At 40.0% G+C, this 1,121,311-nt stretch overlaps 12 protein-coding genes, 2 long non-coding RNA genes and 2 other non-coding genes across 38 annotated transcripts; 7 read left to right on the top strand and 9 right to left on the bottom strand.

Moving 5' to 3' along the window:
• Positions 1–6,199: 6,199 nt before the first annotated feature.
• Positions 6,200–12,062, bottom strand: CREG1 (cellular repressor of E1A stimulated genes 1). Of its 2 annotated transcripts, XM_059493460.1 has the most exons (4): positions 11,692–12,056; positions 9,617–9,736; positions 8,131–8,315; positions 6,200–7,743 (listed from the first exon to the last, which is right to left on the bottom strand). In XM_059493460.1, coding segments are annotated over exons 1-4 (603 nt in total). In that variant the 5' UTR covers positions 11,989–12,056; the 3' UTR covers positions 6,200–7,742. The 2 variants fall into 2 exon arrangements, with proteins under 2 accessions (XP_059349443.1, XP_059349444.1); XM_059493461.1 differs by lacking the exon at positions 6,200–7,743 and having other exon boundaries at positions 8,130–8,315; positions 11,692–12,062.
• Positions 12,063–12,084: 22 nt separating this feature from the next.
• Positions 12,085–49,863, top strand: RCSD1 (RCSD domain containing 1). 7 transcript variants are annotated; one of them, XM_059493455.1, is made up of 9 exons: positions 12,085–13,236; positions 16,497–16,678; positions 18,736–19,902; positions 40,573–40,680; positions 43,074–43,163; positions 44,393–44,464; positions 46,041–46,235; positions 46,772–47,486; positions 48,333–49,863. In XM_059493455.1, the coding sequence occupies exons 3-8, from the start codon at positions 19,897–19,899 to the stop codon at positions 47,477–47,479; spliced, it is 1,179 nt and encodes a 392-aa protein (XP_059349438.1). In that variant the 5' UTR covers positions 12,085–13,236; positions 16,497–16,678; positions 18,736–19,896; the 3' UTR covers positions 47,480–47,486; positions 48,333–49,863. The 7 variants fall into 7 exon arrangements, with proteins under 7 accessions (XP_059349438.1, XP_059349442.1, XP_059349439.1 ...); XM_059493453.1 differs by having other exon boundaries at positions 12,133–13,236; positions 46,772–49,863; XM_059493459.1 differs by lacking the exon at positions 46,041–46,235 and having other exon boundaries at positions 46,772–49,863.
• Positions 49,864–50,819: 956 nt separating this feature from the next.
• On the top strand, positions 50,820–50,891 carry TRNAP-CGG (transfer RNA proline (anticodon CGG)). The gene has a single exon. It is a non-coding gene; the product is annotated as a tRNA-Pro (tRNA).
• A 395-nt stretch (positions 50,892–51,286) lies between these two features.
• Positions 51,287–51,358, bottom strand: TRNAP-AGG (transfer RNA proline (anticodon AGG)). The gene has a single exon. It is a non-coding gene; the product is annotated as a tRNA-Pro (tRNA).
• Positions 51,359–55,223: 3,865 nt separating this feature from the next.
• Positions 55,224–90,643, top strand: MPZL1 (myelin protein zero like 1). Of its 5 annotated transcripts, XR_009417971.1 has the most exons (7): positions 55,224–55,363; positions 69,103–69,263; positions 72,344–72,557; positions 76,342–76,474; positions 78,024–78,097; positions 79,741–79,846; positions 85,470–85,526. XR_009417971.1 is itself a non-coding variant. In XM_059467129.1 (6 exons), exons 1-6 carry the CDS (start codon positions 55,249–55,251, stop codon positions 85,569–85,571), a joined length of 831 nt encoding a protein of 276 aa, XP_059323112.1. In that variant the 5' UTR covers positions 55,224–55,248; the 3' UTR covers positions 85,572–90,643. The 5 variants fall into 5 exon arrangements, 4 of the variants coding, with proteins under 4 accessions (XP_059323112.1, XP_059323114.1, XP_059323115.1 ...); XM_059467129.1 differs by lacking the exon at positions 78,024–78,097 and having other exon boundaries at positions 85,470–90,643; XM_059467131.1 differs by lacking the exon at positions 79,741–79,846 and having other exon boundaries at positions 85,470–90,643.
• A 724-nt stretch (positions 90,644–91,367) lies between these two features.
• On the bottom strand, positions 91,368–98,420 carry MPC2 (mitochondrial pyruvate carrier 2). The gene is made up of 5 exons (XM_059467133.1): positions 98,182–98,420; positions 94,838–94,878; positions 93,280–93,364; positions 92,089–92,200; positions 91,368–91,593 (listed from the first exon to the last, which is right to left on the bottom strand). The coding sequence occupies exons 1-5, from the start codon at positions 98,285–98,287 to the stop codon at positions 91,554–91,556; spliced, it is 384 nt and encodes a 127-aa protein (XP_059323116.1). The 5' UTR covers positions 98,288–98,420; the 3' UTR covers positions 91,368–91,553.
• A 484-nt stretch (positions 98,421–98,904) lies between these two features.
• On the top strand, positions 98,905–173,224 carry DCAF6 (DDB1 and CUL4 associated factor 6). Of its 7 annotated transcripts, none has more exons than XM_059493884.1 (22): positions 98,905–99,139; positions 114,898–114,959; positions 121,171–121,263; positions 123,838–124,023; positions 127,356–127,469; positions 128,520–128,655; positions 129,504–129,718; positions 131,500–131,593; positions 132,895–133,014; positions 133,231–133,476; positions 137,253–137,420; positions 144,341–144,400; positions 149,897–150,002; positions 151,910–152,025; positions 152,755–152,838; positions 153,010–153,316; positions 158,021–158,062; positions 163,689–163,827; positions 166,957–167,113; positions 168,574–168,662; positions 171,191–171,296; positions 172,783–173,224. In XM_059493884.1, exons 1-22 carry the CDS (start codon positions 98,968–98,970, stop codon positions 172,845–172,847), a joined length of 2,877 nt encoding a protein of 958 aa, XP_059349867.1. In that variant the 5' UTR covers positions 98,905–98,967; the 3' UTR covers positions 172,848–173,224. The 7 variants fall into 7 exon arrangements, with proteins under 7 accessions (XP_059349867.1, XP_059349866.1, XP_059349869.1 ...); XM_059493883.1 differs by having other exon boundaries at positions 153,007–153,316; XM_059493886.1 differs by lacking the exon at positions 137,253–137,420 and having other exon boundaries at positions 153,007–153,316.
• A 19,802-nt stretch (positions 173,225–193,026) lies between these two features.
• Positions 193,027–224,626, top strand: GABRR3 (gamma-aminobutyric acid type A receptor subunit rho3). The gene is made up of 11 exons (XM_059466185.1): positions 193,027–193,052; positions 196,438–196,543; positions 199,228–199,357; positions 205,746–205,858; positions 213,909–213,976; positions 215,273–215,496; positions 217,566–217,648; positions 218,220–218,360; positions 220,908–221,060; positions 223,139–223,335; positions 224,239–224,626. Exons 1-11 carry the CDS (start codon positions 193,029–193,031, stop codon positions 224,539–224,541), a joined length of 1,542 nt encoding a protein of 513 aa, XP_059322168.1. The 5' UTR covers positions 193,027–193,028; the 3' UTR covers positions 224,542–224,626.
• A 3,432-nt stretch (positions 224,627–228,058) lies between these two features.
• Positions 228,059–238,823, top strand: RIOX2 (ribosomal oxygenase 2). Its single transcript, XM_059466929.1, has 10 exons — positions 228,059–228,189; positions 230,578–231,013; positions 232,086–232,205; positions 232,728–232,856; positions 233,612–233,715; positions 235,467–235,569; positions 235,852–236,017; positions 236,406–236,494; positions 237,583–237,693; positions 238,583–238,823. Exons 2-10 carry the CDS (start codon positions 230,582–230,584, stop codon positions 238,739–238,741), a joined length of 1,413 nt encoding a protein of 470 aa, XP_059322912.1. The 5' UTR covers positions 228,059–228,189; positions 230,578–230,581; the 3' UTR covers positions 238,742–238,823.
• Positions 238,824–260,356: 21,533 nt separating this feature from the next.
• Positions 260,357–260,951, top strand: LOC132087089 (mitochondrial brown fat uncoupling protein 1-like). Its single transcript, XM_059493120.1, is given in 2 exon segments — positions 260,357–260,464; positions 260,556–260,951. Coding segments are annotated over 2 exon segments (504 nt in total).
• A 4,695-nt stretch (positions 260,952–265,646) lies between these two features.
• LOC132070007 (myosin IC heavy chain-like) lies at positions 265,647–272,094 on the bottom strand. Its single transcript, XM_059466562.1, has 5 exons — positions 271,962–272,094; positions 271,500–271,830; positions 271,286–271,405; positions 269,628–269,702; positions 265,647–266,202 (listed from the first exon to the last, which is right to left on the bottom strand). Exons 1-4 carry the CDS (start codon positions 272,081–272,083, stop codon positions 269,700–269,702), a joined length of 576 nt encoding a protein of 191 aa, XP_059322545.1. The 5' UTR covers positions 272,084–272,094; the 3' UTR covers positions 265,647–266,202; positions 269,628–269,699.
• Positions 272,095–276,763: 4,669 nt separating this feature from the next.
• On the bottom strand, positions 276,764–363,797 carry CRYBG3 (crystallin beta-gamma domain containing 3). Of its 4 annotated transcripts, XR_009420522.1 has the most exons (24): positions 363,635–363,797; positions 350,004–350,082; positions 337,503–337,930; positions 321,920–326,423; positions 320,896–320,943; positions 320,437–320,552; positions 319,342–319,489; positions 313,044–313,183; positions 311,648–311,762; positions 310,584–310,619; positions 309,738–309,871; positions 307,902–308,028; positions 303,916–304,058; positions 302,290–302,416; positions 301,265–301,297; positions 297,150–297,259; positions 296,513–296,639; positions 289,857–289,996; positions 286,476–286,599; positions 285,085–285,243; positions 284,665–284,824; positions 283,805–284,156; positions 277,387–277,509; positions 276,764–277,028 (listed from the first exon to the last, which is right to left on the bottom strand). XR_009420522.1 is itself a non-coding variant. In XM_059493739.1 (22 exons), the coding sequence occupies exons 1-22, from the start codon at positions 363,733–363,735 to the stop codon at positions 284,068–284,070; spliced, it is 7,188 nt and encodes a 2,395-aa protein (XP_059349722.1). In that variant the 5' UTR covers positions 363,736–363,797; the 3' UTR covers positions 282,472–284,067. The 4 variants fall into 4 exon arrangements, 2 of the variants coding, with proteins under 2 accessions (XP_059349722.1, XP_059349723.1); XR_009420523.1 differs by lacking the exons at positions 276,764–277,028; positions 277,387–277,509 and adding an exon at positions 282,472–283,455; XM_059493739.1 differs by lacking the exons at positions 276,764–277,028; positions 277,387–277,509 and having other exon boundaries at positions 282,472–284,156.
• A 13,241-nt stretch (positions 363,798–377,038) lies between these two features.
• On the bottom strand, positions 377,039–395,023 carry ARL6 (ADP ribosylation factor like GTPase 6). 2 transcript variants are annotated; one of them, XM_059466745.1, is made up of 8 exons: positions 394,719–395,023; positions 392,344–392,497; positions 390,501–390,562; positions 388,754–388,822; positions 386,336–386,430; positions 382,455–382,584; positions 380,965–381,020; positions 377,039–377,894 (listed from the first exon to the last, which is right to left on the bottom strand). In XM_059466745.1, exons 2-8 carry the CDS (start codon positions 392,464–392,466, stop codon positions 377,869–377,871), a joined length of 561 nt encoding a protein of 186 aa, XP_059322728.1. In that variant the 5' UTR covers positions 392,467–392,497; positions 394,719–395,023; the 3' UTR covers positions 377,039–377,868. The 2 variants fall into 2 exon arrangements, with proteins under 2 accessions (XP_059322728.1, XP_059322727.1); XM_059466744.1 differs by having other exon boundaries at positions 392,344–392,474.
• A 10,173-nt stretch (positions 395,024–405,196) lies between these two features.
• Positions 405,197–1,002,271, bottom strand: EPHA6 (EPH receptor A6). 2 transcript variants are annotated; one of them, XM_059493881.1, is made up of 23 exons: positions 1,002,215–1,002,271; positions 981,256–981,288; positions 834,836–834,955; positions 771,970–772,061; positions 770,979–771,095; positions 743,243–743,308; positions 741,707–741,771; positions 682,501–683,164; positions 592,840–592,995; positions 586,323–586,658; positions 522,328–522,452; positions 503,147–503,309; positions 494,748–494,856; positions 491,971–492,041; positions 489,957–490,082; positions 483,902–484,087; positions 468,840–468,962; positions 455,559–455,620; positions 445,545–445,754; positions 417,021–417,170; positions 411,629–411,822; positions 409,181–409,330; positions 405,197–406,288 (listed from the first exon to the last, which is right to left on the bottom strand). In XM_059493881.1, the coding sequence occupies exons 3-23, from the start codon at positions 834,880–834,882 to the stop codon at positions 406,174–406,176; spliced, it is 3,327 nt and encodes a 1,108-aa protein (XP_059349864.1). In that variant the 5' UTR covers positions 834,883–834,955; positions 981,256–981,288; positions 1,002,215–1,002,271; the 3' UTR covers positions 405,197–406,173. The 2 variants fall into 2 exon arrangements, with proteins under 2 accessions (XP_059349864.1, XP_059349865.1); XM_059493882.1 differs by lacking the exons at positions 743,243–743,308; positions 770,979–771,095; positions 771,970–772,061; ... (1 more) ...; positions 981,256–981,288; positions 1,002,215–1,002,271 and adding an exon at positions 768,505–768,686.
• Positions 1,002,272–1,085,714: 83,443 nt separating this feature from the next.
• LOC132087269 (uncharacterized) lies at positions 1,085,715–1,087,059 on the bottom strand. Its single transcript, XR_009420493.1, has 3 exons — positions 1,086,917–1,087,059; positions 1,086,031–1,086,191; positions 1,085,715–1,085,897 (listed from the first exon to the last, which is right to left on the bottom strand). It is a non-coding gene; the product is annotated as an uncharacterized LOC132087269 (long non-coding RNA).
• Positions 1,087,060–1,097,168: 10,109 nt separating this feature from the next.
• Positions 1,097,169–1,121,033, bottom strand: LOC132069938 (uncharacterized). Its single transcript, XR_009417851.1, has 7 exons — positions 1,120,947–1,121,033; positions 1,118,812–1,118,911; positions 1,103,852–1,103,945; positions 1,102,930–1,103,035; positions 1,100,112–1,100,174; positions 1,098,330–1,098,416; positions 1,097,169–1,097,773 (listed from the first exon to the last, which is right to left on the bottom strand). It is a non-coding gene; the product is annotated as an uncharacterized LOC132069938 (long non-coding RNA).
• Positions 1,121,034–1,121,311: the final 278 nt, after the last annotated feature.

Raw genomic sequence — 1,121,311 nt, 5'->3', positions numbered from 1 at the left:
AATGCACTTCTACCAACGGTTTAAACCATACTGATGTTTCAGTTTACTCACTTCAGTCAGATTGTAAGGACTTGGTTAACCCTGGACTAGAAATGAATGCCAACCCTCGTTCAGCTGAACCAGCAGCAATTTTTCTCAATGCAGACAAGGCCACAGTGGAAATATAAAACCCTTCCTGCTGTGTTAAGAAAAGCTCTCAGCTAAACTTGACTCTTCATCTAAACACATGGGTGGAGGGAAGTACATTCTCAAGAATTACCTGCACTGGGAAGACTGCAATATTTGATCTGTGGTTCCTGAAGCAGAATGGGTCAGGGAACTGAAGTGGTCCCCAAGTACAGCTCAGTGTGTTTAATGCTGGTTAAGGTGCAGCTCATTATCTGTAAGGATAAGATCTTTCATAAAGTAGTCAAGGCATACATTCAACTGGTTCTGTGCATCCATATGCCATCCTTTCTCTGGACACAAAAAATCCTGGAACAGCTCTAATGCAAGGGGTTGATTCATTCCCAGAAGCATTCCCTTTTCACGCTTACTGGTTATGCTTTGACTGTACTATAAAAAAAAAAAGCAGCAGGGTTTGCAGTTTTAACAGGAAATAAATGAAAACTAAAAAAAAACAAACCCACACCACAGTCAAGCTGAGGATTAAAAAAATATATATAACTACACACTGCCCTCTGGCTCCTGCATTGCTACCACAGAGATATGCCTGTAATCATCACTGCAGACTGCTGGGATTGAGAACAGGTCGGTTATCAGGAGCTCTCCTAAGCCTATTTGATACAGTTAACACTTGCAGGCAAAATTAATTCCTACATCACCTGATGGAGGAGCTGGCCGACTTCAGAGATGTGAGAATCCAGACAGACTGCAGAGCCTTGCCCCTGGTCCAGCAGGGAGTGATGCTTGCAGTGCCATAATTAACTCAACAAGTATTAAAAACGTTTCTGAGATGTTCACACAAAGATAATGGGTGTTTAAAAAGCAACAATTTTCACTGGTGAGCAGGCTGTAGCTTCCAGCCAGGCATGCCACTCAGACTAAGACACTGAAAAGAAGTGGTCTGCTGTTTATAGTGTATAAGCCCACAATTTTTATTGATAAAATGTTGGAGACTGACAGTCCTACACTGCTTCACTGCATCTCAATGCACTGTAGTGCCTTACAGTGCAGCTTCGATTTGCCATAATTGGGTTCAACTGTGCTAATCCCCTTGGAATGCAGCAATTAATACTTATTTAGTGGTAATGGCTGCATTCCAAGAGGATTAGTCCCTGCCCTGCACTTTTGCCAGCAAATGGAGAGCTGGAAAGAAGACAGTGTCTAACTACAGGTCTTGCTTTGCAGCTCCCAACAGGGAGACAGAAGGAGTTGCTCTTGCTACAACTGCTCCCCTTTGTGTATGAAAACACTGCTTTTCCAAGGAAAACCCACCTGACTGTCACTACTCCTTGCAGCTGCATCGAGCAAATAGAAACCCTGACACGTGCAGCAAGAAAAAGAGAAAAAAGCCAAACATAAAAAGGGACACCTGTGTAGGACCACAAAGACAAATATGGCCAGGACTGCATGTTTCCTGTGGGAGATTATAAACAGGCCCTGATGCAATGCAAAAACATATTGCTATTTGTTATTTCAGGGATTTTTGTGACTGGCAGTTTCCTTTTTCCTGCTATAGTCTTAAAAATCTTCAGTGCAACAGGGTTTGTGGAAACCTATAAAGGATTTGTTAGGAGAAAGTTAAAATGCACCCTCTTTGAATGCTCAATTTTGAGACTAGTGAATCTGTAATATCCAATTTTTCCCTCCCCAGTGACACCTTTATGATCTGCTCTGGATTTTGTTGTTGTTAATGCACTCAAGAGACCACTGCTTATATCATATTTTAAGGAGGAGGAACAGTGCTTCTTTTCTTTTCAGTTACTCAAGCTACTCTTCCTGGCATCATCAACAACCCTGTTAACTGCAGGTGAGTTTCCCCAATTACTTTGCAGTATATGTAGAAAAATTCTGTGACTTGATCACTACACACATGCTCAAAATGCTCTTTAATTATAGAACACCTTCAGTATTTTCTTGCATGGCTGTACAGAATATGACTTATCAGGTTATGCCTTTTATAAATCTAAAAATATTGAAAAGCCAGATTTTAAGGTCTGTGGCAAGCATCTACTTCTCCTTTATTCTCCTCCCCTCTTTACCCCTAAAATACACCTCTTCTCCATGTTTCAAATGTTTACCTGAGGAAAAACTCAATTAAATTAACTGAAATTCATTTAAGCATTTAAAACAAATAAAAAGTCCAAGTCATACTTGATTAGACAACTGTTTTTTGGCTAAAAGACAACAGGAAATTAGTGTGCAATGTTCCTATAATCATACCATTATAGGAATTGTATGATTTTGCAACTATTTTGCAACTAAGGGTTTGTGCAACTATTTCTCTGTCTTATCTCTAAACAATTGCCATCTTTCAGTCTAGAAACAGTTACTTGTTAACACTGGAAGATGTTTAACAGGTTCCATTGCCATAAAAACATTATAGGAACACAAATGATCTTCAATGTTTTCACATAAATATACATGCTTGGATATGCAATTACACAGTATTTCTTGACACCGTCTCCCCCTTTGCACACACATCCCCTCTGTTCGGTTTTGTCAGCTTACTCTGTGCTTGTAACAATCACAGATTTATTTTAAAAGCTTTAAAATTAATTACTCACAGATTAAAAACAAGCCATCTTATTCTTCAAATAAAGCATTCCTGTCATCTAAGGGTATCAAGATGAGTTACAAGTATTTTACATGAGTGCTACAAACAGGTATCTACATTTTTATAGGTAAGGGGAAGGGAAAAGTAATCATGCAAAGTAAACTTACAATCTGAGTCAGTGACAGTAGCAAAAATAACATGAAGTGGTTCGAGACCTGTGGGGATACACTGACAATACTACTGAGGTCAAGGGAGAGACTCTCCTCTTTCCACAAGACCCACAGCAGCTGTTGGGCCCACCACCAGAAACGTGGCATCTCTTTTGTTTAAATTGGAGAAATTCTATGCAAACCTAAGCCTAGCAGCTGCAAGAATCAGAAGCAAATAGTAATGGGAAATTTCTGAGTCTTTTAAATGTAGGATATTAAGAGCTAGAGGAAGAAAATAACTCAAAATCATCATTACAGCTATCAGGTTCTTTGATTAAACCTAATATCCCCTGAACAATACAGAATTGCACCCTCTCTGGTACTAACTGCATTGAGTCACACTCAACCAGGGCACTACAGCTCTACAATCAGCACAACTAATGAAACTCCAATTTTCAAAATATGACTTTTAAACCTTTAATATATGTGAACTAGGGTTTGTTTCCTCTCCCCAGCTCACAGTTGTCATGACATTTATAGGAGCTTGCCAGCTTTGAGGTCAGACTCCCCATTTCAAATCTGAATCCAACAAAGCAAAACCAAATCTGACAAAGGCAAGTACCCAGAAATGTTACCTAAGCTTTGTTTCCACAGAAAACCAATCTGTGAAGAACAATAATCTCTACACTCAGAATGAATACAGCCTAATCTTTTTACACACCAATTCAACTTAAAATCTCTGAGGAAGCCTCTAGACACAGAAGTTCTTAAGTCAAAGAGCCCTGAGAGGAACTGCAAGAGGCTTGCATGAGAAACTCAAGGGCTGAGCTCCCCAGCAGAGAAAATACAATTATTAAAGAGAACCAAGAAGAGGAGGGCAGGGCAGTGGTCTCAACCCCAAAAGAAGCAGTCCCACGGTACCTGGAGAAGAGCAGAGTTAGGGTGGCAGCAAGCAGGGTCAGCCACACTGAGTCAGGCTCAAGGCCAAGACAGCAGGAGTGAGCAAGCAGCAAGAGCCTGAGCCCGAGCACAGCCCCCATGGAAAAAGGGGGAGCTTCAGGCTTTTCCCAGCTTGGCCTCATCACCCAAACACCTGCACATCATCAGGGCAACCCAAACCACCGGAGAGCAGCCTGGGAGCGCTTGAAAAGCCCGAGATTAATTAGCTGGTGGAAATTACAAATCAGAGTCAAGTGGTTTAATTCAGCTCTTAATAAGCCTAAACCAAAGCATGGTCACCCTCTCTCTGGATTTGACAGAAATAAACACTGTTGGGTCTGGAGCTGGCTGCTCCCAGCCGATGTTCCAAGGCATTCTATACCTGTCTCCATTTCCTTTACTAGAGTTACTTAATTTAAAAACCTTTAAATCATTTTCATGGATATTACTTCTGAGCTCTCCATAGCACAAAATGATTACAAAACAGAAAAAAATGATGAATGCTCCTTTTTTTTTTTTGCAGCCAGCAGGCTGCTGTGTTTATGGAGGGAAGCATTCATAATGTAAAGCACTGTAGAAAAAGAATTTGTTCATATTATGCCCCCGTCGTTTGCTTTTCCAGCATCTTTGAGTTATGATGAATTCAATAACCACTTTTAAGTATTAAACATTTAACACTCCAGCCGAATGTGAGTCTGTGGCACCCTCTTGTGTTCAACAACAATATATCACTACATTGGATTTTCTCTCGATTCAATTTTTTGCTCAGGAAAAGCCTTTGGCAAACAAATTAATCCGTTAAGTTACGAGTAACACTTTTTGTGTTAGTCTGATACTCTGCCTGACCTACCTCTATTTTATTGTGAAGATCACAGGCACAATATTAAACAGCTTAGAAATTAATTCCAGAGAGAATTGAATAAAGGATTAAATGAATACTTGATATATTTAAGATCTATAGTGCAATGGTGTTGCATGTTGCAAGAGCCTACTGGGCACAAGTCCTCCATTTAAAACAGAAGAAGCAAATTGAAAATCAAGAAGTAGGAACACAAACATGTCAATAAGCAAGATCAATAGAAGGAAGAACATGTAGTAGGAAGCAGAACACAACAAGTTGTGATTACCCTTATTAGATTCTCAGCTAACAAACATCCTGTGGCTTAGTGAGGTGCCTGCAGTTATCCTGTGTCAGATTCCCATGAGTGCAGTGACTTCATTGCTGCTGAGAATATGCTCAGGTACTCCAAGCATGCCCTGGCAGAGGATACACACAGAAATCAAAACACTGATTCATTGCTTACAGCTGTATCAATTGATTATACTCAGCCTCTCCTGTTCTAAGTCACAGTATTACCCTGGATGGCAGGAAAAAAGAAAACATGCTCACAAATTCCTGAATGAGCTGAACAGAATGAAGGTGAGCACAGGGAAAAGAGGTAAGGAAAAATAGGACCAGCTAATGTCTTTCTTGGGTTGGTGATATAAACATTTACATACCTATTACTAAGGGAGAAGATTAATAGCCTGAACTGCTTTACATTCCACTTCTACATATAAAACACACACAAAAAATCAGGGAGATGAACAGATACAACTCCAGAGTTCTTCTCTATTGACTCTCAGATCCAGGTCTGTACATGTAGCTCAACCAGTCTGCTGCTCATCATTTTCCCAAAAAAACATCTGGTTGGGGTCTTCCCAGATTTCAAAAGTGAAGATATTTGGATGATTTACAGTTGTTGCAGTAGCATTACAAAACTGTTTTAAGATATTGCTATTAACAAAAAAGGCCCTTCCACTTCCAGAGAGAAAATACTTGGGAACTTATAGTAAAGGGAGAAGAAAACCAGAAACAAAGCCAGCCTTATTCTACACCAAACCCTCAAGTGAAAGCAATACTTTTGAAAGTGGTGTACTGGTTTTGGCTGGGATGGAGATTTGGGTTTTGTGGTTGGGGTTTTTTTGCCTTAGTTTGCTTGGGGCTATGTTTACAATTTGTGCTAAAAACAGCCCTGATAACACACCAATGTTTTATTGTTTATGCACTGCCAAGACCTTTCCTGCTTCTTTTCTTACATGCCATGGAATGTGGGGGTGCAGAAGCAGCTGGTAGAAGAAGGAAGTTGGAGATGTGTGGAATGATGGCATTTGTCTTTGCAATTTTTAATTTCAGAGCATTGGATGCAGGAAAGCATATGAAGTACAAAGACACAGACTTAACCCAAGGAGGGGAAGGCAAGTGTAAGTAGGAACATTTTCTCATTAGTTCTAGCAAGAATGAAAGATATCAAAGAAACAGTAAAACAAGAACACTGAAAAGAGAGTTATGAAAGACAGCAGGAGAGAGAGAATAATTCTTGGACATGCAATAAATAATGCTTGACACCACTTGTCAAAAAAATATTTTAATTTTAACAAAAGCCCAGCAACATCAGTCTCACACATCAGAAATTACAGGGTTACACATAATGCATTTAGATGTCCTCACAGAAAGTATTGAGTCCATGACAGAGATTCAGTTGAGTTTTCACAACTATCATACCCTATATAATTTTTTTTCAATTTCACATTAAAACCAGTGTTACCTATTCAACATAAATGTCTCTATATTCTAAGTTTTTTAAATCCTAAATTAGTTTTAAAATAGTTGAACAGTACCAATAGCTTCCTTCCCCTTATGAAGAAAGAATTCTTAATAAGTTACATAAAAATACTTTCACAAATCACCCCAATATCTGAGAAAAGGAGTGATATAACAACAACATTAAGATATGGGGATCTTACATGACAAATCCCACTGTCCTATATATCAACCTCCTCTAAGGAGTCTAAATTCTTTACTCTAGGTCAACTAGGTAATATTTGCTCACTGTAAAATCAATTTGTTTGTTCATAAATACTTTTTAATGCTGGTGAACTCAGTGCACAACAGATTGGAGAGGATGTTAAAAAGGTTTTTTTTTTGTGGTTGGGTGTAACTTAGTTAACACAGAATTTAAGCACACCTTTCATTAATTTTCATTCTCTAGAAATCATGCATCATTTGTGTCAAACTGTATTGTGTCTTTTTCACTTCTGAGTTACTAATCCAAAATTGCTGTCTAAGGCTTCCAGACCCCAAAATCTGCTCAGTTCTGCTGTGGAGGGGAACAAAAGCTGATGAACTGCCATTTGATCAGATTAACAAAGGTGAGTATTTCAGAAAACATTTATCCTTCACACCATTCTCATTGAATTTACAAGACACTACTCTTCTTGAGTCAGATATTTTAGGTACTACAGATCTGCTATTACAGAGTCAGGGCACATAATCAGCTGAGGAATTACCAAGAACTCATCCTGAGGTATAAGTACAGCTGGCATGAACACAACTGTATTCTACAGCACATTCAATAAAACAGAAAAATGGCTCAAAAAAGTGAGTTTATCAATGTGCAGAGAAAATTCTTAACATGATTTGGAAACTCAGCACATCCTTTGTCACTGTAATACAGACAATGCTTTCTATTCCATCAGCGGAGCCATCCTGTAGAACTTCACCATAAAATTCTAAACTAAACTGCTACTAAAAATAATACTGGAAAGTGCTCAGAAACATTATTTAAATAAGGCACTTTAGAACTGGACTAATCCTTTAGATTCCAGTAAACACAACATTTCTGAATGCACACTGTCAGACACCTTTCCAAATTCACATCCAGTGGGTACAATTTAGTTATTGCTTATGCACAAAGGTTTTTCATTGTGACATGAATCAAGTTAGTGAGAAGTTCAATCTGCTTCATAAGAGTAATATATGCTCATTAACAATGCAAGGTGTTTGATTTATTATATTATTAATTCAGCTCTACACTACATAGAAAAAATAAATCTTCCACGAAACAGCCAAAGCCATTCATTTCCATATCAGCATCACCAAGGATCTTCTTCCACCTACAAGGAGTAAGAATAGGAGTGAAATTAATGCAGAATTCATGTTGACTGTGCTAAAATATATTTGAAAGTTTGGAAGACTTGGTTTTATGTAGACAATAGAAGACAATTTCTCTATACTTCAAAATCATAAGGACAGATTCAACAGCAATTTTGTTTTGGAAGTATCAGCAATATTGCCCCAATTCCATTAATACAGCTTCAGAAATGCTGAAGAGTCTCACTACTATTAATTATTGGACCAAAACATCATCAGTCTTGCAATTAATTCAAACAGAGGACAGTGACTGTGCCAACTCTACAGGAGTCACTCCTCCCTGTTACCAACAAGAAGTTCACAGGTGTGAAACACAATGAGAGTTAGCCATGAAGAACTTGAGTACTTACTAAGGCTTGACACTGTAGTACTCTTCTGGTGTCACAATTTTCAATCCACCAAAGTAGTCCAGGACCCAAATATTGGTGATGTTGAATTTGGCAAAGAACCAATTGTGATCCTTGGGCCAACTTTCCATTTCAGGGTGGCGAGTGAATAATGCTTTTTTGGCTATGTCTGCTTCTGAATCATTCACCTACACAAAAGCCAGGAAAATGTTACAAGAAGATAGTCATGTAAAGATGAGTTTCAGCTAAAAAACCTCTGCTGACTGCAGTGTGTTTTTTGAGTCCAGCCATGTCTTGTCCCAAGGGGCTCATTACTGTGGCTGAGGCTGCTCATCCTCAGTGTGGTGTGCAACTGTGTGAGACAGACAACACTTAAAAAGTAGTGGATTCAACATTAAATCAAAATGCTGCTTTTAGAGTCAGCATGAGCAAGAGTGTTTAATCAACATAAGAATTGATGATTAATTGATTGTTAAACAAACCACAAAACAGAGAAGTATGGATGGTAGGTGAATTATTATAATGTGATGTCTTAGGTGTAATTTCACCTCCTCTGCACCTACTCATTCAAACTGACAGAAACAGATACAACTGTGCTCAGACATCTGCAAACACTCAAACACAAATGGGATGGTATAACAGAATCTACAGAGAAGGGAAGCTGAAAAGTGTGATGGCACTTAATATACAATGTGCAGATGTTTAAAGGGTGAAATCAACCATTTAGAGCTCTGGGTATAGAATAAGAAAATAAATAAAACCCTACCTAAATGAAATCAACTCCATTATTAATGAGAAACTCAGTAAAGTAACTACAAGACTGCTGAGTGCAATGTGCGAATATCAGAGCTGTGAAAACACCAAATAAGAATGAGACTATCAAGTAAGAGAGTAGTGATGAGTAGTTCTCATCCTCAACCATTACCCCAATAACAGGATTAGGATCTTCAATGATTAACACATGCAGTTCTCAATTCCTCCTACAAGACACCAAAGTACTGGTGCACAAAAGAACACTGCCCTGGCAGCAATGCCACCAGATCACACAATGCACACTTTTTGTCTATAATATCTGCAACTTTGTAGCTCAGGTTAGTATTTACTTGAACAGTTTCAGAAGCAGGCATGTCACACTGTTTGAACCAAAGAATTTAACTGAACAAGAGAGATGTGAATGAAATATGAAGGTTTTTCCAAAATAATGGCCTCAGACTTAGTTTTGGAACACATGACAGCAATGAGGGAGATTCCCTGCATTACTGTATACCCAAATTCCTTGCTAAAGGTATGTCAAGAGAGCTCCTGCAAAAATCAAGGGTTAACTTTTTTTTCCTCCCACAAACTGTGAGCTGGCCTTTGGGTATCACAGCACAGAACAGCTCAGCTTATGCTTCTGCACAGAATTTCTCACCTTTCTCCTCTCCCTCCACTAAACAAATCTGTATTTGATGCACACAACCCTGCCCAGTGCCAGCTTTCAGCTGCTCACCTTTACAATGCTCCCAACAAAGATGATGTGGGCACAGAGGGGGTTCTGGGGATCATATTTGTGCTTCCTGCAGTAAGGAGTCTGTGCCAAAGACACAGTCAAGGAGGCATTTGAATTGACCTGAAATGCAAGAAGCAAGATAAGAGGTTTATGCTTACTTTTCTTATGTGAAAAAAATGTCATACCCACCACATTTTCAGCTCTTGGTACTTTATTCAGCTCAATAATACTGGCAGAAAGGAAAAGGTGGTGACAGCTCTGCTCTAGCTACATCTGAAAGGCTCCTTGGGTGAGCTCTGAATCTGAAATAAAGCCCAGTTCAGAGGCATGCTGAAGCTTGTTAACAAAAAATGCAAATCTCACAGAACACGACTCCTTAATGAATTCAGCCCACCTATTTCACTTGCAAATGATGATATATTACAATTTGCAGATACAAAGGACAGTAGACAAGGACATACAGTGAACGTCATCAGGTGAAAGGGCAAAGTGTTACCGAGAAAGCAACCAAGTGGGCTTCACAACTGTTGGTAAAATTACTTAAAACAAAAACAGCTCTTCCTAACAGCCTCCTAGCTCTCCCAAACAGCTCTTTTGCCATTTAAAGTGAACTTTAGAAGTTTTTTTTTTTAAAAATTCAGAGTATTTAAGTGAAACATCTAACTTGAAGGATTACAGAACCCATATCTGATTTTTTGTCTGAAAACTAATTTGGTGACCATGGCTTGAAAAGCACTGGTGCCAAACAGGATTGCAGAATGCCACCTACTAAGGGTCATTATTTCCCAGTAAGAGAAGTTCCCCTGCTTCGAGGGGGTTCATTAGAAGGGCTCATGTCCAAGAGAAACCCTCCACAGTCACTTGAAAACTGCGGAGAGCACAGGTGATCTCGTGAAACAGAAGCAGCCACTTGAGAGAGAGGAAGTTGCTCAACTCCCAAAGAGCTGACTCATGATTACTCGGCACCTTCTCCTTGCCTGTGACTATCACGTGTCAAGAGTTTCCGCCCCGAAGCAGCAAAATAAGGACCTGTTGAGGAGCTTTCTGAAGGAAATATTCATCATTAGTTTATACTAGTGGGTTTTATGTTCTTCTGAAAGCAAACAGCTGTATCTGGGATGGAAAGAAAGGTACTAGGCAAAACAAATTAGACTCTCTACAGTATTTAGACATATAATTCAACTATTTTAAGGTAACAAACTAAAACCTGACATGGAACAAACAAAAAAATGGTAAAACAATGTGAAAAACTACCATTATTTTGTGTTTACTAACATTGTAAGTTACTAAAACAAACAAATCCAATAAAGGAGGCATGACTGCTATTTCATTAAATTTTTAGCGAACTCTTGGCCACAAAACTCTGGGACAAGGCCAATTACACACTCAGAGTCTCTGCATGCCAAAGCTGCCTTTCCATGCGTGCTTCCCTTTACGGTATGCTCCAGAGACTGAATAACTATTCCTTCAGCAGGCTCTGTAAGAATTCTCTTTGCTTAGGTCCCACACTGACAAGTTCCACTCCTTTTGACTTTGTTGTGTGTGAAACTTCCTCTGTTCAGATATTCCATGGTGCCCCATTTCTTTCCTCAGTGCTTCTGGAGGCTGCAGACACTTGCTCTGCCTGGTGCTGCCTTTTCTTTCTCAAGACCACGATCAGCAGGAACTTCTCAGGAGCCTTACCGACTGCCACCACAGACAGCACTGCTCAAGGGCTAGTAATTGTCCCCAGGGCTGACAAACGGGGCGACATCCATGGAAGAGCCATAAACTAAAACACAGATGAGGAAGAATTTTATGCAGAGGGTGGCACGGCTCTGGAGGACCTGCACATGGAGATGGCAGTGTCTCCCTCTCTGAGGGCCCTACCTGGACACGTTCCCGTGTCACCTGCCCGAGGTGACCCTGAAGGATCTCCAGAGGCCCCTCTCAGCCCCAGCGATTCCGCGGCTCTGTGAACCAGCGCCGTCACACCGCCTTGCAATCACCGCCTGCTGCTGAGAGCCAGCCTGACTGACCCGGCTGCTTCCCGAGCGTCCTCCCCGGGGTCACTCCGCACCCCAGGCCCCGCTCACCTCCAGGTCCTGCACGGAGATCTCCATGTCGGTCAGGTACAAGTAGGGCACGCCGCTGCCGCCGCAGGGCCCGGGCGGGCCGTCGCTGAGGGAGAAGATGTTGGCGAAGGGGCGGCCGCGCAGCCCCTCCTGCGCCGACAGCGTGGCCAGCGCGCCCCAATCGCAGCTGTGCAAGACGTAGCGCGCCATGCGCGCCGCCTCCTCGGGCGGCGGGATGGCCGCCACGGCCGCCAGCAGCAGCCCCGATGCGGCGCACAGGAGGAGCGGCAACCGCGCCATGGCTGAGGACACAGACATCGCTCCCCGCACAGCCGCGCACCGGGACACCCCACCCCGCACGGCGCCGGGCACCGACTGCCGGGCCCGCCTTTACCGCCTGCCCACCGGCCGGGAGGGGCGGAGCCTCGCCCTGCCTCACCAATGGGAGCGGCGCCGCCCACCCCCCCAAACCAATGAGCGACGACCTCGGGAATGAAGAGCCACCACCCCCGCTGTCAGCCAATAGACTTGCGAGATCGGCCGTCCTCAGCCAATGAGAGCCGCTGGAGGCGGGGCAATGAGCGCAGACGATGTAAACAACCGCGAGCGCGCGGCCCGGGAGGGGGCGGAGTCACCGGCGGCCCGGCAGCCAATGGGAGCCCAGCTCTGCGTCACCGAACTGATGGAAAAGACCCCAAAATCGCCGAGTCCGAGCTGCGACCCAGCACTGCCGAGTGCCCCGGAGCACGGCACCGAGTGACACCGCCAGCCCTTCCCTGGGCACCTCCAGCGAGCAGCCCATCCCAATGAATAATCACTCTTTCTGTGAAGAAATTCCTCTGAATGTCCAGCCTGAACCTCCTCGGCACAGCTTGAGGCCGTGTGCTCCCATCGTGTCCCTCGTTCCCTGGGAGCAGAGACCAAAGTCCCCCTGGGCACACCGTGCTTTCGGGGGGCTGTAGAGCAGTGAGGTCCCCCCGAGCCTCCTTCTCTCCAGATTCAACACCCCCAGCTCCCTCAGGGCTTTCTCACAGCACTCGCGCTCCAACCCCTCAAGGCCTTTTCCGAAGTGAGAGCCCAGAACTGGACACAGCGTTCGTGTACAGAGGGACAATCCCTGCCCTGCTCCTGCTGCCCACGCTACTCCTGCTCCAGGCAAGGGTGCCACTGTTGGCCTGCTCGGACCTTACCGCGCTGGCCCCGTCCCACAGAATCCCCTCACGATCCCGTTTCCCTGGAGCGCCGGCGCGGGAAGAAGGGAAGGTGGCGGCAGCGCTCCCGCTGGCCTGCGGGGGCCGCTGGCGGGACGCGGCTCCCGGAGATGTCCCGCGATGTCCCTGCTGTGTCCCGAAATGTCACGGACATGTCCCGACGGCTCCCGCCTGTGCCGAGCCAGGCCCCCCGCTCCGACACCTCCCGTTCTGCGTGGTCAGAGTGACACTGAACAGGCCATGGCAGCAGCCGGCCCCCGGCATCGCCCCTGCTTTGTGTGCCTGGGGAAGTCTGTCCCATCCTGCAAGTGTCCAAAACCCGCGCGGAGATGGCGCTTGAGGACACGCTTTAATGGTGAGCACGGGGTGCCGGGTTAACAGGTGGGCTCGGGGATCCTGAAGTTCTTTTCCAGCCATAATAATTCTCTCATTCTACAGTCCTTCAGCCCCACTATCCCTGCCCACTGCTAAATCAGCCTCAAAGGCTGGTTCTGTGCCACCACAGGTGTTTGAGGCCCAGCCTTCCCTTGGGAAAACCTTATCCTTTAATCACAGGGATATATCACAGCAAGGACTATCTGTTTTGGGCCACAAAACCCCAGAATGATTTGCCACTGGGCAGAGCCCAGGTGTTACCTCTTGCACACTGCAGGGTGTATGTCAGAGCCCTTGCCTCTGTAAGGCTTGGGTTTGTCAGTTGAACACCATTCCACCTTCCAATGAAGGCTTTTTCCAATCATTACTTACCCAAATAAACACTTAGCTTATTTTATCACTCACTTTGTGCTCAGTAACCTTATAAAGGTCTGTATTAAGAGATGCTTTAAACTGGGGTAATACTGAGACTTGTTTCAAGTGGTCCTAAAAGATGGTGGGTTTTTGTATTTCCACCTGGATCCAAGTATGTCCACGCTATGTAAACAGCAGTGTAGCACTGAGAAAACCAAATTAACTTGCTCTGTGACCCCCAGGTGCCCCACAGCACCCACAGCTTATAGCAGCCCAGATGGATCATCCTGTTGGGCTGAATTCACCAAGGAAAATACACCACCCATCCATTCCCTGCTGTTTATCTGCTGTCCTGTACAGGCAGAACAAAATAATTTTTCCTCCAGTATACTCCTTGCCTGCAGAGCATGGTTAGAGATCCCTGCTGTCCTCCATGGTTAGAAATCCCTGCCTCCTCTCAAAGATACATGGAGCCTCCTGCTGCTGCCTTCTCCTGGAGATGCTCAGGAGAAACTGAAATTTTCATAGGGCAAAAAAAAAAGAAAAAAATGATGCTCCAAACCCCTGATGTGCAGCCACTAGGCTCTCTCACTTCCTCAGTTAGATCTCAGAGAAAGGAGAAGGATTCTCTCTCTTGTGCTGCAGTATTGTCTAGGGGCTCTCAGCATCCTTGCATAACAGGGTCAAGAAAGTATTGGTAGGCACTACTAGTTCTCCTTTCCAAATCATGTGCCTCACTGCATTTAAAAGCCAGTAAATAGACAGCAATATCTCACCATAAATGGAGATATCCTTCCTCCAAGGTGAGTTCATGGAATGATCTTAATTTCAGTGTGTTTTATATGTGATGGGCTTCAGGCTGTGTCCCTGGAGGAGATGTATTTTAGTCAGAAAGTGGGCAAGGTTTCCATCCTGCCTTGTGTCATGTTTTGTCGGCCCTCTTCAGAGCTGCTTTTCCCCAGCCAGCTCTCTCTGGTTGCTGCACGGGCTGGGCACGGTTTCTGCTCAGACACAGCCTGGCTGTGCTCTGGTCCAGGCTTCCTGTCTCGGTCAGGCAGTCTGTCCGTGCACAGGAACCTTTCTGTGCCCAGATAACCCTTGGGGGCTGTGCAGGCTCGCTGTGTGCAGCGCTCATTCCCCAGCCAGGGCAGCTCTCCCGTCCAAATGCCAGCCAGGGTGATTAAAGTCACTTGCCGGGGTGATTAAAGTCACTCGCCTGTGGCAGAGGAGACTGACCTGTGAGTCAGCTCTGGCAAAAGCTGAAGCACTCAGTGCTTTGAAGTGCCAGTGCTTGGTGCCACATGAGACCCACCATGCAAATTGTTTCTAAAAATGTTGGTTAGATTCTGTCCTGAAGAGGTGTCAGCCCTGCTGCTGCTACAGGTGGCACACAGCACAGACAAATAAGACATTTATTTGTTCTCACCCTCAAACTTCCTGAATTACCTTGCTTGGGAATTCAGCTTGTGACTCCTTCTTTGGTGTATTTTTTAGAAGATAGGTAAAGTTATTACAGCGCTGGCCTGGTGCTCAGCCAAAAGTACTTTTACATTTTTGACAGCCACCACACAGGCAGTGGCAAGGCAAGCTTCCTCTGAGCACGACCTGTTAGGGACAGAAATATTGGTCCATTGTCAGTCAGACAATCCTGTTCAGTCAGAGCTGGGGCTGCAGGCTGAGGAAGCTGCTGGTGATGGCCACTGCTTGGGGTGCTGCTTTCTGGGACACTGAGAGATGGGCAGTAGGACTGGCCTGAGAACATCAAAACCAGCACATACACCCAGAATTGTGTCAGCAGCCATGTTCTGATTGGTTTTGTTGGTTTATATTGAGCCTGGAGTACTAAAACTAGTAACCATAGAGGAATTGCTCAGTCTGGAAGCAAGCTGTCAGTGGCTCATGCTGATAATATTTGTCCCATCACTATATGAGTACAATGGGATGCAGCCATGCCTCTTAACACCCCAGCTCAGTTTGGTCTCTGAAGCCAAGCAGATCAGGAGAAAGAAGAGCTCTCCAAAAACATTCAGGTGCTGCAAGCGATGACACCAATTATCTGAACACCACCCCCCAGCCCCTGGTGGGCCCAGGGTGATCCACCTCGCTGTGATCTCATTATTACAAGGTGAAATTCTCCTTGTGCCATGCACCATTTTTTAACTTTACTCTGCTGAGGGACAGGCTTTTAGGAAGGCTTTTCCAGAACTGGCAATTAGGAAGCCCTAATTAAGAAGCCTGGTTAGTCTGAACCACGATGTTAGCACTTGGGCACCAGCTGACAGTCAGGAACATGTCAAGTTGATCAATTTTTCAGTTTGTCTCTACCGCCTACTTTTTTAGGTGGCCAGCACGAAAAAGACACAAACTCACATTCCAATTCAGCTTAGTGAGAGCCACTTTATAACCACATCCTTCGATTTAACTCCCTTTGGTACCGGGACTTTCCCGCTGACATCAGTTCCCAGGGGTGCAGAGAGCCTGGCACACGTGTGTGTGTGTCCGTGTGTCCGTGCTCTCAGCAGCGCTTCCCTGCAGCTGCAGACCCGAGCACAGCAATGTCAGTGGCACTGAGGAGTTCATTTCATTATCTGCTGATAAGCCCCCGAAGCAGAGGGCGAGGCTCCGCGGCCGCGGCGTTGTTTCAGCGCCGAGCGCCCCGGGCAGGCAGCTCGGGGCGCGCTCAGCAAAGGGGGGGCTCGAAAAGCGAGTTTCCCATAGAAAAACGCTGCTCACGTTCGCTTCCTGTCGGGCTGCCAAGTGACAGACCTGATGTGTAAAGGCAACCCAAAACAGGATGTTGGCTTTTCGAGCTGATTGATCTTTGAAATGCAAATGTTGTTTCTTTGGTGGTTATCTTATCCCTCCCCTTTTTTTTTTATTTTTCAGTTGAGAATTGAGCTGCTTGAGTGGGAACAGAAAGGGTTGAAACCCCATTTTCAGGAGGTCAAAAGCCCAATATAGAAACAGCTGCTGGTTAGTGGTGTGAATTCCAGGAAAGGATGTGGGTAACAGCAGCCAAGGCCAGGCAGAGAGCTGGACAGAACAACCTCAGAAACTGGCACTGACAGGTGAGCTCTACTAAAACTCTCAACAAATGTCTTAACAAAGCACAGAATTGCAATCTGTCCTGCAGGAACCCACAGCTCCCTCCACCCTTTGCTCTCCCACCACCCTGACAAACATACCTTGCCGGATTTGGCAGACACACCCAAATGAGATAACTGCATGGACACCAATGCCAGAGACAAAATTTCAGATGCACTCCAGTGCACTTTTAACTAACTGATTTTTGAATAAAGCATTGCCATGTCTCTGCACATCCTTTTTGTTGCTCCCTCTGAGCACCTTGCAGAGGCTCCATTCTCCATCCTTAATAATGCAAGAAGCCAGCAAATGTTGCCCATGGTGTTTCCAAGCATGGCAGAACCCCTTACACCACCTGTTTTGAAGGAATGCCAGGATGAAGGAGTTCCTTGCACCTCTCCCCCATGTGCTGCCTGTAGCAGGAGTGCCATTCATTTCTTCTGAAGCAAACCTGCTGTGTTGGCCTCACATGTCTTGAAAAGAATCAGACAGGAAGCTGCAAAATCCAGGGGGCCACAACTGCAGCGTTTTCTCAGTCAAATGAAATTTCCCCCCAGAGCCTGTTTTAATGGCACTAGTGATGATTTTTTTTTTTTTTTTTCCTGCAGAGCAGAACAGATGTGGAACTTTTTTTTTTGGATATAAGAACAAGTTAGTCTCATAGACACTGCTACATCCCAGGTTTGTAAGCAGGGATATACAGAAGGATGCAAAGAGTCATACTGGAAGATACCTCCAAATACTTGCAAATGCACATCATGTGCAACACCCAGTTTCTCTGTAGAACCTCCCTTAATAAGATTTTTTTCAGAGGTCTTGCAGCTAAGGCATGTGGGTTGTTTGTTCAAATTTTCTAGTGGTTTTCAGTCCAGAAACAAGAGAGAGGAAAACAAATCCACACCTCATGTCTTCCTGTCTGGAGAAAAACAGACACCATATCTCTGTGCATTCATCCCTTGCTCCTTCAGGAAGGAAGATTTAGCATGGAAAAGTGTCAAAAGTACAGACAAAATTATAAAAACGCTCTGAGTACTGCATGCCATGCCCAGAGCAATGGGAATCCAGCAGGCAGAAAAGGTTTGCTTTGTGGCAAGATACTTAGAGGCAGAAATAAATGGAGTGAAGAATTGTGGTGGGGCAGCTGCAACAGCTTTTGCTTTACTAATATGGGTGAAGTGATACTGCCTCTCCCTAGCAGTTTCCTTTTCTGTACACCTAAGCAAATGGTTTCCTCTGCACAGCAGAGCCCCTGAATGCAGAAAGAAAATACTGAAAGAGCCTCTGAGCAGCAGGAAACAGTTATGGGAGGTGTCACTGATGGTGTGCTACATGGCAGATATCTAGAAAACAACACTTGTGACCCATGTCCAGTGAAATCCCTCAGCTTGAAATCCTCCTGCTGTCCCACAGCAGGCAAAGCATGGGCAGTAGAAGAATCCTGCCCTCCCTGCCTCAACCCTGTTTCTCAGTTCAGTTTCTATTACCTGTCCTAATGTATCATTGTCAGGACTTGAAGAAATCAATAGGATTTCCAAACAAGTGGTAGTTCCATTTTCATATTTATTTAAGATTTTAGTTTCTTATATCTACAGTTGGAGCATCTTGTGGTTGCTTACAGCAGAGGGGTTTCATCTAATCCAGTGTTTCAACAACAGAAGATTAATTAGTCCTCTTGCCCAATCTCCAGATTGTAACAACTCAGCCTATCATTCTTTTGGCCGAGGACAGAGTGACTATTGTATATTGAATCTAGGAGATAATTGGACCACAATTTCAATCTGCAAATTCCACAGGAGTCTTGCAGCATGCAGGACAGCAACAGTTAACTGCACTGGGAGAACCACTCTCAGTAACAGGGAGCTGGGGTATCATGATGCTCACATTTAAATCCTCGCTGGAGCGTTTTCAGCCACAGCCAGCAGGGACTTGTGAAACACTGCAAAGGAGAAGCATGCATCCCTTCTAGAAAACATGCTTTAGCTCTCCTCGGCCCCCGAGGTACCGTGCCAAAATGACGATATGACATTGTGTCACTTTGCAGCTGCACTCAGGGCGAGGAAGCCAGCAGAAGACAAAGGGAGCGTTTCCAAATTCCTCTGCACCGCCCTGCTCTCGAGAGGTGGGGACTGAAATTCTTTGAGAAGGAGCACATGAAAACAGTTGCTAAAAGAGATGTCCGGTTTACAACGCTGTGATCAGCGCGGAAAGGGAAACTGCAGCAAAAACATCCCGGAGCTTTGTTTTTCCCCATCTGAATTTCTCTACCACCACGGGAGCGTCTCACTTCAGTGCACAAGTCTGTCCATCCCTGTGAAGGGAGAGGAGAACAACCCGCACCTTCCGACCTGGTGGTGTGAGAGACAAATTCAAGGCAGAAAGAGCTGGTCCTGCTTTACAGCTGGACAGTGCCAGCCCTGCATGGGCACCCCCTGCCAGTGCCCACGATTCAGCCCTGTCCTCTCCCTGCGGGATCACCCAGCAGATATTTGTCCTTCCTGGGAGTCCCGGCCACACACCAGGACAACGCCTTAAATTCTACCCAAGCCCCATAATCACCCTTGCTCTCCTCCTGTTCTGCCTTTTAAATACAGTTCATTGCCGAGTGAAATTACTGAAAAGGAGGAAGAGAAAGGAAAGCTGCAGTTAGAAGGAAAGGGATTCTCCCCTCACAAACAAACAGGCAAGAGACCCTGGGAGAGGGAAGTGTGGACAGCAGAGATCAAAGCAGAGATAGCAGGGCAGGAACTGCAAGCAGTGAAGAGAAATAGAGACTAAACGGAGGGGTGGGAGGGGAGTAAAGATAAGGTGATAGAAAATAAGAAGGAGGAGACAAAAAAAGGGAGAGAGGAAATGCACACGCGGTGTCCCCCAGCTTGTTGCTTGTTGTCTCCCGAGCCCGGCGCTCCGGGAAGGACAGTATCTGTTTAGATTTGTGTCTAAATTTAAACCCTGATTGCCTTGCCTCCCCCTCCCCTCCCGTCCCTCCCTCCCTTCCTCTCACCCACCCGCCCTTCTTCCTTGTTCGCAGCGCAGGGCCACTGGCCGGGCTCTGTCTGTCCGTCTGTCCGCTCGGGCTGAGCAGCAGCTGGGATCTCCCAGCCCTCCGCGCTCTGCTCTGCCTCTCCTGAACTTTTCCCACAGATAACAGGGAAAGGGGTGGGGAAGAAGGATTGCCCCGAGGACACCTCTCTTCTTGCAGGACATGGAGGTAAAGAAAACTTTTTTTTATTTCCACTAGCTTGTGACTGGCTCCGCGATCTGCTTTAGCTCCACCTTGCAAAGCAATTTCTCCCTGAAGGCAGCTTCAAAATATCTTTTTGCTGGGGTTCAGATAAAGGTCTCTTTCCTCCCACCCCGACTCCTGTCGTGCACCTCAGACTCTTTTGCAGGTTTTAATCCAGATTTGGAAAGCAGGGGCATGGTTTGGGAAGAAATTACCTCTGTGAAAGGGGAACGAGGAAAAGTTGCCATTTACTTATTGGTCTCTAAATGTGTTAGATCTCTAACATTATCTCTAGCTGTGTTAGATTTTAAAAGGTATTATTTTGAAAGGAGGTTTTAAGGAGTTATTAAAAATTGGGGCATAAGAGAACAAACTTTCCAAGCTCCTTGGGGTTGGTTCCTTTCCCACCCGTGCAGCAGCACTTGTGATTCACACCCCCAGCTGTGTGTGGCTCCTGTCCCAGGTGGATTGGGAGGTCTCATTTTGCTTTCAGTAGAACATTTTGGGACAGGGAAGGCGACCCGAGAGCCTGTGCTTGAGCGAGGTAGATGAGTAGCACACCCCCAGAGGGTTTTCTGTCCCTTTTTCTCTGTGTACCCTGGGCTCCAGGAGAGCTGGATCTCATGTCTCAGGGTGGGCACAGGACTGGGGTTTATGTTCAAGCCTTCTCCTGTATTACACCCTCCTGGGCAAGGCAGTTCACCTCCCTCTGCCTCCCCTCCCATTCATTTAAAATGGGAATGGTGGTGTTTGCTTTGCTCATGTCAGGCTGGATTTGTGAGCTTTTCAGTCTTTTAAAGTGGCAAGGGAAAAGGAATATTTGTTTTTAGGAGGGGCACAGGAAATAGAAAGGTGATTACAACATTGGCAAAACCTCAAATTATGAAAGGGGACATTTGGTATTTCTCTCTGCTGAACAGAGACCTTACTAAACACTTTATATTATCTTCCCAGATAAGCCTTTTTCTGCATGGATGCAGCCCCAATAGCAGGGGACACTCAGCAGAGCCAGGGAACAGTGTGCTTCAAGCACCACTTCAGTTTTTCTTTGAAGAATTCCAGTGCATAACTCAGCTGGGCAATTGTGATAACACCCAGGTGCTACCATCACCGTCCTGGTTATCTGTGCTGCCCTGCCCCACAGGCAAGGGTTAAACATTTGGCCTGTTCAGGTGTGTTTGTTACAAAAAATGTCCTCAGCTGAATAATCTAAACAGATTTTGGGGTGTAGAAGGATCAAGCAGTGGTGGAACCAGCTCAGCACAGGCTACTTACGTGACATGACAAATGTTTGGCTTTACAAGGGTTTTCAGGTTTGACAGAGCCTAGGTCAGTCACTGTTAACACTTGTTTTATTCTTTCTCACTGTAGTATCCTTTCATGTTTCAGAGGGGAGGGGGAATTGAGCTCCTAATTTGTTATAATTTAGGGCTGAAACAGGTATTTTGGCAAGCTGAGGACACTCTCCCTCACCCCCTCTTCTCTCTACACACAAAGGATTGCGCCCCTCAAGTATCTTCCGTTGTCTGTTGAGTAGAAAGGAACACACCTGCCATTTCCTTTTTGGTGACACATGTGGAAGGTCAGGTGGCCAGGAAGCTTCTCTGAAGTATTTGACCTAAGAGCTCCCTGCTCTTGATTCTGTCTCTTTACTTCTATTTCCCATCTTTTCCTTGTGTTACCTGGTTTATTTTTATCATCTGTAGATTGCTATTTCCCAACTTTCCTCGTGTTACTTGGGTTTTTTGGTCCTCTGTAGATTGCTGAATCCATTCTTATATTTAAAACATCTCAATGTCCAAGATATTTTATAAGTAGCGTGCTTGGTCTTGCCCCAAGCCTCCAAAAAGGTGTTTAATATCCCAAAGTTAAGAAGATATTAGATTAAAATAGAGCCAAGAGCAAGAGCTTGATTTCTCACCAGCTGATTCTCTTCTCTGCTTCTTCCTGAGGGCTTTTCCCAGGCAGGACACAGAGGCTCACCACAGACTTTTTGCTTTAAAACCAGATTTAATGATCCTGTGCAGCAGGAACAAGAGGGGTCCTGTCATTTCCCTGTTTGCTTCATCAGTGGCAGGCAGAGCTGCTCCCTGCTTTCCTGCTGGCACAACTGGCAAGCTCTTTGCTCTAATGGGACACATGAGGATTACCAGCATTAGGAGGAAAAGGGCAGAGGGCTGACCTAGCCAGCTGATTTCCATCACGTCCCTGGCAGGAAGACCCTAGTTTTGAAAAACCCACAGAAGCAAGATAGCTGGGATCTCTTTCTTAAAGGCAGCAAAACCCTGCCCTTGCAGTTCACGTAATTTTGTGTCTGTTGATCATCAGTGTTTTGTTTTGTTGTTTGGGGTTTTTTTTGGCCCATCTTCTTGATGCAAAATAGATTTGACAATCAATTTTCTTTCCAGTGTTATGGCAGATGAAAAGAAATAATGAAGTTTATACCACAGATTGTTAACATGAGGTCATATCTAAAATGTGTAAAACTGCAGTGGGGAAAGCTAAGCCACTTGTAAAGAAAAGCAGCCATGAAACATTCTTTGCACTTATGATACAGAAAGTATTAGAAATTTTTGTGTTGGTTTGTTAGTTTACATCTTCAGATTTGGCCCAAGCTAATTCCCATGGCTTGTGGGTTCCCAAACCTTGCTGCAGATGTTGTGAGTTGTGAGTTAAGGCATCCACTGAAAGTGCTTGTGGCTTTCTGCAGCCCATATTCCACAGCAGTCATGGCATTCCTCTTCCCAGCCTCTCTGTAGGGGCTTGGGAGCTTAGAGACTCTTGAACTTTGCTTGCACAGCAAAGGGAAACAATCCCAGAGTGAATTTCACTTGAGTGGCTCCCTGTAGTGTAATGGGTTCCTAAGGTGCAGGGGTGCAGCAGCCAGGTGTATTTTGGGAAGGCTCCCCCCTTCTTTATGCCTTCCAACAGATGTCATTTAATTCTGTGACATCTCCATTGTCTCTTTTCAGCACCTACTCCTGCTAGATCTCCATTTTTCCTGTTGGTGCACTGACCCAGCAGAGGGAAAGCTTTTCCAAGGCTGAGGGCAGTTCTCTGCTCACTTCACACTTCTGGGCAGCCTCCTGGGCAGCACTCACCCTGTCCTTAGGAATACTGCACTGAGGAGATGTCACCCAAGGGACTGACCTGGAGGGGATGCAGGAATGGGTACTGTGCAGGTGAGGGGGCTGAAATCTGTGACCCTCCTGGTCCCCAGAGCAGCAGGACAGGAGGGGAGCTGGGCTGAGAGAGGTCTCTGCCCACCCTGCAGCTGTGGAGCTGAGATTATGAACAGGCATTACACCATGGTTAGCTCTGGCAGGAAGCAATATCCCTTTCTCAGGAAGCTCTGATGATTGGCTTTCATTCCAAAAGTTAAAGTGTTCTTTTTCCCATCTTCTATTTTTTTTTCTTTTTGCTTAATAGAATGGTTCAACCTCAAATACAGATTGTTTTCAGTGTTTCTTCCCAAACCCATCAAAATGACACATTTGTGCAGTGTGTCTGTAAAAGTAAAGGGAAGAGTATTTAAGTAAATTCGGAGAGGTATTATATGACCCCATTTTACCCCTCAGGTCTGGGCAGATTTGGGACCTGCTTGACAGTAAATGTCTGCAGCAGAGTCCTGGAAAGGATCTGGTTTGCCAGACTTCCACATCCCTGTGACTGGAGGCCTCCCTCTCAAAGGGCAGGAAACAGCTAAACCAAACCCCATGGGCTGTGCTGCAGCCCTTTCTTCCCCCTAGCAGAGACCCCAGAATAAATGGAATTAAGGCTTTTCCTGGTGTCACCAAGAGGGAGAATTCTTCTGAACCTCTCCCCACTCCCCAGTTTGGTTGCCTGAGTTTCCCAAGCCATGGTGACAGCATTTTGGAAACGCCTTCTGTCCTGTGCTCCACAGTGTAATTGGCAGGATGCTTTGCAGTTGGGCAGCATATCATGCATACCTTCCCATACATTCCCAGGAGCTGCTTATCTGGAGAACAGGGCAAAACATCAGCACTGCTTTATCAATAGATGCTGCTTGGAAACTTGCTGGCTTTTATCATGGAAATGAACCAGCCCTGTTCATTTCCACTTTGGTCGGTTAACAGAGGTGTTTTAGAGAGGTGGAGGCTCCTTTTCCTGAAACAGCAGCTCTACAGCCTGAATTTGGGATCTGAGCTGGCAGCTGAACCCAGCAGCAAGGAAACCTCTTTGGAGGACGTTGTTTGGTGCTTTGCTGACAGGGCAGCAGGCCCTGAATGTGGTCTAGGGACAGCAGAGCTGTTGTGTAAGGAGAAGTTGTTATTACACACTTACTGCAGAGTTGCTTCACACCTCATTGTGACAGAGGCATGGGGCACTCATTCCCACAGTCTCACCTAGGCATGGATTTCAGTTACTTCATGCAGGTCACAATTCATCCAGCTGTGCAATCTCATGCCAGAAATGCCTTTACATCAAATATGAGTTGTATCTTTATATCTTACCACCAGTATCTGGGTCCTGTAAGGCTTATCTGTAAGGATAAGCCTTATCTGCCCCATTAGTGCCACTTTTCTGAAAGACAGGAAAAGAGGCTACACCAAATTCTTGTCAGATTGACGCACATCACTTGCTGAAGGTGTTTTTGGAAGTCTTCTGCAAACAAAGACCCGCTCCTCCCTTGCCAGGTTTACAGCATATTCACACGCATGGCTTTTCCTTCATTATTCATCACCAGATTTTAAAAGAGCTCAAACCCTATACGTAGTAGTTTGCCCTAAGTTCCCTCACCTATAGAAGAGGTAGAAAACTTGTAAGCTGTTATTTTTGCATATGCAAATACACCTGTTTACCCTTTCTGATGAGATGCACGCAGGGTTTTGGTCAGTGTGGATGACTGGTGCCTAATCTACAAAGGATATTGGTTTACTACTGCCAGCTTCAACAAAGCTCCTGTTCATCCCAGGCTTCTCAAATGCACAGAGAATTAATGTGTGTGGTTTGGAAAGCCTGTGGCAATTGTGATAACACCCAGGTGCTATCCAAGTCCAGACCAGTGACTTCTAGTGCATAAAAATGCAAAGGAGAGGGAATTCTGCCTCAGAAGTTTGGAGTTGAACAAGTCAGTGTGGCTTTGCAGGAAGACTGAGGACAATACTGTAACACTGTTAGCACAGAGGAAACAGAATTTGTTAGTGCATGAGAAAAAGCAGTATGCCTGGCAATAATGGGATCCAATTAAAGGAAAGATTTATATCTCACCAAATAGCAGGAAAGATTTCTAACAGTGAGGTCTGGCATGGTTTGGAGTAGCGTAGTGGAAACCAAATGTAGTAGAAAATCTTTTTCCCATGAATGATTCAAAAATAGACTGGACTGAGTGGCAGAAAGATAAGAAGCAATCTTCAGTTGTATTCAGTGGTACTGATAGGGCCACCAGAGGGACAGCACTGTGCTGTTTCTGCAGCACGTGTGGGCTGCTGGGAGAAACCAGTGGCTATTGAGCATCAGGCCCAAAAAGTGTTTATGATCCCTCCCTGCTGCAGTGCACTGTTCAAGCCCAGCAAACTTCTGCCTGTGGGAAGCTCAGGTCAAAATAAATTGGCATCACATCTGCTAGAGTCTAGGAATGGTAATTTTATTGCCTGTGTAAAACACAAAACCAATTTTATTTTTATTCTTTCTTCCTGTTTTTAGAATGGGTTTCTTTATCCTTTAAAACTGCATACTACCGCAGCAGTCATGGCTTACTCAAGTCAATCATCTTGAAATACTTTCTGCTGAAAGTGCCATGTTTCTCCTGATGTAAGTTCAGATGAAACTGTTGTGCCATGTTTCTCCTGATGTAAGTTCAGATGAAAACAGATGCCCTGTTTTCATAGACACACACTCGAGCTGGTGTGCCAGGCTTCCCAGGAATGTCACCCCTTGGGCCTTGCAGTGAGGGCACGTTTAACTTGTGAAATGTGCACAGTCTAATTTGGTTTCCCATTCAGTTTTTACAAGGGGCATGGAGTTGTTGACACTGTCCCTCTGTGAGAAGCCAGGGTTTGCATTCCCAGTTTGAAGGCGTTCATTCCCAGTTTGAAGGCGTTCATTCCCAGTTTGAAGGCGTTCATTCCCAGTTTGAAGGTGTTCATTCCCAGTTAGAGGCAGAGGGGCTCTCTGTGCAAGCAAACGTGATACTCCAGACAGTCTGTGAAGAGCACAGAGTGGAAGGAAAGGGATGGATTCCTGAACACACTGGTTAGTCCTACAAAAGAGAAACAATCCTAGCACTGTGTCTTTCATCTCCCAGCTCAATGCAAAGTTGCCTTTTCCACTCACATCAGGACTTTACTGGATCATTCCAGTGATTCCAGAGATCAAAAATTGAATTTAATTTTTCTTCTCAACACCTGTGAATTCAGGGCCTTGCTGGCCAGAGCTTCCTAGTGCTGATTCACTCACTGAGCAAGAGTTGTGCAGGCACTGAGCCCACACTTCGTGGACACCTGGTTCCAGTGGCCCACCTTGAGCCTGGGGAAATTGTGCCTGAGGTTGAAGGAACTTTAATTTCTCTTCTTGCCAGAGAGAAAGAACATGTAGAGGGTCCAATCAGCCAGCAGGTAAAAGAAATGGAGCACTGATGTAGGGGTAGAGTGTTTCAAATCTCTTATGAACACTGGGTTTCTCTGTTAAAGCATTTTGGGAGAACTTTATGAGCAGTTTTAATCAGAAGCAGAGATCATTATCTTCTTCACATCACCAAAAAATAATCTATGTCAAAGGCCAAGCTGCAGCTCAGGAGTTGCTTGGTGCATTTTCCTTAGGGTATAGATGAGTTGTTGACCTGTGGAAAAGACTAAATTTCCAATGCATCATTATGGCCAATCCAGACTGGGCTGAAAACTCAGGCACGTTCAAACATAACAGCAAATTACAGCTGCCTGGGTTCATTTCCCCAGTGTTTGGGCCAGTTTTCAGGACTCTTGCAGGCTGGAGACTCTGGATGAAGCCAAGGGGTGGGAAAGCAGCCTTGCAGCCCCAGGTCCTCAGTGCCACTGGGGCCACTGAGCCCTCCAGGGTCCAGCTAACAAGGCATCTCTGTGGGTACAGCTCAGCACTCACACCTCAAGCTGGCTGCCAGCAGAGTGCTTGCTATCACTTTCCTCCACTCCATATCTGTGTACCTTTTTAGACTAAATTCCTGGCTTAGATAAATATGAACCTCCTTCTCTGTCCTGCCTGTATCCAGTGTAGACCTAATTTAATAGCAATGTGTTACAAAGATAGCGCAGCCCTAACTGATGAGTCTGGAAGCCTCTGTAGTTGGAAGTTCTGTGTAGGCTCATTTACCCTTCTGATTTTCTGTTCCAAGCCTGATAAATTGAGAGGAGTTTGAATCCCTGTGCTGCTCCAGCTAGGCTGTCTCTAACTGAGTTTAAATGGCAGGTACCACACTCTACTTACAGCATTTATCAGAAGTATTTTGAACTGTCCCTGCATCTTGCATTCTCTGTGCACCTTCTTTGACAGTTCAGTGACTTCAGTTTCTAATTTAACCTTCTGAATAGCTTCGGATTAGATAATTTATGCCTTTTGTATATGCACTTGCTTAAAGTTCATCCTCTTTAACCACTTATTAGGCAAAGAGCAATCCCTCCCCCCATCCCATCTTGAGTCTGAGCCTCCTCGTGTTGAAAGTCATCTTTTTTTTTTTTTTCCTGACCCCTTGTGAGGCAACCAAGGGAGAAGATCCATTGGGTTGAGACCTTTTCTGCTGCAGGGGCTGTTCCATTGGCTCAGCAATGGGACAGAGCAGCTGCCCAAGGGTCTCCCAAGGGTTTGCAGGTGAGAGCAGGGTGTAGCCTTCCCTCATGTCTGAAGCTACAGCAAGGCACTTAAAGGAGCACCATGGCTGAGATGGCATAAAATAATGATTTATTTCAAGGCACAATATGATAAACATGGTCTATGCTTTTCTTTCCCCACTGAAGTAATGCACATGCAAGTCCAGCCTTCCTGGCCATCTCTCCACTCTGTGTCTTAGCCTAGAGTTCCTTGCTCACGTGAGAGCAGAGCACTTGCCCTACAGACCACATTATTTTCTGTCTCCTGCCCTGTGGGCAGCCTGGGAGGTTTTGCTGGTTGCTCCTCCATTAGCTCACCCCTTACTCTCCTAGTGCAGCAAGAGCTCCCCAGAAGAAGGCCTGGAAGCACACACAGAGAGGCACCAATTAATTTGGGGGAGCTTGACAAGCTGTGTACAGTTCCCAGACCATTAAGAAAAACAGATGTCTGGAAGGGAAGCACTGGGAAGCTGAGAAGGATCCTGAGGGAAACCCTGGCCAGGAGCAGAGCTCTGTACAAGCAGCTGGTGAAGGCAGCTCACCAGGAAAGCAGCTACATCTCACAGTGGCCACCACTGCTCTTCATCAGAGCTGCCAGCACGCCCCTCCAGCCATGGAGCCTTTGGAAGCAGCCTTTGGAAGTCTCCAGGACACGTCCCAGAGGCTGCCTGGACAAGCTGCTGAAGACACAGGGGAAGCAATGCTCTCCAGGCCAGCCAGAGCAACATCTTGCTAACAGCTGTTGTCAGCTGTAAATCAGGACATCAGCATCACCCTGCCAGGGTACAGATCAGCCCTTGGCTCCAGCGGAGCAATTCCACATTGGGAGTGTCTGTGGATTCTTAAAACAACACAACCTCATCAACTTATTTATTCAATGAATGATTTCTGAGAAATAACCCATTCCCCCCCTTCAAGCATATTATGTGCAGTTTAGATATCTGCTATAGCTCATGTCTGTTGTATCACCAAGCTTTCAGACAGTATTTATTGCTACAGGGCTCCCATCAGATGGAGAGAAGGAATTCATGACAGGACTTTATATCCATATCCTGCCTGACATACCAGAAAACCCAGATGTCTTCCTGAACTAAGCTGAAAACTGTGTAGGTGTTCACCTAATTTAATTTTGGAGAAATTAAAAGAAGTGCTGCTTGAAGGAGAGGGGGATCTTCCATTACTTAAGGAAGTGGTGCATTAGCTCTCAGATGACACTGAAATCCTGCTGCCAGGTTAATCACAGAATCATCTAGATTGGAAAAGACCTGTAAGTTTATCAAGTCCAACCATTAACCCAGCCCTGCAAAGCCCACCACTAAAACAAATCCCTAAGTGCCACATATCCATGTCCTTAGGGATGGTGGCTCCATCACTTCCCTGGGAGCCTGTTCCAGTGCTTGATCAACCCTTTCAGTGAAGAAATGTTTCCTAACATCCTATCTAAACCTCTCCTGGGGGGCAGCTTGAGGCCATTTCCTCCTTCATTGTGGCCTCCTTTAAGTGAAGAGCTGAGGGCTGTATTTGACAGGGCATTCCAGAGCAAGGGACTTTATTTTCAGCATCCCAATCTGAATTTTCCTAACCTCAAATAATAGGAATGCTCAGTGTATCTGCTGCAAGCTTCTGGCTTACTGATAGCACTCCCATTTAAGCAGCATAAGCTGTTTCCCCCAAGAGACTTAGAGATGTGGTAAGCTTGATGGACAATTGCTTCAAATGTGTCCCTGTTGTTCACTTGAAGCAAGAGAAGAGCTCTGCAGCATCAACACCATTCTTTTACGGCCACATGAGAAAAAAAAAACCTTTTTTTTAGAAACTGTTTGTTCCAGATAAATAAAACCAGTATTTTTAAAACAAGTATATTAACTTGAAGGAAATAGCAAGACACTGAGTTTCCAGGACTTCATAAAGGGAAGAGGTGTATTAATTTAGTCTCCTAGTGTAGTCAGTCAGCTGTGGAGATCTGTGTTCAGCTATTTGTTTTTTGTGTCTCAGTGCTTAAGGTTGCTGATGGCTGAGCTCCAGTTTGCAGTGGTAGAGCTGTAGTCTGATGGTTTGCAATGCATTTTCACCTACAGAAGCCACACAGTAAACTACCAACTTTTCAATAGTTCTGTACTTCTTTTTTATTCCTTGAAGCTGTATCGTCTTAAATAGTTCAGCCTCTGAACAGAGACAGCAGTGCACCCCCAAGAGTCAAAGAGAGAGCCCTGTGTGCTGTGTCTGGGCTCAAAACCCAGCATAGTGCATTTCTGAAGCTGTGCTGCTTCAGGTGGCAGGAGAGCCCCCTTACATGGAGCCTCTCCAGGGAAAGGCTGCCATGCTCCCTGTGTGGGCACAGCCTCACAGATTTTCCCTCTTTTTCCACTTGTGTGGCTGGGTATGACCACATCCAGCCAGATATCAGCTTTATCCAGGATCCTTTTCCTGCTGCCTGGAATGATTTCCATGTTGCTGCTGGGCCTGGCTGTGAGCAGCTGTGCTGGGCTTGTTGTGAGGCAATTGCAGACGCAGGGCCCTGCGACAGGAAAGGCGGAGGCCGTTCCTCCTTGAATGCACTGCACTCCTTAGTGAGGCTTCTGTGTTTTCCCTGCTCTCTTGGACACCCTGGGCACCTTGTCTGTAGGCAGCTGGCCTGGCTGGCAATGTAGATTTTTGCTTCTCTGCTTAGCCCTCCTGTTTTTCCTTGTCACTGTCTGCAGGCAAATGTTGTTATGTATCTTACAAACCAAATAGTCCTGATGATGATGATCTCTTTTTACTGTATGTCCCACAGCCTCTCCCCCTCAGGTCTCACTGGTACTTAACAGCCTTTTATTTCACCTTCCTATCTCCCATCCCAACCTCCTGTCTTCTCCCTGCAATAGGAGTCACCTTGTCCTTTCTTGAGTACCTTTTGTGTCTTTCCTCTTGAGCATTCTGTCCTCTGGGACCCAATTTCATTTTAGCTGTTGCACTAAAATTCTTTCCTGGATTTTTGAGTAGCTGAGGGGAATTCTCAGGTCATAGATCAACTACAGGACAAATGCAGAATGGCAAGGCTGCAATCCATATCTTGCAGTCACTCCCTGGTCCTGTAGGTTCCTCCAGTTCACTGGGCACCTGCTTGCTCTATATTAAAACTTAACCAGTGCCTGGGATGCTGCTTCTGGACAAGCCTGGATTTGCCTTGTTTGACCTGTCCTTGGGTCCCTGTTACATTCCCCCTGTCCCACGTCCTCATCTCTTCCCAGCACTCCTTTTCCCATTAGAATACTCTGAGCATGGCAAACAGGATCAGGCATCTCACAAAAAGCCCTTTTTGCAGAAAAGGAAACAGTGGCACCCGTGTTTTGCTGGAGGTTTCTGTGGTCACCTCAGTCACGGATTCCCAAAGGAACGCGCACAAAATAATTTATTTACATGATTGATTTTAACTGGTTTGCCATCCACTGCACAGAGAGCCATGGCTGAACAGGCAGGTGCCTTTTCCTGCTCAGGGCACAGCAGAGCCAAGAGCTGCCTGTGTCTCTGCAGGGCACAGGCTGAGGTTTCACACATGCTGCCCCTGCACAGGCACCCTGCCCACCAGGGACCAGGTGCTGCAGTTCACTGCCTCTTTTGGTCATGGTGGTGCTGGATCAAACCACTCTTGGCAGCCTTTGCCAGGAGCAATAAGACACTTGCTCAGGAAGCCTGGGCTCTGTGCTGTTCTTTGAGAGTCTGGGCTTCAAACCCTTTGGTCTGCCCAGCAAGGGATGGGTTTTAATCCAGGGTTTAGGGCAAGCACTTGGCAGCCTGCTTGTTTAAGCCATTCCAACATGTAGGAAAGAATTCAAGGTTTGCTGGGGCAGAGGAGACCTCACACACCTGCCTGGTCACCTGAGTGCTCTCCTGACAGGTGAAACCCTGCTTGCCTCAGGACCAGTTCTGGGGGTGTGCAGCAGTAGCTGTGCAGGCATTGAAGTGTACAAGCCATACATTGCCCTCTGAGCACATGCTCCTGACAGTGCTTTGAGGTAATGCTGCTGAGATTAATCAGCCCATGCAGTGTTGGGAACATGCAGGCACCAGGCAATTGCCAAATATTCTCAGTGCCAAAAGGGAGACTCAAGATCTCACTTGTGCCTTTCACAATGACTCTTGTTGCCTTTCCTAATCTCTCCAGACAGAGCTTGGCAAGCACAGGCCAGACACTCCTGAGAGGTACATACCTACCATGGCAAAAGGAAAGAGCAACTTGCTTAAAATAATGATTGTCTCATTTAATTTTCATTGTAGTCCCTCTCTGAAACAGAAGGTAGATTTTATTCACCTCATCAAATTTCCCAATGTCTGCAGATGTTTCCTCTAATTCAGTTGTGAGGGACACAGCTCCTCTCCTGCGTGTCTGGCACTGGCTGCTGTCCTCTGCCTGTGTCCTCCTGCCTGGCACTGCCTGGCTCTGCTGACACCACAGCATCTCACTCCAGCCACCACCCAGTGGTCCCCATGGCCCAGCACACCTGGGCTATTGGTACCACATAGGGACAAATAGACCTGGGTACATCAAACCCCTAAAGGATGGAAAGCCATCAGGAGTTTCCCCTCTCCTTTCAGTAGGCAAGGCTGGGAGTACACAAACCATTTATTTACAGTGTAGTGGATAAGTTCAACACAGTGCTTCATCCTTTGATAAACATTTGTCCCTTTACTAGTTTTGGGCTACTTACCAGCCTCTACCCAATCCCCAAATCTTGCTGTGGTTAGCCTTTAAATATGGCAGATCCAACCCTCTGTAATTTTCAAGTGAGGCATTTGAGAGATTTTCTTGCAGTCTTCTGGATGGAAGCTGCTGAGCTGGAATATCCTCACGTTACCCTTTGGGCAGTGCTTGACCCCGAGTGCCAAGATGGCAGCACTTCACAAGGGAACTCTCAGAATGAGAAAATCAAGACCAGATCACTGCAAGTCTTGAGAAGAATGTTGCCCTAAAGCAAACTCTTTCCAAACTCAGGGAAGTGTTACATATTTTTACATATTTTATGTAAAGTGGACTTTTTCTGCCCTTTCTCTTAAAACACAAACAATCCCTTGTAGTCCACATTCCTCATAGTGTTCTGCCCTGGGTTATGGTCAGAGCTCCTTCCTTGTTATCACCCTCATTATAGCTGTGCAATAGCCTTGCAGTTGAGGCCAGGCACACACTCATCCTATATTCACTTAGCTGTGGTGGGATAAGGTTGACCTGGGTGCCACTCTGAGAAGGAATGTCATACTTCTGTGTTGTTCTTGTGGCTGACTTATTCAATAGACTCTGAGAGAAAGGCCAGCAGTGATTTACCCTCAGGCAAGAAGCTTGCTCTCCACTGAAAATATTTCAAAAAGAAAGAATTCAAGAGAAAACCTGATGTGTTTTCCTGCCATTTGCATTTCAGGAGTTTTAGCTGAATCTTTGTTAGGGCTGCTGTGAGAGGTGCTGTTTTCAGAGGGAACTGAGGAGAGTTGCTAGGGATCTCTGGGTTCTAGCAACACTGACTGCCTTGAAGGACTCCTTACCTTCTCCTGACTGCCTCCAAAACTTCCATGTCCAATATTTCTTTACTTAGTTGACACTTCTCAATTAACGAGCAGTCCCTTGTCTCAGGAAACCACAATCTGCAGCTCTGTAGAGATATGTACAGAAGAGATGTGTGGCTGGGTCAGAGGAATCTAAAACCCAACTTTGGGGCCAGGAGCTCAGACTAATCCCAAACCTAATCTGAGGTCCTGTTGTTTTTTTAGAGTGTTCAGAAATCTGGAGCCCAAACTCCAGCATTCACAATATAATTCACAGATTGCTTTCCCCAAAGCTGCAGGAATGAATCTGTTGCATGTGACAACAACCAGATGTGGAGGCTTCCTCTGCCTTGGCTGAGGCTTCACAATGTAGATGAAGCTTTATCTTGGATGTGCAGTGGTCCTGCACGGTTGTGTACACTCTCATATGAGAAATTAACTCCTTTTGTTGTAAATCAAACTAGAAACCTGTTTGCACAACCTTCAAAATGCCAGTCCTGGCAAACAGCAGCCAAGAATTCTGCAGAGCCTGCTGGGGTCATCATTATACTCCTCAAAAAACCTTTACTCTCTTTCATAACCAGATTTTATGGCCAGGTATCAGTTCCTGAATTATGCTTGTATCTTTGAAGTAGAAATCTTACTTTCTTTGCCCAGTTTTCTATGATGTTTCACTCCTGCATTCTAGCAGTGAGAGGCCCATGGCACACTGAGACCAGTTATTGCTTTTTGCTCAGCCATCTGATGGCAGCTTGGGGGGAAAGGATGAGGACTCTGCATGCTGCCATTCATAAAGCTCACAAAATTCTCATTGGGATTGTGAAATGGAGGTGTTTAGCATCTGGTAAAGGCTGATCAAAGAAAATATTGCAGAAAGATAGAAGTAGAAAAGTATTATTTTTTTGGTAGTGTTTAGGATACATTTGAAAGACCTGCAAGATATTCTTGGAATATCCTGGGAAGTAACTGTGGTAATGCTGTAAATGCTCACTGAGTTCTCAGGGCTAGCCTGGCCCCACCAGAGGAAGGTGCAGAGGTGGCTCACAGGGTACCTTTTGTTCTGGTGGAGCACAGCACAGTAAACATCACCCCTGCTGTACAGTAAATGGTAGGAAAGGCAGGTGGGAGCCTTGGCCTTGCTTCCCAAGGTGCTGCAGGCTGCACTGACACAGTGATGGACAGGGCTGGCTAGGAGGTATCACAGAGCCACAGCTGCAGCCACTTCCAGCTGGGGCTTCTGCCAATAATTAAAATTTACTACAATGAGACAAGGAGCAGCTTCCTTGCCAGATCAGATGCCAAGTGAGTAAATAAATCACACAAATCCCTCCTGAAACAGAGAGCTGGAAGGTCTCCAGTGAGAATGATTTGTGAAGAACAGTAAAGAGAGAGATGCAAAGAAGGATGCTTTGCTGGGCTGAAGAGGGGTCAGAGTAGCAAGAAGAGTTTTGTTTATTCAGGGCTTACAACTTGGGATGTGTTGCTTCTTGAGCCAGGGGCCCAGCGTGGTGCTGAGCTGCAGTCGGAACAAGCATCATGAGATTTCCTTCTAGGGATGTGGAACATGGGCCAAGGGCAGTGAGATCCCACCTACTTCCTGGGCCATCTGTGTTCAGCCTGTGTTTGTGCTTCTGTGGGTCACAGAGAACAGGCAGGCTCGGCCTGTGGGTAGCAGCACCTCCTGCTTTGTGCTGCCTGATTCCTCACGCTGTGATTCAGGTGTTTTCCCACCCTCTTGCCTTTCAGCTTGCTCTTTTGGGGGAGTTTGTGTTTTGAACATACCCTGCTTACTTGCCCCTCCCTTCCCAGTCCAAACAATGTTCCCCTTTCAGTATGATCCTGATGCCACTGATGTTCTCACTTGGGTACAGATAAACAAATGAGTTCAGGTTATGTTGGCAGGAGGGTGCAAGCTGGGATTCGTCTAAATGTCAGAGACAGAGACATTACTTTGAATGAAGCTACAAATTACAGAGGTTTTTCCATTCAGTAGCATGGGTCCTGTCCTAATTAAAAACTCCTCTTGAGCTTTTTTAGTCGATTTAAAGAGGACTTCCTTGTGAGCTGCCCATCTAATCTTATCTGCACTTAAAAAATGTGAGAGCCAAAATAACTGAAATGCATTTGTGGTGCATTTTCCAGAGCATGAGTTCATGTCCTCTGCAGATAAACAGGAAGCGTACCTTAGACAGTGCCTCAGTGACCTTTGCCTCCAGCTTGCCTCTGTGGCTGCATCAAAGATGGGTCAGGGAGAAGAGATTGGCTCTTGGTGATGGAAATGATCACCCCAAATTGGAGCTGTGCTGTCATCACTTCTCCATTGCTTGGTCTGAGATGTGCAGGACATCTCCAGTCCATCACACCCCAGCTCTGCAGGGGAACCTTTCTGGGGAAGAGGCAGCACCTCAGTGCAGGAATAGGAGACATTCACCCGCTCCAGCCCCTGGGGAACCCTGAAAGGAGCAGTATTCCCTGATGCAGCTTATGGTGTCATTCCCAAAATGTTGCTTTCTGTGTCAGAATCAGGCACTGGTGAGCTTGAGAACAGCTCCTTTCAGCCAATTTGCAAATGAGTTCAGTTAGGCAGAAAAGCAGCCCCTCGATCAGATTAAGGCTGTGTTTTGCCCTGCAAGCTGGGAGAGCTGGCTCAGTTTGGTGTAAGCTTTCCTGTGCAGACAAGGGCTGTGGCTGGCTGGCTCCTCGAGTCCTGGAGCTACCTCACTGAAAAATGAGAAGGGTCAGTCCTGGCAAGGCTTTGTGCAGAATGCTTTGCCTTGGGAGAGCTGAGCCAGGCAGGAAAGCAAGGGTCTGCAAGAGGCTCTGTTCCCTCCTGAAATCCAGCCTTGGTCAGGATTGATGCTTTAATCCCAGCAAAACCACAGCACTGCTTCCCAGTTCTGGCCTCCAGGCAGAGTGTGGTGATGGTTGATTTTTGACTTCAGGAGTTTCCTGCCCGCAGATGCATCCCCCTTCCCTTCCTTGGCTGAGCAGGTCCTACAGGTGTAGAGCTTGGCCTCTGCCATGCAGCAGAGAGAACCTGCTTACACTTTGTGGCTGCTGTTATTTGATTTAGAGCTGCTGGGGTTGGCTGACACGGTATTTATGGGTGTTTTGTGGGTGCTCAATGGCAGCTTCTTACCAGTGATGTGCTCCCTGTGGTGGCTCGCAGGTCATGGCCTGGACTTGGCTGCACCTCATGAAACACCAGTGCTACAGACCAGCCCAGCCTCTACCAGCAGGCATGCAAAAATAAGATTTTTCTATCTTGTCAGAACAGGAGGACACACAGGGATGTAATTTCCTCTGGCTCTGGCTGGAGCAGTTAAAGCTCCAGCCCTCTCCTCTGTGCTTTAGGCTGGCCCTGTCACCTCTCCCTCCCTTTCCACTACAGCAGGGCAAGCACGTGGTGGGCCATGCTGTGAGCTCCAAGGCTGAAATGATCCGGGTTAAAAATAACCCTGTAAAGAGTTAAGGGGTGTATTTTAAGCCTGGATCATTTCAGTGCTCCAGTTTACAGCGCAGCCCCACAAACTCACACAGGTGCAGGGGAGGGGGGAAGGGGGCAAAGGAAAGGTCAGGGGAGAATGAGTGGTTGGAAACAGAAGCTGTCTGAAACCCAGGGCTTATGAAACTGTGCCCCAAAAACTGACACCTTCTTGTTTTCCTCTAGCACACTGACAACTCCCTTCTCATGGTGCAGCACTGGGTGCTGAATATCACCCTTTCTGAATCTGAAATCAAGACACTGGCCCTGAGCCTAGGATGCCTTATTGTATCTGCCTCTGAGACACTGTATTTAAAATTATTTTTGCCTTATTTGCTGTTGCTGAGGTAGATTGTGTGTGCAGCAATGAAAAGATCCCTATGAGAGTCACACTGGAGCTTTGTAGCACTTGTGTGAGCACAGGATCTGGCATGATGGGCTGGTGTGAGAACAGGCTGCAGGGAATCATTCCTGTGAAGCTTTTTGGAAAACAGGACGTTTTCAAACCATGGAGATCAGGGACTGGCCTCAAAATCATGTCTAGATGCAGTTGCATGAGAATTGGGCTGATAGTTGCACAGGACCAGTACCAAAATTTGTGTAACCATCACTGATTTCATAGCTGCTGAATACTCCAGCCTTACAAGGTGCTGTGGAGGTTTCTCTGATAAAAGGTGACCCATCTGGCCAAAATGTCCTACCTGCAAAAGCAGATGAGTGAGAGGATTTGTGGGGGAGGGAAGGAGGCTAGGGAAGTATGGATCTCTGCTGGTATTTAGCCAAAACTCTGCACTGAATGACAGCCAGTAGAACTTGCCTCTCTTCAGCAGTCAAACCAGGTACATGGTGGGACATTTCTGTGGGGACCTAGTGGAGCAGGTCATTTCTGTGAGGATCCAGTGGACCCAGGCAGCCTGTGAGAGGAGCAGGATCTGTGCTAAAAACAGTGGCCTCACTTCACACAATCTGCAGAGGCAGGGGTTGGTGGGCAGTTCTGCTCTCTGATGCATAAGGAGAAGTTTGGGAGGCTCAAACTGGCACATTTGTACCTCAGACACAGATAAAGGCAGAATTTTCTTCCCCAGTGCTAACAGGGACTAGGCTCAGTTTTAAAAGATGAAGAAACATGGTTCTGAAAACCATTTTCAAATTTACTCAGTTTTATAAATTTATTTGGAAGAGAAAAGTGAAACAAGTCCCTTACAGAGAACTTGGTAGTTGCACTTCCTTTTTTGCAGACAGTGCCATGCTTACATTGCTGGTATAATTAAATTCCCATTTACAGTTCTGTCTGACATTTCTCAGAACATACGATGCTTATTTTTATGGAACAGCAAAAGATCTCAGAATATCAGTCACCAAATTATTGATGGACTAAGGCTTTAACTTTAGCTCAGTGGTTTTAGCCCATGCAGGCTGACCATGCTTTTCTTGTGAAAAGGAAAAGAATTTTGACTGCAAAAGGACAAAAATAATTTGTGAGTAATTGCACCATTATAGCAAAAAAATGAACAGAGCTACTTCTCATAACCATTTAGAAAAGTAGTGGTGGGTTATTTCACCAAGGTGGGCAGCATGACCAGGAATAGGAAAGATTGCATAATTAATATTGTGGGGCAAGAGAGAGCCAGCACTGAGATCTGGGGTGAGAGAAGCAGATGTCTGAGTCTTAGGTGTGGAAGAGGCTGAGGGCTCTGGGTTGAAAGTGATAAAATGAGGCTTCCCACCTTCCTCACAGTGGTGGGAAGGAGGAGAGGGAGACTGCCAGCCCAGCTCCTGGAAATCAAAGGAATTATGTTCCTTGCAGTGCAAGGAAGGGAATTTTTTGCACACAAATACCCAAATACAACATCTTCCCTTGACCAGAAGACACTGAGCCTGGCACATCACCTGAGGCAGAGAAAAAAGTTGTAAAAAATGCTGGATATAGCACAGCAGTGTAACTGCCAGAAGGGATCTGAGTAAGGATCCTTTCCTGCCTTTATTTTCCATAATGGGAGAGTGTGCAGCTGGCAGTTTGTGGAGGACACAGCCCCTGGGCTACTGGTGCTAATCTTAGAATGGCATGTTCAGAGCTTCCTGCGCCCGCAGGAGCCGCCTGCACAGGACACCCATGGAACCCTCCCAGCTCTGATCAAAGAAAGGCAGCTGTGTTTTCAGGCTGAAGTGAAAAGAAAGAGAAAGAAAGGAAAAATTCACCCCGAAAGCAAGAGGTCAGAGGGGCCAAGAGGAAGTTCAGTGTCTTTTCTGGGAAAAGGCAAAGGGCTGTGAAAGAAGCTCTTGGAGGAAAAATGGACTACGAGGGAGGCAGCCTTTCTGCCACAGACAGAGCACTTAGAGCTGCTCAGTTTCAACTGAGTCCTTACTTCAGGTGTCCATTCTGCCATGCCCAGAAGCTGATATGATGAGCCAAGCCTCCCAGTCCATTCTGTATTCTCCAAGTTCATTCTTTGCTTCTTACTCTTTCCAGCCTGCCCTCCCTTCACAGCAGGGAGACACAGCCTGCATCTTGGAACTGGTGTCCCTCCCCACTTAGCCCAGCCATCATTCTTCATGTGCAGCAGGTTGTCCTGCTGATCTGCTTACCTCACTCTTTCTTCCATTCCATTATCTGCCACTTTCCCTGCCTGTAATTACTCCAGTGAAAGGTGAAAAGATGGGGGGAAGGTGCGTGAAGGTCACTGGGACGAGACAGCTTGATATGATTCCTTGGATTCAGGAAAGCTATTCCAAAGTGTATGGGAAATTTAACAGGGAATGGCAAACACCTACGGGGCCCTGTGGGCCTGGGAAAAAGAAGATAACGTTTATTGGGAGTATTTATTTACAGCTCTCTGAGAAAGGGAAAGGCTTTTCTCCACCATGCAAACAAGAACTGAGAAACAGAAAGGGCTCTGAGGCAGTGGGGTGAGAAGTGTGGTGCTGGTCATGGGTTCATGGTGGTGGTACAGGGAGCTGTGAGGTGTGAGGTTCCTTACTGATGGTTTGTAGCCTGATTTCTTGTTCTGAGCTCTCCACCTCTAACAGAATCGGGGTTGTTATTCCTGGTTGGAAAAACAATTGTTGGTTGGTTATTCTCAGTTCCTCTGGTTTGGTTTCCCTGGCATCAGATACTGGAGATGAAGAACAAAGGTTTCCTTTAACAGCTTTGATTTCAAGGCGTTCTACTCACACTGCTCAATAGACACACAGCAAAGAAAACAAGGTGAATGTGGGATGACACCAGGGCAGTGTGGTGTGGGAAGAGCTGCATCATGCAGACTCCAGCACAAGCCTTCTGCTTCTCAGCCTGCTGCAGACCCAGGGGAGGGGAGGCTTCTCTCAGCCATGGTATTTCCTCCTTCCCCCCACTCCCACCTGAATATTGCACTGAGAAAAAAGCAGAGCAGCAAGGGATACATCTCCAAGCAGATGTTGGCTTGCTGTGAGGATTGGAATCACAGCAGAACCACTGGAAAAGCAAGGCTGATGGTGACCAGGGCAGTAACAAGGGTATGAGAGGGCTGAGGATGTGTGTGGGAATGTACATTACTGCCTGCTCCATCTGCTCACTGCAAGGATAAAAGGAGCAGACACGTGGCCTGAGACACCTGGTTTGCTTCCATTGAGAAGTACTGAGTGTGGGCTCTTCAGCTGGAGCTGAAAGGCTCTGCATGAATTACTGATTTTCTGGGATATTTGAAAATGCTGCTAAATCCTGTCTTCCAAAACCTCTTGCTCTCAGGCTGGCTGATTGATGCCAGATGTGAGAAACTCTGCTTCAAGTCCTTGCTTACTCTTGAACTTTGTAACACATACACAGGCTTGCTTTTTCCAGCCTTCACTCACAACTTGTTGTTCCTGGTTTGTCAGAACAGGCCAGCAGAGACCAACTCAGAGGTGGACAAGTCAGCATCACCCTCGGTGGCTCAGCTAGCAGGGAAGTTCAAAGAGCAAGCAGCCAATATCCCTGGAAAAGAGGTAAGGTGTTCTGCAGCCGCCAGCAGGAAATGAGTGGGAAGTTAATCACTTGTCTCTTCCTGCTTGGAACATCAGTGATCTGAGCATGAATCCACCCTGATTTTGGATCAGCACAAAGGATTCATCTCCTTGTGCAATGCAAGCTGGGGCTGTATCTTCCACGCATTGCTGATTGGTGGGTGAGTGTTTTGTCTTGGGAGAGACACTAATCAGGACATTGCAGAGCTTGGTAAGGTGCACAGATTTGCCCAACAGCAGCAGACAGCAGTGCAAGCATGTCCTGTTTGGGCTCCTTTTGTGGGCAGGCAGCAGCAGTGAATAATGCAATAGCCAATATTGATGGGAAAAGACACAAACAAGAGATGATGCTGTGTAGCAGCCAGTGGCATGTCATCAAAAGGGAATTTCCTCCAGGTTATTACTGCTGTGTAGGTCTGAGAGAAAGCTGCCTCTTTACTCACCTTCATTGCCTCTTCCCAATGATATTTCAGACTCTGTGCCTATCTCTATCATGCTGAACTTTATTTTAATGACATCCCACTATGCCAAGCACTGCCTCACACGCTGACTTTCTCCAGCTAAGCAAAATACTAGAATACCTCTCTTAGGAAGAAAAGAAAAGTCAGGGTTATTTATGAAAGGAGGACATTTTCAGAGAGCCTCCTATATCACTATGCCTTTTTCTTTTAGAAGCATAGATGTTTGCTGATGGCCCTTTTCAGGCACCTTTTGAAACTGAGCTGCTCCCTTCTGCCCCTCAGCTCTGGATCCCAGCCTGGCCTAAGGGCATCCTCCCTGTCACCCTCCTGTCCCTGGCTGGATGCAGTGGTGACCTCTGCCCTGCAGGCTGGCATGCCATCATCTGTCAGAGTTTAGCACTCTCAGGATGGGAATAGCCACTCTTTTCCCAAGCTCTGTTTTTTTCCCTCCTGTTGCCAGCACACACAGTCCGTCCCATTACAGTAACTTCCTCTTATGAAGGTTTGGGATTTACTTGCACTAAGTCCCTCACCCTTCAGAAGGCAGAAAGTTCCCAGACCTCTCCTGTGTTATCTGCAGACCTCTGCTGCTCCCCAGCCAGGGCAGTGTGGAGGGGCCTCACAGTGCAGAGAAACTCATTTTCTCCAGAGACAGGGGAGCACAAAGTTTCCTGTCTTTTCTCTCCAAGCCATCTGTCACTTCCCCACCAGCTTTCTCAAGCTGGCTTCAGATTAATGACCCAAGGGATGGTCTTTAACCCTTGCTTGGCCCATGCCAGCACAGGGGAATCCTGTCAGCCAGGGAACCTCTGACACATCCACTGTGGCACAGTGCAGCATTTCATGGTTGCAGAATGGTGGGGTTTTCACAAGGCATATTTTTGCTTCCTGGCATGACACCAGGATAAGGGCAGGGCTGCCCTGGACTGCTTAGAGATGCAGCAGTGCCATGGCTGGGTGCAGCACCTCCAGAATTTAAGTGACATCAGGTCCACAGCTCCTCCAAGGCAGCCAACTGTAGAGAGGGCAAAGATGCCATAATCCAACTTTTCACATACCATCCTGTGAGAAGGTAACAAAATTATGCAAATATTTAATTGTGGATATTATCCAAGATTACAGATATTAGCCAGTTATTTTGGATTATTTTTTTTAACACATGAAAAGTGTGTTAACAGCTTGGCAGGACACTACAAGCCTGGCATAAAAATAGAGATAGCTTGGCTGCAAGAGCAGAGCAATGGTTATGTGCTATGCATCCCTCCTTCCTAAGGAGCTCTCTCTTAGTTCTGAGAGCCCAAGGATATTCAGAAGGAATCAGTGTCCCTGCCATTAAGTTGCCTTGCTCCTTCTCCTCTGGAGAATTTGTTTCTTAGTCAAATTTAAGGTTGCAGCTGAGGCCTTGTCCCTGTGCACTGCTTTATGTCATTCAAGAGAGATGAATGGGCTATAATTCTGAAAAAGTCAGAATTCTCCTTTTTGCCCCAAAATATATCAGACATAAAGGAGGAAATCTTGAACCAGGCAGCTGAGACTCAGTGAGAGGAGATCCTGGTAATGACAGGAAAGAGAACAGTAACAACCTCTCCAGTGTGAAGGGGTTTCCAGGAGGATGCTTTGCAGGCAAAGTTTCTGGGAAGGCTTCTCCACCCTCCACAGCTTAGAAGAGTGTGTGTTGCACAAAGAAAAAGATACAAACTGCTCTTCCAACACTAGGACTGGGCTCTACATGCCACAAGCACAGCCATGTGCCAATAGCATCTTTTGCTGCCTTTGGATGACTCATTGGGCAGGCTGAGCCAGGTCACTCAGGAGCAGGTCACTCACACAGCATGCCCTTTGGTGCTTGAATTTCACTTCCTTTTTAAGAAACCTGATTTCCCTGCTGCTGAGTTGGTTGTTTTCTTCTCTTAGGTACCACCACATAAGCCAACTCGGAGGAAACCACCATGCTCCCTTCCCCTGTATTCCCACAAAACTGAGACAAGTGACAATGATGAGCAAGTGAGTATCAATTTAAGAGGGGGACAAGGTCTTTCCTCTCTGCAGCCTGTTCCCTCCTGAGACACGAGCTTGGAGGTGGCAGAGAGGTCAGGCTGCAGTCAGAGCCATCAATCAGGCAGCAGCAAACCTGCCCCTGCTCTCACACATGTCCTGACCCAGAGTCAGCCCCATGCTGTTCCCTGCATGGATGCACAGCCCATTCCTAGTGCTTTTGGCTGCTGATGGATCCATCCACTTACCACTGTTGAGGAACCACTGGTATTTATTAGATTTGAACAGGGAGCACCCATGCTGTTTGTTGAGCGTAATGAGGATAATAGTTGTGCTCATGAGATTTTTCCATCTTCAAGGAAAAGGAATAATTAATCCAGAGTGAAGAGAGGGCTTGTTGGCAATACCCACTGAATATTTCTTTAGGACCCTGGAATGAGCAGGTCTCAGTAAGCTGGCTGCTACTTATGAAATTTTACCCTCAGGCCCTCTTTGGTCATTTCTGTCCTTCAGTATTTCAGGGTATGAGGTCTACCCACCAAATTTCACATTGTCACCTGCCCTTAACAAGCAGGTAGTTCTTTGTCCTTCTTATCTGTGAGCTACAGGCTCTTGCTGCCAAAGGAACATTAAGTTTTAAAATGTTAGATTCCTTCCTTTTCTGAAAAAAGTAATATGCCCCTTCTCAAAGCAATGCTCTCTCTTTCTCAAACTGCTTCCAGCCTTTTCATAGCTCTACCTTTCCTGCCATTTAGGCCCTTCCTGCTTATACTAATTGGATATCCTTTAACTTGGTTACTCAAGTGGTGGCAGAAAGTCTTTCCCGTTACAGAAAGTTCACAATATTTGCCAACATTAAGGGTTTAAGAGGTAGAATTTTAATCTGCCTGGTCCTGAAATAATACTAGGAGAAACTGTGCCACAGGCTAGATACTTTAATGAAGGCAGTGTAGGAGCAGAGCCATCCCACATCACCTAACTCAGACACTTCAGACAGCAAGCAGCCCTTTTTGCCCAGAAGAGGGATTCATAAATCTAGCCCTAGGATGACTAGATAGCAAAAGGAGAACAGGGTCAGGAATGAAGAAAAAGAAACTTTAGTGTTGGAGCACTATATAAAGCTTCATTTGCTTCCCTACAAGCAGTTTCTGCTTATCTCTTCCAAGTTTTCTGACTTTATTATATTTCCTCTTTTCCACCTACCACGCTGTGATGTTCTGTTTCATTCTGTTTTGCAGAAGCGGTCGCCAAATGCTTGCCCCATTCCCAAGGTCAAGGTGAAAAGTTCACCCATGATTGAAAAGCTGCAGGTAGGTCCTGGCAGAGCCCACATGGCTTCCCCAGCAGATTAAAACTGATTTACACTGCTGACAGCTCCTTCCCTTGCAGAGGAGAAGGGGATGCAGGAGCCAGGGGTGACAGCCAGGGAAACAGGGCCTCACTGGGGAGGATCCAGCCCCACTACACACAAAGGGGAAGGCAGAGCAGGTCTGGTAATGGTACTGGGCACCAGAAGCAGTCCAGTGATCCCCAGCAGTCCACTGACCCCCATAAGCATGTCAGTGCATGGATCAGGATCATTTGGATTTTGGAGTACATGGCTGGGCATGGGCATGGCGGCAGCTCTGCCTGAGCAGGGGCAGGGCCTCAGTTTAGGTGCAGCTCTTGAGAGAAAGTGAGGGAAGCCCTGGCTGAGACTTCCTCCAGCTCTTTCCTCACAGCAGTGTCACTCACTTGAGTCCCCTGCTCTCCACTGGGGAGCTGGCCTCGAGCACAGGCAGTGACAATCGTGGCAGTGGGGTGTGTGCTCCAGGCAGTGACAATCCTGGCAGTGGGGTGTGTGCTCCAGGCAGTGACAATCGTGGCAGTGGGGTGTGTGCTCCAGGCAGTGACAATCGTGGCAGTGGGGTGTGTGCTCCAGGCAGTGACAATCGTGGCAGTGGGGTGTGTGCTCCAGGCAGTGACAATCGTGGCAGTGGGGTGTGTGCTCCAGGCAGTGACAATCGTGGCAGTGGGGTGTGTGCTCCAGGCAGTGACAATCGTGGCAGTGGGGTGTGTGCTCCAGGCAGTGACAATCGTGGCAGTGGGGTGTGTGCTCCAGGCTCTGGCTGTCCCCTGTGTGTGCCTGGGAGCTCTGCACTGCACTTCCCTCCTCTGGATTCCTGCAGCTACACACAGCACACCCAGCACTTCCTGCCCTTTTTTTGCTTCTCTGGTGCCTGATCTGTGCTGCTGAGGGCAGCTCAGCAGTCGATGGCCTGAAGACAGAGTGCCCTGCCCCTGTCAGCCGTCTGTCCCGGCAGCATGTGTCACTCCAGAGCCTCCTGGCCACCCTGACACAACCTGAGCCTATTCATAGCACTGTCCCTCCTGATGCACCCAAGGACATTTGCCTAGGGGAGCTTCCCAGTGAGAGGCCAGCAGGAAGTGTTTTGCCACAGTTAATCACAAGCTCGCTGCTTTCCATGATCTTCTCACAGCTGCACAGGTCAGTCTGCAAGATCAGGCTGGAAAATGCAAGCTCCTCTTGGGCACATGCAGGAAGGTTTAAATCTTGAACCATTGCTGGCTGCTTGTTCAGATTTTCTGCCAGCTCAGCCACTGCACTGTGGTGTATTGGCTGGGTCACTGGAAAATCCCAAAAGGCCTCAGGATGACAAAAGAACATGTCCTGAGTTCCAGCTGCCAGGGAAAGACAAATGTCCAGTCATAACTTCTCTGCCCAGGCTTGTTTGTTGACAGTGTCACCAGGAGGAACCCAGAGCCAGGAGGTCTGTGGCTTGTGACAGCTGAAAGCTGTGGCAGGGCAGGGGTTCCCCTGTGTGGCTGTCGTGTGTAGCACACGCTGCTGCCCCGCATGCCCCTGATGGGCGTTTTTCATTGCAGGCCAATCTGGCTTTTGCTCCAGCTGCTCTGCTGCCGGGAGTGTCTCCCAAAAGCCCTGGGGTGAAAGTCCTGGTTTCTCCATTCAGCACACCTCCCACAACGCCCACCAGCCCAGGGAGCCAGTGCCAGCCCAGCGAGACGCCAGTGAGCTTTGATCAGCCCCCAGAGAGCACGCAGCTGCAGTTCTACAACAAGGTAGGGGATACGTGCTGGGACTTCTCCATTCCACAAGGCTTGCTTATTGCTTGGGGATGAGGGGGAAGAGGAGGCTGAGCCCTCAGTCCTGCTGTAAGAGTGTGGCCAAGAGAGATTTGTGCAGCAGGTTCCAAAGAGCGTTTCAGCGTAGCTGTGTGGAGGCTCCTCTCTGCCAGTGTGTGGGAAGGAAGGGAAGGAGGGGCAGGACCCAGTCACCTCAGCTGGGCAATAATGGGGTGGCTGGTGCCAGGGGCTGCTGTGAGTAGGTGCCAGCAAATGTCTGAGGTGGCTGAGGCTCAGTTTGGAGAGCCACACAGAGTTTCTCAGTTTCTCAGGTGTCACCAGAGCACTCAGCACTTAAGTGAGGAGCTCTAACCTGCATTGACCATCACCAACTGGAGTACAGACTCCTTCCCCAACCTGCCTCATCTGCCTCATTTCAACTGGTGCATCCAGTGGCATTTTCCTGTGTTGTGCATTCCTGCTTTCCATTCCCCTCTCCTGACTGCTTTGCTGTCTGCTTTCCCTGCCCCCAGGTGCGGACGCGAGGATCCATAAAGCGCCGGCCCCCTTCCCGAAGGTTCCGGAGGTCTCTGTCCGAGTACGGAGATGGGGAAGATCTGGGGGTCAGCTTGTCCTCTCCAGAAAATGGTGCCAGGGAAGATGAGGTCTTTGGGCCCAATGGCAAGACAGAGGAGGTGGAAACGGGGAGCAAAGAGCAAAAGGAACGGGCAGGGTCTGATGAGAAGCCAGCCTCAAGGACGGGATCCAGCAGATCAGAGGAGGAAGAAAAAGGGAGCAAAGAGCAGAAGAAACAGGCAAAGTCTGGTGAGAAGCCCCCATCAAGGAGAGGATCCATTAGATCAGAAGATGGGGAAAAAGGGGAAAAGCAGGCAGAGGAAATTACTCCTTGCAAGAATAACACAGGGAATACAAAGGAGGAGGAAGTGTGTCATGATGGCCCAGGAGAGAACTCTCCTCAGCCTCCCTCTGGAAACAATGAGATGAGTGACAGTCCCCAGGGAGAAGAGCAGCAAAGCACTGCCTGTGAACAAGGAAAGGGAGACAAGGAGGAAGCTGAAGCTGAAACAAAGGAGAGCAGTGAGAGCACAGACACACAGAGAACATCAGACACCGAGGAAACAGCGCTGGCACCTGAACCACTGCAGGATGCAGTGGGATTAGGGACTGCCAGTGAGCCTTCAGTGCCTGTCACACAGGACCAGGGCACAGCGCAGCTGTGACACACAGGTAAGATGGGCCAGCGTGGTGGTGGCTCCTGAGGCACCTGAGGGTTTTGCTGTTAGCAGAAATGGCAACTGTGACAGAACACAACAATGATTTTGCTGCTCCCCACATGTCAAAGCCTCAGATCTCAGGCGTGCAGAGACTGTGAAGCAGGGTTCTCAAAACAAGCAGCTCTCCTGGGTGGTGTTACAGAGAGGATGGGAAAGAAGCAAAGCTGATTGTGCATTCAGTATAATGGAGAGGCTCTGCTCACCAGGCACCCTCCTGCATTGCTGTTTTGAAAGCAATCTGAAAGTACTTGCAGTAAAATGCACATTTCCCCAGCAGTAGCCATGTATACACTATATCAGTATGACTCCTTACATATCAATATTTATATGTGTGCACATGTATGTACACATGTGTACATACATATATATATATATATATATATATATTCCCTATGTGTTTAGCTTGTTAGCTTTGCCAGCAAACCCAGGGCACCCCAGTTTCATGATCAGCTCTGAAAGCATGCAAGCATGGCCCTTTGCCACTGTAATAAAAGAGGATTTCCCCTGGCTGAAGCAGGCCTTGTTCCATGCTCCTCCTTGTGTGTTCTGTAACCACTGATGACATAGCGACAGATGCCTGAGGATGTGTCTTGTCCCATCTCAGCCACCTCCTCTTCAAATGCTTCCTTGGTTTGGCCAGGAGCAGCTGAAGGAAGGATTCCCATGGTCAGGCTGCAGCTCACCTTTGCCTCCTAGCACAGCAACCACCAAAGCACCCCCAGCACTCCCCAGCACTGTTCTTCGCTTCGACCCATGATTATTTTTCATTATTTCCTTACTTATTTTCCCCTCTCAAAAGGACACACCCAATCAGGGCAGAGGAGACTTAACATGTGCATAGGAGCCACCCAACCCAGTCGAGATGGAAGGCACTGGAAAACCTTCAGTGGCAGGAGAGGAGCAGAATGCAGAAGTCCCCTGAGGTCCAGACTCATCACAGAGCTGAGTGGCCACTCTCTGGCTCTCTGCTTGGCACCATCATGTTGTGGGACAGCTGGGACAGGAGGCTGTTTGCAATCTCCTCAGAGTTCAAAACTCAGGTGTTGGCTGGAGTTCCTTGGTGATATTTGGGGACCTGATACCCACTGTCCTGGAGACAACAGCCACCACCACTGACAGTCCTTCTGCTTCTTCATCCTGCTCCAAAATGTCTTTTTCTTCTCCCCTGCAGTGGTCTTGGATGAAGTTCATCAGTTACATACATACATACATGTACAGTGCCTTTTTGGTAGCTTCTTTGGGTTTTAAAACTTCAGTAAATAATGTTTTAACAATAGGAAACATAACTGTTTCTCCATATGTGTTGTATGGCAGACAATGTGAACCCTGATACAAGGAAAACTCCTAGAACATTGATCATAAAAATATATAAATATAAAATATAAAAATAAAATTCCTTTGAAGTGGGCTGATCTGTGAAACAGCCACCTGTGGTAGGCTGGTAGGTCCTGTGTGCTTCAGCTTTGGGGTGCTTTTAGTGTGGTGGAAAATGACAAGCAGCAGATTGTATGCAATGAAAAGACATGCTGAGTAGGTCAATAGGGCAGGTTCTCTTATCTGGCTCTGGGCTCCAGTCCAGATTTAGAAGGGCTGCTTGTCCCTCTGTCTTTCTCACTTCCAAACCCTACCCAGTCTGTTTTGAAACTTCTGGTGTGTGGCCACCAAGAGCCAGTCATTACAGAAAGCATCCCAGCTTCCTGGAACCAGCCAATTCATTGTGTGCAGGTCAAAGAAGAAGTCTTAGCTGGCTGAATTTCCAGTGGCATTGCCTGGCTGAGTTGGTGAAGCTCAGGCAGTCAGTCCCCCCAAAGTATTTATGCGCTGTACTAGATTTGTATTCACTCTTGGGCTACTGAAAGTCATGGGCTGGCAGTCACTGCAGTTTAAATCTGGAGGATATTTGGGGGAAGGTGGATGTCAGAGCCTTGCTTGACCAGTTTCCTGACAGCAGTGCCTGGAGCTGCGTTGGCCACACAGAAAATGTCCATACTGTGACGTGGACTGAGGTCACGCTTACTGGGACATCAATTATCATGGGCTGGTTGGCAGACACGACCTCCACACCCTTTTGAGCCATGCTGTGGAGCCCTGTTGGCTTTGAATCCATTTTAATCTGCTTGCTGTAGCTTGTATTCCAGGCAGGCTGCAATCGCTGGCTGCCCCTGTTCCCTCTGTCAGCACAGTGGATGTGAGTGGTTGTGCCTTACTGCACATAGAGATACATGTGTGCCTGTGCAGAGAACGTGTGTGTGTGTCCCGAGCACGGGAATGGAAATTGAGGGAGAAACGGAATAAATAAATGGTGGAATAAAACCAAAGCAAAACAAAAATCTCTGTGTTTTTTTTCCTCCTGGAAAAATGAAGAAGCCTAAGGAAGAATGGACAGAACTGGTAGCAGCAGGCAAAAAAAGGGGTGAGATTTCCACTGGCATTAGGGCTTCAAAATTTAAATTTAATATGAGAGAGCAACTACTGAAGAACAGGGAGGAGTAGGACTTTTTGAAAAAAGTCTGGAATGCAGAGGCGTGGAAACACGAGGATGTCAGGAAGCATTAGCAGGACAGAGCACATCAGGGACACGCGGGATTCAAGCCAGGAGGGTGCTGTGTGCTCAGAGCCCCCGGGGTGGTGCTTGCGGCTCCCGTGGGCGCCTGTCCCGCCCGTGGGTCAGCCCGGGAGGCTCCGAGGGCACCGGGACACGCGGGGGGACCCACCCGGTGCGACCCCTCCGCGCCGCCAGGGGGCGCAGCGCAGGCGCGGCCCGGCACGAACCAAACCCGCTGGGGGCGGGGGGGATGGGGGGCGTTGGGTTGTCCCATTCCTCCGCCTCCCCTGGGAAGGAACTCGCCCGGCTTCCAGCGCCACCGCGCGTGGAACGGGAGCGGGAATGGGAGTGGAAGTGGGGATGGGAATGGGAAGGCTGCGTTCTTCCTGCGCCCCTCGGATGAGCGCGGAGCGGGGTGTGCGCGGGGGAAAGCGGCGGAGCGCCGCGCGGGCCGCTGCCTCCCCCCGCGGACACGCGGACCCGTCGCTAACGAGCGGAGCCGTAGGGTCGGGGGAGGGCGATGCCAGGGATTACCCTGGGAAAGGTGACGGAGAGGGCGAGCAGGGAGAAATGGCCGCGGCCCCCGCAGTTCGGGAGAGCAGCAGTGTGCTCCGGAGCGCTGGGAAAAGCCGCCGGCGGTGGTCGGCAAGGACCGACCCACACTAACGCTGACGCAGGCAGCCTGGGCGGGAGGAGGTGGAATGACAGTGAAGTGCTGAGCTGGGAAAGTACCGACAGAGCGGCTCGTTGGTCTAGGGGTATGATTCTCGCTTCGGGTGCGAGAGGTCCCGGGTTCAAATCCCGGACGAGCCCGCCGGGAAAGGGATGCGCGAGCCCCCTTCCTATATTTTGCTGGCCCGGGGCCCTCCTGCGCTTTTGCGCCTCGGGGCCGCCACGAGCGGGACCGGGGGCGCGGGGACGGCGCTCGAGCCGCTACGGTGAGTCGAGCCTGAAGGGCGAGGAGCGGCCCCGCAGCGCTGGCTCCATGAGGAGGAATGCGGGGTCTGCCTGGGAAAAACTGGAGTAGCGACGCCCGGTGCCAGACGAGGAGGAGCGGCCTGTCCTTGGTGAGTTCTTTAAAGTTTTTCTTGCACTAGAAAAGAACGAGTGGGTGTCGTTGTCAGTCCCCTCCGTGCCCCTTCGCCGTGTGCGGGAGCCGCCGCTGCTGCGGAGAAGATTAAAAAAAAAAAAAAAAAAAAGAAAAACTCGGGCTCGTCCGGGATTTGAACCCGGGACCTCTCGCACCCTAAGCGAGAATCATACCCCTAGACCAACGAGCCGCCATGAAAAATTGCTTCTCTGCCCTGTAGAGGAACGCTGCGGTGGCGTGGCGCCGCGCAGCCCCTGTCCAGGACAGCTCCGGCCCGTCCCAATTCCCGCGCTGCTCCTGGTTCGTGAGGGGGCACAGCCGCTTCCCTCCGGCTATAGCTCTGGCCTGTCCCAACTCCTGCAGTGCTCCCGGTCCCTGAGGGGGCACAGCCGCTTCCCTCCGGCTATAGCTCTGGCCTGTCCCAACTCCTGCAGTGCTCCCGGTCCCTGAGGGGGCACAGCCGCTTCCCTCCGGCCGCCGGCGCTCCCCGGGCCTCTGAGGGGCAGCCCTTTCTCCCTGTGGCTGTGGAAGCTGCTCGTAGGCGGCGAACCACGGACCGCGGCAGCCAGGCCACAAACTCCAGCGCGGCGAGGGGAAATCCGTGGTTCATTTCCATCATTTCGAACTGCACCACAGCCGGGTAGAGGTAACGTCACTTTCCTAACTTACAGATGATGATTTTATGCGGAGCTGTTTAAACAGAGAGTCTTGGAACGCGGATGTTGGCCAGGGTGGAGGTCACTGTTACCTTGGCCTTTGCCTCTCTACAGTAACAGCCTCTAAACTCATTTTGCCTACAGTCCAATATATTCCAAGAAGCTTGGGAAAAGGTAGGAGGAAGAGACAGGAAGACAAATTGCTTCTATTTTATGTGCTCTCTTACGTATCAAGGTTATCAGGAAAGGTTATCATGACTGAAATTGCTCCTTAGCATCTATTCAGCACTGCAATAGCTCATCAATCCCGTCCTTTTCCATCCTAAGTTTTCCTGAGAACACTTATCCTTGCATAGTGGGTGATTCAAGACATTCTTCCCAATCAAAATATGAAAAAAGTCAACTAGTTGAAGATAAGACTGAGAGGGGATCTTGTCAATATTCATAAATACCTCAAGGGTGAGTGGCAAGAGGATGGTGCCAGGCCCTTTTCTGTGGTGCCAGTGCCAGGATGAGGAGCAGTGGCCACAAATTAAATCACAAAAAGTTCCACTCAACATGAGGTAGAACTTCTTTGTGCTAATGGGCCAGAGCACTGGAACGGCTGCCCAGAGAGGCCATGGATTCTCTTTCTCTGGAGATATTTAAACCCCACCTGGACATTTCCTTGTGCAATCTGCTCAAGGTGACCCTGCCTTGGCAGAGGGTTGGGCTGGGTGATCTCCAGAGGTCCCTTCCAGCCTCAACAACACTGACTCTGTGAAAAATAGTTTCCCAACTCTTCAAAGTCTGTATGCAATAACTGTGCTGCTGCCAGCTCTTGAGTTTTGGAAAAAACCCTGTGTTTCTGTTTAACCAAAGTAAACATGAACGTGGCATTATCTGCTAGTCACAGTTTCTCCCAACTTGCAGAAGAAAAAATATTGCTGTGAGGGACACAAAATGCTTTCTTGTACAAATAGAGCCTGTTTTTTCCCCTTTTTCTCTCATGTTCTTCTATTACTAATTCAAAGTGAGTGTGTTGGGGGGATATTTTTTGCAGGAGTGCATATCTTTGCACACTAAACAGTGTACACTGTACAATTCCTCTAGGACATACAGAGATGCAGGCTAAAGAAAAAACAGTCAAAACCATTAAAAATGTAAAATCAGTCTAAAATTTTCTTTTCCTCCTCCTAGAAATTAATTACCTCCTTTTTTTAAACACCTAAATCCTCTAAGCTACTAGAAACCTCTCCAAAACAAAGGTTAATAAGGCTAACAAAGGTTTGAATTTCTAACACACACAGGAAGAAGAGGCAATATATGTTCCCAGGGACAAATTAAGTTGTCCCAGCACCCTGTTTCCTCTCTGGAAGTAGCAGAAGAGAATGATTTGATAATATCTATCTGGATAAAGAATTTTCTGCTGTAAGTAGACCAGATATTGTCCCAGGTGTTCTGTGTACTGAACACCTGTGTTACTACACAACAAACAGGGAAGTCAGGGCTGCTCCTGCAGCAATGTGATCCCAGCTCTCTCAGGGAAGGGACAGGGTAGGTGAGGGCTGTGTGTGGCCAAATCAGGTTTAGGACACAAAAAGGGAACATGTGAGCTCTGTGAATAAGAAAAATGCAATTTTTTAATTTTTTTTTTTTTTTTTTTTAGGTTTACTATCTTGCAAAATTACCCAGAAGGGTGAAGCTTGGCCTCTTCAGAGGAGTGAACAGTTTTAAAGTGTGCAGTACTGAAGGAGCTGGAGGTGAGCAGGGATCTCTGATACTGAGGTGCTTCCATGCTGGTAAGAGCACTTCCAGCCTCCCAGGAGAGCAGTTAGGTTGGGTGGAGATTCCATGGAAAGGAAGAGCTCAGAGGAAGGATTGAGGAAAAAGGGCTTGGAATGAAAATGTTATCACTGCTTATCAGTTTCTGCCCCATTTGGAAAGCAGGGTATTGATGGATTGGCTGAAGACCCACCCACCAGGGAAGTCAAATGAGGTGCCAGCCAAACAATTTCCCTGTGATATTTCCCTGTAACACAAAGAGTTGCCTGTGCTGTTGATATTTATTCCCAAGAGGTGCCCTGGATTTCTGCTGGGCTGGGTTTCTGGAAAACACGTACAACAGTTAGATGAGGAATGTGCTCCAGAGCTTTCCCTTAGGGTATAAATAATGGATGCACAAGCTGTTACATTTTAAACCCCACGAGAATTTTAAGGTGGTGTCTGGCATCACAGCTGGAAAGAAAATAATCTGCCTGTGTTTTTGCAGGCTTGCTTTGTCACAGCTCAGCATGGCACAGAGTGACTTTTCCTGTGGCCTCTTTCACCTGCAGATGTGATGAGGTGTCCAGGGAGCGGCAGAGAAACTGGTGGCACAGGGATCTGGGTGAGGACCAGCATCCATGGAGCACTGGGATGAGCAGAGCACCCCCCAGGCTTGTGGAGCTCAGGGATGCAGTGAGCAACAGCCCTGAGATATGACTCAGCTTGTGCAACTTCTTTAAAATGCATGGTTGGGAAAGCATGCATGATGAAACCGCTGTGGTCCTTACGGGCCACAGTCACCCCACAGCTCCTGGCTGTTCTTGGCCACGGGAAGCACAGCTCCACTGGAGTGACTGTCACCTTTGTGGCTCTCAGTGATGCTCCAGACAGGTTCAGTGCCAGCTGGAATGGTTGGTACCGTGCCTCCAAAGGCACTTGGACAAGCTTCCTGCACTGCAGGGTGAGTGTTGGGCAGTGCCAGGGCTCGGGGCAGCCCCGTGAGGAGTGGCTGAGGGGATGTTCAGCCTGGAGAAAAGGAGGCTCAGGAATGACCTTATTGCCCTCTACAACCATCTGAAAGGGGCCAGGTGGGGTTTGACCTTTTCAGCCACAGGACAAGGAGGGCAGGGCCTCAAGCTGCACCAGGGGAGGTTCAGGTTGGACATTTGGAGGAATTTCTTCACAGAAAGGGTGATGAGACATTGGAATGGGCCACCCAGGGAGGTGCTGGAGAGGTGCTTAAGGAAAGGCGGGACGTGGCAGTCAGTGCCGTGGTGAAGTTGATATGGTGGCGTTGGGTCCTAGGTTGGGCTGGATGCTCTCACAGGTCTTTCCCAGCCTCGCCGACCCGGCGATCCTGTGATCCAGCGTTTCTGCGTCCCCCGGGATGCGCCGGCGGGAGCGGCCCCGCAGCGCCCGCGCCCTCCGCAGCACCGCCGGCCGGCCGCGGGGGGGCGCCAGCGGCGCGCCCGGCTGGGGGGCGGGACAGCGCGTTCCCTGCGTCCATAGGTCATCTGGGCTTGACTGATGGCTCTCTTGTCCAATCACTTTGGAGCAGCGGGGCAGGGCGCGGGCGGGGCGCGGGCGGCGCGGGGGGTGTGTGTGATTGACGGCATCAGCGGCCAATGGGCGGGCGGGGCAGGGGGCGGGGGGCGGGCCCCAGGGCCGGGGGCGGACAATGAGGGCGCCGCGGGGAGGCGGCGGCGGCTGGAAGATGGCGGCGGGCGGAGGCAGCGCGGGGCGGCCCTGCGCGGCGTGGCTGCTGATCGCCGCCGCCGCCGCCCTCACCGCCGGTGAGTCAGGGACCGAGGGAGGGCCGGCCGCCGGTTCGCCCTTCAGCGCCGCTGCCGGGGCCGAGGGCGGTTCCGCGGGCAGGGCACGGCTCGGCTCTGCCGCTCGCTGCCCGCCCGGTTCGGAGCCGGGCTGGCGGCGGCCGAGGACCCCCGTCCGCACCGGGGGAAGGGTCGGTGTGCCGGGACAAAGCCCCCGGAGCCGGCGTGGGCAGGGCAGGGGTGCCGCGGTGCCGGGGCAGTGGTGCGCGGCGGCCCCGTGTCAGCGCTGGCTCCACAGAATCCGTGAGCTTGGGAAGGATCCCCGAGATGATGGAGCCCAGCCGGGAGCGGGCGCCGCCGTGGGTCCTTCCCCGGGGAAGCCGCGGCGTGACCGAGCCATGGGGACGCTGGCGTTGTGGTGAATGGCTTGGTTCGGTCAGCGGTGAGGAATTTGGGTGGAGGGGAATTGTGTCAGTCGGGTGATGCACTCATGACTCGTAGAGGTGGAAAGTGCAGAATCGCTGAACGGGTCGGGTTGGAAGGGAGCACAGCGGGGTCATCTGGGCCAGCCTCCCTGCTCGGGCAGGGTCATCTCGGAGCACATGGCACAGGATTGGATCCAGATGGTTCTGGAATATTTCCAGTGAGTACAAGGCTGTGGAGCAGTAGGAATTGCAAAAGTGATGCTTCATTCCTCTGGGGCTTATGTTCTCAAAGGGTTCCGTGCATCACTTGGGCTCGACAAGTTACACGCATTTCCCATGCTAGCACGCTGTGTGTGCGTGCTGGGCATGGACAGTGAGGGAATATCCAGTATTATATGCCCCAAATGATGGATATGTATCCAATGATGGATATTTTGGGTTGGCAGCACTTTCTTAGTGGATAAAACTTTGTGAAGTATCTCAGTAGGAGACATTAAGAAACCTGATGCCTCCTCAATTTGTCCAGAAAACTGTGTAAAACCATAAGTCTGTCTGGGAAGAGGTTTATTAAGAAACTGTGCTTAGTAAGGAGCTTAAAATTTATTTCCTAGAATTTTAGAATGGTTTGGGTTGGACCAAATCTTAAAGATAATCTTGTTCCAATCTCATTGCCATGGGCAGGGACATTGTCTACTAGACCAGATTGCTCACAGCCCCATCCAGCCTAACCCTGAACACTTCCAGGGATGGAGTGTCCAGAAGCTCCCTGGTCAACCTGTTCCAGTGTTTCCCTGCCCTTACAGCAAAGAACTTCCTCCTGATATCTAATTCCTATTATTATTCCTCTTCCTAAATATATTCCCAAAGGGCATTGTTTGCATTTGTTTAAGATGAGTGCATTTTGCAATAAAGAGGTAGAGATTGCTAAGGCTTCCTGTGTGTCTTCAGACAGACTTATCATTCAGGATTAAGTAGGTAGATGTGAAATATGCATGTATTACAGTAAAACTGAGATCTTTGGCAATATGTATGGAGGCAAGAGGAGAAGGAAGCATATTTTCCCCTGACCACAACAAAAGGTACAGCTACAGTAATGCTGTGGGTAGATGGGAGTATTAGATCATTGTAGCAGGTCTGAATTTAGTCCTGTGTTGGCTTCTTCCCTCCTTGCACATCCTTACTCCTCCTGTCTGCTGTGTAAAACAAGGTTTACATCTTTACATGGGAATAAGTGATCAGAGTGCAGGCTCTTCACCTGTTTTGCATACCCAGAGGAGTTTGGTGATGGAAGGAAAAGATGACCTTCCCCTGAGTTTGGGGTGCTAAGGAGTCCTGGGTAATCAGTGCTGTGCATTTCTTCTTGCCTGTGTCATTCAGGCCCCTGATGTTTTTTCAAGGGTCCTCTTCCCATTCCCTTTCCTCGTGCTGGGTTTTCCCCTCGTGAGTGGTTCAGAAATCCAGACCTGCCTTTTTGGCAGGGCCAGGAGTGGTGTTTGCAGAGGGCTGTGCTGCTCCCTGGCTCAGGTGTGGTGTGTGATGTGCTGCACACGTGGCTGCTCTGCTCCCTCTTCATCTGCTCCATGGCAGGTCTGCTCCTGTGGCCAGGAGCCTGCGCTGAGACAGGAGTATTGCTCAGGGTGCTCTGCTCTGCAGGCCCCTTTAAACACCACAGCCTGCTCTGCCAAGCCTGGTTGCTTCACAGCTAGGCACAGCTAACACAGTTGTGGGATTATTTTCATGTGTGCCCCTGCATGTGTGGGTTAGGAGTTGATCTTGCTTCTTTATGCTCAGTCATCTGAAAACCCCAATCCTTCAAGAGTGAAGGATCATTGTCAGATGTGCTGTCTGTGATTCTGGGGACATTTTGTAGCATAAATTGTTAATCTAGGTATAATCTCTTCTGTGCATGAGTGAGCCTGGAGCAAACAGCCAAGAGTATCAAGAAAATGGAGTATTTTGCAATTGTGCATTTGTAAGCCGTGTAATTATGACTTAAAGTGGTATCCTGCCTGTGTCTGACTTGAGGGTGGTGCCTCATTACTCCTGATAGTCTCAAAAATGTCTAGATATTACTGGAAAGAATAATTATGATATTTTTATTATTCTTTTTGATACCAACAAAGCTTGATCATTTTTGAAATTAATTTTCTCCTACCACCCCTTTTATACACACGCATACAAGTGCACGTGGGCACATCCACATGGGTCAGTAACAAGCAGAGCATTGAGATGTTAAACAGCTCAAGTGCCTGTTACTGCTTGGAGCTCATTTCAGTTGCTGCTTGAAATGTTTCCTGAAAATAACAGTGTAAGTCAGGGTTGCAGTGCTCACTTGGTGCCTGTGCCAGCTTCAGTCAGAATTCCCGTAGTCACCCCCGTCAGAAGCTGTTAGTCCTTTTAAGCTCAGCCCACTGATGCTGCAGGTGGGAAAAATGCCTTGCCTGCTCTGCTCAGTGGGTTCTGCAAAGGCAAAAGCTGCATAAACTCTCAGCTCACCTTGCTGGCAGCAGCAGCAGCAAAAAGTTCTTGAATATGTTGAAAAGTCTGTACCTTAATGTTTGGGTGATAAAATGAGGTAAGATAGACAGATGCTCCTTGGCCCCAGCTACCCAGCAGACTGTCTCTGACAATTAATTGTGTAACTAATAGCATAGCTGTGTTGCTTGTTTAATGCAATTAATTAGAATGAATTGTATTAAACAGCAATTCCACTGCCTGTCTGTGGACCCATCTTGTCCTGACTAGTGCTGGATATCCTGTGTCCCATACAGACTTGAGATGGAAGACCAAAAAAATGAAACCTGTTATTGTCCTGTGCTGTTTGTCTCGGAAGATTTTAGTCTGAGTAGTTTCTAAAGGCTTACTGTTTTTCTGGAGAAGTGACCTATAGATCATCATCAGGCCATCTATCCAGAACTTATTATTAGCCCCTGTAGTGGGAGTTCTCCAAGTGTGCTGTGATGTGATGTGGTTTCATCATGTATGGCATACATTAATATACCTGCATGTAGATAACAAAATAAACAGCCTGGTATGAAAGAAAATACATTTTTGAACTATTGAATGCTAACTCAGGATATCCTAGGAATACATCAGAAAGCTGGAAGCTCTGTGTGTGAAAACACTAACATCCTTATGGCATCTATCCTTTTGTTTTCTGTTTGGTTTTGGTGTGTGTGGTTTGTTTGTCTGTATTATTTCAGTGGTCTGGGTTAGTGGCACCCCACAATAAGTGATTAGCACCATGGAGAGGATGTGAATGTCTTGTGTGAGAGAAGGCTGTGCCAGGAGAGGACAAGAAGTTTTGAACTGGCTTTATTGCCAGCAAAGGGACTTGGGGAGCTCTAACTGCAGTGATTCACTGTTATCTCCAACAGCAGTCATGTGGAAAAGCAAGTGTTTACTCAGATTAGGGTTTAACAGTAAGCAGTACCCACAGCACAGATGATGTGGCAATGCATCCTAAGGCAGGGTAAACACCAGTACTTTTTGCTGAGCAGGTTGAAAGAAAGTTTTTGCCTCACAATTTCTTTTATCTTTAAAGGGCTATTCTGTTACTTGTCCTGAATAAGCTTTTTTTTTTTAAATGGAAAATGTTTATATCAAATGAATGTATTGGTACTAATCTGGGACAGAATTAATTTTGGATGGTGCTAAGTTTTGGACATCTGGTGAAAAGAGCCTCCATAACAATGTTTTGCATTGGCTTGCACACCCCAAGGCCTCTTTTGTCACCCCTCCCTGCCAGCAGATGGGCTGGGGGGGCACCACAGCAGTCATGGTCAGCAATTAAAGCTGGGAAAAGGAGGAAGGGGCTGTTTGGAATTACAGCATTTGTCTTCCCAGTCACTGTTATGCCTGACAGAGCCCTTCTTTGCTGGAGGTGGTGACCACCTGCCTGCTGATGGAAGCTGATGGGTGATGGCTTGTTCTTTCCCTGTTAGAGTTTTTATCTCAGCCCTCAAGTTTTTCACTTTTACAGTTCCAGTTCCCTCCCTGGTCTCGCTGGGGTGTGAGTGAGGGGCTGTGCAGAGCTGAGCTGCCTGCTGGGGTTAGCCCACAGTCCTTGTACATTGTTCCCTTTGGCTGCTGTGCCTCAGCTCCTGCATTTTTATGGATCTGTTGAGTTGGCACTTTCCACCTGGTGCTGCTGCTGGATTTTGGCTTTAAGTGCATGAGGAGAGCTGGAAAGCTGTGGTTGTTCTTGTGAGCTCCCTTTCCTCCAACCCTGCAGAGAAAGATGCTTTGTGGTACATTTACTGATGCTTTACATACTGGTGTTAAGGGGCATGAAGGGAGCTTGCCTGGAAGCACCGGTTGTACCCTACCTTTTGTGTTTCAAAGCAGATTGAGATTCTGATCCTTAAGGGAGGGTTAAACTCTGGGCAGTGTAGCAGTTGCCAGTGCTTGGTGGTGCTTTCAGTTCATGAGGTGGAGGTAAATCAGGGCAGGTCATCTCCATCCAGGTGGGTGAAATGGCCATTGCTGGAGGCATTTACTGTTGGCTGCAAGCCACCTGTTATTCAGTAACTTGTTTTTGTAATGTGGGGAAGTGAAAGGTGGTGAACAACCCACTTGGCAGTAAATTCCATAAAGCTGCATGTGCAGCAGGAGTTTTGAAATCTGACTGGTTTCTGCGTCTGGAGGTGTTCAGATCAAGGTCTGGCAGGGTGGAAGGCACTGCTCCAATCCAAGGGATGGCTGTAGAAATCACCCCACGTGTAAACTGGGAAAGTGATGTAGTGTGCTATGAGGAAGGCCATAAATTCTTCACAAAGGAAATGTTCCTGGGAAAAACCAGCTGAATAGGCTCCTACTTGGTGCTTCCTAACCCTCCTCAGTTGTACAAAAGAGTGTACAGTGGACTGGGCTAGGGTGTTGGTCTGGTTTGAAAGAAAACAATGGTGAAAGGGCTGTTTTGAACACAGATGAGTTCCTGATCAGATTCATCTCATTCTGACTGTGCATGTGAGCTATTTAAATTGGCACCACCACTGACAAATTCTTGTGGAACAATGCTTTGAAATATTTAGCATGGGCTTTTCCTTCTGGTTTTGTGGTTGTGCTGCTGCAGGTTATAGCTGGTTATGAGTTTGCTCAGCAGTTCAGTAGCAAGTAAGTGTGAGATTGCTGCAAGCTTGGTGCCAGAGCTGGCTGCAGATGTTCAGCAGTCCATGGATCAGTAAGGAATCTGGTCCTCCAAGGGCTTTGGATTGGCTTGAACTGCTGAAGTAAGCTCTAGTCACACCAGAACAGATTGGCTGCATGAATACCCTGTCAGCTGAGGAGGGTGAGCACTTCAGTGATGTAATTTCATTTTTCTTACTGCTCAGTTAAATGGTAGCATTTTATTTAAGAGGTTTTAATTGAGTCTCTCTGTATACAGGGAAAAAAATTTGTGCTCACTTGGCAAGAGATGGGCATGATTCTGGTTCAGGAATGATGGCAGGTGGGAGTGAATGCTCATGGAATGCTAATGATACCTTGGATGGTGCAAAGTGCAGCTTTTGCAGATGTTTCTTGCTGTGTGTATGGGCTGAGCTGGTTGCAGCTTTGTGAATTGGTTACTGTAAAAGGGTCAGGAAAAGGGCAGCTCCCTATGTCTGATATGTTGGCTTTGCACTGTGTGTCCCCATGAACATACAGTGTATCCACATCCCTTGTGTATCCACTGCCTGGTTTGTTTTGGAAATTGGTAGTTCCCATGCTGCTAATGATGGATTTTGTGAAAAAGATGCTGCATGCCATCAGCAGTTGGCAACATGACTGGTGTTTTTAACATAATTTCACTTGAGATGGTATTAATAACCCAAAAAAGAAAAAAGCCTGCAGGGAAGCTTTTGTCCCAGCCAGCAATATGTCAATCTCTACTGTCCACTCCATGGATTTGGGTTTTGCTGTTGTTTGGTTGTGGTTTTTTAGTCTACAACTTCTGATCCTTAATACTCTCATTTTCTTAGTAGTTGTGACAGTTTTAGTGGATTGCTATAGCAATTTTAGGAAATGCTTGTGATGGTGGGATGCTTTTTTTATTCTCTCTGCCGTGTGTTGAGATGTTTACCCAGTTCCTCTCAGTTCTTGAGCTAAGTAAGCTTTATTCCCTATTTGTGGGCAAAAATCTGGTGTATTTCAAGGAGACTTTTCTGTCCTTTCTGGCTTTCTGTAATCTGTGTTCCTATTTTCTGACATCTTTACTTGTGTCCAGAAAATAATGTGCTACGTTTTTAAGTGGCTCTGTTGGTTTTGCAGGCTTAGAGGTAGAAGAGCTGCCATCAGCTGTTCCAGGTACCCTTTGCACTTTGAACAGCTTTACTTAACTTGCCCCCTTTGGGTTCTCCACTCTTTTGGTTTGGCTTTGTCAACAAGAACTGTTTACTTGCATTTGAGGTCTTGTAAACTTACTTGGGCATGGAAGGAAAACCACTTCAGGGCTGTTGAGCAGAAAAGTGCAGTGTGTGGTTTGGAAAGTACCTGAGCTGCTGGTTGGTGTCCCAGCCTGCAGCACAGGCAGGGAAGTGTTGCTGAGTGATCCCCAGGGAAAAGCACTGGAAGTAACCAGAAGTTACTTGCCTGGAGACTGAGTATCTGCCCAAACCTGACGTGTGAGTGGTGCTGTAATAGGAGCATGAAGCTGTGCAGCTACACTGCTTGTTCATGGTTCTGAGCACCTTTACAAGCATCTCTGTTTTATGAGATGAGAGAGTTGAGAGAGTGATGTAGCAGTGAAATTATTTCCTCAGGACGGAACAAGAAATCTGTTGCCTGGCAAGGGAGCTCAGGCAATTTTTGCTGTTTCTCATTGTTCTAATTTCTGGTTAAAGCATGGGCTTTGAAGGTAAATCTCAGCCTAGTTTTTTTTGCCGCTCCCTGGCAGAACAATGAGCAGCTCTGTGTCATATGGAGGAGAACACGCCAAGAGCTGACCTTGAGGTGTGGGAGGAGAAGGAAGTACCAAAGTTTGGTGGCTCTGGAGATTTAAGTCCTGTCAGAGTAGGTGCATGGAGGTATGGAGGGCTGAGATACATAGATGTTATTGTCTGCTTTGACAGCTTAGCCACAGCCTGCTCAAGACTTCTCAGTGAAACTGCTTTCCTTTCACTTGGGGTGACAAGATGCTATTTTTTCCCTCATTGTTGAGTCAGGCAGTGCTTTGCTGCATGTGCAAAGAGGCCAGGAGAAAGTGAATGTTTCTTTAGCAGATGCTTGTCTCTGCTTGGGGGATGAAGGTTTCCAGCAGCATGGTGACAGGAGGTGGTAGGTGTTCATGGGCTGGGTGTCACAGCTGTGCTTTCTGGTTCCTGGAGTTGCAGGAATGTGTTATTGGAGTCAGGAAGCTCTCTTTCCTCCAGCAGCCTGGGTTACTTGAGAAGATTGGCAACCTGGGAAGATGCTGTGGCAGCAGCTAAAAGCCGTTCTGGTGAATTGGCATTTGAGAGTGAAATTTAACTCTTCTGTCCTCCTTCGAGGCAATGGAATTTAGTTTTTGTTGCTTTGAAACTTAGATGTCAGATTTGGTTGGTGTGACTCTGTCTAGTCACGGTTTCTGTAGCTGTTTTCCTTTGTGTCCTGTGTAAATGTAGGGAGTGCAGACATAGAGGTTGTGGTGACAGGGGGCTGCAGGGACAGTCTCTGTGAGGAGGAGCTGGACACATGTGGCCTCTCAGTACCTGTGTGGTGTTGTCCTTGTGAAGTACACCATGGTTTGCTCCTGGGTGGAAGGCATGGGTTCTACTTTTCTGTCAAGGCTAAATGATGTGAAGGAACTCTTTGTGTGGAAATTCTATCCAGCATCTGGGTGCTTTAACAGATCTTGTGCAGTTTCACAGGAACAATTTTGGCATGTCTGCCAAGGCAGGAAAGCCAAGGCTTCTCCACCAGGTGTTTTATCCACAGTGAAGAAATGGTCTGGGGGGACATAAGTGCTGGGGGCTGTAATTTTGTTCTGGCTTTCTGGGGTGTTTTCTAGGGGTCTGGCTGCTGTTGTTTCATGCTGACTGTACAGGGCAGCTGCTTTGTGGGGGAAAGGACTAAATGCCATGCAACCCTAGCTGAGAATGCTGTCAACAGGAGGTGTTTCACAAGACACTTGATATTGAGCAAGAGTATTTGTTAATGAAAGCACCGATTCTCAAGTGTGTATTGTTTTTGTGACTTTAGGCCCTTAGTTATTAGAAAAAACCACATTCTCTTTTCTGATGAAACTTCTGGGCTGCTGGGGAGACCAGAGTGAAGATAATGAAACCCTGAATTTTCTGTCATGTTGTCAAGACCTTGCCTCCATAAGCGACTTCATTTATAAATTGTATACATGGCTGTACTACCAGGTGCCTTTAAGATAAACAAAGCAAGTTGCTTGTATTAATTAATAAACTGATGATTGGCCATTTCAAAAAGAGGGGAGTAACACTCTTGCTGGAGTAGGATGGGAATGGTAGCAGCCATAAGCATCCTGTATTTAGCAGTGTGAGGAGAGTGTCCATGTGGGCTGTGTTTGTGCTGATGGAAATAACATGCCTGTGATTACAGGGTTAGCTGTTTGTGTTCTTGGTTTGTTAGGTCTCTTAGTGATCAAATTGAGTTGAATGCAGGGGAATTGAGTTTATTTTGGTGTGTTCACAGTATTAATTAAAAGAATGTTTTCATTAGATCCACGATCTCAGTAGAAACAGTGGTCTGCAAAGAAGTTTTAATTATCTACCTGTAAATTAGTGTAAAACTTTGATGCACAGAAGAATTTCTTTGTGATATGCTACCAAACCAAATGGTGAACCATATTTCTACATAAAAATGTAGAATAAAAACAATTCTTGCCCAAAATATTTACAAAAAAAAATCACGGGGGCAAGCGCTAGCAACCAGGGAGTACAAGTAAAAGTAGGACAAGATGAGTTCAGTTTTAAAAGGTGTTGATCTCCAAGCACTGGCAGCTTAGGCACTGTTGGATTCATACAGATGGAGTTACCACTTGCTTTGGAGGGCTCAAAGGAAGTGAAAGGATTTTGCAGGTTTTGAGCAGATCCTCCCAAGCCTGAGGGACAGCGTTTAGGAGGAGCTGCCACAGTTTGGTTTTGAAAAGTTTTGGATGAGACCAATAATATAATGTGGTCTGGGACAAGAGTCTGTTCATACTGAAACAGGGATGTGTGCTTGGTGTCATTCCCACTAGCAGTGATCTTGCATATGTGATGTCACCCTTGGAGCAGCTTGGTTACCAGGAACTGCAGCACTTACTGCTCTGTCACTGTCTGTTGGGGCACCCAAGACAGAGTATTTTGCATCTGATTAGCATAAGAGATCTGATAATCAGGATGCCTTGGCAAGAACAGAGCTTTGAAGGCTGAATCAAGACTGGCTGACAGGAAAGAAGATTGAATCAACTTCTGCAAGCAAGAGATGTTGCAAAATGTATAAGTTTGTTTATGTGATGATCAACCCAATCATTGTAGTAAATCATTACTAGCCTTTCTAGCATAGTATATAAGCATATGTAGTCCACAGTAAATTTGGATTTTGATCACCAGTCAGTCTTTCTCATCATGACCAATAACTGTCCATCTGTCCAGAGCAAAAAGGACATCACAATAATGAAGGCCAAGGTACAAACTGGAGGTTTTAGTCTGGTGTCAGCTGAACAGGTGCCTGGAAACTCTGACAGACTCTGCCTTGAGCTGGGAAGAGTTCAAAGTCAGAGGTGCTGCACAGGTGTTGAATTGGAGAGACACATGGCAGGTCTGTTGTGGTAAAAGCAGCTGTGGAGGGCTCTGAGCTCTGCTTTAGTCCCATTTAGTGTGAGCTGACAACTTAGCATTGACAGAGATGTCAGACTGAGGCTGTGCTTAGAGCATAAGGAGACGGATCCTGAGCAGAGACACAGATCTGAGCAGTCAGTGCAGGGATGGGAGCTTGAACTTGTGCAGATGAGATCTCTGAGGCAAGATACTGAGGAAAGAGAGACCTGAGAGTAGAGAGAGCATTGGTGAAGAATGAAGATATGTGACGGAAAAATAAGAAAATATCATTAAGTTAGTAAGAATATGAGTGTCTTATCCTATCATATAGGATATGATAGGAGAGAGCAGGAGGATTGTCTGGAAAGGAAGATGTGGATGGAAAGTTTTAATTGCAGTGTGGGGGTTGAAAAGGGAGCTGGAGGAAGTTATTATACTTGGAGTAAAACTGCTTGAACAACACTAGAGATTTAAAAGAAATGGCTGAAGAGGCACAGGGTGGTTTTTTCCAAATTATTTTGATGATAGGTGAGAAAATGAGAACCATTTTTCTGCTGAAAAGAATAAAAGCAGCTGAAGGCTAAATGAGATGTTCAGAAGGAAATACTGGAGCTATGGGCAGTTGGACAGGGTGATGGGATCAAGGAGGATGCATGGGAGAAGAGCAAATATTTATTTTTGCCCTATGTACCTTGCTGACCTTCCCTTCCTAAAGCACTCTTCTCTCGCAGACAGTTTCCTGTGATCATTTTTTCCTCTTGAGAGGAACTAAGGCTGAGTAAGCTTGAGGAATAGAGCAGTAGCTAGGTGTGACTGAAATATGACTCAAAATTCAACTTTCTCCAACTGGAATATTTATATAGGTGTAGGAGCTGGAAGGTGGATATAATCCTGGTAAATGTGGAAAGAGGAGGAAAAGAGCTAGAGCTGGAGATGATCCATGTGGATTTTATTATGACAGAGGAGGCCAAAGAGTTCAAGGCAGTGGGAACAGCCACCATATCAGTAAAAGTATGTGATCAGAGGGCTGAGGGTGAACAACTGATAAATCTTGTGGTCTCTCTGCCAAATAGTCAGGTTATGATTTAAGGAGCCTCTGTCTCATGCTGTAAGGCAACAGAAGCAGGAAAACAATTTTTGAAGCCGTGAAAGAGGCAGAGGAGAGAAATCAGCAAAGAACATTGAATTGAGCCAGCAGTAGGACAGGTGAAAATTAAACTTGATAACTTGATAGAAATTTCTGCACAGGATTACATAGTTCCTTCCTTCCCAGACTAGGGATGAAGTAGGGAGAAGTAGAGTCCTTTTTTTTTTTTTTTTCTTTTCTTTTTTTTTTTTTTGCTTCACTACAGTTCTAGTGAGAACAGTGACTTCTTTAGATTAGGCAGATCTGTGCTACCCACTGCCTGTGTGTGGCAAGGAGTTCTCTGTACCATGTACAAGCAGACAATGTCTGTGCAGACTCTTTTCTTCCTACACGAATACTGAGGGCATCTTGCTTATTTTATGGTTGAAAGAGAGGTTTGTTCTGTGGTTTGGACTTACTACAATGGATTTTATTTTATTTTTCTTTTCTACACCATTAGCTGGAAAAAATACATAAAGCACAGCAGCTCTCAGTTCATTTGATTTGATTGCTAGAAGTCTTTGTATGTTCCAAATAAATGTTTGGTAGTTGTTTTATAAGAGAATATTTTTTGGCCCATAGTCAGAGTATGTACAAGAGAAAGGAAGCTCTGACAAACCCTCATGATGAAAATTCACCATCCCTACTCCCCACCCCCTTTGGGGCTCTTTTTCTCTTGGAAATGAGAGCAGTGATGAGAGGAGAATCTTGAGGTATCAAGAGATAACCTGATGGGACAGAAGAGTTAGTGAGTTTTGGAAGTGAACGGTGTGGGATCTGAGCAGCAGAATTAATGAATGGTTTCTTCTGGTTTTGGTTGTTGCAATTACTGTGATGTGCTCCTCCCAGCCCTGCTTGCATGCCAATTCTGTCAGGTGTTTGCTGTCCAACTTCTGAGGGATGCAGAGCTGGTTGCTCTCACTGACTGAAAACTCAGACTTCATGATTTGAGGACTAAGGTAGGTGAGTATTGGTGATAATGAGAGACAGGGGACTGAGTGGTGATCAGAATCCAAATTTATTGTGGACTACATATGCTTATATGCTATCTAGGAAGGCTAGTAATTTTTTACTAAAATGATTGGGTTAGTCATCCCATAAATAAACTTATACATCTTGCAACATTTCTTGCTTGCAGAAGTTGATTCAATCTTCCTGCCGGCCAGTCTTGATTCAATCTTCTGGTAGTCTTCAAAGCTCTGTTTGTTCTTGCCAAGGCATCTTGATTATCAAATATTTTATGCTAATCAGGCCCAACGTACAACAGGTGGGATTTTCTTTATTTTTTCTAAACAGTCTTCAACTTGCTTTTTTCTGTTTGGTCTGCCTGCTATGAGCTACTTTATTCAAAACTGAGAAGCAAATCAGCTGAGGTACTGATGGAGCAGGAAGGTTTGTTCTGCTGTTCTGACAAGGGGATTTAAGGTACTGAAGCCCAGAAACATAGACTCCTATGAACAGAAGTAGATTGCTGTTACCATCTCTGTGCTTAAAATCATGGCTTAATAAAAATCAAAACTTATATTTGAGGTACCAGGAACACACATTATATGTGCAGCCACCTGCACTGACCTGACATGATTTTTGCTTTCACGTGGATGTGACATGAGCACTGACATTCTCTTGTGATGTCACAAGACCATGCTTTGCTTTTCTACATAAATCTGAATGAATGTAGAGATGTATCTGCTTAAATCTAGATAGGGATAGTGCATTGGCAGTTCAGAAGGTGCTAGATAAAGCATATCTTCAACATGTTTTCCAAATTATGAATATAACTTATTAGGAAAACTAGCAGTACAAGCACAATATCAACATTGATTACTTTAAATCTGGGGGATGTTTGTGGTCTGCTTGCTGTTTTCACTGTGCAGAAGGTAGAAAAAAATTAAACTACTCTCATGCTTCTGAACTATAACAGAGATTTTTTGTGAGGCCTTGCACACGCAGACCTGGGAGCATGGCAGAGAGCAGGAGTAGAGGCATAGCTGTAAGTGAGAGGAGTTTGCTCCTCAGCTTTCTGGACGTGAGCCTTTGTTTTACCTACTGCTAGGAAAATCTGGAGATGTGAAACAAGATGTGTGCCAGAGAGGAAATTGAGTAATAGCTGGGCCAGGCTGTTAGTTCCTCTGATGAGGCTTAATTATTACAATGCCTGCTGTCAGCTGGTACGAAAAAACATTAAACTCATCCCTTGCACCATAGAATTGACTTCCACAAAGTGTTGTAGAGGAAACATCTGTGAGTGGAAAACATCCCGTCACAGATAATACAAGGAAGGAGAAGTGAATGTGCTTGGCCTGCTCTGTACTTGTTTGATTGCAGGTATAATGCAATGTCTGCGCAGTCACCCGACGCAGGAGTTACTGATGCCTCTTGTCTCCTGCCCCTGTAGGCAGTGTGATGTGAACTTGCTCATTCTCAAAGCAGCACTGATGTGTCTTGTTCTCCTCCTTTCTTCCCTTTGCCTTTGCCATGCAGTGCAAGTGTCAGCAGTAGAGGTGAACACCCCGGAGGAGATGTTTGTGGAGAACGGGACGGACGCGAAGCTCCCGTGCACGTTCACGTCCGTAGAGGTGATCAGCAGTGCAGCATCTGTGTCCTGGAGCTTCCAGCCAGAGGGAGCAGCCACTCGTATCTCAGTAAGCAATGGCTGGAGGGGAGCACACCTGGGAGGGGAGGCTGGCATAGCTGAGCTCTGGTCTTCTGGTTGGTGCTAAGGAGCAAGCAGATATGGATTGGACCCTCCTTCGTGTGCCTTATCTCCATCACTGTGATTTTAGGGGGCTTTTATAGTGCTGTATGAAAATATTGCTAGATCTCTGCCAAGACTGCAGTGGGCAGTGACCACAGAATATACTGGTTACTCTGTTAGTCTTAGAAGAGGGATGTTGGCATGGAAGCTGTATGTATGAGGTAGACGAGCATCTAGGAATCTTGTAAATCCTCCATCCTTTTGCATTTGACTGAACATAGCAGTCAGAGAATTTGAATTACCTCTGTAATTGCATCCTACATTGTGTATTGTTTGTTTTGCTTGTATACTGTATAGCCTCTGTTTGGGAGGGTTTAAAGTAAGACCAGTCTCCCTGGTTTCAGAAAAGAATTGAATAGCTCAAATCAGGAAGCAGTTATATCCTCATATTATAGTTACTTGACAAATGAAAAATCAGACTAGCAAGGAACTTAGGCAAATAATATTTGTCATGGCTCAGTTCCTGTATATTGGGCCCAAGGGGGCTCATATCCTTTGGATGTAAGTCTTCAAAGAAATGGCTTTGGTAGGTTGATAGCTGTCTTCTTCCTCTCCTTCCTCAGACACTTGTGCTTCTTTCTTGTTCCTTGTAGTGAATGAGAATTTAGAGGAAGCAGAACATGGAGCTCTGGGGCACCTTTGAAGATGTGGGGACAGCAGGTTGCTCAGCCTGTTTGTGTTTGTCTCCCTCCCTCTGCTACAGACATGAGCTCATGTAAACTCTAGGAGCTCTTCAATGCTCAGAGATGGTCAAAACCAGTGCGTGAGCATCTTGTGTAGAGTTCTGAAGGACAAGCTTCTGAATTCTCAGTGAAATAAATATTTAGTTTTGAGGAGGGAGCTCTTCCCAACTCCAAAGCAGAAGCTGGGGAGAAGTAAGGGAAGTAGGGCACATTTCCTGCCAGTGCTGAACAGGATGGGTGAAGAGAAGCCATCTGGTGGTGCATTTCCGCTCCCCGTATATCCTGTTCTGCCGTTCCCTTTCTGCATCACTGCTCACTTGTAGGAATACAGCTTCAGCACATAACATTGTTTTTGGAATTGAAGTCAGTTCTGTTCCACCTGGATGTAGCCATCAGCACAACTGAAAGAAAAGCAAATTTTCTTTGAGCTGCAGGGACCCAGCATAATTTGATGTCAATTCCCTGTTTCTTTTGAGGGTCTGGGGAGGTGTGGAGGGGATGTTTGTTTATGAGCCTGAGTGATGGCATTGCATAGCTTGGTAGGTGTGAATTTGAAAGACCAATCTCATGCTCAGCTTATGTCTGAGGTAAGGCCATGCTTCTCTTTACAAGGATGGTCCTGTGTCCCTTTAGAATCACACTGGCAATCTTGTGGCCATGTGGTGAAGCTGACTCAACTGGGAGTTTCTCCTGCTTGTCCCCTTCCCTCACCACATGTTCCAGAGTCTCATCTCACTCCACCACAGGCAAAGGATGGCTTGAGGCACTTAACTTGTGTTTCAGGACATGTTTTACTTTGTGATTTCTCCTTCCCCAGGTCAGGACATCTAGAGAGCTGAGGAATCTGCTTTTGGCATTCTAGATTTCAGTGGGATGGCTTCCCCTGTGCACAGGGGTGTGGTAATGCAGTGCTGCTGTGTTAAAGGTTACAGTCCAGCTGGAAAAGCTGCAGACTGATGCAGGGTCCCTCCAAAATGTTGACAGCTGGCTGTGTGCTTGCCAGCTTTCCACCACATGAAATACTTCATTGAATTTATGGTAATCTGTAGACAACAAATAAGATTGCCTGCAAGTAGGACAGATGGCCATGATGTGCACATACCTGATCTGGACAAGATTTGTGCTGCCAAGTGATAAGGCCTGATATTCAGACTGCAGGTCTGATAGAGAGGGTGTCGGAGTAGCAAACCTGAGATCAAGGGCAGGAAAAAGAATAGGAGGTGACTTGAATGGAAATATGGGGCAGTAGGCAGGCTGTTCTGTGGCAGAGCCACTGCTTTGTAAATAAGGCAGGAGGAAGAGGAAGCTGGAATATTGTCCTGAATTTCTTTCATTATTCTCTGGAGACTGAACTGAAGGGAATTCAGCTTGATTCCTGATTAGATTTATCTTGCTGTGCTGTGGAACACCAATTAAGAAAGAATGTGCTCTTGCAGTTCTCCTGCAGCCTTGATGCCTCTCTTAGGGTATCCCATGTGTTTGAAGGCAGAGTTGTCCTGTAGAAGTCTATGCACTTCTGCTGCTGTAAATTCCAATTTTGGGCAGGTATGGTTAGGAAATACTCAGTTCCTCCTTAGCCTGTACTAAGGAGATTTATTCTTCAAAGGGTTTTGGTCATGTATAGGGAATGCAGAGCCAATGTGCAGCTTAGTCACTTAAAAACTGGGAAACAGTTATATTTAGTTACCTGAAGGTTTCTGGAAAACAGCTAGATATACTCTAAATTGGTCATGGGATTTTCTGAGGGGGTGGAAGGAAGGGAGAGTATTGCATGTTAATTTAGCTGTGCTTTAGTTGCAAGTAACACACAGCAAAACACAAGATGGGAAACTTGGTGTCCTTTTTCTGCTAGGATGCAGGCGGCTTCCTGTGCCTGAAAGACAGATGGCTGTGTTCCAGGAGTGTTCTGTCCTGTAATTATTATCAGGTTACCAGGTTGTTTTCTTTCCCCCACCTCCTTGTCTGCAAAACTCTGTCCTCTGCAAAACAGAAAAAAGCCCCAGCCAATCCAACCACAAAACAAATCAAAACCAGCAGAAAACCAAAACTTGCAGTCTCTTGTTCTGGTGTGGTTGAGGTACAAACATGGTTATGTTATCAAGAGGCAACAAGGCAGACTTGGTAGACCACAGAAGTGGTGAGGCAGGAGGAGAAAAACTTCAGCTACTGGCTGAGGTTTAGTAACACAGCTGGCTCTGGGAGAGTGCTGGAATAGTGGGAGAAGCACAGTGGCTCTGTACTTGCTAATTGGGTTGTTCTTGTATCCTCTTTTCCTTGACTGCAGTTTTTCTATTACTCTAATGGGAAGTCATACCCTGGAAAAGACATACCATTTAAAGACAGGATCACTTGGGCTGGAGATCTTAACAAGAAAGATGCTTCTATCACAATATCAAACATGCAGTTCCGGGACAACGGCACGTACATTTGTGATGTCAAGAACCCACCTGACATTGTTGTCAAACCAGGAGAAATCCGAGTTAGAGTTGTGGAGAAAGGTATTCATTCACCCTATATGATTTTTTTCCTTCTCACTTGTTTTTTTTTCCCCCTCCATTCCTTGTCTAAATCACTTTTATTGGGGGTGGGGGAGTGGCCTGGAGGGAACAATTGGTTTTTAATTCTCTTCTTCCAGGTCCTAATAATGGAGCCAGTATCTGTTAGCTGTTTTAAAATTTTATGTCATACCCTTTTCCTCTATGCCCACTAATTCCTGTGGTTTAAACAATTACTAGGAAAAGCTGATGGAAGGCTTAATGAAAACACATTTCTCATTTTGAAGTCCTGTGAATATATTTCCTGCATTATGCTGCTTCAAGGGTTAGGGTGACTTATGAAGTCTGGTGAGCAAGGAGAAAACCCTTGCTTGCTTGAAACCCTTCTGGTATACTTAATGGAGTGCAAAACTGTACATCTGATCTAAACATACAGAAAGTGAAATGCTACTGTGTTCCATGCAAAGGTGTTTGTGTTGAGTGTGCATTCAGTCTCTTTTACTCAGGTGTTCTTAAAGAATCCATGGTGGTTCTTAAAAACCTCAGAGCCTGGCTACTTGTAGTTACACGAGGCTTCTGGTTAGCATTTGGCAACATTTGTCACAGTTGAAGAGCACAAAGATTCTGTTTGTCAGTTTGGCTCTTTATTTGCCTTTATCATCCAAAACATTTGATTGCTCAACTTGAGGTCAGCCAAAAGGTGATGTTTTGTACAATGAAATGAGTGTTACAGTAATTGCATTTCAAATTTATAATTCAGGAAGGACAAGAATAAATGTTGAATTCATAAATGGCAGTGCTGATGCAGCATTCCATTAGTTTTGATATGTTAGGGAAGATACCTGTCTGTGTGTCCTAATTGGAATGATTCTGCTGCTAGAGCAGGTGTGTACCCCTGCTCAGGAGGTCATTCCATGTCCGTATGTAAGAAAGATCTCTATCTAATTTTTCTCTTCATGGAACAGTTTGGGTTGAGCAGGATCTCTGGAGGTCCAGCTATCACTTAGAACTTTCTGTTTCTTGGAAGTTTGAGGCCTATATAAAATAGGATCTGTTTATTTTCTCATAATGATTGTCACTATGAAGAAGCAGTAAAGCAGCTGCTGGTTTGGCAAAGTCAGGCTGGCTTGGAAAAGCCTTTTCAGATTTTAGTCCAGGTTAAGTAGCTAAAGACTGACCTTAGTACACTAATTCAGCTGATATTTTTCAACACACTTGCATGCTGTCTTCTCCATAGGTGGGGCACCAGGAAGAGAATCTGATTCTGAATGGAGCCCTGTATTTGAAACACTTCTCACCATTGGAGAAAATGCTGCAACAGTTCTCTTCACATTTTTAGGATGACTGAAAATGTGTTTCCAAGCTCTTGCAGTAGGTTGTAACTCATCCTGAACTGAGCTGGAGCAATGTTTTCAATTGGAATAAATGCATGATGACATTTGTGCACATTTTTTTACTGTGTGTGCATCTAATGGTTCTGAATTGTACATCTGGTGGTATAAACTGTTCAAAGCCATATTCATTCTTTGCCCATTTCAATGAGCTGATAGATGATAGGTTAGCTTTAGGTTTTGCATTAAGCATTTAATAAGTTCCATGGTGGCCTCATTTTTAAAAATTGCCAAACTAACTGAGCTGCTTTTCACTGCAGTACCTACATGGTAGGTAGTGTATTGGTTTGGCACTGCCTGCTTGTATATACCAGGGGACCACTAAGATATCTCCTGTGAGAAGCTGCTGGAAGCTTCCCACCGTGTCAGCAGAGCCAGTGGCTGATGGCCCAGAAGATGGACATGCTGCTGGCCAAAATTGCGCCCATGAGAGGCTGGTAATGCCTCTGTGGTGACATATTTAAGAAGAAAATCAAAACAAGGTCGCAGGGTTTTTTTGCTCGTAGACAGAGAAGAGGAGGAGGTGAGATTATATGAGGGGAAACAACATGGAGAGACCAAGGTGAGTGGAGAAGGAGGGGAAGGATGTGCTCAGGTGCCAGAGCCAGGATTCCTCTGCAGGCCTTGGTGAAGCAGCTGTGCCCCTGAAGCCCATGGATATCCAGAGGGGAGGCAGAGATCCACCCACAGCCCCTGTAGGAGGTGCCCATGCCAGAGTGGGTGGATGCCTGGAGGAGGCTGTGATCCAGTGGAAGACCTGGTGCAGAGAAAGGGCCCTGCTTGCAGGCTGGAGCAGCCCATCCTTGGAGGACTGTACCCCAAGGAAAGAGAGATGTCACAGCAGTTTTGGGAGGACAGTCTGCCCGTGGGGGAATTCACATTGCAGCAGGTGTGGTTTGGCTGCTGCTTGTGAGAGTGAGCCACTCTGGAGAAGCTCATGGGATCCCACAGCCTCACAGGAGAAGGACTCTCCCTGAGCAGTGGAAGAAAATCTTGGTGAGGGGCTGACCAAAACCCCCATGCTGTCTCTCTGTGCTGTGAGTGGAAAGGAGGGAGGGGCTGGGGAGGAGAAGGTATTTTGAGGGCTTATTTTACTTCTCATTATCCTTCTCTGAATCTATAACTAATACATTTCACTTTGCAACTAAAGTTGAGCCTGTTTTGCCCTTGAAATGCTTCTCCTGGTCCTTATCTCACTCATGAAACCTTTGTTAACTTTTTTTCCTTTTCCCTCCTTTGCCCAGCTGTGGCAGGGGAGGGTGAGCCTGTGACTCTTGTGGTGCCTGGTGTAGGGCCACTGTCAAGCCATGACAGCTAGGTTGCCTGAAGAGTCTCCTGTCCTTGGAGACAGTCAAATCCAAAGTGGACAGAGCATTGAGCAAACTGTGCTACCTGGCCCTGCTTAATTTAAGCAGGGGATTGGACTAGACAATCTCAAGACTTCCCTTCCATCTCAACAATTCTATGATGATTAGATGGAGGTGTCTGAAACAGATTTTTCTATATAGGTGTAGGTTTTACTTGTTGGAGTTTTTGCTGATTCACTTGGTTTTGGTATAAGTAGCTAGAGCAGCATGGAGTCTTGTAAGAAACCCTCTGGACAGAGATGTTAACATGATGTGGGGGGAAGGAAAGGACTTTCTCATTTGTAATGGTAGTCTGTGTATTCTTTGACTTGTAGGTATTTTGTACTCATTCTCTGATTGGCTTTTGTTTCTGGCTGCTCATTTTTGGCCTACTCTCCCCCAAAATAATATTAGGGAAAACGTGAGTAAAGCAACACTGTGTTCTTCTACATGTTTTCCTGGTATTGTACAATGATCCTGACTTAAGAAGGTTAAAAAATGAGTCTATAAAAATGTACAGGGCTGTGTTTGGAGACACCAGTCATGTATAAACACTGCTAAGGGTGATGCTGGGTGGGAGCTGTGCTGTGTGCTGCATGCTCCCTGGAGAACACCCAGCATTCAGCACTCCTGGTGGGTTAGCCATGTGCTGTGTCCCAATCCGCTTTCAAGCGTGCCTGCCTCTTCCTCTTGACCTCGCTGGGAATTGCCAGATGGCTGTAACCTGGTTTTTTTTTCCCCTTCAGATACAATATGAGACAGGGTTGTCCTCATTGTCACTTGTGTTCCCTGACATGTAAAAATTTTTGGTTGAACGTGAACTCTCTCCTGAAGGATGGTGACACTAAGAACACTCCTGGTGTGTGCTCTGTTGATGTTACTCTGCTGGCTGCCTGCTGCCACTGCCACTCAGGCTGCATGCTGTAATTTCTGGGTATCACATTACTGCCTCCTGCTCTAAATGAACCCAGACTCAGGGGCATTTGTGGTTTGCAGTTGTGTTGAGCAGGGATGCAGAAGAGTTGAATGTTTTCTCCCTTCTCTCCGCAGACAGCCTGCCTGCGTTCCCCATTGCCACCGTGGCGGGGATAGCCATCGGTACGGTTACGGGGCTCTCATCGCTCATCTCTATTGTCGTGTGTCTTGTCATCAGAAAGAACAACTCTAAAAAACGATACTCTGGGTAAGAGATCTCCCTCCTCACCCCTGGCTGATGTGTGGAACAGCAGCAGGCTCAGAGGGAGGGCTTAAAGGGGGGTAGGAGTTATTTCAGCCGAGCCTTGGTAATCACAGCTAGAGATTGCTATGGTCATGTGGAACTGTGATCATCTGCATTTAGTGGTTACCTCTGTACTGAGCTTGAAGAGACCTACTGACCATGAGTTGCACCTGAAAATCACTAGGTGTTGGAGCTGATCCCCAGACACAAGGATACATGCCCTCAGAGCATTTAATCCAAGACACTCTAGCTCTGATCTGTTCCCTCCAGCTCTCCTTACCCCTCCAAAGGAAAAGCACCACACATGCACTTTTAAGGAGTGCTGTGTGTTGAGATTAGGACTGGATTTTTCTGTTACCAATGTCTGCCTCCTAAGCCTGGACCAAAATACGTGCCAAAACCTCCTTCATCACCACACTTGAAAGTAAGGAAGGAGTAGCCACTCTGCATCCATTCTCACTCACTGCTTGTTTTTTGTTAACTGTTCGTATCCCTGCAGGGTTTTTAGTGTTAGGAGAATAACTCCAAAGTGAAGCACAGTTCTTTGAGTGGGCATGTGAAAAAGCAACAAGAACTGACAAAGGCAGATGAGAGTCCTGTGGTGATGAAACTTGCTGCTGGTGGAGGAGGTGCTTCCTTTTTTCTCCTCTCTAATTAGCTGGTAATTTGCTTCTCTAAGAAAGAATGAAAATTATGTATGTAGTCTTAGAAACAACCCTAAAACATACAAGTTTCTTCTGTTCTTTGCCCAACAAATATTCCTGCTTATTGCAGGTTCTTTGGGTTGCCTGTGGGATAAAAGAAAATAACTCCAAAAATAAGCTTGTGGGGATTTCCAAATTAAACTTTGCCCTGTCCTTTTCCCAGTTGGAGAGCTTAGACAAAGTGAGTTGGCTATTGCCCTATGGTAAGGCTAAATACAGCAAGGGTGGCTGTGTGTGCTCAGAGTTGTGTGGAAAGCCTGGTTTTCCCTTTCTGCATGTGTCCTTCCCCTAAGAACTGGACAGAACCCTGCAGTGTCATGCCCCAGCAGTGTGCCTGAGGTGGCCTGCTTGCCCTGCTTCCCACTGACCTGCTCTCCAGTGTCTTCCTGCTGGAGGACACATCTTGGTGCTGAGCCTGGAGCAGTAGTTGATGCACTGTGATTTCTTGTAGCAGATTAAACTACTCTCTTGGGAAAGTAATCTCTGAGGTTTAAATCCTGCTTTCACTGACCATGCCAGCTCTGCATGATGTGTAGAAAGAAACCAAGTGTGCTGTGACCCCCTCCAAACTTACGGACTGTCTTCCACATGATGCTAACCCGGTGTGTGGTGGTGGAGAGAAGCACTTACACCTAGATAACCATTCTGCCTTGAACTGAGGTGGGCTGGGGCCCTGCGTGGCATCTGGAACCCCTGCATGGCCACAGTTTCCATTCATGCTCTGACTTGGGTGTTTTTTTGTTTTGTTTTGTTTTCTTTCTGCCCTGGTGTGCTGGGATCGGATCCTGCTTACCTTCCTCTCCTTACAGAGATCCTGATATAGACGCCAGATTGGGAATGTAACAGGGCTGGGTCTTCTCTTCCAGTCCCACTAGACACCATGGTAACTAATCAAGTTGGTGGTTGCTGTTAATACCTGTGTGTGTGTACACATTTCCCCTTCCTTTGCTGACTAACCAGCTAGCTCTCTACTAACATCACTGTAATTTGTGCTGGAATCTGTTGGCAAAGGGATGCTGCATTTCACTGGGTGCTTGGGTTTCATTGTCTCGTGTCTGACTGGGGTGGAGTTGTTGTTTATCTCAGATGATGTCCCTCCATCTCTTCCAGCAGTGAATTTGCCAGTGCATTCACTAAAACATAGGAAATTCAGAGCTCTTTCTGTGTCAGAATAGAAGTAAAATCCCTGTAAGCATTCCTCTGGCTCATACAGCTTGGATATTGGAAAACTTGCAGGAATCTAAGTAGATTAGTTGCTTAAACCTGAATGATAACATTTAGACAGTGTAGATCTGAGGAGTTTTGTGAATAAAGCAATTATTGATTACATAATTTTGGTAACAGAAGGGATGCATTGTTTCTGAGACAGTCACGACCCCTTGCCAGGATGGCTGGGGTAGTATCTTATTTCTAGCTGCTGTATGTATGAGGAGCTAAATCTGCCATGGTAAGACCTACCAAAGGGTGAAAAATACTTGCCCTGTGAGGAGGTGGTCTGCTTAATGTCACTGTCCTTGTTTGTTTCTGTACTCAATTTATACACTGTCTACAAAGACTGAGAAAAAAGGATGCCCAGTGGTTAGGGGGTTGTAGCAGAGGGCACTCCTGTGATTCTTGCCAAGGAGAAGGCTACTTAACTCTGCTGGGTGCTTTGGTACAGGAAGGCACTGAGAGACCCATCACTGCATTGCCCAGAAGTCACCAACTTTAAGGGCATTTGCTCTGTGGTATTCATTTTTCTATCACACGCTTGTTTTCTTTTCAGTCCTGCTTTAAGCAGATGAAAAGAAGCAATCAGAGGGTGAAAACCAGCAGCCTTCTTTTAGGGGTGTTGGTTCCCACCACAAGACCATTCTTTTGTTTTCAAACCATGATTTGCATGATTAAATACTCAAGTAGCTATATGAGGGCACACAGCATAAATGTCCTGTGTGACTCTTAAAGTAGTTGCTCCACAGACTGGTGTCTGCTGGGAGAATTATTCTGGGCTCACAGACTAACTATGAAAGCAAGGGAACTAATGCAGAGTTGGGCAGGAAGTACCTTGCTTGTGTAGAGAGAGCTGGTGGCTCTTGCAAGTGTTGGCTCTAACTAGCACTGGTACAACACTTGCCTCAGTGACTGGCATTGTTTAGCTTCTAGGTAGAAGATAATTGCTGTTTACCACTGGTAACTGAGAAGAAAACACATGATTTTAGAGAGGCTGAGTTGAATGAGAGTATCTAAGGACCAGGGGTTGTGGAGGAGCTGCTGTCCTATGTTAATAGCTGCTCCTCCCAGTGAAGCTCAGAGGAAGGACAGAGAAATGTCTCGGGAGAGATGGAGAATTGTGTGTGTTTATTTCAGAGTCCATTATGTTCATTTTTTTTTACTTTGGCGTAGCCTGCCACATTTCATCTTGCCATCATTCGTCTTTTGTTTCTTTTTTTCTTTTTTTTTTTTTCTTTTTGTTTTGTTCTTTTTTGTTTTGTTTCTCGTGTGCCTCTTGAACATTGTCGTGCAAACTCTGCTCTGCCACCTCGTCAGCTGCAGTACCTCTGAGAGCTTGATGTCTCCGGTTAAGCAAGCTCCGCAGAAGGCGCCCTCCGACACAGAGGGCCTGGTAAACAGCGTGCCCGCCCGATCACACCAGGTAACTGCTCCTGCTGCTCCCCAGGCAGGATTCCCCCAGCCTGGGCCGGCTGCTGTGGAGAGCATCCAGGCAGGGTGGGATTCGTGCTGTAGGGGCTGTCTGCTGGTGAAAGTGTGTGTGCTGCACAAGGGGCGCGCAGGGAGCTGGGGCTGCTGAGCTCTGCTGTAGAAGGCTTGGTGCACTTCAAAGAGGAGCATCTTTGTATTAGCTGAGATGGAGTTTTAAGCACTTCTCATACTAAATGGTAAAAAACCATGGTTGTGTGTGACAGTGTTCACAGGGGTCTGAGGATGAGGGAAGAGACGAGGATCTGACTCTGTTTCAGAAGGTTTGATTTATTTTATGATATATATGATATTAAAGCGATACTAAAAGAATAGAAGAAAGGATTTCATCAGAAGGTTAGCTAAGAATAGAAAAAGGAATGATAACAAAAGCTGTTGTCTTGGACGGAGAGTCTGAGCCAGCTGACTGTGGTTGGCCATTAACCAATCACAGATCTACCTGTTGCATTCCACAGCAGCAGATAACCATTGTTTACATTTTGGTTTTGAGGCTTCTCAGGAGAAAAAATCCTAAGGAAAAGATTTTTCAGAAAATATCATAGCCACAGTTGTGATCTTGTGCATTAACATGCACAGGTGGTAGTGAAGTGCAAGGATGGGGAGTGGTCAGTGAGTATCTGTTTAACACAGACACAGTCAATGTCTGTCAGGTATGGATCACCCCATAGAGCTGCCAAGTCTGTTCTGGGATGGTAATGGGGAGGAATTGCCTTGCACTCTCATGCTCCATGGCACTTAGTTCCTTCACAAGGGGAGGAGCTAAGTTCTGACCAGTTTGCAGATGATTTGTGCTGCTCAGAGCTCTCTTCTGCTGAGCCTCCCAACTTTTGTGGGCTTGAAAGTGCCAGTCTTTGTGCTTGCTGTGTCTGGCAAAGTTCTGCTGACTTTGAAGGGGAAAAGTGGCTTTTATCCAGACTTAGCATCCCATGGAGGGGACAGAGCATGAGTCAGGCAGGGATTCTATGCAATGGATCATTACCTGTTAGTAGTACAGGATTTCCTTATTTGGAAGCAGTTTCTTCCCTCGATTTGAGTGTTTCTAGCAATTTTCTTGTGTAGATACAGGTCCTGAGAGAGTTTAAGTTCAAAATGGACTTTTTCTTAGTTAACCCCCTTTTAGCAAGTGGCAGCAGTGTAGTGTGTGGAAGCCAATACCTGGTTTGTTAATTTCTCCTGACACAATAATGGAGATGTGTGTTAATGTATTAACAATACAGGAAAAAATAAATGTGCTAACAGTCAGCTCAGTAAAGTCTAAGCTCCTACTCTGCTGGGCTTCTGGTTTGGTTTTGAAATGCATTTTGTTCAGGGCTATGCAGTATTTCCAAAGTTCCAGCACACAGACCCACAAAGCTGCCTTCTGCCTTCAGAGATAAGTTATTCACAGAGGCTATAGAATCAGGGTTTAAAAATAGTCAGATTTTGATTGGACTAGGTCTTGTAACAGCATGCTGCCTATAAGGCCTGGATAAAAGTTGTCTTTTGTAGATCATGGGAGATGCTTCTGGAATGGGTGAGTGAGACAGATGATTCCTACCATCTCCCCTTCAAAAAAATTTTGCAAAACCAGCACACTGAGATTTATGATACAGTAGCTGTTGGAGTCAACATCCATAGGTCAGAAACCCCCAAAGTTTAAGCTAATTATTGTCATGGCATGAAGGAGTACTTGCAAGTGCCCAGAGAGCTACACACAGATGCTGTTCTGTGCTTGCATCCTCACAGCAAAAATACTCCAATGTTTGGTGTGAAAACTTGCAGTGTCCTCACCTTTCCGTGTCCCCAGGGTTCTGAATCTCAGTGTACTGGAAGGAGCAGCAGAGTAAATCTAAACTTTGTATTGTTAACTCAGAGTCAGGGTGCTTTTGCCCTTCTGTACTCACTGCAGTCTGTTTCTTCATTGACAGAGTTCTCCCTGCAGGTAAGTTCCTAAAGGAAAACACAAAGTGTGAGCACTGCTGACCTCAACTGAAAAATACTACAAATGGCTGTTGTTTCATTCAGTTTTAGTTTGGTTCTTAGAATTTTAATCTCTTTTGTCAGGCAAACAGAGTTTCTTTTTGTGGCAGACTTTTGTAGCAGCAAGTAGTTCCTCTACCTCCTTTTGAGCATTTGCCCCATCTTTACAGAACAACTAAACATATTTCCTTTTCTTTAAAAAGATCCACAGTGAAATCAGGGTAGATCAGATTTTGAACAGAATATTTCAACAAGTGAGGAAACTAAATTTCATTTGGTTGGACTTACATTGTTAGCTTCTAGCCATTGTTTGGTTGTTTCTTTAAGGGTCCTATCGGCATGCAAATCAACATATTTGAAATCTTTCATCACATACAAGTGTTTCTTGGTAATCAAGAAATGAGTTGTAGTATTCAAGCTTTTGAGGTGAAAGGCAGATAGTCATTCCTAGCAGTTCCCAGAGCTGTTGCAGGCTGTTTGCTGATTCAGGCACACTCTTGTCTCTTGGAATGCCTGGCAGTTTTAGACCAGTGGCTCCCACAGTCAGTGCTGTGGTCAAGCAGCAGAGGCCTGTGGTCTTCCTTGGAGCTTTTTTACAAGGTAGGGTGTGTAGGAAGTGAATGAATGCTTTGTACTTCACTGGTGAAGAACTGTGAATACAAACAAAACTGCCTCTGCAAGTTAGAAGCAGTAGCAGAGGTGTTCGCTCTTAGAGTGGCATTTAAATGACTTAAATGAAGTTTATTCATTTTTTAATTTATGTATCAGTTCAAGAATCAGTGATTGAGTATTTTTCTGCATTACATCTCTGCTGAAAGTGCACTGAGCCTGCACTTTTTTGTTTTGAGTGCAAGTTACTTAGGTGTGTGCCTTGCTTTCTGGAGTTTGCATATCTGATTCCGTGGGTGTTCAGCTGCTCGAATCAGCTCTGCTTGTTTTCACTGTGCCCTCCTTCTCAGCAGGTTTGTTCTGTCCTGTCAGATTTCTCTGTGGTGGTTCTTGTCCCTGCCATCATTCTCTAGTGAGTGCTGTTCTACCAGAACTGTTATTTGTGTGGGTAAGAAATGATTTACAGTGAAAGCAAGAACTACATGGATTTCCCACATGGATGTCCTTGTTTGGATCCCAGGACCCTGAGAAGGAGCAGTTTGTAATGCCAAGAATCTTGATTGAAATTTCAGCTAACTTTCCCAGAGCCTGAATCTGTAGTAGTTGCAACATCATTCAGAATCTGAGAAATTTGAATGTTCTGTAGATTCCTGTTGGACCATGGTGGTCTGACTTTGTAATTCCTTTTTCTTTTTTGTAACTTACAATTAATGACTGCTGTCAAACCCTTAGCAGGTACACCTGCTGCTTTTTTCCCTTCAATTCTGAATGGAAAAATTGCAAGGCTTCAGGAAATGCTGGTTTTATATAGCAGTGCTGATCTGTCTTCTGGTTCTGAAGAGTCAGGATGAGCTTACTTGGGATTAGATTAAAGTTCTGAATTGTTTAGACAGTTTTTAAAATGGCCCAGGTGATGCTTAGAGTGAGCTAGAGAATCAGTTGGCAGTGAATCAAATAGATGAACCCTGCAATGAATCCTTGGTCTGTCCTTTTCTCTGTATTGGCTATTTACCACTTTTTTTAGTTGACTGACAGTGAGCAAATTGAGACAATGATAGCTGGGTTTGGATCAGCTGATCACAGCAGTTAGTCTCTCCACAGCACTAACATGCTGCTGGCAGCACAGTGACTATATGTAAACTGGCAAAAATCCAGTACAGTGCTAACTGATACTGAGTGAACTCCACTGGTGGACAATTGACCCAGCAGAATTACTTGAACAAAATTTGGAATGTCACAGTGAGTACTTCCTGCAGATAGATTTATTATTTTTATAATTTTTTTAACTGAAAATGCTCTTAAGCTGAATTTATCATCCCCTTGACCTCTGGCCTCAGGCAGATGAGATTTCCAAAACTGCTTGCAATTAAACTTCAGAGTTACTTTGTCTTGAAGTTTATATAGACACTGTGATCTGATTGGAATTATTAATCTCAATACAGTGTTGGAGACCAGACCAACATGAAAGCAAATAGCAGAGGAGTTTTTTTACAAAGTGGCTGTAATGAGATTTGAAATCCAGGGTTTTCTAGGACATCAGTGTCTTTTTTTTTTCATTTTCTCAGTGTGTTGTTTATATTCAGGGTTTTATACCTACTTGCAAGTTTTCACCCTTCAGTCAAATCTTCTTCCTCTATTCTTTACAAGTTTGGAAATACTTTACCCAGAAGGAATAAAATGTGGATTTAAATCACTTCTCAAAGAGAACAAGGTATTTATCAGGAATGAGCCTTGCCACTGTACTGGGGGGAAAACAGCTGTGCAGGAAGGTATCTGTGGTCCTTCAACAGCTTAATTTTCTCTACAGAAGGTCTGTTTTCATCTCTGGCTCATAATTGCTTTGGACAATAGATGGAAAAATTTTTGCGTCAGGTCCATACAAATGTTTCCTAATTTGTCAGGATTCCAAAAGTACTGGCAAGAAGAGGGTAGAGGAGTTACCACTAGGAGTAGTGAAGGCTACTTCTTCCTGGGACATAAGGGACACCAGAACACTTAAATGGATGAAAGGTTTTGAAGGAAAAACTGCTGAAAAAGCCACAACTCAACTAAAAGCTCTGTATTTTCAATTCCCCCCAGTCATCCTGAGATAACACAGTCCCTTTGCCTCCTGCATGGGCTGTGTGGTGGCAGCCCTGTGCTTGTCTCAGCTGGAGGGTTCACCATGGGAGCTGCAGCTCCCTTGCCATCAAGGTCCCACCTGTCTTGCTGGAGCTCTGCTCCATGGAGGTTGCAGTCCTGTCATCAGTAGCTGCAGTTGGCTTTCCCTGGGCTATGTTTTAGAGGATGTGGTGTTTAAGGAAGTGTTCACACGTTCAGCTGAAAGCCAGGGCTGTAATGCACCCCAGCAAATGTCACAGGGTGTGAGGCCATGCCTGCCCAAGGTGTCTGTGAGCTGCTGCTGCCTGGGCTGGCTCGGAGGTCAGGTAAGAATTCTGTACTGCTGCACCATTTTAGCACTTCTGGCTCACTGCTGTGCAAGTCTTGGCCCCGTCACTGGCTTGGGCAGTGACTTGAGTCACAGGGTGGCTGCAGCTTCCTTTTCCAAGTGGCACAGCCATGCTGGGATTTACAGGACCTGAGCAGCAGTTTGGGAAGTACACTCTGCTGTTGACTGGTAACCTCTAGGACAGTTCCTCTAGAACAATATTAAATCTGGCATGCATCTGTCTAAGCCACGTCTTTGCTACATAGCACACGAGAATTGCTGCTTTTCAGAGCAAGGGATCCTGGATTTTGCTTTCTGTGGCAGCAGGCAGGTTTGGAGGGAGGCAAGGGTGCTGTTTGGCATGCTCCTGAGGGGAGAAAGGTGGCAGACTAGAGCTCACGTGCAGCTGAGGGTTCATTCCACCCGCTTCCCAGTGCCGTTCGCAGTCATTGAAGCTCCGTGGTGTTGCTTTAGCATTCATCTGGCTGCAGCCCCCGTGGCAGTGAGGGGCAGTGTGGGCAGCTCTGACAAAGCTGACTGTGCCTGTCGCTTGTGTCCGCAGGGCCCAGTCATTTACGCGCAGTTAGATCACTCCGGGGGACAGCACAGCGACAAGATCAACAAGTCAGAGTCTGTGGTCTACGCCGACATTCGGAAGAACTGAGATCCTCAGCTATCCAAAGGACAACACACATTCAGACTGGAATTGCTTGAGCAAGATTTGACCCAGAGAACTCTCACATGTGGCCTTTGATGCCTAGGCTAGGACCAATGCATGTGCATACAGAGGGAGAGATATATATGTATTGTGTGTAAATAGTCTATTTAATCGTACAGAAGTGAGACCAATGTTGCATGTTGAAATGCGGTAAGAATTTTGCTTATAAATTGCCAATATTCTTTTTTTTTTTTGTATCTTGTGTGACGAGAGAGAAAGTGAAAACTCGCATCACAATTTTAAAATATTTTTATCTTGATTATTAATGGAGAAACTGGAAGATGCCTAGATTGACCTGGAGATTCTTTTTTTCTTTGCTTATAGGGCTTAATTTCTTTTGTTGAGGTGACTATAAAGAAGACATTTTCTTTATATTCAGAATTCTTTATGTATGCAGGGTATTTATCTTTCCTTGGTCAGATTCTCAGTACAGGCTGCCTTCTCGTGTAAACTGGACCCTCTCACTTGGTCATGTAAGCCAAATTGTGACTCCTAGCTATCAGAAATGTATGTCTTAGCAGTGTGAGTGAAGGAAACCTTTAGGCCTACCTGACCTGTGTAACGTGGGTCACAAAACTGTTTACTTCTCAATGAGCCCCAGCTATTCAAGCTTAGTCCTTTAAGGGACAGGGATAGTGTTGATGTAATTTTGTGAAATGGTAGTTTACCTATGAAAGCAAAGGAGAGGGTGAGTTAAAGGCATAGGAGGATGTAGCTGTAGGTGGTTACCTCAGACTCTGTTGAACCTTTCAGTGAAATATTTCTTCCTCAAAGCTCTGTCATTTCATGTGTTAAAAGGGCTCCAAGGGATCTGGAAGCTGTAGTACTCCCATACCGCTCTCCCATGGCTCCATTATGCCACTGTCACCTCCTTGGAAGTGCTTTATCTGTTCTCAAAAGCCTGTAGTGGAGGCTGAACAACTTCTGGAGGAAATCTAGGGCTCTTTGGGTTTTTTGATGTGTGGTTTTTTTTGTGTGACCAATATTTGCACAGAAGATGCGGATGGACAGTTTATTTCCTTAATCTCTGCAAGTCTAGTGGTTGAATACAATTCTCCAGCCTCTTTTTTCTGGGTTAAACTCCTCCTAGATTATTAAAGGTCTCTGCTGATGAGGATTTCTTTTGCTGACCCATTGTATCCTGAAATCTGGTGCTCTAAACTAGAAGTGGCCTTCCAGCAGAGATCTTCTCAAAGCGGCATATAGAAGAAGGATTTCTGTTTTGTATATCCCAATGTGGTGGTTTTGTTTTGTGTTGGGGTTTTTTTTGGCAGCAAGTAGTTTTCAGTTTGGTCTATGGTAACTAACCCCTTTTCTCTGATTCTTGCCCATTTCCTAGTTCAGTCTGTTTCAGAATCCGTCCCAGAATGGTTGAGGTTGGAGGGAGCTCTGGAGATCATCCAGCCTTCCTCCAGCAGGGTCAGCCAGAGGAGGCTGCCCAGCACTGTGCCCAGTTTTGAGCATCTCCACAGGTGGGACCTCCACAGCATCTCTGGGCAACCTGCTCCAAACAAACTCAAGCCCACGTTTGACTCTTTACACTAAGCATATGCAGAATAGTTACAGGCCCATGGCAGACCCTTTCACAACCACATTAGGTAATCCTTTAATTATGACAGTGCAATTTAAATAATTATTTTGTGTTCAGTGGGGGTTTTTTCCCCAAGAAAATTAGGTATGCCAACACTATATTCTTTCATCAGGATCAGACTTCACTGGTTTCCTGACAACAGCTGCCTTTATTAGAAATCAACAGCTTTATTTTTGTACACGTGCATTGCGTAGATCTTAGGACATTGTCCTCAAAGCCAGAATCAGCTTCTTAAAACTGGGGCTCAAAAGGAAATCATAGATTAATTTTTTCTGCCATATGTCAGTTGCTAATCCTGCAATATCTGAATTTGTCTAATTCTTCTTCCAAGACTTGGCTGGTATCAAAAAAAGGGCATGTTTTGAGTTTTAAAGCATCAGTTTTCAGGTATTTGCCAAGTCTTGCAGGGAACTGAGCTGTGGCTAACTAACAACTCTGTAAATATTTTAGCATTTTATTTTTTGGCAATAACACATACAAGATGAAAAATGGAAAAATTTCTTCTTCACAGGAGACCTTTAAATATCTTCTTCTATATCATGGATTAAGCAGGGGTTTTTTAGCAGCATTCCACATCAAGGGCTGTGGTGCTTGTACCCAGTGCTGGCAGCTGACAGAGTGGGACCTGCTCACCCAAGAAATGCTCAGGGGTAGTTTGTCCACTCAAGCTTCCTTCTGTTGATAAGATCCACTGCTGTGGTTGCTGCAGTGCTGATGTTGGTGACTGTAGTGAGGAAATTCTTCACTCAGAAGCTGGTGAGGCCCTGGCACAGGTTACCCAGAGAAGCTGTGGATGCCCCATCCCTGGAGGTGTTCAGGGTCTGGTTGGATGAGAGTCTGAGCAACCTGTTCTGATGAAAGGTTCCCTGCCCATGGTGGGTGGGTTGGAACCAGGTGATCTTTAAGGTCCTTCCCAACCCAGTCCAGTCCAGTGTGTGGTTCTGTAGGATCGAGTTGGACTCAATGACCTGATGGGTCCCTTCCAACCCAGTATAAATTATGGTTAAGATCAGGAGGAGTCCTGCTGCTGCTGCTTTCCTTATCTATCAGGCTGTTACTTCCCAACATTTATTTTACACTTAATAAAACACTAATGCTTTGGATGTGGTTAATGGAGAAACTTGATTTTGATCTGCCTGTGTTCATCCCTGTGCATCACCATCTTGCTCCCCCAACATTTTTGAGTAAGAAGGAGAATTGTGATGAATGTGGCAATCAGAAACTTGCTGCTATGAGAAGATGGGGCTGGCCTTGCCTCTGAAGTCTGCTACTAATGTTTGCTTCTTTTCCTGCTGGAATGTACTGGAAAATCTGAGCACAATTCTGATGTGGTGCTAACTTTAGGAAGCACATGAATCTGGTGCTAACTTTAGGACTGATCTGGTGCTAACTTTAGGAGACACGCTGGTCTGGCTGATTTTAACTGACTTAAGGAGACATCTCCTTGCATGGCTCCTGTCTGGCTACAATATTGTTGATATTGCCTACACTGAGGAGGCTCCCTGCAAGGCTTCTTGGGTCCTCTTTAGGAACTTGGAAGTATTTTTAAAAAACACTAAACATCCTTTTGGAAAGAAACAAAAGTCTTCCCCCCAGAAATGGCAGAAATCTGTGAATCCCATTCCAGTGCCAAGGCTGTTGATTTTTAAAAAAATTTTTTTTTTTTTTTGGTAATGGAAAAGTGAGCAATATAATTATTAAGTAATGTATTCATGCTGAAGTCAGAAGAACTTCAGGCATTGTGAGACATCACTTGTGAACTTTCTGTTCCTCAGGTTATCTGAGCTGGTTTAATGATATGTTAACCTGTGCTGATGAAAGGGACTGATGCTGAGCTGGCTTACTTAGAAAAGCCTCAGGAGACAGAGGACTTCTCTTCCTTGATGGGTAGAGCAAGCAGATTTCAGTCAGACAAGGTTTGGTTCTGCTGTTCTGGTGACCAGCAGTTTAACTCTGATTGCTCTGCTGCTGTTGTTCTCTCAATTTGCTGATGCTGTTCCTTGCAGGAGGAAAAGAACAGCTTGGATTTTGAGGAACATGAAGGGTGGTTGTCCTTGTCCTGTTGTTGCACTGCTGCCAGCTCTTTTTAGGATCATCTATTATTAAAACAAGGGCTGCATGCCAGGCTTGCAGCAGCCCAGAGCAGGAACAGGCACCTCTCTTGAGGCAGTAGCCAGGGACTAAAACAGGGGGGGTCATTGCTCCTGGATAGTGGACATGGGAGGGCCTGTGTGATGAAAGACTTGCAATAAATTCTCTCTTATTCATCGTGCAAACAAAACTGGGATCAGTCTGGAATCTTCCTTATGGTTTTGTTTATCATAAATGAATTTCAAGAGGACTACAAATAGGTATCAAGCTAAGGAAATTGGTAACTGTACTCAGTCCATCAGGTTTCTGTGACCCTTTTTGACTTCAGCAGTTGTTCTGTGAGGAAGATGCTCATCATGTTCACAAAATGTTAGCATTAAGACCCTTTACAGGGGGGCAGATATGCCCCTGCAACTCATTTTCTAATGTGTCATTTATAACTGGAGACCTGTAGGGTTTTGTTTTCTCTCAAAGCTTTAGTGGTATTTCAGTTTGTGACAAGAGCTGTAATTAGGTTTTTAAACTCTTTAAACCTCTGAGAACTGTCTAGGTAACCATCTGTCTTGTAACTGCAGTAGAGGTGTGCATGCAGCTTAAAAGCTGCATCACCTTAGAGTGGATTCACTGAGGTCAGGTATGGAGTTTTTGATTTGTGACCAGAACACCTTCACTCTGTATTGGAATCTTGTCTTGGAATTCTACATCACTAGTGTATCTGCCAAGGACCTCAAATACAAAAAGTTACTGTATCACAGGTGATGGAAATACTTCCTCAATAAAACCACCAAGAGAGAAGGTGGGTGGGACTTCTGGGCTATGGCCACACCTCTGCAGTGTAACATTTTATATGGGAGACTACAAAATCATATTAACAAGGCTCAGCAATTATTCTGTTCTTTAGGTTTCTCTTTCCCTTCTCTTCACTGCCCTAAAGCTAATAAGCCCTTTCATTTACAGGTATTTTTGCACTCTAAAATCTAAGTTCAATGCCTTTGGAGATCAGTGTGCTGTGCAATGTTTTCTGTCTCCCTGCCAATGCCAACTATTCTTATGTGGTAAATGTAACTGAAAACATAGACTGGGTACTTTTCTTTTATAAACCTCTGTCCTGGAGGTGTGCAAGACAACAAACACCTGTAAGACAGGTGTATAATCTGTGTGAGGGAGCTAGATATGCATTGCATGGCCTGATTACATGAAGAGCCAGTGTACCAACTGTTAGTGCTTTTGCAGACTCATCTGGAAACAGTTATCTTGGATATTTTTTCTTGAATGGACTTTAATGTTTTCTATTGTAATCTTGTGAATATTTTAATACACTTTTTTTTTCCCATTACTGGTTTGCTGGATGAGTCTTACCTGGCTGGGGACTGGGAAGGGAGGGGGACTGGAATACACCACCTCTCTTCCTAGCAGTATTCTTCTTCAGTCACTGTGTCCACTTGGTGACCAACACAGCTGCAGAACTTGCCACTGGAGACCCTGTGACCAAGGACCAAGCCACAAGGACCAAGACATGCCAGTGGAACTGTGGCAGAGCAGAGAACTGACTTAATGGTGGCACAGCCTTTGAAAAAGGGGAGCTGACAGACTCATCAGAACCTACCTTGCCTCAGTTATCTTTTCCCCTGCATGTGAATTCCTGACTCTAAGTCTGGTGCTTCAACACCCCCATCTTCTGCCTGGAGTTGTGAAGGAAGCTAAAACACCAGTGGCACATTTGTTTGCTGTTTTTTCTTTTTCAGGGCAGTGGTGGCTGGGAAACAAATGAAGACACGCAGCTGAAGCTGGAACAAATATCCTTATGCTACCAGGGAAGCAACAGCACCAGGAAATGAAATGCAAATACTACTGTTTGCTATTGAAATATGGCAAACCCCCAGCCAGGTGGTTTTCTGACTGTGACAGGAAACATCACTTCAGTCTGAGGCTCTGGCTGTCACCCAGTACTGTGTCACTCCCAGCACTGTTCAGTGGAGTCAGATAAGGTGAGGCTCAGCAATTCTTTCTAGACAAAATCCAGCCAGTTTCTTTAAAGAGACAAGACAAACAATTCTGCCTTCATTTTAAAAGGTTGCCCTTTATTCGTGTGGAGATACTTGGTTATTTGCACTTAGAAAACATTTGCTCTCTTTATTTTCCTCTTTTATTTTCTCAGAGAAAAAAACATTAAAATTAGTGAAGCTAGGTCCCATGGGGATGGGTTTGTGCGTTGCTAGATTTGACCTGTTGGGTTAAGCATCTCTTTATTGCATTTGCTTTTGTGCTTTTAGCTCCTGATTATACCTATAGGAATAAAAAAGAAAGAGCACAGGCTAAGAATAGAATAGAACACCAGTTACAATAACAGTGTTTTCCTGGCAGTCTGTTCACCAGAGGAGGTTTAAAATTACAATGGACTTGAGGGTGGAAACTCAGGATTGGATATCTTAATTCTTGTAGGAAGTCCCAAAGTAGCTAAGTTTGCCACATTTATGGCCAGTACTGAAGCCAGAAAACTCCTAAAATTTCCTTCAAGAAACAATTTTTTTGAAAAATGCTGCTCTGCTTAAAAGCCTTTTTGATCTAGCTGGAACTGACACAGATTCGATGCTGCTCTAGCTGGACTGAAAATATTTACAGCTTCACTCGATTTAACTGTAAAACTAACAATGTAGCAAAAACATTCTGTAACATTTCATGAATGGTTCAGTTCCTCTTGCCTGTTGCACTGACAGGCTGGCAGCATTTATAAATTCCTGGTTAATGCTTAGCTGTACTTGTACCCTTGTTAATGCATACCTCCATATTCGGAAAAGCTGGGAAGCACCAGCACAGCCAACAAAGAAGTTCACAGCAAACAGACTCCAGTTTTTAGGGATAATCACCAGGGAGTACCTTGACCAAATAAGGCCTGTTGAAAAAAATGGTGAATTTAAAGATAATTCAAATTAAATATTCAGCTATTTCCCTAAGTTTGGAGGCAGATTCATAGGCCAGTTGAAGTAAACAAATTTCATAACTTCATGTTAGACAACTGCTTTGCTTATAACTACCTTTTTCTCAGTGAAGAGTGCCAGTGTGACATCTACAGGTATGTACTGCATTGTTCTGAAATAGCTACAGTAAGGTCAGTCATGGTCTGAATATCAAAGATTCTCTGTAGTCTACAGCAGCCTAGACCTTAATTCTCTAGAAGAGTCAGGGTAATGGTATTTTGCTGTATATCTAGCTTGCTGCACTACATTGGAGATTGTGCAAAACTTGTGCAAAATGCACAGGACTGCATCAGATATCAGTCTGGAGAACCCTTTGAGACAGGAAAAGCATTGGAAAAAGCTGCCCAGGGAAGTGGTGCAGAACCATCCCTGGAGGTGTTTCTAAGAAGTCTATTTGGGTTACTTAGAAATGCATTTTAGTGGTGGACTTGGAAGTGCTGGGTTAATGGTTGGACTCTATGATCTTAAAAGCCTTTTCCAACCTAAATGATTCTAGGATTACAGAATATTGTTTCTGCCAGTGTGAGAATTCTTGGCAGACAGCAGTGCAGTAGTCTATGTGCCACTGCTTCCAATTTCTTGGAACACTTGGAAATTCTTTCCATTTATGTTAGTGTAATTACCTTACCATTCTTAAATCCCTTGAAGTCTTGTTCTAAAAAAGTCACCGTATCCTGGACTGATTTCAAAATTACTTGATCTGAAGGAAAAGAGGTCACTTACTGCAATGAATGGTATCATGGTAACTTAAGGGATGACACTCATGCCTAACTCGTAGCAACTTGTGCTGAACAATGCCAAATTAAGACAGGTAGAAAACTGTTACATAATTACAGAATGCTTACTGATTTAATGACAAGTACAGGTCTGGCCTAGAATCAGCATCCAACAGCAACAGTGACAGCTAGCATGTTGAAATTAAGGCTTTCTGTAGAAGTGTATTAGTAGTGATGGAAGATTCTGTGTGAAAACAGAGAGTTAAGTGTGGCTTTACCTGTGGCCATGAGAACTGCAGACTGTGCTGTGCTGAGCTTCTCTGCTGGTCTGGCCATGTCAGCCAGTCCAGCCCCCACCAAGCCCTGCAAAGAGAAATTCAGTGAGCACAGTCTGGGACTCCTGTAACAGATGAAGGCTTTACAAGGGGAAGCTGCTTCACAGCTCCTGCATTATGCAGGACATGGGATGCATTCTGTGAGCAATTAGACTCTGGGAGACGCCATCCATTTCCAGTCCTTTGTGGCAGGAAAAAGAACACACTTATGGCAGCTACAGCTGTGTGGAATAAAATCCCAGGCACTGGCAATTTTGTATTAATTCAAGAACAAGGTTAATTTGAACTTAGCTGCTTGAAAGCAGCTGAAAAAATCCACCCTTGTTTTCATGCAACAAGTAGAGGCTTATTTAAATAAGGGCCTTCTTTCCACAGGTCAGGCTAAGATACTGCTGGTAAACTTCACCCCCTAGAGTCTTCACTCAGCTTTGTCTGAGGGGGTAAAAGTGCTTTTTTTAAAATATAATTTCAGTAGTAGTAGAAAATGTGCAGGCAAATTGAGGAATAGCTTGGCTGATCTAGTTGACATTAGCAGTAAACACTGCTTGCTTTGTTTGTTGTGTTATTGCCCTCTGCTGGAAATAGAATTTCATGTTCCTGTTACAATTTCATGTTCCTGTAACACCAGCTCACAAAAACACCCAAAGAAACCCCTTAGTAAGATAGTCCTGACGCTTTCACCCAGGACTCCTTGGGCACAGAAGAGCTGCCTGTGTGCTCAGGCTCAGGAGGGTGTTTGCAGGGAGAACCTCTGAGGAAGGGAAGGTTAGCCATGGCTCCTGCAGCTCCAGTCCAGACAACTGACAGAGAAACCAAGCTGGAGCTCAGAGCACAATGTTGCCTGTGGCCTGTAAAACCTTGGGGTTCACAATGGCAAAGTTACAAAGCAGCTGGCAGTGGCAAGAGCAGGTTACATCCTTGTTATCAGACAAGATCAAACCCTCGTGGGTTTGGAGAGCTCTTGTTTTATCTGTACCAATGCAACACCTCAGAGAGCACAGTGAATTAGGAGGTGGCATTTGCATCACCTGCAGGCAGTGGGAAGCAGAACCTCACAGGAGGCAGAGAACTGACCACAATGGCAATGTGGCTTTGTCTTTTAGGTCAAGACTACCTTGCACTCTGACATAGCTTCAAGCTACGAGCCTTAGGAATTGGCTTCCTTAAGATACTTCTCAAATTCCTCAATCTTAGAAGAGACACATGCTTTATGAGTTTGCATCATGCCTACCTTGAGCAACAGCTGGTGTTTCACAAGACAAAGCCTTTGTGAAACCCAGTGAAAAGCACAATTCTTCACAAAGCATTTTCCCCACGCTGTATCCCCTTCAGTGTGTGCTGTTATTAAGGCTAATTTCCTTCCTCCCCATATATTAACAATTAGAGCCTCTAATCTTTCTGCAGGCTCAAGTGTCTGCTGGGAAGCTCTTGCTTGCTCAGTGTGTTGCTGCAGATTGCCCTGGGCTTGACACCCAGACACCAGCTGGCATCTTGTACTTACCCATTTCATAATAGGTGCCCAGAAAAACACTGTTTTGGGACCTGAGGGAGGATAGAGAAAAAAGAAGTTAAATTATTTAGTAAATGTGGCTGTTTTTAATACCCACGGTAACTTTAAAATGGTTTATTTTGGTTTCTCTTTTTTTTTAATAATGAATTGTTTATATTTGCATTTTCTACTGCTGTACATTAGCTCTGGCACCTAATACTCATAATTCATCAACCCAATGCATCAGCCTTCAGTTGTGTAATCACTCCATACATTTCTGCAACAGCTGGATAGTATGTCCATGTTTAAGCAATTGAAGACACCAGAGGAGGCACAATGCATTTATAATTGAAGGAGTTAGGAAAAGGTCTAGGAATAGGGAAAACACCCCAAAAATCTACCAGGAGGCAAAGGAGGATTATGGGGAAGAGGATGAAATCTCCAGAAGGAAGGGAGAAAAATCCAGTGGCATGGGACCTGGGGAAAAAACAACTCTTTTATGAATACATATAATTTTCAGTGGTGCTAAAATAGCCAGTGGTTGGTTAAAAGAAAGCCCTGCAAACCCACACCTACAACCATGCTAGAAATCATTAATCTGGGACTTCTGCTCCAAGCCTTAAATGAGAAACCACAATCCAAAGTACCACCCCCCCCCGTGAAACAGTCAGGACACTGTTCTAATTTTATCACAAAAAATTAATGTTTAGGGCACTGCTCAGCACTCTGATAACATGCAAGATGAAGCCAGGTTTTCACTGTAATATATTACACAGGAGTAACCACCAGGACTTTGGTTGCCTGCTGTTTATGAGAGCTATTTCTTCACTAATAATTCAGCCTTTAAAATACTTGCACTAACTACTTGTACTTCCAGTTTTAGCCACCCTCAAGTTTAAAACTACGACTTGGGAAACAAAAACTGGCTTGGCAGCTTTGCATAAAGCCCTTTTTAACCCACCCTGCTTGTGATCAAGTTTCAAACTGCATCTAATAACTACAAGCATATTATCTTTTGTTTAATATTGTTGAATATTAGATAGCAGCAGCTTAATGTTCATCCTTTAAAGATACAAACTTCAGCTGCTGTTCTCTTAGGCACTTATTTGGTGTGTCAGTATCAGGCTGCAAATTCAGCTTGTTATAAATAAATCAGTCTTACAGAGTAACCTTAATTACTAATATTTATCTTATTCTAAAACACAAACTCAGATTTGGAGTACTAGAGGATGTGGGTATAAATTATTAAACTGACATTCCCTAAACATCTAGTAGAGTTTTCAATAAGAGTGACATTGGTTTTTATTAATAATAGAAAAGCCAACCATTTCAAACTGCTGACTGCAGAACTAAGAAACAGCTGGAGACAGGGAAGGTACCAAGTCAAGTCTGTAATTAGGTAAGACTGTCCAACACCTCTCCTTGGAGGCACTGCAGCAAGCACCCAGCCTGGCTGAGTTCTTCCCAGCTCCTGACATCCACAATTTTTTGAGGATGAATAGAACAGCAGCACAAGAGAGCAGGGGAACACCAGAGGCTAATCTGGATATCACATGTGTGACCAGTTCACAGAAGTTATGACTTCTATGAAATATAAGAAGCGTTTGTGCTGAAAACTTGAGTTTAGCCAGGCTAAGTGAACCAGAGAGGCCAAAGGGGAGGGAGCACAAGCTCAGCCCTTGCTTTCCCACGGCAGCCTGGGGAGCTGGTGTGCCAGGCCCTCCACTGTCCTCCAGCATTGCCAGCCAAAGAAACACTTTGTAACAGGCACCAATTATTGTGCTGGAAGCTTTCTTTATGCCAGAAAGTGCTTCATGCCTCACAAGTGACTTACAATGCTGCTTATATTCCTGAATTAGACTAGAGATTTAGATGTCACTGGAGATAATAGAAAGCCTTTCATTTTTAACCCACTTTTTTTTTTCTGCAGAGTGCCATCTATTGCATAACTTTGTCACAAACACACCTTCAAGGCTAAAATAGAAGTTGCAGGGGCTCAGTTTCTATAGTTGCTTGTGCTGTGACTTTTCTCACTTATACCATCAGTAATAGATCATGACTGATATGTGTGTGTATATATAACATACATATATACACAGAATCCCTAAAAATGGATTTATGAATTACAACATGATGGTGATGACTAAAAGCAGCCCACAGGCAGTTTTATGAAGTGAAAAGCACTGCAAGAGAACCTGCAAAACCACCTCCAATTCCCACTACAGCTCTGTTGAAGAAGGAACATGGATGTTCCTAGTACCTGCTGTGCCTTGCATCCACTGAGAGCATCTGGAAGCTGCCACATTTCCCACCATTGGAATGTGTCTCTCAGTGTTGGGCATATTGTCTCTTTGTGTATAAAAACAATACTTTAATGTTAAATACATTGGTCAAGTGAATTCAGTACAAATCAAACAGTTTGAGAACTGCACTTTTCACTCTTTGTGATCTCTTTAGAGCAACGATTTTCCTTCCAAGAAGGGGGCCATTGTAAGAGCATAGAGCAAACGACTGTAAACCAAAGTCCACTTTTACAGGGCATATTCCTGGTAGGTGAAGAGTCAAGGATGCCTGTGCCACTGACACAGCGCAGTGGGGACAGAGCCGATGGAATGCCAGGATTTTATCGGGAGCTCGTTTTAACAACCGACGCAATTTGTTTACATGCCAAACACCACGTAGACGGCTCTGAATGAGATCACTTCAAGGAGGTTTCTCCCTGATAGCACAAACCCCCGCGGAAAGGTAAACTGTGGGTCAGGTGAGGGGAGCTCAGTCTTTACCCACAGGAGTCCTCCAGCAAAGGGCACGAGTTGCTTTGCTAGAAGCTGGGATTCAGCAGAAAGGAAATAAAACCAAAAGCTGCCTGACTTGACTAGGGCACATTTCGTGATAAGAAATCCTGGAAGTGTCGAGGGCCAGGCTGGATGGGCTCGGAGTGCCTGCTCTGGATGAGGTGTGGAAGTGGATGATCTTTAATATCCCTTCCAACCCAAACCATTCCACCACTCTATGATTTTTCCAGCACATCCTTTTGAAAGGATCGGCTGCTGAGGCCTCCAGGTCCCTTTAAACCCACGACATCCCGTGGGCCAGGCTCTGGCATCCCCCGCGATCCCTGGACCCGCGACAGCGGCAGCAGCGCATCCCTCCCGGAGCCGCCCGATGATCCCATTCTCCCTTCGCAGACACAACCGATTCCCCGTTACGGAGCAGGACTGCGCTCCAGGGACGCTTTCCCGCTCCTACCCGCGTTACCGCGGCCCCGATCCCGCCCCGCACCCGTACGGAACGCATCCCCCGCTCCGCCCTTCCCGCCGCTCCAACCGGGAGCCAAGGTGACCCCCGCCCATTACCCGCCGGGTGGTTGTAGAAGGGCCGGAACCGCGGCGGCAGCATGAGCTCGATGCGGTCGAGCATGCGGTGGTAGGAGGCGCGGAGTCCCGCGGCGGCGGCGGCCATGGCGAGGGACGGGGCGAGCGGGCTCGGAGCGGGCAGCGAGGGGCGAGCGGGCACCGAGCGGGGGCCGCGTCCCGTCCGGGCGTCCTTCCTCCGCCCCGGCCCCGCCCCCCCGGCCCTGCCCGCCGCCAGCCCGCGCTCTGATTGGCCACCGCCGCAGGGGGCGGAGAGCCGCGCGCCGCGCTATTGGCTGAGCGCGCTGGCCCGGGCGCCTGGGGAGAGCTGGCGCGCCCGCCCCCTCGCAAGGGCAAGGCGCCCGGCTCGGAGATGGCCGCCCCCGCTTCGCTCTCCCCTCAAGATGGCCGGCACGGGGGAACGCTGCGCCGCGAGTAATGCGCCCAAAGCCAAGATGGCCGCTGTGCGGCGTCACAGCGCTTCACTGCACAGGGCGGGTCTGTTCCCGGCGGAGCCGAGCGCGCTGACGCCATCGCCCACACCCATGACGCGCCCTCCTCTCAGTCGGGGCGGAGCGACGTCACCGGCTCGCGCGAGACGCCCATTAATCTCGGCCCCCCCGTGCCCCCCTCTTGCCCGGTGGGCGTGGTCCCCATCGCGGCCGGGGGTGAGCGTGGCCCCGAGCCCGGTGGGCGTGTCCCGGAGCCGCCGCGCCTGTGGCTCGCGGTCGGTGCCTCGGCGCGAGGCGGGCGCGGGGCGCGCGCGCGGGGGCCCGCTCGGCGGTTCCCATGGTGATCGCGCGCGCCCGGCCGGTCCCGGCGCACCCCCCCCCGCTCGGCGCGCGCCGCTGCCGCCCGCGCGGGGCCATGTCCCGCGGGCGCTGCCCACACCTGCTGTGGGACGTGCGCAAGCGGACCCTGGGGCTGGAGGAGCCCGGATTGCTGCGCAGGCACTACCTCGGTAAGCACGGGCACCGCGGGGGCGGGGGGTGCCCGCGGGCTCCGGCCGTCCTTGGCGCCCACCAAGCCGGGAGGGGGTCCGGAGCCCCTTCCAGGCGCCGCCGCTCCCACGCTCGGCCGCGCTGTCCCGCAGCTCCGAACTTTCCCGTGCCCGGTGTGGGGCGGCGACACCTCCTCCAAACTCGCTCCCGGCCCCCTGCGCCCTCAGGGGTGCTCCGGGACACCCTGGCCCCATCCCTCCGCGCTGCCGGGTGTCCCGGGCCCGCCAGGAGCCCCCGGTGCCTCGGTGCGCGGCTCCGCTCGCCCGCCGCCCTCGCTGCCCAGAAGGAACTGTTGCACGCCGAGATCCAGCCGGGAAGTTGGGCGGCGGCTCCAAATAGCTCCGGTGTCGGCGTTCCGTGCCCGGCGCCGGGCAGGCTCCGGGTTTACCGGCGCTGAGCTGCCCGAGGCTGCGAACAAAGCACGGAGACGCCTCCGGGATCATGGCGCGGCCGCTGTCCCGGAGCCCGGGAGGTGTTCCCGGGGTCGGGGGAAGCCGATCCGCCGCCCTTTGTGTCCCCAAGCGCTCCGCGGGGTCCCCGCAGCCCCGGGCTGCCCTCGCCTCCGTGCCCCAGCCAGGAATTGTCACTTTCCAAGTTAAAGGCAGCGCCACTCTTAGTTCCCGAGGCCGCGGGGAGGTTTCCTTGTCGATATTCTTTGTCGTGGCGTAGATTCTGTAAAAAAACGTTACCAAAAATATTTTTAAACACTGGTAGTTATTCCCGTGTTTTCGGAGGTGGGGAGATCCATGGAGGTAGTGGCACTGTGCATTTGGAGGGTCTCTCCAGGGTAGATGGCTCGGAGGGTCGGGAACGCGTTCTTTGTGCTCGTGTGGCAGAACAATTCCTGCCTTGGAGTGCGAACCTCGAGTACTCGAGATGGAGCTTGATTTACAGCGTTGTAAAACGAGTGTCGATCTGTGCATCCCAGGCTTTCCCGGCTGTGCTCGGTGGTCATGGTCTGTCGTTTGGCTTTTTTCCTGGTGGAATTTAAGGTGGGATATCGCATTACCGAGCCTAACTCAGGAGTTTTCTGTCTCTGGTCCCTGAGCGCTCAGTAATCCACAAAAGGTTAATCGAGGAAATCAAGGTTATTGCTGGTAGGTTTCTACCGGTTACAGAGATGGATGTGTGTGTGTGCAGTGCACAAGTCCCTTGGAAAGAAATTTTGAGTCCTAGAATAAAAAGAAGGTTGAGAATTAACGATCTAGCTGCTTTTGATTTTGGTAATGTCTCAGGCTGTGCTTGGCCATGCCTTAAATGAGGATCGTTCTAAACTTTTAGTGATCAATCCTTCTGACTAGATTTTTTTGTTGTTGTTTTTGTGTGCTCTGGAGCAAAAAAGCTCAGTGTTAAATTTAGGACTGTAGTGTGCAGATTCTGAAGAAGTGCCTTTTTTGAAAAAGAAGACCTTTGTTAGTTTTTTTTTCTGCTTCTATGTGGTTGTGTCTCTGAGGGTCGAAGTACTAAGATTTGAACAGTAGAAATCTTCCCAGCCTTATCAAGATGTCTTTTCTGGATGCTGCTGCAATAAAATGCATGTAACTTTAGTTAAAAACAGAACTCTGGTGCCTTGGCTAAGGTCTCATATTTACTGTTCTTCCTTTCACCTAAACAAGTTCAGTTGCTTGAGAGGCTTGAAAGAGCAGGACCTGGGAGAGGCTTCCCACTGAACTGATGTTGGGATCTGTGTTGGTGGTGGCAGGACGTGCTCAGTCCTTACTGACTCCTGATTTTCACCAGGGGTTGGCACAGGGTGTGCTTGTCTTGAGGAACCACTGCACTTTTACCCCAAATGGCATTTATGGCCTTAATAAACCCACTGATTGGGCTGCTGGTCAGGTGTGCTTGTTCAAGCGCAGATTTCCCAGAGAAGAGGCCTGTTGCTGTGCCTTTTTTTGTGCAGGGCAGTGTAGGTGTGGGTGTTTTCTCTTTCAGACTCCTGTGTAGGAGCTTTGTTCTCTGGCCCACAGGTCCAGACTGCAGTGGGCAGCTGGGTGCCACTGCTTGTTGGTCACTGCTGGTCTGATCTGCGTGGGAAGTGAGGCTTCTTCCTATTTATAATTTATTTTTTTAGTTGAGTTTCAACAATCTGGCAGACAGAACAAATGGAGGACAGGAATTTCATTGTAACTTAGGAGTAGTGGGAGACTCAAAGCATTGTCTATGTGCATCTTTTGGGTTTTGTTTGGGCAAAATTTCTTTGTAAATTTATCTAAACAGTTATGGGTTGAGGTACAAAATGAAGTAGTTTATATATATCTTTGCTTGCTGCACCTTTTCAGTCCCCAAATCAAAGGAAAAGCATTATAGCAAGTCCATGACTAACAACGCAGTTGGGAGGGAGATGTTTCTGTGTGAATGGTGTTTGCTTAATGAGCCCTTCACTGGGATGGTTGTGTTGTGCTACAGTGTAAAATATCAGAAATATCGACAGTGACCATGTTTTGAAGTAAGACATCTGAGAACTAATTGCTGTTTCCTATTTACTCAGTGTTTCAGCTTCATGTGAACTGGCAATCAAGTGGCACTCTATAAATAGCCTCTCTCAGCTTCTGAAAACAGCTGCTCCAGGAAGGATCTGTGTAATGTACCTTTCCATGCAGATAGCTCACCCCTGGAATTTATTTTGGAATTTATTTTGCCTTGTAAAAAAACTGTCTGATTTTGCAAGATCTCTAAGTAATTGCTCTGAAGCCCGGTCAGTTCTGGAGAGAGTTCCAGAGGAGCAGCTCATGGACACGGGGCCGTGGGTGCATCCCTGGGATGTGTCCTTCAGATGTTATCCCTTGGTGAGAGCTCCTGCTGTGCTGTCAGGGGGGAGATGTGGCTCTCAGCAATGTCTCTGTTGGCTCTGTTTCCTTCTGCATTTGTAGGCTAATTAGTCTCAATTTCAGACACTTCTTGTATTTGAGTTCTCCAGAGGAAGGCAGCCCTGGGGGAGGCAGTCAGTAACTCTCTTTAATTCAGTTTAGGCATCCTCTTACTGGTGTGAGGAGCCCTGCTGCTGGATCACAGGGGCTTTTACCCTGAAAAACACTGGTGCAAACTGTAGTATCCAAGTTAAATTCTGCCCTGAAGCTGGCAAGTGTAATTACTGAGGATACTTTCACGGGAATCTCCAAATCTTGCAATTTTGTATCATTGTGGCAATGTTTCGGCCACCAGCGAACAAACCTGTTCTGGTGGCAGTGAAGTGTTCTGGGCCAGCACAATAAAGGCCCCTGTGTGGATTAAATATAGCATATAATGATTTGGCTGGAAAAAAGGCAGCATGGGTTTCTTGCAGAAAGAGGGATCCATAATTCCTCTGAAGTATTTAATGTGATGGGTTTATTTGCTTTTCTGCGAAGGGTCCTGCTGCCAAGAATGGCTGTTTGGACAGCAGGAAGAATGAAGGCTTTTCCTTTTTATTTTTATTTGTTTGTTTTGGGGGTTTTTGTTTCATTGGTTTGTTTTTGCTGTCTGACATAGCAGGTTATCCAGAGAAAATCTCTCAGTTTAAAAGGAGAGGAACTGATGCTGTATTTTAGCTCAGAGTGGTTGTTGGAAGCTGTGGTGCTTGATACAACAGGAGCAAATATCAAAATAATCAGCTCTCCCCAATCTCTGGTATCTTCATGCAGATACTATTTTCTGAAATCTTGGTTCCTTCTTTTTCTTTTAAGCTTAGCATATATCTTAGAGATAACATTGTGATGCTTTCCCATGAGCTCACACTCCCCCTTCTTAAAAGATTGTTTCATATCTTACTAAGTTGTTATCATCCTGGTTTTTGAGATTTGGGAAAAGTTTGAAGTCTGTAAAAGACTCGCTGTAAGGAAACCAGTGATCAAATTTTGTAAAGCTTCAGCAGTTCCTACTAAAAAGAGATCTGTGAATATTTGTATGTAGGGAGAACTCACTGAGCTACTTAGGTGTCAATAGTTCCCTGTTTGTAGGGATGAACCACAGTAACCCCAGAGCTAATTACAGTTTTGAAGTTCGCTGATTGCCCTGCTCGTAAGTAGGGTTGAAAACCAGGCAAGAATTGCTATTATAACTGGTTAGTTTGGATACTGACTGCCTTCCATTCATGTCAGTTTATAAAAGCAGTAGTGGTTGGTTGAATGAACATAGAATTGGGTGTTGCTGTTGAACATTTGGTATTTCCTAAAACACGTTGCCCAGAGTGTGAGAGTGCAATTAACATACTTCCTTAAAATACTGTAAACTTTCATTCTCAGTTTTGCTTTCCTTGGACAAACAAACCAACCAAACCCAGCAGAAGGGAAACTTGAATGCTGGGGACAACAACCAAAAAGAAAGGCATTATTTTCCCCAGTTTTTGCTCCAGCTATATTTTAACATGTGGTATGTTGGTCTTTGAAAATAATGCAGAGTAAGAAGGGTCAGACAGCTTTAACATGATCAGCTTTGTAGTCAGTGCTCTTGCCAACTTGGAGATGGGCAGAGGATTTAATCAGCCTTTCTTCTTCAATTCTTTGCATTATATTTTTGATATTTAGGGTTTTTTTCTGGTACACTGTTATATTTCATGTCCTAAACCTCTGGAATTAATTCTCTTTTCCACCACGAGTTAAAAACACACATCTGTCACGGCTAAACTCCAGATCTGGTAGAGGTGTTTTATGTTGTTTTTTCTTCAAGTCTAACAGATTAACTGCTGCTTGAAAAAGAAGCATTATAAATGTACCTGATGGTCTGATTATGAGAGCACAGTTCTGTAGTGATATATTCTATTACACATCAAATACTTTGTGAAACTTGACTTACTGAAGTGTATAGAAAGATGTAAGTGAACTCCTCAGATTTTTTTCATTAGAAATGATTTCTGAATAATAGAAATAGGCAGAGGCAGAATTGAAGTTCACTGTGTAATGAATGAGCTGGAGGAAAACGCATCTAGAACAATTTTTACACGCTCAATCTAATATTGGAAGGAGGCAGGAAGCATTAGCAAGGCAGGAAATTTGGTGTAGTCATTGGATCTTCACTGGTTGTGTAGAAAAGCTGAAGATGCCTAAGATCATTGCAGAAAAGAGATGTAGCTTTTTAATTGAAAAATCCACAAGACAGGACCACGATCAGGTATTGCCTTAAACTGGATATCTTTGGAGTTTTTCCCCTTGTTAATAAAATCAAGCCTTAGTGACTACAGTCCTTAAAAAATTACAGATGTGCTATTGAAAGAACAATGTGGCATTGAGACTTGTTGGTAACAAATTGAATTTGGAGGAGTTTAATCAAGAGACTGTGTCTGAAATGAATTCCCTGATACTATCTCATTAAATTGGTGCCAAGGAGCAGAAAGGCACTATATGTATGTCTAAATAGCTTGTAGGGAAAGATATGAGGGGTGGTCCTAGCATACAGGATTAATGATTTTTTTTCCTACTTCAAAGTAAATCAGCTCACATAATAAAGACACCAATTTTAAAGCCTTTAATGTTGGTAAAGGATAATAAAAGCACAGTGTAACAGAATCATCTGGACAAAACAACAAATAAAAAAATGCTGCCTGGTAATAATTTAGTACATATCAGAAAACCAGAAAGAGATGTGAGCTGGGAGGAAGGATTAAGGTTAGATGAGTATTTCTGTGGCCTAAGTGCTGAATGCTTAGCTTTAATTTCAGTTTAATCAGCCTTCTGTTATCTTTGGGCTTATTTCAAGCTGTGAGAGTGGAGGACAGGAGCCCCTGGGACCTGCAAGGGGTACAGCCATGTAGCATTAATCTAGGTACATTTGGCAGCTTGTTTTGCTGTTGTCTTAGAAATCTTTGCATGTGGTTGAGATCATTGACCTTTTTTCAGTTTCATCTTCCTGTGTGTTTTGTGGTTTAATTGATATGGTTTGTTACTGCTTCTTTCTCCACAGTGTTGGCTCATTTTGCTTCCATTCAGTGATAACCTGTTGATGATATTTTTTTTTTCTTTTTTTCTTTTTTTCTTTTTTTTTAAAGAAGGAAGAATTTCATGCAGGGTCTGGGATTACTTGGTGCCTTCTGTCACTCTGTCCTGAAATAAGAGAATTATTTCCAATGGCTGTTTTTAGGATGCTGGGGATTCAGAGTAGCACAGCTTCTGTTTGTGTAAAACTGAAGATCCTTATGGATCACGTTATTGTGTTCTTTGGTGGGATTACTTTGCAGAAACCTGCTTTTTGGGTTTTCTTTTTCTTTTTTAAAATTTTTTTATACTACTGCCTAGATCAGAACTTATCAATGAACCTACTTACTGAGTTTTGATGTTTTAATTTTCTAAACCACCAACTGCTTTGCTGCTGTTGCATTTTGACATATGAATTAAAATGGAAGGTGGATTTCTGGCATTATATTTGGCCAGAAAGAAATTATGAAAATAACTGTTTCAGACTGTTGATTTTCTGTCCTTCAGAAATTCAGGAGGCCTTTCTGGTTGTCTGCAGATTTGTCATTATTTCTTCAAATGGAGAGAACTATGCAGATGTACTTTTTGATTTTAAGGGATTAACCTTATGTGTAATATCTGTGATTAACAGAACATTAATCATGTGTGTTAATGGCTGCCAGGTAGTAGGAGTGTGTGTAAGTGGGTTGTAGTCCCAAGGCTTTGCATGTATTATAATATTTGAAATATACCCAGTTCTTAGGATGCAAATGTATTTGCTTTATATCCTTTGGAGCCTCAGTGTTCTTCTGCAGACAGCTGAAGACTGCAGACATTTGTGTGCACTTCTAATACATTTTCATTTTTGATTGCAATATTTCACTGCATTTACATTGTGTGCTGTTAAAGACTGTACAGGAAATGTGTTTGCTTTGTAAATAACTGCCTGCCTTGATGCTGAGTGTTTCAGACAGCCTCGTAGTTAAGTTGTACCTTGATCTTCTAATAATGAGCTTTGATACATGAAAGCTGTCTCTCACTGCAAAAACAAGTGGTGTACAGCATGTGCTGGATTTGTATTTCAGGATGAGGCAGTGATGTGAGAGATCCTTTAGATCTCTCTCCTTTATTTATTTATTTAAATTTTTTTCCTCCCATAGCTTTCTTCCAGTTGGATTGCTTCCATTAACTGCATTAGGGCAGAGCATTAAACCTGCCTGTGTTCAGTCCCTTCCAAGATGTTGCACTGCAGCTCTGTGAGTTCTTGTGACTTTGCATGTGATAGCTGATCTTCTATCCTTGAGTGTCCCCAGAATAGTCTGGTGGGAGATAACTGATCATGTATCAGGAACCTGTTGACACCTGAGACCAGTCCTGTCCTGGCACTAAGGAAAGGGATCAGTTCAGACACAAACTCTGCCAGCCTTTGAGCAAAGCTGCATTTTTCACTGTTTGAGTGCAAGTCTTGGCTTTTCTGTGTCTTTGGAGCTTTGTGAGCTGCTGATTCAGATGTGTCCCAAGTGCTCTAGTGTGTGTGAATCATTAAATATTGAATGTGAATATCGTGAGATGGAATCTGAGTCACATCAGTGAATTTTAATAACCCCTTATTTTCCTCCTCTTGTTCTTCAGGGATCTGCAGGCTTGTCTCTGGGAAGATTGAGCGTGTCATTAATGCTGACTGTTCTCTAGCAGATATCATGGGCAAGATGAGAATCTGTCCCTCTCTTCCCTGTGAACTTCATGTGTTCTGGGCCATCAGTGTTTGTCCAACCCTTTTTGAACTGCTGAAACTTCACCAAAATAAAAAACTGTTAAAATTAAACTGTTAAAATCCACCTCTGTATTTAGGTTGCATTGCTTTGTTACAGTTATTGTAGTCTGTTCCTGTTATTTATCTTTCTAGGAAATGAGGAAAAAATCTGGATCCTTTTTAATTTGGTTTTATTTTAAAAACACTTATGTCCTGAGAGTGCTCTTCAGTAAAAAAAAAGTCTTTGGAGTTAAACAGGTTGGTTTTTGTTGTCTAGGATGAATACATATAGTTTAATGCAACAGGCAATGTAATTTTTAAAGGGTTTTTTTTTCCTCATTTGTTTTTAAACAAAGGGAGTTTAAAAGGGTTTTTTTTCTCCCATTTGTACCCAGCTATAATTTAACCTATGTCAGTACACTGTTAATTTAACAGTCATCTACCATCAAGGCTCAACTTTCTACTTGAGCTCAATTTTTGATGTAATCTGTTTTTAATCCTGGTCAGTTTCCTGTTGTTTGCATTTGTAATCTCATGGGGTTATGACCCATATCTGTTATGGTCTCTATATATTTATTTCCCAAGTTCCCCCAAACAAACCCAGCAGTGTACAATTCCTATACTACCAGGATTAAATGGTGTGTTAAATTAGTCAGGTGTGCAGAATGTTAAATGCCTTAATTGAGTTCCATGCTGTCCAAGTTCTCAGTTTCACTTGAGGGAAAGGCAGGCCCTGGGGTGCTTTTTGCTGGAAGACATGGCTATAGATATGCTGGTAAGCCTCTGTATAATCACTTCTTAATCTGTTTAAAGATGAGTATTGAGTTAGCTTAAACAACTTTAAATAGTAGGCTTTAATTTTGCCCAGAGCCTTTGTCTGGAATTGCTGGGAGAGTGGGAGGAGCAGCAGGCACTGGCAGGTGATGGCAGGACTGGTGACAGTGGGGGCACACACCTCCTCAGCAGGAAAGAGGACATCCCTTAAAAGCAAATTCCACTTTTTCTTTCCTTCTCCTGGCCATTCCACGTGCTCCAGTGTTCATTTTGCCTGAGTGCTTGGAGGTGAGAGACCCTGGTTCTGCTAGGAGCAATTTTAACTCCTGCACTGGGGTGGAGCAGCATTTCAGCTTCCTGGCTATCATCTTTTCCTGCTGGAGATGGAGCTCCTAATGAACCTTGGGTGTCACCGTGGTCAGTAGCACCTGGGAACATAAAGCAGAGTTCCTGATGTGGATTTCTCCAAGTGGTGTTAAGCATTGGCTGGGTTATTACATTGATGGCATTTTTATAAGAAAGTATTCAACATTGCTGCCCACATAGTTTCAGATGAAGACTTGTAAAAGTCAAAGGAAAGCATTTCCAAAGGTGTATTGAAACCTACAGTAATACTTTTTACTCCAACCTGGAACAATCTGCATAATATTTATTTTTCTCTTCTGTTAATAGAAGCCTCCTTTGACTTTTCTTTGGAGAAGAAAGCAGGGCACAAGTGTATTTTTCTTGATCTGGTAACTATTGTTTTTGTGTTGATATCTGTTTTAGAATTTGGAGAAATTTCTTTGGGAGTCCTATTTTAGTGCTGGTGGAGAAAACAGCAAAAGCTTTTTCATGTAGTTAATCCTATGTCCAGTTAGTCACTTAAGCTATGCCAGATAGTTTTCTGTTGAGAGGAGTAAGGTGGTATGTGTTATCTTTTACATAGATAGAGCTTCTCTTAGTTTTGTCATATGAATTTTGTCCTCTGCTCTATAGAAATCAGAAATATTTGTGGCATAATATAAAAATTTCAAATGCCTTTTGTCTCAGTGAGTAGTTTATATTTGATCATCGGACTACTTTAAAGGACTGAATAAATACCAAAGTTGCTGAAAACTGGCATATTTTTCCTCCTGTCACAAAACCTCACTTGCAATCTGTGGCAAGAACAATACAGAAGACAAGTATGGGCAGTGAGGGGAAGTGTAAGGATATCTGTCAGAATGTGGTGTACTTGTGAATGAAATCCACTTAGCACCAGTCAGTGCAGCACAGATAAAGTGCCTTCCCTGAGAAAGGTACTTGTACTTTAACCTTTTTTGTCTATTTTTGTCACTGAGAACACCTTAAATACTTTGTATTAATGCAGCTGAATTTTATGAAGTCTTTCAGGCATAAACCATGGTAAATATCAAACAGAAATCGAAGACATTGGTTTAAAGCCCAAATGCTTGTAACCTTCCCAGTTATGGAGCCCAGTGGAGGCTTATATTTGGGAGCGTATCCTTTCAGGGTCCAAAACTTGTTTCAAAGTGAATTACAGCCATTGGTACTAACCAAACACATCTTACCCGTGCTCTTACCTACAGTAACCTATTTTTGCAGATTCTATAATAGCAAACCTTAACAGAAGTATTTTCCAAAACGCTTATTTATTACCCTAAAATGTATAACATTGCTGAACTGCTTTTTTTTTTTTTTTTGAGAACTTCAGCAGATCTCTTTTTTGGTTGGTTTTTTTTTTTTTTTTTTTTTTTTTTTGTTTGGTTTGGGTTTTGTTTTGTTTTTTCTTTGTTTGTCTTTGTGGTTGTTTGTGGGTTTTTTGAGATCAGGTTTTATATTAATATACTCACTGTAAGATATTACAGGTTGCTGATTTATAATTTAGGGCATAGTGTCCTGTCTTCTGTAGTTTCTGTCTTGGTGTTATAATATCTGAAAGTTTTGTGTTTCTTATTACTAAAGCTCATTACTTGAGCCTATCTTAGGATTTGAGTACAGGCTTGATTAACACAGTGTTGTTTGATGCTGGCTGGTTAGTAGCAAAGCTCTGACATAATAAAATGGCAAAGAAGTCTCTTTGTAGAAAATAAAAAAATTTTGTGTTTTCTTCGTATTGTTCATTCTTTCAGGCTTTGTGATGTATCATTAAGAACAAAGAATAATTTGGGTTATCTGCTTTGAACTTAAGCCATAGTGAAATAGTTGATCATAGTCTCTTGAAAGGTAGTCTTTTAAACATTGACAGAACCAGGAGTTGTATTTTTTGGCGTTTTTGCAGTTGTGCAGAAGAGTGAGGAAATATAACACAAAGCCTTGTTCAAAGGATTGGAGGTCACACCATGGATTTGGTTTCTGGCAGTACTGCTGGTTCACTCTTTTCCTTTGATAAATTGCTTGAGCCTTTGTCACAATGACTATAAAACAGGGCCAGTGTTGGCCTACATAGCTAACAAGTGATTTTTAAGGTTGTAATTAATCTTCACGAATTTAACTTACCTTGATGGAAGTTAATTCAGTGCTTGTTATGTCTAGTCCTGTTTGCTTTATGGTATATGGAGAATTCTGGTTGCTGGAAAAATTGTGTTTTGATGTGGATCAGAAGAGTTTGATGTAGTAATCCAGCAAAATAATCTATATACAAATGGGGTTACTTCAGAAATGCCTAAATGGTACCCTGAAAAACCAAGAGAAGTTTTGAAATGCACTCAGAGTGCAGGATACCATGTGCTGTGCATTGGGAACAGATGCTGGCTCCATTTCAGCTTTAAACTAGGGCATTCCAAATGTCACAGCGAGCCAGCGCTGAGGGACTTGGCCTTGCAAAGAGCCAGCTTGATATAAATGAGTGTTCATTTGATAAATGGGGTCTATTACTGAAAAAGGGTTGTCTTTTAACATCTTATACTGTGCTGGTGCTGCTTTGGATCAAAGTTTAGTTAAATTTCTGTGGAGCACAAGTGTGCTTTAAAGCTAAACTTTCATAATGAAATGATCTGTACTTCTTCAAGGGGAAACTTTGGAGCCCAGTTTTAAATATATGAAGGTTTTGCATGCTCAGAGCATCTAACTTGTCTGCTGTCATTAGTTCTGAAGCAGGTTTGACTTAAGTTACTTACAAAAGAAAGGTATGTGTCTCTCTCTGCCAAAACAGGCACGCAGGAAGCACCTGATGAGCAATTCTTAAACTGAGGACTGTGACCTAAACGTTGTTGTAAGGACTGTGAGTGGGGAGTACAAGGGATGCTGGTTTATTTTGGTATTGCTCCCTGAAGTGAGGTTAGGGCTCTGCCCAGACACGCAGGCTGGGTAATTCTCCAGGTGGGAATTGCAAGGCAGTGTTTGGTTTGACCTTGTGCACAGTGGGTGTTTTGAATACATAAAGTTACAAAGAAACAGTTGCAGCTTCTCTTTCGCCTGCTTTCTCATATTTAAATTTGTATCATGAATGACTCAGGTTGAGGCTTCTTTCATACAAAGAATGATCCCTAAGTCTCCTGCTTAATATAAACTAAAAAATTATTGATCACTGCACTGAGAGTTTCACTGTACCTTGAGGCTTCAGCAGTGCATAATGTTTGGTGAGAACAGGTGGATGGCTAAAAACTGAGAGTGTTATTGGTCATTGTACTGAGAGTAGCACTGAACCCTGAGGCTTCACTTGGTGCATAACTAGTGAAAGGGGGTGGGTGGAGCATTAGTTTGACAGCTTTCCAAATTTCAGCTATGTAAACACAGGGAGGTCATCACAGCCATTTGAAATTTACCAGGGCTTATTTTTTTGTTTTGCTTTATCATGTTCTTGTTAGTAAATTCACCTTCGCAGTTTTGAACAAACCCCATGTGTCCAGTGAGATAATCTTGGTCATGACAGCTTGATCACTTGATCCATGTCCTAGGCCTTATTTGAATATAGGAAACAGTATATTGAAGCACCTTCACAGAATTAAATTATTGCCTTTCTAGGGGTACTACATGGTTAAGGGGAAAAAGTTTCTGGCTTGAGAGCCTGTTCTCAGTATTGGGTTGGGAAAAATCTAAACATGACAGAGGTCTTGATGCTGATATTGTAAGAGGAAAGTACTTTTGGGGTTTTGTTAGAAGGTTGGGTTTGATCCATCATTGTAGCTGAAAGGGGAGCCAGGAGAGCTGCCTTTGTAGGACAGTGGAGGGAGCAGGCAGCTTTTGGATTAGGTGAATGGGAATTAAGGATTGTGAAGATTCTGGTCACTTGGGAGAGCAGAGCCCTTGATGTGGAGCATCTGACTGTTAGGAAGTCCAGCAATTAGAGCTGAGATGCTGAAGAGTAAATACAAAACAAACCAAGAGGTATTGCTTCTTAATTTTTTTCAATGTCATAAAAGTGGATCAGTGACAAAAATATTCAGGTGACAAATTCTAATACTTACTGCTGAGCATTTTTATCCAACCAAGTGAACCTGTGGGAGTCATTGCTGAAGTACAAGGAGCACAGATTCACTGACTTTGCTCAGCTTTTAACAACAGCAAAAGCAGAGGCAGTATTTTCTTCAGATCAGTTTATTCATGTTGTTCAGGTTTTTATTTAAGAGTAAAAGCACCACTTAAGACCTAGTGGTTCTAGTTTTGAATGATCAGATAAACTACAACCAATCCATTCAGTAGTCTTACTGCTTTTAGTACTTAATCAAAAAAGAGGGGGTTTGGAGGCAAAACATTTTAACTGATTTCTTCCTTGCTCCCTTTTTCCTTTAGGGAATATAGAAACTATTTAAGTTGTATTTTTTTTTTGCATTTAATTCCTTTCTTAAATATTTAGATAAAAAAATGATCAAAGGATAAATAACTAAACACATATATAACAAATCATATATGCAATCCTAACAATTTTTAAATAATTTTTTAAATGGCCAAGTGTTGAGTATATGAGACACCTTATGCCTGCATCTCAGGTTTACTGAAACTTGTATGAATACTGTGTTCTTATTAAGATCAAAAAATCCTAATCTAACAGCAACAAATTGTTCATATCTTTTGTCAACAGATTTCTGTAAGGAAATAAAAATTGAAACTGAAAATGTGATTAGAACACAGTTGTTGTTTCTTACTTGCTGGTTTAAGTGATTTGGATTAAAACCAGAGCATGCAGGAAGGAGAAAAATCTGTTGTTCTGTTTGTTTTTAAAAATCAGTTTGAATCATCTTTGGTGTTTGTGTGTACAGAGGATTCTCAGCAAGCACCTGCCTGTTGCTCTGCAGACATCACCTTGTTCCACATGTATTTTATGCATGTGATGCAATGCCCAACAATCATCCACTGCTATCAGATTTTTTCTGTTCTTCAATGAAAGTGTGATGGCTCTGGCAAACACTGTATTTTTGTGTTGGTCTATGGAGTATACAGTTCTTAATGAAGTTATCCTATTGGAGGTCATGTATTACTGCTCTGTATTTTGCATTACAGGAGCACCCCAGAAGCAAATTTTAAAGTTTCTGTTGTGCAAAATGATACCCAAGCATGCAGCAGGTGATATTTCCCACCTTAACACTCACATTTACTTACAAGCAATTGAAGAAATCAAAATAATCTGATAGTAGGAATCTTCATTGAAAGCACAGAAATCATTTGATTTGAAAAAATAATAGGATTTCACAGAAAGGTACAATAAATCAACAATTAAGAATCTACAGCTGGAGTGTGTTCCTGGAGAGTGGAAAAAATGGATCAGGAGAAGTGGTAAAGAAAGCCTAGTGAACTAGGTAGATGTGTATTCCTAATCAAAGAATGCATTCTTGCTAATAGAGCATGGTGCTTAAGATGTCATTATTTTAATTTTTCTCTAATTATGGTTACTCCTGGTTAGCAGAAATTGTAGCACCTGAGATGTCACAAGTTCAGTGTTTATAAAATGGGGCATGAGGGAAGTCTGGCTTTTATATTTTTAAAGCTGGCTCAGACATGCTTTAAGTGCAAGCACTTTATAACCATTTCACCCACTAAGTACCTCCTCTTGAAACAGAAAAAAATATTTTGCCCAAGTATGATCTTCATCTTCAATGTGGTATTTAAGCAGTGTTATGAGCAATTCTGAATTCTGGAGGTGGCTTCTACTTCCAGCCAAACTGAGGTATCTAGCCCAGACCTTCTGATGGGGGAAGGCTGCCTGAGCATTGGATGGGCTGCAGGAGCTGGTGCTGCTGGAAGGGTGTTCTGGCCTGGGAGGAGGGAGAGGGGCAGGGATGCTCAGTGCCTGCTTCCAGACAGGTGTGGATAGCAGGTGTTCTTTTGCAGGGCTGGAGAGTGGATGGGACAAACTAAAAGCATTCAGAAGCAGCAAGAGGAGAGAGGAGAAACTACTTTTCCAAATATGTGCTACACTGCCAGAGACAGGACTGAGCTCTGACATGGCTCTGCCTTGAGCTGAACCAAAGCAAGTTCACAAATGTAGGATTTTTCAGATGTGGAGTCTCTTGCTGTTCTTTTCCTGATTCTAGGTTTTTAAGGTTCATTTTGAGTGCATTTCACAGTTACATATTTGGAAGCAGTGCAACCTGGCAAAAGCCTACAGTCTGATGCTCTTACCTGGAATTTTGTTCTGAGAGATGTGCTAACTCAGAATTAAAAAGGGGAAATGGTCCTTGAGTTTAGAAGCTTTTGGGATTGAAGTTAAAAATATTAGGTTTACCAGTATTTTTCTTTTCTGAGAGTGTTTTCTGGGGAATATTAGATTCAGTATAACCTGAGAGTTGAAGCCATGTGTTGAAACATGTAGTTCAGGAAAAGACCACATTTTTGTCAATGTACTTTTGTTTTCCCTCTTCATGTGTTTAGTACAGTAGTGTTTTTGAGTGCAGTGATAAAATCAGTTTGTACATAGGGTATAAAGACATGAAAGTTCCTGAGGCTTTGTCTTCATATGTGTTGATAGATTTCACCTTTATCCTTCATCTCTTCTTTTCACATACTTGGTATGAAATGGAATGTTACTGGTCTTAAATGTTAATTTCCCAAATGCAAGGGTTGTACTGCTTGAACTATGTTATCATAGCTCCCTCTCAGCCAAGTGAACCAAATAACCACAGGATTAATTTCTGTTTTCTTGCTATTAGTTTTAGAGGGAGCATCAGCCTGTGAATCTGTGAAATGTTAGTTTTGCCATTTCTGCACCCTTCATAAAGGTGGTGGAAGAACCAGCAAATGTCATGTCTTAGGATTTGTAAAATGAGAACCATATGAATTGTTTCAAGATTTAAATCTATATTCTGGTTCTTTACCATTTAGGTTTTTACCTGTGAGTGGTCATTAGCAGGCTCTTAACTACTTCAGTTTTTAGAAGTTATGTAATTGGCATTTTTCTTCACAGGGAGAAGAGAATTCATCCAAAGATTAAAACTTGAAGCAACCTTGAATGTGCATGATGGATGTGTAAGTCACTTGTTGCTTTTTTGTTTGTTAAAAATTATTAAACTGTGATTTTGTTGCCATGGTAATAATCCCTCACCTTAAAAAGGCAAATATCTTCTATTTGTACATTAAAGCTGAGCAGGACCACTCTGCTTGTTGAGATCCACATCTGAATTCTCTTGCTATTTGTTTCTTCTTGAATATCTTGTGTCTGTGGCTGACTGAATTAATCTCTCCTGCCATTTAAACACATTCTTACATTTTCAGTTAGGACCCATCTTAAACCTTGAAATGAAGTTGTTTGTTTTTTTTTTTTTGCTATACTGTATTGAATTAAAAATTTATTAGTGTTTTGAGTGATTTATTTTCCAGTTTCAAAAAGCAAATCATCAGGTGCTATATGCTGACCAATAGGGAATGGAAACAAAATTAAGCCTTCCTGAAAGGCTTATTTGAATATTAATATTAATTTTTGAAAGGGGTCCAGATATTTTAAAACAAATCCTTTTAAAGAAAGCTTTTACCTAAACTAGGTTCAGGACAAAGAGGCTGCCATGTTACATTTGAGCATTAGAGCAGAAATTTATAGTTTTTGTTGTACAAGATATCTGAAAAATGAAATTATTCTATAAAAAAGAAAATGTAAGTCAAGCTTTTGTACTTTAATGTGTATTTCTAAAACTGTAAAAGCATAATGATTTTTTTAGCTTGAGTTGCTTGGACTTTTAATTAATTGAGGAGCAACATAATTTTAAACTAACACAGTCGTAATTTTAAGGAACAAGTGTTGTTAACATCCAACCTTCTCAAGATCAGATGTATGATTTTGATGTGCCTGTGTTTTTGTGAGCCTGGGAAAGGCCAGGATTAGAATTGCTCTGTATAAAATGTGAGCTACTTTTCCTGTGCTGACTACATTATAAGTTTAATGTTCTGGTTCAGATGCTGTTGGTGTAATGAAACAAATATATACATTTCTAGTTTTTTTCAAGAAATGCTACAAGAATGATTATATACAGTCTCTTCCAACCCAAACAATTCTATGATTCTATGTGTATTTATTCATTTTCATATTCAAGATTGTAACAGTGATACTTTGCTTCCAAATTTCTTCTCTTAGTAATTTTTCATCTCCTCAAATACTTAAGATTAAAATTTTCAAGTTTCTTTTCCTGAAGTTGGTTAGGGCATTTTATTTATTTTTTCTTTATTTCCTTGTAAAAAAAGTATTTTTTTCCTATTAAAATAGAATATAGGAAAATATTTCTTCACTACTTGTTAAATGTTAAGCAACTGATCTCTATTCAATTATCTGCCTCTGTGTCATGTAATAGAAATTGCAGATTTAGTGTTGGCTGTTGATGTTGCTTTAATCTACCTGATGGATATTTATTTGAAAACTAACTTTGATGTGCTTATGTTAGCTTTGAAAGTATGCTTTAACATATGGCCTAATTGTTTCAGTAGGTGGAAAATCCTTAAATTATAAACTTACAGCATTGTCTGCAGGTGTTTAAAATACTACAGTATTTAAATACAGTATTAAAATACTACAGTTTGAAAAAATGTCTTCAGAAGTTAAATTTGCTCAGAACTCTCCAGCTTTAAGGAATGGGATATTGGGAGTTACTACCTCATTTACTGTGTGTTTTTTTTTGCAAGGAATTATCTTTTAAGGCTAACAACCACTCAGTATAATTTCTTACTATTTGTTTTTAAAATATCTGTGGCATAGAAATCAATGAAATTACAATGCTTCTACTGATTAAGCTCCTTATTACCATCAATGGTAATTAGGCTTTTTTTTTTTTTTTATTTTTCCCATAACTGTTAACTTAGAGAGCATTTCAAATGTAGGCAATTAATGACATGTTGTCCTATTAAAAGGTGTTTCTGGATTTGGTTTTTGGGTGGTTGGGTTTTTTTAATGAAGATTGGATGGCAGGGGTTTTGGGTTTTGTTTGGTTGCTTGGTATTTTTAAGAACTTTTTCATTGCTCTGTTGAATAAGCTGTGACTTGTATTTTCTGTATAAAGCATGCTGTGTAATTTGATACAGTGGACAACTTACTTAAGGCAAGAAATTTTTTTACTAATTGAGGATAAAAGTAAAGTCCAGGTTCCTACCTGTTAGACAGAAGCGAGATCCTGTGGGAGATAGAACTGTGTGTATAATCATACCCAGGCAGGATATCTGTGAAGAAGGAAATATTCCATGAATTACTTCACTCATCCACACTCTTGTAACAGTAATATTATCTTCTGTTTAAAATCTGAGTATTCTCACCTCAGAGTTCAGGGACAATTCTCTTTGAAACAGTCCCATTTTCCCCTTGGTTTGAAGACACAGTTTCTAGCAGCACCGTGTGAAGTAATTGAATTGGTTCTGCAGAATTATTGATGTCTGCCAGTAGCCTTATCTTCCTTCCAGGGCAGGAATTGCCTCTTTGAACAAGGTTCACATGGTCAAATTCAGTAAGATCATTTGTATGCCAGAACTTGCCATTTTCTGTGGTAGCTGTAAAGGGAGCTTAAGAAGATGAGGAAATGTACAGAGGTGAGCTGTTGTGTATAAAGTGATTAAATCCAAAGGAGAAATGTTGAAAGAGAAGCAATCTGGACCAGCAGCAATGAAGTGTGAGGAAAGTAGAGGATAAAGAAACTCTAAAACACATTGAATTGCAGTAAAAATACTGATTATTTTCTTCCTGGTTTGGTCCTGTGAAAGCTGAGGAAGGCTGAAATGCAGGATGTAGATGAAGCATTTGACATGAGTAAACACTACATTTTGAAATAAAGAATATTACCTGAAGCAGTAACTTCTCATTTCTATGTACAGTCTCATTTTCAGATCAATAACAAACCAGCATTCTTCATGACATTCATCTCCTTCAGGATGGCACTTGGGAACAAGTCCTTTTCAGATGTACTCCTCAAAGCCAGACTTAACCCAGTATAGGGAGTTTGTGTTTTCTTAGAAACAATTTTCACCTTGTACTCCACAGATGAAAAGCACTGCCTTTTTTTACCCCTTCTTTGCCTGGGGGACATTCCTGATATTTTGGATATCTACAGCCATTTAAATTTCTTTTCTTCTATTTTGGTATTCTGTTAAATTCATTTAAATTTCTTCTATTCTGGTATTCTCTTCTGTTCACAAAAGACTTGATTCTGAGGTCACTTTGCATGGAAGTGAGGACTTGGCTTTTTTGTTTTTTAAGGATTGCCTGCACTGCCTCCTGCACTGTCTTTGAGAGATAGTAAATTTATATCTGACTAATTGACTAATGAATCAGAAGTGCCCACTGACTCCTTGCAAGGCTAGATGAGTGACAAATAAAATTAGATACAATTAATAATGTGGAGTACTTAATAGAAGAAACTAATTTCACACCCTTCGGCTTTTCTTAGCTTGTTAGTAATTGTCTGTCATTGGTGTTTGATGTATCCTTTCTTCTGGGTCCAATACCTTTTCCAAGGTTTCCAAACTCAGAATAGTAACTGTTACATTATGCTTTTAGTTGGGTGTTGAGTGGCAGTGCAGGTAGTACAATATTTTTTTCAAAATAAAAAGCAATTTTCTAACCCATTCTCATTTTAAATTATATTTCAGTAGTTTACTACCATGGAATGAGAACTTTTTTAAATTCTGGTTTTTTAGTGATCCATATGCAAATTTATTTGAGTTATTTGAGTTCAATGTTGCTGAGTAGGTTGTACTGAACACTGTGTATATTGACTGGAAAGTCTCTGAAAAACACTCCAAACAAGCTGATTTCACTGAAAAACTTCCTTACTTTTTGAGTTATTTATTGCCAGCAGTGCTGAGAAGGTGATTGGGTACAGAATAAAAAAGCCTGTTTAGTTACAGACCTCAAGTAATTTGGTTATGTCATTCAGGATTATTTTTTGAACCAACTTTGGTCTGGTCAGGCTATATTAAAATTGCTCAACTGAGGCAATAATTGCAATGAAATTGGAATTTTGGAGGAGAATGATTGATGTCTTGTGTAGACTTGTGATGCTGCAGTTTAGACAATCTCATCTCCCCTTTGCATCTTCAATGTTTCTCTGCTTTGCTGTCATTCAGATTTTGGGTTTATACATAAATATACACATCCACCCCCTCAATTTGTTTAATTGTTTGTGCTAACTTTTCTTTCTCATATCATGACTTAAAAATTTTCGGTAGCTTCCTTGTTTTTTCAGTGTTTCATTCTTGTTTCTATTCCTGTGTTCTTACATTAGCATTTTGGTTTCTTTAGGGCAATGATAATAATACTTTTCTGCCTGAGAGGAAATGCAGATGAAAATAAACATTGCTGGGTTGTGTTTGCCCTGGCTGTAGTGCTGTGCAATGTTTGACAACATTTTAGAGTACAGCCATTGTCAGGACAGGTTATTTCAATGATAGATGGTTCTGGGGGCTAGTTGAAATTGTGGTTCTTGGTGATTGACAGCCAGAGTTATAAAATCATAAGAGTAGCCATGCAAGGTCATCCCCAAGCTCAGTGGAGCCTGATAACCTGGCCCTGAAAGTGGCCAGCACATATTTTTGAAGGAAGTTGAGACAGGGCAAGCAGACAGTATTTGATGGATGTTCTGGAGAACACATCATGTTAAATGGGTAGATAGAGGTGGAAGCTGCACCTTTGTTTCTGATCATTTTTCATTTCTCTTTGATGAATATGTATATCCTTCCACTTCTGGTGTTTAGGGTGTTCTATAACAATGATTTCCAGTTTCATTAAAAAGCCACGTTTCATTGGATTGTTTATTTAAGGCCTTCCATTTCTTGTACTGTGAAGATCCACAAAAAATTATTTTTTACTTTTTCCATGTCATTCATGTTCTCATAAGCTTCTATCATTTCCCTTCCCTAGAGTAGTACAAAATATTTGCTTCTTGCCATAAAAAGTGTTAGATATCTGTGAGCACCCCAGTAATTCCTTGTCATGATTTCTCTTTCCAAGTGGGCAGTAATAGAAATGGAGAATGCAGGAGTGGGATGTGAACCAAACTGCATAGTGTGGGACATGTGGGATTGCCATGCATGGATGTATATCCTGCTCTTCTGTGCATTTCCTAATAAATCCTGACAATATCTGATTGTTTCTGAGCACTGAGCTAGCTCTGGCATAGGCATGTTTAACACCAAGATCTCTTCAAGTTCCTGCACCTGAGAATATCAAGGTGCTGTTGTCCCTGTGATCCACCTGAAACTGCTAACTCTGATTTTGCAACTAACCCCCACTCAACTTGTCATTAAAACAGCAACTAGAATGGGTGCATTTATTTTAAACAAAAATTATTTTTATTGAGGGGGGGCCTCAGAGTGAGACATTTGAATTTAAAAAAAAAAAAAGCATAAGAAAATAATTAAGAAGGAAGTGGTTTTTTTACCAATTCTGTAATCCAGTCTGGTACATCACACTAAGGCAGCTGTTCTGCCAACAGAATCTAGCCAGCAGAAAATGGTGATGGCTGCAGTTTGACACTTAAAAGGTATTTTAGAGCCGTACTTGAAATAGTAATGGTCTTGCATGCAGTCTTTGGTGCTTGTGCATGAGCTGCTGCTTGGAGGATACCTCTTGAGCTTCCTGGATTTTGAGTGCTTTCACAGCTTTGTTTCACTGACACATTATTAAGCACAGTCCTGTGACAAGGAGAATTGATAAGGAAATGTGTTGTAAAGCTCTCCCAGTACAATTCTGTACCTCACTGTAGGATTCTTCTTTCCCAGCCTACTCACACTTTTCAAAAGGGATCTGGGATGGATTCTGCAGTGCTTTTCCCTGAGAAGGTGTGGTCACTGAAAATGTGCAAAGCAGTGGATGGTCAGAATTTGGATATGGTGAAGATGCAGTAATGAGAGCACTGTGATGCCCTCCAGTTCAAATTCAGAGAACTCTCTGTGGAATAGATTTGGTTCATTAAAGCACCTGAGTGTGTAAAATTGTGGCTACTGTGGGAAGCTTAATTTACCTGATGAACTCTTGAGGAGCAGAGGGAGTAATTGAGATGCCGTAGGTGAAGCAGGTGATTCCCTTATCAATTTGTTTAAAAACACTTTTTTTTTTTTTTTTTTTTTAATGCTAGCTGCTTAGAAATTACATCATTTCAGTTGAATTTGTTAACTCCTATTTCTGTAGTGTTGGATGAGTTTGATGTTTTAATATGGTGAAAATTGAATTAATATAAGTCTAAACAATATTTTTTTTAAATTCATGCAGGTGAATACAATTTGCTGGAATGATACAGGAGAATATATCTTATCTGGTTCAGATGACACCAACCTGGTCATTACTAATCCCTACAGCAGAAAGGTAGGTTTGTTTCTGGCTGCTTGTTAATTTTCAAATGGGATGCAATTTATTATTTTTCAAGGTATTAAAAGATATTTTTAAATATATCAGTTTTCAGATATAATTATGTGAAAAAGATAATATCATGCACTTCCTAGTGTATATAAATGGGAATAAAACCTCACAGTGCTTTAAAACTTGAGAGTTCTAATCCTTTGTGACATTGGTATTATCCCATTTTACGGTACATGGCCGGGCACAAAGGGAACATGGTCTCACCACAGATTAGTGTCAGGACCAGCAATAGGATTCTGTAATTCTCATGAAATCTTGTAGTCAGATAAACTGTTTTCCTCTCACTTTTAAAATACTGTATTCTCTGCTCTGTGTAATGTACTGTATGTAATGTCTTTCTGTGTAATGTTGTTGGAATGTCAATCTTGATTAAAATAGATCACTCCAATGTAAAATTACATTGCCTTGTGTGTGCCTGCAAGTGGATGGAGAATAACTTGTACTGAAATAAGGTGGAAGACTCCCAGCAGTGCCAGCTGGCATCCATCAGGTAGTGGCACTGTCCCACACCTTTCTCTTGAAGGAACTGCTGGTAGTTTGGTAGAACAGATGCTCTGAGCTGTGTCCTCTCAGAGGCTGACAACTAAACCCCGAGAATATGCTCAAAAATTAAATGTGTGGGAGAAACAGAAGGTATGGTGGAAGAGAGTTTGAGTAGAAAATAATAGTTTGCTTTCCTGAAGGGTTGTGGTGGTTTGGAGTGTTGCCTGGGCCTATAGGTAAGGTCCTTTTGCTCACCTCCCCAAATAAGCCAGAGCTTCCAAACTTCATCTCTTCCTTTCAGTTTTGGTGTCAGCCTGAAAGTTCAGCTCAGTATCACTAGGTAGGGTTTCTCTTGGACTGGGAGTTCTGCTGGAAAAGTGATATCAAAGACAGCTGTGAAGAGGATGATGGATATATTCCAAAGTGAGTGTTGGTGGAGTGACTTGCAGAGTTAGAATTTTTCATGCAGATAAAGGATGTTCAATGTTATCTATTGTGCAGAGTTTATTTTAATATCCTACTAGGGATAGTTGCTCATTATATAGTTTTTACATTAAAATATTTTAATATTTTAAAAGGTGCTGCAATTTAAAGCTTTATGCTTTCATGGGACAGTTTCTCCCCCTGTTGTGTACTACTTCTCTACTTAAACATAATGAGGAATATGGGAGATGTTTTATTTTCTTTTTTTATTTTTCACTCAGTTAGCTGAGTTATTTATTTTTTGTAACAGCAGAAAAGATGATTTTTGAATTACTTTTTTCTCCAGTACATGCAAATGTAATTATAAAACAGCAGGTACCAGCAAGAAGACTCAATAATCAGTGTTATTCCTGAAATGTACTAGAGATGTGATTTTTAATGAGTGTTACAGTTATGTTAGCTTAATTTTTTCTGGCTTGAATAAGAGAATCTATACAGGAAAAGGCAGCAAATTGGTATCATAATTGTGTTGTAATTCTGTCATATTGGCAAATATCCTTATTACCATATTTTCTGTTATTATCTAGGTAGAGTAGCAAAAATAGACTTCAGCCATCAATATTTTGTTCCTTTCAGAATATGCAGATAAACTGTTAAACTTTTTTAGTGGGAATTATTTAAAAGGTGTGAAATAGCACTTCTGAACTGTTAGTCATGAGCTGCTACTGACGGAAAAACTTCATTTGCAAAACACTTCCTTTGATTAAGTTAATTGAGTGGAAATTTGGAAGTAATTTTCATACTGTAAACAACTTGGTGAGTATTTCTTTCCTAATGGGAGTGGTGAAAATGCAGTTTGCTTCAAGTGCTGCAGATGGGAGAAATAAGAATATAATGTTTACTTGTTCACAGGAAAGCATGTGGAGGTTTTTTCAGTTTTGGTAAACTAAATATGTGAGGAAGGATAAAGAGTCACTAAAAAGTGTTTAAAATCAGCTGTGATGGTGAAGTAAATTGTATGTTTCTCTGCTTTAATGTTAATGAATGAGTCTAAGTCAAGTCCTGATTTATTTCCCTGTATAATCAAGTTCTTAAATGTTTATTTATTTTTGGCTAGTTTCAAAACATTCTTGCTTATAAACATCAGTTCTCCTTTTTTAGAGTGAGTTGAAGAGTAACATCAAATTTTAAAGTCTATAAAGTTGGCTTGGATTGCAGTACCTTATTCTTCTTGGCTTACAATGTCCCAGATCTTCTAAGTGTCTCCTCACAGATGTGCTGAGTGGCTGCACCATCACCCTGACTAATGTTTCACTTTGAGAAACCCGATGTGCTCTGGAACCAGCATTGCAAAACCAAAGGTGGCAGCTGCATTCCAGCCCTTGCATTTTGCAGACTGCTTCGTGCAAGTGCCTGAGCAAATCTCTCTTGTAGAACCACTTTGTTCTTAGAAGAAATTTGGTGTAAAGGCAGCTTGTGTGTTGTGTTGTACTGAATTGTAGGTCCCTGGCAGCCTGTGCATAACTGGTATTTCACAGTCTGAGTTTTTTCCATGCTTTATTTGCTTGGAAAACACTGACCTGCTGCAGCCTCCTTTTTGCTTTTGTTCTTCAGGTTCTCACAACGATTCGCTCAGGACACAGAGCCAATATTTTCAGTGCAAAGTTCCTGCCATGCACCAATGACAAACAGATTGTTTCTTGTTCCGGGGACGGAGTAATTTTCTACACGAATGTTGAACAGGATGCAGAGACCAACAGGCAATGCCAGTACACCTGCCACTATGGGACTACCTACGAGGTACCTCCTGAAATAAATCATAAGTTTAAGATCAGTAAAATATGTATTTTATTGTATTGTTGCCCAAGATTTCAACCAGACTGCTGAGAACTTTGTTGCAATACAGCGAGAGTTACAAATTTTCTTCTGTCTTTTTTGAATTGTTTTTTTATCCCATTTAAAAAGTAGACTTGAAGAGAGAAATGTGCTAAATTAAATTGAGAAATTTGCAAAAAGTGGTGCTATTAACATTACTTTGCACATATGAATTCACCTTCACTGAGCTGAGCAGAACAGATTAAAATTGAGCTCTGAATTTCTTCCTGAGGTAGGCTGGGGGGTGGGGGAAGTGACTGTTTTGCATTTTTATTTTTATTCTTCCCCCCTGCCCCTCCCCTCTTCCCTGAACTTTTCAGCAGTTTCATGCCTTTTTCACAATTTAGATTCTTCTAAGAAATGCTTAACTCAGCATGTGTAAATAACTTAATCTGAAAAATGTGTTAAGAATTGTAGATAATTTTTCTATTGTGTATTCTAGTTAACTCTTTAGGTGTAAATTTAGCCACAGTCTTTTCAGTCCTCCCTTGGAAGTTTTGTTCATATAAATTAGGCCAGTGAGGAAGCAAAGTATTACTTAAGTTAGGAAAATAGAAAGATTTGGTGTTCTATCTGCCTCTTTTAAATAACAGCAAAAGATGCTGCTTGCAAAACTTATTATGCTTAAAACAGAAAAAATTGTAAATTTTTTGCTAGGTTATAAATATTCCTGTTACTTTCACTATTTGTTGGGGCTTTTTTAACACTACTGCAGTACACTCACGGGGGAAAAATCCCAAATGCATTGGTTTTTTATTTATCCAGCTCAGATTTCATAGCAAACTTTTAGATCACTTTCTTTGCATATTAAATGAATAAAATCTTTAAAACTTCTCATAAAAAGAATTAAGGTGTGTGAAAAAAGAAAGTGGCTGAAGTACTGCCAGAGTTAATTTTTGTTCCTGTAGTAAAAGTGTCCTTATGGTAGTAATTACACCAATTACATTTCCTTGCTGTATTGCACCATCCAAAATGGTCTTTATTGCTGAATAAAAATCATCCCAAATATGTTAACAAGAGGGCATTATTATTGTTTTGAATGACAGGAGTGTGATACAGTTTTGGTGGGTTTTGCTGCTTTTAAACACTGTTAATGGAAGGAATATCAAAACCTCTATATGACACTGGCTGTTTTAACAACTCTGTCCCTTTATGAGGTTGTTTTTCTTATCCTGTTTTGCACTGAGGCTGGGAGGTTCCTGGAGTGGAGAGATAATTTCTAAATATTGTGATGGTACTGCCCAGCTGTATGTAACCACATCACCATGTTAAATATAGAACTTTGACTCACTGGGTTCTCTAAATAACAAAAAGCTAAAAGCTGCCCCTGAGGTACCAATTCTAAATTTGAATGTGGTTTGTATTTATGCAGCCCTTGGAGTTTGTGGCAGTTCAAGACATTACAAAAACATGAAACAGAGGAGTGTGGAAATTGGTGTAGATTGTTGTAAACTGTGAGATACTTGTACAATTGTTTTCAGTTCTGAGTGAGAATAGATTAAGAGTGGGAGAGGCTCTTGAGACATGCTTCTGAAGAAATTATTGTTTGTACAAGACCTTGACAAGTTTGTTTTTTCTCAGCCAAATCTTTTCTTTATTGCCCTTCATGTGAATTACATTTCAGAAAGGGAATGTACTTTTATGAACACCTCTTACTTTCTTGTTTTAAGTACAGTGAAGTGATCATACAGCTATACACTTTTAAAGTTAAGTAGCAAACAAGTTTTTAGTTAGTAAAAAAACAATTTAATATTTATAATGTACTTGTTGAACTTAAATATAGTAATATTGACTCAATTATTGGGGCTTGCACTTCTCCATTTCTCTGGTTTAGTGCTTATAAAGAACTTAGGATGTTTGTGATCACTGGACATAAAAGTTGCCATGTGCAAGTTATATTACATGGATAGGGTGAAATTGCATCAGTGTGAACAAAAATAAAACACAGCTACTAAAAATAAGAGCTTTTCACGTTCAGCAACATTATTGGAGCAAAATGTTTTCACTGAAAGCTCTGCTAAATGCTTGAAGAATTTAGTGGATTGCTAACTTTTATAGCTATGCAAATGAAGTTAATTTGAATGAAATATGTAGTGAAAACCAGTCTTCAATATGTTACACTGTTACATTGAAGAATTGTGGTCATAGCTCAGCAGTTCTGTTGGTATTCAAACCTTGCCTTTGTTCTGCAAGTTACACTTCTTATTTGGCACAGCAAGCATTGTCTCAGTTACTGTGCTGAGCCTTAGGAGAGAGGCTGAAGCCTTCAGCAGTTACCTTTGTAACCCCTTTTCAGGTAGAGAGATTTGCAGATATCCATAAGTTACTTTTATTAAGAATTTTGGGAGGTGAGCGTGATAAATCATCTCATTTAAAATGTTAAAGAATCACTCATGCTCTATGCTCCATGAATGTATTACACTATTAACCATTGTTGTTGCATTATGAACTTCTACTGATAGTAGCAGGAGTGTAGGAAAATAAAAATAGTGCCACAACATTCTCTGTTTTCTGTTCTAAGAGACAGAGTGTGAGTAAACTGACATTTCCTGTGCATTCCCTGACCTGTGGAATTCAGGTCATATTTAACATTATGATCACTTGCCTTTTAATTTTGTCTTGAGGAGGCTTTGAGTGAAGCCATTCATGTGAGACTCCGTCTGAGTTGTCCCTAGCTGGAGAAGGGCTGAGCTTAGGAAAACGGTTCAGTACAGTGCTCTCTCAAAAAAAAAAAAAAAAAATTAAAATATTGCAGTGAGGAGGTAGCTTGGTAGCAGCCTTTAATGCAGACTTGCTGCAGGGAACTACCTAGGATGTAAAGGAATAACCCAATGGGAATAAAAGCCATTTAGTATTTTCAGGGCATTCAGACTTCTGAGGACTTTGTTTGTAATTGTCTTCTGTTACCTGACGGAGAATAAACAGAGCTTTTGTTGATTGTTGCAGCAAACTGATAAGTTATCTGAAAAGTGATTGCAGTAAATGTATGTTGTGTGTTCAAAGATAATGGAAACAACTGTAAGCCTTAACCTATGGATATTTAATCTTATGTGACATTTAAAAGTTTCCTTTGACTTGAACAGTTCAAACCTTTTCTTGAAAATGAAGAAACATCATCAGTTTTTCAGTTTTTCTCGTTACTTCACTGGAAAGCTTGAGTCCTTGAGCCTTACTGCTGCTGCAAATATTGATCCTTTTATTTTTAATTTAGTATTATTTCTGGAGGCATTAATAATCTTTTTTTTTCTTTTGAGCAGATTATGACAGTACCAAATGATCCCTACACTTTCCTCTCTTGTGGTGAGGATGGCACTGTGAGATGGTTTGATACTCGCATCAAAACAAGTTGCACAAAGGAAGATTGTAAAGATGTAAGAATGAAACCTTTTAATAAAGATTTCAATAATAATAATAAGTAAAATAAAATAGCAATAAAAATCTTTTAATAAAGATTACCTGAATGTAGAGCTGTGCATCATACAAACACATGATATGAATTCTGGTAAAGCTTTTGAAGTAATAGATTTCAGGGTCATTGGTGGAGATGACAGTATGTTTCTCAAGGAACAATAAAATTTTCAGAGGCTTTTTTCATTTTTCTTTTTAAAATTTATTATCTCTTTTGGCATTTTTTTAATTAAAACAAATATAAAAATGTTTGGTGTGAGGCTTCAGATATGGTAGAAAAAAATTGTTGAAATTGAATCTTTTAGTCTGGTTTACACTAAAACTGGAGGCAAAATATGAGCCTTGAGAATCGCCTGCAGCCTTGTATTCTTGAGCACCCTTTGTCCCTCTGTAATAAAAGATTTAGTAATGAATTTTATTAGATTACTGGTATTACCAGTGACCACTGGTTTTGAATTTTAGAAACAATTTTAATATTGAATTGGAACAAAATTATCTAAGTATGTATTGCTAGTCTTGATTAATTTTGCTCAGCCTTGTGCACATTGCACATTTACCAGTTCTAGGGGTTTCCTTCATTTTTTTCCCTTTTATCCAGTTAGTTATCTGCCTGTAGATGGAACCTGCTCTAATCCTTTAATTGATTTAAACTGTTTCTGCATATTTAGTGCTCTTCCACCTCCACAGTTAGTGTGTTTCCATAAGGAAATCCAAGATGCAAGGTAGTTTATAAGTCTGTTTACCTTATCTATTTTTCAATGTTCCTGTGTTTTTGTTTTGATTAGGTTTCTTTTTCAGTTGTTCTGGTAGCAGCTTGCTTTCTCTGATAGTTTTCCTTCTGTGCAGTGGCTTTTCTGATAACACATTTGTGATCTGTCTTCACAGGCCAGACCTATTTTATCAAAATCTCCTTGACTAAGGGAGGGCCCTGTGTAGTGAAACAAAACAAAACAAAGAATTATACTTCAAATGTTCAAGCTATTGTTTCAATGCTGTGTTTTTGTGTGTTCCAGGATATTTTAATAAACTGTCGTCGTGCTGCCACCTCTGTTGCTATCTGTCCACCCATCCCCTACTACCTGGCTGTGGGCTGTTCTGACAGCTCAGTGAGGATCTATGACAGGAGAATGCTTGGCACAAGGGCAACAGGTAGGAGCCACATGGTGCAGACACCATTTCTACCCACTAGCAGTGCCCAGTTCAGGTTATTTTCAAAACAGGTGGTGAATGGCTCAAGTGGAACACTGCAGAAGTGTAGCTTCCTGCTCTGGCAACTGTGCTTTGTAACAGTAGAGTCACTTCACTCTAATATTTGCTAATGTAGAAATCTTCAAAGTAAGTCTAATCTCTTCATGCATCTCAGAATGCATTGTGTACTGAGTGCAGAAAAGGACATTTTGTGATTTCTCTTATTTTGTCTTGAAACATGTGATTCCAGGATTCCAAAAAGCCAGGGATTGCAGCCTCCAGTGGTCCACCTGAAATTTAATTAAGTTCTTGTCTTGTACTCTACCATGGTGGAGCTTGATGCTTCTTATGGGAGATCTCATGAAATCCATAATATCCTGCACTGTGCTTGCCTTTGTAGTGCAAAGGCACTAAATTTCTTTCTAATTTGTGTGTAGATATAGATTTGCATAGTTGTTTTGTGGTTTTTCATTCTAAAAATTCCATTTGTGCCACATTTGACAGATAGCTTCCATACAACATCATGTAGTGGGTATGTGAGACATTTATATAAGCGAATGTGTTTTCATTTTTTATTTTTTGGAATGTATGTAGAATTTTTAAACAAAAATAATAAAGATTGTAAAATCTGATATGTCATTCTCCAGATCAAAATTATTGCAGAAACTACAGGATACATAGCTTTTCCCTGATTCTCTTTTGTTGGATCCCAAATAAGAGGTTTATTGAAGCTGTTGAAAATTTGCAATAGTAGATGTGTAATTCTTTTCTTCCTCGTCTCTTTCCCCTCTTTTATTTTTTTAATAAAGGGAATTATGCTGGCAGGGGCACTGTTGGAATGGTCGCACGTTTTGTCCCTCCTCATCTCAACAACAAATCCTGCAGGGTAACATCCCTGTGTTACAGTGAAGATGGCCAAGAAATCCTTGTGAGCTACTCCTCAGATTACATTTACTTGTTTGATCCCAAGGATGACACAGCACGAGAACTTAAAGTCCCTTCTGCAGAAGAGAGAAGGGAAGAGGCAAGTGGTTAAGATGACCTCCTTTCATCTTTTATGTTTTATAGCTTGCAGCACACAAGAAATACCATCAGTTGTGTTCCCCTTTAATCTGATAATAAAGTTGCTGGTCATAGACTGAGGTGTGACAAGTAGATTGTCACAAAAATTGTGTATTTTTAATACATATTTATTTATGTATTTATTTACCGTATTTTGTCACTCTGGTTTTCCTTCTCATCTGGTTTCCCTCTCTCTCAGAGATGAGAAGGCATCTGCCTGAACCTTGGGGCAAAAGGCCAGCAAGGCTGGCAGGTCACTCTGTGTTCTCTTACTTTTCATGCCGTGAGAAGCATATTCCTTGAAATTAAATATTAATACTCCTTGGTAAAAGCTATCATTTCCTGGCAGATATGAGGGAGTACAGGTTGTTTAGAATAAGGAGGCAAGCCACGGTTACTGAGCAGTATTAAGATTTTCAAAACTCAAGCGCTTGTCAATTATAAGCTCAGTTACAATGATACTGACCCTTCCAATCTAAATTTTCTGATTAATATTAAAAAAATGCCTTTAACTACAGTGAAGTTGTTTCTGTCTCTCCCTGCACTCTCCTAACCATCCCCTGCTTTTTTCACTGGTGTTTTGTTCAGCCTTTCACAAACTCTGTATCCTGAGTTCCTCGTCTTTAGTCTGAGCCCACAAGGGAGTTCTCAATGAGTTGTCAGCATCCTGCTGTCCTCAACTGCAGGATCAGTGTGATGATAATGATGATGATTCCTGTTTCCTTTTTGCTGTGAGAAGCGTGATGTTGACATTTCCTTCCTCCTTTTTCTTAGAATCTGTTTGGAACCATTTTTAAATGTTTTCAAACACATTTTACATTATGTGTTTTCTTAGTCAGGAATAGTCAGGAATTTTGCTTTTAAATGCTTATTCTTTGTCCTTGTTGTCCCTAAAAATGTTATTGCTTGAGTATTTTTATTTCAGCCTGGCTTAAAGTTATATACAGTAGAAGAAATGTAAAGACTTCTGAAATCTGCTAGTGGAGTTATGAAAATTAAAACTTTATGTGCTTACACCACAGGGGATTTAGTTTAAAATTGTCAGCAGTTTCTGGGTTGGCTGGTTGATTTGGTTTGGTTTGGTTTCTTTATTTTTGTTAAGGCCAGAAATATCCAGCCAATACACTTGACTTCAAACTCTGACCTGCCTTTCTAAATGAGCAAAGCACTCCCTGTTTCTCTTGAAGCTGCTGAAAATAACACCACCCATTTAGTGATTGTTTGATACTTCTTGATGTAAAAAAGGCATTATAAAAGCTAAAAGAAATTAGATTGAAAATAAACCAGAGTTTATTTGCATGAAATGTTCTCTTATTTTAATGTCTGATATTTTTCCTTTTACTTAATTACAGATCCACATTTTCTTAAGCTGAAACTCTTATATAATTTTTAATGTGAAGAGATGAATATTTCTGCAGAATTCAGGCTGAATTTAAGAAAACCTTAATTATTACTGGTCACTAAAGAAAGATTCAACATTATGAAGCTAGTTTAAAATAAAAGCTGCATTAGTTCTGAGAGTCATTTATTCAGACTGTTAAAGCTAAAACTCGTGCATTTTGTTGATAAGTGTTGTGCTTATTCATGGATAGCCTGAACATAAGGCTGACGTTCTGTGTTTTGGTGACAGATTTGAATTTAGGTGACTTAAAAAAATAGAGATTTATCTTTAGGCTCAGAATCCTGTACTGTAGAACATAAATAGCTGTGTGATGCTTTTCTCTCCTTTTTTCTCTCCCCCAGTTACGTCAGCCTCCCGTTAAACGTCTGCGGCTCAGAGGGGATTGGTCAGATACTGGGCCAAGAGCAAGGCCTGAGAGTGAGAGGGAGAGAGATGGTAAATGCATTTGCATTTGAAGGGGGTTGTTGTCTTTGCTCCTGTGTTTTGCTAGTTTTTTGTTTCATTTGGGGTTTTTTCTTGCTTTGATTTGGGTTTTATTTTCCAGTTTTTCTGACGTATTCCCAAAATACGTGCTTCAGATTGTCCTTGAGTTAACAATCAGCCAAGCTTTAAGATGGAATTCTTAGAATTTAGCACAGAGCTGCTATTGTACAATGATTTTTAAAATTGAAAATATTGAAAATGTTCTTACCAGGAAAATGATATTGTTTCATTTAGGGTGCTGTAAGTAAAGGAGAGTTTTTGTTTTCATTGTCATTGCTCAGGGACTAACACTAGGGCTTATTTCTTTTTTTCCCAGTCACACCTCATATGCAATCACAATTATAAATTAAATGCTCTTTAATGGTTGCATTAGGGGACTGGAATTCAAAGCAATAGGATTTTTATGTTATACTTTTCATTTTTATAATGTCATTTAGTAACACAGCAAATTTTTATGCTTAAATTTTCATGTTTATAATATATTACTCAATTGCTTGAGAATTTAGTAAATAAAGCATTTTCAAAGAATGCTTGGATATCAAAAATTGGAATACCAAAGCAGGGCAGAGCCTTTTTTGTCACTCATCTTAATTTTCATCTATAATGTGTTCCTGTTTAAATCTGACAAGCTGTGGTGTTCCAAGTATTTGACTCTAGTTCCCTTTAATCTTCTTCCCTTTTCTGCCTACAGTTTCCCTTTCCAGATTATCTGTGTTGTTCTCATTTTCCTGCATCCCCAAACTAGAGTAGAAGTGTCTGGGATTCTGTACCTGACACAGGCAGTAGGAGATGCTGTTTAGGGAGAGAACATAAGCCTGTCCTCTTAGTCTGTCTTTTGCTCCTCCATTATTTGGAATTAGTGGATTAGAAACATTGGGGGATGTGATCCCATCTGCTCCTTTACAATCTGCATGTGGTTCTGTTGCCTATGGGCTTCTGAAACACATTTTTTAATATGTTGATAATATTCCTTATGGCATCTGTAACCACCTTTAGTATGTTTTCTTTGGCTGTTGCAATTCCATTTTTTAAGGTCAGAGCTGTACAGGAGGGGAATGAGGGATCCCAGCAGAGGGTCAGAGACCTGTACTGTGAAAATGAGGTTACACAGGGGCATTGGGAACAGGCTGAAGGGAATTGTTTCCTGTGGGAGAAGGGGGTGAGGGGTGGTCTCCATTCCTGGAAGAAATGTGGGGGGAGAGGCACTTTTTGGTAAACTTGCAGATAAAACTTCAGCACCACTTGTTGTACAGGGGAGCAGAGTCCCAATGTGTCTCTGATGCAGAGGATGTCAGACATGCTGTCAAGGTGGTTTGAAGAAGCCAGTGAAGTTGCACAGAGCAATCGAGGACGGGGAAGATCGCGGTCCAGAGGTGATTTCCTTCTTTTCAACTACAGAAATTGTGTTTATAGTGGCTGTGCAGGCTTGGAATATCAGCCTTTCCTAGGTGTAAGTAAAATTTTAGTGCACTGAAAAACTGAGCACATTTATTTGCTACAGGAATGATAGTGCACAGGGATCTTTAGAGACAGAGTAAGTTTACTTTTGAGCTCTTTTTCTTGCTTTTTTGTTCTGTTTTTAATCAAAGGTGGGACTAATCGGACTGATGCTCCTTCTACTAATAACATGGCACCTAGTAGACAATCAGAAACTGCAATGGAAGTAGATGGTTCTGAACAGCTTCCATCATCCTCCTCTTCTACCATGTCAGCTCAAGCTCCTTCAACATCATCTTCAACAGAAAGTCCCCCTTCAACTTCATTACTGTCCTCTCCTGATAATGAACAAAGGCCTTCTTTTGGGGCCTCAACACAGCCTGTGCTGCATCAGTCTGGTGAGAAGAAATCCATCTTGTCATTGTTTGTGAAAAATAAGAAACAATTCTCTTTTAGGATATTTTGGGTAATAGATCTCCATCTGTTTTCTTCCTTGCACATCCTTAATGAGACTTAAGTGTTTTATAGTTACCTAGTGGTTACAGCGGTGGTTTAAAGAAAGAGTAAAACCATCAACTCTATAGCTTTGTCTGAAAAGGAAATTTGCAAGGGAATCACCAGTATTTTGAGGTAGAAATAAAAACTTTTTGCTTATTTTTCTAAACTTACTGTTGTTTTCTTCATGGAGTAGAGTGACATCTTGCCCTCTTCCACTGGGATTTGGCTGTAGCAGCACCAAATCTTCTGCAATGAATAGCAGAACCTGTGCATGTTAAAATCAGGGGAGGTAGGGGATGTCTCCTTCAGGAGGAACCTCCATCCTCAACATTTCAGAGTCAGAATCTACCATATTAAACACAATTGCTTCAAGCTATGTCATTGAAACTTTGTGAGTTTCAAAACTTTAATGCACCAGAGAGGATTTCTAGAATTGTGAGGCATTTTCTAGCCTGCATTTTAAGAAATCTGTGCTGACCAGAAAAATATTTTTCTCTGAATGTGCTTGAATTTCTATGCAAAAGTTTATTCTGCTAGCATGAAGCTGAAGTTATTTCTTAGTCTAGCTCTTTTCTAAGAGTATTTCTTCTTTTTCAGTGTTACTTTAGATTTCAGAATATATTTAGTTTTGAAAGGGGTAGTGATGTTTGGTTGACAGACAATAGATATTTTTTAATTTGCTATATAATATTTGTTAGATTCTTTGTCTAAATCTAAGCAGGGTGTCAGATTGGCAGCTTAAAATTGTCTACAGGACTCATGCAGGCATAAATGTAGTAGTGCAAGGTGTTTGCACACCTTATAAGCATCCTGTTTCAGAAGCAATGCAAAAGGGATACTAGAATGACTGTAAAACACGTTTTTGGGTAACATGGTGAGTTCAGGATGAGGGGAGGCTCCTGGGCAGAGGGGTAGCACTGGGTCTGTGAATGAGCAGGCTGCATTGGGAATGTCCATTTTGCAATGTTTATGCACCCTGGTATCCTGTGGCTGTGCTCAGATGTGAAATTTTATTTACTGACAGTCTGTGGTTTATAAATCTGCCTTCTGCATCAAGGACAGGATCCCCTGACCTTGTTCACCTGCATTTAAAGCTGAATAAAACCTGCTGCTTTTTTGGGCTGACAGGAGAGGGCAAGTGCTAATAGGAATAGTTTCAATACAGTGGGGCTGAGTAGGAAGGCCAGACAGAGGTGTGTTGTAAGAAGTGGGTGACTGGGGAGGCATTTTGGAAGGTGGAAGAAAGGAAAAAAGGTTTTCAGCCCCTATTTTGTGTAAAGTCATGGCAGATACAAGTTTGACTATTGTAGCAAAGAATCAGCAAATTAAGAACTTGTTTTCAGGAAATTACTTCATTAGAATCAGAGCATGAATTCCTAACCCAGGCCTGTAAACAGCTTTCCAGAAATCATTTCTACACTCAACACAGGCACTCATGGCAATCCTGTGTTTGAAATCCCAGTACCTTTGCATAAGTATACAGTTCCAATTTATTGTTGGTTTGGTGTTCCAGAATATTTGTGATGTGATGAGCGTTTGAGCTTCTATATCTGAATTACTTTTTAAAATATTAAGAGATGAAGTGCCTGTTCAAAATAGAGTTAGTACAGAAATGATTTGGTGCTGGGTCTTGGTGGGATAGATTTCTTTAGCAGAATATGTATTCTAGAAGTTGGAACATTTAAGTTACAATTAAACAACAAAATCAGTGCAAAATCTCAGTAGCTCTTTACTGCCAGAACATTTGAATAATTTTTAATATATGTATCTAATGAGAACAATTGCTGGAGATTGTCATGCTTGTCACGAAGGAAAAATACTACAAATTTATTTTTTTGCCCTGCTTATGCCATTCAGTGGAAACTTAATTTTTGTATATTAGTTTTAAGATGCTGATGTTTTAAACCACTAATAAACACTAGGTACAACAAACAGTAAAATATAATACAGTTTTTGTCATAAATAAAATTCCAGATACACATGGGGAGGCGATGCAGGGGGCCAGTTGGCTAATTAGTACAAAGCTTAACCCTAATATGTGTTCTGATGTAAGGTAACTGCTTTTAAATTTTGAATGGAAATGTGACAATAACTGAGTTTTTTTATTTATTTCTATTTCTTCACTCCATTTGCTGGCAAAATAAACATTTGCTTAGATATTCTGGAATATATTGAAAGGTGTTGTCACTGAGCATATCCAGGATAGCAGCTTTTATAATTTAGTATTGTAGTTCTTGTTACATGTTAAATTGTGGCTGTCTCTCAACTCAGTGGAACTGAATCAGCAGCAAGTACTGAAAACTGCAATTTTAGGCATCACTGAAATTCCCATAAAAGTATTCCCTACGCTATTTGGAGTTTTTCTTTCCATAAATGGTTCTGGGACATGAAAATAATTCAGAGCAAATCTTCCTGATGCCATATTCCTTTTAGGAACTATATCTTTATTTTTCTTACACCTTATCAACCATAAACTGAGAGTATGTTTTTCCCAGAAATGATATTAGACTAAGTACATTAAACCTCATGACCATTCAGTATTAACTGGTGCTTGTCACTGACTTTCCAATTACTAAATTCTGGTTTTGGGTTTGTTTCTCTTTATAAAAGAAAATTTGTTTCACTGTATGGATAAGGGTTACAGAACATTTGTTAAGCTTTTGCCTGGCTGAAAGGCCCCATGCCAGTGTAATGCTCTCTACTATTTTAACATTGTGTGATTCAGGCACTGCTATTAAAGACACAATCTGTGTTATTTAAAGAGGAGCACTTGGCGCACAGCACTTGTGTAAGTGGAGGAAATCTGCAAAGAACATGGAAAGAATAAAAAATTGCTTGGTCACCTCATTTTATAGCAGTTTGCAAAAGTACTGGTCATCAGGCAATGAACTTAACATGCCAAAATAGTTTAACTGGCAAATGAATAAAGACAAAATTATGAAAACAGTGAAGCCTCTAAAGATGGGACTAAAAGAATAATCTATTAAGAGGATGCTACTAAGGATTGCTTCTGATCCTATAAATTACTTTGTCTGTAGGACCACTTAACAGTGATTTCAGACTGCAAATCCTCTACCGCAGGCAATGTCTGACATTAAAAATGAATTCATAGAGAAGTCTATTTTTTGGCTTAGCTGTTGTTTTGCCACCTCTTTCCATAGTTCCAGTTTACTTTTTGCACTGGTTTGATTTGATGAAAATGTACCTGTTTTTTTTTTGAACCATCAGGAAGCTATTACATTCGTTTTGGAACACTGTCTGTAGACCACAGTTGCATAGTTTGACACCAAATATTTTCATTTATTCCGTGTGTTAGGGACATCAAAATGAATACATCTGTTGTGTGCTTTGTTTTGATGTAACCAGGCTGTATCTATTTTCCTTAACTAATTCTTTGTTTAATGGTTTCATTGCTGGAGATGGGGAGGGGGCTGTATTGTATGGCACAAATCCTGGATATTTAAGTCCTGTGATGGATGCCTTTAGGAAGAGAAAACCAATTTCATTATTTCTATTTGATGATTTCTGGCTGCTAGTAATTTTTTTTTTTCACTGTAATGACACTTAGTACCTGTTGCTTGTCTCTTTAGTCAGTCCCTCACCTCTCCTCTATATTCCACATATTGATTGCTCACTGCTTCTCTCTCCCCCGTGTGTCTCCCTCGCTGTGTGTCAGAGCTAATGGGACCCGAGTTAGCAATAATCCGTAGGGGCCTGCAGCGACTGAGGCTTAAGAAGGCAGAGCAGCAGAGACAGCGAGAGCTGGCTGAGGGCTCTGCACCACAGCCCTCCTCTTCTGAGCAGCCCACCCCTAAGGGCTCCCCTCAGGACCCTCAGGCAGCAGGTTGTCACTTGCCAAGGTTTCTCCAGCAGTGATGTAGCTGTAGTTTGTGCTGCTGTTGTTTGCTGAGATGCTTCTCCTCCAGAACAAGGCATTTCCTGCATTCGCTGCTTGTCTTGCCTTGCATGTGGTGGTGTTTATCATCACATGGGCAGGGAAACCTGGATGGACAGGTTTATTGATCTAACATGTTTGGGTTGAGTGACACTATGTGGAAATGGTTTTCTAGATGCATGGTATCAGGCTTGTGCAATGGCTGTTAGAGCAGCTGAGCAAGAAATTGCTGTGTTCTGAGTAGAAGGAGAATTGCACACTGAAATTGCATTTTGGTGCTACGTGTATCCAACATTAACATTTACAACTTGGCTTTGGGGTAGCATGTGTTCTAAATCAGAGGAACAATTCAGTAAAACAGAGTTTTGGCACTCCTCAGTGCTGTGGTTTTACAATAAGTGTAGTGAAAATACCTGTACCTAGCCAAAGTCCCCAGATATGCTCTCATTTTTTGAACAGAGCAACTTTTCATTTCACCATCCTCTTTCTCTCTTGTCTTACTGAAATTAAAAATGATCACAAGAAAGCCTCAAATATGTTTGCAATAACGTATTTGAGAAAGTTAGGGCAGAAGCATGCATATGCATAAAGAGGCAAACCCTAAAGCATAAACTTGAAGCAAACTTTGTTGTGGCACCATGTAAAAATGAGTGAGCTGCATGCAGTGTGAGAATTCAGTGTATTTTGTGTTGCAAAGTCATGTCTAGCAGTGTCTCTTCTGTGGATGAAGCCTGTGACAGTTGAGATGTGGCTAAATTGCTTTTAAAGATTGTGTCACACATTTACAGCTATCTTGCCATGGTTCAGTCTGTTCCTTAATCTGGAGCTCCACAGAACAATTTAATGTAACAGTGGCTGATGTTCCAGTCACAACATGCAGTTACTGAATTTTGAATAACTTTTACACTAGAAAATACTGCAGTGAGGTTTTAGAGGGTTTTGGAAACCAGTCCATCCTGGGAGGGTGTGTGCCTATCTTAGGGATGGCACCCATGGGTGCCTGTTTACCTGTAGGAGAACAGGAAGAGCAGTGGTAGTGGTGGGGTTTTAGGGGGCTGCAGGCTTCTGCCAGGACAAAAAAAAAAACACCCCAAAAATCTACCAATTTTGGTTTTGTCTTTTTTTTTTTTTTCCCAGCAAACTGAATATCAGAATTTATTAACTCAAATTTAAGTATTGATAGAGAAAAATTGTAGCACAGTCAATAAATCTTGATCTCCCATTTCCTTTTCGGAATGGCTTAATTTTAAATTTTTTTTTTTGCTGAATTGCTTCCCACTGAATTGAAGTAAGGAATAAAGTTTGTTTACAGCCATGTCTGGAGGTTTATCTGTGGGGATTTTGCTATTTTGCTACCTCTGAAGGGTGTGCTGGTCTGGGTTTCACTGGGTACATCTCTCCCATCTCTTCCTTAGTGCTCCTTCAAGGATGCCATGTCATTTTTTTACTCCCTGTTGCCTGTGGGGTTCCTACAGCACACTGTGTGATCCATAGTGCCACAAATGGAGAGGCTTAGCTGATGCTTTGACTGGGAGACAGAGGGGTCTTGTACATAATTTGGACCTCCCCAAGACTGCCTCTTGGAGTTTTTTAGTTCCCCCATGGTTAGAACTTTAGGAGAACTATTGGAAACATTCAGTCCTTTTGTTTGGGATCACCAGGAGCCACAGACACAGCCTTGGAGGAAACTAATATTCAAACATTTATCTCTTTCTGCATGTAAATTAATTTACATTTACATTTTACATTGTCATATCATGCATTACATGACAATGAATTTGCAAATTTAACCATTTTACTTACTAAATAATTGCTTTGAAAGACAGATTTACTCAGTGCTGTGGAAATATTTATTTCTGGGGAGACAAAAGAGGAGCCATTTTTCTCCCTGAGCTCCAGCTCATTGGGATGTATCTTCTTGAGGTTTGGTCTGGTGGGTGGAATTGTTGTCTTCAGCAGTATTGGCAGTGGAAGTTATAAAAAGAGAAATTTAAATTTGAAAATATTTAATATGTTTGGCCAATTAGTTCTAGAGAAATTTGATAATAGATTACATTGTCTTTTCCTTTCTATTTGTATGTGTAAAAATAATATATTCCTGTTGTGCTTTGCAGCTTCTTTCATTGCATTCCTCCTTCCTCTGCTCTGGGAGGGAACAAATGAAGCTCATTTCTTTTGACTCTGGATCTCCTTTGCACTTCTTATTTACTTCATAAGATTTCTGCAGTCTGGACATGGAGATATTCTCTGATATTCTCTGTACTTGCTCTTTTCTTTTTTTGAAAGTTTCTTTGTTTTGTTTTCCTTTTCTGACCTCCCAAGATATATTTTTGCAAGTTGCTTATTCACAATCTATTCCTTTGGAAAACCAGTGCTGCACATTTTTGGTCTCTAGCTTCTCCATAGACACAATTGTTTTCTAACCCTGTGCTTAGCTGGTTATTCAGAAATATGGTAGGAGAGAAATAAATGAGTAGTTTTGAATTGTTTGGAGTCTTTTTAAAGTAATAAATTCCTATACAGAGACAATCTCTATTTTTTTCCTGAAAGGTTGTCTTTGCTGCCCTGTCATGAAGCAGATATTCTGTTTTCAGGCACATACTAGATGTAAATTTTCAAACAAAAAAATTACACCACAAAATGTGTCTGCAGGTTCTCAATCCCTGCTCTGATAAAACCTGTATAAATTGCAATTGCAGTTTTGGAGGGAATTCAGCGTGAGACCATGGCCACTTCTTCTGATTTGTGCTTTGTTATTACTCCTTATCTTTGCAGGCACAGAAGCTTGAGTAGGAAGACAAAACTATCCCAGCCATGTAAGAAATTACAAGTAGAAAATGTCAAGAGCTGAAAGCTTTTACAGGTTTAATAGAAAATTAGACTGTGTGGTAGTTATTCTGTCTCCCAGTTACATGAGGATTTGTAAGCTCAATCTGTAGCAGTTAACCTATTTAGAAAAATATGGTCAAAAGTTTATAGTTTTGAATGTGAAAGGGAGATGAGTTTTGACTCTGAGACAAAAGGTCTCAGATGAGAGAGATTTTGTTTTGGTGGATACTAAATTTGGAATTTGGCTGAATTTTAGAAGCAGTGTTTGCTGCATGGATCAGATCTATTTTGTCTTCAAGCCTTTGCTTTAGGTATTGAATGGATTCAGATTTTTTTGGTTGCTACTTTATTTAATTAGGGAAACTATAGTAAATATTTCAGTTTAGTTGGATTTTTATTTATTGAATGATTTCTCCCTCAAAAACCTAGCCTCTCCTTGCATTTTTGTGGCATTTTATAACATTTACATCCTGTGCAGTATTTAAACAACTGCATTTATGTGCTATATGCAAACAACAAAGAAAGTAAACCTTTTTAACCTGTTGTTATTGCTGCTATGCCACATATGCATCACCATTACTACATCACTTATCATTCTGAGAATTTCAGGGAGATGGAATCCAATTTGAAAAGTAACAGAAATGTGAACCAGCTGGTCATGAAGTGAAAAAGAAAAAACATATTATAGATCAAGGTTTCCTGCAGTGGTCATTGTACCTAATCTTACCCACAAAACCATGAATCAATATTAGCCTTTTTTTTCTAGAGGAAAAAAAATTTGATTTATACTGCATTTGCTGTCGAATGCAGATATATACATGTGCATGCTGGCATATTGCAGAACCTGTGCTGCAAATTGACTTTTTTTTTAAGCTTTTGGTTGATCTATACATTGAGTCTCTAAAGCAGAGCAAACTGGACCTTAATTTCTGTGTTAAAGCTTTTGGAGGAGAACAAGGGAATGACAGCAGTTTTGATCATTACATTCTTTGCTAACACTCAAATGTAGGAATTTTATTTGAAGATGTAGAAATAATATTTGAAGTGCAAAATATATAAGTGAGAGCATATTCACTGTGCAAAGCAATTATTTACAGTAATTAAATCAAGTATTTAATTTCTTAGATTCCTCTACATGTATCATGTTTAGGACTTTAAAACAATTCTCACTGCTTTAGACCTCACCTTGAAGCTGGTCATACAAGGAAGATTTTTTTCAACCAAAACTGAGGTGGCATGCTAATATTTTGGTGAAGTCAGGTGCTGATTGCCCAAACTATAGGAAGATCCTTCAGCATATAACTGACCTTAAAATCTTCTATTTTCTGTTTGAGGTTCCCCAAATTTATGAATCTCCAGTTCCCTCTTTAAGTGGTGCTCCAGTTTAGAATGTACTGGTGACATTACAACCAGTGGTGAACTGCATTGGGATGTAGACCCAGCCTGTGAAGGCTCAGGTAAGAGTTTGGATTTTTGTTTGTTTTTTTAACTATATGGCACAGTTTTGGTAATGCTTTTTTTTCAAAAGCTTTATAAGAAATTATGAAAGTATATTTTTCAGATTTTTTTACAAAACAAAGCCATATATTAAAAAAAGAGGCATTTACCTGAACTTCTCTAGGCTGGTTTCATGGTCATGCTGATTCCCCTGCCTGAGGTGGGGGTTCCAGACTGCAGAGCCACTTGAAGGGGTGCTGGTGATCTGTGGCTTCAGGGTGCTTGGAAAAGGAAACAAGGAGGTTTCAAATTGCTACAAACAACTCTATTCTAAACCATGCTAATTCAGGTATTTCAGATGTTTCCTATTGTTGGTTAAATATTCATTTATTAAAGTGAAATGCATTCACAAAGTTGTATGGAGACTTGGGTGTAACAGTGAGATGTGGGAGGTTTAAGCCTCCTTTGGCATGGACTTCTACCTGGAAACCTTTTCATTTTCACTTACTGTGGTTGAATGATGCACATGGCAAAACATACCTACTTTTTAAATTACTGCTGTATAGAGTGAGGTCTTAATAAAATTAGAAATGCTGGAAAGGGTAGTAGAGGTAATTTCTTAATGTTTCTAATTAATATATGTTAATTCAATATTCTGATCATACAAGTCTGAATTACAGAGTTGATGAGATGAGCTTTTCCAGCCAAGTGAAATATTTGGCAGCACAAAATACCTTTTAAATAAGGGCATATGAACTTTTGGAAAGAATTGCAGTTCAGGAACAGAGCGTGGCTGGGATCACTGCATGCATTAGGTTTCTCCGCTTCTAGTCCAGGATCTGCCCTCCCTTTAGCCCTTCTGATACGAGTTAATCCCAGCCATGACCTTTGTGAATCCAAGATCAAAGCCAGCCCTTGAAAGAGGCACAGATTCCTGTACTGAGTCTGCTGGAACACAAGGAGATCATCTCATGACGTGGAGCATCTGTACACCAGCTTTTTGCTCTGGTTTACCTTATGAAAAGTGGCTTATTAGTCCATTGAAAAAACTCCCCTGTAAATCCTTCTCTTCTGATTTAGGTATTATATATAAAGCACACTTCAGTTTTGGAAAGTAAAATATATTAATGCTACAAATCTTCTACTTAATAGCTGCATGCCATAAATCTAGATGATAAATTCTGTGATCTAACTTAGGTGTGCTTGGTGCAAGGCATGGGCATGGTTGAGCAAGGAAGACAAACCAGAACCAATTTAATGTTCCTCAGTTATAGAAATAAGCTGTGCAAGTTCCCAAAGCAAGGTACCCTCCAGAGCACACTGCCTCAGATTTTCCTGGTCTCTCTCCTTTGCTCCTCCTCCCCTTCCCTGCTCTTGGATATCAGTGTGGCAAAGGAGCACACTGCCATGCTTCCACCAATGCCTGGGAGTGAACAACTGCTTGAGAATATGTGTATTTAAAGCAGCTTGGTCAATTCAGCAGGTCTAATGGCTGTACTGCAAAACAAGTCTCACTGGTGAGTCTGGCTCAAAGCTGGAAGGGAGCTTCCTGTAGGAGAGAGTATTATTTCATTGCTTTCCTGATATAGGATGTACATTTATGTTAAAAGTCACTTAGCATGCTGTGATGCTGGCAGACTGTGACTCAGTTTGTAATACAGGATATTAAATCCTTTCAGTTTAGGATGGATTTGTTTATAATAGATGGTTATCAAGTGGAACCAAGATATGATACTCTAGCCAATATCTTTAGAATGCTGCATTAATTTATGTACATCAGCTTATCTTCAAATAATAGAGAAGTAAGATCTGGTCTTCAGAGGTGACAAGGGAAATAGATTCACAGAAGATACTGAATACTGAATATTGCATCTGTTGTGTCTGTGCAGTGAATGAGTGCTGGTGATAGTTATTAACTGGTAGTGTCCAGGGGGAAAAAAGGCACTTATCTGCTGAGGGGGGTGATTATTCTACTTATTTGTTTATGTGATTGATGGGGATGCTTATAAGACTGATGGGTGTGGTACTGCGATAAACTGATCAAGACTTGCTCTCACTCATCAGCGGTGCAGCATCTAAGAATGCAGAACTACCAAAGTGTCATATAATTGGGATGTATTTTGGTGCTTTGATGTTCTAAAACATTATTATTAAAAGAGTGTTTAAGTATTGGAGGTACTGGTATGCCATGGATTATTTTATGCTGAACTATAAATATTCTGAAATTTACATTTTGCACATAGTGTGAAATACTGGTGTCATTTGGTAGCTGGAGCAAAGGCTTTAGGAGTCGTGACTCTTCAGTGTTTTTCCTGATATGTCAGAAGTGTGAAGAACACAGTAAAATATTTGGTAATGGACAGGCATTTTCATTATCAACATGTCAGCAAGCTTCAGGCTGTTCAGTGAATAAATAATGGTTTGAAACCAGTGGCTTTGCTTCTGTCATGCCTAGAAAACGCAATATGGCTGGCTGCTCATTAAACAAACCCAAAGCTTCCTTATGTTGCTGCTTTTTTATTTTAAACTAACATATGATCGTGACATTGCTGTGCAGTTCTCTGCTGCTTATGTTTTAAGTTGAAATCTCGTTTTTGTTTCAGATTCTCCTTCTTCAGTGGTTAACAAACAGCTTGGATCCATGTCACTTGATGAGCCACAGGGTGCGTGTGACAGGAAATGCGCTATACCCAGCCATAGCTGATTGCAATGCTTCTTTTAAAGTTGCTTTTCATGATGAGAAACAGTCTAAAAATGCTGTTCATCCACATATAGTAGAATTCTGTAAGCAGATCTGCTGGAAACTTGTTATTTAATGATCAATATGATTAACTGAGTGAGGTTAATTGTTGTTTTTGAAAACCATCCTAAGCTCAGTTCTTCATGCAATTACTACGGTTCAGTGTAGGTACAGTAAATGTCTCATGTGTTCTACCTACATTTGGAATATTTTTGTAAAATGCAAAGTAAAATTAATTATTTAAACAGGTTGGTTTTGTTTTTCTGAATGGTTATTTTTGGATCAAAGGGCAGATAGCAAGATTGCAATAACCTTTAATTTCATAATGCCATATTATTTCTGTTATCCATGAGTGATATGCAGCTTTGTGATTCCTGCACAGTTTGAGTAACTCCAGAGCACCCATTGCACTGAGGTGCATCTTCCCTCTGTATCCCTTGTCCTTCCCCCCTCCTGCTGAACAGGTACTGGTGTCTCTTGTAGGATCCCTGTGGACTGGGGGTGGACAGAATGCTTGGGAGCTTTCTCTGTGCCCATTATGCATCAGTCTCCAAACTGTGAGCACTGCAGTGGGCCACAGGTGACCCTATCCAGCTGCATCAATGTCAACTGTAGGGAATATTTATGCTGAATAATTAAAGAGTGAGAGATGCTAATTTAAAAATAGATTGCCATACACTCTGCATTATGCTTCCATGTCAAAGTGTCTGTAGAGATTTAATAGCTTAAACCCCACAAAACAGCTTTGTCTTCTTTTGCATTCCAAACTAGAAAGCCATTTTGAAATCCCACTTCCAAAAAACAGTGTTTGGCAACTATTGAGATTATGGTTTACTTTAGGATGCCAGAATGTTGGGGGGAAAATCAAGCTGTACCTTGACAAAATGAATTCTTTTAGTGGAAATACATTTTGTGATGAAATAACCTTCAACCTCCATGTGTAAATTTGTTAATTATTCATGGGTTAATAGTCTACATCATTTCAACAATCAGGTTTAGATGGAATCCTTGCTTATAACAAGTGGCCAAGTTATGATCTCAGTTCTAAACTCAGAATAAAACATTATTTGATCAGAGTAGAATAACTTAGAACTAACATAGAAAGTCTGTAAGTTTCCTAAGATTCTTACAACTAAAAATTTAGGAAAACTGGGTTTTTTTTTCCTCATTAAGTTACTTGAACTAAGAGATTTCCTCTCATAGAAGCACTTCAGGTTTTTTAATATGTAGAAAAAAACCAACCCAAAATACATTTGCTTTTCAGTACACCAATTCTCCAATTGTTTTAAGGCAATGTTTTTCTGCTTTGTTAGCAGACAATGTTACTTCTAATTTGTGAAACTAGGAGTTTGAAAAAGGAGCAAATTTATTAGGAAATCTTTTGTGCAAATGATATCCAAAAAGAATAGTTTGCTGAGATCCAGTTGAATTTCTGAAGTTTAACTGCATTAGTTTCACTTCCATTTGAAGTCTCAAAACAGTGTAAATAGTTAATGAAGGAGGTCTTAACAGTTCTTCTCATACAGAATTACCTTTCCTTCTTATTCCTGCCTTCTCTTAATTTGGAATTGAATCAGCCATCTTCTGTTGGACTTGTTTCTCTTGTTGGCATTCATGTTTTAAGAATGGTTTTGGGTTTAAAGATCTTTTTATTCTTTTGCAATCCCGTCCATTTATAATGCCAACATTCTGATAGCCCAGCAGAACCCAGAAGTCATTGCTGTGTGTACAAAATAGTTTGAAGTGGATCACAGTCATCTACACTTGATTTTTTAACAATGTTTTGGACTGAGATTGTCATAGTGGAGGGTTGGCCTTTAGATCTATTGCAGTGTTAGGATTTTAAGGTACTGCCTTAGTTGGAATGAGTAAAGAGGGAACTTGAGGCCTGATTAAATTTCATGTGTTAAATTCTCACAGAATTCCTGTTTTTATGAAATACACAACTTATTTTCTCCTCTTTGGGTCAATCTTTCTCCCTTCCAGAAGTATCTCTGTTAGGTCTTCACACAGAACATAGTGCTGGATGGGAATTATTTTGTGTTTTTTTTAAATGAGAAGTTATCTATCCTCTTTTCATGAGGTTGCTAATAGATGAGTGAACAGGGCAGCATTTGAGATGTGGCAAACTGGCTTGAAGTTCATTACAATGTTAGTTTAATTAGGAAATGCAATCTGTAAACTTGTCCTTATGCACTTAACTCTTTCTGGTTGAGAGCCCCAGTGTCTGTGAAGTTACACTTGCACAGGTTCATTTTCTAAGGGAAAAAGTGGGTATGAAGGTTGTTGCTGTCAGTTATGTAGTTTGGCTTGTGGATTTGTTTTTCATGTCAGGTTTTGTGAATGATATTTTATCTTCAGTTTTAAGAGTGATAGTTTAAAAGTGTCTCCTTGCTGTGGGCACCTGGAGAATGGACCATTTAATGGGAGTGTGCTTTAGACAGTGTTGTTAGTATCTTCAAAATATCTTGTGTTTGGCTGTAAAATTAAGTAAAGTTTCAAGGTATTTTTGAGGAATTTAGAATGAAATTTAGTAAGGTGTTGACAAGCTACAGCTTTCTCTTGTAGCAGTGATTACTCTGCTAGAGTTGGCAACCAGATTAATAAATTGAACTGCCTATATCGCAGAATTTGGACCATTTTCCTCTTCTTCCCTTCATTATCAGTGTGAAGTAGATCTGCCCTGATGGGATGAATTTAGTAGAAGAGAACAGAGCTTCATTCTAATCTGGGCAGTCTTTAGCCATCACATTTCTCCCAGAAAACAGAGTTCAAGATTTGTAGGGTTTATGTTATTTTTTCATAACTGAAAGAATGTTCAGTTATGTAGGAAGCAAAGCATTTTCTTCACAGATGCTCCAAGTCAACTTTCATTAGCAGTGTAAATTCAATATCAAATATTGAACCACACCACTAATTCTCTGCAGTTTATTATCAGATTCTTCTCTCATCTGTCTTTTAAAAGGTTTCTTGTTGTTATTAACATCTATGTTATGCCCTAAAGCTACTTGAAAGAAGAAACTGACCCCATCCGAATTCTAGTTGGTGTTATTGTAGATTTAGGAAAATGCTATTATCCAGTATGGTTTAACAGTTATCTATTCCCAGAAACTTGTAAAAATAATTTGTCAGTCAATGTCCTCTTTAGTGAAGTCTACAGCAATTCTTCCAAATTTTTGGGTGCGGACAAATACAAGCATTGCTTCCAGAGTAAGTGCAGCCAGTCCTTATGCATCTTGGTTGGATTTTCAGACCCTGAGATTTTAGGAAATGCAATCCTGGTATTCAGTTAGGCTCGTTGTAGATAGCCAGGTTTGGTTACTTTGATTGGCAGCATTAAGTGGTTTTGTGCTGAAGCCAACCTTGCACAGCAGTAGGAAGTCCATGAGTAAAGTCATTATTTGGGGGTTGTCTTGGATTATTCACAGCAGGAAATTGTCTGTCTTTAGCTGGGTTCCCAACTCAAAGATCTCTCTTGTCAGAGGCTGTTAAAAGGAAGCTGAAGAATTCTCCCACTCTCATTTTTGGCCTTCAGTGTCAGTTCCTGGTGACTTGTGCAATATGTGGGATCAATCAATATTTCTACTTGCTGAGGAAAGGATGTTTGAAGTCTGAACAGACATTTTTAAAAAGAGATTTTATAAATCATAGATTGTCAAAAAATAGAGGAAGAACCCATTTAGTTAAGGAAGAATGTCACTTTTGTTCAAACTGTCTACATAGCACTATAAAATATTTCCTTACATTTCATAGGTTTCCAGTTCCTTAAATAAACTTTCTTTTAATCAATTTTATCCTTGCTCCACTCTAACAAGAATGTAACTGGAACTTTTAATTTCAAGGGGCTATAAAATTTTCTTCCCATGGAGTGGGGCCCATACCTTGTGCATTATTGGGGTCATGGTTGTAATTGGTTAATTCTCTTTCATTTAAAAAAAAGTATTCTAATTTGTTCTTTCAGGGGTTTTGTGGTATGTTTTGGGTTTTTAAATTTTTCTTCAGAACATGTAGAAGTGCATATTTAAAGTTTTTTGGCACAGTTGATCAGTGCTCTGATCCTGTGAGTGGGCTTCTGCCTGTCAGCAGTTTAAAAATATGAGCATTGATTGTTAGCTTAAATTCTGATGTGCTATCTCATAGTTGCTATAATTTAATTGTATCTTTAAAATTAAGTATCCTGTGCCAATACTGTAGCCATTACTGTTATGACAACAACCTTTTTAGTTGGGAAATTTGTAGGCTTGTGTTTGAATGCAACATTAGGTTTTAACTGACTTCCAAAGATGATCTGCAGCTTTTCCTTTATTACACTTGTCAGTGTGCTGCCAATACTGCAAGGATATTTATAGTCCCATTTCTGTATTCTAGAAACTTAAAGAAAGGACAGAAGGTTTTGTCCAAATAATCCTGAGATAAAAAGCTCAGTAGTCAGGAAAAGCAAGACTATAGAGACTTTGAGTGGCCATTGGAACACACTAAATAAACCTTCCCTCTGAGAGAATGGCACCTGTCTAGTGAGGCTCCATCTGATGCTGCTTTCCATGAACTTTTTAGTATTGCCCAACTTTAGGACTGATGGCAAACTTGCCATTTGTGGATAGGTGGTGACCATGAACTTTACTCCAAGGGGATGGATGGATGGATGGATGGATGGATGGATGGATGGATGGATGGATGGATGGCACTGAGCAGTTCTCTTCTGAAGGAGCCCATTAACATCCTTAGAACCATCTCTGCAGCAGAGGAGTGACCAGTATGCTGTGGTTTTCAGTTCCATTCACTTCTGTTGCTTTTGGAAATTGTGAATGAGCCCATTTTACAAGTGCTCCCTTCTGCTTGCAGTTATCATAATTTAAAAAAGGGTTTTGAGCACAAAATTCTTGAAACATGAATTTACAGTATTTTTATGACAAGTGACTGACAATTTACAGCAGGCTAAGGGTACTGGTAGTTGTCTGGGTTCTAAGTAGGCAACAAAGTACAGGATGGTGATTTTTCTAGGCTGATTATGTCTAGATCTCATAATCTTTTTTTCATGTGTATTTACTAAGGCAAAAACACTGAATACCACTTAAAAATAATCCTATTAATATAGTTGCTATAAAATGGATCTGCTTATTAATGATTATATTGTGTGTACACATACCTATCTGAAATTTTATTTACTTGCATGTTGAAGGACAGCATCTCCTTTGTTTGCTCTTATAATTACATACAATATTAGGCCATTTTACAAGCATTGCAAATTTGGTGTGTTTACTCTGGAACTTTTTAACTTTGTGCTTGGGCTGTAAGAGATCTTAAACAGACAAGATATATGTTACTGCCACATTTGATAATTAAATTAATCTTCAGAATTCTAGCAACTTTATGTACATTTCTAATGCCTGTTCAAACTTTATCAACCCCATATTTACAGAGAGTGATAAGCCACGAACAGGAACAGGTGAACCAGTTTTAAGTTTGCACTACAGTACAGAAGGAACAACTACAAGCACAATAAAACTGGACTTCACTGATGAGTGGTAAGAACAAGTTAATTTTGGCTTTGACTAGCTCATGATTAGCACATATCAATAACACTTGTCTGGCATAGCTATTAATTATTTTTCCTGTGGTTTATGTCTGTTTTTAGATGTATCTACACAATTTGAAATGTCTGTAGTCTTAATGCATTCAGAACATAAGATAGATGCACTCTAATGTGAAATTTATACAAGAGACTTGTTTTTGTGTATTTACTGTGAATCTCTATAATGCAAACATAATTATTCTGCAAGTGAGTCTTTCTGTGACTCAGATCCTGAGTTGTAAACACTGAAATTGCCACATTTAGCCACTCTTAAGTACTGTGGCTTTAGACGCAACACATGCACCTTGCTCACAGTTTGGAAACTTGAAACATTGATTTTTCCTCCAATATCCAGCAAACTTTGAAAAAAGTAGTTTTGCTGTGATGCTTTTATGTAATTCTGCAGTTAGTCAGCAAATTCCATGGAGTTTGGTGGTGGGTAGTGTGGTGTGGGTAGTGAGAGGAAGAAGCATTTTCTGGTAGGACAAAGTTGCAAGTCATTGTCAGTTCAGAGGCTGACTAAAAACATTGTGCTGAGCTGAAGAGTGGAGCAACAGGAGCAAGATGCAATTCCATCTGACAAAATGATGCAGTTGAGAACAAATAACTCCCTAATCTGAGAATTGGAAGTTGTGAAAATGAAATAGAGGAAGACATGTAAATCCTACAAGTCAAAAAAATATTTTACTGCTTAGGCTGTGGTAAGGTTTATAGAGAGATGAGACATAACATAGCAAAAATCCTCCACCTGGTGTCTAGCAGCATCCTTCTTGTCTGGCCATTCAGAAGCAATGCTGAAAATTCTGGATTTAGAAGAAATACTGAAAGGGTTAACAAAATTTTGCCTACAGCTTCCAAATCCAGTGCAGCAATGAATACACAGAATATTGCTCATCAAAAGGAGTAAAAGCTCTGATTTAACATAAGACATAAAATTCCTGAAGTCTAGACTGAATTCTCAAGAATCTCAACTAAGCATGATCTGTGCTGCTTCTAGCAATGTAGCATATTAAATATTTGCTAATAACATCCACAAGTCAGAAGATATTTGTAAAGAGACACTAAATTATTGAGAATCATGCTTATAATTCTGCTTTAGTGCAAAGATTTGCCTGAGTTTTAGGCCACATCACATTAGAAAGCTCAGCAACAAGACTGCATTTCCTGAAAGTCTTTGATAGAGAGTCTAAAAACATGAATTTCAGTGACATTCAGGACAACATTTTACATATTTCCTGAGGATTTGTTTTCCATATTGTAAAGAGAAAATGGTGTCCCACAATAATTATCTAAACATGAATGGGAGTAAATGTCAAATACCAGCTTATAGTGAATCTTGAGAAATAACAAAACTTTGAGAACTGAAAGTCCATACTTTGAAAGGTACAGGAATGATAATTAGAGTTGAAGGGCCTGGAGACTTTTATCTGAATCAAATTTTTATTTGAATGGGATAACATTTATTAGTGCTCAATTGATAGCTTGTTATACCTCTAATAAGATGATCTCTGATTATTTATACATCTAAAAAGTGTGCAAATAGTGAAATAAACCAAATCCTTACAATATTTGGAAAAGCAATGACAATATTCTTTAAAGGTAAAAAAAAAAAAAAAAAATAGGAAAGAGAGAACCAGGTTCTGTGATGCAGAGGAATTGTGTGGGATGAGTGGCAATGGACACAATAAAAGAGAATTTTGAAATTGCTGAGAATTGGTTGTAGCTGCTGCCAGGAGCTCTCACTTTACTGCAGTGAGATAGACAATGTTGGTCAGGCTGTGCTGTTGAAATGATCTTATTTATTCATTTGTGTATTTACATGATCCTAAATGGTTTTCTTTTTCCATGTTATGTTGCCAGGAGCAGCATAAATTCAAGCTCTAGAGGGAGTGGAAGTCATTGCAAAACTGAAGGCCAAGAAGACTCTGTAAAAACAAAAGCTTTGGATGAATCAGAGCCTGATGGGGAAGAAACAAGTAAGAAACATTGGGATTTCTAACGCTAAGGCAAAAATTCTGCCCTCCTATGTCCCTGACTCCCATTGCCATAATAAAGCATGAATTTTTTAGGAAAGAAGACATTAACCTGAGATAGCTGTAATAAATATAAACATTAGCTTACCTTGTCTTTAGTTGTAAAAACATTATTCTTCTTAGGGGATATTGTGCCTCGATTTGTATAGGAAAATAGAACAACTGCACTTTGCAGTCATAAATGATTACTTGGAATTCTGTTACATTTCCTTCAAGCTTTCACTGTGTTTTATTAAATGTGTTGTCTTGCTCAGTTCATTGCCAAAAGTGCAGTGAAGTCAAATGACTACCTCCAGAAAAATACCAAAAAAAAAAAATCCCTTTTAATAGACTGATAACTTCATTTGTCTTCAGAAATAATAGTTAGTGTCTGTATTAAGAGTACAAATGCTATTTTTGCTGCTTAAATTCTCATAGTATAGGCTGTTAAATACATTAAGGAATAAGAAATGACTACATTTTTCTTAGTGTGTTGACCTGGTCAACTAGATAGGTTTATATATACTGATTTTTATGTGACTGATAGCTGAGATTTCAGTAGAGACATTGACTTAGTGGTGGATTGCTTGGATTGGTTTCTTCTAGGAGTGCTGGTGTCATTTAGACTTGCTTACATTACAAGCGTGCATCTAATTGAAATCATGTGGTTTTCCATTAAATTGCTTAATTTAGGGGGTTCTGATGAATCTCTCAAGGAAGATGCAAGTGCTGAAGAGCTGAAAGATACAGATGAAGCTGCAGAGACAACAGAAGCAAGTAGGTATCTGTACATAGCAAGTATGTATCTGTACTCTTTCAAATAGTTATAAGAAGAAGTAGAGAATGAAATATGAACTCAGTTTGCATAATTTAACTTTGCTGACCATTTCTAAAATAGACTCTAGTTGTTATTGAGACTTGTTTTCCCCAATATTTGCTTTTCAGCAGTATCAGATCAAGCTGCTCCTGAGCACTCTGGAATTCAAGCAGAAAAACCCGACGCCGTCTCTGGGAGCACAGAGGAAGAAGCCTCCGGTGAGCAGGGGGCGCGCCAAGCCCTGTGCAGGCAGAGCAGTGACCCCAGTGCCCGCAGCCCCGTGGCCAGCGAGGAGCCCCAGGCGCAGCCGGAGCCCTCGGGGCCGGCGGCTCCGGACGACGCCTCCACGCGGAGCTCGGCGCTGCAGGAAACCGACGACAGCGACGACGACCCCGTCCTCATCCCCGGGGCCAGGTATCGGGGAGGCCCTGGCCACAGGTGAGGCCAACACCTGCTCCGCTTGGCAAATGCTTCTTGCTTTTTGTTTTCCTTTCTCTTTTCTTGTTTACTGCTTTGAATGAAAGATGGAGAAACTGAGCCCTCATATCCTCAAAGTTGTTCTTTGACAGCTGGCCAAGAGCTTGATGGCTGAGTGTAATTTGCCTATGTGTGAGAGTTGTACAGCTGCATTTGCCCTGCAAGCCAGGAAGGCTCTTGCAGATCTAATACCTGCTTATGCTGATCTCTTGCCTGCTGAATACCTCTGTGCTAAGTATTTGCATATCTAGTCATATGTATAGAAAGTTCGTAGATTTGGGGACAGGGACCATCATCTTCTTCCAGTTGTACTTTAGGTGTTCTTATTCTGGCAAAGCGAGAGCTTTTAACTGCTCTTGTGCATCAATGGTTTGTTTGTAGTACATATATTAAACTGGATGTGTTCAATTTTTCATTCTTCTTTTTCTCTGAAAGAGAAACTGTAATCCTTTTCCTTTTGTTGGTTATTAAATATTACTATGTATGTCAGTTAAAAAAAGGTAGACTAGCTGTTACCATGAATAAAACATGCATTTAGTAAGCTTTGTGCTTTTTTTCTATGAAGAGCTGTACATACTTGCTTGATCATTCAGTAAACTGAACCCTCAATTTGCTATTTTTGGTTTAATACCTTTCTTCACTAATTTCAAAACTATAAAATTATTTAAGCAACATTTCTGCTGTTAGACTTCATACAATACCTCTTTACTAGCTGTAGATGTAATTTAACCTCATGTCACATACCTTTGCTGTACTCCTGTTCAAAGACAGTGCTATTAATTTCTTATGCTAGCAATGAAGATTGAAGATTCTTCACAGGAATTTACAATATATATTCATTAGGAAATCAGGAAGAATTTAATAGCTGTTTCTAGAGAAGGTTTTGAATAATTTGCAATTAAAATAGAAATAGTAAGCCAGCACATTGTCAGTAGTGGCAAAAAGAACAGTCAGTGGTTGTTTATTACAAAGCACAAGTAATTCTGCTCACTAAATGACAGTTTTTGTGAAGAAGCCAATATACACAGATTCTGTCTTAACCCATTAACTTTCCATGCAGTACTAAGTTTTTGTAGGCAGGTATGGAATGGCAGAAATATTTTCCCCTGCAGAGCCAATGTTCATTATGATCCAGTGATTGAAGAGCAAGCTGTGAAAAGCCCTGCAATTTTAATCCCATCTCCATTTTCAAGCAGGATTCATAGCTTCCCTCCATGCACCATGTTGTCTCTACAATGTAATAGTTTCTGTAGCAATGTGAAAAGAATTACACTTGCAGGTATCACACAGCTGTTACAATTTCCTACTAGTGGGGACATCCTAAATGAAGTTACACTTTATCTGACAAGCTTCCTTTCCTCTCTGCGCAGTGAGATCTTTTCCTGTAACAGTTTAAATGTATCTCCTAGGAAAGATCATTCAGCCAAATGAATGATATCATTAAAATCCTTTATGCAGTCCCCTGCTCCCTTATTCTCCCCCCAAATAAAATGTGAAAAAAAGTTGCTTCATAGTCAGTTGGTTTAGGATTTTCTGTAGGCTTTCATTGCTCAGGTTTAATGCCTGACCAGATCATTTTGTTCTGCTTTTGTGTGTGTGTGCAAGCAGTGAAGGTTTCCAGTTTAGCTACTGAGCATTATATTCCCTCCTATTCTTCAGGTTTCAGGAGTTTTCAAATGCACTCTGATACACTAAGGAAAAGTAAGACATCCTGTGTGTGCTCAAAGGAATTTGGATTTTCAGAAGGGAAGCAGACACTGATGGTCCTAAAAGCCATAGCTCTAAGCCCTCTTAGTATTTATATCTCATAGTAGAGTGAAAGGAACTGGAAGTTCTCTCTAGTAGTACCATGGCAGTTGTTATAACCTAAAATACCTTTCACAAATTGATCAAATTTATATAAAATCCCCCATGTCCCTTAATGAGTAGGAAGCTAACTTAAAGCATTGCTGCTACCTTGGGTGTACATGAACTAAAATTGGTAATTTTGTTTTGTGCTAACATTCTGTTTTGATTGAAATAATTTTTTACACCCAGTGCTCATCATTGAATGATGCTCATCCTGTCCATTTTCAGGTTTTGTCTCCTCAGACTGAGTACCAAGTTTTTCTCACTCTTAGCAGTAAAAATTCATGGGTTTCCTGCCATTTTGCTGGTTTCTGTCTCCTCTTCATGTTTCACTTTTTGCCTGAATGTGGCAGCCCAGCCCCCTGCGCTGTTTGGGTTTTGCTGGAGTAATTCTGTGGTTGTTGCTCTTGGTCTAGGGAGGATTCTGTGAGCACAATGAGCTGGGGCTGAGTCCTCCTCCTCTCTTGCCTGTCACTGCTCCAATGGGGGCTCGTGGTCAGGCACACCCTGCACTCTTCCCAACTTTGTCATTCCCAATGAATGAGTGTTCCCTTTCACCAGAAGGAAGCTCAGAGGTGTATAACTCACTTTTATGCTGCTGATTTTCTCAAGGCCCTACAGTCCCCTCTGTTAATAAGTTGCCCACCCTCAATGTGCTGCATGATTCCATTCCTACGCCCTGCTCAAGGACCAGTAGCAATACAGGGCACACAATTGCCTGCAAGTCTGGGGCTCCACTCCTGCAGGATGCTTTCTGTAGGCTTCTTTTCTCTTTCCTCACTCAGTAAATTGTGTTATCTAACAATTCCTTTACTAAATCTCTTTTTTCTTTTTTTTTTTTTGAGTTTATCTAATACTTTACTTTCCAATGTGTCATCTTATAAGATAATTAATGGCATTAATATCTGAGTAATAAAGTAGATTTTTTTTTTTCTCAGTACAATACTTAGGGGGAGCTGCTTTGGTCTTTTTTGTTGTGGGTTTGGTTTGGTTTTGCTGTGTTTTATTTTTTTTTTCCTGAAGAAGAAAGACTAGGCTGCAATAATCTACCTTTTGTGAACATTTTTATGTAATGAAGAAAAATGTTTTCATTTTTCTATAGGACAAAAAATTTTAAAAAGGCTGTTGTAGCCTTCTGAGACAGAATGCAAAAAAATGTTTGACTAATAAGCCTTTTCCAATATGTAGCATTATTGGTTTTGTCTGCAATCAATTTGTTTTTCTTTAGGCTGTGTTTTCTCATAAACCAAATAGCTCTTGCTTACATTGAGCAGAATATTCTACAGGTAGAGAAATTCAGATAAAGGAATCTGTCTGAGTAATTTTCCCACTGTGAAGTACAGTTTTCTCCACTGAAACAGGAGGCTAGATTTCTGATTCTGTACTCTGAAATTATGATCTGTAGCTTCCTCTTAAGGAAAGAAGTGGCAGAATTACCCTTCTGATAGCTCTGTTAAACAGAGCTCTAATTAAATTGAGAAATTCTTGCTGCATCTCACCTTATTTTTACTAAGATGGATGTAGAGTTCAGATTTATTTAAAAATATTGTTTATTTTGCAAATCTAATTGTAGAAGACTTCCATTATTTGAATATTATTTGTAGTTGTAATGTTTTCAAGCTGAGGGTTTGATCTTTTTCTCAAATAATCTCATATTGTGGATACTTATAAATCTCAAACCATAATGAGAATACGTGGTTTCTCACCAAATAACCTGAAACTGAGCTATCAGGAAGGACTGGGCAAAGTCTGCACCTGCTTTAATATTTTGAAATGGACTTTAAGTAGTAGCAGCAAAATGTGGAGAAATACCATGATCCTTAGATTGATTGGCTAAGTCAGCTGCAGGTTTACTAGGAGTCAGCTAGGAAGAGTTTTGACACAGAAGGACATTTCTTTAAAAGAAATAATTGAGAATGTGACATCTTTCTATTTTTCAGCAGCATTTCTGTAACCACTGATATCACTGTAGGAATGGTCTTCACAAGTGACTAGAAGAAGCTAAGCAGTTATTTCATTTTTTCATGTTGTTGGGCCAGTCAATGCATGCTCTTTTTAACAAAATGGATAAGGAAGTGCACAGAGTATTTTAAAATGAAAAAAAATTAAAACTCTTTCTGTACAGCAGAGCAGTTTAGCCAGATACTCACCAGAGTAAATAACCTCCTGTGTATTTTAGGGAATCCCCAGGAAAAGGTGCCTTCTCTGACAAATAAGACAACATGTGCAGGTCTTTCAGTCTGGACATATGCAAGGGCATTTGTCATTTAAAACTTTCTGGATCCACTAAGTTTAGTTCAAACAGAGGGTGGTACCTTGTAATCTGTGGGAGAGGGGAAAAAAAATCTGTGCAAAATGTTCTTCATACACAGAGAGTGCAGTTTTTAATTGATTGATCTTAATTTTTACAAATTAGTCAAAACAGCTCTCTGAGGGCTGATTTCCTACTTAAATGACTGAATTAATTTTGTCTGGACTTTGAAGTTGATCTGGGGGTGGAGGCTAAGCCTGGAAAAAGCTACAACTAGCTTTAACTAAGGTTAAAATTAAAGAAATAGAAATGTAAAATGGAAATGATGATACATCTGCTGTGATCTATGAAGAATTGCTGCATTTTATACCTTTACTTTGTGTACCGTTATATAATCTGAATACTATTTTTGCTGAAATACAAATAGTCTCATGTACTGACTCACACACTGGGAAGGAGCCTTCTCAGTTGGAATTCATAGAGCACATTTTGTAAGAGATGCTAACCTTTGAAAAACATGGTGCCTAGCATTTGTGAATGACTTCAGTTGTTATTCCCTTTACTAGATATAATATCAGAGGAACAGCGATAGGTGATAGAATAATGAGGTAATTAATTATTTTATTCCTCCCCCCCTCCTTTTTCTTGCCATATATTGGATTTATCAGGTTCTGGTTTTTCATATCTAACTGGCATTTTAAGAATTGCTGTACTTCAAATGCTATGAATTACAGAGCATATTGCTTGAGTTATATTTAGCTGCATGTGTTGCATGGAAATTGAAAAGAAATGGCAGTGTATACATTTTACAACCTATTAACATTTTTATCGTGTGCCATAGAAATTAATGGAATTTGAGAAGTGTGTAGTTTGTGAAAAGAAATATTCCTTTTATTTTTTTTTAATTGAGCTGCTGAGGAACGAGTTCTATTTGCATGGGCTACTGCTGACTTGCTTTGTCTGGTAGTAGAGAACATCCAGTTCTGGACAAAAATATAAGACTACATGGATCAAAAACCATTTATATTTTTTGCCTGAACAAGATTATGGAACTAAGCATAATTATTAGAGCTATACTGGGTAATACATATTTAGAAAGAAAGATGCTAAATTTTATACTATATTGCTTTTAATGAAGTTAAATGAAAAAAAAATCACTTGATCTCATATTCTTAATTGAAATACTTGAGGGAAGCAGTTGTAAGAACATATAAGGCAATTTGGGTAATTATGTTTGGCCACATGCTGTAAGAGGGAGAAACTTTCTGCTGTGATTGCAGCCAGAGGCCATCTAGAGGGGAAATGGCCCAAAGTTGTTACAATGATGAAAATTAACATCTTGGCTTTCTGTGGCTGAAAAGGCAAAGGTGCAGGATAAGGCTCCATAAAATACTTAGCCTGAGTTCTCTATTTTAAATGCCTCCAGGAAAATGGTGCAGATCTGTATTTCTTTGTCTTATATTTTCATCTTAGCTGCAATTGGAATACCTGGATTTAACTCGTCAGCTTTCTTAGAGGTTCAGGAATCTTTGCTGTTTGTACTGGCAGTTTTACAATAGGCATTCTTTCTATATTCAGCATGCTTACCAAGGAGTTCTTTAGCTCTTCAGCACAGCCCAGGGGAATTAGTTTCATATTGCTATAAATTTAATTTAAAATAAATGATGCATTCAGCATAGAATGTTTTATCAGTCTTTTTTTCCTCTGCTTTTCATCATCATTCATCAGCATATCAGGTGAAAATTTTTAAATGTGTTGTAACTGAGAATAGTTTAAACATTGATTGTGTTTGAAAGCTGGAGAACTACCTAGGAGGGCATTACAGTAAACATTTGGTTTTGTATGATCAACAGTGAAATAACTTGGGCTTTAGGGGTAGTGTCAGTGTGCTGTTAACAGGATGGTCTTGCCTTTGGTGTTGAGCTGTCTTAATGCTTGCAATTTGACAGCAGCAGTAAATCTCTTCCACAGGTTCAGAGGCTCCTAAAGGAAGTCATCAATATCAAAAATATAATCAAATGTTGGCATTTAGTCAAGGAATCTATTTTAATATGGTGGTTAAGACAAGCCTTTGGAGTTCTTGGGCAGATCAGTGGTAGCTGGCAACTGGATTCCTTTACAGGATCAATGAAGAAATGCCAGACCTGGATCAAGGTTTGCTGCAGTAGTTTAGATACACACACAAATAATATCAGGATCATGGAATGCCCTGAGTTAGAAAGGACCCAGAAGTGAGTCCAACTCAACTGGACACCCCCAGGAATCCCACCGTGTGCCTGACAGCATTGTCCAGATGACCATAAGGCGCTGGAGAAATAAGATCTAAGTTAATGGTTATAAGCCTTAGGTTCTCTGCAATTGTTTTGGGTAGGGAAAACAGTGCAAAGGAGAAGGTGGCAACAAGAGTGGATAAAAAAATAAGATGTTAACATCAGAGAGCTCAAGAGAAGGAATCAGGGTTTGTGGTCCTCAGCACTGGTCCAGTGGAAAATCTCTCTGTCCCTGGCAGGGGCTTGGGGGATGATCTTTAAGGTCCCTTCCAGCCCAAAGCTGTCTACTATGAAAAATAGACCATGTTTGTCTCTGTGTGAGTACATTTGGAAACTTGGGAAATGAAAAAAATCCTCAGTACTGAAGGAATCAATACTGAGCTCAATACTCAGTGCAGAGCTGAGACAAGAGGGATGGAGCAAGGAAGCAGGGAGACGTGAGCTGAGCTCAGGAGACTGACCATTATCAGCCTGGATAATGGTGTTTGGAAGAAGCAGGGTTATCTCAGGTACCAGATGAGTTTTATGGCAGCCACTACATTATTGTCCTTTAACATACAAGCCAGGTATATAATTGTGCAAATTGTACAGATTCTTGTTTTTAAAAAACAGAATTTTTTTTCAGAACTTCTAAATATACAGAAAACACCCTATGTGACAACTTATATATTTTAAGACATAGCTTATGTGTATACATATTTTCCATTTCTCTCCATTTATAATATATAGCTGCGGATCAGTTTGCATCAAAGAATTTTTGTGGGTTTGTTTTTTTGTTTGCCTATCTTGAACCTATGTTTAAGTAAAAAAATATGGCCTCACTTCTGAATCCCTACTCCATTAATCTCGGGCTTAATGTAAATGGACTTTGGATAATTAATTACAACTATTAACTTTGAGGGCTTTAAACCTGGCTGATCATAAGGGGAAAAGCAGTGCTCTGTGAATACTTCCTAGAGCTGTACCCATTGATGGGGTTGCCTGAGGAGAGCCAACTCAGTGTGTTAAATTCCATTGTCTGGCATTTTGTGCTTGGAAGAGCAGTGTGGAAGGGAAGCAGCAGCTCTCAGCCAGGCTCAGCTCAAGCTGACCTCAGAGCAGTTCAAATTGCACAGCACACTTCTGTACCCACTGATGCTCCAAGTGATGAGGCTGCCTCTGTGTTTGTGTTGGCAAAGGCAGGAATTGCTCATCACAAATACAAATGAAAACAGCTATGTCAGATTTTTAAAATTCTTGCACGTGTATTACTTAAAAATAATTCTAGAAAATCTGTAGTTATCTCAGAGAGAGGGTTTTTTCCTGTAATGTTTTTTGCTGTAATGATCTTTCTTCTGAAATGTCACTAAATTGGGCTCATGTTTATGTTTTCTGGAGCAGACTAGCCTCTGCCATGTTCTTGCTTTCTGCAAGGCTCAATCCCAGTATGACAGCTGTGTGTGCTTGGCTGCCTTCTCCCTGGTGAAGGTAATCATTGGCTTCCAAGGAAACTTAATAGAAATCCACTCCTGCCTTTTGAAATGAGGCCCCAGATGAGGAGGTTAAATTCAGAGCTCCATTTAGTTGAAAGACAGATTTAACCAAAAATTGCTTCTGTGCTTCTGCTCTTATTTAAAAATGCATGATTCTGATTGCTGAGTCGTATTGAGTTTTTTTTGTAATGTCTGCATATTTCAGCCTAGGGAAATGGAGAGGAGGAGATCAATTTTCATAGAGATGTTTGGATGAAAAATTGTGCAAGAAACTACTTTGCTTTACCAATTAGCTACTTTAATATCATCTTCTAATCCCAAGACTTGTTACTGCTGTCCAGCAAGTAACCCTTCTGAAACAGCTGGACAAGTCTACTGCTCTCTCAGTCCTAATGATGTTTAACTCCCCAGCCTCTTCACTGCACATCTTTAATTAATTTAGGTAAATAAATGCACCAAAATTACCAAAAGGAATCACAGTAAATGATAGATGCTTTTACTTTCTCACAGAAACCCCATCTTTTTTTAAAAGCAAGTAAAACCCAAATCTGCACAAAGAGTGAAGTTTCTGTAAGTGTTTGATGCAGCCTATCATGTGTCTGTCACCTTTTTTCCTTTATGTAGAAGCAAACTGGTGAGGAGAATAACTCAGTGATCTTTAAAGCACAGTAGATAAAGAACATAGACTTCTTTTTTTACTCCTCCGTTGTATGAACATGTGAAGAACTCTCTTAAATCTGTTGAAGAATAAAGTTGAAAGTTGGCATATTATAAGGAATAACTAAAAAATACAGTGTGTTTATTTACTGTAGTATAAGAAAGATGAACCAGGAAATTGTCTGGGGATTGAAAGGACAGAAAACTCTCACCAAGAAAGTAGTAGTAGTCTACTTTTTCTGGTGCTGTTTGCTAGGCAAACATCTGAGAAGTGTATTATAATCAATAACACACTGTTAAGTGGATCTATTGGCTGGTGCTTTCAAAACTCTTCTGGTTTCTACTAAAAAAGTATTAAAATTTATTTTAAAAGCTTAGCTGTATTAGGTGATCTGTCTTAGTAAAACAGTGTGTGGTTTGTTGGTTTATTTGTTTTTATAGTAAATAAATTCACATGAATAGACTTACATTCCTTCTTCTTTGCTTAGCTGTAGCATAATATTTATTTCACCTTAACTTTTTGGTGCAACTTTCTCCTGTGGCAAAAACTGGACAAAAGTGTAAGCAGATCAGTGGCTGAGAGAAGTAGTTATGGGATAAATCTGGTAGGGCTTTTTTCTGGAGTAGAGGACTTGTTGCTGGATCTCCAGGATCAGTGACTAAAACACTGGAAAACATGACTTAAAAACAAATTCAGGTTACTTTTTGGCAGCAGTGTAGTGAGGTTCCTAGATCAGTTGAATTTTTAGGATCATATAAATTGCTGTAATAGTTTCACTCCTTGCATTCTGCTAAAATCTGTACCTGCTTCTTCTTGAGAGTGGCAGTCCCCTTGGACTTTGTTCAGGACCTTAAAGCTAATAATGACAAGGAATGACAGAAGAAAAAGAACTGAGATGTGACTATCTGGTCATAGCTGGAATTATGGGGATCTGCAAACTGAACAGCTAAACAGGAAAATTTGACACCAAGGTCTGTTCACAGATTAATAAAAAATTAAGTTCCTGGAATTAAACATTCACAAAACAAATTACATAATTTGGCTTTTGTTTTTTCCTCTGTTATTTTAGGAAATATCCAGTTGTAAACCTTACTGCTGCCATATAGGATAGGTGCTCCAATAATTGGTCTCAAATCATCTTTTCCTTAGTAGAAACTTCTTAAAAGCTGTCTAAGTCTTGAATCTTTTCATAGAGGAATACTGACAAGAAATACATTGGACAAAATCTTATGAAAAACCAAATCACACTGAGACACACATTAGGTCCTTAATGGCTTTTTAAAAACTTCTGTTCTGGCATAGATTTTTTTGAAAAAAAGTTTTGATCTTATAAAAAACCAAATCAGACTGAGAGACACGTTAGATCATTAATGGCTTTTTAAAAGCTTTTGTTCTGGCATAGATTTTTTTGAAAAAAAGTTTTGATCTTACGAATAACCAAATCATACTGAAAGACACATTAGATCCTTAATGGCTTTTTAAAATTTAAAAACTTCTGTTCTGTTCTGGCATAGATTTTTTTTTTCCCACTACAGAATTTTGCTACCTCAGTACGGGTGGAGGATGAAAATAAAATAGCATGTGAATTTTGCCAGCAGCTGAAGTTTGTTCTATGGAGGGGGAACAAAACCTGGCATCACTTGCCATTCCACTGTCTTGCATGCTATTCTTGTTGTAAGCCAGGATGGGAAACATTCACGTCTGTAATTTTACAGTTGGGATGATGCTGATGTCTGTGTCAGGCTCATGGAGAATGCGGTGGAGTGCCTAATGCTGGTGTTTGGGAGCCCCTGGCAGTGCCTGGGCTCTCAGTGCTGCTCTCTCTGGCTCACAGACGCTCCGCTGTGGCGCGCATCCAGGAGCTCTTCAGGAGGAGGAAGGAGAGGAAGGAGATGGAGGAGCTGGAGACGCTGAACATCCGGCGGCCGCTGATAAAGATGGTTTACAAAGGGCACCGCAACTCCCGCACCATGGTACGGCCTCGGGGCTGGGGCTTCGTGGGCTCACCCAGGGCACTGCCCCTGCTGGCCCTGCCAACAGGGATCTGGGGGTGCTCTGGAAGCACTGGGCCTTCTGTGTCACTTGGAAGGCACAGAATTGCTCTGTGAAAATTAAAATTAATGTGACGCGTGTCACTGTGAACGGCAGTGAAATACTCCTGAGTTTAAGACTCTCTCCTCTTAACATCCATTAAAATTTAGGGTATTTTTCTTCTTTTTCATTTTTTCTTCTTTTTCATTTTTTCTTCTTTTTCATTTTTTCTTCTTTTTCATTTTTTCTTCTTTTTCATTTTTTCTTCTTTTTCATTTTTTCTTCTTTTTCATTTTTTCTTCTTTTTCATTTTTTCTTCTTTTTCACTTTTTCTTCTTTTTCACTTTTTCTTCTTTGTCATTTTCTCTCTCAGCTTATGTGGCATAAAATGTGCCTACTTACCAAATTATGATTTAATCCTCACTTTCTTTTCCAAGCTGTTCAAAATGATTATTTAATCTTTCAATTTGAAGAGCTTGGAAGGGAAAGTGAGGATCAAATCAGAGTTTTGAAAAACCTTAACATCTCTGAATTACAAAAAGGAAGGAGTGCTAGTTATTAAATTACAATTTAGCTACTAGATGCCTCAACTTCTCACACAAAATCCTGTATTTTAAGAAAAATGCAGTTACTGTGTTTGTAAAGCAATGGTGCATGAAAAACAGATGCTGCTTTCCTTGCTATTTCTTCTTTTTGGTTTTTGCAATATTTTGAAGATGTGAAGTTCTGAGTTCTAGGTGGTATTTTGCAGAAATAGCTGGTGTGTTATTTTGCAGCTGATGAGAGGAGTAGTCCCTTAACCCCCAAAAAACCATTTTCTAGGGTTTGTGTGAATAGCTTTGATTACACTGGGGAAAATGCTTGACTAAATTCATGTTTCAGTCTACATAAGCAACAGGGTTTAGAATACACTTTGATTAATGACAAAGAGTTCTGCACTATATTTCAGAAATGTATTTGAATTGATCAAACCCTGATTAGTTTAAAATTCCTGGCATCAGGCACTTTGTGGTTAAAAGATACTAAAAGTGAGTTCATCTAAAGCTTAATTCAATCTCTGTCTGCATAGCTGTTATTATATAGATTATTTAACAGATTTTGTTGTTTGGTTTCTTGGGGATGTGGGTTGGTCTTTTTTGCCCTTGTTTCACACCAGCACCTATGGCAAGGAATGCACAGAATGAAAGAAAATGTCATTTTGTTTTCCCTGTTGGTCTCTATGGTTGCAAACTTCTTTTTGTTCTGCTGCTTTGAGTAATGCCCTCATTCCTGCAAGGCAAGAGCTAATGATTTTTCCCTTTCAAATTTATGAAGGAGAGAGAGCTTAAAAAAGCTTTGTTTCCTACACACCTGAGCAGCCCAGGGATAAAGTTGTGTTGTCAATTACATGAACCATTTATATATCTATGTATATAATTTCTACATGTACATACACACATATGAGTGTGTGTATATGCATATATAGTGAATTCAAGTTATGCAAGCAAATGGAATAATTCTGGTTCTTCCTTACTTTTAAAAACTTAATTTGGCAATCTTATATTCTTTTTATAGTCCTGCTTTTAAAAAAAAATGACTTTTAGAAATGTTTGAAAACCAAAATTTTTAAATGTGAATTTCTGTTCTGTTCATTTCTGGGGTGCTAAAATTAGGTTTTATGAGTATTGAGAAGTATGAGTAAGAGAATACACATGACACAGGAAGAGGTCATGATTGAAAATTAAAATAGAAAATTAATTTTCTTTTATTATTGGGGATAATCTAGATGTAACAGGATAATGAAAATATGTATTAAAAGGAGCTATAAGACAAAAGCTGCTGAAAGATTAATACATCAGAATTCATTACAGGAATGCAGCTTCTCTGGTTTATTTTTAGACATCAGGAAGACTTTATTGCACTGACTGCAGTCATTGGGACATATTCTATAGACAAAGATCTACCAAGCCTGAAATTTAAACCTGGGCATTATTTATGCTGGAAATAAACCACATATTTCTAACAGCATAAGGGTGCAACTTCCCAAGGAATCTGTACCAAGGTAGCTGAGGCAATGCACAGAGCAAGACAACGTCTCTGCCCTTCTCTTCAGGGCATTTTCTGAGGGATGTCTGCAAAAAGAAAGATAAGGATCCAGGCATGGCCCTCTTTAGAGCCTTAGCTGGAAAACAATTCATAGCAGGATTCTGTGTAAATAGTCTCAAACTCAAAATTCTCTCCCTTCTGCTGGAGTTACTCCTAAATGCCAAACTGAACTTGCAGCATTGCAAAGGCTTTGTGAATCCAAGCTGCTGCCCAGGCAGCTCCTGCTTGCACAGGCACCTCCCTTGCCCCTTGGATGTCGAGGAAAAGAGTTTGTAGGAGGTACTGCTGGCTCTCAAAATAACAGTTCTACACACAAGGCTACACCTCAGCCTTCCAGGCTTGTTCCTGCAGCACAAACACCAGAGTGTTGGGGAGCTCTCAGCTCACTTCTTGTGACTGGATTTTCTGGCTGTTGTTGAATCAATGTCCCTTCTCCCTCTGCCAGCCCATCAAGCCTCTCTCCTGTAGAGGACACAGGATAGCAAATTTATATCATTTCACAATGGTTATTTTGAGGTCCTATGCTGAATAAAATCGGAAGAGATTTCTGAGGAAGGTTTCACAAGTTTCTGTCTTGTCTCCTGTTTCTCTGTAGTGGAAAACCTCCCCCAGGAATTAGCCTTTCACAAACTTTAACTTGGCCAAACTTTTCTTAAAAACTCCTTTGCATACCCCTGTCTCCAGTATAATTTCTGTGACTTCAGAAAGTGGCAGATCTACTGACATTTATTTTTGTACTCTTCAGTCTGCCCCAACTCCTCTCTCTTTTTTTTTTTTTCTTCCTGTTTGCAGCTATTTTGCTCTGGAAATCTAAAACTTTCTGAACTCTCATTTTTAAAATAACTCTTCTTTAAATGTTTCCTTTAAAATTTCTTCAATCTCATTTCTGCATGGGCTGAGCTTTGCTTCAGCAGCACTGTTAGTACAGACACAGGAGTGTGCTCTTTTCACTGGCTGGGTCTTACAAAGTTTTGCTTTTCTTGCAGATAAAGGAAGCCAACTTTTGGGGATCCAACTTTGTCATGAGTGGCTCAGACTGTGGCCACATTTTCATCTGGGACCGCCACACTGCTGAGCACCTGATGCTGCTGGAGGCTGACAACCACGTGGTGAACTGCCTGCAGCCTCACCCCTTTGACCCCAGTAAGGGCAGCATTCTCACTCTCTGCACATCCAGCTTATCTGCACTAGAGCATTTCAGTCCTAAACTCTGTCTCAGCAGAGCAATGCAATGATCAGTGAGATGTTGTTCATATTTCCCTTTATAATATTCAGATAATAGTGCTTTTAATTTTGCCTCTTACTAATGACCTTTGGCCCTTAAATCCCTCCTTACTCAAAAATTTATTGAAATCAAATACTCCTGGCACAGAATTTATAGAAATACTGTCAGATGTAATAAGAAGAATCTCAATTTTTTGCTGCCCTCAACACATAAAATGTTTTCTATAACACTAATGAGAGAAATATGGAATCTGGTCTCTTCTTGGCTCTATTCAAAAAATGCAGTGGAAGTGGGTGTCTCCCTCTCACTGGCATTGTGAGATTAGAGTAATTAATAAAATTCACAGAAATCCTAATAATTTTTGTTTAGAGGAAATCCTTCATAGAAAAGATGGACCAAAGCAGTAGAAGGAATCATATGTAGCTGGGAAATCTGAACCATCCTCCAGCCTCTGACACAGTCAGGGAAAGTATTTGTGAGGTTTGTTTTTTTTCACAGCTTACCTGGCTGTGTAGTAAGAGTCAGCTATTAGTAAATTAGCAAGTAAAGTTGTTATAATAATGCTAAAAAAGGCTGGAGGTTTTTCAAATAGTTTAGGGGAACATAGAATATTGTCCTACAAGCCTTGAACTTGTAACTTTTTTTTTGAAATTGAGTTCTTGTAAATGTCCTGAGTTGGATAGTCCCTTTAGAAGCACCTTTCAAAGTGCCCTGTAGCTTTGCTGATGTCTTGTTGGAGTGTGTCACACTCTGAAGGTGTCACCACTAAGAGAGTTCATCCTTCCTCCTTCCAGGACAGTTACTCTTGTTCAGCTTCCCAGTTACTGAGAGCTTTCCATGGAATTTTAATTCTTACAGTGGCTGTTGTGCAATGATCTAGAGAATGTTCTGCAATTTTTCATATTTTTCATACTTTATTTATAACAACATCCATTGCATATTTATATTTAAATATCAAATAAATTTATATTAAATTCACTGAAATTATCAAAGGTACATTTGAAATTATCTTGGTTCTGCCTTTGTACTGGATCTACAAATTCTAAAGCTTTGTTATTAATGCATATACTTATCAGCAGAAATGGATCTGTAGTGGCTGGGTTTGCTCTTTTTGCTTCTATCTTTTGTATATTTCAGTGATTTTTTTCAAATTTAAAACAAGGAGTCTTGATGTTTGCATTTGTTTTCTTCATATCTATATAGACAGATTCAAAAACAATCTATGGAGCAGACCTCATGTGGAGACTTGGTAATTACAAGCTCTGTTCAGCATGAGATCTGACATTTGCAAATAAATGCTTCAAATGAAATATTTTTAAGAGCAGAAAATACCAATAAACATAACACATTTAATTTAGAATTACTTATTCACTTCCAGTTCTGGCCTCTTCGGGTATTGATTATGATATAAAAATTTGGTCACCACTGGAAGAATCCAAGATTTTTAACAGAAAACTTGCAGATGAGGTAAGAACCTTTCCTCCTTTTTCATGGTAATGTTGTGTCTTTAATTCTATAAAAGCCTTGGGTACAAATTACTGATATTGAATTAGCAGAGTTATTTAATGTTCCACAAATGAGCTACAAATAAAAAGCTGCCCTTCAGAACAGCTGACTTTCATATCCTTGGCACTTTGCATTTCCTCAGCTCTCCTAGAAATTATATAACATGATCTGCTATTATGTACATGAAAGGAGTTGGAAGAAGTGTGAACACTCAGATATAGAAGGAAAACTGGCAGGAATTAATAAATGAACATAGTGCCTGTCTCTAAACTAATAAATGAAGGGAAAATGAGGGAAGTAAACTGAAGGTAATACAAGGATATAAAGAAAAGCACAGAGTACAAAAATCAATGCTATTAAATATTCAGTGGCATAAAATAGACTTAAAGTTTAAGATTGCACATGGGAACCTCATGGAATAAAGCAAACATTGCAAGCCCAATCAGTTATCAAAGTCCAATGTGAAGTTATGTAACTCATTATTTTCATATTGCCCTCAGAGCAATAACTGGATATAGCAACTGGCCTGGGGTGACCATATAGCTGACTGCTGAATAATCATATTTGAGTGATTTATATAACACAATGTATCAAAATGTTATATGGTTTTCTGTAAATAATATTATAGGACAGATTTGGTTATGGGGTGGTCAGGTTGAGGGCTTTTTTGTGAAATCTCTTGGGCACTACAGATAGAGAAGACTGGGCATTTTAAAATTATTTAATTACTCTGTAGTAGTGCTAAATATATTTTAAACAAAGAGAAACACACAACCCTTATTCCTTGAAAAAAACCCCAAACCATCCACTTGTGAGTTTTGAACCTTTCCCATTATTTTAGCACTGAGTGAAGAGACCCTTCCTTGCATATTGTGTGACAGCTTTAGTCGTGACATGTTTTGGAGCCTTTGGGGTTTAGAAGTATTGCTTGTGTGCTAAAATTAATCATTGTACTTTAGTTCCCTTCCTTTATTTCTAATAATTGCAAATTATTTAGACAGTTATGTTTTCTTTAATAAAAATGCAGAACTCTCAGAAGAATTGACTGCAGTGCTGTTTGTAATTTTACATGGGTTTTGTTTTTTAACTTATTCCCTGTATTGACATACCTATGTAGGGGACAGGAGATGTTCATAGCAATAAAGTAATTCTCACCATGTTAAGTTTGGCTGGAACAAGTGTCCAATATACCTGAACTGGATTTTCCAGAGAAGGGGGGAAGTCTGAGAAGAAAACACTGTGTTTGAGGAAAGTTCCATATAGATACAGAAATGTATTTAAAATTGAGAGAGGCCATGACCTCAGTGAATAGGGAAAGACAGTGGGGATGAGGACAAACCTCTGAATGGAGAAAAAGCCTCAGCACCAGGTTGTCAGGGGGGGTTATTGATGATGCACTGCAGAAATATGGGGTGAAATATGGGGTGCCTTCTCAATTTGCTCCTGTTAGGGAGGGATCAGCTGTACCAAGTGCCTGGCAAACAGGTGGGAATGACAGAAAAGAGGTGCTTGGATTGGGAAGGGAGGAGAAACTGCAAACATTTGCAAGAACATGTTCCTCACACGAGGAACAGGCTTGAAGACTCTCAGAGAGAACAAGAATTTCATTATTTTCCTGTCTTAGAGCAGCTGATCTGGGAGCAAAGACTGAAAATGGTCATAACTTATCTCCATCTAAAGAAATTCCTGTGCTTAATGATAATAAAAGAATATAGTCTAAAAGCTGGGACAACCTACAGTGTGGGATTAAAATTTATGGAGGAAGAAAGAAGGATGGCAAGGAAGTACCATGAGGAAGGAATGAGGAAGAGAAATTAAAGTATTCATTAGTGGATTTTTTTTCCCTTGAAAATGAGATGGTAGGAGCTGGCTCTTTCAAGTCATTCAGAGGCAAGCTGTAGCTCTGTTTACAAAGAATTATGGAGCTAAAGAATGTTCCTGAAGTGGGATAGAAATGGCTTGTGTTCCTTGGATTTTCTCCAAAAGTTTGAAGCAGCATGAAGGTAGGAGTTGAGGGTAACCTCATCTCTTTTCCTTCCCACATTCTTGGCCAGCACTGGTGCTAGAACTTTGTTCTCTACAACAGTTGCCATTTGGAAACAGCTCTTTCTATCATCAATCTGCTTTACTTCGTGAAAGATTTCCAAAGTTTTTCTTAGTCACTCATCTCAGTATCTGCCATGCATGTGGACAATGGAACCATGATCTCACTGGAATATTCTTTAGACAGAGAATTGGACACCTGCAAGCAGAGTCCACTGGCTGATTTTTCTTACCAGAGACAACAGCATTCAACAGCAATTATTAAAATATTCCTCCCTTATGGTAATTTTAGGTTCTGTAAAATAGCTTTTGCACAGAAACTTTGTATCTACAAGCCCCTATCAATGCAGTATAATTGTATACTGCTGTATGCAGTATACCCCCATCAATGCAGTATAATTCTGTGTTTATTTCTGATGCTGGTCTTCTCCTTTCCCTGCCTGCAGGTTATAACTCGTAATGAATTAATGCTGGAAGAGACCAGAAACACCATCACTGTTCCAGCTTCCTTCATGCTCCGAATGCTGGCTTCATTGAATCACATAAGAGCAGGTGAGAGACTTCTGAAGAGCTTGTCCACAGCACTGGTCTGTGAAAGAGCAGCTTGGCTGGGAAATCATCAAGACCTTCAGTTGCTGTGGCTGTACTTGGGGTTGGTGAGGAGATTCAAGGGTTGTTCAAGGTTCTCTTAATACTTAGGAATTGCTTCTTTGCTGTGAGACTTGCAACACCTTTGCAGCTGTTTTTTTTCATCTCAAAAAAAGAGCAAAATATATTTTTAGATGTTGAAAAATGCTCTCTTCAGGAGTGATCTTTCCAGTGAGTATGATGGGAAAACTATTGGGGAGGAGTGGAATGAACTGTAAGACAAACTGGCTGTGAGTGTGGGAGTTGTCTAGGGGCGAAGGAAGGTGTGAGGATTCAGGAGTGTGGGAGGCATTGCTGAGGCTGTGGCAGCTGTTCCCAGGGCTGCAGGATGTCCCTCCAGTTCCCATGGGGCTGAAACTGGAGATAAGAGGGTTGCATGGAAGAATCATCACTGGGAACTGGATGTTGGTGCTGGAGAAGCTGAGTGCAGTGGATTGACCCTAAGATGGAGGACAGCGGAGAGACATCACACACTGTGTAGGAAGAAAGGAGATGAAGTTTTGGGAGGCTGGCATGGCATATGGGGTAAAAACCTAACAGACCTGTAGATGAAGGTGAAAGTGATGGGAAGTAGTGAATTTGGGGGCTCTGGCTGAGCAGAGCAGTGGCTGGCAGGGGTGAGGTGTGAAGGAAGCTGTGCCTGGTGGCAGCAGCTGCTCCTCTCACCTCTGGCTGCTCTGTGAGCCTTGGGAGCCAGGAGGGTGCCATGTGTCCAGCCCAGTGCTGCACCTCCATGCCCCTGTATTTCCTTAGTTGTCATTATCTCTTCTGAGTGAAATGCTAAAAGAACTGCCCAACAACACTTCAGCTACAACAATTTCAGCAAAAATCTATTATGGCTGGGTGGAGAGTTTCTAAACCTGACTGGCATGTTGCTTGAGTGATTGCTCTTGAGCCAGCCATGTTCCCTCACACATTTCTGTATTTGCCTTTCTCTAAATATTTACATCCAAAGGCACTTTTTCTGATGTATTGTAGTGACAGGCAGTGATCCCCCAGTTTCTGGACTATCCACATTTCTAACTGTAGCTATTGTAGTTTCAGCTCCCCAGCACAGCATTTCTGTCCTTTGTAGTCACCATCTCATTTTAATGTTATACTTGCATTCATCTTTTCTGTGCTGACAGCCAGTCAGCAGCTACAAGGTTTTTCCTTTTGTACACAGATTTTGCTTTCATGCCTGGAAATCCTTAAGGGCATTTCTCCTTTTCTTCTTTCTTGTGGTAACATTTCTACCCACTCTCTGCTGTAAGTGCATACAGACTTTCTTCTACCCTAAAACCCACAGACATATCCCATTGTGTAATAGTCTAGGGAGACAACAGGTAATAAATATTTACCAGAAAAAGAAAATTTTGCAAGTTCTTTTTACTAAATCTGTGTTTTGCAGACCGATTGGAAGGTGACAGATCAGAAGGATCTGGCCAGGAGAATGAAAATGAAGATGAAGAGTAACGAACACTTGCGTGTGAGCACCTGGAAGTCAATGAAATTTGTATAAGACATTAATTATATTTTTCCTTACAGAGCTTTAGTGCAATTCTGAGGTATTGCTTTTGGATAACCTAACCTTTTGTTTTTTTTGAATGACTGTGTGCATGACTTGGGGAGAGTGTGCAAGTTAAACAAAAATGTTTTTAAAATGTTTTGCCATGTATGAGGGGTGCTAGATGATGCCAAGTGCAATATTTTCCTTAAACAGCAAATGTGAGAGCTTGGATCAATGTTTTAAAGTAACTTTCATTATAGTAAAAACGTTGGTTCAAATAAATTTCTATACCTGCTGTTTGCATGTTTGTTGCTTTCTAATTAAAAGATTTGGTTGTTTTAAATAGTTTTCTGGTTTTTCTTTGTGCAGCAATTGGTTTATCACCTTGTAACTACAACCCCATTGCTGCCTTTGCAGTATTTGCATTCTTTCTTACAGTGTTTGTGAAGTGACAAGCACAATTATTTCTTGCAGTGAGCACTGGGGACTTTTAAGATCCTGTATCTCTTGATTCTTGCATTTCCCACACTTATGTAGGCAAAAATTATCTCTCTGTGCTTGGGTCTGTAAAGCTGTGAAATAGTTGTATTTCACTGATAGATCTGTGAGTCTGCCTTTGCAACAGCAGCAGGCACATCTTCATTTCCACTGGATTTAGGGAATATGAATTCAAAAATTCCTGTGCATTGTTTCCTAGGAGCAATTATTTGGGAAGGCTGTTCAGTCTGTTTCATGGGCTTTACCTGCCTGCACAGATTTCTGGATGGCAATGGGGAAGAGCAAGTGAAGGAAGGAAGGTGGAGCAGTGGAAAGAGCTGTTTGCTCAATGGCAGTTCTTGCCAAGGATGGCAGATGCTGAGAGGCTCCATTGGGGAATACAGAATGCTGGGAAGAATTCTAAATCAGGGGGATTGTGGGTGCTGGAGGCTTCATTACCCTGCTGACATTCAAATGCACATTCATCACACGAGCTGCACAAACTTTGCTGACATCAACAAAAGGAATTCCCCACACTAAATAAAAAAGAACATTAGCACAACATTCTGATGTCCTGATTCACAGCACAGGCAGGCTGAAGGGACATAAAGGGAAAACTAAAACAACTGAAAGAGATAAAGAGAAATTTGTGAGGGAGGAGAAGTGGGAATTATATGGAACTCAGCTGGCAGTAACAGTGAAGACATCCCCTTGGGCAAAGGAAAAATAACATTAGGGGAGAGGAAAAGTGTGAGGAGATGGATAAGGGTGGCTGGGTGGTTTCCTTGTTTGTTTTAAAGGAGCAGTTAAGAAATCATTGAAAGTGATGCAGTGAAGAGAATTTAGCAAAGGAGAAAATAACTGTTGGGGAAAGAGGTTTTTTGAGGCAGAGGATGTGAGAAGAATGGACACCTCAAACCCTGGAAACATCACATCCTGAGGAGGTCAGTGCCACAGAGAGAGAGGATGGAGATCTGCTCAGTGTTTGATGTTTACCTAACGTCAGCAGGAGAGAGGAGATAATGTCAAGGTAAGGTGTTTGTTAAGGAAATGGAGTGGGAGGAACAGCTAATATGGATATCTGTCTTTTCTGGTGGAGTAAGTGGCTCTTCTGTGGGAGAAGGGAGCATAACTGTAGGGGTTTTTTTTCTCATGAGATAACATTTTAATCATGTTTAGATCAGTAAGAAATGAAAGAATGTTTTATGACTTTGTGGTGGATCTGTTTGGAAAGGGAGGAACACAGGGGTTTAGCACTATTCAAACCTTGCTGCTCATAGCACTGCACTGAGCAATGTTTTTCTATCACATGTAAATATGGTTGAATTTTTATAACAGGGGTTCTGCTCTCATTAGATTTAAAAGAGCTATACAGGAAATATCTAAGGTGTTAAGTGTACAGATAAAATCGGATTCTCTGCTTTACTGCTGGGGCTCCTGAGCAATTTTGTGAATCAAATAGAGTAACACACTGTTTGATGCAGTTGGGTTCTCTGTAGTTGATTTTTGAGGTAATTTCTTCCAAAATTAGCCCTGGGGTTTCTACAGAAGCCTGACTCTTCTTATTTAGAAATTATTAGTTTTCTGCCTTGAAAATAAATTCTTCCTCAAGTAAATATATGGAGAGGATAGCTTTTGTCTTCCTCAGAGAGGTTTAATAAATCACTGTGGATGTCTTTCTAAAAATAAAAAAGCTGCTTCTGCCACTTTTGCTTTAGCTATAGCAATTGCCAGCAAAGAGCATACCAACAGCAATAATCTTGTCTTTTTTTCCCCACAGTTCCCCAGTAGGAACATTATTCCCTAAATGTCTCTTATTTATTCAAAGGCTAAATATTAGCTTTAATTCCTGATGCACAGCTGCTGGCTTACTGATTAAAAGGAGGATTTAATCTCAATAAGGGAAAAAATGTAATATGTGGAGGGTTTTTCAAATTTCATTGAAGCTTTTCAGGCAGTTTTTCTAAAACAAACATATCTATAGTGTTTGGGTTGGCTTTTTTTTAATTAACATTTATGTAATGGGCTAAATCTGAGTTCCTAGAACTATACACTAATAGGAGCTGTTGGCAGAAATGGGGAATGCTGGCAATTCCAGAGTTTGCAGCTGCAAAAGAATATTGGAAAATGTTATCCAAATGTGCAGAGAAGTTAATCAAGGCAATAAGCCATCCCAAAGCCTCACACTTGAGAAGGAAATTTCTGCTCGGGGTCTGGTTTCAGGCTGGGGCTCGGAGGTGGGTGGTGCTGCTGGAGCTCCCTCTAGTGCCCCGTTCCTGCTGCTCTTGGACATATCCAAAACGTTTATTCCTAATGGCAGCCCAAATCTGATGGACAGGATGCTGATAAGGATACAGGGGCACCCTCTCCTGCTGTGAGGAGTGCACATCCACTTCAGCACTGTCATTGCTTGTGTGCTGGGAAGAGCAAGGGTTCAGGTGTCACTTCTAGGAAGGATATTCTTACCACCATTGCAAAGATCAAAAGCAACTTCTCTGATATGTTGCTACAATTCCTGGTAAATAATTTGGTGTCCTGAAGCCTGGGCAGATGGTCCCTGTAGGACACAATCTCCTTTAAATGACAAAGATGCTGAGCTTGTATAAACCACTCTGAGTTCTGCTCTTGATGCCTCCCCTGATGGAGGCAGGACAAGGTTTGTTAAAGGCATCCTGCGTCACTTGGATTGTGAATTTTTCTTACCTAAGCAGTAGATAAATATTACAGTAGGCTACTGTGCTCACCTTTAGCTCTTTGAGAATATCCCAGACGATGTTTTTGAGGAAGAAATTCCAAAAGTAAATGTTCAATAAGAGTTTTACTGGCCTTGTACCAACAAAATAACCACTGAGTGTGTGTGGTTGTGTGCAGGGCATGAATATGCTCAGAGGGGCTGCCTGGGAGAGCTGAGCCACTCTTTTATGGAAAGCCAGTTTTTTATGGAAAGATCTCACTGAGCCAGGCTCAGGCCATCACTCACAATCCTTGGGAATAGTCCTGTTCCGTGGGCAGAGCTGGCAGCACTGTTAAGAAATGAGCTGCAATTAGCAGCAGTTGGATCCCAGCCCATATTCCTCCTGATCCAGTCACACACTCGACAAGAGACCACCCCCAAAAGCCTCAGCTGAAGCACAGGGAATGACACAGGAGGCATCTGTGAGGTCACTGCCTGCCTAAGGACAGATTGAACTAGTCTTCGAAATGTGGGGTGAAATCAATTTTAAGCTCTTTCCATGAATTATGAAGTGTAGAAATACCTTTATCTGTGTGAGTATCCAGTTTGTCTTCTCAGTGACATTCTGTACTGCTGAGCCTGAGTTATTTAAGGTAATAGAGATTTATTTTCCACAGGTTTAAATGTTCCTTTTAGTATTTGCATTTGCTTTGTTCTCTTTGATGAAAAGGCACCATCCACCTTCTCAGTGCCTTTTAAGAACTTTCTGTCAATGTTCCCCTCTAGATTAATTTCCCTTTAGTGGCAGAGCAAACTGAAGTTCAAAAAACAACTACTACTACAACCCACAGCAAGGTGTTTTGACAGGAAAAATAGGGATATGCTACTCTTCAAAGCAAGCTCCTTTTTTTCTGATTATTACTCTACCATATTATCATGCTGCCCTTTTTTTTTTTGCAGGAGAATGGCTGTACACTGGCATAGGCCATGGAATTTGGCAGATTCACTATCCAAATAAGAACTGATGGCTACTAATTTAGGAAAATCTCACTTAAATAGAAAACCCTCTAAATAGAGTTTGTTAATGAGCTTTGTAACTAATTGGAGAACAAATCCCAGGGAATCTGCAGCTGTTCACAAACAGCACTGCAGTTCTTCTCCTTCCCCTCTGCAGCATGACTCCATGCTCAGACCCTGTTTCCAAGACTTTCCCCTTCCTCACCTCATTTCTTAAGAATTTTGGTTAAAAACCACATACCTGTAAAACAAACCTGTCACAGTTAAGTCATCTAAAGGAATGATAATTAACACTAGGTACTTTTAATGCTGGGTTGAATGTGACACTGGCCAAGTTGCAAGATGGAGTTTCTGTTCCTCAGAGAGTCATGACCATTCATAGTTGTGCAAGGTGAGTTGGGGGTTCAATTCTTGCTGACTTAATGTTGCCATAGTTGTCAGTAGACAGCTCTGAGGATGCTCATGCAGCACTTTGTTGATGGGAGAATGTTTGGGACTGTTACCTGTCTAATTCCATGAGCATTCAAAGGGGAAATACTGTGCTTTAAAATAATTTCTGGTTATTTTATCCAGGATTAGAAAGAGCAAGGAAGAGTTCTTTAAATGAACATAGCTTTAAAAATAGTGTCAGGCACTGTGACAAAACCTTTTGGCTTGGATGCTGGTTGCACTACAGCATCTTTCCAGGCACAAGGACGTGGAAGAGCTACTTCAAAATTCTTTCCAATTTTTCTCAGGTGTTTTTTTTCTTTCTAGATAAAATTATACCATGCACCTGGTGCCATTGCATGTAAAGGTTGTGCAATGAGCACACTGAAGCTGGGGGTTCTCTCTGTGGCCCAAGAGCAGGGAGACTGGCACACCCCCAGATTTACAGTCAGCCTCTCCATCAGCACCCCCTCCCCGTGGCAGGAGCAATTCCCAGCCCCTCTCTCTTCCCAACCACGCTGTGCCTGCTCTGGGGCCTGGGTGCCACCAAGGGTGACAGTCACACACTCCCCCAGCACACTGAAAATCCATGTGATGGCTCAGAAACTCAGCTTCATTCACAGCACTTGAATGCCACGTCGCTGCGCTGAATGGATTTGATTGCCGTCTGGAGGCTCTAAATTTGGACTGTTACATACTCTTACAGAGGAGAGCTGGGCAAGAGATACAGAAATGAGAAACTAATTTAATTTCTGACACCCTGCTTCTCATGCTGTCTTTCCCCTCTGTTTGCTGGCATTCCATGAAGCAGTTTGGAGAAGTGACTCAAATGTTTAAGAGAGTGAACCCAAGATGCAGTTTTGGTCTGTCAGTGGACAGGCAGAGAGCAGACAGGAGGAGCAGAAGAAGGGTCTCCACTTCCCTCTGCATATTCATTCCCTGGGAAGGAGAAAGCAGCTGAAAGCAAACAGTGTGAGGATAAATGAAAAGGTGAGTTAGACACAAAGAAGGGGGAAATTTTTCAATGCAGCAACGATATTGTGGTTCACTGAAAGACAGTCTAGAAGCAGAGGGATGTTACAGAGATGACTGAAGTGCAGCTGAGCTGCAGGGAAATGCTCCAATGCCACGTGCCTGCAATATGGCAGGGAGTGTTCTGCATTAAAAGCTGTCAGAGGGATGTGACCTCCTGTGTTGCTGGGCAGTGGCCACAGCTCTAACAAAGTGTTTCCAAGTTGCAGATCCATGCAGAAGAGAAATGGGCTTCTCCTTTCCATGAGAGGACAGCTGACATCTCAGTGAAACTACAGATTGAAAAATAAGGGACATCCACCAGGATATATACCTGAAGAAAGAGTAGATGGGAAATTGAGGCTGGGAATCTCTTCTGCCTGGCAGCAGAGCCCCAGATTTGTGCTCACCAAGGTTTTGAGCCATATCACCAAGGCTTCTGGCAGCCAGAGAGCAAACAGGGGATGCTGTAGCATCAAGACATGCGGCTGTGAGTCAAATGTTGCCATCCTCCTCTGACAGTGCTCAGCAATTGCCTCAGTGCTGATGTAAGTGGTGATCATATTTAGCTTTTATACAGCTTAGCTTTGAAATGGTGTTAGAGCCAGTTGACAGAGAGAGACAGCATCAAAAGTCCTCTTCAAAAGACTGAGAAATTGGGCATGAATGAGAAAACAATTTTCCTATCATCCCTTATCAGCCTAATAATAAAAGCAGGGTTTGGAGCCTCAACATTTCTGACGTGAGTCCCCTTGTACCAGCCTTTTAAAAATAGGAGGTGACTCAGTTTCTAACAAGTGCCTCCACACTGGCAGCTTCACATTAACCTCTGGGGGAGAGGGAGCACGTGTGTTTCTTGGTAAACCATTAGTGGCATTGCTGCTGCACTGTTTGGTGAGCTGTGTGAGGGCAAAGCTGAGTGCTTCATGGGCTTTCTCAAAACAGCAAACAGGCTGGTGCAAGAAATGCAATTACTTGTCACTGATAGGGGAATAACAGCTCTGAATGGGGTGGGTTTGTGCAGGTGTGCTCTGAGCTCTTTAACCACCTTAGGTCTTACAATAAAGACCATAAAATGGAGCTCTGGTGGTTGAGCTGTCTCTGACAGAAGCGGAGCTGCAGCAGGATCGGCATCTGCCAGTCGTCCCTCAGTTGCCATGGTAACCCCCTAGGATGGGGTGCACTTCACAAAAATGCAACTTCTGGGCTAAACTGTGGGCTGGAGGGTGCCAGATGGATGGGATTCAGCTGCCTCAGAGGGTGGTACTCCACAGCCAGACATTCAGGTTTAGGAATCTACCCAGGTGGTTCATTTGGCACATCAGAAGCAAAATTCAATTTAAACCATCAATTTGTTCCCAGATTTGTTCACTGAGCCGTGAAACATGCAGAGCTAGCTGAATCCCATGTAATCCAAGCTTCAGGCATTGCCCTGAGCAAGGGACTGGATGAAGCCAGAGCCCTTTCTCACGAGCAGCCAGCAGAGACAGGGAGGGCTCCCCATTGTGCTGGGAAGTTGAGCTGTTTGGCAGCCTGGGACATGCCCAGAGCCAAGGACTGGGATCCAAACGCAGCTGCGAGCTGGAATTGATGTTGTTGGAGCCACTGCACCCCTCGCACAACACAGGCAGCGTGTTTCCTTACAGAAATGTTTGGAAAACTGAATGTCCTTAGAATCTTCAGTTCACAAAACAACATGAAATGAAGGAAGGAGAGAAGAAACATGCTGTTCCAACATGGCACAGGACCATGTTTTAACAAAACATTTCTTGTAAGGGTTTGTCAGCCAGCTGGAGTGCACAGGACCTGAGGATCTCAGAATCTCCTGGATTTAACTGCAGAAATCAAGAGAAACACAAACAAACCAGCCAACCAACCAAAATACCCAGCACCACAGGTGTAGCAAAAGTCAACTTAATTTTTAACAATTACTGCTGTGGGTTGGGGGATTTTGTGAACCACATTTATTGTGCTTCCTTTATCCTGTGTGCAATGCTAAGTCCACTATAACAGATGTGCTGTTATATAAAATTAATTTTCCAAGATTGTTTTCAGAACATGATATGCCTTGGTATCCAAAATCTATGAACAGCTTGTGTGTGCCACTTTTTCCTGCACTTCTCAGCTACCCTGTTACTTTCTACATGCAGCATTTCCTAAACCTTTCCTGATTTGCTGGTATTTCAGGTTAAGTTCATTGGATAACAGATTCATCATCATTCAAAGGTAAAGAATTCATATCTGAATATACTTTTGATGAACTAACTAGATTATGAGCAATGCACTCCACACTGCCAAAAATGTAAATATTTTTTAGGCTGAGCAAACAAATATTTATTGCAGAGAGATATTTCAATTCTCACTCATATTTTCATTTCCTAAGGAAGAAGAGGAAGCGAAAACTTCTCCCACGCTTTTTTATTCTTTTTCGTCCCCAAAGAAATTTGACATTTCTAATTATGACAGAGCAAAGGGAAATGAAAATCTTTTTCAAGAGATGATTCTTCCTGTAAACAGTGCCTGGGCACTTCTGCCTCATCTCATTGCATTTGGGCTGTCAGATGAGCACAATAAATAACGCGTCCTCTAACCTCTGTTTTGTTGTTCTTTTTTCTGTTGAAATAATTGTCAGTTCCAGTCTTTGCCTGCACTGAAAGAGTTCCTAAATGACAAGTATGTGAGAGCCTTTGGTTTAGCTGGAGATAATTTTAGCCTCTCTTCTGACAAAAATTGCATGGGCTAAATTTGGACACTATTTTCTTGCAGAAGTATTATTTTATTTATCTTTGGCTTATTTTTAATTTGTTCAGCAGCCCTAGCTATTTACTTAATAGTATTTATTCATGTGAGACAATCTGTGTGGGGCTTCTTTTTAACCAAAGTCTCTAACTATTCTACCAAGGAACATGATAAATGTTAGCAATTTCTAATACATTTTCCTGGCTTTACAAGAACATTAAAAACCCATCAGATTCAATCCACTTACTGAAAAATTTAGACTATGAAGAAAAATAATTTACTCTTCAGGGAAAAATTACTTTTTTTGTTTACTTGGAAAAAAACATAATGAACTTCAGAAACCTTTGAGTTGATTCCTCTTCCTTATATTCCATATGCAGTAGATGGATGAACACTGGAATTGTTTCAGCAGTGTCCTCTGGATTTGCCAGGTGTTACCTGAAATTCCTCATCTCCAAACTGGGATTTTAAGAATGCCAGCTCCAAAACGGCACAACCAGGAAGGTCCCTTTGCTAATGGACAAAGCAGAGAGAACACAGGAGAGGGCAGAGAAGGGAAGAGTTAAAAGCAGCTCTTCCTCCAGGTGAGTGAACAAAAATGATTCCATAATAGCAGCAGCACAGTAGTAGTTCTCTACTTAATTCACTGTGCATCACTTTGGGCTCTGCCATTGTGAACAACACATGGTCTTGTTATGGCCAAAAAAATGCAGTTGCCAGCTGAGAGATGCACTGCTGTTAAAGGCTGTGGGTTTGAGCTGTAAGGCATGGTGGGTTTTGGATGCTTCCATTTGTTCTGGGCTCCGTTTGATCTGTTTGTGCAGTACAACCTGAGAAGTCCAGGATAAATGTGCCAGGTTTTTTCATTTCTCAACATCCTTGCTTGAGGGATGAGCACAGGGATCTTGTGTAGCTGAATCTGCAGATTCATTAATCTGCACTGAGCGTGCAGTAATCAAATTCCAGGCCATTTTAACAGATTAATCAATAATTCTATAATCAATATACATTGAGGGCAGCTCTTAAAAAAAATAGCAGTTGAAATGAGGAATCAGTATTTCCATGGAAAACACACTTGATTTCTTATTATATAACACAGAGGGGAAAAAAAGAATCCCCAAAAATACACATCTCACTGTTTGCATGAGATAAGGTTTTTTGCTAGTTCCACTTGAGAGATCATCAGCAGTATTTTTCTAGCCAGTGGGAAATTATGCAGCTTGGTGGTTTTGCTAAGCTGCCAGCTTTTAAAGGCACAGGATAGAAATCCCACACCTAATCAAAAAAAGTTTGGATCCCTAATTTTTGGTCATTTTTGTGAGTATGATTTGTTCATCTCTTGGGCCTAGTAAGAGATGTGCTACTCTCTTGCATAAAAGGATCACTTGCCCTTATACTCTGAGCAAGCATTTCACTAAATCACTGAGAAACTGCAGATTTATTTTTATTTTTAATAATCTCTAATTTCTATTTGCTGCGCAATGATTTGCATAATCATAATGATCTATCATCAAGGAAGATAAATTCCTAGACACCATTTTCTCACACACTTCTACATTTATTGAAATTCTTCTACCTCAGCACCAAGCAAACTTGGATTTTAATCCAAAGGGGGGGATTATACTTATCAGTCATATTTTTATTTGTAAAGATGAATAATTATGGCCTTTTTCTACTAGGATATTTAAAATAGCTGAATTCAGAGTTGTTTTTCCTCTTGTTCATGAGATGAGCCTGGCTGGTTCTTTCTGCTGTAAAATGCATGTTTATGGTACTGCATGCCTGTTAAACATTGTCTGCACATAAAATTCACTGTTAAATATCTGTACTGCTGATCTGCACCAAGACATTAATGTGGTACAAGACATTCAGCAGAGATGTTGATGTCAGCTGGGTTCCTAATGCATTTTGGCTGCTGGCCTCTTGCTGTTGTACCATCAGCTTGGGGCCATGGCAGTAGCAGAAGCAGCAGTAAGTGGCAGGTTGGTGTCCAAATTTATTCTCCTAATGATTTCTTCTTGAAGAAAAAAACCAACAAAGCCCCCAACAAAGTCTGTGGAAATAACAATGGATAATTTGAGATACTGTTTCATGTTGTTTTCTTAGGACTTTCTTCATCCACTCCCAGATTTTCTTTCACAGGGTTACATTTCAGTCAGAAAGCGTTTCAGCCCTTATCTTTGCTATCCTCATTCCCCATGGTGAGCAATGTTTCTTCTCACTTTCTTCTCCTGTCTCTGCAGTAGCTGCAAAGCCAAGGCTTGCTGAGTGAAGAGAGTTTCCAGGCCTGCTCTTCGATCAGAGCCTCTGGAGCAACCCCACTGCTGCCATCGGAGGTAACTCCTGTGCCATGAAATGTGGGCAGTGGAGCACCAAAAAATTACAAGTATGCAACCACTTGTGATTTGTTTCCCCTTCTCATTCTAGTTTCCTGTGGCTTGGAAGGAATGCTTGAAGAGATGTTAGTGTTTTCCTAACTTGAGTAGTGGCTCAAAGGATTTTAAAGCTTGAAGGTGCCAGGATAATCCTCCTGCTCCAGGCCACAAGATTTCTCTTCAGTTTTTAGCCACTGGATCTTGCATGCATTTTTCTCTCAGATACAGACCCATGATGAATGAAAATCACATCTGTGCTGGAATGGTCTCACTGCAATATTTGAATAGTTTTTTTTTCTTCCAACACCTTATGAAAGGGAGAAGTTGGTACTCTGAGGCTGGATGTGATACTCAGTGGTGATGATCATGAATTGGCACAGCAATGCAATTACCTTCCTATTTCCAAGGAGTAAAGGATCAACTCTAGATTTTTATATAGACAATTAGCTTTTAGAATTTCTCTTTCATTACTTGGATTGGATAATGCATGTGTTCTTGGGACAGCTGTAATAAGGTTTCAAAGAAAATGGAATGAGACAATGCAATTATCACCCCTGATTACTCCTTTTGTTCTTGTCTTAGCTCTTGGGGGGAGAGAGCTTCTTATTTAGTGTTTCATAAATTACCTCCTGTTGTAGTGGTTTTAATTTATTTTATGAATCAAAGTGGTGGAGATATCAGCCAAAAATAATTGCATTCCTAAAACAATGTATCAAACATAGAGGACAGCTAATATGAAATGTATTGTGAGAGCCAAAGCTGGTACACCCTGATAGGTAAGGAAATGCACACTCAAAAATGATAATTATGTACTGAAGGATGCAGATGAACACCAAGGAGAAAAGCAAGATGAAGCACATGTTGGGTTTATAGATATGTACACATAATGACTTTGCATTTTATACATGGTGCTCTTGGGAGACTCTTCAGTGCCTGTAGCATTTGATTCAAGCTTTCAGCAACTGCACTCTCAGATATCAAGAGTTTTACAGAGGCTGCCAAAAAAATTAGGAAATGGAAATGCTATGGTCATGGCTGGCCAGTGAGAAAAGGTACCAGATCACACCAAGACTTCTCAAGCTACTGACAGAATCAGCTGCATCAAGAGCAGGATTTTCTAAGCCTGTTCAATGATTCTTAGCCAACTGGTCACTCCCCATCTTTGCTTTCAGTAAAATGGGTCCCCAGAGGCAACACACAGCCCTTTCAGTCACAAATGTTTTCTCCAGGAAAAATATTTTCATTCTTAAAAAACCCCAATGGACTTTACTTACAATTTACAGAAATATTTTAACATAAAACTTTTATAATTATTGGTTTCAAAATGCTATCCCTTGTGTGGCTTGTTGTAAACCCTAATATTATTTTCTGGAGAAAATAATATTGTCTTATTATTTGTCTTATATTTGTCTAATATTGTCTTAATATTTGTCTTACTTGTCTTATTTCTCTCCAGATGAGTGAAGCTAGCAAGAGCTCATAAACCACAGGAAAGTAGACCTGAAGAATATTTAATAATATAAATTACCTTCTTCAAGAATAATTAGTGAAGAAAATATATTAGAAGCTTGCAAATATACTGAACAGTTCTGAATGAATTGGCAGCCAATTTTGAGGTTGGCTGTACAATAGAACAAAATAAACAGAATAGAAAGAAAACTTATCCAGTTAAAATTACTTGGATCTATTAATTACTGACAGGGTAAGAGCATTTTAAAAAACCAAACAAACAAACAAACAACACATTAAAACAGCTTTTTCAAATTATATTAGTCTTTCCAAACCAAACACTGGGAAAAGTGAGGTGGTTGTACAGTTTGTTTGGTTTTCTAATTTAAAGGAAAGAACTGATCCCCAGCATCTCTGCCTAGAAGATGTGAAACTTGAAGGAATGTCAAGAAGGTCATGATTATCTAGCCTTTTACTCTTTTTTGTTTGTAAAGAAGTTAGCAAATTCTGTGTTATACTGAGCTTCTGAGACAGTGAATCTGAAAATATTCTCTCCAGATTAAATCTGAGTTAAAGTAATACTTTTGATTAACTTCGTAATAAACAAGGTTTACTTCATGGTATTTAATGTGATTCAACACAGTGTACTTTAGTATTTCATATAATTAAGTACTCCTGAGAAAGAAACCTGTCTTGGTTAAACAAGAATTGCAAAAAAATTGTAAACCTTAGTGCAAATGGAATAAAATTATTTTTGACTTTATTTTAATATAACATCTTACCCACCAATGTACTTTGTATAATACAACCCTCAAATTCTGAAATCTCTGTCTTTGCCTAAACAAGGAGAAATCAGTTGAGTTCTGGATGATTTTGGGGACTTAAATCTAGGAGCAATGTGGGGCTTGAGAGTGGGAGCTGGGAAAGAGGCACACAGGGTTGTGCAAAGACAGTCTGGGCAGGGGAGAAAGGAGTGCACAAGGGCTGTGCCTTTGTGAGAGGGAAGCTGTGTGGTTAAGAATAAGGCAGAAGGAATGCAAATGTATTTTTAGTTGAAATTGGAGCCACCTTTCTAAGTCTATGGCCAAAGAATCCAGGCTCCCCTTGCGTGAGGCACCAGCCATCCTGGGGACTTAACCCCATGGTGACAAACGAGCCCAGCTAAAGATCTCAGTATTGTATTGCAGAATTTCAGTGCTGCACATGCAGGAGTTCTCTCTTGGTTTTACTGAAGAATCTCCAGAAGATTCACCTCAGCTTGCAAGGATAATAGTAAAACAGCGTGTTATTTCTAGATTTCCCAAACTGAGGAGCTGCAGGGGAATACTGAGATCTCTGTGGGCTGGGAATGTCAGCTGGGAGCAGGGAGCTATTTAAAGCATGAAGAAGCTGATAGCTGCACAGTGAGTGGCAGGGAATTCACAGGGTGGCTTGGGTGAGAATTCCCGTGCGTGTGGAGCAGGCAGAATGTTGCTAAGCTGATTGCACACAGAATTTTGAACAAGTTACAGTGTTTTCAGAAGAAAGGACATTCTAAAACCACTGGTAAAGTTGGGTTTTTTTTTAATTCTGTGGGATTAGAGGATTTATCCATAGGGGGTGAGGACACAGAACCTTGCTGGGTATGGCTCCTTTTCTAACTTTAATCAAAAGACTTTTTCAACCTGAATTTGCAGGGGCTGAGCATATCAACTCTGAAAAAACCTGCTTGTTCTCTGGTCTACAAGCAGACAGTACAAACTTTGTTTTCCCTGTCTCCACCAAAGTATCCCTCATTTTAGTCCAAGCTGCTTACTTGACATTAGTACTGGATTCCTGCTGTCTGCAGAAATAGAAACTCTATCCCTGTGGGTCAAAAAGTGACAAGGCAATTAATGAAACAGTTGATTAAGTTTTACAGGCCTCCCAAAGCCAAATGATTTCAGATTGTATTTCATTCATACTGCAGGCAGCTTGGGCTAATTAGCAGGAATTTTGGTAGTCTGCTCACCTTCCTATTTTCTAGATCCTGCTAGGTAAGAGTATCCAGGCTATGATAATAACACTTTTTAAAACCCTCTTAAAATACAGGTTTGGCTGAAGAGCTGAACTTTAGGAATGGCTGCTCTTCTACCCTTACTGCAGATTTGTAGCCAGACACTTGCCTCTGTGAAGGGACAGTTAATGGCTATAAATGGTGAGAAGCAAGTAGGAGCACTGATACTGGCTGAAAAAACAATGAGGAGGTTGCAAAAGTTTAAATTGGTCAAATTATGAAGTGAATAGGATAAAAAGCCATCATTGATAGCCAGGGAAGCAAATGCTCATGAAAGTGGCAGAACAATCAGGTAAAGCAGCACCAGAACTGTCTCCTTTCACTCAGCAGTCACTGTTGGAGGGTTCTGCAGGAAAACCAGGACAGGAGCTGTCAGAGAAGACAAGGTCCCTCAAACCTGCCTGAGACATAAGGAGACAGCTTGAGGAGACATGATCTATTTTGTTGTCATGGAGTTCAGCAGCTAATTTATTGCAAGTCAGAAAGGTAGAGTGTGAGGAAGGGCAAATTTTCCAAGATTAGAGAAGTAGAGCACTTGTAAGCAAAGAAAATGAAGCAATTTAAAATAATGGAGGGCATATTAAGACATGAAAGGTAGAGGTACAGTTTAAGTGCAAAATGGATTACCTTCCCCTAAGCTGCTGAAAAAACCAAACTCTTAGCACAACTGACATCTTTGTAGAAAACTGACTCTCCTGAAAGCTGGGAACAACATACAAACATACAAATCATCCCTTTGTCTTGTGTAAGATCTTTAGAAAGTAGGATATTCCAATGTAATGAAAATGCATTCTTTTCAGCAATGACAAGGCAAATAATCCCACCCCTACCTAATCCTTTCTACACTTGGTAGGTTTGCTGAGAGTTACAGCCTTTACTTGAGTAACTCTGTTCTGGGCAGGAGAAGATGAAAGTGAGAAATTGTCTTGTAAAAACACATGTCCCCAAGAGAAAATTTAAGGCAAAGAGGATTTCCAAAGTGTAAACAGAAGTGTGAATCATTGCCAGAGGATGTTAAGCTTCATGACTGCTTTTTACTTCAATTTGCATAGTTGCACTTTCAGGCTGACTTTAGGTGATGTACAGTCTTTCTAAACCTTTTTTTTCCTCCTATGGATAAGGATTCATGTCAAAGCATAACTGATCTAGAGTTTAGTAAGGAAAAGTATTTAGCAGTAGTGATACAGCTGCCTTCCTCACTCCCTCTGTAGTAGTAATATTTGTGTTAATATATGTCTTTTTCACACTGGTTCTATACAGGCTGGAGTTAAGATCCTACAGGATCAGAGCACTGACAACAGAAGGGCTGGAAATTCTATGAACACCAAGCAGTGAATGTTTGCCAATGCTCTCAACTACAAATACCCTAAAAACACAAATTATGCATTTTCACTTAATGCTGCAGGAGAGAAAGTAGCTTTTCAAACAGCTTTCCTTACCCAGTGCTGAAAGCCCTGCAAGCTGGCCGATTTAATAATTGACCCTGTCTCTCTCTTGCACTGAAATTGTGATGTGCTGGACTCTCTACACTGCCCTTCTCTCAACTCCTGAACACCTTGATCTGCAGCCTGAAAAACAAAGAGGTAGAAGCAGCACTGTGAGAGGCAGAAAAGAGAGATTTTTTTTTTTCCAGTGAGACAATCAGAATCTATTTCTATTTTCCCTGACATTTCACAAATTGCAATCCAGAGCCCTGAGCTTCCTGCCTCCTGCTCAGAGCGGAGACTCAGATGAGATGCAGATGATGCAGATGGGGATGCTCTCATCACGCATTTTCAGTGTGATTTTTTTTGTCCTAAACACATCCATGAATAAATCCCCTCGCTGTCACCACTGAGGGAGGCACCCACACCCGCGGTAATCCATCAGTGCAAGGAGTGTGCTTGTGAGACGCCGGCAGGGCTGGGAGTCACGGGGCGTGGATTGAAGCTGCTGATTTTAACTCGGGGTGTGTTGGAGGCTCTGCCTGCTCTGGGGCTGGGAGATATCTCCTGCTGCCTGGGGCAGAGATATCACTGCTGCCTGGGGCTGATCCAGTGAGGTGCACAGGGTGGGCACTGACAACAGCTGCACGTTGTCCTCCGTGTGCTGAGAGAAGCTCCTCTGTTACAGGAAAAAAAAAATCCACTTCAGAAATACTGTAGAGGTTTCTTAGGTGCTGAATCCCTGAGTCTAATCAGCTCAGTGTTTATTCAAAAAGAGGCATAAAGCCTTTAAAAATTACCTTTATTTGTCACTAGGACTCAAGGTCAAGTCTCCATTAGCTCATACTCCTGGAAATGTCTCAGCCAGAGTTTGCACATGCATTCCTCCATGAGAACAGTATTAATCACACTCCTGCCATCTCAGGGTGCTGGAGTACCTCTGCATTTCCCAAGCATTTATTTTTCTTCTCTTCATATTCTCCAAGTCCACACACTATGGTGACTGCCACAGGAATACCTAGCAAATTTACCACCTTCCTTTCTGAGCTGTGGGTCTAGAACAGGCTATAATGTAATACTTCACAGACCCACTCTCTGTAAAACAAAACTTTGTTTACTCTTTTTTTTTCACTCTTCCTTTTCCACTCTAGTGGAAAATCTTAAACATGACCACTCAGGACTAACAAAGGAGGAGGCAAGCAAAATAGCATTTCTTACCTGAAGAATTTTTGCACTTGACAACTTCTGAAATTTGGGGGCAAAATGCCTACTATGTTTGCCCTCAAATTATTTCCACATCAGCAAATCTGCAGTGTTTATTTCCACCATATATATATATATGTCACTCCTGCTAGTATTGGTGACAGACAAAAGCCATTGCTGAGTTGCTAGGGATGCCTTGTGCTAAAGTGATCAGATTAAAAGTGAAAAAAAAAACCAACTTGTGCTGTAAGGAGCTTCCTCCCCTTCTTAACATGTGCTGCAGAGTGATGCCACCAGCAGCAGGTCACAGATGTCAGTGCAGATGGTGTCACCTTATGTAACCTGGCAGGGGCCTCACAGTACTAGGACACCGTGTCTGGGTCAGGTTATACAATTGTGGAGGATGTGTTTGAGCCTGATGGAACAAGACTCAGAGAAACTGGGACCTCTTGCAGTCAATAATTAAAATATGTAAGGTCTCCAATACAAGCAACCCCAAGTAAATAAGGATGAAAACAAGGCACAAAGAATGCCATAAGAGGAGGTGGAAGCAGTGTGCTCAGGACAAGCACAAGGAGGGAGGTGTTGCTCCCTGCACTGGGTAAGGAGGCTCTGGAGCTCCAGCTGCAGGTTCCTATTATGGATGCTGCTGCTTCAGGCTGCAGCCAGGAGCACCATTCCTGAGCAGACTGCTCCTGCGTACTATGAACTTGTGAAAAATGTGTATTTTTTGCAAATATTAAAATTAATATCATATGTGTCATGTTAGAAACTTATGCTGTATTAGTTTTCTTAAGTAGTGTGTTAAATATAGTTTTAGGTTATAATATAAGGTTATAATAGGAACTATGTATGTGGGATATTTTTTAAAAGAAGGGAATGAGGTACTCGCACCAGATAGCAGCCACAGGACACCTAAATCTTTCAGAGAAAGAGAATTTATTGCTCCATTATCAGAAGAAACTAACTTCTTCCCACCTCACTCAGCCCTAAAGATGCTGTTAGGATTAAGAGGAAGAAGCTGACACTGACCAGACAGAATCCTGTGTTTGAATGGAATTTATGCATCATGTATGAGATGTATCAATATGCAACAGGCTGTTGTTTTTAAGGGTTAATCCTCTGTTTACATGGGTCCTTTTTTGGGCTTATTTCGAGAAAGAGGTACCTAGACCGTCTGTAGCTCTTTGTTTTTATTGTCTCATATTGTCCTAATCCAAATTGTCCAAATTTTTACTACTCTAATTATATTGCTATTTTTATAACCATTTTATTCCTATTAAACTTTTAAAAAAATTAAAAACAAGTGATTAGTGCCTTTCACAAACGGAAACATTCTTAATGTACATGAAGTAAACAGGCTATTCCCAATACTGAATTATCTGGGGAGAGGGTGTGTGTGTGCACTCATTTCTTACTAATGAACGCCTTTACGTTTTTCTAGTGGTCTCATTTCCAATAAATCCAACTAAACTCCAATGGCTTCCCTACCTTCTTCTCATACTTTACGAAGCTGCCAACTTTATTTCAATTTTACATGACTTCCAGTGGTCCCTCACACCATAAAATACAGTGAGGATTACTGAAGGAATTAAGATCACAGCCAGCAGAGCCGGTTTTATTCTTGTGCTGAGGGGCTGGAAGTCGGTCTGTGTAAGGAACAACACTGTGAAGAACAGCAGGCTGCTGGATATGGACTCGTGAAGTGGGAACCTCTTGGGTCATTTTGGATGTTTGGCCAGCCTCACAATCACTTTTCTTTCTCCCCCTTCGCTTTTATCATCTCACACTTGCTGCTCGCTGGCCTTTGCCAACACCGTCCTCCCTCAGGGGCGTGCGGGGCCGCTCTCACCTCCAGCGGCCCCTCCTGCGGTGTCACCAGCGGCGGCCATTTTCTCTCCTTCTCCCCTTCACCAGCCTTTCTCGCCCCTCTCCACCGTCCCCACCGGAGCCCCGGGCGGGTCAGCACCTCCCCTCCGCCCGCATCGTTCCCTCCGGAGGGCGCCCCGGGCCGCGGCTGCCGGCGGCGCTGGGGCTGGGGCGGCGGGCGCTGCCATCTCGCGGCCGCCATGTCGGCTGCCTAAGGGCGCTGCTGGCGGCGTCCGTGTGGAGACGCCCGCAGTTTTAGAGAAAAGTGCTGCAAAATGTGGAACACGTCAAAGTTTTTTTACGGAGGGATGCTCGTTGTTGTTCGATCTTTGCATGCTTTCAAGCCTACTCAACAAGAAATGAGATTTAATCCGTGAAACACAGCAGCCAGCAAGCGCCGAGCGATGCGCAGGTGTTAGTAGGACAAGTGAATTGTCGGTAGAGTTGCCTTGTTTAGCTTTAGGGCTTAGCAGGTTTTAATGCTCTGAGATGTAGGGGGAGGTTAACCAAGCTCGGGAAGAAGGATGTGCCGCTGATAGCGGATATTTTTCTGATAATTTATGAGGATATTATTCTGATAATGCAGAATTTACGGGCCACACGGACACTTGGCAGAACCCACAAGATAAGGAGGAAACCAATAAAGCCAAGTCAGCAATGAGCTCCAGCTGGGTAAAAGGTAATCCCGGCAGGGGCAGACCATGACCACCGACTCTGGGACCACCGACCCAAAGTAAGAGGAAGACTGAGCATATGGACTGATTAGCATTGGAAACGAGGGAATCATGAACCAAGAGATGACAGAATGCTAATTAATAAGAGAACTGTGTAACTTGTAGTCAGTAAACACTAATTCCTTTGTTTGATAATATGCGTAAATATTGAAAAGTTTTGATAGTCTGGGTGCTGGATTTGTGGAATACCTGGGAGCAGCCAGGTTTGTATAGCCCTGAGATGAACACCAATGTCTCTCAGTGTGTAATCACTGGTGTGGTGCACACCGGGTAGTGAATTTGATTTTTGTGGACAACAAAGAGGTTTGTGAACCAGTGAGCAGCCCTGGGGCTTTTCCCCCACAAAAATAAAAGGAGGGCAAAAGGGGAATGAGTCTGTCTTGAGTCCTTTGTTGGCCCCTAAGGGTGAGGGGGCAGAGCTGGAAGACTTTGTTTTTTTCTGGGTGATTTTTTTTTGTCTTACAGAAATCCATGTTGACACATTCCAGAATCATCCTCAGCTCTTCCTGCATCTGAAGGTAATTAGCAGATCAGGATTTCTGCTCTGAAGGCATCACAGCTGGCTGATCTTGCAGCACAGGTGCTCCATTTTGTTGAGGATCTCAGCTGTACTTTATATATCTTTTAAGGATGGAACATGGCATAGCCAGCATGCCTGTATTGTATCTCCCAGCCCAGACATTTGTAGGGCATTATCTTAACAGGGAAATGATGAACAGGAGCACAAGAGTTTGGGTAAGTGCTAGAGCTTCAGGAAGAAATTCTTCCTGTGAGCATGGGGACCACACTAGAAGAGGCTGCTCAGAGAAACTGGGCTGATACCCCATCCCTGGAAGTGCTCAAGGCCAGGTTGGATGGAGTTTTGAAAACTTGTTCTAGTGGGAGGAGTCCCTGCCCATGGCAGGGGGGTTGGAATGAGATTGTCTTTAAGGTCACTTTCAACCCAAACCAGTCAGTGATTCTATGAGGAGATTTCCAACCAACCTTCTCTGCTGCTGTACCATCCCTTAGCTTCTCTCTCCTTCAAGATTTTAATGTGAATTGTTCAGATGTTTATTGATTTAGAACTACATTATCTTGTCAGCCCCTAGGAAAACAGAAGTTGTAAAGCCTTAGAAAACCCAAATGCACTTACCTCCTCTTAAGTCTCAAATATATGTAAACTTAAATATATATTTACTTAGGACTACAATTCACACAGTAAAAATTGGCTTCCACTTTGAAATGAGCACCTGCTCTGTGATGTTAACATATGTTTCTCTGGAAGATATCAATGGGAAAGAAAAGCCTGGAAAACAGCCCCTGAGAGTTGTGCCTGATGGCTTTTGAAGCTGTTCTGTGGCCTGTAGAGATCAGATTTTAATCAATAAATCTGTCTCTATTTTCACTGTAAGGTGAAAAATGTTTGCAGTGCCAAAGCTGAAAGGCACATTTTTTTTTTCCCACTATTCAACAATTTTTTTTCTCCTTATGTTCATTGGTGACAGAAAAGGAGCTTTGTAGAGATGCAGTACATTTCATAAATTAGTTCCCATCAGAGATGTGTTGTTGATTCCTGGACAGCAAACAGAGAATGCTGGAGGAAACACTTAATTCACATCAGCTTGGCATCAAGGAAAGAGTAAACACCCTTGCTGAATTGTTCTGGTTTTGTCTGTGGGGTGAAATGAGCCAAAAGAACTTCAGGTAGCAGTTAGGATCCAGCTGGTAAGCGCTGATGAGAGACTGTGCTGTTGACCAGACTGCCAAGGAAATAAAGGAATAAAAAATAATCCCATGCAGTGTATATTGCTTTTGGGATTGAAGTACAGTGTTGAGGCCATACATATGGCAAAGTAGCCTTCTTCTTGGGGATACAGTGTGCTGCTGCAAACACTTGCTTTCTGAGAATTGCTCAGGCTTAAGGGTCAGTCCCTTCATCCTCTCTGACTTGGTAAAGAGGCTAAAAGATTTTTTTTTCTTTTTAAATCCTACAGAAATAAAGAAACAAACTCTAGAAACTGCTCCTGGGAAAAAATGGGCATACATGCAGGAGTAGGGTAGCTGTGTTCCATGCCTGTGCTCAGCATGAGGTGGCAGAAAGGGAAAATTTCTGCCACTGAGGCTGTGACAAATGTAAATCTGGGGAAAATGTGGCTGCTTGTTTTGTCAGAGATCACCCTCAATATGCAGATGTTCCTTAACCAGAGGCAGCAAAACTGATTGTTCCACTTTCAAGGTTGTTGCTGTAGAAGCTAAGTAAAGGGATTTAGGGATGAAATTAATTCAGTGATTGTTCTGTCCAGGGCAGAATGATGAAAGGGAAAGAATCCCTGATTTAGAGGCTCTGGAAATGGGGAATGCAAAGAGTTAGGGGGAATGTGTGGGTTTTCTTTGGTTTTCTTGTCACTCTTTCAAACCAAATGTCTGATTATACAAAAAAGTGTGTAGCCAACACAGCTCCAGAGCAAACAGAAGCCTGAGTTTTGTAAATTGAAGGAAAATCAGAAAAGACCCTTATGCCAAACAGAGTCACCTGTTCAAGCCTGGAATTTAGAGGCTGTTTTATATGGGAAAATATACACCTGCCTTTGGTGGATTATGGTTTTGTGAGGATCCTGCAGTACAGTTTTAAAACATCCTTTGGATGAATAGGCAGTGGACAGAGACAGTAAGAAACTGGACAAGGCTCAGGAATGGAATTTGGTCTCCAGTCTGTGGCATTTTAGCCCAGCTCTGCTCTCAAAGCTGCAGACTTTGTACAGGTCCCTTGCCTTGTTTGTGACTGGATTCTTGGACACCCAAGGAGACCTCATATCACAGAACAGCTGTGTTCAGGAAAGTGTTTAGCTGACCTTTACTTTTTAATGAGCTGCCCTTTACCTTAGTGAAAAATAACAGCTGGTTGTTCTGTAATGAGCAGAAAAGGCACTTGCTCTGTTCTGAGAGCTGCAAACTGGAATCATAATTCCCAGCCTCTGCTTTCCTCCCACTTCATCCTGTTGGGAAATGTGAATGGATATCTTAATTCCTGAAACATGGTTTGTCATTTGTGTTAATATAAGCAGGACAAACTGTCCTTAGTTGTAACATTAATTTTGTAAGTCACCATGATATAAATGGTGAGTGCTCTGCACTGGGTCTGTTACCACAGAAAAGCAAAATGCTGCCTATTCCTGTGCTGCTGTATTGCATTCACACTCAGAGTCATGGATGTGGTTAATCTGCTTTCTGTGATTTGCTGGTTGGTTGTAAGAAGTGAGTGCCTCTTAGGAGACTTATTAATGTTTTCTTTCTTGTATTTCATTCTCTGATTAGGAGAGGAAAAAAATACTTGCCATGTAAACCTACACTCCCCATTCCACACTGCATCTCTTCTCACTGCAGCTAATTTATTTTTAATAGATGGAAAAGTGCTTGTGTGCTGTGGTCTTTCATCTCCATATGTTTAATATGGCCTTTAGGTGAGATCAGATTTTCTGCAAAATTCGAGCCTCTGAAGCATTTCTTCATCCCTGGTATTCTGTTCTTGTTTTTACAGTAGCTGTTGTCAATCTGCTGTGCTCTGTGATCTGTGGTGGAGAGGGGTCTGTAGCTCCAGATTGCAGTTACCAGAAGGAATGTTTTATTTTGCTGACTAAAAGCAGGCATCTCATTTTCTGAAACCAGGTGGTGTGTTCACCTTTGCTTCTTTTCCTTGCTGGCTTGTTTGCAAACTGTTCAATGAGCTGATGCACTGTTACCATGTGCCAGGTTTAGTCCCAGCAAAATAAGCATGGTAAACTTTTAATAGGCTACAGATCATTTTAAAGGAATAATTTTACTGATAGCAAAGAGACACTGCTCTGTGTCTAAAACATGAACTGATCAGCAACTTGCCCAATACAAGCAAAATGTGTTATCTTGTTTTTATTCTTCTCCAAAGAGAGATCTTTTTGGAATTTATTACTGACAAATGCTTAGGAGATTAACCTATTTTCTTAATGGTAATTTGTAGTGGTGGTATAATCTGCTGTGTGTAATGCTCCCTTCCCCAGAGGAAATGAAATCAGGTCCAGCATTAAGAAACCCTGTTGCTGTGGGTTTGCCCTCACTGATATTTGTGCCCATCAGTGGAAGTGCTTTTGGTTCCCCTCTGCAGGAGAGGCTCCCCTCCATGTGTGTGGGCTGGACTGCTCCTGGAAATGTGCCACAGGACAGAGGGGCAGTGCTTGCATTTTCAGGGTGCTCAGGCAAGGCCTCCCAAGGTATGTTTACGACATTAGATGGGTGAAGGTGGGTGAATATGTCAGTGCATGCAGCCCTTTCTCCTTTTATTTATTTATTTAGTTAGTTTGTTGAATTAAAGCTGATTTTAGCAGGGATAGTCAAAGGAGCATTCAGCATGCTGTGGAAATTCCCCACGGAGCAGTCTTTTCAGCAGCACAGCTTAGTGTAAAGTTGCTGCTACAGCCAGGAGCAATAAAGCAGCAGGGTGCTGATGGCTCGATGAAAACAGCTCTAATTTCCTGTCTCTGTTAAAGACTCCCTCTTCTGGGGGAGGGACATCCCTGTGCAGCCTGGCCAGGGACATGCCAGTCGTTCTGCACAGCCACATCTCTGGAGCAGCAGCACTTCTAGGCACTCCCCTTTCCAGCTGGAAAGTAAATCCACAAAGCCCTTTTGACTTATTTCTTTCTAATGGAGTCCTTTGAGTTCCTTGAGGTCAGCACACAAAATCATCATGTTTCTACATTAGCATGACATGATGTACCCACAGGTACCCTGCAGAGCTGTTGGTGGATAAACCTCAGCACCCAGAACATCCCCTCTCTCCCCATTCCTAAGTGTCTCCTGCTTACTGGGGATAACAGCCACTGCATTCAGCTAAGGATTATATTAACATCCAAAATATGGCTTTGTCCACAGTGTCTGGGAACAATGGGAACTAGAATTAGCAGGGAAGACAGGGTATAAATGTTGAATTCTTTTATAGCTGAGGAAAGTGGTTGGAAGTGAGTTCACTCTGATGGATGTGCAGGTAGCCAGACATGCAGAAATGTGCTAACATATTTACCACACAGCCTGCACTGTCATTTGCTTTTTATTTAATTTGCTGCCACTCTTGGGCCTGTGTTTGCGTGGGGAAAGAAGAGGATCCAAAGCCTCTTGGATCTTTTCTTACATGTAATTTAATTAGTGGGCTAATACTTAGATATGTGTAGGCTGGGTGACACTGGGGAACTTGACCAGACTGGCTCAGGCACTTGTATTTATCTCGACCTGGAATAAATTCTCATTAGAGTTATTGTCTTATTTTCCTTTTCCCGCCCAAATGATAGGAAATTAATGGAACCTGTTACAGGTTTTATTAACTGCAGCTCATGTTTACCATGTCTGGAAATTCCACCCTGGAATAACACCAGAAGCACTCTGTGACTGTCCCTGGGCCAGGCTGAAAATTCTCCTCCCTAAATTTGCTGAACAGGAAAGGATTAAACTATAAAACAGCTGAATGATGTGGATATTAAGGTTGGGAGCCTTTGATCTTAGACCCAGTTTAGGCTAACAGTGGGAATTAGCTGTCCATTAGTAACCTCCACCTGGAAATCACCCATACCTGAGAATTATTTCTTGGCCCAGGTGAAGTTAGTTGGAAATCTCTGGGAGCTTCTGAGGAGCAGCTGCCCACATGGCAGGATTATTGTCCCAGAGTGTGTGGGTGCTCACAGTCTCTGCAGACACAGTACTGGGATTGCTTTTATTCCTGGGTTTGTCTTAGTTAGGAAGAAGCCTCCAGCTAGGAGACCCAAATTACTCCTCCAGCTGCTAGACTGAGGTGGGATATTCCATTTCCTGATCTTTCAGTTTCAAATCTCTGATTTTTAGATAAAGAAAAAGAAATGTATGCTGTCGCTTTTAATAACCACTGAACTTGCTGATGGCTTGAAGAGGATAAATTTGACTGTATCAGCTGTGTCCCCAATATTGTCCAGTTTTATGAAATCTTACTGTCATTTCTAGCTGCCATGTACAAGTTATTGCCTAAGCAACATTTTGTTAATACCATGTTTTGCAATTCAACCTTCTGTTGAGCAGGTAGGGCAGGCTAAATGAAGTAAAGATAAAATTATCCAGGATACTGGATCTTAGACATGCACATACCTTGTAAATGTAGGGTGAATTAAATAGCTGCAGAGCTCAGTAAAAGAAGAAGAAAAGAGAGGGGGGGGAAATTGTGTTTTCTGGCATTGGGGAGTATCAAAACAGGAGTTCATTTTTAGTTTGGGCTTGTTCTGTGATATTGTTCTGTTCAGAAGGAAGTGTGTGTGTGTGTACTGACAAAGTGCTGGCAGTCGACAGAGCCAGAATTGATGCTAATGGCTGGGAAGAGAGGGCAATGTAGCCAGTTAACAAAAGGGCTTGATCTGTGCAGAAGATGATTTTGAGCAGATACACCCATCTATAGAAAGCAAGATTAATTTAGAGACCTTTGTCATTAAAGCAGATTTTTGTATGGTTTTGTGTGGGATTTAAGGGGGATTAAATGTTTGACATCACTTTGCTGCACAGGCTATGTCCAGGAGGTTACTGAGCGGGTGATGGAGAATTTAAACCCGCGCCTTTGCTGAAAGAGAGGCAGCAATGGATCAGAGCAAGGCAGCCTGGCCAGGCAAACTGCCCTACCTTCCACAGTGCTGAAAACAAGGTGCTGCTGGCTGGACAGCAGATGCTGCAGGGATGTAGAGCTGAGGGAATGTTTATGATTTGCCAAAATACGAGGGGAGCTCGGCGAGGACATCAGAACTGGGATGCCCCGGTCTTCTCTCTTCAGAGATGCCTTGCTTCAGGTGCATCTTTTGTCTGCTATGCTGATTCTAAAGGGTAAAAACACTCACAAATAAGAAGTCAGCAAGGTGGATTGGGTGATCAGGCATTTCTCTTTTGGAAGAGATGGTCCTGGTCATGAAACTTCTGTTCCTCACCTGCCTGTGGCCAACAGCAGTGCTACACAGCTCTCACAGTCAGCATCACCGTCTTCATCGCCGGCAACAAATGTCATTCTCAAGGAAACATAACAGGTAAGAAATAAACTTTATCTGTCTCTGTTCAGCTGGTAAACTTCATGCTGTCAGCCACCTTTCAGCACACCCCTTTGGTTCACTGTCCTGTTTTTCCAGTTTCTGGGTTTATAGTATGCATGGTATTGATAGGATGTTCCCAAAGCAGAAATGGTGAAGTATTAATTAATTTTTCATAACCAGACCTTTCACATTGTGATTTTATGAATGTCTCAAAAATATGCAGTTATGTACCCACCCACACCCAGCTCTTTTACGTGGTGTGATGCAAGGCTACCAGATTCTTGCTGTGATGTTCCAAGTATTCTTGCCCTCTAACTCCCATCACAAGAAGCAGAAATGCCTTCCAAAGTCCTGTGCCAGTGTTACAAAGTGCCTTCCATTACCTAAACAGCAGAGTAGCTACACTATAAAGCTACACAAGACTTTTTTATGTCACTAAATGAGGTGAATTGCACTTTATTTGTAGTGATGATGGAGTGTGTTCCCTTTCTGGAATATATTTAGTGCTTTTAGACATTGAAAATTGACTTTGTTCTTGGCCTTTCAGTCGAGTAGCTGGTTGAAAATGAATAATGATTGAGAGGTTTTTACCTGTATATTTCTGGGCAAAGTGTCAGTGCTTTTCCCCAGGAAGGCAGCTCACATCTGCCATGTGAAATCTCTCAACCTGTTTCCAGATTAATCTAATACTGTGTGAACAGACCAGTGGCTGCCAGTGATAATCCAAGAAAAATTCCTCTTTCTTGGGAGCTCATAGTTTATTTGTCCAATATCACATTTTGAAGAAAAGTAACATAATTGCACTCCTCTGATATGTTTAAGCTGCTTTTTCCCCCTCAAGTTTCATGCCTTGCAGCAGGTGTAGAGCTGTTAATATCCTGTATCATTTCTTATGCAATCATCCACTTGGAACCCTCCAATTCTTGATAAAATCCTGTTTAGCAATGCAAGTAAAGAGATGACACAACAGAGGTGCCCAGAGGTGCTGTGTCACTCAGGACTTCTGGGTTTCTGTTCAAAGTTATGGGTCCAAGTTTGGTGCAAGGCAGTTATTTTCTTCATGAAAAGAATCGCTGTTCAGCAGTCTGTTTATAACATTCTGAGTGCTGGTGCACAATTATTTGTAATAACAAAGGAAAATAAGCAGAACTAGCCCCAGTATCAACATAAGATTTCATCTGGTGCTTTGCCAGTCTCAGGAAGCAGTTGAGAATCAAATGGAAACAGAATAAAATACCTTGGTAGTGGCAGTGGCAGGGAGGTCTGTTTTAAGCTCAGCTGCTACACTTTTGTCTCTGGTAAGAGGGGAGCATGTGCTGCTGTTGTTTGCATTTATCCTGTTCTGCCTTAGCTGGGAGCAGTTGCTCCATGTTGGCATAAGAAATCACAAAGCAGGAGGGGACCTGGGGGTAGGAGACAGGAAATTTTGTGGCATCCTGATGGCAATCCTCTTGCAACACCAGAGTTAGCACGGTGTGCTCTGCATGGTCACAGGTCTTTACTGGCACGTGCACATGAATCCACATGACAGTCCTGGGAGACAGGCATGAGTGTGTTATCAGAAAAGGAGAAGAGGAACAAGGAGGAACCCATCTGCTGCTGCCTGGTGGGGCAGTTTTCTGTGTACCAGGCAAGCTTTGGCATCCCACATCCTCCTTTCCAAGGTCCTAGTGATTCTGAGCTGGGGAGAAGACTGGAAAATCTGATCCACAGAGGATCCCAAAGCTTAACAGCAGCAAATCAGCTTTTCTCTGCAAAGGATCCAAACGTGTTTAATTTCTCTTTGTTTCATTCTCTGCTTTTGTTCTAAAGGCTGCATTATCCTCCAGTACATTGCATCAGGGTCTGACTTTCCAGCAGCATCTTTTTCTTTCTGGGAACAATCTTTCAGCCAGTGCTAGAGTTATTAGGGACACAGCTGACAGATGGCCTTGGTTAAATGGGTGGCCTTTTAAAAAGAATCCCATGTGAAAATGTTACTTAACCTACAAGTTCCACTGTTTTAATAGAGTAACCCAATTCTCCCCCCAAAGCTGTTTGTCTGCATTCTCCTGTAAAGAAGATTTTGAAGCATTAACCAAAAGTACATGAGAAAGCGATTATTCCATAGTCCATTTCCTACAGCCAAGAACAAAACATTTGATTGTCAAAATATTGGGGTTTTTCTTAGTATATATTGCTGATGTTACTGAACAATTAGAAATGCATTTTCATGTGTATGAGAGAATGGTGCAATTTTGATTATTTCATTTATCTGGGCTTTGAGGCTTGATGTATTTAAACATTTAAGAGGTCACACTGGATTACCCCATGGACTCCCCTTGGAATAGGATTTCTGTAACTTCTACCTTTTGGATACCTTTGATTTAGGAGTAGCCAGAATATCCTGGGGACACAACAATGGAAAGAAACTTATGGCCATGACATCCAGTGTATTCTTTTCACAAAAGGCACCTTAATAGTATTCTTCTCGTGAACTTACTTAGTTTAATTCTGAATATGAAGGGATGGTAGGGGAAAAAACCCTTTCTCTAGTTTCCTACAAGAACTTTTACCATGTCATTAGCAGAACTCTGAAACAGAACAGCCAAGCAGGATCTTTCCAGGGATCCCTGTACTGTACTGAGTTTATAACAAGGGCTTGCAAGCACAGCCTTGGGTAAATAAGATATTTCTCCCTAATATTCACAGCTGTACCAAGCCACCAAATTTCCTCCAGTACATCCTGTGTTGGGTGTAATTTCTTTAGATTTAGTGATCTTCAGTGGATTTCTTTTCCATGAACTTGTCCTATTTCTCCTTGAACCAGCATAAAATTTTGATAGCCTGGTAAGTTAAAGACAACCAGATGGGACACGAACCACTCATGCCATTGGTTTGTGGAGCTACACTGATGACATTAAGTGATTAAATGCTTTAACCAAACATGATCTTAGTGCCCTTGAGCAGACCTTTAGCCTTTCATTTGCTAATGGTTTTCAAGGCTAGGTAGGAGCAGCTAAATTTGTCTTTAAAAGCCTGACACATCTTTGTCCATTGTTAATTAATTCTGAATTAGCTGCTTTGGTTTTGTAGGCAGTGACTAATTGCTCTTTGAGATCTCTGGCAAATGCCAAGGTCCATGCAATAGTATTCAGCCAGAAAGTTACTGCCCCCAATTATTTAATATAGAAGTACCAGCAAGAGTGAATTCCCTATGTGATCTGAAACAGTTCAAGTGCTTTTTATGACCTCTTTTGGAATGTAATTATAGATTGCCATTTAATTTGCATAATATAAGCCCTTGTCTGAAATACAGCTGTGGGAGGCACAGCTATGAGTGGAAACAGTAGTTTCTTGAGCATGTGCCTCACTGAGACCAATAACTTTTTATCATTGCCCAGATCTACACCAATGCCAGGGTTATCTTTGTTGCTACTGCTGCAGCTAGGTAAAGAGAGATTTCCTGTCCTTAGGTGCATCTCTCTGCTAATGGTTTCACAAAAATTTCTTCCTCAAAAGGGCTGTCAAGTTCTGGGACAGGCTGTCCATGGAAGGGATTGATTCACAAGGCATGAAAAGACATCTTATTATTAGAAATCTACAGTTCTTATAGAAACAATGGTGGATTTAAGACCTGATTGGCCTTCAGGAATCTTCTCTCACAGAGTTGGTGAACTGTGAATGGCACATTCTGGAGAACCATATCTATAAACAACAGTTACAGAAAGAGAGATATTAATTGTTTGAACCCTTCTCTCTAAGTTTCCCACAGCTTCTCACAGCTTCCCAGGAAAATCCTGGGAGAATGTCTCTCTCTGTTCAGAGAATATGTGGTTACCACAAGTCCCAGAATCCTGCTACCTACTGTCACAACAAAATGTGGTCTTTTATCTGGTGACATTTCCAGAGGAACCCCAAACTTTGGAATTAGATGATTGAGCAAAGCTTTCACTACTTCCCTTGCTGTGTTGGTGACTGGGGTGAGCTTCAGGCCATTCACTGAAGGGATTCACCAGTCTCAGTGTAGATTTCCATCCCTCCTTGTGGGGCATCTCAGCAAAATTTATTTGCCAGTAATTTCCTGGGAGAGCTCCTGTCTTCGTTACCCCTAGCACAACTTTGCTTGTGTCAGGGTTATTTTTACAACAGATTTCACACTTGCTTGGTGTAGATTGTACAATATCAATCATTCTTCTCCCTATTATTACTTTCTCCAGATGTTCTAAAGGATTTTCTGCTCCCCAGTGGGTACTCTCATGCTCCTGCTGGGCTGTTTCTCGAAGGAGCAGGGGTGGAACTACAACCTGTCCTGCTGGGCAACAGCCCACCCACTTTCTTTGATCTCAGCCTCAAGAAACTTAATTAATTTGTGATCTCTCTGATCATATTTTGGGGTAAACTCTGACAAATCTGTTTCTGTCTGTGCTACCACTGCAAGAATGGCCTTTCTTGCAACCCCTCTTGCTGCTTTATCAGCAAAGTGATTTCCCAGCTTGGGGGCTGTTTTCCCTTTTTTATAACCTCTGCAATGCATGATAACTACTTCCATAGGCTTCCAAATACTTTGCAGGAGTGTAAGAATCTGTCCAGCATGCTTAAGCTCATTACCTTGAGCAGTTAGCAGGCCATGTTCCTTCCAAATAGCTTTGTAGTTTAAAATCCCAGAAAATCTCTTCCCAGTGGCTTATTAAATAGGAAATTCCTGCCCTGGTAGCTTATGTTTTGCCTCTCTTGTCCAGGGAAAGTCTTCCTCAGTCACAGACTTGCTTCCAGTGAGGAGTTGTAAAAGATGAATCAGTTCCAGCCTGCTTCTTCCAGTGAAATCCTTGGAGCATCAAACAGGCATTTTCCTTGGCACATCCGATGACAAATGACCTCATGCTTCCCAACTGTATTAGCTGTGCCATGGCATTCTGAACATAATTCATCATTTTCTCCTCTCCTGGATCCCAGGCAGCAGAATTTCCTCATGTAGAACATTGCAGCTGTCCAGTTCTGCTGCCCATTGTACCCTGCTGCAGGCTTGATCTGTGGTGATTTTAATTCTCTGAAGCATGGGCTTGCATTTCACCATCCACATGATTTTCATACTCCAGAAACCAAAGTCTGTATTTGAAATGCCTCATGGACCTTCTGATGGCCCTGGTAATTTGATTCAGACAGCACTGCCAGAGACATTCAAGAATACTGAGGTAAATTAATTTGTTCAAGCCCAGCAATTCTGAGTAGCCCAGCAGCCACCTCATCATTCCTGTAATGTAGAAGTAATTTCTTGGGCTTCTTTATCAAGAAAAAAGTGAGAGGGAGGACAAAAATAAGTAAATAGAGGCATACACCTTATCCTAAGGTGTTCCATACCTTGCCTTAAGCAGTGTTTGACTACAAGGCCAATCCTCAGAACACATTTCTATCCTTCAGTCAGAAGTAATAATTGCAGTTGCTTGCAGCAAAGTCCCAGAGAATCACAGAAGCCATGAAAGAAATTGTGTCTAGGGAGAGTCCCTTGCCTGTGGCAAAGCAGCTGTATTCAAGTCATTCCTGCAAATAAATATCTGACCTATTCTAAAATAGCCTGAGTGAAAGGAATCTCAAAACCTGCCAAAGCACTACATTCCCATGAGAACACTTCTGTGAGAAAGGTGTTCCTGATGTGTACAGTAGAATATAAAATCATGAGATCATCTCATTCCAACCCCCCTGCCATGGGCAGGGACACCTTCCACTAGACCAGGTTTCTCAAAACCCATCCAGCCTGGCCTTGAACACTTACAGGGATGGGCATCCACAGCTTCTCTGGGCAGCCTGTGCCTCACCACCCTCGCAGGAAAGAATTTCTTCCTGATATCCCATCTAAACCTACTCTCTTTCCACTTAAAGCCAGTCCCCCTGCAAGTCCCTAGATCCAGGATCACCCTTTCTCAGTCCTTCTAAAAAAATTATTGACTCATTTGAGCTCCTAGGAAAAAACCACATTTATAAAAAAAGGAATTATTGTCTCTGTAATATGGATAATGTATGAAGTGGTTAAATCATGGATATGTGGTGTTAGTTCCAAGTATGATTTGCAAGTGTTTATGTGAATAATAACTTTAAACAGCTCTATTCTCTTGTATAATGGTAGCTGCAATCTCTGAGGAGAACAGCAGAGGATCTAGTGTTCTTCCTGTGACTTCTTATAAACAATTGGTGTTCTTCATGGACCTGGGCACCCTCCTACCTCATTTCCCAACCCTTCCCAATATATCTTTCTCCAGCTTTATTAGCACAGTTCTTACCCTTAACATTCCAGATTCAGCTGCCCAGTATTCCCAGGTCCCTATTTCATTTGACTAGCACTGTCAATGTCAGGGCAGCAGAAATAAATTCAGTTTCTCACTTTGTTTTTGTTTTTCTTTTAACATAGCAAACGAGAAATTAAAATGAGGAAACTTGACAGCACGAAGGTCCGACCACTCAAAACTGAGCAGCTCCTTCACATAGAGGACCATGACTTTGCTCTGAGACCTGGATTTGGAGGTAAGCAGCACCTGCCTGGGCTGGGTAAGAGTTTATCCTCTCTCTGGGAGTTTACTTCAACTTTGTCATTTCAAATGGAATGGCAGACTTAATGGCAGCACAGCTCAGTTGTTGTACTTCAGGAAATAAAGAAATACAGAAATAGTCAAAGACAAGGGGCTTCTCTGTGTTTAGTGTATCAATAGGAGGAACTGCTCAAAATGTCTGCTTTACAGAACTAAGTAAGAATAGTATTAGAATAAGGTTCTTTGAGAACAGTGATTAAGGTATCCCTGGAAATGGCACAGTCTAGTAGCAATTAGCAAATTACTTAGTCATCAGATTTGTTTTGAGAGATTGAAATGATCCATCAGTTCCTAAATCTGTTTGCTGTTTACAAAATTAAGAACAACAACTACCCACAGGCCTGCAGGTTATTATGATATTGTTTCTGTCTTGTTGGGCACTGTGAAGATTATTTGTTCATTTAACTAAATTGCATCTGGATCAAGGGAGTATTCAATGGGATGTTCACAGCTTGGATTCAGTTTTGACTCTCCTTCATGGGAGGGAAAATGAGAAAGCTGCCCCACTAATAAGCTTTGTCTGAGCCTTGGCATCACCACTTCCCTTGTCATGATTCATGAAAATTAGACTGGACTGCTCTGGATTATGAGGCCAAAAGGAAATATCTGAGGACCAATAATCAGTTGTGTAGACAAGCACAGATTTGGGAGGCCAGCTGAGGTCTGGGGAGCTGCTCTTGTTGACACCAGCTGCTGGGATCTGGGGCTGCTCATTGTGCCAGGAGGGAGAATGGGTAAGGAAAACATCTTGGGATGCACTGGGAGAATGGGAAAGGGTTTCTTGTTGCTATAGAAATGATGTCTTGTCAGACAGCAAAAACCTTGCCTGGTTTTGAATAATAGTTGATACAGTCTGTTTCTTGGCAACAGAAATTCAGATTTCCTCTTGCCTAATACCTGTCTTGTCTAATATCTGTTAATCTGGACATCTTCTTGTTACCTCGCAAGGAATTTAAATTTCTGAGAGTGTCACCTCAGAAAGAATGTAGCATTTCCATGTAAGCAGACAGAGGTTTGGGATGTCCTTTATCACTGAATCATGCCAGAAACCAGTATTGATGATGTACATAAAAGCAGCTTTGAGAGCATACCCTGTGACATGGCAGTTGTAATTTTCCAGGGGCAGTGAGGATTTTTCACACCCAGGCTTTTTCTCCTTGTCCTTTTCTTGTAGATGCCTCTTCACAGAGCCCATTCAGTTCCTCTTGAAGCCAGCTGTAGTTTTTCCACTGACTTCACTGCACAGGCCTCTCACTCATCACATTGCCCTGGCTGTGATTTCAGCTCTACTCCTGGCTTTCAGAAATAGCTTTTAGAAGGACAGTGCCTCAGCTCTGCTTCTCCTCTGTCACCCACATGCCACACTGGCATGGGAAGCACCTTTTTCTTCACACACTTCCAAATTTTCAGAACTCCCTTAAGATGTGGAATGTGAAACTCTTAGACTAGAACAGATCCACTGGCATTTTTACAGCACAGAGTGAAAAAAGTCCCAGTGAAATGAGTGTCAATCCCAAATTCATACCCCAGAGTTCCTGTTTTACCATTGATTCCAGTGGTGTTGCAGGAGTAAGGAGTGGTTTGGCATTCATAAGGCAGTAGCAGAGATTTAACACACCATTGTGACCTCCTCAGTGGACAGATTTCTCTACAGAAACATGAATCTGAATAACATCCTTGGGATTATTTTATGACAGCAGACATGGGGTGTAGGTTTCTCTGAAGAACAGTGATGATTAAGTGTGCAGCAGGAGCAGTCTTACCCAGAGGAGAGGGAGAAATTAGAGATATCATTGCTGCAGTCATTGCCACAGCAGTTACAACATAACCCTGAACTGCTCTGAGACTTACAGCACTGTGGCTTTGTGCAGTTACCACAGGTGAAATCCTGGGTTTGTTTTCATCAGATTTAATGAAGCAGCGCTGTACTGTGACTCATGAGGGGCTTGTATCTGTCATGTGTCACATCACATGATTTATTCAGCTCAGCACTGTGTATCAGTTTGCAACAACAACAAAAAAAAAAAAAAAAAAAAAACCAGATCAGGAAAGCTGGATGAAAAACAAGTATTTATTCTTTAAATTTTTTATTAAAAAAAGTATTTATTCTTTACCTTTAGAAGAGGGACCTCTTCCCCCTCTCCTATACCCCATTGTGATTTGCTGGGTTTGTCAGGGAGTTGGAATGACAGATTTTGTTAATCTGGCTCCACTGTGCCCCTTTGCCTGAGAAGGTCAATCACCCTCTGCACCAGTTTAGGAGAAAAGGTAGCAAGAAAATTCATGCTGCTGCAGATTCCTCAGTTCAGGGAAATCTTAAATCTAAACCTGCCTTGCTTTGATTTCACTTAGCACAACACATGCCATGTAAATGAGCAGACCACAGGACCCAGAATTTGTAGTACCTACAGTTAAGTTGTACAAAACAAAAACAGAGGGAGCACATGCTGAGTTTGATTTGTAAACTGAGCAAACATGCACAGAGAAAAACGTGGGGGAAGTAAATGTTGAACTGTTGGGCACTGATGCTACTGGCAGCAGTGTTACTGGAAATAATTGTGGAGGTGAGAGATCAATTTTTTGACCAAATGAACACAACTCTGCTGCCATTTATATGAGTGTATTTTGGCATTCTTCTGTTGCTTGCAGTGCCACTGCAGCTGCACAATCAGAATTTGACACTCTGACTGTAAATTTTTTAATTTAGTCCTGACATTGTCTGTTTATTAGCAGATTAGAGATCAAAGCCAGAGAAACACAGAGCATTGAAATGAAGCAAACTCAGCAACTACTGGCAAGCTGATCCTACTCTTTAAAAATGTTACTTTGCAGTTCATGGTACAGTGAGGATAAGTGAAGCAAACCAACAATTCAGTGCACCCAAACTTTAACAATCTAAACTTGGCATTGTTGCATTGTATTTACTCTCTAAGCCAGGCTCTTGTTGATGGAAGCTGGTGGTGTTTTTTTCTTTCCTGAATTTTTTGTTGGGTTGTTGTTTGATTCTTGCCTTCTGTGTAATGTCATGGTCCTGTTTGGTTTGCAAGTGAGAAGGCAGCTTAAACTGGGAGTGGAGAAAAAGTCAGAAATGAAATTATGCTGCCAGCACTTCTTGGAATGCCCATCCCCAAGTTTTAAATTCAGCAAGAAAGGGTGAGCACAGACAATGAATGAGACTTCTCAGCATATCCTGACTTGTAACAGCTCAGATCTGAGGGCCACAATGCAAATTGCCATAGCAGCCAAAACTCCACGTTGAGAGAGGTCTGAGAGCAAATCCATAGAAATGCTTTAAATCTACTTTTTTTCCTTATTATACATCTATTTATCTGTATATTTTTATTTTCTGAACTATCTTATTTCAAAGTACTGGTGGAAGTAACACATGCATGTGTGTATAAATGTCTTTGTACTGTTTTTTAATATATATATTGTTTTTTCTTCTACCTTGTGTCTTAAGGACCTGTAGTTTCCTACATTACAAGTGTGTTAGTTAAAGTTTTAAAATTGATGATCTCTTCTTTTTTAACCAATATAGAAGATAATAACATAAGTAAGTATTAGAAATTATGAAAATAATTCACAAGCATTTAGTTGGTCAAGAGGTCTTTCCTGAAAATTTGCACCTCAATCTGCAATTAAACATAATCTTCATTCTGAATTTTCAGAGGATCAGAAATCCCATTATATCACCTCCCCCTTTATGCTTCCTCCCTCTTCAAAATATATGTATAATACATAAATATACATAATATATGTTATATAATATATAATAATATATTATATATGAAGGTAAAAGGGGGGAGGGAAGGAAAGAAAATATGGCCCAATGTATCTTCAAAAAGTGCTGCAATTCTAACAGCTCTTTGCCCCCAAGTTCTTTTCTGTTTTGCACCACAGCTCTCCCTGAAAGATGAGAAATGTCTTCTCCCTGTGGTGAAGACTCACATGGGTGAAAATAGAATTTTTGTCACCTCTTACTGGAAGGAATAGCTGGGGATCCAGGACAGGAGAGGAGAGGAAATATATTGATTATTTGCAAGACCTCTAATAGTCTTCCTCTGGATTTTTTTCTTTCACATTGCTAAATCTTCCACTCCAAGGGCTGGTTACTGCTCATACCAGACCACCTTTGTTTCTTACTTAAAAAAGAAAGAAACACAGTAGTAACAAGAAGAAAATACGGTTGCCAGTAATTCTCCTGTTCCTGTCATTGCCAGAAGAAAATTTAAAAATCCACAAAGCTTCACCTCCCTTGAGCTTGTTTACATTTCTATCCAGTTTTCTTCCTCTGTTTTAGAACCAAGTCCACCTACAGATCTTAATTCTGCCTTAGTCTCTATCTCTTGCTGGTAGATTTTTGTAACATATACAAAGCCAGCTGGGTGCAGTTGTTTCTAAATTCAACATTTATCCCATAGATCTTCAGGTGCAATCTGTTGTGTGCCCAAAGGTCTGATTATTATAAAAATATTATAGCATTCACTAAACCAGTCATTATTACTGTAGAAATTGATCCTAAAAATGCTAAAAGGATAGATATCCTTTTTACATAATATCCCTTCTAGAAAGGGTATTACAGAATTAGCCTGATGTACTGTCTATTAATAAAATTCCATGCTCATCAAGGAATTCTTTTGCTATGCTTAAACCTTTAAAATAAAAGACTGGAAATGGCTTGCATAAAGTCAAACCTGTCTGAAAACAATGCTTTTTTTTCTGTTGAGGAGTAATTATCCTGAACATCTGTGGAGCCACCATTGTGAAAATCACTAATCCCTCTAAAATAATGATTTGTAGTGACCCTCCAGAAGCAACTGAAGCTGCTCAATTTAATAACAAAATCCTCTCTGCCATCCCCAGTTTTGTCAAACTGGGAAATAAAAACCACAGCTTTGCTCTGGTTGCTTTTTTTAAAGGGAATTTGATGCTGTTGTCTGATGGTCAGCCAGAGATTGAAATTCTCAATCTAGCAGGGAGAAAGCTTGGTGCAGACACAGAGGTGGGAAAAATTGCTTTCCTATTTTGGCTGGTTTAGGAACCTTTTCAATTCTTACTGTAATTATGTTTTTTTTTAATAAAAACAGCCTCTTGTGACAAAACAAATCCAAGGGATGAAGAAATTACAGTTCCTAGCAGCCTGTTCCCAATAGCTAATTGTCCCTCCTGTTTCTAGTGGAGGTGATTTTTAATCACACAGAGAAATGTTCCCAAAAACCATGATTAGACCAGACTGAGGCCATAGGTATCTTGTTGGGTGTGTTAGTGACAATGATATAGAAGTGCTCCAGATGAGAAAATTGAACAGCACAGTGATCATATCTGTGCAGTCTTTACTGTCTTTATTATCTACTTACATTTGTTGCCAAAGTAGAGTCAGAATGGGAAGGAAATATTTGCAGCTGCTCTGATCTGTTAGTAATGGATCAGGGCTGGGGTAATTCTGCTTTAATAATTCTCTGTGCTGAATGCTTGACTGGACAGTGTTTTCTCACTAAGCATCATGAGTAAGGTTGTTGTCTTTCTTCAGACAGAGAAGAGCAATCTCTTCTCAAGGAGTCTGTTTCACACTTCTCGCATTTCTACCTAATCAGGAATGAATTTAATTGTAACAGTTCCCTTTTTATTCAATTCACTTTGGAATTGTTCACTGTATTTCTCCTGGCCATAGGTTTTGATTTCTTTTATGCTATTCATTGTCACCACCAGCCTATTTTTATAGTAGTTCCCAGTGCAGTACAGGCTGTCCTTTCCAAGAATCAGGTGTCTCTGTGTGTATTTATGGATAAGGGGCACTTTGGTTTGTGTGCATGCAGCCAACATAACCATAAGCTGCACTGATTTCTAGTTCTGTGATCAGATCCTTTGTGTCTGCCCAGAGGAGCTGATGGAAATTTTGCTCACACTGGAATAATATTTGTTTGGGTAAGAAATTGTCTGTGATTTTTGAAATGACAAAAAATACTAGAACTGCTGTCATCACACTTGGAGCAGCAGTCACTAAGAAAAGCCTTTTCCTCACTACACAACACAGGCTTAGAAAGTCAGATGTCTGATTCTGGGATGTGATTTGTGCTGAGCTCCTTGTTTGCCTGAAGAATGCTGATGGGAGACATTTCACTTTATTTGCTTTAGATTTGTCCTTGCCTCAGGAACTGGTAAAAGCTTTCTTGACATTGAGAGCTGTTCCCCCCCCCCTCCTGTTCCACCCACATAATTCAGTATAAATTGTTGTTTGCATTTAAATGATGTGTGAATGCCTTTTGTGAACGATGCTCACATCAGGTATAAATTCCACAATGACTTCTACTTTGGCTGAACCTGTTTTTAATTTACAAGATTTCAGTGGAATACAGCAAAGATGACTCAGATTACAACCAGGCACTTTTGTACCAGCGTTTGCTACAAGCTGGTATTTCGTGTAAATAAACTATTTTGGTGTCGTGATCAAGACAAAGCAAGAAGTGGGCAAAACTAGTTTAGGAGAAGTTGAAAAATTTCTGTTGTTTTGTATGAAGGAGTCTGGCTGAATATATTCATTGATACTTTTGTGCATCAGCCTCTGGAGCAGCTGTCTTTTCCTGTCTCTATTCTCCAGAAGAAGCAGCATTTTTCCAAAGTACTGCTTGGTGTTTTATTAACAAACTTTGCTCTCTAGAGCCCTGAATCTTTGGGCTTTGGCCAAGAGGCTGAGGTAGGCATTCCTCTCAGAGAGGGACACGATTTCTGAGCCAAGGAGCCCAGCTCTTGTCAGTGCCTAAATATTTTCTGGTGTGCCCTGCTAACTCTGAGAACATCTCACTTTATTTCCCATGCACAGTGCATCTTCATCTGTTCTGTGCAGGGACAGACTCCCCATTAAAAAAAGACAAGTAAAATCAAGAGATTACAGAGCCAGATTTAAAAATACCTCTAAAATAGTTCAAGATCTTTACTGGTAAGAACTGGAGGCAGCTGTGTAATCCTCGAAGGCTGCTATTTTAAGGATAATTCCAAAAAGGGACACTGTATTGTGGCTGGTTATCACCAGAGTGATGTTCCTGGACTATTTTGGATTGACAGGGCTAAAAGGAAAAGACAAGAAAAAGATAAGTTAGAAAAGCTGTTGCTGTTCAGACTTCACTGTATTCATGCTTTTAACTGGTTATTTGAAATGTGTACTCAAAAAATATTTTAGCTGGCTATTTTTGAGATAAGTGATTGGAATCCTGTGTACAATAATTACTACTGATTTTCATGCTAAAAGCAGAATCTTCTTGGGGTGGTGGTGTGATATGCATATATACATGCTCCTCTCTTCCTCCCCTGTGGAATTAATCAATCAATTAGTGGAATGACACAGCCCATGAGGAACTACATCCTTCATTCTTGATATTTCACACTGAAAAGAGTGGAAATCATTTCAAATATGGCTGTAATTTTTAATTGGTTTGGGGTAACTTCATCCTAAAAATTCACTCAGTAAATACACAACACAGTGACAGAGCATGATTAGCACATGTACAGCTTTTCCCTTGAGAGGTGGTGAGCAAGCAGTGCTTTTTCATGACCAGCTATACCAAACCTTGAACAGCTCAGTAACTAAAGATAATAAGAGTCAGAATAAGTATGTTTTTTGTGAATGAGCATTGGAAGTGGTGAGAAAGCTTTGCAATCTTTGATGTATTCCATGTATTTACTCAGCGTTTTCCCATGGTGGTTCTGAATTGCACTCCAAGGGGTTCATTAATTTGCTGTGGCATCACAAGGACACTGCCACTGCTGGCCAAACTGCTGTGCCAAAACCAACTGCAAAAACAGCACTGAGCATCTTGTGCTTATTTTCACAACTGTTTTACTTTGTTGCCTTTTTTCATTGTTTTTTTAAGGTGGAGAGCCTGCAGTAAATTCTGGGATACAGTATTCTCTGTGTCCTGCTGGTGTTGCTGTCTCCCCTTTAAAAATATGGATTTTTGCTCCTCGTGCCTCTTTCTGTTCCCATGCAGGGTCACCAATACCTGTGGGCATTGATGTGCAGGTGGAGAGCATTGACAGCATTTCTGAAGTGGACATGGTGAGCAGGACTGGAATAAAGGGTTTCAGTAAAAACACAAGGGGTTCAGAAACATGCAGATGGATGGTACAGAATAATGTAGGTAAAGAAAGCAAACCCTAAAGAGCACATCCTTGCCTTGAAGCATGCATTTACATTAGTAAGTGTTGAATTTCTCCCTGGGCCAGAGGAACAGCTCAGAGTGGGCAGTGCTCTGGTTTGAATGCTCCATTGCATGATGAGGCTTCATGTTCTTTGCTTCTTTTGCCTATGCAAATCTGAGTGTTCCATAATTGTGGCTTGGGTGGAGCTGTGATCATAACAAATGGAAAGAGGAACATGAGTTCCAGAAATGGTCCTGGGGAGGAGACACTGCACTTAGGGCCTGTGGTACTGGAATGCATTGAAGAATGTCCATTCTTCAGCCCAAATTGTCACTAATATTGTCAGTATGAGCTCCTGCACTCCTTTACAAACCTACTCAAATCACAAAATCATATTACAGGGGAAGATCAAACTCTCTTCACAGTATTCTTACCAGAAGCAAATGTTCTACAGAGATAAATGGTGTCTGCTTAATAAGACAAAATTTATATAGGTGAACACAGAGCAGTCAGGCTGTGCAGAAGCTCACACTGGCTTTGCAGCATCCTCTCCATCTCTTCCCACATGTAGATTTGCAGTCATAATGTTTCTCTAAATAGGATCATAAAATATTTGTAATAATGTTTTATAGTAAAAAAATAGTGTAGTTATTTTAATTATTGTAAAATCTAACTCCTTACTCTTATGATATTCATTGAATTGTTTCTTAATGATGCATTTGATTAATAAATGTATTAATTTAGCCCCTGTACAATATTTGTACAAAATGAACAGGCTTGTGGATTTTAAAAATTGACCTAGTGCTCATGAAGAACTCCAGTTAATGCCTTTGTAAAGGAACCTTAAGGGAACCACAGTCTATTCTTGGAGAAGGTTGTGAAGATTTCCAGAGGAAACATTTTTTCCATTTACCCTTGTCTGGTTTTAAAGCTTCTTTATCACTGCACAGCTGGCCCAATCCAGAAGACCACTGAAATATGTAGAAGTTTTATCTAAGGATAAATGAAGTCTTAGCCTCAGACACCAGGGACGAGACAAAATCTCATCAATATTCAAATTCAAACTCATTGAGTGATGCTTGGTTCTTCTTATTAAGGATCTTTCAGATAATGTGCAAAGAAGAAATTGATCCTTTGCATATGTAATTTGTGTGTTTTCTATTGCACATGACTAAACCAAGTATTGTCTCCTTTTATTTTTAATGAAACAAAGGACTTCACCATGACTTTGTATCTCAGACACTACTGGAAGGACGAGAGGCTCTCATTCCGTAGCAACAAAAACAAAAGCATGACTTTTGATGGACGACTGATAAAGAAGATCTGGGTGCCTGATGTGTTTTTTGTGCACTCCAAAAGATCTTTCATCCATGATACAACTGTGGAAAACATCATGCTCCGAGTGTACCCTGATGGCAATGTGCTCTTCAGCCTGAGGTGAGGAAATACCCTTCCCTGAGAACATCCATGGCTGCAGTTGTCATGTAATTAAAATGACTGGAAATGCTTGCAGGTAAGATTCTGGCATTAATCCCCTGGTAGCACATCATGAGAAACTGGTATGCCAGTGGGAAAATTAAATGAGGATTGAAAACATATTTTTTCTATCATTCAGGTATTGTTTCCCATCAGGTGTTAGTTCCTTACCAGTGGCTCCAGCAGTATTGCTACTGAGTACAGTAAAGCAAATAATTATTAACAAATAACCATCATTTTGGTAGTTTTGTTTGTTTTATTCTTTTTCCTGAGTCTTTTGAAACTGTCTCAGCTATTTTCACCCAGTTAACATGCCAGTGATACAAACCAGGGCTCTAGATAGGCACAGATTTTTGGTGCTGATACCACCAGTGTTCTGGGACTAAAAGGAACTGGAAAGTGAAACAGCAATTCCAGAACTGGAACAGCAAGGTCATTAATGTGTCTCCCTTCCCTGTGTATGTTACTGCTTTGCTTTCTGAAGGAGATTTGGATGATGTGGCAGAAATAGTTTCAATGCAGCAATTTTCCCCCTAGGGTAAGGGATCTGAGGCCTGTGCATTGCAGAAATTCAGTTTGGTACTAATTAGCTCTGAGCACAGAAGTGATAGTTCATCCAATCTGGACAGTTTGAAGATTTATGGAAGCATTTGAGGTTGTGGCTGTGTAATTATTGTTGCAGCAATTAATGAATTTATCTCCTCTGTCATGAGGACAGGCAGAAATCCTCACAACAACAGCTGTACACTATTTTTAAGTAGTGTATGTTCAAGTAAGGAACGATGAGGTGAAGTGTGCTTTTTATTGCTGTATTAATTTCCATAATTGTTGAGAAGGAGGGATCAGAGGAACTATACCCCTCCACTAAGGCTTGCATCAGTGATTTTCCAAGTGAGAAGCAGGAATTGTTCCTTAGATGTGCTTTAAAATACCCTTTTTTATTGCTAGTTTTACATGTAGTAAGTAAATTAAATTCCAAATACTTACATGCAATAAATCTGCATATTTCACAGTTTTTCTTCAGTGGCTGGCATCCAGGGTTTCATTGAAGCAAAGTGAACCCAAAATCCAGATCTGTTGCTAAAACAGACTTTCTTTTCCTCTTGTTCCCATGTCCTTTAGCCAATAGCTGAAGGATGGAAACAACATCCATAGTTAGAAGTCCTATGCATGTCTTCACTCTTAGAATCTGATTTCAAGCCAGTAAAGTCTTAGATTTGTAAAACTTCAGCTACAGTGTGGTTACTGAGCCCAGGTTTTCAAAGGGCACTTGTATAACCCTCACTGAAATCCCTGTGGGATTCCATTTGTGCAAAACTGAAAAATTGAACTTAACCATCAAATGACATGCAAGCTGTGACAGGAAAGGGAAATGTGGCAATATTTACCATATTTAATTTGCTGCCCCTAGCAGGTTCATTTTTTTTTTGTTTGTTCTTTATTAAATACAAAGGGGTATTTGTCCTCTAAACATTTGTGGAAAAGCAGGTGGAATGTGAAATAGGCTTTGCCTAGATTTCCTTAAGCTTTTTACAATACAAAGCATTCCATTTAAGAGGAGAGTAAGCTTCCAGAAATTGCAGCTAATCTCTTTTTACAATTAAATATTATAATCATTCTAGCTAGGAAAACATCCCTTGGAATAATATTTGCTCTAATCTGTAATATTATCTACTTCAGTCTATGAGAAATCAAGTGAAGAAATGTGAACTCCCTTTGTTAATCTTTGTAATTGTAAACCTTCAAACCAAAATGTGTGAAAGGCTAATGAAGAATCAGGCCAAATATAGGGTTTAAAAATCAAAGGTAATGTATTTAATAATAAAGACTATTTATGGGGCTTTTAAAAAAAAATAGGATCTCTCACTGATTTAACTTTATTTCACCATCTTGAAGCTATTTTAGAGGCATCTAAAATGTCAGAAAACCTCAATCAATAGGATCCTAAACAGCAGATTGGTACTAAGGTGTGTGCACAGCTAAGTGTGAAATTATTCATTTTATTTCTGTTTTTCTCTTCTTTTCTGCAGAATAACAGTTTCTGCTATGTGCTTCATGGATTTCAGCAGGTTTCCTCTGGACACACAGAACTGTTCTTTGGAACTGGAAAGCTGTAAGTTTAATTCCTAATTTTTCTTCACATGTGCATTCTTACCAGCACTCCCTCTTGTGCATTATACCTCTTTCACTTGCTTTGAGGTGTCACCTGAACCCTTCAGCATGTACATATTGAACTGTAAGCAATTTGGGATCTTTCAGTGAGCTTTGGCAAGGTGGAAAAACAATGATGCACCCTGCTTTATTCCCACTGGTATGTATTTCAAGGCCTAAATCTAAAAATCTCTCAAAAAACATGAGAGTTTTTTTCTCTGAGAAAAAAGATGTACAGATTAAAAGTAAAATAAAATGTCAGTTTTTGACTTGTTGGAAAAATGAAGATGGGTGCTTGTGTTAGTGTGAAACATCTGCTTTTTCACCCCTGCCTCAGCTGGAAGCTGCTGGCAGGGCACAGGGCTGCACTTGGAACAAGATGGAACATGCTCTTTTGCCATGCCAACTGACAAATTGGTGTGAAAAATGTCTCTTTGGGGTTTTCCCAGATTGCTTGAGTGGCCTCCTGTCCCTAAGAAAGGGAAGAGGAAGTGATCAGGAACTCTATAACCTCACTTTCTGCTCTCTCACAGATGCATACAATGAGGATGATCTGATGCTGTACTGGAAACATGGCAACAAGTCCCTGAGCACAGATGAGCACATCTCCCTCTCCCAGTTCTTCATTGAGGAATTCAGTGCTTCCAGTGGACTTGCTTTTTACAGCAGTACTGGTACAGTAAGCCCCTCTCCTCAGCAGAGAGCAGCACAGGATAAATTCATGCAGAATGTCCTTCACATTCAAATCTTTGCTAGTAAATGACAGTGGCTGCTGAGAGATCAGTTCAAATGAGGTCTTGTCAGTCTGGGGCCTTGGTTCTCTTTGCCTTATCAATATAAAACTTTATTTTAGGGAAAAAAGGCCATAATAATACTTGTAAATTCATATCTGGCATTAAGAGCCTGGAAAAAAAAGCACAACCACCAAAAATGTGCTGTTCTGAGCTCTTGCAAAATCATGGTGCCTCTCTGAAAGCCACTGGAATATTGAATTTACAGGAATCTTTATGTCCTGGCTATACAGAAAAGCTTGAAAATGGAAATCCTAAAGGGTCAGATACTAGAAAGCAAACAAGAGGAATTCCAGTGTGTTTTACTGGCTAAAATATCCTCACTTTTGGAGCTGTGTAACATCACTAAAAGTCTGCTAACTTGAGGATTTTCATATGAGATTATTACCTGTTCAGGTCTAATTCATGATTTGCTTAATTTTCCTTGTTTATACATAAAGTTGCAGGAAAAAAAATACTTTATGTCAGTGCAACATAGTTTAAATTCAGGTTGATCTGCCCCAGACAGGTTTTATTTCTCCCTGTAGATCTTGCTATATACTTTCTGGCAAACTGCACAAAGCTTTAGGGGTTCATGGTTTGATTTCATGCAGGGTGAGCATTTGTCTTCCTTGTGTTTTACATGAAATTATAAATTTTGAAACACTTCTCTATGTAAGTAGTCTAACCATAGATATTTAACCAAAGAAAACAGCACTCTTGCTATTGTACTTTGCAGTCTGAGTCAATTTATTTCAGTTTGGTTAATGCCCTTTATATCAAAACAGATGAATAAAAGAGAAATTGCTGCATTTAATACAATGAAGTGCACAAGTCTTTGGAAAAAAGCCTTTAAAGAAAGCAGATATATTTATTTAGTGTATTTTATTTACAGGTTATTTTCTTTTTGTTTTCAAAAGAGGGCCATCCAAAATTGTGGTGGCTACTACTGAATGCAGAAATCCCAGTTTAAATTGTGATGCAGCCTCAGCAGTGAGGAATTCACAGCTTGATAAGGTTCTTCACCCTTATCTCCTGCTCCTGTGTGAGCCAAGAACAGAGCTCCATCTTTCAAGGGCCACTGTCATGTGGATACCCTGCTATGATAACTCTGCCTTGCTGAGAGCTGCATCCAATTTGTCCTTGTTGCCAGAAGGAGACTGGAATATTTTCCACCACACTGGGTCCCAGGACCTCAGCTGGCTTCTTTCTGCCTTGCTATTCTTATCAAAAACCACTCAAGGCAAGCAGAGAGAGCCTTGAGCACAGCAGGGCACCCTCACAAGGGCCCTGCACCCAGGGCTTTGCAGCACCTCACAGCATCTTGGACTTTGCAGAGTGTAACTTTACACTTAACATGCAGAGATTCTGTGGGTGAGCTTATTCAGCAGCATAAAGGTGAAAGCAAAGATTTTTTTAAGTCCCAGGGACCACTGGGATAGTACTTGTAGCATATCTGGTAATCAGAATTTAGACTTACACTTGGCTTTGAGGTTTTGTTTTGTTCAGGAGGTTCCACTTTGTCTTGTTTTTTTTGTTTCTTGTTGGAGGCAAATTTACCCTCCAAGTAAATGATAGTGGAGAACAAACAGCAGCATCTAATGAGAGTCATCATTCCCATAAAGCAGCTTTCTGCATTTCAGGTTCTGCATCTCGTGTCCTGTGAATCTCAGTGAACAGCAGCTGTGGTGTTTAGGCTTTTGGAGTTCCCAGGCCTCCAGAGGAGCAACAATTTAAATCCATTTTAGAGACAATAATCTTTTAAGCAAAAAGCCTTCTCCACAAAACTGAAAACACAATAGAACATTTAATATTATTTGGGGTTCATTTTGATATGTTCTTCTCTACAGAGTCCCTCTTTGTGATGGCAGGAGTGCTCCAGCACAGGCTCACAGATGGCTCTGTCAGTCCTGGACAGGCAGATGCTGTGCAGGCACCCACTTCTGCCTTTTTCCCTCCCTGAAACCTGGTTTCCCTGCCGTGGCAGGAGGTGCAGCAGGGATGCAGTGCTGCTCAGGCAGAGCACTCCCTAAATTCACTAGATGGCACCCTGTCCTCTCAAGTGAGTGCTGGGCCGGCAGGCAGCTTCCACCAAAAACACCCAAAAAAACCTGGAAGGAAGGGCTGCTTCTTGTCAGGTAATTCAGGGAAGGCAGGGTGTTGGCATCTCTGCACAATTGTATCCTGTCTGTATTCTCCTGGCAGTTTCATTTCAAGTCTATTTGATTTTTTTCAATTTCCCAGCCTCAGTTATAACAGAGTGTTTTAGACATGCTCCCATAAATGAGGGAGGATGGACAGTTTGTAAAGCACTGTGTATAGCTCAGGTGCTGGCAAGGTTTCTGAGGCATTTACTGCTCCTGCCAGGAGGGGCCAGCAAACAGAGCTCACAAATAACACAGCTCTCTTCTCTTCTCCCCAACCTGTTCCTCTCCTTTTTTTCCCCAATAGGTTGGTACAACAGACTGTTTATCAACTTTGCACTCCGCAGACACATTTTCTTTTTTGTGCTACAATCCTATTTCCCAGCCATGCTGATGGTGATGCTGTCTTGGGTTTCCTTTTGGATTGACAGAAGAGCTGTTCCTGCCAGGGTGTCACTAGGTAAATCTTTGCTGTATATTCTTTGGGAGGTATAGAATTGAGAGGGGAGGGTTTGGAGTTACCTTATTTACACAGGATGTGAGCAAAAATATCAGATAACTGCCTGAACAACACTGTTATTACCTCTGTTGTCATTACCTGTAGTCAGTCTCTGCATTTGGAAAGGGGATGTTTGTTCAGACTGGCTTTGCTATTTTTGGAAACAGCTCACACAAAAGCAAAAAGGGATGATTCTGCAGATTTCCTGATAGAATTTTACTTAATTGCAAAACCTGGGTTTTCCTTCCCTCTTCCCTGCAAAGTAACAGGTAGGAACAGGCAGTCAGATCCCTCCCCAGATCCATGGATCATTAGGTGTAGCCCAGTCTGTGGAAAAGCTCTGCAGCTCTTCTTTTTCTCAAGAAACATTCACTATCTTCCTACCAACTTGGAAACAGCTGCCTGTGTGGCAAAGCCTTTCATTGTGGGGCACCTTAGGAATGTTTGCTTTGGTGTCTTAGCTGTGCAAGACACACAATCTTTGTGGAAGCCAAAAAGTAGGTTGTGAACTCCTCAGCTCAGGAGAAGAGGACCTATTATGGTTTTTTATAGAAACTTATTTTTTTCTCACTGGTGTATCATTGGATGCCACTTCAAGGCTGTCTTTGTTGGGAATATAATACTGATGGCCCTGGAGTGAGTAGATTTTTTCAAAAATTAGGATCTCTGAAGATCTGATGGAAATTTGTTAAGATATCTAATGCAACCATAATGCACCTGAGTCCTGCAACTGTCAGGTTAAAATAAAGAAGTTCCTGTTCTTTCTTCTCACTGATGCTGGTCCCAGAAGCCAACTGTGTGTTGCCATATTTCTTAGGCAAGAGAAAAAGCCCTCATTTTTCTCTGTAACTATATAAATCTAGAAAAAATAGGACTGTAGCCACTCAGATTCCTTTCTATTAGCAGAGTCTAAAGCTATTAATACATGAGATATAAATCTCTTTGTTAATCTGTAAACAAATTATGGTACCTCCTACCTACTTTTATTCATGCATCTATGAATTCCTTTTATTTAGAAGAAATTTAACTTCATCTTTACAAATAACCTTTTAATTCTCAGTAGGCAGTTTTTAATGTTGTCAAGATGGTTTTTCTGATCATGTTTTTTATGTATGGATTTCTGCAGAAGGTTATGCATCAGGAGTTCCATGAATAAAGCACATTTCATTAGCATAATCATACATAATTTATAGGAAACCTTAACAACAAAGTTTAATAAGCCTAGCTCCTTGGCCTAGAGTATATGTACATTAAATAAATTGATTTCCTCTAACATGGTGTATTTCAAGCTCCATCCCTCCATCCTTCAAACTAAAAAAGCTGCAGAGAGGTAGGGGGAGAGTTCTTGTATGTTCCAGTGGACTTGAACTGGGGTAGAACTGGAGAAGGGCTGCAGAGACTCAGCTGACAGTGCTGTCTGACAGAGTTACACTGATTTCTTTAAAAGCAGAGCCTGAGTTGAGTGTTGTTTTTTTGATTTTTTTTTTTCCCCTGAGCTGGAGCAAACCAAAATGAAGTGAATAGCTGATGTAAGAGCAGAGATTGAAAAGATGAGGGTGAAATTTTGGTCACGCTGAGGCAAATAATTTTTTCTTAGTTTCAGTGGCTGTAGCATTTTTATGCTAGATTGCTTTTAGAGAGCTGTGGAGTTATATTTGTTCTCAAGAAGTACAATTTGAGAAAGGCTTGGGAGGGGAAATGATTCTTTAGTGATTTTCCTGGACAAGAAAATACGCAGCGGCAGCCCTGGCTCTGGGAAGTGAAGAAAGGCCACAGCTTTGCCCTGTGTGTGGCAGGGCCCAGAGCTGCCACAGAAACCTGCTCCTAGTGCTGCCCAGTGACCACTGTGAGCAGAGAGATGGTTCAGTGCTCTCAGCATGGTGTGTGATGGGTCCTTCATGGTGCACTCCACTTGCCAGAGCCTGTGTGAGGGAGTTAAAGGGGGTGTCAGTCACTCTCCCTCACAGAGCTCTGCAGTGGGGATGGGCTAAACAGAACCTGGGCCAGAACTGTGCTAACCTCTCTCTTCTCTCTGGCAGGTATAACTACAGTGCTGACAATGTCCACCATCATGACAGGAGTAAGTGCCTCAATGCCTCAAGTGTCTTACATAAAGGCTGTGGATGTGTATTTATGGATCAGCTTCCTTTTTGTCTTCCTGTCAGTCATCGAGTACGCAGCAGTGAACTATCTCACCACCATTGAAGAGAGAAAACAACTCAAAAAAAGGGGCAAGGTACAACCCTCTGTGTTTTGTTGCCTTCTGAAAGCATCATGCAAGCCACAGAGTAATCATAATACACCCCTGTGATAACAGAACAGTAACAATCTCTGTCTCCACTCTCTATCTCACTTTTTTTTCACTTGGTGAAGGGAGACACAGTGTCCTCCTCTCTGAGATCCTGAAAGGTCTGTGCTTTAACTCCTTTCCCTTGTGGCAGAGGTTAGGGATATTTTTTGCCCCCTTTTTCCCCCCTCAGAGGAATATATCTTTCCTTCTATTTTCAAATACCTATCAATCAAGGTATTTCTCCTGTCTCTCAAATAGACCTCAGCATGCCCTCGTATGATATTCCTCCCTGTTTCCTGGTTTGTTTTTTTTTTTTTGTCCCAAGACCAGATGAATGACAAGGTAATTTTAGAAAAGTGTACCTGAAGCAGAAATAGCCACAAGTTAAACATCTGCTTTCTGTGAAGCTCTCACTTATAAAACCTTTGCTTGAAGAATATCCCCTCTGTGAACTCATTTGCTGGAATATCATGAGGGGAGGAGCACAGAAAGAATGCATATGTTGCTCACATGATTGGATAATCCCATCAAAAACCTACTCCCAGCAATGTTTGAAGTAATTTCCCACAAGACCTACAGGAGAGAGTTAGGTTGCTCTATTTCAGGAGCTGAGGCACGAATTGGCAGCCAGCAGCTGGCAATGATCAGACAGACAAGAGTGGTTTATGACATTTGATGAATCCTTGCTCATGTCCTGCTCAGGAGGGCAGGCCCCACAGAGAGCCATACTGTGGGACAGCCCTGTTCTCCACATGCTCAGCACTGAGGGGAAAGCTTTCTTTATCTTCTGGTTTATTCATTTCTGCTTTGCCACCATGGCTCCTGCTGGTAACTCTCCCTTGTTTCCAGGCCTCAGGGATGTACAGCATGGACGCCGTGCAAGCGATGGCTTTCGACGGCTGCTACCACGACGCAGACGAGGACATGGACCTGAGCCCCTTCCCAGAGCCCTGTGAGGACAGTGAGACCAGGGCAAGTCAAACCAACATCTCCAATGCTGACACACCTCGCCTGAAGAGGAAGAGATCTCTGAAGGGCAACGTGGGCAGGATTATTTTGCAGAACAATCATGTTATTGACACCTATTCCAGGATTATATTTCCCAGTGTATATATTGTTTTCAACTTTTTTTACTGGGGTTTGTACATATGAACAAAAATGCTTATAAGCTAGGCTTTATTTTGTGTATGAGGGTTGCATCATACTTCAAAAATAATGCAACAGCAGTAGAGGAAAAGGTTACAGTTTTCCAAAAGAGACTTCTGCATCAAACCTGGTTTGGTCAGCAGCAAAACTCTTCATGAAAAACTCTCAAATGTCTGGGCTCTTTTTCAGCTGGACTACACAGAGCTTCACTGGGGTGATCCCGTGCACAGGCTCCACTGCAGTAGCACAGGAGCTGTGTGCTCACTAAGGGAGCCCTTTGTCACCCCCTGAACAGACAGCAGCTCCCTCCTGAGCCATTGCCCTGTCTGTGTCTGCACTCCAACTCTTCCTGTCAGATCAGCCTCTCTGTTCCTCATCTATGCTCCGTTTTGTTCAGCAGTCAGCACCAACGGCTTTGGGACAGCTTGGGACAGCTCCTGTCCTTGTTTCACTTCCTGCATTCCAGTTTTCCTGGGCAGCCCCTGTGCACCTCTGCCCTCGGATGGCAACCAGGGGGAAATGATGGCTTAGCAGTGCAGGAAGCCAGGCTGATGGGGCTTTGTAGATTGTGCATCAGCAACACTTGAAGAAAACCCTTCACCCTTGTCAGCTGTCCATGACTCTCCATGGGACCTCTGTTTTGAAGAATCTGGCTCAGCAGTCCCTGAGGCAGCACAGGAATAACAAAGGTATTTATGGACCCTGTGCACTTGCAGCCACTTCCCAGGTGGATGAGCAGCATCCCCAGCAGGAGCTGTGTTCTTCATGAGTCACCCCACCTCTGCCTCACCTCAACCTGCTGTAATCCCCTGCTTCCTGCAGAACCTTTGGCTTAGAAACACAGGCTTGGAGACAGAGATTTTAGACCATTTTCTCAAGAGAACAATCCAACCACGCCTTTGGTTCTTCTGCTTTCTGTTGCACGTGAACTTGGGGTTTTGCCTCCCTCCCTCTCACTCTGGCATTTGAGATTGAATGTTCCAGTGAGGAGAAGCTGCATCTGCCCCTTGCAGCAGTGATGCCCAGCATAGTTCTAGGAAATGAAAGGAAACAGCTGTGCCAAAACAGAGACACATACAGGAAAACTGTCAGTCTCAGATGAATCCTGCATGGAAATATCCTTAGGTTCAGGCTAAGGAGGCTGAATTAAGGATGTTCAGGGATAAACACAGAAAGTTTTTACAGCTCCAGAAAATAATCAAGATTACTTTGGCAACTTTCCCAAATAAGGAGCATTTTCCACTAAATTCCTTGGGTTTGTCTGTCATCTAATGAGCTGAGTTTATATTTACAAAGTCAGATCAAAATTATCATTTTGAAGTTCCAAATGATCATTTGGTGACAAAAAGTGTCACAAGGTAAATTCTTGGTCAAGTTTATTGGTCAAGGAAGTGGGAATAAATTTGGAAGTCTAAACCACTCTCTGATTTGTTTATTTATGTTATTTTATTTACTTACTCTTTTTTTCTTTTTCTTTCAATTTACTTATTTTCTTGCTCCCATCTTGTTTGCTCAGAGCATGGTGACGTCTCTTAACTTTTTCAAAGAGCTGCATTTATCAGGCTCCCAGTTCCAGAGCTGGAGAAGTGGTGACACGGTGCCTGCTGAGTGACTGAGATCTCACCGAATGAGTGGGACAGATTGCTGCCAAACAAATGTATCAGAGCTGAGCCAGCTTTGATACTTTCCAGGAAATCCTGTCATGGAAAGCAGAGCCATACCAGGAATGACAATGCTGGGAATGCAAAGCCAAAGGACACAGAGGCTTTGGCAACAGTGAGAGCACAGCAGAGCTCCAGCTGAGCAGATGTATAGTGTAGCTGTGTATAAAAATACACCATCACAGCCTTGCTCCTGCACTGCCTTTGTGAGGCATCCTCACAGATGTTCCACATTGCCTCAGAAGATCCCATCTAGTTGCTCCAGATGTGTAATGTGTCTTCTAAACTTTTCACAAGAACTAACATCATTGCTGTCATATTTTTTTTATCTGCCCTGCGAGAAGAAGTATTTGTTGTGTAGCCAACAGTGAAGCCTGAGCCTCCAATGGAGAAAAGAGTCCAAATCAGTTCCCTTTTCTAAATTCCTTGTAGGATTTGCAGCAGCAGAAGCCCTGCAGCACAGCATGCCCAAGCCCTGTGTAGGCTGCAGCAACCTGGTCCTCATGTCTGGGTGTGGAGGAAATTCCTGCCTGCTTTTACCTTCCAGGCACATCTGTACAGGTGCCAGAGAGCTGCAGGGTTTGCTTCAGGTGGAGAAAGCTGGTTTTACTTTCAGCTGTGAGTGAAACCATTGGCCAGGGGTTCTCCCCACCCAGAGTACTGGGCAGGGACACCTCATGTTAAACCAGGATGCTCAGACCTGTCCCTGAACACTTCCAGGGATGGGACATCCACAGCTCCTCTGGACAGCCTGTGCCAGGGCCTTGCCAGCCTCACAGTAAAGAATTTTTTTTCTAATGTCCAATCTGATCCCCCTCTCTTTAAGTCTGAAGCCATTCCCCCTTGTCCTGTTCTTGTAAATGATGATGACATTTAACTGCACACTTTTACAGCAAAGCTTATAATATTTATTATATTAATAACAGGGATAATATCAGGATAAATAATGCTTAAAAATTCTATTGCTTGTATAAATAGTAAAAGGTAACAAACAGTATTTCAACAAACTGTTTCTTGTCTCGAGGGTGCTAGAGGGCTGGCTAAGCTCCCATGACCCTGAGAGGTGTGTGTTAACTTGGTGACAGGTATGGTAATAAATACTTTCAATTTGTCTCTGCAGACCAGCACGAAGTCTTTAAGAAGGTGTTCACGAGTATTTCCCGTTCCTGCTGGTGCTGCAGCCAGTCCCATGTGTGGGTTTTAGATCCCACAGTATTTACTGTGAGTTAAAGCACCACAGGCACGATGTAAATACACATTGGTGAGTGTTCATCCCGATGGCACTCAGGCAGTTATGCTGAGGCTACTTTGTGGATTTCTGGAGCAGAAATAACAGCTTGTCACCATTTCTGTCACCAGCTGAGGTGCAGGATGTGGCCTCACTGTTTTTAAACATCTGCAGCTACACCCATCTGTAATAAGAAAACATCCTGTGGGTGTTAGCGTAGGTGATGCAAGCTTTTAAGTCCGGACAACTTCATTCTTAAAGGTTTTATAGTTCTTCAAACTATGAGCACACAAGAATAAAGCTTTAGCAAAGCCTACCTAACATCTTTTCCTGATGTCATTAGGCAATATAAACTAAACCATTAACAGGCCTCTTTAGTAAAGGTAATTAACAACAATTAACAACACTTATGGAACTTTTCATGTGCTCGGTAAGGATCCTGAAGATTTCTTTGAGGGAGCGTCAGAGGGACTCTGGAATTTTGGTCCAGAAAAAGATCGCGCAGCTAAAGCCCAGACACTGTTGTGTGTACGAAGCAAAATTTAATCCTGTGAATAACTCCAGCACAGAGAGCGCTGCGTTCCCGTTGGAATACACCCAGGAATTACACGGGAGCTGCATTTCCTCCCGGCCGCCCGGAAGCGCCTCCTCCCGTGACACCCAGCGCGGCAGCGGCACATCCTGACCGGGGGCAGCCCGGCCCATCCCGGTCCGACCCGATCCGGTCCGGTCCGGTCCGGTCCTTTCCCTCCCTCCGCCCGCAGGGTGAGTGCGGGGCTGCGGGAATGGGGAAGGCAAGGAAGGGCAGCGCAAGGAAGGGGAGGGGTGGCGGCGGGGCTGCGTGTGTCCGGAGCCGCCGCGTGTGCCCGGAGCCGCCGTGCCCGCCTCTATTCCCGCTGCTTCCCACGGAACGAGCCCCTTCTGCTGCTCGGTTCCTGCCCCCGCCCTGCCGAGAGGGACCCGGCGGTGTGGGGAGGTGAAGGACGGGCACGCAGCCGGCCATGCGGAGCCTGCCCTGGGTCGTGTCCCGGGCTGCACCCGAAGCAGCGTGGCCTGAGGGAGGGAAGGAGGGAGGGGATCCTGCCCCGTGAGACCCCAGCCGGAGGCTGCACCCAGCTCCGGGGTCCCCAGCACCGGGAGCTGTTGGAGACAATCCCGAGGGTGCCACCAAAATGATCGGAGAGCTGCAGCTCCTGTGCTGCGAGCACAGGCTGAAAGGGCTGGGCTGCTTCAGCATGGAGAAGGCTCTCTAGGGATATTTTTGCAGCCTTTCAGTACTTCAGTGCTGTAAGAGAGACAGAGACAGGACTTTTTACCGGGGTCTGTAGCAACAGGACAGGAGGGAATGGTTTTACGTTGTAAGGGGGTAGGTTTAGATTAGATATAAGGAAGGATTTTTTCTGGTGAGGGTAGTGAGGCCCTGACACTTGTCCAGAGAAGTTGCGGCTGCCCCGTCCCTGGAGGTGTTCAAGGCCAGGTTGAATAAGGCATTGACCAAACAGATCGAGTGGGAGATGTCCCTGCCCGTGGCAGGGGTTTGTGCCAGGTGATCTCTTCCAACACAAAGCAATCCTGGGTTTGCAGCTGTAATAAATAACAAAGCACTACAGAGAAGCACATGGTGTAAATGAAGCAGAGTTCTGTGAACAGCACCTATGTGAATTTAACTTCATTGGATCAATGTGAGCAAGCTGAGAGGTTGAAATGGTGGCTTTAGGTCTGGAATTCAAACCCATCAATTCAGGGGTGGTTGCATTTTGTGTTCCTGACATTTGGGGAGTACCAGTTTTAGATCCTGGTGCCAGCAGCATCTTCAGATCTTGCTACCAACCAAGGACGAATTTTCAGTCTTTATTTTTTTTAAGCATTCCCTAGCCTCATGTAGAACAGTGGCTTTCTGCAGCTGGGAATGTCCATCCCGCTGGGAAGGTGGTGATGTGAATTCCCTCCTGCAGCACTGAGGAGACCACAGGGACAGGCTGCTCCAGGAGCTGCTGATGGAGCACAGCCCAGGAGCTGGGGCATCTGCAGGGTGTCCTGCTGCACGGGAGAACTTCCTGCTGCTTGGAAATACCACCCACAGCTGGAGTTTGGGTTTCAGGATAAGGCAAAAGCATCTCAGTACATTGATAGCACTTGCTTTTGGGAGGAAAGGTGCCATTGTTACTTGGCAGTGAAAGCATCAGCATGTTCTCACTCCTGGGTTGGCTTCTCAGACTCACCCAGACGTGCCCAGAGTCACTTTGGGTTTGGCTGCCAGGCTCTGCTGCTCCAGGGATGGGGCTGGCTCATCCTCAGGATGCTTAGCTCAGCTCCCCAGGCTGCTGCTGCTGCTGCTCTGGGGGAGGAAATGCAGGAGCAGACTCCAGGCAAGTCTGTGTGCACATGGTTCAGACCTACTGCTAACTCAGTTTGTGCCTTAACTTTCCTGAGAACTTGGCAGCTAAACCATTTGTGAATTGACTTTTTTATTCTTGCATAGTTCTACACAACATACTGTGGAAAAACAAAGTAAATTACTTTCAGCTTTAAAGTTAAATATCTGTGCTTGTATTAAAGAATTATTTTTATTCTACATAATCCACAAAGTTTGACAGCTTGGCAGAAATCAAAGCAGAATCTTGGCATTTTGGTTTTTAAGTGGTACATTTTACAAGTTTTAAGCTTGTAGATTTAGTAAATACATAGCATCAGCAGAAAGGCCTAAATGTTCCCTCTTTTGTAAACTGCTACTGTTGAAGGAAGTGTAATAAGAATACAAGTTTCTGATCCTGCCCCCTCTCTCCACCTTGTTCTTCATATTGCCACTCAATATTTTAAAGCTGAGTTGATTTTATTTTTAATAATTTGCAGCTCTTGCTACATGTCCCCTTGCCCACAGGTTCTTTGTATGGGTGGGTTCCTGCATTGGTAATGATCCACTGGGTTCCATCACACGCTCTTTAGTACAAACCCAGCTGTGGGGTGTGAGCTCCTGTGAGCTCCCAGCAGAGCCCTTTGGAGTTTGCTGGGATTTGGGAGAGGGCTGGGAGCAGTTAGTGAGCTCCTGAACTGGGATATCCCCCTGGATGGGGCAAGGGCTGCTGCCCTGGGCCTGTGACCTCTTGAGGTTGTGTTTTGCTGATTGTTCTGGGTTTCTCTCCCCTTGGACAGGAAGATGCCCAAGAAGGGAGGGAAGATTGCAGACGTGGCAAAGCAAACACAGGCTCAGTGCAAAAAGCCCAGGTTGGACACAGCTGCTTCTCCATCAGTCCTGAGTTTTGAGAGCCCAGAGAGCCTCTTCAGGAGCCTGATCTCTCCCATTGAGGAAGAGGAGTTCTTCAGGGACTACTGGGAGCAGAAGCCACTGCTTGTTGAGAGGAATGATGTGCTGGTGGCTGCTTACTACCAGTCCCTGTTCCAGCTGTGCCAGCTGCAGGAGCTGTGCAGCCAGGGCCTGCACTATGGGCGAGACGTCAATGTCTGCAGGTGTGTCAGTGGGAAAAAGAAGGTTTTGAACAAAGAAGGCAGAGTGAATTACATGCAGCTCAAGAAGGATTTTGAGCAGAAGAAGGCAACAATACAGTTTCATCAACCGCAGAGATTTAAGGTGGGATTGTTTCATTGTAATGAAGGCTTGGTTTGTAATGTGGTGTGGCTTTTGCTGAGTGGCACTAGACATGGCTTCATATCTGCCCCAGGGGAGGTTGGCATCGGTGACCTGCTGGAATCTTTACATGAACTGTATTAGAACACAGCTTATATTTCTGCACTGCCATCATGTTTCAGTGCAGTAACAAAGTCTGATTCATGCTATAATGATTCTCTGTCATATTAGTGTGCTTTTTAAATGCATATATGATGATTAGGCATCTGTGCTTAAATTATCTCTTCTTCCCCACTTTTCCTTGTGCAAACAGGGGTTTTGTACCACTTCCCTTTAATCAAGGATGAGGTGTGAAACCATGTCAGGTATTTCTAGGACACTCCACCGTTCCTGCCAATGGATTAGCATTGAATTGCACCATGGAAGTGACCACCCCATTTTAGCTGAGTGTCCTCAGTCTTTGTGCATGGGAGGAGACAGTGGTGCTGCACTGTTGTAAAGGACTTGGATACTTGTAGGTGCTTTGATTTAGGCAGTCCTTCTTTGTCCCAAGGTGTCAGCACAGTCCAAGGCCCAAATAAGGACCCAAATATCCAGCTGAGTCCCACGTGTGGTGTCACTGACTGATCTCAGTTGTTGGCGTCTCCTGATGCTTCCCTGTCACATCTTGGGTACGAATGAGTAAAGCTTGTGCTTGAGCACAAACAGTTGGAGTCACTTGTAAAATGTGTCTGATTTTTGTGTTATTCTCTGATGCAGATGGGATGAGGGTGGTTTATTCTGTTTATCCTCGTTTTTGACTGGTTTTGCAGCCTGAAGTGGTACAGGGAAGACAGCAAACATCAGTGTTCTGTTGAGGCACCAGAGTTTTTGGCTTACCCATTACTTTCATGGCAGATCTCCTTTGCTAGTGCAGTGCTTGCCTTGAGGAGAAGCTGCTTCCCAGCTGTGTGTTGCTGTGGGGATGTCACCATTCTTCCCCAGTGATGGGCTGGTGGCACACAGGCTTGCCTGAGCTTTTCAGTAGTAACAGCATCTTTTTTTTTCTTTTTTTTTTTTTTTTTTTTTTTAATAGGAGGAGCTGTGGAAGATTCAGGAGAAGCTGGAGTGTTACTTTGGGTCTCTGGTGGGCTCCAATGTTTACATCACTCCCCAGGGCTCTCAGGGCCTTCCCCCTCACTACGATGATGTCGAGGTAGGACAGCACCCCCTTGTCTGTGGGACCCTTTGTGGGCTCCCCTGTGTGTGCTTCCACCTCTCCCCCTCAATAAACATTCCAGGAAGAGTTCTGGTTTTCCACTGAAAACTTGTAAATAACTACAAGTGTTTCCTGATATATTTTTGTACTAATAGTAATGGCTAAGTTTAAGTGACTGGAGAGGAACAGGGATTTTAAAATTCAGGATAAAGCAGATCACACTTCACAACTCTCTGTTGTCTCTAAATAGAGTACAAGAATTAGTTCAAATGCAAATTTGTGCATTTAGATATCGACAAGATGATGTGAAAGGAATTGTATTTGCTGTGCTGTGGAGTAGCTGAGGACAGGGAAGAGAAAATCTGTATTTGTCAGAAAAGCAACCTGTGCCAGTATTTCTGTCCCTGGTGCTGGCTTGGTTCCTCAGAGGATAAATAAAATACCTGGTGAGCTGGGTGTGTGAGGGGCAGCAGGGCTTCCTTAGGCCCCCAGAAAGTTTGGACTCATGGTCTTTTGCAGGTGTTCATCCTCCAGCTGGAAGGAGAGAAGCACTGGAGGCTCTACAAACCAACGGTGCCTTTGGCTCGGGAGTACAACGTGGAGCCAGAGGACAGGATTGGGAGTCCCACACATGAATTCACATTAAAGGTATTGTAATCTAACTGCTTCAGGTGGGCTGGGATGTGGTAGCAAGAAAAGTAATCATGCTTGGTAGGCTCTTAGAAGTAGCTGATGTGACCAAGTTTAAGGACCGTAAGGTTAAAATGGAATCAGATTTCATCACTGTTGCTTTATGACCCTTCTCTTTGTGCTGGTGTTTATAGGAAAAGCCATGAGTAAACTGATTTTTCCTTTGTGGAGGCAATTTCTTGTGCTTTGCAGTTCTTTCTTGTCTCAACTTCCCCAATCTCTACTTTCTCTGTGGAGATATTTAATTTACATAGGTGAGAAGATAGGAGAGGAGGAAGGTTCTATTTGGTTTTTTAAGTGTTTTAACTAAAATTTTCAGACTAGTTGACTTTTCTTGTGAAACACTGGCCTTTTCTTTTTGATATGACCTGACCAAATTCCCAGGGCACTGAATTACCAGCAGATTCATCTCAGCTGATTCTTTGTCCCCTTCCTGCAGCTCAGCAGGACTGTGCATGTTCTAGCATGCTAAAAGCTCGTGTTTGCAGACAGGTGTAGAGCAAATATCGACAGCAGGTTGGAAAATTTGAGGTGTTGGACTTCAGGCTTAGAGTGCTTTATGTTATTAAAGTGTACTTTGGAGAATTGCTCAGTTTTGTGATTTTTAAGGAATATATATTGTCAGTCTGTCTGCTCAGAGTTATTTTCTCTGCACTACAGTAAGGTTTGTCCAAGTGGCCTAAATGTATCAATTCTCTTTGATTTTCCTGCAGCCAGGTGACTTGCTGTACTTCCCAAGAGGGACTATTCACCAGGCTGACACTCCTCAGGGGATCTCCCATTCAACACATGTGACCATCAGCACCTACCAAAACAAGTAATTCCTCTTTATTTCTGCTTTTGTATGGCTTTCCTCTGCCAGGTGATGTCTGTGAGTAGTAGAGACCTAAAGCTGGTATTTCAAAGAAGTGATGTCCTGTTTCTTAAAAAAAATAACCTTGTAATGAGCTCTGCTTGGGTCTTTCCTGTGTTCATCCCATTCAGGCCTTGTGTGGTTTGTTTTCCTGTGGGTACCACAGGGATAGGCTATGCCAGCTTCCCCCCATGGAATATAGGGAGATACTCCACTATTACATAGGAGCCCTGCTGTTAGGGACAGAATCTAAGTGTTGAGGTAGCAGTAATTGAAGTTTTGGGGTTTGGGAGAAGGAGGGGAGTGAGACCATTATTGTTTGAAGTAGCCTCTTTGCCAGGTTTTCATGCAGCAAGCTTGATTGCTTTTTAATTGCTGTATTTATTATTTACCAGCTGGAGACTTTAATGTGGAAGATAATGTTACATCTGCAAACTCACTGCTGTCTTTAAAAAAAAAACCCTCACCAGTGGCTGAAGTTGCTGTTCATTTCATAATCCAGATAAAGAGCCATGGGTTATTTCTTTCAGCAGGTTTCCTCCTGTATTTGATGGTCACCCACACCTCTTCAGACAAATTCTTCCATGCAAATATCCTCTGCTGATCTGTGTTTTTCATTTTCTACCCCATAAATGAGAGTCAGATTTCTTTTGACACAGGTCGGGTCCTTGTCCTTCCAGTGAAACATTGTTATCACACAGGAAAATGCTGTTATTGCCACCTTATCAGCTCTCAGGTGCTGGGCTTGGAGTTATTGGCCTGATTTAGGAATTGGGAAGGATTTCTGTCAGCTGCAGAACAGGGCAGAAAAGTCTGGGCATATTTTAGGTGAGATGAATCTCTAACCACCAGCTGTGCTGCTGTGGAAGCCCAGGGTGTCAGTGCTGCTGCTCATTCTTCCTGTGGCACAGCAGGGTTTGTCCAGCTGGATCTGTAGGAATTTATTGGGTGCTGGGAAGGCAAGGATTCAGCTCCTTGTCATGGGATTGCTGGAGATTTGAGGAGTCAGTGCAGTTTCTCCATGGCTGCACCAGCCCAGGGCCAGTCCAGTGCGTGGCTTGTCAGGAGCACATTCCCTGGGGATGTCTCCAGGGCTGAGCAGAGAGCAGCAAAAGCTTCAAAACTGCTCTTCTTCCCAAGGTAAAAAGTGGAATCATCATGCATTAAGGTTATTTGCAGTGGAGTGTAAGAGCTTTCCTCTGGCCCTGCTGTCAGCAAGTGTAGGTAAAATAAGCAGCAGTCCTGGTGGTTTGATTTGGCTTGTACATGGAAGTACGATGTGGAAACATTTCCTTGGAAAATTGAAGAGAATTTGAAAATAGCTGTGGAGGTGGCACTTGCAGGTATTTTTAGGCACCAAGACAAAAGGGACATCTCTGTGTAAGCAGAGTTTGTCTGGACCAGATCCCAGCAGGCAGAGAGGTGTGCACGTGTGGGATAAGCAGGGCAGTTTGGAAAAGGAGTAGCTGAAGACATTTGGAAATCGGGGGCAAAAGAACCACTAAGAAGTAAATGTCCAATTCCTTTTATTGGCCAGAGCTCTTTCTTCCCACTGGGTGGCAGACAATGAATCATTTGAGTAGACATGATAAAAAAAACCAGGAGACTTTAATGATTGTTCTATATATTAACACTAGTTAGGAACAAAAAGTAGGATGTGTGTTTTGTTTCAGTGAACTATTTCAGTAATGTTTTTTCTTCTTCCTGTCCTTCAGCTCTTGGGGAGATTTCTTACTGGATGCAATTCCTGGCCTGGTGTTTGATACAGCAAAAGAGGACATGGCACTGAGGACAAGCATTCCAAGGCAACTGCTCATGGTTAGTGTAGTGTAGGTGGGACTCAGGGAATAATGGTGCATGCAGATGATCTGTCAGGCAGAAAAAGTTCTGTCAGGCCAAGCTTCTCAATCTTGAAGTCACTGAATTGTTGTGGAACTTGGTGGTCCTGCCCTGCTGCTTCAGCTTTGATGAACAGCTCATGGGGAATGTCTAAAAGCAACAAAACTTGGTTTGGGACTGAGCAAAGATAAGAGAGGAGTGTCCAGATTTTCACTGCTTTAGGCCTGGTGTGTTCAGCTCGAATCCTTTGTGGCTGTTCAGCAGGTGAACACAGCTGAGTGCACCAAAAAGCTGAGCAGCCTCCTGAGAAGGCTTGCAGACAGCCTGGAGAGCTCCAGGGAGCTGAGGTCGTCCGACATGAGGAAGGATTTCATCACGCACCGCCTGCCGCCGTGCCTGGGATGTGACTCTGATCCTTTCACCCCAGGTAGAGTTTGAGCTTCCCAAAGCTGATGTGATGGTGGTGCCTGAGTCTGCCTCTTAAAACTTGGAGCATTTCCTGGCAGGCCAAGATCACAGTCTGGGCCCAGCTTTTTGTGGTGCTTGGCTCTGTGTGTGTTTGCACACCTCTCTTGGTCAATTCCCAGCGTCTGCTAGGACAGATGACCTGTTTCCCTTAGACTGAAATAAAGGTTATCCTAGAATTAAAAAGTCTTTCTCATTTCTCTTTCCAACACAAGTTTGAGAACTTGTGGCTGTGGAAACACAGGTTAACAAAAAAATACAGCTACGAGAGAATGGGTAGTGCACGGGGGGCTCAATTTGTATTATGTCTGGTTTTCTTCCTTTTCTAAGGGAGAATTTATTGTTTTTAGGTGGGAAATTGCCAAAAATAGATAGCAAAATCAGACTGCAGTTTAGAGACCATGCTATCATCACTGTGGAACCAGATCAAGAGAATGCTGTAAGTATGAGGAGCCCCCCTTGTATGCCTGGGGTGGGGAGTGGGGGGCTGTCAATTGTTGCTCTGTTGTGCTAAAAGGGTTGTGCAGTTCTGGATCCTGCATCCCTTTATTGCTGTTAGGAGATCCTGGGGCTGTTTGCTGAGCACATTCCAGCCTCTGGAGGGAGGCACAGAATTATATTGGCTGTGATTCTCAATCACGTGGGCTAGGTCATTACAGCAGCTCAAATGGCCTCTATAGCTCTGGATAATAGATTAAAAAAAAATTTAAAACATGAAAAAGTTATAAAATTACGGTTCCTGAAGAAAGGGAATTCTCTTGGTTACATTTAGTCTTCACTACTGAGTTATGTCTGTACCTAGTGGGTGACAGTGGCACTTATTAAATGTTCCACAACATAGATCCTGGCATTTTGCATCATTCTGTGTTTACTCTGCTGCTTAACTGTGAGGGTTTATTAGTATGAAATTATAGAAGTGCTTTTTTGTCATCTTAATTTAAAAAAAATTGAGAGGGGGAGCACGCACAGGATGAGTTATCTTGTAGAAGTTTTTTTGGGTTTTTTTGTGCTTGCTTTTTTTTGTTTTCTTTATGAGTGGAGTGTGTCCCTTCAAGAAAACACACCAGAACTTTTTCATTTTTCTCTTCCATTTTATTTGTGTCCACATTGCTGTGAGACTGTGTAGGGTTTGGAAACTTTTTTTCCAATTTTATTACACAGCCTTGACCAAGGATTGATAATGTGCATGTGATTTTTAAGAGACAGATCAGCCTCAGACTGGAGATTTATTGATGCATACCTGTTCATGAAGACTTTTCAGGAGAGGTGCCTTGAATGGCATTTTTTCTACACAGCATCAGTCCTGTGACTCCAGCAGGGTCAGTTTTATGGCAGAAGGTTGTAAATAAATTTTCAGAGGTGTTTTGGAGAGTCCCTTCTTGCTGTGGGAGGTGGCTCTTGGGTCATTCACTTAGAAGGTGACTTGCTTTCCTTGCTGTAGCAGTGGCCTCTGGAATGAAGGAGCTGGCATGGAGTGAAGTGAGTGTGAGGAGCACCTGTGACCATTTTCCTCCTGCTGTCTTTTAGGATGAAATTCGGAGGGACATGGTTTATGTGTATCATTCCTTAAAGAACAGGAGAGAAACTCACATGATGGGGACAGAGGATGACACTGCCAGTGAGGATGGCCTGGCACAGGTTTGTTCCTGCAAACACACCCCAAAATGTATCTTGCCACTGTGGGTTTGGCTGTGTTCTTCAGCACCCAGTTTTTCAGCCCATTCCCAGAGTACTGGGATGAGCTGAAACTGCAACCTAGGCAGTGAATAGTAGAACTAAGTAATGTGATCTCATGCTTCGTTAAACATTTGAGATGCTAATGGGATATCTTGTGCATGCCCTGTGGCCCAGTTAGCAAAGCTGCTGGAGCAACTAAAAGCTTCTCTTACTCGTGTGTCCTTCAGCAGGTCCTGTTGGAGGCTGCTGCAGATGTAGCACACATTCCATGGGGATCACTGCACCTCATTTCTGTCATGTTAAACCTGTGTCAGCTCCTGTATCCCCTGGAGCACCCTGTGTAGGGCTACTCATTTCAGCCAGGGGCAGGTCAGCACTGGAGTGAAGAACTCCCTCTTCTAAAATGTAATTCAGGTCTGCAGAGCAGAGCACAGCCTGGCCTTGGCTTGCTGCAAGGCTGTTATTTTCATTTGAGGTAAATCTCACTGCTCCTTTAGAGCTGAGGCTGGACACTGGTACCTGGGCTGCACGTAGATATCCCAGGACCTTCCTTCCTGCCCTTAAAAAAGAGAAGAGGGTAAATTTAATTTTTTTTTCCTTCTGTGTGGAAACCACAGGAAGATATCACATGTGCCATAAACATCCCTACCTTGTAAAATGTGCTAGAGCATGGAAGAGTTACCTCCAAGTAAAATAGCTCTGGATAAAACTCTTTACCTTTTGGGGGCTGCTGCCATGCACAGGAGTGTGCAGTGGGAATTGAGCACATTCCTGCTGCTCCCTCCCTTGGTGTATAACAAAGTCACTGCACTTTGCTGAGGGCTTTTTTCTGTCTCTTTTTCCCCTGCAGACTCACGGGCTGCGGTTCCCTCTGTCACACTTGGAGGCACTGAAGCAGATCTGGAGCAGCAGCACTGTTGCTGTTAAAGAGCTTAACCTTACCTCAGATGCAGAGAAAGAAAACCTTGCCTTGTCACTCTGGACTGAATGTCTGATTGAAGTTCTTTGATGCTTTTGTGAATTAGCTGCTCCTGGCTATTAGGCATCTCTTGAGACCAAGAGATTATTAAATTAGTTTTTTTTTTAATCCACCCAGCCTCTGGTGTGTAGTGCTAACAGAGCATTGCAATATCTTGGCTGCTTTCTGGTGCCAAACGTTACCTGGGAAACTGGGCATGGGGAAAAACAGGTAAGTGAGCCACAGCTCCAGGTGTGTGGCTGGATGAGGTCACTCCTCAGTACCCCCAGTGCTGTGGTGTCCCCTTCCCTCTGGAAAGCTGCTGGGATGTGGAGGACGTCTAAAGCTATACATGGAACAGGCATCAAAACCTCGGCAGCAGGACGGGGGTCCCTGTGCCACCCCACGGGTCCCAGAGAGAAGCTGCTCCTGTGGCCGAGGAACAGCGGGGAAACTGAACAGTCCTGAGGGAAACCGATGGAAAAACAACTTTGGTTTGGTTTTGGACTTGACATTTTCCCCCTGGCCCCCGCCTGATCCGGGTGTTTTGCCTTAGGGAACAGGAGGCAGAAGGGGGAATGGGGAAAGACATAATTTGTTACCCCAAAAGGGACGAGCTTATTTCTGTTAATTCCTGAAACACCTGGAAAGATTTGGGTCTGGGAAGCACCTGGGAGGCTCCCTTTGAATCCTGGGTGGAGCCGTGGTTATAAAAGGAGGAAAGGATGGAGGCAGGGGGGGTTCGGGGGGGGAGAGGAGCAGCGCTGCCTTGGGGATTTGCATCTGGAAGCGGCCACCAGTTTCCTGCTGGGAATCCTGGAAAGAGAACTCGGTGAGAAATGCGAATGCTGCAGCTGGAGCGCTGAGAGGGGAGAGCCTGCAGGGAATGTGTCTGGTGAGTCTCCTCATGCCCCATTTCTGATGCTGGGCTGGCACCAGAGCACCTCATTCCATTGAAACTCTCTTGAAATGCATTTCAATTACAAACTGGACTGCAAAAGGCACGTGGGAAGCTTTGTGTCGCTAAGGGAATGCTCTGGCGCTGTGCAGCCTCTGACCTGCACAAATAACTCCTGCTCCCACAGAAACCTGCTGGCTGCAGGGCAGGAGTGCCAGTAAAGTGGCAGCTCCAGAGCCACCCCAATGAGTGACTGTCCTTGGGGCTCTCGGGGCCGGGAGGGAATGCTGTCCCTGCCCCTCTGGGAAAGCAGGAGCAGGATCAGTGCTGCAGCCGGGTCTGTTCCTGCTCTCTGTCTCCAGGGTGCCCCGGAGGGCTCTGGCTCGGGATAATCTGTGTGTGAGAGCTTCCCGTGCCTGTGCCAAACCCCTCTGGGGACAGAACGTGCCCAAAAGCTCCATTAACCCTTTCCCTTCTGCTGGCAGGGCAGCGTGTGAGCCCAGGCCCTCCTCCCTGGAGCAGGGACAGCTGAGGATGAGCCCCAGGGACTCAGCCATCGGAGCAGGTGAGGATGGATCTCTTTGTGCTTGGCAATTGCTCTGCTGGTTTAATGTCACACTGCAGGGCTCCTCCAGCCCCTGTGCCCTGCAGCAGCACCCACAGCCCCTGGGCTGGGCAGGGAACAGCTCTGGGAGGGAAATGGATGTGCAGCAAATTTCCAGAGTTTGACAGAAGGCTCACATAGCGTGGATCTGTATGGAAATTCTGAGATAAGAAATGCTGACTTAGAAATGCCACGGAATAGGACAGACATTGCTGAGAGAGAACTGGAGCTAGAAACAAGTTTTAAAGGATGACTTTGTAAATAAGACTGGATACCTTAGAGAAACAGAACTATGTAAGATGCATTGTAATAAGATTCACAAGGGGTAATTTTAGATGATTGGCTTTAAGGCATTTACAGCATGGTGTGACAAAAGCTGATAGGCCAAGAAACACTTACAGAGTTAGGAAATAGTTGGCTGCTGATTGTGATGGTGAATTGTAACATCTGTATTGTCTCACCCTTCACATGAGACTGAACATGGAATCCAAGTTTTTAAAATGCCTCTCAGTTGCCCCATGTCTGGGTCAGAAAAGAGCATAATCTGATAAACTGGAGCTTTGTGTGAGGAAGATTTATCAGATTCCTCCCAACCTTCTCTGGGGTGTTTGTGCCAAAGGGGCTCTGACCCCAGAGCCACACAGGGTGTCTGTGCCTGCATAAACGTCAGTGACATTTGCCAAGTCTGGCAGGAAAGCAGAAACATCCTGGGGCTGTTTGGCCAGAGATGGAACATGGAGATGTCTGTGCTGGCAGGGTGTGAGTGCTGCCAGCCTGGGCTCTGTGGTGCCTCTGTCCCTCAGCAGTCAGGGCAAGGGGGGAAGCTGCAGCTGAGGCAATTTTGGCTGTTTCAGACTGCTTGGGCCAGACCTGGCAGCACTGGAAGAACAGCTTTCCTCCTCCTTTCTGTCCATCCCTGAGCAGAACAGTGAGATGGTGCTGCACTGAGCCCTCTCTTTTGTGGCTGTTGTTTGGTTGGTTTGTTTGGGTTTTTTCTGTTCTTAATGTATTTCTAAGAGGTGCAGTGAGGAGCAAGGTGCTGGTGACATGGTTTCTGACTGACGCATGACAGAAATGGGCACAGGTGAGTGCATGTGCTTCCTGGCACATCCAGTGTGCAATCCTGAGTGAGGATTCCCAGCCCCAGCTGCCCGTGGCACAGCTCCTCACTGCTCAGTCACTGTGAACAGCCCCCTCCTTTCCTGGGCACATCCCTGGAGTGGGAGCAGAGTCCCCTGACCCTGCAGGAATTCCCTGCTCCTCTGGAGAGGGGTGAGGCCAGAGCTTGGGGGCAAAGGGCAACAACCAAACCAGGCCATTGTGTCCCTGATGCATCCAGGACAGCGTGTTCTCCTTGTTCCCAGCACTGGTGAATCTAAACAAGATTTATTTTTGACAAGATTGCCTGTTCTTCACTTCTCCAGCTCTCCCCCACACCTGGCCCTGCAGCTGTAGCTCACCCTGCCCTGGCTGTGGCTGATAAAATGTCATTTTTGTAGCAGCAATCCATTCTTTTAAAGAGCACAAAGAGTGTACAATGCAGAAGAGACTTTGGGAAATCCATCCAAGTAAGGGACTCTGCCTTCCTGCTGTTCCTGTAGCTCTCCTTCCTGCTTTCACCTGGGCTGCCAGGATGGGCAGGGCCCATATTTATCACATGAAAGTGCTGTTACTGAATTTGTCCAGAAGCTCTGATTACAAACACTCATTTTCTGACAGAATCCGTTTTCATTTTGCCTTTCCCCTGTTGTTCCCAGGTGCTGCCCAGGCTGTCTCTCTGTTCCCTGGGAGGAAGGGCAGCCCCTGCCTGGCCTGCCCAGCCCAGCTGGATGGGACAGGGTTGTGTGGCCTGGCAGGGCAGGAACAGCTGGCTGTGCTCTGGAGTGCCTTGGAACCTTGCCCTGGCAGCTTTGGAGGGGTTTCTCTTTGGGATTGCTTGTGATGCACCCTCCCTGTGTACAAAGCCCAGTGCTAAAGGACTGACAAGTGAGATAAAAATGGTTCTGTTCAAATGAGGCAAAGAATGCAACAAGAAAAGTGAGCTTGCTTTTAATGTCTGAAATGGTTAGGAATAGAAATGCTGGCAAAGGGCACTTTTATGTTGGAATTGGTGTCACCTCCCATGGATAAAACCCCACAGTGAGCCATCAGAGCACAAGTGTGAAAACTGCATCCTTGGACTTCCACAGTGCAATAATTTTCTTTTCCTCCTCTCTTTCAGGCCAGGACAAATCACCAGACTCCTGCCCCCTTTGCCAAAAGCTTTGGTGTTTGAGCAGCCACAGGCAAGAGGCCCCAGCACAGGCTCTGCCCTGCAGGGCTCAGGCCCTGCCCTGCTGTGGGTGAGTCAGAGGCACACAGGGCTCCTCTTGTCCCCTGTGCTGCATTCCCTGCCTGGGGATGCCACTGCTGCCAGCCCAGCCTGGGGCTGCTCACAGGGGCCAGGGGGAGGGAAGGGACCAGGGTCTGACTCCATGGTTCACAAGGCTGATTTATTATTTTATTGTATATATTACATTAAATCTGTACTGAAAGAACAGAAGAAAGGATTTAATCAGCAGGCCAGCTAAGAATAGAAAAGGAAGGAATGAATAACAAAGGCTTGTGGGTGGCACAGAGAGTGTGAGCCAGCTGGGTGTGATTGGCCATTAATTAGAAACAAGCACATGAGACCAATCCCAGATGCTCCTGTTTTATGTATAATTTCTCTGTTAATGCCTGTGTGTTGTATTTTCACATCAATCCAAGCTTCTTCCCAGGCTGCAGATTAAATCTTTTGGTGTCTCTGGAGGTTTCTGGTTGTCCAGTTACCACATCTCCCCTCTCTCTCTGTATTAAGAGATTTTTATTAATAGATTTATATGGATAATTTGTAATTGGTATATTGATTAGGTTAGTAAAGAATGGATTTTTTTGAGTAGTGACAGATGAATACAAAGTATTTAAACTTGAAAGTTTAGTTGAAGTTATTTAAATGTTTGGTTTAGGTTGGTTCATTGGTAAAGTTGTATAATTAAAAGTAAACAAACTAAATAGAGGCATAATATTTGATTGAATTTTATATTTTTAAGTTATTATTTAATAAGAATTTTATACTATTGCTTTTTATATTTATAAAGACAGTTTTTGGTGGGTGTAATACAAGATGTTAGGTGTAAGCTGGAATTTTTGTGTAATTTCCATTTGTATTTACATTGATTTTTTAGTGCTGGAGTGGTCAGTGTGGTTGTTTGTGTGATGTGGTTTTGTGTTTTTTATTGAAACTTACCTGGGCTTTTGTACCTGCTGAGATGTAAGTAAACTTTATGTTTTCATATGACAAATAAACTATTGATACATCTTGGTTTATAAAAAAGCATGGAGATTTGTGACATACTTATTTCAGATATTATTCTAATTATTTTTGTTATAAGTATGGAGAAATATTAGATTAAAATAATGTATGCAGTAAAGTAAAAAATTAAATTAATTAGAAATTATTTAGATTATATACAATTAGTAACATGTTAAATGATATTTTTATTAAGTATTAAATATTGTATATTATTTTAGAGTTTGGAACAGTTGATAAATTTTAAATTAGTGGAAGGTTCCATAATTGTTAAAAATAAGTTTAGTTGTTATATTGATAAAGTCAGTGTGTTAAGTTAAAACTATTTGAAATTTATTTTTGATATAGTAAATATTTGGGATTGTTGTTAATTATTTTGTTAGGGTTTGATTATACTTTAAATTGTAATCAGTGCAGTGCATGTTACATAATACATTTTTATGTAATGTTTTTAAAAATAGCAGTTATGAGTAAAAATTTTGGGATTAAAGATTAATTAAATTATTTAGTAATTGGTTTTTTTAAAGTATTTTTAGAATAGAGATATTTTGAATAAGTAAACTTATTTTTTAAAGATTTGAAAGTGGTTACAGACAGGATTGTGAATTTGGATTTGGATATTGAGAGTGTGAGGGTGCAGGAAGTGTAGGAGAGACTGAATACTTAGTATGAAACTTAGAAAAATAAATCAATGTTGTAGTTGGATTTTTCATTGAAGTGTTTTTGTAATAATTACTGAGGCAAATTATAGGATTAATAGTTTGGAGGAGGTTTTTAATGAAGTTTTTTTTAACTTTGGAAAATAGGTTAAATGATGAGATAATATTAGGTTAAATTACAGAGGTAGTGTAGAGATTAGTTAGAGTTAACTTGGTTTCAGAGATGTCTAAGTGGTTAGAGAATAAAAAAGTGGGAATTGGAAATTATGTGCTTTTGGTAATAATATAAAGAGAGGGTAAAGTATGTGAAAGTCAGTTGTAACTATTATAATGATGTTTTATAAATAGTGTTTATTATATAATTAATAATTTTCTCTAATTAGTCTGTTAGTAGTAAGTGTTTGGAGAAGTTAAGGTTACTTTTTGAAAATACTTATATATTAGGGAAATAAAGTAAAATTTTTAAAATAGTATGATATTAATAGTAATTGCTGTTTTTTGGGGTTATTTATACAAGATAACTCGAGATGGTAATGAAGAATACATTTTTTAATGAAATGGATGATGTAATAAACTGTATTTTTTTTAGGTGTTTGTTAGAGTTTTATTTTAGTTGTTTTAATTGGAGCTGTTTTACTTTTTTAAGAAAATTAATTTTATACTTTTTAGTTTGGAAAAATGATTTTTAGTAAAATTTATTATAAGTTCTATTAAATAACATTTAAAATTATAAATAATTAATTCTGATAGTAAGCAATAGTAAACCTAATTTTGATAGGTCATTACAGTGATAAAATTAAGGACTATTTAGACTTAAATGTAGTGAAATTTAATTTTGTTGGACTTTATTAATACTCAAGTTATTGAAGGTTGTTATTTATAAATATTGAAGTTTTTAAAGCATTTTGGTTTTGGAGAAACTTTAGTTTGTTGAATTATTATTATTATTACCTATATCTTTACATTGTAGTTTTATTTTTTGGGAGCTATGTGTCCTAGTAAGATATTTTCATTTATGTTATATTTAGAATGGTAATGATTTGAATAATTGTGTTTTCCTGTATTTAGGATATTGATTAGATTGTTTTGTAATTTTTTTTTGGTGGGCTTTGAGTAATATTTACTTACGGGTTCAGATTTTTGATATTAGAAGATTTTTTTAAGGTTTTGTTACTTTTTAAAGAGTTTTTGATTTAGAATTTGAAGAGTAGTTTGTGTTTGGAGGAAATAAATGTGGAGTTACTTATGGATATGGTTGAGTTGTACTTTTGATGTTATTAAGGTCTACTTTTGGTACATTGGTTTGGTTTTTTTATTTGGTTGTGGGGAGGGTCTCTTGTCTAAGCCTGAGACTGGTGTTAGGACTTTTTGTCTAATGTTTGATGACTCTATTAAGGAGGAGGTGTTGTTTTAAGTCTGATAAAATATACTGAGAATCAGTTAAAATCATGGAAGAAACATTATGGTAATTGAAGGGTGTTATGTTAAAAAAGTTATGTCTTTTGTAATAACTTGAAATAAGGTGAGCCCAATCAACTTTTTCTGCCCCCACGAATGGCATGACCTGTGCCCATTGCTCACAATTCACCCAACCAAAATCAAGAGCAAATATTGGCTGGGCTCTAAGAACCTGAAATAACTCAGGAGCAAAATAACTCACATTTTTCTCCTATGTGGATTTTTTTGTTTCAGATGCTGGACTTACCTCTGTGGACGTGCGCTGAGCTCTCACTGCAGGAACCTGTCCGGCCTCGGTGGCTGTGACTTCATGTTCTTCTCACTGGGGAGTTGGAATTAATTAATTAATTAATTAATTGCAGAATTAATTGAATTAATGACCCCTTTCCCCTTTTGTGCCTCGCCGTGTGGGACAGGGGCAGAGAGAGCGAGCAGAGGAGCGGCCGGGGCTGGAGAGGGGCAGCAGAAAGGCAGAGGGACTTCCCTGGTGTCCCCAGGGCACTGTGGGGAACAGAAGGGACACCGTGAGGGCAAGGGCAGGTGAGGAGGGGACAGCTTGGGGCAAAACCCGGGGTCACCTGCAGGGAAATGAGTCAGGGGTGTTTTGGAGGGAAGAGCTGAGGGGATGAGTCCGCCCAGCTCGGCCCAAGGGGGAGCAGAGGTGAAGGCCAATCCAAAGCCAGCCCTGCTCAACCTCAGAGTCCCAGAATAAATTCTATGAGCTGCCCAGTGAGGGACTAAAAATACATAAAAACAGACCCAGGAGCAAACCAGAAGGTTCCTGGGAATCCCATTACAGTGTTGTCACAGCCTTTTTAACAGATTCTTTATTACAACACTGCATTTCTGTGTTGGGATCATTCACTCTGTGGGCTGTGGGGTTTTTGGGTCTGAGCTCCCTCACGGCGGCCCTGACACCCTCAGGAGCGGGGAGGGAAAGCAGAGTCAGGGCTGCTGGCAGGGCAGGGGGCTCTACCCCAGAGCAGACCCAGCAGCTGCCCCCCAGCCTGGCCAGGAGGGATCTGCTCCTGTTCCTGCAGGGAAAGGATGTTCCCAGCCGGCATTCCAGCGGCCTCATCTCCCGGTACTTTCCCCATCCCCACGCCCACCCGTTCTGAGGGGAATTTGTCCCACCAGCAGCAGGGCAAGGACACCAGCTGCCACCGTGGAACTTGGACTGTCCCTCTGGGGAATGCTGGCTGTTGGAATTTAGATTGTTCCATGTATTTGACTGCTGAAATTTCCCAGCCCAGGTGTTTTAGCTGACAGGGCAGCACAGAGACCGTTCTCTATGTGGTACCTGGATTTGGGAATAGGTATTAACCTGGCTATTTCAGATGAGTTACACCCACAGCCCCACATTCCCTGATGAATTCCTGCTGGAATAACCTGAGAGCAACTCATGGAGAGTGAAATTCCCATGCAGAGCTACCACATTTACACCAGTTGTGTCAGGAGCCAGCAGAGGTTCCAGGGAAGCTCAGCGGGATAAAGACAGGTCTATATTCCATAGAACTTGCTATTTAAAACCCTCATTCCCCGGCTCCCCTGACGTCTATGGGGTCGCTGGACAGAGTTCCCTGGAACCTAGCTGATTTCACACCCCACCAGAGCTCAGGCTCCAGTGGGTATTTTAAAGCAGGACAAGGCAGTGGCTGGATGCACTCCCAGCCTGTGCTGAGGCAGCACACCTCTCCCTGAAGAAGCCCAGCTCCTTTCAGAGCTTCAGCAGCAGCCTCTGCACATTTTTTCCCCTCAGGAAAGGGATGCACATCCCTGCCTTCAGCACGCCTCCAGTGGGACCCACCTGCAAAAGTTCTCCTTCACTTCTGCACTTCCAGCTGGCTCCCTGGGAAGTTCCAAACTTCGTCCTGCTCGGCTCTCTGATTTTAAGGCATCTCTGAGGCATATTGCTTGGGATCCAATATCTGTGAGGGAAGATGGCCTTGGCTTTAATGCTGCTGAGAGATGATACCTCAGACAGGAAAGGAGAGAGGAGATTTGGGGTGACTGAGACATACCTGGGAACTGTGTGGGAGCTCTGGGAGGTCAGAAACAGGAACTGCTGTCTGAGCCCCTCTGCAAACGGTCCGTGCCTCCATTCCCGGCAATGCCCGCTACTCCTTGGGGTCCTTCTGGGCTGTCGGTGGTGTCTGTCCGGGCTGAGGTATCTCCGTGTGCCTGCTCAGAGCAGGCCCAGGCTGAGGGGCCACAGGCAGCGCTTTAGCCGTGTCTGTGCCAGCGCTGTCCCGGTACCCCGGTGCCCACACCGGGACGTGTGTTCGTCACGCTGCAGGCACAGCTCCTCCCGCAGATCCCAAGGACGTGAGGGCTGCCAGCCCTTTGGGGGCTTCTGGTCTTCTCCGGGCCCACACCGGGCACAGCCGCAGCGGGAGCAGCGGCCCCAGCCCCGCTCGTTCGGCGGGGATCCCCCCAGGATGCGGACACGGAGTGGGGAGATGTGGACGCTGTGGCTCTCACAGGGGAGCGCGGTGGCCGCGGTGCTGCCGGGCCGTGAGGGGGGCTCGGTGTCCCCGCAGGGCTGAGGAGCGGCGCCGTGTCCGCCAGGGGGCGCCCCGCGGGACGGGCGGCGGCGCTGAGGGAGCGGCGGGGTCCGGGGGGTCCCGGGGCTGCCACAGGCGATTCCCCTACCTTTCCCGTTTCCAGCCGTGAACCAGGGGCTGCTCCAGGGAAGCGCCGTCATCCTGGCGGCCCAGCACCATCATAGCCCCGGCTCCCCACGGCCCGAGAGCCCCGGCGGGACCCCAGCCCCGCACCGGCCGGAGCAGGAGCGGCGGCTCAGTCCCAGCACCCGTCCCGGAGCAGCTCTTCCTACCTGTAACGATGCCGGTCCGGTCCTGGTCCCAGTCCTACCTCGATCATCCGGCCCCGGCGGGACCCCAGTCCCGCACTAGCCGCAGCGGGAGGAGCAGCACCAGGCTCGGTCGCAGCGCCCATGCCGGAGTGGCTCTTCCCACCTGCAACGACACCGGTCCCGATCCTGCCGCAACCATCCAGCCCTAGCAACCATACCCTGCCCGCCTCCCACAGCAGACACCGGCGGGACCAGGACCCGAATCACCGGGTCTAAATCCCGATCTTACCTGAGCACCTCGGGCCCCACGCAGCACCAGCCCCCGATCCGGATCTCCTCGCAGCGCTCCGACCGACACTCCCGCAGCATCCCGAGCCGAGCATCCCCCGAAGAAAGCGGGACGGACGCGGATTGGCCGGCTTTTATGGGCGGGAGGGGGGGCGGAGAGGAGGTGTGTCCCCGGGGGCGGGGCCGGCACAGGTGTGAGGGGCGGGGTCTGCACAGGTGTGAGCGATCCCAGTGCGCCTGCGCGGGGCGGGGCCTTGGGGGATTTAAGGCGCGGGGAGGGCCCGGCGGAGCCATTTGCTCCTCGGAGGTCGGCGGGGTAGGTTGCTGTCGGTCGGGGCTCTATATCTCTGTTCCTCTATATTTTCTTCTGCGTTTCTTTTCGTTTGTGTTTCTGTTTCTCTACACCTCTCCTTTCACCCCTCCCTTCCTCCCCTCCCCCACCCCCCACACCCACCCCCCCCCAAACCCCCCCCCTCCCTCTCCCCCCTAGCCCTCCCCTCCCTCCCCCCCAACGGCCGCCCCCCGCCCCTCCCTCCCATCCCACCTCACTATTCCTTTACTCACCCCTACCCTATTCATCCCTACCTTACCCTACCCTATTCCTCCATCCTCTCCCTTCACTGCCCCCTCTGCCCCGCCCCCTGCCCCGCCCCCTGCCCCGCCCCCTGCCCCGCCCCCTGCCCCGCCCCGCACACCCCGACCGCTCCCCGCCTTCCCCTCACGTACCCCCCCGCTCCCCTATTCTCGTTCTGTGTTCCTCCCTATCCTTCTCTCCTCGCAGCCGCGGGGCGCGGGGTGCCGGGCAATAATAAAGCCCAGAGGGCCGGAGCCCGGCGCCCCCGCCCCGCTGGGGTCCCCACACGGGGCCGGAGCCGCTCTGCGGGTCCCCCCATTGCAGTTCCAAGCACCGCCCCACAGCGCCGGGGTTCCGGCTGTCCCTACATCACACTGGGGGGTCCCGGGGTGGGGGGTTACAGCGGCCCCCTCGTTAGGAGGGGGTCGGGGGGGGTGGTGGGGGGTTAGGAAGGGCCCCCTCATTAGGAGGGGGTCCTTGGGGGGGGGGGTAGGTAGGGCCCCCTCCGGAGGAGGGGGTCCCGGGGGGGGCGGGGCGGGCCCCCTCCGGGGGAGGGGGCCCCGGGGGAGGGGGGCGGGGCGGAGGGGGGGCTTTCCCCCCTCCTGGCCCCGCCTCCCTCCCCCGGGCCCCCTCCTCCGGACGGGGTCCCGGCCCGGCCCCTCCCGGGGACCCCCTCCTCCGGACCGGGGCCCGGGGGGGAGGGAGGGGGGCGGGTGGGGTGGGGGGGCCGGACGGGGAGGGCCGTTCGTGTGTGTTTTTTTTTACACGTGTACACATGTGTTTCACGGCGCGGAGTGACGTGCCCCCCTCTGCTTCCCCCCCACCCCACCCGCCCCCCCTCCCCCCCCGGGCCCCGGTCCGGAGGAGGGGGTCCCCGGGAGGGGGCCGGGCCGGGACCCCGTCCGGAGGAGGGGGCCCGGGGGAGGGGGGCGGGGCGGAGGGGGAAAAGCCCCCCCTCCTGGCCCCGCCCCCCCTCCCCCGGGGCCCCCTCCCCCGGAGGGGGCCCGCCCCGCCCCCCCCGGGACCCCCTCCTCCGGAGGGGGCCCTACCTACCCCCCCCCCCCCCCCCAGGACCCCCTCCTAATGAGGGGGCCCTTCCTAACCCCCCACCACCCCCCAAGGACCCCCTCCTAACGAGGGGGCCCCTTCCTAACCCCCCCTCAGGACCCCCTCCTAATGAGGGTGTCCCCCACCCCGGGACCCCCGCCAAACAAGGGGGTCCCCAAACCCGACCCCCCATCCCGGGACCCCCTCCAAACGAGGGGCCCCCGTGGGATGGGGGAAGCGGAGCCCCGGCGGCGCCCCCTGCGTTCAACCGTGGAATTGCACGGGGACACCAGCGGGGCTCCAGCGGGGCCGGGGGCGCCGGACTCCGGCCCTCTGGGCTTTATTATTGTCCGGCACCCCCAGCCCCGCGGCTGAGGGGAAAGAAGGAACGGAGAGAACGGGAAGAGAGGAGGGATAGCAGGGAGGAAAGGGAAAGGGAAGGGAAAGGAAAGGCGGTGAAGGGACAGAGGGACAGCGGACAGAGAAGGGAGAGAGGGAATAGAAAGGACAAGGGGGAAGAGGAGGGGAAGGTCTGGGGGACAAAGAAGAATACGGGGAGGAGAAGCAAGAGTAGAGGAGGGGACAGGAGGGGAGGCCGAAAGGGGAGGAGAGGAAAGGGGGGAAGAGAGAGGAGAATACAGAGAGGAAAAGGAACGGCAGAGGGGGAGACAGGAGGGGAGGCCGAAGGACGAGGGAAAAGGAGGAGAGAGGAGGAGAGAAAAGGGGGGAGAGAGAAAAGCAGAGAAAGAAGGGGAATACAAGCAGGAGAAAGGAAAGGTAGAGGGGGGGAACAGGAGAGGAGAAAAAGCTGCGGAGGGGGGACAGAAGCCACCCGTCCGCAGCGTGCTCAGAGTGAGCAAATGGCGGTTAACGAGATTTCCGGATCTTAAAAAACCTCGGCCCCGCCCCGCGCAGCCGCGCTGGGGTCCCGCACACCTGAGCCGGTCCCGGGCCCCAACCACGCACACCTGAGCCGGAGGCGGGACCCGCCCCTGAAGCTCCGCCCCGGCCCCGCCTCACGTAGTCCCGGCCCCGCCTTCACGTAGCTCTGGCCCCGCCCCCGAGCCCCGCCTTCACGTAGCTCTGGCCCCGCCCTGGCTCCGCCTCACGCAACTCTGGCCCCGCCCCCGGCCCCGCCTCACGGAGCCCCGGGCCCGCCCCGAGTCCGCCCCGCCCTACCAGGGATGGGGGCGGGGTCATCGCTCGCGGTCCCGCTCGTGTCCCCCACACCGGCCTCGCCCATGTCCCTCACACCGACCTGGCCCGTTTCCCCATACCGGCCCCGCCCGTGTCCCCCATACCGGCCCGGCCCCTGTCCCCCAGACCGGCCCCGCCCATGTCCCTCACACCAGCCCCGCCCGTGTCCCCCACACCGGCCCGGCCCGTCGCACCGGGCCGAACCGGGGCTGCTCCCGGCGCTGCGCGGAGCCCCGAGCGCTGAGGCGGGGCCGGGATGGGCCGGGGTTCTGGCTCGGCTCCTGTCGCTGTCGGCTGCCGGGGGGTCCCGAGCGGTGCCGCCTCTCCCGCGGCGGGCGCGGTGTGGGGCGGGGATCGGGACCGGGACGGCCGCGGGCGGCGGGAGCTCCAGAACGGAGAGGCTCCACACGGACCGAACCGGGAACCGGCCGGGGCAGGGGGAGCCCCGTGCCGTCCCCAGGACCCCCAGACCCCGCCGCTCCCCCGGTGCCACGGAATCATTTCCCAGTGTAGGCCGAGGATTGCTTATGAGAAAACTCAAAACTCAAGGATACGGGATCTGAGGGGAGGGGAGAGATTCTGGTATAAATTCAGAACACATTGTGAAAAATAAATCTGTGGAACAGCCCGTGTCCTCTCCCAGCCTGGTTTCTGTGTGCTCGTCTGTGATTCCAACTGCTCCGATGGGATTTGCAGCCTGCGGGGCTGTAATGCCTTGCCCGGTGCTAAGCACGACAGGAAGCAATGGGAAAACCCTCGGGATCAGGCCGTGGAGCCTCTCAGTCACCGTGTCCCAAAAGGCTGCAGTGCCCAGCGCCTCTGGCTGCAATTTGAGGGGTCCCAGCACAGGCCCCCGGCACAGGGCCCCTTGCTTCCCCAAGTTCCTTTAGCCAGGATGATTTTTGGGCTAGGAGTACCCAAAGCCAGCAGAACTGGCCTTCACCACTTTTTGTGGGACCTCTCCTCTCTCTTCCTCACCAAATTCCCACTGTCAAAAGCCATCCCCTCAATCTCTGCAAGGAATTGGGCTTGGATTTCCCAATCCAGCAGGGCAGAAATGCTGCTGTCCTTATTGTATATCCTAACTGCAGTAATTGCTTAAGAAATTATTGAAAGGACTTAAAGGAATGAAGAGAAAATAAAGAAGAGCTGCCAGCTCCAACTAAGGGATGCTCAAACCCCTTATCAATAACGTGCTTTAATTAACCAACTCAAACAAACTCATTCACACCACATCGATACAGTATGACTCTTTTTAATGCAGTTACAGATTAATATTGCAGAATGTAAAAACCTTTATAAAGCCAGAAACTCTTTTAAGAGATAGACAGTGTACAGCTGCAGAGAGTCTTGGGATTCAGGAGAAAAATCCCCAAGTTTTCAGTCTTTAGCATCTTCCACTCTGTGGTCACTGACAGCAAAAGTGGCTTCAGCCTCAGGAAGGCACGGGGAGTCAGGGATGTCACGGATCCTGGTGTCACCTCAGCCTTTCAGCAGGTACAGTCTGCAGGGAGAGAGAACAAACGAGTCAGAATGGACAGCCTAATTCCAGAAAATCATCCCAGTCCATACAGCACTGGGCAGAGCTGTAAGAACTTCTCAAAGGTTCATTTCCCTGAGGACTGAGGGCTCCGAGCTAAAGGCACAGGCTGGACCTGCCATGGACAGACTACGGGAAGCCCAGAAGGAAAAGCTACTGGGCCAATTCCATCAAACATTCCACAATCAGGCTCCTCACCTGGCGGTGGAAGCACATCTTCCCTCCTGTGGGAAGGAAGGGGAAAAAGGATGGAGGGGCAGCTCTTGGGGTGAATAACTGGGATCCAACCCCTCCAAAGCAATGGAAGCAGAGGCTGTGACAAAGCCCTTGGGCCCAGTTGGCTGGGATTCACAGGAAAACTGCTGGCTTTGACTTTGGCAGCAAAGCCCAGCTGGTTATCACCTCACCACCAGGTACAGCAGCAGCACCCACAGGGACCTGGCCAGGTGTGTGTGCCTGGCACAGGGCTCCCCACTGCCTGGGAACTCTGTGCCACAGGGCACTGGCCATTAAAGCAGTTTCTACAAGGCAGATGGTTTTTCCATACAGCAAATGTTTTTTGAATTAAGAAGATAACACTACACTCAACTGGAGAAGAAAAAGTGAGATCTGTTAAATTTTCCTAAGCCAGGCAAAAAAGAAAATCAAATTAAAAAAAAAAAAACCCACAAAAAAACCACCCCACCAACAACAATAACAATGAAAAAACCCAACATATTAAGCATATTTCAAGAGAGCTTTAATCAGAATGAGGCAACTTGGAAAGCTTGAAAAGCTGCAATGCTGCAAAAATCTAATGCTGCAAAAAAAGCCTTTTCTTACATCACATTTTAGCCCTGTACCTGCACAAAACCCCTGCCAAACTCACAATTCACCACATATAGTTATTGAGCCATTCCTGTCTTTGAGCACGAGTCAAGCTAAAGCTATGGAGACAAGAAAAACTCAGTGCTGTTCCTTTGGAAATCACAGAACCACAGGCAGGTTTTTCATTAGCTTTGGAAAATGCCCACCCAGTTCAGTAGATACTGAATAGCAGGGAAGTTAGGAGATCAATGCTTTGCTTCCAGAGACAAAAATTTAAATAAGTATTTACACGAAACCAGCAGTCTGCAGATTGCCTGATCCAGAAGTGTTTATTAAGCAAAAACCCCTGGGGTTTGCTCCTGAGGGACACAAGAGGAGCTCCTTGGCTGGGACACAGCCTCGGTCAGCCCTGCTCCCCCACCACACAGGGCACCCACGCTCCCAGCTCTTCCACAGCCTGTGCAAAGCTGCCAGGGATCCCAGGGGATGGCAGGGCTCCCCTGTGCCTGCTTCACCTGTGCCCTGCTCCTGCAGCTCAGCAGGCTCCCGTCAGACCTGCCTGTGCAGGGCAGCCACACGCGACTGCAGCGTGCCCAGCCTTGTCTCCAGAGCCTCGAGCAGCATTCCACCTGCAAAAGGACAGCTGTGGGTCACACACACACACAGAGCACGTGTGGGTGTCAGAAAGGGCTCCGGTCTCATCTCACATCACCAATTCTCTTCATTTGACTCTTTCCCTGCTCATTTCATCCTGTGAAAGCTCACCCAGCTCTAACACTCACTGTTCACTTTTTCCAGCCCTGGTGTCAGAGCCACACACTCAGCTTCTGCTGGACACCCTTCAGTTTCCAACTTCCTTACACTATTTGCTCCCAGCTCTTCCTACCTGCAATCACCTGGTATGGCACAGATTTTAGTAGAGCAAAACATCAACCTGATTTATGATGTTATATTTCAATGCAAAGCTACAGCAAAAGCATTCAGTCCATTTGCACAAAAGGCAGAAGAAACATGGCTAAAGGTTAAGTGAAGATCTGGAGAAGTGAATCAGAACTAACTAGAAACAACACATCAAATTACTGAGACATAAATAGGAACCTAATGCTGTGCTTGATAAAGAAAAAATGCTCATTACCATGAAAGTTGAAGGAAAGTTACAGGAAATCTTGCATAACACAAGATTCCAATGACATGAAGCAGACCAGCACATGCTACAATGCACTGAATTACTCTGGGTGAAATAAGCTGTTCTGCAGAAACTATTGGAGCACATTAAGGTTTCACAGAGGTGAATTAAACAAATTATTAATTGTAAGGTTAAATCTCACCCTTTCCAGCACCTCTTCCAAGACAGCTTGACTTTGCAGAGTGAGTGGTTGCTCATGGATGACAGCTTGCTTTCCTGGGGTGCCTAGGATATAGCTGAGATGGCACAGGTCAGATCAGGCACAGATTCCCACCCTGAAGGCAAAATCCAAACCCAGCACTCCTCCAGAGCCCTGAGAGACAGCCATGGATTCTGGGGCTGCAGTGAAAAGTGCACAGACACCGAGAGCAGGGCAGGGCTGGCTGGGAGGCAGAAGCAGCATTACTCTCCAGGAAAAGTGCCATTCCACAGCTAGGTCAGTGCTTCAGGGAATTTTACTGCCAAAAAATAAAGGTATCATAGCTGTGGAATTAAGAAATAAACCAAAACGCACTGTCCAGAGCATGAGGGTGAACATCCACAGCAATACAACAAAATGAATGGGAACTTCAAAAATAAACAGAGACATTGAAACTAGTTCAGGTGAACACTGTCCATCAGAACAATGCTTGCATAAAGGAACTCTGGCACAAAGCCTTGATTCACTCTATGGTTATTGAACAATACCTTAAGACCACTTTTAAGTGCTATAAACCAACTAAGCCCACTTCCTTTTTCTAGACAGATTTTAAACGGCTGAGTGAGAGTCTCAGGCACATCCTCAGCTGTCACATTTGCCTTTGCCCACCCTAGAGACAGAGCAGATGTGGCCAGCACAGGTCAGACCTGCCCTGAGTCCTGCCTGAGCCCCTCTGGCCATGCTGCCTGCTGGCAATGCTGACCCCAAAGGGGCTCCAGACAGGCCTGTCTGGTGCTTGGCTTGTGTACTCCTCAGAGAAAATGAGAAGGAACCCTCCGGTGCCCTGGACCTGCTGGTATCTGCTTGGCAGGAATGCAATTTCTCTACAAAAGGCAGACCTAGCTGGTTTGGGTTTGGTTTTTTCTCCTAGGATTTGCCTTACACAGTGATGTTCCTCACAACTGAGCACTGTGATGCCAACAGCAGCAACACAGAAAACCACTCTGGGGCAGAGCAGCAGAAAAAGCCACCTCTGCACTTCCCAGAGATATAACAGGAGAGCCCTCCGTGCAATCCTGGGGCTGGCACACAAACATTCTGTACTCACCTTTCAATGGAGTCAATAGTGAAACAGAACAAATCTCTCTTGGAGTCCAGGCTCCTTGAGGTGCACCTGTAGATGCTGCCGAGGGTCTTTGAGCAGCCACAGCAGAATAAGGTTTCTACTAAGCTGTGAGAAATAACATTGATTCAGGAGAAAAGGAGGCAGCTCGCCCCATCCCTTTCCTTAAAAAAACCCCAATAAACAAAAACCAAAAAAAACCCCAAACAATCATGCATTATCATTTTTCAGGCATTCATTCTTGCTTTACACGGTGTAAATTATGAGCACTCATCTTTCAGCCTGAATTTGCAGCAGCTCCTCAGGCTGACTGACCTCAGCAAGCCCAGATCAGAATCACTAAAGATCAGAATCACTAAAGATCAGAATCACTAAATTGTGGAAGGGACCTCAAAGCCCATCCCATCCCACCCCTGCCATGGCAGGGACACTGCCACTGTCCCAGCTGCTCCCAGCCCCAGTGCCCAGCCTGGCCTTGGGCACTGCCAGGGATCCAGGGCAGCCACAGCTGTGCCAGGGCCTGCCCACCCTCACAGGGAAAACTTCTTCTGACACTGAATCTAAACCTGCCTTCCTTCATGCTGAGGCCATTCCCCTTGTCCAGCCCTGCCTGTCCCTGGGAGGAATCCCTGTCCCTCAGGCCACACAGCACACCCCACACAAATGAGAGTTCCAGGCCCACACCGGCACTGCGGGCCCTGCACCGGGGCTGTCCCGGGATCCCCGCCCGCCGCGGGGCTGTGTGAGCAGCAAAGGCTGGGTGTGCGGTGTGAGGGACAGGGACAGGCTCTGGTGTGCGTGTGAGGCACAGGACAGGCTCTGGTGTCCGTGTGAGGCACAGGGACACGCTCTGGTGTCTGTGTGGGGCACAGGGACAGGCTCTGGTGGCTATGTGAGGCACAGGGACAGGCTGTGCTGTATGGCACAGGGACTGCTTTTTGTGTACCCTGTAAGAGATAATGTGTCACCAAAGCCTGGCCCAGTGGTGCTGCCCTTCAAAGCACCCCCCAGAACAAATCCTGCTGCTGAGGGAAGTTTTCTGAGGTGCAGTTTTAACCAAACACAGTCTGAGTATCGATGAACACCTCACACAGCTCCCTTCAGCACCCCCTCTCCTTTAAACATCTCTCTTCATTCCAACAACACCCAAACATTAAGGGCTCAATTTCAGTGACAAATCCAACACCTCAGTGCAAAAACACCCTTCAAAAGCAGCAAACTCACGTGTTCCCTGGAGCAGCCACAGCAAGGGCATGAATTCTGTTCCCCATTCCTGCTGAAGGGCCTGAACCCTCTCAGGTGCCCTGAATTGCCAGAGGTGATGAGCCCATCAGCACCAGGGACTGGCAGGGCAATGCTTTTCCAGCCTGAATGGTTCTGGGGTTCCAAGAGGTTCCTGGGGAGCAGAGGCACAGTGCAGGTGCCCAGATGTGAGTGCTGCTGCCCCAGGATGGCTCCAGCGGCTTCCACTGCACTCCCCAGCTTTGTGCACGTCTCTTGAACAGCCAAGGGCAGGGATGGGCCTGCAGCCACCAGGAAATGGAGTTTGTGGGGCAGGGGATGTGTGCAGGGCCATGAAGCGCTGCCTGTGCAGGGATGGGCCTGCACCCATCAGGAGATGGAGTTTGTGGGGCAGGGGATGTGTGCAGGGCCATGAAGCGCTGCCTGTGCAAGGATGGGCCTGCACCCATCAGGAAATGGAGTTTGTGGAACAAGGGATGTGTGCAGGGCCATGAAGCGCTGCCTGTGCAGGGATGGGCCTGCACCCATCAGGAAATGGAGTTTGTGGAACAAGGGATGTGTGCAGGGCCATGAAGCGCTGCCTGTGCAGGGATTGCCTGGCACCCATCAGGAAATGGAGTTTGTGGAACAAGGAATGTGTGCAGGGCCATGAAGCGCTGCCTGCCCAGCCCTGCCTCAGGGATTTCCTCTGCTGGGCTCCCCACAGCCAGCAGGGTTTGTGTGACACCCCAAACCTGTTTGCACGTTTGGAAACCCTCCCCTGGCAGCAGGAAGCACTCAGGGATCCCGTGGCAAACTGGCTGAGCTCTGTGCCCCCCTGCCTTCACGTGGCACTGCAGGCCAGTGCCATTCACACACACAGAGCCCAAACATCCCTGCAGCCCTGGGATGGCACAGAGCCACAGGGATGGCAGGGCTGGCACAGAAATGCTCTGGCTGTTCCCCTACACCCCAAGGAGGGTGAAGGTCAGGGGTTACTGCAGCCCCTGCAAAGGTCCTTGCTGTCACCAGCTGATCTTTAAGGTGACAAGTGTCAGCCCCAGTTGGAGTTACCCTGGGGCAGCTGCCAGGAGCCCTGGGGATGTTGGGCTGCTTGTGAGGGGATGGACAATGCCCTGCAGCCCTGGAGATGTTTGTGAGGGGATGGACAAAGCCCTGCAGCCCTGGAGGTGTTTGGGCACAGACAGAGCAAAAAGGCAACATTGCTTACCATGTGAAATGCCAGCCAGAGGGGCTGAAAATCAGGTATAAATCCAGGGAACCCAGACAGGGAAAGCAGCTTGGCACAGCAGAATTAAGCTTCCCTAACATGTCCTAGACATAAAATCCCTTAGAGGTGGGGGGTGCAGAATGAAGTTTTGTGCCTCTGAAACAACTATTCCTGCTTAGGGTGGATGTTTCCCAGTTAAAACATTGGTGGGTGCAGGTTTTTCCCAGTGAAACCAGTGAACTGGAGGAGCCAGACCTTTTCCAGGGTGGGCAGGGATTAGGTTCAGGTACTCTGTAGCACTCTCCCACAGGTGACTTGCCCAGCCTGTGACAATGACATCAGGTGTAAGGGGATAGGGATGGCAGGGGCCAACTTCACTATGTGGAAAAAACCCGACTTTGATTATGACAATGTGAATTTTGATGCTTTAAAAAGCACCACCCAAAATCAATTGCATCTCCCCCAGTTTTTATGAGTGTAAGTGGAATAAGCCCCTCCTCTTACCTTCCCCAAATACTGTCCTTCTCCATGGTACTCTCCAGTCCCTGAAATGCAGCGTGTCTTGTTCTGCAGAACTGCAAGATTTGGTGCATTTGAAGGTATTTTGAGAATGAAGTTGCTTCTCTCTTTGATGTGATGCTGTTCTGAACCATTCCTGGTGGATTGTCATTGCCAAGTGAGAGATGCTGTTAAACCTCAGCATCTGTTGGTGATCACCTGCATGTTCTGTTTCTATCCTTGGAGATGACTTGATTGAAAGGTTCAGTGCTTGAAAGCTTGGAAGTGATAAAAGCAAACCAACAAAGAGTTGTTTTTACAATTAACTTTCTTTCTTTTTTTTTTTTAACAAGACCCAAATTTCATGCATAATGCACTGACTGTTATTGTCCTGAATATTTGCTACCTTTTTTTTTTTGGAAAAAAAGCAGAGGAAGATACTTTTTAGATGAGACTAGAACTAGATCAAAATAAACTCTGCATTGCTCTGTGAAATAAACTGTCAGTATTCCCCTCCAGTCTGTCATTGTTTTGTGTCATGGCACTACACAGAGGCTCCCACTGCCCAGTCCAGAGAGTTCTCCCATGATTTTCTGTCATGCTCAGCAGCTCATTTTAACCCCAGAGGTTTAAAATCCCTGGGAGCAGTTGGAATCAAGAGCAAATCACACAAAAACCAGGCTGGGAGAGAATATGAAACCTTCCAGGGATTTACTTTTCCTAGTGCTTAATTTAACACAGAACCCCTCTCTTCCCCTTAGACCCCATATCTTTTGATTCGGGTTTTTTTTTTTTCCTCAAAAGGAATTCTCTGCCTAGGCTGGGAAAAAACCCCTCCAAATTATTCAGGGGGTTTGGGATGGGTTCAGTTGGTCAGGAGCAAAAAATTGGCAAGAAATTCCTTATCTCTTGGGTTCAGCGAGAGGCTCAATGTGAACACGAGTGAAAACACATTAAAAATAAAAATAAGAATAAAACAAAAAAAATAAAAGCAATAATAATATAAACAATAATCATATAAAATAAATTTTAAAATAAAAATAAAAATAAATGCTACTTCTGGAAGCCCCAGTCGCGCTGCAGTCCCGCCACCGCCCACCGGAGGGCGCTGCTCTGCACCGCCGCGCTGTGTCCGCCAGGCGGCGCCCGCGGGGCTTGGCGGGTCCCGGGGCCTCGCCCGTTCCCAGCCGCGATCCCGGTCCCGATATCCCGGTTCTGATGCCGGTCCCGGTTCTGATCCCGGTGACAGGTGAGCACGGCACAGGAGGGGACATGGCCGGGCGCCATCCCTGTCCCTGCAGCGTCCAAGCCCCGGCCCTGCCCACCCTCACACAACGTCCCGTGCCACCCCGTGGCCGCCTTCGGCGCCGGGTTCCGAGCCACGGCGGTGGCGTCGCCGGCGGACGTGGTGAAGACGCGGTCCATGAACGGCAGCCCCGGGCAGCCCCGCAATGCCCTGAGCTGCCTGCTGGCCCTGCTCATGCAGGACGGCCCCGCCGGCCTCTACAAGGGGTGAGTTCAGCTCCTGCGGACCGGCTGCCAGGAACAATGTTCCCTCTGCTGTCACTCCATCTTTAGCACCCTCATTTGTCACAGCCACTCAGCTCTATTTCAGGGACTCCCGTCAGACACCTGCTGGCTGTGATCAGAAGCAATTCCCCAGTTGGGTTTTACCCCCGGGAGCAGCAGGAATGACCGAGGACAGCTGCTGTCCCGGGACAAGGCGGCCGGGCTGCGGTTCCGTGCCTAGCCCCGTGCCCGCCCTGCGGAACGCGGGGTCGCTCTCTCCGCCCTGTCCCTGTGCCGGGATCGGGACAATTCCCCTGGCTCGGGCAGGGGACGGTGCCCTCGGGTGCCGCCGGAGGGGACAGGGGCGCGCAGGGGCCACCCGGGCGGGTGGCACCCCCAGGGCCGCGTGTGCTGTGGCGCTGCTGCCGGAGCCGCTGCCGGGCGGGACGGGTCTGTGCCGGCACTCGCGGCTCGCTGCGATCCCGTTCCATGGAGCGAAACCCGCGCCGCGCCCCAGCTGCGGTTTGATGGGATGGGCTCCGCTCTCGGGAGGCAGCGGGACGGGGGTCCTTGTGCCACCCCACGGGTCCCAGAGAGAAGCTGCTCCTGTGGCCGAGGAACAGCGGGGAAACTGAACAGTCCTGAGGGAAACCGATGGAAAAACAACTTTGGTGTGGTTTTGGACTTGACATTTTCCCCCTGGCCCCCGCCTGATCCGGGTGTTTTGCCTTAGGGAACAGGAGGCAGAAGGGGGAATGGGGAAAGACATAATTTGTTACCCCAAAAGGGACGAGCTTATTTCTGTTAATTCCTGAAACACCTGGAAAGATTTGGGTCTGGGAAGCACCTGGGAGCCTCCCTTTGAATCCTGGGTGGAGCCGTGGTTATAAAAGGAGGAAAGGATGGAGGCAGGGGGGGTTCGGGGGGGAGAGGAGCAGCGCTGCCTTGGGGATTTACATCTGGAAGCGGCCACCAGTTTCCTGCTGGGAATCCTGGAAAGAGAACTCGGTGAGAAATGCGAATGCTGCAGCTGGAGCGCTGAGAGGGGAGAGCCTGCAGGGAATGTGTCTGGTGAGTCTCCTCATGCCCCATATCTGATGCTGGGCTGGCACCAGAGCACCTCATTCCCATTGAAACTCTCTTGAAATGCACTTCAATTACAAACTGGACTGCAAAAGGCACGTGGGAAGCTTTGTGTCCCTAAGGGAATGCTCTGGGGCTGTGCAGCCTCTGACCTGCACAAATAACTCCTGCTCCCACAGAAACCTGCTGGCTCTAGGGCAGGAGTGCCAGCAAAGTGGCAGCTCCAGAGCCACCCCAATGAGTGACTGTCCTTGGGGCTCTCGGGGCCGGGAGGAAATGCTGTCCCTGCCCCTCTGGGAAAGCAGGAGCAGGATCAGTGCTGCAGCCGGGTCTGTTCCTGCTCTCTGTCTCCAGGGTGCCCTGGAGGGCTCTGGCTCGGGATAATCTGTGTGTGAGAGCTTCCCGTGCCTGTGCCAAACCCTCTGGGGACAGAACGTGCCCAAAAGCTCCATTAACCCTTTCTCTGTGTGTGAGAGCTTCCCGTGCCCGTGCCAAACCCCTCTGGGGACAGAACGTGCCCAAAAGCTCCATTAACCCTTTCTCTGTGTGTGAGAGCTTCCCGTGCCTGTGCCAAACCCCTCTGGGGACAGAACGTGCCCAAAAGCTCCATTAACCCTTTCTCTCCTGCTGGCAGGGCAGCGTGTGAGCCCAGGCCCTCCTCCCTGGAGCAGGGACAGCTGAGGATGAGCCCCAGGGACTCAGCCATCAGGGCAGGTGAGGATGGGTCTGTTTGTGCTTGGCAATTGCTCTGCTGGTTTAATGTCACACTGCAGGGCTCCTCCAGCCCCTGTGCCCTGCAGCAGCACCCACAGCCCCTGGGCTGGGCAGGGAACAGCTCTGGGAGGGAAATGGATGTGCAGGAAATTTCCAGAGTTTGACAGAAGGCTCACATAGTGTGGATCTGTATGGAAATTCTGAGATAAGAAATGCTGACTTAGAAATGCCACGGAATAGGACAGACATTGCTGAGAGAGAACTGGAGCTAGAAACAAGTTTTAAAGGGTGACTTTGTAAATAAGACTGGATACCTTAGAGAAATAGAACTATGAAAGATGCATTGTAATAAGATTCACAAGGGGTAATTTTAGATGATTTGCTTTAATGCATTTACACAGGGTGTGACAAAAGCTGATAGGCCAAGAAACACAGTGTATTGGAATCTGGAAATGGTTGGCTGCTGATTGTGATGGTGAATTGTAACATCTGTATTGTCTCACCCTTCACATGAGACTGAACATGGAATCCAAGTTTTTAAAATGCCTCTCAGTTGCCCCATGTCTGGGTCAGAAAGGAGCATAATCTGATAAACTGGTGCTTTGTGTGAGGAAGATTTATCAGATTCCTCCCAACCTTCTCTGGGGTGTTTGTGCCAAAGGGGCTCTGACCCCAGAGCCACACAGGGTGTCTGTGCCTGCATAAACGTCAGTGACATTTGCCAAGTCTGGCAGGAAAGCAGAAACATCCTGGGGCTGTTTGGCCAGAGATGGAACATGGAGATGTCTGTGCTGGCAGGCTGTGAGTGCTGCCAGCCTGGGCTCTGTGGTGCCTCTGTCCCTCAGCAGTCAGGGCAAGGGGGGAAGCTGCAGCTGAGGCAGTTTTGGCTGTTTCAGACTGCTTGGGCCAGACCTGGCAGCACTGGAAGAACAGCTTTCCTCCTCCTTTCTGTCCATCCCTGAGCAGAACAGTGAGATGGTGCTGCACTGAGCCCTCTCTTTTGTGGCTGTTGTTTGGTTGGTTTGTTTGGGTTTTTTCTGTTTTTAATGTATTTCTAAGAGGTGCAGTGAGGAGCAAGGTGCTGGTTACATGGTTTCTGACTGACACATGACAGAAATGGGCACAGGTGAGTGCATGTGCTTCCTGGCACATCCAGTGTGCAATCCTGAGTGAGGATTCCCAGCCCCAGCTGCCCGTGGCACAGCTCCTCACTGCTCAGTCACTGTGAACAGCCCCGTCCTTTCCTGGGCACATCCCTGGAGTGGGAGCAGAGTCCCCTGACCCTGCAGGAATTCCCTGCTCCTCTGGAGGGGGTGAGGCCAGAGCTTGGGGGCAAAGGACAACAGCCAAACCAGGCCATTGTGTCCCTATGTGTCCAGGACAGCGTGTTCTCCTTGTTCCCAGCACTGGTGAATCTAAACAAGATTTATTTTTGACAAGATTGCCTGTTCTTCACTTCTCCAGTTCTCCCCCACACCTGGCCCTGCAGCTGTAGCTCACCTTGCCCTGGCTGTGGCTGATAAAATGCCATTTTTGTAGCAGCAATCCATTCTTTTAAAGAGCACAAAGAGTGTACAATGCAGAAGAGACTTTGGGAAATCCATCCAAATAAGGGACTCTGCCTTCCTGCTGTTCCTGTAGCTCTCCTTCCTGCTTTCACCTGGGCTGCCAGGATGGGCAGGGCCCATATTTATCACATGAAAGTGCTGTTACTGAATTTGTCCAGAAGCTCTGATTACAGACACTCATTTTCTGACAGTAAACATTTTCATTTTGCCTTTCCCCTGTTGTTCCCAGGTGCTGCCCAGGCTGTCTCTCTGTTCCCTGGGAGGAAGGGCAGCCCCTGCCTGGCTGCCCAGCCCAGCTGGATGGGACAGGGCTGTGTGGCCTGGCAGGGCAGGAACAGCTGGCTGTGCCCTGGAGTGCCTTGGAACCTTGCCCTGGCAGCTTTGGAGGGGTTTCTCTTTGGGATTGCTTGTGATGCACCCTCCGTTCGTACAAAGCCCAGTGCTGAAGGACTGCCAAGTGAGATGTGAGATAAAAATGGTTCTCTTAAAATGAGGCAAAGAATGCAATATGAAAAATGAGCTTGCTTTTAATGTCTGAAATAGTTAGGAATAGAAATGCTGGCAAAGGGCACTTTTATGTTTGCATTGGTGTCACCTCCCATGGATAAAACCCCACAGTGAGCCATCAGAGCACAAGTGTTTTGGATCCTTTGACTTCCACAGTGGAATTAATTTTCTTTTCCTCTTCTCTTTCAGGCCAGGAAAAATCACCAAACTCCTGCCTCCTTTGCCAAAAGCTTTGGTGTTTGAGCAGCCACAGGCAAGAGGCCCCAGCACAGGCTCTGCCCTGCAGGGCTCAGGCCCTGCCCTGCTGTGGGTGAGTCAGAGGCACACAGGGCTCCTCTTGTCCCCTGTGCTGCATTCCCTGCCTGGGGATGCCACTGCTGCCAGCCCAGCCTGGGGCTGCTCACAGGGGCCAGGGGGAGGGAAGGGACCAGGGTCTGACTCCAAGGGTCACAAGGCTGATTTACTGTTTTATTGTATATATTACATTAAGCTATACTAAAGAATAGAAGAAAGGATCTCATCAGAAAGACAGCTAAGAATAGAATAGCAAAGAATGGTAACAAAGGCTTGTGGGTGGCACAGAGAGTGTGAGCCAGCTGGGTGTGATTGGCCATTAATTAGAAACAAGCACATGAGACCAATCCCAGATGCCCCTGCTGCATCCCACAGCAGCAGATAATCAATGTTTGCATTTTGTCCGTGAGGCCTCTGAGCTTCTCAGGAGGAAAACTCCTAAGGAAAGGATTTTCCATAAAAGATGTCTGTGACACAGCCCCAGCCCTGTGTGCAGGCAGAGACACAGGGACAGCCCTGCCCAGAGCCACCACTGTCAGCAACCAGGGGATGGGGCTGGCTCTGGTGAGAAGGGTTTATTGCTCACACCAACACCAGCCCAGTGCCCTGGCTCTGGTGAGAAGGGTTTATTGCTCACACCAACACCAGCCCCAGTGCCCTGGCTCTGGTGAGAAGGGTTTATTGCTCACACCAACACCAGCCCCAGTGCCCTGGCTCTGGTGAGAAGGGTTTATTGCTCAGGTAAGGATCAGCCTCAGAGGCCAGCAGACTTTACAGAGTAAGTAGTTCCTACAGTTCCAGAGCACTCACAGTTCTTTGTTCCAGGCAATGTAGAACTTTCTAACCCACAGCTGCCACAGGGTTCATTTTGCTTTTCTCACCCATCACCTTTCCTTAACTCTGCTGCACTGTGCTCACTTCTGTCCTGTGGCTCCTCACTTGCACACAGATGCTTCTGTAACAATTCTAAACTCTGACTTTACACAGCCCCACCCTCACATTATCAACCCTGCACCACCTCACCTTTACAGTTCCTCACTCACTCAAGGCATGCTCTTACTCACAGCCACAGAAACATCATTATTTTCTGTATTATTTTTCTGCTAATGCCTGTGTGTTGTATTTTCACATCAATCCAAGCTTCTTCCCAGGCTGCAGATCAAATCTTTTGGTGTCTCTGGAGGATTCTGGTTGTCCAGTCCCCACATCTCCCCTCTCTCTCTGTATTAAGAAATTTTTAATAATAGATTGGTTAAGTATTGGTTGTATATATTAATGTAAATAAGGTGTTATTCTTATTAGTAGTAGTATTATAATAATTAAAATGTATTTAAAATATAAAATTTGGTTATATTTGTTAATTATGGTGTTAAATTTTATTTATTAAATTTTTAGTTAGGTTTTATTATTTATCTTATTTTTGATATTTTTCAAAGCTGTATATTTTTATAAATAGATTTCGAGTTATTAGATAAATTTCTAGAATATATTTCATGAAATTTTTGTGTTTATATTTGTGTCAACAAAAGAAAATTGATTGTTGTTTTGTAAAACTGTGTGTTTAATATTTTTGATATCTGTTTAAAAGCTACTTCATGCAAAGGAAGTAGTGTTGGATTGCTTATTTAGGTAAGATTTTAATTTATTTAATAATTTTAGTGTTGTTGAAGTAATAGGTGGCATAAAAACTGATGTGTTTTTTTAAGTTTCAAGGTTTAAAATTATTTTTATAATTTGATTTGTATTGATGGATAAATGATTTTTTGTTATATATTAGTAATTATCTTTATATTAATGGTTAATAATGTACTTTTTTCATGATATGGATTATTTGTAATTGGTATATGGATTAGGTAAGTAAAGAATATATTTTTTTGAGCAATGATAGATTAATACAAAGTATTTAAACTTGAAACTTTAGTTGAAGTTATGTAAATGTTTGGTTTAGGTTGGTTCATTGGTAAAGTTGTATAACTAAAAGTAAATAAACTAAATAGAGGCATAATATTTGATTGAATTTTATATTTTAAGTTATTATTTAATAAGAAATTGATACTATTGATTTTTATATTTATAAAGAAACTTAAAGTTTATAGTTTTTGGTGAGTATAATACAAGGTGCTAGGTGTAAGTTGGAAATTTTGTGTAATTTGCATTTGTACTTACCTTGTCTAATTTTGTTTTTTTAGTGCTGGAGTGGTCAGTGTGGTTTTTGTGTGATGTGGTTTTACGATTTCATTGAAATTTACCTGGGTTTTTCTACTTGCTGAGATGTAAGTAAACTTTATGTTGTCATATGATCAATAAACTATTGATACATTTTGGTTTATAAAATTGCATACAGATTTGTGACATACTTATTTCAGATATTATTATAATTTTTTTGTTATAAGTATGAAGAAATATTAAAGTAATGTATGCAGTAAAGAAAACACTAAATTAATTAGGAATTATTTAGATTATATACAATTAGTAACATGTGAAATGATATATTTATTAAGTATTAAAATATTGTATATTATTTTAGAGCTTGGAACAGTTGATAAATTTTAAATTAGTGGAAGGTTCCATAATTGTTACAAATAGGTTCAGTTGTGATATTGATAAAGTCAAATGGTTAAGTTAAAATTATTTGAATTTTATTTTTGATGTAGCAAATATTTGGGATTATTAATTATTTTATTTTGGTAGAGCTAGGGTTTGATTATAGTTTAAATTGTAATTGGTGGATGTTACTTAATACATTTTCAGGTAAGGTTTTTAAAAATAGTTATGAGTAACAATTTTAGGATTAAAGATTAATTAAATTATTTAGTAATTGGGCTTTTAAAGTATTTTTAGAATAGAGATGTTTTGAATATAGTAAACTTATTTTTTAAATATTTGAAAGTGGTTACAGACAGGGTTGTGAATTTGGATTTGGATATTGAGAGTGTGAGGGTGCAGGAAATGTAGGAGAGACTGAATACTTAGTATGAAACTTAGAAAAATAAATCAATGTTGTAGTTGGATTTTTTATTAAAGTGTTTTTGTAATAATACCTGAGGAAAGTTATAAGATTAATAGTTTGGAGGAGGTTTTTAATAAAGTCTAATTTTTTTTAACATTGAAAAATATTTAAAATGATGAGATAATATTAGGTTAAATGACAGAGTTAGTGTAGAGATTAGTCAGGGAGTTAACTTGGTTTAAGAGATGTATAAGTAGTTAGAGAATAAAAAAGTGGGATTTGGAAATTATGTGGTTGTGGTGATTATATAAAGAGATGTTAAAGTATGTGAAAGTCAGTTGTAACTATTAAAATAATATTTTATAAATAATGTTTATTATTAAATTAATAATTCTCTATAATTAGTATGTTAGTAGTAAGTGTTTGGAGAAGTTGAGATAGCTTTTTAAAAATATTTATATATTAGGGAAATAAACTAAAAATTTTAAAATAGTATGATATTAATAGTAATTGCTATTTTTTGGTGTTATTTATAAAAGATAAAAACTCGAGATTGTAATGAAGAATAGAATTTTTGATTAAATGGATGATGTAATAAACTGTATTGTTTTACTTATGAAGAGGTGTTGCTTAGTGTTTTATTTTAGTTGCTTTAATTTGACTTGTTTTACTTTTTAAAGACAATTAACTATATACTTTATAGTTTAGATAAATGATTTCTAATACAATCCAGGATAAGTTACATTAAATAAGACTTAGAATTAATTAATTCTGATTGTAAGGAATAACAAAACAAATTTTAATAGATTATTACAGTGATGAAATTGAAGACTATTTAGGCTTAAATGTAGCGAAATTTGATTTTGTTTCATTTTATTAATACTTGAGTTATTGAAGGTTGTTATTTATAAATATTGAAGTTTTGAAAGTGTTGGGGAGAAACTTTAGGTTGTTGGCTTACTATTACTACCTATATCTGTACATGGTGGTTTTATTCATTGGGAGCTATGTTTCTTGGCAAAAGATTTTTATTTATGTTCTATTTAGAATTGTACTAACTTGTATAGTGTTTTTTTTTGTATTTAGGATATTGATTAGATTGTTCTCTATTTTTGGGGGCTTTGAGTAATATTTACATATAGGTTTTTGATACTTGAAGAATTTTTTAATGGTTTTGATTTACAATTTGGAGAGTATTTGGTGTTTGGAGGAAATAAATTTGGAGTTATTTTTGATATGGTTGAGTTGTATTTTTAGTGATAATAAGGTCTACTTTTGGCACATTAGTTTGGTTTTTTTGTTTGGTAGTGGGGAGGGTCTCTTGTCTAAGCCTGAGACTGGTATTAGGATTTTTGTCTAATGTTTTATGAGTCTGCTAAGGAGGAGGTGTTGTTTTAAGTTTTATAAAATCTACTGAGAATCAGTTAAAATCATGGAAGAAACATTATGGTAATTGCAGAGTGTTGTGTTTAAGGAGTTCTAAATCTTTTTTAATAAATTGAAATAAGGTGAGCTCAATCTACTTTTTCTGCCCCCACGAATGGCATGACCTGTGCCCACTGCTCACAATTCACCCAACCAAAATCAAGAGCAAATGTTGGCTGGGCTCTAAGAACCTGAAATAACTTAGAAGCAAAATAAATCACATTTTTCTCCTGCATTTTTTTTTTTTTTTTGTTTCAGATGCTGGACTTACCTCTGTGGACGTGCGCTGAGCTCTCACTGCAGGAACCTGTCAGGCCTCGGTGGCTGTGAGTTCATGTTCTTCTCACTGGGGAGTCGGAATTAATTAATTAATTAATTGCAGAATTAATTGAATTAATGACCCCTTTCCCCTTTTGTGCCCCGCCGTGTGGGACAGGGGCAGAGAGAGCGAGCAGAGGAGCGGCCGGGGCTGGAGAGGGGCAGCAGAAAGGCAGAGGGACCTCCCTGGTGTCCCCAGGGCACTGCGGGGAACAGAAGGGACACCGTGAGGGCAAGGGCAGGTGAGCAGGGGACAGCTTGGGGCAAAACCCGGGGTCACCTGCAGGGAAATGAGTCAGGGGTGTTTTGGAGGGAAGAGCTGAGGGGATGAGTCCGCCCAGCTCGGCCCAAGGGGGAGCAGAGGTGAAGGCCAATCCAAAGCCAGCCCTGCTCAACCCCGGAGTCCCAGAATAAATTCTATGAGCTGCCCAGTGAGGGACTGAAAATACATAAAAACAGACCCAGGAGCAAACCAGAAGGTTCCTGGGAATCCCATTACAGTGTTGTCACAGCCTTTTTAACAGAATTTTTATCTCAACACTGCATTTCTGTGTTGGGATCGTTCATTCTGTGGGCTGTGGGGTTTTTGGGTCTGAGCTCCCTCACGGCAGCCCTGACACCCTCAGGAGCGGGGAGGGAAAGCAGAGTCAGGGCTGCTGGCAGGGCAGGGGGCTCTACCCCAGAGCAGACCCAGCAGCTGCCCCCCAGCCTGGCCAGGAGGGATCTGCTCTGGTTCCTGCAGGGAAGGAATGTTCCCAGCTGAATCAGCCGGCATTGCAGCGGCCTCATGTCCCGATTCAGGTGACATTCCGGCGGCCTCATCTCCCAATCCAGGTGACATTCCAGCGGCCTCATCTCCCAGCACTTCCCCATGCTGCTCCTGCCCCTCCTGCTCCCAGCTCCTGCCCGTTCTGAGGGGAATTTGTCCCACCAGCAGCAGGGGAAGGACACCAGCTGCCACCCTGGAACTTGGATTGTCCCCCTGGGGAATGCTGGCTGCTGGGATTTAGAGCATTCCATGTATTTGGCTGCTAAAATTTCCCAGCCCAGGGGTTTTAGCTGACAGGTCAGCACAGAGACTGTTCTCTATGTGGTGTCTGGATTTGGGGTTTGGTATCAGCTTTGCTAGTTCAGGTGAGTTACACCCACAGCCCCACATTCCCTGATGAGTTCCTGCTGGAATAACATGAGAGCAACTCATGGAGAGTGGAAATTCCCATGCAGAGCTACCACTTTTACACCAGCTGTATTAGGAGCCAGCAGAGGTTCCAGGGAAGCTGAGGATCAGGAGAAGGACAAGTCTATATTCTATAGAACTTGCTGTTTAAAACCCTCATCCCCCAGCTCCACTGATGTCCCTGGGGTCACTTGGCAGAGTTCCCTGGAACCCAGCTGATTTCACCGCCCATCCCTGGAGCTCGGGCTCCAGTGGGTATTTTAAAGCAGGACAAGGCAGTGGCTGGATGCACTCCCAGCCTGTGCTGATGCAGCACACCTCTCCCTGAAGAAGTCCAGCTCCTTTCAGAGCTTCAGCAGCAGCCTCTGCACGTTTTTTCCCCTCAGGAAAGTGATGCACATCCCTGCCTTCAGCACACCTCCAGTGGGACCCACCTGCAAAAGTTCTCCTTCACTTCTGCACTTCAGCTGGCTCCCTGGGAAGTTCCAAACTTCATCCCACTTGAACCTCTGAGTTTGAGGCATCTCCCAGGTATACTGCTTGGGATTCAATATCTGTGAGGAAAGATGGCTTTGGTGTTAGTGCTGCTGAGGAACAATGGCCTCAGGCTGGAAAGGCAAGAGAAGATTTGGGGTGGCTGACACATACCTGGGAGCTGTGTGGGAGTTCTGGGAGGTCAGAAACGGGAACAGCTGTCTGAGCTCCTCTGCAAACGGTCCGTGCCTCCATTCCAGGCAATGCCCGCTGCTCCTTGGGGCCCTTCTGGGCTGTCGGTGGCCGCGGCGCTGCCGGGCCGGGCTCGGTGTCCCCGCGGGGCTGAGGAGCGGCGCCGTGTCCGCCAGGGGGCGCCCCGCGGGACGGGCGGCGGCGCTGAGGGAGCGGCGGGGTCCGGGGGGTCCCGGGGCTGCCACAGGCGATTCCCCTACCTTTCCCGTTTCCAGCCGTGATCCAGGAGCTGCTCCAGGGAAGCGCCGTCATCCTGGCGGCCCAGCACCATCAGAGCCCCGGCTCCCCGCGGCCCGAGAGCCCCGGCGGGACCCCAGCCCCGCACCGGCCGGAGCAGGAGCGGCGGCTCAGTCCCAGCACCCGTCCCGGAGCAGCTCTTCCTACCTGTAGCGATGCCGGTCCGGTCCTGGTCCCGATCCTACCTCGATCATCCGGCCCCGGCGGGATCCCAGTCCCGCACTAGCCGCAGCCGGAGGAGCAGCACCAGGCTCGGTCGCAGCGCCCATACCGGAGCGGCTCTTCCCACCTGCAACGACACCGGTCCCGATCCCAGCCCCAATCCCGCCTCGACCATCCAGCCCCGGCGGGACCCCAGCCTCACACTGGCCGGGACAAGAGCAGCAGCGCCCAGCTCGGTCCCAGCACCCGTCCCGGAGCGGCTCTCCCTACCTGCAGCGATGTTGGTCCGATCCCCGTCTCAGTCGCGCCTCGACCATCCAACACCAGAACCCACACCCTGCCCGCCTCCCACAGCAGACACGGCAGGACCAGGACCCGAGCCCCCAGACCCAGATCCCGATTCCGGTCTCAACCCAGCACCCACACCCTGCCCGCCTCCCACAGCAGACACCGGCAGGACCAGGACCCGAGCCCCCAGACCCAGAGCCCAATCCCGGTCTTACCTGAGCACCTCGGGCCCCACGCAGCACCAGCAGAAACCCCCGATCCGGATCCTCTTGCAGCATCCCGAGCCGAGCATCCCCCGAAGAAAGCGGGACGGACGCGGATTGGCCGGCTTTTATGGGCGGGAGGGGGGGCGGAGAGGAGGTGTGTCCCCGGGGGCGGGGCCGGCACAGGTGGGAGGGGCGGGGTCTGCACAGGTGTGAGCGATCCCAGTGCGCCTGCGCGGGGCGGGGCCTTGGGGGATTTAAGGCGCGGGGAGGGCCCGGCGGAGCCATTTGCTCCTCGGAGGTCGGCGGGGTAGGTTGCTGTCGGTCGGGGCTCTATATCTCTGTTCCTCTATATTTTCTTCTGCATTTCTTTTCGTTTGTGTTTCTGTTTTTCTACACCGCTCCTTTCTCCCCTCCCTTCCTCCCCTCCCCCACCCCCCACACCCACCCCCCCCCCAAACCCCCCCCCTCCCTCTCCCCCCTAGCCCTCCCCTCCCTCCCCCCCCAACGGCCGCCCCCCGCCCCTCCCTCCCATCCCACCTCACTATTCCTTTACTCACCCCTACCCTACTCATCCCTGCCTTACCCTACCCTATTCCTCCATCCTCTCCCTTCACTGCCCACCCTGCCCCGCCCCCTGCCCCGCCCCCTGCCCCGCCCCCTATCCCGCCCCTGCCCCGCCCCCTACCCCCGCCCCCTACCCCGCCCCCTGCCCCGCCCCGCACACCCCGACCGCTCCCCGCCTTCCCCTCACGTACCCCCCCCGCTCCCCTATTCTCGTTCTGTGTTCCTCCCTTTCCTCCTTTCCTCGCAGCCGCGGGGCGCGGGGTGCCGGGCAATAATAAAGCCCAGAGGGCCGGAGCCCGGCGCCCCCGCCCCGCTGGGGTCCCCACACGGGGCCGGAGCCGCTCTGCGGGTCCCCCCATTGCAGTTCCAAGCACCGCCCCACACCGCCGGGGTTCCGGCTGTCCCTACATCACACTGGGGGGGTCCCGGGGTGGGGGGTTACAGCGGCCCCCTCGTTAGGAGGGGGTCGGGGGGGTGGTGGGGGGTTAGGAAGGGCCCCCTCATTAGGAGGGGGTCCTTGGGGGGGGGGGGTAGGTAGGGCCCCCTCCGGAGGAGGGGGGTCCCGGGGGGGGGGGGGCGGGGCGGGCCCCCTCCGGGGGAGGGGGCCCCGGGGGAGGGGGGCGGGGCGGAGGGGGGGCTTTCCCCCCTCCTGGCCCCGCCCCCCTCCCCCGGGCCCCCTCCCCCGGACGGGGTCCCGGCCCGGCCCCCTCCCGGGGACCCCCTCCTCCGGACCGGGGCCCGGGGGGGGAGGGGGGGCGGGGGGGGGAGGGGGGGGCGGGTGGGGTGGGGGGGAAGCAGAGGGGGGCACGTCACTCTGCGCCGTGAAACACATGTGTACACGTGTAAAAAAAAAACACACACGAACGGCCCTCCCCGTCCGGCCCCCCCCCACCCCACCCGCCCCCCTCCCTCCCCCCCGGGCCCCGGTCCGGAGGAGGGGGTCCCCGGGAGGGGGCCGGGCCGGGACCCCCGTCCGGGGGAGGGGGCCCCGGGGGAGGGGGGGCGGGGCCAGGAGGGGGGAAAGCCCCCCCTCCGCCCCGCCCCCCTCCCCCGGGGCCCCCTCCCCCGGAGGGGGCCCGCCCCGCCCCCCCCCCCGGGACCCCCTCCTCCGGAGGGGGCCCTACCTACCCCCCCCCCCCCCCGAAGGACCCCCTCCTAATGAGGGGGCCCTTCCTAACCCCCCACCACCCCCCAAGGACCCCCTCCTAACGAGGGGGCCCTTCCTAACCCCCCCTCAGGACCCCCTCCTAATGAGGGTGTCCCCCACCCCGGGACCCCCGCCAAACAAGGGGGTCCCCAAACCCGACCCCCCCCATCCCGGGACCCCCTCCAAACGAGGGGCCCCCGTGGGATGGGGGAAGCGGAGCCCCGGCGGCGCCCCCTGCGTTCAACCGTGGAACTGCAGGGGGACACCAGCGGGGCTCCAGCGGGGCCGGGGGCGCCGGACTCCGGCCCTCTGGGCTTTATTATTGTCCGGCACCCCCAGCCCCGCGGCTGAGGGGAAAGAAGGAACGGAGAGAACGGGAAGAGAGGAGGGATAGCAGGGAGGAAAGGGAAAGGGAAGGGAAAGGAAAGGCGGTGAAGGGACAGAGGGACAGCGGACAGAGAAGGGAGAGAGGGAATAGAAAGGACAAGGGGGAAGAGGAGGGGAAGGTCTGGGGGACAAAGAAGAATACGGGGAGGAGAAGCAAGAGTAGAGGAGGGGACAGGAGGGGAGGCCGAAAGGGGAGGAGAGGAAAGGGGGAAGAGAGAGGAGAATACAGAGAGGAAAAGGAACGGCAGAGGGGGAGACAGGAGAGCAGGCCGAAAGAGGAGGGAAAAGGAGGAGAGAGGAGGAGAGAAAAGGGGGGAGAGAAAAAAGCAGAGAAAGAAGCGGAATACAAGCAGGAGAAAGGAAAGGTAGAGGGGGGGAACAGGAGAGGAGAAAAAGCTGCGGAGCGGGGACAAGAGCCACCCGTCCGCAGCGTGCTCAGAGTGAGCAAATGGCGGTTAACGAGATTTCCGGATCTTAAAAAACCTCGGCCCCGCCCCGCGCAGCCGCGCTGGGGTCCCGCACACCTGAGCGGGTCCCGCGCCCCAACCACGCACACCTGAGCCGGAGGCGGGACCCGCCCCTGAAGCTCCGCCCCGGCCCCGCCTCACGTAGTCGCGGCCCCGCCTTCACGTAGCTCTGGCCCCGCCCCGGAGCCCCGCCTTCACGTAGCTCTGGCCCCGCCCTGGCTCCGCCTCACGCAACTCTGGCCCCGCCCCCAGCCCCGCCTCACGTAGTCCCGGCCCCGCCTTCACGTAGCTCTGGCCCCGCCCCCGAGCCCCGCCTTCACGTAGCTCTGGCCCCGCCCTGGCTCCGCCTCACGCAACTTTGGCCCCGCCCCCGGCCCCGCCTCACGGAGCCCCGGGCCCGCCCCGAGTCCGCCCCGCCCTACCCGGGATGGGGGCGGGGTCATCGCTCGCGGTCCCGCTCGTGTCCCCCATACCGGCCCGGCCCGTGTCCCCCACACCGGCCTCGCCCATGTCCCTCATACCGACCCGGCCCGTGTCCCCCATACCGGCCCGGCCCGTGTCCCCCACACCGGCCTCGCCCATGTCCCTCATACCGACCCGGCCCGTGTCCCCCAGACCGGCCCCGCCCGTGTCCCCCATACCGGCCCCGCCCGTGTCACCCAGGCCAGTCCCGCCCGTCGCACCGGGCCGAACCGGGGCTGCTCCCGGCGCTGCGCGGAGCCCCGAGCGCTGAGGCGGGGCCGGGATGGGCCGGGGTTCTGGCTCGGCTCCTGTCGCTGTCGGCTGCCGGGGGGTCCCGAGCGGTGCCGCCTCTCCCGCGGCGGGCGCGGTGTGGGGCGGGGATCGGGACCGGGACGGCCGCGGGCGGCGGGAGCTCCAGAACTGAGAGGCTCCACACGGACCGAACCGGGAACCGGCCGGGGCAGGGGGAGCCCCGTGCCGTCCCCAGGACCCCCAGACCCCGCCGCTCCCCCGGTGCCACGGAATCATTTCCCAGTGTAGGCCGAGGATTGCTTATGAGAAAACTCAAAACTCAAGGATACGGGATCTGAGAGGAGGGGAGAGATTCTGGTATAAATTCAGAACACATTGTGAAAAATAAATCTGTGGAACAGCCCGTGTCCTCTCCCAGCCTGGTTTCTGTGTGCTCGTCTGTGATTCCAACTGCTCCGATGGGATTTGCAGCCTGCGGGGCTGTAATGCCTTGCCCGGTGCTAAGCACGACAGGAAACAATGGGAAAACCCTCGGGATCAGGCCGTGGAGCCTCTCAGTCACCGTGTCCCAAAAGGCTGCAGTGCCCAGCGCCTCTGGCTGCAATTTGAGGGGTCCCAGCACAGGCCCCCGGCACAGGGCCCCTTGCTTCCCCAAGTTCCTTTAGCCAGGATGATTTTTGGGCTAGGAGCACCCAAAGCCAGCAGAACTGGCCTTCACCACTTTTTGTGGGACCTCTCCTCTCTCTTCCTCACCAAATTCCCACTGTCAAAAGCCATCCCCTCAGTCTCTGCAAGGAATTGGGCTTGGATTTCCCAATCCAGCAGGGCAGAAATGCTGCTGTCCTTATTGTATATCCTAATTGCAGTAGTTGCTTAAGAAATTATTGAAAGGACTTAAAGGAATGAAGAGAAAATAAAGAAGAGCTACCAGCTCCAACTAAGGGATTCTCAAACCCTTTATCAATAATGTGCTTTAATTAACCAACTCAAACAAACTCATTCACACCACATCGATACAGTATGACTCTTTTTAATGCAGTTACAGATTAATATTGCAGAATGTAAAAACCTTTATAAAGCCAGAAACTCTTTTAAGAGATAGACAGTGCACAGCTGCAGAGAGTCTTGGGATTCAGGAGAGAAATCCCCAAGTTTTCAGTCTTTAGCATCTTCCACTCTGTGGTCACTGACAGCAAAAGTGGCTTCAGCCTCAGGAAGGCACGGGGAGTCAGGGGTTTCACAGATCCTGGTGTCACCTCAGCCTTTCAGCAGGTACAGTCTGTAGGGAGAGAGAACAAACGGGTCAGAATGGACAGCCTAATTCCAGAAAATCATCCCAATCCATACAGCACTGGGCAGAGCTGTAAGAACTTGCCAAAGGTTCATTTCCCTGAGGACTGAGGGCTCCGAGCTAAAGGCACAGGCTGGACCTGCCATGGACAGACTACGGGAAGCCCAGAAGGAAAAGCTACTGGGCCAATTCCATCAAACATTCCAAAATCAGGCTCCTCAGCAGCAATACCAAAAACCACTCTGGGGCAGAGCAGCAGAAAAAGCCACCTCTGCACTTCCCAGAGATATAACAGGAGAGCCCTCCGTGCAATCCTGGGGCTGGCACACAAACATTCTGTACTCACCTTTCAATGGAGTCAATAGTGAAACAGAACAAATCTCTCTTGGAGTCCAGGCTCCTTGAGGTGCACCTGTAGATGCTGCCGAGGGTCTTTGAGCAGCCACAGCAGAATAAGGTTTCTACTAAGCTGTGAGAAATAACATTGATTCAGGAGAAAAGGAGGCAGCTCGCCCCATCCCTTTCCTTAAAAAAACCCCAATAAACAAAAACCAAAAAAAACCCCAAACAATCATGCATTATCATTTTTTCAGGCATTCATTCTTGCTTTACACGGTGTAAATTATGAGCACTCATCTTTCAGCCTGAATTTGCAGCAGCTCCTCAGGCTGACTGACCTCAGCAAGCCCAGATCAGAATCACTAAAGATCAGAATCACTAAAGATCAGAATCATTAAATTGTGGAAGGGACCTCAAAGCCCATCCCATCCCACCCCTGCCATGGCAGGGACACTGCCACTGTCCCAGCTGCTCCCAGCCCCAGTGCCCAGCCTGGCCTTGGGCACTGCCAGGGATCCAGGGCAGCCACAGCTGTGCCAGGGCCTGCCCACCCTCACAGGTAAAACTTATTCTGACACTGAATCTAAACCTGCCCTCCTTCATGCTGAGGCCATTCCCCTTGTCCAGCCCTGCCTGTCCCTGGGAGGAATCCCTGTCCCTCAGGCCACACAGCACACCCCACACAAATGAGAGTTCCAGGCCCACACTGGCACTGCGGGCCCGGCACCGGGGCTGTCCCGGGATCCCCGCCCGCCGCGGGGCTGTGTGAGCAGCAAAGGCTGGGTGTGCGGTGTGAGGGACAGGGACAGGCTCTGGTGTCCGTGTGAGGCACAGGGACAGGCTCTGTGTCCGTGTGAGGCACAGGGACAGGCTCTGGTGTCCGTGTGAGGCACAGGACAGGCTCTGGTGTCTGTGTGAGGCACAGGGACAGGCTCTGGTGTCTGTGTGAGGCACAGGGACAGGCTCTGGTGTCCGTGTGCGGCACAGGACAGGCTCTGGTGTCCATGTGAGGCACAGGACAGGCTGTGGTGTCCGTGTGAGGCACAGGGACAGGCTGTGCTGTATGGCACAGGGACCAGTTTTGTGTACCCTGTAAGAGATAATGTGTCACCGAAGCCTGGCCTGACACACAAAGGGTCTCCAGGCCTGCCTGCAGCTGGAGCTGACAGCTGTGGGCGCAGCTCTGTCACCCACAGCCCTGGGCTGCTGAAACAGCTTGGACACAATACACTGCATTTTGGAGAGCTGCCTGGGGCCCTGCATCCCTTATTGCAGCTCTTGCAGCACTCATCAGTGAGATTTGCCAAAACCCTTCCTGCCTTTCCCTCAGTGCCCGCTCTGGACATGCATGTGCTCCTTTCTGTGCCTGCCCCTGGCCCCCATGTCCCCTCTCCTGTGTCCTGGCAGCCTCAGGTGCCCCGTGCACCTCCAGGTGCCAGCAGCACCCAGGGGAGCTGGGCCCAAACTGGGGGCACCAAACTGGGCCAGGCACCCCCAGCCCCTCCGGCCACGAGCTGGAGCTGGGCAGTGCCAGGGTCCCAGACAATTCCCCACCTGCCAGGAAATGCCACAGCTTTGTCCCAGAAAGGAGAGAGTCCTGCAGCTTTAGCCCAGTAAAGGGAGAGGCACTGGGGAACGTGCCCAAGGGGTTTTTCCTTCTTCTTTTCTTTCTCTCCCTCTCTCTCCTGGTTTTTTCTCTCATTCTCTCTCCCATTTTTTTCTCTTTCTCTCTTTCTCTCCCTCCCTCCCTCTCTGTCCCTTCCTGTCTCCCTCTTCTATTTTTTCTCTCTTTCTGTCTCTCTCTCCCATTTTTTCCTCTCTCTCCCATTTGATTCTCTTTCCCTCTCTCCCTCCATCTCCCTCAGTTTTTTTCTTTTCCCCTCCCTTCTTCTCTCTCCTCTCCTATTTTATTCTTTCTCTTTCTCTTTCTCTCTTCCCCCTCCTGGTTTTTTTTTCTCTCTCTCCCTCCCTTCCTCTCTCCCTCTCCCTTTTTTTTCTCTCTTTCTCTCCCTCCTTCCCTCATTTTTTTCTCTCTTTTTCTCTCTCTCCCTCATTCTCTCCCTCTCTTTCTCTCTCTCTCCCGTTTTTCTTTCTCTCTCTTGTTCTCTCTCTTTTTCTTCCTTCCTTTCTCTTTCTCTCCCTCTCTCCGTTTCTCTCAGGGCTGCAGCCTCGTTTAATCCCAAACTCGCAAACCACCTGCCCCATTTCCCCCCTGACTCCTCTCAGGTGCCCTGAATTGCCAGAGGTGATGAGCCCGGCAGCACCAGGGACAGGCAGGGCAATGCTGCTGCATCTGGACTTTCCAAAGGCTGCTGGGGGCAGGAATCACCTCCAGAGCCCAGCAAACACTGCCTCACACACTGGCACATCCAGTGGGGTCCAGCAAGAGCTGCCAACACAAACTCCATGTGTGGAGGCCAAGGATGCCTGTGACTGAGTGCCTCCTGCAGGGCCAGGCTGCCCTGAGCCTTTTGGGACACCCAAAATCCCCCATGGGGGATCAGGCACAGCCTGCACTCCCTGATCCTCCAGGTCTTTTCCAGCCTGAATGGTTCTGGGGTTCCAAGAGGTTCCTGGGGAGCAGAGGCACGGTGCAGGTGCCCAGATGTGAGTGCTGCTGCCCCAGGATGGCTCCAGCAGCTTTCACTGCACTCCCCAGCTTTGTGCACGTCTCTTGAACAGCCAAGGGCAGGGATGGTCCTGCACCCATCAGGAGATGGAGTTTGTGGGGCAGGGGATGTGTGCAGGGCCATGAAGCGCTGCCTGTGCAGGGATGGTCCTGCACCCATCAGGAAATGGAGTTTGTGGAACAAGGGATGTGTGCAGGGCCATGAAGCGCTGCCTGTGCAGGGATGGGCCTGCACCCATCAGGAAATGGAGTTTGTGGAACAAGGGATGTGTGCAGGGCCATGAAGCGCTGCCTGCCCAGCCCTGCCTCAGGGATTTCCTCTGCTGGGCTCCCCACAGCCAGCAGGGTTTGTGTGACACCCAGAACATGTTTGCGCGTTTGGAAACCCTCCCCTGGCAGCAGGAAGCACTCAGGGATCCCGTGGCAAACTGGCTGAGCTCTGTGCCCCACTGCCTTCACGTGGCACTGCAGGCCAGTGCCATTCACACACACAGGGCCCAAACATCCCTGCAGCCCTGGGATGGCACAGAGCCACAGGGATGGCAGGGCTGGCACAGAAATGCTCTGGCTGTTCCCTACACCCCGAGGAGGATGATGGTCAGGGGTTACTGCAGCCCCTGCAAAGGTCCTTGCTGTCACCAGCTGATCTTTAAGGTGACAAGTGTCAGCCCCAGTTGGAGTTACCCTGGGGCAGCTGCCAGGAGCCCTGGGGATGTTGGGCTGCTTGTGAGGACAGAGCCCTGCAGCCCTGGAGATGTTTGTGAGGGGATGAACACTGCCCTGCAGCCCTGGAGATGTTTGTGAGGGGATGGACACTGCCCTGCAGCCCTGGAGATGTTTGGTTGGGGTAGACCTGGAAATTCAGGGGCATTCCTGATATCCTCATGTTCCTCCCAGAGTTCATTTCTGTTGGAACACATTGGCAATGTGTCCATCACACTCCACCTCTAAGAAAGATAGCAAAACTGTGAGCAAAGATGGAAATGTTTAGCTTTAAAAGGTTAAATGTGGTGCATGAAGCTGGAAAGCTCGCCTTTGAAGGAATGTGAATATAATCCCCCCACCCCCTGAGCTTTGTTATGGGTTTTCTTTTGTTGTATTTAGGGTGTGGAGATGCCCAGCAGGGATCAGGGTTTAGTGCTCTGGGCACAGACAGAGCAAAAAGACAACATTGCTTGCTGTGTGAAATGCCAGCCAGAGGGGCTGAAAATCAGGTATAAATCCAAGGAACCCAGACAGGGAAAGCAGCTTGGCACAGCAGAATTAAGCTTCCCTATCATGTCCTGGACATAAATCCCTTAGAGGTGGGGGGTGCAGAATGAAGTTTTGTGCCTCTGAAACAACTATTCCTGCTTAGGGTGGATGTTTCCCAATTAAAACATTGGTGGGTGCAGGTTTTTCCCAGTGAAACCAGTGACTGGAGGAGCCAGACCTTTTCCAGGGTGGGCAGGGATTAGGTTCAGGTACTTTGTAGCACTCTCCCACAGGTGACTTGCCCAGCCTGTGACAATGACATCAGGTGTAGGGGATGGAGAGGGGATGGCAGGGGACATCCAGCTCTGTTTGGTGGTGGCTGGGTTTTGAAAGGCTGAAATGTAGAGCTGAGCTCCAAACTGGAGGCAGAGCATGTTCAGAACAGGATGTAAATGAGAGCAGCGTCTTTAATTTAATAGGATCAGAGGGATGCCCTGTGCTGGCATTGCTCAGCACCTCAGCAAATTTCCAATGCAAAAGGCTTTAATCCAAAATTTTAGACCAGAAGTTAAAAGTGAAAATAAAAAAAGTAAAAAATGAAAAAAAAAAAATAGAGGAGAATGCAGTCTGGGGAATGCTGATGTACATCACATTCCACACCCAAAGCCACCAGAGAAACAGTCCTGAGCAGTTTCTTCTTGTTTTGGAACTGCTCTGTCCTTTTAAGCTGAAATCCAGTGGCATTTTGAAACCCTGAAGTTTGGGCTTAGTGTCTAAGAGTTGGGGGCAAAAGTGGCCAACTCAACCAAGTGAAAAGAATATGTTGATAATGACAGTGTGAATTTTGGTGCTCTAACTTGTTTTTTTCATTTGTAAAGTTCATCAGCAGGAAAATCTGTCTGATTGCCCTGACAGAACAAAAGCTTCCTGGTAAAAGCTGCATGTGCTGTTCCCACAGGGAACTTTGCCCAAGAAAACCCCTTTTCCCTCAGATGCTGCCATCCCTGGAATAAACAAAGAATAATATTTATCCTCTACCTTCCCCCAGCACCAATTTCAAGTGAAAGTAACCCAAAAGCCTGTAGCTGGAATCTATATCTTCAAGAAAACTGAACAATCTTCAGTATTCTCTTGAGTGAGTTTTGATGAGTGTGGTGCAGTTACTTTAATACTTCATTGATTTTTAATACGCAATCTCACGTAACAGCCACACACTCAATATACTTATCCCCCTTTTTTGGCCATTGGAAAAGAAGTATTTTACAGGAATGTGCTCAACATCTGCTGAAAACTATTATTTATTTTGTTTAAAAAGAATCCAACCAGCAAAATGTTTCTCCTGAAAAGTTTTATACAGTTAAAATATACATGCTTTAGCAATTTACATTCAAGGTCTCTTAAGTACAAAAGCCTGCTTTACTTTGTTATGTAACACTGAGACACCAAGTATGATTAAGTCATTCTTCACTTAAAAAACTACAACTTTTTACACAGGCTTGTAAAATTTCATATGGAAAGTCACATGCAGAACACTTGATGTACTGACTTATATGGAAAAAAGCTTAACAAGTGCTTCAGTTGAAAAAATATATACATACATTTGAGGATCTTACTCAAACAGCAGATTTATGATAATTTTAGAATGTAAAATAGTAAGTGCAAGTAGATTTTTCTTTTTTAAATAGTACTATATAGAACTCCATTTCATACAAAAATAGACATCCATATATTTTATTTCTGTGGCAAACTTCAGAGTTATGTCTTTGTTTGGGGATGATCCTGTTTGAGTGCCCAGCAGGCATAGCTTTTGGAATCTCAAATATCTGTCTTCAGCTAACCTGAACTCTTTAAATAGTCCTAGAAATACATACCCTGAATGTACAAATGCTGGAAAAAAATATATTTTCAATGAAGATTAATTTAGTGCTGCTGCTGAAGCCAGGGAGCTCAGGGACTTCTCTTCCCCATCAGGAGTTCACAGCCTTCCAAGGGGCTGTGGCTGAGCCAGGAAGAAACTTTTCAAGCACCACCTGCAGTCAGTGAGGTCTGGCTCTGCTGGAGCAATGGCTGTGGCTGCACAGTGTGGAAATGGAGGAGAGCCCTGGCACTCCAAGCTCTGCCCATCAGTTGTCCTTGGTGCCACCACGGTGCCCCTGATGTCCCCAAGCCGCTCTGGCACCGTGAAGCCAGCCCTGGAGTGCAGCTGCTGGCACCTTTGGCAACACATGCCAAGGTGAGCTGGTTTTGGTGCTGCTAAAAGCAGAGCAGACAAAGGCTTACCAGTGTCACTTAGGGGGTGAAAGGCCCCTGTATTGCCTCATCTCACATGCTGAGCTGGAATTCCAGCTCAAATGAACTTTTTGAACAAAACTAATTGCATTTTGATGAGAGACGTGATTCAGGATCACTTGGAGCCTGAACAGTTTCACTTGGGACACAAAAGCCCAACTCAAGTTCCTTGAAGCTCACCAGTGCATTCACTGCTCAGTGAGCTTCCAGCAGGGTGAGAGGAAGGCCAAGACAGCATTTCTGAAGAGCCCTTCCCCTCTTATCTCCTGCACTTCCCATGCTGCAGATCCTCTGCCTGCTGTTTTGCATTTACCTTTCATACTTCAGAGGAAGAGGAATGGTGACTTTCACAGGAGCAGCCCCTGCAGAATCAGCTTTCCTGCATTGGATCAACCTCCCATCTTCCAGATTTGTGCAAAATTCAGTTCTTTTAGGAGCCGGTGCTTGGCACGAAGGAAAATAGAGAGGAGTTGCTGCTTATGGTTCCAGTGGTGTGTGACTTCAGTAGTTGGGTTCTTTTTTCCCCTCTACTTGTTGGTAGCCCACCAAAAAGTCCATCTGTGGGGTGGATTTTACTCACAATATTTCAATATCCCATTTCTGTGAAGGTCTGTTTTCTATTGGCTGATTCATAATGATGTGATTCTTGTCATAGTAATTTCCTCCTTAAAAACAAAAGAAAGTCATGAAGGAAAAGCTTTTGAAAGAAATACTCATAAAAATGATACACAAGCTTTGAGAAGTGTGACTAAGTTGGAAAATCAGCTGAAAAATAGGAATTCCATGAGGTAGGGGGCCAGTTTCTGCAACTGAGCAATGACAATTTTAACCAGCCTTCTTTTTTCAACTCCTTTTCCCTTTCTGAGCTGTTTTGTGGTTGATTTTCCTTCACCACTTTGTCTTCTGTAACTTGCACTCCTTGCCATCGGCACTCCTTAACTCCCCAAAGCACAACAATTCATCTGATCAAAATAAACCTCTGGAATCCAAAGAGAAAGTTCCTCCCTGCCCTGCTGTTTCTCGTCCCACTGTCAAGCAACTGGGCAGGAAATGTAGGATTCAGTTTCTGACCTTAAGTACAAAGGGGAAAAAAAAAGCTGGACTATGGAAGTTAACCTTAATCAAAAAACACACTTAAAACCTGTGAGCTTCAGAGTTTTTGTTTTAAAATACCTTTAATATCAAGCACCAGTTGCTCGCTGAGGTATGAACTGATGGTTCCATCCTCATTGAGTCTCCACTTTTGCCTGTCCCTCCCATGTTCTGTCCACAGGGCAACTTTGGCTCCAGGCAGGTCTCTGCCCCCAATGACATCCAGACAGGTATTGTTGGCCTAAGAAACAAGGAGAGCAGTGAGATCCAGGCCACAGAGCCTCACTTTTGTGCCCGACTTCTCTCAGGCACGGAGCATATGGCAGCACATCATGGGAAGCAAGCCAAGCACAGATTATTCAACACCCGACCAGCTGCTCGATCAAAGGTGGTGATCTTTGTCACTTCATTTTGTAATGTTAAACCATCAGCTTTTTAAAAAAAATTAATGACAGACCATGAAGAAGGGCAGCATTAGCAGAGAAGCACTGTGAAGCTCACCTTGGACTTGAGGAGGCCGCGGCAGTAGAGCCAGAGCTGGGCGTCGCTGCGGCCGCGCGGGGCCGCGCACACCGAGGCCGCCCGCACGTCCGCCAGGCTCCCAGCCACGCTCAGGTACTTGCCCTGCGCCCTGTTCCTCACCCGCAGGTACACTGCTGGCTGCAGGGGGTGAGGGAAGACATTTACGCACAGGGATCAAGCAAACTGATGTGAGAGGGCCTCCCCTGCACCATCCTCCCTCCATCTATGTTCAGTCTTTGTTCTCCGTTGAGGACGTTCAGTGATTTTTTGGTTGGAAACAAACGAGCATGTGAAGCACAGTAAGTGGTTTTTCACATGCAGATGGGCAGCTATAAACAGCAATGGCAGATAGGTCTTTTCTCAAAGAATGTAATTATGGCTATAGAACTAATTCCTGTGATCTGCAAATATGCCCAGTTCAGCACATTTCACTCGTTCCAAGGGCAGTAAAGGGGCTGTACTCCACAAGCTTTTAATTCTTGGGACACAAAACTTGCTGAGTTACATATCCAGCAACTTCAGCCCTCACTGACTGGAATAAATGGCAGAGAAATGCACCATTGTTTTTGAACATACATAGAAAACAGGGCACTGACCTGGTATCCCTGTTTATTGGTTTACTCCAAAAATAAAGATGATTTTGCAGGGCTACTGCAGGGTTTGAGCTTTTGCTCTGTTATTCACTGATTTCAGTGCAAATAAAGAGCAGGAAGTTACAAAGAGCAGCTCTGTTGGAACCCTAACTCCAGCACAGGTTTTTTTCCGGGAGCTTTACATCTCCTTTTTTTTTTCCATATTAAAACAAACCCTGAGCTATAGACAATAAAGCCTCTCTCCCACCAAGCAGCCGTAAACAAAACCTGTATCAGTACAATGTTTAGTTACTTTTTGTGGTTTAGAGACCTGAATCTTTGAATGAGAATGAAATTGGAATTACCTGGGGTGAGACACAGAAGGAAAACCTGATGGGAACTGCATGAGCTTTGCCTCTTTTGGAAATCCAGGCTACAGCACAATAAAATTTGCTCTTGTTTCCATTTACGTTAATTATGAAACAAGCCAGTGTGGAATTGATTTCCTCATGATATTGTTATATGGCAAAAATGTAAAAATAGAGCATCCACAGAACATGCAATTCAGAAAAACAACACTTGGCACCAAGAAACTGGAAATTATTTCCCTTTAGGAACCTAACACACATCTCAGTAACTGCTACAAGAGGCATTTTCTGGTTCAGCAATCTTCAGTGGGTCCTTCTGGCTGTCACCATTAGGCCTGATTTAAGGAGTACAACACACCCCAATGTGCTGAGACCTGTGCACAAACCCCTGTCCATAAAAACCCGTTTTCCTCCCTCAGTCTTACAGTACCTGCTTCACAGGACGAAGGGAGCCAATCACTTTCCAGCCACTGTGTTCACTCCAGTTTGAAATCTCCCTGGGCTCCAGCAGAATCTGCTTGCCTAAAAAATTGCATCCCTCGTAGGCAATCCACCTGGATACACAAAACAGAATGTGAAAGGGCACTTGCTATCCACAGCAAAGCTAAGCTGGGCTCTTGGAAGCCCCCAAAGCTCTCCACAGTGAGCCTCTCTTTGTGTGCTGCAAAATGCCATCCATTTCAGTGGGATAACTGCCTTCTGTTGAAATTCAGACCTGTTTTCTGTCTCCCTAAAATTTATAAACTACACTTCCCATCTCCCCTTTCCCCCTCCATTTTTTTCCCCCACAAAAAGGAGAACCTCTGCATGAGTCCAGATGAGAATAATGCTGATTTCAGCACGCCTGTGTTAGGAAACTAGGGAGCCACACTTACAGCTTTGCATTATTTATGAGAGGATCTCATCTCATGTTTTTGTTAGCTTTTCATACAGTTCCACTTGTCTGAAAACACATTACAGGTATTCACTCCAAGCCCCACACCCTGCTGCAGCAGATTTTCCTGTCATGAACACACCATGGATGTGGCTGAGTCCCGTAACACCCAGTTAAAGCAGTGGCTCATACAGACCCCTTGTTATCTGGGCATCTGCTCAGTAAATGCTGCTCACAAAGGCAGCCTCAGGAGCACAGATCCCTTCTGTTTGTACCAACAGCACATTGCTGTGTGGACAGTGACTCCTGAATGCCTGACTCATTAACTGCTCTGAGCACAAAGCAAGTGCTGGTTTCCCAGGTTACCTGCAGTACAGGTCAGCTGCCAGGAGCATGAGGGATGGCTGTGCTCTGAGTCAGTGAGAAACACCCACAGCCTCACAGCACCTGGAACTGCCTGTGCCCAGTGCCCACAGCTCAGGCAAACTGAGAGCCAGCCCTGCTCAGGGCTCCATGGAAGCTCAGCTGTGCCAGCTGTGAGCTGCCTGGCAATGAGGCTGGGCCCCTGTTTCTTCAAAGTCCACCCCTCCTGACTAACAGGTATTCAGAGCAGCCTGAGCACCCCTGTGTCTTCCTTATACTTTGAACACATTCCTGCCTTTTTTCCCCTTGAAATGATTTCTGTCAAGTCACTGAGAATTCACTGTTAACATTACTCTTGGAGCATGAACAGTCTCAGGTGGAATGCAGTTTCAAAGTAGACATTTATAGGGAACAGAGTGGAAAGACTTCCAGAGATGACCATCTGAAGCCAGGCTGGGCTCCTGGCATTCAGTGACACAGACAGAACCCATCTCTGCTCTCACACAGGCTGTGCCACCTCTCCCACACCTCTGAGAACCCCAGCACCCTTTGCCAGGGCAGATTCCAGGTTTGTGCCTTACTGAGGTGGCTAGTTGGTTCAGGAAGGAGCCTTTTTCCTAAGCCTGGCAACAACATACCATAGGAGTATTTACATAAATCTTTGCTATTTGCCCAAAGCTGACAGCAGGCTTTGGGAACAGGAGCCAAAAAAGCCTCTAATTCTGCCTTCCTGAACTCTGAATCCCAGAAAAGGCAAACAAATCCTCCAGAACATCCCACAATCACCTGACACCCTCTGCCTTTAGGCTACCTGAGTGCTTGTGGGATGGGGACAGGCTGTGGAAGTCTCCTGTGAACTGTTAAATACATTGATATACTTTACTTAACAGGTGTGGTGTTCTGTGGCTAACAGAGCACATGGGGCAATGAAAACGACACAGGTAAACCATGGAAAATCAACACTAAAAATCAACACACCAAAAATCTCTTGCACAGTTCAACTCAGCTCAGACTTCCCCCTCAATGATTTTCACTTTGCTTTTAGTGAAGCTGTGCAATACAATTTTTCACAATTCAGAACAGATTTTTATGCTTCACCAATTCAGGAAAAAACCCACAAGACAAGAATGAAGTGTGTGAGCTGAAACAAGGATCAGTGCAAGATGAGCTTCCCCAGTAGTGTACAGAGATAAAGAAGATGACCAGAGGGCACTAGAACTGAAACCCAAGTGCACAGGTGGATTTGCACACAGGCTTAGAGCAAAAAGCATAATTTTAGCTATGGATGATTTTTCCATTATGAAAGTTGTGAGAATTTTTACTAATAAAACCCTTTTGAAAAGGGCCCATCCCAAAACATATTTTCTGTCATACATTTTTTTTCTTCCCAACTTAGGTTTTGCAAACTTTGATGGGAAAGCCTACCAAAGGCAAAGGGAGAAATGCAAAGGGCCAGAGCAAAGGCTGAGTGTAACCCAGCCTGGCAAGGGATGGTGCTGTGCCCATTGGTGCTGAGCTGCTGCTTTGTAAAGAGCACTGACCAGAGTCTGAATTTGGGGAGCCTCCAGAGCTGTGTTACACCATCCTCGGGAAAACCTTTACTCTCTTTCCTAGGAAGCATTGAAAAAATCTCAGAGGAAACCCAGCCTTTCTGCCCTGAACCTATCCCAGAGACAGGGAGGCAGCTAACCTGCTTGGACACCCAAAAATGAGCAGAAAGATGCAGGAGGGGCTGGCCTGTTGCACTCACTCTCCTGAGCTTTCTTGCCACATGGTCACAAAGCCATCACCCTTCCTTCAGCCAACTGCTGGGGCAAAGGGACTGAATTTGCAGACAACACACACTGCTGTATTTTCAGCAAAGGTTCAGGCTGGAAGTGGCACAAATGGTGGGAACTGCTGTGAACTGGCAAAGCTTTGTGGGGAAGCTCATGTTCACTATTCTCTCAAGAAAATTACAGCCTTGCCCATGTGGAAAAGGTGGGGAAAGGTCAAACATAAACATAGGAAATGTGTGTCCCATTAGGAGAACAGCACTTCCCAGCCACTCTCAGCTGCAGGATGAGCCTCTGCAAGTTATTTGTTGCTGCTGAGGGTGTGGAGGCTGAAAACCTGGCTGAAAGCAGAACACTTGGGAGCTCTTCCAAAAGGTGAAAGGGAGAGACATGGAAGAGGTTAGAAGGTCACTGCTGCAGATGTAAAATGTTTTCACAGAAGAACCTGGGTGTACATTCACACTCCTGGAGAAGGGTTAAAACTAATAACAGAAGCAAATAACCGTTCCAGCTGTCAGATCCACCCTGAGCTCCTCTCAGGAGCTGCTGCTTCTCTGGCAGCCAGTCAGCACATCAAGCTTCCCTGAGCCACTGCAGTAGTTTAAATCACTGCAGTTTATAGCTGGCATTTTACAGCCTGTTAATAAAGGCACTCCACGTTTACACTACCTGCCTTGTAAAGTCTGTGCCTCAGAATAGAAGTTAAGAATGTAAACCATGCTATGAACAAGGCAATAACCATGAGACAATGCTAGCTCCTACAGTGCAAAACTGACAGGGGTATTTCTTCCATACTTACAATCCACTTCTCACCCACACAGACTGGGTGTAAAAATGGAGGTCCTCGTTCAGAACAGAGCTGACTGCTTCACTGAAGTGCAGCTCTCTGCCCTTGCAGCATTCCAGGCTGAACAGGCTGATGGAAGGCTCAGCAAAAACCTGAGGAAGGAGGAAAGAAAAGCACAAAGTTTCAGTGGGAATAGTACAATTGCAGTTGTTAGATATAATGCACACATTGGCCCACTTCAGCTGAATTTCCTGCAATGCTTGTGCTCCCTCAGCAAATGGAACAACAAAGGGAAACCCCACAGCACACAGAGCTGAAACAAACTGCATTTATCAGTGGCTTTGTCATCAGTGCAGTGCCCCACTGACACAGGCAGGCACCGAGTCACCAAGTGATGCAGGGGCCTCTGTTTGGAAAAACTCATTTTGATCTGATTTGTATCATCAGGGCCTTGATTCCTTTTCAAAAATCCACCTTATTTACTTATTGATGGAACATGCATCTAAAATAGTGAGTCAAATCAAAGTCTACTGTCCACAGACTTCAATTAGCTGTAGTTCACTGCAAACATTTTAAGTAGCTACAAATTGTAAAAGGTCAGAAATGTCAACTAAAACGTTCTCAATGTTTTTAACAGACATTCCTATTTTTTTCTGTCAATGTTGAAGGAAGAGCATAATAAGTCAATCCTGTAATCTTGTGTAGAATTGAAACATTTTTCACTTAATGCCCTTTTCTACAGCTGACAGATTGCCTGTGAAAGCAAATAAAAAGATCAGTTTGCATAAAAATGTGGTGCAGCTATAAGGCCAGCAAAAAAACAGAGGAAGCAGATTTGAATACACAAATTCTGTGCCCTAGTACAAGAAACACTTGTACAATGCTTCAGCATTTTTAACCTAAAACCAGAAGCAAAAGGACCTGCAGTTTGCACCTGGAAAGGAAGAGGGAACAGGTCTGACTAACTCAGTGAGCTGCCTCTCCAGGAAAGGCACCTTCTTTTAGGAGATGTTACCCTGAGATAGCTGGCACAGGCAAAATCTGGGATTCCTCTTGCAGCAAAGCCATGGCCTCAGGTGAAATAAATGAAACAACATCTTGAATTAAAGTTGACACAGGCACTGAGCAATTAAGGGAAATTAATTTTTATGTTTGAAGAGGCACATGGAGTGTAGGGAAGTGTCTCTGAAAAGCTCAGGGGTGTGTCAGGACACATGAATGTGCTTGACACTGACTCAGTGCAGGGACAGCCCCAGTCATGCAGCACTGCAGGGACAGAGAGATCACTGAGACATTCTGAACCAGAGCTGGGATCATCCACTCAGAGAGATTTTTAAATCCTACTGTGCTCCCAAAATCTAATGCTACACACCAGAAAAGGGATCAAAACCTGTCATGTTTTTATTTTGGAATGTCAGCTCTTCCCAAGTGCCTTCTGCTGGATGGGGTGGATGAGATTTCCAGTGGGTGGCTGAAGGCTCACTTTGAAAGCCAGAGCAGCAGGCCTAGGGCAGGCAGCTACTCCTGGGGCTGCTCTGCTCAGCCAGGCAGAATCACCACACTCCTGTTTGCAAGAGCCCTGGCACTGCCTTTCACCTGAGTGGACACCACAAGCCATGTCCAGGACAGGCCCTGCAATTTTCACAAGTGCATTGCTGGCCATGAGAAACACCATTTGTGGTGTTGGACATTACTGCCCAAACCTAAATATTGATCCTGCTGTTGCAACACTGAGGATGTTAAGAGACAGGGCTGCTGTACCAGATGGACAAGTCACCTGAGCCAGGATATCCATTTATACACCAGGAACCACAACAGCAAACTGCTGGAGTCAACTGAAGCGATTCCAGCTCTGCTGTGCTTGTGGCTGTTTGCACTGAGGGCTCTGAGAACTCCCTGTCCAGCTGCTCAGAGTCCTGACACACACCAGAGATGGCTCTGATCCCTCTGTCCCAGGGGGATCTCAGCAGAGATGAAGTCCAGAGAGAAACCAGGCTGCTGTGCCAAGCCCTGAGCTCTCCTGTTCCACAGCCATATATAGAGCACTGCACTGATTCCCCACCTTCTGTATTCCCTTCTGGGCCAACAGCTGGCAGCAGTGGCTTTGGCCTGGCTTTTTTCTCTGACTTTGTTTTCACAGCTCCATGGAAACTGGGAACAGGGAAAAACAAGGTTTGGGGCTATGCAGTTAGGCTGGGAGGCATCTTGTTCCCAGCCTTTCTGGTAGAATGCTGAAGAACATTTTCACCTGAAAGGTGAGCCAAAAACATCTATATTTACCCATTCCCATGTCTAGGTCAGCATCACTTTAGCTTCTTTTCACAGTTATTTCAAGAAAAATACCTGAAATGCCATGCTTTGGGAAAAGCTTGCCAACTGGGACAATAACAAAGCACTATAGAATTTCTTGACATGACATTTCTTAACAGTTTTTATGTACAAAGGAACTGACTGCCTTTGCTTAAACCAGCACCAATAACATTTTAAGAGGTTTTGCTTGTCCTGTTTTTTCATGTAACTATCCAGAGAGAAACCTGAAGGAGCTTATTATATTCAAGAGGCCAGTGATTAAGGAAAGCTATATTTACATAGCATTTCAAGATATGAGCAGCCTTGTAAACTGTTAAATACACTGATATACTTTACTTAACAGGTGTGGTGTTCTGTGGCTAACAGAGCACATGGGGCAATGAAAATGACACAGGTAAACCATGGAAAATCAACACTAAAAATCAACACACCAGAAACCTCTTGCACAGTTCAACTCAGCTCAGACTTCCCCCTCAATGATTTTCACTTTGCTTTTAGTGAAGCTGTGCAACACAATTTTTCACAATTCAGAACAGAACTTTTCCTTCACTGGTACAGGAAAAATGCCACAAGACAAGCATGAAGTGTGTGAGCTGAAACAAGGATCAGTGCAAGATGAGCTTCCCCAGTAGTGTACAGAGATAAAGAAGATGACCAGAGGGCACTAGAACTGAAACCCAAGTGCACAGGTGGATTTGCACACAGGCTTAGAGCAAAAGCATAATTTTAGCTATGGATGATTTTTCCATTATGAAAGTTATGAGAATTTTTACTAATAAGACCCTTTTGAAAAGGGCCCATCCCTTTTTAAAAAACCATATTTTCCCTTACAGTATTTTTTTTCCCCAACTTAGGTTTTGCAAACTTTGATGGGAAAGCCTACGAAAGGCAAAGGGAGAAATGCAAAGGGCCAGAGCAAAGGCTGAGTGTAACCCAGCCTGGCAAGGGATGGTGCTGTGCCCATTGGTGCTGAGCTGCTGCTTTGTAAAAAGCACTGCCCAGAGTCTGAATTTGGGGAGCCTCCAGAGCTGTGTTACACCATCCTTGGGAAAACCTTTGTTCTCCAGGCTTGGCCAGCTCATCACTCCCAAGTGCCTTTACAGGAGCTGCTCCCTTCAGTGTGGGATGGGTGCCTGGACAGTGCAATGTCCACGGTCCAGTCCCAGCCACACAGGGTGACTCAGTGCCTGGCCCTAGGAAACTGCAGGTAGTTCCTGTATCTGATTGCTTTATTTGCCTCACAGGAATGCTGGAGAGATTAGTTAAACCCTGTATTTAACTTAGAGGAGATAATATAGAAATACAAGGATTATCACGATTGATCAGAGCAAGAATAAAGAAAAAACCCAACCAAAGAAAAAAAGCATTGCACAACCTACAACCTGGATCTCATTTTTGGTTTTAGGAAACTAGGAGACTATTAATTTACAGGTTGAATGTAACACTTCAGAAGGAAAGCTAATTGCCTATTGCAAGCATCCTGGGCATTCTTGTCCATGTAAACCACACCGAATATGACAGGGAATTTGTCAAAACAACACACCTGAGAAAAGGCAGCACCAGAGCTAAACTCCCCATTGCAAATTATCTATCCCAAAAGATGAACCTCCTCAAGCAGCAAACACTGGAGAAATGCCCCAATAAGCAACCACGGCCCTATAAATGGCCCAGCTGCCTTCACCTGCTCTCCTGCAGCTGGGCAAGGCCCACACTGCCTTTCCATGAATCCATGGCAGTGCAAAAGGCAAGTCCTTGCTGGTGCAGGCACAGAAAGCTGCACCTCTGCAGCAGCTCTGAACCTGTGCTAGGCTTTCACCTGCCTGCAGGAGGGCTGTTAACAACAATGCAACAGCACATTTCATCAGCAAGCTTTGCTGCAAGAGTGCTTTGGGATTTTTAGAGGAAAGGAGATGATGAGAGGCAAATGGCATCAGTGTCAGTTGTTCCTTCTTTGTGCCCTCCTGTTACTCCATAGCTTTTCCTGAATGCTCTAAGGATGATGAAACAGTCCAACCTGTACTTGAGCAAAATGGAACAGCAGGAAAAAAGCACAGCTAGGGCCTCCTAAAGACTTGGTTTGAGTATTACACACTTTGGAGAATAAGGTATGATGGGAGAGAGGAAGCTTCATCAGGAACAGAAGAAATTGGTTGCAAAGATGTGCTGAATTCCTCCATGATGCCAGTGCACAATATATGGGGAAATAACCAAGGTGGAACCATATTAACTTGAATTTCTTGTGAAATGGGAGACTGTGTGTGCAGAGGATGTGGGAGCAGCATGCCATACTTAAAAAATGTACTTAAATGCTGACAACTTCACTTTTCACTAGACAACACATAAAACATTCTTCCAAGAGCTAAGAGCTAGAATAAAAATTAGCCAACCTAAAATAGTGTCTCTGCAGTGAAATCATCTAAGTATCGCCAGTGTTAGCCTATTTTCTTATCCAAATAATTTTGTGTAGCTCTGAAAGTTGGGGTTTTGTTTTTGTGTGGTTTTTTTGGTTTTTTTTTTTTTTTTTCTATTTTAGTTGGACTAACGCAGTGATTTAGGAGGAAAATTTTCATTTTGTTATGCAATTAAGGTCTTAGACAAACAAATTACATTGATGGGAGTTTTCAAACTAAAAATCAAAAGTTTTACTTTCTTCAATAGAAAAAAATTTAACTTTTGTTTTCATTTAGTGCAGTTGGTACATCTGTCTCCAAATAGTTTGTTTCCATCAAAGCTGCGTTTCTATAGAACAAATGGAATGTTCCCAGCGTGGGACTCCTCCACAGTTCCACTTGCAGCAATTACATCTCCCTGAAAGGAGAGCAGGAGACAATGCACATCCAGGGCTTGGTGTCAGGGTTAAAAGTTCTCCTTCTCACCCATGAGCTACCAGGGGACACACCTTAGCTCTGAAATGAGGCTGGTATTCAAAGCTCAAGAATGGAAGGGGTTCCCAACACCACAAATGAATTCAATACAGCCACACAACAATTCCACTTGGGAACAGGCTTGCTCCTCTCTGGAATGAGCTAACAGAAATATGCTGTAATACAAGGGGCTCTGTTCCAAGAGCTGCGGACAATGCTGGGAATTAACTGTGGCTGCTCCTGGCTGTGACCTGCTGCGTGCTCTGGGTCACGTCTGTGCCACACCAGGGTCCCCAGCACTGCCCCGGCGGCTCTGGGGACAAACAGGTACAGATCAGTGGCATTTTATGGTATTTAGTGCCCTGTATTTGTGAAATACAAGGGCTACTATTGGCAAGAGAAGAGCCAAACTAAGAGGTGCAAAAGCAGGGGAAGATGTGTGTGAGCTCCCCACACACAGCCTGCCAAGTAAACTTCTTCCAGGGCCTGGCCCTTGGGAAACAGGGGCTGCCAGCAGTCTCCTACCATGCCAAACTTCATATTTCCTTCCCTGTGAGATTACAGGCAGGGGGATTGGGATGAGGCCTACTATTATTTGATGTTAAAACTTCACTTGGATTTGGCACAGCAGAATCCAAAAGCCTAACTTGAAAAGGAGAACTTTAAGCTAAAACCCAGGCTCTCAGCAGGTGGGAAGTCTCTGTATCTGTACAGTCTACAGAAGTCCAGCTCTCAAATTTGGGTTGTACATCCTTCCCACCACACCCATGGGTTTGGTGTTTGCATTTGCTTGGGGTTTGGGGGCTTTTTGAGGGGACTTTTTTTCATTTGGTTGGTTGGGTTTTTTTGCTTTTCTTTTTAAAAGCTGTTCACAAATGGTAAAAAGCTGAGCTGAGTAAGCCCAGAAGTCTAGCTCCATAGGAGCTGCATTGAAGGACACACACCACATGAGCTGAGTTTGTGCCCTGTGATCAGGGAAGGAGGAAGAGTTCTGGAGAAACTGGTGGCCAGTGCCAGAGAAGAGGGGACAGAGAAACCACTTGCTTCTCTTTTACCAAGTGTTTCAAGCTCATCTTGATGCTCCTGCATAAGAGCACACCAAGATGTGGAAGAAAGGCACAGACATCACATCAAGATTGCAGGTTTTTGTGTTCTGTGTGCAGGATTACAATGGGATGTATAAAAGGTTGTATCTGTTGTTCTGGAGGGCAAAATGCATTCCTGTCCAACCCCTGGCCATAGAGGATCTTGTTTCTTACTTGTAAAAAAGGGAACAACTTTAAACCCAGAACACCCAAGAGCAGCTACAAGCGACCTCGTGCAAGAGTGCACACAGCCTGACCTGTTCCCAACCCAAAGAACCCTGTGAGCCAAGAAAACAAACCTCACTCTTTTCCCTGACTGGGAGATTGTTTAGGGCAAGCACTCACTTCAGACATCTGACAGGGAAAAGAGCTCAGAAATGTTATTTTTCTCCCCCCAGTAAAGTCTTACATATTGAATAGGCTTGAGGCATTTGATTGCAGCAGTTGGGCAGCCACAGGAACTGAGGTCAACATAGAGGCCTTCTTCCAGCACACAGTGATTGTCAGTGGTTTCCCCTTTGTAACACAGGAGCCAACTGCAAGAATAATGGAACAAAAAAGATAAACTGCTCTAGCTGCTTATTTACAGCATGCTTTTTTCAAGATTAATACTTGCTGAGGACAAAAGGAATAAAAAATTCTCTTTGTTCTTGAAAAGCTTTAAGTAAGGTGACTTGAAAGGCTATGCAGCAAAATCAAAATTGTGTGGTACAGACACCTCAGTTCCAGAGTCAAACGACGTTGAGTGGAATTCAGGTACTTCCACTGTACCAAAGTTCTCAAAATCTGGAATAAATTCTAACTGGAGTTAAAAAAAAGAGTCATGGTAACTGTGCAAGCCTTCCCCAGGGAGAGCAAAATGCACAGTACCCAAACCAGGGGCAGGATGGGAGTTACTGAGATGCCTTGCAGGACAAAGGGTCTAAGACATGATGGAAGATGATGGGCATGTGTTATGTGCTTTCTGCTGCCTGAAATTTTGTAACATTTGAAAAAAAAAATTCATAATACTGAAAATGATGGCATGTAAAACAACAGACACTTACCATCCCCGGAGAACCTTAAAAGAACATGGTATGAATGATGTAAAATCAGAAACTTCTGCTGTGAAATCTACACATGCTCCTTGGAAATGTGTATTACTGAAAGCTTTGAGCTACAAGAACAAAACAAAACAAAAACAATGACTGGAAGGAAAATGAATGCATTATCATTAATGTCAACAGAGAAAAGCTGTACTCTCAGAGAAGTATCCATTCCATTCACAAAGATACAATTAACTGAATGAATTGTCATTCAAAGGATCTATTTCATTTTATTTACAGCTGCTTTATTTTTAGAAATATATCAAGTATTTTGTCATCTCTGGGCTGGCACAGGAGGCTTCCCAGTGGTGCTAAGGCAGGCAGAGCTAGCAAGTGTAAGTTCAGCTGCAGCAGGAGAGGCACAAATAAGAAGAGCAGGACTCAAGGCTGTTATCATCCACCCAAAGGCCCCCTGAACTGCAGCTTAACTCTCCCTACAGCTCAGCAATCCAGTGCTCAAAGCAGGATGGGGAAATGCTGGTCAAAGACACAGAGCTGCTAATGACAAAGTGCCCTGAAATCTTCTGTGACCACAGTGGCTGCAGGTGGCTTTTCGTTTCAGAACTAGCAGGAGGATTTCTGAGGGAACTGGGGAACCCTGAGGTTCAGCCAAGCTGCTTTTTATGTCATGGTAAAGAACTGCAAGTCACAGTGAACCACAGCCCATCAGTGAGATGTGATCAGTTCATCCCTAAAAAGCAAGAAGGCTCAAAATGTTGCAGCAAAAGTAAAATAGAAAAAGCCGAACAAACAGAAAAAAAAAAACCCCATCAACCTCCCAAAAAACCAACCTCCTCCAAACAAATACACAAAAAGCCCAAATGAACAAACCCATGCCCCCCAAAAAACCCCAAAACAAACCTAAACTAAAAAACCACACACAAAAAACCCCAAAAGCTCCCACCAAAACAAAAAGAAACCCTGGTATGACGTAGGCTATGATCTATAGCAAAGACACCCTGAATTCTGTACCCTTGGGCTGCCACTGTATAACTGAGATGGATTTCACTTGAAAGCCTGAAAGAGAGGCTGGAAAAAAATAAAAAATTGAAGTGTATCAAGAGAACAGCTCATATTCTGTAATGGAAGAAAAACACGATGGCTGTTGCAAGAGCTACTTCCCCCTTCATGCCCCAAATTGGCCAAGCTTCCTGCCAAAGAAAAGAAATCAAGTGCTTTTGCCAGCACAGAGTGAGAAGGCCAAACACAAGTGTCAGCAAATGATTTTATGGAAAAGTTCAGTCTCTGTTTTTAAAAGAAATGAATGTTTCCTGTTAGAAAGAACAAGAAAGGCTTAAGCTGGCCTTGCAGGCTGTGAGCACTAACTGGAGCGCAGGGATCAGCTACAATAAAACAAATAAAGTGTAACTGACTTTTCTGTAAATACAACTGCACTGCTATGTCACAAAGCACCTATTTAAGCTGTAATTACACTGTATTTTCTACCCACTCATCTCCAAGCTCTTAACAAAAGGGAATATATATACATACACACTGCCTTTCTTTCAGAGGCCACGTGCTATGCAAGGCTTTTAAAAAAGATTCACAAACCCATTTTAACACAGAATTTATCTGGTAATGAATGAAGGTCTCAATTTGACAGGAGTAGGGGTGGAGCAGTGATTCCTCAGTGCAAACACTCCAACTGCAGCCATCTCCAGTTTGTCAGGGTCTGACATTAATGTGTGAGGTTTTGCTTCCCAAGAAGCCAAAGGACAGAATATTAAAGTACAAATGCAGGGTTGCACAGCAATTATCTCTGTTTCCTACATCATCTCTGCAAGTCACCTGCTGTTGAAAGAGGCTTTGTTCTTGCTGAGCAAAGCTTTATTTTAATAAATGAAATGAATGGTTTTGCAGAGTTGGTGATTTCTTACACTCTATGTAGTTGGTTTATTAGGAAGCTTGGCAGGCAGAAAAGGTCAGGGGAGTCATTCAGAGATGTAAGAAAATTTTGCTGCTTTTCAATTTCTGATAAGAACACAAATGAAAAAAAGACACACTCTTACAGACAGTGCAAACAGCTCCCTTAGTTCAGACATATGCTTATTAAAGGTGGGAGAATGTATAATGGTTCAAAATACTCAATATATGACTTACTCAAGGGTCAAACATCAGGATGTTTAAGGATTTTCAAGCTCATATGCAACATTCTTATAAGTTCCAAACTAAGAGACTGGTTTTCATGCAGAAAACTTTTATTTTACTCTGAATGTGAAATTCTTGATATTTATCTAAGGGCCTGTCTTTTACTTATCCTAAGTGACTAAATGTTTTCCCATTAAAAATTACTCAAAATATGTCCCCTCCTATAAGAACTGTAGTGATATGAAATATGTTATTTCTTCCCTAGCCCCAAGGCAGAATCCTGTGAAAACCAGGATTGTGGTAAGTCAGGATAGTAATTTTTTTCACAAATGGTGTTAAGATTGTTATTAAAGACCACAAGAGGCAAAATTCAATTCAATACATGTCAATATTTAAAGGTGTCTGTGCATACATACACACACACACACAGAGGTTTTTTCATGTTTCTGGAAATAAAAAAACCTGTAAAGCACAACTTATTGAAACTTCAAAGGTTTGAACTGATCTTAAAGGTCTGCAACACTGGAATAACACTGCAACACTCAATAGATTTTGGGGAATCCTGAAAAAATATAAGAATTTGAGATGAAAGAAAAATTATCTTCAATGGTTTAGACCCCACCAGTTTTATCTGAGTCAGTTATTTTACCTGGTATCATTTACCAAGGCCCTCTGGTGAGCATACTTGGAAGTCTTTGGATTTGGCTGCAAACTGCCATGTGAATAGGCTGGGCAGGAAGTCAGTGTTTAAGGCTAAAATAATACACCAATTATGTCTTCAGACAGGAAACACTTCCTGTAGTGCTGGGTTAATCATAAAATGGTAGAACTGGAGAAAAAGGAGGGTGTGGTCCACCTGCTAAGTAACACAATGCACAACATTTCCCATCCAAGCAAGCAAGAGAGAAATTGTGTCCAGATGACAAAATACTTAAGTGTGCTGAAACAGAACCGCAGAGCTTTGAAATATCTTTTGTCTGAAAATAAGTCATGTTTCTTGAAATAAATGTTCCCAAATTTGCTTAATTAAAAGCATGTCAGAGAGAGCAATAAAATCACTCAGATCACCACCCAAGCTGGCAGGACAGAAAAAGATCAATCAAACAACTCATGCTGGACAAGGGAAGAGCCCTGCAGGGACAGAGCACTGCAGGGAACACAGAGCACACATGGTGATGAACACAGAGCAGGGATGTGTTTCAGAAAGATAATTCAAAGGTCCATTAATGGAATATAACCTTGTAAGGTAAGGACCAGAGTGTAAGACTCTAAACTAACTCATTTTTGAGACTCAGAGTGAATTATAGGGACTGCTTTCTCTTAGTAAGGACAGAACTTTCAGGGAAACTTTCAGAATATATCATAGATTTATCACAGATTTATCATGATCAGGATGTGTCCAATTAAGCTCTGATGTTACTGTTACAAATAGGGAACCTTAAGGAGGAGTTCTACCTGCTTGGAAGACTTTGGAAAGCAGAACTACCAGTATCTAAAATAAAAACCCCAACTTCCAGGTGTTGATACATTTGAAGGTTTGAAATGTGCAGTTCAGTTTTCTGCAGTTCATATTTTCATCTTCACCTCACACATAAACACAGGAGTGATAAACTGGATGCAATGCAAAATAATGGAAAGAAAATCTGCCATAAAGAGAAGGATGAATGGATGGGATGGTGAGTTTCCAGTAACAAGAGGGAAAGAAGAGGAAAATCAATAGCTCTAGAGATCCAAAGCAATATAGGATTGCTTGCATTTTTGGGGCTAGAATACTAAAGGGTATGATCCAGAATAAAGCAAAGAGCAGAACACTTAGCAGACTTTACTTTTATCTATCTACCAGTTTCCTCCATCACTGCTCTGCTGTAGCAAGGTGACAATATTCAAGTATCACCTGAAATTACTGAGATATCACCTGAAGCAAGGCATTCAACATTAATTGTTAAGGGTAGTTTAGTACTAGACACTGTTACGTAATGCCAACTTACCAAATGTGGAGGCTCATTTGTCCCAAGGGGCTCCTGCAACAATAAATATATATACACACATTAGAAAACCCCAACATTAATTACAATTAACTTCCTAGGAGACATGCCAAGTTGCCTGAAATTTGTAAAGTATGAACTCAGGAGCAGAGGTAAAAAAAGGCTTCCCAGGCTCCTGGCACAATTCTGTTCCCCAGTTTCTGCCATGAGCTGCCTCTAAGCTCACAATTACCTGCCTGACTGTTCAATGCCTTTCACACAGAGAACTTGCATCAGCATTAATTACTTCCCATAATGTGCATTACAGTCCATGTAAATGTCTCTGCATTTACTTTTGAGGCTGTTTCTTGAATAAAAGACAGAACTGAAACCAACAGAAGACATCTCTCTCAACATGTGCTCTTGAAAATAAGGTTAAGTATTCCTTTTGCGTTCCTATAATTTATTACTTATTAATAATTTATTACTTATTATCATTTAATACATATGGCTGTAGATTGCCTTTGTTTTGCATTAGGGTTTTGACAGCGCTGGCACTAATCTGCTTGGGTGAGCTGGCACTACCTTGGATTGAATAATGGATTAAAAATATTTCCTGTCTTTATTCACTGTATCTAGTACAAATATTTTAGAAGAAAAGTAAGGAAAAAAAAAACCCAACAGAATTCTGTTATGTAACAATACAGGCCAGATAAATTCTCAAGCATTTTTAAATACATTATCAATTACTATGTTTAAAGGCAAATTAATCTTTCCAGGCCAGGCTATTTTCTCCATGTATACAGTCTGCCAAAGGGAAATTCTTCTTATGAAATTTCCCTGACAATTTTCTCAAAAGACAAGAAAGTTCTGCAGTGTCCAGTCTCCATCCTGAACAGACTCACTATGCCTTCCTTGAGGGGCTTTAAATTGTTTCCAAACAGACAGGTTGTTACAATGTGGGCTCTCCTGTTTAATTATTATGGTAAGCTCTGAACTCCAAAGGTCTCATTTCTTTTAAGGTTTTCCCTTAAATTCTGGTAACTCACCAACTTAACAGGTCGAATTGACATGATGGTTTTACTAGATCCTCCCCAGTCAAGGAAGCATTTATATTTTCCTTTCTCCAGTACATATTGTTCTCCACAGAAATATTTCTGCTGATAAGCCACCCACCTGGAGAATGACACAAAAATTAAACTGAAAAAAAACATGGCATTTTTCTGCGTGGTTTGATGACAATAACAGCAAGTCAGGCACAAAATTGTCACACACTTGATTTTCTGCTTTTCCCTACTTCAACAAACACAAGATTTTGGGTTCCTGCCTTCCCACCAAATTCATTGTGAGATGATGCTCTGCTCAGAAATTCAGAGGAAACAGACTGAACTGATAACTTTTTGAAACTCTCTTAATTGAATCTTTGCCTGTTTGGCATCCCCCACACAGGGCTTTCTTGTAGCTTTTCCAGTTGGATTTAGGAAAATAGTGCAAGAAGAAAGAGAAGTAACTGAGGAAGGCTGGATGAGATCAAGCAAAAGCCTACAACAGCTGGCAGTTCAAGTTTCTCCCAGCCTGCTTTCTGTCTTGCAATTTAAGAAGAAAGAAACCCCCAACTAGAGGGTCCTTCTATCCCTACCCAGTGGCAGAAGCAGATGGGGGCTGGTTAGAAAGACACCTCTAAAGAAAGACACCTCACCCACTTTTGGAGGTGCATTCCTCTCTTACTCACCCAGCACTGGGACTGTTTTACTATGGATGTAACAGGACATGTCTTTACTCATTTTAATTCTGTCATCCACTGACTAATCTGTTTGCTACTAATTTATCTAATGTGGTTTTAACCTCCTGGTGCTACCACAGTCCCTTTAGCACAAGTTCCAGAAACTCACTGCCTCTGGTGTAGGAAAAGCTTTTTTCCTTCCACATCAAAATCTGCTTTAAAGCAATCTCCAGTTCTGTAAAGCATTTCCCCCAACTGTTGTCATGCAAGATTCTGTGAACTGCATTAATCTTGTCTTACCACCTTCAGGATTTTGCAGCTCTCATTTGTATCCCCCCTCCCCAAACAGAGTCTCAGCCTTTCATTCTTGCACCTAATCCTCATGAGACACTAATCACCCATCCCCAGATAAGTAGTTCAGGTCCCTCTTCAGATTTCCTGATCCCCATCACCCTTAGGGTAGTTATGACAATGTTAATACTGCATTTTAAAAACTACTACTAAATGTCTGAAACCGACATGATTTCACAGTGCTCTTTTCTCTTAATGTCTTTTATGTTTTAGTTTTTATAGTTCTATAAAAATTGTTTTAATTTTCAGTCCCAGAGGTCTGACTTTCATACAAATACAGCACATTTCATCCTTTCTGGACAGGCTCTACCTGTCCCAAAAATTATACCAGGTCTTGATATATCTAAAATATCTTTTCATGGAAAAATGTGACTCTGGGGGATCATCACAAGCTTCTTCTATGAACAAGAACACTTAGACCCAAATCAAGGTGCAAGCACGAGAGCCACAGAAAACTAAAATTACTATTTCCCTTCCACTCCCCAAGGAAATGGAAAGAAACACTTTTCTCCTCCAAATATTTACCATGTGGAATATACAAGAGATGCACCCAAAGGTGCACAGAAATGTTTAACAGTTCCATGTATCTGAACAGACTTACACTCCACTTTTCACAAGAATCGACCTCGTCTCGGGGCCAAATCCAGCCTGCTCCAAATCAGGGATTTCTTCATTGATGACGTCAAATGCTTTCCCATCTTCATCATCAGACTGGAAAAGTGCCACTGAAGACTCTATGAAATCCTAAGGGGCAGCATAGGAGTTAGAGGACAGTCACAGCTCAATGACTCTTCACAAGATTAAACATTTTGGGACAGAATTATAGCCAGAAAGGCAGCATTTTACAGAGCTTGAAGGGACCTGGCTCCCTGGTGTGGATCTTTATGGGATATTCTGGCATTGAAGTTCGGGAATAACTGGAAGCCTGGCAATCTGGTATGGCCTTCAGGGGTCTGCACTGAAGAGGGGAAGAGCCTGCTGGCCCTGAGCACCATCCTTTCCTCTTTGAGGATGGCTCAGAGTGCAAAGATGCCAGTGTGGGAAGGAGAAGGGTTAAGAAGAAAAGAGTTTAGCACTGATCTTCCAAAAGCCTCACAAATAACTACTCCAAGCATGACCGTGACTATATTTTTCACTAAACTTCTCCTTCCTCATCCTTTCCAGCAACATGGCAATAATTATGGAGAGGAAAAGCCTGGGCAGCATCACCTCTCCAGCACGAGGGGTTTGTACTTTTTGGATACATCCACTAAAGCTATAAATAAATCCTGCTTAACACTGTCACATTCTCTCTTACATAGCTGTGTGACACTGCTTTGTGCTTTCAGCCAGCTTCGTTTCTTGGCCACATTACTTGAACAGCCTCAGATAATTTGAATTTGGGTTTCAAATCTTCAGCTTTTTAACCACTTAGCAATTTTAAGCTCCCAGTTCAATCGCTGCTTGGGAAAACAGAAAACAACAATGCATTCACTTTACTCCTTTAACTTTGAACAGAAAGCAGGAACTCAATTTCAGTGTTTCTCAATCATTCAGCAGTGTTATAAATTGAAACTGAGTCCTGCAAATAAGAAACAATTGCTGTCAAGCAAATAACGTGGTTGTCAGAGACTCATGAACATATGAGGACTCCACCATGGGTATTATTACATTAAACACGGAGAAAACAAAGATTTAGAAAAGATTTATCAAAAAACACCTAGAAATTAAGGCCAAAGTAAGCATGCAGCCAGATTATTTTGGCCAGGTGAACCTGATCAAACAGGCTCTTTGGAGGACACCATGTCTTTCTACAGGACACAGTCACCATGACTAATGAAAATCAAGTTTAGAATGAACACTTGATGTGGCTCAACTTCTCTGCACTGTTTACAGGACAGTAAAAGGTGATGGAACAAATTCTCGAGTAAAACTGGTTCCCTTACTGCGTTGACCACTTCCTTCCTTCATTTATTTAAACTGTTAAACTGTTGCAACTATTTCAGGTATTCACTAGAAATTAAAGTGCCAGGTCTGGAAGAATCATCATGAACAACTGCAGCTTCAGACTACTTTTTAGGAAAAAAAAAAAGGAGGAAAGAACAACCAACTAATGCAGTATTAGTGCAAATGGAAACCAGCTACTCTTAAAAGTCCTAAAGCAAAAGAGTACCCTAAAAGTCATGTAGATAAAATCTACACGTCATTTCCTTAACTAAGTTTATAATATTGACATATATCCACAGTTGTAATTAAATTTAAAACATCTTTCAAATTCAGCCATCATTCTTTTCTGCCTGAACTTCCACTACAACTTCACTTACAACAAGTAATAGGAAAAATACTTTTTGAGAAAAGACTTTCAGAGCAAGGCAGATCATTTTAAACTTGAAAACATTAGAGGGAAAGCTCTGAAGGCAACATACAAAATTTGCTCTTTCACTGAGCCATGAGGAATACCAAGGGCAAACCCCAGCTTGAAATGCCTTTGCCACTGCAGAACAGAAGAAATGCCACTGTCCCCCCAGGCAGCTGACAGCCCAGACTGCTGCCTGCCCCCAGGAACGGGCTCTGCATTTGACTCAGGTGTGTTCAGCACAGATGCTGACGGGCAGCTGGCAGCAGCTGGATAAAACCATCCCATGAGATCTTTTTATCTCTGCTTCCCAAACACCCCCTGACCCCCCATCAGCCCTTGTGAGTGTTCACTGCAGGGTTATTCAAGCCAGCCAAAAGCTGAGAGCCCGCATTGAGCACACCCTCACCGTGCCTGGGGATGCGGATAACAATATCCCTGTGGATTCTGAGCCCATTGCAGCCTTTACCTTCCCCTGACAGAACTCCTGAGCTCAGGGAGCAGAGCCAAGACATTTGCTGTGCAGTGAGAGGCCTCAAGCACACAGAGTTTGGATTTACACCTGGGTCCCCTTGAAACTGAACGTTTGGTACGAAAATATTTTTAAAATCCTGACCTTAGTATGGTATACAAAGTCACCACGGGAGCATATGGGCAGCCTGGGCACTGCCCTGTGTGCTGCACATTGCCCAGAGGGAGGCAATCTGCTGGTCAAGCCAAACAACACGGTGCCAGGGCCATTACTCATTCCATTGGCAAGCAGCTGGTTCCCTTCAGTTATGCAACAACTTGAGGGGAAATATTCCTTTTCACTTCTATTATCAATAGGTAAATATTTATACATATTGACAGGCCAAGTGGAATGATATATGTTGATATATGACTGTGAGTGATACATATTTTTAAAATGTTTAGGACTTGAGCCTTCTGACTGTTTTAGGTGCAAGTTAAATTAAATACATGACATGGAAGGTCATTCTTGCTACCCACATGCATGATTTTAACTTGTATTTATGTCCTTTGCCAAGAGAAAAATCTAAAAAGATCAACTTAAGTTGCTCAGGTACCCTATATACAGCTGGAAAAGAGAGGAAAACTAAGGATTATTCCATAATTGAACAGGATTCTGCAGATGCAAAATCCTATTGAGGTTTCTCAATCTGAAGGAACTTCTTACCTATTTTTTTCTCAGAAACCTAAAAATAAATTATTTAGAGAAGGATATTTTTCTTTAATTCAATTCATTCTCCTATCTTTATTTTGATAGATTCTGATTATAAATACAGCTTTTGCTAGGTGCCTTTCATGAAAAACAAACCTGCAAATTGTGAATTTAAGTATGGCCTTCTGGGGCTCATATTAACTTCTTATCTTAAAAAAAAAAAAAAAAAAAAAAAAAAAGACTGTTGAGACAGTGAGTTTGCTTTAAATCCCCATATTAAATTTCCACAAAATTCCTGGCTCAGGAATATCACAGCTCCTCAGATGAAGAGATGAATAATCTGACTTTACAAAACTGGGTAATATCAGAGTGAACAATCTTAGTCTCAGAAGAACTTATTCTTTGCAGCTGTATTTAATGTTCACAGAGTTGCCATTATAATAAAAATACCTTCAAACACTTATACAAACAAACAAAAAATCCAACTCAAAACAAAGGAAATTATAAAGAAGTTCTAACCCCATGTTTCCCCATTGCTAAAAAGTCTAACTTTGCCTCCAATAGCAGACTCTTACAAATAGTTTTTACTATTATTTCATCCTTGCCTCCACTAAGCACATTTTAGTAGCAGGGATTTTTTTACCATGATTATTTTTGCTGCCAGAATTTTCTGGCAGAAAAATCACAGACAGAGGGTAATGCTGTTTTAAGGCTTGCAACAGCTGCTGCATTGAAAAGCTATTTTTGTTTTAATCAAGAACTACTCTGTACACTCAGGCACATTATGCTTTTAAGAAAATTCCATTTGAGAGATTCAAATAGCTTGAGGTACGGGAGTGAGGTGCTTGGAAAATCTGGCAGGGTAGACAAGGAATTCTGCATGATACAATTTCTGTATGAGCTTCACAAAGACTCTTTAGAACCTGCTTCCTCCTTAGTGCAGTCTAGCTTTCAGCCAGTAGGAAGGGAATGAGGATGAACACAAAAGATGGAATGCCCAACCCAAGACAGCTGGATCACTACAAAGAATAACCTGGCTCTTTATGGACAGAGCTGGGATAATCTGTGAGAAAGGCATGTGAGTACTTACAGCCTGAAGGAAGCGGAAGGAGAGCAGGGCACTGTCACTTCCCCCCCAGGAGCATCTGTCCTCATACTCCCCCTCCTCCAGCAAGAACTGACGGCCTTTGTAACGTTCCTTGTCATAGGCAACCCATCTGTGGCAGCCCCACAACAAAAGAAAAGCCAAGTCAGTAAAGGCAAAACAACTGCACACATGATTTTCTCTAACAAAAAAAAAAAGGGAGAAGAGAACCCCCCAAAACCACTAAAATGAGTATGACAAACCCAGCCAATTAACAAAGCAATGCTTGTTTGGAGTCACAACAGGCACCCATGAAGTGTTCTTTGTGGATCAAAATCCTGCCATGTGATTCTTTATCCAACAATAGCCGATTTATGTAATGCCTCCTCTCAGCCAGCCACATTCCCAACAGCAGTATTTGGTACCACAGAGCCCAGGATGCAGCTGAATGCCCAAACTTTCAGTGATAAATACAGAAGCAGTGGATCTCTTCAGTGTGATAATAAATGATGAGACCCTACGCCTTTGCTGGAGATGGTGACAAAATTAACAGATTTCAGCAGAACGAGATTTTGCCTGTTTATATTTTTTTTGCTTTAATCTAAAACTGTATACATATAAACGGACAAGCAAATTGAAGATATAAACCATATTGTATATGAAATATGTTTTAGCAGTAAACAAATAGAAATTTTCAAAATATTTTGAATAAATAGATAAGGGTCTGTTAAAAGAAGGTGTTTCCATATCAACTTCAAATCTCTAATGGACATCAACTAAAAAATTTGCTTCCCCCACCTTTTTTCTTGTCAGCATTTCTTTCATAAAGCTCCCTTGTAAATATTAGAATTGCTGTACAAATTCTGTTGGCAGTGAAATTTGGCAGGCAGAGATAGCTTTACTTTTAGGACCATTTGGTTTACATTTATTCAGCTGTTTATGTTACCACAGCACTAAAAATAAAAGCTGCCACAACAGACAGAACAATGATTTTTAATAATCTGAGGCTTCCCAGATAGTGAACACACAATGCACTTCTGAATAGATTATCTGAGTGTGAACAATTAAGTTTGTTTTGAATTTAGTGCTCATAAAATTCTGACAGCAGCCTGAAAGGATCTATGTTATTCCATCCTTATGCTGAAGTGGAAAATCCCTTATGAAACAAAAGCAAGATTTTCTGAAAACTGTTTTATTACTGACATCTTTGGCAAAAGCAACCATCCTGCCTGCTCTCAGGCAGTCCTGTCCTGTTGGGAGAGGGTGAAAGAACAACATGAGGGGTTGGTGGGTGGTGCTGAGTTTACCTCAGAGCATCCACCTGTGACACAGGTGTGACACAGTCCTCTGTGTGAGTGTGACACAGGGAGAGGCAGGACAACACAGAATCCATCCAGTGCCTCAATTAATGGAAATAACAGCACATTCCCAATGCCAGATAACATGCAACAGCTGGCAGAGGAAAACCATTAAGACAATAAAACAGTTTGTAGGTTTCAGAAGTATTAAAATGTCAAACTGAAGACTGATCTACCCAAGGTCATTTCAGCAAATTAAGTAGAGACTATCAGAAATATAAATCAATACAAATTAAAGCTCTGTGTGAACAAAGCAGCCTAATTTATTGGCATCCAAATGGCAAACACTGACTTCACACCTTTCACTCATTTAGCTTTGGAGGCTGGTAACTAAAGAGCTGATAATAAAAGAAATATACACTCCCCTCTTTTCAAAAAGTTCTACCTGTGAAGACTACAATCATCCCTTAGTTAGCACTTTTAAGCATTTAGTTTATGCTTCCCTATTTTAAAATAAATAAATATAAAAGTGAAATATACTCACACTCCACCAATTACACGTAGTGATCCAATTTCCTGAAACTCCTCCTCACTACCAAACAGGGCTGGGACAGAAGAGATGTTTTCTGAAAACTCTTTGGACCATCCTCCAAAGTGGGTTTTCTCATATATTATTATCTAGAAAACATGATGTTGAGCTTAATCTTTCAAAAGCAGACAAGAAGCTTCTCCCTGTACTTTGCTGAAGTTATTTTTCATGACTGCAGTTAACAGCCCCTTCAAGTTCCTTATCTGCTGAATCACACAGATCAGCTATTAACAATATTTGTATCTGTTGCAGCATTTATTAGAAAAACACCCAAGTCATGCATGTATTTGTATAATTAAAAGTTACCTAAAGCAAAAGCTTTTGTAGAAAAAGGAGGAGAAAAAAAAAAAAGCAGCAGTAGTTTTGGATCAGCTTTCAGCTCCTCAAATCACAGAAGGATCATGGTCTCACTCACAACTGTTGTACTGGAATAAGGGCTAGCATGGAAGGGAACTATTCCTGTTCTCTTCCTCCCTTCCTCTCCTTTTCTTTTTAAACTCAGTATGTTAAATGGGAAAATCACCCCCAATCCCTTTATCATTACAGTGACTAATGTGTCAAGTCAGAAAAACTCATTTTATAGCAAATTCACACTTTGCTAGTAAGTGAAAAACAAACTGCTGGTACTTTTACACCTCATCAAACACTAAGTGAACTTGACAGCATTAAGGAATTTTTCTTCACCAGCAAGCACTGAATAGTTATCAAAGATCACACACTAAACAAAAGGAAAGCAGCTTGTATGAAGATTTCATATTCCCAATGTGCTTATATTTCATTCTGAGTGCCCTCTGTGCTTACCTTGACATTCATTGGCATTTGCACCTTTAGTCCACCCTAAAAACAGATGAGAGGAAAATTAGTTATTTATATTAAACCTCAAGTTCCATTCTGACATGTGTTTTACAGTACTATCAGAGCATGAAGTCTTTGCAATTATATTCACCACTTTCAATGCTTACCATAGATTTCAAAAGGCCAGGCACACTATAAACCTGACCTACAAACAAATCAGTGCACTGACAAACCTCAGACTGCCAGCAATTTCAAAGTATCCCTTCATGGCCTAGAATTCTACAGCAAATGTTTTTAAACTAATTGATATTGACCAATTTTTGAAATTAACTTTTAAAGCTTTGTTGTATGCATTACAAATTTCTATAGCACAATGGTGCAACACTAGAAAAAAAGAGGAAACAGCAGGAGAGAGAGAAAATAGAGTCTGACATATTTATGTTTATGGTCAAAGAGCAAATACAACAAATGCATCTTCTGTGGAAATGTGAGTGAATGATGCTCTGTGAGGGAATAAGAGACTGACCTCACTTGAGTGACTAAAGAGAAACCATTAGGTCTTATTCCTTTATGGCTTTTAAACTGTCTCTCTGTAGGCTTGCTATGTACACAGTAAAATTTGTGTTATAACCCTTCCCATCTCTTCACATGCAGATCCAAGTGCTGTCTGTCAACACAAAAACCAGCTGCACCTCTCCAGATTTGTGTGCAGAGAAATACTACTGGGTAATAAAGTCCTTATCTGGTCTTCCATTCCCAGTAGACCCTAACTGAAAAAAATAAAATAAAAAACTTCAGAAGGGCTTTCTTGTTAATTAATTGGCGTTGGGCGCAATAAAATGAAGAGCCTTTCTGTATTATCAGGCCTCCTCCCAACAACAGGAGTTCCCAGGAAGATGCTGAGGGTGCAGAAGCCTGACAAGCCACGGTGACCAAAGCAAGCACACCACGGAGGATTAACCCAGAATGAACATCAGAGCCCAAGCTGTATTTAGGTCAAAACATCTGGGAAGCAACAATAAAAAAAGGAGGGCACACAGGGGATTATCAGGGAATTGTGAAGTCCTCACCATTCTTAAGGGACGCAGAGATTTTACATCTGCTGAAGGAATTTCAGGTGGTGAATCACATTCTTCCAAAATCGTCATCTCTCCCTTGTAACTCAAGTCTGAATAAGCAAGCCATCTACAACAGTAAGGACAAATGACTCAATCAGTTCATCAATTACATTCCAAATACAAAGATCTTATTAAAATTATTTTCCTTTTGTACTCATAAGAGCTAGATAATGTTTGAGATGGCACATCAAAACAAAACTGTATTTAAATATGCTGGCAACATCACTGCTAGGAAGATCTCAAATACTTCTTAGTCCAAGCTAAATATAACTGAAAGAGAAGAAAATTACCAATTTGTTCACTCAAAAAAGCCAGCTTGCTACTCTATGTGTATACAAAAACAGTCAGTACTGAGGATGAGATGTTTCCATTGAATTTTACCTAAGATTACCACCTTATGAATTAAAAGGCTTCTTATATCAGTCCCATATAATTTTTTTCAGTGGAAGTTATTAAAGTATGATTATTTACAATAATCTTTTGGAAAGCTATTGTAATTTTGACATGAGGATTCGAATTGCTGGGAGTCCTTCAGACTGCTCTAAATCAGATAAAAAAAAGTTGAATGTAGAAGCTGGACACAGGTTTAGGAGACCACACAAGGAATGGAGCAAGAGGCATAAAGCCACACAGAAAATTACTTTCTTAAAACACCCAAGTTTTGTCAAAACTAAGACAAGACTCTGTTTATAAGTCCTTCACAACCCCAGGCTTCACAGACTTACTGTGAGATAGTGGGAAGGAAGGCTTGGCTCATGTGGAAAGGCAAGACTTGTAATAGAAGAGCTGCTGTCATCCTGCAATTACTTATGGGAAGAGCCACACAACTCCCAGACTTCAGGAACTGTGATGTTTTGGCCCAGGGAACAACAGCCCATTCTGCTCAATACAGGAAGTTCTGGGCTGCCCAGGGGCCTGTGTCATACTGCATCACCTCCCTCCAGAATGTCAGGATCTGGCTGTAGCTTGAGAAATGCTTGGGCGATGTAACACTCATATTCTGGTGCTCAGCCACAGTATTATGGTTGTAACAGGGTGGGTGACTCAGGAGAAGTATCTGTTCTCCAATGAAATAAAAGCTAATTATAGCTGAGTTGCTTCCTTTATTTATAAAGCTACTCAAATATGGAATTACTGAAGAGGTCTGCCAGCAACTAGGAAAAAATGCCTTCAAACTAGGAGCCCACAGAACACAATGCTGACACATAGGGCTGGGAATATTAAATGTATGTTTACTAATTTCTGGCAAAACCCCCCAAATATTGTTCATGTTACTGACTGATTTTCATCCCCTGATATTACTCTTCTACCTGCTGGCAAAATGCTGCTAAAAAGGTTCAGTACTTACACTCCTGATCTGACTCTTATACAAGGGTTTTTCTCAACATCCAGCTCTTCTAAATTGGCAGCTGCTCCCTGTATGCAGATGGGAAATCCCTCTGTACTACCAGCTGCCAGGCAGAACTCCACCTCTGGAATGCCACAGTCCTGTGGAAACAAACCAAAGGGTAATGTTTATCCACACTTGCAGACTCTGCCTCCAAACATTCCCTTTTTTGCCCCATCTTCTCACCCTTCTCCAGCCTTCATATGATGGAAGGGTTTTATTCTTTTTAAAATGGAGGCTGGAATTTTTAGAAAAGCCAAGGGAGGTAAATTTCCAGCTCCCACTAATTTTCAAAGAAGAAATTTATTGCTGTCAGGCTACTTGCATAAAGGCCAGTTTAAATATTCTCCAACCAAAGGACTGAACAACTTTATAAGATTGACTTCTTTTCTAAAAGGCAAGGCTTCTATCACACACATGATGCTTCCATTACCTAAAACTTTCCAGAAATATCCATTACATTCCCACCTCTGCCCCTCCACAACAATTAAGTTCTGTAATGCAGAATGCAACTACAGTATCAAGCCATACGAGTTCAATGTTTTTGTTGTGCTAAATAAATCTGCAGCATTTTAGACGAAGAAGAAAAAAAAGATCAGTATTAAAAACATCTATTCTGTTAAGTAGGCACTTTAGCAATTTTCCTGTTACCACACAGGTAACAGGAAATTTCATTGCTGGAGGTTTACTACTAAGAGATACTACAGGAGAGCAACCTGTTGACCACATGCTCCACTCTAGAATTTGCAGGGATTTTATTGAGCCACCCTCATTTTGCAGTATTTATATAACAAGCATTGCTAACACTTTGTTCCCCAGCACTCAAGCACACCCTGAACCAACGAGGATCTGCAAATCCCTGTTTCAGCAAGGTGTTCCAGACCAATGGAAGGCAGCTCACGTGCGCAGCTGGAAAACTTCACTTCTCAGCCACAACCTCCCAGAACACTTCCCCTTCTCCTCCTCACCCACAAGCCCATTTGCTTTAAAATAGAGGGCTTGAACAGCATATAAAGATTCCCAAAATCCTAACGTGGCTGGGGAAGATGCCCCTTTCATGTGTGCTAGAGAAGAGGGATGAGTGGTGGTCTCTGAAGGTGTCCCCAGGGAAGCACCCAATTTCTGGATTTGGGGAGGAGCCAGGAGGGGCACACTGTGACACAGATCCTGCAAGGACTGTGGTTTCTGAAAGGAAGAACACAAGAGCTTGCAGGGAAACCCAGCAACAGGGCACAAAAGCCCTGGAAGTTACAGCTCCTCATCTTGTGACAGCACCTGCAGTGCTCTCCTTTTGCACGTGGGTTTTTAGTGGGGTTTTCATGGGGCGACATCCCACTTCTTGTTCACGGCATTTTTCATTAGCTATTGAACTGTCAGCACTAAGTGTGGCAATTAGAATGGATGCACTTGAGGATATTGTTTCACTTTCCTCCCGAGACCTGAGGTAACACAGTAAGACTGCCTTGGCAACTCTCCCTCCTGCACAGTCACGTTTCCTCTGCATTGTACCTTACAAACAATGCTCACTCTTTGTTTTTAGAGCAGAAACTGCAACACCGGAATTTTTGTTTTCAGATTAACAAACCCAGAGAAACCAGGAAAAAAGACTTTTAAGTACAATGCTGCTTTATGGGAACATGCTAAGGAACTCCATTCCTCAATTCTAAGCGCATTGCTAGACAGGATTAAAAAAAAAATAAAATTGCCCCATAGTTCTCACACGTGTATGTATCTTACTAAATCAAAGTTGAGAAATACTTGAAGTTTGTGGGTTTTTTTCTAAAAATATCTGATATGTAAGAAGGCTGAAATTCATAAATTCAGTAATAAAGCTTGATTCAAAAAATTGAAGTTGCACCTAGAAGAATTCCACAAATAATGATGCCAGACTCCTAATGGCTTCAGAGAAATTCTGAAACTAAGTATCTACAAGACTAGACAAGTAGCAAAATAAAAGTATCTGCCTGAGGGCCCAGACAGAAGAGGAGATGGAGTATGCTTAATTTTAATTGTTTTTCATTTAAGATTGGCAAGAGGCAGTCTGTAAGCTCTTTTCAAGTCTGCTCTCCTGACTCTGAAGCTCAAGAGGCAGTCTCCAGCTCAAGAGATGACAAATGTGCCAGGGGAGGTAAAGCACAAACACTCATATTAAAGTCTCTCCTATTTATCACCACCTCTCTCCAGTCAGATTTTGAAAGCAATAAAAAACCTCTACTCATAGTGATTGTATTTTTGTGTGTGTTCTACATTAAGTCCACAAATTTCTTTCATAAAGTGTCACACAATTAACTAAGGTTTTCATCAAAACCAATTCAAATATTTATTTTTAAAGGCGGTAACATGGTCGAGCAAGAAGTATATCATATTTTCTAAGCACATTTTTTTAAAGTCACAAATACACATTTTGACTAAAATAAGGAGTTCAATTTACCTGTACTGATGCACAGACCGCAGAGAATGGTAACATTTATTATTACTGTGCCATGCCATTAATCTATACAATTAAAGCATGCAAATTTAGCTTGGTAAATATTGGCCCCCAGCATGTTCATATTTGCCCGAGCATATTTAACAGCCCTCATAACTTTCAGAGGCTCCTTTAACATTCCCAATGAAGCCACCATCTTTAGAAACAAAACGAAAACCATACAAATATGACAGCAGTCAGGTGGAGACCCTTCAGTCTAAAGCCCTGCCATCTGCAAGGAGTCAAGATTTGGAAATAAGATACACACATGCACAACTATTATCATGCAAAACTGCTACCACAGTATTCCAGCCCAGATCCCAAACTGGAAGGTTTCTCCCTAAAGCCACCCCCCATCACAAGCAGTCCAAACTCACACGCTCATTGTCCTACAGACACATCAGGCAGAACCAGAACCAAAAGCAGGGCAAACACATTAGGCAGCTGTGCTCATTTCCAGTGCTAACACACAACCAGCAAATGCTCAGGTAGATCACAGCCTCCAGGCATCCCTCTCTGCCTGCCTTACTCTGTGGTATCCTCCTGCAGCCTCCACGCAGTCATCCTGGAATGCCTGTGCTTCCCTCGTGGGCTTTAGGGAGCTGGGATGTCTACAAAGCAGTGGAACACCTACAGACACCTCCAGAAGAGTAACATGGCCCTCAGCAGAAAGGGGAAAGCTCCTTCTGAAGAGGATTAACACAACCCTTAAGCCTTTAGCACTACATATTCCTCTTCAGTGGCATCTCTGACATTTTTCTAGCCTGACCAAGAGGTCCAGCAGAAATGACAGACCAAAAAAAGCCTTTGACCCCCTCAAGGTGCTCTTGGTTGATTATCCTTCCTCTGGATCTAGGATTACAGCCCTAACAGCTCCAGCAGGGCTAAATAAACTCAGCACTGTTGAGACTTCTTGGATCTGTCAGCTGAGGTGATCAAATCAGCCTGTTTAACTGGGGTAGATCTGTGTCAACAGCAGGACAAAGAATGACTGAAGTCTGGCTTCTTAAGGGAAATGCCAAAACAAGGATGAGAGAAGAGACTATTGAAAACCAGGCCTAATTAGTTCTGGTATTAACATGATTGCTTTGTAATGTCTAGACACCATTTTACTTTAAATACACATTTTGTCTTTAGGATGCTATCTGCTTCTGGAGGTGGTTTTTTTTGTTGTTGTTTTTTTGACCTGTTGGTCCTTCAGGCTTTTTTACCCATTCATAATTCTTGCTCCCAGTGCTCCAGCACTGTACCACTCTTGCTACCACTCACCACCACCAAACCCTGCTACAGAACTTAGCAGGGGTGGCAAATGAAATCATACAAAGGAAATAAATGATTACTGTCCTGTAAAGAACCAGCCAGCAAGTGAGACTATCTGAAGCTGCTGAGTGTCTTCCTATGGCATCTGACAAAGTCCCTGCTTAAATTATTAGCTTCTTTTCACCAGAAAAACCACACAGCAAAAGAAACACACCCTTCCTGTAATAGTGTGAACAATCCCATTACAAAGAGCTTTGCTTAAGGAGACTCCACAAGGAATCCAGGTAATCCCTGCCTAACCATCTTGCTGACAGTGATTATAAAATGCTGTTTCAGATCCCTTGCCACCTTGCAAAATAATGGTTCACAAGACTATTCCAGAATGGAGGTGACAGGAACTCTTCTTAGCCCTTGTTTTTGGGAACAAAATATGTAGCACTCTGGGTTTCAGAAAGGAAAAAAGCCCAACGTGCAAAAAAGCAAAAATATGTGTTTACAGTAGGCCAGAGAAATGACCTAGCTAAACAGACTGTGCTGCAGGAGCTGCACCAACCTGGGCGTGCAGGCAGACTTTGAGGAGATCAATCTCCACATCATTTCAGACAGGTCTTCATTTTACTGGTTGCACAATCTGTTTCTTTGGAATCTCCTCCCCACAATTTTCTTGAAATTAAATACACATGGATACACCTAATGCACATCCATGGTTAGCCAGGCCACAAGCTAACCAAAAATTTAACAGAATCTCTGCTTTTTGGGGAGGCTTGAAGCCAAATCAAGAGCACAAAGCTACTGGCAGACTGTTCTTCAGACAATATGCTAGTAAAAAAAAAATGTACCTCCTACAGTTTCCTTAGTACAAAACTGTTTCTCCTCTTATTGGCAAGCTGTTTTCTTCTCAAATATTTAGTCCATGTTCAAATCTGTTAACTCACATCAACTGAGCAGCCATTAAACAAAGACCATTGAAAAACTACTTGAAAAATTGGAAGACAAGTCAAACAACCTGGACACAGAGCCAGTATGGCCAAACTACCCTGGAGAAAAGACACTGACAGCCTATGAAAAAGAAAAGGCAGTAAAACACACACACACGAGCTGCCTGAAAAAGAATCCGCTATTTGTCAAATAAAAACAAAGCCTATATTTTCCAGAAAAATAAATAAATTTGGGAAATGACCTTCCAAAAGCAGTTCCACAGCAGCTAAAAAACAACCTAAAAAAGTAGAGATGCCTTCATGAATCAAGGTGTAGAAGACAAAACCTGGCTGGTGAGGGCACTAAACTCACCAACCACACCTGCTAAAGGTTTCATTTACACGAGGAAAGTGTTGATTACTGAACAAGTGTAAAGTAACAAAGCTTTCCATCTGTGTTCTACATAAATGAACCACAGACTGGGAGAACAAAAGTCAAAGCTATTTAGCTGTACTGCAAAGGTTTTTATCAAGCATGATGAAGTTAAACAAGTATCTTTCCTATCCAAGAGTCTTCTTTCATAACCAAGACCCATCCAGCTTCCCTTGGCTGTTACTGTGGAATACTTTCATTTATTTAGTTGTCTTCCATATTATTGATCAACATTCATATTGCGTATTGATCAAAGGTTTTTAATATGTTTAGCTCAAATAATGTTAACTTAATTATTCTTGCCTTCAGTTAGCCTCTTTTGAATTAATTAATTTCTAAGTTTTTTAAGCGAATGAAAAAGCATTTCTAATTGTTATGACAATATGCCCCTGTACTGATGACAAAAAAGTTATCAATTTTAAAATGACCTCTATACCAGCAGAAAACAGAGAAACCACTTTACTGAAAATCTTTCACATTGTGATACAAATGATAATCCAGTCACAGCAAAGGCCACTGCCCTGTGAGCAACTGGAATGTTGCACTGAACAACGAGACCACTAAGTCTTCTTAAATCACAAGATCTGGAAAATATATTCCTCATTCAGTGAATAACAATGGATGCATTATATTTAGTTTTAGATATTTGATTCTTATCTCTTCAACAAAAAGCCTTCTAAACTGATGGCTGTAGGCAGAGCTACATGCTGTAGGTGTACACTGGTCTACGTGCAGATTCTACAGATGGCACAAAAGCTGTAGAGGGAATGGCAGCAGTTTGTGGAGGCTACACTGTACAAACAGGATTGGAAACCCAACTACTACTGAAGCAGATGCCATACAGACACAGCAGACAGCTTAAGATAAAAACTTCTTCCAAAAAATGAATTGATTCAATTTAATTTCAAATAAGTGGATAGGTAAACATCTAAAAGCAGGGGAGCCTGTGTCACATGAGGGTGGTGGCAAAGAAAAATAATCCACCTGCTCAGTAACTCAGGAAGAAAGGGAAATTTAGCAGCAAAAGCCCTGGAATTTATCACCTAGAAAGTGAAAAAACTGAGTCACAGCAAATGTGGATAAAGTCAGGAACATGACACACACACTGTCATTGCTGGTAATACACCAGTGTGACCAACAAATCAATTATGCATGTGAGAATATTGTGGAGAAAGTCTGTACCTTTGTTACGTGTTTGATGGAACCAACTGTGAGGTTTCTTTGATGATGTTTTATGCCTGGGAGATCCCAAAGGTGATCCAGCACAGCTTCTCCTTCTTCTAGTACATGTCTTCGACCTTGGAACTTTGGTTTCTCATAAAAAATCCAACTGCAATTATGATAAAATTAACTGAGTCATTGCTGGTAGAGCATATCTGATGGAAAGCCCAGGAAAAAGCTCTTCTTACCAAAACAAATATCACATCTTTCTTATGCTGTCCCTCAGTATTCACTTTGGTATTGAAAAGTAAAATATACAGTTCTTCTCCAGAATAAAATATAAAATAAAAATGCAGCTAAACTACAATGTGAATGAGCAGCCTTATTTTACCAGGCCAAATATACTAACTGTCACATCAAAATGTGTCCTGTTCAGGCAGACACTATAAAAGGCAGAAAACATACTAATAATGGCATTCAGAATTCCTTAGGATGTGAAAGAAATGTATGCACAACCACACAAGGCTGCCTGAAAACTGCATAAATGTGACATACATGGCTGACAGTCAGAAACATTCCCTGTAAGGCTCACCAATTAAATCTGACACAGACCTGGCCCCAGCTTCCCAAAGCAAACTGAGGAACACTTGCAAACCTAAAGGTCCTTGTATATATCCTTCTGTAGCCACACTCCTTTCAATGCCACATTGAAACCAGCAGCTGAGAATGTTCATTTGATGGTCATTTTACAACACCTACTGTATAATGAAACTGAACTGCAAAAATCCACCTTTTTTTTTTCAATTCACATATTTCTAGTCATGATTATGGCTGCACTGGCTCAGCACTTCAGGCAAGAGCTCTAAACTCACTTGAGGCTCTATTAGAAACGTCCTGTTTGAAGCTAGCTCCCAGGAGAAACAATATTTTTTTTTTTTAGTGCAGCATTTAAAACTTTGTTTTATGATTTTTCACTGGTTTCAGTCTAATTATAAAGCAAGAAAAAGACACTACTGCAGATGGGACATGTGTCATAAATAAAAGAAATAAAAACACAAGAGGAACACACAGGCAGTCTTTTGGAAAGACTATTTAAATATGACCTGGATTTCTTACCATCCTCTAATTATCCTAAGTACTGTTCCAATGGGAAAGATCCATGATGAGGCATCTAGCACATCTGAATGAACTTCTTGTTTACTTTTGTTGCCACAAGTATCATAAATAATCATCTGAAACAATACACAATGCATGCAAATGAGGGCCCATTTCAACACAGAGCACAGTTATTTTTTTGCTTGCAATTTGTGCCCACCCAACTGAGAGGCTGCACAGTTTCTTCCTTTATGAAACACTCTATTCAATGAAAACAATTGCTGAGAAAGACAGTAAAATTACTAGTGGCAGGATTTTAAATAATATATTCTCACTGCTAGCATGGGGAAGTACATGCTATTAATACATAAAAATACATAAAATTAGACTAACAACTTCAGATGCTTTCTTTTCAAAAATTACAGTATGACAAATTGTTCCATGTATCATATTGATTTATGTGGCACAAACTCTGCTTACCTTCCCTGGTCTTGGGTTGTATTTGAGATTTGCTCTGTCAATGATGTTCTGAAATTAAAAGGACATGGCAAACAACTATTAACAGCTACAACAGTGGCACAAAGCACAGGCAGATTATTCTGGGTCCACTATTCCTATACATGTACACAACTGCCTTTAATAGAAAAAAAAACCCAAGATTTCTTTCACTGCCATTCAGAGCTGGTGCAAATTATTTAACAGGGTCAATCAGCAGAAAGCAGCATGTGCTAGAAAGGAAGAGCTGTTATGTAAGTTATAACCTTTACAAATGTATTAACCCCTTCCCAGCAAACAATAGACTGCATTTCTTAACAGAGGAAAGAACAAAAGACACATCTAACACAGGCTGGAGTATTCCCAACATGGTGGAAAGACTTCTTCAGTTACACACTTGGTCTGTGTGGCACTTTCAGATTCTAAACAGGAGAAGAACTCTTTCCATACCCTCATTTGCCATTGCTTTAAGCAAACTAAAAAAAGAAATCCTAATCTATGGAAGCAGCTATGTTACCTACTTGCTAACCGAGCTATAGTTTGTAGAAGACACTGTGATGAAACAATCAAAGAGCACAGTAAGCTGATATTTATACATTTTTTGGACAAGACAACTCTATTAATCTCAGAAGTGAAAGAAGTAAAAGAACAATTTTTATATAAAAGGCAATTCCATCACCTTCAGGTTGAAATGTCCTTAACATGGAGAAGTCTGTCTTGTGCTATTATAGAGACTTTTTATTATGTATATTTCCCTATTTTACCTTCTGTTCACATATTCTGTTTTACAGTTAAATCACTTTCACCTGTGCTGAACCAAGACTGTTATCTTTTAAAATTTATCAGAACACTTTTTTTTAAAACTATGAGAAAAAAGCCTAATAACTTCTGATAAAAACTTTTTATGACAAAAACTTAATTAAAAGGTAGCAAGGAGGATAGGGAGGCAGGAACTTTGAATCTGGGCTAATCACTTTGATTATAAACATCATGTGACATGACATCTTACCGCTGACAGTTCTCCCAGTTTTAGCACGGTGTTGTCTTGAAACCAGTGATTCTTTGGCTGCAGCATATCCTGAAGAAAGCTTCCAAACCTGGTCCCCTTTTCAGAAGAGCCTTTTCTGGCAGATTTCAAGTACTGGTAGTACACACTTGTAGGAGGCTGTGTTACAGCAGCATCAGCTTTCTCTGGAACTGGGTTACAAGGTGTCTGACTGGGAGAAGACACATCTGGAAACTGTTCTGTTTGCTCCTGTGAGTCAAGCTGCTCTTTTGAAAGAAGAAATGATTGTTCAAGAAAAAATCTACTTTGGTCATTTGATTGAGGGGTTGCGTTAAAATTCCCTCTGCACTGACTGGAAAGGCAGTTGTCTTCTCTCTCAACATCAAGAATATCTTCCTCATATGAAGGCTCTTCCTCCTCCTCTTCCTCCACCCCTTCCTCCTCATCCTCCTCCTCCTGGCTGAAGCGGGCAGTGAACTGCAAGCGCTCGGACACCGACTGGAGGAGGGAGAGCACAGAAGTGTGCTCAGAGCTGTCTTTGGAGGCTCCCCCAGCACGGCTCTCTGGGGACACGTCCGTGGACAGCACATCCTCCTGGGAGCTGTCATCCTCATAGATGGGGGACAGAGAGAAAGGATAAACCCTGTAGCGCTTGGCCTCCACGCTCAGGAAGGACTCGGAGCCGCGGCTCTCGGCTGCTGCGCTCACCTTGCTGTCCTGCCCAAACAGACACCCTGACTCCTGCCCGTTCCTTGCTCCAGCACGCCTTAGATCATCTGTGTTATCTGAAGGCAAATCAGAAGGAGAAAGAGAACCAGTTTGCATCTCATCAGTTGAGAGAGATTTGTTGTCAGTTTGAAGAGCACCTTCGTAAATGATGGTAAAAGAACTGTTTTCCCACTGTTCAATTATGGGAGAAGAGCCCAAAAGTTCTGTTGGTTCCTTCATGCCATTGCTGCAGTCCAGGCCATTTTCTTCAAGTTGATCATTTCTCTCCATGTCTTGACCCTTGATTTGTGCCAGCTTCAGAGTCCCATTACTTTGAACAAAGACTGTGTTGAAGCAGTGTTTCCCTTCACTGGCCTCTCCAGGAACAGACGATTCAGGCACCTTGGACTCAAATCTCAGTGTATCTAACTGTGTATCTAACCCAGCATTAACCTCTGCTCCAGTATTTGCCCCTTCTGCTAGTTCCTCTTCACTCTCCACTGCCTCGGAATTTTGTAAGGTTGCTTCTGCTTGTACAGGTACTTCCTCTGCAGCCTCTTTCCCACAGTGTTTGTGCAGACTGTCCTCTGCATTGCTTTCCAGAGACATCTGAGGGCTGCTTTTATCTTTGGAGTCACTCTGCAGGCTGATACATTCTTCACCACACATAAAAGATGACAAATTAACATTTGCAGCTGGCAGCAGTGTGGACTCTGGCATATTTGTATTATTGCTTGAACCTTTTAACTGCAATGGCAAAAGTGTTCCTTCAGCCACAGCAGCATCTCTATCTATAAAATGTAAAGTTCCATCAGATTTTCTACTTACTGCTGATACTTTGCCACACATTTCTGCTGCAGCCAGATGGTCACACACCCTTGCATTGTGCCTCTCTTTTGCTGGTGTCAGAAGATCTGATTCTGGCCTTGCAAAACTGCCAGAGGGAAGAAATCCATTTGTTTGAGGAGTAATTGCATTACTTGCTACATTTTCATCTTTCTGAGGCCAACTGATGCCATTTTCCATACAATGTGGAAGCAAAGGAGGACCTGAGCAATCTGCCTTTTCACAGTTTACAGCTACAGTCTGAGTTTCAACCATCTCTGTTGGTTCCTGAGCGTTGGCAGGAAGCCTCACATCCAGACTTAAAGCCTTTGGTATTTCAGCCTCAGGTTTGGGCTGAACATTTCCAGAAAGCCTTTTCCTCTCAGGGCGTTGCTGCTGACTGGAGGTCAGTTTTTGTATGGCTGAGTTAATGACCCCATCAACTGTTTCTTTTGCTTTTAGTTCTAGTGCCCTATGAAGGTCAATTTTACCAGGAATGGAAGAGAGTATCTTTTTATCTTGATTATTTGTATCCACTCTTTCATTTCCTGTAAATGAACACGAGCCTCCTCCACCGGGCTCATTAAAATCTTTTAATGACTGCACAGCTGACTGGATTTCTCCTGCTGCCAGCTGTACACTCTCAGCCTTCTGATAATTTGTAATATCCATATTTATTAAACCATCCTTGCTGCCACAAAACTGGCAGGCACCAAAGCCTTCTTTTGCTATTATTTCTTCTGTAGCCAAGTGTAAAACCAAGTCCACAATTTCTTCAGCTTTCTTCAGCAAAACAGCAGCATCTGGGAAAGAAGAACATTCTTGTCCTTTCCCAGAACAGAGACCATTTGCCTGGGCAGGTGCAGCAGCTTTTTGGCCAGAAGGGGCTTCCAAAGGAGCAGAAGCACCAAGAATTACCTGTCCCACAGCATCCCTGCAGACAGTCTCAGAATGGGCTGACTCAGATGCAGTTTCCAAAGGTATCAAGGGACAGATGGGTGATGGCACTGCCTCTGCCAGGACACTGCTGTCAGCCTGTTGTGTGCAGAAGGCCTCATCTGTCCCATCACTTGCTCTGTGACTGGAAGAATTACTGTTCCCCTGAGCAGTGCTGGATATCTGCAAGGCAGAAACAGGAAGGTTGGAGGCTTCTCTGGATACCAGAGGAGGAGAAGTGGGCCTGGAGATGCAAACAACCTCTGCACCTACTCCATCAGCACAGCTATCAAGCACAGGAGGAGTAATCTCAGGTTCCAGAGAATTTGCTGGGCACAAAGTTCTCAGGTCTCCTGAGCAAGGTGGCCTCTCTGTCATCCTGTTCACAGGGATTATTCTCCCAGACTCTGCAGCTGGAAAAATAGAGCTGTCTTTTTCAGAAGCAGCAATCTGGCCATTTTCAGAGCTAGTGGCAGAAGGCAGCATTTTTCCTTGTTTGGCAGATGAAGAATCAATTACTGTGGGTGATAGCCCAAGTTTATTGCTGTTTTCCTTCTTGGAAGAAAAATTAATGCACCTGCTTTCAGAAGCAGGTGGAGATTCAGAAATTAGGTCTACATCATCATTTTCACAGGTGAAAGCAGAATGGCTGCTCAAAGGCTTTCCTTCAGATCTCAAGGCAGAATGAAGAGTGATCATAGAGGTAGACTCGTGGGTTGGAAGCACTGTCAGCCCATCAAAATGTGTTTTCACACTTTGACACCCATGTGCACAAGGTGACACACTGGCAAGGTTTTCCACTGCAGCCTCAGACAAAGCCTTCATTGTTTCCTCACTCTCCTTTCCTGGACAAGGAAAACCAGTCTGCTGCGTGGCAGTATCTTTGGAATTCTCCACGTGGATCAGCCCATGACCATTTTGTATGAGCACTGCTTTCCCTGACCCACTCAGTTCTTCACTACAAGTCCCCCTGCCCATGGCTGTGTCTTCATCATGTCCAATAAATGACACTGAGGCAGTTAGATTGCCTGTGGCCAAGCACTTTCCTCCTTTGGATTCCATGCTGAGTGAAGTAGGTACTTGTTCATTAAAAGGGAAAAGAACAATAGCAGGAGAGTTCTGTGGATTTTCCTCTCTGTCCACAGCTGTGACAATTTTCTGTGTATCACCATTTCCTGGATCACCATCCTTATTGTCACTCCTGGTGTGCTGATCTGCTTTCTGCTGAAATGTAGTGGTACTGAAATGAAGCCTCTGGACATCCAATGTTTGCTCTGAGTGATTATTCACTTGATGATTGCAGCAAAATTCTCCCTTCTCCTCCTGCAGTTCTTCATTAACTGTCTTTCTTTTTGACTTGGGTGAATGCAAACAATTATCCTGTATTTCTTTTGGGGACTTTTTATTACCTGCTTTACTACAATAATTTTCTTTATCAAAGTTAGAAGTAGCATTTTTGCCTGTCTGAAATAGAGTTTCTGCTTCTCCTGGCAGTCCATCTTCTTCTCCAAACAAGTCATTTGCAGAACTGACTTGAAGGGAATGAGTACTCTGGGAAGTGGAATTGCTTAGGATCCCACTGTTCCTACCACTAAATGGCAATAATGAATCTAGTGAAAATGTCCTTTTAACTTTTGTTGCAGCTAACGCAGGTGCATTTCTTAAGTGTAACTCATGACATGATTCAGTGGATGAAGCTGTGGCCTTTGCAGTTCTTTCATGTTTACTTCTGCCCAAGCAATGCTGAGCTTTACCAAACTGTTTGCTTCCCACTCTAACTGCAGAAGAATTTAACACTGCATCATCCTGGTGATCGTTACCCTCATCTCTTCCATTTTCTTCTATTAGGCATCCTGATTTCACAGACAGAGTTGTCTGGACCTCTCCATTTCCTTTGACTGTTGAAGCATTTCTGTTCTCAGGACTTTTTTCTCCTTTTCCAGTTCCGGACTGGTTCCTGAGGAGCTGCCTGATCCTTGCAGAACCCCGATATGTTGCATACGTGACTGCGGGCGCCTCTGGCTTCCGTCGTGTCTGCCTGGAACAAGGATCATCAATATCAGCAAGGACACACAATGAACTGCTGGCACAATAATAAAGTTTAGCACTAGCTGTAGATGATGCAAAACACTGCTTTACTCCACAGGTTAGCACAAAGTGTAAATTGCACTCAACACTATTTTCCTCCTGCTTCTGCTAAGCAGAGGTTTGTGTGACAAATGATATGGACACCACCTTGTACCAAAAAAGCCAGCTTAAAGTAAAAAAGTGGATGCTGGCTTAACCAACTTCTATCATTTATTTTGTACCAGGCAAGGGAATTCTGACAAGTGTCACTGCAAGGCAACATTTGCAAAGACAATCAATAATCGTGTTTTGAAGATGTTAGATCCTTCTAAAGCAGGCCTGCACATTAAAACTGAAGAAAATTTACTATACTAACATTCATTAAAATATGAATTGAAATTTAAACTTTTACCCAAGCTCTCAACATACTGTCAAAAAACAGGAGGAAGAGGAGGAGACACAAAACGTGGGGAAAAAAAGGAAGTATATAACAGGGGATGCTTTTTTGAACCACAGGGTAGTAAGGAAAGAGATTGAATGGGGAATGGATAACAATGAAGGCCCTTGGAATGCTGGAGGGAACACCAAAATGGGAAAACTAGAAATGTTACAAGGAATTGATAGATCTAGCTATTCATTAGTCTTAAATTAAGCTGAAAAAACAGTGAATGCAAAAACTAAGAATTGAAAGAAAGACCACAGAGGAACTGTGATCCTGCTCCTTCACTGCCCTTTCTCACAACACTAAAAATAAGTTCAGAGCCTGTCACTTCCAATTTTCTGAAGAAGCAGTTTTTCTCCTTTGTTAAAACTATGAGAAATCACAAATACTCACCTTTCTTTCAAATGCTTTTCTCTTTCCCCCCTATTTTTCCGCCTGTTAAAGAATTCTTACAAAAATCAGTCACTGTCAGCTTTTCCATTCTTCACCTCAAGACAAAGTAGATGCTCAGACAAGACTTGAACTCCCTTCTGCCTCAAGCTCCAGTAAAACTAAGAAGAAACCCTTTCAAAGTCTGCCCTATATCTGCTAACACAGGGAATGCTGGAATCAGCCATTCAGCTGTCTGCAAAATTGTCCTACTCATTTCAGGAGATTCTCTTGGGCAAAAAAAAACAACAACAAAAAGAGGTGTTGGCTAAGATTTTGATTTCTGATATAAAAGCATTGCAATATACAAAGATAGCTTAATAGGTTCTAAAAGATCTTTGCAACTTCCCTCATTTGTTCAATGTGTTTAGAAGTTGTTACAGCTCTAGAGTTGAGAACAAATAATTTAAGTGAGAAATAAAAAATGAATTTAATAAGGAAACTAAAACATCTGAGTATCGCTGAATAACTAACTTCAAATCTCATCTCTATGGATTCTGAGAATATATTCTCTCAAAAGATATATAAGAATATAAAAATGGAATGGATTCGCCAATCTAAAAATAGACTCTATTTTCTGGCAAAATTTTAGAGGCCAAGATTCTTACTTCACTATAAATTTTTTTTTTCTTTTTTTTCTTAATGCTATTTAAAATCACAAGTAAATAATACAAACAGAGTACAAGTGAACTAAATGTGGAATTATTCAAATTCACAAACATTAAAAGAGAGATATAAACAGTCATTTATATGCATGCTTTACATTGTCAAGTACCTTTAGGCTAATGCCAAAATATATTAATATGGGAATTCAGACTTTGTGAGAACTTGATTTGAATTGGGATTAAATTCACTGTAACTTCTGATGGAGCAAAAGCTCAATATAGGGTTTGTTGGTTGGGTACATTAAGTCACAGAGGAAACAAGAAAGTCCAGTATAAATAGCACATCTCCCAGCTTGCCAAGTTAGACGCCTACATTTGGTCTTCTATAGCACCAGTTTGGTTTATAGAGATACCAGCAGTGGTAGCTGCTAAACATCACACACTCCATTTGTAAAAATGGCTGACTTGAGGATTCACAACCCTCCAAAATATAAACATTTCTGAGCCAAAAAACCCCAAAGTACAGTGGAGAAAAAGGGTAGTAAAAAAAAATCATTATTGTTTCCCACAGAAAATTTTATTCTAATATTTTCTAAAACTCCAGAGATCATAAAAATGTGAGGGGAAGAATTGAGTTGAGTTCTGCAGTGCAGTGTATTTACTCAGCATCAATCAGAGTCATACTAAAAATAAGTCTTAAGAATGTAAGACCTGATCATGCTCTTATTTAGAATTAAACCCTACTGAGTAACCTTTCCTGCTTTAAATAATCACGATTAAGCTTTTACAAACTCCAGCAGCTCCTCTATACTTTGGCCAACCTCAAAAATAAAAGTTGGCCAACAAGCGCCCTGAATCCAGATGAAATTTCCTTTAAGAAAACAAGCAGAACACATATTGGTACAATTTCTCCAAAAGAAAAAAATAATTATGGATTCTTGTACAGACCAACTGTAATGACACATGTTTGAAGTGAGCACGTAAATGGTATTGCAAGATGCCAAACACTCGTTTCCACCAAAACCAAGGCATGACTATGAATCAATAGCTTGCCAAGAACTAGCTTTTACTGAATGTCTTTTACTTCACGGTTGGTATTTTTGTATCATATGCAGTGGGGAGAATTCAGATTTATGTACAAATGTGGTGAGAACCAGTATTCCAGAAGAAACCCAGAACCAGTATTCCAGAAGAAACATACCTTGCCATTGTCTCCTGTACCCAACTTTGCCTTTGAATTTTTCATGTGAACTCAGAAATTCAGAAACCCAAAGCATCCAGATATGGGATGAATAGGTAAATTTTTCAGAAGGGATGCCAAGGAGAAGCCAGCATGATTGGGTTCTATATCCACACTGACTGGAGCTACATATCCCCCCAACCCAAAATTTATTGCAGAATGCCAGACAAAAAAAGTACTCAGAAGCTTTTTTTGCCTATGTGGCAACCTTTATAATTTCTCCCAATTCTTTTTGCTCTCCGTTGTCTTCTGAGGGAATTTTATGCTCCAATTGACCAATGTGAAGTCGGAAGACTCCAAGCCTTTTGCCCCTTGGAGAATTGTGCACAAACCCAAATGTGAGGAGCGCTGGCTCCGGCCCCTGTGCAGCTGCAGAGCCCCAGCCTGTGCCAGGGTCTCCCAACACACGGCTCTGCTTTCCTGCAGGCTTCACAAGACTTTTGTCAGTGAGCTTTATTTCAACCAGAACCAATCTATCCTCCACAGGCAAGGCAACTTCAGGGTCCCTGACCTTTGATAAATAATTTGCTCCTCAGCATGTTATAAAAAATTTTACCAGCAGACCTTTTAGTCCTAATGCAATTCCTTGCAGAGCACACAGAAGCATATTCACTCTGAATGCTCCCATGCAACAAGACATTTAAAAAATGAAAACCCATGTTCCTATGCAAGACCAGCAACTCAGCTGTAAGTCTTACGAAACAAATTTAGAAGCAGACTGTGCCACTAAAGAAAATCTTCCGAAAGTGTCACTGGAGACTTGTTTCATTTCTGATCACCAAAAAATGTCAGTTCAGAATTTACCTTAAAAACTCCTTGCAAAAATTTTTTTTGGCTCATGTGAGGATGTAGATGAAAGCCTGATTATACAAAGAACCCAGTGTGAATTTGTCACATATTCCAAATAGTAGGAGATTTCTTCTTTCCTGTCCTCACAGGAAGCTATTCAATTCCCTATAAAGCCTTAAATCAGTTTCACAAAAGACTTTGACAGCAACAAGAGAGGATGTCAACATGAGTTACGTTAGATTTGTCAAAAGTAGGTGCTTGTAGATATTTCTTCTATTGTGAAAAAGATATAAAAAGTTAAACGGGGACTAACTCAAGGAGGAGAGTGGAACATGTTCTGACATCTTATGTGACAGACATCTTGTGTAACTTGCCCAAGTGGCAGTGGTTATAAAACAGTGTTGTTGATTTGGAAGGCCAGAAGCAGGAAGAAACCTGCTACCTTAAATGCCTCATTCCAGTGCACCCATAAAGAACACACAGTTTGCATTTTTTCAAGTGTTTGCCATGGAGATGGCAATCCCTCCAAACCTGTTTGCACCACACAATAACACAGAAAGCAGAGAGCCCTATACATTTTCCAAAACGTGGAGGCAGACCTCACAGGCTGATGGAGCATCTCAGGCCCCAGCAGAACAGCTCATCTGCACAGCAGGGCACTGCTGCCCAGTCTGCCTCTCCCAAAACATGCCATGGTGAATTTTCCCCTCTTACCTCACTCTTCCAGATGTTTACTCTCCTGTGCAGCAGTCTGCTGCTTTAACAAGCATATCCATCCCTGATTCCCCCAATCTCTTCTCATAGATCTCACAGAGGGAGCTACCAGAGGGATCTGCAGGCTACAGGCTGAAAATCACTCATCTAGACTTGGTACTTGTGACTCCTGGCTACCCCTCTCTGACCATCTTAAAATTACACTGTTGTTTATTTTAATTTTATTCCACTTAGCTTTTATTCCACTGTATAGTTAACTGACAGCTTTTAAAAAAATTATGTTAGAGGTACTTCATCTGGAAACAAGTGTCCTAAAGTCACTTTGAAACACCTTCTGCTGGAACCCAGCTTACTCAGCCAGCTGGTTTCTATGCTCATTTAAGGTATTAATAAATGGGAAAAATGAAAGACTTGCTGAAAAAAAGACTCTGTGGGCTAACTGAATAGTTGCCATACACACCCTTAGATGACAGAAAATGTTTTAGCCACAGGGGATAGCTTCACGATATAAATCTGCAGTCTGAAATACTTAGTGTCCTGGCACGTCACAATGTATGTTTGAAAAGGTCAAAAGTTTGATTGAACAATGTGATTTACACGCAGTCGATTCTGCAGGAAATTTCAAAGCTAATGTTCCATAAGGGCAATTAAGAACCAACGACAATTTTAATAAAAGCAAACACAGTCTCTGTGACCTTGCAAGGAATGTTTTTCCTTCCCCTTGCCCTTTAGGGTAGAACTTCTTGATTATCTCCCACATCTGGGAAAACCCATTCTTTGAGTCTGAAGGAAGAGAGCACACATGAAGGCTGACCCAAACACCAGAGGTGTGAGACCGAGACCAGCACAAGGAGATCACTCCTGGCCCGTCCTTGCCCTATTTCCCCAGTACCCGGCAGCAGCCAGCCTCCCTACCCCACACCTGTGGGATCTGTCCTCACCTGCTGCCCCTCCCTTTTCCTCTGTGCCACTCTGGGACTCAGGTGCCAGGACTGGCCCCTCCCAGGGACAAGCAGAGCTGCTGCTGCTGCTTCTCACTGGGGTGCAAGAGCTGGGGACAGCAGTGAGGGCTCCCCCGAGTTTCTCATCTCAAGGCTGAAGAAAGCCACTCCCCTTGGCCTCCTCTGACATGTAATGAGGAATCAAAGCCAGGACATTCCTTTACACTCTTGAAGCAAGAGTGCAGCTTCAGGTGGGGTAGGAAAAGCAAAGGGTTTGACTCAGTTGAATGCATTGCACAGCTGAACAACTCTACCAAAAAAAAAAAAAAAAAAGTCACTGGAGGAAACAATCCAGTGAATTAGTTTTTGACTTAATTTATTCAGCTCAACTTTCCATCACACGTCTGCTAAGAATTACTCTTAAAATACAAAGTTTCCTTCTTCAGAAACACAAAAACCTTTGCTTTGGCACCAACAAGAACCTTTCCTTTGGACCACATCCCACTCTGGTAGGCACCCCTCTCTGGCAGGTAGAGAAATGCTTTGTGGCCTGCATTCCTCCCACAGCACAGCCCTGAGAGTGACCACTCTCCACAGCTCACCCAGGACATCAGGGCCAGGATGATCCTGCTCCTTCCCCAGCACAGCCTTCTAATTTTGGGTGGTATCTGGCTGGCCTAGAAGGGTGGAGCTGCCCAGGTAGTTCATGCCCCTCCCAAAGCGGCAGCAGGTCACTCTCAGCAATGACTCCCCAGCAACTGAACAACACTGCACTTCCACGGCCAGAAAGCCACCAAAACATCAACAAATCAACACCAACAAATGCAGGAGCAGCGGCTTCCCCACTTCTCCTCAGGAATTACCTGATGAGACCACTGCCTGGAACTAAGTGATGAATTTCTGTTCATTCACTCTTGATTTTCTGCCAAAGGCATCTATAGGGAAAGATGAATGTTGCTGCTACTGACTGAAATCAACACCACAATACACAACAATCCATCAGACAAATTAATGCTGTGTTTTGTTATCACCACAAGCCTGCCTCTGACAAGCGACACAAAGGAGAATTACAAGCTCTGAAACAAACCTATTAACCAGAATTATGTAAGCTTGAAGGACTTTATCAGATGTATTTCTATCAAAATAAAAGGGCAGGATTTGCTGACAGTAGCAAGGTGGGAAATACTAATTGCTAATACTAACATACATCAATTAAATGTGTAACAACAGGTTTACTAGACCTAAAAATAAAATAAATAATAATAAAAAATTCCCTCACAGAACCCACTAATGTATAACATAGTAGGACTGTAAACAGACTGATATTTCATTTTCCTTAGGGCTACCTCCCTTCTGAATGAAATTGCTTGCGATGCTCTCACTAAGCTATTCCTAGTACCTAGCTGTTAGTAGGGTGTGAAATTTAAATGCATGTTTTGAGCATCTGCTTTGGAAATCACCCCCACCCCCTTTTCTACCTACAGTAAGAAAATCCTTGCAGTTGTAGGATTCTTAGTTTTTTCTCACATCCATATCTACAAGGTTCATAACAGAAGGAAGAAGATGGGATCTTAAAATACTTTGTTGAATTCAGGTATTACTGTCTTAAGCAGGACTTCTTAATCAAAACATTTAGAGTAAGGAAAATTTTGATTTTTTTCTCTTCAGCCATGTTCAGCAATGCAATAAAGCTCCTCCTTGCTGAAGTCCAGAACAAGCTGTGCAGTTCCACACGCGCCATTGTTCTGCACACCACTATTTGTAACGTCCACTTATTGTTACTGGATATTAAAAAAAACAAAATCTACTGGAAAATACAAATGGCAAGCAGTCAATGGAACAGATGTGGGTCATATATCTTTGGGGCAGGAGGAAAACACCAAAGTTCTGTCCTCAGTGACCTCACAAGGTACCACTCATTACCACCACAGGGATTCTTGAGAAGATGGCAGCTATTCACTGCAGGAACTCCATTCTCAATTTTGAAGAGAAATCACTGCTTTTTAGTGACAGGCAATATATATAAAAGTGCAAGACTTTTACATTATAGGAAAGAAAGATAATAGGGCAAATCTGTGTCTTCTATTTGTCACCTACTTCAGGAAATCATTATCTCTCTCATGTAGACTTTCAGCAATGAGAAATGAGGTGAAGTGCACCCCCACTGTTCCATGGTTTTATTTTTAGGGCTTATTTCATCAGCTAAAGGTTGTCTTTTAACATCATTAAGGAGTGCAGAGGCCAAGAGTAAACACAAAGTTTTCACTTTACACCTACCAGTCTGCCACAGGGAACTGTTCCACCCAGAAGCTGCCATCTTACCTAAGCAAGAGGGTTTTTCTACTCAAAGCAGCAAATATCCTACTTTACCATTGCTTGCTCCCTTTCACTTCAAGGCAAAGAAACCTTCAACCATCCCACAGAAATGGAAGACTGAGGGATGAAATAGCTGGAGACTGAGCCCAACTCTCCTCACCCATCTTCTGTGCTGCAATTACTGTTTGTAGTAATTGTTGTCTAGAGACTTTGCCAAATGTATCATGGTTTTGTCTTCTGTGCTCCTCCTTTGCCACTTGCCACTGTTGGGATTAAAGGAGCAAAGCCCTTTGAGGTACAGATTACCTCTGAGCCAACCAGCCAGGGTGATGGAGGAATAAATAATGTGACCTACACATTTTGTCCCTCAAAAACATGTACTTCCACAGACTGAGCTCATGAATTCCACTTTCCTTGGCCCAAGGCCTGGAAACTCAAGTCTTTACCAAGTGCCAGACCTCCCACTGAGGCCAAAATTAACCTCAGTTTACAGGTCAGAACACTCTGATATCCCTGAACTTCACCAAATATTGCTTTAAGGATATGAGGAGAATGAGGTTGTCTGAGTAGAGGCATCTGAAACCATCTGGTAGGTTTTTGAAATCTGAAAGGTTGTTTGGTTTAGGCTTTCTTTTTTTTATACAACTCTAATGGGGATTATGCAATCTAACAACCATCCCTCTTCCACTTATCATTACAACCTCCTCACTAACCAGAGACAGTCCCTAATGCAGTATTTCACTGCAGTGTGGAATTAACAAATTCATTTACATCTTCCTCAGGACAAAGGAAACTGCTGTCAGATTAATAATGCAGTGGTCACAAGGATTTGTAAAGCTCTCTGCTACATCCTGCCTCTACAGAAAATGCTGAAGCTGCAGTTTAATGCAACTATCAATGGAATCAGTACCTTTGGCTTTAAATGGTTCACTAGCACATCTCACACGACTTTTAGGACTCAACCACTCTTAGGTTCACATCTTGGCTCTTCATGGTTTCCACACCTTCCTGCTGCTTTGTGCTAAGTCTTTACCCCTTCTCCCCATCATTCCTCATGTGCTTGTAGCATCCACTCCCAAGAAAACTCTTCATCCAACTGGCAGCAACCAAGAACATTTTTACAGTTTAGACATGCTATTTACAGGTAGTTAATATTTAGTAAAAAACCCAGCTAGTACTGGAAAGAATAAACTACTCTGCATCCTATAAACTTTTATAAACTAAAAGAGAACAAATCCAGCACAACCACTTCCATAAAAGAAAAAAACAAAAACAGTTATCCTTAGTAAAAAACCAATTATTCAAACTTTTTAGAAAGGTAAACAACGCAAGCCTCTGCTTCCCTGCAGCCATTCCAATTTTTCTTTACTAATTGCTTCAGAAGAGCAGTTCACATTGTGTGGTCAGGCAGAGAAAAACATAATTAAAGTTACACAGAGATTGTCTAACTTGTTAGTATACAAAGCCAAAAAGGGCAGAATGTACACTGTACTTTTGAGAATGAGCTTAAAAGGACACAGACTGTTTTAATGTTTCCCCTAATTTACAACAGCTACAATGAAAAAAAACTACAATTTTTCTTCCGTTAAAAAAGTTATTTTCCATGGAAAAGCTTCCTTCTGTATATAGGTCAACCCTTCCTTACCTCCAAACTAGCAACACATATTCTTTCATGCTTGCCTAGCCATGAGACAAACCTGCACTGAAAAAAACCTACACTGGTTTGCAAAGATTACCTAACAATACAGGACAATGCCAAAGGATGGCCAGTTGAAAAATCCAATTGTAACTTGGACTTCAGGAAAACAAAAATAACTCAAAAATTTCTGTACAGAGCAAAGAGGTCACATCAGCGAGTTAATAACCACACCTTCCAAACTCTTCAAACTTTGATAAATGCCTTATTTTATTAATCTACATTTTTATGAAGAATTCACGAGAAGAAAAAGGGGAATGAGATGCATCTTACCCTGTAAATTGTGCATAGACAGTGAAGGACATACTACAGAAACAGCAAATAGCAGCAAGAGACTGATGCAGCGACCCAGCCTGTCCAGCAGGTTTTAGGGAACACAGTTTGCTCAGGAACCAGACCAAATAACACCACGCTCCTGGGCTCTCCTGGGAACAGCTGAGGGGAGGAGACCTTTTCTCCTGCATTGATCAAAGCAGTGGTGCTGCTGAGCTGCAGCTTGGAAAAAGCACAGTCAGATGGGTGATACCATGATAAGAGGCTGGGATAAAAACCAGTCAACCACGTCACAGACCAAACCAGAGTGCTCATGAGAACACAACCAGTATTACTATTAATTACTGTATTTTGAAGGTGCAAATACAGTTTTAACTTCACTTAAATAAGTATCACATCACCTATTCACATCCTGATCAGCCACTGCATGTATAATATAATGCTTCAAATAATTATTCTGCCAAATAACAGGTAAGGGCAGAGTGCTGGAGACATCCCCAGTATGGAAATGGAATTCAACAAGCAGCTATTTTGGCTGTCTCTGACCTCCTACATGGAGATGAAACATTTCACATGCCAATAAACAAACTGAGCACCACTCAAATTAATTTAAAAAAAAAATTAAAAGAAAAAAAGGTGTTTCTTCTGAGCCCATCCTCCCAATCTGCAATCCAAGCAGGAGCACTCTGAGAGACTTACTGGTTACTCCCAATCACTACCTTCTGCTTAAATTTGAAATAAATATTCTGGGCCATACTGAAAGCCTGAGTCATCATCACTTGCAGATCCACTGCCCACAAACAAGTCCACGTTCCACACACCCATCAAAAACTGGACAGGTACCACAGGCACACATTCACACCTAACTCCAAATCCATGCTCTGTTGACCCACAGGCAGCCAAATTTCCAACATAACAGCTACAAATGATTCTGGAAAACTGGTATCTATGTTTATGACACTCATAAAAGGTTTTGTAATACACAGTGTTGACCACAGCCAGTGTTTTCAGTTTTCTACTCTCAAACACACAACAGCGCCTTTGCCACCACTTTTTTTTTTAATCTTCTTTTAACATTCTATAAAGAATGTTCCATATTTTGGCTAATTGAAATTGAGTGCTTTACATAACCTTCTTTACATCACAGGAAAACCCCAAAGAACTGGGGGGGAATCACACAAGCAAAAGTCACCCAGTCAAACAAACTAGGAAAGATGATTTAAAAGTGAGAAAACCTTATTTGCAGAAGTAAAACTATTGAACTGCTGAGATATAAAAAGAACAAACATTCAAGCTTTTATATAGGCCAAAATATGGATGGAAATAAGTTCTTTACACTTCTTTTCTTAACATATTTGTAAATGCCACATCTATTCAGGAGAAGTCTAAACAACCTTGAAGTTATATTTTGTTGCAGTTGACTTCTCCCCTGCTCATTTATTTAGGGCAGTTGCTACTGGACTTCTGCACAAAGTCAAGTCAGGGCCACTCCAAACACCCTTAGAAATGACAGACATTTCTCATACAGTCAGCTGAACTTGGTCAGCATAGTTCTGTACACACACACAAATATCAACATATTTAATAATAAATTCTAAAACTTACTTTTCTGTATCTGAGGACTGTTTCCAGCTTCCTTGAAGATCCCGTGTGTTATCTTTCCCAATATTATTTAAGATGGCATCATCTTTATTTACAGAATCCTCTTTTTTTCTAGCTGTAGGCTCTTCATTTTTTGGGTGCTTTGGCTGCATGTCCTTTGGAAAGGTGTTTGTGTTCTGTAAATCCTTTTCACATCTGTTGGGTTCATCTTGGAAGGTAGAGGATTTAGATTCTACCAGAGAAGATCTTGTTGCAATATTAAATAAGCTTCCAAGGAAATGAAAAAAGCCTTCTCGGGGTTGCTTGTCTTTATCTGCTGTTTTGCTTCCAGGAGTCAGACTAGGAAGGCTATTAGCCTTTTTCAGCTCCTCCTGGATTTCAGACTTGTTAAGCTCTTCTGTGGAATGGTTCTTCTCTTCATTTTGACAAGCCTAAGATAAATACAAAAAGCACACAAAGATGATGGCTCCTGTCATTTTCACACATTCCCAAATTCCTTGATTTTAATTTGCACCTATGCATTGTATTCCTTTCAGGAGATCTGTCATTTAAAAAGGTTAAAGCCCACTGCTTGTTGTTTTCTCTTTTTGTACCAAAGAGGACCCTATTCCACAAAAAGTAAAAAGGACTAGCACAGGCTAGAATGTTCCCAAAGCAGCTGCAGTGGAACAAAAACACAAGACAGATGGTAACAATTGCTTCAACTGGCATCAAAAACATGGGGAAGAAGCAAGGAACAGTTATTTCACACTTCAGACTAATCCCCTCAGAAAGCACAGCTTCACAAACAAACCTCCATGTGCTTGTGAGAACAGCTTTCAGCTTGCAAATGCAGGCAAGAACACCAGAACCAAAGACAAACACCCCACAGCCTTCTGCACTTCTGAAAAACCGAAGAGAATCACGAACAGAACTGGGATAAAACAAACTCAACTCACACCCCAGAGGTGAATCCTTCCTATTATCCTTAGCAACTTGATGTTGAGCCCTCTGGTTGAGCCCTCTTGATGCTGAGCTCTCCTTCAGCTGCACAGCTGTTTCCAAATGGATCTGTTGCCTCCCACAGTCTCCAGCACTCTTCCCCTGGTCTCACAAGCCAAGGTCCTGCAGAGCAGCAGCCCTGCACCTCTGACCTTCTGAACTGCCTATCAGTGACCTGAAATGAATGAGCACCAAGCAGGGCTTCACCTCATTCAAACCACATGTTCATTTCTTCCCTCAGCCCAGCTGAGCATCTACACCCAGAGGCAAGGCAAGCTCTGCTCCTCACCAACTCGTGCCCTTGAATTTCCCCTGTGTCAGCTCCTCTCAGAGATCCAAGGACTGCTGTCCAAGATCATGTTACTTCTGCCAAGACCATCTGCCCAAAAGGGTGATGCAACTTCACTGGAAGGCTTCACAAACACCACTCATAGCCATATTTTCAGCTTCACAATCTGCAAATGTTTTTTTTTCCCTGGACTAAAGCTTTCTGGGAAGGACCTCCCTCCCCCATCCCCACCCTTTGTAGTGGGTGCCATAGGCTACTGCTGCCTATTTTATCTTTACAGTACAACCCTGTAATTTCAATTCCTGATTCAACCCAGTTTATTAATGCAGATTAAAGTTACCCCAAGCTTTTCTCAGATGAAATCTATCCTGCTCAACAGGAGTAGGAAAGAACATGAACAAAAAGTCCTATGCAAATTTTAGTTGTGTCAACAATACATTTGGATAAGAGTAATTGTTTCAAATTGGGCAACACCTACACAGAAAACTACTATTTCCACTAGGTGACCAATCCTATTTCTACTCGAAGTAATCTTAAATAAACTAGCAGGCTTATTTGGTAATAGGCCACCTGGGATCATGTTAATGATGAAAAAAGTGTTTTAATGAACCCAGCTTCATCCTTGGGGAACAGCAATTTCTTAAGAACTTTCAAGATATATTTAGTGATACTGAAGCAGTGGTCTTTAAACTTCAAGCAATGCTTTTTTACCCTTTAAATACAGAGCAGATGCAATTGCTTAATATTAAAAGATGCATGTGTTGGAAATGGAATTGTTTATTGGAATTGTGAAGATAGAAATTGAACAGCACTAATTTGTCCTTGATAAATCCACACATCGTCCGTTTTCTATGTACAGGCAAGACACTTGCACAACCACACTGAACTTCTCTAAGTCAACTTTTAAAAGTGGGCTAAGTCAAACTCTGGCCTTTTTTCATCCCACCTGTGACAAACCTCACCACTCCCCCCACACTGCTCTGATCAACAGCTGATGCATCACAGAGGGGTGCACTCACCCCTGTGGGATCAGAAATTTACTATTTAGATGTCAACTCTACCCAAACCCAGCTCTGCAAATGAAGATGCCAACAGTGCAGCCTGGAGATGTGCCACAGCTCTTGCTGCTGTCTTCAGTATTAGACAAGTAACACATGAGCCTGGAATGAACCTCTTGAATAATTTACTTTATCTCAGAGGAACTGAGTACTTTGCATAAGGAAATACAAAACAGAAACAAGAAAACAAAATTATTTCCAAAATTCGATGGGTGAATGATTCACCATGTCAGCTTCAAAGTTCTACTGTCATATTTTCTTCCTTCACTTTGCCTAACACCTAAGCATTCTTCAATGCCAGATTTTAATTTAACTTTAAGTGAAGGAGGGCGTTTCTCTGCAGTTTTGTGGTCTGTACCATTCTCACAGATTTGTCTAGTCTAAAAGAGTACCTCAGTGCAGGAAATGCACACAAATCTTATTCTTTGCTCTGCACAGTCCTTTTAAGCCATAAACATTTATATTAACTATTAAAATATCTATGAAGTTAACAACTAAATGCATTAACTATAAAAGAAATAGTTACATTAAAAACTTGACAACAGTTTAGTCTTATTAGTGTTTTTGTTTGATGTTGTTTTGCTTGGTGCGGTTTTGTTCATTTTTTAAAACCATTTCTATTCAGAAACTAGTGGAGGGTTTGTTTTTTTTTTCCCTATTAGGAGCTGAGACATCAAATATAGTTAAATCTCTACATGTGAAAATCCTCTCTGAGCAGCTCTGAGACATAACACTTGTAAAGACTGTGCTGCTTATTTGTGAGCATAATTTATGCCCTGCTTGAAAAGCTGTTTTGTAGTCTCTGCTTCCAGAAACAGAAATCTATTTAGAATTTCCTTCCTCTTTAATTTTCCTTTCTTTACTTAACTTTTGGTTAATCAAAAGAACAGGAAGCTTTAATATGAAAGGGTCCTTCCATACCTTTAACCATAAATAGCGTCTTGCATGAAAAAAAGCCACAGAGAACATTTACACCGTGCTTATTTGAAGATAAATGTGGATATTAAGTCCTAACACAGAAACCATGCAAATCCTTCTTTCTTCCCTTCAAAAGAATCAATCCTACTCTCCATATATTCTCCCTCCTGCTCCACTTTGCCATAACAGACAGCTCAAGCTATTGGTATTTCATCATTTGCACACAAAATCCCAATTCAAAGTCTGAAGCATTATACAACCAGCACTGATTCCTGCTGCAGATTTTGAAGTTGGTATTTTAAGATGGTGCCATATTCAAATGGCTGAGACGAAAGCACATGATTTTACTTTACGAGAGCCAGCAAGCCTCTAGCACAGCAGGAGCCTTCAGGCAGGCACCAGTGCCTGCTGAACATGCAGCACGGTGGCAATTCCATGAGCCAGCACCACAGAAACTTTCACTGAGCATTCCCCATGCCTCTCTCCCAGTCTGTCTCTGACAGAAGCCCCTAGTAAGCACTCAGGAAAAAGAAAAAAAGGTAAGGGTGTAGAGTTTATATAAAGTAATCCTTTCTATGGTACATCCCACCAGTTTTCAACAGTCAGAGCCTCTAGCAAACTTGACAGAGCATTTGATTCCCTGTCACAATTAAGCTTGAGCAGTTTGATATTCACAACATTGCAGGAATATCAGTGACTCTTGTTTTACCTACACTTCATGTCATCATTCAAAGAAAAATGAATTTTAAAAGTCCTCCAACAGTGTCACAGCAGTCCGAATAGTTTCTCCAGTTCACCAAGAAAACAGTGGTTTCTGGATGGAAACCTACCTGCCAGATCCCCTTTGAGATCCTTGCTGATCTCAGCAAGGAAAAGAATTTTCCTGCTATAGCGCTGTCTTTCTGCTCCTCTTGCAATGAACTGTCATCAGTCTTCCCCTTGCCTCCCCTTTCCCACTCTCTGTGAGCTTTCCTGCTTGTGACATGCTTCATGAAGCTTTAATTAGCTTTTAGTCCTTTGGCAACTCGTTCCTCTGAGTTTCACTGAGCAAGCCCTGCGTGACCTGGCCTGACCTTGTAGCTGAACTGAGGCTGGACTGGAGGACACTCTGGGGTCCCTTCAACCTGAATTATCCTATGGGCCTGTGCCCTCACATGCAACCAGGCCGGTGTGGCAGAGTGTGAAACAAGATTATGACTTCGATCAGGTGACAGAGGAGACTGCAGCAATAAGTGACGCTGTGTCTGGGCACTGTGCTCTCACTTTGCTGCACTGAAAACTGCCAGCTGGGGCTCAGGGGACAAGCCCCACGCCATGTCCCAGGCAGGATAGTTATCCCAGCTGAATCACCCTCTCCAGCTGGCAGGATAGTTATCCCAGCTGATTTATCCTTTTTAGGCTGTAATCCACTCCAGGCCGCAGCACAGAAACCCACCCTGGGCCAGCTGCACCTCAGCAGGCAGGCCCAGGTGAACAACCCGAGATGGCACAGCATCACCCTGCGGAGGGTAACCTGCCAGGTTATCTCAGTTTTCCTCACCTCCTGCCCAGCAGGGAACCCTTGTGACTACCAGGATACTTATCCCAGCTGATTTATCCTTTTCAGGCTGTAATCCACTCCAGGCCGCAGCACAGACACCCACCCTGGGCCAGCTGCACCTCAGCAGGCAGGCCCAGGTGAACAACCCCTGAGATGGCACAGCATCACCCTGCGGAGGGTAACCTGCCAGGTTACCTCAGTTTTCCTCACCTCCTGCCCAGCAGGAGGTAGGCACCCTTGTAAAGCATCTTGTGACCACCCTTGTAAAGCATCTTTTCTCAGCAGCTGGGTGGCTGAAGCTGGAACTGCCAGAGGTTCTCAATCAGCAAGGGCTACATCTGTCTGCCAAAAATACAATCTCTTTTATTGCCCTAACGAGGGAAATGAAAGCATTAGCAGCATTAAAACACAGATCTCCGTGAACAAAGCGTTAGCTTGCAGCCACAACTGCCAGACATTTGGGATTTCCCTCCCCATGAATGAATGCTCATTACCAAGCAGAAACGCCAGACAGCCGTGCAGGGATCTCAGGCCGCCTGTCCTGCGGCACTCAGAGCACATCCTGCCTCCTGCACAGACACCTTCTACCACCTCCTATCTCCCCTGCACTTCTGGGAGAAGATGGCCTGCCATCAGAAAGTTAGGATCATCACTAATCCACCCCAGGGACTTCCAACAAGTCATTTAACCTCAACACCCTGATCTGAGAACGGGCCACGGCGCTACTCCTGAGTTTCTGTTTGCTGGCATTTAGAAATTAATTAACAGCTTCAGGCTCAAGTGCTGGGTGCACAAAGTAGCACATGTAGGCATTGCCACATATAGTACAGGAAAATTAATCTTGTTCCTAGCCTTGGCTTTGACCTTTCGACACCACTGAGATGGCTGCATTTCATTTAACTGAATATTCATTTAATTATGAGCATCTCATTCAGTCTGAACACTGACACAGTATATAAATTCTGTGTGCTAAGCAAAATCCACAGTGATAGAGCTAGGGCTGGTGGCAGGCTAGTTCATCCCCACAGTGCAGGTTTTTCAACAGATTTTCTTTCTCTGGGAAGTTAAAGCATCTTTGGTGTCATCTCCCACTCTTTCTCAGTGAGTGGGACACACACTGAAGTGCCTTAAATCCACATGTGAAATAATATTTTGTTTTTTCAAGTACTGTGAGGAAAATCTTTTAGGCTTTTTAGCAACCAACAGGAGGCAATACATATGGAAGCCTAAAGAAAAACTGTTGGACACAGTGAGATACAGATTAAGAACAAAGCTTTTCTATGGAAATTAGAATGGCATTAAGAAAAATTCAGGCTAAAGTACTATCAGATAGTGAAATGCACAATAGGAACCCCTAAAAGTCCACTGTTGCTAATGGTCATGAGCCAAATGGATTGAAAAAACACATGGGTAAAGTGGGTTTTTCCTATTTAAGCCAGTAATTCAAGTGGTGGTGTAGAAGACGTAAAGGAAGTCCACCATTGTAAAAAACTATTTAGTCTTTCCTAAAACCCACCTTTTAACTAATGAGAAAAAGCAAAAACCCCTCAAAAGAAACAAAGAGTGACTTGGGGTTTTGGGGGAATTTAAGTTAAAGTTATGAACTCAGTACCTCTACAAATACCCAATTAACCTGAATATTTTGGCTGTTTAATACTGTGAAGTTTTCCTTCCACATCCTCATTTCTCTGCTTGGTTTGAGATGCAAAAAATCAGGTCATGGCAACCCCAGAAGACAAAAGTAGCTAGAAAACTAATGAAATCATGGCATCACCATAATCAGAAGTAAAAATTAACAACAGGAAGAGACTTTTAGTTAAACTGTATCAGTTTTGCATTTTTAAAAATAAACCTATTTAAAGTCAATGACTATTTAACATTTGGAAAGACAACACCATCTGTTCAAAGTTCAGCACTGGGATTTTGAAAATTTGTTTGTCCATTTGAATTCTTGAAACTGCAAGGGGTCATTAATGCACATTTAATTTGTCAGATGAGGAAAGAAAAGATGAAACAAGCATTCTCTGAAACTCTATAGTATTCTCCTAAAATCTGAGGAAGTATCCAGAGATACATTCCCTGAGGAGAACAACAGATAAAGTGGTCGGGGTGAACATTTCAAATGAAAAGGTAGAAAAAAGGAGGTACAATTTGAAATAAAGTTTCTGCTGGGTCACCTTCACAGAGAATTTTAAACTCAGTGAAAGTCTCTAGAATGACCAAATTAACTTTTTAATTTAAAAGTTTCTCTTCACACCATTTGCAGAGCTGCTCGAAAATTTCCCCTTCTGAATTTTCTCATTAAATGATTTTAAAGCTCTGATTGAGGATTAAGAACTGGTACTCACTTCTGAGTATGCAACCATCACCTCATTACTACAAGGGCTACTGTAGAGCCAGAGAGAACAGAATTAAATTGTCTGTTTTACTTCTGTTCTTTCCCCCAAACTCTTCCAGTACTACAATTCCATTGCCTTTTAATAAATATGTTTTCACAAACATTAAACAATTTTTGCTGTGTTTGACATTTTCTTGAAGCTTTGGTTAAAAAAAAAAAAAAGGTGAAATTTACCTTTTCAAAGGAGAAGGTGACAGTACACTGGGAAAGGGATAAGACAGTGTGACTTCCACCTGCACTTACATTCTATTGGCAGATTATAGCACCTGGCATCACACTTCTGCTTCATCTGTCTGCTGGTTTTCTGAGTTAAACAGACCAAGATTTAGAACTTTTTTTCCCCCACCCATCCTGAAACAAAGTTTCCTCATGATCCCTTCTTTGAAGAACAAAAGTAGTAGAGAGGGAAGCATATTTCAAGATCATTCTTTCTAAAAATCTTCAATATTGCAAGGGAATTTACCAGAACTTTAGATGGGATGATCTTGAAATATCCCCCTCAACACATCCAGCTGTTAACATCAACCATCAATTCAACAAAGTATCCTGGGAAACTAAAAGGTACCACCTATAAAATTCCATTTCAACAAAAGTCTGCATCATGGCTGAGGAAAAAAATGTCTGCTTTCAGCTTTCACAAGAGAAATACTGACGGTACAAACTCCAAAACAATTTGTGTTTTATCTTTCATTTGTTGCTGTAGACAGTGACAGCAGGAGTTTTTAAAAGTAACCCTCAGGTTTTTAAAAATTCATGGTTGGCAGAATAGTCCCTCTCCCTTGACTACCAAAAGAAAAAACATCCCTCTCTCTGATTTCTACTTATTAAGTCAGGAATTTAGCAGGAATTCACAGACAGCCTGAGCAGACATTACTTAGATAATTACTGATGAAATTTAAAATTATGAGATTTTTGAAATAAAATCAATATAAAATAGAACCATGACAACATAAATCCCCACCCCATGCTATATGGAAAACAGTATGCAGTTAACTAAGACTTTAGGTTTATTTTTGATTTCTAACTTTTTTGTAAAACTTAAAACTATATTCAGAATAAGGGACATTCAGTAGGAACAGCAACCTATATCCAGCAAGTTCATGGGACTTCTAAAAAAGTCTCGTGTAAATTGGCACACTGGATGAAAAATTTTGTGACAGAGAATTACAGCACAAATTAGGCTGAAAGGAATGTGGCTGGGGAGGTCATGCAGTCTGTGCTCCTGCACAAAGCAGCTCTGGTTCATCCAGCTTTGTTTTGAGTATTTCCAAGCATAAAGATTCTGCAACTCACTTGGGCAAACTGTTCCAATATGTGACCATTTTTACAGTAAAGGAAAAAAAAAAACAAATAAAAAACCAAAGAAATAAATTCATATAGGTGACTGGAATTTCCCAGGTTCCAACTTGTACCCATTGCAACTCCTAAAAGAAGCTGGCTCCATCTTATCACATAATTGCAGTCCCTGCCATCAAAATTTAATATCATGTCTCCTGCTTAAATACAGCCATCTTTATGTTACCTTGAAATGAAATTCATGTGAGAAAGCAGAGCTACAGAATAATCTCTGTTTTCCATGTTCACAGTGTACAGGAGTACTTGTCAGAGGACAATTAGGTACAGGTTTAATTTGCAGCACAGAAGCTTTAGATGGCATGTTAAGAAAAAGGGTTTTTAATTATAAGGTCTATGAAATTGGTAGAACAGTTGTCTGATGAGGTTGGAGAGATCTTAAGAGATCTCCATCCCTGGAGGTCTTTGAGAACAAGTCAGACAAACTTTTATCAGGTATGACATAGATACAGAGATCTCACCTTGGGGCACAGGAGCAGACTTGATAATCTCTGCTGTACTTTCTGCCCCTGAGTTTTCTGTGAAGGTTGAGACTGTCTCAGGTTAATTCAGTGTGGAGCCTATGGGCCAAATGATGGAATGCTTGATGCTACTGAAATACTGTAACCTAAATTATACATTTGGTGTATCAAATTTGCACTTACTTTTTGGAACTTTTGGGTTTGCCTGACACAGCCCACATGGTGGTTTCTGTGTTGAGATGCTTAAGAATTCCTTCCTAATGGGTTATGGAAGAATGGACTATTTTCTCCATGCACTGCTACAGGAAAGATACCCAGTGACCATTAAACCCTTTTTCAGGGAGCATTGTTACAATATTCCCTCTGAAAACCAAGTCCCTGTAGCACTAAAAGTGAGGTTAATGATACACTAATGTGCACTGGACACTCTGTAGTGCAGACACTTAGCACGCTGAACATGAAGTTCGAGAGCTGTTTACATCCACACAACCATCTGTTCAGCAATCACGCTGCTCAAACGGAGCGTTTACTCAGAAAGGACACCCTTTACAGCCCTAATTGAAAGGAACAGAAGCACAGCAAAATCTGTAAATAAATATTGGGAGGGGGTGGTGTACTTTCTGCCATCAATTAACAGACACAGCAAATACATTTCAGTAATACTTTCTTGAAAGTGATCAAGTGATGACTGATAAAGTCCCCCTTGGCACACAGAAAAATTAGGCTTAATATTTTCAAAAGGAGCATATTAAAATATCTTTTCCTCCTTTACGAGTTAAATATTTCATTGTAGGGAAAAAATAACAGGGGTAAAGTACAGAAGGGGTGTCTAAAGTGCTCAGAAGAGTCAAAGAACCACCAAAGCTCAGCACAATTGCCACCTCCACTCACCCAGTCAGTTATAATTTAGACATTCGACCTTTGCTGCTAAATCAGAGACTTGCAGCTCCTCTGCTATTTCGCCCCTGGCCTCGTGCTGAGATGGCCAATGAATATACAAAATCACAGCATGGAAGTCTATCAGAAATAGGACGGCTCATTAACTTGGTGACAGCTAACACAGACACAACATGGGTTCACTTTTAGTTACCATCCACCTGAAATGCTCAGGTAGAAGCACAGCTCAGAGACGTGGGCATGCTTGGAAACCGGCCCAAAATTGATCCAAGTATAGATTCAGACATTCTTCACAAAAAACAGTTTCCATAACATTTTTTTTTTGTCAGCCTACAGTAACCTTGATGATTGGGTGAAAAAACCTAAAAACCTGTTTAGTAACACAGGTCATACCTTCCATAGAATCATTTAGGCTGGAAAAGACTCTTAAGATTATCCCAACACCACAATTAAGAAAGCATCAGTTCTCTCCAACTGCTCAAGTGCAGTCTGGTGATCTTTGCAGAAGACAGTTTATTTTGGCCAATGCGGTGCTACCAAATTTCAAGGGTACTGGAGACAGCAGTGAGAGGAAAAAACAGAAAAAACATTTTCTGCAGAAAATGTAGCGGGGGGAACATCAGAAAACCAATACTTTCTCTATTTCCTCTGAGTAAGTTTTTACTATCTAGCTGTAATTTCTGTGCACACAAGATAAAAAGTCAGACTGCTCAAAGTACTCACTACTCTGCATATGAAACTGTTCAAGTGTATCACAAGGTTTTTGATCAGCTTAAAAAACAGTAAAGTTAGACAGGAAGCTCTCAGCACAGCTGAAGAGCCAGCACATTCTGCTAGTATGAAAACCACACCTTCTTCCTAAAGCCTATACAAACACCAGGCATTATTTCTAAGATAATGTCACGGTTTTAGGCTTTTTAACATAGGTCTGAAACAATATAATTGAATAAAAGGTTATGGCAAGAAAAAGAGGAGATGAGACATGTTGGAAAAAAACTTTACAGCACTAATTTTGGCACCAGCTTTTAGTACAGTGTTATAAAAACATGAGTTCTGAGTAGAAGACTACTGAAACAGATTCAGCAAGAAAGATTCAGAATGGTGGCTTTTGTAAATTAAAAAAAAAATTAATCAGATTTAGTTTTTGGCAAGAAAGAAATACTCTTAGGTAACTTCAACTTGCTATGCTTGCTTTGCTCCACCTACACATCCTGCTTCTTCCTTGAGACGTAGCCCTGTTCTTACTTCCTTTTAAGCAACTCCTAGTGCTGAATCCTGAATTCTTCCCCTTCCTCAGCCCTGCCCTGGGGTGGACCTGCCTCCAAAGGAAAATCTGATTTGGAATTTTTCACTGATCTGACACAGAAAAATGAGATTTTTTTAAAACTGAAAAAATTTTCTTGTATTATAGTAGATAGAGTCTTCTCTGGTTTATCAGAAATCTTTCTGCCTGCATTCCAAGGCATAACATCAATGATTTATGGTAATAGGAAGCCATGCAGTGGCATTTTCCACGAGCTCTGAACTGACAGAGTTGGCTTGGATCCCCCGGCTTCTGAACAAACATTGTTTCCCACTTTGCTGTAGACAAACCACAATCAAAATGGAATTTTATTGAGCAAATAACCCTGCTGGGGTCCTTACAGAGGCAACTGCAAAGCATCCAACTTTGGTGAAGCCCAAACAAATGGTCCCTAGATACTGAGGGTGCAAATACACAGGGACTGTGGGCCCTACAGAAGGTGAGCACTTCCTTTTCCATGCACCATGAGTGCTCAATAAATGCAACATGGGATAGAAATATCAGATTAAGTGTGCTAAGAAGCCTACAAATAAATCTGGCAGACGAGCCAAGCCCCTTTTGGGAAAGCAGCCATGATATTATCTGCACTGCACTGAGACAAGTCAGAAAAGGAACAAAAATTCAAGCAAAATTGCTTAGTGACTGGATCATTACAACAGCTCAGTGCAGAGCAAGATGTGACAGCAGTTATCACCTGTCCTGTACATAGTTATTTATGGTATTTGGCTGAATCTAAGCACAACTTTAGAGGTGTGTCTAGTGCCACAGGAGAAAGCCTGATCACAGAGGAACATGTCCTTTTCTTGCAGTACAACACTTACAGGACAAGACAAGCATGATTAACACGGGTAACTGGTGAGGAGCACCCGACGTACAGACAAATCTCAGCACAAAGATCTTAGAGTGCTCTGGCTGCCAACCAGCAGGCCTTCAGGCAAGCACAGATTTGCTGGTTAGATATTCATAAATTATACAGAAATGGTACTTTAGAGCAATGCCTGAAAACTTGGTTCGATAAAAATATTAGTTTTCTTCTTCACTGGCAAACTTGCACTGAAGTCCCAGTTCTTTCCTGTACGTAAATACGTGGAATTTGTTTAAGGAATGTGAAGCACAAATAGTTTTTCTGTCTTCAGCATGTCCATTAGAACCCTGGCATAGTGGACCCTAACCCACACTACGGCAATCAGGTGCCACACTGCATCCAACATCCAGGAGTGCATCCGACATCAAAACTCCAACAAATAGTCACAAGCAGAGGGGACAGGTTTTACCTAAAATAAATATTAGTCAATAAAAATCTTACCTTCAAAAGTGCAGGCAGAGTTGTGCTTTCCTTTTGGCTGCTCTTCGAATTTATGGCTGCGCTCCCTTTGTTTTCAGAACTGAAAAACAAAAATATTTTGTAACGCTGAGTACTTGCATTATTCAAATCCTCTCAAGAGCCAAATATTTAATTTAAATACAAGAAAGGACAGAAAAGCATATTTTCCAAAACTGTAGTACATACTCTGCAGATATTGTAACTGAAAAAACCAAGACCCAAAAAGCTGAAGACAGAACCACAATGACTTTTTCACCTCATACAGAGGTTTTTGAGCTCAAGCACTCAGAAACCGCACACAGCATTTCAGCTCTTCCAACTGAAAAATAACAAATTTTCATGCCTGCGTATTATTTTTCAACTGTAATTGAACAATCCTCTACCACAGCAGCATTCATTGCCACAGGACCACCTGGCACAGGTGGCAGCTCCAAGGCACACCCCATTCTGAGGCCTGTGGACAAGAGGAATGCACTGCTGGGAGGCAGAATCAGCCCAAATCACAGCCACCACATCGAACAACTCTCCACTGAACATGCCCAGTGCGCCATGCAAATGCAGAAAGAATTTTAGAAAGGAAACGACAGGTATGTGTTTATTAACAAGGCAATGCCTGCTGTTCCATTTCAAAAGTCAGAAGGCCAAAATCACACGTGTCCTTATGGGAAATTCACTAAATTCATTCAAATTTTATTGAGAGTTCATCTTTGGAACGAAGGGAACCAACTCCCTGCCCTCAGCCCCAGTTCTCAGGACAATCTTTACACACAATCCAGCAGAGAACATTTAAATAAAACCTTTATGCTACAACCAATTTAAAAACTAATACATTATCAAAGAAAACATTAGGTGATGTTAATGATAGACATCAGTTCCTGCACTGTGTGCCATTACATGAAGTAAAATAACTTAATGCTAACATATCATATGAGTAAGTATTTCAGTTAATTAATAATCACTTTGAATATCCTTCTTCATCAGTCTTAAACATTTAACTTTGCTATTGAAAAATGCACAAGTGCTCATTTCTGAACTCATGTAAAGAGATGAATTGAAAGCTCTTTAAATAAAAAAAAAACAATTATTAGCAGTTTGGTGATATTCTGCCAGGATTTGGAGAAGGAATTAAGATGCTGCTGTACTCCTACTGCTCCTGAATGTAAACCACAGGTAAGCACATGTCAGTAAGACTCCCAAAATGAAAGGTTTTCTTCCTATTGCAGATTAGGCACCTACATTCAATATACAGTGATATACCCAGAAAATGCAAAAGTCACTTTGACTAAATGTAAGTTTCCTTCTCAGCTGCTCAGAAACATCATTCCCTGAACAAAAATGACAGTAGAACTCTCCTGCTATTAAGTTTTTCAAGATCTTTCACATCTTTTCAGATGCATCAAAGAAAAACTTCTTCCCATTTAGAGATCATCTCCAAGTCGAAAACCTTGTACTTTCACATCACCTTAGGTAATCTCCCATAATGCACTCATAAACACAAAGATGCTTTTTCAGGGACAGCATCAGACTGAGAGCCTTGGCTGTTCTTTGCCTCCCTGGAAGACAGAGCAGATGAATAAATATTCTGACCTGTTAATTTCTTCTGCTGCTAATGTGTTTCGTGAAGGAGATGTCACAATCACTCTGGGCTCTGGCACACTAATAAAAGTGTTTCTCTGTACACAATTTCTCTCTCCTAGTTTTTGTTTTGTTGTTGGTTTAAAAAAAAAAAAAACAAATTAAAAACCAAAACATCCTTCTCAGGTCTACGTGGCTTTTCCTGATGTTGATACATTTGACATGAACCAAGGTTCCCTGGATTTAAGAGTGGAATAAGGAGGTCGATGTCTACCAGACATTCTTCCTAAGTTCAATGTACCACTCTTTATGGAGCTGGTCTGCAGACCACAAATGAGATCCTTGCTTTCATTAAGTCCTGCCAGCATACTTTACACCAGCGTTGAATTGTTGCATCACTTTGTTTTGCTCATATTCTTCCCTTTATATCATGTGGTTTTTTTCCCCAAAACTTTTTTCATTTTCCTACTTCTTGTTTATATTTCAAATACATGTCTGAATTACTTTCTTCAAGCTAGCCATAGAAATTCCATAGCATACACACCAAAACTGAAAGAATGCAATTCAGCAGATAAGCATTTTAAAATCAACAAGTAAAAAAAAAGTATCAAAACTTTCCTTTCCACTATAAACCCTAACTCTGGAAGCATTTCCCCACACCCTTTCATGGTTTATATTCCAGCGTTTCTACATTCCTTAACCTTTTGCTTTAGGGTGTAGTTCCTCAAACATGCTGACTTTGTCAGCAAACCAGCTTTAGAAATCTCTGCTCCTTCCTCCTCAGCCTCAGTTATCTCTACATCCTTAACTCAGCCAAGAAGGGCTCTCAGTAGGGCGACATTTTCAACAAAATCAAGAGGTGGGCAGAAGTTTGCTAGAGGAGAAATCCAGCCTGTGATCCAGTTTAGAGCGCAGTGGTTTCCAACAGCACAGTGAGGGGCAACAAAAGTCACTCAGCAGGAACAGGAAGGACAAACCACTGCCCCTGACATCCCCACAGAGGCTGCTTGGCGTGAACCTCCTCTCCCCTTAGCCAGGGCTCAGTTCTAAATGGTTTCAGTTTTACAGCACAAAAGCTTCTCTGCTGCCCAAAGGCCTTGTGGGTTGTTGAGGATGAAATGGTTTTGTTTCTCTCCAAGAGGAAAGGTTGCCTTTTACAGTGTGAACACCACAGACACAGGGGCTGGGCCACACTCAGAGCCTGGACTGCAGAACCTGCTGGTTACTGCTCATTTCATTCACACACAATGCAACTTAGCAATCCCCACAACAACTCCCTACAAATTTTAGGGCTTTCCCTCTTCTCAGCATTGCATCCATGGCATCACTGTGACCTAGGGCTACAGCTGTTTGGCTCCACAGAGTTTTAAGCTTTTCCAGAGCAGTGGAAAAGCTGGAGCATGTTTTCCTGGAGCACTTGGCCACGGCAGGTACCACCAATGTTTTCTCCATCTAAAGCTAGGCTTGTGCTCAGCCACCCCCCTCTCAGGAGAGCACTTCACACTGGTCCAGTCAGGAAGACGAATTCATCTTCAACTCTGTGCTTCACAAACTACTGTTGTTACATTATACACCCAGAAATAGGCCTCTGTAACCCAGCAATCGACTCATCTTTGCTTTTAAGAAGTAGAAGAACAAAGTGTGGTCTTGGGAAGAAAGAAAACACCTCTACCAACTTGCTTCCATGGGCTTCTTACCTATCCAGGCAATCACAAATTGTCACAACCACTTGTTAACACATTTACATACACTACTCTAATTGAATAGATTTAAAGGGAGGAAAAAAAAAAAAGGCATGGAAATACTAAATAAAAAGACACTGTCACAATTAATTCTACAAACCCAAGCCTCTCAGACATGTAATCTACTGCCCTTCTGTTGCTATTTCTGCTAGACCTTGCTTTTTCTCTTACAAATTAGTGCATCCAACAGAGATGGATTAATCTTTAGCGAAGGTTTAGAGGAAGGTTAGAGGGATTTCTTCTCCTCAGCTGTCTGGCTGCTCTTTCTACTGTCTTGCCAGCATGCCTAACCTGATTAGCATCACTCTTATTCTCTAAATAATCAAGATTAAATTTAAGTTACAGAATGGTATCTTTTGTATCTCTCTCAACAAACCTTTCTTTGTGCCATTTTCTATTGCTTTTTGTTCCTCTGCTGCTGCCTCTGTTTGACCTTTCTGTATTACTTGGACAGGTGGTGTCTGAACCAGAAGCAGGTTTGTGGTCCAAGTTTTAAATCATTACACTTTGAAAAGAGAGGTAAGAGACTGTTATGAGTAAGACATGTTCAAATTCTGCATTGCTGCTCACACAAAGAGAGATTACATGAGGGATTACAGCCAGCAACAAAAAAAAAAAAAAAAAAAAAAAGGCAATTTAATGGAGCATATTTAAGTACAAGCTTTCAAGGTCTTTTGCAACAGCCTCTAAAAACAGAACAAGACAATTACAAACAATCACATCTTCAAAAGGCCCTCACAGCATCTCTGTGTGGTGTGAGAAGTCTGCTTCCTGCACCCTTGTCCTTCATAACAATCCCTCAGAACTTGCAAATTAAAAGCCCATCCCCTTTTTCCTTTATTAATCCACCCCACCCATGTTATGCACGCAGCAGATTGTGAATGTGCTGTGACAGATAAAAAAAAATAAGCTACAGGAAACATACAAGGAATAAAGCACAAACACACAAGTTTGGATGAGACTGACCACACGCAGAGTTCTTCAAACTGAAAGTAATTACTGAGATATTTTAGGTTCCTTTTATGAGCAGAAGGCAGAGACTGCCTGTTGCTGTTTGGGAAGGGGGAAATCAATGGGCACTCCCTTAAGGAAACGGGGACAGCTGACTAAAGCTGAACCTCAGTTCAGCACCACCACAGCACCTGTGGATGCTGACGTGTGGATTTACTTCTCCCAGGGCTTTGAATCAAATCCCTCCCAATGCAGCAGCTCCAGCACTTATTTTTCGTGCAGCTACATGGAACCAGCCAGGTGAGTGCTCCAGCATTTTGCCATCTCCTCTCTCCTGGGGACAGATGACTCCCTGAGCAGCCAAACCCACCCTGCTACCACATAAGGCTGGCACTGTTTGCTTGTAACCTGTCCTCTCAGATTGACTCAGGAACCATTTAATGTGAGACTCATAATGGCAATAGAATAAGCAAGGCCCAACCTCAAAGACGTCTTTTAGGTTTACTTTCTTTATTTCAGCATTCTGGGGTGTAATTACAGCTCCTGAGCTCTGCCTCTCCTTCTCTGAACAAACCTAACATCTCTCTCTGGGAAATAGACCTCATGGGGTTCTGATCTCATCACTTCTTTCCAATTTTACTTTGTGCCAACAGTTACATGTGCAGTGCTGACCTTCCAGAAAGATATTTCAATGGAGAAACACTGAAACAAGAATTTCATCACCTAGTACTTAAAAATCCATTTGTGCAAGAGCCTCCATGAAGAATGTAAATGAGTGGAAATCCACAAGTCTAATAATAGCATCAAATATAGATGTGCAAGACCTCAATGAGGTTCCAGCACATTACAGGAATTCTCACACCATATCCACAAACCAGTAGTAGTAATGAAATTTTTATTATAAAACTGCAAAGAGCCATAGGTTGCTTAGTATTGGTTAATTCTTTGTCCCAGTTTCTGAGTGGAAATTAAACAGATGACTGCAAAAAATTCTGACTTTTAAATTTATATATATATATATATATATATGCAGCAGTTACCCTGCTTGCCATACAGACCGTTATGATTACTGCAGCTGGCCTCCTGCATAATCTGGATTATGCAATTTCACCAAGGGAGACCTGCATCAAGCCTTTAACACATGACAAGAAGTTATGAGCCTTGGTTGAAAACCAACAAACTTTGGAAAAATTATCACATCTGTAAAAAAGACCTTTCCCATCTAAGCTACTACTAAATTCACTACTTATGAGGCTTAGCTACTCAAGTCTCATCTCTCAATCAATCTGCATCTATGTGGGACAGATTATAAAGGTCTCAGATTCAAATAACCCCTTGAAGCCAGAGGTCTTCTATAACATAAAGCACTTAAATCTGACTTCCCTTCCAGTTACATTCCTTGAGGCAGAGTCATTCCTCAAAGTTTAACATTGTCATTTCTAAACTAAATGCCACTGAGCTACTCCACTTTAGTCTCTGAGGGAGTTTTTCCAGACATCAAATTGTTCTGGAGATCTTTTCAGAGCCCTTTTCAGTGTGCCAGCATCTTTTTCAAGATAAATAATGGACACCAAGACTGGACTTGGTGCTGCAGTAACCAAAGCATCCACAGAGTACACGTGGTTTGTTGTTTATACACCCAACAATCCTATTTTCTTCTCTGAGCCTCCACTTTGGCAGCTCGTGTTTAACTGGCTGCCAACCATGGTAACTTAGTTTGTTTCCAATGTCATCTACATGGTGATTTCCATACTCTTCACTAAAATAATCTGTAAACTTCACATGCTACAGTTTTTCCTCTTTTAAATTATATGTGAAGATATTAAATTGATTCAAAGATACATCCTTTTCATTTTCTTCACACAGATCAAGTACAAAATTATTTATTATGTCTGGTTTTTTTATAATCCTCTGTATGTTGAGCTTTAGCCTGCTGTTATTGCACTTGCAAATATTTTAAGTGGGGCATCAGTGCAAAGTCTTAAGCATCTAGGGATGATATTTCAGCAGCTTGTCAAGGAAGCTGTAATCTCATAAACAAAACTGAGCTTGACAATTCCCATCTTTCAGCGATGTTACAATCAATCCCATGGTTATTAACTTCTCAGGTCTCCTGGCAGACTTTGTAAATCAATTTTTCTATCCTCCTCCTTTAATCCAACTAAATAAAATAGACTTTAAAGGGAAACACCTTCCTCTAGGCACTATCATCACACTTGTGAAACCATTTGTGTGCTGTGCAGCCAGGAGAAATATCAGAACCTAATCTAAAAAGTCCATTTTTTAAGAGTCAAACTTCCAGCATGTACCTTGAGGAATATGAGCAAAGGTACAGTAACCATTTGTTAAATTACCTGAAAGGAAAATATTCCTGTAAAGCTCAGTGGCAACAAGATATGAGAAAATCAACTGGAGGAAAAAAATTGGCTTGTGCATCAAGTGTCAGCTAAAATATATTAGTATTTAACAGAAAATAAAACTGCTAGCATTTTAGAAGAAAAATACCCCAACGAATTAAATGGGTTTAAAGGTCTTTCCTCTGTTTCCCTCCCCCCAAAACCACAATGTTGCCCTTTTTCTGAAAGGCTTTAAAATGAGAAATTTGCAATGAACTTCTCAGCAAGATTCCCAGGCTAACACACTTCTTGGGAGAGCAAACAGCAGCAGCAGTGACAAAATCTGCCTCTAGTCTCTGGCAAGGCTGTTGGGGCTTGTATTAAAGATAGAGGGAGAATTTTGCACAGAAATTTGAATGTGAAGTTTCTGGCTGATGCTTCTGTGCTTAAGCTTAGGCCACACACATAGGGGAGATGAATAAAGACATTAAGACAAATGGTAATTATAAAAACAATTTATTGAGTTTGAAATTAGAGGGTCAAAGGAAAGTAAAGCTGCTATTTCATTAAAAAAATACAGAAGGGAAACAGAGGAAAAGGAAAAGAAAGCAGAGAAAGATAAGGAAGGAGAAAAAAGAGCCAGGAGGAGAAAGCAGGAACTTAGGCAGAAGAAGTGTTACAATTGCTGATTAATGTGTTGAAATACACAAAATGTATTACATTCAATTAAACTACCCTCATTTCAAAACTGGTTTGATTACAGACAGCAATAAGCAATTTAGATTGTTTTAACTGAAACAATTTTCCTCTCAAACCTGTTTCTGCTGCTGATTTACATACTGTTCTTTGCTTGTGCAGCAAAGCTGGGTCAGCTCACATTCTGCAATAGCAGTGCTGCATTGCATGGTTTATATCAGCTACACAAAGTATGCTAGTACTAATGAACACTAAAACAAGCAACCAGAACTATAATGGAAAATAAATACATCAGAAAAATCACAGATAGAGCACATTTTACAATCAAAGTTGACATGAAAAAAATTCAAGAACCAAACCATGTCATGACACTGAACATGTACCTTTAAGTTTAAAGGCTAGAACTAAGAGAAATAAATATGATGACCCTTGCTAAATAACTTAATCTGTTTTTCATGTGAGGGAACTGAACAGCCCTACAAAGGCAGGAGAAAGAAATATAAATGTTTCTGAGCAGAGCTTACTCCACTGTTGGGCAGTGCGATTATACCAGATTACATCAAGGTTTTCCTTCTGGCATCTGTCAGGCATAGAAACCAACACTGCTCTGGGATCTGCTCCCTCTTTGCCAGCCTGACTGGTTAAACAGATCCCAGGATTTTTATGACATAGATATGTTACTGGTCACCAACACAAACACTTGGTACAACATCAGAAACAGATTTACAAACCATTCATTAAGGTTAAATTTAATGGGGAATACAACTGTTTGCAAAGGGCGTGTTTGTGGTGTGGGGGATTGACAGTGGTACTTAAAAATAGCATAAAAATAGGAGATATTAAAAAAAAGTAATCCAGGGTAGCAGCAACTGGTGTTCTGACAAACAGAGCATACCAGAATTTCAAAAAGATTCATTAAGGACAATCACCCCAGAAAAAACAACAAGAGAGACTGGTGTCACCAGTAAAGTGCAGCGAGCTCTTCTAGTCAGGCTGGAGGAAAAAACTTTTGGTAGAGGTACAGGGCTGCTATTTCAAGAAAATACTCTCCAGAACTCAAGAATGCACTCTACAGAACTCCCATCTTTGCCCACAAAACATATACCAGGAAGCATCCTACAGACACCAAAGTTCCCTCTTTCATTTTGAAGGCATACATCTTCCATTCCTGCCAAAATAAGTTCTATGGCCAAATTTGCAGCCTGTAACCGATGATTAAAATAAAAGTATGTTATCAATGCAATTCTTCCTGCCTTTTCTGTTCATGTGCTCACAAGAAATAACTTCTTCCTACACTTCCACACATTTTTCCCAACACAACACTGTAGGTGAAGTGCAGATCCCCAAGGTGTTTACACACTTAGGTCTCAAGACCTCCTTAAGCAGAAGGAAAAATATTTTATCAACTAACAAGCAGTGGAACATTCAGAAAAACAACATTCTATTTCAAAATAAGGCAAGTCATGAAATCACTACAACACTATTGGAGACTATTTCTTGTGTCTGGAAACTGACATGGGAAAGTGAAATGAGTGAGGAAGGCAACATTTCCGACCTTAAGTCTTCAAAAGTGATACTGCAAAGCCAGTTAGAACAGCTAAACATTATATTAGAAATGAAAATTAATATACCAGTAGAACTGAGTTAAAGCCTGAGCAACCCAATAGCAGACTAACTGAACTGTAGAAAATCCAAAAGCCCCTCAGAAATTAAAAGCAGTAGCTGGGTTTCCACCCTTTCAAGAACTTACAATAATTGGAAATACAAACCCCACAGCAACATGTTTCAGAATCTTAATTTTTTTCCACCTGGGAGCCTTTTGTTCACTAGAGGAGAAGTCCAAGGAGTTTTGATCTTTGCAAAACTCTTCCTTAAAACCACAGACCTGTAGCTGTTTTGGAAATATTTCTGCATTAACTCTGGCCCTTGTGCCAATAACTGGAAAAGGAGAGAACGCTGTTAACATTTAAAATAGTGGAGAAAACACTGCTTTGTTTCTTCCAAGGAGCTCTTCTATTATAATTAAGGCTCCAGTAACATTTCCTTCAGGAAATGTCTCTGACACACATGACCAGCTGCTGGCCCTGCTCCTCCTGGTCTCAGTCCCACAGACACCCAAGCACGAGTTCTGATCAAGCAGGCAGTCCCACTGCAGGGCACAGGGCTATTTACCTGCTTTATTACAGGAACCCCTTTGGTACCCTGCTGAACCAGGGCCTTGCACACTATTTGGAATTATCCTGCAATGGAAGCCATAATAGAAAAATCTAGGAGGCAAAAAAGAAGAAAGAAACCCCAAATTAACAAATGTACAGAAAATTTTCATAATGCACCTTACTTAGGCAAGTCTAATTTGAATTCTTCTGTATGGTCGGAGTATTGCCCTTGCTGGTTCCACAAACCACCATCCCTCATGTAGACTCATAAATAAGCTAAATTTTAACAACACAAAGAATCCTGCTCTGGCTTTTGAAAGTAAAAGGTTCTTTACTAGAAAGCAGAGACTGATGTTTCCAGCAGATAATGGATTTCTTCAAAGATGCCAATGGCATCTGAATCAAACCCAGCCAGGAGGCAGCAATTTCAGAAGAACTAGGTTTGAAATTTATTACTCCCTTTTCCATCAATTTCCAGCAGTCCCTCAAATGCAGTTTTTACAGCTACAAAAATACATGTTCTCTGTAAACAGGAACAATGACTGGCAGTCCCAAAGGAAGAAAAAGACTCTCTAATCTCTCCTCAGGCAGAATAAACAAAGTTCTTCATCTCTGAAAGCTCTCAGTAAGATACTAATGGATTAATGGAACAACAACCTCAGCCCCCCAAAAAATCCCAGCAAACAAATCAGCCCCCCAAAATCCTTGTAAACCAGATAAAAGGTTGCTCCTCCCTGTTTGGTGTCTCAGGTATACTCCAGCACTGCAGACAAAATATCCTGACAAACCAAACTCGCACTGATAGCTCTGTGACCAGCCAACAGTGCTTGGAGAGAAACAGAGAAATCTGAAATGAACCTGCTAAACACTACTCAGAATATCTAATAAAATGCAGCTTGTTCAAAGGACATTTTGACGGTACCTCAGTAAAAAGTGTCACACCCCCCTGAGAGGTCACATTTATTTGCAAAATAACAATTGCTCGGCCACAGAAGCCACATATTTCTGAAAGAATCCACAGTGTAGGCTTACAGTGTAAAAGCTGTGTCCTCTTCCAGATGGACTAAAAATACATGCATTAGTAAAAAAAAATTAAAAATTATAAAACTCCTATTACAACAGTGAAAATGCAATTGGGGTTTGTCACCCTGGGGATTTGGATTGCTCCAGGACAAACACTGTGGTAACCAATAACCAAATGTGTATTATTGAAAATAGCAAATAGTCCAGTACAGGATAATGACTGCCTTTGATGGAAGTCAACGATAAAGACCTGGGATGAAGAGCACTGCAGCCATTCAAAGCAGCCCCAACTCTGAAGAACACACTTAAGCAGCAGGCAAGCGCTGGGTGGGAGATGCTTTCCATTTGGCTACATTTTATGTAAAAGCCAAGTGAACTCCTAAGGCATGTGCTGTGCTTTTTGCTGCCACAAAACTTACAACTAACCTGTGCAGCTTAATTTTTCCACAAGCAAGCAAGCAAGCCTCCAGCGAGTCTCGTGTTCATCAGAGCTACAAACTGCTGTAAGGGCAAGTTATTAACATAAGCTTTTTGTCAAATGAGGTTCTCAGAAGAGGCTAAGACACTGATTAACAAACTACGTAACTCCCCCATCCCCTTCCTCCCATTTTAAACCAGGGTCACGGTAGGTTTGGGTTTCGGTTCTTGTCGTTTTTACAGGTAAATCTGAGCAGGGTCTGGAGCAAGAGGGGAGCTCTGCCCATGGGGGAAGGAGATCTGGCAGCTTCCAGCCACCCACCACTGCCTAATTTGCAGGAACAGATAGAGAATGACTTTTGGATGGACAGAGGCTCATTCCTGCATGCTTTTATAACTTAGGAAACCATCACATTCTGCAGAGGCTCCAAGTGTGATGCATGTCTCCAGAGGTCAGTGCGGGCACACAGGGTGTATGTGATGATATACTGCTCCCCCTCTACTTAGGTCTTCTACTTTTTTTGAAATCCATCAGTAAGCAAAACACCTCCACAGAAAAGTTTTATATACATATATAAAACTTGGTCTGGTTCCAACATATATCCTACCGATAACCTGAAGGGGATTCCATGCCGGTGCACACATTTCTCCTAGCCCTTTACAAGAGCTGCATTCCCCAGCTCGCCCACACACTCCACACCTTCACAACAAGCACGCAGGGCAGCCCTGGTGCCCCCTCCCCGCACTCGGGCTTTGTTCCATCCTGCTGCCCGGCCGAGCCCGCTGAATGAACGCGAGGAGGAACCTGCGGCACTCATCCCAGCCCGGCGCTGGCTAATGTATGCAATTACGCTAATCTGCGAACAAGGCTGCCACTGGAAACCAAATACGGGAACGTCAGCATTCCTGACGAACGTGCCACGCTGCAGCCCGGCACAACAAGGAAAAGCTCCTTAACATACCAAATGGGCCTTGGGATGGCGAGGGCTGCGGGAAGGAGTCACGGCCACGGCCCTCGTGAGGAGCTCAACAACCAGGCCGAGGGGCCAGAGCCTTTGCATATCTGCGCGGAATATCCCAGCTTCCGAATACAGAAAAGGCTCCTGGCTGCAGGAAAAGAAACTGCGATTGGGATAGAGATTAGAGTGCAGCCCCGAGTTAAGTGGAGTAGGTCTGCCATGAGTGCTACCTGCGGATCGGCCACGCAGTGCACAAACCGGTCAATGGCATCGCTTTCCTCCTCACCGAGGTGACCGCCAGGCTTTTCTGTTCATCCCACACCACAGCTGGAGGGAGCTGGCAAGGCGTCATCCCATGAAACCTGTGCCATTGCCTCTCCAGATCCAAACCTTCGCCTTGTCCCATATCTTAACCATCCCCACCGGACAAAACAGCCAGGCTATTCCAGCAATTGCAAAGATGGCCTTGATTCAGCAGCCTTGCTCCCAATTTCTTTTTTCCATGAAATAAAAAAGCAACGTTTTCTGCTCATAAAAGACCAGTGGATTCTTGGTGGTGTACTGGCATGTCAAATGCTTACAGTGAAACAAACCCCGCAAAGTTAAAAATCCTCACGGTGCATTTACAAGACTATTGAAGATAGTCAGTGCAAAAGAGCAATAGGCTCTTCTATTTTCCATGATTGCTGAGAATATGCAACTCAATCCTACAGCTTTTCACTGAAAGAACTACTGCGATAGCCACTATCTATCTGATTAAACATCATTTACTCTGTCAGTTTAAACACAAACCTATGCCCTATACCAAGAATGACTCAGATTAAAACCAACATGTTAAAAGCAAAGAATAAATACTACACCTGAGGAAGTAAGGCCCAGGCAGTTAACACCTTTTCACCACAGAAATATGCTCGTTAACTTGGACCAACAATGAGGCTGCCTGAGAAACTGAAGGAAACTTATCTGCGCTTCTTTCCTAGTTACAGACAGAAATCAGCCACCAGAATGAAAAAAAAGAAAAAAAAAAAGGAAGAGGAACACATACACAAGAAGTTTCCAAACCTTTTCATCTTGTAAAGTCTCCCTGCGCTAAAAAAAAATTATTAATAACGAAATTTCCATAAACCACAAATTTTGCATTGAGACTTAAACACATCAGTAATATTTATGTTGCATTAACGCCTGATTTACACCAGTCCCAAAGAAAACTTCCAGCGTGAAAACTGAAAAGGGAAAACAAACAAACAAAGCCCTCAAAGCCCTCAGCGCCCTGCCCTGCTTTCAGTCCCCGAGGAAGGGGCTGCGACCCGGGCCACAGGACGCTGACCGCGGCTGTGCGCGATTCCCAGCAGGTTCCACCGGGGCTCCGCCGAGCCTGGCGGGGCCGGGGGTGCTCGATGCACCTTCCGGGGAGCCCCGGAGTCCCCCTGCCCGGCACCCAGCAGCAGCCGTGCCCGCACGGCAGTGCTGCCCCAGGACAGCCCGCCCTTGCCGGCCGTGGCAGCCGCTGTCAGCCGCGCTCCCAGCCCGCTCCGCAGCTCCCCCGGAGCCGCCACCGCCCCGCCGCCGTCCCAGGAACCGCCCCCGGGACGCGGGACGCGCGGGCTCCCCGCGGGGAACGCTCGCTTCCTCCCGCTGCCCCGCCGCCCAGCAGTGTCGCAACACGGCCCGGGGCCCCGCTCAGCCCCGCGCCCCCCGTGGCCTCCGGTGTCCCCCGGCCGCGCAGGTGGCACCGCGCCGCCCCCGAGCCCCGCGTACCTGTTCGGCGCCCCCTCGCCGGGTGGGCTCCTAGAGAAGAAGCGAGTGAAAGTGCTGTGCCAGGAGGGGCCGGCCCGCCGCCGGCTGCCCCCGCCGGACATCCCCGGGACCGGACCGGACCGGACGGGACGGGAGACGCCGGCAGCAGCCGCCCGGCACCGAGTGCCGGCGGCGGCGGCAGGCGGGAGGCGGCGAGCGCGTCCCTCCGCCCCGGGGAGGAGCCGCCGCTCCGCGCCCCCGCCCCTGCCCTGCTGCCGGCGGGGCGGGCTGGGCCGGGAGAGCCGCGCTCGGAGGCGGGGGGTGGCTGTGGCAGCGGCGGAGGAGATGGGGGAGCCCCGTGCGCGCCCCGGCAGGCGGGAGGGCCCGGCCCCTGCTCTGCCGAGCGCCCAGGGCCGCCGAGGGGGAAGGCCCGCCGCCCCCGCGCCGGGAGGGGGGCGCGTTGTGTTTGGGTTTGTTGCTTCTTTCTTTTTTAAGTTAATGGGTTATAATAGTGTGAACAAAGAGAAAAGATCAGAGGTAAAAAAAAAAAACCCAAAACAAGACAACAACAAACATCTGAAGAAAAAGGTTAGGCAGCCTTGAGAACCTACAGTCCTGAGTGCAAACGCAGCGCCAGCCTGGTGCTTTGTGAGGGGGCCAGCTTGGAGATCCTGCACTCGTGTGTCCGTGCAAAGTCAGGAACCGGCTCGGCGCTGTCCCGGGCACAGCATCTGTCCCACAGCATCTTGCCCGCTGCCCAGCGCTGTGGATATTGGCATCGAGCGAAGGCACACGGCTGCGGCTGCAGCTCTCCTCTCTCTCTGTCACTTGAGGCTAAGATCAGACCACGCTTGCTGACGAAAAGTGGCTTGGAAGAAAGGAGTTCTTCTGTCTTTCAAAAACTTTACTTCCTAGAAAGGAGTTTGGTTTAGTTTCTTGTTTGGTTTTGTGCTTTTTAATACCAAACCCATCATTTTACTCCTTCCAAGAGTTGTGGCCATGCTTGATTTAACATCAAACTATACCTACAGATGACCTTGTCATTGCAACAGCACAGTGACAAATATGATCCTCATTTTATAGATCGAGGTGATGCACAAAACCTTAATGATTCACTGAGTGTGAGCTACTGGTAAAATAGACCAGTCTTGACACAAGGATTTTAAATTCAGAACCACGCTTTCTCATCTTTGTGAGCACCTGTGCTGTTCTTTGTGACTGCCTCCACCTTACACCTATCAGCTCCTTTTTGCTTTGTGCCATCCCACAGAATTGTGGAATGGCTTTTGAATATCTCCAACTCCAAGGTCTCTGTGTAACCCATGCCAGTGATGTCCTCTCTTCTATAAGGTGTTTTCCATTTCTTCACCTTAATCCATACCCAAATCTCTTTATTAACCACAATGGTTAAGAGGCAGATATGAAGTTGGTACTCTAGGCCCATCTGCAGAGCAGCAGAAATAAAACAGCTTGGAAAAAAACTTACTGTCTGCTTTTCTGTCATCTTTTTCCTTCCTCAGCTATGAACAAATCTTTAAGAAATGTGCAAACAGCTCTGCTTTGTGTAGTTCAAGTCTCATATAACTTTGATGTGGAATTTAAAAACACAGACACTGCTGGATATTGGACATGCACTTAATTTTTTAAGTAGTCAGAAGAATTGGGACTAGCTGGTTTTATCACAGGTTACAAAAAGTAGCTTTCTCACAGAATAGAAACCAGTCACAAACCTTATTCAGGGGACCAGCACTCAGAACACAAGGCTCTGTCCAGTTTTCAGTGTCCAGACAAGGAGCAGACAGTTCTTTCTGTGATACAGATGCCCCAAGCTTTGCACACAGCCATGACATGTTTAATTCCAGAACAGTATAGAGGAAAACAAGAGGCCACATTTTTAGAGTACCTACACACAGTCGCCAGTTCTCACAGAAATGGCAATTGGGGTTAAAACTGCAAAATGTAACAGCAGCTCTCAATGAAACATCATAGAGGAGACACTCCTTCTGACATTCAAAATAGAAGTAATTAGGCTCCAAAACCAAATTAGAAAAGTGGCCATTTATTAGGACTGCACAAACAGGCTGCAGGGAGGCTTAGGCTCTCCCTGACTGTTTATTACTTTTAATTCTTCTTTGCCACACACAACTCACAGCTTCCCTACCTATTGCTTAAGCAAGATCTAATCCCTGAATAGCAAGGTAGCAAACCTGAATATAATAATTAGCACTTATAAAGCATCCGGTGTCTTCAAAGGATTGAAGCATTAATTAATCCTCTTAATCACCTCAGGATGTAGTTAAGCATAATATGGTGAGTGGTTTGCACACACAGAGGCAGTCAGAACACCTTGCTGCATCCCAAGGCTGTCCACATGTGCCCAGAGGGGCACCACAGGACAGCACGAAACATTCCCAGGGCTCTGCTTGTCCAAGAACAAAGAGCCAACTTAATCAGAAATGCTAATCCCAGACAGTAACGTTTTGTGCTCAAATCTGTTCCTCGTTTCTTCACTGCATCTAAAATCAGAAAATACAGGAACGTACCAAAGGACAGTTCTATTGCAGGCAAATAACAAAAATATCAAAAACTAATCAACATAGTAAAACAGTATCAATATAAAAGATGTACATGGCACAGGTTAGAGAATCCCCTTCTAGTTTTTTTTTGGTACCCTGGAGTAATTGAGTATCACATGACCTAAGAGTAAATAGCTTTGACACATTTAAAATAATAAAAGGGGAAATTTAGCCACCTACACTTCCAGCAAAGGGGGAAAGGGAAGCTTTTACCCAAAGCTGCAGTATCTGCCATGTGGCAGGTGGCCTCACACATTAGCACAGCTGCCAGCACTAACAGCAGCACCAACACGTGCAAGCCAAGACAGATGGGACAAACAGGTTCCTTTCTGCCTCAGATTAAAGTGCTCACATGTGGCCCACATGAGGCAATAAGGCAACACCAAAGGCAGGCAGAAACCACTAAAACACAGTTGCAGAGGGATAGAATTGCACAGAAGAGGAAAATGTCAAGCAGGGGCTCTCAATACTTTTTTTCAAAATTCATCCTGCCCAGAGTGTCACTTGAATGTCGAGTAAGAGAGGGGAGAGTGCTGTGCCTATTCCACATCCACTTAATTTTTCTGCTGCAATTCTGATTATAATGGCTGTACAGAAGGAAAACCTCCCCCTTCTCCTTGCTGATTTAGAGTGAGCAGATGGTGAAATTTTAATTGTGCTTTTTGTATTTCCTCCTTTTTATGGGTTCTTAAAATCTTGAGTCAAATCTTTTGTTTTGTTTGGATTCCAAAAAGCAAAGCAAATTTCCATCATGCTGTTTTAGGAGGAGCCCTCCTTTCACACCCTTCTTTTAAAACTTTCCTGGTACATTAAAGTAGTAACTAGGGGAGAAATGTAGTCTTAAAACCTCCAAATGAAACATTTTGCCTGCAAGCACATTTCACACAACTATTAAATGAAAACAACATCCTCAGACTGTTTCCATTGCTGGACCACAACAATAATAAGTGCTCTTCTGTTCTGAGATGCAACTCTGCTATGCAAAAACAACTTCAGTTTTCCATTTCATACATGTTAATCCATTTATCTATCAAAATATTTTATAGAGCTGTGCTACTTTTTCTTGTTAATAAACTCTTCCATTTTTCAGGCTCTTACAGAACATGTCTGCAGGTAGATGTGGCATAAATAGCAACAGTATTTTAAAAATGAACAGGCCCTTAGCTATCTTTTTCCTTTTCAGTCTATAATCTATTATGGCAAGAATTTTAATAGGTGCCATGAGACCATGAATTAATAAATACACATAAAGGAGTCATGGTGTGTAATATTTCCTAGCCATTTTTCACAATGTTAGTTGTCCAGATGTTGAAAGAAATAGAGATGACTCAAATCTCTAATCTATACTTTAAAATGAAGGTGACCAACAGAATGGAAGAGTTGGGTGTTGGCTATTTTATTACACAGATGAAGGATGTCAGCAAGGATTTCTAGGATTATTTTCTATCTAGCCATGACCTCCTGCTGTAAAGTATGTGCTGTGCAGCTTCCAGCAATCCTCATCCTTGAACTGTAAACACACAGTTCCTCCATATGATTTACTGAAAATGGTTTAAAAGTCAGCCACGTGGTCAGCTGCTCCTGTTCAAATGCCTTCATGTCTGGAGAAGACAGCTGGAAATGACTCATGGGGTTAAACAGCAGCTTCTGAGACCCATAACTGTGTTCTTTATTTATCTAAATTTTTTTAAGATTTATCTAAATCTTTTGGGTAAGATTTATACACCGTGCTACCTATGATCAAAGTTCAGTCTAGGAATTAAAATCTTTAAATCATCTTTTTGGAAAGCTTCTCTTGTTTGTTTTCCACTCTGTTTTTCACTTGTAAATTTGTGACATCTACACCTATCCAGTAGCAAAAGTGCTAAAAGGGGAAACTAACTGTGAAGTACAAAAAAAGAAACCACCAACCCACCTACAGAATCTTTTTTAAAGCAGACTTTGCTGCACCTGGGCATGGAACAAAAAGCACTCAGAAGGCTCATACTGTGCTGGGATGTATGTACATAATTCCAAAAGATTTGACAACTTTCAGCTGATTAGCACAGCTTGTCTGGGAGGCTCCCAAGATATTTTTGACAGCACCTCATATCAATTAAACTTGTGTGAATTGAAAATAAAGATTAAGCTCACTTGTCCTCTTACCAAGTTAATGCCTGCAAACCACCCTACCCTAACTAGAGCTGAGCAAAGTCTGCACTTCATGTAATGAGCTCTCTGTAAAACCATCCTGCTCCGAGTCTCCTCACCTGCTAAGACAATCTGTCTATTCACCATCAGCCTTCCACAAAAATTATGGTTAAATAAAGTGCTTCAGCTTAAAGCTGATTTCTTCCAAATTCTAACATATATTTTAAATAGTGTAAAAAGCAGAACAAATAATTCAATATTCATAAGAATGCAAGAATTTTCAAAAGAGGTATCTTACATGCAAATAAAAGAAATCCATGAAATACATTACCAGCTGCTTATGCATTGTAATTAATTTAACACTTTTCCACCTAGAATGTCTTTTGAATATCAGATGTGTGGTTAAAAATGAATATACACCTTTCTAATACACCTTTTATACACCTTTTAACCTACAAATATACACACTTTCAAATATAAAATCAAATTACTATTCTAATGGGCTTACCGTATTTCCATGCACGTATATAAAAGTACATTTTTAAATTTGCAGCTTACTAGGCAGTTTTAAATTTTTGTGCAAGCCTATGTACAGTAAATTTAGGCCTCTGGAAAGCAGACTTGCCTTTCGTAACTGCCTTTCAAAGATTTCCTAAAATAAGTCCCTGGACCCCAAGGCTTCCTAGAACCACTGACTGCAGACACACCAATGCTGCCCCTTGTCTTTCCTGCTGGATTTCACAACACTGAATATTTTTTAACCCAATGTTCTGGACTCTTTATCAAAATATTATTTAAAATGTGTGAAAATTAGAATGTATATATGTAAAGTAATTCCTTAGCACATTCATACTGAGCATGTGTGTAAGCACATTCCAAAAGGAATAATCATCTTTAGTGTCTGGAGTGCAAAATATTCTGTTTATAAAAATGACTCTAAGTACACCAGTCTCTAACAAGGAGAATTCTTATGGATTCAGCCAAACAGGATCATAAAAGCTTTTGGCTGCTAATGTTGCAGAATCCCATCTGCTTTCATGGAACAACTTATTTTCCTCTCCATTTAAGCTCTCAGTAAGAAATTACAAAAAGAAAAAAAAGAAAAAAAAAGAGAGAGAAAAAAAAAAGAAGAGACCTATTCTTATGTATGCAAATTATATCCATAAGTTATTCCAAACAGGGAGAAAATACTTCAATCTTATTACAGAACAAACAGAAAAACAGAGTCTAATTCTTGGCACACAAGCTCCACATAACAGTAAACAGTCTGTGTAACACACAGCAAAATGGTAAAAAAGAAATGTCAAGGGCCAAGTTTGTAAGAATTCCAGTAATCATTGATCAGACTTTGCCAGGTTAGCTGGGTAAGTAACAGCATAACTGACCCCCCACACTCTCATTTATTTTATGTTTTTTTTTTTTTTTCCTTTTTAAGCCCAACACAAGAAAACCTTTAACAGAGGAAAGAAGATTTCTTTTAATACCCCAGAACAAAAATTCTGAGTAATCCATGTTTCCTCACTCAAGCATTCATTGTTATTAAAGTCAAGGCAGAAAAGCTTTTCCAGCAAAGTAAATGCCATCACAAGGAAACATCTGGCTAATGGGCCTATGAGCCTGCAACAGTCTTTTTATCTGATGTTGTTCTTTAGAAATATTTTCTGTATTTAATGCACAGCTCCAGTCCAATAAAATATGACTAAGAAGACTAAAGGGGGTTTCCCTACAATGGAAGATGGTATTTAGAGAATGCATTTAGCATAGTTCATAAACAGTAGAGGTACTCTATGTTTTTCAATTTTCAGGGTGTGCTGAACTGCTGCTGAAAACAAAGACTCACATTATCTCTGTGGTAAATCAATTCTCTGGATAAAGCTGTCAATTTTTCTTTATATTAGGAACTCATTGAAGTATTTCTATTTAGTCTGATGCCAGTATCAGATCACCTGTCATTCCCTTCACAACTCAGGCATTGCTACAGCCTTTAAGAAGTCACACAGATGGTTTGTATTCTGCATAAATTAAGGACTTAAATGCATTACCTGACATGATGACAGAACACACACCTCAAGGAAAGCATGAGACTTATCATCCACAAAAAGAGGGGGTTTTAATGCTTTTTAAATCATTGCATGACAGAGTAGACAGAGAAATAAGTAGTACTTTAACATTTACGGAATGAGTGAAAAGGAAATTTGGTACTTAAAATTATTCCTACAACCTGAACGACTTGATTTTGCCTACATGTCTTAATTTCCAGGAACTGTAAAGTTACAACACAGCTTTATTATATTATATGTACCTATAATAATAGTGGTAAATCAGCATTGAAGTGGCTGTTCTACAATTGCTTTCTAACATAATAGTGATTGATCTTATTTTATAATGGTACCAATGAAAGAAATAGTAAGACTCAAATCTTACCTGCAAAATACAGCAATACTTCCTAACCACTAGATTGGATTAGTTTGTAGATCAATTTGGCCTGCTTTGAAACTGCTGCCAAAATTTTTTAGAGCATGAACTTGCTCTTGATTTAAAGCTCAGCAGAGGACTTAAAAAACGATTATGCATGGGTTCTAGGCATCTCAGCACAGAGTAACACTTCCCTGTTGAAAACTCCCTAAGGATGTAAAAGACCACCTGAAAAGGGAATAAAACCAAGTATTACAAGAGAAAAGCAACAACTTTCCCAGGAGAAATATTCCGCCCTTGAAAAGAAACCCTTCACTAGTCCTTACTTCTCTAAAGAAAGAATTAATGACTTGCCAACAACATCACCTCACAGACAGAAAAGTTAAATTGGGTCCAAGATGCTTTTGTGTAATCCACTGATGATCTAATACATGATGAACAAAATCCTTGGAATATTGTTATCACTGAAAACAACACCCACTTTCTGGTTCATTGATTCCATTTGTTACTCATTACACCAATTTTTAAACACTTTTTTCCTTTTCACTTTATGCCAATAAATGTTGGTGGATAAGCTTAAAACAAAGAGAGATTTACTTGTAGAGTGATGGTTTAAGCAAAAAAAAAACAAAAAAAGATTGCCAAGTTCTTTTCCTAGTAACACCTTTAAACCTGTGTGATCATAAATACAGATGATGGCAAGGACAGCAGTGACACCTGACAGACAAGTCTTTTATTATTGACATAAAGATTTTAATATTTATTATTATTTACTCATGAATGCCTGTTTTTTCAGAAGTGACATTATGCCATTTCCTTCAGGTTGGAAGTGTTACCCCTTAATCCCTGTCTAACAGTTATATCCTGTATTTGTGGAATTAGCTTTCCAAGTTTATTCTAAGTGAAGCACACTATAAACTTGTATTTTTCCTAAATATTTCCCTGGCATTATTCTTGGGGAACCTTGGCTTGTGGAGACCTCTTGCCAAGTTCTGCTGTTCTTTCACATGGTTCCAACCCCATGGTTTGAAAACCTTGGGATTGTTTCCCTCTTAGCTTTGTACAGGCATGCCTCCACTCGTGCATTAATTCAGGTCAGGAGGGTATTTTAAAGATAATCCTCACCAGCAGTGCTTTTGTTTACACGGCAGAGTTGGCTGGGAGGTCACAAACTGATTCTTTCTGGATCAAACTGCATCTCAAAGTCAAGAGTGCACAGCGTGCTCCAAGCACTGAGAAGCCCTTGGAAAGGCTCAGGCTGAGGGAAACTGAGGCCACACACATTAGGACATCAGGCTCTCAGCACCAGCTCTCTCTGCTCTGTAAAAGCAGTTGGATGGGGCTGCTCTCATTAGTCTGTATCACCAAGCACCCACTTCAATCATTCGTCACGGTCACCTCACTGAGCATCATGAGGCTTGAGCTTCTTTAATATTCACTAGCATGATTCCAGCCCAAAGAAATTTCCTCCACACATCCCAATTTCCTTGATTTTTTAAATCTTTCCTTCCCTTTATTGAGAACTATTAGGCAACTCCTCAGCAAACTAAATTTGGTTCAGTAACTATTTTGCTAGGCCTTCAATCTACTTACTGATCTTCAAAGACAACATTGTTTGCCAAAAGCCTGCCTAGCATGAAGTTGCTAAATTTACACTTCCTTTACTACACAAGTTACTCTGTTCTTCAAAGGTGCTCCCTGAATCCCAGAGAAATTACAAACACCCCCTTTTGAGCTGGTGCCTGAGTAATATGATTGTAATACAATTAAATTCATCTCCTGGGAAACAGTTTGGAGAACACAACATCATTTAATGGTAGACAGACATTAAGAGCCTAGCTTTCATTTCAAGGATTTATTTTGAAAAACAGTAGTGGGAGGGGGCTTCATGCTGTCATTAAGAGAGTGGGAAAAGCAAACTCGGCTGATTTGCATGGTGAGATCCTGACATGCACTGAAGGAGAACAGTACATTATCACGTACATGCTGTACTTGTGAGAGCAAGAATTTCATATGGCCAGGAAAATTCCACCAATTAAGTGGTAAATCCAACTGGCTGAACAGTGGCAAATTAATTACAAAGTGCTGGTTCACACAAACACAGATGCTTCCCTGATGTAACTTACTGCGACAGGAGCTACAGAGCCTTGAACTAAAGGATGGTTACAAAATATTACAAAAACACTTGGCATTTGTTACAAGAGAGCATTTAAAGCTCTGAACTCTGATTAGCTATTACACACAATATTAGTTTTGCATAGTAACAGCGCATTTTTAAATTTAAGCAGTGAAAAATAAGAAAAAAGGATTAAGGCATATAAAATTAATCCTTGAAAGCAAACTTTCCTGACCCTTCTGAAAGAGGAGAGTTGTAGACTCTCTTGGTAGTACTGTTTTTTGCCTTTTTAGTGCTGTTTTCTGTGACCTTCTCTCATTATCTATTTTGTTAATCAAAAAAACCCACCCAAAACCAAAACAACAGGGAAAGGAGCTGCAAAGTTTCACTAGCAGAATACTCAGCTAAATTTAAAAGAATCAGACCAAAAAGTTGAGGATCAAGATTTGTAAGGATTTCTGCAAAACGGGACAAGGCAGGTCAGAATAAAACAAAATAAATGGACGACAAGAATTAATCATAAAAAGAGTGATTTTCCAACCAAGTAAAACTGTAAAAACAAGTAAAACTTGAGGTAAACAAACAAAAATTCCCCCCAGCCCTACCCCATTTGAGATTAAACACCATTTCTTGGCTTAATAAGTGTTTGCTTTTAAGGACAAGCATTTTGAATCAGCATTACTTTTACTTCTTATTACCAACAAAATGATATTTCCTACTTAAAGCTCCTAAGAGATAAGCTGCTTTCCAAAACAGTTGCACAGCTGTTTTACAGAAGCTCTCAAGTGCAACGTTACCATTCCACGTATTACCACATCAGAATTCCTGTCTGCAGACAACTAAGCTGAGCTGTTATGTCTGGTCTTTTACAGCAGCTTATCTTTCATATTAGTAAATAAAACACCCCGAGGAAATTACAGTTAGAGGGCTGAGATTAAAAGGAGGCTCCATCACATTTACATGCTCACACTTAGAGCTGCACTTGCTTCATGTGGAATTGCCCAGGAGTGCTGAGGCCACGCAGGCTCCCAGCACAGCTGCAAGCAGTAGTTAAACACAAGGTTCCCATGGACTGGTGCTCTCAGAGAGGCACAGCTAGGAAAATCAGGATTTACACATTTACCTGATAGCCCCTTCCTCAGTAAAGAGACCTAGAAGGCAACACTTTGTATGTGAAAACAACTGCACCATATTTCAGCTAAAAATGCTAGTCTTCAGCCTGACCAGGCATCTTTAAGGGAAATTAATAAATATGTAGGTGGGCAGCATTCATAGAAGCAACAGCACAAAACACTGAGTGGGGTGTAAAGACCAAATTCCCTGAGTCACTTTTGGTCACTCTACTGCCCTTCAAGTTATCACATAATGCACACACCTACAGTAACATGGATCAAAAAAAATGAATATTCCCTTGTCTGCTTTGTTCCTCAGGCACAAAGAACTTGTCAATGCCAACTGTCTTGGAGCACCCAGAGAGAACTCATTCGTTACTCTAACATCCTAAATGTAATGGGAGAATGGCATGGAAGTCTGACAGCCACAAAAACCAACTCCAAGGCAGCCTTTTTGCACACATCCACGAGGATTTTGTACAATATATGATCCTTGTACCAAATTCAGCATATTTAGAGCAACTCGGGGCTCCAGCACCTGTGGATGTTAGTGACTTATGCCTGTACACCAAGGTGGGAAGGAGAGGGGAACATGCAGAGATGCCCTCAGGAGGTTTTACATTCACAGAATGATCACAAATGTTCTAAAAGTAAGACATAACTAATGGTTGAAGCAGTAATAAGGAGGGGGAAATAAAAATCCAGCATTTTTCTACTAGAACTGTTCCCATTTCCATTCCTTTCAACAAGTCTTCATTCAGATCAGTGGCCCCTTAGGGGAGGAACAGAACTGTTTGTTCACTGCAGAACAAAATCAAACACCAAAAAATCAAGAAGGGAACAATAAAAAAGTACAAACCTAACTGCTGTTTTCAAAAAGCACTTCCTAACCAAATGAGAAAAAAAATAAAATTAGAGTACTTCCCTTGGATTTGCAGATGGAACAACAAAGCAGTAGGTTCAAACAGCTTCCCATGACAGTAAAGGCAATCCACAAGATAAACATAGCACTTGATGTAATTTAAAATAAACAAAAATAATCAGAAAACCATCAAGATCCATACCATTCAAGGAAGTCAGAAATGCAGACAAATTCTATGTAAGAACTTAAATTTTCTTTGGTAGAAAAGAAACTGTTAACTTAAAACTAAAAGTTTCATTTGAATAAGACATATAAGTGATCCACAATAATTACAAAATACTTACACACAGCAAAACAGTTTTACAAGTATTACTTTCAAGAGAATAGTTTTAGATTAGATATTGAGAAGAAATTCTTTGTGGAGAGCGTGGTGAGGCACTGGCAGTGATTGCCCAAGGAATTTGCAGTGTTCTCACCCCTGGAATTGTTCAAGGCCAGGCTGGATGGAGCTCTGAGCAACCTGGTCTGGTGGAAGATGTCCCTTGTCCAAACAAGGCAGGAGCTGGAACTCAATGATGTTTAAGGTCCCTTCCAACCCATTATTTTAATTACTATATTATCCAAAGCAACGTAAACCCAAAAATTATCTGCCCACAAATCAGGGGAAAACTTCTCAGAATGATATATTACTACTGTTCCTCCTTTGTATTTGATTTTTGTATAGACACTTAGATTCAGAGTTGACAAAAGGCCAATAGTGTCACAGAAAGGGACATGAAAACACTTCCATGACAAACTGAACTGTAGGAGCCACAGTATCCTGTAAGAAAGATTTCTTACAGTGAGATTTTGTTTTGGCAAAGCAGGGGAGTTAAATTTAACTATTTAATAACTGAGAGCACATGACAGTTCTCCCATTTCAGCTCCCTTTGCTCCAAATACTCCTCTATGAGGTGAGGCCTAGAAGGCATGCTGACAGAACATTCATGTGTCTTTTATGCTAATGGGCGTGGGGGGAGCTTTTGCAAGAGCTGCACATTACATCTCCCACAGGAATCAGGGAATCACTGAGCGAAATGGAGTCTTCAGCACTGCCAGGGTCAGCCTGCTCCTTCCTGAAGTGGCAGAACAAAAATAAAGTTCATAATTTTTTACCTATGGTACACTTTGGAACCAGAAAGTTTATTAAATTTATTTTTGGAAGTAAAACAGTCTTTATACACAAGAGAATTATATAACACATTTCATAATAATGATCTAGTAAACCAGTGAGCTGTCCCTTAACTGTGTTTCTGACATGACATGACAACATGAAGTTCCACCTGGACATGAGAAGAGCTTTCCTGTGCAGTGACCATGCACTGGAACAGATTGTCCAGAGAGGCTGTGGAGTCCCCCTCACTGGGGATATTCCAGAGCCACCTGGATGCAATCCTGTGCCACGTGCTCTGGATGGTCCTGCCTGAGCAGGGAGGTTGGGCCCTTCCAGTGTAACCCATCCTGTGATTCACATGCTCCTCAAGTGTTGGTTTCTCGGCTGTTTAGGTGGCCTGGAAAGGCCCAGGGATGGCCTTGAAGAGCCGACACTTCAAAGGACGAGAAGAGACTTCAGATCTTTTCTCGGTCTCGGTGTTTATTAATTGTTTATCTAAAAGATTTTCTTTCGGCCCAACAGAGGTCTGCACAGCAAGTCAGCCATGGGCACACTGAGAGCCCCCGGGCGGTCACTTATCTTTATACCCGAAGTTACGTGTACAATATTTATCATTTTTCCCCAATACCTTTTACCCTTATTGACCAGTGCACTTTTAGTAATAACCAATCCCACAGTGCCACCATCACCACAGAAGATGGAGGCCAAGAAGAAGAAGAAGAAGGACAGGACACGCCCCAATTCCTCCATCTTACTTCTTTAGACCCCCCTGTACCAAAATCCTAAACCCTGTGTTTTACACTCTAATTAACTTATCCCTTCACCATACACCCAGTGAAACCTTCCCAGTCCTCATACAGGCGTCGTCTCCTGTGCAGGATCAAAGTCCAGCCACCAGACACTTCTGGCAACATTCCAGGACTCCCGAGCCCCCCCAAGGGTGGTCTCGGTCACTCTGCACCTCCATCCTGAGGTGCTGAGATCCCACACTCAAGTATCTGGAAGAGAAGTCTAGTGGATTAGGTAGTGTAAAAAATATATGCAACTAATAAAAAAACCCCTTGGCAACAGAGATACCATTTTATTACATATACAGTGCTATATCCACTTGAATATGGATAAACAAATTCCAAATGAAATTAATAGAAAACCAGAAATCTCTAGGATGTAAAGACCATTAATGAGCATATTGAAGTTAAAAAACCCAATCAGGGCATGTCATATATTTGAAGTTTTATTGATGGGAATGCAAATATAACCATGGTATAATCACAAAAAAAACAAGTAGTAATATTTCATTAAAAGCAATTTCTTAAAAACATCTGCAATCATCTATAACAAATATACTGAACACTTGAATCCTTATATCTTTAATCAAAATACTCTTATAGAAGTATATTAGAGATGGATAATAAAAACCCAACATGAAACTTCAATATAAAAAAATTGCCAGTAATGCCTAAAACTGGGCATCTAAAATCAGTAGGTATCTTATGTAGATGGATTTCAGGAAGTGCTGATTACTCTTTCTCTAGAAAATAAATATTCCCATTTGCTCAAAACATGTCCCCCCAAAAAAACAGGGGCATTTACTGATGGCTAATTATCACCTAAACCTCAAATGAATGCAGATGTTTATTTTTAACACATATTTTTTTTGTATATGCTCTCCAGTCACAAGATTCAATTTAATTCATCAATGTGCATACCTGAGGTGCTAGGCTGCCTACATTCAGTTTTTGTGGAAGAGAAACTAAACTCAAACAAGTCAATACAGGATATTTTAGCTGAACTGTTCATCTTCTTCAAAGCATTCTTCCTTTCCAAGGAACTTGTTCTTCACCTACTGACAAAAGGTGTAAAAGAACCCCATAGATCCTTTATTTATCTCTCATGTCTTCATTGCTTGCATCTGACCTGTTAATAAAAAGAAACATCTAGACTAAGCACAAGATCAATTCTTGCTGCATTTTGCTTTTTGAGAGCATAAATAGATGTAGATATTTTGGTGTAGTTGCAAGAATGGGAGACAACAAAGCATTTGTTTTCAACCTGCCTTCTCATCCACTTCTGAAATTCCTGTACAGCCAAGTTGTTTTCCCCAAATCTTGCATGTTTAACAGGGAGACTTCACATCTAATACAATTTTTGTCTTCTTCAGGCTTATAAGATCACTTTGATGACCATAAGACCTGGAAGTTTGTTTTATGAAGTACGCATTTTAATTCCTTGTAGGCATTTTGGCTCCCACCTAACTGAACATGAACTACCCAACAGCAAAAGATTTAAAGTTTGGTTTCTAATAACTCACATGAAAACTTTGCAGTCTGTAGCCACACTTCTCCATATTGCTGCCTGATTGCCACTTCTCAACTCACTTCAAACGTTTTCTTGGTTACCAAAAGCATCCAGCATCCCATTACAAAATGTGGAAATCAGCACAATCTCTCCCACTAAGGGGGAATGCTGTGAGACAGGTTTGTTTTACCCTATGGAGGATGTGCTGTTGCAAAAGCAACCCCATTACAAAATAGGGGAATAGCAAACTCAGCCTTCACTATGGAGAAAAACTCACAAAGCTTTCTGCTCCTGCCACCCCAACTGTGAAATGGGTCTGGAAGGGGTAACTAAGAAAAGCTTGGCTGCTGACAAGAACTGTGTACTCATTCACCAGGTGTCATTTCCTCCTCTGAATTTTATGGCATCCCCAGGCTGTGATTTAGGGACTACCATAACTACAGATTTGTTCCAAATATTTCCATCTGGTGCCCTAGGAACGATGAGAATCAAGAGTAAAAATTTGTCCTTGAAATATCAAAGTATTCAGCCTTTAAACATATAATTGCCAAACTACATGTGATTAGGTTAACAGTACCGTTTAAACTCAACCCCTCTTCAGCTTTTGGGTTCACTGAACCAGGGACCTAAAGGAAATTTTCAGATAGAGTCAGTCCCTTCATGAGGATTTTCAGCTCAAAAAATTAAGAATTTTAACACTCCATAAGAAATGAATAGCTGTAAGAGCTATGTGAGTGACAGCAGAAGCATCTGCTTGCTGTGCTTAAAAAAAAAATCTACATATATAACTTCAATATTTTGTCAGAAAATATTTACACAAGCATTTGAGATCCTTTTAAGTAGCATGAAGCTATGTAAAAACCCCAAATTTGGATTGAAACTCTTAAAAGGTTCTTCCAAGAGAAGTGGGGACTCCGAACATAGCATGAAAACATTACTAAGCCAGAACTGTGCCTGAAATTAGGAAAAATTATGATTTGGAATCTGCCTCTATGATGATAGAACACAGGAGAGGAGGAAACCCAGTACCAAAATCCTGGTGGAAGATACATCACTACTCCTCTGCAGGGCAGTAAATCCCTTTCCAAAGACTATTTTTGGCAAGCAGCCCTCCCCCTGAAAACATCACCCAGTGGTTTTGTACTCTACAATAACTGGGTAAAACAAACCATCTTTTTCTGGCCAGCAGGACGAGTCTCCGTCAAAAGGACATCCTGGTGTCCCCAGAGCAGTGGGGATGGGTTAGGCCGGGCCAGGGCTGGCTGTCACCCCTGTGGAAGGGGCTCTGTCCCCACTCCAGGGCTGGCTGTCACCCCTGTGGAAGGGGCTCTGTCCCCACTCCAGGGCTGGCTGTCACCCCTGTGGAAGGGGCTCTGTCCCCGGGCCAGGGCTGGCTGTCACCCCTGTGGAAGGGGCTCTGTCCCCACTCCAGGGCTGGCTGTCACCCCTGTGGAAGGGGCTCTGTCCCCACTCCAGGGCTGGCTGTCACCCCTGTGGAAGGGGCTCTGTCCCCAGGCCAGGGCTGGCTGTCACCCCTGTGGAAGGGGCTCTGTCCCCACTCCAGGGCTGGCTGTCACCCCTGTGGAAGGGGCTCTGTCCCCACTCCAGGGCTGGCTGTCACCCCTGTGGAAGGGGCTCTGTCCCCACTCCAGGGCTGGCTGTCACCCCTGTGGAAGGGGCTCTGTCCCCACTCCAGGGCTGGCTGTCACCCCTGTGGAAGGGGCTCTGTCCCCAGGCCAGGGCTGGCTGTCACCCCTGTGGAAGGGGCTCTGTCCCCAGGCCAGCGCTGGCTGTCACCCCTGTGGAAGGGGCTCTGTCCCCGGGCCAGCGCTGACACCCCGTGGCCAGCAGGGCACAGCACAGCCGGGCGCAGCAGCCGAGCCCGCACCACCCCAAGCACTTCACAGCACAAGCAACACCAGCCAGGGAGCTAAAACTGGGACCAGCCTGCCAAAACTATGCCACACTTCACTAATCTAAACATTGAGCAGGAGGACAAGAGAAACCAGAGCCTTACCAACACACAACAGAAGGAGACACGACATCTGTATCAAGTTGGCAATTACACAACATCTGTATCAAGTTTGCAATTACACAACATGTGTATCAAGTTTGTAATTAAAGATGCTGGATGTCAGACATCATCCAAGCTGGATCTGATATTTTCCATGCAGTTATGAGTGTCTGAATGTCCCATAATCGTTATGGTGTAAGAAGTTCTTCTTTTGGCTCTGGATTAAAGAGCTGAAGGTGTATAATTAAAACCAGTGTATTTGTCTGTGTACTTGGCTTATTTTCTTTCACCATTTCTTGGTACATAACATCAAGTTATGCAAAACAGGGATAGGACATTAAGAATAAATGAAAGAAGAAACTGAACTACCACAATAAGAAATTGAAGTGTGGAAGCTGGTATTGTATAAATGAAAGTGCTGCACTGCTTGCCAGAGTGTGCATTAGTATTTCATAATACACACTTTGGTCAGGGAAGGCCACATGATGTTTTGTGTACATTAAGGAGGTTAAATAAAAGGCACATATGAGATAGAGCTTTAGTACTCACTGTGTAATTTGATCTGACAGCAGAAATGGACAGAAAGAAAACAAAGGAAATAATAAAGAAAAAACCTTACAAAATGAAAGAGTTAAACAGACTGAAAATACAGCAAGAGAATTACATATGATATACCTTGAAGCCAATCCACACCTTCTTGTAATCCTTCTCCTTTAAGAGCATCACTGGCACTGAAAAAAACAAATCAAATTTCAGAAACATTGTAAAAATACCAGTTTTAGCTGAGTCATCACCAAACTTGTAATTTACATAATTGCAAAGTAGCATCAGGTAGTTTCCTTAAGTTTTCTTCCTATGGAGAAGACTGCTCCTCAAATAATATAGGGTACCTTCCCCACAGGGAAACACCATTTCATGATATGATCTCTTTTAATTCCAGTTTCAAGGCACAAGGAATCACTGCTGGAACATGAGGGGCTCTGGGAGAGCTCCCACACGAGGCAGGCACCTTGTTCTGCAGCACCTCCCTCCTCAGACAATGCTGTGAAAGATGTTTACTCCCTCCAACAGCAGCCATGAATCATGGAATCATTTAGACTGGATAAGACTTTTAATATGATTAAGCCCAAATGTTCTCCACACAGTTTCTACACACAGTGAGAATGCTGGAGTACCAGAAGGAGGAACTATGTGTGTGTACACACTTCATTGTAACAGCAACCCCAGGAGTGTCTGTTAATGTATAAAACCGTTCTGCTACACTGAGAACAGTGTAAATCCACCTTCTGAATCACTGGGGGATAACTGTTTAAATGCTCTTCATTCTTCAATTTGTGAATCACAGCACAGCAATGAATCTGGACTGTAACTCCAGTTCCCTATAAAACCATCTGCCAAGAAACTTGGGAATTCATGAGTGTGATTTCTGGACAAAAACAATGCCCAGGTAATCAAGTTTAACATGAAAGGGCCTAAAATGAACATTGTACCTTTCAGCAGCATTTAGCTGCTGATTTCACTTCTATTTATAACAGCTGAGGACTTTAATAGGACAAAACTTCTATAAAGCACTTCTGATAAAAGGAGAGTTTTTTCCATGTAAACACCAGCACTAAGTAAAGCTTACATCCTTCAGGAACAAAAGGCTACCTCCCACAACTAAAAATCCCCCCAAACATGACTTGGTAGAAAGAGTACAGTGTCTCTCTGAATACAGGAGAGAACAGTTCACTAAATGGCCTTTCAACAACAGTGAAGTATCTGTAGAGTGGAAAAAACTCCAAAGATTTTATTATTGATATTCTCAAACCTGCAAGGTAATCTAGCAGAAGCACTCTGATAACAATTCTACTCAAATTCCCAGCAAAATATAATGTCAACTGTTCTCATAACAACTCTTTCCGATTTCACTGGAAATCCTCCATTCCATTACTTGGCTAACAGTTCTGCTGTGAAAACTTTACAGACACAGTCTAAATGAATGCATTGTACATTTAAAGTAAGTTTCACCATAAGTATTTTATTATTACTGTTTTAGTGTTTTATGTGTGGAACCTGTCTTTTAGCTACTCCCCTTATTTTATACAGCAGGGAGTGGCACGACAGGGCTAAAATAGGAACGCACAAAGTAATGCCAATAAAAGGATAGAAAAAGAGAACTTTACCAGATATGCCAGGGCTTGTCTTTGATGTTTTCTAAGGACAGCAGCTGAGACACTTTCACAGATGACACTGCATCCCTGAGGTCCATCTTGTTAGCAAAGAAGAGGATAGGCAGCCGGCGGTGCTTGATGTCTAGGCACGAGCAGAGACACAACTCTCAGGCCATGAGGCAGCACCCAATAATCTCTGCAAGTAACAAGCTACAAACAACACAGCAAGGTGTTCTGCTCACCTGGAGCTGCAATCCTCTGAAGGTTGTATCCTACCAAAATGCACACACTGTTGGGTTCACCTGGCCTCTGCTACATTCTTCCAAAATGCTCACAAACTTCCTTGCAGGCTTTGGAATCTTCCACCCCCTCTCCCCCTACCTTATAACCACACTTCAAGCTTGGGTAGGGATTGCTGGTGAAGCTGAGGAACAAGAGATCAAAGCACTGCCTACAAACACTGCCTATCTCTGCCTGGTGAGGACTGGATGTATAAAATGGATGGAAAAAATAATTTGTGCTCATTCATAATATCACAACAATAGCTGAGAACGGTAGTCTCAATTGTCCTTTAGTGTCCTGGAAAGCATCCATTACTTCAGAGAATTCATAAAACTGGAAAAAATGCACATGTGGACATCCTTTATTCTCCCTTCCCTAGAAGGACTTCTCCAGAAGCTCTTTCAGCTAGCAGTGACAACTACAGACCAAAGTACTCTGGCAATTTCTGGGATACTTACACATAGGCAAGTTTAAACCTCACCGATTACCCCAAAAGACTGTATGGTGATTGAAAGGAAACAAAACATATTCTCTTCAAAGTTACAGATGTAACACTGCCAAGAAAATTACTAGCACCAAGACTAACTCTCAAATTTTTTCATATTATTTATACAAAGAATGATATACAATTCATATATACAATGATATACAATTCATGATTAGAGAAAATCTAGGTTTTAGTCTATCCATCAGTGCTTGATAGGAAAAGAACTTACACACTACCACCTCAATGAAAATTGCTACACAGGCTCTTTTTAAAATAGTAAAAATAAAAGGTTATTTCACACAGGAAACTAGGTGAAGATTTATTTTAAAAAGTCAAACATAAGCCATCTGTCCCTGCTGATGGGCAGGAAGATGATAAAACCCCCCAAAATCCCAACGAACTGTCAATGCTGAAATGGTTTGAACTCTCCTAATTATGTTCTCTTCCACCTTCCTACTAAACCTTTCCACAGAATCAGTGGAGATAGCACTACTTCCCCATATTCATTCAGAGATGGTAAGTGCTGATCAAAACACTGACAATTTTCACAAACTATTTACCCTTCCTGGAGCTCTTTTGTCCTCTGATACCCATAAACACAAGTCAAAGGCCTCAAAATACAAGCAAATAATTAAATCTCTGTTTTGATTCCATAGTTGAACAGCTATTGAGTCCCCCGACTGAAATTTTTACAGTAATTTACAGTATAATTAAATGAACCCTGGCAGCCACAGTTTGCAGGCTATGGGTAAATTAAAGCCATATAAATTACCTGACAACACATATGCAAACAGCCAAGTTAATCAAGGAGTTTCCAGTGTTTTCCTAAACAATTAGAAAGGGGCACAACCTTCCCAGCCAGACCCAAAGATATTTACTAAATAAAGTAACGGTCACAGAAATTTGTATTTTCTGCCAAATTTCCCTCCCACAATTTTCACAGTTACTAATGGAAAGCAAAATTTTTCTGGCTGCAAGGGGTTATGAATCAACACATTTAAAAACATTCCAGACACTAGATGTGTGATGTGCAATTTTACACAAAGAATTTCAAGTTTACAAGAATTTCAGTTTAGTTTAGAACCATGTGCTGGAGGTGAAGTGACCCAAGAGTCATCATCTAATCCAGGTAATCTACAATCTTTCAAAGCGCTGAAGAATGAAATTTGAGTAAAAAACCAAATATGATACAGTTACCATTAAAAAAACTGTTATTTGAAGAGTGCATTGTCCATTAATGTCAGTAAAAATAATTTATAGCTCTCATTCACAAAAGACTCCCAGGTAGTACAACTTCTAACCCCAATAGTGCTTCACAGGACACGTTCCCTTCCCTTCCCTTTCCCTCAGGCAAAGCCTGGCAAAAAGACAGGGAACTGTTTTACTGTGGGATTGCTAAGATTTTCAGAGACAGGAATTGATTTAATTCAATTGAAAACTTGGGTAAATACATACATTTAAAACACTCCAGGAGGATGACACTGACAGAAGCAGATTGGGAGAGAGTAGGATATGCAGCAAGAAAGAAAGAATACTAACACAAATAAAAGTACTGATATAGCAAACCTGTTGTATATTGATTCACCCAACAGCTACTTTTATTGAACATTATCCTAAAATAATTTTTTAAGCTCTTTGGTTCTCTTACATGTGATATATCAAAACTGATAAATCAGTGACACCGCTGCTGTCGGAGCTAAGCCACACCAAGGCAGAAATCCACAACTGCTGTCTCCTGGCTCTCAGGACTGCACTCAGTGGCCAGAGCCTGGTCTTTTGGTCTTTTGAACTTGCAGACACAAACTCATTAACAACTGAACAGCACTGACCTGCTAGGTCAGCATTAGTGACCAAGAAAATCCTAAATGAAAAGCCTCACCTAAGGTTGCTTCTACTCTGTCTGAACATTTTTATTCTTCTGCCCTCTGTTAAACCAGTAGCTTCTTCCAGCAGCTTTACCTCTCATCCTTGGCCCTGTGTGGGTCACTCCCCTAACAGAATTGGGTTAACTGCTGCAGTTAATTCCTGACTTGGGACAAAGTGCCCTGGCCTCTGTGTAATCCACCTGCAGCCTTTGGCTCACCTCATCCTCCCTGTGACTTTTGTAACACTGCCTTTTCAGTGCCTGCTTTTGAAGTAGCCCATACCCTTGAAAGAGAAATTAGACTATGAGAATCAGAAGGTCCAGTCAGCACCAGCATCTTTGTTGATAAATTAAAGTGTTGTATAAAGTCTTCATGGAAAATAAAGCCATGGGAACATATTTGTCCCTATCGCACATTGCTTTTCTTAAAATACAAGTCAGCTTTTCCCTTCTTATTTTCAGCATGGGAATCCCACAAGTTAACGCTCTATCAGTTTAATACATAGTTAAGGAATCACAAGATTATTTCACTTTTAAACTTCCTAGATGTAGATTAATATTCTGGTTAGGCAGAGCAACTACCAAAACTGCTGAAAGTAAAAATTACATATTGCTTTCAGACACATCTCAGTAATGTTGAATATACGGAAAGGCAAAGAATTGACTGATATCAGAATTTAATTAAGCAGTCTCATGTAAAAAAACCCCAACCAAATCCCTAAAATCAGGACCCTGATCACAGATCCTCTCATATCCTCTTCCATTGGGAATTGAAACTGCCTGGTGTAATTATCCCTTTGGATTTCTGGCTAAAGTACAAAAAATTATAATGAAGATGACAAAAGAAAGTTAAATAATCTTTAAAGTTAAAGAAAGTTAAATAATCTTTAAATAATTAAAGGAATTAGCTGTCTTAATGGAAAAAACAGACATGGTGACACAGTTTTGTCTCTGCTGGTCATCACAAGAAGCCTGTCCTGCTTCTAACTCAAAGTCTATTCTTTCTCAAAACAATGTAACTTTTGATCTATATTGATTAATAAGAGACCAACCCAACTCAGTGAAGAAAGCTGTAGTGTGACCAATTTCCAAATGTGAATAGGTAAAAAAAAACCCCCCACGTTTTGGAAGGTTATTGTGCTAATATTCATGAAAGGTTAAAATACTTGCAAAGTACTCAGAATGTGTCAGATTTTCTTAAGCTTTTCTTAAGGCAACATAACAAATATGGACACAGAATGGGAAAAAAAGCCTCCTCACCTGGATGATTCAGAAGGGTGTCAAGTTCTTCTTTGGCCACAACCATTCTTAATTTGTCACTGCTATCAATGACAAAAATAATGGCTTGGCCTTCTCTGCATAACATAAAAAGAGCAAAGAGGCAAATTATAGGTTCTCAAAGAAATGAATATTCTGTGAATAAGAAAAGGCTTCAGAAGAAACACCAAGAAAAAAGTCCAAACAAACTTGATTTTTCCTCTAATTTTTGTCATTGTTATTTACCATTAACATTTGAATCCTGTCTTATTTCTGAAATTCAATCTTTTGGTAACATGCGTATTTTTTTTTTGGGATGAGGTTGTTACCTGCCCCTACAAGGTTCACTCTCCACACACCTAGAAAAGCTTGGTTTTACTACCCAGACTGAAAAATCAACTTCAAAATGTAACCAACTGCTATTTTGACATTGTGGTCAGGGAGGGAAAACCCCCATAAAGACAGATCTTCACAGAAATTCTGTATTTCCTGTACTAAATTTATTTAGAGAAAGGTCAAATATCTTTTTAGACAAAACCTGTGTCCACAGCTAGACATATGCAGGTTATTTTAATCTTTACATATCCTGCATAAACAGGATCTTTCTTTTTTTGTTTTCTTTTTTCAAATAACAGGTAAAATCTTTCAACTATTTCAAATCATTTGGACATTTTGCTGCTAGTGTGACCGCAGTCACAACATAAATGCAGCTACTCAGGTCATTATTTCAGGATGTTAATGACATTTTGACTTGACGTTCCATTTATTGAAACTTGTTTTGAAAACCAAATAAAATCTCACCAATTCATAATTCACCTGTTGTAAACACCCACAGAAATATATTTACATTTTAATGTAATCACTTCTCCTTCATTTTAAATTTCTCTGAGACACCATTATGAATACATTCTTTACCCTCCAGCACCATCTACCTTTGTATTTTGATAAGAAACAGATCTATACCTGCTGGAAACCAGAAATAACCTGAGCAGCCCAAGATTGTATGAGAAGGCCCATTCTTTTATGGTGTACAGAACCTTTACTAGATAAAGCTTTTGCATATGAGCTGGAAATGCCTAAGCAATTTTCAAGAGCACAGAGTATTTTAGTAGAGGAATGAAGAATACTGGCATGTATTTATCACCAAAAAATAACTTCATAAAGAAGTATCAGGGATAGGGCTACAACATGACTTTGAGGTTATTTAAGATAAATGTACTTAGAGAATGAAGTAGAAGATACTTTCAAGATAAACAGAAGAAAAGTCCAGACTTGAACTTTATAAACTGAACAGCATATAATTATTTTTATTAATATTTTTATTTAATTAACAGGAATTTTTGTTTTTATATTATTCTTAAAAGTTAATCTACTGCACTTGTTCAGGACCAGAGGAGGATACAAGTGCATATTTCACTGTCAGCATAACCTAAAACACTCCCTTACTGTTAGGGAGTTATTGTTAAGATGAAAAAGCCATTTATGCCCCACAAGGGATAAGTTACTGCATTAAATACCGCAATCACAAAAATTATTTGCTTATGAAGCACTCTGCTAGCATTTTGAGAGCAGCCTGAGGGCATCAGTTACTGAAATGCAAATCTAACACTCTTGAACAATGAAGATCTGCTGGCCAAATGTTTTCAATGCTAACACAATTTGCACAGGAAGGAGAGGAAGCATTAATCCTCAATTAAAAAACAATTTAAGCTCTACCACAACTGATATTAATATTTAATCAATATTATAATCTTCAGAATTTATCCCTTCTACTTCTCCAAGCTACTTCTGCATGGTTTTGTATTGTTCATGTTATCTAGATCAGGATCAGGCATTGCAGAATAGCAATGAGACAATGCAAATAAAGATTAACTAAACATGTGTAATAAATAACATAAATAATAAAGATTCACTAAAAGCTCTAAAACCAGAGAATGGAGTTGATCTATTACCAAAAGGCAATACCAGACTGTTATAAATACAGAAAATATCCTGTTTAATAAATGAAATTAAGAATGTGCATTCAGGTTCTTAGTTACATGTGCCTTATCCTCTGAGGTTCATTCCCCTCACCTCTAAAACTCTCAGCCATCAGCCAATATCTTGCAGGTTTTAAGTAACTGACCTACAGAAGAACTCAAAAGCTGGAAACCTGGATTTGTTTTCAGGTTTCAACATTTAAATCTCATTTCTAGTATGCTCCCCAAAGTTGTCCCTGAAAGCACAGAGTAACACCAGATAAAAATTTTCATTTGTTAGAATAGAAAGTTTTATTTATCCAGAGTAAACCTGCTGTCAAACACCAGGTAAAAGCCTTCTCTGAATCATTTCTAACCACTAGATATTATCACACCTCTGTTTAAATAACCTGCACAACAGTTCATAGGAACAGCAATGCTTTAATATAAATTATAGGCTTACTTGTAGTAGTGTTCCCAGAGGTCTCTGTATTTCCCTTGACCTGACATATCAAACACTGTGAAAGACAAACTGCAAAGAAAAGAAATGCATGAGGCCCAGGAAAAAAGAACAAAATTCAAACCATATCCATTTTCTTTGCTACCCTGACCCAAAAAAATAAAAAAAATATAAACCAGATCAGTTTGAATCCCAATCAACTGAGAAAAATTCCCAAAAGAACTCTGGTTGCATTATCTGCCTTCAAATGATCCTACTCAGCTTTGCAGCCTTATTATAGAAATATTTCACAATGGGAAATGTGTTTATTGTCTGAATAAAAGAACTAAACCAATTATTTGAAGTTGCATCAAAGGCAAAAAAAGCTCCCATTCAGTCTCTCTGTCATGCTGATATCAAATACTGTTTATGAGTAAATGAAATTCAGATGAACTTAAAATCCATGGCCTGTCTTAAATTCTGTCCCTAGACAAGTATAAATGTGAGCAAAAAAAAAGGCTTAAAAATATAAAAATTTCACCTTCAGGGAAAAAATAAAGAGTACATTTTGGGAAAAATGGGTGAGTTCAGATGACCAAGCTACAACGAGCAGTCTTTTCCACTGTGAGATTTCACCCAAACACTACATAGAGCAAGGCAACTTACTGAACACTACAAAAAGTTCTCATCTGCTCCTGAAATGTTTACAGAGGCAACATTGAGTTCAGAACTAGGCTCTTCTTTTTTGGGTAGCCCCAAGTAGCTCCCCAAGTGGAGGGCACCAAAAAAAGGAGGTTAGGAAAAGGAAGCTCTCCAGACATCCTTCCCACTCCATGTCCAGACAGAGTTGTGGGTTTATCAGTTTGTAGAGTTTGAGGTTTGGGGTGGGTTTTAGTTAGAGGTTGTTTTTTTAAACATTCTACATGGTGTATTTACAAGTCATCATCTCCCCTACTACAAGATCAGAATAAAAAAAGCAATATAAATTTACATTCTCACATGTGAAGTCCCAAACTTGCCTGATGTACTTTATTTGCACAGAACTCAGTTGTGGAAGCTCTTAGAGAAATAAAAAAGCTATCACTATGACATATCAGGTCAAGGAATAAACAATTTTCTTGCAGATCTCCCACCCAGTGAGGCCGTACTGCTTGGTTTGAAGACACACTAAAATATCCAATGAAGGCCACAAAATAACAAAATGATGCTGCCTCCTTCAAATATCCTCATGTCACGCCATTCTTTAGATAATCTAAATCTTAGTCTTCATTCAACTAATGACTTATGACTCTGCTTCCTGGCCTTTGCTCCTGCCACCTTTACATTGCTAATGCTGTAGCCATCCTTTTGCATTTAATGAGATTACACTGCAATCTGTTCAGAGTACCTCCAGTGAGAGTGCTTAATTTAGGTTACCAGATTGAGAGTGGAATTTAGGCTGCCACCTCAGCAGCTGTCTCTCCTCCAGTCTGTAACAGTGCCCTATTCTCAAACCCAACAGACAGGGATCAGATGTTTATACAGGCTACTGCAAAAAAACGAAAAAACTTTTAAAAATTTTTTAATAGTTTTATAGCAGCACAAAACACATATTATATTCTAACACAGTCCTGGATCATATTAAGTCTCATGGATAGTACATTTCAACAAACTGCAGTGTCATGTCATTACACCCCATACATGATACTCAGTTACAAACCCACTTAAAGAGATCATTAAGTCCAGCTACGGTGTAATAATCATTACTGCTACTGAAGAAAGAAAGTAGTACCTTGAAGTTTTGAATTTCTCTATACTGAATCCTATTGTTGGAACGATGTCCTGAGTTTGAGCCTTTGAAGGAAAGAAAGCACACATTTTACAACCAAATTAGAAAATGCAAATACTGAAATATATTTAAAACATTAATAAATTACAGATCTGTTTTTGCCCCAAACTGTGAAATATTAGGAAAGTTCCCAGAAAAGTAAAGTAATTCAGAATCAAGGGTTTTGTGTTTTCTGGGGAATAGAGTAAACACTACTGGAACTGCCAAAACACAGAGCATTATTAAGAGCTCTGTCTGATAACTGATTTACTACTGAGCTGGTCAAGGAACCTATCAGCTAAGTTGGTGGAAAAGAACAGCTCCTCTAAGAAGCATGGATATTGAGCAGGAAGAAAGGTCACACCCCATAGATTACAGAGCTGTCTGAGAAAGTGACATGCAATCCTTGCACAGACTCCTTGAGCCCCTTATTCCAAACACCATCCACAGGCAGGTCCAGCAGAAACAACTGCAGACAGATGGAAACACATTTGGATTTACCAAGCCCTAATATATTGCTCCTGGGGCAAGGCAGAAGTTCTTCAGAAGACCGAGGTGAGCCAGAGATCAGAATAACCTGTCCATTGAACTTACTAAAAATAAACAGTTTTATTAACTTTGTTCTAATGACATTTGTTACATGCTAGACTATTTGGCATGTCTTGCAAGGGCAGGACTTACACAAGTTGGATACAAAGTTATCCTCCCATAAATTCTTATTACAAACAAATTCTATTTCTTCTACTCATGTAATTCCACTGAGAGCTTCTCTAATGCCCATTATTGTGACAAATCTTCAAGTTGGAGTTCAACTGTAGTTAAGAATCCTTTACTGCTTAAGGAATGACATAAGAACCCTCTACAAAAAAGGTCTCAGTAATTACATAAAGTACAATTTGCCAGGTACACATTGTAGCCTTTCTCCCTAACAACTGGCAGCACATAGCAAGGAGTTTATAGTCTTTGTTTATAAATCTACTAAATTTTCAGTGGAAGAATAATTGCCAGGAATGGAAGAGTAGCAGACTCACCACTATGTCACATGTTTTAAACAATGTCCAGTGGACTCATCAGGTAAAATTTAATGAAAATTCATAATAATAATAAAAAAAGCTGTGTCCTGATATAAACAGCAAAAAGCAGTTTCCCAGGTGCAAATTACCAAGATGCACAACCTTTGGCTTTGAACATGCCTATCAAAATTAGTCCATTTCTAGTCCATAAACATATCTATAAACAAGAATCCTACTTTCAGAATATTAGGCACTCCTGGAGGCCTCAAACACTTTTCACTGGATGAATACACTGCAAATCGCAATGGTAATTATTTTGAAAATTATTCTGCTTTAAAAATAGTGAAGTCACCCTTAAACATGCATCTTCTTTTTATTTCTATTTTGTTATCTCTTATGCCCTTAGTATTTTCAAGGAAGTGATTAAAATAAACATAAGTTGTTGTACAACTGTATTAATCCTAAATGTTCAACATCACTTGTAACTGTAATCCTGTGACACTTATTTAAGTGATTTAAGTGACTGCTTCAGATCCTGATTTCAGCCATCACAAACCCTTCTTTGCTGGGTGATCTTAACAAAAGTGTGCCATGTTAACAGTGGGGTTTTTCTGGAAAATAGTGTGCATGTGAATGCTTACCCTCAGCTTCAGTTAGCTGGAAAATCTTAAAACATATTTGTTCCACTGTGCTAAATCACAAGCTCTGCACATCTTTTCCATGGATACCCTTTGTAACAGCATGCAAGCCCAGATCAGACAAACCCCCAGCAGTGAACCACGCAGGCTACTCACATTTGAAGGTTTAAGTTTATTGATGATCGTCGTTTTGCCGCTGTTGTCCAAGCCAAGGCACAAGACGTGAACCTCCTTCTTCTTCAGGCCAAGCCATCCTGCCAGCTTGTCAAACAATCCCATGGCTGTGGCTGCAAGTCACAGGGAGCCCAGGCTGTTGAGGCAATCAGAGCTGCTGGCAAAGGGCTACCTGCAGGGCAGCGCTGGCACCCGGGGCGGGCATGGGGCCGAGCAGCCTCACATCGCTGGTGTGAGCAGCACCCGCACAAACACGGCCCCAGGGCTGGCCCTGCACATCAGCCCGCGGAGGGTAAGCTGATTACAGCCAGGATACCAAAGCAGCCTGGCTGTTTATAGCCCTGTCTGTATCACACAGTGCCCTTGATTCACTGGGCAGGAAACCGGAGCAGCCCAAACGGGGGCACAACGCAGCGCCACCAGGGCGCCCACCAAAATGAGCAAAACCAAAAGGAGGGTCATGATATTTACCTCAAATTGCCAGCAGTACACCATTCCAACAACAAAACAGTATTTCCCTTCTGCAGCACCTGCTACAGAATTTACTGACCCCTGCATTAAATAAATTATTCAATTCAAACTCTAGTTTGCCAATATTGACATGTATAAATTAGGAACTCTTCATTCACCACAAATAGAAACTGATTAAAATAGATCTAACAGACACCAAAACATTCACCCACACGTCAGGGAGATGCCAAACCTCTGCTGCTGCCCAGACCCTGGCTGAAGTTACCTGGCAGAGGCACATTCAAAGGAGATTACATCACGTGTTGCCCTGCAATACCTGGCTAAATGCTCTCTGCAAAGAGGATAACCCTTGTCTGCCCTGAATGAATTCCAATGGAAATAATTTCAGCAATCAGACTACTGAAACCTTCAAGATGCCTTGAATAATAAAGTATTTAATTCATGTCAGAGGATTTCTGGAGTGCTGAAGGCTGTTTTTTTCTTAATAAAGTAAAACACACACAGCACTGGATAACTCAGGTTGCAAGCTCAGGAAATCATAGCAGGAGGAGGGAAAGGTAAAAAAACCCCATCAATAACAAACCTTTGATCACACTTCTTCACTAACTGACTACAACATGATTGTTAACAGTTTTCAGTAATTTGAAACTTTGCATTTAATATAGTCACAAAAGTAATCATTCTGGCTAAAGGATGATTTTTCCTTTTTAAACACATATCTTTCTTAGAGCTTTCTATGGTGCATTTTGATTCAGGACTGGTCATGATCTACATTACAGCTACACAGAATTATTACCAGGTAAAAAAACCCCAACATTAGTTATAGCAAGTCTCTCATTCTAACTCCCTTTGTTTTACGCCCCACTCCTTTTCTAATCCATATATACAACTCACAGAGCAGATTAAAGCTGTTTATTATCAAATTAACCTGACAAAACCCTGCTCCAGCACACATTACTTTCTTATCTAATCAAGAGCTTCATCTATCTATTCCAGATGGTCAAAAAACAGAGGGTCAAAAAACACATTCTAGAGGGCCAAAAAAATACATTGTAGGCACTCCTAAAATGAAACAGGAAGAAATACAAGCGCTTAAAAATACGTCCAGGGCTTCGCTTTTAAATCCAATACCTTAAATACACCTTAAATAAATGTTTCTAGTAACATTTTAATTAATGCCATGTTTTTCTAGAAAATTTCCCACCAGTTATTATTTAAGAACAGTCCTTATTTAAGAACACATGGGAAAGAAACACACCCTTGGCTTCTTGCCCTGCCCCTATTGTCATGTTTTTTCTCAGCTGTGAAGAGTTACAGCAGTTACAGCTAACACAGGTGCCTTTTTCCCCCTCTTATTTGCCAGCTGATATTTTGCCTACAGTGACATACAACATACATCTCAAAAATGATTTAAGCCAGAGTCTGGTCCAGGAGCTTAACAGCAAATTCTCTACGCTTTTTTCTTAAGAAAGGATGTTCTTTCACATCTGATCCTTGTCTATTTCCAAACCTAATCAACAACACAGAAGATTTAATCAGAGAAATAGAGAGCAGCCAACAAACAAGCTCCAAGCGATGTCCAGGTGTTTGAAAAACAAACGAATTTTTTTCGGAAGAACTGCCTTGTTTAGGTTTAGGGCTGGATATATTTCAGTGGTCTGAGATCCAAAGAAGGGAAAGACTGAGCATGTGGGCTAATTAGCATGGGAAGCAAGATAGTCATTAGCCAACAGAAGGCAGGACACCAACTGATAAGAGCTGTAGCCAGTGAACATTAATGCCCTCGTTTGCTAAAATGTATAAACAGTGAAAAGCTTTGCTGGTGGCCGTGCTGGATTTGCCGCCCAGCTCCCCTTTCAGCGCAGAAGCAGAAATAAATCAAATACCTGGGCTCTGTGCGTGGCTCGCCTCCGGCACACGGGGTGCAAGGACCCAGTCCGGGACCAGGCCTGGTGCGGGGGATCGCAGCTCCCAGCGCCGCCCTTAACTCCCTCCCGTCCGCACCGCAGGGCCTCGGCAGCGGCCGCGGGTCCCTTCTCACAGGCCAGGACGCGGTCTCCTCTCCGAGAGCAGCACAGGGTCCCCGGGAAAGCCGCAACAGGGAAGGCCGGCCCCGGGCCCCCCTCCCCGGTGCGGCCCCGCGGCCGCAGCACCGACCTGGGCCCGGGACGCGCCCGCGGGGCCCGCGAGCCGCCGCCGCCGTTACCGAGGAAACCGGAGCCCCGCCCTCTCCCCGCTCCACCAATCGCGTCCCGCCGGCCCACCCGCTCCGCCTCTTCCGGCCACTGGCGGGAGGGCGTTGGGGCGGGGCCCGCCCGAGGCCACGCCCCCGGGCTGTGGGGCTGAGGGGGCCGGGGCAGGGTTGGGGAGCGTCCCCTTCATTCTCCGTGTGCAGCGCCTCGGGAATCGCTGGTTTCCAAGCGCTGCCTTTCCCGAGAGTGCCTGGATAAATCCTCGTGGGGATTGCGATGAGCACAGAAGGAAACCCCTGAGTCAGAACGGCCACCCGAGGTGTTGCCAGCACCGCCCGTTCCCAAGCGGGCGCTTTGGCAGAATCTGGAAAATCTCAAATTCAGGCGGCACTGGGGCAGTGGCAGCAGCAGGGCTTGAGGGAAGGCAGCCTGGCCAGGCAGGCACAGGGGCTGAAAATACACTTAGGATTTTTAAAAAAATGATTTATTTCATTTTAATTTTTTTTCATTTTATTTTTATGCATAGCATAGTCCCCCTAGGTTCAATGTCTGCTGTATTTCCTGTATCCGGAAGGTTCCGAATAAAATATGAGATTCCCTCGTAGTGGCATTATGAGTCACTGAAGGAACAGGCAGGTAGCATTAATCCCACAGTGAAACACTGTAATTAAGCCCTTCCTAGACTCTAATCAAGTTGTGAGGTATATCTGGTAGAGGAGGGTGTTTCTGTTTGAAATCAGCCCCTATCTGAGGAGTTCTGAACTCAGTGGAGAACACAGAATGGCAAAGGCATTTCTGTAACCAGATCTAAAATGAAATATTCATCCTTCATTATGTGCACTGTGTTAAACCTGACAGTCCTCAGTGTGAAAGCTCTTCCCGTGTTAAATAAAGAGGATGTAATGGACTGTGGGCATCTGACACTCATTTCCTATTACTTTACAGCTACTTCTGTTCAGTCTTGCATTGCATGCATGTGATTTTATGCAATGAAAGGCTCATTATAGCTTTAAGCTTTTTGAGGTAGGGCCTGGTTATTGTATATGGCATTCACTTTTCTGTGAATTGTCGTGCATTGCCCTGGCATTATTTACATAATATGATCAGTTTTAAAACTGCTTTTGTCAGTGAAAGCTTTGACAAATACTAGAGGAGTTGCATGGCTCAGTGAATCACCATGAGGAGGGAGAACAGTACTGCAGAATCTTAATAGAGCATTAAAAGCCATTTAAAATTCAGATTCACAGTGTTTCCCAAGAAGGAGAGAGCACGGCTGTTTGCAGCTTTTAATGTGCAGTTTTTTTTCCCTGATGCTGTGAACTGTGTGTGCTTTTTGAGCATAAATGCTCAGTGGTAAGCACAGAAGAGCATTTTTTAGCTGAAGAAAACAACACCACCCCGAAGCATCTCAGGTGTTGAAGAGTATTGCCAGTCCATCTTTATTAGTACACCACCCCATGTTAAGCAGCTGGGGTTTTTTTGCATGATCATGTATGGCTTCACTGTGCATCATTATATTAGTAACTTAAGGCCAAACAAACACCATTAACTCAAAAATAACCACCAGTACTGTAACTTTTATTTGCTAATAAATATCTTAATAAACAGGCTTACCCCATCTGTAAGACCTGATAATGCCTCTTAGGAAATCATAGAAAAATAAAATACAATAATAATCAATAACTTGTACTTTGTACAAAAATCTCATTATGTTGCTCAGCAGGTAGTTTTGCCAAACCCCATATTCTTTCTGCAAAGAGATGGCATATGTGATGCAATTCACCTTAAAAACACTCTAATGTTGAGAGCTGAGCATTCTATTACACTATTAACTTGTAGGCATGCCAGCACATGAAAATTTACATGAAACATCATAGTATCATAGGAATAGAATCATAATAATAAAGAAAATAAGAGAACACCACTTTTCAGTAAATAATAACAACTTCACGTCTAATGTAAATTCCCCTTGGGACTGCAAATTAGTAGGGTAAGCTTTTTATTCCATGGATATTCCTACAATACCGTTATAAACAGGGGAAAAGAAAGTGCAGTGGGACGTGTATGGGAGATGTATTAGGTGAAGAAAAGGAATTTTGGGGAGCGAGGCAGTCCCAGGGGGAAGCACCGACACTGGCTGTGCAATGTTCAGCTCCCAGAAGGAGCAGCTCCAGAGGAGCTCAGACCATGGAGCTGGAGCCCAGGGCCTCTGCAACTGCAGCACCAGGGCAGCTCTGCTGGGAGATGAGGGCTGAGGACTGAGCCACGGGTAGTTGTCATTATTCAAATATGTCTTGCTTAAAGAAGCAATGGCAAAACAAACCTTTAGCAGGGGTCCTTAAAGAAAAGGTGGGTTTCAGACTACTGATAGGGATATGAGATCTGTGCTGAGGCCATGGTTTGATTTTGTAAAATAATTTGCAAGTATTATGACTATACCATTGCTTTTGAAGCCATCTACCTCTGAAGTTTTGACATGGCTGCTTAAATATATAATCTAAAGTGTCTGTCATCAAATATTTATTCATATATACACATACATTGATACATTTTATGGCTATGCTAGAACAGCAAACTATGAAGAGCAGTCATATTTAGTTTTGTACAATCTAATTTCACAGAAGAGACAGAGATTAAAACCCCTTTTAATTCAGATACATTTAAAACCAACACACAGAAATAGATAGAGGCTATCCTGAGAAAACATACCAACCACGTTATCTTCCAAAAGTAAATCAAAGCTAATGTTTGGAAGGTAGCAAAATATTAGCTTTGTATTTTTTTTTCCTGAAAGTCCAAGTGATTTGTTTTTCTTTAAAAAAGTGATGACAAAATGAAAACTGTTAATTGCAGCTAAATCAATGAACGTTGCTTTGCTAGAAAATAAACTATTGCCTTTCAGTAAACAGGGTTTCACATGATCTTTTAAAGATTTATTTTTTCTTGCTAAACTGCAGGCGCAGTCCTGAGAAGTGCAGAGAAGTTCCCGAAGCCAGGAGGGTTTCCACCACCCCAGAGAAGAACGAGCCCTTTTTGTGCCTCTGGGTTTTCAGTCAGTCACGGCAGCGCTGGGTGTGATGTAACTGATACCACCAGAGAACGTTGATGTTGGCCTCGACAGAAGCAGATGGAAGGCTCTGGGTAAGAGCAACAAACACTGAATCCTGTCACCAGAGTTAACAAAGGAACAACTTTTCCCACTTTTAGTGTGAAACAGACATCTCAGCCTTACTTACAGGAGTTGGGAGAAGAAATTACTGCAGAAAAAATGGTAGTAAAAAACTACACTGCCAATTCAAAGCTCACTTGGGGAGAGGCAGATAGGGAATCATGGCCATAAAGATGTAAAATGCTTACAGATTTCCTTATGAGGAATCTTGGAGTGGGATGGCTTTCTCCAGATAGGGAATTAGTAAAAGAATCCAGAAAATGGAACCACTAACAGGGCATTTGTTATTTTATTTGCTATTGTGCCATTCATTAACTGGGCAAATCTGAAAACTTAGACTGCAGTGCACCAGGAGTATGAAGCAGCTTGTTCAAAGAGGCAAATCATCAGTCAGAACTTGTATTATGAAAGGGAGACCATACTGCATCCTGATTTATGTTTAGGAAAGAATAAAAACATAAAAGTCCCTTTTGTTTTAGAAGTTCTGTTTGTTTGATGGGGCTGGTGGTTTCATCCTGAATTTAAATCCAGAAGTCTGGGAAATTATCTGGGGAGAAAAACCCCACAAAGCCAAACAATTTCTGCTAGATACCCTATTAGATGTGTAGGTCATTTAGGTAACTAATTCCAAAGTCAGAGTTGACCATCCAAGCCAGAGAAAACAACAAACACTGCGGCACCCAACTTTTGTACCTTGCATTTTACTTTTTCCATGTTGAAAGTAATCACAGCTTACTTGATCACATCCCTGAGGTAGCAGCCTTTCTTTTAGGCTCAGTGCACTCTCTTCTCCCCATTAAATGAGGCCATCTGTTCCAGGAACATCTGTAGAAACCTTTGATTCAAAACCTGTTTCACTCACTTGACCTCCTCTTATGGATACAGCTGACTTTGGATCATGCCCTGAGGGACCAACTTACATCTCAACCTGAAATGCTTCAACAGAACAATTAAAACCAGCAAAAACTTGTAACAATCTATTTGAACAACAAGACAGCTCATGTCCCAATAAATGCTGGTTCTCTAACAACAAATTAACCATGACAGTAGTGGGGTGCAGAAAAGGAGAATCTGTTTGCAGAGCTAGAGCCTACCTACAGAAAATATGGACATCGGGCTTATCCCACTGCCATGGAAGTCAGTAACAAACTCTCATGATTTTAGATCACAGCAACACTATTGCCTATTAACACAGGAACTTTTAATTCCTCACAGTCACATCACTCTCCCAGGAATTAATCGAGATGCTCATTAAAATCATTCAGCAGGATTTGGAAATACAAGGTGTGGTAGAGCAGAACTCGCCCAAAACAAAAATGGAACTTCCCAAACTGACAATTAGTGACAAATAATCTACAGATTTGGAACACTGGCTGCACTTTGTCTTTTTCAGCTAATCCTATTTTACACCAAGAGACTGTGATGATAAGTTATACAGCTCAGAGCACCCAGCTTCTAACAGGAGAAAATAATAATCCTATTATGCTTTTCATTTTTCCTATTAATAATTTTCAGTTAAAACCAATCTGAATGAGAGAAAACTGAAAACTCAGTTTCTAAGCCAGTATTAACTAGAGATTTCTATGTTTTATTATATATTTAGGTTCCTCTCAAGAAAGCCAGTATGTAGCTATAAGAACAACTAGTCATTCAGAATTCTGTCAGCTGGACTTTCCAATATTAATTATGACAACTGTACCTGTTCAGGACATTATGTGGTGATGATATTATGAAAATAGTCCCTAGACTGTTTCATTGGGCACTTTTCCATCATCCACAACCAGAAATGAATATTTGGGTTCCAAAGCAGATTTCTCCCAAACCTGATTTTCCAGATTATAGGTTCAAGGTTAGTTACTTTCTCTGGAGTCCTTTGACATCCCATAGTTCAGAATGCAGAGACCTGGATTTCTCTTTGATTTGTGGGTTTTCAGTCTCAGGGTTATACCACTCAACATACATGCTGCTGCTGACCAGCTCTTCACTGAATTGTCAGAAATGAAGAGGTGATAGTATAATAAGGCAAAATATCTTATCTCATGGTGTCTCACAGATATTTTATAGGGATTTTGATTTTTTATTATACCTAACTCTAGTCTTCTATAAAGTCCCATGTCAAATCAGCCTTTTTATATTAATTAAGCTGCACAAACTAGAACCATTTACAGATTCAGGAGTTTCTGAGGTGGCACTGAGATGTGTGCAGAACGAGTCAAAGTTCTCAGATAGATACAGGTAAAAATTTTGGACAAGAACAAAAGTAGAATAGATGTGAAAACTTTCAATTACTTTGAGACTGAACTTCATAATTCTATTGTTCCCCCCATATCTTCACTGCCAGAACTTGCATTTTTTTAATTCCAGTTTAATTATTCAGGTATGAAAATATCAGATAATATGCTAAACCTTTCTGGAAGAGATAGGTACTTGGGAAATCTCTTGCAGGAAACGAAAGTAAGATATACTAATGCAGGATATTTAAAGAAATATACACACAAATAAATTCCACTGAACTGGTGTTATCTTATTTCACATTTAAAATATGGAAATATACTTTAAGCCATTTTTAACCTTAGGTTTTTCATCAACTGTTGTTGTTCTTTTTCCCTTCTAAAAGTCAGCTTATCTTTTTGTGCTATATGTTGGCTTATCCCTACTTACATGCCCTTGAAAATTTCCCTCATTTTAACCTCCTAGGTGTCCATAAATGGTCATGTAAAAGAAAATAATTTATATACTCTGCAAACATCTTTGGTGATTTCAGCAGAGGAACTGAAAACTCTTTATAGCGTGGACTCCATCTTGCATCTGCTGGCTCATGGGCACCTTGCTTCCCCTTGGGGATCACTAATTTCTACAGTAATTAGCTGAGTGGAAGAGAATCAGCAGGAAGGGGTTGGGTGAGATGGCAGCAGAAGGGTGAGCAGGCAGCTTTCTCTGAGCCAGTTTGAAAATGTTTTTTTCTACCAGTGGAGGAAAAGAGAGGCTGTCCATTTCCAGCTAACAAGCCAAGGAATTTTGGGAAGAACTATACACACACAGTGCATGCCATGAAAATTTTTAAAAGCAAATAAACCCCATTAGTGTTGATGGTAATTAATTCCATAGGTTTGAAGCATCTGATTTTACGATATACATTCTATTTATAATTCTGTATGTACATAAAGACAAATATTTTATAACCACAACATGTTCACCATATCCTGGTCTATGATCCGAGGTATTATATACAACACTCATGGATGGGCAGTGTGCACTACTAAATATAGGATATGATGGTGGAAAATTTTGTCAGCTATAAGTACTTGGCACTGTATTATGCAACTTGAGTTTTTGTTAGAGCTCCTTGGCACAGTATGGACAGTTCTTCCCTTTTTACCTTATGTAGGTTTAAGGGAGTTATTAATTTCTCTCCCCAGGAGATTTCAAGATCATTATTGTACTACAAGTTAGCCCAGCCCATCACATCTTTCCCTCATTCTCAAGAAATAATTATAGTGCTATTATAAAAAAGAAATTATTTTTGCTGTTTATTCAGGAAAGATTCATTACAATTGGTGAACAAGGGTATTCTGGAAGAAAACTGCTTAACAGAATACAGAGTTCTCAACCATGTGCAAATGCCACAAGTGTCTCTATTTTTAGTGCTTTTCCTGGAAGATGCAATGGAAGACAGACCTTTTATAATTATTTTAGCTAAAGAAATGTTGGACTGGATTAGAGGCAAGTCCTGCTTTTCACTCTCTTTAGGAATATTCCAAGACAGAGTGAGCCCATGACAGGGGAGTTAGAGGAACCCCGTGTTCACAAGAGAATTCTGAGCTGCCAGAACGTGTCCCACAGAACCATTCCATCAGCTGAGGTAAAACAGTTCCCTAACTGCTGCAGTTCACAACAGGGACAGCTGGAAACGAGGAACTGCTCAATACAAGGTGAAAAATGTTCTGAGCTGCTTTACCTTGGTGGCTGATGTGTCCCATTGGGTCATTCTGAGATGGAAATTGCTGTGGGTAACGCAGTCTCACTAGGCACCTCCACAGTCCCTGCTATTCCTCATGGTATATCTCAGCTGATTCTGCATAAAGGGGGTCTGTTTGTTACTTATGACCCATCTTTGAATCCTGTAGGAATCTGCATTGAAAAAGAAATTAATAAAGCCTTATGTTGGGCTTATATTAAAGATAGCAAATGGATAGTCAGTCTTAAGTGATGTAAAAATCAAAGTACTGCAGTCTATGAGTTCTGTATCAGAATAATCCAAGTAGTAACAGAATATTGGACACAATTTATTTGACTAATTTACTAACTAATTTATTTTATTGTTGAGTGCACTATTTGCAAGTAAAGGATTGCTTTATGCTGTCTGATGTCCTGAAGCATGGCATGTTTCTAAGCTTTTATTGGATAGACACTGGATTTAAGTTCACAGGAAACAAAAAGGGTAAATTTTGTTTGAGAAAGATTTAAATGATGTGGCTCAATTCTGTTCCTTTCGCCTCATGTCATCCCATTGTTTCTCAATAATTCTAATGTGCAAACACCTCATGATCAAATTCTATTAAACATTCTGCTGTGCCTTGTTCAGTTTTGACACCATGAACATCGTGAACAAGACCCTCTCTGTCTCACAGGTTCAGCCAAACAACTGGATACAATTAAGGCATGAAATTCATCTGACCAAGCACAGATACCTGAATGATGAGCTGTCACTGAATGCAGAGAAACAGGTAAGAATTATTTCTTTATACACATCCATGTTATAACACCTTTTTTTTGTTGCTTGCATATAGTTCACACTTTATATTGTGAACTTTCAATGGGTACTTTTAGTCATGAAGCACTCTGTAATGTGGGCCAGATTCTCAAAACCAGCCTATTAAATTTGCTTTAATTTATCAAATTTAAACTCCAGCTGCACTCTGCAGTATGCAGGATAATTAGAGCTAATTTTCTCCTGAAGAAAGAATTTCCTGTAACAAAGGAAGTTACTCTAATTTCACATATACATTTGTGGCCTGTACAGAATTAAGCTCACATTTGAAAAATAACACCTGTTAGCGTTGTTTTTTTGTTTTGTTTTTAAATTAAAAAATATGAAAAAATTGCTAAACTAAAGCAAGAACAGACTAGGAATCGGCACAAGAGCAAATAAAACATTTCCAAAATGGGGAAAATGTGAATTTCATCAAGATAACTATTAGAAAAGTGTCATACTGCACCACAACAGGAACAACAACAGAGAAAAACAAGCTGAATAAAGCCACAAAATCCTGGATTTACAATGTTATTAACAAATGTGCTCACTCAAAGAATCCCTTGTTCTTTCCTTTCTGGTCACCCAAACTCTTGTTTATATAAAAAATATATCTGATTAATAAATGTTTTACTTTTGTTATATTTTTTTCTATTGAAAAAATATTTTCAGTAGTATGATAAATTTAGAAATTATTTTTCATTAAATATATCCAGGTTGTGTGCATATAACTATGTCAGTTCTGCATCCTCACTACCAGGAACAAAAAAAAACTGGCAAAAGACAATATAAAAGTGCACATAGATAGTTTGGGTCAGCTATGAATTATTTTGAAACCCCATTAACAAATAACAGACTCCTACCTCCTCAGTAATGGATTTAATTATGAGAAAGGCTCATTCCAGAGATGTCCTGTTGTTGGCCATGGAAACAATGATAGGCAAAATGGATAATAAAATGATGAACTAAAATCCACTTTTAAATTACTCTGTTGTATGTTGGTATTTTTCAAAAGGTTTCAGGTAAGTATGGTTTTCTTTCTGTAAGAGCACCTCTACCAAAAAATTATTCAGATGTGGAATTCAGGCAGAATTTTTTGAGTGACAGTCACAGAAAACAAATGTTTTTTTTTCCCCACTGAAGGGCTGTGATCCTGCAAAACTCACATCCTTGTGCTGGACTGATGACTTCAGTGGGAATACTCCTGCTGACAAAATTACCTTTGGAGCTACAATAGGATTGAAGCTGCCCTTCTTTAAACAAGCTCATCAAATTGGCATTGTAGAACACCAGTGGCTCCTAGTCTTCAGAAAACTCTTTCCTCAGTTACATCTGCCCTTTTTTTTTAATGAAAGAAAGAAAAAATTACTTAGTGCATTCCTGCTATCTCACCTAAATTAATGCAATTATTCCAACATTGACAACAGAAATCAGGCCTCGTGTCTTACTCTGTGATCTGGTTGGAAGCATAATTTTTTCTGAGTTGCTTTCTGATTTTCATTCTTTGTGACTGATATACAATGGCAGCCTTTTCCAAGACTTAGGAAACACCTTGTGATTTACAAGCTGTAAATGAAGCAGTAAACACCATTATGATTACACAAAGTAGTCAGTTCCTTTTGATATACACATAGATTATACTGATAGCCCAAATGCACGTTGTAACAGAGGAGCTGCAATGCTGGAGTACATTGGGATGCCACAGAACTCAAAGATACCCTCAAAGGACACAGGAATGAAGAGAAGCTTCTGCACAGGTTACATGTGACATGCAGTGCAGATCTGCGTGGGGTTCCACAGCACGGCCATGCGGTCCTGCCCCTGCTCCCACGAGTGCACATCCCATGCAAGAGTTTGGAAATGTAGCCCAGCACGTCTGTGTCAGTTGTCTGAACAAAACATGGAAGCTGGAAGTCTTAGAGAGGTACAAATATTATGTTAGGCCTTTGCTGACGTTTCCTTGCATGTAAATATGGCTATTGAAGGGTTCTAAAGGTAATACCTCAGATGTCCTTTAGAGATCTGTACTAAATGAAGCTCTGGCCTGGAATGACCAGAGCCCCATTTCAGCAGAGTTTGCTTTTTAACCTCTAAAAGCAGTTAGAAGTAGGCTCAAGGCAACATGTTACCACACTGCTGTCCTGCATCTCCTTTTCTGCCTTTGTGCAAGGTCACTGCATCCTGCAGCCTGGAACTTCCAGCAGCAGTGGGGCTGCACTGCTGCCTTGGCTGGAAGAGGATATGGCCAGCCTGCTCCCATGGGAATGATCCCATCACCCCACCCATGGCTGGCCCTCTGAGCTCTGCTGCTGGAGATGATTCCCTATCCGACAGCAGAGACCTGCATGTTTGAAACAGAAAGCTCTTCTGAAATCTGTGTGTCTGCAGCAGAGCTGACAACTGTGTTTTACATGTGGTCAGTTTTCCAGTAGTAGAAGCAAATGCTGAGTATTACATTAAAAAAAAAAAAGGGTTGTAGGGTGGTGAGGAATCCCAAGGATAAACAAATTTTCCAACCTAATCTAAAATTTAAAGCATAAAAAGTGTCGAGTGCTAAAGTAATTGAAAATCAAGAACCTTCCTCAAGATTTCAAACAGATTACTCTCACTATGCTTCCAATTATTCACACAATTAAAACTTGCTACATAAAATCATCAGTCACTTCTGCAAACAATACTAATGTTTTGAGGCACCAGCTTACCAGCATTCAAACTATTAGAAAGTAATATAATGATAGGACACATACTTTTGGATTTAATTAAGAGATAAAATAAATATTTATGTTAAACTTCTTTTTGATTGCACATTTGGTGTTGGAAGTTACATGGTCACAGAACATGAAAGAAGTCAAATACTTTTTGATCTACCAGCAAATTCTAAATACATCGATAAAGAAGCCACACCAGGCCAAATAGATTACTACTTTCAAGTAAGTCCATGAAAGTTTCCCAAATACTGTTATACAAAGTTACACATCCATGCTGAGTTATTCATCAATGTGTAGCAAGAGTCTTGCACTAGGCCAGGATTTTATTGGCAGAGAACTGGTGGAGGAGCTGTGCAGTGTGATTAAAAATTCCGGTTTGGAAGCATTAACATAGAAGTACTTGTATAGTCTGAACTGGAGACTGCAGTTCTTGAAGTTGGGAAGAGCAGGAGGGAAGAATGAGAATATTTTTCCATTTTAGAAATGCTGAGGCACAAAACACAGTTGCTTCTATTACTTTCATACATGAAATCCTTTCTCCTGTATGTGCATCATGTGTAACCGCAAAGTCTGTAAACTGCTGACTATTCGTCTCTGGTGTCCAATGAGTGCAACTCCAATTCTTCTAATGTCACTGCAAGATAAAAAGTTTCATCTTGGATGCAAATATAATAAAGCCTCTGGTACACAAAAGAATATAATTATATGATGACTTCTTCTCCAGGATAGTCTACCTCCCTGGCCACGGCATATGAGAAAGCTGCAAATGTTCCAATTTTCTGCATCTGTCAATTTCAACTTTTGAAAACAGTCACTTAAGAAAAAGAATATAACAGAGAGATGTATTTAGATAACTGGGGCTTAGTGCTCTTAATTAGTGATACTGAGGCTTATTAGTGATAGTAATGGTCAATTAATCTTTCCAAATCTCAAGGACTAATTAGGTGAGTTCCAACAGCCCATTTTTAGTAATGGGTATTATAGGAACTCTTTCCCACTCATACTTGAAAATGATTGGGGCTTATACGCTCAGTATCACAGTTCTGAGGTAGAAATAACTGAGGTGGTGCTTCTGATGATTTGGGCAATGTGAGTGAGGCAGTGAGAGATGATTTAAAGATCAAATTAGCAATGAATCTTCCAGACTGACCCTGATTTCCCTGCCAGTTCCTCTCATCTAGCCCTGCACCCCAGAGTGGGTAGCTCTTGTCACCCACAGGCCTCGACTCTTTGGCAGGAATGAAGTCAAAAGCCACCAGAGCTCATCACAATTCACCAACTTTGTTTTTCTGTAAACATCCCCTGCTGCAAGAGCTGAGAAGGATCACAGAGGCTCTGAGGACAGGAAACTTCAGATATGCCAGATTTGTCCATTATGAAAATCCCACACTGGGACATAGACAGATATTGCCTGTTTATCCTCAAAAACTGTTTGATGATACAACCAGTAAAGGAGCTCATGGGATAAGGCATGGCCTTCATGAGTTTCAGATGTGCACTTCCAGATATTTGCATCTAATCTCCAGATCTGTATGCTCCAGCTGAGGAACCACTGCAGAGCTTGCAACTATTATGTGCTTAGGCTTAACATTCTCATGGGACATGATAGACAACACTTGAGGTCAGCAAAAATATTGAGCATCTGAGAAAATAAAAGGAGTCAGTGTAAAGAATAAAGCTTTACAGTGGAGAGTGCCCTTAGAAATGCAAGACCAATGCTTAGCATTTATCAGGAAGGAAGGCCTAGAAGCCAGCAGGTCTTGTGTAACACAAATTATTTGAAGAGAGAGGGAATCTCTCAAAATTTGAAATGGTATCTAAAGAAAGTGGAAAGGATGATAACCCTAGATTAGCTGTAAAAGCACAGTAAGGCAGACTAAAAAAGGCAGTTGAGGAGCAAACAGAAAAAACAACCTCAACAATAAAATAATAAATCTTTTTGCAAACTCACTGGGTACAAGAAACTTGCCATAAAATGTTTATAGTCTAATGATGATTTGGGCATAAGAGAGCACTGAAAGAATGGCCACTGTTGGAAGACTTAACCATTTGAGTTGACATTCACTGAGGAAGAAATTGAAATGACTCCCATGCCAGATCCTTTCTGGGGGACTTGCCAGAGTATCTGTCTGAAGTGACTGCAGGAGAGGTTATAGGAAAAACTGTAAAAACAAGCAGCAACCCATGTCCAGATTATGTTTAGGCAAAAGTACCAAAAGAAAGTGAAGATGAAATAATCAGGGCTGTGAGAGAGGGAGTTACCAGCTGTGCTCCACATGTTAAAAAATTTCTTGGTGCCTGAAGTATGGAGCATGGTGCCAGACAAAATGTTTCCAGGGAAGGTCTGGGGAACCACAGACCCGTAAGTCTGTGATCATTATAGGGAGTAAGAGAAACTACAGCAAAGTACAAAATTACTGGATGCTTGGATAAATGAGCTACTTGAATCACCATGGCTTTTGCAAATAAAAGTTCTGTTTTATAAAATTACTTGTTTCCAGTGGATGCAGATGACCCATCTGATAAATCTTGGATTTCCAAAAGCTTTAGAGAAGATTCCTCACAAAAACTTTATAATGAAATTGAGGAGCAACTTCTGTGTAATATAGGGTATAATATAATGTGGTCTTTGCATGACTAAATAACTGGCTTAAATATAGGATGTTAGCAGTAAATGGTCAGGTTTTACAAAGCAGTTATTGATATAAATCTGCAGGGACCTCTGCTGGGATAATGTTGAACATTATTGTTCAACAAATCAGTGAATAGTCTGGAAAGCAGGTGAGCAAGAGAGGAACAACTCAGCTGGTGAGGCTGAATTGTTCAGGGTAGGAAGGGAAAGGGGCAGCTGTGCAGAGTTTTGGAAGGATCTCACAAGACTGAGTGACTTTGCAATAATGAAGTAGATGGAATTCAGTGTAGGTGAATATGAAATGATGCACATGGGAGAAAATCAGTCCTAACTTTACATGTAAAATTCTTCACTCTGAACTGACAGCTACCATTAATACAGGCAGTCCCAGCATCAAATAAAAGATTGGGAATTCATGGGAAGGGAATAGAGAGCAAAACAGATCCCATCATCATGCTACTATATGAATCCATAGTTAGCCCAAACACTTCTGTATTGAGTGCAGGGTTTGCATTAAAAAACCACAGGGTGGTGTCAGAGATGGTCAGAACAATTTCATTATTAGGGCTGATAAAGTCTTGATGATATTAATAGCAACGTAAGAAAATATTTTTGCCACTGATTTCAGTGGTCTAGATCAAAACTGATTCCCCAAGAAACAGTCATCCCTGGCATTTGGTTGTGTTTGGTGTGGTCACAGAGTGGATCTATCAATTCTGGGTCTCCCCATCGTACATCTCTTGTGTTGTTTTGCTAAATAACTGTATTTGTCTTTTGTGAACTGAGAAGGAAAGGAAATGAAAGCACTGTTCCATACTCTGCAATATTTGTGTGCCTGCAGCATCCAAATTCAAATTAATTAGTCACTGTAGGGATAATAAATTATATACTTACTCAATATTCATTCTTGAAACCATATCCAAAGTTGTGAAACCTGCTGCCATGAAGTTATTTTTATACTGACCCATTTTTATGGAATCCAGCCAGTCACTGACTGAAACAAACAAAGGATATTCTGGAACTTCACCAGGTGAATCTGGCATTCTGTAAACAAAACAAACAAACAAAAAAAAGCAAATGTTACCAAGCAATACAAAATATGACACCCAATTTATCCTGGTTGACATAGCTTTTACTAAAAGGCAGAAGGAATGAGAGAGGAGTCTGAGCTGTAAAGGTCAGACCTTAACTGAGCATCTCTTTAACCTCTTGTCTAAAACTTATAAATCACTTCAGTCTGCCAAGCTGCACTACTTAAACAATACATTTTATTAAAGAACTGCAGCTCAGTAACACACTGAGGAGTAGGCCTCTCCCACTGCACTTCTTTTTGTTCCCTAAAATGTTTCCCTGCAGATCGACATGTTCAGGATTATAATAATTTTTTGATACAGTATTCAATGTAGAGGACAATGAAAATTTAGCATAAGATGCAATTTAAGAAATTAAACCACCATGAGATAATTTTTACATTTACCTACAACCACCCCACCCCAGATGGCTCCTCATTGTGATACCATTATGCTACAGGAACACTTTGATTACAGTACTCAAAAGCTAAAACTCACCCTAAAAGAAGCCAAAAGAATATAATGTCTTATCTTTGTTTTTACATAGAATTACATAAAGGAGCAAATAAAATGGAAGGAGCTATTTAGTCACATTTATTTTTGAGCTCTCTCCCCTAATATTATCACAACTGAAACAGAAAGATGGGAAAAAAAAAAAAGATTGTAATTTTGGGGCACTGATTTCCAGTCTTCTGTTGTGTGTCACATTTGGAGGGCTCACAACTTACACTTGCTTTATGCATTTTATGTAGAGAAATTGTATGAACAAAATGCAGAAAATGCACACTGCTGTTTGTAAAAGCTTTATGATAGACTTTAGAAGAAAGACACAATTTGTTGTAAATGAAAATTTAGACAGCAAAAGCCAGCCTACATTTACTGATAGAACATGAATTAATGTAGGAAGCAACACAGCCTCATATCTTAATGAACCAAGTTTCACCCACACATATCAAATGCAGTAAGTACAGTGATTTTCATTCATATTATCAGAATGAAAGAGGGAGAAGCTGAAGGACAGGAGAACACTGTTAAGTACAAACTGTAATTAAAAATCTACCATGGTCCCTTCCCATCTGAGTTACTCTATGATTCTACAGAAGGTTACCCAACCACTACACCAAGCATTCTCAAATGAATGGGAAAAAGCTTTCACAAGCAGGTGAAGTCAGTCATAGTTCAATAAAGCCTAAGTATTTTAGACCCTAAGTTATGATTTAAATAAAGAGAGATAAAAATACATTACTCTGATGCTAAATAAAGTGATCCAGGTACGAATAGCAAGTCATACATATTTATATTTATATTCATACACCCATAGAGGATGCTAACTCTAGGGCATGGATATGTAGTCCCACAAGTTTCCCTGGTCTGTGTTGATGAAAACTCTCCAGGTTTTCCTACCAACTTCTCCATTCAGCCTTTCCCACAGCAAGGTACCAGCCCCAATTCTGCCTTGTTGCTCAGCCCTTGTCAAAAACATTTAAAGGTTCTCAGCAAGCCCCACTCAGGGCTTGGAAACCCTTTCAAAGCCCATGAAAGCACCTTTATCTTATCTTAAGGTGACTCTTAGTGACTGAAGAGAGTGAGGCCACCTGGACCTTTGCTGATTTCAGCTGATATATGCAGGGACAGCTTGGATCAATAAGCCTACAAATACTGACAAATTCTTCCACTGCAGCCTTGCTTATCTTGTGTTTGCATTCATTTCTGAAACATTATTAATGAAAAAGAAAAAAACCCTGGGCAACACTATCAAGAATTTGTTGTGGGATGGTAAAAGCATAGTTGCTTATTTGGTCACTGCTGCCATTCTGCTGCAGAAAATAAAGATTTAGCAAGCTAAGACACAGCTACTTTCTGCAGGATATTACTCCAAGGCAGTTCACAAATTGCTTGAGCACTGTCAGATGGAGAGACAGGCTGCTGAATGGAGAAAAAAAATTACAAAGAGAAAACAAGCACATAGGCAAAACACACACACACAAAAAGAACAAAGAGACTCACAAAGATTAAGGATAGATAATGCACAAACAGAACTCAGACAAAAAATAATAATAAAAAAGCCTAATATAATCTGCATGGCTTGAGAAAAGAACCTCCTTGTATTAACAAGGAGGCAAACCTTCAAAGGGGCTTAAAATTATTTGAACCTGCGTGACTTTATGAACTCAGAACTTTGCGGTTCTCCCACCCCTGCCTAATGCCCTAAACCACATAATGATAGCCACCATGTGTTATGAAAAACCAGAATATAACAAAAGGATCTTACACAAGGACATCCTCCACCAGGGTGTGAAGGGTGCTGGGGTTGCGGATCAGCTTGTCCAGGAAGGTGACAATGTCACTGAACTTGGGACGGAGGTTCCTCTCCTTCTGCCAGCAGTGAAGCATCAGCTGGTGAAGTGATGCTGGGCAGCCCATGGGAGCTGGGAGCCTGTAGCCCTCTTCAATGGACAGGATAACCTACAGAAATACAGAAATCGGTACGGTTACCAGGCATTAAATGCTGAAAGGACAGTGCGACACTGACAATTAGGAACCAGGGATGATAAATTATCCATGGCACAGCCACCCTCACTTTACGCATTGCTGGGGCTTCATTTGGAGAATCAAGACTGGCAGGGGAAATATTTTGTAGGAGACAGGAAATATTTTGTAGGCATGTGAAACACAGTAGGAACTTTTTTAGGGTCACTGGTCATCCTCTTCAAACAGCTAAGAAAGCAGGAGGGGAATAAAGAATTCACCAATATTATTTTTCACTTCAGGAGGCCACAAACTTACCTGGTACGGCCACTGCATCCCACCATGCTCTAATATTTGCATTTTGACACAGTGTTTGTGTGTAGCAACACCCCAAGACAATCAAGCACCACAAATACACATCGCGGCACTTGACAATTTACTTGGTATTCACATGTTTCTGCTGATCCTTAGAGTGTGATTAATTCTGGCAATGTCCCCCACAGCAAGTTACAGCAATGTTATTTTGTGCAGTCTCCCTCAGAAACCTGGGTGTCTGAGATGTTTGTGACTGAACAAAAGTTAATAAAATGATGGTATTACCCTAAAGTGAGTGAGATCTTTAGGCTCAGCAGATACAGAAAGTGTGTTTGGTAAAGATTCAGAAAGAAGCAGATCTGCTGCCACACGTAAATCACATGTATGAACATCATGTAAATCACATGTTAATCCAAGTAGAAGGAAAGCTCATTTTTAGTAACATGGGTAGCAAAAAACATTGATTGAAAAGAAGAGTAGCAGCCTGGCTTCAGAGGAGTTAGCAAAACTAGCTAAGTTCCATGGAAAGCTTCATGGATTCATAACAGCTTACATGGATTCATCCTATGTAAGGTTTAAAAAACACAAAGGAAGATCAGGAGGTTCTGCAATGAGTGGTGGTAGCAGTGGGGATGATGTTACAAATTACACAGTCAGGATTCTTTTTGTATAAAAAGGAATGCAAACCTAGTCAGTGGCTGATCAAAAATGAAGCTAGGACAATGACCAGCCTTAGCACACATGCAAAACCCTCCCACACAAAAATCCAGCCCATGCTAAATGTTTGCTAATGTAGAAATGATTGCACACAGTATTTATAACCACACACTGCACTTAGGAGGAACATACCTGCTGCACTGATACCCACTGGGCTGCAAGGAGACATCAGTCGTTTTCACACAGATGTATGCACATGCTGCAGACACATTAATGCAGCTGGAAGGGGTTACATTAAACTGTTTACAGCAAATCAATGTTTTACAGCACCAGCTCTGCCTTCAATATATTCAATCTTATTATCCTGGAATATATCCCCGTTCTCTATTTGAATTCTGAATTAATGCTGGCTCTGCTCAGCAGTGCCTAATGCTTATGCTGCAAGCATTATGTAAATAAAATAGGAGTGAGGAAGCCACGTTAGGACATGAGCTCCCCTTGATGGCATGGCAGGAAATGGAAGGAGCCCTTTGTAGCTGCTCACAGCTGCTTGTCTGTTTTATAAACACAGGAGACCCGGTCCTGTAATGCACATGCTGCTGTGACAGGAAAAAATGCCACCATCCCATTGCCAGGGAAATATTTCCTTCAGAACCTTGTCTCCCAGTGATAAAAATGCCCCCACGGACTCAGGACGGGCAAAACTCAACCACGTGCATGGATTTTTATTCACATTTATTTATTATTAATGTGTCTCAATTTCTCAATATTCAGTTTGTCGGAAGTAGGTTCATAAAACACTCCTGACACAGAGGGGCAGAGCTTAGTTGGTACTGGCCATCCTTAGCAGCCCAGAAATGCAGATTCTGAATTTTTTTACATTTACCTGTGCCTGTTGCAAATGTGGAATTTATGAAATGTATTTTGTTTTTAAGGCAACAGGAAAGCTGCTCTACTTTTCAGGGATATACAGCATTTGCTCAACACAACAATAGAGGGCTGATGAGGTTTTGCTGAAGTAATTTATTCAGGAAAAACCCAGAATCAACCATAAATTTCCAGATATATTTTCTCTGCCACACTTTATTTTAACGTATCTCTGAAAATGAAGTCATAGTGCATTTTGTTTCCCCTCTTGTTCAAAAGGAACATTTCAGTATGAAGAGGAATGCCAGCTGGTACTGGGATAATTACAATTTCTCATTAATACCAGCACATTTAAAAAATAAACTAGAAATATTGCCTCATTAGTATCCCTTGTGAGGCAAGTATTATTTTTAGATTCTAAGAAGCAAGAGTAAAGATGTGATAAGTGTCTAATGTTGCAATGGGAATCAAGTCTCAAAGGAAAAATTAGAGCATTTTAATTCCTTATTTATTTATATACTTATTTTAGCTCTTGCTCTGCCACATGCATAGCACCCATCTCTCTCTGTTCAGAGAAATCAGATGTGCATGTACCTAAAAGGGAAGAAGTATTAAGTTTTTCCTTGTAAAAGACAATTGTATATTATAAAACATGTAAATATTTTGCATGTTAACTCCCCTCATATGCCTTTTCCCCTTGTCAGTGAAAGGCTGACAATGCACCACATCAATCATGAAATCTGCATCTACAGGAAGGCCACAGCAACAGCTTGTTTGATGTTAGACATAGCTGTGAAGTTTGAATTTAACAGAGTTAATATTACATATTGGTTATGATTGTCTGAGCAGTTTTTTATTCTTCTACTGTCTGAGCAATATTCTATTCTTCTGCTTCTACACAAAATTTATACATGCGCAATTTCAAATTAATTGGCAACTGGCAAAAATGCCATCTGAAAATGAAGCTGTAATCTTCCTGATAGTTTCATTATTGATAGTAACAGGGATTCTTGCTTGCAAAAGTTAACTGACAGCTTTTTTAATGAGACTGAGACAGAAGAGAGTCCAGAGGGACATTGTCCCTGTGTCCTCCTGACATCTGAAAAATCTACCAGGAGGGAGAGGCAGCTGCTGCTGCCTCATGGTGCAGAGCCAATCCCAGGCGCCTGCCAAGTGTTTGGATATCTCTCAGTTGAAAGAGCTATATTAGGATAAGTTGGGTTTTTTCAGTATAACAAGAAACTTTCAGGAGTGTAAGGAGTTTTATTCTGTTTGCTACAGTAGTTTCTTTGCATACCAATTACAACCCATTAAATATTCTTTTCATTTTTTGCCTTCTTTTTGAATACTGCAGCTCTGCAACATGCATTGATTTATACAGTGGCCTCTAACAGGTGTCCCAGAAGACTTCACTCACAGCTGTTCTACAAACCAAATGCATGGAATATAAATCTTCCTTCCCTCACATGAGCATTAGCAAGCCAGACTCTTAGCACAGTCTGTTCATCAGTACACTAGTTTCCTTGGAAAGTTCAATATCTTGGCTAATGTTTATTAATTAAGCAATAAGACACGACAGACCGTGCAGCAGCCCTAATTAATGGACACCTCTGGTGCCTGCCACACATCTAAGAAGTGCATTAATCAGCACCAACACAGTTTGGAAGTGACTTACCACAATAATAAAATGGTTATTTACTTAAACAAGAGCAATTCTCAAACTTAGCAACATTTTTAAGCCTCTGCATTATGCAGAGGCTTAAATTTATTATATGTACAGTATTAATTTTATGAGAAGCATTTTGCAACTCAGTTTCCTTAAGTTCAGCTTCCAAATCCTTGCTGGGGAATATAAATAGAGGATGCTGGATTTGCAGAGGTGTTGAGTCATTCTGGATACCTGTGAGCAGCTGTAGTCTTTGAACACCAGACTGGGTTTATTTAGGTGGCATGTACCAGTTTAACACTTCTCTCATCAGCTGTGATCATCACTTACTTAGCCATGGTCTAAAAAAAAGTGAGTTTATTTTCCAAAGCTGTATAATTTGAAAAGCAATTGGTAACATGGAATGAAAAAAAAATCCCAAACCAGACCCAGTTCTGCAGAGTTTATACTTGGAAAACTTTTGGTGATCTACCAAAATCCACCCAATTCAAGAAATATTTTAATTGCTATCTAGACAAGGGCTTTATTATGATCAAAACCCAGTAAGTGTCTTAATGGTACTGTCAGCAGACATTCTGATGTAGCAGAACCTCTGACTGTACCCATGCAAGACTTCATTGACTGTTGTTTGCATCCTGTGTCTTTTATGAATCTGTTTAGTGCACATCCCTCTCTGCTGTTTTCCCTGCCATCTGTACAGTATCACTGACCTTTGAAAGTCCTATTATTTCTGCAAAATAAGCCCAAGTGAATTCAGGGCGTTTTACTGTACTAAAGGAACGGTCCCAATATCCAGTAAAATAAACTTTACATTATGTCTAATAACTCAAAATTTCCCAATGACACTTGAAGTGACTAAATGCATGTAGAAGGTCACAGATGCTCACTGCTCACATTCTGGCACTGAAATCCTCTGGGTAGGAGAAAAGGAGTCCTTTGTGTTTGGAATTGCTGAACTGCAGGGAAAACCCCCAGCAAATGGCATCAGCAGGGCCTGCAGCATCATTTTGTATTAACAGACACTTTTATTTTGGATGTAGGAGTAATTAAACAATGCTATTTTCATGCTGTAGCTGATTATCTAATATATTCTAAATGGAGAGGTTTGTGATAGTATTTTTTTGTTTCTGACAGATTTGGTTGCTTCTTTCCTTTTCTTCCTGAAACAGTGAAATTATTTTTTAAAATTAAAACCTCTCTCAGATCCTTATCCCCAAATGACCGATCAGCCTTAACAAGCAACCAGACTTCAATAGCTGAATAACTTAGCAACAATGTAAAAACAGCCATCTGGGAATGTCTTGTCAATTCTTCAGAACCAATGCAGGAATATTCCAGGCAGATATATGAGAGAGGTGAAGGTGGCTTGGCTGATATTCCACATTTTGACACAGAGCTTGATGGCTGGTGTGAAGACCGAGTGTACCAGTTTGAGCTGTCACAGGGATCCATCAAACAAGAGAGTTTGTGAAAACTTAAATTGTGGTAGAGAAAAAAACCCTACCATTTCCCCTTTCCCATATTTTTTTTCTAGAACAAGCTTTCAATTATACTAGAAGAAAATTTGTTCTTTTTTAAAATTGAGATTCTAGCCTAGAAAGAGAACGAGACAGCGAAGCAGGGCAGGGAGTGGCAATAACTTTTAAAGCGCATTTGAAAGAGATGCAGATGAATTTTGGGCAGCACTCACATCCTGGTTGGACATCTCCCAGTAGGGCCTCTCCCCGTAGGACATCACCTCCCACATGACGATCCCGTAGCTCCAGGCGTCGCTGGCGGAGGAGAACTTGCGGTACGCGATGGCTTCGGGAGCCGTCCACCTGATGGGGATCTTCCCGCCCTGCAGACAGGATGGAAACTCGTCAGGGGATTAGGATACAGAATAGCACGTGTTTTAAAAGAAAAGGAAAAAAATACAACCCCTGGATTCTGATGTTCTACGTTCCGACTTCCATCAGTTTGCTGTAAGTGGAAAGGAAGAAATATGCCTTTTTTATGGAATTTGAAAAAAAAAAAAGATTTCATATGTAGTCTAATTCACCAATACCAGCACCTTGTGGAAACAACCCAGTTCAAAGAGCAGAAAGCATTTGAGATGATTAATGTTTGTTCAGTCATATAAATAACCAGAACTTGCATTTTGATTGAAAACATCCCAAGCCTTAAATTCCTAGTTCATTGACATTTAAGCTTTTTCCCTAAATGAAACAGAAACATCTACTGCAAAACTGAGCACTGAAAGCTCTTAATAAAATTGTATAATCAGGAAAGAAACTATACATGTTCTATATACCTTCAGAGCATTACATTTGATGATATATTTTACTTTTTGTTGTGCCCTTTAAATATCCAGGTAGAAAACAAACCAATTGTGCTTCTAAATAGGCATTTCCTTAGGATATTCAACAGTGCTATTCTGCAGCCTACAACTTAAAATCCAAGCTCTCCCACCAAAAAAAAAAAAAAAAAAGAAATCAATCAACAAACTTAACTTACCATTTACAAGACCACAGGATGCAGAATTTTTCTTTGACATAAGTACTTTATATCACTGAATCCTTTCTATTTCTCATAAACAGTTTCTGTGTGAAACCTACTTGTCCATCTCAAAAAAAAAAAAAAAAAAAAAGTTTTTCCTTTCCATGTACATTGCTCACTTCAAAAGTGTATTTTTTTCAAGAGTGTACATTTATTATCATTCTCACTGAATCCTTTGGAGAGAGAAAAGCAGTGTAGTAAAAGTGCCACTAGATGGTAGAAGGAGGCAGTCAGTAGAGCTGAGCTCACTCAGCAGTAGTTGCTTTCAACAAGCACTAATAGATTCTGCCCAGTGTTATAATTGTATTTCTGACTCAAACAAAAGAGGAAATGAACTAGAACATCCATTTGGCAATGAAGAGGGGCCACAGTTAAAAACAAGCATGTAAATCTCTGCTAATTTGCTTTGAATGTATGAAAAATTATCTGAGACCTGTTGAAGCCTGACTTTGGCTGTTGAGAAGCTGTTTGTTCTACCAATAAATGGTTCCAAATCCAGGCTCTGTGTCTGTGGGGCTGTGCCACTCAGCCACGCTCTCCTTGCTGATGGAAAATGCATGGTTAACATTTTTATTGTACGAAAGCGACCAAGATGTCCTTTGGACATTTTTACATCTTTTTGCAGCTGCTTTTTCAAAGCTTCTGCTTCCTCACATGTGGTAAATAATTTAGTGATTTAAGCACTAATAAGGTATTTTTTGTATTTTTGCCCAAGTACCTCCACTATCTGCCTTTTATTTATCCATTATCCTGGTGGTCAGATCACTCACCTGGCACATCAGAGGTGCAAAAGACTTTGTGCCTCACCTGCTGCCCCCTGCCCTCACCAGCACTGCCCTGTGTGATGCTCTTGGTCCCCTCCTGGTACAGCTGTTCCACTTCAGAAGCAATTAAAAATGCTTTTTGGGAATGTGAATGAAGAAACAGGGGGACAAAAGAGAGTTCTCACAGGAAATTCTCCAAGGAAAGGCCAGGCTGATTTCTTGTCTCTTCTCCAGGAAGTATTTATTTATACCTTCTAAAGAAATTGGGTAAGAGCACTTAGTGTTTGATCTCCCAGTCTGGTTTCAGTGGTCTTTTCATGGAATATGCAAGGCCAGGCTCCCTGAGGTAGTGGAAAAATCAGCTATTCAATACCACAAATGTGCACCTTACACAAACCAAAAGGATGCATCTGAGACACAGAGAGTTTTAGGGTCTAACTGTAAAAGACACTCCAAAAATATTTCATCACACCTCAGAGTTATGGGCCTAGTCCTTTCTACTGGATTGGGTTTAGTTCTTTACTTATAAACATTTTATCATCAAACTTATGTAATTCTATCCTCAGACAGATTCCTGTTTTGGAGAGTTTTATTAATATTTTTTAATTTTAATGAAATTCTTATGTTAATAATTAAATGTCTAGTTGTAGGTAAAAGACAAAGTTATACATGTGAATCAAAGGCAGTTGGATATTTATAGAATTTACTTTTAATGTATATATTAATGTAGTATGGATAACATAAAAGGAAAACTATCTTTACACTGTATCCTTTTCTTAAATTTGCTATTGTATTCTCAAATGATACTGAAAAGAGAGGGCACATCTCGAGCAGTGTTTGCAGCTAGATTTGTGACTCCTGGCTAAATAAAAATGAGTTTTAAAGAATCTTATCAGACTCTATAACTACTTTCATGACACAGCTTCACTGACTGATCCCTTTTGGACTGAAACAGTAGCGGCTCATTGAGTGTGAAAATGAGAATGAAGAACAGAATCTTAACAAAATTCAAGGCAGTTCACATTCAAGGGCATATGATGTGTTCAGAGTTGTAATGTAAAATAAAACACTGGCTCTAAAAACCTCTAAAATTTTTGCAATGGATTCATCTCATGTATGAAATAGTTATATTCATGAAAATGTGAATTTCAATACTTAATTACAGTTGCAGAATATACTTTTATGCAAAAGTTGTTTTATTTATTTGAAAGGCATTCAAAAGGTGGAGATTGCAATATGAGTACCATAAGGAACATGTATCACTGAACAGTAGTAATAGCTGCTCATGCATAATAAAAGAACACCTAAGGTTTAGACTAGCTGAAAATATATTTCCTGTTTCTGATTAGAGTAATAAACAGTGTTACTGATATTGGATATGCCTTTTTATACTTTAATCTAACTGGGGAAATAATAAATGTAATACTTACTGTTTGCACAACGCCTCACCTTCAAATTAGGATAATTGATAAATCATCTACATTTTGCTGCTATAGCAATGAGATCTCTCAGAGCTGCCTGTGTTAGAAAGCCCTTTTTGCTTTTAGGTTATTTTCTCATTTTTTTTTGTTTTTGGGGGAGGGGGTGGGGAGGAGGGGCAGAATGGGTGTTAGGAAACAAATTGTTTTTCTGCTTCATCTCATACATTAATAATGATATCAGCGATAACCTAATTTTGTTTCCACACAGTGAAATAACACTAACTCCACTGTTCAAATAATTAGAATTCAGCCTTTTTTTCCCTGTATGCTGCCAGCTGAACAGTGCCTATCTCCTGATTTTTTTTTTGTGATTGTAATTTAATAAGCAATTTTACCACACAGCATAAGAGTCCCCTTGGAATTATAATATTAGGTTCACACTGCTTAGCTTGTAGAACTGTTCAGAGATGAGCCCTTGAAATGAAATTTACCCCCTCAGCCACACCTACACACACACTGGCTTTCCCTGCACAACTGGCACCAGCACAGTTTGCCACCCATTTAAAGGCAGGACTGGAACTCCGTGGTGCAGAACAACTCATTCTTTACCTCAGGCCATGCATGAGAGAGAGAGTTCTTCACCAAGTGCCATCTCTGAGCTCACACCACCAAAAAGTGCTTATGATATCCTTTGCAGCCACAGCTGTGTTTTTACTTTCTCCAGTTTCATTTTTTTCCTATTCTACATGTTAGACATCTCTTTAAAAGCAGGAGGCATTAACAGTTCCTTTAATTAAAAATCTACCATATTTCCAAACTCCAGCAGAACAATGTAGCCGGCAGCTACAGCCTATGATTCTACCAAAAAAAAAGGTGGGGATGCATCAGCAAGCTCCAAATGTGTGATGTGAAGAAACAAAGGAGGAAACCTTTGTGATCTCAGAACTTCTGGCATCCCCTGGGAGCTGATTAAAGTGAGGAGTGGTAGCCCTGAGAGCCTGAGGTGAAAAACCGAAGGCAAGGTGTGTGTGAGCAGGCAGCAGCAAACCCAGTGAGTGCATCAGGCTGAGTGTGCCCCAGAGGTGTGAGAAATGCCTGTTCCTGTGGAAAAGCCCCTTCTGCATTCCCCTGGAGTGACAGACACTTCAGAGGGACTCTCACAGCGCTGGCTGCAGTGTCCCAAATGCTGAGGGGCAAACCCACCAGATCCAGATGCACAGGCATCTACAAGTGTCTGATTTTGGGAAAAGAGGTGCTGAACTGTGTGCACCATTAGTCTGATCTGGCACAGGAATTCCTGTGCATCTGTCAGCTACTGCTCCTTCATGTGCAGTGTCACTGAATCGTGCAGTCACTCTCCAAGACACGAGCAGAGTACCTGTCTTTACCTCAATGACAGAAACAGGGGGAAAAGAAGAGCTTCAGAGTGAAGAGAGACATGAGTAATGAAAGATAATAGTTTTAAATATTGGACATAATTCATCATTCTGTACAAAAACCTTCTGCCACTTCACTAGAGTGATGCTTTTATTTGATGCTCAAATTTTTTCATGTGCAATGCTACAAGTAGTCAGAATTTAACATCCTCAAATCATAATTTAGAACTATTCAGTACTATCAACAGTCTTCTGTTGTGCCTATTGAAAAGCGTCTATTGAAATACCAGAGGAACTACATGGCAAGATAACAAAACTGCTCTGCAAAAGCATTTCAGAATTTGAGCTCATTATGCCAATTCCAGTTAGTTCTACCAGTCCCATTTCACTCAGAACTGAAATGAATAAACCCCCCTGATTTTCAAAAAAGACTGAATTTGCTTTTAATCTCTGGGAAAATATTAATTTTCTTTCAAATGTCCTGATTAACAACGCTGAAGTTAAATATGTGGAACTTGATTTCCCCCCTAAGTTTGCTATTCAAATTTTCAGAACAAGTTATTTATGGTTTTGAGAGCATGTTAATTTTAGTGGCTGTTAACCCCTACACTGCACATCTATTTGTGTCTTCCAAAAGAGGGAAAGCTCTTGATGGATGGAAGGAATCAGCACTGAAGAGACTGGCAGAATTACAGCAGACAAGATAGAATGCCTGTCCACAGATCATCAGAAATACTTCACATTAACCAGCAGAGGTGAATCAGGGTGCTTCTCCAAAATACTCCACACCATCCTGTCATTTTGTCTTCCTGAAGGCCACGAGATGGATGGACTGAGTAGTGCTGCACACATATGCAAACCTCCATCAAGGCTGATACATCCTACCCAGTCACCTTTCAGCTCTGACTTTGCTAAAATTCAAAGAATTATGAAATCAAAAACACTCTCTAATACAGTGGAGATTCTCATTAGGAGTGGCAGCAGCATTCATTTCCTCTGAAACAAAGCCCTGCAGGAGCCCCTTGCCTGCTCTGAGGCACTGATCCTACCTTGGGCTGAGAAATAGTAAGAAGGCTGAGAAAAATGCATAGTTCTGACCCTCAAATTTCACATTAGTGAAATGGCATAGATTATTTTTGACCATTTACATCTATCCTGCCTTCTTATTTTCTTGACAGGGCAGTTTAAGGAACATTATACAGTGACAACTCCAAATACAAGTGGTTGATACTATTGCCTCTTGTCTGTGTAACTCACTGGATTATACATCTTTTCTTGTCAGGCAGGATGCCTTTATCTACAAGGTGCTCATTGAAAATAGATAGATTTTTTTTTTGCCAGAAATATTAATTTTAAAATATTTGTTAGGTTTGAAAATTAATTCCAGGCCAGGCAGGCTAGTGAGGACTGGTGGTGTCCTCAGAGCCCTGGTGAGAGCCAGTCAAGTGTACAAAGACAAATAAACACAAGTATTGTGTAAAACCTCTTTGAGACTGCTCTTTTGAAAGGTAATGAGGAGTCTCACACTGTTTTAGAGTGGGACTTCACATTTCTTTAGGATTAAGAATGCATTTTACAGTATTGTGTGCTTGGATCACAGAGAAACCCTGTCCTCTTCTGAAATTAAATATCGGGAGCATGTATCTCTACCAAACCCAGTTTAGAAACTACAGCGCTATTTGACAGTAAGGACAGGAAAAAATGTCATTTTTCCCTTGAAACTAATATTTCTGGCAAAGATGTATCTCTTTTGAAGAGCATCAATTTCAAGCTATCTGCCAGCTGTGTCAGCACAGCTCACATTACAGCCGTAACCAATTTCTTGAGAGTTTACTCCTCCAGAGTCCTTCAGTCTGCACATGCAGCCCATCCACTTTGCTTACACAAGGAGTCCTACCAAAGTCAATGGATAAGGTGAAAAGGATTTTTTTTTGTTCTGAGATGCTTATTTGAAGGATGCCTTATGTTGCACAACTCTGCAACAAAGGAATTTGCTATGTGGTCCATTCTTCCAGCAGAAATGAGTTACCAAACACAAGTATTTCTCTAAACTCAAGTAATTTAAGTTGAAAACCAAAAAGAACTTACCAGGCACTATTTTTTCTTAAAAGCATCAAGGAAGGCTCCTCTCTGAAATTATGCCCCTGCCTTGCCCAGGGCTTCATGAAGTATTTATTATTGGATCAAAAATAAACTGTTACCATGCACTGCTTGATCACTGGATGTTATTATCCATCATTACTGATTTCACAGCTAGCGATTTCCACACTCGTATCCAGCTAACATGCACAGCAAACACTTCCCAAGTTTCAGGGATCAAGTGTCCTCTCTGCACTGCCATAGTGCCCAGATAATTCATTCCTCTGCCCTGCCCCTGAACTCTGCCATAATTCCTTCTATACCACACCGTTTGAAGTGGCCAATAAAAACTCAGAAGCATCTGGGAGCTTGGAAAGTGAGAACAAACTGAAATGGATCTAAATGTAAAATTATATAGGCTATAGTACTGTCTCCAGCAAACATTTTCATATTCTATTATTTGGAATGCTGTTCTAGAGAAAATGTAGGAACCTAGATGCTGAAGTAACAGACAGCTTGCTCTGGGGTACATGAGATTTTATCTAGGACTTCTTCAAAATTTATTCCAGAAACAAGTTGGAAACACCACGAAAATTAGGCTTTTCTTCTGAGAGTTGCAGTGCCACACATGGATGATGATCAGAATTATTATGAGGCTGAGCTACTCTGCAAGTATCACTGCTTTAGTTTTCATCCCAGCTGCATCAAGAAGTGCAGAGGAGAATTAATAGCTTAGTAATAGATGGATTACATTTTCTGCTCACATTTTTGTGAGGTCACTTCTCATTTTATCCTGAAGTAGTTGGCTGGTTATTTAAGTTTCAGTCAATTAATGGATAAGTAGCTGGCCAAAAGATGGGAAACAAACAGTCAGGAAGAAAAGGTCAGTTTTCAGAGTGGCACCCCCCAGAGATCAATGCTCATGTCCTGCTGGCAGTGTATGCAGAATCTATAATACAGGCTGAACTGGGAACATCCAAAATTGTACTAGAAATCTAGAAATCCAAAGGTATTCATGGCAATAAAAATGATGAGGATTGACCAGAAAAATTTGCTGAAGAATCTTATGATATTGAATTGAAAACTGACAAAATGTCACAAAATTCAGTGTTATAGTGATGCACACAGATTAAAATGGTCCTGAGTTTACATAACAAATAACACAACTGTACTGAGCTGTCACAAGACAGATCTTGTAGTTACAGCACAGAGTTGTCTCTAACAATATCAACTCCCTGCTCAAAAGCAGAGTAAAGGGAAGAATGGAATGAAATTGTAAAAATAATCAAGAAAAGGAGGAAGCACAGCACTGCTGAAACCTAGGATATTCCTGCATATTGCTTACTGATCTCACTCTTGATCCCTCATTCCAAAAGGACACATTGCAACTAACAGACAGAATAGGTGATCAAAGGTACAGAATAAAAGAAAATAAGAATGGTCTATAAACCCCTGAAATAATGGATCAGATAATAGATGGAGAAAATAGACCCAAAGTACATCAAACATAAGTGGCAAGCAGCAGATTAAAAACGTTAACAAAACTATTATTTTAAAAAGACACGTTGCTACAGGATGTCACAGACTCTAAAACTTCAAACCTTTGCAAAAGCTACTAGGTAAACCTACAGGAGAAATATTTGTGAAGGGTATTACACACAAAGTCCTGCCTCTGATTGAAAGAAGTCTTTGAGCCACAGACTGCTGAAAGCTCAATAACCTGAACAGAGAATGCATCGTGTGCACAGCATGTGCACTTTCACAGAGAACCTGGAATTCCTCCTTGGAATCTCCTGCTTGTTTGCCTTTGGGAGTCATGCTTTGGAGCTCACAAGCATTGCAGCTGTCTCAGTTAGGCCTTTACTCTCTTCCCATCATCTCAGTTTGTTTGCAGGTGAAACATAAGCACACTGTTAACAGTGTCACTGGAAAAAAAGTCAATGATGCACATGTCAACAGCATTCTGAGGGAAAATAAAGTTAAAAAAATATTTTAAAAGTTAATTTTAAAGGAAGTCATCAGAAGGGATGAGGATTTTGATGTGAAAGAATGTAACTAGAAGGGTATCTGAAGCATCACAAGTAATCTTTGTTGTTGGTTCTATGACTACACTCCTATGTCTCCACCATGTTTATGGGTATCTTTTGTGACCAAACCTTTTGCCAAAAGGAAAGAATCAATTCTACTCTTGGTAAGTTTTAACAAAGGAGAAAGCACTGGGTACTAAGGAGAAGAATCTGTAAAAGCATTGCCCTGAGAGTGGGGGCTGACTTCTGGATGAGTGGAAGTCTAATGTTTGCTCCACAGAGACATGACACTGTCTTGTAAAGATTTTAGTATCAAATCTTTCATCAGCAATAAATAATTGACTTGGGAGAAAAAAAAAGGAATAAAAGTATTCACTTTTATTCCTTTTTTTCCTCCTAAGTCAATTATTCCCAGACTGCTGGGAATCATGCAAGTTTCATGTCTAAATCAGCCCATGCTGCATAAAAATATGGTTCATATTCCAAAGAAATGAATGTACAAGAGTAGTTTTCAGTCCAAGCAAGGGCTGCTTCACAACACAGCTTCTCTGATGTTTCTATCTGGTGTAGTGACACAGTGGCAGGGTCCATAGATCACTGCAGTGTGGCAGAATGCAAATTGTTGAATAATAGGATAACCATCTGCTGGATGATGAATGGTTTGGCACAAGAGTGTGGCCAAGCCTTCCTGCAGATACCCACACTCACCCAGATCTCTGCCAGCTGCCTGAGCAAAGGGCACTGAGCCCCAAGCTGGTTCCTACGTCACGCTCACTGCAGCTCACCAGAGCACAGCCCTGAGTGATGAGCCTGAGGGCAGCTCCAGTCGCACCAGTGCCAAGGCCGGTTTCATACTGGTGTTTATCATGTTGGCTTGCAGACACTGAGGAGCTGCTTCTGGCCTTTACAACAATCACTCCTTAGTATTGCACTTCCTAGACTTTTGTACTTTTTCCTGTATCTTGACATACTGTAATTTAGGCTGTTTGGGAATTGTGGCACTGCAATACCTTTTGTTCTGTAAGTCAGTTGGATTTACGCCTTGTAATCCCCAGATGACATAAAACTTTGAGTTTTTCTGACAGTGCATCATAATAAATCATCATCTGAATGGGAATTACATATTAACATAATTTATCATTCCTGTACCTTGCTCAGGGGATATTTTACTTTATCATATAATATGTCACTTCCATGACATATTACAGAACACATCATCAGAAGGAAACATTTTGATGAAGTAGCACTTGGATATCAAGGCCAGGTTGGATGGGCCTTGGAACAACCTGGGAGAGTGGAAGATGTCCCTGCCCATGGCAGGGGGAATTATAACTACAAGGTCTTTAAGGTCCCTTCCAATCCAAACCATTCTGTGATTCCATCACTATTCTATGAAATAAAACTTGCCACTGGTGCTAGACCACCTGTGGTTTATTTTATAATGACACCCTCTAAGCAGTTGGAAGTCTGGCATTGCCTTCATAAATTCACCACAAAACTTAATCAAAGTAGCTGAAAATTGACCTTTTCAAGTGTATCTACAAAAAAAAAAAAAAAAAAAAATCCAGCACATTTATGTCACTAAAAAGAAAAAAAATAAATCTACCTAGCTCAGAATCTTGGAAAACAAGTACGGGTTTTTTTTTAATCATTATTTTAAATTTAGAAACATTAATTTAGTAAAGGTAGATTTTCAAATTACAAAGCTTATTAAACCCCAAATTTGCTGAGAAACAGCTATTTTAATAATTTTCAGCATTCAGGCACAGGTGCATGGCAGTCATGCTTACATGGAAACTTGCATTATATGTGGGTGCAACTTCTGCAGGAAGCATCTTTTTGTGCTAAAAAATCATAAGTACTGACAGTTTCTTCTTTTTCTATCATCTGAGTTACATTTATATACTGAAAAATGAACATATGCATATATGAATATAAAGTTAGGAAATGGATTTCCAAATCTCTGGTGGACAAACAAAGAAATGCATTGCAACAGGAAGCTCCAGCACAGCTGTGCCTGCAGCAACTGAAGGCAAACTCTTTCAGGTAGAATAAATCCAAAACATTCAGCAGAACTTAATGACATTTTAGGAAAATGCATTTTTCTACTCAGTCTCTATATAGTTAACATCCTACTCTCTTGCTCCCACTTGATTTCTGCCTTATGACTTTGAATACTTAAGGAAATTAAAGCAAAATGGTTTTGATAGCAACAAAGTTATGGAATACTAATGCATAGTTTTGATTTCTTGTTGTTAAGGTATTTTGTGTAAAGTGCTAAAGTTCAATCTTATCTTCAAAATCTGTATCACTTGAAAAGAAACCAACCCAGAATGACAATCAAGACAATGCTTATTTTCACACTCACAGCAAAGTGGAGTGTATTTTATAACAAATGCATTCCTCAGTCGCTTGGTTTTGGTGCAGACTGGAAATTCCTGGAGCAGCCTGGTGATCATTCTCAGCAATTCCCCAAAAATCAAGAAACAGTAAAAATCCAGTGAAAGAACTGAAGGAAGAACTTGAATCTTTCAGAGGATGGGGATCATACTTTCACCCAGTAAAACAGCTCAATCAGGATGAAAAACCTTCAGGTAAACTCAGTGTCCAGTGATTTAACACCACCACAAACAGCACTGGAAAGAAGCCACCACTCCTTATCAGCAACTCCCAGAACATTACTTGATTTATTCCAGGTACCAGAGAGCTGACTAATTACAGCCTTAAGAAAGTGCTCTGGGAAATTGATACAGATCAGTCCTCTATCCTTAAACTTCCACACCTTCTGGAATTCTCTCTCAGACTCTCCTCTCCCCATGACTGCAGCATCAATAGCTCTGGGCATGTATTCTTCTAACCAGTCAAAGGTAGATTAGGCTGCATTTTGGCAAAGCTCAGCTTAATTTAAAAAAAACCCACAGCAAAGTAATGCCCTCTATCCCCAATCACAGAAGAGTTCATGAAAGCAATGAACAATCTTTTTTTCATGTGTATTGCTTTTTGCAATATACACAGTGTTTCCATGGACTAATGCCATAGCATTTTATTGCACATTTGATCTTTTTTAGTGCTTCAAAATCTTTCAGTTCTATAAGATTTCCAGCAGTAGAATACAGACAATTGCTGCTTCATTAAAAATGTATAGCAAAAATAAGCATGAGTACACTTAAATAATTTTGTTTATTTTGGCACTTGAGGGTTGAAAAGCTTAGTGTTGAAAATGCCTTCTTTAGATTCATGATAATCACAGCAAATGCACCATACAAAACCTCAAGTCAGATAAACAATCTTGTTTTTGTTTTGTTGCTCAATTGTCTTCACAATTCCCAAAAAGCCTATAAAGGTTTTTTTTCAGGTATGCTGACCAATAATGATTTTTCCAACAGTGTAACCAAATCTGCAGAGCTGTTTTTCACGCTTCCTATTTTATGTGCATTTCCAAAAACAAGAGGTGATTTTGCTGAAATGATTAAACATGAAAATGGTGCAGTAACACTGCTCAGGCATTTTGCTCCTCAGCATCTTTTACAGCTCCCAACTAACTACTCTCATGGCAAGCCTCCGAAGAACCTGCTGTCTCCATTTCACACTGGGAAAAACAGACAAAAGTTGAGTACCATCAAATTTTCTGAATAACTGCAACTCCCACTGGCAATAACTGGATTTCTGGATGCTCATTGTTACTGAAACCAGGCTGTAAATGATTTATATGGTTAAAATAGCAAGGTTTTAAAGGAGAATAATGTCTGAAATAAAGTTTCAGCTTATGCAGTTGCTGGGTTCCCGGGCTGTGCCTTCATCTCACATATGACTTAGGACAGATTTTTTACTTATAAAAATAGAACAAAATAATGGTCTACTACTATGAATGCTTATGTGGGCACCTTTCTCATTTGCAGTCTGTTCACTTCAGTAAAAAACCCACATACAGATTTTAAAGAGTGAAGTAGTTATAGGCAAAGTACTAATTTGGTATAGAAAATCACAATTATTCTCAGTATGCACCTCACCAGGAAAGGATAAACTATGTGACTCAACAAAAGGTATCACCTCTAACAATTCCACCTTGGAACAATCTTTATAATGCTCACCAGCCCTGCATTATATTCCACATGCAATGGAGAAATGTTGCTGAAATTATTAAGCCACAGAAACACATATAAACCTCTAGGCTGTTAAATAATTAATCATACTGACTGTAATAAATCGAACTTTCTCCTCAGTGCAACACTGTGTTGCATGGCCCAAAGTACAGCAGTGTTAATCTCCTACCTCAGATTCTGTAAACACTACAAAACCAGCAGCATAGTATTCAAGCTATAAAATCACACAATTGATTCTATTTCCTTAATTTCTTTTTTTCTGTTATTCAGCTTGCAAGCTAACTTCATAATGGAAGTTCAGTTTCATAATTTAGGCTTGGATTTGTTTTGATGTGGGTTTTTTGTGTGTGTGTTTTCTATTAAGTCTTATTCCTCTTACCATTAATTTGATTAAACACACATCAGCAATATTAAGCTGCAGGAGGGAAATGTTGGGTTTCTTGTGTTGCTCTGGGACTTGTCATCGAGCCAAACTCACAGATGTTCCAATGAACACACAGCATTTGGTCCATTTCTAGGATAAACATCAGAGTTTGCTTTATCCACACTGTCAAGACCCTGGATAAGTAAGCAGCAAGATCAGCTAAGTCCCCTCACCTACTCTGTACTTTTGATAAACTGACACAAAGCAGGAAGCAAAAGTGAAAGAGGCAGAATTAGGGAAAATGGAAAATCCATGTGATTTTCGTGCTTCATCCCAGAAGATTTCCTTCTTTGAAGATTTGTTTATTGTTTTCCCTGTTGTGACAAGACACATATTTTCTTACAAACAACAAGGCAAGTAGAAGGAGGAAAAACTGTGAAATTATATTTAGCAGCTGGGTAGAAATGTGATGGCTCATAAGTGCATGAATAACCCTCCCAGAACCCTCACGGGGTCTCACCAACTTCTGTTGTGCTCCTGAAAGATCCTGGCCTACAAAAACTGAGTAAGACAGAAACCTGGGAATTGGCATTTTGAAGGACTCTGACATAAAGAAAACAACACATGTGCCTACAAGAAGGAATTGCTCGTGAGCAATGAACAGCTTGGCCCATGGAGATGTCAGCAACACAGCAACAGCAAACAGAAGTGTGTGATGCCAATGGAACCTGCAGGAATCCTGAGCAGCTGGGAGGTGCCATTCACATGGGCTATAAAACTGGTGTTGCTCAGCCAGCAGCAAGAGTTGTGTGCATATTAGCCATGAAAAATAGCTTTTTTACCATCAAAAAATCTATCAAATTACACGTCTCTAGTGCCAGGGTAATATCTTGGGTGTAGAGAGGTAAGTTCTTCATAAATGCCTGTGCCAGACTAATCTCCCATGAAAAAACTAATGGCCCAACTGGAAAATGCTCATTGTATTTTGAATTTGTATTTTGAGCAAGTACTTTGAGGGGGAATTTTTAAGAGACACATCTTTAAGGTTTTTTGTGAAAAGCATCAGTATTTCAGTGCCATGATCACTCCAGCAGCTGAAGCTTCCCAAACAAAGATAACAGAATAAAATCACCATTCTGACAAGTGAGATGCCAGCAGTTTGTGGGGCCCAGCCTGTGTGTCTGCTGTAATTAAATCTGCACACAAATTGAAGCAAGCAATGAAGTAGCTATTTCTCTTAATGGAACAGACCTTCTGGACAGAACTTTCAGAGCCAGAGGTAGTCATCTCTATTTTGATGAATCTTTGGCATGCCACATCAATCTTTACTTAAAATTTTGTATGAGCTTTAGATATTTCTATTTTACTGCAGAGATTAGCAAAGAACATCCTATCATGTACAGCTGACTAATACAAATACTTTTTGCTACTTGTTATGTCAGTCATCCAGGCAGGAGATGGAGCAATAATAATAGGCTTTTTTAGAACAGGAAAAAGGCAGCAATCCTGTAAGATGGATATTAACATTTTCCTTTGGGTTTTTAGGTGAAAGCCCTGGGGGAGGCTCCAGGTTTCCTGCAGCTTTGCTTCTGAGTCCCCTTTGCTTGGGCTGCCCCTGACCCTGCTCAGAAGGGACACAGAAGGGAAGATGTGGCAGGCAAGAGACAGCCTTGAGAAGTTTGTGATGATGTGGCAGCCAAACCTCAGAGAGGGGAGGAAGAACTTTCCTAGGGATGAGAAGGCACAAATCATAAAGTCCCTGACTAACCTTCAAGCAAGATCTGCATTTTTTTTCCCAAAGTTCTGGCTGGCTCAGGGTCCTGTCACAAACCTTTTGTCCTCAACTTCCAATAGGGACTTAAAGCCCTGATGAAATTAAAATATTTAACCCTGAAACCTGGAATCTTCTGCATGTCAAAATGATTCTGATTTAGATGATTCTGTCACATACTAATGGGATATTACTATTCTCTGGAATTAGTCATTGCGAAAAATATGTAGAAACTCCCTGACTCTTCTCTCCTAACTAAGAAGCACATGTTATTTATGGTCCTGTTTCTGACAGAGGCCAAATGTTCTATATGCAATTGTAAAAAAACCCCCACAAACATATTAAAACCCAACAAATACTGAAGCTATGGATCCAAGCATATTTCTTTCAAGAAGAGTGCAGCAGATCTGCTAAACAATTTATGAGCATGACAGTTTAATGAACTTTTGGCAGCTCCCATTTAGAACAGACTGAAAAGTAAGTCTGCACACACAATGTGTATTCATTTCATTGAATAATTTACAGTGTATTGTGGTGTGGGTTTTTTTCCCTTTTATTCTATAAACTGAGCAAATTTCAGAATAAATACTATGCAATGAAATAGACTCCTTTTGTTAGTCACAGCTGTTAGGTGTACCTTTGTATTTGCTCCCTTTTTTCTATACCTGCTCTTATTGTGACATTGCTGTACCATGAAAAAAACCAGAATTTGATCAAGAGACTACAGAAATCCCAGAAAGTTTTTTCAATCTTTCTCATTAAAAAAAGAGCCTGGTCCAAGGAAGTTATTGCTCACAAGAAATAATCCATTTATATGGTACAAAGGACACCTTCCTGTTTCAGAGGCAATACCCAGCATCAGCCGGAATCCAGCACAAGGAACAAGGGGCAGAGATGAAATCTTGAGAAGCAGACAGGCAAATGCACAAGGCCAGACTCACTACAAAAACAAGAGCAGAAATGCTGCTGGCTTACTCTAGTCCAAGTATCAGAGAAAGCCCAGAGTTAATTCAATTAGCACATGGAATAAAATTGCCATTTTAACCTGGAAACTCAATGCCCATCTTTGATCCTAAAGCCAAGGGAGACTGTGGCAATCCTGCTTCCATTCTTACCCAGAAAAGTTGGCTACAGGAATATTTTTACATGACATATTAAACTGGAAATTCTGCAAAATAAAATTTCCAGGCTACATGGTTAAGCACAAAAAAATTAAATAGAATAATTAAATATGTGTAATTACACAGTGTTAATTAGAGATGCTGGAATAGGGATCCTTGACTCCCCTGGATGATTTGTAGGGTGCTCTGTTGACTTCCTCCCCTTTTAACAACTCCAAATATTTACTGGGTAGTTCTAGACCAATGTATGATATATTCTTTCAATTTAGAACAACACAACTGAATCATTGTTACTCAAGACAGACACACCAGCTCTTTCAACTTCTGGGAATACATTTTCAGCCCTAATCAGCATCTGAACATTTGAAAAGTATCCTCAGTATACCACAGCCCCAGCACAGGAGCTGTTTACTTTTAAAACACATTTGAATTACTTCACTCCTGTAATGAAGTATACTAAACTTATTAGGAAAAGATTAGGCAGAGAGCTATTCCTGAGAAAATTCTATCAAAAATCTGACCAAGGGAAAAAAGACCAAATTAAACTTTATATCAAGAACATTTACTTAAAGATGTTGTTGAATACATTATTTGGCAACTTGAATCAATTATTCTACCTTGTTAGAGAAAAAGCTGAAGAGAGTCTCTTCATCACAGGTACTTTCACTAAGCCAACAATTTCATCAATAGTTTGGTGAAAATTCAGCGATCAATTCTGAGAAATGTGTTTAAGTACATTAAGCATAATACAAAAGTGACACTGCCATGATTGTGCAAGGCTTATTCTCTGACACAGAATGAAACCAGGGCCAGGCTGGTGGACATCCCATGCTTCTCCAGGAAAAAATGACTATGAACAGCATGTCTGCCTACATATTTAATCAATAGTGCTCCTCCTGTAATTCTGGGAGTGTATCAGCACTGAAAAGCCTCTCTGTGTTTAAAAATAAAATAAATTAATCTATAATCATGACATTGCTAAAGAGGCTGAAATAAGAGGAATGGTTAAGTGTGGTGGTTGACTAGCAGGATTTGGGCATGAAATTAATATTTTCTTGGAGTTCACTCTGTGTGTTAAAACGATAAATTTAAGGGAGGCTGTGTAAAGAGAGGTGAATATTTTACAATTGTTCCCAGCTTCCTCACCTTGGAGAAATGGTTCTAGCATGTTTTTCTTAGGCTACAACTGGTTGTTTACCAAATGTTCTTTTAGTGCACAGTGTACACACTGTGACAGCTACAGTGGGAGAAAGATCTAAAGGTAATTGTTCATGCTGGTTAACACCTTATCCATGTTTAGGAGTACTCATTTCAGGAGAAGTCCTGAAGACTTTGGAGTTATTCAGCCTGAGTAAGGATAAGCAAGCTTCTAAGGAGCTGTTCAACACATTTATGATGAGATTTACCCTAGAGCTTTTTTTTTTAAATAAAGAGTACGGTGACTGCATTTTTATTCAAAAGGGTTTGTAGTAAACCCTCAGATATGGATCTTCTGCGAAGAGGGAATTTAAATGAAAAGCAGAGTGCCTGATGGAAAAAAAAGAGATAGTTCCACTTCCAGAGGGTCTGATATAAAACAAGATGCAATGAAAAGAGGAAGCAGAGGAAGCACTAATAGGTAATGCACTGAGAGTGAAGACAAAGGGAGATAAAAATTAGGGCAGAAATGAAAGCACAGTCAGTGATCTGGTGTTATGGGGGAGGATGAGAAGTCTCATCTCAAAATGCACTTCAGCTAATTTTAGAAAAACAATGAAAAATCATAACATTAAGCATGCTGACATTACTAAGAAGAAAATTAGATCTTCCATGTGGATTCAAGTCTTTATATATCCTTCTTTATATCCAAATGCCACACATTTCTTTGTGAGGGCAGTTAAGCATGTTCATCTGATGCCTTACTTGCAAACAAAACTATTTCGAGATAGGAGTGAGTTTGAGTTTTTGAAAGACTCAGTTTGCCAAATCTTTTACTCCACAAAACTGACCCTGGTCCTCACTGAATGAATTTCTGACATTTGAACTACGAACCAAAAGCCTCATATGACACAGGCAATGATATGAACTGGTGAAATATTTTATAGGAGACAACAAAAAGCCATGCAATTTCTTAAGAGCAAAAATTATTCTTCCCCTCCCAAGCCCTCACAACTGAAAACAAAATTCTGCAGCTCTACAGCAGAAAAAAGTGGAACGAGGAGTCCAGAACACAAAAACATAATTTCCTTCTCATGCACTAATACACACAGTTACTGGACATAGATTTTGGAATTACTTTAAATATTGTAAATATGAAGTTGTGCAGTTCTGTTTTTTTTTTTTTTTTTTTTTAAATATTCTGTTAATGAAGAGATGCTTAATATTGGGAGGCACAAGAATCTGTGAGCCTTCAGGCTGAGGAGGATGCAGCCACAGTGAGGCAGCCAAGGACAAGACACCAGATTTGCCTCTAGAGCACTTCCAAAAGCGCAAGGAACAGATCAAATACTTTAGATACTAAGGGTAAAATCCCACAGTGCTTAGTCAGGCACAACTCCCATTGGCCTCAACAGGAGTTTTGCCTGAGTGGATACTGAGCAAGGACTGTGATGTCTGACCTAATTTTATCAGAGTCACACCAACCCAGCACGTTTTTCAGCCAGCCGAGCAGCGTGCCGCAATATTCCTGCGACATTCTGCTTAAAGGGAAAACCAGAAACCACAAACTGTGAATCATCCCCCCCTCCAAACCCCCCTTACAAAGAAGGGAAGAACTCACAGCTGGGCAAGAAGCTGCTATCCTCAAAGTCTGCCAAAGAGCAAGACTAAAAAAGAATGCAAGGAACTGAAAGTTTACCATTGCAAAGTTTTGAAAATCTGATCGATAAGGAAAGCACACAAGCGAGATTCCCAAGTGCTTGTGTATGACTGAAGATAATCTAGCTTTTATTCTTGTAAGCAAAAAGGCAACAGTGAAAAGCTTCTTTCTGTAGTTATCCTTCTGATTTAGGGCAAATCAAACTCCTACATGGTCACTGGAAACTCCTCTGGTTGATTTCACTGGGGATTAATTTAGGTGAATAACTAGGTCAGTCTTATTCCCAAGTTAACATTTCTATTACAGAAATATGAAAGTAGATTAAGTTTAACACATGTGTCTACCTTGCTTCAGAAACTTCCTTCTGTAATTACAGAATCCCATTTACAACAACTTTGATATCATGTACAGGAGAAATATTACAATTATTATCAAAGTGAGCAGAAAAATTCATCAGCATGTGAGACGTGCATTTTTTTTTACTTCCTTCTACTAGCTGAAGTGAATACCAAAATCTTGACACAATAGCAATCAGGCCACAGGTTCCCCCAGAAGAAATTATGAAATATCATTACTGCATCTAAACACAAAAGCAAAAATCATACTAGGCTAGAACTCTCCCATTTCATATTTTACTGGATCTACCCTTTGGCAGATTGTTCGTATAAAGAGTATCTGAGCAATATAGAAAAATACTCTTTTGTTATCTGTCAACTCTTCCATCACTAATGTATCCTAAACCCTCCCAGGTGTGCAATATTAGCCAGAGAAGCAGGCAGAATCACAGAATCATTTAGTTTGGAAAACACCTCTAAGTTCATCCAGTCCACTCATTCGTTACCCCATCACCACTAAAACACATCCACATGGTGACTCAACATATCCATAATGCTGATATTTGCCCCCAGAAAATCTCCCCTTGCTCTCTTTGCCTAAGTAAAAGAAGAAAAGGAATCTTGGTTTTCCCCAGACTTCTGTTTTGAAGATTGGATATCAGAATCCCAGGCTAAAATCAATTAGGGTCAAGTCCTTGCTAAATTAACAGAATTTGTTTTCTGTGTTACCATTTATTTGCATGGAACACGAACATAGATAGCATCTCTGAAATTTTAATGCTTCTTTCTCATTTGATAAATTGCCAATTGATGACAGTCATTAAGAAACAGGCCTAGCCAGTCACAAGCAAATACAATGCAAGGAAATTCCTCAGGAACCAGTTAGAAAACCCTTCACCCCTTAAAACACAGCGCAACCACATGTCAGATCTTTAGCACACAGGAATTCCCAACTCTGAAAAATAAACAGGATTTCATCACAATCTAGCAGCACTGCTGAGAATATTCCATCTCTTCCAGGGTCACAACTCTTTGCTCTCCAGCTGACACAGCCAGCTCAGAGCAACACTCAGCACAGCCGGGGAAACCAGACACAACCATCAATGACCTACAGCAGCTGAAGACACAGGATGAGTCTCCTCCTCTCCAAGCTCCTTCCACGTGAGCTTTGAAATCTACACCTGAACTGTGCCTGAACAACTGACTGCTTTTAAATAACCAAGTCCAACAGGTGGATGGTTTTGCCTTTTTTTTTTTTTTTTTTTTTTTTTTTTCCACTAGAGTCAAGAATTCATTTAATTATACTCATGGACATAATACATCCTGCTGTGTAATATGTCAAGATTTAATTATGAAGCTTTACAAAAGCCTGGTGAAGTCAAGTGCTTCAAATTTTCAACCCAGAAATTTTATATGCCTGTATGCAGAGTAGTTACTTTTTACAGTGGTATTTAATGTGGCTCATAAATTCCCATTGAGAGTGGTACAACAAATGCAAACGAAAAATCATTCAGATCTTATTTCCTTTCACCTAGCAATAACTAAATAAAGGAGTTAGAGCTGAGCTGTTTGGCTCACTGGAGCTGAATGGTTTTCTTTTCCCAGTAAATTTCCTACCTCTTGTAAGCATTCAGTAAACAAATTTTATAATAGTTCCTTAACTCATCTTTGAAAGGTATCAGTAGTTTTTAATGAGAAGAAAAAAAAAAAAACCACCTACATGAATAAGCTACATTCTTTTTCAAGGCTTTCAAGAGATTGTCCTGCTTTTTATATAGATCAAAATACCATAACCTATGGGAATTACTGTCAGCTGACAGCATCTGCTTTGACCTTAATGGACTGCCCTGAAGCTCATTAAACAGTGCATCAAGAGCTGTGCATAGTGCAGGTGGGTTCCAGCACAGGAAAGGTATTTTATGATTTACTGCACCTTGGTTGATACAATGAATACTAAAATCCTAAGTGAACTGTGATCCTTCATTTGCAATAAACAAAACAGGCATTCAAGATTACATTCATTCACAGAATAAGCAACAGAGCAATAACTTTGGTTTTATGCCAGTACTCTTACTTTTTTACTCCTAAGTGTGGACAGGATTGTTCTGAGTGAATAAAGATCTCACTAAATATGTATAAGCACGTTCTGCATGTTTACAATAGCTTCTTCAATTGTAGTTTGAAAATTACAATTCTCATACAAAATTATAAATGCATGCAATCAAATCCCAGCTGTGTCTGAAATTAGATTAATATTCTGAAAATTGTTAGCTTTAAAAAAAATTCTATTAACAGTACGAGGAATTAACAACAAAATGACTGCTCGTAGTATGCAGTGCATGTACTCACACACATAGAAGTGTACTGCTTACATTCATTGGGCTGGTTTCCAAGGAGAACAGTGTGCCAGTGTGCACAGATAATTTTTCAAGGTTTTCATGCCTAGCTGAGAGATCAGTAATTTTGGGGCCTTGGTCAGCCTCATGTCTTTTCAAAAACAGCACCTGTAGCTTTCTGAGATTCACAATCCGCTTTTAACTCTTACTTCAGAAATTATTTGTGAGTGCACTGAATTTTTCCACCTCCTCTGGCCTTGCACAGCTACTTAAGATCTGCTCAGAGATGTAACACTGCATCTTTGTGTGGATTGAATACTGGCAAGTTTTGAATCTTACAACAAAGACAGACTTGACTATCTGTGAGAGGAAAAAATGCAACCACCTTCAGGGTTAAATGCCAGAAACAGATTCATCAATTATCTCCTAAGATGCAAAGATCCCAAAGAGCACCAGCACTACAGATTTCTAAGTAGTTCATTCTCAATCCCATGAAACATTTGTAAATAAAACCACTGAGAGATGTTCAGGGAGTCAAACTGAGAAATACCACAAGCACATACATGTAAGCTCAAAACTCAAATTTGAGAATATGAAAATGGGAGGAGGAGCCAGAGAGACAAAAAGCTGAAATCCAAGCTAAAACAAAGGCATAGCTTGCAAATCTTTAAAGGCAACATCCTTTAGAGTGATTACACTACAATATATTCTTCTGATTTGAAATTAAATTGGATTACAATGAATGATGGATGTTGCTTTGAAAGCCACATTGGGAATGAAGTATAAAATACCACTTTTTTTACAGCCAAACTTGTGTTGAATTCATCAACATCATAATTTTGGGAATGAAAAACTGAAATGCAAATTTCCAACTGTATTTCTCTGCCAAATCCATATTTGGAGTACCTACTTGGAGTAGTGTGGAAGAAAAAAGCAGGGATGAGATTAAGTTTTATAATTGAATTCAATCATTAAGCTCCTTTTAAATTTCTGCAATCTAAATGCAATTTTGCATGCATTCTCAAAACTCAAATGACTGTGGAAGTGAGTACTCACAGAAATGCAAAGTTTGACAAAACATGGAGAGAGTTTAATTTTACATAAATGTTTCGTTCCTGTCCTGGGACCTTCTTCCTAAGGGTCTGTTTGTTTTGGTCTTTTATAGCCTATTTGTTTCTATTACTAAATTTAAGTAGGGTTAAATAAGCCAGAAAAACTCTTGGATGAACTTGGGATCACAGCCGGATAAAAGCTGAAGACAGAATTTGAAAATTAATATTTCCAAATGTTTAAATTTCGTCACATATTTTCATCTTCAGGGGCCGCAACACACAACAAAAATAAATAAAATAAACAGCAAGCACCACACCCTGCACTGAATGGCTCAGTTTGGGATTCCTGTTACTTTTAAACACACAGCTACTAATTAAAAGTCATCAACCTCACACTGGTACAGCTCAAGAGGCAAAAAGTCTTCTTCCAAGACACTCCATCCTCTGGCTACTCCTTCACCTGCTGGCTACTTGTCCTTGAGGATGCTCTGCCCAGGGCACCACAGCAGATGACAGAGGCTTGAAGAGGGCAGGTTCAGAGTCTCCAGCCCCAGGCATCCTCTGAGAGAAGGGAATGGATCCAGCTGGAGCTGGCACTCGTGGGCAGGTGGCTCATCTCAGCACCAGCGGACACAAGCCCCGTCACACACTTTAAAACCAACGACTGCAATTCTCACAACTGGACACATCAGCACAGCTCTTGTCAACTTGCTTCCTGCCCACATTCTGAGATATTTACTCTCTTCTTCAAAATATTGATGTGAGAGCCCCAGCAGAGGAATTCCTGCTATTACACTGCAGTAAAAGCAAACCTCGGCCCAGCTAAGAGCAGGGACTGGCAGCAGAAGATGGATCCTGCCCAAGAGCACAAGAATCCTGATGAGACATGATGGCACCAAGTGACCTATCCAAAGACAACCCCTTTGGGATCCCACTGAGGTCTGTGGCTCTAGTCTGGCAAAAAATATTATAATCTCACACAGTACCCTTGGAAGGATATTTTATTTTTTTAACATTCAATCTAAACCTCCCCTGTAGCAACTTCCCCAGAAGCTGTTTCCTCTCATTCTGTCACTCATTAGCAGGAGCAGAGGCTGAACCCCACCTGGCTCCTTTCAGGGAGTTTTGGAGAGCCACAAGGTCCCCCCTGAGCCTCCTTTCCTCCAGGCTGAGCCCCCTCAGCCCCTCCTCATCAGACTGGTGCTCCACACCCTCCATGTTGTGTCACACAAGGAGCTAAAGAGTTGACACCATTTATGCTCAACCTTAGGTCACCAATGGGTTTTAAGAAAACATGCCAATGCAGACCTTTGCAGCTTCTTTTTCTCAATGGTTGCCAATAACCAATTTACTCTACAGTCCATGATTAATTCTAACCCTAAGCAAATACCCAGGCAACCTGCTTGCAATAGCACAGTTTGTTCAGAAACTATTGCTAACATCTCAAATTAATTGGAAAATCATTTGCATCTTGTTTTACTTTTCAGCAGATTAAACCTTCTCTCCCCAAACCTGTTACTTGTGTACCACTCAGGGAAATCCGAAATTGTCTTGCAAAGTGGAAAGTATATAACAAAGTCAAAAAATATTAATGTCTCATCCTGATTCCCTCAGAGTTTTGCTACTTGGTATTATTAATAAAGATTATTGGCATCAATCTTTGCTCCTCTAATGAATCTAATAAGTCTGAAATCTTCCTGGATGGGTTATTTCACCCAACTGGCTTGAGAAGAGTCAGACCCATAAAGTTTACAAAGTGATTCAGAAAATACAATGTAATAAATCAATTCTCTAACTACTATTATGGAAAGAAGAAAATATTTCATATGGTAAGGCTGAATGAATGAATTCAGAATGAATTCACAAATAAAGCTGATAGAAGAAATCTGGAATACATTTCTTTATCATATAATTCTGTTTGTAGCAGCTTTTTGTCTTGCTCAAAATCAGATTTAATGCAGACTATTAAGCTATCACCTGTAAGTGAAATACTAGTTTAGTCCTTTTTGCAGTAGTGCCACAAATTCTGTTCTGATTATAAATATTTTGCTGTATGTAAAGAGTTGTTCTGGGGCCATGTAGTTCCTTTTAAAGTACATGTGAATCCTAATCATATTTTAAACTAAATAAATCTACAACTACTAATAGAGTCTATTTAAAAGCAGGAATGCAAGCGCCTAGATGTTCTCTGTATGGACAGAAACGCTTGTTTATATACTAGAAATGTCCTTTTATGACAAAGTGTTGCCTTGGAAACCATTACTAAAAATGAAAGTTTTGTCTCCAAAGGCAAACCCACATAGTACTCAATTATCCCAAAGTTTGCTTTATATTTTCCTGATCAATCTGGAGCACAGAGATGTGCAGTCAAATTTTCCTGGCTTTTAATTCCTCCTTCCTATTCTAAAATGGTATCGTGCTGTATTTTTTTTTTTTTTATTCCAGGTAACAAACAGGAATCAGTATTTTATTTCCTAAAAACCCTGTAATCAAAATATATTTACAACCTTTGTCTCAATAGGCTGGAAGACAAAAAAAAAGTACATTCACACAATAATTGACCACTGCATCATAGATATAAAAGTCTATTTTTGGCTTACAGTCTATGGTAGATAATCTCCAAGGAAAACATCCAATTCTACCCTTCAGTTTCTGACACCAGGACTAAGACAAAAAGGGGAAGATAAAATAATCAGTTTTCTCCGAGCACTGACAGTGCTGTACAGGGAGATGTGAGGCTAAAATACTACTTTTCAAAATGCAGACCCACCCTGTGGATTTCTTACATTTACAGATACAGGGTTGTTATCAATAAAAATCTCTGTGGAGGGGAAACATGAATTCTAAAATCACCAGAATCTTTGAGAGAACATTGAGGGTTTAACCTTCACATGTTGGAAACACAGTATGGAACTAAAGAGTTGCTATAAAATCCTCTAGGAATACACGTGGCCTGCTGCTGGGAAGATGCTCATGAGGGGGAAAAGAGCCAGTGCCAAAATGCTGGGCAGTGAGAGCTGCAGGAGGATTTGGCACCCAGTGTGGGCTTCCTGTCCCTCTGCTACCATGAAAGCCTGCCCTGAGTCCTCCCCAGGCATTGTGACAAATCCTTTCTTCTTTGTGTCCCCACCCAATTTTGGTCAGAGTTGTACTGAGTCCTTTTAAAACCTGACAGGGTTTTTGACTTCCTGCTGAGTGTTCCTAGAGAGAAATCTGCTGCACTTGCTCAAGGGGAACAAGACCCCAAGGATAGAGCTCATTGAAGGCAAGAGCATCCCACAGAAACCTGGCTGTCCCCAGCTCATACAGTGAGTGTGACACAAGATGGACTGCAGCTGTCAGTCTGTCCTCAGGAATGAGGGAAGGACACTTCCCAAGGACCACAGGTGACAGGAAGAACTGGGCAGGCTCTGCCACAATGACTAAAACAGTCAGCGTGTGAGGACACACTTGCAAGGACAGGAAAGCTGAAGGAATAAGTGATTAGAAATGCTTTCCATTTCCCTTATACTTCTTTGAACTCTTCCCATTTACAAAGTTTTTTGTTCATGTCATAATGGCATACAGCATTTCCCCACCTTAGTTTCAAAGCTTTTTGATCTTTGGTGGGGTTAATGGTGGAAACAGATTCCCCTTGGATGCCTGGCTGCCACAGGGAGCTGCCACTGCCATCAGCCTCTGTGACATCCCCTCCTGCTGGGCTTGCTCCAGGTACCAGCCCAGCAGCATTTGGCACTCCAGCACCTGGCTGCAGCCTTGGCAGCGTGGAGCAGTGGCTCTGAGGCACTCCTGAGTTCTACACCTACACCAGACTCTCATGTTAGGGTGAAAAGGAAAACAGAGAGCATTTCAACAAAGCCTGTTCTACAATTTCAAGGAAGTCCTTCAGCACAGATAAAGGAAAAAAGGAATATGTCATGGCACTGTTTGTGTTTTTCACAGCACAGCACATCCTGACTAAAAGCAGCTCTAGCCATGATGACCAGGACAGGCACTAACTATTCTGTAAAATGAATTGCTCTGTAGAAAATTACAGTATAAATAATAGCTGAAAGCCTCCAATTCTCATTTGGTGTCTTCCCTGGCCATTCCCAGTGCCTGGCACCAGCTGGGGCCATTATCCTGGGCTCAGAGCTGAGACTGTCCCTTGACTCCTGCCATGGGGCACTTGGCGCCAGCTGAGCTCCTCACCAGGGCCCTCAGCCAGCCCCTGCTCATGTGAGAACCTGCTCAGCTGCAGCCATGTTCATCTTCCCTTTCAAACCTCTTACTAAGAAGCAGTGGGAAGCAAAACAGGTTTTGAGAACTAAATGAAGGAAATCTCTGCTGCAAAGTAAAATCTGGGGTCTTTTTCCCCCCCTAGCTGGCATATTAAAACCAATAGAAAACCTTGTAAAGTGACTTGTTTTTCTCTAAGTCAGCTTGCAGTTTTGTATAGGACTTCTAAGAAATGGAAGTTGCAGCAAAATTATCATAACACCTCTATTTTAGGCCTAAACTAAAAGTAAATATATTATTCTACACATATAAATATATAAGATCTAAAATCCCATTACAATATCTTAATTGAATTCAGTAGATGCACCACAATACTTACTGCAGTACAGAGAAATTAGATGAGTTCCTTGTTTTGACCATACATCACTTTTTAAAGTGGAATAGAAAAAAAAAAGTGTAAAATAAATTATTTAATGTTCATTTATCTTCCCTATTACAATTCTGTCACTGTGCTCTACCATGGGAATATACAAATTCTGCACATTTTGTGAGAGTAGTAATGAGAATGCAATCTGCCTCTGAAACAGTTTTAGTTTAAATGATAGAGATGAAAATTACTCAAAAATCACTTTGCAATTAACTGTTGTGATAATAATTGCATCTGAAATGTAGTTTGGTATCAGGAAAAATGGTGTATTGGAACTTGTCATTTGTCACGTTCAAGAATTTTTCACTTCACTGGAACCCCCCTACAACACCACAAACCAAAATAACCCACCCCAACTCCCCTCACCCAAATCCCATTTTCCAAGGAATTAAGTATTAATAAACTGAGACTTAAACCATGCAAAGAAGATCCTAAATGTTCTGCTAGAAGACAAACTTCAGTGAAATAAAATTAAAATTCTAATTTATGAATGCCAGGCTTGCATTGGCAGTGTGCTTCCAAAAGTGAAGCTGGTAAGAGTCTCTCTTCTCCCATCTCTCTTTGACAAACACATCCTTGTAAAGGAACACAAATTGCCAGAAGAGGAAACAACATGGGAAGAGAGCCTCCACAGCCAGCAAAACCAGAAAGAATGAAAAAGGTCTCCCACTTATACTTGCACATTTGCTTAAAATAAACTTTTGCCAAAGTTTCTTAACACATCCCTTAGCCAAAAATCAAAACAACTTCCCTTAGCACCATGTTTGCTGAATCACATGACTGAGAAGGGAATAAAGCCAACTCCAACTGTTCTTCCTGTGGCACAGACAAACCTGAAACTGGAATACTGTCAGAAGCCAGGACATTCCTCTGGCTGCCCTGGAGGGCTCAGAGACCTTGGCATGGAGTCAAAGACACCTGTGCCTTCGATTTTGGCCCATGGAAACAATTACCAGCTTTGTGTGAAGATTTACAAGCCACAGGGGTTGAATAGAATGATAGAGAATTTACCACAGGGTGAAAAAGTAGAATTTTGGGGATTTAGAATGGGGGTTCAAGAGGCAAGATGGAGGAATCTGGGCATGTCCTGTCTTTCTTTTTTTCTTCTTGTCCTCCATCTCCTGCTGTGATGGTGACACTTCTGGACTGGTTTAAAGTAGAGACAGACTGTCTAACACAGGTGATAGGTACTGGGAAATTACTGTAAATAAAGTACACCTAGTTCTTAGTATAAAAAACTAACACTGCCCAGAGGGTGGCCAGTGTGCCTCAACCTGACCGGCCAGACAGACCTCCACAGAGAAAGAATGTATTAGAGAAGAGAAAACAAACAACCTTGAGAACCAGAGACCCAACTTCTTTTTTGACTGCAGGGCTGTGAAAAAAGACTTTCTAATATCTCAGGAACCATTCCAACAACACGAAACCCAAGAGAACAGAAGAGGCACCAGGCAATCAGCTGCTCAGATTAGATAAGAAACTCACGCTTGTGGTGTAGGCGGCCTCGGGGTCGTCCTCCAGCACCCGTGAGAGGCCGAAGTCGGAGACCTTGCACATGAGGTTGCTGTTGACCAGGATGTTGCGCGCCGCCAGGTCCCGGTGCACGTAGCCCATGTCCGACAGGTACTTCATGCCGGAGGCGATGCCCCGCAGCATTCCCACCAGCTGGATCACCGTGAAGTGCCCGTCGTGCTTCTGCAAGGGGACAGACGGCTCAGATTCCTCCCTTTGTTTCATCCCAGTGAGACCAACCTCAGCTCTGATTTAAAACACTTCTGCTTCACGGATTTTAGGAACTTATTGTGATTGCGTTCAAAAGCTGCCCACTTGCAAGCTTGTTTTTTTTCAAGGACTTAAGTTGCTTGGCAGTGCATCCCATCCCATCTCCCATTGTGCAGCTTCTCCCCCTTTCCTCCACATTTTCACACATTTCACAGTCTTCCTACTGACAACATTTAATAGCTTTCATACTTGGTTACTATGAACGCCTTCCCCCAACATTATTTTTAGTACAAGAATGAGAAAGGACACAAATTTCTTCACTGATGCCCTCAGGAAACAAAGAACCCCCTTTTTATTGTCTCTGCCTTGATTGTCTGCTGTTACCTCACTTTAACAGTATTTTTTTAGGGAGGGTTTTTTTGTTAAAAAAAAAGTCCCAAAATATCCTGAAAAAAATTTTGGGGCTTTAGCTCATGCTCTTGTGCACCTTATACCTAATCTCTGAACACTGGATCAAATGAGGTAGAATTCAGGAATTCCGCTTTGCCAAAATTTTCCTGGCAGATTAAGGTTAAGCTCAGACCCATGAATGCATCAAACTTCTTGACACCTTCTGAAATCTACTGTAAATAAGAGTTATGCTATTAACTGTGCTTTCCCAGGTGGGCAGCCTTGCTGGGCCTCAGTTTCTCCATCTGCAGCATTAAAGTTAACACTTCTCTATGTCCTGCTTCAGACAGCTCCTGAATTATGTGGCAGTGGGGACCTGCACAGAAGTGTGACTGCAGGCTCCCTGCCTTGTTTAGACCTGCCCTTTCTACCATTCACAGCAGACTGTTTTTAGGAATATTTTTATAGTGACCTCAACTGGCAGACATTTAGCTTCTCATGGATTATTCAGTGACCCAAGGCTTTTTATGTTCACAGGAACAGCCAAACAAAATCAACTCCTGCAAACAAGTTAACCTTCCATTTTCTCTTTCAACACTTGTAGCATTGGGCTACAGACAAATAACAAGTTCTGTTCAGCATTCAAGACACTTCTATTACTTAGCTCATGCATTTAAGCAAGATGATTTTTATAGGGGAGAAGCTTATAGGAAGTTCAGCAAATTCATTAGATTCAGCAAAGCAACAGGCTGAACTATGCTTAGCCTTATCCCTGGTCAGCAAAGTATTTCAGCATTCCCATAATGATTCAATGATTTGGGGCCTGCATAGAGCTAGTCAGGATAGGAACATTAAAGACTACACAAAAATCAGAAAGAAAATGGTAAAAGGAGGATACAAACGTACCTTGTCAGCTAGATGACCTCACTGCCTTACTATACTACTCAGCAACATTTGTATTGAAGGAGCAGTGCCAAACACCACAGCCACCTCCCATGAAAGCACATTTCATAACACCTCTTTAAAACCAGCTACTTACAACTGATTTAGAGCAATTTTTCCCCCTTGAATGTGTCAGTGCTTTATGTCAGGGCAGTAAAGCTTCTCTGTCTCTAAAATCTCCTCCAAAGTGGAGGCAGCTCTCCCCAAGGAGGCCGCACCCTCCCTCATTGCCACCATCAAGGCCAGGGATGAGCACCTGGTCCTGCAGAGGACACTCAGCTGAGGCTCAAAACACAACTTCCATGAGTCCTACAGTACCAGGGACAGATAATTTCAATAAACTCATTCCACCCAGCAATTAAGCAAAGAGAGACAAAAGATTATATTGTTACTTACTTTAAGCTGCTTCCTGTAAAGGAAGGACAGGAATTCTAGCCAATATTTTTGTAATGAGGCCACATGGGATTTCTCGGTTTGCCTTTTATTTAATAATTCTAATTGTTCTATTGATTAAAAAATTAGAAAGGTAGTTGCCAACATTTAGTACTCTACACACCTACCATATACGGATTACTTTTTTCAGGTAACTGTAGAATTAGGATTTGGAACAAAGTGCCACCTGAGTTTTGCAGAATGACCATTCGTGCCCCTCTCTACCCCCACAACAAAGCACCAAACTAAACCAACCCCTCAAACCTCTAGATTTTACCTCCTCCTTAACAGCTCAATTTTTTTCAACAAACCTGAGTCATCTGTAGCACCTCCCTTAACCTTTTGTCTTCTTGGATTGCAAGCATTCACTCCTTCCTTTTTTAATTTCTGCTCTTTCGAAGTTACACCATGCTTGGCTGATTTTTCATAAAACATAACCTTTTGTCTGCTCTTTCCAAGTCTCAGTCCTTGCCTTACCAGTAGAGTTGCAATGCCTGACTTTAAAACAATCTCATGTTTTTGCTATTCTCTCCGTTGTTCTTTCAAGTTTTTTTGGGATTCTGCCTTGACACAAAAAGTTAAAGCTTCTTATCTTCACTGTTCAAGAAATGACAGACCTGCTAATGTACCAGCTGCAATTTTATTCTGTCCTCCTTCTCCCTCTGTATGTTTCTCAGAATTCTCTACTGCATCTGTTCGCCTCTCTCTTTTCTCATGCGTGGTTTTAAATTTTTTCACTGCCAGCCTTGCAGTTGGACCAACTACATTTTTACTGTCAGCAGAACAGTCTTTTCTCAATCAAGTCTCTTTGTAAGCACTTGTGCATCAGTTTCCATGCCAGCTGTATCCCCTTACAATCTATAAACTTATCATTCAATACATCAAAATTTTTTTGATATAAGCTGATCGGGATACAGACTATGAGCTATATTTAACCTTTGGAAAATTCAGCTAGGTTGATGAAATTATAGCAGGTAGAATCTGACCTCATATTTTCAGCATTTTTTTGGCCCCCAGGTACAATCCTTTGGCAACTTTCCTCTATGTTGTTTCATCCACTTGGCATATAGGGAAATAAAATACTCATCTGACTGATAGCATGGTTGCTACCCAGGGCTTTATTCTGATTCCCACAGCTTAGATTTGAAGTATGTTTTTGATAGGATTCCCACTGGGCTCTTAAGGGTGTTAATCAATACTGGCAGCAATTCAGACCTCAGTGGACTCACCACATTTATCCTATCATCCCATTAAATTTTAATCAAGCTTTGATGGCTTTTCTAAATAAACTTTTCTCAACAGCTGGGTATAGATGCAATATCTGAGTAGCTGCTCTTGCATTTACGCAGTCCTTAAAAATGCCCTGAAAAAATTGTTTTTAGTCAGTACAGTTTGCTTTTAAGAACCTCATGTAAATGAAATATTCTCCTCATGTTACAGACCTTTCAAGAGCACTAACTTATAATGGGCTGCTGAAGAGGTTCAGTTAATGTAGGGGAAGAAGGAGGATATCCAGACTTTCTCCCATTGCATTTTTCCCTTCAGTTTTCAGCCCCAGTGCCCAGTTTAGTGCTTTTCTTCAAGCCTGTGGAATTTTTCGTCTTCAGAAGTTTTTTTCCATTTCACTATCCAGTAATCTTTTGGAGGTGCGGCCACTGGATTTTTCTGTATTGTTTCTGGAGTTCCATCAATTCCAAAATCCACTTCCTTATGTGCCAAATAACTCAGAAAAATTTTAGGCCTTTATCCTCTGTGCAGAATTTACTACAAATCTAAAAAGTTTACTGCAGATTATTTAGATTTCATTTTAGATGGAGAACAGCACTGAAAATGGTGTGTGTGTGTCTAACTTAGATCATATTCACCACTGACACTTGCTACTGGTCACTGGGTGAAAGATGCAGCTTTTGCTATGCATTTATTGTTACAGTTTTACTGTGCAAAGTAAATGGTGGGACTTTGTCAAGATGAATCTTCCAAAATTCAAGTTGCAGCTTGGTATTTTTTGGAAGAGTAACTCATTCTTCAAACTATCATGTGTGTCACACTAAAGTTTATATTTTTGGTACTAAATGAGGTCAGCTGATAATTTCTTCTTCATTCAACTGTTGATAGAGTTCCATGCAGACTTAATTATTATTAATAGATTCTATTAATTCAATTTTTAATTACTTTAGTTCATTTTAAATGCTCATGAGTGATCCTACACAGAGTGCAGAACAGCCCTACCCCATACTTCTTTCTATCCAAATTCCATTCCTTCCACACAGGATGTAGCAGAAATTTCATGAAAATCATATTTCTTTAGCTGCTCACAAACATCTCATGTGGGAGAGTTTTAAAGCCTTACTGAAGCCAAAGTTTATGAGATCAACAGCTTCTCCCACAGCCACAAAGCCTGAGCCCTGCTACAAAAGGAAACCAGATCTGTTTGACAGAATTAGTTCTTGACAAATCCATGGTGGCTCACACTTATCTCGCTGTTATCATTAAGATGCTTAGACTTTGTTTGATAATTTGTACCAGAAATCTTACAGCAGTTGACATTAAGCTGACTGGCCTGTAATTTCTTGGCTTCTTTTCTCCTCTCTTCTAAAAGACATTCAAAATCCCTTCATTTAAAAGACACTGGCTCTGTTCTGATCTTCTGATTTCTCATTCTTGACAAATTCATAAAGAGCACATTACTGAGAGAGACCACATTACCTTTCAAATTCTTTTTGCCTTCAAATACAAGACCATTTCTTGTGAAAAATTTCTTGCTGCTCAGTACTAAGAATATCTACGGTATTTAATATCTAAGTAAAAATATCTACATATTAAAAATGCCCAGCATTTCTACAGTAAATTCCCACAACAGCATCAGAAACCTTGTTTCATACATCCTCTTAGGAGGGTAAAACACATTGCTTGAGAAAAAATGCTGGCACTGGCACTGTAGCATCAGTGAGAGCTTCTCAGTGCAATCTTAGTTCACTTAAATACATGCTGCTTACAATTTCACTATTAAGCTAATGCAGTCTTTCAAATTCACTTTCTAATTGCTCAGTCCAATTTTAGTGTTAAAAAAAAAAAGAAAAAAAGTATCAGCAGCTTCCAGGTTCCCTGTACATGTTTTCTCTTTTACAGACTGATTTTTGAAAGCAAAATGCCACCTTTATCCTGCCAGGAAAGAAACATGCCTCCAATAAATTCAAGTGCACATGAATACTGTGTGGGAAAGCAAAAGAAGGAATATTAGTTATGAGCTCCAATGTTTTTGCCTCTCTGAATGCAGATAAATAATAACAGGAACCATTAAACTTAGGGAAGGCCATCTGGCTTTCTTCCCCCCACAGCCTACTCTGTCTGGTGAGGCCATGTTAGATGGATATACAACATACACTTTACAACACTGTTCCACAGAATTTGCTGCAAGTGTTCATTTTTGTCTTCTCTCACTTTCCCCCCAAACTTGCTAAATGTGTCTGCCACAGCATCTAAACTGTAGCTGAAAAAAGGGTGAGTGTGATGGCAAAGCTGCTCTGAGAATAACTTCATAACGATTACTGCAAGACACAGCAATATATCACAATATTTTCTCTGTCTAGTAACACTTATCTTAGCCTCTGCTAGGCCAGCCTTGAGGGATTAAAGCTGAATTCCAGGCTTTCATTTGCTGTACAGTCTGATGCAGCTGGTGCTCTAAGGCAATTAAGCTTATTTCTTATAGACTCTTAGAAAAAAACAAAGAGTGTGGCAGCATTTTCACTTACTATGCTTGCCTGTATATAAATCTAACTTTTTTCTACAAGTATTTTAATTTTCTGAAGTGAGTGGAAATACATCAGCACCAGTTTTGAGTAGAAGAGGAGAATTACAATGGCAAATAGCAAAAATGAACAAAGCAAGGTGGTGCTGTGATTACCCAGGTAAAAACATCCCTTCCTTTACCAGCTCTGAGATTCACAAGACTGGAGCATCTTTCAAACCTAAATACCTCTGTCTATTCAGCACACCTTGGACACTGAGCAGGAAACTCCTCTGGTAGTCTTCAGCTGCAGAAAAATACTGAAAGAAGTTCAGTATTCTGGTGACACCCTTTTTAGTTCATTTTATGTGATTCTGTGTAGCCAAACACAAACCTCCTCCAAAAGGCAGCTTCCAGACATGTTCCTTTTCTGTGTTTAAATCCAGAAAAGGATTAAATAATTGCCTGGTGCATGAGGCAGACCACAGACCACAGCCAGCTCAGAGCTCTCCAGGAATCATTCTTCCTAAGAAGCCACCTCACCTTCTAACCTGTTCCTCTCCTTGTGATGCTAAATCCAATTTTTTTAGCCAGGAATGACCCCTTAAATGGAGCTGTGAAAACAAAATGGAGCACATGAGATTTTAATCTGAATAGCCTCATGAATCTGTGAGGCACAGGCTTGGAGAGTGGGCTGAGTGGGGGACAGTGCATTGGGGAAAAAAAACCCCCAACCTTTGGGAAAGGACTTTTGTAGGAATTATTGCAATCATCTCAAAGGCTTGGGTCCAACAGCCATCTCCAACCCACAGCAGGGCATACTGCCAAACTACTTGCTAAAAAGGTTTTGTGGGTTTTCAGCTTTTTTTCCTCTACTTTGTGGTTTTTCTGTATCTCTCCTGGTTGTCTTTCTTGTCTCTTCTGCAGCCTGCATCCACAAGCCTGAGCAAACTGCCCTGTCTAATCACTAACATCTTCCTATCAATACAGAGAGCTGCCCTTTCAACCCTTCTTGCCTTTATTATTTGCCCCATATGCCTATAGAAAAAAGGATTGGTGAGATCTCCGTGACACAGGCAGGTAAAACACAATGACAAAGAGCCCCATCCAAAATCTCTGTGTGAAGCTGCTAACAGGAAATTTACCTGTGTCTCCTCAATTCCCAAGGGTTAGCCACTTTCCTTCCAGGCACAGATTTCCTCTGTCTGGAAGCTGGAAGAGGCTTCTAGCCCCTGAGGAAATGCTTAGCTGGAAACCCACATCCTTTTTCAGAGAAATCTCTCCCAAGTGTTACCAGAAATGAAGCCACATGAACCTCATTTCTGGTCAAACAATTGTTTCATTGATGGCAAATTTCAGGTATACTTTTGTGGGATGATTAACCTACATGCCTCAATCTTACGTGATAAAAAACTCCCAAACAACACTATAAAAAACTACGTTTCATCTTTTGTAAATGAGTTTTATATAATTACAAAAATAATGCAGTATTTCTGAGGAAAATTCAGTGTCAAGTGTATCCAGCAATTTAGGATGTCTGATGAAGCACAATCACTGCAATTAATTACCATCATCTCACAAAATTAGTTCTAATTAGCTGATGCCTTCCCACTTCAGAATATCTCTGAAGCAGTTTCATATTGCAAATCCATGCCGATTTTTTTTTACCCAAAAGCTCAATGTTAGCAGCCAGCAAACAGGATCCTTTGTGGGGTGGGGAAGACGTAATTCAGCTGAGCTTGCTGTTAAATCCATACAAATAGCAGAAAGTGGGCACTGCTGTCTCTAAAGCAAGGAGTAAAGGTTTTTTAGATTTTAGGGGTGAGAGATTAAAAGCTAGGCAGAGGCTTCTGATTTGTGGCACAACCTGTACTGGCATGAAAGCAAATATCCCACCATGGCTGTGGGGAGGGTGATGGCAAATGGAATTCTTCCTCTGGAATACCCTCACGTGGGTCACCACAGAATCTCACATTGAATTTGTAAGACTGACCCATTTTGCAGGCTTTTGGACAAAGACAGATGGAGGGATGTGCTGGGGAATTTTTGCTGGTTGTGGTATGCAGGGAAATATTTCTTAAGGTGAGAAATAGATTTTTTTCCCCTCTGTGTAAAAACACTTTGCACTGGAACAATTGATTCCTTTAAATAACAAGAAAGACAGAACTATGTGATAAGCCCTTCCAAATCCCACAACATTTGTTATAGTCACTGAACGCCTCTCATTAGGATTGCTAAAGATAAAGCCTCTCTGCTGCTTTGTATCTTCACAAAAGCTTTTAAAAATGTGGATTTATATCTGCAGGAAACAAGTATTATTAATGAAGCAGCTGGATTTCTTTTTAAACAGGTTACTTTGCAGCCATTTGCTCTGCTAATTATAAACAGAAATGCTGACATATATCTTCAGCGCTTTGGGATGTTGAATATTATCTAAAGTACATTTAAAAAACCTTTTAGAAGAATAACCCATATCTGAAGTATGAATGGAAGCTGTAAAATAATATACATGAAAAACAGCTGCAGAAATTATTAGCTCACATTTCCCCCCAGCAGTTCTGCTTCCAAATATATCTGATGCAATGTGAGAATCATTGCTCCACAGTAACATCATAATTCTGCTGATGCCACTTTCTATTAAAGTATCCTAATAAGTAGTAACTGTTCTGATACATGAATGCATGTGAAATAAACCTGGAATATAGATATCAGACCAGAGCAGTTCAGAGAAAGGTAATTCTCTCTCATGAATTATTTCAGGACTTGGTTCTGTTCTCTGCTATGAAATTCTGCACGCACACACACTTGCACAGAACAATGCTTCAGGCCCAGACAAATCTTCCTGGGGCACTGCTGAAAAATCACAGAGCAGGAAAGCTGCAGGTGCTCAAATCATGGGCAGTTCCTGTGCTGCAGATGGACAGAGACATGAGCCAGAAAGGAAAGGGGAGCAATTTTGAAAAGCTACCCAGTGTCCAAGACATGGATGATATCAAACACTCCATAAAAATAACTTGGTTTTGAGAAATCATCAAATTATCACAGGAAACCACTGGTATGCGTCTGACAACATAACAGATATCTGTCATGTGTCTTGACAATGGAAAATAAAAATGATTTGGGAGAGTAGGTGAGGAGGACAACAAAGAAATGTCAGAGAAAAATTACTAGGGAATAATCCAAACCAAACAGTAAAGAGAATCAGGGTCTGGAGGTATCTGTGGCAGTGGCTCTGCTGTACTCAGGGCTGTATCCCTTGCTCCAATTGCTCTTCTCTGGTGGCTTTCCCCCTTCCCAACAAGTACTGCCTCCATGGCTTTCTGAAATCCTGGCTGCTTGTCCCTCCTGCTTATTCACTTTTTACCCCTGAGCAGTTCCTTCCTCCTGCTACCACAGAGGAGCCTTCAATCACCCTCACCAAGGTTTTCATGCCAGTATTTCCACAGCTCCCTGTTGAATGTCTCTCCTTTAGGACACTCTTTCAAACAAGTTTCCAAACCCACAGGCCCTGACTCCCCACATCCCAGATTTACCATTCTGCAGGATGGAAATGACAGAGGGCTACTGAGGGCTCGTGTTTACTTTTGTAAGACAAATCTGAAATACTTGACATTAAAATTATCCACACAGGTTCTTACGTCAGTGGGTCTCTGCAGCATTTCCAGGGGTTCTGTTTAAAAAGATCCTTTTTTAGGGTAAGTTTAGCTTACAGAGGGGGTCATCCTTTCCTTTTATATTTCTAAAAAGAATTAAATTCAATTTAATTCTTTAGCCCTTCTTTAATGTTTACTAAGGACCTTTGGTGGTTAATTAATGCCAGGACAATTCACCCATGAACTGTTTTCTAATTCAATTTGTTAAATGCAAGTAGCCATAAATATTATAAATCAATTACAGAGTATATTCTACGCTTCACCAACCAAAAAAATCCTAACAGAGTATTTTTGAAGGTGATTGAGAAAAATGAACCATTTCCATAAGGCCAGGCATTTATGCTTCAATTTATCTTTTCTTTCATAAAAACAATTTGAAATACATTTTGCTAAATACAGGAACACTTTTGTGGAAGAAATCAATTATGCTCTGAAGTTTAAATCTTCTTTTTTTCCAGCTGTGCTCTAATGTATTACTGCACCTCAGAAACATAGCCTGGGGAAAAGGCTTCTATTCTTCACTGGAAATCCATGAATAACATTATGTAGAAATTAATTTATGATAAATGATTTAAAATCTTAACCTAGAATGGTTTCTGGTTCAAATGTCATCAGAAAATGGCACCTCACCCGCAGGAAGGAGTCAAGGGATCCGTTCTCCATGTATTCAACTACAATCATGACTGGTCTGCCTGCAAAATAGCAAAGAGACACATCAGCATTATGCACATATTATGGGGCTTTTGCAATTCTAGCTGCTCTGCACAGGTTATTCACAGTAGCTGAATATGTTAAATATTTCCAAAATTCTCATTAATATCACAAGCAGAATTCCCTGTGTTACTCCTAAGCATTATTTTCTATGCACTTTTTTTTCCTTTTGTTCTTACTAGATTAGCTGAATGCACATCATTCACTTTGGTGTATTCTCCCTTAAAAAAATGATCAAAGAAGAGCCTGCTATCTCCAAATAGCAAAACTTGCCATTTGCCATGTACTATTTTGGAATGTATCTGAATTAAGGCAAATCCCAAATATTCATAAGCTGTGACTGAGTAATTACAAAGTGAGGATCATAATTTTCCTCCAAAAAAAAATCTCAGGGACTTAGGAGAACGATAGTATGGGGTGTCACAAAAAAAAGTTCCCCTAGATCTGCTGTGTGCATTTAGTGTGTATAATCCAGATAAACTCTGAATTCATATGTTTGTAAATACCTAAAATATACACAGTGTTACGCAAATCAAGGTTTGCTCAACCAGCACAGTCCCAGGGTGGCACCATATCCAAACTGAAGCAGAACAAGAGATTACATTTTTTTTTTTTTGAAGGGATATCCAAATGTGAAGATACACTTTTGAAGTGTGTACTTAACTTAAACACCAGCTCACTGCTGGTACCCCTTAGAACAAAGAACAACCCTCTAAAGGTGCTTGACAGGAGAGGGGCATTCAGGCTGCCAACCGGGCTGCACAGCACTTCTTAGAATTATTAATATCCCAAAGCAGCCATTCCATACTAAAAATTAATGAAGAAGAATGTTAATCAGATTAGGAAGAAGGTGAAAGAGCTTAAAATGGCATTATTTCCTGGGAATGCCCATCTCTTTTGGGGGTGGTGGGAAACCAGAGCTGTGCCAAGTGGTGACACTGAGTCCACCATTTCCCTTCCTCACTTCCATACTAGCTGGGCCAATACTTTTCAAGCCCAAAAGAAGACTCTTTCATCACATCACTTTTTTTTCTCTTCTGCTCAAATTATGTTTGTGATTTTTTGGATGAGGGGATGAGAAACAAACACAGTGTTGGGCTGATAAAACATAGAAAGGCATTTTGATTATCCCACCACAATTGTTCATTTCTGTTCAGTTTGGTTAATAGTGCAAGTGTTTATTAAATGTCCACAATGTACAACAGGCCTCAGCCAGGTATTTCTCTTGAGCTGTTACAGTTTACCTTCAATCTAAAAAACTGAATGATCCATTTCTGTGTTTGCCCCAGCATGTTGACCCAGAGAGTTTTGGTTTCCTTATAATGCCCATTCACAGAGCTTAGTCTGGTCTTTATGTAATTCCTATCAATATTCCCTCATTTCCTCTAATAAAATTTGTGATTATTTCTGCATTGATTCTCATGTTCACATTTTACATTAATAAAACATTTCATAGTGTCGTCACAGTACTAATTATTTGTGTGTATGTGTGTGAAAATGCCCAGATGCCTTGATAGTCTTTTTGGATAGCCCTTGGAAGTGAGAAGAATAACCAGCTTCTTTCTTTTTGACTGAATGTTTAGCCTCAGCTGTTGATGTGCATCTGCCCCCAAATCAGTTATTTTCATCTGCACCCATCAGTTATACCCTGGTTTTGCAATATAAACTTAAAAGATACATCACTTTTAAGCTCTTAGAGATCAGAGGTTTTAAAAATTCATGTTTCCTTTACTTCAGTTTGCTAATGATGACTGGTTGTACAGCCCACTCTCTTTAGTTTCAAGCACACGAATGCCCCAGATTCCCTTCCCTTTATCATTTCCTTACTGTCACAGGGCTGACACCTCCACATGAAAGGAAAATCCTAAAACCCAGAGAAGTAAACAACCTGCAGCCTGATGCTAGAGAATCTTCCACAGTGCAAAGTCCTCTTGAGCAAGTAGTAATTTTTCAATAAGTAGGGCTGTAAAGCTGGCTTTTAGATTGCACATTCAGTCAGAAATTTCTCTTTCTGGGTAAATCAACAACTAAAACACCTGTACAGATAATTTGCATTTGAAGGGAAGGACAAATGGAGCTTTAGAACAGCACCCCTGGTTTCCTGTGGGGAATCCTTTAGCACTCTACACTTTCCAGAAGCTGTAATTTTCTCTAGAGGTTCACAGGCCCTCATTGCAGCTTTTGTGCTCCTTAGTTTCACATCCTTCAACACAAATTATTTTCATACTTGCTAAACAGAACTATTAATTCTTCTACATTATCTCACAAAATATTCTTCCCTCCAAAAACCCCCACCTGTACTTCCTTTTGCTGAGACCCTATGCTCCTAGGTTAAAGTAACTATGAAATATATTTATATGCATTCATCTGTGGATTTAAAGAATACAGTCTGGTATTTTTTTTTTCACTGGAAAATGAGGTTTTAAAGCATTCAATTTGAATGACTTGAAATGACATGCCTTAACATAAAATCAGCTCTTCCAAGTGACAGCACAAGAATGGCACTAAATACACCAAAAAGTGCTGCATTTTCCTTCTAACAGCTTGCAGTATATCAGAAAATCACCAAATCATGAATAAATTCAGTCACTTAGGCTGATAGTTTCCCACTGACTCATTCTGTATCACTTGCCATGCTACCTAAATTTCAAATGAAATTGAGGTGGGATTGTGTCAAGACACCACAATGTGTCATGACACCATGAAATAAACCTGGCTCCATCACTTGATTATCTCAAGCAAAAATCTTTAATCTGGACACAAACCTAAATTCTCAAATAAACAGGTCTTTAGTGTGACAGCACTTGATAAAAGCCCCCTGATTTTGACCCAAGTCTAATGCATCCCTGGAGCTATTTATGTATTCCAAGCCAGACTGTGACAGTGACATTTTTAGTCAGCACAGAATTTGTCTTTGGAGCACCTATGGATTAAAAATGTCTCAGCTGTTGTTAGGGTGGCTTGAAGACTTAAAAAGTAAAAAACTCTGGTACACAGTAGAATCCAGTGGGAACTTTTGCCATCAAAGTGGCAACACTGGCTCTACTGCCAGTGTGTTATCCTTTACAGAGTAGTGCAATTTGAGTCCAGAAAAACTTGTATGTGCTGGACCCCTGTACAAACACAAAATACTGCTTTAGTTTTAAAGAGGACTACAAAACTGACTTCAAAAATAGTACTGGGAGATTTCTAAACTAGAGTAGTGTTTGCATCTAAATAAATTTTTTAAAAAGCCTACTACTTAGATTACAAAAATGCATGCTGTTCTCATGGCACGAAAAATTCTTCATCCTCAAAACAAGATCAAGAATGAATAAATGGGAGTGGAGCAGAGAAGTCTCTGAGACAGAGAAGCAAATTAATTTTACAGCCAAGAGCCACACAAGAAAAGGAATGGAAAAAGGACACTGAAAAAGGTGTCAGCTGAAGGTTTGGAACCAAGGAGCTAAAAACTGTGGGTGCTGCTGGAGGAGAGCACAGAGCTGGTTTGATCTGAGGGAGGATGAAATAAAACTGTTTGAAGCTGCCTCAATGATCAAATCAGTCAAACAAATCAGACTTGCAGCAGTTTTAGATGCTTAGCACTGCTGGAATGGGGAGTACTGGGAGAAAACAAACCTTTTAAAGCAGAGGAATTATTATGTGTCCTGAGGCAATAGGTTTGAACCCTAAATACAGATTTTACACACTACATATATCACATTTATAATCTGCAGCACATTATAACAGATGTATCATTTTACTACATATTTAAGATAACAAAAGGAAATAATAACTGTATTTATACATGGCACACACACTGATATCATCCTCACATTCTCTGTTCTCAGATTTTTTGTGAAAGTATAAATATTCCTGCCCCAGACACATGTGGGATATTGTCTGAAGCAGGTTTCCCTCCTTGCACATGGAGTAACTGTGGCTCTGGGAGATCCTTTCAGAGTTCCAGCATCTCAGAAAGCCACACTGAACACACAAGAGCAGCACTGGGACTTGGCATGATGCAGGAAAAGGACAGCCATCCAATTTATCCCAAAGGAGATGAATCTATAGAAGGGGCAGGCACTGTTCACTGTTTTGAGGCAACTCCTGCCTTGTGACAAGAGGCTGTGACTGCTTTGGACCACTTTCCCTAAGAAAGTTGTTCACTGCAGTTCTCCCACTCAGCTGTACTGCAATGCCACTCAAACAAAACCAGAGAAAATGACAAACAACCTGTATTGATGTCATGCCACCCCAGAATATGCTGCAATCTTGTATTTTCCACTGATCAATCCGCTTGTCATTTTTCAATAAGCAGGAATGAAAAAAAAAAACAAAAAACAAAAAAAGGGAAACAACCCCATAAATTTCCAAATAATGTAAAATACTGATTAAATCTGAAATTCACATTGTATATATTTTTAAGCTTTTTTTTCCACAACACAAGATTTTGATAACATGCAATTTAACTGAGTGCCAGAGTGATGAATAAGGAGGAGAATCTGAAGTGTCATATCAATGACAAAATATTCAGCTTGTTGTCTCCTGTTGTCATTTTAAATAATACAGCAAAGCCTCCTTTAATGAATGTTTTATGTAAGATTAATCCTCCAAAAAGGATAGTTAGCATGTGTTCCTTTTCTACAGACTTACAATGAAATCTCTAATAGCAATTATGGGGACAGATTTGTTAACATAAACACACAATCCTCATTCTTTCACTTAAAACAGCACAGGTTGGCACCTGTTCCCTGGTTCATATCAGAAAAAATTACTCCACCACCTCTGCAGATCAGAATCCACGTGGCTCAGGAAATCACCTCCCTATCAGTCATCTCTTCATTCCAGAGCCATGTTCTGCTGTTGGTTGCCAGGGATTTATCTCCTGCTAAAGCAGAGATAAGACAGCCCCAAACACAGGGCACACCCTGGGTGAGGGCTGTGCCTCCCACACTGCCAGGGAAATCCAGGGGAATGCTTGGGAGGCACTCCTGGAGCTCACAGCTGCTCCATTCATTGCACACCCTTCAAATCAGAGCCACTGGCCACGGCACTGCAGCTGCCTCTCTTCTGTCATCACTAAAAATGCATTTGTATGCACCAGAAAAAATCCATTTCAGTGATTGTAAAAATATTTTTCCATTATACAAAACAGGTAGAGGAAAAAAGAAAGAAAACTAAACATTTAAAAAAAGCAAATAGAAATAATTCTGCCACTTTGCATTTTTGGTTTTGCATTGTTAGCCCACATCAATTTACATGAGGCCAATGTGAATTTTACTGCAAGCCACCACTGTCGCGAGTTTAGTTCAAGCATGGCTTAAAGAAAAAGGCCATGAAGCCATACAACTGAGAGAAAAGTAAAAGGTAATTGCAAAGCAGTTCCAAAAGCAGTTCCCAGCCTGATTTCTATAAACAATTAGACTCTCTCAGGCATCACTTTATAAACAATAAGGTTCTCAGGCAGTCTTCCCATAACAAGCGAAACACCCTCTCTGGGAAAAGATGGCACTCTGGGAACAGATGTGGAAGTTTTGGGAACCTTTCATATCACAGTGGGAACACTGGTTTTATTTTGTGTAAACAATTAACGGTATTGTAAAACAAAAGGAGTGGTTAGAGTTTTCTCTGTTAGCCTATCATAAACCTGGATTTTGGAATACGCATGAAGTTCGTTAACACTATTATTTAAACTGGCTGATCGATCAATAAACTTGAGTTCGATGCATCAAAGGATGGTCGTTCTCCCCTCACTTCAACACAGCACCTTGAATTATTGACTCACAGAAGGCCCCTGACTAAGACCTGAATCCAAGCAGCCTCAAAAAATACAAGTTGCCATTCCAAACTCCTTTTTGAGAGTTTAGAAGCCAGAGTTTACAAACAGGATGGGACAACATATTTACATCCTGCTACCGCAGGAATTCCCATAGATATAACCTATTTATCTTCTCCTAGTGCACTTTGGATTTTCTCATGTCTACATACCAAATATCATTAGTTAAGTTAGTTGAGTCAGGGGAAGATACTTCTGGAAAATCAATTAATAACACTTCAAAACACATCAATGACCATAACATACTGTTTGAATGGAAGGTATGGCCACACAGCTACCACTGTGTCGTGGGTTGACAGCCTTTATCCCAATATCGTGTGTTGTGTCTGGCAGCTGTGCCTTTTCTCTCTTCCCCCCCCCCCCGGCCGTCCTGCTGATTTATTTTATCCACATAATCTGAAAATATTTCATAACATAAACCTGTTTTCCTGTAATTATCCACTAAATGCTTTACCACTTATTACCCTGTAACCCACTGGCAAGAATTTATGCCTGTTGGTGTGTTTTGGAAAGCAGGAAAAGTCTGTATGTATAAAATATTTATATTAAATATTTGTAAAAACCAGAATGTTTGAGAACCTGCAGCCTCATGTTGCAGGCAGCAGTGCACGTGGCTCTCCTGGTTCCTCACATGACAAAGGAAGAATGTGCTTTGGACAACAGAAATTTGAGGAGTCCTGCTCCTCCTGCAAGCCCTAATCCACATCAATCCCTCCAGTGTGCCTACAGAAGATATTCTGGAAGATTTTAAGGAAAGGAAAGTGGAACTGTAAAGACAAAGCAGCTATGTTGTTTCCATTATTTATTTTCTGATCCTTATCTTCCCATGAGAGAAGCAAGTGGAATGCAGGAGAGAGTAAAACCAGAAGAAATAGGCTTTTTTTTGTCACTACTTGGAGGCTGGGTAGGTGAGAGAGAAATAAATGGCTAAAATTATATTAGAGAAATACAAAAAATGGCACTTTTGCTTTCGCACTGAAGCAAAGAATAAGAGAAAAAAATAGTAACAGATAATGCATTCTGTTCAGATTCAGTTTAAGAGAGACTTTTGCCCAGTTGGATTAACCAAAACAATTCACCTCAAGTATTTTATAACTGAAATTCAGCATATTTCACTTAATCTAGTGACACCTCACCCTGAGGCTCCTCAGGGTTCATACCAACCCACACCCTCCTGTGGAAGGAGCAAGGGATGTTCTTTGGTCCAGAATTAGACCACAGAGTCTGACTGCATCAATGATCATTGCCCTGCTGGCCCCAGAGCACATCAAGGAGTTTAAACAATGTCAAATCTGTGCACAAATCTGGGCTTCTGCACTTCATATTCAGGCTGCCACGATTCACAACAAGTTATTAGGGAATACAAGAAGCAAATCCTACTTAACCTCTGTTGTGAATTCACCTATTAGCATGGGGAGATTATATTTAGAAGCTGTAAGCTACAACGTAAATTTGAAAAGGAGCAAATTTTTTAAAAAAGCTTACACAAAGTTACAATGATATTATGTCTAACTGAGAAGTTGATAAGATTCTGACATGACTTTAGAATATCCTTTGTGTATTTTTCCATTTACCATTTGAGCCATTTTGCCCCATTTCCCTTTAATCTACATAAAGATTAAACATCTGAGATATCACTGAGATATAAAAAACTCATGATCCACCATTCTTCCTTTATGAGCAAGGCATCATTTCTCATGTGCAGAAGTAGGGCAGGTCACACATCAACACTCCTGAAGGTTCTGGAACCCACAAAGGAACCTTTGGTTGTAACATGTGGGCTGCTAAATCCAACATTAAGAAAACAAAACGCCATGACTCAGAGCTCCAACAGATACATGATGCCCTGGACCTAACATTGATATTTTTGTGATCTCCTGGGGTTTTTCATCATTTCTCTTTGAGGGTTTTTACCTTCAGAACATGAAGGCACACACTGTCAAGCTTCTCTTTCCAACTCTGATTCTAACTGTGTGTCACAGACAGGTGACAAGAGTCTGTACAGGATTGTCTAGTCTTCACCAACTGCACAAGCCACCTAAAAAGGTTTTTTAAATACCACTATGTAAAATTCAGATTTAGGCAGATTATTTCCCACACTCAGTACTTGGGCCCAGGAATGCTACTTAAGCAAGTTGAATTTGGTAAAGGCTCACTGGTTTCCTACCTAAAACAGACCAAAAGTATTTAAACATTATTCATGTTAGCTGTTTCTCCTGCCTCCCATCTCACAAAAATGAACCAGTTCTGATTATGCTTTTACATCCAGTGTTCTATAACAGGCAAAAAAGGGAGTTCAGTTTTCCCTTAATCTTGAAACAAAGAAAATCTCTGTGCATCTCATTCACAAATATACTTCTGTGTATATCTGTCAAGCTCCTCCTGCTCTCTCCATATCTTTCTGCTTCTGTCAGTAAGGAACAGCAACTTGCTTCACCATGCTTGCAACAATACATTTCCACATTTTCTGTAGTCAGATTTTTAAAATATGCAATAGTAGTGTATATTATGTAAAAATTACCACATATGCAAATACTTTTTTCTGAACTTCTAGGATTTAAATGTTTGGAATTGTTTACCATGAAATAAGGTATTTAGCAAGGGTGAAGAATGAAAACCTCCTTTTATCACATTCTACTCTCAGAGTTTAACCACAGTTTTACAGTTCAATCCTAACCCTAACTGACTAGCAGAAAATATGTTTCTTTCAGTATTAATGCTACTTGCTGCTCATCCTTATTTTGGTTCTGAAGTACTCCCTTCCTGCCTAATGGGAAAGTCCATCTACATTTGAACTTCTGCTCTCAGAAAATACATGCCGTTATGTATTAGTTATGGGGTTTATAAGGTAAACATTCCAGTGGAACAGCACCGAGGCTGGGAAGAATAAACTGGAAGAGCCATTTGGCTCAGGTACCCCAGGAAAGGCATATGCAATAGAAAAATCAATTTGTTACTCACTGGGAAAGGATTAGTTTTCATTTAACAACAAATATAAAAATATAAAAGTGTAAAAGTGTAGGTGCTGGAATTCAGAATAAAGAAAAATGCATTAACTGGGGGGGGGGGAAAGTTACTTTTCTCATTATTGAAGTACTATAATCATAGTTGAATTCAGTACGTACAATGCCCCTTGATGGATCTTGCTGAGTAATTTTGTTCAATAAGCGTCTATCAATACAATTTGCTTTCAAATGTCAGTTTATACAATATCAAGATTAATGGGCTCACTCAGGTGCACTTGGAAATTGTAATAAAATATTAATTTTGGGCAAAAGAAAACTGTTAATCATCTAGTTTAGTACTCTACAATTATGCATGAATTTTTTGAGGAGCTCTGGAATAAATGTGAACATTGAAATGTGTGTTAGACAAAGAGCCATAAATAACTGGGCAGTAAAACACTGAAGAGGGGATATCCTCTGTAGAATGTGCTTTTTGGTGAAGAGGAGTCCAGGACAGCAGTGAGCAAACCATCCTGTATCACTTCCAGTTTCTGGAAAGTAAGTGCATTCTCAATTACTTGCATGCAATATATTTTTTTGAGGTTCACAAAGGTGGGTTGTTTCATCAAGCCAAATTTCTTTGCTTCTATTTTTCCTACAATGTCAAGGAGCGGGACAGGTAACACTGACAAATGAAGGGGCAGGAAATAACTGATGGCCACACTTCATTAAAAAAGCCACATCAGGATACTTCCACAGAAGCTCCAGAGAGGGGAACAGGGGCAATGATCCAGCTGCTGACCACAGCATGATGGGGAGATGATATCCACAGAGAGGAGTTCATGGCAAGAATAATTTTGATGGTTCTCTCCTGCTAATGCAGTTTGAAAGCTGAACAGTGTGAAGGAGAGGTTTGGCTAACAGAACCTTTCCATGGTCACTCATAGCCTGGCACCCATCTCCAGCTCTTGTTGACAGAAAAACTCAGTGGCAGAGTTTAGCTTGAAAGAACAGTAGGAGAGGTATTTGTTTTCCCTTTTTTCCTTCCCAGCTCAGCAAGCTGAGCAACCTCTGGCTGTTCAAAGACAGCAGAGCACAGTGAAGCTTCCTGCCTGTAACTTCTGTGGGCATTTACACAACAAACCCTTCACACAACACTTCAATCAGGAGCTGCAAGAGGAGCGAGCTCAGAGCTTCCCCAAAGTGGAGCAAAGAACAAACAGGGTGTGTAGCTTGGGAGAGAATGTGAAGAGAGAGATGCAGCTCTGGCAGTTTATAATCTGGCTTTTCACAAGGTGTGTGTGTGTGTCATGAAGGAAGCTTCCCCAGCTTGTGCCAGCGTCACTGTGATGAGGAGCGTAAATGCTAAGTGGTTTAAGAATTCTATTTAATATATGCAAGGCTATCACTTGACAAAAAGTACTTATTGCTCATGTGAATCCATCTGTCACTGCAGACCTACACCAGCTAAGTCATGTCAATTTGTGCTGCTAACAGGTGGAATAACAAGGAATGAAGTAATTTGTGACATAAATGATAGCTAAATAAAAAGGAAGCTGTTGTCTGCAAATGGACTTGTTTTTGCAAGAATCTAAGATAAGTTTTTCAGGCCTGCTTTAAGTTTTGCTTCTGGTGAAAGCAGTGACAGACTTTTGATGTAACTATCAAAGATAAGCACTATTGCGTTAGAAGTTATGTCTAGGCTTGAAAAACACCTACATTTGAGACAATCTATTTATGCAGACAGACATAATGCCCTGTCCCAGCAGCATAAATTAATCTTTAAATTGGCTAAATGAGGATACCTTTTACATAAGAGAATCTCTGCACAGTCTAAAAGCTGAATTACACAAAACTGAACATTAGTTGTCAATGCAATGGTAAAAGAAATACACTCCTCTCAGCTACTGAGATTAAAGTAGAAAGGGAAAAAAGGAAACCAACAGCTGCATGGCCCTGCCAAGCTGCTTTCCAGACACTTATTTATAGCAGCCTTTCTAGTTTAGTTCTGTGTTTCATTAAAACATCTGTGGCAAATTTTGTAGAAAAAGATCTAAAAGCATTTTGTCTTTAGTTAGAAATAAATTTTCTGAGTATTTGGAAGGGAATCTGCCACTTAGCTTGAGTTAAAGGTTTTGGTAAATAAAAAGCATCTCATTATCTTTGTTCCTAATGACCCTAATAGCAGAATAATGCTGGCATTTTAAGTTTCCCATGTAGTTAAATTAACTGAAATCTTACCCGTAACCAATATGTGAAACAATTAGGTTATAATTCTGCAGTTATTAAATGTTAAATACCTCTGTTAGGCTTATGAGAGCTACTGTCCAGCACAAGCCCAAACATCTCCACTTAATCATGCACAGCAAGGAAGTCAGTTCTCTTACATCCCACATCTGCACTACCTTGTCAAGATTTGTTTTCATGGCTTTTTTTTTTTCTCAAAAATGTTTGGGATTTTTTTTTTCTCACATGTAAAGCAAAGCTGCTTTTAGCAATTTAGAAAAGGAAAGGACATCCCCTGGTCATCTCTGATGAAAAAAGAGGCAATTCAGAATTTGTACTGTGCTTAATATAAATGTAAAAATGATAAGGTGAAAAAGGAAGAGTTAAATAGCAGCAGTACAGGTAAGATTGTTAAGATGCAACTGTTAGCAGCAATTTTTGACCTGCACTGCAGAGCTTCATGCCCCCTGATCCCCCACATGCATTCTTTCTCAAAGGAACACATCTCATCCATTGGATTTATCACAGTTCTTCATTGCCTCTCAACTACCTGAAAATCTTCCCTTTCTCTGGGGTTGCTGCTTTGCTCACCTTTTTTTTTGGTTGCTTTTGACATGATCAAACAACGGCATTTATCTCCATTAACTTGTGGGGATATCTGTTACACATCATGCCATTGCATTTCCGTATTCTCCCACTTTCAACGTTTCACCAGATTGACTCAGAATTCTTAGCAAAAGACATTTAACAGCAAGGAATTATGAATGAGCTTCATTCAACAAACTACATTTAAGAGTTTTAAGTCCATAAGACCAAAAGCTTTACAAGTACTCCAAAAAACAACAGTCCTGAGGATCTTGTAAAATTAACTTGTAGGCAGGGAGGAAGGTGAGAAGCCACTTCATGAATTTGAGGCCATTTGTAATTTAACAGAATCAGTGGGATGCTCTACATAACACTGTGTTCAAAACAGAGAATTTTATGGGGCCTGCAGTATTTCCTGCTCAATAGTTGTTTAGTTACAGGTACCACCTCCTTGTGATGCTGACTGCCACAATTCCTAAGGGCTGTTAAGCACTCTGAGATATCCCACGGAGAAAAAAAATATGGAAAGTATTTCACAAACTGTTGACAAAAGAAACCCAAACAGTCCTAAATAAAGACATCAAAGCTGCTGAGACACTTCTATTCAAAGAAAGCAAAGAAAGAAATAATAGCACTTGAAAGAAAAAGAAAAGTAAGAATCATCTTGTAATTAGAATTACTGCAGTAGATAAAACAGGGCACAGAGAATTACAACAGTTTCTTTTGTATAGCAAGTCAGTAACATTATGTAATTTTCCAATTTTCTCCCTTTTTTTACCAGATTTGTTTTCTTTCAAGAAAAACTTGTAAGTAACACTACAGATAACACAGGATGTCCAGAAAAGATACCAGCCTGATATTAGCCCATGCACAGATTCATTTTTAAACAAAAATATGTAGTTTGGAAAGGAACTTTGATTCAGTTTTAACTATAGTTGTATGTATTTACTCTTCACTTATTACTTTTGATGCAAGATGGTGTTTAATGGCTTCAGAAGAGAACGGATAACACAAGTGGCCTGTCTTGGAAAGGAGCCCTCTAACCTGTCCTCACTTATTTAAAGAGAATTACAGAGTTCAAAACATGGTAAAAGTTACTACAAAAAAAAGAAAAAAAAAAGGTGGTTTTCATGAGATACAACTTGCAGCTACCAAAGCACACAAATGTTTCAAACACCAAATTAATATATTATTAAGTTTTCCCTTTCCAAATTTGTTTCTTTCCCATGTTTTAGCGATGGAATATAAATTTTTAGGGAAGAGTCAGAGTCACACACATTCCAAGATTTTAAAGTTCTCCTTCTTTGGTGCACATGGACATGCTTCAGGAAATGGATGATTAGAGGATAAATATTGGAAATATCTTCCAATATTTAGGTTGGCCACTTAACTGCAGGACAGTTTCCCTCACAATTTCTCCAATACATTGATTCAGGAAAATGACTTGTTCCCAAGAATTTATTGTCTTTTCCGTTTCCTTTTGGTTTGGCTTTTTATTGGAAGGGACACGTAATCTCCCTGTCTGACAAATACCAAATTTGATTTCCCTGAGAAGTGTGGAGAGATGGGGCAGAGAGTGAAGGAAAAAACAAAAACTGATGTGTGGGAAGAGGCTGGAATACCTACCAGAGGAAATGCTGGGGGGCAAAGATCCACCCCCTGCCACTGGATGAGAGGCCAGGATGCTATTTAAAAATCCCGCCCTCAGGAATCTGGAAAGAGACTTCACCCCAATGGTCGGGAAGGATCCTTTCAAAGAAATAGAAATGATCATTAATCAAATGGCTTGTTCTCTGGCTGACACAAGAAGTTGACTGTTTAAAGAAAGAACAACCAAATCTCTGCAGAGTTAACAGTGGTTTCATGGGAACAGATGTCATGAAAAGCAGTTAAAAGCTTTTGTTTGCTTTTTAACCAAGTCATACAATACACAGCTTTAACCAGAAAAAGGTTTTCTGCATAGTTTGCAAATGGAGAATTACAGCTAGAAAAATTTGGTGTTTCAACATCAAATTGCCCCTGTGGGATATTCATAATGCATTCCAAATGACTCCACCATAGAGGCACGTTACAATTTTGTGCTCAAATCAAAGACAGACCAGTAGAGGTGAGGCTATACCAGCAAAGCTGTTTTACACCAGTTTTTTAAAGCCACCTGACAAAAGTCACAAGGGGCAAAGGGGAACCAGAATTTGTAGCTAAAATACTGAATTCTGTGTCAAGGCAGCTCCAGCAGTCATAGCTTCTGTCACACCTCCCAAACCTGTCAATGTATTGATACAGGCAAAAACCAGGTGTATGGATAATGCCTAAAAATTTTTAGCTTTTTCATATATTTTTCACATAATTGCAACTTTTGATTTTAGGCAATGTGGACACGGCCCCTTTCTGCTTTGCTGTCACCAGAAGCTCAACACATTTTATGCTTTCACTACAATAAACTGTAAATTCTTCTCATTACCTACATGTATAGTTTTAATCATGGAAACAATGATTATCTCATCCACCTCTTCTAAAACAAATATTTGTGACAAAGCTACTGGTGAGAAATGAAGATGCCTTAGCATTTGATCCACTGTTTCAGCTTTCAGCATTTGTACAGAGATCTGCAGACATCATTTCAACTTCATGTTAGTGTTCAGTGAGTGCCAGCATCAAAGATGGATCTGAAATGACAGCTCTGCACATCTCACTGAAAAGCACAGGGACAAGATTCTCCCACCTGGCAATAATTCTAAACTGACAATCAGAATAATCTGGGTGTTTTTGCAAGTGCATCAAGTAAGCATCCATCCAAAAAGTTAGGAAATGGCAAGTTTGTTTTCCTCACCTTGCAGGTACTTCATATTTGTTCTTTTAAGAGATAGAAAGCATCTTGATCTTTATAGACAATGAGAAAAATAAATGGCCTTCAACAGCTGAGATTTTTTTTCCCATTAATAAAAATACATTGAGGAAAATTTACCCTCAAAATGCACATGCACTTGCTGAATTTAAAGTAGCCTAGGAGAGCTTTGAGTTTTTTACTTTTGTTTTCAAGCAAGAATTCTGATGTTTTCCCTCTATCCATCTGTCCTTTAAATTTGTTAGTTAGTCATGCTGCAGTCTGTGGGAAAATAATTAATTTTAAATAATTAATTTAATTGATCTAGATGCAGTGCTTTTATATCTGATGGCTAAAGGTAAGTTTTCCCTCTGGAAACTCAAGAGAAGTCTTTGGCATTCCTATACAAGTGTTTCCATATTCCATGGCTTTCACTTTAAAATATTTGCAGAAGCAATCCTGGACAGACAGTACAGAATGCAATACAAAAATACAATTTTAAAATGGAAATTGTTCCATTAACTCCAAGATGTTTGGTACTAAACAGCATCTTAAAACATAAAGTCTAAATAATGAACATATGAAGACTTCCCAAATAGAAAACTGCTCCTGTTTCAAAATATGAATTATACCAACCATAAGGTAAAGCCACTGAGTCACAAACCATATGTACAGACCTTCAGAAAAGCCAGCTTCAGCTTCACCAGTGACATTTTCCTCTATTTAAATGCTGTTAAATGGCAAATAACTCCAATTTCCTAAGCCTTATAATAAGTTAGTTTGTTACAGAAAGTCATGAAGACAACCCCAAATTTATTTCACTTATTGTACATATTCAGAAAAAATAATAAAAAAAAACCAACAAGGAGCAGTGAATTTTAGAGCGAATGTCTATAAATACTATGAGAACTAGAGGGCTGAAATTATTGAGGTTTTATAAGCAGCAAATAACTAAAAGAATACATAAAAATACCACTTTTCTCTCACACTCAAAAGGCAGGGTTCAGTTGCTTAAGTGTAAATGGTTTGTGTCATTTGAGATGCTCTAAAAAATCTGAGACACTCCCAGCTGAGTGGCAGACATGACACGATCAGCAGGAGATTTCCACTCTGAAAGTGGCTGTGAGAGGCAAAGCAGCATTTGGATATTTAAGAGGAGGCACTGAGTGTCACTTCAGGCAACTGAATCCCATCCAGTCTCCTGTCACCTCAGAAATGTCTCTGACTAAGCAGAACTCAGAGTCACTAGATCAAGACCTCATTTGGTCTCTTTCAGAAGTCCACAAACACCTCCTGAAAAGGACAAGGCTGGTGACATTCAACCCTGACCCGTATCCATCAACAAAAAAATGCAGACAAATGAGAGATTAAAAGTTCATTCATCTTAAAACATCCACGGCTCTAAATTAAAACACAGCCCCAGGATGAACTTTTTTTCAGCCCCAGGTGTGCTTTTTCATCATGTGCACAATGTGAAAAGGGTTTGAGACTTGATTATGTGATTTTATGTTGGGAAGGTGATAATCACTGCAGATAAAGCAAATTAATTCTTGTTAAGCCACATCAATCACCACCATATGGACAGAGCTTTGATAGGAGCTTTGGGCATTTACAGTAGTTTAGAAGTTACTCAAACATTTACTTGTTAGCATAAACATTCATGAAATATTTGAATGAACGACAGAATCACAGAATGTGTAAGGTTGGAAAGGACCCCTGGAGTCAGCTAGTTAACCAGATTTCTTGAGAAATTATGTGAAATTATGCCATTCTGTCAGTCCACATCACACAGAGGCTCATGTTTCCCACCACTTCTGTTTTCTGCAAAAACTCATTTTTGCAGTGGGTGCACTCACACCGATGGCAAGATCTTTCAGTACAAGAGTCTAAACTGGGAAAAGGAGGCAAGAATATTAAGCCATGATTCCCCAGTGCCCTCAAACGCTGTTGTTATTTATCAGTTTACAGTCATGGATTTATTCAGGAGAAAACCCCAACGTCTCCCTGCTCCACAGTTATGCACTATGAACATTTTGTCACCTTAACATGGAAACTATGTAAGTTACAATATTAGCTGGAAAAGTGAATTGAAACTGCAGAAATACATGGAATAGCTGATAGTTCATAAAGTATCCACCACGTTCTGAGCCCTGAGATACCAGTTTAGAACTCAGTGTAAATTCTTCAGTTTCACAATAATTACAGCTAAGTGCCTGAGCTCAGAGGCAGTGGGGGAGTGCTGAATCAATTAGCCTGCCTTCCACCTTCAGCTGTTGTTCCTGGGGGAATATCATCCCACAAATTGTGGAATTTGATAGGGAAGTCACTGGTACAGCATCCTAAAGTGGCATGGGTTTAAGTAGGTTATTATCCCCCTGAGCAGAAGGGCAGGAGAAGGTGGCTGGCCACAGGAAATCCATATGCTTAGTTCAGCTACAGAGCACTGACATTAATTCACACCCATTTATTGGCACTGTGTGCTCACAGCATGGCCAGCCAGGAGGGACAGCCACTGCTCCCAGCCCACATCCCATGACCAGTGACAAAACTGTGCCCTGTTCTTTGACACTGCTGCTTTTCCTTATTTATTACTATTATTTATTATTATTGAGTATTTATTCAATATTTTCTGCAGGTGGAATCGACCATTTCATGTGCTGTGTACTTCTGAGCATCCAACAGCCACAAATTGAAAAGCAGCTCTTTGGCTGCTTAATTTAACAAACTGGAATGAGAAGTTCTAGAGAGGTCACAATTGCCCTCTTCTATTTGTTTTTACAAGCACCATCTCTCTATTGGCACCAGCAAAAGAAGACTTCAGTCTGTTGTTCCCTTCCCACAGATTTGGTTTGGAAAAAAAAGAAAAAATGCATGGGTGGTATACTTAATGTAAAAAATACCATTGCTATTTGTTTCTATATAGTCAGTTCTCTTGATGCTTTCCATACAGGGATTGTTGAAACCCAACTAAGAGAAAGTTCTCAGGAACTCTGCAGATGAAGGCTTTGGGGAAGGGAGGGCTGTAAGGAGCTTTGGCATCCAGTTTGGCTGGAAGCAACTGGCTGTTTTCACTCCAAACTGCATTTTCAGGCAGGGTGGGCTGAACATTTAGTAAAAGAATTCTGGAGGACAGAATGCAGAAAGTTTTCCTGCTTCTGAATAGGGGAATTATTCAATTTTATCACCTAATGTCTGAGAGAAGACTGGCTTCTGTTTGGAGCATTTCCCATTCTAAAATAAAGCCTCATTTTTATTGTTACTAGTGTTTCCTTGGGGAACTCAGAAGCATTTTTTTCAAAATTGTTTGAAATATATCCATTATGGAAACTACTGAAAACCAGTTGACTTTTCTCTCACATGATTTTATTGATTTATCCTTGCTAGACCACCAGGAATGGCACATTACTTCATAATCTTTTATGAGGGAACATATGGAAGGTTTTTATAGGGAATGGCTTTATAAAACTTTGAAATTATGATGTCAGATTACAATTTTTAGAGCACTCAAAAGGCTTGACTTGCAATGAAAAAAAAAATCAGAAGCAGGGAAAAAATTTATCCCTGATGAATTTGTTGGATCATGTTTTCAGTACATTTAGAAAACATAAACTTTTTTCATTGAAATAATCTGGAGATTTAGAATATGCTCCTATTTTAGAGCTTTTTTCATGAAAGCAAAGACTGATAGAGTGGTATGCCTAAATTCTTACCTGAATAATTCATATATCTTAGAAAAAACTAATTTTCAAGATGACTAAATAGTATTTTGCAATAGACATCACAAAATATTAGAGCATAGCAAGAATTGACAAAAATTACTGTGCTTAACCCCTGCTGAAATCACAGAACACAGAATGGCTGAGGTTGGGAAGGAGCTCTGGAGGCCACCAAGTCCAAGTGAATCATTTCCATTACCTTGCAAATCACACAGTGAAACTCCTGAAGGCTGAACTCTGCTCCAGGGTACCTAAACCAGTAAAACCAAACCTGCATTGTGCTGTGCAGAGGGAAATTTATTCTCTCATGTTCAGCAGCAGATTTTTAAAGGAGTGATCTAATTTTGTTTCCCCAGATTCTACCAGAGCAGTTGACATCACACCCACAAATCATTTTCTCACAGCTCAAGAAACTTTCAAGAACTCATAGAGTCCTTCGACTGCCTTTTCCTGGTGTCTGGATTATTTATTTAAATGGTTTTTTTACTCTTCACTTAGATTTTAACTCTGAATTTCCTGCAGTTTACTGGTTTGGAAATAATTAAGCATTCATATGCTTTGGCTTCATTTCTGAGGAACAGACCTTTCTAGCCCAGCTCTTGGGGAACACATTTTCAAAGTCCTGCTTTTCTATATCAAGTTCCCTGATTTCTGCCCCAGATTTAAATTTACAGGGTCTGTCTGGAATCATGAAGAAGACAAACACTGGGCAGGGCAAAGCTGCTGATCTCCATCCCCGATGAGTTTAAGCCTGAGATCCTTGTGGAACACAATGCTTCCCTACAAACCTGCACTCTCATTTCTTGACAGGCAGATGGGAATAAGTCCAGAACCAGGAATATTTACACAGAGTGAGACTGTTTTAGAAAACCCCAATTATAACAACTTCTGGCTTTACTTATGACTTCTCTGGGACAAAAAGCAAATGCTGAAAGAATCTTTCAGTTCCTAAGGAGGAACTGATGTAAGTTACAGAATATTTGGGGAGAATATTAACATCTAATTTAATTTCCCTTGCTGCTTCTACACAAACAGGTGATTTGGGGGGGAAAGTGAGGAAATTGCCTGAAAAGAGTTCTACAAACACTACAGGCATTTATTTTGTGATGTGTTAAATGTCAATGCACACTGAAGTGGGAAGATTGGTGTGACAGCATTAATGTGATTAAGGCTTTTAACAGCCATAACAACTGCTGTGTTGAATCATCTTTGTAGCCTTAATGGAACAGAAATGGAAATACTGAGCTTCTATGGGATAAAACTGTGTATGCTTAAGCTGGCTACTAAATAAGTGTTTTTCAGTCCCTGCTAAACTGAAAATAGCTTTAGCACAATCCTAAATAAGAACCTGAAATCTTTATGTGTTTATAGGGATGTATGATACCCAGGACACTGCTACAAGCACTGTATGCTGTACATTTGGATTTCATTATCATGCATTCATTATTACGTGAAAATAAAATACTTTAAAATTACAGTTTTCATGATAAAAGAAAACAAAGCCTGTAATATTAGCTGAAAAATTTTTGATTCATTTTTATATGTCATTATTTTAGGGAATTATGAATCCATTAATAATTATCTAAATTATCTTTTCATCACCCACTTTTTGTTATTTTGGAAGGAAAAATCTAAGCATTCCTATAATTTGGAATTCTTTGTTCTTTTAAGGCAGGAAACTCTCATGAGAAATGTTGGTGGGGTAAATGGGATGGTTCAGAAGTTACAGGGGCTTTTTAAATTTTCAGTTGCCCATTTTCATGGTATTTCCATAAAAACAGAGATTTGGTTTTAATTTTGTACTTTATGTTTAGAAATTGCAGAGTGGTTTAATTTAATGAGTGAAATAGCTTTTCATGGGTGACATCTGAAGGTGGATGTGTTCATGAAGCTGCTGGGCACTCTGCAGCTCTGCAAATTAAGCTTTTTTCCTCTTTTAGCCTTGTTACCCTGTTACAGTATGAACCAGGGCTTGGAGATAAATACTCCCCACTTTTAGACAATAATCACTATCACTGAAAAAGCCTCATTGTGTTCAGCTGAAAAAAAAACCTTGGGGCTGAGTGATTTTCTGCTGAACAAATGTAGGGTACAAATTGAGGATTCCTTTTGCTATTTCACATCCATCCATTCACGATTCACTGAGCAGTAATATCAGTGAAATTAAGCCCAGAGGTTTGAATTCCTTCCTTGTAACAAACACCAAGTGACTTCCTCAAATAAAACATGCCAGGATTAGAAGTGGAAAATCGCTGTCATTACCAGAATTGTGTCTTGGAATGAACTGTTTGATTAGAAGTGGATTAAATGCTGGTTTAGATTTACAAATCTGTAAATTAGACAGAAAATCCTCTTTGCCTCTGCTCACTGAAGGTGTCCCAGCCCACACCTGGTAAACCAGGACAGGTTGTGTTTGCTCTCTCATGGCCGGAGGCACATGGACAGGAATTCTGCTTTCTTTTTTGAAAAATGCTGCTGACCAAAGAGAATTAGCTGTGATTAATTATCTCCTTGTTCATACCAGAGGATTTTCTCTGCAGCTCAAAGACCCCTTGGTGTTCAGTGAATGCCGTGTGGTAAAACCTCTCTCATTTCATCATCCTTGTGCTGTGTTTTTGGCAACAGTGACTCTGCCAGGACGATGTTGGGCAGCATTTGTTTACCTAGGCCACAAAGTCACATTTTTCAATGCTTATAAAGGCATTCATTGAAAACTGGAAGTAAATTGCCAGTCTTACCTGAAACACTTGTGTGCTGAAGAATGTGTTCAACTAGAGGGTAGAAGAAAAAAGCAGAGAAAGGAAAGAGAGGAGACTTTTCTAAAGCGGGTAAATTAATTATTGTCAGTCTAGAGAGATATTAACAAGTTTCTGTTGTTTCAGGAAGAAAATTAATCAATTATGTGAATTCTAGCAACAGTACAGTGGTTTGTTTCAGGTTTTTACTATTATAAAAATTCTGCACTATGCTTCTCTAGATAAAACATTGAAATGAAGTCATTATCAGCTAAACTTATTTGCTTTCAAATTTTATTCAGCAGAAATCACCTTGTTAAAGTTTAGTTGAAAAATGACAATATTTACAGATGGATGTTTTTATGAACCTATTTGAGAATGTCTGACAGAATACATTTCCTTCTGAAAATGTGTTTACAGGATTGTCATTAGTGTTTTGTGCTTATATTTAGAACATACTTGAACTGAATACTCTGTAACTTCACACCATCAATTATGATGTTTTAAAATCATATTCTTTTCTTTCCCACATTGCTTCTCTCTTTCAAGTGTGTCTCCCTTAACAGCTTTATCATTCTCTCCTGATTTACAAGCACTATGTTTATCTCTGAAGAAATGTAGCATTTAAGAAGGATTATTTTGTGCAAACTGAATTTCCAACCAGGAGTTTGGAAAGGATCCCAAACAGTTTGCATCTAAGTTATTTATTCTTCTGGAACCTGAACTATGTATGTATTAAAATCAGAAAGATAATTACAGTCAGTGAAGTAGTTTACTTTCCTCACATCTAACTCTCACATTTCTATAAAATGCAATATCAGATATTTATATGAGAAAATTACCAGTCCATTTCTCAATTCTTCTTGATATGAATCTGCTGTTAAAGACATCTTTGCTTGTTGCTTTGCATTAGAAATTTGGGTATGAGCCTTAAAGCTGTAGGAAATATCACAGTGCAAACTCTTGTAGCAGAGGTTTGTATGGAGAGCCTAGACCTGGAGGGTCTATGGGTCATAATAAACAAAAATATTAATAAATAATACTAAAACCCAATAATGGTTGCTATTGAAAAACCACACATATTTGAAGATGAGTAACACAGTTTACATTTAAAACAATTATTTCCTGCTTGTTACATCCTGCTTTCACCAGTGGAAGGTGCAGCAGGATGCTCTGCCTGGAATGAGGTGAAACAACTTGAACTGTGCCCTATGCAGATTTATCCCCAGCCTTTCCCCATGCTCAATCACACGTACATTTACTGGTGCGTTTTTGCCTCTACACAGAAGAACAAATGAATGTACACTTATCAAAATAAATCAACCAAATACAACTTGTGAATTGGGATTATTGATTGCTTCCTATACACTCTTTAACCCCCTCACTCCTTTGGCTGCCAGCTGCAGTTGCCATTGTCATTTATAATTGTTCTCATTGTTGCTTTTATGGTTTTCCTGCACAGGCAACAGATCAGCCATGTTGTGCAGCAAATCTGTCAGCACATGCAATATTGTCTCCCCCTGATATTCATTGATCTTCTGGTTGCTGTTGTTACAAAAGCCCCAACCCTTCATATATCTCCTGCACACTCTAAATATCTGGCCCCTTAACTTACTGCACCATTTCCTTCTTTACTTTCATGGTGGAGGAAGAAATTGCATATTGTATTCAGAAATTTCAGATGGAAAAGCAATCATTTGTGGTTAATAATGATGCTAATTATGAAAAATGATGACCATGCAATCCCTTCAAAAGAAAATGAAAAAGAATTAGTCTGGCCATATCTTATCTACAGGACTTTATCTTTTTAGTGCTGTTAGTAGGAATAATTTTTGTCACCTATTTTTGTACTACAACCACATCTCATGTCAAAGCATCTGAATATCTTTGAAAGTCAGGTCCTGTGTGCCTGAACACAGACATCTGAAGGCAAAGGATCCTGAAGAAACTGAAACCCTGTTTCTCAGCTGTTACCTTTGAAAGCAGAATTATGGAATTTAGTTATGTTAGATAGTGTACCCTGGTCAGATTAAGCTGCTGTTAACAGGGTGTTACTGCTTGACTGTTTGACAATGTGCTTTTTCTTCACTGCTTATCGTCCTGCAAAAGATGCAGCAGCAGAATTGACAGTCAAGATGTATGGCTTGCTAACTGCAAAAAGGGAAAAGCAGAACACAGAAATGTGCCTGATTTGAGTTGCAGGAAACCAAAATGGCCCCTTGATTTTTGGAACAAAATTTCCAGAATGTAATGCATGAAAGATAAATACAAATTTTCCCAGAGGGTTAAAAGCTCGTTTCTTCTAAGTACATGCCATTCAGGAGAACTGAGTATTGTGGATTTTTAACTTTTGCCAGCAACCTTCAACACATGGGTGCATGGTGGTTTGCATGTGTAAATTGAAATGTCCACACGGATGCATGCATGTGTAAAAATAGCTCAGGACTATCAACATTAATTACATTTCTTCCAGTACCAGTCAGGAAGGGGAACCTATTTGGCAAGAAGGCTACAGATACTTTGTGTGTCTGTGTTATGTGCACAGCTCTTTCAGCTCTGTATTTTGGATGATACTTCAATAATTTGAGCTCACAAATTTGGCTAACAATGCAGGTGGTTGGTGGCTGTGGGTTTTTGTGTTAATTTGATGGCCATGCCAACCCTGGATTCAATAATGTGTTGCAATATTTATCTATGAATAAGGATACAAAGCAAAATAAAGGGAGTGAGCCAAATTCAAATTTACAGCTCCACTTACTGAACAATTTATAACACAGCTGGGATCCTGCTGTTTTGTCTGTCATTATGTGCACAACTACAATAATATCAGAAAAATTCCACTTTATACTCAATGCCATAAAAAGTCCAGTGGCTAATATGACACACATACAGTCTCACCACAACAGTGGATTGTCCATAATCAACATTTAAACTTTGCAGAATCATGCTTCCTGGGAGTACCATTTCACCATCCATGACCAAGGTAGGAATATGGTCAATATTGCCTCAAAAGTGACTCAAACTTTTTGTGTACCAACAAAATATACAATATTATGTATACAATGTACTACAAAATGTATACATGTACTACAAAATATGGCACCTTCTAAAATGGATTCTGAATGTCATTTAACAGGTGGGAGAATAGGGTAACAATAAATTCATTACAATAAAGGCTCAAAGACCTAGAGCCAAATGTCTTGGCTGAAAAAAGAAGAATTCACTATGTACTGAATTTTTGAAAAATAAAAAGGAATTAAAAAAGAAAAAGAAAGTCAGATATTAAGAGCTTCATAAGGTAAATTACAGTGAAAGAGGATCAAGTTGGTGCTGTGCCTCCCTCATTGACAAGGTAAGGTGCACTGATTTTAGGGCTTTTGTTGCACTGAATGGGTTATATACAGTAATTTGAAAAGAAAATCAATGATTAAAGCTTTAAACTGATTTGAAAATGAGTGCCTGAAGATTTCAGAACTGCAATACTCTTTACAATTTGAAAGCCATGAAATCAAAACAGTGAGGAGACAATAAGGGCATCATAAGTGCCATTCCAAAGCCAGGCTTGATGTCTGAGCTTGTGAGTTTACACAGAACTAGAGGTCTAGCTGCTGTCTACATTTTTCCTCTTTTTGTGAAGGGACTATTTAAAAAATCCTTCTGGAGAATAGAAATGTACATGATGCTGTCAAAGAAAATGAATGCCTTAAAAAGATTCCCCTTGTACATGTGACGGGTACGAATCCTTCAGCAGTCAAAATGTGGAATGGAAGCAATTCCTTAGAACTAATTTGCTTAGAACTAATTCCTTAGAACTAATTTCGAAGATTTGGAAGTTATTTAGGGTAGAGTTTGTGGGGGAGAGGAATAAACAGATCATGAGTGTAATAACGCCCTTGCATGCATTCGTATTTTTACTGAACCAGTACTACACAGTAGTGACTAGGTTTTGCTTTAAACTATTGTGTAAGGCCCTGTAGAGCAAAACTAACTAAAGCTTCCAGTCTGGATTTCTTCCAGTACAATTACAATAGTCAGGGACCCTTCTTCATGCCTTTTGTAGATATAGTTACGCAGCCTGATTTTTTTCCTATAGGCATGGCTTTAATTTAATTTATAGACTTTCCATGGAAAGTCTTCAACATGATGTAGAAATGAAGACATCTTCCCTAGAGCCCAACTTTCAGTGTTGGTCACACGTGTTTGCACTGGAGAATGAAGTTATTGTTCTTATACCTGTTTATGAAATAGCAGCAGCTTGGCCACAGACATAAAACTTACCTGAGCATGCCCTTGCACACCCAAAAGAGTTCCCAAAATTATCACTGTGCTAACATGGCTTGAAAGGAAACATGGGTGATTTTATGAAGTGGCCAAGCATCTATGATAAATTAGTGAGCCAATCAAGCAGTCTTTTGTGGCAAACCATGCAAGGAATGGTGTTGCTGTAACAAAACCAAATAAGAATAAAGTTTCCCCTGTGATTTCTGGTTAGCAATACAAGTGGCACCAGATTCTGTGCCATGGTGTGTTTGCCTTGGCCCAGCAAATTGCCCTTGAAATGAACTCCCTGCTAACAGAGAGTTGTGCTACAGCAACTGTTCTGCTTACTGCCCTCTGTGATTAGGGATTGCAGCTAGGACAAATGAGAAATGAAGCAATAAGAAAAGGGAATTAAAACTCTTTTTCAGAGCTACTTTGGAGCAGGCTTAGTTTAGCATTTCTTTCCTCCCATACAGTACATATTCCACAGCAATTTTGAAAACAGTATAATTTAAAAGTTAACATTTGCTTAGCTGGTAGCAGCAGATAAAAGCTCTCATTTGCAGTGAGCAGGCGAATTTGTTATTGCCCCAGTCAATAGCTATTGACCTGGTACACCACTTCTGCTTATTACAACCAAATCCTTTTTCTTTTTTGTTCAATAGTCAATGACACTGTAATGGAAGGCACTGCTTACAAACTGATGCAATATCTATCAGCAAGAGCTAGAAGTTAATGACTAATGGTTACACAGAGGAAAGCATGTGCTAAGAACAGCAGTACACCTCTATTAATCAAATGTACTACATCTGATATGCCTTTATAGTTTAGTGGAACTGCACTGCACATCAGATAAATAGTTTCTGTTGTTATTAATCTAGGTCTCAGCACAAGACACCTTTTATTCATGCTATCAGTAAATAAATAATTTGGCTAGACAAAGTTTTGTCTGACTTTTAGAGCACACCTTTCAGTAATAAGAAATTTGGATTCTGCAGTCCTACACTTAGTACTTTGGCAAGGCAACTGCTCTCCTCCAAGCTGAAATCATATTATTCTCTAAATACCCCAGATGGGGCAATATAAATGCAAGGCAACGCTCTAAAGACAAAAAGGGAAGAGCAGAGTGCATTTGTCCATGGCTCAGCCTGCTTCAGGCTCCTGCCCTGTGGCAGAGCAGTGCTGCACAACCCTGTCCTTTACGATTTCTGTAACTTGCACTTACTGTGCTCGGGGGTGAACTTTGCTTGTAATTCATGTAGCCTATTTTAATTTCATAATTAGGGCTGCATAATTGTTTGTTTTTTTTTTTTTAATCCTGCCTGACACCAAAGTAAATTTTTTCAAAGTCCCACTACTTATTTTATATCTGAGAGATGTATATTTTTAGACAACAGTGTGACTGTAAGAGTAACAACCCATATTTTTATACTACCTTCAAACAAATATTACAAAACATTAATGAAGTTTGTTGACTCTTTGGTGAAAGCAGAACTGCTACTGATAAATTTTTGGCTTACAGTTCTCTACAATCCTTCCTGTAGAACACCTAATACTCTAATATTGGAGCACTGATTTATCTGTTTTTTCTCTTTTCTGAATGCCACCTTGATTTCTATCTACACTGATGATGAGACATTACAGAAAGAAAACTGACAAATATAAAGACTAAACAATCATGCCATTGTCAAGGACATTATTATACTGTACTCCCTAGGCACCATTTAATTGGATTGGACAATGCTCCTAAACCACATTATTTTGCCTTTTTCAGACGAGACACACCCTACAAGATCCACCATGTGGATCGCAACCAGACCTGTGATACTTATTCATAAACCACCCCTGCTGGTGAAGACTGGGGGAATTTAATTGCTGATATGCTCAGTGTGAAGCAAGAGCTAAATTCACTTAAGTTCCTACACTTTTACATCTCTTGACAAGACCTCCAGTGCTGCTCAGCCAGCATTTACTTGTGTTCCTGTTTGTTGTCACAGAGCTGTCACTGACAGGAGAGCACACTAAGCTCTGTCTTTCCTGTGATGCAATGGGCTTTGTTAGTCTACTAACCAAACATACCTAAAACCCAATAAATTTGTCCTTGCAATGCTGTGTGAGGAAAGAAAAAGATCATCTTAATTTAGAACCACAGAGACACAGATCTGAACATGGTCAAGTCATTCCACACACCTACTGAAATTCCATTCCAACAACACGAGTTCAGGAGCTAAACTTTCCTTTTTGTTCTTAATTTTACAAATATACATTTTCATGTTGCAATGAGGTAAAAACAAGAAATATTCACAACATATTTGTTGTGTTTGCTGTGATGATAAGAAGACAGTGCATTATACACACAACACTTCCCTTTAAAAGAAAAATGTAAGTTCTGCAAATTAGCAAACAACATGGCTTGGTTGAGACAAGGATTGATTTTGAAAAGAATATACCATGAGCTTTTTTATTCACTACTGAAAAAAGCTGTCATTGAGGAAATTACATACATGTTAATTAGACTTCTTACTAGTTAAGTGATAACTAGAGTTTTCAGCCTTTCAGAAAAGTCCATAAGACCACTAAACCTGCTGGATTTCAGATCTCTCTTGGCAGCTGCAACAATTATAAGGAGTAAAGCATTTCAAAGATTATTCTGGAATTTTAGTCAATCTTTGCAGTATACAACAAGCTACAGAGTTTATTTCTCCAAAATAGGAAATTCATCTCTTCTGGTACCAAAAACAGTAAATCTCAATCAAATAAATAATAAGCACAATAAATAATGAGCACTTTTGCAGAAATACGATATTTTACAAGATTACTTGACTTCACTGTCAGCTCAGTTACATTTGTGGTTTTCTCCACTTGCCCATAAGCAAACTCTCCATTCTATTTTATAAGAACCTGTAGAGACTTCTCTTGAATGAAGGTAATTGTTATTAAAAAATAATAATGAAACATTTTAAATTGCAAACAGACAGGCTATGCACTTCCTATTATGGTCCCAAACTTTGCAGTATTGACTGTCAATGACTTGGAAGATTTCTGAGAACTGTAACCCATACTGAATGAGGAAATAATGTTAATTTCAATACTAAATGAGACAGAATGGGAAAGGCATCATAAAACAATTAAGGGAAGGTATTAGTGACTTACTTTTTGTAACAACTCCTTCAAGGCGAATGATATTTGGGTGATCAAACTGTCCCATAATACTCGCCTCCCTCAGGAAATCTCTCCTCTGCCTGTCCATATAGCCACCCTTCAGAGTTTTTATGGCAACAGGGATCTCTCTTTTTCCTGGTGTCTTCAGACGTCCACTGCAAACTTCCCCAAACTCCCCTGAAACAGATCAAATATCTGTTAGTAACTCACAGTGCCTGTGAAGAAGAATATTCAAGGAACTCACACATCCCATAGAAGTGGACAGAGAAATAATGGGTTGAATGTTCAGATTTATATGTCATCACATGCCAGAAAATCAAAATATTCAGCAGCACTTCATAAGAAATGATGACCTTTCCTCTGTGCCACAGCAGAGATCATGGGAGCTTGCACTGCAAAAGGCAAACCTTCAGCCCTCCCCACTGAGACTGAACATTGGTATCAACAGGTTTGGGATATATAACTGAGGAAGGAATGCAATTACACTTGGGTTTTTATTCCAATGGTGACAAAATATCTATTGATAGAAATATTTATCTCTAGGGGTGAAATGCACTAAGACCTATATATTAAGAAAAGTCTTGAGACTATCAGAACACTTGACTATCATTCAGCTACAGAAAACATCTAAAAAGTACTTTATGCTGTTATGACCTAGAAAAGCACATGCATGTGGTTTATTTAAATGGAATTCCACACCTACTTGAAATTAATTATTTCCCTGTTCAGACGGCCAAAGGCCAACAGTCCCAGCAAAACTGGAGTTGTGCAGTGAGAGGAATCTCAAAACTTGTTTCCTCTGCTGTTTCCCTGTCTGTGTAAGGCCTGTGAAGGATGTGTGTCACCCTGAATTCTCCTTACACATTTAACAATTCAGTTTGTATGGAATCACAACTTTCCTTTGATCTTGAAGTCACACAGAAGTCATTTAGAGCCCCTACCAAACATACTTTGTCACTGCAGGTCAGTTTTCAATGGGTCATGATTCAGTAAATGAAACACAGAAATATTTCAAAGCATTTCTCAGTACAGGTTGCTTTCACAGCAAATCTAAATTTTTTACCCCATTCGTTTTGGAATCAGAACTGCTAAAAACCAAAAAGCAAGTAATGAACAGATATATATTTAACTGGGGATGTAACACTCCATTGAGTGCTGTCTGTATTATTTTTCCCTAAACTTTAAGGATAGAAGTAAACAAAATAAAGGAGATCTATTCTGTAACAGTGCATCTTCAGATATGAAGCAAATCTAGAAGAAAGGTACATTAAAGGCATAACCTTCACCTCAGAAAATTATAACTCCCTGATGTTACAGGATTAGAATGGATATTATCACAAGACTTTTATTTTATTAGGTTCTTTGGCTTCCACTAAAACAAAGTTTTACTATCTTTAGATCCAGGAAGAGTGAGATTAAAATAACAATTTCATAGCTTGTCTTTCATGTCAATGACAGAGGCATCATCAAGTGCAGGAGTACAATTAACACATGCTGAACATAACCTCTGAATAAATTAGCAGCTTCCTAAACAGCTAAAAAAAAATCAAGCGGTCCCAGGTCTTCTTTGTACAGTTCCTCTCACCTGTCGATTTCCATGTTTTTCTTTTCGCTGCTCTGCCGGCGCTGATTTACGTCCGGCTGATTTATTACCGGAGAGAGCTCAGGGACGCCACTTGTTAGGTTTTCTGTGCTGTTTAGGTGGCCTGGAAAGGCCCAGAGATGGCCTTGAAGAGCCCGGCGCTTCAAAGGACGAGGAGAGACTTCTGATCTTGTCTCGGTCTCGGTGTTTATTAATTGTTTATCTAAAAGATTTTCTTTCAGCCCGACAGAGGTCTGCACAGCAAGTCAGCCATGGGCACACTCCCCAAGCCCCCGGGCGGTCACTTATCTTTATACCCGAAGTTACGTGTACAATATTTATCATTTCTCCCCAATACCTTCTACCCTTATTAACCGGTGCACTTTTAGTAATAGCCAATCCCAAAGTGCCACCATCACCACAGAAGATGGAGGCCAAGAAGAAGAAGAAGAAGGACAGGACACGCCCCAATTCCTCCATCTTACTTCTTTAGACCCCCCTGTACCAAAATCCTAAACCCTGTGTTTTACACTTTAACTAACTTATCCCTTTACCATTCACCCAGTGAATTCCTCCCAGTCCTCATACAGGTCTCATCTCCTGTGTAGGATCAAAATCCTGCCACCAGACACTTCTGGCAACATTCCAGGACTCCCGAGCCCGCCAAGGGTGGTCTCGGTCACTCTGCACCTCCATCCTGAGGTGCTGAGATCCCACACTCACCAATTTATTTCTACTTAATAAAAAAAAAAAAAAGTAAAGATCTGTGCAAATATAAGATTTGTGAAAATATAGGTCATTGGGGTGATGCTCTGGGAATCTTTTGACAAAAGGGAAGGTTGTGTGAGGATTTTCCTATATGATTTTGTCCCTTTCACCTTTAGAAGGCTCTCCTTAAAAGTTTTCTTGCCTGACTACTTGCACTGAAAAAGCAGTAGCTAATTTGGACTTGTAAAGTGCTCCCATAAAAGGAAGTGATGAAACCTGAATGTTTTTCAGGAGACATGGTCTATCAATCTTCTGTTCTGTGACATGTTCAGCAGGACCAGAACACTTCTCTAAAGCCATGACCTTATTGCATCTTGCTGGTTTTTCAAGCTTAAATGTCTAAAATGAGAATTATTTTCCAATTTCTTTCTCTTGGCGAAGCAAAATATACTAGAGCCTTAATATCCAGTGAAAAGCAAAAATACTAGAGCCTTAATATCCAGATTTTTAAAGAAATTCTGTGGTCAATAAATCTGCAGAATTGCAAAATCTCATTTTAAGACTAATTTGGAAAGCATAGGTTATAGAATAAACCATTTTGCTACTACAAGATTATACAAGAATATTACAGCTTCAGAATTTCATAAATAATGACATTCATCCCTCAGGGACTGTAAAAGGCTGTTACCAAGTGCTTTAAAATGAATTAAACTGAAGGAGGCAGCTGAACAACTTCCAGTTCCAAGCTTTATTATCTGTACACATCCAAAGCAGGGGAAAGAACCCCTGTTTCTTTCACTTTTTTTGGATGCATGATTTGGAAAGCTAGAAAGAAATTTCCCTCCTCTTGGATATTGGGATTGATTAACTGGTGAACATAAAGACTACCAGCAGTTTTTTTGTTACATGATGTCAAACTTGAGATCATCAGCTACAGAACAGACAGAAACCTAAGGTGTATAATAACTTGTGCTTTAGACTAGATGGAGATCAATGGTAAAATTTAAAGCATTGAATTATTTACACCGAGACTTTGACAAGATTTCATCCCACAGTAGCTTTTCTACACTTCTGTTCAGATAAAGAATTTTCAATGTTTTTAAAGTCAAAAGGGGAATGGGTTCAACCAAAGGGATTTTTCACATCTAAGAATCTCATTCTCAGTGCTCAGGTTTGAAGATAAACAGGATAAATGTTGACCTTGCAGCAGCTGACGTTCATGAATGCATGTGTAATAAGTTGAAGCTAAGAGCCAGATGTCAATGAAGTCAACATTTTACCTTGCTCCAGGGAAAAGGCTGATCACAACTAGAGAAAAAGATAGAGTCCACTGCCTGTTCAGTTTTAATAAAATGTAAATAATCTCTGGTTTAATAACAGAAACCTCACCCACCTTCCTGTATATTATACAAAAAGGAGCTAATTGAGCAGTCTAGAAATTTAATCTGTGCAAACCACACATCCCTTTCTGCATTCAGCAGGGCATATGTGATACTGAAAGTGAAACAGGAGTATTCAGTCACTTAAAATTCTGATGTGCAGCCTGGTATTACTGCGTGGGATCAGAACAAAGGTCTCACAGCACAGACAGAGGCTGCTGATAGAACTGAAAGGTCACAGCACCAAATACAGCTCGACTCAGTTCCCCATTTCAGTCTTTACGCTTGTGGGAGAACTTGCAGGAGATTTAGATCATGTAAAGAATATTATATGCTCTGGGAAAAACTGAAGAGTTGGTCTCTTCCTTGAGTTTCAACATTTTAACAAAGAATATAGGAGGATAATTGTAAATTTTAAGACAGACTTGATAAAGTAACTCTGGGAATTCATTCCTTGAAGAGGGGCTGAACCTTAAACCAAACAGCAAGAAGAGATGGAGCAGAAAAATGTGTATGGGTGAGATATAATTGCCAAATACTTTAAAGTATAACTTGGGTACAGAGTTAGGTTGGAGTTAAGCTGAGAAAAGAAACTAACTAAAAATAATTGCCTTGAATGTCACAGCCATCAGAACTGCAAGTAGTAAATTATCAAGAACTTTTGGACATGACTTTTTCCACTGCAAAAACAAACTGGAAACTGCTTTCAGGAGAAGAACAGTTTTAAAAATGTCATGACCAGAAATGCTGTTTTTTTTTTGTTTTTTCAAGTATTTGTGATTTTACTTTGGCAGTTTCAGATTGAAATATTTTGGTTCTTGAAAGAAAATAATTTTTGTTTAAAAATTTTAAGTTACAGAAATTAAAAATGAGAATTAATGTCCAAAATAAAATGTCAAAACAGAACAAATTTAGAAGTGAATTTATTAACTGACTTGTTAAAAGAGAAGATGTTGATTGTTGGTTTCACTTAGGTGAAAACTGTAAACATCTTTTAATAGTAATTCTCTTGTGATAAGAAACCCATGTTTTATCCAATTGAAATGTGTAGTACAGAATTAGAGAGAATGCACAGAGATCTTTAGGACTGCTGAGAATTATACTGATATGTTATGTCCCTGAGCAGTTACTGAAGAACTGTGTGGGAATTTGTACTCTCCCTGCCTCAGCCATGGTGCTTAAACTGTATCTTGTATGCATGGAAATGGGTTTAAATTTCATTGCAACCTGTTTGCAAGTCCTGTTAGGTGAATATTGTTGAAATTGACAAATTACCTATGTAATTTTATAAAATAAAAATAACAAAAGTAAAACCCATAAAAGTAAAATATGTCAAAGCACACACTTCCATGCAAGAAAGCAGAGAAGCATGGAGAGAAGAGTTTTCATAAATGAATTAAACTCAGATTAAGGACACAATTTTAATCTGAGCTAAAACAATTAATCCTTGTCTGTTGTATTCAACTGAAACCAGCAGTTACACAGATGTGGAATGTGGCTCAATCTGCTTTATAATCTAAAACATCAATATCTATAGTGTGTCTGAAGCAAGGGAAGAAATAGAAGAAAGCAAACTGAATGTTCCCTGCCGAGCTCAGCCCTCTGGGGGCTCTCCCAGGCTCGTAATTCCAGAGGTGCACAGCTCCAGCTGCAGATGATGTGGCCCAAGCAATCAGGTAAACTGGGGCACTCCAGCACTATGGACAGCAATGTGAAACACAATTTTCTCTTTCACTTTCTCTCTCTCCTGTCTGCTACCACAACTGGTTTTATTTCTCTAGGATTATTCCACAACATTTTCTAGTGCATAAAACACTTAGCAACACTGGGGATATTTCCATGGTTATCAGTGCAGTAACATATCATTGAATGAGGGGTTTAAACTGTAAAATACCCTTCCTTTCTAGAGTGACTAAGATATATGAAACAATATAAAAAAAAAAGGATTGCAGGGCATCATCTTTCATACTGTCTACATCTTATCAACAGATCTTCCTCTTCTCCCTCTCTGCCAGTGATCCTCCTCCAGACAGAAAAGCCTATCCAAAGCCAGCCTCTCCTTTTCCTCCCTCATACTCCTCCAGTTTTCTATTTGAGAAAAAGTTTTTCTCAGTCTTCTCTATTCAGAAGTTATATGCCCATAGAAAGAGATTCTGATCTAATTTCACCCTCAGTGACTGAGAATCCATGACAATAACTATGGCACATGCTGAGTGACACAGTGTTTTGAATACATCTGAAACAAAACAAAAAAGCCCCAACAAACCAGGCAAAAAATCAATCCTACACAAAAACTGATAATGAATTGATTTCCTAAAACTTATGAAAAGCAGTATTGCCATGCCTAGAGATGTTTTTACAGTAGGGATAGTTTTACCTGCCCCAATGACTCTTTCAATACGAATTCTTGAAGGATCAATCTCCTTGGCAAACTCATGGACAGCAAGAGATGGATCTTCGTAAGTGTCTGGATCTATGTATGTTTTGAGTCCTGGGAAATGTACTGCAAGAAAGAGAGAACAAGAGGAATCAGGAACTCCTTGACATTCATGCATTGCAACAATAGTTTTCTTTACTTTTTTTTTACTAGATAATTGAAAGGACTGAAAATAATATCTTCCAGGTTTAAAATTTCAGAAGCCAACAGAAGAAGCTGGTCACTTGAAAAAGGCTCTGCAGAGACACCAAGTGGCGGCTCAATGATATGGGGAAAAGCACGGCCTCAAAACAACAGTGATTATTGCCAAAGCAATTCATCTTCCCCTTTGCTGCTCCTTGGGCAATTGAGGCAATCTGTCCTTTGCTTTGAAAACAGTTGTTTCTAGTTCTCCCCCTTCATTTAGGAGTAGATGGCTGAACATCCTGTTTTGCCAAACAGGTTGAATCTTTGAGTTCCCTTTCTCTAAGGATGAGTCCAGGAGGGCTGTGCTGCTTTGTTCTCTTCTGATCAGCTGGAACAGCCAGAGAGCCAGGTGCAAGACGACAACAAAAATATCCAAATCCATTTTCAAGATAATTTCTGTCTGTTTCCTTGGAGATGGCCATGGCAGTAGTGGGTTGGTGCCAGATTGCTTTGGCAGGCTCCAACAAGCTGTCATTTTCTGGCATGGCTGATATCCCTTGTGTTCCTGAGTGTAGCATGTTCAAGAACTTGTGCTGTTTCTTCTGGACTATTTGTGTGGGAATTCTTTTAGGCTGCTGCCATATTGTGATTAAGTTCTGGAAAACTCAAGTTGATCTAATAATCCATCAATTTATCAGGACAAAGAGAGGCATCTGCAGCTGGGTCCAGAAAATCCTTTTAAAAAGAATGAAGCATTTCTCAGCCTTCTTTCTCCTGTCAGTTAATAGCTGAGCCTAAAACAGTAATTCCTCTTTATTCTTGGTTCTGTGGAGCACATATATGAGTAGAGACTTGCCCCCTCCAGTGCGATGCTGAGATCACTACAAATGAATGGGAAGGCTCTGAGATGAAGCTTTGTGTCAACATGAAATACAGTCACCATTTACCCTGGCCTGAAAGACACTGAGTGAGGCTTTTTTCAAATTCAGTCACGGTCTCAAAGGCATATATCAAACTCTCCAGGAGGAGGGTTTTTGTCTTACATTATTTCTGACCATGCTTGGAAACAAATGACAAAACCATCTTTCTAGGCAGTATACTTTATGGGCAAATGTGCCCTCTTCCTTGACAGCAAGAGACACTTGGCTCGATATAGTGGTGTCACCTGAAAAAATATTTTACTTCTGGTAACTTCTGTGTTGATCATAGCATTTCCAGAGATGTTATCAAAATGATGAAAGAATAAAATCTGATACCCTTTGCGCAATACCCTTTGAATAAAAAAAAATACATTTAAATTGTTACTCTAACAGGAAACAGTGAAGCAACTAATTTAAAGTAGGCAGCTAAACTAAGCTATATAAACTAAGCTATAGAAACTAATTATTGCCCATGAGAGATCACCAGGATTTTATCTCACTGTACTGATCAGTGAGCAGGAACATGAGGGAAGACAACCCATTCCACTTCTTATTTCTTGGCTGGCTGGAAGTGTAGATCCCTAAATCCAAAGAGAACTAGAAACAAATAAGTCATACAGTCACCAGGAGAGGAATTTTGAGGCAGAAATCTCATGTCCAGAACAACTGAGAATTTAAAGAAATAAACCTGAAAATCTGCTAAATATTATAAGCTGAATACCAAAAATCCCTTCAATAACAGATTTAAGTGAAATTGCAAACAAAAATAAAGACCATTGATGATGCAGACAAGAAGGAACTACTCAAATAACCTGATTAAAACATCAAGGGCAAAATGTGTTCAGGAAACAGTGGGCTTTCTTCATTTAAAACATTATATAGACATTATATAGTGTTGAACTACTTACAGTGTCCATTTTGCAAATGAGCCCTTCTTTTCTCCTCAGATTTCATTTTGGCCTTTATGTACCACTGGCATCTTTCAAGAAAAACAAGCGAGGTTTTATATAAAATACTTGCCATGAATAAAACAGATGTACACCGAGTTTTATCTGCAATTTTATGAAAGCTAAGTTCTTTGCCTTTGGAAATATATTTACTTATGAATCTAAAGAGGGAAATATGCATGATGAAATACAAATAGATTATAAACAAAGAAAAACAAATCATGGTTGAATGATTAGCATGACAACGACTATCTGAGTTTAAGTTTGATGTAATACTTTTTTTTATGTTTGACTCCTCCAGGGAATTCTGATACTTCAATAAATTATTACTTTCCTGTGTTCCTGTTTGCATACATAGACCTGTAGTAATTAAACCTTATCCCACTAACTTTCATATACAGTGGGTAAAATACTCTCTCATTTTCTTCATACAGAATTATAATGACTTCCCCATGTTTCATGAGAAAAGAAAATATTTTTTCACATCAGGACCCCTTTTTTCTCTTTTGCTGAGTGGCTTTGTGTAGTTTGAGCTGCTGAACACTGCCTACCTGCAGGTCTGATAATGCTGATTTAGGAGGTCATAGGCAGGACCAACTGTTTCAGTCAAGAAAAAACAAAGTATTTGCTCTTGGTCCTAAAGCTCTTTGTCACTCACTGAGCAGCCTAAAAATTACTGTTTAGAGGGACATCTTTTGGTTTAAGGGATAGCAAAGGGTTGTTGAGGCTCTGATGCCTGTGGAGAACAGCAGTGCCTGTGGACGTGTGTGAACATTAACAGCATTATAAAATTAAACAAAAATAATTACAGTCAGTAAACCTATTTTAAGAGTGAAGATCTTGGAGGAATAGGTGAACACACCCACCTCATTTCAATGGTTTGTTTAAACTGCTAAAACACAGTAGGAACAGTCACAAGTTCATTCACTGCTACACAGGTGATGAGGAGGAAATTAAGGGCAGAAACTCCCAAAGCTGATGTGCCCTTGTGGGGGAATGCAAACCAGTGGATTCTCAGACCCTGTGGAAACCCTGAGATTGAACACCAGTTGCTGGGACTCCCTAAGGATGCCAGTGCCATTTTTAGGACCTGAACAAGTGGTCTGTAGGGTGCCACCTGTCCAGAGCCCTAAACACAAGTTCTTACACTCCAAGTGCTTGCCCAAGGGGACAGGCAAAGAAACAAGACTTCAAATTCACCCAATCCTCCTAAAATTCCATGTGGCCCCAAAGTTTGACTACAGAAGCCAGTGACTAATCACCAGTGGAGGAGTCTCCTCATTCTCTGCTCATGCTGGCTGCAGAACAATGGGAGATAAGGCTGAATCAGATTGAGCTTTAACATCCCATGTCCTGAAACTGAGCCAGGAGCCCAGTCCTGTGTGTTGAAGCCTCTGTTGCTTCCATATTCCTATCTGCAATTGACAGCCCTGCTTCCTGCTGGCTCCTGGTGGATAATGACCCAGCAGAGTGCAGAGGCAGGTGCTCATTTCACCCAGCCTCTCCACTCTGAATAGGCTCATCAGCAGCCCTGAGACTCGACAGCTCATCAAATTGGTAATTCTAAACAGTGAAGCAGAGCACATCTGTAGGGTACCAGTGCCATTTTTCATGCTGAAATTTGCCTCCAGTCCTAGAGTAAATTGAGTATTTATTCAAAATCTCCTTGCTCTGTCTTCTGTGGAACATGCTCTTATCACTGCATTTAAGCAGCACACCAAAATGAATTCCTATCTTACATAATTGAAATGGTCCCATTGAGTAAGGCAGTAGAAAGCTAAGAGAATCTCTGATATTCTTAACAGTAGAAAACAGGAGGAAGAAACAGAAAGAAAACAATTTCCATATTTTTTTTTTCATTCCCAAGTTTAGTGATTTTTTTTCTAAAGGAAGTGTTTGAGCTGTTTCAGGATTTCACATATAGATTCCACACAATCATTTTCTCTGGAAATTTGTCTCTGTCTAAATAATTCCTCTCTCTTCTGAAACATCCTACTCTTTGTCACCTTCTGTAGTAATTGCAGGAATATTTACTCAGCCTCTAAGATTATCTAAGGCCACAATATGTTCCAAGGTTAACTGCTCTCATTACCTTCACCAGAATGCTAGATTTAACTGGTTTTATTATTTAGCATAGAGAACATTAAGTCACATAATGGCAGCTACTGCAGTGCCATGTTTAGGCTATCGCAAAAAAATCTCTGGCCCGCACTGATAGAACTTCACTTTGTGTTCAAATTAGAGGTAATGCTATACCAACAAAACAGATGTGTAATTACAAATCTAAAAGTGCAGCACCCTCTGTTGATATCTGAGCAGTGCACTACCTAAAGTTTTGCAATTGATAGTTATGAGATTTTGTAAAATACACTGTGAGGATTTTTTCCTTCTTTTTCTCCTTCTTTTTATTTTTCTCTTTTCCATGTAATGCCAGAGCCTTGAGGGCACAGCAGGTATACTGCATTTTTAAATGATCACTCTGAAGGCAAGAGGTCCAGAAACTTATTTCTAAATACCCATACTACTTCTTGATTTCACATAATTTCTTATCTTCCCAAACTGTGTCTTTATGAAAACCCACACTCACAAAAGAACTGTATGACCAGTGCTGAACAAAGAGGATATTCCACCTTGTCTAACCCTAATTGTAGCTCTTGAAAATGTGTTTTAATGACTTGAATATTATTCTTAAATTCTTAATTTTAGATGGGACTATATGAGAACAGTGTTTTCATTACCTGCCAGTGATGAGGAAGAATAAGGTGAGGATGACCAGCAGAGTGAATCCACCCACAGCAGCAGTGGCAATTACAAGAATCTGTCCCTGCTCTGCAGCCATATCAGAAGCTGAAAGAGAAGCACAGAGAAAAGGGGTTGATGCTCCATCCATCATCCAGGGATTTTGGAGAATGGCTGAAATAATTTCAATGGTCAAATGTTGCAATTTGTTTTTAATGTTTTCCTCAGTGTTCAGCAAGGGCATCAGATGCAAATGTGTCTGTGAAGTAAGAAACCATAATCCATATCCCAACTAGGATGGGGGGAGAAGATGTTTGCAGGTTTCTGAAAGGAGGATTTGTCATTATCAGACACTTGCAATTTACTAAAGTTTGAACATGACAGGATTTTGGACACAAAATTGTATTTTCTTCCTTAGCTTATCTCAATCCTGCACCTAATTCAGAAGTTGTCTCCATCCCCCTGTCCCAGTGAAGTCAGCAGCAGTGCTGGGTATGTGAAGATACTAAATTGGGTTCAGGAGAAAGGAAAAGCAAAACCCCCACACCTAATTTGTAGCTACACATTTTCTTCAGCATGTCTGCTGTTCAGTTTCATTGTCACAAAATACACATAATTTATCATAACATGCTTTGGTGATTAGCAACACTGTAGTTGACAAAAAAATAAATGCTTATGCCTCTTGTTTTTCTCTCTGTTTTTTTGTAGGATGTTTAGGAGCTAAAAAGATCACCTGAAATGATCCACTCACTTGCTAATTTTGTTAATTTGTAGTGTGTAATATTAAATTTTTACATGGAGTATTTACCTCCTTATAGTCCAGGTGGTCCTCACTGTCCAAATACTACATGAGCAGAAAAAGAATTAGGCTCCTTTTTTCTGTCTCCTGTCTTGTGACTCCAAAGTTTTATTTGTTAAACTCTGTTCCACTTGAACATTTACACCACATGACATTTACCCAATTCTTACTATTTCCATGGGAAATTAAACATTGTATTGAAAGAAGAATAAATAATTCAATTCAATGGCTTCTGAAAACAGGAGTAAATACAGGAGAAAAGGGAATAATTTTTACATAAGGGAAGCAACTTTGATTTGCTAAACTTGCAAACAATTCAATAAGTGAAATTTTCAGCTTTCTTCAGGCATCAGGTGATTAAAGCTTAAGGAAATCACCCAGGCTGCTGTCTAGAAAGCTCAGCAGGTGATATTGTGTCAATTTGTAGCTGATGCAGCTCAATGCAATGAACACATTGCTATCCAAAGCCTCATAAAACACTGTTTCCTAGAAAAGCATTTGGCTTCTAACAAGATTTGCGTGTGGCTTAAAAACTCATGGTGTAAACTGGCTTTGTAAGAGCAATTTTCAGCAAAACAAACTTTTTAGGTTTCTGCCATTAGCTTTCTGTCCAAATAATTTGATGGAAGCATGCACAGGCAGTAAATTACAAGGGATTCAGTGGCCAGAAAAGTTAAATATACACATCTTCCAAGAAATGATGGAGCAAATATTGACTGAACAGTTAAATGATATCTAGTGATGTTATGGCAGTGGATTCCAGCTCTGTGTTACCTTCCACTCAGGCTCAGGTTTAGTTGGAGAAATGCAACATAACAAATATCATGCCACACAAGTAACAATGCCAATGCTGAATACAATTTTCAGACTAGTGAGGGTTGTGCTAAATCTGGCAAAGATTATTAAAGTCAGGCAAGGTTTGAAGTTGCGCATGGAGAAGGTTTCAGAGAAATCTTTCCTGCCCATCTCTGAAGTGGAGAGGACAAACTGCAGCTCTCCTTTTGTTTTTAATAGGAAGAAGATGTGTGCAAAAATAGTGAATTTGGCAGGAGGAAAGCAAAACACAAGCACAAAATTAACAGCAAAATTTGTCAAAAGACAAATTAACTGTGATTTTTATCAACAGACATTCATTGCCAAAGCAACAACCCAGGAACCTTCCTGGTGCAAATGTAGGGGCTGATTCCATGGCCCAAAGAAGCAGCAGCACCTTTGTACCATAAGTACCAAGATGAAGATGTGTCCTGGATAATTTCTAGATGGAGCTGCTCTTTTTTTTTGTTCCAGCTAAAACAGAAACCAATCCACCATTTAATAACATACATTTTTCTATGAGGAACCAAAGTCACATTTATAGAGGGGAGAAATTCAGACTGATTTATGTTCTTTCTGCCTGTAAACAACACAGATTTTTAGCTGAGACTCTACCTACTTGAAAAGTGATAATTCTGTTTCTCTTGTTTGTATTTTACAGAGTTGAAGACATGAGGATTTCTTTTTTCATGTAGTTAAATCACTACAAGGAGTTTTCAAGCCTGAAACTTCCAGATGACCTTAATTTACCTGTCAGATAAAAATGTCAAATGACAGACAAGAATAATTGGAAAATGTGAATTTGTTAAAAACTGACAGAGAGGCTGGTAAGGCAAAATGATGTAAATATTTGTACACAGACTTATCACATACAAGTAAAAAGTTCCACAAAAAACTATTTAGGCATTGAGAAGACAGTAATCAGAGACTCTCAATACCTAGAATTTTTACAGAATTTTACCATTCTAAATTAAATTCTATGTGTCTCTCAACTCTCTGCTGTTTTCTCATTTCTCCAGCTTTGTCTTATGGTGAAGTTGTAAATACTAAGAGCATTATTTGTTTCTGTTGCGCACGCTCTTGAATATTTTCTGTCACTTCCTGGTTTTCCTTTCTTATTTTTTTCTGTGTATATTTGTCTGTGACCCTGTGTTTCTCCTCACAACTACTGGATCATACAAGACAGAAAAACAAAAAAAGAAATGAGTTCCTGCAACATCATTTCATATCTTTGTGTGTACACAGAGTGCTGCATCTAATCACAGAAGTACACAGCATTTTTTTCCAGAATCTCATGTTGGACAATATGGCCAGCATTCCTATAGCTAAAATCAATATTTTGTTGTCTCTGCACTGTCCAGGGCACCTGAACTTTATCATAAACCATGAGCAGAGCTCAGGGAGCTTAGCACCCCTCTAACTGGGCTGACGGCTTAGTCTGGTTCTATTTAGTCCACCTGTCTCCTAAGTGAGTTCACTTGGAAAGAAAACACTTAAAAATGAGTAGTTAAGACAAGAAAAAGGGAGAATATATGACTTATCCAAGATGTTTCAGTAGTTTACTGCAATGTTTGGGTGGCATAACTCTTCAAGCACATTTTACCTGCTACTGATGTGATTAGTCCAAGTGATTTTAAATCTACAGCATGGATTATATATGCACCCAGTAGCTTAGAGCCAGATAAACTCCTCACTGCCATTGCTCTCCATGCTTAACTCATGCTATATGCCTGAAATGATGCTTGAAGTTTCTAATTGCATTGTTTCAGCTTCCTTGCTCAACACCATGCCCAGAAATCCCCTCTGCATCCAGCCTGGTGTCAGTTCTGCCCCTACAATCCACTTTTTACATCCATGCCCTGTCTCACCTTCTCTCTACCTTCTTCATCCAAATGTAAGGAGGAGGAGCAGCTTCCCTCCCCTCTGGGCTGAAGGGAAATACCCTGAGGCTTCCTCTTTTCCTCACTGGGCACACTGGAAGAAATTGTGCAGATGTTTCAGTCCCAGTGCAAGAGGCTGAAAACCAGAGAGAATCTTTCAGCTCTGCTCTTTCTTTGAGCACATTTCTCCAAAACATTTTACAAGTTGGTGTATTTGGTATGAAAGAGCTGGAAGCCCCAATGACAGCTCACTTCTGTCTCCCAGCTACATCCCTTGGCCACTTCAATTTGACATCAATCAGGCATCAGACCCTCCAGCAGACTGGAAGATAAAAAAGTGACAGCAAGACAGCCAGACTGATAACAGTGAGCAGCTGCAAGACTGATAAGTGTGGACAGTGAGTGCTGGAGCTCTAACAGACAGGAACAGGCTGTCAGGGGGATTTACAAGGCACTGTAAACAACAGTGCTTAAGAACAACAGGTAAGAAAAACACAAAGTCTCATTAGGGCAACCTTTACATTTTCACAAGTGCAAATGTATTTCCTGTGCAGTTCCTGTGATACAGTGAGCTGATGGGCTCCAGCCAAAGGGGAAATGAGAAGGCAAAGGTGAACCTAAAAGGGACTGTCACTAGCATAAGAATGTAAAACTTTTTGGTGCCTATCCACTTGAAATACTTCTTCAAAGTGTTTCCCCCTAATATCCCTCCTGGCCAGTGGATACATGGAAAGCCTGTGCAGCCAGTTTGAGATCTCAGTGAGGATGTTGCTCTTGTTTAGGAAATGCAGAGGAGAAGTGAAGTCTGGGTTTTCTGGAGACATGCAGTGGTGCAACCAGATTTGATTCCCAAAATCAAATGTGAAGAAAAAATGGCTAAAAGTATTAAACACACCGAGGAAATCATTAAAGACTAAATGAGACATTCTTTGGTATCCAGAGCTGACTAATACTGAACGAACAGTAGGATTTGGCAGAGGTGGGGAGACATCTAACAAGAAGTTTCTAAATATGAGATATGTGTCATCTGATTTGTTTTTGTTTCAATAAGGAATTCAATTTACTATTGTCAAAACATTAAAAATCATAAAAAACCCAAGAAAACTCAATTTTGCATTGGTAATACTATAGATTTTTCTAAAAATCCTTAGGATAGCTTCTCTGTCATGGCATGAACCAGGGCATGTGCTTAAACCTGCACTGGAATCAATGATTCAGGACCCTTTTCTTGGGCTTTGGAGTTCTGGAAAGAATGGAGTCACATCAAGTGGCAAACCCAAAATAGCTTGATTTGAGGATGAAAAGTTAGAGATAGATTTTTTGGATGTAGGAAGACGGAGAAGAATGTGAAAATTCAGCAGAATTTTCTGGCAATACACAAAAATCACCACCTGAGACTATGGTAAAGAAATTAAAGTTATTGATCCATCAAGACTGCAGTTTCAGCCAATTATTTTTTCACAGTCTTCAACTTTATAAAACACCTAATCAGGTATTCCATTAGCATTTCTGAAATGTATTGTTAATAATTTAAAGTATACAAAGTCTGCACTGCTTTTGGATTAAATATCATAATTCACATTTCACATTCACAAATTCACATTTATTACTCTGTCCAGCCCAAGCAAAAGTACACAGTGCATAAATGTGCATGAATGCTACTTTGTCCCTTAGGTCCCTTTCAGAACAAGCCAACCATTCCACCTGCAGATTATTTTTTCCTAATGATGAGAAGGACAAGAAGCAAAATACCTTGATTTTAGAACAAGCCCTGCTTAGGCATGAAAACTGCCCAAAAGCTGTAAATTGTCCAATATTTTAAAAATTCCTCTGTGCAAAAGGACCTCTGAGGTAATGTAAATAAAAAACTTCTCTAGGAAAAAAATAAAAATAATCATTAATTAAAAAAAAGAACCCAACAAAATCAACCAACCCAAAAAAGATATTCCAAAACCAGCTGGTTAGAAGAGAGGAGAAAAAAAAAAACAGAGTGGTTACAGTCAGAGATTAAAGCATCTCTGCCCTAGGAAAAATGTTTTTCTTAATTGTCAGAACACATTTCATTCTCTGTTAGGAAGGAGCAGAGTGTTTCTGTGGTGATTCAGATAGCTGGTAATTCTGACAGATAAAAGCAGGAGCTACAAGTGAGGTTTGTGCTCCAATTTAAAGCCCCAGCAGTGGCAGCTGTGTGTGTGCTGGGGTGCATGAAAACCTGCCAGCTTTGCTACCAGTGCTTTGCCTGTAAGGTGCCGAAACAGAGACTGAATAAAATGGCAACAAGAAACAAAGTCACAAGTGGTGGTTGCTGTGCTTTGGAAAGGTTTCACATTTCCCAGGCACAGTTCTGGGCTTTAAAAAGGGGAGAAATGCCTGTTAGCATCCATTCATCCATTCCTGCTTCCTTGAGGAGAATTTTTATGACTATCCTAGGTAGCTCCATTTCCTATCAAAAAGAAAACACAAATTTTACTCTTATGGATGCTCCACTTATTTTTCTTTGCAGCAGGGAGAAGAGTTCACAGCAGAGCTCCCCAGGCTGTGGCTGCCTCAGTCTGTGGTACAGTAAGTGAGGGTGCTTCCCAAAAAGCACATAGGCATTAATAACTAACTTCTTCCACTACTACTGCAGATTGGCTCTTCTCTCCCTCATGCACCACCTTCAGCAATCCCACCAAAATGTTTTAGTGCTGCTGGTGATGATGTAGCTATTTTACCCTTTATAACTTTATAACTGAAGTGACCCAGGTAGTGTTTCACCCAGGACACTGTCCTGCCAAAGGACAATGTGTTTTAGGACATTGACATACACATGTCACAGCTAATGAATCATTAATTTTCTGTAATTAGGCTATCAAAGAAAAAACTTAATTTTGATTTCTTGCTATAGCACCATCTATTAACAAATTCTGATATTTCATTTGGCAGGGAGCTGAAGGATGCTACAATTTAAGGTTGATTAAAGAGGATTTTTATCAAATGCAGGACATATAATATTTTTTGTTATTTTCATGAGACTGCTGGTTGATAAATTCTCTTTTCATAACACAGACTTTTAAATCACTCTATTCTTCCCAGCCTTCTCATGAAAATGCTACTTTTGAGTTAATTCAAATATAATTCAAAGTCCACAAAAAGTAATTGCTAAAGTGGAATTTTCACCAAGTGACTTGTTTCTAGTGAGGAGGGTTGGAAAGAGTTGCAATAGACTGCCTTGGCCTAATATTATTTGCTTTCTTTCAGAAAAATTGAGAAAAATGTATATTAAAAAAATGAGAAAATTTTCAGCTGAGCCGCCCACTGCCAGAACAGTAAATGATGAAGAGAGATTTCTGCACAGCAGGAGTAGAACTGGTTTGTAAGACAGACGCAGGCCAGCAAGGGCAAACTAATATTTATGGGTAGTGACAGAACCAAGCAGCCCAAATCTCAACACAACTCTCCCAAATCTCTCTGTGTAAATGCTACTCAGTATCTTGAAATACTGACAAAACCATGGCTGAATTCTATTTATTCAGCTATGTGAAACCATGCACTAGTTTAGGAAGCAAGAACTTAGACACAAAAGTAAAAGAAACCAGAATTATTGAGAGATAAACTGTGTTAGGTCTGTTCATGGCATCATAAACAGATGTATTTTTCCAGTCTATTTCAGTACCAGGTTCAGCTTTGATGTTATACTCAAAAAGGATGTTAAAATTAAGCTTACCAGGCAGCCAGCTGCATCAGTGCACTGAGAAGGAGAGATGGGGCCAGGATGGAGTAAGGGGAATGTCACTCCCAGGAGATTCCCTCAATACCAATGAGGGAAATGTCACTGGAGCCACAGTTTTCCTGATTTAGATGGGCAAGTGACATTTTCACAATGCGAATCCTCACAGAGGTTTAAATACTATTTTCTTTTTACATGAATTAAGCCCTGTATTTATTGCACCAGAAGATACAGACAAGATCTACTGAAATTCTTGAAAGCACCCAAGTGCTCAACTCCTATTCAAACCAATTGGCTTAAGTACCCAGCAAATTTTAAAAAGTCCAATTAGGCATTAAGCACTTGGAAATCTATCCCTGATTGATTTTTGAAATAGAAGTTAAGAAGCAATAAAAATGGAACACAAATCCCTGGGTGCTCTTAGAAGCACTTATATAGTTCTGAGTCTGTACATTAGCTTAAACAACTTGAATTCTAAAACACTAATGAAAAACATGGTATACATAATTGGCTAATTAAAGTAATTTAATTAATGAGTGTTTTAATGTTTTAATCTACTACACTAATTTCCTTTCAAATACATGTAAATACCTTTTTCTATGTTTCTTTGAACATGAAGGGCAACACATGACAGATATAAAATTGTTCAGAGCATGAACATCACACATGAAGCCTTTTTGCATATTTTGTAGGAACGGGAAGGTTTCTTGCTTCTTAGTGCCAAATTTAGTAGGTTTACTGGTTGGTGGAAATGCATATACAAGTTTCCAGGTTTTTTTGTGGAGTCTGGGAGCACTGACAACTGCAGGGTGAAGAGTCCCTCACTGGGAGCTTGTGTGAAGCTGCGGGACTTAGGGAAAGCCTGGCTAAGGGTATTTCTAGATGTCAAGAGGCAAAACTTCTGCAAGGAAAGAAAGGATCAGAGAATCCTAGAGCATCTTAGCTTGGAAGGGACCCACAAAGAAATTTTATGGAAGAGAACATTCCTTCAGCTGCAGCATTGGGCTAACTTTTCTATGTGTTGTTGTAAATCCAGAACTGTGAGTCTGAGGCTTCTTTTTTATCACATAGCACTGGTCATTTTGTGATAAACAAATGGTATGGGTTCAGCCATTCAAACTCCCCATATCTCATTGGTTTAGAATTAGATGCTACTTCTGTTGTATTTATTTTTTTTTTCCCTTCAGCGAAACTTACTTTCATCTCCAGTTTCAAATTCAAACTTCTGGCTATAGCCGCTGTATCCTGCTGCCGTCCTGACTCTGATATGAAATATGTACTTGGTGGCTGGCTTGAGACCTGTGATGATAACACTTGGAGCCTTGGACCTTGTGGAGGAATAGCTGAGCTGCTCATGCTCCTGAGGGACAAAAGAGGGAAGAAATGATATCAAGTTCAGTTGAACAATCTTTGCAAAAATGGTATAACAGAACTGAAGCTCCATATTCTTCTCATGAATGCAAAATGTGTTTATAAAAGGAGGTGCAGGTATGGATTTCTGTACTTTGGTTCTGTGCTGTAGTCAGAATGTATGATATGGCCTTGACTTTTAGATTTCAGGATTTTTTGTCTTTAACCCTGCATACAGACATGTTTTTGTGACTTGGGTTAGCAACCAACCCAACCATAGTCAAACCAGCATGAATTACTACAAGACTACATTCACAGAAGAATGGCAACTAGAATGGAAGCTCATTATTTTTGCACAATGGACAAACTAGGAGGTCAGGAAACACTACCAAGCTGCAAAATAAAGATGTGGGAGTATTCAAATACCCGCTACTCACTTCTACCCGCAGGTAGTGCCAAAATGCCGGCGCTATCCGTGGGTAGACCTGTGGGTAAAAGAAAATAGGAATTAACTTTTTCTTTAAAGCCTGTCAACTTTGAGCACGGTTCAACTGCTTCACTGCTGCTGAGCTCAATGTCTCTTTCCAGGTAGCTGTAATGTGGTCATACATGAAATTCACTTTGAAACACTATAAGGAGAAATACTCTGTGCAAACTCCCCTGTTAATCTCCTGGCAGTTGTTCCCAGGCAGCTGCTGGGAGTTCCTGAGTCTCACGGAGATCCCTGAGAATTATGGGCTCTGGGAATTACCACTGCAGACCAGCTGCTCCAGTGTGGAGACCAGAAACATCAATTTCTGTGCTTTAACTGAGTGCTGCTTTGCTAGACAGGTCTTGGATGATGCTTTTACATGAGAGGATGACTTGGAAGAAGAACATTTATTCCCTGTCATTAGTTACTTGATAAACCAGTAATCTGTTATATTTTATGAGCTGCCTTAAGGCTAGGTTTGCTCCCTTGGAGCAGGATTTGTCTCCAAACTGAGCAGGAATGTCCTTGGCATGTGCTTAACAGTCCAACTGTGACACCCACAGGGCACCATATTATTATACCATGCAGTGATATTAGAGCAGTGTAAGTTATTCAAAGGGGGCTTCCAGCCTGTTCAGAAGGAAATCTAGTTCACAGAAGAGATATAACCAGAAGAGGATTAGGTTTCAGTCAGATTCTGTTGGACTTTTAACCTCTTCTCAGCAATATGCATGCACTTTTTATATAAAAACAACAGTATTTATAAAACACTCTGAGTTAACTTCAGCCATGCATAACAAATCACTTTAGCACAGGGCAGCAGGTGGATCACTATCCCCCAGCAGGAATACAGGGAGATTGAGAAAACCAGATTAAAAAACAAACACACAGAAGCAGCCTCATGATTCTGTTAAGGGAAGGAGCAGGAGGAAGGCAACAATGATCAATATTAAAAATAACTGCATTTAACTTACACTTCAAACAGTGGAAATAATTTGAGAAAATACAGTAAGAGGAAGTATTGATTTTTTTCTACAGTCTGTTACCAAAATTTGAAGCTGTGAGGAGCATGCATTTAAACTGAAATAGTAGGATAAAATGTACATGTAAACTTATGGGTGGAGACTATAATTAATACACCATCTAATTACTTCTTTAAATATAAGACTTCTCCCAATTACTTGAAATGTTGTAACTTCACTTTGAATAGATACAGTGGCTTTTAGACATGTTTTAATGCATTTCAGAAAATACTTATTTTTTTCTGACAGAAAGCCTACTTGTTTGAGTGATAGGGGTTGTTTTTTTATTTTTTTCTGATTAAGTTTACATGACTTCCTGTTAAGGAAGGATCTTGGAAAGATTCACTGCACATTACATAAACAGCAAAGGTTTGTTTTATACAGGTATTAGCATGATTCAGTCATGGCCCATAGAGGGGCAGTGACTTTATACTTTGGAATGCTCTGGAAATTTGTATTTAGATTCTGTAAGCTAAGGAAGAGAGCAGCACCAAAGGGATTTCACTGGAACTATTACTATCGCAAGCTGTTTCTTTTCCCTAGACTACCTTACTGCTTCAAAGCAAGTCCTACCATTTAAAAATGTACTGCTTCTTTTGACCTGCTAGAGAGATTGCAGAAAAAACTGATGGAATTGTAAAAAGCAATAGGGTCTTTAAAAGGAGGATGAAAACTGAATTAAAAAAAGAAAAATCAGTGGAGATTCCCCAAGATCCAATGACAAGATTTACTCCCTGAAGCCTGTGGAAAAAAGCCAGCAGCAGCAAAAACTGGGAATGACTTTTGGAAAAGAATCTGAGAAAGACACTTTCTTTTCCAAATAGTTTCTTTCCCAAATTGTTTTTCAAAATGACTTTTGGAAAAAAACCCAATCAATTATATGTTATTACAGGCTAAGTGCTGCTTGTGTAAAACATTCATTTGGGATACACTGCCTGCATAGCCAGGGGTGTGGACAGGCAGGCAGCAAATATAATTCATTATTTGTAGTTGGTCAAAGACAATGAGTGTGACAAGGGCTGTGATGGTGACATTTAATCAACAAAATGGGTCCTTCAAGCTCCTGAGGGGCATCCATCACTGCCTGTCCCTTCTGGAAGGTATTCTGGCCACCTCCAGGGGTTGTCTGGCTTGTTGGTTCCTCACCACCTGCCTGGGTTTGCAGGAAGCCCTGAATGGTCCCTTCTTCATGCCCTCCCCTGTCCTTTCCTTCTGCAGCCTCTCATGCCATCCATCCCACAGACTGAAAAATGATGTCTGGGAGTACCCAACCTTAAAAGTAATGGTGCTGTCATGTGGGGAAGGGGGCAAGATTTGTTACTGCATGTGAAATAGTGGAAAGGGAACCTATCACCTTGGCTTGAGAACCAGCTTGAGGAAAAATTTGCTCAAACTCAAGACAAAATGATTCATAGCTGGAAACTTCCCAGGGCTGGAATGTTTTGCACAAAGAATTCAGCCTTTTAGGACTGGATTCATACAGAGAATTCTCCAAAGAGTGAATGCTTTGCCATTATTCCATTCTCTTGACAACTGATTTGCAGCCTACCTGGAAAGCCAGAGCTTTCCACAGAGGTGCATGGAGGTGGCTCTCAAGGCTGGCCACTCCTTCTGCCATGATCTTTCCCAGGAAGGCTGAAGATGGACTCAGAACAAAAAAAACCCAAACAATTCTAGTCTGCACAGAAGTATGGGATGCTTTGTATTATTCCTGGTATAGACCATATGCACTCACTTCTGCAGGGATTCTGTGTTCAAAAAGTCAATTTTAAATGAAAGGATCTAACTGTACTTCTTGGATGTTAGTGCATGCTTTTCCCAGATCCTGCTTTCAGGTTGTGGCAAAATACAGATATATATCAACCCACTTATCATGCACTCTATTTTCCATCTAAAGGAAGCATGATTTTGTGTGCTAGGAGGATCTATCTCTTGTGATAGATTTCTGACCTAGACAGTGACAGGGCCAGAATCAATGAGAAAGGCCACTACATTTATGCTGCACTTGATAACTACAGACTGCAAAATCTGCAAAATAAAGCATGAGTTTAACTGATATGGCTGTACCTCCCACGGCACATAAAAGTAAGATAATATACAGTTGGCTACTATGCATGGTTCAGCATTCACAAAAAGAAAAAGGACACAAGAAATGCTCTCATGCTTTACATCAGTATCAGAGCAGCATTTGTGATCTTGAGGTGGCAAAGGACTCACAAGAATCAGCTCTGAGAACACAGGGGCTGAGGGGTTAAACATGAGTACAAGGAGTCTATCTAATATAATATACTCATATAAGTATGAGACACAATCTGATATGAGGAAAGTCATAAGACTTCTTCCATAGCCTACTGCAAAATTATCTTGGTGAAAATCTGTAATTAAAACATAAATATAACAAAAATGCAAGCCATGCCAATGTTATTACAGAATGTAATACTAACTCTATGACTACCTATCCAAGTTAAACAGAATTATATTATGAAATTTGAAAATGCTCTGTTTTTAAGGAAATTGTATTTTTCTTATTGTTTGTGTGATTCTTCTTGTAAATGGAGTCTGTTCTGATTATGAGGGACAGTGTTCACAAATCCTTGACAGTTTGCTCTGTGCATGAACAGGAAAACCTTTCAGAATGAAATTCTTTCCTGCAGCCACCTCTGCCCATCTGGATCTGTATCTATCCTAATTTTATACTTGGCTTTATAGATAAGGCATTTTTTTCATATCTAAAGAGACAGACTGGCTGAGTGGAAGGCACAATGGTGCTAATGGTCTAAGACTAGACAACCTCATTTAATGGAGTAGCACCATCAGAGGATAAATATTAATGAAACGCTTTCTGCTTCTGCAGTGCAGCAGAGTAGCAGCCAATATCCAGATGTTCTATTATTGTGATGATTAGCACCAGTTTTCTCATATACTTAAAAGAAAGGGGATTCCTCCAAAAACATTCACAATTTTAAATAAATAGATAACTACGTTAAATAGATTAACTATCACATGTCACACCTGTGTGAAAAAATTGCTCTCTGATTTTATCCCCACCTTTGTACAGAGGAAAAGAGCACAGAAATGAAGACTTTGTGGACACGTATACGAAAAATATTGATAAATGCTAACCAAAATGTGATGACCTTTTAATCACTTTAGACTCCTATAGCAATCAGAGAGTGCACATACTGATTTTATAGGTGAGAAAAAGATTATTTATCTCCAAATCTTTAGTGAAAAAAAAATCAATTGAAATTAAAGCTGAAATACTGAATTTTGCTTGTAGTGCTGAAATAACCTTTAAAAGATTAACTTTCCCAGTAAAGCACTGATAAAATCCTGGCACTTTCAGGCATACAATATTTGTCACCATTAATATTTGAGTGGCTGAAAGGGACATGGCTCTAATAAAAATAGTATCAGTATTTAGTTCATCAATTTAAAAAGATAACCAAATATAATTTGCTATGATTTAGAATATATAATGGGAGCTATATACTCTTATTCTAGCTTATTTTATGAATGACAATGGAGGTATTCAGCTCATTGAGTGTCATGAGTAACAAAAGTCTTCTTAGGCAGACTCTAGGGAAAGGGATTTCCACTTTCTGCCAGCTAAAGGAGACTTATTGTACCCACAGCTTACAAGTGTGTGTGTGTGTAGAAAGAATCCAGGGAGAGTAACTGAATTTACTATCAGCTGTTTGCAAACACATTTTCTAGTCTATATCTATTGTCCTGCAACATGAAAATTCTGTATTAAGCTACATAATCCTGCCTGGCCTTTTCAGAGCACTGTTATTTAACTGAAAGAAGAACTAATAGAGATTAAATCTATATACCACAGGGACCAGGTCTTGATGCTGTGCACTGAAGCACAATGTCAAAGCTGACTAAGTACCACATTAAAATAAAGCAGATTTGGAGTTTCATGATTCAGGTGCTATAAATGTTTAAATAAAAGCACCAATAATAAAAAGGAATTTTTTATGAGACCATTTGGTCACATCTTTCCTCTTTCCTAGGTACATCAGTCTGAGGAACACACACAATGTGACCTACAGAGGAAGCATCCTTATTTTAAAGGAATGACCACAATTCTGGAAGACAGAATGTTTACTGATCATAGCTCTAGTCCACTGTGCAATGAGATCTCCAAATTCTTCCTTACTTTTCCCATGGGATCAGCTATGCTGGCACTCCATAGTCACCTGAACTTTAATGCTGTGCCACCCATTAGGATAACACAGTAGTTAATTATTAGGTGTAGTCATTGATTGATTAATCAGTTCAAATATAATCTATTCAAGACAAATAACATCAAACTGTGGAGTTTGTACTTACTCTCTGTGATGAATAAAAACAGAATCCCCACAGCTCTAATTTATGGAAACTGCCTCTGATTGATAGAGCCTATACTCCTCTCACAACTAATTTTCCCCCAATGATTCTCAAAAAGTATTTTCTTTCTTTACAATAAAATATTTTCATAATACAACTTCTGAATGCCTGTTGCCTCTAGTCATAGCACCTTTGTCACCTTACACAGATTGTTGCAGATAAGGAGTAATTACACTGAAAGCAATAAAATTAACTATACCTGTGGAACTTGGTGTCTGCCTCTGAAAGTTTCTTTACATTTACTAATTTTGTGTGTGATTTTCTCCTAGAAAACTATTTTGACCTACAGTACGTCAATTAACAGGAATGCTGGCAGAAGATTTTAGAAAATACTTAAATGTTCAAAAATGTGCTTCTAACATTAATTACTGATTAAAATCTGATCAACAGGATTAGGGAAATTTTTAATGCAACACAGAGTGGTAGGAAAATTACAATAAGAGAACTAGAAGTAAACAATTCCATTAGGATTCTTAAAAAAAAGCTCTTCCTAAAAAAACCCTGTACCTCTGGTTTTCAGCTGAACCACAAACTTGAAGTAAATTTAGAAAAGTGATTGCAAAGATCTGAGGACCAATCTAAACTAAGCAGAAAACTGTGGCAGCAAAAAATCATGGCCAGATAGAAAATTGCCAATGGCTCTAGTGTTTGCTTCAGAGGAGAAATCTGCAGCACTTAAAGGCGTCAGCCCCTTCAGGATGTAACCCTGTCCCTTCCCTCCTTGGCCTCCCTCCTGATTAATCTGAGATGTAACAGTCTGGGGAGCTGAAACACTCAAGTGTCCTTTACCTGTTTGGCCATTCAATATTTTATATTTTGATTGCCTGTCAGTCAGCTCATCACTTTTTTTCCATACATAAAAGTGAAGCTGTCAACATGAAAAGGGGAAGAAGAGATAACCAATCATAAAGAAAATACAGAAAGGTCAAACCCCAGACAAAATGCATTTTAATTGGATTATATACTTGGAAAGGCAGAAACGAGTTGATGTGAGGTGAAGCATGAAAAGCAGAAAATTAAATGAGGAGAGAGATGAGGACAGGGAGGCTCTAAAACAATGTTAAATTCTCACCAGCACAGGGAGGTGAGGGCTGGGCAGAGCAAAAACTGAGTGGTTCACATCTGGGCCAAGTGGGACTGCCAGGTGTGAAGGCAGCAGGCAGGAGAGAGCTGATTGTCCCAACAAGGAGATCGAAGTGAAATAAAACCAGGCCTGAAGTTAGGGATGGAACAGGGAGCAATCCAGCATATAACAAAGGCAGCTGGGGAACATGGCCTGGGTTGTCAGATGAGCACATATATCAAATCCCATATTTCTGGCAGTAATAAGCTACTCTGAAAATGGTTGTTTGTTAACTAAAAGTATTTATCACAGAAAACCTCTGCACCAGGACCTCCAGAAGTCTCTCTAACTTCTGCATATAGAAGTGCCAGCTTCTCCAGATGCCTTGAAGATTTTTCTTATCTTTTCACTCATTTTAAGTTTCTTTTCCAGTTGGAAAGAAGCAGGAAGCTACTGCAAGCACAAACTAAATTTCTAATGTAAAAAATTCAACTCAAGTAGTACTCAAAATTCACCTTAGGACAGTAAAGCACATTTTCTCCTGGGATATCTAACGCTAAGGTTTACTTCAAAATGATGTAATAAACCTGCTGACAAATACAGTGCAACAGGAAACAGAAGCAATCCTGAAAATGTGAATATTGGAAAATTTCTTTGCTGTGAAACAAGCCCAGAGTACTATGGATATAGAGTGGGCTGATTCCAAGTCATTGCTTTGGTGTATGAGGTTCATGGTTCACAATTCTGAACAAGGTCCTGGTGCCACTGCAGGTTCCTTCCCCCCATTCTTACCCTTATCACTCCCCCAGAGCCCAGCAAACTGCAGATCAGTGGCTTTCTGAATTAACTAAATTGACTTCATTGTGTCTTACAGCTCATAGACTTTTCTTCCAGGAATTTCCTTAATTATTCCTTCAACAAAATTTGCTTGGGGCCTCCAAAACATCCCTAGGCAACATGTTTAATTACAAACTGTGTTTAAAAAATACTGTGGGGATTTTAAAAAAAATCCACTTTCTGACAATTTATTGAGTGTATTTTAGTTTCTTGACTCCAAGAAGTAGTGAATAATAATCAATATCAATAACATGTTCAGCCAATTTCAAAATATCTGTGTATATCATAGAAACACTATGTACTAGAAAACTAGTACTTCTAGTTACAGATGGGAAGTAGGTCACTGGATAATGAAATATTTAAATTGAAAATGCAATACCCTGGAAGAAAGATAAAAAGAGACAACTTGTATGTTGTGAAAAAAGTCACAGCCCAAACACCTGAAGTGTCAAAGTTGCTGAGCCATGGGCCAGGCAATGTTCTCACACCCAGCATTACCAGCACAGGTAACATCACAGCTGTGCACACAGAACTGCTCTGGCAGAACTCAAACTTTGGGGATCACATTTCCTACTGAAGTGTGAAGGCAACTGAAATTCAGAGAGGCATCTTACAAGGGAAGTGGAATTTCAATACAAGAGCAATCATCCAATTTTTCAGAAGACTTCTACAGTGAGGTGACTTGCTACAGTACAGCGCAGCCAGCACCCTACTTTAACAACTCCCCATCAAAAAACACTACAAAATAAATAAAAAAATCTCCTAAAACCCGCAAACAACTCTTCCCCCTTCCCTCCCAAAAAATCCCAACAGCCCACAACATATGTTCAAAGCTGTGAAAATCAAATTATTCTACCAATCCAAAAATATAGTACAGCACTGAGTCAGCTACACAGAACTCAGCTCTAATAGTGCTGCTGACAAATTGCCTTAATTCACTTCATTTCAGAATCCCTACAATATTCACAGGCAGAAAGGGCCAGGATTTGGATTAGGGCTTCCTTTCAGTGCTGAATATTTTTCAGGTTTGTAACACCTTGCTTGGAAATTTCAACTCCTGTGGGATGCTTGCAGCTCTACAAACATCCTCATAAAAACCACATTCTGTACTAAAATCACATTCTGTACTAAAAACCTCTTGTGGAATCATGCCTTTAAAACTCCTTTCTAAGATGTGTTGCAGCCTTTTAGGATGTAAGGACATGTAGAATCCCTGGGCTTATTTTAAGATTGGTTTCAGCTTAGTTTGAATCATCTACATAAATAACTTTCAATATCAGAAGAGCAGACTAATGCAGAATTTTCTCTTTTCATCTGCTACTGAATGTTTCCTGCCTGGCAAATCCAGGAAAGATCCCTATTGATATACAACAGCTTGAAAACAAATTCAATGGTATTAATAAAGCCATCACTTTTATTTAAGTAAGCAAAATATCTACTTTTATAGACTGAATTGAATCAGATTGCTATTCAGATTTTCTGTTCTGGAAAAAAAATGACTGAAGTCATTAAGATTCATTTCAGACCATATGAATGTTAAATGGTAACAAGTCTTTCATATGCTAACTGTGAATGTGTGTCTTTGGGACAAATACTTCCCTTTTCAAAGAAAATTGCATTTTTAAGCATAGAATAATGCTGACAATATTAAGACAGATTTCAACCATCCAACAAAAATCAATTTTGGAGGAAGAATTTTGGCCCTAAAACACAAAATCTGACACTAACTAATGTTTGACTTTAATCAGTGCAATACAAATAATAAATCAGAGGCAAGAGGGAACCTGCTGATCTCTATATAGAGATTGTGTATTGCTTTTCATTATGCAAGCCTCTTCTGATATAAACATATAATAGCTATTGAAAAGTCACTGAAATATCACGTTTTGGTGCATTTGTGAGCACATGCAAAAATCTTTTTGTGTTTCAATGCAGGCAAACAGCAAACATCTGTCTTGTAATGCTAACTCAGAAGGGCTGAATTCACCTCTGGTGTCATGACTGTAGTGCAGAACTTGGCAATACATCAACAATAAATACAGCATATTCCTTAAGTTTATGTTTTCTTCAAACACCTCGGTGAGTTAATGGGGTGTAAAGCAAAAACAGCAATCTTTTTTTCCAATTAATTGAACATGAATTTCAAGGGCAAAGTAAACAAACCAGCAAGTAAATCAAAAAGCTGATTTTGCACTTTCAAAACTGACACAGCAAGTTTTTGTTCAATTTTTTTGGGAAGTGCCCATTTCTGATGTAGCTAACTTGAGCAGAAATATAATTTCTAGTGGTGGCAAAAACAACAATCTGAAAAAATGTTAACAAAATTCACAGATGGATATCAATACCTTTTAAAAAGAGCTGCTCCAGCCACTAAAGACTTTTGTTACTATAATAGAGATACTTGTATAAGCATGAAAACCAGGTAGTTTGTACAAGGTCATTGCAAATACAAGATGCATCAACCTGGTGAATTTCCTAGAGCAACATAAATGTGTTTATGAGCAGCAGGTGAATTCCAGCAAAAGACACTAAAGCTATTAACAGCTCGGTAAGGAGTACATAATAATAGGTTGTTAACTCAGCCATCCCAACAAGCACATCAAGAAAGGGCACTTTGAAACTACTAATGCAAATACATTAAAAAACTATTGCTTGTTTCAATCAATCAAATAAATATATGTGGGTTTATTCAGGGACAACAACAAAACTACATGGAAGTTACTGAATGAGGTGCAATTTTTATGAATTCAAGTTGGCTGATGAAATTATTAATTTAAATTAAAAGCTCCTCTAATGTTCATTTTGATTCCAACAACCACATCCCCATGCCAAACCCACAGTTTTGTTTAATACATAGTAAAGTGATTATACTGATATTAAACAGGAAAGTAGTGGTTTAGTGCATTAAGATGGAGGGGCTCTCCCTAAAGGAGCTTCCTTTTTCCCTTTGGATATTTCTCCCTTATCCCAGAATGACTGCTTTGGGGACAGTGCTACTTAATAAAAAAGAGGTTGCTAATGTTACACAGTCACTGGCTTCATTTAATGTCAAAAGGACATTAAAAGAGGAAAACTAATATCTTGTCCTTTTCTGTGCTTAAAGTACAACTGAAATGCAGTCTTAGAAAAAAGAGAGAGAAAAAAAGGAATTTTTTTCAGTTTTACTCTCACACCTTTGAACCTCTCCAGGTATCTCTTGAATGCATTGAATATTGCAGGAAGAAACCGTAACAATATCTGAACTCCTTCATTTAGACAAAGATATAAACTCATGTCTCAAGGCATAGTTATGATTTAATCTATGAATCCACCTTTATGGCTGTAAATCATCCATGTATGGCAAAAATCACTGTGCTAGCTTCAGTTTTTAAGAGTTTGGGCTCACAGATGATTTTTTTTTAATTTTAAAGCTACTTTGTATTTTAAGAGGATCTAAAGGAAACATTCTGACTGATTTTAGAGATCTAGAGCTGTAGATACTGTATTTAATTATATATAAGTAAAATCACTTTCATTTAGATGATCATCATTTGGCAGGTATGCTTGTTATGTTTAGGTCATTGTTCACAAAACTTGCCATTTGTTTGCTAAAAATCTGTGAAAATTTCAAACCCAAATTTGGATTTCTGAATGGGTGTTAAAGTATCTGAGAGAACTCCAACTCTATTATCATATGCAACTAAAACTTAGTGCATCTAAACCCCAAGGTGAACACACTGCAGGCAATTGATAATAACAGACACAACAAAAATAAAATGCTTTGGGAGTACATTCTCTACTTTGTTAATTCAGACTAAACATGTTCAACTCCTTACCACTTCCTTTTGTGCAACTGATACATTATCTCTGATGAGAAAACATTTCCTTTTTACAGTATGTTCATCAAAATCATCTAAATGTTGCCTTATCTGAAACTTTCTGCTCTATAAAACAGCTGCTTCTGATTTTTGACCCCACCTAAACACATAAGATTAACACTGGTTCCTGTGGTTAACATTATTATTATTATTATTATTATTAGTAGTAGTAGTAGTAGTAGTGGTAGTATTGCTGTGTCAGTGCACAATTCTGGAAACTATTTTTCCTGAGGTTCAAAGGCTTTAGAGGATAGAAAAAAACAATTAATAAGTCATTTTACTAGCAACCAATCTTAGTCATCAATGGACTTAGCTTTCTTAGCTTTATTTGAGGTATGGAACTAGTTGTGTTTGTTGTTTTGTAATAGTTTGCATTATTCCTATGGCCTTGAAAGCATTTGAAAACCACTTATACAAAACCATTAATAGACTTTTTCTGCATTTGTGCAGCTCTTCTAGCAGTTACTGGAATTAGCAGTGTATATGTACTTTTCCTTGAAGAAAATGGTATTGGCTGCAGGCAAGAACACAAGATCAGCAGAGACTTAAGTATGGGGTTTTTTTTTAATATCAAATCCTCCAGGCTTGCTTCAACAGCATTATACTTCTCATTGAGAATTTCTGGTTCAGCAGGAACAACAGCAATACCTCTATAGGCTACTTTATTATTAAATAGAAAAGTTCAGAAGCTATTTCTAAATAATTGACAACAATGATTAGTAGACAAGCCAAACCAGGCATCTAATAGAGGTCTAGCTTAGAACTTCTTTGATAAACCCTTTGCTGCATGTAATTGATATTTAGATGCCAGATTTCTTTTTCTCCTATATAGTAATTACATTGGTGTCATTAATAATGGCTGCTGCAAGGTCCTTAGGTTCCTTCCAGCAAGGCAAAAATTATATCTGGTCAGAGAGTCTGGTAATTAGTAACTCTCTTTTCAACAGTTCTAAAACCTATTTTTTTTCTCTTTTCAGAATCGGAGGCTTTTACATTTTTTCCCTTGGGAAACTGGGTTAATAACAGCAGAACAGAAAAACTGAGAAGCTTGTTTAACACCACTTACTATGCTAAAATAAGCTAGGAGATTTCATTTTAATGATTATATCCCAAAGCACATTTGTAGTGATTATTTTTAAAAAACATTCAGCAGACATGGTTCATTTCCCAGAAGCTACAAAGAGCTGAGAATGTCTGAGGTATTGCTCAGAGCCCTGGTGCCTCTCTGTGACATCCTATGAACAAACACTAAGAGCTGCCTAAAACTACTGTCCAAAACCTCTTGTACATTCCAAATACTCAGCACTTTTGTTTTGATGAGAATTGTTGAAAATGTAATGAAAATGTATTATTGCATGAGTCCTACATTTCTTGATTCCAGTCATATCAGAAACATTTTACTTGCAGGCAGCAGATTGCTACTTATGCCTTAAATAATTTGAATAATTTGAAAAATATTACAGAAGAAAACTGTGCATTAAAAAAATAATTATTAGCATGAAGTTAAAAATTCCCCAGTTGATCCTTGGAAGCAAACAGCTTTTTCTACTGGGTATACTCAATAAATGGCCAGATACCAGAAGTGCTCAGCTGCTTATCCCTACTGTTGTCAGTCTGTACCTGTTCCCCAATCTCATCACTGATACTGACTTTAAAATTTAGCAACAGGGATAGCAACAATAAAGGAACATGCCCAGAAGAAAGAACCAGCACATGCCAAGAACCCAGCCACAAACAAACAATACCAAACAAACTCCTCTGGCCACGGGTAATGTCACACAGCCCCCAGGCTCCCTTCAGCCTCATGCCACTGGGAGCTGCTGCATATATGGTTCTTCAGGATATAAAAATCCAACATAAAAGAAAAATCTGAACCAAAAAAGTAACAGCTGGTGCTTAAAGGAAACAGGATAGTTCTAACAGCCATGTTGGAAAGAATATGTTCCTTCTTAGTTAGACATTGTGCAAAGTGGTGACTTAAAGAAGTGGAGAGAATGGAGACTTGTGGCTCTTTAAGGAGTAGGGATGTTGAGAGTCAGTGAACTTCACACATGCCATGCAGACCTCACAGAAAGGCAGAGAAATTGACAAGAGAAATGGCTGATTTTACTGCACATTTCAAAATTGCACCCAGAAATTCTGAGGACTAAACGTGATCCACATGAGGTGGCTCCTTATGAGAAATGTCCTGATTTTATCTACTGAGAACAGTTTGGTTCCTGTTCACTGAGGCTGATTCCAGGCAAAATACTCAAGCAGGGTCAGGTTAATTAATTAGAGAAGATCATTATGCAATATCTCCTTGGCTGGAGAAGACACAGAGGAACATCTGGTGCTCTCTAAACCAGGATGAGTCTCATAGTGTTTATAATTTTCCATATTAATTCTTATAAAAATAATGCTGTCACTCAAAACATTATGCACTGAGAGTCGTAAATTTTCTCATTATTTTTATCATGTAATTTACCTAAAGGTCTGTCACTCAAATTGGGGATGTCTCATTTTAATTCATATTAATGATTACTCAAAGAAATAGCAGTCTTTGGTTTAATATTAGATTTTAAGACTGCACATAATTTCTTGTATAAATTAAGTGAAGACAGCTGTAGACTGATAGAAAAATTAACAAGGTCATGCTGCTTTCTAATTCTTTAAATCTGGTACTTTCCTCTATCATCTCTCTGCCTCATCAGCTCTTTATCTCTTTTTCAAATCTCATTGGAAAACTAATTTCCTCCTTGGCTCTACTGCTCAGTTATTTTCTCACTTCTATTTATTAATCCAATTCTAAATAATACTGGGATGAAGGAGAAGTAATATCTGATGTCCTACATATCCTGTCCACTCACTGTCCTATGGAACTGGGTTAATTTTTTAATTTGAAAACTGCCTGTGAACTGCAAATTGAATCTCCCAACAAAATGAAGTATTTGGCAAAGGGATTTGGCTTTAAATTTCATCAAAAGACAAGAAAGCAAAGAAGTATCATCCCTCTCCTCCAAATCCTGATTTTAAAGATATTCTCTACCTTCTCTATTTAGAGATTTCACTGCAATGCCTTGGGTTACTGCTTGGGTACATTCCATTAAAATCCCTTCTCTGCAGACAGGTTTCCTTAGCTAACTATATGTTATCCTGTGTGTAACAGGACATGTAATCAGGCTGCTGTGCTTGGGCCAGGTGGGAGAACAAATAACAACTTAATACAGTTGCTGATACGTGCACAGCTTGCTATGCCTAATGCAGGTCTTAGGGAACATTAATTTTTGATGATTAACTTTCTGGGTTTGGATGGAAAGGGGAGGAATGAGTGTTTTCCAGTTCAGCTGCACAACCTGGAGTGCAGCTGGTGGGATTTATATCCACTGTGTGTGTGCTCTCTTTCCCATGAGGGAATTCCTACAGAAGGAGGAATTGTCATTACAAGGCTCTAACAAGGCCCCACTACTTCATCTGCCTCAAACATGAAACACTTTTAATGAGAGGTAAAGAGATTATGATGTCCTGGAATCTTGCAAATAGTGCAAGCTTTGGTCAGTGTCTCAGTAATAGTTTAAAGTATAAAAGAAAAATTAATTGCAATTAGCAGTGGCAATGAGATTATATTAATGAGAATGATTTTTAAAGGGAAAGACACTATGGCACATGAGAGATATTTTCTTTTAGAAATGGTGTTTGTGGATGATATCAAGGGACCACAGAATATAATGGACAGAGTACAGAATAGGGCAGACACCCTGTACCAACAGAGATAATTTGCAATGTGTAGTATCTCAAGGCCCCAAAGAAGGTCTATGAAGAAATGCTTTTATGAGCATGTCTTAGAATCTCCAAGGGCAAACATTTAACTGATTTTCTGTGTGTTGCTGTAAAGACTCACTTATTATGCAAGGCACAGACTTCAGAATTATTAATAATCTACCTGAAATCAGGTATTTCAACTACCAAGCCTCAACAAGGCAGTTGTTTCAGGATCATGATATTCTCTGTCTGGTTATATCACACAACTATTCAAACAGTTGAAAACCCTTTCTCTTTGCTGTGACAGAACTTGGAGAATTTTGGACTGAAAGCTGAGAAATCTTTGTTCTCCCAGGCCAAATCAGCTAATTTTGTCCTACGTCAGATTTTGTTCACTGCATTTTTGGCTGAAAGGCTGCAGAACAAAATGACTTCTTGTCAGACAACCACATAAAAATGTACCAGTGCACTCCAAAATAAGAAACTACAAATCTGTACAACTGGCTCACAATGAAATTTCGTTATTAGCCCAAGATTTTCATTTTTAGAGACAGTATTTCCTGAAGTTCTGAATGTTTTACAGCAATTCCCTGGAGAAATGAAGGTCATATAGCAAAAGGTACTTTAAAGCAGAAAAATTATTGCTATATTGTACTTTGAAATTAATGTATGAATCCCTATTTGTAACTTATTGAGACCTCTGGGTAACTCTCCTTATCTACTTTATTTCTTTATAACTTGGTAATCTTTATCAGAAGAACATTTTTCACAGAGAGGACTTGATCTTTTGATAGTTCTCTGTGAGTAATTTGTATTTCACAAGAGTATAAATACAAGTTTCTTGCATAATTGGCACAGTGTAGCCTCCTTGTGCTTCTTCTGGAAATGCATGGAAAGATGCATCTTTATGCTCCATGCTCATAATCATTAATTTGCCTTCCTTATGAAATTGTTGGAAACTGTCCCATTTTGTGGTGTGCTTACAGTTTATTGGGCAGCTATTTGATTTCTGAAGTTTACTTATCTTCCCGAAAACTTTGGGAGCCCATGACAAGATACAACTTCCATTTGTGAGCCACAGAATTCCTACGGGTGATAATTAAAAGCAGGCTGCTCCCCTAATGTGCTCACCAATGATGTACTCACAATTTTTCAAATGACAACAAGGAACCTTAAAAGAAATAGCAGTAATAATTGCAAAAGTTTAGAGTATTGCATAATTCCTCAGAGCTTCAAGAAGTTAAGAAACTGATATAATTGGCTGAATTTGAGGGACTGAGTAGTTGTATTTGATGAAGATATTCAATTTCTTATATTGTTTATCAGAATAAAACCTTTCTTTATTAAATACAAATGACAGCTAGAAAGGGAGAAAGATGGACTGCAAAAGCTCTTCCATTTTTCTCCCTAGTTTATTAGTAGCTAAGACTACTGTTTTCTGCCTTTTTCTTGACTCCCTAAGACATTAATAAAATTTCTGACCTTTTCAAATTTAACACATTCTTCAACTTTACCTGCATTTTTTACTCTCTGTTAGAGGGATGTCTTTGTGATAAATTCATACTAGACGCAGTAGAAAATTATTTCACTCTTATCATATTTCATGTGACCATGCAACAATATCCCTATTTTGTCACTTCTGCTGAGAACAGGAATGCTGATACTCCCCTGTTTCAGAGTTCCTGGGAAGGCTGAGAGATTACAGTGTCACTGGCTACATCTAGCCCTGTCATAACACAAACTATGCTTTTTAATATACAGAGCTCCACAGTGAAGAAGAAAAAAACTAATTGAAACATAAAATTTATAGTGCATATTAATATTTTCTGGCTTTGAGGTAGGAACCATCCCTTTTTCTTTCTCAATATAAAATTTTATTTGCATTTGGTCACTACACTTAGCCAGTTTTGTAACGTATGCTTCTTGATATAAATATGATTAAAGCAAAATTTAAATACTAAAATGGCGTGAAATAACATTTTCCAATTTAATGCTGTAAATAAGCAGAATGACTTGCAGTAATGGGTTATTCATCTCTCTGATCTAGAACCTGATCTCCAAGACAGGTCTTGCAAATTACACACTGGAAGGTGCCAGCAGTGAATTTTATCTCCCCTGACCTCAGAAGAAACAGTTTATAAATAGAAGATGCTCCTTATATATTTTAAAAGGTGGACACAGAAAATTGTTCTCTTTTTCCTCATAAAAACAGATATGAGTGTTTTAAACTGTGTCTAGCCAAGGGTCTTAAAGCCTGTGCCTGTAGTCTTGCTGCACAATGGTCAAGGTTAAGGAGTAAGTGGACCTCCAAGAAAAAGGTTTTGCCTTGTCATTCAGCACTGACTGGTCTTGGCACATAATCCATTGAGAAAGGATTTTATTAAATACATATCTAAAATTTATAATTTAACATACATACCAATGGCTACAGAACTGTTGGAACTGTTCCAATTCAGGTGAATAAAATCTCACAATTTGATGTGTTTAATTCACCTCTTCAATATAAATGAAGAAAAGAAGTTCAAGTTATAATGGGGCTTGCTATGATAATGGATTAGAACCTGAAGGACTTCCATTAGAGTAAGAAAATAGGGTTCTTGCTTTGGCTTACCAAATATTCTAAGGAATCTGTCTTCTCCTTCTAGCTGTCCTATTTAAACTGTTTGGATTTTTTTTCCCAGTTTACCCTCTCTTCTGCATCATTAAAGCTGCATAATCTCAACAGAGAAGTGCAGTCAAGGAATAAAATTCTCAGATATTTACAGAGCCTAATATCCCTAATACTTTCTTCCATGACTTGGTTTGTATTTCTGTTCTTTGTGATCTTCATACACATCAGTTCCACTGTCACTTCAGATGGGGGCAGGGAAACACAAGAACTCAGCAGGGAATTGTTTAAGGTACAGACATCAAAAATTTCCTGTCTTTGTTTACAGCACTGAAGGCACTGCTCAGCACAGAATTTTTTACTGGTACCAGGCCCTGTAGCAACTGGAAATTACCAAATATGTTTTGTGCTTATGGAGAAGGAGGCTTCAAATTATGCTTTTCCAATACATATTATGTGTGCACCTTGTACCTTTACTTGTAGTGCATGCTGTAGCTCTTTTATTTGTGAAATTGCCTAATTTTGATAAAGCACTAGAAATCCAACAGTTTCTCTGGTAACCTTTTGTAACCCTCTAAACAATGCTGGTGCACCTATCCTTTAAGCACATATTATTGCTTCATTTAGCAATAATAAATAAATAAATACATCTCTTGCCTCAAAATGAAATCATGCTCCCATTCACTTTAATTCTGTTGTGTCAGTGTCACTGTAATGTGAATTTTTTGCAGCCTATGAATCAAAATATATTGAAGCATGTGATCAGTTTATCTATGTTTTTAAATGTAGTTACTATGAGATGAGTAAATGTACAATCTGCTTGCTGCTCCACTCAATTCTAGTGTGAAACAAGACAGTCATTAACAAGTTAGAAGCAAAACAACAAAAACTCAGCACAAAATAAAATGTCTGGCATATACACACAGCATTGTAGGTGGGGGTCAAGTGAAAAGATTTAAAAATTACTATTAAGAATACAAAACACATTGCTCTTTAGGATCTGAGTGTGGGTGATGCTGTAAGTGAGACCTACTTTCTCATAGTACTTGATCTCGTAGTCCAGAATTGCTCCATGGGGAAAGTCCGGCTCTTGCCAGGAGAGGGCAATGCTGTTTTGGGAAGCCCAGTCCTTCCTGACCATACCTATCAAGGTGGGTGCTGAAAGGGAAAAGGATAACTAAGGGTTAAAGACGAAGCACACGGTTTATCCTTCCAACCTCCTGTCTGAGGAAACCAACCCGAGGCAACTTGGAGTGACCTCCAGACAGAAAAGCACGACAGATGGCAATTCTCAGGAAAACCATATAACCTGGAATTAATGTCTCAAGCACACGCTGGTAACTCCTCTGCTGAGGTGCAGAGCAGCTTCTGGAAAACGGCTCTGTGCAAAAACACAGAAAGAAACAGGGCTGGGTGGGCTCTGCCCCAGCCAGGCAGCACTGCTGGCTCCAGGGACACCGTGTCCAGAGCAGAACCACACTGCAGAGGCAGCAAATTCTGCATTCAGCTTAAACTTCATTAAATGTTACGATTCAAATGTTTAGGATGTACATTCAGTTTACTCTCTGGGGTAAAATAAAGTGACACAGCTCAAACCAGATGCAATGAATCCCTTTTCTGGCAAGCCCTTTATGAGGGGTCTGTGTGCACCAAGAGCCAGCTCCTGCAGGAGCCCCTGGAAGGGATTGGGGTATGAGCAAAGGGAGAAAAATCAGCTCCTGGAAAGGGCCCAACATGCATGGATGCACCTAGGAGCCAAATTATCTCACTCTGGGGTTAGCCAATTTTAAGAACCAGTTTTTTTGCCTTTTTGGAAAAGAAGGTGCGTGGCATTCACATTCTCTGAAAAATCCCTTTGCCCACAATTTTTCTCCTGGGAAGCTGAGAAGCCTCCAATAAAACGGAAACCAATTATTATCTCATTTGCTTCTCCTGTGTTTTGCTCCTTTGGAATGTGTTTGGAGATTGTTTACCAACAGGTTATTGTTTCATTGGTTTCTGATGTGTTTTCATTCATTGGCCAATCATTGCCAAGCTGTGTCAGGACTCTGGAAAGAGTCACGAGTTTTCATTATTATCTTTTTAGCATTCTGTAAGTATCCTTTCTGTATTCTTTAGTATAGTATAGTTTAGTATTCTTTAATATAATATAGACCATAAAAGAATAAATTAGCCTTCTGAGAACATGGAGTCAGATTCATCATTCCTTCCTTCATCACTGCACCCCAGAAATACAATAAAGGTGCACGGTTATCTATGCAATGATTTCAAATGGTGCAAAGATTGTGTTCTAGAAAATAATCTTTGCTTGTTTTATTAATCTGGCCAAACATCTAAAAATATTCTCCAGACACTTATTGGTTTTAATATTATTGATGTGCAGCTTTCCCAAATGTTACAGCAAACCCAGTCATATTATTCAACAGTCCTGAACACAACTAAGATCAACAAGCCAGCTACCATAAGTGGTTCACAGATTTCATTATTTGTCTTTCCACTAAAATATATTAGTTTATTACACACCCTCCCCCATTCATCTCTCTTCTGAATCTTACTTAACTACTTCTAAGTTTCCATGGAGTTGTGTCCTAAAAACAACACATTTTTATGATTTCTTTTGAACGAAAGAATCTCCCTAGGAAAATGAAAAGAGAATCTGCTCCTAGTCACAAAATTTCATGCCTAAGTCTTCTTTCCTGTAAACATTTCAGGAGGTTTAAGAAATGAAAACAATAAATTCTAGAATGCAAACAAACACAAGAAAACAAAACCGTGTGTTTGTCTTTGAAAAAAGGGAAACTCTACACAGAGATGTGCACATTTTTCTCTGTGATAATACATTTATCTGAGAGAGAAAATTAAGTTCCATCCAGTCTTACCTTTGGATAACTATTCTGTGGGATAATAGTTTTGTCCTCTCTGATGTGAAAAAAATTCCCCAACTCAACACCTAACACCAGAAAACAAAACCCTACCAAAGTGTAAGAGCTGACACAGGAAACTTCTACACCTTTGCCACTTTAACCACAGGTCTGATGCAAGAGTGTCAGGAAGAAAAAACAAGAATTCCTGCCATGCAGAATAAAGGATTAACCTGGTTTTCAGGAAGCCCCTAAACAGCACAATGTAAATAACTGAACAGAATAAAACACAATAATAAATAAAAAGCATTCACAGGATTTGAAACAAAATTTTCCCTGGGCAGGTTAAACTACTCCCTTAGCCAAAAAGAAATTTTTACTCTTGAAACTGAGGGTGAAGTTGAGCTCTCACAATATCTCTCTGGGGTACAATCACTTCTCCAAGCAAGATACAAAGCCAGGTCTGTTAAAAGGAAAGCTGGAGCTAGCAGACATGGATTTGTAATTGCTAAACACTGATCATGGGCCCAGGAAGGCACTGCTCACATAAGTAGTTTTACTATTTGTCATTTTGAGTCATTCACTGGCATTGAGCTGCGATTTACGGGTGGGTCTGAGGGAGCCACAGCAACCTGTCAGATACATCTGGTACCCCCTGTGTGCCTGCTTAGAGGTGATGAGCCTCAGCACACTGCAGCTTCATCCCACAGCATCAGGGAGCTCACTCTTCAGACAACCCAACCCAAAATTACTAAGACTGGTGACAGAAAACAGGTTAAGCTGTAGATAAAATGATATTCCTGGTTCTTTTAGGCTTATAAAATATACACTGCTGATATAACATGTCTTCAAATCATAGCCTCAACTTTACAAGCTTTTCATATGTACTGCATAATGGGGATTTTTCTTTGTGTTCTAACTTCCTAATTTATACAGCAATTCATGCATGTTTTCAGCCAAACTCAACACAGTAATTCTTCCATTTGTTGAAGTGCATTTCAAAAGCACAGTCATGGTGCATTGGAAGATCCTCTCAAAACTTCAGTATATGAAATAATCCCAGTTGTCTTTCTGGGAAAGAACTCAGTCTGAAGTTAACAGAACAAAATTACTTTAGCTCTCCCCCAAACCATCTGTGCTTGACCTGCACTTGAAACCAAGAAGCTCAAACAGCAAGGCTCACATCACAACTGTGGCACTGCGCCAGCACTGAATCCTCTAAATCCAAATGCAGAGATGTGAACATAAAGCTGCGAATATGACAAAAAAACCCCAAAAACCAAAACAAAAAAAAAAAATCAAACCACCCCCCCCCCCCCCCCAAAAAAAGTGTACTTTTTAATAAAAAGGCACAGAAGAATCACCATTGACCATTTCCTGTATGTGCAGAAGAATGATCCTATTTTTGCCAGATAGGATTCCAGTCAGATATTCATTGTAGGAAGAAACAAATAAAACCAAGTAATTAAAAGCACAGCTAGCTGAGATTCTATTCCTTTTGTTGTGAAGTGCTACTAAAGAGCATTCATTTCTGTGGAGAAATTTCAGCTCCTTATAACTGTTGCTCACCAGAGCAGAAGTCAATTAGACCTTAGAGATTCTATCCACTTATTGTTAAAGCTCTTTTTAAGCAGAAGATTGTAAAATAGGTAAATCCTATTTTCCCATTCCTAAAGGCAGCTGCTCTAATGTCCCTATGATGAAGCAATGGGAAGTTCTTTTAATTAGTTGTTTCAAATCCAGTAGCTGCAGGAGAACTCTTATATGGTTACCCAATGAAACCTTTTGAAAAAAAGAAATGCTTAGAAGAGCAGCATGGGTTTTAATCACTTTAAGGGCAGCATTTTCTGGCCATTGGTCCTAGGCTGAAGGGTGGTTTCTGGCTCTTGAGCTCAGCACTGATCTGTGTTTTGTACAGAGGATTCTTTGCACCATCTGTTACATCTTCTACACTGTTATAAATTTCTTGAATTACAATGAGTCATCTACAATGTGGTGAGCTCCTCATTTAATTTAGTCCCACAAGCTTCTTGGTCTTTTCAAATTTTTACTGAATAATGGAAGTGCATTCTTTCATTTAGAGTGAGCTGATTTTATTTCTAAATTTCTTTGGCTTCTCTTTTTCAGAATCCTTTTTTCCTCATGTGATACATACAGGACAGAAAATGTGTATATTAAACAATGACTGGACTAACTGTTCTTTCCCTAGAAAATTTCTTTTTCTGAGGCTGACTTCCATTATCCATAACTGTCTGATTTCAAAATAGGTTATCTTCATTCCATTGGATACCATCCTCATGAGAAGGCTGTGGGTGTCAGTATGTAAAATATTGTGGCTCTCAATATGTAAAATAACGCCTTTTGGGATCACGTGTTTAATTCAGTTTTTTGTTTCTATACCTCTGCCATTAGCAACAATTACAGAAATTGCATAATTAAATGTTATTCTCTCCTTGAGACCTCTGCCTGCTTCAAGGTACAGGAGAGATCACACTCACCATAATACAGGCCTTTGTCACCTGTTTTCTGAGCAGGGTTTCCCTTCAGAGGAGGGAATCCACCTCTCTCCCTGCCTCTTCCTCCTCTCTTATCTCCGTCACTTCTCAACTGCAGTTATGGGAAAATACTGAATAAACTCTACTCAAAGCCCTTACTTCTCTTTTAAAACTCATTAATCCCTCCTAGGTTCACCCTACAGAGGAGGAAACTGCTTTAACATCCTGCAGGGAGCCTGCACTCCTCCTGTTGGGGGAACTAGTGCTTTCAGTAAGAGAAGGGCAGTTGAGGGTGGAAGAGATACCAATGCTGTAAAGATTGCTTCACATTGACTGTGTTGGATCAGAAAACAAAAGAAAACTGTTTTCTTGGTCATGAAAAGGAAAGGGCTCTTCAGGCTTCATTTACAGATTAATGGCACAAATTAAACCAACAGTAAACTATGCTTAACACTATAGAACTTATAGTTATCTAATAATTTCAAGCCCATTAAACAAAAAATGTTAGGAAATCAATGAAAAAGAATAGAGATGTATCAAGGTCCAAATCTGAAGTGTTCTTCCAGGTGGTAAAAACACCCTTTGCACTTTTCCTATATGAGAAAATGCTATTATAATTTCACAGTGTTTCACCAGCCTACGTTCTGTAACTATATTACAATTCCTATACTACTGGACACTGAGTATGATTTAAAATTATAAATATCAATAAAAAGAGCACTGAGATTTCATTCACAATGCCACATCTAAAAAAAAGAAAAGACATTATTTCAGGGCACAATAAGAAAAAGATTCACTTCTGATTCTAGAAAGACGACTAGAAAGGCAATAAGCTGCTTATTATCTCTTAGAGAAGACATTTCACTCCAGTAACAGAACTGGAAGCAATGAAACATTTCCTGATCAATGATAGTGCCTCCAGTGCTTTACCCATTTAAGCTGTTTGCCAAGGATTTTCCAGGGAAGTGAAGAGGCCTGAAGCCTTGATCCTGCATTACTAATGCCATGTGTGAAGCATATGATCAGTCATCTGAAGGATGTGGCTGTGCTGTCTATAATCCAGAGCAGTCTTCACTCCTGCAGTATGTTTATTAATCCTCCAGCAGAGATGCAGTTCATCCTTTCTTTCTTTTGTGTTTGTTTGTTCATCTTTCTGTTGCTATCTTTCAGGATAAGGGAAGAAAGAGTATCTTATGAACAAGGGATGTGATAGGGATCCAGGAGACCTCTGTTTATATTCTTTTCTGGTTGTGCTCCAGAGATTTTCTTTAATCTTTTGACTGAGCTATCTTAACATACAATGTGAATGTCAGTAAGTTCCTTTATTTGCAATACGTGAGCACTTTTTCTTGTTAGGAGTGTGATTGTGGGAATATAAAAGACTAAAACCTAAGCACAAGCTGACATGGGAAACAAACCACTGAAATATGAACAGAAATTAAACTTCTGTTAAAAAATCCCCAGTTCATAACCCACCTCTGTATATTAAAGATGTTCACATGGATAAAACATCTTCAGGTTTGTAGTGAATTCAGCAAGAATTTGTTTTCTTACCATACAAGCTTGCTTTCAATTAGTACAGTGACTAGATAAGATATTTGATTCTTCCCATAATAGTCTCTTATCTTCCTAATCATTTCAGTAGTAATTCACAGTTACAATGCTTGGAGGGGATACTATTAGTGGCACTAACCTTGGAGTTCAAAGTTGAGTATGGTGTTTCCCTGACAAAGCATTACAGCTTGCAAATTAACAAGTTTTGGGTTTAAAAAGTAATTTTTACTTCATTTTCTTACACTAGTTCCCTAAAGGTTTGCACTCAAAAGACAGCAGAGCAGTGTGCTTCTTTTGAAGCACTTCATTTACTGAAAATAGGCCTCCAGCAAGTTATAATTATCATTTCTCCCTCCATCTTAAAATCTTTCCCCTTGCAGATCTCCTTTGCTTGCTCAGAAATGGTGGATGGAAGCCAAGTGAACCCGACACCCTTGTCAAAAACTGGATTCTGCTTACAGTGTTGTGGGCTAAAGGTCATGATAGACACAACCCCAGATTTCCTCCAGGGTAAATATAGATTCAACATGGCTTTTTTTTGTGATCCATAATGCAATTTTTTCCCCCTTGCTGCCTAATTTCTCTTTCATCTATTGTTGATCTTATGCAAAGAGACAGTAATTATTCATCCACATGATTTTGCCACACTACAGATTTACTTTCACTTGCAGAACGTGCTGCCATTCTCCATTTTTCAAGCTTCAGACAGAAGCACTCCTAAAGCTTTACTCCTTACAGGACCTACTCAGCTTCTGCTACTTCAAAGTGGATTTTAGTAGAAGATACTTAAAACGACAGTACAAAATAAAGCCTTCTCAGCTGTCAGTCAGATTGTGTGGCTGTTCTGCTCTCTCTGATGACATGTATGTGCAAAGCCTCAAAGGTAAAAAGTATTGCGAGATAGTTGACACAATTTATAGCACAATGAATGATTAAAAATATCTTGCTTACAAATTTTTTAAAAAATCCTATCCCTTAAAAAATATCACACAAATGCTTTACCTAAATCTATGTTTTAAGGAGTTTCTTTATATGTTCTGCATGTCTAAAGCAAGAGGAATAAATTCAGTTCAAAAAAACACAGAGGGAGGTTGTGAGTCCAGGAATCATATGCAAACAAAAAAGATTTGCAAAAATAAAGCAGGTTGCCTGTCACATAAATGGAAATAATGTCAAATCAACAGGTCTCTGGCAACCAAAGGGATTTGCATCAGAATCAGCAGATTCTTGGATCCTGTCAATTGCCTTTTAGGGCAGGAGGAAACGAGAGATCTAACAGGTCATGGGGATTCCTGAGGGAACAGATCCCTGTAAACCAGAGCTGCTCTCTGCTTGTTTGGCAGAAGGTTGTGTGGGACTAGTACATGGGCTCACAACATGTGGCAACAACTTCTATGGCTGAATGGCACAGTAAAAATGTGATTACTGGGGAAAAAAGGCCCTTCTCTTCATGTTGTTCTGGATCAAAAACCAGGGAAGGGTGTAAGAGGCCACTCCAGGCAAGTCCATTCCCTTCCTATCACTCATGATGATTATAAACCCTGCTGTGGTACCTAGAGGAGAAGTAACAGAACATTATGTCCCTAACCAGCAGATTTTCTGCTTTCCCACCCTCAAATGTTCTGTGTTGTGATGCTCAGTGTTACTCCTGACTCAGGCATTGTGGTGAGCCACAATGACTGTCGGCTGGTGGCACGCTTGAAATTGGTGTGCGTGCTTTCCTGGGCTACTATTCCTGACACACAGGAGTCCTCTAAAAAGGAAGAGAGAGTGGCTTTCCTTTTTAAGGAAAACTGTGTTAAAAAAGAAGGAGGCAGGAGAAACTGGTTTATCAGCAGATTCAGATTGCTACTATAATGATGTTAATCAGCGTGAAGAAAGATGTGTTCCAGCCCGTGTGATATATAAGTTAAAAACATCATTCCAGCACTGCTAGGTGCCCTGTGATGTGGGGACAACCTGTGGTGACACATTTCTTCAGAGAGCTTTGTTTTCAGCCTCCTGGTGTAACTTGGGTATTGCTATAAATTGACTGGAAACACAACTTGAGGTTAAGAAGGCGTCGCTCATTGCAGCGAGGCGTCATTACGGAAACAGAGCTGTAACTAAGTCTCATTCAGCAACAGCCCCTCCAGGGTCAGCTGCAACCAAATTGCTCTGCACAACTTCCTGCTGCTAAATTGATCTCAGAAGCTGGAAAGTGAAATAAGCAGGTTAAAAAGCACTAGGAAATCTGCCATCTTTTCACTCCATTAATTGCCACTCGTCCTGCGATGTAACAAAGGCAAACATAAAATGTACACTCATTTCAGCAAAACTTTCCTGCTCTTGTTTATATCCAAATACGAGGCTAGATCAGATTGTAGAGACATTTTCTGTCAAACAGTACTTTACAGGTCTGAAAGGGGTTTTTCTTTTAGCAAGAATATAATGAATATTTTATGTGAACATCTTCTGTGAACCTTCTGTAAAAGCTGTGTTTGTTGGCATGTGCAGAGAATGTCAGAGCTACTGTACTTCAATATTTAGAGTGAATGTGTGTAAGTGCATAGAGACACATCCAATACTGACTTCAAATGTACGTCTTCAAATGATTTCCCCAAAAATGTTGATTTTAACAAAGCACTCCATAAATCACAACAATGCTAAATTAATATGCCCTTATAAATTAATTCCCAGAATGATGTTACAAATAAAATTATGTAACTTATTATTTACTTCATAAATGCTAAAAATATTCCAAAGGTTTAGTCTAGCTCTGTTTCATTGAGGATCAAATATCTTTTAAATCTTTGATGTGGAAACCTATGCACAAAAAAGCAGACCCTTTTAAACTCTGGCATACAGACAAAAAACACTTCTAAGAGGCCAGGAAGTCAATGGTTTGTACTTGATGCACTCGAATCTTGTACTTTGAAAGCACTGCTGCTGTCAAATGTAGCTTAGGTGTTCAATTTCTAGGCAAGTAGGGTAGAATCTGACTTGACTCAAGTAAGTTAAAAACTGGGGTTTAATTTTGGCAAGTTGTCTTAAGTCCTTCTGTAGTCAGGAGATGATACTGAACCTGCTTTGGGAGCTGGTAGATCAAATGTATGCCCTAGTTTGACGCACAGCATTTAATACATTCATCACTACCATCAGCACAGAAGCTCACTGCAAAATCAGCCATGGATCTTCTTTAAAGGTGACCTCTACAGAAATGCAGGAGTAATTTTAGATATGTCAAGATCCTAAATAAATTTCTTCTCTTTTCTTTTTTTTAAGTTGGGTGTATCTATATAATACCTCTAGCATGTTTAAGCTATCAAAAAAACTGGACAAAATATCTAGGCACATGCTCTGCAGCCAAAGATAATTTATGTGTTCTTTTAGTTAGCTCATTGGGGATGTTTACACACCTCTGAGTCTGAGGGCAGGCTCTCAAGGTGATGGATAAATGCAATGACACCTGAAGGTATCAGGGCAAATCCACTCTAAAAGCAAAGAGCTGCTGGCCTTTAGCTTCTGTTATGTCTAAAACCTGAGCTTCAGAAAAGGCCAGTGGCTCCTTCTGGACTACAGTACTCATATTCTGAAAACATGTCACACTAATATTAAATGCATTTGAAAAATACATGCCTTCTTTTGTGTGTTTTTCAAGAAGATTGAGTTGCTTTTATTCACAAAGACAAAACTCCACAGAGTTGAAAATCCACTGGGATCTAAAAAGTTTTTATCTTGCTGACAAATTAAAACAGCAAGAAAGAAGGGTAGAAATTAGATCAGATGATAGGCAGTAAAATATATTTCCAAGAGAGGTTTGTGGAAGGCTGGTAATTATGGAATAACCTTTCAAAAGGGAAGCCTCTTCAACTATTTGCTGCTAGTTAGCTCATGCCCTGCAGCTTGTGGTTTAATACTTATTACACATATCCATGCTCAGGGAGAGGCAATCTCCTGACAGAGACTCATGTGAGAAGAAAACCTGAGCAACCACACCTCCAGGTCAGTACATCACTTAGCTTAAGGAGCCTGCCTTTTCATTCTGAGAAATTAACTATCCAAGGAATGCCCTCCTAGCAAGAGACTCTGAATCGTCAGAACTCTTCCATTTTGCCCCTTTGGTGTTTCTGTTGTTTTTCTTGACATTTAATGAGTTTTTTGTGTTCTTCAACATTCTGTGTGCTGAACTCTGCCCTTGGAGATTTTTACCCAGGTCTATTTTTCATCTCTAGTAGCACAACAAATGTGCTTCGTACAGAAAAAAAAGAAAAGGAAGGTTCAAGGTGGAAAGCTGAGCACTGCTGTCCTACACAATCTTTTTTTGTCCAAAGGATGAAGTCTAGGGGACCTACTGACACATGCAGAGTTTGCAGTGGTTGTTTTTTAAAAAGGACCATAAAAATTCTTTGGTGTCCAAAAAGTTAGGGAGTTGACAGACACTGAAGGAAGAAACAGAGAAAACATTCCTTATTAACTAAGATGGTAATGCTGCTGGGAACTGGAAGATCACATATGGAGAAGCATTATTTGACACTTTCCTGATCTTCTTCCATCAGTGCACCCCATAGCTTATTGTCAGAGGAAAAACAAAAAAAAAAAAAAAAAAAAAAAAAAAGGACTAGATGAGCCTTCTGAAATTCAGATACACTATTTGGTTACAAAGCTTTCTGTTTAGCTCAGTCCAAAGGCAAGCTGGCTACATACAGCTTCCTTCTGGAACAAGCTTTCATCTATCCCCAAAGAGCCTTCTGCACTGCAGAAATTTTACAGAGAGAAAACACCCTGCTCTTGCAGCTCTGGGAGCTGCTTGTAAGAACTAATGGCTCATATCCACACACTACATTAGTGACATGCAGCTGAGTGCTTTGGGGTCTAACTTTCAAGTGCCTGATCCTCAGAATGATATTCAAAGTTAAATTATGCTCTGTGTCCACCATGCACCAACCAGAAGAAATCACAGCATGCACAAAATCGGAGCTTGACAATTTAGACAACTTTCAGTTTGACAGCTCAAGTTAAACATCAAGGTTAGACACTGGAATTGCACTACTGCAATACTGTTACATTGGAAAAACCCACAAAATAATGACCTCAGTAGCAAAAGTTTGCTCAGCCTCTTTAACTCTTATAATGAAGAAAATCTTCCTTCTTTGAATCCTCCTTAGGTATTCTAAGTAATTCTCTTTCTCCAATATCATACTTTGATGTGTGATTCAGTTGTGAGTCTGTAGTTTGGAAGGTCTGAGAAATCAGTGTGTCCACACAGGATAGTAAAAGTTTTTTGGCACACAAACAAAACCAAACAGTAAGACCTGCTAATTCAGACCCATGTCTCAGTATTTGGCAATGATCTCTGTTTCTGTGACCTTCATCTTAAAATTTCTGCAGCAGACAATCATCTCAAATCCCTGTGTACTCAAACATATGGTGAAACCTGGGTAAGGAAAACCCCACAAAAAAAACAGCAGCTAAGGAAATCTTTGATAGAGGAAAAAAAAAATCCTCCACACATGCAGCAATTCCTTGAATGCCATGTAGAGGACACTAACTTCCCATGGCTATGAATGGGTCCTGACATGCTCAAATATGTCAGTTCTGGATCTTCTAGCTCTTTATATGTACTGTTCAGAAAATAAGGGTTACTAAAATCTGGTCAAAAAGGAAAATACCAACAAAAATAAATAATACAGGATAGCTTTGTGATAGCTTCTAAAAATAATATTCTGCTTGCACAGATTAATACAGTGCCAATAAATTTGTGGAAAATAATTACTGGAAACAAAAGGACTATTTGTAACTTTTTGTTCTAAAATATACTGGTTATAATTTTGATGGTCCTGCATCAATATCATGAATTTGCTGAGCCATCATGCTAACTCTGCAATAAATCATAATTTTCCATATTTCATTAGTGATCATGATCACAAAGTATTTGTAGTGTTGACTTAACTACTCATGACATGGTTGGTCAGATATATCATGATTAGGTTTGCAACTTCTTATGTTATCCAAGGTGATCTTCCCCTGAAATGTCCTTCCAAAAAATTCCACATAAACTGAATGCATAAAGTTGTGAGGAAGAAAGGCTACATCGATAACTAATTCATTGGCTCTGGCTGACAAGATCTCTTCAAACTCTTTGAACTCTCTGAGTCTGTCAGTGTTTGTTTCAGTCTCCACTTGCTGATCAGGTCCCATTAACTTTACAACATCTACTCTCAGTTACTTTAAGCATCTAACTCCATGGGACCACCTAAAGTTAGGAGAATCAGGACCCATTTAGCAGAAGAAACGTAGCAATTCTATTTCTTCTGAAGTCTGTAAGATGGCACATCTTAAAAATATTATGACCTCCGCCTGTCTGGTCCATGCTCTGCATCTCTCCTCAGCGTCTACACTGAAAAGACACTGAGTTCTCTTTCCTCAACCAGTGAAATGTCTTACCTTTAATCTACACTCACAAAGACACCTTAATGGCTTTGTTTTTAAGATAACAATCACTCTAACCCTACTCCATTCTATAAACATTCATATCACCAAGAAAAATATTTTAAATTCTGTATTAAACACTTCATAATGCAATCTTTTGCATCTGAACCTCCCATCAGGTATAATCCTGCTATATTGCCAAGTTCAAAGATGCTGTTTGCTTCCTTTTAAAAGAGGCAGAAATACAAGCATGGAGTCTCAGATTCTGATATAATAGTAATAATAATAATCATCACCTGACATTTCAGTAAGCATTCAATCCTGAATATAAAATATAAAACAGCTCAGAGGGAGACATTTATTAGCACTCCCAAGTAATTGGAACTAGCAAGGAACACAACAGCTGACATATTTCAATGCTTACACATGTTGATTAAATAATTAAGAAAATTTCACCTGTTTAAGAATGATTTCTAGAAGGTTTATGATTCAGAATAATAATTTGTAAGACACAGTTGTAATGATAAATACATAATTGAAATATTGAGGTATAATAATTCTGTTTCAGGGGTCATATGTAGACTGTTCTCAGTGTCTGAAAAATATGTCCATATTCTACATTTGTTTTTTTGGTGGACCAAGTCTACCAAGACCCTTTTGCTGTACATTTTGCTTGTACTGTGCTGTTAGAGATGCTCATGAATGATCTCCTGAGATAAGAAAGTCTGCTAAATTTAATCAGAGTAGTAAAAAGGGAGGACTATGGAGAAATATGGAGGGGCTTCAAGAGATCAGCTGACTGGATAATAAAATGACAGATGAAATTCAGAGGAGAGTAACGCACACAAGAAAAGAACCCCTAATTTCATAAGCAAAACGAGCTCTGAGCTGACCATTTCCACCCAGGAACAAGATTTTTGAGTTCTAATAAATAGATCTATGAAAATTCCAGCTCTGTGCTCCAATGTAATAAGAAAAAGATTAAATTAAATGTTAGGGATTACAAAGGAAAAGAAAAGCCACCAGACCTTCACATTGAGGCAGCATATGTGCACATCTGAAACACATTTTGAATACTGTGTGTAATTTTGGTTTGTCATCTCAAGAATTGTATGTTAGAACAGGGAATACCTACAGTAATTAATAAATTAAAGTTGTGGAATGTCTTGCACACAGCTAACTCAAGAAAAGAAGTGTGTTCTGGAAAGGAGGATGCAATGAAAGGTTGAAGCAGGAATGACACAAAGAACAAGGTGTGAACATTTCTTCTTGCAGCACCAAAGCTGGACATGGCAAGTGAATTCAAAAGGATGTGATTCTTAATAAAATGTGAAATTAAGCTATGGAATTCCTTGCCAAGTGATGCTGTAGATTTTAACATGTATTTAGTAATAAATTGTTAATCTCTACTGGGCAATAACATCCCCCCAAAGTACAACTTGTCAGCTGAGTACTCAGGAAATTCTTCTGTTCTCTCACCCAGCTCTAATCTTCACTTTTTGGCTACTGCCAGACAGGACATGAAGTCAGATGAGCCAACGGTGTGATCCAGTACAGCTGCTCTTTTGTATAATCAACAGCAGCAGAAAATGAATGTAAGAGGACAGCAAGGTTCCTGCCTGTTTTGGTATTTAGTGACTTGATGAAGAGTCTTAGTGCTGTTTTTGTTGTTGTTTGTTTGTTTTTTGGGGGTTTTTTGTATTTTCATTTCTGTGTATCATGCATGGTGGTGAGAAGCTTGGAGTCTCCTCAATGAATCTGCTGCATGTTCATGGAGAAACTGCTTCCATCTTGCATACTGCAATGGATCTGTGCCATCTGTGGCACCTTTGCTGTATCTCAGACTCACTGCAGTCATTCATCCCCTGCACGTATTCTTTGTGAGGAGAGCAACAGTTTATCACAAACTGGCAAGTGCTGACTGTGCCTGAAGTCAGAGGAGTGAAATACACAAGTAAACCTAAAATGCAGAGCACTTCCACAAGATCCTGTGGACCACACAGCAAGGATTTCTTGAGCTCATTTGAAGTCTGAGGCACTGGGTGCTACCCCCACAGCCAGGCAGTTCCCAAAACCCTGCACATCTGCTCTCTGGACAGCCAGCCAGTCTTCCAGAAGGGAATCTGTCAGGCAGACAGGCCAGAGAAATGTGGGAATTTCTTAACAACAGGTACATGCGTTTGGCTGACTCTGGGGGAGACAGATTTTGTGTCTTTGGCCTGGGGCAGACTCATCAGAGGACAAACTCCTCTGGGATGGTCAGGAATGGGAAGAATCCTCTCAGCACCATTTGTTATCCATGCATTGGGTCTGATGATGAGCAAAGGCTGCAGGATATGCACTGAGTGAAGAGAAATGCAGGAGCAAAGACACTTCAAGGCATCAGGCCTACTGCAGCAGCAGAGGAAGAAGAGCCTGTGCAGGGATGCACTGCAATGAACCTTCTGGAATATCTACAGGGAGTCAGTAGTACCAAAAATGGGGTAAGCTAAAATATTAGTCCATCTGTGAGTGGATTATCCAAGAGACATCTGCATTGCCTGTGGATTTTTATAACCACATGAAGTAGGTGCTGAAATTCACACACCACTGGATTGATCTTTTTTCATAAGCCTCAGAATGGCTGAGACATTAATTTCTTTAAAGTATGAGCTTTATTCCTTAACACGAATTTCTTGGTTTAAGAACTCAAGCACTGTCTTAAGTATCATCACTATCAAAATAGCAACCATTTAATACAGTAAAGATGGAAATGGATGGGGAAACTCATGTGGAGAGATTTATTACTTCATAAAGTTTGCATAGCACGTTTAGTCTGGATGTAATTCATAAAACCTTGGATGTTCACTGCTTATATCCTTCAGTACATGAAATAAGGAATATCTACTACCCTTCCACAGGTCAAAAAATAATAAGCACACTTTGGCTACTGATCAAACTGAACATATGTGGAGATTGAAGCTGCCCCATCTGTGTGCTGGCAGCAGAAGGGCTGAGGCACGTTGTGTCTGGATCAGAGATGTGAGCTGAGTCCTGCCCTGCCTGAGCCCTGTAAGCCCCCACAGCCCCTTCAGATGCAGGTGGAGGAGCATCTGCAGGCTCAGGGACCAGGGTGGCCCTTCAGGCTGTCAGTCACATCCTGATGGACATGTCACTGCCTACAGACATTGCTGTGCTGTGCCCACACCAGCCCAATGCATCACCAACACAGGAGCTGCCTTGTTATCTAAACTGCCCAGGAAGCAAGGCTCTGCAGGGATTGTTTTTAAGTCTGCCTGGCATGTGAACTTCAATATGTATAAAACCAGGCAGCTTCTGGGAGGCTTTAAAATGCATCACATTTTCTGTCTTTGTGTCTACATATGTATTCACTACAAACTGGTTTTACAAAGGAGAGATGCCTCAGCATGTGAAAAACCAAACCAAAACATCCCTTCTGCTCCTACACTTTCTACTCATGATTATGCTGTTATCATGCAATGAAAAATAAGGAAAGACACAAACTTCTTTGGAAGTTTAAACTGAGTTTTCTTCTCTTTTCTGAACACAGAGATATGCCAGATGGCTTCTGTCAGGTTTTACTAATTTACTGAAAAGTTTTTAGGCAGAGAACATGTAACTTGAAGTACACTGCATACTTGTGAAAGTCTGTATGCATTACTTAGGAGGTGTGAAGAAATCACCGTGATGCAAGGAAAAAACACAAGATGAAAAACAGACTTTCCATGAAAAATATCAAACCTTACATGTTTTTAGAGACAGCATTTTTGTTGTCCATGCTAAGAATGTATTTTCACTTCAGTCTGCAGCACTACAGCAGGGTTTTTTTCAGCTTTTTCTTTCATTTTTATAAGTCATTTTGTATTAGAAGCATATCTATCCCTAACAATTATGGTAACTCAGTTACTCCTTCAAACTTTCTGTTAATTATTTTTGTTTAAAATAAAACAAAACAGGTAGAGATCAGAATCTGTAATTATGATCTAGTAACTGCACTAGACACTTTTTACTTGATAAATAAATGCATATAAATCTGAGTGGTTATTTATCTCAGTGTTTCCATCCACAGTACACAGCTGTATGTCTTAGCCTTGTGAGCAAACATATGCTACTTGGGATCAACTGGGTGAGCAATCAAAGGAAATACAACTGATTTAGACATAAAACTCTAGTTATTTTTCTTTCCACATGGCTTACTTCTGCTCTTAGTGCATGCTGTTTTAAGAAGGCAAGCTGTCAAAGTGGTCAGTAAACACACAGAAAACATTTCTGTACTTTGGTTCCCTACTTAGAAGCCATCCTGCTTCCCTTTCTGCCTTATCACTGAAGAGAAGGGTGTTTTTCCAGCCAGAGAAAATCCTGGCAGAAAATAAAGATTGTTTATATTGTAATAATCCATTTCAGTATTTGTGTAAATAGAATGCAAAGGTCACATAATTCAGTCCCTAACTCTGAACGCTTTAATTTAGAAATGCCTGGAGTGTTGAATTTTGAAGTTTTATTCAGGTACATCATGACTTTGTTCCTTTAGCTAATTTCCTATACGCACCATTCCTCTTCTAGCTGTAACTAGATCCTTGTTGTAACTAGATCTTTTTTTAGGCAACTGATCCTTGGGACATAAGGCCATTGTGATGGATGTGAGAAACTGCCTCAAGGCAACAGAAGAAGATGGTGACATGAGCAAATTACAGCTCTGATCACAGCCAAACTTCAGTTTCCACTTTTTTGTTTCTGAAAGCAAAACCTTTCCAATAAAAGCACACTTTGCACAATGAAAATTATAATTTTAAAGGAAAAAAAAAAAACTTTAACCAGTTGGTCTATATTTACATCTCTAAGCTTTTTGATTTCTCCCTGTAGGATATTCTTACATATTTAGATGTCAAAATGACAAAAAATTTGGATGCTAGTAAGCACATAGGTTCATCCTGGACCACACAGGACTCTTGGGAATACATATGTGAGACATAGGCAGAGTACATTTTTCAAAGGAATTAAAAGCTCCTCTGGTGAAAATGATGCACTAAAATCTTACGGAATTTACACACCACAATGATCAGGTGAATGCAAATTAATCCCAGAACTCCATGGGCTGGCTTCACCACAAGCATGGCAAATGAGACATTGAAGGAGAGAGGGGAATTTTCAACATCAGACAAGGCTAAGAATCATATTCCTGAGACAGAGTGAATCCAGTCTTGCACAATTTACAACGTGGTAAAAGCTCTTAAGATATGACAGATGGGAAAAGTGTACATCTGAATTCCTAGTCAATGAAATCATGCAGAGATAGGACTGCTACCAGGCTGAAGTCTCAGATTTACTGCATTTGGAAACACTGGAGTGTAGACAAGATAAATACTGGAGATGACACTGGCAGCCAATAAAAGTACTTCAAAGTGCTTGATTATGATCCATTATTTATGGTCTAACATGAAAACTGTGGGAAGGAGGGAAAGGTCCCTGTCCCAAAGGCTTCAGTATGAGAGATGAAGGATTAAAAACAGAAGGGGAAGTAAGAGATGATTTCCTAAATGAGGACATAAATTGTGTTTTCCTGACACTTCTAGCAGGCTGCCCCAACGTCTGGAATATGTAACAAATTTAGTAAAATTGCTTGAAATTATCTGAGAGCATTTGTATCCTAAATAATGCATAAGCAATGCTGGTTACTGTTGGAATCATTTTGGACTGACTCACTTTCAGAAATATTAAAGTGCCTGCATGGAGTCAGCTTTCTGTAAAACAACCTACAGAAAGAAATGCATATGATATTTAAATTAATTGTTTCAGAGCAGCTCACACAATTATATTAAGATTTCTAAGACTTCTGTTACAAAAGTGGACAATTTATCCTAACAGCCATTCTTTTGAAATATGACTTGCAATAGATCTTTTATTTGTACTTAAAATCTCCATGTTCTCCTACCACAATGAAGAAAATTATATGGACACAAAAATTTTGGTTTCATGCTTTGACCAAATATCAAGAACAAAAAACCCCATCCTGTAACAGCTTCAAATTTAGCAAACCACATTAAAACACACTAACGGACAAGATAATTTAAATTAAATTTTAATACAGTTCTTCACTACGCATTGTATTCAGCACAAGTATTTCACTCAATTGCATTTGTTTACTCACTGATCTAGAAGATGTCTCAATGTGTAAAGGCAAATGCAATAAAGCAACTCTGTTGCAGAGCAGAATCTGGCCTTCACTCAATCACAACGACCTACTTCACATTTTAAAAATTCTGAACACAGATGCTAAGCAGTATTTGTCTCAACAAAATGCTGAAACTAATCCTAAATTGAATCTTTAAAGATATTAACAATAACTTGGGAACCACCAGCATCCATTCCTTCCATCTCTCTTCAGCAGTAACTAAAAGCAGAGCATTGTCTAAATATTGTAGCGTGCAAAACTGGAATGAGTGTTTCTCCCCTATAACTAAAAGTAGAACCAAAACCTGTCAACCACATTCATTGTGGTTATCATTACCCTGACAAAGCAGCAATGTTTCTGCAGTCAAAATGGCAACGGGCATGAACATTTTTGTTCATGTTTTGCATTGCCTGGGATGGGGTGTTGAGGGAGGGGAGGGAAAGGGCAGTTTGCTCTTCATGCCCCAGCCCAGGTGGCCTCTTAGCAGCACGTGGGCTCAAGCAGGCATTCCAGCCTCAAATCGTTTTGTGAGTGCTTCTGTCCATGCTGAACAAAGCCTGCCATCCTCTCCAGCTCCATCACCCAGCATCTTTCAATCAACAAATTGCACTTTGGCAGGAACAAAAGGTTTAGGATGGACTTGTGCCACCCTCTCAGTCCCAAGCTAAATGGCTGTGAACATATGCAGAGATTGTGCTGCTCATTTTTAGGGCTTTATGATGGCACATTTAATTGTAATAAAAGTGCAATTGATGGAAAGTGAGTTACAGATTGAACAGGCAGTACAGCAGCTGTACAAGGTCATTCAACAAGGACTACTCATTACTTCAAATTACCACCCATGAGGAGAATCTACAGAATATGCCAGGATGGAGCTCTTTCTCTGACACCTCATCTTTCAGCTTCATCCCAAAGGCCATCTTTGTTTTCTTTACGGATAGCATTCCCCAATTAGAACCTGCTGCCTTAAGTTACAGTGACTCAATTGCCATCTCTAATGCAATTCACACACGTGAGGCTGCTCCTGCTGCTCCCATTCATTCTGGGAAAGGTGATTGCTACAAATTGCACACAACGTTTGTCTCCTCACAGACCTGTGTTTCTGCCCCATTTGACAGAGTGATGAAAGACAGATGCCTTGTTTAGTTTTAAATCACATTTGCATTCGATTTTCATTTATCTTTTACTTTCATAGCTCCTCACTGAACTACAGCCTGACAATATTTGTCAAGAAAAAAATATCCCATACCTTTCTTAACAGTTTTTAGGATTTGGCAGCATTGGAGCTTTTTCTTGATTATCTTTCCTGGCATTCACAAACAGAGACAAGTATTAGATGGAGACAGTTAAGTGCAGCACAACTTTGCTCATTCTTCTGGGAGTCAGCAATATTTTACTGGAGGTAGTTCATGATCTTTTTTATTGACTGCTGCCTCCCAAAGAGCCAACATCACAACCTTCACACTTTTCAAGTGATTTCCCAGAGCTGGAAGGGAAGTATTGCCTTGCCTATAGTGAAGGCATGGGTGAGATAGAGTTAACAAGGTATTCATTAAGGAATGCTTGTTCCAAGACCTCTTCAAATTTCATTTAATAGGAAGTCAGATTTCCTATCCAAAGAGTCCCTGCCTAAAGCAGAAGAAACTGTCAGCAATTAGCTCAGCTTTCTGCAAGGCTGCCTTGCACCATGGCCCTGTCTCAGTGAACTCTTACAGGGAGGAAGGGCCACGTGTCCTGCTGTCACCCCTTCAGAGGATGCTTTTCTGACACCTCCATGCCTCCCTTCCAAATTCTAGGCCTCTCTGCATGAAAAGTTACTGTCACAAGTTTTCAAAAATATTACTATAAATACATATATAAAAAAATATTAACTATATTTTACTGTATTGGTCAAGAAATATCTCAAAAAATAGGTATATTAGAGCCCTTCACCTTGTATTTTTGAGCTGGGATTTGGTGTAGAGTTGCTGATAAAGGAACTGAATAAATACCATATTTACATATAGAAAAAAAATGACTCCATATCACCTTCAATCTACAGCCTCAAAACTGCTAATCTAAAAAAATGCCATGCAATAAAAAAAGATAAAGCTGAACTGGAGATCAGTAGCAATGTTGTTATTTGCAAGCACTATAGCACTATCAGCAGAGAATATCAACCTTTTTGTCAGGAATACACCAAGAAAATTGATTCAAGTTGCTCTAGTTTGAAATATTGTCCAATAGGTTTTGTTCAAATATTGTTCAAATAGGTTTTAAACATGCTCATTAATTGTCCTGGTAAATACAAAAAAAAAAAAAAAAAAAAGGTAAGAAAATTATTTACTGGGTACAACTTACAAGGTAACTGATAACCCTTATTCTGAATGGCTGCAGAACATCCAGAACAGAGTAAATGCCTCTCGTTCATTTTCTTGTCTTTCTGTTTCTCCAAGATCTGCCAGAAAATATATTTATGAGTGGTCACCTATAAATCTAATGATAAGAATTGCTTCTTATAACCTAAAGTGCTGAGATAACATGTTTGTTTAACAAACTATTTTTATCGGTGTGCTGTGCACATCACTGGGCTGCCCCACCTTTACTAAATTCAAGTGCCACAGAGCCTTCAGGAGTATCAATCAGTCAGCAGAGACACTCACTGGAGGTTTTATTGTTTTTTCAAATGGCAAATAGTGCCACAGACTGCACAGCTGTCACAACTGATAAGAGCTCCTCAATGCTGGACAAATCCAAGCCTTATTTTGTTTTTCTACTCTCATTCTCTGTCATTGTTTATCTCTTTCTTGCAACACCTAGTTTTTGTAGTTGACAAATACAACTTCTAATATTCATGTTTTTCTGAAAAATGTTAATTTCACAGTGCAAAAGTACTTCTTGTTCCCCTCCCCAAAAATCCAACCTGCAATAATTTCAAAAGGCATCTGCTCCTGTGGCTCTCACAGCAGTACCACGGCTTTTGGGTTGTAAGAAGCACTCTGCTCAAGAAAAGTCTAGAAACAGCAGTAGCAAAATACTGCAAGAAGAAAGCATCTGAACGGGAAATATTTAGAACCTATGAGCATTGATAAGGTTCATGTACAAGACTTAGAATCATTTAAGAAGATAAAAAAAACTTCTGCTTTATTTTTCAGAGTACACCCCATGCATTTCACAAAAAGGCATTAAATATTTCTCAAATTAAAGGAAAGTTATGAAATTATTGCAAATTAAAAACAGACAGTAAAATTACAGATGTCAGTATTGTAATTTAATTTATTTTTAATATCCAGACACCCTAAGTGTTACCAATAGGGCACCAGGTCTTTCAGAAATCACAGAACCCAGAATGATTTGGGTTGAGGGACCTTAAAAGATCATTTAGCTCCTACCCAGGGACATCTGCCACAAGATTAGGTGGGATGCCATGGATGAAGACAAAACACTTCCAGAAATGGTCCACTGGCATTGAAGTCAAACTGTGCTGATGGATCAGTCAGAACTCCAAGTGCTGACCTTTGCACTGCCCTTGTTTTCCACCTTGATACGAGTTCATCCTCAAACTCTCATACCTCTAATCTTAAAAAGGCAATAAAGTAACTTAATTTTTATAAAGGGAAAACTGTCCTACATTAGCAAGTGAGTAAATGAAATATTATTTCTACTGGTTATTGATTATTGTTTTTTTTAAATGCTCTTGAATTTCCACACTCCCTTGTCAATTCCAGCTTAGGAAGATATCAATAGTTTATGAAAAAAATAAATCATGTTCTAAGTCTCACTTGGAATGGACTTGCTATTATCATCTACTCACAAGAGTTGGGGGAGGAAAGGCTTTTCTGGGATTTTACAAAGAAACCTTTACTAATGCAGTGGTAGTACTACTACTGGATTGTCTTCAATAAAAATATTATTTTGCTTAAAAATGAATGTAGATTATTCAGTTATTTATAACTCGGTTTCCACTTTTACCCAAATAATACTCAGAATACTAGCAATATTAATGGAAAATTGACATGGGTAGCTCAATTTGTGTGGACAATCACTAAATAAATAGCTATACAGCTTGAATAAAATTAATGCAACTCTGAGTACAATGAAAGGGTTTTTCTACAAAGAATAGAGAAAAACATTCTGTACCCGTGAAACTCCAAGGTAAGAAACCCAATAACTCAGCAAAGGGCTGGATGTTAGGTGTACTGCAGCCCACAGTTCATAAGAACTTGTCTTAAATTTAGATTAACTTCTTTTACAGAATACCAAATTCTTATTTGCTTAGGGGCATCTCTAATATCATAAGAATGTTAGCTGGAGTTAATAGAAGAAATTTTGAATCACCAACACTGAAGAAAATTGGATCCTGGCAGGTGCATTGAATAATAAGATGATGAGGACATAGAATTGGACAAAGCTTTATGCCCAGGTAATGCTAAATTCATAAGAGACAAAGATCAGAGAAGTCTTTCAAAAATTAATTAATCAACCTTCACACAACTGAGATAATACCTTCTTTCAAATGTTTTAGCATGTTTTTTTTTTTTTTTGACAGCTTGCACAAATCATCACCTTAATTTCAGCTACCCCACAGCACTTCACTGTTTCTTCAGAAGACATTTTCCAAACTCTGTTTTCATCGACCCTATATACATTCCACCAGGATATTTAAAACTCAGGACTGCTTTGCATGAGACACATTGCTCCTCCCTCACCAACCCTGAGGGGAAAGTTCCTGAGCAGTGTGAAAATGATGGCACCCATTAGGGAGGAGCACACTGGGAAAGAGAGTGAGACCAGCATGAGCCGTCTACACTGCTGGGATCTGTGATGTAAAGAGAGAGCAGACTAGGCAATTAAACTCTGTCAGATGGAGAAAAGTCAGTAAAAAGAGATGACAGAGGGAGTGGCAAAACTGAGAAATGAAAAGCACTCATTGGATCAGATTTGTACAGATAGAAAATTACCATGGGCCACTGATCAACCACAGCCTGTTACAGCTGGAGTGGCACCAGGGCAGCTGTGGTTTCCAGAGGAGTGACCAGTCCCTAAAGGGCTTTCAGGCCTTTTCAGAAAGCCAGAAATCATCTCCCCCATGGTTCATGTGCTGCTGCATCTCCAGCCTGGCAGCGGAGCGGGGCTACCACAAGGGCTGCTGGACAACATGGACCCACAGCAATGCAGACAAAATGAGACACCTACAGGTAATTTCCTTACACCTACAGGCTCTCCTGGCAACCAGGTGCCTTCTGATTCCAGTCCTGTGTCAAAACAGAATCCAAAACCTGCAGGGAGCCTCTGTAACTTCCTGGTGGCCAGCTTCTCTGCTCTCTGGAACGTGTGGCACACAATTTGTGCCTCCTGATCAGTCGCACAGCTTGGTCAGTAGCTCTCAGGGTTTCATGGGACACTGATGCAGTGAGCAAACATCCCAAGTTTTATTTTCAGCAGCCATTCAACACTTTAAATCTGTGTTCCAGCACCCATTAGAAGGACATTCGAGGCTGCACCGTGTTTTGGAGACTCTTTGGCTTTCAGTCAAGTGCTTTATCTGGAGAGCAAACAGGATTGAAGTGGAACCAGGCAGCTGCAGCACCTCCCTATCATCAAGTTCAAGTTCATGGTGCTGCTCAGAATTTTCTGTTCAGCTCAGACAGCTTCCATTCAGGTTCCCACTGCTCTCATGCCCCATGCAACTGGTGAGTATAAGTGTAATTATTAGGTGCTGAATAAATGTCACGAAATGTTATCTGATATTTCTGTAATATACACTGCATTAGTATGTGCCATGCTCGCTTTCTATTGCTTTCCCATCACACAGCGTGGTGTTGCATAAAGGCTTTTATCCCCAGAGAGCTTTCTCATGGAAAGTGCTGAGACACTGTAAATCTATCCAAAACAGTGCTGCTATCTTTGACTTTGATACAACCAGTGAAAAGGCACATTGGAATAAACTAGGAAAGAAAAAAACCCCAAACCATACCACTCAATTCTGAGTTGATTCAGTGCTGATGTGTCTGAAAAAAAGTTAGGCAGCAAAACACTTCAAAGATCACTCTTTCTAAACAATAAAAAAAAACGACCTTAAAACTTGACATTTCCAAAATGATGAATCTTGGATTGAATCATGTGAAATGTCAAAATGAAGAGAAAAAGAAAAATCAATAGCTGTGCAGATGAAGCACTGTGAGGTCAATCACACTGAAGTGCTAGTGCCAGCCACCCATGTCTTTTTAATAGCAGGATTTTCAAAGTCTACAATACCTGAAAGACACTAGAGAATAATTTTCAAGACTGAATTCCCTCTCAACAAAAAAGTTATTACACAGCTTGTTTTTAGAGACTGAAGCAGGGGAATAATGAAACAGCACATTTCCAAGAAGTTTTTACTGTATTCTTGGGATTACTTCAGCAACATTATCCTCAGAATTTCATGTTATATAAATTTTCCTTTGAATTTGATATATTTTTCCTGCCAGGTAGCTGGAAGTTTTAATCAGAGGAGGAAATAAAAGGCTCATCGTTGCTTTTGAAATGTGTCCTGAGCCAGCTGCCGACCCTTTTGTGACAAAACCCAGTATTTTCCTGTGAAATTCACAATTGTGGCATAAATATACGGGGCAGACATAACTTGGGCATGTCCTGATGGAGTTGGCCTCTCATTCCCAGGCTGTGTGGGAAGCTGACAGTGGCTGGCACAACAGAGGTGCCCAAAAGTAGAAAATATGAGTAGCCCCTGTATTACATTTCAGTGTGCATCACCATGAGGTAAACCTAGGGCACTTCATTTCCTCTCATGTACTGAATGTTAATTTTTTCCTGAACTTATTTCTGAAATGGAACACCTTGGACTAGCCAGTTGAATAGTGACAGGTAAGTATAACAGGACAATCTCCAAGTGGGAAACCCCTTGTTGTTCTAGTGAATACAATGATTTTCCTATTATCTATAATCACTGGTTTTATTTAGGTTTAAAAGTCTTTTTAATTAAAATAGAGCCTAACCATGGAATATTAGCACAACTGTTTTTACTGCAGCACTACTCAAATAAAAAGGTAAAACAAAGCGTGGTGGAACTGGATTACTCCTGGATAATTCTTCAAGAGAAGACTGAGAAGAAAGAAGATTTTGTTTCTTTTTTTAAAATCTCATCAGTGGAAAAGAAGGTTTATTTGAGGAGAAACAAAAAAGAAAGGCATTTCAGAGAAGGAGGATGTCTGAACTGATATTAGAAAGTAGACTTATAATGACTGATGTTAGAGATCAGCCTTGAAAGATTAATCGCATTAATTCATGAGACCATCCCTAAACCTCTCTAGTCCTTCTAGGACAGTATACAATCATATATTTTTACAGCCTGAGCTGTTTTAGAGCTTTAAGATGGAGACAAAATGGAGACCCAATCTATAAAATACAGTTAGTGCTAGTAAAAGAAAACTGTCTCTGAAGCTTTTCTTTTAGATTTTCCTACAATATTTATGATCTTCTATTGCTGTTTAAAGAGGAAGTTGGGGGAAAGCCTTACTTTGAAGAATATGAGTAGATTTTTTCATTGAAAGAATTTTTTCCAGCTAGGAAAAAGATCAGGTAGCCTTTGAAATGAGAATTTTTCACTCCAGCACCCAATGTAGAGCTAAGGTAAATGTGGTGTTGAACTGCACCAGCCTGTGTCAGTTCTCTCTGTAATTACTAAGCAGACAAGGGCATTTCAGAGCATGACTGATGTTTCTTGTCTCTCCAAATCTGGCAGCAATCTTATTCAACTGAATGTGATCAACAGAGGCAAATAATAGAATATTTACTGGTTTTGATGAGCTGCTGATTTTGATGAGCTTCTTCAAAAATCTTGGCTTTTTCCAAAACCTTAATCCCTTTGAAGAGGATTCAGAAATGCCCCAGTTTCTGTTTCTGTCATTAGTAAGTGCACAGAAAAACAATTATGAACTGCTTTTTTCAAAACGATGACAGCCACATGATAAAAATCTATGAACACAGTGCAATGCAGGAGAAAATACATAATTTAGCTCTGCCCTCATGTGAACACTGTTTGGAATCCACAAAGTGACCAAGGAGGGGGAATGATGCTTTCTTTCTGAGAGCTCAGAAGAATGCTTTAAAATCATGCTATACTTGCGTGACATTTTATTTCCTGTCTGAGCAGGAAATCATCTTTTCCTACCAAATCTAGAAAAGTGATGGTTTCAACAACCTCAGCTACAAAATACTCTCCTAGATGGGCTCTTCCTTTCTACATAAAGGATACAGAGCTCTTGTATTTATATAATGCACTTTTTTTTAGGTATGGAGCTTGAAATTGTTCTCAGGTTTACATTTGACCTACTTGGAAATCTTAACTTCTCTATTCAAACCAAAGTCTGAAAGCAAGAAACCTTTAGAAATGCTGTTACTAAGAACTACTCGTTCCTTTTCTACTTATAGACCAGAATGTTTTGGGACCCTCCTGCTTCTATAGTAAAAATATGTACCAGATGTTTGTAAAAAATCTGGTAATCAGTCTAATTAGGCCCATAGATTTTATTGCATATTTTAGCATTTCATCAGTGGTCTGTAAAATCAAATTGCAAATTCTATTTACATGAGCCACAAGTCAAACGCAAGCAAAATAGATCGTTCAAATAGGGTGTTCTTTCTTGTTTTATTGTAAAAATGTATCTGCAGATGCTTCCTACTTCTACCTAAATTTAGGGTATTTGGATAAGCCTGAATTAGAAAAAAATAAAGGCCTGCCTGGTCTGCCTTATAGATCTTGTCAGCCTCTCCTCCGGAACTTCTGACCTGATGGTCAATCCCAATCAAGCTGGAGACAGAAACTGGGAATCATTTGGGATGGAAAGGACTTTGGAGGGTACCTGGTCCAACCTTTGGCTCAAAGCAGGGCTCAGTTAGATTTGGGCTTTGTTCAACGAGTTTTGAGTATTTCCCAAGACAGGAGAGAAGTCTGCAGGGTGTCAAGTTTCCACAAGTATTAAGTATTTCACCAGATTAGAAAACATCTTTTACCATCCTTCACTGAACAAAAGACTGCTCTCAGCCCTTGTGAAGCACCGGACAATCCACACAGAAGTGTCTGAGACCTGAAACCACAGCACATGGGGCTTCTCTAGGTTTATTGTTCTCAGAACCAGGTGTTCTGCTGGACAGAAACTCACCTGACAGAACCTTCTGAAATCTACATCACATCCAATTGTAACAATGCATAAGTCCTCAAATATGCTAAATTATTTTAATTAATTTAGTAAATACAGAGGTGAATGGTTATTGATTGTGAATGAAAGTATAGCACAGACTTAGCAAATATGTGTAATGAGCTTAAGTTTTCCATCACTATACACAGAGAAAAGTTTTATAACAACTCGGTAGTTGAATCTATGAGGTTGAATTTTTTCATGTGATCTAGAGCTGGGCTCTTTGCCCATGTTTTGTTCATTCTGTTTCTCAGTATAAAGAAAAGTATTTAAACAAATGGGATTAACAGAAATCTTAGTCTCACTGAGAATATCAAGTGATCTAAAGATCCATTTCTCTCCAGAACTGCCACCCAACCATTTTTAATTTGGTCTAAAGTTTGCTGAGTGCTTGACAGCCCAGTTGAGTAAGTGAGTTAAGCACAGCTAAACCTATCAGCCCAGAAACCACAAATCAACCCTCTGGGAAAAAAGACTGATTAAGAATCATGCAATTTCTTAAAAAAACAACCCCAAATATTTAAGCAGCACTGCTAGGATTTGATTACATCTGTGGTCATTGATTCAGGTAAGCTTTTTGCACTGACTTTCACCTCCAAGTCTGTTAGCTGTTTTAGCCTCTCCCCAAAGTGCTCCTCATGCCAGGAGCTTTGCCTTTCTTTGACCTCACAGTGAGACAGTGAAAACATGAAGGCACAGCCTGGAGAGTTTCAAATTATGGTCATGTGTCATCCTGGATGTCACAGAGGTGCCTCAAACTCTTTACCCATGGCACATTTCTCACCACATACAGGTTTGCCTAGAATCAAGATTAAATCCTCAGGAGGGAGGAGATCTCTGGCTGATTAACTAGATAAGATTAAAAACCTCTACTGATTAGAAAATATGTCAGGAGCACTTTGGGAAAAAGATAAATTGTCTGAACAGTCCAGATTTAGGTTTAAGTCCACTGTAACAGGTCAGTAAACATGAAGCTGTCTGTGACAGCCTACACCTTGGGTTAAACTGAAAACACAGAGGTCTCTGGAGTCATCTCAACCCTTGGTGAGCTGTAACTAAAGCAGCTGAACACAGCAAGTACCTCAGGTGCACGTGACCAATCCTCTAATCTCTTTAGCTTTAGCTTGGCTCTGTGTGATGATGGGGTGTAGTGCACTCTTTTATACATACACAGCCTATTACTAACTGTTATTTTATTGCTTGGGCCCAATTTGACTCAATGTCTTCATCAACAATTCAGGTAATGGGATGAAATAAACTCTCACCAAATTTGTGGTCATTACCAAATCTGCAGGAGTGGCTGATACGTGGAGGGGAAGAGCTGCTAAAGCCTGGGATGGCTCAGGCAGGTGTTACTGCTGTCCATAAGCGCCACATAGGATGGCTTAGAGATGAAGCTGGACTGTTCTCAGAGGTGAACAGCAAAAGGACTACAAGTCAAAGTTGCAGCCCTTCAATTTTGGGAAGATATAAGGGAATATAGCTTTCCACCATTTAAATGGTCAAATAGTGCAATAGGCTGTCCAGAGGGGCTGTGGAGAATTCTTGGAGACATTCAAAACTCAAATAAGAAAGGCCCTGAGCAACCTGATCTTATTTCACAGGTTTTGATTTGAGCTTGAATCAGATGATTTATAGGTATCTAATCTGATCTATATTATCCTGTGATTATATTATTTGAACAATTATGATAGAACCTAATAAGTTGGTAATGTTATATATGTATTGCTATCACAGGTAACCATATATTTAATTATGTTTAGAAGGTAAGATTGCAGTGTAAAGCATTAAAAATTTAGAAGAGTTTAGAATTATGGCTGGCCATTAACCAATTAAACACTATGCATTTAAACAATGATATTATCCTTAATCACATGCATGAATCCACTATTCCACCACTTGTTACTGAATGGGATGAATCATATTCAGTGAATAGGAAGTAATTTAATATTTCTTATCTTGAACCAACACGGCCCCAGATCGAATTTGCTGTTGGCTCTAAAAAGCCACAATCCCACTCTAGGAACCCGTAAATGTAATACCAAGATAAAGTGTCAAAATTGTCTTTGTGAGGTAAATTACTTTCTACATTTAAGAGAAGGAAAGAAAAAGGTGAGGATTTAGAAGTTAAGTTTCTTGAAATGTATATACTGCATAGAGAAATCTGCACTGTGATAGTGTGTCCTAAAGTTTCCATTCAATAATATAGAACAAAAAGAAAAATCCCTGAGTTTATGGCATGCTAAACCAGTACCACACATTCTTCCCAAGTTGTGAAAATACCAGTTTTAACACCAGAGCCTTATTTCATGCCTCAATTTGTTCTTGCTGAAATGGGTGAAATTGCAATAGTTGATATGGGGAATTACAACAGAATACCCTGCTTTTTTCATACCCATTTGTGTGCCTTAATAACCTCCTTCCTTTGTTAAAAGAGAAACAGATCCAGTGCTCAGAAGCACAGATCTAAGAAAAGACCCAAACTGAGCCATGGCACACAGACTGTCTGGTGACCTAGGCACTGCGTGTGAAGGAAGGTTTGGGGCTAAAACACATGAAATGCTGACACACCACATGCTGAGATGAAAGGGGAAGAGTAGGGAAGCTCCAGACAGAGAAAATTAGCAGAAGACAACAAGCAGGGAAAGCACACAGCAGTACATCCAGCTGAGGGGGAGGACGGGGAATAGGTGCTCTGGCTGATTGGTAAGAAGAAGCTCAAAAACATCTGAAGATGGGAGTTTTTTATCATTTTTTATCAACTACAGGATGAGAAGGATAAAAAGCACTATTTTGATGACATGTCAGAATAGGACCTAGATTAAAAATGCACTTAAACATTTCTTTTGCTTCAGGTATTAAACAAAGATTAAGACTGTATAATTCAAGATAGAAAAACATATTCTGTAGATAGCACAAACCCCAAAGATAAAAAAAATTGTTTGCAAGTCAAGGAGGATATGGCCCTTTCATGTATCTCACCTTTGCATGGCATTTGGTGTGCATTTAATTAAGAACACATTTTAAACAGGAAGACTGCATCAAGAAAACAAATTTATAGAAATCAGAGATACTTCAAGTCATATCTTATGGAAGCAAAACCACAGGTATTTTCCTTCCCCTTTTTTTTTTAAAATTTAAAATTTTCTTCAGTTAGTGACATTCACACTGTAACAGCTCAATGAAGATCTTATACAAAATGTTAGCAAATGCCACTGCACTACCTGTAGAGAATAAGGGGCTTATTGACATAGCAGCTTCCAGCATAAAATGTCATGATTGCAGTATTGACTAACAGCATATCAAAATAAACATCTGAAAGTCAAGTTAATGGTTGAAGACAATCATCCTGAACCACCAGCTCTGCACTTAACAAAAAAGCCCCATGCCTTCCTCCTGGAGCATTTTAAGATATAAACTAGAAATTCTGTTCAAGTAGTTGAGGCATAACATAAAGACTCTATCAATTTAGCCTTCTGTCTTAGGCAATTTAGCTCTTGACATTTTTCTCATTATTTTTGCTCTGTATCTTCAGTATGTATCATTCTGTGGGCATGGCAGCAAAGATCTCATTTTACTTTATCAGAAATACTTGAGAAATTGTCTTGGGAACGGCTTTAACAGTGCAGCAATGTATAAAACAATAACTTGCCTCTGCTAGTGATTACTAAAACAGCACTGAAGTGTTTATAAAAATAAAGGTCATTTAGCAGCAGCAAAATCCACCCTATTTGCCTTATTTGTATTGCAGGTGACATACAAAAAAAAAAAAATTAAACAAGCCACATTAGAATGACTGCCTGATGTTCTTCTCTCATGAGGGTTTCAGTCCACTGATGCTCTTGCCCTGTCAGGCTTCCCACTGACACCAGGAGTGGAGTTCATCAGGAATTAATTTGTCCAGCAGAATAAAAATCCTAACCAGGAATAGGAGTCCTAAATCCTATACAGGAATAGAATTTGGCCAAAGTCTTCCACAGTAATATCGGGGCACATCTTGAGCAGATGATGGATGTCTGAAATTCCTTCCTGAAGTTAATCCTGGTCTCTCCATCCATTTTATTACTGAAGTAAAAGGAAATATGGATGGGAATGCAGAATTACTTATCAAGTCTTATTTCTTCAGGCAATGCCAAACAGTTCAATCTACGTTGCACACATGTATGTGACTATTTTCTATTATTTTTTTGGCTAATGCAATGTGGGGTTTTTTTGAACACCAAAATCCTAAAACGCATCTATATTTATAAAAATACTTAGCCTCATCATTTGTTAACTGTTTTAAATAGTTCTTAACATGTACTTTACTGGATTTAGAAAGAAACAGGAGTAAAATTGTAACTACTCCAGTCAAAGGTTTTAATTCAGCTCTGAAGTGCAGCCTCAGCTCCAGAGAGGGGGAAGGGAGCAAAATGCAGGCTCAGATTTTAAACAGGGTTCTGGAGGTTTGTGGTGTCATTGCAAGGGAAATCTCTCCTGCCTCATCCCTCTGACCCTCAGCTTTTCCACTAATCTGCAAAGCTGAGACAAGCACAGCTTGCAGCACAAGCATTCAGAGGTGAATGAAGACTGATCAGTGGCCAACACGGGGACATACCAACCGTATGGCAGCTGCTGCAGGTGCCTTCTCCAGGGAGCTGGGCAGAAAAAAGCCAGGGATGAAATCTTTTTTGGAAATGGGATCCACAGTTTTGGAAACTGGCTCTGACAATTTTAAAACTAAATAATTGAACGCTGTCTCCAAGTGAGGTGTATAAGCTTTCATTTTTACCTGAGGAGTTCACGGTGTCCTCTAAATAATCAGCTTTTTATAACTTCTGGGACACTCACAGGTACATGGATATTTGTGCAGGTTAAATATGGGCAGATTTTCATGCAGTCTGAAAGAACAGGAGCTCAGGGCAGCCCCAATTCTGTCTCCTGCCTATAAAAACACATTATTCAAGGTCAAGTAATATAAAATTGCTCAGCTGCTTGTGACAGACTGAAGCTGTCCAGTAAGTCTTCATCCTGCTTAAAGGAGAGAATTCTGCTCTTTGCATAGACTGGTCCATAACCCACAGCACATTTTAAAAGGAATAAGTAACTTTCCACAAAGTAATGATTTTAAATGGTATCAGACATGCTCTAGAATTGGTGCCACACAAACCCTTTTTTTGTGGCCTGGCCTTTGCTTGTTGTGCCCTCTCCATTCCTGTTGCAGCTGACAGTAAATAAACTTCTCATTTTAGCTGCTGAAACACTGGGAACATGCCCTAATTTCCAGAAATCATTTGCTTTCTTTTCTGGCAGATGTATTTTGTGGCAGATACAGGCATGTTGGGTTGGGTCAAACAGTCAAGTATGAATTAAATTACTTATTTTTTTCCTTTCCCTGACATCAATAACTAACCCAGTTTTAATCTGAATAGAGACATCAGCAATTTTTCAGCTACTACACAGAAGAAACAGAAAACACTAATTCTTTCTTTTGGTTTTTTTTTTTTTCAATAAGAGAGGTATGACTTTTTCATTGCCTAAAAGAAGATTCTCTATCAAAGCTACAGTTCTCTGACTGTGAAAGTACACAGAATTTTTTAGTTGGAATTTAATCTCAACTCAACTTGGACACTTCCTTGTAAATGATTACAAGAAACAAACCTAATTAGGTAAGAAGTAATAATGAAATAGGAAAGGTAGACTCTCAAACCAGAGTAAACAGCATCACAATTTATGCTCCTTTACATCCCTGAAGAAGATCAATAGTATAAATTGATATGGCAAGGAGGAAAAATGTTAAAAAGAGGATTTTTTAAAACCTATATTAAGTATGTTTTTGTATCTACATGGTACAGTTTCACCTGTTCAGAAACCTGAAACTATTAAAAAAAATATGCATTCTGGAAAAGATTCCAGGTACTTTCAAACTGGGGACCTAACATTTTTTCCCTCATCTCCTGGAAAAGAGCCTCTGTTGAAGAGTTTCCTGACTTTGCCTCGGTCTGATGACTTTTAATGCGCAAAGGGAAACTGCAAATCAGCTCCTTGTACAGAGGGCGAAAATTAACCAGCAGCAGTGAGAAAAGCAAACTCTGGCAACATGGCAATCTGCTGCCTTATGAAAACTAATAAACAAACCTCACACCTGCCATATGCCTGCAAGCTAAAGATTTTGTCAGCAGGGAGCTGAGGTGCCCAGAGAAACCCTCTGCATCCTCTGCCTGCTTTTATCTCCAAGGATGGAGACCCCACTTCTCTGGGTAACCTGTGCCTGTGCTTGGTCAGGCTCACAGCATTGTTTTCTCATGTTCAGGCAGCCCCTCCTGTGTGCTGGTGAGTGCTCATCAACTCTTTTCTTGTCACTGGGCAACACTGAAAAGAGCCTGGCTCTGTCTTCTTTCCACCCTCCCTTCAGATATTTCCAATCTGCATTTATTTTTCATCCTACACAACAGCCTCTCTTAACTTAGCAAATGCAGATAACAATTTGAGCATCATTATAGCACATCCTGAGGAAAACAGACTAGTAAATGAGAGCCAGAATGAGTTCTGATGACTCATTTGGCCCCCTACTACATTTCCCCAACGTATTTTTAAAGCCTCACATTTTAACTCACAAAAAAGAAGTAAGTTTGAATGCCAACATGATTAAACTTGAAAGAATTTTGCTTGTAAGTGATCTATTTAATTAATATGAATAGAAAAGAAGCAGAGGCAAGGATTTTGAACTAAATTACTAATAAATGAGAAGTACAGGTTAACTGGAAAGTAAACACTGGGAGACCAAAATTCTATCTCCATTTCAAGTTGCAGCTCAATTAACTCCATCAGTATTGCCCATGTAAAACAGAACTGGTGTGCAATTCCAAAGTAAGATACCACTTCCTCTTTTTCCTCCCACCCACAAACATGTGCTATAAGGGAAGAGATGAAATTAATTGCACAATTGAACAGGATGTCTATGATCTATTCATTGAGCACACAGCGTTAAATACACGTGGGCTTCATTTATATTTTATTCTGAATAACGCAGCGGTGTTGATCACAAAACATTTATTTCCTTGAACTGTCAACAGAAATTAAATCTCATGCAGTGCTGGATCACTAAATGAATGTGAAACTGGATCAGTATAATTTAGTGTGCCCTTTCACAAGAAGGTAAAAGTGAAACCTGTTCCTTCACTTGTAACACTGCTAGGAAGGCATCTGTCTAGTCACCTCGCAGGAATGATTACTAAAGAATTAGCTCTTTAACTCCCTGTGTAGTTATTCTACCTTTTTTCTTTGAAAAATTACTCACAAAATGCAAGAAATATATCACAATAATGCTTGTATAAGGTCAGCTACTGTAGAATATATTTTGCAACAGCTATTCAGATAATTTTCAATGTAGACAAGCTACTGCATGCTCTTCCCTTTAGGAGGACAAGGACACATGTTGCTTATCTCCCAAACCTTCCTGAGTCACCCACAAGAGGAAAGCTGAAGAACCTTGTGCCTGAGGAACCCTCACAGCAATTGATGGAGTAATTGCCATGGGTCCTCCTGGAATGTTTGGTTTCAGGGCCTTTAGAATGTGCTATTTGCTCAGAGATCAAACGGGGAAAGGATACACCAAGACAAATATTTACTCAGTTTTAAGGAAAAGGTGCCAGCTGTGTTGTGTTGGCCCTTTATTCCCTACCAGCTCTGTTCTGGTTTTTATTTTTAATTTATAGCCAGGGTTGGGTACAACCTCCACGGCAGATGTTTATTTTGAATATTTATGTAACTTGCATCATGTGTGGGAGGAAAGAAGGAAGTTGCCTCGCAAGCCCTTGCAGGGAGCTGCTTTTGTCTTGTTGCTTTCTTTCCTTCCTGTGAACTGCTCATTTGTTGCTGTACCTGAGAAGGATTTGTCAGCCTGGAGAGTTTCTCGTGATGCCAACTCTGAATGCGTCATTATCCGCGGCCGTGCCTCGCCAGGAAGGAATTTGTTTGCTGCACGTGAACTGGCAGCATCCTTCACATGTTCTGCACTATTCCCCACTGCTCTGCCAGCTCAAAGGCAGCCCCTCAGCTCTGATCGTGCCCTGACACTTCACCACATCTGGGAGCAACAAGGAGCAGAGCCCAGCACTGATTATTTAGTTGGCCAGATGAGACATCAAAAGGATTTCAGCACAGGAGAGACACCAGCTGCGGTCTTGGCAAACAAAGGGAGATTTTCCCAGCCTCAGCTCCTCTGCAAAGATTATAAACACTGAGATCTGAAATTTAGGATAATTTGAGCCTAAATGGCAGGAGAGAACATGCTGCTTTCAGTATTTACAAATCTACAGGTTGCTGCTGCTATTTTTCTCTTATAGGAGCAGAGCCTCTTTGCTTACCTGGTAAAGAGGAGCATGGAAACTTGTGACACAGAGCTACAGTAAGCATTTAAACAAGTAATGTTTGGTTTGAATCACAGATTTCCTTGAGCTCAGTCTAAATGAACATGTATATAAAGTTTAATGGAAATATTTAATATTTAAAGAGTTATGATTTCTGGACTAACGATTATATAATACTATTGGCATCCCGTTGTGTGAGGCTTTACAATTCGTATAATTAGAAGATTACTCTAGCAAGAACTTAGAGTAGAAATGCATTCATACAAATCCAACTAAAATAAAATTACAAATCTGGATAATTTTATACATTTTACCTCAGCATTTTTGTAAAATTTACATGGTTTAGACACATCTTCATAATATTGGAAAATCAAACTCAACAAGTTGTCATTGTAGCAGGGGCTACAATGACACAAAACCTCTCACCAACAAAATGCATCCCTCTTCTTTCTCATCATTCTCAGTCTACTGAAGTCCTCTACCATCCTCCCTTATCTTCCTCCCACTTTTTCAGCATTTAATATTACAGTTATTAATATAATTTTGATTTTTTTTCCCCAAAACCAGTCATGCTCAATTCACGATACACATACACTCTTGCATAATTGTAACATCACAGAAATATAAGAGGCAGAGGAGAAACCCTACTAGCAGAAGATTGCTCTGAGGGGGGCAATATCAGCCTACATTGTCTCTTGGGCTTCTTAGGACTGCTACAGCAGATCTATGAGCACACAGCCTGGAAATTGGAGCAGCATCCTCTGTGCTCACAGACCTCCGTGGCAATGTCCTGCAATGGACAAGGTGAGGGCTTCAGAGCTCTCATTCCACATCCTGCACCAATGCTCAATATTTCTGTGCATCTCATAGACTTTTAAAATCACTATTTCCTATCTTTCTGAAAGGATACTACAATCATCAGTCACACAGAGAGAAAGGAAAAGGGGAACAAGAGATCTCTCCAAACTCTCCAAGACTACAGATTTCCTGATTTTGCTCTACAATGAAATGTCAGTGTGGTACTGATTCCCCACAGCTCCTCAGCTGCTGAGGCAAAAGAGCTCTGAAGAGTCATGTGGTCCCAGAATAAACTCAGGCCTTTGGTAATATCCTCTATTTTTAGTCACAAGACCATTCTGTGTTAATGCTATTTTCCTGCTGTTGTGTTCTCAGTGCTTTGATGCAATACCTGTTCCAGGGGATGCTCACAAAGACATTTACCAAACTGAGGTCTCTGGAATTCAGCTTTGCTCTTGGTGGTGAACATCAACATCTCCTATTCTGTCAGTAAGGCTTTTATCCATTAAATGAACCCAAAGTATTTCACTTCATGCCTCCTTTCATCCCTTTGGACACACAGCTGAAATGCTGACTTATGAGGCTGGACCAGCATCCTGTTATCCTCAGAGGAAATCTGCTATTGACCAAGAATGGCAGGGGAACAGGTGAGCGAAGCTCATTTTCACTTCACTAAAGTATTCAGAATTATTTCTTTGCAGGTAGAGTTAATTTCTGTGCAAATGAAGTGGAATATGCAAAACTATTCATAATGAATCTGAGTAAGGCACCAGGAACTTATGAATAGATCTGTAGTTCTATGAAAGCCTTTATCTTTCTTGTCAAAGTTTAGGTGGTCCAGCACACTGGAAGCCTTCAGAAAAGTGCTCTGTTGATGCAGTTCTTTACCCTCCCTCTAAACAGCCACCTGGCAAAGATTTGGGGGTTTCTCTGCTGTTCAACCCTTTGACTTTATGCCTCTTCTAGATGGCTATTTCATGCCAGACTACCCCAAGGTTCTCACTACTAGAAAAGCAGTTTCTCAATAATTGTATTTTCATCTGCTACTTTCTAGCCTCAGACAATTTTGAATAATTTTTCACAGCAGACATCTCTGTTGTGATGACATACACATTTCATTTTTTTCTGTTCAAACAAAGAAAATTACTCTTCCCCACACTGTGGTGGGAATTTCACTGCTTTAGGAGTCCATTCAGCTTAGAGGATAGGACTTGCCTAGAAAGCCTTCTAACTGCATTTTTAAACATTAAAATAAATTCTTCTCCTAAACCAATTTCAAAACATTCTGTTTCTAGCCCATGCTCATAGATATAAAGGTCAGGAATAATTGCTTCAAAACTCCCTGAATTTGTCCAGATTTTATATGACCTATGTATTGCTTAAAAGGTGACTATTGTAGCACATTTTGTAATGAACAGTGAGCCAGGACTTTGTTCTTTACAGAATCTGAAATACAAAGTTCTTGATCTGACAGAAACATGATTTTTTGAACTAGGTTTTTCTCCACTGATCTTACTTAGATTTCACTAGAGGGAACAGTACAGTGCCACTGCTTTAAAATCAATTTAGTTTAATTTAAAATCTGCTAGGAATGATGAGATGTTTTCATAAAAATAACTCAGTAGTTATATTTTAATCTTTTGTTCTGCTTTCAGTACTTATGACTATGTTAAAATGAACAGCCATTTGCAAGACAGGTGCCACTTTAATAATGGCATAAAATTATGGAATAAAATTGCATAAAAATTCTAGAGAACATGAAAATATATGCACCAACTTCTGAGCTATTTTTAAAATTGCTTGGTCTTAGTGAATTTATTCTCCTGCCTAAGTCAGCAGAGGCAGTGGAAGAAAAAGATGAGTTTAATGCCACTGAGGTGGTTGGGGGCAGGATGTTTGGCCCCCAGAAGAGCTGGGAGCAATCACAGAAGCTGCTCAGGCTTGGCACAGGTTCAAATACCCTGTGCCTGCTCAGTGTGGCTGCCTGGCAAGGAGCAGTGTGGTCACAAGGCTTCCAGGACAAAACACTTTGATAAAAAGGAGAGTCTCAGAGGAGTTGCTCTGCTTATAGCATACTGCAACAACATGGAGAACAGGAACGAGAGGAATCAGCCATCCTATATTTATATTCAACAGAGATATGCCACCTCTGTTGGTCACTTAAGCTATAAACCCTGTAGTAAAGTCACCCAAAATATCACTTTTATAAGATGATATTAATTTGTTACTAAATAAATTCTGCTCTGGTAATACAAACAGAAGATCCTCTGAACCACCTAGTAGCCTGCTCCATGCTATCAGTCCTAAAAAAAGTCTATTTATTTAGCAATTCTCAGCATCACTTTGCTTGAACAAAAGCTGCACACATGGACAGTCTGGAGAAATGTGTAGGGCTTTGCAGAGCCTTTATCAGCTATCTATAACATTTCTTTAAAGGATGGCATATTAGTGAGGCTGTTCCTTGAGGAGATACTGAGTCCTATTCATTGTTGAAATGTATCTTCTGTAAGTACTTGCATTCATACAGTATGAGGGATAAAAGATATCAGCTCAGAATAACAGCATTTCCCTTCTCTTTGCAAAACTGAGCACATCCACACAAGATGAAAAGTAGCAAAGGATCACACACAAATTTCCATGTGTTTTATTGCTACTTTTCCTTCTGGCTGAAACCAAGTGCAGGTGTAAGCACAGAACCTGAATAATTCTCTCTCAGCTGAGCATATCCAGCAGTAGCATTAGAGATAAATTAAACTATCCAAAATGACATTTTGAGCAGTATGACTCCATCTTATACCCAGAAATAAGTGGTTGCATTGAAGCTGTTTAGAGAATATGTATTCCTGTCTTAACATTGTATCCTTCCTTTAGCACTAAGCAACTTGCAGTTAAAAACTTGTTAATTCTGTCACTTAGAGAGCTGATAGGTCATGAAAACTTCTGCTGTCTCATCTAAGCTTAAACACCCAAATGTGGTAATTCTGATAATGGTGGTATACTGCATCAATCACAGATGTGGCTTTTTTTCTGACAATCCTTTCTGATGAGATGCTGAAATAGGGTTTTCACCTTTTCTCTTCTCTTCCCCCTTTCCCTTCATGCCTACAGCAATACCCCTCTGGCTACCCTTGCTTCACACGAGGCCAGTAAGGATCTGAACAAGATACCTCTATAACTAAGATACTGAAGGAATGTTTTTCTGATTGCTCAGTAGTTACAACTCTCTAATCAGTACTCAATCAATGCTCAAGTTTCTGTGGGCTGTTCATCACAGAATATTCTGAGCTGGGAGGGACCCACAAGAAACATCAAGTCCAACTTTTAAATAAATGGCCCGTACAAGGTTCAACTCCATGACCTTGGTGCCATTGGCATCATGTTCTCACCAACTGAGCTATAAACACTATATATATATATATATATTTAGGTATATAAAAAGAGATAAACAAATAGCTTAGACATCTAAAAAGATGCTCATCACCCAGGGTTGTTCAGTTCACAAAAATATTTGCCATTAGTATTGTCCAAAATAAATTTGAGAACGTGTGTTATTTCCATTTTGCTTCTTTAATTCTCCTGTATTTTCTAAAAGCAGTGGTGTGATAGTTCCTACTTGGACCCTGCTGCATGAACTTTGACTTATTTTAGGATCTTTTCCATGAGATCCCTGTTGTTCAATGCCATCCTCAGGGCTGAGAGCCAGCCTGTGTTGTCTGCTTGTCTCATTTGTGTGTGGACCATAGTCAGTGGTTCAGACTGAACGAGCACACAGAAGAGACTCAAACCTTTTTATATCCAGGCATAGTCTTAAAATCTTAATTCCTCTGGCAATCTGCCCAATGTCCTTCTCCACCCTACAGTTTTCTCAGCTTCTGGTTTTGTAACTCTATTTTCCAACTGTGCATGTGAGATGGATACACTCTCATGAGCTGGATTATGAAAAATTAAGCTCTGTATTGCAGAAATATTCATATGGAAAATGATGCCTTCTTGCTCATGAAAAGCAGTAAACAAATTAGCCTATAATACCTCATCATTTTGTCATATTCCCATGTCTGTAAAGACCATCAGTTGCACTAACAATTGCAATCTTTGCATTATTAGGTTTCCTTTATTAGCTATCATTTTAATTGAGAGGAAGTTTTCACAAACCCCTCTATTATTTCTCAAAGAGGATGGAGGCAGAAATAGCAACCTGTGGAATATTGCCCCTTCTCCAGGGAGGGCAGTATGAACTATTGTTCATTACAGTTTTCTATGAGCTTGACTTGATACACAAAAACACATCCTCAAAGGCCTGAAGCTCAAAATGCTCCCCCAACCTGATAGCATCTTAATGTGCTCTTGTAATGGGTTCTGGAACAGGTGGCTAATAAATTAACCAGAGGTATGCAATCTATTATTGACTGGCGTCATTCCAACCACACAGCCCTCAAATGGCAGCTTGTTTCATGTAAATTTTATTGTATTGAAGGTTCCATTTGTTACCAAGAGGCTTCCTTACAGGTGGAAAGAAAATGCAAATAATATTTTCTACTTTACATAGGATTGTGCTTTAAAAAAGGCAAGCAAGCAGGATTTTCCTCTAGGCTTTAACATCCTACTCGAGGATGTTAACTAGCAAAGTAAATCTATTAAAAACATAGCAGCTTGGAAACAGAACAGATAAAAATAATATATAAAGAGTTGTTTGGTGCTTTTCCACACTACCAAACAGAGCAACTCTGAAGCTGATTATGAAGCTCTGCACTAGCAGACCTCTGAACCCACAAATTTAGCTTAATTTTACAATGTAATACTGTATAGATAATTGAGTAAATTTTAATTTCCCTCTTATACTGAATCAAATGGCCTCTTAGAGATTTCTGATCTCTCATTACCCACTGATATCCATCCCTAAACAAGTACAGCAAAGGCATTTCTGCTAAGTCTCTGCTTTCCGTCCTTCCAGCTGGCTACTTATTTCCTCCTGGGTACGAAGCCATGAGAAGAATACTCTAAGGGGAGTTATTCCAGAAGGACAGTTTGTTATTCATGAAAGACTGCCAAAATCTCTCTCCCTCCTATTCCTACATCACCCTGCAGGATATTTTCTTGCAGAAATTCCTGCAGGACTGGAGGTGGGGCATGGGACAAACCACCAGGAGCTGTGTGTGTCCAAATCAGGCACAAGGACTGAACCACAGAGTTTGAGCCTGATATACAAAGCTTAAAAGGTAGGGCACTAAGAAAAGCTGTGTATTTTCATAAGTAGAAGAGATTTGAGTCTTCCCTTGAAAGTGATTAAATTTGGTCTGGAGAGAAAATGGATTAAAAATCAGTATTGCAAGCATACATTCTATTGCTCATGGATATTTGGAACGGGTGGCTTTACATGCTATGATTGACATATACATATGTCAATTTTCTAACTTTAATGTCAAAAGAGACAAGGGGATTGACACTTTTTCCTGTAATACAGCTGAATAAATACAATCTTCTGAATTGATGATTCCTTTTGTTAATCCTTTCCACCTAACAATCCCATCCCAATAAATATGAAGGAGACTGCACTAAAATCAATTCAAATATTTCCACAGATAGACCTATCTTGTCTTTTACCCATTATTTTCCTGTTTACCATTCTATGCTCTAATTCTGGAAAAAAATTACTTCTGCTATGAATTGTATTTATTGATTCTATATTTTTCTGTCTTTACTCACTGATGTTTATAAACTCATCCAATAAGTCTTTTAAGAGTTATTTTATTCTTCACCATAACCACAGCAGTTGAAGCATAACATTTAGTAATTTATAGAAAAGGAGGTTGTTTATAGAACAAACAAAACAGTTTGCTACTTTCTTTCTTGAAATCACTTACATGGAGAAGAAATATATTGATATTTATGATATTTTAAAACTTGAGCCTTCAATTACTATTTTCAAACTAAATAAATAATAAAAAATCAAGTACTGCAGTTGTGAGCTGGTGACTTCAAGAGTGGTTTGGTCACTTACAAGAAGGAAAGGACCCAGTGACATTTTCACTGAAATGTTGTGCTGAAGGCAACACCACAGAGAAACCCTAACCTGTCAAATACACTTTTAGGAGTTTCCCTAAGCAAGTATGTTCATAGCATATATAAAAACAAAAACAAACAAAAAACCCAAAACAAGCCCCCCAAAACCCCCTAATGTCAGTAAAGAAATTTGCCAGTATAGAGCCATTAAATAAAACGACTGCTGTAATGTAGCACAAATGAAATAAGGAATGTGGAAACACAGCACATTTATTCTCAAACACGTTTTATAGTTAATGAGTCCTGTTCTGTGAGAACGTGTTTTCTGTTTTAAGCTCTTTTTATCTCTATCTCTATCCCTACTGCCAGTTCTTTTTTACTTCTGCTCAATGTGCATACAAATTGCATAATCATAATGGTTCTTTATACATAAAAATAAAGGCCATAAAAATGAGCTGCCTTGATATTCCAACAAAGTTTATTAATAAAAGCCATGGTTTGTACCTATGGAAGCTGTAAGGAAATACCAATAAAGCATGGCAGGTTCCAGTGGCCTGGCTGAACTTCCATGTTAAAACAGGAATACATGGAGTGAAACACCTCCTTCCTAATTAGCACTCAAAAGTTTTAAATCATGTGTCAGTACATCCTTTTCTGTCCACACCTGGGATAATATCCCTGCAGATGTGGTGACAGTCACTCAAAACACCCCGCAGGACAGAGCACATAAAACAAGAGTGACAAAACTGTCGGGAACTCATCTGTTCTCCCTCACCAGATGAACTGCACTGGGGATCTGCTTCTCTGCTCCCCACAGCACAGATCCAGGGAAGCACAGGAAGTCCTGGGAAATCACACTCGGGCCGAGACATCCCAAATCTCTGAAAATCAGTCTCACTTTCTGTCTAACATGAAGCTGATGCTTTTTCAGATTTGTATCAATCACCTGATGCTGCCTGAGCAGGATCAGGGCACTGTCCTGCAGAGGAGTTTTGCACAGGCAGGCAGGGCTCCTTTTAACCCTCATAAATAATGTACAGAAAACATCAGCCAATCCTTTCCATTTTCCTGGCCTCCCTTGTATCTTTTTATTCTTCTGAATTCAGTTATATTCTAATTAAAGCTTACTTTTGCATTAGGTTGAGATGCAGCACATTCCCCATCATTTGTTTACAGGGTGGCATTAAGAAGTCAGGTACTAGGAATTATCAACTAAATAATGAGTTATTAATTCTATCAGTTTAACTCACATGTAGAAATTATTCTGATTGTGAGTTTAGGTTTATTCTGCAAAATTCCTGATAGTGTTACCTCACTTATCAACACTTTTTGTTTTACATAGACAAAAATAATCTTAAATTTCATTAAGGCATTTCATTTGAAATTTGTGGATTTAATTTCAGATTAAAAACTGCACCTTATTTTGGGACTTTTAGCTCTTTCCATATTTATAAAATTTACTATGACAAGTACTTTTGTCAGTAAGGATCCATATCAAATATCTTCCAACAGTATTTTGATGCAAAGATGTCATTATTGTACAGTTATATGCAAAGAGTATGATTTACTAAACAATATGTAATTATGTAATGTTTTTATCCCAAGGAAGATGGCTTTATTTCATCCTTGTTCTTAGATTCAGAAGACACAAGGGAAAGCTAAAATAGTTAGATGGTCAGTTTGATTTCATTATTCTGTTCTGTTCCATGTTTGTCCCTGTGTCTCCTTTTATTCTTATTCTGAGCCACTGGGTGCTACCAGGGTAAGAGCAGATTCACAAGCATTGTATAGAACACTTGATAAATCGATCAGATAGCATTATTGCCACATTCATCAGGCTGACATTTAAATTGTCTTAGGCTGTATCACTACAGTATCACCAGAAAATTTCAAACTGCAAACAGTACAGGTGAAAGGCAGAAAACAGCACAGAATACATTTGAGAAATAGGTAAAATAATAGGATGAAGTAAAAATATTTGCGTTATTATAATCCTAGGAAAGAGCTTATTGTTCTGAAAACTATTCTGAAAAATCAAATAGTGTCTTTTAGCTTGATAAATCACTTATAAAATAGTTTTGTGATTTTTCATTGTTTCTCTTGTCAATGGAAAGTGTGCTACTACCATGGGTATTTCTACTCCATTGTGACAAATTGGCATCTCAGGCAGCTGTTCTTTCCAGTGTAAAATATCAACAGTCAGACAAATATAGAAGAGCCATAATAAAAAAAAAGCTTTTTCTACAGATCGTGTATGATATGCTCCAATTCCATACCAAAAAATAATAATAAAAAAACCAATAAATAAGAAGGACATGATAAGTAAAGAGGCGGTGAAGGAGGTAGAAAAGTAAAACAAAAAATATTCTTAAATAGTCAAAAAACTGAAAACAGCCTTACAACCCTAGGGAGAATTTTGTGTTTCACTGTTATCATCCCACAGTGGTTTTACTCCATCTGCAGACACTCCTGGAACTGTCTGGGTTCGAGCTCTCCAAGACAAAAAGCAAAGCAAGACCTTCTCAGGGAGCTGCCTCCAGCCCTGCAAGTCACACACACCTTCTGTCCCCAAAGGACTGAGCTTCGTGTCAAATTTTTATGACACTGAGAAGATTCCTGGCTAAGCCTCTGAGAATCATAAATGTTGCAGCTTTTTTATTTACTTATTTATTTATTTTAAGTCTACTGCAACTAATAGAGGGCAATGTGAAGATCTTTGTAGCATAAATGAGTATTCGTCTTTCTAGAATAAAAAATCTAAAGTTTTGGTTCTGTGGCAGTGAGGATTTTGTGTTTTCTAAACCAAATATACCTAAACTGACTGGATATTGAGAGATAAACAACAAGAAGTTCTTTTAAAGCACATAAATATTTTGGAAGGGATAAAAGCTAACCAATACTGTGAAATACATGGCATTTCACTTCAGATTATTATCTTGTAACTAGTAAACGGTTCTCTAAATTTTACTCTGAATTCTATGGTATTGATAACTGTCAGAGAAATTTATTAATGGCTTAAGGGAATAATTGATCTGATCTGCTAAATCATGTTTTCCATGCTAAATTGAAAAAAGGTAAAAAATTATATTATTGCTACAATAATTATTATAATTCCCTCCATTGCCAACCAGAAAGGTCCTTGAAGTAATAAAGTTCAGAAACTTGAGTACAGAAATGACTGCTTTATAAATAAAATTATCTCTGCCCAGCATATTTACTGTCATTAGAGATTCACTTTTGTTAATCATCTAGACAGAGTATGTTTATCAGGAGAATTTTCCAGACAGAAATATAGGTTTCTTCATTTCTCAGTGTTGGCAGGACCTAACACCACTAAAAACTCAAACAAAATAAATTCTAGGATCAACTTCAAGGGAAGCAAAAGGCAAAATGCCCCCCAACTTTAGAAACCATTTATTTTCATTCTATGCTGCCAGTTATTTATTTCTATATTTCTAAAACCATTTCCAATGTTACTCTTTACGAATCAATCCATAATATTAAAAAGAAAAAACCTCCAAAGTAGCATAAATCAATCATCTTGTATCTTTGCTTAGTTAATGACTGACACTAAAAGATTTCATAATTGCTGAAAATGAGAGCTCTTTACCAGGGAATGATGCAAAATCTCTGTAAACAAAGAAGGGAACCATGACAGGGTATAGCTGTGGCTAACATTGCATTTTAACAGCAAACACTTCCAGCAATTTATTTATCAGTCAGAATTCTGAGTCCCTGTTATTGACATTTGACAGAATCATGGCTATGGTATAGACAGATTCTCAGACCTGTCATTTAAAACCCCTGCAATTCTAAATGGACCCTCCATCATGTCCAACACCTAATTATCTTGTCTAAGTGGTTTTGCCAGGCAAGGAAGATGAACAATTATCAAGGAGAGTAGTGAATTTACAATGTAAAAAATCTGATTGCATTTGAAGAAAGAACAGTTTGACCCCAAACATGCTTAACTTAAACCTGTGTTTCAGATTTTTTAAACACTCAATTAGTATCATTTTTTTCAATATTCATGATGGACAGTGAGATGAAAGATCAATTAGTCCCACAGTTTTGCTCAGGACACCTGATGAGCTGGGAAATTACAGAAACCATGAAAATGTTTTTGTTTACACTGGCAGAAACTTTGAAGGCTTTCCATATTTACTTGGGCTGTGAGGCACATTCTGAACTCACACATCCTGTTAAAATGAAGGGGTTTAATTTTTTAAATTTGACTACATTCCTTTTTCTGTATTCTATTTCCTATAAGCACCTAGAATCTTATGTGGTTTCAACTCTAAGATTGCTGCCTTTCTCAGCCCTCAACTCCCTGCTTTTTGTAAGAACTGGATGATCTTTAAGGTCCCTTCCAACCCAAACTATTCTGTGATTCTGTGAATTTTTGGTGCATGCTCAGGTCACCCCCTCACCCATGTCTGGTTTCAAAGGTGGTGAGAAGTTCTTCCCTCTGGACTGCAATAAAGATCTCCATAGTTTAGTGAGGGGAGAAGAGAGAGAGAACCTCCTTGCATGGACACTATCACCAGCAGCACCAACAGATCCCATTTGCTTGTTCAGCACTTGGTTCATCCCAGAGTTCTGAAAGGGGACCTGAGAAGGTACCAAGAACTGCCACAGTTAATTATTTATTATTATTATTCCGTTATTATTTACAGAAGTCATAACCAGGACTTCAGAAAGCAACTAGTGCAAGTAAACTGACTTGTAAAAAAATACAGCAGATTTTCAGAAAATAATACATTTTCAGTTTGCACAGCAGAAACCAGTGAACTGCTGTGTAAATTTACATACAGCAGCTGGAACTGTAAAACCACTAAAAAAAGCTGCTTCTCATAAGATTCTTGCCAGACATATTTGGCATGTTGAGTAAAGCTAAATGAAGTATTTATGAAGAATTAAAAAGGTAGCAATTTGTACAGGATTATTTTCCTTATCCTCAATTGCTTTTTTGCCCTTTCATTGGCGAGGCAATTAAAATGTTAAATAAAAATTGAATGAATGCTCGTGAGCATTAATGCAGAACACATGAAGATGGAAACTGGTAGCAATCTGTTCTAGCAACCAAAATTATGTCTTCCAGGCAAGCAAAGGATTCTTTCTGAAGTGACCCAGTAATCCCTCTGAATTATATTGCTTGATACAAATAATTAGCTCAGCCAAATAAATAAATGCCTGTACAAGACATTCTCAAACTAGGGTTTAGCAACTGCAATAAAAAAGGTTTTTTGAAACCTTGACTTGAAATGGAAATTGGGTTTCTTACATGAGCTGAAGAATTTCATAAAAAATAGGGTTAGCACCTTGCAGTCTGAAGGGAGAAGATACAACCCAACTCAGAATTCCTCCCTTTTCCTTTTACACTCAACCATCTGACTCTAGATAAGGACAACAGGATCCCTCCTGGCAATATTTAAAATAACAGTACCAGCAGCACTAACAGTAGGAGATAATAGAATTAACAAAGTAGGAACTGATGCACTGCATTCTGATTACTGAGGCTTTTGCTATTGAGCCATAATTTGGAGAGCTTCCTTACAACTGATCTGAACATTATGGGTCTAGAAATCACCATGAAAATGCCAGAACTGTCACCACCTTCATTCTGTAGCATATGGGAACAACCAAAATGTCCTAACCTCTTTACTCTTTGGAATATTTCTATTTCTGCTCTGTGTTTTTGAGTACTAAGATGTCATTCAGTGTCCTCCCTGGCTGCAGCCATTCTCACACATTGTTTCCAGAGCTTCAAGTTGCCCAGCAAGTGACTCCTTTGTAATTCAAGAGTATAGAAAATGGGTTTTGATAATTTCCAAGCAGATATGTTTTGGCTTTAATAATTTAATTTGCACAGTCACACATAAATCACATATGTGGAAAGCTTCAGAACTTAAGACAGGCATGGATTTGATGATGGGGAAAAGGACTGCCTTACCAGCTCTGCTTCATGAACTTGTCTATTTTTGTGAAGTCTAGCAAAAAGATAGGATTTTCCTATTTGCAGTAGGGTGTTCTAAAGTCAGCTCATTCCTGGGGACTTAACTGCTTTCAAAACTTCTGTGGTTGTGGGATTTCACCTTATTTTTCCACTGGTGACAAGCAGAAAAGAGTATTTGTGTATCAAAACAGAAACTGAGATTCTTGCTGGGAAAAAAAAAGTAACCTAAACCAAAAATCTTAAAACAGAGCTTTCTGAAAATATGAACATATAGCAAATATAATCACAGAATCACAGAGTATGCTGAGTTGGAAGGGACCCACAAGGATCATCCAACTCCTGGCCCTGCACAGAACACCCCAGGAATCACACACACCCTGTGCCTGAGAGCATTGTCCAACTGCTTACTGAAGTCTGTCAGGCTTGGTGCTGTGACCACTTCCCTGGGAAGCCTCATCCACTCCCCAACTTCCCTCTGGGTGAAGAACCTTTCTCTAAAATCTAGCTAAAGTTCTGCATTAACTTAAGTAAGTGCAAACCAAGATCATTACCCAAGAAGTCATAATATCAGAAACCTAATTTTGGCAAAACAAAGGTTTTACTGAAGATGCCAGATCTTCCAGAAATGACCTTGTCCAATATTTCAGGGGACTTGTGAGTAAAATAGCAGCTGCTGCCCAGAGTACATGAGCGTGAGGCTTTGCCTGATAAAGGTCAGAGGGCAGGCAGAAATCTTGGCTTCCCAATCAATGCACAACCCTTTCCAACCCAGTGCTTGTGTGAGGGAGGGTCTCTCCCTTCCCATTTCCAGCGAGGTCTGACATGACAGATCTGTCACCTGCCTGTGAGGTGTGACATCCAGCAGGTTTGCTGTGATGCTGCTTTAACAGTGAATGAAGAGCAAAACTCGATTTGTAAAAGCTTTCACAATCCCTCCATACCCGTCAAACACAAGAAGAAAATCTGTCAGAAGCTGTTCTGTGCCAGAAAGGACTGAAGGCTGGCACCAGGGCATCAGATGAGGGGAAAAGGCAATGCCATCAGCTGGCAGAGGCACCAGCAGCCACCCTATGCACCTCAACTCCGAGCAGCAACAGGAGCTGGAGCTCGGCCCCTTCATTCAGTCCTGGGCTCAAACCCCTGCTCTCAGTGTCTTGCTGTGGCTCTGTGGGACAGCTCGGGGACAACAGGGCTCCCTGCTTATTCTCTGACATGGCTGTGCTGAGCCTGGCATGAGGAGCTTCAATGTGCTAAAACCAAGAGCTCCATGGCAGAAATGTCTCTGTTTCCTGAGCTGGACTCCAGAAACAGCCAGGGTGCAGAGAAATGTGCAATGGCACCTGGCCACAGCTCAGAGAGCAAAGCTGGAGCTGGCCAAGAGCTGCCAGGAACAGAATGCACAACGGGTTGAAAGGTGTCAAAGTTTTAAACTTCTTTCTTTCTATCTCTCTGCATAAATATGCACACATGCAGTCATATATATACATATATTTATATATATGTACACTTCTATTCATATGTCTGTGCATAAAAGAATGCAGGCCTGACAAATGTGAAAAACCCTAATGAATTTACATTTACTCTGGCTTTGTCATTACTTCTCTTCAGCAAAGGAAAAAAAACCCAAAACAAAATTAAGTAAAATGAAATAGCGCCTTCTAAAATGAAACAAGATTTCCTCCTGCAAAAGCATTTCATGGGAGCGTGCTGTTAGCCCATCTTTTTGCTAGCTCTTCACAAACAACTTTGGAAAAAACTGGCAGTTTTTAGACAGATATAGAGAAGCCCAAAAGATCTATTTCTGTAACTTTCAAGAGAATCAATAGCTGCATGAAGATAGACCCAACAATAAATGTGTAACTGTGAGGAAATTGTGGTGATTTTTGCCCATATTCCAGCAAAATCAGTAGGAAACAGAAGAAATAGCCTCAAGCACCAACATGAAGAAAATGAAGTAGTGCCAATCCTGCTACTGATACTACAAATAATTCTTTAAGAGGAAAAAAAAAATTTTTTTACAAAAACACAGAGATAATATGTATTAAAAAGAAGCAAAAGGCTGAAATTTGCTAGGCATAACTTTGGAGAAAGACTTTATTCATGTCTTCATCTATTTATATCCTATATTCAGACAGAGATATCTCTGGATATGAGAAACTTTAGTTTCTAAAACTTTCTACCAAAGGAAACCAGAACTTATTAAATTAACCTAGTTCAAGTTAAGGACCTGTATTTATGAAAGCATGGTACAAGGATAATTAAAGTTTCCAGAGATTAATTAAATGGAACAAATTTTATTACGAGGCATCATGTTCTTTGGAATTGAGACTTCTGTTGCCACAAAAAAGAAAAAAAAAAGAAAGGATTTTTACATCAGTCTTTTAAGACATGACTCCAAGATGATGCCTCACTTCTAAATCACTGCAGTTAAAAAGCAAGTTTCTACATGGTTACACACAGACCCTCACTGAAAACGCCACAGCAGAATCTGTGATAACTTCAGATTATGTAAAAATAATCTATTCCTAAACACGTTTCTCCCAAAATATAGTAGTTTATATAGAACTGCACAGGCAGATCAGGAGAAAGAATAGAAGCAGCAAATGCCGGAAACCAACTCTTTTAAACAACAATTAAACACTTGTGAACTGCAAGGTATACTAACTGCAATGCCCTTCTCACATTCTCTAATGAGATATTAGCAGATTGCATCTAAGTGTAGTTATAAAATTGAAATTATTGTATGAAAGATAAATTTCAAAAGGTGATTCTGAATGCAGCAAATGCAGGACTATTTTAGTTAATGCCTTTTTCTCAACAGAAAGTTTCACGTTTCTCTAGTGAGCCCATGCCCAGCTCTGTAAACCTGAGTGAGCTGCACAAGGATTTCAAACTCTGAATTTCAAGGTCTGAAGCTCCCTTCTTTCAGTGCTAACATTGGTGTTCAAGTAGCAGGCAGGTATTACAAAACACCAGAGTTTAAAAAGAATAGAAACCTCTGATTTTTGCATCTCCAGAATCCCATCAGAAGTTGTTGCCTTCTATGCAATCCATATAAAGTGCTTTGTGTTTTTAATTGTTAAAAACTTTCAGTTCTTCTGCATCAGTTGGTCTGTCTTTATCTAGTATCTTGCAACATTTTTTTCTGCTGCAAGTGAAGTTTAAAAGTTATGAAAGAAAAAGTTTCCAAACTACTAGGATCTTTTCCCTTGTCATGATACCAGCCTACCACGATTATTTTAACTGTTCACAAAATTTTAACTCCTGCTCTGATGCTCTACAATGAAACTGTAACTTGAAAAATAAATATTTATGGTGGAATCTTCAAGTTTTGAAAATATGCAAGGTAGGAATATTGGAAAACTCTAAACTGTATAAACAGAACCACACAGCACAGTAACAAAATTTGACTAAACTCTCCAAAATAAAGAGGGCTTGCATTTTTTGAGAGCACACAGCATTTATCTCACTTTATGATCAGCAAACTGGTGTAAGACTCAAAACTGCAGAGGAGACAAAGTCTGCTGTGCTTTCACTCATGGGTTAAAGCAACTTTTAACTTCCAAGCTGTGCCCTCTAAGAAGAAGCAACAAGTGGCAGAATTGCCAGGCCAGCTGGTAAGGTATGGATGGATGGATTTATGCATTACAAGTCACTCCAAGGCAGAAAAAAACCCAAAACTACTACACCATCAACTTTGCAGTGGCTAAAAAAATTAAGCAGGAGAGCATAAAGAAGTGAAGGGTGGAGAGGTGAGAACCAAGCAAGCTACTCAGTAATGAGGAAAACAGAGAGCTCATTTTAGTATTCTTATTTATACTTTCACACTTGCACTGGGAGCTCTGTCTTAACTCATGATAAATGTTTAACTTCAAACACTTCTGTCCTGGGTTTTGGAGGCAGACTCCCTTGCATTGATGCAGCATTTGTAGTTGGTTTGGGTTTTTTTATACTTTTTCACCTGAGGCAAACAGATAAATATTCCAACACTTTATGTACTATCAAGGGCCTTTTCCTGCTGCTAATAAGGAAGTAATGCATTGCTAGAAAGAACAAACAACTGATTAGTTGTGAAATAGTCCCGCTGATACTGAAACTAGCACTAAATCTGGAACTTCACAAAAAGGAAACTTGTCTGGTGAATCACTGAACATTGCTGTGTCTGCTTTTACAGCTGTGCATTTTCTGGACAGAGAGTAAAATAAATGAGAGACTATTTAAGATTAACAGCTTTGCTCGCTTTTTAAGGTCACACTCTCTTAATGAGTAATTGTTCATCCTGGCACTTGCTGCCACTAAAACAATTGATAGCAACTCTAATATCAAGTCAGCAGTGATAGAGATATATGTCCCTAACGCCCAACAACCTACAGCTGAGGGAGAACAATGTCTCCTGCGTCTTTCAGCCTTCTCTTACATTTTTAAGCTGCCAAATGCATTCTGAAGCGAAGTCACCTTCACACACATACAGCCATTGCCACACTTATTCCCACAACAAATGCCTATTTTTACAATCAGATTAATTTTTATTAGTATCGCTTTACTTTTGGTATGTCAGATGGCATTGCTGCAAAGAAAAAAATCGGTTTATGATGGCTTTTCCAATCAGCATCATCACTTTTATTCCAAGCTAGCAATTAACTTCCTGCCTAATTTGTAACAATTTAAAATGAAGCATGTAGCAATGTTTATAGTCAGAGCCATGACATTTGTGTTTGGCTGAGGCAGTGGTCACCAGCAGGCTCAATTTTTCACTTTTAATTTAAACTCCCATGCCAATGATTTTCATTCTTAAAGCTATGACTGGCGTTTATGGATTTCAAAATCAAAGGGAAAATAAGCTACAGTTAGGAATTCTACCACTCAGATCAATGAAAACTTGTTTTATAACTGAGAGTGCTCCAGTTAAATCCCCATCTGCCTGACAGAAGGAATTTAATGTTTCAAACAGTTCCTTTCCCACTTTAAACTGAGAAGAACTTTTTATTGCAGCACTAAGCCACCTCTTGCTGGACAGATGCTGACTATTGATGTTGTGTTCTCAGGAAATATTGTGAAGCAAATAAAGGTGAGTGCACCAACCTAAAGAACCATGAACTAACAACCCAATGTCGATCCCCGAACTGTCTGATTGTTGCTACTGTTCTCTTTTCAGACATTTGATGCACTATTTCCCTGCTGGAAGGTAGTAGCAAAAATTTGAGAGGAATTAGTAAATGGAAGGACATACTTCATAGGAATTTGTTGTGAAAATAAATGTTAGTTAAATTTCTGAACTACTTAGAAGGTAAAAAATCTGGCTTATGTGGTCCAATATCTCACAATTAGGAGTTAATTTATTTGTAAAAATATGTACTAAAATAAAGGGTGAATAGAGACATCTACATGTCTGTATATATTGGTGTCATAACAACACTCACCCACCCAGGTCAGAAAAATAGAGAGTGAAGGAGAGAAACAGAAGTCCACATATTATTCCATACAACTCTATATTATACAGCAATAAACAATCTTTTTCTATGGAAACTGGGAAGTAATCAAAAAATGTTAAAGTATACATTATGTGGATATTTGGATGAAAAGCTTTGTTTTGGTTTGTTTTTTAAATAACCTTTCCTTGGCCACAGTTTTCCATCCAGAAAAAGATACTACAATTTCCTAAATAATTCCTAATCTTTTAGTAAATCACTATTATTTTTTTTTTGTTTTGAGATCACTGGTGTCATCCAAACACCAAAGATTTTAGCTGTGAAACAGCCAAAGATGATTTGAGGGCCATTTTCTGTCTCATTAGTCTCCCTGTACATCCTTGACTTCACAGGATTATCTGCCCCCCACTCTACTGCTCTGAGTTGGTTCCCTTCCCAATTTATCATCCAGTAAAGCAGCCAAAAGGAACCTGCTGCACTTTGAAATGAAATGTCCTATACAGGAAATAAGTTTCAAGAAATAAAACCACATAGAAAATCAGTACCCATTAAAGGATTGATCATATATATTTTTTTTGCATAAAATGGCTGTGAAAGTCACCAGAAGTAAAATAATTGCAGTTTTTGAAATCTGGAGAATTTGTATTACTGCAGACAAATTTGTGCTATTCTTGTTTTCTGTTGCAAATATTGCAGTTTTTACAAGGACTATCAAATACTGCTGTAACTCAGAATAATGGAATATTTTCATACTTTAAATTCCATAGAGTATGCTCTAATAATATTTACCCTTATTAATTCTTTCTACCTGTAATTATTGCAAGGGTTTCTAAAACCCCCAATAGATATGCAGGAATATCTAAGAAGAAAGAACAAATAATCTAAAAAAGTTCCATGGAAAATATGTAAGTATTATGAAATATTTCCACAAAATTAAATATTCTTATAGCAAATAGAAAGTTGTTAACATATCAACCTGTATTTAGTTTTAGACTAACAAATCACTGATAAACTATTATTTCACACTATTTATACATACACTGAAAGATTTCTTTTTATAATATATAGATGCATGTAGAACCAAAACTACATATAGTATTATGCCTTTTTTATCCTTCAAATATCTTTAATTATAGAAAAAAATATCTTGATATTGTAATTAATTTTAATCTTCCATCAACTGAGACTAATAGTGATGTGCTCATAAAAACTGACATATATTCCACCCACTCCAGTTTTTTTGAAGATGTCAGCATTATCCTCCCTAAATTGCCTTAGAAAGCCACATTTTTAATGTCTGACAGTAAAACCATCATCTTGAAAGGCAAACAGATTTTATTCACCGTGCTGCTTAAAAGAGCTTAGCTTTATGATGTTTATGAGAATGTAAAGACTATCTAGGAAGTCTATCCAGAATTCTACTGTAGGTATGAATATGGAAGACCAGGGAAGGAAGTTAATACAGCTCTGCAGTCACATGTATTCTCTGAAAAGGTAAAGATTTTCATCTTAAATTATTACATTTTTTGTTTATTTTTCATACTATAAATTATTTCATTATCATGGCTCTGTCTTTCACTCAGGTTTGCCATGGGAATGGTTTTGTGTATCATCCTCATTCTCCTTTTGCCTATCCTGACTCTACACGGAGATAGCAAAATAAAACACTTGTATCTGATGCAATGTATGGAACTTTAGCAAGAGAAAACAACAACAAAATACCTCTGAAAAGCCAATCCTTCACAGAATTAGTTGCACTTGCTCTAGGTCAAGAAGTATGAAAAGGATTTGAAATGGTTTTATTGAAAAAGTCTACTTAAGAACCTCCTGAATATTCCTGCTTAAGTGAAGGGTTTAAAGAAAGCCTTAAAAAAAGAGAAGTAAAGAAAAATATGCATATTTAATGTGCAAGAATCAGTTCTTTCTGGAAATGAGACATTGCATGCTGGATGGAAATAAGATTTATGAGTGTGGCTTTTTTCCCCTTTTGCCCCTGGCCAAGAATGCATTCCCCAGTCCTGACGCTTGTCTTATCTCTGAAGATTCAGACTCAAGTATGAAGTCTGACTTCAAATAGGTTTTTAAAATACAAGAAAGGTTGCTTTTAAATGCAACATGCATTTCTAAATTAAATATTAGGCTTGCATACCCTGGCTACTATAAACTTTCCAGAGGAGTAATCTTTATTATTCATTCACAGGAGCACAGCATAAATTTTACTACAGTCGGAAAACATTTAAATATGCAACACAGATATGAAGACAGCAAACAGATGTCTCTCATTGTTAGCATGGGCAGAAAAGGTAAAAGTATGTTATTAGAAATATCTTGAAGCTAACAGAGATGTAAAATAAACTTCTAAAGCTTAGGAAATGATGTAAATTTGAGTCTGCTCTCATTCCAAAGTGCACAACTTAATGCCATTATCGTGTATAAGTTTAAACTATTTTCAAAATGTGAGCCTAAGGCAAATGCATATGGAAGAGTCAAGAGTTGTTGAGTGTAATGAAGAAACTGCTTTTAAGAAGTAAATTAATCAGGCAAACTGTTGAAACATTGTTGCTTTAAACACCCTGAACATCATCCGAATTGCCATGTAATTTCCTGTGTCTTTCATTTTGAACACACTCCCTCCTAATGATTTGTGTTAAAGTCATGAGGGGTATAAACATGAATTTTTTCAGACTGACCATTTAGGATGAATGTCTTCCTTTAGTAAACTTAACCAAAATCACTACTTTTACCATGAATGCAACAGAAATCATAATTTCACATATCATACACTGGAAACACCAGAGTTTCCTTTGGTTTTGTGTTGATCTTGTTTTATCTAGTTTGATTGGCTGGTTTTGTTTTTTAATGAAATATCTTTCAGAAATGCTTAGGTAAACTTTGAAAACAGAAGTTTCTTGGTGTAACTCTGAACATTTTCCTGAGCTGGTCAATTAACATTTGTTGTGGAAGTTTCCAATTCACTAATTCAGTTCATATCTGAAATACCTTGTTCCCTGTCCTGACTACAATACTCAATGGTGATCCTTTCCACTGTGAATCATTCATTGTGAGAGGTTCCAGATAACTGAAATGTGCTTAATTATCTTAACATGGTTCTTAGGCAAGTGTGGAGATAGCACCAGTGAGGTTATTTGACATTCTAGTTAAAATCACCAAAGTCAATAAATACACATTTCCTTCTTAGGGGTTTTATCATGTTCTGAATGCCCTTCACAGCTACTGACTACAACAGGAACAAACAAAATCAGGGCACATTTCTTATCTCAGTGCTGTGCGCCTGTCAATTTCTTTGTAATGACTATTTTACATATTTCTCCACAAATGCCCCTTTCACAAACTGAAATAAACTATTATTATTAAATATAAAATTGTTGCAGCACTTAGATGGTGCATTTTAGCGACTACAAGTGAAATCAGAAATCTGCTGAAAATGCATGTAATGGACAAATTGCTAATGGTTATAAATAATGGTACACTCTACAATGAAAGAAACTATTACAGAAGCTGAAAGAGCACACTGGTAAGTAAATTGAGGGAAAAAATATAGCATTGATTAACCTTTCCCCTTCTCATTCAAACTAGAATTTAATTTTGTTCTCCTGATATTGTGCAAGTTAGAGGAATGTATCTGAAAATACATGCATTGGCTGACTCACTTAGGCTAATTCTGGTGTATGAGAGATGAAAATAAATGCAACCAGGTTAAATTTTGCTACCTTAAGAAAAATGAGTGGCTATCCAAATTCTCCAGCAGAAAAAGAACATATCTGTTAAAAAATTTATAATAATTTAAAAAAAATTCAGGAAATAAATCAAGACTGTTTGAAAAGCCACTTCTCTCCTATGAATACTGTATAGTAATCAGGCATATGTGCAAAAAACCATCAGCTACAAGTAGTGTAGCTGTACAGAGGTGACCAGCAGATGAAAATCTGTGATTAACAACTATGTTGCACAAAGACCTTGGCTCTAAACTCTTAATTCTGGCAGACCCCAATGAGTCTGAGAACTGAGATGCAGAATTTCTCTCTTGTGGTTTTCTTTCCAATTGAAAATGCTTATTTATATACACTCTGCTATAAATATGCATACATATTCATATCACAAACACACTGAATACTGTTTACATAATGCTGAATCCCTTTTATAATGTATTGTTTAAATGTATCATCATGCATCTCGAGCTTTTTTTAAAAATTGTACTCTTTGCTGTTTTCCCATCACCTTCAGTATGGCTGTTTACAGACTGTCCCTAGTCAGTTACCAAGATGTTGATATTCTCTTAAAATTTTTCCCAAAACTAGCATCAGCAATGCTGACAACAGTGCAGTGTTGGGTGGAACTCTCAGTGCAGCTGTAGATGTCCAGTAAACAAATGCCATAAAATTCTTTTTATTGTCATCCATGAAAATGTCATGTTCTTTCTTTCATGTGGGCTGGAGCTTTGGCAATGTCTGATGGAGGGTTTTGTCAATGTTTTATAACTGGCTTTTATTATTTATGGAGCTTCTATTCCAACAATCAGCCATTTAGAATAGCTGTTCCTTTATATTTATAATATAAATATAAATTAACAAAAACAGTTTGGAAGATGGTTCAAAGGGGCTTCATCATTTCATTATGAAAAGAGGCCTTCTTGACTTTAAAGCCACAAATGACAATCTTTTCTGTAGAGATTTGAGACTCAGGGGGGAAAAAGGAAAGTTGACTCTTGATTAGGGTGAATGGTGGATGCTGCTTTGGGAATCAATTTAGGATGAATGAACAGGGAACTCCCCTGCCACACAGGTGAGGATCCTGAAACTCTACTGTCACCAGCCACAAGGATTAATCTTGATAAACTGTCCTGGTAGTGTTACTGAGACACAGAATGTCAGCCAGATGAGGCTCTTAACCACTTACACCATCTCCACAGTGATTATTATACTTCATGCCTTTAATTCGTGGTGATACAATCATGTTTATTCCTGGAGGAGACACTGAAATCCTTGCAGGTATTCATCAATTCCCACAGCAATGAGTAAAAGAGGTTCCTCTTTCTACAGACTGTCTCCACTGAACTATAAATATGTCTGAGGAAGCCACCTGTACTAGAAATATACCTTAACTTAGTTAGAAAAAGGAATTATATTAAACCCTTCCAAACACTGGCGAGATTTTACCATCAGATTAGGAAACATGGCCTAGGATGTATCTGCCAATGGCTCACATGAAATAAGATGTATTAGACAACAGAATCCTGACAGATTTGCACTTTTGGGGTCTGACTGGAACTCTCAGCTGTCAACACGAGACAGACACAGAAAAATGAGACAAGTGTTTAGTACAGTGGTAGGGTTGTGCCCTCAGAGTGAAGCTGTCCTGCTCAGATTCTGCCAGCAGGTCTTTGATGTCACAGAGACCAGAGTCACCCACAAACTGCAGAATTGAGCAAGGAGAAGACTTTGCAGGATTCAGTGGCAGAAAGGGAATTTCTCCAGTGTAAATTCTCCACCACTTGGGATATGTTTCATACTCCCATTCCTTGTAGTGTAAAGTTAAAGCCCCCTCTGTTCTAAAGGAATAGATTGTGTGACTGCAAAGTGAGTGAAAGCATACATGGACTGTTATTTGGAAATAGAGACTTCTGTTTTAAGGTCTGTTTTGCTTAATTATTCATTATTTACTACTTTAATTATGCATGAAAAACCTCCAGTGCTTCTGAATTTTCTTTAGGCAATGCAGACACTATGGCATGCTAAGAAAGTTATATATTGAGATGTCTCTTCCTTCCATTACTCATAAGAGAAATATAAATTACAACTCAGCACATAATTCTCTGCTTCTTCACACAATGGTTTAAAGTTGATTGAGCACAATTACTTTGTACTCAGCATATTTACTGCTGTATAAAACTTTCTCTCTCTCATAAAGAAAAGGCATCCAGGCACTTTTCTGAACAATAGCATTGTTAAACATTTTTTGATGAGGCTTTTTGTGAAAACATGTTTTATCTTTCAGTTGTTTACAAGTCACTTTAGCAGTGATTTGGGCAAGTGCTTTAATATGTACTAATGTTCCTTCTTGAGCATGAACTCTGCTTAAGTGCTTTTCTGAGCAGAACCCTGTTTATCTGTCCATTTATCTGAGTTTAAAGTGAGAATTTATTCTGGTATCTCAAAACACTTTGGAACAAAGCTATTGAAGGGTAGCATATAGATCACTTCCCTCATCTCTCCATCTGCAACATCTGTACTTCCTAACACACCCTGCCCTATCCTTGTTTGCCACACTGGCTGGACAAGACACAGCACATGCTGTGATTGTACAGGACCATAAATATATATATATATTTTCTTGGCAAGCCAGTTGACAGGCAGACTGAGTGGTCAGTCAGCTGGGGTCCAATACAGAAAGCAACCCTCAGGTAGCTGAAATTTGTTTTTCAACTTGCAGACCTAACCAAGGGCTTGGTGACTGAACGGCCATTTTACACAATTCTGTTGAATCTTTTTTGCTGTTATCAAACTCATATTGGCTAATGGGTTTATATTTCTTTGTGGCGCATGACAGAAAATGTGGCCACAGAAATCTTGTTTCCTAATGAAGCCAAGGGTTAAAAAACAAACCCATTGATGAGTCCTTGTATAAAATTAAAGGAAAAGATAATCAATATTACCAAGTGAATTTTACAACCCTTACTTATATTAATGTTAGTAATTTTTTTAATATTTGATCAGGTCTGGTAATGCTTTAGACATCAAATTACAGAGAGGTTTTAGGGATGCATATTGCAAAGCCTTTTTTCAAATATTACTTTCCTTCAGTCGTCTCCTTGTCACTGTTAAAACTGAGTACCACTCTTAATTTTGTTGATACTCGCAACTGCATGAGGAGGAAGTTAAGACTTTAATATTAGTTGTGGTAGGGCTCTGTGCATAAAAATCAGCTTTAATGACTTCTGAATTAGTTCACTTCTCCTGTCAGCAAATATTCCCCCTCTTTGATGCTCTCAGACTACTCTCTTCACTAATGTGGCAGAATACAATTCTTCAGGTCCTGTGGATGCCCACAGAACTCTGCACTGAATTACATTATTCAGCAACATTGCTCTCCAAAAAGAGAGAAAAACCCCTGAAGACCAAGCTAATAATTTTGCTGCTTAATGACAAATCTGTTAATTTCACACAAACCACTCAAAAAAAAAGGCCACTAGAGGGAAGTAAATCCAATATGCTCAAAGAAAATAAAATTTAAAAAAACCCTACTCTAAATGATGGTAGCTAACAGAATGATTTGGACTTACAACAGCAGAAGATTCTTAAAGATATGACAACTGAATAAAACAATTAATGTATTTATAAGAGGTCTTGCACTATATGCAATGTGCATACCAAAACTATTAAAACAGTATGTAGGAAAAGATTGCATATTAAAAGGTAGTATCAACATGGGATAAATATGTTGTGTGGGTAGAATTTATTGCACACCTGTATCTTTCACATTAGACACATATCAAATGCAAAAAAATGGATTTAAACCAAAATCTTTGGAGTTCTGGTAAAGCGGTTCTTGTAAAAACAAATATATTTTTGTTGCCATGTCATATGTTCAATCTTGGATCTTTGTTTCCTATGAATATGTGCACAAACCTACAATATATCATGCAATACCTACCACCTGTTTCATCAGCATAAAGATAATAAGGAAATACTACCAGCAGTGAGCTTATAATAATATCTCTTCAATGTTTCAAAGCTTTAGTTCTACAGCTTGCTTTTCTGAGGTTGGATTCCCTAGCTTTTTCTATATGCCTTATTTATGACTAAAAGTAACTTTAAAATGTCCATTTTTCTCTCCATACTTTCCATCAACAAAAACTCCATGAATTTTCTTGCACATTTCTTAGAACACTGCATTTCTTTCTTGTCCTTTTAAATATGTTGTCACCGTGCTTATAGTTTTATACAACTACACAGCCTGTAAGCCTAGAGAAATGTTTTTTCTTTTTAACTACATTTTATAAATGACTCAATTTCATTAGTACAGTGCTTTCTCACCCAAAGCTGTCTTTTTAGATGTAGATAAACTGACAGATATTCTGAAAATTTGGTCTTAAATCCTCTGAAGCCTTTCCAATAGTATTTTTAGTAATGTAAGAATTATTAAAGGGAATGCAAACAGTCTAGAGTTTACTGTCAGTGTGTCAAAAACTATCAAAGCATTGGTCTTTTCCCTGTTTTGAGTAAACCACAGAGAAAATCTATATCCTTAAACCAGGGACAGACAACAGCAAAAGACATTATTTTTTAAAATCCTGCCACTTAAACGCACATCACAAGCTGTGTTCACACAGCTGTTACCCACTTTAAAAATGAACTGTATTTCAGGTGACCTCCCCCTGGACAAGCTTAGTGACTGCATTTAATACCATGGAGCAAAACATCCAAAAGGAAGTTTGCACAGGGGAAGTTTACACAGGGGAAGTTTCTGGCACCTCACTTTCTGCCTTAGTGAGAAAGGGAAATAGAGATGCAGGCTTCCAACATGATACATTGCCTCAGTGCTTCAGGCAATTGTCAATGCAAGGCCTATATATCATTAGGTATCTTATATAATTAGCTCTTCTGTTACCATCATGGACAGCGAGCAAGTGGGTTTTGTGCTTTTTCAAATCAATTTTCATGAGTATTATTAGTATTACCATCACTGTCATTATTATCATCATCATCACAGCAAGCTGCTCATTTTTGTATGCCCAAAGGCAAACGAGTTGTTACTTACTCATCGACAAAACTACTCATCCCAGATACACAGGTAAGCAGATTTTTGCTAGGCTGATCAGTGAAAGAACCCAGGGCCTTCCCTACAAGTGGAACATAACAGGATGCTCCTGAACATTAGCACTTTTACTTAGCAGAAACATATCATCAAATGTGTTCTACTCCGAACAGCAGTTCTGCCAGCTCAGTTCCTGCTCTACATTAAACACTTCAGCTGCAGTTGCAATGTCACTGCACAGCAGGTGAAAAACATTTCTGGAACAAATGTCAGCAAGGGATAATTCTGAAATAACCTTCTTGTACACAGTTACACAAGCCAGAAGAGAGCAGTGCTACATGGATTGCATTGTTGCTAACCTATGATGCTGTTTCCTGGCACAGTAAGTATTTCTAAAGAAGAAAAAATTGCAGAAGTAAACAAAAAATAGAGAGCTCTTTTAGTTTCCCATGTTCCTCACAAAGATTCACCTTGGACATGAATTCAAACTGAAATGGGGGCAAGAAAAAGCTCAAAACAACAATGCAAAGTTTAAATAAAGGAATACAAAATAATCTATTATGATAGCTTGCCTGAGGAAATGGCTCATACAGATGCAGAAGCATCTTACAAACTGTATTATCTTTGCTATGAAACAAAGATACTAAAGAAAGTGAGTTCACTTTCACTCTGCCTTTGAATTGTGGAGCTGTAATGGATAACCTGTGGTGTTTTACTCTTGTAAAACTGAAGTTGCAAAAGCACCAGACAGACTCCAGTCCTGAAGAACCACTGACACAGCTCTCTTAGATGGATAAAGCCTGCACTTAATTTCAAAGAGAAAGGTATGGGTTTGTGCCCTGTGTAATGGGGTCAAGGGCCACCTGCCAAAAGCATCTAATGCCCTCATCAGCAGAAGCTCAAAATCCTCATGGAAGGCACTTAAAAGCATTCAGCAATCTGCAAAACCCCCTAACCACCGACCCAGGCTTCCGAGAAGCACAGGATCCCCCCACGAGCGCCCGGGCGGCAGGGGCACGGCGACAGACCCGCAGCGCTGGCACTTACCGTCCTGGTCCGTGGTGACCGTGATGGCCGTGAACTGCTTGGGCGAGAAGCTGAGCTCCGAGACGCCGTTGGTGGCCTCGATCTCGAAGGTGTAGTTGACGTGGGACACGAAGTCGAGCACGGTGACGGAGGAGTTGGTGAGGCCCGTGTGCCGCGGGACGAAGCGGATGCCGCCGCCGCACACCTCGCACTGGCTGGCGTCAGAGCCGCACTTCTTGCACACCACGCTGTAGGTGAGATCCTTCCTGCCCCCCGTGTCGCTCGGGGGGCTCCACTCCAGCATCAGAGCTGTCTCGTTGATGTTGAAAACCACATTCCTCGGGGCAGAGGGTGGCCCTGCAGAAAAGGAGGGGAAAGCCTGTTAAGCCAGTGTTATCTACTTTTGCCTGAAGGCGATTATTTGCAAATAAGAGCTACATTTCAGTGACAGATTTAACGTAAAAATTTAAAGTTGTCTACATACAGTCCTTGAAAAAAACGAACAATAAATTTGTGCTTTCATAAAAAGCTAAGTAATCAAAATAACTCAGAATTAATTCAGAAAGTGTGGCATTCGTATTCTCTGAAAAATCCTTTCGCCCAGGATTTTTCTCCTGGAAGCTGAGAAGCCTCAGAGAAAAAGAACAATAATAATTATCTGATTTGCTTCTCCTGTGTTGTGCTCACATGTGGAATGTATTTGGAGATTGTTTACCAACACGGGATTGTTACACTGGGTTCTGGGCTGAGTTGTTTTCACTCATTGGCCAATCAGTGCCAAGCTGTGTCAGGACTCTGGAAAGAGTCATGAGTTTTCATTATTATAATTTTTAGCATTCTGTAAGTATCCTTTCTGTATTCTTCAGTACAGTTTAGTTCAGTATTCTTTAATATCATACAATATCATCAAATAATAAATTAGCCTTCTGAGAACATGGAGTCAGACTCATCTTTCCTTCCTTCATCTGGGGGCAACGCAAATACAATAAGAAAGAGTTTAAGAAAACACAAAAATGACTTGGGAACATCAAACCTAGACTACATAATCCAAATTTTCAATAAATGGCTCTTGCTGCTGTGGGATACTGAGGGAGAGCTCTAACCACAAAATTTATATACTTATTTTATGTCTAGTAATGTAGGCTTTTCTGAGACTTAAAATCTTGGACATTTTGTAAGAGACAAATCGAGTAATAAATAAATAACAGCTTTGGAATAAAGACAAAAGGTAAAATTGTTTGTATTAGTTTTGCGCTGCCAGATATTTCTTTCTATCCTTCACTGCTTGTCCCCAGGGATTTCTTTGATGCTGTTCATTTACAGGGTTAGCTGGCAACAGGCCAAGACTATTAGGCATAAGAAACAGTTTACAAGTTTTCTTTCTTCCCCACCTGGCATCTCGTCAGGATCAGGATAACAGTGAAGACATCAACTTTTCAACTTAAGGTCTAAAAGGATGATCAGGAAGCAAGAGAAAAGAGAAAAGTTTAGGAGGAGGAATGTAAAGACAACAAGCAGGTGTTAGAGCTGTCTGCACTGCCAGAGAACCGCAAGGGACCCACTTCCAATTTCCCACTCTTCGCATAAGTCACAAAAGTTTTAAGCTGCTTGCTGACTTATTGTGTAGGATCACATGGAAATCATCTGAGGCTTTATATATACATATAAAATAAATATATAGAGTGATCTAGTGATCGCCCCTTGCACTGAGCACTGGTGTGGCACCTCGAGTCCTGTGTCCAGTTCTGGGCTCCTCACATAAAGAAAGGCATTGAGGGGCTGGAGAATGTCCAGAGAAGGGCAATAGAGCTGGAGAAGAGTCTGGAGCACAAGACTGATGAGGAGCAGCTGAGGGAGCTGGGGGTGTTCAGCCTGGAGAAAAGGAGGCTCAGCAATGACCTTACTGCTCTCCAAAACTCCCTGACAGGAGGGTGCAGCCAGATGGGGGCTGGTCTCTTCTCTCAGGCAAAAAGTGACAGAGAAAGGGAAAAGGCCTCAAGCTGTGCCAGGGGAGAGGTTCAGGGTGGACATCGGGAAGAACTTCTTCACAGAAAGGGTAACCAGGCATTAGAATTTACTGCCCTCAAAGGCAGTGAAACCAAATTCCCTGGAGGTGTTCAAGAAACCACAAGATGTGGCACGCAGTGCTGTGGTCTGGTTTACAAGATTGTGATTGATATAAGGTTGGACTCGGTGATCTTGGAGGTCTTTCCAACCTTAATGACCCTATAATTCTATGATTCCGTATTAGGTTCCAGAGTCTAACAGAAGAACTTTACCACCTAATTATTTTTTAGATTGGTATTAATGAAGGGGTGACAGAAACGTATAAATTGTTACAGGATATCTGAATAATCTCAATTTCTTATTGTATTGCTCTTCTTCCGCTTAACATGTTTCAAGCAAACACTTACTGATGTATGATTTTCAAAACCAATTTGGATGTGATCCCATACTAAGCATTATTACAAGAAACATGGACTTGGAAAAATGTGAGGCCTTATACTCCCAGTGTTGATATATTTGAGGTAACCGTGGTAAACCCAACTGCTGACCTCTGGGATTTTTGGGCTGAACGAGTTGAATAAGCATTATATTCCAAGCTCTCAATAAAATCACAGTGCTTCACCAATGGCTAGCAGAACTTGGAAAACTTTCAGCTTACTTTGCAGCTTTTGATGATTTATAAAACTGCCAACAGGACTTAGGCATAACGTTTTGATTGAGACACTGGTAAAATTTTGAGTGAGCTTTTTCTTATTTCAGAGTTTCTTAAGCAGACTGAAAGGCTACAAGAAACATTTGCAAATGACACCAGCTAATTTTTACACAGAGTTTAACATTCATAATTTTTAAGTGATGCCTTTTATTTGTTTATGTGGCATAAGCATGGGTATAAAACTTGGAATGCTTGTAAATAAAAAGCTGCTATTGTGTGGGAGAGCTAATGTGAATAATAAACATTAAGCTTTTCTGTGAACTGTAATTCAGCCACTTTTTCATTTCTGGTATTTACTTGCAACTTGTAATAAGAGAGTAATTAACTCAGCCCTGAAATGAATGATGAGTTACCTGCTGGATTTCAAGCACTTGATATTTAAAATAGATGCAAGTGTTACACTGCTTTGCAAGTTTTTAGCGGATAAGAAAGTTTAAGATCTTTTGAATGGATGAGCATTTATTAGTACATTTACCTGTCCAGAGTTTATGGTTAATAGCTCACCAATCTTCCCACAAAATAGCTATGCGGAGTGACAGTTCTAGATACTCTGAGAAACTGTCTTGAGATTGGAATTGGATTGGAAGCTGAAACCAGCACTCATTACTTCAGCTTCAGTTCTTACTCTTTATGTTCAGAAGACAGGAATAGTTATGTTTCCTCTAAAACCATGCTGTGAGAATTAAATCTTAACAAATTCCCACTGTTAAAACCATGGAGGAGTTTTAAGAATATGGAGGATGAGCTGTAATCGCACTTCCATATGTGCATAACTTTAAGTAGATGAGTAATCCCCTTGAAATAATTGGTAATATTAATGCACGTAAAACTAAGCAGCTGTGTAATTGCTTGAAGGGTTGGAGTCAGTGTTCTAAAACTGGCTTAAATTTAATCTTACATAAACTACAGATAGTATGACAACAGGTCATCATTGCTCAAGTTTTTTTTTATATTATTTCATCAATTTTGGCAGGCTCCAACAGGAATGAATATGAATCTGGGAAATAGGAGAGTTTTGTCTGGCTTTGTAGATTTTGATTTTCTATCAGATTTTCCTTGTACTATATGGAATAGCATCTATTGAAGAACCAACACTTTAAAATAAGTATTGGTACTTTTAAAATACTAAAAAAAAGATATTTTTTCATTTGTACTAGGGAGTGAAGGTTCTTATGGTTTGTGACTTATTTCTCAGTTGTAAGAAAAATCACATATTATTGTGCATTCACATTTCAGTGAAAAGGAAAACTATCAATTATGTTAGAGGTGTCTTAAAGCATAAGACTGTCCTTTTGCAAATGCAGGAAAAACCCGCAAACACACTTCATACTCAAGGCCCCTCATGCCAATTTGCATGAGGATTAAATAGCTTTTTAATTGCTGTTAAATTATGCCAGTTAAACTGCGATTTCATGCAAATATTAAGCTGTAACGACATGCAGTGAATCATTTACTAAGATTTAGAACTTGGAACAAAGAGAGACAATTAATTGTAATCCTCAGATTCAGCTAAATTATGTGTCACTGGGCTTTTATGAATGTGGCCTGATTGCTTTGTTATCATTTATAAATTATACAAAGATTATTTGGCACATTGGAAAAAGCTGGCAGCAATAACCTTTCTGCAGACATCTGTATGCAAAGCTCTTGGGGTTTTCCTTATATTGATTTTTAAGAAAAACAAGTAGATTGGTGAAAATAAGAGATCCTTTCCTCGCAGCAAAATTCATGACTTTGAGTTTTATGCGCAAGAATAAAACACACTTCAGATGGATGAGCATTATAAAAACATGCAGCTCTTCTGCTGAGATGGAACTCAGCCAGAGTGTGAGTAATGGCTTTTGCTTCATTTACAAATTACAATGAGGAAGTATTTTGACACTTGCTGTGAAGGAGACTGGCGTGGATGGCTTATGGTGAAGCAGGTCTGCTCTGAAAGCAACCGAGCTGGGTTTGCGCCTCATGCAGTGCTTTGCGCCTCATCTCATTTCATGTATTCTCCTCCTCTCTGAAGGCAAAGTGCATCTTCCTGTGTATGGAAGGAAGAGGAGCAAATCCAGTACTGAGTCTGGTGAGGGCAATGCAGTATTCTACACTCTTGAGAGCGAAGACTGTCAGGAAAACAAATTGTTACTGTTTAAGTAAGAACTGTCCATTAGACACTATTGGGCTCTTAAAATTTCATGTCATTTGACTTCTGAAGGTACAGCAGAAGGGCAAAGATTAACCATCATCTTAGGATACTCAGAATCAGCATCTGGCTGTGCCCCTTGAGTTCAAAATTGTGTTTTGATATCTATATATGTAGTATAGATAAATAGCGTCACTTGATGTAGAATTACAATTTTCCCTTTTCACTTATTCTTTTCCTGTGAGACAGGCAGGAAGAATGGAAGCCGGCGACTGCAAACCAATATCCCAAGTCTGAGCATAATGTTAAGTTACAAAAAAGCGTATATATATAACAATAGATGCAGTAAAGACTTCAAGTGTGTTGCCTGATTTTGCTGCTGAAATTCAGTGTTGACTTAAAAATACAGGATATACTTTGTGGCAGAAGTTATTGAACAGAGCATAAGTTTGTCAGGTTCAAATTGTTTAAGCACAACACTAAAGAGAGGAATTCAGACAACTCACACAACCAACATAAGTCTGCCTGACCTTGAAAAGATGGATCAATTCATCCAATTACTTTATAGTGGGAAATGTTAGACATTATGTGCAGAGTAATCAGACAGGGGATTAGATATGATGCTATTTGTTGCTCACAGTGTATGCAGAGATTTCTGATAGAGTACTTGCATATGGCAAAGAAATACAATAAGAAGGAAGAGTAGCAGTGAGAGATTGATAAGAAGTGTAAGTCAAATGAAAAGAGCCTAGGAGAAGTAGATTAACAATATATTCTAATGTAATTTTAATTCCTCTTACTGAAATTAGATTTCTATTATGGTGTTCTGCAAAGTGAACACTCTCCTCCATGAAATGCAGCTACATAAAGTAAAAATGGGAGCTGTACAATTTTGTAAAAGCACACAGTTCTTTCAAAGAATTAATCAAAGTGAAGTTGAAGCTCATCTAGAAAGAAGTGGATGCCTGTCTTAAATCAAGGTGAGTTTTTTTCCCATAATGCCTTCCTTATCTTAGGGACAAATACAGGTTAGTCAAAAATCACAAAATTATGTATTCTAAAATTAATCAAAAAAAACCCTAATGAATTTTCATTATGACAATTGCATAAGAAGGAATAACTCTCTGTTAAAAGAAGGTGATGGTGCAAGAGGTTTAAATTATATCTCATCCTGATTTGTTACATTTTTTTTTCCTTTCTAAAAATTATTTTCTTGTCTTTTTTAGAGCATTTAGTTTTTATTTGATTGTTTGGGGATATTTGTCTTACACTTTTAATTTAAATCTGAGAAGACAGCAGAGCATGTTATATCAGTTTTTTTTTCTTTACATGACTCCAGCTTTTTCAAAGTCTTTGGACCAGCAAATTTTCAAGTATATAAAATGCACATTACTGGTAGTGAAAACACCATATTGCTATCTATATTACAACAATTACACCTCCTCCTATTACATCTCAGAATTACAAGTTCAAAAGTCACCAAACTAAGAAACCTGGGTATGTTTATGGTTATCTAGACACTAAGCAGAAACATGCTGTTTGAATTTTGATTTAAAAGTCTCTTTTGATTAACAGGAATGGAATTCCTCACAAAATAATAGTTTGGGTGGTTTTTTTTTTTTTTTTGGAAATCCAAACCAAATAAAGGAGGCAACAGAATTGCCAACACTGGTAATGATCAGACTTACTGGTACATGCCATAGTTGGTGGGTCCTTCTCAGCTCTGAAATAACCCTTCTCACACTGACAGACAGAAGTTGCTTCGATGTGAGTCAAACTGTGTGGAGGGCACTTGGAGCACTTCACATTTCCAGCAAATGCTTTATAGAATCCAGGCCTGCAGGCTGCAAAGTAAGAAGATAAGTTTCATTAATAGAAGAACATTTTGGTCATAAATAAAATCTGTTCCAAGCAGTAATAATGCTGCTGCTTTCCTTTCCAATCTAGATATAGATGCTTTGATAATACAATTCTTGACTTTTTCTTTTTTTTTTTTGGTATATGGACTTAAAAGAATAAAAAGAATCTGTTCTTGGTATATAATAGGGAGTTGTTAAGAAAGATAACTTCCCAACTTTTAGTCAGTCCTCAGTGCTGCTTGAAATTGTCTCTAAATGACTTCACTACTATCACTAAACATTATTTATGTTTTATCTACATGTATTAACCAAACAGAAGGAATATAACTTCTATATCTGCCAGAGCTGTTAATATGGCTTCCTTACTGAAGTAATGGACAACTTGCAATACCTAAAATATTTACCCCCACAAGTCCCTGATAAGACGGGGATGACATCCCCAAATATTTATGGCTGGTCTGACTTGCCTACAGCACCTCAAAAAACCTCTGAGAGCAGGGCCCCATCAGCTGGTCCCTGTTGGCACGAGAGGCTGGAGGATGAGGAAGGGGTGAAGGAAGAGATGAAGGAAGGAGATGCTGACACCCTCCAGCACAAACCTTCACAACCTTTCTGATTGGGTTAAAAAAGGAAAAACCCTGGAGAGCAGCCAGCTTTGGGAGAGAGAATGTTGGGATGCTCAGAGCTCATCACTTCCCCAGTTACTGGGAGCTGCCGTCCCAGCTGTTCCTAACTACAGCACAAGCTCACACGCCTTTTTTTGCTGGCCTTTCAAAGCAGAAACAAGTCATTAAAAAATCTTATCCCAGATCTCTTGGGCCTACATTCCGAGATATTATTTTAAAATCATCCTCAGACTTCATCACACACATTTAAACAGAGATTTCCTTCTTTTCCTGCCAGCTACCACATTTGCACATGCCAAGCATGTATTGCAGTTTCTGTCTTCTGGCTTCCCCACATGAAAACATTAAAAATTAAAGAGCAACTCAGACATGTGCAGATTTTACAGGCTCCTTTTCCTCTTAACTCCTCCAGCAGTACAATGGAAACCAGCACTATAAATATGATTTTGAGGTTCCATGTGGCTTTTTCTCACTTTGACATATTCAAGACTATTTTCTTCACACTGCTGGAGGAAATAGGCAGTACCTCCTTTTCTTGTAGTAAGATACAAAAAGATTTAAAATTAGGTGTTTCTAAAAAGTACCTCAAAGTATGCATTTAATGGATTCAGTGTCAGTTCATATTAATTGACTTATTAAAAAGTATCAACTCATAGATAACGTATACAGGATCAGTTTTTCTTCTGATTCCGAAGGCCTTTCTAGATATAAATGCAGTTTCAGTAGTAGCTGAATGAAAAGGAGTAAGACGACACTGAAAAAGATAACACTTGATTGCCTCTCACAACCCAAGAGCCAATTTTTCAAATGCAGTTTCAAGAGCTTAATTTTGACCCAGCAATTTCAGCAGTTCCCCTCCAGTGTGCTGTTCTGACTTTGCTGAATAGACATTAGAGAGGTATCCTGCCCTGCTGTCACTGACTGGGGAAAGAAAAAGGATTTCTGGTGTTAGACATAAAAGGGGTGGGAACAGCAGGGATTTTCCCCCTGGAAGTAGGCTACTGATGCAATTGTGATTATAGTGAGTGGCAATTTTCCCCTGATTGGAAAGGCAGCAGGTTTGGTGCAGGGAAGAACAGCACTGCAGACATGGTGCAGGCACTGACTCCTCTCAGCTGGGCTGGAAGGAAGAGGGGAGGTAAGGCAAAACTGGGGGAAGGGTGTTGTGCTTCCCTGCTCCCTCCTCATCTTCTCATGCTCAAATCCTGCCCTGATAAGTATTAAATCCTTGCTTTATTTCATATGCTACATTTGTGACTCAAGAGCTGACAATTCAAGATTACAGTTTCATTCAAAGCAAAATGAGTGCTCTTTAAAATCCTTATTACTTCTGCAAATCATGTCTCTCAGTTCTGAAATCATTCCTTCTTCCCTTCTGTCCCCCAAACAACAAATTACTTTGGATCAAAAGAAACACAGATTTCTCTTTCAAGAGCAATATTTTATATAAAATTCAAGAACTCCACTATTTCAAGATAAAACTCAAGGAGAAGATTTTTTTTTTCCAATTAAAATAAAAACCAAATGTTTTATTCTGAAATAGTAGTCTAAATTGTATTTAAAGCAATTATGTTTTTGACATGGTAAGTCTTTTAAAAGAAAGCACATACATACTCATGGAAAAGATGGAGGGAAAAAATAAATGGATTAAGGTAGAACATTTTACTTCTGAAGTCAATTCAAGACAAGTATGCATCGCATTCTGTGGCAGAGAAGTTACAGGGATACCCGGGAAGCTTTCAATTGAGAGGTTTACAAAGGTATTAACAACCCACTCCTCACCCAAATGCAGAATCTCACAATCATGATGATTGATATTTCCAAATAAAAAACCAGCCTTTCATAAAAAAGATAAAATAACACAAGCTGAAAGCCCCAAAATGATCACAAGCTTGGGAAAACTCATCCCTCTGGATAACTCAGAGCTGACCACCAGCATTCATGGTGGAAGGAAATAAACTGTTACTGTGTCCAAGTCAAGCAATATGCAGTCTCAGTCTGAACTACAGCACTTCAGCTGCTGCACATATCTAAGCTAAGACTCTGAAAAGAATTATTGTGTTTCAGTGGCAAATTAACCAAAATAATTACTAAATTTACCATTTTCCACAGAAAATCTCCAAATGATCTCTAATGATGATTACTCAAAAAAAAAAAAAAAAAAAAAAAAAGGGTTGTTTTTATCTGTGTTACCACAGAGTAATTTTTCTACCTTCCAAATCACTGGGTGGCATCTTGTTTCCCCTAATGTTTTCTACCAGAGGTCACTTTGTGAGTTACTGATTATAAGAACTGTATGAAATGTGACTTTTGTAAAGCCCGGGGAAAGACAGTATAATGTCTTAAAGGTTCAGTAATTAGAAGGGCATCTGAATGAACAATTTAAAGACACTACAGATTTCTCCAATGAAATATGAGCAACTAGGCAGAGAAGCACTGATAATTTAATTGGCTTAATAAAAGATAACACATCCATAAATGTGCTTTGCTGCACCTTCATCATGATTTGACCGTGAGTTTTGGAAATTACAGAAGTTTTCTAACTAATACAATTTTCCTTGTTTAATGATGAATAGATGGGATTTAGTTTTGTTTGATTACTGCATGGCCACCTGAGGGTTTTTTGAATTCCCCAGTCCAGTGAACAAAGCCATGGCTCCATCACTCCAAAACACAGCCGTGGGCTCTCCTGTGCAAGAGTCTTTACTGCTTGAGGCTGCTACAGCCATTAAGTGCTTCCCCAGCCTCAGGGGTGTATGATATAGAGACAAAAAACCCAGAAAATAAAAATACAGTCATCATCGGACTGGTAACAAAACCTTGTTCCCTAAAACAATCAAAAGCAGCAATTTCACTGCTCTTTGGGAGCACATCATGGTCTAAGATTCCAGTTTTTAGTAGTTTCAGTTTCATAACATCTGAATTGACCACTACAGTTTTAGTTGAAGAGGAGTCCAAAGGAAACTCAGGAACAACTTTTAGGCATGTCTGACACTGTTGGTCTGTGGGTGGGAAGGTATTTGTCATGAAAATGGATTTTTTATAGCTTGCTGAGGACTCATCAATCAAATTAAATCAAAGAAGACACTGTTGTCATTTACAATGAATGGCAGCCATCAGTAGCTGTGGAAGAGGTGTTTTAATCTTTCTGAATCACACAGTTTGTCATGCATTTCCAACTCATATTTTTTAACCTTGCTTTACTGGATCCCAATAATGCCCTGAGAGACTGGTATCTTTCATATTTGTTATATTCTGAATGATCTCAATTTTGAAGTCCTCTTATCCCTCTTCCATCTGCTCACTATAAAAAGGGCAATCCAATAAGGCCTGTTCCATTCTACCACTGTGCAGAAAGAACTGTGGTAATACTTTACCCAATTTATATTTTAGTAGAAGTGTCTAGAAAAGAACATGAAAGAATAATGCAATGAAAGTTGGATGCTCTATATTAAAAAAGGCAGAATACAATCACAAAATCAAGATTAGGACATTACAGGATTAGTACAATAAAGCTATGAGGAAAACCTTTGATTGTGAGCACTGTCTGGTTAAATAATCTCATCTTTCTCACATGATTCTTGTTTTATCCAGGTCATGAATGGACTGTGAAGGGGATTCACTTTGGGTCGTGTTCAAACTGATAGTGGGACTGTGCAGCATGAATTGCTAGAAACCTGAGGAAGAATCCAGTGGAGGAAGGCCAGCTGTCACAAGATTATAAATTATCAAACATGCTGGTTAGTACAAATTACAAAAATAAAAGACATCATGGTATTGAGAAAACAAAGATCTAGTTTGATTTAGTTCCTACACAGAGTAAGGATGGGACAAGTGACACCTCTAAAAAACTTAATGACAGAATGAAAAAACTTTGCGCAACAATTGGCTGATTTCCCTTTTTCATTTGCAATAAACTTGATAATTAATTAACAATTAAATGAATGTGTGTCCATATGCTGCAGTCAATCTCTTCCCTTGCCAGTATCTCTGCTCCCTAATATTTCTATTCTTAGATCTGGAGAACTTCTAGGAGCATTGCTCCAACCCTTGACTTCAGAGAGGAGCAAGGCAGAGGAGACCAAAAGAGGCAGGGATAAGGCTGCTTCTTCAAATATGACTACATAATGACAATAAGTAAATGAAATTAAACGTTCTTCCTCTTTGTGCTCTTTTTATCCCCCTAGTGACTCTTCTGTCATTCCCACATTTCAATATTCTGTGGAGTTTTTTTAATGAAAATTATTAGAAGAAATGACAAAGGAGATAATTGCCACCTATCAAACATTATTTTCAGTTCACATCAGTGCAGTTTTTCTCTGTATAAATCACTAGTTTCAATACAATAACTTGAACAATTATTCAGGTCGCACAGCATGGTTTAAAAGAATTTGAGGTTTATCAAAAAAATGCATACAGATAAGATATTAATTATATTCATTTCATCACTGCCTGTCATACTAGGTACAATCCAACAGCTCATCAAAGAGCTGGGAACTGTGCTACACAACCCAGGTAAATTCTCTTCTGCACAGACTCATTTTGTGCTACAAAAACAAACAAACAAAACCCCTAAACAAAAGAAAAATGAGCATCCTAAACACTAGAAGGGAATTTAAGAATATGATTCTAAATGCATAAGTACTACTCTAAGAAAGAGACAGAAAATGTTTTCAATCCTGATAAAACTCTTTTTCACTTAATTCTTAGAACAGGTGAAATATTTTTTTTCCAGACTAATATAGTAAATAAAATTTACTACTACAACAGGTAGATGGCATGTAAGGATGTTCCACTGAATACAGAATTAGCAAATTAGTGTTCCAAAATAATAAATCAATATGAAGTTAGCAAAATAGGCAGCTGAAAAGAGGTTTATTTCATTGAAATATCAAGCACTGAAATCCAAATGAAAACAATATCCACAAAAAAGCCCGAACAAAACAAACAACCCCCCCCCCCCCTCCCTGTTCCTAATACAGGCTACACAGTTGCAAAGAGGGGCTGCACCGATTTCAAAATACTCCTTAAAAATGTTTTATGAAATTTACTCATGAGTCAAAAGAGATTTTTCTTAAGAAAAAGTTGCTATTTTGCAACTTACAGCAATTTTGTGTATTTTTATTTCCATCCTAAAGTCTCACAACAGTGCCAAGTGACAAAAATGGCTGCAAGACTGAGGTGCTTTATCAGTGATGGAAGAAGAGAGAGAAAACCAACAGGATGCACCTTCACTGATTTGTGCTGCTGACTCTGAAGTCCAATAAATTGGTTGAGGTGGGAACTACAAATACTCAAATGCACTGTTCCACACCCAAATTAGTCTTTATCTCAGTTGATATTTTATGGACAGACCCCATAGAAAAACCAATTGCACAATTAAACAGATTTAATAAACCCTTAAAGGAGACAGTAAAAATACTATTTTCCACACTGCATAATTTTTAAAGGAGCATCACTGTGTTTTAGGAAGATAGTAAACGAAAGGAATCAGTCAGGCTAATTAGGGCACACAATAGAAATGGTAATCAAGGAACATGACAGCAAAGAAAAAGAAGGGCATTAATTTCCTGCAATATATCAGTGCATACTCCTGGGATCAGGAAGGAAAAGAATGGAAGGAAAAGATCATTATAGCTCCAAGCAGCCATCTCCAGCATCTCCACTAATCACCTTTAAACAGAAAAGGAGAAATGTAGCCCTGAGAACACTTCAGGGCAATGCAGAACTTACTCACTGAGTCCTCAAATCTGTCCACAGTAGCTGAGAAAACTCTCAGTTTTAAAGTATAATATCAGTAATACTTTATTTCATTGTTCTTTTTTACTTTTTAATCATTGTTCCATTGTTGAGATTAGCTGGAAGGACTTTTGGGGGGAAGGGATAAGGCAGGAGTGTGGTAAATTTCCGAACACTGTAGTGAATGCAGTAACAAGAAATATCATTTATTGTAACTACAGAAGGAACCTGAGTTTGTTAGAATTTCTCTGTATTATTTCAAGAGGAATTAGCGTCCAACTGCTCTTTTCATAGAAGCTTTCATGCTCCTGTGTACAGCTGAGGACTGACCTATCAGAAGACACTGCAAACAAGCAATAGACCATACCAAACACTTCCTTCTGCAAGAAAAAAATGGTCTGAATAGATCAGATGCATTTTGTGGCTAACTCCTTTGCACATTATCTATCTCCTGTATCTGCTGCTGAGATCAGTTACAGAATCCTCTCCTGGCCTGAACATAATAACCAAACGCTAGAAAAGTCCCTCCCACTATTAAAAAACTTTAAAGTGCCTTCGTATCAGATACACGTACAAAAATTGCTCATCTATGGAGAGAAGTGGGTTAATCATATTATATACTTACTATATTTTATATCAAATGCTATCATAGATGTGTTATTCTCCCCTTTATTGGGACACAGAGGGAGAATAACTCATATTATTATATATCCCATAAACTGTAGTTTCTGTCGTCCCTCTCCCCATTTTTCCTCCTTCTTCCCCTTTGTATGCGAAAACTTTCTGTTTTCAGCTCTGAACAGATGATAAGTAGTAAGTCATGGCTTTCTCTTTTTCCTGTGCAGTAACAACTCCTTGGAATCTGCAGATGCACTTTTTTTCTATCCGTAACAAATTAATCTGCTAGCCTGGGTTAGTTAATTCCTATGATAACCATTACTCAATTTGCTTTGCATATGGGAATTTTTTGGTAACCATTTTTTTTTCTGAGGATGTTTCCACTTTTGCACAACGACCAAAACTTCCAGCCTGAGTGTTGTTGCAATGATGTTTTGTTGGCTGGCTTTATGTCAGATTGATTTTCTGTGTGAAAATAGTAATTTACCAGAGCTGTTCTCAAATAATTAATGCCACTTGGCTTCATGCCTCCAAAAACACTCAAGGTGTGCACTGAAATCCTACAAAAGCTCCCCCTGCCATGACTTACTACTGGATAAGCTTTCCAGAGAAGGCAGACCTTGAAGGAGTGGAATATCCTTACAGGCAGTTATTAACAATAAAAATCTGAACACCAGTGCAGTCTCCATTTACAAGGTTATAGTTTCTTGTTATGGCCTTATTATAACACTGCAGTTTTTAATGGCTTAAGATCTAAAACTAAACTTTCTTGGGTTCACTGCTTTCACTATAGCAATTATTTTGATAATAGATCAGCTAAAGTAATCCAGTTTTTTCTACTCTGTGCAATTATTAATGTAATTAGCAAGATTCAATAGCAATGAGAAAACTATCTAATCCCCTTTACAAATACTTTAAATAATCCAATATTTAAAAGGAGAGGCTTGAAATGATGCTTGCATTTTTAATTATGGTTACCAAAACTGCACATTCAGGTATAGATTTTGAATGTGGGATTTATTTAAGGCCCTGCTTTATTTGCATGTTCAAGTCAGGAGTTTGGGCATACAGACAAAATTACTGTAATCATGGGGAACATTTAAATGCCCCAATCCAGACAGGTAATTGTAAAGCTGGGTAATTCACATGCAAAAAATGCTGAAATGTTCTTATAAAATCAGGCATTTGGCCTTTGAAATAGAGTCCTTTTGGACGTGTTTGCAGAAAAGCTCACAAGCTTGATTTTTAAAGACACCAAACATGATTAGTGACTCCCAGACTATTTCAGTTCTGACTTACCACTGAAAATAAAGTACTCATGCCTCTGTGAGAAGCAAATACAATTTTCTTTTGTATTATCTCTGAATACCCACAAGCTCACAGGCAAATAATTTTGATTATTAAAAATTATTTTCAAGCCATCTTTTTGCCTTCCACATGACTGTACTCAATTTTATGTAATCTCATTCTATTCTATCATTGTTTTAAGACATAAGAGTAACACAATGTGGTACTTGTGAATAAAAATTCTGTGACTTATGTCAGCAACTAACTCAGTATTCAAACACCTATTTTGCCACAGAATCAACACATAAAATTCTGTGATTAGTTCATTCAAGTTTTCCTTTTCATCACATCCATGTAGAATCACTTGCAGTACTTAGCCCCAAATTACAGCAACTATTTAATTGTATATACACAGGTACAGATGACACACACATTCCTGGGGTTTTTTGTGGGTTGTTTTGGTTTTTAGTTTGTTTGGTTTTTTTCAGTAAGTAAACATTGCCAACTTCTCCCAACCCATCATCACATTCCAATTAATGTGAATTTCAATTTATAGGCAATACCTTGGTAACCCAAGGGAAAGCTCTCACTACTGTCTCAAATATTCATCTACTGGCTTCCTATGACAGGAATAAATCCTTTTATGATGCAAATCCAACCCCATATAAATAAAGCAAAAATCAGGAAGGTGCCCTTTAGCTGAACATGTTTCTAATTTGTGTTTCACTGAAGTAGTTATGTGGGATAAATCTTCAATCCTTGTGTCTAGAATATTTCACATGATTGATGACAAGAATCAGTTAAGTATTTCCACTGAACACGCTGATATTTCACAGCAATCTCCCAGAGATGAACCATGACTTTAATATGAATTCTCAAATAATCAGGTTGATATGAAAAATGTTGCCTCCAAAAAGACTTCTAGTATTGATAGAGAAATTTGAGCTTAAGGACATGGGTAAATATTACAATAGAAACATATTAAATCTGCATAAAAGCTGAACCTTTCCTAAAAGAGCTGAAGAAGTACAGAGAGGCTTATTTCTAGTTTTCAGCTCTACTGGATGCACACTACAGTTTTTAAGTATTTTCCAAATGAAAAAAAATAACATTATCCCCATCTTGAAAAACCCAACCAAAGCCTTAAGCTTAGAGAGGCCAGTGGGACTTATTCAAGATTTTCTAGCAGTTAATCATCCTGACCACAGGTGCCAGGCCCTCACACGCCACAGGCCAGGTGGGGCTGTAGCTCTTTAAATGAGGAGCCAAACACCCCAAACCAGCACCATAAGGTCATCTTACAATTGATTTTACTTTATTTTTTTTGCCCTGCTTTTCTTCACAGCTGCAAACATACAATCAGAGATTTGGCATGAAACTGACCTCTTAACTAGAGACTGTGCAGCTAAAAAGTTATTTTTTTAGAAGTTATTAGCATCATCTTAGTAGGACTGTGAAAATGGTATCCTGCTATTTTTAAGCATGTAAATTCACATGACATTCTGAAAGAAAAATGTTTCAAGTTTTAAACAGGCATATGTGTTTTTAGTAACATTTCAGGGCAATCACGCAATTTGACCAATGATTAGACATGTCTGGAATAATCCCTCAATCAAAAGAAAAGTAAAATTCAGAATTAGGATTACACAGTCCACAGAAATGACAACTACTGATGCTGCTTTGCCATTCCTCATCAGATTGTGAATTTAATTCTGTAAAGTTTAACTCCTTTTCAGCTTTTAAGTACTTGTTAAGAAATGTTCAGGACAGAGAGCTTTTGAGTTGACAAATATCTCTGTCCTAGCTGAGGTGTGGACGCATGACAGGAACAAAGAGCTACAGCTCACTCACTGATCCATGGGCTCTGGTTGTGTCTAAGTCTTCCAGCAGTTAACATTACATTTATTTCACATCTGGGGGTGGCCCATTGCTTCTATGTGGTCAATTTTCACCTTTTTCCTTCACTTACATTCACGTTTCTCATACTGTGAGCAAAATGACTGCGAGACAAAGGTCAGGAGCTAGAAATCTGACAGTAAATTAGACACTGGTGCCTTCATTCAGTATTTGGAACTGTAAAATCCAGGAATCTGTGTTCCTCTAAAGAGTAACAATGGACTGTACCATTTGGCATCTATTTTATTTTATAGGCTAATTTTTAAAAAGAAAACTCAAGCGAGACAAACAGCCACTCTGTTAAACTCAGCTACAATAATGTAACTACACTTGACATGAATATTTTCAAACAATAAAAAGCAACATAGCCACAGGTGTTTAGTTTTAGAAAACTAGATAGAAGATATATAAATACATACACAACATGACATTAATTTTATTTGGGAATAAAAAAGTGTTTCTAGAGATTCAGCCACATGAGAAGTGGCTGAGGGAACGGGGAATGTTCAGCCTGGAGAAAAGGAGGCTCCGGGGAGACCTTTTCACTCTCTACAATCCATAAAAGGAGGTTGTAGCAAGGTGGGGATCAGTCCCCCAGGTAAATGTGACAGGAAGATGAATTTGATAACTCAGAGACACCAAAAAAACTGAAATGGAGACCTTTCCATTAGATGATGTTTAATGCCATTTATGTGGTGCAAGAACTTTTGTTATGAAATGTAACACTGCTTAAAACAGAAAGATTACCTTATATTACCTAAGGACAGTAAATAACAATCTTTTTGATTTGTAATTACTATAATGATAAATGTTTCAGGGTTCAATGGAAGCAGAAGCTTAGGTTGAAAATGGAAATCAATATTAAATTAATACATCTCACCTCAGTTATTAATTTGCATCTATACATTTCAAACCTCTCACAGCTGATAAAGAGGGGCCTGACTAGCAGTCCAATTAAGAAAGGCACAGGACTGGAGCTACAAGTAATTTCATTTAGAGGTATCATTGGTCTGGGAAAACATATACATCATCTCTGGTATTATTCTTGATATCAGCTCAGGCTGAAAACCTATAATAGTTCTAATAATTAGGAATTAATTACACCTTCTCTCCATCCTCATCTCCCTTTTCTCCATCATATATTATAAATTCTGCACTTGCAGAATGGATCCTAATCAGTCTCTTTATGTTCTCATAGAGAGGCCATTCATTCAAGGCATACAAACATCCAACAAAGAGGCCTGTCAGGTATATTCCCTGCCACTTTTGAGAATAGTTGAAAGAAATCAAAGGCTTCAGATACTTTTTTTAATAGAGGGATTTAAGACAGCAATCAAAAGCATAAAAACAAAAAAAAAAGATGAATACAAAGAGGATATCCATGAGTTACTGTGATACAATATTGCTGAAATATAAAATTGTTAACAACCTCTGTTCAGAGGTACATTAAGTGTTAGCCTTCATAGTACTTCTAGTATCTCCTTCATTATCCCAATTAAATCTTGAAAATTTCATCCCTAATACTACAAGTGCTCATTTGTAGACTGCTTTCTACTGCAAAAATGAAGTACACACAATCTTAAAGATGTTTGTGGAATAATGAGATTTGAATCAACTTTGAGACTCCTAATCTTAATTGGCAAGAGGTGTGGGAAGATGGAAAATCATCTTTCCCTATAATCTAATCAAACTCAGCAGTATCAGCTTCCAGAGTGCAACGTCAGCCCTTCCCCTGAGGGACTGAGCAGAAGGTTAGGAAAAAATTAATTGTAAACATTAATGTAAATACCAAAAGTTCATACTGGTCATGGTAAGTAAGCCACCTCAGCAACATTTGTGCTTTCTCTTGTACTCCCTCACTTGAATTTCTGGTACTGCTGTCAGCATCCCACCCCAGCAGGCTGAAGCAGGAGCTGTATTTTCCCAAGGGGTGAGCTGAAAATGGAAATGTTTTCATGGGAAGCTTACAAGAACTCAGAATCAGAACCACTACAAACTCATCTGGTCAAAGCCAAAAACAGGGGGAACTTTAAATTCTGTTCTTAATTCAGAATGAAAATATTTCTGCAAGTTTTTAGAAGATATTCTCTGGTAGAAGGAAGAGGAAAGAACACCTGTGGTAGTCGTGACAAACTGGAGTTTAGGACTGTGCTGATATTGCATTACAATGCAGTATCAGCACAGCCCTCCTCTCCTTGATGCTGATGCTCATCAGGTGCATCAACACTCAGGACACTGGGAAAGACACAGATTGTCCCTGAGTCCTCATGAGCAGCAGTCACAACCCACCTCCAGCAAGATGGAAGCGAGCTCATCTGAATTCCTAAGCGCTCATTTTGACGTGTGCCATGAAGGTGAAGAGTGGGGTTCAGTACAATGTGGCAAATAAGAGGAATCATCCTGGATAATCCCCTCTCATAGCCAGTAACAAAGTGCTACAATTAAAGAAGAAACTTGACTTTTCAACAACAGATAAAAAGAAGGAGCTCTCTTCACACCACAAACAGCAGTAATCCCTTTATGGCTCCTTGAGTCTACATATGCAAGTTTGCCTAGATTTCTGAAAACAGCCTGAAACCATAAAAAAGATTAAGAGTTACCTTTTTGTGTTAATCTCCACATAGATAAGGTAAAATTCTAAAATCCCCAAGACAATCCCCAAGGCAGGGATCTCTGCCTACAAAAATTTTCAACGACTACTAACAGTACCTATCATCTGTCTCTCATCTTTTCTCTAAAACACACAGAAGCAAAGGTGAGGTGTTTGATACACAGTGGAGTAAGAAAGCAGCTGGAATTAATTTATGCATAACCAGCCAGACAAGCTGTTGCAGCTGATGGTTATGCATTTTAGCACAGCCTGCTGTTGGCACATTGTTTAAATAAAAAATATGATGCCCACACATTCAAAGCAATGATGGAGAGCTAATGATCAGTTTCACAGCAGTGGGCTGTTGCTTCCTCACTGTTATTTGGACTCATTTTTGATAAGTTAGCGCTGGGTTTTGTTTTATTAAGTATTATATTTTATGCAATATATCCTTCATTACATAATATCAAGCTGAAAGGAGGGATTTCAGCTAAAGTGCCAAATTGCCATTCCACTGGGCAAGGCTGGTATGCACTAACCAGAAACTTGGGATCAAACTGATGTTTCTAGAATATGATGGCCTCTCTAGTTAGCAAGGGTACCCTCAGGGTCAATGTTGGTAGTGCAGCAGCCAGGATATAAAATGCTGTAATAAATGGAACATTATTTCATCAGATGCAATGTACCATGGCTTCTGTCTTACTTTCACTCATCTCAGTGCACTAAAATAATTCAAGGGACATGGAGTTACTTTTCTTCTCCACTTCTCTGCCACATTAAGTTCAAGCAAAGCGCACAGAAATAGAACTGACCTGAACAAATGATTGGCGGTTTCTCCTGGGCTTCAGAAGCAAAAAGGTGTTACAGGAAAAATGCAGAGTTTTACTGACTGTAGGCTTTATCCAGAATAGAAAGAAATAGAAGTACTAAGAAATTCAAAATGGAGAAAAACACCTTCACAACTACCAGCATTTTCTTTGTATGAGACAATTTATAGGAACACTTATATGTACATTAAAATGCCCAGCTGTCAAATTGAAGAGGAGGTCCTTTCAGATGGTAATTCACTATTTACCAAATGAGAATTATCAAATATAAACAATAATAAATATATAATAAAATATTGACCCTCACCCTTAGGAAACCCTAGCCCTCAATTTTGCAATTAGATTGAAACTTGCTGACATTGACTAGGAATTGTTATCACTGATCTAGTAAATGATTGTTAATTTGAAAAGGTGCATCCTGTGCCTTAGGTATTCATGGGCAGGAAGGAGGGTGCAGTTGATGGAGTCTTGTACCAAAGGGCAGTGAAAACAGTAGAAAGGGAGATAATTTGGTGTTGTCAGTATAGACAGTGACTTAGAAACTTCATGTAAGCATTGCACAGACTATTAACTGGGCAGTGCTAAGAAAACAGCTAACTAGAATTTAATATGGTAAATTGGCAACCAGCAGGATTTTGTTTTCTTCACTGTATGCCATTATTTTTATTTTATTTTTATTACATAGCCTAGTGGGTTTTGGGGGGTTGTAACTCATATTTTTAAGCATTTCAGTCCAGTTCTGTCCACCTCAATTTGATAATTAGCTAGCCCATGGTATCCCAGAATTCCCTATGACTGAAGTCAGTGCAGGAGCCCTGGTGGCTCTTTGAGTGCTCTGTGCTGTTAAGAAAGGATCTTTTCTGAGACCTGCTCACAAACGAAGCAGAACTAATCAATCCCTCTTGGACAAGCTAATTACCTGGAAATCAATCAGTCAAGGAGCTTGTTCTGTTGGCCTACAGGATATGAGCAAAGACTAAATGCAATTTCCAGCAGAAGTAGCACAGAAAGCACATCTGTGAGGCAAATATCTGTAACACAGATACAGCAAGCACTGGAGCACAGAATTTCTTGTTACTGTCCCAAAATACTCTGCTGTGACATGGAAAGCACAGACATTCCCATTCCATCAGTCAGTGTCTCACAGCAACTAATTTTCCACCAGTGATCAGGAAGCTCAGAGCACTCTTTCAACAACACCCAGGGAACTGAACTAGGTCTTGGTGCAGAACACTTTGCCCTTCTGCTAATGCAGTTTGTGTTTCAGATTCTGTTTGTGACAAGCTTTGAATTCTGTTTGGGTTTAACATGGCACTACAACTGCTGGGTGCTTCCCTCTGTTACTGCCAGGTCCAGAGATAGCACAACCTGGGAAAGGAAAACAAGTGCCTGCAGCAACTGATTGACAGGCCTGAAACACCTGGGAGAAGACCATCACACAAGAAATAATGGCTTAGAGAAAAACAAATTAGGAGCTGATTTATATTCCAGGAGACATTTTATTGCCTGCCATTCTCCATCCCACTGAAATATTGTGATGGATTAGGGTGACAGAAGAGAATTGCTAGGTGCTGGTAGTGACAATTTGAACAAGGAGGTGAAGGAAACACACCATGCTCTGCCTCTCTCCAGAACATGGTGAGCTTATTGTGGAGGAAACACAGCCCATTAGTCACTGGAGGCACCTCAAGGTGTGCTGTTCCTCTGTACATTCACAACGTGGGCATCTCTCACACCCAATTCTGGTGAAGTTTAAGGTCTGTATTCTAAGGTCAAACACTAAGAGGGAACTGAAGACTGAAAGCATTCCAAATAGCACTAGGAAATAACCACAGTAAGATCTTTCATTTGATACCAACCCCCCCAAATTTACTGAAAACATCTAGAGCCACATGAGCAGAGCTGTTCTGCAAAGGGGTACCTGAAAAGGTAATTGGCCAGGCAGCCAGTGTAGGTACAAATTGAGTCATGGCTTTCCTAACGCAGCAGTGGCCATGATCCAGCCCGGCCTCAAGGTGGTGTGCTACCATGATAACTTGTCCAAAAAACCCAAAGGTGGAGAGGGGAAACAAAAAAGAGAAGAGAACCTTTGTTTCACCCCCCACTGTCATGAAGGGACATGATAAGAAGTGAGTCAGAATTCCCAAAGCAACAGAGCTGTCAGTGGTAGTCCTGAGATCTCAGATCTATCACAAGAGGTCCTAGGACTGTCATGGAAAGGGAGTCTTTCATCAGACTGGAAGATTTCCTCGGGATTCAGGGTGCTTCCATAGAAAGCCTGCATCCCCTCCATCAGCCTGGCCTTCTCACTGAGTCTCTGACTCCTGCTGGTTTGTCACTACAGGGGACAGAGGTTTTCTGTGCCCCTGCTGCTCAGCGTGCACTGAGATGGTTCTTCAAGCACAGGTGTTCTGAAGTGAGGTTCAAAATGTCACCCTTGAAAGAAATCCTCAAAAGAAGAGGATTCAAGAAGGAAGATGTGCTTGTCAAGTAAAACTGTGGCAGCTGCTGATGCACAGCAGCTGGAAAAATAAAGGGCAAGGTGTCTCACCCTCATCTGGGCCCAACCCCAGCACAGTCCAAGCACTGAGTTTGTTACACTTCATCCTACCAAAATCAGAGTGTGAAGAAGAAGAGGGAAAGAAATTCAGGGAGAAATCCAACAGCCTTTGGGCAACCCCTCAGGAAGCAGCTTTGTGCTAGGGAACTGCCTGTTATGTTTCCAGGGTTAGCCCAATAATTGTGTTTTACTCTCTAGAGTTACCTCAGTTGGGTCAAGCTACCAGTTTGCCTTATAATGCCCAGCAAAATACAGAAGCCTTTTGGAGGGGATTCTAATATTGGATTTGAAATCAAGTCAATGCCCCAAATACCTGGACAGTGGGGAAACACAAGGGATTTCTCATGTTTCACACCCATTTAAATCACAGTTCTCTATATGGTGCTTTACATGTTCACCATAGAAAGTTCATTACAGAATTTTCATTAGGAGATTTCATTTATACAAAAGCAAAAGATCCAAAAAGGTATTAAGTGAGTAGCAGGTGTGCTGTGAGGTGAGAGAGCAATTATCAAGATCATTATTGTAGTACATTAGTGTCTAATGGTGTGTGATAAGGATTGTAAAGTGCCTACTGTGTACTTAGATATCTTTCAGTTGGCACTCAGAGACAAAAAAAATTACCTGTACACTATGTGTAAGCTGAATGACTGGGAAAATAGACAGCAGTATCAAATGCTTACAGATGTAGAGCAGAAAACCAACACATAAACAGAAAAAAAAATTAAATGCTCCTTAATTTTTCTAAACAGCAGAGCCAACTTCGGAAAAAATTACCTATAAGCAGGTGCTGAGAGGGTGTCTTCAGCAAAAAAATTCTGTTTCCTAGGGTCTCTTAAATAAATACAAAAAAACAAGTGTGCGTGTCCATGTACACACATGCACAAAAGACTACCAATTTTATGTGCCATTTTCAAACAAAATGTGTTTCTCTCACCACAATTGACTTTTTGAGCCAAAGATGTTTGGCTGAATCAATTTAAACAGCAACATAGAGTTTGGCAGCAATCCATTTCTGCTGAGATTAAGCCAGCTGCTACTGAATCCATTGATCCTTTTAGCTATTGATTTCTTAATTTAATAAAAAAATGAAGTTTTAGAATGTGAACAAATTTACAGTGCTGAAGAGACAGGATTTTGATAAACTCTGCTGCCAGACTAAGCTGGTAACACTGTCAAACGAGAAAATCGCACATGATTTAAAATATTAAAGATTTCCAATGTGGCAGATTGCTTAAAAAAAGATTTAAATAGAAATGTGACTGGATAAAAAGAAAGCTCTCACAATTAAAACTGTATCATCTTAAAACAGCAGATCTGCTCTCTTTGCTTTCTATCTACTAATAATAGTGACTGAATCCATTTTACTACACTTAATGCTCCTATTTACTTTGAAAAGCCAAATTATCTTTAGGAAAAAAGAACAGATTATTCTTATTATATCTATTCTTATTACAAGGAAATTTGTAATAAGAAACCAAGGATCAGGTTCTCCCTGAGACAGCTCCATGCACACCTGCCCTTCACTGTGCAGCTCCCAGCTTTCATTCAGTCAAGAGCACTCCCAGTTAGGCTGAGAGTCCACAGCCCAAACACTCCATGCTCTGAGCAGATTCACAATCTGTATCCCTGGCACTGGGATCTGCTGCCTCGTTCCCTCCTTGAGACATTACTGCCATTAGGGTGCCCTCGTTCCCTCATTAATTCAATTCCCATAAATGAATGCTGGCGACTCAGAGGGCCACAGCAATGGCCGGGTGATGGGACTGCCAAAGTGACAGAGTGACCTTTCTGCCCATGGTGTTCAGAGCAGATCAGCAATTTACCACTGAAATAGATTTTCCCCTGGAAAAACGCTACTTGCAGAAAATTGATGTATTGGGGAGAAGGGGAAAGAAGTTGTAGTAACAAATCTGTATCAACGTGCCCTGTTTTCCTGCCAGCTGTCCTGAAAAACTTGCTGGGGATCAACAATTTCAGCTCCACGTGCTGCCAGGACAGAGGTACAGCAGCTTTAAGCCATTCAGAGGCAGAATTCTCTGTGGACTGCAATTGAGGTCCCATAATACCAAAATAAAATAATCAAAGTATGTGATAAATAGGAAATATTACTCTTGAGGAAAGCAGTGTCCTGCTTCCATTTTTTTTTCTTTCAAGAATTATCTACAACATCAGAGATTGCTCAGTTTAGCCTTCAGTGACACTCACAGATGGCCTCTGGCAGCTGCATCTGCACTTAACAAGGGTAGAGTAGCATTAGTAAACCTTGACAAAACAGAATAAGAAATGGAACAAAATCTAGCAATGCATGATGGACTCAAGGTTTATCATGGGCTTTCTGAGGAAAAGGTGAACAGAAGCCTTGACATTGCCAGGCTTTGGATGCTCAAACTCTTCTCCAAAAATCTGTAGTTGCCACAGTTGAAAAGTGTATTCCAAACACACCACTCTACCCATAAAAGCAGTTTCTATGGTTTTTAATTACTGATAAATGCTCCTAGGCACTAGATAGAACACACAAATTTCTGTTGAAATAGGTTTAATGACTTCACTGCAGTCTTTTCTGAACTTTCTTGCACTTCAACAAACAGGAGATGCACAAAGAATTGTAGGGGAAAATTAGCAAGGATATACATTTTCTCCTCCAAAAATAAAACTAGAAAGTGTGAAAACACAGGGAACAGCTCCTAGACAACTTCAACTCACAGAAGTTGGTTGCTTTCCACATAGCTTAACCATTGCCCTAGGACTTGGTATTATTCTTATTATACCTAATGTTTATACTCTTATATAATACATCTGTGTAGTATTGTTATAGGGTATGTAAGATATATAGAAAAGATTAACATCTTCCCATCCTACAACATGCTAATAGTGCCAGAATTCAAAGAGCTCTCTCCTGGGTGGCCAAGTGAACAGTTTGAAATAAAACATTTGCATGCCATGCCAGCAGATGAGGACACTATTTAATGAAAATAAAGAGCTAAAAAGAATACATCACTGTTGAGTCAAGAGCACCTTGATGAAGGAACTTGGCCCATTTTCCATTCCACATAGGTTTGCTCTAGTACTGCAAACATGAACATGGGTAAAGAGCACATCCAGGAAAGCTTCATGTTTGTAGAGGACGTGATGGGAATTATGGAAAATGCCAAAGCCCAGAAAATCTGGGTGAGTATTAATGGAAGTCTTGAGGAAATGCATGTACATACAAATATTCACTGGCCCTGGAGTTTCAGTCTCAAGAGAAGTAAACCCAAGGTCAAAGCTATGAAAGGCATGCAGCCTGTGCAATAAAAATGTAAATATCCTTCATTCTATGGAACCACAAGTGTGTTTAGCTACACTGTGCAAGTGGCCATCAGCACAGCAAGGAAGAGAGGGATGAGCCTGCTTTTCACAGACAGGCACTGCAGACATTGATTACCAGAACTACAGAAAATCAGCTCTTGCTGTTAGAGTTTTTCTGTAGATGTGCACACACCACATCCACAGACAAATCTGCATGATCAAAGAGAACAAGGAAAAATAAAACTAAAAGTAGATAGCTTATTTATAGGCTTCAGTAGTGAATAGAGGATGGATGAAACACATGAAATTATTTTGAACTAATTAAAAAAAACATTTAAAAGCTATATGCTATTTCTATCTCAATTTATTTGTTATTTTGTATTGGCACAGTGACAAATTGGTAATGTGATCCTAGTCCGGTTTCCATTTTTGTCCTTTTATATTTATTTAAATATATTGTCCTTTTCAGTGGAAATCTACCTTAACATGAAGATAGCTAAATATGATAGTCATGCCAAATCCTAAATACTCCCAGACAAAAAGGTTTACATTTCAAGCTCTGCACTGCAGGAGCTGCTCTTTTTAGATATCTTTAAGGATCTTGAATGACATAACCCGATGCAAGACTGAGCCTTCCACACATCTGCCTTAGCAACTCCAACCATCAAACATCCAGTAAATTCTGCTGATGTGATTAAATCAGACAGAAGTTTATTTAGCTCCCTTCAACTTGATGATCCCAGAGCCATCAACAAGAAAATAAACAATGTGACTGTGAAATGAAGTAGTAGATGATGTACATTTAACATGCAGTTTTATGGCTCCTGGAACAGCAAACCTCAGGATAGGTTATAAACATGAGAATATTCCAATACTCCCCCCATTCTTTAAAAAAAGCCACTGGTGTCTTTTGTGTCTGAAAGAGATATAACATTAGGTTACCTTCTAAAGAAGAGTAAGTAAAATAATGTTTTATCTTCTAACACTTCATCCCAATAACAAAACTGAGTTCTGGTGTCATGCTAGATGACTAGGACAGGATGATTCCTGTACCTGATTCTTCAGCACATAAAAAAAAGTGTAGAAACTAAACCTGAAGCATAACAAATAATTAAAACTTTAGATATTTAAATTTAATACACAGTTTGCAGCAGAAGTGGTCAACAAATTTTCTTCCAATAGAAATTCGTAACTTCAATATATACTTTTCAGAATCAATCTGGCTAGTTCTGTTGTAATAGTTAATGCAATTACAATAATAGGTTTTAAATGGGTTTATATTTCAAGTGTGATTGTGCTGAATTGAATTATTCCCTACTTATCACACAAATATTGGATGAACATTCCTCATTTTCAACCCACACTTTTAAATTGATTTCCTTCCACTTCATCACGATTAAATTTCTAAAATAAAGCAGGCAGATACTTCACACTCTCAAGTGCTGTCACAAGTAGTGCAGTTATTTTTACATTCTAGAGAAGATTTACTAAGTCCAACCTCTCTATACTAATATCTAAATGCCACATAGCTGAGGAAGTTTACAGAAAATCATTTGTTCTCAAGACCAGAATATCACTTAAACAGAACAATGCAATCTATCTTTTTAGGCTTTCCAATTAGGGATATTTGATGGTTGATGAAATATTGTTAAGCATGTTCAAAGTGCTTAACAACATTAGCACTTTGAGGTGCTAATGGAAAAAATTAGGAATTCTTCTAGGAATAGAAGAGGTGCTATGGAAAAGAAAGTTAAAAAGGGGCATAAACCAAATAATGTGATTTTCTCCTCAGACAATATGCAATGACCAGTTTTAGGTTTTGATTCAAGCACAACTGGATGACTAGGGCTCAGAAATTAAGTAAGAGTCTGGTGGACGCTTAGCAATGACAACTGGCAAGCAGCATCAAGGAAAAAAAAAAGTAACTTTTGATAAAGATGACCAAGGCCTTTGGCTCTGTAAACAGAGGTTTTCCTTAGGGCTTTGTTCATGGTTTGACAGAGGGGCAGCATCAGAAACTGGGGAAGGCCACAACCAACAACAACCTGTATGAATGCAACTGCCTGCATTCTCTGACAAATACTGCTGGACAATCTGACCTTGTAGGAAAATCGACAGAATCGTGTTTGGATCTGTTTTTAAATACTCTGCATGAGCAATTTCAATAATAACTCTTAGTAACAAATCAGAAATAAACAAGGTATATGTTTCCTATAATAAAATATACCTGTATGAGAAACCAAGAAAGGTCTGTAAATTATATCTTGTTTTACCATGCCCTGCCACCTTCCCAATGAGAACTAAAAACCCCTAAATCCAAGTTAATATATCTTCTTACTATATGCCAGAAACCAAAGCAAGAATCATTCCTAATTCTCTTTCTGAGTAGCACTGTAGTTCATTATCTTCACCTTGTTTTTCACAGTCAGCTGCTAGAGGTTACAGTTTTCCAATATTTTCATTTTTCTCTTACAGTGAATGTTTATAGGGCCAGAGGAAACAGTGGCTGCCCTGCTGTACTTTGAAAAGGAGCAGATGTGCTCCAGACCACAAAGATGAGTGGTCTTAGGGACAGAGGAGAGGGAGAATTAATGCTAAGACACCACAACCCCAGGGTTGAATACAGTTAAAGCTTTTATTAGTTCCACATCCTCCAGAAACTCATTATCTGAAATAACATTTGATATTTCAAAAGAGAGAGTCACAGGGAGCATACTTTCTGTACTTTTACATTTTCATAAAAGTTAAAGTATATTTAGTTAAAATAAATTTTAAATCTTGTTGTTTGTCCAAGGAAGATCGTTCAATTCAGTATTGTCTGCCAATAACTGGGAAAAAAATAGCCTTGATTCATAGATTCCCCAAATAATTCAAGCTGAAAGGAATCTATCAATCATTAATCAAGTTGATCAGATACAATTTTCCCTTGATAAATTTATGGGGGTTTTACCAAGCAACTTCTTGTTCTCATGTGCCTGGATGTGGTTTTCAGGGGGATTTCCCCCACAGTATTTATGGTGACTGAAGTGATACTGATTGGCCTGGGTGCACTTAACCATGTCTCTCTTGAAGATGGGTGTGACATTTGCTATTTTCCAGTCACCAGTAACCTCCATGGGGCACTGTGACCTTTAAAGGTGTCACCAGTTTCACCAGGGCTTTGCCCAGCTCCCCTGAGTGAGTGCCTCCACTCTGGTCCCATGGGCAGTCTCCAGTGAGTTTAAGGGCTTCCTAACTCCATTTTCCAGCACTTTGGATGATTCATTCCCACTGAGGCTCAGGGACTTGGGAGGATAAAGAGTAGATGGTGCCAGCTAAGACCAGTAAAATAAAAATCTGGCATTGTTTTCTTTCATCTTTATGTAATGATGATATTTTCAACTTCCTATCCCATCTGATTTCCAGAAGTTTGTCTGACTTACACTGGCACTCCCCAGGCACCTTAGATGCTTTACCGCTGTTAAGTTTTCCCCCTAATTTCTAATTCACTATGAATGGCAGAAAACAATTCCCTTCTACCCTATATAGAGACCTATTACTTGTTACCTAACCAAACACAGACTAACATAAGCAATCAGCTCATTCTTTTTCTTGATAACTTGTGTTTTTCAAGCCAGTTTGGACCATAAATATTTTGGTCACATCCTGCCATCTGCACTGGCAACAGCAGCAACCTCTGCTCAGCTGTCTGCATGCTCTGAACCCTCTGGACACATGGCTTTGTAAGTACTTGGAAGTATGTCACACATGCCAAGTTTGAGATTCTCTGAGCTACATTTTAATAATTTGCTTCACTACAAGCAAAAGAGAGCCCAGAGAAATCCCTATATCCAGTCTGGTAATTTTCTACTCTGTTCTTTCAGTGGAGAATGTGTGATTTTCTATGGCTGAGTTTCTTTGTCTAATCTTACAGAAAACCATCAACATCCATCTGTTTATGCCCCTCATTTAAGGGACTTTGCTGTTCATTGAATGTGAGCCATCTTCTGTGGGATGCAAAGCAGAACATTTTTTATTACCCAATTTTTTAAATGCTCACAAAGTTTCATGCTGATTCAAGAGACTGTAACAACTTCATTCTTCACTTTGGTTATTTGCAGCCACATTTTGAGAGAGCAACTGTTGTCATTTCAGTTTTGCTCCTCTAAGTGATATATATACATATATATGCAGTCTTCTATTATCAACTTCCTGAAGCGACACACTCAATACACTTCAGATTCATATAGATGGATTTGTGATTTCAACAGTTTTTCTTATTTTTAAAAATTACTTATTTAGATTTAGTTTCAGTAGCGTCACTTTTCCTAGCAAATTGTGCATTTAATTCCTATAAATTCCCAGTCAAATTATTGCCTCCGGTAAAGCAGAGGTAACATCTGCCACCCAAAGATTCACTGTCCTGAAAATAGACACAGATTATCCCTTGCCCTTTATTTAAAGTGTAAATTTAAATTCAGAGATACAATTAAAATTCATACAATTGCCTCTTAGAATCAGAAAAAAAGAAACGTGAAGCAATAATGTTGGTGATGAAAACTCCCTAACAACTATGAATACTTTAACCCATGTTTTGCAAAACAAATTGAAATTTTGTGTCTAATTTGTTAACCTGCCTAACAAACATTTTGTGTTTTATGAGATGAGATGAGGTATGAGATGTTCTAAATAAAATATCAAAGTTAATAACACATGAAAAACTTTGATTCAGAAAATCAACCAAGCATAAAAAACAAAGTATATATAAAAACCAAACATGAAGATAACATAATAATTTAAAATCGTTTCAATTATTCCATAAATTGAGAAGTTATTTGAATATAACACATTTTTGTCTGTTATTATCTTGTAAAGAAATTTCAGAGATTTAACAAGGATCCATGGATCCACTTTGCACAGAAGAGTATTTTATGTACAGGCATCATGAATGAACTTATTCCTTTCCCACAGATTTCTGGTGAATTTGGATGTAGTTTTGAAACAGTTTCAAAGCATGCCAGTAGTGGAAAACACAGTAAAAAAAAAAAAAATTAATAATGAAGTTATGTTCTTAGGAGCAACGGAAGTATTACTTTTATTTTTGCTTCCCAATAATGGGTGGGGAGTTGATTAAAAAAAAGCAGCAAAAAACAAAACCATAAAAACCCCCAAACAGCCTGCTCGTTTCTCCTGGAAAGGACAGCACTCTAACCCATGGCCAAATTGGCAATCTCAGGAGCTGTCTGGAGCTTTCTGCCACATTTCTCCTTTATTTATGCCACCTGCTGCTGTCCTGTTACAGCACAGGCACAGCAGGAAACACGAATGAAAGCAAGAGCCACAAACACAAGCCTGGCTGGATGGAGTTTTCCCAGAGGAGCAGCAGGAAGTAAAAATGATAGGGATTATATTGCCACTTGCCCTGAGGCAAAATGTTAATAATGGAGGAAACAGCCTTATGCTTTCCTCTCCCAAGGGGTAGGAAAAGGGATCTTTGATGTGGGGAAATTGAGCTGTTTCTGCCCCTAAAGGTGGCTTATAAACACATATTACTGCATGAGGTAGTTAAAATAGCAACATGTAATACAAGGACTAGATTTCTGTCTCCAAAGTGATGTGCTCCCGCCTTGCAAGGTGGCATCAAATATTTTTTCAGCTAATCCATAAGTGGGGGTTTTATTCCAGGACAGTTTTTTTTTTTTACTACAGCACGTTATTTTTAACCTTGATATTGCAAGATTTTCACATTAGAGAAGTACTTAGAAAATAAATATCGTCATCTGTTGCCTATGATTTTTAATCCACATACATATTCCTATGAAAGATAAGAATATAACTAATTTTTAGATGCCTAAAGTTGATAAGCTTAAATCTAGACACTGAGAAAAGAAACAGATTTGAGGCAGTCTTGATAACTTTCACTATAGCATTTCTTCAGTTTTCATTCAACTTTCCACAAATGGCACCGAGCTTGTGATCATGAATTTTGAAGGAGGTACAAATAAGCACTGTGAGTTCTTTTTTTGGTGCTAAAACCAGAAAACATGCAGCAGCAAAGGCATGTTCCTGATATCATCCCAAATCAAACAAAATTAATTTCCCTATTTCACTACAGTAAATCTTTGTCAAATATTAATCCTGAAATATTAATACATAAGAAAATGAATCTGATATTACAGAGGAATTTCTTCACCATGAGAGATTTAGACTGACTGTAGAACACGCTATGCTTTGCTGTCCCAAAAAATCATTGCTGTCTCCAGCAGATCTGTTGATAGGAAATAGTTTAGCACCTTTGCTACCACTTTCTGTACTCAGCAGGCCCTTCTGAAAATACAGAAATAAGAGAAGTTCCTAGGATCAATGCAGTTTATGGGATTTTTCATTTCCTCTGCACAGCTTTGGGTTATGGCAACTTGTTTCCTCATCGTAAAATTTTACTTCCAGTTTAAGAACATGTGTACATAATTCCCTAGCACTTTTAAATAGAATTATGAATGGTCATTGCTGAGAAGTAAGTTCCTTGACTATATTAATCCCAGTGAGAAATGCTACTGATTTGTGTCCAGCACATGGTCAAAGTTGATTGAAGTACAACAAGTTCATTTTCCCTACCAAGGAATCACAATGAATCTAAAACAACTCCACCTCCAAAATTACAGTAAAACATCCTTTCTAAATTCCCTAGCAAGATTCAAACTTACTGAGGGAAAAAGAAGAAAAAAAAAAACAAACAAGAAACCCAGAATACCTTTCCTTTATTTTTATTTGTTTTTCAATCTGTTTGTTTTCCAAAGAAAGAGATAAGAACTGTTCATTAAATTGAATCCAGGCTTGCCAAGAGTAAGTCTTGACACTGGCTTGACACCTGAGGATGCTACAGAAGCTTCAATTCTGTTCTCAGAGAATGAGGAAACACAGGCTGGAGAACTGGCAGTGACCCACATACAGAATTGGTAATTTTGCACGTTTTCCAATAGTGCTAATTACTTCAGTCCTTATAAATTATTAGAAAAACAAAGCAAGTCATGGACAAAATATCCGCTCTGCTTAGTCTAAAGTAATTAAGGTAAGCTAGCCAAATAATGTAGAAAAATAGAATATACACACACTCACACACATATATATATATTTGTATAAATATATAAAGAAAAACTTCTAAAACAAAACATACTGCCCTTGCACCAAGATCACCAATGTTTTCTACTAACTAGGAAGGCTCAGCTGCTGGTTCAGACACAGACATCTCAAGTCAGGTATGATGAATCTCACCCTGCTAGATTAGAAAGAAGAACTGGTCACTCAATTCACCCCCCTGATAAATGACTATTCCAGGAGCAGAAATAACACAGCACTCAGGAGCCAAATAACTACTGGCTACAGGCTCATGGCTATTGTTTAAGGGCCAGAATAATTTACTGCAGTGTCTGCACATGCCTCTGATCCTAATAGTGAAAAAACCCCAAAAATCCATTTTCCCTGATAGCAGCATTGTATTCTCTAATTCATTTCTAATACAGGTAGAGCCCACAGTGCTCTCTGTCTCCTACACTCCACACAGGTGGCTCGGCCCTGGGCTGCCACACCACCGAGCCCTCATCCAAAAACTTCCACTCCTGGGCATCCCTGGGGGTGCTCAAGGACAGGCTGGGGGAGCTCTGAGCAACCTGCTCTGGTAAAAGGTGTCTCTGCCCATGGCAACAGGATAATCTTCATGGTCCACTCCAACCCAACCTCTGCTACAATTCTGGGATCTCAGCAGTCACACCAGTAGAGATGGCTGAAAATTTGCAGCTGCCGAAATAAAGATCTCACTTTACTCTTCTGCCTTTCCCTGCATTACACGTGCTAGCAAAAAATCTTTCAGCAGCCAAACTTTGCTCATCCTTGAAAACCCACTTAAGTAAATATATGTTCTTTGATGCTCAGTGAAATCCATTACAAAGCTGCAGCACCATAAAGCTGAGGATTCTATTACATTCATCAGGAAATTTCAATTCTGAAGTGTGTATTTTTTTCTTATTCACATGGGAGAGGGGAAAAAAAAAACCTGGCAGAATCACTTCTTTCACTTATCCTCCTGTACAAGTCAGAAGAGGAACAGATAATAAAATGTATTTTAGAACATTAGAAAATGTAGTTTGAAAAACATTTTTCAGATCTATAGCTCATAATGAAGTGTGCAAAATGATGATAAGGATGAGCTACCCTGAATAAGTACTAATTTCATTTCTCCTTATCTGTCTCTTTTCCATGTCATGGCATCAATTTCAGGTTATGATTACCTAGATAAAACCCTGCCCTTAACACCCTTCAGCACTTTGTGTGTGTTTGTGCATGTGCAAATCAATTACAGAGAAGATTATTTATTTCCTTCTGAGTACAATCTCCACGCCTAAGGCTCTGAACTAATGAATGAGAAAAAAAGTTCATAAAATGAAAAATTGTAAGAAATTATGTTGCTGACTTAATTTATTATGGGAAAAAAAAAGAAAAGAAAAAATTGGGAAAGTAGAGAAGTAACAGGAAGAGTTTAGCATGTGTTGTAAGACATCCCAAGCAAAGAATCCTGGTTCTTCCCAGACAGAAATCGACAGAGAAAGGATTGCTCACTTTGATGAGAAACCAAATAATTGCATGAACACTGGAAAGCAGAAAAGGGAGGCAGGGGGGAAAGCTTGAAAACACAAGCTGTTGTTTGGTTGGTTTTTTTTTTTTACCAAGTAATTCTAATGGCACAAGCAAAGTGCTACAAAATTCAGGACTCTCTGGAAGAAAAAGTTGTTGCACATGGATGTAGAACAATCCTACTCAGGGCATTTGCAGCCACTCCAAATGCCTGCAGATAGGGTTTGCAAGGTGGGTGCTGCCGAAGAGCGAAAGTCCTTTTGTTCCTCTCTCAGCCTGGCCACTGGGAGCAGCCTCCTACCTTGTCTAAGATTAAATTATGAATGCACAGTGAATTGGATCAGCCTGAAGAGTTAAGAGAAAGCTCTGGGGTTTGAGAGGTTCATTTTGTGTCAGGCAATGGCAGGGCTGATCTGTTTTGCTGTGTGGTTGCCAAATTACCACTGCGGGTGGCTGTGAAGCTGGGACAGGAGCATGTGGCTGATCAGACAGGCCATGGCTTGGGGCAGACACACAGCTGGGCTGGAATAAGGGCACCGTGAAGTGCAGTTTGAATTTTTCTGACCTACACAGTTCCTGTGCACGAGTCACTACAGGTATCATCCCCAGGGAAGGCATCAACACGAGCCAGGCCAGGGGTTCAAGCCCAAAGCTGGATCCTCCTTGTACTGGCTGCACCCGGCTACAGCTGTGCCAAACATGTGAAATAAGAGCAAGGGGTCAGAACATCCCACCCAGGATATTTTTGGTGCTGGGTGGACTCAGATCCAATGTGTAGCTGAAGTAGAGAGGACACAGGGCTCAAAGGGCAAAGAAAAAAAACAGATCAGGAAAATGGAGGAGAATGTGGCTGAATAACAATTTACCTGTGGCTGGGAACCAGCGGAAAAGCAATGCAGAAACAGGGCAAAAACAAACAAGAAACCCAGAATACCTTCCCTTTATTTGCATTTGCTTTTCAATCTGTTTGTTTTCCAAAGAAAGCACTAAGAACTGTGTAAGGAAGGGAACTCTGATGGGGACAGAGGAGAACTGCTGGAGTGTGCAAAGAGGGATCTGAACCCAACAAACACAGCCTGAGATGGGAGATGGGCACTGGGAGCTCCTGCATGCAGACAGGGTTTGGGAATGAAGAGAGCCAAGGTCTCAGGTGGAAGGGCAGGATGGCAGCAGGTGCCAAAGAGATCCAGTCAGCAGAGCAGGTGGGAAGGGAATAAGGGATGCTACCCACATGTCCACCTCCTTATCCACAAACATGAGGATGCCACTCAGAAATCCAAACCCTCCTATTTTAGTTGCAGCAAACTGGTGGGAACCACTGAGCTGCTTGTTTTCATTTCAGCAGAAGATCCAAGAGATCCAAGCATTCCCCACTGCTCTCCCTTACTCCCAGAGGAGGTGGAGGGAGGACAGAGCAGAGCTGAGACAGAGGGGACAGCAGGTCATGGTGACATCAGGGACCTGAACAGCCAGATGGGCATTTTCCTCTCCTGATTTTGCATTCCACTAGAATCAGCTTCCTCCAAGGTATACATGGAAATAAGTGAGGAATAAACTTAAAATAGCAACAGCACTGTGATCTGGTGAAATGTGACTTAATAGGCTCAAAAAAAAAAAGTTCTTTATCCTGCTTGTATTTTTGACTATTAGCGGCAATGCAATCTGCCAAAGTTTGCCTTCTGTATATCTGTAAGTGTAGATAATGAGCCTCAGAGGGTCTTTTTGCTTGATATAAATTAAACTCCAATTAACTAGACATCTTTATTATTACATATAAAAGTTTTCTTCCATATATTGACATAAATTTAAATTCAATAATAAATATGCTTAATGCATTATTAATAGGAATCTGCATTGTGATAAAAAATGGACATACTTGAAGATTACAGATTCAGTAAGCAGAAAAAAAAAATCAAGTTTCTATATAAAATATAGCCAGATTTTCTCTCATTCTGAGATGAAACCAAATGTCACAGCCAGCCAGAAAAAAAAATTACTTGTAACAAGTTATACTCATCAATAGGAAGGCCAACATGAATGGAAGTTTTCTCACTGATTTTACATACTCTCTGAAATTTCATTAAGCAAACTGTGACTGCCAAAGTAATAAACCTAAGTATCCAGAACACTTTGTACACATAACATTTCTAGTTATACAAACCTAACAACACATCCAAGGGGTTTATTGGTCTCCTCTGTACATATTAAAGGGGAAAATTTGCTGTTCCCCATACACTCACTCCCCATGAAACTGTAAATGAGAACTGCAATTATCCAGCAATGCAATGTGCAAAACCATTCTCAGTTCAAATTCATTGAGCACAAATTGACATCAGCACATTCCCAAACACGGTCAGAAAGGACCGGGAAAAGATCTCCAGGCTGTTTGAATATTTAAATCCAGCAATATCTTCAGACACCTGAAGAATCCAGTGAGCCACGGGGATATTCTGCTCTACAGGGAACTCCGTCCCCTTGAGCTGTGCCTGGCACAGCCCATGGAGCAGCAGGAATTTCCACAGTCAGTGTGTGTAGTGAATGTAAGACCTTCCTCCAGCTATGAAACTTGTCCAAAATTAGTGCACTGGAGCTGTAAGCACCAGGTTTACAACACAGGACTGACCTCAAGCCTGTTGAAGGCAAAGAGAGCCCTTCCACTGATTTTCTATTAGCTTTGGTTTAGTCCCTTAAGTCACCTCATTGGCTACACAAGCTAGACAAAAGAAGCAGGGAACATGAAAATGTGTTAGATGTAGACTTCAAACAGATTTTGGGTTTGGTGTAAGTTTTGGATATAACAGAATGCTTAAGACAGACATAATTTTTTTAGAAAACCATTTTCTCACTTTCACTCATTTAAGAGATCAGTTGTGATGACACTATAGCTGTAACAAGCCCTGTACCTGCTTTGGCGTTTGCAGGAGTGAATGTAGTAAATGCTGAAGGAAACCAAGCAATAGGAAAGTATATTTACAATTGGCTTTTTCCCCTCCCCATCACAAATCCATGGGGCTGAGACTTATTTTAAAGTTCATGCTGGTATAGGCTCTGTGTTGATACTTTGCTAGGACTGGAAATTTCACCATCATAACCCATGGTTTACAAGAATTCAGAGAAGCCTGGTGATATTAAAAATGTGTTCAGAACAGATTTTCTGAAGACTTCTTTTCCTCTGATTTGAGTCTTGATTAAAAATGATCAGGTTCATGGCATGTTTATTTTCCCTCATTTCTTAAGCAGACAAATCCTTATTGGTGTCTGTGTATTCTTAAAGGATGTTATGAGGAAAGAAAATATTTCTGTGGCCTGCCTCTTGCTACAAAATCTTCGGGCCAATATGTCCAGCCCTGATCTCCAGGGCAACTGGCTTCAGTCTCCTTTCTGCAGGTGGCTTCAGCCAAATCACCTAGTCCTCTCAACTACAACATCTCCAAAGCATTTCATAATCATCTTGTAATTATCTCAATAATGGGATTTGCTCCTTGTATCAGATACATGTTTTTTTGTAAATAATCAGCCCAGGAGTGTGCCTGCACAGTCCTGATCTTTTCAGCTGCTCAGAGGTAAACACACAGATGGGAAGAAAGAACAGGCGGCTGTGATAATTAGCCTTGAAAATTCTGAGCAGGAAAAATACACCAGCAGCATGTACTGAAAATATAAACCTACAGGTTTCAGAGAAATTTCAGCTCCTCCTGAAAATTGTGTCAAGCATCAATCTGCACCTCTGAAAATCTGGCTACTCAAGAACTGCTTCCTGAAGATTTTTGGAAAGATATATATATATATATATGCATAGGAAAACAACTTCAGAAAACAGACTTGTGTGCTTTTGGCAATTTTACTCTGATCCTAATTTCTACACCCCAAAAATTGTATAAAATCCATATGGCAACTGCCTGCTTCATACAGATTTGCTACTTCTCTTTCTGCATGCTATAGACAGTAACTTCTCATGATGATGTGTGCTGTGAAATTGCAAAACCAGCAACAAAATTTTCAGAAATTATTTTAATTGGAAAATTGAAATTCTGAGCACTATGGGATGTTTCATTCAAAGCAACTGATTACCTTCTAAAATTGAACCACTTACTAACCCAATATTTGGCTTTTTACAGTTAATCACTGCTGTAGAAGTTTTTACACTCACAGTGCACTGAAATGGAAGAATATACATTTGTGTAGATATAAAATAACAATGGGATTCACTCCTGCTCTTTACCAAAATATACAAGATGTGCCAAAAGTGCAAAAAGCAAATGCTTTAAGTTTTGGATAAATTACGAATAGATGTGATGTTCTATACTGAATTTGGACTTAAACGAGAATCAAAGGAATTCCTCATTAAGGTCACAGTATAAAAGCTTATCAGAATCAGTCTTTGTTCACTGAGAGCCTCTGCAAACATTTATTTAGAGCCTCCAACCCTTTCCAGGGCACACCTGACCCCATACTGGCTGTTGCTCAAACACATCCCATTTACTGCAGCCCAACATTTATGCCAAGTCATTGAGCTACCTGGAAACTCCACTTTGCATCCTGTTCCTGACAAGAGAAGGATCCTTCTGCTGCTCTTCATAAGACTTGAAACTTGATTCCCCAAACACAAGTGCTTCTTGCACAGGTTGGACAACCTTTAATCTATTTGATATATGCCACAGTGATCTGCACTGCCCTAGTTACTCCATCAAAATTTTGTGCAGTGTTCAAGGCAACACAGAAGACCACAGTAAAGGTATGATAAAAATTAATGAGGTAAGGAACACTAAAGGGTGAGAGATCTTAGAGATTTAATTTCTTTCTATTTTGTAACCCAGTCACAGTCAGTGGATAATGGACATGAAGTGAATACAAAAAGTGAGATGCCTTATTTCCAAAAATTATATGGCATGCTTGCTGCTTTAAGAGCCAAAATAAGTACATTAGTCATACTTTAAGAAAATAATATCTTTATATCAAGAATTTTCAGAATCATTTAAAAGACAAAAATGTTGAGATATAGAATTTCATGTTCACAAAGCTCCTAGCAATTTACTTATTAGATATCCAGACAGCAGCTACTCTCTGGCTGATGATACCACATCTGTGTAGAACCTTAACTTCCCTCTGAAGTATTTGGTATTGGCTTTATCAAAGAAAGGAGGCTGGAATGGCTGGAAGTTGAATCAGGAGTGCAACACCTATTTTCCTATTAAGTGAAATGTTGCGACAAAGCTATTAAGAAAAGACGTGAACTGTAATATAAAAATCAAGTAAGTAAAGTATTACTATAGATAAAGACCATTTCCCACTAAAATGTTTTTCTAAAAAAATGAATGTGTAAGAAAGATTTTTTTCTCACCAAAAAAAAAAAAAAAAAAGTGCTAAGAACTGTCACAATTTCCATAACAGACAAAACAGTCATCCACTAGAAAAAAATGGAAGAAATTTAAGAATTTAAGGCTTAGGTTTCTTCCTGCAAACAAATGCACTACTTTTTTTCTTAAAAGACCCCTTCAAGTATTAGGTTTTTATTTAATGACATCTTTTCATTAGTCATTTGTAGTCTGAAAAAACACTAATAGTAGCATTTACTGGATAAATAACTCTTCCTCGCTCTCTTAAAATTCTCAGTATTGATTTTCAGTTTCAGCTTCAATTGATGAAGTCCTTGTTGATTGAAGTTACTCTTTGTTCCATATTTTTTTTTTAAGGTTGACTGTTTTTAAAGCTTTTTAAAAATCTTTTTATCTAAGTGGTGGGAAGGCACTGAACTTACTGCAAGCAGACACATAAATCTTGTTTTTGAGAGAACTACTGTGAATTTTAGGAGACCCTTTAGAAGATGCTGTGGTTTAGACATGAGGGAAGCCTCCCTAAAGCTGTCTGTTGAATATCAGGGGAGGGGACCACTTGTTAGAGGCTATGGAAAAGACAAGAAATTTTCATCTCTTCTAAGAATCCCTGAGGTTTAAATAGATCCTTTACATGTGGTGAAATTTGCCGCTGACCTCTGCACTCAGGAGCGAACACCTCTTCATAAAACACAGTGGTCACTTAGGGATTTAACAACTGTAATTACATCTTGATAGAAGAGGAAAAGGAGTCTCTTAAATCAAGGTAAGAAAGACCATAAAAATATCAAAATACATTTTTCCTTCTTAAGATGAACCCTCTTGCCTTCAGTCCTCACAGTAACATACACTGCTTTTTAAAATTCCATATGCTATGCCGCAAAGCATAGCATAAAACAGCCGCAAAGAGTGTGCTAAAAATCACGATTGCCCCTGATTTTTCTTTCATTTGGTAACAGCCTTCAAAATGCAGATGGACATGTTTATTAGATATTAGCTGAACTCCAGTTTGCAAACCCATCAGAACAGAAAATAAATTACATGCAGGCATCACACATTTACTTTGCAAGAGCAAAGAAGAGCTCTGAACATTCAGTAGTCAATTTATTACCTGCACATAAAAAAGTGAAGTTTAATCCTTGCTATGCAACTAGAAAAGGAATGATGGATGTAATGGATAGAATCTGCTTAACATGAACAATATTAGAGCACTAAAAAACCTCTCAGGACTCTTCAGCACAAAACAAATATGCTGCTACTAATATGGAATACTTCAGTCATATAAATTACAAAAAGCAGTAACATGTTTTACAACGTGACTACAAGATCATCTAATGTTAATCAAAAAGTTATTCTTAGTTTGCAGGTTATACATGAGCTTTTTGATTTTCACTTATTTAATTTTAGACTGTGAGGCTTTCTATTTTAAAATATGATGAAATTCAAATGACACTACACATTTTAGGCTGATGAAAATTGATACAGCTGAAAGAAAATCTGTGAGAAAAAATAATGTATGCAAGAGTATAGAATTGTTGATGTTATTCTAATAATACTATAATGCAGATGTTACAAACTAAACTTTGATATATTCACATCTCTGAATGTCAATCTCAGAATATTGATCAAAGCCATAAAGTCCTAAAAAAAAATCTAATGGTATGAAAAATCATCTAAAATGTATCAATCTAGCAGCTCAGCCTGAGTAGAAGCAACTCAAACAAACTGCTTGTCTAATACAACAGGTGAATGGATTTCAAAGAGTTTGCTACATATTCTTAAAAAAATACAATTATTCCTGCAATGTTCTATTTTGCAGTAGCATTCTACTGTAGCCCAGCTAATAAATGGGAGAGTTGATTTCATGCTTAATCAGGAAAATAATCCATCCTTCATAAGAATTCCACAGTCTCCCCATGTAATGGGTACATTTGGAAGATTTTAAAACCTAAAGTTACCTCAAACCAATGGAACATTTACTGCAGTGTTAACATGTGGTGCATCTGCTTAATATTCAGATGCAATAGCCCCAAATATGCCTGTTTATCCATAAATATATTCCACATTATTTCCTGTTGCCTTTCTCTATAACAACATTATCTTAGAGTTTCTTTCAGCTCATGGAGAGTAATTGATTAGAAGTGCTCAAGAAGAATATAGGAACTTTGCTTGTACTCACTTTATTTTGGTTGAGAGTTGTGCGACCAGAGCAGAATTTAACTAAAAATAAAGCTCAGTTTTCCCTTTTACATGCAGTTGACATATTCTCATTTCCAATGATTTTAGGGTTGCCTTTCTGTTTCAGTACAATGAAGTTCCTGAGAATGGTCTTTAGATAAAGTGTTGTTAATTCAAAACAAAGCTGCCTTAAGCACCAGTATAATTTCAAGCTATATAAACTGTTCTGCCCTTCCTTCTGTTCAGGCATCACAGTGTGGGAGGCTGGGAAATAGAGAGGAATCCAAAGAAGATGCATCAAATCTTCAAATAACTAAGAAAGGAAAACATCCATTACACAACAATCTGATGAATCCACTGTTATCAAATCTTCACCCATTAGGAAACATTCCTTCACCTGAAATGACTTATAAACCTTTGTCTCCTAGAGGGTAGAATCCAGAAATAAATGAGAATAAAAGAGATGTGCTCAGGCATGGTGAAAGGGTTGTGCTTTTACACTGAGCAGAAGTCTGAACAACCCTTACAAGACTAAACCAGTTTTCCAAAGAGAGCTGATATTGGATGCACAGCTGAGCACAGTGCAGAGAATTGACTACCATGGCAGAGAAAGGCAGAAATGACAGAACATGCTGTAGAAAACCCCAAAGGTGGGGCTGCTCTTGCTGGGCCACATTGACTGTGCAAGAAAAGCTCCCATTCTTGTGTCAGCCATCTACAGATGCCTGACTCTGTACTGAGTTTCCTTTATGCGAAATGACAAAAGAAAACACAGTTTGAGTGTAATTTGCCTAACTTCATCTCATGTCACAGAATAGTTTGAGGAAAAAAAAAAAAACCCACCATGTCTATTTTAGTGAGGGAGCAATCAACCTCCAAGTGAATCAAAGCGTTGAGCAGCAAACAGACACAGATGGTTTCCTGTTGCCATGTTTTTATTCATGAATTCAATTTTGGATTCAAACACCGGCATAATTATTGGCAAGAAATGTTCAAATTTCATTCTACTAAACTGTCAGTTGTAACATAGCAATGTATTATGATATTCTCACCAGAATGAGTGAATGTCTTGCTAGCAAAGTTAAATTATCAGGAACAAAAACAGAGAAGCAAAGAACAGTCTCGTGTACTTAAGAGGAAGTCTGATTTATGCTAAGTGAAGACATGATCTTGCATGTGTCTTTATCTTTTTCATCCTCAAACAAAATCTACATCACCTATCTTTAAAAAATTCTTTACCTTCCTATTTAGGTTCCATCCTTCATAAAGCATAACTGGAATTAAGCTTATATCAAAACTGATAAAAATAAAGAGGGACAACTAGGAGTCACTTCATTGATTATTCAGTCAAAACTTCAGAAAAAGCCAGAATGTATTCTACGAGATGCACTCAAACCAAAGTTACTTCCTTTTTATAATTACTTTTAAATATAATTAATGCTCAGTGCCAGAGCAATTAAAGGATGACCTGATTCTGCAGAAGGTGACGACTATTCAATAAATGACACTGTCTAGAATCAGGACTAAATCATTATCTGGAATTAGCATTTATTAGTCAACACCATTTGATGAAAAGCATGCTGAGGGGCAGGAACTTTATTTTACAGCTAAGTGTTAAGGTAGCAGAAAACGCAATAAAATTGAGACAATAAAGGTAATGAACACTAGGTTCAGTTTAGGTTTAGGTTGTACTGACCCAGAGAATGCAGCTTCTTGCCCTAATCAAAAGAATATAAGTAGATCTCATGAAGGATATTTATTTTATTCTTAAGGTTAAAGTAATTTTATTTCTATATTCTGATAAATGGAGTAGTACAAAATGTCCATTCAAACATGGAATTTTCAGCTTAATTTCCACTTCTAAATTTGAACTTCAAGGCAGTTTACACAGCCCAGCATCCTAAAATGACAGAAATGCTTCAGTGAGTTGGCTTCAGATATTTTATGCTCCTACCAGAACTTATAACAATGAAAATGTTTTTATTTATCATTGAAGTATAAACTGAACTACCTTTTTTTTTCTTAGCAAGACTGCGAAGAGTTCTGCCTAAATATCAAAATTGAGTCTTGCTTTCTGTTTATAAATGTATAAATACAAATGGCAAGTTACAATTGCTTATCAGCGTGGAAACCAGGCTGTCACTATGTTTGTGATTCAAGCTATTTAGTCAATGGCAACTTGAGGGGTTTATTTTCTGCATCTTGAAAAATAACATCCTGACGCTTTGAAGTATTGCTTTGTAGGCTGTAAAAAAACATATGCTGCTATTTTGACAATGTAATGAAGCAGAGATGAAAAACACTCAGGAGTCCTTGGAATATTTATTGCAAATAAAAATGCAGGATTTTGTTATTATTCATTATTATTTTAGAAAGCCACATTGTAGTAACTTGTAAAGATAAAGATATAAAATGCCCATTCTTAGAGAGCTTTTGAAGCAATACAGGGCACATTAAATGACCTCAATGCTACAGGTTTAGGTTTCTGCTTCAGGGACCAGAAAGATGTTAGATATTAGAACTAACAAATATATTCATGTTTTGACAAATTGTAAAGCATAATGGAGAACAAATCCCATTTTCATTATTTAAATTTAGAAAGTTTGAGTTTTATCCTGTTATGGCCAGAAATTTAGCTGCTTACTAATCTTATAACAGCTATTGCAAAACCAGTAATAAAACTGAGTAGATACAGAAAATTTCTTTTGAGAGAAGGGAAAGCACAGGGAAATAGACTGTTCAGTGTTGTTTCAGAAAAACTGGTAACTGAGTAAGACAGCAAATCAAGTTTAAAGGCACTGTCTGTGGTTGTGTGAAGCAGCAAAGAGTGAACATCTTCAAAAGGAGAGAGAAAAGCTGCCTGTATGTAGAAAGGAAGATACTAACCTGGTTTTAAGAGAAGTATAGTAAAGAAGTCAAAAACAAAGGTAATGGAAAGTACTTGAGAAGACCTATACAGCCAAATTTGCCAACTGTGTGGGTGAAGATCAGTTAGTGAGCTCTGGAACAGCCTATGGAAGAGAAGACTCATCTTTGCGAGGAATTTCACAACACAAAAGGAACTGAAAAGAGTGAAGATTTATGTAAGAACCTAAGGCAGCAGAAGGGAAACAAGAACTGATTTTGTGTTAAGAACCTGACAAGAATCATCAAGGAAATCTAAATTGCCTGCCCTCTCCTGCACATGTGCTGCTCCAAAGGCAAGTTTGCTGAATGAGGAAAGTTTCAACCTTATCAGCACAATCATTCCGCAGCAGCACCTCCTCCTGTTCTTGCACCTCCACAGAGCTGGAATTGCCCTAAAAGCAATGACTGGGGCATAAAGCAGGGAGAAACCTCGCAGCAGCCTCGTGCCAAAATCAGAACACATTTATGAAGGCTACGACATTTATGCTGCCTTTTTTTTTTGTTGTTTTTTGAGGGGTGCCAGAATCTAGTATTGATGGTACTGTCTGAATTCTTGCCTCAAAACCAAGTCAGACATGCCAGAGCTGGGCTCTCCCCACTAATCCTCCAGTCCTTCACCTCACAACTAAAATGTTATAGCATTTTCTGCTACTGAGTTCACTGGTACTTGTTCAGTACTCCCAAGTGTGCATTTCACAAAGGTTTCTTTCTCCAAAGTTGTCCATCCTCACTTATCCTCAGACTTGCTTCTCCTTGCAGACCTGCGTGCTTAGAGGCTTCATGCTCCCAAAGCAAAACTTCTGCTCAAGACTTCCATATTTTCTTCCCTCAGATCACTTCCTATTATCTCCAACATGCTTTCTGTCCTTTTTAAACTTTATCCTTCTGCACCCCAGCCAAATCCCCTCTTGCTGACCCCACTGGTGCTGATCACTGCCCTTCCCTTGGCTGCCGTGTCTGGAAAACCCCAAAATGCACTTGGTGCTCTCCACCAGTGCAACTCCCTGTATCTGTTTCTGAGCTGGATTGCAAAGGTTTTAAAAGCAACCATCCTGGACAGGACAGAAGAAGGAAAGACAGCAGAAGGTGACTTTTTGGAAAATCCTCATCCAGCACTACTGGCATAAAACACCAATGGCTGTTATGCATTCATAGTCCCCCAAATGTGAGCTCCTACATTACTTATTTATTTTTTATATAAATATATATTCACTAGATATAAACAAAGTGGTCAAATGAATGTTTCAAACTGCTGATCTATTGCAGTAATTAGCCTGAGACTGAAGGAAAGCTGGAATTCTGTGCAACAGACTCCAATATTTTAGCCAGTTCCTAACATCATGTGACAGCAACAGCTACAAAGCTTACCAGAAGTGTGATGGCACTTTTGATGATTCACTAGCCATAAGTGCACAGGTGCAGCAACAAAATTAATTAATTTTTTAAAAAACTTATCTCAAAATGGTTTGCATTATTTCCTTGTGTTCTTCAGTGTTCTCCTTTTCAACATTGGGCAAGGAAAGAGGAAACACTTTTGGCTTCATCCAACAGCAAAGACCAGCAAATACCATGGGCTGCTACTGCAGAGTTGTTTTTTTATCTGATGCAGTTGTTTAGCAACTACAGAAGAAAAACAACCTGTCACTATGCTCACTTGCACACTTCACGTGGAATATATTGCTACCATTATTCAGGAGTGATTCTAAAGCCCACTAAATATGCCTACTTTGTATATAAAGAACCCAAAAAACCACTTGCTGCCTGACTGAATCAGAACAATCAGCAAAACAGGAGCTGCTCTGCTTTCCAAAGATCCCTGTTCCAATTATGTCTGTACACACACAACCACACTGCAGCATCAAAAACTGCCTAAAAAGAATTTGTCCTGACACTCAAACCAGAATTGAGTATCCTTGGATAATGCAAAATATACATTCACACATCAAGACACAATGTATTAAAAAATTTTGTCCTCTTACTGTGTAAAATAAGAACCTGCCTATCCTGGCCTGTTCCTTTTGCCTATAATATCCTAAATGAAAATGGAAATTGCCACTAATAGAAAAAAGGACACTGATGTTTTTTAAAGGACACTGATGTTCTCACCCTCTACAAAAGTATTTTTATTATTACTCACTTTATATTTATAGAATTATATAACTTGTTATTGCCATCCATCTGTATATTTAGAAAGTGTTACAGGAGCTGGATGAGGTGCACATATACTGTATGAAAGTATATAGCACAAAAAGAAGTTAAGAACTAAACTAACATAAGGTAGGTGCTTCATGCACAGCAGGAAATGAGAAATTAATTCAGAGTTGTTACACACAGAAATATTTTAGAAGTCTATTCATAAAGTATTTTATTTTTATATGATTAAATAAACTAAATAGAAAAATTCAGATTTAAAATAAAACTTGTCACACCCTTAAAATGCAGCTCTTGGATGTCATGCTTCTACATTGTTGACTTTTTGAGAGTCTTAACATCTCACAGACCCCAGAAACAGCGATGTGAACAGACTGGTGCTCAACATTACACATAAAAAGGCTCTAAAAACTGCCTTAATGGGACAAATAACAGACCTCTACTTCTTTAGGGAAAACACTGAATTATAAGGGCCATTTTTATCAAATTACACTCTGTTTAGGAGATGGAAGCTAAATAGTGTGATCAGAGTCACTGCTAAAACAAAAAGGAAAAGCTAAGTCCTGAAAAATTAGTTGGTCAATACTGTGAGATAACGTTCTTCTTGGAAACATAAAAATATGTTAATCCAAGATCATGCAGTTCCTTCAGGAGCTACATGTCAAATCATAAGGCACATTTCTTTTATATCAGTAACACACCAATAATTTGTAGCTTTAATAGTCAAATCCTCTCAGGGCTGAAATTCAGCATCAGAGAAATAAAAGACAATTTCCTTTTTCCTTTATTGTTTTGAATATTATTGCTTTTAGCTATGTGTGCATGTTTAGAATTTTACATACATGCTTAAACAAATCACTGACATAATATTTAAAATATGAACTTTTACAGGCAATTAACTCATTGTGTTGCTTACTTCCACCTCACTGTTCAGTTACAATTTCTCTACAGCTCCTTTCTCCCATTTCCCATTCAGACACATGACTGTGGGACAGCTGGGATCACACACTATTTCACTTATACAGCTGCTGGAAATGACCCAGGCCTCTTAGACAAGAAGAAACAGGGAAAAAACAAGAAAATATTTGTAGTTATGTTTAAAAACTCCCAAAACAACAATGCTCATAATGAACTTTTGGGGTATGGCATTCTTGAGTACCCTGCCTGGGATTCAAAAAACCACTGGAAAAGCAGATCTCCATCACACTCAGTTCCTGGTGACCTACTGGATCAAAGCTTACTTTAAAAATTCTGAGGTTCCATTTCAAGCACTTCAAAGCTAAACCTTTTGCTAATGAACAAATTATTTATATGGGGAATGCAGACCCATTTGCTGAATATGACTGGATTAGTTTTAAATTACAAGTTTTCTGAAACTTAAAAATAGAGATGCAGAGGGGGAAAAAAAAAAAAAAAAACAACCAAAAAACCCCAAACCAGTGGTCTGTTTTGTAGCTGATATATCATGATATATATACCATTATCCATCTGCCTCTTCAGGCCTTTTTTCTGGAATAATGCTGCCAGGGAGGGCTCTGCCAACTGCACTTGCAATTTTCTTTCTGTTTTAAATAGCAGGCAATTTCAGATCCTGCTTACATTACTCATATGATTTTCTCCAACTGAAAATCCTTCTGTTACTCTTTTCCACTGACAGAGAAAATGCTGTTTGATTTGCAGTCTGTTCCCTGCCTTCCAGATTTCAAATTTAGGGTCTCCTCATCAATCAGTTTGCTATTTTCTTTTAAGAAACAAACCCTCAATCTCAGGCACAGAAAAACAGAATGAGAAAAGTTACTAAGTTACTGCCATGCCAGCCCAGCATTCATACTGAATATCAGACAAACTGCACCCAAGAGAAGCTGCAGAGGGATGTAATCAAACAATGTTTAAGCAGATCACCTAAACATTAAAGAGAACAGTGATGAAAAAACAGTGCATTAAAATCCTCAGGAATGAAATACAGCAGACACAGAGCTAAACTTTGTTCCACTGTTACCATTTCCTTACTTGCAAAAGAAGCAATAGCTAAATTTTTATCTTAATTGCCACATTATTAATCTTTTTTTCTTTCTTGGCAATACTTTTGCAGACTACTGAGTAATATGTTATGATCTATAGGTTGAGAAACTTTTGGAAGATTTTTCTGACTTAGAGAAGCAAAAAGGTAGGAAAGATTGATTTTGCATCTACATGTGAAGGGATGGCTGCTGATTTCTGCCCAAAGGTCTTATTTCTTACTTTAAATTAAAAATATTTAGTTATGTGAATAAAACAAAGTAGTACAAAAATTTCAATGACTCCTAAATTACTCAAAGCTAGAAAATGAAGCAGGGATACTCAGGGGGAAAGTTTTAATATACCAATACAATAATCTGATAAATAATTAATAAAATATTTGTCTAATATAACTGGCACCGAGAAATGCATCTTTTGCAAATCTCACTAATAGAAAAGGGTGAATTTCCTGAAAATAGCTTTTTGCTGAATGAAAAAAAAACTCCTACCCTTGAAAATACAATACTAACCTTCAAAAAAATTTTGTACAATTTAGTAAAGTTTCATGTGATTTTTGTATTCATAACTAAGATAGCATTAGTTGCCCAGATGGACTATAACTTGGAACTTTTTCACTAATGAAGATGTAATCTTCAGGGACAAAAAGCCCACCGAATTTTAAAGCGACTTTATTACTCCAGGGAAAAAACAGGAAACATCTCAGGTTCATTATTTAAGACTGCAGAAGCTTAAAGGTCACCAATTCCAGCTGCTGCCACCGTGCTCAGAAGCCACCAAGTGACACAACACGAGCAGCTGGTGCAGTCCAGTGCAACCTTGAGCTCTCCATTTCAAAGAGTTTCACTGGAGAAGGATTTCTTTACTTTTTTAAACAGAAAACCAGTGGAAATACTGGCAAAGACGCCTCCCAAGTCCTTTACCCTCTCCAGGAATAGACTGAGGGACCTGCACCTCCTTCAGCCTCCCCCAGAGCGGGCACCCTGTGAGGAGCAACTGGAAACCAGGGCTGGAAATGAGCTCTGGGTGCCTGTGCCTGGCAGGGACTCTGGTCATGTCCCTGATTTATAATTTCAGTGGTTTCATTTCTCTGTTTAATCAAGGTGCAGCTCAGCTAGCAGCCAAAGGAGAAGCAAGACCCTGTTACTGCCCAGATGATGAGAAATGTTGGAAATGGGGGCTCTTCCTCATTCTACCCATCTGGGAAGCTGCTTATCTCAAAAGCAGATTAAAAAACTCCAAAAAACCAAAAAATCTAATAATTATGATAGCCTAAGATGTGCTAAATTTAGAGTTTAGAGAAAATTCACCATCCTATGTATAAAAATACTGCACATTTAAAACAAAAACTAACACCACAAGGCTGGCCATCAGAACTGATTTAATCTAGAGGAATAATATCCAGCTCCCTGGCTAAATTTAGAAGAATCAAAACAACCTTTTAGATAAACTGTACTTTAGAGATAATTTCAAAAATTGAGCTTCTAACTGCCTGGGATCATTGCAAATATTAATAAATACAATTTTATTAGTAAGTGTAAATGACAATTCAATTTGCATCTTTAATATAAATAGCTAAAATCTAAGGAGAAAATACATTTGTTCCAGTTTCTTTATAGACACAACCCTGATTTTGGATTCCTTAATGACAACTCCTGAACAACGAAGCTGGACAAAAACTTGTCATAAACAAACATAAAAGACATTGATGTGAGAAGACATTTAATGAGCTGTCCAACAGAATTACAAAGGGAAGTAGCTTATAAAAGAATAAACATAGTTTTAAAGTAATATAACCTGTTCCCATTACATTGACTGCAACAGAGGCACAGCCTTTTTCAGAAACAAATTCAATGACACTGCTCTTAATCTCAGTTCAAAATGCTTTAAAAAAAACCCTATTACTTTAGAAAAATGCCTTCAGCTGAGAATCCTAAAGTTAGTGTCAATAGAATAATGTTTATTTTAAGAAACATTCTCAAAAATGAACCTTTTATTTTGGCAAACAAGGACACTCTGTGGTGGTGTTCTGGAAATAGATATTTCCATATTAACAATGATTATTCTGAATTACAGATTACACCTGTTGACTTTTGCCTTCAATTCACTGGCATAATTTCTCTCCATTAACACGACAAATCAGCAATCAGAGTCCCTCTGAACAGCCACCTACTGAAAAAACTAAAAATGAATTCCATCTTAACAACAAGCACACAGCTCATTATATTTTAACCTGATTATTAGTTTTCCAATATTATTACTACATAAAAATCCTGGCCTGGTTTGCCATGCAGTCATCTGCTCTAACAACACCACCTTTAAAATAAACAAACAGAAATACCCCCAGGAAGGCAATTTTGTCAGAATGTGTTAAGCTCTGATGCTAATGACAGAACAAAAACCCACACACATTTAAAAACACAAAGTATTTGGCCAGCACTAAGTGTTATTAGCTACTAATTTGCCTTTTGTTTATCTGTTTCTCTCAATTTGAGATGTTGATTCTCTATCAGACCACCATTATATGCCTTTCCTGAAACCACTTCCCATTGCTTTCACTGGAGATAAGCTTAGCATCCCAGTGTTTATACTCAGAAGTGTCCTTTGTGAAATGTAAAAAGCTCGCTATTCTCTGATCTAGAAAATAAACACACATGCAAATAAAACAAAATATAGGAACTCTCAGAGAATTTTTTTTAATGGGGTTTTACCTAAAAAAGATACTGTTTTTTTGAAATTAATTTTCACATCCTACCCAGACTGTTTCAAAAGTATAACTTGAAAAGAAATAGCCCCAGGCTGTTACTGCTGAAGATATACCTGCAACTGAAAGAGTATGTTTTAAATACTGACTTAGATTATCTGTTAACTTGAAAAATTATGTTTATTGCAAGATAAGTTTCAAGGAAGAAAAACCTATTAGTATGGAAATAAAAGCTTTGGGTTTTGCCTTGCAGAGGTTCATTCTCCTCTGGGAGCATGACCACAGTGGGATAATTAGTCTGACATTAAAACACCAGTTTAAATAATTTTGAATTGTTTATGCCCTTTAAGGGAAAAAAGCTGATTATGAACTTAAATACTTTTCCTCAGTCTGGGCAGAATCCTAGGTTTCCAATATGTAGATTAGTCACGAAAAGAGATCCAGCCATACTTAATTTGAATAAAACCTAATGAAATTTAAGTACTAGTAGATCTTTTTCCTTTGAGAAACCATTCCTTTATTGCTTCCAATTTATCTTGGAATTGTAGGGAATGCTCTGTCAGTGAAAGCTAAAGGAAAGGTAGTTTAATAGAACAACTTTAATTCAAATAAGCCTCCTGAATTTAAGTTGTGTGATATGCAGATTTTTGTCAAAGTGACAGAACGCTGGGTATGAAGGGAAAAAATACCCAAAATTGAGAAATACGTTGTTTCAAGAGGGAAATAAGTTATATCTGGTATGTGACTGGAGGGGTTGCTAGGTCTGGTCTTCAACATAACTTTTCAGCTCCCCCTGGTCCAGATGGCTCTGTGCTTGTCCTTACTCCAGCATGCAGCATTCCCTTCTGCAGCCAGCCCCACCAAGGGAAGCTGCATCTCCTCCTGCTGCTGCTGCAAAGCCTTGGAGACACTTGGAAAAGCAGAGGGGAAACACCCTGCACCTCAACCTTGCCAATTGCCAGCACTCCCCATCACTTGCTGGCCACCCCATAAAGCATAAAACAGAAGGGAGGATGCCTAATTAATGCAGCTCCTTCATTAGCCCTGTCCAGCTGCTCTGTGAGAGCTGCAGGTGCCTGCAGGTGCTTCTGAAAGCAGCTCCTCCAAGCCTCCAGGACCTGCAGAGCAGCTGGCAGGGAGGCACTGCTCTGACCTGACCTGCAGCAGCTGGGCAGTGACACCTTTGGAGCCAGCACAGCTGGCACGGCACTGCAGCCAAATTCCTGCGTCCTGAGAGGTGACATTTAATGTTGGCTTTTTATGCTGCCAGCTCAGAACTCAGCCATGTGCCATTTAAGCTCTTTTAAATCCAGGTTTTGCAGACACAGAAAGCAGCAAGGTTTCCCACTGCTGATATGCAAGGTGATGTGATTAACAGGGCTTTTTTCATCTCCGACTTCCACTATTTTCATGTACTCTGAGGTTAGATTGCCACTGTTCTAAGAGGTCCTGCATACTTTTACAGTCAAAACTTTTCTTAAAATGATATTATGTGAACTCTAAAAAAAAAAAAAAAAAAGGGAAAAAATGCTGTATTCTGATATTCTAATATTAGTTTCTTTTAATTCAGAATTGTAGTGCATTGGTGAAGACACATGTACTTTACTTACTCTTATTCAGTAATACAGAACAGTTGTCACCTTTCTCATAATATGTCCTAGGCGTATTGCAAGATCAGACTAAAGTAAAAAAATAACAAAATCCCAATGTTATGCCTTGGCACTGAAAAAAAAAAAAAAACAGTTCTCATTTTTGAGAACTTTTTCTTCCCCCATTCTCCTTTCTTCTACCCCTTCTTGCCTTGCAAATATCCCATGTGTCCTTTGGCAGAAGAGTGGGACACACATTGAGAGGAGCAGAACACTCTTGCCAGTCTGAGGACAATTCCTCAGCTCACAAAACCTAAGGACTACATTGCAGAAAATATCTTAATTCACAAAGATGCTTAAAAGTTATCAATAGGGCAATTTCAGAAAAATCATGCACAAAATCCCAGGGTTTTTAAAAAATTAATATAGCACAATAGACACAGTAAGCCCATCCCCATTACACTCATGTATCAATAACTGGGCTTTTATTTAAATAGGCACAATACCGAATCAAGTCTGAAAAACAGAATTAACTGAGAAATACAATTCTGAAAAGTGCTTTGTTTCTACAAGGTTGGGTTCATAGCATCACACCTACAGCTACACTGGTGAAAGCCCCAGACATGCAACTTTGGCCTGGAGGAGCACATTTGAGCCTGTCCTACACCCTCTGGCAACTGAAAGAGATTTTAACACCACCTTGGGAAGCCCTCCTCAAACTGGTCTAATACAGTGGGATTGTGGCTTATCCTAAACACTGACACAATGAACAACTGGGAGTTGCTAGGGCTAATGACTGTGTGACACAGCGAGGTGGATTCACTCACACATCCCTTAATTAACATTTTTATAAATATTCATAGGTCAACTAGATTTTTAATTATTCCCAGAAACTTAGAGTAGCTCAATTTCTATTAAAAAGTTAGCCTCTTATCTTTTTATCTAAGAAGGGGAGGTTTTTGGACCAAATGTTACATCTGTCACTTGGAAAAAAAAAAGTGTGAATCAGGGAGTGCTCATTAGGATTTGGAGAACTCATTTCAGTGAGAAGTTAATTTAATTAAAACAAGTGCGACATAAAAGTGTGGTGCAACGAGGTGAACAAGGAACAGTGAAAACAATTACTAAGTTGTCTTATTTGGGATGCAACACCAGGATTGGAACACAACTGCAGCATTTATGGCATATGGGCCCAGGCACCAGCACTGCTCTGGGTGTTTTAACTCTGCCCTCTCCCAGCTCATCCCTCACTCTTGATCTGTACTTGTGCAGGAATACATGTATGGAGATGAACTCTGATTAGAAAAAAAGAAAAAACATTCCAATTTCAGCCCAAGAACTTTCACAATCACACCTTCAAAGAGCAAAGATCTCTGAAACAGACTCATATTCATCTCCAATAACTACTGAATGCCCAGAAAGTAAAACCTGTTATCAACCTCCTCAGTTTCAATTATTCTGTCTCTTTCCTGTTAGATATTTTCCTTTGGCAGAAATGGCTTTGCAGTGCCACAGCAGAAATATCACCTACAAAGAACCCAGTTTCAGGAGATGAAAGATCTGTAACTGTTGAAATGCAAGTCCCAGCACCTTCTGTCCTTGGGAGGGATTACAAGTCCTAGGTGTCTGCCATAAAATTGCAGATTTTATTCTAAGAACCCAATGATGGAGGCAAGCTGGGCTGGCAGAGCCACTGGATACACATTGAAAGATCAACCATACACTGTGCAAATGACTGTTATAGTCATATCTACAGTGTAGGCAATTCCTGGATGTCAATGTGCAGATAACTTCTGCTCAAAGGTTAGAAAATAGACAAGAAGTAAGTAGAACTAGGAAAATCCATAGCTGTTTCAAAAGTGGTAAAAACTACTTTTGTATCTCTTGTATAATCAGAGACTCTCAGGTCTCTTGTAGAATCAGGAAAAAAAGTAACTGAATTGTAAGTAATTTGAACTGGAAGAGATACTGCTGAGCAGAAAAGGTACTTCAAAAATCATACAAGAACTCCAGGAGATGCACTTGCAGTCAGATCAAAGTTCACAACACTGACACTTCAGAGTTGTTTTTAGTGAGGTAACTGGAACACAATTCAAAACTGAATTGCCTCTTTGTCTGGACAAAGACCTTATGCTGGAAAACAGAAGCAAAGTAATATAAGATGGGGGAGAAACATTTTAGGATAAAAGGAAAACATTTGACAAAGTATAATTTGATGTCTGTGTTTATACAACTTGCTGAGGAGAGAGTTCACTGTAATGCTATAATCAGAAACTGATAGCTTGTGCTCCTTCCAGTTTGTCATTAAGAGAACACTGAGAAAAAAAATTAATTATCAGTTTTTATGAGATTGGTATAACACCTAAAGAAATATACATTAAAAGCCCTCCTCAGCCTATATGCAGTTAGTGTCCTTTCTTTTGGAGTCCTGCATCTCAAAATTCCCATCCTGGAAAAGAGAAGTGTTTCCTACAACCCTCATTTTCTTTGAAGCCATGTCACCCATTTTTCCATTATATCCTGCTCCTAGTCTCACTCACTATGGTTTTCTTTCCACTTTTCCTCAGTTGTTTCCTTTTTAATAATGTCAAGACTATAAAAGAAATACATTATCAGCCTATATGCATTTGACCACAAAAAAAAAAAAAAAAAAAAAAAAAAGGCATCCTTTGAAAATAAAATCAGCTTCCCAAATGTAACTTAGTTTGAAGACTTCAGGAATAACACTATGTAAAAATGACAGATAAATATAAATCCACAGAGAGCAATTACAGCTCCAGGTATGCAATTTGTAGCAATTATGTCTTTACAAAGAAACATAATCTCACATTGCCTGTACTTAAGAATGAAAGTTACTGTTGAATGTTACACCCAATTTTATGCATGCAAACATAAATTAGATTTTGGTTCTGCACATAAACTCCGTTTGAACACTTTTGAACTCGACTAAAATATTCCAAACACAATGATAAATCCAGAAACCATGTCTAGACTCACACTGCTCAGCACATCCTCTCCATGCCAACAAACACAAAATGACACGTTCTGTATCTGTTGTGGCTGGTTCCCTCATTGCAAACTGGCCACGTTCCCATCACACAGCATTTGGTGCTCTGGTTTTAAAACACAACTGTTCTTTTCTCATGGTTCTTCAGTTCAGAATAGTTTAATTAGTACAAGGCTTGAGCAAATGAAACCAATCTTCCCCATTCTAGTTACTGATGAAGTACTAACATCAAACCATCATAAGGTTTGCAATGATGCTCCGTTTCATGGTTATTTGACTCACTTAATGGAAGAGCTGAAAATAAAATTAATATACTTGTGCACTTTCTTACATCTCAGATCCATCTGAAGCACAGTGAAGCACAAGCAACACTGCTGTGCAGCACAAGAAGGCAGCATTGTATGGACTGCCTTGCTTTAGCACAGCTTATTTCCATTTGTCATTCAGCTAGGCACACTTTCCTGCTGGATTTTAAAGTTTGGAAGTTTTAACACTATGTGTGAATATCCACTTGATTTTATGGTTTTCAGTCTCTCCACAAAAGACCTTGATCCCCCCCCCAAAGGAAGCTGTACCTACTATTTCGTTATCATGAACATCAAAGCGCAAAAGTCTGTGAATAATGAGCCAGTGCTGAATTTCAGTCACATCAAGCAACATGTCCTCCTATGAGTTTTCACTTTCTAAGAAGCAAATAACTCAGTTATGCCTATAGGCAAGCAAAAATCCAGTGACACCTCTGAATATTTAGTTAATGCTTTTTAAAGAGAAAACCAGTTTCCTTATATAGTGTGTGGAATATGAACATCATTGATATACGTCCCACTTCATAGGTTTTATGATAAAACATGGAACATCTGCTCTAACACCAGAAACAGTGAACATTATATCTTAATTGCCTGCTGTGGATACTGATTTAGCAAAAATCTTGGTGAATGTCACAAGTCAATCAGCGCAGACCATGTTTAATCACTGCTATAATTGCAATCATGAGTGTAATTGCTGATTCTTTTTTGAAGTGGTGGTGGGTGGGGGGAGGATACTTCTTTGGATAAAATTTAAGACCAGAAACAGGAGTATCTGGTATCTGTTCCCAGTTCCTGGACTTCCATTTGCACAGGCCAAAAGGAAGAACCACAGGCAGAGTTCTGAAAAGCTGATCTCAGTTTCCCACTGCAATGGACACGTATTGCAAATTATACTCCCCAAAAGAAGCAATCACTGGGACTGTTTGTCTCACAATCCACAGAACGTTCCTATTAATTTCTCCCCTGCATGATGAGAACATAACAGTTCTGTGAATAAGACCCTTAACATCTTTCTATTAGGACAGGAGATATGAGTAGCAATTATGATAATTAAATGTAATTACATTAAAATAATTAGCACTTTAGCTATCAATTGCTGTGCACTGCATGGCAATTAAAAGCAGGCCAAATTTCAGCATAATTTTTATTACTCTCCTCTTCATTCAAAACAGCAAATGGTAGGGAGTATTTTCTTTTCATGTGTGCTGTGCTCTCATTTTAATGGGCACTATCATCATCTAAGTAGAATAAGTACTACCGGAGGTGACATAATTGCCAAAACATTACAATTTGGACTTTTTCCCAAAAGACTCAAGTTACTTCATTTAATACATATACTTGTAAGACCATGAATGAAAGAGTGATCAGCCATCTCACTTTAATAGATCTCTCCTCATTAGAGACATTTGAGCACAATTAAAATGGCTGATAGAATCAAACTGCGTAAACAAACTTTTGAATAGGTTTTATCACTGATGCGCTGCAGCATTAGGAATCCTTCAGGGTGTCAGCATCTTGTGAGAATTCACTTGGGCTCTTTGCACATACCTAACAGGAAAACACCCTCCAGCACTTATAAAGTGTAGCCATTTGGTACAAACCTACACATTATTGTTACAGATCTGTGCACTTCTACTGACGAGTTCTAGAGAACATGAGGGGTTCCTAAGAATCTCTGAGCAAGTGAGTGGGGATTGAAGAGCTCAGAGCTGGGAGTGATGAGAGACCTCTCACACACTTGGCCAGAAGCAATTGTCAAAGCCAACTCAGTGACAGATGGTTTCTCCAGATTCGCTCAAGGAAAGACACCTCTCCCCCTCCTATTTTTTGGAGCAAATCCCTCTTTTCCTGCATAAAATCTTAGACTATTGATAGTGATTTGACTTTGAAAAGAGACTAACCTTTGGTTTTCCTTGTCTATCAAGTGACCAGGCCAAGACATGGACAATAGGCAAAACAAATTATTTACTTGCCAGTGCTCCAAATGCAGGTAATGATACACTCAAAATTCAAGTAGAGTCTTCTCTCAAATAATTCTATAAGAAATGGCAACAATCTTGCCAGATCCACATAGAGACATTGGACTGATTCAACTGGTGAATACAAATAAAACAATATATTTATGCAGCATTTCTGATTCAGATATGACTGGACCAAACAGAATAAATTAAAAATAATGTGAAAAAAAAAAGTTTCAACCATCACTGCTGAGATGGCTACACTGACAGAAATGAAGAAATTAGAAGTGGTTCCCTGGCCTCTTCACGAGGCATTTACTATCAGCATCATGGATTCTACAAGTAATTTTAAATCTACTCATTAATGATTAACATCTTCTGGTCTAGTAAGGCAAGTAGGAATCCAAAGTGTTAAGAAAATCTCCTCTAAATAATGGCTAAATGCCTGTGTTATTCACGAGCTTGTGCCATACAAACAACCATTGCCACACTTGGCACTCTCATTCTGTTCCCTTCAGAGAGACCTTTGAGGCCAAAGCACCACCTGGGCCCACTCTGCATCTTTAAAAGCTCCAGCCCCATTAACCACAGGACTGTTTTAAGATGATTTACAGTTCATACCCCATTTCTAAAGGAGTACTTACAGATCTGTGCTGTTAAGGCTTGCAGTACTTAAAGGCATTTTAAGGAATATTAAACTTTTATCTGTTGCTTCTTCTGTGCATCACATTCAACTTCTGCCCTCCACAACCACATTCTTTAGAGGCATCCAGGGGAATTCTGACTGATTGGCATAATAGGGCACAGATGGAATTTAAATCATTTCATACAGACATATACACACACACATGATATTAAACACAGATGTGACTAAAATAAACAAAGTAAATCAGGTAGGATTTGCTTGGCAAGTCATGTTTTTACATGTCCCTGTCTATAGGTACCTATGAATCATATACTTGCAGGCTGTGCCATTAATCAAAACCTTTATATTGCTCTCCAGAATAAATCAAGCCATCTTAAATACCTTATGTATTGGTGTATTTTTCAAATCCAAGTTCATTAAAAATAAAAAAGAGGGGGAACATCTTTCTAGAATGTTATAGTTGGGTAATGCTGCTTGACAACAGCATTTATTGCACGTTTTTAATTCAACTTCTTCATTTGCCTGTGCAGTAACTGGAACAAAATATAAGGTGAATTAACTACTTAAAAATAATTCAGAATGTATAAATGTATGCTTCTAAAAGTATGCAAAAAACTCAACAACAAAAAAACAACTACAGAAAAACCATAACCAAAAACTAACCTAAAAACCCCCCACAACAGTAGTCCTAGCTCAACTAAAACCCCAACCTGAAAGGAGGTAAGAAGAATGAGGTGAAATTAAAAAACTACAATGTGAAACTGAAGGAATGGCGTTCGCAGGAAAGAAAAAGGAGAGGGACAGAACAGAAATAAACCCCTCCATCCTGCTGTGTGATAAAGAGGGTGCTATGCTATAGATGATGATGTTTAAAACAAAACGCAGCTTAAACTGCAACAAAGGGGATTCAAGACAAATAACAGGGAAAGCTCTCCCAGTCTTGCAGTGATGAAAGGCAGTGACAGGAAGCTGGTTGTCTCCTTTAGTAAATTTTTTCAGAGCTTTTAAACACATCTTCCAGGGTGTGCATGAAGTACAGTACACCCTGCATTACTGCCAGCAGCTGAATTAAATAACCTCTGGAGGTCCCTGCAAGGCTCACATTTCCATGAGTGCTCTGATCACTGCAGGTAACACATTAGAATATGTTATTAATCCCACTTCATGTTCCACTTACAACACTGCCTGCAGGGCAGGGAAAAAGTAAATCTTAGATTATGGTGACAGTGAACAACTATAATATTCTTGAACAGAGTGGGAAGTGGAGAAAAAAAAATAACCACATAAGTGTTAACCCTGTAACCCACACCTGCAGCAAATAACACAGACTTACGGCTGAAATCATCAGCACTACTGACATTGGGTGTGCAGAGTAATATACAGATATTTTGTGGGGATGGGCCTCAAGTGGGAAGAAATCCAAATAAGCTGCAGGCTGAGGTGGCTGCAGGCCATGCACAAACAATCAGGGATGTGTCAGACTGTGCTGCTGAATGAGCAGCGGGTTTTCATGCATAGTTGCATATATTTACCGAGCCTTCCTCCTGCAGCAGCAGTAATAGCTGCTCTTTCAGAAATCGATAGTTCTGTCGCACATTTGTTACAAGGAGTGATTATAATGTCCCTTTTTTTCCAATCAGGAAAAAATAATTGATGCAAAAGGCCCATTTACTGCAGATAAAGGAGATTGAAGAGTTTGCAGTAATAGCCTGGACCAGAAAGGGCCTTTAAAGAACAGCTCTGCAGAGAGAAGGGAAAGCCTCAAGTTCCATCTTGCAGTGCTGCAGTGTTTGTGCAGGTGAATTGAACTGAACCTGCTTACTTCTGAAACTTGACTTTTCACAGGGACAGAATAAATAAGAGCATTTACAAAACTCCTAACCTGCTGTAGGCAGCCCACAAGACAATTTGTTCAGCTTAACTGTACTCACTGAAATAAAACTGAAATCACACCTCTTGCACTGAAATGAAAGCTGCAAGTTTCATAGCCCAGGACTTCACATTTCTTTTTTTATTAAAACTTGCATAGTAGTAAGCCTCACTAACACCATATTTATTAAAAAATAAACTAGAAACCACATTAACCAAGACAAGGTTTCCAAATATTGTCTTGCTCATAGGAGATAGCCTTCAGAGAGCTATTTCATCCTAAAGAAAAGCAGTTATTGCTATTCTTGAAACCTAAAAGTGCAAGTGAGCATATTTAGCTGCGACATTTGAATTTAGCTGACTACATAGCCATGAGAACAAGCCACCAGGTTGTCTGCTACCACTTTCAGCCAGCAGGGAACTCAGTGCTAACACCAGTCCAAGAATTCCTCTCCATTAAACAAATCTGTGATGGGGATAAACTCTATTTATTAAATTTCAAAGGAGTTTGAAATTACAGCAACAGGGCAATGACTTGATGAAATTCTGAGGACAACAGTAAATTTCAAAGGACTTTTTAAAAATTCAAAAGAAAAGATAAAAAAATACTCATTTCAGTCTGAGAAGTACATTTTTGACTCATGGCGAAGATTTGCTATTTTGTAATTGTACCAAACAAAAACAATATGTTTTTAAATGTTTAGTGTTCATTTAATATGTTTTTATTCTTTATTTTCAGAGACATTTTAGCCCAGAAAAATTAAGATTCACGTAATCCCATTCTGGCATCTGCAAATGCTAGCCAAACATTTTGGAACTGAATGTAACAAGCAAAAAAGAAAGACGATATAAATAATTTGGAACTAACATTTCTTAACCTTTTTCTAGTTAAAAGCTTAAGAATCCACTGCACTTGAGCAAACACATGACCATTTTATTGATTCTAGGATAATATATCACTGTCCTATATATTAACATCTACTCCTTACACCCAGTGCCATATTTGTAATTACAGTATCATCCTATTCATTACAAAATCTTCAGCAAAACTCTCAGGTGAGCTAGACAACAAAAACATGGAGTAGCTTTTAATCTTCATTTGACAAAAAAAAAAATTCCTTTTCCAACTTGGCTGTGAATGTGGTTCCAAAAAATTAAAGTTGTTTTGATAATACATTAAAATTATATCTATTACGAAGTGCAAGCTGTGGAACTTGGTATGTGCAGTTTCCATTCACTGCAGGACTGTGCCTGCTCTAAGACAAGAAAGAAGTGACCTAAACAAGTTTGACCTTATTTTGTCTGGTAAATTAATCCATATACTTATTTCCTTTTAAATATATAAGAGCTATTTTTATAGACAGATTAGGAAATAATGTTTAAGATAATACACAGACAAGTGAATCACCACCTGTTTCATGTTAAAAACCATCACAAGGAGAGCAGCATCTTCTCAGATCTCCAACACTTTGCCCTCTTCAAACTGTGCTTTTGTGAGTGGATAGGAAAACAAGTAAAACTGACATTTTTCTGCATCTAAACATTGTGTGTATACGGCAACGGGCACATATGGTCATACAGCAAATATTCAAATGATCTTTTGGGCTTTATTCACACTTTGGAGTTTCACATAAACAAATGTGTGCTAATAGAAATGCAAGTGTATGCCAGAGAAAATAAGCATAACACACAGAGAGGAATGAATTCATCTTAGTATTGAGTTAGTGCTATTATCATCTAAATATTACGGAATGTCTATACTGATACACGTTAAATACTTTATATTTATGAAGTATTACATTGCACCTGCTAATTTCCTTCTGAAATCATCTAGAATTCCTATCTCCATTTTTTTATCCGTCATCTTCCACAGCCAAACCTCTGGATTTTTTGCCAGTCAAGCAGCTGACAAGCTGATGTCACGTTCCTCCAAGGCCAGCCACGTACCATGAGCAGCAGACAGTATTTTTCAGCTCTCACTCAGGAAGCAGCTTGCCTCAAGGAAGGTCAGCGCATCAGAGATTCCTTCTGCATGAGCGTGGGCTGTGTGCTGTGTCACTTCACGTTTATAGCAGCATTACTCCAGCTCTGATGTAAATTTTATGACCCAGAAGGTTCTAATCGCTTAGGCACTCTGTCAGATAGCTTCAGCCCTATCAGTCAGGCCACTTCCTGACAGAACAAAGCAAAGCCTGCGTGCAGCAAGAAGACTGAAGGGTCTCTGCTGTTGTTTTGGTGTGGTTTGTCTCAGAAGGATGGAGCCCTCCAGCTGGTTTAGTTAAGGATTTACTGGAGCAGCGTGCACAGAACACTCAGTGACCTTCCTTGGGAAGTCACTTCCCAGAGTTAGGGCACATCTAAAGGCAGAGCATCACAGCAGCCAGGGTTTGAGATAATGCTAAATGACAAGCGTGCATCCTTTCTGCCGCATCCCTTCACGAGTCAGCTGTTGCAGAATCAGCAATCACTCCTGGTGCTGGCCCAGTGCTGCAGAAGCGCTGCTTTCCCAGCTCCCCCTGCCAGAGGGAGGCAGAAAATAAATCCATGTATACCTACAGACTCAGGCAGCCTTTCCCAGCTCACCAGTGCCATAAACTGGCACACAGGCTGATGGCAAAGATTCCCTACACAACTGGAGAGAAAGTTCACCCTACAGTTCATAGCAAGCACCCAATCACAAGAATATTAAGAATATTAAACTGTCACAAAAGCTTTTTCATGCATCTTTTACCTCATTTATGGTTCTGTATTTTTATCATTGGATATTAATTCCTCACCACATCTAAATTTACAGGTTTTTATGTCTCTGAGAGCCAGGGGATATTCAGGTATAACACAGGACATGACATTTCTGTGTGCACACCAGCACCACACAGGGGAGCAAGTTCTTTGTGTGTAACACAGCAGAGGAAAATACAGACTTGACCATTTGGGAGGAAACCACTGTGGAACACTGCACACACCTGCAAGATGAATCAGGGTTGGAAGCCCTTAAAACACAGAACAGTCACAAATTCTTTCTTTCTGAGTGAACTTCTGATGGATTTTCAATTCTGTGAGACCAACTACCCTGAAGAGCTGGCATGAGGATGTTAAATAAAATTAATAGTATGTGGCAGAGCTTTTGTCACAGGCTGAAAAACCTCAAATGGCCCTGATGATCTACTAAACACTAGAGAACAAAGATCATATTTCTGGGTAAAAGATGTTATTTTACAGATATTGAATGCATGAGCACTTACCCTTAGATCTGATTTTAAATAAAATTTATGGCTAGAAAAGATTGACACCAAGCAAAAAGCTGTGAAAGCTGTACTGATGCAACAAGGAATTCTATAAATTAAGATATTCTTTATGTGAAGCAGGTTTTCCTTACCCTGTGCAAGTGATCAGCCATTTTAAACAGACACCAAATAAAAAATGACCTGGCTGCACACAAACATGCTTTTGAAACAAGAACAGAACATATGCTTCTTTACAGGAGAAGCAGTGATCAAATTGATAAAAATGCTGGAAGCTACATCTCAATAGTTAACAAAAAATACTTGATTAATGTGTAGTAATTAAAATTCTGAAAGCACTCACAAATCCACCAGTATTTAAATATAGTTATACTTAAAAAAATAAAGGTTCCTCCCAAAATCCTTAAACCACAAACTTGAGGTGGTCCAAATAAATGTCTCCTGTTAGAGAACCACAGAATCACATTTAGTAAACTGTGTTTATGACACAGATATTTTTCTATTATGAACATATCTCATACAAACTTTTAAATGAAAATGGAGTTATATAGAAGTGCTTTTGATGAGTGCAGGTCCAACTACTCTGTTCATCTTCTCCCCTTTCCTTCCAATATTCCTGTCCTTCTTGAGCTATTTTCTTTCCACTTCATGAACAAGTGGCAGCAGACTCAAAATAATCTTTTTCCTGATATGCTGCTCAGCTGATTCATTTCCATTCATATTCATATTTAATCAAGATTCTGCCATTTGCAGTATCGGTATTAAACACTGCCCTTTTCCTTTCTGAGCACAATTATGGATGATTAATAAGACTTGCAGTTCATTCCAGACTTATATTACAAGCTATTTTTCCAGTGGTCTGTTTTGTACATTCAGCATTATGCGAGGCTGGTGTGGTACAAAACATTTTTGGTATTCCAACTTTGCTACTCCTTAAATGTCATCAATCATTGGAAAAGATGGCATTGATGAAGAAATATGTTCAAATAAGAGAGAGGATGTAAATTGGAATCTAAAGAGCTGGTGCTAATGACTTCTAGTTAAAAAAATCATAAATTTAACCATATAGCCTGATATATATAGAAGGACAAACATCATCTGGAGAGTGCACAGTTGGCATAATCAATGCTAGTTTCTGATGGCACTTAAAGGAAAAAAAAAACCCAAAACTGAAAGCCTGACAAATCCACATGAGCTCAGCCTCACATTCCCACTTGTCCACCACAGACAGCAGCTGTGTGAGGAATATTACAGCTCAGAGCACTATATGCTTCTTTTGGAAAATTTCAGTTGTGGCAGAGTTTCTTGCCATATTTGAAGCTATTCTGTGTTCTCAAAGCACTTGTACATTTAATACTTTGTGTGTGAGGTAAGAAGGGAGCAAAGTTGTACCTCTACAACAATTGTGGCCCCTTCCTTCATAAAAGTCAGGTTTGCTCTACTTAACTATGAAGTGTGGTGCATCTCCAGCAGCCTCAAAGCAGGACTGGTGATATGAATATGCATCAGTCAAGCTTTTGAAGAGATATCACAAATGTGCTTGGTTTCAATTATTCCTTGTAAATTCAGTAATAAGCAGTGATGAAGGAAAATCTTTTATCTCCCAGGTGCATGCAGACCATGACACAGAAGGGTCCTTAGCAGGAGGTAACTGAACAAAGGAAATAGAAATTTCACCTTGAAGCAGCTGTGCCCCTAGAAGAGAGGGAGCACCTGCAAAATGTCCCACCCAAGACAGCTCAAGCCTTTAAGAGTCATGTCCAATTAAGTACCTCTCAAAGAGAATTATGTCTTTTATCATGTGTAACACCTAAAATGCTAATGAATTAATGGCAAAAGATAAAAGTATTTGCCTCAAAAGAGTGTGAACTGGGAGGATGAGGCACTATCTGTAGCAGGGACGAGAAAGTGGGAGAGGAATAAAAAAGGCTGCTCTTCTGTAAAGGCTTCCAGGCACTCAAACTTCCCTTCAGAAACCCGTCAAGCATTCAGGACTAGGCTGTGCTTATCAAATATCACCTCTCATTTCTTTTACAAGCTCAGTTACTAGTTACACTCTTCAGAAGTGTCACAGCACTCTTCCCTGCCTGTTAACATTTAAGAAAAAAGAATGAGGTAGGGATTATGCAGGCACAGCATGGTTCACTCAGACACTGTCATATTCTACTTACAGCTACCACTGTGTAAATAATCTTGAACACTTGGGAAAAAACCACATACACTCATTCCAACTTTTTTTTCCTCTATGAAAAGACTTTTGAAATTTGATAACAAAAGTAATTATTAATGCCAAGAAAAGTAGCTCAGATCCTTACAGAACTATTTCATAAAACACTTCAGAAAAGGAAGAAATGAAAATAACAATCATTTGTGTAAAATTAATACTTCTTTTCTGGCTGATAGGATTACCTCCCTAAGGCATCTGAATCACTCCTGAGTGAGATTTAGCTCCATTTTCTAACAATCAAAGAGCCCTTCTGCAGGAATTAGCTAAACTGCTCAACATCTGCTAACATCTCCTGAACATCATCTAAACGGCTGCTAAACTTTACGACTCCTCCACTCCCACGGTCGTTTCTAAGCCCAGTCACAGCTCTGCCAATCTGCTCCAACAGATTGCTCTGCTATAAAACGAAACGTTGTGTAAAATAATGAAAGGGCTTCAGACACCAGGTTCCAGGCACTGCGAGTGGGGTGGTGTGGGTGTGCATCCTCATTTTACATAAAAAACACAGGAAGGAACAAGTTACCATTTACTGAACAGTTTCTGGCTCTGCACTACTGGGCTTTCCTAACCTGGGGGTAATTTGCTGGGTATGGCATTGACGGTGCTTGTGCTTGCAGTTTTTAAGCTCCCCTGTTGGTGTTATGTACTTAGGAGTGAAAGAGAGGTGAGAAAAAAGCATAAGAGAAACAAAACCTGTGCAGCTGTCAGCAAATTTCAAGCGCAAGATACTCAGATGCAATGCAAAATAAGACTTTTGTCATACGTTTTCTCTTACACAGCAATAATCACATCTATTTATTTATGGTACTTTTTAATTATGTCTCCATTTATTTTTAAATATAGACATGAAAATTTTTTTGAATGTTTGAGATTTTTTTAAGAATCCCTGCTAAATAATTCCTTTCTTAAAAGAAGTCCATCAAATACTCCAGATTAGATCCACTACCTCAAAACCATGAGAATATTCAGTTTAAGTGCATTATCACTAAAAAAAGAGATATGCCAGATCATTGGCATATTATGAGCAAAGACAAGTTCAGCCACCATATATCTCAGGAAATCTTCAAGCTGTTTGGAAAACCTGGTGTGACTTGGCAAGCACTAGCTGTACAATAGAATAAACAGCAGGATAATTCAGGTTTAGTATGAAGTACTAGTAGAGCAACAAGATTTTATTTCATTTGGATTAATTAACAAATTCTAGGAGTAGCTGGAGTTTATGTTAACAAAACACTTCCCATTCTAGCTTTTGGCTAAGTAGATGCTTCACAAGTAAAGAGTATAACAGAGGTAAGGCACTGCAAAAATGTAAAATTCTGGCATTTCAACTGTTGCTTCATCCCTAATGAGAGCACTAGGAATTCTCTAAGTGTTACAACTTTTTGACTGAAATCTCGATACCTTAAAAGTGTTACTCAGAAACTGGTCTAACTTTAGGCTCCTTTGCAGTTTAATTTAGTACTCCAAGCAGCATCAGCTTTTATTTATTCATCTGTTCTCTCTGCACAAACCTCAGGATGAACAGGGGAGTGTGAAGGGGGAAGCTGCACTCTGGAACTCTGACACACAAGAGTCAGAGTATATAAACAGATGAGAGATCAGAATCAGTGACCACTGCTGTTTTCATGAGGATGTTTCACTTCTTGAGAGCAGAAACCCCCCAAGTAATATCTGCCTCAGCATCTGAGCCAAAAATACAATCAGCTTATCTTTGCTTCCTGCCATCGTAATTCAAGTATATCCAACTAAAAGTGAGGAGTCCCCCAGTGATTTGACCGTGGAATCAAATTCCTGGAAGATTACAAATCTTTCCAAAACCTAATGTCCCAGTCAAAAAGTCTTTCTATAAACAAGATACTTGAGCTTGTGGATATTAATTGATGTAGACTATCAAATTCAAATGCATTACCTGTTTCTAAAAGCATCCTCTGTGTATCTTCTACAAAATCAGTAATTGTTGATGCATCTATAAGGTCTGCAACATTAGATATACCAGGAAATTTCTAGCAAAACTATAAAGAGTTTCTCAGCCTAGCTAGATTTTATTGAAGAGTACTAAAAGCTGATTTCTACTCTTTGGAAGTTGGAAAGAACCAAAAGATTAAAGTTTTACATTCAAACTAAGTATATTCAACTGCGTCAATAACAGTATCCATCCTTCTTTGACTGCTCTTTCTGAGCAAGTCAAGAAGTAAACTCCTACAATAAGTTGAAAGAGATTAATTTTACAAGAGTGTTAAGAGAAGTCAAGCCTGCTGTCTCAGCTTCAGAGAATTTCAGTACTCCTTCAAGCATTTGCACAGAATAAATGGCAGTTTCATGAACTAAAAATCCTGCTTACTGATTTTGGTCTTTTTAAATTCTGAAGTGCTCACAGAGTGTCAGCTATATAAAGAGAACAAACAAAAAGATGAACTTTGACTTTTAGATAGGACTCCATAACCTAATCAGAGAGAGACTATACTTCCCTGACCCTAAATTCATTGACCTCACAGTTGATTTTATCTCAATGATTTTTTCCTTTTCAATTCTTCTCCTACAGACGCCTAATTTTGAGGCAGCCTGCTTATTCAGAGCAGATATTCTCCTGATATTGTTGTAGTGCAAGTTGTACTTCCACAGTGCCCAGGTGTGCCAGCCTCAGGCCAAAATTTACCCCTCTGCAAAAGGGAACTCCTGCCACTGAGCTCTTCCCTTCAAAAAACAATAGTAAAAAAATAGGGAAAAAAAAAAAAAACCAAGAAAAAGATGTACACTAACTGTGCCTAAGATAAAGATGTGACCAAAATGAAGAGAAGAAAAATGATAAACACATGAAGGGATGAAAAAATGAAATAGAGGTTAAGTACTGGTGCAGGAGAACTAATAATAAGTTTAATATATTGAAAAATGTAATAAAGTAGATTTTTAAAGTTTCATGCAGAAATGAGATTTAGCAAAGACCTTTCCTGTCCTTCCCTGTGGAGACGATCACTGAATTTGTACAGCTGTACCTTACAGAAAACAGACTAAGTTTGGTAAAGGTATGAGAAGACCATCTTTATGATAAGAACTGGCAAGATTTGCTTGCTTTTTAAATTATTATATAGCTACAGGAAGAGAGTTTAACGTAAATGGTTCCTATGAAATAATTAAGTAAAAAAAACCCCAACATTTAACTGAAAAAATTACACACAACACTCAGCATCACAAGAGACTCATATACCTTTCCCACTGTTGTAAAGTAATAAAGATTTTAAAGCTTGCTCCCCAGAAGGATTATAATACTGTTATTCCTAGGCAATATAAAAATTAAAAAGAAGATAGAATAAAAAACTGTGCTCTCTCCTGCTGTAGTCTAACTCTGAAATAGAACTTTGAAACTGAAACAAAGTGGTGAATAATCAATGCAATCCCAATGGTAATTTTTCCCTATCTCAGGCAGCAGGTTTGTACTGAAATGTTCACTGAAGCATCCTTCTAACAAGATTTTGATAAAAAACACGCTCTAATTTTTTACCTTACCTCAAAGAATACACTTGTGAGTTAATTAATGGTTTTCAGAGCATTAAGGATTCAGACATACATCTCGGATTTTTTGAAAGGAAACTCAATTTTGAGGCACAGGGTTTGATGTTCCAAAGTATTTTCTCCATTATTTTCTGTCATCTGGAAATGCAGAAGCTGTGAGAGCACAGAAAATCCAGAATCTGCATTATTTTAGACATGATTTCACAGTTTTCTCATTAAGAAGGCACCCTAACAAAATTACTAACAACTTCTATATTTTGTGAAAGTAACATCAAGGTGTGTTATTAATGAGTACTCTCTAATTTTTGTTCCCATATGCCCACTCATGGTATGATTCTGTCATGCTTTAAATGAGATGTGTGGTATCTCCTGAATTCACCTTTTAGTTCATTCGTACAAAGAATAAAATGTGGAGCTGGACACTTCAAAAAACCTCTAACTTACTGCGTAAGCTTCTGTTGCTTACTGCTTCTTTTTTTGTTTGGTTTGGTATTTTCGAGCCACTCAGAGCCATTATTATGAATGGAAGTAATTTGGAGGTTTTAAATTAAAGTAATTTTGAGGTGAAAACATCCAAATGGTGCCAAGAAGAGGAATATGGTGACCACGCTGTGTTTGGATGTTGCACAGCAAAGGGGACACAGTTTGGAGCTTTACCCATGAAAACCCTGTTCTCTTTTCTGTTATACAGTGGGAAATGAAACATGATCAGCTCATTCACACATAGTGAAACAGCAAAGTGAAATCAGGATTGCTTGTTTTCCTTTTTTTTTCCTTTCAAGCTAAAAATTTCCTTTCCTTTAGATATCAACCCCTTTTCTATTTAGCAAGCAAAAGCAGCATTTAAGCTTCAGAATATTTTTACACAGGTAGATTACAACCATTCAATACAGCATGGATTTGAAATGTGCAGGAGATATTCAGAATACCTTAGAAAAAATAAGAAATCCTTATTTTTTAAATTTTGTCACAGTTCTGAAAATTCATTCCCATCTATCCCACAAGAAAGCTGAAGATAGATTTTTAACAGGACAAGGGGGAATAGTTTTAAACTGAAAGAGGAAGGAATAGATGGGATATTGGGAAGAAATTCTTTAGTGTGAGAGAGATGAGGTCCCGGCACAGGATGCCCAGAGCAGCTGTGGCTGCCCTGGATCCCTGGCAGTGCCCAAGGCCAGGCTGGACAGGGCTGGGAGCACCCTGGGATAGGGGAAGGTGTCCCTGCCCATGGCAGGGGGTGGCACTGGATGAGTTTTAAGGTCCCTTCCAACCCAACCATTCCACAAGTCTACAAAGTACGGTAATATTATCCTAATGCTACAGAAATAAATGCTCCCTTGTGGGCATTATAATGAAATAAAGTCTTCTGGTGGAATTAAATCTGAAAAAATTAAGTAAATATTAAGCAACATTGTCAAAAGCATCCTTCCTTTGCTTTAAAGAGAGCAGTATTAAGAGGCAGAAGAACATCAAATCAGTAAAAATAATAATTAAAAAAAAATCACTGCACACATCATAAAATTTGAGATTAATAAAAGCTCTGGAATACATCTGATAAAATCGCACTGATGTAAAACTTTTGATTCCAGTACAATAAAAATACTTCAAGCCTAGGACAGATATAATGACTACCCCATAAAGTACAAATCTTTTAAATTATTCTCTGGTTTTATTAAATATTTCTTCCTGAGAAGAATGGAGCAATGTGAGGTGTTCATACAAAAGTGCCGGCTCATATAGGTACATCAATATAGACAATGAGACATATATGGGCACACATTTAAATACATACTGGTGTTCTTAATTAGAGTAATTTCAGCCATACACAGGAAGTCCATATTGGAAATAAGGAATTAAGTCATCATGAGCAAATGAGGACCAAAGGGAAAGCTTTGGCACATCATTATCTACTACACTGTGCATGTTCTTAGCACAATAATGATCACGCTGTTATCTCAGCAAATCCTGAAAGTTCATGAATCAACACAATTCTGAAGCCAAAAATACACAATGCCCTGGGCAGCACAGGTTCCTTCCTGTAGGATACACATAGAAGAGGAAATGCTAAGCCCAAAATGAACATTTTTCTGGTAGCATGCAGGTAGTTCCTCCCTCCTGGGGATGAGGACAAGACACTGCAAATACAAAGCTTTTCTGATGTCCATTCAATTTTTTAGGCATTATCATAACTCTAAGTCTCTAAGCAATTTTGATGGTTTAAATACTATTACTTTTGAATTTCTCCATTCAATTACCAGTCTGTACTTTTAAACTTTATTTTTAATATAGTTTTAGTGTATATTTTGTAATTACTTTTTAACAAAATTAACATAATTTCTGTATTTTGTGAAAGTAGCATTATTGTGTTTTATTAGTGTGCATTCTCTAATTTTTGCTCCCATATGCCCACTCATGGTATAATTCTGTCACACTTTAAATGAGATATCTCACTGATATCACAAGTGTGATATCTCCTGAATTCACCTCTTTGTTAATTCCCAGAAGGAATAAAATGTGCAACTGGACACTTCAAAACCCTCTAAATTACTGTGGAAGGTACTTCCGTGCTCCTGTTTTTTTGGTGTGGGGTTTGGTGGGTTTTTTTGGGTTTTTTTGAGTTTTTCTCCTTATTTTAATTTTTTAACAAATAATTAATTTACATAGGGATGCTAAAAAACTCAGAGGAATAAAAGAACTGGGAAATAATTTAGAGGCATCATCAGTACTCACAAGCGGTAACCACAGTACAATAACTCACTAAGGGGGGCTCACAGCTGCTCTCTGTCATTAGTGGGATGCTAAACCACTTAAGTTTATTAATAAATACAGCACTTGATTTATAATCATCTAATTTGTCTGTCTAATTCAGCTGTTTAGGAGAAGAAGTAAGGGCAGAAATCAGGACAACAGATTTTCATTCCTGAGCTTCAATATCCCTTTTTACTGCTAAAAAGACGAGTCAAAGCCAGTCAGCCTCAGCCAGACCTTGCATTTTATGTTTATTCATATAATACTGGCAGTTTAGGAACAAAAGCCACATCAGCTGATAAAACTTTAACAAGTAAATCTGTTTAATGATTGAAGCCCAGAACAATATATGAGACTGGTTCAACAGTTAAAGAGTTAGGCAACAGGTGGATAAGGGAAGGTCATCAGTAAAATTATATAAGTGTATCTCCACAGCTGTATATGAAAGAGAGTTAAAACAGAATCAAAAGAGCACAGCATAGCTGGAATCTGGGTGTATCTGGTTAGCACCAGTTTTATTTATTGTTTCCCCTACTTTAATCCTCAACATCTCTCATTTAGCTTAATGGAATACAGATGGCAGTGCTGGAAAGTGTAACAGAAGTGAAAACCAAAAGATTTTCAAGATGCTCATCAGCATTTAATTCAATTACACTTTCTTGTTCTTCATGGTAAAGAAAAGCCTCTTTCTTCTAGAATAAGGTGAAAAATGACGATATTGTGACTGCAGGATCTGGCAAATACAATTAGATTAAATTATTCTCACTCCAGTGCCAGCACAACAGAAAAGAATGTGTGTATCTGGGTCACTACAAATTAGTTAAAATCAATTAGAATTGATAAGCGATAATATAATTTCCAAAGTTAGCAAAGAAGAAAACTGCAGTAAGTACAAGATACCAATATCCAGAATTTTCTGTCAAGCCCCTCTGATCCCAGGAATTCAAATCACTAAGTATCTCATTAGTTTACCCTTCGACTTCACTATATTGACTTTTACATGTCAAATTATGTACTGGTCAGGATGTTCCACACGATGCTTTAATTAATGCATCTATAGATGACTATTTTTCAAAAGTGTTACTCAAATTAAGGCTCAAATTAGTTATAGATTTTGTGCTCTGCTTGAAATATTAGTACCATTCCAGCTGGTACTTTGCAGCAAGGTCCGTTCATCAGACATTTGGTGGTTTTACAAGAAACCCCTAAACACTCTAACATCTTATTCTGTACTGAGGTGAATTCTGAGTCAGGCTATCAGATGGAAAACATGGAAATATTGTGACTCCAACCGTGCAGAGGTTGGAAGAGCACAAGTCACATCACAGTGACAATGAGGTCTGAAACTCGAGTCCCTTCTCCTTTCCTCTGTCTTCCCTTTTCCTCATGATCTCTAGTTAGCTGCAGGTAATTTTCCCCCCAAAACAATTCAAAATGGCAACACAAACATTCTTAGGCGTGGGGCTGGCTATAGCCAGCATGCAGCTTCCCTTCTTCACTTCACACCAGGTGCATAAAGACAACCTCTGGTCAAGGTAATCTCAGAGTTTCTGCAGGGCTTTAAGCACAAGGTATGTGGGACACAGTTCTGCAGAAAGTGTCACCTAAAGCTTCCAAGTATTGAAGGATTTGATGACGTGAGGCATTTTGAGAGCAAACATCTCCAATCCAGATCTGAGTGTACAGGTTTTTCTGGGGATACTGAAGGTCCTTTAAATAATTCAGTTCATGACACTTTAGGACATTACTGCTTTGATTTTCTATTTGGCTTTGGATCTCAAGTTGTTTAGAAGACAACCATGTGAAAAACACTTAACAAGGTAAGCAAATAAACTTACAGGTTTTATATGAATATCTTTCTATTTTGTACAGATTCATGATTAGTAAGACTTTGCAATCAAACCATTTGAGACTATGCAATCATTGAGACAAGATGAACCAGACTCTTATTTCTCATGCATGGAAGTAAATGTTACAGATTGCATGGATGCACCTGAGAAGAAAGCAAGTAGCAAAGCAAGACTGTGGTAGACTCAGTTCAAACTTTTCCAGGCTGCACTGAAGAACACAAAGTAGAGCAGCAGCTGAGCCTTCCTTTGGGGATATTGAAAATGCTGCCTTTGGATGATGCACTGGATTAACTTTGATAATCAGAGGAAAAATGGAAGAGGTTCCAGTAGCCTGGTGCCATAATTTATATGCTCTGAATCCTTGGAATTGGTGCCAATAAGAGCAGTAGTTTGAGCAACCTCAGGGCGACCAAAGACTGCAGTTTAACAAATATTGTGCTAAACCCAAGGGAGCATTGTGTGTGATCTGCTCTCCCCTGCACACCTGACTGGCAACAAGTAATTCTGGTGAAGATTACACTTGCAATCAAAGCTTTCCCAATCAAGCAGCCTTATTCCATTTCCATGAGAATCATCAGCAATGTCCCTGCGCACTGATTTAAAAATGGAAGGTGCTGAGGTACCAGATTGGTAACAGCACAAATGCTAAGGCAGACACCTCTGTGGCTCAGAGTTATTTATGTATGGCATCAGTCATCACCATCCTCGCACACTCATCTTTTAAAAACCTCAAAAATCTCATGATTTCTTGTTATAAAACAAATACTGGGGACTAAAATAGTCTACAGTCAATGGCCTCACTTATAGCTAGAGGTAAATAATGCCCTACAAATTCTTATGTGGTTTGCCAATGTGCCCTCAAGGGATTGAGTTCCTGTAGTTGCAGCCTGTCCTGAAAACAAAGGACAGCACACAGAAATCCTCTGTTAAAGGGGACTCTGTGTGTGCCTCGTTAGGTGCCACAATCATCCCTGGTGATGTGAGAGCAAAGGCTTCACTCATTTCATGTCTGTGTCATGTCATGCAGGACACAGACTGCACTCCCATAAAACATCCCACAAGGGTTACCCAGCATCAGAACACAGGCCATGGATGTCACTGCAGCACTGATCATTGCTGCACACAGGCAAGATGAAAAATTAATTCCTTAGGTCAAAAAAGGAAACTCTACCACAAAATGGACCATTTCAAGAACAGCTCTCATACTGAGATTTAAGTTCATCAAATTACAGGACATTTTGGGAGATGCAGATAGAAGCAGATGAAAAATCAAATGAAAAATCAAATGAAAAACCCCTGAAAGTGGGCAGCCTATTCCTGGAAAAACACAATTTCAAATAAAAGGCCAAGTGTTGTACATCAAAACTAAAATAGGAAATAATATTCTCTTCCTGATGTGTCTTTACTTTGAAATACTGTTCATTGTTCTCTCTATCCAAATCATATTTGTGTGGAACAACAGCTCTACCTTAGTCTACAAGAGAGATAAAAATTTTCTCAAAGTAAATTAATTCTCCTGAGTAAAAGTATGTAAAATACTAACAAAATAATAAACCCATATGTTAAATGCAGTATTCAATATTGCAATAACTTCTAGTAGAATAATTGATAATATTTCCTTTTTACCTTTATTCCAAGTAGCATGAAAGCAAAAGAAGTTTTATCTGCACAGAAAGTGACAAGTTCAATTGAAAAATAACTGGCAGTACAGCAATGCTTAATAGCCTCTAAAATTCACTAGACATTTTTCAAAATGAACAGTCTGGGCTTAAGAAAAAATGACAATGCTGGAGGTATTTGGAAAGCACTGGAGACTATAAGCATATGTTCTGAGAGCATTAAACAGTGAGAATGCTTCGGCAGAGGTTTCACAAATATTTGAAAATAGAATTATGCAAAAAAAAAGCCCCCAAACACAAGCCTCAGACTCAAACTCATGTCACTTTTCACTCGATCAATCTAAATCACCCAGCATCCCATGTGAAATGGAACCCCATCTCCTCATCTAATTGCTATGATAATTATCCTCAACCACTGGAAGAACAAGAACAGTCCATCTGTGAAGGAATTCAGAGCTGCATCACATAAAGTAATTCTGGAAAAAATAAAGAATAGCCTCAGTATGTGCGAGAGTGTGTGTTTTTCTAGCTGGGTGTGGGAAATGCATTTTTAATATACTGTAAGAGGATCATAAGAGGATCAAATTACTCAAAAATATGTGTCTAAAGAGAAAACATTAACTAATCCCATATTATATATTAATATATCATTATAATATATATATATATAATGGGTTTCAATAATATGTTGAAAAATAAATAAAAAGTAAAAGGAGAACAAAGTAACAAAACAAATTCATCTTGCTTTGGAGTTATATGCAAACAAATGAAAATCTACTATTTTGATTATATACAATGCATGTAAGGTTGGAAGTCCCTCTTTCTGGAAACTCCTGCTCTTACATGAAATATTCAATATATTCATAGTTTTCTATTTCGTACTTATCTCCATCAATTAAAAACAAAAAATTACCATCTTTTGGATGATCCAAGGAAGCATTTATTGATAAGCACAACCAGGCTTCTTTTCAAATGGACTTTGATCAACATAATTCAAGCAAAGCTTTATAAATATTATTCTTAGCCACTGGTGCAGTAGATTAAATGACCAGACTCCTATCAAAATGCTGCCTTCTCCTCCATGGAGACAGATATTGGCTGTGGTTTTTTAATTACATCCCCAAGACATTCAAGTTCATTTATTAATACTGAATTACTGCAACACCCTCTCTCTTGCCTTGACAACACATTTTGCTCTGCTCATCCCTGTTCAGAATATTACCGCAAAGATCACTTCTACAGGTTTTTGCATCCCATTTTTTTCTCCTTTTTTCTTCTTTATACTGTAAGATACAAGCCCCTTGTCTTCCTGAGAGCTGCTCGTGGTCTACCCAAGCTCACTTCCCTTGGCATTCTACCAGCTCCCCTCTCCCCAGCTGGCTTCAAACACCAACCCTCATTACCACCTTTCCAGTCAGGCATTTTTGTGCTTCCCTGCTTCATAAACATCTGAAGAATAATTTCATTATTCCTACTGAAAAGCTCCCTCACCTGCCATCAAGCCTGCACAAATGATTTTAAAAAGCCAATTCTGAGCTAAAGCTGTAGACATTGCACTGCCCAGCAACAGCTCATTTACTCTGCATTCACTTTTGGAAGCCAAAACAGGCTGTTACGTTTATTTTTAGGAAACTTCTCATAACAGCTTTTAAACACCACTTAGACATAACAGGTTTCTGTTCTACCATTTAGAGCATTTAGCTAATCTAAATAACACAAGGACAAAACACGGCATGGGTATTACCTTATAAAATATTTCCTTAGTATTGATATATCTCTAAAGAATATCACTGATTGAGTTTTTTTCCTGACAAACACAAAGCATCGGACTTCTTACTTTTGTTATGATTACTCCACCATGCTAACACAAGCCCTCATTCCTCCAGCACTGATCAGTTTGTATGACCTGAGCATCTTCTCAAAGAAATCCCCTGCTCAATATGAAATTTTCAATCCTTTTCCCCCCTTCAGCTGCTGTCTGAATCAATACTGCAATAGATGTACTCTCATTAAAGAAAAGCTTTCCACTTTTGACACTGCAATTGGCCAAACACACACAGGCAGCTTAAGGCAGTTTAGGCTCCTTCTTTGTCCAGCCCAGTTCCACAACAGTGCTGACCTTGTAAAGCCCAAGATTCCTGGAGCTATTTTATGATCTTCCCTCATTAACCTCCAGGCTATCAACTTATGTAAAGGTGAGTTCAGCCACAATAGATAAGATCAGTTTGAACTGTTTCATTGTTTGAACAATCCAGGCAGAGCTTTTTTACTTATTGCTACAATATCATTTCAATGTCTTCTGAGAGGCTAAAACAGCTTAAAGACTTTTTAATGTAAAATATGAAACTCCTTTAATTAAGATTTCAGCCTTTCCAGAGACTCTGTGGGCTTATCCTGCTGATATATGGAGGGATGTACAAAAATACTTTTGAAAAATCTTACCTTACAACTTAAAAGTAGCAACACTGACTGCATTTTAATCTAATTCATGTGAAACTGAGAAGAAAAAATAGATTTTGACTCTTCCATTACAAAGAAGGTATTTGATAAAATATCCCCCAAAGTTTAGCAAATGTACAAACAACTACTCATTCTTCTGCCTCAGCAAAGCATTTTAAATTTATCAATCATGTTGGAAGCTATTTATGTGCCATTAAATTTTATCAGAATTTGTTATGTTTTTCACAGCTCTGAAGTTGTTCAGACAATGTGTCTCTGTTTGCATAATGTTTCTTGGCTTTGCTGCCACCTGCAGCAAGACACAGAATCAAGGCCCAGTAAAGATATTTCTGTCCTAATTTGCATCATTTGTTTCCAGTCCCTCTTCATTACCCAAATGTATTCAAAGTTTAGAAGAAAGTAATAGCAAAGGATAACTTCTAAACTAATCCACCCCTTCCAAAATGTTAAAATGCCTTGTGGAAAAAAAACAGTATTGGGAGATTGATAAGCTCATTTATTTCATTAGACCAAAGAAAGACTTGAAATCATGTAAAATTGAAACCTCTACACCTACATATTTAGACTTTTCAAAGCATCATTTTCCCTTTCAAATTTATAACTGCTAATAAATAGAATGGGAAGTAGTTGTATTACATGCTTAAGTTTCTTTAGAGGTAGAAAACAAAAAACATCTAATTACTTTCTTTCTCGGGTGTTTTTGTGTGCAATGGATTTTTTTGTCTGTGCAATGTATTGTTATTTTTACAATAACAAATACAAACTTGCCATCACTACCTTTGAATATCCAGTTCAAAACTAAAAATAAATGCTTAGCTGGATGAACTATCAAAATATTGCTAATTAGAACAGATGGAAACTGCAACAATCATATAATCCAACTGCCATATATGTACTTCTGAAAAATGCCAATGATACATGTAGGTCTTTTTAACCACAAAGCCACAAGTAAAATCGTTATAATAATAGAGGATTTTAGATCTTAAGTCCAATTGGAACAAAAGATATGACCACAACAAATTAAAAACATGGTGCAAGCATTAGGGTGGTTTGCACTGGCATCAATTAGAAAGTAAGATTTGTTTCCTCCTTCTCAAAGACCATCATTTGTGGCTTTCAAAGGGCAAAGCAACCAGGTTAAAGTGAAAGAAAAGCAACATTTCAATTAATCACTGAAAGGGACAACAGCCTTGAAGAGCTTCCCAAAATTTCTCTCTTTTATGAAAAGTCTACTGGACTTATTGGGAATGATAAAAAAATCTCAGGTCTTTAAAAATTCTCTTTTTCAACTTGAATAGTAACTCAGTTTTTCAAGCACCCTTGTAAGAACTGGATGCCACTTTACATCACTGCCCTAATTTACAACACAATTTGTATGAAGAAATCTTATTGGGTCACTTGTGTCCCCTTCAAGCAAAGCAGAGGACAAATTTCAAGTTATGGTATCCAAGATCAAAAATTCCAGTTATGAAACAGCTTCCTCTGCTTAGGAAATACAGGCATCTACTTTTTTAACAACAATCCCCTCTATTTCAAAATCCTACCATTAACAGGTCCATCAGAACAAAGCTCTACAAACTGAAGACTGGGAAAAGAAATGCCAGAAATTGAACATATTCTTCTAATTATTTCAGCATTGCTGTTGATGAGGAATGAGAAGCATAAATAAAGTGATGAAGGAAAGCAGTAAAATGTTTTAAGATACTTTCCTTGTGTGCATTCTGTTATATTAGAGCCTTATTTTTGACATATTTGTCTGGCACTTAAAGTTTGTTGTGTTGCATCCCCACATGAGAGAAGATAATTTAGTTCAGTAGCTATACCTGTTCACTGACTGAGCCCATGCAGTTGCACAGTGGTTCTTCCAGATTAATTTATCCTGTGAAACTTTTACTGAGGGGAAAAGGAAAACCTCCAGCTTCATTTAGAGGTCTTTCACAGCAATTTGTTGTTTTTACTGGACACAAAAGTTGATTGATTTAGTGAGTATTTTTTTTCCTACACTAACCTCTGTCAAAAAGATGACTTCTAAGGACAAGAGAGAGCGAGGCCTTTGGCTGCATCCAGCATTCTGAACTGCCAAGCAGGTGCCTTAGAAGTTTATGGCTTTAAAATAATGCTCAAAGAACCCAGCAGAGGTTGTGACCCTACTGGGCTTGGTACTGTACAAGTTTAAGGGAAAATATGAGATCCACGCTCCAAAGAGTTTCTGAGCTCATCCTCTCCATCAAAGACAGTAAAATTCTTTGGCAGCAAATCCAGATTTGGTTTCAAGCTACAATAAATAGAAACTTCAGATGATTTTCTCTTTGGTCTCACACAATGAACTCCTGTCAAGTGATGAACAGCAGAGCTTCAGAAATAATGAAAAGGGAAAAGAGACTAGAAAACTCAGCACTGAATCTGGATTTCTCATTCTGAAAATTCCATGATGCACACTGAAGGGGGAAATCTATTGCTTCAATGGAAACACGCACTGAGATGGGAGAGAGCAGAGTCCCAGTAGTGTTTTCCCTGCTGAGCTTGTGGAGACTGTCCCAGAAGGGGTTAATAAGTAGAGGAATTGTTGCTCCCTTGGGATGCTCATGCAGCTGCTCCTCACACCAGTGACACCTTGCTTGAGATGGGCAGAGAGGTGGGCTGGGCGCTCACCCAAACTCCCTCTAAATGAATGAGTTCAGGTTTCAAAACAAACTTGAATGCACACACTTGGAATAATGGCACTTTGATCACTGCTGGGAACCTCTAACACAGCCCTAATGCTGGTTTATGAACAAGTTAATTCCTTGAAATCACAAAGAAAAATTTATATTGGGAACTAGTGCAAGAGAAGTGAGAAATGAAAACAAAACTGCTCTCATTTCTCATAGACACTGAAAAATTATGCTTGCTTTAGAAAACAGTATTAATAATATTTAATTAGCAAGAAGATAAAGATATGTAGAGTTCAAGTTCTATTACTGGGCAAAGACTGAAGATGTTCTGAGATGATTTCTTTTGTTTCTTTTTAAATATTATAAAATACAGAGTTAAGAAATGAAGAATAGTGTGGTTTTGTTGTTTTGGTTTTTTTTGTCTCCCAAGTGCCACTTTTCCAAGGAGTACTGATTTTATTTTTAGGGTAGCGTCAGTCAAGAGACCTTAATAGAAAGAAAAAACAGCTATGGAAAACTGAACCCAGGCATCTTTCATATTTCAAAGCAAAATGGTATAGAATTAAAAGAACAAAAAATTAAACCTCTTGCTCACTACACTGTTCTTATTTTGTGTCTCAATGGGAAGAGAATGACAGATGGAAGTATAAAGTGTGTTTACTCCTATCAGGCCTTTGATATGCAAATGCTTGTTCTGAAAGAATGAGAAATTCACTGACCAGCAGACATCCCCTCAGAAGAGGAGCATCACAACCTGAGGGAGAAGACAGAGATAAACACTCCTTGGCAAATGCATTATGAGCACTGACTACAGCAAGCTCTGCCACAACACTCTCCCAGGGGAATTTCTGTGTTTTCAAATGTAATGTCCTGACAGTATTTAAATGTAAAGAGCGAAATATCTCAGGGATGCTGCTAATAAATAAAATAGATTCACTCATTTGTCCCTGTTTTTAAATCTCACAAATATGCCTGCTGTAATTCTGCAGGGAAGCCAAAACAGTTTCAAATATACTCACAGCCTGTTTTCCATGCAAAAAGCCAGTTCTGCCCCCTTTCCACCCTGCTACAGCACAGTCTGGATGCAGAATGAATGCTCCAAGAAGGTCAGAGTACAGCAGTGTAATAACATTTCAGACCAAATAAAAACTACTTTAAGATACACAGCAAGGGTTAAACACTAATATTTTTAAGCTGCTCATTTTAACAGGATATTAAGCAAGTTTACGAAGATGGTAAAGCTCAAACAAAACACCACTGACCTCCAGTATATTCAATATATTCAAACTGCACAGTCTACTGATTTTTAAACATTTTTAAGGATTCAGTGCATTTTCCCACTGTCACTAGCACAGAAGACTAATGAAGAAAAATACTTGAAGGTTTCTTTCAAGTTATCCCCTTTTCAAGATACCTGCCACAGCTAATTGCTCACAGCAGAATTGAGATCATGCAACTCTCTCTGGCACAAGTTCTCTTTGAGAAAAAGAGCTACATATTATCATTGCAATAGCTTTATCATGGAATAAAGCTAATAATAGCTTTTCTCAGGAATGACAGACATTGTAACCATTCGATTATTCCTCAAAATGCCCATGGTTTGTATCTCTGCTGAAGTCCTCTTGATAAACAAACTAAGCCCCCAACAAACCAAAAAAACCCACAAAAGCAAACAAGAAAGCACAATCTCTGTCCCTTCAGAAACAGAAAAAGTAGCTGCAGAAAGACCCAGGAGAATCTATGTGGAAAAGTGAAAGTGCTGATGTACTCAAAGTTAAAGCAAAAAAATAAATACCACTTGAGTATCTTTACTGTTACTTCTCTACTGTTACACTTCTCCACTTCTACATTAACAGCAAAGTTCCATTGTGCCCTTGTCCTTGATTTTCAGGTTAAATTGCTCTGCTGCTATTTTTAACACTTAGATGAGGAGAAATAAGGTGTAGGTATAAAGAGCCAATCAAATAGCAATTACTTAAATTGCTTCCGTGGTAGCTACACTGTGGGCTTCTTTGGATGCAGGCAACTGTAAAAACTACTGAAGACAGAGATTTAGTCAAAAATCAATAGGTTGTTTTATAGCCACTGAGCTTTCAGCTCCAGGTTTACCTAATTTATTCCTCAAGTGTAGCAAGGTCCATAAATCAGAAGCAAAGATCAGTTTTACAGGTTTCTCTTGAAGGAAAATCTTTTATTATACAATTCCTCTTCTAACTAACTGTAAATATTACTGCCCAGTAGATTCCACCATTGCTCGTTATTTCTTACAAATTATATTACTTTTATGGCTAAGAAGACTGGATACTACTTCAAGAAAAAAAATCAACCAAAACCACCCAACCACAACTCATAAACAACAATAACTAAAAAAAACCCTTTGAAAACTTGAGAATTTTGAAATGAGAGCTTTCACACTGGGGATAAAATACTTTCTACACACAAAACTGCTGCTTTCCAAAAGACATTTACAATATATGCAAAAGAGTCAGTAGCACAGTTAGGATCCTTTCTTGGACACTGCAGCATTGGTTAGAAGAGATGAAAAGACTGGAAAATGTTTAAGAAGTATGTTGACAATGTAAGAAGACTTAGGCACTGGTACAAGAGTGCTAAGATATCAAACAGTATTTCATCTGTGGATCTTTTTCTCTTACAATACTGCCAGAAGGAAATTGATTCCAATTCAAGGCTCATGGGATAAGAGGAATCTCAAGGCTGCCTTTTAAAATGATTAGGTTAGTTTGGGATCATTAGACTCAGCAATGTATTTTATGAAATCATATCATTTTATCCATGGACAGTCTGCTCACATTTTTATTTTACAGTTAAAAAAAAAAGATTACTTCTCTCCATAGGCTATGTGTGATCTGTATTTTTAACACAACAAAATATGACCACAGAGAGCAATCTGAAAATTACTTGCAGATTTTTACATTTATATACATTTTCATTTATATTGTCATTACTTCTTCTGCAATAGCTACCTCAAGCAGGAGTGGATTGCTGTGAAATTTATTCTGATTTAGTTGGGCACTTCCTCTTTTCAAGAAAGAACTCAGTTTAAGCAAGGTTTCTCTACTCACAGGAATTTATGTTATGACATTTTTAGATTTAAATACATCACAAAGTTATGTCTAAGTTTAAAAATGCCACAATAATCCATCTGCACATGTCAGATTCGTAGCATGAAACAAGCTGAACTCTGAGTAGATTTTCCTGGCAACATTTCTTCATATACTACACATTTATACTTAAGAAAAACCAACCAACAAACAAACCCCTAGAACAAAGCACCCAACAAACTTTTTGGAGAAGTGCTGCATAAGTATTAAATCACAATAGTGGAGGACTATGGAGCTATAAAGTTGATAACTAGATTTTTTTTCTTGATGTGTTATTAATTAGCCAAGCACTGACTGGTTTCTCATTTCCATGACGTTAACAGAAATTAGTCACTATTTTCCTTTGGAAACTACAGACCTTAGACTCACAATCCCCAAACTGCACCATCACCCCATCTCCAAATTCATTTAAGAAGTCTTATCAGGATCAGAACCCAGAGCTGTTGATGACTAAATGGTTTGGTATTGAAAATTCTGAGCTTAGTGTGCAGTGATTCCACAAATCAGCTTTTATCATTGGAAGTTCTGAACAGCCCCTTAAAAGTCCAGACCAGAAGAAATATATTTCAATAATTATCTGCAAGTCTACCTCATGCCTAACTTGAAAGAAATGTATGATTTGTTTCATATGGCCCATATAATCTCGCTCCTGCTATCAGATTAATCCTGATTAATAATGATTTTTTTGCCTCTTCTTGCATTTTTAAGTTGAAAATTGGTGCTGCCAGCTGACCAGACATGATTGCAAAATTTGGTGGTGGCTATGAACAGGTTGGGACACAACTGTTAATAAACAGTTCAACACACCAGTTGCATAGAAAAAAAGGGTGAAAATAACTTTTTTTTTCCAGCTAATCTGAGTCATTGATCAAAGGGCAAATCTCAGGAAGGCCAGCAGGAGAAGCACAGCCAGCCCCCCACAGACTGACAAGGAGCCATTCAGAGACATCCACAGTGCAAAGGGAAAAATCTCAGTAATGGGATTTTGTCAATATTGTGACCATTTCCTCTAGGATATTAACAATATATACAGACTTCATCCTCTTCTGCTATATTTGTTTAGCTGCTTTTCAGTTAAACATTGTAGATTATTTGGGGACTTTTCACTAGATATTTGGATTTTCACCAATTTTTATGAAGTTTAAAACATGAGCTTTGATTTCAAACTTTTAGTCACCTGATCAAGTAAAAAACCCAATATAGTTCATACAACACAAAAGAATATAAGTGAAATACTTAAAGAAACAAAACCACAAAAACTGAAACAAACATGAACACCTCAAACCCCAGATACTAAACCCTTGTGATTAGAATCTGATCTTCTGACAAAAGTTAAGCATTTCATGTGATTGCAGTAAAGACAAAAAAAAAAAAAAAAATCCAACACGTCCACATGTCCAAAAGCTTCTTAAAATGGAGTTAAAAAAAAAAAATCCAACACGTACACATGTCCAAAAGCTTCTTAAAATGGAGTTTTAAATTTTCTATACTGCAGTAAGAATTTGTAATTTTTTTCTTTTTGTACTATCAGTTTACTTAATGTTTTGTAAGGAAAGAACATAGAAGGCAAAAAAAATTCTGATCCTAAATTTTCCTCCAGAACTTTCTTCTGAAGAGAATTCAGGTCTTTCTTAAGAATTGAAAAAGACTTTTTGCAAAATGAAATTCCTTCACAGAATGTCTCTTATTAACACAGTGTAACATGATCTGCTAATTGCAATAACTGGGTATATAACATTAAACCAAGATAAATAGGCAAAATGGTAATAATTCCTAGTTTAAAATAAGAAATACACACAGAAGTAATTAAACCCATCATTAATTGACTGCATGTCAAAGAATCCCTATTCAGATCTTGAAAAGAAAAATACACATTTCCTCATAATCTGGGATTTGCCTTTCCTGGTATCCTAAATGGTACAAACCAACCCTGTCTCCAGGCATTCCCCTTGGACTCTGCTCAGAGTCTTTACCATCTCCTGACTTTTTACCTTCTTTTCTTTTTTCTGTTAAACGTTGTAGAAAATTTGTTCTGCCTTAAAATAAAAAAATACCCCTACATCTTTTATTCCAGTCTTTCGCCTCCCAATAATTCCATGCTTAAGTTCTTGCTATCCTTATGAAGGCATCTTGAACATACATGTGTGTAAGTATTAAATTACATTTAAAAAGAGTGGTTTATCAAATATTGATAAAAATAATTGAAAGAAAAATTTTAACAGGGAAGTATCACAAGGACTATTACCACCAGCATGACCTATAAATATTCACCAAGTGAAATATGTACTTCAGGACACTCTTTAAATTTGGGAAGGGTTGTTGCTTGCCTGTACTCCCCCCCCTCCCCCAATTCCTTTCTGAATTACCATGACACAGAGATACTGGTATGTAAAATTCTGCACATATTGAAATAACTCCTTAAAATAATTTTTCAGTTCTTCCATCTTGACTGCTCAGTTTCTCCTTGAAGATTAGTTTACAGTAAAACTGAAATCTACATTTTGATTCTGCATAAAAGATAGACTGCTATTAAATTCACTGTTCCACAGGGACTTTATTAGCGCTGCTACTGAACTGTGCATCATTTTAATTAGAATTAACACTTTCATCTTGTTTATGAATATATGTAAGATAAGCTTTGAAATATTTAACATCTGGGAATACAGTCAAGCTGTCACAGCAAAATTAAGACATTTCACATCCATAACTATTATTATATAATAGCCAGATACCAAATAGCTAAACATTCATTGTTAGCATTTGGAGTATAATCTCTCTATGCATACATTTCCATGTCCTTTGGGAATTTACTCATGCTTTGATCAGTATCCCTTTGAAGCAACTTTTCTCTAAAGAGAGACATTTCAAGTGCAGTCCTTGACTGTGTTAGATGTTTCCCTGGTAGGTACGAGACCTGTTTTACATAATTTATTCTGCTTTTAGTGCACACATCCCTGGACACACAGCTAGAACAGCACAAGCTCACTGCAGCAGGTTGGGTCCCAAGGATCACCTTCCCATGCTGGGATATTTACTTTGCAGGATGGAAGGATTCACAGTAATGAATCTTTCACTCCAGCCTCCTCAATAGGCCACCCTCTCCAGGTCAGCAAACTCAGTAAACTCAAGGCTCTTCCCAGCAGATTATTCTCCTGGGATCTGATGGGACTCCTAAAAGTTCCAATTAAGGTCCCAAAATTAAGAGGGCTGGAAGCTAATCCAAACAAAAAAATCCCACTAAACCCTTTAAGGGAGAACTTTTCAGCACATTTACTAAAACACTATGGGACTGTGAGACATGTCAAACAGTAAACTTTTGTTAATTTATGTCTAGAATGTCTTTCTCAGAATTTGCCATCCAAACCTAAGGTAGCTGACATTTTGGAGTTCCAGTTGCTGATCCTCTCCTCCTGCCAAGAGCCCTGCAAGAGTCTTCCAGCAGCAGTGCAGCTCAGAAGCCAATCCATCCTCATGACTTCTCTTGAAACTACTGAGGATGGAAAAATCTCAAAGTGGTGCCTCCCCTTTCACAGGAGTTTTTCTTCCTTTCCGTTTTCTCTTATACAAAGGTGTCAGTTATAAATTTTGTCATTAATACTACTGCCTTTGCCATCCAATTTTTTTTTCCCATTTAGCAAGAACTTAAGCTTGTGAGCAGCCTCCAAACTGCTCTGCCCAAAACAAGCTTCACACAAAAAATATTTTGATTGGTGCAGTTTCTGAGAACATTTTGAATATCACTGCCCTTAAAACCTATGTTATTCTGTGGCACAGAATGACCTTATAGTCCACATAAGTTTTTCTAATTTGATACTAATTTTTTATATTATTCTCCACTATAAGTTTCAGTAAGAAAAGGCAGAGGGTAGTGGCTAAAGGGAATCTTGTCTTATTTGCATTATTACTGAGACTTGCAAAAAGTAAATATAGTTCAAGTTTTTAAACCCCCACACACGTTCTTTTGTATTCAAGACAAACATCCTCAGAAATCTCTCTGTGCATTCACTCCTGCTTGTGATTCCTAGGCCACGCCAGAGAAAACCTCTTATTGATCACTTTTGAAATTATATTTCTCAGCACAAATGCTTTAATAATTGACTGAATAAAATTATTCTAAACCTCTACAGGAACAGTTTCATTACAGAACATGCTTTATGGTTTATTTGTGAATGTGTTACTGATTAATAACCTGCCTCGGAGGAAATGCTGGTGATTATCTTCAGATTTTGAGGCTCTACTTTATGGGTTCTCGAAGGGGACATAACCTATATTGAAATAATGATATTCTACAATGTTTCAATTATTTCAAAGCACAAATTTAAGTGCTTTTGCTAAGGAGCCTAAGGAAAAAAAAATCTTCAAACAGAAAAAAATCTCATTCCTAGATTTTGAGAATTTCTGAGCCATTATACTACATATAATTATATAATTAGATAGATGTATTCTACAAATTGAGTCAGATTTCTTATCATTATTGAAAATAATCTACTGTAGTGTAAAAATTTTGCAAACTTTCACTGAGCACTATGACTAAAATGTTTTCTCTTAGCTTTTATTTATTTTCAGAGCTCCAACACGAATAACAATTCTGGAAACTGAATTTCCGAAGACAAATATATCAAGCCCTTATTATTGCGCCAGAACTGTTATTCTCCTATAAGAAATGACCATGGAAATCCTAAAACACAATTGTGCTGTGTACACAGCTGTGTTCCTTTGTAAATTCGGGGCCAAGGCTTGTCACAGCAACCTCACAAAGGATTTCTCTTTCACAAGTTTTAGCAACTTCCACGAGTAGCACAAGGCATTTTGTATTCCACAAGTGTTACCAGGCCTTTGTAAGTGAAGCATTATAGTTTTACTCTCCTCCATTTGTTGGTCACACAAGACCTCCTCCAAACTCAGATGTACATTTTCAGCACACTGAGGAAACTCAAGTGCTGAGGATATACTCAGTCATAAAAAACCCCCACCACACTTTTCTTCCAGCTGCAGGAAAACCTCAGCTGTAGGAAGATGCAAGCAAACAATGCTGAAATTCTACATTCAGTAAATACAGCAGGACAAGGGTTTCACAAAGTCACCTGCATTTGATACATTTGATTGTTGAAACAGTTAAGGTAGATCATGTGTGAAGTGCAATGAACATCCTTCCAAGGCAAATTAATGTGAAATGTTTGAGCTGAAGCTTTAGGCAATGTCTCACAGAAGAGGAAAAAACCCCAAAAACAAACATGGCAAGCAAGGGAAAGCTGCATTACCCAATAATGGAGGTCACAGTTTCTGATAGGCTCTGTAGGATGTGACACATTTTGAGGACAAATCCTATGACAGTGAGGGACACAGGACAAGAACACAGAGTCAGTGCATTCCTTCTTCCCCTCCTGCCACACTACAGCATCCAAGCTGTCAGTCCTGCTGTTTGGCTACTTCAAGTTCAAAAATAACAAACAGTTTTACACTGTACTTAGTCTATATATAGTTAAACAGATGTACAGACACGCTTGTATTTATACTTTCTGTAAAAGGTAAACACCTTGTTCCCATTAGTACCACAATTCTTCCATGTGGCCATCACCGCACTGCACTTTGTTCAGCAGAGTAAGAGCAAGTAACTAATTTACTGTGGGCTGCTGCTAATGTCAAATCATGCAGCTCTGTTACCAAGTCACACACAACAGCAAAATCAATCCCTGCAGTCCCTTGGACAATTTTTGTCTACTGTTTATCAAGGATAGCTGGTAGGATCAATATCCAGCAATATTCACTCACGCAAAACCTGAGGCAAGACACACTTGAGTTATCAGCAAGCTTTTGTTGCTGAAGTTTCATGTCTGTGTGTACAAACAGAAAATATTGAAGTTTTTCAGTTTCAAACTCGCTATTTAACCTCAGCTGGCTTCCCTGCTCTGCTATCAAAGCAGGTGTTGATTCAATGCACATTTGAGTATTGGAGTGAAAACCAGCAATTTCCAACATTAATTCAGTTTGCAAACAATAAGTTTTCTACTTATGCATAATTTATCTAGGTGCAATTATGAAATCAAAGCTTTGAATTTTTACAGTGAAATATTTTCAAAAGCAGGTTATAGTGACTAATGTAAGGTTCTTTATTTGCTCAAAATAATGCAAGTATGACGTGACAAGAATTTGCAAACAATTTATTATCATTGGAATTCCCTTACTATCTAAAATCAAATGTAAAGGGTTTTTTTTGTCCTTTAAATCCTTACTTCTGAAGCAGCATCCCTGTTCAGCTGTTTTATCAGAGTTTTTGTGTTTATCCAGCTGAACAATCTGAAGATGGCTAGAGATTAAGTAAAAAAAGGTTGGTTGTGAGCTACAACGTGAATTTATATGGCACTGAGATTTTCCTGGCTGTTAACTCAGGCAGTCATTGAAGACAGGGGCCTTTCGGTACTTATTTAATTCCTACAAATTTGTGACACTAAAAAACCCCAAAACCAAAAAGACTCACCCCCTCAAAATCTGTAACTAACTTAAATATCCCCATTTTTAAGGCACTGAAAAGATGATAAAAAAATGCTACAATTAAAACGTCCAAACAAATGAAAACACAACAAACTAACTCAAAACCAGAAACAGCCATCAAAACAACCTGAAAGTGTTGAAAAAAGGTGAAATTACTGAATCCAGCCAAGTCAGACCTCTCAAGATTAGTACAACTCACTAAAAATTCATCCTTTTGACAGTAAGTAATATCCCATCCATGCCACAGTTCACCATCCCTCATTTACCTCCTATTTCAGCCAGGTAACAATGTTAGCTTTAATTCACACTAATTGCAAGCCTTAAGGGCAAAATGGTTTTTGTTGTGCAAGTGGAAAAAGTACAAATGAGAGATACAGCCTGAAATAGTTTGGAATACGACCTGTCATTTAGAAATTAGAACTTGGATATGGGAACTTAAAAGTGCTGCCAGTAGCATCTGCAGTGTCCCCTCAGAACAGAGAGTAGTTTAAATTTTTGTCCACAGTAAATATTCTTTTTTTCCAATGTATACAGGCCTTGAGTTCAGAGTTTTTCCACATGCTAGCAGCTAAATGTGGTTAAATACATTCAGAAGCTTTGAATGGGTCATTATCAATTACTTTTCCATACTCTAACCTACACATTTGCAATTACCCGCAACTTCTATTTTTTTCCCTGTCCTTGTTTTAGCATTGTACTAAAACCAACTATTTAGCAGTTCCATCTAAGAATCTGAGATTGACAAATCATAATTCAACTTTATCCATATTCAGAATTTAAAGATAAAATTTGTGTTGAGTGTTCACAGGGATGTGCAGCCTCACAAAGGCCAAAGATGACATTTTCCAGTGAAAAATATATTTCACCAATAGTCACAAAGGTTTCAAGTACTACCATTGAAATGGTGAAATCTACAGCTCTGCAGACTCACAAATTACATCAAATAGACCATCCCTGCCTAAGCACAGGAAAGAAGTGTGAATTCCTTTCAGAGCAGTCACAAAGTTCAAGATCTGTTATAAATTTCAGTAAATAAATGGCTGTTTACTTGAAAAAAAAAATTAATGCAGCTTTTAAAAATTGATCTGATAAGTCACAGATACTTTTAAAAAGACAACCAATTAAAAGACTATTTAAATTATCTTTCTATGGTTTTCCTTTAAAGATGCTTCTGTCAGTGCCTGGTAAAGATCTGATCTCATGAGCAAATAAACATATAGAAGAAAACCTGAAAGGAACCTTACACAACACTGTATCTTGCAGTTCCAAAGTACTTTATTCCCTCCTTTTCCTGTTTTGATGCCAGCACACAGGTAACTAAAGCGTGACTGTAACATCAACTGCTTGGTTTCCCAAAAACAAAGCCACACTACAGGTATATACATACACATATATAAATATATACATATATATGAGGAGGGGATTAGTTAATTGAAAATGAGAGCAGTTTCCAGTTGGATCAGATGGAAGGGCTAAAGAACACAAAGATCAGCTGCCAAAGCAGAAATCCTAACACTGAAACATTACCACAAATTCAGGTGATGAATAATGGAAAGAACTGTTTGTTCAATTAAAAACTCCATGTGTTCAGGCATTAGTATCCCTAGGAAGTGTTGTTCAGTCAACTCAAGGTCAGAGAATTTGAATTTTACATTTTCATTTCTTACTCCATTTGTCTCAATTAAAATAAGCCAGGTGAGTCTGTCAGCGCCTGTTATTTTACATTCTTAACACTTAGCATTCCTTCAGCTATACCAAATATACCCCACTTTGGAAGTGGTGGCTTCCTAAGCATATTCCTCAAGAAGAATCAATTTTTTATGGCTGGCAATATACACTTCTGCACTGTGTTTGGTTGGTTAAGACTAAAACAAAACCTGAAATTACCATAATAATTAGTATTTGCTATATATAATTGAATTTTTCTTTGCAATTAACTCCTAACCTTGAATAATTCAGATAACTTTTGGTAAATCATTGAAAAGTCGAACTTCACTTAACAGTCAGCCAATTACTTCTATATCATGCCCTAACAGAACTGAACCATTATGATTCAATTTATAAAAGGTTCCTTGTCATGATTGTTTGCTCCTATGTGAAAAACCCCACCACAAAGTCCTGATATGACCTGTATATATTATACATTTGCTAAATTCAGCACAACTTGCATCTTGGGCTGACATTCAGAGAACACAGAGTATTGAACACGCCACGTTTAATTACTGTTTACCAGAACCCTGTGCAGCATTTCCTCCTTCTAACCTGAAACTTGGGGCTGATGTAAATGAATTAGCAAAGCCAGCAGTTCATATCAGAGACACTTCTGATCTGCATTGCCAATTTACTTGTTCTAATTTATTTATTATGCCTAAAGATAGAGAAGAACATGTGAATGATATCCAAATTTCAGGACTTTGAGGGGAAAAGCTTGAAAAGTAGACTCAAATCAAAGACTGATTGTTTACATAGTAAACTTAGAAAAGACTGGTATATTCCAGATTATTCCATTACAACAAGTACAGAACACACAAATACCTGGCAATCTCTTGCAGTCAATGCCACTTTCCCCCCCCCACTGACTTCAGAAAAGGAAGGCAGTCCCAAATTACTGAAAAATTCCCTATTCATATGCCTCTGAACTAACTGGAGCCATTTGGGTATACATTTAACAGGTATGGATATTTTAAATCCAGTTGGGAATTCTTCTCAGACACTTTGGCTCTGAAATGATGCTTTTTAAAGAAAATGCAATGGATAGGGAATACTGAGAGATCCACAGAGACAGATGCATACATCTGACATATATTGAAATAATTGAAATGTTGCCAGTTAGGAAAGCAGGTAAATGAGATTTAGGCAGCTGAAAATAACCTATGATTTTTAACAGCAGCACTAAAATTGATCAAAGACCAGTTTTATTCCCATTCTTGCTGCTTTGCAAAATGATGAGCAATGACAATGGCAGAATATCTTTCCTTATGCCATTTAGTGTTTTGTGAATAGAGAGTCTGTATCTCCACAAATATCAAAACAGAAATCTAAAGAATAAATTCCGTGACAGATCAGCCATATTTGCCATGAAGTGCTTATTCCCAACTGAGCCACAGGCTGGGGTATAAAAAGTTTGACACCATGGGCAAGTAGGAAAAATATATTAAAGTATCAACAAGTATTTCCCATCACCCAATTATTTTTCAGAACAGACTTCAAAATGCAAAATTACTATTCTGACTGTTTTCATGCAGAAAAAAAGAAATGGTTCTCCTGAGCATGTCACAGATTATGCCTGTACAAAGCACTGACAGAATGGTGCAAAACACTTGCAAGATTCACATTTGCAACTCCAGCAGGGGACTGGGAGGGGCAAAAGGGCTTTGGTTGGGGTTTGGGGGAAGGACCCAAAAGATGTGAAAATTTTCTAAATATAGATCAGGTCTTATCAGGCTAAGATAGAGTGGCTTCTACTCTTCCCCACCTGGTCCCCCACTCTCTGCTTCTCTGAAAAGAAGCTCAATGTAAATTTTAAACATTTTCCCCTCAGAGTTAGCAATATTCAGGTATTTTTTTATTGAATGAATATTAAAGAGTTTTCTCAGAATTTACTAACAAGCAACAACTCTTTAAACTCAGAATTTGTTATTCATGTCTCATGCAAGAAGCAAAGTCTAAAATAGAACATTATGTCTGTCTGAAAGTGTGTCTATCAACACACACATCATGGTTCAGTTCACAACCCTCAACAGTCACACTGAAAAAATCCCACTGTACCAATGCATTGCCAGCTGTCCAAACATGCATCTCCACCACGAGCTCTGGCACAAATGTGGCCACCCTGAACAGGAGGAGCCTTTCCACTCATGGTTTACACACTGCACAGTGAGAACTACAGAAATTAAATTGTGCTCTTTAGTTATGAAAGCATCTCCTGCAGTTGGGCTTGCCTTGGGCATGACATTCACAAAGCCATGTAAGACAAAAGTATTCTGAAAAACTGCCAGAAATAAAATATCATAAAAATTTAGATTAACTGTAGAAGATTAAATAGACAACAGCAACCTATGAAAATTATTTCAAAACACGCGGAAGCTCTATTAGATTAGAATTTTCTAAAGCAGTAATTTGTAATTCTTGGGGTAAATAAGTAGGAATATGCAAAAACTCGTGGCTTTGGGTACTCCATTTCACTTTGAAGGTCCTGCTCAGCAGATCAGATGACCAACTGAATAAACCAGTGGAGTCAATGTACTGCAGAAAACATTTCTGGTAGATTTTGGCTGCTGCCTATATTGCTCATGTACAGATCTAGTGTATGACTCACTTGCATAATGGACAGGAATTCACTCAGCATTAAAGTTTCAGAGAAAATCCTTATCCCATTAAGAGAGAAACCTTTTGACCTTATGTACAAAATTATGCTGGCTTCCAATAATGGCACTGTCAACACTGTATCTTTGCAATGAGTGTATTTTGATAATTAATGCCAGCAAGATCAGACAACAAAGAGAACTTCATTTTCTGATTAAAGTGCATAGTGCTTTTAATGCTCTCTATTATCCAAGGTTGCTGTGCAGCTTGCCTAACACCATTCAATCTGAGAAATTCTTGAGCAAAACAGCAGAGTCATTTTTGTAAAGGATGGGTGCAGACGCTCTCTTCCCCTTTTTGCTACAAAGCCAGTGTTGAATCACAGCAGACAGCCTCAGCAGCCACTGAGATATCATTGTTCACAGCCACTACCACAGAAAAGCACCTTATTCTCAAGTAATTTCAAAACTATTATGGACAGTGGAAGAGAATATGACAGCATATGACTATTCTTAAAATTAAAAGAAAAGAAAAATTGAACAATGTTTACTCACCATGACAGGAACCCTCCAGCTCTTCGTATCCCACACTGCAGATGCACCGTCCCAGGGGCACCAGCCAATCCCCATCTGCCCCACAATACAATTTTGGGGTGTCGCGTTCCTCGGCGCTCTTCACGCAGGAGCCCCGCACTTCCACCAGCGAGGAAGAATCCACCCTTGGGATGGTGTCGGGAAACATGGCCAAATTACGGACCGTGAAAGGGCATTTCTTGTAATAGACACGGACTGACACCAAAGCAATGCACGCTCCAATGTCCTGGAAAGCCAGATAAAATCCCTTCTTGTTGATGGGCCCAACTTCACGAACCTCAGTGTTGAGCTTGAGGATGCGGTCGCCCAAGTCCATCTGGGTGAAGCTCTCGTCAGCAGCTATGGTATCAATTTTGGTGTACTGGTTGGGCTTGAATTTTACTCCGTGAGGCTCATCTGACTCCATGTAGTAGAGATTGAAGGTTTCCTTGCAGGTGCCCAGCACCCAGGGGATGCTGTTGCAGTCCCTCAGGGTGAACTTCATCTCCACGTAGATTTTCTGCGCGGCGTCGCGGGAGACCCAGTTGGTTTGCAGCCAGTTGTTCTGGTTGGGCTCCATCACGTTGCACACCTGGTAAGTGTGGATGGGACGGTTGTGTTCATCCATTTCAGTTATGGCATCCCACTGAAAAGAAAATAAAAGTGTTTCAAAACCAGGAAAAATATGTATTATGCATACACACACACATGCTCCATGCATATGCACCTATGGCTGAATTATGAATAATTAATTCAAGTTTAGTGGAAAGTCAGCGGTTCAAAGAAAATAACTACAGAACACCACACAAAATAACTACAGAACACTACACAAGTTGGATTTCAGAAACTCCAGAGAAGTTTCTATTATTAGAAACATTAAAAAATTACTGGCACGTAGCAAAGGACAACATACAGGTCACGTTTATATTTTTATGCTTATCTCCATGTACTTTATATGAAAGGCTCACCAAATGCTCAACTCATTATAAAACCTGCTACTTCAAAAGATTACCAATATCCCAAAAATAGCTACAATACAACTTGCTACTGAGCAGTCATGATATCAATATATCACTAGAGATATTTTTTTAATCAAAACACAGAACTACTTATAGTTCTGTATCCAAAAATATTGTATCCCACCAGAAGTTTTAGCTTAGCTTTTAGATGTACTGATCCATTGGGGTAGAAGCACCAGGAAAAAAAACTCAAAATAAGAACCAAAACCAACCAACGTTAAAAGCACATTAAAAGAAAGATGAGCTGCTCCAGAGAGGTCTCAAAAAAGAAAAGCAAACTAAAAAATCACCAAACTCCAGCACACCAAACAGAATTAAAAAGTAGTCAGCTGTTTAAAAAAAAATGTTGCTTTTAAAATAGAGAAGAGCTTTCCAAACTGGCATAGGCCAGCTTAATTTAAAAGCCTCAATATGATACTGTCTCTTAAAATTATTATGGAAGAAAAAATATCCAAAATATCCTGCTCTTACCATGGGATTCCCCTCAGAAATATTTATATATTCACTCTGAATCAATATGTCAATTTGAACTAAGAAAATAAAGCCCTAAAGTTAGCTGTTAACCATGCAGTTAACAGTACAAATCTGTTACTTCTGTAGGAAAGTAAAGGCTCAGCACTTCAATAAGTGGTTTCAAAGAATAAAACAAAATGGATTGATCAAACATGGACAGGGCTTTAGTCCATTCAAAGCAGATCTCACATGCTTTGGGCCTGTGCCTTTCCACTCTGTTCCCAGCCAGCCTGCTGAGGTCTCCTACTTCAGAGAAATTTACCTTTGGGCAAGAAAAATGTTGAAAATCTGCAAAAAATTTTAATAGGGCTAGTAGTCTAAACACCATACATATAAAATACTTGGGAAAAGGTTAACATTGAACATCTCAACCCAGCCATTGCACTGGGCCATGCTGGGTAATGCATGGTTACAAATACAGAACGTGCTCTTACGTACCAGTCCTAGATACTGAGTGGAAACAAGGTGACTTCCACCACCCCAAAATGTCACTTTCAGGGACTGAGAAGTCTGACAGAACTCACTCTGTGAGAGTGGACAGAGTCTCTCTCTGCATGAAATACAATCTGCTTTTAATTTTACCTGAGAGTTGCATTTCTCATCTGATAAAAACAGTCAGGAAAGCAGCAGTTGAATTCCGTGCAGTCAACAAAAAACCCAAAGGATTTATCAAACACACACTGGTTTTCTTTTGGGCGTATTTCATATTATAGTTCTAATTTAATCAAATTTTAATTTGTGCAAAACTTCAAAACCAAATGAACAGAAGCATCTCACTGGTGATGTGTGCACAGGAACAAGGTGGCACAACAATCCCTGACCTGACACTCACAAAAGCTGGCAGGAATTGTCTGGCTTAGACAAGCTGACAGCTTAGACCTCCTTCCAACTTCACCCATCCCAATGTGCTGCTCTACCTTCAAAACCTTTTGATTACAATCCTTTCAAATGAGGAAAACCTCTGCTAATATGGATGGAAGCAGTAGCAGCATAAAGCTAATTCTTACACCTCGAGTTGCAGGACTTAGGGAAAAGCATGTTAAAAGCATTATTTGGAGGAAAGACTACAAAGTTTTAGTTGAAAAATGAAATAAAAACCAACATGGCTAAGTGCTTACATTTTACATGCAGCATAAAGGAGGACTAAATCACTCAAATAGAGGAACATTCAATTTGAATATTGGGGGAGAGAAGAATCCAAGAATGCTCATCACATTCAAGTACAAAATATGAGATTAGGCTACAAGCCACACTAGGATTTTAGTTAGAAAAAGTCTCAGCTGTTTCCATACCTCTACAAACTACTTTACAGCCTCTCATTTCTAAATTTCACTAATATCCAACAGTTCTACAGAGAACACTATTAAGAAAAAATAATGCAACTTTAAGCTTGTATAAGCTATACAACACTGAAATCTTATCTTCATGGATCCCTAAATTTTTTATTCTATTTTAAAACATAACACTGGATATTAAAACAAAAAAAAAAATCAGCAAGAACCTTTTAGTACACATCACTCCTGAAAGCTGTTCCAATTAGTAAGGGTAGATCTATCAAGCAGGTGAAAATATCTATTTCCTAATGAGCTGATACCAAGGTAAACTTCACATGTAGTGAAAGACACCTCTCCCACAAGCTGTCACACTGACTGATGGATTAATATTGGGCTCTTAATCTCAACAGTTATTGAGGCACTGAGCCCAGCAGCAGTTTGGTAACCTGGAATACCAATTTTAGAATCCTGAACACCTCAAGATTCTTTATTGATATTTTTCATCATTTTAAGAAAAAAAGAGGGGACATGGGCATAAGTAACCAATGCCCTCGCTCGCCAGTTTATGGAAGAAAACATCTGCTCTCACAAATGCAGCAAAATTTGTATTCTAAGCAAGAAATCCTTATTTTATTCTAAGGATGATTCTCTAAACTTGAAGGATTCTGGACCTGCACCTATCTAACCCATGTAACTGAGCTCATCCCAGAACAAGAGAAGGTTGTGGCTGACCTGACATGAACACATTTGGGTATCAGGCACACAATGGCACCCCTGGGTAAAATATTCTACACAAACCACTTGTTGAGCAAAACACACGAGGATAAGCACTGGCTTTCCATGCAGAGAACTGAAGGAAGAAGTAGTGCCTGAAAATAACATGAGATAGGAAACTGGGGAGCAAAACCTGTTGACTTCAGCCATTCTGCATTTTATGTTCTCCTAAGAAGACAACTGTTAAGGCAAATCCTCAGTGGTGATAAGTTTTATTCTTACCTGGCCACAAGAGGGTGGTTTCCATTCTAAACTGAGGAACAAATATATAAGGTTCATGCTAGAGAGATCTGGTTTACTCTCTTGGCATCAGCAAGTGAGGTAATTTCAGAAATGGAATTGTCAACTATTTCTTACAGGCAAACATAGGCTGACATTTGAAAATTCAGTGAACCTGAACTGTAGAAATGCAATTTTCTGACATACATATCCCTCATTGCCCACAAACATCCACTTGAGAGAGCTCAGGTCACAGTTAAAAAGTCCATCCTATCAAAGGGATGGACTGTGTTTGTTGTACAGAACTGCTACTATCCTGAAAAAGAGTCTGAAGAAATTTGCAAGTGTGTTCATGTAAATCATGCACCCCAGAAGAGTTAAATAAAGTTTTCTGACTTACCACATCCAATGAGGACAAAAAGAATGCATATAGTGTTTTCTCTAAATTGGTCTTTTTTTTAACCCACTAAATGGTTTACTACTTATTTAGGTCATCCCAGATCTCAGCTGGGAGTCATCTAATGAAATCTACACATGTAGAACACTCAGCTGTTCACTCCTGACAATCTTATAGATTCCCATTTCCATGGAAACAGCAGAACAGTAAAAATAAAGAGTTTTAAAAGTTTTCTAAAATTCCCTTATACTAATCTCCAGTGAGATGATCTTCATAAAAATGAGATCAGAAAGGTCCAAATGAGGAAACACCAGAGGAGGACTTGCACTTGGCATGCAGCTGCCATCTGACAATGCACATTTACACATCTTGCTGCTGAAGTGACATTCAGGCAAAACCAGCTACACACTACATCATGGAACTGAAGGAAAAAAAATTATCTCCAAGTAATGTGCTTAGGAAATGAAAATTTTAAGGCACAGCTGGCATTTAAGATGACATTGAAAACAGCAAGACTAAAGAATATTTAGAAGAGCTACAGAATTGCTCTAAGTTAAAGATATCAAGGTAGTATTTTTCCCCTTTCCCACAAACTCATTTTTCTTTGGCTTCACTTTTCCCAAGATCTAAAATTTTGTATGTGAAAACAGGTGCTCAGACCCCCAAAGATGAGTGACAAAAATGAACTTCCAAAATATGCCTATTTGCAACAAAAACAGACAAAATTCCCCAGCTATTTGTATACATCTTAGCAAGTACAAGTTGATGTAGCTGGCAAAAAAGAACAGCAACTGAACTACTTATGTTCTTACATTTAAAGTTGAGGTGGTTTAAAGTTGTTTAGGGAATGAATAGTGATATGTAGCAATTTTATTAGCTCCAGAGAACTAAAATGACAATCACAATGCAGGATTAGAGGAAATTGTGGCATCTGTTTTCTATTCATGCACAGAATATGAGAGTAAGAGGGTAAACCCCTCAAAATCTGTGGAAGTTGACGTGATTAAAAGGAAATAAAATCAGAATTAAATAAGTAAAGAATAGTTAGGGCAACATAAACAAAAGAACACAGGAGAGAAAGTTGTTAATGCACTCAAAATAGAAATCCAAAAGTGAATTGGCCGTGGTCTGGATAGGAATACCCTTTGCTGGGTTCAGAACTGGCTGGATGGCCGGGCCCAGAGAGTGGTGGTGAATGGTGTCACATCCAGCTGGCAACCAGTCACCAGTGGTGTCCCTCAGGGGTCTGTGTTGGGGCCAGTTTTGTTCAACATTTTTATTGATGATATGGATGAGGGCTTAGAGTCTTTTATTAGTAAATTCGCTGATAACACTAAATTGGGAAAGAGTGTAGATCTGCTTGAGGGGTGTAGGGCTCTCCAGAGAGATTTGGAAAGGTTAGATGCATGGGCAGAATCAAACGGGATGAACTTCAATAAGTCCAAGTGCCGAGTACTGCACTTCGGCCACAATAACCCCCTGTACCAATATAAGCTGGGGACGGAGTGGCTGGATAGTGCCCAGGTGGAAAGGGACCTGGGGGGGCTGGTTGACAGTCGATTGAATATGAGCCAGCAGTGTGCCCAATGCCATCCTGGCCAGTATCAGGAATGGAGTGACCAGCAGGAACAGAGAGGTCATTCTTCCCCTGTACTCGGCACTGGTGAGGCCTCACCTGGAGTATTGTATCCAGTTCTGGGCCCCTCACTTTAGGAGGGACATTGAGTTACTTGAGCGTGTCCAGAGGAGGGCAATGAGACTAATAAGGGGCTTGGAACACAAGCCATACGAAGAGCGACTGAGGGAGCTGGGGTTGTTCAGCCTGGAGAAAAGGAGACTAAGGGGCGACCTCATCGCTCTCTACAACTTCCTGAAGGGTGGCTGTGGTGAGCTGGGGGTCGGTCTCTTTCTCCGGGCGATAACAGATAGAACAAGAGGACACAGTCCCAAGTTGCGTCAAGCGAGATGTAAGTTAGAATTAAGAAGCAAATATTTCACAGTAAGAGTGGTCAGATACTGGAATCATTTACCCAGTGAGGTGGTGGAGTCATCATCCCTTGAAGAATTCAAAAAAAGACTGGATGTGGCACTTGCTGCCATGATCTAGTGAACAGTTAGAACATCGACTGGACTTGATGATCTTATAGGTCTCTTCCAGTCTTGAACTTCTGTGATTCTGTGATTCTGTGAATTGCTTTTCTGTTATTTACATGAAGCACTGAACAACTGAGAAATGAGCTGTTCCAGGTGATCCAACTCTGCTCTGAAAACTCTTCTGGTTCATGTAAATGTTTTCTACAGGCAAGCAAGACCTGGTTTTGGTGGGATTTAGGGGATGAACCCTGGAATTCAAGCGAGACCAACTGCAGATACGTGAAACAACTGACTGTCACTTTGGGATTAGACAGTATAGGACTTTAGGATCTGCAGGCAGAAGAACACAGCCCTGCTCCAGCCTTGTAGTGTGAATTGGGACTGTTCCAGAAGCAAAGGGCATCAGAGGTCTTGAACAAAGAATTTTGTGCATCTACTACAAAAGATCAAGATGATAAGAAATGTATTTACATCACAAAATACCTACTCTGATGTAGGGCTCAGGCTAGTGAGGCAATCCATTTGACTGACCAGAATTTGGAGAGGAGCATGATAATGCACCAATGACAAAGTTACACATAGAATGATATTCATACTGTCTGGGCAGGGCAGAGAATGTATAAAACGGAAGGCAGAGAGAATAATAAATAATTCCTTCCATAACAGATAATGAAAAACTACATCCAGAAAACAGATGTACAGAAAAACAGGAAGAAAACCCAAAAGAATTCACACACATATTCATACACAAAGGTTGTTTATTATAAACTGAAATATCATTGAAACCAGCCACTACTATGTAAAATCCTTCCTCCCCAACAGCACTCTGGAACAAGACCATTGTTTCCCTGAATGCATTATTGACTATAAAAGACTCAATGACTTGCACCAAGGATCTCCAAGGATGGTGTGCAATGCTTTTGAAATGAGACACACCAGTAAAACCTCAGCAGGTGGTGAGAGATGCCACAATTCAGTTGTGAAAAGTGCTGCTGATCACCTTTCCAGGGGCATCTCATCCCTTTGTAATGCAACACTTCCAATGTATTCAGAATTGAATGGAAAGTGAGAGAAGAAAGTCTACACATTTTCAAGAGACTACAGCTCATAACACTCAACCCTGCTGTGTGCCCTTCAAAAATCTGGCAGTGCACTGTCCCTGGGACCTGTGACAGAGACCTTCCCTGCTGGCCTCTGTCTTACAAAAGAAATAATAATAAAAAATGCATAACCCTGTGGTTTTACAGCTATCTTCCACTAGAATAGAGCTGGGTCTGGCTCATCACAATAGTTGTGTGCTACATCTGGCTGCCAGCAGCTGCAGAGTCCACTGTGATAAAACACAGAATAATGCTGATAATGCTGGTGCTGGCAGGGCAAAGGGAACAAGAGCCCAGCCACCTTCACATGGCTGATTGAGATTTATGGGATTAACCAGGAATACTTGAAGAATAGGACTGCCCTAAACATCAGCACACGTGTTGAAACACAGGGGTCTGCTGTGGAATAACAGATGTGTGGATCAAAGGAACAAATTTGGTCACTCAACAGAACCACAGACTGGCTTGGGTTGAAAGGGACTTAAAAGATCACCCAAGGGCAGGGACTCCTTCCATTATGCCAGGCTGCAGCACCCACAACTTCTCTGGGCAACCTGTTCTGGTTCCTAAACCCCTTCACAGGAAATAATTTTCTCCTAATACCTAACCTATAGCTGCCCTCTTCCCATTTAAAGCCATTCTCCCTTGTCCTATCCCTACATTATTAAATTTAGGAAAAAAATAGTAAATATAATTAGCAAATGAGATATATCATGACTTAAAATACATAAGTGTTAATGCTTGTACTTCCTTTTAATTGGAATAAGACAAACAAGGACTGAGAAATAAATTACAACTACAAAATAACCAAATCAAACTGTAGGTATAATCCAGTCAAGCTCCATCAGGTATTAGCTGTTTAACAGCAGAAGACTTATTTGCTTCTGTGTTGCTTGACTTCCTAAATATGGGGAGCTGCAGCAATCCTGGCTCTGCCTCTCCCAGCACCTGGTACACCTGGAGTAACTGGATCAGAATGTTACAACACTGCTCAGTGAAGCCACTGGGTCCTTGGGTAATGCTGCACAATAGCTGTCTGCATCCGCTACGTGGCCTGGGGGACCTTGCTGCAGCTCCAAAATAGCACAGATAATGTTGTGGCAAATCAAATGTTTGTGTGTCCTCAGGTATTTAGAAACACAGAAAAACAGTGTGGAGCAAGCTTTAAGAAAAAAACGAAAACAAATAACAAACCTTGAGCAAGATCTACGCTTCTAGTTAAGAAATTTCTACAAATAGAGAGTTTCCCTGTTAATCTTATTCAGGTGTTTGTGAGCAGCCCTGGGCTGTCACATCACCACTGCACTGGCTCTGACTCACTGAACCCCTTGGTAGCCACGCTGGGCCATAAACTCCCCTCCTGGCAGACCTGCACTTCCCATGAACTTTAATTGGGCTGGCCTGCTGGGAAGCCAGAACAACTTTAGGGCAGGCAGAGATCCTTGGTAGATTTCCTCAGCCCTCAGTTTGAGAGCTGACCTTGTCTGGCCCATGATACAATGCACATACTGAGTCAAATGACTGCTTTCACCACTTAAAATCCTCAGAAACTGTGCATTGCATCACATCACAAATCTGACTTGAGTGCACAAATTTTCAAATATCAGTTCTGTTTTACTTGCTTTCCCCTGCCTTGAATCTACAATTCTGATATTTGAAATTCCCCAGCAGCAGCAGGAAGATTTTTTTGCCTTTACCATTCCAAGCAGGGGAGTTTTAGTGAATAGCACAGAATCCCAGCACACCAGTGGTCCTGGCTACGTGCACCCACAATGAGGGCTGTGACTGAGAGTTTGCCAATTTCATTTCCTGACTACTCACTCTGGGAAAAAAAGCATTTCAATACCACTGATGGCAGAAATTGTATAAATACCTTTTCAAGCTCCATGTTTTCCCACTGAAAAGCAGTGAATCTCAGAGGGTTTTGTTTTTATGTGGGCATTGGCATATTTAAATTCCTGCAATTAGCAAGCAATGAGGTTAATATGGATGAACTGAAACCCAGAAGAATATCTGTCCACTTCTTCCATCTCTCCCCAGTTTTTTCTCAAGTCTACTTTCTTTTAAATAAATGAAAGAAAAATCCTGCCATTTCTACCTCTTACTGAGTTCGTACTAGTCCATTAGTGATTCTAATTGAAATGATACAAATGGACACAATCAAAAATAATAATTACACAAAGCAGCTATGTAAGGTTTTCATCTCTGGAGTGCTTTATAAACACTAAGGCATTAATTTAGCCTACAGACATAAAACTAAAGAAGCAAAACTAAAGGCATGAAGAGGAAGGTGAAGCGACAGATCAGTGATTTTTACCAGCATGCTGTGTGTCAGAGCTGTATCAGTGTGGATGCCCTGATCTGACACTACCCACAGGAGCTGAACTGATGACACTGCAGAGCTCCCCTGCAGCACAGCTCTTCCTCTGGGCATTAACTAATGGGCTCCTTCAGAACCACTCTCCATTCCCCTCCAGCTGCTGTGCTGCCTGGTGAAGTGGAGCCGATTCCTGCAGCACACATCTGGCTGGAATCCCTGAGACCCAACTGCTGCTGGAGACCTGAACACTTGCATCTCTCATAACCTCCAGCCTCCCACCACCACCCTAACAAGCGTTATCGCTACCTACAAATAACAAATTCATGACTTCGTTTGTTCCCTGGCTACTTATCCCTTCCAGGCAGAGGATCAAAAGGGGGAAAATCAAGATTAGAGCTATGTGACTAATTAAAGGCACAAACTTATATTTATTGGCTTGCAAGGGATCATGTTGATATACTCCAGTGAAAGCCAAAAGCAATGCTATTATATCCTGCCATTTAACTGAGCCTAAAACCTCTGGAAATAAAATCTGAGAGGTGAACAGAAGAACCAATTATTACAAGTGGAGCAAACTGAATAACAACATCAGTAGCAGCTCAGTTTATTTGCATGTAAATGCATAGGATTGTGTATTTCAGCTACATACATTACAACCTTACTCATTTTCTAAGTTAAACAGAGCCATGCCAAAAAAACTCTAAGGAATAACTTCTATTACAGGTTGCAAACATCCTTAACAAAGCATCCAAAATGTGCTGAGAAATGAATACATAAAAATGAGAAGCCTACAGTATTTTTAAAAGGAAAAAAAAGATGAACCTTATCTATAGTCTGTGAACTCCATGGCAGGAACAGAGGAAAAAAAAAAAGGGAAGAGAAAGGAAAACAAAAAAAAAAACCAGTGTTTCCCAGAATATCAAGTTGTTGATCCTTCCTATGTAATTACTGATTTACTGAGGACTTGTAAAGCAGCACTGTCTCCTCAGGGAGCTCAGGCTCAGCCACACTTGTTAAAATGCCCGGGAAGAAAATAACTTGCTACCCTTCCCCAGTGCTCCTTCCTATCCTCCCATTTCTGAGAGCACAAATGGAGGGAGCATCAAGCTCTTAATTATCCTATACTATAAATAAGCTGGCATTAAACCCACTCCATTCCCTACAGTCGAGGAGTGCATCATCAAAACAAACTCGCAGACATCTCATTTCTACATGGTCCTGTGCGTGAAAAGAAGAGATGTGAACTATAATAATAACTCTCATGCTCTTTCAACCTCCCCCATCTCATTATTCGTATTTTCAGCTACATTAAAAGTAATTTTGTCAATCAACTTTTGGCAGAGATAATGAGAGAAAGGAGAAAATTTCATTTGATTGTATTTCAGTTTAGTTGGTAGGCAGGCCAGGATATCTAACATAGGTTTGCAATCCCATTGGGTTCACCCAAATTAGAAAACAGCTAAAAGGTATTTAACAAAGAACTACTTATGACAAGACATGGAGAGCTTCAGTAATTTATTTCACAGGTCTCCTGTTCAGGTTTCTGAAGGAAAGCAAACTATGGAGTTGTGGAGAGATTTATACATTTGCTTGCTCTATTTCCAGTTCACATTTTTCTTAGAACACCACAATCTCCCCAATATATATAAACAAGCTCTGGCTGCCCAAAAGAACCTTGTTCATAACACAAAGCAACAAGCACCATCTGTGCTTGGGGCATGTCCTGATCAAGGAGGTACCTAAATACATGCTGACAATTTTTAGCTTAATTTACTAGTGGCTTAATATTTTTCTTTTTATCTTTGGGAATTGATAATAATTATCCTTTTATTTTCCAGATACTGCAATTGCAACAGCTATACCTGACTTCAGTGTTTAAGTGCAGTAAGACTTTTTTCATCCCACTGAAACTTAGAGCTTTATTTGGAACCTACTGTAGATAAAAATCACTGCAGCTGGCAGGGGGTAGTCATGCAATGTCAGCTAGAGGTCAAATTACATGTCAGGTTCTTTCGTAATTTACCAAAAGATTACACTTCGCACATTTATCTTCCAGAACTTTCTCTGTTGTCAAAACCAACTTGACCCTAAGAGTGCAAAGCTTTATTAAGTTACAGCTGAACACAATCGTTGAGATGTTGGTCCAGTGCCTCCAGTTAATATATCACCTACCAGCAGGATGTCCTTTTAAAGGAAAAGCCATTCATGTTGGCCATTTCAGAGCAGTAAAAAGAGAAACATTTCTTGGCATATGTCCTCACAGGGTGTTTTTTGATGAAGGACAGTACAAACTGTTTGTTTGGGTTTTTTTTAAACCAAACTGTGCTACATCAGTGAAGCTCTTCACATATTTATTTAGAATAGTTCCATGACTTTTTAGTCTAAGAATGAAACACTGAAAAATGCTTTCATAAAAGTTGATTGGATATCATTGAAAAAACACACCAGAAGCAGGCCATAGTTAAAGAACATTACTAAAAACTTTGAGCCACTTTTCTGTAGAACGTGACACATTTCTGTTAGGAAACAACTACTCTTTAGTGGGCTTTTTTGCTATTAAAACCAAGCTTTTAACAGACCTGCCAGCTTTCTAAAATATAAATGTTGGAGTATTCATAGGGCCCAGGAAGATAGCAGCACAATTCAGCTTTGAGAGTTATAAAGACAATGTCAATGCAATGTCAAAATTAGGAGGTTAGACAAGAACCAAAACTCCAGGAAAAGGGAGGAAGAAGCCAACTTCACATTCAGATTTTATCTTCCTACTCCTCTCTTGTCCAAGAACTGTCTTGGGGACTACAGCAATGACTACATCTAACTACCATTTTTTAAAAGCAAAATATTTATCACACATATCAATTGCTGTAATCAAATGATTCACTGCATGATGACCATTTAGAAGTTTCCTCACATTTATAAATTACTTCCTTTTTGCTACTGCAGAATGTTAACGATGGAGAAACACAATACTCCCAATTCCCTGAAAATATCTTTACTAGCCTATCATCAAACCAGAACTCTGAGTTCTGCAACTCCCTCTTAACAACAGAATGCAGAAGTTATCAGGAGCAACACTTCTCCCTTTTTATGACATGACCTTGCAATCGTCAAAGCTTTGGCTCTTTCACATATTTGTATTTGGGGCAAAAACTTGGAATACATCATCCTCCTACTAACTCTGGTTATTCTGGAAAAAAAAAAAAAAACAAGAGCATGTGAGAAATGAAGAAGCTGCAAGCTCCATGATCACACAACACAAAGGAACAGGGAACCTTATAATCACACATATCGACAATCGATCCCTCTTTCCTTAACTGCATTTTTGTCCTCTTCATCAATCCCAGCCATATAGTCGTAGTAGCCAGACAAAGAGCATGTATGACTGGCTGAAACAAGCCATTTCTATCAGTTTCATGTACAAATAGTTGTGTTATTTTTGCTGCATTGCATTTGTTATGTAGAACCACATGAAGGGTACATTTTTCTTACGTATCTGTTTTTCTATACAAAGTTTTGACTCTGATGAAAACATCTCTCAAGATATTCACCCTTATTTATCATGTTTGAGAGGCTTGCATATGAAAACCCATGAAATTCTATTATCTGCTAACCAGTCTCACAATCACTGAGATTACATGCCTGCAAAAATAAGGATTTTCCTAGACCACAGTGTGCTGAATTAAAGTCCTCTCCCACCCACCACTGCCCCAAACAGCGTAAAACTCTTCCGTAATTATTCTGCTCTTCAGCTGAGACATGAGATGAAGGATAGTTAGAAGCAAAATGCCTTTTGTAAACTGACATATGTAGAATATTGACCTGCAAACCTTTCTCCAATTTGCAGAGTCCTTTCTTGAAGCAGACATGTTAAAATAAGCAAGCAGAGTCTGCTGTGTGCATCCGTTTCCTAATGAGATCTGACACAATAATTAGTGTGCAGCAAGCTGGGGTAGTTTAATGTACTTCCCTTCTCGTTTCTATCCAACTTTATAAAAGTTTCATTAATCTTTGCCACCAACAACAGGAAAGCAATAAAATGGGCGTAACAGCACAAGTCACAGAACCTCACAATCTGCGCTTTTACTTCAGTCCCACTATTCAAGATTGGCTTCTGAAAATAACCAGGTGACTTTTCACAAAGGCCAATTAGTTCAGGTAATCTAGGCATGCTCAAGTTCACCTTTCAGAGTTGCTGGAGATTAGAAACATCAGATGGAGTTTTTGGGACAACCTGTGATTTTGATGTGGGAGGGAAGAGCAGCACAGTTGACAGCAATCAGTTTTTTCATGCTCTGATGAGTTGCTGCATTGCTCATTGTTCTGGCACAGCAAGAAATACTTAATCTTAGCATTGTAAATACAAAACCATGAGATCAGTAACCAAAACAAAAGACAGGCACAGAATGAACTGTCAGCTTTGATGTAACACTTGTGCCGCTGAAACAGAAAAAGGAAAATAATAGTAAAGGCTCAAGCTGACAAAATAACAATAAAGAATTTAAAAACTTCAAGAGAAGGGTCTAATATTTTTGTTTCCTTCACAGATGAAATAAAGTTTTACCCATGAATTGAGATCATTAAATCCCATTTTCTGTACAAAGCATTTATTTAAATTCAACACAAATCCTCACTATAACTTCACATATTTCATCAATCTTTGCCCTACGTGCATATTCCTGCATCAACTTATATATGCAGGAGAGACACTTAGACCCAAGATTGGAAAAGAACAAAAAAAACTTAATAAAAATTTCAGATTAAAGTCACTTAAAGCAGCTTTTACCTAATAGGGGAGAGCATCTGCTATAGCCAAACATTTTTCTGCCAGGAAGAAAACCATGGAGTGCTAAAAATGTAGTGAATCTAAGAGTAAAATAAATACATGAGTCTGTTGCACATAAGACAACAGCTCTTGAGTCAACTTAGGTGATTCAGAGCTCTGGTTAGAAGCTTTAAAAAATGCAGGGCTATCAAAGTGAGCAGAAAAAACCCCCATTTTATTGGGAACTGCATTTCCAGCATCTTTGAAATCAAGGACTTAAGTCTTTATTTTGCCTTTACCTATGGTTTTTTTCTCCCACAGCTTCACAAAACATCATTTAGATTTCAGTAGGTCATTTAGAAAGTAACCTTATAAGCTCTGGTGTGGGGTTTTTGTGGGGATTTTCTGTTGTCAGGACTTGCCTTGCTGAAATGAGCAGGTACTTATGCTATTGTAAATGCTGATATCAAATAAAGTTATGTTAGAAACTGTATAGATTCCTGCTTTTTCCTGCAATTTTTTTTCCCAAAGAATATTTGGCCTTTAAAATCGCTGTTATGCTGAAAAGCTATACCAGAACACCAACAACTATGCTGTAGTGTCACGAATCAATAGCACTGCATGCAATATTTAATACAAACTAAGACCCATGGGCCTGCTCTTTTAGCTTTTAATATCAAGTTTTGCTTACTTGCAACATTTTATTTTAAAATGGCAGCTATGCTTAAAAGAAACAAAGTGCTCCAGTAATCTCTGGTAATATTGATGAGACAGGCTTCAGTCCAAATAAAGTCTTAAGAAAGTCACAGTATAAATAAAAATATACATCTAGGCAGCTCATCCATTTTTAACCTTTTTCATAAGAGTGTTTATGCCACTGAAGTTTCTTTACACCAAATGTAAAGTCTACTACATAACAGTATTTTAATCTTTGAGAGGTTTGTTAAACCCAAGTATTTTCTTCTTCCTATAATTATAGAAGAAAGAGCAAAACAACTGGGGGGTTGGATTGTGGAAAAAAGGCAGAAACAGAGAAAAGCTCCAGCTGCTTCAGCATCCTATCCCTAGCAGTGACCACAAAGAGTCATTGAAAAATTTAAGAACTAGGTCAGGCCACTAATCCAGAATACTCCACAAGCTGTATCTTCATAAATTTTTCCCAGGCTTCCCAAACCAAAATTACAACCTGAAAGCACAGTAAAGTTTGAGAGGAAAAGAGGAGAGAGACACCAGGGGAAAAAAAAAAGGAAACAGGGAAAACAGAATACAAGAGCCTTGATTTGTCTGCATGGGAAAAATGGATAAATGCATAACTGCATCTCATGTTTTTCCAATTCTGCCCTCATCTACCTGGTTAAGCAAAGATGAAGAGCAGTGAACAACTGTCCCAGGAACATCCTGTCCACATGGTATTGTCATGGTATTCTTATGTATATTTCCAGAAAAAAACTCTTTACAAAAACAGCAAATACAACCAAAAAATGAATGGTCTAATTCAGAGTTCTTCCCCGGCATGGTGGGAAGTAAAACCAAGTCTGATCCATTCTGTCCTTCTGTCCTTATTTTTCTGTGCAAAACAACATACTCCATCATATTTTTGTTTTCTAGAATCCTCATATACAAGTTCCTGGCCAGAAGTGGCTTCAAAAGCATGTAATGTACCTAGAACTAATTAATATTTTCAGATTTCTGTAAGTGCTGCTTTTGCCTTCCCTTTCTCTAACATGTTTTGCACCATGCTGCCATAGCCACTCTGGGCATGGGTGTCAGAATAGAAAGCTTCTAGGCCTCTCCATGCACACAACACTAAGAACAACTACATTAAATGCTACATAGCATGTCCTGTATCATTTCATTGTTGATAAGGGTGAAAATAGCTGGCATGCATTTGTCCAAACAAGCACAGTTTGCATGAACAAACATTTGAACAAGAATTTCTAAATTCCAAGGATTAAACACTGTGCTTGTTTCAGCAGCAAATTCTTGCCCGTTTTCTACCCTCAATCCTCAAAAACCTCCAGAATTTCTGTCTGTAAGACCCTCTCAGTTGTGTCTGACATTATCCCTATCAAAAAAACCCCGAAAAAACCAAATCCAAAGAGTGGAGGACAAAGGGCCCTCACTCTGGCTGCACGGACTTGCACAGGCAGCGCCCACAGATGCTGAAAGGCAGCACCGCCCTGTGCTGAGCCAAGAGAGGCTACCTGGTGTTTTTAATTAAAATGCAGTCAGCTGAAAGTCATTAATATTGCCAGAGAAAGAAAAACAACCTTTACTCCGCTGGGCACGGGTAATAAAGTTTGGGGGGTTTTTAACTTGCTGAGCTCCATCTGTGAAGGTGAGGAGGAAGGTTAGTGACAAGAGCATTGCAGCTCTGTTTTGTGGGCCCTGTGGCTGCACATCCTTCCACCCTGAGCTCCACAAGCTCACAGATTTTATTACAGGATTACTTTTTTTTCTCCCTCCTTAGAAATTAACATTACTTCCTTTCCATAATAGAAGCGTGCCTATAAAAATGTAAATTTAAGGCAGGCCATCTAAATAGAGCACACTGAACTTCAGCACACCAGGCAGGACTAATCTTGCAGACCTCTGGTAATTTAAATTCTGACACTGTAAGAAAACTGCAATTGATATTCTGCATAATAAAACTAAACAGAGGCATCAGTATTCTGATGCAGACTGGGAAAAAGACAAAGATACTTTTATTTAAAAGGTATATTTTTCAGTTCAGTCTTTTAGTAAAAATGCTTTATTCATATGTAAAACATACTAAGAGAAAAAAATAGAAATCATCTCACTGTTAGAAATCATTATTTACCACTCTTATTTGTAATGGATTTGCCTGGGCTATGGTGCTGTCAGTGCATACCTGCAGCTATTCCTTATGACTACAAGGAATAGGTCTCTCAATATAGAATTCACAGAAATTTTCTTTAGGGTTCAACAACCACACAATCTACTTGGATTTTCACCTATATCTCCCCTCAATTCAAAATTATGGCATCCTCTGCATTGCAACCTACAAACATCATAATTACCAGGTTTAAGAAACATTTAAAATTCAAGAAACATACAAATAAATGTTAGCTCTTGTATCAATCTTGCAGTTTAAAACTTTTTTATTACTAATGAAAAAAACTGATTTGCTCAAGTTTTATAAAAACTGAGAGAGAAAGATAGAGGGTTTCAAGTAATAGAAACCCAAAACCTCTGCACTACAAGATAGAAAAGAAACACAAGAGTAACAAGAAAGCCAGAAAAATCCAAGCAATGTATATTTATGGGTGTTTTTCAAAGAAATCCTAGAATATTTAGGCATATCAGGCTTACAGATATCTACTAGAGTTCAATTTTTCTTAAGCATTGATATCACAAGAACAAACAGTAAATCTGAGAATCAGAAGACATCAATTATGCTGAATTCAGTACTTAAGTTTAATCACTACAGACAGACATATCCTTCTGCACCTATTGGTGTCTGTCTTCATGTCATAGTGTGCATGCACCTCCCCCAAATAAAAACACCCTACAGTCTCAAAGCCAACACCATTCTGAGTTGGCCTTTTATTTCTGAAAGTCTGTTCTCCCTTTATCTTTTGAAGAAAAGGAGACTTCCTTCCAAATTCATCAGACTTTTCTTATGTTAATTAATTTCCGATTCATAATGGGGATCCTATTTTATTAGTCTTGGTGAAGAATATCCTGCATTTCTCACAGCCACAAAGATAAGGCTGCTTAGTAGAGCTGGCAACTATGGTGTGATCTAACAATCCAATTAATTTGGAATGTGTCTTACTGATTAATAAAGCCTTTTAAAGAATTGTGTGTTTCATCTGCATTTACAACCTGGCACTAATGACTTCCTTCATGCAGCAAGTTATGCAACACAGATGATTAAATATTTAAGATACATTTATTATTAAAATTTGATAGTGCTATCAAAGCTTTTTTCTCATATTCCAGTTTTATAATTAAATTCAACAAATATATAAGCTAAATAAACTGGGCAAGAGAAGCAGATCAAGGTCAGTACATTCTGAAACTGATGGGATGCATGAAAATGTACAGCACATGATTTATAGAAGACATTACTCTTGAGAGCATATCAAAATGCATTTGTGCCTAAAATTACAAAAACACACAATAACAGCAGTGTTCTAAAGTCTCACATTAGTCTGGGATAATATTCATACTTTCAGAGAGGTTTTCCAAAGATCCAAGTGAAGATCTCAAAAGGGTGGTGAAGCTCAACTCAAAACTTGAGCAGAACTTGCTCAAGCAGAGAGGTTTCAAGTCTCTCAGCAAACCTAACTCTTTCTGCCTTTAACAACATGAGGCCAAACTATTTTTTAGTATTTGTAGGTTTTGCTCTAAATTAAAGAGAAAACCCATATTCAAAGCAGCTTTGGGACTGCTGTAACAAGCCAAGCAGATAAAATACAGATAGCCTCATTGATTTTTCTACCACTCAAGTGGAAAACCAGAAAACAAACCAGAATTTTTTTTCATGGAGCAATACTTTCCCAGTGTTCATCAAGTGGTGCTTGTCCCACAACTCTGTCTTCAGTCACAAAGCTTTCACTAAAAACTACTCTTTTATTTGTTCTTTTACTGTGTTAACAAAAGCAGTGTGGTCAGCTCATGCCCAGCTTCATGACAAACATTACAATCCTTAATAAGAACTTAAAAAAAAAAAAAAAAGGTTGGTTTTCATCTTTTGTAGAGATGCAGTTCACAACTGTGCCTTACTCTTCAAAAATGTATTTATTAAAATAGAAAAATCTTATTTCAATTGCTGGCCATAACCTGTCTCTTACCTCCTGCATCCCTACCACAAGTAAAATAGTCTCCAATATCAGGAGTAAGTATATTTGTTTCTTACTGTTCATTTTAAACAAAAATACCTTCAGATGTCAGCTACTTACTTATTTCTAGTCCATTCAAAAGGTACTTACCAGTGGCAAAACACAAATAGGACTTTCAAGGTACATTTAGTGTAGGATTTATATTACAAAGTAAGGCATCAACCACAGCTCCACAGAATGACAAAATGCTTGTACTGCTCCTTTATTGAAAATAAATGTTCCTGAACAGAATACAAAAGGAAAGATGAGCCACAAATAGAATTTCTCAATGGCTGTTTGAATTTCCCTGCTCCATTTCACGTCTCTCTACTCCCCAGTAATCATCTTCAGCTGCTGCTGCTAACAGAGAGCTACTGATTCTGGAATTACTTCCTCCAATTATGGAAATTTTGTAAGTAATGAAAACCAAAATATGTCTTTAGCAATGATAGTCAAATTGTAAAATGGTCACAGAAATACATTATTTGCATTTCTTATTCCCCAGTACAGGCAAATCCACAAGGGACGCCCTTAGGAAATAAATCTAGAACCATTTCCTTTTAGTTTATGAAATCCTACTTCAAGACTTTTCATTACTATTACAAGTCAATAGTGATTTATCTGCATAGAAAGGATAATGCCCAGCAAAAATACTGAAAACCATAATAGGAGTTAATAGTGCAAGTAATGTGGGATAGGGAAGAATGTGTGAAAGACACTATCCAAATATTTGTTGTATCACATAGCAGCTGAAAGCATCTGGATCTCTCCCACAAAAAAAAAAAAAACCAAAAAAAACAAAAAACAAAAAAACAACCCACCAAAAACAATCCAGTGCTTTTTAGTAGTTTATGTTATTTGCTAAGGAGTTATGGAATAGAGTTACTGTTTGGGACTAAACAATGGTTTATTCTGGTAACATTTTAAAAGCAAACATGTTGGTAAAAGCAGGAGAGTGAAGCTCATGGTTTAAAAGCAAACCTGCTCAAAACAAGTTAAAAAAAAGAGAACCAAACAAATCCCTTCTGTTCTTCTGACACTGAAGAACTGAATGGTCAAATACTTGAGTAAACACATTCCCCCCAAAGAAATAGATGTGGTACACTCTAAAGCTCATAGGAGTTCAGAGAAATCTCATTTTAGCAAGCTAATTCTATTTCAGTATTAACGACAGAAGGTATTTTAAGCTGCATTTATAAATGCAATGAAGTTTTAAAAAGGTGCAATTAGCAGTACCTTGTGATTGATTTCTTCGCACTAAAATAACCACAACTACAAGCAAACAGCTCATAAAACACTGTCAAAGCTACAGAAACACCTTACCCTCATTTTAAGATAGAACTGCAATCATCTTGTTACTCAAAATCCAGAGTTAAAACATGTTTCCCTTAATTTTCCATTTAATACACTGGGCTGCAGCTTTGCATGCATACGAGTCTACAGATAAATATATTTATCAATCTCTAGTTTTCCAGCTGAAAAGTACCTTCCTTTTTTGCTTGCCTAAAAGGCCTTACTCAGCATGAGTTCAGCAAGTCTCAAGCACTTTATTTATCACAGCAAACAGTCCTTTTAAGAGTTAGCCCCCCTCTACAACCTATCACAATACACTGAGCAACAGTTTTTCTACTTTTTAGGAAGTTCACCATGATGCAGAAAAGCAGTGGCTACATGGAGACAGTGAGAAGGGGAAGGAAAAAAAAAAAGAGCATAAAAAGGGACATGTGGAAGGTGTCTAGTACCACCTTATCTACCCAGCAGATATAACAGCAAATATGCAGCAACTACAGAAGAAGATGCCTGGAGCCTCTCTCAGCTCATCCCTGGGGATGGGCATCCAACTAACTCCCCTGACACCTGATTTAGAGTTTGACAGTGAAAAACTGCCATGCAATTAAAAATCCACTGTCACAGGCCTATATGGTCACTTTCCTGCTGCATCCGGGTCCCCTGAGGCTTTTCCTTTCCAGGCAGAGAGGAGCCGAACGAGCCCCACTCCAGTCCCCAGCTGGTCCTCACACATGAGCCCCTTTTCTTGGTGCTTGGGCTACTAATTGTCTAACCTGCTTCATGGATGCTCCAGGACAGCAAATTTTCCCCTGATCAATCAGAAATACAATCAGCTTAAAAGGCAGTTCATCATTTCTACACCCCAAAAAGCCAGCAAATGGGAAAATGAAGTGCCCAGGAAAAAGGCCAGGTACTGGTATATGATGGAGCCATTACTGTCTATTAATAGGTACTGGTATATGATGGAGCCATTACTGTCTATTAATGGTCCTAGACAAAGTTCTATTGTCCTATTGCAGAGCGAGGGAATGGTCCCTTGCACATTTATCACCAGCCTGGCAGAGCTCAAGCAGTGTTTGGGCAATGTCCTCAGGCACAGTGGTGATCCCTGGGGTGTTCTGTGCAGGGCCAGGAGCTGGACAGGATGATCCTTGTGGTTCCCTCCCAGCCCAGGATATTCTGTGATCTGAACAATTCCCCAGATATCTACCAGGCACAGTTTTCAGAGTTCAAAATCAAACCTTTCCACAGGTCCTTTTTAATATGCAGTGTGCACACAGTGACCCTCTTCCAGAGGCCAAGACACTCCAAAATAGCTGCAAGTTATTCCAATAAACATCCCCAGACCTATTTAATCTACTGATATCTCCTATGCTGCCATTACCTCTGAGGGACCTAAAGAGCCTGCTTGTCTCTCTCTAGTTAATATTAAATACACATTCATAGCTGATGTTTTGTGATAACCAAGAATAAAAATACTCCTTTTCTCTCATCAGCTGTGTAACATCCCTAACCACCTGAATCAATATCCAGTTAAATTGCACCAGGGAGGAGTGGAGAATCACACTAAAAGTCAAGCAGTGCCACTTTTGCCCTCTGCCATAACCACCAGGGAACTGACTTCCAGTGCCTGACTGTTGATCCTCAATACATCACACAGGAATAGCAAAATCCTATCTTTTATTGCAATCTCCCTTTCTGTAGCAGTTTTCAGGGAAAACACACATTTTTCCCTGTACAAGGGAAGTAAGACTATACTGAGAGCTGTGGTAAATACATGGCATATACAGCAAATAAACAAAGACAATGCAATTAACAAGAGATCCCGGTAAAATAGACTATTCTCGTTATGGCTATTGCAAGATCACTTCTCTTTTTGAAACTCCATCGTGAGAAAATTCAAAACTGAAATACCAGAAAAAAAATTAAGTGTAATTAAAAGTATATCCAAGACAAATTCTGTGTGGCAGTACTTCCTCCTCAATAGAAAGCCTTTCCGATGGCTTTGATTAGCAATACATAAATTTTTCAGTTTCTTGGGAAAAATAAACTCCCTAGCTGATTAATTTTGGATTATAATTTTTTTTTTTTCACAAAAAGGTTAAAAACAAAGTAACTTTTTCACATCATTTTACCAAAGGACTACAGTTCAAATGCTCACATTAAGGTATCCAACAGCAAAAAGCCGTCCCTCAGAGGCCAAAAATTTAGGAGGTAAATATTCAAATAGGATTTTTCATTCCTGTAAAATATTACACTGCTGAATATCAATAAAGCTGTGGTTTTATTTTTAAAATTTAGCTTTCCTGAAACAGGTGTAATAGCAACATTAATTAAAGTGTAATTAGTACTGAAGCAACATGCTAATGCAGCCTTTTGTATCTTTACAACTATTCCAACTTTCTGCTGAATTCTTTTTCATTTGACTGAGATATCTGCACATTTAGAATCAACACATCTAAGAAATAGTTAGTAAGCACTGTCTTAGATGTCTACATTAATTTTAATTGTTTTACAGTAAAATATTTTCAATCAGTATTTATAGTCCAGACACAAGAAAGGCCAGTGTTTTAAATAAGTGCTTCAAGACCATTGTCCTTTTACAATACAGTCCATTCTTTTCCTAGCACTAGATTTTTTAAACTCTTTTGAACATCAATTGACATAATTAGTAAAATACTTCTCCATAAAAAATAACCCCAATAAAGTTAGAAGTACATGTTGGCTCATTTGGGAGGAGCTAAGTTATAATAGGACACAAAAACACAGAAAGTCAATTCATATGTTAAAGACAACCAGAAAGCTACAGCCCACATATTATCCTAATAGACCAAACAAAGAGATATGTTTAATAGAAATACAAAGGGGCTGAAAAACATTTCTTACAAGAAAGAAGTGTATTTGTAGTAACACAATAACACCAGAGATTGACCACAGATTGCTTTCCTCTCCAAAAAATCCTTGAGAATGCAATTTAGGCAGGTTTAAAGCAATACACAAATGCAACTGTCCTGAACAGACCTAATCCTTGCATTTTTTTACACTCAATCATCTTCTATCTCAACATTTCTTTTTAAGAAGATGGTCTCTTTACAAATAGCCCCACTGAAGACAACTCCAGTGACAAAGTCCTAAAAGAGCCAACTCTTGACAGCAGCATTTCATAAACGTCCCCAGCACATAAAGGATATTTTGATATTGTTTTGGGCCCCTCTTCCCTAATTTATTACTTGTTTTCAACAGCAGTCTCCCAAAGGAGCTTCACAGTTCTCCAGGTATCTTTAGAAGCCATTATGCATACTTAACTGCTAATTATAGGCATTAAATAGATGCACCAAATCAAATGGCTAATGAACAATATGGCAAGAAAACAACACAAAAAGGTTTGAATCCCTCAAGGAAATAACTATCTTCTAAGCCCTGCAGCTGCCCTGATATTCTCAATATTGATCATTTGCAGACAAAACAACACAAAAGCAAATTAAAGTTTATTAGGTGGTAAGAAACTGACATTGTGAATCGATGAATCACTCTGTTACATTTAATCCCAATTGATTTGAGTAGTTCAGTACATTTTCCAAGCTTGTCTTTATGTCATACTGTAAAGTGTAAGGCAAATGGAAATTTATTAAGCTATGAATCCTTTATAACTTAAACTCAATAAGCCCTAAATGGCTCATCGATAAATGGCAGCTCAACTTTTCCATGTTTAAATTTTTTAATACAACAGAAAGCAGTAGCAGGATTGGCACAGGGGTCAATCCTGCAGAAAATGGATCTGAACATTAAACTGCAGCTTGGATCCCAAGGGAGGGTGGGCACAATCCAACAGAGACTCAGTGTTGGAGTTTTGGGAAGTCACAGCCACCAGAGCATGCAACTCTCATTGAAATTGGGGACAACTGGTAACAGGAATTGCTGCCTCAGAAATCCTCATCCCAATCATTAACCAATGCAGAGGTGAAATCCTGATTATCAGAGTAGGTGATGAGGTTTGGCAGATAAAAGTGATTTGAGAAGCTGACAACACAGAAACTTTTCAAGAGGTGGTAGGAGAGCATCAAAATCCATACCAGGAACATTTACATGGCCTTTGTTATTTAGCTGCTGGACAGAGAAGATTTAGCTCCTGCAAGTCACCCAAATGCAAACACAGAAATGCTACGAGACAGTGTTAACATTCACTGCATTTTGGGGTCCAGTTCTAAATCAGTTTTCATATTTAAGATGTCTAAACAATACTGAAGTCATGGAATACATGGAAGTCATGGAATAACATGGAATAAGTTAACACTCTGAAACACTTAGCATTGTAATTCTGTAGAAAAATAGCATAGAACCCTCTGTGGAGAAGTATCCTAGACAGCACATTTGGGTAGAAAATAAAATACTAAATACTTTTAACTTCGCAGGAATTGAGTCACAGTACCAACACTGAGTGTATGTTCGTCAGCAAAAAAAAATGTAAAGTACTGACTAGAAAGTTTTAAACTCAATGCTGAGCCAATTTTCACTGTCAGAAATATCTATAAAGTTATTTATTTTCTCATTAGTCTGATATTACATCCATCTGTTGATGTTTATTTGAAATACAAGTTATGTTTCTGTAATAAGATGCAGCTCCCTAAAATTCTAAATGAAATAACACATCCTCACACCAGGAGAGTAAATGCAAATTTGGTCATAACTTCAACAGCACAAAAATTTGCCCCAAAGTGTGCTTTTTAGATTGGACTTGTCAAGTCTTCATATAAACATGGAGCAAATGTGAAATTCCAGATCAGCAAGTAGACGAAGGATAATTCCTTCAAGCAATCCTTCAGGGGATTCATAAACTGTTGTCTATTTTATCAACAAAAACCAGTTTTTTCTGATTATTCTGGCAGTGCATCCCAGAGCCAAGTAATTGGGAATACCTATTAATAGTATTATTGAGAACTCAATGTTCTGTGTTAAAGAGTAAATAATAGACAGTATTGAATACAGAGTTCCCTTGAACACTAGAAGTGTCCAAAACTTAAGAGTTTTTGGAGGTTTTATGCCTCACCCAGTTTCTTTAGGCTTTTGCTTTAACCTTCAGAAAGTTTCCCAAACTCTTATTCATGCAGACTAAAAAGAATAATAAATGGATACTCACACTTCAAATAAAAATGTGCTGATAAAAAATAAAAAACTTCAGTATTATTCATTGTGTTGAATGTCATTATAACACATAGAAGTCATCCCTAGGGAAATAAAAACCAAATTACATTTCTAAGAACACAAGATCCCTACTTGAACTGTCAGAAAAGTTGAGACAGAGGCAAAGACAGATAACTCTGATTTCATTGCCTACAACTGCATAAGGAGAAGTGTTTTATTTCAGGTTTTTTATTTTTTGGTTTCCTTCAAAAACTTGTCCCATAATTATTGGACCGTTAGCAGAAGGAGCTATTGGCACTGTATGTGTTAAAATAAGGATAGAAAGAGGACAAGAAAATCCTTAACCAAAAAAGTCACTTGCAGAAAATATTCAATTTGAACCTGCTTATTTAGGTTGATTCTGACAAAACTAAATTAGAAAAACATGAAGAATAATTTTAATTTAAAACTGCTGTTTCCACTACAGAAAATTATATTAATATGCAGAAACACTTAAATATTTAAAACACATAAATGCAAAGAGGTTTTTGCTGCATTTTTTGGGAAACTTCATTATGTGGAAACATTCACTACTCAGTCTTTTCATCCTTTATAGGATTTTAATGTGCTCGGGTAGCTCAACTATTCAAATTTCCCACTGGTTTTAAATTTTAGTTCTTAAATATCTCTACTCACACACTTCAGGACTGGAGTGTGATTTAGATTACCTGCATTTCTGCCAATTATCCACATATTCCTTTTTACTTCAGCTATCCAAGTATTGTAATGATGCATAAAAAATTTCTATTAATTTCTACACATTATTTTTCAGTTGCCACCGTGACAAAAAACCATCTCCACCCCCGTCAGAGCTTTTTAGTCAGTAAATCACAAAGAAAACACTTGAAATTCATTACTTCCTTGCAAAGAATCACCTTGCTGAAATACTGTTCACAAAACAAGATGGATTTTCCCAATTTCCCCAACTGGGCTTCTTCAGGACAGTAGGAGCACAGCTTTTGATGAGATTTGAAAAACAAAACCACTTACTACTGTGGCATATCAAAATTTTGCAAGCACTCTGAAGTTCGGACAGTTTCCAGAAAACAAAAGAACCTCTGGAACGGAACGCTCTGATGACAACAATTTTATGAGCACTTGACTTCACAAATAAAGAATTAAAAGCATGAGAATTGATTTTTCATTCTGGTATCCAATCCTACACCTGTGAATGCTCCTCAATGTGGTCATCTCAGGTCTTCCAAATGCAAAACTCTGCATTTCTACCCCTTCTTTCTCTCAGAACAGGCACACACCTTTCCTCAATTAACCCTGTACAGAAATTATTTTAATAATACATCGCTGAAAAGTACTTATTCACAACAGAGAAATGGGCATCCAAAGGAAATTTTTTGAGGGGCAGGAGGTGCTTTTACAAAGCTTTTCTTGTAGATTAAAGCCTACCAACATGGCTTGCCAGGAGGGAGTTGCTAAATTGTACAAGAAAACTTCAAACTGCAAGAAGAACTAGGTAGAACAGTGTTGTTTGACTGAATTAACAGCTGAATTTTCTACTCCAGCTAAAAGCCTTTTGACAATAGCTAAGGCAAACTATCTAGCTAAGAAAAACAAATTGCAAAGGCAAAATTATCAGAAAGCACTAATTAAATAGGGATAGTCACACAATTTCAGGAGCTTCAGCAACAGAGGTAATGCCTTCTTGTATTCACACACAACAGATGAACTACTCCAACATGAACTTCACACAGCCTTCCAGTCAAAGCAATTGCTTTAGGAATTCAGCCTTTCACATCAAAAAAGGGCTTTTTTAGCTCCCAGTCACTAAGTGACTGAGAAAAAAAATCTTCTCTATGGAGGTAGGATAGGAGAATTATGCCAGAACTAGACTGTAAACTCTATGAAGCAAGGACTGAACGCTACTAGGAATTTATTTAAGACGGATCCAGACTCTGATCTACTGAAGTGCAGTATACAGCCACTACTACAGCTTCAATAAAAACAAAAGTAGGAAAGGAAGGATTTAGATGCTGATATATCTTCCCAGGATATAAAAACACAAATTCTGAAGGCACCTGACCTTCAGTCAGGCTTTCCAGCAAAATTCTCATGTGACTCACAAGTGGGTCACGCAACACAACTGAAATTAAAATTCAAAGAAGCATCTTGAAAAACAGACTGGGAAGCTACCTACGCACTCAGAAAAGTTAAAGCATAGAGCACAACCTAGGAGAAAGATACCTTCAAACACAACATTCTGTAAACAACAATCATTGGACTTACCTGGACTGAAGAAATTCTCCAAGAAGAGAAGCTCAGCTGAGCCTCTTATAAAAATTATGTTCTAAATACACCTCTCACTAAATAAACTTCTCCCTGAATTCAACACACATCTTCAGTCTCCTTTGTTCCCTCACTTCTGTTCTTCCAGCCTGGCCAGGTGCAAGCAATGATCCTGATAGGGTCCCCCAGCTGCAGCTCGTCAGCAAATCAGCCCCATAAACGGGAGGAGTCACTGCAGCTGTGCCCTGGCTCTAACAACCTGCAGTGCTCCTCTATAATTCTCAGCTTGCAGGACACAGGAAACTGCAGATCCACAAGGCTGTTCTACTTTTGACAAGGGAAATAAGCCCCTTCTCTTTCTATGTGGTTTGTCTCCTCACAGCAGCACAATTGCCATGGTGCTAAATGGAGCTGAAATCCTGACAAAATCAGTTCAGTTTATTCCATCAACCAAGTTCTGGAGGCTTACAGGTCTCATGTAAACTACAGGACTGGCCAAACAATGCAAGCTACAAACTGAAAACAACTATTATTCTGTATACTCATAAATCCACAGTTCTGGAAAAGCTTGCCTCCAGTAATAATCCAATACTACCCTTGAAGTATGTGTCTGTTGATACCTGAAGTATTAGCATTTGCAAATCACTACAGATCCAATTAGAAAGTACAAAATAAGGTGTCATGGTAACAAGCCACTCTCCAAAAGTGAGACTCAAACAGGAAACAAGGAGAGAAATGAGGTCTGGAAAATACACAAGGCAAGGGTGTGAAGTTCAAACTCATCAGACAGGAAAAGTGCATACTGGATCTGTGACAGAAAGCAAAGCTCATCTCGGTGCGTACAGAGGGAGCCAGTCACAAGTTCTGTACTTCCAATATTTTATTAGAGAATAAAGAATTTTCAGGAGGCAGTAGTACCCAGATTACACACATCCAAATTGAGTTTCAATTACTTAAGACAGTAATGAAGAAGTGGAGTAGGTTAAAGCAGCCACAATAAACCTTCTTGTGAAGGATTTTCTTGAAGTCAGCAGGCAACTCCTGCTTCCTTACTGGGAAAGCACAAAAAACACAGACAATGAGAGGCCAGGAGCACAAAAAACACATCCTTCATTAGCAAAGGTACCAGAAAGGCAAAGGTTTGGATGCAACACAGAGAAATTGTGGACCTAATCCTGATCTTCATGTGCCTGACAGCTCAAGGCTTTGAAAGCAGAGCTTGTTCTGGGAACACAGCTAACAAATATTTGTGGCAGCAATTTGCCTTTAAAGCAGTGATTCCCAGAATCTGTGTCTGTAGGGCCTCTCATGGATCCTAAGGCATTTGTTAAATGGGAGCTCTTGGAAACCCTCCCCCAGGAGGATTATGCAATATCCTGGTGGCTTCAGCTCCAGGCTGAAGCCCCTTCCCTTGGTTCCTTTACCAAGATGACACAGAAGACAAAGCAACCTTTAAATTTACCTTTATAGCTGGCAGAAGCTATGATATTTTACCCAAAGGATACCATTTAGCTACTGGAATAGGACGAGATTCACCCATGTTAAACAGTTTTGATAATTATTTGAAATAAAAGACAATGGGAATAACAGTGAAACAATGAAGACAAGTATGTCAGCAAAGATGTATTATTTAATATTTTACTAATAAGATGAATAGATGGAATAAGTAAATAGAAAAATAAAACAGTAAGTTCTGTCTAAGCATAATATATAAATTTTTAGATAAAATATATTGTGTTATACAATTTTCTCTCTTTTTTTTTTTTAACAGCGAGAGGAAAGAGAAGAGAGAAAGATAAGGTAGGATAGCAATAACAGGACTGTCTTCTTAAGTTATTGTATAATTAAAATTCATTTCCTAGCATGAAGTTTTGGAATTAGTGACAGGATGAACACCAGGGAAATGTATATCATCACAGTATGAATAAGAAAAGCCCATTCATTATTTCACACACACTGTATGCTAACTGGTCTAAATTATACATTAGTAAGTTCCACTGCATGTCTGTTAGTTCTTGGGAAAAAGCACTCAGTAATTAGGTTTGTATTGGGTATATGGAAGGTCACTGTGCTTGCAGGCTCTAGATACAGGGTCAGAGTAGGCTATCAAACATTTCAAGTATTTATAGTTTTCACATTTCAATTCAGAAAAAAAACAATCTAGAGACTCCTAAAAGAATTTTGCGAAGACCTGAACTGAACACTGTTGAAAGATCACAGGCTCCTCTTTCTACATCAGCTCCTTAAGACTTTAATACACTTTGCATATCTGCATGTATCAGAAATCATGGCCAGTACATTTAACAAATTACATCAGAGAAGAAAGTGCCTGAAATTCTAAAGATATAAACTCAGTGACCAACAGAAAGCTTTGCCTTTCTGAATAGCAATGAAGGATTGTGAGTTATTGATTATTTAAGGCAAAATATGATTTCCCTGCATCAAAGTAATTCACTTCCAAATATCTACATCCCTCCCCTTACCAACAAAAATTGTACTTCTCAGTGCAGTGAGTGCTGGTGATTTCAGTACTCCTTCCTACACTGATGAATAGGAAAATTAATGCAGGTCCACGTCATGAATTCAGAACTACTTCATGGCTTTGTTATGTTTATTACCAAGTAACTCCAGCCAAGTGGTGTATTATTTTAATCTCTGAATTGGCAACAGAATAACTAAGGAAATATTTAATGTGGATATCTCTGTTCAGACACTGCTGCCTACAGTCATACAACACCTTGTTTTCAGTCTTCAGAAGAACTTTTTCTGGAGTAAAGAAGACAAATCAATTTGCCTGTGACTCAGATCAAAGATGGACAACCATAAGCCAAGTGGGAAGGATGCCACAGTGTTTTTATCTTGAGATAATTGTGCACATTACAAAACCTGCATGAAGTAGTGGTAAATCCCCCTTTTTAGACAATGAAAACCAGAACTTTGTTACAGGGGCTCTTAGTGCAGCAGCTCTTACATAAACTCATACCCTGATGAGTGGAACGCATTCCCTCCCCACTGAAGAATGAAGTGCCCCCAACCTGTTTGGTTAGTTCATTTTTTCTTCATGATTTACATTCATATCAGGCAGAAATTTTAACTAACAACATCAGTAGGAAACACTCACCTCTTCCACTGAATATCTGAGCCCTAGCTTCAGCACCAATGATTAAATTAGCAAGTCAAACAAGGCAAATGTCAGAAGAGGAAACAAAGATATTTTTGCTGCACCTTCTCTTCCAAACTCATTATGCTGATGGCCACATTTTTAGATCCCTGATGTATCTGCCCAAACAATCCATTTGACATCATTTTCACAAATAAACCATTTCATCCTTGGCAATTTTTCCCAGAGTTAATCTGCTAACGTAATAAAAGAGGACATTTGGGGTACATACACAAACTAACATCAGTAACTTCCAGCCACTGGCAATTCGCCTGTACTTCACACCCCTAATGCATCCTTTGTTTATTAAGATGGACAAAGCATTCCCTACTTGTTCAGCCAGAGCTGTTGGCAAAACAGGGACATTTATTTTAACACCCTTAAATTGAAGGGCAATCCAATGAGAAAGGAACAGGAGAAGAGAGCATTAAAAAAATCCATCATACTGACAGAGCTCTCTTCTCCAAGGAGCACAGGATGCTGGAGACAACCTTACTCCCACATACCTGCATCATTCGGAACTGGACAATGAAACAGATTTTGGGTTTACTTGAATACACATTTCATTCACTCATTTGTTCATTTAGACAGTTCTTAGCTGGATTTTCAAAATCATCGACTTCCTTTGAGAAAAGGCACTGGCCAGACTATGCATTCTTATCCTCATTATCACTATTATCTTTTGTGTAAAGCCACTTCATGACTTCACTTCTGCTTTTCACTGAGAAACTTCCTTATTTCCTTAGTCAGTCACAGTATAATTAACAGTTAACAAAGATTATGGATAAAAGCAACTTTAGCTTACCAGAGAGGAATGAAGAAAATTATTTATTGTTTTATTTCTGGCCAGAAAATAAAACCTTTTCCAGAAGAGAAGCAGTTATTTCTTTGGACATCTCCTGGATGGATGCATTTGTGGTAACAGATGTGGGAGTGGTGGTCTTTCCCTGGTCTTTTTCCCAGCTATCTGCTTTATAAAGAGGCAAAGGCTTGTTCTGAGAAAGAATTTTTTCAGAGTGAATGTTGTTATTACATTGCAAGAGTTCTATTGTCATTACATTGCAAGGGCTCCATATTGCTAGAGCTTCCTACCTCCTTGATCTTTCCTGTAGGTAGCTCCTCTGGGCACTGACCCTTCCTTATCCTTACAGCAGCCAACTGACTCCAGAGCCCAACAACCAACCAATCCACTCTTTTAAAAATTCTTTTTATTGGCTACAGGTGTGGCCTGTTAAATCAGGCCTGCTCCTAATCTTTAGTAACTGGTTCAGCTGCAACTCTTTAGGGGACAAGATTACATTCTGTACCACCTTCATTTATCCACACTGTGTCCCCTACCAGTGAAAGCACTGAAACCATGGAGGAAGTTGTCCAGTGAGGTTGTACATGTCTCATCCCTGGAAAGGTGAGGCTTGGGCAGAGCTCTGAGCCAGCTAGCAGAGCTGAAGATGTCCCTACACATTGCAGAGGGGCTAAACCAGAGGACCTTTAAAAGTCCCTTCTGACCCCAATGATTCTGGGATTCTATGATTCTTTACTCTTTAAATCCTCCTCCTGCTTCTATCCCAGGAGAGTCCATTTGTTAAAAATGCCATGAAAAGCAAGATAAATAACAAGATTCACAGTTACCTGAATACTATTTCTTGACAAGGAAGGAAGGTTAATAAATTGCTAATAAAAGTTAATAAAATTGTTTTTTGTGTCTTAGATGCTTCCAGAAAGAACTCTCCCAGGCAGACACCAAATGAATAGCTCCTGTCCTGGACAGCTGCTCTTTTGATCATATACTCATTCCTAATAGATCATTTACAGGAATAAAACTGTGGCCACACCAGTCTGCTGCAATTCCAACATTGACAGGGTTGTTATACCATTAATTTCCACCCAGCTTTGTAAGTCCGGGCTGTGCACTGTGCCAGAGGATCAGCATCTCCTGCTAGAACACAGCTTTCAGATAACCTCCACTCTGAATCAAGCTTGTCTGCTGATGGCAAATCTGCTTGGTTTAATAAACTATTGCTTTGTTTAATAAACCTTGTTTGATAAACTATAAATAAACATTGTCTTCTCTGGAATGAGTTTGCATCCTCACACTATTACCTAGTCATACACCAAACAAATTTAGCATCAACTAGGCTGGTAGTAAGTGTTGTGACCCCAGTTTGTAGTGAATTAAATTATTGTAGAATCTTATATACAAGATGTGAAAAATTAAAATAATTCTATTTATATTTACCTACTAAAAAAATTTAAAAAGAAAAAGAGAACCATACATTTGCCTACATTTACTTCTAATATTTAGTTTCAGTAGAAGGGCTCAAACAAACTTGAATTCCAAAATTCCTCACTGTAGGAAGCAGAGAACACCTTGGTGCTCAGAAGCTCATCACATTTTCCATACAGCAACTTTTCACTGCAGAGCTCCAGAGCTCAGCCCATGGGGTATTTGAGCTGAAACATTTCTTATTAAATAAATTACTTTTTCATTTAATAATGGCAGTACAACATTGCCCATTGGCAGTGGTAGCTCCTCAAGCTAAGTTCAAGGTTAATGAAACAAAGCTACTGATTTAAATATAATATTGTACAGTGAAACTTATTTTTATTTGGGACAGTTCCATTTTACATATTTAATAAGCATTAAAAAGTTGTGCCACACTGTAAATTTATGGCTACTAAATCAAAAGGAAAATTTGTCCAGATGGTATGAAAAAATAGAAAGCTAAATTTACTTTGTGGAAAAAGGGAAAAAATAATGGAAAGTACAGCAGCTCCAGTTTGAAATTTAGATCATGAAGGCAGATACAGTCATCAAAAATTTTTACCCTCTACTACTGAAGGGGTAACCACCAAAATATGTAACAGCTGTATACAGAACATAGTTCATATCATTTGTAGGAAATTTTTAATTAAAAATCCTGAGTGATTAATTACTTAGGCTAAAAGCAGTAAGCTATCAAGTTGGAATAGAAATATTAAAAAGAACAGGTTGAAGGACAGAAAATAATATAAGAAAAGAAAAATCTATATCCAGCCAAGGGAGGACACTTAGAGGAGCCCTACTGTACATGACAGCATTTGGGCAAGAGCAGAATTTTTGAAGATAAAAAAGAGTTATACTGACACATCCAAGGATTAAAAAGAGCAGAAATGTGGGCAGGTAAAGAAAAAAGATTCTTCATCAATGTAGCAGAAAAGACAGCTGTAGGGAAGGGCTGGAAGCATGTAAAAGAACAGAATATCTGCACTGCCTCACTTTGACTTACATTTGAAATAGAAAAATCAGACAAAATAATATAAAAAGAGATTAAAGAGAAACACAGCCAGGACTTCAAAAAGGCACTTTCTGAATTAAAAATACATCCAGTAGCTTTCATCTAAGATATAGAATTTGAAAAAGAGGAGAAAAAAGCCTGCATGGATGACGGGATGACGGGTTACAGAAGGAGAAGTACAAGTCTCTATAAATCAATGCTGCAAAGCACTTTAATGCACTTTTCCCTTTTATTTATATCTCATGTAATGTTGGCAGGATAAGAACAGAGGTTAGGGAGTGGAAAACATGCATTTAATCACTGTGTTTCTGCTTGTCTAGGAGAACACTGGGATGACTGTAATGAGGACTCTGCCCACGTTCACCATGAAAGAATATGAGGAAGGTTTTGCCTTTTTACACGAAACAGCATGTTTGCCCAAAGCAACAGATCCCTTAAAACAGCAAAAAGCTGCTTTGTTGCCAACAGTGCAAAAGATGGATTTCAGGGATTTTTCACTCCTGCTACATCGCTGTTGGCCATCACTGTATCTGATCTCAGCAAAAGGACCTATCCTGACACAATGTTTTCCTCAAGTATGTTTGATAACACATCTATTGGCACGGCATGGAGAGGTCAGTCACGAGGGCAGTTCATCAGAAAAGATGGAAGAGCACAGGGTCAGGAGGAGGTGGGATGATGGATCAGCCATGGCTGTGGGAAGGATTCTCCCACAAGCCTTCGAGTAGCTCTGATGTCTCACAAAAGGACAAGTGCTGCTCCAAAGGCTGAAATGCTGCTTAGAGTGGGCAGAGGAATTATCTCCTGAATAAATTCCAATCAAATGTGTTTCAAAAGGAAGGACTGTTCCTCACTAGATTTATTAGAGGGTATGGAAGGCAGTAAGCTAAAAGGCTCATATATTAACAGAGAGACATGGGAAATACAGTTGATGCAGGAAGATAAAATCCTTGTAAAGATATATTCCAGAGCAGCATCAAACGCAAGTCAGCTTGGGTTTTTATAAGGGTTTTTATCTGGAACATTATTTGGGCCTAATCAGCAAATGTTCTTCCAGTTTTTTGTTTATGTCCATTATTTTTTAAAAAAAGTTATAGCTGTGCTGTTCAACTTGGATGTAAAGATGAATAATTTTCAAGGTATTTTATCTAATCTATTGAGAATCTATGGAGAAAGAGTGATTAACTGCCTGAAAGGAAGGTACTACTTGCCTCAATACAACAACAGTAACAAGAAATATACAGCTGTCAATCTAAAATAGCAGAAACTGCTGCTTTTGTTATTAGTTAAGTATGGCACATAAAACTTCTGTCCATGACTTAATGTGATCCACTACCATAGCATTTCCTACTACCATACACATATATATACAATGAGGAGAAAATTCCTGAAACCACCTCTTCCCCACTCAGGTTTTCCAACAGGATTTATCTGATTACTTTCCAAAACAATGCTGATGCATCCCTGGAATGCTTGGTGGAGGCCCAGTGATTTATTTAGAATGCCGTTCAGTCTATCACTGCTTATATTGTGGGATTTTTTTTTTAATTATGATTCTAAGGATAACATGTCAGTAACCCTCTTTGTAGGGCTAAATTAAATATAGTGCTCCTGTGATTAATTTGACAGAAAATATGTCCTCGTGCATATTAAATACAACTTACAAAACAATCTGTCCTCTAATTAATTGATCGAATCCAATCAATCTTACTGATTTTTTACTTATAATATGTAGTTTATAAAAGATTCTATGATGATCTCTCTCTGAGGCACACAGAGTGAAAACAGTGTCTCAAATATTCTCATCCATCAAGCAGTATTTTGGATTTCATTAGACTTGTCACAGATGTTAAGGTCACAGAAGAAAGAAATCAAGATGTGAAAGAAGAAATTTTTGGTAATTTACATAAGGCAAACTACTGAAACAATTGCTGTTTAAAAAAGATGTTGTGATTGTTATTTCTAATTACAGCATTTGCAAACAGATAACCATTTGTCTAACCTTCCATGAAGTATACATTTGAAGATAAATTCTCAATATACAAGAAATCTACTTGATTTGTGGAAGATTTAAAAGAAACCAGTACTGTTTTTTCTGAACTATTACATTCTGTGAATTTATTGGCAGAAGAAGCGTAACAGTCAGAGGAAAAACTGTTGTGAGATCTTGGACAGTCTAAAACAACTGGTCTGTGATACAAAGGATCATCAATATGAAATTGCACTGAGGAATAAATTAAATAATTGTATCCTGAGGGGTGTACAGGATTGGATATTGATTTGGCTTAATCTACAGATGAAGCCAAAAATTCATCCACCTACAAAGAGGGAGATGTAGGCCCAGTATGTGTTGAAATGTTCAAATATACATTTATTGTTTTACTTCATTTACTTTCATGTCTTCTTTACAAATCACAGAACATATATGAAAAGAAATTCCATATTTCTTATAAACTCAGCATTCACCCCACTCCCACTTGTGCTGCTCTGTCACTTGGCCCTTTTATTTTTTTTTTCTGGTACTTTCAGAGTTTTTTTATTCCTTGTCCAAGGCTGCCTTTGCTCCATTAAACTGTGTGCAGCCAACTTTATTGATAGCTCTGCCATCTCACATCAGCATTTCAGAGGCACTGAAATGACTCCAATTCAGCTCCTGCAATGGTATTTAAATAGTAGTGCCTCATTTGCCTCTATTGGGGAAAAAAAAAGGTGAGACTTTAAAGTAAGAAGGAAAAAGCACCCAGAGTTACCCATCCTGTAAACTGTGCTTTATATCCTCTTACACACCTTTTTTTTTTTTTTTACTTTTCCCTTTTTTTTTTCTTTCCCTTTTCTTGCAGGAAAACAAGATGTAGCTATTCCTTTTACACATTTATGTACTTGAAAGAATCTTCATTCTGACAAGCTTATGCTGGGGACTATTAGTCATTATGTTTAGCCCAAAATCTCAGCATGTAACATTAAAAAAATAATAAAAGACCTTATTGCTGTACACAGAATTAACACGGTTTTCCTCATTTTGGAAATGAAAGCGTAGTCATCATTAGCCATGTCAATATTTCTCTAGAATCTAGTTTTGTAAAAAATAAAATACCTGCATTAGGTATTTTTGCTGTGATTTACAACATGGGCATTCATGCCTATGAATAATTAAACTGTCAAAGAACTGGGCGCCAAGACATACACTCTATTTGTCATGCTTAATGTTAAAAACCCGTAAAGACACATGAAAGGGGAGCCAGCAAATTGCTGAAAAAAATTTTCCTTTCTACTTTCTCATTAGCTTTTCTGATTAACTATTTGTGACTGGGTAGCTGAGCTCTCTTAGTGAGGTGATCTGATGCCCAACTGCAGCCTCCCAGTCAACATCAGACAGTGGAAATATTTCCAATTTCTTTAGGACTCAGAACAGATGCTCCAAGTTATCAGACAAATAAATAAACAGTGTGAGTAGTTATTGGCAGGGTATTGGACTGAACACAAACCCCAGGGAGAGTTTCCTACCACATTCTATCCTTCAGGGACAGGCAGCATTGCAAGAGACAAAAACCAATTTTCTGTCCTTGCAACTTCAGTATTATCTACTATTGTGTACTAAAAGTCTTAAGCCAGTAAAATCATTGGCTTAATACAGTAATGGAAGCAAGTGATCTGTATTTTCCCCCCTAATATTAGCTGCTCCTTGCCCTGTGATTGATTACAAATACAATGTCTGTTTATTTACAGAGATTATAGTTCTCTGCATATACTTGTCTCGAACCTATTCTATTTTTCTTGCTGACTTAAATAGAAGCAGGATTAGATCTCTGATGGAAGCTTTACTGCATAGGAAGCATTGATTTGAGAGATTAGCAACAGACTGTGGTGACAAAAGATATTCCTCACCCCAGCTGAGTAGAGCAGGTTCCAACACAGTCTGTTGAGAGCCTGGTGTGTTTCCATCAGCCTCTGTCATTTTTTCCCCAAAGCAGAGTTGATTACAGAGCTTCATTTTATCAGTAACTGGAAGGGCATTAAGTAAGTGATTTGTTTGTGCCATGGAGTACTCCAAGGACAGGTAAGAAAGACATCTTCTTTATTTGGAAAAGAAAACAGTATCATTAAAGGCACATTCTCCTGATTTAGTGTAACACTGGCACGAAGAAAACTCAAATCCAGCTCTGGGGTTCCACTCTCAGGCACACACCTGGAGTGGTGTTCCAACCAGATTAAGGCATCAGATAGAAGGCTGCTGTCAGGAATTCCACTTTTCCTTTTGGGAGCAACTTCAGAAGAAATGCTGTGGCTGGAAATGGGAACTTTTCCCAAACCAATGGCCAGGCCCACTCTGCTCTAAGCTGACTATATACTGCAGCTTTTCTATTTTTAATAAACCATCAATTTGAGAAACAGAGACTAAACACTCTGTACTTTGCATGTATATCTTTTCATCTGTGCTGTTCTTAACATAAATCTCCTTCATAATAACTAAAACCTGGTACTGAGTCCATTCTAGAGAGCACTCTCAGAAAGACACAAAAAGAGCAACTTTTTTCCCGTCTCTTCCTTACTGTGTTACAAGTCTACAGAACAGCTTAACCTTACCATATTTTACTTCACAGTTACTTTACTCAGCCTATATGTGAGATACATAAAAACCACTTATCACTGAGAGGTCTAAGGATGATGCCCTGCACTGGGATATGAGCAGTATCAGTAAAATGTAACAGAAGGAGAACACAAATTCAAATTAAATTAATTTATTATTTAAAGGGCTGTCCACAGAAAAATAGCTTAAACTCCTTGATTCTTTTAAATCCATATCTTTCAGTTTTTCTAGAAAAAAAAAATCTTTTTTAAGCCTTTATATAGCAAACAATTAAGCATTTATGAAAATTTGTTTACAGGAATCTTTAAAGTGTAGCTATTTCTATAAAACCTCCATATATTTAAATGAACTTAGGCTAAAGATCTGATTATCTACAACTAGCCCTAGTAAATCCCCACAGAAATCTAGATTTTTATTATAAATGCGTATTTTATGCATTTAATTGCACATTGTTGAAACTTGCATTTTTATTTACTCCCATCAAAGTATGCAAATCTGGAAGATTCTATTAAATTCTGAATAAAAACACTGTTGAAAACAATTTTCATAATGCATTCCTAATTATCCAGTGCTTAACTAATTCCTCTAAATAAATATTTTAGTAGCTATTGTATTTTAAGGATTTGCCATAATTGAGATTTTAAATTTTTAAAATTTGCATCCTGTTTATTGTTTAGATGAGTGCAAGTTTAGATGTTGAAACAAACTATTTTATTCCATAGAAAACTAAAAATTTGTGGAGTGGTTGCTATAGTTTTTACTAGATGAATTGATCTAGTGGAAAAAGCAGAGAAATTTTCTAGTCTGTCTCAAGCAGACCAGAAGAAAAACTTTTGTGCATGGAAGATTGTGTGCTGAAGTAGTTTCATGAATTAAAGTAATTCTATTTACAAATTTTGTCTAATTTATGCCTACATAGGACCATCACCTTAATTACAGTGAAAAAATATGTTCATTATTTTACCTGCAACTGAGTATGGGACATTCAGATTTTGGTACTTACTGCATATTAATGCTACTGTTATTATCAATATTAAAAACACTCATTATGTAAAAAAACAAATCCAGTATTAACCCTCCCTTCAACGGGTCAGGAAGTACAAAATCAAAGGCAGCAGGAAAGCTCTGCACAATTTAAATTTTCACAGATCTTTAGTAACCTGCAGCCTTGCAGGAAGCTTTGTCCTTTACTGAACTCCATTTCCCACAACTCATCACAGAGCCCAACCTGAAACTATTTGGGTCATCATCTATAAAAACCAGAAAAGCTTTAAGCATGCTCTTCTTTGTGGAATAGTAGGCTTTTAATAAAGCCTTTTTTCCCCCATTTACATGTTTATCCATTTGTCATTCTTTAAATTATCTGGAAATAAAAAATGGAAATAAAATGAAAATATAGCAACTTACATTACGTTTCTAATCTATCTATTCCATCCAAAAAGCATTAAGCCAGCTTAAAAAAATTGTTACATACCCATGCTGAAGCACTATTTCTCATAAATTTTAATGTATATATTTCAAGAAGTTGAAACCTTTTTTCCTACATGGGCCAAATTACTTCCACATTTTCTTTCTGTCAGAAATATTCATGCAAAACATTAGTTTTAAAAAGACCCCCTGGTAAACAATCACATTTTACTCATGTTCATCTATTAAATATGTTTGGACTTGCAAGCATAAGATGAAGAGAGGAAATCTTAACAGAAAGGAATTCAAATTAATTCAGCACCTTTCCCTGCCAATGAGTTTCTTTTTCTTTGTGAGTAGAGCTGTGACTGCTCTTTGCTGTGGCTGAAGAAATTCTGGAAGCAGCTGCTGTAATTTAAAGCTGTTGTGATCTGCACATTTCCCTCTTGACCCATAATTCCTAAACGTCTCCATCCCAGTGCTCCAGTTTAGAGTTCCATGGGATATGCCCTTTGCTGTGGTCACTCCTGTCACCTCTCTGCAGATTTTCCTTCAGCTTCCTCAGCCTCAGATGAAACCAAGTAATTGCTGAGAGCTGCATCGAACAGTGTGCAGAGCTCTGTACTCGAGTGTAGGTTTCAGGTGAAGTATGGGGAAAAAAATAACTTTTGTGATGCTGTGAAATAGAGAACTTTTCACATGCCACTGAGCTAAGGGATAAAGCTATAAAGGAAAGGCTCTACTACCACAGATCACATGTTTTGATAAAATTTTCTAACTTCTTGCAGTAAAACCAGACTTCTTGTAGTTTTCCCTGAAAAAAAGGTCCCCATGTAAATTCTCACTACAGTAAGTCTTGGTTTTGAAATGCCAGATTAGAAACCCAAGTGTAGGATCAGAGATTGCAGATCTTGTGGAAAGGCAGATCACCAAATACAATGCAATGGTGTGAGAATGGAAGAGAAAGAAAAAGCTTTAACCAAGATTTAAGAGCTTAATTCCAAATGTAGGTCCACTACTGGCTGACCCTGAGGTAGCTTGGAGTGAGATAAGCCACTTCTTTTTTGTTGCACTTCCCAACTAAGATTTGATCTTTTTCATAGGAAGAATTGGCCATTATATCATAGACACTATCCTCAGTAAGCCTGAAAGGTTAAAACCTGTTTGCTTTACAGAAAGATCAGGTAAGCTGAACCTGTTTTTGCAGTCTCAGAGGAGAAATCCATGGAAGGCAGGAGGGGAATGCATCTCCCAGGACAACTACAGCTGCACCAAGGTTCTCCTCTTCCTGCTCTGGAGAACTGCCTGAGAAACTCAGTAAATTAATAAAGGCAATAATAATCCCACAGAAAATCTCCCTAACTGATGCTCTGATACAGAATCAAAGCCCACAGGATAAGTCTCACAGCCTCAAACTTGAGATTATGTTGCAGGGGAAAAAACCAGTCTTATGAGGTTATAGAGCATAGAGAGAAATTCACTGGATCTGGGATTCATTCTTGTCAGGATTTCCCTTCTGTGATGCAATTTACAATAAAAATGGCAAAAGCATCTTCACTTTATCAAGACTAAGCCACTACAGCTTTACCCCTCAGATTCAGTCGGGAAAAAAACCTTAGTGTCAGGTTTTATTTTTTTTTCCAGTGCTTGAACTTTGCATCTTTTGCCTTCCTTTTTATGACAGATAATGCATACAAGTTTTATATCAAGTCATTTTGAGAAGAAAAAAAGTCCAAAGAGGTCAATGATGCTAGCTAGAAAATGTTTTACAAAGAAGGGAAAAATAAGCAACTTGCCATTTGTTAAAATGAGCTGTTTGTTTCCAAATGCTGTTAGGTCGCCGGGTCAAAATATGTTTCAATCACTGTGTGTATTCATTCAGGTATCTGTGCACTTTTAAGCACTGCATGTCACTACATCACATAAATTCAATAACTCCTACAGTGGTAACACAAGGGCTGATAAAAAATGCTGTGCTTTCACCTATTATTTTTTTTTCTTGTTTTAAGTCTGGAGGCAAAAGAATAGAGAAGAAATGACAAGAAATGTAGAAATGTCCTTAAACAAATTAAAATGAGTTGATGTAGGCAGAAATATGTCGCAGACATTTTTCACAGAAATCCTTTCTTTCAGATTTCTGCATCTTCTGGGAAGCAGGGGCCCCAGAAGAAGAATGTAAACAATTATTATCAGCTGCTGTGGAATGCAATAGGATGCACCTGTGATTGGTTCATGTTCCATGTGTACCATTAAGAGCCAATCACAGGGCAACCTCTCTGGAACACAGGGACAGAGAATTCTCTTGTTTTTAGATTCTTTTCTATTCTTAGCTTAGCAAGCCTCTGCAACTTCTCTTCTTATTCTTTTTAGTATAGTAACAATGAATTATATATCATAGATCAATAAATCCAGCCTTCTGATCAAGAAACAAGATTCTCACCCTTCTCTCCCCAAGCGACCTCCTCAGGTCGCTGTAATACAGAAATATTTTTCTTTTTGATGTATTAATTATAGAATCATCCAAGATGGAAAGGACTTTGCAAAGTCACCTCTACATCAAACCAGGATCAACAGTGAATTCAAACTACACTGCTCCAGGTTTTGTCAAGTCAGGTCTCAACACCCTCCAAAGATGAAGAATCTTCAGATTAACTGAAATCGAGCATTCAGGTATCTTTATTTTATGTTAATAATGGCAATAAAAATTTCATATTTTACATGTAACTTATTCCTTTAATTGAAAAAAAGCCAAGCATTTCCAGGTGTTCCACTTGGTATTTTGGTAAAATGAAGTTCCAGCATCCATGTCCCTAAAGGAGTAATTTTAATTAGATATATTATTCCTGTTCCTTGACCATAAAACTTTGAGACATTAATATTTATCTGGATGAACATTTCTTGATATCAGCTTTCTTTCCCCAAAAGGTAAACGGATCAAAATTCAGTTTCCTGAACACAGGTAACACAGGCAGTTAATTACTTCTTTGATGAAGTCACTTTTCAAAAGACAAAGAGAGTTTCTTTGGATGGGGATATAATCAAGAAACAGAAGATAGTGTCTTCCTTCTAGAGCACCCAGCTCATCAGCATTTATCCAAAAAGAACTTGCTGGTTTTTTCTCACTATTTCTAGTCACCTGGGAATATTTTAGTGTGCTCGCTGTCATCTTTTTTAATCTCTGTGTTGTACGGTTGGGATTTTTTTTTCATATTAAGGGTCTCAGGTGATATTTCATTTGTTGGCTCCCTTTTCTGCAGACCAGCAGAATAATTTGGAAAAGGCTCCTTATCCTCCAGTTCCTTACTGGTGTTTCCAGTGGAGCGTGACTGGTTTGATAAATGCTCCCAGTAATTTCATAGCTTCTAATGACTTTCTTAGGAGAGCAGCAGTGGTGAGGAGCAAATTGTATGAGTAAACATGAGTCATAATAGAGAGCACAGTGTTTCATAGATTAAAAATAATCCTTCTATTTTGGTTTCTTGAGAAGATTCAGCAACTAACTGATGTGGAATGGGCTGATCTTTTAATCTTTTGGAATTCTAATGCAGGCAATAATATGGAAAACTCTTGTTAAATGTGGAGAACAGAAGGATGTGAACTGAAAGTATGGCTAAATAGCTTTTGACTTGTGGCATAATCATGGGTATAAAGAGAAAAGATATCTATCACACGATTTCTTTCTGCTTGCCCTACAAAATGACTACAAAATCCGTTATGCTTAAGCAGTTTCTAAACAGGCAATAGTAATACAAAACATGATATTTCTATCAGTTAGCGCAAGTAAAACCACAAACATTTAATTCAGACTAAAATATTTAAAATTTCTCAAAAACTTAAATGCCAATATAATAAATTGAATGTGATGATAATTTGGAAAGATCCCACACCTACAAAGAGTCTGTAGTTGAAATTATGTTGGTTTATCACCAACTTTTCATGCATTTTTTTTACATCTGACCAGAGTTTTCATTGTTCACATACGCAAAATCTCCACCTGAACAATATCTTTTATATAAAAGCAGATTATTTCTTTCCTCACTTTTTGATCTACCCATTCTACACAGTTTACCTAAACTCTACTCTATACAGTTTACCTAAACACAATCCCACCTCTCCACAGAAATGGGAAATGTTTATAAATTAGGTATTAAGAAGGTTTTTCACCCAATAGACGCAAGATTGCTGTCAAAATCGCCATCATTCTCCTCTCTTTCCTTTCTGTGCTGTCAATTAACAGATTAAATCTATTATCATTCTCAATTCCATCCACTGATTCAACTTTTTATGTCTCAACAGTCTAAAATAAAGAATGTTTCATGACAGTAAAAGGCAGTTTGCCAAGATCCTGCCCTGTAAGGTACCTGCAGGCCTCTCAGCCTCTCACTTGCAGAATTAGTAGGCTTTTTTAATCTCATCACTCATTGTCCCTTGTAGAAATGCTCTGCATTCTTCTCTACTCCAAACACAAGGAAATTAGTCTTCAATCAATGGGACAGTATATTTCATATATCTGATATCATACCTTGTTAAAGAGTTGTTAGATTTCATCTAACTAGGAGAAAAAAAAAAATAACATTACTCCAAAGTACTAAAGAAATTTTGCTGTTTGAATCCTGGAATTATGAAGTGATGGACACATGCCACATTGCTACTCTGGTTTTCTATGTAGACAGATAATGAAATTCATTTTCCGGCAGAAAATTAAAAATATTTTAGGTAACCATGACTATTTACAGCTTAATTAAAATACCGTATTAAATGCAGAGAGCATTTGTTTAATTAGTTGGGGACTTTTTAATAGCAGTAATTGTATCTAATATAAATATCTGTTGATCATTCTCTATGATTATGCATTCTTGAGCTCTGCTGCCTTTTAAAAATTATTATTTCCAAATTTTTTTATGTCTGGCTTTTATGTCCTCACTGTCTCACAAGTTTTCTGGCTGCATTTTCCAGTCCCTTTGGCTCCCTTCTGCTCCCTTCCAGGCTGTCTGCAGCCTTGCAGCATTTTCATCTCCTCTAGCTGCATTGCTCAGGTTCCCCTCAGTGCTCAATCTGTTCTGCATTCACTTTGCCATGTTCTGGGCTGCATTTGGAATCATGTCCTGAAACAGGAACTGACAGGTGGTCAGTTGGAAAATGGGACAGCCAAGAAATTGTGGTGACATCAGTTTAGTGGACTTTAAACTAACAAACAAACAAAAAAAGGACAAACCATATCAAGCATTACTTGATTACAAATTGCTGCATTAATTGCATTCAGATTGAGTTTTCTGAGTCAATAGTAAAATTTTGCCCTTTTAGAAAATGTTGATACCTGGTAATTAAATATGTAGCCTCTATCTCTAAACTTTCACTCTAAAATACTCTCAACTACAGCCAGCCTTTGAAGTGAAATGAAGCCATTTATCAAACACTGAGTGAAGATTTCCTCCAGTCTCCCAAATCATCAAAATTAAGCTAACTGGGAGGGGTTTTTATTGCCCATGTATGCTTATACATATACATATACATATATCTATAGCTATATCTATACTTATATCTATACCTATATGTATTATAATGCTTTATCACTTGGGGTTTTTTATTCTATCCATGTTCATAACATTGAAATCTTAAACATGTGCAATACCTAGAGTATCTTTAAACCATTGCATAGCCTTAAAAAAAAACAACCAACCAACCCTAATTCAAAACAATACCAAGCTGGCCAGGCTCCCTGAAACATAACTTTTGGCCTTCCTCTATGCAAGTACATGTTGAAAACAAATGTGCTCTTTTCCAAATAGCAACAATTTGCAAAGAGTGATGTTTGTCTTTTTAGCACAGTGACACTGTATGATAGCATCTACTTTTAAAATCTGAAGTGCTTTTTTGTTACAGCTATGCATTTGTGTTAAGAGGATGTCAGCAAATGGATGCTAAAATGTTCCCTAGGAAATTTCTGGGGAAAAAAAAAGAGATGCGTTTAGATTGTTATTTAGCAAGACCTTTTGCATGAAAGCTGTGCTGGAAATTATGGTAACTACTTCAAGGAACAGGACAGAGTAAGACAGTACATCCCTTTTTAGGCCATGTTGACCAGGTAATACTGCATGTGTCTCATGCAGGAATCATTGGGAACAACTGGATTTGGGTAGATGTTCAAGAACTGAGAATAAAGAACCAGAGATGTTGACAATTAGGCTGGCACTACTCTATTTAAATTATGAATTTTAAAGGTGTCATCATTTGAAAAGAAAAAGAAAACTAAGAAAAACCAGTCATAATGTAAAAGATTCTTGTCAACAGATAATAAAATAATTTCTTTAAAGTTATGAATGAAAAGGTCATCTTGTCTTGGTATATATTGCTATTACTTTTTGGTGTTATGTATGATTTTATTACCAAATAGTTCAGCACTCTTTTCATGTTCTATGCCAATATCCTTCCTTAAATTTAAACAGCTTTGATATAGTAGTGCAAAGTAAAAAAGATCAAAAATAACAATTAAATATTCAAATTTTGTACTGAAGTGAAATTTCATTAAATCAAAACACAGGGAAAAGAAAAGCCAAAAAATCTACCCAAAGTAACCGAAAACTGTATAAAATACACTCCAAATTGCACAGAAACAATTTTCACTAATCTCCAGAAATATCTGTGGTTTCTTTGATATCCTTAAGTCACAATTTAGAAGCTAATCCTTTTCCTCTTCACTAAAATCACAGAAAAGAGTGAACGAAGTGTTTTGCTTCTTGCCATGTGGTTTAACACTTATTGCACTTTTCTTTGAAAATATTTAAGTTCTGCATAGCAACTACAACAGTTGTATTTAAAATTACAGCTCCAAAAAAAGAATTAGCAAAGTAATTTCAAATGACTTCACTGAAGAAGTTCTGTCATTTTTCTGACTAACCTTAACTCTGTGGACATAAAACACGTGATGAGAATTTTAAAAAACCCTGCTATATACAAGAGTACTACCCAAAAAGGCATAAATATGGTAACAGTGAAAAACCTGCCTCAACACTCTATAAAGATTCAAGCTTTACTCTTACACAAAATTTATCTCATTGCTTGTGATTAATTTGATATTCCTTTACTATATTGTGTATTCATAACTTTAAAATACATGCAGGAAGTGACAGTACTCCAAGGGAATCTAGAGATATAAAATTTAATAATCACAGATTATAAATGATCTCTAGCTCAGGCAACCAGGCTGTAGATTCAGGATGATTCCTATGAGAAGGGAATATTCACATCAAAGCCACTGCAGTAACTCTTACCCTGTTATTCTGGCTCTTCTGCAGCAGTCAAAGCAAAAATCCTTCAATCTAATAAACAGTCTTCAGTATATAAAACAAAAAAAATTATGAAGAACAAAACATTTTCCCTCAGGAAATTTCCTGCACTGACCCAAGTGGGAAAGAAGTCTGATTGTTTTCATCTACATCAAGCACTGATTGTATACTGTGGATAAATCAGCAAGACTTGAGATGAAGCCAGATTTCTCATGGCACTGCTACCTGAAATACATTATATAGAATTAGATTTTTTACTGAGGTGGTTTGTTGTGTGCTTGTCTTAACATGCATCTATTCCATGAATGACTAAAGATATACATCATTCTGCATGAGTACTTCTGGAGGAACTTCTCCATTGCATTTATTCTTTTTTTTTTTCTTCTCTTCAAGAAATATGTAAAATTTCATAGAAGCTCAGCTTTCTTTTCCAATGCTTTTGATGTGTTTTATTTTTAGAAGCAAAGGGAAAAAACACCACAGCAAAAGAGCCTTGGAAATTTAAAGCTGAGGTAGGGCACTGAAGGGACAAATTCAAACCCTGGTTTTACTGAGCAGCATAAAGAGTGAAGTAAATTCCAGCATGTGCTGTAAGCTCAGAATAGGTGATTGCACAGCTCAAGTGGGCCAGACCTAAGCACACACAATGCTAGAGGAGAGTGGATCCATATGCACATCTCATGTTCATATACAGTCATGACTGTATATACAAAACTCAAGTGGCTGCACATTGTGGAACCAACCAGCTTGTGAGCTGACAGCTCAGAACTGCAGCTGCTGAAAGAGTCCTGCTATATTCCATCGCGGAGAACTGAAATACTGGAAAAACACCACATGTTTTTGGAAGGATTCTCTTCAGAATCCTGCTCCTAAGGCTACGTCTGTGCCAGCACAGTGCCAGGGCTGGGCAGTGGCTCACATCTGCTTTTTTTCCTAATTGCTGACATCTAGGATTATTCTGACACAAGATGGATACACAAGGCTGGTTCCTTGTAAAATTTAAACATTAAAATATTTTAAAATTAATTTGTTTTTTAACTTTAAGCTTCACTTCAAAAGAAATTGCTATACCTTAAAATATTGACATGTTTAAGTGTTTTATGTAAGTTTATGTAAAGTTTCAAGCACTTCCACTACACTAGTAAATAACAATAAAAACAAACAACCAACAACAACTACAAAAAAAAAAAAAAAACCCACAAAAAACCAACAATAAACCTACAAAAACCCACAAACCAACCAAACAAAAAAAAGCCCCACCTCAACATAAAATAAAAGGTTGCCAAAGGAAGAACCCCATTAGTTTTTAGATTTATAGACTAGAACCTGCTCATTCCCCAGTCAGAGACTCAGGTAAGAGCAAGTATTTAAAACAGCTTTGTGGAGACACCCATCTCCAAAGCCAGGGCACAGATCCTGATTTTTTAAATAGCTCAGACAAAACTTCATTAGCTGGGCATGAAGTGCCTGTTTTGAATTTACATGTAGGCATCTTATTTGCTTTTAAGTGGTTTGAAAATATTAATTTGTGCTGGCCGCACAATGCAATTTGGTACAAAGACCTCAGAGAGCTTTTTCTCCTGGGACTGGTGTATTCACAGGAGCAAGGCTGTGCAGAAACACGAGCAGAGTTTCTGACAGCACTCAGGCCTAGGGTTTTTTCTCCTTAGATAAATTCTGCCCTTACACAGTGCCTGTTGGTGTGGATTCGGTGCTGCACTGAGTTGGCTACACCATTTGTGGCTCAGGTGGTAGCTTTGTTGAATTTTGTAAAAAATATCCACAGTTTTGCACCAAATGGCAGCATAAAGAATCCCCCAAGACCTTTGCTTACAGGTGAAGCTCCTATTCATTGCCATAAATCAAATACTGCTTCATATTGAATAGCACTGTTAGCAGTTAGGGCAATTCCTACACTTCATTTTATCCAGAAGAGTTCTAACATTTGAGCTTCCATGAGGAAAAGAACAAAACACACGGGATTTCATCAGTCTCTTCAGTTTTCCTTACCAGATGCAAAGCTCAGTATGGGCAGTGGGCCTTCCATGAGGAGGGCAGAAAGCCTGAAGCCAAATGACTTTGGGCAGTAAGAGCAGAGGGAAAGGAACTAAAACAAGAACAGCAAAAGCAAGACAAATCTTGATGCAACCACATGGGCAGTGAAAGCAATTGCCCATAGTTATTTTGTCATGGAATGAAAAGCTAAAGCTAATCCCCTTAGCTTTCCCACGTGGAAGTGGAATCCAAAACTAATCCTTTTACAGTAGCTATACCACATGAAATGGGGTGTTTAAACAAATCCCCTTAATCATCATGGCAAGAATCAGGGAGCTAAAGTCAATCCCCTTAGTAGCCTACATGAAAAAGGGAACCAAAGCAATCTCCTTAGTTATGCTACTGTTAATAATGAACTCTATCAAGCCTTTAAATATTTTGATATAAAATCATTAGTAGCATTCTTCTGACATGCCAAGAACCAACAGGACAATGCAGTAATAGCTAGGATACAACATTTCTATCCAATTTTTATGGAATAAAAATTCTACTGCTCATCACTTCATGACCTGTTGGTCATAGGCATAATGCAAGAGTATCCATGTATCCATCAGCTGAGAGGGAAAACAAAATGTTGCAGTTCTTCCTTAAGAAAATTAAGAAATTGGGAGTATTCCTTATAGCATGGAAAGCTGATGAAAAGTACAGCAGACATGGAGAGAAATCACTGAAGAGGGCCATATTGAGCATATTATCACATTAATCAGCTGTTGTGTCTGCTAACTTAAACTCTAATTTATTTTTTTTTTTACTTCCTCTACAATATGCCCAGCTTTTAACACTAGTAGGAAATCTAAAAGAAACATTTATTTGACGTCTTAAAAGACAAAAGGTCAGGTAGAACACCTCTGCTCTTCAAATACTGCTCTACATCTCAACAATACTTGTGATCTTTCACTGTATTTCTGCAAGTCATGTATTATATTTTAAACTCCTAGGATAGGATTCTTTTGATTAAATACAATAGCAGAGGATTATCCTCTTAAATCTAAAATACAGTTACAAATTATTATTCATAAATACATAGATTTTATACTGGGCTCCTTTCGATTTGTTCTCCATGGAACTATGATTATTAAAAAATTCTGTTTCCTTATTAGCAGCCAATAGACATATATACAAACTATCCATTTTCCATTTTTTGAAGTAGATTGGTAGGATTATGTGAAGAGTATCCAGTTCTGCTAGGATTGCTTACATAAATACATAATCCATGTGGTAAAGGCTCTGTACTCTCCTGGATGCCTTTGCAGGATATTAAATCGTGAAAATTATAATCTGAAGTGTATCTTCTTAAATCTGAAGTTTACAATTCTCTATATTTTGGACAAGCAATTGCTGCACTCTTTATTTAGATAACTGTTCTTCAGATAAGGGTTTTCAAGCTCAAATGCTGTACCAGGGGTTTGGACATCTACTGGCAGAGAGGGCAAAGCAGGGGAGAATTTCTTCAACTTTCAGTCTAGCTGGAGTATTTTTTTCTCACTTAGTGAGAATTCCAATGGAGCAGAAGAACTATTTGGATATGGTATTTTCATCCTGGCAATGGTTAAAACTCCTGGTACCCACAAACATCCTACAATCCTATCATTTAAAGCACCATCAGAACATAAATGATTTGTTGCAATTTGCAAAAGGGACTCTGTGTGCCTAAGTATGTAAAAGAGGCTTAGAAAATGTTTCCAGCTTGATAATCGGGTTACTTCTCTGTAATTTAAAAAACTCATTCCATGTATTTAAACATCTGTAAAAGGTTCAAAAGTAAAGTTGGCATGGTTTGGTGTTTTTTTTTAGCTTTCTCTTCTGTTAAGTCTCAGTTTAGACTTCCAATAGAAGGTCAGGCTACTACAAATTCTTAAGAATATATTAACTCTTTTGTTTTTCATTATACATAGGAGATCCACTTTTAGAATATAAATTATTCCTGGCAATAGAAATGATAAAAAGAAAGCAGAAGTTTGGTTAGAGTTTTGCAAAATTAATGAACACAGCATCTGAGTAAAAAGCAGCACCAGGTCATGAGACAGTGAAGCATCTTCTGTTGTGGCCAATTTTAGCTTTCCTCCTTGAAAAAAAAATTTTTTTTTATGGCTTTGGAACAATTCAGAGATATTTCTTTTCAGAATACCTAGATATTTATCACCTACTTTAGCATTTATGAGACCATTTCCTAAGCACACAGGAATTTCAAAGGGTATTTCCCAAGAGTTCAGTGCAGCAGTTCTGAAGTCTCTGAAAATACAACGGTTCAGATAAAGAGGTGTTCAGTATGCACCTCATATTTCCATAAATATTGCTTTTCTTCCACTTTATTTTGTCCTGACTTTTCCTTGATTTTTTTTACTGAGGGCAGCACTCAGTTTGTCATGCTGTCTTGCCCCATGGGCCTGCACAGTGAAGGCTGAATTGTAACAGAAAATATTATATTTAATTTGGTATATACATATGAGGGAATTTTTTTGAATTTCAAAATATTTGCCTAACAGAAGCCATAAAATTCTGGAATTCAACACTGCTGAAAAGACACCAAACAGAAAATTAAATCAACCATTCTTCTTCCTTCGACCCACTGTGTTTTCCTTCTCAAACACAATTCTTTGTATACCAAAAAAAAAAAAAAGCAAGAATTATTTATTTTTCACTAAATTATACTTTCTTTTTTTTTCCTTACTGCCCACATTGGTAAGCCAAAATATTATAAACTTGTGAGTGTGAGAGATGAATGTGCAGCCTACACAAATTGAAAAGCTGGTTTTTGTGCACTGAGTGCATCAATGTGCAACCCATGCATGGTACTCTTATTTATTTAAATTTCCAACCAATCTATTTAAAAAAAAATAATACAGAATTAACATTCATCCTGTGAGGCTGCACAACTAAAAACTTATGATTACTGTGTTCCACCAGTTAGAATGGTTCTCACACCTAAAATGAGAAACACAACAGAAAATAGAAATACTGCTATTTCCACTCTTTGCCTTCCTTTGCTATATAATATACAATAGACATTGAAAAATAATCAATATATACATTAAATTTTGCCTTTACTAGGGGTATATATGTACCTAGGAGTATTTAAATTAAAAAGAATGGAAAATTAATGCAAAAATATATGCAGCATTACTATCATCAAGTTGAGATTTATCACACAATAAGACTAAAATTACAATAATTTGCATTTGGTTGAGCGGTTCAGAGACTGCTTCTAATGCTGTACTATTACAGATTATATATGAGCTGTAAGTATATGGCTGTTCTGTACTGGAGCATACAAATTTGTTTATAATCCTCCTCCATTATATCTGCTTCCCTCTAAGTGGTTTGTAGGTTTGTACTTAACTTTTGTTTGCTTGGTGGGCTTTTTTCTGGGAGGTTGGGATTTTTGGGAGGTTTTTTGTTGTTTTGTTTTTAATTTATGACATGTCATTATTTAGGCTAGGAATGGTTTAGATCTGGCAAGTGGCAAGCACCAGTGGCCCAAAATGTGTTTGAAATGTCCAAATAAGAACACAACCATGTATTTAGTCAAGCCTCTGTGGAATCTGCAAATAGATCTTCCACACAAAAATAATCACGAGACTGCTTAAGTGTATGTGCACAAAAACTGAGGGTGACAAATATTATCACATTACAGTGCCTAGCAAATTTTTTTAATTTACCTATTTCTGATGGACCATGCTACCATAACCCTGCATCCATTCAGCAGACTCTCAAATTCCTAGCACAGCCACAGCTAATTCTGTGGCTCCAGGGTTTTCCAAGAAAATTAAGATTTTTGCCATTTTACCAGAAAATACAGGCAAACACAAAAATTTAGACATGCACCAATCTATCTGGACACTGACAGTTTCTAGGATATTCAGTTTTCAAGGAAAAAAGCCTATATGGTCTAAGAGATGCTCCTAAAAAAACCAAGGAAACTGACTCTCACAAGCAAGTCATCTCATATGAGTATCTGCAACTCCTTTAAGAAAGTCATTTAACTAGATCTTGGATATACCTAATTGTTTAATCTCTGCAGATGAAAATTAATCCCAAAAAATTTACCCCTTGATCTAACCTTTTTCCTCAAAAAATTACTTGAGTGTCAAAAAGGATTTTAAATATGGCATTACAGAGGATGGTATCTGATTATGCCCAAATTACAGCTCAAATACATGACTACCAATATTTTTTCTTAATGTCATCTCTGTAAATTCCCCATATTGTGTGAAAATCTGATTAGCTTCCTTCCCTTCATCCCTGCTAAATGTTCTGACAGCTAAATCCCTACCTTCTATTAAAGTTCCTATTAAAACCACAGCCTCTGTAACACCTCTGAAATTCTGCTGATGAACTTTCACAGATGTAACTTTATCACAGCTGAACTGCTGTAGGGGTAAAAGAACTTAGACTTTTGGATGTTTTCTTTTTTTTTCCCCTCAGTCGTTCTTAGATAGAAGAACTTGCTACTTCTGCATCATCTCCCCACACAGATGTAACTTTACCACAGTTGAACTGCTGTAGGGGTAAAGGAACTTAGACTTTTGGATATTAGGATTTTTTTTTCATGGCAAAGGTTACCAAGCATTGGAACAGGCTGTCCAGGGATGCAGTTGAGTCCTCAGCCCTGGGGATGTGTGAAACAAGTCAATGTGGCCCTTACGGACATGGCCTAGCGAGGGACTCGGCAGTGTTATCTGCAGTCAGACTCAGTGATCCAAATAATTTCCTACCCAAATGATTCTACGATTGATGTGGAAGAAAAGTGAAATATTTTCAGACAGAAGTCTTTTTATGGTGTTGCTGTTTTATCCTGCTAACTTTCACACAACTTGAATTTTAGTTATGTTTAGTGTGTCTTTCTGGGACAGAGTTAATTTCTTTCCAGTTGCCCTTTGGTGGGATGTTTATACTGGTGACCAAAACAGTGCTGAGAAAACACCATTGTTTTATTTAGGAAATTGGTATTAAGAATATAAACTTCCTTACGTCTATAAATACAGTTAAAGACAGTCTACTTAAGGAAATGAATCGTTAAAAATGTTAAGTATTGTAGAAGAATGTTCCAAGAGATATTCCCCCCCATCACTTTCTGAGATATTTAAAAGATGAAGGTGAAAATGGATACAGCAGCATGGAAAGAAATGTTTACAGGCTGGCACAGGAAAACATCAGTGCCATCTGTGACAAACAACCAAGCCATTCAAAACTTCTGTTACCATAAACTACAAAAATGTCTCCTAATCAGGTAAAAATCAGCTAAAAAAATTGTTGATGAATGCATTTACTGTAAAACAATTATTTCAACAGAGAGGGTAATATAAACAGTCTGGTAAGGAGAAAAACATCATTGCTTTGACAAGATTAGTCTCAAAAAATTCATAACACAGTAAGATCAGTAATACTGTATATTAGCAATTGTTATTAAAAAAGAATTAAAATCCTCTATAGAAACAAGATATTCAAACCAGAATTATTTCCCTGGATAGATTAATTGGTAGATTACCAATTGACAAGAAAACTGTTTAAATAATTGTGGAAACTCAAGTAGTTTCAGTGACAGAGTCGTCAAACAATTTAGAGGACTTCTAGTAGGTTCTTTACTGCTGAGGCCATACATTGTGTCTACTATGACAAGTCAAGATAGCTTTTATAAGTCTTTTCCACATGTAAATGTCTCACAGCTTTGCGCTGAGAGTCACCTTACCCTCCTTTTAAACTGATCTTTGGAGTGGCTACACACAAGTTGGGCATGTTCAGCCTGGAGAAGAGATGGCTGGGGGGACATAAGAGCAGCTTCCAGTGCCTAAAGGGGGCCCCAGCAGAGCTGGAGAGGGGCTTTTCACAAGGGCATGGAGTGATATGGTGTCAGCTAATGGCTCTAAACTGAAAGAGAGGAGGTTTGGATTGTATATTGGGAAGAAATGCTTTCCTGTGAGGGTGCTGAGGCCCTGGCACAGGGTGCCCAGAAAAGCTGTGGCTGCCCCATCCCTGGAAGTGTTCAAGGGCAGACTGGATGGTCTGAGGTTTGAGCAGTGTGGTCCTGTGGCATCCTGCCCATGGTAGAGTGTTGAAACTGGACAATCTTTGAGTTTCATTACAATCCAAAGCATTTTACGATTTTATGGCAGAAATTTATCAGGAGTGGACATGCCTTTATGGCAACAGTCCCCAAACCACAGCTTCTGAGCAAACTTTGCTCACAAAATTGTGTTGCAATGATTAATGCAATGGGAAATAAATAATATATTTACATTGAAGACGTAAGGAAGATATCTCACCAACTGCAGTTGAATAAGGTGCCTTATTTTATTACTATTACTGCTAATATGTAAAGGAAGGTTATGGAACACTGCATTTCAGTTGGACTTTCAGATATTTTTCGTTTCTTTCCCAGTTCCTAACTGAGTCCCCAAGGTCAGCATATTGACTTGGGTTAGACTGCTGGATTTTACTTCATATGCCCTTGAGACTGCCCACTAAGCTCCCATCCACATCCTCTTCTGAAACACATGAACTTGTGTCTTCCCATTTTTTGTACCAACCAAAAAACCCCCAAACCTCTGTTCTATATTTTCAAGGTTATGGAGTGACAGTTTGGTGAGTAAAGATCTCCTTTCATAGCGCATGCTTTTTCATAAATCAATCGGTCATTTTGAACTACAGCCCAAAGAACAGAGGAAGTATCAGATGTGTCCATTATTAAGGCAGAAATTTTAGACAGCCCATCACTAAGAAGCTAAACTAGAACTCAGTCAACAACAGTTGATGCTATTGACCTCAGAGATATTAATGTTTTATGCTGCATTTTTGTAGCTCTAAGCACTAAATTTATTACCTGTTCAAAATACAAGGAAAAAAATCTGACACATAAAACACATTTTTAAGAAAAAAACATTGCATTGTCACGCTTCAGGAAGGATGCACAAAATAACTGGGAAGAAAATTTAAAAACAAAATCACATATTATATTCCCAAAACATGAATAACACAGTTATTATTGCAGCTCAATGAAGACCGAAAGTTTACAAATATTATGTAATGAACCTACTATAAATAAAAAGCCTGGGAGGCAAAGGTTAAGGTTCTACAAGTTGCAAAAGAATCTCCTGATTTTTTTATCCTACTTCACCCTGGCCTGTTAGTTTAAAATCTCTGAGGCACACTCAATATTACCCAAATCCCAAGCATTATTATTTCAGTTGCTCTTCAATTTAATGAAAACATTGCTCATGACTGAGTGTGCCAGTAAATTAATGACTTCTGCTAATGTCACAGGCTCAGGAAAACACATCATCCCATCCTCCTAACATCAAAAATGTTCAGCAGAGCAATAATCAAGGGTCAATGACATTTTTCTTACACACATAAACACTACACAAACACTTAAGGTTTGATTAAAGTAACACATTAGCTTTCAATAGTATCGGAACAAAAATTTCTTTCAAAAACCACCAACAATACAAAATTTGTTACGGTCCTTCAGGAAACAAGAAAATCCTAATGTGCCCATCATGGGACCAAACAGATTCTTATCTCTGCGGTGATCATCTCAGTTACACCAATGCTTGTGCCATATTCTGGATTGTATTAGGATACAAGAATAACTCCGATTAGGTAGCACTGTGGACATAAATCACCATCCCTGGAAATGTCCAACAAGTGTGTGACTGTGGCGTTTGGGGACGTGGTGAACACGGTGGTCTTGGGTTAACAGTGGGACTCAGCGATCTGAAAGGTCTTTTCCAATATAAATGATTCTACGATTTTATGCTAAAAAACACTTTTCTGCCCCATATTTACTCTAACTCCTTTTGTTTTTTCAAATCACTTTGTACATTTTTGGGAAACATTTTAAGGTCCTTACTGAAATGTAAACTCCTGTATGTATTCTAGTAAGTGCTGCCAGTTCTTAATATACAGCAGAGGTCCTAAGACACCCAAACCCCTCACGTGGTTGCAAAACTATTGTTTAGGGTATGCATGAGGAGACAAAAAATACATGTTATAATAGCTGTGCTTTAAATTAACTTGGAATGCACATGTTTTTGTGTTTGCATACTGTGGCTATTTTGGAGTACCTAGAGCTTATACAAATTTACACAGTAACTGCAATTATATCTTTTGTGCTTTCCAAATGTACTGTGCACTTCAATGGAGCTCATCCCAGTGCTCAAGCAAAACATTCCTCACTGGATTTTCTCATCATGGTAGATGACAGTCCTTACTTTTTGCTAGAGCAAAAATTCCTTGATTCATTTCTCATTGTGGTATATGACAGTATGTACTTTGGGATTTTTAAAGGAAACAAAACTTTCAGAATTAGAACTCAGATTGCATGAGATTGCATACAGAATGTAAAACACAGAAGTATCTGCGAGAGATGGAAATTATGCCTAGGAATACAAAGAAAAAGAGTAATCCATAAAGTTGAAAACAGGCTGAGATTAAGAAATGTCATATGGCTTGAAATCCCTGAAGGCAAAGACACAGAAGGCATTTTACAAAAATGGATTATTAAGGTGCTGAGGGTAGACAGTTTCTACTTCCTTCTGGAACAGAACATGGCAAATAAAATGACTGAAAATGGAACAAGATGTTTCTCTCAGAAAAACAGTATTTTCTGAGCTCATTTCAGAGAAGGAAGTAATTATATGCCTCATCCACAAGAATCAGGAGATAATGCAAGCTAGTATAAAAATAACTGATACACAGTATGTACACTGATATCAGAACTACAAGTTGATGCAGAACATTAAATGCTCCAGAATAGTGCATCTTACTTTACAAGTGAAACTCCAAATGCCCCTGAAACTCTGTGACATGCATTAGCTGAGTGGAAAGAAAAAAAAACCAGGTTCTGAAAGTGCAGCCACTGGCAAAGCACTGATAGTTGAACTTTAGAGAGTAAAAATGCTGCTCTACCCCATGCTCACTGTCCCCAAGGATGACAGACACTATTAATGTTTTCATTTTTCTGATTTAGGCCATCTGATGCCATATTATCAAACGCTAAAGTCCATACTGGTTCTTACTTAAACCATAAAATTTTTGTTCCAATCTGCAAAACAGAAACTTATTTTTCCTTTTATTTCACAAAAAAAAAAGAGTTGTATTTTTTTTACATTCCTGCAGCATAGTAATTTTTTAATATGAAATTTTATTATGCATAACAGTTAGCATTGGATTTAAAGTTAGATAGATACTTAGTATTCAGAAAAGCAAAAGAGGAACATAATAATGTGTACTCATGTCATTCTTGCATCTTACTCACAACACAGGCAGCTCCAATCCCAAGAACAACTAAAATTTTTCAGACAAGTCTATATTGGAAGAATATCCACTTACAGAGTGTCAGAATGCCAAAATCCAGACCAAAACCAACAAAATGGTGAGAGACTTACCCCATTTAAGGGAAATGTTTTCCATCCTAGTTCTCCGAGGGCAGTTGTAGTATCAAGTAACACAACTGAAAATGGAAAAAGAAATGGTGTTTGTGGTATTCCTTGGATTAGACATAGCAAAATATTAAAACAGGAAGGACTGAACTTGCCATGTTAGCCAGGTTCACTTGGGCTTTCATTTCATACCTACAAAATTCTCAAAACTCATAAAAACCCCTAAATCTTTTGCACAAATCATTGCCAAACCACAGTACATGACTGATATTTAACCACTAAAAGATGCCTGATCAAACATGCACATTCCTGCCATCCCTTGCCTGGAAAACTGGAAAATCTGCAGCATTAAAGCCAATAAAATGCATAGTTTCAAAAGTAAGATTTTTTAAATGAAACCCATAAACTTCCCAGAAATAAAGTTATTCAATTTACAAATTGAGAACACAGAAAGACAAACAACTTCAGTTTCTCTCTTGGATGGAGTACTACAGTATCAGTATCTGCTGCCATGTATTTTGCATCACTTCTGTCATATTCATGTTGGGTTTTTTGATATAAGATAGAATGCGTGTTATTGTATATTACAAAATGTTTCTGCATTATTTTGATGTTAAATTACACTAACTTCCTTTTTCACTTCCATTCACTGATGCTAAACAAAATATACACAGCACATGAGACATTTTACCCACAGGTACTACTGCCCTCTAATGGAATTGTTTCATCCGACCCTCTAACTTCAGAAATCTGTATTAGGATTTAAACACAAAATTAAGTATTATACAGGGCAGTTTATTTTAATTATTGAGTGATGTGTTTTGATTGCTGAGTTCCTCCTTACAGCCCACTAATTTCAGCTCTTATTTGAATGGTTAAATGATGGAGAAAAATAATTAAGCAATTAATTTGAAATGTGACCTTACTATCCACACATTTGTGGGGTCTATATTGCTGTGTGCTACCTTCTACCTCTTGTCTGTCGAAATAATCAATGTACAGCTCTCTCTAATGTGTTTACAGCAGCAGCAGAAGTCAGGTCATGTTTTTCTGCCTTATGGAAAAGGCACCTTGGCATGGACACTGAACTTGGAACCGTATTAGAGAGAACCTGACCCAGCAACTTCCCTTCTCTTTTGAAATAGTGACACTTAGAGCTGCTCTGCGTTTGAATGGATGGTGACTTCTAACCTGAAACTGAAGTTTGCTGTCTCGTCAACAGACTTACAGGCAAGTAAAATACTCAACATAAACCACAGAAAAGCTTAATGTTTATGTGAAGAAGTAATATTTTAAAAATACATTCAACGAAGGGGAGTATTCTGCTCTCCACTTCTTCACCACTTCACTGTATGAAGCTTTGTGAATAATATGAGTAAAAATTAATAACTTTTTACAATCCCTATTTTACTTTAAAAAAGGGTCACTATTCTCATTGTGATTATTTGCTGTCTTTTAAATGATTTACAGCTGTCATAGTATTTTCTATTTGTGTCAGGCTACCATGCTCTTGTGGAAGAGTCAAAAAAAGCATCTTCTCACTTGACATTCGATGCAGCAGTTTCCTGTGTAAAACTTGTAAGTTGATCATAACTGGGGATCTGTTACCTCCAAAGGAAAAAAAAAAAACAAACCAAAAAAAGAGTTTACACATTTCTTTTTCATAGGGGACCAACTGCTCAGCATGTTTCTGAGAATATTTCATTTCATCCCAGGTGTTTGTTTTCTTCTTACAACCCCCCCCCCCATCTTCTCTCCCCCCAGAAAACAAGGCCTATTTGTTATGTGCTTTGTTTTCAGCTGAATTTCAAATTATATCTTGCTCTTTGTCAAGTGCTATTCCTACAGACCTGCAGGTAGAAATAAATTTTTCTCTGAGCAGCATTAATTAGGGTTTGAAGTGTCATTTCAGTTTTACAATTTTTGTGGTAGCAAAACTGCGATTTAATAAACATCATCCAGGTATTCAAAAATTAATACTTCTCTGGAACAAGATCCAAAATACAGAAAGGAAAACTAATTCATTTCTTCAGTGGAGTCTGAATTAATTAATTCCTTGCCTGAATTAATCAAGTACTACTTGAAGGCTCAAAGCTATACATTAAAAAAATTAAAAACCTAGAGTAAATTCATCACTGAAAGTATATTAAGTTTAGATTTAGTTGAGCCATGATCTAATAATATTCCTCATATACATTTACCAAATGATCCCCAATGAGTAATTGAGTTTTGTTAAAATACAGTTTTTGATACATTTGACATACCAAGGCTCTTGATTGCTCACATATTCTCACCTGTAGCTACCAAATCTGTAAGAACTGGAAAATTCAAACCAACTGAACTTCAAATCACCAAATAACTATTAACCAGAACTAGAATGGTATCACCTTCAGGGTCAGAAATAAAAGTCATAAAAATTAAAAGACTGTCCTTCCAACAGCACTTGTATTATAAGACATAAAATAATTATCAATCAAAAATGTGCAAATACTGAAATATCAAGTAAACCTTATACTTATGCCAAAGAAACACAAACTCCAGTGAAGCTGTGGATTCAACAGAGTCTGCTATTCAAATGAGGACACGGATAAAGCAATAAAATCCTCGAGCACTTCAGAGGTTTGGAGATATCTACATGCTAGACTTCAGTGTGGGACAGAGACACCCAAGCTATCTTTACATGAGGTGATGAAGAAGCAGCCTATGCCCAGCAGCACAGCCCTGGTGGCAGACAAATCTGCACTGCCAACTCACAGCTCTTAGGGCAGAAAACCCCTCTGCCAAAGAGCTCCAGGCTAAGAGGGACTGCCAGCATGCAAACATCTGAATTACATACAGGAGTGGAGGCTTCCCTTCTGCCTGCAGGACAGGGAAAGTTTCAAAAGAACTGGAAATTCATATGCAAAGAGACTAAAAAAAGATGGTGGGCACCACTCCTATGATGCTTATAATGAGAAAGTTCCCTAAAAAGCTAATGGGATCACAAAGTCATATTTATTGACCCTTGTCCCTACATTTACTTATTTATGCTCCTTTGTATGCCATAAAAAGCTCCATCCTTCTTAAAAAGAAATGAAAAGTGTCCATTATGGATGAGCCATTAGCTGCCAGCAGAAACAGAAATGTGTCTGGAACCACTGCAGTGAGTATTTTACAGGAAAAGCTCTGAGTACACTGGTTGAGACTCAGCAATGTTATTGACATTTGTGACATCCAACCTCCACTTTTAGCAGGCACTTTTCTGAGGTGATGGCTCTAAAACTTGCACAGTGAACAAGAGTTTAGGTCTGCCAGTACAAAGTTTCACGATTCAAAATGAACTCAAAGACCCTTTTAAAAAAACTCTTTGGATAAAAAGAACTCAGATTTAGCACTTGGATGTCCTTTCTTAAATAACTGAACTGGGGATTCTAACACTTCCATAATAATATACAGACTTGAACATCCACCTGCAAGCCTATTGCTTAATTACGTGGACATTTCATTCTTAGAAGAGTTTAGGGTTTTTTTTCCAGCACATACTTTAATATATATTATTATTATTCATTATGTCTTATTGAGCTTCAGTTTCCTTTTTTCTGGACACTATCTTACACTGCTATTATTAGACTTTACAACTGAAATTAATCTTTTCAGAGGTTTTACCTGGTCCCAAGGAAACTGTTTTACCTAAAATTACGACGGGCAGAGCTCCAAGGACTGACAGGGTGGAATTTTAATTTTCATTCCAAAATACTCTTCTAAAGATGAACTCTGCCATTGTGTCTGTACAACCAAGGAAAAAAGCCCTCCAAATATTCATTTCACCAGTTTCTTTTCTTCTTCTTTTTGCACATCTCCAGACAGGGTATGTGTGAATTAACACAATTAATACAGGATTTTGGCCAACTTCATGGAATCACAGTCTGATATTGGTTTACCCAGCTTGATGTGCTCATTTTAAACATTTCACTGTTACCTCTAGAGTGGGTAAGCCAAAGATTTGCAAGGAAAGCAGAGCAATACACAGACATTCATTTCTGAAGACAGCACTAAAATTCAGGAACATCTCATCTGTACCACGTAAAAGTTTCAGTATCTTCCAGCAAGGTAGGGAGGCATTACAGATGACCCCCAGAAATGGGCAAAATTGGCAGCTTTTTTTGTCCCTGAGAACTTTATTATTGACTGCAAAGTTCATATTTATAAGGCAAACACAGAGAGCTTTTAAAGTCTCTCACTTCCAGCCCTCAAGAGAGTTGTTGCTGTCTTCTGAAGTGTCTGTATTTTTGTTCAGATTTTATGTTTTTTTTTTTTTTAATTTTTAAAAAGAGGATCACATGCAGTATTCTGAAATCATTCCTTTTAACAATATGTATTAAGAGTCCTGGCTATTTTTATATCCTATTTATATATCCAGGGTCACATTAGCCTATTTTTTTTTGCTGCAGCATTGTTCTTATAGGCTGTTACAACTCTACAACATCACTGTCCTGTACAGATTCACTCTTTTTCATCATTACATTTTTCAGTTTGGGTTAAATTTCTGCTCTTGAATGTACAAAGATCCATTGGTTTATACTAAAACAAATTTTATTTGCAAGGGCTGACCTTTACTAAGTGATAAAGGCTCCCCCCTGTCTGCACACCCTCCTTCCTTCTTTACTTAATGCTCTTTTGTCAGGTATTGAGTTTATATTTATTTTCATGTTACTAATTAAAAATGTTAGAATATCGAATGATGTATAATGAATATCGCAAATTCTGTGATTTAGCAGTCATTAAAACTACTTTAAGGCTTCTTAGACCTCAGGGGTTTTTCTTAAACCCATTTAGTAAAAAAAAAAAAAAAAAAAAAAAAGAAGCTTTTTACTGTCAGAAGACTCTATCATATTCGGTTATAATAGAAAAAAATCTCAACATATTACTGCTGGGGCTTGTCTGCCTGAGGAAGACAGAAAGAAGGGGATATGCAATATCCAAGTTACCTTGGTGATTAACATGCAATCAACTGGGAAAAAATATTTAAATGCTTGGTTTTATGACGAGGCCTGTTTTCCATAAACCAAATAAACTGGCATTCATTATACACGTATCAATTGAATCCTTTTCCATAATTTTCATTATTTTGCATTCAACAGCTATCTGGTTTAGGCAAGATTAATGAGATGCAGTAATAAAGTATGAGGAGCACCTGTCTAGATAGCAATTCTGCCAGGCAAGTGTACAGGAGTCACAGCAAATCAGAGAGTAAACAAAGTATTGACAACGCTGTTTGCCTGAGATAAGCGGGATTAGAGCCAGCAAAATAGAGAGACTAATCCTCCCACTCTCCTCAACATTTCCAAGAGTTTTATGTCAGACTCCAAGAAAATCCTTGCTACCCCACAGTGGTAAAGGAGAGGGAGAGCTGTGACTAATTGGGAAGCTGGGGAATCTCCACTCCAGGAGGCTTTAAAGACACCTTGAACACTGTCAGGCCTGGTTTCTGCATAATCTCCTGTTGCCTTGGGGCACAGCAGAGGAGATAAATGACTTTCCAAATGTGAGTTTTATAAAAATCTAGTTACCTGGTTAATGGGGCTTCCTTTTTCTTTTCAAACCACAACTCTAACACCTACGCTTTTCCAGTATTCCTGAATTCCCTGAGTCCCCGAACTCATTAAATTTACCATCAATAGCCCAGAGATGTTCTCAGCCAAGTCTTTCAGGACTCTTGGAAGAGAACTATTTACACCAGATGGGGAGGACTTCATATTCGTCATATTTTATGAATAAATCACTAATTTCTGATTTTCACAATTTAAAACATTATTTTCTGCCTGTTTCTAAAAATAGTTCAATACCATTCACACAAACATTTTTATTCATAATGCAATAGATAAATTCCCATTATCATGAGTGTTGTGAGACTTGGGCATCTACCTAACACACTTTTTATTTTCAGTTTTCTACACTACATATTTTCTAACATGTGCTAATTTCCACATATATCCTCTCTTTTCTCTTAATGATGAGAAATATTTATATTTCTAGTTTCTGCTTTCATGTTACCTCCAATGTAGACTGAGCTGTTATCCACAACTGGCCTTTTTTTACTGATCAGTGATTTCCTAATCAAGAACTTTTAAAAGCAATTTCCCCTTTCACCTTTCTTATTCTCATATTTGCACACTCACACAGACACTTTTAAAATTCCCTTTTGATGAATGAGAACTGGCCAGAATAATTTTTCATGTACTAAACCCAACATCCCATTTATGGCACTTTCATCTTGTCAGTGCTAAGAAATTTGCAACATTATATTGGATTAATGCCTGTCATTTTCTTGGTACTGTTTTAGTCCATTACACAAGGTCTCCAGAGAGAATCTTCAAAACCCAATTCCCCCAAATCACCATTTTTCTTTCCATACATTACACAGAGATGCTTAAGGAATGACTTCCCCTCTTTTCTCATTTGATTCAGTTATGTGTTTCAGTCTTACTGTTTCCTACCAATTCGTGATAGATATAATTTGAGATCTTGTGGCTCTGAGAAAACAAGATTAAAACAAATAATAGCTCTTTTGGGGGAAAAAAGAAAAGCTACCACAGCTACCGCTCACCTTTCACATTCAACCTTTCTTCCTAGAACACATTCTTACCTATTTCTTAGGAAGTTCATTTTTTAAATTAAATGAAAATTTATCATATTACAGAGCCAATAAAAGGATCCTTTCCATATGCATGTTCTCCTCAGAGGAGAAGAAGAAGGCTGCTGTAACCCTACTGCTCCATCTCTCTCTGGAATGGAAACCAACATTCTCATACCCAATGCTTCTGTTTTACTGCACTCTTTTTTCATACTTTCTTCCATTCTCACGTTAAAAATCAACATGAACCCCTTTATTCTCACGTTGTATCATTATTAGCATTGCAGACCCCTCAGTTACATCACTTATACCTGTCTCTCTGAAAGCAGGATTTAGAAGCAGATGTTTTTTAACAATTGGCAAGCTCTAACTTCAGGGTTTAAAGTTTCCAACCACAAACATATTTTAACAAGAACATATTTTTTCTCCCTTATCAATGCTACTTCACGGTAAAATAAGCAACTTCAATACTTTAAACATCTATGAAAATATCTGATATTAAATAACTGTAACTTACAATTTATAAATACCTAAGACAGAGTTATTTTCAATAAACATGAATCCTTTTGCATCCAAAAGAAATAACAATAAAATTCTGCATTCTTTTTCTTTCCATTATTTTAATCCCTGTCTATAACTCCAGAAAAGATATCAAAGTGGGGAGAGAAATTCAAAAATTTAGCAGTTAAAAGCACGTAATAACAGTCAATAAAAGATTGAATCTTCCCCAGTAAGGTGGATTCCAAGTTTTATTTCACGAATACCAAATGAAGCCTTGGAAATCCACTTGATACATTCAGTGGCACCAAATGCATAGAGAAAAAATCTGTCAGTGCAGAAACATGTGACAATTTCTGCACTGAAATCTTTCTAGGATAACAGCTGCAATTCCAAATTGTATATGGCTAGATCTTAACTACTTATTCTGCCACCCAGCAGGTTATTTTGCTCTAGAACAGCTGTAAACATTTCCTATTTTGAGGTCTCACATAGGCACTCGCTTCTCCCATGTGAGTCTTACTCATCAGCACAAGGAAAAATAAAACTACTGAGATAAAAAGAAAGCATTCTCACATCCAAAATAAATGGGCTTACCTCAGAAAAAGATGAGGCCCCAAGTTTTCCTCAGGTAATTGTGGAATGGAAAATGAGTAGGTCATGTCCTGCCTCTCCTAGCCTGTAGCAGAGCTTTTTCCCCAAGAGCAGCCTCAAAGTGATCTCGAAGTGATTTTGTTGCTCAGTGCACTTTCAACGGGAAGGCAAGGCAGGAGAAGGTTGTGAAATGCTCAGCACAGACAGGAGGGAGAACTCCTAGTTTGCAATGCACCAGAGGGGCTGAGCTCTGCAATGTCAGCCCTGCAGGACAGGCAGGGAGCACAGAACCGAGGCAGGCAGAGGCAGATTGCTCTACTTTAATGTGCCCCTCACAAAGAATGAGATGGGGGAAAAGGAGTTTAGATACCAGGGAAACAATCTGTTCTTACCATTGACTCAGCTTTAAGGTACTTCTTTACAGCAGAGATTGCTCTTAAAATGGACTGAGATAAATTAATGCTGTTCACGGCTCCAGAAAACACCACCAGACCTGTATTATTTTTCTATGGTTTTGGTTTCACATGTGTAATACAAAAAGATCAAGAGCTAACTCTGATAAAAAGAGGCATCACAAAATGATGATAGGAGCCCAGCTGCCCTAGTTCATAATTTTCATTCTGCCTTGAAAATACTAATTGATATTCAATTCACCATCATGTTCGTGTCAACAGTAGATTACTGGGCAGCATTTCCTAAATGAACACGAATACCTGACAGTTTTGTCAGCCCTGTTTATTAACCTAAGTGTATCTTCATTAGGGAAATTAGAAACAACTGAAATTCAGACAAACATATTTATCCTTGCACTGGTAAATGACTTGTGTGTTGAAGCCAATTCTCTTAGGTCGGGACTAATGCTAAACTTAATATTCTTCACTTTGCTGTTAACCTGCATTCTTACAAGCAGTTTCTTTTATGTCTTTTACTGTAATACTTGTATTGGGTGGTGATAAAATGAACAAAATGTTAATGTCACAACATCCATAAGTGAAAAATAAAACCCCAACTTCCCAAAGCTTTAGGGAAATTATAACTATACCTATATGTAACAGTCAGCCAAACTAACATGAAGTTAATAACTCCATGGCTATTGCTCCTATGCTGCATATTTTTCAGGAATTCCTCTTCAAGGGGGATAGAAACTTCCCTCTGCAGTTCATGGGCATAATCAAACCCACCTTAGGCACCCATTCCTCCTTACCATGTTTTGATCCAAAGACACAGCCTCTCTAATAGTAAAGAATGAAATGACATTGCAAAGGTTTGTTCCCTTTTCCTAATGCATACCTGGAAAGGTTGATACAGAAATACCTTTCAACCTCATAATCTGTCTCTTCTTTTAAAAGGAGCCAGAAGTGTGGAGTGTTCCACAGCAGTCCCTTGAGAGAAAGAAGTTTTAAAAGAACATCTGATAATGTCACAAAGAGGGACTGAGAGGACAGATGGCCACTGCTTACTCAAGTAGTCACTTAATAACCACAATGAAAAATTAGCAGTTTGGTGACTCAGGGGAACAGAACAGACCAATCTTAGGAGAGGAACAAAAGCTGAAGCAACTGAAGTTTGTGCTTGACTGGCAGCACAGCCCTATGAAGAGTTGTTTGAGAATCTCTGGCTCAAGCACTAAGACAAAGGTCCAGTCCAGGATTTTTGGCAGAGAGGGTGGTGTGTTCAGAGCTGCAGAGCTGCTTCAGACAGGCTGAGGGCAAGAACTGGGAGTCAGAAACCCTCACCTAGACATGGAAACAACAGTCAGGGAAGTTCCAGACACGAAAGAGGAAGGAGATTTCTTCTGCACTGCACAGACCCACCAACTCACCCACCAAAGACTATTTACTATTTTCTCACCATCTTCTATTATTTCTGAAGTTCAGCCTAACTTTTTAACTCCAGCAACTAAATCCGAGTTTACCTACATCCAGTTCATATTTTTGCATCCTAAAAAATGAAATGGGGTCATCCTTATTTTGCAGGCAGAAAACTACAATGCAGAAAGCAAAGCAAACATCCAGCCCAGAATTGGCAGATCCTGACTTGCCTGATTTTCCCAGCCAACAGCAAAGTTCAACTTGTCTCTTAGAAGTGGTGCAGAGGGTGAGAAAGCACAGCTGCTTTCAGTGCCCATCTGTTGCAGAGCTGTACTCTCAAGTACCACTCAGAATTCATCCACAAGACATACAAATGGACTTACAGAAGCGACAGGACATTTATTATTATCCACTCTAGACCTATGGCATTGCCACACAAACAGGATGAAGTTAGTATTTCCTACTAAAACAATAAGACATGCTCCCTGATCTCCCTACTGCCCCAGTGTCTTGGTTTGGGCTGGGATAGAGTTTCTTTTCTTCTTAACACCTGGTGCTGGGCTTTGTTTTGGATTTAGTATGAGAATAATAAAGGTAAGACAGCAATGTTTGGGTTGTTGCTGGGTAATGCTCACCCCAAGTTCAGGATTTTTCAGCGTCTCATGCTGTGCCAGTGCACAAAAAGCTGGGAGGGAGCACAGCCAGGACAAGTGATCCAAACTGGCCAAAGGGATATTCCACACCCCAGAACACCATGCTCAGCGTGTTACCTGAAGGGTGTTGGCTGTGGGGGGCTCATCAGTGCTTGGGAATGGGCTGGGAATTGGACAGTCAGAGATGAGCAAGTGCCTTGTGCATCACTCGCTTTCCTTAGGTTTTATCTCTCTTTTTACTTCCAACTGCTGTTGTTCTTCTTCATCACCATTATTACTATTATTATTATTATTGTTATATTACATGTTACTTGGTTTCGATTATTAAACCGTTCTTAACTCAACCAACAAGATTTTTACTTTTTTTTGGTGCTCCTCCTCATCCCACCTGAGGGACTGACTAAGTGGCTGCCTTGTACTTGCAATTTACCAACAATGACACCCAAGAAAGCAAGTGACATACAAAGGATAGAAGAGGACTATTAAGGATACATTTGTGGTTTTTTTCCTGCTGGGTAGAGGTAATGACTTTAGCTGTCAGTAGATAAGGAAAGTCATCAGTAGAGCCACAAGCTGTGGGCATATCAAAGCAGAAGCAGCCACGACTTTCAAGTGTGCAAAATGCTCTCAAGCAAATGGGTCAGTTTTTCTCCTTTGCTACCTGAAGTGGTATCTCACCTGTTTGATAGGTTATCTGCCTAGGAAGGGAAATATTTAATACACTTGGCCTTATGTAGTTGGAAAGTGACCATGACGTACAGAGAAGGCCTTTAGCAGAAATTATACAGAAAAAACCTTCCAGGATAGAACATAAAGGCAACTCAGAAAATGAGGTTAACATTTGGCTATATTACGTTTTCTTTTATTTTAATGCAGAACCTCAAAAATATACCAAAATAAATGCAACTCTTAGAAAGCAGTTTTGTTACTTTCATGACAAATATTCCCAGACATATCTCCTAGTTTCATGTTCATGATGTTAAAACATTTCTTATCTCCTTTGATTAAATATCTACATGGCCAGTCAGTTTAATGTTTTTGAGCTTTGTAATTCTCTGTTTCACTTCGACAGCCTGTGCCTTCTTCCACTAGCTCTTCATTTATAATTTATTGTGTCAAGCACCAAGTTTTCACAGCATGAACATTTTACAGGTGCTAGGTCAGGCTGTAAAGTACATACCAATAATCAGTGGCTTTAAAAATTCTTGGTCTCTTTCCATACAGTGGAGCATCAACATGAAGGCTCAACTGTTTTTATCAATTAATCAGGTTTGCAATACTTTTAACATTATTAACAAATAAATATACAGTATCTTGTCACTTGACAGGAAATAAGTCTGACTATCTAACCAAAGATCAAATTACTTTAAAATATTGGACAGCATGGAGTACTCACCTCTACTATGCAGAGACTTTCAGCTTTGAATGATATGCTTTTAATACACATTCATAGAGATTTAAATTTCAAAGATAACTGAAGAGCATTAAATAGATCTGAGAATGCCATCATTCATGTAGTAAACTGTTGAGTAACTGGGATCCTATTTCACAGTATATAGTTACCCTCCTTTTTCCTTTTGTACGTGAAATAATCTAACTGGATAAAATAAACTATTTTTTCTGATTTCATGTCAAGAAGTGAAAGTAAAAAGACTGCTTTTCCATTTTTTTAAGGGTTCTTTTTCAGATTTTCTGCAGTGCAAGAGGTAATTTAGACAGGTACAGCATTGCATCAGTAGTCAAGTGCTGGAAAGGCAGCAGCTCCCTGGGACTTAGCTCAAAGCACCGCTTCAAAGGGCTACTTGAGACTTAAGTGCCTGTTACACAAGGCAGTGATGCAAGAGCAATGTCACTGAGGATGGCTGGAGCCCTGCCCAGGGACTCTGCAGGCAATGCCAAATATAGACTATACAGTAACACATGCACACTGCCAGCGAAGGAAACAGGAACCTTTATATTTCAATGATTACCGCAAAGAAAATGTTGGAATTAAAAAGTGCTCTACGACATTTTTCTTCAAAACTTCTTTTTTCCCCTCTTGTGCCATTCTGCCTGAAATATCTGAGCACAGAAAACGTGTGAAAGTCAGAAACAGCCCCATGACTGTGGAGATGAGTTACTCTATTAAGGAGAAAAAACCCAGGCATTAATTTTTTTAAAAAATATTCTTTTCTCCTATCTGAGGACTACAAGATGATGAAAATGCTCAGTTTGTCTGGGAAGGCTATCCAGCATATCACAGAATTACAGAATTCAGAGGGTGAGAGGGGCTCTCTACAGGTTATCTAGTCCAGCTGCATTGACAGGGACACCTTCCACTATCCCAGATTGCTGCAAACCCCATCCAACCTGGCCATGGACGCTTCCATGGATGGGGCAGCCACAGCTCCCATGGACACTCTGTGCCAGTCTTTCACCACCCTCACAGCAAGGAATCTCTTCTTCATATCCAATCCAAATCTACCCTCTTTCAATTTAAACCAGAGAGGAAGAGAGATGTTATGCTGAAAAGCCAAAAAAACTTCACAACAGAAGGCAGAACTGGAGTTGAAGGAAAGCAGGGACTGGAGAATGCTACACAGTCAGGAGGGGTACTGAGAAGCGCTAACATATTTAGGGGTTGTACAGGAAGACAATGAACACTGACTGTCAAAAAGAAACATGATTATCCTTTGCACATCAGAAATGAGGCAGGAGTTGGAGAATGGATGCAGCTAACAGGTTTTGCACAGATTTGCTTCCATTCAAACAACCTGTCACCACAGCTGCAGCTAGAATCCAAAATATATCATCAGCAACTGGTTAGTATAAAATTCTGAATCGCTGTAAGTAACTGATCTGTGTAAAAATATAAATCATTGTCTTTCAAAATGCAGCAATTTACCAGACACACTAAAAGTAAGACAACTGAAGCTGTCTTCACTTCTCATTTCAGACTGCATGGCAGAAGGCTGTCTGCAGGAAGCAAGGTTTCATTTTCAATAATGATAGAGCTATTCTGGAGTGAACAACATCCTTGAGAGAGTTAGCATAGATTTAATTGAGACTCTTGGATCTATGAATAGTTTCAGGCCAAGCATTTTCTTACCTCATGTATGGGGTTGATTTTTTTTGCCTACAAAAAGAATTACTGAGGTTTATAAGGAGTCAGATGGAGAAAATAAGAGTTAAAAGGAAATGTTTTATGGTTAAAATTAGGTATATGATTACATCTCTAGTTAAAAGAGCAACTATAAAGGGGGATAACATTTAAAAGTGAATATAAATTTATCACACAAAGTTCATGAATCCAGACTGATCCAAAGGCTCCTTTTTTTACAACCACCATACCTGAGCAATAGCAAATACTTATTGCTCTCACTTTCCACCTGTTCAAAATCATTCTCAGCCTATGAATAGAATATTTTGTCATGGCAGGTTTCTCTACACTCTCCATAATGCAATCAATTATTGTTTAGTGCTGTTTCCCACCACCAATAATGAATGCCTTGATCAGAACCTCAGAGTGCTTTTTTGATTGCCCACAGTCCCTTCATTTCCAGCGCTCGCTCTCAATCAGATCAAGTGATTTAAATCTCATACTTAATTTAAAACAGATGAAGGGGGAATTTAAGATGCTTCATTTGTGTAAATACCAAATTTATAACAATGAATATTATCTTTTATATTGCTACACAGCTTAATTTATTTCATCTAAGAGCAATAAAACAGAGTATGCACTGAGCAATCCTAATAGCCAAGCAGAATCAAATTATGGAAGAAAAAGCTGACATCTGAATTATAAAGCATTAAGGTAAAATTACAGCTGAATTTGAGGATAATTTCATTCAATGTACTTTCAGCAGTACTTCTTTCAGCATTAATTCAGAATTATACGAACCAAAAAGTGTTTTGAATCCATAAAAATTATTTATGTTTTCTTTTAAGAAGTAATGAAGTTACTGCTTGTGTGACAACACCATATTGGTAGCGAATATTTTAGTTTATCATATACATTTCATTGCATAAATGTCAGAAATAAGTCTGGGTTAGGAAACTAAAGCAAGTTGGTGAAAAGTTTTTAGTTGCTTTAAATACAGAGTTAAAAATGTGAGCAAGTTTATAAAAGACATGGTTTTGAGACAAATAGGTTTACCTGTGAAATTTGTGGTGCAATTACTCAAAAATAAGTCATGAGACTGATATTATTTGTTATTTAGGTAATTTCCTTGTCCAGGAAAGACTTGGTCTAATGGGGTTTTTTTTCCATGGAACAGTTGGGAGGCACTGGCAACTCAACTAAAGGCTGAAATGCTATGGGGGGGGGAGGCTATGGGAAGAGAAGGAGTAATAATTTTCTGGGACAATATGGAAAGAAGGAAGGACATTAAATATAAATTATCAGACAATCCAAAGGGAGCCAATCAGAATTCCTTCCATGAAATGGGAATCTAGAAGCAGCCAGAGAAAATAAGACATCTGCATATAATTGCTGACAAGCCAACGAAGGATCGATCCAACAACACAAGAATGAAAGAGACAAAAATCCCAGAAACTGTCCAATTCAGAATTATAAAAATACTGCTATTGCACAAAGTACCAGAGAAATCCCACCACCAAAGCTGTATGTGGTTCTAGCCACCTCATTTTTTCAAGAAATAGTGAATTAAACAGGATGAAGAATAAGCACAGGCAACTGTAACAGTCACAGAGATCAGAAATCTCTTGAGTGAAAGAGGAAAACCACTCACCAAAACCCAAAAGAAGAGATGTGACCTCTCCTACAACAGTGAGCAGGATAAAAAATGAGAATGGAAAGGTGTTCTTGAATTTTGAGACAAAGCCAGCACAGGCATAAACAAATAAGCACCACTCACTAATAAATGCAGCCCACAAATGCATTTGAATTTCACATCACTGAAGTTCAGGACAGGAACAATGAGGGAACATAGATTAACTAGACTGAAGATGAAAATTAATAATTTTATACAGCATCACTGGAGGCATTTGATTGTGGTAACAAAGCTCTTTCCCAATCCTGTGTTACAGAGCCCCTCAATGCAGTGTAAATAATCTTGGCAGATATAACTATAATGCAAATGCAATTCTTTCTCTCAAGAACAATTAAAAAAGGCTTTCAATGCCAGTAATGTTTCAGTGACCTATTTTCCTCACCTATATTGGAAATGAAGCCACCTCCTGAATGACAAACTGACCCTTCCACTGCTAATTTCATTTCCTATTGGAAGCCAAGGGTCACCTCTCCCTCCAACCCATTTACTTTTGGCTCACAGTAAAAAGAACTTTAAAAATAACGGAACCCTTTTCACAGAATTTCAATACAGATCTCTCCAAACTACTGCATTTATCTTCAACATAAGTGTCCAAAGGGCATAATCCACATTATGGACTAATAGCCTGTAAAACTGCATTTTATGAACTGTAGCAGTTTTCAGCAATAAAAATAGAATCAACGGACTCAAGTTGATAACATTTCTTTCCTACCCAACACTGGAATTAATTTAATTTTTTAATATTTTTTAAATTATGTACATTATTAAAAGCACTTGAACCTGTTTGGAGTCTACAAATCTCTATGCTTACAGCTATAGATTACATATTGTTATATAATTTTTTTTTACCAGACTAGACTCAACATTTTGTAAATTACAATATTCACATAAGAAAGTCAGGAAAATTAGATTATCTTTTATCTTCTCTTCCTTCTTTCTATTTTCTTTCCCTCCTCTCCCTTATCAGAAATGTACTGTTCCATCTCACCATCTGAATAAAGGATGGCTCACTGCTATTTTAGCTTTAGTCATAAAAATTCATTACTTTAGTGTAATGAAAATCATACTGATGTGCCTCACAACTGCATAAATGTTCTGCTCCAAGAACACTACCTTTGTGAAGCTCACCAAAAATAATTTACCTTTATTCATAAAGCATGTCATGGCAAGACTTATTTCTTCATTTCTTTTCAGAGTTTGCTCTTAGTTTAAACCAGATCAAAAAACTTCTAACATATGTCCCAGGCAATAAATGCCCCAAAACCCAAATATTCCAAGTAATTTTTTTTGTCCACACTGAATAACTGTGAAGTCAACGTGTGCTACTACCTGGCAGCTCAAATAATCAGGTAATTTGGATCATGCATTCACTGAATTCAGTGCAATCACATCCCATCTGGAGATAAGAACACCAGATATCACAAAAAGAATCACTTGGGCCAGAGAGAGACTCAAGAACACAAAATCACAGTTAAAGGCAAAATAAATGACTGCAAAAGACTGAGCAGCTCTTCAATTCCTCTTTCCACAGACTGAACATCAACTCATTAACTTTCTCCTTTCCTACAGACACCATAAAAAAGAAGACCCTTAACTAAGCAATGCTTAACTGAAGGGTATTATTTTATATAAACCAAACACTGCATCTTTGAACTACAGTGGTACCCTTGATTTTATTTACGCAGCTGAGTGCAGTTCCAGATGATTCACTTCAGCCATCCTTGTTTGCAAATGGACATACAGTAAATTATCTTTGTGCAGGGAAAATGGCTAATAGGGGATTATTTCATTAATTAATTCATTCATTTATTCCTACTTCTGAAATTTCAGGTGAATTACTGGAACCGATTTAAAGGGTGAATCCCTTACAAAAATGAAGTCATTTGATTCCTCCAACACTGACACATGTAATTACTAACCACACTGAGGGGTGGTAAGGAAAGCTGTAGGGAACACTAATATAGATTATCTGCTAATGGAGCACATTGAAAACTCCTGTTTTGAGTTACGTGTACAAGTGAAGAAGATACTTAGACCAAATATCTTCACAGGGTTTTAAAAATTACATTTTTATCAAAAGGTCACATTTCACATTTACTCAAATAACATGGAAATAATACTCACAGCTTGGGAGAGAAAACAAAGACCAGGCCAAGATTTCTGTCAATGCAACCACACCATGACTTAGTGATTTTATCAAAGCTCGGAAGCTGTGGGGATGCACTCATCTAAACACTTAAGCAATTCAGAATTTCATAGAAAAAGAATTAAACAATTTCTATTTCACATAAACTAGATTATAAACCATCCAGCCCTCTAAGCTGAAACCTGAACAATCAGATGAGCTATATGGTAATTTATCCATTAACCTTTACAATGTGTGTCCCATGATCCACCTGAACCACAAATGGAGAGACAAATGCAAATCAAGGTGATCACTGTCTGTTGGCACTACATTTAACATAATCTATGTGCAGTTCTAAATGTCAACATCTAATCAAGCCTAATCTATTACTGATCATCTTTTTTGTTTTCAAAATATTCATCTACGACACAAATTTCCATCAGCTTTTATTTCTTCAGGCACATCTCTCAAGTATAAAATGCATCTGTCAGATAAGAGCTATTGAAAATAATTTCCTAATTTGCTTTAAAGCAATGGAAACCTACTAATGATAAGGCCTCAGGGCATTACTTACAATCCAAAGTACTCATTATAAAATTTGTAAGGAAAATTATTAGCGGTAAAGTGAACAGGATGAGCATTACTGGAACTTTTACTCAGTGATGCTGAAGGGATGCCAGGAGAAAGTAACAGAGCAGCAAACTCCCTGCAAGTGGGACCTCCACTGGCCTCCTCTATGGTTTTGTCTCTTGTTAATTAACTTCCAACAGAGTTTTTTGCCTTCTAAACATGGAGTTTAAACATGGAGCATGCAAGTTTCAAAATTCCTTTGCTGCTTAATGTAAACTACATGTAAGGTGAAGTTTTTCATTCTCATCTAGTGCTGACACCCTGGAAGATGGCAGCTCTCTTCCCTTAAGTAATTCAGGTGATTTAGTAGAGGATTGCACTGTCAGTCTAAATAAAGCACCCTATGTGAATGATATGTGAAGTGGCAGAGAAAAAAATGAACCTTTCAAAATACAGAATTGCTAGGAGGAAAGTTTGTATTACCTACATTTTTGCACTAATGGGATTATCAACTCCCACACCCAAAAGTCGAGACAAGGCAGAGCTGAAGTAGTCCCTGTGGCTCAGTCTCCATAAAGAGAGCTGGTTCCCATGACAGAGGGAGTCAAACAGCTCCCAGGGCCAGCTGGCCAAGGCTCCTGCTGGGAGGTTCCCTCAGGAAGGCTTTAAGAGACCAGGTACACAAAATAGCAAGAAGGTTTCAGGTCTTTCATTTGTGTGCTACAAACCTACTTCATCTGCAGTCAGCATTTTGAGAAACTGAATTTTGGAATATCACAGATTTTTAAAACAGGAAGACAGTGTTCCTAGCACAGAACAAATTAGTTACAGACACCAAGAAAAATAACAAGTTTCACTGAAGACTACACTGAAAGGCAAGGTGCTGTATCTACCTCTGCCACCTACATCTGAGCACAACAAAAACTAATTCTTTGGGATTTGCACTGGGTGTCATAGACTGGTCCCCTGAACTAAAAGCTTCGGCCTTCAACTCTTCTACTCAGATCATTGCTATACAGACATGAAGGCTTTCGCAAAAGAATAGTAGTTTTGAAGAGATCCAACACTGGAAAAAGAGCTCTGCATGCAGCCTAAAGTTTGCACAAAGCCTTGGATTAAACAACAGTGGCAAAAAATGCTGGATGCCTTCCAACCACCAGCATTCATCTTTCTATGCTAGATGAGATGCCCTTTAGATAATCAGTAGAAAAGTGGAGTATGTAATACCACTATATTTATTTACATCAAGAGCAACCACGGAAATGACAGGGAATAACATCTGATTTCCGGGTTGCCTTTTGTAATCCCAGATTTCTTCAGATTCAGCTTTTATTTGATACCTATCTCCAGTAGACCATTTTTCCCCTGTGTACTGCACCCAGTCACTCCTCTTTCTTTGACAACACCACCATTTTAAAAAGGCAAATTCTTACCCTTACCATGAAACGTGTCTTGATACTAAGAGAATTTGCTTAACTCTTTCTGAAATTCTGTGTCTGGAAATCCGTAACCTAATGACTTTTTTCTACAGACCAAAATCACAGGGTAAGCATTTCTACAGCTGTCTCAACAGCAACAGAGTTTGGGTTCCCATCGTATCTGATGGAGGCTGAGAGAGACTTTGGCTGAGAAGCTCTTGTGTGCCACAGCTCTCATAACATTTCTCCATTCCTAAATGCTAGCAGTATCCATGTTTACCTAAATTAAATGGTCCTCTAAAAAATTAAGTCAGCTAAACTAAATTATTAAATCTAAAATAAACCTCTAAGTGGGTGTTTCTACTGTATCATTGTGGTGTGGAAGTGTTCAGCAACTTCTGCAATACAAACAAAAGCAATCTACCAGAGAAAAAGGTTTTACATTTCTCTTGCTTTCCTTTTCAAAAGTCTTCAGCAGCCACACACAACTGAGAGTAAAAGACTGTGCAATTTTGTATGGTCCCACTTTGTTCAGCAGAAAGTGCTGAATTCAAACCACAATTTGAAATTTGAATCCTTTGTCCAAATGCTTTCCATGCAATCAATTTCCAGCCACAAATACTGGAAGCACTACAGAAGAAAATTACTAGGTCCCCTTTGATTTTAATATGTCCTAAATATATTTGAAGAATTCTAAATTTTAGCAAAATTTTTTTCCTATAAAATTTTATTTCAGAACAGCAAGCGAAACCCACTGAAAAAATTAGCCTGGGGACATTCAGAAAGAATGTCACTTTTACTCAGATTAAAATGCTAGTGCATTATCTTATGGAATGCTTTCTAATTTGTTCTTTTATTCCTTTATTTTAAGCAAGAAGCAACCAGCAGTCAGAGAACACAAATTACAGCAGCAAGTGCACTCTTAACCAAGGGTCCCCAGCCAAAACAAATCACTCATTACATGCATCAATGATACTGTTTGCTGTATGTGACTTTTCCCCTTTTGTTCTAGGTGCAGAAGCCATTAAGTGGATTGAGGCAGTGGAGCTCCCAGCAAATTCACCTTTTAACTGTGTTCTCATTGCGTGTGTGTGCACCTCCTCAGGGGGTTGTTACACACGGTGCTGCTGCCTACCTTTCCTCCTGCACCCAAGTGTCACAGCACTGCTTCAATCTAAACCCTGTGCAAAGTCAAAAACTTGTTGGCATCAAGGAAAGCTGTGCTATCAGTGCAGTTAACACACCCACAGATTAAAATGTTCCCTCTGGACTGCCGTGTTTATGTCACTGCTTCTCACCCAAGTACTGCTCGTGCTGTGCCACCCCCCCTCATTAACGGGATGCTGCTCCTCTTGGACAACCTGTCAGCAAGCACCAGACACCTTCAAAGAGTGTCTGCGACTCAGTCAACTGACAGCAAACAAAACCATCTCTCAGGAGGGAAAAAAAAATCTGTCAGCTTCTCAGAAATCCACCTAAACACAAACCAGGAATTTCTATTTAGAGACAAAATACATTTTAAAGTCTCTGACTGTTCTAGAGAAAGGAAATTTTATTTTCAAGATAATCTCCTCATGAATAAGTGCTTTTGAATTTGAAGGACCTGACCCTACTAGACTGTCAAAAGAAATGTCAATAATATTGCAGCATTTTTTAAAATCTAGTCTTATTTTAAAGATCAAAATACCCCTAACTGTCTTTAAAAACGTTGATGCTTTATGTAGAAAGGGAACAGATCCATAAAAGAAAGTAATAGTAGCTGCTGGTTTGAAGGTGGAGGAGTACTATGACCTACTGTAAAACAATTCTTTAAAGAGCAGTAAACTGTATGTACAATATCATAAACCAGAGGGGGAGAAATATCCATGCATTGTTTAGGCAGAGGTTTTTTTATTATCTATAAAATTATCTACAGCCTCATCAAAATACTTTCATTTGTTAAAATTAGCAAATCTCTAATTATTAATTATCAAGTTATTCAGCACCTTTTTTTTTCTTTAACAGGATGACAGAATTTAGTCCAAACACAAGTATCAGTAAGTGAGAGAAATGCTGACTTCAAGAAGTATTATGCTGTATGAGTGAGACAAATCAGCTGACTACAAAAATCTTTAGGACGTTTTGGTTTGGGTTTTGTTGAGACAATTTTGTGTTTTGTTTTGGTTTGGCTTTTTGGGTTTTTTAATACAATGGATTAGCCAGCTTCAAATATAGAACATGCAGTTTATTTAAAGACAAGATTGGTCTCTAAGCTTTGCTCTGTACATTAAAATTAGTACTGAGGTCACAAATGGCTGCTGGATTAACTGAAGTGACTTCTCCTTAATGATTATTTGGAACTGACTGCTTCTTAGATGTGGGAATGATCAATAGCAGAGCTACACAAAAGATGTTCAAATATTGATAATGAAAGCATCCTTGGAACTAAAACAAGGATAGATGGAATAAGTCTTAGGAAGACTGAGAGGATTATGAGAAGCAAACAAGTTAATTTCACTGTTTAATCATTTTTGTATGGTTCAGGAAGAAATACTGCAAAAAAATTGTGTTTTTATCATGTGAGAGACATCTTTTCAGCAGTAATTCTCAGTTCTAACACCTTTTCATAAAGACTGACATATCATTTACAAGTTAAAAACCAGCTTCTGAAGGAAAATTGTTCACAACAGATAGTTTTTTGTTGACCTCTCCTGCATTATAACATGGCTTCTGGAGATCAGGATAGATTATGGACAAATAATTCATCCATTTTTTCATTCTCTCAGTCACAGAGTTCAGCATGTTAAGGGGCATATCAAACACGAGGCCAGCCTCATCTTTGTGTCATTGTCATGTTGGGGAAATCCAAGGATCCAAATGAAACATTCCACCTAACACACACAGCTGGAATAGGAATAGATCCTAACCCAGATATGCTATATTGGGATCTAAGAAAAATCAAATCCTTCTCATATTGTACACATGCATAATTTTCTCAATATCCCTAATCAGTTAAATGAGGTTTTTAAACATTAGACTTCTCATGGGAAAAAAAAAAGTCAACAAAATGGATATTGACTTCCTCTGTAACTTACTGACAAACAACTTGCTGAACTTTCTGACTTTTCTAAAATTCTCAAGTGAAAATTTTAACATCAGATACCCTAAACAAACCCTCAATCAGAGTTAAGATCTAAAAGTATCTATCTGGAAAGACAGAGGAGATTTTAAGAATAAAAACTCAATTTCTTATATGCTTTTTCCTCGGTAAACTTTTTGACCTCTCAGAGAAAATGATGTCTGACCAGAGTTAAATTGGTAAACTTCAGGAAATACTTTATTTCCTCTGTGGTGTTTCCACTCCTGCAAATTACATGAAAACTACTGCACTGATTTGGTTTTAAACTGCATCTGCTTAAGCTATGCATTTCTTAATATTTAGTATTTTCATACCAATCATCCTCATTTGTCAAAAACAAAAAAAATTAACAAAATATCCAGACAGCCCTCAGTACTGCCAAGTACAACACCAGGAATATATCCTGAACCATTAATTGCAAATCTGTTCATTTCATGGCATACAAATGGAGGCTCTTGGATAACAAGTAATTTCATGCATATCTACAACTGCAGAGGTTCCCAGGCCCTCATGAGCACACAAGTCCATATGGATGTGGGATTTTACACATGGCTAAAAATGTTAAAAGTTTCTTAAAAGCTTGAAACTAAAATATGATTTTGCTCATGATTTTATCTACATGCTGAAAAGCATGTAGATAAAAATGACACACATTTACTGCAATGTTTATTTAACTTTCTCATTTTGTTTATTTAACTTTCTCTTGTTTCTGTAATGATGTAAATGCTTATTAAAACATGCAGTGGACAAGTGAACATCAGAATTCCCCAGGACTAGCACAAAACAAACAGCAGCACAGCCTTTCCACAGTACTTTAAGTCCTCAAAGTAAGAGATATCTCCTAGCAGTAAAACATCAACTTCATTCAGAGAGAATTTCAATCTCTCCACACTTAGTCCTTGGTCTCCTTATTGCTACAGAAAAAATATCTGAATTCTGTATTCAGAAAGAGTGTCTAGATTGCACTTCTGTAAAAATAAATATGTGAATGAAAATGAGCCAACTTCTTTGAACTGATGAATACCTCAAGGCCATTAGTAATCTACCTGATATTTTACTAGCAGAATCAAAAAGCTTTATTATCTACTTTGAGCCGCCCAATTTACATCAAGTGTAATCATTGTGAAAATAAAGGCTGTATGAATTTCAGAACTGACATTTGACAGTATTTCTTACTTCAACTTCTTTTTTCTAAGAGTAAAAAAATGCATGCAGGTGCCTTTTAGAGGTATGAATAAAAAGGCCACACTTGCATAACCTGACAAGTAATGATACCTGGAAACTGAAAAAGCAGCAGCTTTTTTACACCTCACTGAAAGACATGACTCATTATAAACTCTGCAAGTTCTACAGTTGGCTTCAGGAATTAATTGTCTGGTGATACATAATAGCAGATACAACCTGAAAGGAGCCAGGGTACAGGAACTCTTTCTGGTTGACATATACATAGAAACAAACATTGTTTCTGATTTTTCTATAAGTAGAAACATGTATGAGTGCACGCTTAGCCCAGGAAACTGTTGAGCCATTACCTGGCGTGACCTTTACCTTTAAAGCTCCCACAAGTTTTGCACAAGGAGCTGCACAGGTAAGATGCCATTATCTGTAATTTTGGGTCTGACAGCAATTGCCCAATCCATGGCGTTGTGGCAAGCAAAGAACAAAGCTACACCACAGCACGCTGAAACCTTGCACAGCAGCCTGTTCATTCTGCACGGGAGGGACAACCACTGAAAATCTGCATGAACGTGCAAGCACTCAACCTCCACCATTAACCGAGCCCTCTGTTCCAAGCAGTTCTGCCACACACTGCAGTGGTTACTCCTCCTAGGCAATTCCAAACCCTGTAGGGTTTTTCTGAGCAGTAAAAATTAGCCCTTGGCATGGTCATAATATGTTTTTGAACTGACCATTCCATGAAGATAAATGAGCAAGCTTACTTCCCTGCCAATAGTATGGTTTGTGCCTGCCTTGCTACAAATTCTCTAAGACACCACACATTGATTTACTGGGTGAAGAATGACAACCTAAGAGCCTTACAGCTATATAAAAAAAAAAAATTTCTCTCTTTCTGTTTGACAAGACCAAAAAAGATTAATCCCAACATGGTTATAATAACAATTTATAAGACCAGAGTATATTATTTTTCTGAAAATCCCTCTTTAATAACAGGACACAAACCTTTAAGAATGAAGTGGAAGGGCTGTCTGTTTACCAAGTCAGATTAATAAACCTATTCCCTTTCCACCCAAACCATCAAGAGACAAAACAAGACACTCCTTTGCAATTTACTATTAATGCTGGTATGTTTCTACACACAAAATAGATGATGAAATATACCAGATTGCAAAGTTGATATATCATCCTAATAATTATTAGTGAAAATCCAACAGCAATTCTTGCAAAGATGTTTTCAAGACATGCATGCTGAAAATATCACTTCAGGAAAATTTAAAGAAGTTATGTTTCCTCACAAGATCTTAAAAAAATCTTTGCCACTGGGATTCCAAGTACTAGTAACTGGCATTTTAACCTTCCACATTTAAGTGTTTACACAATAGGCAACTTTTTTATTGCAGCAATTTCCTTTCCTTCAATTCCTGGATTTAGAGAAAGTTATCATTAAAAGCAGACTCTTTTTGCTAGCATTTTATTAACAAGGTGTGGGGGTGTGTATGAAAGCACCTGTATTAATTCAGTCCATTTTCAGTTCACTTGGGGTTTTTTGAGTTATAATTATTTGATTTCTATGGTGATATGGCAGTACCAAGGGTAAAAGGGTACTCATTTCACTAATGTTTGGAAGCAACATGCAGAAAAAGAAGTTCCTCAGAAGTTAGGAAATTCACCAGTACTCTCTGCAGCCAACACCACAACACCTGGACTTGTTAGGAAAAGTTACATCAACATCAAGAAACCATTTCATCCCTGACAGACTTTTGGAAACTGTCTTCCCCATCCTTTAAAAACACCATTAAAACACTTTTAAAACACTATTTAAACACTACTACTAATCTAATGCCAGAATACCAAATACTGGTTTAGAAACCTAAACTGAGTTGCATTAATTGATAAAACTCTTTGCCTTCGATGCTTTTATGCTACCTTAGCTATCCTACAACAGCAAGAATATATATTTTTTTTTAATTTTATGCATGTGTGGTGTTAGGCCTTGTGATAATGCAGCAGACATTAGCATTCACTGATGCCTGGGACATCAAAGGAAATCTGGGTTGTGCCACTGTGAGAGTCTGATGTCTTCCAAGACATAAGAAAGGGCAAAAACCAGCCTTGATATGATTGTAGGCTCTACAATTACCAACTGGAATTATTCATCACATTTAGCATGGGAGAGGTAAAGGAATCATACCAACTTGGAATGTCCTTGCCATAACTCATCCTGATGGCACAGGGGCTTTGTGGCCATACTACAGTTTTTTCCTGCTTTCTAGAGATCTTATTCTCTGATTTTACTGTTACTGAGGTCGATACAAAGAGCACTGAAAACAGACTGCAGAACAAAACTGAAAATACATGAACTGTATACTCGATAGTACTCCACGACTAAACGCAGTTTGTTTTCTTTCACTGTTACTTTCCACCATTGTCAATTTCAACGCTCCTTTCAACATAGCAGGTAAAGCAATTTCTGTCAGCAGCAACACTTAGAGCTACCCTTCAGATCCTGTAGTTTCAATCACATCACACTAAAACCTCAAAAAAGCCAAATTGTGCAAAAATAATGTTAAAGGTACCGAAGCCACTCATACTGTGGGAATAGATGCATCCTCTGCAACTGAAATAGACAGATGTACATAAAACAAGCAGTTCAGGAAATTCTCTGCTCTATCCAGATGCTTGATAACATGAAACATGATGTTTCATAATCAGGTCTGGGCTCTTTTTTTTTAGTTCTTCCTAACAAAATACTGTATCCTCTGGGCGTGCTATGCATTTTTATTCCTATTAACAGGATGCTTCCCTTCTTAATCCCGAGGTAATTTTCTAAAACGCACATCTTACAACCCGAAGAATTAAAATACCGTCTTCGGTGCGACCTGATGAGCATGCACCTGTTACAAAGCTTTTAAATGTGTGTTTTTCAGACAATCAGCGCGGAGTATGCAGAAATTAAGTGTTAAGGGCAGTCAGGCACCTTTGAACAGTTCGCTCACCAGCAGCATTTCCCCCCAAGGCGCGATGAGCCCTCTCAAACCCATTCTACAGGATCTGCGTTCCGCAGGACTGAAGCAAACCTTAAACCCACACTTCAAATAAAACGATGCTAGCGCTCCACCTCGCCGAGAGGCAACTTTCGCTTCCCTGCTCTCACTCGCACACCCCGGCGGCCGAGGGTGCCCGGGGCACAGCGCAGAGCTCCCGGCAGCCGCGGAGTTATCGCCGGCGGGTCCCGGCAGCGCAGCGCCGCTGCTCCTCCGGCCGCAAACCCCCAACTTTGGGGGCGGCATGAAGGGCTGGCCGCCGGGAGGCGCCCGGTCCCGCTTCCCCGTGGTCCCGCATCCCCGTCCGCAGGTGCGGACCCCTCCCTCCATCCATGCCCTCACGGCCCTCGCCCGCCGGAAAGTTGCGGGCAGCCCGGCCCGCAGCGCACCCGCGGCCGCCCTCACTCACCGTGGTTGCTGGCGACGTGCCCGGCGGCGGCGGGGCGCGCTGTCAGCAGGGGGAGGAGGAGGCCGACTCTCCAGAGCAGTGCCCTCGCCTCACTACACCCCATGGCTGGTGCCCGCCGAGCGCCCCGCGACCTCGGCCCGCCGAGGCTGCCCGTGCTCCCTCAGGCCGCCGGGGTCCGCCGCCGCCCCGCCGGGCTGCGCTGCCGGCACTGCCGCCCGGGGCTGCGCGGGCCGGGCCGGGCGCATCCACCGCCGGGCTCCCGGGGCAGGCGGCAGCACGGAGGGCGCCGGGACCCCCGCTGCAGCCCTGCCGCGAGGGGCGGCGGCGCTGGGCACGGGGAGAGCTCCGGCAACTTCCAGGCGGTGGCGGCCGGAGGGTGGGGGTCGCGCCCCGCTCCCTCCGCCGGCTCGGGCCGGTGGCACCTTCAGCCCCGCAGGAGCGCCCCTGGCAGCCTCAGCAGCCTCCGGCGCGGCAGCAGCCTCCTCCCCCGGCCGCGCCTCACGGTGCCCCGCATCCCCGGCCGGAGGCAGCGCTGAGGGGCTTCAGGTTCCCCAGGTGGAGCGCGACGAGGGCGACAAGGGTCGGCGACTCCTCCTCACGCTCCCCAGTGCATCAAGGAAACTTGCGGGGCGGCATCCCCGACCCTCCGCCGCCGTGCCCGGCTCTGCCGCTCGCCCCTCTCAGTCAGTCTCTGTCTCTCCCCCTCTGCCGCGGAGCAATCAGAAACCAGGCGGCTCTGGTGTGATGCTCGCTGCTCCCTCCTGATTTGCGTGCCGCGCTGCCGGCTGCAGTTTTTTGGTGTCGCCGCTCCCCTGCCGCCCGCGGAGCGCTCGCTCGCCCCCTCCTCCGGCGCGGCCGCGGGGCCGCCCCGCTGAGCGCAGCCCGGCGGGTGCCGGGTCCGCCGGGAGCCCGCGCGGCCCCGCGCCGGGGGCGCTCCGGCACTCGCGCCCCGCCAGCCAGCGGGCGGCCCGGCGCGCCCGGGGGCAGCGGGGGAGGGAGCGAGAGAGGGAGGGCGAGAGGGAGGGATGGAAGGAGAGCGTCGGAGCGGCGGCCCCTCCTCAGCCGCCCGCCCGAGGGGAGCGCGGGGCGCGGTGCGGTGCGTGAGGCGGGCGCGGGAAGCGCCCCCTCGCCTCGGCGCTGCCGGCAGCACGGGCCGAGTGCGGCGGGCTCGGCGCTAGAGGGGGTGCGCGGACCAGGCACGGGCAGAGCGCTCGGGAAGGGCCGCGGCCGCCGCTCCGAGGGGTGCGGGCCCCACCCGCGGGTGGCAGCGCCGCTACCGGGACAGGGGGACGCGCCCGGGGCCGCGCTGCGCTGCTGCTGCTCCGGAAAGTTACGGCCGGGGCATGCAAGGGACAAACGAGTGTGAGCCGGCCGCGTCCGGGCATCCCCGGAGCCCTGGAACATTTACTCTTTTTTTTTTCTTTTTTTTTTTTTTTTTTTTCTTTCTTTTCCTTGAATTAATTTCTCCGCCGGCTACCAGGAGGTTGTGCAGAGCTGGGGAAGCCGCCTTCGGTGTGTGTGTGCTCATCTGATCAGATCAGATCAGATCTGCCGGCTGCTCACATCCCCCCTGCGCAGGTGCGCCGGCACCTGCGATGGGCACTGCCCTGTGGAAGTGCCGCACTCCCGCCACACTCCACATCCTGGCCTATGTCGCACTATTACTATTATTATTATTAGTAGTAGTAGTAGTAGTATTATTATTACTATTATTACCATTATTATTATTATCATCATCATTCTAATACAGAGGCAGGGAGGAAAAAAAAAACAAAAACAAAACCAACCCAAAGGAAGATACTGATACCCTTATTTCTGAATAGGAATCAAACCAGGTGTCTAAATCCACAAGCAAGAGGGGAAAAAAAAAAGTTAATTCCCAATGCTTTCCAGTGTTCAAAAATTCCATTGAAGTGAGTGGGTAATGCAGCTACAGGAGTCTGCACCAGAGAATAGCAAAGTTTCTGCTGAGGTACCTAAATGGATGTTCAGAGAAGCTTTGTGTGAGAACACTTAGCTTTGTAATGCAAGAATAAAGAATATTTTAAAAGTTATTAATTCAAGGATTATTTTTAGAGAAAGTTGTTCAATGTTTAGAGGAGTTGTTCAATGAGCAAAGGCAACACAGAAATACTTATTTGTGGGTATTTGGAAGGATCTTCAAAGAGTCCAGTGAGCCTCCAACACTGCAATATTTCGTATGTGTTTACAATGATCTATAAGGAAAACTTTTACTCATAAAGAAAGTCAACAAGAAAAGCTTGAGGATATATTTCAAAATAGTGAAAGAGTGATTAATATTTTGTCTTAGGTTCAAGGTCAGGTAAAAGGAGAAAGTTAAATTTATAGAGTTTGGGTGTTTAGGTGACCTTTGAAGATCCCTTCCAACACAAACTATTCTGACACCATGAGTCTCAACACTGTTCTGGTTTAGAATTAACACAGCCAAAAGGAAAGTAGCACAAACTACTTACGAAGGTTCACTTTTTGGGTAAGGGGTGAGAATTCAGACTTCAATTCTTTTGCAGCTCCTGGGTGAGTAGTAGGATGCTTCCCAGCCAGACTGCCATAAAATATTAATGCAGGATATCCTGTGGAAAGGGCCCCAGGTGAAGATGAGTCATTTGGAGCAGTCAAAACCTTTTCCCCCATCAGTGGGAAAGGCCCATTAATTAGCACAGCAAAAGTGAACTGAGGTTCCTTCCCTCACTTCTGCTGTTGCATGGTACAGATTTGGAGTTTTACACCAGGCTTTTCCCAGACAACCCCAACAGCACGTGTATTTACGTGTTTATGTGTGTATTTATGTGTTTATGTCTGTGCAGGCACTCCCCAGACACTTGTGAGCACTTGTGCATCCTCACGTACACCTGTGTGCGCATCAGGCAGGCAATTCCCTCTTCAAGGAGCTTGGAAGGTCTGGCTTCCCATTCCTGTTGCTTTTACAAGTTGTGCCAGACTACAGCTGAATACAAAAAGGAGGCAGGGAGAGATGTGACAGGAGCACAGACAAAATGAGTGTGTTTCCTCTCACAGCTTTGCCTCCTGCCAGCCTTGAACTCCACAAGTCACAGCAAACTGTTGGGGAACCAAACAGCTGAAAAGGATGGGTGGCATTCCCTCCACAGTGTCCTTGCACTAGCTTTTAATTTGAATTTTAACAGGATTTCCAGGGGAACAACTTTGTAAGAACAGTGCTCATTCATCTACACACAGATTAATTTTTATAACTTGGTGTATTATTCTGAATTCCAAATAAAATCTTAACCATTGTGCTTTTCTAGATGTATGCAAACATACTAAATGCAATAAAGGATGGCAAAATATTAAATATAAAAAAAAAAAGATTCCTACTTTTACTTTTTTCCCCCTGAAACTTATGCCACTTTGTATAACAAACTTTGAAGTATTAAACAGGATGATTGCACCAGGTAAGATAAAGAAGGGGAACCACAGTTTGAATACCTTCATCCTCAGATTTCTGGAGAGCATGTCTTTGTAGAAGCAAGGAATTCCATATATTACCATTCTTAAAACAAGCCAAAATGTGATCTGCCCTGTGAACAGAAAAACATATGGTTTATTTTTATTATTTTCTTAAATAAAGGGATAATCTTTCTGTTAATAACAAAAACAAACAAACAGGAAATATAGGATATAAATTACACATAATGGGTTGCCCTTTTTTCTTTGTGTAATTAACTATGCATGATTTATGTTTAGTGCTGTTAATTACAATGAAACTCTGACTTTCTCAAAAAACAAAAACCAAAAAACCAAAAGCCGTTAAGTTTTCATTTACATTTCTCATAATGTTGTATTGTGTATTAGTCCTTTGAACCATCACCCTTTACTCTCTGTGTTTTAATGTGATCAAAGCAAACATTTTAATTAGAACACTGACCAAGAACAGATTTACACTAAACTTAAAACACCATTTCCATGCAGCACTCATTAGATTTGCTGATGTTAAAAATGCTGTGATGTTTGCACCAAGACACCTGCATTAGGGTTTTTTAAAGAGTAGCACTCACAGTTGCTGACTTTAACTACAACCTGTATCCTAAGGAAAACACAATGTATTATTGATCTCCTGGAGTCTGAGGCAAGAGCTTTTTTAGTGAATAGAACAAACTGCTGATTTGGCAGTGTAACAGAAATGAACCTTCCAATAGTATCTCTTTTTTTCAGTCATAAATGACACTTTCCCATAACATTGAAAGTGAATTCCATTTTGTTATACATTATATTCTTGTGTCTGTAGAATTGTTTTGTTGTTGTAAAAGACCTGCTCATTCAAACAACAACAACACATTTTGTTGTTGTTTGAATGAGCAGGTCTTTTACTTTATCAACATCTTATTTTTTAGTGTGTTTAATGACAGCCTGACACCAGATTGTTATCAATATTTGTTCTTCCTACAATAGTCCCCAAATATGCTCATGGTATGTGCAGCAATTCACATGAAGTGATTTTAAGTATTTGCAGATTTTGACAATTTTCTATCACACATCAAGGGAAGCAAAGTAGAAGTTTAGTAAGTTTTGAGGCTTATCTCCTCTCCTATTGTGGATACAGAAAAAAATAAAGAAAGAAAAGGTATGAGAATTATAAAGAAAATTTACTATCCCAACAAATCTTCTAGAAAGACAAGAATACCAAAAGTAGGCTAAATAGCTAATTGAATTCTGAATTTACAATATTATTTGAATTATAGAACCAATATCAACACTTCAGTTATGAATTTACAGTGCTGCAGAACACTTGTTGTAGGCAATGATTCCTACACATATAGGAAAGTCATTGGCCAAGTGTTGCCTGTTAATTATTTAAGTTCTCTCCCTAGATTACATTTTTCTTTTTAGTTGGCTTCTGTATGGTTTGCACCTTTTCTGACCTATTAGTGAGCACACTGCACTGTGCAATTTAATTAGGCAAAAATGAACCAATTAGACTAAACCATGTTTTGGGGAAATTACTGATAAAAAGGTGCAGTATGGTTTCATCCCCATCTTGTTACAGGCACAGGCTTAGAAATGCCTCAAATTATTTTTTCACTATAACAAGGTTAGATTATATAATGTACAAAAACTTGTAGGCATTTTTCAAACTTTACTTATTGATGTTGCAGAAATACCCACATGCCAACACTTCTTCAATTCCAGTATTTCCTTTTACCTTTCCTTATTAATTTATAAAATAAACAATATATCCAAATTCTAAAGCAGTGTTACAAACAAGTTAGTTTCCATGCTTTTCACTTGCAATTTCTTCAAATAAATCTGATTATTTCCATAAATAGGCAAAGCAGTAGATACAGTCTAAGTTCATGTTTTGAAGGAGGATTAATATTAATAAAATTGTCCTGGAAATCTTTCAAGAATAACAAATTGCTTGGCAGAGAATATTTTCAATATTTAAGTTTAGCAAGTGTAATCTTGCTGTGGCAAAGCACAGGGATTCCAGATAAAAACAGAAGAATTAATTAAATCACAGATTCTGGAGGAGAGGATTGGAACATCTAGACCACAAAAAGTAAATATTTTGGCCTTGTCGAGAGTGAAGGAGCCAAACTTTTCCTGATGGTGTTGGCAGAGGTATTTTCAGAGATGTAGATGTGAATGTGTAGCATCTGAATTAAAGTGCAAGAGAGACCAGAATTACAGACTAATCAAACTTTGAAGTCCAAAACAAGTAAACTTTTTATAGAAATGTTTTATCAATCTCACTAAATTAAATAATTCCAGCTCAGTGATTGCAAATTGAGTTAGGTCTCACAATTATAAAATAAACAAAATGTTCTGGAAAAAAGGAGGCAAAAGCCTTGTAGTTACTAGAGAGTAAACCAGATTCTACTCATTCTATCCAAAAGGTCCCTTTGGTATCGGGATGGTGAAGTCAGGACACACAACAAGGTTGTGTTATAACTCCTTATCTCCTGCAAATTAGAAAATTTAGGGTTAACAGCACCTAAATCCTCTTAGGTTCTGAGAACATGCATGTTCCATTTAATGATTGCAGTATGATATTTTTTTTGCCATTAGAAGTGGTAGTAAATACGACCATGACTGACAGTGAAATGATAATGCTGTTAACATTTTGGGTGACACTAAAAAGATTATAGGCCCAGTTTTAATTAACGGGTTAATAATTATACATTTGAGGTTTCCATTGAAATATTATTGCTAAAACTTAACACACTCCCCCCATATTTACAACTTTACAAGAGACTTAAATCTGGACCCTTTTGTGAGGAGGCAAGAACTTAAAACTTATACCATATCCATATAAATGGTGAAACCAAAAGTGAGTTCAGAAATAATAATTCCTCATGTAGGTTTTGATAAAACTGGAGTTTTGCTTTTGTATGGTGTTAGCTATGGACAAATTGGAGCTGTCTGTATCTAAATACCCTACTTGAGATTTATAATACTTTAGAAAAATGGAAACATTTCCACATTTAGTAGATATTGCTTCTGAAATCAAACCCTGTGGCTATATACTCTTTTACTTGAACTACTACTGTGTGTACTTAAAGATTCAAATCTCCCTGATTGTTTTTCCCTTTTGGTATTTCTGCCTTGTACATGAAAATGAGAAAGCACTGACACTGGCTCAGTACAAATAACAATAAAGGCAAACAACCAGGCATATAAAGATGGATCATTTTGCTCTTATCCAACTGCAGCTTAATGCAGGAATTGCTTCAGGCACCTGAGCAAATGTGTTTGCCATTACCACAGATTAATGTTGTGGTGGAACAGTGACTCCTGTACATATTTGCACGATTTTACCAACTGGTGTGATGTGAGTGATACATCCATTACTTTATGAGCTGATCTGACCTCCTCCACAAGAACCAGTTCTCATATAAAACTGGTAAAGGATGTAATAACTACATCATGTATGAGGCACAGGGGGAAGATTGTGTCAACAGAGGTGATATAATCTGAACAACTCCCAGAAATGATAAATCTAATTATTTTCAGTTATATGCAAAGGTCCTTCATCACACCACCTAACTAATCTGCTGCAATCATTTGGTGCTAAATTCTACACCAAATATTGTAACTAATTTGGGAAAAGTATCGGCATCAAACGGACTATCCCAGATCTGAAAACATCTGTCCTTGACACACACGCACACTGACATACAGGAAGCAGCCAGTCACTGTCACTTCAGTGAATTTGGATCTCTCAGGCAGCCTTTACTTTGCCCTCAAAACATGAAAAAGACATCTTGGAATGGAGATGCAAACTTTGCAAAATGGCAATATGTCATAAAATTTAATAATTTAAAATATCCACAAAATATCTAACGCTTTTAAACACAATGTTCATTAGTGTCAGAAGGTCTAAAAATTACCGTTTTGCTTGGACATCACATTGCCTTCCACCATCAATGACAACTAATTTATTGAATATTTGAGGAATGCATTTGGATGTCCCACAGAATTTTGCACATAACTGTAAGGAGACATGGGTTTATTCCTTCAGACAGACCATTAAATCCTTATTTATGTGTGTTTAAAGGTTTTTAGATTTTAGAGATTACAAAGTTGATAACAAATTGCATACTGATATGTACTACTGAAGGAACATCCTCAAAGTTTAGCTACTTCCATAATTTTCATATATGAATTTCCCAGCTTTTTGCATTCTTATGGTTTTTATAAATGAGGTATTTCCATTATTAGATGCTGGGTTGGGACATTGTGATCAACAGATATGTACAAGGATGAGGTTCCAAGAACTGTTCATGATAAAGAATTAAGGGAATTGTTAAAGAATGTTGCTATATGCCTGAAAGGCTATTTTATAAAACCTTGGAAATGCCATTTTTACTTTAATAAAATAATTTCAGTCAAAGCAACAAGAACTAAATTGTTAAAAATAAAGATTTGAGCATTAGTCTTGTAAATAAACATTTGTAAATTTATTATTTTGCTAGTATAAGTTTAGTGCCTGATCTCTGCCTCGTTCAATGCCCAGGATTAGAGTGTTCAGGGCTCTAAAATCAAGTGAGACAGCAAAGTATTGCCAGCATCACTTGCTGTGTGGGTTTCAGGAAGACAAACTCGATTCTGTCCTGACCCTTTGCTGTGACACTGTCACTGAAGTCAGTGATAATCACAGGTAGCTGAAGAGATCATGTAGGCTGCAGTTGCCAGGAATGGATAAAACAGGGAGTGACCAAAGGTCAGAAAGTTTAAAAAAGGTCTGATCCCTTTCCTGGACTGTCAGTGTCTTTCTTCCCATCCATCTTTCTATAACCTTTCCTCTAAGTACTTTTTTTTCCTGTGAGAATACAGTTTTGGAATATATTTCTTGCTTGACTGATCACACACAACATTAAGGAAAAATGGGGCACGTTACTGCTGGGAAGTAAGAAACAAAAGACCTTCCAGAGTTTTTCAATGCCAAAGCCATTATGATTTTAGCTAAAACTTGGGTAAATGAGAAAGAAATGGCTACACATTTTCTAATTTGACCCACACTGATCAACTGTCTGTGGTACAGTGTCAGATTGCAGGTTTGCTTCCTTCAACTTCCACCAAATTAAAAGGACAGATCTGTAAGGGGTCTTTGGAACAGGAGGATTGCTCTGAATAAAAAGGAGATGCCATTTTCCATTGTAATATATTATTTTTTAGCTCTGTTCAGGTGTATGTGACAGTCAGAGCTAATTGGGAGCAGAAATAACAAAAAGAACCAATTACCCTGATGTTAAATCTGGTACAAAGGAGGTGAAATTTATCACATAGTATATCATTATAGAGGACAAACCCCCCAGAATTACTACAGCACATTCTTGTAAAGTCACAGATCTAAGAGGAAGTCAATCAAGAAAATGTATCTTCTATTAAAAATTTAGGTGAGAGAGCTTAGTTATCTTTTAGCAAAGAAGTCAATAATACTACTACTATTAATAAATTAAAATCTCAGTTATTTATGACAATTTTGTGATACCAACCCCTTGGAGGGCTTACTTCAAACTGTAAAACTTCTCTGCTTCCAATGATTTCCTCTACACAGGTGTCTGTGACTTCATCTTTGCTGTGATTCATTATTTCCTAAGAACTTAAGAACTTCTGCCTGACTTTGCCAAGATCCTTCCCTGCCACAACTTCATCTGGCTGCCTCTTTCTAATCCTTGCAGTGTTTGCTAATAACGTGGAACAGGATTTGGACACCTCCTTGCTAGATGGATGGTTGCTTCTATTCACCAGGGTTTATCCACAGTATAATTTACTGTGGTGCTGTGGAAGCTATATAAAAATCACCAATGTCCATGGGCTATTTGAAAATATCCTGTCAGGGCTCAGAGGGACTGGGGGTAAACAATGTTCTTCACAGTCTTTGAGGAACTTGTGTTTGTCAACATTTTGTTCTGTACATTTTATCTCCAATCCACAATTCTCAACAAAGCATATCAGTTGTGACCATCCTGTCCACTGAATTTAGGGAAAACTGCCAGCATTCCAGTAGGACAGTTGAGCTTGAAAAAGATAATTTATCTTTAAAAGATGATTAAAACCTCCCCCTAAGCCTCATATGTTCAACACAGAAGTTGTTGCACTTTGATTCCTGAAATCTCTTCATTTGAATCACCTTAAACACTTTGTCAGCTTTGTTAATAATTACTGTTCATAATCACGTAAGAATGAACATAAATTACAATGGCCTCTAAAAAAAGCCTTTTTTAAATGTCTGCCTAGATGCCAACACTATTTCTGTTACGAGTAAGATATTTCTGTAAATAAAAATTACTAAATATACTTACTGTAGTCATCAACTGCTGATGTAATAGGAGAAAACTACAATAATAAAGGGTAGGTGTTGCATCTGAGAACCTAGCAACTGAAGAAGTAGCTAAAATCTTACATTATTATTTAGCATTACACACTAAGAATAACCTCATCTTTTGATCTCTGATGTTTATTTAATTCCAGAATTTGAAAGACATCCATAATCACTGGAACTAAAAGGCAATAAACAGCAATTAAATAAGTATAAACTAGACATTTCAATTTGGAAATGTAGCTGCTTCTAAGAGAAAAAGACTCTTTGAAAGAGAGCAAATCTGTTTGAACTGCTGATCATGGGATAATCAGTCAGTCATAATAACTCAAGCAAGAATTTTAAATATCCTGGCACAGATGCTGTTAATATCTAAGCCTGAATTTTTAAAACATCTTTTCAAGGTGGATTGTTGTTAATTCTGAAATGTTTACTTAATGCTATATTGAAAGTTAACAGTAGGCAGAAGTTAATGGGTTTTGCCCTAAGGGCAAATGTTCTCATGGAGATGAGAAAGGTAAAATAAAATATTGTCACTGATGCTGCTTTAAAAAAATCTATTACTTCTGACTGCTTCAAACAAGCAGTTTTCAAAATACAAAGTACAAAACCATTTCAAATTATTTTATAACCAGAAGGCAAAAACAGGTGAGAACAGAGTCCTTACCTTCCTAATATTCCAGAACTAATGGTGACCTGACACACCTTGTTCCAAATACTAAGCAATATCAACCAAGCTAATTTTTCAGGGAGACAAATTAATCTTAAAGATGCATCATGTGAATAATGTGAACAAAATCTGAACTGTTAGTGGGACTATGAAATGAGGTTAAAGCTCAGTACCGTTATGCTTGTTTAGTGGGCAGATTTTAACTTTTGTAGGGATTAGGAATGAGGAACAGGACTAAGCTTTTATGGCTCTCTGTTACATACGTGGTGCCACTAGAGGGACATGTACAGCCAAGAGTCACTCACATGGGCTTCAGAAAGAATTGGAGATAATTTATTAGCAAAAATGGAAATATTAATAAACTAATTATAATATATTAGTAATATATAATATTACTAATTATAATTAGTAATTATATCTATATGTTTTTAAACACACCTAAAAATGACTCAGCCTTTTCATCTCTGTCTTATCTTATGAGTATCTTAATTATTTTTTTTTGTAATGTTGACATCCTAAAAAACTTCAGGAACATAGCTTTATGATTATATCACGTGGCTCAAAATAGACTGTTTTGATTTCTGAATCTAAGTGCCTTTAATCCTCACTCCCCTTGATTAAAATTCAATTTTTTCAATTCCAAGGGTTTGTTTATTTCTGTGAGCAGGGTGATGTAAAAAAAAACCAGGATGCAAACAGAGAAGCTCATACATAGAGAGACCATGAATATTCCATGATGCAAAAGGATTGAAGGATTCTCAAATGAATTTTGAGAGGAAGTCTTTGCAGTGATCTGGCCGCACCACATAAATGACCTGCTAAAATGGGACAAGGAATTTTCTACCCTGCATTTATAATGTGAACACTTGAACTGCACTAAAAAAGTATTTCTGTCCTTTTAAGCTTTTCAACACATCTGTTCCAGGTAGTAAAATATGCAACATTAGCCCAAGAAGAGAAATATTGTATTACTATAAAAAATAAATAAATTGTGAAGTGAAGCAAAGTATGCAGCCAAACTATCAGAAAAAAAGATATTTTTGCAAGTGCTGCTGTAAAACTCAAAGTGTGGTTACAATGCATTTATAGTTGGCTTCCTGTTTATTCCAGACAGTTTATATTAACTAATAGAGAATTAAGTGGGACTGTTTCTTTTTATCTTTGAAAGGCTATAGACAATTGAATTTTAGCTATAATTTTAGACCTTATAAAATGTAAAACTTTCAAATCACTGCTCTGAAATTCCAGAAACAAATGAGTTGAGTCATTTAAGATAATGATAATTTCGCCCTACTGAAATGGTTGGATCTAATTCAAAGCAGAAAGTGTCATTATCTATTCTATTACCTCTCTGGTTCATGCAAACTGTGTTTACTTTATCTAGGAAAATACCATTGACAGAAAAAGAAACACCTTTAAATCTTTCCAACTTGAATTTTAAAGTATTGCACAAAATATTCTGCTTTCTAATGCCTTTAAAGAACATGTTCCTATTTCTGAATCCAATGGAAAACTTGATAAATCTGTATGCATTAGTGGGAGAGAAAATTACAGCAGATAAAATATTAGAATTGGTCTCCAAAATAGTATTAGTTTAAGAAGAGTGCAGAAAACTTTACCATGTGCTTCTTAAAATGGATCAAGAGTACTGAGAAAATATATTCCTAGTTTGACCAACAGTTTAATTTTATGATATTTCCTCTTCATATTTTTACAAATTTTATTTAAATTATTTTTACCCTTGAAATACCTAAGAACAGATGCAATAATTTCATGTGAGTGTGTGGCTTTTCTGTTAATTATTTTAAGGAGAACTACAAATTTGACAGCAGACCATTAAGTTAAGAAGATTATTCACCTTGCCTCCATGAAAACAAAAACAATGAAAAGATAACTCCATTTTAGAACACTTAGATTAAATCAGCAGCATAGGTAAAACTTTCCTGCAAGGAACTTTTTCCAGCCACCTCTGTTAATATTCAAGAAGAATAAAACATGGCAAATTCTGGACTTGGGTGATTTATTGGCTACTGGGCACTCCTTCTCTCTTTTTGTCCATGAAAAGTTGTCACACCCTTAATTTACATCTCATGTATTTCCTAAGTGTGTAACAGAGGCTTAGCCTGGAAAGATAAGTTGACTTTTCTGCCTCCAAAAGCTGCTCAAAAGTACTGAATTATTACTCTGCCTCTGATGGTTATCAAACATTCTGCTGTGTATTATCTTACTCTAGCACAAATAGCTGGACTTATTGAAAGAGGATTAGGGATGGGGTCTACACCGTGAGAAAATCAGATTTTTTTTCAAAGTTATGAGGTGTGGTGGTTACTTGTGTCTGTTGAAAGGTTACTTCAACCAACAATGTCCTGGAATATTTCCACTTCTATTACAGATTTTGGATTTGGATCTAATTATATGAAACAAAAGAGTATAAATCAATAATTTTTGAGTGACCAGGTAAGGAAGGACCAAATGTATATCTGGTTATTTTGGGGCTTCACTGACACCTTTGTGAAAGGGAATATTGGAGATGTGATTTTTTGGAGAGCTAAGCTCTCCAGACAGGAGCAGCGTCTGGGCACTGTGCAGGGAAAAACTGTTCAGGATGCACAAAATGCTGAGAGGCTGCAGCATGCAGCAGCTGTGCACTGTAAATTCAGAACCCAGACTGGCAAAGCTTGCAGCCAAGTTCTCCAGGCATTAGTAATGTGCACTGCTGCACTACATCTTTTTCAAGCTACTTAAAGGGATTTTTTTTTGCTATTCAGTCCAACTGCCCTTGACACAACAGCTAATTGCTAGAATGACACCAAAACAACCAAACCCAAACAAAAAGAAAAGAACAAAAATCCATAAGAAAGTTATTTGTACATCCAAAGTAAAATTTACCCCATCAGGCTACAAGAAAAATCAAAAGATAGAGCTGGACACTAACTTTTAAGGAGTTGCTGAAGCTTGTATTTCAGATACATTCATCCAAATATAGTTTTGTGGCGTTACAAAAACCTGAGGTTAGGAAGAGAGGACTTCCATAACCAAAGATTTTGATGGAAATCTTTAATTAAAAAAATCTTTACATTAAGTGGATTAAATGGAATAGTCTTGGTTTTTTTTGTTTTTTTTTTTTTTTTTTTTTGGTTTTTTTTTTTTTTTTTTAACATTATCTGACACTATCTAAAGAGGCACTGTTACTAAAGGAGTGTGAAGTGGGAAAAATGAAAAACGTAAGAGAGGCGGTTCAATTTCTCCCCCATTCATTCTGTTTTAAATCTCTAAAAAGGTTAAAATTCACACATACCACAAAATACCAAAACAAAATTAAATAAGCAGTAACATTTAACAGTAATTGGAATATCAGAAAATCTTTTGCCATTAGGAATTTAGGAGCACATATTAAGGCAAACCACTTAATCTCATTTCTTCTCCCTTCATAGAGAAATGTGTTGGAGATGAAATTTCAGTACCAGAACTGGTCATCAAGTTATTCATCATTTTAGTACTGGTATTTCTGACACCAGAATTTGTGTTCTGGATTACTGTTGCCTCCATAAGGTTTTGGCATTAGATTTTAACTCAAATCTTGCCAAAGACAATATATAGATGGGACAGGCTTCTGAAAATTATTTCAACTGAGAAAACATTCTTACTCTTACTGATAATTTACTATCAGAATCAAAATTCTCATTTCTGAAGTCTTTTGTGGTGTGGTCATTCCATGGCTAGTAAATTGTTATTTTATTTGCTGGTTCCTCACATCTAAAAGGTCCTTCTCTTTTCAAATATATTCATTATTAGTATATTCTTATAGTTTTGCTTAAGGTTTTTGAGCACTTCTCTGATTCTAACGATTTGATATGAATGCTGGAAAGCACTTAAGCATCCTTTGGGGCAATAATTAAAAAAAATTAAAAAACTAAACCAGCTATTTCTAAGAGTATTGGGAGATGAATCCTTCTTATAAAAAACCATGAAATATGGAAGAGGTATTTGTGGGAAAGGATCTCTCCTTTAACAATATATTGCATAACAAAAGGTTTATATGGAGTTGTATTTGTACTAACTTCACCTTTCAGGGGTTCACAAGATTCTTATCAGTGTTTTCCAGTGTCTTCTAATCTTTGGACCCAAGTCATAAGTTTCATAGACTAAATGGGAAACTTAATGAACTGCATGAAAAATATAATTTTGACAGAAAACTTCTTCCTTTATGTTTATCCCTTTTGGAAACTGCCACACTCAGGAGCACTCTCTGCCTTGAGGCATCTCCAGCAGCACTTATCAAAGACATTCTCCATCAAAGCAGAGTCTGGTGCAGTCATGAACCCTCCCTGGGGTGCACAGCGACACCAACCCCCTCTTCACAAACCACCAGGGGCCACTTGCCTGCTGCTGTTTGAGCAAACAAAATCATCACAATTCCTGGGCATTCACAGCATTCCGGTTTTGACCTCCAGAGTCTCCTGGACACATCTCACTGGTGAGATCAGAGATGATTTGTTGTTAATGCCAGGCCCAACAGCCAGTTTTTATTCTGGGTACAGATCATAAAATGCATTTAGAAGCTTGAGCACTGAGTTATGAGCGCAATGTTTGAGCATAAAACTTTTAGAGGCTGGATTCTGTAGTTGAGTTTAGTCTCAGTTTACACATTTAAATTTTCTCCAATGCGTATGGGAATAATGAGAGTCTTTAGAATGGAATTCACAAAAGTAACACACCAAGGGATGTCTGAACTAGCAATGGGAAATGATCAGAATTTTTTTGTTGTTGTTGACTACTAAAATGCATTTTTTTCAGCTAGAGTTTTAGATTCCTAATGCCACAGATTTGTGGAGCAGGGTGGAAGAGAGGGCAAGGTTTGTGTTTTACACTACAGATGGGATAACTGCTTCCTACATCTGTAATTAGGGTTGCTTGTCCCTTGAATAATTTGCATGGTTTCTTTATTATATAATGAGGAATGTACAGGTTATTCTTGATATTATTTTTCTTGAGTTTGTTTTGGGGTAGATATTTTATTTAGCTGGTTATATTTTTGTTGTTTTGGGGGTTTTTTGCACATGATCTAAACAAGGAATTTCCATACCTGTATATTTGTGTTGTGGACAGGTTTCTATGGAAAGAGTCTAAGAGTGTGTGGGGTATTTGGGAGAATATTTTGCCTCCTCTTTTAGCTGCTCCCATCATCCCCATTAGGTTTTATCTCTTTAGCAGGTTGCACATAAAATTCAAAGAGGAAAAAAAATTAGTGTTTATCACAGCTGATACACTGGAAAATAACTTTTGAGCTGCAGACAGCTTGAAAGAACAATGTCAAATACTGAGATTTTTCTGAAATTTCCGAAGTTTACAGATGTAAACCACAACATCCCCTGTGTGGCAATGGTTAAAGCCTGTGTTATTGGAGGGAACAGTTATCAGCAATAGGAAACTCCTTGAACTTCTATCACAGTTAAGGAGCCTTGAAAGAGCCTTTGGGGAAAAAAAAATCTACATTTCCATATCTTAAAAATGGACCATGTTAAGCTTCATTTCTTTGATCACAGGTTGCTTAACTCCTGCAATGAGGATGTACAACTTTAATCACATCTTCTCACAGTGGAACCCAATGCACTTTTCCACAGGCACATGAGCTACAGTTTTGATATTGGTCAAAATTATTCCTTCTTAAAATTCCATTCAATTAATTTCCTGCTAATATTATCATTTGCCATGCATATAGACAATTTCTTTCCCTTAACACATCTAGTTTAAACACTTTTGTTTTAAATTTGCACAGTGTATATTCTATTGTTGGACAATTATATTTATGCATTGTATTCTTAGAAATACTAACTAATATTAAATTTATATAAAATCTTCAGAGTTTCAGAAAAAACTACTGTGAGGTTCAAAGGTCATGAAAATACCCAGTCATATATTCTCAGCGCTGTATTTCTCACTTTGTTATATTTATCTTTTTGTGACTTAAATGGAACTTAATAACTTATAAATTTGCAACTTCTTTCAGTAATAGGTAATATATTTCCTAATTTCTAAACACCGGAATTCTCTCGAGATCCACAGAAGTAATTTGTTTTATTAGATTTACTATCTTTTGAAAAACAAAATAAATTGCTGTGAGAATAACATTTATGAGCATAGTTTAATAACAGGCTTTGATTTCTTAAGTACACCATGATTAAGTATTGAAGATATACTGCAATGTTTTATTTTTTCTTCCATTAGAGATTGCCTATTACACCATTTTCAGGCCGTAAATTATTTACGCCTGTTGAGCATTCTGCCTTGAATAATTTATTTACTATGGAATTGTAAATTGCAATATTCTGTCAAATTTCAGGCTACCCAATAAAAACAATCCAATTTATTAAGCACTGATATTATTGGTTACATGGGATTCCCCAGTAACTCGTAGACAGCACTAAAGGATCTTTACTATAGAATGAGAAAGGGAAAGATTAAACTGGGCAAAAATTCAGGAAATTAATGAGTCTGAGAGGTTTCTAATTGAGACAGTGAAATCATTCAAAACCCAAAAAACTTTGCATATTTACTATTTGATTGGTTATAATGTGTCAGAGATTTTGATTACAGTCTAAAGCAGTTGTCATTTAATTGACTGTTTTATTTGCACAGCAGCAACTGACAGCAGTGGTTAGCTGTCTTCTGAAAATCAGTGTACAATTTGCATGAGCTAATAAAAAATATTGTATTCCAAAAGGAGAATGCGTGATTGCTTTTTCAAGTAAGAGATATGTTGGAAAAATAATTGTAATCTTTCTTTCTTGTTTCAGTCTTTGTGAAACCAGGAAAAACAAAGCTTGTGTGCTTTCCAACCCAACATGGAAAGTATTGCTTTATTAAGGTTAGTTCCATTAAACTTTATGGAAGCAAATTTTCTGAGTAAGGCAAATAAGACTTGGCCAATGAAAGAACAATTATGCATTCTTTGGAAAAATAAACTAACATGCTGTCTCCCATGACAGCCCAGAGTTGGATTCCTGCTGACCCATATGGGCTGTTCAGTAACATCCAGGGACACTGTTCTGGCATAATCCATTCCACAGTGAACAAAAAAGTGAAAAATAAAAAGTTCTCACAAGAGATAAACCCCCTGTTTGACACATGGTTGAACAGCTGTGAAGCTGTGAAGGCAATATAGTAATGGATATTTATTTGAACAATAGACATATTACAGGCCAGATTCTTTGTTCTGTGCTTTCTAGAATGTCATTAGCCATGATCCTTCCCAATCTTATGCTTGGTTCTAATTCTTCTGTTTGAGAGGTGTCTGCCATGCCCTAATTATCCTTTTAAACTGGGCCAGTGCAGAGTAGCCATCTCCAAATCCAATGGATTGCAGTAGTGCAGAGAGCAGAAATGAGCAGTTCCCAATTCCTGCCCTGATATACACAGATTGCACACCCAGAGGATGATTTACTTCTGTAAATGCTGGACTAGCCTCCTTTAAATGGCTCTCTATTAATGCTGCTTTATTTTATTTATTAAGCAATTTAGTTTTAAATGGAAGACAATAGATTTACATCAGACAGAGTCAGATATTCCTTACTGATTGCAAAGTGGATTATGCTGTCTATGAAATTATATCTGCCTTCTGCCTTTCCAGAAGAAAAGATTGGAAAAGTAAAACTCCTGCACATTACAGCAAGATATTCCTATCATTATGATGGCTACAAGTGCAACCAGCTTCAGTTTGTTCCAAAACCCAACTACCATTTAATTCCAAGCACTCTATCCACACTTTTTCTTTTCCTTCCAAGAAAAAATGAGTTCCAATACCAAGTGACCGTGTGGTTGCCTTTTTGCTTTCCAAGCTGAAAGCAAGGAAGATTTCAGTTATTCAAACCAGTTAAGATTCAAGATACAAGCAAAACTGACCTGGATGGATACTAATTAGTGAAAATCGGATTTATGGCTGTTTCCCAGTTTTCCAGCCACTAGAGGGCAAGGTTTTTCTGTGTCTTATTCCATGTGAGGAAAAATTTGGCTCCTAACAGGTAGATGTTATTTCCTTTTAATCATATATGGCCTTGAACATGCCAATCAATGAAGTAAATTTGGACTGGAAGCCTTTCACCACGGTGGAACAACACTAAAGGAACAAATAAAAGCTGAGATGCCTACAAGACGATTACAAGAGGATTTTCTTAGGTTGGCAGTCATAATAAACATCAGCCTACATTAATTCAATTCCTCACTAACTTAAAGTATGCAACCTGCACCTTTTTGTCAGTTGTGTTATTGAGTTCTTAAATGTACCAATGTCATTTGGAATAAGGAGGGCCAGTCCTTCAAACCTCTGGAATTTGAAAGGCAATGTTTATTCTCAGATCAAAACAGGTGAACTTCTATTTTTTATAAAGAGGTGTATGGAACCTTCTCTTTGCTTTTCTTCTGCTTGCGGTTATTCCTTTATTTTTCTTGGGAAAATGTATTTCCTCTTCCAAATGAGAACCTCTCAGTTTTTCCAACAGAAATTTAATCCCTTTATTTTTTTTTTTTTTTTTTTGTATTCTACCACTGTGATACTGTGATTTTTAACACATTCTGATTTTTTGTGCATTATTTTTGTGGAGAAAGAAAAAAAAAAACCAACCAACTTTAAAATTGTATCTACTTCTAACCTCCAGAGATTTTAATTGATCCTCCTCCTGTGATTTTAGACAGGGGGAATATTACAAAGCTCAGTTGTGAATCAACACAGAAAAATTATTTGAAGGGCGCATTTTCATTTGCATAGATCCTCAGAATTACTGTGTAGTCCTCAAGAAAGTCCATCAAACAGATACAGGAAACAAAAATACAGCATGAATTTATGTAAGAAAGAATCCAGAAGCAGACTGAGTTGCACTATAGGAAAAGCTGTGTCTATAAGGACTGGAAAATAAAGGCCACAAGAATGTCTTAGTTTCTTTTATCTAAGTATATTATCTTTCCTGCCACATCATCTTTAACAGATAAGATAGGAAAAAGAACTGAAACCCTTCTGTACAGCTGAAATTCTACCCTGGAGAGGTGTTCAAGCTGTGAGAGCAGTAATATATCTGCAGTCAGAGATTCTGACTCTCAGTAGCCCCGTCAAGCCAGCAGAGCTTTACAGTGCCAGGGAGGGAAGCACTCAAAGTGGGAAGAGAGATAAAACATTTACAGCTGCCTCTCCGTTTGGAATATATTGCCTGCTACCACCCTGGGTAGTCTCTACTGTCAGAACTGTCGTTTCCCAACTGAAAAGAAATTTTAAATGCCATTTTCAAATATACATGGTTTTAAGTATTTCCAAACAAAAAATGTAATAATGCTTGCTGAGTAAAATCTCATTGTTCTATATAAAAATATGAGCAATGGGGGACCAAATTACAGGAAAGGTCTGTCATTGCTTTATTTTGTATTACACTCTAACATTTTAAATTGTGTAAAGACTCAGGAGAGAAACTGTAAACACTCCGCTGAATGCATTGCTAATACCACTCTAAGAATGCAGCAGCCTGTAACAGTCAATACAATAAAATATAGTATAATATGGTCTTTAAAATACCACATAGGAATATATATAAGCCACCAAGAAAACAAAGTTTGTTTTCCTTCAGCTGAGGCAGCTGAAGCCACTGGTGCCTTGGCATGAAGGCACCCTGTCCCCTGCCCCATCAGGTCACCACACGGCTCAGAAATTATTGTGACAATATCAAATGGCACAAAGTTATTTGGGATGTCTTTAGAAGGTGGATGGATGAGATGAGAAGTTTTCACTATAGCCCCTCCAGCTCTGTGCATCACAAAATACATTAAATCCTTGGCAAATAAGAGCTTACATGAATTTTATATAAATACAGGGGTTTCATTGTTGCACTTGTTAGCAGGCAGTATGAAATGGAGGAGGGAAAATCTGCACAGCTGTGCTCTGACATTTTTAAGTAGAACTTCTGTTCACCAGTCTCAGCTGCTTTCAGGGCACCATTAAGTTTATTCGTCCTCATGTTAGCAACAGACATGAATTGTTTGTAAGAAAAACTACTTTTGCTCCCATCCATTAGTCTGGTCATCTCATTATAGCAGAATAAAATCATCATTTTTGCTCATATAAAACGTGGAGTTTAGTAATTAATCATTTTAAATCTGCAGAAACTTTGGTGGCATTGCAGATATTTTTGTATACTAAATAATGTATAGGGAATAACATTAATTACAACTATTTGCTTTCTGGTGTATGAAGCAGTGTCAAAATTCACCATCTTTCAGTGTGTGTAGTTAGTATATTCTACATGACCAAGCAGATTAATTGTTTGTCTAGTAAAAGTAACAAGTGTAATTGCATGGGTTTGCTCATAGCATTTTGATTTGCAGCTTGAGTCACTCAAGGACAAAATTATGACTGTTTTCTTTATAAATAAAAAGGAAGTGATATGATGGCTTGTTTAATTAATATCTTCTAATTATTGCATTTTTTCCTTATGTGTTTATCAGAACCTAATATATTTGTGGCTTTTTCTTCCTAAAAGTCTTTTAAAAGATGCTTCTGCTTCTCCCAGGGACAGAGTCAAAAAATTAAAGATTCAAAATGTGGCATAATGAAAAAAGAAGGCCTTGCCTTAAACCTTTAATTTCTTTCCAAGAGTTTGCTCTTTGATTTTTTAAGACATAGGGTAATGACCTTCAACCAATTTGTCCCGATTTGTGAGCTGTCTCTCAGTGTTTTGTGTAGCTTTTTGTGTGTCTTTTCGTGAGCTTTTCACATACTCACACACAAGCCTGAGGTGACATGAACTGGAAAACACAGTTCACATATTAAATTAGCTTTCTCTAAGGACACATTTCTAAGAATTGCTTTATATCCCTAGCTATAAGTTATGGGTATGCAATTGCTTCATCTCACCAGAAATTCCAAAATCCTGCTTGTTTCTTAGACCAACCGTGTGAACCCAAATTCTCATGGGTGACTGGAAAGGCATGACTTGTTCTGAACAAAGTAAAAGAAAAGCAAGAAGGGACTCCAGATACTTCCAGCAAATCTATAACTCTTTATGATCCTTTGTAAAGCAAACTTCAAATCCAAAATTTTAGAAGTTTTACTGTTCAAAACAGTGTCCAACAAATTTTTCAAATAAAATTTGCAAAGAAAACAGCAACAAAAAATTCCAGCAGGTCAATGATTGGTGTTCCTATAACATACAACATCATGGACACATTTTGCAAGCTTTGTATTACCTGGCTTTGATCTCATTTACAATTTCTGATTTCAGGCCATTTAATGCCGCTGTGCCACCCCAAGATGCACAGTAGCTGTGTCACTGGTACAGCTGCCTGATTACTCTTAAATCCCAGTGGTAGCTGCTCTCCTAATGAGCCAGGATAAAATCATTGAGAAGTAATTGTGTGCAGGTTTTACAGATAACTCTCTGCTCTGCAACAAGGCAACCTTGACAGACAGTAAAATTTCTAAGGCAAGATACTCCTCCCTTCTTCTTTAATGAGCTATAGATTTTTTAATCTGGGGGTTTTGGTGATGGGCAGGATGAATGCACAAGAGGTTGATCTGGAGATATCTGGATGTTATACATGGCTGTATTTGCACAGACAATGGGAAGATGGGAGCCAAACCCAGCTCTCAGTCACAGCAGAAGTTCTGTGTTGCTGTTTCCTGTGTTAATTTTCAATACCAAATCCAAATGTATATTTGATTTCCAAGGACGGGCTATGTTTTCTACTAACCTTTTGTCTAAGTGAAAACATATAAACCCAGGACTTGAGTTACACAGCAAAACTGGAAGAAAATCTACTTTTTGTAGCAGCAGATTTTCCATCTCTTGAGGATGGAATGCAGCTATATAATGGATATTCAAAAACCAGCCAATGTCTCAAAAACAATAAGGACATTAAAGATAAAAATTACATAAAAGAATTGAAATTTTGTTAGTATACTACATTCACCATTAAACACACACTGTCTGACACTAATTTTGTAATAGCATCTATGAAAATAGGAAAACCCTCAGACTTTTAATCTAGGAAAGAAAAAGAAAGGAAAAAATACCAAACAAAGGAGACTCGTAATTCCTTGCACATTTTAATACCAAGAGTGATAATGCTCATCTAGTCAAATCTACTGACTCAGTGGATTTTCTTTTATATAAAGAATCTAAATCAAGCTCAGTGTCATTTAAAATTCTCTGTCTGTAGTTTTAAATGCAAGCTGTGGTCTTCCAGCATAAATTAATTGGATGAGGTACTTAGTGTAGCTAATGCAGGAAGTCAGACTTAATAATCAGCGTGCTCCTGCCTGCCCTTAAAATCTATGAAATGCCAAACAAATACTTTAGCATGAGATCTACTATAGATGGCATTCCCAGGAGAAAAATCTGGCCTTTGATTTTATGTATCTATCAATACCTGAAGAGAAAGGTCTTTAATATATGGTTCTGGTCAAACTAAAGGGAATCTCTGATGTATGAAAGGCAAAGGTCAAATGACACTTAATAAAAATTTCAACACTGGAAAGTGAGGAAATTAACTTTGTTTTATAACTGGCTTCCTGCTATCCAAAAGAAGAGCTGGATTCTGCATGTTAAGTCTGTGCCTTTGCTTCACTGACCACAAATCCTCAATTTTCCTGGAATGGACACCCAACTAAGGCAACACAATTGTCTGCGTTCTGCAGTGAAAAACAATTTTATTTCCAATGTACCAAATGTTTAACGTGGAGCCCAATTAACCACATTTGAGCATTTAATCCAGGAAGATGAGATGGATGGGTTTGCACTTTGTGTGCCTAATGTGAGGACACTGGAGTAGCATCACCTGTGCACTCTTTGCCTCACCTCTCAAAATTCATCTCTGTTTAATTCAGCTCTCTGTCTTTCTGATGTTAAACAGCACAGGACTGGGAGACACCTTCTTCTACATAGCAAGAATAGCAGTGGGGGTTTTATTAAAATGAAAATAAACAATGTTTTTTCTAAGTGTAGTTTTGTGAGAAAGGCTTGGGGAAAGTAAAGGAGGGTCACAAAACACCCATAAATCCATCCATGCCCAAGTCCTAATATAAACTCATTGCTCGAGGACTAAACTAAAGAAAAATCTCCTTTCACATTCTACTCTGGGCAAGAAACTCCAAGAAAAAGACCACAATATTGTAATTCCCCTCACAGCAAAAGGGAAAGAAATGAAAAGGACTAAAGGACTAAAAGGGCCTTAAAGTTTGGGGGTTTATATCACAGAGTCAATGTTTAAAAATCTTTGATATCTAAGTTTTTGCAGAACTCTTAACAAATAATAGCTGGTTTTACGAAAGGAAGCTCTGTAACATTGTCTTAATTGGTATTTTAAAGATTTTTTACTGCTTATTTCCCTTGCAAAATTTTTTTTTCCTCCCTTTATAAAAATATGATTTTGGTAGTCATTTGGCTCACGATTGCAAGCAGAGAAAATTAAATCCTGAGCACCAGAGCAGCTTAGTGCCATGTTTTTCCTGGGTTCTGTTGGTAACTTGAATCAGTATTTCAGACATTAAACTCTTTAATCCTTAATCAAGCTGTGATAGAAGGCCAAGTCAGAGCAGTAAAATGAGGAAGAAAACACACCTGGTGTGTCATTCTCCTCTCTGAATGCAGCAAAACTTTCCTGCATGGACACTCAGCAGGCAGAACCTGCTTATTTGCAAGGTCATTAATTAATTAAGAAAACTGAGCTTAGGGGAATTTCTAGCTTTCTTTTCAATTCATGCAAATTTTCATGCAAGAGATATCCAGCGTTTCAGCATATGCAGAAGGAAGAGGTTTAGGGAAGGAACAAAGCTGTGTTCCATATTGAAGTTTGGGGTTGAATAAAAAAATCCCCACACCCCTTTCTTTCCACTATGGTAATTAATTACCCTTCACATGTCTTTAGTCAACAGAGGAGCAGCAGAAAATAATGAATGGATTTTATGTGCTGCCAACACCAGAATATTACAACCACGGCGTCTTCTTAAAAATGCCAGCAGCAGCTTTGTCTCTGCCACTGGTAAACATTAAATGTGGGCTAATGTCACACTTGGTGGGCTGCTGGCTGCTTGGAGAATAATAAAATCATGTCATCTGAGCTGATACATTACACACAGACACACAGATACATCTTTGAAAAATTACAGTCACATAATGAATTGCATGTTTAAAATAGTGAAGAGTAAATGTGATTATTAGAGTATCATTGTAGGCAATAATATTTTGTAAATGTCTGGTTTGAGTGCATGCATGGATAAGCTACTCAAATGTTTCTGGGAAAATCTTAACAGAGGAAAAGGAAGGCAAAAAATACTTTTTGAAGAGCGATTTAGAGAAAAGGAAAATTAGAGGTACTGCAGATTTTGAAAACTCATTTTGAGAGTAGGAATATCATCTGCAAGATAAAATAATCTCTAATATCTATATACACGTGATCAGATGAAAGATAACATTTCTCAATGTGAAAATGTGCTTATTAAGTACAAAGGAAAGTCCTTGATTAAACAATGGAACATTTTAAAACCATTAAAACAGCTTTTCAGCCTTTGAATGCTGTCTTCATCTTTCCTCATTCCTGGCCCTTTATTTAAGGGTAACCCTCAGGAATGAACTGACTCAGTTCAGCTCAGACAATTCCTTGCACTGTTGCAGCTCTTGCACTCAGCTCAGGTAAAGGAGCTGCACACATTGACCAAATTCAGAGATATTAAATAAGTCCTGGTAACTTCTTCCTTGCAAAACAAAGTTTCTGTCTTTTTCACTGCTAGTAACCACATTGCATAGAGAGAGAATATAGTCACAAACCAGAATTCAGCAGATGTTTAGAACATAATTACCCTCCTATCAGCCAGAAAAATGCCCAAGCACATTGGAAAAATTCAGTTTGGAGGCAGTTCCAGCACTGTCAAAGCAGCTAAACAAAGTTTCAAGTAATTTCTAAATCTAAAGCCAACAACATGCCACACCAATTGATGCCTTAAGGAGCTGGCGCAGAGGCTGGATGGAGTTAAGGGGAATAAAGTGGATTTTTATTGAAGAGCCTTCAAAGGACCAGAGCCACAGTCCTGGCTCTGCCCAGGTGGCTCCAAGATGGAAGCAAAAGAGAGCTTGGTCATGAGATCGCACATTTTTATAAGTTTTAGTCCATTTTCATACAGGAGCCAACTGTCCAATAAATAGCTTCAAATGATGAAGTTTCCTCCTCATTGCTTGCTTGCCCACCCTCTCCTTTTCAGCTGTTCATGCTTTGGGCCTGAAGTTTGAAGAGATTGTCCCTGAGCCCCCAGCTAGAACAGGATTTTTTTGTCTCCATCACCCTGTGCAAAGATCCTAGTAACACTTAATATAAAGCTAAAAGCTGCACACCAAACAGAACAGAAAAACCTGAAACCCAAGTTATCATAATCCTGGAGGAGAATCGCTTCCCCTCTCTCATGCAGGTCTGCAGCTCTCAGAATTGCTTTCCCTCTGCTTTGCTCCAAGGCAAAGTGGGAGAAGCAAACGGGAGCCCATCTGCCTGTACACACGAAGGGCCTGCTCAATTCTGTACATTTCACTTGTATTTTTGACTGTAAAAGCAAGCAGCTGCAGCCAGTGACCTGTACCTTGCTATCAGCCCTCCTAAAACAGGCAGCTAACAATAAATACTCTTCAGGCAGTTTGCAGTAGTTCCTGAAACAGAAAGAAGCAGTTTCGTTTCAAATGCGACTCTGAGCTTGAAGTGTTGATTGTTGGAAACAAGGGGGTTTTTGACATGAATTTAATATGGATTTGAGGATAGCAAATAACCAGTGAAGAGAAAGATGCTGTTTTTCAGCATGACTTAACCAAAGTTTTGCAAGACTGATCTCCCTTTCATCATCTTGAGACTGAATCAGGTAAGGCAGAGCAGTGCCTTTCCTGAATAGAGCAGAACAGAATAGACTGAGGGTGGTAGTGTATTGTACCTTCATCTAAGGGTTCTCAAAAGAGAAATGGATCCCATTGTGTGCAGAAGTGTCTTTCAAACCAAACAAAGGCTATCCAGCTTGGTTTTAAGAGCACACATTCCAATTGTGTGTCCTGACAGGATCATTGCAAATACTTTGCTTGTATCTCCACAGCTTACAGTATCAGATTCTTGCTCATTGTCTTAAAACTATTCCAATAAACATGAGGACATTATTCCCTTTAAGTAATTATAGAAAAAAAATGCATTTACTGTGCAATAAAACACTGACAAACTTTCATCACCACTGATGTATAAATGCTACACAATCACCCTTTCTCTGGAAAATACATACTCAGGTACACATGTGACCAGAACAGCACTGCACCTGCACAGCTTGAAATACAATTTACACCTTGGAAAAGAAGTTGTAAAATATGCAGCCTGTCCTTTGATTAATTACAAAGATTATTATATGTTCTTTCTGATGCAGTAAAGAAGCAGCATTCTTTCCCACTTGACATGGCCTTTGAGAACTTCAAAGTGGCACCTCTGAATAAATGGGAGGAGCTGCCCCTTTCTATTCCCTTGCACAGGTGAGGCCAACCCATGGCTCGTGAGGGGAGTGTGTGACACCACAACACCTACAGCTGAATTTGAATGAATAAGGACATGTCTGAAGTGACCAAGTAGAATCAGCCTAGGAAGCACATTGAAGCCAAACCGAACAAAACCTAAGATATTCTTTAGGTACAGGAGTATCCCACTGCACACAATTATATTCTCTTTGCCAGATATTTTAAAAAAACAGTTCCCATTGGAAGGGGATGGTAAGAGAAAGATAATTGCATATGGACTTAATTACACAGCATATATTAGAGACAAATGGCACTTTTGCTTTCCAAAGAAAATAATCATAATCACTACAGAGCCTTCAGAATCTTTAATTGCCTTTGAGTAATTATCCATTTCTCCTTACACTATGTTCAATTTAATTTGTGCAACAATTAACTGAAATAGAACACAAAAGTAAAAATAGTCAGGTTTTCTCTTGAATTATTTATTTAAGACTGGGAAGATAAATCATCCCAGATTTTAAAAGCTGGTTTCCTCATTCTAGTTATTAAATTCTGGATATTTATTTGCATTTCCTGTTGTTGGCACAGAATCACCTTGTGAGCTCACATATTAAGAAAGACAGCTATAACCATTTTAATGGTTTTAAAAATTAGTAAGGTAATAAACACAAAATAAAGATATTCTGCATCAGTGTGTTCTTCATTCATTTTTACGCTGCTGACACCAGTTGGGTTTTTAATTATGATACTGTTTTGTGATGCACTGGTAGCATCACTTGAAGATATAAAAATGAAGTCTTTTTCTAACAGGATATACGTAGAATAACAGGAGGTTTTGCCATGGTAATCCCTCTCTGAGAAGCAAGACAGAAACTGCCACTTGTGAGGGTGAGGAAGTCTATGTTTTATTACTATGTGGATTAGATACATTTTGGTATGGATTTTTTGGTTTTAGAAAAAGGGATGGAGCACATTCAGCAGAGGATTTTTCACAAAATCAGCTTCAGCTTTGTGTTTCCATTCCTTTCTCCATAAACTAAACTCATTGCAGATTTGGTTTTATGGAAAGTCAATTTTATGAACATAGTTTTGCACTGCCATAAAGTGGAAATTGTATTCATCAGTAGGGAGAGGAACCTTTCAACAGGATATAATAAAGAATTTTAAATAGAACTTTTTTTTTTCTCCCCAGTTCTGGGGGTGCAAGCAAAATTGGAATTCTTCCCAGTTACACCTCTTGTTAATATTGCATATTTTCTGAAGTCACCATTGTCTCTTATCCTGAGCCTGTATGTAGTGATGGGTGTTTTAAATCAGGCAGCTGCTGGTGGCTAAGCCAACACAAGGAATAACCTTTCCTCCCCTGTGTATGAAATTGGACTCAATACATTATTCAGTAAACTCATGCAAAATTTCTAGGTATTAATGACAACCCAGAGAAATGCTAAGCTTCATAATTAATTCCAAGTAAAAGAGATTAAATACATCCTAATGGTACACACTGTTTAAATGATCATCTGAGAAAGGTCACACACTGCATGTCTGCCCCATCCCACACTTAGGAGGGCCATGGCAGAAAAAATAATTTATTACCTGTTGCCTGTTCTATTAGCTGGTGGTAAAGTCCAAAAGTCTGAAGTCTAAAATTACAAGGGCAATTTTCTCTTCACATGTGAGCATTCAGTCCATGGTATCCTGGTTTCTGCTACTTCTACTAAGTACTTGTCTAATAACAAACACTATCTGCAAGTTTTAGTCTGATGCACAAGGTAAGGCAGAAGAAAATATCTATTTCCCCTTGATTCCTCAGTAAAATCACAGCATACAGCTGTTAAATTAGTGCAGGCACCAAAGAGCTCAATAAACAGAAATTGTCAGAAACCCTCCTAAAAGGTGGCATGAATAAAAATGAAAGGAATCAAATTCTGAATTCTCAGCTATCTTATCAGGGAAGGAGTCACAGATGGCCCATTGAGGAATCAATTATGGATGGAAGGTTCATGATCCAAAAGCTTTGTGCCAGTGAGATGAATCTTAAAGGTATAATAAATGATGATAATGTTAGGAGGGAGATACATAGCAGAGGAGAAAAGATAAATTGAAAATGGCCTGCAGGATGGAGCCTCACTCATTCGTCAGAGCTGGTACAGAGGACACAAAAATTGCCTTTTTATCACCTTTCCCACCCCAGTCACGTCCAGCAGCTTCTTTATTCTGAAACTCTCTCTCAAGTAGATATAATGTCAATATTCTGCTGGATAACAGCCACCAGCAGCTTTGGTACCTTGCACTTTCCAGGGAAATTTGGTCAGGCCCAGTCCCAGAATTAAAGAAATGCTCTCTGACACACAATTTCCCTGCATTTGAATATAACCAGAAGTGGGAAAGTGTTCTTTTTCAGGTGATTGAATCAGCTTAAAATTGTGTTTGAAATGTGTTGGCTGCCACCTGAGCTTCTGTTTGAATCTAAAGCTCAGTGCAGGACCTCACCCAGACACTGCATTGAGGGAGAAGCTCACAACAGAGGAATTCCCAGCAAAACTCTTCTCTTCCAACAGGTGGGACACAAAAATGTTTATTTTTCCAACAGTAATGGAGCAGGATCCATCCAAGGAGTAACAAATGCTTAATGTGGAAAGAGCTGTGTCCCATCCCTGGGTGAGAAATCTTTCCCTGTGAAGCTGGTGGGCTCCTGTAACATGGACCATTATTCAAACATGAGCAGAGAATGATGGCAATGAATATAAAACTAGAATAAACAACAAAGCTACATTTTTTTTATAGGCCACCTGGAGAAACTCTGTGAGTACAGTTTGAAAGGGCTAATATTAGCAAAACACATTTAGAGGCAAGTAGGGTTGACAAGGATAAAACATTATATGAATGTCTTCTCCAGAATGGAGAAAAGTGACTGTTAAAAATGTCATTCTATTCTGATTCATCATGTCTCCTTTGTATATTCATAAACTTCCACCTAAAGATGGTTACAAATTATTTTTTTAAATCAATTTCACTTTTTCCTGTATAAATCATGCTTTTCCATAGACTGGAAAACAATTTGAGCATTGCAATTTGATCTTTATTAAAAGGCGTAGTCATCATTCCAAGCCTTTATTGCACTTGTCTGCGAGCTTGAATTTTTTTAGTTTTAAACAGGATGATAAATAACACAGGGTCGACTTTTATGACTGGAATGTGTCTAGGAACATTAACACTGCCTTTGACATAATGGCCTTTATTTTTTCTCTTTTCACTGAGAGAAGTTACCCATTAATTATTCTCCTGCATCCGTGAAAACATTTTGGAGCCTCTTCATACAAAACAAAACAAAACAAAAACAAAACAAAACAAAACAGCCTCAACTAATGAGGATGTAGTCCAGGAATGCACAGAAGATTTTAATGCAGATTCTCCTTTACAAAGTCTGTCACAAGTTTATAGTAGCTCAATACTACAATAGAAATTAGCACCAGGTAAGAATGAGCCAAACCTTAAGAGTTCTAATCTTTACACAGAGTAAAAAATGAGAAGCAAGAGCACGCCCACATGTAACAGTGCAGGTTTCCCCGTTCACTAATTTTAAGGTTTCAGAAAAGCTGGAAATATTGCCTGTAAAAGATTCCAATAAATTTCAGCATTTGCTCATTTTTTCAGGCATTTTTACACTGTAGGATACTTTCTTTTCAGTCCACCTGAAGTTTTAAATTTTTCAGTAAATCTCGCCTGACCCGATCATCAATTCTAACAATTCTGAAACTGCACTTTCAATAAATGTATTATTTGCTGATTTTATTTTATTTTGGCTGCCCAGTACTGGGCATGCAAAATGACTGGGACTTGGAACAGACAGGACTGAAAAATAACAGAATATAGAACCTTTTTCTAGGAAACATTTCCTTATACAATAAAATCTGGGCAGGATTTTATTCTGGCAAAACTGCCTGTATACCATATTGCTTGTTTTATCCTCTCTGACAAAGGCAAGCATGGTTGTTTACAACTTATGAATAGCAACAGAACAGCAGAAAATATTTCAAAGTCTGTGCAACTTATTTCCTTCCAACTAAAAACCTGATGCATTGTAAAGCCCCAGCATCTGCTGCCATTCAGCCTGGGGTAACAATAGATAATTTCTGCTGCTGCTGCTCAGCAAGAAGAAAAAAAAATGTAATTTCTAGTGTCTTGCAACTGCCTTTCATAGCCTTTTTTCTTCTGTCACAGAAATCCCACATGTTCTGCAACTGAAAATTCCCCAGCATTAAAATCTGAGAATGTATGGACAGCGCTGAACAGGGACCTCCTGTCCTTTCTACAAGTCAGAAAATCTTTTTGTGAAAAAGTTGAGGGAGCCTCAGGCCAGCACAACAGAAAATAAGCCCCTGGAGCTGGTGGGAATCGTGCCAGGCTGGTGCCTGCATTCAGCCACTGGTCCCACCTCCTCTTTTGTACAGAAATTACCTGAATCTCTCAGGTTTAGGAAGAAATCTCCTAGAATTCAGCAGGTGCCTGGACAGTCAGTAAAAATAGGAATAACAAACAATAGCAGATGTGTGGGAGAGCAGAGAGGGGCTTGGTCTGCCCACTGCAGCCTTGCACAGGGGCTGGAGAAAGGAGGAGGAAAATCACAGGCTGAAAGGAGCAGGAAATACATTTTCCATTTAAAATGTCTTGTTCGTTCACAGCTCCTTCAAAACAGTAGTTCAGAGGATAAAACAACATTTCATTTTTAAATATATTGCAAGTAATGTAGAGATAGCAGCTCTTATACATAAGTTGCTGCCCGAAGCACACATGGTTTTGTCCCCCAGTTACATTATGAGAATAAAAACATCTCAAAGTCCTGCTAAGCTCTGCATCTTGCATCCAATTTATAGGAACACAGAACCAGACCAGCCCACAGAACTGTGGCTGTCAAATTTTAACCTAGATGTAAATAAACCTATAACCCAGCCAGACAATTTCCAGTGTAAGAGTTTTAAAAATTGCTGCAAGAATGTTTATTCTAGGGGGGGAAATCTCAAAATAAAAATATTTAATGAACATTTGTATAGGATAGAATAACAGGCAGGTGTTTTTTGATAGTACAGAGGCAGCCTTAGATCTATTGTCTTCTCAGTTCTGAACACCTTCCTGTAGCTTTCTTTGATATTTATAAAAAATCAGAGTACCTCTAACCTGGCTTCTTAAGAGTGCTGTGATATTTGCCTCCTCCCAGCAATGGGGAGCTGAACACTTTAGAATGGCACACTTCCTTCCTTGCTCATCTCCAGAAAAATCCACTCAGCATCATTCTCTCCCAAACTGTCTCAGCCCTGCCAGTCTTTCCTTGATTCTCATCTTATTGATGCCTCACTCTGTGACACTGTTGGAGCCTCAGAACCCAAAAAGTGACAGAATTCAGCACTGGAACAACACAGACTCATTGGGACAGGCTGTAAATCCTAAAGCCAACCCCTGAACTTTCAGGTACTGCCCTGTCCCAGCTGTGATGTGCCTGATTCACCTCCTGCCTGTGCCATGCTCAAGTGGCTCCATCCTCATTGAGGGCTCCCAAAAAGCCCCAAAATCCAGAGTGGCCATGCCTGGATTCCACACAGCTTCCCACATTAGTGGATTGATGGAAAAAAAAGCAGTTAAAACACAATAAAACAATTAATTCCACAAGTAGCATTAGTTGTCTCACAACATATCAACATACAGTTCCTGACTGCAGAATTAAGTCTAAACAAACTTACTTGTTTCTTGTGGGTTTTGTACAGGCCCCGTGGCTTTCTCTGGTCAGTAATACTCTCTTTAGGGTAATCTCTCAATGTTATATCAACCTTGCTGTGGCCCTGTTTATCCTTCCCACATACTCTGTACATACCACACTCTTTAATAGGTAAGTGCAGCCAGCCTGGTGGCCATAAATCTTCCTTAGCAAGCCTTGTAGCCTGCTCTGAAAATTATGAGGCAGAGCAAACAGGGGAATGTAGCTACAGGAGTTATCAGGAAGCAAACCAGGCTATAATTTCATAATTTGTCAGATATTCTGCTAAAAGCAGTGTCTGTGTTTTGTGCTCTTTCTATGTGGGGTAGGAGGGTTTGCTGCTCTAAATCTATTGAAATTCTTTGCATTATCCTAAATGATAAATATAAAAGCACACACAGAGAATACTGTCAAGTGTTTATACCTGTGCCTATACTGTATAAAGTAAATAAAATGGTTATAGGCAGTGAATCCTTGTCCTCAGTGAATCTCTGAACCAGCATTACCACAAAGTTATTCTGAGGTGACTGAGAGAATGTCCAAATTCCAAGGATTGGTGCATAGAACAAGAATAAATTGATTCAAAATTTACAGATTCATGTAGCAGTGATAAAGGGAGTGTAAGTACTTGGCACTTTTCCTCCAGACAAAACAACTCCGTGCCCACAGCATCCAGAGGAGGCAGCCAGGTCACATTTAACCTCAGATGGCAGGGCACACACAAGGGATAGAGATATTTGCTACCACGACCCCTTTTCAGTAATAATAAAACCAAGGCCTGTCTTTCTTGATAGAATTTTGAAAAAATTTTGAATTCAAGCATTCAAGTAATATTTTTTCCTTCAGCACCTTTACCATGTCAGTAGGCCTGAATTAGTCTTCTGCTAGCTGAGAGGCATTAACCCAACAAACAAAACTACTCTGTTTTTCCATCTCCACTTCCCTTCCAAGAAAAACTGGGTAGGAACAAGATCTAAGATGCAGGATGATGAAACAAGTGGCATTCCAGGGGGCTCAGAGGGGCTGCCAGCGCCCAGGCCTTGTCCTGCAGTGCTGCCAGCACAGCCTGGGGCTGGGCATTCCAGAAGGAGCCTGGCACACCTGGAGGGATGCTGCACCTTCTGCCACATGATGCAGATAAGGCTCGGGCTTTCTTATCCATGCTGCTGCAGTGCCCAATGAAAGCAGGAATAATCTCCCTCCAGACAAGCAATTCCATTTCAGAGCACACCTGCCCTTCAAGATGCATTTCTAGTGAGATCAGGCCAGGAGACTCATTGGCCTCCTGTGCCTGAGACAGCTGAAGAGAGAAACTCTCATAAATGCCATTTCAGAGTTGGGAACAGAAATCTTTCTTTCCTCACTGAGTACTGCCAGCACAGTATCTTTTTACTTTTCTTTATATATAATGTCATCTGCAAGGCCAGCTTCGAGTTACAATGCACAAAGCACTACACAAAAGAATGGACACTATCCAATACTTTATAGACTGCATAGGTAATAGAGAAAAGAGATATAACCACAAAAAGGAGTGTCTTGACTATGGCAGACCTTCATGGAGGAGTCAGGGATGACCATTATGTCATACCCTGGGGGAAACTGCATTTTCAGATATATTTCAATTATGGGTTAAAATAAATTGGTTGCTTTTTAAACTATACTGTAGGAGTGAGATATCTAAAATTACCCAAGTGATTTCCCTGGATTTATTTTTTCCTACTGAAAATAAGCAACATTTTTGTTCCTAAATCATTTTTGATTTTATAAAGAAGAGGTACAATAAAGGAAATTCGAGCAGTTTAGCTACACCACTGATCATTGCTGCAGGGCCAAATGCACAAACTCAGCCTGCAGGAAGCTGAAACAGACTGCATCCATTAAACAATCACACCAAGAAATACTCATAAATTTTCCCCAGATCACTGATTCTTCACCTACTCTATATGCAAATATTTTTCAACACACCGAGCAAAATCCTTCTGCTCACTGACAACTCTTAAGCAGCAAGAAAAACAATAATCCCAGGAAAGAAATAATGGGGAAAAAATTAACAATACTTATCTATAACATTACACTTTTCATTAGTAGCTATCACAGTAGTATCATGATCCCCTTTTTTATTTCTTTTCAGTTAAGAAACTGAGAAAAAGAGAGATGGTGTCATTTTGGAAAAGTCAGAAATTGATAAGCAACCTGACTTCCATGCCTGTTGCCCATCCAGGGAGACAAAACCTCATTGTTCCTTCCTGAAATGGCTAGAAATGTTTAAGGAAAAGAAAATCAAATTAGCACACTATCTTGGATACCTTTTGTACTATAAAGTCCACAGGATGCTGAATAAAAATAACTGGGTGGTTTTATTTTTTCCTGCACACAAGCTTTAAATGATTGTATTATTTATCACAGTGATCATGAAGACTTTACTGAAAAACTTCATAACTATTTAAATATTCATCTTTTTATCCTCTGGAATATTTTTAGCAAAAAGTGCTGGCAGGATAGTGGGTACAGATAAAAGTGCATGAGTCATACTCCCATGACAGAAAAAAAAAAAAAGTACTTTAAGTGACTTCTCTCTTGTCTGCTTTTGAGTATGCAACTGATCACAAAGCAATAAATTAACTCACTTTTCAATATTGAAGGAGAACCATGAGACCACTCAGTATTCTGTGATGAGTAATAAGGGTTGAAAACAAACAAAAACCCCAAACATCTAAAGTAGCTAATTCTCTTCTTATAAACCACAATAACTGGTGGCCACAGATTTCTCTACAGACATTTTCTACTATTCATGGCACATTTTGAAATGTGCATTAAAAAATTTATGACACTGCTGGGCAACCAGAAGAAGACACAAGAGGTTCATTTACAGACAATTCCAGGGCTGAAATAAGAACTTTATGCATAATCCTCCAGTCCTAGAATGCATATGGAACAATTCTACAGTCCAAAACTTGCTTTCTTAAAACCAAATTTAAAGGTATTGATGGGGATAGGATGAGGTGATTCTGAGGACAGATTTGAAGACTTCTAAAAAGCATCTTTACCTGAGGATTTTATGCATGTTTAAAGAGAGGAAAATCCAAGTCCTGGTAAAAACCTTACAAAGCACAGATTTATTTCGAGTCCTCAACTCATCTACACCATCAGGAAAGGATACAAGCACATGGATCTTTTATATATTTTCAGTATGAAAGTTACAGCTAAGAGAGAAGTGTTCAATATGTTTCTGCCATCCAGAACAGTTCTGCTGGAGACTGAACTGAATTTGAAACTGATCTCAGTAAGCAGTCCCTACTATTTTAACTTCCATTTCTTCTTCACTTTATTTAAATTCTTTCAGGAGCTAAAGAGAATATTCTGGAAGCAAGAAAATCAATGTTGCTCCTCTCACAATCCAAGGCATATGCCCTGGGTGTGGGATTTGAAAAATTATTCTGACTGAATTTTGGGTCCTTTTATGCATCCATTTTGAATCTTTATAGCAAATCTCTGTCTAGGAATAGGACCAAAGAAAAGTCCAGTTAATACCCCAAAGAAGAAAATGTGTTATTTAGTCTTTCAAATGCCTGATGAACTCCTCTACATTTCTGATATGCACACAGAGGTGACAGCTCTCCCTGCTGTACCATACCTAAAAGTTTTAAAGCAATTATCCTCAAAAGACTTCCTAAAGATGGAAAATGTGGGAATGCTACTGTCTGCTTGAAGTGGAGGGATATCATCTATCCAAATTTACAATGGTGGACTAAGGTGCAGTGAGATTAAATAATTTACTCTAAAACACAGTAATTTGGTGAATTAGTAACATCAAGAAGTGATTTACAACTCTTCTTCAAAATCTATTTTCAATTTTATTTGAAAAAGTTATAAACTTGAAAACTAAATGTTCTAGTTCTCAATGAAAACTGTTTTAGGGGATTGTGAAGTTTAGCAGTTGTTGAATTTGACAAAAATAAACAGGCAGTCATAATTTTGGATTTATTGGTATAGGATTAAAATTGTTCAAGTTAGATATTGGTGGGGGAAAAAAAAGTTCTTTGCATGCTACCTTAGGCTTTAAATCCCCTTTGGATACTTTTAGTCCTGACAGATGAAGCTTCTGCTCTGTTCCTCATGACTTTGTGACTGCCAACCACACTTTTGAAGAGTTCCATTTTTCCACCAGCAGACACATGGATCTCAAGATGATTGTTTGAGAAAAAACATGTTCTTACCCTCTCCTCAAAACACATTTTAACCCCTCCATGACCTGATTTATTTTATCTGATTTATTCTTTCACATTACTAAAGAGAAGAGTCCAAGACTTTTTTTAGTGCAAAATTTACAGCTTCCATTAGAGCTTTAAATAAAAGCCTCTGAAGTAAATATGGTGGAGTGTTTATGGAAATTAATTCAGAGGAATCTCCTAGGAATGACAAGATTTTTCAGACAAAAATCTTTGTTAAATTTGGAGTCCCAGCTTTTATTGAAAATCTGCCTCTGTAAAAATACCATTTTTCTTCCTTCCAGGATATTAAGACATTTTAGGCAGCTGAACCATCAAACCAGTAGAGTTATGTGGCACTCATGGCTGAGCTGGGAGCTGAAATTCCCCCATTCATTCCCCTGTTCAGGCTATTTTTGAGGTCTTGTGAAAGTCAGGTACTTGTTTTCCCATCTCTTACTTGCTGGCTGGAATGCAGCAAGCATTTACTTATTTCTGACTTCTGCCCTTATTCCTGACTTCTTTACAGCAACCCTGTCCCAGGGACAGAACAAATCTGCCCAGACACAGATGACCAGCAGCCTTTTTGTGAAAAAATTAAGATAGATAAGCATTAGAGTCCTATGAAGCCTAAAAACATTAGGTTTAATGCCACTTTGTTTCAGTGATCTTATATTTTTGGGTTTTGTGTCATAACTTCCATTTGAAAGCCTGGTGCAGGACATCTTTTTCCTGTATGGGCAGTCCTGTTTCTATATTCTGTAGTTTAATTTAAAGCTTTCTCATTTTTTTTTTCTGTTATTTAGGAAGGCTATTCCATTTTAGCCTGCTATAGTAATATATTTGAGTGGGTCTGGCATGGTTCCTTTTGCACATTAGTTATTCCACAAAGAGGAAGAAGGAGGATAAAAGATGAATGTCAATAATGGAGGAGAAACGTGATGATATCTGGAAATTTCAGTTCAAGCATTGTTACATTGCTCTTCAAAGCTTTCCTGAAAATTCATTCCACTGAAATACAATGCTGGTTATCTCACACCAGACTTGCCCTCCTTCTCTTAAGGACATGATAATTCTTTTTTTTTGCCCTACTTTGGCATGTGAGTACCACAACAGGCATTAAGTGATCTCTCTTCAAGCATTGTACACAACTTATATGGGGGTAAAAGACAGCAATAATTTCTAACAGCTGGATATTCTGGATTCCTTTGCTAGTTGCCAGTACTACTCCAGGCCTAATTATATTAATTAATTAATTATAACTCAAGCAGATTATACATATATTACATTTTCTATATAACAGATGCATGAAATGCTTTAACCTTAGCAAAAGGAAGGCATTTAACCCTTATTTTTGGACGCTGTTAGAGGCACTGAGGTGTTTCCAAAATCCATGCTCATATCAGAGTATGCATTTGAAGATTCCTTCTTAAATCTGACTAAAAACTGAAACAGCTTTGTTTAGAAATTTTTTCTTTTCGTCCAACTTCAGAGTGCACCTTGCTTGTTATCACTGGCAATAGGCATCCAAAATGGACCTCCAAAATTGGAGAAAACCAACAGTTCTAGGAATGTGAGCAAAAGGATTTCTGCACAGGCAAAATTCCTCATTTTTACAGCTCTGAACAGCTGCATGCTGTACTTGCATTCTCTGATCACATAATAAGTAGATTATCTTAGCTTCAGAGCTCTCAGAAGTGACAGACTCTCAAAATTAAGGAAAACAAAAGTTGGAAAGATAATACTTTGGTTTTAAAAATGCATTGCTTAAGCTGTTTCATCACAGAGGAAACCATTAGGTTACCTCATCTGAAGAAAGGTAAATGCCAAATCAGACAAATCAATGCTATTAATATTAAAACTATTTAATAATGTATTGCTTGGATCCTTCCCTGGGTTTTCTCCTTGCAGTGCCTGGAACTTCACAGTGGTGGCAATGCAGAACAGAGAGGCAAAGCAGTTTCCATGACAACAGAGCAGCAACTTGATGCATGGGATATAATTAAAGGTCCAGAACATCTGCCCTGCATCCCAGCTCTGTCCTCATTGGAACACTCCATGTCATGGAGCTCATGGGTGACCAGGCACCTCTGCTCTGCACAGTTTTGGCTTTCCCCAGTCCTGCTGAAGAGCAGAAGCAGAAACTGTTCCCCTAATCAGGGTGTTCACCCACCTTTTAAATAGCAGCCAAGCTGCTGAGGCAGAATCCGTTGTTTCAGAACTGCCTCTAAAGAGGAATGAGTGGGAAAATAACATGAAAAGACAGAGAGAAGTTGTAATTAAATATTTCCTGACATGTCCTGGCTTTTGGGGAATACAGCCTGAAATATGTTTTCCTAGATTCTAGAGGCTGAAAAAAATACATTGCTTTTCCCATCTGCCTCTGCTGCTTCTCACCTCTGCATGAAGAAGCAGAGGCTGGGGAAGTTCTGCACAGCTGCAGCAAACAAGGCTTGAGCAGCAGCACTTCCCTTCCAATTTAGTTGTTAAAGAATTTGGCTGCATCCTGACACCCACATTCCCATCCACACTGCAGGCATGGCACACTCTGCCACCCAATGGGGTTCTGTGCTTTACAGAGCATCTGCCACCCTTAATTGCGCACACCTTTAAATTCATTAAAATCGCAACAACAAAGGGAATTTCTCACTTCTATTGAACTTCTTTTCTTGTCCAAGCACGACAAGGTGTCTTATGAGGAGCAGTGAGGGATCTGGGGTTTTTCAGCCTGGAGAAAAGGAGGCTTAGGGGAGACCTTATTGCTCTACAGCTCCCTGAAAGGAGGCTGTGGGCAGGTGGGGGGTGAGCTGCTCTCCCAAGTGATGGGACAAGAGAAAACAGCCTCAAGATGCTGCAGGGGAAGTTGGATTGAATAGGAGCAAAAGATTCTTCACTGAAAGGGTGGCCAAGCACTGAAAGAGGCTGCTGAGCAAAGTATTGGAGCCACCATTCCTGGAAGTGTGCACAAACCATGGATATGTGTTATTTGTTAGCATTCCGAGCCTTTATTTTGCAATCTAAACAATGTTTATGACCACGGCTCTTTGCACATCAAGGCTTTCATTCATTCAAAGCAGACTTGACGAGTATAAATTTCTATTTCAGCACAGCTATAGTACTGCTGTGGTTACTGGACTGATTCAGTGAATGGCAAAGCAGGAGACAGTGGCTGCTTTCTCTCCCTGCTGTCTCCAGCAGATGCAGCATCATCTGCTGCTCTGCAGAAGACAGCAGAAAATGTGCTCTTTCAAAGGTGCCTCCCCAAACTGAATGGATTTCCTCTGTCTGACAGCAAAGGCTTTTTCCAAACACTGCATGGATTAATATTTTCCAAAGGAAAGGTCATGCAAATCCTTTCTAATGGGAGAAGAATTAAGAGACTTAACTGACCCAGCTGAGGAACAGCAGCTCCCACAGCGTCAGTCAGCAGTGGTTTCAGCTTAGTTATTGACAGTACCAGAATATCCATGGTATTTATACTCTGCCTTCTCCAGGGCCAAGCAGGGATAGTGGGATTCCTGACCAGAGACTGAGCACACACCTTCACCCTTTTAAAGCCTTACTTAGGCTTTAGGGTGAGAATAATGTATGCTGGACCCCTGAATATCTCTTAATATCATGTTTTCAGGTTAGAGGAAAGGTGTCATGTTCATCTTTTAAACAGAAGCTTCCTGACTTTTCTGCTCAAGCACACCGTAGCTCCAAGTTACATTCATCCTCCCTTTCTATCCATTACAACTATTTCCAATATATTAATTTCCTTCAAAACCAGAGAAACATTCCATTCCTGATTTATCTGTATCACTCTGTTAAAACAAAAGCATGGCAGGAACCAAAATCTGAATTAGTGTGCAGTAAACCCCTTAACTTGCATCTTAAAAATAAAATGCAAATATTAGTACAAATATCTGTCCCTAGACCAGTCCCTTTTGTCCTCACAGATGACACAGCAAATGCTACAGTGAGGTCTCCTTAGTAAGACTTCATTATCTTGACAATAAATGACCAATATTCATTAGCAATGGAATAAAATAATATACATAATACACTGTGATATTATATATAAAAAGTATATTAAAATTATAGCTTTTGTAGTAGAGAAACACTGTGGTGCAGTAAATTTGACTTTTCATAACGCCTGTCCATTTCTTTGTCAATTCACAGAATTCAATAAACCTCTAAGTGTCCAAGTGGGTGGGGAGGTTTGGTAAGATTTTAATGTACTGTAGTGACAGCCTTATTCACCATGTAATTAAGAAAAAAATTAATCAAGCATTACTTTAAATATATGGTCAGGCCCACTTACCAGCTCACAGTGGTCTGAGATGGATTTTTATTTCCATGCACAAACCAGCTTGCATTAGCACAATGTAAATCTGCTCATTTAATATCATTTGTAATAGTAATGATTTCCATTTTTAATGTCAAGAGAAAAATCACTGGTTGCCTGCTCCAAAGAGCACTTAATGTCCATTACTGCACAAGGCACAAATGAGTTTGCAAATTTAAGCAGACTTTTCAGCAATAGTTATCTTCAGTCTATCTGGGCAGTGCAGGTGTGGTAAGAGCCATTGTCTTTTTATTCACAGGCATAAAAGCACTTGGAAGTCTTTAAAATACCAAGATATTTGATATTTTTAAGACTGCAGGGCTATTTGAACACATAAAAATTAAAAATCCCCTCAATGCACTGTACTACAATTGCCATAAGTTGTGTTGATGCTGACTCTTATCATTAATTATGTGTCTACTGCTTCCCTGGAACTACCAAAGGAGTGTGAGAGTGTCCCACAGTGGATGATGAGAGCAGCACATCTGAAGTTTTCTAATGGCTCTGAGTACCTGTGTCTCCAGCAAAGCCAAAATTGCAAGACTTGCAAACTCAGAAAATGCTTAAAGAAAAGGTGGGAAAAAATATAAACAGCAAAGGCTACATCAAGAATTTACACAGGACCAGACATTAATACTGAGGATGAATGATTTGCTCTTCATCTTATATTAAAAAAAATCAAACCAACAAAACAACCAAACCAGCAAAAATGGGTTTGAGAACTAAGGAGCACTGAGTATCAACACTGCATTCTTTTATATGCTTATTATATCTGATCTTCAGTACAGGTTGTTTTGGACATCAGAGATATCCCCTGACATCTGAACACCTTGGTACCCTCACTGCGACCTGTGAATTGTCAAATTACTGGTAAAAAAGGGTTCAGACAGAGTTAAATGATCTGTAGTTCATCTCTGGAGGGCATCACCATAAATCTGTGTAACTTCCCAAAATCCCACAAACAAAACTGGGCTATTTTATCAGTCCAGGAGCCACACAAGTTTTTCTGTTACTAAGTCTAATAAAACTTATTTTGTAGTACCTGGGATAATTCCTATTTTCAATTGAATTTGAATTACAACTGCACCGCTGTTGCAGCTGTGTGAGGCTCAGATTCCCACACCTCCTCCTGACTGGAACTCTTGCTGAGGATCAGATATTGAGAAAAATTAAATAACCCCTGCATCTCCCAAGGTCACTGCTGCATCTCTTGCCAAGGACTAAATATGCATCCAGCAATCAATAACATTATATTCCCAAGATACACGCTGTTCTTCAATTATGGTATTTAGATGGAGGGCCTCTCAGTATCATCTAGCTCAATAATACTTTGCAGATCTCATTTTATACAAACCTCTCCTGCCAATTTAAGGTTGGGGAAAAGATCTGTATTTTCTGTAGGTTTCTTGTACAGCCTTCCTTCCCCAGAAGTCTTTTGTTAGGTCCTGATTTCTCATTCTTCCCAGAAAATAATTAATTTAATTTAAATTTGACATTATTGTGTCTATTTCACTTTCCCAAAGAGCTCTCCTCTTGATCTTTACAGCAGCCTTAGCAAAGAGCTGAGCCTCTGCCAACAGATGAACTTTGGTGGTGTTTTTACAGCACTATTATGTCCTCCATGCATGAAACATTAAAATTACGACAGGTTGCCAGTCTGGAGGCAACAGACTGGTTTAAATGCCTCAGAGGGGCCATGCCAATCAATTCTCCTGTCTCCCTCTTACTGGTCATAGAAATATGTATTAATGAAGGGTGAATAATTAAAGAGAGGGGATGAATTACAAGGGACAAGACAATGTCACAAGAATGGGAACTCAAAAGAGAGGAGTTAAAGGATCCAGTCTACTTAAAGACAGCAAAATTCACTGCGTGCCACTCGCTGCAGCCACACATTTCCTCCTCACCTGCCTCATTTTGGCAATTCGAAGTACCTGGCTGGATCTGAAGATGTCAGAAAGGCTGCAGAGAGATGAAAACCATTTCTCCATGCATGCCCTGCAATATTCAGGAGTATTTGCTGTTCACAACAGAGCAGCCCTCCCAGTCCTTCAGAAGCACCACAAAAGAAAGAGCTCTGTCCCCTACAAATGCCAGACTGAAGTTTCTAGGGGAGGCACATGAGGGAAGGGCCTCCTTCACCAGGTAAATTGCTTTAAGCACACTTTAAGTAAATAGCTTTAAGAGCTCCTCCTGTCTCTCAAGGGATGCTGGGGATGAAGGAAATGACAAGGAAATACTGTCAAGAAATTTTGGCCTTGAGAAAAGAGCAACTTCTACCTGCTCATCAGGGAATGTCTAGGTGTATGTCTAGAACCATGTGGATCCACCTGGAATACACATCTAGAAAGGATGATAATAATAATAATCACCATCATCTCTCAGACATCTAGCAAGCTCAGTAAAGCTCAATTTTATTTATTAATCCTTTTATCCAACCACTCCTTTAATCAGATATCCTGGATCTCCTTCCTTTTTAATTCTCTGAATTGCCCAGTGAAAAACAAAATAAATTCTGGAAGGATTCTCTGCCCTTATCACCCTGTCCAACTCTGTTTTGATGCCTCAGATTTTAGCCTTTATATTTTTCAGATTCTGTACTCTTTAGGTGTGCACTTCTGAGCTTCAGGTTATGGGATGGTAAGCACTCTTCACAGAATAGGGAGACAAAACAATTCCTTCTCTAGCTGAGGACTAAAGACAAATAATCTAAATTTCAGTCCCAAGAACATAAACAATGTGGACTGAAGAGAGAAAAACGAGAAGGATGGGACTTCATGGGCTAAAGCTGGAATTGGACAATGAACTCCAATATGCAAATGGGCCAGAACATATTAAAAAATAAGTGTGATACCTCATGACCAGTTGAACATTTTGTGACCATTTTGGTTCATCTTGGTTGTAGTCCCGGCTGGGCTCTTTTGCTGCCCAAGGTTGATCCATTGAGGAGATCCTTTTAATAAATCCCTGCTTTATTCTTTAACTCTGTCCAGCCTCTGTTCTCGGTCAGCCTTCACAAGGCATCATTTTTTCCACCTACCCCTCCCTCAAGCAATCCAGAAAGTCCCTCAGCCACATCTCAGAACAAAAAAAAAAAAAAAAAAAAAAAAAAGGTTTTTTTTCTCTCTTGGAGCACAGAAACACTCGTGGCAAAGCCCACAGAGGCTGAACCAGAGCCACTGCCATGGTCAGTGAGACACTCTCCTCAAGCACAGCTCCCTTCCATATTCATGGAGCCAAGCTTGGTTCTGACTTCCATGTACTTGCAAGGTAATTCTGTCTCCTGGAGAAAAGTCAATTATGGATAAAGTCAAGGGCAATACAAAATACAATACAAGGCTAATGCAATCACGGATTAGGTTCAGGTATTAAAACCAGCCTAATAAGCCAAATAGAAAGAGCTAAAGTCCAAACTAAGCATGTGTAAATTCTGTACTCCAAACCTATGGAGTTTATCACTATCAATTTTTATTTTTTTCACCTACTATGGAAACAAAACCAGCATGATATTCTAACATGTACCTTAGGAAACAAATTACATTTTTCTGTTGGGGCTTTTTTTTGTGATCAAAAACCTCCATATTTTCTATTGTATATCTAATAAGTAAAACATGTGTTTATGTCCTGACAGAAAACAAACATTTTATGCACGTGGAATGCAATGAATGGAGTAGATGAAACATGTAACAATGGATGCCACCGTACTGGTGGATATTGGGAAATAGGATTCTAAATAGGGTAGAAAAAGTGGAAGTATTAAATGTGGTGATTTAAAGTAAGATTATTTTACAGCCAAGAGAGCTAAATTTGCTAAGGCATTACACTGTGGCAGAACGGAAAACAAACTTTACTCTTCTTGAACAAACTTGCTCCTATTTCCAAGAAGTTTCCAAGTTAGAGGCCATCCCTGTGCCACTGAACTTGCTAAAAGTCTAGCACTGTTCTCAACTGCTATCCCAAGAGTGCCTTTTTATACAGAAAATCTTATTGTGTTCTGATGCATATTTAAATATTCATTTTTAAACACAAGTTAGTTGCAGGGATCTGAGATAATGGATTATTTCATTCACAACTGGGTAGAAGTCTTTAGTGGATGTTTATTTCCCCTGCAGATTGTTTTCCAGCATTTGTTTACAATTATATGGCACTGTTAGCAAAGAAATTATAATTTCCACAAAAAGCAGACAACTGAGTTTCTCAATAACTGAGGTCTTGGCACACTCAAGAGCGTGAGAGCCAGAGGGAAGTGCTATTGAACATTGAGTGAAATTCCTCTCTTTTGTGGTTAAAGTGAGCTTATGAAAAAACCTCCATCCTTTGGAAATGAGATGGCAGTAATCCTGCTTTGAACCTTAACATGGAGGGGGGGTTGCAGGTTTTGCTTCAGTTTCATTTGGAGCTCAGTGACATTTGTTGGATTACTCAGCCACACATTCCATTGCAATCCCAGAAGGACAGGCAGCAGCATTCCAAAACTTGTTTCCCAGCACTTTAACTTCTAGTGAGCTTCTTAGTGAAGACCCAGCAATTATTTATAAATTCCCTGTAAGTACCAGATTCTTTCTATTCCAAATCAACTTACAAGAATATGCTCAAATTCTAAGTTAAGAAAATAGAATTAAAATCCCAGCAGTCTGTAGATCATCCCCACTTTTCTAGAAAGTTTTCTCCCTTTCCTTATGTCTTTTTTGGAGAGGTGTCATGCAAGGTCCTTCACTAGAGCTTTGACCACTCTCAGTATAAATGCATAACAGAAAATGGAGCACAAAGATAAAAATCTCATTGGGATGGGATTCTGCAAGCACTTATTACACTAAACCAGAATTACAACTGTGTTCCCCAGGAATTACCACACCTGCAGAGCAGGGTTGTAATCAGATTTAAAGGATCATTACTTTTACCTTCTCATTTACCAAGCTTCAGGCTCCTTTGGAGATACCAGATGAGTAACACTGCCTGAACAAATACTGCTCCTGGCTCTGCCACCTGAAGACTCTGAATCTTGAACACCTTCAGCCCTTCTTCCTGTCTCCACAAACCTTATTTACCTTTGGGTTTCTGAATTTATTGTACAAATAAAAAACAACAAACCAAAACCCATCATATTTGGTTATAATGACTTTCAGACTATCCATTTTCTGTCTCTTGACTTCCTTAGCATCCCACTGTTCTTAAAGACAAATATCTATAGATATATCTTTTTTAACCCCCTAGATACAATTTACTATGCAAACTATATGTTTAACATAGATGCAAACATATGGATGCAAACTATTTGTTTAACATACCACTTTTTATTGCTCCTGGGAATTTTATGCATATAACTAAGAATATTTGTTAAACCAATAATTAATTATAATTAGCTGCAGGCTATTTGTGTTCAAGCTGTAGTGTTATTTGTAACTCTTCTTCATGCCTGTGGAAACATAAACCTAAACTTTGTCTATTTATAAAGGGTTATTATTGAACAGCTTTACTTATGGTAGAGACCTTATTCAGTAAAGTTGAAGCAGGGAGTAAATGCACTTGAAAAGGGTGGTTTGGTTTCCTCAAAAGGAAAAATGGAGGACAGTGCTGTGCTAACAGCAATGATGTTCCTATGTACTAAAAAAATTTGAGGGAATCACTGTGTTTAACAGTTTTCTGATTATGCCACTGACTCTAAAATACAAAGGAAACGTGAAAAACCTTTGCAATGTAGCATTAAGTCAATCCCTGTAAGGAGGTAATGAAGCTGCTAATGTTTGGTTAAGTACCATCCTTAGCTAACAGCTCTGCAGGCACAAAAGAGCGAATGACTTCCCTCAGCCTCACACAAAACTGATCATTTATCACTGCAGGGCAGCAAGGCCAGGAGGAATATCAGTGAAATCACTCTGGTGAGGGCTGCCCTCAGAAAAGCCGAGCAGAAAACCAAAATATTGGCTCCAATTTACAGCAGAGGAGACACCTACACTCACAATGCAGCCCTTAGAACTGGTTTTCTGCCTGCTTGACCCTCTGAACTCTCCACTTAGCCACTTCAAGCGATTTCCTTTATTTAGGCTTGATTATTCATCATCCCATGGCCAGCCCTGGCAGGTGAATCAATAAATGTATATATGTTCTGAGTAAGTTCCCACACAAAACAAACTAAAGGAAAACAAGCTGGACACCTCAAAGTGAAAATACACTCATTGATTCTCTCCTGATTGCTATCAACTGCTGTTGCACACTTGGTAGGGATTGCCTCAAGCATCCTGCAGCCTTTAAAGACAGCAGGAGGCCACATAATGTAAGACATCAGGTAAATTAACTCAAAAAATGGGTTTAAAAGGTAGTCACAAGAAGAGGAGAGAGCAGTACAATTTTCAAGGATAAAAATGCGAAAGAATGACAGTGGGTAAGTTAAGATGCAAAAATGTATGGTGTCATAATACAAAATGCCCAGAAAACCAACTTAAAGACCTTTAAAGTCTGCCATTCATCTAAAATTAAATACTACATACAAACAAGCTAAGACACTGCTGTGAAAATGTGATTAGATCATATGAGTTCCTGCCCAGGGAACGAGGCCATCTTATTCAAGTTCTTTTTGCACGTTTGCCATTTCCTTTCAGAAACAAGCACTTGTTCAAGCCACGGGTTGGGCCAAAGTGACCACCAGTGATATCTGACTGTCATGAATGAGAAATAACAACTATTTAAAAACCTGACAATTTTCTTAAGATTCTTAGGCAATGCTGAAGATGGATGGGCTGTGATGGATGAATGCAGTCCTGCAGTGAAATCACTGTGAAATCAATGTAGACGTAGAATGGTTTGGATTGGGAGGAACCTTAAAGATTATAATCCTTGCTTCCACTGCCATGATCATCACATAATTACCATGGTTTCCATGAGGTTATGGGTTAGAAGGACCTTTCTTAGAAAGACCTGCTCTGGAGTAATCAAACAATAGAGCTGTGCACCTCTCAAATGTGATTTTTTTATTATCTATGAGGATTTTTAATGAAGAACCAGATCCTCATGTGTTCAGTTCTTCATCCTGTTTTACTCATTTAACAGCTTTTACAACCAGTGCAACCCCTGAAGAAAATCACCACTCATTTCTTCCCCATTCTCAGATCTTCCACAAGGTGACTCAGGACCTGTTTGGAATTTGGGGTGGGACTGGCATTGCTAGAAAGGATTTATCTCCTTTTCAGAAAGTAGTTCCAATGAGTTAATTTTTCTAGATGAAGTCAGCAAACTAGACACGTAATACCTATTATTATCTAATTGCTTATTAGAAAAATAAGTGAGGATAGGTAAAATATAAAAATAAAATTTAAAAAGATGATGCACCTACTTAAAAACCGCCAAAACCTTAAATGCAGGCTAAAAAGAGAAAAAGAAAAGCCAAACCAAATATGAAAACTCTGTGCAAAGCTTTGATTTATAATGTCCTTTCATAGAATCTTGAGAAAGTGCAGAACATAATAAAAATTGTCAATGCCATTACGGTACACTGTGGTGGAGAAGTCTATGACAAATCAAACAGAGCTATGGGGAAAAATAATTGTTGCCTTGCATTGGAGCAACATAAAACCTGTATCTCCTAAGTGATACAAGATATTGGAAGTGGTAATGGATAATTTATATCTTTGAGGAAGAAGTTTGACACAAGCAGAGACAAAAAGCCTCTAAAAATTTGGTTGGTAATAAGATTCTAGTAAAAAAAAAATTAAATAAGCTTTGGACGAATCAAGTATCAAAAGCCTTGCAGCCAGGCAGAATACCACTGCTAGTGCTCTGATGTGATCCTCATAAAATTAAAGTGATTTAATGCTCCATTTTTACTCAAATAGGAGATAAGAACACTAAATTATTAGAAAAGTGAACAGCAACCATGTTCTGTATTAAGTAGGCTGATAGGCTGTGTGCTATTTCTGCCTGTAACATCTGTGACTGGTGAGCATATGGATATTTCATTTTGGAAAGTTGAAGGAAAAATAGATGTTGCTATCTACTCCTTTCCACCGCAATTGCAAAAGCATCTCTTCTGACATTGAAAAAAAGGAAGTGTTTGGTTTGAAAATTTAATGGGTTTAAAAAAACTATTTTCTTCATAGCTAGTTTATTAGTTTTCTGCTTTATTTTGAAATTTAAAATAGAATGCAGGTGCAAAAAGCGGGTACAACAATAACACCAAATTTTATTTTCCTAAAATGTCCTAAAACGTTTCCAATATAATATTCTGATTGCCATCATGCTTCCATCTGTGGTTAATGTTTGGGGTTTTAATCTTAACTTTAGGTGCAAAATGGAGTGGACTAGACTGGGGATGATCTACAGTAGTGTCGGAGAGAGGTGAAAATATTTGCTTTGGGGGCCTGGCATCTTCAGCAAATCCCTGTTTCTCCTCAGGACTGAAATGACGTAAGAATTCTGATTTCTGAGTGCTCTGCCGACAGTCCCACCCTTCTTCTCTCAGGCCACATGTAAAGAGGTGACTTTAAACATCCATCTGAGACACAATTGGGGGGCAAACGCTGATTTCCTTTACTTCTGAAGTATATAAGTGCAGAGTTGGAGTGCCATGAGAACACCAACAGCTTATTTCAAGGGAGTGGATGCACTGGTACTTCCCTTTCAGTTCCAATTATGGACACCAGCACTGGGTTTCACTCATGCCAGGCTGATAATTATTTTCTCTGTCTGCATTGCTGCCCCTCTGCCCCTGAGCTGCATGGCCAGGAAACAGCTCCTGCCCTCATGGTTTAAAAGAAGACTGACATATTCCAAGTGTCAAAATTCCATTTTTTAGCACTTCACCTCTAATGCAAAGGATCTGTCCACTGACATGTTGGAACTCTTCATCAAAGCAGGAAGCACTTCTGAAAATCTGCCTTGGATTGTAAAACTCCTCCATAAAGCTGCTTTCAATAGCAAAATCTGCTACTTCAATCTTGCACTTGCTAATAAAATTCTCAGGTACAGCAAATAAAAACAAAGCAAGTCCATCAAAGTGACACTGTAACTCCAGACTGCAATTTGCACTCAATTGCCCTGTCATGAATTCTGAGGTTTTGTCCTAATCCCTTGATATAATATTGTGCCTTGATACAAAGTTCCAATAACAGAGCATGTTTGGAAGCTGCTTCTTTTATATCACTGTGTCATTTAAGGTAAAAGAAAACCTTTTTTTACCTTATTTAACCTGTTCATTTGTTTGCTTTCCTGAATTAGAATTAAAACAGCCACGAGTGACAAATAACTTAGAATGAAATTTAAGGCACATTAATTTCTGATGATTCTCCCACAGTTCATTTTAATTTGCCTGTATGCATTATTTGCCTTCTTATTTTTTCCATTTAGTGAATTTATAACTAAACAAACCTATAATGCTTCTTTTAAAGGGAAAAGATATTGAGCTGGTACTTTATTTCATGGAAATCATTGGTCGTTTACTTACAAGTAAAGCTGTAGATAGTGTTAAAGATGATTAACACAGAATGCACCCTGTGACATGGAAATACATGATTATTTTTGTCTCCTACAGCCTCTCTTCTTGCTGAAGGTAATTACTTTTGTGTCTACTATATGAACCATAATTGACATCTAATGTGTGGGAGCATGCATTTAATTTTTAATCAAATGGCGTTTACTGAGTCAAAACTAGTTAGCGTTTGAAGGAAAAGTTCCACTAAATCTGTGAGTTTAAGTTTTCAGTAATTATCCAATATTGTACTTGCTTTCCAAATTCTCTTTTTACAAGCTTTTGCTAAAACAAGCAGGTCTACAGTGGAAGAGTAAAAGATTTTGAGGATAAAAACCCTCATATGGTAAATATGAAAATTTCTTAAATGTCCTTTTTCCTTGAGTGCAAAATAAATAAAAATCAAACTATCAAGAGCATTTATCTAGCTGTACAAGAGTGACTTAGAAGAAGACTTCATTCCATTTGAGCCTATTCTTACAAAATTGCATCTGGCACTCAGCTGCCAGAATTTCTATTTGGACATCTTGAAAGTACATAATATCACATTGTTCTCAGTGTGAAAAAGTGTTTTCTAATCAGCAAATTTCCCTGTTACACATTCCTGCCTGCACTTGCCAGCCCTTTCCAATCCTTGCAGCCAATTTACTCTTAGACAGCTGTAGAATAATTTTAAATGCATTGGAGAGAAGAAAATCTGAGGGTCTCCAAAAATCAGTAATGTTGGTTTGGCTACACATCAGGTGATACCTGTGTGGTTCCTTTAGAGGCCTTTCTGTCAATGTTATTTTATTTAAAAGTTCCAGCCCTGCAAAACAAACCCCAAATCCTTCTTTCTTTTTTCTTTTTGTTCCTCTTCCTAAATTCCAAAGTGTAACAGATAATGAAAGCAGAAAGATTGTTCAAAGGAGCACTTTGATCTCGTAGCTAACATCCCTCAAACTCTTTCAGAGTCTTGTGTCAGCCTGATTTCCCCTCTCCTGCTCATGAGTTTCTGTGAAATAATTTCTTGAAGTGTGGTCTTGATGAAATGAGCCATGTACAACAGAGAATGGAAAAAACATGACATTTCTAAGAACCAAAAATAAAATTGTGTCTATTAGGAGAAGACTCAATTCTAAAACATTAACATTTTATCACCCCTTCACTGGAACTTCAAAATTAAATTCTGAGCAGGTAATTATTATCCATTTATTTTAAGTCTGCTGTAAGAAAGACAAGTAGTTTCTATAACTTTTGATACTTTTTTCCTAGAGGGAGAACATTTGTTCATGCTGACCTTTTCTTGAGGAAGGTTTTGATTTTTGATGAACCCAGTATTTTGTTTGGGGTTTTTTTGTTTCTGTTTTTTGTTTTTAACAGACAAGTACCTCACAAAAAATTTGAACCAGCTCAAATCTACAAGTTATCCCTGGCTGAGGTCAGTGCAGTTCTGTCTCCAGGCAGAGAATGGGAGGAGAGGTTTTTTCCACGCAGCCACAGAGGATCTGCCCCCTCCAAAATCTGGAATCGCTGCTAAGAGCTGCACGGAGGTTCAGCTCCACTGCACACTGAGGGATTATTTCCAACCTGCAGATTGATTTGTCATGTTCTGCAGCAGCACCTTTTGAACTCTCAAGACTGAGACGAAGGGCAAAATGTAATATTCTCATAAATCTTGAAGGTTACTCCTTTCTTAAAATTTTTCCGCTACGTACTTGGAATTCTCTGAATAAAACAGGGAAGAACACAGCACTGAACTTTGCTGATCCAATCTGCTCTGCATGGGTGGGCACAGAGCATTCATTAAAGTGGGTTCTCTGAAGTTTCCTTCAACCATGCCATTTGCAGCTTGGTTCTACACAGGAGAATCCACCTGAGATTGACTTTCTGACATTTACCCAAATACAAACTCTAAAAAACCTTTAAGGATTGTTTTTGTATTACAATTTAAACTGTAAAAAATCCATTTGAAGTTATTTCTAAAAGCAGATTTGCAGTACAAGTATGCAGAGCCATTGCCAATGGCACTAAGCAGTGTCAGAAATAATTCTAAACTGGAGTGTCAAGCTAACAGAAATAATTGACTTCAGGACAACCAAATGACATAAATACAAAATTCATATGCTCCTATAGGAGAAAGAGAGTGATGCATCACCAAACTCACTGAAACTTCTCACACTTCATAGATTGTACTGTACACTTAAAAATGAAACATATTTATGAATATTCATTAAAATGCACTAATTCAGAGACATCAGCATATTATTGCTGTATTTTTGAGTGGTTTTGTGTGTATATGGGTGCAACCACAGTTGAATTTTTGTGTGCATGTGTACATATGGACTTACATGTTTGACACGTGACAGATTGTCCTGCAGATTTTTACCAACTTCTCCTTATATCCACTTAACTTCCCTATGTTCCAAGCAACATCTGTTGTTTCTAGGTCACATTCCCCAGTGATTTCCATGGAATCATACAATTGTTAAACGTGGAAAGGGTCTCCAAGATCACCGAGTCCAAATGTCAACCCAACATGGCCAAGTCCTCCCCTCAGAGCCACATCCACAGGGGTTTTGGTGCCAGCCCTTCCCTGCACATCCTGTTCCAATAATGCCTGACCACTCTTTGAGGGAGGAAATCCCTTCCTAATATCCAACCTAAACCTCCCCTGGCACCCCTTGAGGGCATTTCCTCTCATCCTGTCCCTTGATTCCTGGGAGAAGAGACTGATGATCACCCTAGGCCCAGCCATCCAGCCGGTTTTCCACCCAGCGCACGGTACACCCACCCATATCATGGAAAGCCAGTTTTCCCAGGAAAATTCTGTGTCAAAAAAATCAGTGATAAAATCAGTGTCAAATCCTTTAATAAACTCTGGCCAGACAACATTCACAGCCTTTCCCTCCGCCCTCCTTGTCATAAAGGGAGCTCAGGTGGGGCAAGCAGCATCTGACTTTCATAAATCCATGCTGACCAGGCCTAAACCCCTTGTTGTCCTGCTAAAATAATATTTCTGGACAGTATTTCTATTTTCATCTGCTCCAGAACTGCGTAGGCTTCATGACCTAAGTGGAGAGCTAAGGTAAAATTATTTTGAGAGCCATCATGTCCACACTCTGAATGCAGAGTGAATGGTTATTAATGCCTGAAAATGAGGCCAGTACAGGAAAACATGTTTTTTATAGCACATTTCAAACCTAAATTCAAATTGAATGATATACTGAAAGATATAACAGTGTAAAAATGCCTATAAAGTAGCTATCATAAAGTCTTATATCACTGAATTCCTAATTAATCTCTCAATTGTAAAGTACAAAATGTGTTAAGTAGCTATTAAAGAGGAAAAAAAAAGATCCCAGCATAGTTCTCCCAACAAACTTGTGGCAGTTTTGTAAAGTAGCACTGTAGGGTGTCAAGGCAGCATGCTGAAGATTACTGGGATGGAGCAGAACTATGAGCCCTGGTGCAATCTGATGTATTTTGAGGGACTGGACTGGACTCAGTCCTGCAGACACTTTTATGACTTTACTGATCTCTGTATTGCTGCTGAAATCAAAGATCCAAACAAGATGCAAGCATCACCAGAGCAGGCTAGTAGGCAAGATGTAATTAAGCACCCTCATGAATTTTTCTTCAGCTTGGATGCCTAAATTTGGCTCCCACATCTATGCAAGTGACCTATTTTTTAAATTCGCTGAGTGCCTGCAATTCCCAACAATTTGTGCAATCAATCATCATTAAATTGTATGAAAATACTGATGAAACCTAAGTTGCCTACAGGCATTTATTTCTGCTCATTGCTACTATTAGAGAAATAGCATTTGTTCTGAGAAAAAGTTCTTTAAAACTAAAGAACAGAAATGCATTTTTAAATGTTGAAAAGTTGCATATCATGATTTTTGTTTCAGGAGGGAGGAAATACTCTTATGTTACTACACTGGAGTATATCACTGAATAGTGAAATGGATCATATCTCCAAAACTTGAAATGATGAAAATATAGAAGAGCATCAGCAGATTCTGAAATAAGATATTTTTGGACTGCATTGCTTGGATTAAAAGAGACATTTTTGGAACAGCAGGACAGACAGCCCTTCAGCTTCCTTAAAAATTGCCATCACTTTTGCTTTCCTGGACCTTGAGAGCACTAAATTTCCTTTCAGCCTTTGGTGAAACCAAGCAGAGAATTTATTCAAATGTGGATCATGGCAATGCAGGTGTTCAATTGATAGAAGAGCATTTCTTGACAGCAACTGAGCCAACCCAAGAGTTTTCTCACTTTTACCCTTCTGATTCTCTCCCCTTTCCCACAGGGGAGTGTGAGCAAACAGCTGCACGGGGCTTATTTGACACCAAACCATAAAACCACAAAATAAACACATTTCAACTAGGGAAACAAAAAATAGAAACTGGACTTCTTCAGGACTCTGGGAAAGCAGCTCTTCAAAATCTGATATGAATATATTTGATAGGTGCACTTTTAGAAATAAGACCTCACATGGGAATTTTGCATCCTAATTTTGCACAGGCCTGATAAGAGCACATTTCCTTGGAGATGTGAGACTCTGACATCCCTGAGACAGCCTGAGCACTCGGGTGAACAGGAAGGTTAATGAGGGGTTCACATGCCCTCCATTCAGGTGCCTGAGTACCAGCACATCTCGGTCCTCGTGGACATACTATGAATACAAAAACAAAATTAATGACATTTATTTACACCTATGCTGACATTTTTCTGTATGCAGAGGAAAATAATCAACATATTTTCTTAAAGGTCAAAAGCCTTTGCATAATATATTTCACTGCATGGAATGGATACCCTCTGATATAATTCAATTGCTGTGTTTACCCTAAAAAACTGATGCTTTACCCTTTTTAATATACTGGTGTGTTTTCTTATTTCCCATTTTAAAATAATATTTTTTATTCTCTCAGCATATGCTTACTGTTCAGTTTGAGTTGACATACTTTATTTTCATGGTTTCCCAATCCATTTTCTCTATCAACAGTTTTTATATTGTGATGAATATTAAAAGTAATGGATACACCTTCAAAAACAGCATCTTCCTTGTTTCCCTCTGCAGATTTCCTTGTACTTACACATTCTTAGATATTAAAGACATCACCATTTTTTCCTTTATCTGGATGAACTGACACTAAGGTTTTTTTAATTCATTCAGCATTTTTCTTTAGGGATCCCACTTTGTTTCTGAAAAAGTAAACTGCAGTGAGATGTTCTGTAGCAAGCAGAACATCAGGGGAAGAGACTTGACTGGTGTACGAGTACAAGGATGGAATGAGATATTTTTATTTTAATCAGGTATGTTGTGCAGGATGATGTTTCCCAATCTGCTATGATATCTGCTGCTCAGCCTCTAAGTCTGTCCTAATCAACTCTTGCATACAAAACAACAGGGAAAACCTTACTCCAGATGGCTGAGAGACAAAACTTAGCTGAGGTGAAAATTTAACAGAAAAGTGGAAAAAATATGTAGTAGAAATTGCACCATTTACAGTCTCTGTCACTCCCATCACTTTTAATTTAAATGCAGGGAATTAGTTTACAACAACATCAAACTTCTTGTTTATTCTTTTGCATTATTAGCCTTTGTCCTTTGATTAATCTTTCAATTCTATTTCATTTAATCTCTCCTGTTTCTTATTTTGATAATATGTTTAACATGTTATATTAATAAGGAGTAAATATTTAACACACCTATTCCAAAGCCTCTTTTCCAAAGCATCCTGAGAACTTGGTGACCTATACAGCCCTCCTCTCTACAAACCCAAGTACAATCAAGTCATATTTTCCATTTTCATGAAAACAAAGCAATAATCAATTCCTTCTGCCAGGGTATATTGCTGGGGAGACCATATCGTTATGGGAACAAAACCCAAATACAGTAATTAATTAGTGACTGAAGACCTTATTTAGGCCTAGAAATTAGGTATAGTTCTCAGGCTAGACTGGTCCCCCACAAATGCTTAAAATATTTGTGCTTAACACCACCAACTTCTCCCTTTGCCATTCCACAGGCTTTTTTTTTTTTGCAAAGATCATTTCCATGCTTATTTTCAGTTGCAGAGATACATGACTTTAAACAAAACTTGCTCTTCTCCCCAATATTTTCCCTCCCCAGATTTCCTGCCACAGTGATTATGGCAATGGCTTTGGTATGAAGCAACAGTGAAAGTACATGTATTAAACTGGTATTATTTATAAGGGGTTAAGCTACCTGAGAATGGTTTAAAAAAGTGACAATATTTATGAAGACTTGAATGAATGAGTGGATTTTGTATATTTCTCATCTAAAGAGATTTCTTGATAAGGCAGCACCTAAGGATCCATCCTGTGCCAGAGCAAGAAAGATTTAAAGGTGCAAAACCAGAGTTTTGTTTTGGGATGGAATTTAGAAACAACGTGCAGTCCCCACCAAGCCTGAATACTCAGACAAAGAGCCAAGTCTTTGAGCTCCTCCATGCCAAGGCAGAATCAATCATCCAGACAGAGCAGCAGAGGGAATTTCTTTAGGGAACAGCAATCTCCCCACTCACAGACACAAGAGCACTTGAGGCAGGGTTTGAAGGAGACACAGAAAGCAGGAGCAGCTTTTTCTCTTTCAGAAAAACAAAAAGGGGGTCTGGGCTTGAATCATCCTTCAGGTTTCTGAGCAGTGGTTTGGGTAGAGATCTTTCTACAAAAGGGATCACAGAGGGGTGCCCCACTCAAAAATTTTGCTGTGAGCTAAAAACATACTAAAAACATACTTTGTAAATCAAGTTGAGAATTTACTGCTATTACATCTGGTATCTTCATAGCTGAAACAATGAACTAGGATTAATTCACATTTAATTACTGCAGAAACAGAAAGTGAGATACTAGGGAAAAATCTCCTAATTGCAGAGTTAAAATCATTATATGAACATTCTTGATATCTCTGGGTTATTTCTGGTGTCCTTCATTGTCCCTCTGCATATTAAAATTAATGACTGATGTGTGGGACAGAGGACACACAGTGACACCTCAGCATCCTGGGTCCCCTTCTCTGGGAGGAGTATGATGTTGGTGATTTCTTTCTCCTCCCCCCTATGCAATGTGCTTGTGGTTATGTTTGGATATCTTTTAAGATGTTTTTACACCCTTCTTTGTTGGTACACAAGGTGACATTGCATCCAAATATACCATAAAAGGCTGTACATGTATTGGATGGTCACCTTTGGTTTCTTTGCTGTCCTAATACTGTTTGTGCTCATTTCCAGGTCTATAATCTATTGGTGCCCCCTCCATTTCCCTTTTCCCAAACATTCATGTCTCTACACCTGTAAATACCCACTTGAGAGGAGCTGGCTGCAATCCCAGGACTGTCTCCCTCCACAGTGCATCCGTGTGACACAGCCAAAAATATCCCAGTTTGCACAAAGTAACTACTCATTGCCAATATCTGTGTCAAAGTCATGGCTAAACCCACTAAGAAAAGCAAAGAAAAGTGCAAAATACTGCACGTGGAGAGGAAAAAGTCTGGACACTGAGCACCTGGAAAGCAGGAGGTCCTGGTGCACACCCAGCTGACCATGAGCCAGCAGAACCCTCCTTGAAGGAGCAAAGAGTCAGAGAAAGATTCTTCTCAGAGGTATCCAGACAAGAGGCAACGGGAACAAAGCAAAACACATGAAATCCCATTTAAATGTAAACTAAAAATTATTTTTTACCAGAAGGGTGGTGAAACATTGCAGCAGGTTGTCCAAAGATTTCAATCCTTGGAGATATTCAAGATATTCTGTCTGAGCAGGGGTTTGGAGTACATAACCTCCACAGACCACTTCCAGCCTTTAGGAGTCTGTGATGCTGTGAGAAGTGAAATAAATCAGACACAGCCTCCTGGCAGGCAAAACAAAATCCTGGCAGTTCAAGACAAGTTAAGGCAAAGAAAACTTCACACCTTCCAGTTTGGGGGGTTTGCCACTTCAATATGTGTGTCTCTATTCTAGGAAATACTGCAAATACTGGGCTACTGAGGGGTTCTTCTGCTTTCATTAAAAAATAATTAAAAATCACAGGTGAAGATTAATAATATATGAAAATATTCTATTTAATTTCCTGTGTATTTCTCTTCACTGTACCTGTAGGATTCTACACAAAGTAACCTTTGCTCCCTTTTAATTAATTTTCTCAAGTGTCACACATTTATGCTGTAAATAATCCACTGATCGTGAATCTGTTTGCTTAGAATAAACTCTTCTTGGAGCAACATGAGAAGCATAACAGATTTGACATCAACATTTCAATATTTTTTTATTCACACTTGTTATTTAACATTTGGGCAATGCCCTCCTCTGGGGCCTTTTAACCATGTCCCACGTCCTCCAAATCAAATAAAAATTAGATTTCTGAATAAGGAAGAACTGCTGATCTGACCATGCTGTTGTGCACTAGGGCAGTGTCTTTCTCATTCTGTTTTACAGTAGAAAAAGAACAGATTACTTTAAAATTATTCAAAACATAAAATATTGAACCCAAAATGCTGAGTTGCACAGTCCTCAAGAATTTCACTGTGGTTTGCATTTCTTCTGGAAAGTTTACATTTCTTTCAGGGAATTTAAGCTCTGTTAAGTTACACAGAAAAAGTTAACAATGCATTTTTAATATGCACCTTCTAAATAGGAAATGGTCTAATTACATCTTTGCTCCCAAGCACCCACATCAAATAGCTTTTTGAAATCTTTGTGTATCCCTAGGAAATCCTAAATAAAAAATCCTGAGATGCATTTATTGAGTTAACTTCTAATTCTCCTCTGTGGTTAGAGGCAAAACAATGAAAAGATTGCAATGAGATTTGCCAGTTTGTTCTTTTTTACCCATCAGATCAAGATAAGGTGATATGAACATGTAGATAAAGAAAGTACTCCTTGCAATTTGTCACCATTAACTGAAAGAACATTCTAAACATACATTATTAAAATTTGTTGTTTTTGCACAAATCTTAATTTTCCTTTTTATTATTCTTACATTTTTCAGTTTAACCTACACATCCCCATTAGCTGACGCACATGCTGCCCGTCTAGAATGCACTTTTGTCTTTTTTTCTTTTTTCCCCCTCACAATATTTAATTTACACACAGGCTAAAAGATGCAAAAGGTAATAGACAAGAATCTACCAAATCTACTTGGAAAAACACACTGACAGCCCTCTCATGACAATATTTTGTGTTTTCTTGGGTTTTTTTAAATGAATTCTGTGTGCACCTGATAAGCAGTGGATCATAGAAACTGCTATCTTTCACCACAACAGGAGCATAACAGACTGCACCAAGTCCATATTTTGACTCGAGTACAGCAGCTGCTGGAGGTCATTGAGTATTTTTAAATGCAAACTTGTATTTTCTACCAGCAAATTCAGTATATCTACCATGCACCCTGTCTAAATATTCCCAGTCACTTCCTAATTATTTTCAGGATGTTTGCTGGCATGACAGATCATGCTAACAGCTTCATTAACTCAGCACCACTGCATGGACAGTGTGCACAGCCTCATCCAGGCAGGAAAAACTGCACCTCCCCAGCTTTAACAGAATAAGCATTGCACACTCTCAGGATACTGATGAGATTGGAAAGCTGTTTCAGGTGAAGAGAACCTGAAACATTAATACAAACTGCTCTGGTTCTGTGTGCAGTCATTTTTCAGCAGCTGTGCCTGTGCATAGCACTGCTGCTTCATTAAAGAAAACTGATAATGATGCCTTTGACATGATTCCTTCATTTACAGATTACACAATAATGGACCTTGGTGGTCTCTGTTGGTAATCATGAAAATTTCATTCAATTCATGTTTAGCTGTGAAAGATCTGATTTTTTTCAGTAAATGTTTACCTAGACACTTGCTCACTGAACACAGTAAATTTTTATCTAACCACTTACAAGCTCTGAATATAATAGATGGTATAGAGATAGTACATTCTTTTCTTCCAGCAGTCTCCAAAATTTCAAGTTCATTCATTCACCTTTCCAAGGCTAAATTTCTGTAGCTATGGATTACCACTGGTAATAGTTGCTGGAAAGAGGAACATTATCCTTCACTGCATGACCTAAATTAATTCGCCAGGAATTATTTTTTCTGTAAAATGACAATAAATAGCAGTAATCCATGTTTCAGCCTTTCTATCATTAGTGGGCTCATCTGTGTTACAGCGTTTTAACCCAAGTGGTGAGTTGTACATGGTAAATAAAATTGGAAATTCAACAGGATATTTAAAAAGAAAAAAAAGAAAGCAACAAACAAAGGATTGAGACATTTGCTTTGACACCCCATTTAAAATATAAAATACAAGGGAAAGACTGGCACTAGACAAGGCTACCCTTTTCATGAAAAGACACACAACTGACCCAAAGTATTTCATGTTTACATTCCAGCACCTTTTAAGAATCAAGTTGATGCCTGAGCTGATCTGTTCTCCAAAGCAGTGGGTTTTTTTACCTGCTGGCAAAGTGCTGTGTCAGACTCGATTATCCAGTCAGGTTTACACAGCCTTGTCTGGACTCAGTTAATTCTGTGTGAAGCCCGTGCATTGATGAACTGCACAATCAAACTGGGGCAGCATCAAAGGGGAATCACCCCCTGGCCAAGCCTGAGAGAGCTGTGCTCTGCCATCTCCAGCTGAAGCCACAGAGCCAAACTCAGCTCTGGCAGAAACAGGCAGGCTCCACTAAATCAATGAGATAATCAAAGCTTTAGAATTAGATCAATGCAGAGAACAGCAGCAAGGCCTGGCATAAATCTGCACTGGATCTAGGTCCAGGGATATCCAGAGCTGAGTTTTTCCTAGGAATCTTTCATGCCTTTGAATAGCTGTAATGAAGCAGAAATTCAGAGCATTTATGGATCCTGCTGTTCCCAGCCAAAGAATATCAGATTTCACTGTTACCTGATATTTCAGCTTTCTCCAGCTAACGAGGAGTACAGCAACCACAAATCCCATCTCAAACCCGACAAACTCACTGAGTATGGGCTGTACTTTTATTTGCAAAGAGGTATAAAGTAATCAATTTAAAAATAATCAATAATCAAATAATAAAATTTGAGTCTATCAAGACATATCCAAAGGCAATCCTCAATATCTGCAGTCTGGGCACCCTTTTAGTGAAATAACAACTAAGAAGCTCAGGAAGAGCTTCTGAATTATAAAGTTTTGTGCAAAAATTCTGATACCTTTTAAGAGGATTGTAAGATGTTTTCTTATGTTTCTTTTCGTGACTGAGGGGGAGAAGGAAAATACTGACACATTATTTTAGCCCTGATTTAATTCCCTCAGAAGAAAAAGGAAAAAAACAACAAAACAGTCTGATTTGAGAAAAGTCTTAAAAAGCAGGGAATTGGATACAGAATTATGTATTCTGCACAGTGTATAATGTTCTCACATTCTATTTATCTGTCAGGAAATGTTCTTTGAACTCAAAGGCATCTTCTCAAGAATCAGAGTCCCATCATGCTGGGACTTGTGTATTGACAGAAAATTGCACTTCCCTTGACTGCAGAACTGTGTATGAGCATGTCGATTCATGTGTCACATTAAATGACTCTGAACAAATCCAGCATGATTTTGTCTGCTGTAACCAAATTTGAGTTCCACATTTCAGAAATCACCTGTGCCACAGCAGAGCAGTGCTCTGGTAGCCTTGTGGAAGGTTCTAGATTTTTACTTAAACCAGAACCTTTTTCTCTTTTGTTCTCCAGGTGTGAAAATATCAATGCTACTAATGTATTCCTCTAATACCAGGAAGAGACAAGACATAAAATTATCCACCTTGAGTGGAAACCTGAGTCAGTGCAGGGTATATGATTTTGCTGAGGTAAAGCAGAATTTGCAGCTTTCAAGGTTTGGCTTGAGAACTGTTGTTTGGAGGAAATGGAGACAAATGTGTTGCTCTGCCAATAGCATTAAGATAAAAGGAGGTTTGTATTAAACAAGAGTGCTCCACTTAGATCATGTCCCCAGTTAGAGCTGCCCATCTCAACCTCCCCATCGAGCAGAGAGGCCACCCTGATCCTTTCCTCAGCAGTCTGGCTGATTTGAGCTGTAGCAATTTCTGAACTACAAATGTTCTGAGCTGATTTGGGCTGGCTGCCCTTTAATCAAGGCCAGAAGCCATTAACTATTTCACTGCTGCGTCGTCGTGCAAAATTCATCTCAAGTGTCCCCTCCTGTGACAAGGTACGGACCCAAAATGCTGCCAAGAGTGGCCGGGGGGAATTGTACAAAAGCATCAGTTAAAGCCATCAGAAGAAAAGGCAAAAAACCCAACTACATGCATTATGTTTCCCCTTTTGAACAGACAAATATTTACATTTTTTTCAAAGTGCTAAGTCACACACTGAGGCGCATCACGCCAAGCCTTATAGAAGCCTTTTTATTTAGGATGCCTAAGTGACAATCCATGAGTCCCAGCGAGTGGCAGCCACTCATTTCACTGGGGCTCCTGACATGATTAAGAACTAATCAGCGAGCTCAGCTCTGCTCCCTGCTCCATGTCCCAGCCAAAGGAGATCAGAGAGGCACAAAGCTCTGGAGCAGCAGAGACTGCTCAGAGAGCAGCCTGAGGATCACACACTGCCAGGATTAAACTCTCCCAAAGGAGGGGCAGTGGCAGCCAGGCAGGGAGGGACACAGTGAGAAAGGAAGAAAGTTTCCTGAACAAACCAGGCAGGCTGGGAAGGGCAGGGTGAGAAACGAGGCTGCTTATTAAACTGGATAACTTAAGACGGTCTGTAACACCCAACCCAGACAGATCTTCAATGAACACTGTCAGCTTGTGCCTGCCCACATCCCCTTCTTTCTTCTCATCCTATTAAGGAAAAAGCTCCCCCACAACATCATAACATTCCCCAAAATGTATCTGGAATATAAAAAGACTCAAATTTCTACTCCTGGGAGTAGAGGAGTATACCGAATTCTGAATATTTTTGCCTTCTGACGAGATCTGAGCTTTTTCCTGGCTGTTATCCATGGAAAAAGAAACAGATCTTGTGCAGGCTGCCTGAGGAATTGAAAACTGTTAAGAAGCGGCTAGAAAAGGTGTCAAGCAAGGGATTACAGCAGATTAACCTCAAAAGATTTCATTCTTCTCAGGTCTGTCTATTCACAGTAAGGTACCAGGACTGGCTATAAATAGATGTGCAGTGGAGGCAGAGGTTCAAGATACATGGATATCCTTGGCCACCTATCTGGGAGGAGAATCAATCCCCTTTTTGTACTAAGCTTCCTTTTAGCTCTCCTTTCCCAACTTGTTAAAAACAAACCACAGAAAAAGCACACAGCAAATCCCTTGGAACACCCATATGCACACACACAAATGTACAGGCACATTTATAGCCCCTTCCTGCTGGATTTCCACAGCATACATTGAATTTACTGCTGTACCTTCTAGAGCACTGACTACATAATTTAACACACCTGTAATTATCACCCTGCTCCTTTAGGAGATTGTCCAGCAAAGCACATCAGCAGATACAAAACAAAGCTTTTAAAAAAAATTTTTCTATAGCAGACATAATTTGGTCAGTTATTTCTAGAAAGACACTGTGGCTATACTCACAGGTTACACATAATTAACTTGTTTTACATATTCATCATCCAAAGCCAAACTTGCTTTGACAAGATACAGCAGAGAGGTTCCTGGAGATCTGAAATCCTCCCCAGAACCTGCAGACTGTTCACATTTCTGACATACATTTTAATTCACAATCTCCAGTGTTCAAATTCAAATATTTTGTTTACTGACACCCTTTTAAGCTTTACCAGCCAGCTTAAAACTTAAGCTGCTTCCAACAACTGGCACAACACAGAGATACATTTATTTTAAGACACATATTGCATATGCTTAAAAGAAAAGTGGAAAAGATAAAAATACTCTTCTCCCCTCCCCTCAGAGCAGATTGGTCCCCAAAAGAATTTAAAATCCAGTTAAGAGGAATTTATGCACAGAAAAAAAAATACTCCTGTGTGCAGTTTAATTAATCACATCCATAAAGCTCAAGGCCATCTGTTCAATGCATGGGGAGGAGACAAAGGATGAGACTGGAGAAGACAATTGTGGTGGGATTTAAGTGCACTTAGTGTGGCAATTGCAATACAAAGATACTCGGCCAGAAAACATGAGAGAATATTCTCATACTCAAAAGAAATGCTCACAGAGAATATCAAAATAACTTTAGGGGGAAAGAATTGCTAAAGCACTAGTAGGGCCTGGTACAGCAGCAATCAGTTTTCTATTTGAAATGCTGACAAAACCTTGAGTACAACATTCAGGCCTGACAGGGATCACCCAACCTGGCCTGCATTGCAGGACATGGAATGGGTGGGTTTCACTGGAAACTGCCTCTTGAAACCTTCCTTTTCTCCCAGTCTGGCAAATTCTTTGCAAGAACAAAAGACAAAATGTCACCTTCAATCCCACCTCAAGCAATATCTCACCCATCTTTCCCATGGAAGTAACACATGGATTATAAAGTTGCATCTATTTCTGAAGACTACTGATCCCAGCAGCAAGCAGGGACATATTAACTTTGGGATTTTTATTTGTTGGAGGAACAAAGCTACAGAAAACATTAAAAAATTGAGAATTCAGTCTCATCACATATTCTTCCAAAATGGGTAATTTATTCCCTGAATAATAAACGTCATAATTTCTCCACCAAAGTTATGTTTAGAGCCTTGTTATCTGATACCATTTCCCAAAAATAACTGTATACAGCCAAAGTACTATTCCCACTACGTAATTTAATATGGCAAAGCACATATTAACCTTTCTTTTATATCCTCCACAAAAAAAAAGACTGAGTGCTCCACTGCATTCTCTGGCAAAACTGTTAGTCAGTGTACATATTAATATAATTGACATGTTGAATTGATACTTGAAACAGCTCACAGCTGGTAGCTTGTTGAGTGAGATTTTATTATTTTTCACACCACAAAATGCTGTCTCAGAGAATCTTCCTTGTGTGCACATTTCTGCTTTGGAAAACCTAACAACTGGCAGGCTTTTGAAGTGTTCCACAGTAATTAATGACTCTGATGTACATGTCTACAGGACATTGCACAGACACGTGTCAGGCTGTAACTCTGAGGGCTTCAAAGCTGTGATTCCCCCACCACCAGGCCTGGATTTGCACACAACAAACACCAACAGCAAAAATTTTGACCCAGCTCAGTGATGGCAGGCAATGTGACAGACTTTCCCCCAAAATATTCTCTGCACGTGGCAGGGAATCAGCCAACCCACTGCTCCCAGGGGAAGTCAAGATGCGTTTTTGGGATGAACCGGAGCAGGCGGAGGGTGCTGATGGCAGCTCAGCACTCCTGAGCTGTGTGGCTGCAGCTCCTGTCCCTTGGCACCAGGAACACCAAAGCCAAACTCCCTTTTTATTGAGCCACAGCCCAACTGCAGCTGGCAAAGCATTCCAACCCTGAAAATCTCCCCAAACTTCAATTTTTATGTAAATCTACAAATGCACTAAGCTTACTTTTACTTTTTCTGACTTTCTGGGGACTTCTGGATTTCTTTGTTTCAAGCCCTTCTTTACATGACCTTTACTCTTTTTTTAAACAAATAGAATGAACTTGGCACTTACCAGAACAGCCTGACAGACTTTTTCCCCTTGTGACAGTTTTTTCCCATCTTGCAGCAAATGCATCCCAGGCTGGAGCAGTCCTAAAGCTTCATTCAGCTTTCTTCTCTAAGACTTGAATACCTGTTGCATGAAAAATAATGTAGAAAATATTAAAATAGGGCGGTCATCTTTAAGCTTGTATTCTAAAAATAACAATCATCATTGTGAGAATTTTGTGCTCTCTCCCTTCCCAGTAATGTCACATTTCTTTTTTTGCTTAAGGAAGCTTGGGAAGAACAGAGTGTGGTGGGTAAAGCCTCCCTGAGGCCTTGCACTTCTTCCACACAGCTACCTCATTTAGGAGTTCATTTTCTCATCTCTGCTATTAACAATATATGAGTTACAAATACCATTGTGAAATATTCATTTTTTGAAAAGAAAAATTATTCTCAAAGAAATCGGAGGAAAAGCACTCACTTTAAACATTGCATTTCAAGGAAGAATTTTTCCACCTGACAAATAAAATAGTTTTTCTAAAAGCACATAAACAAAAACCTGGTGGGTGAGTCACAAAGAGCTCACAAAAGTGCGTTTTTACAGGTTTATAGTTGAGACCTAGTTAAAATTGACAGTTTCCTTTAAATTAAATTACTAAGTTAGAGATCATAGCATAAATAGTGCTTGATAAAAAGAATAGCATTCTTGTTCTCTAAAAATGTTCAGAGTTACGGAAAGAGATCTTTCTTTTCAGCTGAATAAAATAGATCTATCAAGGAACAAAGAACAAGTGGATACAATATGAGAAAACAGCTCTGCATTCATTTAAACCATACTTTCTAGTGTGATAAAGGACGTTTCTCCTTGACTTTTTCTTGTGTTACACAGGCCAATTTTAAGGCTCTCTCCCACTGCATATGCCAATTTAATTTTTGTAACAACACAAGAAGGAAAAATGCATGCTTGATAAGGAAAGGGCAGCAAGGAAATTCTACTAAATCAACACATGTTTAGACCCAAGGACAAGAGGAAAATTATTGCCACAGACTCATGGCAGAATATCCTCAGCAAACACCTCCATCATCTCCTTGCTTAGAGCAAAACCGAGTTGTGCTTATCTCTTAAATTAATTATCAATTAATGAATAGTATGTATTTATAAGCTTCATTATTATTGTGATATCCATCATATTCACTCCTTTCCTAAAAATTAAAAGTCTGTGTGTGTCTCCAAAGCTATTAAAAAGATATCAACAAGAGTAATTATGAGGACATTCCAGTTCCTTTTACCTCAGAAGATATAGGAGCTTTTCATGAAAGTGTTTTCCCCCATTTCAGAGCTCACAGACTTTTTATTAAAATAATGATTTAAAATTATAACAGCTAAATGGTCATTCTAGATCTAGGAGGTTTAAGATTTTTAAAGATATGAAAGAGGAGGGAATAAATTCCTGTGGGAGAGAACACTTTAAAATCCAGGTGTCATGGTGAGAGGAAAGCTGAAATCCCTGGTTGTGAGCAGTCTGACTGTGACAAATGGAGCAGGACAGGCTGGGGGAACCATTTGGGAATGGGATTTGGGCTTGTTCCTCCTCAAAGACTGATTAACTCTGGAACTGAGGGAGGAAATTGAACCCCTTTCAGCAATTCTCCCTGTTCTACATCACTTGTCTGAGAGCTGGGAACTGTAATGTGTAATTTTGGGGCTGGAATTCTCCTTTAATTATACACTGAGGGGAAGGTGGAGAGCTCTGGAAGTGTAATGGTTTAACTGATCCTTGCTGTCCTACAAATGCCAGGGATCTGGGATGTTAGATTCTGGTGGCTTCCTTAGGGAAACAAATCCTTTTTATCTGAGCACCCATCAGCAAGGAGGCTGCTCACAACAGGCAGTGACAAGTGAGGTGTGCCAGACTTTTGTCCCCTCATGCTTCATTTTCTCTTCTCAGAACTTTCAGTCAAAACAGAGCCTGACTTCTTGAGATTACCACTGAAATGTAGCCCCCAAATATGCGCTGCTTTTTAAAAATATACCACTTACAGTTTTAATTTAATCAACTTATGTTTACAATTGGCCTCAATGATCTTAGAGGTCTTTTCCATCTTAAAAGATACCATGTTATTTACATTATATGTTCTTATATTCTGTTGTCTTTTCTGTACCACCCCAAGCTATGTAGGATGTGTGGTACCATATATAATGTGCTATATAAAACACAATTTCATATCAGTATAGGGAAGTAGCTACAAGTACTTCTACTTTTAAGAATGTGACTATCAGATTGTCCCATCAAAAATAACTATACAGGCAATGACATGAAAATTACATGAATCTAAGTAAAAGAGCAATAATGAATATTAGACAAATAAGGTATTTACATATCATAGTGAAGCAGAGGTAGAGAAATGTGTCAATTATTAAAAGCTTTCCAAGCAAAAGAGGATGTTGTTGTCATTGACTTTTGACTTTATACAGTCACAGTGCTGTGGTAAGATGTCACAAGGTCAAAAGAGCAAACACTTTGAATAACTGGTCTTCTCTGTGTTATTGAATATTTAGAGAATAAAACTCAAGGTTCATATTCAAGAATATTTCTATTTATCCAAGAAGGAAGACAAAAAAAAAAGCCATTATCAGACGCAATTATATTTCTTACTGAAAATCAATTAGTGAAGCAGTTACCTTGAGATTAGATAAAAAGCCAAGCTGAAATGTTCTGATTATAATCACATGGCCTGACTAAAGGCTGCCAGACAGGAGAGGTAAACCCCTTCTCCCCCTCTGTATCCCCTATATCTGAAGATCAACATTAAAACCATTTTTTAGGATCTTGTCCTTCACATTTGAACTTCTTCCTACCAAAAAATCTTATCAAAGTACTCCTCTGAACAGCTTTTCTCTGATTGTTTCTGCTTTCATTCACTTAGAATCAAATAAATAACAGAAAATTTCCCTTCTTCCTCCAAAAAAAAATTTAAGCAACAAAAATTGCATGTGATTTGTGATTCCCAAGTAAATGCATTTCTGATTAAAAGCAGAGCAACTCCATCTGCTCCATCTATGTGCTGCTCCAGCATTCAGGGGGAATATGTGAGAAACCTGTCAACACTCAGCAAGAGGAGGAGGAATATAGTATTATCACAGAATTTCATTGAGTTTCATAACTAGGCATAAACAACTGAGTCTAATGCCCATAGGAAAGAAAACATTGCACTTTTATTGGGTGATCTTTTTCAGCAGAGAAGCACCCAGAACAGGAAGTACAACAGGGTTGTTTTCTATTTCTGCCCCTCAGAACCAGAATATCAGACTTGGGCAAGGACAGTGGAAGATAACAGGGGGAGCGACACAGTAACTAAACAAAAAGTTGAAATAAAGCAGCAGGAATTCCCACTCTGAGTTATTCCCACACTGAGTTCTCTTTTTTCCTTAAACTGCCTCTTAAGAAAGATAATCAAAGGGCTGCCATATCCTTCAAAATTTTACCTCTTCTGAGAAAAAGCGTATGAAAGGTCAAGTCGTTGTTTACTTGGCAGTCCTTAAGTCAAGTACTTTTTTACACTTAATGGTGTAGGAAAAAAATATGGCTGGTTCTGTGTACAAAACACTTTATCTGTTTGAATAGGAGCAGGAAGGAGGGAGATGCTCACAGCTCCTGTCATTTCCACAGCATGGAAAAAACACATTTGACCTCCTGCTATTTTCTACATTGCACCTGTAAAATTTCTACTGAAAATACACAACGGCAGCAAAGGATTTGGATGCAATAGCAACCACTGGATGTGACAACAGAAAAGGCCAATTCTTGAGTGCATGTTAGAAAGGCCTCTGCTGGTTGAATGGTTTGATGGACCCTGGTCTGCTATACATTTTTCTCATGGTCTTTTAGAATGGTCAATATTGCTTTGAAACAAACTTCTTATTCTCAAGTCATCCTGATTAAAATTAGGCTTACAATATCAGTACTCAGATTGTAATTGGTTGTCAGAACCTCTCTCCTATTATTTGTGCAGATATTTAGGACATTATCCTTTTCCAGAAGTGTGATAATATGGCGTAATATGAACATTCTTTCCTTTATCTTTCTTTTGATGGGAAATATCTTAAAATAGACTAACAGACATATTAGACTGCACTAACCTCCACCATAGAAAGAATGAAACCATGCTGTACATCACCAGCCTTCAAGGACAAATCTTTAAGGGCTCCGTCCTGCTTTGAGCCCTCAACTCATCATTCCTAATGAACTTTTCTGCCAACAGGCACAACTGTCAACAAGTGACAAATCATTGCATCAAGTGGCAATTTTTCACTTTTGTTACTCCACTTTCCTCTCTGGCATCCTCTTATAGGATATGTATTTGCTGCAGAAACGAATGCATGATGTATTACCAGCCCTTAATTTCTCCAAATTCACTTTCCAAATGACACAATGAATTTTAGGTTTTGCTCTTACATGGGCAGAGTGTGACAGAACAATAGTTATAAACTAAAAGGGAAGGGATTTAGATTAAATGTTGAGAAGAAAACCTTTACTCAGAGGTTAGTGAGGCACTGGAAAAAGTTGTAAAGAGAAGTGGCTGAACCTGTTCACAGATCTTCACTTCAACAGAAAGCAGAAGTACAGAGGGTAGGAGATTTGGTTGTTGACACTTGCAGGGAACTTCCCCACACAACATGGGACACCCTGGAAGTATAGCAGATTCTGGGAGATAGAAATGCAAACCTGTGCTGCATGGATCCTGGGAAACAACCAAGGGAAACTTTGAGGAGAGAGAGAGAACAAAAAGGGAGAAGAACAAAAAGGGAGAAGAACAAAAAGGGAGAAGAACAAAAAGGGAGAAGAACAAAAAGGGAGAAGAACAAAAAGGGGAGAAGAACAAAAAGGGGAGAAGAACAAAAAGGGGAGAAGAACAAAAAGGGGAGAAGAACAAAAAAGGGAGAAGAAAAAGATGGATGCACACAAGGATCACAGTTTTAAAAGTAGTCTTGCTACATTTGCTGTTCACAGAATACTTGATTTTTAAAATAAGAAGTTACGCATTTTGTGTGGTCTAAAGAAAGCCAAACAAAACCTTTAGGAACCAAGTACTATCATGGCCAAGCACATAAGGACTCATCCTTTTGTGTCAGGGACTTTCACAGGTGTGGGACCTAAGTGCCATTGCCCTTTGAATTATTTTCAGCTGTCATTGATCTTGAACTGCTGTCATGAACATTCCCATGTTTCTCACTCCTGCAGTTCCATCAGTAGGCCTATTGGAGAGTTAAGGAGATCTGCTCCTCAAGAGCTGCACCTTTCTGCAGGCAACCATGCTGTAGTTCTGTTAGCATTGTTTCAGAAAACATGTAAGGAAAAAAACATGAGTTTCCTTCTGGAATATCAACTGTCATCATCCTAGAAGCCAGATCTGGCCTTTGTATAAGGAACACCAGAATTGTCCTTTTCCTGCCCAAACTCACAGCCTTCTCCAGGGCTCATTCTTCTGCAGAAATTAACCCTGTGCCCTTTAAAATGTGTACTTTTTTGAGCTCTTCCACTAAACCAGGTTGCTCAAAGCCCCATCCAACTTGACACATTCATTCAGCAAATATCTAAAATGCACACTTTGTTCCCAGAAATCAAATATCTAAAATGCACGCTTTGTTCCCAGAAATCAGCAAAGAAATGTGCACAAGCACCTTTTGATTATGTACCTGATCACACCTTCTCTTTCCACTGAAATTGCCACTAAATCCAAAACACAGCATTCTCTCAATATTTCCAACTTCCTGATCATACTACCAACATAATTTGAGGAAGAAAACCCAAATGACAGAGGCAGAGCTGTAAAAGATAGGACAAGGGATGCCATTAGCCCTCGTCACATCCAAAATAAAGAAAAAAGACCAAATTCAAAACTACCTGAGAGAACAGCAGTATTTGTACAGGTTATCTTAGACCATCATGAACAAACACACACAGGAGGGAGAGTTATTTGTGCTTGATTTTTATGTCTTGACATGAACAGTGCTTTTAGGTGGGATTTTCTTTTGTTGTTGGAAAGATGAATAAATCAAGAAGCACACATGAGCAGTGCTGTAGCAGCTTTCACAGGCGCTGAGCAATTATACTCGTGGAGAAGACAAACAAGCAAACTGTTTGAGCAGGATGAAATACTGAATTTCCCACAATGAAGGATTTGCTGCTGCCTGGCAGTGAAGGCGAGTGAGAGAGCGATGGGGAAGGGGACCAGGAGGGAATTCCACACGTGATTTACTGACGCACTCAGAGAGCATTTACAGCCATTAAAGAAATCCTTCCTGCAGAGGCACCCGGGGGATCCCTCTGATGCTTCCACTGGGATTGTCAGGGATGAATCCTCACAGCTCCACGGGACTATTGTGCTTTGACTGCTGGCATTGCTGTCCCTCTCTCCTGAACAAAAACGTAATTCTCATTACAGCTCAAAGGGTCGTGTAGAAGCAGTACAAGGAAAGAAAGATTGCAAATTAGGATAATTTGCAATTGCTAAGTAGCTCAGAAGATCATCCACACCTAGGAAATGCCAGCTGCCACCATGTGGAGCTGATGTGCACATTTGATTAAAAAAAATAGAATTAAAAAGGGAACTGAGTGGGCAGACCAGCAATGGCCCTTTCAGCTCCACCACTGATGGCAAATAGAGGCAGCCAAACAGTGAGTGCCTGGGTAAAGCAGTGTCTGACCCATTTCTTGTCTATTCCTGGCCCATTTCTTGCCTCTTTCTGTTCCACTGCAGGTTTTGGTATATGGATACACTCAAGCATCTACTCAATTTCTACAAACACACTGGAAGCACATTTTTAATTCCCAAACAGACTTGATCAAATAAAGCAATAAAATACATACTCTACTCACAACTAAGCCCTTCAAAACAGGGTAACACACAAGCTGATATTTAGGGCACATATTCCTCTAGACAGTAAAAAATGAAATTTGGGATTAATAAAACAAAGCAAATTACTCATTTCTCCCAAACTCTACTTAAAAGCTGTATTTTCCAGGCAAGACAAAGGATCTTTGTATGCACATGGATCACAAATGAAATATTCCTATATATAGAAGTCAAGGCTTTTTTCTGCATGCTGTTTCTGGAAGGAAAGCACATTTTTCAAATGAAAACAGAAAGAAAATGGAAGAAAAAAATTATAAAAGGAGACAGAATTTATTTGTTGAAAGATCATAATTGGTCACAGTATGCAGCATTCATTTAGAAACTGTCTTGGGCTTGCTAAATTATATATAAAGCTCACAAGGGATGAAATATTTGAAGAACACAGGTGTTTTTTATCCTCAGAAGCTGAAAAAAAACCCCTGGTTCACACTGCAGAAAGCCAAATGCACCATCAGTGTGGATGGAGCAGCTAAAACGAATGTCAGGCATTACAGCATATAAAAGAACAATCCACACTTCACAAAAAACAGGTGGATAAATGGATTTCCTCCCTTGGTTTGCCAGAGTCAGAGCTGGTTGCTTTTTAGAGTGTGTTGTAGAACTTCATAAATAGGATTTTTGCCCTCTCTTTCTCTCTGTCACACACACACAGAGGTCAGAGAAAAGCAGCACCTTGAGCAGCAGACAGGAGATATTTCCTATGACCAGCTGCAGTCATAAACCTAAAGTAAGGCATGGTTAAAAAATTCTGTTTAATAGCCACAGAATACTCTCTGATAGAGCAGTATATCACATTATAACACTGATTTAAGTAAATGTCATTGCAAGTGCTGAGGTAATAATGACCTAAACAATATTGATGCAGGAATTTAGTTTTCTGAACTCGAGATTTGGTCATACGGAGAGTTTTTTGTGGGTTTTGCTTTTTAAAAACTATTTTTATTTTTAAATTCTAATTTTTGTTCTAGAAGTGACGTGAGAAATGCCACTTAAAAGAAATTAATTAATGTGAAGCAAGGTAGTATCTTCATTATGTTTACAGTAGCCAAATGCTGATGTTTAACTAAAAAAACCCCAAAAAACCAAAACCAAGCAATGAAGATATGATTACTATCAGTTTTAAGAGAGAATCTACAGAAATTCCTGACTCTGCAGCTCAGATTAATGCCATATTTTCAGAGCTGTTTCCCTCTAATTCCTCATCTTTATAATGCAAAAATCACACATGGCTATATTTTAATCTACATGACAGTCAACAATTGAGGGGGGGAAAAAAAGTGAGAGAAAAAAGCATTATTTCTCAGATCTGAAATATCTTGACTTCAAATTCTGCTTTTCAACATAGAAGAAGTCCTTCCAATAATAAGGAAGAAGATTAAAAAAATTCTTTTCCATTTGGTGAGAAGGAAATATATATTTCTCTTCAAGATATAAAAAGCATGTTTTGCTCTGACTGAATTTATTTAAGTTATATAAAAATACTTAGCATACTTTATTTTATATACTCAATGGAAATTTAATAATATTTTATTTTTGTGAAGAGATTAAATTATTCTGATGGATATCTGAAATGTTTAAGAGTAGAATAAATTCTATTATGGCCTCTGCTCACAAAACTTTTCTTCCTTTTTTTTAGTGCCTGAGAAGGATTGCAATTTTGTTGAAGCAGTTTTTTAAGAAAAGTATTTTCCAAAAGTTGGGAGAGATTCAGCTGAGGCTCTGTTTCATATTAACCAGGGCTGATGTGGAATATTTTTGTCACACAGGCACAGGGATCAAGAGTAATGAAGTATATGGCAAATCATTAATACTTTTAGGTTTCATTGCAAAGATCAGAGGGACAGGTTATTGAGCAAAAATTATTGCAGCAACAATGACCGTTGCATTCTTGTTATATCAGTAGCAGATTATTTTTATGAACTCAACATTTATGCGTTTTCATCAGTAAACTCTACCCTGAGCTAACAGGTGTTTTACATTTTGATCTTTTGTAAACTTAAACACAGAAGTTAAGATAGAACACATTAATTCTAACAATTTTTTTCAAAGTCTAAAGAAAACATAGAAGTAACGATTTTTAAAAAGTACAATTTACTAGAGCTCCAGCAGTCTAAACATCATCTTAGATCAAAGACATCTCAAGATCAAGAGCTTCAACACCTTGAATGAATACACCACAATGAATATTTCTGATTCTGCTGCCGTGAACTTGAGGGGACAAAGATCAGATGCAGTTCAAGCAGGTGTCTGCCTCCCTGAGAGTAGAGCTCAGCACCCCAGTTTGGAAAGAAATTAAAACAACACGACTATTTTATACTGATTTTTGTTTTATCTGATTTCTCATCCAGGGGAAATACAGTTACAAAATGCAGATGTAAATGCTGTACTGTGAAAAATAATTTTACCTTGACATTAAAAATTATATCCAGAAGTTAAAATACAGAAATCTTATAATCAAAGATTTTCTACACACAAGGGAGTGAATTTAGGTCCAATAATAATTTCTGACTACTGAGAGGATTTCCATCTCAGCCATAACCATGTATTAGTAACAACACTTTTCTTTCTATGAATATGGATGCTTTAAGAAGTGAACCCAAGTCCTGAACCAAACATAAAGGTATTTTAAAGCTGTGGAGAAGCAGAGCTGATCTGTGAGCAAATTGTGAGCAGGAGCTGCAATTCAGGGACCACAATTCCCACCTGAAGGAGTTCCCCAGGCCCTGAGTGGGGGAAAAGCAGGAATGAGCTTTTCTGGATGAAGCTGAAGAGCAACAGCAGAAATACAGACTCAGCCCAGTAAATCCCTTTCCCTCCCCGGGGAAAGAAAAAGGAGAAACTCTCTCAGATCAGAGTCAAATGAAGGACATGGGCAAACTGCTAGTGCAGCCATCAACAACATCCAGAACACAATTCAAATTACAAGTGGTACCTGGTTATTAAATCTAAAAGGTCTCTCCCTGTGTCCAGCTCGTTTGCTGATATTGGCTATTTTCTCAGAACACATTTCCACAGGGATTCTGCCTTCCTCCTCTCTGTGCCTCAGCTTTCATTTGCTGGGAGGAAACCATTCCCAAGGGGAACACCTGAGATTTGATAACTTGGCTTGTTCTGGGAGTAATGTAGGTAGAATTAATTTATCCTTAATTCTTTTACTGCAAAAGCATCTTGATTCTGGGCCTGTGTCTATGTAGGCCTTACATAGGCCTTACAGGTCTGCACTTAGAACAACTTCAACTAAAGTACTGTCAGTATAAAAACATCATTTTGCTGTTTTCTACACAAAAATTAAAAGTGAGCAGGTCTTCAGAGCCCTCCTCACTTGGACAACTCAGAGCTTCTGACATCTTGTGTGGGACAGGGATTCGACCACAGAGAAACCCACAAAGTCTTCCCCCAGAAAAAAAGATATTACTTCCTTCCAATACAATTCCTTTGAAACAACAAGAGCCATGTGAAAGCTTCCTAATGGGAGGGCTTTAAAGCTGATTAAGCCAGTTGGTTCCAAATACTCCTTCTGCAAATTCATTTCTTTGTAAGAAGGGAAGAAGTAAAAAATCCTACATTAATTCTCCAGAGCTGTTAAGAAAACAAAGCTAACCTTCTTAAATTACTCAATGAGTGTCTCTCAAAACATCTTCAATTAAGTAGTTTAGTTTTCTGAACCCAGCTACTATCATCCCACACAAATTTTACCTCAGCTTTTACATTTTTTTTCCTTTTATAATTAACAACATAATTATAAATTAAAATCTATGTTGGGCCAAAGGTTGAAAACATTGTGGTTGTGTACTGGTTCTGAAGTGGGAAGCTAGACTATTATTTTCAGCCAACAGGCTTTTTATGATCTTCAGAAAGTTAATTAAAGTCCAAACAATAAGAACCTTCCAGCTTTTTTCTTTTCACCCTTTGGTTTATTGATACATGTTAGGCTTTTGGACCAGAAATGTTTTCTTATTAATCCTACATTCTGAGCTAAATAAAACAGGCATTCTTTCCACAATACCTCATTTTATCTCAATACCCACACAATATAGCACCAATAGGAAAAAACTCCAAAAAAGTAGCCTGGAGGAGAGAACTAGGAAAACCCAGATGAGTAAAAAAAAAAATAATCTTTTTTAAAAGAAATAATTTTAGTTCCTTTTGTGTCATTTTAGTTACATTCATTCATCTTTCATTCATAACATCCATTCAACATTCAGTAACATTCATTCATCCACATGAAAGCTTCCTATTGTAAGGGGAAAATCCCAGTAAATAAAAGGCAAATGGCTCAGTTACTGCTTGCAATAATTTAATTTGTCAAAGGCACAGAAGGATATCGAGCACAATTTTAACTTCAGGTGCAAGGTAGGAAAGAGAGCCATGCTCTGGTCAGTGCCTCCAGGCAGGACAATTTAAGATGCAAAACCAGATATTTTTTGCTAGATAAAGTGCAGGTGGGCCTGGCAGTAGTAGATGTTTGCTTGGAATGAAGAAGGGGAAGGAAAAAACCTACTCAAAACAAAATAGTTTCCCCACTGACAGCTACACATATATTTACCCAGCATCCTTTCATTTAGGTGGAATCTGTCCCTCTTTTTGCTTGTGTCAACACAAAATTCTGTAGGCATTAGATTGCTGTTTGAGAATGTCACACTGTCAAGAAGTGAAACAGTGATGAAGGTTGCCAGAAAGGAAGGAGGAATATCTATCATGCTAAAGAAACCAGATAAATAATAGATGGCAGAATGTGTTCTGGGAAACCCTGTTAGGAGCATAATCTTCAGGAGGACATTGGATTTGGATCAGAAACAGAAATCAATTTAAATATTCTCATGTGCTCTTAATAGCAATTACAATAAAAATGCAGGAAATTTTGAAATTAATGTTACAAACATTCCTGGAAAAATTATTTGCAAAAAGTGACTACCAGCTTCAAATTCAATAGATTGATTGACTGTCTAAGAAGTGGCAAGGAAATCCCATAAAATTCCTAGTTATATCTTCACGGTTCATGCTTCACCACTGAAATTATTCTTGAATCTACTCCATTATTTCTAGCCTTACATAAAAATATTTCCCTTTCACCATCATTACATATTACATTAAACACATCCATAATTTTAGTCACAGGTGTAATGAGGAAAAAATAACCCCACAGCCTTAATCAAAGGCAGCTTATTTCCACAATCTAGAGCTAATCTGAAAGCAGACAGAGGGCTCTAAGAAACGCTGCTTTTATCACACAACTGACAGATGTTCCTGAATGGTTTTTTGGTAATTGTCAGATAACCTTGCCTGTCTTGCGTGTGAGCTCTCTCTTAGCTCCTCACTTTCACTGTTGCCATCTTTGTCTCAAAAAACTGAGGCTGACAGCTTGAAAATAGCAAAGTCATTCAGCTGGGGGAAGGAAAAGCAGCTCCAAGAAGGGATGTGAAGCTGCCTGATGTCAAGGAGGGAGGGCTGGAGCTGCTTTCAGGTAACACAGAGCAGCTAAGGCATAGTCCCCTGTCATAGACATATTTTCTGAAAAATTCTTTGCTAGATTTTTTCTCCTGAGAAGTTGAGAAGACTCAGAGGAAAAGAAAAACAAATAATTATCTGCTGCTGTGGAATGCAACAGGTGCATCTTTGATTGCTCCATGTGAGTGTTTCTACTTGATGACCAATCACAGGTCCAGCTGTGTTGGAACTCTGGTCAGTCACAAGATTTTATTATCATTCCATTCCATTCCTAGCCTTCTGATGTTTTCTTTTTCTTTCTTTAGTATGTTTTAATATGTAATTTTCTTTTAATATAATATATATCATAAAAAAATAAATCAGCCTCCTGAAACATGGAATCAAGATTCTCATCTCTTCCCTTGTCCTGGGACCCCCGTGAACACAACCACAATCCCCATCCTAAAGTCTGGAAATATATAAGCTCACTAAACTCTAACTAAGTAAGCCCTAAATAAGCTCTGAACTTTTTTTTTTTTTACTGCTTGAAGGAAGCCAGAAATTACCACTGTAGTAACAGCCTCAAGTTGAGATCCTAAGTACAAACAGAAGATTAAGATTCCAAAGTTAAAAATCAAGTGAGGTGCAGCCGACCCTTAGGAAAACAGACAAATGTCATGCCTCACACAGATGTGTCAAACCTGACAGCAAACATTCAGGTGCCACAAATGTCAAAATGTGGGGGAAAAATAAGTGCTAGAATAAAAAAAGCACAGAACACTTGCTCAAGGACTGAAATGCAACAATCTGCATCTAAAGCTCATGCGGGCTCTGGAATTATACTGATAAAAAAAACTGAGATGATGGATTATGCAAAGTATATAAAAGTATAAATAAGTATAAAAAGATATTTGCAAAAAGTTACACAATTCTATGAACCATTAAATCAGTGAAAAAAATACAGATTTGCTCTTTTGATTAAGGTTTTGAGAGTTCACTTAAGTCCAGTCACATAGCAATTTTTGAAACATTAAAAATGTTTAATAATAATAATATTACTATATATGTAATAATAGTAATATGTATAATTTTTCATTATTATAGGCTTTTAAATATTTGTTTAGCACACCTCCTGCAGTAATCCTTATTCTCTCCTTTTAATCTTGTAAAATTATTTCATTTACTGTACACAAGACATATTTAGCATTATTTTTTCACACAGCTGTGAACTCTGAAATTAGAGTTTCTTTTAAAACCTCACCATTTAATAACCATGAACACCAGTGCATTTGAAAGATTTCAGTTATTTCACTGTGCATAGTGACATTTTGCATGCTGACAAATACTAAAGGCTAGTATGCAGCATTGACCCAGCCAGATTGATTCATGGTAAAACTCTGACTTAAATAAAATATGTATATTCTTAAAAAAAGCATAAAATCAATACTGCTTTCCCCTGGTGAGAAAGAAGGTACTCTTGGGTCTTAGGATTTGAGGGAGGTCTCTAATAACCTAAACTGACAGCAATTTAATCTAGAGCCATATTCTGAATTCTGTCAACTGAGATTCCAGCCTGCTGACAACTGTGATTTCATTTCCAGCAATGCTTCTATTTCCACCTCAAGAAAGCTTCAAATTGAAGAGAACTTTGAACAGCTGGAATAAAAACCCCTCAAGTATGGACATTTTTTCCTCATTTAAAAAAAAATAAAGCCATAGATGCTTAATGAAAGCAGAAAAACATGTTTATAATTAGGATTTTGTTCTTTTTATCCACTCAGTCCAATGGAGATATTTATCCTAAAGCCTGTGGATATTTGAGCAGGTCTATAATCCACTTGATGCAATGGCTAGGTAATTACTTTGTTTATACAAAAGAAAACTATACACACAAAAATAAAAGTTTGTTTTTCCATGTGTATGTATTTTTTTTTTTTTAATATTTCTTAGAATGGAAAGTTATTAGAAAAACCAGCTATCTCCTGGCAACAAGGTAATAGCAATGTGGATAAGAGAGAAGACAGAGTAATTATTTCCTGTGAAGAGAAGTTCACTAAATGGATGGGAGTGCAGTAATTGAGATGAAATTGAGCATTTACAAATGACACTGAAGAGCAGGAAAAGTTCACAAAGCTCTTCTGAGGAGGGCTCTTTCTACGCCTGTCGGCAGCAACAGCTCCAGAGGCATTGGATTGGGTGGGTTTCCACCTCAAGCACTGAGATTCTTTCCTTTGTGAGAGCCAAAAGTCTGGATCTTGTTCAAGGTTTGCAATGACAACCAAAATAAAAATTATCAGCCAGCTGTGGCTGCATTAATCCATCTGTAAATGACCCAGCTTTGAAATACTGGCATGTAATACTTGTAATCACCTTAGATCTCCTAGAATCAATATCTTAATCAGGTTTCTCTGCTATCCAGGGACTTCTGCATTTGTGCAATGTAACAGAAAATGGAAATGCATGAAATTTATACTTTTCATAGACTTCTTCCTAAAATCATAACTCTGAATCTGCAAGTTTAGATTAATAAGCAAGAGGCTTGAATTACATTGAGTCAATGAAAACCAAGCCCTGTAATTATCTGCTGAGTGTTGGAAATCCCCATGCAGACAAGCACAACTTTAGCTGCACTAACAAGCACAGAACCCAGACCCAAAAAGTCTTAAATCAAAATAATTCCACGGGTTTCTCATTTCTTTAATACAATCATACAGAACTGAAATTATGTACATTTAGATTAAGGCAGAGTGATAGGACAGAATATAGAGTAATATTTTAAATGACATGGATAGATGAAAGCTTTAAAGTAAGGTCTTTTTCCTCTCAAGAATATTCATCCTTTAATTTTTTTCCCAAAATGATACCAGTCACTCCATCATTGTCCTTCTTAATCAAATACAGAAATTAAATCAGTGGCACTGATGAGGAAAACCTCAGCAGAAATGTACTTAAACTTATTAAATGCTACTTTCTGATTAGAGACCTAACATCACTTCACAGACTGAGATACATGATTATATTTTCAATTTGGTATGACTGATATGTTTTATTTTCATTTCAATTCCATGAAATGCCTATCTAAAATTTAGAACATAAACCAGATCTGAGCTGCACTCCTAGGACTGTAGTTTTACAGGAAACTATACAGGTATAGTGTTAAATTTTTGTGTTTGTGTGTTTCCTATTTATATATTTGGTTTTTTCATGGATTTCAAGAGTTCATAGAGAGAGAGGAAAAAATGATGCAGATTATTCACTGGAAAATAGCTTTTGGAAACAAAGAAGATCTTTAGAAATTACAGGGTCCACTGGTTTGTTCCACTTGTTATAAACGAAAGTCTCATTTTTAAATACAAAATAATAGTACAGTGACTTATGCCAGACTGCATTCATTTGACATATTTCTATAGCTCTATTTGCATCTTATTTTTGAACATCCAAAGAGATGGTCCCAATGAAGGTAAGAATTACTATGCTCCTAAACTTGAAACACTTACATTTAACTTTTCCAGAAACTGTCAATCATATAAGAGACTCTGTTGTTGTGAAAATACAGAATATTTGTAAGGTACTCTTCGACATTTATGTATATATGCAGGATATATGCAGAAATAAATACAGTTTTAGTATGATTTATGGCTTATGATTCCCTTATTAATCAGTTATTCTAAGAAAGGAGTTCTCCTCAGTGCATCATTGAAACAGCTTCATCCTAATATGGACATTGCAAAAGAAATACTTTACAAAAAATTCAGTGTGAAATGTTAATTACTTAAAAGGTTAATCAAACCTATTAGTTGATTAGCCACCAGTTAATTTTCACTGTGCTTTGCACAAGATTGACTTGTGGCATTTCACACCAAAAAACAACATACCTTATAAGAGCCCTTCCTGTACTCATTTGATCATTTGTCCTCTGTTGAAAATGTAAATACTTAAATCACTAAATATGTGAAACTGCAGGTTTTGAACTGCTAAATTTACCTTCTAATTCTGTAGGTGGAAGGAAAATACCCTAGGCAAAAAAGCTGGACAAGAAAGATGTTCTACACAGAAACAATCTGTCCTGATACGGGAAGAAAATCAAGCCTACTACTTTTAACCTGTGTAAAACTTAGGGAGACACAGCACTCAATCTTGCATGGTCACCTTGTTATCTTGACTAAGAGAAAGAGGGGAGAACATTTTGGGGGAGTGGAAGCTTCACTCTGCTGAATTCCTTCCATAATGCAAAGAGCCATCCCTGAGTGAACCTGCCTGGGCCTGTGGCACGGATTCATCCTGCTCAGAGGATGGGAGCCTCAGCTGCCAGGGAACAGGCTCAGCTGATCCAGGAGCAGCCATCTGCTGGTGCATTTGGCCCCCACTTGTTCTTTGCCTGGGTTTCAGTCCAGGCCTTGCCTGGTGAGGAGCATTTCTGCCCTGCCTTCCCCTGGAAGGCCTGGCATGGGGCTCAGAGAGGGAGCAGGCAATGCACGCAGCTGCTGTCTGGTTGGCATTTTGTGGGCTGTGCTTTTTGGCAAACAGCATGAAGGCAGCCCATGAGTGTAAAATTTAAGTCATCTCTTTGTAGGAGGACTAGGAACTGGCTCCAGCTACCATCTCAGTTATGTATTGACAGGCTGACTTCTGTGCTCCCCAGCAACACTCCCTTCCCACAGCTCCCACACCTTGGACGCACAGTGCCATAACTGGCTCTTCCTCACCTCTTTCTTTGCCCAAGATTTTCCCTTCAAAGCCAAATTCAGTGAGTTCTATGTACAGGACAGCTGGTCCACGGCTGCTGCCACACTGAGCCAAATCTGCCTTTTCCACAGCTCCTTCCAAGCAGGCAAATGACAGCAGCAGTAAATCCACTGGCATTGCTATCCACCTGGATACAATTAGTTGTGGTGGAAAGGACAAAACGCATTGCCCAGTTAGTTGCAAGGGTGCATCTGTGCCTGTGCATCAGATATTTCCAAGAGATAGAGAACCCAGGGCAGTACCAGCCTTGCCTTCTTCCTACCAGGTCAGAATTCCTTCATTAAACAGTATGCAAGAATAACTATTCAACTTATGTTAAACTCATCAATTGTAAAAATAGACCCTTGTGAGCCTGCTCCTCTAACTAATTCAAACATATCTCACATGGATCAAATTATTTAATATGGCTTTTTCATAAAATCCCGGGTACATCCTTGTAAAGAGACAATAATGAAACTGGAAGGAATTACCTGCAGTCAAGCGGTGATGAAATCAAGCCTTGGCTGTGACCCTACAAAGCATGACATGAAGTGTATGCCATTAAACCTTACATCTCAAGCCCCCACACTGTGGCACCATTCCAAGGCTGAAACCTTTGCAATTCTAAGAAGGAAACTGTATAGATACAAATGGAAGTGACCTACTTGCTGCCTTCTCAATAACAATAAACAATAAAACAAAAGCCACATTTAAAAAATACTGTATGAAAAGAAGAAATTGTCCAACACATTAAGTACTAAATTGGGCTTGAAGTGTTTTGAATGGTGAATCGCTACATGCAGTCCTGATTGCTACATTCCTTTTCATCAAAAGAGCTGACCCCCAGGGGTCACAACAAGGAAATCAATGGAGTCCAAAGTGCGTAGGGCTGAAGGAGCCACAGAAAGCTGCAAGGTGACCCTGCAGCCCTCAGCCACCTCTATAAAGGTCTGCCCATGGAAACGAGCCAAAAGCACTTTTTGCACCCGCTCTGCAGGCAAACAGCTTGGCTGGAAGATGAAACTCCCAACAAAAGAGCTGAAACTCCTAGGTGCCAGGTTGGAAGTGTAAAATGAGTGACACACAGCTGTGAGGCACTGAAATTCTTCCTGGGGGATTTCAAGGACAGGGAGAGGTGCTCACATGCCCATTCCCAGTGCCACCTCAGATGGTCTGTGGGTGGGAGTGACCCAAGGGGCTCCTGAGGAGCAGAGTGCTGCCCACCCCATGCTGAGCAGCCTCTGATCCACAAACACCCACAGGGCTTTGAAAGCTGTCTCAGTGTCATCTCACATCGTCCCTCAGAGCCTCTGGGCCCAGGCAGAAGGCAGCTGTAGGCAGGGAGGGTGCACACCTCCTTTTCCCAGTTCCTGCTCTGAAAAGCAGGTGCAAATACCCCAATAATGTCACCTACGTACTCATGCATTTTGGATTATTGCTATGCAGATAATTATACTCCTCAAGTGCTGGGAGAGGAAGGGTCAGAGCCTCTGGAGCAGTAGAGCAGGAGCCAGAGGAAGCTGGGGCTGCACCCAAGCAGGAACAGGCAGCAGAATGAACAGGTTTCCATAAGAATCCATAAATGCAACAGCTGCCCTGTGCATAACATTCCCTGGGCTGTGTAAAGCAAAAGAATCACAGGATCTTGCTGCCTTTATCCCTGCTCACCTCTAGCCATGAAGTAAAGGGAAAGAAAGTAAGGATGATTTTCAAGGAAGGGAGGTTGCAAAACATCTCCCACATCCTCTATTAGATAATTGCTGCATACATGCAGCAGTAGAAATGAGACCAGAATGCACAGCACACATGCTGTTAGCAGATCCACACCTTTGAGCATTCCCAATGGCAGCAATACCAACTGAGACACTGAAGGCAAGATTTCACTGCTCATTTCCTTGCTGGCTTTGCTTTTTTAAAATATACACTTTGTTCTCATCAAGCCAGAGATATTATTTGCTTTGAGATAAACGCTTACCAGGCTGCTGTGGTTTAGAAATGTAACTCACTCCTCTAATATCATATCAGAAATTAAGCTTTTGTGACAATGGCCCGGCAGAACAACACTGCATTATTGGTCTGAAGAATGCAAAGCTGGATTGCATTCTTTTTGCTCATTGAAGCTGTCTGACACATGCAATACAGATGCTGTCAATACAATGATTAACTGCAATGACTAAAAGATAGCTAAGGATGTTTGCTGGTGCATGGATGGTATTTGTTGCTTTCGTAACACCCCCTGAAAAAAAATCAACTCATAAATGACAGACTCCTCTGATTAGAATCACAGAACACAAAACCCCTCTATATTAATATGGGTATAATTTGGAAAACATTGTTTTTTCATGGTTCAGTGATAATATGCTTTCACACATCCTGCATGTTAAATCTTTTTCAAAGTGCTTACCTACTTTCTCCTTGCGGCATTGGAATTCATGGCTTGATAAAAACAAACAAACCAACATAGCCCAGGGTGATAAACTTGAAAAAGCAGGGAATACACCACTACTAGAACTGCATCCAGATTTTGTGATAGAATTTGCTCCACTGGAATTTGAGTCAGGGCATTGAAATAAGATATAAGGTATAAGTCTTAATACTTGACATAAAAAAATCCTCTGACCTCTGGGAAGACAAGATTTTGATTGCATTTGAGTTCATCTGATCTGTTTCAGAAAAAAAAAAAAAAACAAAACCAAAAAATCTCAAAACAGCTCACCCCAAAGCATTTTTTTTTTTTTTTGCTATAGGAGAGATCAACAGCAAAAAAAAAAAAGACTATAGTTACTTCAGGAGCATCTGAGCCATGTTTAAGTCCATTCTGGACAAGATGTTTGAAAACTGCAGTAGAAATAGTTTTATAGTAGAGTAGTCACCACTAAGAAGATCAAGATAAACCTGTGACTCAGTTTTTGATGTTCTGCAGTGTAAGATCAGACATAAAAAAAAAGTAGAGACTGCTTTGCAGAGAGCAGCAGGAGCCAGGAGGCAGCGAGCTGGCTCTGTCCTGGAGTGACTGAAATGAAAGCAAAAGGAGGAGCCCTACACACTGGGGGTGGGAATCCTTTTGTGCCACTAGAAACTGATGAAATTAAGTGATTCAAATGAGAAAAAATGTCCCATAAAACAAGAGAGGCCTGGAAGCATGACTCCTGAAAAGCCTTTACTTAGCTTCCCCAAGTCTCTAAGCTGATCCCCTGGGTTACAGCAAACCCCATTTAAACTGGGAAATTCAATCCAGACCATGCAACTATTTACTGTCTACCCTGAAATTGCAGCGTTGGGTTTCTTGGTTCTTTTAATCTGTTTCATTCTCATTACAGTTTTGTCTTCTTCATTTTTATAATTCAGGCAGACAGGATTACCTGGGCAGTGCCTGGCAAGGGGCTGCAATGTGGAGGGGAGCCAGGGAGCTCTGTGGGTTCTGCAGAAAACAGAAGGGCAGGAAGAAATGCCCTCAAGATTAGGGCAGACACAAAGCCAGAAAATGGCAATTTTTTTGCTGAAGTTTGAATAGTTTTCATTCTAAATGAGCGCATGAGACTTTAAAACCCCCCCAAAAAACCCCAAAAGAATCTGAAAACTCATTCTCAAGGAAAAATCTATTAATGAGTTAACCACCAGCTAAAGCAGAGACTGACTCTGTGACCTATCCTGTTAAATATGCCAGTGGCACGCTCTGATGCTGGCATTTCTTAACTTGATTCTTGACTTAAATGCCCTTTTAACGTGCTCATTAGTGAAATTTTCTAATTAAAAAATGCAGCGGCTAAAAAGACGCCCTCTCCTCCACAAGTCACATGGAACCAACCTGAACACCTCCACGGTTCATTAGCTGAACTGGCAATTGCAGATCCCTGAGCAGTTCTCCACCACTTCTGCTAATTGAAAAACTTGTAACAGAAGTAGGCTGCTATCTTTTTTATGCACCTGTCACAAAAGGCGGAGCGGAATTTATTCTACCGAAATAAAGTTTTTGCTGCCTAGAAAAGCTCAGGAAGCCAGAGGTTTGCAATAATTTGGCCATTTTTAAGAATTATGGAGGAAAGTGCTGTCATAAGATTATCTGCCCACTTCCAGACACCTTCTACCTCCTCCTTTTTTAACCCCTCAGCCACCCACCACGGTCCCCTGCACAAGTAGTGCATCATTTGGCTTTATACCCTCTTCTATCTCACTTGTGCCATTGTCTCACCCCGCTTCATTTAAATCCCTCTCTCCCTCTTCAGCAGAGATCCTCCAGACATCAACACCATTCCCTCATGGCACTTATTGCATGACCTACAAGTGTTACCCACATTTAAATGCATTACCCTCCCCACATCTGCCTCACACATTATTTCTATAATGTGCTCTTGTGCCGTTTTTCTGTTGCTTTTTGTTTGTTTAGGTTTTTACTTTGCATTCATCTTCAGCTTGCACCATGGCAATCTTTCACTGCTTGTAGACAGACATCAAGTTTTCCTTTTTCATAGCTCCAGTATCCAATCCCTATCACTCTTGCATCTCTCTTGCACATCACTCTGGGGCTGAGTTAAAGCTGATTTTCTTCACATTGACTGGTATGGGGCTGTTTTTTCTCACCATGCAAATTTATTTTAACTGACAATTTGAATCAAATCAGTTTTCCTCGAGTCTGTTTTGTCTGTGACAGTAATTTGTCAGTGATCTCTCTGCACTTATCTCCACCCATGAGCTTTTCTATTTGATTTTCTCAGTCTGAGCTGAGTGAGGAGCAGGAATGTGGCTGAGGGGCCTCCCACAGCCAGCCAAAGTCAAACCACCTCAATACCTTCAAAACCTGCAGAAATTCAGCCTCAGTGAGGGCTGGAGTCCCAGCAAGAACAGCCAGATCCTTCTTTTGCTTCCTCACATGCCTTGTGAGGCAAAGCACCAACACTAAATACCCAACAGAGATTGCACCTATTACCCAGAGACTGGAAAAGTAATATTCAAATTATTTACCAGCCATTTCAAAAAAGGATACTATGGGATTCATCTTCATATAATTTTATATTTTATTCACAAAATGATCAATTTAAAAAGCCAGTATTTCTTGTGATTTATGGATGCATTTCTAATTTAAGATGAAGTTTCTTAGCCCCTGGAGTTATGAAAAAATTCATCCCCATATGATAGAATTTGGTGCCATTTTATCAGTGCCACTTCTGGTTCAAGGTCTTTTTCTGCAGAAATGCAGGAACCCCATTTGAAATTGGATGTTGGCTTCCCTACTTCTGCCCACAGATTTGCTGTGTGGCCTAAGAACCATGTGAAGAGCACAAAACCTGCTCATTTATCACTAATAACCATCTTACTGAGCTCTCTGATAAATCTGAATGTCAGCCTTCTTTGTACCTCTGCCCAAAATAAAGCACTTATCAGATATATGGAATGGTGAGGTCTCAAAAAAGCTCTTCAAAGACTTAAGGATCATATTATTTCAAATGCCATGGGTAAAGATGGAAATCCCAATAGAGAGTTTTTCTTACCTACAATGTTGGCAATGTGAGATCTAAAATTGATGTACAGAGCAGCCTGAAGCTTGTTAGCAGCAGTTATTTTTTGTGTTCAATTCAGAAAGGTGTTCCCTGCAAATGCAGGGATACTCCTGAGATCCTGCCTTCATCCACAGCTTAAACACAGACAGGGCTTCAGGAGAGCTACAACTGCACATGCAATGACAAAAGCCATAATAAAGCTATTTTTTGATTGCAACCTGAAAAAATAAAAACAATCCTTACTTAAATAATAGCTCACAACAAAGAGAATTTGTCCAGGCTGAGGTTTGTCTTTGTCTGAAGAAGATTAGACCAACATCTCTCAGCACATTTACTCTCCGGCAGTGCACTAAGTTGGAAGCGTCACCTACACTCCTCTCAGTGAAATGATGACATCTGGCTGAAAAAAACCGAAGAGGTGTGAAAAAAAGACAAGTCTGGGAATGCCAAAACTCCTTTCCTGGTTTGCATTCGAGGATGAAACACAAAAAACCTCCTCTCTCCTCCTGCTGTGGCCATCTCACACACAGCAGCCACAACGGCACACACCCGGCTCTCCCTGAAACCACTCCAGGACTTGTCAAGGGTCCCTGCAGAGTCCCACAGAGCTGCAGATTCTCGATTGGGCCTTAGGAGGATTTAGGTGTTGTCTGATCAGACTGGACTAACTACAGCCATAAAATGCAGCCAGTTTGAAACCTCCCACATCAAAAAGAGCTGCTGATGAACTTAGACTGACTCAAGAGTTCATTGACAACAGACTGGAGGCTTTCAGGAGCCAAAGCTCCAGTCCAGAAACTTCCATTTTGCCAAATTGTGCTGGATCCTAAGCTAAATCCATGTGTGCCATGCAGACACACCTGGAGGCAGAGTTGCTCATTCCCTGATGGCCACACAACCCCACGGAGCATTAAAGCCACCCACAGTGATGAGTGCTCACCTCCCAGTCTCTCCTGTAACGCTCCTATTTCTCCTAGTGAGACATGCTCAGAAAGCCCTCTGTGGCAGTGGCATCCCTTTAGGCAGCTGCTTTCTGATTTTCAGTGACATTCTCCAGGGAATTACAAGACATAGTCCAAACACAAGACAAGAACAAGGCTTAGATTGGAGCCCAAGTAACTCTTCTTTAGATCAAAGTGAGTCTTGGAAGGTTTATTTGATCCACAATAGGTTTATTGATCTACAAAAGGCTGATCTTCAAAGCCCATTGGAAAAAAAGGAGGAAGGACTTTCTAAGAAATAAGAATTGCTTTGGCCTCAGCTGTGTTTTTGCTCCAGTCCTTGCACATATTTTAATTAAAAAAACAAGATGTGTGGCTACAAATTAAAAGGAAAAGAGAATCTATCATACAGGACCCTCTGCTATCATTTCACCTCAAAGCTTTTCAAAATACATCCTGCTTAGCTCATCAGAAATGCAACTTTGTCCTTGGACGTTAACATTCATCTAACACTACAGCTAAACAGAAAGAGATTTTCTTCCTATTATTCAACCCATTTTTGCTTAGATTAAAAATATTAACTCGAAAAACACATGGTTTTTTTCTCTGAAAATACCCCAGAGGCTTTATGAATTAAGGTAACTCTGAGTGCCACAGTCAGTAAAGTGTTTAAAAACAACCATACTCTTCACCACAGTCAACACAAAATTCAAATCACCTGGAAAAGGAAGAGAAACTTTGCTTTTAACCCATCTTCCCACACTTCATTTAGCCTGCATTCTGAAAATTAATTCTATTCCCTGATGTGATTTTCCCTTGCCCATCCAACATTTCAAATCTACATGACTTAATCTATACACTAATGGACTCCTAATTTTCTGGGGTAGTCAACCACATAAGACACTAACACAGATCATTAAAAGAAGTGGAAAAATCTAAACAAAGACATAACAATTAATTCTGTGCAAGGAATAGCTCCACCGCAAACCTATGAAAAAATATTTATGGCATTGTTTTTCTAGGCAGGGTGTAATTTCAGTAGTTAATTCTTCCATCAAGTTTATTTTATGACTCTCACATCTTCAATGTTTGAAAAGAAACAGTCTCTAAATCTGTCCAAATTTCTAGATTTGTTTTTGTTCTCTTTTCGTTAACCGGAATTTAGGCAGATTATTCAATCAGTCATTTGGCCTTGCTTCATTTCTGCTCAGCCCTTCTGAAGTTTGTTCCCAGTGGTGCTTTCTTTGTCCTCAGAGGCAGAATTTCATTACACTGTACCATGCTGGTAAGGAATAGGGAAACTTCATCTATGCACAGTATCAAAATGTACAGGGAAAGTGACAAATTGCATTCAAACAATTCAGCCCACTCTTTGTTGAAGTGACTCACCAAAGAGCTAAGAGTGACTTCTTTAAACTGCTATTTTTGGTTTCTCTGTTAACAGGAAGCTGTAATTTATCAGCAGCCAATTAACTCAGAATTGTCTGTCTCTTCTCAGCCACCCTCACACAGTTGCACAAAGAACAGCAAAGGAGATTTGTCTGTGAGATCACCTGTTCAACATGAATGGCATCAGTAAAACCTTTTTTATGGGTGGCCATGAAGGAACCATAATATGGGAATAAAATTGCTTATCTAAGGCTCAATTGAAAGCTTAAAGCCACTGTTAAATCAGTGAGCAGAGAATGAACCACAGAAGCAGCAATAACTATAAAATGCAATTTTACTTGGAACAGAAAATGTGTATTTGATTAATTGTAATGCTCTAAAATATGCAGTACAAAAATGTCAGGAGTTTTCCATTTACCAGCTAAAATCCCAGGATGAGAAGCACTTCCTCTTTGATTTTTTTTATTTCTTTTTTTTTTTTTAATTTATTTTTTTTTTACTACACAGATGTCTTGATTCGTTATCTCTGGCTGCTCTCTAACATTCACATTGGGTGAAAAATATTGCATTATCTACTCCTGGCAAGCAAGGTTCTTTCCTTCTGACAAACACTTCTAGATAACTAATGAAATGTTATTCCTGGCAAATGAATGAACTATTTGCTTTTTTATTACATTTCTTTGAGGCTGTCATGGTCTGGAAGGCACCATTAAGGCATGCATATAACTTAGCACCAAGGAATGTGAATTGTTCTCTTTTCATCTCACCAAGCTCAATGAATATCCTACATATTTACAGAGGTAAATAACATTCTTCATGAAGCACAGCATCAACTTCATCAACACAGAACTTCCAATACAAGCACATTGCTCCACTGAATTTTAATTTAAGATAAAGTGTGTTTCCTCAAAGAAATTTCCAAAGATTGCTGTTTTTTCCCCCCAAGGGCATATTTTCTTCTACCTTTCAAACAAATATATGTGTGGTACCTTCCAATTATTTTGTTCAGCACTCCTGTTTCTTACCTATGTTTTAATCAATTTCTCCCATAATTACCTACATTGTCAGAACACCCAAAATTAAAAGCCTGAATGAATGAGCCTTGTAGTTAAGCAACAGTTTTATTCAGAACCTACTTTTTTGGTGTTAAATGGATGTAGGATGGCAAAGTATAAGAGTAAAGCTGATGCCACTGTTCATTGCCCTCAAATGTGATGGTTTTTTTCAGCATGTGCCTCCTGGACTCTACAGTTTTCCACAAAAAATAAAATTGACCTTAAAAAACACATAATTTTGAGTTACAAACTAATGCCCAGGTCTTATGTCTATATCAGGTCAAATATTTGGTCTTTGCAGTGTGTTCTTTCAGGGTTTTACAAAAAACATGATTTCCAAACAGCACTGGGGAGAGGGAGGAATGTGCTGAAAGGTAAAACAAAAATGCCTTTTGTTCCTTTCAGAGTCCCTTCACTCATCTCCTTTGTTATGGTCCTTCCAGTGCCTGTTAATTAATTGCTGTGATTGAGGTCAAGTTTGAAGATGACACAGGGTTAATTTTAGACTCTCTGGAGGGCAGACTAAGAAACTCATTACTGCTCCTGATGCCGGAATGTCAAGCTAGGCAGACCTGTAATATCTCAGGCTCTCAAGGATGTTGACCTTTCTGCCAAGAGCTGCCTTGGCCTGGGTCGTGCAGGTCTGTGCTTACAGTACTTCTTAAATTTCTTTGCTTCTGTTGCCAGATTATAAATTACAAGTGAGAGCTCAGTGTTTCCAATTAGTTTGGTGTTCTCCAGGGGGGGCAGGTGAATATAATGCAGCAACACATGTAACTAACTACCACTCAACATGCTTTTAGCAGAAAGCCAATTAAAAAGAAAATTAAAAGAAAAATCGCTCTGTGCCTACTCCATTGCTCACTACTCGGAAATTACTCAGTGAGTCTGATTGTTGGCCGGCAAGAGTCTCACTGACTCTAAGCTAAGTTTATAATGAGGGAAGTTTGCAATTAATTTATATTTTATTATGAATTTTCTAGCAAATCTGAAATATTTATGATCTCCACTGCTTACAAACTGACAAGCAATGAGAGCAACCACTTCTGACATCTTTTGTACCAAGAGTCAGCATGCAATTTGTAAAAATGGGATGCACCCAGTTAAATCTATCAGTTCTTTTAGACACTGGTTTGGGTTAAAAGTGCTGCAGAAACACCAGGCCCTTGTCTCTCTTTCGGAAAACTTCTGTGGCCATTCAGGAAGAGATATAAAGCTCATAAAAAGCCAATTGTAAAAGAAAATCAATGGTGACAATGCAAGCTGAAGTTTATACTGTGTTCATGACAAACCCTTCACCACAGAGTATTTGCAGCTCAAGTCCTCTGTGGCTTATGTAAAAAAGGTCCCTCTTTGTACATGAATTTTCAATGAGCAATCAAGCCACTAGCCACTAAAACTGTAGGTGACACTCTCTCATTAACCTGAATTTTGTCAGAATTCAAGGTTATAAAGGCAGCCCCACTGTATTTTTATAGAAAGTCATCTGAAACAGCCAAACCTTAATCCCGTTAAATTCCTGTAGGGATGCTCAGCAAAATACCAAAAACAGGTGCCCAAAAGAAGCTTTTAAAAAAAATATTGCCTTAAATTAGTTTCACAAATATGTCTTTGTATTTAAATCAATATGCTTTATATTTATTTGTCTCAATGAGGGGATTCAATTTGAACTCAGCAAGAGCCAACGGACCTTAGAGTAGAGGTTTAAGTGTATTTACAATATAGTGATGGAAAAGACATAATCTAATATTACCGATAATAAAAGAAGTAAACTGAAATTAAGTTGGATTCTGGCAGTCATATTCACACCAACAACATATACATAGTATAATGAGGCTTCTCTTTTTAAGAATTTATGCTTGCATAATCAGACACAGAGAAATTATTTATGATTAATATAGTTGTGGTTATCCACTCAAAGTTCTGTCATTTCCTTTTCTGATGCATTAGCTACAGTTAAACAGCAAGAGGAAAAACAAAAAACATGGAAAGGAGATCCAATATCTATAAACCAAAATGATTTAAAGTCCCTGTGCTCCAACATGTGCGATCCACCTCCCCAGCAAGTTCATCTGGAGCGAGCTGTCAATCTGAGATGCAATAAAACAAGGCAAAGATATTCTCTGGCTTCATCTCAGCTGAATTTACAGACAAGCTGCCACATCAAGGCATCATCACTCCTCAGTCTGTCCATTTGTTAGTGCCACACAGGGGACAGGGCCTTCACTGCTGTGGGTGTGACAAGGAGCTCGATAGCTTCGCTCCTATTGTGTGGCAAGCAGGCAGGATTTCTTTCAGAGATAATCCACAGACAATATTTCTTTCAGAGATAATCCACCAGCACACTGCTCCCCTACTCTCAGCATTGCTTTTCTTCTCTGCCCACTCCAGACCCACTCTGCTGCCTGGTTTTGCATTTGTAATGTGGTTTAAGAGCAGCTGGGTGAGGTTTAAAGCCAGTTCTAAGCTCACCTTTACTTTTTTCTGTCCCTCTTCTCCCCACACTATTTGATTAATGAGGAAAGTTTGGGGAAAAAACCAAACAAACACAAAAAATGGGTTAAAATCAAAGGGTTTATAAACAGTGCATATCTTGAGCACTGTAAGACTGGCAAGTGAAATCACACCAGTCTTCAACCAGCATAAACTTGGAAAAGAAAAAAGCCTTATCAGTCTCTGCTGTAAGGTATCAGCACTGATAGATCTGCAATTATGCAATAAAGGACATCAAAGTATTATATTAAGGACAGAAAGCCTGAACTGTACTAACAGAGTTTGAATGTCCCATTTTCAGCCAGCCCAATGAGCCAGTTGCAGTTTGGGAGAGTGCTGAGAGCATCAAACCTGCTCTGGCTCCAGAGTCCCCTCTGGGGAATGTCTGATCCAGACAAATCTTGCTCTAAAGCAAGCTCTGCACTGCACAAGGAGGAGTTTCAGAGCTCTTGGCACAAACCACCTTGACCTACTGACCTTTGCCTACAGCGTGAACTAATTCTTAACACAAGCATTATGGCATTGAATTCCTACCAGAAATCCTTGGAAGTAATCACAAAGTTCAGTTTTTCTTGATAGTCTCACCAGAGTTACAAGGATACATCTTTTATTACACAAGAACAGCAGAAGTTCCATTCACTTTTACTGTTCTCCAACATTAAGGCGTGTGGAGCCAAGTTAAAGCATTTTTAGGGCTCCATTACACAATCTCTATCCCCAAAATCCATCCTTGTCCATGTGAGTAACAGGGAGCTCACACACAGGATTTGCCTGAATGAAGATCAGTTGCAGGAGTTAAAAAACGACTTGGGTTTACCACAGCTAACATCCAGGAATGTTACCTTTCTATTGAATTACTGTTTAAAATGCTAATTAGCTCCAGGATGCAAAGTCACCAGAGAAATGCAAAATTCTCATGCAAGCGTTTTTGCAGTCAGAAGAACCAATTTGGATCCCATTGGTTTCCATTTCAACAGTAATTACTCTGCAGGTTTATTGCAAATTGCTGCTTTGCAACAACAAAGCTGAGCATTTGCACTTCTTTTCAAGTGCAGTTGTGAAAACAGAACCGGGGAGAGACCCTTCACAGCTGCTCAGCTCTGTTTGCTCACCATTTTGAGGGGCAGCTGGAGTTCTACTCATAACCAGGCAGAGCAAGGAAGAATTTTTCTGTTCCCTCTTTGCTGACTCCTCCTGACAACAAAAAGTTGCATTCCATGCTTGTATTTGTATATTGAAAACAAACTTAAGCACAAAACTGCCTCTTACAGATTCAGATAGAGGATACCATCCAAAAAAAAACAAAGCTCAGGAATGTGAAATAAAGCATGGGTTTGACTTAATTTTTTTTTATTTTCAGCTTCAATACAATAATCTCACATAGAAACAAAAGCCACCTTTTATATTATACCCTGGAAAGATCAGGAAGCTGTCTGCACACTGATTGCAACAGAAATTCCTTCCCAGTCAGCATCTTTAGCTGTGACACCTTCCCTGGTGGCTGCTACCAAAAGGATTCATTCAGCCCTCAACCTGCTCTCTGACACAGAGGTGCAAGACAGAGTCACTCCCCTGCCATGGATCCCACAGGATGGAAATCTCTGCCTGAGAATAACTACTGCCCTAAAGAACATTGAAATGTGGAATTTGAAGTGCAAAGTGAAATTTGAAATGTGGACTGGAAGTGGGGCCAGGCACTACAATAAAAAAAGAGCCTTAAAATGGTCCTATAACCTGCTTTTATTGCACATCTTATGTCAATTGATTTTTTTTTTTTTTGGACTATTTTGTAAATTGTCTTAAATATCTCATGACTGGCAAAATGCATTTACACTGTGTTTTTTCCGAGAAGACAAAATTAGGCCAAAGAAATTTGGCTAAAATAGAAAAGTCCATATCTGAACCTGAAAGCCTGCAAAACCATTTTTACATGTCCATCATCTGCTAGAAACTCCAAAGTTTACACTCCAACATTCTTATGGTCCAACGTAGTGAGGTTTAAGTGGGGAGGTGAGGCCCTGGGAACTGCAGCCAAACCAGCAGAGGTTTAAGGAAAAGGGGAGCAAGGATATCTGCTGGCCCCAGGACAATCCTGCCGTGCACCCCTGACAAGTTCTGCTTGGCCAAAGGGGCTGTGGAGTCTCCAACCTTGGAGATGCTCCCAAATCCCGTCTGGATATGGTTCTGGGCAACCCTGAACCTGGTGACCCTTCTTGGACAGGCTGGTTGGGCCCAAGGACCTCTAGAGGAACCTCCCAACCTCAGTCCTTCTGTGGAACACACAGAAGGCAAAGGCCTCAATTTGAGCATGTGCCAAATATGCAGATTGTGTGCCATGGCTTGGTTACAAACCACATCCATTGTCTTCATCATTTCCAGTCCTCTTAGTAGATTTCACTCATTCAATTTTTAGAATTTTTAAAGGGAAACCCAAGATGACAAAACACCTTGGGCAACAGGAGCTTACAACATCCCATGTTCAGAATTAAAAAGGCATGGAGGGAGGGGTTAATAGTGGGTATAGAACAAAAAATAGAATTTTAGTACACGTGGTATCAATAGCTGCCCAACTGTAATAATTTGGGTAATCATTCTATTACCACAGACAACAGTGTAAGATAATAGTTGTCCAGCTATGATCTTAGTTTGCTGTTAGTTATGAAGTACAAGTTACACTAAAAAAAAAATGAAAAATAATTAACCTCAGCTGTACTAGAAAAATAATCACTATGGGTGATCTTGAGCATTATTTTCTGTCAGTGCAGCACAATCTCATTCTGATTTTTCAATCCCACAGGAAAATTCTTTGTACTGATTTCAGAGTGCTGAAATTTGGTCATTTTTTATACCTAGCTACTGATAAAGCTTTCCAAAAGGAAAGGGCTTATAATTAAAACTGTGATAAGAGAAAAAGTATTTTCCTAAACTGGGATATTTGGGGAGGTGAAGGGAGTGTGATCATTGATCAGCAATATTTCTAATGAATCTATAGTCTTTTCAGTCATTTCACTGTGTTGCTTTTATAAGTCTGTCGGCCCAGAAAAAGCCTCCTTAATGTTAAAGTAGAGGCTAGAAAAAGATCTTTTTAATGCTGCTCTATTAAATTCATTGCTAAGTTTTGGTTCCCTTCTATTACACTCCTTTCAAGGTACAAAGGGTTCACTGATGGATGGCAAAAACGATTAGAGGCACACCAAGGCTTTCCCCTTAAGAAATGAGCAGGCTAAGATTGAGATGTTTATGGATGAGACAAATAAGAGAGGACACTCCAGAACTTTACACAGTAATGAATGTTGTAAAAAAGACAAATGGAGTGGAGGTGCTCCTATTTGTCAAGTCTCATAATAGAAGAAGAATGGGTATTCAATGGCACAGAAGTGTAACATAAAGGATTTTTTTTTCCTCCCATAAACAACAGGTAAGAGTCAGGAGATTAAACTTTGCTCCATGAAATGCTTTGGAGTGTCAGATTTGAAATTGAAAATTAAAAGCATGAACCTTATAAAGTAACAGCTCAGAAAAATTAAATATTCTTCAGAGGAATTGAAAACTTCTATTTTCATTTAGCAGGGGAAAAAAGGAAGATTTTAAGAACGAGCATGTTTCTGAACAAAATTTTAAATGTTTCACTGAGAAGAAGCTGGAGCATTTTCATGAAAGAACTTATTTGGATTTTTCTGCAAAACATAATTTAAATTGTTAGCTCTTCCTATATAAAACTTGAGCCAACCAAGTTCTAGGTGAAATATTTGCCAAACATTTTTACTCTGAGCTAGGAAAAACTATTTCCACTACACATTTCTACAGTTAAAAGAAGAAATGCAAATGGAAGGGATACAGCTTTTTTGTATTAGTTAAATAAAAGCAGCTCTAGGTCAGAAAAACAACGAGGTTTCTTAAATCTTTTGTGGCTGTGTCTGGTAATCAGACTAATTAGAACACTGAACTCAAACTGCTGGCTGGTATTTTAGTTTATGCACTCCTGAATTCCCAGCTCCTACATGTTGTGCTCAAGTTATTTTCTTCCCCAGAGAATTAGAATTCATTTTCTAGGATGAAAAAAGGTGCAAGACACAGTGCAAGCTGCTACCTGGTGAGAAAGAAGGTAAAAATATGTAAAGGGTTATTAAAATTCAAGCTATATAACTCATTCACTAAACCTATTTTTCCATGCTTGTATCAAGTTTTCTATTTAATAAGAAAGTAACCTAAAAGATAGAAATGCAAAATAAGCTGTGGCAGCATGCAGATTCACAACTTTTGACTGCATGAAAATTTTTGCTGTGAACAAAATTCAGAACAAAACAAAATAAAAAATAATACACACATTCACATCTATTTCTTATTTAGTGGAAAAAAGAAACTTATTTAAAACTGTCCAAGCAATGTACTTTGTTTTTTCAGCCTGAATAATTTACCAGCACTTTGCTGAAGATTATTTTAAGTGGTCAATATAAACCAGAATTGGTTTATTTTGTGTAACAGGAAAACCATTCACTTAGTTGGTAAAAAACAAACAATTTTTTACCAGCTGTTTGGGCTGACAACCGAGCACAGAAACAAGCACTATGCACCCAAGACTATAATTCTGCACAACAAATTTTTGAAGCTCTCTAGCCCCTGTTTAATGGTGTCATTAACAGCGTGTTATGGCTTTAACTAAGTGTGGCTCCACTTTGTTTTGACTACTCTGTCATTATTAATTCATTTAGAATCTGCTGTAGTAATGCTGATCATAATGAATTCATTTTTTATTAATGTGCATGTCATACTCATTATCATGGGGTTTTCCACTATAATTTTGCCTGAACGAGAATGAAACCAATTGCAAAAACAATTTGTTTGTTGTGACAATGTATTAGGAAAGAGTAACTTGCCTCCAGTTTTCACAGCACCAAGTGGCATGGGATGAGTGTCCCAACACAGGTTCCTTCAAAGGCATTTTTTCCTAATCACGTTTGAGCTACCACAGAAACCCACAGAATTGTGGGCTGCTCATGACTGCTGGCACACAAAATGTGGGCTTGCCTACAGGGTTCTCTTGTGTTTCCTAATGTTGCATCGCTGACATCATCTAAAAAATAAAATTCTGAAACCTTCCTGAGACATTTTCAGGCATTATGGAGCAGTAACAATTGAAGTTTTATTGAGGAGAGATCCAGCTAACAAGCTCTCTCATGAAAGTGCTTCAGCTTCTGCTGAATGAAACATTTAAAATTTTGTTCAGAAACAAGCTCAGTCTTAAAATTTTCCTTTTTTTCTTGCTAAACAAAACATGGAAATATAAGACAATTCTTCTGAAGAATATTGAATTTTTCTGAGCTGTTATTTAAGAAGGCTCTCTTCACACCTTGCAAACCCATGCTGCCATCACCAAGCACAGGGCACTCACTCTGCTCACACCTAATGCATCCATATTCATCACACAGAAATCCAGAAAGATTTTGGTTAGGAGGGATAAATGAAGACCTCCAGCCCTACCACCAGCAAATTTCAAAGCCTGACCACATCATTCAGCATCTTGCACAGTTTCACTCTGATCTTCCCCAAATACGGAGAACCCATGTCCTCCTGGCACTCCTGCTCATTCAATATCAAAATTCAGCACAAAATAACAGAAAGACCCATCTCTCCTTGGGCTCCAACTTGCCTTTTGACTTTTGTTTTTCAAAAATATAATCAGTAGAATCATTTCCTACAGTCCACAGCCTGTGAAGTCCAAACTACATCAAAAACCTCTCTAGCTAATAATGGCCAAACTTGATATTTTCCATGTCCAAAAAGTGGAGTTCTTCCAGATGGTCAGTGGCTCCTTCAGCCACTTCCTGGAAAAGATTTCTCTGAATCAACTCCTGTTTTTATGAACATGTTTAAAGTCCCAGGACTGGTGGATTCCTGAGGAGTCCACAGGAACTGTGCTTGGGAACATACAAGACTATCTTTTCAATGGAGAACTTCCTAACAACTGCAGTCCTTGTGAAGATTCTGAATCTCAGTTATGCTCATGAAAATGACATTTTTAAACAGCAGAGACAAAGTGGTTAGAATTTTAAGAGAAAAAGAGAGAGGCTACAATTTTCAGTCTTGTTCCATTTGATCAAGTGCATTTCAGCAACAGCTGTCCTTTGCAACAAATTATTTTTGTGCCAGTTATTTTTTGCCATGATCTTAAATTACTTGGATTGCTGCAATTTTTGCTCTCCCACAGAGCTTCCATTAGGACATGACTTCTTCTACATGGAGCTGTTACAACACACAATCACTGGAAGGGTGAATTTACAGATAAACAGGCCCCATTAACGTGGAAAATTTTCCTTCAAGATAAAAGGCACATACATTGTAACAAATTCTCATCATTAAACCACAGAGAATTAAACACATTTTAGAATCCAGCCCCTGTCCAAATTCACTGGAGAAGCTCTAGAAGTCTCCTATCACAAGTAATGGAAAAAATCTATTACAGCAGCAGTGTCCCAGTGTTGATGAAAACCAAGGTCTGCTGTCCCAAACATACAAGTGGAGGAGCACACACACACGCTCTGAATCCAAGAGTTTTGAAGACCAATCAACAACACTTCATACAAAAAATAAAATCATTATAAATCAGAGGTAGAGTGTAGCAGAAAAAAGGCAGGGGCATTTACATTTGAAATGTAAAATAAAAACTATGTCTTTGCTTTATCCTTAGTTTGGGCACATTTCTACAGAGTCATTTCACTTAGGGCAAAAACAAACTTTGCCTCTTGCTTCAAACTCACACTTTCATGTAAGGCTGGTGCTTATTTAACCTCTGGCTTATAAACCCATTTACTATCAATATAATCTTGATTATTTCCATTTTATTAGTTGAGGAGATGAACAAGTAAGTACCAACTTCCCAGACATACTCAACACTGCATTTCACACACAGCACGGGCGTGCTCTCAGCCTCCTCGGTTCTGCAGCAATTTTTAATCCTAATATAAACCAGCCTGTCCTGAACACAAGAATTACTCACACACAAGAGCCTGACCTCTCCTGTGTCACAGCAAGCATCTCTGATTGCAATTTTCTTAACAGGTTCAGAAGAACCTTAATATTCACAAAGTACAAACTAGGGTTAAACGGAAAAGAAAATTCTGCCTCTTGGAAGGTCTGGATGTTTTGTTTTCTGGCTTTTTTTTTTAATGTAGAAATCTAGGCCCAAACTTGCTGCCTTCACCCAGCACAGATTCTCAGGTAACTCAAGGAAAGGCTAAAGATTATCAATAAAAGTAAAATTCAAAATACCTTAACTCTTCCACCAGACAAGTTGCACCCACCCTGGTTTTGGGCTGTTTCTTGACCTCTGATGTTAGAATCCTTCAGCTGAGAAGGATTTGCCTTAAATTGCTCTGGTTCCCAGTTCAAGCCAATAGCAGCCCTGCAGTGAGTTACAGTGATGAGTAACAACACAGCTGTTTGCCATTCTCTGATAATTTAAGTATTTCCCCCCAGTTTTCAGCTTTTGCCTAGCCCAGGGCTACCCCAGCTGCCCTCCACACCCCAAAGGGCAGCTCCTGCTCCCCCTACAAGGCTGAGGTGTCTTGGGCTGTCAGCAGGTTTCAGAAAAAGAGCTATGAGATCATAAATCTACTGTCAGCCTTTGGCAACCACCTATATTCTTAATGCTTCAAAATAATAAGTCGCACAAATGAAATTATTTACTCTTCCAAAATACGCCTTCCTTCAATTTCAGAAAAAAACCAAGCAGCAAATAAACAATAAACTGAGGGTTTCAGCACAAACTCTGGGTATTTCAGGACACCAGAAAAGCTCTCCAGTTTCAGGTGGCCCCCACTGCTTCTCTAGACCCTGAAACTTGCACAAATAATTGCAGAAAGTTTCACGGTAGGGTTTGCTGCAACTCCTCAAAAATTAAGCATAATTGTTAGATCACTGTATCAAAGGTAATCAGTACCTGGATAATTTTCTTTACAAACTCTTGCAAAGCATAAGTTAAAGTTTTCCCACAAGTAACTCAGTCCAATAGAGAGGATGATTGCTCAATTTAAAGAGTGACTTTATTTGACTTACATTATGCAGAAGGTCAGACCAAATCTTGCAAGAGGTTTCTTTTTCTCTACAAAAATCAATAATTCTATTGGCCTCCGAGGCAAACAATAAATGTGTCTGAGAAAGGCAAACACCTCTTTAACTTTTGAATTATTTATTTAAAAATATTCTCTCTTCATGTGGATGCTTTTGTGAAGCTTTTAATGTGCAGTTTCTGAAGATGTATATTAAAAAGGGGGAAAGAAATAAGAAACTGTTGGGGAAACTGCAATTTTGAGATATTTCACAAGAAGATCCCAGTAATAACAACAACAACTAATAATAATAATAATGATAATAATAATGATGGTAATATAAAATCAACCCTGGGAAAGTGCTTGCATATTTCTTTTCAAGGAGGTCAGAAACCATTAATCCCCCTAATCAACTGTCAGGTTTCAATTTAACCCTCAGAGTTGATATCATAAAATGCTACAATACCAGTACTGAAATCTGTGTTGAATTAATAAATTAATACCTGGAAGCAGTGTTCAAAGTAAAATATACTGGATTAAGTAACAAAATCAACAGAGGGCCATTCCTACTGCATGTTTAAGGTACTTTAGTTTATATATGACCCCCAATGTCTTCCTTTTTTCCCTAACAGAAAGGATTGTAGAATTTCCTTCAGCACTGCAGAACTTGCAATTCAATTTAAGCCCAGCTTGTTAAGGCAGGCACAGAGCCATAACTACACCCTACACTGCTGCTTATTGTGCTGCAGCTGATTTCTGCTGGATAAATGCAGTCATAGAACCTGCAGCACACCCAATTAACATTCAAAAGACAGAACAAGAATGTTTAGTCATCAAATACATTCAGAAACAGTCCAGTTCACCAAGCTGGTGCACTGGACTTCACTGTTAAAATTCCTTTCTTGTCTTTTCTTGTTTTCCTCTCTTATCACTGTGTACCAAGGCTCCAAGGAAAATGCAGCAAAGTCTGATAAAGTCTAAAATTAAAAATAGTAAAAACATCATTTTCTCAGCTACATTGTATTTCCCAAGTCTTCCATGGCAAAGAGGGAACACAGCCCCCCAGCTGGGATGAAAGGATTATCTACTAGAATACCATGTATATTATATAACATATAATTTTGGAACTTTTTTGGTTGCTATGCATCCCAGCTAGATTACAGCAAAAGCATGGACTCCTGTCAGAGTTTTTTTATTATTTATTTTATTTTACATGGGGTTTTAAAATTTTTTTTTTGTGACTTAGATAGCAGCGTGGTGACTGGAATCACAGAATAGTTCAAGATTTTTTTCCCAATAAAGAGAATGGTGACTTTTACTTTCGGTACCAGACAAAAGAGCATTTGGGTGTGACTGTGTGCCTCAGAGATCCCAATAAACACCATTTACAGCACTAAAGACATGTACAATGAGTTCCTGTTCCAATCCAGCCCTGGGAGTTTGTCTGAATCCCTCTGTCTCAACTCTAAGCCTTAGGAACTGAGATGAGCAGGTCTGCTAGTACAGTATATATCTCCTCAAAACCTTCAATAAGTAGCTTCTTTTAGGATTTAAAGTTCATACAGTCTGTATTCTGGGTGGACTGTGAGGGAGAATTACATTTTTTTTTCCCATTTCAATCTCTCAGTTCCTATAATGGAAAATTTGTGCTAAAGCTGCTATCCAGTGACAAAGGAAAAGGAGTCAAACACAAAGTGAAACATTCTGTAATTTGTTCCCTTCACCAAAAAAAAAATAATTGTCACTATATTCCATTTCAGACCACAAATGATTGCTTCATTCATTAGCATTGTGCTCCAGTTTGATTTTCCTGGGACTTAAGAACATAGTTAACAGAAAGTAAATTGAAAGGGACTATCTTTTACACATTGCTGACTGAGATGTTCTAATATGATGATGTGAATCAGGTAAAAATAATAAGATTAGGCTCAAGTGACTGACTAGGTGAAATAGTACACTTTATTTTCTACTTCTGCAATAATAATGGAATGGGCTGAGAAAACCTGAAATTCAAAAATAAAATAAAATAAAAGCACACCATGTTAATCACCAAAGCCTTAGAATAATCCCCAGGGCTGATTAGCTTTCAGTCACTTTCTGTATCATTTGACTCCTAATAAGATTAAACCAGACTTTTTTATTTCTCATCATCATTCAAAAGGTCCCATTGACTAGTCACCTCTCTCACACTGTAATTCAAAAGTGACTTTAAATGAGTTGTGGACTCAGCTTTAGATAAATCTCACCAACCACATCTGAGCCACGTCCAAGCAGAGAATTATTGCAAACAGCACCAGTGCTCCTATTATTGTCACTTGATAGGAACAGCTCTAATCTCTTAGCCCTGTGAAATCACTCCTCCTCTAACTCGTGGCTGAACCTTCATTCTAATGAATGAGAAGGGTTATTTAAAATATGTAAAACACAAACATTACTGTTTCCTCTCCCTTAATCTCATCATACCAGAATCAGCATTGCTTATTTCTGATCAGCTCAAACAGAGCACCTTGAATGTCAGTGAACAGAACTGAAAATCATCCAGGGGCTGTGGCTCCTGGTCAGTGTGATGCAGGTAACTCTGCTGAACATGAATTTCAACAGCTCACTAAGTGGCATTTCTACAAATGTCCCTCCAAATCATCATAGATAAGCACAGGGTATTAGATTCACCTGTTACTATTTCTGTAATTCATGATGTTATCGAAATTGTTTTCTCCTAGGAAAGCAACTGCGTAAGACAGTTTTATATCCCATTTCTTCAGGCTCTTTATAGTTTTATTTTACTTTTTGTCATGAGCACCTGCTTAGGATATTCATTCACTCTCACAAAATAGGTAACTTCTGTATTATTGCTTGGTGTTTCAACACCATTCCTAAGAACAGAGAAGGCAATTTATAGTCTCATTATATCTGATATTAATATTCTTACTGTATGTCACACTGGGCACAAAAGAGAAAGCAAAACATTTAGTTTGTCACAAATCCATCCTTGAGAAAATAGCTTTGACCTAATGATAGCCAAGCTGAAAAAGGAAAAGTAGCAATAAATACACAAAGAGGCAGCATTAATACCACCACCTACTCTGCTGTGGTGGGCATCACCTTGCTCACATTTCTGAACAAATACCACAAATAGAACTTCATTTATTAATTTGTGTATTTCAGGTACTGCTTGTCTGAAAAATAAAGTATCATGGTTCTGTTGGGTGCCCAGCACTATTTTAAAAAATATTTTGACATTTTTAAACTTGTGCAAATTCTATAAATATTTTGGCTCCATGTTGAGAAGGGTTGTGCTTAATAGCACATTTTAAAAGAAATACTAACAAATGCAAAGCCATCTCAGCCTTTCCTTCTCTTCTGTTCCTGTGAGAGGGAACCTGGAGCCACTGGCATCCACAGCAGAATAAATCCATGTATTTTCCCATGTACAAACCATCGCCCCAGATCCCTGTGGCTGATCTTTGGATGAGGATCTAATCAAGGATTTGCTATTTTGAGCCAGCAGCAGAAAATTTGCAGCCAATCTGTAGGCAGCATTCTTTTGCTTCACTTCGTAAGACACAAAAGTGGCCTTTCTTATTTCATATTCTAATACTGCTCTGCAGTAATCCTGCCCCCAATCCCAGTGGGGATGCACTCAGCCATTATCCCATGTATTTGAAAGTGCATCCATTTGTGTGCCTCAGAGTATCACTGCATTACTGTTAACAGCAGCTGTGTTAAAATCTAGGGTCTTTTTTGTTAGTCAGAAGCATTTACTTTATGGCACATTGGGAATTATACCAGGCAGCTTTTTTATTGCTATTTTTCCCTTATTTCCATGAGTGAAACTTCTTAAATCTGTAGGGTTTATATCCTGTAAAGTACAGTATTGTAGAGAGCATAGGAAACCTTCAATTAGTTATCAATAAAAATAATCAGTGTAAATAAAAAATCATAAGCACATAATTTTATGTAATTTAAAAAGTAAATTTAATTTTTTAAAAATGTAAAATTGTTATTATCTGGGGGACATAGGTCTCAGAAACACAGAAAATAGAAGTGCAGGGTTATTCCTGCAGTGTTTCCTTTCATGGATGCCACACAATGTTCCTTGTACACTGCAGGAAAATATAACATGCAACCACAACAAAATGCTACTGCAGTATTAGAGCTTTCCAAAGAAGGTCAAGCACAAATGCCTTCTACCCAAAACAGATGGTTTTAATTATTAATCCTTATTCTGTGTTAAATATTTTAAAAACTATAGAGCTGGTGAAAAGCGTTATCTTACTGGTCTGGGTTCTGGGTTTGTTTGTTTTACTTTTTTTAATATCAGAAAAATACAGCTTTAAAACAGCCACAAATTCTAACCAGTGCTACTGCTTCTGAATGAACATAGGAGTTTTTTGTCTTTGAGAGAAATGTTCACAAAATTATGATATTTCAGCTACATTTTCCTGTTCCAGGGATGGCTTCCCATCCTGAGCTCTCAGCAGCACTCCCACCCAGGGGAGGACTTGTCACGCAACCACTTTAAAAAAAAAAAAGCTTTTCATTTCTCCTAAGATTGCAGCCATTCACTGGAACCCTGAACGCAAAACAAAGGTGTGATCAGAGTCCTGCCAAACAGCCAAGGGTGTGCTCAGCTGCCTCTCAAGTCAGATAAGTGGTCATCATCTCTGCCTGGAGGATTTTGTGAGGCTTCTGCAACATTGGGCTCTGCTAAAAGCTCACCAAGGCCACCTGGAAAGCAGCACATTCCCAATTACCCTGTTGGGATGGGAAAGGAAACAACCCATATCTGCTGCAGCAAAATTGCAGAATGTATCTCATTTTCTAGCATCACCTGGAGGGGTGGAAGCTTTGGAGCACAGCCTGGGGTGCAAAGCTTTGCTTCCCTGGGAGGTGTCGCACCTATGGAGCACAGCTGAATGCACCTCTGTGCCCTGAGACATTGCAGTTTCTATTTATAAAATGAAAAATGTTAATCATAACTTATATCCTGCCCACTCTGATTGGTGTAACCAAGTTGCAGAAACTCAAAAAAATATCTTTATCCTCTTGCCTTTCTATCCTCTGCCTCAAAAATGGAGAAAGAAAATAACTTTTTTCTGCAAGGATGAGGGCTGTCCCCTTGCCTGCTGCACCCTGCTTTCCTCAGGCTGCAGTGAAAATGATGCTCACAGCCTTGTTCCAAGCACATGCTCTGTTATTAGGGGAATACAAATGCCTAAGCATTATTTTAACTTGCAAATGAGAGGATATAAAATTCTGCAAAATGAATCAGCAAGGGTGGAGAGGACAGAGAAGTCACTGTGAAGCTCAGTGCTGCACACAGAAGTACAGATAGCTGAAGAATGCCACAACTGGGAACCATTACAGTTGTTTTACTACCAGTAGTGATAATTTTTCATGCTAAAGGCATCACAAAGCTCTGTGCTCTCCCTGCTAAGGGTTTTTAAATGCAGGATCTTTTCAGGGAGCAGAACAAATGCTACAGGAAGAGGAAACGGCTACAAAGAGCCTTTCTTTTAGCCAGACCCCATTGAAAACAGAAACTTTATTGCTCAATAAAACGTGGGGCTCCTTAGTTACATTCTTCCAGCGCTGACGAAAATATTGTCTGATCATTTCTTTGGGGAATGTGCATTAATCTGGGAGACAGCATCACATCTCTGAGTGAAAGCCTGGTGGTGGCAGGAAGACAACAGCTCCTAAAAGCCACAACTCCAGGTGACAGAGTTATCTCAAAGCCTAAATCTTGTCAGCAGCAAAGGAGACGCTGCAATTACCGCAAAGCAAACAAAGACAACTTTTAAGCCATGGAAGTGAACGTGGCTGTAAAAGTCAATATATTTACAAAGGGGAGAAGCAGAAAGAGATATAAAGGGAAGCCAGAGGGAGTACCAAACAAATTACACTTCAATTTTTATCCTGATGGTGATCAGTTACAGTAACACTGGGGTTATTTAGAGCTCTAAATACTGCTGTCACTTCCAATTGCCCTGACACATCCAGATTACACTCAATAAAATATTTTCCATGCCTTAATATTTCAGTTTAAGCTTGCTACAAGGTTAGAACAAGCTGCTCCTTGCCTCTATATGCTTTATTTCACTGCAGATGTCTACTGTAGCTCTGCATAACATTTCCCCCAAAACACTGGCATTACATATTCCAGGAATGAATAGAATTAACATGAGAAATCCTTTGTTACCACAGTATTGGGGGGAAAAAAAAGAATTGATGAAAGTCTTGTTTATCTAACCCAGCATGACCAAAAGAATTCAACATAAGTAAGCCAGCAGAAATTAGGAAAAAGATAGTGCTGGAGGTGAGCCAACTACCCTTATTTTGAAAGTATACAGATGTCTGAAGAGTTGTGGATATACTAATTGCCATTTAATCCCCATTTTTAAATTTACTTTATAACTAAAGTATTAGAAGCTGTTTGTTTTGAATAGGTTAAAATTAAATGCCATGAGTTTTTATCCATTTGTCAAGGAGATTTTAGCTTTGGAACTTGCCAGCTTGGTGGGCATGGCAATGTGATGGGAAAAGAATATCACTTAGGGTATGGAAAGGTACCTTTAGGGCCAGAGCAGCATCACTTCCAAAATTACTGAATAGTAGAACTGTAGAAAAATGAGAGAACTTTTACCAGGTCTTTCTGTAGTGATTCAGTTCATTCCTACGTGATTTTTGATGTTATTTTGAAGACAACAACCAGATATTTGCCAAATTTTTAAATCTTTCTCTCTGTATTTTCCCCCCTGCTCCCTGAGAAGTGTTGTTTGGGACACAATTCTACAACTATTAAAAAACACCTCTGAGTGTGCAGGTGAATTCCAGTGACATGAGGAAGGCTTCATTCCATTGGCAGATAAAATTGCATTTTCTTACTTGTCAGGGCATTTTCCTGCTTCACCTTTATTAACAACACTCACCTTCATTTAAAGCTTTAACTGCTTTATTTTCTAGAAACATGCAAAACTAAAGTATTTATGGAGGACTTTTTTTTGCTATTAATTTTGAGGGCAAAACAAATGCTCCTGTTCACACTGGTTTAATTTCATATTCATTCTGGATGCACAGGAACCTTAGTGCATTGCCTGGGTATGGAGAAAAAGAGCAAATTAATTATTCTTTGTCCACTATATTCATTCACACTTCATTATCTGCCTTTCTTCTGACTCATAGGGAGGTATCTTGATGCGGTTTTGGGGTCTTTTAGTGGGGAGGGGATGTGACTGAACAAAAATGGTTTTGTTCCAACTGTGTCCACTGCCTGCAGCATGCCTTGATGCAGCCATGTACAAAATTAGATTGTTGTAACTATTTTTCTGTGTTTTATAAATATCTTTGTGCAGCAGCATGAAACACCTCCTCTACTAATAATCCAGTTTTAATGGAATTCTGCTCACCAGAGCTGACTGCAGCTGCTGATGTCCTGCTGAAAAGGAAACAACCCTGCAACAGCCCAACACCAGGAGAAGCTGCAGCACCAGACATCCCTTCAAATCAGACACCAGAGCATCCTCAGGAAGGGGAGTCACAGCAAATTCCAGATACAGGAATTCCTCAGGCAGCACTGAAACACCACAGTCCAGCTGTGAGCCAGGGAAAAGCATCATTTCCCTAATTCCACTGTGTGTATCAACATCCATTTCCATCAGTTATATTTATACAGCCACACTTATCTAAATATTTTAAAAAATACTGCTTGTATAAATTTTGCATGTATTTTATACTTCTCAGATACCCGAGCTGCTACCTCAGCTGATGTAGCTGATATTTTTCTATCAGCTGAGATGCTGATAGAAAAATGGATGCCATAAAATTCTTAAGATTTCCTATAATTTCACAGGTCATTTAATGTATACTTTTGATTATTCTGTTCAAAAGAATAAATGAGGAATCCCAGATATAGATATTCACTTGAGGTAAGATCAAAAATGCCTTTTTTCCTAGCTTTTCTAACCAAGCTGCAAGCAGAAGCAGCTCCAAGTTATATTTCTCACCATGCTAAGTGAGAGCTTTTATTCCAGAGGTGATACCAGAAGCAGGTTATTTTATATATACATATATAGTATATTTTATATAAATATACAATTTTTGGTTAGGCTGGTTAAATTTGCTGGGATTATTTTGCTTAGAAAAACAGAAAACAATTTTTATCTTCTAATACCTCCTCTCAGGGAAATTCATGCTATTCATGCTTAAAATTATTACCAAAACATCTTGGCAGTAAACTGTCTGGATTGAAACAGTTTAGACAGGCATTATGCTGATAATTGTGATGCTAAACTAACTTTCTTTGGGGTGTTAAACTTACTTGGGGGTGCAGCCCAAAAGTTTAATTCCTTGAAAACTGATATACAAGAGACTACACCATGGTACTTTGTATATTTTCAGGAGGACTCTCTGGTCTGTCACAGTGAAATGTACCTGCTAATATGTTGCTTTAGTGACTCTAATTAAGTGTACATCGATCTATACATTGCCAAATTATCTTCCTACCTACATTATAGCCATAAAATTAAAAAACCATTACAGCTCATTGCAAGTGACAGCATCTGCTTTTAAAACAAAAGATTTCATGCTAAATGAGGGGTTGTGCCAATTACCATCCACTTCTTTGCTAGTTTTTCTTTTCCAACATCTAGCTTGTCCCTTAACCACACCAGCTTCTCCCCTGCAGATTTTAATTGATGGTTCCAGCCTCTAATTACCTGACTTCAGTAGAGTCCAGCAGGGCTGGACTTGTAATATCCTTTCAGTATTTGCTTTTAATTAGCCCAATTATTGGCAATTGACCTCCACTTAACAGCTTCTAAATCAGATGCAGTTGTTTCCCCTGTCGGGCTGATGGGGCCAGAAGCTGAGAGCCTTTTGGTGCCTCCCTCCCTCCATCCTCAGCCCTGGACAGGGCTGAGATCACTGCAGGCAGGATTGCCTTGGATAAAATCCTCTGCCACATTTTCCTACCTCTCTCCTCCCCACGCTATTTGATTAATTAGTGAAGTTTGGAGAAAAACGCCAAACACACACAAAAAATGGGTTAAAACCCCCCCAAAAATGGCTTTATGAGTAATATATATTTAGAGACTGTAAGACTGGCAAATGAAATCACACCACTCTTTAACCAGCATAAGCATGGGAAAGAAAAGAGCCTTATCAATCTCTGCTGTAAAGTATCAGCACTAATAGATCTACAATTGTATCATAAAGGACATCAAATTTTTATATTAATGACAGAAAGCCTGAACTGTATTAACAGAGTTTGAATGCCTCATATCCAACAAGCCCAATGACCCAAACATGAATAGTAAAATATATTTTAGGGCATACTAAACTATTCTACAAGTAAAGCCATGTTTCATTGTGTTTAATCCCTGTATTCTTGACATCTGAGATTTCCAAGTTGTCAAAATCTTTGCAATTGTGTTTCTTCCTATTGCCAGCCCTCTTTGAAAGTAGCCAGTAGCATGATCACAGGAATTCAACACATGTTCAGGAAAAAAAACCCACTTTATCCACTGGCTAAACCAACAGGCATAAACTAAGGCTTGACCTAAGACTTATTCATATTGATAAAGTAATTTCCGTTAAATCTTCTGGATTCTGACTAAAGTTACTGAAGAGCACAGAAGGCAGAGCATTGCACTGTCCCGATGTGATGCCCTGTTAGTTTACAGAAGCCACATCAGCCCTGACAAACCATCACTGGAAGACAGCTATTTCCCCCAAAGTTCCCCTTTAGAGCAAGTTTCCTATCTGGAAACATTTCCCCCAGTGTGCGGTGTTGCCGAGTCCTGCAGAGCTGCTCATTCCTGATCTCCAAGCACACACATCTGCGCTGAGCCCTGCAGGAGCAGCTGCCTCTGGAGTGTCCCCAGCCTCTCATCAGATGCCATTTCCTAATTTAGGGAAAGCTGGCAAGCAGGCTGGCCCCCGTGCATCAGAGGGGAGCCAATGTCAGCTCACGGAGAAAAGGGCTTGGAGGATTTGGGCAGCACAAAAGGGCAGGGTCCGCAGGAGCTGCTCAGGGCTGGGGGTTACACAGAGGTGACTGCAGAGCATTTTCCATGAGATTCCCCATCCTCTCTGAGGGGATGGGGTTTGTTCTGCTGGGCTGAGCCTCTCCCCATGGGCGGCTGGCATTTCCTGGGAAGCCCAGAGCACTGGGCTGGAACTAAAAGCAGTTAAAGCAGCACGAGAGGCTGCGTGCTGCACAGGAAAAAAACAACTTTTCACCCTCCATCCAATGGCAGAGAGCAAAGGCAGCAGAAATCCGAGGAGAGCAGGGAATTCACTGGTCATTTAATGTATACCTCTGATTATTTTGTTCAAAGGAATAAGTGAGGAGCCCCAGATGATACTCACTTTAGGTAAGATCACAAATGCCTTTTTTGCTAGCTTTTCTAACCAAGCTGCAAGCAGAAATAGCTCCAAGTTATATTTCTGACCACGCTGAGTGAGAGTTTTCACTCCAGAAGTGATACCAGAATCAGACTATTATTCTTGGCTACTTTCATCCTAATCTTAACTTCTGAGGACAGACAAAATAGCTTAGGCATCAAAAGATGTGGATTGTTACTAACGTAATCCTAACACACTTCAGATTCTCCCATGGGGCAAACTGCAAAAGGCAGAAGAAAGAAACATCCACATTTATTGAGATTTCACAATTAAAACAAAGACATAGGGACAACCTCAGACCGTGAAATTCTTCTCTTCTGCCATGTATACTTCAAATACAACATACATAGCAGCAAATATATAACAGGAAAAACAAACATTATTTTAAGTAGCTACCAACTTAGTCATAAATAAATGTCCTAGTAATCCTGGTATTTATAATAATAATTTATTATTATGAAATTATTTATGATTTATTATTATGAAAATTTTATCATTATTATGTAATTCGTTAGATTCTAACAATTTCTTACAAAGAACTAAAAAAACCAATCTGGTCTTCTGCTGTGAAGTATTGCTTTGACCGATTTTTTACACAATGAAATGAAGAAAAAACAAAAGGGGAAAAGGAAAATATAGAAAAAATAAGGAGAGTTCAACTGGATCTTAAAATCATAAAATGAGAAAGCCATCTTGGCCCAGTTCCAATTGTCAGAAACCTTCGTAGACTTTATGCAGACTAATAAATTTTAAAACATTAACTTGTATTGCTCATTCATGCTCCCCAATAGTGAAGATTTTACTAATTATACCCACTAAAAATGCATTACATTACATCATTACATCTACCTTACACAACAGGATGTAGGTGTGCTCCAGTCTAATGCAAATATAGGGAAATTATATATATATATATATATATATCTATCTCAAGGTACAATTTTATCTATAGGAGTGGAACTTCATAGGAACTTTAAGAGGAAAAGCAGTGAAAGCAGCTGCTGTTATTCAGAGCTGAATGAAAGTGCATCACTGAGGTTTTTTATCAGTGGTTGCTTTTGCATTTTCACAAGGTTTCCTCTCAAGCTGAAGTGGAGAAACGCTGAATTTCCTCAGCAAGGGGTGAGACTGGGAACAAATACTCAGGAAATTAAATGGGGGAGGAAATAGTATCTCCATTTTGCAAATGAAATTTTTTATTAGTTGTTTCATCTATTTCTAATTAAAAACGGGAATAAAATCAGTTCTGACACTGACTCTTTTTTGGGGAGTGTTCTAACTCGCAAAGAAGAAGAAATGTTGCCAGGAACTGCCAATGGCATGGTTTGTTTAAAGAGACATAGGACCCAAAGGAAACAGCAAACACACCAAGCTATTTCCAGCAGCTGGTAAATCTGTGCTATTCCACAGCAGCAATCTCATTGGCAAAGTACTGAATATCCCCATTCAAACAAAACAATTTGCAGGCAAGCATATGAGTAGTTTGTTTCTTTTTAACTCAAATAACATTAAAATGGAACAATTAAATGCTTAAAATCCAGTGCATGCAAAATCAGGGCACTTCTGGGAAGAAAACACATCCATGACAAAATCAAACCCCTTTTTATTGCTTGAGCTGCTCATCTCTAAAACCAAGTATTTCAGAAGAACAGGATTTCTCACCCTACTAAATTGATAACAGACCCAAATGCCAGTGCAAATGAAGAGAACAAATAAAACTGATCTCACTCCTGCAAAGACCTATAAAGTCCTGCTGAGATATGGCATTGAATTTTTTTATAAAAGGGAACTCTAAGTAATCCATCTCAAAACATTTTTGGGAACACACTAGAACACCTTAGTCAATTCTGTGTAGTGGGAGTCCAACATAAAATCAGAGCAGTCTGTTCTCCTTAGAATGAAATAAATAGCATTTCTGCAGCTCCTGGGGGAAAATAATAATTTGACTCATTCAGAGCACACATTCCTTGTACAATAATGCAAAAGAACAAGAAAAATGAAAAGCAATTCAACAATTTAGTCCACTGGCTGTGAGCAGGGGAAAAGGTAGACAAATAAGTGCCCATTTTCTGTTGACTTTTAATAGAAGAATGCCTATTTCTACACATGCCTTGGAAAAATTTTTCCTCCAGATAATGCACAAAATCATACTAAATCAGTTCTGAAACTGAAAATAAATGGCAGCAAAAATGTCTCAAACATTTAATAATATAGCTGGTAAATGACAATATAGCCATCTCTCAGACAGTGGGAAATAGAAAAAATGGATACTCAACGACATTATTTTCAGGTATGGATTCCAAAAAAACCGTGTATTTATTTTAAAAAGTTGATTCCTTTCCAGTGCACAGCTCAGATTAAATGCCAGGGGAAATTCAAGAACTCAAAGGCCTTGTGAACATATGAACAGCTTCACTGCCAGGCATAATTGTTTTCTGATGCATCGCTGGCTGCCATTTAGCACATGCCCTGGTAGAAAAGGTCACTACTTGCAGAAAAATAAATTCCTCACATCTTCCATTAAAGCAGCAGCCTTCATGCCAGGCAGCACAGCAACACAACAATGTATTAATACATTATTTTCTGAAGCAGGCTGCCTTCAGTTTCACCATGCAGAGTTGCTCTTAAAATGGCTCCATATTAATTAACCGGAGCATGAGTGACAAGGAAAACCACACCAGAATGAACAGGTTTAAGTTATTCCTGAAGATTAATCAACCATGCCTTTACTCAATTTCAGCAGTAGCTGATCAGCCAAATGTCAATTTATGAGGTAAGAACCTGCTTGCCTTGATACCTTTGGAAATTTTGATGGGTTGAAATTAATTGTGATTTGGTACCACAATGTGTGACAAGTTTAGGAAGAGGTTATATGTTGCCTAAAAACAAAAAGGTGAGCATTACCTCAGGTTATTGAGTGATTTACCTCAGGTTATTGAGTGAAAACTCAGCAGTAGCTACAACTGTGGTGTTTAGAAACTCATCACAAATGTTTTGACACAGAGGCAGATATAAAGCGTAAGGTTTGCATGACAAAAGTATTTACTGAGGGATGGAAAGAAGTTTTAACCTCATTGAAGTGACAAGTTATTTATCAAGCAGTCAAATGGGAGAGAGGGCTGCTGGTGAAAACAAGCAGCACTCACACGTTTACAGAAGGGAAACCAGCTGTACTTTAGGACAGAGAAAGTCACTGCCTTGTCTCTGCAAGGACAGAGCTTGAAGGACTCAGGTATGGAAAATTAGTTTTGCCAGTGCCCAAGCCTGCCTGTAATTCTGCCCAGAATTTTGTTCTGTCTCAGCTAAGTTGGCATGCCTGTTTTTTATCAAAGCCTTGGTGTGCTGGAGCCATCATTTAAAAGCAGCAGGTTACTGTGTTTCTGCTGATGCACTTGGAAGGCTCAAGCCACATGCACAATTTTTAGGTTTTGCCTCCCAGAGAATTCTGTTTGCTACAACCCAGAGTTTAGCCTGTATCACTGAGACTTATCACTCCTGTCAGCAGGTAATTGATTGACTACATGATTATATCTCTAATATGGCTCTTAGATAATCCCAGGATTCAGGACAATCTCAGGGTCAAGGGCATATCTGTGCCCTTCTTCTCCACAAGACATGCAATAATCTTTTGAAACTCTTCTAAAAAGCAAACATAAAATAACTTCCTATAAAACCTGTGTAAGAAAGCTTTGAATTACCACAGCCCCACTTTTTGTTTCCTTCCCCTTCCCTTGGTTTTCTGTGACCTTTTCTGAAGTCTTCCCAAATTCATTCTCGCTCCACACTCCTGACACCACCATGTGATGCTCATCACTTTCCTTAATGACCAAACAGATGAGAAGAATAGCAATGTGCTTAATGTTCAGCAGGAATTTATAACTACACCATCAAGTCAGTCATGACCTTAGAAATTTCCATCAGGAGCTCCCTGGGACTTGCAAAAGAATTCATATTCAAATACATGGTCTGTTATGTTGTCTCCTTCAAATATTATGGTACCCTTGCTTGGCTGCTGAATTTTACTGTTATTTAAGTAGCAAGTAAAAGACTACAAAGTTCAATATTGACTCAAAATGGAAGACAAAAGCACTAAGCACAATTACTGCTGGTTTCTGTGGATGCAATTTAGTAACACCACTGCCTTCAAACACTACATCACAGTTGTCGTATTTGGATATGGCACTTCCATATGACAGAGACTCTCAGTTGCTTCAGTCAAAGCAGAACATAAGTGAATATGACAAAAGCCTTCTCTTTTCTTTATGCCTGAGCACAAGAAACTGAGACAAAGCAGAGCAGTCCTGAGTCCATCAGAATCAGGAGACAGCCAAAGAACAGCTAATTTCAATCCCAGGATTGTCCACATCCCTCTTCCCATTTCAGCAGAACGGTTCCTCTAAATCAAGGAGTCAGACTTGACTTCCCAAACAGCAGCAATGAGTCCCATTCCCCTTCCCTTCTTCCCTTTAAAAATCCCATTAATATACTGCTCTGAACATCAGCCACCCTATGTATGACGCCTGATAGGTTTACTGAATTTGTCAATTAAATCTAGCTGCAAACAGAAAAGTTGTGGCCTATGGACAGATAAATGCCATCTCAATAGCTTATTGCTGTAATGAAAGTGGACCAATTCTACTCTAAAAACTACAAAAAAAATAACAACCCAAAAAAACCAACAACAAAGACAAAGAAAAGCAGGTGCAGCTATACCAGGTCTCATTTCTCTCCTCCTCCTTTCAATCTCTTAAATCATTTCACCTGCCCAAAAGCATAGCAGGCTGACCAGCAGTCCACCACTTCACACTGCCTAATTGGTTTGTTTTAGTACCCATCCTCCAGAGGAAGATCCCAGCTTATTCCAACCAATTTAGCTGTCACGTTGTGTGCTGGAAGGGCTGAACCCTTTTTGTCCTTTGCCCTGGCTGACCTTGTGCATACAGTTCAACTTGAAACCTTTTCCCTTCTGAGGCTTTTGGGGCACTTCCTTCATTAAAATGCATCAGGCCTCCTTCCTCCCAGGGAGCAGCAGCCTTTTTTTGCTTTCCCTGACTTACATGAGTCATCATGAGCAAAATCTCTGCTGTCTCCAGCAGCAGCCAGAGGTGTTTCCTCTCTGTGCACCGCTCCAGGGAGACAGGCAGGGGCTGTGAGGCAATGGCAAAGGGACATCCCCCAATGTCCCCCTGTGTGGTGTACGTTTCAAAAGATAAAACTATCTTTTGAAGCTTTTTAAAACTCTACTTCTCTCTCGACAATATTTATCCTATTCTATATTTCTAAATCAACATTTCTTATCTCAAAGTTTGCATAGAAATACATACTGTATAAACCTTCTATCAAAGGTTTATACAGTAAAATTCTCTACAAATCCATTTCCCACAAAGGAGGCTGCACGGGTCATGGATGTTTCTCTCCATGCTGCATCTTCAGAGAGTTTTATGGTATTTGCTCAGGAAGAAATCCTGCTGTGAGTGATGTGCTATTAGGCATGGATAGTTAAACAGAGCTCCTTCCATGTGAGAGGAGTGGAGCTGCCCTGAGCCCATCCTGGCACAAAGGAAAGGATGAAATCCCAGACAGCACAGGCAGGGTACCCTCAGCCGAGGGCAGCACATCACACACAGTCACAGTGACCAAGATGTGTCCCCAGGGAACTGCCACACTCACTGCAGGAGTGTTGGTGCCTGCCAGGGGATCTGACTGTCCCCAGGTACCCGTGACAGCCTCTGCCAGGCCTCACCCTCCGCATGACAAGGTTTCATTCCAGCTCTCCAGAGCTTGCTAAGCGAAATGCACCCCAGGAGATTTCCAGCTCCTCTTGGACCAGAGACAACAGGGCTGTGACTGCCACGGATTTACTTATTCACTAAGGGTTATCAACAACTGCTCTTTTTCCTATTAAGATGAAAAGTAGGTATTTTTGCCAGCTGAAACTGGTTTAAAAAATAAAGCATACTCCAAACACCAGTCCTCCATCATCCATCTCCCCATCTCAAAACAATTAATCTTTTAGACTTAGCTTTTCAAATTTAACACTGTTGTCATTACATTGCAAAGGTTCCATATTGCCAGTTTCCTACCTCCTTGATGTTTCTCATAGGCTGCTCCTCCAGGCACTGACTCTCCCTTGTCCTCACAGCAGCCAACTGACTCCAGTTCCCCCCAATCCACTCTTTTATAACACTCTGCCTTTTGGCTACACCTGTGGCCTGTTAACATCAGGCCTGGTCCCAGTCTTGAATAATTAACCCAGCTGCAACTCCTTAAGGGGTAAGATTGCTTTCTATACAACCTTTATTTTCTTATATTGTATCCCCCTACATAACGTCTTCCTGACATTTTGGGGAGCTCATTATTGAAATTTTAGGCATTCTCATCTCAAATAACTATCCCTGTTACCTGTTTTTCCTTAGAGAGTTTACAACAGGACAGTTTCCCTTGAAACTAATATTCAATTAAAATTTGAATTAGAATATCAGTTCCTAGTATTCTGCAATAGAATTCTGTGTGTGTGCGGCCTGCATGGTCCAAACAACTTCTACCAGGATTTTGTTACCAATGTACTTAAGACAAAATGGATTCCCTATTGTCAGGTGAAAGGACACCCATCTTCCACACTGTGTCCTTTGGATGCTCTGTTTGCCATGATTGTGTACTCCTGCCTCAGGCATTTTCCCTTCCTGTCCCAAATCATTTTAACAGGATAACCGGAAGTTTATAAATGCCTTCTGTCATAACCACCCATGATTAAACATTTATTTTAGTCACAGGACATAAAAATACCCTCCCAAAAAAATAACACCTTTTCCTCACCAATCTGTAGAGTCTAAAGTTTTGTAACATAAACAAAAAAAGCTCAGAAAGCGTTGTCTTTGCTGGGTGACATTTAGTGCTGGGGAACCCCTTTGGGGTATCCCAAATATCCCATCAACTCCCTGTCACTATGTCATTATTCCTCTATAATAAAACATCCTCATTGATACACTCGTCTTTCAAGAGAAAATGCACTGTATTATAGAGAAGACTCATCTAGGTAAAAATTTACAGTGCACACGAACCTTCCTCCTCAAAATATCACTCTTCAGAATCCTCTCTATGAATTCAGTCTAGGAGTAAAGAAGACAATTCAAACAAGTGCTCTTTTTCATGACAGAGATAATTTAGAATTGTTATCAAGAGACTTGATATTTCATTAATGGTCTTCAGTGAGGTTTCTTAAACTACGTTATCATTACATAAAAAAGATTTTATGGAAGATAATCAGGTAATAAATATACCATCCCTTCCATTATTTCGTCTTTTCTGTGAAGTAGTTTGGTCATTTTGGCAAATGGGTTTTGTTAGGAAATTCCTGATGCCCATAAAATTGTTGCTTAAAAACCCAAGCAGAAGAAAATTATTTCATTTCAAGAAACAAGAAGAAAGAATCTTTCTAGAGCAACTACCCTGTTTTTTTCTAGGACATCCTCTTGCAGGCTTTACTTTGAGTATCAACAATTGCAGTGGGGTTTTCTAGTCCAAATTCCTCCTCAAGGATCCAGTGCAGCTGCCTCTATCTCCTCCTCACCTTCCAAATTCCCCTGGCCTGGTTATGGAAGAAATGTGTTATAAATCTGGGAAAAGGGATCACCTAATCAAGTTCTGACACCTGGAATGATGCTGACTTAAAAGTACCCAGCAAGATAATCTTTATCATGCTCCTGAAGGAAAAAAAGCTTCCAGATTTTAGCATCAAATAACACAGAATACATTTTGACTTTTAGCTGAAATAAAGTTACAAAGGCATAACTGGAGCCATGGTTTTCATTTTTTTCCAGAAAGTTTTCATTTGAAGAATCACATTTGTCCTTTTTCTAACAGGAGCAGTGTCCAAAATGCCAGATTTTTTTATCTCATTTCACCTCAAGCACTCTTCAGAGACATTGGAGAAAGGACACAAGGATGGCAAATGAAAAGAACCTAGGTCCTCCCATAGGTCATGCCAAAATGTTAGTGAACATCCACTGATTCAAGCTCAGAAAGGGGTCATTTTAAAATGTTCAAAACTGACTAAATTCCACTGTTCCACCTCCAAACAGCTTCAACCAGTTTTCCTTGTATTTCTCATTGTATCAGCAGTTTCCATCAATGAATATCATCCACTTTGCACGTTTTAATTGAGCTTCAACACACATTTGAGGAGAGTGAACTTCCTTATTTTCTCACAAGGCAAGCAGGAAAATTAAAATGCAACCACCAATTTGGCCATTTCCTGCACAGTCCTGGGGCTGTGCCAAGCAGCTCTGCCAGCCAGGAAATGCAGCTGAATTCTCTACCTGTTGGCACTGGGAAATGCCTGTCATTCTCACAGAAAGCATAAAAATCTTCCTCTCACTTCTATCATTCCACAAGTTTTTCTAACTCTTCCCAACCAGGTGACACAACTGCAATTAGGTATGAAACTCCTGAAGGGGAAAAGAAAAAGCAAAGCAAACCCCAGTAGTAGCACATTAAATTCCGTGGTTAAAGAAATTTGAATTTAGGTAAGTGTGACTGAACCACCATGCACATGTCACATTATCACCTAACTCCTTACACAAAGTCTGCTTTTATAGGGATTTTTTTTCTATCACTGAGCAGCAGTTTTACAGTGTTATTGACTTCAGGGCACTGCAAAAAAACTGAGTTTCTGCACCTTAACAGTGAAGTGGTGTTGATCCAGTGATGTATTACTGAAAAGGTGCAGCCTGCTCAGGGAGTCAACCTGTGCTTTTTAAATTAGGGTTTTTTCAGCTTGTAAAGATTGACAGTATTGACACCTCATAACTGGGGGTAGGCTGGGTGGATTTTACTAACAAAATGAATTTTACTTTCAGAATCAATGCTGTGATGGCAGGTTGAGCCTGAGGCATCCAGTCACCTTCTCCTCTGCCCTACATTCATTCCCTCCCTTAATTAACTACAGAGATTTGGTAACACTACAGATTTGGGGGTTTGTTTTAGGTATTTCCATCACTGCTATGCATTTAAAAAATGGCCCCTTAGGAAATAAACAGAAATGAATTGATAAGCATGATACAAAACTAAATACATTAAAAAACAGTCTGAGCTTTTTATAAGTAAGCACACAAGTTTCCAGCCAGTCACTTCATAACTGAACATAAATTACTGCCCTTCATGAATTTTCATTTCCAGAGCACCCCAAGATGTGGTAAAATTCATATAAACTTACAGCAATTCAATATCCAGATTCATTAGAAAGGTTTGGAAATGTTACAAAAATAATTTAATTTTAGCTCTTCCTTGACTTTTTTTCCCCCTCCCCTCTCCATCTTCTATGGTAATCCATGGGCCAGAACAGGGTGAGGGCAAAGTGTTGCATGGAATTGTTTGGGTATTTTTGGGCACAGATGGTTTATCTTGCTCTCATTCATAGACAAATTAATAATTACATTGAAGAGGTCGTGCCATAACTTGTTCCCAGGCTGGGAACAGATATAAGGGGGATGGTTTCCTGCTTTCCTCAGAAACCCAAAGCATGGGGAGTCCACAAGGCTTATCTGGGCTTCCTCTTACTCCTTAGACCCCTAGTGCAATCTGCCAGACATTTAGAAGATAAATCTTCCAAAACACAGAATATTTTGTTTGGATTTGTACACTGTACGTCTTACAAATTTATAAATACGCTATTTGTAGGAAACAAAAAGTCTAATATATCTAAAATGGACCTCAAATGCAATCAAAAAGTTCTGAAATGCCTCTCCTCCCTCTGTGACTGGCAGCAAATGGGAGTTTTGTCCAGCCTTCTGCTGCAAGACATTCTGTGCTGAAAAAGGGGATGGGGAAGAGAGACGGATCTTAATTTAAATGTAAACAATGGAAGCACATATATTATACATACACCTACTTAGAGTAAGAATGAAAACCCATTTGTAAAGCCCAAATCCAGCTTGTCAGATGGAGATGGAGCAGCCCTTAGAAATCACTCTGTCTCCCAGACAGAGTGACAGGGTGGCAGGAGGAAACGATTCCTGCAGTCTGACTACAGAAGTAATGAATAATCTGCTCCAAGTCAGGTTTTTTGCATTATTTATACTCAATACACTGTCTTTGTAAGGATGATTAGTGCACCATCTGCCTGGACCACAAACAGGCATAAAGAAGACAACCTCCTGATTAAAATCTCATTTCTTTTAAACAGAGAGTATGAACTCACTATTCTTTCTGGACATGCAGACCTCCAGTCTCCTAATTAATCTACATCAGTCATTAGATATAGATAGCCTGGCTAGACCTCAAGTTATTGAAATGCATCTCTGAGCTAAAATGTAATAGAGCCAAGCCACAAAGATGAAGTTCTTTATCCTCTGCAACGCTGTGCACAAGACTCTGTGTCTCATTAGGGCAGAGCGTCAGGATTAATCAGGAGCTCTGAAGTGACTTCCTAATTTTTATCATCACAAGCCTCTGACTAATTCTGGGATTCAGCTGATAGATGGCAATGTCTGCCTCAGAGCTGCCACCCCAGCTTCTTCTGCAGAGACCTCTTCATCAGAGACCCCCCAGCACCTCAGGGGCAATTTGTCAAACAGCAGGATTAAAAAGGGGAACAAATGAGTTGCTGCCTAAACACACAGGATTCCCTGGTTCAAGAGAATACAAAGCAAGTAGGAGTGATCCCTCTGAAAATAAACACACATGCTTTTGAGGCCTAACCTAGATTAATTTCAGCATCTTGGCACACAATATCATTGCAAAGGGCTGAGGTTAGAGGAAATTCACAATTTTTATTAAATCTATTACGAACAGTACTATAAAAAATTGAAGCACATACAATTTATTTTAATTATGTTTTTGGCTATAATTAATAACCATATCCTTGTCCTGACCCATTTATTAATTTCTGTCTTTATTTTGCATCTTCTTTCTGCTCTACCCCAACATTTACAAGTTGGAGTTAAAATCATTATGCCAAAAGTGTCTGTCCAGCCCAGGATGAGAGTATTTGATGCAATAGCCATTAAAACACACACATCACCATTTTTACTTTTGCAGCACAAATTAAGGGCAATTATTTTTGTCCAAAAACTCGTGTGAGAACCCACTTTGAGATTTTCTGTCCTGAAAAACCACACATTTGCCATTGCTGAACTCATAAACTAGCAAAAATACAAACCCACTGTATAGATCTATATAGCAAATGAAAACAGGCTTTATGGGAAATAATATATTTCCTTGGGGATCTCCAAAGCATTTGACAAACATTTATTACATTTCAGATTCTCCCTGTGGGTGAGCTTTATTTGCAGAGTGCTTTACAAACTGATCATCCAAGGCGTAAACTAAGGCAAATCTCTCAGTTTTGAATTGAGAGAGTTTAAGAATCCCTGTGCTGAGATTTGTCTACTATTGAAAACCTCCTTCAGCTGCCAATAGGAGAAAGCCTAATAAATTTATAGACTTATGGAATAACTTATGTTGGAATAACCTCTGGTTCATCCACAGGATGGGTCCATTTCTTCCTAAGCCTTTCCTCTTCTCATGGATTTTATATAAACTGTTCTCTGGTTTTGTGACACACTTCCTTGCTGCTTACACATTAAGTTCTCATTAAAAGCATTTTAAACATTAATATTTCCCAGCAAAAATACACAGTTGACATAATTGCAAATTATAACAGTTTTTAATGCTGGCACTCAAGAGAATTTCTGAAGCCATCAGGGGGAATTACACAACAAGGTAACATTTATAAAACAATAACAAAGACCTTCCTTTCTTCTCCCTCTCTCAAGTATTAGGACATCCAGCTCTGGTTAACATGCACACTGGCACTCAGAGACCAAGGTGATGCTGCAGGAAGTGGGAGCATGAATAAAGAAAGACAAATTGCCTGTTTCGCGGGAGAAGAACGAAATTCTATACTTGCCTTCCTTTTTAACTTAAAACAAAACCATGCTGATAAAAGAACTTGGAATTTACAGCAGAACAGAACACAAAATGGCTTGAGGTGCTGTGTTGATTTTCTTTTTCTGCCCAGAGGAGCAATGTGAGCACAGGGTATCACAGTGGCTGCTCAGAACATGATTAACAACAAAAACCCTGCCCATGGAATTGTGGATCACTTGGAATAATGACTGAAAAAGAAACCGTGGCTACATCCACTGAAGGATTCAGCACATGCTGGTAGGCAAATGCAGGCACATTTGGCTGGGATTTGTGTCCTAATGGGGACAGAAATGAGTATCATCATTCAGAATATGTTTTATTGAATTGCTGACTTGCTGTGAAACCTTTGGCGTGTCGGTCAATGTCCATGTCTGCTCTCTTTCCATCTTTCATTAGCTGAGAATATAAAGAAGACATTCATGTAGAGTAAGGACCTAAAGCAACGAAATGGACCCTTAACTCAAATCTACATGCTCTATTAAAATAAAAATCAGCAATATACATAATTAACATGATTACCAATGGATAGACCTACACAGAGAAGCTTTAATAAGACTAGTCTAAAAGAAATACAATTTCTATTGCATTTTTATTTTCCATTTCTCCTCTATTTTGTCATACAATTGGAAACTGTACTTTCAGTGTCAAGCTCCTATATTTCATGTCTTAAAAGAGTTTATTCTTATTTATAAATTTTCCTGTAAACAAGGGAAATAATGTAAAAATAACTCTCCTCTATCCTTAAGAAAATTATTGTAGAATTTGCCTTTGTGAAGAATATTTTGGAACTTTCAGTTTCCTAGTTGAAAGAAGTTCTCAACATACCTTGAATAATTAGAAGCTCCCATCCTTTATGCATCTTTAGCTACATTTTTGGCCAAATCTACATTTTCTACAATTGGCTATTGGCCTGCAACTGCAAAGCAATTTTTTCTCATTCCACTTCAAAAAATACTGTAGTATCTGAAAATGCAGTCTATACAGTCCTCTCAAGAAAGGTAAAAGATATTTTCAAATCCAAAACTGCAGTACAAATTTCATCACATCATATTGCATACATAAATAAGATGAAGAAAACTAATCCTGAGTCAAGAAAAATTCTATTACACTATCTATTTTTTTTGGATGCACACAAAAAATATTAGAGCTGTAACTTGTTTCTCGTGCTCACACAGCTACAGGAGTTAGGCTCCTTTTTAGAAACAAGGGTATTTAAGGCATTTACTCTGTTTCTGAATTTGGATAAAGTGGAGAATTGTTACAGTTTAGAAAGGACAGCTTCTTCCAAATGTCAGCAATATATTTATTATATTTATGGTTTTTTAATCAGAGAGTTTCTTAAAATCCCTTCTAACACAGTCCATTCTATGATTCTATTAAATCACACAAATTTGAGCTTTAATTTTACCTACAATAACAAGACTTCAAATGAAGCAAATAAAAGCAGTCAACACACAAACCACACAACCATTATTTGCCTAATTGTGAAACAGCACAAAAAACCCCTTAAATTTAAGAGAATGACACATGCACTCAGCATTTAACGTTACAATCTGTTAAAACTGGAAATAAAAATCAAGATCTTTAAGTCCTTAACTACTATTTCAATTGTCACCTGAGCTCTCTTACAAAACAAACTGGGGCAGAACAGAAGATTTTATTTCTACTATATGAAGTATTGGAGTTATTTGTACTATAGGAGCTATCAAATCCCAATATTAGATGTATTTCAAGGATTCCAATATACCACTGAGAACCATGTCCATAGCTGGGGGCTTCCAAGTTTTATGAATGTTTCTGAAGCACTTTGTGTTGTTTTATGAATCAATATTCAAGTGAAATAAAATATAATCTTATTAATAAACCATTATATGTACCTCTCTCCTGGAGACATCAGCTTACAGGAGAAAGAAGAACAGCAGTCACTAAATAGTAACAATCAATGAAAGGATAAATTCAAGCACATGTTCCCTGTTTGGGCAGCATTAACTATGAAATACTGTTTCACTTCTCTACGTCCAGTCCCACTTGGGAATTGATTCTCTGCTCACATTAGGACAGTGCAAGGTAACACTTGAGGTGCTGGACAGCTTGTCCCCATTACTGCTCCATTTTAGCAGACAAGATTTATTTGCCACAGAGGATAAACCATTCCTCCACTGCGTCTTCCAAAAAAACCCAATTCTGACGTGACCTACCAGGACATTTCTCACTTGCCAGTGCTCCATAGAAAAGTTCCTTCAGCAAATGTGGGGCACAAGTCTCTTTCCATTCCATGCACAGGCTCACTAGCACTATGACACACCAATTTTGATAGGTGCACACCATTGTAACAGAAGAAACAAGTTTTAGCTCTACCATTATACCAATATTTCTCTAAGAAAATAAAATTTCCAAACACAGCATTAGAAGAACTGATGGTAGAAGTATGCAGAAAATAATATTTTTAGCTAAAAATTCCATCTCCCTTTGTGAATAATAAGCTATTGTTCAGTGCAGCACAGGTGGTGCTTTAACCAGGTTATGGACGCATAAATCTTGAAGGAAAATTAAAAATCCTCTACACACTTCAGTTACTTTGAGAAGCCAAAGGGAGGGGAGAGAACACCAGCAAGCTGAAACAATTCCCCCTGACCTCTCTTAACATGAGAAATTTGTTCTTCAACCGGTTTAATCAAAATGTCCTATCATTTCCCTGAAGAATTCTCTCCTGCTGCTTCAGCAGAATTTCCATTCTCCCTTTGCCCTTCAACACGAATCTGTCTCACAGGAGACCACGGCCACTCCTGCACTTCATCACCATCCAAATCCCCACAAGGTTTGTTTTCCAGACCTTGGAAGGTTTTCCTGTCTGTTAAATTAGAAAATGATGCAGCACTATGATCCTCAAGTATATTTTAAGCTCACAGAAAGCACAGAGCCCAGGTGAGTGGCTCCTTCTCCAGAGAACCAACTTAATTAAATAAAATCTACCAGGTAAGAGTTTGCAGGATTTGAGAAACTTCTGGAGTTTTAACTCATAGATACATACTGAAAAAAAAAAAGAGATTAAACTCAACCTATTATATTACAAAAAATCACTAACAGCAAAACCATCAAGACAACACACAAAGACAGGAAATATTTTTCACTTGAGTGAAACTGTTACAGTAAAGGTCAATATGAAAAGTTTTCATTATCTGTGAATGGGCGTTCTCATATTGATATTATTCAACATTTCTATATATTGATGAATATCTGTCATAAGGACCAAATTTGCAACTCATTTTCCCACTTATCCATGTGAAATCTTGTATAAACTTCCAACATATTTAATGCTTTTCACGTCAATGCAATGCAACACATCTAATCCATTTCATCAAAGGAACACCCATAAAACTCCAATTTATCTCATGTAATGTGGGACACAAAGTCATAAAGCAGTTAAGCACCCATTTTAAATTATTTGTATTTTTATTATTTTTGGAGACTGTATTTTATGTAAATATCTCGTTGCTGATTTACAAATCCATTACAACAACTGAGAGCCTCTGAAAGCATGCAGCATGGAAATTCAGAAACACAATAAAGACAGCTTAAAGGCAACTTTTAAAACTCATTTTCTGGGCCCTAACAGCATTAGCATATAAACAAATACACATTTTCAAGGGAATGGTTATAAAAAATGACTTTCACACTGTATGACAACTTTAAAACCACCCTTTAAGCTTTTTTCTAATGCTATTATAGGTGTGATCAGCTTCTGAAGCACGGCCAGGGATTAGGCAAGGCATTACCTCCTTCACAGAGATTGGGAATCAGATGGGAGAGTGAAGGATGCAGATACAAGGAATCGTGATGCTCTCAGGGAATCTGTGTTCCAGTTGGAAATCCAGAGCCTGGTGGGCTTCTGGCAGGCATAAAACTTGCCACAAATCAGGTAGAAAATGTCCAACAAACTACCTGGCTGAGAGTTTAAATGCAATGGCAATACATCACTTTCTTTTTCTTTTCCAGATGGGGAATTACTGGAACAAATAAATTTTTCTGGTTGGGTTCAGTGCAAACCAGACTTTTCATATTCCCATCAAGAGCAGAAAAATACCTTTAAATTCCTCTCCTGAAGAGCCATACTGGGGCCAGGAGCGAGCAGAGAGAGCTGCTCTGCTTGAAGAACTACAGTCCCACTAAAAGAAAGTTCAAATCTCTTTTCCTCATTCTCAAGCTTTTGAAAGGATTTTCCCCCCTCTTCTAAGTCAAATATTTTCCCTTTAAGTCCTTCCAGTAACAAATCAAACCCAGTGGTTTCTTAAATGAAATCTACTGACCACCTATCACAGAGAGAGGGTTCATGAAAAGAAATGAGCAGGATTTTCCTGCTGCTGCATTTCAGCTTAAAATTGCAGGGGAGAATATTACAATAAGTGTAACTGCTTTATTAGCACCTCTGAGAATGCCTATTTTTCATTTTCCTAATGTTCTAAAATACAGAAGGCACTTGAGGCTGCAGATGTTCCTCTCTAAACTGCAGAGGGTCCATAAAATCGATCTGTAAATAACAAGGAAGGAATGGACCATGAGGAAATGTTTCAGTGTGGAAGAACTGAGCTCCCCCTTTCTCTTCCAGCACTTTTTTCTCCCCCTGCCATCCAACTCCATCCCCACAGGGATCAGGAACCATCAGCAGCAGGCTTGTGCCAGAAGGGTTTTTGTTTTTAATTGTAGCTAATCTGGCCTGGAATTGTAACTGTTTTAATTTCTTTGTAAAGAAAAGAGTACAGTGGAAAAACTCCAGTGTAATAGATTTTCATATCAGTACCTGACAGCTCTGCATTAAAAAATATTGCAGTATTTAGATGTTCTTTGCAGCTATTTAATTAAAGGTAATAGTAAATGCGCCAATATCTTTTTATATTGCAATATTAATATTAAGTGCCCTAGTTCTAGGGTCAAACATGAATTTATTGTATAAGAGTAAGAAGACTGAAAACTGCAGCAAGATATTAGACCAGGATATCTTTTCTTTTCCCTCCTCCTTGTGCATTCTACTGAATGATTAATATTACTGAAGATTACTGGGGCTCTACAACAGTAAAAACTATTTGTTCATTTCAATATCTGGAAGATTGGAAGGCATTATTACACAAGTCAATGTGGATTACACAATTCATTTTGGATTCTTCACAGAAATTGTAAATGTATGTCTATTAGAATTGTCTTAGAACTTGCTTTCCTTATTCTTTTAGTTCTTTAGTTCAGAAAAGTCTGAAAAATACTATTCTGAAGCTAATCAAGTGAAGACAGTGAAAAAGAAGCACTCAAGAGGGTCACAATTATAACACTAAGGCAGAGTAAATCACAGAAGATTCTTACATTTCCAATGTCCGCCTGGAAATTAGACATTATCAGCCCCCACTTGACATTAGAAGCGACACAACTGGATAATCAGCCACAAAAAGAGAGTAGCAGAAAAAACTTTAAACAAAGTGAAGAAATGTGGGGCAAGACAGACACTGTAGAGTGGCCACCCAACAGTTTGAACACATTTCTCAGATACTGTGGAATAAAAAATTATCTTAAATACCAGGAGAGTATTCAAGGAATAATTTGCTGCACCCTTGAGTGGAACAATTGAGACATTCCTTCTGCTGGTAGGCAGCAATTTTCCTCACTGCCTAAGTGTGTTTGTTTTCCTGTAAATGATTCTTGTAAGTGTTCAGAGCTCTTTCAAGCTGACTGTTCTTATCTAAATTGTCATGAGAAGGAAGGGAAGAAGAAAGCAAGGAGTGGCCTTGAGAAGGACTGCAACAAGTAAACTTCTAATGCTAAAAATTCTGAAGGCAGCTGTTGATCAGAGGAAAACAAGGAATTATCTGATAAAAATATGTGGTCCTTTCTTTAATTAACACCTAGAGTAGCCTTTCACTATTTCTGCAGATAAGTACAACAGTTCCCCAGGTTCTCTCAGCTTCAATTCTTCATTTCTATCACAGAATTCTACACCAGGCTGGAATTTTCAGGAAAATTATTACTTTCAAGGATTGCTGTTACAGCTTTCTACAGAACCTGCATTTTTGAAAAAATAATTTAGTTCATTAACTACTAGCAATACCAATACCTGATCACACTCACAAACCTTCCATGAAAGTGATGATATTTATCCTGTAATTAATGGTGGACAAAAACCAGGAGCCTCAAGCATTTGCAGAAGCAAAAACATGCTCAAATGAATGGGCCAGATGATATGGTATTTTAAAAAAAAGCAGCAAAGATGACTCCAAAGAAAAATATTCAAGTGTCTGTACTGAGGGAGCATTTCTGAGTCACAGCCACACATATGATCCCTGATCCCCTCACTCTTTTCCCATCCATAACTTTGGTACTGCTGCACCTTGGTGGGATTATGCAATAGTTTATTTCTTCATCCACTATATTATTTCTTTTTAATGCTTCATCATCGGTTTTACCTTCACAAGGAAAAACATGAATTCATTTTCTCTTGTAAAACAAGAAATTTCTGGTTCTTTCACAGCCACTAAAAATCTTTTTGTTTCCCTTTAAAATCACTTGGATTTAGAGCAGCGCTTCCACTTTTGACTCTTCCCTCATCTTTGTCCCTCTCAAATCCTGGTGATGACTTTTTGCACTCTCTCAGAGGGTGCATTTCCATTGCAAATATGAATGTCACTTGATGTCACTTGTACTTGCAACAAAGCCCCTCCAGCCTTAAATTAGCCAGGACTGATAGCTGACCTCCAGTATCCTTGACATCATCTTTGTACAAATAAAACTTACACAGAACCTGTGTAACCTGTGCCGCCTGCTGTAACTGCTACAACAGGCACCACAACAGGACACCACACATTGCAAATTTTTCACATTACTGGTCATATCGTGTTGTCTTTCAAAGGAATGCAAGGGAAGAAAAAGTGCAAAATTGGGGTGAACTTCCAAACTTGTTCTTTGCTAACTATTTGCAAGTCCCAAGTAAAAACGCAAAATTTGCCCCCCCCTTTTTTATTTTCTTTTTTTCTCCAGGGAATGTGAAAAGGGAACGTGGGAATTACATTGATACTGTATGCAACCTTGCCAAAATTAGGTAAATGTTATCTAATGCCGTAGGAAAAGCATTTTCTTCTGTGCAAAGTGCTGGGTTACTTTCCACTTGAGGAAACAGACCTGCCTGGGAGGTGGGGGAAGAAAACTCCCAGAACTCAAGCAGTCTTCATCATTTTCATTCCAGCGTCTGGCAGTGTTAATTACTGAGTAACCTCATCTCAGATCTGTGATATAAATGACAAAGATCTCACCAGCTCACCAGACCATGTGCCAAACAGGGATGGAAATGGGCTCCTACTCCATGCATCTTTCCTGTGCCTGATGCCCCTGGGTCTATTTAAAAACAAGAGCCCTTGTTTTTCAATAAATGAGATTGTCTACCTAAACATGTGTTGCACAAAAACTACTGACTCTAATACTTCAGGTTTTCTCCTCTTGTCTTATAAATAATCGCAAAAAGAGGGAAATGAATTCTCTTTCTTTCTTCTAAAAGCCTTTTTTGCCTGTGTACAACAGATGTTGTTTCCACAAATTAGCTCCTAATTTCTTTCATAACTGAGTCAGAACAACCCTTCAATTCCTAGTCAGGGAATAGATTTAGTGCCGCACATAATTCTTGTAATTATGCAAGAAAACTGCACTTTGCTAGGTGAAAACCTTGGCTATCAATCTCTGGGTTTAGTGTATGGGCAACTTAATCTTCTGTTTCACCAGCTGTGCAACACACTGAGGATTCCTTTCATTTCCACGGTGGGAAGGATAAATGATTCCTGGGACAGGGAATGGATAAGGAGACAGCACGGGGCCAGCTCCAGTGTTGGAGTCATTAAGAATGCCACTCACACCTCCTCCCCCACAGCAATCTGCAAACCCAGCAGTATTTAAATGTTTTCCAGTCATCAAAATGCACTTAGCCACAAAAAAGCAAATAATGTTCCTCCTGCTAAAAAAAAAAAAAAAAAAAAATCTAGTATATTTTTAAATCTATTAGCTTGCCTGGCTCAGGTGAGCAGTGTGGACACCTGGTGGATCGCCAACTTTGAAGTTCAAAAACTGCAAATTCCACAATAAAAATTGGCAGAGAACTGCACTGTGCAAGAGACTGTTCATGCAGTTGTACCACTAGGAAGAAAATAATTTTGAATAGCTTGCTGCTTATTGTTTTTTTTTGTTTTTTTTTTTAGGATATGATGTATTTGTTAAATGAAAATCGATTTTCATTTTTATTTAAAAGCTGTTCCATTGGCAGCCACTAAAGCTGAAGCTGCTGACATATTAACATGTGCAGAATACAGAACACATTGAAATTTCTCCAGGGGGTCACATCCAGGTACCTGAAGGCAAGTGAAACCCCAGGGGTTACTGAGAGGGTTTTAAAAGAACTGATTAGGCAGCCCTGCTTCCCCCATGAAACAGGCTCAGTGCCTGCCCTGAGTAATCCAGCTGGGATCATCATGCACTCTCAGGATACACTTAATGCAACTTTCATACAAAAATGCTGCAGGGATAAAAGGATCAGAATTTCTGAGAGAATGAGTACTTCAGAGGAAGTAGCACAATAAAGTCATCATAAAATGGTAGGGCTGTCTCTTCCCTTCCTTGTCTTATTTTATGTTTTTTTTAGTGTTTTTAGGGGGGAATGGTGTGATGAAGTGGTTTGTCCAAATTCTGTGTGTGTTAAATATTTTTCTTTGGAGATTTTGTGAATTTCTTTTTGGGGGGACGAGGTGTGTTTTGGGTATGTTGTAGGCATCTAGACTGTATCTACAAGAAGAATCCAGAGAATTAAACCTAATTAATGCTTACCAAAGAAAATTTGGCACAAGGCTTAAGCAGAATAATTTAGGTGACTGAAAGCCCAAAGGTTTGGTGAACCTCCTTTCATCCTTTTATATTTTCAGTTTTGAAACAAACAGGTTACAGTTAATTTGGACTGAACCTATGTTTGCAGAAGCAGGTTATGATCCATTCCCTTGACCTTTCCCATATTAGAAATCTTATGTTTGAATATTGTCAACTCTTACTCAGAAAAAGACACCACTTGTACAATTTCTTACAGAGTATGAGCATTAGAAGGCAATTATTCTGTGATTTTGGCTATTTTTCCTTTCCAGTGATGAGCTACCTCCTCTTTCTCAACTCTGCTCATTACACATTGAAAAAAAACCCCAACAAACAGAAAGGGGAATTAAATGAAACTTGCACTTCACGTCATGACCCTGAAGTCATAAATGGTCAAGTGTCAGTGACTTTAATAAGCCTGCTGCCAATTTTTTTTCACCCTAATGATTCACTAAATATTATGCTAATATTATTTCTAAGACTCCAAAACACAGGAGGAGGATTCTGGGTCTAACTGGGCAGAGAAGTTTGTTTAAAAATGTACGTGACAGGGGAGGCCTCAGAAATGGCAAGACGTCCTTGTATCCTTGCTAAGCCTCTGCCACAGTCTGTGGGCATGACTGGATTTTTGTTGTGTTAACCTAAAAGGGAGAATTTTCTTAAAAATATCAGCAAGATTAAATAAAAAACAACCCACAAAGGTGGAGATACTTTCAGCTGTGTAGGGAAAGTAAAAAGCTTGTTCTGAGAAGACCATTGAAAATCTGCTATCATTTGAATGCACTCTGTGGTTTAGCAACACCAGATTCAAATGAAATCTCAGAAGCACCAAGAAACGCAATTTATCTTCATCAACAAGATAAAGAAACCTCGAGGAGAAATCAGAGGTGGCAACCCGTTCTTACAAAGATTGCCACACTGTTCCAGGTATCAGGTACTTAAAACACAAAAGACAGGATTTCAGGCTGTTAGATGTATTCATTTTGCCACTAAATACTAAAAGCATGACAAAAGGATTTCACCAGAGAAATTCCCTGCTGCTGCTCAGGCATTTTGGGATTTTTCAACTAGTGCACACTGGAAGGCAATGTTCCCTCTTGCTCTCCCACTTACTTGGTTGCTTTTTTTCTTAAATAAATGCCTGTAATAAGGATGAAGATTGGAATTAAGGAAGAAGGTCAGAATTAAGGAAGAGAAAAAAAAAAGCAGACAAGTTCTACATGCAAACCACACCACTGATGTCTGCACTCAGCTCACAGAGGTCTGACTTCTGTATTTCCAAAGGTGAAGGAACAAGAGGGTTTCAGTCAAAGTCCAGGAGCGAGAGATGACTTTGCACAGCAAAAAGCATTTCATTCCAGCCACTGAAAGAGGTGCTAAGCAACAATCACTCTTGTCTTCTCAGTCCATTGCCCTCAATGACTAAATACTTGTAAAAAGAACCCTCCATTTCCTCCATGAAACATTTTTTATGCTGAAATCAACCTACATTCAGTCAGGATGAAATCTAGTCTGCTGCTTGTTTCCTCATGAGCATTCTGTTTTTCAATTTAATTAATTACAATATCTACAGATTTCCTGAAGTCTATTTACTTGATTGTTGAGAAAAAGAACAACTTAAAAAACAGGGCACAATCTTTGTGTTTTCAAGATAGCTCTCATAAGACCCAAAACATTCAATATCTGATAGTAACGTAATGACTAAAATCCATCTTTTTAATTATTGTTGACATACCAGGACTTATAAAATGGAATTATAATGGCACACTTGGATATGCAGAGAGTTTATAAAGCAACAGAGGAATTCCTTACCAAGGAATATTATGTCTTCGAGATGAAGAAAATTACAAATAGAGCAAAAATTGCGCATAGGCAGACTAAGTTAAACACTGCATTAAAAATTAAGGCCAAAAAATTGTTCACCCATTTAAAAAAATGGTAAGCAAACATGCACAATGATGAGGCAGCAATAATTAAAGATAATGTATGGAAGCCACACAATAAAACACTCAGTACACTGCAGATGATGGTGAACATGGAGTATAGAAATAAGTAATCCCAAAACTGATGTGCAAGCAAAGCTTTAAAGCACAACACACTGACCAGATAATTCCAAACCCACAAATTTGGACAAAACAGCACATAAAACTGTAGCCCAAAGATTGGTACTTTAATTTATTAAGTGAAACAAGACATCATCCTAAAATAAAACCATTGCAAAAAAGCAAGTGGGAGGAGGGAAAGGAATGCAAGTCAGGCTGGCTGCTTTTAAGTAGCCTCAAAAGCTTTAAAATAAAAGTTTTCAAGAAAACTGGGGGATGGGGAACAAGTAAAAGTAGGAAAACACAAACAGCTTTATAAACAAATCCTTTGCAGCTGAGAAAACAATCTCACCTATTTCTTCAGGAAAAAATATAAATTCTAAGGAAAAGCTCATCATTGAGATGAACATCATATAAATTAGAACAAGTTCCTTAAAGTGAGTAACAAATTCATCAAAGAAGGAATGGTGACGTGCTCCTTTGGAGGCTCACAATGCTGAATGCCACACAGTTCCTGAGATAATTTATATTATATTCACCCAGACATGTGGGACAAGGGCTGCAGTGAAGTCTCTTGGAAAACAAAACTGGGAGAAACACTCAAAGGAAAGGATTGGAATTTAAAACATGGAGATGAAGATTGGAATAATAAAGAATTCTATGCTCAAGTACTGAATCAAGCAAAGGTTACTTGGAGATTGAAAATGTGCATTTCAGTTATAACACCAAACATGAAGAAAAAAGTTTGTTTTAATCAAGAGCAAGGTTACTCCACAGCATAAACACACCATGCCTGATGCATCATTTAAATCACATCCAGAAGAAGAAAGGAAATTATTGCCTCTGTGGTATGCACTGATGTGAACAGTTTTCATGCAAGCTCTCACACACTCTGTGCAGAAAGAGGATTTATTCAAGTGGGAAGTGATAAAATAAGATCTACCAGAACTGCAAGAATATAAGCCCACTCCACAAGTCCACACAGGAAGACTACTTGTTTTCAAAATGAAGGCTGAGATATCACAGATCATATTCTGCATCAATCATAAATGAATTAAAACGCATCAATCCCCACTGGGAGAGTGAATCTGAAGCAATTCAACATGTCCACACTAACGCAAAACAAACTTTAATGCAGATGAAGTTTTGCAATGCTTAGTAGTTCAGTTTTATTTTGAAGCACCTCAGTTTAAAATGTTTTTTTACAAAAGGTTGCATTCCCATATAAATTTGCATGGTTTAATTACTGATATAGAAGAGGTTCTTTTGAATTACTTTATGTTTACACCCTTAACAGCATCTAACTAAGGTGATGCATTTGCTTGTCAGCATTGCTACTGAGCCAATCTCAGTGTTCAGTTGAAAACAGTCTCATATTTTTGTTTTATGCATTTTAGAACGGAATAAAACCTAAATATGAAAGATGTGTGACAAGCATTGAAGTATGCAATGCATTTGTTTTCCTTTAGTCTTCTTTTCCCTCATTTTGCACTTTGTTTGTGTTCCAGCTCAACATGTATCTCTAGCATTGGCCTAAATCCAAGCAATTTCCACCCAAATATGTCTTGGACTAAGAGACTCACAAATGCCAAAGCAGACATGGTGTAGAATTGTTCTGGTGAGGTTTCATCTGCCCACAGCTCTCCAGTAAAGCCTTTGGAAAACCTCCAAGGAAACGTTGCTTCCATTTGCCTCATCAGAATCACTTTTCTCTTCCAAATGCCAATCACAGCCTGTGCTTAGCAAGAGCTACAAATGACCATTGCTGGAGATGCAAACCTTCATTCTGACATACAAAGCTCTGATAACACTGGCACACCCATCAAGGCAGACATGTTAGTATAAACCATTAATTAGGAATGATAATAATGCCACACTTTTCAACAAGTCACAAATCTGTTCCTTTCAATAGCTGCTTGCTGTGTGTTGAAAGGATAAAGATACTGGCTTGGCTTTTCTGCCACAGCAATACTATTTTGTTTGTATATTATGTTTTTCAAACCAGGGGTAATTTTTAATAGTCTACAACAGAGCCCACGTTGGCTTCAGCACCTGAATGAACTAACATGGATATGTGAATCAGAACAGCAAATTGTTACCCTTGCTTTTCAATAATGTGTCTAAATATTTCACTTTCTATCAAAAAGGTGTTTTTACCCTTGGTAAAACAACAAAGAAAAATTTTTTTGTAAGAGACTTGGAAAAACATCTTTACAGTGGGCAAAATATTCAATCAAATTTTTATTTACTTCCAGTACAAATGAGTTTCTTGAACAAACATCTTGACTGAAATGTCAGCTGTAGCACTGCAGGTCATTTTCCTGCACAGCTGAAATCAGTTTAGAACTAGAAATGAGAGTACAAATACTCAGTTCAGGGTAGCAGCCATTAGTTTTGGATTTTGCTGTGTAGTTTCATATTCAATTACTTTGCTTTTGCACATATCTGAGATTCCCTATAGTCTCCCCATCTCAATTAAAAATCATAACCAAAAGAAGCACCTCCCCACCAACAAGGGAAAGGTTAAACTTCCTCCCTGTTCCCTCTTTTGCCTATGATAATCTGATCATGGAAATATCACAACTTTCAGCACAAAACCGCCTACATTTTCAAGAGGGCAGTGCAGGAGGTAAGGAGATAAATCAGCGGTGGACCTCAAATTTGGCACCGTGCATATTCCCTGAAAGATGAAGCATCTCAGTCCACAACTTAAAAATTCATGGGCTCATACTTTTGAATAGAAAAGCCTGAACAGAAAGCTTTAGTCATTACCACAAAAAAGAAAAAAACAGTGAAAACTTTAATTGTTTAAAATATGGGAAATTATTCTAATTCAGAAAATAAAATTATGCCAACTCCTTAAAGAAGTATTGAAAACCAGCCTACAATCCAAACTATTTTTGCAAGTTCTATTCAACCTGCCACAGATATGCTGAGGTATATAAATAAATAAACACTTCTCAGTCAGATGGACCTGTCAGCAAGAGTTAATTTCACCCAGATCAAAAATGAAACCCTTTATTCAATGTAGCTTCATGAGAATTATAGAAATTTCATATTCCACCTATTTTTGTTTAACACTTTGAACAATATTTAAAGGATACCATAGAGACAAGGTCTTATCTGCCTGCTCAGATTACACTGTACTTACACCGAACCTTACAGCATACATGATTAGCCCTAAAAGGTCTCTTTGGTGATTTTCTTTTTTAATGAACTGGTTGGAATTCATTATACAATAATTGTGAGGAGGTTTCACAGATAAGCCTCTGTCTTGAGGGGGCATGGTGCTGACAGACAGCAATTTTTCTCAAAAAGAAAGAAAATCCACACACCTTCCCTGCTAAATGAAGCGTAGATATTCATCTGAAACCTTCTGTGAGCAAGGAAAGACACAAACAGCAGAAAAGGAAGTCCAAGACAAATAGGGTAATGGGTTTCAATCAACTTCCAATTTACACCATTTTTGCCCAGGTGAAACTGTCAGTTTTCAGTGCTGACAAAAATTGCATTTGTCAAGACAAAAGTTCTGCACTGCAACTTTTGCAAAGGTCAGAGCCCAGGTATTTACATGCCAGAGAACAGGTGCTTGTGCAGGCTGTCCTCCTGCCTGGACAGCTACAAGATTTGGAAAGCAATCAGGTCCTGGAATTCAGCTTTGATGCAACAGAACTCCTCCAAATGTTACCATAAAGAAAAAATTATGGATTTTTTTTTCCAGCGGAGTCTAAATGCAGCATTGCTGAGGCCTTTCAACAGGCTGGCCTTAATCACCCTAGGAGAAAAGTGTGCCACTGAGTTATTTCACCTTGGGAATTTCAACTGCACAACCTTTCCTCATAGGCAGATCTTCCTCTTGTACCCCCCACATCACCTACAGCATTCCTGGGGTGAAGCTGAAGGCCAGGAAAGTGCTGTCACAGCTCCACTAAGAACAAGAGAATGATTGCACTGGCTCAGATACAGAGAGCCCAGCCCAAGATCCTGTGCCTGCTGGTAGATAACAGCAAGTGCTTAAAATAATAATTACACAGACTTCAATGTAATTTTATATTTTTCCTGATCAGGAAATCCATAATTTCAGGACTTGCTCACTCTGACAGTACATTTCTGGGTTAGCTAACTCTGGATGCATTTTTTTTATCCGTGAGTCCACCTAAACATTCTTCACGCTTTTCCATACTTAAAACCACCAGAGGAACTTAAACTGTCCAGCTGATATGGGAACCAAGAGAACACCTCTCTGACACTGAGCAGAGTCACCTGAAAACCACCAAGGAAAGACTTGTGGGCTTTCCCAGCCGCAGTCATGTAGACATCACTCTTTGAAGATTCCTCTCCACTTGCAAGCTGCATATCCTGGGGCTTGAATTTTTATGCTTGCTTTTTGCTCTTGAATACCTGAAAGGTCCAGAGATACCTTCATTCTTGGACACATTATATATTTGAGAAAAATGGTTTCACAAGTACGCTGAACTGCAAATAAGTTGTTCATTAACCTTCTTCTCTGTTGAGGTTCTTACCTGAAGGAATCCACAGCTTCAACTGCAATATTTAGAAGGCAGAAAGCACAGGCTAAAGGCCCTTATTCTTCTCCTGCCTGACGCTCAAGCTCCCTTTTAACTACTGCAGACAAGATAAAAACTGCAATCCATTTCCCAGCTGCACCCATCATCAAACACCAAAAATTTGCCAGCTCCCAAAAAGCTCTTGGCCTCCCTGATACCTTGAGAAGGCTGACCTAGAACAGAGACTAGACAGGGCTAAGAGTAAAGTGGGGATTTATTAGAAGGCCTCAATGGATCCACTTTGGGCAGCACAAGAGTCCAGCCAAGACTGCACCAAAGATGAACCAAAATGGTCACAAAATGAATGACTGCTCACAGTGTCTCTCACTTCTATAATTTCTGCTCCATTTGCATCCTGGAGTTAATTAATTGTCCAATTCCAGCTTTAGGTTATGAAGTGCCATCCTTCTTGTTTTCTCTTCTCATTCTGCCATTGTTTGTGCTCCTGGGCTGAGATTTGGGTCATTTGTCCTTGGTGCCCAGCTGGAGCAGGAATTGTTTTGTCTCCCTTCTCTGTGCACAGAGCTCACCATCCCATAATGTGAACCCAGACCCACACACTAAAGCAGCACAGAATCTGAAAATATAAAAGCTAAACCTGAGGCATCATCCCCATCCCTGAACACCTGGTCCTTCTGCATTTGCTTTTAAGCTGCAAGAAGGTAAAATCACTGCATTAGGACTGCTGCTCAAGCACTGCACTCTGCACACAAGCCATCTCCAGGAGCACAAATACTCCCCAGAGGACAGCAATGGGTGAGCACACACGTACACCATAATTCCAAAACCAGGGATCGAAATATATGCAGAAATTCACTGATTTCATCTTTGAGACTGTTCTGTGAAGAATAAGCCCTGCTCTCCAGCCACAGGTAAAGAAGTTTTCTCTGCACTTGCAAGTGCACGGAGAGTTCTTTTTGTGGAAGCTGAAATCCACATGCTTTTCTGGTAAGTTTAAGGGTAACTAGAGTTCAAGTTAAATTTGAGACTGAAGATATAACATCTTCATTAAGAAGTTCTAGTAAAATGCACTTTATTCATCTATCAGAGAAAGTCCTCAAACCCCCTGCAGATTCTCCACATGCTGGTAAATGTGGGAAAATTTGCACTTGTCACAAATGTTTAAAATTTTAATCAAAGCATGTCAATGCTCATATAATGAGAGTTTTTTCCCCGTGGTGAAATTGTCATAATGAAGGTTGCAAAATTACCATATACTTTCAGATGAACTGCAAACAGCCTCTGTCTTTTAGCTGTTACATATTGCAGTACTCTTCCCTTAAGCCCAGATCCTTGACTAACTGCTTTCCAAAACATGCCAATCAGTAATTTCCACCCTGGATAACTGGCACAGGCTACAGAATGTTTATAATCACTTTTTTCAAATTTTCCCCCACTATGATCCCAACTTGCCAAGCCAGAGGTGCAAGTCTGAACAAGCAATGCTGAAAACAAACCCTGGACATGGCCAGATCCAGATGTTGGATGTCCACTGGCCCACCTCCACGTTCTTAAAAGCCTTTCTAGGATTCTACATTCATAGAAGCTATATAAACATATGCTTCACCCTTCGAAATTGTGAATTACTCTGGGAATAAAAACATTTTTCTCATATTTAGAAGCATGAGACAGATTTAGCAAAGACAACTACAGTAGGAGCAAGAAATATCTTGTGTCACTGGCATCCAAATGGAAAGTAATATTTTGTCATGACACTCACATATTGTGGATTAGCCCTACTGATAGATAATTATATAAAGTGATTTTATATTTTATATATATTGATATATAGTCAAATATCCCAAGATATATATTCCAAGAGATACAGATCCAAATATCAAAATATAGCATATAAATTATACCCAAAGAGAAAGAAACCCATCCTTTCTTTGTACGATTTGCATCAAGCCTCCCAATTATTTGAGATGCATGGTGAAAACTATATTTGTTTATTGTTGTGGAGGATGTACATCTACACACAAAAACCCCATGGAAACACAGGAAGACAAGAAAAAGCCTAAGAAAAGTTTCCAAGTTGATTAATAACAAAGAAAGGATCTCTGTGGCACAGATGACCATAAAATTTGAGCACTTTACTTATACCCCATCCACAACACAGCCCAATCTGACTTTGGACATGTGAAAAATAAAAATGGTCTGAACAGAAGTGAAAGCCCAGTTTGAAAATTAAAACTTTTTGCAGCCATGACAAACCTATTTAGGAAAATTACACCATGTCCTCCTTCATCCTGCTGCTTTTAAGAAATCAGTAAGCTTTAAAGAACTTGATGGGAAACCAACCCCACATTTCACAGACAGATGGTTTATAGTTTAAGTGCTCAAGTAAAACCTCCTACCATTCCTTGTATACACTTGAAAGCCACTTAGCTGAAATAAATCTGTGCAAAACAACAGCAAATGACCAGTAAAAAGCTTAATTATTCTGCTTTATATCTATGGTATGAAAGAAGGTTGGAAAGAGAAATAAATCTACTGATAAATCTTGGTTTTAAACTAAGTGATGAGAGGTGGATTGGAGCACAGAACATGATAGCTGGGCATAATTGCAGGGTTTAAACAGCACCTCAGGCTTTATATGCTTTCATGCAAGCCAGGCTTTTATCAACCAGCCAAGTGCTCTGAATCAGAATGTCCATGTGTTTTTGTCCATCACAGAGGACCCTTGCTTTTACATGGCTCTAGCTACAAAACTGAGCTGAGAAATCCTTGTACTGTGCAAGCTGAACACCCCCAAGAGAGCAGCCTGAACACAGCCCGGAGCTGCAGGCACTGAGTGCTCTGCCAGAGCTCTGCCTCAGGCTTTGCTGACCCCAGAACCCCTCAGTTCACCCCACAGAGTGCAAAAAGGCACAGGGTGAATTCCCAGCTGGCTGCTCTTTTCATCACATCAGCACCTCTGTGTGAAGCAGGGAGGAATCTGCTTCCAGGTCAGTTCATTTAAAGGAGGCTGTGCAAATCAGGACTCAGCAGCTTTTGTGTTCTCAAGCAGAAGGAGAATTTCCAACTGGGAATGGCTGCCATACGTTCAGTATGATCCTACCAACCAGGATCATCAGAGGTGCATCAGAGACCATCAAAGCAGGTGCCATAAACAGGTAACAAGAGGAGATAAGTGGTTCACTGCATTTCTTAAGGTGAACTTCAGGCTGTCAGCCTAAACTTTGTTACATGGACATCTGGTTTAGAGTATGAAGCTTTGACACTGAAAACTCTGAAAAAAAATTATATACATGCAATATGTAAAAGAAGCACAGGTGCTGATTTTGCCATTAAATTCATTATCCAGCACTCCATGTTCTATCTGGTGCTGGGTGAATTTTGTGATAAGGGTGCTTAGATAAAATGCAGTCCAATATTAAAACATTTACCAATAAGATTAATAGATCAGCAACCAGACAGCTTAGTACACACCCCCAAGGACAACAAGGATTATAAGAGAAATCTAAATTAATGTTTTAGACAAGCCTAAACCTGAAATCAGGGGGAGCATGCAAGAAAGGATTGAGGCAAACACATCACCCAAAACCAGCCTGAGAGCATTCAATCGGCACCAGCTGCCCAGTGCTCATGCACTGTCCCTCAAATGAGTGATTTTAGAGACTGGTGGTGCTCAAGATGTCCTAAAGCTGAGAAGGTTTCACCTGTTGGGTAAAACTACCCTTTCCATGCTCTAGGAAGACCCCAATGGACCAAAAAAGCCACCCCAAACAAACAAATCTTATGTGACAAAGTTGTGTGCGTACCATAAATTCACCTCTAGCTGCCTTTGCGAGATTACTCTGTATTACTAAACTTCAGTTAAACTTTCCAGCAGTGTAGTTTAGTTGGTGTTCAGAATATTTAAAAGTGAAGACTGAAACTGAGTAAGTAAAAGGTATTAGCAAGTTGCAGAGTTTGAAATATTAAAACAAATGACAGACTTTACCAGAAAGTGAAAACATTTTAAAAATAGTCCATAGATACTGCAACAAGTTAAAACTAAAACAAAGCAGAAAACCCACATAAATACACGCACAAACAGGTCTATGTTGATTCCTTTTTTTCGGTGATCAAACTCCTTGAAAGATTTTTCTTTCAGCAGCTGGGTGTCTGAATTAGAGAGTGGCAGTATCTGATCTTTTTTATGTATCTATCCATAAACAGGGCTTTGTTATAGCCACCATCAATCCTGTCCAATGCCTCCTCTGCAATTTACTATGTGTATTTATTACACCAAAACCTCATTATAATAAATTGAAACTATCCAGCACGTCCCTGGAAGTATTCCCTACAGAATGTTATATATTTCAAAGCTCTGCTTTGACTTCCCAACTCCCTTTCAGGATAAACATGGGCTACATGTAGAGAGTTTCATGTTCAGAAATGTAATTTATAAGAAATGTCATCTGTCAGTTTGCCTTCAGCAGCCAACACCTCACATCCTCCAAGCTAAATTATGTTCAGGCACGTTAGACAAAAGAACATATCTAACTCAAATACTTACACTTAAGGGATAATTGAGAACTGATCCACTAAATGAGCCCCTCTAATTACACATCCTATGTGGGGGAGGGGGAATTTCTTATCTCTAGAGCTCTCATTTTCACACACCACACGTGTCTTTTGTGAACTGAAGCGATGAATACACATCATTATAAAATTCTCTTTGCAAATTAATATAGTTAAGGCTGAAAAATCCAGTAATCAGAGGGTGTTTTTTGACTGACAGGATCAGCACTCTTCTCCCATTCCAAAGGCTGTAGAACAGCATCCAAAATTTCACTAATGTTTGGAGAACTAAGAAATCTTGTAAGAGGGTTAATATTCATCACACACAGATGTTTTGGAAAAGGAAGCCCAAGTTAATGCAAGAAATGATGACAAGAAGACCAGGAGAGGCAGTAAGGCCTTCCTTAGCTTTTGCTACTTAGTTTTTTCTTCCATGGAGATAAAATAAATGTCCCCCACATTTAAAGGATGTTGAATTTGAAATACAGAAGTTATATTTTGCATCAGTGTACCATCACATGCTTTTAAGTTACTTGCTGTCTTCATTCTCAGATATTTTGAAAAGTCACATCACATTGACTGGCGGAGAGCAGAGACCACACGTATCAAAAAAGTGCAAACCAGAACACACTGAACACAAAACTGAATTTGAACAATACAAGCAACTCTGTTCTTTTCCCGCTTTAAAGGGGAGAAAACTTTTTCCAGTAGAGGTGCCTGATAATCATCCTAAAGTCCTGCTCTTAGCCCAAAAAGAGGCAAGTCACTGTATCTCCTTTCCTCTGGCATTATCCGACTTCCAGAACTAATCCTCTTATTTGGCACACAATCATATTTTTAATCTAAAACCACCTTATCTAGACCCCCAAGATTTTGTTTCGTGTGTGTTTTCTGGGGGAAGCTGCTTTCCTTCATTGAGATAATGCATCACTGAATTATAAGCTCTGCGCAGCTGTCACTCTTTGCCAAACATTCAGAAACACAAATCAACTCTGACAAGTCATTTATCTGCTAATTCAGTGTCAAAGTGTAATAATATCACTGGGCTCTGTGCATTAGCAGTGTTAAAGCAGAGCTGAAGTTAAAATGCAAATTGAAAACACTTTTTGTCTATCAGAATAAAAAGTAATTCAGTTGGTGCCCATCCTGTTAATCCTTTAGATTCTCAGTTAGGCGAGAGTAGAAATGCATGGATAAACCCAAATGTTACACTCATTAAACCAGGAATGAAATGCTTAATGACTGCAGTGACACCTGTAGTTACCACACTGGTTTTAAGCCCTCAAGAAGGAATATCTGCAGTTTGCCATCCTGACTCACCCCCCTGTGGGGCTCACAGTCCCATCAGGAGAGCAGAGAGCACCACAGAGGAAAGCACAGTGTGCAGAAGAGAAATTCTGAGCACATCTACTGAATTTTCTAGGTTTGCTAAGCAAAGGCCACCCTGCAACAACTGCCACAATCCTTTCCTCTCTCAGTCCTTGCTCAGTCACAAAACTCATTGTCAGATGTGGGAGAGCAGTTGCTCATCTTCTGAATGTCCATCCAGCCAAGGAGTTTCCATCTTATTTTACCTCTTGCTGTTATAAACAAACACCAAAACATGATGGTTTGGTGTTTTGTTTTTAGGGGTTTTTTTTGGTGGTTCGTCTTTTTTCTTGGTTGGGGTTTTGTTTGATTGGTTGGGGATTTCTTTTCATGGATGTAAAGCCATAGGCAAAGACTTCCTTCTCTTCTCTCCCAAATGGGTTATAAATTGGAATAAAACAGCCAGATCTTCCTCTCTTGGCTGGTGTTACAAGCTGATCCACCTCAAGGAGACCAAGTGGAAACTTGTTTGATCACTCTGGTGCAGTTTCTATAACCACAATTATATACTTTTAATAAAGTAAATTTAGTTTATGGTACTAGCCCATATAGTAGTAAAAAATTATAGTTATATATATTTATTATATAACTACATATAATAATAAACTAAATTATATATATTTATTATATAACTATATATAATAAACTATATAATTTATATAACTATAATTATAGTTATATAATTATAGCTATATAAATTATATGGGTTATAAAATATAGTTGATAAAACTTTTATAAACTATATTTTATATTATAGTTTATAAAATATGTGCCTGCCCCTCCTCTTCCCCTCCTGATGAGGCTGTGACTGAGTGAGGGCTCCCCTCAGTCTCCCCCAGTTCAACAGACCCAGTGGCCTCAGCCACTCCTTGTGTGACTTTCTCACCTTTCTTTCACCATCCTTTTCCTCCCTCCTTTGGATGCTCTCTAACAGCTTTACATCCTCTTTATACCATGGCACTCCAAACCACACACACAGTACTTCTGTCAGAAAAGGGCCAATTCTCATTTTACTGGTGGTAAACCAGACAGGCTAAACCTTACACACAAAAAATATAAAACAGGACAGTAAATATGATGCATTTTTCTGTCATGCAGTTGTCTAAGTTAAGCTCCAAGCTGAATGAGAGGTGATAGAGCAACAATCTTACTTCAGGCAAGATGAGATAGAAAGGCTTTTTAAAAAAACCCAAACCAACAACAAAAACATCGCAAACTGCAAGATGTCAGTTTTACATGCTACAGGTAAATCCTCTAGTCTTGCAGAAAGAACTCTTCCTGATGTGTCCCAACTCTTCCCTTATACATAGCTTATTAAAAATAATCCAGATGTATCCTTTTATTTTTGTAAAACTAGAATCCTGCCCTGATATTTTGCTTTCTAATCACAAAGAACTTCTGCATGTTAAATCTGACAATTGCTGCTAAAGTTAACAGCTGACAGATGGATTATGTGGAGAAGGTAGAGAGAGTCTCACAAAAAGACAGTATGAACACAAAATTATTTTAGAAGGGAGTGTTATTAGGAGAGGAAGCACATGAAATAACATGTAGAGGATGTAAATCCAAGGGGTGTCTTTCTCTTCCAGTCTTGACCACAAAAAAGCCTGATATGCCTCCTGATGATACCCCAAAACTGTTAGAGCAAAAAGCACCAGTCAAAAATCAAAGGTAATATCTAACTAACAAGTTCTTCCTCTATTTTATTTTTATCTCTTCCTATTTCAGAAGAGATATACATCACTACACCCCCATTTTTTGTGCCAGCCTTAAATAAAAGCATTAAGCACCATTTCCCTCCTCTCCTACTCACTTTTTAAGCACAGCCCACTCATGACTTGGCTTTAGCTTTTTTTTTCACCATGCCAAATCAATACCAATCTTCAATTTCTTTAACTCAGCTAATTATCATCTATGCGGTACTTAGTTCCAGACAGTTTAAAACCCCTGAGGATTTCCCATGTCTCAAAAAAGAAAAGGGGGGCCAGGACTTATTACATCCACTTTTCAGGTTCCTTTGCAAAGATTTGTGTTTAATAAACTCAGGCAGCTTTAAAACCCTTGTCCAATCCTCCTTCAAAAAAAGACTCTCAAGCCTTTCTTGCTACAGTTAACTAATGGCTATAATCACCTGAGGCAAATTTCCCAGATCCTTGAAAAATAAACAAACTAAGGCCTGTATTTTTTTATTCTTGAGTTAAAATGAAAAAAAAAAAAAGCCTGACAACAATGGAAAGCTTAAAGTACACCAAACGTGCAACTACACATTTCATGACCCAGAACTGTCCACAAGCAAGAAAACCCTCCCCTCCACACAGTATTTTTTGTCCAAAACCAGCAAAGCTTGCAGGGAGACACTGATGACCCTGTGTCACGTAAAGAACATTTTGGCTGCATCACATTTGCCACGTCAGTTAGAAGATGAGCTGTAAGAATGAAGCAAAGCATTTGCATCAACAATTGGTCCAAGCCACCCCTTGGAAAGCATCCATTTCCTGATACTTCCTCCTGCCCTGGGCCAGAAGTGGCCAGCAACAACTTGAGCCTTGGGAAAACTTTACCAGAAGCAAAGCATGGCCTGGAATATGGTATTGATCAAGATACTAGCACAGGGTTTGGTTTAAAGTCACCTGGAATTGCGATCAGCCATGTAAAACTCACATTGAAAGGTTGCTGGTGGATTTAATCCAAAATGCCAGTGCTTTCCAAAAACTAAAAATAAATTCTGACAGTCTCTCTCTTGGGATACCATTGTGTCTTGGGTCTGCCTTTTGTTAGGCCAAGTAATTTCTAAACCCCTGGCATGATATAGATTTTTACCAAAAGTATTATATTAAAAGTCACAATAAAAAAAATGGAAAGAAGTTGGTGGTTAAGATATTTATTTCCATCCAAGAAGTGGAACTGAGAAAATGGTGTCCACATAAAACCAAAATTCATAGACTGTATATCTCTTTCCTTTTAAACCTTTCTATCTCTCCTCTCAAGAGAACAGGAATGTTTAAAGTGTCTTTACTGACACTGATATTAGAAAATTCCACTGCATAAAGAACAAATAGGGTTGATAATCTTTCCTGAAAGCTTCCTGGGCAGATCAGTGACACAGCTTTGTGGGGATGATTTTCTATTACACAAAAGACAAAGAAATGTTAGTAAATTCCCTCCTGAAATTTCCTCTCTGTCTCTAAGGATGACTCATTGAAATGCACATGCTGACTTCCCCAAATCCTTTCCTCTAACTTCCGGTATTCCACAGTAGTATCCTCAAACATGACAAGTTTGCTGTGGAAATAAACTATTTCAAAGCTCCTGTGGGATCCCATATCCCAGGAGATGTTGATTTTTCTAGTTTGCTATCGTTTCATGTGATTTCATTCCTTCCTCCCAAGAGACACCATTTTCCTGAAAAGTATTTTCCTCATAGTTTGAATATACTGCACTCCACAGGAATAATAAGATAAAAAAATCTTTGAAGCAGTAGTTTTCCTGGTTTTTTTTCCAAATTTACCATTCTGAAGCTTTGCACACAACCAGCAACAAGCACACACTGGGACATGTCTGAGATGGAAACTGATCCAAGTGATGTGCTGACTTGCTTCAGAAACAATGACAAAGCATATTTATTTTTAACTGACCACATATGTGAAATAACCTGTAACAGAATTTCCTAACACACCCCAATAAAGGTTCAAATAACTGCATTTTGTAAATTTTAGAACAGCAACAACAACGATTTTTGCTTTAAATATTAACTGTGACTGCAAGGTAATATATTAACATCAGGTATCAAAAAACAGTACAGAACTAGACTAGAGCAATACATGCCTAGACAAACACTTGCAAGAAAGATGGACTAAACTGTAGCTTGAATTTGACAAACCAGACTATTTTTGATTAAAGACAAGCCTCAATATTACGTGATGCACGTAATATTGAGTAAGCTAAACATGTTACAGACTTTGTTACCCAAAAAAAAAAAAACAAAAATTGCTGATGATTATCACCTTAAAGGGATGCACGAAACCCAAGACTGTAATATTTCCGCAGGTCAGGCGCATAATCTCCATTTCACTCCTGAGAAGCACAAAAAGGCCTTGAACCTCCTGTTTGCCACTAGACTGCTGGAAACCCCTGCATTCTGCACTGATAATCATGACAGGCCCAGAGAGAAAGCAAATGCAGAAAGCAGACACATAACAAAGGGCTTCTCTGGGTACTGCTCAGTGGAACTGCCTACGTACCTGCATCAAAGGGAAACAGAGAGATTAAAGGCAAAACCCAAGCAGGCAGCCAGGAAAAGGACTGAGAAAAGTCTTTCTACCTCTTCCCCTCCTCCCATGACTTTCCTGAGGGAGAGCTTTGAACAAAAGTACTGAGGAGCAAAGAGTTTGGAGCTCCTGTTTGATGGTAGCACTGCTCAGGGGTGCTGTGAGAATTCCCTGTGCATTCTCCACTGCTAAGGCCTTGCCCCTCCAAAGGATTTGCACTTCGTGCCTTCATGACAGGAAAAGCCATGATGGAAACAGCACAGTGTGGTCTCCAAAATGCACATCAGAGAACTTTTTCTCCTTTTAACACACTTAATTGCTTTTAAGAGTAATAGGAGCTAAGCACGAGCCAAAGGATACCACAATTCAAGACTTAACACAGTTTTGCCTCTGTGGATGCAGATGTTATAGGAAATAAGTAATTCAGCTCCTAAATTTGTTCCAGACTACAAATCTTTTGTTAGTATGCATAAGGCATAGCTAAATGTGTCTGCTCAAACAGAAAAGAACATGCCTAATCAGAGAGAGTGAGACTGTTTCTCATAAAATGCAAGGGAGCCTTTGTTTGCATTGTGGCAGCTATCTCAGACTGGAGCTTTTTCTAAAACAGGAAAGATGTAAGAATATTATTGACACCACATGCAAATGTTATCATGCTTTCTTTTCATTGATTTGAAGTTAAATAATAGGCTTTGGTTTTATCCTCACAGTACTTCTAAAAATAGTAACAGTCAAGAAAAGAAAACCAAATAATTTTATATTTTAACTAGTTTTGTTACACAGAACAAGAATGAGGCATTAACCTCTCAAGCACTAAAAAGGATCAGGGATCATGGATATATTTTCAAATTTGTTTTTGAAGTTTGACAGTGATTCTGAAACCCTCAATAACCCAACGCCAGTTTCATTCCCCACGCCCTAAATCCTTTACTGTGCAGAATGCGTCCAGGCATGAGCCAAGCCAAGTGGGGCACAGCTTTGGTCCTCACAGTCATACACAGGCTGCTGTGCCCTCACTGCTGCTGTGCTCATCTCCAGAGATAAGCACAGCCTATGGCTCTTGCTGCCTGAGACATTTTAGGAGTTTTTGCTCAGCAGTTCAGGTTATGCAAGATAAAATTTTCCTCACAGGGAGGCCGTTCTTTACCCCTGAGAGGTCTATTACCTTGCCTGCACTCTGCTCATTAGTTCTGCTATGTTATTTTGACATGGATTTATATCTTCATTCCTTAAAAGTATTTGGGTTGCATTTCCTTCAGTTGCTGTAGCTTCTTCCTCTATGTTACCTATGGCTCTCTGATCCTTACAGATCTACTTAGGACATTTTTCATTTAATCAAGTGCTGTGATCTAAATTTCACATAATTTCTTTGAGAGTAAATGATTTTTTCTTTATGTGTAGCCTCTTTAGTAGCAATTGATTTCTAGATGCAGCAACTTTAATAACCTAAAGACTTTAGTCTAAGTGGTCTCATATTGCACCATATGAATTAAGGAGATGGGCTCAAAATCTCTAAAAGCAAGTTAGTGCATATATGCAGAAATAACTTGATTTTATTTTGAAGGAAATGTTTCTATCAGGGAAGGCTTTTTAAAAGACAAACATATTATAGAGAAGCATAGAGATGGTGAACTGGGAACAAGCGCATACTCTCACCATACAGTTTCAGGCAACGTTGAAAATTTAAACCAGAGACTTGGATTTTCTCCTTTGCTCCTACCTAATGTAGCATGTGTCTAATAATCACTTGTTGATTATACTATAATTAAAAACTCTCAATAAACCACATGAAAACACAGACAAATTTTCCTTAAATAGAAAAACACTACGAACTTGGGCCATCAGAATGCCACTGGAACAAAAGCAAGCTAAAGTTACTATCATGACGATTTTCCAATTGTGCCTGTTATCTCAGGGAACATATTTGCACTGTGCTTCAGCCTGCTAGGATCTGGAATGGGTGTGAAATATAACCAGGCTGTATAATTAAAGCAGCAATTAACCTTGCTTTGAACAACTTGGGAATTACATTTTGATCAAGAGGCACACAGCCAATATCTGTTTCCAGTATCTTTTTTCCCCATTGAGGAGATCATGCCAGTGTGATTGAAATTTTTGATAACCTGGTCCATTCTGTTTAGAAGCATCTACCTACCTACTAGAAATCCTACAAAAACCTGGGAAAAAATTCTGTGGATCTGGGCACTGAACAGAGCAGGAGTAACCATAAATGTTTTAAGTCTGATCAATTTTGCAAAAAATCACAGTCACAAGAACCATTTGTGAGCAGATTACGTGCAGGGTACTTATTCATAACTCCTGATTGAACAGCATCAGTCAGCCAGTGACCGAGCAGACTCATCTGGAAATTCAACTGAGTGTTCAGCAGAACCCAACCACATGCTCTGAGTGAAAAAAAAACCCCAAAAAAACTCATGTGGGGCTGATTCTCAAACCAATGCATGCATCTTTGCAATAAATAAATAAATATGAACAAGAGAACAGGTTTCAAAGGTTTCTCTAAGCAAATGAAGGGACAAAGCCACAATGGCTTCACCAGGTGGGGAGCAACTTTAGATTCGCATCTCTGCTGTCATTCAGTAAGAACTTGAAACATTAGACAATTAAATCAGGAGTTTGTAATGAAATCTTGATTTTATTGCAAACTGAAATAAAATGTATCCATGGTAAGGATTAATTTGTGGCACAGCACTTAGCTGATAATTAGCAAAAGCAACTAAGCTACAGGAAAGCCTTTAGGCCCTGTTGTGAAGATTTTCCTCATTTCAATTAAACCTCAAAATGACCTTATTTTGCTATGCCATGTAATGTCTGCAAAGTATCTGGAAGTCAGAACTGATGGGGAGTAAAGAATGCTCAGGGAATAGCAAGATAATGGTTCAGACATAGATACCAGCATGTTAAACAACTTTCAGTAATGATCCTCATCGCAGAACTGGGCCCACAAGGCATCTGACAGAGACAGTGAGCACATGACATGTCCCCAAACTACTTTTGCACTTTTTCCATCACCCTTCTATTTTACTGTCATTTTCAGACAGAGCTACGGAGTCCTTTTGCTCTCATACTCCACTTTCTCAGACACGACCCGTAAAAAAGTTTCTATTTAACCCAAAAAGATTGCTTTCTTGGCCACCCTAAAACACATAACTAATAACATTAATGAACCTCAGAACAGCCTCCAGCCCCTTGCAGGCTGTACATGTTCCTCCCCGAGACATCTGCCTGGTGTGCAGCAGCGTGGCAGAGCTCAGTGGCCCGAGCCTCACCAGGTGGATAGCGTGCCAGGAACCCAAGTTAGGAGCTGATGGAGAAGAAAGCTTGCTCCACACAATTCCTGAGAGCCTGAAAAGCCAAAGTGCAGATGAAGGTTATCACTGAGGAGCAGCGTGCTGCAAGGACTAACAGCTATAAATAACACACAAAAGAAACTGTTTTACATTTGTTTGGTTTTGAGCACACATAAGAGAGATGGATTAGAGCTTTTTCTTGTGCAACACATCAGATTAATCCAACCAGCTCTTTGCCAAAGAACGCTCTTATGGGACTACATGTTCCTCTCCTTCCAGGACTCTTGTTTCCTTTGTTCAAAATAAGACTATTTAACACAAGTTTGACTTCTGAGATCACACCTTTTGCTGCCGACCCTTACTAAGTCTCTAGATGCTCCCTGAATCTTTGTTCTCTCTCAAAATCAACCCAAATCTCTTTACTCCTTCTTGCTCTCCACTCCCTGTAAGGCTTCACTCAACAAGCCATTCCCTGCAGAGCACAACACAAAACAGCTTCTCTCCTCTTTACTTTTCTATGCCCTTTCCTTGGCACTTTTTCTGCAGCTCTTTCTTCATGCTGTCCTTCAGAAAGAACAGGCAACCTTGAACCATCCCATGAATTTTAGCTCCATAACACCAACCATAACAACTTCAAGAGCAAACCCACAACTTCCACAGGAAATCAAACCATTTAAAAGCAACCCACTCAAACTGCAGCCCTGGCTGGAGTGCAAAGAAAAGGGGACCAAATCAGTGCCATTTTTCAGAGGGAACAAGAGCAGCAGCCTCCTTGCTGGCTGTGCTGGACCTGCACCAGCCACAACTTCAGCAAAGTGTGTGTCCACCAGAAACCTGGGACACTGAATCCCTGCAGTTTGCTCTCACCACAGCTCCATCCTCACACAAACCAGCTCCTAGTGCTCCTGCCTACTCAAACAAGTTTAAAACAAGCAATATGCAAACAGCTTTTTTCTTCCTTGCATATTATTAGTTCAACATTTTAATATGACCTGCAAGACCAGAGACTAACTCTGTTTCACTTCCCCAGTAACCCCCAACTATCTTGTGGCAATGTCCCATTTTTAGTACATATCTGATGCTCCTATTATCCAAGTAATAAACCTCATCCATGGCAAAAGCTTGATAGAGAAAAAGAATATGTATGGGTGAAGTCTAATGGCAATGGATGCAGAATCCTGGCAGCAGGAACCAGCCATTTTTGCCAGTAATAGCAAATGATTTTACCCACAGCACCGCAAGAAAGGACAAACTCAGCATAGTCAGACTAACATGTTTTCTGTAGTACAGGATATGATGAGTGCCATTGCTAGACCATGATTAAAATTATCACCAAAGTATCACCGTGAGATTGAATTTAAATTTGGATTACATCGGAACACACAGTCTGCATACTGTTGGCTGGAGCAGCTATATCCAAAATTTATGCATAACATGTATTGTTAAGGTTGCTAGAAACTTCTAAAAGCACTACCAGGCTAAGCTCAAAACCATGCGAAAAAGCACCCACAATTTGTCCTTGTTTTTGAGATAACAGCTCTTACATTTGCAAATGTTAAACTAGAATATGTTCCATCTCACCAACCAGCAGCCTTATGACTGTTTGTCTTCTGTTAAAAGGGAAAAAAATAATTTCCATATGCATATATTTCATGCAGATATCTTGTTATCCCAGCTGTCTAGGAGAGGAGTGGAAATCCTGAGTTTTCAGCACGTGTGGGTATCAGCCATCCCTGATCAGAAACCTGCTGGGGTACCAGCAGTAGCCAAGGGGCCTGTGTGATCTGCCCATATGCTCCCTCTTTACACAACAGATTGATGCCAAAGCAAAGCAGTTCAAATGTTTTCAGTGCTCCTTCATCACGGCCAGAAATCTGCAAACAATCTGAAACTGCTTTATTTAGTCACACTCTACAAGTGCAGGTTTCAGCTTGAAGCATAGGCTCCCCATTCAGACATAAAATGCCTCCACAGAGCTGAAAAATCTTCCTGGAAAGATGAAAATCCCCCTTTGAGGAAGTCTGGCTGGGAATCTGTGATTCAACTTTTCAACAATGTTTTAGCATTAAGGCAAAAAAATCAGGCAGTAGGAAAAGTGTCTAAAAACCAAATAGAGCTGCTGATTAGTTCTTATTTAGGGATGATATTAATTAAATATTATGTTTGTAATGATAGCAAGAAAGGATTGAACATGCTCTGGGGACCAAAACTAGATCCCAGTACCTGCATAATCCTGTAGCAGATGACATCTTGAAACTCCAGTTTTTGGTATACATGCTGCAATCAAACACCAAGTACTAAGAAAAACTTAAAAAAAAATCATAGCCTATTTCTGAGTATAAAACCCTGTACAGAAATGTATACAATACTCAAAAGCAGTAAAATGAAAAATAAAGTGTAGCCAGAGAAGAAAAAGAGCTCAAGAAAGACTTCAAACTTCACAGCCTGACCTAACTTTTCTTTGTCAGAGAACTACTGAAATGCTTCTCAGGCTAAGGAGAAGCATTTTAGTAGTCCTCTGACAAAGAAAAAAATATCTTCCTTAATTCAAGATAGTGTCTCCTTGTATTCAGACACTTCATGAAGAGTCTCATCACATCAAACACATCCCATTCCGTTCTTTGCTTCTAACATGTTGGATCTCAAACTTGCTCATGTTTGTAAAGTTAGTTTTTTCTTCCAGACTGCAGGCAGGTAAGTGAAGTCAGCAAGAATGCATTGAAAATTGGAAAATCCTCCAATCAATCATCAAACCAGCAATTTGTGGCTTTTACACCTACAGTTTGACATTATTTCAGAATAATGTTCCTAATATTATTCCAGTGTATGATAACATTATTTTAGTGTCAAAAGTGAGACTATTAAAGAGCAATATAAGGAAATTTTAAATCACTGAAATATCCCCAATATGAAAAATATTGCTGCCAAAAATAAATGTGGTGGTAGAAAGGACAATCTAACCATAGTCAATTATAAAGACTTTTTATGGCCTTATGTCCCATTTTAGCAATTTTCTGCTCAGCATGGAAGCAATCACTGATCTTGATCTACTTTTGGCTTAAAAAATACCTAAAAAATACTGTGCTTCTCATTTGTTGTTTCTGCAGCAACATTTTACTGTAGCTCAATTGTGGGAATGAATTTATACAAGAGTTGTTTTTCTGGTTTTGAAACTTATTTATTATTGATAATTGACAATTGCTTCAGACTTCCCAAGGGCTGTATCACCTAGTGGGCTCTAACAGACAAAAAAAGAAAAATCTTTCTAAATGGAAGAAGCTGAGTTCAAAGAAAGAAAACTTCCACAAAGAACAGAAATTTTCAGTCCACACTGGAGGGGCCATTTCTGTAAGAAACACTGACTGAGAAGTCCTTTTTAATTTGATTTAAAATAAGCTGAGATGGCCTTACTTAAATTTCCATGGATTACAGTAAAAATCAAAATTATTGAAAACTAACAAAGCTGCCCCCAAACACAGTAAAGAACTATATTACACAAGATTTTCCCACAGCTGTTCTGGCAGCAACACTCATAAATCACAACCAGCAAATATAACTGATTGCAGAGATGAATGTTTCAACTTCTACAGGATTTTTTCCATGCAAGCCTTTCTGAAAACTTTTTGCTCCAAGAGACACGCTGTAATTAAAAAGTCAGCAATGAAATCCCAAACAATATAAAGAATTATAGCACCAATTAATTACAGTGCTTTCAAGCTGAAAAAAAGCAATTTGCTAATGAAAACCACCATCGCTTAACAGCAGCGTTAACAGCAAAAAAATTGTTGCAATAAATCACTCTTCATAAACATGGGCTTATATTGGAAGTCTCCCTAATCCAAATGTGTTACACTCAGCATATTAGCCAAGATGTTCACCCCTCCAGGACCCACTATCCATATCCAAAAAAAGAAAATTATCTATATCTGGGGATAAATGGATGCACAGTCAATGTAAGCCTTGAAACAGCCAAAGAACCCCTATCACATCTCACACATTAAATCAGCCACACAAAAAAACCAGTTTATTTCCTAGCTGCTCTGGTAAAGCAGACAACAGTGACACAATATAGCGATGTCCAGTGCCAGAAAATGCCAGACAAGTTACTGAAAACATCAACATTTACTCCTGATCATTTCTATCTTCTGGACAGTGGCTAAAGTTGATATCCTAACTGGTCAAATATCCCATGGAGCAAAAAACACACAATGCAAATAAAACGTTATAAACAACATGAAGAGTTGCAAGGAAAGAGAAGACCAACCACATCTTTTTGTTTAGAGGAAAATTATACAGGTACGTTTTACAAAATCTCAGGGAAAAGAAGAGATCACATGCCTAGATGACAAAAATCTACACAAAAACTGAGGTATCACCCCCTTTTAACTGAAAGTCACCTTGAAAGAGCCTTGAGGCAAGTTCAGTTTTTCTCACACAGAAACGTTTGTGGGATTGGTTTCAGTGAAGAGTTAAGGCAGTGTGTGTTTTTGTGCAAAGAACTATACATTTAACATAAAGCACAATTGAAATGATTCCTTTACACAGTAAAAGGTCCACAGATGGACCCCTTAAAAGGCTTCAGCTGCAGAACAGTTCTGCAGTTCAATTCTGATCTTGACCCTCTCTATTCAAGTATAAGCATGCATTGCTTTTATTACCTGCATTTAGCCCTTGTACATTTATTTAATTTTGCCCCTTTTTTTTGTCTTCTATTCCCAAAGCAAATTTAAAAATTTCTGGAGTTCAAGCTGCTTTTCTTCAGCCAGGCACATTTTGCACGCATGTCTTCATGGAGTATTTTTCTATTCAAAGTTGCAGAAATGGCTGAAATTTCTGCTTCTATAGTTTTGTGAGCCTTTACCAAATTAAAAAGTCAAAATCACTGCTGAGGAGTGTCACAGTGGCTTTACCAGCCATGGATTTTGCTACAATAAAAAATTACTCCAGTAGTCCTGAATGTTTATCAACTGTTCTTCCCTCAGTAGTCCTGAATGTTTATCAACTGTTCTTCCCTCAAAAATACATGTTACAAAACCTTGAGACAGGATTCATGATGCAGATTAGAACATATTGTTTACAGCCCATAAACACTTTTTATTATAGTTTCATCATAAGGTAATTCCATTCTGTGGGGCAAATTAACATATATTCCAGGGCTCATTAATCCTCATTTAATCACTCAGTGAACATGAACCAAACCCATTAAAAGGAAAATCAAGACATGAACTCTTAATTTGCGCCACTATTTTACTAATTGCATTTATCTTTAGGAAATCCTTATATATAATACTAAAACTAGTTTTTCCCCTTCTTTATATTTAGTGCACAAAAAGGCCTTGGGATACAAACCATTCTCTAAAAGCTCTGTTCTCCCTGATCCTTGATTGCAACCAGTGCCAGTGCATTTCAAGGATGCAAAGCAGGATTGCTCTGTGTCCAGCAAAATTATTCTCTTATGGAACATCCACCGGGTACGTCAAAATATCCAAGCTATAAACTGGGCTCCCTTTTGTGAGTTTATTGTGCTGTTACAAACATATCCCACTGAGAAGTTCCAGGAGAATAAATGGACATGGGGCACAGGCAGGGTGATGCAGGGGAAGCACCAGGAAGGGACTCAGTGGTGGAGTCACCAGAGGAGCACAAAGACATCACAACCACTGACAAAATTCCTAGGCATCAAAAGAAAGGAGGTTTATGAGGAGCAGAGACTGAGGCGGACAAAGAGAAGGAATGGGAAGATGAATTGAAAAGTGACCAGATGAATTGAAAAGTGACCTGAAGTCCAGCACCTGACGAGCTGAGTTGCCTGACAAACCCTTTGCCTGATGAAGTTGTGCATTCCTCACTTTTGCCTCTCCTTCAGTCACTGGGACAAATTTGCAACCATTTTGAAGTCAGCCTGCCCCAAAACCCAAACAGCTATAATTCCCTCTGTAATTTAAAGAGAAAACAGAGAAGTTTAAGGATACCAGCTTGCCAGAGGCTCACACACCACCTTTCACAGGCTCTGCCCAATCTGCTTCTATCACAATTTCACTTTAAACTTTTTTCCAGGCTTAAAGATGAAATCTTACAAGAAACAATAAAGCAGCGAACAAGAAGTACCTTGAAACATGTACTGAGTAATACAAAAGAAATAGCAAATATTCTGGGACAGAGGACCAACTATTTCCAGCAATTCCCAAGGCAAATAAACTATTCCACTTGAGAGCTGCAGGAGGCGAGCACAGGCAACCCAGGATTTTAATTTATTTCAGTCCTAAACCCTTGCTTACATCTAGAAAACCCAGGATGGAAATCAAAGAAGCTCAACCAGATCCCTCTGACTTTTCCAGCTGTCCCACTCATTTCAAAAGTGTATAAAGAAACACAAAGTGTTTGCTGCAGAAGGCTGCTTATTCTGATAATTCTGCAAGACTTCAAACACACCAAAGTTGCATGGCTAAGTGACTGGTTTACTCGTAAAACAAAAAGGAATTGGAGATTGCAGCTATCAGTTAAGAAGCTGCATGCCTGAAGTCTTTCTACAGCTGCTAATTATAAATTAGAAAAAAAAAAAAGGGAAAGCCACAAGCTGCTTCTGGAGAACTGAAAAGAAAGTAAATTAGTTTTTCACACACACTTAAAAAAATGTTTTAATATTTAAGGTCTCTGTGCTATTAAGAGGCCAGTACACAATGCAAAATAAGAGAACTAATTCACTCTCTTCTAGCCAAAGGCAAGTATAAATAACAACCAAATAATAAATTAAATGAGGTCTAAAATGGGATCTATAATTAATGACCTTTCTGCTGACCATTTCAGTGACAGTATTATTTTAAAAGCTACTTTCACAGAATGTCAGCTTCTAAGATGAGATGCCTTAAGTATGAAGTTAATTGCACAAGTATATAAATCCACCAGCATTTTTTACCCACAGAAAAGAAGCACTACCAGACAAAAAGCACTGAAATGCCTTTATTATGTCAATGTTGTTCTTTCCCATGAGTGTAAGGAACCAATTGCAAGCACTGTTACACAAATCCAGCAGATTTTTAGTTTAGAGTTAGACCTCTTTCTAGCATTTTCAAGCAACATTTGTCTGCTATCTATGGAAATTAAAGATCTCAAGGTGCTGACTGCCCTGAGCAAAAATGCATTTTCCCCACCCAGAGAAATGAGTTTAAAAGGTAACACTGAATATAGCAGGCTACTAAACTCAAATCTGAAACATGAATCATTCAACACTTCCACTGAAACAGTAATTGGTAAGTTCTTTCGGGAAGAGATCAGCTCGTGGTTCAATGTTTATATAACTTTCAACACTCTCAACTTCTGATCCGTAGCACTCTAATTTAAACAATAACAATCCCTTTAAAATGGGCAAAGTGTGTACTCAGCTTATTTATGATCTAAAAGGAAAACACAGAAAAATGTCCACCTGAGGCTAATATAAAACATTCTCCTCTGGTCTTTGCACTTGACACAAGCCACAGTTTTGTTATCTTTGTGTTGAATATCATGGATCTCAAAAAGATACTAAGTAGGCAAGAGAAATGGAGGTTAAGAATTTCTATTTTTACCATACTGGTTTACTCAACTTAGAACAAATATATAAGGCAGTTGTATGACCTGATATTGCCTTTTGTTTTAATGAAGATAACTTTTGCCAGTTCTGCTTCACATTGCTGTTAATGCATTTTCTGGACATGCTGAAAATACCATCAACATATGGTTTGATAAAATTTAGGTTTGCCTTACGTAGTTCTCAAATTGGTCAACTCAACCTTTTTTCAAAATGGCAATCTTCTCCTCAGTACATCAAATATATCACAATAATGGATGAAGTACATCACCAGAAATACCTGATAAGTACAAGACAGAAATGTTTTCACCAATTTACATCAGCACTCGAAAGCAGCACCTTTCCATACCACTCTACAAAACAGAATTCTATCTGGGAAAGGGAGATTTTGTGCATTCAAACCCTTGTTCTGTCAACAGTGTGGAGAATGGGTAAGGGAAATTATCTGCCAGGTTTGGATGGTTTTATTTTCTGTATGTCTCTCTGCTGAATTAGCACTCAGAACTCCTTTTCCTTTAGCAAGTGATTATCACAAAGTGATTTTGGGGAAAAGAATCTTAAAAGCATAAAATATTTTAACTACAGAGGTAATAAAATAATAACAATATATATGAGGGTTTAGAATGATCAAAATACATCTTTGACCTGTAATGCAGTGTAATAGTGGAGAAAAGGACATTGCTCACATCCTAAGGAGCAAAGGCAAGGCAAGAGCTGTAGGATGCAGCACTGGGACTCTGTGTGCCCTGCTCCTTAAATGTGACCAGTTCCCCATCAGGAGTGCATCTGTTAATCTGTTATTCACAGCAGCTGCCTTTGAGAGGAGCCCTGAAGCTTTTAGGACACTCTCATCTGTCACTGCTCCACCCCACGCCTGCCCAGGAACACGAACATCCAACATCTACCAGGAGGTGCGAGCTGGAGCAGGGAGAACAAAAACCTGTGGATAATGCATTGGTGACTAACATGCCATCTCCTTGGAGCATAAAAGCCAAAATTAATACTTAATGTCATGAATTACGGATGCTGCTGGAAAGCTGTGCTGGAAGAGAGGCTGGGAAACCACTGTGGGGTTCCACGTTCAGGAGGCAGTGACAAAGCCTTGAAGGACAGGGTTTCTGTCTACACTTAAAAAACTTTGGCCATTATATTAATCGTCATTGTGCCCATTTATTTTCAAATAAATAATTTCTCAGAGAAGCCGAACCACTAAGAAACCTTCAGATTTGGCAGGGAACAAACCTAAAAAGACAAAAAATGTTCTATTTCCAGGGACAAAGCATCCCGAATAAAAATAAATGTTCAGCATTCTTATGCTTCACTGACAATAAGCAATACACCATTATTATTCCTTCTTTTAGTTCACCTTCAGTACCTATTTTCATGTCTTTTTTTTTTGTCAGGTGTTCAGAGCCCCCTTTTGTAATTCTGTGCTGCTAAACAGAGCTAGAAATGGATAATTCTGACAGATTTCTGTGAAGGGTCACAGAAAACAAAACAGAATTAAAATATCTGCTTGGGTTTCTGGCAGACATCTGCAGATAAGAAAGATTGCTTTCTGGACAGTGCTACTGTTAAGTTGATGGTGCCTTTAAAAACTGTCTTGTGAGTTGATAAAATTGAAAAATAAGCTAAAAATGCATGAAGAAGATAGAAAAACTCAAACCTGTGCTTTTTGATGATCAAGCTCTCACTAATCCTTGAAGAATGCCACAATCCTGTTATTTCAAGAACAGTGTAACTCTTCCTCCAACACATTAAGCAAAACTGTTATTATTTTGGCTATTTCAAGTTTTACCTTATTCTTCCAATTTTTCTTTGATTATAAAATGAATTCACTGTTTGCAAAAAGTAAAAAAATACCAACACAAACCTCACATCTGAAAAGTCAATTATACCCAGTTGTTTCAATTTTTCTTCAATTCAGCAAAAAATTAAATCAGAACAGAGGGCTTTTTTTCCTTTTTGTCCAAATTTCAGTCTTTGGAATAGGAATTAATCAAGTGTCAACCTTACCTAAACATACACTCACAGATTGGATATGGATTTCCAAAGTACAAAAAACTTATAAAAGCTGAATTTGTCTGTGTGATAGATGTCAGAGGACATCATAATGCTGAATAAACTGGGTAGCAAAAGGAGAATGAAATCCAAAATAAAAAACCAGAAGTAAAAGCAATTCAGAAAAAGAAATCATCCTAATTTCACATAGAAAGTAATGGGCTGTACTGGACCATGCATGTGGTAGAACTTGTATATTTATGGTACACTATTATATCCACAGTATATCACCTCAGTGCCCAGTAGTAGCCAAAAAACACAAGTGGGAAATAACTAGAAATGAAGCTGAGACCAAAACAATTATTATCAGGTCAGGTGAATACCAAACTAGATTCAAGAGAGCCTGCACAAATACCTTTTGGAATTAAATAAATATATATGTGCTGATTCCAAATACATGTTGCTACAGACCAGGTTCAACAACTCTAAAATTTCAGCTGTTATTTGCTAAAATGTATTGAAAGCTTACTATATGGAAAAAAAAAATTTTTGATCATTTTGAAGACAAATTGTTCCACCAAATAGTTATATCTTCCCCACATCCCTGGCACAAAGGACATCACCATGCTTAGACCCGAATGTTAACTTGTTAAAAAAGTTGGCAAGTTAATCCTTGAACATCCTAACAAAGCTGAGCTCATGAAGTTTTCTTTCACTTTGTGTTGTACTACTGTTGAAAATGAAAAAATACACATAGAGCCAGAAATGAACCCGAATTCCATATCTTAGCTTAAAGCTTCACTTCATTGGTTAAAACATAGGAAAGAGAAAAGGCACAAAAAGGATGAAAGCACCTCTTACACCAATAAATACTTCATGGCTTTACTGGTAGGTACCATAAGGGCAGACGTGGTGTAAGAAAACTGAGCCAAAGAGCAACTGGTGAAACTCACAAAGTGAATTTCACCTAATTAACAATCCACTTGCATGCTCGTTATGTCAGCCTTGTTCTGAAGGCGCTTTTCCTCAGCCCTCCCGTGCCACACTGCCCACACTGCAGGCTCAGATATCACAGCACACTCCAGATATGCACACAAACACTTCCCTCCTAAAACGTTCAGCTGCCACCACGGCTGTCTGTCTGTCTCACACTGGGGGGGCATGGAAACAAAAGAGCCCAGCTCCTCAGAAATTGCTGCCAACAGCACTGCATCCTCCTTCTGCTCTGTGCCTGTATCTGCTATTAGGGAGAGATGACAACTACAAACTCTGCGTGATTCCACTGGTTCAACAGCTGCTGTGGCCTTCTTTCCAAGCTCTCCAAAGTAATTTAATTTAAAAAGCAGAATGCTTCTGCTTATGATGAGAAAAACAGTTATTACTTAACTAAAAGTGAGCATAGCCGGTTCCTTGGAAATTTAAATTAAGAAATTACTTCACCGTTTGCAAAGGACTTTTTGCCTATATGTATCAGTTGAAACTCTCTGCCTAGAAACTTTGAATTGGAAATAAGTTAAAAAGGAAAAAAAAAAAGAAAAGAAAAATGCACTGGCAAAATCAGAACAATGAAAGACACCACCAAAACAGATACAATTACTTAAAAATAAATGAGCCTCATTGTTTTCTACCAAAAATTCAGCATGGTGAAATAATTTTCATCCTATTCTAAAACCCTTAAACCATCACTTCCAGTGGTGTCTCAAAGGTTGTGCACTTACTGGTGGCTCCCAAAAAGCAAAATATCCTTCTGCAAAGGCTCCCATGAAAGGCACAAGCACACTTCCAGGGCACCTGGGAAATTCCTTGTACATCCACTGAAATATTTTGCATATCCAAGGTTGGGTTTATGGAAAAGAAGCATTTACAACTGTAGGATGAACACCTGTTAGCATTGACAAATATTTTTCTCTGCATAGTTCCTTTAGTGGCCCCCATGCCAAGCAGAGAGGAATGCCCCAGGGAAATACACAGGACACTGCTCTTGGAACTGCCACAGACATTTCTGCCAGCCTAGGGAGGGCTGTGTTTCAATTTAAAGTCAGATTTCAAATTCTTATTCTCTGTAGTACGACTGCTCAATACATTTCCATTTATTATTTAATTTGGGATGTATTTGCAACAAAGAAATTCTACAATCTGAATAATGTTTTGTACATTACTCTGGTACAGACTAGTTTTTCTTGTAATCTGATTTCATTCTTTCCAACTTGCAAATTGAAAAAGAAAAGCTGTCAGGGTAGATCATAGTTGGCTTGTCACTTTCCAAATATCATTTACATTTTTCTTTTACATACATCTTTAATAGCCAATTTCCTTTTTTCTATACATATTTTAGCGCGAAAATGTTTGCCATAAATATTAAAATAAGAATTATCTGCACAGCCATGTACATAGCTGACAGAATTACCTCAAATTCCATCTATTACTCTCGTATTTAATAGCCAACACCCCTTTTTGCTATTATATTTTAGTATGAAGTTGCTTCCTTATCTGTGCACAGAGAAATCTCAGTGCCTTCACATACATATATATATATACACACACATACACATATCCTCCTAGAGCAGAAATTAAATTAAATCCTAGTAAGTTTTGGTATGCTTAAGTATTGATAAACTAAAATTGAAAACACAGTCTAAAACATAAATAGTTAAATTCAGCTGCATTCCAAAATTAAATATCTTGTAAGGTATTTTAGAAATACCCTTTAATGCTAAAAAAACAACATTGGGATGTGGTGACCAAATAGTTGTAAATCACTTCATGCACATTTGCAACTTCTCAGCTTGGCAGCACAGCAGAAAACCCATACAAAAGGTTTAGTGTTGATCCAAGCTGCTGGTTGTGGTTCCATATCCTCATGGCTGAATTGGAGATGACAGAGAACTATCACAGGTGAAAAAAACTCAACTTAGCCATTGTGACCAAGCTGTGAGACATACCCTTCATGAATTAATAAATTATGTTTGTTTGCCCTTAGTATCCTACCAGGCCATACACCAAGGAGTGTAACAAATCAGAAGACAAAAGCAATGAAATTACACTAAGTTTTACATGCTAGGGAGCAATGACACTGCATTTGTGTCTTCTCCCATGCAGCCCAAAGGAAGAGTCATCACCCATGGCCTGGTTTGTGGACATGGGCTACTCCCAGCAATAACTGTTCATGCAGAGGCCTAGATCTAAAACGGAACTTGAAAGACAGAGCACTGCTTCACTGTCTGACATTTTAAGTTGTGCAGGGGGATTCTACCTAATTCACAGATTAAGCCAGGCACCAAAAAGGGAAATTAGAGAGATCACTACACTTGGCAGGTGGTTGCTTCAGCTTGAAGCCAAATGCTAAAAGAGTCTTTGAATAGAAATATTACACCTTAAATTACCAAGACTTGAAGAACACCCTCCATTTATGACACCCAGGTTGGAGCTTGCCCTAAAGATGGATGACAGATCCTTTAAAAAATAAGGGTGCTGGTTGCATTTTCAAGCTGAGATAATGTCAGTGCTGCTGTTGCTTCTGTTTCTGTCCCCGTTTGATTTTGTTCAGCAGCTCACTGGTTAGGTCAGGCAGTTTTATCCCTTGCAAATCCCAAAGCAAACCCAGCCCACAGGCAACAACTATTGCTGCATCCCACCCCTCAGATCAAAATGATGAAGCTTTCTGGTAATCAGGCTTATGAGCGCTCCAGTTCCCTGCAAAATCTAGTGGATTTTTAAAAAATGTGTGGTGTCTCCAAGAAGAGAGACAGTGAGCATCTCAACTTAATGCATAGGGTAATTAATTGGTCTCTACCAAAGGCCAGAGATGGATTTCAATGTCTGGGTTAGAGGATGGAAGAGCATGAGGAGCATTCCTCAACTGGGAAAGAAACCCAGAACACCCGACTACAAGAAAAAGCGAAATGCATCCATGCTGCTCCTTGAAGAATTATTCTCAGTGCTACATCTGCCCTTCCCTGGGGACCCCTGGGCAGTGGGAAAGATGCAAATGCTGAGCCTTTGTCACTGCCCAGGTTCCCTGGGCTTACAACAAACCCCAGAGTTTCAGTACTCAGGGGCCCTCCAGTTCAAATGCTGAGTGACCCCTCACTGTGCTGCCTGCGAGGCCGTGAAGGCGTTTGTGAGGATTTCACACCTGGAAAAACCTGCCTGCATCTTCACTCTTTGGGAATTTTTGGACCATAACAAGAGAACACAGGACAGAGTCACTTGAGGTCATTGATTCCAACCTCAAAAACGCAAAATTACACATAACAGATGCCAAGGCAAATAAACTCAGCAGGAATAATCACTGCTGTTGGCAGGATTAAACATTTCCCCCCAAACCTTGCAGGAAAGTTGACAACAGCGAAATACACCAAACCCCTCCATGTGAGCAAAACAGAGCCCTGGGAAAGAGCAGGATGAAGCCAAAAGTACAAAAGCTCATTGTGATAAAAGTGCTAAAACAATGAATTATTTTTCACATTGCTTAGTGATTCTCACTACATCAAAGGCGTTCTTTTGAGAAACTTCCACTGGGGAAATTTCCTCCAGGTCAGCTGCTTGCTTCAGGCAATTTTATCTCAGCCCTTTGCCCACTCCAGGACCTGGAAGGCATCTGGTCCCAGGGTTTTGTGCGCTGGTTCATCCAGTGTCTATATAGCAGGTACAGGAATTTGTCCAAGCAAAGAAGGAAGGGTCAAGAGTTTAAGAAGCCAGTGCTTATCAAGTTGCATCTCAGCAGTTTGCTGTGCACAAAGACAATTTTTAAGCATCAGCCTTGATAAAGATTTTGAGGGAAAGCTTTGAAAACCCACAAAAGAGCTACAACTTTAAAAAGGAGACTTGCAATCTTAATTTTGTTCAAATGCTTTTGAAAGACCTAGTTACCCACAAACCAATCTGAGTATTAATATATTATTTAAAGGTGAATAAGACAATACAGAAAACATATTAAAAAGCACACCATAAAGACTGAAGAAGTTGCGAATAGAGACATAGGACAAAACACACAAGATGCAACAAGGAGAGGAGGATGACACTGACCAAATAAAAAAGTTAGGGAAGATATATATTCTTCATCCCTTATGCCTTTTCAGTGTTTAAACACACAGCTGAAAATGACTTACTAGGTTGGAAAAGCTCCAGCTTCTCTGGTGGCATGGCACTCAAAACAGCAGGTGGTTTATGGTCCATTGAGCAGAATGAGGGGCAATGCCCTTCTCCATTTCCCTGTATTCAGACTCTGCTTCCTGATTATGTGCACGTTCACTCTAGGAGTAAAATTCCACACGCTCCATAAATCTTGAATTAGCTGTTGTACTGGAGGGGCTTTTTTATTACTTTTAGAAAGCTCCCAACAAAGCTGTCAACAATAGCAGGCCACCGAAATATTTCTTGTTGTAAAAAAGGCAGGAGAAATCTAGAGGCATGACTGTCTGGCAATAATTTTGAGCTGTGGCTGTAAATTGCTCCGTTCATTACACTGAGTTGAAAATTGCACCGACTGGATCAGACCTCAAGAAGACTCCCATAGAACTTGCAGAGAAAAATGGGAATCTCATCAATGACTACCCAGTAACTTCCAGTGCAGGAGTGGGGGGGGAATATGTTTGCATAGAGATACATAGGAAAAAAAGAAAAAAGTATAAACTCAGGCATATATGCGCATATTTTATAATCTCAAATTGCTGGGCTTTCACAAGAATCTTATTATAGCATAGATGGCTCTGCTGGCTGCATTCAGATGTCAGATTCACAGCTAACAACCTAAATTAATTCAACACAAGTCATGCCTTGTCATTTTGTATTTATTAATTATCTCAGAACAGTAAGAAAGGGTCTACTGAAATGTGGGAGAGTAGTAATTTGTTCTGTGAAATAGGAATGGTCATTTCCTGTGAAATTTGCTTGTAAGCTTTTCCAATGAACTTCACACAGACACACACAGGTCCTCTTGCACAACTGAGAACTGACAAACCCAGGGCAAAAGATTCTGCAGCATGAAACACAGCAAAGTAACCCAGACCCCATGAAGCAGTAGAAACCAAAGATTTAATCCACAAAGGGAGCAATGAAGTCAAAGATGGTGTCAAGTTTATGCAGAAACACAAAGTCTTTTGGATTTTTTCCGATGTGAAAATAAGACAGTTAACGTCATCTGATAGATTCAAGCCAAGGCAGAGAAAATTTCATTCCCTATTGGGTTTTGGGTGATTTACCAGTAGCACCTTCAAAAGCTGCACACTGTGTTATTAAAAAATAAAATCTTCATGGTCCACGTGCACTGTGCAAGAGTTCTGCTATAAAATAGCCTGCTATCCAAAAGGGAATGTTGCTGGGAGAGCAGGGAAGAGGCAGTGCTACAATATTTAATTTAACTGTCTGTGAACAAGCACTGAAGAGTCATGGGGAAGCATCAAGGAGCCCAACAGAAATCAGGGTTCACAGAGTAGGTGACCAATTCACAAAGCCCCAAGGAAACAAAGGGCACTGGGTTGCCCCGACCAGCAGAAAGCAGAGCACACACTGTCAGTGTGCCAAATGAAAAGCAATTAACCTGGCAGGTTTTTTTTTCCCAGTGTTACCTGGGACATCCCTGCAATCCTGGAAGCAGCACAGGAAGACGCAAGGAGTGGTCAGAGAAGCTTTTGTCACCACAAGATGTTCAAGGGAAATGCAGCAATTTGGGATTTGGAACTTTAAAAATGCCAGAGGATGAGAGGCCGCAGAACATTGCATCTTCATTCATTTCTCAAACATCCGTGACACTCAGTTTCTGGGGAGTTTCCACATAAAACTTCCCTTTATATAAGGTTTAAAGCAATGCAAGGAGTTAAATAATTTATAAACTTTAAGTCACAAAACACAAAAAGTAGGACAATGCTCGCCTTTGGTAGTCTTTCTCTTGACTTTATTTTTTTCCCCAATGGCACAACTCACAAAAGGTGGAACACAGAAATTAATTTTCTGCTGAAATTTCCCCCACATTCTGACTACAGAAAAAAACATTTAAACTCAAATGTAAACAAGATTATTTACCAGTAAAGTCGCATTACCCATCACCACATACTGAATGCTAATCAGCCTAGGAAGCATCCTAGGGATTGCTTAAAAAGAGAAATCAAGACTTGAAACATTTTTAAGAATTTCCTGTGCATGCCAGAAACACAAAAATGTGATGAACAAAAGTCAGGCACAAAAGATGATAGCCTGTCCCCTCATATTTCAGCAGTGACAAGTCATGAGGATCAGTGACTGTCTCAGCCCTCTGGTCAGCTGAGTCCTTGCCCTAAAAGGCTTGGCATCTCAAAGGGCAACAAAGTGCAGCTGCTGAAAAGGAGATGGTTTTAACTTCATAGGTGATCAGCTGAAACATTTCAGACTAAAAGGGTTCACTGGGATTTCATTATCCAGTCTGCTGAATAGTGTTTCAAAAATCCAGTAAGTTTTTCACACTCCATTTTACAAATAATTATGACCCTCACAAAGGGAAGGCAACGATCCTCTTAGTTTTACTTGGGGGATACCTGCAAATCTTAAAATAGATTCAAGACATGCCATGATACCTTTCATAACAAATTTCTTTTGGTCACCTCAAAGCATGGCAACCTGAATACAGCAATCTGTTAAAAAATCCAGGTCCATAGGAAGGAGAAGACTTTGACATTATCTATAATTAAGTTACTTGCCTTGGCTCACTGCGTCTGGGTTCCCATAAAGAAAGATCTGAAACTCTTTAAACCATCACAGTTCAGAAGTTCCCCTCATACAGTCCAAGGCTTCAAGGTGGTTGGTCTGTGCCACCACAGAAATCTAACCCTGCCATTTGCTTTCCAATGCTGGAAAGTTCTTCAGGCAACTTTACCCATGTTAATAAAGCAAGCAGAAAGTGTTTAATGAGATGGTTTACCCATATAAGAAATTTAGGGCAAAGCTCTACCAAAATGATTTAAAATGTTCAAATATGCAGGACTATCATTTAGGCTTAGTCCTTTTTATAAAAAAAGTCATCTTAAGATGGTTGCTGTACATGTATAAAACTCTTAAGCGCTTAAATTTTAACTCCATTGTCTGAGCATGAGCTCTCTAAAATCAAGATCAGCTCTCAAGATGAGAATCTCAGCGCTCCTCGTTGTCCACAGCAATGGATTTAAAAAAGAACAACACTTGGGATTTAATTTACTGCAGCCCAGCTATCTCCAGTCATGCTCTGTTCACCGGCAAGTTTGGGCAGTGCCTCCATTCCATCTCCCAAATTACAGCACATTACACATTATGTAACTAACATTTCTCATCACATGAATAGAAGTTTCTCATTCATGTTTCTGTTAATTTGTTCCTTTTTTAAATACTTCATATGCTTGCACAGAACTAAAAATTAGGATCAGGAGAACCTGCCAACAGTTCAGTAAGGAGCTAGAAGGGGAAATGCAGAAGTGGGCTGCTTCCACAGGAAATCATCTGCCACCTGCATGAACACAAAGGAACAGACACAAATTCATGTTTATTCCTGTGCTCAGCACAGGTATCATCACTGAGGCAGCAGAGAGGTAAAACTCTCTATATAAGGAGTCATTTGAGCCACTCTTCTGCAATTTGAGGTAAAGTGGAACTGCAAACACAATTAAAACCATGTATGCAACAGCCGTAGCATCAGTTAATTGATGCAGTGTCCTGGAATTTTCTTAGAAAAATAGGAAAGAGACCATAGAACTGCAGTCACGGTCTCATTCTACAAACAATGCTTTTGTTTTGGGGAGTCACATGTGCCTATTGTACCCGCTGCTATTTTGTAAGTTTGGAAAATGAAAATTAAAACAGTAATTGAATATTCTGCTACACTTTTAATATAAAAAGAATTAAAATAAAAGATCGCTAACAAATGGTGTTCCCTTCCTTGGACATCACTGCTTCAAATTGAATCATTAAAAAGACTTTAACAGAAACCATTATTAGCCTCACTGTGGCAGAAATGTGCTTACCACTGGTTTTACTTATGCAGATAAATGATGGGCACTGACTCTGGAATTGAACAGCTCATGACAAAACAGCCTTGGCTATAACAATATAAAGGATGGTTATAAAACTGCTGGAATAACCATTGCTCCACCTAAATAAATGTGATGGATTGCTGCATTCCCCATGACAGTGTGGGAACAAGAAGGGTACACAGCACAAGGCACCTGCTACATCCTCAAACTCTTTAAGGTGTCAGCAAATGCTTCTAACCCATCTTTGACATGAAAGTGATCAGTTTTGGATTCATACATTGTAATTAACCACAGCAGAACTTCCACAGTCAAATAGTCTCCATTCCCCTTTATCAGACAATGTAGATGCATTCAAATGAAAAGGATTCATGTTTAGCACGTTGACATTTCAACAAGAAAATAAATTCCAAAGGCTTCTCTCCATTTACTCATAAAGCAAGGTGCAACAGAGAGGGGATTTCAACCCAGTGACACCAGCTCAAAGGTCAACAATGTGCTTGCAGAAGCTAAGTGAAAGAAGCCATATCCTCTACAAAATTACTCCTACAAATGCTGCCCCTACCACATTTTAGGAGTATATTTTTCCCTAAACACTTGGTTTTTCACTTCATGAAAAACCTCTATGAACTGGCATGTGCAAGAAACCCTACTGCCTAAGCCTGATGATTTTGACATCCTTAACTGGAAATGCATCATTTCTTCTGCCAGGGAAACCTCCCCATCTGCCTGGGGGCAATTTGCGTATGGAAATAAGTGCTCACTTTTTATTGAGCTCCATGTTCTTACACACATGAATTCCAATTATTAACAAGTCTGAGACACTAATAATGAAGTGACTCAAGAGAAGAAAATACAACACTGGAAAATCATCTCCTGCAGGAATTTGAGGTTTTAAATGAATATTGCTATTCATTTGGGCAATGGAGACAGCACCAACCACATTTTAATACTCACCAGCCTCCTTGTCCTCTATTACAATGTGAAATGGTGGGAGCTTAGTTATATTTGAGAACGAAATTGCCTAAAAATACCTAGAAGCAAAGTGTTTGCACACTTTCCTCTTGTATTATGCATTTTTCCATTGTGCCAAAAGCAGGATGCAATATTTTTCCTTCTGTAAAGCACACAGAATATAATGTTGATATCTCTGAATATCCACTGGCATTTCTGTTATTTTTGTATTCTACTGTCAAGTAACAGGACATATTCATTTCAGAACTAGGGAACATTTTAGAGGTTCCTTCCTTTGACATGATATCACTCTTCTCCTTTTTCCCCTTCTGTGCCAGAGAGTGGGCAGAACCAGGACACTGCAGGGCATCCCTTGGATGCAGGACAGACATCCCTGTAAATACACTGTGCCCAGCCCTGGCTCATGACAGAAACCTGAACACACTCCAGAAGATTTCCTGTTACACCTCCACACTTGTTTCTCCCTTCTAAAACAGAAGGGACAAAGCAAACCCAACCAAAACTAAACAAAAACCCCAAGCACACACAAATAAACACCCTGATAAACAGAAAGGATTCAAATAAATAGTCAGCAAAAATAAGTGTTTCACAGACTGAGTCCTGTGAGGAAGCTTCAAATCCAAGTCAAGAGTTGAGAAGTCAATTGACTGAAAATTCTTAATTATGATATTTATCCCCTTTGAGTAACAACATACTAATTCTTCTAGGTAAGAAAGGCAGATGGAGGCACTCTCCCAGCTTAAGTTTTCTGCAGCTGTAACTCTGCATTCCAATTAGATCAATGGAGGCTCTTAATCAAGATACAGAGTAGAAAATTTTAATTACACACAGAAAACTCTAAAGAACGTGGCTGTTTAATCTACTATGTGGTACTTTAAGAACATGAACATGTGAGTTGATTTATCAGGTGCCAAGATGTGAACTTAATGAGCCAAAGCAGGCTATACCACATGCACATGATGCTATTTTCTGCTGTCTCACACAAATGCTTTCAGCTATTTTATATCAAATGCACACAGAGAAAAACTCTTCTGAAAGCAATATGCCAATTCGAAGCTCAAAACTGCAGCATCTCCTGTGCACTGGACCTGAAGTAACACAGCTGACACCAAGAAAGGTATTTTTGCTTAGTGCTAACTTGCACACACCTGTATTCCGTTAACAGCATTTCAGTCCTGAATATATTTGTCACCCCTAAAGCAAAAATTTACTTCCAAAATCTGAATATCCTTGAATAGCCTATGGTCCAGCTGCAGAGGAAAAAGCTCAGTGTAGTTCTCAGGCTGGTCATATGGTTGTTAGCAGAACCCTGAAATTCAAACAAGCAGGGTGAGCATTAGCAGCAAAGCCTGTCTCCAATTTCACCTTTATTCTGCTTTGCAGATGTGCCAACTGACTCTAATGGGAAAACAGTAAACAAATGCTGGCTATGTCCAACAAAGAACCCCTCGATTCCCAGCACCTCTTGCAGTGACTCTGACATGATTAATGAACATAAAATTGTAAAACACAAAAAGCCAAGTTATTCTCAGAATTGAAAACAACAACAAGAAAATTACTGGAATAAGTAAAGAAGCAGAACTGAGGAAAATACATATAGCTCCTTGAATCTGTGATCAGCAAATAAATAATTACAAAGCCAAGATACCATTGTGAAAATTCACAGAAGCCCTGCTTAAGGGCCAGATTTGCAGAACAAATTCCAAGCCTGAGTAAGTCTCTACGTTGCTTAAACTTGGTGACTTCCTGGAAATTCTCTTCTCAATTATTTTCATTAGAGCCATTACTGCATACCTGTAACATCAGTCATTACCATTTTGCAATAGGTTGCAGAGGTGTCATGTGTACTTTGGGTGATGTTAACAGGTGCTCATTGGCACAGAGCAACAGAAAACAAATAGGAAGTTAATTTGTCCAAACTGAAGAGAGTACTGTGCTATGAACAGTAATATCTACAAATATATCAGTCTCTCGCTTTCTCAGGAGAGGTTATTTTCACTTTAGAGTCAGAGTATCTGCTACTTGATGTCAATCTGTTCAACAGTTAAAAATGCAAGAACATTTTATCTCAGCCCGGCTAACAAATTGGCAAATGAAACAAGGAATGAGGCGAAATATTCACACAGACCAGTCCATGAGATGCTGAGACAGCAAAATTCATGATAAAAAATAGTAACAACAGCAAAACTGCTGTTTTCTTTTGGATAAGAGAACAATGTCACCATGGACAATCCACAGCAGTGATAACAGGACATACAGGAAATCCCTGGAATAAATTAGTTATCTCAGATTTTTGGGTTCCCAAAAGATGCTACTAGAAAACATGGGTAGAAAGCAGAGGATGTTACTTAACAGAGTTAGAATAAAATTAAGTGCAAACACTCCTTGCTCAGCATTTACCATGCATATATATACATACACATTTATATATGTGCTTTCTCTTAAAGAAATACATCCATTTCTGGAGTGGGGAAAAAGTACACAAAAAAAGGACAAGACCTCTTTCATCTCTTAAACAACACTAACACAAGCTTGGCAGTCACAATGTGCAGAGAAGAACCAAGCAGATTTATAACCCGTTCAATTCTGGCTTTTCAGACAAACACTGAAGTGAAATTAGTGTTTATTAAAACAAATGGACTATAAATGCATTAACAAATGCTATCCTTAAGAAGAAATGTCTGCAATTAATGTAATGGAACATGGGATGTTCACTAATTTACAGCCAGCAAACACATTTGATATCCACAACACATGGTAGCAATTTCTTGACAACATTTGAACAGCAGTTTTTATCAGGATCCCTGCATGGGAGGACTTGAGCATCATCATTTACATTCTGCACCACTCAGGGAAAGTTGCCACCATATTTCCACAGCAGAAAAACTTCAGCATGATAAAAGAAATGGGTGGTTAAATATTTTTTCCATTTCAGCTCCATTTTTCCAAGACGAAGAATGGATTGCAAAAGCACAGCAGGCCGATGAGTACTGTGTTAAAAGGCTGCTTGCTCTACAATTATCAATATTGTAAAACATTTGGGTTATCTTTTAAGGGTTTTCATATAAAATTACCATTGGATTTCTTATTTATGTTTGCTGTGCCAAAAAAAACTACATATAAACAAGCCATGGGTTGCCTATCTTGCTTAGACAGATGATTAATCTCAAGCTCTAGAAGTAACTAAAAAACAAAATCAAAACCAGGCACCCGTTTAAGGAGAACTCAAACAACTCTCTATCTTCTCTCCTCTCAAAAAAAAATAACCCCCACAGAGTTGAAGAAAATGCTATCATTACATTTATCTACAGTATTTTATTTTATTGACTATGCAAAGAAACTCGTCATATCAGTTCAGTGAAATGCTTTGTGGATGCCTCTTACTGCAACTGGAGGAAATACCAACACATTCAAGTGTTCAGATTCTATTGACACCCTGAAACACTGGCCAAGTACTTAAAAACATTCAGCACACTTAAACACACCAAAGCACAGCTCTTGAAATTCAGCAACAAGAAGTGCTCCCAAATAAACACCAGTCCTCTGGTTCTCTGGAAAACTGAAAATTAGGAAGACTCAAAAACATCCTTATAAAAGAAAGGCCATTACTCTGTATTGGTAGATGGGTACGACAGATCTGGATATTTCTGCTGTGCTCAGTACTAGAGATATTTTTGGGTCTGGCTGCAATAGCAAGTCCTTGCCTTCTTGGTGTTGGTCTTCTAAATTTTCAATATTTCAGCATTAAGGGTTTTTTAAAAATCTGGAATGTGGGAAATATAACAAATAGATGTACGGAGAATAAAACATATGACATATCCTGTCATATAAACCCAATGCACCTTAACACTCAGTCCTAGAAGCTCACAGGTGCTTGATGGTTACAAAGCCAAGAGATTAGTGACAGCAGTGAAAGACAAGGCAAAAAATTCATGAGTGTTCACTGAAACCAATGTAAGGAACAAACACTCCCCATCTTATTTCTTCAAGGAATGCTTCTTTTAATCTATGATCACGTTCTTCTTGGAGAATGCATTCAGTCTGCCATTTGAATGTCAGGTAGTGGAAAAAATACAGCTAATTATCATTTTCATCATCACTCTTCAAGTGATTAACTTTTACTTAATGAAAGTATTTCTGAAAAATCTCTTCCAGACTCCCATTTCATTCACCACATATGATCTGCTGGGCCTACTAAGGGTCCCAATTATCCCCTCTTTTATACAGGCATCCTTTTGGATTAAATCCACATTTTTAACTCAGTGACTAATTTCAGCTAAAACAGAGGCATCTCCTTGCAGAAACATTCAGATGATTTGCTTTTATCCCAACTTCATTCACCTAAGGAAAAACAGGGCTCTAAAATTACTGAGAATGGAACAGAACGTACTTGAAGACCAATATAGAGAATGAATCAGTCTGTATTAGGGGAAAGCACCATCAGAGTTCTGAATTTTCTTTGGGATCCCAGGCACTGATAGAAGCTCCAGTCACTTCTGCCATTAATTTTGCTAAGCCCCAGGACACACCAGATGAAGCAGGAGGCTAACTCAGGCTATTTTCCCCTGACTTAATTTTTACCATTTACCAATGGCTGCTCAGTGTAATTCTGCGAAGTCAAAATAAGTCATCTATGACAACCACTGCTCCAGAGATCCCTTTATTTTGGTCTAATTGCCATTCTACCTTTCAGAAGAGAACCTTCAATGTAGCTGTCCAAATAATATCAGCAAATGGTGCTCATTTTCCATCACACACAGAATTCCCACATAGATTTTAAAATGGAAAAAGTAGTTAGTAGTACTGCTGCTATCCAAGTACCTGACAAAGCACAGTGAATGGCACTGATTAAATACTCTCTTCAGCTATGGAAGTGAAAATTCACTTGGACATTGCTCTAACTGGTAGCACTAAGATAGCAGATCTTATGATTTTCCTATTCTTTACACTAACTGCACTAAAACAAAGTAAATTAGGAGTGTTTCTCTTTCTAATAGAGTTAAATAAAATCCAGGATCTTTCTCATCATGACAGCTGACAGACTACAACTCAAACCTTTAAAAAAGCTGGAATCAGAACCTTTATCCCACAATCACAATGAAACTTGCCATACTAAAGAGAAGGATGGTTTTTAAAGACAGATTTTCCTCTTTCAAGGTAAGCTCATGACGGTGACAAAACCCAGTGAGACCTGAAGCTCCCTGAAATTCTCGGCATTCTGTTTCCAACAGCATAAACCCCCCTCATCTCACCTCTGTGTTCACAGAGCATCAACGCACTAAAATCATGCAAAATCACACAAACTTGCTCCCCCATCCTCCTAAGGGCCAAAGAGGCTGTGGTACCCAAGTCCAGCAGTAGTGATTCATGTCACATCACCTCCTGCACTCCTGAATGCTGCCTGCCCCTGGGATTTAACCCCATGGCAGCAGCAAAGCTTCAGCCCCACTGCAAAGGTGCCAAGGGCAGCCCCTCCACAGCCTACAGGCACAAGGAAGATCTCTCAACTTGTTTCTGAATAAGTTCTCTGTTTAGAACCTGTACTTCGAGCCCCATGGACTTGATTCTGTTTTCACTTCAACCCCAGGAAGCTTTTGCCACTGTTTGGGGGCAGAGGAAATGGCAAAGTGAGTGAAACTCTTCCAAGCTAACACAACATATAAATGTCAAATGACTGCATTTAGTGTCTCATATAATCTGCTGATTACTTTGAGGGTTTTAATGTGATTTGCTAACAGATTTTTCCTAACACCTGAGTAGTATTGAGAGCACCCAAACACCAGGTTTACATAAAAAATGAATTTAGCTTATTTACCCACCCCAGAGTCCATGGTGAAATTGTGTGCTGCTTCTCAAAAGTTCTCCAAGTCCATATCTACAGGGTGGTGTATGCACCTTCATTCTAATTGCTATCAGACTTTTACTTTGATTACTTTTCTCAAACTTACCCAACCCCAAGGTTGTTCAGTTCCACTTTAAATTAAGTGATTGAGATAAAGAATTAAATGCAATATAATTAGATACTTATAGTCAGTTAAATACTAATTGAAGGCCACACTTGAAACTAAATGCTTCTGATTTTTTCTAATGAAAAGGCAAACAAAAGTTTTAAATGTATCAGGCTTGTCATTATTTTTAAGCAGCTACTTTGTACATTTCTCTGTGATCTTCTTTCAAAAAAACTTTTTTTGGTATTTTCTCACAGAAAATATCTACTCATTGAGCACTGCTGATTTAAATAACAGGTATCTTCAAGTTACAAAAATTGCCTCCAAGGAAAGCACTCGCCCTGAAGAACCTTATGAAAATTAGACAGTATTATGATAATGAACCAAAAAAGAAGAAAGTGCAGTCAAGGTCTTCTAAGAAATAACTATACACTATGTAATTTTCTCAGTGGAGCTTAACTGCTTAACTTTCATAACCAAGCAGATGCAAAGAAGCACATGAATGACTTGAAACTGAAGGAAGGTAGCTTTAAATTAGATATTACAAAGAAATTCTTCCCTGTGAGGGTGGGCAGGCCCTGCACAGGGTGCCCAGAGCAGCTGTGGCTGCCCCTGGATCCCTGGAAATGTCCAAGGCCAGGCTGGATGGAGCTCTGACCTATCTGGGACAGTGCAAAGTGTCCTGCCCATGGCAGGGGTGGCACTGGATCAGCTTTCAAGTCCCTTCCAACCAAGGCCATTTCTACGATTCTGTGCAAGAAAGGCAAAACATATTTACTGTATTAAAGAGTGAAGATTATTTCCTTTGGAATCGCTCATGAAGTCACTCAAAAATAATCAAGTTCTGTACCAAGTGTACCTCTGGCAGCATTTGTCTTTTTCACGTGTCAAAAATAAAATAAACCTATGCCATTCTGTTTGGCTTTTACGCCTGTGTAACAATAAAGCATGAGGTTATTATACATAACTAAAATATTTTTGTTTTAATTACTCTTCACAGGCAGTTATCAATGTATTTTTAAAAATATCTACCAAGATATTGTTACCACTTTTTAACAGGGAAAATGAGAATTTAAATTTTATTCAGCAGGCTAAGGATACATTAATTGAGAACAAAATGATTCTGAGAATTAATCTAGCATATTATTCTCTAATTTACTTCATCACATTTGAGTGAAAGGACACTCTAGATTTATTGGTTTATTGTGGTCCACAACCCAGCAACATATTTACACTCCTAAGTCCTTGTTATTTCTCTTGTCTATTTTGGAATCGAAAGCCCTTATTCACATGAAGCTTGCAGAAAGCAGATTGGTGCCAGAGCAGATCTCATCTGGGTCACAGTAATGAAGTCCCCAGCTCTGCTACAGAGTTAATTGCCTGCTGCATCTGCTATTTCTGATCTAAACCAAAACCAACCAGTTTGATCCATTCCAGGAGTCTTGGATTTTGTGCACATTATCAAGGCAATACTCCGCAGAAGGCACCTAGATTTGGGGTTTGGATTTCAACTTCTCTCTGACCTGATATAAATCCATAGTCTTTTAACAAAAAAAGGCTGTACACATCCATCAAATGGAGTGAGAATGTGGATCAATCAGGCATCAGGGGCTTGCTGGAGGCACCCAGCTGTGTGTCTGTCCCTGCCAGCAATGTGCACTGGGGAGTCAGAATTCCCAAAACCACAACTCCATCATCACACGGGGAAAGGCCAGGAGATCCACACTCTGCTGGCACCAAGAGCCTCCTGCTAGCAAGGCAACAATCTGCTCATGCCAAAGGTGAGGATGATCCAACTTGGAGGCAAAAAAGAGGACTTCAATAACAGGTCCCAAGTCAGAAAAAAACTCCAAATATCTTAGGCCATCCAAGGGGGTGAAGGAAGTGCACAGTAATGTGATAGAGAACTTCAGAGGGTAGAATTTTTTTTTGGTCAAAAATACCTCTCCACCCCTTTCCAGATAACTTTCAGCACCAGACTGCAATTAAATTCTAAAGCCTTATTCTATTTCCCCACTCATAAAAGATGTAGATATGCCATTTGTCAAAAAAAATTCCAAATTTTTCTTTTTCCACATCAGTAGTGTTCAAGTACTAAAAAAATTCTGACTGCATGGTAGTAATTTTTTTTCCCAGATATGTCCAATATCAAATTAATAAAATTACTATTAACATATTTTTATAGCACTTCTCCAAATATAGAAAGACAAGAGACAAAGTGTAATGGAGCAAACATAATGCAAAACTCTTCACAGCACATTAACTACAAATTTTTAAAAGCAAAGAACAATGAAATTGGCTTTTGCCCTCTTCCCTCCCACAAAGCACTCCAGAAATAACCAAAGCAAGAGACAACTGAAAATTGTACAGATCCAAAAGGGAGAGAGAAAACACACACCACAAAACATGCATTAAAATCTGCCTATTTTTATATTCCCAGAATTGCAATTGTTGGGTGTTGCCTTGCAGCACTCTTTTAAAAGCAAGGCACTCACAAAAACCATGCTGTGGACTCCTCCATGCTCCTGACAAATGAACAATTACCCACAGGATAATTGTGTTCCAGATCACTACATCTGCACACACACACAAGTCCAAGCTGACAGAAAAACTTCATTGGGAAATCCCAGGGTCAGTCCCTGATTTTAGTCAGTGTTTGTTCAATCAAGCTTTCAACAGCCTCTCAAAAATAAAGCTCAGGTCTTCAGGATCTGGTTCTGCCTGGGACCTAAATTTAAATCTGAAGTCACCAGGATTCACCAAAGCCGCCTCAGGAACCAGAAAAATTCTGCTTCATTCACTCTTGTCCCTGAATCTGGGGTAATAGGGATCCCTATAAAGGATTCAAAGGACACCCTACTCTTTTAGTTTTTACATTCAACAGGAAACAAAACTGAAAATTAACCTCAGCTTTAAGTTGTCCCTTTTCCCTTCATTCAGTGGGAAAACGGAGCAAAAAACCCTGTACCCTTCCCTTCATTTTGTAAGATAAGAACAAGAAGTTGTACAGGTGGGCACAATCTGCAGAGAAACTGAGTCCCAGGCCAAGAAGTCAGACAAAAATGTGGCAACACCGTAAATGCAGCCCCCTTTGCTCTGGAAGAGATCTGAACCTTCCTCAGAATGTCAAAGGGGCTGAGAAAACTCTCCAGGAGATCAAAGAGGCCAACAAAAGTTCTCTGCTGACCTTTGCAGGCTTCTAGGAGACATCTGAAGCACGATGTTCATTCAGTACAGGTTATGATGAAACAGATGAAATGAGGAAATGAAGAAAAGCAGCTGATTGATGATCTGACTTAAGTGGCACAATCAGCTTGCAGAGGCTGAACTATTTCAGAGCTGAGCTTATTACAAAAGACTGACTTAATAACTGCACTTTGAAGATGCACAAAAATGATGTAAAATATCTCTTTTTTTCAATTAAATCAAGTGAGGAGCATCAGAGGCAGAGGTTTTGATTTTTTTTCCCCTTGAGGTATATCTTGATGGAAATCTAAAACCTGAAGGTTGCACTAAATTAAGCAAACAGGTTAAAGTTTCCTACTAGCTTGAAAATCAGCCAGCTCATCTGAGACTCTGTTTTCACCACTAGACTGAAATCTGGAGTTGCAAGAGGTGAGGATGACAGGACAGAACAAATACTGCTGCCTTTTTCCCCTTCCATTTGACCTAAGAGATTGCAGGGGGATGGGGTGTAGTATAAACCAAAAAAAACCCCAACAGGACAATAATGGCATTTTCCCAAAAATTGAGTTGAAGCATTCATTGCTGGGCAAACACAATAAAGGAGGGCTGAGGATGGAAAGAGTTAAAAAAAAGAGGAAAAACACACTATTTCTCTGTTAAAATTGAATTGTACTTCAAAACTCTACCACAGTCAATGTTGTAGCAGTGATCAAGCTGACCAAAATGTAGATTAATAAACCACATGCTTCATCCTAGAATCCTTAAGGGAGGAACATTAAGCTATTATATGCATTAATTAGTTCATGATTGATGAAATTTAACTGTTCCTCCTAAGACAGGAATTGGGAGGGATAAAACTCTGTTGGTCCTTACACAGTGCTGTGCTAACTTGTGATTTAAACTTCCTACACCTGGCTAAAATCAGAAGTTCATCCAGCCCCCCACAGAATAAATACTAATTTCAAGATTTCAAAAGGGAAAAACCTTAAAGTGAGGAATCAGCTTGTTCAGTGACAGTTTTCTTATGTGGAAAAGGAGATCCACTACCAGCTACTCAGCTGTGTGCTCTTACAAGAACAATACATCCATCTCCACAAAAAGGAATTTAAATTCACTGACAATAAGCAACTTTGAGGTGAGGACAGGAAAAAAAAGAAATTAGTTCAGTGTGACTTTAGAAGCTGGCAAACATTATGCTCTTGTTCTGTCCACCAAGACAATTTTAATATCTCACTGACATTTGCCTAACCAAACATTTCCTATAGCTGACATTTTCTCAAACACCACGAACCCTACCTTGGTGGAGACACAGTTTCTCTGGCAGGATTGTAATAGGATGACACAGCTGTTGCCATTTACAGATATAAATACAATTGACTGTTATAAAGGAGTTGAAGCTCTCCTGAGCATGCAGAAAGAAAAGATGTTTTTTTTAAAAAAAACTGTAATTCCTTTTCAGAGGAACTTTCAATTTCAAGCATTTGTCACCCTCTTACTTCAAACACACAATGCAGAGCTAAGGCACAGTAAGAAAATAGCATCTAATCCTTCTATGACTTACTCAGAAATGCAAATGGACTTAACAGGGGGTTAAGTTAAAATGTGATTAAAATGCATTTCTCAGTTTGTGAACTTCAGTTAAAAAAAACACTCTAAAAACTGAAAAACCAAACTGGTCACAAGTTAAAACACTGCACTCCCTCAAGGACCTTCTTCTCCAAAATCTTTCTGCAGTCCCAGGGGTTTGTGGGCAGTTCTCAAAGTCTCTGAAGTAGATCAAAAGACCCCATTAACATGTAACGATTCCCAAAAACTCTGGGCCATGTGCAAGGGGAAACACTTCAGTCCTGGGCTCTGTGCATGGACACAGCAGAAGACAAACTTCACCCTAAGGAGCTTTAACAGAAATACAAATGAAAAGCCATCTAAATATAAGGGCTATGACATCAAGCTTTTCTTCAAGAAGGTTCCAGAGAAAGTTTCTGATCTCACAGCCACGTGATTCCTTCCAATACTACACCTCTTCTGGCTGACCACAATATGCAATAGCTCTCACCCACTTCAGTACAAACTGCATTTCATTTTCAGCTCAGATTTAAGGGAAGACTTCTGTAGAGTCTTTGTGCAGCTCCAAAGAGATTCCAAAACCAAATTGGAGCTGGGCAGCAAACAAAGTGAAAATCAAGGCAAAGAGCAAGAATTTCAGTTAAATTAGAAATAATACATAATACCTAGATGCACACCTTGTAATAGCTTCAGAAGTTGTGGGATTATTTTTGATTCAACCAGAATTACTAATTTTTTTCTCATATTCTGTCTTTTGCTTTTTTCCATGTTTTTTTTTTTTTTTTTTTCCAGTAGGAAATAGGAAGCTGTCAAAGTAACTAATTTATACAGCAGTCTGGGGAAAAGAGACTCTGTTCCAAGAAGGTAACAACCACAGAAATTACATTTTCGTAGATTTGGAGAACACAAACAGCTACTTCCTCTTCAAACTCTGTACAGACTCTGCCCTTGAGGTGAGAAAGCTGAGATCTTTCCCTGAAGTTTAGAGCCACCTCTTTGTATCAAACACCTTTTATGTCAAAGAGCATAAATTGTCAGGCTGAAAACACCCAGACTCCTCCTCTATTTCTTGTCCTCACTGTCACTGTCTCATGCAGCCTCTGCCAACGTCACAAGTGATACCTGATTCTGAGACAGCACATTTAGATCTTGGAGGTTGTCACTGAAGAGAGGAATGTCCACAAAAGAGATTTTTCTTTGTGCTCAGAGAAACTTGCAGGCCTTCGAGCTCAACATCCCTAAAACCACACACAATCAATTTTCTAGAAAAAAGTTGCACGGTAACCTTATTCCTTAGAGTAGAAAGGATGGGAGAAGAAGAGAAGCTCCTTTTTCAGATACAATGACTAGTCAAGCAGAATGCTGGTGACACAAGAGCAATTAAAGCCAAGGCAATCTTAAGAAATCTTCATAACAGGCATCTTAAAATATAAAATTTGATAAGTAAGACATTTGGAGACCATTGATCACCTCTGTTACAGACTATTTTACCATTAGATGCAGAAAACAACTTATCTGATGACATTATAATACTAGAGATAGTAGAAAAAATTTAATATATAAAGATTTAAATCTAAAATACCTCTCACTATTCAAAGTAATGTTGCTCATTTTCATTTCAAAAGGCACATACCAAGTAGCTCTGGCTTTCTTGTATTACAGAAGACACCAAACTCACACATTTTTAGCACATGAAGTAGAAAGAATACCTTAACATACAGCTATTGAAGTTTATCACCCTCTCTGAAAAAATAAAAATCCCAAACTCTCTTTTTCTATGTAATTTGGAACAGCATTTTTAGCATTTATTCACCCAACTGCTTATTCAGAGCAGACCTTACATAGACACACCCTTTCTCACATCACACCTACAGTCTGTGTAAAGCTTTTGTTCCCCAAAAATTGCAGAAAAAGATGAAAGGTGATATTTAACTTGCTAAAACGAATCACACTGTTCCAGAGAACATCCCCTTTGCTGTGTGCATGTGTTCCAGAGCAATGTCAGGCTTACACAAAACTCCGCAGATAGTCTGGGCTTTGCTCTGAGCCCTGCCATGCCCTGACTGGACACAAATGGCCCAGAGCTGTGTCCTGCTCTGCCTGCTGAGGCACTGCTGCTTCCTTATGGTGCTCAATCCCACAAGGATCACAGTGCCCACACCGCAGCCCTCTGGCACAGGAACAGGGTGAGAAAGCAAGAGGAGAACATAGACACACGTGGAATTGTTCTCACTTTCTGAGAGACGGGAGAGAAAAGTCCAGAACGTGACAGGCACACCCGTTAAGCTGCTCTAAAAGTCATAGCAGAGCAACAAAACCTCTTCAGACAAATCTTTCTCAACCCTTTCACCCTGTGCTTCAATTCTGACACCTCTTCATAAGCAGTGCCTTCTGGGGTCCCAAGTAATCCTTCACACTCCACTTGCTGTTTACAGACACTGCTTCAACTGGAGCTCCACATTTTAGTGAGTTGGCACCTCCATTATCAACTTAGCTTTTTTTTTTTTGGTTCAGCTAATTGTACGGGGGGAAATCACTCCAGACTGAAATCAGGAACACACGCACAGAGTTCTCCTTCCCAGTATTTGAAACATTTACACATGATTAATCTTTGCTCAGCAGCACTGCTTTTTTGTCACGTATTCTTGTTTCACAGCAAATTAAACGTAGATCAGCAATTTCAAGTCCCCAAAAAGTACCAAAAGCCCCAAAAGATCAAAGCTGCCCTATCATGTGGTAGGGTGACGCGCAAATTGCCATGATCATGTAAGCACAATGCACTCATTACTTTCTCATTCCCAATTATATTTCCTTAGGGATAAAATACATTTCTTTCATTCCCTGTATTTCAGACCAGAATGTGGAACACAGCAAAATCTAAAGATAGATTGAAGTTACAAAAAACAAAACTGTCAATGCACAGTGGAACATACATTGAAGGATGTACAAAACACATTGGGAGAACATACAAAACATTTTTTGTCATGTTCCTGAAGTTTTTAAGTTTTCCATTGACTAAAGCAGTGCCTCTCAGTCATCAAAAAGAGAAAACAATTGGCATTTATGCAATAGGTATGTAATTTGTATGCATTGTTGGTTAAAAAAATGATAAAGGGTACAAAAATCCTACCCTAAAATTGTAGTTCAATGATTTCAAGATACAGTGCGACAACACCACTTTTTGCATGAAATCTCTGAATTCTGCATGTGTCAAGTGGACAACAAAGGAAAACATCCTGCATCTAAGAAATTTCAGTTGTTGTCCCTTACCTTCTTGGAGTTGTCAGTTTCATCTCATCTGCTCAATACTAACACTATTTAATTGAGATTTCTCAAAGGTCCACTTACTCAAAACTCTACTAGTGGTGTACTGTTTATTCCTGTACATAAATAAAAATTGATTAGTAGTAAATATCATCACTAGAATTTTTAGCTTTGTTATTAGGAACACATTACTTCAGGGAGTCTTTTGTAAGAGGAGCCTACTGTGCCACTGTCAGCAATTATGCGAAAGAATAATGAAATATCAAAGTCTCAAGCGATACTCAGGAAGTTAAAAGGTTTGGGCAGCAGTGGGAGTTAAAAAATCAAGTTCCTCACTAACTACCACCTTCAGACCTTAGGGAGGACAAACAAATGCAGATCAAACTCCACAGGACCCATGGGGAGTCAGGGTGATTTATCTTTGAACCTTTTCTTTTTTTCACTAAAAACATTTTTCATAATATATTATTCATTTATTCATATGATTTGGTCAAATAAGAGACCTGCCCCCTCATGGTTTTCTTGCTGCATCCTATGAACACAAGTCACAGGATCCCTGTATTTTCTGGAATGCAAGCCAGGGAGCATTTCCATACGGAGTAGCCTTCTACATGGTGGCAACTCTTTCCATTAAGTAATGCAACAGCAGAGACCAGGCTGCAAAGAACAAAAAAAGCAGATATTAACTTGATAGTCTGGGGTGGACACTCTACCAGCTCATGTCCTTAAGTGGGAAGCATTCCAGACTGGTGTTTTAATAATGATTTGTTTTCATTAAGCAACTCTGAGTTCAGGTCACACAAACCAGAAGAGAGCACAGTGAAAAGCAAACACAAATTTGCTGTCAGGCTGAAAGACTAAGGGAGAGCAGGACAAGGTCAAATGAAGATACGTTCATCAAAAATCTACATTCAAAAAAATCTGAATTGTTACATAAACAGCCCCTTCCTATCATGAAGGCATAACAGAGAAGGTCAAACCTTTGTCTTACTGGGCAATTGTCCTAACAATTTTATCTTGTATACAAAAACAAAAAACACCACGAGAAAAACACACAAATGTAAAATAACGTGCACAAAAAGCTTTTGACCAGTAGGGACTTAGATTATAAAAGATGATCCCGTTCATAGTAAATATTAAAAGCAACAAGAACACAAGCCCTCAACCTTTCCCCAAGACTACCTGAGCTCCAAGGAAGGAGCACTGCAATCCCCAGTCACTTACAAATGATGATCTGATCATCTGACAAAAGACTCCACTCAAATAATGCAGAGGTTTGGGTGATGATGGCAATCTTTACCCAGATCTCACATTTGTGGGCACCAAAAACTTCCAAGTTATTCCTCTGTGACAAAGCTACCTTTCTTGTGCTTGTTTCTGCATTAAAGATCTGACGGTAGTCAATTTAAGAATGTGTAAAGCCTCATATCACTCAAAAAGCGTACTGTAGAAATTACAGTATTTTAACTGTCCATTCCGGAATCTAACCAGTGAATTCCCCACCTTAGCAATGAAACACTTGCCAAGCACAGATTTAAGTAATTTGCAGGGAAAATAGTGGAGAAAAAAACAAAGGGGAAAAAAAAGATTAATGAACAGGTAGAAATTGTGGCATCAGAACTCCAGAACAGTGAGGAGGAGATAGTTTTATTTAATCAAGAGAGCTCTTTGATGTGACACAGGGTAAGGAGGACTTGTACACTGACAGTAATTGTTCTTCCCTCATTTAATGTCAAGATAAAAAAATATTAAGTCATGGACAATCTAATACTACATCAGATAATTTACAGACTTGATAAGGTCCTTGACAGCACCCAGGCCTTTCAGAGCATTCTTATTGCTACACATGCATTGAATGGATATTAAAGTTCAATGCGTAGAAAATGTAGCAAAACACTACAAATACAGAAGAACAAAGGCTAAGATAACCTTAAATAATTTATTTCTTGACCATATCAGAGATAGTTGAAATTGAGCCTGCAAAAAACCCAAATCAAGTTATTATGATGACAATTCAAAATTAGCAGTGAATTAAAAAGTGAGAAAAGAAATTACTTTTCATGAGTTTTTTTAGACTAGAGTTTAAGTAACAGAACCTAAAATTCTAAAAATAAAGTTTTAACTCCTTTTCAATCTACCTCTCTCAGCTGTCACCCCTCTCTCACACACACCAAGGAAAACCATGATTTTCTCCTGTCTAATAAAACAAGTGTAACAAAACCTTATCTAAGGGGTAGAAAGAAGCTCTACAAACACTTTTCTCAAAATATTAAAAAGGTAGGGGAAGGGAAGTGAGGGTGGAAACAGAAAAGAAAAATTTACAGAAAAGAAAATGAACTTATTCCCAGAACTAGAAATCATTCTGCATGATGGACTCCCGCTATATTTTTAACCTTGACACTTTCATTAGTCTGTGACATACATTAACTAAGGATGAACAGCAGAGCATGACATGATTAAATACTTAGCAATGCAGCATTAAACTCATTAGGTTATACCTCCACTACCAGCAATACCACCCTCTGCAAGAACACCACTGACAGAAATGAACAACATTGACAAAAATGAAGGTATTTTCAAGCATTTCTCAATTTATCACACTTGAGCTTTAGCCCTCATGTTCAACATCACCATAGCAAGGGTAGGTGAGGCTACGCAACCTGCATTGTAAAAATGAGGATACATTCATCAAAAAGCCACATGCAAACAACCTGAATTCTTTGTTACATAAACTACACCTTGCTATCACGAAGACATAACAGGAACACTCATGGATTAATGAAACACTTGGCAGATGGGCACTGATACCAGGGACACCACCACCATATGCCATTTCCATGTCATCCCTGATGTTTTCAAGCCACGATTCTTCCCCTCTTGTCTGTTGCGTGAAGTAACAATAAATTTTCAAAGCCACAAAAAGGTGAAACCTGACATTTCCTGCTACAGCACCAAATCAGTTAAAACACACATTCAGCCCTTCTCTCTTAGAAGCCAAAAGGAAAAGAAGGTACACATAAGGAAACAGCTCTTATCCATTTACTTGTTCAAATCTGATGGAAACAAACATTCTGTGTGCTGTATGTAGAGGCACCATCACCTTTTTCTTCATGAAGTCACCTGGAGAACAATTACATTGTTTTCTCCTGTGTCAAATGGAGCTACAGTAGAACAGGCTTGTGGCACTAGGAGAGCTCCTTTACAGTCCAAACAAATTTGGAGGACTGAAGACTACAAAAAATAATCATTTAAGGACATATTTATGAATATTTATTGTTTCTTTGTTAGTCAGCCATCTTTTACTTCCTTTCTCTTTCTCCTGGCCCTCATACAAATAAAGTCCACCAAAGAGCCACTTTTAAGACAGTAAGAAGAAAAAACAGATGTTTTTTATCATTTGGGACTTCTTTTATTTCAAAAGGAACCCTCTCTTCTGGTTTCTCCAGAGTTCTCCATTATTCTTTTAAAATTCCCAAACCTGTCACCTGTTACATCTGCTATTCCATAATTAAACTCGGCACTTAACATCAGTAAATTCATGCTGCTAGGTCTCTTGGTCACAGTAATAAAGACCCCAAGTTTTGTTTTTTTCTAAGAAGTGCAGAAGTGGAAGAGAAGGCTTTTAAGGTGTGTCAGAGTGCAAAACAGGAAAGGAAGGCTTTGGAGATATTTTATTGAATAAGAACTTTTTTCAATCTATACTTTAGAAATGGAATTGCAGAAGAAAATAGTTTTACAATAACTGCACGCTTTGATTCTGACTGAATTCTTTCTTCTTGCACATGATGTCTTTGTAAAAGATGTGAGTAAAATCTCATGCACTCTTTACCATAATATGCTTGCTTTATGTACACCAGCTTCCTAATGAGCTGGCACATTAGTCAAATGCAATCAAGGTAATAACCTAATTCAGGTTTAAAATATTATCAAGATGTTTTACAAATTGGCTCAGTATTTAGCTATTCAACATACATTTACAAAGTTCCTTTCATGATGAGAATAGCAAGGCACTGTAGAAAAAGTGGGAGAGAAAAAGGAAGCAGCAGCAACAGAAGAAATTTCACAGTTCTGCCAGACTGCCTGAAACACCTGATATTGGCTGTGTACTCATCTGGTCTTTCAATGCATCCACAGAACTGCTGATCCAATACCCTGGGCAGAGAATTTTGAGGCCCAGGGAACAGATGCCAAGGGATCCAGCACCTGACATCTTCAATTTGCATTTGGGAGAGGATTAATAAATGACAATCTATTAAACCCATGGCACAGGATGATGTGGAGGAAATGAAAGATTAGCTCAGCAGGACTGAGGTTATGGAAGATCTTTGAGATTAGAAGTAAAATGTGAAGTGAAAAATTAAGCAAAAAGCAACATATTTAGGCAGTGACTGCAACACGCTCCTCAGCTGGGAATTAACCAGAAGCATTAATATGTTTAGACCTCAAACTATTAAAAAACTTGCTCGTTCCTAAGAGCGATCATTTATCCTTTCACGTACACCAAATAAATCCCCGCAACCTAGGAAACAGCAGCTACCCAACTGCCTGTGAAATCAATTGTTGTCCCCTTCAGACTCCCAGGGCAAAGTGCATGAAGTGCAGCAAAGAAGTGCACCGTTAAGATCATCAGCTGCCACTCTTAATTACTGAAGGTGTATGGAGAAAAAAACTCCCTTTTTTCAAGAAATGGCCCACAAGGCTCAGTTTTAGGCACATTGAAAGAAAAAATCCAGCCATCTACTTAAGAATGTGACTTTTATCCTGTAAATTAACACTCCTTGTAAAGCTAGATCAGTTACACACATCCAGCCACTCTGATTCAGCACCTCTGACACCTCCATTCAAACAATGCCATCAGAGGCTAAATTAAGCATCCCCTATATGTGACACCAGTGGAAAGGCACCCAAGTTTAACTTGGCTCTGGTGTCACTGAATTCTGAGTATTATCCTCCTCAGAATTTCCACTACTGCATTCTCTTCATGTCACAGGCACAATTCCCCACTTTATTTCTAACTACAAGATGTAATAAACACCAGACTGAGAAAAAAAATCCATTAGGTTACTCTACTAATTTACTTATCACATAGTATGAGAAAGGTTGTATTCGGTCAGGATTCTAAAGTCATCCCATCTCTTGCTTTAATCACAGAGACCATAAACACCTAGTTTGGAAATAAGATATTTAAGACAAGCAAACAATTTCACAACTCCTGAAGACTGAATTTTATGTCTGCTAAGTACCTTGTTGAGCAGAAAACGAAATGTTGCAACATGCTGGGACAAATAATATACCTGCACACATACCACTGGAATGAAAAGAAGTAGTTATTCACTGCCATCATTGCAACCTCAAATCTCTCAGACACCTTTCTTTTCACAGCATTCTCCCAGGAGATTTTTATAATGTTTAATGAAGCTATAAAAAATGGGGTTTTTTGATCTTAGGAGACCAAAATTTTACTTGCATATTTTTTTTCCTGTTCATCTATTTCTTACTCTGCTTCCTGTTTCATATAAAATTATTTCATCCTCTGACTTGCGCAAGCAATATTAATATTTTCAATTTAGCATTTAACTGTGAACATTTGTAAAGACATATGGCTGTCATGAAACAGCACTAAAATATCCAGAGATTGGGTCAATATCCATGAATGGCTCCCATTGATCCTTGGATTCTTTTGGAGCAGAGATCCTCAGACTTATTAAATTCCTGGTTTCATTCTAATGTTTCTCACACAGTGTATTTAGGATTCACATTGCCTCTGGGGGAACTGCTCTTTGCAATGCCTTCCAAGTCATGAAGCACTTCGAACTCCAGTAAAAATTATGGGTTTATTATAAAATAATTAGTCACAAAAAGAAGCAGAGCATTGGAAAAATAGGAAATTAAAATTTAAACTTATAAAGGTTTATCTCCAGAACTAAAGTTTAATAGAACAAATAATCCTCCTACCCGAGCAGGGAAAGTGACTACAATAGATTTTATGGGACTTCCCATAATAACGCTTCAACTAACTTTATTTCTGTTTTGTTACCAGTAAAAATGATGTATAAAAAATGCTGAATATATCTGGCTAGTAAAATTCAGAGTATTGCTCTTTTTTGTTTCACTTTTGTTTTAGAATTTTAGCACTAAAAGGCAAAGCTTAAGGAAAAAATAGGTCTGTGCTTTTAGAGGGCTACAGGTGCAGAAAACTGTGCCCTTGTTAATTTTCAGGTGTATCTACCTTTTGATCTGGTTCTCTTGTGCTGATGTTTCTTCAAATCTAGTTCTAATATAGAGGGAAATAAACTACACCTGAAGTTTTTTTCCCACCAAAGAAAGGGGTGGCAGGGCACTGTGGGAAGGGGAAGAATACTAAAATATCTTTGCAAAATTTTAAGGTATTCCTTGACACTACACCAAGATATTCACATTAATATCACTTGCGCTGCGTATATTTACTTTCAAGACCCTGTACTAAATCTTGGCTGTAGAGGGTCAACATTGACTTGAAATTTTGGGAAAACACTCTGCATTTCTCTAAGAACATGGCAATGTATTTGATAAAATTTACCATCATCCTTGCTTATAAAGATATGAAAGGTTAAATTTTTCCCAGACACATCAATTGGCAATTAAGTTGAAAAGACCAAGATTCCAAGTGCCTAAATATTAAAAATTAGGCTCAAAACCATGAGTTTGGAAGAATCCATTCCCAAGAGAAGATCTTGCATTCTTTGACTCCTGTTTTTATTACAAATTACATCTGAATGCCCCCCTTGAAGACACTGGCTGAGTGTTGCTAAAGCCCTCAAAATAATTGCACTGACCCTCTTGGGAGTTCATGTGATTTCCAAGTCAGGTAGAGATTAACAGTCCACTATTAACTGCACTATTTCAGCTCAGCAACAGCTGAATTTCATATACAGAATGACTGGACCATCCATATGACTTAAAAAGTTCTATAAAATTCCCTGCTTTGAACATTTAGTCATTCTCCAAGACCATAAGCATTATCTGACTTCATTTATAGTATAAAATATGTATAATGAATGAAGTGTGAAGTTTCATACGTCCCATTATCACATGACTAATGTGACACTTCCTAGGTGTACTCTAAAACCCCTTTTTTGTAAATAACACTATTAAACCAGCCTAAATTAGCAGCTTGCTAATTAATTATCATCTGCCCAATGTTTCTGTTCTGCTTACAGTGAGTCATATATATTCCTGTCTTACAACTTGCTTCTATATGAATAATGCATCACTCCAGCACATCAATCCATGGGGCAGCCTTCTTGTCATTGCCACACCTTTTTTTTTTTTTTAGTTTTTTGTTAATGGTGGTTTGGGCTGTTATCTTGGAGTCAGGACTCCTAGCTGTTTGTAAATAGAAAACAAACATCTTCACAGATACTCACAGGACCTCACATTCAGGAATGTGATATTGAGTTTCATTCCTTTTCTCTTTTCAGTGCCATGCACCTAACACATGAAACATTACCTAAGTCAGTGTTATAAAACATTCTTCTGGTTTTACCCAAATTTTCCCCCATATCCTTCACAGTATCTGTCAAAAAGAAACTCCTTTTACCACACAGCATCTTCCTCTCCATCTGCCTACCTAACCCAACAAAATCCCTACTCAATGAACTGTGTACGTAACAGTTTTTTCTGAAGAGGGAGAAAAAAATATCCACACTCTATTCTAACTACTGGTTAATATTCTGGCCCTCCAATAACCACTAATTTTAGCAGCTCTGCTGCCAAAAACTTCCAGTATTGCCAGAGTTCCTGTTGGAGGAGACTTTTCTCCACTTTTCCTGTCACAGAAGTTGGATCTGCTCTGATGCCAAGAACCTGACTGGGACACAGCAGGTTTGCTATGAAGCCTTGCTCCATTCCACCTTTTTAGGCTGTTTCTTTCATGCTACTTAATACCTACACCTGTTTTTGAGAATTATCCATCCCTGGCACGGTAAACCCACAGCTCCCAAGGAGTTCAGAGCTGAGATCCCTCACTGTCCAAAACTCACTGACCCTAAAAGGGGCCTTACAGCATTTTCTGCACACCCACACATAACAGGGCTGAGCCCAAGACAAATGTGTGTCCGCGTTCAACCTGCTGACAGAGCAACTCAGGCAGTGCCAGGAAGGCTGCAGGATTCATGGATTCTGACAGCCACCACAGACCCAGCTCCAGTGGATGACATTTGGCAAATTCCAGAGGTCTCAGTCACAGGAAAGGATCTCTTTAGAACAAACACATCCTCAACTGAGAGCAGCACATCAGGGCTGTGCTACTGTGCAGCACAACACTCAATTGCCTTGTAACAGGTTGGGGAACCTCGATCCCAAACCAGAAGATGAACAAAAAAAAAAACCCCAACACAGGATGTTGTTTTACCTTTATAAATAAGGTGAGGTCTATGCTAAAAAACCTACATAAGAAAAGCCCTAGAAATTATTTTTCCAGCTGTGAATAGAGGGAAGTAATGAAAAATGCCTCTAAACTTTACATCCATACCATAAAGGCTAACCACTTTTTGAAGTTGCAAAACACCTACTTATTGAGAATTAGATGCAATTTCAGTTCTAAACTTAAATTACTGTGCAATCTGAACTCACATGAATTCAGAATGAACAATCTCATCACAGACATCATTTCCAAACAAAAAGTAAACAAAAAAAGAGGCAATACTCGACCAAAACCCAAAGAAGCACTCCAAGACTAGGCCACAATGACAGCTTCAAGAAAAATTGTCATGGAGCATGAATTAATTGCTAGGGCCAAATTTGTTTGCTCTAAAACACCCTTATCTCTCCCCTGTCCTATAAAAATGTAGGAGGCAGAACTGGTAGCAGGGTGTTACAAGAAATATTATCTTAGAAAACATTTGTCAAGGAAAATTAGTGTTTGCTGGTATAACACCAAAAAGGAAAGACCAAAACAAACTTCTGGGTTTATAATTAAAGTCTTCCTCAGTTCCTTTTTGTGTTAGAATTAATAGATTAAAAATTCAGCATTTGAAAGACTAAGCCTCTGTCAGATCTTTTTGAGTTCAAAGGGTTTCTTTATATAAATTTTGTTTGGCAAAATTGATCAAAAGGGAGTAGAAAATATGCAGCTATTTGATAATGCAAAGAAAACTCAAGGAAGGAGAAGAATATGTTAAGATTTTCTTGCCTGTATAAGGATTTTTATATTTGCAGCACTTTTTAGTATTGTTGCAAATAATTATGTACATATCAAAACTCCCTTTTATCTTTCATCATCAAGCCTTTCCAATCCTTACTCTCTCAAGCCAAACACTGATACTGAGGAGAAAACGAAAGTCTAAAATAAACTGGAAGCATTCCATGCTCTGCTCTTGGTGCCTTTTTTCAGCATCAGCCCCAAGGAAAACACCAAATAACAGAGGACATAATTCTTGTACACCACAATATTTTCAAGAAATGAATTTCTATGAGCACACAAATTTCTGGGTGTGCTGATTCTTTTTTGCTTTTGGATGGAAACAGAGCCTCACTTCCATCACTCTGCACTGTTGTCAAACCACAAATGCATTATATTGATATGCCTCTGTCATTTAAAAGTGATAATTTTAGGGTTTTTTCAGTTTAGTTGAGCTAAAAGATCCCACCGCTCAAATAGGTACACAGTCACAAGGTAAGCATGCACACCAATCCACAACTCATGTGCTTTTCCTCAGTGTTTTCAGAAGGACTTGACAGGAAATTTTCAACACCTCCTATCCTAAGTGAACTGCTTGATTCACCCTCACTTCTTCCAGTACAAAAAATGGACTGCAAGGTAAAATATAAAGAGGAATACCAGCAATCCATTTTCTTGCCTTGATATCAACAAAAAAAAAAAAAATCTCCATTCAATAACTTATCCAGCATGAACCAATCATCACCATTGAGGGCTTAATAAAGTGCAATTAACACTCACAGGTATTTTTTTTCTTTTTTCCCCAGAAATTACTTCCTTCATGATGCTTCAAATGTATTTATCAAATTAGATGCTAATAATCAGCCTGTGCTATATAGAGCACACTTATCTTTCTATGTAAGGAAAATAAGCAGTTCCAAAAATTTTGTGCCTGCAGGAAGAATGAATTTCAAATTTTAAAAGGATAGTCACAGTATATAAAATACAGGAAAAACAGTTACCAAGCAAAAGTACATCATTAACATTTTTTGTATTTGGTTTACTGACAAGTCTGAGAAACAAAGCAAAACTCAATATTTATTATATCTTGACAATCTCTGTCCATGTAATAACTGTGCTTTCAATCTGTAAATGTGTAATTAGTCTGCATATATAGTACATTAGAAAAGCTCAAATACTATTTGCAACTGCCTAATTTTCTCATTCATCAAATAGTTTCATCTCAGCATTTATTATTTTCCTGCCATTTAATCACTTTAGTGACAAGCTTATTTTAAAATACAATAACATGCTATTTTCTATTTAGCATTAACATCATCACCAATTAAATAGGTTTCATGTGACTGAAGTGAATGGGGCAGCAACATAAGTTGCTTCTTGTCTATCATGGAAATATCCAGTGATTTATTATAAAATGAGCTTTTGAATTTGCAAAGCAGAACATAAAACCTGCCACAACTGGCCCTAATGCAGCAACAAGACAAAGGGCAGTACCCAAAAAAAAAAATCAAATATTTGAGGGAAAAATCTTGGTTCCCTTCTGCAACCTTGTCCCAAACTATACATTCTTATTAGCTGTACAGAAGTTAACAAGAATATATTTGTTTCCTCTCATATTTTCAAAAAGAAATTCATTTTGGCTGATAATGAAACAAACAAATTATCATTTGCCTTCCTGCTTAGAAGAGTAAAGGGAGTTTCACATTAACATATTGAATTCAGCCCAAGTTAGCACTAGTAGTTATTATCATGTGTTACTCAGGAAAAAAAAAAATCAAATTACATATCATCAGCACACTTTTTAGTACAAATCTCAAACACAGCCCCATTCCAGCCACTGGGAAGGAAATTATTTCTACCCCAGCTCAAACTAGCACAGCCAGAGAAATATACCATACATGAGTATAGATGGTTGCACTTCTACCATTATTCTATTACTATGTTGTCTCAGTGGCATCTCTTTTTTTTTGGTTTTTCTCACCGCTGAAGGGACAGGACCCCGCAGATCCCTTCAGAAAAAGCCATTTGAGGTACTAGTGAAGAGATATTTATACCAACAGCCTAAACAGAACAGGTGACCTGAATTGTCCTGCAGAGGGACATATTTCATTTCCAGTCACTTAAATTCACCTCCAGATATCAGCCTGCTAAACTAACTCAAGTAACTTCCTTTCCACAGGGACTCCTGTAAATGCTTGGGTTCTAAGCCTTTGTTTTGAATGTTGTAAATCTCATTTATTTTACCTATGAAATGATTTGCTCACTAATCAAAGGCAGCTTTTTCATCTCAAACTTGGGAAACTCAGTTTAGCAACTTTTAAATAACACCAATCAGGTTCCCAAGGCTTTAGTCTGTAACTTAAAATGATCTGTTATTCAGACAACATTAACTACTATAACATTCAAAGTCATGTGCATCATACCTGCCTGTAAATCTATCAGACCACCCCCTCTGTATACATAAGCTTAATTTTTGTTGACAGGGCTAAATTGGAATTTAACTTGTAGCAGAAGAGCATTTAAATGTAAATTTACTTTTTTCCCAGCACCAGATTTTCCAAACTTTACATGAAAAACCTGAATTTAATCCAGATATTTGCACACACAGCTTCCTGTGAAAAACAATCATGCAGGCAAATTTAGCAAGTGAGTTATTTCCATTCGGTTGCAAGTGTCAGTGTACATCCAATCTGACTGGGTAAAGCTTTGGACATGCATTCAATCCAGCAGGAAAGCTGCATGGCAAGCTGCCCAAAAGATAAGGTTTCAAGAGCTGAAAGTGTTTGAAAGATTAGAATACTAAAGAAAATAATACTTAAGATATCAGTGCATTTCTTAAATACCTCATTACACATTTGTATCCACATTAAAAAGCAAAAGCCATGGGGCAAGAAGAGTAAAAAGCAAGAGAGCAAGGCTTTTGTTTCCCTTTGTTAAAGATATTATTGTGGTACTGTCAGTGTGGAAACTGGTATCAAAAAAAGAGAAAGAGGCTACAGAGAAAGCACCATTTTATGATTCAATGTCTCTTTGTAAAGTCTATTAGCAGAGGAGATAAAAACCTGAGCAGATACAAGTTATTTGCTGTGAAAGTTCTGGTAATGTATTTATTTTCTAAACCAATAAGCTACTCTGAGTTTAAAATAACGTTGAATTTAATACAGCGTTAAATGATTGTAAGCAGCAAGAAAATCATCTGGACAGAGAAGGAAAGGGGGCAGGGACAAATTTCGTTGCAGAGAACCACAGCAGCCCATGGCTCCCTTCACATCAGCATCCCAGAGAGAGCTTGACAGGCCTGACAGCAACTGCAGAGGAATGTTGATAAGGAGTGACAAAACTGTAATGGATCTTCAGATGTTTAGAGACATCAACTATTTCTCTCATTATCTCCTAAACAGGTGCTTACAAACAATGAAAATCATTAGCAACTGAAATGGAAATGAATCATGATGTTAAGTTTGTTACCTCCCTGCAACAGCCTCCTAGATTGAATTCCCAGGAAGATGATCTTTCTGGCAAATCTTTTACATCTTTTATTTGCTTTTATTTCCATATGAAGACTCTACCATAAATATTGGGAGTGGAAGCCTCAGTGGACTGAAAATTTGGTTGCAAGAGGGTCACAAAAAGGATGGTGGGCTTGCTTCTTACACCTGAGTCTGAGCCTGTAGTTCGGAATAAATATGTAGGTGCTTTATTATTAAAATAATGTCAGCACAAATCACTCCATAATCTCAGGTATAATTAAAGTACTTGGCATGCACTGTTGGGGGGTGAGGGGGGAAGTGTATATCAATATAATATTTTAGATATAAATTAAAATACCACAAATTCAAGTTTTACCAAAGAACAGCTCATCTCCACGGCTGCAGAGAGTAACCTTATACCATCTATCACCTCATTAAATTTCAATGTACTGAGTATCTTCTTTTCTTTTTGGCTACTGAGTTATGGAAAGCCACTAAGTGTAAACTGTTAACTATTGTATTCCTTTATGGCCTTCCCTTATCTTCTTCCCTTTAGAGATTTTCAAATTTAAAACAAAAGATGCCTTAGGTTAATAATCCTTTTCATTCCCAAGGGTAACCAGTGATGGCACTGATTTTGGTATAAAATTAGACCAATAGCAGGAGACCCTGTCATACAAGTCTGAAATTTTCAGGGTACTTTCACAGCACAAGAGGTGCTGTTTGCAAAAGAAAAAGTTTGAATTATTCTGGTTTCTTCCTTTCTTTTGGCACAGAAAATAATCCCCACATGACTTAAAACTTGACCAGTTTCTCCACCACCAGCAGTTTCAGTTCCTAAAGCTGAGTAACTTTTCTCCTTCCTCCCACAGCTCCACTTTTGCAGGAAACCTAAAGAGAATGAATAAAAGATAGGCCAGATTCTTGAGGCTCATGCTGCTCTGGAAGCCATAACACCCACAAAGTTACTGAAAAGTTGACTCAGCCAATGTAATGCACTCAAGTTAGGACAAAAAGCTGAAAGTTATTCCTTTCCTTATAAATAATGACAACTTTCATGCAGTCAGAGTGGCTGAGAACCCAATGGCAAAGAGTTCATGATATTGAGCTGTGTGTAGCTCTAGCAACAGTGGCCAGAAACAGAAGCTGGCAGCAAAAACCTTTGCAAAGAGGAAAAATAAAAATAGTGAACGTATGCAGACACAGGATGAAGATGTATTTGTTTAACCATGTTGTGAACATGACTGTGTTATTACCACAAAAGAGTGGTACACTTAAAGCAATAACATCCTCCCTAACTGTGCCATGGCACAAGAGATTTATTTATTACACTCCAGCTATAGTCAGTGAGCAACTGAGCTCAAGCCCTTAAGCATAACTACTAAACACACTCATCCAGCCATTACATACTCAAAAGACAACTCAGAAGGAACCTAATGTTTAAAGACCTATAATATAGATTAAATGAATCAAGACAGATGTGGTATGAGCTGCAGAAAATCTGAAAATTAGACAGCTACAGATTAATTAATCTTTGGAAGTAAATTGGAAAATACTAGGGCAGCATAGAGATCTCAAAGCTTTTGACACAATAACAGAACAGAATGAGGACAGAGGAGTGCCTTTTTTTTGTCATTTTGACCCAAGAGTCGAAAATAAGATGGCCCAATGCTGCCAGGAGGTGACACACAGAGGAAATGAAGCTCCAGCCCCAAATGATGGTGGCAAGGACAACACCGATTCCAAGCAACAATCACCAATGAGAGGATTGGGAAATTTTTCTTCCTCAAGGAAAACCAAACCAAAAACCACCACAAACTTGTCAAGCACTTAAAAGCTTTAAAACTCAGTCTTGTGAGCATTCACTGTCACATTTCATGCATTCCTAATTAAAGAAAGGTAGGGCAGCATCTGGACAAACTACAAAGAACATATGACAACTGTGTCTTACTGCACCTCAGGCTCCAAAATAACACTGAATATTTGGCACATAAATGGCGAGAGGAAGCAATGTCTTTGAGGAATATTGTAATTGTGACTACTGCCTGTTTAGACAAGGGAATACTAATAACTGAACATAAAAACATGCACTCAGAGCAAAAAATTAATTAGATAGTGATCTCTAATAACAGTGCCTAAAAAATTCACAGAAGGACTATCACTTGAAAAGCACCCTGCTTTAAAACAATTTTTAAATCTACTTTTTGCAGAAGAGAGAAGAACATGGTAAACACTTAAAAGTGCAATATAAAATTCTACTTTAACAACAGCAACAGGAGTTATGTATTAGAATTGACCTGCACATAATTTCTTCCTCTGTACTTGCTTTCTCCTCATTGTTGATTTATCCTTAAAACATTTTTCAGCCTTTTTTCCCTCCCTCCAGGCTGCTATCCTCATTGTCTGCTTCAGCATTATATTCAACACATGTAAAACTTTGAAATCCTAGGCACAGGCAGTGCTTGTTCTATTACCTCACAAATGGGCTGAGGGATGACACCTCCTTCACAGCAGTATTTGCTACCCAGATGTCCCATGGCAAAGCAGGAACAGCATGAACTCAGACTCTGGGGTCTGGGATGATGCTCTATTTCCAACACTTCTCTGGTCCTGTTTTTTAATATTACTTAATCTTTTGGTGTTGATCATATTTTCCAAATACACATTTGCTCTGGTTGCAGGCATCTGGAAGTCCAGGATGCTTCTGGGTGCCCTAAGCACATCTCATCACCTGATTTATCCCCATGTCACCTTTGTGATTTCTCATGGGCTCACAGCTGCAAGACTTTTACAACTGTGTATTTATTTTTCCCCTTACTGATAGACCTGAAGTAGAACTTGAACAGGGCACAGGCTGCCACAATGCAAATGGTGAGTGCTGTCAGAAAATATGTATTTGTTACCAGACAATATAACATGATTTAGAAAACTCTTATCCATACATTATAATGCAACCCATGGCTTGCTTAATATATAGGTATTAGATCCTGCACTGAAGGCCTAGAGACTAGATCTCTGCTCATTTATTCCTAATTTAACCCTGCAAGAAGGGAAAAAAAAAACAAAACTAGGTGAACACACAAAGCAGAAATCCCCAGTACCCACAGGTAATGTACCTGGATAATGACAAGATTATCAGATCTTAATTACCAAGCTCTAAGAATAGCTGCTATTCACACAGCAGATAGGAACAGCAATTCAGATCTGCCCATCAATTCTAGGTTTCAACTCAACAGAAAAATATAGAGATATTTATACAGATATAGATACATATCCAGCCAAACACATATAGATAGATGGATATATATATTTATATTCAACTTAGGGCAACATTCACTTTCTAAATCAAAAGAAAACTGCCCAAGAGTTCATTGCATTTTTTGACTCCCTTTATTGCCTTTTTTCCCTGCCTTAGAAACTACCTGAGACTTATGCCTGGCAGCCAAAACTGAAGTGCAAATGGCTGTGGCCTGGCAAAGATCCAAAGATCTGAAAGCAGACTTTTACTTTTTTACTAGAGCAGGTGCTGAATTGGTTTGTCTGCACTCAATGATGGTAATGCCACCAACAATAATCACAAAGATGTATTAAGGTTTCAGAAAAAAATGGATAAACATTCAGGTGCACTACTACAAAACAGCAGTATAAATGGCAGAGTGCAAGAGCTCTGTTTAAATACTGGCAATTGTGTGAATAACACAATGCACAGCATTAAATTTGGTATTAGCAACATCAAATCTAAGAGCAGTTTTGAAAGAAATGGCTTTTTGTAATAAATACCTATCCTATAGAATATTTACTTTATCATAACCAGTTATAACTTCTACTTCAGCATTAAAAAGTATTTAAAGATTGCATTTCAAAGGGTCTTTTTTTCTCCTCATATTTTGGAGCTCCTCATGGGCTGGGTTGGAAGAGACCTTTAGCATCATTTATCACATCTGCCTGCTGTGGGCAGGGACATCTCACAGTAGATCAGGTTACCCCAAGTCCCATACAAACTGAGCTTGAACTCTTTCCATCATGAAGCACCCACAAATTTTCAGCGCAGTCTCTTCTAGTGTCCTGCACTATCTTTGCAGTACTTTTATCTATATTTGCAGTCTAAATCTACCCCTTTTTCAGTTATTAAACATGTGAGAGTGTAATTTAAATATACATTTAGATAACTCAGTGTTATGGGAAAATGCACATTTAAATTTCTGTATATTAAGGATCATTTTTTGTGGTTTTGCTTATCCTGAATCCTGACAATAAGAGAAGGGTTAAGTTAACTTATACATCAGTACAATAGAATGTTTTCATGTTATTACATAAACTATTGTCATTACACAGTATTTAACGATATACAATTTAAATATACATATAGAAAGACTTCCTAAGTAACATTTTTGCAATGAGGTATTAACCAAAATTCAAAGGTCCTCTTGATCTCTCAGGCCCTGTGAATGAACATTTTCAGTCCAGTGGTAATGGATAAGCACTTACTACACTGCTTTACTTCTTATATTACCTTTGTTAAAATCAAGTTGATAGAAGCCAAAATAACAGCAATTACTTATTTTTGTGTCCACCACACTGCTTAAATATACATTTCATTTAAGTCTACTCATGCAGAGTTAGATTATTACATGTAACTATTACATGTTAGAATCACCTGGAAATCTGTAATAGTGGTATTTTCTTAATTTGTTCCTCTTGCAAAAGGGTTTATTTTGTGTCCTTGGAATTAGAGCCACTCTCCACTAGTAAGAAGAACCACCAGCCTACAGCAAATAACATTTCTTTCCTATTAACAATTCACAGGGGTAATTTTTGATTAAAAATTCCCTGCTGAAGACCAGAGATGAAGTGTATCACCATGCAGTAACATCAAATCTCACACTGTTACATCACAATCAAGATCTGGTTATTACCGTGCTAATCCTTCCTCAGTACACCTTATTTTGCATTTGACATCCCTGCAAATAAATTTCATTGGCTTGCCCATTGTTAGATGTTAAAAGGCACCCTGCTTCCCAAAACAGTGGGTGCTTAGCCCTTTCCAAAAATTAAGCCATTTCAAAGCATTTCATGCAGAACAAGTAGTGCTGGACAAAAAAACCAGCTTTTTCTGCTCTCAAGACTATAAATTACCATGAATTTTTCCTGAGAGAAGCTGCAAATAAGGAGGGGACTTGATTAGTAAGAGGACTGGACAGAGGGCGGAACCCCAGTGGAACTGAAGGTTTCTGGTGAAGTTTTTTGGAAGTTGCCTTTTTTTTTTTTTCCCATCAAAGACAAAAGGACAGGGAAAATCTCTGGTGGGTACTCTTTAAATTGCACTTTTAATCCTTTAGGATGGGCACTCTGGACACAGAACACATGACTATGAAAAGTTATCACATTTTTTCCCCCACCCAAAATCCAGTTGTCCTAAAATAAAGAAATGCATGAGACAGACACGCTCTAGTCACTTCTGTACTTCCTTCTTAGATGCTTCTACCAGTATGCAAAAGGTCTGATAGAGATTTGAACAACTGTAGATGAGAAATGAACATACACAAAGTCTATTAATAGATTCTTGAGCCAAACTTCTTTCTCTGTGTATTTGTTGTTTTTGTTTTTTTTTTAAACTGTGAGCAAATTTTTAGAGTACATAGAAAAAACTTCCTTGCATATTTTAGGACCGTTCACAGAAAACAACCATTCATTAAGAAAATCTGACAAAGCTATTTGGAATTTTACCTTCTTTCAACTTACACTATTTTAATTGTGAAGTTGGCAAGAGGATTCAGTATTATATGACCAAGAAGACAAATCACACAGGATCATAAATATAGAATAGCTGAAGACTGTTTGTGAAGATGCCAAATGTTTGTCATGCTATTTTTAATAATTGACAAATGCATTAAGCTGTAACAACAGATAATGTGCAATAAGAGAGAGAAGAAAGTACACTGAATAAATAGCTGACACAGTTTCACAGAAACTGAAGGAAATACCAAAGTCATTCATCCATCCAGGAATAATTCAGATTGGAGCCCCTCTGTTGTGAGGGCATCTCCACAGCCTAAGAGAATTTGGTTTCTTCAGCCTGAAGAAAAGGCCCTGAGGAAACCTTATCTGGAGAAGGCTTCAGGCAGTCTGGACTATTGGAAAGTGGGAAGTAGGAATAAATGGTCTTTAGAAGTACCTTCCAAGTCAAGCCTTTCTATAACTCTATGATACACATGGCATTCCTGAAGAAACAAGTTGAAGATGGAACAGACAAGTCTAAGAACATAATTTCTGCACCACATTCAGGTTTTAAAGGTGTTCATGCACGTGATACCAGTACATCTCCACACCTCTCCAGATGCATGGCATAAGCCAACACCTTTGGGGTTAAACTCATTGGTCCAGCTGAATTGACAAACACAAGCTACTGCATTCAGAGCCTAACATCACTGAGGCAGCTTTTCTGAGTACAAGACCACCGTGCTTGTTTGCATCTTACTGCTGATTTCCCCTCTTCTAAAGCAGATGCTGAATATGACCATGCTTACAAACGTACCTGAAGGACACATGATATCAAAAAGGGATGGATGTTCAGAGAATTTAGCAACCCCAGGCCTTTAGCCTGATTAGTCCGGAGGGCAGCAACGCCCAGCTTTATGTGATGTACTGCTTGAGTCAGAAAGCATCAGAAAGAGCAGTAAGAAGTGAATGGATCCCCCTGTGAACACTCTTTGCTGGTGTTCTTTTACGCTTGAGGACACTTGTGTCATAGGTTGTGACTAAAGCCACCTTGCTGGTTTAGACAACATCATAAAAGAGGAAAAAACAAACAAGTTGGGAATTCTATGGCAGCTCTATATTGCTTTTCATTGTTCCTAAGCAATCTATCTGAATAAAAAGGCATTGCATTGAAACTGCAACAGGAAAAAAAAGAATAAATCTCCAAAGATAGATACAGCACATTGTCATAGTCTAGACAGTTTTGATCCAGCTAAGGCTGCTGAGTGATAATCCCCAAGAGGTACTTGTTTAATATTCAAGACAAATAAACAGGGTGACTAGAGAGTATTTAAAAAAAAAGAAAAAAACAAGCTTAAAGATGAGAATGCCTCCCTGGGGATAACTGCCAGGATTCATACATCTCTGCAATCTCTGAATGGTAAAGAATAAAAGAAATCTTCCATACACTTCTTATATATAGGATGACACCTGTAGTTCATTTGGGTTTGTCTAATTAAAATATCAATTAGTCTTTGTGGTCCTATCAGCCTTCTGAAACACTTTAATCACAACACAAGCCCTGCTGTGATACTAGTTGCTGTGTTTCATAAGATACATATTGAGTTTTGCCTTTCCATATCCACTTTTTTTAATACCCTGGCATCCATTCCAACCACATATCACTTCCCAGAGAGCTGTAAATGGAGAAAGAAGTGACCTTTGGGTACTCTGAGAGAACTGCCCTTTAAAGCTAATCAGTTTGCTCTATCACTCACGGGAGTGCCACCTGGAAACTCCGTGAACTGAAGGGAGCACAATCATGCCCTGGTCACCAGGCTTGCTCATCAGAAACAAAGAGAGTGTGATATGCCAGGGGACTGCAGGCTGCAAGAATAGAAGTTATCAGATAGCTGACAATGAAACAAGATGGTTGAGTCTGAAAAAAGAAAAGTAAGTCATATCTCAAACTGAGAGACATTGACAGCTTTGATACACTTTTCATTTGCTTCAGAGAAAAAAAAAACTACATTTTCATAGTAAGGGACTGAATTAGTGAGGAAACACACTTGTCTGAGGAATTGTAATATTTCACACTCATCTCTCCCAATTTATATAGGAATTAATCTTCAGCTTATTGTCATCTTTCCATCCTTACAGAGCTCACTTTGGCCTACTTGCTGTGCCAGGGTTTCCTAGTAGGAAATACAAAGCTAACCCACTGCAAACTATCACCACTGAGGAGTCACCCACTACAGATACAGCTGGCCCAGGCTTCACATATACCTCACAGGACATCACCCTGAAATTCCTTTTCAGGAAGCCCCTGCAGGATGTCACCTGCACCAGTTTGATTCATCTGCTGTCCCTATTCCATCCTTTCATCAAGTCTTCCAGCCTGGTTTCAGCAAACACAGAATCACAGAAAGGTTTGGGTTGAAGAGACATTAGAGACCCTCCAGTTCCAACACCCCACCATCACTTCCAGTCCCTCTAGGGTGCCATCCACCAGATCAGGTTGCCCAGGGCTTCACCTAACCTGGCCTTGAACACATCCAGGGATGGGACACCCACAGCTTCTCTTCCACAGTTCACTCACCATCCTCTGAGTAACGAATTTATTCCTAACCTGTAATCTAAATCTCCCCTCTTTTAGCTTGAAACCATTCTCCTTTGTCCTATCATTATCTGTCCATGTAAAAAGTCACTTTCCAGCTTTTTTGTAAACCCCAAGCCTTTTATCCACTAGAACCACCAAGTCTTTCTGCACAGGGCTGCTCCCACTAAGTTCTTCTCCCAGTCTGTATTCATATCTAGGATTGCTGCTAATTTTGGGGCAGCGGGCTCTGTTTTGCAGGGAATATTACTGTACTTGCTCAGATTCTATGCATTTTACCAGCCACTTCTGCCAGATTTCCAAGTGTTAAGAGAAATGTGAAAAATAAACAACACAAAGGCAACAATAAAAACAGATTCACAGCTTGATCTGACAGTGAGAAAGAAAAAATATTTTCCTAGATGGAGCTGGTATCTTCTCTCAGAAGCCCAGCTCTACTCCAAATTAAGGCGCTGAAGAAGACAGAGCACTCTCCTGTACCAAGCATAACCCTGGTTTAAAAATTTATAAGTGCACCACTGTCACAGAAGCCTCTACAATAAACCACTGCACTGTTTCATAAGACTTTTAAAGGAAGTACTCAGATACACACAGTCACCATGGCTGACTCTAAAAGGGCAAAGGAGAGAAGAGACTCTGCAAAATCTCCCTCTTCCACACACAAACTTGCTGTGGAAACAGGATGAGGGCAACCGAGCTGTGGATGCAGGGGGCTGTACTTTACTCCTGAGCCAACTTATGTAACACAGCCTCAGCTGTTAGCAGCTCTTCTGTTTTTCTTGTTTACCCTTGTTGCTGGCACCTGTGTGAAGACTTTCTAGAAACATCAGGGTAAATCCACCTGTATCCCATGTTCTGAAATTTGCCATATGTTTCTTTTCAGATATTTTATGGCACCCAGACATCCCTACAGATGGTTATAAAGTACTCTCAGAAAGAACAAATTCCAGAAGAGGTGGGAGGTTTCCAAGAGCCCCCAGCAGCATATCTGTGCTTCACACATCATACTCAAGTGTACTGAACTGAAAGAACATGGAACATTTTTCAGGCAAAAGAATCTATTATTTCATGGAGAGAAGATCCTATGTGTGGTTAGTGATATAGATGCAGTTCAAATCCACTTTTTCTGAGGTATTTCACACCTTTTTTAGCAAGCTTTGTAATGTATCACTGAAAACCACATTTTTGTTCAGAAGACCTGCACCATGATATCAGATAAAAGTATTCTGTGAACCACATCCCTGTCTCTACATTATACAGTTCCCTCCAAACAGGCAAAGTTTCCAACAAATAGAAGCTGTGCCTATTATCCAAATTTAATGTGAACATTCTTCACAGCTCTGTACATAACAGAAATGCAAAGCAGCTATTCAAGTGAGGATCTGATAAAAGAACGGGTTCACTAAAATGTAGGCCAACAAGTCTCCCATTCTCTGTGAATTTTCAGCACTACTCCACAACCTGACATATTCTGAACTCACTGTCAGTGTTAGCTGCAGGCTAGGATGTTAGCAATGAGCAGCATCTGCCACTTAATAAGGTACTGTAAGTTTAAGGATTAATATATTCATTACTTTACTCCCCAAATCTTCACCTCCATCTAACTTGTACCACAGCACTGCCACACCATCACAGACCAAATACTCTTCCCATCCCTCAAGGACAAAAGAATGAAAGGACTGATTTATAAAAGATACCTCTTCTGAGATCCCTGTTGAACGTGTGTAGCAAAGCTGGACTGCTCCATGCCAACCTACAGTGAGAGAACTACAGTTTCCATCCTCACCATCTTGTAAAGCTTTCCTTTTTCTTCTTCTCAGCTACAGCAAACTGGGGCAAGGCTACAGTATATGTCTCAGCTTGCTTTGGCAAGTCCTGCTGTATAAAACCTACTACAGGATTTCAGATAAGAAAATTGCAGCTTCACGTTTTGGGGTTTACATTGCAATGCATTATTTATTAACCTGTCCTCTTAGCAGCTTGCTGTACTGGGAATCCAGGCCTGGGGATATATCTGCTCAGCCTCCCACAAAGAAGGAAATGTAAGCATGCAGAGATTAACACTCTTCATTTTGCTTCTATATTAAACTTTCCATCACTTAATGTACCCTAATATTTGACTGATTTTCAAGATCATTAATTTACCACTGTTAAAAAATATTTGGGGAGAAAGGAAAATTTCCAGGAGTCTGAAGTTGCTGATTTAGAGGTGAAGAAAATAAAGGGAACTCTGCTGTTCCACTTTATCAGCTGTTCAAGCTTTTACCCTTCTAAAACACCACTTTACCAACACTTTCAATGTTAACTATGTACAACTTTTCAACTCACCTTTTCTCTTCAAAGTTCCCTAAGCCTAGACTGTAAGCCAATGCTTTCTCTTGGTGCCTTCTTGAAAACACTGACGTTTTTACCACATCAGGTCCCCCTCTCTTTTAAGATCAATGTGAGCTGCATTTTCATTCTCTCAAAAGCTCCTTTCATAGTGAGGAAGATCCAAGCACTGCAGGTGCACCAAGTAATACTGAGGGCTTTAGCAGTAGCCCAGGGCTTAACAGCCTCTGTCTCTCCCTGACCTACTTTTCACTCAACATGGAGTTTTTGAGTCAGTAAGACCACAAAGACTCACCTGAGTGAAAAGGAAAAGCCTGGTTAAGACAGGTGAATTCATGCTAGGGACAAAGGCACAAAACCTATGCTATGCAAGGAAAAAAACCAGCAATAAAATGGACAAACCCCAAACCAAACACACACACACTGTACACTTCACACGTGGCTGTCACACAGAACGCACGAGCCAACCAAGAGTCCAGCAAGTGACAGTGACATGGCCTGTCCCATGCATGTCATCTGGAGATGACCACCACTCCCTCTGTCCATCATAACAATCCCCCTGCATTACTTTTTACCCTAATCAACATGAAATCATCAAGTTCTGGGTACTTGTTTCATAACTCCCAATCAGAAAAATGAGATTTGATTGATTTGAGCTGTGTCACGTGGGGTTGATAGGGGCACATTAAATGAAGTATGATGTTTCCAGATTCATCCAGCTCTGAAAGTTAAAATAGTGCCAGGTACAAATATAACTGTATCATTCTGAGTTTTCTTTTGCATTTTGCTCATTTCTTTGATATGAAAAGCTGCTGCAATTCATTACCTTGACAAAAGGCAATACTCTAAGGATGAAACAAGTAGTGATTTGAGGTGAGCTAAATCAGGATGGAAATATTTTACAACAGGAGAGCTGCAAGGAGCAAAAAAAGAGTAATTCTGCTATTAAAAAGTTATTGCCAAAAACAATAACCTTTATGGAGTCATCATGCCTCTGATTTAGCAGAGCAGAGAACTGAGGCTTCAGTCTGAGATACCAGTGCAATACTTAACAAAGACAAACGATGCTTTGCATGAGAAGAGGCTTCTCTTATTACTTCACACATCAGCAGTCTAAACTTTTTCCAGTTACTTTGGTTTATTAGTTTTAAAGATAATGACATTTAGGGGCCACAGTTCTCACAGGTGTAGGTATGTTTGCTGAATTCTGTAGACCTGGAGGATTTAAAACAACAGAAAGCCAATTCTTACTGTTTGCCTAAAACAAACCTAACTCCTTTGAGAATAGCAGATGAATGGTGCCAGTGCTGTGCCCTTATGTTCTTAGCATAAAATGCAAACACAATCTTTTAATATTTGTCATACATACAGCTAAGTGAATTAGCATTGCAGTGCTAGATTACTTTTTCTTGAATACAAGAAAAGGTCAGAAGAATTCTTCTTATTGTACTACTTGATCTTTAATGAATAGATATTTTGTTCCTCTGAGGATCTAGCCCTAGGCTTTGACAAGAATGGAAACATGCACCATTTGCTGTCTGAGATAAATACTTAACATTTAATTGGTATTAATTGATATCATGCCAATAATAAGAAACAAAAGTCACACTCTTCATTGAGAAAGCTGAGAATTCTCAGTGAGATTTGCATTTGACCTCTATCTTTATAATTAGAAAGGATTAGAACTGTGGCAACCAAAGTACAATTTTTTTTGGCAACACTAACACACTGCTGGCTTTTCATTGCTGTCTGTTGCATTACAGGAAGTCAGTTAAGAAACTATTAAATTACTTTCTCCATCATAATAAGTCCTATCCCACTGCATTGCTTTCCATCTTTATTAATTGCCACATTTACATAGGCTGTACCTCAGTGGATATTGGGCAGGTCAGAGGGGCAGCAGGAAGAGGGAATACCTGTTATGATGAATATCAGAGCTCCTAGAACATCTGAAACAAGAAAGAACCTGGATTTATTAATTTATTTTTATCTTGGAAGATACTGTCTCCTTCAATCTTCATAGCCAATAAAGAAAAACCAATTACTTACCATGCAGTCACTCACAAAAATGAATAACATGAAAAATTTTTCCTTTATAACTTTCATAACCCCCTAAAATTATTCTCCCCAAATTAGTAGACTTCCTGATACTACTGTACATTAAAAGACTGTCTCACTTTGAAATCTATGATCTCCACTGGGGGTTGCTGACATTTACAAGGTTGCTACCACAACAAAAAAACAAGGTACGAACTCCTGTCATTTCAGACAATGAGGAGGCACTCATCTACCACGTGCCAATCCTCACTTACAAAGCAGCTGGCAGTGAAAAGAGTGGCTAAAAGTGATTAATAGCTACCTGTCAGCAGCATGCTCTGCCTACACTGGCTGTACTTCTGAGCTCCTAAATATTCCACAGAAACCCACACTTGAACCACTGAGCTATTCTGCTATCACTGCATCAACCACACAGATGGTAAAAAAGATTCTGGAGTTGACTGCCAAGAGACTGCTGTAAGTGCCCCAACAGTGGTGGAAAAATCCTACTAACCCCATGTAGATTGGCATGAGAAGCACACCAGACTGACAGCTTTGCAGACCTAGCCCACAAAACAGGGAGGGCAACAGCTGTGCCATCCTCTCCATCCTGCCCCATCAACGCCTTCCCACTGTTCACCTGGACCACCAGCAGAAGCAAAGAAACATTTCATTTGTTTTGGCATCTCTGATGAGGCTGCAAGCAAGGGTGCCAATTAGCACCAGGCTTCATCATATTTGTAAGGTGGAAATGTGTTTACTCAGAACTGGGCTGAGACCATCAAATTAATTTTACACAGAGCACTCAGCCACTGGGTGGTAACAAGTTCCAACTGCTAATGATTTGGCTGGCTTTGAATCCTGGAGGTAAAATAGGAAAGGCTGCCTGTCCCACTGGTCCTTTGACATACCCTGACCTCCACTGAAATTTTATAATGAGGAGTGAAAGCTGTACAGCTGTTGGGCACACCAGGACATGAGGAATATACCTGTTCTCATACTACCTTGCTTTTCAAACTTGCTTAGGGCTACATAATGTACCACATTGGAAAGAACCACTATGAACAGGTTGCAATTTCAGAGCAAAAGAAAAATCCCTTGTTTGTGTAGACCACAAGGATTTTTAGTGCTTTAACATGTATTCAACATGCATTTTGCACTGTTTCAGTAGCAGGAGAATCTGCTGGACTAATGCTTCCTGCCAAGGCCATGAGGGGCCCATTTTGTTCCATTGAACAAGATAAATATCTCCAAATAATTCCTATCACAAATGTGCAAATCGCACAGAGGCACACTTAAAACAATTTTATCTTACAGTTGAGAGTTCTACGCAAATTTTGAGGGAACAAACAGCACTACAACCACTCTTACATCTGGAGTACAAGTATCGTGAACTTGAAAAAAAAAAGGAAGCATTCTAAAATATGTCCTTTAAAACCATGCTCAATTCCTTATTAGGCACTACAGCCAAGAGATCCTCTTTGACTTCAAGAAAATAATCTAACTTCTCATAAATAACTCGAGCAATGCCATGTTTTTGTAGCCCTCTCAGACACCAGGCCACCAGAACTATACATGAGGCACTACAAAATTGCCTGGTACGGTGTTTAATGTCCTTTCTGCTCAGGTTTTCTTCACAGTGACCCTTTTTGTGTGCCTTTTTTTTGACTAGGATGTTCAAACCACTTTTGAAATGACTGGGAACCAATATAAAGTACTTCAGCTCACATTAGAAGGGGCATTAATATAGCAATCTGTCCAGCTGAAGTGTAATGACCTATATTTTTGAGTCTGGAATTTGTAGACCTAATCTACATTAAAATCTGCATTGAGAAACTCCACAGGCAGATACCATCCTTCAATTTTCATAAGGCTAAAGGAAAAAAAACTTCCTGTACAAAATTTCATCTACCCACCCTACAAGCTTGCAAATGCACCTGCACTTTAGTTCAGTAGCTTGGGTTAGGACTTTCTTTGCTTCAAAAGCCCAGATGACAAGGGAAGGGAGTGAGAAGGACACACATACCCTTCCTAAAATAAATTTACATTACCTTGGCTTCCACAAGTAAAGCCTATGAACAGCACTATTATAGGAGGAAGGTGCGCTGTTGGAAAAAAGACACAAGTTCAGAAAGCCCAAATGTAATCCTCCAAGCACAGCAATTCACTGGGTCTACCTGAGATGGTTTAATTTTTCTCATAGCAATGCATGTGCTGGTGTGTTTTGAATACCTGACTGAGATAGTGCTGAGAACACATCAATGTTTTAGCTGTTGCTGAGAAGTATTTGCACAGCATAAAGGTTGTTTTGTTTTGGTAACTCCACTCTCTCTCTCTCCCTCCCAGCAAGAGGGCCAGGGTGGGAAAGAAGTTGGGATGAGACACAGCCAAGACTGCTGACCTCAACTGGCCAAAGGAACATCCCATGCCATATAACGTCATAGTCAACACTAAAATTCCTAAGCAGAAGGCACTTTTGGGAGGTGGTGAATCCTCAGAGACTGGCTGGACATCAGGCTGCTGATGGCCTTTGCACCACATCTGGGATTTTCTTGTTTGTTTCTCTTTCTCTTGCCCTGACTTATCAAATATCCTTAGCCTGAATTTCCTAAATTTTGCCTTTTTCTCTTCCACATACTGCTGAGGGGGGGGATAGGGAGTGAACAAGTCAGTGATGATGGCTTAGCTGATGACTGGGGTCAACCAAGCACAATCAACTAAAACAAAAAGGATTCTTTTAAGCAGTGTCCAAAGTACCATTGCAGCTATTTTCCTCTGATGAGTAAGGTTAAGGAGGAAATAAGGAAGCTGGCATAGCACAGATAGTGCTGAATTTAGATTCCAATTTTAATAAAATGTATTAGTCAAATTAATGAGATTTAAGACAGTCATTTAAATTCAAGTACAGAAGTAATAGCAGATGTTCAATGAACTCTGTTGTTGAAATGAGTTTGTGTGAAAGAGATGAGAGAAAAGTGGGAAAAGGATTCTGTATCATAGAGGTAACCTCTGACCTATTCAGCCATAAACCAGAAAATTTGCACACATATGGACACAGGTGAAAAATACAAATATACAGGCCTGCAGCTGTAATGAAAAGGAACATGCAAGGAAATGCCTTATCTTTCCCACAGACCTTACAAGCTCCTCACTTTGATATTTACAGAGAGCAAAACAGCAGAAGTTACAGAGCAGGGTGACCTTTTTGGGAGGTCCCACCTAAAGGTTCCAGTGGTTTCACACTGCCAGGGTCACCACGGAACCACAGCTCCTGCAGGACCAGAAGCAGGCAGCAAAACCCATCCATGGTGCACTGATGATACCATGCCTATAGCCTGAAAAAAATACATTCAAAGCTCTTGGAGGGAGGTTTTGATTTTGAGCTTTTGTGTGTTTTTACTACACCTGTCACTATTACTCAAGCCCCGGTTTTATTATCAAGCCTTCTGATCCCATAGGCCTCTAAAAAGCCCAGAAACAAAGGTGGTCCTAATTGTCTTTACATTTCACCCCAATCAACCAACGCGAGGTCAAATTCCAGTAAAGCAAAACCTTCTGTAGCAACCAAGCCTTGCCCCTGTGCTATGTCCTTTTTTTAAAGTAGGATTGTCTTTCAGATTATTAAGGATACTTTAGTAGTAAGGAAATAAATAACGCATGGGGTTACTGGGACAGATTACCCCACAGCTCGTGATGAGCATACATTGGAGAGATGGGGATGCTAAATTTTATGAGGAAATTGTCCAAAACCCGGAACCAATTAGGAGAACTGTGGTTTCATTGAGAAATAAGTAAGCTAATTGATTAAAGAAAAAGCCCAAGAAAAACAAAAAGATCACAAAACCCATTTAGTAAGAGTGTTGCAAAAAAAGCAGAATTCCTCCCAGAAAGAAACTGAAAAATTTAGTTGCAGTACACACAATAACTCTTCCTTTTTCTTCCCTAGCTTGCCTTCTTCCTTCTGCCAGCTATATGGGGGTTTTAATCAATAACTTAATTGAATCTTCTATAATAATATTACCACATTCCATGCTAATTTTGCAAGGCCTCAACTATATCAAGGGCTGTGTGCAGTTATCACTGCCATCATTTGAGTTTATGCAGCCTACAGCATTAATAATAGACATAAACTTAACCAAGAGCCATAATTCCTTCCTTAACCAAGAGCCATAATCCACTGCACTAAAGCAAATGGTGTTTACAGTTTGTCTGGAGCATTAATACAGTAAAAATGTCAAGTGCAGAGTTTTCTTCCAATCAAAATAACAGGGGAAAAAAAAACCCCTCTATTTTTAATTACTCTTTTGTAGCTGATTTAAAAACAGAGCTAGAAATCCTTCTGGAAACAGCATCAGCCTAATAAAACAACCAAACACCCTTAACAGTCACTGCCTTCAATCCATCTCATTGTATCCAAACCAGCCTCTCCACCATTTTTCACTTTTACTTTGAATGTCAAAATAGGCCACTGATGAAAGAGAATTTATCCAGTTATTATAAGCAAAGTAGCTTAAACTTGCTTTAGATTTCCACTAACAAGATATAAAATGACACTTCCCGGACACATCACCAGCACAATAAGGCCTCTATTGATTTTCAGATCATGTTCTTTAGCCTGAGATGATTCTCCTGTGGATTCTGCTTCCCAGCAGGAAAAAAATTGCCTTTTCTATGTTTGAATTCAATCTATTAATGCATCCCTTGCTGTAGACATTGTCTTTTTTCTTCTTTCCCTCTGTAGTTGATGTGTCTACACCTCGCTGGCATGGGGTCCTAATGGATCCCAGGGTTACAGGTCAAGGTACAGAAACCAAAAACTAAATTGTCCAGCTTGGGAATCAATAAAAAAGAGACTCTTAATCTTCCTGAGGGTGAAATGTGCAACCAATGAGGCACAATAAGCGTGTTCAACCTTATGCCAAAGCTATAAATAGAGTATCAAATTCAAAAGAAGTTACACACCTAAAAGAAGTTAATATTATTGTTCAGCTGGCATTAATGGCATCAGGAAATGCCATTAACGCCATCACAGCTGGAGGAACAGATACTGCTCCTCTTCTGTCATCAGGAAGGTTTCTCTGGTGCAATGCTGACATCATCTCTTTGCCATATGATTTAAAAGGCTAAGAGACATTCAAATTACTTCTGAGGTAAGGTTCACAGATCAGGGTAAATTAATTGGTCATATGTCTGCATTTAGCTGCAATTACACATTCAATCTGGGAAAAAGAAACAGTGATACAAACTCCTGGAGAAGGCAGGAAGAAGTTCCCACAGCCTTCACCTGGACTTCAAAGTACAGCAAATTATTCTGGTATTGTGCAGTCTATGACTTGCAAGAAAGGACGAACTTGAGGAAACATTTCAAGTTTCAAATATCAAAATAGCTGGATAAAAAATACTACACCTGATATCTTGTACCACCCAGTACAGAGTAATATGGTACTTAACAGCCAACAATTACAGAGCTTAGATCACTGGAAGATGAAAAAGGGAAACTTTAAAAGGCACAAAATAATTGCATGGATCAATTTTTGCCAATCTATCTTTGCACCAGACATAAAATAGAGCTGTGTGACAGTTCTGACAGGAGCTAACTCAGTGACAAAACAAGGAAATCACTTGACAGCTAAAGAAACACATTCTGATAACAGACATTACACACACTGACAACAAAGCTCTCAGCTGTGAGCCCTACAACATCCACCCATCTGTAAATTCACTCCTCTGAGCAAGGGTGTAGGAGAACATGCACACCTGGCCAGGAGGTTGAACCAACCTTCATTCCCCACAAAGAAGAGCTGTTTCAAGGCATGACATGCACACAATCCATGAGTTCATCTTTCTGGATCTTGGTCTCCAATTCTTCTGGCACACTGCAGCCCCAGGTAATGTACATGTTCCCCTTTGCCAGCTAGGGGACAAGATCTGCTGCAGCATCAATCATCACCTGCTACAGTCAGGTGTCACAGGCATAATTCTGGGGGGATACATGGAAGATAACATCCACATGGACACCCAGGAACAGTTTACAAGCATTCACAGAAATGAACGGACAGCTCTTGCAGTTATCTCAATGCTTAATAACACCAAATTTCATGTCAACCAATGGGAAATCTATGCATTGTTGTTTTTCCCAGAACATTTTAAACAGTACGCAACAGTGACCAAAACATTAGGTTTCATCTCTAGGGGTTGTGTCCCTACTTGCATTTTTAAAGAGAACAAGAAGTCAGGAGGACTCAACTCGCAATTTGGCAGATCTCAAGAATGTTTTGTGCACATTCCTGCCTCCCTGGCAAGTTTAGCAAAAGAGGTGATTAAAAACCACCCAGCAAGAAAAGCCAACCACCCTCTTACCTGCTTCTCTTGCTTCAATTATCAGTCACCAAGATGAGGAAGAAATCCAGCTCAAGGCCTTATCATACAGTTTCTACCTTATACCTGAACAGCTCTGCTTCCAAGCACCCCATCTACTCAAAATTTAAATGCAGTAAAAAATAAAGTCCTGAACAAACTTATTTGAGATTTTTTTTTCCTAGTGGACCACAATCATCTGGACAATTTTATTGTGAAACACCAAGTTTCTTAAAACAAATATCTTCATCACTTTGAATTTGCCTTCCTTACAAATATCTTATTTATAAGTGAATGCGGTGCACTGGTCTCTACATGGAATTCAGAGATTTATAAGGGCTTTAGATTCCTCAGCCCCCCACCTATCATTAGCAGTCCTTTACCACCTGCCAAACCTTGCATGGTATAACAGGGTATAACAGGTATAACACCTGCAAGGTGTCTATCTCTGGCTCTGGAGAGATAGCTTTGACTCCTCAAAGGTCTGCTTAGAGGGATCCTGTGCTTTAGGGCCCCAGAAGAGAAGGGGGTCCAAGAGGACTGGTCCTGGAAGCAGGAGATGCAGAGAAGGTGGAATTTCTGCACACCTTTTGCCCCAGTATTTACTGCTGAGGGTGGACCTCAGCAATCCCACACTTAGGAGGCAAGAGAAGAAAGCTGGACAAAAGAGTCTTTTCACAAAACCACATTTGCAGTAACTCAGTTGAAGTCTATTGTTTTATTAGCATCAGCTGATTAATTAACCATATCCACACATTAAATATTGTTGACACTTACTAGGGGATCCATGACCTGCTAGAGGGGATATTTGCCATTCAGCTCTGCTGGCAAAGCAGCTGCTGAGCAGAGACAATCCCAGCTTTGGCTGGGACAGCGTAGGGAAGGTGCACACAGCAGGAACCCTGCAACAATGACTCGGTCAATTGATTCAATCTGAGCTGTGACCAGCAGGTGTCTTTTCAGTGTGCTTTGAACAGCTCTCCGTGAAGCCCTGTGATTCACAGGAGCTGGATGCACATCAGTTTGGTCATACATCAGCTGTCAGGATTTTCTAATGCAAGAATTTCAAGCTCTCAGAAGTAAGCAGCTCCCCACATGCTTCAAATTCAGGTATCTCCTCGGGAGATCTCTCAAAAATTAACAAAATCAAAGACAAGAGGAATGTACTCATTTGAGTTGGCTTTGATGAGGCAAATGAAACCCGGTTTGATTTGTTGCTTTTCCTCCCTGTTTAACAAGTGAAGGATCAGAGGAGTGCTGTCATAGCAGCCAAGTCTTGCTGCAAACTGTCACTGGGCATCTGAAAAACAGATTCGATTCTGTTGTGCTTTCAAAGCAAAATACTGATATACTTCTCTCATATTCTTCTAACATGCAGTTTGTCACATTTGCTGAGAGGCTCAGAGTAAATACCTGACTGTGAAGAGGGCACATGGCATTTAACTTCATTCCTGGAGTTTACTGAAGATTTTCTAGATCCCCATGACACAGCCTTTCTATTCAAGCCTATATAAGACCTTTCAGTAACACTTAACATGCACCAACATAGAAAACACAGCTCTTCAGTGTACTGCCAGGAAATTCAAATGCACCAATTTGTTGTTTGTAGCAGTGCATTACAAAAAAAAAAAAAACTTTTAAAGCAACATGATTTAAAAAATACCAGCAATTTACATACCACCATTCCCATCAGAGTTTGGAATACCTGACTGAAATTGCTGTGCATAAAGAGGGGTTATTTGGAATTGGCATTAAAAAAATAATGACATGTTTAATCTCTGCATATTTATAATGACAAGACATCCAGCAAAAAGAGCCATGGTATTGTCAGTCCCAAAGCAATACCAAAATCCTAGAGGCAAACCAGATTGACACTCCAACTCCAAATTCTTTCACTTACAAAATTACCTGTCCACACTTTAGTCTGATAAATTTGGTGCCTCTGTAAAGCCACCACTTAAAAATATTTGTTTTCTCTACACAAAAAAGAACTTGCATGTGATAAACTGACAGTTTTGTAAATGGCAAAACTCAGCAAATAGTTTGAAACAGAACCAAGAATGTACCATTATTTAACAAGGTAACAACACACAGAAGAAATGGCTCAACTATCCAGAGCCACAACTGATGTTAAACATCTTCTGTGGATAGACCAGTGAACACCTCCCACATCACATGCCTACTCATTAAAGATCCAAATGAGATCTAACCATAGACATAGCTTGATCTAATGAATTTTTTTTGAATTATTCTTGATAAATGCAATTTCACTAGCAGAAGCAAGCACTGCACCAAACTAAGTCTGACTGTTGCTCAAATGCAAATCACTATGGTCTGAGGTTCAGGGACACTCTCAAAGCATTTGAAAATATCTAACTCAGGTAAGAAGCCATCTCCCACAAAAAGTGAGGAAGCTGCCCAGGAAGAATTGACAGCCTCTCAGTAGCAATGTACACCTTTGCACAATCAGATATTTGGCCTTTTTTATTAAACTGCAAATGCTACAGTTGGCTTCACAAGAGGAACATGGCACTGGAGCAAATTCCAGCAGAAGGCAGCTGGAGCGAGGTAAAAAGTTTTAGTGATCAGGTTAAACCCTCTGAAGGGTTAGCATCAAAATACTTCACAAGAGAGCAAGTCTGGCAGTGTTTTATGAGCAAGGTACCACTGAACCTACAGCAGTAATTTACAGTACACACATGTCTAAGCACTGCCATCATCTGCAGGCTCAATAAACAACCCATTACTCAGGATCAGCTCCAGGCTTCTAGAGGCAGCTGTGTCCTTCTGAGCAAACTGTTCATCCTTGAGGAGCTCAGATTCAGCTTTGCCACAGAAAGAGGGGAAAGTCAGAGGGGCCTGGCAATATCCAGGGGCCACAGAGGAATTGGAAGTAGCTGAAGCCAGCAGGAGTACAAAACAAAAGCCCGCTGAGGCTTTTTGGAAACAAGAGCTGCAAAATACAAGACTGCTGCTCAAGGTATGAAGACCCTGGGGGTGCAGTGACCACTGATCCCCAGCAGCAGCAGTCCTATGCACTAAACAGGCATTCCAGACCCTGACATTGGCAAAGGTCACGCCAGAAGAAGTTGCAGGGTTTCTGTGCAACTCTGACCCTGCCCTTACTCTTCCCCTATTTAACCAGTAAGCATTTCCCCCCATTCTTTTCTCAAATGAGGATTATACCCAGGTGCACTTCAGATCTCCATTTTATGCAGCTCTTCAATTGCACTGGGGGAAGAAAATGCCAAAAATCTTTACCTTGACAAGCAAGAGCTTGTAATCTAGCAAATAATAATTTCTTCTTCCATCTCAGACCCCAAGCACAAGCAGCACTGAACCACAGACACTGAAATAAACAAGCCTAAGGAAGCTGAGGGCTTTGGGGACACATTCCTCATGAAATTGTCATCTTCAAGTCTAACTCCAACTGGCTCTAACTCCAACTTCCAGTTTAAGATCTCAGCAGTCTCACTACTCATTCAAAATACATCTGTGGCTTGATATGAGCCACTGCCCAAAAAAAGACTGAAAAGCACTATCTGGAGTATCACTATAAATACAGGCAGAAGTATTTCCACCAACACAAAAAGCTGAAAATATCCTCGAGGTTATAGTTTCCATAACTAACTGAATCACATCAGCAATCTTATTTATAAGCTGGGAAAGGATTTAGAAACACTTGACCTTCAGGAGTCAAACAAAGAGGCAGCTGTCCTCGTTACCATTTGAAACTTCACTGCCACTTGCTGAGGCAGATTTAATGCATCCTCCCAGCTTATCAGTAGAAATGGTAAATAGTCCTCATTAATCAGCACATAACCATCTCATCTTTTTGGAGATGACGGTCCATTAGGGAATCAAAAGCAGATAAAGCAGAACTTCAGTATCTTGAAGCTTCTACTCTGACTCTGCTTGAATTATCCTTGGTTTCCTCATAGAACAAGGGTGGAAGAAGTGATTTATTTTCCAAGATATTCCCATTAAGGAACAAGACAATAGATTTCCATTTTTTTATCCAGTTTTTTAAAGCACATAAGGACAGGCAGATGCAAATAGAACTGACAACTCAGTGTTTCCTGGATTTCCAGCAAGCAAACACTGCTCTACACTCTGCACTTTCAGATCAGAGCAGCTGAAGGTACTTTAAGGCAAGTTAAGTGAGGAAAAAAAATAATACACACCATCAGCTTTTACTCCATGTTCTTTTGAAATAATTTGACAACTGCTGTAATTCCCAATTCTCAAAATTAGCTGAGGTTTAGAACACAAGCAGCCTGGATGTGGTACACAAGCCATTATCAAAGCTGCAGTAATTCTTCCTGTAACAACTGGTGTGACTCTCAGACCTTGCACTGGGATCAGGGCAAACACTTGCAATGCAAACATGTTACAGTGGGGTTTTTTTCCCTGATTATATGACTTTTGGCATAAATAAGATTTCATCAACAACTACACTGCTTCAGCAAACTTGGTGCAGGCATAAAATGTTGATTTAGACAGCCAGGATACATCTGGACAACCATGGACTTCAGTTCCTTGTATCTCATAGGTTTTCATTGTCAAAGGACTACAGAACTCACCTTTCCACATTAAAAAATACCTTTAATATAGATTTTGGCTTCTCTCCCTGCACAAGATAACATGCTGTAATTCTTATTTATATCCCTGTCATCTCATGTAAGAAAAACCCAGATAAACTCAGATGAAACCCTTCAGACTGAAATATTTTTAAGGCACATAATGAAGCAGAAAAACATAGCAGAAAGCTCAAAAATAAAAATGCCAGCTGTGTATATTTTGTGTAGAACCATACTCTTACTTCAACCACCAGGCACTATTCCTGGGTTTTAAGCAAACTGCAAGGAGCCAAATTCCAAGGTTGTATTGAGTGAAATTGTGGAGCCACTCAGCATTCAGAGCAGCAGCATGTTCATTCCTTCCATGCAAGGAGATGTTAGAAATGCTTGCACAAAGTAGCTGCATTTGCTTACATTAAATTCAAAATAGCAAATTTTTTTTTCCACAGAGATTCACTACAACACATCACAACCATTGCAATGTTTCTTGACAGGAACAAGATGATTTTGTGTCTCCTCTGAGAGGGGAGGAACAGTTCCTGAAGAAGGTCACAGGGTAAGAAATTCTCTGAAAGCCTAACAGCATGTAGGGCTGGTTACCCAGCAGATCATAGGATTCTTCAAAAAGATACAATACACCTCTCTCAAAGTGGTCCTTTCTAACTGATGTTTCTGAAGAGCAAGAAGAAGAGAGACCTATGGCAAAAATAAAAAAAAAAAATTTAATAAATCACTAGAGTTTGCTCAGGTTGAATCTACTCTGAAGAGGCTGACATCATGCAAACCCATCCAGAGACACAGCAAAGCCACATGAACTACCACAGTGATCTTACAACGTGTTGTACATGAGTATATACAGCACACATTGAGAAAAAAGTGTTTTATAAACACCTTTTTTCCTTCCAGTGGAACATAACCATGCTTTGCATAGAAAGCTTTTGTGGAAAAGACAAATGCAAGTTCTGTCATTTAGAAATCACTTTTTCCTAGGGAAAAAAAAAATGCCATCTCAATTTCCAGCTTGTAATGAGCAATTTCTATAGGCAAACTTATTTTGAAATCATAAACCTTCAGACTGATTACACCTGAGAAAAGACCTTTCCAATACCAACAGCTTCTCTCCACCACTGTGGATCTTATGAGAGGAAATAGGAACATAAGCCTGGGGCAAGCAGCATTTGTGGTGCTGCATGCACAAGCAGCTGGCACACTGGAAGGAAGCAGCACACAGGAGTGTGACAAATTCAGCCAGGTACATTCAGAAATTAAAACTGCTGCTCTTGGAAGAAAGCTAAGTTGCTTTCAGAGTTTGCCTTGTGCATTTGTGGGGATATTTCTTGGCTTTTGAGGGTTTTATCTGGCCACTGCTGGCAAAACAGAGCACATCAAGTAGAAAATTGGCTTGGTTTTACTTGCCTGTATTAAACAGCCTCAACACACAGAGAAGTCTGTCAATAATCAAATGGACTGGCGTAGAAGTCACTACTTTTCCTTCCTTCAAGCAGTGCTGCACAGCAGAACAGAGAAGTGGGACAGGGCAGAAACTGCATTCTCTTCCCCTTGGGAGGAATTCTGCCTCCTTGCAGAGCCTGCCAGAAGCATCCCAACACACAGTGTTCCATGCTCCTCATGAAGGGCTTTGCTTTAGACCCACCATCACCCAGTCTCCTGGCAGATGAAAAAAATTATCCATTGAAAGCAATTTATCCAAAAAATATTGATATTTACTCAAAATTCCTTTCAGCAGTTCATTATTTGACCAGCTCCACAGACTGTCCACAACCAGCAAATAACTCTATAAACAGTTTTTTCCCAGCTCCTGAACACCTGCTTAGGAATAATGATTTTTATTATTTGACAAGCACATCTGTCAAGGAGTAATTTGTCTCCACCTTCAGTGTAGTGGCACTACAAAAGCAGAGGAAAGAGGACACATGGTGGCATCTCTAGAGGAGATACAGGAAGGGCTACAAACCTTGTAAGGCAAACACCAGAACTCCTGATGCAGAAGAGTTCTAGCTGAAATGAAGATTGATGCAGCACCAATTAACCCTCTGCCATCCCTCACACAGAGCAAAGGAGCACAGCCACTAATTCTCCACTCAGAGATAACATGCTTGTGTTGCAAACCTGCAGCCTGCTCCCAGCCTGGAAGTGGATTTCACCACACACAACCACCTACAGGACTACTCAGATTGTACAGATCTAGGGCCTGAAACAAACATGACATCAATCTTTACCTCTGCTGGGAGGTACAGGATGAGTCTAATTCTACAGTCTGACCCTTTATGTCATCACTTATCATGGTGTGAGTAACAGGGAGGCAACAAGACCAAACAGCTTTTGAAAACAGTCTTGTAATAGCAAACAATTGCAAAAGCAGCAGGTGAATTAAGCATTTGCACTCCTATTTTAAACAGTGAACTCTTCTTGGCGTCACAAGGAGCTACTATCAGGGTAAACAAGAAGGAAGATTTCCACCATGGATAGCCAAGAGCAACTATTCCATACTGTAGAGAAAAAAAAAACCTCTAAAAATAAAAACCAAAAGGAAACTTACTGGGTTTCATTGCTCTGTTCTTTTGCCCCTCCACATTTACAATTTAAACATAAGGAACAACTGGAACTACAGAGATTTTTCTAAGTTGTTACTTCCTCTACCCCTCCTTGCAAGCAATCAGCAAAACAAACTGCTGTACCACCACACAAACTAAAGCTCTCCCTCCTTGTGCTTTCAAGTTCAGCCCTTTTTGCCTGAGGAATTCTCTTGGCTCACGGGTTTGATGTCAGCCCTTGATTGTGTTTTGATGTTTCCGCAGATCTACAATTGAGTTCAATTCTCAGCAGCCAAAACAGACATTTGTCATCCTGTATGCATCAAATTTCCTGTGTCACACTGCCCACTTAATCATGCAGGCGAGGGGAGCTTTGACAGAGCAAGGGGCCGTCTGCAAGCCCCCGTGACCCAGCATGTGCAGAGTCACTTGTAATTACCATTACTTAGAAGGATCACTCAAGGCTTCCCAGTGTTGCTGCACACCAGCTCAGCCACTCCAGAGTGTCTCAGTAAATATTTGCACGCAACGAGGAGCCGGTGAGAGGGTTCTGTCTGCAGCCACAGCCCCCAGCGCATGAAATATTCAGCACGTTAAATGTCTCCACTGATGCAGAGTGGTGGGTTTTCACTCTGATTTGATTAGCAGTGATGATTCTTTCATGAGGTGTGACTGTCCTTCCAGATTAGCATCAGCCCAGATTCCATGCAGCAGTCACGGAAAAAGGGAGAAGGAGGAGCCTGACACCTTACAGGGGTTACTGTGCAGAGAATGCCAGGTCTGAGATTCCTGGTTTACAAGAAAATGCTGGAACCTAAATCCTAATTTTATAAAAAGCATTGTTAAGTAGAACCCCAAATTTAAACACAAATGCAAAGCTCAAATGTCAAAATTAATAGTAATTAACTAGAAAAAAACCTAAACCAACACAGGTTTAACTGAAGGAATGTCTGAACAAACATGACAACAACTATTTATCCATAACAAGCTGGATGCATTTCACTGGATGACATGCTTCCGTATTAAGCATAATGATCATCTCCTAATGAACACTGTAGAACTTCTACTGATTTCAAATGTGGCTGCATCACTCCTAAAATTTTTTCACCTAAATACATCTCCTCACTACCCAAGCAATCAGCAATTTTCAATGGTGATGATGTGACATTGGCTGCACACTTTTAATGCCTATTTTAAACTATTCCCTTATGGTAACATTCCCATACTATTTCTATACCATAGCAGTGAAGTGAATCTAATGGAAGCCAGCAGATTCTGCAGGAAAAAGCAGTTTATTGAACTGAGTAATGTGGCTGGAACAGAGATAAAAAAGGGCTGGTACTCACAAAAGCTCCACTTGTTTGCCAGCCTGATCAGTTGCCTTGACCAACAGCAGTTTGGACACAGCTCTGACTTAGACAAATTGGATTTTGAAAATATTTGAAACTCTGCAGCAAGCATTCTGCCTTAGTATGAAAGGCTGACTATGCACCCACTTAAAAAGCTGAGCACTAACCTCCCTAGTTAAATCTTGGTATGTAAGTCAATACTGGCTGCACTGGGGACTAATGAAAAGTCTCTCCACAAATTCACAGGCACAGCAAAGAGAAAATCCAGGGTCTATCAGAGAGAAAATTTTCACAGTACATCAGCAGCAGTTCTTTAGCACAAGAGGATTCTGTAATTGCCACTGAACAGGAAAACTCAGAGTAGCCAATAAGCTTCTGTTCCCTGTGCAGGCTTGTGTTAAAAAAGCCAAACAGAGAAGCATATCAATTTCTGGAGACAAGCTATCTTCCACAATAAAACTGGTTTAGAAACAGCATGTCTTACAATCTGCTTCAGACCATTAGAAAAGTTTTAAAACTATCAAAGCCCAGTGTTGAGCTTGGGAGGCTTCAATCCTCAGGAGCCAGTTCATCAGCACAGTACTAAAAAGGACAACAAGGGGTAGGAGCCCATGGAACTCCTTTTCCCTGCACCACAGGCCCCAGACACAATCCCAGCTTTCCATTTAGCTCTCATTTAAACTGAGGTGACAGCAGGCTGCAAGTTACACTCACAAGTGATGCTCTCACTTCCTAGGAGTCCAACCAGCAATTTTATTTTTCCTAATCAGACCAGCAAGGATGATGGGGGAAATTGAGCTACACAGGGTTAAATTTAAAAAATTGTAGCAGACATCCAGCGCTTTTTAAAAAAGCATTTTAAAACACTGTCACTGATGCACAGGAAACTCCAAGATGAGGAAGCCATAGTATTCCTTGTACTTTCCTAACTTGCAGTAATGTATGTTGTATAGGATTATAGTTGCCTACCTACAGACAACTGATGAGAATCCTATGATGCCCCCCCAGAAAATAAAGCTACATGCACTTGCTCCCAGCCACATGTAGATTTCACTACACTCCATTATATGTCATTTAGCTTTCTCTGTATTTTCAGCCAATTCTTCCAGGTAAGAAAAAGAACTAGGAGCCCTTATTCACCCTTTTCTCAACCTTCACAAAACAGTGGAGATTAGGATAAGTGCACACTTTGCTGGCACACCAGGTGAGGATTTACTTGCCGCAGTGGCAGAGTCCATGGAAACTTTAAACTTTCTGTGCCAGGAAAGGATCTTGACCCTTAATTACCTGAGGCACAATTTGAAGGGCTACTACAGCAGATTTTCTCTTTTACACATTCAGGTCAGGATAGTTAAAATTAAAATGTGTTTGTCAAGATGAAACTCATGTTTATGAACCCCACTTTCCTCTAAAGTGGCACCTGCAACCTGTGGTATTTGCAGAGCTATTGATTAAACTATTCTCAGGGTCAGCAGTTTACCTTGGAATAAATAAAATCCACAACTACTCCGTACAAACCAACACTTAGATGCGTCATCATTCACACAAGCAGCTCCCCAAATCACAAAACAGCACTAGGTCTGCTCTGCAGAAATAGCTACAGGAGTGCCAGCAACCTCAGGAATCACTAATGATGACAAATGGCAGGCCTGGAAATTCTACAAGAAGCCCGTTTTCCATAAACTGCTGAATCTCTGCTTTCTGCTAAGTGAGGCCCCTTGTTCTGTCTCCAAAAAGCAATAAGCAAAGAAAAAGCTACTTAAAATTGCTGGAGTAGGAAGTAGAGAAGATAGGAACACAAAAATGCTGTCCAGCCAAATGAATCAGAAAATGCAAATAAACTGAGTGAATGCCCCAGGAAAAACTTCCCCAAAATTTCATGCACTGAAACAGACCAATCACTTGAATAGATTCTGTGACCTTTATTGACTTTTTGATCAAAGCTGTACCAATATTTAGAAGACTTTTGGCAACAATTTCTACAAATTTGTATGGGTCTTTTTTAGCTTTGTTAGAAAGGATGGAGTACCTGCAGAAACTTCTCATATCCCTCTTATTTCTTATGGTGCTTTGAAAATTCATTTATAGCTGATAGGCTGAATTCTCAATTTCTGTTGAGGTCCAAACCTTATCTCAAAGAGCTGTTTAATAAAAATGTAACACTTCAATAATAAAATGCTACTAAATAATTTGCATTCCAACATTATGCAAGCTTCAATACAGGGTTACATTTTATACAGACTGAATAGGGTGAGCCTATAGATCACAGAAATCTAAGACTCAATAAACCAGCACATTAATTCTTCACATATGCAGGGGTACATGTGAACTCAACAGCATTAAAGGCCACAAGAGACAAAAGTGCACTTCCTGGAAAACAATACCCAGATGCTGAAGTACTTAAAAAAAAACCCCCAAAAACCAACACCAACATTAACTACATCTGGAAAAGATCAAATGCTAACCTGATTTTGACAGAGTTGCTTTTGCTGTTGTCCTTTTGTGTCAAGTCAAAAATTCCCACGAAATCATAATAATCAAAATATTATTAATAATAATCAAATTATTATTAAACAAATTGTTATTAATATAATTAATGGGATATAGCAGTTTTCCCTGAAGCAGTAGGTAATCTTATAACCTTCCCCAGCCATAAAGTGCTCTTAAATTAAAAAAAAACAAAAAACCAAACCAAAAACTAAAAGCACAAAACCACACATATCAATAACCCAACTGTAAGAACTCTTAGTGTTCTGACACAATTTGGTTTTGAGACCTGGAGTTTCAAAAGGCAAAGGACAAACAAGCTCATCTCTACTCTCAGCCTCTCTGCCAAGTTTGAGAACCTGAACATCTCTTCTGTTTCTTCTTGAAATTTCTAATGTCAACATTAAAAATTAATTATGCTGGCATCATCTGAAAATGACATGAAGATTTAAAACTAATTTCTAAAAACCTTTAAAATACTTCAAACTAACTCTTTACAAACAGCATCACTAGATTTATAGTACATAGAAATAAAAAAGCGTTTTAGCTTAACTGGCATAAAGTTAAGAAGAGGAGTAGAAATGCCAGCATTAGTGATGAAAGAACTAAAATTCAAAAACAGGATTAAAAATTGAGAGGAACAAAATAAAACAAAAAGAAAAAGCACCGAAAAAATGTAACCAATCCAAGCTCCAGTTCCACCACACCACAAAAACCTCTCTGTTGGGTCAGCCCAAAGTCTGAGGCTTTTTAAATCTTAATCATTAAAACAGGCCTAAGACAAAATTTTACTTGACTTGGCATTGAACATTTACAGAGAAACTTAGTAAGTGGAGAACTATGAAAGCAGTTCTTCAAAAAATTATTTGGCTGCAAATCTCATAAAAACAAAGGTTGAAAACTCCTATAGTTCTCAGAACCCTCTGAACATGAAAGGTTTGATGTTTGCAAGATACCAGGCAACACGGGGCTGGCCTATTTCTCCGGCAGTTTACAGCAAATTTAACCTTATCAATATTCAGGACCAACCCTAATAGGGAGAAGAAAGATGTCACAGCAATAGAAGGAGCAGAGATAAAAGGAAAGCAGCGAGGAAGAAAAGCACATCACATCTTAATTGAACGGGGGATGAGATAGGGATGGCTGATACTGCCTGGAGCAATGGGAAAACGTTTCTGATGGTGCAGCCTGCGAGCCCAGCCAGGGTGGATCGGCCCCAGAACCCGTCACTTCTTGAGCACAGCAGCTGCTGAGTGCTTGTTAAAGCTGAATGAATAATTTGCCACGAACAATACGTTTGACAAACTTAGGCTCTCTCTTTTCATCGTGTTCCTAGAACACCGTGAATGGAATTGCATTATTCAGATAGAGCTGAATTCCTCTGCAGCTTTCCCCACGTAGAGCTCAGCTGCCAGCATTCAGAGGGTTGCTGAGCTGCGTTCAAAAAAGACAATCTGGTACTTCTCCTTTTCCTGACTGGATGAACAAATGTAACCTACTTCTGAAAACAGACATGCACAAGTATTTAAAAATTGATTTCTGTCAGTAGCTGGCTATGTGACACTTTCAGTGTGGAAAAAATGGGATTTAGTAAACATGAGTAGGACTCTCTTGCACACTGATTGTGGTATTTTCTGAGGCCCCCATCAATACAAGGAATGAGTGAATCTGACTCCATGCTCTTAGGAGGCTAATTTATTATTTTATGATCTATATGATATTAAAGAACGCTATACTAAAGAATAGAGAAAGGATACTTATGGAAGGCTTAACAAAATACTAATGAAAAACTCGTGACTCCTTCCAGAGCCTCAACACAGCTGAGCAGTAATTGGTCATTAAGTTAAAACAATTCACATGAAACCAATCAAACAATCACCTGTTGGCAAGCAAAGTCCAAACCACATTCAAGAGCAGCAAAACACAGGAGAATTGAATCACATAATTATTGTTTTCATTTTTCTCTGAGGCTTCCCAACTTCCCAGGAGAAGAAATCCTGGCAGAGGGATTTTTCAGAAAACATGACGGTGACACACCAATAGTTGAGTTTACTAAAAAATTTAACTACACCAAAACCAACACACACTACTGTATGCTGAAGGAAGACTTTTCTCATAAAAGTCACTTTTTCTGGCTGTTCATGAATTTCAAAATTAATAAAAGTTTAAACAACTTAAATATTTAAGTTAAGAGTTATGGCTGCTTACATCCATTTCATTGTACAATACTAGTCCAGACCCCACTACCATTATTAAATTGTGTTATCTTTCTAAAGCACTCAGTCATTTATAACTACCTAAAAAAAAACCCCAACAATCCACAACTTGTATCTCACTGTCCCCAGGATCTGCTCCTCACACAGTACAGCAATGAGAGCACAATTACTGAAGTGAAGATGTTGGCAGCCATCCAGGTGCCAGTAAGAATACAACGCGTATTACTCACCACTTCCTTGTGTGCTGTAATCTGCCAGCTCTAAAAACAGAACATTCCCAGCAGTGCCTGTTCCCTCCTTTTGATGCCAGATTCTTTTATACAACGCTGTCATCTTAGCTTAGCAGGAGCATTACTTATTTTTTAATTCCCTGTTGGTATTTATTTTTCCCATTCTCTAATGTCAACCCTTGAGACAGCTGCCCTACCAAGAGCCCAAAACACAGCAAACGAGCACCTAAAATCGCTGCCACCTGAAATTTAGCTGAGTGCAAACAGGGCCTAAAAGCCAATCTTTGCCATTTCTTGACCTGTGGGTGATGTGGAAGGCTTTCAAAGCCCAATCTGAGCAATAACTTCAGAAAAAAAAAATCATTCTAGGCATTAGAAAACTACCACTTTGGATGATGATTTGCCTGCAGATACCAGTTTTGCACTCCTCAAGCCCAGAACAGCAAGGCAAAATGCAGAGGGGTTTTGGAGAAGCTGACAGGCATCAGCCAAAGGCAAATGAATCAGGGAAAGGCAAATAGAATGAGCATTCTGGGTTTAATTTAGGTGCCTAATTACATTTCCTGATCAACTCTCGAACACTTGGTTAACCTTAGCAGAAACACTTTTATTCCTTTGTAACCCGTCTTCTGTGAAGATATGCTTGGTCACCTGCCTTAAACATTGTGAATTTCAAAGTTATTTTGGAATAGCGCTAGTAAGTACAAGCAAGAAACTTTCACATGACCTCAAAAAAAGCTGTACTGGTAAAACCAGGCCATTTTTAGAGCTGGATGTTCTCTTTTGTCCCCCTGACCCTTCCCCAGCTCCACTGTCCTTGTCTGGTCACACTCCAGCTCCTCACAAAAGCTGAGGGACCCATAACTGGGCACAGCACTTGGGGTGCCCCTCATCAGTGCCAAGTACAGGATAAGCTCCTGAGACAGGAGCTCATCTCCTGAAAAAATTTCCCTAATGCATTACAAGTACCAGCACAAAATCACACCATTGTTACATACCCTAAAGCATTCAGGGGTGCTCAGAAGCCACAACTACCCCCCAGCAACAGGCAGTATTGCACTCACCTCCACACCGGCCTCCAAAGGGGGTGCCCAGGAAGCAGAAATCAGCCTGGAGGAAGAGCCAGAATCAGAAAGATGGTGGAGGCACAACCAACACAAAAGACAGCTTCAAGCACAGTACAACCTTTTATACTCTTCATCCCAAATGCATTGCACCTGTGTGCCCTCTGTTCCCTTTGCTGGTTGGTCAGTGCCTCTGGGCACTCCATGGCACTCGTTATCTTTAATGCTTTTCACCTGTTTGGCTCATTATCTTTAATGCTCTTCACCTGTTTGGCTCATTATCTTTAATGCTCTTCACCTGTTTTTCACAGGTGTAGCCAATTAGCGATGAGGCAGGGCCACAGCTCCACTCCCAATCCCCACAAACTGTGTGCCTGCAACAGGCCAGGACCAGGCACAGTGGGCACCCACCCTCAGCTGTGGTGCTGACCCAGGTGTTGGACAAGATTAGATATTGAATTGTTTTTTTTTTAAATGTATCTTTATTCAGTTTTCACAGAATTGTAGAATGAAAAGACCTCTGAGATCATTAAATCCAACCCCTGTTCACCCTTGCCCTATGGAAGGGAATTGAAGTTTCTTCCCGGGTGAAGCCTGGTGAGACCTTAACATCTCAACATGCTGGGAGTAGCACAGAAGATACACAAAAGGAAACAACCATGAGTGGCCATTAATTTAACTAATTCCAACATCTCTACTAACTCCAAACATCACCCCTGGCACTGTTGGAGACACCTGCTCTGGTAAAGGAGATATAAAAGAACCAAGGAATGAGGAATTCCTAATTATAGGAACCCAAATACTAAGAACTGTGTAACTTGGGTCCAATGAACACTGAACCAATGAATTTCTAATGGTTTTGACTATATAAGTATCTGAAAAATGTAGCAAAATTAATGGGTCATGGAATGATTTCCTCTGCACAGCTCAGGCCCTGTGTGGATGAAATGATTTCTATTGCACATCCTGGACAGCATAAAGTAATGCCTTGATTCTCCATTCTAAAAATGCTGTTGGAGGGTTTTTGTTTTTCCCTCAGTTTCAGTGACACAGGGGCTGTGAGGGATTGCAGGGGCAGCCTGGCCATGGGTGGGGTTCTGAATATTCATGGGGCCACCTCAGCTCACAGAACAGCACGACCAATTAGGCTGGAACAGTCCACCATTGAGTCTAACCCGTGACCCAACACTGCCATGGCACTGAGTGCCACCCTGAACACCTCCAGGGATGGTGACTCCAACACCTTCCTAGACAGCCATTCCAATGTCTCATCACCCTTCCTGTGGGTTCAATTCCTCCAAAATTCCCCCTGATGTCCAACCAAAACCGTCTGGGGTGCCTGTGCCCACATCAGAGCATGGCAGGGGGATCAGCACCAAGTCTGGCGTCCCAATGGGGTGCTGGGCATCAAAAAAATTAGTTGCTTATGCTTAGGAAATTGAGTTGGACGCTGGGCTTGTTTTTTTTGGCTTGTCCCCCTTATGTAAAAATCATCTCCTGCCTGATTAACATGCATGCTACAACCCTGAGCTGGGGAAATCCAGCATGCATTGCTGTAATATTTTAATGGGTTTGGATCTGGATGCAAGGAAACAAGCTGGCATAGCACTAATACAGCACATGCACAGACTGATGTGTGCTGCTGCTAGTAAAATCCCAGCGGGTATAATGATAAAACAGTTGTGGCCACAACCCCAGCTACTGACAATGGCTCACACAGATATCATTCCCAAGCAAATTTCTTGTGTGTAATAATAAGTCTGATGGTAGCCTAGTAATTGCACATGAGCCTGAACGCCTTCCTTGGGAGGATGTTAACAGATAGGCACTGAGCCTTGCAGTTCCCACATGGCTCTGCAAACATCACCTCCTTCATCCTGGAGTCAGCTAAGCAGGCTGGATAATGTTACCTCATTTTATATTCAACAGCTACAGCAAGCAGATTTGGGAAAATAAGTCTGTAACTATGCCTAGAACTCAGGAAAGACTTTCAGGGCTGGTGCAGATCTCTGTGTTTTCTGACACCTGTGTTGTCTTATTGTGGTGTTGTGAGGTCCCCAGGATAAGGTGAGAGATGAGAATTTGACTCCATATTCTCAGAAGACTCATATTCTATTTATTCTATTTGTTATAAGAAAATTATATACTAAAACTATACTAAAGAAAGAGAAAGGATACATCAGAAAGCTAGAAAATAATAAATACTAAATAGTAAAAACCCATGACTGACTCAGAGAGTCCGACACAGCTGGCCGTGATTAATTAAAAACAATTCACATGTTTGGATAAATAATCTCTAGACCACATTCCAGAGGAGCAAAACATGGAAAAGCTGAGGCTTCTCATCTTCTCAGGAGAAGAAATCCTGGTGAAGGGATTTTTCAGAAAATATCACAGCGACATCTTTTAAGGGGAATTCTGACTCACAAAACAGAGTCATCTCAAGTATTTAATGCCATCCAGCTTTGCAATGTGCTGACATTACTTTGAGATGTGGCAAGGTAAAAAAAAAATTTAAAAAAAGAGTGTATCACTTTAGACTGCAAGTTATTACAGCAAGCTCAAAATCCACCAAAAGCACCACCAAGCTTGTTCCTTTTTACATTTATAGTTACAAAAATAAACCAGAAATAATCCATGCAATAAAAATTGTTAATTTTTTCCTTTATTAAAAAATCTTCAAGAGAACAAGGTTTTTTTCTCTCATCCACAAAGAAACAGGGAGTAGAAGCACATTCTGAGAAAAATGGTTAGTGAAGTAGAATTTAGAAGTTTCCCATGAAAGCAATTCAGTCAGCTCTACTCCAGTATATCTTCATCCACATGTCTCAAGTTATTATTTTCTTTTAGGAAGACCATAAAAATCTCTTCCTAAACATAAAGTGAAAAGACTGGCCCAAGCCTCTCACTAAGATAGAAAAGCAGAAACTTTGGCTCCTGAGACCAAACCAAAATCTGACTAATAACTATTCAGTGCAAAAATTACTCATCTGGAGTGCAGCATGATTTTCCAGCCTTCAGTCAAGATCAAGTTCTTGATTATCACATGCGCAATTAACTTCTTGCAGCTGTGAATGAGGTTTTCTCCAAAATTTTCCTTGCTACATTGGAATAATGAAGGAAAGTAAGATAACTGATCTTTCCAGCTAAGTATAAAGACATTTTAAGTGCATAATGCACCCTAAAGCTGTGGAGGACAGCACTTTAGCAGACAGCTGAAGAACAGAAATTGTGCATGAAATTGCAAGTGGTTTCTGTTCATTTGTTAAGAGAATTACATCTAGAAAGGACCTGGCCACTTGTGACTTGCCTTCAGAATGTGAATTGATCCATCTATGGTCTTTTGGACCAAGCTTTGACTTTTTTATCCAACAATCAGGAACCTGTGCCCTTCAGACTTCATTATTCACATAGATGACTTCCAAAATAACGTGGTTTTTAGCCATAAATTCCAGTTTTGACAAATGAAACTGTTATGTCCCCTTTTTCCCCTTCTTAGTTTTCAAGATTTAGTTGAAATTCCCAAGTTGCTGTGAAACTATTGAATGAAAGTCATAAACAACTAAAAGCCATATCTTCTTTCAGGGGTTGGGTTAGCACACAAAATAGACTCTACCTTGAAAGAGTTTTTTCTCTGCATCAGTCCAGTGCAGGAGGATTGTGAGCCAGTTTTCCAGGCAACATTCCAAAATAGCCTCTTTCCTCTGACCACAGTGGACTTTAAATAGGCCATGTAGAGAAAGACATTGGCCATTCACAGGGATGTGGGTTTAGATGTGAGTTTTCTCAAACAATAATTTTGTATTTTGAAGGAAGCAGGAGTGGGGTTACTGAAAATAAGGTGTAAGACAAATGGTTTGGTTTACAATTTTTTTAGAAGACACTATTTGGAAGACCAGAGAACACTGAGTATTGAGCAAATTATATTTCATGAGTTTACAGATAAACTGATATACAATATTTAAATTATGGAGAAAAATCAAGAAAATATTTGCAGTCAATCTCCATCAATTACAGCTTGTTTTGTTCTATATTAAAAATCATGGCACTGAGCAATAAGAAAGAGCTCAAGTTTGTTATTCTGACAAGAGGAGTTTTTTCCCTGGAAAAACATCGAACTGACTATGTGCATATGGTCAAAACCCAACAAGATAAATCATTAGGGCTTCTATAGAGTATTTAGCCTCAGGATCTCATAGTGTTTTGCAAACTTTAATTAATTCTTACATTATTTTGGCAAAACAGGAAATAAAGTGCTACCTCCAGATTGCCACCTCATCAGTAATTAGAGTATCTCTTCCAAGGCTGCACACCAAACTGGTTCCCTCGTGAGACTGAACCCAGATTTTGTGAGTCCCTGCTCTGACAACTGCTGAGCTCTCACAGCTACTGCAAAGCAAAGTAAAAAGTCCTGCAGGTTTCTGGTTGCTCCTTATTGAAAAAGAGCACAAAACCTACAAAAAACACAGTTCAAATAAACTGCTGTTAAGGCCACTGGCTTCTGCATTTGTAAATTCTGCCCCAGACTCTCTTTATCTAACATTGTAAAGCAATTTAAAACTCCCAGCTTTGATTTGGAATTCCTCTGTATAATACATAAACCCATCTATTTTGTGGGATGGTGATAAAGAAGATTGAATTGTTTTCACTGTCAGCTGCTAAGAACATTCTTAGCTGAGAGATCAGGCTAAAACTTAAGGGGTTTATTTTTTTATAAATGCTTTCAGAGCTCAAAGGAAACAGCTCAAACCCCTATTAGTTTAACAGTTTCCATTTCTATCACCCACTACTCCCTTTCAAATCGTCATGGGACCAGGCTCAAAAGAGGATTTCCCTTTTAGATTTATTTTTCTGATTACCATTGACATATTCCTTACATTTTAAGGCTGATTTCTGACAGTAGGTGCACTTGCTAAAATTATGAGCTGTGTTCTAATGAAGAATTGACTCCAGCTGCAATGCCTATGAAAAACTCCCAGCTCCTTACTCACCTTTGACAGAGCTGTGTTTCATGGGACTGAGATGTGTTCTTACTACACCAGGACCTATAAAGCAAAGCAGTCATGGTGAGGGCCCATATATTTCAGAGAAAGGTGCCAAAATCTATTCCCTTTATTCTATTTATTTATATTCACAGAAATTCCTGTGCTAATGCTAACCAATGTATGAAACAAAAAAAATGGCAATTTGACCTTTTAATACAGTAAGTAGGATTTTATAAGTTTTTCTTTGCCCTTATTTACACATTTATTTAATCTTTTTTTAAGATGTAATTTTACACATTTTTTCCCTTACTTACATGCATACTTACTGACGCAATCCTGTGAAATCTGTTTCAAGTGATCTGAATCTGATGGAACCTGGAAAGAAGCCCTGGAGTGCAACAGCGTTCTGGGCAATAACTAACAACATTTTAGCACAAAAATCTCAGTCAAATTAACTATTAACTATTTTTGGCCTGCTGAGTTTTCATTGTCCCACCCCATTTCATCCCCTGCAATCATTATTTTCTAGAATAATGCCTACAAACATAACCAACTTAAACCCAAACATAACCAACTAAAATCCAAGGACCTGACTCTTCTCTTGCTCTTTTTTCACCCTTCACAAATGTAGATGGGAGCAGAACTTACAGAAAGGAGCAGAGGAAGGCTAAATGTCCTCTCTGCATTAACTGTCTTCTTTATGATTTAAAACCTTCTGTATTGTTTGAAAAAGTGTGAGGAAAAAAAAGGGGTTTAGTTTCTATTTCTATCAAGTCCTGCTGCAGCACCATAGAAAAGTTGTGTGTCCTTTGACAGAACTCACGGTGTCCATTAAAAATGTCACTTCAGTCCTTTCCCAGGAAGGGGTTAGTGTCAAGTGCAGGTGTTGTTAGCCTGCAGTTAAAACCATATTTTTTGTAAAAAAATGGTGTAGTCAGTGGAGTTCAGACCTTTGTGAATGCTCAGGTAAAAGCACCTGGCAGCACCTTATCTCTTGCAAATCCCACAGCCTCTCTCTCTTTATGTTGACCCAGTTTGCAGAGGATTTGGGAAGCATTTAGAGCATTTCTTCCATGTGTAGGCAACTGGTATTGATTGCTTATACAAAAAACATCAAACAGAGAGGTAAATTTTTAAATATTCAACATGGTTTTTGTTTAATCCTCTATTTTAAACCATGAATTCACTCAGGGAAGTTGTAATTTTCTTGATTCTAGCAGGCACCACGATCTATGTGAGACATTGTCTCAATTCTACATCAGCTTGTCAGTGCTTGATCATTAATTCTCTGATATCATATGAGTGGAAGGTGCCCAGCAATGTTTTATCATATTAGTGACATCTGCTGTCTCTCTCACTTGCATCTGTGTAGCCTGTGGTGTATTTTCACCTATTTCTTTCCACGAAATGCAATCCTTCAGCTGTGCTGCTTTAGGCAGAACACTTGAAAATGCGGAGGATGTGCCAGTGGGCTGGCAGAATCAGGTATTTGCACAATGTTATTTTTATGTTAATCTGAAGTTTGACAAATATTCTATTTATATTCAGCAGTGCTTCTGTGTAATAAAATGTGTCTGTACATATGTGCATATTTTTGGATAAGCAGAATACAGAATAAAAGTATGATTTATGAATGGTGCCAGATTTCTTTCATGCAATGTGCAATAATCTCTAACTAACAAATATAAACATTTCCATTATAATGCATTAACCCTTAAATAATCTACCAGAAGGAGAAGCAGGTACATACAGGTGTATTAGATTATAGATACACCCCTTTGTCTCCTCTTTTTCAAGATGAAAATACAAACCAGTCTCCAAATTTCTGGCATGCAGACCCATAGCAATTGCTGCACCGAATCAGAGAATTAAATGACTTATTTAATATACATAGGTCATAGGTGAGTGCAGATGCTGGGAGACAGGTATTAAGTCTCATAAAGAACAAATTGCCCTGTTACATAATGCTGAGAACAGGGAGAGAGCAAACTTTTAGTCAGAAATTACTCCCCTAACTAAAGAGCATAAGCGCCTCTATGCCTGTGGTCATTTTCACTGATCACCCTTGGACCTGTGTCTATTTATAGTTTCTATAAGGAGGATAAATGAGGAGAATATTTGTGATGAGACTATCATTAATATGACACCATATTATATATTATTATTATTAGTAGTAGTAGTAGTAGTACCAGACAGATAAAAGTATCCTGGGATGTTGTACTCCGCAAACTGGGCCCCTGCAAGAACCCAGGTTAAAATCTGAACATTAAGTGAACATTTAAAACTGCTGTTCAAGTGGTTGGTTGTTTTTTTTTGTTTTGTTTTTTTTTTTTTTTTTTTTTATCACAGTCATTTCTGCAGTTTGACTCACCCTGACTCACCATAACCTCATGGATGGGAAAAAGAACAGGAGTGACTGGCTGGAAGAAGCTGTAGGAGGTGGAACAATAAGTGGAAAGAACACAAAGGGAAGGTAGTTATTAAGCTGAAGAAACACTGAAAACCCCTGGAAAAAAGCTTAATTTCTGATTAAAGTTTTCATGAAATTAAGTTATTCATATGGCTCTGAGAATGTCAGGGGTGATTCTTGATTTTTTAAATAATATCAGTTAAAGAAACACATTTCTGTGTATGAGGTGAAGGAGAGAAAGGAAAAGCATCTTGGAACAGACAGGTGGGGCCAGAATTCCTGCTCCTTGGGAAGTGGCTCTTCCTTAAGGCTCCTGGGAATGGAAACTTCCCTTCCCTGTGCATATTGGCTGTAATCCCAAATCAACCTTCATCCATTTGACAGAGGCTCAGGCTTAGCTGCCACCTTCTTCTAGCAGCTGTCACCTGATCACAATTTGCAGCCCGCACTCAAATTGTGTCCATACCCAGATTTTAGGCATCTCCAGACCATCATTCCCAAGGGATGTGGAGTTTATTACCCCTGCTGTACCTGGACCACCACTCAAATGCCTCCTCAAGGCTGGCGCAGGTGATGGTCCTAGCCTTTAGATCTGTCACCTCCATCATTTGTCAAATGCTGACAGCACTTCCACTCATCATTGGATCTCTCTCAGTAGATCCAGCATCATCTTTGGCCTTTTGGACAAAGTCAGTGCATTATAAATCTCCTCTGATCAATATTTTCACTGAGATTCTACCAGCAAGAGACAGGATTTTCATCTCCTCTCTGGTCTCAGAAAGCTCTGTGCCCTCTCAGTGGTGGTCGGGGTGCTGCTCTCTGCACGCACAATGAAAATAATTCCCTGAACAAAAATCCAAGTGTTAAAGATACCTCATCTTTAAAAATACATTTCTGTAGAGGGTTTTATTGTCTTTTTCTTTAAAAATACCCCAATTCTTGCATGACATAAGCACACAAGGCCTGTCTGATCACATTTCCTAGCTGCTCAAAAAGGGAATGAGGAAAGGAATGGAATAAAAGATGAAAAGAGGTCTGAGTGTGCAATGAGAAGGAAGGGCAATGACTAACGTGCATTTAGGCATAGGAAAGGAAGGCTGTAGCAGAGTCAGGTCACTGTCACAGGGGAGAGAAGTTCCAGACTAAAAAAAGCCAGAAGTTTTCCTATGTGAGAGGGGAAATACATTAAAAATTGATGCTACTGCCCAGCTTCAGTTCCTGGATGATTTTTCTCTACCATCTTTGGTAAAGACATTAGGAAGCAGCCTCTTGTACAGATCTGCCCTGATTTTGGTATTGCTCTTGTACCTCCTAAATTGGCAGTCATGCATCTGGTTCCTTCCAGTTCTGATCCAGAGGCACCACCCTCCTTAAATTAGGCTTCCATTTATCTTAGTTATCTTGATTTATGCAGCGTTCTGTGCACCATTCATCATACAGCTAATCTCGAGTAACCTTGAGTAATATTTTAATCTTGCTGCCCCCAATTTTACCCTTTCTTTCTCAGCATTAGCCTTGAAGACTTCTCTTTCTGCCTTCAAAAATCACCTGTGAAATCTTAGCAGGTAGCTCATACTTTCCTGCTAAATTTTTCTCCCAAAGTCTTCCCTTCTTCTCAGCAGGTCTTGTTCCCCACCATGATTAAAACTGGTAAAAATCTGAAGTATTTAAAGGAGCACCTCACTGGTGTGATACTGACTGCCTACAAAATCTGGAAAATTTCATAGCATGAAGTGTTTAAGGCTTTGGTTCTTGCCAGTTCTTAAAATCTGGGTCATTTATTTGGGGTTGCAGAGGTACTTTTATTAGGAGTTTTTTCTTCTCTAGAAATTTGAGACTGTTTAAAACTTGGTCTGATAAACTTTGTGTGCCTCTAGACCAAGTTGCCAAGTGAGGCATCAAACAATATCTCCCAGGCATTCTATTTCAGAGTCCATTCTTCAGGGACTAGACCTTATTTATTTAAAGTTTAATGCTTTTTAAATCTCAGTCATGTCCTCTGTTCTCATTCTCCCACACTCCCATGATCTGGGAGCTTCTGAGGGCATGTCTTCAGCCCAGCTTCTTTTCTCATGGGGATCTCGAGCCTTCTTCTGATCTTGGTTCACCTAAGCCTGAAACCAAGCCTGCCTACCCCAGAAAGGGGTCACTCCACTCAACCTCACTGATTTACACTGATTTACTAGAAGAAAACTCTCAAATCTACCCAAAGGTTTGCACTCCTTCCTGTGTTTCCTTTCTCCTCCCTGTACAAGCTGATTTTTATTTAGGAAAAAAAAAAAGGAACAATTAAAGGAATCGCTCTGTATTTTGTTGGCAAGTTTATGCAACTGTAGCATGAAAAATTTAGAGGCCATGATAAAGTTTTTTTCTGCAGCTCAATGTAAAGTGTGAGAATCTAAAAGGTCTCCAAACAGCAAGTAATTTCTCAAAGTGTATTCTATGCACAGTGATTCAGAGTGTACTAAGGACAGAATTGCAAGCTAAATGAGTTTTGTGCCTTGATTTCTGCATAGTTTAGTGCTTTAATCTGAAAAATTAGCCACAGACACCCAAATTGTGCAGTACTTACCATCTCTGTGAAGCTGTTTGATGAAAATTTGGAACCAGACCTGTTGCCTTTGCTTCCTCTAGAGCTCAATTCAGAGCACTTAATGAACCCAACTTGAACACAGCCAAGGCACAGTTTTGCTGCCTCTCCACCTTGATGAGTTCCTGCCGCTCTTTCTCCTGAAAACAAAAGGGGCAGGAAAGGTTTTACTGAGGGATTTCCCACAGGAGTGTGTTTTGTAGGCTGGGATTTTTTGCTAGTAGTATAATACACAACAACACTATTTGGTTAAATATGAATTTGAAATAAAAATAAATATGAATATGAATAGGTTGCATGGGGCCCTGAACAACCTGGTTTAATGGAAGGTGCCTCTGTCTATGGTAGTGGGGTTGGAACTGGATGATTTCTAAGATCCCTCCCAACCCAACCCATTCTTTGGTTCTATGATTTCAAAAGTTCTCTTAGCAGGAAGCAGGAACAATATCCCTGGAGACTTTCTGACAGTCATAAAAACCACCACAGCCCCAAAGTCTTGTTGCTCTAAAATCAAGCCACTGCACTCATTTGCCTTTCTCCTGATAGCATGGGAATTCTTGGAATTCCTTCCCATTGCATTAGTAGTCTGCAAAGTCCATTCTTAACTCTCAAATCCAAGTGGAAACAGTAGCTTGCAGGAATTTTCAAGTGTGTGTTGAAGGACACTCAAGTTTGTTCACTTTCCCCCCTCATTTACCAAATACTTTTCAAAAAAAAAAAAAAGCATTTTGGAAATCCTGAGTTTTACTTTTTATCTCCTTTTGGAGGAGGTAACAAAGAAGATGAACATACAAATAGAAAAACTCCCACACAAATACTGCTTGTGTTCCTCCTGGGATAAAGCAAGCAAACAACTTTTTTCTGTGGAACAAATTTTAGTATATTTTTAATAGAAAAATTTCTATCTGGGAAAGGTTATGTATTTAAGAAACATGCAGGTTAGGTCAAACAGTGTTTTGAACAACAATGTATCATTTTTTGGGGAGGAGATCCTCCTTTTTTATCAGGCAGTTCAGAAACAGTATTAAATATTAAGAGAATTGAAGTTCCTTTTTAGCAAACACAAACCTGGAGCAGAAAACATTACCAACCTTATAAATTAGATCAGTTTGAACAAGAAAAAACAGACTTAATATTCTTTGCAGAAGAGATGAAAGATATCTGAACTGTCCATCAATAATTAAAGTAGCACTGAATATGATAATAATACTTTGCTATCTCACTGTGTGGTAGATAGTTGGATGAATTCACCTTATTTTCATTTCTTTTTCACCCAACAAGAATTCTGCTATTTGTGTCCATAAAATGCTGCCACTTCCAAGCATCTCTGAATTATTGATGAATAATTCAGGCTGTGTCACAATGCCAATAGCATGGCATCTAACTAAAAACTGTTGAGCCTAAATAAATGTGTGCATTTAATGTAAACATAAAAAATTAGATTCATTTTGAGACTTATCTTGAGCCTAAATGCCTTTTTCAGAAAGTGAAATCATACAAGCGAAAATATCAATGCATAATTTGAAAACACGGCAAATTCTATATTCCTAAGGAGATTTTTTTGTGGAGATGCTGAGCACTGCTCACATGCAGTGAGTCAGGGAGACTGAGATTCCCTCCTGGCAGTTTCTGTCAGCTGTGAAAGGATGTAGTGAAAGGATGTGTCGGATGGGTGTCATGTGGGGACAGCCCTACTGAAGCATTCACTGCTTCAGCTCCATTGATTTTGGCAGGAATCTCCCTGACACAGAGCTTGATATTGAAAGGATGCTGACCTCCCTTATTACCCCAGGAGATGGGGTCTCAAGAGCTTCCCTGGCGACTATTTCCTATTGATTTTAAGTCTGCTTGTTGTGACATGGATCACATTAATCTTGCAGGATGAAGGCAGCAGAGCAGCACAGCACAGACAGGATGGCCTGGGCTGGCTGCCTCTGTGGTGCCATCCATTCCCAGCAGCTGGGTGCAATCCAGCTGGGAAATGTTTATGGCAAATGACCCAAACAACTGGCAATTTTCAAAAGCAGAATGTGCTCTGCTGAGGTTTGCAGGGTAATCTCCCAGAAGCTACAGGCTGGGGTTTGATCCACATAAGGGAGAAGCTGACCCTGTGGAGGTGGGATAGTGCTGTTGCCTGGAATAAAACATAAAACTTTTTTCCAAATGGTGTTAAAATAATATGAATAATATAAATATTATAAATAATATAAAACTAATCTAAATAGTATGTAAATAAATAAAAATAAAAAAATGGAAAAAATAATATAAAAGCAAATCTTTAACTGAAAGCCTTCAAAGTGCACAATATTGTGATATGCACACGTGGTACAATATTTCTACAATTTTATAAGTTAGTTGAAGTTTGTGTTTCATGGGTTTCCCTCATTCCAGATGGATCAAGGTGGGACCATCAATCAACGGACATCAAAATTAGAATAATCAAGTCCTATCTCTAATTTAATGGGTAGTGATCTCTTTCTATTCTTATCCTTTTTTTCACTTTCTTTTTCTTATACATTTTCTTCAGTGTTATTTTTGTGTTTTTATATTGCTGTATTTCCAGAGATAAGAACCCAAATCGCTACAAAACTCCTTTCCATTGCAGCCAACTTGTCCTATAATAAACCCATATATATATACACAGACGCACACAATTAGTTTGGAAAATAATTGAGCATGAAAAAAAGATTGAGGATTCCTAGACTGCTGCTCTTCTGTGGAGAAAACAAGAGCAAAAATCTTTATGACCCCAGCATGTTTCCATGGGAAGTAATGTTTTGTATCTCCATATTCTATTTTATGTCTTTAGAAAGCACTTTTAAGGTACTAAAACTAAAAATAATTCCTGAAACCAATTGCTAAAATTCAAGTAGCAACTTGGAAAGACCTATGGTTTGGAAAAATCATAGATATATGTGACATAAAATGTATTTTTGGTTTATATCTTTGCATACAACACTCCCATCAAGCCAATCTCAATTCTTTTGCACAAGTTTAGGTATTTCTGTATGTATAACCCTCACAGAACAAGATAAGTATTTACTAAATAAGGTCTTGCTAGATTTATATAGACAAAGATTAATTTCTATCATTTTCATTCTGTGATTACTTAGTTATCCCAAGATTTTTTTTTTTTACATCAGAATTTGATGTTCCTCCCTACAACTGCAAGTTATCTCTCACACTCACAGCAAATTGTATCTGTCTTTGTGCTCATACATCAGTGCTACTCTAACTCTTTAAAGTTGCTTTAGATCCCAGATGGTTTTTTAGTGTTCCAGTACTTTGGGATTCTAATGCAGTTTCCTGTAAGCATTTCAAGGGGAAAAGAAAAAAAAAGGCAAAAAAAGAGAAATTAATTAATTAATTTAATTAATTCCATTACAGTCTCCTCTGTTGTTTCAATGCTCACATGTGTTAAAAATGTTTGGAAGGCAAACCTAAAACAGAGTGGCATTGTGGCACTGCCAGGGCAGAGACATGGGACAAGGGGATGTAGGATGCAGTGGGGTAGTGCTCACCCACCCCACAACACCTCCCTTAACACAAAAAAACCAAAATCATACATTCTTAAACTGGTATTAAATAAAAGCAATGTGAAAATGAAATTTTTGGTATAAAAAATTTAAATGACAACTGTACATTTCTTCCCCATAAAGTTTCAGCTGCCGTGCCATTTCTGATGAATATTAAATTATGTATCCACTGAAATGTTTAGAAAACCTTCCTTAACCTCAGTTAGAAAAAATAAACATTCTCCTTATCAAAAAGAAAAAAACAAGTGGACCAAAAGTGCACAGAGTAACATTTGGGAAAAAAGGAAGAATTATTAAAAGTCACTGAGTAAAATCTGTGACTGGATATGCTAAGCATGAAGTAAAGGAAGCATTTGGAGGGACAGCTCTGAACCTCTTCTACTGACACTGTTTTGCTGTGTGAGAATGAATATTAATTAGAGCAAGGAGTAAACACTGAGGGAGCAACACCTGGATCAGAAGATCAGAATTCCCCTGGCAGTGGGGAGGAGCAGTGGCTGGGACACTCACCTGGGCCATTCTCCAAGTCTGGCAGCGTTGGCAGAAAGAGCTGGGAGTCCTGCTCAGAATCACCTCTCCATGGGGGCATCTCACAGGAGGGAGGAGAGGCAGGCTGGAAGCACCGACAGATTTGGGATTGCCTACACCTTGGGGAACACCCCCACCTCCAAGCTCTTGAGGAAAAAGCTGAGCCCAAAGATGCCATCTCCTAACTCTGCATTTAATTAGCTCCAACCCCACAAGATCTTTGAGTTATCTTCCTGAATGTTTTAGGGGCAACTGAACCCACAGAGCTTGGCTAAGTATCATATGCCAAAGATATCAATCCATTTCACAGGTCTAATTGGCATAAGTTATTCCAGCTGGGTGTCTGGGGGATTGGATGTGTGCCAATTCCTCTTGAAGATTGTTTACTGATTTGATGTGTTAGAACCTTTTATCATATTAATTATTTATGCCATCAGTTGGAGGAAAAAATAATTGTAAGTAAATGCTTGTGGACTATGAGACAGCTTAAAAAAAAAAGCCAAAACAACTCCATAAGCTTGGATCCAGACAAAAAAGACCCCAGTCTATCTTCAAAGTCTTCTACACATTTATTAGTGTGCTCAGAAAATTATTTTGTACAAACTGCTGGTGCATTTCTTTAATTAGATAAAAATACATGTCACCAGGAGCTTGCACCCTCCCAACTCCTTAATTCTGCTTACAGAGAACAAAACAACAAATCCATCTGGAATGCCCTTCCCATCACTAATAACATAAACCATGTTTGTTAGCTGATTAAAATAAAGAAATGAAAAGCAGATCTTACACACAAACACAGCCTGTGTAAACTCCTGCCTGTAGGCAGTACAACCATGGGAATGTTTGGAAAAAAAAACACCACCTACTTTATTCTAATTAATTTGTGAGAAATTGAAAACCAAAGGCAGCATCTTTAACAAAAAGGGAAAAGCTCTAATAAATGTTAACAAAGTTAGAGCTTCATGGCCTTTTATGACTTAAATTATTGACTAAGAAGAGAATTTTCAAACCTGCTCATGAATTTTGAGGAAGTTTTTTCATGTTTCTTATTCCCATCAAATGATTTTTGAGTTTTTTTTTTTATTTTGGGAAAAACAAATTATCTGACATGCTTAAATGCAGACTTGTCTAGCCAGATAAAAACTGTAAGTCAAAAGAGAGCATAATTCTTTACTGTTTTGACAGACAAAATACAGTTTCAAATTAAAAATAAATGGCACAAGTAACTTTTTGGTGGAGAGTTGGGAAAATAGGGGGAAATTAAACATAACATAATGTTTCCAATTAAACATAACACAACCCATCAGTTGAATAACAATGCCACTGTAAATGGAGAGTGTTCATCTCATGACATGCAAATTCAAACTTGAAGAGGAACAGTCAAAACCAGCAAAGTGCCCAGCTCTTCTTTCCTACAATGAAAATTCCACCAAAATACTGTGGACCCTAATTTTGTAGATAAAATTTCAAACACAGCATTGCTACTCTCAGAGGGAGGACCATTTTTTGGGGGCGTCCTGTGCAAGACCAGGAGTTGAACTTGACCTTGTGGGCCCCTTCCAACCCAGGATATTCCATGATTCTGTGATTCTGTGAACAGGAGCATGGGCTAAAGCAGTGCAGGAGAATGGTTAATTTGAAAGTTAAATTCCCACATTCAATAGGCAAAACTATTTTTTCCCCTGCCAGAGTACCTGGATATAAATTCCAATTTTGCACAGTAGATGAGAATAATGTATGAGAGAGGTGCCTTGATACCAATCTTCCAGCTGAGAGGGACGTCATTGCACAGCCAACTGTGACAGCTTCTTTTGAACAGAACAGCAAAAATCTTTTAGTACAGGACATCAGTTGTTTTTCTCCCCTTAGTTAAGAATGCTTTAGATGAGACAAATTAATTTGTTTCTTCGAATAAATTTTTGATTTCATATAAACTAAGTAGAAATTCTGTTTGTTAATGAATAATAACTTCACAAAAATCAACTAAGCAATACAAACCCACTCACACCTCAGTTATGTCTCCAAAGTTTGATGCTTTTAAAAATAATTTTAATTATACTGTTAAGTCTAAACCCCCTTGTTTCTAGGGAATCCATAACTTTTCCTCTCTGAGTCTACAGCAACAAACAAGTTTCTCTCTGTACTGATAAGAATTAGTTATGCTATTGCACATTAATGATGTAGAAAAATGAAGCTGTTGACAATCAAAAGCTGACAGTGTTGACAATTTAAAAACTGCAGGGTTAATTTCAGATTAGTGCAAAACAAATCCTATTTACCAAATAAAAACTTATGACTTTTAAACCAAATAATATGGGCTTGAGGTTTTGTTTGTTTGTTCTCTGTTTTGTTTGGGTTGTTTTTCTTAAAGAACAAACAATGATATTCTGGATAAGAAATGTTCTAAGTAATGCTTAAATAAATATTCAGACTGAAAACTTTCTTCAATACTGCAATAAAAAACTGTATGAAACAAAGTAACTGAAGATAAAATGGGGATATTCCTGCTCTTTGATGATTGCTTTTGCCCTATTTCTCCACAGATTTTCAGGGTAGGTTTAATTAAACGTTGGTGAACAAAAAAGTAATCTAAACAAAGAATATAATTTTTTATGTTGTTAATTATACTGTGGAGCAGTGCTGAGTGCAGTATCTTAACATCTTTTAGAATTGTGTCTTTTAAACAAGACACTATCAGAGTTCACCAGTTTTTATTTGGTTTCATAATCCTGTTTTTCTGAAGAAAAATGCCCCAACCATTGGTATTTGCTGTCGCTAAGTGAATGGTTGGGATGAACTTTCAAAGAATGGTCTATGAGGTCTTACAGAACGTTCCTTGTGTAGGACCTCATTCTTGCTCTCTGCTTTCCTTTTCTCCTGGTGAGCATGGCCTTATCCCTTGAGAGTACTGGGGAATTTGATTTCTTCTACAGCCTTTGGCTGCATTGGGGTCTAACTCAGATTTACTGTCAGGCTGCCCAGTCCCAGAAAAGGGAATTATGCACCAGGCCATGCTCCATGGGCTGTTTAGGGTCCATTGTGCACCAGGCCATGCTCATTGGGCTGTTTAGGGTCCATTGTGCACCAGGCCATGCTCCATGGGCTGTTTAGGGTCCATTGTGCACCAGGCCATGCTCCATGGGCTGTTTAGGGTCCATTGTGCACCAGGCCATGCTCATTGGGCTGTTTAGGGTCCATTGTGCACCAGGCCATGCTCCATGGGCTGTTTAGGGTCCATTGTGCACCAGGCCATGCTCCATGGGCTGTTTAGGGTCCATTGTGCACCAGGCCATGCTCCATGGGCTGTTTAGGGTCCATTGTGCACCAGGCCATGCTCCATGGGCTGTTTAGGGTCCATTGTGCACCAGGCCATGCTCCATGGGCTGTTTAGGGTCCATTGTGCACCAGGCCTTGCTCATTGGGCTGTTTAGGGTCCATTGTGCACCAGGCCATGCTCCATGGGCTGTTTAGGGTCCATTGTGCACCAGGCCATGCTCCATGGGCTGTTTAGGGTCCATTGTGCACCAGGCCATGCTCATTGGGCTGTTTAGGGTCCATTGTGCACCAGGCCATGCTCCATGGGCTGTTTAGGGTCCATTGTGCACCAGGCCTTGCTCATTGGGATGTTTAGGGTCCATTGTGCACCAGGCCATGCTCATTGGGATGTTTAGGGTCCATTGTGCACCAGGCCATGCTCATTGGGCTGTTTAGGGTCCATTGTGCACCAGGCCATGCTCATTGGGCTGTTTAGGGTCCATTGTGCACCAGGCCATGCTCATTGGGCTGTTTAGGGTCCTCAGGACTTTTCCTGGACCGTGGATCTGGCAGCAGCATTGGGCTGACAGGAACTCTACTGGAAGTTTTTCTTCCTGGGGATCTCCTGAAGGTTTGGAATGCCAGGTTGGAGGCTGGCAGTCACTGCTGTGGCACCCTTTATGACAGTCTAGAGTGGCCCTTAAGAAGTAATCAGCTCCTATTAAGGAGCTTCACCAGGTTTTTTCCAAAACCTGACTCTTGGCCAAGGCAAGAAGAACTTTAACCAGCTGCTTCCCTCACTCAGAAATTTTCCATGACAGCAGCTCAATGCAGGCTGCAGGAAGCCTGAATGGCAAAGGTGCTTGGCCCTGAGGGCACATTAAAAACCACTAAGAGGAAATTCTGCAAGGTGACTCTTGTAGAGTCACTCTCAGACTATCACAGCTCAGAGGATTTGGTGCTCAAAGAGATCTTTTTTTTTTATATAAAAACCCACAGTGGATTTTCCTCTACTAAGGCCCTTTGGGAACAGCTAGTGCAAAGTTAGTCCTCCTGCAAGGTATGAAAGTTAACCCAAGCACTTCCAAGTCCTGTGGGAGGTTGGTTGAGGCACCAGCCCACTGAGGCAACTTCTCCCTGCCTCTGCAGATCCCTGTTTGAACACCAAGAAAGAGGCTGAGCAGGGCAGCTCTCAGGTGATGCCTGACACACAGTGCCCAAGAACAACATGAAGCCAAGAAAAAGGAACTCTCCAGATGAGCAAAGAGCAATTTCTACAGCTTGTTGATTGCTGTGTTCTTCCTAACCTCCTGTCAGCACACTATTCCCTAGGCTTGGGTTTTGCCTGTCCATGGAGAAAGCACAATCCCATGTTCTACACAAAAATTCTGTGTATTTTCTGCACCCTCTCTTGCTGACCTTGATCTAAGGCTGGCTCTTTATTCTCAACATACAACCAGGCATCTGTAATGATTGCTTTGTGTGCCTGATACAGTGCATCTGAGATACCACATTTCAGCTGGAGGCTGATTTGACAAAGGGAATCCAGACAAACAGATTTGTTCACACTGTCAGGCTGGCAGCATGTGGACTGCTTGACTTCTGTTAAAAAAAAGAAAAAAAAAAGGCACTCTGTGAAGTGGTTTCCAAAGTACTGCTATCAAGATTCAGAAAGTTAGTCTTTTTCACCAGTGAAAAGTGTGGCATTTATAGCTCACTTGCTGAATATTTTTTTCTTTTTTTCCCTTGTGTATGAGTAGCTCTCAGCACATTGTAAATGGAAAACTTGAAACATCCATTAAAAATAATTGAAGCTGGGGAAAAATAAGTGAACAGATAAAATTACTAGTTTTTCACTTCCATAGAAAAAGGCCAAGAAGGATATTGCCTAACAAAAGCCAAAGGAAACTTTTTAAATATAAAACTTCTCAAGAGTTTGAGGCAAGTGCCCTGCAGTTCAGCAGATAACTAGATCACAGACACAAACACCTTTAGTTTGGAGCAACTACAGTGAGGTTCTGTGCTCCAACTCAATTTTCCTTGAGATTTTTATTACTGACCTATATACTAAAAAAATGGATAACATAATATTAGTTCAATTGCACTGCTGACTCTCTGCCTTCAGATTATTTTACTTCAATTTTTTTCCTGCATCTGTAAATTCAATTAGCAAACAATAAACTCTTCTGTAAGACTTCCTTGTCCTTTCCATACAGCGCTGGGTCATGTACAATCCTTCACGCTCCATACGCATAAAATGACTCCTCCCTTTGAAGGCCAGTGTTGTATTTCTTTCAATTTACTCAGAGTAGCTGCTACAAGCTCTGTAGGACAAGAGTGGCAGATCAGGAAAAGCTTCATGAAGATATGGCCAGCAAAGCCCTGGGAGAGATTCTCCAAGAAGGCTCAGCTGGAGACGTTCAGGGATAGATCAAAAAAGTCTCTGCGATGAGAGAGGATCCCCCCTGGGACCTCCTGGTGCTTGCTCTGTTCTTCTTCAGTGATTTCCTAGGACATCTTCTTCTTGTTCAGTGATTTCCTAGGAAAACTACCCTGTTTATGCCAACAAAGCAGAGGATAGAGACTGACACAAGCATGACATCCTGTTGTTCCTCCTGTCCCAAGGAACAAGAACTTCCTCCTCCACTTCCCATGACTGGTCTCCAGGTAAGTGTTTGAGCCCCAAATGCCAACTCCTCCCAATCCCTGCCTCTACAGATTCTCCCTTTCCATCCACACCTTCCTCCAGGCACATCCGCCCCTCTTTCTGCAGCCTCTGACTGTCCTTTCTCCTCAGCTCCATAAATCCCCTCTTAAATGCTCCCCCACAGCTCCCCACTGGGCATCTCCACGGATCTGGTCCTCAGGAAATACTTTTTGTCCTCCTTTCTACTGCTTCCCATGGCAGTGTGAACACACAGGGAACTCTAGAAGAAGAAATGAAGGAACAACAAACATGGGAAGTGGTTGTTTTTCTTCAGTTTTCCTGTGAATAGTGTCCCTCCTGCAAGTCCAGGTTGTCTTTTCATTTCCACTGAACACTCCTCTGAGAGATCTGTCTTGAAGGTGATTAATTTTTAATTGTTCATGGGATTTTGTTTCCTAATACTTTGCATTTTTATAGCCAGCACTGTGAAAGGATCTCAAAGCACTTTCCAAATGATAAATGATAAAGCACTTTAAAAACTCTATATTGTGGCAAAAAAAAAAACAAACAAAAAAAAAAAAAAAAAACCTATGAGGAAAGGAAAAGTAACTCACCTCTAGCTGAACATTTGGTCTTCAAAATACCCAAGACAAAGACCCCTCCTTTCACTGCTTATTCTTGTACTCTAATATTACTTAAACTACATTGGTGGGGAAAACTGCAATCAAATGTTTTCTCCATGATTATGGTTCCTGATATTATCATAGAGAAGCCTTCCTGCCTCCATCAGAGCAGGTCAATAAACCAAATTTTCTTTTCTAGACTTTTCTCTGCTACTTATTTCAAAAGAAATGCCTGCAATTGTATCTTAGTCTTATGAAATGTGTATGTTAATGAATAGATATGTATACCATAAATATAAAATAAAAACTACATCTTCTACTACTTCAGTGAGAATATATTCCAAAAAAAAGCTTTCATAAAATTTTGTTCTGCAGGAAAAATTCACAGGAGGAATAGGAAATATCAGCTGAGTTGTTTGCTAGGTGTTTTAGGCAGCAAATGTAGTAAAGACTCAGGTGTGCTCCCAAGTATTTCTGTTTGCTTTCCCTCTCTCAGTTCATTGATTTCATAAATGAAAAATTGCCTTTTAGTGTATTTGAGGGGCTTAGAAAAGCTTGGAAAGAGAAATTAGCCTGAGGACTATTAGAGATGCATTTTGACTTCTTTTGTATTTAACAAATTAATAAAGAAAAAGAGAATTAAACCTACTACTGAGTTTTAGGAAGAAGAGGAAAAGAAGCTCCACTGAAGGGAAGAAGTAACAAATATGTGACAGAGAAGCTAAAATGAGCATAATCCTCATCAGGGTGAATTCAGTCATGAATTCAGTTCAGGTCATCAGGCAGAGTCTTGTTAACTCTGCCCTGATGGCACCTCAGACAGGCTTGATCATCAAAGGATGCAAAATCTGCCCCAGCACCATGGTAGCACAGAAGGAAATTGGTCAGAGAGCACTGTTGGGGAAACAATTAATCCTCAGTCCTTGGCTGCCCACTCCCTGCTGATAACGCTCTGCAGAGGGAGGCTCCGGGCAGAGCCACAGTGTCCCTGCCATGGCACCCACGTCACCCAAGCTGCTCCAGTCCTGTCCAGCTCTCCAGACTCTCCTGGTGTTGAATCCCTTTTGCACCACGGTGGAGGGATTTCAAACTGCAGCCAAGCAGGATTTGGTGGTGGTCAGAGCACAGTCTCCCACCTGACAGTGTCCTTTTAGCTTTTTTTTTTTTTCTCTGGGAAACCTCTGGTGCTCAGCTGCCACTTCAGAGTCCGTTGTTTATTGAGATGCTCCTGGCTTCCCTTGGGAGTTTTGTTCCAGGGAAAGCTCCTGATCAACAAGTAGCAGTTTGAACACAGATCTCTGCAGCTGAAGCACTGATCTGGCAAGACCTGTTGCAAGCTCAGGAGCACAATCTCAGGCTGTCACAAGTGTGACCCCCTTGCAATTCCTTCTGCTGTTCGCAGTGTTTATTCGACAATGTGAAAATGCACCCCTCCGTGGTACTGAAAGGCACTACTTCATTATCCCACATACATTGGCATGAAATATATTAAACTTTTATGGTTGTTATTGCTAGCTTTGGGTCACAGTGAAACCTGTGCTTGGCTAAGGGTGTGAAGAGTAAATATAATGAAAAGCTGCATGACATTGATAGATCCAACTGATGGCAATCTATTGGCAATGTCAATAACACTCTTGAGAAACAGAGTTTGGAATTTCTGATCAGAAGAACCAGGCATGTTATGAGTAGGTTTTAATTTTTTAAGGATTTAAGGAGGTTTTTCATGCCATAATTAGGTAAAGATCTCCTTCTCAGAGGTGCCCCTTTACCACACAGCAGAGCAGATTCTCCATGTGGGTGATTTGCTGCAAGCCACCAGAGCTCGTGATGTGCTCTGCTGCACATCACCTGCCATTAGCACTTAACAGGAGTTCATTAACAGGGTAATTTCACTGTGATGCTGCAACAGCCACTGCTGAAGCATGTGCCAGAAACATAACTGTTTATCCATAAATATCCATTTTCTTTTATTTTGGTAATAGAGCAATGTGGGTTTTCTTCCAAAGCAGCTGGATGGTATTTTTGGTCCATGCATGGCTTGTGACTGAACTGAAGTGGAAAGTGCTTGCTGGTTGCTGGAAATATAAGTCATCTTTAGCATCTGCTGCCAATCTGACCTGCCTGGGAAGGTGTATTCTGTAGGAAATTAGAAGCAGAAGTGGCATGGAGTGAAACAAAGTAAACACAATCAGTCAAGCAAAAAAGGCAGATGCTGCACAAGTTCCTGTCTTCTGGAGTAAGGAGCAAGTGCCATGGGTGTAGGGAGGGTTTCTACAGGCTAGATAGAGTCAGCACAAGCTAATATAATATATAATCATATAATTAATATAATGCAATAATATAGCCTAACACAAACCACTGCTTTCCAATACTGAGAGATCTACCTCGAAATATTTAGCTAAAATACTGTTTTCTCCTCTAAATGAACTGACAACAAATCTGAACTTCAGCAAGCAGTTTTGGGGGTCTTAGATGTTGGATGGGGAGTCAGGACCTTCAAGCTCTGCCAACAGAAATGCTCCTTGAGGAAGAGGCTCCTCCTTGTCAGACTCTCGTTCCCTTTGGCATTTTCATTGCAGTCCTTAGGGACAGGGCTGTCTTTTAGCAAGTAATATGAAGGCAGGTTTAGCAAAACAATCCCTCCTCTGCCACCCTCTTTCCCTCCTGCAATTCTACCCATCTTTAGCTATTATTTGTATCAATATTTCTGTTTCCAGGGGTTTTAGGCTCCTCTCAGGTTATTGCAGTGCCTCTTCCTCAGCTCTTCTGACGCAAGCAAAGATTCAGATGTAAATTACTGAAGAAACTAGGCAGGCATCTTTACCAAGAGGCATTTGTGTGGATTTGTGCTGGCAGAAGGATGCACCTGAAAGAATGCTAATGGGAATTTGGCTCAGAGGATAGATAGAAACCCAGAGGAGGTTTGTTTTTGCAGTGAATAGTTCACCCTGTTGAAAGGCTGCAATGTGTATGAGGGTGTACGCATATATATTTATCACTCTTTTTTTTGCACTCACATTAAGATACTGTTCTAGTAGCTGTTTAAAATAAAAAAAAAGCCTCTGTGACTGGTGTGTTGGTAAAGATTATTTGCAAAGAAAAGATCTTACTGTGCTGTGGATCTGTGTCCTATGCAGAACACTTGTTTTAGTTACAGCACTTCTGGATTGAAGGGTAGAGAAAATAAAGCACCACAATATATATTTTTTTAAAGTTTATTTGTTTGCTATTGGGAGTTTTGTTTGGTTTATTGGAAGAACTGAGCCAAATTTTTTAGAACTAAATAAAATAATGCTGAAAAAAGGAGCCTACCATCAGAAATTCTTGATGCTGAAAGCAGAACAGACTGAGGTTTAGATCCTGGTTGTGAACTTGGATTTGCATGTTTTCTTGTCAGAAGAGTATTTTTAGCTCAGAGACAGGCCAAAAACCAAAGAGATCGCTTCACTGAAATTTCATAAAATCAATTTCTAAGCCTTCTTGGACCTCAAAGTCAGTAAAATTCAATTTGCTTTAAGCCACAAACTGTATTTCTTAATGTATTTTGGTGGGCAGCCAACAGTTCACATTTGACAAAGGCTTTTGTTCTGTGTGCATTTTCTGAGCTTTTGACATTCTCTGGGGGGAGCCTTTTTCCTCTCTTCTGGATTATTTGAAAGAGATGCAGACTCCTGCCCCACTGCTGAAGGTCCAAAAGCAACATAGGCTCCTCCTTGCAGATGCAGAAATGATGGAAGAGGACAGAAAACTCCTCATTCTGCAGTGAGGCTTTAGACAGCTTCAGCTTTCCTGAGCTGAAAACATCTACAGCCTCTGGACTTTGAATTCATTCATCACATGATGAATTGGGAAAATTATGCTGATTTGAGTATTTATTTTCCAAAGGGTGTAACAGTGAGTATTTAACAAAACAAGCAGGATTTTTTCCATAATCTGCTTTAAAAAGCATCTGGCAAGAGGCAATACCAAGCTACATCAAACATTGTGGCTGCACTGACATTAAAAAGAGAGGCTTTTCCTCTTTGTATCAAAAAATGTGAAATACAAGAAATCCACTATTACAGCACTGAAAAGGATTTCTACTGAGCTACTCTAGAGTTACCCTGGTTTAACTTGAAGCAGAAATGGGAACAGAAGTTATCTTCCAATTATTGTCAGAAAATTCATGATGACTGAACTACGCAGAAAAATCCCACATAGCTGTGATGAACAAAAATCCTGCCAACTTGTGCTGCATCTAGAAGTGTAAACATGTCATGGCAGAGAGACAAAACTGCTTTGATTAGAACAGGTCACCGCTCATTTATTCCAAATAATTTCATTTCTCAGAATCCCGTTGTGCACGTTCAACCCACTTCACTAGCTCTGTGGGAGCAGAGACAGATTCTGAAGCTCTTCAAGAATTTCTTTTCTTTTTCAAAACTCTGGGTGTAGTTTGAGGTGCTGTTTTCAAGTTTGTCAGCAGGCTGCTCTGAAAAGGATGAATGATAAAGCAGGCTCTGATTCCAGGGACATGTCTAGAGATGCGAGGCACGTAGAGAACGAGGGAGTGACTAAAAATCTTGGAAAGCAAGGAAAAGAGGATGTGGGGAAAACATTTAGGTCTTCAAGCTATTTCAAAAGATGTTTATCATGATTTTGGAGGTCTATCATACACGGCAGGTGTGGATTTATTGCACAGATGTGCCCTTTATTGACTCACAGAGTGCAGGCTTTGTGCCTGTGTTGTTCTACACACTCCTGAAGTTTTACAGCTTCACTGATTTCTGCACTAGAGCCTGGGTGGCTTAGAAAGCAAGAAACAAGCCCCCACTGAATAGAACTCATAATTTACCCAAAGATTAAAGAAAGGCAGGTGAGAGAGAAACATCAGGGCTTTGGGGTTACAAGCTAAGCTGTTTTCATTTTTCTCTGAGATGCCGATATGTTCATCTAAGCCCTAATTTATTTTTGTCAAGTATTACAAATCTAGTTGCAAACAGCAATATATGAGTAGTCCAAAAGATGTGAATATTTCAGTAAGGACTGGTAAAAGCTGAGATGTAATGATTGTCTTGAATTTTTTTTTCCTTTTGCCCCAGGAAGAGGCAGTTCCCTTTCACTCTGTACTGAGCAATGATAATCCAGCAAAATCCAAAAAAATTTTCCCAAAATCCACTGAAGCCAGAGAAAAAAACTGTTGATTTCAGTGAGTTGTGGACCTGGCACTTCTCAGACAAGAAGAGGAATGGCCAGAAAAGAATTCATATAGTAATTTGCCATTAAGACAAAATTTTAGAATAACATAACTTGAAACGATAAAGAGGTTTTTTTTTAAGATAATAAAATTACTAAAGCATGGAAAACACTGGTATGAATAGGCAGAGACCTCTTTTGCTGGAATTTATTCCATGCTATTATCCTTGTGGAAATGAATTTCTTCATGCAAATAAGACATGGTTTTGTTCCCATGGGAGTTAAATTATGTTTTAGAGAGAAGCTTCTTTTTTATTTTCTCACTGCTGCCTAATGATAAAACAAGTTGGACAATTTGTAAGGAATAGGGCACGTTGAAGAGAAAACAATGAAATTCAAAAAGAAACAAAAAAACCCAAACAAACAACAACAACAACAAAAAAACAAAACAAAAAAACCCCCAAAAATACAAAAGAAAACCAAAAGAAAGAAAAATAAACTTAAGAGACTGCATCAGCTAGCACTGTACAGTGAAACACTGTCCTCTTGATGCTTTATCTCCACAAAGCTGGCCAGTTGTTACTGTTTTTAGTTGATAGGGTGATATTTCAGGCAGTCTCCCTAAACCCTGGGATGGGCTGAAGGAGAGCAAATTGAAATCTCATAAATGAATATATGAACCTATCTATAAGTAGGTTTGATATTTGAAATTGTCACTGACTTCAAAGCAATGCTGCTCTATCAGCACAAGAAGTTCAAAAGAAGAATCCTTTTTGAGCCACAGCAAAGGGCATATTATCATTTCTTCTAGAAATACTTACAATGGCTGATTTTACAAGCATTTTCATTAACATAAGACCTTTAATAAACCTCTCTTAATAACAAGAAAACATGCAAAGCATGTGGAAAGCTTTTCTCTGGGTCTCTAACCTAAACATTTTCCCTCCTTTTGTCTTCTCCTTTCCCAGAGGTGCCAGCAGCATTGTGAGGACCACATCTGCTTCAAAACAAGAAATCTTGACTAGAACAGCTGCCCAGAGGCAGATGTCTGAAATATGTGACACTTCTAGTTTAAAGTTGTCAGAAGAGTTGATGAAACTGGACAATTAAATCTAAAGAAACATCATTTACTGACTTTTTAACCATTTAATCAGCAGCACCCTCATGCTGACTTCTAGCAGAGGACCAGCCCCTGGTCAGGTTCAGGGCTCCTGGCTGTGAAAAAGGTTACTTTCTGCCCAACTACCAGAAGGATATCACAGTTTCTTAATGGGTGTCACAGTTTTTTAACAGGTTTCTCCCATTCAAATACAACAAAAGAAACCTACTGACTCAAAAACATTCAAACGCATCCTGGCGGAAGCTGTCACGCTACTTAGAATGAAGAAGGAATTAAAACCCAATGATTGTGGAGTAAAAACAGGTGACTCAAACAAGGAGAGAGGAAATGAAAACCTCTCTAGCCCAGGGCTGCTGATGGAGCACTGAGGCAGAACCTTGCACCCCGCAACTGCTGGTGCTGCAGGGTTGCAGACATCTCTGGGTTTTGCTTTTAACTTCATATGTACTCTTGGTTTCCTCTTCCAATTCAGGAGCAAAACTGCTCCTCTCTTCCTGTTTTTGTCACAAATCCCACAATATCTGACTTACCGTGTGGGCAGATAAAGCAGATATTAATTTAATAAATTAATTTCAATAAATTATAATTCATTAAATAGAATTAAATAGAATCTAATTAAATAGAATCTTCAGTGAAAGGATGCAAAATACATGGAAATAATGTGAAATTAGATGAAAAGGGTTATGAGTTTAATGGAGAGCTATTTAAAATGCAGGATGAGAGTCTTAGACAAAAGATGGTTGTTGTCAGAATTCCAGGTTTTCCAATTCTCCTGAGAGACATGAGAAGCCTCCAGAAAATGGAAGACCAAAATAAAATCAAAATTTTAAAACAGGAACCATGACTCGATCCTCAAAACAAATTTATTTTCCTCAGAGCAGATTATAAATACTGTTTGAGCCTTTCCTAGCTGTTCCCATAAAAATTCAGTATTTCCCAGCAGGATTCTGAATTTATTTTCAGTTACAGCAAGTAGATATTCAAGGATAAAAAGGAAGAGTACCCAACTTGCCTCCAGGCTATGTTTTTCACCAAAGTGCATTGCCTGGCTCTATTCATCACCATTTAGATGCTTAGGGCTACAAAACCCACTCTCAGCATTGCAATTCCTGCTTTCCACTGCTAAAACCCTACCCCAGGTTGCCTTTTTTTCTTTTTTCTTTTTTTTTTACACTTTTCCCAGTCCTCCTTTGAATCTTCATAATTTTAACTTTGTGATTCTTCCTCCACACCTCTTGTATGCCAGAGTCAGGGAAACTTCAGCTCATGTCCCAAGGCTCACTGGGAGGGTTTTATTTCAAGTTTCAGGTCCTAAGGGGGAGTCTTGTGGCTCCTTGACCTGTGTGCAATTCATACTCTGTGACTAGAAGGGAAGAGAAAGAAACTGGACTTATCCCCAACAAAATTCACTATTTTCAGTGAGGAACGAAAAGAACAATTTTGTACTCCTGGACAAGAAATTCAAAGATCTTTTTTTTCAAGAAACTTTGTAAATTTCTGCAAGTTATTTTAATAATATTGAGGGTTTTTTTTCTTATCCAGGAAAATAATCCCAACCAGGTGTAATTTCTTAGTCTGCATCTTTTTTTCTCCCTGGTCTGATTAGCAATGAAGCTTTGTGTGGAAAGGTTTTATTTTTGGTTTTGAGGGAGGGGGATAGGGATGCTGGTGTTCATGTAGACTTCAAATAAAATTAAATGAGGTAATAATTTTAGCTGCTCTAAATTACAAAAACTTCTATGACTGGTATGATTAAATCTCCCAGGCAAGTCCATTTTATGTTGAGAATCATGATACATTATTGTTGCTTTTTTTTGACAGCAAAAAAGGATCACCTTTGACCAACTTTTCCAGAAAGAGAAACCATAACAAACTGAGAGCATGCAATGCTTTTTTTCTGTCACTCACTCCCAGGAGGTCACTGAAAATTAGAAAAGTAACCAGTCTGAAATACAGAAAATTATCATGCAGATCTAAACTGGACAACTAAAAATAACATTTGCCAAAGCTGAATGGCTTAGCAAGGCCAGTTACTTGAAGCTGGTAAAGAATAATGAAGAAAACTGAGAGATGGAAAGGAGAACTACTTTAAAAATAAGTGATTTGATGGCAGAAAGCAAAGCCAGGCAATTATATGGGGAGTGCCTTTGTCAGTAAATAATTGCACATATGAAATAAAAAACTGCTTATCAAAGAAAGCACAAAACTTTATCCTAGAGTAGAAATAATGTGAGTACTGTACCTCCCCTAACCTTGAGTAATCTCCAAAATACACAGGGACTGCAATGCAAATTAAGGCCTTGAATTGGTGATGCCTTGGTTTAAGCATTAAGGTTCTGCTGCTAAAGGCTTGAGTAAATAGCAATCAATTTAGGCTGTGATTTTCAGTGTCTGTATTCCATGGGGACTGGGTACTGCAGGTCTCAAAGCAGATCTATTATCTCATACCCAAGATGATTTTTCATTAGTGCTTTTATTAATTTAAATCAGATATGTGCTGTGGAGGAAGCTTGTGCAATCCCCTTGCTCTCATAAAGCTGGTTCTATTACAATCTAAAGAGAGTGCTCAGTTTACAGCCTTGTTAACATGCTAACAAGCAAGATTTTATGTTCTACAAGCCCCTTAATAAAGTGATAAATTAATTAGCTTGCCTGGACAATAAAGGTCTGAGACCATCAGCTAATATGAATTTAATTTTGCTTGTGTTCCAAACAGGGGCACTCACATTCCCACAACAAAGCTTCCAAGGTCAGGTCAGTGGTGTCAGGACTGAGTTTTTGCTTGGCCTCTCTTCAAAAAAAGTAGAATTTGTCCTGTATCCCTTTCTCTGACAATGAAAAGCAGAATCCCCAGCCACCACTGGAGTCCTTCTTTGCTGCTCTAAATCCAACAGTAAGTAATCTTTTTCTTCTGTGGAAAAGAAGTTTGGCTATAAGTATTATAAGTACTTGGCTTTCAGTACTCGGCTTTCAGTACTCAGTGAATTTATTAATTTTTTTTTTCTGCTCTCACATTTTTATGCCAGTGGAGAGAAAGTTGTCCACCTCTAATTAGTGAAATGCAGGATTAATCTGCATTTCCTATTCTTGTTTGGAATTTCAAAAGTTTATCCTTGCTCCTGCTTCACCCATACCTATTAGTAGAATTTCATGTCATCCTATGAAGTAAAATATTGTTTGGCTTTCTCTTCTGACTCTATTCTCACACTCCTTTTCCTACCCTTCCTCACCCAACTCTTATTTCTTTATCTCTGCATTATTTCGGGGTTTTAAATCTGTTTTTAAGAACTTAAAACTCACAGCTCAGCCTGAACCTTGCACTTGCAAACCGAGTCTGTTCATTTGCTTATTGGAAAACTAATATATTTTGTATGGATGCAGGGAAACCAAGCAGCCATGCAGCCCAGGCTGGGAATGGCACACAGCTGGATTATTGGCAATTGGCAAAGAGAGAAGCAAAGGATTACAGAGGTTCAATCTATTCTGTGTGAAATAGAGGCATGAAATATTATAACCTTTTAGCATTAGCAGCAGCCATAAAGCTGAGAAAACTTATTGGAATCCTGCTTGTTTAAAATTTAATGGTGTTTTCTTGCACTGCAGATATTGCTATGGGCAGATCACAGTTAAACACATTATTCTGAACTGTAGACATTAGTGGAAACAGACACTAAAATCCAGAAGGGAGTATCATTTTCTAAGCGAGCATAAGAAGTGATCAATCCATGTCTTTCAAAAATCTCATTATTAAAGTCTAAATACTTTATGGATAAGAGATTCAGATAATTCCCAAGCTGTTTAGCAACTGCAAACAGGTGATGACTTTACTAATGGGTTTTCAGCTGCAAAGAGTTCACTTGTGGCTCCAAGGTTCTAGAACATTTTGTTTGTTTCTTTATTTATTTGTTTATTCAATGTTTGTTTCTTCAAGAAGAGAAAGAGTGGGGTAAAGTTATATTTGTTTTTTGAGTTTTTTGTGTAGTTTTTTTCCCTAGAGATGTTAAGGTGACACACAAAAATTTCCTCATCTTAAAGGCAGGCAAATAAATAAGACCTTTATAAACAAGAAGCCTCAACGATTTTTTTGCTAAGATTACTGTGGATATCTAAGAATTGTCTGTCCAGAAGGATCTGCAGTGAGCAGCCTCTGTTTGGGTGACACAGAATCCTCACAGATCTTTGTACTGTCAGAAGAAGGGAAAGTGTCCCATAAATCAGAGGAACAGACATCAATGAAGACTGAGTTTTAATCTTCTTGCAACCCATTATTCTTAAATACTTTCTAAAAATTTATTAAATAATCAGTGGAGACATAAGAACTATGCTGAAAAGCAAAATGCAATCAAATGTTCAAACAGATGCCATGTTACATCTGAATGAGAAAGAATTTATGTTGATAGTTCTGATTCATAGAGAAGGTTCAAAAAGAGGTTTTGCTATGTAAGAGGGAGAAAATTGTAGACTGAGTGGGTGGTAATGAATAGGTTTGGAAGAGTTTGGTTTCTCTACGGAAATAAACGCATTTGAACCTTGAATTATGAAAAGACAGAGGGCAAGAGCATGTGATTGAAAGATAACACTTTTTCAGCAAATAATTTAGAGGTAGGCTGCAAAAGGCTGGGAGAATATATCAACATGATTGCAACTGTAACATTAGGAAAAGAGGTTTAAGATTAGAATTATCTTTTAAGAAAAGAAATATCCTGCTTTTAAGGGAGGAATTAGCAATGAAACACTGTACAAGTGAAAAATGAGAAACCAAGGTCATGTCAAATTCTTACACTGAGTGCATGTTAACAAAGAACGCCATTCTTACACATTTTCCAAATCTCTCCTCTTTTGTCCTTCAATGTCAAATTAAGTACTTGTGAGGAGAATGGCAAGAGGTGAAATCCAGTATGGATTGGGTGCAGTGTGGTCTGTGATCAGCTCCTTTCAGCGAGAGCATTGGTTTCTTTACAATGCTGTACACATCTCCTGACACCACTTTGGTGATATACAATCCCCTAAGTTTAAGAAGGCCATTTCTGCATGAGTGTGTGCTCAACCTGTGATCTTCAGCAGAGCTGCACTTCTGTATTTTACTGTCACAGGCGTCTGTCCACCAGGAATTGATGTAGGCACCGTAGGTCACTGACAGAGAGGAAGGAACAGCTGCTATCAGAGCAGAATTTATAAGGGATCTGAATGGATCTTTTCTTATTTCATCTGAGACATCCTTTCTTATCAACAGCAGTGAGATTATTTTTTAGTCTTTGCCTTGCTGGCAATCTTTCCAGTAGGATAGCAGCATTTTCACACTAAATTGTTATTCTTAAAGATTTCTAGTGATCTTTACATTCCCACACTCGGGGTGTTTCATTAAAACTTTACTGCAATTGTCAGGAATAGAGCATTCATTTCTCCCAAAAAAGTACCAGACTCCTCCTGATTTGGCCCAGGCTACTCTGGTACTGCCTGGGGACCCCAGTGAGATCAGATACTTGGGCAAAAGCTCAGACCTTGGCTCTGAATCTGGGGAGCACTTGTCAAACATGAGCAATTCCAAAGCAAGTGTTCTGGTGTTGGAGAACTGATGGTTCTCCACAAACAGAACTACCAAGTGTGCAGAAACATAAGGGCAAAAGGAACCACAACTACTTCAGAAGAAATGTTGGATTCCAACCCTGTTTCAATATATTATAGCTATGTTCTGAAAAATCGTATCAACTCATCCCAGAAAATCAACTTCTTATAGTCAAGGAGAAACAACCACAAAGACAAATGTAGTTGACTTAATTGCAGCTCTACAGAAGTGTTTCACAAGCAATATTATAGCTAATAATGCCATGCTGCTGGGAAAAGGGGAAAAAAAAAAAAAAACCTCAAAAAAAAACATTCTGGAAAACATAACCAGGCTAAGTAAGACACAGACCAGTTCTCTGCTCTGCCCAGCCCTAGAGAGACCTTGGCTGGATTAATGTCTCTGTAATGTGGGATATTTAAACAAGCACAATGGCCACTTCATATTCACAGAGAGACAGAAGTAATGATCCAAGCTCTAGAAAACTGATCTATGAGGCAAGATTGAGCCAATTGGCTTTGTTCAGCTAAAAGAAGAGACAGAAATAGGCTGTGTCTTCTCTTGGGGTGCACAAAGAGCTGCTGCTGAGTAAAAACACAAGGGAAACAGTTTGCATTTGAGCTAGATTTGAGCTAGGTAGAGGGAAGAGTGACAGGATAGACTGAAGGAGATGTTATGGACTTTTCACTGCAGGAGCTAAAAAAAAAGCCAGGCTGGGCAAAAAACTGTTAGGAATTCGTATTTCTTACCATGCCCTGGGTATGAGCTGAACAGTTCCTGCCATCTTGTGCCTCATCCTTCCCAGCTTCTGATTCCCAACCAGCTCTCTGTGTAAGAGAAACAAATTTATTCATGGCTTCTGCAGAAAAATATTATTGCCCTTGATGGGGAGAGGTAGATAGGACATCATCAGTGTCACAAAGAGCAACCCCAGACAAAGGAAAAGGAAGGAGAGCTCCGTGCAGCCTGGCTGGCTGAGAAACCCTTCCTGCTTGTGCTGAGTAACCCAGAGATGTTTATTTGCCTCCCTCTCTTCCCCCTCCCCTCGTCTTAAAAGCAGTCTAGACAGTAAGATTTAGATTTTCTGGAAAATATTTGTTCCATTTTATCAGCACAGCGTAAGGTAAGAAGATTTAACGTGCTAAAATAGGACAAGTAATTGATGTTTTATCTAGGGATAATTATCTGTCTTTCACATTGCTTTATCCCACACAGAAGCTCAGCTAAAAACACTTTTACTTTTCAGTTATATTTCTTCTGGAAAACCTTTTGCTTGCTAAAGCTTCCGAAAATGTGGAACAGGTTCTACGTAGTACAGCTAATAAAAAAAGGCTCTATTAATCATAATCATAAATTGTGATCAAGTCCACTACAGGCGTAATTTCTCTCTCTCAAAATATGATAAAAGATAGGATTAATCATCTAATATGCTAGTTACAGCAGTATTTTTCTTTTAGACACATTCTGGATATACTGGATATGCTGAGTATCACAAAAAATATTTGGGAGAAAAAAATAAAAATATAATACTTTTTCAATGGAAATTACTGTTAAGAAATCTGGCAGTTCTGTTTTCCTCCTTAACTTATATCACAATTTAGCCTTATGCTAGAAAAGTCATAACCTCCAAATCTGCCTCTTGAAGTTCCCGACTTAGAGATGTTGAGATCACAGAAGGGGATTCTTAATAAAATATCAAATACATTCATTTACAAATGTCATGAGGGCCATAAATCAAAATCAAGGTTTTCTGAAAAGCTTCTGTCTCTGTAAGACATGAAATCAAAGTTCAAGATTCACTGTAGATTTTTTAAACTGTGGCTAAAGCTCAGCAGTTTTGTAGAGTCCTCATTAAATTCTAATTTTATATCCATGATGGGCAAGAGTCATATAAAGGCACCCAGATTTCTGCCTGATTTGGCAGCCTAGGAGATGAACATGGCTCTAACAGTATTTCATCTGTGCTGTATAAATTTGTTATTAAAGCTATGAATACAACTTGTCCTCTTAAAATAAAACCCACCAGGCTAAATAGTCTACTTTATATCTCCACTGAACTCCAGCATTAGGGTGCTCTATGATCTTTTCACTTCTGTGTCAGCAGTTTTTCTGGCCCCAAGACCTTCAAGCTTCCTTTAAATGGAAACTTAACAATTTGCACCGATGTCTTGGAGAATAAAGTAAAAAATTCCTTGATTTGGGAGAAGAATCTAACAACAAATCCAAGTGGATGTTCAATGGAAGTTATGAATTTAGAAGTCCTAATGCTGAGTAAAAAAAGAACAAAGACGAAGGGATCACTCCTGTGCAGCATTTAAGTCATACCAGGAATATTTTGCTCAGTTTTGATCTTCCCAAGTTTGATAAAGACTTGTAAAAATTGCCAGTATAATGTCCTTGAGGAATTTCATAAGATTCTCAAGGGGGAAAATTCTCATCTCTATTTATCTTATTTATAAATCCTCAGTTCTATTTATTTATAACCGACAATAGGTATCTATTGCATCTATCGGGGATACCTACCTGTCTAGGCTCCTGCCTTGTTAAAATAGTACAAATAATTCCAGTTTAATTTCTGATTTCAAAGCTAAGCTCTTTTAATTTTTTAGGAGGACTATTACCTTAGTCAAAATTCAAAAATTTCAAATTTTGTGCCTGCACTCCAACTCTTCGAGCAGTAACTTAAAAGAAGCAGCCAAAAAAACCCCTCTAAATACTTTTTAAGAACTCAGGCCTAGAAATGTAAGAATTTATCAAGAAGAATTCATATAATTTCATACCTGACTCTCTACACAACAGCCTAGACACTGTCTGTGATTTTTTTTTCCTGCTTGGATGATTTGTTTTTCGTACTAAGTGTTGTTTTGCCCTCTGATGTTTTATGTCTACTTCACACTAAAATTGTCATACAAATGTGAGCCAATGTTTAAATCTGCAATCTCTGCACCCTGTTAAATGTGAATTCTATTTATACATATTTGTGCTGATAGACAGAATTCTACACTAGGACTGCATCCCTTGCAGAATTCTTTGCCACTGGAGATGAAAATTTTTGTCTTCCTTTTAGTTAAAGGAAGCTAAAGATAAATTAGTTCAGTTCAATCCTGTTCTTTTCCTGCATCTGAGTTATCTAAAGTGTCTGATAACATCTTGACCTGAAGATGTTGGGAAAAATGTATTATCTTTGCAAATTCAATTAATTTCAAAGACCTGATAATTAAAAATGCTGGAGAAAATTGTGCAGCATTGTTGTCTTCAGTTAATCAAAGAGAAGAGTAGGTGGCAGTTTCATAGGGTTCAAACAAAAAAAGTCTCTTGTTGGACCAGCTCCTAGGATAAGGTAGATACTACAGAATTTGCTTTCTTACCTCTTGTAAAATGTGCAGGCACAGTGAGAAGACAGGGGTTGAAATGAAGCCTAAAAATAAAGCAATTATTAGACACTTATGATCTTTTTTCAGGGTTTGGAGGTTCTTTTTCATAATTAGCATGTACAAACCACCAAATTTGTCAAACAGTGTAACAGATGCAAGCCATGCCTTTCTTACATTGCCCTTCTGGAACTGCTCCCTGACAGATGGCCTTGCTGTCAGCATTAAGGCTGATTTTTATTTTTCTTTTCAGGCATGCTGATGAATATTAAGGCCTTTTAAAAAGAATGAGTACGTAGGTGAAATCCACTACTGATTGTATTAATTGCCTGAAAGCTTGATTAAAAATTTAGGATTTTTAAAAAAGGGTCATTGCTCCACATTGGAAGGAGCAGGAGCAACATACTAGGCATTATTTCATATTATTTTGTTCAGCCCATTAGATCTATACATGCTTTAAGCTGCACAATAATTTATTTTGTAACTGGCAAATCAATATATACTTAAGAAAAAGTGCAGCTTCTGAGTTTCAGCACAAGCATAAAGAAAAGGGAGAGGCAAGGGCTGCAATACCCTTCCCAAAACCTTTCACTTTGAATTCCGTGGTTGGTTTTGGGGAGGTTTTTTTTTTCCTCTTCTTTTCTCTGTGTTATTTAAGCAAACAGTTATGAAACAGCCAAACAAATTACAAAACAGGCTCGAAGTTAAATTTAACCTCACTATATCTGAGACTTTGAGAAGGCAAGTCAAGCACAGGCAGCCTTCCAAAAAGAGCTCAGTCCAGCTCTGCCAGGGTCAGCAGCCAACACAAATCCTCAGGCTCTGACTTTATCAGGAGAGGAGATAGCTATGAAGGAAAAGCAGCATTTTCCCTCAAGGAATGTGATTATTTTTATGCTTCCTCCATCTGAGGTGTCAGATGACATCTTTACAACAGAGAAATAGATTTTCTTTTTTAACAGCCCTACAACTGACATGGGAAAAATTGGCTGTTATCTCCAGCTTGTAACTGGGTAGCAATGTGGAGAAATGTTAAAGGAAGTGACCTGAGGCAGAATCCCAAGTGAATGTGCAGTAGAGCCCCATCCCCTCTGCTCCAAAGAGCTCATCAGCACAACAGCATCACTGTTTCCAAACCTCCACACTCCTTACACTGCCACTGCTGCTGCTCACTCCACCACAGCCAGGAAATCTGTTCCTGCCCCTTACCTCACTCTCCCATCCATATGGGGACCCACACAGGTGACATTGGATGATTTTAAATGTTAACTCATCAAATTTCATTCAAGAAGCCCCACCTTCAAAGTCTTGTCTTCTCTTCCAACAGGATTCCCTGACCTGTGAAGTGTCTCAGTGAGCTCTCTACCTGAGGGACACACTCTTGCCCCATAGAAATCAAAATTTAAAGTATTTAACATTGCATAGTTCTTCTGGCTTCAAAACTGGCACTCCCTGTGCATTGATTTTTGAGTGGAGTGCAGCTGCACCATTCCTTATGAAATCAGTTCTCTTAGAGCATCACCCATTGTGGTTTTGAGCAAAAAATACCTCTTAGAAATTTCTTAACCTGTACTCTGCTCAGTAATACGTCTTCTGGATGACAAATACATGAGTAACTTTGACACTTTTCTTCTATTTTGACATTTTTTCCTTGTGTTCCACTAGTGCTTGTGGAAATACAGGGAATCTCTTCTAGATCGATAAATCCTGTCAAAATATGGGAGAAAAAACCTCTTAATTTATTCATTGTCCTGAACACACAGAAATAATCCACAGAGCTAATGAGATCACCAGGTCAGAAACCTTAAACTGAAAAGGCAGATAAAAAACCTGTCAGTAGGGATCAGAGATATAATTCCTTTTTTTTTCTCTTACTCAAGCCATTCTTCAATGCAGACAGGTTTATTCTCAGTCTCTGAGCTCTCATCTGCTGCAGTAAGGCAGTAAATGTATCTCCATGAATGAATCCACTAAAATCTAACTAAATATAAGAAATTATACTCAACAGAGAGGAAAGAACATGTTGTGTTATATGTGTGGTTATAATTGTCCACATAGGATTTTCTCATGGCTGGTGAAAATGAACAATAAAGATTAATGTTGGCACCCTGAAGACATTTTGTTTCATGCATATGTGAGTTCTTATAAAGTCTCATTATGCCTTTATCCAGACAGAAGTACCATTAATTATTCTTTTATGCAGCCTCACCTTCCTTTCCCCAGCCTCCTCTTTCTGTGCTTGAAACAGTCAAAGGCAACACTGCAAAGTCAGATTAGATAAAATGACTATATATGCAAAAAATATATTAAATATATTACATGAGTTAAATATTTGCTCAACATCTGTCAGGGCAGGTTGAGCATTCTCTTTAGGCAATCTGCAGTAAAACCCTGAGCAGATTAATTTTTCTGAAGCTTCCCAAAATCTTTCTCAACCTGTTCCCCAGCTTTGTCAGCACAAGTAACTACAGCTGCCCTGTCAAAACTACAGGGTTGTCCCCTGACATTGACACTCAGTTCATTGTTATTTACAGCCAGACATCCTAACAAGGTTTTAACTCAGCAGCAATGCACTGAGATCCAGAAAATCAGGTTTTCAGAAACAACAATGTGGTTCTGTTTAAGTCTTCCTCAAACTTCACACACTCTATAAAACACAATTGCAACTCATGGGATCTGGCTGTATAGAAATCATAGCTCTTAACAATTTTTGGAACTTATTTCCTGCCTGGTTTTCTCTATGAAATTCCACTTTACCACTCAGTGACATTAGAGAAGGGTCTACAGAGGGACTGTCAGGGTACTTTGGAGATGGTGAAATATGATGATGGAAATTTCCAATGCCTTGGGAACACCAGTAAGGTAAGATTTTTCTCTCTAATAAAACATATCTTTGCAAGAGCTCTCTTAACATACTTTTAAAACCTTCTTGCACTGGAAATATTAAACTTGACATTACATAAAAACTCAGAGGAAATGTCAGTCCTTTAGACATTACTGGAAATAGGGTTATCATTAAGTCTAATTACCCAGTTCTAGTTCAGAAATGCTATTTCATTTGTGGGCTAACCCCTCTCTCAGATATTTCAGGGGAAATTTCAGCTTCATGGGATCCTGTCCCCGAATTACCCTTAACAGCTTTTAACATTTTGGTATTTAATTTTTCTTAAGTTCATGACACTAGAAGTTGCATCTATAAAAAGGCTTGTTAGGGTTTCCTGGCAGAGGGGAGATTTCAGTGGTGGTGATCTCTGTGCTGTTATCAATTCTTACATTTATCTCTGAAATTTTCCTACTGTTGGTCTGCAGATCCTTACAGCGACACCTAAAATCAAACGTGTGCCCATCAGGCCGTTCGTTTTTAGGACTAAAAGAAACCTAACAGCTCATACACTCAGAAACTCGTACACAAAGTTAATATCTTACCGAGTAGTCAGGCAAGCAGGCTTCAGGAAGCTCATGGAAGGCAGTGTTGATGAAAACATCAGGGAATTGAGTGACAAGTGAGTAAGTTAGTTTTTAACAGCTGGAGAGAATCAGACATCAATATATCTTAGCTGCAAATTACTGACTGTCAGTATTTGTTTTACAATTGTGATGTTTCTTTTGCTGTTGACAACTGCTTGCTGCTCAAAATTGCAGAGAAGCCTTTACATAAAATATGGTATAGTAATTTTTTCAAATCATCCTTTCTTTTTCTAGTAATAAATTTATTCAAAGTTATACAGAGATCACTCTATTTTCATAATAATGTGAGAAGTCCATTTTAGCATTGATCTGTTTGCCCCTTTTAGCTGTTTTTCCCTCTTTTAGGAGGAGTTTAGGATTAGCAGAATAATCCAAATATTAATAATATAATATAAAACTATAAAATAGTTTTCTTTTTGCATATTATATTAAATGAAAATTATATTTAATAATATTAAAATACATAATATAACAATATTAATATAGAATATTTTATAATATTAAACTATAAAATATTTTCCTTTTTGCTTTTCCTGTCATACATTTCCTGAAGAATCAACGTCTTCTGAACTGGTTGAACAATTAGATTTTGGTGTAATACAACAAAACACCTGATCAGCAGGGTCTGTTTTTAAATTTACTTCCCTCTTTATGTTTTTTTTCCTATAAGCTGCACAGTGTGGGGTGTGAGGAACTCCTCCTTTTCCATTTAACCAGGAGGCAGCAGGTGCAGCACTCCCATGCCCTGACAGATGAAAATAATTTGGCAACAGGTAAAATCAGCAGTGCCTAGAAATCAAACAGTGGTTATCAAGGAAAACAGGTGGAGTTTCTTTGAACAGCTGCTCCTCTGCCCTGTCTCTGAGCCCTGCCTTGCCTGCAGTCACTGGAGGGGATCAGGGTGCAGAGCAGCTGCTTTTATCATGGTTTTTATCATGTTTTATAATGTTTTTTTATGTTTGGATATCTACCTGAGATATCTGTGCTCATCAATAAGTTCAATAGCACAGAAATAAAATGAGAATGGAGAGGGTGAGCCCCCTCAACATGCCACATATAAATGTGATGTAAGTTGTTCATGGCTGTCCCACTCCCAGGTAATTTATAATAGCCTCAAGTTCCAGTATAAAAAGCACAACTCAGCTTTCCTTACACTGGCTGTCATTCCCTTGGAAACATAATAATTAAGATGTCTGCTGTAACTGCTTCTGTCAGAAATATTTTTAGATTTCAACCCATTTCAAGAAACCCAGAACATAAGGGGGAAATTACTGTATGCTGAATGACAAACAGAGGAAAGTCTTCCTACTGTCAGGTGAAACATTGGAACAAATAGAGGCAAAATTCCATGTCAATAATGTGAAAGTTGAATTTTCCAAACAATATATAAATGACAAAAAAGCAATTAATGACAATAGCAAAGAAGCACGTTAGTTTGGCAAGGAACAAGGGCAGCTGCAACGGAAGTGAAATGGTTGGTAGTGATGTGAGAAATGTCCATCTGCTTAGATGTGGAGTTTTCCAAGTTTTGCAAGTCTGGAGGTGCTGGTGTGAGGCAGCAGCTGCCCCTGCAGGGCTCTGGATGGATGTGGGATGATGGGGCTGAGCAGGAGCTCTGCTCTCCCAGCTGGGCACTCAGAGGCTCTCACCTGCCTGAGAACAGCCCTCAGGAGATGAAACAAATGCAGTGAGACAGGGACTCAATACTGAGGGTGCTGCTGGCCTGTCAGAAATAGTTAATTCTCATTTAGCATTAATCAACGAAATAAGACTCAATTAAACAAGCTGCAACCAGGATTAACAAGTGACATCAATTTGCCAGTTTGGAAAGGATGATTTTTCTGCCCAGTTACACACTTTTCATGTAAGTTTCCATCTGTGGAGCTATTTAAAGGGAGATAAGTCTGCTTGAGTTGTGTTCCCAGGCTTTTCTCTGTAAATATTGCCACTGAAAGTCTACTCAATTATTAATGCCTGTATTCTAATATACATTAAAGGCCAGGGAAGAGCTCTGACTGCTCAGTGTGGAGGAGAGACCCCTTGGCTGCAAGTGCTCAAACATCACCTCCTTCTGAAGCTGATCAGAGAAAGCATCCAGCAAGGATCAGGCAGGAATGCCAATTCTCTGGTTTTAGGAATTGCTTCTGCAGTCACCCAGTAGGTTTGGGAGCTGGAGGAGCCACAGCAACAAGCATGGCCATGATTAAGCAGTAGACCTGGCAAATAAAGTAACAAAAGTTAGAGAACAAAAGGTTAGGAAAGGAGGAAGAAGAGGAAAACTGGTCATGTTTTCAGTTTTCCACATCTTTCCAGGAAGGTGGACACTGAATTCCAGCTGAGGCTGAGGGTGTAGAAATAAGTGAAGCAAAAGGATTATTTTTCATGCCTTGCATAGGTGGGCCCACTTATGTACATCATTATATTGTCTGTTGTTCTTGCAAGGACACAGTGCTGTTAACACACGTTCACCTGATAATTGTGTGCCTTTTTCCTGCAAAATTGGCATTTTCCAATATACTGTCACAGGTCATTGTTTCCTTGCTCTTCCTTTCTACCTTGCTCTTATTGTATTGTGCATTTTGGTGCCTTCCTCTGCCTCAGCAAAGTCATCCTGAATCTGAATTTTGTTCTCCACTGTGTTTGATGCATCCCTAGTTACAGTTCACCCACAAATTCCATATTCCATATTCTCCTACCCAAGTCACTCAGAATTTTAAGCCATCATGAAGTCTGTTGAATCTCATTTTGGGCATCCATCCCTTTTGACAGCAAAGCTCAATTATTATCTCCTTCTGGAATTCTAAATACATTCACACAGAACTTACATTTTTTCCTATGTTATTTACTTTTCCCTATGTTGTGGATAAGAATGTCATCTGAGAAAATGCCAAAAACTTTATCAGGTTCCTGACATCTATTTCTTCTCCCTTTTCCAATGAGTTATGATTCTGTCTTAGAATGAAATTAAGTAAGTCTCAAGCGACTTTTTTCTTGATAAATGAATATGGATTCTTATCTTCTCCTTGTCTTCTGGATGCAAACAAATATTTTGTTTAACCATGAATTTCAGCATATTACCAGGAAAGATAGGTCAATCAAGTTAACCTTTATGCTTTAACTGATTCTTCTTCTCCCTTATGAAAAATAGCTGCCTTTTTTCTTGTCTTTCAGGTTTTTCTTAGTGCAAGAATTGCCTGTGAAACTGCAAACTGTCTGTATTTTTTAAAATAATGATATCAGTAGATATGTTAAATTGCCAGTTCTTTATTTGCATTCAGTGCCCTAAACAATTTTTCTATGAAGAAATATTTATTTTCCAATGACAATTATAGGTCTGGGTGATGCTAAAAGTAGCATAAAATTCTCTAAATTCATTGTAAAAACTTCATCTTAAAGATATTAATTCTACTTTTCCAAGCATGGCGAATCACTGATTATAAAAGTTTAGTTTTTATTTTCTTGATGGCTTTTTTTTCTGTTAAAGACTCACAAGATCAGTAATTTTCTGTATTAATGATCCAAATGGGTTTTTTCCCCCCACATCATAAGAAAACCTTGCAGAAAAAGGTGATTCGTATTCACAGACTGCTGAAAAACTGTCCTGGCCTTAAAACCTGAAGTTTGACCCTGAAGTTTGGATCAGGGTTGTTGAGACCTATGAAATTACAACTGGACACACACATACACACAGAGAGAAGTCCATAATAGGAATAACCTGAAATGATTGTAAGGATTGGAGACCTTTGAATGAGATGATGATAAAAACTTCCTCCTACAATCTGGGTGGAAAGAGCTCTTCCTTTTGCAAGAAAGAAAAAGAATTTAATTAAGTGGATACCAAATTTTATCAAATTAATGCTCTATTATGTACCTTCTCCAGTCAAGGATCTCCATAATTGAAGCATTCTTTTGAAAGGGCTGATGTATTCAGTTTATTTTTGTCCTCAATCACTCCATCCACTTTTTAAAAAATTTTTAATTTAACCTTCTGTACTCTCATCTGCCCTTATATGATTATTCCAGCTAAAAAAATCCAATTCCCTAAGCTGTCCATAAATAAATATTTTGTTGGCTTTATTTTACAGCTGCCAAAAGATACTGAACAACAGAGATTAATCTTGTAGATGTACTAATTTGATCTCCAACTATTTTTCAATTAATTTTTCAGTTTTAACTACTGAAAGGAATTCCCCAAACTTTGCATTTTTAAACTAAACATGCACTAAATTGTATTTATCTAAAGCTTCATTTCAACCATATAGCCTGACACACTTTTTTTGCAGTTCTCAAGGTTGCTTAGTTTGTTGGTGATCTGACCTTGTCACTTGAAGTTCATGTCCAAAATTGGAGTAATTCCCACAGTATCTTGCATTTTCTCCCTTATGAATCGTCCTGGCTACTTCAGAGATTCCCAGTCCTCTGAATAATGAATGAATAATTTAAGATTCAATTTCTTAATCTGTTGCATTCATTCATTTTGCAATGACTTTGATGAGAAATGAAGGCACTGACCATCTTGCAGGAATGAATGTATCAGATGTGATTTTCTTTTTAATGACTTGTTCTCAGAAAAAAAGAAAGCCACACAAAAAATTTAGATAGAATTTAAAGGAATAATTGAAATCCATGGGCCTACAGACATTAATTAACCCCCCTTTCTTCCTAACCCCAGCAAATGGAGCCTGTAGCTGCAGTTTAATGGATAAATTTCACTTTCATCACCTCAACAGGACAACGCTGTGGTGTGCAAGGACAGCATCAGCCATGTAAACAATTTTCCACTCATTCCCACTCCTTGAGGAAATTAATAGATTGCAAAAAGATGTTTTTAAAATCACCTATACATATCTCTTAGAATTCTCCAGATTTATTTGAAAAAATCACCTGCATAATATCTTCAACTACAGAGGCACTTCTTTGCTCTGCTGTCTTGATGATTAAATTATTTTTAATAGAAAGCATAGGAATTTTAATATGTCATTAATAATTAATATTTCAAGGATAAATCTTTTAGAAGTTCTTGTTTTAATTCTGCTCTTTGGAGTTTCACAGAAAATCTAAAAGACAACTCAGAGTAGTTAATACGCATAAATGTTGGAGGTGAGACTCACCGGAATCCAACTTTTTTGGACTCTTTAATTAAAACAGTGTTTATTAAAAGGTTTATTTTATTTCCTACCTTTGTCTATAGAGACCTGAGTTTAATTAAGAGAAGTTACAGAGAGCAAGGGAATTGTGATGGAAAAAAATAAATAAGCAAAATAAATTTGGAACAGGAAGGAGTGGTTGATTTTAACCCATGAGATACTTGCAAGTGCTTAAAGCTGAAGGAAGAACTGGTCTCTAGTGGGGGACAAGGTAAGAAAAAACAGTTTTTAGGGTACCCAAACAATTCTTATCAACAAGAGATTTCATAGTTGGTGTAGGTTTTGTTAATATCTCTCATTTATGTGCCCCTCCTGAGGGCCAGCACATCTCAAGTGTCCCTTGTTTTGACACACAAATGATATAATCAGCAATGATTGCAGAGACTGAACCAGTGCTAAGAGTTTCTGCACAGGAGAGGCTCTGGGGCTGCATTTTATTACTTAGAGCAGTTTCAGTGCTAACTCCTGGAGAGAGAAGGATGGCAAACACAAAGTGAACATAGAGCTGAGCACTGTTGCTGACAATAAAACTCTCTGGCATAGAAGATTAAAGAGAGCACTGAGAGCCCCTGCACACAGGGTGATGAGGACAAGAACCTGTATTTATCAATGGTGATGGATAACTGGGTGATTGTCATTAGCTCTCCTGAACCTTGGGCCTAAAAATATGTCTGGTGTGTTCATCTGCTTAATGAGACTCTGGTACCTCTTTACACTCTCACTGTGGGTATATTGAGCTTCCACCTACCAAAAAAGCATCTCGTTACTTGTCTTTTCCTTCCCCAAAATGTCCTCTTTGCTACACATAAACATGATCCAAAGCTAGTGGGCTGCAGTCTCCTGGTTTGGGCCTTTTGGATAGATATGAAGGACTGAACCAGGAAATCAAGAGTGCTATGGGACTGTTCACTCAATTCCTGCTGGCATTTTGGCTACCTTAGCTCTTGCTGAGCCCTGATGTGGGCTGGGAGCAGCAGCATTAGGTCAAATCCGGGCTTGGCAGGCAGGGCAGGAAGGGCTAAAGGGCATTTCTGCAGCCATGGTCATCTGCAAATCCCTGTCATGTTTGTTTATTTTATTTCTTAATGAGCTCATGAAATAAAGTTTAAGTCAGAGTATAGGTTGTCCTGCCAATTTGGGAGATCTAAATGGCCCTTGACATGCTGTTCGATTTAAATGCCTTAAGTAGTGTTCCTTACAGGAACTGCAAAAAGAACAAAAATAAAAGAACCTGAACTAAAAAAAAAAAAATTGAATGCAACTGCTCTGAGGTGTACTCTTTCTACAAGCAGCAAATCTTGAGCTTTGCTGAACAAAGCTCTGAGTGCTTTTCTTGTCACAGTGTTTAGAGAGAACAAACATTCATTGTTACACAAGTTTCACCTAATTAACCTGACAGGCACACCACGCTCTAAACCAGCCTTCCAAAAAATTAAAATGTTTCCAATGTAATCTTGGCATTTGTGTCCAAATAGGATCAATTCCCTTTGTGACTTTTCCTTAAAATATAACAAAGGTGTTTTTTTTACCTGTACTCATGCTCCAGTGACTTAACTCCTTCTCTCATTAGGAAAAATGCTGCAGTTAGCAGGTGGATTTGTACTCCTGAGAGCCCAGAGTTCTCCACAACTAACCCTAGGAGAAAAAAAGCAAAAACACCTTTATGAACATGTAACTATTATTTACCCACTGGCCTAAACCAGTACCTTTTTCACTACAGCTTTTGCAGTAGATTTCTCTTTGGTTTTTTTTTTTTTTTTCTATGGCTGAACATTGCAAAAAGTGCCTCAGATGAGCTGTTTGAGAGTACAAAGAGTTTGAGCTCAGTATGGCTTTTCCAGACTTTAGATATTTAAAAAATACACCTCTTGTTAAGAAAATACTTACGTGATTCATTTACAACAATTCCTCGTGGATTTTGCCCGCTTTGCAAAAGAAAGCATCAGCAATGTGCAAAAAAAGCAAATAACAAAGGTTTTGCTGAATTGAACTTAAAATTTCTGCTAGGATGTAAAACATCAAAGCCAGATGCAAATCAGAAAGAGATTCCTTTCAGGCTCATCATAATTTCCTTGAAAATTCTCAGATCTGTCCAAGTGTTGCAAATCTGCTTTCAAGAGACCCATTGCATGAAATCATTTTTTTTTTCCTGATCACCTCACACATCATCAGCTCATCTTCTCTCTCTGATACAATTTTGCCAATTCTTTAACAATCCTTTCACAAACCTGGAATATGACAGCTTGAAAGAATTCACATCTTACTCTCTTTCATGCAGCTTATCCTTGCTAAATCATAATTGATCTTTTCACTTTAGCAAGATGATATTCTTACTAAATATAAAATACTGCACCTGAAAACAACAGTGTGCCACACTTCAAAAATCTCATCCTAAACTTTAAAAGTGTTTGGGAGAAAAAAATCCTAGAAGGGTGTTTATTTCCAGCCTCCATGTTCTTCTCAGTATTAACTGCTCCAACAGTAAAATTAATGAGGCACTGTCAGTAGGGCACATGCTATTACACCCAGGAAAAAGAATGCAAAATCTGTACTTGCACCTAATCCAAATTTATGCTCAAGGCAGAAAAGACCCCAAATTTTGCAGAAACAGAATTGCACCATTCTACCTCTTTTAGTGTCTACTTCTCCTGGAAATTAACAGGTGTTGCACATTTCAGATCAAGGAATTGTTTCACATAAATTGCTTTTCAGAAGAAGAATGAAAATATTGAACTCAAACTCTTGGATTAAATTTTTGTTCATATATGTATATTTTAAAGCAGGAAGGAAAAGATTTTTCTATAAGGTTAATGACAAACTCACATGGTTATACTTACTTAGTTCAATATTTTCAGTTGCTAGAATAAAAAATAACCTTGAGAGTTTATTCTAACAAGTTTTTTCTTCTGCAACACCACATTTTGCAATCAACCCATACTCCAACTTTCCAAGTTATGCAAATTTGTATTTGCTCACCTAATACTTGGTTACAGAAAGTACAGACATTTATTTGCATTTCACAGCTAATAAAATATCATGAAGCTCCAATTTTAATCAATTTAACTTAGCCCCCATGCCAGTCCTGGAGGAAATATGAGGGGAAACAGGGTGTTTTGTTCCTATTAAAAATAGCTGATTGATGGACTGATTGACAGATAGATAAATAGATGATGTGTCACTCATAAAAGAAGATCACAAGCCTCCACCATAATAAGAATACCATTAAAGGCAATAGTTCTAAATGTGAGATAAACTGCTGTGAGAAAAGCAGGTGCATTGTCAATACATCTTCAGTTTTTCCCTCAGTGTTTTACACTGTCCTGCTTGGATTGATGTCCCCCACATGCAGAAGTCTCTCACTGATAGATTTTATTACTTAAATTCAACAATGAGGTAATAATTTGTCTATTTTGAGCAGACGGATTTGCCACATAGCAGTAAATGGAAATACTGAAAAGGCAAATGCCAGGCACTTGTTGGTTTGGCATTATGAGTTTTTGCTTTTATTTTTCTGGAGAGTTAGGTAAAGGAATACCAGCATTCTCAAGTCCAAGGAAAGAGCTGGAATAAACCTACCTACTCAGAACTAATTGGTATTCAAATGAATAATTACTGGCTTTGTCAAATAGATCTATTCTGATTATTTCCCTATATTAGGTCTGTCACTCCTTCTAAATTCAAACACTGTGTTTACATCAACCTGTCTTTAGCAATTTACCAGAGCTACACATTTGCACACGTAGCAATTTGAGTGACCTGGGCATCAAAAGCAGCTCCTAATAGAACTGTGGATCAGTACATTCATTCATTAGGTTATTATCACTGATAACATAATGACAAATGGACACATTAATTAAGGTATTTCTTTTCTAGATAATGATTGTTATGTTCAAAACTGCTTAAGGAGATATTTCCATTTATATCTTCTTGAATACTATATGGAAATAGTAGTTAAGTCACTTATAAATCTGTCAGATTTTCTAATATTCATGTGAATTATTTAGACAACAAACTTCCAGCTGTGTACACAGCACACATTTTCCCCCATTATGTGTGATTTTACCTTTTCAATGTGGTATCTAAATTTACTGCCTACATTATATGTAGAAGCAAGGACTTTGAAGTTCATGTCTTCACAAGTACTTCTGGAACCTCAGGTGCAGCACAGATTAACATATGGCAGATGTGGGAGCCTGTAAACAAAAAGATTCAGCTTAGTTCCAGCCAGTGACAGCCCAGAGCTCTCAGCTCTGCCCTGGCGCTGCCTCAGTTTCCCCCTCCCAGCCCTCAAAGGGGGAGCACCAAGAGGCACAGGTTACTCCTGTGCTTAAACCATCATTCATGCAGCCCACAGCCCACTCTGCCTGGCTGGCAACAAGCTGCAGATGTGTGACAAGAGCATGGCTACAGAACAATTTGGTTCACAAAAGCATGCTACAAACCCAGATCTTATTAATAGGTGTGAAAAGGTTCCCTACACTCATTTGCCCAGAGCCACCACAACAAGATGAAACCCATTTCCCCTCCTAATTGTGTTCCTCAGGAGTAATGTTTTGTCATAAACTCACCCTCTGGAAAACTTCTCTCAGGGACATTCAAGCACTCCCTGGTTTTTGTGGCCCATTTCCCACCACACTGTGGGCACATGCAAGGCAGATGAGTGCACATAACTCTGGGAGCTCTCTAGAAGACATTTTTGAATATATAAACAAGTCCCTAAGCATGAACACTAAAAGCCTCTTAGGCTTTAGGTCTTACAGGAGAATTCATATTCATGACCAGGACACAGGCTGAGATTCAACTCCTCTGATTTTATGTGTCAGGAGCTGAATGTCAGATGTTATGTGTCAGATTCAAATGTGATTTGGTTGCTGTTGATCCCTTTTACAATTTATTTACAATGTCTCCCAGAATGACACGCATATGACGTTTTTCCATGACTTGTCAAGGATTTTTGCTGACTCCTTGAACCAGGTAACCCCACAAGTGCTCACAGTAGAACAGCACTGGCCAACATGCAGGATTCCCAGTGACAAACACATCCTGGCAATGTCCAAGGAATAGACAGGAATTCCAAAGAATTCCATCCTTGGAATTCACCAAGAACAAATACTAAAGCAGAAGGGCTGTAAGAGAATATCAAATGTAGGGTTTAGGTGTGACCTGGATGCCAAATTCTCAGCCCTATGGACGTAAAAGTGATTTCAAGTGGCCCCATGAGACAAAGATCCTTGTGATTTTCTTTTTCTCTCCCTTGATTTTACACTCAGCTTGGGCCCAGCAGAACAGTGGTGCTGCACATTTGAAACAGTTTTCCTTGTAACTCAGACAGATTGCAGCTCAACCACCTTTTTTCTCTTTCCCTGAAATCGGCAATGCTTGTGGAGTTACCTCTCTGAGCTTAGAAACCCAAAGTAACACTCACTTCCATGAGTGCAATTTCAATAAAATCACACTTCCTACACAAAATCCCACCTTCAATCACAGAAGGTGAGGTCTGTCAAAGCCCTAGACAAGTGAAACCTGTTCCCATTTGCACAATTTAGACATATTTTGTATTGTGTTTTACGATATTAGCTTGATTTAAAATAACCAGCCACCCCAACAGGAGAAAAATATGGTGTTATATAGGAAATCCATAGAATTTCCATGTTGATCAATAACTACTGAGCAGAAAGAAGTACAAAAAACAAAATGATATGACGGGTTCATTTGTAGACAAAGCATGGTGTTTTGTATTAATAAAAAACATTCTCACTCTAAGGCTAGTATTAATGAGAAATTTATTGATTCATTCAAACTTCTTTAGTTTTTCTCTAATCCATATTGAGCTGAATTTAAAACTCACTGAGCTGTCTATAAATATTTTGCATAGGAATAGCAATGTGCTGATCTGTGAAATATGTGGGCTTTTCTGCATAAAATGTTGCTTTTTATTTTGAGTGCAGAATGGATGGGTGTACACATCTTTTAAATTGCTTTGTTTTTATTAATGCTTAGATCTGTAATAGCTTAATTTTTTTAAGTGCTGGCCATTTCACAGATGATATAATTCTTCAAGTTACCATCAAAAACAATTAAACAACAAATAAAACCCCCAAACAAACAAACAAAGAAAAAAAAGAAATTGCAGTAAAGAAAACAGTATATTTAAGATCATCTATAAAAGAGAAGTTCTTCAGCTCAATGCTAAGATCAACTGTGCCAGCTGCACTACTGGTGACAATCCAGTGCAGACAGAAAAATGAGGTTATGTTGGAAAAGGATGTATCCAAAAAAGGTGAACAAAAAATTTTGCTTTGATCATTTTCTTTGTGGGGTTCTTTTTTCTGTTATCCTGTTTTGTTTTTAATGAAAATCCAGACTACTTCCCAGAGTACTGGGAATTTAATATATGTGAGGTCAGAAAAAAATCAGTGGCATGATTTATATTAACAAAACACATTTAAAAGTTGCAAACATATGGAAAAATGTCCTCTTAAAAATTAAACCCCTCAAGTTCAGGCTAAATCAGATGCCAGCACACCACCAATCCAGCACCAAACCAATCTGTTTTTCTGGCTGTGTGCAAGAACAGGCACTTACAAGCCTTGCTTGTGAATCAGAACATTCCATAAATAGGCCAGTGGCTTCACTCCATGATTTCCCTCCCCACTCCTCCACCACAGTCACAGAGAAAAAATTGGAATACTTGTGGGCACAAGGCCACAGAAGGTTTCAGTTCAGGAATTTATTTCTGCAAACAGAGTGCAAGTGTGCATCTCTGTTTTCCTTCAATTTGTGCTGTGTTGTTAGCACTAAATCAGTCTTCAGCTACGTCTTTGGTCATTGAAGTCTGCACAACTTGTGCAGAGCTAAAACCGAGTATTATTTGCCATTTCCTCATTCAGGGATATATTGTTACTTGTTTACCTGTAGATAGACACTTTTAGGTGTTGCTTTGTCTCCCAAATACACTTCCTTTCTTGCAGGCCACTTCAAACTCAATATACTGTAAAATGCACCACCAATGTTTTAAGTACACAAAGAAAAGCACTGAACACTTCAGAGATCCTCACTGCCCTTCTCCACATTGCTACCCTAAGGGAATAAAAATGAATATTCACAAAATCCTTACAAATTTGCAGATTATTCCAGGACTGGTGCTAATAGCTACATCATCTAAGCACCCAAGAGAAACACTTTAAAAGGGAGAAATAAAGAAGAGGTCACATTTCTCTAATTTTCACAATCCCTGGGTATAGTCAAGTGCCTGATAATTTCCAATGTGGGCACTTCATGGAGACAAGTGTGGGGAGTGGTGGCCACTGGAAGATTTCCTCCCAAAGCCCACTTCTGATCTGAAATACAAAGTTTGAAAATGCTACTAAAACCAAATACATCTCACCTTCTGAACATCTGTATCCACAGTGCACCACAACAACAACAGGGACGTAACTTTGGCAGTTTATGGAAGTTCATCAGTGAAAAAACACCTCTGGAAAGCAAAGGCAGCTCTGTCTGTGAGAAGTAGGGCCTGTTTTTCCTCTTCTGCTGCTCACCCAACAACTTGTACCTTGCAGTGGGATCAGCAAATTCAGCATGAACATTTTCCACCGTCACACTGGCAGCTGCTCAGCTTGAGTCAGCAGGCAGCACACTGAGCCTGCAGCTTCCCTAGATCAGGAAGATAGTACACAAGTAATGCAAATTAGTTACTATCAAGCCCTCTGTTCACATAATAAGCAACTGATCAAAATTTTCTAGTCAGAAAACAGTCAGCAGAGTAAAGTAGTAAATTTCCTTAGCATCTGTTGTGATGGACATGGAGAAATGGTTCACAAGCAGGAGCTGGAGTTCTCAATCAGCTTAGAGCAGTTATGGGAATAATCACTGTGGACAGGAGTTTTTCAGGGAAAATAGAGTTCTGGGTTAACAAATTGGCTGTGAATCATTAAGGGATAGGGCATGAAATTATATTAAGCCACAGCAACAAAGGACTTTCAATTATTTATGAAAAAAGTCAACTGAGACAAACTGCTGTAGCATTCATTAAACTAATGAGGGGAAGCACCATGGACTGCAGTTGAAGGATAATACCTTGAGGTCAGAATGCAATTTGATGCAACTCTGGTTTGATCTCTCTGCTGAGAACTATGACACTGTTTAAAAATTAAATTTTATAAAGATCTGAAGCTGTATATCCGGCTGCCCTTCCTTTGGAGAACAAAAGGGAGAAAAAAACATGAAAAGTGCCTCTATGCGGTAAGAATGTTGGAACCTGAAGGACTGCATTTGGGTTTGATATCCATATACTTGAGAAATAAAATCTGGAAAAAGGATGAAGTGGCAGAACTGGCCTGGGTTTTCGTCTATCCCCCAGCACAAGCACAGCAGTACCCTCAGACTCCTACAATCTCCTGGCTAAATTCTGGCAGGGGCAGAAGGACTTCCAAAGTCAACACAACATGTCACTCACAATTCTGTCTTATTGCTAAGTTTAAAGAACAAAGTATCAGGTCAGAGCCCTAAATATATATTATGGTTGTGTAAACTCTGGTATGAGGCATTCAAAATCTGGGGAGGAGGTTTTAGTGCCATACACACTGTATGAGCCATGGCAAGCTGGAAGCCCTGCTTCACATTCTGTATTTCATCCAAGAGATATATGAGCAAGTCCTCACTGCTCACAACTGCTTATTCAATAAGTAATTTTCTAATACCAAAAACTTGTCATGAGAGACACAACCAGAGGCAACAACAAGGTTAGAGGTTGATCTAGGCAAAATTAGACAAAAAAATTGGGAGCACTTTTACCCAGTGCTTAGACTATAAGCATTGAAATTAGAATGGCAGGAGGGAGACAGGCTTGGAAAAGAAAAGGTGCATTTTCCAGAGGTTACTTTCATTCTGAAAAACAAACAGAAATAAAATTGAAAAAAGCATATTTAAGTTCCGAACAAAATTATGTTGTTGCTATTGAAATCAGGATCTTCCATTTTTAAAGGTTTTGCCATCCAGGAGATAAGACTAGGCAATATCAGTAACCCAGTTTGGATTTTAAAATCTTTACACACACAGGACAGGAAAATTATCATAACACCTGGGCAAGCCTAGAGCAGGAGTTTGCTGAGACATTATGCATGTCAGCTCTGAAATCAGCCTGGCCTGCTGTCTAACAATCAGCTGCAGCACTGGGATCCCTGACAAGAGGGCTTTTCATTCAGCCCCACTCTGCCATCACTTCTGATTTTCTAAAAGTAACAAAGCTGGTATTATTTCAAACAAGAGAGAAGGAGACAAGATAACTGAGTTTCAAAACTCCTGCAGAAGCAAAGCAATCCTCCTGGATTCAGGTGGAACCATTTTATTTGAACACCAAGATATTGCATCTCTCAAACTTCTGTTGAGCCAGGGAAGTGGAGTCACTTTAACAAAAGTTTGAAATAGATGCATGTGCTTGATCTTTTCTGGGTATAATTCATATTGAATATTCTAAATAATATTTATTATCTATGCAAGAACTGCATAAGTAATATTTCTACAAAGCAAATGCCATCACAAACAGTTAAAGTCTTCTGAGGCTGTAGGCAGCTATAAATTGCTGGAAATAATAAATAAAGAGAAATAAAGAAAGAATGGGATTTCCAAAATGGTTCAGAATATTCATTAGTCCAGTCTGGTGTCCTGTCTCTGTCCTCTACCATACAACTCACAAAACGAAAGTCCTTCAACACACCTGCTAATCTGCAGGAAAAAATTATTCCCCTCAGCTGCTCAAAATAAGAAACCAGCCTTGACAAATGAGATTTGATTACTTCTGATTCAGCCTGAAAAATAATAAAAATTCATCACAAGATTATCCACACACACTTTCAATTCAGAAATTATATTTGGACCAATTTTCACTACTGACTTATGTTTTATTATCTCCACATGTTATGGTAGTTTTAGATCAGCATCGAGTTTGTCCCTTAAACCTTTAATTTTCTCCTTCATGAGCTCACAATAATAATCTGGCCATGTTTTAAATTATTCAGTTATAATTTGCAAGAAAGTCTCGTTTTCTGTGCATCCTCTGGTATCAGTGAAAGATTAAAATAAAGTGTGTTGTGCTGCAGCTGAAATGTGCTGCAGTGTGCTTCAACAGAGTTGCTTGAAAGAGCAAAAAATAGTATTAAAAATGAATATAACTGCTTGCTACTGATTGACAGGATCAGCACTGCAGAAAAAACATACAGAATTGGATCATGCTCCAAAAAGAAATGAAGGGAAGGAACCAACGCTTTCCAAACAAGGACAATTTGAGAGCAAAAGGAAATGGACTTATGCATGCCAGAAATCATGATTTTTTAAAAAACCACTGAAAAATAAAACAAAACCAAACCCACAGCAGAATTCTTGACCATTTCCCTTTAAATGCCCAAGGTACCTCTACAGCTTGGATTTTGATCCCAGCTATTCCTGCTGGAGCAGGTGTCCTTCACATTCTGGGCTCACAGTCCTCAATCATTCATCGAAGGGGAGAGCTGCAGAAAATGCAGGGAGACCATTGGAAGTCTGGGCATTGGATACATTTTGTATTTCTTTGCATTTTCAGTAGTCAAAAAAGAAAACCCCTCATCCACCACTTTGATAAAAGTCCATGGGGCATCCATTTATTCTCTTCCCAATATGAACTGATGAGTTTGGATCCTTATTTATGTTCTTTCAATTCTCAGATGTTACATTTTTTTGGCAATTATCTGAGCATTACTATTTATTATTGGTCCACAATGGAGATCCTATTGTAATGAACTGTGATGCACTGACATTTTTCATGTTTGCTGGTTATGCCAGATTTATTGCAATTACTCTTGAAAGGGATGGAGTAATTTACTGAAATCTCATTGTGGGAAAAGAAACTCCTGCAGGAAGTTCTCATTGAATTTTCTATGAAGCTCTGCTAAGATCTTCTGTTCCAAGAGCCTGAATGATTGCCAGCCTGCCTAAGACTCATGCTTTACAGAATAGAAAGTTTTAATTAAAAATGAGCATTAAGTTCATGATAGATCTGTCTCATATCAATAGCAGGAGCACACAATTCTAGTATTTTTAAAGGTATTGTTTAAAGATGTGTTACAATGAAATTCCAAGAAAGATGATGAGAAAAGACTTGAAAATTAAGCCTTTCTTATGAAATCAGGCTGTCTGTGGAAATGCTTGGTTTCCAAGGAGGTGCTTGGTTTTGAGAGGTTCAGTTGCTTCTTGGAAGTGTCTGAGAATTTCCCATTTCAGCCCTTAACAATCTACACCATGAACTGAGCCCTGCCCCTTGCTGAGGTCAGCAAGGTGTGTGTGACACGAATGTGCTGGCACAGATTTTCAATAGATGGGCTCTTTTTCCAGGCTGAGCTTTTGGATAAATATTGCAAGATTTCATATAAGCAGGAAACATGCTTTAAATTTAAAAAATGTTTTCAATCAAAATGATCAGACAGACATCTCTCAGTGACATAGGCAGTTTTCTTTCAGTCATTACTGTTGTATTATTGATTTTGTTGGTGGTACACTTGGGATGAATGTGACTGCTTCTTCCAAAAGAAAAACCACTTGAAGTCTTATTGATAGTAACCAAGTGAGCATCTCATTATATTATCTCCTAGATTCTTAACAATAGGAGGGAATAACCACCAGGGAAGGAGGAAAAGGCTAATCCATAAATTTCTCATTAACTGAAAGAGAGAGAAACATTTGCTTGAATAATGGAATATGTTTAGCATCACAGCCTGCAGTTAATCATGTTTACTCGCCCTAACTTTTCCTATATTCACAGAATGAGAATGCATGGATTTTAGCACAAAATCATCAGCTATCAATATGTAAACTGATGGTTTACATATCAATATGTAAACTGATCTAAAGATGCACATTTTGAAAACAATGATAGAATACCTGTGTTCAGAGTAATAATAAAATATTGAAATTTGCATATTGCACCATTATTCTTCTTAAACACCAATAATAAGCAAAACTTAGAGATCAAGCTAAGGTGAATAATTCACAGCAAATAAATTACCCAAATAATTTTCCCTAGTTTTCTGCTTAGGAAGATTAGGATTTTTTTTTAATCCACTCATTGACTTGAATTTTTTTTTTTTTACATAGACTATTAGATTCACCAAAATCCAAGGTGTCCTCCATTTCTAAAGTTTTATAAACTATTTGGAATAAAAAAACCTTTGGCAAGACAAATCCAAAGGATCACTGGAAATAATTTGTGACTTGAGAATAGCTTGGGAACGAGAGAGCCAAAGGTGACTACAGCATTGAAAAATTTTAGGAATTTTTTTGTTAAAATCTGCTCTTGTTGTTTTTGCTGTGTGTGGGGAGAACAGGTTATTCTCTTGCTCTTAATGGAGAAGCTTACTTCAATACTGAATTTCTTTTTCCAGGATTGAAGCTGACTCAAACTTTACTTGCAGCCATTGCTTTCTACGTTTTCTGGGTTAGCCAACTTGTTTCCCTGGCCACGTTAGTGGTGATGATTTACATTAATTTTATTATATTGCACAGAGAATTGGTACAAAGTCTGTTTCTCAGCCTGTATTTGTCTTTTTGAGCTTTTATACCTCAGCAAAACCTCCCTTTCAAAGTCCACAGCTCCTATATGTCAAGATCACCTAACTTCTAATGCCATCTGCAAATTTTCTACTGTCTCATCCACGTGAAGGTCTAAGCCAATTTTAGTCAGCAAATTTTCACCTAAATGTACCAAAAAATGGATACTTACAGGCCCAAGAGAAATCTTCAGCTGAACACAACACATTCTTTCATTTTCACACATACGTGAATGAGAAGTCACTTGCACTTGATTTTGGTTTTTTTCTTCAGTCATATTTTATATCATACAAAAATGATATCCTGTCATAATATATCCTTCATAAGAAATGGAGCTCTAGTATCATGATAGAAAGGTTCATGTCATTTCTATGATTACAGCTGATTTTCTTTTACTTTTTTTTTTGGCAGTTCCCCAGCTAAGATATCAAAGTGCAACTTAAATTTTCAGCATACAGAAATGTAATTGTTTAAATACCAGTTGCAAACTTAAAATTTCTTCAGTGTCTTCATTTGGCAAATGGCCTCATATTTCCTTCTAAATACTTTAATTTCTATTGGACAAGAGAACCATTTTTCTAAGACATAATTCCCACTGCAAGAGAGATAAGTTGGCAAAAACATTCCCTAAGAGAGCTCCAAGCAAACAGAAAATGGCAGTCCATGGCATTTAACCCCTTCACCAAGCAGTGCCTTACTTGCCAAGGTAATTGCAATTGCCTCACCCTTCTCTCTATATGCCTTCAGTAAAATATTGGGTTTAAATGCCTTCAAATTCCAATTCCATGGCTGACAGCAGGAGCATCATAATTAGCAGGTAATACAGGTGTACTGATACTAAGTATACCCAAAGCACTCAACCACAGAGTGTGTAACAGAGTGTTAAATGTAATAAACTGACAAGGTGTAGACAAGTGGTGGCCCTTAAAGTACATTCTATGGAGAGTTTAATGCATTTTAAATATTTTTTGTGCCAAAATGGTGTTATTGGTATCATCTAAGTAGTTTACATGAATCCTGCTGTACCAGTCTTTCATGGAAATGTAGCTAAACATCACAGCTTCTTGTTTAATGGGAAAAACCAAGACCTTCAGGTCATTAGAATATATATGCGAGACACAGAAACTATCTGTACATCTAGAGGATGGATATTTTCAGTGAATTTAGCAAGATTATTGAAACTATTAGTCTTAACAGGATTATTGAGACTAATAACTGGGTGGGTATGCTAGAAACCATGCATTTAGTTTGACCTATTCACAGATAAAAACAATTCATTTTCTTTGCAATCCAGACCACAGTTAGTTCTACCTTTGTTTTAAAAATTTAACCAAAAATCCTCATCACTCATTCTGTGCCTTCAGAGCTGCATTTGAAAACAGGGATATCTTATCTTAAAAAAGTTTTTTTAGTAGCCCTTCAATATTTTTTCCTAGCAAAGTTATATGCTAAAGACAACCTGTTCTCAAGAACAGAGACCTGGAATATGTCTCCTGCCTCAGCAGTCTCCCTGCTCTATTTTAGTGCCTTTACCCTCTTTACATCATCCCACTTATCAAGCTATCAAAAGCTATTTGGGAAGTGTCAGCTTTCTTACCTCCTCCAGTATCCCCACATCCACACAGCTCTATTGAGAAAAAACCTTGCAAAGATGATCCTTTCAATTCTTGCCAGAGCTGAACTGAAGATCAGGCCCTTTCTCTCTCTTTGGGCAAGAGAGTCTCACTGCTCCACTGATCTTTCCTGAATTTAGGTCAGTTTGAAACCTGTTGTGGAGCAAAGCTGGTCAGAGCTGAACAAAATCCTTCCATGTGTCAAGATGACCCAGAAAATTCTGATAAACCTAAACATCTTGGTTTATCCTGCTGCATAAGGAAGAACTCCAATTTTAATTGGCCAGCTTAGCTGGGAGCTTCCAGAACAGCTGAGAAATCCACGTGTATGTGCTAAATCACTGGCCTACATTTCTAATGTGCAGGAGGTCACCAGGCAGTGATCACAAGTTCCACAAATACATTGAGAACTTGATGTGGGATGCACTTGTCCATCACACTGAACTGACTTTGCTGTGTCTGTGTTCAGGATGGTTTTTCAAAGCTGGTCTGGCAGTGCTGCAGATGGAAATGAGGTAGCAGGCACAAATAGAACAGCATTTATCCAGAATTTCAGAGTAATTGCTTTTAAAACCATCAGAGTTGGTTAGTTTACATTTCAGTGATTTTAACAAGTTCCCTGCTTTGAATCCCAAAGCTGCTAAAGTTCCATATTTATTTTCCATAAAAATCAAAACAGGCTGTCCTAGAGTCTGTAATTTTCTTAGTTTGGCTTTCCACTGTAGTTTGAGCTACAGAGAAATATCCCTGAAAAGAAAGCAAGTCTTTAGAGATCACAAATAACCAATTTCACAGTACAAGCAGTTGTAAATAGAGCTAAATTCCCTTTAGTAATAAACTATTCATCTTTGTGCTTCATTGAGTTCAAAGAAAAGCATTTTTCAAGTTTAAGCAATTAAGTTTACATTTTATTTTCTCCTCTTGAAAGGAAGTTATCACAAAAGCAAGGGATTGAGAAGCCACTGTGGTATTGCAGGTATTCTCTGCGTATGAAATTTCAATTTAGCAAAGCATGTAAAACTCCAGACAGTTAAGGTTCAATACACTAAACCCACTTTTTTTCACACTGTGTTTGTTTTGAATCATCACTGACCCAGCTGATTAGCTGCTGAATTAGGATATCTGAACATCAGAACCATAGAATTGCTGAGGTCGTAAGAAAACCCTTAAGAGCATCAAGTCCACCTTTCAGCCATGTCCCTCAGGGCCATGCCCACCAGTTTTTGAAATGCCTTCAGGGATGGAGTATCCACCACTTCCATTTTGCTTTCAGCACAGCTGGGTGACTCAAAATTCACGTTCAGCCTACACAGTCTGATTCCCAGGATGCAAAATACCTGCACTCCTCCTGAGTCCTATGGCAGTGAGCGAAGCACAGGAGACAGAGGGGCCTGGGAGCTCAATTTCTCTTGTGTCAGTGGGGATATAACATCATTTCCCTCTGAAGAAGAAACACAAGGTGAAAAACCAAGATCCCAGCCATTTATGGATGCTGGTAATGTCCCCATGGCTGTCCTGTTAAGTGCAAAATTGTTCATCCCAGTGTTGTGGCCAGATTCAACCCCAGGTAATTACAGTTTGTCAACCTAAACTTCCCATGCACATCCAAGTGGGTTTCTGTGTAGCTGAGCAGTCCCTTTGTTTCACAGCTTTTCAGCAGAGCATGAAATGATTTCTGCACAAGATTTGAATACCTTTAAAGTTTGCCTTCAGCTGCACAGAGGTAGGACCAGCATTATTGACACCGTATAGCTGCATGCTAGATTTTGTGACCAGTTTTTCACTGGTTCCAAGTGTAGAGCTGTATTGACAGTCCATCCCATAGAAAATGTCTTTGTACTGAAAAACAAGTTTAAATTGTGCCTTGCAGAGGCCAGGTAAAATCCCTTCAGATTTTATTCCCTTGATTCATGTCATGGTAATTGTTTTCTTTGGCTCAGTAATAGATGAAATGCAGCTGAGCCAGTAGACTCATTTGTCTAATTTTGTCCCTTTTCCCAAGTGGCTGAAACATGCGTGGCACACCATGATTGTTTGTTCGCACGTTGATTCAGCAAGAAACTGAACCAATAGATTGGAGAAATTACTGGACAAAATCTCCTCATGAAAAGGTGAATGAAGACAAGGTGCTGTGATATAGGTGCAGCCGACTGAAAATCTTGTTTTAAAACAAGCTAAAATTTGGAAACAAGGGAAGAAGTGGTGAAGCATGTGACCTTGGTGCTATAAAATCAGATGTGGGAACCTAGCAACAATTGAAAGAAATTCAATCTGTCAGGGAGAAACCTGTGAAAAAACAACACCCCCAGCGAGCTTTTTCCATGAGGAAATATGAAATCTAAATATTCTGATGCTAGAATCCAGGCAAGGAATGTTGGAGCAGCTGAATTCTTGAAAACAGAAGAACAAGTTACCTAAGGAATATTATCTTTTGATGCAGAACTCAAACCAATATCATTCAGTCATTCATTCCATCTTCTTTCCACATATGAGACAGATGACACATGAATGAAACCTCTGCCAATTCACTGTTGGATTCCAGTAAATCTCCTCTTTACCCAAGCCAAACCAGTTGCTCAAGCCTACAAAACTCTGAAGAAAATATGCATTGCTTATATAGTATTTTTTGGATTCAAAAGATTATAAAATTTAACAAGCAAGACATTTCATGCAAGTATGGCAGGTATATTTAGGATAAAAACCCTGACATGGTTAAGATGATTTACTGCAGTTAAAGGATATCACAGCAGTTGTGAATGCCATTCACAGCATTTATGAGGTGCCAGCAATACACAGCCCATATTTTCTTTACAAGCCAAATTCGGAGAGACTGGACATTCCTACAACAGCAAAGGAGGCTGTTTCTGAGGGTGAATTTACCAGGCTCCTCTATCTGGATGCTTAATACACTTGCCTGGAGTTGTCTTTATCTCCCACACACCCTTTCCTTTAAAAGGGAAGATACAATCCTTTTAGCAAGTTACTTATCAGCAGTAAACCTTCCATGACCAGACCACAACCACCACCCCAGCCTAAGCTTTTAATTGAAATAGATTACCATAGGTTTTCTATATTCTTTTTTCCTTCACACACATAACAAATCCTCCAAATCCAAGCTTTCTATTTTCAGACTATTTAAAACTATTACAGCTTTAAATCACCATACTGTCATTAGTGGCCTCGCTGCCAGTCACATATTGTTGTGCCACTCTATTTTGAAGGGCCTAAGATTTCTTGTTAGCTTTCTGAAAGCACAAGTTTTTTGTTTGAAATAAGTTTCTTAGACCATTGTGTGCAGCTTACAGCACAAAAATAAACACAGGGAAATGCTGGAAATAAATTGCTGTAGAAATACTGACATTGAGCATGGCCTTTTGAAAAGAAGAAAAGAAATCTGGATATGGTAGTTACTGTCAGCATTATCCTTCCTCTAGGAGAGGAATTCAAAAGCAGACACACAGTTACACCATTTATAGCAAAACCTACTAGTCCATGAAATCAGAAGCTGTAAGAAAAGAATCTTTTTTTATTGTATCAAAATAGCAGAGAATAGAGCTTGGCTCTTACAGCTCCTGGAGAGCCTTGAGGCCTTGACTCATGACTGTTTAATAAGCAGGTCTAATTCTGTAGCAAGTGCAAACAACACAAAACCCCTTTGAATGGGTTTGGAACCTCTTGTGGTAGATGCAAAGACCTTCAAAACAGACCTGCCTCTGTTTTTCATGTTATGCACATTGGGAAAACCTACCTAAAGTGGGAATAAAATAAATGAAAATGTCTATGACATGAAGGAAAATTTAAATCTAGCCTTTAATATTGCCTAATCTAATTTTTTTATGCAACACTTAAACAAGAGCAGGGAAATGAGAGAACCAAACTATTTAAATACCTACCCAGTCCAAAGAAACTAAAAGCCCACTGTATTTTTTTTTTCTTTTTTACCAAGCAAATAACAAGCAAAACCTGTTGTCAGATTTAGGTTTAGATGGTTACAAATTCAGGCAGAAAAAGATGCCTTGCGCCCTTAAAAGTTTTGCTCAATATTTAGTTCCATGTAATTTGTTTTCTGAAGTTAGAAGAAACAAGTAAGTTATTTCTGAACTTAAAAGTACTGTCAGTGTTTCACATGCTCTTAAACAAAAGACATCTGACTATATTTAGATATGGAACAATACATTATCTCAAAAATATTTGCCCAGTGACTGGGGAAGGACTTCAGCAAACATATAGAAAAGTACAAGTTAGAGGGATTTTGAGCTTTTCCATTTTTCTTATCCCTGTGGAAATGAATTGTTACTAGACTTTAAAAAAAAATTTAAAAATAGTAGGGGGAAGAAAAGAAGATAAAGTACATATTAAAAAGCAGCTTCACTGTATTCATTAATAACACACAGCTACTGTATCATTGTGTGCATAAAAACATACAAAGACTTATTAAATAGAATTGTAAATGACTCACTGGTCTTTGCAGGCTGTCTTGTTTCCAAATTTCACAACAGCAAGGCTGGAATAGTAAAACAAGTTTTATTTGAAATGCCTTTTTTTTTCTGTACTCTAATTGGGATAGTGACTAGAATTAAATGAAAAATACATTAAATGATCTATTGTAGCAGCTATGGGCTCTATTTGCTGTACTCTGTCTTCTTTCAATACAAACTCTGAAAATAGAAGATAGCCAGAATCTAAATCTGTTTCAAGTCTGAAGAAATGTTTCTAATAATTAGTGCCTACCAAAAATAAATTTTAATCATAGATTACTCTCTGTTTACTGACACCATTGACAAACAACCCAAGTGTGAAACGTACACCTTGTCATGTGTCCTTCATTTGAGAGCTGACCAAGTTTTCATGCACTGTAGCTTAAAGAAATACTGGACTAAATACATATTTCCCTCATAAAAGTCACCTGAAGACTGGGAACTTGAGAAGCTGCAGAAACACAATTTCCATAATTGTCTTCTGCTTTTATCACCTAGAACAATATTTTAATCCACACACTTGCCAAAGCTTTATAACAGACAAGACAGTGATATTTTGAACATACTATTTTAGAAAAAAACCGAATTAAATAAAAGATTTGTTAGCAGCAGAGATGCATATTCTTTTTAAAACAGCACTTGTTAAAAAATTATTGTGCACCAAGAGGCAGAGTAAATATATTTTACTCTTCTTCTTGCTGTAAGTGATAAACACCAAAGAGGAACAGAAAGCTGTTATTACTCATTAAAAACTCACTATATTTTACCAAGGATGCTTTGGACTTGTTATGGAGTCCCAAGATCTGTATGAGACCCACAAATAAATCTCAACCCACAAAAATGTTAGGAAGTGTGGGAGAACACTCCTAAGGATTAAGAATGTTTATCAACTTTTGATGACATATCAGGACTCAGAAGACTTGGGTTTGATCCATTAAGCCTCACCTAGTTTACAGAGCATTTTAAAGGGATATAGTTTGCATATTGAGTTTTCTGAAAATATAAACATTCATTAAAATTTATTAGCATTTGTAAAAATAAATAAATTATAATATACAATCTGATGCCTGTTCACAGAGAAGAAAAACCCAGGGACCTGTCTTAAAACTAGAGAGAATACTTTGTTGGCAAAGTGCTATAAAAAACTATGTGTGGATGAAGTACTGAAACACAGGAAGATGTGACAACGATTTTTTTCTTTATTCCATGTAAAAAAATTGCATATGTAGTGCATATCTGACCTTTCTAGACTCATCATTGTTTAAAAGCTTGTAAATTTGCTTAGAATGCTTTGTATTAATTTCATTTTTTAAAAAAATCTGTCCTCTGTAGAAACAGAGGACGCTCTGGGTCCTTTGTGTGCTTCCTGTCCTTCTAGAGCTATCTTCATCCTGAACTGCAGCAAAAAGAAAATATCAACCCACACAAACACTTTGAAAAACACCTTTCAGAAAACCTTGATCACCAGCTTACCAGACTGGTTTGTATTTTCTTAAATGATAATCTCAAAAACAGCTGTTAATCAAGGTGGTATTTTCTACAGGTTTGTCACCTTGAACAGCTCCTTCCCTAGGAAGAGTTTGAACAAAGTTCTGCACCAAAGACCAGATTTTTTTCAGTTCTCCATCATAGCCCCAGGCAGAGTCCCAGTCCCCCTGGAGCAACATCTTTTAGGTTTGAAGACTTTGACTTACATGCAGAAACAAATTTAAATCTGACATTTACGGAAGTTGCTGAACACACATCTTGGTGCTTTTAATCTTCTCCCCACAGATGCTGTCCCCACCATAGCAGCTGCTGCTACTCTAAGGTGATGCCTGGTATCTTGGAACAGGAATCTCAGGAACAAAGAAGAGAAAAAAATAAACAGGGCAATGGCTTCAAATGTGCTAACATTTGCAAAACAGAGTTCCAGTTGATATGAAGGCAAAATAGAAACAAGACCTTTAGGATGAACTTTGTATTTTTAGCATATGGCCTTTTTGTGTGCAAAAAACTCAAAGCCTTTTCTGCTGGCACAAATGTAATTTAATGAGAAGTAAGAAATAGTTTTGCCATTAGGCTAATTACTACCTTTTGTACAAAACAAGGATGATAAGGAATGAGGATATTTTGTTTCTTCTCAGTTCAGTGGGACCTCAGCATTTGGATCCCTTAGGCAGCTCCAAAAGTCTTTATTTAAGTGCTCATGTTGATGACTCAGAAATGCATTTCAACCTCTGAACTTACTTTGCAGTACAGGCATAACACTAAGTAAGCACAAAAACTAAATAAAAAAGAAAAAAAAATCTATATATCTAAGTATTCCCTATAGAACTTACTGAGACACAGGAAAGAATTTTCTAACAAATCTGAGAAACAGATATTGGCTCAATCTATCCTGAAAGGTTTTTACAGCACAGTAGAAGATTGGGCAGACAAAGGAAGACAGTGTGAATTCATCTGGATTTTAGCAGAAAGCTCAGGGAACCTGGCAAAAAAAGACCATGGTAAAATAAGAAGTAAGTGGTGATGGAAAGCAACACCAATTACTACAAAAGATGTAAAATCTCAGCAGCATTTTCAAAGCAGCAGCAAGATATAACTAGACATAATCAAGTTCAGTATGGATTTATATTCCTAATCTTATGGTTTTACCTAGAATTTTGTGAAATGCTTGTCTAATAAAGATGAGGGAGAAAATGAAAGGATCAGTTCAGAGCAAAAAGAAGCATTTAAAGATGACCTCCATGTCATTTTCTATAGTCATATGATTTCCGGTGTACTCTTAAATAAAGGCAATACTGTCTTTAATGCTTGATTGTTCATCATAAGTAAATGTGAGGTGAATATGGCAGTAGAGATTAAAGTAATTTCTATTCCTGTTTACTAACCTTATGTCAGTGATTTAAAGATTATCACTTCAGGCCCTCACCATAGAGAAGAAAATATTTTTCCAACAATTCTTTGCCACTTTGCTCATGTCTACAAGGAGTGTGAACATCTCTCTTCACCCTGCCCTGCAGTTCTCACTGCTGCATTCAGACTTCTTGACAATTCACAGGCATTTCAGTGGCACTGCTGTTTGCAGCAGGAATATTCACTGATCTCATGCAAGGAGCAGAAAGCTGATGTAAGGGGAGCTGGCTGGAAGAGAGGTGATGAATGTGATCAGCAGAGTTCAGCTCTTGGGGTCAGGGCTCCACAGCAGAGGGCCCAATAAACTCCTCTGGAACCCTGCAAGGCACAGAGTGTCCCAGGGCAGGATAAAATGCAGTGCCCCACTGCCAGGGATGGCCTGGAGGCTGGCAAAAGGCATCTGAGAGGAAGTCCCTGAGAAGCTGCTGGAGTTATTTAGCAGGAGCAGAGGTTGGGTGAGGCTGCTGGAGAGGAACAGAACCATCCATCACCCGAGGTGCCCAGAGCTATCAGTCATTTGTTGCTGAATGACAGTGACAGGACAAAGGGAATTCCTCCTTGCCATACTCATCTCCAGGGTAGCAGCCATAGGATGTACAGATGTTACCAGGGTCTCAGCATTTTGGAGCACCCACTGCTGGCCTGCCAGGCATGGCAAGGATCCTTGACCTCCCAAGGCTGACCAGGACAGAGCCATTTCACTACTCTCAGATGCCTGAGGGGGCTCCTGAGTGAGGGAGAACAGGACTTGGACAGCTCACTGTAGGACAGAAACATCTCACTTGGACAGGCCCACAGCCTGTCTTCTACCTGGTCTTCTACCAGGCTCAAGAACATCTGAGGAACTAAAGGTGCACAAATCCATAAATCCATGGGTCCTGATGAAATAGATCCACAGGTCCTGAGGAAACAGCCTGAGGAAGTGGCTAAGGCACTATGCAGCACATTTGAGAAGCCTCAGCATTCCAATGAAGTTCCCACTGACTGGAAACATTGATCAGAGAGCTGGAACACTTCTCCTACAAAAACAGGCCGAGACAGCTGGGGTCACAGCCTGGAAAAGAGAAGGCTCTGGGGACACTTTATATCAGTCTTCCAGTACCCAAAGGAGGCTACAAGAAAGATGGGAGTTTTCACCAGGGTGTCACTGGGAGGAAAGGGTTAAAAGCAGAAGATTTGAAGAAGAGGGAGTAGCTTTGCTCAAAGTTACCCTGCAGCTGAGAATGCTGACAAGTGTTGCTGTGGGAATCCTTCCCTTCATTATACCTATTGTTGTTCATCCTCTGCCTGCTTTGAGAGGAGGAATTCCTGTGTGGAGATAACACATTCTGAAACACAGGCTTGAGTGTCCTGCTGGGAGACAGAAATCATAAAGGCAAAACCTGGTGATAAACCATGTGTGCACAAAGCTCTTTGGTATTTTGGGGCAGGCAGCAGCCCATGGATGAACTGAGACTGAGTCCCTGTGAGTCTCTGCTGCCCAGCACTGTCAGAGAGATAATAAATAAATCTCCTTTGCATTTCAGCTGTGCTTTGATGGCCACCCTGGCTACCTGCATGTGCCCATTCCCACACACATATTTGTAAGTGATAAGAAAAGGAGAAATGGCTTCAGCTGGAGGAGGACAGGTTTAGATTAGAATTTAGGAAGAGATTCTTTCCTGTGAGGGTGGTGAGGCTCTGGAGCAGGCTGCCCAAGAGAAGCTGCGGATGCCTCATCCCTGCAAGTGTTAAAGGCCAGGCTGGATGGGGCTTTGAGCAACCTGGGACAGTGGAATGATTCCATGTCTATGTTGGAATGAGGTGATCTCTAAGATTCCTTCCAACTCAAACTGCTTTACAAAATACTTACTCAATGAGAGCTCATTTTATCACCATCATATTTTCTGAAAAAATCCTATTTGCCCAGTATTCTTCTCCTGGGAAGCTGAAAAGCCTCAGAGAAAAAGGAAAACAGTATCATCTCATTTGCTTCTCCTGTGTTTTGCTGCTTTGGAATGTGTCTGGAGGTTGTTTATCCAACAGGTGGTTGTTTCATTGGCTTCATGTGAATTGTTTTAACTTAGTGTCCAATCACAATCCAGCTGCGTTAGCATTCTGGCAAGAGTCACAAGTTTTTCATCAGTGTCTTATTAAGCCTTATGTAAGTATCCTTTCTCTATTCTTTAGTGTAGCTTTAGTATAGCATTCTATAATATAATATAATATAATATCATATCATATCATATAAAATAATAAATTAGCCTTCTAAGAACATGGAGTCAAATTCATTCCTTCCTGCCACAGGGGACCCCAGGAAAAACCACACTTATTGGTTGATACATCTAAGAAATTTTTGCTGACATACACAGACCATTTAGGGTTTGTAGTCCTTTTAGTTTTTGCAGCTAACAATCTTACCTCTGCCCCACACTTCAGGAGAACGGTGTAGTATGTGCTTACACAGCTAAATTAACTTCAGAGTTAACAATCCCACCCACTGAACTGAAGATAAAAAAGTAATAAAAGAGGAACCATATTGCTAAAAGAAATAAAAAGTCATCTTTAGTACGAAACAAAAATCAAAACCATCAAAATATAAACTACAGCAAAATCTTATTAAATGACATCTGAACAGACACACAGGTTTATATTAATAACGAAAATGATGAATATTGGGTGTGGAAGAGGAGGCAATCAAATAACCCAGTCCTGTATACTGCCACCACGAAGAGTCATGAAATTACAGTGTTTTCTCCCCCATCTATATATTTTCAGAGCACTGTGATCTTCAGTTCATGCTGCACTATTTTACAAGAGCTTCATTATAGCAATATTTTGCTGTTGAGGAAACAGCTTTGAAAATACTTTTCATTTAGAGCATGCCAAGAAAATCAAGTTAATGTGCATGAAGCAAGTTTAAAGCTTAGGCAGCCACTCATTATTATCCAGTGTAAAGGTTCCTATTCTCCAACAAGTATTACTCATTGCAAATTAAGTTAACTCATTTTATTAAACATGTTTTAAATAAGTCACCAACTGCAACAACAAATTTTAAAAATAATAAAATAAAAAAACCCAAACATTCATGCTTCTTTCTCTGGTTTTCCTTCCTTTGCATCTTGCTGCCTCATGTTATAATATTTACAAATACTTTTGGTCAGCCTGTAATACAGTCAGAGGAGCACATAGACTTTTGTTTTTTGGCATAAGAATGTCTCAATTAACATGATCTAGAGAAGAACATCATCTTATACCCTAGAAGCATTCAATAATACTTGCTTGCTTCAAAAGAAGGTTCATTTTTAGGCTTTACTGCTTTAACCTGTCCAAAGGCAATAAAAATCCAAAGGGGGAAAATAGTCAATTCTGAACAGCTGAGGATTTTTGAAGGACTGTTTTTCAGAGCTTGAGAGCTCAAAAAAAAAAAAAAAATCTTAGCTTTTAGGTATTTTGCCAAAAAGCTTTATTAATTCACAAGTCCTGCAGAATTATAGTCAAGAGTTCGCATAAAGGTGGAGAGGAAAGTAAAAGGAAATGGTGAAAGAGAAGCATATGCATCTCATAATGCATATAACCACATGACTTTACGTATTTTCAGCAGAACTTCATGCTCTTGGTACTTTCAGCCTTATGGGTAGGCTGAAAAAAAATAAAAGCTGTTTCTTTTTAGAATTATATTTAAGGTAACTTATTCTCCTTCCACCCTGCTTTTAAATATTTTATTGCCTGCAGCAAATTTAGAATATGTGGTTGAGTTCCACAGAGAGCTCTCTGATATGGCACCTAACACAGAAACAAATTTTAGCTAAAATATTTACAAAAAAAATCCTGAAGAAATTATAGAAAAACTGACTGGATACAAAGGAACCCTTCCAAAAAAAAAAATGCATTTATAAGTATGACATTTCCCAGAGATGTGGAAGACTTGATTTACGGATGCTGTTACGTAAAATAAAATGAGCAACCTGAAAAGTTTCTAGAGATCTGCTGGTCACTGTGATCCATCTTATAGGGCCTAGATTTGATAGGCATAAAAAACACTCTGATCATCTAATCTGGTGATTTGGCTTTTGCCCCATGATCTAATTCCAAGTATAATAAGTAGGTTTCACTTAAAGATAAATTGTGTTTTACAATTCCAACAGAGATCTTATTCTTACAACCTATGCATGCAATAGGTGTATTTGAGCTTCATTAAGCTCAGTTTCAGGATTCTTCATTTTAATGTCAAGGTTTTTTAACGTAAATTCAACCACTGGCCATTGAGCTTTCTTGCAATTTTGTGTGAAATACCAAATCTAACAATGTAATTACATTTATTTTAAAGTTCTGATGTTCTTTAATGAATTGAATAGAAGACATTTCTGAAGACTCATTATGAAAAACTCAAATTCTGTTAGATTCTGTTAATGCTAGATTATTTTAGTGGCTTGCCTTCTTACACTGCCCAGTATTTTCCCCCAGCCATTGAATGGATTACCAAAAGTCCTCCTAGTGATGACTTGTCCACATGATAAGGGAAAACACAAGAAATGCAAAAACAAAAAATTCATTTAAGGAGAAGCTGGGGCATTTTTTCCCCTCTGTCCCATTGACTTTGCATGGAAAACACCTGATTATTTCAGAGAAATTACACAAGAAGTGAACTCAACACTTATTTTCCTTCTGCTCCAGGCTAACCCTGTCAAAATTGTAAGTGATTACAAAATATGCCCAGAACTGCAATGTTCTGCTTTGAGTCTACAAATTAGGGCTCTTTTCAGCACACACAGCAGTTTTTTTTAAGAACCAGGCATAGTCATAGAACTGTTTTTGTTCTCTCCAGCACGCCATTAGTGAAATGATGAAATGGGGATTTTTCAATGAGTATTGGCATATTTATATTAAGTCTTCCTGTGGGCTTTCCCCAAAACACCTCTCAGTACAAAACATAAAAATATAAAAATACAGAAGGAGAGAAATACCCTCAGATTTAGTTCTATCTTCAAGTTTCTTTTCCCACAGGAACATAGTCTTAAAGCTTGCTTGTCCCCTTTTAATTTCTAGCCTGTAATTCCACATGCACAACTTTGACACTCATCCCCTAATACTGAGGTAGTTTATTTCATGCTAATAGTGGCAGAGAAAATAACCCAGTTCATAATACACTAGAAGTATATAAGAGAGGCATCCTTATTGTTGTATGCAACTCCCATAATACAAGTTCTAGAGAAGCCCAAAGACATACAAATGTTCAACAAATCTAATTTTCTGTTCTGTGTTTCTCTTTCTGAACCACTGGAAGACTTATATTAAATAAGACTCAGTTTTAAAACTGTTTTTAAAACTTACCTCAATTTGTTTTGTTTTTTTTTAAAGCATTTCCCTCAAATCCAAGGTACAATGGAACAAATCTCTGGTTCCCCATTGTTATGCAGGCAGGCAGATTGCAAACTGACCTGAAATTAATTAAATTCTGCAAAGGCAAAAAAATACGTATCTGTATAGGTTTGGGGTGCAGGAGTACAACTAACATAGGATTTTCCTTAATAAAACTATGTTTAAAAACCCCAAACTCATACAACCAGTTATACATAAAGATCCCAGTTTTAAAGCCTCATGACATTAAAGCTCAACATTTAGGTCTAGGAGTGCTGGGATAGATGCTAAATAAATTTGAAATGGACTTATGTGCAAAATTATTCATATAGGTTTTGACTGGAATGGCAGGATGTTATACTCAGGCTGAACTGGCAGCAACAGTGTTGGAACTGTCCTCCAAGCAGCCAGCTGTTCCTGCCATTAACTAACAAGGATGGGTGGATTACTGGGTGATCCATGGTAACATAAATGAATCTCATTTCCAGAGAATGCAGGAGTCCAGGGAGGTGTCAGGGACATACAACTTGCATAGAAGGGAGTGTGGAGTGGACATATTCTGTACAAAAGTGAAGCTATTTACATTTTAGATGTCAGCAGTATCTTGCCTGGCATTTCTCTGGCTGAGACAATTCATATTTTAAACTGTATTGACATGACCAGAGCAAGCCTTGCTTTATCCTGAATCGATCCCAGCTCAGACCAACATTATCATTCATCAAGTTTTAGACAGGTGAAACCTGTTTATGGACCCAGGACTGCTCACAGGCAACAGAAGGACTTTGCTTGTTTCAGCACTGTGCAAAATTCTTATAATCCAGGATTTGTCTTACCCACAGAAAGAGGGAGATTTGCTCTATAAGTCTTGATTTACAAATACGTCATGGTAATGCAAGTCCGAAAGAGCAGATTCACAAAGTTATGTATACAAAACCCTACCAGTTATTTCCATTCTTTATCCTTCACACCCAAATAGTGACGGAAATATATGATCTTCCCTCTATTTTTTTGCAAATCAGGAAAAGATTGGCTTACTACCACTTTGATAACATCTTTGAAGCAATTTCTCAAAATATTCTCTAGAACATCCGACTATTAATGACTCTTCAAAAACGGAGAAACTGAAATTTCAGGTGCTGGAGATCTGAGCACTCCAAATGAAAATGTAATTCAGGACAGGCCAGAGAAAAGCCTCCTTAGCTATGACCATAGTGAGAGACCACACAAACAGCATTTCTCCCTCTGTTCCTCTTTTCTCTGCCAAGTGACTTCAAAGACCCAAATGATACAGTGTTTCAGAGGGGGGAAAACCAACCAAACAAAAAAACAACACAAACAAAAGGGAAACAGCACTTCTAAAAAGGCAAACAGCAGCTAGTGTGACATCTTGAGACGGCTCTTGTTTGGGCCTGTAGGAGTGGCACACACAGTGTTACTTCAGTGCAGTAGTGGGCAGCTGCAAGCAATCCCAAACACTTTGTAGTTAAAGGGAATGCTTTTTTATTTAGGATAAACTTGTTAGCCACACATCTCAGATCTCATATATTAAAAATTTTACCACCACTCAAGGCAAAGCAGAATAAACCAGTGAGAGTGAAAAATGACACCTTGCCCAAGTCTGCTAAGCACTCTCCTGTTTGTCATAATAGTTCTCCCATGAAAATAATCGTGATCAAAGAGGGACGGGGCAGATAATCTTTAAAAAATAAGAAAAGAGCTTAAACCAAGAATATGAAAGGGGAAATTCTCTTGTTTGAAACATTAAAATTTGACAGAGATTATTTTGAAACCCGCAGAAAACAGAGAAAGTAAGAATATTCTATGAAAACCTGAGTTGGAAGGGACCAACAAAGAGCATCAAGTCCAAATCTTAAGTGAATGGTCCATACAGGGACTGAACCCATAACCTCAGCATTATTAGCACCATGCTCTGACCAATTGAGTTAAGTTTTGCAGTCCTAGGTTTTCTGTCAAAAATGGCTCACTAAGCAGTGTGATAACATTCAGTTTATCCACAGGGTGATTCTCAGAAAATCCAGAGAAGAACATTGGTATCAGTCCGATTCCTGACTCCAAACATTTTAGTGGAAATCAAGCCCTTAACCAAGGGCATTTATGGCATTTGGGACAGAAATAGAAATTGACAAAAATCACAGTGTTGGATTAGAAAAGCAGAGTCTGAGAAACAATATTCTGCAAATATTTAGGACACAGCATTTGCTGAGGGTTCTCCTCCATTCAGGGCTTCACTCTGAAGTATTTAAGTGGAAAACCCAACTAACAGTACTTTCTCAAGAAACAAATATTGGTCAGACTACACTTCTCCTACCTGGCATTCAATTCCTGGATATAGTTTAGCAAATCTAAGCCCACTCTACATCAGTGAAGTTTTAAGCTCCATGAATAAACACTGGCATGGAGTTTTTGTGGAGAGAACTGCCTGCAGCAGGGACAGCCAAAGGGAAGAGAGCCAGGATTTTGAGAAGGCACATGAGTGATGCTGCCATGGAAATGGGATCACACACACCTCTCTCTCAGGAAAACGTGTTTGAGGGAGGAGGAAGGAAGCATCTGCTGATCAAAGCCTCCAGGGAGCAAGGATCACTTGGTACATCAGCAGTCACACAGCTCTCCCTGAGAAGTGAGGGAAAAGTTTCCCTCCCACTCATCAGCTTCGAGTGCGCCTTCCCACTTGCAGCAGCTCCTTGGAGCGCCATAACTCTTAAAAGCTCAGGTCTAAGAAATTCTCAGAAAGAACTAATGGAAATAAATGCATTTTCAGCTGAACTCTTCCAGTCTCGGCTCAATTTTGTCATCTACATGACAGTTCCAGTAAGTAAATAATTTCAGATGGGAAATCACAGGTGGATTAGTGTAAGCTTATCGATTGTCAAGATAATCATTCTGCAGCAGAGAAATCTGAGACCTCTTGACCAGAAAGGGAATAGAACACACATCTTACAGAAGCAGGCTTTTATGAAAAGATAATTTAGAGGCTTCAGGGCAATAAAGACAAGTTTGAGAGCAGTTACAATCCACTTTTAGATTGCATTACCTCTCCATCCTTTGCTCCTGAAATAACCTGCTTCTCCACCTGCCTCTACCTCAATCTTCCTTCTTTCTTTGCCTTTCTTCAGAGCAGCAAGGGAATGAACATTATGAATTATTGATGTGAGAAATACAGAAACCTCATCAGGAGAGGATTTTTTTTCTTCCCCCCCCCCCCCCCCCCCAAAAAAAAGCTCAGGAGAAAGTTTGGACAGGAGCAGAAAGCCTACACAGCAGCGGAAGGCATGTGCATAACCATCTGCAGCAGCTCCACACTTCCTACTGCTTTTCAGAAATCACTGAGACAAGTGACTTAAGTAGACAAATTCCACCAGAAAAACAAACAAATAAACAATCCCATAAGACCCAGAAAGCACAACACTAACACTCCACACCAAAAAAGTACCTAAACCAATACCTAAACAGCAGCCCACCATCCTATCCAGAATATTCATGACAGGCATTTGTGATTGCTATGCTGATTTAGACTTTTTGAGACCTAGTCAGTCCCACCTGAGAGTGTCAGTGAAATAGCTTACATTCTTTCAATTTTCTTATCAATATCAGAGACATTCTTACCAGTCTTTGGAGTTTTATATTAGCAGGGGAATCTCCTCCTTGTGTTGCTACAAATAGAAGGAGGTTTTGCTCCCCGTTTTTCCCTTCAGTGACCAAACCTGCATCAAACATCCAATGCTTCCTGCCTCAAGGCTTTCACATTTCATTTCTGCCTCACAAGGTGACAGTTACAAAGGGCCATGTGTCTGCCTGTACCCGAATGGACCTTCAGGAGGGCAGTGTAATGTAAAGGAGCTTGTAAGCCTCATATAAGCCTGTCAAATACCTATAAACTTTTACAGACACCATGTCTGGAGACTGGTTACCAGTCTGCACTGGAAGACCTTAGGTCAATTCTTTGCCTTTGATCCTTCGGGACATGATTTCACTGATGGAAGGTTGTGGGTTGCTGTTACCTTTATCCTAGAACTCTCATGCACAGCAGAGCAAGATACACTTAATATTTGAAGGCATAGGGTCAAATGTGTTTTTCAGTCTCTGCCTCTCTCTGTTTGTTGTTTTCAATACACACTAATGGGATTTTAGGGATTATTCCAAGTTCTTTGAACATAAATGCATCACTTCAGCCTTTCTTAACTTCTCTCTTACTCCATTAAAGAGCCAGTCATGCCAAATGTGAACTTTCAAAGCACATGTCAATAACCTGAGCCTAACTCCACATCTACCTTGAACAAGAAAGAAGAAAATACCACCGATACAGCAGAGAAAAGCAAAAGGCATCAAATATGCAAATGGAAGTCTGCAGACTGACTGCTCAAACTGTTCAAGCTGATAGCTTCAATACCACTCAGTTTTCCTTCTCACTTTGGCAGACATGTCTGCCTTCACCAAATGTCTTTGCTTCTTTTCCCTTAAGACTAGGGAAAAATGCATCCTCATTTCTTACCTTCCTCCATATGCTTCATTGATGCTTTTATGTAAGTTTAGGTTTAGTCTCAACAGCCTCAAGAATTTTTTACCTCAAATTCTACTTTCCTAAACTATGGTTAGAATCCCCTGGCTGTTGTCTGAAGGATCCACTGATTGTTGCATCTTTTTTTTTTACATATTCTGCTCTTGGTGGTTATTGCGTCTCCATAACTGCTCTCTCACTGCAAGGGGAAAAAAAACCAAAACCTTTTTTACTTTCTTTTTCTTCACCATCTCCTGTTCTCCTTCACTGTATTGTTTGCTATTCCAAGGCTATGTCTGTGTTTCGCAGTTAATTCCTGCTTTGCATTACTGAAGTGCTGTGTAACTACGCAGCCATATCAGTTATTTTTAGTGCTAAAAACAACTATTAGGATCCTCCATTTTACAAGGCTATAAACTGGCTTCCACTTAAAATGGAAATGAGTGAAATCTTCAACATATATCAATAGAACTTGTTTGTAAAGTTTCATGCGCTGGTAACCTTCATCTTTATTAAGGCTGAAGAAGTCAGTCCCATGTGTCACATTTAGAGGAACACCAGCAGAAATGGCCCTGAAGACATAACAGCCCACTAGCCCAAATAATTTGCACTTTAAATGTAAATGTCTATCTTTCCATCCCCTGAAGCTTCATCTACCAAAACCACCTCTAGAGCTTTATCATCTGTATTCAAACATAGATAAATACTTTCCATAATTGAATAAAAATAAAAAAGAGAAAGAAGAGAAGAGAAAATCATAAAGAAAGGAGAGGAAAGATAGCGAGCCTGAAACACTGATTAATCTGCTGTGGTTAATCTATTCGTGGACTAATTGAACAACCAAACCAGTTGAAATAACCATTGGTAAGCTCTAGAACACACAGCTTCCACTTTAGTTGTATTTATAGATTGTCATTGCTTTAGTAACAATTTAGTGACTGATTATCTCAGACTTTTCAGCCCTATAGAGTTACAGGAGGAGGTCAGATGACATTATTATAAATCTTATCTATTCTATAATTTAAATAGAGTCTATTCTACATAGCCTGCAAAATGCTGAGTCAGAAATAGAGACATCATTGTGGGGGGACACACATTTAAGCAAATTCCTGAAAATGGCTTTACTTTGACAGTCAAGTTCACAAAGATTTCCTGAATTGGGAACTGTGATGGAACAGTGTTCTAAATAAATAGAAGGAGATGAAGCTCACTATATGAAAACCTAGGTGAAAATTATTAGGGAATGGAGATACTAAAGTCTTGCAAAGCTTTGATTACTTCAAATAATTAACTCTAAGGAACAGGCAAATAATATAAGAATATCTACATATACAAATTTACGTGTCATTTTACACTGCAAAACCTTTAGTCATTACATTATGAAGTTCTCCTACATCCCTGTTATTGAGTTTAACAGAATATTACTAAAATTTTCAATAAAAGATGAACTCATGCAATGACATTGGATTTAAAATGTGCAACTTCCTATTCTCTCACATCTGTACAATTTTCTCACTTAATTTACATAAGAAATGAATTCCACTCAGATTAAAATACTTCAGGCTCTCTGTTCTTACTGTATTTGATCATGAAGAATTACCTGGCACACTGACATTTCAGAGAAAAATCACAGTATTGTACTTTTTTTTAAGGCTATTTCCTTTCATAATATTTTAAACCAAGAAATATTAGCATAACATCAGTATATGCTTACAAATGTATGCTAAATACCTATAAGCCAGCAAGAGTAAGCAAGCCAGGCACCACTCAACACCTTCCTTACCTTAATATTGTTCACAATATTGGGGGAAAGAGCCATTATATTCAGTCATGTCATATTTATAATAAAAAGGCAAATTTTGAGGGAACTAAAAAGATAAAATAGTCCCCAAGCTGTCATGCACCCACTGAAAAATGAAGAATGAGATGCTTTTGTCTTGTTTCTGTGTTTTACTCCTTCAATGCAGAATGTGGATTATGACATTCAAAGAAGGAAGGGCAGGGGAAGATGAAATATTAACACACACACAAAACAACCAAATAAGTTCCTTCACAGGTCAAGTTCTGGCACAATTCTGGTTATTTTATGCAGCAAGTCTGGCAACACAGAGAGAAGGCAGCCAGTAAAGAAAAACACATCTATTATCACCAGGGGTTTGGAAAAAAATGCTTAGTCAGGTAGAATGATATGTGAAGAAGATTGGATATTCAGTCAAGCCCCTTCCTTGAAATAAGAGTTCGCACAAGGTGCTGTAGGAGATCAGTCCCGGGCATTATGCAGCATGGCTGGCATTCCAGCGTTGGGGATTTGGGTTTGTCCCTGCATACTGCAAGGGGTTTTCTTTTGTTTTTAAAGAGAAGCTCCAGAAAGACCTGTTTGTACCTGGCAATAAATATGTAAAAGTGCTGAGACCATGGAAATACTGAAAGAACAGACTTCAAAAACAAAGTACCTAGCAGAGCTTACAGCCTGACTCCAGAGCTCCCTGGGTATACCCAAGAGGTCACCTTCCTTGTAGCTTCACTGTAAACTAAACACAACCCCAAACAACCCTCTAAGCCCTCTCTCTTGGAATTATTCCTCATTATTCCACAGGAGAAGCCTAGCACACAACCCATTCAGGCCTCTATTGTTTTATTGTTAATCACAACCTGGTCATGAGGCTTGAGGAGGTTTCCTGAGCCACCACAGGAGCACAGACCCTTCCATCATCACCTGGAGTTGTCAGGTACATTTAATGTCAAGCACCTTTACCAGCCTTGCAGTTTCAAGCAAAAAGCACCATTATCCTTGGAAAAATAATCTCTTATTGCAGCACTTCCTCACAGCAGGGAATGAAACAAACCCACTAAAATAAGCTTTTAAGAAGTTAAATTGGGATACTTTTTCACAGAACAAGAAAAAAAAAAGAATAGACTTCCAGTATAAAAGATTCCACAGCAGAAAAACAGCACAAGAGTGCTTGGGCATAAAAAGAAAAAAACAAGTAATTGACTAAAAAAAATGGCTGCTTTAAAGGCATTAAGTCAAAAAGACACAAATGCAAAGTTTCTGTTGCATTTGCTCAAGTCTCTCTTTGTAGAAAGTGCTGTTACAATGGGTGCTCTCACAGAACAGGGAAATTTACAGTGGCAGCTCTAAGTACAGAAGGATGCAAGGATAAGCTTATACCAGCATTTACAACAAAATGCTTTACTGAGGAGCTGAACTGCTATTTAACATTTTTTAGTTTCTCATCTGAGAAGGAGATTCATTTGACACTACCACACCAACAGGGTGAAAAACAAAACACACCTTTCTCTGCTAGAGACACTGATCTACCAAAATCAGCTTTTGAAAACAGATGAGAGCTACAGTGAAGGTGAGAAACTTGAGAAGATGTTCAAGAAGGACACTACAGTCTTTCCATTAATGGGGTCCCATGGAGTCCCTGTACTTTCACGTTCCACAGTATGGCTGGAAAATGTGGCAAAGCCAGACTCTCCCTGTGGTGTTCAGAGGGGTCCCAGGAAGAGGGAATAGATGAGGATCTGACTCCATGTTTCAGAAGGCTTGATTATTTTATGTCACATATAACATTAAAACTATACTAAAAGAATAGAAAAAAAGGATTTCATCAAAAGGCTAGCAAGGAAAGAAAAGGAATTGGAATGATAATAAAATCTTGCAACTAACCACGCAGTCCAAGCCAGCTGACTGTGATTGGCCGTTAATTAGGAACTACCACACGAGACCAATCACAAATCCACCTGTTGCATTCCACAGCAGCAGATAATTACTGTTTACATTTTGTTCCTGAGGCCTCAGATTCTCAGGAGAAAAAATTCTAAGGAAAGGATTTTTCATAAAATGTGTCTGTGACACTCTCCCCTCATTCCCATCAGGCCTGCACCAACCCCATAAAATAGCAGCACAGCAGTACCACAACAGAGAGTTGGGCCAAATGTCTTGTGAAACACAGTTTGTGATGTGGGGATATCTAGACCCAAGCAGCATCCTCAGGTTCCAAGGAGCTGTGAAGGAAACCTCAGCCTGAGGCACCTGTTTGTTTATCCCAGGGAGAATCTGCTGTGCAAAGTGCTTGAAGCTCAGTCAGACACCAGATATTGAGGTGGTTTTTGCTCACAGACACTCCAAACCTAACAAAGTCTGTGAAGAACATTGCCAGCTTTGTGTGCATTACCAAAGCCAGGCTGAAAAGTGCAGCACAAATCACTGGGATGTCTTCAGCCATTTTCTGGCTGTCATGGCACAAAAACATAGTGACATATGGGTGGCAGCAATTTAGAACCTTGTCTGTACCTCACCCAAAACAGAAAGGTTACCCTAAGCCACAGTTACATTTCACAGAAGACATCCTGCCTACTAACACTGAGAAAAAAGGAAAGAAATTTAAAATTCAAAGTTTTCAGGAAGCTCACTGCAATACAGAATCCATCTTGAGCAAATCTTGCTCTGTCACAGCCAATTGTGGTCAACAAAAAAACAAGCAGAAATTTAAGTGGCTAATCTTTTTCTTTCTATTTAGATTAACTGGAATTGCATTTTTCTGAAAAGATGCAGATTTCATGCTCTGACCCTTGATTTTGAAAGGAAAGAGCTGACAGTCCAATTGAAAACTCAGGCTAGTGGCAGAATTATGTCCATTCTATTCTTCCTGGAAGAAAGCAGACAAAAAACTCTGGCACGTATGTGTACGGTGTACAGGGAGGGGAAATAAAAGAAGGGAAGCAGCTCAAGTTTAATATTTTCTGCTTCACATTCATATATTCACAGCATAAGACAGAATTTGTAAGTGTCTACCCAACAGATTTACATTTTAATACCACACCCAAATTTAAACCTGAGATCCAAACAACTGAAATAAGTCAGGCATTTGTAGTGCAAACTAAAATGCCTCACAGAAAAAGTTCTAAAATATGTACAACTTTATGAAGCCTGTCAGGTACCAACCAATGGGAAAAAAATTTATGCATAGCAAGACATATGCACGTTACATAAGCAGGGAGTGCAATCAGAATGTTAGGGGCGGGAAAGAAGTAAAGCACCCAATTTCTGTGAAAAATCAGTGACATCTTAACAGAGTTTAGCAACCAAATCAGTTCCATGATCTTCCTGCCTTCCCTTCCAAAGCAGCTATCTGAAAATGAAAGTCATGCTGAGGTGAAATGCATTTCTCCACACTCTTAGGTAGGGAAAATGTTACCCCTGAATCTCCACAGTGATATTCCAGAATGCACACAATAAGTGACCATGGATTTCCACAGTTCTGAGGTTCTGTTGGACAAGAATTATACCCCAGAGGTGCTGGCATTATGGCATAAAGCTACTCTATTTATAGTAATTTGTAGCATGAATACACTACAAAGTGTCTTCAGTCATTTCATTAGGCTGCATCATTTGCTAACAAGTTCAGAGTGATGACTGAGGGAAATAAAGGAAACTTCTGAAGGCTGTCCTGAAATTATCAGTAGATTTAGTGCTGCCTTTCATTCAGTGAGACTCTCTGGTAATTGTAGCTTTTAACTGTATTATTGCACAGTCAGAACCAGTCAGCAAGTGCTTAAGATGATTCCAAAGGAAAAAGCCACACTTTGAAAACAGAGCTCCAATTTAAAGACAAATATCACTGGCCACCAGACTTTGGATGGTAAGGCTGCCTAGTTAAAGAAGTTTCCACAGGTCAACCTCCCAGTTAGTTCTTATAGTTTTAAGTCAAGAACATGACACTTAAAATAGGAGGCATACTGATATTCTCTAATTTATGTCAAATCTTTAACGTGTTTTGCATTAAAATGCTGCCACAAAGTGACTTGGCTCAGTGCCCAAGGTAACATTCCTTGCACTGCTGTCTTGACTCACTGCCAAGAGGAGGCAAAGGAGGCATTTCCCTCAGACAACCCTGCTAATGAAAACTGTCAAAGTCCTTTCAGCACCCCTGATTTTGTTGTGCTTGTCATCTCAATTGTGTGGCTTGCTGGACTTCTGTTCTCAGCAATGTATTTCTTAGCAATACGCTCATGCCTCAACAAGAACACTGAAATTTTCCCTTCCATTGAAAGGAGCACTCTGAATACAAGAGATCTCACCTTTGGTTTCAACAAAAAAAAATTATTTAAAAACGATGACCAAAAATGCCCAAACCAAAACTCCCCACATTCACCACTGAAAATGGCCATAATGAAAATCTGTTCTTCCTCCCAGTTTGTAAGAACTATCAGCTCCCTCCCACCCAGCAAAGTTCAGGCTGGAAAGGCTGTGGCAAGGGAGCTTGAGCTCTTGTAATCCTCTCTGCCCTGCTGCATAGCTGTGGGGCTGAAAATGCCTCACTTCAGGTGGGAACATTTCCTGAGAGCCCCACCACGTGAATATTATAAAAGTTGTTTGAGTAAGAGCTGTTACCTACAGCTTTTCCACAATGAGGAAGCATTTGGCCTTAGTCTGATGGCAAATATTTCTGAATCAGCTGAAAGAAATATCAGATGACATCTGTAGCCTCTACTTCCCTGGAGGAATGAGATATGGTACAATTCAGGTGCACTGTGAGGAAGTCATCACTTCTCCTGACAGCTGGATAAAAAGACAACTCTGTTTACCAGAGCAACTGAGTGCACCACTCACACAAAGAGAGTTTGTCAGACTGTCTCGAGGAGAAAAAGCATTGCTGTGCTCATATACAATCAAACTGGAGGCTTGAAAGCCACAGGAGGATGGTGGCTGGGGGCTGAGCATCTGTCTCACACATAGTTTGAACACCATGGAAAAAAGGAAAAAAAAAAACACAACAAAACTATGGAGGGAGAGGAAGAAAAGTGGAACAGAAACATCCTTTTGACTTGAAAACTCTATCAGAAACAGAGGCTGCTACAATCATCTCCTCCCAGCCCATTCTGTCATGATCACACACTCCCATTGTGCCTTTTCCCACATCTGCAGATAGACTCTAACACAGCTATTCCATGGCACCCTTTGGTAGCCAAGCTTTCCAAACCTCACAGCTGCTCACAATGCACACTAACAAGGGGGGTGAAAATGAATCCAGGACACATCCACAGGGCCTTCCCTCAACTCACCAGAGTTTCTTGTCAATTCTCTGCCTGGCAATTCCTGACAGGGACCCTGGAAATACCAGCTATGAGGCAATATTTTTAAATGGAAAACATCTGGGATTTTTTAAACAAGCCAACTGATTTTGGAGCTACCTACCATACAAGACAGGCCAGAGCTGCTGACAAGAGTTAAAAAAATATTCAGAAGAGAAAACTTGAAAAAACAAAGCAGAACTCCCAAAACATATTCAGACCATTATTGGATAAGATTCTGGTTTATATTTAATATAAGATACCCCAGCAAATAATAGAAATTAAGCAGAGTGATGAATAAATCTTCCTTCCTGCCATTCCACAGAATCTCACTGAAATGTGAATTGAGAACATTTCATATGCTTAAACCATTGAAAGAGACCAAGAATGATTTGAGATAAGTTAGGAAACAAAAATTTGATTTTTTTTCAATCCCATAAAAGTCAATACAGAGCCAGAATAGATGACATTAAGAAGTCCCACAAATTTTAGAAAGTTGCTGCCTAAGAAGATCATATCAAGTTAAATGACACAAACTGCCCAGTGAGGTGTAAATTGCTCTTCAACCCTTACCAGCCACAGAGTTAACTCCTTTCTCCGTGAAAATAAAGTCAGCATTGCAAGAAATCTTATTTTGCCACAAGTGACTGAAGGAAAGCAAGATGATATAACCAAGGCAATCATTTGCATATTACAGTGCTGCTCCACCTCAACCTACTCACCACATTTCATCACTTCCCTTCCAAATCCACAGCCTAGAAAAGCAAAAAGAAATAGCATCACTATTTCTGTTCTTACATTAGTGAAAAAAGCCATGAAAAGTGTAAAAAATATCAAAACATGGATCAGCTTTCTATTGCATTTCCTAGGGTGTCAGGGTGCACTCACTTTTCCTATTAATTGATGCTTTTCTGTTTCTCTCCTCAGTTACATCCTAACCCTTTGTTGGATGCCATTTACCAATCTAAAAAGTGGAATTTGCACAGCTGCTAGTCTTGGATGCCACAGAGGGGTCAGAAGAAAGTAAAAGCTCTCCAAGCAGCCCAGAGCTGAAAGAGAAAAGGAATTCTTGAGTGGTCCATTTACTGCTTTTGTGATCTTTTCAAAATCCAAAGGAAAGTGAGAGAATCAAAGGCTCCAATTTCCTCTCCCTGCTTTTCATTTTATGTATTCCTTTACTTGTCACCCTCTATCTGAAGGAAAACAACCTCCCACCATCAAAAAAAAAAAAAACACCCAAAATCTTTTGCTCAAACATTTAAGCCTTTTTACATCAAGATCTTAACAAAACTACCTTTCCTGTATTCTGATGGCAAGATATTTGAAAATTAAGAGAAGACAGTACTGCTCTTATTACCAGGTTTGTTATCAACATTCAGCCCTTATCTAGTCCAATCCTACAAAACCAGTAGAAATTAACAGTATTTTAAAATGTCATTTAAACTATTTGCAATAACATATAAATACAAATAATTGTAATAAATAATTTGTAATACACACATTTATTGTCCCAAATGTCAGCATATTGTTTTCTAGATATCACACATACAAAGAGCTCTCTTGGAGTCTTTCTGGAATTATTATAATTATTCTCAAATAATAAGGCCAAGTTACATCTCCCTTCACCCCTTATGCTCTCTGCACCACTTAGAGAGGCTATGACCCCTTGGCTCACTTTTAGAAGGATATTATTTTCAATTCTATGAGCTAAACACTGAAGTTGCCCTTCAGAACACCACAGAAAAACCTCAATCCATGGTTTTTGAATACTTACCAGGCCACACAAAAATTCATCTTTCTTCTTATACTCTCACATTCACTCTTAACTTCCTCTTTTAATGTTTTTGGATAATTCTTCAATTAAAACAACTGCTTATAGACCCCTTCATGCTCAAGCTCAGAGTTCCTTCTGCAGCTTGCTGGAAGACAAGCTCAGATTCATCACAGAGATCAAATACACCTGAGAATACAAAACTTCAGATAGCCATCACCTGGTTTGGTTTTTTTTCCATTTGTTTTGGCTGGATGAGTCCATGTGTCAGCAATTTCAGTTAATTACCTTGTTCCAGCAGTTATCCTGATTGTCCCACATCCACCTCAGGCTGAAATGTCTGTGGAGAAGGAGGAGTGAAGAGTTGACTGTGATCTGCAATGGCAGAAAACTCTGAATGAAGGGAGTGAATTCCTGTTGTAAGCAATTTTTCCCTTTCTAATGCTTCCTACTGCCCAGTGATATCCAGTTTTATTGTCTTTTCTAGAAAGATTTTATTGGAAGATCCATCTTGGTGAGGGAGTTTATTGCTATAAAGCTGGGGAGATCAGCCCTCCATTATACACATTTGATAAGAGTAAGTTTATAAAAGTAATTCCCATTTCTATGTTTTTTTCAATTCTTAATAAATAGAAACATTTATAGAAAAATGGACGATTTGGGCTGTTCCATATCTAAATTTCCAATTGCAGAAAGACAAGGAGTCCACTCCCTTTTTTTCCCCCCTAGGAATAAAGAAATATTCATATTAGCCATAAAAAATTTAGATACTTCTTCTAGTAATCAACTAGCTCATATAATAAGTAACTTGATCAAGGATAATAAGGAACCTTTAATTTTATATCTGAAAATTGAGGAAATATAAGAAATGTTTGAGGCAAGTTCATCTGAATGTCTCAGGCCTCAAGATTTTGTGAATTTGACACCTGGGCACTAAAGTGATTTTTTTAAAAATTAGTCTAGGTTAATGAAAAAAACCACAAAACTAAAAATCTTTCTCTTATTCCTTTTAAAGGTATGATTCTCTTTGAATTGCATCATTTTATGTATTATTATCTCAAAAAACAGTAAATAACTTCCAGAAACCTTTTAATGCATGTTCATTTTTTTTTTATTCTTAATTGCCAATTTAAACTCATGCATCAATTTTTGCTTGAACATCCCTGCAAAAGAATAGGATATAGTTTCCACATTCCAAGACTACAGCAGCAAATAGAGGAAGCTGATCTATTACATGTAATGATTTGTCAAGTGGGAGCGCAGTTAGTTGGGGAAAAAAAGAAGCTTTTGTTCTGCTCTTAATATAAGACAGAACTGCTACCAGAATAGGGATGAGATCCTTTTCCTTTGATACCTCAGTAGCAGTTAATTATCAAAACTTTAGAAATGCAAGCTGAATTGTTTAGGATAATTCCCTTTTGAGGGGTTTTGAGTGACTCCAGGAAACTTGCATTGTGGCTTGGATTGTGTAACTGCTTTTGTTGGTGTGTCTTCAGAAAGGAATAGGAAGAGCTTCTAATAATGAATAGCAATTTGAAGCAAGAAGAACACTTGTGCTTTCATGAGTGTCACTGAAACACCATACTGAAAAGCATGTAAAAAGGGACCATTTAATAATTAGTGTAAATCATAAAACTTATGTCCTCTTTCTTACATAACTCATTTTTTACTGTATGATGGTTGATGAATACAAACTCCTTAAACTGTCTTTTCTAAGTCTATGTTCAAAACTGTCAAGTGCTTAACAAAGGGGAGAGCAAAAGCAGTTTTGGTCTCCACAAGCCTTCCCCAAATAAATTCCATGTAACTCCTACTGATTTCTAAAGGCATCATTAAGCTGGGCTGAGGGAGCTGTTCCACAGATGATTCTGTCCTCTCACTGAGCTGCAAACTCTGTGGCTCCTGTCTGCCACTCGTGGGGACTTGGGAGCTGAATGGGGAGGCAGCAAACTGCCTCTGAGCAGAGCTGAGCTCTGGAGTACAAAGGGTGGGAGCAGCTTCATCTCATGGCACCAGCAGGGTCTCTGCTGGATTTCTTTACCTGACTGCATCTCCTGGCCTGCTGGCAGTGAAGGTGACATTCAAAGTGGGTTAATGCTTGGATTTAGTGACATTAAAACACTTCTCCAACCTAAATTATTCTATGATTCTGTGAAGTCGTTCTTGCTTATGAAGCAAATTGGGCTGGAGTTATGATAAAATACGTAAATGCTCTGAATGCTAGAAATCTAAAATTCTACCTCAGTGGTTTTTTGCAGCAGTGAAGAAAAGCTCAGTTTCCTGCAGTACAAAAGAGGTTTTGCAGTTCCTACTCACCTGAGTAAGAGTGGTGAGCACATCATGAAGTTGACATCCCAGACATTGAAGTACCACTGAATGAGAAAAAGAAAAAAAATTTAGATGCTTCTTGTAGCAATCAACTAGTTCATGGGTAATAAGTAACTTGATCATGAGTAATAAGCAACTATAAAAATAAAACCGTTGGAACAATGAGGTTTTAAATATATTGAACTTCAACTGCTTAGAGGTCGGATGAAGAGAGTGCTTCATTCTCAGAAATAAAAGCTGCATATGAAAACCAATGTGATGTTGTTTGTACATTCCTTCTGAGTGTGGTTTTTGCAACAATTCTTAATCTCTGTTTCAGATAGAGACCTTTTTTCAAGAAGGCTGGCAATGGGTAAGCACTCAGGAGCAAGCAGCTGCAGGTAATGGATTCCTCCTTGCTGAAGGCACCTTCCCAGTGCCTCTTCAGTTGTAGACATCAATTGTACCAACTCTTTGGGAACAGTTATATTTTAGTTTGCAAACCAAGCTCATATGAACTATAACACACACACACAAATCCGCTATCTGTTTCACCTACTATTTAAAAAGTGGCAGAAGTTTCCCATAGAATGTGCCTGGGTGGATTGATGGTTGTTAATGGCATGGCTGCCTTGCCAGGCTGTTCAGCTAAAAATCAGCATATGAGAAGCCTCTGATGTACGCTTAGACTCAGTTCCAGTTCAACATATACACAATGCATATGCATTATTTCTTGAGAGAAAGAACATTTTGTGTTTTGAGAGCTCCAGGCTGATACTGGAAGAGCACAAGCCAGCTCTTCTTCCACATTTGTCTTTCAAACCATCACCCAAAAAACCAAAACCGAAACAAGCTGAATAGATCAAGTACATGACAGCAGCAATTGTGTGCAAAAAAAGGGCTCAAATCCAGCCTGTCAGCTCTAGATCAAATTTTTCCATATACTTCTCAGAGGACTTTTCAGAATGTCATGAAAATAGAGCAGTCCCAGGAAGGTGCCATTTGCTGCTCCAGAGCATTTTGCTTCTATCTGCAAAGAAATATCACAGGAACAGCCTGTTCTCATAGTGGGATAGGAACTAACCCTCTCCATAACATTTTCAGTGCCAAGCAGCAAGCCCCCATCTGTCTGCCAGCAGGAGAGAGAGAAAACAAATGAAAAATGGAAAGGAGAAGCAACCAGAATTTGGGCATAGGAGAGAAACATCTGCTAAAGGGACAGGAAAAAAAAGAGGTTCTGAGAGAATCAAAGGATCATAAAGCAGGTAAAGCAACATAACCATGTTTCCAAAAAAAGAGAAAGAGAGGGAGGAAAAAACAAGTGGTGGCCATAAAAATAAAGGACATTTTTAGAAAGAAAGGAAGAGAAACAAAGCCAGATGCACTGTAGGTGTTTACCTGTGTTAATAACCAGAGATTTGATGAACAGAAAGGCTGAAAACAGTGATATCTGATTGCTGCAATATATGGGCTTAATCATTTGGTTTGGTCTTATTTTTTTGGCTTTTGAAACCCATGTCATTAAAATAAAAAAAAATCAAGATCATTCTGTGAAAGTTATTTTTCATATTTACACAGGAATTGGGGGGGGGGGGGGAGGGGGGGAAATCAGCCACTTCCCTTAAAACCTTAAAACTTCCTGAGTTTTTTGATTGTTCCAGTACAGAGGAGCGTTCTTGTGTGCCTGGATGAAAAATGTGGGTAAAATTTATTAAAAAAATATATTTTAAAAACATGACAAGAATAAAATGGAATTAAGTACAAAATCCCACATCTTCCCAGAGATACACACAAGTAGCTGCCACACATGGAATGATCCAGCAAGATGATTCAGTAATAAAATTGCTGGGATTGACTGTTAGTCCTAAACACTTCAGATTTAGAAATTGGGCTTCTCAGAATTACCTTTAAAGTACTCAAAATGAAAAATGTAAATAACATCTGATTTTTTTTTGTTTTGAGAGAGCTACACTTTGAGCACCTAGATATCATTCTTTTGAGCATTTTCTCTAATTTTAATTTTTTTTTTAAGTGTAACCAATGCAAGGCTTTGTTTCTGTATCTAAATTTTAGTTTCACTAAACCCAGAACAAGACAGCACAGTAATTCATTGTATTTCATTCATGCTGCCATGACAGTGATTAAACAAATGCTTTCCTAAGGCATTGCAAAGGAAACCATCACTCAGCTGATGCAGGTTCCATTGCTGACACCCAAACGCAACAGGTAACAACCATGAATTTAGATTATCCTGCAGCATATTCCTGTAATACTTTTTATTCTGTACATATAATTTTCTGACTCTGTCAGCATTCGTGGGAAATGCTTATCGTAGCTACTACAACATTGTTGTTTTGTTTTTATATTTTACCAGAATTCTAAACTCTTCATAAAACTGAGGTTCAATGACAGGTCCCAGCACTTTTTAGCATTTGATCACAGCTGCTCATTATAATATTAAAAGTGCTCCTAATTTGTGGCCAGTCTTGAACAAGCAGAAATGTATCAAGTGTTTAGAAAAGAAGGAAAAAAAAATAGACAGATTTTCTTCTACACTTTCATCTTTCCTGTTCTGTTGTCTCATGCAAATTATTTTACCTCTTAGTGATGCTTTCCTGGTGGTGTATCAGAGATAATTCACAGAAGAAAATATACCTGCCTCAAAATACAGCAGGAGCATTTCTAAAAAGATTTTTAGATATGTATAGCCTTTGATGTTTATTAGTCTCACTACATACTTAAAATTCAAATCAAGGCATCAGAAAACCCTTGAGACAAATGCATAATTCATATTTTCTATTTACTATACTTGTTCTATGCATTATATCAGCTTTTATTGATTTCTGTTCATGGAACATTCACCAAATAATAAAATTCTCAATATTATTAGTGTGTTCAGAGCTGACTTCAAAACAGATGACACTAATGTCATTACTTATTTACCTTACCTAGTGCTATAGAGGACATTTTTAGATTAGTAAATCACCAGGGGTGTGGGACTTCCTGAAACACACATCAGCATATTTGTCCAATTATTTTAAGGATGTCTTTCTTACTCACTGGAAGCAAAGCTAAATATTTTTCTTACTGTACAACTGCATCAAATATCAATTAAAGATGGATATTTCCCATTCATTACTGTTTGAAGAAATTATTTTAATGCTTGCTGTCTAGGAAACTCTTTTTATTTCAGATTTTTCTGTTTTCCTCACCTGTCACTGTCACAGTTTGGTGTGGCACTTTCCATGGAGATGTTTCTACAGCTGATGACAAAAATATTTCACAATAAAGTGCTGTCAGCATGACTGAATCAGGTACTCTGAGATCAGCTGCACCTCAGAGATGGTGCACTTTGTGTAGGGGCTGCTGTAGGAAAATCAAATTGCAGATGGCTTGGAAGGGAGTAAAAAAGGGGCCTAAAAAAGCAGGTAAAATTCCACACAGTGTTCTGAAAGTCTTCTCTAGAAAAAAAAAATTAAATCCATGTATAAAACCGGGAATAAAAAATGCCTTCAACCCTTACATACAGAACACCATCAAAATCTATTCTGTGGTTCAAATCCAGCTTTACAGAGCCCAGCTTAAAAGTACTGGCTTATTATTATCTATGATATAGATTTATACACTATAATAACAGTATTTTACTCATTGTGAAGCGACATTTAATAATCAGAGGGATAGAAGACTTAATACAAAGATGCCATTTTACAAGGGCTGGTGAAACTAGAATTGTTGTAAACCAAAATCTTCCTGATTTTCCATTTGAAAAAAACCTGAGAAGCAGTTGTCAGACAAAATCTGGAATCTCAATTTCTGAAATATACCTAGAATATAAATAGGATCAGAGTTTGAATTTCTTATGCACCCATTCTATGATGAGAAGTATCTCTGGCCTTGATTTTTGGAGTATTATAATGCTTTTTCTAATTCACAGGAGATGAAAACAAAGATACACAAGCTGAAGGACAAGGACTTGCAGCTGCATCCTGTACAATTAAAAGAAAAGAAAAAAAATCAAAATAAGATCAAAATAATGCAGGGCTGCGCTGCTTCTCAACCATCCTAAGACTCTTGAATATTGTGTAAATTATCTTTAAACCAGCATTTGCTGAGAGAACATTAGTCCAGGTAGGAACAGTTATTCCTTTCACATTATCTGTTGCATTATATGATCATTACTGTTGACCACTCCCTTATTTTTGGTTTATAGAGGATCTAAAAATTGAAGAAAGCCCTGAAATGTAATGTTTTCCTACTATAAAAACAACAAAAATTTGGGATTATTTTCCATGTAAATTTGTCTATATATGGAGGGAGGGAGGTGGAGGGAAACAGACCCTGTGTTTTCAATATTTTGGGCTTCAGGGAATATATTTTGGCAATGAGTTAGCCCACAGAACATACAAAATAAAACAAAAAGATGATTACAGAACCTATTTTTCTGTGGTCTAACTTTCTAAAAGATAACAGGCCTATTGGAGACAGGATTTAAACTTAGTTCAGTCACAACTTCTGGAATGAGGATAAAATGGAAAATAAAATGTGGTAAGATTTTCATATGATTTCAGCATTCCACAAAAACCCCAGAGTTTTCTGTCACATCACTTCTCACAAATGGGCACTGCAAGACCTTTCTTGCAGTGATATCTCAGTGATATCTCAGATATAGCAGAGACAATAAAAATACAGTCAACTGCAGTGCATAATTCCACAGGTCTTTCAGGAGCTCTACCAGGGAGTCTCAGCATTCAGCACACCCTGAAAGAAAATTTTAGGGAGTATCGAAGGAAAAAAACCTCTTTGAACTGCATTTTTGTACATCACTTTGACCTCATAATCTGGTTTATAGCTACCAGTTCTTTAAATATGAGACCACATGCCAGAGTAATTGGCAATTTTAGCATTTCACGTTCAGAGGAACAAATGCACAGTGACGAGTGGGGACACTTCTCAAAGAACTTTTAGAGGCTCTCAAATTCTAGAAGAACTTTTTTACCATACACACCACAAAGTGGACTTGTTTTTGTAACTGCACTCGTTCAAATACAGACTGGAATGGTTTGCAGAGCTTGTGCTGCCTCAGAGGGTACTGAGGGGAGGCATGAGGATGTTCCTTGTCTCATAACCTCCCCTCATTACTCATGGGTTACTTCTAGGCTTAGTTACCAGCTGCAAGCCATTCTCATCAATTCCTCTGCAAGCAACTGCAGGATTTAAGAAGAATTTAATTTTCTAAAATTGCCAATTTTTAAAGGGCATTTTCAATGGACATGGCTAAAATGGCAGTGTCTGTATTGACAAATTCAGTCAGAAAAAAAAGAGAAAAGCCTCATTTTAAATCTTATTTATCACACTCAAGCTGCCAAGTATGGCTGTGCAAAATCTGTCAGTTTTTAAAGTGCTACTTACTGCATATTCAAAACCTCTTCAAAGAATATTTCCTTGACTTACATCACATGCAGCCACCCACACCTCCCCACATCCTGCCCACATCTCGAAACAATTCAGGGAGCAGGGTGACAGAGCAGCATTAACCTATCACATCTGAAGGGTTATGTAAGGTTTTACTTTGATTGGGAGTTTTTTAAAAGACAAAAATAGAACCAAAACCCCTTTGCCTATTTCAATATTAGGTTTCCTAATACCTAAATTCTCTTTTGGAGACTACTTCCACGTGTAATGAGAGCTGGCTGCTAGGGGCCCTTTATGTAATGACTTCTGCAGGAAGTGTTGTTAAGCAAAAATGTAAGAAATAACAACCTGACCCACCAGAACTCCATGTTGTGAATATTTGTACAGCAAAATTCCAGCAAGGATTGCATTCTGCCACTTCAGCTCCACAGAGCAACACTTGGCTCAGGATGAACAGCTCATTTTAGATGGAGGGATTTAGTTCAGGCAGGGAAGGATTACTCACCACGAGTTAGAATGGCAGAATTTGGCCAGAGAAGCCAGAGCAGCCTTTGCAATACCAACACATCATTTTAAAACAGCTGGGAAATGGGTATCTAGGAAAAAAAATAAAGGTTATGAAGGAGGATCAAATGCTGTCTTAATTGAAGCAGGACTTCATTTTTTAATTCATTTAATTGTGTTAAACTGCTAATAGGCTAATTTGAAGAGCTCAATGCATTCAAGAAGCTGGTATTTAATTAACAAAATCACGTTTCACACAATGCCAGACAAGGGGTCAATCCTTGAATGAGGAGCTCCCTTGAGAGGAAAAGGCACAATTAAGGCTGTAGAAACTTCTCATTCATTCTTCTGCTGCTAAATATCATTGATTGGGAAGAACCCCATTGCTTCTTAGCTGATGTTGTTTGGCATAGATTTCCCTCCTTTCCTAGTCTCTGTATCTGACCTCTGCATCCTCTCCTCTAGTGGATTTTGACCTCTATGTGGCTTTACGCATTTGTGATTATATTAATTATAAAGAGTATTATCCATGCAGACTTCTGCCATGGAAACAGGAGTTTCAATGCTACCATTTTCGTGTCCACCTAGAATTTCCAACCCTGTGCCAGGAAAATGGCTTCCCCTGGCTTAAAAGGATTTTACACAACCCTAAAATTACTGGGCAGACTTGAAAGCATTCCTTAAAAATGTTTCAAGCTTCAATGACAGTCACCTTCCATTCCTTAGCTTCAGGATAAAACCTTGTAATTGTTCATTACCTCAATTCAATTTTATTTGGAGGCATTTCTGGGCATGAATAAAGTAACAGAATCCAGTTCCTGTTAAGGCAGCATGCACACACCAAACTGAAGTACTGAGAGGTTCTGGGAATATTGACAAACAAGGAGAAGAGATTATTTCAACACAAGAAAAGAGAGACTGCTTGGGGAACTTATTCAAGAGTCCTGGCAGGCATGATAATGGAGGTGGAACTCAGGAAGAAACTTCCCTCACTGAAATTTATTCTTTCTCCTTAAGTTCAGGGCATTTGAAATCAAAATTTACTATTGCTTGACTGAGGAGATATTCAGGAGAATATCTATAAATAGCCATGAGGGTCTTTAAAAGGTAGTTTTTGTCAGTGGCAAGATGCTTTCACAATTAGAAAACTCTGCCTGGGGGTCTATTAACCACAACAGCCTTTCCTCAGCAGCCAGACATCTCAATTAGCACTAAGAGTTGCTTCTGACTCAATACTTCCCATAACTAATACTATGCTTGTCATCCTCAATTGTTTAAATTAAAGTTAGAGACCTTCTGTTATTTATTACATGAAGTTATTTGGTGTTGACCTTAAAAAGAAGGCGTTTAAGTGTATATGAACATACATTCATAACACTTCAGGAAAAAAATCTACATTTATATTGCATGGAAAGACTACAGCTTTCTGTTTGTGGCATTTCTGGTTCTTCCAGACTTTATTCTGTGGACAATGTTGATGACTTATAAAGTGTAAGACTTCTATTTTAAAGAAAATGTCACATTACCACAACATATGTGGAATGTATGATTCCTCCCTGCAATTCAATCTGTACACAGTACTTGAGCAAAAGATCGAGTACAGCATATTTTGAAAGAAAAATAATTAAGAACCAATGGAAAACAATACTGGGAGGGCAATAGCCAATGTGTGGGCAGCTTTTGGTAATAATCTAAGAAAAAACAAATTATATTTACATTCTATCAGCAAATAGGTTGATAAAGACCAAACTTACTCATTGGGCACAACCTCTTTCCTTTTAGGCTCCAGCAATATGCTCTCCTCACTTCACAGCTGAAATAACTGCTTTCAGAATTACTTCACAGGTCTGAAAACAACTGCCTTGAAAAATGTCACTTCTGTTCTCTTTTCCCTATTGTATTTGTGTGATTCACCATGAATGTTCAGCAGTCTCAGGCATAGAACTTTGGTTGCAGCAGTGCAATTACAGAAAAAGCAATTTTATGGTGTATCTTGGGGGAAAAAAATAGCATTTTATTAAGAATATGGGCATGATTTTTATTGGATACCTCTATGATCTAACTGTAAGAACTATAAAAATCTTTTACCATTGTCTCTCAACTGCTATGTCAGAATTAACCAGCAGAAGTTAAATCTAATATGAGAATAATATCAAGTATAATTTTCAGTAGAACATTCACAAGCCCCAAAAATATATCCTTTACACCTTGAATATATTTAAACAGAACAAATACCTGAATCAGCAGATAAACTCTACTTTTTTTCTCTGGGTGAGCAACACCTTAAAAATAAAGATTCTTAAACATTTCATGTTAGAATGAGACTTCCACATCTATTCAACCCTCTAATTGCAAATACAAAACTAACACAATCCTGAATTACACCTTTAATATTTTTTGCCCAAATTCACCTTTCTATCTATTTTATTTTCTTTATGCAGTTACACATACAAGGGCTTCATAATAACTTCAAGGTCCTAAATCTATTGATGTTCTTACATTTTTACAGCTAGTTAATGGTCTCTGTTAAATAATTAATAAATGATTTCCTTGGAGAGTGTGTCAGTGGTTCCTAACAGCCTCTGGAGCCAGCAGTGAGTGAAGCCCTTTATCACACAGGGGGAATGTTATAACATCCTAAGGAGGAAAAGGAGAATAAAGATTGATGTACATATGGAGAGATACCAAGGTAGGCAAACACTTTCCTAGATTGTGATTTAATTCTAAGAGCCATTAAATGCTGAAAATTTAACTCAATCTCAGGAGAAAATTACAATTCAGATTATTACAGAAGCAATAAAATAGCTGAACTCTGGGGCTGTTCTTCACTGATATAAACTCTCACATGACAACTAACTGGCCTGTGGGAATTAATGCCAACAGGCCCAGACTTGTGCCTTTGGTTTTCTCACACTACTTGATCTTCCCATTTTTATTTTTGCTCTTAAGAAGGTTTAAATTCTATTAACACTGCAGCCTTTCAGCATTCTCTCAATATGTTCAATTTTTCCCTCAAAATATTAATAGACTAACTCTCATTACAAACTCCAAAAACCCCCAAGGCAAGCAAAGCCAAACCAATAGCAAAAAAATACAGAATCAAAGACCCTAAATGTGATATATCAGTTAAACAGTGTTTAATATTAGTATAAAATTAGATCACTTATTCATACATTGCCTTGCGACACATTACCATCATCCTGTCTGTAAAGATCTTCAGCATATTAGAGATTTTAGGTCCTTCCTGACAAAGAACCACCTTCTATTTTAGAAACGCTCACTATAAGGAGAAGAAAGTCATGTTGAGAGCTTTTCTGCTTTGGCAGATTGGTTGGAGGCAAATTATTTAAGCACAAAGGAACAAAAAAATTTGGATTCTTAGGAAAACACTCCCTTATACATCCACCTCTGAGTCAATGAAGTGTTATCTCTGCTGCTTTTTACATTACAGGGACACAGGGAATTTAAAGTGCAGCACTACAGTCACTCTGAGAAATTCTCCATGCCCAAAGATATGAGGATTTCAGATACCCTTTTACACAAATATTTTGAGATTGGGCCTCTCACATTTACAGATCACTTCAGTGCCTCATTAGACAACAGCAGAAAATAAAAGCATGACATCTGTAAATAATGAATCATGATTCAGGAAAAAAGGTTGAATCTGGATACAAGAAGAAATAGAGTTGAGGAGGGTATAGAAACTTCTATTCTTTAGTATTTATTAGTTGCAACCACAACTTCAGCACAAATGACTGATGGCTGATGAGTGAATATTTGTGTTCCAACAAGCTTCAGAATTCAAAAGTGGGTTTTTTTCCTTCTCTTCGTTTCCTTTTCACAGAAACCCCACTGATACTCTAACCAGGCATATTGGACATGAAAAATTAGCATAAGTTTAGCACATCTCAATTATTTACTTCACTATCTATACTCCCCCTCACATTACTAGGAGCAGATCAGAACATCTACCAATTTCCCTTTAACACAGGCCTCAGAATTGATATTTTTACTACAAATAACAGCTTCAAAAGCAGCCTCCCAACATCATCCTTCCAGGCTCAGCGGTGTTGTGTTTGGTTTGTTTAATGCTACCTTTCAAAACTCAATTAGAACTATTCCAGATTTTCACTTGTCATTACTGCAAATTGAGCGAGTTTTCAATTGTTGAGTCCTTCAAAGAACAGGTTTTTGTGCACTTTCCTGGAAGTGTCAGGAATTAATGAACTCATACTGGATCACATGTGTTATTATGCTAAGTTCCTAGAGAGGCAGGCAACAAAATACATCATCTTCCTTGAAAGATAGTACCAAACAATTGTTTGGGATAAAAACCAGTGGTCCAACACTTAAAGTCTCTTGTCTGAAGCCCAAACTCTTAACAATTGTGCCAGTTCCCTATTTTAGCCCCATAATGGCCAATATTTTGCTTAGGATTTGCAATGTTCTAGCAAAGACTGGCACAATAGAGGAACTGGAAAGGAAGGGAAGGCTCTCATTAGTAAACAATTCTTTAATTGCTTTTATTCCAGCCTTTGGAACATGCACTTTTCCACCCAGAAATGGCATCTTTATCTTCCCTCTGCTGAAGGACTCATGAAAATTTACTTCTTCTGTTAATCTTGGGTGTTTGGGGATAAAGATATTAGATGCAGTATACAGAACCATATAAAGTAATAGCGAGAATTTCACAGAGATCTCTTTTTTTCCAAGAGAAGCAGCATGACATCAGGTAATTACATATGAAATCCTCATATTGACCAAGACAATTTGGATCCCACAGAAAATAGGATCACCCAGAGAAAATGAGATCTCTTAATGCACCACCTAACCAGTGACAGTCACCTTTTTTTGTACTCCTATTGAGAAATCTTTTATTTTGTTATTTTCACCAAAACATTTATAATCCTTCATAGCCAAATTCATTTATAGTTATTCAAGCAGAGAGAGAAGTCAGTGAACTTGAGCATCCCACCTCAAGTCACTGCCCTTTGGTCTGTATTGATCAGGAACTGCATCACCTTTAGTTTTCTTAGTCCTGGAGATGAGGAGAAGAGTTTAGGATTAACAATTCAGAACTTTTAAGGCCTCTTATGAGAAGTGATTTAATGGACTGACCTTTTTGGAGACATTCATGACAGAATGATGAGAAAGAAAACAGCTCAGAAATTTCTTTGTGAGCATAGGGCTTCCACAAGTTTTGTGAAATACTGGTATCACTGATATTGACTTAAATACTGAAATTGAACTTGTTTTCACTCCTCAAAAAGTGAATACCACCAGCAAAATTATACGCAAAACACACAAGCTACATGTAAAAGAAAAGTGATTAAATATGCAAAGAGGTGTTGACTCAGTTCTCCTGGAACACTTATAAACAGAGTGAAAACCTGTTCTTTGACTGTGTTTTACTGCTCTGTTCCTTCCTGGGAAGCTCTTCAGAGAATCCCCAAGTCACCTCTTCTCTTTTCATAGTTTTTTCTTTAAATTTCCCTTTACATTTGATGGGAAATCCTAAATTCCTCACCAAGGTTTTGTGAGATTCTTCTCTTCTACATCCTGGAAAGTTTTAGCCTCTTGAAGTTTCTTTATCTAAACTTCCCCCCTTTTAGAGGTACCAAATAACTTCTTTGATTACCAAAAATTGCACTATCATGTATGTATTGCATAGATAGTACACAATTACACCTACCCACACTGCAGGGCTGAAGACAAAAAGCACAAGCAAGCAGCTGGCAATAGAGAGACACAAACACTTCTCTAAGTAATAATTTTATCCATTTTCTCTCTGTTTTAAAGTAAGACACACATGAGGAGCCAATATTGTAGTAAAATCTTCATACTTGTTATTGCAGTGGGTTCTCAGGACTGTTATTTGAAAGTCAGCTGCTGAAATCTGCTACTGAGAGCTGTCATCTGCTGCCTGCCTACAAGCTGCCAATAGATTTTCATTCCTATTGCCATGGAAACAGAGGTTGGCATGACTTGGAAGGAAAAAGAAGTATTTTAGACAGGCAGAGTTTTCAAACTTTGACCCAAGATGGAATTCACCTTCATTACCCATAAAGGTCAGACTAAAAGGGTCAGGCAGAGATACTGCCTGGCATTGTCCCTTCTTTGTCTGATCTCCCAGCTGTCAAAACTGTGAGCCTGGCCAGATTAAGTCACGGGTACCTTCTCTCCAAAGCAGCTGCAATCAGGAGTGGGAAAGGAGGATGAAAATCTGGGATTTGTCTTACCTGGAAGCAGGACAGAGCTGCCAAACATGCCAAGTGTGGGAATCAGCAAAGGATTTGACAAGAATCACAATCACTTCAGGCCCTGCCTGAGCAATCCCATCCCAGAAAACACTTTAATCTGTAGGAGCTGCATTTCTCCTTGCAAGTTCAGAAATGCTTTCTTCTATCAGCTAAAGAAGCCCTCTCCATGTCTGTTTAATAGAATAATCATGGAATAGGAGTCAAAACTTACCCAGCTTTAAGGTGGAACAACTCCTGTCACAGATTTAGTAGCCATTCCCTGAGTCTGCCTGGTATTGAAAGGTTCATGCAGGTGTTTAGCTGTTTTTATTACACCTGACAGTGGCCAACTAAAAATGGAGCTTTAAGTATTTGCAAGTTTCCTTTGACCCCTTTTTTCTCCCTGATCCTTTGTCTTCATTTGTCACCAGGTGTCATTATCTGTGGAACTTATCCCAACTCTTCCATTTTTCTCTCAAGTATCATTCATGGTTTTGAGCAAGCATTTCACTTTCAGGCTTAGCACAAGGAAACCCACAGTTTAATAAACCATTGGAACACACTGTTGATCTCAGTTTAGTTAGCTGGTGTATTTATGGTCAGTTTATTAATTTTTTTTAATGAGGCATTGCTATTGCCTGCTTGGACCTTTCGTCCATTACAGCTCCTGTCTGATGCACATTTTTTCCCCCATTTCTTAACTTTTTGTTTGACCTTTTCTTTGCTTCCTTTTACTTGAAGAGCACTAGGAGGGACCTGCTGGTGTTTCTCCTTGATCAGTGAAGTGCCCCCTGTGCCACCCTTTAAATCACACTGTGTAAGCCAGAGACTTAAGCACCTTGAAGCTTCTGCAAGACAATTCTTCTTCAGACAGTACCTCATCTCCTGAGATCATACAGAGGAAATAGATTCTGTGGGCTGCATTGTGCCTGCACAACTTCCAAAATAATGGCCCTCAACCCAGACTGGCAGATAAATTGGAAAATGAATAAGGAAATACACCTGGACACATATGTCCCTACACCCCTGTCAGATTCCTGTTCTAAAGAATTCAAAGGCTAAAGTGACAGATATTCTGGTTTAACATGATCAACAAGGTGGAGCAGCAATCAGGGTTAACAAAGGCGACAAAGTTAACAGCTATAATTTCAGGGGTTCAATAGCAGCTTCTCATAAAAGTAAAGTAGACATCTCTTTACCCTCCATACTCCCTATCCTTTATGACATTTTTAAAAGAAGTTTGCTCTGGCCTATATCACAACTGGATAAAACCTCACAGTACAGAACATAACAATTTGGTCTACATTTGGGGTTTGGCATTAAAAACTTCAGAATTATATTTCCATTTTTCTAGTTATGTATGGAAAGAGTAGCAGTGGATTTCTTGAAATGCACAACAACAAATTATTAAATAATCATGTAATGATTACCACAGGAGAAAAAAGAAACATCACATGGCTCAAAAGGAAGTGCAAGAGCTGACAAGTGTCACTCCCCAACCAGCCCACAGGACTTGGGGAAACAATTAGATCCTGCTGACCTGCAGATGCTCACCTTCCTTCACAGTTTGTTCCAAAGGAAGCCTGAAAAGCCCCGCAATGAAACAGCTCTGATCTGCTCCCGTGACCAGGGGAAGCATCTCCAGGGGATTGTAGGCACTCTGCGAGGACAAGATTAAGCAAGGGAGGTCAGGAATAATGAAGGTGGAGAGAGCAAACAGAGGCAAAGACAGAAGTGACATTCAGAGAATTAAGAGATGGAAGAACAGGTAAGCAGAGGTGAGGAAAGATTTGGTGTTTTCTTGCCCATGGAATCAATTGTGTTTCAAAAAATGTCAACATGTCACTCAAAAGAGGGATCTAGGACACAAAGAGAAAAACTTTAAAGAAAAAAGAGGATTTGAAAAACCCCTACACAAACATCCCTGATAAACTACAGGCTAAAATTTTGTATTTAATCAGCTCCTGCAGTGGGTGAGACCCACAGCCACTGGCCCTTGCACTTCCATCACATTATTTCCTTGCAGTGGTTGTGAGGGATTCCTAAATCTTGCCTTCCCTCCCAGGTTCAATAAGCCATGTTTAAGGCTATTTATTTCAGTCACTAATCTCATTTCTTTACCAGTACTACTCTCATTTGAAATGCTAAGCTTTAGCCACATGCAGTTTTCAGTTCCTCAAGTTGCTACATTTTTTTACTTGAACACTTAAAGATTCTCTCAAAGTTTAGGTCTTTTAAAGAAAAAAAGTTAATTCCCATATTTTTTTAATGGTTAAGTCAATTATCAAGACAATTTTATTATAGTTATATGATAAAACAGACTTGACACAATAGCAGAGAAGACATGCACAGAACAGGCAGGGAGCAAAGAACAATTCGCTGCTCCTGACTGAATTAAGTTTCAAAACCAAAGGATCCCAGCTCAGAAACCTACTGAACAAAAACAAAGGTCGACTGAAACATCTGTCAGACATACCTAGCAAAGTCAACGCCTCATTTTCCAAAAAGTGCTATTCTGAAACTCTGGACTCCTCTTCTGAAGAGTTCTGGTTGTACTTAAGAATCTGTAGCTGAAGAAAACACAGAAACTGCTGTGAAAAAACAGTGTGCACACAGGGCAAAGAGACAGGAATTTTTCTGGGCCTATCTCCCAAAACAGTAAGTGTTGGCTAAGTTTTGCAGTTAAGTGGGATTTTGTTTCTTCCCAGTGGTTTCAAAACTTGTCAGGACCACTGTAAAACCTGTGGTTTCTCACAGGCTCATGAAGCCAGGCAGCAGACACAACCTTCCCCTCTCTGAGCCTAGCACTAGAAAACAATGCTCCCATGGTTCTGTCTGTCTATTGCTCTCTAAGCTTGAAAAACCAATTAAAGAAGTGACAGTGAGAGAGAGGAGGCATCTTTGGCAAGGGTTTCCCCAGTCACTTTGGCCTGTCACAGACCTGCAGGGAGAACACTCAGGTATCCCCCCAGATCTCAACAGTTATTTATATTCTGTGCTTCTGCACAAAATATGAACTGATTTCATTATTTGGAGCACCAGCTACCCCACAGAATTTCACTCCTGAGCAGCACTACATGGAGAAAACTTCTCCCAAAGACTTTTCAGAAAATCACTTTGCCAGCATAGCCACACCACACTTTGTGTGTAGAAACTGCTCAAGAAGGAATGATTTTTGCTCCTTGGAGAAGTCCACACATGGAGCTGCTGCTTGACAAAGCCCAGTGCAGCAGCATGTTTTTCTCTGGTGAGCACCTCTTGGAATGCCAGTGACAGCTCTCCCATCAGTGCTTTGTCTCAAAAGAAACATGTAGCAAAACTTGACATATGTTCAGATATATTTTGGCACAACTGAAAGCAAGACAGAATTCTCCATTTATAAGAAAATGGAATTATTTTCTCAGGAGGTATAATTTAAAATAAATAAGCCAATTTTACTCTATAGAGGGCTTCAAACTAAATGGACTTGAGCAGAGTGGCATTTTGAAGAAGTACAGAACAACAAAAATACCTCCCCATTGATGAATTTTGAAGCAGCATTAGTAAGAGTGAAGGCCAGGCTGATCCCAAATGTGTTGTAAAAAGGTAATTAAAATACTTCCTATTTTTTCATATTTTTCTATTGATCCTTGGTCTGCAAAACCATGCTAGTTCTAGTATGCATTTTTAACTCAAAAAAGTGAAAATTTTGTGATGAAGAAGTAATAGTTTTTAAAGTATTAGGCAATAATTTCTATGGAACATTTATCAGACCAAAGAGTGCTTTTTCTACCTATTAGAGAGTATAAAAATCAGTGTTTTCCAACATACTGCAGAAACTTGGTAAGAGAATGTAAAACATTGCCATTCTCCAAGTTAGTCTATTGGCAACCAGGCAAATAAATGTTGGAAAGACGCATCCATTAGCACTTTAAAGCACCCAGAACAAGAGAAGTTAAGGCAAAATCTATGATATTAGACAGAAAATATTATCTTGCCAATGCTTTTACACAGAATTTTAATTGGCTGCCTAGTGAGTGCAAATTACCATTTGTGATTTGTTGCCACTACTACAATGTTTCATTACAGCAGCTTTGGAAAAAAAAGCCACGAAACAGATCTGCTTAATTTTCTATATTCCAGTGCAGGAGTTCTATGACAAACAGTAATTGGTGTATCAAAGAGGTCTAGCTCATTCTCAGTGTTCTACATTCATGCTGATATGCCACAATTGGGAAGGCAATTGTTTTCCAATACTGCACTGAAAAAGAACAGATAAAGACCTCATGCTGATTTTTCACTTGCAGAGGTGGGAGAAGTGAGAGGAAAAAGTTTTAAATCTTTCACTCTGATGCTGGAGATGACACTTTTTTCCTTCTTTAATGTGCACCTCATGGTCACACCCCAGCCAGCAAGTGAGGACTACAGAAATCTTGTTCCTTTCCCCCTGCCTTGGTGGGATAGGGTAGAGAATCAAGGAAAAAAAGTAAAATGCATGGATTGCAGATAATTGAGTCCAATAATTGAAAAAAAAAGTAAGGTACGCTAATAAAATTGTAACAATTATTATAATGAAAGAGGGAGGAAAAAGCTGAGGGAAACAAGCGATGCACAGCAAAATTGTTCACCATGCACTGAGCAATGCCCAGTCCAGCCCTGAGTAACAATCAGCTCCTCACAGAAAACTTCTCCAAGTTTATGCACAAACTTTCTGGGGTATGGAATATCTCTTTGACCTGTTTGGATCACTTGTCCTGGCCATGCACCCTCCCAGCTTTTTGTGCACTGGCACAGCATGAGACATCGAAATGTCCTGAACACTGGGTGAGCATTACCCAGCAACAACCCAAACATTGCTGTGTTACCTTTATTCTCATACTAAACCCAAAACACAGCACTGCACCAGCTGCTAAGAAGAACATAAACTCTATTCCAGATGAAACCAAGACAAGGCAGCTTCACAGGAGAAACACTGGGGAGATATAGATAGGAATTTGAGCACACAGACATTGCTGTAAAAATAGCTTGTTAAACTATAGATCCCTGTAAATTGAGAGGATAGCTTGATTATATTTTTTTCAGCCTTATGCTAACTGCCCTTTCAATCAAGCCTCCTCCCTTCCTGTTTATCATTCACAGTGGCTTTATTCCCTCCTTGCACCTCTTCTTGTATTTTTCCTCAGCCCTCACACTCTCCCTTTACCCTACCATGTCTCACTCCATTTTCACACCACCATCCCCTAGAGCTGGCTAGGGAAAACAGAAAATAGGCTGACTTTCTACAAAAAGTTGACTGTGCTTTGCCTCGCTACATGAATCCCAAAACTTCAGCTTGGTTTCACAGATAAATATCCCCTTTTGCAAAAAGCTGACTTCTCCAAACTTGTATAAAGCCCTGTGGCCAGGGGTCTAGTTCTTGGTTCCTCTTCAGGACCACTGTGCTGACCACGCTAATTGTTCTTGGTATCCACAGCAGCAACTCAACAAGGGATCTGAAACACATCTGCCAGACACTGTAGTAGATCCAACACAACTTGAAAGGGTCAGAACTCTACAAATTCTATCCCAAAGGGAGCCTGGACTGACTAAGCAGATTATACTGCAACAGTCTAAGGAAAAGGTTCTTCCAGTACACACACATACACCCACAGATGCTCTGACATCACACATCTTCATTTTCATCTCAAAAATCCATAAAGGAGAGAAATTATGATGTCACCCAACAAAAAGGTGCTCTTTTCTTAGGAATGATGAGCTCCCAAATTGAATGGTATTGAAGAAAATCTATCTGAAAACAAAGCATCTTTTCTTCTAGCAGAAGACAAAAGCTCTGCAATTTGCCTAGGGCACTTTAAAGCATTCCTTTTTTAAAGGATTCATTAACTTCAACCTTGTTATCACTCCATCTCCCTCTGTTCATCACCGGCCATCATTAAGTTCTTTTAAACTCTAAAGGTTAATTACAACATAATTGTTCCCCTTACAGTGACTGATCCATAGATATACAAGTTTTCCCCTTTTAAGTAACAAATAAAGAAATGGAACTGAACTATTCTTATTTAGAATCTGTTCTGAAAGAGGTTTCTTAAATATTAATAAACAATTTCTATGCCAATAAAACCCAGCCAGCAGATATATCATTTGCATAAACCAGTGGGGTGCCTTAAAAGGGGGGTTTAAAGGAATTGTGGGGAGGGAGATAAAACTATCCTTGTGGTCCATATTTTTCACATCAGACGCAAAATACAGCAGTAACTGTCAAAGTGCAGCTGCAGCAGCTGAGCAGTTTATGGAATTTCTAAGTAGGATTAGCAATGGGTTTCAACTTTGCTACTCACACAAGCATGCACAGCTTTCATCTGAAGGGAATTACCATTTTGTTGATCTGTATATCAGTCAGACATGGAAAAGCGCAAGTAAGTCATAACAGAAGCAGAAAAACATCTCACACAGATTTCATCAGGATCCCAGACTTTAGGTTTTGTTCTTTGGCTTTAGATTTACTTTCCTAACAAAACAGATGACAGATTCAGATGTGGCAGATCAGCATTACAAAATCTTAGACCACTTTTTGGTGACAGGCAAAACCTTACACATAGCTTGAAATGCTAATTTATACAATTCTAATGTGCTGTCATTTTTTATTATATTTGTGGTTTATTTTCATTCTAAGCCCCACATTAAATTAGACTGTTAGTCTAAACAGAGGGCATGAGATAGGGGACTAGAAGGGGCTGATGGACAAAATCCTGTTTAATATAACAGAGCACTAGTCATGCTTCTTTAAAGCCCAATATATATATTTTTGATGATGTAAAATCAAATAATCATATCAAGACAGAGGTGGAGATTCAATGACAGTGCAGACATGTTGTCAAAAACTCCATCTGTGGGAAAAAAATTACAGAGGGCAAGTGAAGCAATGAGAGTAAAATATCACTGATAAATTAGTGGCAGGCAGTATAAGGAGCTCCTGTGTTTAGGTGCTTTAATTTCAGTTGCCTTTAGAGAGGCAGCAGTTGGTGGCAGATGTGACTAAAGTGTCAATAATAATCACCATTTTAGAGCTAGGTGTTCCACCTGCAGCAGGGGAGAGAGAAAAGTCTGGCAATGAGAAAGAAACAGGCAATGGGAAAGGGAAGTTATGAATGTGAAATATAGATTGCTGCAGCAGGCTGAAAAAAGAAATAAAGGTCACAGTATAAAGAAAATGAACTACTAGACAGAAAATAGACATCACAATGCAGAGCAAAATGCTGTGAAAGGCATGGGAGAGTACAACACAGATAATGGTTGTTGAACCCATGCCTCAAAGAAGAGGAATAAAGAAGCTCTTAGACAAGTGAATAGAGAAAAGTAGAGAGAGGTTTTGAGAGAAAAAGAGTTATCAGCGAGTATTTTGACATTTGGTAAATCTGAGTTAGTTTAGATTCATTGGTACCAATTTCACAGCATGAAATTTGTTAGACTTTCAAAACCTGAAAATCTGATTTTAGATAAAGGACATTTCCAAATACTTATGTCCTGAATTACAGATTGTAACATACCCCTTAATTACATTAGAACATTTGTTGTGCTGGCAATATTCAGGGCTAAACACTTCAGAAGAGGACATCTCAAGCTCTAAAAGCCTGTACAGTCCAAGAAAAAAGGTAATCCAACAAAAAAAAAATTAAAAAAAATTTTTTTCTACTAGTCACTTTTCTAATTCAGGTCAAATTTTGAGTTTCAAAGGTAGATTTTGGTCTTCCTTTCTAAAATATTAAAGGAGGAGGCTTGTCCTTGCAATTCCTGATATTAAGAGATAAAGTTTGCTTGCATAAAAGAGGTGAGTATTTAGATTCAAGTTTCTAGCAGAAACCACATCAAATCTGTGTGCACACCATACTTTTTGAAAGGTGCTCAAAAGTCTCACTAATGTTACAGAAGATAGGATAAAATCCAGATGAAAGCATTGCACTTGGGACAAAAAAAATAAAAATCACTCAGTTATATGAAAAGAAACAATTGGAAGATATTATTCTCACTCTCTTTTGAAGAGCCTTGAGCTTATAATCATTTTCTCATTCACATCTGAGATAGGAACATCTTTGGAGCAGCCATTGCCTTTTGTTTGAGCAGCGAGCTGCACCCTAAACAAGGTTTATGCTCACCAGCTTCATGTTACAAACATTTGGGTTTATTCACGTACTACCTGTTGGCCTTTATGAAGTTGACTTTGTTCTTAAATCAATGCCACATATTTAATGTTCTAATGAATATAAACATGCATGTTTTTCTCTTGAACTCTTTACAGAATAAGCATGAAGTTTACTTCTACAAAAGTCAGGCATTAGAATTCTGTGTTGCAGTGCCAAACTGATCATAATGTTGGATTAAATTAATAAACAAATAATCTTGTTGGCAGAACTCTCAAGAATCTTGGTAAACACTTTGACTGAGTATCTATTAAAACTACTGAGTGTTTACAGTATTTTTCTATTATGGTAACATGTGTCAAGCATAAAAAAAATATTGATTGTTTATCTCCCATGTCAGTCTGCTTCATTCTGCAACTTTCATCTTATGTTTACCCTCCCAAAAATGAAAATATAAAGTAAGAGGAGCAGAGAAATTTAACACTAATTGGTAGCAAAACCAGCATCATCATTTAAATCACACCATGTCATTACACTTTGTTATGATGAACTACTGGGGTTCATTTAGCTTGTGAATCACTTGGACCTTTCACTTCAGATGAAGCAGTGACAAAGCCAGAGCTCATGCAATCAGATAGTAATACATAAAATTAAGCAGTCACCAGCTGCTCCACCAGAATTAATGGAAATGTGGAGTACAGATTTCTTCTTGAGCAAAATGAGATTAGACACTTGGGAATATGTTTAATCTCACTAGGACAAGGTGGTGCAGTTACAGGTGTACAGTGGAAAAATCATAGGAAAACCCAACAGGTACTTAGAACAAGCCTGGATATACCCAATTTTTCAACAGAATTCATTTCCTCCATCACCAGGTTTTACAAGCCATTCCTACATTAACTGCAATATCCTGCAGGTTTCCTGCTGGAGCTGTAAAGACTTCTCTTCACAAAGGAGAAAAAACCCATCCAAACGCCTGTTCGAACTCCCTGCAAAGCATCACACCTTACCTAGGAAAAAAAAAGCCAACTAACAAACATGGCTGAAATGTTGATGCCTGGTTACAAATAAAGCTCAGAAAGCAATGACTTGAGAAAGCTAGTTAAACATCCTTTGAGAAGACAATTATTCAAAACTCCCTATTAAATAAACCAACAACTCCCACCGACCTTTTGCTCCACCATTTAATTTGGAGCGGCTGAAAACAAGCAAAGAGTAGAGTTTGCAGTGTTTAGCACAAAATTTGATTAAGGTACCATGCAAAGGAACGGCTTTTTCAAAAGCATTAACAAATGACTACAGCTGCTTCACCAGAGCTTACTCATTACAGCAAATGATTTTGCAGCACTTTCTTTAGTGCCACACAGATGTCCCATCCACCATGAGAGGGCATGCACATTGTGGTTTTTAAATGCCCTGGAAAGGAAGCCAGCCCAAGAAGAATGTGTTAGCGGCCTAGCTACAAATGATACCCCATGGGTCCAAAAAACTCCATTCTGTAATACTGCTGGCCCAGTGAAGTCAGTTCAGTGACCATTTCACTCTTTTTAGCACAGTTATGTGGAATTCTGCGATGACATCTCAAAACCATAAGTGGCTACAAATATTGGTGAAACCCTCAGCAGGTTCTGAGAACTACTAATGACATACAAAAGCAAGCTTCCAGTCTTGAAAAAGGGTAGGCCAGAGAATTATGCCCAATAATACCTGACAATTAGGCTGAACTATTCTATTGGCATTTCCCCCAGACAAAAGAATGAACAATGAATCTGAGTCCATGTTCTCAGAAGGCTAATTTATTATTTTATTATACTATATTATATTAAAGAATATTATACTATAGAATCCAGAAAGGATACTTACAGAGTGGTAAAAAGATAATAATGAAAACTCATTACTCTTTCCAGAGTCCCAACACAGCTTGGCAATGATTGGCCAACGAGTGAAAATGACTCACACCAGGAACCAATCAAACAGTCACCTGTGGATAAACAATGTCCAAACACATTCCACACATGAGCAAAACAGAGGACAAGCAAATGAGATAAGGATTGTTTTCTTTTTGTCTGAGGCTTCTCAGCCTCCCAGGGGAAAAATCCTGGGTGAAGGGATTTTTCAGAGACTGTGAATGCCACATACCCCCACTACTGATCCTGTGTTGCTTAAGAGCAGAAGCACAAAACCTTGCAGTGGAAGGATAAAAGAACTTCTTAATGAAAGCTTTCAGGTGCACAAACATGGCTCTGCACTCATGTGATAAAGAATTACTACAATTTCTATAAAGTTAACTATTATACCTTGCAGACACATGCAATAAGAGACCAGTTAACCCAGCATCCTACTCTTGTTTCAGTCCCTTGGAGTTGATCCAGAGCTTTCTTTGCCCCTTTTGTTGTTGTCTCAAGTTCTGGTAGAAGAAAGTCAGAAATTGTCTTCTTCAGGATAAAACTACACAGAATTTCAAGAACAGATCACTGAGAATTTGCTAAACTGTGAGAGAGGGCACAAAATGTACTAGAAGCTACACACATTTATATATTGAAAACCCAGGGCTACAAAGATATGAAAAAGATAAAAAGCTGTAAAAAACTTTAGGTGTGGCTTGGAACCTGGCCCTCACTGCACATCCACAGGAAGATAAAGTCTTTTTTTCCCTCCCAATCTTCCCCTCTTTTCTTACCCACATACGCTGACAACTTCAGACACAGTGCATGCTTACTTCCAGTTCCATTTCTTGTTGCTCAGAAGACTGCTCTATCAGGGCTCTAATCAGTATAATCAAGAACACACTTGTTACTTTCTAAGCACATACTGCAGTTGCCATTGTGGGGATAACAAATGGAAAAAAGGAACAGTAAACCCCTCTGCTAGTTTTCAGTATTCATCCACTTCACTGCAGTGTTTTTAGCTTGATGCTTACTATTATTCACTTATTCCAGAGCTGAGATCTGTCAAAGCTTTCAGGAACCATGGGTGAAAAATTCCACCAAGACCTTCAGCTGGGGACAGCAACAAGGACGACTCAGCCTCTTTTGCAAAACACCTCTCAGGACAAGCACAATGCACTTGTAACAATTCGAGTGAGACTGTTCTGCAGCAACTTCCTTTTTTATTGTGTGAAAAATCATTGTGTGCGCCCTTCAAAAAGGCCTCAAAGATTCAATTCACCACAATAATCTTATTCACAATGTACCCATTCTTCTTTTCCATTTACATTTGAAAGTACTGCTCCTGGACTCCACCACAGAATGGTATCCACAAGATTAAGCACTTCTGTCCATTGAAAAGATACCTTTGAAAAAGTAAAAACTTTGGTTCTAATTGAAGAGAACTTAATTTCTTCAATATGCTCTGCTATCTACCTTTATAAACTCTGTTCCAACAGCCCTGATTAGGTATTTCTTAATCTAGTTTTTCTTTACTGAGTGATTACAAGAAAACTGACTCAGAAAATACATCCTATAGGGAAAAAAACCCCACATTTAGGCTTGGGATTAAGCTGTACAACAACTGGGGATTTAAAAAGAATGACAAAACCATTATGTTTCAAGACAAAAGAATGATGTATGGAAGTTGGCTAAATCAATAAATAATTGTAAAGTATACATCCAGTCCTAGAGGTGATCCAATAATTGAAACCTGCTGATGGTCACCTGAATCCTGTTTAGGAGGGTCAGCTCATAATTCAACTGACTTTTGCACTTCTCATTGATTTTATTTAGCAGTAGATTTGTGGTTCAGAGAAGACTATTCATTCTTCAGCACTGGTTCAGAGTCAATGAAAGCAATCACGCTTGATTAAATATGTTTGTATGTAATCTTTAAAAGCGTGCAAAAAACAATCTTTTTTGACTATATACTAATAAAACCGGGCACAATAAAAAATGCTGGGTTTATTTTCCTCTTTAAGTTCACAATATTCATAGGAATGCTGTATTATTGGCATCATTTAAAAAAAAGTCAGTGGATAATCTTCTTCTTTGAATATTAGTTATCAGACTCAGAGGCAATTAGAGCAGCAGGAGATTAAGGTAAAAAAAGACACAAAATCTCAAGAAACTAGAGAAGTTGTCTCAATTATAGAGTCACACACATCAGCAAACTAAAACAGCTATTTTTGCAGTTTGTCATGCTGCTTCCCCAATGCAGAGAAATATCTTCCCTCCTTTATTTTGTGAACTTTGACAATTCCATTTTATATTATATGGACTGAAGGGAGAAAATCTACTTTTAACACAGAGGAGACACTTCCGAGTTCTTAAATTGTAAGAAATTCTGCAATTTATAGGGAAGCTTTGCTCTAAGTCAACTTTTAACTAAACTGGCACCTTTTGTGAGCGAATCTGGAAAAGACAATGTCATCTCATGCACTAAAATGATCATATATTAATATAACTTGCTTATTTATTCACCTGAATGAATTCTCATAGAGCTGCTTTAAGAGCACTCCAAGAATGGCATCTCTTTCAGCCTCTCTTGTCTGAACCAACAACTCTAACAACAAAGAAAAAATCTAGTCCTAGGCCTACAGAAAAGCAGCTTCCTAATTATTATAGAGAGCAGATTATGAAATCTTGTCCCATATCCTGGCTAGAAGCTGTTGAACAGGTTAAAAATTTTAAAAAGTCAGACCCCAGGTCTTTAATTCTCAAGTAAGCAGAACATAGAAAAATTAAATCCCTGTTTCTCTTGCATAGAGCAGATGTAACACAACTTCCCTTTGTGCCAGCTGGGAGGTGCCCTTTGACTCCTGCCTAACACAGAATGCAGGATTCCTATTGGCAAAATTGCACTCTAACAGGTAAATTGCAGAGGACAGTTCAGAATTGTGCTTATCTGGAAAAAAAATTAGAGAGAGCAAAAACACTATAAGCAAACCTTATCATGTTGCAGGCCTGCTGCCAAACCTCTGAGCTCTGCAAATATGAGAGGTTTGAGGCATTAATGTAGAAAACACAAATGTTCACTACCCTCCATATCATTTGCAGGATGTGTTGCATCTGTGTAATCAAAACCTGTGTTTCAATATGCCATTTTCTATGAACATGATTACTTTATTAAACTACACTGCAAGTTACACAAACTGGGTTAAAACCCTAGGATTGCTTGCTTCAGGACATTCAGGTCAAATTGTGTCACACTAATTGCTGGGAATTATAAGTGACATTACAGCTGTATCTGTACAAACAGCATGATTTGCTCCAAACCCCAAAGAGGTGCTTCAGAATGCCCATAAATGAAGGCCCTTAATTCACATAAAACTTAATTTCAGTGCTCAGAAATTAACATCCTCTGGGCTATCATACCATGCAGCTGTCAAAATACCCAGATCCCAATCCTGAGCTAGGGAGCCTTTAGACCATGCTGTTCCACATGAAAAATCAATCCTACAACTAAGGCAGTGACCTTCTGGCTCCTCAAAACAATTTTCATTTCCACCTTGCCCAGTCTGTACCTGAGGCAGAGATGTGGCACTTTCAGAGAGTTTCATTTCACACCAAGTGAAGAGCTGCTTTGAACAGTGCTTCAGAATAATCTCTTATTTTTTTTTTTTGAAGGAGTGTTATTTTAAAGTAATTCTTACATTTATGGCCTCTTATACTTTTGAAAGCATTTGGAAAAACCAGTGAAGAGACTTACCAGCTATTTAGATTAAAAGGACAGAAGAATGGGATTGTCAGCTAGAAAATGCCCTGACATCTGTGCTTGTTTGATGAAACCCAAGACACCAAGCTTGGATGCAAACCTGTAGTAGATGATTTCCTACTAAGACAAGAGCTTTAGCTTAGCTCTTTAAAGGTACATAAAGTTGTACCTTTAAAAGAATGGGAGACTTCAGCATGAAGTACTCCTTATGAGGATGGAAAATACAATACAATCTTTTGCTTCAGTATTGTGCCCTCTAAGAAAACTCATGCAATTGTCCAATTTCTGCACCAGACAGGGTTCATTTCTTTGGTGTCCACACTGACCAAGTAAAACTAACAAACAAACCCCCTTCAGCTGCACCTCACACCTGCACAGATCACAAACATGGCCTAAATTCCATTATTAAATCAAAAATTAATCTTGGACTGCCAGCTAATGCCCCAGAAATAATTGCTGCCTCTCAAAGTACTGTATAACATTAACCTTGATCATACATTTAAGGTCAAAGATTCTTTTACTTGTCACTACACACTAATTCTGACAAAGTCCAGTGTATTGCTGTCCCTCAGTACTGCTAATCCCACAGTCACCTCTAGGAGACTTGCTATTTCAAACTGCTGTAGAGAAAAAAAATTGTTGTTACATCTAGTTATAGTCACAGGTGGAAAAACAATCGGCCATGCTTTTGCATAAGCTTATTTTCATAAGGATAAAAAAACCCTTTAAAAACATAATGGGAAAAACCATACATGCTTATACCACCACATGTTCCTAACAACACATCTTACATGACCAGCATACCAAACGGCAGACAAAATGCAACCTATAAAATTGCTTTTAAGAACACAAAACACTGCTGTTCCTACTGTTATTTACTACTATGATTCATGTTCTTGAAAGCACTAGGGAACAATTAGACACTTCATATTGTTAATCCTAAAGACTTGATGTGGAAGCTCTAATTAATGTTTTCAAGTAGCAAACCTGCATGTAGACAGCCTCCCTTCTGGTTTACCTGCAAGTTTCTGACAGAGTTGACAGAATATATCAGTGATCATTTGCTACATAAACTATTTTAATTGCTTAGTGGAATAACTTTCAGGTTGCACTACACTTGCCTTGATATATAATGACCATCCAGGCTGTTTTCTCTTACTGTGCATTTCCAAAAGTACAATGCTCAAAGTCAGAAAACAGAACAATTGTGTTCAAGTTCTACAGCACTTGAGGCAACTCAGACAGTAAAATAAGCAAAAGTATTACAATTACTAATCCTCTGAAACACTGAATAACAGATGAAGCTTGTTGCTTAGACCCAATCCTCCTACCAGCTTTGAGAGGTTTCCTCTATAGTGCTGTTGGTGTTGCAGGTGGGTTTGGCAAAGTGTGACCCAATTAAAATTATATGTGTTAGTTAAATTGTATTGCAAACATCTGCATCTGCAGTTTTCACCACACAGATTTCATTAGCACAGCAACAGCCTTGGAAATACAGCTGAAGCTAAAAGCTCTTCTAAATTTCCTGTGACCTTTGAATCCTTTCTTGTCATGCAGTCAAATATCAGCCTCAAAATTGTTCTCTTAACATAGTCCTGGAGATGCCATTGGCTACTGAGAAACACTGTTCATTCTGCAGTGAGATAACAACCAAATATTACAGGAAAAATATGTTTTATACAAATTAGAAGCTATTTGTTTCAATTGCCAGCTAAGAAGAAAAGATGATGATGTGTTAGATACTGCTGTGTTAATAGTCCTTGTTAAAGGACAATTTTACATACCCTGAGATGGGATGCAAATGAGATGGAATTTGACTTGAAATTCATGTTAAATGCTGTATTTAGCAGTTGTAACAAACTGCTAACCAAGACTCATCTACAGAATAAAGCATAGCGATTTTGAACAGTTCATTAAGATGGTAAAGAATTAATGCAGAGTTCAATAAAAATCTTTGAAATACACAAATAATGCAGATATGAAGCCTAACCTCATCCAGACAGATAATGAAAAATTACATATAAAACAAGATAAATGTAACAAATTTATATATACCCAGATACTGATCCCAGCATATTATCTGACTGGTGAAACAATGAACAATAATTATTACTTATACACTGTTATTTTGATTGCTACCCTAAAGTTACAAAAAAGAATCAGCTGGTTCATCTTTTAAAAAAACACTGGATAATTTAGCAATAACAATCAGAAGCCATGCTCCCAAGCCATGGCACACATTAGATGTAAATCTGTGACTCTTTTTAAAAATGCCAAGGCCAAAGGTGGCAGTGTTTGGAATAACTTTTGCAATTTGGTACCTGTGAAGCAGCAGCTTCTGGATAGAATATAATACATCACACATCACCGCAGCCTTGTTTGCTTGTGCTAAACAAAACAAATTCCTCAAATTATTTGTGTCTGTCAGCGCATTGCTGATTCACAGCTTCTCTAATTTCAGCTGTGTTTTGGCATTTTGCCCTGGATTTGCTTCAGACCTGTCATTTGTCTTTGCAAGGGAGTAATCGTTTCCTTGGCAAAGGATGTGACACTTATTGTGAGATACTAAGTAGCCAAGCAGTTGTTTCCTTTAACACGGAGGGAAAATACATTCTGAATAAAGAAGCCTTTAAACTAAATAGTGTAAGTGTCAGGGGCTTAAGATGTATATTCCATTTCACTGAGGGGTGATATTGCACCATTCATTTTCCACGGGTATGAAGTAGTCCAAGGAGTTGTTTATATTCCCACACTACAGTAATGAATGCTTGTAGGGATTTAATCTAAGATGACAGCAAGGCTGACAAGGACACTAAACAAAAGGAGAGGGACAAAAGACCCTGAAAATAAAATGGAGGGTTTAAAATAAAGGCTAGTGGTACATCTTAACTATGTCTGCCATAGAAGATAACCCAGTGTCCTGAATTCCTGAGAATATTCTCCTCCTACACCTGACAAGTCTTGCGGAGCGGAAATTGTGTTTACGCATGTCACAGACAAACCTGAGAGCTGCTGTAAACACTGAAGGCAACAAACCAAACAGTAATGGGGTATGATGGAATTATTAGGGGTAACAACTTAAAATGCAATCTCAGGCCTGGCTGTTACTTGTACTAACCTTATTCTCTGTTGTTAAACACATTTTGATGGGGTTCAGGCCCAGATCTGTGCATAAGTCTGATGGCTGCCAGTGAATAAATCACACTTGTCAGCTCAAGATCCAGCAAACAAAGCTATCACTCCTGAGAGTCACAGAAAAGGGAAGACTTGCAGAGAAATCTCAGAGGGGTGATAGGGAAAAGATGATTTTGCAATGTTATTTTGTGTAGCCTTTCTGGACTGAGTTCAGAAAATTGCTTTATCACTGAATAACCCAAAGCCTAGTGAGAGAGGCATCCAATATGGTCACACATAACACAAGGGGGTAAATAACCTGCAATATAGTTCCTGTTAAACAAGCACATTTTGGGATTCTGATGATATTGTAGAAAAACAAACGAGTTTCTTTTTAATGCTTTGCATGAGTCTGGAGTTTAGAGGGAGGAATAAACATATGAACACAGAAATGATAGGCTAAACCTCCGATTTTGAAAGCTACAAACCATTGCAAGTAGAAGAACTGCAAGTCAGTTTAAAATAGAAATAGCCAGCAGATTGTGTTGTCTGTACTCACACAAGGCTGCTTATTTCCAATGGCCACCAAAGAAAACTCCACTGTGATGCAGGGAAGAGATTGTTTGCAGAAGGATCTTGGCCTTGTCTGCGGCCTTCACCTACGCATGCCAAGAGAAAAAGGGTAATTAATTCTTCAGCATTCAGCTATAATTTATAATTCATTAGGATAAAAACAACAGGAGTATTAATTTAATTATTTGTAAATTTTCACCTTGCTAATAACAACAAAATTGAAATCAACAAGACATTTATATGTTTATTTACCCTTTTCCCTCTTTCTTGCCCCTTCCCCGTGGTAGCCTGAGGTACCCTGGGGCCTGTGGACCCTACTGAGACACTCAGGTGCTGTCATCTTATTGCCAAAGTAGTTCCATACCTTCTTGGTGATTTCTCAGGGGCTTCTCCTCACAGGACTAACTTCATCTTCCTCACAGCACAGCCACACACTGCAACTTTCTCCTCACCCACCTAAGCCACTCTTTTATAGCACCCTTCTTATTGGGCACAGCTGCAGCCTGTTAAGGGCAGGCCTGTTCCTAATCTTTGGTAATTAATATAGCTACAACTCCTCAGGTGTGAGATTGTCCTCTGCACTATTCTCTTACATTCCATCCCTCTACACTCAGGGATGTCTTTTTCAGAGATGCAGAACCCCTCATCAGCCCCCTGGGACTGCCAGGCCCTGTCCGTAGATGTCACAGCAGGCCTGGCGTCCCCAGGGAGCGTGCCCACCTTGGCAGGGCCTTGGGACAGCAGTCCCTCCTCTGCCTGGACCATCAGCAGCCATGGCAGGCAGCAGCTCCTCTGTCTAGGTAGCCTTGAAATGCCTGGAGACAGAGCAGGAGATCCACAGGGAGGTGGCATCAAGGCCATTTTGTCTCTGGGCTTTGTCCTAGAAAAACCATCCCTGCCCAGTGCTTGAGGTTTTAGCCTCTGGTACATGGTGCTCCTCAAAACACTCATTCCACCCTCCAAAACCTGGTTTTCCTCTCCTCCCCCAGTGTCTAGGGGATTTCAGGATAATTGTAGGCATTTTAAGTCAGGAGAGAGGGCTCACTCTGCTTTCAGGTTTCCCTCCACAATCAGCACATGGAGTGGCAAGGCTGATGCCTTGGAGTGGCTACCCAAACCAGAGGGTCGGCCAAACTGAGGGAACCAAAGTGGGTGTTTGTGGAAGGCCTTCAATAGGTTCACTTTGGGCAGTCCAAAGCCTCTGAGGGGCTACACCCAGGACACAGCCATGAGTTTTCCAGATAGATATAATTTTGGTTCATTTACATAGCAGGGGTTAATCCTCCAATTACAGTTTCAGGTAATGAAGTGATTTACTCCAAGTCTGCCCCCTAAATCACTGTTTGGGGCCTAACAGCCACAACTCAGGGCCTAAGACAGTCCTTGAGTTTTAGGCCCAGAGAGGAATTGTTTTCACTGAATAAAAAAGGAGAACAGTAGCTGGCAGGCCATGGAGTTTTAGAGTTACACAATGAAGCAGTAGAGGACCTGAAAAACAGAAAAGCTAAATCCTAAGGCATCCCTGGGATCCCTGTGCCAGCACACAGGCCCTACATGAACCCCAGGGCTTTTCTGGCTTTGTTTGCGGCTCCTGGATGAAGAAACACAGCCCTGATTCACCCATCCTGAGTAACCTGCGCTCACAGACTAAGTGTCAAGATGAAAAGAATCACACTTTAAATCATTTTGCAGCCACAGTGAGGAGGGTGAAACTACAGCTTAGCATTTGCTTCACCACTGATTACTCACTGTAAATATATTCAAGCAATTGTGTAGAGGGTAAATGACTTTTCTCAGGGGAGCCATAGAGCTGTGGAACAACTTCATAATGTGAGATAAACTTCTGACACACCAGTCATAGATGGGGTTTTGACATTTAAGCACTTCCCTGGCTTCTGGGTGTCATGTTAAATAGAACACCTTTTCTCTGGTGAAATAGACCTGTAAGGCAGAAATATGTTGCGCACTGTATAAACAGGGAGGATAAAGCCTTTCCCATTTTACTGCCTTGTAAAAAGGGAGAGATGCCCAGACTCCTATGGCACAGGCTGGGAAAAAAAATGCAGACATTTCATCCTTTTTTTGTGACTAGTTCATGCCTACTGGTACATGACATCTTACCAGTCTGATCTTTTAAAATACTTTACTTCATGTGGCTATACTGGTTCCTTTTCCACACAGTCCAATAAGAAGAGCAGCATCCAGATCGATGACAAAATTAATACTTGTTAGTAATCACTAATTGTTTATTTGGGTGCAGATCACTCTGTCCCTAGTAAATACATACAACACTGCCTAACACATGTTACAAGAATTCTGCGGACTTTTGGGCTTCCCATTCAGCATTGTGAAAGAATACACCGGGCAGAGCATTCAAATTCCTGCTTTGTGTATTGGGAGACATTTCAACCTTCCCTGTGTTAAACTGTCATTAGGGCCTGATCACCAAAATGAGCAATTTTTAAGGCTGTAGAAAAATACTGCGC

This window comes from Ammospiza nelsoni, chromosome 2, assembly GCF_027579445.1.
Source record: "Ammospiza nelsoni isolate bAmmNel1 chromosome 2, bAmmNel1.pri, whole genome shotgun sequence".
Lineage (NCBI taxonomy): Eukaryota > Metazoa > Chordata > Aves > Passeriformes > Passerellidae > Ammospiza > Ammospiza nelsoni.
The sequence above is the reverse complement of the archived record's forward strand: the minus strand, read 5'-3'. Positions and strand labels throughout refer to the sequence as shown.

Coding starts and splice junctions, on each gene's coding strand:
- CREG1 (XM_059493461.1), bottom strand. CDS start 11,988: ATGTCTGTGTCCTCAGCCATGGCGCGGTTGCCGCTCCTCCTGTGCGCC. Junction 9,737..11,691: donor TCTCCGTGCAGGACCTGGAG/GTGAGCGGGGCC, acceptor CTTGCATTTCAG/GTCAATTCAAATGCCTCCTT. Junction 8,316..9,616: donor TTGTTGGGAGCATTGTAAAG/GTGAGCAGCTGA, acceptor GCTTTTGTGTAG/GTGAATGATTCAGAAGCAGA.
- RCSD1 (XM_059493455.1), top strand. Junction 40,681..43,073: donor CCAATATCCCTGGAAAAGAG/GTAAGGTGTTCT, acceptor TTCTTCTCTTAG/GTACCACCACATAAGCCAAC. Junction 46,236..46,771: donor AGCTGCAGTTCTACAACAAG/GTAGGGGATACG, acceptor CCCTGCCCCCAG/GTGCGGACGCGAGGATCCAT.
- MPZL1 (XM_059467128.1), top strand. CDS start 68,952: ATGCAATGTCTGCGCAGTCACCCGACGCAGGAGTTACTGATGCCTCTT. Junction 72,558..76,341: donor AGTTAGAGTTGTGGAGAAAG/GTATTCATTCAC, acceptor TTCTCTCCGCAG/ACAGCCTGCCTGCGTTCCCC. Junction 76,475..79,740: donor TCTAAAAAACGATACTCTGG/GTAAGAGATCTC, acceptor CCACCTCGTCAG/CTGCAGTACCTCTGAGAGCT.
- MPC2 (XM_059467133.1), bottom strand. CDS start 98,287: ATGGCCGCCGCCGCCGCGGGACTCCGCGCCTCCTACCACCGCATGCTC. Junction 94,879..98,181: donor CTTCTACAACCACCCGGCGG/GTAATGGGCGGG, acceptor ATCCTCCCTCAG/GTCCCAAAACAGTGTTTTTC. Junction 91,594..92,088: donor CAGCTTTTCCGAATATGGAG/GTATGCATTAAC, acceptor TTATTCCTATAG/GTATAATCAGGAGCTAAAAG.
- DCAF6 (XM_059493883.1), top strand. CDS start 98,968: ATGGTGATCGCGCGCGCCCGGCCGGTCCCGGCGCACCCCCCCCCGCTC. Junction 99,140..114,897: donor GCTGCGCAGGCACTACCTCG/GTAAGCACGGGC, acceptor TTTTCTTCACAG/GGAGAAGAGAATTCATCCAA. Junction 152,026..152,754: donor GCCTGATGGGGAAGAAACAA/GTAAGAAACATT, acceptor TGCTTAATTTAG/GGGGTTCTGATGAATCTCTC.
- GABRR3 (XM_059466185.1), top strand. CDS start 193,029: ATGAACAGGAGCACAAGAGTTTGG. Junction 196,544..199,227: donor CTCAGGCAAGGCCTCCCAAG/GTATGTTTACGA, acceptor CTCTTTTGGAAG/AGATGGTCCTGGTCATGAAA. Junction 218,361..220,907: donor TGCTTTTTACAGCAGTACTG/GTACAGTAAGCC, acceptor TTTCCCCAATAG/GTTGGTACAACAGACTGTTT.
- RIOX2 (XM_059466929.1), top strand. CDS start 230,582: ATGCCCAAGAAGGGAGGGAAGATTGCAGACGTGGCAAAGCAAACACAG. Junction 235,570..235,851: donor TTCCAAGGCAACTGCTCATG/GTTAGTGTAGTG, acceptor GTGGCTGTTCAG/CAGGTGAACACAGCTGAGTG. Junction 236,018..236,405: donor CTCTGATCCTTTCACCCCAG/GTAGAGTTTGAG, acceptor TATTGTTTTTAG/GTGGGAAATTGCCAAAAATA.
- LOC132070007 (XM_059466562.1), bottom strand. CDS start 272,083: ATGGGCGCTGCGACCGAGCCTGGTGCTGCTCCTCCGGCTGCGGCTAGT. Junction 271,831..271,961: donor CCGGACCGGCATCGCTACAG/GTAGGAAGAGCT, acceptor CTGGGCCGCCAG/GATGACGGCGCTTCCCTGGA. Junction 271,406..271,499: donor AACTCCCACACAGCTCCCAG/GTATGTGTCAGC, acceptor CTTTCCTCACAG/ATATTGAATCCCAAGCAGTA.
- CRYBG3 (XM_059493739.1), bottom strand. CDS start 363,735: ATGTCCGGCGGGGGCAGCCGGCGGCGGGCCGGCCCCTCCTGGCACAGC. Junction 313,184..319,341: donor CCATCAAACACGTAACAAAG/GTACAGACTTTC, acceptor TTGTTTCCACAG/GACTGTGGCATTCCAGAGGT. Junction 286,600..289,856: donor GTGTGGGTGAGAAGTGGATT/GTAAGTATGGAA, acceptor TTGTGTATCCAG/GTGGATTGCCTACGAGGGAT.
- ARL6 (XM_059466745.1), bottom strand. CDS start 392,466: ATGGGATTGTTTGACAAGCTGGCAGGATGGCTTGGCCTGAAGAAGAAG. Junction 390,563..392,343: donor ATAAACTTAAACCTTCAAAT/GTGAGTAGCCTG, acceptor TTTCCTTCAAAG/GCTCAAACTCAGGACATCGT. Junction 386,431..388,753: donor CTCTGGGAACACTACTACAA/GTAAGCCTATAA, acceptor TATGTTATGCAG/AGAAGGCCAAGCCATTATTT.
- EPHA6 (XM_059493881.1), bottom strand. CDS start 834,882: ATGGGAAAAAACTGTCACAAGGGGAAAAAGTCTGTCAGGCTGTTCTG. Junction 522,453..586,322: donor GGTCACCACGGACCAGGACG/GTAAGTGCCAGC, acceptor TTTCCCTTTCAG/CACCCACCTTGATAGGTATG. Junction 417,171..445,544: donor AGGCCGCCTACACCACAAGC/GTGAGTTTCTTA, acceptor TCCTGTCTGCAG/GGCGGGAAGATCCCCATCAG.